The sequence below is a fragment of the Macaca thibetana genome, chromosome 2 (genome assembly GCF_024542745.1).
Source record: "Macaca thibetana thibetana isolate TM-01 chromosome 2, ASM2454274v1, whole genome shotgun sequence".
NCBI classification, from domain to species: domain Eukaryota; kingdom Metazoa; phylum Chordata; class Mammalia; order Primates; family Cercopithecidae; genus Macaca; species Macaca thibetana.
In genome coordinates, this window is record NC_065579.1 from 61,627,014 (window position 1) to 62,780,446 (window position 1,153,433).

Genomic DNA, 1,153,433 nt, shown 5'->3' on the forward strand with positions numbered 1-1,153,433 from the left:
TGCTGGGCATATAATGTCAGCAAAGAATAAAGTGTTGTTTCAAGTCCCTGAAATATGAAGGAAAATTGTCACTATAAATTAACTTTACTCTGGCTGATACATGCCTACTGCATGATTCTTCAATCAGAGTATTATTTGATTTGTTTTCAGCCCCTTTTCAACACACAAGCCTCTGGTTCTTTAGACTTTAGAGTACATCAGCGTCACATCCTGTTGGTTCGATTTGCAGATTTCTGGGTCTCTCCCGCTGACAGTTGTACCTCAGTAAATTTGGCATGAGTTCCACACATCTCTTTTTTTTTTCCCTTTATTTTTAAGTAGGATTTTTATGCCATTCTGATTGAGGAGGAATGACCTCACTTCAAGAAATGTTGTAAATCTATATCATGCTATAAAGACTCTGGTTATTATTTCTCAATTTCTGCTAGTCAGACATGTTCAGATATTAGTAAAAGGTTAAAAGCATTTAGGGAAGGTATAAGTGTAATAAATACAAAGTTCACCAGCTCTATTTCAAAGCTGCATGAAGCAGAGATAAAATGAAGACACAGAATAGGTGATTAATAGACCCGACGACTTTCTAAATGAGAATTCTAAAGATTGTAAATCATTTGGAAATTGAAGTGATGGTCTGGAAAACAGGTCAAAATTAAGAAATATCAAATAAAAATGGATTTGAAGAAATATAAGTAGAAAACATGAGGCAATACCCTCATAGTTGATTTGGGAGGGAACTGGGAGAACAGGAGCCTTGGGGACCTTGGAAGACTGTGCGGGGAGCCTGGGCTTAACTCCCCTTGTGGCTTTGGAACATCTGTCTAGAACTCTGGGGCTGATTCAATGTCTTGATCTATTCCTGCCACTTGCAAAGATTATAGTCTTCTATGGATTAGAAGGAGGAGGTGTTCTGACCCTCTGGAGGTAGATTCTACTGAGCTCACAGAAGAATTTGCTCTTTTAATTTTTTAAATATATATATTTTAGACATATACCTTGTAAAGATAATGATTTTTATTCCTTTCATCTACCTCCAGCTGTCTATTATTTCCCATAGACTCCCAAACCTGTGGGATCTACTTTCTTCAGAAATGTGTGTCTAGAGCAGAACTACCTGCCCATAAAAGGGCCATCCACGAAAAATGGGACTCTTGGGGTTAGGGTAGAGGGAAACAGTGGGTAATGCCAATCTGTGGCGTTAAGTCAAGGAAACAGCCTGGCAAAGGTAGATGTGGTTCTGCCAGCCAGTATTTGAGATGTCCTGAAATCATAGTTTTATGCACTCAGTCAGCCCATCTCTCCATCCAGGGCTATCTATCTGTCCTGAACCATTGCTGATATGTTATTCAATCTGTCTTTAAGTGATTTCTTTTCCACTACAAGGCTGCCTTTGCTGTTGCTTATAAACAATTTTATTTGTTTGAACATTCTAGGGAGAGGAGTAGAAGCTTTGAGTAGCATAATTCTTCTGGCTCCATACTGAGTGTTGGTGGAGGGACCTTCACCCTGTACTCCCACCTCTGCCCTGAAGGGGTTCAGAATATGCCATCCAAAAATATACCACTCTGTCATAAGGATTATTTGGAGCTGAGAGCAATTAAGGAAAAGCAAACATGGTATGCTCTCTCAGTCCTCCCCCATTCATTTAAAAATAGAACGTAAATTCATTCCCCTTGTGAAGGTGACCCCCATACTCCCCGTACTAGGAAGAAGATGCAGTCTTATCACTGGAGATGCGATGGCAGCAGGAAAGTATATGCAAATAAGCCTTAGTAACTAGCCCTTATGCTATTAGTTTCCCCATGTATATTCCTTTCCACAATTTGCTTCTCCTAGAAGCTCAAAATTCATTTCCTTTATCTTGCTGCTTCTCTATAAAATTATTGTTCTTTGCTAAGATGCTGGACAAGCCCAGGTTCTAACTACCCCTTTGTGTTACTCATCACTGAGTGCTCCATGTGTATGTATGATGCATAAATTATAAATTTCTATTGTTTTTTTCTTGTTAATCTGTCTTTTGTCAATCTCATTTATGGGGCCCAGTCAATAAACCTGAGATGGGTAGAGGAGTTTTGTCTCCCCTATAACTTCATGTGCTATTTTTTCATGCCATCATTTTAATTTTTGACTGAGGTAATTTAGAGGAAAAATTTTTGTTGCAAGGGAGAGAAAGCCAAGGCGAAGTAGCTTATGTAGAAAAGAAAGTGAGTGTGACTATATTCACATGTGTTCTGTGTGCATGTTGTGTTCAGGTGTCATATACCTGAAGAGTTCAGGGGTATCTGAGTTCAAGTATGGCTGGACCTAGGTATGCAAATTATGTTGCCAGGAGTCTTTCTATGCTTTCCTTAATCTTTCTTCTGTGTTGGTTTTATTCTCATGCAGATTCTCCTTAAGCCACAGCAAATGTTCTCTTGACTTGCATTCTTTCTTCTAGATTAGCAGAATTAGTGGCAGGTGTGTATCTCTTTCTCTAGAGTTCCAGCAGAAGTTCTAGAGCTGATGTTCATTGACTCTGACTGACTTGCCTTGGGATGCTATCCTTGAACTAGTTACTGAGAATATTGAGATGGAGTATGCTAATTGGCCAGACCTTGGTCATGTACCCCCAGATATTACAGGTGGGGTAAACTCTGCCTGAACCATATGAAAAGAGAAGAGGGAAGGGGATAGTGCCCCAAAAGGAAAGCAGAACATTTTTGCCAGAAAGAGGAGAAATAACTGCTGGAGGCCAAACCCTACAGCTGTCCACTGCAGAAGGCATATTGTTGTGTCCTGGCTAATAGTGACATTTGAAGTTTGTAGGTTCTAATAAATAGCTAGGCAGCAGAGGATAAGAATTAGATTTACTTCTTTCTCATTCACTCCATCAACCAATCAGTATATGAAGTGAAACATCCAGTTCTCAGGGAGTGACATCATTTATTTGACCTGTTTTAGGAACTATAAGAGAATTTGTGTAAGTAGAATTAATGTTGCTTCTTATTAGTGCCACATACTCAAGCCCTTCAGGATTTCTATTATGAACTCCCACTTTACTGTGATATCTAACCTTGTCATTTGTGTCAATGAGAGGTATATTGTCACATGCACAGCTTACCATGTATTTAATTATCTTATATTTGGCACAAGATTCTTCATTACTTTCTGTAATGAAAGTCAGTAGTTGTCGTTCTTGCAGATGTGAAGCAAAGTTCACCTTGACATTGAGGAGATTTCACTGGAAATAAAAACTCCCCAAGTTGTATGGCAGAATCCTTTATATGCTGAGTGGTATAAATGTGATGGTTTAGAAGGTCGGTGTGGTCAAAGCCCAGCACCACCACTGAATGAGCTGGGTGATCTTGGGGCCCCTTCTATAAAATGAGATAATAAGAAAATCCCCCTCATAGTGTTTTGTGAAGATTAAATAAGTGAACACATGTAAGGACCTTAGAACAGTGTCTAGCACATTGTTGGGGTTCAATACATTTAAATATTCATATGTATTAGATGTAGATGACCTGAGTCATTAGGTCCCTTCAGGCAAGTTCTTTGACAATTTTATGTGCAGGCTGAAAGTAGCAGTTGCGGTTTGGGGTTTGTAGCCTAAATATTTCTAACCTCATTCTTTATTTTTTTTATAAAAGAAACAACAAAAAACTCCACACTGGGATGAAGTTTTAAATGAAGCAAATTCTAACTTTTAAAAGGTTATAGTTAGCATAATAAAAATAAAGTAGCTATAAAAATTGTGAAAACATCCAAAATTAATTATTTACCCCTCCACCAAAAAAAGAGAAAAAGCCTAGCTAGGTATTTAAGCATATAAGCAATTGGAGAAAGTGATTAATAAAATTTTTAAGATACCAAACATTCAAAAGCTCACATATTATAAACTTCTCATATCAACAATTTTCCATGATCATGGGGGAGAGATGGGGAGGAGGAAAGGGAAGAGAGTGGCTGGAACATTGTATTAAAGCTATGCTGAGGCCTGGTTAAATCTGCACTGCTGTGCTTTCTTCATTTCAGCGTCTACTCTCTAATGTCTCTGATCCCGGTTTCGTGATCTGAGTTGACTTCTTAGTGTTTTTCTCTTTTAGCTTAATGAATCTGATTTATTCTGACATGACACCTTGGGCCTGTCCCTCAAAGTGGGAGTTTCAACCCAGGATCCAGCCCTGCTGAAACAAGGAGTACATACGGTCAATTCAGAGAGAGGAAAATAATTCCTTTTCAGTTGTTTAAATTGAACTTTCAATCTACGAGAATGGTGGGTCCGGTATTTCCATCAGGACATAATCTTATGTGACCAACAGACCAGCGATGTGCTTTAAGAATTCATCTGGGCCAGGCGCGGTGGCTCAAGCCTGTAATCCCAGCACTTTGGGAGGCCGAGGCGGGCGGATCACAAGGTCAGGAGATCGAGACCATGGTGAAACCCCGTCTCTACTAAAAATACAAAAAATTAGCCGGGCGCGGTGGCGGGCGCCTGTAGTCCCAGCTACTCAGGAGGCTGAGGCAGGAGAATGGCGGGAACCCGGGAGGCGGAGCTTGCAGTGAGCTGAGATCCGGCCACTGCACTCCAGCCTGGGCGACAGAGTGAGACTCCGTCTCAAAAAAAAAAAAAAAAAAAGAATTCATCTGACATCAGGCCGGGCGCGGTGGCTCAAGCCTGTAATCCCAGCACTTTGGGAGGCCGAGATGGGCGGATCACGAGGTCAGGAGATCGAGACCATCCTGGCGAACACAGTGAAACCCCGTCTCCACTAAAAAGTACAAAAAAACTAGCCGGGCGAGGTGGCGGGCGCCTGTAGTCCCAGCTACTCGGGAGGCTGAGGCAGGAGAATGGCGTGAACCCGGGAGGCGGAGCTTGCAGTGAGCTGAGATCCGGCCACTGCACTCCAGCCTGGGCGACAGAGTGAGACTCCGTCTCAAAAAAAAAAAAAAAAAAAAAAAAAAACATCTGACATCAGCATAGCATTACAAATAATAAAGATAATCCTTCAGTTGGTTAGTTCAGTTGAAACATCAGTTGGACTGCACGTTTAACCAAATTGGCCCATGTGATGTTTGCTCTTATCTTTTTTCCACCAGAGTTTTATGTTCAAAATTTGTGAAATTGCTCCAGGAGGATTTGCTATCCTGGCACCAATGACCAGGTTTTTGTAAAATCTGTATAAAAGCAGAGTACAATCCCCTAAAATTTGCTAAAATGAAACAATTATCAATGAGTCTCTAATTTCTTATGTGGAAAAGTGATTTGTAATGTAGACCAAAATTCTAAAAACTGCCTAATATGATGAACTTCAATTGTTATCTCTTCTTATTGGTTTTACCCAAAATTTGCTTTTTAAAAAAAAGCTTTTAAAGGTCTTTTAAAAGTTTTTTTTTTTTTTTTAATTATAAAAGTGATATATGTGAAACACTGTGAAGTTGTTAGAAGCAACGAACAAGATTTGCATGTAACATTATGGATAGATCTTAATATAGTCATGGATGAAAAAAAGTAAAAGTGAGATTTAAAAAAATCATGGTACCATTTATGTAATTAAAATTACATATATTAAAGCAACACATTTTACAACATGGTATCATAATTTCCTATAGGGAAAAAATGGGCGTGAAAGGGAATAAAACAAGCAGTCAAGAGAAAGGCCTGTAAGAATAAATGATAACATACATGTTCCTGAGGACTAATAAAAATAAAAGAAAAATTTAAGTATAAAGGATACTTACCGTAAAAAGATAAATAAAAACACACTCGGTCCTACTGCTCTACTGAATAATCACTCTATGCATGCTTGTCTACTTAATGACAGACTTTTCTTCATTTTTTAAGAGAAAAATCTTGAATGCTGCCTATGTGATTTCCTGAGGGACAAAACAGTACAAACTTATTCATAGCAAATTGAATTTGTGAGCCTGTAGAACCAGCTCAAGCTTTCTTAGTCCATTACCTGTTTTCACCTCTTCTGATTTTCTAGCTTCCACTTCTGTCTGCATGCAGAGCATCTGAGTTGAAATGTCCAGTGGATGGTTGGAATTATGGTTCAGCTATCAGGGGAGGGGCCAGTGTGATGATAATAATGTGGGAGGTGTCATCTTTTCAAGACCATTATTTTTGAAAATAGTTATTTTTATTTTATTTTATTATTATTTTTGAGATGGAGTCTCAGTCTGTCACCCAGGCTGGAGTGCAGTGTCGCGATCTTGGCTTACTGCAAACTTTGCCTCCCGGATTCAAGCGATTCTCCTGTCTCAGCCTCCTGAGTGGCTGGGATTACAGGTGCGCGTCACCATGCCCGGCTAACTTTTGTATTTTTAGCACAGATGGGGTTTCAGCATGTTGGCCAGGCTGATCTCGAACTCCTGACTCCTGGTGATCTACCCACCTCGGCCTCCCAAAGTGCTGGGATTACAGGCGTAAGCCACTGCACCTGGCTTAGCAAATAGTTATTAAGCACTGAATTAACTAATACAATTAATTATACAGTTATTTATTGAGAGCCAACTATGTGCCAAGCACTATGTTGGAACTAGGAGAAGATGAACAATCCTACAATGGGTTGATTCTTAGTTGCCTGCCATGTGCATAGTCTGCTAACTTGTAATTTTATTTTTAAAGGTAAAATATTTGGGAGTACAGTGAATATAAAGTGTATTTTCTTGCCAGAGACTTTCCAGGTGGAAGATTTTCTTTCTGAGCTCTAAACAGTTCAGGCTCTACAGTGGGCTATAGAATTACCTTAAGGGGGTCTATGTGAACTTTCACCTCTACTTAAACTATGAAGAAAGCATTAAGTAAAAAAAAAAATTAACCTATATACAATATCATGAGGGAATATTTAAAGCTACTAAAAGGACATTTTCCAAGCATCTTTCAAGTACAACTTAGAAGCATGCGTTTACATGGAAACATAAATAAAATTCAAATGTGTGAATTTTGGTCTCTCAAAAAGCTGAATGATTACGCTTTCCATTAAATTGATTGAATTTCACTTCTACATTCAAAAGACATTGTTGTGCCTCTCTGATGCTTAGATAAAATAGAATAAAAAGGACATTTTCAAGCACCTTTCAAGTACCTTTAATACAACTTGGAAGCATGTATTTATATGGAAATACCTGACACTCACTTAGGCAAAGAGGTGGGAGAGAGGGGACTTCGTTCCAGAGTTTCTCATAATTAAGCTAAGAGGAGGTAGATAAACAGATAATAAGAAAACAATGTAGTAAGGAACATCAAAACTCTCAGAATGCAGAGAGAAAAAGAAACTTCATTAAATGTAAAATATTCATATCTGTTCATTAAAGGAGTTCTCCCCAAGACCTCCACTTGGTGGATTTCTCACTCAGTCAGGGTATCCACAAATATTCATACGCTGATGACTCAGATCCCTGTTCTGAGGTTGAGAACCCTATTTCCCCCTCTAGATTGAGCATCTCTTCCTGAATGTCTTGCAGGTGTGTCATGACACATAATTAAAATTAAATGTATGAATCTTATTCTCTCAAAAAGTTGAATGTTTCACCTCTCCATCAAATTTTGATTTAATTTCCTTTCTTGAAAAAACATCACTGCTCTTCCACATTTAAAGGTCATTTTTGAGTTTATATGATGCTTAGGTAATATAGAATAAACTAAAAATAATTTTGAGCTTACTTTGTCATTGCCATATTTTTAAAGTTTGATCAAATGTGAAACATTCATACATGATATCTAGAATGTCAGCAAGAAGGTTAGTATAAATTTCCTATGACTCTGGGTTTTTGCTTTTAATATTCTAGAAAGATTTTTGATAAAGTAAATATTTCACTATTTTAAAAGCTGATAAGATCTGTTGGTCATAAGAAAAAAAACAACTCCATGATTCCAAACTTGGACTTAAATTTTAATCTTAATTTATTTTAGTCATTGGACATTCCTTTTGCACATCCATTTAATAATTGATTTTGGTTAGCGCTGTTTTTCAAGGAGATCAAAACAGGGCAGAAAAGTCAGATTCTTCCAGTACATAAGCACTTCCTTATGAATATATTATACGTTCAGAATCTATAAAATGCTTTCTATAAAGCTGCTTATTATTCATAGATGATGATAAAAATGATTAACAGTTATGTGTTTTTTATAGTTTACAAAGCACTTCTGCATACATTATCTCATTTTTTTCTCATAGAAACCCTATGAAACAGGCATTATTATCATCGTCATTTCCACTTTGTAAATGAAGACATAGAGGCAGGGAAAATTTGAGTGACTTGCCCAAGGTCATTGGGCAAGCACTGGGTTCCAACCCAAGCCTGCTAACTGCAAATTTGTATCCTTTGAATCATTCGCACATCTTCTCTCATTTCTCTCAGTACACGAGTTTGTTTTTCTTTAAAGTTTACAGCAGCCACTATTAATCTGAAAAAAAATCACTTGTGATAGCCTCCAAAGGCATCTCACATAAAGAAGCTGACCCATGTCATTTATGGGGGAATTTTGGCTGTTGTAGAAGGAATGAATTCCCAATACATCAATTGAATGACTTAATTTGTAGTTCATGGTTCCATGTTGCCTGATGGGAAAAGAATACACTTATTCTTCATGTTCTCAGTCAATTCAACATTTTCTTCCACTACCGTCCTTCTCATGAAAGCTGCTTTTGAATTCCCAGAGGCCTTACAGAGTCAGGCGCCTAGGGTTGTTGGGGTGGGTTAAAGAGAAGCACCAGGTATGTGGGTTTCATTTGTCCAGGCTGACATCTGAGCAGAACATCATCCCATCTGGTCCTCAAGCATCATCACCTCTCTGTGCCAGCATCTGCTGAGATATCTGAGCTCCCAGCTAGCCTCTGGTAATCAGTCTTCTCTGGCGTCTTCTGTAGGATCTTTTTTGTTCTTACCATAGGCCACTGGGTCTGCTGTCCTTTGGTGCCAAGTCTTTGTGGCTCTTGGTCACAGGGGGAAAATGTCTCTTGGTTCTTAGGTCTTGCTCAGAGGCTATGAACTTGTGGAAGGCTCTCTGTATACATTGCTATGAAACTGCTCACTAGCCCTGCAAGGCAGGGGGGTGTCTCAACAAGGCTTGCTTCCTTCCTGAGCTGTGCCTGGGAAGAGTGCTGCCTTACCTATTATTTCCTCCCTTTTCCACGTGTGGGCTCTGCCTGGGGGTGGGTAGTGTCCAGAGTTCCTTTCTGTAACACTCATCATTGTGCATCTATCTTGGTTCCCCCAAGAATCTGTTCCATTATCCAGTCCAAGGACTTTTTCACTCAAAATTCCCTTGAATGCTGAATTTAATTGCTACTTAGGTATTGATTTATATACTAATCGCTTAATTGATAATTTCCTTTTATGCCTATGTTCTACTCCCTCCTCCTTACCTATAGACAATGATTTCAACATGTTTAATGTGTAAATGTGTGTTTTTTAAAAGTGTGTATTTTGTGTGCATGCATTTAATTTAAATAAACTAACATTCATATAATAATGCATAGTAATGATAATGGTATAATTGACATTATTAAAATATCTTCTTTATCTGTTTCATCCTCATAGTGGGTAGGTGCTGATGGGGGATTGGGATGAGAAGCAGATTATTGCAACACACATGGGAACATCTGAAATGTTCTTCTGTTTTTGCTTATTTGGATAATTTATTCATTTTAAACAGATATTGAGGACTTTGTTAGCTGGAGGATGGTGGAAAAACAAATGCCATCTCAGCTTTCAAGGAGTTTCTAGTCTTGAGGGTTTCAGTGTAGTTGGGTGTCATGTTGACTATCTATGAGAAAAGCTGCATGGCTTATCTCAAATCCCATTTCAGCAGGCAACAGAGGCACTAGGACAGAGTTACCTAGTTTAGGTTGAGATAGGATGCCATCACTGCGGATCTGCAAACTCCCTCTCTGCAGAGCTCATGTAAGTCACTTCCTGTCAGAACCGCTGCTACTGCCACGTAAGAAAGCCAGCTAGTCTGGGAATGACTCAGTCCTGGCTTAAGTGGCAGTAAAATATTCCAAGAATCAGCAAGGAATCTAAAAAGGCATAGTGTACATAAAAATTCTTTACTATCCTCAAATTGTATACTAAGCCCTACACTTGAAATCTGTGGTACTTTATAAATGTGTTGTACTTTGCAGGTTGAGCATATTGTTGTTCTGCTGCTGTGAATGACATTCCAAGGCTAAGTGTGAATGTGGGGTTGAGTGCTCGGATGGTTGGTCATTCTGGCCTTAGCTTCTAGCTGCCAATACCATGGGGGTCAACATATGGCTTTCCATCTTCTTTAAGGTTAATTGTCAGCACAAGGATGGCCAGAAAGCTAGAGAGGGCAAATTCCTGTAAAAACACAACATGTACATACACACAACCTCATAAGACCAGGAGATGGGCATGGAATGGGGATGCCTATGAGATGGGGGTGATGCTAAGAAAAGGTGGTTAAAAGGAGAGACTAGAGGTGTTTTAATCTGAAGTCAATCTAGCTTCAGTCCCCTACCCTTAGAAGAATTTCTTTTTTTAGTCCTTCCTTTGCTCACAGAGTATTTTCCACACTCCTCAAACCTTTGTGCCCGCTTCTAACATTCTGTGTGCCTGTATTCAGGCAATGCTCAAGATACAGTAGATCATGCCTTGCAAAAATCAAACTGATTTCTCCTTCCATTTTGGGAGAGTTTACATTGTTATCTTAGGAAATGGAGATGAAGAGACCTTAGTCTATGGTGATTTGATTTGCATAAAACTCAATCACTTGGATATTTCTGATATATTATGCTCTGGTAAAGAAGTGTAGTCTCTATCTGGGAGCACAGGGTGGTTCCTGTAATAAATTTCTAAATTTCTTGAGAAATTCAATTGCAAGGCCATCTGGTTCAGGGGGTTTACGTCCTTGTCATGAGATAATTGTATTATCTATACATCAGCAGCGATATCCTCCTTTTAACTGAGTCATCTCACAATTTCTGAAAGTATTTTTATTTGACCATTATTTTTAAAGGAGTAGAGCAATGCAAACATATCAAAGAATGTTCACAAAAAGGTTGAATATAGTATTGTATGGTTTAGTTTCTTAAACAGCTAAGGTGGGTCTCTCCTGCTTTTTTGTTTCTCTCCTTCTCCAACTATAATCCTCTAGAAAATTTTAGTAGGAATATACACAGCAGAAATGCAAACTGGTAAAAGGATAAAATGATTATTTCTTTTTAAATTTGTAGGTGGGAGTAGCAATGGGGTATAGGTTAGAAGGGAAGAGCAGTTTTCAGGCATTTAAGGAGTTATGCCAAAAGAGGAAGAGAGACAAATGTATGTTTGCAAGTTTGCTGGGGTGACAGAATGAATTACAGTGGACAGACCTAGATAAAGGAGAGGAAGTAAGTGTGGGGAAGGTAAACAAGTAAAAGACATTTAGAGAGTGAGAGTGAAAAACAGGGGAGGTTACTATGAGCATCCTGAGCCTAACACACGGGAGAGAAACATCTTCAACAATAATCATATCGTAGAAATTTTAATTTAACATTTATAATTTGTTGTGGAAAAATGTAGAAACACAGATGAATGAGCTTGGGAAGGAAATGAACTAGAGGAGAATATATAACACAGTGATTGTCTAGTTATTTATTTTCTATAAGAAACACTGCTTGGCTCACACCTGTAATCCCAGCACTTTGGAAGGCCGAGGCGGGCAGATAACAAGGTCAGGAGTTTGAGACCAGCCTGATGGTGAAACCCCGTCTCGACTAAAAATACAAAAATTAGCTGGGCATGATGGTGGGTGCCTGTATCCCAGCTACTTGGGAGGCTGAGGCAGGAGAATCGCTTGAACCCAGGAGGAGGAGGTGGTAGTGAGCTGAGATCGCACCACTACACTCCAGCCTGGGTGACAGAGCGAGACTCTGTCTCAAAAAATAAATAAACAAAAAATAAAAAAGGAAACACTGCTATGGGCCTCACTGACATGAAAACTAGTGACCTAGAGTCTAAAGCCATTGCATCCCATTAGCAATTTTGTCTGTCCTCTTAAAATCCGACAGGCAAATGAACATGGTCCAGAGTACTCTGGAACTATGAACTGAATGAGAAAATGGAATGAGAAATCTGATCTGCTGAAATGAAGAAGCTGACACCTCATGTGCTTTTCACTAAGAGTTGTACCATTGGCATGAAAAATGTGAGTGGAGTCTGGATAAATTGTTTTGGTAATGTTTTGGAGTTCTGTTCTCCTACACAATTTCAAATACTTTCATTTCTTCTCACTCATCCTCACCTAACTTTCCATTTTGTGTTTTAAGTTTTGCAAACGTTATCTATAAACACAAAGTTTTGAGCAATTCTGTATCTAGGATTTTATCTTATTGACATACTCACACATGCAGGTAAATACGTATATTTATCCTTGCAGCAACATCTGTAATAGCAAAAGAAAGAAATGATGTAAACATCCATCACCCAGGTAGCATCTACACGTCAGAGGGATAATATTTAAAATACTATTCATGGGCGTGTTTCTTTTCTCTGGGTCCATAAGCATTTCTAGTTAGTTTGAGAAGCCCATCTAACTGAGAGGGGAGCATTATTAGTTTCTGATATGCAAAGTGGGATCACACAGCAAGGTGATAGTCTCGAAAGCCAGGCTGTTGTCTGGAGAGAGGATTTTGAAAAGATCATTATCTCCCTCCTTCAACATAGGAAGGAACTGAAAATGATACTCCTGCCTATGACAGCAAAGCCATGGGGCTGCCTTCTATATATTTCATGGTAGAAGAAGCCTGGAGAGCAGAGGAGATAAGAGAAAAGCCTGACCCTTTTCTACCTTGGGAAATTTGGGGAAGAGGAAGTAAAGGAAGGAAGCCAGAGAAATAAAATCTGTGTATCCCAGCTTTCCCCCTTGCTGATTTTTTTTTCCAGCCAGGGAGCAGAAAGTTACGTAAGGGAGGCTGACCCTGAAGGTAGGGGGTGCTTTGCTTCCTCTTTTTTTTTTTAGCCCTGCACCCCTGCTTTCCCTTCTTATGTAGAATCTAGAGATCTCTTTTGGGGCTCTGGCCCATGCACCTGGCTGAGGCCATCTCACTTTGATAGGTTCAACTTCTACATAGTTCCAGAAAACAGCGTAAAAAGCAAACACACGAAAACAAGCAAAAGAAAACCTGGAGGTTTTTAAATTACTATTTTATTTCCTTTTTTAAAAAAAGAATTCCTTGGTGAAAGCAGAATGAAAGCTCATTCTTATCTAAAAGCATTCTGCCTTGTGACCAATGAAGCTGAGCTTGGGCCACTGACTACCGATGTGAAATTCCAGAAGAAAACAGCAAATTGCCCAAACCTCATTAGTGACTGTCAAGATTCACTGCCTACCCTTAAAAGGATTATCTGGGAGTCTGAGGCAGGAGAATCGCTTGAACCCAGGGGATGGATATTGTAGTGAGCTGAGATCACACCATTGCACTCCAGCCTGGGCAACAAGAGTGAAACTCCATCTCAAGGATTATCAAAGAGATATGGATAAAACATTCATACTGGTAATCATTCTGCTAAGCATCAGGTTATCCTGAGGAATCCTGCCCCTAGCTGGGACTCCTCCCATGCCAAAACAGGCTGTGCTGACAATGATCTGTGTCAGGGTAATGAAGATAAGTTACCACTTAGAACACTCTGGTTATTTAGAGCATCACCATTCTAAGTAACTAAAAGGTTTACACTTAGAAATAAATGGTGGTTTATCTTCCCTTTCTTCTGCTGTGGGATGGTACCAGCGTGCAGGCCCAACAGCAGCTGCTCTGTAAATGCCTGCACCCAGGAGTCTCAGAGCTGGGCTCAGTGCCCAAAAAAGTAAGAGCAAGAAAAATGAAAATACTGTACACACTGAAGAAAGCTGGGCAGGAAACAACCCTGCTCAGAATTAATGAGCCCCAGCAAATCCCTGCCCTAGCAGGAGGATTTCATGTCTACTGTGTCTGAAGGTTGACTTTGTGTTTAAATAAAATCCTGATTTATTTTAAAGAGGCCTTACAGATTATTTCTGAGATTTGTGAGCTCTCTGAGTCTAATAGCAAATTCTCCTCTTAATTCTTCCTCTTTTTCATCAAATTTTGAAAATAGAGGGAAAACACATACCTGTTGTTCACCCTCCCTAACCCACTCCAAGTTAAATATGAATTTTAACGTAAATGCTTAACTTCACTGACACGTAGACTGCAATTCTATTTGCGGATATCCCATGATCTAGTTCTGTGACCTTAAGCAAACTGTTTGACCTCTCTGGACTTTGGTTGCCTCACCTAAGAAATGGGCGTGGGTTTTATTGAATTTACTTGAAGGTACCTTCCACCCCCAAGAACTTCTGGATTCATACCCATGCCCCTTTCTGTGACCCTCTCAACCTTTGGGAAGCCTTCCTACCTTTGCAGACATTCAGTAACCTCAGGCTTGGATCCTGTCCATATTCCTCCCGTTCCCACTTGCCATCAAATCGCTATTAGCTGAGAAGCCAGAAAACCTCTGAGCATGGATGGCTTCTGTTGGTTTTAGTGCTTAGCTATTTCAGTTTGAATAAGTGTAGTTTCCTTCGTTGTACTTTTGGCAAAGGTCACCAGTGGTAGGTAGCCCTTTATTTATTTGGCCATTTACCTGATTAAGGCCTACCTTCCTCCAGCATGTTTAGTTTCGTTTTGTTTTTTTTCTGCTTACCCTGTATCCCTAATGCCCAGCAAAGTGTCCAGTACACACTAGTCATGTCCAGCAGTACATTTTTGAATGAATAAAAGGATACATCCTTTCCTGGCAGCGTATCTTAAATTACATTTAGCAGGCAGCCAAATGTTGACCTTACTGGAATCCTGGTTGGTGTATGTAGGTCCATCTTGACCCCCCTATCTAAAATCACCATCAGCCTCCTTCCCTCGCACCCCTGCCCATCCACCTTTGGGCCTTTTCCATTCTTTTATCTTGCCTAATTTTGTTTCCCAGCGCTTACATTACCTGAGTTTATTTATTCCTAGCTTTCTTAGGTCTCTTCTACTAGAATGTATGCATCTGAGGGCAGGGACCTTCTTCACCTTATTTAAGGCTGTATCTTCAGCACCTAGAACAGTACCAGCACATAGTAGGCTTTTAATAAATGTTTGCTAGCTGAATGAATGAAAACTGACATCACTTGTAGCTTATTCAAATGATGTGGACTCTCTTCCTTGCAGTGTCCCAGGCGGTTCCTAGGTAATATTCTTCTCCCTGTTCCTAAGAGCACATTGGCCCATCGTATTTTCGTGATTTCTTCCGCAAAGCCAGAGCAGAAGCCATGTTCTTGACTGACAGTAAATTCAGAATAGATCATCTTCTTCCTCACTTCACTCTCTTTGCCTTTGTTTTTAGTTTTCAGGACCTCTGAGAAGAGAAAGGAGACTTGAACAGAGTGTACTAATTCTTCCATACAATAAAGTTTCCTTCGCTGGGCAGGCAGGCATGGGTGGTACCAAGACCTCTCTGGTGGCTAAGAAACATCTGTTCTAACAAAGTTTGATGGCTTGTGAAACACTGAAGGCTGCTAGCTGCCTCGAGCAGTACCCAGGGTACCTTCCCTACCTGCTGTTTCTGCCGCTGATTTGGTGGTTGCATTTCTCATCTTTTTATGCCTCTGGGCATGTGTTTGTTTTTGACATCTACAGAACCTCTCAGCTTTCCTATTCTAAAAGTCAAATAAAGGAGCTGGATTAACAGATGTTTTTGTTTTGCTGTATAGAGGAGAATTATATCTTCTGTCAAAGAATATTTTCATACGGTTCAATATCTTTTTCTTAATTATGCTTTAAAATCTAAAGTGTGTGTATGTGTGTGTTTGTTGTTTGGGCAGTTTGGTGAGTAAAGGATGGGGATGGAAACAGTGGGACATATGAAGCCATTTTTAAAGAAAAGACCTCTGGTTTCTATAAGAGATTATAAGCACATTTCTTCATGCTTCTAATAGACTTTTATGTTTGTCTAGCAGGCACAGATGAGCTTGAATTTAACCCAAAGTGGCTGACAGATTGACACATACTGCTCCCTAAAAGTCTGATAAAGGGTTCTAAACATTGAGAAAATAAGTAAGAACAAATGAGGCAATAAAAAATGCTTATGTTGCAAAGTGTTTATCTATAATTTGTTTGATAGGATTAGAAGTTACTTGCTGACTGTTCTTCATATCATGTTGGCCTTTAATACTGGCTTTCTGGAGTAAAAGTCAGATTTAGTTTAGAAAAAATTCCAATTATAAAGTACAGTTAATTTTCATGAATGCTTGACTTTGTTAAAATGAGTTATTCTTCTTAATAAAATGAATATTGAAAACAATTTCTTATTAACATGATGTGGGTTTGATGAAAAAAGCACTACTTCTGTAGATAGTAACACTTTGCAAAACCATTGTCTAACCTATTTACTCACCTGCTTTGTGTAGGAATTGTACCACATAAATTATTCCTACCAAGGATGTACTGTTTTATATGACTTCATTGTTAGCCTTCTACTTTAGATCTCTTCTACCACTAATTTAGCAAAACTGCATTTAAATCAGTCCCAAGTGAGAAGACCTGGAGTTCACATTTTTGCTTTTAATAGACACATTAGTCTTCCTACATGGTAAGATTTCATAAATGGCTTCTTGTTCTTTCCTTGGGAGATAGCTATTATATATCACTCAGTGCATTTGTGCTCTTACCTTAGGGAATTTACAGGGGTTGTCATTGCTTTGGCTTCAGCAGAAACACAAGATGTTTTAAATTGAATCTTGTTTTTGTGCTTGGGATTGATAAAAGTCTTTGTGTACATTTTAACAAGAGTCCTGTAAAGGTTATATTGGCTAAACTAATTTGAATCACCAAATATTACTTTAATACCTAGTTATTTGCACTTTGCTTTCTCCTCAGCTCCAGTAAGGAGATCAGGGGAGGGATTAGAGGAAGGGATGAGGTGAGACTATTGGTAGGATTATTTACATGTTGGCATTGGGGCATAAAGGCCATGGGAGTCCATGAGTCAGGTATTATCCTTCCAGGTGAGAAGCTATGGTTTCAATTAACCTTTTGTTTTATTTTGAAACATTATACAATGTAATTCATGTTCATATTAGAAAACCAGGTAATATGAATTAACAAAAATTTTTTAAAAATCCATAATTATGCCATCCAGAGGTATTTATTGTTAAAATTTTGGTTATAACCTTTTATACTTTTATATTTATGTTTGCCTTTTTGAAAAACAATACATCCTTTGTCAACTGCTTAATAAATAGCCCTTGACTTGTGTTACATAATACAATTAGTGTTTATACAGAAAAGAAGAATGGTGCTACAATCCCAGATCACCAACTCCCCAAGTGACTGATCTGAGATAAATTAGAAGAGCACATAGAAGCCCCAGAGAGCCTTCAGAAGAGAGAGTAATATGCATAAGCTGCCTCAGTGAAGCCTTTAGTTGAAACAAAACAAAAAACTTCTGATTATGCATGTTTACAAGTCACACAGCGGGTTGGGATACTTACGTGAAGATTCATAAACAAAATATTTTGGTTGGAGAAAAGGTAGGGTGTTATAGTATGTTCAATTCTGACCAATGTACTTACTATGTCTCAAAACTGTACAGAGACTGAGATTTTATCCTACTTGCAAGCTAATAAGCTATCCTGCTACAGTTTTATGGATGCTGGCAGAAGACACAAGACGCCTGGGTCAGAGACAAAGGACTTTACCAGTCATGGCCCAGCAAGAAATATGAGTTTCCTGTTTGTGTCAATTTCCCTTGTTCCTCAAGTTCTATGAAGTGACATGAGAAAGCCCAGGTGGATGTCACCTGTGAAAGTGAGGCACCTCTTTGGTCTTCCGCACATAAATGTCTCATAAAACTCAGGCATATGTCCTGTTTCTGTGTCTTTCCACACATGTTCCCTCAAAAAACAATTCCTCCTCCATGTCCTTAACCATCATGTCCAGGCTGATGGCTCATCCATAATTCCTGCCCTAGTAGAATTGTCGCTAAAAATCAGTATTGTTAAAATGGGGTTGCAGCCATCAGAATAGACAATTTACCTAAAGATCAGTGAATGCAAACAAAACTGGGCAAGCTCTTTCCTCCTTAAAGAGAATGTGCTGGGTGTTCAGGAGCTAGGCCTCCTGAATAGTTTAAGGGCCTATTTTCTGGCTTTGTTTGGGGAGAATTAGTGATTAGGTTACTGGTTAACAGGATATCATATCATTAAGTCTCAGAGGAGACCTGAGTGTTTTACATTTTAGGTTGACTGCTCTGTTTATGACTTCAGATGGTATCTAATTTGGAGAATAAAGATCTTTGTAATTGCCCTACAGACATGGAAAGGTATTTGATGTTTGCACCTTTGTTATCGAGATTTAGCTCTGCCAGCCCCAGTAAATTTTAAATCCTTGAAGGTAAAAAGCCAGAATCTATTCAAGAAATTCCATTAAGGCATCTGGTAATAATGATAAATTTCCATCCTGGATTTCAGTTAATGTAATTAATATAATATGTGGCAACTTGGTCTGAGGATATGGATTTTGGTATTTCCTGTTTTACAGTGTGAACGTGGAGAATGAAGTGGGTTTGGGTAAGCTTCGAAGGTATGGTTTCAGGCCTTCTGGATGTTTGTGAGCTTGACTGGATTCTACTTACTTCCTTGGTGAGAGAGTCTTAAAAATATGGGCCTCAAACTCCAGTCCTTAAACCTTCTTCCCTAACCTTATTGTAATTATTCCCATGGAGAAGATGTTTGCAACCAGACTGTCCACTCTCTGGCAACTGACAATGGGCCATTCCCACCTTAGTGCCTTCTTCTTGCCCTACTTCATGAAGGTAAATCCCAACCATCCTTCAAGAAAGCTCAGTCACGTCCTGATCCTTCATAAACCTCTATTCATGTCATTCCTCAGTGATCATTCCCTCCTCTCAGATCCAAAAGTATCTGTTGTCTTTACTAATTCACTCATTCATTCCACAAATAATTTGTGTTTGTTATATCAAGGGAACAAGACAGATGATAGTCTCGTTTTATTCTGGAGTTAATTTTCTAATGGAGAAGACAGATTCTTAAAAACCTGTTGGAGAATTAATCATTTAATTATTATCCTTAGTTCTGGAAAGGATAAAAACTGGACAATGGGAAGGTCCTACTCATTTTGCATTTGTTTGACTATCTTTAGGAGGGAATGGTTATAAAATGTATGAAAGGTTGTACCAAGTACTAGGCACATATTTGCTCATACCATTCTGCCAACAGCCCTATGCATGAGGTAACATTATCCCATTTTTCAGAAGAGGAGCCAGGAGCTTAGTGAAGTAAAGGAACTTCATCTTGCCAATAAATGGTGGAACTGAGATTTGACTGTTGGTCTTCAAATCATATGGGTGTCTACTTGTACTTGTGAGTTTCTTTACCCCCTCAACTACAGAGTATGAAATTTGATGACAGGAACCACACCTTGTACCTTGCCTAACATGTTGCTGTATAAATAGGAAGAGGACCTTAGTGATCAGCTGGCTGCTTGACTAAACTCAATCGTGAAATGAAGTAGTGTATAGGAGATTGAGGGAGTTGGAGTGTAATCTAGGAAAGATATGACTGCAAGAGGCAGTAATACACAACCAGCTTTATTGTGTGGTACTTGGACAGGATTGCATGAGAGGGGAAGCACCTCTCGGCATGCCACCATTCAGAGGCTTATGGTGAGGGAAGTCACCCATTCTGAAGGTAAAGAGGACAAGGGAACTCCCAGGGTAGAGGGGGATCTGAGAAGGTGGTTATCCAATGGTGTTGCTCAGCTACACCATGGGAGTTTCTTGGTCAGGGAGCTCTGACAGGCAGCAGGTTCTGGAGGTCTTATCATCACCAGATCCTTTCTTACCAATAGGTAATAGCTACTGGGTGAAGTTTCTTGGGGTCTGCAAAGCAGTCAGGCTCTTGATGGCTAAAAATTGGCTTACTTGGGTTGTTTTAAAAAATAAATGGATGTGTAAAAATTTGAGTTTGGAGTTGACAGGCATTTGAGCTAATGGGTCTGTGGCTGCAGTGAAGAAATATGCAACCTAAACCAATCCACAGAAGCCATCTTTTGCCCATTTATAGAACATGATGACATGTGATCCATATGTTCTTCTGAAACTGAGATTTGGGCTATATGCAGTAGATGCTTTTGAGAGAGGAGTTACTCCTGCTATTGATTGCTGCAGCACCAAAGCTTGTGTTTATTTTATAAACATACTAACCTGAATGAAGGCTTTGGTGGTTGTGACTTCTGCCGGTTCCAGGTCTTGTCATTTTTTGGTGATAATTCCCTGAAAATCAAATGGAGGAGAAAGTAGAATAATTGTGGGCTCTGAAGGAAGCATCTGATCTTGAGATGTGAGTGGTCAGTGCAAGCCTGGTAGTGGTGACAACGGGGTCTTGGTGTGTGATGGGCAGAGAGTACTGGAACAAAATTTGGATGTAAAAGATTCATCTTCAGGTCATTATTTATTTCTGGGCTGCCGCATACTTTTCTCTGTTTCATTGTTGGACAATGAGTTGGACAATGTACTTGGCTTTCAAACTGTAGTCTCCTACTTTTTCAGTCTATTCGTTCCCAACTTTCTTTCAAGAAGGTTAAGGCATTCTGGCTTTGATAGCTGAGTGTTACTCAGTCACGTTATTGACATTGCATGAATTAATCGTCCTAATCTTTATCTTGCATTTCTTCTGTGGGACATTAGAACTCAAAAAAGACAATATTAAAGAATCAATAACTCATCATTCTGTACTGAAATAAGCATTAGTTCTTTAAAAAAAGCATGAACTGAATGATGAGCATTTTAGTCTTGCTCCTCATTCCTCTAAGAGTTCCTAAGGATCTCTACCAAAAAAAATTTACATGGAAAAAATTAATTTGTGTTAATCTGCTAAACTACTGATAGACAATATAATTTCTTCATATTAAAAGCAATGGACCTAATCCTATCACTGAATGAGGAGTAAAATGCTTACCATCTGAAAGTTAATTCTTTATGCCATTAGGGTACTAGTTAGAATCAGTAATCTTTCCTCATGAGCATATCCTCGTGGATCAAAATCATATTTATTGGGCATCATTTCATGCACTGTTCATTTTACTAATAAGACTAATTCCTTGGGAAAGATCTGAGGTGGTGTGGTGGGGCTCAGCCATGCAATTTTGAGTAGGCAAAAAGATTTTTATTCTCAAATTCATTATCAGCTCTGTATTGTACTTATCAATCATATTTAATCTTCCTGCTCATCCCAAATCTCTCCCCTTATCTGTCCTCTTCTCATCTTCCTTTTCCTTTTCATATCAACTCCCTTCTTCCTAGTCATCATCTATGCTGGAATTCACATACCTAATCTTTAAGTTTGTAGTTCAGTTTTTTTCTTTTATTCACCACTGATCAGAAGACATGTAGTTCAACTTGTAAAGAAAGAGAATGGGCAGTCTTTAGCCTGTCAATAAGTCAAGGTGAGGCATGGGGGAGGAGGAGAAGCTTGGGGGTGTTGCATAGATTGAGTTGCTCTATTTCTTTTTTCCCTTGCCAAACCAATATATTGTGATATATTAAATCAAAATATCTGGGTTTCTCTTTCATTACATTACAAATAGAATCTCAGAGGCTTCGATATGAAAGTGGGGTAAAATCACAAAGGGCAAAAGTGAAATAGAGAAGAGAGCATAGTCAGTTAGAACCCCAAAGAGCACTAACAACCAAAAGAAGTAGAGCAGAAGAAGTCACCAAAGAAAACCAAGGAGATGGGAGGAGCACCAGGACAGCATGGTGTCATGGAGACCAAGGGAAAGGAGTATTGGGAGGGGTCAACAAAGGGTGGAGAGCTGCTGAATGGTCAAGCATTGTGAATGTAGAGATGTCTTCATTCTGTTAGTTACATGGAGGCCATTAGTGATTTTGCTGAGTACAGTTCTGAGATATAATGGGGCAGAAGACTGGAGTGTGTTAAGTATGACAGCAAGTGAATAAATGGAGACAGCTAGTGAGATTATCTACACTGATTTCTTCCATTCTAAGACCTGCTGTTTCCCTTTCCTCTCCAACGCTTAGATATTTCAGGAGATACCTTGCAATGGCTCTCAAGGACTCCTACCAGCAGCCAGGTGGAGGAGTGGGCTGAGACAGACTTGCCAAGGCCTGGGGCATGTGTGGACAGAGCCTGGGCAGAACTCGTTCATCCAATTATCACTTCAGCTGAGCTCTGGGATCTGATCATACCACACTCTATTGAATTTTAACTCAAATTCCTATCTTTAGTTGTGGTTAAAATATATTCTAAAAGGATAATACTGTGATGCAGCATTGAAATCAAGCATTATTAGCAACGAGAAGTTGCTTATTCAAAGCCAAGCAATGATATTGAAGGCCATAAATATGGCCAATCCCCAGTTCTAGAAAGCAAGATATTCAAAGGTGGAGAGGTTAGAGGGATGATTTGTGTTCCCGCCCACCTATCTTTTAAACACATCTAGAGCTGACTTTTAAGGAAAGCTGCTTAGCACTACATCAAATGTACTGTTTAAAATTAAATCAAAATAACATACCTTTATTCATATGGTGACACTTTTTAAAATCTAAATCCTTACATCTAGAAATTCTGAATCACTTTTAGTCATTTTCTGAGTTATGTTTAGCCTCAGGAGGACATGTTAATTTCCATAAGCTAGCTCAAGATTTTGACTTCTTTATCATGTTTAAGTTTAGCGTACAATTTTTCATAGTATTTTACATAAAATGATAAACTTTGTTGGGTAACATTTGTTCAAGTTTTTTAAAAAAATATACTTTTAAATTTATAACTTACATATAGCATAAGACACAAATCTTAAGTGTACAGCTAATAGTTTATACATATTCCTGTGTAAACACCATCCAGATCAAGGAACTTCAGAAGGGTCTCTCTTACCCCTCCTCATTATATATAATCACCTGCTGTTTCTCCATAAGGCAATTCCTATTTTGACCTTTAGCACCATGGATTCACTGTGACTGTATAAATGTAAGGAACTCAATAATACCCCCCAAAAAACTCAACCCCCAAAACAAACTAAAACAGGCTTCCATGTTTCCATGTACTTCTTAAAAATATTTAGGCCAGACGCGGTGGCTCATGCCTGTAATTCCAGCACTTTGGGAGGCCGAGACAGGTGGATCACAAGGTCAGGAGATTGAGACCATCCTGGCTAACACAGTGAAACCCCGTCTCTACTAAAAAATATATACAAAAAAAAAATTAGCCAGTGAGGTGGCAGGTGCCTGTAGTCCCAGCTACTCAGGAGGCTGAGGCAGGAGAATGCCCTGAACCCGGGAGGTGGAGCTTTTAGTGAGCCGAGATTGCACCACTGCACTCCAGCCTGGGTGACACAGCAAAACTCTGTCTCAAAAGAAATAATAATTTTAATGAGTATATGAGATATTTTGATATAGGCATACAATGTGTAATAATCACATCAGGGTAAATGGGGTATCCATCATCTCAAGTGTTTATCATTTGTTTGTGTTACAAACACTCTAACTATACACTTGTTATTTTAAGATGTACAATAAATTTTTGTTGACTGTAGTATCCTATTGTACTATCAAATACTAGATTTTGTTCATTAGATCTAATTATTTTTTGTACCCATTATCCATGGCCACTTCCCTTGCCCCACTATCCTTCCCAGCCTCTGGTAACCACTACTCTCTGTCTTCAAGAGTTCAATTGTTGGGGGGGCAGAGCAAGATGGCCGAATAGGAACAGCTCCAGTCTCCAACTCCCAGCGCGAGCGACACAGAAGACCGGTGATTTCTGCATTTTCAACTGAGGTACTGGGTTCATCTCACTGGGGAGTGCCGGACGATCGGTGCTGGTCAGCTGCTGCAGCCCGATCAGCGAGAGCTGAAGCAGGGCGAGGCATTGCCTCACCTGGGAAGCGCAAGGGGGAAGGGAATCCCTTTTCCTAGCCAGGGGAACTGAGGCACACAACACCTGGAAAATAGGGTAACTCCCACCCCAATACTGCGCTTTAAGCAAACAGGCACACCAGGAGATCATATCCCACACCTGGCCGGGAGGGTCCCACGCCCACGGAGCCTCCCTCGTTGCTAGCACAGCAGTCTGCTATCAAACTGCAAGGCAGCAGCGAGGCTGGGGGAGGGGCACCCGCCATTGCTGAGGCTTAAGTAGGTAAACAAAGCCGCTGGGAAGCTTGAACTGGGTGGAGCTCACAGCAGCTCAAGGAAACCTGCCTGTCTCTGTAGACTCCACCTCTGGGGACAGGGCACAGCTAAACAACAACAACAACAACAACACACACAAAAAAAGCAGCAGAAACCTCTGCAGACGCAAACGACTCTGTCTGACAGCTTTGAAGAGAGCAGTGGATCTCCCAACATGGAGGTTGAGATCTGAGAAGGGATAGACTGCCTGCTCAAGTGGGTCCCTGACCCCTGAGTAGCCTAACTGGGAGACATCCCCCACTAGGGGCAGTCTGACACCCCACACCTCACAGGGTGGAGTACACCCCTGAGAGGAAGCTTCCAAAGCAAGAATCAGACAGGTACACTTGCTGTTCAGAAATATTCTATCTTCGGCAGCCTCTGCTGCTGATACCCAGGCAAACAGGGTCTGGAGTGGACCTCAAGCAATCTCCAACAGACCTACAGCTGAGGGTCCTGACTGTTAGAAGGAAAACTATCAAACAGGAAGGACACCTACACCAAAACCCCATCAGTACATCACCATCATCAAAGACCAGAGGCAGATAAAACCACAAAGATGGGGAAAAAGCAGGGCAGAAAAGCTGGAAATTCAAAAAATAAGAGCGCATCTCCCCCTGCAAAGGAGCGCAGCTCATCGCCAGCAATGGATCAAAGCTGGACGGAGAATGACTTTGACGAGAGGAGAGAAGAAGGCTTCAGTCCATCAAACTTCTCAGAGCTAAAGGAGGAATTACGTACCCAGTGCAAAGAAACTAAAAATCTTGAAAAAAGAGTGGAAGAATTGATAGCTAGAGTAATTAATGCAGAGAAGGTCATAAACGAAATGACAGAGATGAAAACCATGACACGAGAAATACATGACAAATGCACAAGCTTCAGTAACAGACTCGATCAACTGGAAGAAAGAGTATCAGCGATTGAGGATCAAATGAATGAAATGAAGCGAGAAGAGAAACCAAAAGAAAAAAGAAGAAAAAGAAATGAACAAAGCCTGCAAGAAGTATGGGATTATGTGAAAAGACCAAATCTACGTCTGATTGGGGTGCCTGAAAGTGAGGGGGAAAATGGAACCAAGTTGGAAAACACTCTTCAGGATATCATCCAGGAGAACTTCCCCAACCTAATAGGGCAGGCCAACATTCAAATCCAGGAAATACAGAGAATGCCACAAAGATAATCCTCGAGAAGAGCAACTCCAAGACACATAATTGCCAGATTCACCAAAGTTGAAATGAAGGAAAAAATGTTAAGGGCAGCCAGAGAGAAAGGTCGGGTTACCCACAAAGGGAAGCCCATCAGACTAACAGCAGATCTCTCGGCAGAAACTCTCCAAGCCAGAAGAGAGTGGGGGCCAATATTCAACATTCTTAAAGAAAAGAATTTTCAACCCAGAATTTCATATCCAGCCAAACTAAGTTTCATAAGTGAAGGAGAAATAAAATCCTTTACAGATAAGCAAATGCTTAGAGATTTTGTCACCACTAGGCCTGCCTTACAAGAGACCCTGAAGGAAGCACTAAACATGGAAAGGAACAACCGGTACCAGCCATTGCAAAAACATGCCAAAATGTAAAGACCATCGAGGCTAGGAAGAAACTGCATCAACTAACGAGCAAAATAACCAGTTAATATAATGGCAGGATCAAGTTCACACATAACAATATTAACCTTAAATGTAAATGGACTAAATGCTCCAATTAAAAGACACAGACTGGCAAACTGGATAAAGAGTCAAGACCCATCAGTCTGCTGTATTCAGGAGACCCATCTCACATGCAGAGACATACATAGGCTCAAAATAAAGGGATGGAGGAAGATTTACCAAGCAAATGGAGAACAAAAAAAAGCAGGGGTTGCAATACTAGTCTCTGATAAAACAGACTTTAAACCATCAAAGATCAAAAGAGACAAAGAAGGCCATTACATAATGGTAAAGGGATCAATTCAACAGGAAGAGCTAACTATCCTAAATATATGTGCGCCCAATACAGGAGCACCCAGATTCATAAAGCAAGTCCTTAGAGACTTACAAAGGGACTTAGACTCCCATACAATAATAATGGGAGACTTCAACACTCCACTGTCAACATTAGACAGATCAACGAGACAGAAAGTTAACAAGGATATCCAGGAATTGAACTCATCTCTGCAGCAAGCAGACCTAATAGACATCTATAGAACTCTCCACCCCAAATCAACAGAATATACATTCTTCTCAGCACCACATCATACTTACTCCAAAATTGACCACTTAATTGGAAGTAAAGCACTCCTCAGCAAATGTACAAGAACAGAAATTATAACAAACTGTCTCTCAGACCACAGTGCAATCAAACTAGAACTCAGGACTAAGAAACTCAATCAAAACTGCTCAACTACATGGAAACTGAACAACCTCCTCCTGAATGACTACTGGGTACAAAACAAAATGAAGGCAGAAATAAAGATGTTCTTTGAAACCAATGAGAACAAAGATACAACATACCAGAATCTCTGGGACACATTTAAAGCAGTGTGTAGAGGGAAATTTATAGCACTAAATGCCCACAAGAGAAAGCTGGAAAGATCTAAAATTGACACTCTAACATCGCAATTAAAAGAACTAGAGAAGCAAGAGCAAACACATTCGAAAGCTAGCAGAAGGCAAGAAATAACTAAGATCAGAGCAGAACTGAAGGAGACAGAGACACAAAAAACCCTCCAAAAAATCAATGAATCCAGGAGTTGGTTTTTTGAAAAGATCAACAAAATTGACAGACCACTAGCAAGACTAATAAAGAAGAAAAGACAGAAGAATCAAATAGATGCAATTAAAAATGATAAAGGGGATATCACCACCGACCCCACAGAAATACAAACTACCATCAGAGAACACTATGAACACCTCTACGCAAATAAACTGGAAAATCTAGAAGAAATGGATAATTTCCTGGACACTTACACTCTTCCAAGACTAAACCAGGAAGAAGTGGAATCCCTGAATAGACCAATAGCAGGCTCTGAAATTGAGGCAATAATTAATAGCCTACCAACCAAAAAAAGTCCAGGACCAGATGGATTCACAGCTGAATTCTACCAGAGGTACAAGGAGGAGTTGGTACCATTCCTTCTGAAACTATTCCAATCAATAGAAAAAGAGGGAATCCTCCCTAACTCATTTTATGAGGCCAACATCATCCTGATACCAAAGCCTGGCAGAGACACAACAAAAAAAGAGAATTTTAGGCCAATATCCCTGATGAACATCGATGCAAAAATCCTCAATAAAATACTGGCAAACCGGATTCAGCAACACATCAAAAAGCTTATCCACCATGATCAAGTGGGCTTCATCCCTGGGATACAAGGCTGGTTCAACATTCGCAAATCAATAAACATAATCCAGCATATAAACAGAACCAAAGACAAGAACCACATGATTATCTCAATAGATGCAGAAAAGGCTTTTGACAAAATTCAACAGCCCTTCATGCTAAAAACGCTCAATAAATTCGGTATTGATGGAACGTACCTCAAAATAATAAGAGCTATTTATGACAAACCCACAGCCAATATCATACTGAATGGGCAAAAACTGGAAAAATTCCCTTTGAAAACTGGCACAAGACAGGGATGCCCTCTCTCACCACTCCTATTCAACATAGTGTTGGAAGTTCTGGCTAGGGCAATCAGGGAAGAGAAAGAAATCAAGGGTATTCAGTTAGGAAAAGAAGAAGTCAAATTGTCCCTGTTTGCAGATGACATGATTGTATATTTAGAAAACCCCATTGTCTCAGCCCAAAATCTCCTTAAGCTGATAAGCAACTTCAGCAAAGTCTCAGGATACAAAATTAATGTGCAAAAATCACAAGCATTCTTATACACCAGTAACAGACAAACAGAGAGCCAAATCAGGAATGAACTTCCATTCACAATTGCTTCAAAGAGAATCAAATACCTAGGAATCCAACTTACAAGGGATGTAAAGGACCTCTTCAAGGAGAACTACAAACCACTGCTCAGTGAAATCAAAGAGGACACAAACAAATGGAAGAACATACCATGCTCATGGATAGGAAGAATCAATATAGTGAAAATGGCCATACTGCCCAAGGTAATTTATAGATTCAATGCCATCCCCATCAAGCTACCAATGAGTTTCTTCACAGAATTGGAAAAAACTGCTTTAAAGTTCATATGGAACCAAAAAAGCCCACATCTCCAAGACAATCCTAAGTCAAAAGAACAAAGCTGGAGGCATCATGCTACCTGACTTCAAACTATACTACAAGGCTACAGTAACCAAAACAGCATGGTACTGGTACCAAAACAGAGATATAGACCAATGGAACAGAACAGAGTCCTCAGAAATAATACCACACATCTACAGCCATCTGATCTTTGACAAACCTGAGAGAAACAAGAAATGGGGAAAGGATTCCCTATTTAATAAATGGTGCTGGGAAAATTGGCTAGCCATAAGTAGAAAGCTGAAACTGGATCCTTTCCTTACTCCTTATACGAAAATTAATTCAAGATGGATTAGAGACTTAAATGTTAGACCAAATATCATAAAAACACTAGAAGAAAACCTAGGTAGTACCATTCAGGACATAGGCACGGGCAAAGACTTCATGTCTAAAACACCAAAAGCAATGGCAGCAAAAGCCAAAATTGATAAATGGGATCTAATTAAACTAAAGAGCTTCTACACAGCAAAAGAAACTACCATGAGAGTGAACAGGCAACCTACAGAATGGGAGAAAATTTTTGCAATCTACTCATCTGACAAAGGGCTAATATCCAGAACCTACAAAGAACTCAAACAAATTTACAAGAAAAAAACAAACAACCCCATCAAAAAGTGGGCAAAGGATATGAACAGACATTTCTCAAAAGAAGACATTCATACAGCCAACAGACACATGAAAAAATGCTCATCATCACTGGCCATCAGAGAAATGCAAATCAAAACCACAATGAGATACCATCTCACACCAGTTAGAATGGCGATCATTAAAAAGTCAGGAAACAACAGGTGCTGGAGAGGATGTGGAGAAATAGGAACACTTTTACACTGTTGGTGGGATTGTAAACTAGTTCAACCATTATGGAAAACAGTATGGCGATTCCTCAAGGATCTAGAACTAGATGTACCATATGACCCAGCCATCCCATTACTGGGTATATACCGAAAGGATTATAAATTATGCTGCTATAAAGACACATGCACACGTATGTTTATTGTGGCACTATTCACAATAGCAAAGACTTGGAATCAACCCAAATGTCCATCAGTGACAGACTGGATTAAGAAAATGTGGCACATATACACCATGGAATACTATGCAGCCATAAAAAAGGATGAGTTTGTGTCCTTTGTAGGGACATGGATGCAGCTGGAAACCATCATTCTCAGCAAACTATCACAAGAACAGAAAACCAAACACCGCATGTTCTCACTCATAGGTGGGAACTGAACAATAAGATCACTCGAACTCGGGAAGGGGAACATCACACACCGGGGCCTATCATGGGGAGGGGGGAGGGGGGAGGGATTGCATTGGGAGTTATACCTGATGTAAATGACGAGTTGATGGGTGCTGACGAGTTGATGGGTGCATCACACCAACATGGCACAAGTATACATATGTAACAAACCTGCAAGTTATGCACATGTACCCTACAACTTAAAGTATAATAATAATAAATAAATTTAAAAAAATAAAAAATAAAAAATAAATAAATAAATAAATAAGCTAGGAAAAAAAAAAAAGAGTTCAATTGTTGTAGTTTTTAACTCCTACAAATGAGTGACAACATGAGACTCTTGCCTTTCTGTGCCTGGCTCATTTCACTTAACATAATATTCTCCAGTTCCATCCATATTGTAAATGAAAGGATATCATTATTTTTAATGGCTGAATGGTATTCCATTGTGTGTCTGTACTACATTAAAAATAATATCAGCTTTTATTTTAGATGGGGGGTACATGTGCAGGTTTGTTACATGGGTATACTGTGTGATGCTGAAGTTTGGGATATGAATGATCCCATCACCTGGCTAGTGAGCATAGTACCCAAGTTAGTTTTCCAAATCTTGCCTCCAACCCTCCCTCCCTCCTTCTAGTAATCCCCAGTGTCTATGGTTGCCATCTTTATGCCCATGAGTACCCAATATGAGCTACCACTTACAAGTAAGAATATGTGGTATTTAGTTTTCTGTTTCTGTGTTAATTCACTTAGGATAATGACCTCCAGCTGCATCCATGTTGCTGCAAAGGACATGATTTCATTCTCTTTTATGGCTGCATAGTGTTCTATCATGTATATGTACTACATTTTCTTTATCCAATCCAGTATTGATGGGCACCTAGGTTTATTCCATGTCTTTACTATTGTGAATAGTGCTGTGATGAAAATGAGTGTATGTGTCTTTTTGGAAGAGGGATATTTTTTCTTTTGGATATATACCTGGTAATGGGATTTGCTGGATCCAGTGGTAGTTCTAAGTTCTTTGAGGACTCTCCAAACTACTTTCCACAGTGGCTGAATTAATTTACATTCCCACCAACAGTATATAAGCATTCCCTTTTCTCTGCAGCCTCATCAGCATCTTTTTTTTTTTTTTTTACTTTTTAATAATAGCCATTCTAACTGGTGTGAGATGGTGCCTCATTGTGGTTTTGGTCTGCATTTCTCTAATAGTGATGTTGAGCATTTTTTATATGTTTGCTGATCACTTGTGTTAATATGTCTTTTCTTGAGACATGTCTGCTTATATTTTTTGCCCACTTTTTAATGGGGTTACTTGTTTATTGCTTGTTGAATTGTTTAAGTTCCTTATAAATTCTGGATATTATGGCTTTGTCAGATGCACAGTTTGCAAATATTTTCTCCGATTCTGTGGGTTGTCTGTCTACTCTGTTGATAGTTTCTTTTGCTGTGCAGAAGCTCTTTAGTTTAATTAGGTCCCATTTGTCAACTTCTGTTTTTGTTGCAATTGCTTTCAAGGACTTAGTTATAAATTATTTTCCAAGACCGATGTCCAGAATGGTGTTTCCTAGGTTTTCTTCTAGGATTCTTGTAATTTGAAGTCTTACATTTAAATCTTTAGTTCATCTTGAGTTAGTTTTTGTATATGGTAAAAATTAGGGATCCAATTTCATTTTTCTGCATATGTCTAGCCAGCTAACCCAGCACCACTTATTTAATAGGGAGTCCTTTCCCCATTGCTTATTTTTGTTGACCTTGTCAAAGATCAGATAGTTGTAGGTGTGTGGCTTTTTTTTTTTTTTTTTTTTGGAGTTCTCTATTCTGTTCCTTTGGTTTATATGTCTTTTTTTGTGCCAGAATCATGCTGTTTTCGTTACTGTAGCCTTATAGTAAGTTTGGAGTTGGATCATGTCATGCCTCTAGATTTGTTATTTTTGTTTAGGATTACTTTGGCTATTTCAGCTCTTTTTTTGGTTCTATATGAATTTTAGAATAGTTTTTTTCTAAATCTATAAAAAACGACGTTGGTAATTTGATAGGAATAGCATTGAATCTGTTGATTGCTTTGGGCAGTATGGCCATTTTAATGATACTGATTCTTCCAATCCATGAGCATGGAATGTTTTTCCATTTGTTTGTATCATCTCTGCCTTCTTTCAGCAATATTTTGTAGTTTTCCTCGTAGAGATCTTTCACCTTATTTAGATGTATTCCTAGGTCTTTTATTCTTCTGTGACTGTTGTAAATGGGAATATATTCTTGGTTTGGCTCTCAGCTTGAACATTATTAATGTATGGAAAGGCTATTAATTTTTGTACATTAATTTTGTATCCTGAACCTTTACTAAAGTCATTTATCACTTCTAGGAGCCTTTTGGATGAGGCTTTAGGGTTTTCTAGGTATAGAATCATATCAGTGAAGAGAAATAGTTTGACTCCTTAGTTTTCCTATATGAATGACTGCTGGGAAAAAGCTGAGTGCTGGGAAAAAAGTTGAGGCAGAGCTTGCATGTTTGACTTAATGTCCAGGGCTCAGGGCATAAAACCCCTCGTGGCCTCTGGAATGAGTCTAGACTTGCTGGCTCCTTGCTTCTAACTTAAACTAGAAGAACATGCTCCCCATTATCTCAAGAAGCAGGATATGTTCCACATGCTTCAAAGGAAATGCTAAGCCATCACAGCTGTAGATCATGCGCTTGCCCTTTTGATCCCCACGGTCTTACCACCTGTTTCTTTGTTTGATCACCAATAAATAGTCTGGGCTTCCAGAGCTCGGGGCCTTCACAGCCTCCATCCTCACCTTGGCCCCCTGGACCCACTTTCTCTCTCAAACTGTCTTTTCTTAGTGCTTTGACTCTGCCGGACTTCATCACTCCCACGACCTGGTGTTGGGTCTGATCACTCCAACAGATGATTTTTATTTCTTTCTTTTGCCTGATTGGTCTGGCTAGGACTTCCAGTACTGTGTCAAATAGAAGTGGCGAGAGTTGGCATCCTTGTCTTATTCCAGTCCTTAAGGGAATGCTCTCAGTTTTTGCCCATTCAGTATGATGTTGGCTGTCGATCTGTTTGTCATAGAGGACTCTTATATTTTGAGGTATGTTCCTTCAATGCCTAATTTGCTGAGGGCTTTTATCACAAAGAATTGTTAGATTTTATTGAAGGCTTTTTCTGCATCTATTGAGATAATAATTTTTCTTTTTAATTCTATTTATGTGGTGAATCACATTTTTTGATTTGCCCATGTTGAATGAGCCTTGTATCCTAGGAGTGAAGCCTATCGATCATGATGAATTAACTTTTTGATATGCTGCTGGATTCAATTTCCTAGTTATTCTGTTGAGGATTTTTTTGTCTATGTTCATCAGAGATATTGGACTGTGACTTTCTTGTTTTGTTGTACCTTTGCCATATTTTGGTATTGGAGTGACGCTAGCTCTAATACTAGAAGGTAGCTTTGTAGAATGTATTAGTGGGGAGTCACTCTTCCTCAATTTTTTTGGAATAGTTTCAGTAGAATTGGTACCAGTTCTTCTTTGTACATCTAGTAGAATTAGCCTATGCATCCATCTGGTCTGGGGCTCTTTTTAATGATGGCTTCAATTTCAGAACTTGATATTGGTCTGTTCAGGGTTTCTGTTTCTTCCTGATCCAATCTTGGGAGGTTGTGTGTTTCCAGGAATGTATCCATTTCTAGATTTCTAGAAAAGTTTTTAGAAAATTTCTAGATTTGCTAGTTTGTGTGCACAGAGGTGTTTGTATTTCTTTTGTATTTCTATGAGATCTATTGTAATGTCACGTTTGTTGTTTCTGATTCTGCTTATTTGCATCTTTTTTTTCTTTGTTAATCTAGCTAGCAGCCTATTAATCTTGTTTATCCTTTCAAAAAGCCACTTTTGGTTTCATTGATACTTGTGTGGACCTTAGCTCTCAATTTCATTCTGTTCTGCTCTGATTTTAGTTATTTCTTTTTTTTCTGCTGGTTTTGAGGTTAATTTTTTTTGTTTTTCTAGTTCTAGGTGTGATGTTAGATCATGCATTTTAGGTCTTTCTAACTCTTTTAGGTAGGCATTTAGTGCTATAAACTTTCCTCTTAACACTGCTTTTGCTGCATTGCAAAGATTTTGGTATGTTGTGTCTCTGTTTTCATTAAGTTAAAAGAATTTTTTTATTCCTGCCTTAGTTTTGTTATTTACCCAGAAGTCATTCAGGAGCAAGTTGTTTAATTTTCATGTAATTGTGTGGTTTGGGGAGATCTTCCTGGTATTGATTTCTATTTTTGTTCCACTATAGTTTAAGAGTATGTTTGGTATGATTTCAATGTTTTTTAATTTATTGAGACTTGCTTTATGGCTGAGCAAGTGGTCAATCTTGCAGTTATGTTCTGTGAGCAGATGGGAATAATGTGTATTCTGTGGTTGATGGGTGAAGCATTTTGTAGATTTCTATTAGGTCAAATTGGTCAAGTATTAAAATTAAGTCTAGAATTTCCTTGTTAGATTTTTGCCTCAGTGATCTAATGCTGTCAGTGGGGTATCGTGTGACTGGCTGAAAGTTTTTATAGATCTAGAAGTCATTGTTTTATGAACCTGGGTGCTCCAATACTAGGTGCATATATATTTAGAATAGTTAAGTCTTCTTGTTGAATTAAACACTTTAACATTATGTAATGCCCTTCTTTGTTCTTTTTTACTGTTGCTCATTTAAAGTCTGTTTCATCTGAAGTAAGAATACTAACCCCTGTTCTTTTTTGTTTTCCATTTGTATGATAGATCTTTCTTCAGCCTTTATTTTGAGCCTGTGGGTGTTATGTGTGAGACTGGTCTCTTAAAGACAGCAGATGGATGAATCTTTTATTGTTTTTTAATCCAACTAGCAAGTCTGTGCCTTTTAAGTGGGACATTTAGACCATTTACATGCATGGCTAATATTAACCTGCTGAGGTTTTGATTATATTATGAAGTTGTTAGCTCTTTGCTTTGTAGTTTTTATTGTGTGGTTGCTGTATAGAGTCTGTGGGATATGTACCTAAGAGTGTTTTTGTGGTAGCAGATATTGTTCTTTCGTTTCCATGTTTAGAACTCTCTTATGGATCTCTTGGAGGGCTGGTTTTGTGGTAACGAATTCTCTAAGCTCTTAAATATCTGGAAATGATATTTCTCCTTTGCTTTATGAAGCTTAGTTTGATGAAATAGGAAATTCATGGTTGGAATTTATTTTCTTTAAGAATTCTAAAAATGGCCTCCATTTTCTCCTGGCTTGTAAGATTTCTGCTGAGAAGTCCACTGTTAGACTGATGGGGTTCCCTTTGTAAATGATCTGACCTTTTCCTCTAGCTGCCTTTAAGATTTCTGTTTAGTGTTGACCTTGGATAGTCTGGTGTGTATATGCCTTGGTGATGTTCATTTTGTATACTATCTCACAGGTGTCCTCTGGATTTCTTATATCTGGATGTCTATGTCTCTAGCAAAATTAGGAAAATTTTCTTGAATTATTTTCTTAAATATATTTTCCAGGTTGTTTATTTTTTTTCCCCTTGTCTCTCAGGAATACCAATCACTCACAGATTTAGTCACTTTATGTAATCCCATATTTCTTAAAGACTTTGTTGATTTTTAAAGATTATTTTTTCTTTATTTTTATCTGATTCAAAAGACCAGTCTTCAAGCTCCAGAGTTCTTTCTTCTGCTTGGTCTAGTCTATTATAAAGCTTTCAATTGTATTTTGAAATTCCATAAGTGAGCTCTTCAATTCCAGATGATTGATTGATTTTTTTAAGGTGTTTATTTGTTCCTTCATTTCCTGGATTAATTTAGAAGTTTCTCTGTGTTGATTTTCCACCTTATCTTGGATCTCACTGAGCTTCCTTGCAATCCATGCTTTGAATTCTCTCTGTCATTTCTGAGTTTCCATTTTGGTTGTGGACCATTGTTGGAGAGCTAGTATAATCCTTTGGTAGTGTCACTACATTCAGATTTTTCTGTCTCTTATCTGAAGATGCCAGTACTTCTAATTTTTGTAATTACTTTCATGCAGGCAGGATTTTTTTCTTTTTCTTTTTTTTCTTATAATTTATAATATTGGTTTTTTTCTTTCCATTTCCCTTCCTATCCCCAGTCCTTAGGGGGTGTGACTGTAGAGAATGCTGGGTAGGGTCTTTTGGCTTTGCTTCTATGGCCCTATGCACGCCCTTTGGCAGGTTTTATATTGGGTGATGCAGTTTAACCTACAAGCCAATAGGTGATGCATATAGGTAAAAGCCAGCTGTGGCCAATGTGGCTGGATATATATTTGATCCTTGCTTATGGGGAAAAGCTTTCTCTTGCTCAAGCAAAGGACTGTTCTCTGAAGTCCACAGTGGTCTGAGCTCTCTGTTCATCCCTGGCCGGGGAGGGGGGCGGCAGTGGGTGTACAAAATGGGAAGGGCCAAACCTTGCAGGTCCACTAACAGGTTCCCTGGTGGCAGACAGCAGCACCAGAATGGAGGGAGAATCCAATGGACAGCCACCAAGTGCCCAAAGGTGTGCATTGTCATGGTGCTGGGAAACCTCCTCAGCCCCTAATTCTCTGCATGGGCAGGGTGGTGGTCTAAACTCCCAATTCAGGAGAGAGTGGGTCCTCCAGATACCTGTAGTATAGAGGACCCTGCTTCACCGTAATCTCTGCACAGGAAAGGTGGAGAGGCTGTATCCACGCATACAGGTTCTCCAACTGCTTGGAGATATACATGGGCATGGTCTGGAGAGGACCCTGCTTCACCACAATCTCTGCACAGGAAGGCTAGGGCAGCTTAGGCTGCTGATCTGGGTGAATGGGTGCTCTGACTGCCTGGAGATCTGCCTGGGTGGTATCTGAGAAGGCCCTACTGTACCATAATCTTTGCACAGGAAGGTAGGGTGGCTCAGCCTGCTGGTCCAGGTGAGTGGGTACTCTGAATGCCTAGACATATGCCTTGGGATGTGGCAGAGAAGGCCCTATTGTATTGATCTATACCCAGGAAACACGGGGCAGCTCAGGCTGCTAGTCCAGGCAAGCATGTGCTCTGAATGCCTGAAGTTCTGCCTGTGGGTGGAGTAGAGACAGCCCCACTGCACTGCAACCTCAGGGGGACAGGCTGAGTCACCCAGCAATAACATAGGCAGACTGGTTTCAGGTCACCACGCTGGCCCTGACTGCAAGTCTTGTCATCCAGGAGAAGGTGCTGCAGTAGCAGCTTTCCTCCTGCCCTGGGCCTGTGACAGGGGAGAGCATAATTCCAGTAACTGCTACTGCTGAGGTGCTCTTCACAACGCTGGCTACCCCATTCCAGAGCAAGATATTCAAAATCTCCAGCCTGAGACAAAAATGCCTGCATGGCCACACTACTGGGTTGCCAAAGAATGGCTGACTTTGTATGTTCCCAGATTAAAACTGACATCCTGCTCTCAGTCCTGGATCTGGGAAAATGCTTGCAGCTTTTCCCAGTGTCTTTCTCTCTCAGTATCTCCAAGCATCTCCCCAAGTTAGCTTCATGGCTTGGGAGAAACAAAGTGTACTCCTTCAACCTGGGTTGCTTGGATCCCCAGTGGATAGGTGGATCACAGAGGGAGGAGGTTCTGTGCCTCTCTCACATACTCTTTAATCATTTTTATCAGCCGGATGCCATTATGGGGGCTGTTTGCCTACATTCTCCTCCCAGGGATTTGGTGTGTCCTTTGTGATTCCAGTGGATTCCCATTTTGTTTCTTGAATGATAGCTCACAGAATTGATCTTTATGCATTATTTTGCTCTTTCTAAGTAACTGAGGTATGCTTAAATGCATCTAATCTGTCATCTTGGAAAAAATACATTTTCTTTATCTGCTTATCTGTTTATGGACATTTAGGTTGCTTCCAAATCTTGGATATTGTGAATAGTGCTGCAATAAACTGATTCCTTCTTTTGAGTGTATACCTAGCAGTGGGATTGCTGGGTCATATGGCAGTTCTATTTTTAGTTTTTTTGAGGAACCTTCTTACTGTTCTCCATAGTGGCTGTACTAATTTACATTCCCACTGTATTTGTCCATTCTCACATTGCTATAAAAAAATACTTAAGACTAGGTAATTTATAAAGAAAAGAGTTTTAATTGGCTCATGGTTCTGTAGGCTGTACAGAAAACATGATGCTGGCATCTTCTTGGCTCTGGGGAGGCCTCTAGAAACTTATAGTCATGATGGAAGGCCAAGGGGCAGTGAGGTGTCTTACATGGTGGGATTGGGAGCAAGAAACTATGAGGGGGAGATGCTGCACATTTTAAACAACATGATCTCATACGAGCTCAATCATTATCATAAGAGCGCAATCATGCATCAAGATGATAGTGCTAAACCATTCATTAGAAATCCACCCCAATAATCTAATCACCAGGCCTCATCTCCAACACTGGGGACTACAACTACACATGAGATTTGGTGGGGACACAGATCCAAACCATATCACGCACGGTGTACAAGGTTCCCTAGTCTCCACATCTTTGTTAGCATTTGTATTGCGTGTCTTTTGGATAAAAGCCATTTTAACTAGGGTGAGATCATATCTCATTGTAGTTTTAATTTGCTTTTCTCTGATGATCAATGATGAGCACATTTTCATTTACCCGTTTGCCATTTGTATGTCTTCCTTTTAAGAAATGTCTATTTATATCTTGTGCCCATTTTTAATTGGATTATTTAAATTTTTTTCTATAGAGTGGAGTTCCTTATATATTCTGGTTATTAATTCCTTATCAGAGAGATACTTTGCAAATATTTTCTCCCATTCTGTGGGTATCTCTTCACCTTGTTGATTGTATTGTTTGCTGTGCAGAAGCTTTTTAATTTGATGTGATCCCATTTGTCCATTTTTGCTTTGATTGCTTATGTCTTTGGGGTATTTACTCATGAAATACTTGCTCAGACCAATGTCCTAGAGAGTTTCCCCCAATGTTTTCTTTTAGTGGTTTCATAGTTTGAGGTCTTAGATTTAAGTCTTCCATATACTTATTATTTCACTACTTTCACAGCTTCATTTCTTATTTGAGTTGTCCATATTATAGCTTCTAGTTCCATCTCTCCTTTCCCTGTCCAATCATCTCCAGATGGAAGGAAAACAAGGAAGGGGATTATGTTCATAGAGGTTTAAGGGGGCTGCTTTAGCAGAGGAATTTACCTTCTCTTTATTCCTTGATGCCTAAAATTGCTAAAGTTTTCTTCTTTCAATTGAATGGGTTGTCTGTGGATGGCAGTAGCATCAGGTTATTAGTGTGAAACAGCATTTTCCGATTCTCTCTCATAGTGCAGTCATGTAGCAGACACTGAGAACAGGTGAGGGAAAGTTGGGTGCTTGTCAAGGGAGGGCTGTAAGTAAACTACTTCAAGAGGAGGACAGAAGTTGATAAGGGAGCTGGACAGTAGCTGACTGTAAGCGACCCTTCCTCCAGTCAAGCCTCCTTTCCTTCAGTCCCTGATGATACTGCCACAGACCACCTTCCTCATGATCTTGGATCCCAGTCTCTCTTTAGACACCAAGTGCCTTCCGTTCTTTGATTTTACAATGGCTTTGGAGGGCTGTGTGAGCTCTTCAACACCTAAGAACCCTATGCTCTGCTACTCAGGGTTTGTAATGGCTCACCATTACTAACTAACCAGGAGGAATGTGGCTGGTGATTTGTGATCTTTTTTATTCACAACATTTGTTAACACCACTAGGGTGGGGAGATTGTTGGGATGTTTCTGCCATCATTTGAGATGATTTGCTTTTGCTCTTCAGCTAAATGGATGTATCCTGTTTAGAGAGGATGCCTTAATACTATTTTTGACCCAAGTTCTGCCTTATGGAGCCTGAAGAAAATGTCATGCCTTTCTGGCTTGCATCACTGGTCATTTTGAGGGCAGTTTATCTGTGGTTCTGGCTGTCCTTGGCTGGGGAAAGGGTTCAGAAAAATTCAGAACACATTCCTGTTTACTAATATCCCCTTTCTACCCATTTCCTCTCACACTTCTGTTTTGGTGAAATATTATTAAAATTAAAACTGAAGATAACCTGGAGGAAAAAAGAATATACCTCAAAAAAGGTGTCAACCCAGAAATCTGTGGGTGAAAGGAAAGGGAAGGAGATGTTCTGGCACCCCACACACTTCTTGCTGTGATTGTGTGAACATGAGCACCTCAGGTCTTACTTTTTGTGGTCAAGTCCTTACTATTTATTATTTTGTCTTGTTCCTGAAAACTCACAAACGTTTCATATGACAATTTGAGTATTAGTCATAGTCTTATTTTGTATCAGAGAAGAATAAGAGTGAAAGCAGGGAGACCAGTTAAAAGCCCACGGTAATAATCTAATTCAAGAGAGGACGGTGTCTTGTATCAGTGTGGTTGTAGTGAAGACCAAGTTAAGAAGATAAGTTTAAATATTGCTTTAGATGTGAGAATCTAAAGGAGTGCTCATAGATTTAATGTAAGAAAAGATGGAAAGCCATGAATCAGTGATAACTCCAATATTTTGGTTGAGCAACAACTGGTTGGGTATTAGTTATTAAGATGAAGAAGATAGACATTTTTTAGGGGGACCCCACATATACTATGGGTACAGTATATAGAAATCAAGAGTTCTGTTTTAGCCATAAGTGTGAGATGTCTGTTAGACATTAAATAGCTGTGTGAAAATATCAAGTAGGCAGTTGGATACAGGATTTGATTCTCAGTGAAGATATCAGGACCAAAGACAGACATTTGAGAATCATTGGTATGTAGATGGCATTTAAAGCCTTAGGAATGGATGTGATCATGCAGGGAGAAGTTGTAGAGGAAGAAGAAAAAAGGGCTTATGTCTGGCCTCCAGCACTGAGAGGTCAAGCAGATGAAAAGAGAGAGAACTCATCCATGGAGAAAAATAAAAGACAATCTAGAACCTGGCATGTAATGGTAGGTACTGTTACAACCCTTACTACTGTCACTGTTTTTATAATAGAGCTAAAATACATAAAATCTCTAATTTGACTTTGCCTTGTAGACATTATCTTTCATTATTCAGTGCCAGAATTTTCATGCATGTTCTTTAATTTTCTTATTTGCCTTCACAGTTGAAGGCACAGGCAGCTGGCTTCAGTCCAATGAGCTTCCAACTGAGCCCAAAGATTCACTGTTTCCAGCACACCTAGTGGTTTCCAACTTTGTACCAATTTATATTAACTTTATGAGAATTGTGCTTCCAATCTAATTATCTATTCAAACTAGTATTTACACTTTCATTTTTACATTTTCCACTCATCTTATAAACCAATCAAGACAAAATGCAGTAAAAGTACTCGCATAATTGCACGAATTGCTATATAAAGATGGTGGTTGCCAAAATGAAATGGGCTGTGAGCAGGCAGTGCCATAGTGTGATAGATTTACATGTTTATTACTCAAGTGAGGTATGAAAATGTGCATATAAAGGCAGTTTTGAGGGGGTCTATGTATCATCTACAAATGCATTTTTCCAGAAGTCAAATATGAAAGACAAGACCCAGTTGTATTTTTTCACTGCCAAGTGGACCATCTTCTCTTTCATATATCTCTCTAGCCCCTTTCTTCACAGAAGTCACAGACTAAGAAATAGGACTCCTTTTTGTAGTACTGGGGCTTGATTCAGTAATCAATAGCTCAAAATATCATTTAGTTGAATAGTCATCTTTCTTAATAAGGAGTTAGAGATTAACAAAAGACATCACAGATGGTAAGCAACAGACTTGAAGGGAGTCATGCCAGCCACTAATTACTAAGACATATTTGGAGAGCATTGGTACTTGTCTTAACCCACAAGCAAGAACTTTCATTGCTTCAGGCTTCCTTCCATTTCTACAACATTTGAGGCATGGTTTAAAACCAAATACTTTAGCAATTGGCTTGGCTTTCCAAGTATCAGGCCAATTTTAATTCTAAAAAAAGAACTCTTCTCATTCCACAAGAGATTAAAGAATTTCTTTAATTCCTCTAAGAACTCAATTCCTTCAACCTTGATTTACCTGCCAAATACATATACATATATTTTCCCAGGCAGTGAGTGCTTACTGATGTATTGTTATTATCAGTGCAGACTTTCTTTTAGATTCTTGTAGTATTCATACTGGCGAAAGAAGCCCTGAAATATACATTAGTGATCCATTTGTGAAGGCTGATCATTCATGAGGTTTATTTCATTTTATGTATTTGGCTAGATTTAGTAGTATTTATTTATAGATAGCGGGTATGAGGTGATGATATCTTGGTGCTTCAAAAACTTGTAAAGGAAAGTTTTTAAGATATGCATCAAAAAGTACACTACAAAGCACAGTACTAGAGTGAACATTCATGAAGCCATTCCTGTTTACGAGTGAGAACTTTACCAGTGATATTGAAATTTCCTGTGTGCACTTACCCATTTCATTCTCTGCCACCCAGAAGATGGTAGCCACTTCCTTGAATGTGGTGTTTTTTCATTTCCTTGATTTTTCTTTTTAAATGTGAAAAAAAATGTGTATTCCTAAGCATTGTATTGTTCAGCATTGCTTTTCTGAACATTATACAAAATGGCAGCAAATTGAATGTAATCTTTCCAAAGTGTCTTTTCTACTCAGTATTATGCTTCTAAGGTTTGTTCATGTTGTAAGATTGTAAGAGTCTTGTGGCTTTGCTTTCTAGCAAACACTAAAACTGTTACACTTCTTCATTAAAAAAAATTAAGGATAAACTGATAACTTGTGGCTCTTAACTTTTATTCTCTCGTTTACTTACATTAGGGCATATTTAAAAAATCTATGGATCATTTATATTTACTTCTTGGAAACTCCTGTTTATTTCTTTTGTGTGTGTTTTTGTAAATATTGGATTTTTTGCCTTTAATTTGTTGTGCTTTAAAAATGCTAATTATTTGCCATTTATAGGTGCTGTAATATCTTCTCCCATTTGTGGCTTATCTTTTCACTTTCTTTACAACATCTTTTGGTGAATAAAAGTTCTTCATCTTACCGCAGCTGAATTTATCTTTTATAGTTAGAGCTATTTTGTATCTTTTTGTAAAAGATTTTGTAAGAAATTCTTCTGTATACTGATATCATGAAGATATTTATATTTATTGTAAAAATGTTATGATGTTGCCTTTCACATTTAAGTCTTAAAACTATTCAGAACTGATTTTTTCCTCTGTGATATGAAGTATATGAAATTTGGCTCACATTTTTTTCTATCTATATGGAAATCTATTATACTGATCTGTCATGCTAATGGGAAGGCTGAGGTGGGTGGATGACTTGAGCCCAGAAGTTTGAGACTGCAATGAGCTATGATTGAGTCATTGCACTGGGTGACAGAATAAAACCCTATTTAGAAAAAAAAGAATTAGGTGTACTCTTGATTTAGTGTCAAGAAAATATAAATGTCATAAAATGAATTGGGAATTATACTCTCTTCTATGAAGGCAACTTAATAAATTAAATGCTACCTGAAATGCACAACTAGTTGGTTAATTTTAATCAGGATTCAAACAGGGCCTACATATTCCTTATAGTTAATATAGTTGTTAAGCTTTTTTTTTTTTTTTCCCTTTTGAGATGGAGTCTCACTCTGTCGCTCAGGCTGGAGCACAGTGGCGCCATCTCTGCTCACTGCAAGCTCAGCCTCCCGGGTTCACACCATTCTCCTGCCTCAGCCTCCTGACTAGCTGGGACTACAGGCGCCCGCCACCACACCCGGCTAATTTTTTGTATTTTTGGTAGAGATGGGGTTTCACTGTGTTAGCCAGGATGGTCTCGATCTCCTGACCTCGTGATCCGCCCACCTCGGCCTCCCAAAGTGCTGGGATTACAGATGTGAGCCACTGTGCCCGGCCCTTGTTAAACTTCTTTTTTTAAAAACCTTTTATTTTAGGTTTAGGGGTACATGTGAAGGTTTGTTATATAGGTAAACTTATATCACAGGGGTTTGTTGTACAGATTCTTTTGTCACCCAGGTATTAAGCCTAGTACCCAATGGTTACTTTTTTCTGATCCTCTCCCTCCTCCCACCCTCCACATTTAAGTAGGCCCCAGTGTCTGTTGCCATGTGTTCTCATCATTTAGCTCCCACTTATAGGTGATAGCATGTGGATTTGGTTTTCTGTTCCTGTGTTAGTTGCTAAGGATGATGGCCTACAGCTCCATCCATGGACATGATCTTATTCTTTTTTATCACTACATAGTATTCTGCAGTATATATACACCACATTTTCTTCATTTTTTAAATTATTAAACTTTTGTATTCTTATACTTTAAGTTCTGGGGTACGTGTGCAGAACGTGCAGGTTTGTTACATAGGTATATACATGCCATGGCAGTTTGCTGCACCCATCAACCCATCATCTATATTGGGTATTTCTCCTAATGCTATCCCTCACCTAGCCCCCCACCTCCCAACAGGCCCCAGTGTGTGTTGTTCCTCTCCCTGTGTTCATATGTTCTCACTGTTCAACTCCCACTTATGAGTAAGAACATGTGGTGTTTGGTTTTCTGTTCCTGTGTTAGTTTGCTGAGAATGATGTTTTCCAGCTTCATCCAATTCCCTGCAAAGGACATGAACTCATGCTTTTTTATGGCTGCGTAGTATTCCATGTTGTATATGTGCCACAATTTCTTTATCCAGTCTATCATTGATGGGCATTTGGGTTGGTTCCAAGTCTTTGCTATTGTGAACAGTGTCACAATAAACATGTGGCTTTATAGTAGAATGATTTATAATCCTTTGGGTCTATACCATATTTGGTTTATTCAGTCTACTATTGATGGTCATTTAGGTTGATTCCATGTCTTTGCTATTGTGAATAGTGCTACACTGAACATAGGCATGCATGTGTCTTTATGGTAGAATGACTTATATTCCCTTGGGTATATACCCAGAAATGGGATTGCCGGGTCAAATGGTAATTCTATTTTTAGCTTTTTGAGGAATCACCACACTGCTTTCTACAATGGTTGAACTGATTTACACTGCCACCAACAGTGTATAAGTGTTCCCTTTTCTCTGCAACCTTGCCAGCACCTGTTGTTTTTGACATTTTTAAAAGTAGCCATTCTGATTGGTGTGAGATGGTATCTCATTGTGATTTTGATTAGCATTTCTCTAATGATTAGTGATGATAGGCAATTTTTCATGTGCTTGTTGGCTGCATGTATGCCTTTTGAAAAGTGTCTGTCCTTTGGTTTGCTGCACTCATGAACCCATCATCTACATTAGGTATTTCTCCAAATGCTAACCCTCCCCTACCCCCTCACTCCCCAACAGGCCCCAGTGTGTGATGCTCCCTTCCCTGTGTCAATGTGTTCTCACTGTTCAACTCCCTTTTGTTGGCTGCATGCACATCTTTTGAAAAGTGTCGTGTCCTTTGCCCAATTTTTAATGGGGTTGTTTGTTTCTTGCAAGTTTGTTTAAGTTCCTTATAGATACTGGATATTAGACCTTTGTCAGATGCATAGTTTGCAAATATATAGAACTGTTCCTTATTTTTCCCCACATCCTCTGAATGTGGCCCATTCTATAGCACAATTGTGCTCTATTCATCTATTTGTCTCCTATGGTATCTCATTTAACTTGTTCTTTCATTCTCCATATATTTGATATGGTAAGAAGAATTTATTCTAAAGGCTTTACTAAGTTTGGGTCATTTTTTTTTTTTGAAAAGCAAGTTTACTTCCTAGGTGATGCTAAGATTGATTGGTGGTTTCAGGTGGTAACAGCCAGATTTCTCCCCTTAATCTTTTACCTAATGCTTTCATCCGTTGATGATTTTGGTTTGAATCAATTATTTCATTTGAAATGTCAAGAGGGGGAATTTTTAAATCATCATTTCTACATTTGCTAGCAAGAATACTTCTGTGGAACTAAAATATGGTTTGTATAGGAAATGGAGAAAAAAACTTAGTTCTTTCTTCTTGGTAATTTTCTGAGTATAGATTTGGTGCCCTTGTTCTCTCCTAAAACGACCAACAGGAAGTTGTTTCCAGTTTTTTTTTTTTAATTATCTTTTAAATGAGCTCATGCACTGCTATACGTTTAACATGTTTCAGTCTGTTGCTATCATATTTTTTTCTAGTGTCCAATGGGAGTCTCTTCATGATGACTCACATTCTTTGGGGTTAACAAGGACATGACATTAGCTTATACATTTCCTACCCCAGACCTTTAATAAGCCTTTCCTCTAAGAAGTTATCATTCCTGTTGATGGGAATAATACTTGATGATGGTCATCTAGACATTGGGAATTATCTTGGCTTCTAGTTCCTTTTGGTGGGCAGAATTAGGAAAGAGGTATTTTAAAAAAGAAAAAAAAATTATGAATTCATACTGTTTACAATTCAAATTTAACCTTGAACTTTTTTTTCTTATTTTGGTGTATGTGTGTATGTCTTATCTTGGACATTAAACGTTGGTTCCTAAAACCACTGACAAAAATTTAATCTAAAATATATGTAAAATAGTTTCTAAATATTATGTCAATATCACTACTAACGTGATGCCTACTGAATAAAGTTTAAAATTTGTTTGTGTCTCTCTGTATCAGAATATATTTTACAATGGAGGTGCCTTCCAATGACTATGTATCAAAGTCACTAGAAAGAATTTGTTCTCTGTTTGGTTATGCTACCATCTTATTATACAGCTAGGTTCATCTTTTTCACTCTGTGTTTCAAACTCAGAGACTTTAAATTTTGTATTTCACTTTTATATAAAATCATATAATTTATGTGATTCCAAAGTTGGAACTATGTATTCAAGTATTTATTCTGGTCTTGTTTCCATCTCTGTCCCCTCAACTGTGTTCCTTCTCCATTTTTATAAGTAGCAGTTAAAAATTGTTTTTTGGTTTATTCTTCTAACGTTTGTTTAAAAATGCAAATATGTGCACAAATTTATATCTTTTATGTGAAAAAGAACACACTATATAAATGAAAAAGTAGCATACAGCATAGTGGCTATACATACTTTAAAATAAACCTCAATTACACAAGATCTTGTAGTATGTGGTCTGTTGTCCTTTTTGCTCTTGCTCCCTTTCTCTCTGTCTCCTCCTTGTATTTAAGTATTTGGTTGCAAACTTTTGTATTTCTGTAAGTAATAGTGGTCACTTTTATAGAACTATGTTTATATAATACTCTTAGTACCATCTTCATTTATATACTGAGTATTGTTACTGAACATGAGCAATACTGCAATTCTCTGCTTACAGTTTCTTCCTCCACCGGCCTTTCCTCCACTATCAGGTTTACTCACTATGGCGGTCTTGGTCTTAACTCTTAATTATGTGTAAGTTCTTAGTGAATGATTTGCCAGCTCCAATACTTACAAAATGGTCAGTAGTCTTATTCTGCTTTCTATTGACTCTTTCCCTTTCCTGCTAGCTTTGTTAGCTGTATCATTTTTACATTATCAGAGTATGTAACATTTTCATAATATCCTCATCTTTAATATTAGTTATATTGTTAAATATATTCTATGCTTAGTCCATTATTTATACCAAAGCTTTTGCAATAATTTCTTATTTGTCTGAAACTCATTTTCTAGTAGAATACTCAAGAAGGGCTCATGGAATTAATATCCCTAAATTTTTGCATTTGGCTGAAGCATTTATCATAGAAAGATATATGTATATATAATTTTTGCTTTATATTTTCCTTTCCCAGAGAATCTTTTAACATGTTCCATTGTTTTCTACCACTAAATGTTGCTGTTGAAAAGTCTGATGTCAATTTGATTATATGACCCTGATATGTAACCTGGTCTTTTTGTTTAATACCCTAATGACTTTTTTCATTTTCTTTAAAGTCCAGTAGTTTTACTAGTATATATCTTGTTGATAACTATTGTGGAATAATTTTTCTAGGTATACTGTATGGCTTTTTTTGTATGAAGATTTAAGTCTTCTTTTATTTCAGGCAAGTTTTCTTATATTATTAAATGTTTTTTCTGTTCGTCTTTCTTTTTTTTAGTTTCATTTAGTTTTCTTTTTTGGAACTCAAATTATATGCATATTAGAATATGTTTTTGCCCACATTTTCTTTTTCACAGGTTCTTTTAAAATTGCTTTTTCTAATTCTGTTTGATTTCTTTTACATTTCCTTTTTATTGCATATTTTGCTCCCTGAATTTTTATGGGGTCTATTTTCTCCTGTGTTCCTTTCGTTTATTTATTTTCCAATTCTTTCTGAGTTCAGACAAATTTTAAATATTATTCACTTCTTGTTTTACCATTTATTTATTATTTATTTCTGACTTGTGACATTTTCCCAAAACTTTTTTTTAATTTCTTTTAGCTCATTTTCAAATATTATAACTTTTATCTGTTTTGTACTATATTTTTCTGGTTTGTTCTAGTGTCTGTTAAGATATTTTGAAGTTCATTTTTTCTGTTTTTTTGGCAATGATTTTGCATGAAATTATAGAATATATTCCTTCCCCCCCCCATCATGTTTAAGTGAGATGGGTTTTCTTGGGCTATGAGGAGAAGATTTCTGAGAAATCCTCCAGGAAGTTAATTGAAAAATATAGTTTCACTGCAGTTTATTTATTAAGTAAACTTTTAAAAAATTAGGTCTAGGCATGGTTCTGGAAAACACCTGACTTCAAAATTTCTTGAAAATGTGTTTTTAAATTTATTAATATAAAACATGACATAAAATTAGGAAAAACTACCTGTAACTCTGCCTTTTTAACTTTGAGCCAAGACATTTGTACAGCACAGTTAGAGGTTCAAGTCCTAATGCAACGGTTCCCTCAATTACAAATTAGTCTGCTGGGTAAGAGCACGAGAATCTGTGAAACCTTGCAGAAGAAAAATCTAGAAGGAGAAAAAGACCTTTTTCTTGACCCATGGGGACCAAGAATGTCTGTTTAAGAATGTCCACTCCTGAACCTTTTCCCAGACCCACCAATCGGGATCTGAATTTTGGGAAACTCTCTGAGTGATGGGTTGTTCATAGTGAAGTTTTACCACCATTGGCTTAACAGTTTTCACCAATTTCTTACTCAGCAGAAACTAGATGTTGATATCACACTCCCACCAGCTATGCTTTAGGTTGTTTTAGTTATCTATGTTCAAGTTAATATGAGGTAGATGCTATGTAGTTATTCCAGATTGTGGGTGCAGTCACCCTTAAAAACATTGTTTATTACACTAATAAGCTTTTTAAGTTCATAGACTAGATATAACTGTCATTTTAAACTCCAATATGATATTCTAATGAGAATAAATCACACTTTCTTTAGCCATTCCTTCATTGTTGTACATTTAAACTATTTCCAACTTGCTGCTATAATATATAATACTGTAACTTCTGTATGCATATACTTTTTTCAGTTTTAGTATTATTTTCAGTTTTAGTATTATTTCTTTGCACTTACTTAGATTTGGAATTACTGGAAAGTCTGAAGTGTAAACACACTTAAGACTTTTGATGAAGATTGCCAAATTGCTTTCCAAAAATTTATACTAATTCAAACTGCTGCCAGCAATGTAAGAATATATTTCAGGGTATCCCAGCCAGCACTGGGCATTATCATTCATCTATTAGGCAATTAATGTTCTTATTGATTTTTAATTTTCTGCTTTTGGATTCTACCAAGTCTACTTAACGAGCCATCAGAAAGGGCTGGGCTGAGTGAGGAGTGAAAAGATGTAGGGCTGAGGGCATCTCAATTGTTTGGACATCCATCATATAATCTATCCGTATCTGTGTCCTCTTGGTCTTCCAAAGTGCAGGTCATTAGCTTCTTTCAACCTTTCTTTCCTCATTCATGAAATGAAGGGGCAAGGCTAGCTGCCCAGCAAGGTCCTATTTGGCTTCAAAGTTCTGTTACGTCTGTTAATGTGAGCCTAATCTTTCGTATCTGCACAGATTTCTCTGGTTGTCTTGTCAATAGTTGCAGAAATATGTCTGTCTATCATGTATATCACTTTTTCTTTGGTGTCTTCAGTAGAAGGTATTTTAGAACTTGCTCTTCCTATGCTCTCGCTCTCCCTTTTGAAAATTCTGATTTAAAAAAATGCAAATATGGTATATGAATATTTAAAAAGTGATTTCCATTTAACAAATTACACATGATCACATAATTCCCAGTGTGACTTTGCATCAGGGAAGAAGTGAGAATATGTATTTTATATTAAATGCATAGCATTTAAATACTTTAATACAAACAAACTGCATTTGAATAATATTAATCTCTCCTAAAAAGACCTTGCAAAACACATTAAATATTTAAAACTTTCGCTTGCTACAAAGTTCTTGAACGACTTGACCATTTCTACTTTTCTGTTATTTGTAAGTTTGGAGAACTTTTCTATGCATTATTGCGAGTTTTGAATCTCCACTTGTGAAGATTTTCTCCCACAAGGATGGGGTGAACTGAAAAGCTAAGTGTCCCTCAGGGTAGACTGTGTTAAACCCATAATGTTACATGCAGCAGTGAGGAGAGCTGAGTATGTGGTAACAGGAAGGAAATTGTCCAATATATGAGGTCCTGCCTAAGAGCGGTAGAAACATAGATTCTTTGAATTGGCCATGATCTTTGAAATCATCAGTTGAGCCATCTATTTATTAGAGAATCCAGGTACCACATCTGCTGGTGGTTGGTCAGCCAGTCACTCTTGTATACTTTCAGTGTTTAGGAGCTCATCATTTCACAAGCCAGCCCAGTGTAGACTGTAGGTGGAAAGCATTCAATTTGGGAAAGTTCTTATTTACCTTGAGTTCAATTATACCTCACTCTGAGCCATAATTTTAGGAATTACCTAATCCCATGAAATCACTCCTGGAGCAATTACATGGATTAGGTAATTCCTAAAGTTACTTTGTATAAAATGATTTTCTGCAGGCATGTTTGCCACTCTTAGCAATGATTAAAAATAAGTTCCATGAAAAAGAATGATTTTCTAAGCATGCTTTGAGGGAAATGAATTAAATATAAGTTAGGGGTTATCAATAGTGATATTGATGATAATAACAACAAAACCTAGCACATAGTGTTTCTTCTGTGCCAGGCACTGCCCCAAGTGTTTTATATACATGAACTCATTTGATATAAGGCATCCTATGAGGTATGTACTACTATCCCCACTTTGCAGATGAGGAAATTGAGGCAGAAAAAAATTGTATTAGTCAAGATTCTCCAGAGAAACATAATCAACAGAATATATATAATATAATAAAATAAATATATTTTTAAATATAATATATGATATATATTATATATACAAAGAGATTTAGTATAAGGTTTTAGCTCATATGATTATGGAGGCTGAGAAGTCCTACGACCTGCCGTCTGCAAGTCAGAGACTCAGGAAAGTGGTGGTGTAGTTTGAGGGCCTAAGAGCCAGAGTTAATGGTGTAGATTTCAATCCAGGTCTGAAAGCCTGAGAGTAAGGGGCAACAAGGGCAGGAGATCAGTGTACCAACTCAAGTAGTTAGGCACAGTTAACTCAACCTTCCTCCACCTTTTTATTCTATTCAAAAGATTGGGGGATGCTTGCCCACGTTGGGAGGGTCATTGCTTTATTCAGTCTGGTAATTCCAATGCTAATATCTTCTGGACACATCCTCACAGACACGCCCAGGGATAATGTTGCTATCTGGGCATCCCATGACCCAGTCAAGTTGATACATAAAATTAACCATGACAGAAGTTATATAAATTTTTCAGTGGTTCTCACATAGCTAGTAAGTGACTGTCACTGGTTTTAAACCCAATAGTTTGCTCCGGAGTTTGGGCTCTTATAGATGATGCTATACCTAGAGTGAGCACATAATTTATCATTCAAACCAAGACACTTCCCTGCCCACCCCCTCCTTTTTTTTTTTTTTTTTTTTTTTTTTGAGAGACAGTATCTCTGTTACCCAGGCTGCAGTGAGGTGACATCATCATAGCTCACTGCATCCTTGATCTTCTGGGCTCAAGTGATCATGCCACCCCAGCCTCCCATGTAGTTGGGACTACAGGTGTGCTATCATACCTGGCTAAATTTTTTTAAGAGATGAGATCTTGCCATATTGTCCAGGCTGGTCTTGAACTCCTGGCTTCAAGCAATTCTCCACCTTGGCCTCCCAAGGAACTGGGATTATAGGCGTGAGCCAACATGTATGCCAACGCTTTTGAAAATGAAAAGGAGCACTAGTAAAAATTAGTCCAGAACAACACCCCAGCTACATGCTTCTCAGATGACAGGCTGATAGAAACATTGAAAGGGCGCAATATTACCATGAAGGGCAGATCAAAGTTTTGTGGGCCCCAAATGTTATGCAATGTTGAGGGCCCTCTTTCAGAAAAAGAGCATGAAGTTATGAATACATTCAATTTCAAAGTATTTTTTTTTTCCAAATACAAGAAAAAAGTCACAACAAATTAATGGAAACTTGGGGATTCAAGTCCCTTTCTTCTGAGATCTATTTGGGAAACTTACCAGATACCCTTGACTGTAATTTGTCTTCTCTCCCACTTGGAACATTCTAGAACTCCCAGATTTCACAGGGTGGTGAATATCACAGGCCTTGAAGCTTAAGCTTCAGTAGATCTGTTTCTGTTCACCTTTTTCAGGTGACTTAGAGAACCTAGTGTTTGGTGCTCATTATTTGGTAAGATAAAGCAGCACTTAAAAATACATGTCAAAGGATCACCACAGACATGTCAAAAGGGCCACTTTGTAGTCTCCTGGTCCGTATAAGGCATGGTTTAGATCTTCTGGGTCTACAAGAAAAGTTCCTGCCCAGGCAGGTGGTCTGGCAACTTACTGTGAATGGGTTCTAGGTTTCTAGTATGAATCCAGGATGAATATATTATATGAATTACATATTCATATAATATTGAAGTAAATATTACATTATACTCTTTAAAATTAAAGCTATAGTAGGATGTAGGACTATGTCAATGCAATACACTAGGGAGAGGGGGATCTAAGGTTCCTTTACCATTTTCTCAGAAACAATTCTTCATCACATTTTTTAAAAGATGTTTTACTGGCCAGTGTGTGGTTTTGACATGACCTTCTCTCTCTGCCCTAGTGAATTTTGACTCTCTCTCTCTCTCAGGTCAGCTATGACTTCATAATCTGGATTCCAGCCTTAGAATACCTGTTTCTGTAAAGAAAAATCTGTCATTTTTTTATCCTGCAAGGTCTGGTGCTTCTATCTAGGAATCTCATAGTGTCATATGTATTAGCAACATTAGATTATCACTAATAAAAGATAAGAAAGCTAAGTGCTGCCTGCAAAGCAATCACTTATGTGTGGTTATGTATAATTTGAATGCTCTCAGAAATATAAATTAAGTTCTTGATAGTGTTCTATTGTGCAATGCCAACTTCATTCTCCTTCTCCTATTCTTCTCTGCTACAGTCCTTCCTCAACTGTTCTCTCCACACTGTATCTCCCTTTTCCCTTACTCTTCTAAGACAGCAATGCAGTTTTGGTTAGGAGAGGGTTAAATGTCACTTCACGTTTTCTTTGTTTGTTTGTTTGTTTTTACATTTTTATCGATAGTAAAGGGATAATGGCATAATGGCACTGCCTGCAAAAAAAAGAGCGAATTAGAAATAGGAACAGAGGACGTCTTCCTTACCGTCCTAGTGAAGATTTCCCAGGGAGTCTGAAATCTGAAGCTAGTACTACTGCCTGTCAGTCCAAGTTGTTCATTATATTCCTGTTTGTCTTGTTTAGATTATACATCCCCTGGGCAAGAGGCCGGGTGGTTTTATTACAGTACCCATGACTCTGTCAACATCATCTAAATTAAAGCAAACACTCTTCCCGAATGGCACCTTTTGATCATGTCTCCCTGTGCCCAGACTGCTTAGGACTGAGAGGTTTGAGTTAGCTATGACACTATTAAAATGAACTGAACCTAAAATGACTGGGATGTTCTTGAGAAAATTCATTTTCTCATCCTGACATGGGCTGCAGAAGACACACTGAAGCTGTAAAACACAGCTTGGAAATGACTAGACTAATTTTAGAACTCGTTTACACAGCTGCTCCACTGGAAAGCAGACTTTCATTGTAATTCTTTCTCTGGGATGGCTTGCCTTTTATTTAATTAAAAATGATTGGCAAGGCAGCCTTTTGATACAACTGGGTCCACAGTAAAACTGCAAGACAAGTGTAGTTGCAGTAGCTCTCTGACATTCTACTTTATTAGATGTCAGTTTATAATTAAAAGTTTGAGTGGCAGAAGTCTGAGTACCCAGAAAAATGATCTCGAGGATCTTAATTATTTCCAGCCATCTTCCTGGCAAATTTGTGAGACTGTAAGATCCGATATAGAGGGAGTCATTTAGACCTTTGACATTGCCCAAACATTCCCTTTGAAAAATACAGAAATAGAGAATGCTCTGGGGTTTAAAACCTGGATGAGGAAAATTCATATTTTGAAATGGTATTGAAACCATCTCCTCCTAGGTGAAGGGTTGCAGGTTTGAAGCAATAGATATTAGGAGTAAAATAAAAGGAGTCAAATATCCTACGGAAAGACCTTGGTCTTAGTTATGAAGTTAATTTTTTTAAAAAGTGCTTTTTCCTTCCAGTTACACTTGTTATTTAATGATATTCAGATACTTGTTGTATAAGAATACGTTTTAGAAATACCTACGTTGTATTTTACAAATGTTTTGAGATATTTTTCCATTTGTACAAATTAGTACAATGATTCACTGAACTTTAGGAATCATCAAATGCTCTTTTATTCTTTGACACTGGGTGCCCTGACTTGAGTATATTACAATCATCAAATGTTTTTCTTGTAAAGGGTATTTATATTTCTGAAACTTTACACCTTGAAAGTGAGCCAGTTAGAAATTTCTGGGGAGCCAACCAAATGAATTTTTAACCTTATTAGCAAATTGCATACTATAATAGTCACAAAAACTTTGTATTAATACACTCAAGGCTACTTTTAACTTACTTTGGATTGATACCTTTAGTACTACTACATTTTAGAGATCAAGTAATGTTTAATAAGAATATCAACAAAGTGCCGTTGAATCTATGTCAAGGATATTTTAATGGGTGAAAGTTGAGATTCAGGGACTTTGTTACCTCTTTGTTATCTGGTACTGTTTAATATAAAGATTGATTAATTCATAAGGCAGAAATAATGTAAAGAGAGGTTATGTGTTCTAAATGACAGTAGACCTGTACCATGGTTTGGCCTCATGTTTCATTTTCTAGGAGGAAATGGTAGCAAGCAAAGAGAAAGCAGCCATTTTCTATTGCTATCACAGTAGCAAATGACTGAGATTTTTGCAAACTGAATTTGAAAGCCAAGTTCAGAAAATATTAAACTGTACTAATTTCCAACAACTACAAATTGGCACATTTTTAGAACTGTCTGGTAAATTCAAATGAGAGAGGTAAATTATGATTTTTAAATGAAGTACATGTGGTGCTTGGAGATGACTTTTTTAAACATGCACATTCCCCACTAATTGGCTCCCAGGAGGTGAATGAGACTTTTTGTGGTTTTTCTTCTAGGTTCAGCTTTAAACAAAGTGAACTAACAAAGTTAGTCACCTATTGGCATTCAGTTAAAGTATTATTTAAAATCCTCCTCCCACTCCCACCACCACAAAAAGAGACTATGTCACATAAGAGATAAACTAGCTTTGGTTTACAAAATATACTGTAAAAATACTATGTATGTTACATTATCTCCTCCTTATGTCTTTTAGAATCATACAGTTAAATAACATATTTTCCTTAAAAAAATATGGCATGAACATTGAAAATACTTTAAGTGGAGAGTAAGTCCAAGTGGCACAGTGTTTTGGAAAATAAGCTCTGAGAGTCAGAGGAGGCGGCATTATAAAGGCTGAAGAGACTATTTAACACATTGAGGATAAACTCTCAGCTGGCTGTATGAGAACAATGTCCCTCATCAAGTCCTTATCCAAATTCTGTACTGTACTAGCCAGTTTGGCTAAGTCTCTCTCATCAGGTTAATTAGTGATGCTGGGAAAAATAAAGGACTATTGGAGAAATTATTTATCTTCTACAGTGTGTGTATGAAAGAGCAGATTTGGCTTTAAAATTCTTGACACAAAGTGATACTGCTCTGTACATTCCCCTACTCTTTCTTCTCTATCATTTTATTTTTCTTGATGCACAGTATGTGTTTTTGTTTTCTTCACCTCCATAAAAATGAACCTCAAGTCCTACTGGGATGAATTAAGTCTTTTTTTTCTTTTTCTAATTTTAATGAGCACACATTTTAGTGTACTCGCTTAATGGGATTGGGCTGCGTATTGATGAAAATCACTGTAGTAACATTGGTCTGTTAATTAACAAATTCAACACACATTTATTCAACACACTATATGCTGTGGACTTTTCAACGTTCTGGAAATCAGAGTGAATAAGGTACAGTTTCTGCCTCTTGTGGGTACAATGAAGCAGGGCAAGACCTGCAAATAGATAACGACCGTGCAATGGAGAAGTGCTACAATGATAGCCAATACAGGAACTTACTATGCTCAAGAAACTACTGTAGGCACTGAACATGTCCTAATGTGAATGTAGTCCCCTGGAAACCTCTGTAAGGTGTATGCTACTATTAACCCATTTTACAGCTGAAGAAACTGAAACAAAAGTGGTTAAGCAACTTTGCCAATGTTATACAACTAGCAAGTAGTTACCTAGGCAGCCTGGCCCATGAATTACCTAATTTCTGCTCAGCAGGATAATGCCTCCATTTTGAACCTCATAATCTACTGTGCCTCAAATCTTTCCCCACTCCCCACCCCGATACATGCAACAGATCCTTGCTCTTCAAGGTGCATAGGAGGCATCGATGTTCCTATACTTCACAGCTTTTCTTGATGGGCCTCCCTTTTGGCCAGCTCCATGCCTTTTTCTTTCCCCTGATTTTGTACTGTCTGAACTGATTTGGTAGATTAAAACCTAATAAAAAGTAAGCAAAATAAGTATGGGAAATCTACCTTCTTACCCCTTCCCTATTACAGAAAGAAAAACAATGCATGCCAGTAATAAAATACCACTCTGAGTCACAGGCTTTCAAATGATATTGGGGTACATGGTTTTGGAGAGCTTTGAAATCTGAGACAAGGGCTGAAGTTATTTATCTTTCTAACATTCCCAAGGTGTGTAAACCATTTCTGATGTAAATTAGAAAACCTATAGGCTTCAACAGTGCACTAGATTTAACATCATCCTTCATTATGGAAAAAGTATTTCCCATTGTTTAGTTTTGTCTGACTAATGCTGTATATTTTCTGAAACTAAATCCATATCTTATATCTGTACACATATAGCTATACTTTTTGAGGATTGATCAACCTTGCTACACACAGGGAACAATAACAGATTTTGGTGCTTCAGGGTAGAAGAGGAATCTAAGAAGGAATCATAGTTTATACACATAGCTTAGCATTGTGGATTATGTGGGATATTGAGGGAATTCCTTATTCTCTGAAGAAATGGTCTGATGAGATACCACTAGAAAAATACACTAACCTCCAGGACAAGTGCTCAGGAGGATCCCCTTTGCTACAATCCTTTCAAACAGGGGTCCAATAGAATTATGGATATACATCAAATTCTAAAATACATATTGCCTGACTTTAATGATGCATTGCTGTCTTAATAATAAACTCATTTGTCTAATTATTCTCAGATGGTTTCATAAAACAAAACAAAACACCATAACACATTGACAACCTTCCTACTATACTCCCTATCCCACCTCATCCAGGTTTTTGTTTTCTTTATTTTTCAGGGAAGTATGTATAAGTATTTGAGTATATTTCCTCCTTTACCACTATACGTTAACTTTCACCACGTTTTAGTGTTAATATTAATGAAAATAATATTTTCACTTTAATCATTAAAGACCAGTGGAACTTCATTGGTATATGACTGAGGTATAAAAAATTATAATTAATGGTGGTGGTGTTTGAAGTCATCTTGAATCCAATAAATACTTATTATCATTAGCCGGGCACAGTGGCTCATGCCTGTAATCCCAGCACTTTGGAAGGCTGAGGTGGGTGGATCATCTGAAGTCAGGAGTTCGAGACCAGCCCGACCAACATGGTGAAACCCCGTCTCTACTAAAAATACAAAATTAACTGGGCATGGTAGCACTTGCCTGTAATCTCAGCTACTTGGGAGGCTGAGGCAGAATTGCTTGAACCTGGGAGGCAGAGGTTGCAGTGAGCCAAGATCACACCATTGCACTCTAGCCTGGGCAACAAGAGTGAAACTTTGTCTCAAAAAAAAAAAATAAAATAAAAAATAAATATATATATATATATACACATCTATATATATATATATCTCACTAGTATTATAAGGCACAAGTGGCATAGTGGAAAAAGCATGGGCTTTAGAGTCAGGAAGACTGACATCCAATTGTAGATCTACTTCCTACCTGCGTGATCTTGGACAATTTATAAACTTCTCTGAGCTTCATTCCCTCATTTTTATAATGGAGATGACATCTACCTTGGGAAACTTTTACTTTGTTTTGTTTTTGAGAATTGTAAGTATATGAAATTTCTAACATAAGATCTAGAATGTAATAAGTGGTAGCTATTATTATTTTTTGAAATCTGAATTAAAAATTTTTTAAGTTTATTTTTTATTTTTGTGGGTGCATAGTAGGTGTATATACTTAGAAGGTAATATAGTGTATATATAGTGTATATGTGTATATATAGTGTAGTATATATGTAGCACACAATGAGTATTGGATTTTTTTGAGTATTGTTTAAAATTTACTTCGATTATTGAACATATATCTCCTTATAGAGTCTTATGAAGATAGGAATCATGTTCCCAACCAATTTAGAAATCTCACTTTCAGAACTACCTCTTCAAAAACAAAAATGTGGTTGGCCTGGGATCCACTCTCTCCAAGATCTTGCTTATCATATGAATTTTCTATTATCTTTGTTATCTTTGTGGGCCTTCTAGAAAATGCAAAAAGAGATGCAGGTAATTCCAAGACTCTAGACAATTCTTAACAATTGTCTCTAGATGCACTATTTGGGTTGGGCTAGGCTTATCACTTGATAGAAACATAGGTGCCTAGAGAAACCAAGAGTATGGGTGCAGTGGTGCATGCATGTAGTCCCAACTACTCAGCAGGCTGAGGTGGGAGAATCTCTTGAGCCCCAGGAATTGAAGGCTGCAGTGAGCTAGGATTGCACTGCTGCACTCTAGCCTGGTGATACGGTTTGACTGCGTACCTACCAGAATCTCAACTTGAATTGTATCTCCCAGAATTCCCATGTGTTGTGGGAGGGATGCAGGGAGAGGTAATTGAATCATGGGGGTCAATCTTTTCCATGCTGTTCTTGTGATAGTGAATAAGTCTCACAAGATCTGATGGGTTTATTAGGGGTTTCCACTTTTGCTTCTTCATTTTCTCTTGCTGCTGCCATGTAAGAAGTGCCTTTTGCCTCCCGCCATGATCTGGAGGCCTCCCCAGCCATGTGGAACTGTAAGTCCAATTAAACCTCTTTTTGTTCCCAGTTTTGCGTATGTGTGAAAATGAACAGTATAATAAGTTGGTACCAGTAGAGTGGGTGTTGCTGAAAAGATACCCAAAAATGGGGAAGAGACTTTGGAACTGGGTTACAGGCAGAGGTTGGAACAGTTTGGAGGGTTCAGAAGACAAGAAGATGTGAGAAGGTTTGGAATTTCCCAGAGGCTTGTTGAATGGTTTTGACAGAAATGCTGATAATGATATGAACAATAAGGTCCAGGCTGAAGTGGTCTCAGATGGAGATGAAGAACTTGTTGGGAACTGCAGCAAAGGTGACTCTTGTTATGTTTTTGCAAAGAGACTGGTGGCATTTTGCCCCTGCCCTAGAGACTTGTGAAACTTTGAACTTGGGAGAGATGACTTAGGGTGTCTGGCGGAAGAAATTTCTAAGCAGCAAAGCATTCAAAAAATGACTTGGGTGCTGTTAAAAGCATTCCATTTTAAAAGGGAAATAGAGCATAAACATTCAAGAAATTTGCAGCCTGATGATGCAGTAGAAAAGAAAAACCCATGTTTTGAGGAGAAATTTAAGCCAGCTGCAGAAATTTGCATAAGTAGCAAGTTGCCTAATGTTAATCCCCAAGACCAAGGGGAAAATGTCTCTAGGCCATGTCAGAGACCTCATGGCAGGCCCTCCCATCTCACGCCTGGAGGCCCAGGAGGAAAAAGTGGTTTCATAGGCTGGGCCCAGGGTCCTGTCCTGTGTGCAGCCTAGAGACTGTGTGCCCTGTGTCCCAGCTGCTCCAGCCATGGCTGACAGGGGCCAATGTAGAGCTCAGTCAGTGGCTTCAGAGGGTGGAAGCCCCAAGCCTTGGCAGCTTCCATGTGGCGTTAAGTCTGTGGGTGCACAGAAGTTAAGAATTGAGGCTTGGGAACCTCCACCTAGCTTTCAGAAGATGTATGGAAATGCCTGCATGCCCAGGCAAAAGTTTGCTGCAGAGGTGGGGCCCTCATGGAGAACCTCTGCTAGGGCAGTGCAGAAGGGAAATATGGGGTTGGAGCCCCCACACAGAGTCCCTACTGGGGCAGTGCTTAGTGGAGCTGTGAGAAGGTCCTCCAGACCCCATAATGGCAGATCCACCAACAGCTTGTACTATGCACCTGGAAAAGCCACAGACACTCAATGCCAGCCCATGAAAACAGCCAGGAGGGAGGCCATACCCTGCAAAGCCACAAGGGCAGAGCTTCCCAAGACCATGAGAACTTACCTCTTGCATCGGCATGACCTGGATGTGAGACCTGGAGTCAAAGGAGATCATTTTGGAGCTTTAAAATTTGAGTACCCCGCTGGATTTCAGACTTGGATGGGCCCTGTAACCCTTTTGTTTTGGCCAATTTCTCCCATTTGGAATGGCTGTATTTACCCCATACCTGTACCCCCATTGTATCTAGATTGCTTTCTCTTTTACAGGTTCATAGGCAGAAGGGAGTTGCCTCAGATGAGACTTTGGACTATGGACCTTTAGGTTAATGACGAAATGTGTTAAGACCTTGGGGAACTGTTGGGAAGGCATGATTGGTTTTGAAATGTGAAGACATGAGATTTGGAGGAGTCAGGGGCAGAATGATATGGTTTGACTGTGTCGCCACCCAAATCTTGACTTGAATTGTATCTCCCAGAATTCCCATGTGTTGTAGGAGGGTCCCAGGGAGAGGTAATTGAATCATGGGGTCCAGTTTTCTCAGTGCTATTCTTGTGATAGTGAGTAAGTCTCACAAGATCTGATGGGTTTATTAGGGATTTCTGCTTTTGGTTCTTCTCATTTTTCTCTTGCTGCCACCATGTAAGAAACGCCTTTCACCTCCTGCCATGATTCTGAGGCCTCCCCAGCCATGTGGAACTGTAAGTCCAATTAAACCACTTTTTATTCCCAGTTTCAAGTATGTCTTTATCAGCAGCGAGAAAATGAACTAATACACTTGGGCGACATAGTGAGACCCCATCTCTAAAAAAATTCAACCAACTAACCAAACAAAACAACCAAGAAGAGGAAAAAAACAATATGGCTCTTCTGACTCAGTTTTGGCTTTAAGTTCAGGATTCTTTTTAGGTTCAGAAACATCCATATATAAGAGAAGCAAGGATCCCTTTATTTGTTCAGTATACATTAATGAGACATACATGTTGTTTTTCCTGTCTTTGGGCAATGTACTGTTTATCTTGGAAAACAAGACATTTACACATTAATTCAATAATAAAACAAATTCCAGGAGTTACATTAACAACTAAATAGAATAGATTGTGTGTCAAAAAATTGTTCTAACATTGGAGGCCAAATTTTTTATTATTGGCTTATAGAATGTTAGAGTGAGAAGGAACTCCAGGAATAATTTTATTCACCGTTTCTCAACTTGAAGTCAGTTGATACTGCTTTTTCAAGATGTTTCTTATATTTACGTCATTAACACCTATATATTATTTAGCTAATATTTTTCTTCTTTTTATTTAAATAAACCACATTATACCATGAATGAAAAGAAACCAGTCTTATATGCTATAAATATAAAATCAAATACAGTAAAGATAAAACCGTGGTTAAATTCTAGCTAGAGACTTTGCCTTTGGAAGGCCCTAAACTTGAAGTCTGCCCTCTCTTCATTAATAAAGGAGATTTGCTGCTATTAGGGATGTGTAAAAGCTATACCAGCACCAAACTGAGACTTTCTTTTTGACTTTCATAGAAAAGTTAAAAACATTGAAAAGAAAATGATTTTCTTACTTTGAAATTCAGTCGTATTTAATACTTTTTGCCAACTTATCTACTACTTCTGCTAATATAGTTCTCATACTTTGGGACACATTAATTTAGTTTAGTCTCTTTAGTTTTCAAAGTAGAAAATCTAGATTCACAGAGATCAATATTGGACAAGATGGCACTAAAAGCTGGGTCTCCTGATCCCAAATCTCTTCCTTGTGCCCTCTCTCCGTAATTAAAAACACACAAAAGTAGGATGCTTTTTAGACATAACCTGTCAATTTAGAATGCAGCATATCTGAACTCTCTTGTAGCCAGTTATGGATGATGCCCTTGATAATAGAGTGATCTCTGCTTTCCTGTCTTTTGTTTAAGTGGATTTACTATTCCTTTTATGTATCTGCTTGCTCATTTGTATGTCTTATTTGTAGTTAAACATAATATATGAATTTGAATTTGAATTTTGGAGGTTCTTGAAATTAAGAGACTGAATTAAACTCAACTTCAGCAAATCAATGATAACCATAAGTACCATTCCCCTCCTCTCCCCCTGACACTGCATGTGATGAAGTGATGAACAGCTGGAGTTTTGCTATTACCCTGGGAACAGCTTATTTTGACCTTGTCACAGTCTACCTGCTTGCAATTCCTAGTACAGAACCTCTTCTCATCAGAGAACCTGAAGCAACTATTATTTTATGCTGTTTAAAATTAAAGCCACAGTAAGGTTTAGGACTATACCAAAACAATACACTAGGGAGAGGGGGATCTAAGGTATCTTATAATTTTTCTCAGAGACTGTTCATCACATTTAAAAAAAGATGTTTTACACTTTACCTATTGTGAATGAAAAAGAGCCACACAGTAGCCCAAAGAGGGCAGGTTTAAAATCACACACATGCTTTTGGGTTTTAGTTCAGTTCCCCACCACCGCCCTGCCCTTGGAAATAACCATATTGTCCTATTTGGGTCTTCTTGTTATTTTTTTTTTATTACTCTTGTTTTTGGTTCACTTGTTTTATTGATGTTACAAACTATTTTTTTCTAATTGTACAGTTTTATTTCCTTTTTTTGTAAGTGAATTTGTGATTAATGTCAAATAAATAGTGGTCTGAAGGCTTTAAAATGTTTGGTCTTTGCCTTCATTTTTTGTTATTTTATTTTATTGTATTGTATTTTTTGAGACTGAGTCTCACTCTGTTGCCCAGGCTTGAGTGCAGTGGTGCAGTCTTGGCTCACTGCAACCTCCTTCACCTCCTGGGTTCAAGTGATTCCCCTGCCTCAGCCTCCCAGGTAGCTGGAATTACAGGCACGCACCACCATGCCTGGCAAAATTTTGTATTTTTAGTAGAGACAGGGTTTCACCATGTGGGCCAGGCTGGTCTCGAACTCCTGACCTCAGTTGATCCAACTGCCTCGGCCTCTCAAAGTGTCGGGATTACAGGCATGAGCCACAGCACCTGGTCTGTATTCATTTTCTGTTGCCACGAAACTTAGTGTTACCACAACTTAGTGTCTTAGAACAATACAAATTTATTATGGTCTGTTTCTGGAGGTCATACATCCAACACAGGTCTCATTAAATCAAGGTGTCCTTAGGGCTGCATTCCTTTCTAGAGGTTCTAGGGGAGAATCTGTTTTCAGCTTCCAGAGGCCTCCTGCATTCTGTTGCTGGTGGCCCTTCACCTCCATCTTCAAAACCAGCAATGGCTGGTCGAGTCTTCCTTACCTTAGCACTATGACACAAATTCTTCCTCCCTCTTCCACTTTTAGGAGCCCTTGTAATTACATTGAACTCACCTGTTTTTTCCAGAAAAACTTCTTATCTTGAAGTAAGTCAGTTAACACACTTAATTCCATCTACAACCTTATTTCTCCTTTGCCATTTAATGCAAGATATTCAGTTTCCAGAGATTAGGATGTGGACATCTTTAGGGGGGTCATTATTGTGCCTACTTCATTCTTTTCTTCAAAGCGAACTCTTTAGTAGGTGGAGTTTATGAGGCCTGGTTGTGATGTGCTTTTCAAACCACTGGTCTTTCCTGCTCTCCTCCAGTCTATTTCTACCCCAACCCTGTATTTCCTTCTACCCAAAGCTTTTCAGCATGTAATTATGGACACAAGTCAACCTCAACACTTCCAACAGAGGCCTGAGAGCCTCAGTTATCGAGATAAGATTATATCCTACCTTGGCCTCACCTAATTTTAATTTGGGATGGCCTAATCTAAAATGATTCACAGATTATGAATCATTAATTGCACTGACAGATATTACAGGTTACCACCTACTATGTGCAAAAGTGCTTTTCAAAGAAGTTAAAATGTATATTTTATATGGTTTCTGTTCTCAGTGTTAGGAAGGCAAGATGAAGAAATTAAAGCAACATAAGAATAATGTATTAATACAGATTGACAAGACAAGAAATGTCACAGGCAGCACATGATCAATGATTAATTGGCAAATCAGTGCAACAGGACATAGGAGTAATGAGTTCTGAGAGAGAACTCTTTGTGTTGTGTATACCCCTTGCCCCTGTATTATCTATTACTACTTAACTAACTCCATTAAGCATGGCTCCAAATCTATGGCAGTTCTCCATATCATCCTTAACCTGTCCTTGTAAAACGAAAAATCTGATATCAGATGTAAATAAGGCTTAGAAGCTCATGGCCAGATTTGGAGAAATTATGATATCAGTGTTAACAGGGCCATTTGCAGGAGGTGGTCAGCATAAAGTACTCACAATGAGTCAGCAAACAGTTATTAACATGAAATGATACTGACTCAGCTTTTATTATTTTTTCCAAGTTGATAGACACTTTCCTAACATTTTGCTATATGTTATTCAAATATTTTTATGACTTTTATTGGTTTTGGGAGGGAGTTTCAGGTTATCTGCATTACTCAATTTAAAATCAATAGTGGATTTAATCAACATAATGTTTTCTAATCATTAATGAGTATTAAATAAAACCCAGTCTAATAGCATTTTAAGCAACATTTTCTGTCAAAGAAGTATCTGAACCATTTTCTTTCTCCCGAAACCTTGATTTAATTATGATACTGGTATTATTATTGTACATGTTCATATGGGATGGGCTCATTTGACTATAGTTATATAACTTAAGTCCCAGCCTAAGAAATTTACAACTGTAGAAGGCTATTTTTAAAAAGGCTATTTTTGACTTGTTAGTTTAAGAGGAAAGGATAGAATTTTTAAAACATATACTTTGTTCATTAGAGACTATTTACATACCGACCTGTTCTCTAGTAATCATGTTCTTCTTAGATGTGTATTGCTTTTGGAAGTTTTAATTAAACTGTTTTTGGTATCTACAAAGACTTTCCATAGAGTAATTCAATTCCATTGTCTGACTCTAATTTCTTGCCTCCCTGACCTGATATTTTCTTTCCATTATTTATAATTGAATTTTGTAAAAACTATGATGCCTCAATTTTATTTTTGCGTATGTAATCTCCATATGAGTCTCATAACAATCTTGCTAATGTAAGAAGCTGAGATGAGGAAATTCAGAGAGCAACTGGTTATTGAGTTGCAGCAGACCTTGTGAACCTATGGAGGCAGGTGATGCAGGGGCTGTGATATGATTTTCTGTCTCTGCACGCTTCCCCTCTCATCACACTGTCTCCTGTTTGAGTCTGCATAAATACCTTCATTTCATCATCTCTCTTTCACCATGACTCCCATTTTGGTAACATTAAACTTTTTGACCAATGGAATTGTTTTGACTGGCAGCAAATAATTAGGGATTCTCTATTTCTGGTCTCATTTTGTCACTGTTACTAGTGCCAATTATCATTAACATAGAGGCCACTTTATAGGCAGTTTTGTTGTGATGCACATGTGTGTTGCAAAGCAAGAAAACACAGGGCTAGCAGGAAGAGGGCAGGCCTGGTAAAGACTGGCTAGCTGCTTACCAAATCCCTTTTTCTCATCTTTCGGCTGGACTGCATTTCCCAGGTTCCATTATGGCAGGGGGTGGCCACGTGACTAAATTATGGACAACAGTGTGAGCAGAAGTGATGTGCCCCACAATCCACCAGTCTGGCCCTATTACAAACCTCCTATACGTGATCCTCCATAATCTCTCCCTATCAGACACAAGAGATTGACCATGTGAGCCTGGGAGACACATGTTGAAGATGGCACACATAAAAGAAGGAGCCTGGGTCCTTGAATCACTGCTTAGAGGAGAGTCCCGTGGTGCCCTGGGGCACTGGCATAATAATTTACCTCAACAAGACATGTACTTCTCTTAAGTTTGAGTCATTGTTAATTCTGTTATAGCAGCTAAGTTTAACTTAATTGATACACTTGGGTCTGCCAAAGATATTTCTGCAGGCCTCAGTTTCTTCTTTCAAAAAATGAAGGAATTTGCCACATGGGCCTTCTTGCTGTTCCCCAAACACACTAGACAGTCAGGACTTCTGCACTTGCTGTTGCCTCTGCCTGAAAAATCCTTCCTCAGAAACTCACATGGGCTGCACCCTCAACTCTCAGTCTTCAGCCTGAATGTGACCTTATCAGTGAGACCTCCTGTGGCCACCCTTAGGTATAATAACATTTCTCCCTTCCTCATCATTCCCTCTTCCTCTTAGCTTGCTCCAGTTTTAAAAATATATATATAGCACAATCACCAAACAACTGACCTATGTGTGTATTTGGCACTTCGTTAAATATTTGTTGAACAATTGCATGAGTGAAGCGCTCTCCAAGGTGACAAGCAGCTGTAAAGGATTATGTTTCCTAATTTCAAGACATTGTAATCTAAGGAGAAATATAAAATGATTACAAAAGACAAATCTTCAATACACAGAAGACATATGAGCTTTGCTAACATATTTCTAAATATATAAGGAAAAGAGATTCTAATAATTACTGGCCACTTACCAAGTGTTATACATTAAATTTTTCAAAATATTACTTCATTTGATGACTCTACAAACTCAATATTATTGTACCCATTTTATAGATAAGGAAAGAGATTTCCAGGGCTGGAATGGAAACTTCTTGAGAGCAGGATCACATCTATCTTTTTTACTATTGTATCGCTGGCATCTAGCAAAGTTCTGACAAGGTAGCAAGAAATAAAGAATATTAAGAATAAAAAGTAAAGAATGGGTTAAATTGCTTGTCCATGGTAAGACAGTTGGCATTAGAACATACATTTGCCTGAATCTAAAGTCTGTGCTTTTTTTTTTTTTTTTTTTTTTTTTTTTACTATCAGAGAATGGCAATTGTGATCCCCTTTCTGATTCTGGGCTGTTGCTTTTCTCTGTTGTTCCTGGTGAAAGGCTGTCCCCTTAATGGACATTATGTCTGGGATGTTTCTATTCTTCAGGCCTCAGTCCAGCCATGACCTCAGTGGAATGGCTTTCCCTGACCCCTTGGTTGGAAGATTGGAAGTGGCTTTCTCCAGTTACTCTCTGTGCATCACCTGTTTATTGCGTACGTCACCTTCATAACACCTATCACAGCAAAAAATTATCTTGTTTGCTTTTCAGTTGTCCCTCTACCTACTATAATGTAGACTCTGCAAAGATAGTGACTTTTTCTGCCTCTACTCTGTGTACACTGTGTGACACATTGTTGATCAATAGGTGTGTGTTGAATAAATCAGTGAATCACTGAATAATTTGATTGATGTTGGCATTCACTCTTCCAGTGCTCATGACAGGCATTACTGATCAATCATGACAGTCTCTACTACTAAATCCAAACTCATACTCTGAAAAATTTGTAATATAGTTCTCTAGGCACTTGGAATTTGAAGTCTGACCCACTGATCTATAACATCAACATCACCTGAGAGCTTATTGGAAATGCTCGTTCTCAGGCCCACCCAGACCTACGGTATTGGAATATGTATTTTAACAGGATCCCAGATGATTCCTGTGCACATCAAAAGTGTGTGCAACATGACTCTAGGAATACATAATACTAGTCAGTGGGTTTGGCAAATAAGAGGAATCCCCTTTACCATCTCTGTGTTCGCCTCCATTTTGCTTGTACAAAGATAGAACCCCAGCCTTAGCATTATTGTGTATTATCTGGAGTGATTAGGTCTTAGTGGGGTTAATGTAGAAATACTTTTATTTTATTTTATTTTATTTTTTTGAGACGGAGTCTTGCTCTGTCGCCCAGGCTGGAGTGCAGTGGCGCAATCTCGGCTCACTGCAAGCTCTGTCTCCTGGGTTCACGCCATTCTCCTGCCTCAGCCTCCTGAGTAGCTGGGACTATAGGTGCCCATCACCATGCCTGGCTAATTTTTTTGTACTTTTAGAAGAGACGGGATTTCACCTTGTTAGCCAGGATGGTCTTGATCTCCTGACCTCGTGATCCGCCTGCCTTGGACTACCAAAGTGCTGGGATTACAGGCGTGAGCCACCATGACCTGCCAGAAATACTTTATAGAGAAGTGTTTAAAAAAATTGGTTTCCCCAGTTTGAGAGCTGCTAACTATGGAAATAGATGAACATTTTTGTGTAAAGTTGAAAGAATCCCTCGTGCAAAGAATGGATGTAGGAGGAAGGAAAAGAAAAGTAGGTGCAGAGGAAATGCTAGGTTAATGCAAAAGTAATTGCCATTACTTTTTATGGCAAAGACCACGAGGTTGGTGCAAAAGTAATTGTGGTCTTTGCCATTAAAAATAATGACAATTACTTTTGCACCAGCCTAATAGGGTTAGGATCAAGGGTGCATATGTAAAGAGCAAGGCTAGATAAGGTCTAGATGGAGAATTATATTAGCAGTTAAAAGCAAAAAACAAAACTTGCTTCTCAAATTAAACTGGGGCAAATAAATTTGATATGAAGAAAGTTAGATGCTCTTAGTGAAAATAGTTTTGCTACATGGAAAAGACACAGATTATAATCTGAGGGTGGCAAAAATCAAGGTTTTAACAAAAAAGTTAATGGATAAATAGAACCATGGATATAGATTATTTGCTCTTCTAGTTTTACCATTAAGAGAATCACAGCAGGGAAAGAGTTCCCCTGGAAGGGTGTTGAGTTCAGTAAGTACCTCCTTAGACCCAGGCAACCAGGGTCCCTGCCCTGCTCTGACTCTGTATCTTATAGGGCCTGGCTTGTGGCTTTCTCTGGTCAGTGCCCTTCCTTATGGTATGAAGGATTCAAGGAACAAAGAGGACATACCCACTTGGAGTCTTTGGCCCCCTTTTTAGTACATGGTCCCATAACTCAGACACCAGAAGTCCCTATGTAAGTGACTCTCTGGTTGTTTCCAAGATCTGTGAAGACCTCTCTCCTATGGCCTGGGTCCAAAATCCTGAGGGTGTGAGTACATAACTAGTGTCCACATATTCGGCCCACAGGGTGTGCAGTGAAGGTGTTTGTGGGCATTGGATGGTGGTGTGAAGAGTGGTAGACTTGTCTTCTGGATTGTCCACGCACATGCCTGTGAGGCTGCAGCTTTTGCAGGATGGAGGTGGGGATGTGAAGAGAACGGCGCTAGGCTAACGGGGAGTGGTGGGAGGCTCCATGATTGCCCTAAGGCTAATATTGGACTCAGTGATGTTGTCAGTCCATTCTATACTCCATGAATCTTTTTCCCCCTTAGGGGGAAGATATTTTCATAACTTATGAATGTCATTAATTTTGCTTGGATCTTCAATTAAAGAAGTTGAATGATACACAGCTGAATGCAGTATATTTACTGATTCTTCAAACATTCAGAAGGCACCACTATGGTATTAATAAATATTTGCACTCTCACTGCAGATGTGGGACAAATCAGAGTGCTATAGGGGAAGATATGAATTTGACTCAGTCCTTATTTTTAATTCACTTCCATTTTTAGAAAATATCTTTTATCATGAGAGCCATTCCTAATGTACTAAAATTAACCACCATGTGATTGTAGCATTTACAGTAACATCATGCTTGTGCCTGGCATCTGTGTTTGTCTCCTTGTTAATTCCTCAACCTTTCCATTTATTTTTCATGTTCACAAAGGTTAATTGACATCGACTACTGTTTATATGAGGAATTCCTTGGTGAGTCTTAATGGTGGCTGCTTTGTAAGGTTTCAGTTCAGCTGAGCAGAGAACTTTGATAGTCAATCTACAAGGCTCTCTGTAAGCCTAGCACTTAATTGAAGTGCACTACCCCTGACTGGGCTGCATTGTCAGGCATGGGGGATGTTTGATGTTTTTGCTTTCTTTTTCATGTGGCTTAATCCTCCATACACAGAGTCCCTCTTGGGGTTCTTATAGGCACTTTCCTTTTTGCTAGGTCATTGTGCTGATAAAACAGTAGTGATTTATTGGTGATGCTCTGACGCCTTGGGCTGAGGTTGGGCAGTATGGATACAATACATCTGTATACTGCTTTTCACTTGGTATGCAAATTGGCACACATAATGTGGTTTTTACACAACAACACTGTAAAGTAGGCAGAGCACTACTTCCTCCAACACTGGTCCCTCTGTAGCAATGGGAGACTTAAGGCTCTGGTCACAGTGGCAGGTGATAGAAAAACAGTTGAATCCTTCTGACCAGTGCTTATCCCTTACACCAGTGGCACATGGACCCATTTCCCTTGTCATGAAGGTTAATTGTGCCTGCTGTGGAGGCCCCCAGTGCTCTGTACAATTTGAGAATCAGTGACCCACATATGTTACTTTTTGATTCTGAGTTGGTAATTGGCTCCTAGTAACTCAATTCCCATACCTTGGGTTTCTGTGGGTGGTGTTTGCACATTGCTCTCATTTATGTCCACTGGCTTGCCTTTTGAGGCTTAAATATAAAGGTATAGCCATATGTATAGGATGATACATATGTATGTGTACGTACTATATTTTCTTGTGATTTTGTATCTGTTACCACCAGCTAAAATTGATGTAAAAAGATAGGCTGGTAACAGTTTAGCCTACTTGTTCATGGTTTTCTGGGGGGAAGGGGAATCAGATAATTTTCCCTTAGATAAATAAGTGTTTAGGGTTGAGATGTCTGTCTAACATGGCGCTATCACCCTCTCATAAAATCACCTTTTTATCCTCTGTCCTTTGGATCCAGAGAATTAACATCCATAATGTCAGGGAAATAGGATTCACTACCCCCATCTAGCTTCCTGTTCCAAGTCCACGGCCAGCACCTTGGCTGAGGCTTCTCAGCAGATCCATGGTGGTCTGCCCCTCAGCCATCTGTGCCTGGGAAACATCTGTAATTGGTGGCCCCAAGGCAGTGCCAAAGCCTCTTGGGATGGTTGGACACCAGAAACATCCAAGTTTCCAACCCTTCTGCCTGACGTGGCCTGCCAGTTTCTAACAGAATTCCCTCTAATACCTCTGCTCACAGTATCAAGGGACTCCCAGATGAGCCTGAAATGGATAAGAGCGTACCTCTGCCCATGCTGACATGAGTGTAGGCTTTTCAGGTTAATGGAAGAAACTGGGTGCCTTTGGAGTTTACTTCGTATTGCCCCTGACTGGTTCGATGAACAGGGATTATCAACAATTTGCCAAGCAGCAAGTATGAGTTTACAAAAAACAAAACCCATAGGTGGAACAAAACCCAAACTGCCAGCTATGATATTCTGGGTTTCATTTAATTTTAAATCTATTTACCCCCAGGTGCAAGTGGCGTGGAATTACAGTATCCCCTGTGGTCCCTCCCTGGATGTAGGTGTGTGGTAGTCATCTGCTGACCAGCACTTGCAGAAGCTGAATTCTTATCTAACGCTGTTTGCTGGGGATCTTGTAGCCAAAGCCTTTTAAATCAAAGGGAATCATCAGAGAGAACAAAAAGGGATCCCCTACTCTTAAGAGAAGGCCCTGATGGTGTTCCATTAACTGTCTGCCTTAAACATCTGAATGCTTTAAATAACTAGAGTGCATTTGTCTCCCTATCTCTGTCCTCATTAAGCAGGATAAGTTTAAACACACACACAAGTACACATACACACACATACACACACGCTTCTGTGGGGATACAGCCCATGTCACTATTTGTTATTCATCACAGTATATGAGATCTCTGTTATGAAATGTCCTGTCTCCAAAAACAGATATTGCTTTTCTTTTAGAAAAATATCCTTGGCTGGATCCCTGGAACTTTAATTAAAATCCTTGTTGCTCTTTAAAAAATGTTATTGCATTTCAGACAGCTTGGATGTAAAACAGTGATGCCAGGAACCAGAATGTTTTGCTGGTGGGATAAGGGACTATGAGAACAGATCAAAGGGCTGCCTGGGCTAGCCTGAGAGGTGTCAGGAGACAGCTCCTGGGAGAGACCTGCCACTTAATGTGGGACCATCAGTCCCCCAGATTTAAAGGTAGTTGTCTGAAGCAGTCACAAATTTTCTTCCATTTGTGCCCTTGACATTGTCTAGGTTGTTTTCAATAAAAAACTAAGAAGATTATTATTAACTAATTAGTTAATTCATTTATGATTTTTGGTCATTTATGGCACTACTTAACACTGATCTCTTCAATAGGCTGTGAACCACCCAAGGACAGGAGCTACACCTGTTTGTTTGCTGCCATATCTCTGGCACAGGACTCAGAATGTGTTAGTGAAAGTAGGTAGGCAGTAAACATTTTTGGAATGGATGTGGAGGCCCTTGATGTTCTGGATATGAAGGATGAGATATGAAGGAGGCTAAGACATAGTCCTTGCCCTCATAGAGCTCTCAGGCTATTGGGTATATCAAGGGTAATTAGAACTTTTGGTTATTAGGAGTTACTATTTCTTTAGCGACTTATGATGTGCCAAGTACTTCTCAGACTTTTAACTCTCAAAGGAACTTCATAAGATAGGGTTTTTTTTTTTCTTTTCCAGAACATGAAACAGTATGAGAGAATTTAAATGGTTTACCCAAAGACACATGTCTACTAAATAGAGAATGCTGTCTTTCAACTTGGACCTATCTGTCTCTAATAATTTTGATGGTGCTATCACCTTTGAACATTTATCTCTTAGTGTTTCAAAGTCAAGATTTTCTGCTTGTTCTTAATGGAGAACTAGAGGAGATTGAAAAACACATTTTTTTTTTTTTTTTTTTTTTTTTTTTAGTAAAGTTACTAAATGGTTTGCATTACATTTATTTGGTCAGATGAGCTTTGTCTTCATAAAATGGGAATGGAAATATCTATCCTCTGCTTGTCCCACCATTGTAGTTTGGAAGTAGAGAACTTGTTTGATTTCATAGGCTGATGGCTGGAAATAATTTGCCTCATGATGTGTTGTGCCTTGAGTCTCACCTGTTTTTGATTTAGATGAGTCTCTGGACTTTAGATGAGACTGGTGCTGAAATGAGTTAAGACTTTGGGGCATTTGGGATGGGATGAATATATTTTTCACTGTGAGAGGAACATAAATTTGGGGGACTAGGGGTGAAATACTGTGGTTTGAATGTGTCCCCCGAAAAGCATGTGTTGGAAACCTAATCCCCAATGCAACAGCATTGGAAGGTGGGGCCTAACACGAGATGATTAGCCCGTGAAGGCTCTGCCCTCATGAATGGATTAATGCTGTTATCACCAGAGTACGGTCATAAAAGAGTGAGTTCAGTTATTTCTCTCTCACTGTCTCTTGCTCTTCATCCTTCCACCATGTTATGATCAGAAAGAAACCCTCACCAGGTGTCTGCCGCTTTATCTTGGACTTCTGAGCCTTTGAACCATGAGCTCATAAATGTCTGTTCATTATAAATTATCCAGTCTCAGGCGTTTTGTTATACCAGCACAAAATAGACTAAGACAGTACCTGTGAAGGTGAGACTCTTCCTGAGTGAGTGAAGGTGGTGCTGAGTGCAGGGCAGTCAGGTGGCGTGGGGGAAGCAGAGTGAGCCCCGTGCTCTGAGCTATTCTGAGCTTTTCTTACTTTTACTGTGGGTGAGCTTGCAGGATGTAGATCAGTTGGTGCTGACGGTTTGGGCAGGGGGCAGGCAGATCAGCTGTGGAGGGTGCTGTGGCCATATTCTTCTCTTATGTTTCTGAGGAGAGACATGGGACACTCTGCCACCACCAGAGATTTAGGAATAGAGCCGGTGGTGGGGGGTGCTATTCTTGTGGGCACCGAACCCTCTCCTCAGGTTCTTACACTCATTTGAAGAGGATCTGTTGCAGTTGAGCTGGGCAGTAACCTGGCTTCTGGTAGCATGTGGCCCCTTGCTTGAAGACGACAGGATCTGCCACTCACTAGGAGGTCCTTCGGGTCTGGAGCTGAGGCAGACGCTGAAGCAAAGGATGAAGGGAATTGGCAGATAATGTGCTTTCTCATGCGAATTCCTCAGTGGTCCTCCCATGAAGAAGGGTAGAAGAATGCTGGGACTCTCACTCCTTAGGCAGAAGGGACCAGATTTGACTTACTGCCTGGGTGCCTTTACGTCAGAAATTCTGAGTTCTTGTCTCAGGCGTGCTCTTGCATAGAGCCAGGATGCCACAGAACTAGCTCCCTCTTACATTTTGGCAGAGGATACATAGACTCAAAGCCTGCCCTGCCTTCTCATTCTACAGATTAAAATCAAACAAAACAAAACAGAGGCCCAGAGAGGTTATACGAATGAACCAAAAGATTTGGGGTTTTTTTGCCTTCAGCTTTGGCTTCCAAATCCATTTTCAGCCTTGTGCACTCAGGCTATGGGTGAACTGAGGAAGTCCAGACCTTCCTGCGGTAGAGGGATCCACAAGAGCACAAAAGTGCAGGTCAGCTCCAGCATCTGTGTTGCTTGAGTCTGGAGGTAGTGGCGGATGGGATGCCTTCCTCCTTGAATGACTCCCAGGCTCTGTAACAGCGGTCTTGAATGGCAGCTGCTTTTATGGGTGAGAGGGCGGACTTCATCAGAATCTCCTGGAGAGAGTTTCAAAACACGTGTAAACTCTGCTTGCCTCATGCTACCAAGTGTAATCCACAGTGCAAGAGATGGCAGTGAGCACAAGTTTTGTAAGTAATTCTGATGTGTCCATCCCCTGCTGAGTGCCTTGTGGTACTATTTGACAATGGTAAACCCTTGAGGGAGTTCTCATCTTAAGGGTCATTGTGTTCTCCACAGCATCTGATGTGTAATTCAGTGGATATTTGTTGAACCAACGGATGAAGCAAATGGCAGTGGAGAGATAAGAACAGAATCTGAGCAGACAGGCCTGAGCACTGGAATGTGAGGGGGACTGGCGGTGCCTTGGTCAATACGTGTTAATCGAGTGTGCTTAAAGGTGAGTCTGGCCTTCTGCAGCAGTCTGACCATTGACTCTTTATCAATAAACATAAATACTGTTCTGCCCTTGACCTCGAGAGTTAAAATAATAAATAGCTTAATTGGTCATCATTAACTCCACTTCAAATTTACTATTGCCAAGTGTGGCCTTGAACAAAATGACTCCCATGCTCAGCCCAGGCATTTTATCCCCGAACCTCCCAAAGGAGTGTCCCTGGTAAAACAAATAAAATCAGCCTCCCACCTACTCCCTCCCATCAATAGCACGTTTGCTATTGAGTCCAGGCAAATGGCCATTTGCAAGGTTGGATGAGTAGTTAAGCCACACAGGCACAATGTAGTATGACAACGTTCTTCATGGTAATATCGTCCTCCTCATTACATTTGAATATAGATTGCCAGTGTGCAATGCCTTCGACCTCGCTCTCTATTTGTGAGGTTTAGGAGTTCTTCAGACAAGGTGACGTCCACGTGTGCTCCTCAGAAATTATTAGCCTATTTGTAAACCTAAACAAAATCATAGCTATTGTCTCTAAGCACTTAATTTGCCAAATCTCTTTTCTTCCTATCCTTAATTATGTATAAATTTATAGACTTAAGCCACCTGCCTCCTCAATGCTTGTATATAATTGTACCTCTTAGCTGCCACTTAATGGCTCAGGGCTCTTCCTTTATACTGTCTTTGCTTCAAACTGTACATTTAAATATCAGTACTCAGCTCAGCTTCTGAGTAGTAAACATTTTTTCTCTACTTCCTTGAAAAGCTGTGAACAAGCCTTTTAGCATTTTATCTGGACCAAACAGTAGTGGTTTTACACGAGAAACGAGAACTCTGGAAGTAAATCTATGTATTTATATGTCTAAAGTGCATTATAAAAAGAAGCAATAAATCTAGTTTTCTACGTAAAAGGAATTAGATTTTCCAGTTTACCTCTGCACTGGGATTAATAAAATGTGCAACAAATAGCTGATGGAATGATCCATTTGAAGTTTGTAAAGGTATCTAGGGAAGCTGGCTGGAGTAGCCTTTCCATTTTTTCAAAAGCAGGATACCTCTTAATTTTTTGATTCAGTCTTGTTTCTGAATGACTGTTTTAAAATGAGCTGAGAGGCTGTTACCTGCCTATTTCTGCATGGCTGAGCAAATTCACCCGTAAATCCAAGTTTCTCTTCGTTTCCATCACTATACGTCTCCAAATTACAGAGAATTCATTCCTGAGCTGGAGAGGTGCCAGAAGTTTCTCATCTGGCTGTCTGTGGGCTGCCTTTTTCTTTCCCCTCTTTGAGGCTTTCTGATGCCTAGAGTGAGCTCAACTCAAAGGTTTCCAGCCTCACACTCGCCTCACATTCCCCCACAGTCACATTGAGCTCTGTAATTCTGAGGAATACAGTGTGCCAGCATCCGATCCAGTCTCCTTTCACCTGCGGGTGTTCCAGAAACTTCAAAATGCGTCTGGTAATGTATTTGCTTTTCTAAACGTGCCACTTTGATGTGCGTTATATGCAGCTGCTTATTATTTTTTAAAAATCTGTCATCTGAATTAAAATGCATGCAAAAAATGTCAAAAAGAGCTTATAGAACAGTGTGGGCTTAATTGTTGGTCTAGGTGTATGTGCATGTGTCCTTGTTAATGTAGGCATGTGTGCATAAATATGTATTATTTATGTATTCATGTGTCTGTGCAGACAGATTTCACTAAAGGAATCTCATTGAAAGCAACACTTTATATGAACATCCAGATTTTCTAATCAGATCTGTAAACATCTTAACAACAGCAAGTAGAAGAAAAATAAAATTTTCAAACCCATGCAAATGGTATGTTTTAAACACTTGTTTAAAAAGCCCTCCTTTCTTGTGTGTGTGTGTGTGTGCATGTGTATGGGGAGGAGGTGTTGATTTTTGAAAACTGGGAGAGAAGAGTTGTATTGCTGCTGCACGAGAATTTCTACCCCATGTTACCTGCCTTCTTAAAACTCAGTAAGCACTGAGGGGAAAAGATGTGGTTCTGCTTTGGAGTAACCCCAGGGGAACGTTGATCCGCAGTGTTCAGCAGGCATTTTAGGTATTCTAAATACTAGTGCTTGAATAATAAGTAGATGGGGTAGATTTGCTATAGCCAAATCCTGCTATGTTTTCTGTCTTGTGGGAATCACATTCACACTGTACATTTAGGATCTGCATGTGTTTATTGAACTCGAGTGAAACAGCGTGAGAGTGCAGGCTCATAAATCATATTATTTATTTGCTAGCGTTGGGTGCTAGATTCTAAAATTAAGAGATTACTTAGCAATTAATAATATAGTCAGCATCCCTTGTCTCATTGGGTGAGATTTACATCCTTGGGACTTGCTCTTCTAGTTGTAAAGATGAATGATTTAAGGTTCGTACTTAATTGCTATTTCAAACTCTTAAGCTAGAAAGATACTTGCAACACTATATTTAAAAGACTTATTCTGAAAAATGTGTATGTATATTTCTAACTGATGGTGAGCTAATTATGACTATAATGTGCTATTTGCTTAAAAACTGGTCTTGAGTATTGCTTACTTTTGTAATAGAAACTTGTTTTCTTGCCTTCAGATTATCATAATTCTTTCACTTTGCATTATGCTCTTGCTTTTTGAGATCAATATTAACTAATTGTTGTAAAGATGAGAAAATGAGGTAGCAAGTCAAATAGCATGCACTAAGTAGGTTTTCTTTGAACTAGTAGTTTTCTAAGAAATTAAATAGATTTTCACAAGTAGGTTTTCTAAATGTTCAGTGAGTAGTGATACTTGAAAATGGAAGCATCTTAAATATTAACTTAAGTGGAGCAGATTAGGATAGTATTAATGCCATCTTGTAGTTTCTTAATATATTTAAGATGAGGTACTAAATAGGTTAATTATTTTATATTGGCTATTATTTTTGCTTCATGATAATGATTATAAAAGCAACAATTGCTTTTGATTTACTTTGCATTGTGGACAATTGTAAACTTTAGTAAAATAGTTTACTAAGTTGTAACAATAAAAATGAATATTATTAAAGTCAGTGTGAAAGCTGCTTTTACTTTTTAGCATCCGAGATCTAATATTTTATCACATATAGAGCTGTGTACTTATAGAGGATTATGTATATTTTTGAAAATTTATATAACTCTAAATGCTGATTTTATCAACCATGTTCAATTTATAATTAAAGTATAATAGTACAGTAAAAATGCATTTCAGTGTGTAGAAATGGCTCCTTGAAACAGCATATTATATTAGGAGCCATTAAAAATCTGTGTAGGCTATTGATGTTATACTCACAGATTGTTCTGTGTGTAACTGATTCCTATTTTAGGTCCTATTCATTTCCAGTGTTATAAATGAACCTAAGATTGTGTCCTATTCAGTGTAGGAATCTTGCCTTGAATGTAAATATCTTAATGAAGATTTTAAATTGAATGAATAGGATGGCTGAAGATTTAGCAGTACCTTTTTTCATGTGTATTGCAATATGCATAAATACATATATAGAAATAGTAAGTTATGTAAAAATATTCCTTGCCTTCAATCACATTACAAAATACTCTCACTTTACTTTTGAAGTCCGTTATTTTGTTTGAAGTTTCATAGGTGTAAAAAGAGGTTTTGTTTTTCAAAGCTTATGTAGTACTGTGTGGTAACAGGAAAACATTCTGTGCCATTTTGTAGTGAATATCATATGTACTAAAAAGTGAAAGGAAAGAATGCTGCATTTGCCATCTGTCTCTAAGTATGACCTCCTACTGGCTTTAGACATATTGTAGACCAGGCCTTTATTTTATGAAACAAATTTATATTACGCCCAAATACCTAAAATGATTGTAAAACACTTCCCCCATACAATAGTTTCCCCATTATGTGACTGAGACTGTCCTAACAAACATTTTATTTTTAAGGCTCATATATAGAATGAAGACATACAAATATAATTTGTAGGCTGACCACGCATCCAAAGCTGAAAACATTCTTCCTTTAAGTAAGCATTTATTAAGCATCACATTGCCAAGCTGGCTTCTAGCTTTGGGACAAAAGGAGGTGTCAAGTAGGGAAGCTCCTGTTTAAAGATACCATTCCTACTATTTCATTATTGACTGTTATTTATGGAGGCATGACACCTTCAATATGGTTTGAGAATTGCATTGGCTTTTTTTTGTTTGTTTGTTTTTTGTACCACTTAGTTTCAAAAGGACAAAATTCTTGGGAGCATTTGCCAATAGAGAAGAACAATCACAGTTAGAGTGGGGAGGGCATGCTGACCAAGAAAAATTCTCTGGGGAAGATGAGTTCTCAACCAAGCAGGGGAGGAGGTTATTAGCAAAAATTGATATAAAGGAGAGGAATAGGAGAATTTGGGGTAGATGGAACAGAAAGGAGAAGTAAATCATGGCAGGAGACGAGAAGGCAATGACATTGTATGGAGAGAGGAGCTATATTAGAAGTAAGAGGAAATAAAATTAAAAAAATTATAGAGTTGGGCTTTACATTTTTCAAAATTAGTATTCACTAACCTTATTATAGTCTGTGGAAAATAATTTGATTAAGTAAACATTTATCCTATTTTGTTATACCAAACAACCTCTGTAAACAAAATTTCAAAGTCTACATAATAATTTTAATTTCTATTTATTGAGCATTTACTATGGGCCAGCTATGGGCCAGGCACTACACTAAATTCTTTAAATGCATTATCTTATATAGTCCTCATTTACTATTAATATCCACATTCTACTGGTGAAGAAACTGAGGTACTGAGAAGTTTATGTAACTTGTCTAAGTTTGTATAAGGTCAGAAATGGAGGAGTGGGATTTGAACCCAGATTCTAGAGCCCAACCTTCTAGCTACACACACAAAAAAATCACTTCAGCTTATTTCATCTCTAGTTCCAGGTCCAGACTGGTATAACTAGTTGTTCACTGGCTGTGTCATTTAGGTTCTCTGGGAAGAGATTCTGAGACAGAATTAGTAGTGCAAGTGGTTTATTTGAGAGTAAAGACAAATGGGGAAGGAAGCAAAATTGGGCAGGGAGAGCCTTCTGACCACACAATGCAGATCTCACAAAATCTCACCCAACCCAATGGCAACCTCTGGAGGGAAGAGTGCCCATTAAAGGAGTCTCACAGTGGGCAGAAATGACCAGGCCTAGTACCCCTGCTATGCTCAATCGCTGGCTAGGGGTTCTCTGAAAGAGCATGACTGTGGCTTAAAAGTCAAGGAAGATCCTGAAGGTCCTGTAGCTGGATGTTGTCAGCTAACTGCACTTCTTACAGCTGAATAGCAAGTTCTTTCTTGAAGGGAGAGCTGGGCAGTGTACCTCCGTGGCTGTCAAGGTGATATCTCTACAAAATGTATCATAGGAACTTAGCAGTAAGGCAAGCTAGGTGCCTAGGGTGAAGAATTTAAGGAAGTACGTATGCTTTGGGTCATTCAAGTGCTGAGTGGGCACCTCAGAGTAAGTGTCTCCTTAAGTTTTGCACCCTCAGGCACCTTGCCTGTCTCACCCTAGTCCCCAGAACCTCATATTCAACACACTTAGAATTGATCTCATCATAGTCCCTCCAAATGTACTCTTACAGTCTTATCGCTCAGGAAAATCCAAGAACTGCTCAGTACATCCTCCTACTAGTCTCTGCTCCCATCCAATTCAGTCTCTCCACTGCCACAGCATCATCTATGTGAAATACAACTCTGATTTATAATTCCAATGCATAATATTCTTCATTGGTTCCCTGTAGCCTAAAGAATGAATTCCAAGGTTCTTTCTATGGCATGTAAAGACCCTGTATGATCTGACTGTATGGACAATCTGGATTCAGGGCTGAAGCAATTTCAGTGCTGTATCTAAGGAACATTAGAATTGTTTATTTTTAAATATTTTAAATATTTCAAATATAGAATAGGTATTTTATAGAATAGAATTTTATAGAATAGAATAGAATAGAATTTTTAAATATAGAATATAGAATTCCATATATTTGGAGAATATATGGAAACTAATGGGAGATATACCTGGAAAAGTAAATTGGAGCTGACCAAAGAACTGTGGTCATGGAGTTTAACTTTTCTTTTGAAGGGATCTGATCAGAGAAGTAACATGATCAAATTAGGCTTGCATGAAGGTGAATGAGGCTGCGATGTGGAGGCTCCACTGAATGGAGAGCAATCGGAGTCAGGGAGACCAGTAAGAAGGCTGTGTTGCTATTCCAGGTGAGAAGAAATGAGGTCTTGAGTTAGGAATGTAAAAAATAAAAAAAGACATGAAAAAATATGAAGGAAAAATAGAATTTTAAGGCTCATTAAAAGAAGATGTGAGGGGAAGATAGTACTCAAATGGGACTTGAACACTTGAATTGAGTGATGGGAGGCTTGTATATGGGAACCAGAAATGGACAGAAGGATCTTGTCGAGGAAAGATGACAAGAGTCTAAGAGGTGTCTGCAGATTAACCATCTTATTTCCCCAAATGAATATTACACAAATTTTTCATTTTTCCTTCATCTCAGGCACTGCTTGTTCAGCTCCTCAAATTTTGCCTGATTTTTAATTTACTGTCATTTAGAGATTTTCACAATAATCCTTTAAACAAAAGATTAAGGCATCAAAGACAAAAGCTATGTTTACAGACACCAACCATTCTAACAACATTTAGGTTCTTTTTTCTAAATTCAACTGTAAAAACACCTTTTTGGGATCCACATAATTTCTAACAGCCAGTTTGAGTAACTAATTATTATTATATTTTATTTTTTTAAGAAGTTGTATTGGCTTCATATAGGCCTGATCCTGCCCAGCAGAGGCTGACAAGACTGGCCCATCTAATTAAAGGTCTTTGTTCCTGAGGTAGATAGAAGAGCCAACACTGTTATCATGAGTTGCAGACATCTTCTCATAGAGGAAATCTGAAACTGCTGCCTCCCACTGCCCAACTAACAAAGGGGCAAAGGTAATTGATTTAACATGAACAGAAAAAAGACTTTGCAAATAAAGATTCACATTATATATGATTGTGACACATAATTAAAAACTCAATTTTCAATAAAAAGGAAATAATGGCAAAGACTTGATGCTAAATAAGCTTTAGGTGCAGAAATGAGTAGTAAGTTTTATAGGAATTTGCAATGCAATATGAGAAGCTCAAAGCAAATATTTAATTGCCCTGAAAACTGAACAACATAACAGTCACATTTGCATATTGTTCCAGGCTGACTTGTTTTACTGTAGAGTGCAGGAAACCCCTTGTAGTAATATTATGTTAGCATCCATGGTGTACAAAAAAAATTTTTTAAGAGACAATCAAATTAACCTCCAAATCTGACTGAATAACCGCCTACACTGACTTGTGCCTAACAAGCTGCGACAATCAAAAGATAAGCTGGTAACATGTTGTTTGTTTTGTGACAGTGATAACAGAGATCTAATGCCTCATTCGTAACTAGGGCTGCCAGACATAGAAATACAAGATTTGCATACTCTGACCTCCCGAGCATGGAGCTATCGTAAGCCAATGAGTATAAATTCCCTTTTCTGTTTCAGACTTAGATATAGGACAGTATGTTTTCCTGATTTCATTAAAAAAATGAATAAGACACTGAAACATAAAAGGGAGGGGTCTGTGTATGTGGACATTTGTAATTCTGTGCTCCAACTCCAAACTTCAGGGAAGCGATCTATACGGATGATGTTTAATCTTCATGGCAGATCAATGAGGCAGACACTGTTGGTTACTGCCTATCTCACAGATGAGGAAAACTGCTGGAGAGGCTTGATAACCTGTTAAAGGTAACACAGTGGTCAAGTAGCAGAGTGGATTTGGACCCAGGGCCTGAGCTCTTAGACATTGAGCTGGGCATGGAGGGTGTGAGCAGAAGCAGTGATTGGCTGGTGGGGTTTGCCCACCCAGAAGGCTCTCCTCTGAAGCTCTCCATCCTTGGACTGCTCTTCTTACCTTTCCTGGGCTCTCAAACTTTCCTATATACTGTAAGGAAATACAGTTGTAAATTCAGGAACCAGCACCAAACCTATTTTTTTGATGGACAGATAATGAGTTTCTCACTGAGCTTAAAAATATGTTGCTACCATATTCTAGTGATGTATGTCTCTGCAGTGTGGGAGTCCATCTGCTCATCCTCACCTAACTATATCACTTTTTTAAAATGGGCTTTGTTGATACTTGGAATTGGGAGACTTTAATTCTGCCTTCAATTTTAGTCCACATTGGACAATTTGAGCTCATACTTTATGGGAGACAGCAAATTGCCACTATATGCTACTCTATGACCATGTATATGTAATTAAATATACATGAATATTCCAACTGTATGGCAGTCTGATGAAGGAAGAACTAGATGTGATGGAGCTCCCTGGTAGGCTCTCTTTGTTAGCAAGGATGACCCCATTTATAGCCCCTTATATGTCTCATTCTGAAGTATTGATTTTCTTATCTGTAAAATGAATATTATGACAACTAGTTCCTGTAAAGAAGCATGTTGTAGTGGAATAAATACAGGCTTTGGAATCAGACATGCCCCGGTACACATCCCCTTGCTGTCACTTTGGAAAGCCACTTTAATATCTCTGGAACAGGAATAATACTACTTAGTATTGCTATGAGGATAAGACGGTGCCTGTGTCAGTCCTGGCACAGGGTAGGTATTCAATAAATGTGTTTAGCATATCGTTAGGAGCACAGAGACAGAGTGCATAAGTGATTAAAAGCACCTGACCCTGGACCCAAACTTCTAGGCTCAAATCTGAGCATTATCATTTATCAGCCGAGTTACCTTGGGGAATTGAGTTCCCTGTGCCTTAGTTTTTTTTGTCTGTAAAATGGAAATGACTAAAGTACCTTTGTAATAGGGTTGCTGGGAATTACAGGAGACTTAAGGTATATGAAGTACTTAGAACAGTGCCTGGCACACAATAAACACTCCATGAGTGTTAAGCCCCTCTTTTGAGATTTATTTCACTTCAATGTGATTTCTTCTCAGAGCTCAAGGCCTGGAGATTCACAGTACCTCTAGGGGCAAGGATTTCCGGTTTCTTGTTATCTAAGACCTAAAAAAATACTTGTTTTAATCCAGTGTCCACTGAAAATTAATAGTATCCATCTTAATTTAATAGATTGTTGTATCATCTATACCCATTGTTGGCAAAGGCAGGGCTCTCAATAGCAAGGGTGGGTGAAAAGCAAATTAGGACAACCAGCTTTAGATGGTAATTTGCATTTAAAAAAATCTATCAACACTTGATTAGCACCTCCCTTCGGACCTATCAGTTTTACTTCTAAGAATTTTTCTACAGATGAACTCACATAACTGAGCAAAGACATGTGGTGAAGTTTTTGTTGCAGCATTGTCTGTGTTATTAAAAATCTATAAACAACTACGTATTCACCCAGGGAAAAATATTGAAATAATTTGTTATATCCATGCAATGGAATACTGCAGAGGAGAGAGCTTAAAACTGTTTGAGCAATACAGGAGAATATTAAAAACTACACAAACATACTTTTAGGAAAAAAGCATTCTGGGGGCAGTCTATAGCATAAATGATACTGTGTTAAAAAATAGTTATATATTTACATCCATTTGCTTGTATAATCATAGAAAAATTCTCAAAGCATGTATGAGAAACTAGTGTTTACCAATCAGAAGTGGAATGTATGTGGAGTGAGTACTTTTCCATTTCACTTTATGTACCCTCTTTGAATTTTAAAACATGGGCATATATTGCTTTTACAACTTAAAGTTGTTTTAAAAAATGGTCAATAAAAAATTCCTTTGTTCCCTCTACTACCATATATTAGTTTTTTAAAAAAATTAGTCCTTGCAAATGTAATCCTAAGCCTTGGTATCATATTTTTGAGTAATGAAGCCAACTATCATCTTTAGTTAAAAACAGAATGCGTATCAACTCACGGCCAAAGCTCTAATTTGCTCCCAGGGAGCACAGACCAAAATGACTAAGGAGATACCCTAACATCAAGTCACAGGAGACTCTTAAGTCCTGTGGCAAAATTTCCTGTATTTCAAAAATTCATGCACTTAGAGAGGAAACATTAAATCAAAAGCATTAGATGGGGGTAGGGAGCATTGAGTCAATGACTTTTCCTCAGGACTTATTAACGCTAAACATGGGGAAACATTACACAGGGGACTTTTTTACATTAAGGTTTCTCTGTATTTCTAAAACCCCTCACTCAGTCTTTTGCAAAATGCTATATAAAAGTTACATTGCTTTTGAGTTTTGAGGGCGGAAGTGATTTGCATGAGGAGTAATCAAGATTCCTGCTCTTTGTACTTTCAAGAGTGCCTACACACGCATTGTCTTATTTGATACTCACAAACAAGGTATTTAGGACAAGAATAAAGCTCATTTTCTATATAAGGATCTGAGGTTTAGAAAAGTTAAGCGACAAGCAAGTCAGCGTGGAGCTGAACACAGAAGGACCCTTGGCTGTGTCTTGGCCTTTTTTTTTTTTTTTTTTTTTTTTGCCACCAGCACTCAAGGGTGTGGCTATACAGCAGAATCACTCCTCTGGTTGTGAAATGTGAAGTGGTTTAGTACTTTCTTGGAATTACTTTTAACTCTGGTCTAGAAAGACCCAGGAATGGCAAATTGAACTTTCTCCCCAAAGTGAATTATAAACATCCAAATTTAATTGGTTAAGGAATCTCTAATAAAATCCAGGTAGATCTAGTTTCTCATTTTGCCTCTCATCCTTGCTAGCCGTATAATCTTGGGCAAACTGTTTCTTCATCTATAAAATGAGGTTAATGATAGCTTTAACCTTCCATGGCTGCTGTTAAGATTTTAAATGAAATAATGTGTGAAAAGTGCCTGGCAAAGTGCATGGTACACAGCAGAAGGTCAATAAACACCCAAGGCAATAATAATTATTAATAATATGATAACTAAATCAGGGTCCAGGTAAGCATGGCAGGCAGGGTTCTGATAGAAGCCAGAACTTTTGTCTCCTTGGAGGTGACAGCCAGGAGCTGCATCCCAGAGTGGGTGCCAATTGGCTTCTTTTCTTTGGAAGGATCCTTCCCTGGAAACACAAAGAACCAACTAAGCATGGGCAGGAAAGCTACTTTAAACTTCCCTGCATGTCATTGTAGGGGCTTGGACATTTCTGACTGAAGAGAATACCCCCAGTTTAAAACAGAGTTCACTACCTTTCTAGTTTATGGTCATCAGTAAGACGAGGAGGGAGCAGTCACCTCCCCTAAAAGGACAACCTGATGATCTTCTTACCCTGGGGAGTTGGTCTTCAGCCTCCTAAATTACAACTTTAAAAATCAGATTTTGGCTGAAATCTGAGAAGCCAGAGTTCAGAATCTAGATAATAAACAATGAAAGGTCTATTTACTAGCTATTTAGCTTAAAAGTATTTTACTAATTTCTCATTTGAGTTTTTAAAAATTATTTTGCTTTATTACACAGTTTATACTTACTGAAAAAAAATACAGAATCAAGATGGAATAAAAATCCTTAAGAAGAAGCATTTCATAATCGTTTTGGTATATAGCCATTGAAACTAAAAAAATAAATATGTTTTAATGAAAACTCTAAAGCACTGAACGTACAGTTTATGACCTCTCAAAATCTGGGAATATATCATGTGCATCTTTCCATGTCAATACATTTTTTTTTCCTATGATTTCATTTTCAATGGTTGTGTAGTATTTGATTGGGTAGACATTCCCTAATTTAATCTTTGGATCTTGAATGCTTAGGTTGTTTTCTTCCTGCAAGAAAAATTCTTGAAAAATTATTGCACAAGTCTTTATTTCTTTATAAAAAATAAATTCCTAAAAGTGGAATTTTTAGGTCAAAGAGTAAATGCATTTTAAAGTGTTTTGATGTCTAATTGTCTCCCAGTTATATTTGCCAATTTTACCCTCATTATTAGTACAAGCATGTAACTAATGACTATTTAGGTAAACATGACTTCTATTTATTTATTGCAAAAGTTGAATACCTTTACAATAGCCTGTATTACCATACCAGAAATAAAGAGGACTTCTTGCTGACACCAACTGCTACTTTTGTTTTTATAATCCAAACACAATATATTATTAAGTCAGTGTGTTAATTAATTGTATTCAGGAGCTTGGTAATCATGAACAGTAGAGTACAATTTGCTTTTGGTGGAATGTAATGGAAAATGTAGAAATAACTCGGAGGAAAAGTTACTACAAGCACACTTCCCTGGAGCCCATTAATTCCACCCACATACCTTTTTTAAGGTGTGAGAATAAAACAATCAAGGGCGTATAAACCCTTCCACTGTGGTTATCGTCACATCAATTTTCTCTATGGTTGGAAGTAACCCTGCCTGATCCCTTCTGCACCACACTAGGCTTCACAGTAGAAACGTGAAGATTGGAAACTTTTCAGCAGAAATTACTCTTGATGACACCAGCCCCGCTGACAGAGTAATTCCTGCTGGAAAGAAGGCGTCTGAATTAATGGTCTAATAAGCCGAGTTAGTGTTTCATCTTGGCAAAGGATTAATTAGGGGAAGAGAAATTAACATTTATTTGGGTTCCTATTTGACAGGCCCTTTATTATTACATTATGGCATTTAGTACACCCTATCAACCTATGAGGTAGGTATTGCTGTAGGCATTTTACAATGAAGGAACTGAAATTCAGTCAAATAAAGTATCTTGCCTAAGGCCCCATAGCTGGTGAGCTGCAAAAGTGAGATTTGAACCTGGGCTCCCTGCTTCGCGAGTCTGTGTTCTTTATACTGTTACTTCTCACTGGTTGTACAACGAGTCTGACTGTCTCTCCTCTAGAATAGTCATTATAAGTATGAATGCACTTCTAGTCAACTAAACTGCAGGTTTCCTCTTAAAATCAGTATGTCAGTCTTACTTAGAGCACTCAGAATACTGAGTCTGTTTACAAACTTTTGTAGGCCAGAAATAGAAAATCTGCTAAGCTAGTCAGACAATGAAGAGTTTATTATCTTAGGTAACAAGATATCCTGAGACAGAGGGACTCCTGCTTTTTTTCAGAGGCTCAGTGATTTCGTCATGGACTCAAGTCCCCCACCTTGCTGCTCTGCCATTCTCAGTGCTATCTTGTAAGTGTCTTTTATTGTGTGGTGACTTCAGAAGCTCTGAGTGCAACATCTTCATGTGTACTACAATGTTCAGAGACAAGAAAATGAAATGGCTCCTCCTCACACATCCTCTTTCTTTTGTAAGAGCAAGACAAACTTCCCAGTAGACTCTCTTGTGCCTCATTGCCCAGGACTGTGCCATAGGCCCCTTCCTAAACCACACCTTGGCATTGGGAATGACTTAAGCCAAGATTCACCTGAGGGTGGGGAGGGTGAATGCTGACACCAGAGCCAGGCTTTGTGGCAGGAGGAACCACCAAAAATACTGCCAATACGGCATTCCAGAGATTTTGATATTTCTTTTTGTAGTTAATTGTGTATATATTCTGGGATTCTTCAGTGGTATAAAAGTATACTGTTGCTTTTCCAGATAGTTTTATTTTTATATAACTACCAACTAGAAATGAGCATGTCATTTTTTCAGTGTGGTTGACCAAATCCTTCCCATTTCCATCACCTTCTCCAATGTATTTTATATTCTTCTTTACCCAAATGTTCACCTATTCTAACTCTTCTTCACAATCCTTCTGGATACAACTTCTTCCAAGAATGTGGGGAAAGTATGATTTTAATGCAAAATGAAGAACCCAATATTCCCTGTCTATTAGAGTTAGCATAATTTTTGCCCTTAAACAAAAAAGAGTATTGTCTTACTGGAGAGCATTAAGTAGAATAAACCTACTTTTCTGTCATTAATAAATAACATGATCATCTTTTCTTTCAGCAATTCATTTAACCCTCATGCTTGTATTCAAACAAAACAAAAATTGAAGTGGAGGGATGTCCATTAATTTCCAAAATAATTAGTTCAATAAAACAACTTGTTGATTCAAGGGGAAAGGTCAGTTTTTTTTCATTGTATTGGCTTATTAAATTTGAAGAAATTAGTTCAACAAATGTTTATCACAATCTATTATGTACTAACATTGTGGGAAAGTAAGAGAAGCTATAGAAAACCTTACACAACCTGGTAGAGAAGAAGAATAAATAATCAACTTAGAAAAAGTATCTATAATAAACTATTACATAAGATACAACAAAGGTATATGAAAATTATGACATCAATAACAAATGTATTGAGCACTGATTATGGCCTAGATTGTGCTTCTATTTGCTTTACAGGTATTAACTCATTTAGTTTCCAAACAACTCTATAAGTTTTTTTTTTTTAGGCCTATTTTACAGATGAAAAAACATAGGCAGTAAAGAAGCGTGAGGAGAGTTTCATGGGAATTTGGATGAGGATGCAATTCTTCCTGGGAAGTTACGGGAGCAAGTGTTTTGGGGGAAAGATATGTGGAAAATGTGACCTTCCAGCTAGTGTTGAGGCAGGAGACACAGGGGGAAAAAAATGGTTTTGTAGTGGGGAAAAATGGCATCTGTAAAGCATCTCTGAAAGACCTTTGTGTGTCCTGTGTGGCTGAAGCACTGTGCAAATATGTGGAGGTTAAGGAAAGGGAAACTGTGGTTGGGTTGTTTAAATGGTGTATGCCCAGCTAAAGGGCTAGAGGTCTGTCATCATGAGTCAACACCCATCTAAGCTGTTTACACAGGAGAGTGACATGATGAAATGTGGTTTTAAGAAAATGATTCTAGGACAGACAGAGAAAAACAGACTGGATGGAGGAGGACATGAAAAGGAAAAGGGAGACCCACAGGCTCAATAACCTCTCTGTGAATAGCAATGTCATTGTTCAAAATGTGAGAGAAATCTGATATCCTTCAGCAAGAATATGAACCTCGACCATATGCCTTATACAAAAATTACCTCATAATGGATCACAGACTTGAATGTAAAATGGAAAACTATAAAAAGTTTAGAAAAAAATAGAAAAATTTTGAAACCTCAGATTAGGTAAAGCCTTCTTAAACTTATCACCAAAAGCACTATTCATAAAAGAAGAAAACTGTCAAATTGGACACTATCAACATTAAAAACTTTTGCTCTGTGAAAGACCTTGTCAAGAGAAAGAAAAGACAAGCTATAGACTGGGGGACAATATTTGCAAATGGCATATATAACAAAGGAATTGTATCTAGAATATATACAATGAACTCTTTCAACAATAAATAACCCAAACAATCCTTTTGGAAAATGGACAAAATACATATGCATACATTTCACTTGAAGAGGATATATAGATGGCAAATAAGCACATGAAAGGATGTCCAACATCATTAGCCATTGGTGAAGTGCAAATTAAAATGACAATGGGATATCACTATGTATCAATCAGACTGGCTAAAATTAAAAGTAGTGATAACATCAAATGCTGATGAGGATGCAGAAAAACTGGACCACTTGGACGCTGGTGAGAATATAATGTGGTACAACCATTCTAGAGTAAAATATGACAATTTCTTACAGAACTAAAATGTGCTTACCATGCAACACTATAATTGCACTGTTGGACATTTATCTCACAAAAATGAAAACTGTATTCATATAGATGACTGTACACAAATGTATATAGCAGCTTTAGTCATAATAACCCCAAACTGGAAACAACTCCAGTGTACTTTAATGTGTGACTGGTTGGTCAAACTGTGGCATGTCATAAACTGGAATACCATTCCATAGTAAAAGGAAGAGAACTATTGATATACACAACTTGGGTGATCTCTTGGAAATTATACTGAGTGAAGAAAAGCAGTATCAAAAAATTATATATTGTATGATGCCATTCATATAACATTCTTGTAGTGACAAAATTATATAGATGGGGAACAAATTCGTTGTTGCCACAAGTTGGGAAAAGAAGAGGAAGGAGGCGGGGGGGGCTACAAAAGGGTAGCAGGAGGGATCCTTGTGATGGAACTGTTCTGTATATGGACTGTGGTTAGTGGTTACATGAACCCATATATGTGATAAAATTATATAGAACTAAAAACACACGCACACATATACAGTGCATGTAAAACTGGTGAAACTTGATTAAGCTTGGATTGTATCAATATCAATTTCCTGGTTGTGATATTGTACTGTAGTTATGTAAGATGTCATCATTGGGGGAAACTAGAGAAAGAGTACACAATATTTTTCTCTATTATTTCCTACAATGAAAATTGTGTGAATCTACAATTATCTAAAAATTAGTAAAGAAAAAAAAAAGGCATAAAAATGAGTGTACTAAAAGAAGATAAATTCGGTTTGGAAATGTTGAGTTTGAGAAGCTAGAAAAGTCTAGTAGCATGTTGGTAGGACAGTTTTAGAGTGGAAGAATGGAAGACTAATTAGAGGGTATTGGTAAATCTGGAAGTTGTTTGCATAAAAATAGGAAAGTCTTTGATGAGATTGCCCAGCAGGTGAGAATGAAGCCATAATCATAATAAGAGCTCACATAATTGACCTATCACTTTCAGACATTGTGCATCCTATAGACATGTTCCTTATTCACTCTTCACAACAAACCTATGATGTAGCTACTATTATTATATCTACTTTACAGATAGGGAAACCAAAGCCTAGAAGGGTTAAGCAACTTGCCAGGGTCACACAGCTGGTAATCAGAGGAGCTAGTCTATGTGACTCCAGAGGTTACCTTGCCTCCAGCATGAAAGAAAAGCACTGAATAAAAGCATGGGAATATGATCATTTCAAGTTTTGGCAGAAACCAGAAAAAAAAGCTCATGAAAATGACAGAGGAGGTAACCCCATTAAGACCTAGGTTTTATATCCTGAGCCTTGAAGGGGATTTACTCTAGTCCTGTCCTTCAGGTCTTGGAGGCACATCCTAGTTACTTGTTATCAAGGGAAATGCATAAATTCTGTTTGTACAAGATTGTTGGATGCTGGGTTGGTTCTGAGAAGCATATGGTCCATGGAGTTGGTGGGTGGGACTGGTCTGGGTCTATTCATGGAGTCAGTGCACCATGGGAGGGAAGTTAGACTTGTCCAGGGCTAAAAACTCAGAGGCACATATGGGTGTGTCATATTGGAGGAATTAGGAGAGGGGAATGAAATGAAGGTCAGCTGTGAGGAAGCTGAGGCGAGAGTAGGAGAAATGAGTTGAGTCCGGGACTGTGGAGAGGGTACAGCGGTCACCCTTCCCACAAGGTCTGGGACAGCCAGGCCTCTCCCTTGAAGGGCAGAGCTAGGACTCAGCCCATTTGCGTGACCTAGACTTGGGCTTCCCACCTTGTCTTTTCACAAAATTTATCAGTTGGAAGGAATCAACAAAATTGATCAGTTGTCTAGTTTCATATGGACATAACATAAAAGCCTTACTAGCTTTCAGGAATAAGGGATAAAATGTAGTTTTGTTCTTTCTTAATGTCCCCAGTTGATTTGTATCATAATTCCTGCAGATGTAGCTAAAAACAAAATCCCTAAAATATAGTGGAAAGCATTAATTGAGGAAGTTTCAAAATGATATTAATATAATTAATGTTGACCTATGGAAACTGTAACTTGAATTTTTCTTAGGACATTTTTTTTTTTAGAATAATAGTACTGTCATCTTCATAATTCATCAGCTTTTGCTATAATAACATTGATTAGAAAGAATACTCCTGGATTAAATGTGTGAATACAAGTGTAGGACAGAGAAAATATCTTAGTCTATTCAGGCAGTTAACAACAAATAACATAGACTGGGTGGCTTATTAACAAAAATTATTTCTCTTGGTTTTGTAGACTGGAAGTCCAAGATCAGGGTGCCAGCATGGTTGGGCTCTTGTGAGGACCCTCTTCTAGGTTGCCAATTACTGACTTCTCAACTTCTTGTTGTATTCTCACCTTGTGGAAAGAGTTGTAGAGAGTTCTTTGGGGTCCCTAATGGGATTAATGGTACTAATTCCATTCATAAGGGCTCCACCTTCATTCATAAGGGCTCCACTTTCATGACCCAATCCCTCCCAAAGACTGCATTTTCTAATATCACCTTGGGGATTAGGATTTCAACAGATGAATTTGAGAGGGACACAAACATTCAGACCATAGCAGTGAGTCTGCAGTGTCAGAAATTAAGACAGTTATCAAAACCGAAATGGGTATTTACACACACACACACACACACCCACCCTGCAGCTTGAAGGACTCCATTTGGCTTTTGGGACAATTTGAATATCAGAATGATAATGGCACTAAAATATTATAACTTTTAAATAAAAACTTTAAAAGCCCATGGGTTCATAGTGATACTAAAAAGAAAGAGAAAGGAGGAAAGAGTAGTGCAGAAAGCTATGCTTCACAGAATTTCAGCTAATAAATGTAGAAGGAATAATGGAATTAAATAATATCTATTTTGAAATTTCTGATAAATTAAGCAAAGAGTGTCAATGAATGCTAAAATTATTTTACAGATTCAGAATATTCTCATATTCTCAAAGTCTAACCCTTCAGATGACTTAAATTACTACAAGGGGGAAAATGTGCCTCTACAGTGGACAGATCTGGAGGACATCACCTTCCCCAACCCAGCATCATCAAGAGGGGGACCACTTGACATTATCTGCTTCCTGATGAGTTGCAGTAAGATGAATACAATATCACCTACATAGCACTCTTGGCAAAAATGTTAAATCAGAATATAATCACAAGGATACAGTCAGACAAATCCAGAATGTGGGACATTTTGTAAGACAAGTGGCTGGTATCTTTGGGACTGTTCTAGCTATGGAAAGACCAAACAGAAACGTAGCATCCAAATGCACTATGTGGACCTTGACTAGATCCTGGATTTCCCTCTCTACACCATACAAAGACCATAAAAGACATTTTAGGCCCTGCGCGGTGGCTCATGTCTGTAATCTCAGCCCTTTGGGAGGCCAAGGCGGGCGGATCACGAGGTCAGGAGATCGAGACCATACTGGCTAACATGGTGAAACCCCGTCTCTACTAAAAATACAAAAAAATTAGCCGAGCGCAGTGACAGGCGCCTGTAGTCCCAGCTGCTTGGGAGGCTGAGGCAGGAGAATGGTGTGAACCTGGGAGGCGGAGCTTGCAGTGAGCTGAGATTGTGCCACTGCACTCCAACATGGGTGACAGAGCGAGACTCCATCTCAAAGAAAAAAAAAAAGGACATTTTAGAAACAACAGGGGGAATGTCAATGTAAACTGTTTATAAGATAATATTTCTGAATTAACTTTTTTTTTTTTTAGCCATTATAGTATATTGTGGTCATGCGAGAGAATACTCTTATTCTTAGGAGACATGTGCTGAGGTATTTAGGGGTGAAGTTTCATGATCTCTACAATGTACTTTCAAATAGCTAAATTTTCAGTGGACTTATGAGCTGATACAATTGGTTTAGGCTGTTAATTTATTGGTGACTTATTTGGATTTTCCTTATTTCTCAAAGTTATGACAGTTCATTTTAAATTCCTCTGTGGTAGTTCAAACTTTGACTCCCATTTTTATCTGCTTTTTGATTCCTTTTCACCTCCATACCTTCTTAGCAATGATGAAGCAAATGCCTGGATTTGTATTAACCTTCTGTATCCTTCAGAATCCCCTACTCACATCTCAGTCAGCAGGTGTAGGTTAGCATATAAGCCTGTAGGATTCTTACCATTTTATTAGACTCTCGTGACAATTTGGCAATAAGCATTTAGTGTTTTCCTTGTTTCCAGCTAGCCTTTGCCTGAAAATAAATCTAGCTCAGTTTCCTAGAGATTGATCATTTACAAAGAGAAAAGTCAGGGGCTTTTATATCACCACTTCCAACTCCTTTTGCTAACTAATTCTTCGATAATAGATGACATTCTGTGTATAAAGGTTTTACAACTTTTTGTCAAGATTTGGCTCCCACACTTCCAATAAAATGCTCCACCTTTCAGTGGTGACCTCAGTTAGCTGTATTGTGCCCTGGCCTCGAAACTGACCTCACCATAACCTGGGGAGCCTGGCAGGACAGGGGCTACCTTCATTTTCATGATGAGGAGGTAGAGGCTGGGGAAGCCAGTGTATTAGTCTGTTCGCATGCTGCTGTAAAGAACTGCTTGAGACTGGGTAATTTATAAAGGAAAGAGGTTTAATTGACTCACAGTTCCACATGGCTGGGGAGGCCTCAGTAAACTTATTAATACAATCATGGCGAAACAGGAAGCAAACACATCCTTCTTCACATGGCAGCAGGAGAGAGAAGTGCAGAGCAAAGGGAGGAGAAGCTCTTTATAAAACCATTAGATCTCCTGAGAACTTGCTCACTATCACAAGAACAGCATGGGGGAACCTCCCCCATGACCTAATCACCTCCCATGAGGTCCCTCCCCAAACACGTGGGGATTATAATTCAGATTACAATTCAAGATAAGGATTTTGGGTGGGGCACAGCCAAATCATATCAGCCAGGAAAGAGCCTTTGTCAGTCACACAGGTAATTAGTTGGTTAGTGATAGGAACAGGGTCTGGGCCTCCTGGCTTTTTGACGAGAGCTTTTTCTCCTTTACATGTTTTCTCTTGGCAATGTTCAAATTCTATGCTCCTAGCCATCTTCAAAGTGACGTTTCCTTCATTCACAATAATGGATTGAGAAGCTGCTATAGGTCCAGACCAGGACCAACACTGGGGACAAAGACAAATATTGGCCTCAAGGTTCTTATGTTTTGTTCAAAAGAACTAGATATTAGATATTACAGATACGTAGAAACTAGATATTAGATAGCAGAGATTTGATATTATAGAAAAGGAAGGTGGAAAATTTGTTCAGAGGCACCTCAGTGGTCTTCAGGATCTTTTTTGTTTTAATTCTCTGCAGTTTTCTGCAGTTTTTTTGGACAGAATCTGTATTTTTTTTTAACTATTAGAAGTTTTAAATATACATCCATGATGATTTCTTTGATTCTAGAGTGGGGAAGTTTTAGGAGGACAGATATCAGACCCTACCTTACACGATTCCATCCTTCAATGTTGTCTTTCTTTGTACATCTACAAAATTGAGAGAGCCAATGTGTTACCTGGGATGAGTTCACTTAGAAGCAGAGAATACAGGGAATCCTTGTGAATCCCTTAGAATCCTTAGAACAGAAAAATGAGATTAGAGTTGCTGAAAGATGTCTGATCTCTATGAGGTCTTAATTTCATGGACTTTTGTTTTGGGAAATAGGACTTGACCTTGGATAGGTCAAATAATGACATTTTAGAGGCAGTTTCTTTATTATCCATGTTGGTTGATGTAACTTCATTCTCATCATAAGCAAGTTGATATTTATCTAATATGTACCTGTATCATTAGTTACAGTATTGAAGTTATTCCACATCAGCTGTTAATAACTGCTGCCTCACAAGATCATTCACCTCTGCTCTCTCAGCATCTTCTCTGGGACTGGTTTCCCCATTCCCATTTCCAAATCCAGCAACCCAAGTATTAGTGCTTGGCGCAGCAAGGACACTGGTTGTCACATATTTTGAATATCTCTTTTTCTCTAGTTATTATTATACTGTAGTTCTTAATTTCTTGCCAATCAATTGCACAATTCTTTCTCTAAAATACCCTTATACCTTAGAAGCTGGCAAACCGACTATTAAGCTCTATTTCAAAACCATGACATCAAGTGAAAAATCACAATCTTAATTTTTAAATTTAAAATAGTAAAAGTAAATGTGTATAGACAGTGTTCTTATTCCTGTATGCTTGATGGAGGAGCTGCTTATTTTTGGAATATAGAGACCACAGATCAAGAGGAAAATTTAAATGAAATCAAGCAGAAGGGAGCCTGGCATATCTGTGAAAACTGGTGGTTGGTCCTGTTGGAGGCAAGGTTGCTTCATGGGGAGAGGAGAGTCATTCAGTGGGCATCAGCTATCATCCCCATGTGTTTCATTATAATGGCAACCTTCTTTGGTTGTTGACATCTTCTCTGCACCTCATCTTTACCAACAGAGCTCTAGGTAGTGACCTCACAGGAGCTGGCTTTAGCTGTCCTCAACAATGCTCCTTTTTGGACATGAACTCAAGCCCATCTACTGTGTCTCAGACTGATCTTTGTGTTCAGATTTCACCAGATACAGCCCCACGTCTTTCTGGGATCAACAATTTCTTAATGTCAAGACCCCAGCCCTTAGTTCATGTTCAGTTAAACATGGTTTTTCTTAACTGTAGGAAAGACTAGACTCATTAAATTATTTTATAGTTGAATTAAAAACATTAACCAATCTCCATGAGCGTATGCTTCAGTAGACAATTTCATGTATCTACTACTTACACGCAGCAGCTGCACATTTTTAGCTACTGAGGTGTTTGACTGTTTTTCAGCTTCAGAAAAAAGTAATCACATCTGGTGTGAGACGTGCAGAATGGCAGTCCTTGTATTTTCTCTTGCTCTTTCGCTGTAATGAATATCATACTAGTAGCCAGTCAAAAGCATGTTCACGTAAAATGATTCCCTTTACAAACAAGAAACAGGAATTTGAGTGCTGTACATCAGTTGTCAGGCTAATAAGATAATCCGCTTTTCATTTCAAAGTCCGTACTCTAATCTGAAAACAGAAATCTTCTCTCTTCTCTTTGCAATAGTCACTGGATAAAGATTCTGTTATCATAATCCTATTAAAATGTATTCACTTTTGCAGTACACCTTGATAATAGTATTTATCCTTCTAAGCACCTGGGGAGAAGAGTGATAAAAGACAAATCTATTCAAAATTTCAGGAAAAAATAGTTGCAGAGATGGGTATGGTAAAAGCTTAGAAATGAATAACAACTAATATCTGTAGCAGGAAAGAGTAAGCATTAATTCATGAATTAGGCTTCTATTTAGACTCTGAATGGGAAAGGTAGTAATTTTCCTACTGAAATATCCAATACCAATCCCATGGGTCTGCATGGGTGAATGCTGGCGAAACTGAATTTCTTGAGCACTGATATTCACCTGTGGCGTTTCTAATACATTACTGTTTATTGGCACTAATGGCTTTGAAGTTGCAACACCATTTTAAAAAATAAATAATTAGCTTTGATAGGAGATGTGCAATCAGAACCATAATTAATGAATTGACTGCTGAGAACAATAGCTAGTGCCCGAACTTTTAGTTGGTATAGATATTGTGCTTTCTTCTCTTCATTTTGTATGAGCAATTAAAATTCCTGGTGACTTCTGACATTTTTGCCTTGAGTGAGGGGATCTCCAACTTTGCTACTCAGATGAACCAAGGGTGGTAGATTTTATTTATTCCTGATATGATCATCCTGTATTGATCTAACTTCATTGATATAAAAGCTACATAAAATGATTTGCCATTTCCACAGGCCTTCCTCTGCATGTTTTTGCTTCAAATTAAAGTGCATTTTCAAGCATCTCTGTATCTTACACTAGCCTCTAGTACTAGGCTTTTCATTTATTTCTATATAGGTCTATTGTGAATTAATGGTATAGTTCAGGTATAACTCTGATTCACATCCTGGAAAATTATCCACTTTCATTCACAAAGATTTCACCTGAAGGTTATTTACAAATTAGTATAAACTTAATGTTTAATGTTATTAAATATCCTCTCAGTTGTAAAATGTATATACAGTATTTGTATTTTTGCAAGAAATCTGTGGATTTCCTGTCTTTTACATTTTAAAAACCTGGAGAATTACTTCTTTTGTAGGTAAATTGACTTGACTTACGCTTTCCCCTTTTAGGCACTGTCATATGATTTGATCGACACTTATAAAGCTTCCTGGGATATGTCATACTCCACTCTTGAGGTACTTGGTGACTAAATTAAATACAAAATGGAGTTGTAATAGCTTATGGCTTGAATTAAGGGTATTTTAGAATCGACATTCTCCTCATCTAAAGAGTAAACATGTTTTACAGGACAATTTAGGACAAAAAGCCCAAACTAAAGCTCACCATTTTGAAATGAAATATTTATGAAACAAGTTTTGTATTTTCCTTTTCTGGGCTGAGTCTAAAATTCCATAATGTGGGTATTTCTCATAGAAACTTGCCAGGAATCATTCCAGTGCTGACACTGAATCACCCTCTTGTCCATGGTATTTCATATCTAAGTTGCTGGTTTGCTGGGACAGAAGCAGCACTCTCTTCTCTTTACATCAGAAAGGAACACTTTAAATGCCCAGCAGCTGCTGAAGCTTAAATCTGGAATAGGTACATTGTTTTGAGAAGTAATAATGCTAGGTAGTTTTCTCCATTTTGAAATGGAAATACTACATTGATTTAATTTAATGTATATTCAAACTGCATACACCTATGTGGGTTTCTTTGCTTCATTTCATTTTGGGGGCCCCATCTAGTGAGGCAGAGAGAGGCTTCATCCAGTCTCTGTGCTTCTTGGTCTTTAGGCCTCAGCAGGGCTGGTTGGTGGGGAATGGATAGTTCAGAAATGAGCAAAGCAGATATGGGCTGTGGCCTCATGGGGATATCAAGCCATAAAGGGCCATTTACTCTTCCCTAAATGTCCCATAAATATTATTTCCTAGGACTGCTGGTGATCCAGTCTTTGGCCTTCTCCCACTTCACCCCTCCAGTTGTTCCTTCACTTCGGACCTGGATTTAGAACTGAGCTAACTCACTCCTTAGTTCTTTGAACACTTTCACTGACAGTCCGTGCAAGGTCCCTCTCTTGTGAATTTATTTTCCTCGTAGCTCCTAATGATCACACTCATCCCTCCTCCCTAAAGTATCCACTAGATTGTGTTCAGTATGAGTACAGTGATGTGTGATTCTTTACAAAATATGTAATCACTTTGTGTAATTTTATGTGTTAATGTGCTATAGTTCTCATTCTTTCTTACCTTTTCCCTTTAATACATTTTAAATATCTATTCATGCATGTGTAGCTAGTTCATTGCTTCTACTACTACATGGTTGTTTTGGAATAAATCCCCCATGCATTATTTACCTCTTCTCTTAGAGCTCATGCCTACCTTAGTGGCCTCCTCGCCCACCATTTTTCCACAGCCTGCCATTCTAGCCCTGGTGTCTTCCCTACATTCCTCTAAAGCAGAAGATCTTTGCAACTCCTGTGTGCCCTTGTGACCACCTCCTAAGTAGCACTTATTATTATGCATCCTTAGATGTAATTTAATTTAGGAAACCGTTTCTGATCTCCCCTTCAGAATATGTTTAGCCCTCTGTTCTGTGCTTATTTTACCCTGTGCTTCCCTTATTGAAACCAAAGTCACACATTCTTATAATAGTCTACTAATCAATAAGCTCCCAAGGGCCTGGCTCATGTCTGCCTTCCTCACTGTTGAATGGTTGACTTCTCAGTAATTAGCCCAATGACTAGAATGTAGTAGATTCTTGATAAAAATGTTTTGTTGATTGAATAAACAAATGTGTGAATGAAATCAAGACATGGCTACTATATCCAAGAAGTTCTTAGTGCACCCAATGACACAACCAGTAAGTAGTAGCATTTCCATCCTACTGAGAAGCAAACTGAAGCGCTGAAAGGTAAATTGCTAAAGTCACATATACATAAGTTACGGAGTTGGGATTTGAACACATGTTTATCTGACTCTGTATGGTCATATTTTAGACTCAGAGGCCTTTGGGTACTCAAGTATGGCTTTTTCTCATGGATGAATTTGTTACAATTACCACCCTCCTACCTGTGGATATCTACTATTGCTTAGCCTACGTCTTCTGGAGCTGTAGGCTGAAGGGGAAGATAACAGACAAATTCATTAAGACAATTTGTTGAGCATCTATTACATTCTGGGTATTCGCTTAGAACACAATGGTAGGGGTAACAGGCAACATCTTTCTCAATGGAGCTTATACTCTCATGGGGGACACAAGGAGCAAGTAAAGGTAGAGTTATAGATGATGTTAAGAGGATTGAGAGTGAATCTGTGCTGGTAGTGGATATTTAGACTGGTTGGTCAGGACATTTGAATAAAGATGTGAATGAGGAGGAGCCAGCCATGAAAAAATCCAAGGCAAGCGTGATCCAGAGAAAACACTGGGGCTGGGGTGGAGGGTGGGAAAACACGTCTGGTGTCATAAGGAAGAGCAAAGAGGCCCCTGGGATTGCAGCTTGGTGAACACGTGTGGGCATAGAGGAGATCAGGTGGCTAGATAGGGGAGTGACACATCACACACAGCCATATAGGACATAATGAGGACTTGGGATATCATCGTGAGTGTAGCAGGAAGCCATCTGAAGGTTTTTAAGCCAGGGAGTTATGTGATCTATGTTTTCAAAAGGATCAGTTTGGCTGATGATAAGGGGGAAAAAAGTAGGAGGAGAGTGACCAGTTAGGAGATTATTGCAATAGCCTGAAGTTGTGGCTGTGAGAATGGTGAGAAGTGTTCAGATCTGGATACATTTCAAAAGTAGAGCAAATAGCATTTGCTAGTTCATTGAATATGGGTATGGAGGAGAGGAGGAGAATGGAGTTGGGGATGTGAGAGAAAGGAACTAAGGTGAATTGACTATAGGGAAATGACAGAGCCATTAACTGAGATGGGAAAGGCTGACAATGGAGCAGGTTTCAAGTGGAAAGCTGGGAGCTCTGTTTTGGACATGCTTGGTTTGAGATATCTGCTAGACATTCAGAGACCTTGTCAAGTAGGAAGTTAGAATAATAGCCCAGAGCTCAGAGGAGAGGTTAGATCTTGAGATGTAAACATGAGAGTCGTCTGTGTATAGATGGTGCTAAAGCCAGACCCCTGGAGGAGATCATTCAAGGAGTGAGGGAAGCTAGAGAAAAGAGTGGAGGGCTTAGCCTCAAAATACCTTACCACTTAGAAGTTAGGAATTTGAGGAGCAACCAGCAAGAAAGATTGAAGGAATGGCCAGTGAGGTAGGATGGTGGGGTGGGGAAGGTGGGGAGAGAGAGATGTATTTACTACTCTCAGAATCTTTATTTCACCCACTGAACACCAAATGCTTGGGGTTTTTCCTTTTACCACCAACAAAGCCTGTAATTGTCCATACACTAACTAGGTGTCCTACAATTAAATTCAATTCTAACACTATCTACATGGAGTTAGCGTCATATCCCACAAGTTAGGGGCTCACTTCCATAAGACTGCCCCCATTTGAGACACCAATCACGAGTTTGGGTCACCCATATTTCTGACTGACCAGCTATAAATTGGGGTTCCCATGACCTCTTCTTTGGGTTTGAGAATTTGTTAATGGCTCGCAGAACCATTCTATTTCACAGAAAATAGTTTACTTAAAGCTAATGTATATGCTTTTTAATTTTTATTTATAATTTTATAAATCAAGTCTGCTTTATAGGAGCCACAGGTCCTATTACTTTGACTTTACAGAAGGATTACTTTTGTGAAGTCAAATATTCTGTTGTTCTGCAAATTATAACCCTCACTTTTTTTTCTTAGAGTTGTTATTCATATTCAAGGGGTCCTTTCTTTCTCCAGTAAAACTCTCATTCCTTTATCTGCCCTACCTGCTGTGGTTTGAATGTTTGTGTCTTCTCTACCCCAAACTTCATATGTTAAAAATCCTAATTCCCAAGGCTGTAGTATTAGGAGGTAGGGCCTTTGGAAAGGTGATTAAATGAAAAGGGCAGGGCCCTTATGAATGGGATTAGTGCCCTTATAAAAAAGACCACAGAGAGCTAGCTGGTCCCTTTTGCCGTTTGTGGACACAGCTTGAAGATAACTTCCAGTAACCAAGAGGTTGACCTCACCAGACAGCAAATCTGGTGGTACCTTAATCTTGGACTTTCCAGTTCCCAAACTGTGAAAAATAATTTTTTTTTATCAGCTCTCCAGTTTATAGTATTTTGTTACAGGAGCCCAAGCAGACTGAGACACTACCTAACTGCTTAAGGGGCTTAAAGCCTTTACATTTATTTTCTGAGAAATGACAGTCTAACAGATAATGAAGCTTCTGTCCAATTCATTTAAGAATGGTGTGGCTGAGTCTGATAATACTATTAATAATAATTTATTTAGCATTTACCATTTGCCAGGCATTGCTCTAAGGGCTTTACATTTATTAACTAATCCTAAGGGCAACCAATGAGCTAAGTTCAGTTGTTACTCCATTTTATGGACGAAGAAATTGACATACAGAGAGGGTAAGCGCATTACCAAAACTCAAGCATCTAGTAAGTGGGGGACCTGAGCATGCAAAGTCTGAGCTTTCTAACCAACAAGGTTGTTTTTATTTGTTCACTAGATGTCCTGGACAAGTTGAGCATTGGTGACAGACAGGCATAACAGGCAGCTTCTCCCCTGAAGAACTCACTGCCACACTCTGCTCATGCTTGCAGGCTTCCTTAGCCTAGCTGTGTGAATTGAGATTGTGCATGTTGCATCTGTTGTTTTCTTAAAAAAAAAAAAAAAAAATTCTAGAAAATGACCAATGGGCATGAAAAGAACTTTAACAGGGTTGGCAGAGAGGAGAGAGGATAGTACTCTCTAGTTCAAGTTAGTGAAAAGAGAATTTGTACAATGTAAGTGGCCTGCCAAAGGTCCCAAGAAGCTACCATCGCGATTGCTATTTTATTTAGAGATTGTAAATATTGACAAATTGCAATTAAATTTCCTAGCTCCCCTTTCCTGTCAGCAATAATGACACTGAAGATCTGGTTAAAATTACTTCATTTTCATGTATGTTGTTAATCACTCATTCCTTATAAACTGGAATATTTTCTTATCTCAGAAAATAAAGCAAAGATAGCAACAACACTGAAAGAGATAAAAGCTTAAATCTATACTAGTTTCCACTTATTCAAAAGTAAAGGCAGTGTTTTGTCATCTTAGGTATTTAATTTCTTGGATTGAAGGGGAGTTTCCTCTTCCTTACATAAAACAGGTGATAAGAGAAAAATTATTTTTGGTTTGTTTGTAAAAACACCTTGTACTCTATTAGTTACTTACATTGAGCCTTTCTTAAGAAAAAGATTCTCAGTTATTTGCATAGATGTATTAGTTGTGAAACTAATAGAATGATTCACAGACCTGTATTAGCTGTGAAACTCTGTGGCAATAATTTATTGGTAAATTTCATCCCCCAAGACTGGGCTCTGCAGTAAATTCCCATCATCTTGATACTTTCGTATGCCTACCACTTAGTCACAGAAGCAACTATTTGAAATCACCAAAAACATCAAAAGATTATGCCATCAACTCCTTGTGCTTTATTGTTTTTATTTTTGTCTTCACCTGTCTAAGAAACTACTGTAATAAAAAATGGTACTCATGGCCAGCTCAGTGGCTCATGCCTGTAATCCCAGCACTTTGGGAGGCCGAGGCAGGTGGATCACGAGGTCAGAAGATTGAGATCATCCTGGCTAACATGGTGAAACCCCGTCTCCAGTAAAAATACAAAAAAAAAAAAAAAATTAGCTGTGCGTGGTGGCAGGCGCCTGTAGTCCCAGTTACTCAAGAGGCTGAGGCAGGAGAATGGTGTGAACCCAGGAGGCAGAGTTTGCAGTGAGCCGAGATCATGCCACTGCACTCCAGCCTGGGCGACAGAGTGAGAGTCCGTCTCAAAAAAAAAAAAAAAAAAAAAAAAAAGACACTCATGACCAGATGGTAGAGGAGAGAGTGGGATTTATGTGGGAAAGAGGATGGGGCCAACCAGCAGCCAATGCCTCCTGGGTCCCAGGACTGTACTAGATATTTTAAACACATTATCTAATTTAATTCTTCCAATAACATATAGAGGTAGGTATAATTGCTCTTAATTTACCAATGACAAGCCCTGAACTGAGAGCTCTAGACATGAGATCTCCAGGTTTATGGCGGCTTAAGCTGCATGGAACCCAGGTTGAATAAATCTTGCACCCAGTACTTACTGAGTAGGTTGATGGAAAGTTGTTTCCATGTGTGCTGCTTTTGTTATGGTTTTCCTTTTGTAGTAAAGAAGGGATTAGCTCCCATACAAGACCTTTCTCCAATTGGGGCAATTTGAATATGTAAATCCACCTTTCTGTCAGGCTTACTTGAGGAGGGCAAGACATTTATAAGGAAATGATCACACAGCCCACAAGAGTTACTTGGAGCCTTAAGTTAATGATCTCACATTCTCTTGACTTGGGAGACAACTGCGTTTTAACTCACAAATAGCCACATTTAAAAAAAACAGCAAATAAAATTTCTCAAAAGCTAAGAAAGCACATAAGGCTGTAGAGTATTCTTACTTGTATTAACTAAAAAAAAAAAAAAAAAAAAGTTGTCATTTTGTTTTGCTTTGCCAATTAAATGTTCCACTTGTCCAGCAAGAAATAATCATCATCTTTACTGGTTTCTAGAGACAGCCTTGGGATTATATTTGGTGTAGGGGTGTGTGTGTGTGTGTGTGTGTGTGTGGCCTGCACCTTCATGTGGAAATGCCTCTGTGTGTGTCGTGATTTCCGAACATGGGATTGGGACACATAGACTGCAAAAGGATTTTGTGTGATTTGTGAATTTATTTACAGGTGAACATCTTAAGATGTTCCACTTCAGTATTTAAAATGATAAATAAACACACAAAGTCCTACCTGTTCTGACAAGAATGAAATCAGGGATTGGTGTACAGCAAGGGTCACTAATACCTATACACACTAATGTGTGGTTTGTGTATGGAGCATCACTCCTAACCTTTGTGACATTGGAGGTTTTACTATATTTAATAGTCACACAGATCAGTGTTGATAAAAATGTAGTATTTTAGCAGTCAGATGTGTTTTTTCTCTGTGCCTTCAACTTCATGCTTTAGCAATATCAGACTATTTATAGCTTCCTAAAGCTTTTTGAATGCTAGAGTGGAGAGGTGGACAATGTGGGCTGCAAAAACTTCATTCCTAGTTTGGCCTGAACTCTGTGGCTTAATAGCTATAGGATCTTGGACAGATTAATTTATCTAAGGTTTACATTTCTTATCAATAAAATGGGGATGAATCTCTTGTGAAGATTGAATGAAACAGTGCACCCAAAGTGCTTAGTTTTAGCACAGTGCCTGGCACACAGAACCACTCAATGAAGATTAGCTATTATGATTATCATCAGCATTATCAACACCTGATACTGTTTTATACTTTGTACCTTTGCATCTGTTTCCTCTGCATCTTTCCCCACTTGGTCTTCCTTCCAGCAAACTCCTTTTCATTTATTTAAAGAATGTCGCTTCCTCCAGGAAGGCTTTCTTCATGTCCAACCCAGCAAAATGATTTGTTCCTCTTTAGTCCTCCTCCTTCTCCTTTTACTTGATTCTTCTGTGGCCTTACACACCCTGCCATGATAGTTGTTTACAGGACCGGTCTCCTCTTGTAGACTGTGACTGTTAGGAGGGGCCATCTTTCTTACTCATCATTGTATCCCCAGCACCCAGCGCAGTACCTGGCAGACAGGGTGCTCCATGGATGGTTACTCAATTTAATTTCTAACGGACACAAGTTGTTCTGAATCTGGCATAAATGGGCCCAAGGATTCTGAATCTGAGAATCGGGGATGTTTAACAATAAACATGTCCTTCTCTCCACCTGCTGCATCAAGTTGAGATCTGTTATGCTTAAAAAACAAAAGCAAACAAAACAAAATCCAATCTGAAATTGTGGTTAAAGGGATTTTAGTGCAACATTGTAGACAATAGAGATGAAAAGAAAATGACCTGCATATGACTAGATCCTTTATGATAACAGAAGAGGCTTTCAGCAAACCTTATTGATGTGGCTTTGCAAGTAATAGTTTCAGATGTTTGCCCTAGGCCTCACTGCTCTGGCTGCAGGCCTCCTGCTGCTGATGCTCCCACATTTTATGTAACCGACACACAGTTTTATGTACATTTATAATTTTAATATTCTCAGAAAGCTCTAGAACAAAACCTTTATGAATACAAAGGGTGTCTTCTAATCTTTTACCAGGAAATGGATGAAGTACATTTGTTGTAGACAAAGGAGTTCCAGTATCGAAATGATTCTCTAATTTGAAGTGATAAAACTATCCAGTAAAAACTCTTTTGTCTTAAATCATATCATATTGAACATATTTATATTTGAATTAGCTCTCTTCTCTTTGATTATATGATTTTAAATGGAAAATGATGAAAAAAAAATCTTGAAATAAATAAGTTGACCAGTGTTTCTCAAACTGATCTGGGTCTATACTCTTGGGGTTACACGTGTGTTCTGGGAGAATCTTGAAGGTTAGGGCTTTTGTTCTGATGATAGTCTGCAGCTAATCTAAGCATCTTCTGGACCATCCTGTAACTGAATACAGGGTTTGCATTCTGCTCCTGTGGGTGCCAAAGGATCACAACTTCATAGTCTAAGGAGAAAGACCCAGGAGGGGCCAAATGACATCACTGCTCACATGGTGGAATTCATCTGCTTGACCCCAAAGAACCTGCACCTTAGCAGTCAGCACTGCGTTCACATTCCCAGAGGTGATTCAGTTTCAGCAAGAGCACATAAATTTGTCACATTAAAGTAATACTATTAGTTGGACTTTACTGGTTTTGTAGTTTTATTTGCATTGAATTTGAAAATTTGTTTTAGTTTGATGGTTGCTTGAAAGAGCAATAAGTATAAGGGGTTTTACATTTATACATAAATAACATAATGTAATGTGACATTGTGTCATGGGTTTTTTTTCCCTCAATTGTCTGAAAGCTAATCATATAACCAGTCCATTTTGAGAAATGCTGCAATGGGTTCCATTTATGCTGCTGACTTTTCTGGAAAAGTTTGTCAGTGACCAAATAGCCTCTTGTATGGCCCACTGTATGCCATAGGCACTCAATAAATCCTCATGATATGAGGACAGCTCTTGGGTCTTGTCCTCATTCTGCCACATGCTTGTGAGCAAGTCTCTGGCTGATATGACCAAGTAAGTGCTTGGATTGAAGGATCTCTTTTAGCTCCTTCCATCTCTAAAATTTGAGTCAACAAACCCCAGACATTTCTGCCATTTGTTTACTTTTCTGCCTCACTGTGCCACCTAGCCTGACCCATAAAATTGGATTTTTTTCAACTTCTTAGACATCAGCAACAACAATGCCATATTTGAGTACATTCAATCAGTTTTCTTGAAACACAAACTCACCTTTCTTGTTGGAAGTTGTAGTCTTTTTATTTTCCTTGAAAGAAAAGAAATAAAAGGAAAGCACTTAACCTAGACCTTTGGACATATAGAACTCATACATCCCTTTGGAAAGAACTTTAATATCTCTGACAAAGGCTGCTGGACAGAGGCTGAAGAATGGTAACAGTCCCCTCCCTGTCTCTGATCCTGAGGCCATTAGTTCTCTTGCCTCTGCAGTGTGACAGACCTGGACGCTGACTGCAGCCTTGCACACCGTTTTGTTGGGGCTTTGGGGAGCAGGAACTGCTCAGCTATGGGAGACACAAGCTGGGGTGCCTCAGGACAGTCCTTATGCTTAATGAATCAGTGAGCTAGTTTGAACAATTCTAATGTAGTTTAGATTACAAGCTTCCTTAGTTTCTTTGGGTGGGACCAGCAGACCTGGAGAAAAATGGAAAGAAATGGAAAGAGAGGGTGCTTTCCCAATGGAGTAGAGACTACCAGCCTCTGACATGGTCAACTAGCCCCAACTAGAGGCCTAAATAACTTCAGAAGTTCCCAAAGAAATGGTACACTTAAGAAAATTTCTCTCTAATGTGTGATTAATTCAGGCTGCTGTGTGCTGGGTGGCATGTTGGAAAAGGGGAATGTAATCTTGTAATAACTTTTTGGTCGATGGGCTGTAGGTGAACTCAGGTTTGAGTTGAAGTGAAAAACCATGCCATGAAGAAAAATGTTTATGGTTGCCATTTGGTTTAAACAGCCCTGGGCCTCACATCTTTATTGTGAAATATAGTCTTAGAATAAAAATATTTAGCTGTGCTTCTGTAAATTAAAATCTAGTTTCTCCTTAGGTTTATGATTTGAAGTCAAGTTTCTGACTGAAGTGAGATAATTAAAAGAAAAACAGAAGCAAGAGGATGATAGATGTGACCTGCAGCCTTGGCATACAGAAAAGCCCTGGCCGTTTTTCTTCTGCTCAGCGTAGACTGCAGATTTATCATCAGGACAGCAAACGTATTTAGGAGGAGGAAAAGAAAGAGAAGTTACATATGAGCCTTGTGACAGCGTCTGTCACAGAGAAGCAAATGAATATTCTTACAGGGACATTCCGTTTAAAGAATTGCTTTTTATTGTCCTTTGAGTTGCTTTATGTTCATTTAATAAGCAATACTGAGTTCAAAGGTAGGTCTGCCCTTACAACACTTACAATGGGAAGTGATATTCCTGGCACCTCAGTATAATGGGCTGAGATAGTAATTACATCATCGGTATCTGTCAGATGCTGGGGCAGGCAAATGCAGAGGCAGAATGGAGAAAGCATTTAGTAATGGAAGACTCATAACTCTAACTACTGCTTACTCAATGATCTCTGACCATATAAATTGTACAAACTCTATGGAGCCTAAAATAGTAAGATGAATGATACCATAATAAGGGGAAAGACCCCAAAATATTTCTTTTTATATATTGAAGAAAGAGGAGGCAGTGATAGTTTAAGAACAGATGCAAAGATTTGAGAACATCAGACAACAGAAAGTCAAAGAACATTTCTAGTGGATTATTCCTTTCAGCTCTATACTTGGCTGCCAAGGGTGATTTTGTTATTATTTTCTGCTCTTTCTCCCCACCCTGAAGCCAAAGAAGAAATTAGTCAGAGGCAATTTCTGGTAATTTAGTGTGAAATTGGCACTTGCTAATTTGCTGACCTCATTTTTCTGAGTTGAGGAAGGATGGAAGCTGACCTCACATTGTCTGGACACACTGGGTATCTGGGCAGTCTTCCCATAGGAACAGTACACTGTATTTTCTAGGCTCCTTTGTTGTGTGAATAATCTTTTGTATTTCACACTTATGAGTAACACAGGTTTAATTTCATGCAAGACTTCTTGTTTCTAAATGTTTTTTTTTTTTTGAGATGGAGTCTTGCTATGTTGCCCAGGCTGGAGTGCAGTGGCATGATCTCAGCTCACTGCAACCTCCGTCTCCCAGGTTCAAGCGATCCTCATGCCTCAGCGCCGCCCCCTCCTCGTAGCTGGGACTACAGACCCGCGCCACCATGCCTGGCTAATTTTTGTATTTTTAGTAGAGAAGGGGTTTCGGCTGCTCCCGAACTCCTGACCTCCAGGGATCCACCCCCTGCGTTGGCCTCCCAAAGTGCTGGGATTACAGACATGAGCCACTGTGCCCAGCCCTAAGTGGTTTTAATGGTCTCTTTGGGCTAAATTCTGAACTCCTTTGCACTTTCAACCTAATGAAAGGGGAACTGGTAAGCTGGGGAGCCACAGCCTCTGCTCTGGAGTGCTCTGTGGGTCTGCCACAAGAAGCTTGAGACTTCAAAGCTGCTCATCATTTCCAAACTGCCGAAACAATACACCCTTCTCTTAGCTTTGCCATTTCCTCTCCTCTATTTCTCTTGATCTGCTCCAGAAGCTCAAATAAAGCTGAAGAGATTTGTCAGTAAAATCATGCAAATTTTATTAGTCAGTTTTCCTGCCCCCCTGCACCCTGGGCTAGTGAGGAAGGGCTACTGTGTAATTCATGCTTTAAAAATAGCACATCAAATCTGGAATAGTTAGCTCAAGCAGTACTTCAAGATTTTCCATATTTCTAGTCCCTTAACTAGAAAGCACATAATATGGTTCATCCTATCTAGAAGGGGCTTTTCAACCACCTTCATGAGGTAGTGTAGTAGTTTGAGTAGGAAAGTTGCTTGTTGACAAGCAATCCCCAAATCTCAGTGGTTTCATATAATGAAAGTTTATTTCTTGTCCACTCTCCATTTTGGATTTATGAAGGAGTGGAGACAGGCTTCCTGTCCTCCATGGCTCTGTCATCTTCTAGGCTAGGCCTCATCCCTTCAACACCTCCACCCCCATTAACACATGGATGGTGAAAAAAAGTGAGAGCCTTGAGGATTGCATGGGTGAATTTAGAGGCAAGTCCTAGAAGTGGTATATATAATTAATGCCCAATTTCCATGGGTCAAAATTTGGTTTGAGAGCCTCTAACTGTAGGGAAGGCTGGGAGCCAAGCTGTGTACCCAGAAAGAGTGTAAGTTGTAGTGAACACATAACACTTTCTCTGTCACAAATAGTAAAATTTGCCTTCTGTCTTATTCATCCTAGTGAGGAAGATTAGGAGTGATTGGAAGCCATGGTGAAAAATACTTCATTTGCCTTTTTTCTGATCAACATAGCAAGTTCTTTGTCTTGTTGTTTAGTTCTTCTAGAATTAATTTTTCTGCAATTCGTGTTTGTCTCATGCAATCGTCTTGTATTTGGGGATCCTAAAAGAGGTAATCTTTTAGCCTGGGAAACATAGGGAGTCCCCATCTCTACAAATTTTTTTTTTTTTTTAAATGGCTGGCATTCTCAGCAAACTAACACAAGAACAGAAAAAACAAACACCACATGTTCTCACTCATAAGTAGGAGTTGAACAATGAGAACACATGGACACTACTTGGGTTGGGGGACATGGGTATCACACACCGGGGCCTGTCAGTGGGCGGGGGGTTAGGTGAGGGATGGCATTAGGAGAAATACCTAATGTAGATAATGGGTTGATGGATGCAGCAAACCACCATGGCATGTGTATACTTATGTAACAAACCTGCACGTTCTGCACATGTACCCCAGAACTTAAAGTATAATAATTAAAAAACATAGCTGGGCATGGGTGGGGCACAACTGTGGTTCCAGCTACTCAGGAGGCTGAGATTGGAGGATCCCTCAAGCATGGGAGGTCAGGTTGTAGTGAGCCATGTTAGTGCCACTGCACTCCAACCTGGACAACAGAGAAAGACTCTGTCTCAAAAAAAGAGAAGAATGAGGAGAAGAGGAATAAGAGGAGGAAGAGGAAGACGAAGACGAAGAAGAAAAATCTTTCAAAATTCTCAGTGGATCTGGTTCAGGGATATATAGAAGGCTTTGACCACTTTCTCCAACAGTGTCTCTTTTTAAAAGATCTTTGGAAGAAATTTAATCTTCTCCTCAGCAGTGACTCTATTTTCAGTTCAAGAAAATTGTGGATCTCTTAAGTTAATCTGTTTCCCTTTGCACCATTGCCACTTTGAAGTTGAGTTAACATTCCACCTCAGGCCACCTGTAGCATCTGTTAACATGCATTTCTATGAAGGAACTATACCTCTTGTTCTATTTTAGCATCCTGCTCTTATATATACCCTTCATCTAGATTTTCTCATCTGCTCTCTTTTATTTTATTTTGAACATCTTGAACATTTGCATATCTAAACATCTCTGTAAACCTTCACAGATCTTTTGTGGAATTGAAAAAGGGTAAAAATAAGAACCAAACCACACAAGCACACAACTTGGAAATAGTCTGAGTCTTAAAAGTCTCTTCTTGAGCTTTCTGTTTAAGTTGAGATGTTCCTGAGAAGGATCGCTGTTTGCTACCAGCCCCGGAGAAAGAATGAGCAGAAATAGGAGACCTGGGGTGAGTGGAGGTAGGAAGGAAAGAAAAATAGAAGTTTCAGCATCCTGAAAATACTTTAGTTAACATTAAGGAATTATTTCTTGCTAATTAATTATCTTTTTGTTCTACTACTCTTCTGTAAAACATTTTAAAAGAGTAGTGTCTAGTCGCTGCCTTTGCCACCTTGCTTTCCCCTAATTCTTTAATCCTTAGCACAACCCCCAACTAAAGCCCACATGAATATCACTAATCCCCTTAGTCACTGCATTCTGTAGCCTTTTCCTCCCAAACCTACAGATTGTTGAAGCTCTCTTCTTCCTTCCTCTGTCCAGGTTCTCCTCCACTATTTCTGTTGCTGAAGATGGCTTAGGAGGAAGCCGGGCAACTACTAGTTGTGATAGTACGGGGACAATTCATGTGTCAGGAAAGGGCTGTGCTTCTGACCCAGGACCTTTTAGATCCCTTCCAATTCCAGGCTCTAGATTCTGTGATTCTCTGCCTGATCCTTTTTGGCCTTATTTCTTGTTTAGTCCTTTCACTTATTTAATCATTTAATAAAATGTTGAGTTTATTGCATGTACAAAGCATATGCTAGGAACTCCAGGCATAGCAAAGTGATTAAAATTTTGTAAAAGCTGAATAGTAAAGAGTCCTAGAACATAGTGGAAAGAGCTCTTGGCTTGGGTTCTGGTTCTGGATCTTCCATTGATAAACTGTGGGACACCAGAAAGCCACTCAACAGTTCATTCACTCAACAAATAGTTATTGAGTGTCTTCTATGTGATAGGTACCCTGCTAGGCCTGGAGACACAGTGCTGAATAGAAGAGACAGTTTCTGCCTTCAGGGAGCTTACAATCTATCAGAGAAGACACAATAATATTGCCAGCTTATTTAAAAGAATGACACAGTTTTTACACTGTTTATAACTTACCTGGCATCAGATTTACCAGCTACTGTCCTAGGAGCTTCCACATGCATCATTTCACTTAATTTTCATAATTACTCCGTGATGCACCGTATCCCCCAGCTCTGCCTTAAGATGATCAAACTGAGGTGCAAAGTAGTTTAAAAAATAATTCCATAAAAATGGTAAAGAGTAATTTTTTCATTTACTCAAAATATATTTGAAAGTATTGCTAAAGTGTATTAATTTTTTCCTGAAGCAAAATAGTAAACCTTCTATGTCTTTAGTTTCATAAAAGCAGCAATTATAAAATGGAATTTTAAGGTACTAAACTCAAATGATGTAGGTGTGAGCTTAAAAGAGAGAAATGGGGAAGTGATAAGGCTTGTTGGAGGGGAGAAGGGAGATGGCTTGCAAGGCTCCTCACAGAAGAACAGGAAGAAATCCTGGGCACAACAGAAAGCAGAACTAGTTGGTAGATGCTCCCAGCAGACTTCCCCTTGATCAGAAGGAATCTATTGAAGGCTTTCTGACCTCTATCTCCAGGGAACTTCTCAAATAATGGCAAAAACAACCATGACCCCAATCAATATTTATGAAAGCTTATGACTTTCCAGATACTATTATAAACATCTTACATGTATCGGCACATAAAATCTCCAAAAACCTAAAGAGGTAAAAGTTATCAGTCACATTTCATAGTTTGGAAAACAAGTGTCAGGGATGTGAAGTGACTAGCTCAAGGTTACAGCTAGTCAGTGGCAGATCCAGAATTTGAATTCAACCAGTTGACTCCCAAGCCTAGGTTTTTAATAATGAACTATACTGCTCTTACCCCAATCTAAGCTTCCGTGTTGGTCTATGAATATAAACCATACACATACTGAACACCATATCTATGGTCTCAACTTAGGTAATCCTGGAATCTTGTTACAGTAACATCTTTGGCATCTTCTCCTTATATTGGAAACTCCTTGAAAGCAGAGTCTATGCCTAATCTACAGTACCCAAGGAATGTTCATGCATAGCTCTTGATAAAATGATCCTTATCAGGAAAAGCTACCAGACAACAGTCTTTCTTCTCACTAACCACTCTGGAGTATATTCTTAGAATGGAGTTTGAGGTTGAGGAGGAGAGATGAATTGCAGAAAGTTTCCAGGATATCAGAGACTTGATGGCTACATTTACTCATGCTTTCCACAAAATAGATCACAACTCTGAGAACTGAGCCTTGGCAATCTGTTTTGGCTATATCCAAGGGCTTTCCATGGGAGCCCATTCCTGCTTACGCCGGGGTATGCTCTTGTTTGCTGCTGTGGCAGAGGATTGGCCACCCTACTGCAATGTCCCCTGGTTCCAGAAGCTCAGCATTTCAAAGCCAAGACCTTAGAATAACCAATTAGCCTAGGAGGTTGCTCAAAGTGGACATAACTCCTTGTAAATGGTAGAGGACATTTTAGTTGGGTGCTGAGGATCTGTTCTGAACTGTGTGCATTGCCATCTTCAGTCTTATAAAACTAATCACTTTTCCCTGATCCCTGAATGTGGGGCAAACTACCAAAACTTAAAATCAAAGATGCAGAATGAGTATCAGTTTTAAATGGTCCACAAATGTTGAATGTGATATTAGGCCCATGCCTTTTTTAAGATGAAAAATTATATAAATTTCTTGCTTTTTCAGAGAACATTTGAAGATGTTTACTAGTAAAACATCAGAAAAAACATTCCATGAAGTAGTAAAGTTGTATATAGAGAGCACTTTGGAAAATTAAAGCCAAGAGAAAGGAGACTAGAGATATGTCAACTGTAAGGATCTTCAGAATGTTGTCAACATTGCTTTGCTCCACAGATTCTATAAAGTGTGATTTTTGAAAAATAAGCAGTGTATCTCCTTTTTGATCAAACTCTCATGCAATACTTCAATACTGAGGCTCTCTTTTCCCCATATATCCCCATTCCGTATGGGTTGGGGAATTGATGAATGGGGCTTTGGGCTTCCCCACCTTCATTGACCAGAGAAGTACTACCATCACCTGTTTTCTGTATTCACCTTGTATGGAAGTTCTCATTTGAAGAATGAGTTTTGTGGCTTAAAAATATCTAAAAAACCCTACTCTAGTATGAGATCCATTATTTTTTAGAATTGTATATTTCATTAGTAAAAAATGATTTTGTGCATGCCTTCAATATATTTATTTGTTATAAACATGTAGTATTTTATTAATATGTGCATTACTACATGGTCAAAAATTAGTTAAATTAGTTAAAAGTGCAGTTAAGTAGAAGTTGCAGTATTTTCTCCCTGTACCCCAGGGGATCATCATGCATACCCCCGCAGTGCTAGCCCTCCACTTTGGAGAGAGTCCTAGAGCTACATTTATAGTAGGCTGGCTACTGTAACAGCAACCTCAAAATGCTGCTTGCTTAACATACTAAACATTTCTTCTTGTGTGTATGCCTATCCAGTTCCAACTGTTGCAGAGCTCTGCTCCATAGTTCAGGGACCTAGGCTTCTCCTTTTGTATGGTTCTGTCACTTTCCAGAAGTTTTCTTCCTACACAGTCAGTTGGAAGATGGGAAATAAACTAGTGTGGTGAATCTGGGGGAAGGGTTTTATGCATGAAACCTGAAAATAGCATACATAACTTCCTTCTCTTTTCCATTGGCTAGAACTCAGCCGTTATAGCCATATCTGGGGAAAGCTGGAAGCCCAGAAGTTTAGGAAAACAGGACTTGGTGAACATATAGCATCCTTTCTGCCACATAAATCGATGCTGTACCGAAGAAGAGACTGTCTTCCTTCCAGTATCACTGGCCTTGAAGTTTGTTGAATGTGGCATTTAGAGAGGTGGGTATGTGACTGTTTATAGGTAGGTAATATGTTCTGCTGATTATAACAAAAACTCATCTAAAGTGGCTAACGGTAAAGCGTTTTAGTTTTCTTAGGTCATGCAGTATGGCAGTAGGCAGTCTAGAACTGTCGCAGCTGCTAGAGGCATCAAGCACCCAAGCTCCTTCTAGCTCCCTTTTCATTGTGCCTATTTCTGGATTTATATTTATTGTCCCCAGATGGCTGCCCCTTCTCCAGACATTTTTTTTTATTATTCAAATAAGATGAGGGGTGAACAGTAAAAGGCAAAATGCAAATACAAATGTTAGTTGAGCCTGTCCCACTTAACAAGTAGCTCTGAAGTCCCTTCTGGTAGACCTTCACTCCAATCTCCTTGGCCATAACTATCCCAAGACCAACATACCCAGCCTATGCTGCAAGGGAGTCTTTAAGCTGAGCATTTTTGTTTTTTCTTCTTCATTTTTAAATTAGGGTCTTGCACTGTTGCCCAGGCTGAAGTTCAGTGGCATGATCATGGCTCACTGCAGACTCCACCTCCTGGGCTCAAGTGATCGTCTCACCCCAGCTTCCTAAATAGCTGGGACCACAGGCATGCACTACCATGCCCTGCTAATCAAAAAAAAATTTTATTTAGAGACTGGGTCTTGCCATGTTGCCCAGGCTGATCTCTAACTCCTAGGCTCAAGCAATTTCCCACCTCAGCCTCCCAAAGTGTTAGGATTACAGGTATGAGCCGCTGCGTCCAGCTTAAGCTGAGCATGTTATCAACTTGAACAAAGCAGAGGGAAAGAAGGGGGAAATTACTGTCTGCAGCCATTTGATAATCCAGAAATTTCAGTCTCTGCATAAGTCCATCCTGGTGAAAGGAGTTTGGTATGCATGCCTTTTCAATTTTTTGTCTAAGCTCCAGTTGGCTGCTGGGATCATTTATAACTGGCCTAAAAATTAAGCCATATTTTCCTCGAGGGTGAAATTCTTTACGTGTTATTTACTCTTAGTTAACTATCATAGAAGCCTTTTGAAACACATTTTCAAAGTTCACAAGAGAGCTAGCATTTAAAACTCAGTCTTGTATTGGTTACCAGATGCACCTGGGGCAACTGCTATTTGAAGAGAGCAGAAGTGATAGACTGACTTCCATATTCTGGATTCCCTAATATTGAACCCTGCGACAATCTGGTTCTTCAAAAAGAATGTACTTGACATTAGCTTATTATCCACAGACAACATTTCTTATTATACATTTAGATTATGTCTTACTCAGTTCAGACTGCTATCACAGAGTGCCATAGACTGGATGGCTTATAAACAACAGAAATTTATTTCTCCCAGCTTTGGAGTGTGAAAGTCCAAGATCAGGGTGCCAGCATGGTTGGGTTCTGGTGAGGACTCTCTTCTGGGTTGGGCGGTCTTCCAATTTATTGGCTTTTTGTTGGTTCATTGTGCTGTGGAAAGATGGAGAGTTATCTGGGGACCCTGTTATAAAGGGCATTAATCCCATTCATGAGGGCTCCATTCTCATGACCTAATTACCTTTCAAAGGCCTCACATCCCAATACCATAACATTGAAGGTTAGGATTTCAGCATATAAGTTTAGTAGGGGGACAAAAATATTTAGTTCATAACAGATTACATGCAGATTAAATGAAGACTTTTTGTAACACTCAACATTGTCACTTGGAGGAACTGTTTGATATGAGACTTCATTGACAAGTGAAGATGTATCTATTTTAATGAACTGAGAAATGTCCCTTAGAAGGCTTTGAGAGATATTTGACTCCGGTCGCACATTTTTTTTTTCTTTGTCATGGCTGCTGGGAAACTCAGAGCCAATTTAGTGCTCAAATGAATAAGACATTTCTTATTTCAGATTCCTGATAATATCATTTCCTTTTTTCTTCAAAAAGTTTCCTTTTCTTAACTTCACTTTTGACTATCTTCTATTGTATATGATTTTTATCTTAAGCTACCTTTTGAAATATAGAATAAAAATGATAAGTGAATAAAGTGAAAATAAAAGAGAAAAATCCAGATTGTTTATTAATGTCTTATTCTGTAAAAGCCATTTCTTTTGGTAGGGAGTAATTTACGCTGTCAGATTTGTCTTACAGTCTTTGGGTGGTAAAATGGCACTTTCACTTTGGAAGTAAACAAATAAGCTACATTCTTCAATCTGTTCATCTTTCTGCATTTTAACTAGAGTTTAAATCTTGAGAGAGGTTGGTATTAATGGGTAATTGCTACCGAGATGAATGGTGATGATATTATTATGATGGTTTTTCTCTTATTTGAACTTCCAGAGGGAAGCAGCATTTATCTTGGTCAGCCTTAGAATTTGGAAAGATAGGGGAACTAGATGTTTCCCTTCTTTCAAAATAGCAAATTTTAAATGTGACAGGCAGTAAATAAGTTATGCTTGAGGTAACACAACAATGGTGTTAATGTAATTGACATAAAATAAGCACTGGGATGGACACTTTTCTATTTCAGTACAATTCTACTCAATGGCTGTATATTTGACTTGATATCCAAAATATGAATGACCCACATCTCTATTCAAAATAACCACCTAAAGTCAGTTCTGCCCTTAGATCTAGGTAGTGTGGCCTCTCTGTCTCCTTTTCTAGAAAGCCTGCTCAGACCCTGCTACGGTCATGGCCCTCCCCATAGTAGAAGAATTCACACTGCCCACCTGACATACATGCTCCTCTTAGAAACCTTGCTGCAGATGTTTAGGATCCTGGACACCGCCTACCCAGTCAGCTTCTAAGATCTGTGTGGAGGTGGTCAAGGGACAGCTGTTTTTCCTAAGGGTGATAATAGTGGGTGGTTTGGAGCTTGACTGGGTGGGTTGGGGTATCTACTGACTTGCACTTGAGGCCCCTCATGGCACAGAATGGGTTATGGGGTGGAAACAGAAGGGGTAGGCAGGACAGGGGCTGGGGGCTAGGCGATCAGGGCTGAACCACTCCACACCTCCATATTTAAGTATGAAACTCCACAAGGTCTTAAAATTCTACATTTTGATTTTCCAGCTCCAAGCTCTTAAAGAACTTGAGGAAACAATGCTGTCAGGAGTGAGGACCTTGGGCTTCCCTGAAGATAGAGGTTGCCTGACTGTGATTTAGTGGGGTGAGGAAAAGCTTCAAGACACATGAAATTAGGAACTTCATCTAGATTTTTGCCCTGAGCTATGGGAATATTGGAGACAGACCCGCTTAAATGTTTCTCTCCTCCCTAGGTTCTACTGTATGAAGTCCAAACTCTTTCAGTGGTTTTCAGGGTCCGTCACTGCCTACCCTCAACCTCTTTACATTCTTGCAACATCCTTTCATGCACCTTGTGTGTCATACCTATCTATCTCATTTCAGTGCCTCACTTGCCTTAAATATCACCACCTGCCATCTAATCACCCCAAGGCAGAGAGGCAGAGTCATCTTTCCTAGTTCCAGCTCCCTCTGCCCTCATTTACAGTCAGCCACTAGGTGCTCTGGACTCCTTCCATTTCTTCTTTCTTCCTGGTCACCTGTCTGGTGCAGGCTATCATCATCTCCACATAGATTACTGCAGGAGCTTTTGGTCTTCCTACATCTACTTGGACCTTATCCAATGCTGGTCCACTTTGTAGCCACAGTAATGTCTTTAAAACCAATATTGAATCAGGTATCTTCTTGCTTGACTGCAATGGTTACTATGAATAAATACCAAAAATGTGGCCCCCAGGCTTAGATCACTGTCCTCCTCGCTCTCTCAATCCTGTTGTACTGCCCTCCTCACAGTTGTTTCCTTAGTCATGTGCTTCCCAGGGCCCCATCCTTCAGCTGTCAGCTCAACTCTCACCTTTTCAGGGAAAAAATAAGCAGGTTCCCCTGACACATGCCGTCATAGCATCCTGTGACTTGACTCCACTTCTCACTGTTCGGATGTATATGTTCATTTGCATGATTATCTCTTTAATATTTCTCTCTTCTTGTGGACCTTACTATGTTCTATAAGGTCAGTTGCTGTATTTATTTTTGCAACCATTGCAACACCAGGATTTAGCATGGCGTCTGGCACGGAGTAGATGCTCAAAACATGTTTGTTGAATGTTTTGATGACTCAAAACAGTCAAAAAATGACTCAATGTGCTTTTCCACAAAGAAGATAGTGTATAAGGAAAATGATAATAAGAGTGGTTAATACTTATAGTTTATGCTGTTCCAGACACTATGCTAAGTGCTTTACATTGATTACCTCAAGAAGCACAACATACTCGCAAGGTACATTCTATTCTTATCCCCAACTTTACATATGAGAAAGTTAAGGCCCAAAAAGGCAAGGTACCCACTCCTTTAGTGTGGGGTGCACATAGTGACTACTTTCTAAATATTGTCATATAAAAAGGGGGAAAAAGAGTAATTTGATAGTGTAGAAACCTGACAAACACCACCTTAGCCAGGTGATCAAGATCATTATGTTGACAGTACATATCCTTGACATGATGTGATGAAAATGGTGCTTTACCTCTGTGATCTTCCTCCACAAAACACTAATCAGGAGAGAAATATCAAATCCCAATTCAGAGACATGCTACAAAATACCTGACCAGCACTTCTCAAAACCATCAAGGTCATCCAAAACAAGCAAAGTCTGAGGAACTATCATGGCCAAGAGGAACCTAAGGAGACATGATGGCTTCAAGGAATGTGGCATGCCAGGTGAAATCTTAGAGCAGAAAATGGACTTTAGGTAAAGACTAAGAAAATCTGAATAAAGCATGGGCTTTTGTTGATACGAATGTCTCAATATTGGTTTGCAATACAGTGCAACAAATGTACCATACTAATGTAAGTTGCCAATAAGAAGGGAAACTGGATGTGGGGTATATGGGAAGTCTCTGTACTACCTTTATATTTTTCCTGGTAATTCTAAAACTGTTCTAAAAGCTGAAATTTATTTTTTTAAAAAGGCAAGGTCACAGAGCTGGTAGTGGATATAGTTAAAATTCACTGCCCTGTCATCTGACCAGATTCCTTGCTCTTAACTGGTGAGGTTTTCCCTAGGGCTGTCCTTGGAAAATATGACAACATTTCAAATTTCAAGTTCAAATTCAGGCTAATCAGTCCAAATATGGCAGCCTTGACCCCTACAGGGGACCAACCTGGGGCATCTCCAGTAGGAGGAGAGTCACAGGTGTGCTGTGGGATCGGTATTCCAACCAGGTTGGGGAAGGTTGTAAGCAATGGCTAATGAGAAGTGAAGATAATCCCTACACTCAGACTTGGGCTGGTCTGAGGTGGCAAGTACAGCAGCTTCCCCCAGAAAGTTATGCTGAGAGCAGGGCAGGGCTCATTGCTGGCATCTGGATGGATTTTCCTTTAACTTCTGTTGAAATTCCATGTATAAGCTCCAGTATCCCTATCATCTATGAAACTCTCTGATCCTCCCAGGAAAAAGCAAACTCTGGCAGTGTGAAGTCAGAGTGGAGGAGCATGTGCTTTAAAATGGATGGGTGAGCATCTTGCCTCTGCCAGTCCTGGGCGTGTGACCCCAGGCTAGCTCTTCAACTTCTTAGAGACTCAATTTCCTCATCTAAACAACAGGGATAGAAATTCTTACCTCTTAGGGTTGTGAAGGACGACAGAGAAAGGTGAATATTTAAGTACCCAGCTCAACACAAAATGAATGCTAAGTAAGAGTGAGTTCTGTGTGTCTCCTTCCTAATTTCCTCTCTCTGGAGTCAGCACATTTCTCATGCCATTATTAAGTACTGGCTTCAGTCTTTCCTATTAATTACAAACATGACTGTGTCCCCACAAGACCACAAACTTCTTGAAGAAACAGGCTATGTTTAATTCATCTTTGTGTTTCCAGTGCCTGAAACAGAACAGGGTAGGTTCTGAATAAATCATCAATTTAACTGAACTGAATTAAGCTGAACTGAAAAAGCTGGGTGTTTTTCAAACAGTGTTTCCTCTTAGGGAATTTGACAGAAGTGGATAAGAGCACACCCAATACTTCTGAGAGCACCCTAGGCTTTCTGTCAATGTTGGTGGAAGCAATCTTTCCAGGAGCACACTGACTTTTTTTTTTTTTTTTTTCATTTGTTGATAAAGAACTTTGGTCATCAGCTGTTGATACAATGCTTCCAAGTTAACTGAAATCAACTTCCCACTATAATGCACCTGTTTTCAGCCTCGGCTGATCTTGCTTGAATAGCAGAAAATGAGGGCAAGCCAAACACCAGTGACTGACACAGGTGGGTCGGCCGGTGGTTGACCTCCCCTTGCTGGAAGCCTTGGGCAGATTTGTTTGGCCATTAGCCACAGTGGGCCCTGGCGCTGCTTTTGGCTCCTGTGTGGCACAGATAAGGGAGCACAGAGGTGAAACAAATGGGCATGATGCTGACAGGTTTCTATTAATTTAGTAACAAGGAATTCCATGCAATTAACAAACATATTTTGAAGGTTGTTGGCAGAGCACCATCATAGCCAAGTGAATGTGATACTAACCAAGCCATAGTTCATTTGGAGCCCATTACCGCCTTCTTCATTTGTCATTGAGAGGACAAAGTTTCCACCAGGCAGAGGGAGTTGAGGGGGTTTGGCAAGGGCACAGGCTTTGGGATTCTGGCTCCACTGACCAGCTGTGGGAACTTGGGCCAGAAACCTAATCTTTCTGCATCCCAGTTTACACCCCTGTATGTTGTATTTGATTCCTAGTTGCAGTGAGCGCTCATGAAATGCTGACAATGTATCCTGGTACAAAATAAGAGCTCAGGAAACTCTAGTTGTTTTTAATCCTGGCAGCACTTATTTTTTAGCCATAAAGCATCTATTTGTGTTTCAAGATTGAACCTCCTAGTTGTATATTATTCTCAAGATGCACATCAATTTCACATGATTTATGTTTATTAAGGCTCTAGGAATGACTGTTCCTGGACACAGAAAGCATAGTGCATTTAGTCATGTTGACTGAGAAGAAGTGGCAATTAAGAGAATTTTATCAAATCTATTATCAGTAATTACAAAATATAGCATGAACTATTATTATCAAAACTTTGAAGAAAGTCATATTATTGATAGTATGCTTATTAACTCAGTGGGAATGACACTTAATTAAAAATCAGTCGGGGGCTGCCTTTGGGTTTTTTGGTACAACGTGTACCAAAGATTTTGCTGCAGTGCAGAAGTGTAATAAATGCTTCTCATTTAATCTGGGAGTTCTGTTACTCCACAGTGCTTATTTATGTGATAAACGATTATCATTGATCTTTCATAAGTTACTGCTGCTGTCTATTTTAAAAGGGGCCTCGGTCACTTTTATTATAGTGTGTTTGAAAGACTGTAGAGAGAAATATCTGAAATCACCACTCCCTAGTTACCATCTTCATAATACTGTAAAGAAACACGGAATTTTTTTCTTCCATTTTGCTTGAATAAACCACAGTCTAACAAGATGCTTCTGTTTTATTATCAGGCAAAGGTACATGTAAAAATTCATGGGACAATGGGCTGAGATTACCAGAGAATACATTCATAAGGGAAATTTGGGAGGCTATGAATTTCAAATATGCTCTAGGGCTGAAAATTAGTAATAACTATAATTGGTTGTGGATATGTCTGTATATGAGCCAGAGGAATGGATAGAAATCCAGACATTAAGAATTAATTTCAGACTGGCTATGTCATTTCACTCATGCAGACAAGAATCTTCTCATCCATCTGGTGATGGAATAGATATTAGAAATACGTCTTTTCCTCTCTCATTATCTGAAGATACACAAGCAGAATTCACAAATATTTTTCTAGGAATGTCTGTTGGAATACCCCTTCTCAATCTTGGTGTCTCATCCACAAATCCCACACTTTTTGTAGTGCTGATACACATGCCCCTCGTTTCTAGACTGACCTCCCCTCTATGTGAAATCTTGCATGGACTCTGTCAGCCACTGTCATCTTCCAGCTTACTAACATTCCAGTCCATCCTGCCGGTGTGGCCAGATCAGTCTCCCTAAAGATCTACTCCCAACACATCACCCTTCCCTTTCCCAAAGCTTATAAAACACCCTTTCTTCCCACTATGCTTTGAGAACAAACTTCTCCTTCACAATATAATCTGACTCATGTTTTTCTACCTATGTCTTGCACAGTTCTTAAATACTTGCTCATATTCTATCCAAACGATGTAGCCCCTTGTTTTCAGAACTCACATGCCCTTTGCTTTCCTGTTTCTGTCTTTGCTCATCCTGTTTCTTCAGAAGTCTGTTTCTTTTTTTATCCCTATCTCTGTTTGCTAAAATCTTATCCATTGCTAAAAACAACCACCCATACCAACTCATCACATGTTCAACAACAACAATAACAACAAATTTTTCAACTTTTATGAAAAAATTACTATAACATTGATAATTTGGAACATAGAGGAGAAAACAATCACAAGTCTCTAATGTATTAATAATTGTTAGTATTTTCATCTTGTAGATAAGGAAGCAGAGGCCCTAAGAGATTAAATAATTTGCCTGGGCCACACATCCTGTAACTAGCAGAAAGATGGGATGATAACAAGTCTACACCAAAACTGCTGATTGGTGAAATAGGAAAAAATTTTCATTTCTGTCTCTTGTCTTCACTTAATAGTTTGAGAACTGAGGGCTAGTCCTATAGAGCTAGCCATTTCCCCTTAAGTAACACCTGCAAATCTAATTGCACCTGAAAATATGTTCCGTTATTTGTAACCTCATTGCCTTCTAAGCATGTGGCACAAGTTGACTAGAGGTAGGGTTCTTTGTTTACTCAGCACCATCATAAACTTGGTGAGCATCTGTGATGGCAGAAGCTCAAAAAGGCCAAATTTCTCTGTGTAATAGAGGGGAAAGGGATGTAAAGTTCCCAGAAGAAAAGTTCAGGGGAGAGGAATGAGAACTAAAGGGAAATCAGTTGTATAGAAGGAAGGGTGTGGTCTGAAAGAAAAACCTCATAATAAAGAGCAGTTTTAGCATATAGAAACATTTAAAAATTGTTTCATTTTGAACTAATATACATTATCCCCAATGTAGATTCATACACAGCAGTTAGAAATAATACAGAGATATCCCCTAGGCATGTCACCCAGTTTCCCCCAATGGTATTATTTTGGATAAGTACAGCTCAATATCACAACCAGGAAACTGACATTGATAAAATCCACTGACCTTATTCAGATTTCACCAGTTTTACATGCACTTGTGTGTGTGTGCACAAGTGGGTGTGTGCAGATGCCGATGTGTATTTGGCTGTATGCAATTTTATCACAAGTGTAGACTGGTGTGACCAACACCACAGTCAAGGGACAGAACAGTTTCACCATAGGATTTCTAGTGTTGCACTCCTGTAGCAAACCACCTCCTTCCCCTCCCCATCCCTAACCTCTGGGAACCTCTGATCTTTTCTCCAGCTCTATAATTGTATCATTTCAAGACTGTATATAAATAGAATCATACAGTACTGTATATAAATAGAATCATACAGTAAACTTTTAATATAAAAATTTCAGTTATTTGTTGGGAAGTTTTGTGATATAAGTACCTCATCTGTCTTTCTAATATCATCTTCAAAATAGTCTATGCTGCTTGCTGTTGCTTTTACAACTTAGGCCATGGAGAGGCAGTATGTGATGGAATGCAAGTTCCTGGGAATTGACAGAAGTTATAGGTAGAGCTTTGACTTTCAAACACCACAGAATTGCTGGAACTGTGAGCCCATAGTACCTAGATCTCTAAGGGGCAAAAGAGGTACATGTGACATTGCATTAGATAATATTTGACATAGAGTGACTAGAGATGTGAGTGCATTCTGGCCACAGCATTTGCTAACTGTGTAAGATGTTTCCTCATCTGTAAAATGAGGATGATAATGATATCAGTCTCATAAGGTTGAGGAGAAGATGAAATAAAATACATTGTGTACCTTGCCTGGCATGTACAGTTTGAAATATTGTAACTTCTCAGGTATAGATTTATTTCACAAATATTTGTAGAGCATTTCCTATATGCCAGGAAGCACCAGGGTCAGATATAAAGGTGAGCAAGAGTAGAATAATCTCTAAGAAATATGTACTACTTTTAGTTAAGTGGAGTATGGTTACAGAAAGCATACAAAAGCAGGACTAGAGCATAATTTAGTCCGATTTACTTTTCTATAGAAATACAGTTTTTTTATTTTAGTAGAATCATACTTCTGGTTAAGTTCTTTTTTGTTTTGTTTTTGTTTTTGAGACAGAGTCTTGCTCTTGCCCAGGCTGGAGTGCAGTGGCACGTTCTCGGCTCGCTGCAACCTCCGCCTCCCAGGTTCAAGTGATTTTCCTGCCTCAGCCTCCTGAGTAGCTGGGATTACAGACACCCGCCACCACACCCAACTTATTTTTGTGTTTTTAGTAGAGATGAGGTTTCACCGTATTGGCCAGGCTGGTCTTGAACTCCTGACATCAAGTGATCCACCCGCCTTGGCCTCCCAAAGTGCTGGGATTATAGGCGTGAGCCACTGCGCCCAGCCAAGTTCTTTTTTATAAATTAAATTTATCTCTCCTTTGTTACAATTTAACAACCCCTTCCATTTTGTTAAACAACAAAGATTGCAAGCCCATGCCCCTACCCTGCTGGAGAAAAGGAAAAGGTTTAGCATCACACCTTTGAGATCAAGTCTGTAGCTTTACTGGGTGATTTTTTAAAGAAGTTTCACCATTCAAATAGCAACACTCAATTAGCTAGATGTTAATTCTTGTCTTTGTTTATACATTCTTAGGGAAAAATAAAATTTAGACTAATGATGAAAGACATATGGAAACTTAATAAGAATTATAATAAATACCTCTTAGTGCCTTTCTCATTTTAAATTTCAAATGTCATCAAATCTGTGCTTAATCTTTTTTATTTTGCTAACTTTTGTGCCAGGCAGACCCCACCCTTTATTGCCTGTTCCCTTCTGCTATTGATCCAAGCTGTTAATTATCACCTACCTTTCAGAAGAAAAGTGTTAATTGTTTCTTTAATCCTTAACTCCTTCATTTGTAAAATAAGACTTAACTCCATCTTTCTTACCTCTTAGGATTATTCTAGGGAAAGAATTTGGGAAGAACAGAGAAGGCAAAGTATGTAAAAGAATTGGTAAACAGCAAAGAGCTTGGGAATGTGAGGTACCACAAGAGCAGCATGGAGGAATGAGCACATACCTGGAGGTAGAAGTCCTGGGTTCAAATCTTGTATCAGCCACACGGTGCTAGTTGTGTGACTTGGAGCAAGTAATTCAACTATTTGGGGCTTCAGTTTCTTGACATGTCAAATAAGAATGACATCACACATAAGTATGTCTCCCTCTTAACGTTGTGTTCCGGGCACTACACACCACGCCCCGCCTCACCCCCAGCCCAATGCCTCTCTGCTTTTCTCCTTTGCTCTGTGCTCTGGGTGCCTGATACCTATGAATGCCTCATCCAGCTCCCTGGCCAGTTAGCTGTCAATTAAATTTGACCAGTGAGAGGCATTGGCAAATCAGAAAGTTACGGGAAAGAAGCCAGGGCACTTCTTTGCTCTCCCTGCTTCTGTGCCTAGTCTCTGGCAAGGATTGTGCCCCTCCTTGAACTCAGTCTCCAGGATAACCCCTCCTACATGGGTGCAATCCTCCCTGGGCTTTAGTAACATTGTATTTTCCTAGAGGTTGATAACAGCTGTCTACTCTTGTAAGTCTCTGGATGCCTCACCATCCCTTACTAGTTCACTTTTTCCTCTCTGCACCTCTGCACTCCTTTCATTAAGGTCTGTTCCTTTGAACTAGCTGAGCTAATTATTCCTGCCGAGATCGCAACTGGTACAGGTGGAAAGGGATTAAATTTAAATATAAATAAACATTATTTAGCCTTGGATCTGGCACACAATAATAAACAGGGATTCTCAGCCTCTCATTTGTTTACATGATTTTGCTTAGTTTTTGTGCAGAGAGTAACTTCTTTTTATTCCTTATGGCTTACATCAAATCCACTCTTTTACACTAAGAACACACACACACAAATAGAGCAAGCCTGGTTTCCCCATCCAGAGATTATGCTGCCATGAATTTGTGTCTCTCAGCCTTTCCAGCTGACCCATAGATCCTCACCCTCTGTTTGGAAACTATCTGTATTTTTGTACTAAATGCTAAAGAAAGATCATGTGTAAATTAGAAGAGCTTCTCCTGGAATTTTTACAGCCTGCCGTTTTCAGTTGAGAAGGTCTTGGAGTTTCTTGTTTGTTTGTTTTTTAAGATTTAGGCTCAGAATTGGAAGTTACCTTGGGGTTGTCTCCTTCAGCTTCTTTTTCATCCATAACCCAATCCTTTGAAGCTCTAGGTAGCTGAGAAGTGTGATTTGGAGAAAAATTAAAAGAAACCCCTGCTCTTCTCTCACGATATCCAGGCATGGATTAAGATGCTGTCATTTGAAGATCTTTCTGGTTGGATTTTTCTTCCCCTAAATGATTGCGTTAACACAATTAAGTTTATAGCATCTCCTCTGGTAATCACAAATGATTTTTTATTATATAATTTCCAGTAGGAGAAAGATAGGTGAGTAATGAAGTTGTGTGACCAGAGACGAATAATGTGATTGCCAATATTCAGAGTCTAATTCAAGTCTGTTTCCTGCCTTTGATGCTTTAGACTCCTGGGATTTTAGGAATGGAAAGAGCATTACTGATCACCAATCAATTCCTCTTACTTACAGATAAGGCCACTGTGTGAGGCTCAAATTTAGGAACTTACTTGCTCACTTAGGAACATGTCGTATCTAGTTTTTATGGCTAATAAATTCGAAAGCATAATCTAAGTGTTGCTATTGATCTCAGAACCTTGAGTAGAGAAAGGTTACCATTTCCATCGACTATTTTGGAAAGAAAAGCAAAAATGTGAGAACACTGATCTATATGTCTCTCAGTTTAAAATTAAGAAGGAAATCTGCCTCCCTGCACACGTGCTTGCTTGCTTGCTTTCTTGTTTTCTTGCTTTCTTGCTTTCTTTCTCTTTCTCTCTTTCTTTCTTTCTTGCTTTCTTGCTTTCTTTGCGTTCTTTCTTTGTTTTAAGCTAACAAGCTCTGAGAACTATAATATTTGATTTCAGTTTTTCTACATATGTATGTCTGAATTCTACTTTTATTTTTCTTTTCTCTTTCTTTGAACCATGCATGACATTTGCTTGTGTGAAAAATCATAAATTTTTAATAAGAAAAGAAAAGAGGTATGTAAGAAAAGCAGGGCCCTTTATTCATCAGGTATTATTGGCACAGAGCCCAGGACACATGTGGTTCTCAGGGAAAACCAGAACAGATTAAGACCTGAATAAGAAATCATTGGTTCCAAAATTCTTAGAAAATCCTTTACAAATGAAATTAATAAGTATTTAAACATCTCCTAAAAATAACATTATATCAGTTTCATTCCTTGTTCAATTTAGTATCTATAAACATTTCATTGTCTTAGAAAACATGTGAGGGTGAGATGTTCTTTCACAAATTCCCAAGTCTGCATGATAATTGCCAAGAAATCGTTGACATTTTAAATTAAATGAGTTTTTGAGCCAACTAATTTTCAAGGCAAAATTGTAAATAAAAACCTTTCATTTTAATTTCCCTGCAGAGAAAATGATATTTAATGTGTGATGTGGGTACACATAATATTATTTATGTCATATGGACTGATGCCTCCAAGAACAAAATACATGGGATCTTTGAGGGGCTTAAAGCTGTGCAGAGGATGACAGGGGAAGTGGGAGGAACATTTTTTAATTCGCTAGAATGGTCTTCTGTACCAGTGCCCCACTAATGTTACATGAATAACATTACGTGAATAATATTACAAGAGCAACCTTGGTAGAGTGGAAGGCACTGATGGTCACTGTTTCTGTTAATAGAATGTACTTATTATCTATGACTATGTAACAAATTACCACATACTTAGCAGCTTTAAACAACAATTTATTATCTCATAATTTTTGCGAGTCAAAAGTCAAAGCTCTGCTTAAATGGGACTTTTGCTTAGGGCCTCCCAGTCTGCAATCAGGGTATCCACCAGGCTGTTTTCTCCTCCAAAGCCTCAACTGGGAAAAAATCACTTCTGAGCTCATCTGGATTTGTAGGCGGAATTATTTTTCTTGCACTCTTAGAAGAAGACTGAGGGTCCCACCTTTGCTAGGTCACAGATAGAGGCTGCTCTTTGTTCTCAGAGGCTGTCTGGCATTCCTAGAGTCTGCCTGTGGTTCCTAGAGGCTGCCTGCAGCTCCCTGCCATGCTGGGTTTTCCCCTGTGGCTGATCACTTTATCAAGTCAACAAGAAGAGTCTCTAGAGTAAGTCTGATAGCAACATGGAGTCTAATATACTAAAACACAATTATGGGAATAATAGCCCATCACCTTTACCACATTCTGTAAGTTAGAAGCAAGTCATAGGTCTCTTCTACCTTCAAGAATAGATGGTTACACAACAGCGTGAACACCAGTAAGTGGGGATCACAGGGGAGCCACCTATAAGCCTGTCCAACATTCATAGACTCTAAGGGCATGAATTAACTCAGCTTTTATGATTATACATTTAGAATAGTTTTGATTGTAGAGAGAGGACCATGGAATAAACCCAAGAGTGATCAGAACCACATTTATACAAAGAAGAGAATACATCGTTTATACAAAGAAGCTTATACATCTTTCTTTCAGTGGCCTTTTCTGTCCTCCTGGGACTCTCAACAGACAGATTTCTAGCACTCAGATGACTAGCATTTCTCTCAAAAGTGACATACCCAAACTTATCTTTCTTGGTAGCTGTCCATACAGAAGACCAGCCCCACTTCCACCATCAATAATTACCTGTACTGTGTTCCATTCCCTGGGACCCTATAAGCAATTGGAAAACTGCTCTTATAAAGAAATAGAAACTCATAAATTCAGGGTGAATAATGACCTTATTTATTATCCAATATGAATTGCATTTTCACGATAATAAAACATGCAACACTATGTCAGCTCAGGGTTGTAAGAATTATGGGAATTTTAGTCCCTGAGGCAAGTCTACTTGGAAAATGTTTGGGCATATTACACTAAAAATGTCAGACCTAGAAAATTATATACCAGGACAGTTTGTGCTGATGGGAATAGGAAGTCTGGTCAACAGAGGGAGGCTGTCCTCTAGAAATTATGTGAAGCCATTTGGACTCTTGTACTTGTTCTTATGATTTTGACAGCTGTGATGACTGTGGCCGTCTTTCAACTCATAGTTTCTTCTAGATTTTTGTGCTTAAGCTTTGGATTTTACATTTCTTGCAAGGCTTACTTGGTCTCTACCTCTGTCCTACCCATAACTCTGCTTTCTTTTCTGGATAAGGCTTTTCTATGTCATCCATGCTTTCCTGGCATCTAATCCCAGCCCAATCACAATTTTGACCCAGCCATTCCCTCTAGGCACTGAAGGTTGTAGTGACTTTACCTCAGTATGAAGCCTCATGTAAGAAATACTGGACTGTGTGGTTAAGACAGCATCACTAACTGCTGTAACAAAACCTCAGAGGCTTAATAAACAATCAGAGTTTATTGCTTATAGACCCCTAAGGATAAGGCAGATGTTCCTGGTCAGGCAACTCTCTCAAAATACAGTGATGCTGGGACCCAGGCTCCTTCTACCTGTGGCCCTGCCATCTTTAACACATGACTTCCTCCATCACTTTGTACATCTGTATCAAGACGTGGAGAGGGAAAGACAATGGCAGCGTGTGTGTGGAAGGTTTTATGGGTTAAGCGTGGAGTAATACCCATCACTTCTTTTGCTGGCCATACCAAATGCAAGGGAGTCTGGGAAATGTAGTATAATTATGTGGCCAGGAAGAAGGGGAAACTTAGCAGCAGTTTCTGCCCCATGGAATCTTTAGGCAACCATGAAGTTATACCCGCATTCATGTTGGGCAAACTTAGTGGGTGGCACCTTTAAGGAAAGGGACAGTAACCAATTATTTATGTATTAAACAGGTATGCAGAACTTAATATGTTAAAGATACTACTCTAAGTGCTTTTTAAATAATAATTCATTTAATCCTTATACCACCCAATAAAGTAAGTACTGTCACTATCCTCATTTACAGAAGGGATCATGATGGCACAGAGTGCTTACGTAGATTGCTCAAGACAACAGCTCCAGTAAATGGCTGGAGTGAGAATTTGAATTCAGGCATCCTGACTTCAGAGTATGTGCTGCATAACTATGCTGATTCTTTATCAGTACTGTGACTCTTATCAGAATAAAACCTTTTTATTTGTAAGAAAATTGGATATTTTAGTACAGCCCCCTGAAAAAAAAATATTATCCCCATTTTATAGATTATGTAGTACAGTTCACAGAAGTTAATGGACCTCCCCAAATCACACAACCAGAAGCAGTAAATTGCCATGGCCTTTGGGAAGAATTTCACTTTGAATTGAATTCGACGTTCCTCAGGCCACATCTGGTTTTTCTTGATGGTGATTTGAGTGTGTTCCCCTTAGAGACCATTTTGGCACTACTTTTATAGGCCAAAATGTGAGTATTATATCTAAGGCAAAAGACTGATGTCTTAGTTCATTTGGGCTGCTACAACAATGCCATAAAACTGGGTGGCTTATGAATAGTAGAAATTTATTTCTCAGAGTTCTGGAGGCTGGGAAGTCTAAGATTAAGGTGCCCTCATATTCAGTGTCTGATGATGGTCCACTTCCCTGACAGCTGGGTCCTCACTGGTGGAAGGGGCGAGGGTCTTTCTGGGGTCTCTTTTATAAGGCCACTAAAATTATTCAACAAGGGCTTTGCCCTCAGGACCTGGTAATCTCCAGAAGGTCTCACCTCCTAATACCATCACCCTGGAAGTTAGGATTTCAACATATGATTTTTGCAGAGACACAAACATTCAAACTATAGCAACTCATTTAATCCAAGAAAGGAAGAGCAGATGTTGCTACCTTCAAGGTTTCATGAGCTCTTAAGTATGGTATAAATTGACAGCACAAATACAAAGGTTTCTGTGTTGGGTGATGCCAGCAACCACTGGTATTAAGAAGTATAGTAAGTTGGCTAGGTGCGGTGACTCACGCCTATAATCCCAGCACTTTGGGAGGCCGAAGCAGGTGGATCACTAGGTCAGGAATTCGAGATAAGCCTGGATAATGTGGTGAAACCCCATCTCTACTAAAAATACAAAAATTAGCTGGGTGCAGCGGTGGGCACCTGTAATCCCAGCTACTCGGGAGACTGAGGCAGGAGAATTGCTTGAACCCGGGAGGCGGAGGTTGCAGTGAGCCAAGATTGCACCCCTGCACTCCAGCCTAGGCAACAGAGTAAGACACCATCTTAAAAAAATAAAAGAAAGAAAGAAATACAGTAAGCTTTAGAAAATCCTGCACATGATTCATGTTTACTTATTGTTGAAAAATAATGCATAAAACTATTGATGTGACCTTCACACTTCTTTGAGTGAAGGCTACAAAGAGTACTAAAGAATATATCACAGTGATTTAGCCTTTATACTTCATGTTTCAGTTTATGAAAAATACTTAAAGATCTGCCTTTTAAATTCTTCCCTTGAATTTTCAGATTTTTATCAGATTCATCATAAGACAATGATCCCTTAAAAACATAAAACAAAAAAATTGGGACAGTATCTCTGTTTCAGCCTTTTAATTACATTTAGCAAATAGCTGTATAACTTTATTCTTTATTTTTGATTTATTGACCTTCTTATTTAAGTATCATGACCATATACCTGATCTCTTTGGATTACACCATGAGCTTATTAGTGCCATTTTATGAATGTCATGATTCTAGCATCAATAACAAATGACTCTGCTTTAAGAAACCTATTTTTCATCTCTAATGCTCTCACTACAAAAGTGCAATGAATCTCTAAAACAAACAAACAAACAAACAAAAAAACCCAAGGTTTTTGTTAAATTTAGATTTGTAAAATAAAATTTTAAAGCAAAACCAATAGGAAAGGGATTTTTACCACTCCAACATAACCCTTTATATTTCTGTATATCTGTATATCTCCCTTTTGTCTTTATATATAAAATGCAAATTCCAATGTTTATAGATTACTTTGAAATTTATAGAATAATTTCATATACATCATTTTATGTAATATATTAACCACATTTCTTGGAAGTAAATGTAACTACATTTACTTGTCTTCAGTTTACACATAAAGGAACAGAGGCCCTGAGATGCACAGTGACATGTTCCTGCCCCACAGCTCAGAGGGGACAGTTTGAGGCATGTTCTTTTCACAAAGACTGACAATCTGGTTTTTCCTGACTCTTTCTGCTGACCAAACGTTAGTAGGAATATTTCCACTAAAACCGTGGCAGTCAGAGTCCTTGAATGAAGGAAGAGCCTTCTACATGTTCCCAGAAATCTGCTGAAACTTGACCTTCTTCCTAAACACTTCATTCTCATAATAATCCTTTGGAGTTCATGTTACTATCCTCCTTTTTATGGCGGGGGCGGGGAGGAAAAAAACATAAAATTTTGAGAGACTATGAGACTTATCCGAGAGTTCATGGTTAATACCATAAAATTTGAATTCAAGCCTCTGTTCTTCTAGATCACAATTCTGTGCTTTAAAAATATTTATTTCAAAGTAAAAAGTTATTTCTAAATACTCTGTGTGTGTTTAGACATACCTGTATTATGTTAAACAGTGAATCTTAAGTACACACCTGTACTGGTTTGGACAATACGTAAAGTAAGGAGAAATTGGCCATCACTCTGGGTCTTGTGTGGTGGTTGTGTGCATTACTGATTGAGTGAATACGTTCGTGTTAATGGTCATGTTCATGTTCAATCTTTCTTCACTCCTGGTATCTGAGCTCACCTGGTAAGTATGTTCTAGTGCTTTCAGATGAGACTGTTCCCTTTTGTATTTGGGGTTGAGACACTTAACCTGGTATTTCATACTTAGTTTTCTATGCATATTTATTTGTGGAGCTCTTTAATGAGAGGCAATTTGAGGATTTTGTCATAAAGTAGTGATTGACTTTTATATGAAAAACAGTTATTTGCCTACAACAATGAAATTCTGAGGACAAGACCTAGGGACAATTTGTCACTCAGCCTAAAATCGAACAATTTTCTTTTCTCTGGTGCTTGGAAACTAATGACTTTATTTCCTAAAGAAGCCAGACTAACATTTAGGTAAATCTATGCCTTCATATTCATATTTTTATAAAATGGATTTTCCTGAGTAAAAGATGAAATCAAGGACTATTTTATTTCTTTCTTGGATTCTGTGTTGTAAGGATGTTAGATTTTATTTACATCTGTGCATTGACATAGTGATGAAAAGTGAATCCTAAGTTCTGTCAACACTTTGGTCCAGAAGTAACAAAATTTAAAAGAAATAAATTGGTTATTTCTGTTTTTTTTTTTTAATAGAACTATATTTGAAAACAGCTTTACTTGGAAAAATGTATTCTGTGTGACAGCACATTGTTAGCCTGTTTGCTGTGTGACTGTGTGACTTAGTTGCACCCCAACTTCTCACTCCTGGTCGTGATTAGTTTCTTCTCCCTGGTATTATTTACATATATCTTTACTGTCAAGTCACCCAATGATCCTCTCTCATGAAGTCTGGCTCACTGCACTTTCCCCCAGCTGAAGTCTACTTGCCAAAGTTCTGCCTGGCTAGGCTGACCCTGTTCAGCAGCCAGAGGTGGTAACCGGTTGCCAACTGTTGGGGCTATTACTGTGAAGACCAGCAGGAGAAATGTCCTGTGGGCTTGCTAAGGATCCCAGGAGCAATGGGCTGGGACACCTGCCAGGGTGCTGCTCAACAGATTCTCTTCATGCATTCACCTTCATTTGAAGCAACGGGCAAGGAGGTGGGCCTTGAGCAAATAGTTGTTGAGAACTGCCTATCTCTCCAAGGCCCTGCACTCAGTGTTTTTCAGTGAGGATTAGATGTAAGATGTGGTATTATATGCCCATTTGCCTAATAAAGAAATGTTGCTAAATGTTCTACATTTAGCCATGAACAAGGCCAAGATCTAAACCCAGATCTTCTGATGGAGCACTCTAATGTCATTTAAAAAAAGAGACAGGATATAATTTAAAAAAATTTTTTAAATAGATTTTTTTTTATAGAAGTTTTAGATTCACAGCAAAATTGAGCAGAAAGTAGAGAGTTCCCATGTTCTCCCTGCTCACCCCCATATGCAGCCCATTATCAACATCCCACACCTGAATGGTACATTTGTCAGTTAATGAAGCTACATTGACATATCATTAGCACACAAAGTCCATAGTTTACATTAGGGTTCACGATTGGTGTTGTACAGTCTATGCGTTTTGACAAATATGTAATGATATGTACCTACCATTAGAGTATCATACAGAATAGTTGCATTAAATTTTTAAATAGCAATGAAAAAGGCCTTCTGACTCCAAATCTAGTGACTCTTCCATGTGAGTTCAGCTGCTCCAGTAACCCCTGGAGAAGGAAAGGAAGGTCCAGAGATGAGTAGTTGTGGATGCAGCATAATAAAGAGGATGTGTGTTCAGGTCTGTGGGTCACCCTGCTGGTTGCAAGCCTCTAGTATCTTCCAGTTTTTGAATAGTACTATATGTAAAATATCACGATATAAATTTTGTGCTAGTCCACAGTGTGAAGTCATTAGATGGTTTTCATGGGGATACCCAAGAGCAAACATGAAACATGAAAGAAAGAGTATGACACAGAGGCAGGGTTAAATAGGATTCTGAGTGCAGGGTCTGGAATGAAAGTGCTTCAGTTTGTCTCGTGAATTTGCTACACAGCAACTGTGAATCATTAGGTATGTCGTTCTACTGCTCTGTCCCTCTATTTCTTCATCTGTAAAATGAGAATGATGGTACCTACCCGTATCAGTTTGTTAAGGCTGCTACAACAAATGAGGCTGCCAAACTAGGCTGCTTAAAACTGCAGAAATGTATTGTCTCACAGATGCATGCTACGCACCCAGTGGGTTTGTGCCACAACTGAGAAAATCAGGGTAAAGAGCCCTGCACTTTTCATAGCAAGCAGTAAGCAAGCTTGCTTTCTGTCCATAATATACTATTTCACCTCTCAAGACTGCTGAATGTATAAACAATCCTGAGAAATGGCCTGGTTAAAGAGTGAAAGGGTAAACAGGACCGTGCAATGTTGACCTATTCAGCAAGACACAGGAGAACAAGAGGCCAGGAAAAACAACTGTTTCCCAAGAAGGACTAGATCTCATTCAGGTTCCAGAAAAGCTTCCTTGGGGAAATTGTATTGGAGAGTGCGTTTTTAAAAAATGCATAGAAGTTATCCAGGCAAAGAGGAATTTGGAAGAGAAGATCATATGCAGAGGTGAGAGCATGAGCATTGTCAGGCTAGGAAATCTTGAGGTCCAGGGAGGCTGGGGGGCATTAAATGAGGAGGTGGAGGTGAATGGTAAGATTGAACAGGTAAGCAAAGATGGATCACACAGGACCCAGTAGGCTGTATTAAGGGTTTTAATGATTATACTAAGATTTGTGGGAAGCCATTGGAGAGTTTTAAGCAGTGGAGGTGAGACTTATTAGAATAATAACAGTCTCTTTAGAATTTTGACAATCAAGAAGAATTTTCCACCTGTAACTGTGATTACAAATAAGGCAAAAGCAGCTTACATCATTTACAAAACAGTCCATGTTTGCGATAAGTTTCTGATTAGCTAAGAGAGTAGTAGAAATTCTCTTCAAATATTGTTAATACAAATCTTCTGTTAATTAATATCTATAGTTAGCATTTGAATAAATTTTCTTTACAAGTTAGATGTATGATTTTGATAAGTAAATTACTAACTAAAGCCATATTTTTCTTCTAAATTATGTGAGCACTTACTATATGCAAGGTACTCTGATAAATCCTGCTAGAATTATTTTAAGACATTCCATACACTTGAGCATTAATTATATTAATTATATTGTCTTATTTATCTACTTTTATGGAACAAATTATTTATGATAACATATTAGAATATCATCCATTGCCCAATGATTACTGTACTTGCAACTTCATCACCTCCAGTTGTACCTTTTTGTTGTTGCTAAAGGAAATGAAGATAAAAGATTAGCATTAGTCTATCTGTTCTTAAGTTGTTTTGAATATCTTGAGGCATGGAGTAATCACTTACCTTGCATTTCTCAGAGCCCTCACCAGTCCTGCCTCTGTAGACTAATTACATTACTGTTCTGTTTCTTCTGTTTGAACAGCTAGTTGTGACAGTTCCTTGAAATGAAGCATAAATATCTGATTTGATTTTGTTTTTTAGTCTGCAGTCACAGTCAAAAACCTGTTACTGTATCCTGAACTGATCATGGTAAATCTATTTCCTGAGGGTTCCCAAGGATTGTTCAGAGGCAAAAACTGCCTTATGTGTGTACCCCAAGAGAGTATAAGATCTTGTATTCTTCATAGCTGGTCTCCAAGGCCCCATGGGCTTTGTCCATGAGAAACTGCATTGTTCAAATATCCATCATGGTAAGTGCACTGAGTGGCAGGTCTTTTTTTTTTTTTCTTTTTCCTTAGATGGAGTCTTGCTCTGTCACCCAGGCTGGAGTGCAGTGGTGCGATCTTGGCCCACTGCAACCTCCACCTCCCAGGTTCAAGTGATTCTCCTACCTCAGCCTCTCGAGTTGCTGGGATTACAGGTACCCACCACCACACCTGGCTAATTTTTTATATTTTTAGTAGAGACGGGGTTTCACCATGTTGGCCAGGCTGGTCTTGAACTCCTGACATCAGGTGATCCAGCTGTCTCAGCCTCCCAAAATGCTGGGATTACAGGCGTTGAGCCACCGTGCCTAGCCTGGGGGCAAGTCTTTTATTTTATTTTTGTAAAATAAAATTTTATTTTTGTAATGCCAAATTATCGCCCCAAATACATAATATTGGCTTTCTCACATCCCACTGAGTCTTTTTATGGTCTTAATACTTCGATTATTACAATTTTTAAGTGATAGAGAAACAGCCTGAGAGCATGCTATAATTGATATACATGTAAACCTTCGGCATATATTCCTATAATTAATATATGTTAGGTCTTGATAATTTAAATGGTCATTTGTTCTTCATTATCATGCCCAAAATAATTTCTGTGAAAACACAAAATTCAATCACATTTGGGCAAACTGCTTTGTGTATGTTGCTGCATTTTTTAACCATCAAGTGTATAGAGTCATATCCATACATCAGCTCTTAAGAAAGAAAATTCATGTTTTTGGAACAAAACACTGAAGTCACCATCTCAGCATCACATAGCCAATGATGAAGTGTGAGGAAATCACTCACAGCATCTTTGGCAGCAATGCTTATAAAACTCACATAGTCCACAGCAGGACCACATTTAAAGATTCAGGGCCTAAATCACATCTTTATTAGTATTTCTCTCAAGTATGGGCCAAGTTCCATACAAATTCTCAGGGTTCTTTCTATTCTCGAACAGCCTGAATCTCTCAATCGTTCCTTACCCCACTACCCTAGAAGAATATTTTTTCCCATTTCTGTTGACTGTTTTCTTTATCTTTAGTTCCTCATCCCTTCATTGCTCTTTTCTTCATGGTCTCATATCACATTACATTCTCTCTTCAACACGTAAGCTCCATAGACACTGTATTATTCTCCTGTTGCCTTAAACCCAGAACACGGGTCATTGTTCTTCTCAGAGAAGCAGACAAGAACTGGGCAGGGGAAGTTAAACATTAGTTTCCCGAGTGGTCTTGACAAGTTGGAGGAAGGAGAGAAGGTCATGAATCTCCATGTGTCAATAATTATCTCTAAAATAAATGGGAGTGTTTACTTCAAAATTATAACCAGTCAACTCCTTCTGTGCTTCACAAGATTATTGGAGCCAGGAGGTACGTCTTAGTCCATTTGTGCTGTTGTAACAAAAAATTTGAGATTGGGCAATTTATAAAGAAAAGAGATTTATTTCTCATGGTTCTGGAGGCTACAAGACCAAGATCAAAGCACTGGCAAGTTTGGTGTCTCTTGAGGGCGTGGTCTCAGCTTCCAAGATGGCATTTGGAATGCTGTATCCTTCTGAGGGGTTTAGTGTTGTATCATCACATGGTGGAAGGCAAAAGGGACAAACGCTGTGCCCTCAAGTCCTTTTATAAGCATACTAATCCATTCATGAGGGTGGAGCCCTTATGCTGTAATCACTTTCCAAAACGACTTGTTTGTTAATTCTGTTGAACTGGGAATTAAGTTTCAACATGAATTGTGGAGGGGGCACGAACATTCAAACCACAGCAAAGCATACTAGAAACCAAGAAGGAAATTGATGTTCTGATGGATGAAGTGACCCAAACAAGCTTGAACATTTATTCAGTTGCAGATCCAGGACTGAACCCAAGCCTCTTGAACCTTTGCTCTTACTAACCTTATGCAATATAGTTGTCTAAAGAGTCTTCAGTTGTGTGCAGGAACACTAGACTTGAAGGTTGTGTGTGTTCAAGCACAGATAGCTAGCACATCTTTGGCATGATTTAAGGATCATAAGTATCTCTGATACCAACCTTACACTGAACAAACATGTAGTTGACAATTCCTTTCTCACCAGTCCTCATAAACCCTCTAAGGTGAACAGATAGATATTATTGCTAATGAAAAAACTGAGAATCAGCAGGGTTAAGTAACCTGTTCATGGCAACATTGCTGGCTGAAGGATTGAGCCACAATAAATTCCCAGATCACCTGACTTCTGACTTCTGGTCTATTTTTCAGTCTTACTGCCATATTCTATCTACACACACACACACACACAGTTCCTGCTGCATTTCAAATCATTGTGTAACATAGGGAGTTGTAAGATCTTGGTATCTTCTTTGGGTAGAAAAGATAACCTCAGTACCTGTAGGAGGAAATAAAGCAATGATTCATCATTAAATGAAATTTTTTAACCTTAAAGAATCAGATATGAAGAAATGGCCTCATTTCTAATAAAGAAAATTTTCATCCTCTATTAATTTGCTTGAATTCTTTCCACTGTTTCTTCCAGTACTGTTCACACATGGTTAAAAGTCTCCTCAGAAGGAAAGCAAACATCTGAGTGATCATATTCTTCTTTTCCCTTTTCTTTCTTTCTTTCTTTTTTTTTTGGTTTTGCTGCTGTCTCACTGAGCTTGAAGCAATGAGATCACCTCTGTTTCCTTTCATTGGTGTTATTCAGGTTAGCAGAAAATTCTGCCTCCTTCATCTGTCAGGAGTTTCAGTCTTTTGCTTTCTTTGAAATCTGACCTCTGAACAAGGCTGTAACATCCAGAAAATAGTAGCTGAATTGATTTATTTCACATTGTTGCTATGGTGATTTCCCTACTGATATAGACAGAAAATGAGGGAGAGAAAAGAGTGTGTTGAAAAGAATGGTGGAGAAAGGGTCAAACCAGGAAAAAGACATGAACTGTGGAAGGCATTTCTGCCCCAACTACCCATGCATAGAGTCAAATGTCTTCTTATGTTTACTGTTAATTCATCCATAGTGATCACAAACAATCTATTTGCATTTTAAGAAGCAATGAAATGTTTTTATCACATAGGTAGCTAGCTGTATCATAAGTAACCTTAAAATTTCCAGAGATTTTTTTTCACAGGAATAATGTGAATTGTAAAAAAGTGTTTGTTAACAGAAACATTTTGATTCTTGAAATAGTTTCCCTTGATTATACTTTTTTTTCCCCTAAATATATTTCTTGATATCATAGGAGAAAGACTTTTCTGGAGACAAAGTGAATGTATCCATAAATTTTAACCAATCACTCATTTTTCCATCTCTCCAACTTTCCATTCTTCCATTCAAAAAATACTTACTGATCCTTTATTCCAGGCTCCAGCTATACATTGATATATTCAATGAATATTACTAAATTTAACAAATATGTATTGGGCATTAAACATGCAAGAAAACGTATAGGTCAAAGTGAGATGCAGAACTGAGTACAGTCTCTGTCCTCAAAGTGATCATAACCTGGAATAGGATGGAAAGTTTAGACCCACATCCATTAACATGAAGAACCATTATTATTGTACCAAAACTATCAGAGCCAACAAGTACCTATTTCTTCAAGGAAGGCTACGTGAAGTAGATTTGGGGAGAAAACTAAAGGACATACGGGATTTTGATAGGTACATTGAAGTAGAATGGAGAGGAAGAGAACCTGTGGGAAGTGCATTCAATTGTGATTGGAAAGGGGCAATTACATTGGCCTCCTTCACAGATTGAAGATTAACAACATGTGTAGAGACCATCCACTATTCACTCACATCATTGGCCTTTGAAAGGCAGGAGCTGAACTCGGGACATGGCGTTAGCTCTAGTTTGAAGATGTGGCGAATTGATGCCATTTGTTTGAGTGGAGGTGAGGGTAAGAAGGCTTTGGAAATAAACATTTAGAGCTGCTCTAAATCAAAGTACAAAAAAAAAGGAGGCAGTGTAAATACAACAGAATGGAAACCAAGTGGAGTGCAGTCACAGGCACTATTTTCTGGGCCTTTCTTGCCTCCTGTGTCCCTTTGAAGCTTACTTTAGATTTCAGCCACATGAAAGAAGGAGGAGAGGGGTATTCCATTGCTTCACTTCACAATGTATGCTTCTTTTAACCCTGTCTTCACATGGGATTTGTTGCATGGATGGTGAGGGGCAAGAATCAAGGGTGTGTTCATGTCTTAAGCCTGGCCTTGACACTGTGTTTAACTTCAGACAAGTCATTTAACTTCCAGGAACCTTAGAGTTCCCATCTGTCAGGGCAAAACAACCTATAAGCTGAAACATTCCATAAGACCACAATATTATAATTGGAAAGGACCATAATAATTTAACATATATTTTCAAATATGTAAATAAAAGGTCCAGACATAAAGGAAATATGATAATTCTCACTTTATTAATTCATCAGCTGTATCACCTCACTGATGAGAACTTTGTGATTCCATCACATATTTCAGCCCAGATTAGATAGTCAAGGGCTGTCAGGTGGGCTCAGCTTCCTAAGACTTCATTACTATTAAAAATATACTTTGAAGAATTATAAATAATTAAAATCAATGTCAGTTATTAAAATAAATGAACAAAGGCTGTATCCCTCTTTTTCACACAGAGGTTTTCAGCATCTATGAATTAAGTCACTCTCCTCATTCTCTGCCAGGATTTAGCCTTGAGAACATTCTATTCATTTTTCACATTTTGTAATTTCCCTTTAATATGCCAATGTAGAATTTATGCTAATTTTTACTAAAGTCATGCTTTCATATCAAAATGAGGTTCCATTTGAGCTCCTTTAATTTAAGGATGGGAGAATAGACAGAAGCATTTGTTTAGTGCAAAGGGAAATGATTTATTTATTTGTTCCTGGAATTCAGGCTGAGATTAAAATATTCATTCAGGCATAAAGACTATCATTTTCAGCAGGTCGTAAGAAATGTGACCTGCTGATGCTGAGCACTTCCCTTTTCAATCGCAGCCTTTGCTTCTCCTCTTCCTCATAATCTCTATCATGAAACAGAATAATAGGTTATGTTTTCACATTAAGACAGAGAACATGAGACTTCTGAAGAACAAATATCAATTTCTGTGAATATTTGTCTTCTTTCTCAGAACTTTATACTCTCAATAGGGGACAGAGATTGACCTAGATCCTGAAACATCCTGTGAACTGATTATGACCTTAAGCAAATCTCAGTGAGACCAACAATTTCCTTTCTTTCTGAAGAAGTTTAGGTTGGGGTAGGGGAATTAAGGATATGGAAGTAACAAAATAATTAATATTACAAAGCAATTACTGGTACCGAACTTTTTTTATCAATCATCTCAGTTTATTCCAAGATAACCACTATATGAACTCTGCATGGTCATCTTGTCAACATACTTCATGGTCATCTTGTCTACATAATTTTACAACTGAATCTCTCTTTGAAACTTACTAAAAGAGGAATGATATAAAGTTTTCAAGGATGCTAACTACAGTGAGAGAATCGTGGTATTGTGAATTTGTCTATACATCTTTCTGCTAAGAAATTCATTTATAAAAGTAGTTCTCAATGTGTGGTCCCCAGACCAGCAGCATCAACAGCACCTAGGCATTTGTGCAAAATGCAAATCCTTGGGTCCCACCCCAGAACTGTTGAATCAGAATCTCTGGGGGTGGGACCCAATAAGCTATGCATTTTAGTGTGTGCATTATTGAACTCAAATGGGATAGCACCTTACTCTAGGAAAGTAGATTACCTGGCTGTACTGATACATGTACTTTATTCCTCACTTACTGTTTTTGTTTCCTATGGATTCTGTGACTCTTATAACTAGTCATGTTTTCCTCTTTAGTTTTGGCTGTTAGGAATCCCACAGCCAAATTTGAAGGCTTATACAGATCTTCTAGCCTCCTTCCTATGTCTGTTTTTGTTTTCCTTGCTATTTTTCCCTTTGCCCTAATTTCCCCCACTTAATTATCTCATGTGAACCGTTTTGAAAGATGATGTATTAAGTAAACAAACTTGTTCATTGGCATGAGTAGTAAGTGAACATCCCTGACAGGATTTCCTGTTGTCAGTTCTCAATATGTTTATTTTATTCACAAAGTAAAAAGTTCATTTGGGTTATTCTCAAAAGAATCTATAAGATATGTGTTTAGATATCCAAGCTCATTTCATCTGATAGCTCCCACATACTGACATCTTTCTAGTATGAAGTGATCCATTAACTTAAATATATTGAAACTGAGAAGTCCTATTTACCTGTTATAGGTACCATCTTTTCCTAATGGCAGTGAAATTTTTCATCAAAGATTCCCTTGCCATCAAAGTCATCCCTTCTGACATTGCAAAATCACCTCTGCCTAATGGTTTTTTAAACACATTGACAGCCAAATGTAATTGTAAAAGATGGATTTTTAAAACAAGTGCTTTAATTTAAGATGGATAAGGTCAAAGGTTATATAAAATTTCAGCTTTCAGGAAAATTCAAACATGCAGCATCCACTCCTTCAGGTGCCTCTGACACATTTTGGCAACAATACCATAATTAAGAAAGTTAGGATGAAGCATAACATCAACAATATGATCTGGGCCACCAAAGCTCTGTTTTATTTAACTTACGGATGGCACCTCTATCACCTTTTAATTGTGTCAGATCTATGCAGCAAGCAGAAATATTTAGGGGGAGATGCATCTTCCTGTATGTTTTGTAATGAAGCTTGTGAGCCCACTAAATAATTAAAATAAACAAATGAAGGCTAATTTGCTTACTTTTAATTTTTACCCAATCTACATTAATTAATAATTTGCAAGGTAAAAATGAATAGTAGATAAAAATGACTTTTCTTCTGAGGCTCACATGGGTACAATCGTGAACAGATTCTGCCTTATTGACTACTCATTTGTAGTCGAAATAACCCCAGAGAAAACAGTGTTCAATGTGAACGAGTCTTTAATAAAAGGAGCAGCAGACTCCGGAGGTTTTTTCTATTTCCATATAATCCCAGGATCATTTGTCTGGAGCTGTTTTTGAATTATTCATACAAACGGTAGCTCTTTCAGATATTGGATGTGAACAGCTTCTATCGTACGGTTTCACAGGCAGCGTCTTTTTTGCTGGCGTTTTAAAAATAGAACTTTTTTTTCCTGTTCCAAATTGCTCTTGGGTAGTTCTGAGTGGGGTTGTATTAACAAAACGTTAAACATTAAGAGGCTGTTTGGGGGCTACTGCTAAGACTTCTCCAGGTAAAAGAGAAGAGAATGGAGAAATATAATGGGAATATAATATTCCTGGGAAAGCCTTCATTTTGAAGCAGCTTTTGAAAATCTCAGCATAGTCTCCTGGTGTAAGCGTTGTTTAGGAGACTCGAGTTAACATTTATTCTCATTCACTGCAGTCTAAACTACAAGTAAATTGGATTTGAGGGATTTACTTGGCTGATCCTATTGTTCTTATACCCCATTTGACACCAAGCATTGAATCTGTTTTCAGCCTTCAGGAGAAAAACAAGGCTCTTTAGGGAGGCCTCCAAGGGCAGGGAGATGTGGTTCCTCCATCTCTCCCCTGACTCATCTCTCCCCGCCTCCTTCTCTCACTTTACCTGCCAGCATGCCAAAGTCCTTTAAGTTCTCCCATCCACCAGGAATATTCTTTGTCTCTTCTTTGCACTGTCTCATTTGCCTAAAATGCCTAGCACTTCCCTCCCACCAACACCCTATTCTCCCTGCTTTTATCTACTTCTTTATCCTTTAAACTTACGTTAGTGCTCATCTCCCCCACTCCCAAAATGGTTGTTGATTGCCTGGGTTGGAGGGTTTCCCCAGAAACCAACTCTGAACAGGGATTTGAATGCAAGTTGTCTCTTGGAAAGTGATTCCAGGAAATACTGGTAGGGTAGTGGGTAAGTGAGAGAGGGAAGGGATGGAAACCGATAGAAAGTGTATTGTATCATAAGCAGTTGCCACTGTGAGCAACTGAGGCTCACCCTGCAGGGCAGCTCTGGGAGACAGTGTAGAGTTAGGGCCATCCAGGGAGAAGCAAGCTGAAGTATGTCTTCTAGTTTCCATTTGCCATTGACTGAGGGCTGAGGGCTGCTCCTGGAAGCGTTGTATGAATCCCTGTGAGTCTGGCCTGTGCTATGCTGTGAAAACGACCGGTGGAGAATTGCAGATGGGCTCAGTAGGATGCATAGGCATAAACTGGAGCAGTGAGAGCCATGGAGGGTGTGTATCAGGCACCAATAGCATATGTTGCATTGTCCCCAACACACACACACACACACACACACACACGCATTCTGGGGGCTGTGCTTCTGTAGGTTGAGGGTAAGAAACTGCTTCTCCATTTCTGTACCCTTTGTGCCCTAATGTAGTACTCAGCACACAGCAACTATTCAGTGAACATTTGTTGAAGTGGCGAGTGTAGCAACTATTCAGTGAACATTTGTTGAAGTGGCGCGTGTAGAATGATTGATTGCCTCTGTTAGGCTGCCCCATCCTGAGTTTTGATTTCCAGTGCTTCCTCATAAGCACATTCTGCCAATTATTGAGGCATGTTCATCCACCTCTACTCAGCTCTCATGGTTCAGAGCGTCATATCCATGCTTCTGAACGACTACCCGGGTGCTTTGATTTTCCATGAATGGATAAATATTGCAGCCCGTGCCATTCCCTGGTCCTGCGCGCTGCTCTATCAGGCTTTTTCAGGTGGAGGTAGTTAATGTTGGGAGCTGTGTGGAACTGCAGGTAGGAAGGTGGTGGGAGTAGAATCAATGTCAAGCTTTTAGCCCCTGGGTCACCTTCTACCTTCCTCCTCCAACACACTGTATTGGGTGGCAGATGTCCCCAGAGCCTGGCTCTTTGGAAGAAGCAGAACATCTCTTCCACCAGGAAGCTTCCCAAATCCAAGGCAATGGGTAGAGAGCCCTTTCCTGGAAACAATAATCTTAGCCTGGTGGCATGGGGAACCACTGTGCTCTCTCAGCCCACACCCTCCTTGTGTGTTCCTTCCCTGAATGCCAGCCAGCCCTGTGCTTTGGAGGCCAACGCTTCCTGCCAGAGCATCTAGGATCCAGCTTACTTGGCCTGTGTCTACTAGTTTGGCTGACTGGCTTGGCTGTGTCCTCAGCACTGCTATTCTCTCCGACTGAGTTCTTCAGCATGCTGGACAGACTGTCTTTCTTTCCAACCTTCCACCTGCTGCTCTGGCCTGCTGTCTCCCCAGCCTGTCCTCTGTGGAGCTGCCCCTCCTGTGGCGATGGCCCTAGGAGAACTCAGTCAAGTTATTTACCTGCACTGGTCTCAGTTTCCTTCCCCCAAAACAAAACAAAAACAAAAACAAACAAAATTTAAGGAGAGTCAGACTAGATTTCTTTTTTTTTTTTTTTGACAGAGTCTCGCTTTGTCACCCAGACTGGAGTGCAGTGGCACAATCTTGGCTCACTGCAAGCTCCACCTCCCGGGTTCATGCCATCCTTCTGCCTCAGCCTCTCAAGTAGCTGGGACTACAGGCGCTTGCCACCACGCTTGGCTAATTTTTTGTATTTTTAGTAGAGATGGGGTTTCACTGTGTTGGCCAGGATGATCTTGATCTCCTGACCCCATGATCCACCTGCCCTGGCCTCCCAAAATGCTGGGATTACAGGCGTGAGCCACTGTACCCAGCCCAGACCAGATTATTTTTAAGACTGCTTCTAAATATCAGATTCAAATTCTGTGATCCAAGGTTGTTCCCACTACCCTTCCCAGCCACAGATACCTAATTTCCAGGTTTGCGATCCATGCTCAATTTGGTGAATTCTGAATGCTACAAAGCCCTCCACTGGATGGGGCGGTGGTGGGGGTGGTGAGGTGGGCACAGCAAGGATTGCCGCCTCCAGGACCCACCATCTGATTGGGGGAAAATGGTCATCAAGTAGGTCCCCATGCTAGAAGCGGTGAAGAACTGTTCCTGAGAGCTATTCCGTAAGGTAATGATGGCTGTGAAATCAGGTCACTGCGGCGTCAGGGGGAGTTTCTTTCGTGCTTGGAAGTCAATATTGAGCTGGAAAAGGCTGTTAATTCTGGCTACATGAGGTCATGGTTTCCCTTCTCTGAGATCCCAGCATCCACCATCAGGTTCTCTGGGGCCCTTTGATGGCATGAGGGAGGTGGTTTGTGGCTCCTCAGGACCCTCCAATGTACGTTACCATGTGTCTGGACTAGGAGAGACCATGGGTTAATAAAGTCAGACTAAAGACCTGGGGTTAAATACTAGCTCAGCCACTCACTAAATGTGTGATTTTTACCTCTCTGCAGCTTACTTTTGTCACCTGAAACAAGTGGATAGCCCTTGCTTTGGTGTATTTTTTGAGAATTAATTCCATGAACAATCATTGAGTTCTTACTATGCCTAGGTTATTGTGTTAAACTTGGTGGGGGGGCCACACAGAGAAATTAGACATTATCTTTGCTCCTATCTCTAGTTCACATTCTAGTAAGGGAGAGAGAAAAATTTATTACAAAATAATCTGATAAATGTAACAATAGATTCAGTGAATCGATAATTTCCTCAGAAACAGCATATGCAGTTTTCAATAAAATTTATTTTGCTTCTCCTACCTAAGTAGCAAAGAATCTGCAAAAAGATGAGATAAGGTAGTACACCGTAGGTGGGTGACCCACCTCTGGAGAGCTGTCAGGGCCATTTTGCACAAAGGCAAATATCACTCATACTTCATAACTGAAAAAGTTATTTTGAGTTCCTTAATAAGTCATAGGATAATCCTGAGTTTAAGAGTCAGAGAAGTATTTAATATATTTAGGACAGTTTATATCTCAAAACATTAAACTTTTTAAAATTTTTATTTTTTAAGATAATATTTGGCATACTGATGGAGTTATAAAAATTATGTAAAATTTTATTAATATATAAACTTTGAGGAAGAAATGAAATCAAAATTTTACCATGCGTCCTTACAATGTATCCTTTAATGGCAGATTAAGAAACTTTCCTGTAGGAGCTCTGTTAGTCAACTTTCCCTTAATCAACTCCCCCAAATAACTGAAACCCTCTATTTCCTCTATAAAATATTCTAATGGATACCCACAGCACAATGAAGGCTCTGGGTTATAGCACCTGTGAATGTCTTCCACAACCAGTGGAGTTGTGTGCTTGTCAAGGGTGCTGGTTATCATAGCTATTAATTCCAGTTCATTTTTTATTCAACAAATTTTTTTATACTTTATGTTAGACATTGCTTTAGGGATTAGAGATATGGCAATGACCAACGTTCCTTGTATTCTAGTTGTATTTACTTTTGCAATTATGTAAACTGAATATTCCATCAACTAATGAAGAATAAATGTGAAAGGCCAACTGTTGATTTGCATGAAGATTAAGTGAAAAGCTATAGCGGGCATCTGTCCTTTGTGACTACCTGAGATCTTTTAAATTTCTTCTCTGTCTCAAGTTTCCATTTCCCTTGTGACATAGGTTCTACCAGTCAGATGCCCCTGTAACTAATGTACATGGGGCTGAGTATACTCGTTTTGCTAAGTAGGTGGTGGCGGAGAAAATCCTAGTGCTGTGGTTGTGGAGTTGGCTATGGCGGCAGTTCCCTCAGAAGACTGGTTCCGTGGTGTAACTCTTGGAAGCTTAGTCTCAGCCTATCTACATCTTCCTCCCCAAATTCTGTAAGTCTCAAATAGTTCTTAATAAATTCCTTTTCTTAATGAATTAGTGATAATAAATCCTTTTGTTTGCCGCTAGGAAGCCCAACTATTGAAAATTCTCTGGAGTCCGGGCGCGGTGGCTCAAGCCTGTAATCCCAGCACTTTGGGAGGCCAAGACAGGCGGATCAGGAGGTCAGGAGATCGAGACCTGGTTAACACAGCGAAACCCCGTCTCTACTAAAAATACAAAAAATTTAGCCAGGCATGGTGGCGGGCGCCTGTAGTCCCAGCTACTCGGGAGGCTGAGGCAGGAGAATGGCGTGAACCCGGGAGGCGGAGCTTGCAGTGAGCCAAGATTGAGCCACTGCACTCCATCCTGGGTGACAGAGCGAGACTCTGTCTCAAAAAAAAAAAAAAAAAAAAAAAAAAACCAAAAGAAAAAACACAAAAAAACCCTCTGGAAAGGCCTTAAAGGTTCCTTAAAAAGTTCCCAAAAAATCCAAACCCCCAAATGGTCACGTTTTGTGTGGGTAATACAATTGTGCACACTGAGGGGACAATAAAAATAATTAGGTTTCACACTTAGATTGCTTCATAATTTTTTCACATTAGTTTTTGCTTCACTTTAAAGAAATCCAAATTGGAAATCAGCGCTGTGGCACTGTAGGCATGGACACAGAATGATGAAGCCCCAGTCCATGGACCCAAACACGGAGAGGCCTTGATTTATCAAGAGATGAGAGGATGAATGCACACTGATATGTTTTTCTTTAGAATAAAATATTTAAATTATTTATGAATCCTTTTTTAAGATTCTTAATTTTAATCACTTTTATTCACCAACTTTGTATCAGCTCTGCCTGGTTTTGGGTGAAAAGACTTCTCGAATACCATGTGAGACCTCTGAACTTGGCAGGTACCTCTACAAGGGGGCCTTCTCTTCATGCCCACCCTTGGCTTCTCTGGATTTCCTCTACCTCAGGTGGGTCTAGAGGTTTGCTCTACACACTTCTTCAAGCAAAGCCTTTTCAAACTCAAAGATGTCATTTCAAGCCTGTTGCTTCTGGGAGCTCCAAGCAAACCTCTTTGGTTGGAATCTCTCTCTGAGGTCACTGTGAATTCAGGCTGTCTCTAGTCAGTGTTATTGAGCACTGTAGTCACGATGTCTAGTGTCATACCTGTAGCCAATGGCCATGCTCAACACTACTGTCTTATAATACATCAACTACTTTTCTGATTTCCTCACAGCTTTTCCTGCTTTTTTCTTGCCTCTCCTTTCTCTCCCTCCCCTTTACTCCCTGTCTTCCATCTTATTCTTTCTCCTTCACATTTGTATTTCCCACCCCTGCTTTCGTCGTCTCCATCCTTCGCCATCCCCATTTCTATCCTTCCTTCAGGCCCAGGGAGACTGAGACCCTGGTATGAAATGAAGCAGAAATTGCCTACACTGAGCACAGGCTCCCCTTTCTTCAGTGATCTTTGTTAAATAAGGTTTCTGGCTGATCGTTAATGAAGGGCAGCAACCAGTTATTTATTTATTTATTTATTTGGGACAGAGTTTTGCTCTGTCACCAAGGCTGGAGTGCAGTGGCATGATCTCAGCTCATTGCAACCTCCGCTTCCTGGGTTCAAGAGATTCTCCTGCCTCAGTCTCCTGAGTAGCTGGGACTACAGGCACATGCCATCATACCTGACTAACTTTTATAATTTTAGTAGAGACAGGGTTTCACCATGTTGGCCAGGTTGGTCTCAAACTCCTGACCTCAAGTGATCCACTTGCCTCGGCCTCCCAAAGTGTTGGGATTACAGGTGTGAGCCACCGTGCCTGGCCTCAGTCATTTACTTTTGCCTAACAGTTAGCTAACATGGATCCCACTTGCATAACCTTAAGAACTTTACAGAAGACTATACAATATGCTTCTAAAATATTAAGTCATTATCTAGTCCTTTATAATATCAAACAAAAATATATTTGATTACAGGAAAATTTTAAACAAAGTAATTTTTACTTCACCTTCTGACATGAGAAGACAAATACCAATGATGAATTTCCAGTCATTCAGGATGATTTTAGTATGCCAATTTCAATTAACCTTTTTAAAGGATTATAGAAACTAAATGTCATAGGGATTAAAAATGTACATACAAATCACTTGGAATTCTAGAAAAAAGCTAATATTTTTGGCAAAATAAAGCAATCCTGGACTTGTGGCTTTTAAAAATAATGCATATTGCCATATTATGTAGCAAACAATGACATAGCAAACAGCAGATGGGCATTCAGTGTACATTTATTAAGTGGTTGTAGATCATTTCTGAGGTAGTGAAATTTGACTTTTCTTGCTAGTGTTAAAATTAGCCAACCTATTTTGAAAATTGAACTGTAGTTATAACATATATACCTGAAAGGAATGGCAGAGACACTAAACACATGCCATCTCACTTCTAAATATATACACATTTAGCACTCTGTATGCATTTTATATAGCCTCCCGATTTTGTCTATTCCCTACATGTTTTCATCAAATATTTCTTAAGCCCTGCTATGTGCTATACTTCTCTCGTCTTGGAGACGAGAGAAGTCTAAGACAAAACCAGATCCTGTTCTGGAGGAGTTTCTAATTTTACTGGGAAGATTGAATATATTTAGAAAGAGGTGGATAAAATGCAGTATGGAGAAGCAAGAGATAACTAGGAAGACTTCCTGAAGGAGGTGAGCATTGACGGGGGCCCTGTGCTGGTTTAGAAGGCCATGTATGACTCCTGAGGAGGGAGGCACATGGGCCTTCTGGGTGCAGAATAAGCAGAATAGAAAGAAGAGGCTGTGTGGTATGTTCCAAGAGAGATAAACAGACAAGTTTTGCTGGAGTGGAGTGTTCCTGTAGAAGAGAATGGGTCAGAACGTTGGAGAAATGAGCAGATGAGATTCTGATTCTAGAGGACCTTGAATGCGAGGCTAAGCAGATTGAACCTGATTGGTATTTTCCAAAAAACTTCTTTCAACACTAAGGCATTTCTGGAGATGACTCTGGTCTTATCTTGGGGAAGGAGTGCAGGTGGAAGAGGTATAAGTAGACAGAGCTCCAAGTGTTCCACTTTTGCATACCCTTAAGTTCATGCATAAAGTTTTCTTTAGAAGAAGGGTTGTAGTACTAAAATAAAAGTGCAAAAACCAGTGCCCCAATAAATAAAAAGACATTAAATGTATTTGAGCCCATCCAATAATTAATAACATATAAAGACTCATCTTCCAATTCAGTTATGAGAAGGAGGCCAGCCAGAGGGCTTACTAGACTGTTTTCAATTTTTTAAGTCTTTATAACCTACACCTGGCTGTTTTCACCAATGGACCTGGCATTTCAAAGCAACAGATAATCCAAAACTCAGTTATATTTGAGTTTGTGCTGCGTGGCCTGATCTTTCCAGTGGCAGACTTATCTTCTTAATTGTGTTTTTCTTAGTCTATGTTGAAATTAATTTGCATTTCCCAGGCACACAATGGCTGGATAGTTGTGGAGAGGAGGGGGAGTCTGAGAAGAAAAAGTAAGGGAGAAGGGTTGTTGTCCAGGGAAGCTGGCTCAGGCTTTGGCATTTGTCACACATCTTTGGTCTGTGGACATCTCCTCACAGGTAATTACAACCAACTATGGTATGGTCAATTGGCCAGAATCGCTTTTCACCTTGTGGTCAGTCTGCTAAAATAAATGTATTTAAAAGTGGCTCACTTTTCATTTCTTGCCTCTTCCCTCCATATCCTTTTTTCTCATGATTGTCTTTATCTTCTTAACAAAAACAAACATTTGACAATGTTTCTGGTCAGTGGAAGCCTTAGGCAATGTTGATGGATAAGCAAACATTTATATGATGAGCAGTGAACTCACTGTAGCCTATAATTAGGTCTAAGGTAAAACCATTCTCTTAAACATGTTTTGAATAGATGTTACATGTATATGGTCTCAGTTTAAATATGTGCCTCTAGGTATAGATACAGATACAGGAATGTGTGAAGGTAAAAGTGAACAATTTCCCTCCTGCCTTTGTCTAACATCTACATGATTCTCATGGCCTGGCATACAAATAACCACTATTATTAGAATAATTATTGGAATAATTCATATATCCTTCCACTTTATGCACATACAAATATATATTCATTTTCTCTTATTTACACATGAGGTTGCATACTATGCCTACGTTATTGTGCATGTTATTTTCTCATATAACACATCTTAAAAACGTTTCCACTTCAGTACAGAGAGAGCTCTTTTATTCTTTGTGTAGATCCATATAATTTTCCCGTATGGTTGGGCAGCAGTTTATTTAACCAGTTCCCTACTGAGAGACATTTGGGCTGTTTCCAATTCTTTTCTATCACAAACAATGCAACGATGAATATTTTTTGTGCACCTGTGCAAGTAGGGATGTATATAAATTTCCGGAAGTAGAATTACTGGATCAAAGAGAATATTTATTTGTAATTTTAATACAAATTGCCTTATATTTATACATGCAATTTTCTTTTAAACCAGTTTTTTTCTGTTATAAAATGTTTTAAAGGTATTGTTTTGTGGAAAAACTACAAATCTCTTTAAGATTAATTTTGAGATGTTCCCTTACAAGCAGCAGTTGTAGCAGCTGCAGGGCTGGTGTATCTTACAAGGCCATTGTATTAGAGGCCAGTGACAGCTGCAGTGATGATGCTGGAAGCCCTGTAGGAGGCAGAACAATACTTCCTTGAGAAAGTAGAAAGTGTCTCCCTTCTGATGAAGAACAATTACTCAGAAGTTTTGTGAGTTCAGATGGTGAAGCTTCTTGGTCATTGGTCTTCCTTCCTTGGTGGTTGATTGAAAGGGGTTTCAGGAATTCTCAGAACCCAATTTTGGAGAGCTGCCAGCATTATGATTAGTACAGTGCTAGTTATTTTCATATACAGGAGCTCTTAATCTGGGATTCATGGACTGTTGAAGTCAAGAACTGGTGAACTTGGGTGGGAAAAAATGCATTTTTGTTTTTACTAACCTCTATCTGAAATGAAGCATTTTCTTCAATAACAACTGTAAGTAAAATCAGAGTAGAATTGGCAGTACCTATGTCTTTGTCACTAAAATAAATGAAGGATGTAGCCATGTCACACTATAGTCATTGCAAATATTCTAAAACATCATTTACATTCATCATCATGTCAAGTGGTGAGGTTATTAGACCCACTCCTAGTGTCCTAAAATTTATACTTGGGATATGTTTTAATCAGGTATGGTAAGATAGGCAGACACAGACACGATTTTCATGAAGGAAGAGGTTTATACCCACAGGTCTCTAGAAACTGGAGGCCCAGCAGACCACACAGAGCCACATGGGAAGCACTGGGGTTGGTCAGGAGGCAGGAGAGAAAGTGGGGAGAGCATGGACCATTAAAGGAAAACCTCTTACAACAAAGGGGTTACAACAAGTTTTAATAGGAAGAAAGAGGTGAAGAAGCATGGGTATGCTGAGTAAGGTAAGATTAGATAGTCTGAATGATTTTGGTGGACTCTGGGCTATAGAGGTGGTCCCTCCTTGTCTGGTACCTGGCTATGGGGTAACTCAGGACAGGGAAACTATTGACTGGGTGAGTGAGAGCTTGATAAAGGAGAGGAGTGGGGCTGTGGGCTCTGAATTGAATGGTCCGTATATCAAAGATGTGTTTGCAGGAGGGTAATTTGCGTTTTCTAGGAATTAGCTAGCTCTGGGAGGGACAGTCTTTCCATGATCAAGGCTTCAAATACCAGTGCATCAAGCACAGAGAAAATTTTAAAAATCATCAATACAGCTAGATAGTTATTTTATGTGTTGATAAATAAGCACAGGTACTACATAATCATAGTTGTGCTTTAAAAGTATTTTAATAACTATATTCCAATCTTATTAGCTTCCTTTGTAAACCCATGTAATTTATTTTCTGTCTTCAAAAACATTATCCTGAGAAGGATACTGCTGAGGTGTGGATGTTTTGTTACCTCCAAATTTTATGTTGAAATGTGACCTCCAATGTTGGCCATGAGCCTAGAGGAGGTGTTTGGATCATGAGGGTGGATCCCTCATAAATGGCTTGGTGCCATCCCCATGGTTATGAGTGAGTTCTTGCTCTAGTAGTTCACACAAGAGCTGGTTGTTTGAAAGAGCCTACAACTTTCCCCCCTTCTATCTTACTCTCTCTCTCTCTCACTATGTGACACACTGCTCCTCCTCACTTTCCACCATTATTGTAAACTTTCTGAGGCCCTCACTAGAAGCAGATGCTGACCCTATGCTTCATATACAGCCTGCAGAACCGTGAGCCAAATAAACCTCTTTTCTCTATAAATTACCCAGCCTCAGGAATTCCTTTGCAAATCTGACTAACAGAGATACCATAGTCTTCATCAAATGGCTCAAATGATATAAAGCTATCAAGAGAGATAGTTTCTTGCTTGATTAACTCTTCTGTATTTTCTATTTTTCTTTATTGTGGACTGAGGTTTAGCAAAACTTAGGACAGAAGCAAGATACTGCAAGAGATGCTGCCCTGTTTCCATCACCAACACTCACACATTCACCTGGGAGAGGAGGCACTCATTATGGCTGTAATTTATTGAGCACTTACCATATACCCAACATAATTCTATTCTTAATTTTTTTTTCTTTCTTTTTTGAGATGGAGTCTTGCTCTGTCACCTAGACTGGAGTGCAGTGGTGTGATCTCAGCTCACTGCAACCTCTGCCTCTGGAGTTCAAGCCATTCTTCTGCCTCAGCCTTCTGAGTATCTGGGATTATAGATGCATGCCATCACGCCCGGCTAATTTTTGTATTTTTAATAGAGACGGGTTTTCGCCATGTTGGACAGGCTAGTCTTGAACTTCTGAGCTCAGGTAAGCCTCCCACTTAGGCCTCGCAAAGTGCTGGGATTACAGGTGTGAGCCACCATGCCCAGCCTCATTTTTCATGTATTATCTCACTTGATTGTTATAACAATCCTGGAAAGTAGGGTGCAATTATCACTCCCCTTTTGCAGGAGGAAACTGAGGTGAAGAGTGTTTATTATCTGCCCAAGGTCATACACTAGTGGCAGAACTATACTGGAGTTTGGGAAGTCTGGCTTCAAAGCCCACACCTGAACACTGAATACACTATGCTTGAGATATGAGCAGATCTGGCCTCATTCTCTGCATATGTGTACTGCATATGTGCATATATTAACTGCCTTAACTTACAAAAGCTTAGAAATCCATCTGAGTGCAAATCTGGGAGTCTTTAATCTTTAGGTTAAATATGCAAAGTAATTTAGAAAAAGAATCTAGAAATGAATTCAAGGTATAATTGTGCTATATTTGTTAATAGCTTGGCAAGTTAAATTCGCCCAAGTGGTAACCCCTTTAAACTTACTTTATAAATTTTCTAAGGGATCATAAAACCCCAAAGTAAATGAGTCTTATCAAAAGCTTATCCCTAGGTTCTCTGCCAGAGCCGTGATCACTACTGGCCTTTTTGCTACAATAAGAAAGTCTCAGGTTATACTTCCTGCTTCCTCACTGACCTGCCTTTTACAGTACTAGGTATGTACAAATCAGATGTTCACAAAGTAGGGAGTGGCCATATTTTCCTTGCTACTGAATTTCAGGTATATTGCTTTGTCTTACTGTTTTTAGAAGTATTTTTAAAATGCTTACTAAACTCTCAGTCAAGCTTTGCTTTATTGTGTAAGTCTACTATAATTAGAATTAGGTTCAGCTGGCCGGGTGCAGTGGCTCACGCCTGTAATCCCAGCACTTTGTAAGGCTGAGGCAGGTGGATCACCTGAGGTCAGGAGTTCGAGACCAGCCTAGTCAACATGGTGAAACCTTGTCTCTAGTAAAAATACAAAAATTAGCTGGGCGTGGTGGCACATGCCTGTAATCCCAGCTACTCAGGAGGCTGAGGCAGGAGAATTGCTTGAACCTGGGAGGCAGAGGCTGCGGTGAGCTGAGATCACCCTATTGCACTCCAGCCTGGGTGACAGAGAGAGACTCCATCCTGCCCCATGTCCCCAAGAAAAGAGGTTCAGCTGTATGTGACAGAAAGCCCAAAATAATAGTGCATTAAATACCAGAAAGTCTTATTTTTCTCTAGAGTTCTTTTGGAAGGTATACCATGATTAAGCATTTTCCAGATCTTAGTTCCACTATTCTCACATTTCATCCTTGACTTCATGGTCTAATGTGGCTGCTAGAGCTCCATCAACCACATCTTTATTTCCGGGGGTTCGATGCTATACAGTATTTGTATTTACATCTTATTCACCAAAATTAGGCACATGGTTACATGTAGACAAGGGAAACTGATAAATGTACCAAACTAAAAAGTAGGAGTTTTACTGCTATGAAAGAAAGGTGAAATGGATGTAGGCCTGTAGTTAGCAGCCTTTGCTACACAAACTACTTAGTTACCTTAATTATGATTGAAGCATCACTAGGGACACATATCCTAAGCTCAATTGTCTCATGAGGCAAATAAATGTCTTGAATGTTATATTTGCATGTCCAAATATATACTGTGATGATAGCACATATCACAAGGTGCTAAGGTGTTAGCCTGCCCAGATGGCACATCATGTTAACAGGGTCTTCTGAATACGAATGCTCAACTCAGGGACTGACTCCAAGAGTGGTAACTTCAGGTACTATATGCCAGAGAAAGACAGATGTGGGGGATGGCAGGACTTTGGTTTATCCCTCAGATTACATTACACAGGCAATTGTGTATTCTCTGTGAACGTAAGCTATGTCTGTATTTTCAATTACAACAGAAACTATACTGAAACAAGCCTCATTTTGTGAAGCTAGGGCTATTGTTAAATTTTGTTAAAGTACATTTTATAAAATGTTAAAGCATCTTTTTTTTTTTTTTTTTTTTGGAGACAGATTCTCACTCTGTTGCCAGGCTGGAGTGCAGTAGCTCAATCTCAGTTCACTGCAACCTCTGCCTCCCGGGTCCAAGCAATTCTCCTGCCTCTGCCTCCTAAGCAGCTGGGACTACAGGCATGTGCCACCATGCCCAGCTAATTTTTTTTTTTTTTTTAAGTAAAGACAGGGTTTCCCCATGTTGGCCAGGATGGTCGCCATCTCTTGACCTTGTGATCTGCGCACCTTGGCCTCCCAAAGTGCCGGGATTACAGGCATGAGCCACCGCGCCTGGCCAAAGCATCCGTTTTTTGTTTTGAAGTAAATAAATACGTGTCTTTGGAAGTCTTTGGAATCTTGCAAATGCATCATACATTTGAGTCATTGGCTCATTTTCCTACTTTTCTGATTTCAAAGAAATAATTTTATTGATGTTTTTCTCCAGCAGGTGGAAATCCTAACAGATTCATGCAACGCAGGAAGGAGTTGCTAAGCAACCGTTTTCACTGTTAAAAAAAAAATCCAAACAAACCTTCCTTTTAAATACCAGCAACATGTGAAAAATTAGATAACTCTTCATCTAACTTTGAGCAAACTTATATAATTTACAAAAATTATATCCATTTCTGTTTCCTACTCTTTTGTAACTTTCATCAACAATGGCACAATCTTCAAAGATGCAGTTTTAGATCTGGGTCAAGCTAACCGTGGAACATAACACGTACAGTTAGAAATCCTGCTGTACTCTCAATTATGGCTTTGCCAACCTGACATCCACTGACATGAGAATTCTTATAATCTGTCTTTGATGTCCTTGGAGTTAAAATTATGTTGGGACAAGTGTTGGGTCCTTCAGAAAAGTGGATTCTTTGTGGGCGCTGGATTGTAATTAAACTTTAACACTAGCTCCTTTACTCCCCGAAATAAATTAAGTGATGTAATATAAAAGAATTAGTTCAAGAATTTGGGAATATTACCCTTCCTAGCACCAAGTGCAGCAATGTGCAATCGGGAGCATTTTAATATATTTATCAGATTTTCTTCTGCGTGGAGGCTGGTTTCCTCAGGTTACAGGAGTATTTTATGCAAAGGAAAAATTGAATGATCCCTCTAATCAGTCAGTAGCTGATTTCAAGACAAAGGCTCAGAATTCTTCCTAGAGGAAATATTAAAGAATATTTTAGTATTCGAGGTGTGCTCCCTCAGCAAGTCTTCCAAGCGGCTGTTGGGAGTGACCGCTGGTGAGCTGGGGCAGATCCTGTTGTTACGGGGCATGTGTCTAATGCATCTGCAAATACTAGGGACACTGGAAACTTAATCCTGCCTATATCATAAAATTAAATTCTGTAGGAGGCAACCCTGGTATTTCCTAGTCTGACTGGTGGACTTGCATATACAAGGCTGCCTTTGATCAAACTAAAAATTGGCAAGGTTTGCCTTTTACCCCTACTTATTTATTCTGCTGGGGACTCATCCAACATTCCTGTTGCCCAGAAATCAATCCCAGCACAGGTATTTCTTGCCATTTGAACATGCAAATCTACTGGATTCAGCTACTGTGAAATTCTTGTGCTTCTATAGCTTTTTATAACGTGAGTTTTCATAGTCCTTATTTGCTTCCTATAGCAACACTATTCAATAAAGCAAAGCAGAATAATTGATTTCCATTTTCTGACAAGGAAAATTGGTCATCCATGTCATGGAGCTGAAATTGGAACCCAGAACTTTCTATTTTCAGTTTAGAGCTCTAGTCATAACATTGCAGCTCATAATTTCTGTTTTGCATCTCTTTTTTAGTGCACCCTGCTAAATGATTGATTAATTAATACTTTAAAATAAAGTAAGTTAAATTCTCATTGGCTTGTCTTAGCTTAAAGTGTTGTCCTTTACAGATAACATTTGAATCTCAATCCGGAATATAATGCCATATTTAAGTGGGCATTTAAAATGTCATGAATTGTTTTGAAGATGGAAGAAAGTATTTTCAGGCAGAATTCTTGAATTAATTAGTAAGTCAATATTGAACGAATTTCTACCAGGTTACCAGCCCTGGTGTTACAGAAGGAAACAAAACAGACATAATCCCTACCCTCATGTATTTTACATCCCAGGTAGCTCATTTCTATCCACAAAATAAATATACTTTGTCTATATCTAAGGTTGCCTCTGCTGTGAAGGCAAGACTATCAAATGCTGGCCATGATAGAGGAAGAAGAGAAGAGAAGACAAGAGATAAAACTTAATTCCATAGGTTTACAAACTATTCTTTGTCACTTCTTTTCAGAGAAGTTTTGTACCACCTAGATGGGCCCGCAGAGGCAGTGAAGGTAAGGAAGATTGGTAGATGCTGGCAGTAAAATTCTTGCCCAGGTGAGCTGGCCTTTTCCCCCCAATTCTAGGACCGTCTGTGGCCTCAGAGAGGGGGCCACAGTGTGTGGTGAGAGGGCACTGATGGTGTTGAGTAGACTGGATGTGAGAACAACCAGTCCTGTTTTGAAGTACATCTGCAGAAGTTCTCACTGCTAGGGATCCGGCCTTTACCAGTCTCCTTTTGCTGTGAGCTAAGTGCTTGAAGGCCAGTGGGGAGTCCCTAGAAAGGGACTAGGCTGGGGATGAACTTGAGTCTCCTAGTGACTGAAGAAGCTTCTCGAAAAAAATCTTTTAAAACAGGAATGCTTAACAGGCAGAGACTGTCCTCCTGCAGCAAAAATACTGTGTAAATCTTGTGACTTGTAAAATGACTAGTGATCAATGGTTTTAAAACATTTTGTCGGTTATACCTGCAATATAAATTTTTATATTAAAAATTCAGTCAAATATAATTGTGGTTCTTCCTCTATCATAACCACTATAATGAAGTGATCTTATAAATGGTACCAATGGTCATACCTGATTAAACACTCATGTTACAAAATCAACTACTGTATTTGACTTGGCATGTAAGTGTCTGACTTTTTCACTGACTCCAGTGTATGTCATTTCATCCACGAGATTAGTAGTAAAGGACTCTGCATGTCTACCCTCCATTGTTTAATGAAACAGCTTATTTCTAACAGTGATGATGAGTACTAGTATAGCTAATAGTTGATTTATCTTCATGAAATATTCCATAACATTCATTGGTTACTACTCTTGAAACAAAACACTTTTAAGCCATATGTTAAAAAAAAAAAAACTCAAAAAACAAAAACTTAGTTTAACGTAGAGTCGATGGACCCACATACCTGAAGTTACTCTTCCATGGAAATTGTTCTCTCTGTTGGCTTGGCAGCAGAGAGAACAATTCTTATGACGCCAGGCCATCATTCTCATGATGATGAAGACATGATGATGATGATGACGATGATGATAAATGCCTGCCATTTATTTTAGCACATACTCTCTGAAGAACACTGTGGCACTGTTCTGATCTGTTTAATACATTATCTCATTTAATTGTCATTTTGACTCTATAAGGGAGATACTATTGGTATTCCTTTCTTATAACTGAAGAAACCAATACTCAGATGGTTAAGTAACTTGCCATAACTTGCCGAAGAATGTATAATTTGGAAATAAATGTTGAAGGTGAGCCTAAATGACTACAAAGCCCATGTTCTTTTTTTCTTTTCTTTTCTTTTCTTTCTTTCTTCTTTCTTTTTTTTTTTTTTTTTTTAGATGCAGTTTCACTTTTATTGTCCAGGCTGGAGTGCAGTAGTGTGATCTCTCACTGCAACCTCTGCCTCCAGAGTTCAAACAATTCTCCTCCCTCAGCCTCCTGAGTAGCTGGGATTACAGGCACACACCACAATGCCCAGCTAATTTTTGTATTTTTTAGCAGAGAGGGGGGGCTTCACCATGTTGGTCAGGCTGGTCTCGAACTAGTGACCTCAGGTAATCCACCCACCTTGGCCTCCCAAAGTGCTGGCATGAGCCACTGCACCCAGCCAAAGCCCATGTTCCTAATCACAGCATAGCTCTAGCAAGTTGCCAGAATAAAAATGAAAAAGAGGGGCATTTGAGAACTTCAGGCTTGTTGCTTCACCCACCTTCAGAGTTCCTGACTCCAGCTTAGATCAGTTGGACCCAATGGTACTCCTTGAACTTGAGGGTAATTTTGAAGGTCAGATTCTGGGAGTGTGTGGAGGCAGCACTGCAAGAGGATGGGAAGTGCCCTGAGGACTTTACCTGCCTTTGATTGTAGTTCCTGGGTGGTTTAGAGGGGTGAAGTTTGAAAAACCCAGACCTGACTTGTACCCATCCAACTTCAGACCTCCGCCCCTCATCACTTCAGTTCAGAACTTGCAAGCAATTGTCTTCCACCTGTTTCTAGAACTGACCTTTTGTATGTACTCTGGTGACTCAGTCCTAGAAGGAAGTTTACTTTCCCATAGTAAGTGGTTAGTAAACTTTCTCCCTGCACAGATGTCTTTGATCATCTGATAGAAGCTGTGATCTCACTCAGAAAAAGATGCACAACACATTTGCATACAACTCATTATTTATAATTTTAAAGGATTTGGAGACTTCCTAAAGCCCATCCATGCTTCCACTGAGCGGTCAAGGAACTCAGGAAGAAATCTTCGGGGATATTCAGTGTCATAGACAAATGTTTTTCAGTATTTTTTTCAAGATTATAAAGCATATTGAAAGCAAGCAAGGTAGGGAAGGAAGGGAGAGAAAGGAAAGGAAGAAAAGAAGACATGAAATGTCAAACAATATCAACACCCTCCACCACCGCTTCTCCAGCTAGAATAACAATTTATGTAAATAATTTTTGAAGATTTGTCTAATTGGGGCAGTTCTAAAAAGTAGGATGGACACTAACATTCAATTTTGTCCGGTTTGCTATTTTGAGAGGAGACTGCAGCCAACAAGCCCTCAATGAACATTTTTTATACTAAACTAAACTTTAGTAACTTTAAGATCTTTAGAAGATGAGAAGCCACACATTCCTCCTGACTCAGCCTATGGTTCTTTCAGCCATTTCCAGCTCCTCGCCCCCCTTTTTTTTTCCTTGTTTTCGCTTGGCTTTGTGATGGTCAGAGTCAAAGATTACCTTAGCTGGGGTAATGTGCTATGGCCAGTCCTTGCCACGGGCAACAAAGGTGGGAAACTTCAGCTCCTCAGAAATCCCATGCGTGGTGGCAACCAGCCCTAAAGCCTCAGCTGTGGATTCCTTTCTCATAGCCCAAGTTAAAAAAGAACAGTGAAGTCATCTGTCATTTTAGTTTCATCTAATATTAGCTTTCCATTCCCAGCTAATTAAGGTGCAATATTTTCTTTAGTCATTCTCCTAGGCATGATTGTATTTAAATAACTTCTCCAGTTTCTTCATGTACTTGTGGAAAATTTTCTCCTTTTCTCTTTATAAGCTAGCAATTTAGTAATCGGCCAATTTTTTAAAAATTGCATGGACTAAAACATCCAAACCCCATCTTTAAAGTCATTATTCTCAGAAACCAGTAGGTACACAAATATGGCCAATGTTTAGTTGCACTAGTTATTAAAAAAATAACAAAACCAGCAATGAGGTACTATTAAACAGCACTCCCCCATGAAATTAGCCAACATCTCTTTCTATCTAAATCTATATTTATCTGTCCACATCAGTGTTATTGATGTACTTTTCCATTTGTTTACATACATGAATGTAGGAGTATAGAATGCAGGTATACATATTTAGACATTATAGATAGCAGGGTATATAGGCATTTGTGCATCAGAGACACTGTCCTTATCCAAAGAGCCCATGAGTGCTTGTAAAAGATTAACCCGCTATCAGCTTGTTAAACACAGGTTCCTGGAACCCACCCTAAAGATTCTAGTGTAGAGCCTGAGAATTTGTACTTCTAACAGGCTCCCAGGTAATGCTGATGCTGCAGATTCAAGAATCATGTGTCAATCAGCCCTGCTTCAGATGAGTCATTCTCAGGCCTGCCGCACATTAGAATCACCACAGGAGACCTTTAAAAAATTACTGATACCTTTGTTGCACTCTAGACAATTAAATCAGCACTTCTGAGACTATTTCTCGGGCTTCAGTAGGTTTTAGAAGCTTCACAGGTGATTCTTAAGTACAGTTAAAGTTGAAAGCCATTGCTTTTACACCAGTGAGTCTCAGACGTGGGTGTGAATGAGAATCTCCTGGAGGGTTTGCTCAACAGAAATTTCTGGGCCCCACCCCCAGAGGGTCTGATTTAGTAGACGTGTGATTGACCAGCGACCTTGCACTTCTAACAAGTTCCCAGGTGATGTTGATACTTCTGGTCCAAGGACAACATTTTGAGAGATGCTGCTTTAAAATTTAGACTCTCATGATGTGTGATGGCTGACTAAATCATAGCACTTCCATGGTGTCACTGCAAATTGTCATATTTGGGGAAAATATTGTAGCAATATATATATTAAGAATCATAAACACCTTCATGTCTGTTGATCTAGTAATTCTGCTTTGGAGAATCTATCTGAAGAAAATAGATATGGAAAACAGTTATAAGCTTGATGTTCACAGAATCGATTTTTATAATGGTCAAAATATTATAAAGCTAAAAATGTCAGTAAGTAGGTGATTGGTTTAATAAATCATGGGATATCCCCATAATGGAATAGTCATTAAAAATGATAGCTGTGAAAGTTAGCAACATGGAAAAGCATTTGTGATTTAAATCTGAATAAAAAATGTATAAATGTCGTGACTTACAACCGTGAAAAAGTATACATAGAAAAAATATCAGAAGGAAAGAAACTAAAGCAATAAAAGTCATGCTAAGATGATGGAATTATTTTTTTCTGCCAAATTTTCTTTGTGTTTATCAATTTTGTAACTATAATTGCAACTATATAACAGTGCCATATATGATATATAACATTATATATATAGTTGTCATCAAATTACTCATTACCATTTCTCTTTGTGATAATGTGGCTTTATCTTGGTTTGAAATAAAATTTCTAAGAATCCTGCATTTGCCTGCAGATCCTAATTGCAACTTTTCCTGAGTGACAGCATAGGCCCTCTCTACTATGGCTCCTGCTGAGATATTTTCTGAGTGATGCTAATTACTCAGAGGTGACGAAGAAAGAGCTTTAAAGTTCCTATTAGGCAGGAAGCAGCCGAAGGTGGGGGAGGGGGAGATGTTGATTTTTTGGTTTTATGATGAATGATAGAGCATACAATGAAACTCATCTCTATTCACTATGGCTTCAATATCTAAAGGATTTGTAAGAAACTCCATTTATACCCTCATTCTGTACTGTTTCACCAGAGGTTTTGAGAGTTACTTTCCTAAGTCACTGTGTAAGACAATATATAACGATTGAATCCCAATGACTGGAAATCAAATGACTTGGAAATATTATTTCAGGAGATTGCTCAATGTAAGTAAAATAGATCTAAGACTTAGATGGCCTGGGGCAACCTTGCTTAGCAGACCTTTTTATTACTAGATTGCCTGCCATGAACACCCTCTTCAGCTTTGACCATGCCATCTTTAGGAGTAGACCGTGAGCAGCTCTTGGATATTGCACAGAGCTTAAATTGTCAAAAACGTGTATAATACCACACTTGGTCTTTAAGCATTCCTTAATGCTAGGTTCTTTTCATTGTACCAATCATTTTTATAGGTTATTTTCTAAGCTATTGACACTGATACAATGTTCAGAAATAGGTTGTCCTTGGAACTCAGATGGTTTTTGTACATCTTCAAAATGTTTTCTGTATTTTGGAGGGTATATTTTCTATTATTGTTTTTAATAGAAACATATTTTGATTTATAAACAAATTTTACCAATTTCCTTGCTGACTGTCACAGGATAATTTTACGTTACCCTTTCAGAATAATTTGTCTTCTTGCTGAAGATATCTGTGGATATTAATTATCTTATGCACCTGAAAATGTCATTATTTCCACCCTTTCTAATTAATTAGGGTAGAGAATTCTAGCTTTTCCCTTCGTACTTTGAAGATATTCTCTACTGTCTTTTGATTCCCTCGCTGCTGCTGCGAAGTTTGCTGCCAACTGATTGTCATTCCTTATGGATAATCTTTCTTTCCTTCTGTAGCTCTTTTTTCTTGATATTCTTCAATTTTACTACAGAATGTATGAAAGCATATTACATTCTGTCTTTTTTTCTTGTTGCATGTCTTTTTCCATCTGAAGACTTAGTTTTTCTCTAATTCTAAAAGAATCCTTAGTTGTTATTCCTTCTGAAAGTTCTATTAGACATATCTGGAAACTTCTCATTAAATCCTGTATGTATCTTAATTCTTTCATAATTTTCCTCCGTCTATACTTCTTTACTCCATGATCTGAGAATTTCTCAACTGTAGCTTTTAACTCATTAAAATGTTATCTCATAACATTTATGTTCAATCAACTCCTCTGAGAATTTTTAAAAAATTTCTATGACTATCCTTTTTCATTTTTAAAACTTATAATGCTTGTTTTTTAATATAGGCCAATTCTAGTTTTATATTCTCTTGTTTTTGTTTCATAAGCTCTTATGCTTGTTTTATAGTTGCTATCTTCCAGATTTCTCTAAAGATTTTAAGCAATTTTCTGATTGCTCAAATATTTCTCTACCCTTGAATGTAAAATTTCCTTTTGGTTAGAGTTTTTAACCTATATTATATGATTAAAAACAGCTTTGAAAATTATTCTCTCAAGGCACAAATGGGTGGATTAAAAACATTATTCTCCACTTAAAAAATTAATGTACACAGGAACACAGAGATAAATACAAATACTCATCTTTCCATCACTAAAAATAATGTTAAAATTTTGTCATAAATATTTCAAATTATTTTTTAGAGAAGTAGATCATTAAGAATATATCTAAAATATACTTTTATTTATCTTTAACTTCATTCTTTTTGCTTCACATATTTGATCAATCAAAAATTGTTTAAAATCTCTAACAAAATCAAGAAGATAGCAACTTTCTTAGAAAGGCTGATCTTTATCCTACAGTTGGGGATAATATTTCTTATCCACATTTATCCAAATTTGTGCACATATATTACACAGAAATTTATTCATAATTTTGTTTCTCAAAATTTACAAATGTGATATATTGTATACATTATTTGTAGTATTTCTTTTTGTCTTAGCCATGTTATTGAGATCTATGATAATACATATAAGTCATACATTCTTGTACGTATCTCACCATAAATATGTCTGAGACTCTCTCAAGACAACATATTTGAAATAGAATTGCTGAGTCATAAGCAATGAACATTGTCAGCTTTGCTAGATACTGGCAAGTTGTTAGCCAAGTGATTGTTCCAATTTATACCCTCTGCCACCAGCAAAATAGAATTGCCATTATTTATGTTGTCATTGATACTTGCATTGCTGATTTTAGTTTTATCAGCTTTATTGAGGAACAATTTACATACAATAAAATTCACTAATTTTAATGTACGATACTGTGAGTTTTAACAAATGTATACAGTCATGTAACCACCACCACAATTAAGATAGAAAACAGGCCGGGCGCAGTGACTCATGCCCATAATCCCAGCACTTTAGGAGGCTGAAGCCGGTCGATCACTTGAGCCCAGGCATTCAAGACCAGCCTGGCAACATGGTGAAATCCCATCTCTACAAAAACAAAAGCAAAAAACATTAGCTAGGCATGGTGGTACGTGCTTATAGTCTCAGCTACTCTGGAAGCTGAAGTGGGAGGATCACTTGAGCCCAGGAAGTCAAGGCTGCAGAGAGCTGTGATTACAAAACTTCACTGCAGCCTGGGCAACAGAGCAAGACCCTGTCTCAGAAACAAAACAAAACAAGCAGAACATTTTCTATCACTCCAGTAAGTTCTCCTCATGTCTTTTCGTGTTCAATTCCCTTTCCCATTCGTGAACCCTAGCAACCACTGGTCTGCTTCAGTCATCAGAGTTTTCCCTTTTTTGGAATTTTGCTTAACATAATGCTCTTGAGATTCATTCAAGTTGTTTCATATATCAATAGTTTGTTTCTTTTTATTGCTAATCAGTATTTCATATAGATACTCTATAATATATTTATCAACATTGATGGAAATTTGGTTTGGTTCCAGTTTGGGGCTATTATGAATAGAGCTTCTATTTACCTTACAAGTCTGTATGGTCTAGATAAATGTTTTGAGCTGGAACTACTAAGTTGTATGGTGAGTATTTAGTTTATCAGAAACTGCCAAGCTATTTTCTGTTATGGCTCTACCATTTTACGTGCCTACCATCAATGTATGGGAGTTCCAGTTGTTTCACATCTTTGTCAACACTTGAAATTGTCAGTCTTCTTAATTTTAGCAATTTTAGTTGGTGTATTCCGCTAACAAATGATGATGTTGAACATCTTTTCATGTGCTTATTTGCCTTAATATAAGCTCTTTGGTGAAGTTTCTTTTCAAATCTTTTGTCCATGTTTAACCAAACTGCTTGTCTTCTTAATATTCAGTTGTAGAAGTTCTTTATATATTACGCACAAAAGTCCTTAATAAGATACATATTTTGCAAATATCTCCTCCCAGTCTCTGGTTTGCTTTTTCACTTGTTTACAGTACCTTTTTTAAAAGCTAAAGTTGTTTTTAATTTTTCTAGTTTTAGTTATTATTTTACTGTTTTTTTGTCTATTTTATTTTTTAAAATACCTTTTCCCTTAGAAATTGATATACCCATTTTAGAATACTGATATAGAATGAACAGGTTTTTAAAATCCAATATTTAATTATTAAATACATATCTTACTACACTTAACAATGATATATATTTAAAAGCAACACTAGATTTTGAAATGGTTTGTGGATCTTGGAGGTGAAAGTAAAATTTAACTCTTCAGCAACAGCACTATTTTCTAGGACAATGTTTTCTAGTAGAAATAGAACACAAGCCGCACATACAATTTTAAATTTCCTAGTAGCTACATTAAAAAATTAAACAGGTAAAATTGATTTAAGTAATATATTTTATTTAACATGACATATAAAAAAAGCTATGATTTCAACATGTACTCAATATAAAAATTAATGAGATACTTTATTTCTTTCATATACTCCAGTTAAAAAATTTTTAATGTGGCACTAGCCGCATTTCAAGTGTTCAGTAGCACATATAGCTAGGGTAGGGTACCCTATTGGCCAGGGACGTTCTAGAGAAAAGGCAACCTTTATTTCAATTGAATAAGCTCCTACGGCATCCACAATACTGTACAAAGTGGCAATAAAATATATGAGATTCAACTGTGTAGTCAGGAGAATATAAAAAGCTAATTTCATCTTTGAAGGTTTCCTGGAAACACTATTGGGTAGTTCAGTAAAGCTGTGTTCGATTGTTACATGCTGGAAAGTGGATGTTGATCCCCAAAGATCCTGCTAGTGACAATAACACTTTTATCATTGAATAGAAAGCAGTGAGGAGGCTTGGGCTGGAAACTCCACATCCAAGTTTCTTTTTCCAGACCAAAGAATTAATAGTTGAACAATATTATTGTTTAATAATCCATATCAATGGGGCTCTTTTTGAATTGCCTTCATTGGTTTATCACAAAATTCCCACACAATATAATAAACTGGGTGTTCCCTCTTCTTTCCTCACCCTGTTCAACAATCCTCATATATGAAGATTTCCTGGATGACTGCATGCCTATTAGAATGTCTGACGACAAACAATAACTGGCAACGCCATGTACTGACAAGGACTTGATGCAACTGAGACTCTTTGCTGGTATGGAAATAGAAAATGGCACAGCCACTCTGGAAAAGTGTGGCAGTTTCTTATAAAGAAACAAAGTTAAAAAGTTAATATGTTAAACATACATTTATTAAGTGACCCAACAATCCCACTCTTAGGTATTTCCTGAGGTGAAATGAAAACTGAAATTCACACAGCTCAGGGATTGCTAAGGACTGGAGCTGGTGGGAAGCATTGACTATGAAGAAGCACAGGGGAATTTTTTCAGGTGATAGAACTCTACCTTGATTGCACTGGTGGTTGCATGATTGCAGCACTTGTCAAAATGCATACATCTGTACGCTGAAAAGAATAACTGTTATTGTAGATGTTATTCAACTTTTAAAGAAGTTTTTAAAATGTATTGGATAATTAGTAAATGCTAGGACCGAAAGAGGGTAGGGAGAAAGTATGAAAATAAATACAATACCAATTTATACAAGTAATGGGATTTGACCTGAAAATCAGTGTTGCCTCAATTTAGTTCGACTCAGTAAATTCATATTTGGGTGCCTATCCTGTGTCAGGGATAGATAGTGAAAGACACAGCTGGCTGCTAACTTCAAGAAGCAACGTTCTTTTTTGTGAGACATATGCAGGCATATGATGAACATTTTTATAACTCGCTCTCCTCTGAAGCAAAGCAAATATAGTTCTAAGAATGTTTGCTGCTTGAAAGCAAATCCAAGAATGTTGTTCAGAAGAACACCACATAGTGGAAACTTTTAAAGATTTCTTTATTTCTATATCCTCTCATATCTGGGATGTCATTACTCTCAGAGCGAATTCCCTGAAAGGTAGGTGACATGAAGTAAAAGAATGGCTTGCTACTAGGAGCAATAGAAAGGAAACTATCATGGGATGAGGACGTCCTAAGATATATTGCACATCTTGGTGTTGATGGTTCCGTATAGGCTTCAACTTGACTGACAACCACTTAATCTTGGGTGAATGACTTGTTACCTGGTAATGAAACCACTTACTCTGACAACTGAAGACATTGCAGTCCTTTAATCAGCCCAGAAGTCATTCCTGGTGGGAATACAGTGGGAATACAGTGGGAATCTTGGTATAGGTGAATATTCAGACAGCTGCAAAAGTGTTATTTTCTCAGAATGCAACATCCTCTGTGTAGCTTGAGCTTATACACATACACACTATACCAACACTTTTTTCTTTCCATGCCCCTTATGTTGCACCCTTGCATTGTATGCTTTCTCACCTTTTCACTGTGTTCTACTCTATTGGAAGGAAGCGGGCTTATTAGATACCCAGGTAGATAATAGCAGCTATGTTTGCATAGCATTTAATAGCTTTAGAGTACATTAACCCTCAAACAGCTCTATACAGTGGACAGGGGAAGTCTCATTATCTCAGTTGTAGGAGAAAACAGGAGATCCAGAGGGGTTGTAAGTTGTCCAAGTTGCCCAACAGGAAAAAGATACAATCAGTTCTCAAGTTTGAGTCTTCTGATCAGGGCACTTACCCCGTACGATGATGCCTCATTATTGATTTTGATTTCAGATGCTGTGGGTGCTGACATATCTTTGTGTGTGTGTGCACATGCATATAATTATGCTAGAAAAAATATATTTTGGAATAAACCTACATGTTATCTGTCCTCCACACTGGAGGACAGGCAACAGACACCACAGTCTCTAGCACAATGTCCATGGATAGGAGTTATGCAAACTGGTGTTAAATCAGGGAATCCTTCCTTCTTTTATTCAAATGCTAATCATTGCCCTCATGTCATTTGATTTTTTAATATGCAGTTCTGTTGCTAGACATGGAACCAGGGACAGTAGGATGGGAGCTCCCTGGTCTTCTGTGTTGAAGAGGTTAATAGTTTGGGGCCATTTAACAGTTCCATTTAATAGTTTGGAACTGTTGGTTTTGAACTGTTTTTTCGTGGTCAGAGGTTCTCACCTCTGCGTCTACTTACAGCAGCAGTGACCTGAGAAGCTTTATATCCACCCTGATTCTTCTTGATTTCAAAGACTTTCCAGGAACGTATCAAACTGGTAAAGGGTTGATGGACTGGTAGCAATATTGATCTTACCAATGTAAGTAGTAGTTATCATGATGCAGTTACTTCAGGGAAAATAAAAAAGGCTCTCAAAAGTGTGAATCATCTTCTCACTGGAATCTATTATGTCTTATATTTTTTCTTCTTGGATTAAAATATCTATCATAGATGTGGGGGAAAAATGTGAGACATTAGGCCAGTATCAGTTTTACTTAAGCACATTTCTATGAAAAGAGACTGACAATAGCTATAAAAATAACTACCATTTATTAATCATTTAATAAGAACTTTTAATACATTATTTTCTTTACTCCACAACAACCTTCTGAGGAAGTTCTGAATGAGACACTGTGACTTAGAGGTTAAGTAACATTCAGCCAAAAAGTGGAAGAGCCCAGTTCAAATTCAGATCTGCCATGGCCATGACTCTGTGACCAAGACCTTTTTCCCAAGCAGATTAAAAAATACGAGGGGCCCTGAGAAAAAACTAAGCATGTGGAGAAATAGCAGTTCATGGCAGGTGAAACGGGAGCCACAAGAGGAGGGTGAGCAGATGTGCTTTTAGATTTGAGAAGAAGCAAAGCTTTCACCTGGTAAAAGGGGCTAGAGCAGAAGAGGCTTTTGAAGGCAGTGGGACCTGAGGTGGGCTTGGAAGGAAAGGTAGGATTCCTGTAATAGACAGGGAAGTTTATCTGTAGCCTATAAATATAAATATGCTTAAATGGAACATTGATTCTGCATTATCAGCAGAGAACAACACATGCAAATTTTAGCTCTTGAGGTTTTATTTGAAATCATTTCCTGACTCATGGGTCAAAACTCAAGACATTTCTTTCTCTTTCTGTCTCTGTCTCTGTCTCTGTCTCTCTCTCTCTCTCTCTCACACACACACACACACACACACACACACACACACTCCTTAAGAGTAACAAGTCTTTGATATTTCAAGGCTTATTTGTTACTGTCAAGCCTAGCTAACCTTGACACTTGGCTGTGAGAGTTTGGAGCTCAGAAGAGAGGTCTTGTCTGGAAAAACAAAATGTGTAAGTCGTTGGTAAATATGTGGAATTTAAAATCTGGGCCTGAAATAAGATCACATAGAGAGAAAGGAGCACTATACTCCTCAGTGCTCTGTTCTTGGTTTGTGCTCTACTTTTGCTGGCATTCTCACTGGGCAGGAAGTCTAGCCACTCACTTAGTTTTAACTTGTTAACTTGTTAAAACCAAGTGAGTGACTAGACTTCCTGCCCAGTAAGAATGACTTCAGAATCTACCTCTTTATCCCTGAGTTCTCACCTGAACTGAACTTTGGGCTCAGAATCTCATGGCTGACTGGGAAATCCACCAGGGATTTCCACAGTCCTCTCAAGGCAAAATGCGTCAACTGAACTCATCATTGCCATCTCCTTCTCAGCTTCCCCATTCCACTCCGCCACCCTTGCTTCCCTGAGTTACCTATCACAGTGAATTGCTTCATCTACCCAGATTCCTGAGCTGGAAGCATAGAATCCTTCTAGAATCCTTCCACATCGAATAAAAACCAAGTTCTATTGATTTTCTCTTTTCCACCTCTCTAATCTGTCCAATTCTGTGTTCCTATTGCGACTGCCCTGCCTTAGGCTCTCATCAACTCTTTCTGAATTCTTGCACCATCTCCAAACTGATGTTCCTTACTTCTGCCTTGTCTGTTGTCTTGCAGCCACTAAACAATTTAATAAGAATTCAATCATAGCATTCCCCTCTTAAATTCCTTTAAAGTGTCACTCTTACCTTTCTTATAAGACAAAGTCCCAGCCTCTTAACATGCATCACCAAGCTTTATGTGACTTGACCCCTGTATACTGGCCTTGTTTCCTCTACATTTGCTTTAACTGTACCCCTCATTATATTCATGCATGTAGCTCAACAAATGCCTTACCTCAGTTTCCTTGCTGCTTTTTCCTTTTTAAAAATACTCTTTCCCTACTTCTTGGCTTGGCTATTCCTACTAATTCTTACCAACAAAATTATACTTAAAAAAACAAAACAAAACAGGAAAGCCTCTCTATACCCCCAGTGACGGCTGTGCCCCAACAGCACTCTTTCCTCACCATGGTGGGTGGAAGTGATTTGTTTTCAAAGCCTGTCTCTTCCTCCACATGGGAGTTCTGAAGCTAGGAAATCTATCTCATTCACCTTTGCATGTGGAGTTCTGCACCTCACTTGGTTCATGGCAAGAACTCAGCAAATATTTAATGAATTAAATGTCTGTCTAAGTAGGAACAATGGAGGCCTCTGAGTGTTTGGTATGTACAGCAAGTATTTCATGAAGGTGATAGGAGTAGGGAAAGTTCTAGTTCATGTCTGGATGAGTAGGTATTCATGGGACTCCTTTGATTTGGCACAGGATAGACATCACATACAGCCACTGCAGGGCAAAGTCAAAGTCAAGAGGAGGTGGTTCAGAGTTAGAAAAGGATGAAAGGACATTGCAGGGAAATATTTATTTTTCTAATGCATATGTCTCATTCACATATCTGGTTCATTTTGAGATTGTTTTAAATAATTATGAGTATTTGCATAGCTCTTCATACTTTATATAGGTTTTTATTTCATCACGAAGTCTTTTTTGGACTGATTTCCCGGCATCTTACCACTATACCTAGGAGTGATGTCTCCCTACTTTACGCCCCCTCTATACTTTGTCTGTTATGCTCCTTTCTGTCTATGTGATCTTATTTCAGGCCCAAATTTTAAATTCCACATATTTGCCAACGACTTACACATTTTGTTTTTCCAGACAAGACCTCTCTTCTGAGTTCCAGACTCTCATAGCCAACTGTCAAGGTTAGCTAGGCCTGACAGTAACAAATAAGCCTTGAAATATCAAAGACTTGTTACAATAAAGTTTTATTTCTTGATCATGTCTGAGTTCAATGCTAGTTGAGTAGCTCTCCTCCAAGATGTAACTTAAGGATCCAAGCTTCTCCCATCTTTTTATGCTGTCATAATACATATAAAAGGCAGTGTGGGTGATCAAGTGAGACATGACACTACTGTCTGCTGAGTTGCTTCATCAAATATCTCACAGTAATCTTTGATTTATCGCCATCTCCATATCCACTATGCCCTGCCATTAACTATTCTTCCAAAATGTTTCTTGAATCCATCTTTATTATCATCCCTATTCCTGTTTAATTCAAGACCCTACCATTGCTTGCCCAGATGACCATAGAATTTCCTGCCTTTTCTCTGCCTCTCTACAATCTAGTTGCCCATGCAGCAGCCAGAGATCTTTTTAAAACCTAAATCAGGCCCTTTCCCACACTTGCTTAAAATATTTCATTGATTTTTCATTAAACTTTGAATAAAATAAAAACTCTTTGCTATGTTCTACAAAAGTTTGTGTGATTCACCCCCACTTACCTCTCCATCTTCATCTTACATCATTCTCCCCCAAACTTACTATACTTAGGTTATGCTTGCCTTCTTTATATTACTAAAATAAGATACCCTTGTTTTTACCTTGGGCCCTTTAAGCTCATTCTTCACCCTATCTGAAACACTCTGTCTCCAGATCTTCTTGTGGTTGGTACCATCATATTATTTGGATCTCAGCTTAAATGTCACCTCCTCAGAAAAGCCTTATATGATTATTCATTCTAAAGTCGCCCCTGAATCATTTCCTGATAACTTATAGCTCTTCTCAATGTCTAAACTTATTGAGGTATTTATTTGCTTGTCTGTTTATTGTCTCTCTCTCCCTCCCTCAATTAAAGTGTAAACTTTAGAAGAACAGTGTCTTTTTGTTTGCTTATTTATTTTTTAGCTGGTGTATTCCCCAAACCTACAGTAGTCCAACACACAGGAGACTTACTAAATATCCATGAATGTGAATAAACAACATCCACAACTATTTTTGCACATTTCTTACATGTCTACTTCTGTTACATTCCATGGTTCTTGAGGACTGAGTCCATCCTCAGTCCTTTTATTTGCTTCTTAAATCAGGTAGACATATTTGGATGAATCTTAAGACTGATCTGGTATATTGATCCAGTTTCTGTTGTAGAGAACAGCATCTAGTCTAGCTAGTACAATTAGAAGGGAGCTTATTAAAGGGTAGTACAGGTTTACTAAATTTAAGAGGGCTGAGGAAATAGGCTCTGGATTGAATTTGCAAGAGCATCTCCAAAATTTCCACTCTGGAACCATGTCACCAAAAGAACCACTAATTTTTGTGTGACAAGAAGTTACTTACTGAATTCAGAAACTTCCACTTTAGCTGCTGGTTTCAAAATCATGGCCCCATAGCCACAAGCAGGAAGCATCCAACATCAGTAACCTTTCATAATCTTAAATCCTTTGCCCCTACTTCTGTCAGCTCCAGAGCCATATCAGGCCCATTATAATCCATAACAGAAAAATGAATACTCTGAATCCTGATTCTTGGTACTCAGAAAACTAGAATGCTGGGACCTCTGTCAGAGCTGCCACAAAACAACCCTCTGCAAATGTGCCTACTAATGGAGGCAACAGAAAGAAGACTTTCCTTGCCTGCCCCTTCTATATCTCATAGGAGGGCATTCTGATTGGTGGAATCTAAACACTCTTTGAATCCTAGCTGCAAGGGAGTTTCTAAAATGTAATAATAATGTGTTTTTCAGCATTCTAGTCTCTGTAGTATGGTGGGCACTCTAAAAGACGGATAGAAAGGATCCTGAGGGTCAATCTACTATATTCATCAAAGCTATGGTTGTCAGGCCATTGTCATACTAGTTTTCTATTACTGCATAACAAATTATTGTAAAACTTAATTCAAAACAGAAAACTATTATTATCTTATAGGTTCTCAGGGCCAGAAACTCAAGAATATGCTAGCCAGTGGTTCTGACTCAGCATCCCCAACGAAATTGCTTGACTGAGGCTCGAAGATCCACTTTCAAAATGACACTCACATGATTATTTGCAGGAGCCTTGCTGGCTTTTAGCAAGAGACTTCAGTTCTTCACTTGCTGGGGTGCTTCAGTTCTTCATCTTTATAGGCTTCTCCATAAAGCTGCTTGATTGTCCTCAAAACATGATATCTGGCTTTCCCAGAGCAGGAGTTCTAAGAGAGAGAACCAGGAGGAGGCCACAGCATTTTAAAACCTCATCTTGGGGAAGTCACAGACTCTCACTTCTGCTATATTTTATTTGATAGAAGGAAGTCACTAACTCTAGACCATTTTTAACAGAAGGGGAATTAGACTCCACCTTTTGAACAGAAGAGTATTACAGAATTTGTGGACATGTTTAAAAACCACCATGGTTACCTTTACCTATCAAGGGTTGACAGTGCACAGCGATAGAGATTAGGGTGGAAATTTTAATGGAGAAGCAGAGAGAGACAGTAAACAGATAAGCAAATAAATGCTACAGTGAAGGTTGACTTAGTGAGGGGTGAACTTTAGGGTACAGGATGAGTCTTACTGGTCTATGTCAGCCAGAGTAATTGTATATCCCCAGCACCTAGCATGACATAAATGCTTAAGACTAGTGAATGAATAAAGGAAGGAGTGAAGGACTTTTTGAATAGGTGATGGCTGGATGAATACATTCTAATTTTTAGGATCCTAAATCATAATTAAACTAATCCTTCAAATATGGTGTTTCACATGGCCCATCTGGTTACATTTAGGTCTGTGGGTTGTTTCCTTAACAAGACAAGCATTTCAAACACTCCAAATATTGTGGAAGACTAATTTGAAACCCCCATGCATCTGTTATTCAGAATCAGCAAATCGAAGCCCCAGTCAAGCGCAGGTCAATCACCCCACATGCTCTAGATGTTATTAAGGAGACAGCCATTACTTTTGAGCAGCAGAAAATGTGCTCATGCTCTTGGCTCAGCAAATTCAGATGGGAGGAAAGGTGACTGTTACTGTTCTATCTTACTTTTTTCTTCAACAGACTGAATTGCTATTTTTGAAAAGTTGCTTCCTGTCTAGCAAGATGCAGTTAATGACAGAGCAGCAAATTTCTCACTCATCAATCTGAACTAGCAGGTCTAAACCAGCACAGCACTTTTGAACGTGCTGTTGGTGAGAGAAAACGAGATGTCAGACTGGTCATCTTTGAAAGGCTTTCTTGAATCACATGGCTAGGTTTCTGAAGAGGGAAAAACAAGCCTCAAGGTGAGGGCATTCTGTAGCTCTGGTGATGAGTTCTGAGAACTTCATTGAGCTCCCCATTAAAATGCTGGCATTGGGCATCAGGTCTTGTGATTTGCCTCAAAGTTTCTGCTTTGAAGACACTGGATTAGACAAGCTATTAGAACAGAATTTGTAAAAATCTAGATATTGTATTATACAGCTAAATAAAAGCATTTCCAGCATTTATTTTATTCAGCATGTATTTACTGAGCTCTTATTAGAAACTTGCTGATGTGCTAAGCCCTGAGAATGAATACAGGGTAACAGAAAGAAAAGGCTATTGCCTCTGTGGCTCATAAAGGGCCAGCTTTTTATTCTTGACTGAAAACCCAATACAGAACCCAAATAAGGCCTTGGACTTTTGAGCTCTACTTGATCTGGCACAGAACTGGAAGATAACTTGCTTCTGATAGACTCTTTGGTATGAAACCAAGGGGGCTATTGCCTAAAGCTACCTCATTCGACTTGTTGCTCTGCTTTCAAATTCATAAGCAAGCACTGTGAAAGCTGTGACTACACGTCCTTTTCAATGAACTTGTCCCTGCTACAGGCCCTGTGACCAACACGGCAGGGCTTTGCTCTTGGTGCACCACGCTCCGCGCGGTCAGGCGGCCACAGGCCATACTGTAACTGTCAGTCCATAGGATGAGTTGGAATTGTCCATGCTGTAGGTGGCGGGAACCTAGAGGTCGCTCTGTTCTTAACGGCAGACTTTATCAGGGAAGCTCAAAGGATGGCACCAGGGTCCGTTTCTCAGCATGGTTCCCTTTGGATGTGAGCTCTGTCTCACAGTGTCCGTCGGTGTCCTTCTCTTCATGGTCACAAACGAGCTGCAGCGTCTGACGCCTCATAATTCTCACATTCTTGTCCTGAGTGAAAGCTTTTCCTCCCTAAGGCTTCAGCAAGCAGGACCTAGAATCCCACTGCTCTGATTGGCTACATGCCCTGTTTTAAACCAATCACTGTGGCCGGGTGGGTGGGACACTATTAAGCTTAAGCCAATGAGAACTCTTCCACCGGAGCTGGGCGTGAGTCAGTCCATCCAAACTACCGACCAAGGCAGAGGGAGAGGTGATTTTTTAAAAGGAAATGTGTGCACCATTTGAACAGGAATAGTTATGGATGCCTCTGCCACCATCGTTGGTGCTCCAGCTTTTTTCTTTCTTTCTCTTTAAAAAATACTTTGTCCGGGCGCTGCGGCTCATGCCTGTAATCCCAGCACTTTGGGACGCCGAAGTGGGTGAATCACCTGAGGTTAGGAGTTCGAGATCAGCCTTGCCAACATGGTGAAACCCCGTCTCTACTAAAAATACAAAATTATCCGGGCGTGGTGGCGCATGCCTGTAATCCCAGCTACTTGGAATGCTGAGGCAGGAGAATTGCTTGAACCTGGGAGGTGGAGGTTGCATTGAGCCGAGATCACGCCATTACACTCCAACCTGGGCAACAAGAGTGAAACTCTATCTCAAAAAAAAAAAAAAAAGTTTTAAGAACAACTCTAGATTTTCAGATTTACGTAAAAGATTGGTGAGAGCACAGAGAGTTCCCATATTTCCCCTATTCCCAGTCCCAATTTCCCCTATTATTAACATTTTACATTTTGTGGTACTTTTGTTACAATTACTGAACCAATATTAAGACATTATCATTAAGTACGGCCTATACGCTGAGCAGATTTTATTTTTGCCTAATGTCTTTTTCTTTTCGAGGCTTCCATTCAGGATACTTCATTACATCTAGTCATCCTGTCTTGGCTGTGGCAGTTCTTTTACTTGCCTTGGTATTTCCCCCTTCTCCTTGTGACTTAAAATCGAGGGTTAACTTTACTAAATCAATGTGCCCAGCTCATGGTAGGAGTTGGGGAAATTATTTGTTGAATAATAAAAGCTAACTTTTATATTCTCAGTTCTTTTAATGGTTTTAGGAATGTTCCCTCCATGGGGATTTATACCTTAAACTAGAATCTGATTGAAGCCAGAGGGGACAATGCTCTGAGCATGAAATTACAGGTTCAGTTGTGGGGGAGGAGGTAGTGATGGGGTTGGGAGAGGGAATATTGTATTTAGTCTTTGGGGACTTCATGGCACATCTGAATTCATACTATAGATGCAAGCCTCTGTAAGGTTCCACATCATGGGGCAGAACTTTGACGTGGTAGAGGATAGAATGCAGAAGATAGCAACTATGGTGGTATGTTTGGGAGGGAAAATTACTAGCCAAAAATATAACAGTGATTACAGGTAACTTGCTTCATCCTGTCAAAGGAAAGGTAAATTTGGAAACAGAGGGTGTGATTCAAGTACATGAGAAAAAGTTATAGAGATATATTTGTATTTTTCATAGCCTTTGAGGCTAGGGACAAGGAGACAAGGATTGCTAATATTTTTTATTTCGGTTTAGCTATCTATAATTAACAAATCAACGTTTAGTCCTTTACAGTTTGCTAACAGCACCTATAACCTTTAGCACTGGAACGTTCAAGACCAGTATTGTTCTAGCAAATTTTGGCTCTTTCATCATTTTACTCTGCACAAACTTCATCCTCTGGCACTAGAGGGAGATAGTGACAGGTGATTCCTGAAACTGATTGGAGTAAGCAATGAAGCTCTAGAAACTCACTGTGTGTATTTTGCTGCTCTAGGGTCGTTTTAGTGGCTGATATACTCCCACCCACCACAGCATCTTTGCCAAATAACATTAGTGTTTAGTCTTTGCCAAGAGTAGGAATTTTTAGTCCTCTTTCAAGAAGACTCATGTTTGGATAAGGCAGAGGCTGTCACTAGTCGTTCCCATTCTAAAAAGAGGCATCTGATCTTCTGTGGATCCAATCTGAAGCTCAGACAAACCATGAGCACACCTGTGAAGCAGGCAAACCTGGTCTTCCAAGTCCTAATTGTTCTTTTCCCTCATTGCTGAATTCTGATCTCTGCATCCTCAAGTCAGCACTTATGCTAGGGTTCTTCAAAACTCACTCAGGAAAGGGCCTAACACACCCATTTGTATCAAGATAGGAATGCCTGAAAATATTCAACCTTTATCAAGAAGTGAACCCTTAATCATAAAGATTCAGGCCTCAGTGGACTGTGTCTCGGCCATGGAGGATAGATACAGTTTTAGGCAGGATCCCTTCCATCCCAGTGTTCCTGATGTGTAGCTGGCCCTAAGGACCAGTTCCCTGTGTGTGACCAGAGGATTAGCACCCTGCTCAGCTGCAGTGGGCGGAAAAACCTCTCCTTTCTCAATTAAGACTCTTCTGGATTTGTGCCATCATTTGATCCTGGGATCTTGCAGTTCTCTCAGCATATAATCAAGAAAAACAGCCATCTGTCTCACTGCCCTGTGTTTCAAATGCAAGTTTTCAACTCAACAAACATTTCCTGAGCACCTACTTCTGCCAGGGCATGTTTAAAGCTCTGGGCTAGATTTGGTAGTGCTGACTTCCGAGACTTACAGTCTCATTAGGGAATGCATTCTTCTCTGGTAATGGAAGGACACATGAGTGTTAAGGTGAAGCTGAGGAGAGGGGTATGAATCATAAGTAGGAAGGACTGCTTCAGAGGCAGCTGGAAGTTTAGCGGTGCCTTGTTGGAATAGACAGGAATTGATGGATGAAAGGAAAGTCATTCCTGGCAGTAAGACTAGCTATGAGGTGCATGCTTGGGTGAAGCTATAGCCAAAGGGAGGTCATTGGAGTCAGCATCCTGGGGTCATTAAGGATGCAGCACTGAACTCAGATGGACCTGTGTCCTGGTTCTAGCTTCACTGCTACCTTGGACATTTTGCTGAATTTTCCATGCCTCATTTTCCAATATGAGAAATGTGGATAATAATAGTAGCTACCTTGTAGGCTTAATGTCAGGAGTAAAAGAGATATTTAGGATAAGTTCCTGGAAAAGTTCCTAGCACATAGCAGTGGCTCAAAAGGCGTTCTTGTATAGTTAGGGGAACATTCCAAATTGTACCAAATACATCTCCACATTGCAGTGCTTAACACAATCACTATTTTTACTCATATTTCAGTCTTATGCAGATGTTCCTCTTCTCAGGGATTCTTCAATTCAATGACTTTACTGCCCCAAGGAATCTCAGTGCCCTTAACATGTAGTCAACAGGTTGGAATGGGGAAAATGCAACTCCTCTCAGCCTTTACCCAGGCCTGAAAATAACATATTTTTTGGTGGAAACAGGTTCCACGGCCCTAGTTGGATGCAGTAGATAGTGACAAACATAGTTCCTGGCTAGATGGTGGCTTCCCAGCACCAACTGTAGGCTCAGGATGGAGGAGCATGGGTTTAGGTGTACAGTTAGCTATCCCTACCTCTGTTAGTTAAGATGATGAAGAGGAGGAGGAGGAGGCTGGGGTTGGATCATGGAGCATCTTGGTTTACAGACTGAGGATCTAAGATGATTTTGTCTAAAGACATTAGGGTTTGGGGGACAGAAATGGTATATCTCATTAGACACCATCTGAAATTCATTGCTCAGTTTTTATTTTTCTTCAGGGTGGGAGTGTGATACTTCCTAAGGCCGACAGAACAAGTGGTCATCGTGTTTTCCCTGTCATTGCTGAAATGAAGTGGGCGATGGGATTTATAGCCTATATAAGGCTTTGAGTCAGTTTACTAGAGTGAGTTCATGCAGAGGGTTAGCCAAATAGCCCTCCAAGTTGAGAAATAACAACACTGCAGTTTTATCTCTGCTTTTATCTGAAGAGCTGCAAAGTACTTTACAAAGCCTGACAGCATCCCCCTAAGGTGACTAATATTATAGCTATTTTAACAGGGAGATTTTATCTCTGGTACAAGTTAGTATAAATCCGTTCTGGAAATATTCTGGCCAAGGTTAAAAATTCTATTCGAGAAACAGAGGCAGTTGGACACAAGCTCTGTTTCCCATTCTTCCCATTAGGGACTATATAGAAATCTGTATTTTATCATTATGATGATTTTCTTGTTGGTATCTTTGGTACATTCCTCCATAAAGGAGACCAGTGAAGCCACTGAAACCCTTCCATACATTTTCATCAGAAAATGATTTCTCTTAGGAAACTGACCTTTCCTCCTCAAAGAAGTGACAGTCCTGTAAGTCCAAGAGGTGAGAGCAAAATCTATGCTCTTAGCAAATTTCATGCATGACTTTATGCCAAAAGCTTTAGTGGGACTTTGCTGTCCAAGGTGTCTTTGTAGATGATCTCGTTGGTAAAATCAGAATTTTGGCTCTTTTATGCATACCCTCCCTGGTATCTCTCTCTTTTCAAATTTTATTAATAATTTATGTGCTTTGGAGACAGACAAACCTCTTTTATAATCCAGGCATTGCTACTCCCATCAAGGGCAATTTGGGGTGGGGGGCAGTTTCTCTTGGTCCATTACATACAAAACTTATATTCTGGTGCTCTAGGACCAGTCCCACAGACTCTGAGATGGATATTTGCATGCAGGGAACTTATTGAGGAGTGGTTTTATGAACCACATATATAAAAGAGTGAAGGAAACAGAGCTGGGGACAGGTAGATATTGAACTGTGAAGCAATTGTGACAAAGATCTCAGCTAGTCCTACTAGGAACTCTGGAGCTAGCATGGCCCTTCAGAGTTATTTGGAGTTGAGATTAAAGGACCTGGTTTTTGATCAGCCATTGGAGTTGATTGCCTGTAGAAGGGGGGAGAACCTTAGGCAAAGAGGCCCTCTTCAGCCAAGAGCAAGTCCTGAGAGAAATTCTATTGTGCATTATCAGTGGCCAGTGCCTGGCATCTGGGGAAATGTGTGTCTTGGTCCTGAAGGGTGGCCTGGACAACACACCACAGCATGTACTACAGGTTATTCCTTGCATGCTTGGGTCCACTGTCTTGAAATATAAAGTTACCTCATCTGGGAACAGGTCCTAAAAAGTTCTGATTAGCCTCTCTCAAGGGGAAACTTACAAGAAGAAGGTTAGAAGAAGAACCTCAGCTGGTCTTAGAGTCACAGCTGACTCTCACCATTTACCTCCTCTACTATCCATTCTAGTTGCCTCTCATCCTCAGCTAGCACTTTTGTAAGTTAAAGTGGCTTATGTTGTGAGGCAACCCAGACTGTCATCTCTAAGGGGTCTTAAACACTGGCCACCATCCTTTTCAGTCTGTAACTGCTGCATTTGACCTTCAAAATTGGTAGGAGAGTACTGACAGATATCCTAGTAGAAACATGATCAGAAGAAAATATCTCTCTCTGCAAACCAAGAGCTACAGACCTAAAGAGCTTAGAGTTGTGAAGATGAGACACAATTTCTCCAAGTGGGTTACTAACAGTGGTGATAGTGGGACCAATTCTCCATCTACCTATTGGTTCCAGATCCATAAATTCCAAGTATTGGTGCACTGGCCTCGAAAGGTGTTATGTCCAAGGTGATACCCCAGGGAGTCTTCCAAAGATCAGTTAAGTCCAGAAGCTTTTGGGATGTTTGATATGTGATAGGAGCAGTAGTCCCATATTCATTTGAGTATACCCATATGAGTATGCCTGCTGCTGGACCTTCTTCACTCTGAAGTGGTTTACTTGGTTTAATGTGATGTTACTTGTGATTCCATGTTGGTGGATCAAAGATGCTGTAAGATCTTGTATAGTAGTACAGGCTAAGAACTTATGAGCAAAGGAAGAAAATCTATACCCAAAATATGTGTTAATTCTAGTCAAAATGATTCACTACCCCTTTCTATTACAATGTAATCAACTTGCCACCAGGGGGATATTTGGTCTTCTCAAGGAATGGTGCTTTACAGAGGATCACTGGTCCTTTTCACCGGCAGGCGGGACATTGGTCCGCAGTGAAAGCTAGGTAAGACTTAGTACAAGGGACCTCATGATGTCTTGCTTATGTGTACTCTCCAACTCTACCACCAAGGATATTTTGTTTTGTGACTGTTGTGCCAAAACTAGTATGGCTGATGACAGAGGCTGGCTTACATCAAATCCTGTCTACTTGATTTTCAAGGGGTATACATGTCCAGAAATCCTTCAGACATTTTGATATTTCTCTTCCCTCTGTGTATGGTTACTTGAGTAAATGGCCATAGGTCTTTTGGGGGAAGAACTGAGGAAGTCATTACCACAAACACTTGCTGTGGTCCAAAATCCTTTTGCCCAGTAACTCAGCCTCTTTTTCAGTCATTGGGCTCTAGTCTGAAAACTTGCAGATATGAAAATTGATGAAAACTGTGTGAGGGATTTTTATTGAAGAATTACCCTTGACCTACTGATAATCCATCCTTAATTTCTCTTGATTACTTGGCTATGCAATATCCTGGTTGGCTGCCATCTATCTTGCCCTGGAGACACTGCATTCTATTAACCATGTTGATAGCTCTCTGTATGTTAAGTGCCGCTGGTAGCCATTCTGACTTCACCATTTGCTATGATAATTGTACCCACCTTGTTTCTGATGATTCAGTGGCATCACCATGTCTCTATGTTGGGATACTGTCAGATCAATTGCTGTAAGGGAGCCCAACACTTTTGTTCTATAACAACATCTCCTACAATTAGCCCTAGACTAGAGAAGGTGGCCACTGTCAAGCTTCTTGATGCGCTTGCAGCTTGATCAGCAGCACATTTCTTATTTTAGATGCTCAGAATGTCCTCTGATCCCTCTGGGTTCGCTAAACATAGTTGACTGATGGGTTTTCTAGCCTTGCATAATGTATCTATTTTATCATCCTACTTCTTTGAGCCGTTTGATCTTTTCTTCCATCTTCTGCTGTGGCAATTACAGCATGACTTATTGTGAACCATGTAAGTTTCCTAGAGTCAGCCTACCAGCATATTATTACCATCCCCCAAAGTCCTTGGCAGGATTTAAATTCTGTATCACAACCGAGTGCAGGTATGGTGGCTTACACCTCTAATCCCAGCACTTTGGGAGGCCGAAGTGGGTGGATCACGAGGTTAGGAGTTTGAGACCAGCCTGGCCAACATGGTGAAATGCTATATCTACTAAAAATACAAACATTAGCTGGGCATGGCAGTGTGCAACTGTATCCCAGCTACTTAAGAGGCTGAGGCAGGAGAATCATCTGAACCCGGGAGGCAGAGGTTGCAGTGAGCCGAGATGACACCAGTGCACTCTAGCCTGGGCAACAGAGCAAGACTGTCTCAAAAAAAAAAAAAAAATTCTGTATCACTGAAGCACATTTCCATATCTATATATTCTTCCTTATTCAACCTCATTTGTTCTCCTTGATCCAGCAACCTGAGGATCTAGTCCTACCTATCGTGCTGACTCTGCTGGTACATATTGCTAGTTCCTGTGCTCTTTCAGGGCATAGTGCCTTTCCTCTCTTAGGAGACCCAGCACTTCCCCAGCTGGTTATGTTAGTGCTTGACCCTGGTTATTGGTTTGGTGGTCAAGAAGGGAGATGTGGGTAGACACTGAGGAAGCACATGTTGTTGTTCAAGTAAATAGTCTCAGCAGTATTATCGTCAAGCAATGGAGGAGTGGCAGCCTTTAACAGGGAGGAGTGGGCCTATTTTATAAGCTGAAATGGTTCGGTGGGATCTGGGGTTCCAAGATTTTCAAATATGCCAGACCTGATATCCCTGGTATAAGTCTCAGGGTCTTATTTCTTTCCAAACAGTACCTTACTATTTAGTTGAGAACTTGCTAGGTTAGTGAATTCAGCCTTCTCTGAACACAGCTATCCTTATGATTAAGTACTCGCCTGGGGTTCTTCAGCATCCAGTACACCTGGTATAGACCGCTTAATCTTCCTAGTTGAGCCTGAAACATAAAAGCTATCACCTCCGTAGTTGAATTGAGACTTGAAGGTCTATCGGACCATCTCTTGAGAAGAAAAGGAAAATCAGTCTTTATTTTTGTTGATGGGTCCTCAGTAGCAGAAAGACAAGATACCAGTAATATCTCAGTAATTCACCCTGTTGCTTGTTAAGTGGACATTACAGTGTCTTGCATAGGATAAACACCAAATGGTGACAATCAGGATAGTAATATCAAACCTTTATTAAGTGTTTTCTCTGTGCCAAACACTATTCTAAGTTATTTTCAAAAATTAATGTACTTACCCTACAATTAGCCCTGTGTGGCAAATAGTGATATAATCCCTATTTTTTAGATGAGGAAAGTAAAATACAGTGACATAAGTAAATTTCTCAAGTCCACACAGCTAAGCAAGTATTGGAGCTGTGATTTAAACCTACGCCTAATTTCAGAGCCCATGCTCACAATCAGTACAGTATTTCACTCCAATTGCTAGCAAATGGTAGCTATTATTTTTACTATATCTTCTAACAAGTCTCTGATATATAATAATGTTATAAGAAAGGACTTTGTTAGAATTTACATTTGAATCTACATTTTAATGGATGGAACCCATTTTAAAATGAGAAATCCTAGGTCTTTAGTGTCTTTCTTTAGGGATATGGCTCCCCAAATTGGTGTCTATTAGAATCGCCCGGGTACCTTTTAAAACTCCCAACACTCAGGCCACATGGCAGAACAATTTAGTCAGAATCTCTGGGAGTAAGACCCAAACATCAGTATTTTTTGGAAGTTCTCCAGGTGATTACAGTATGCAGTCACATTTGAGAACTGATGTTCTGGGCCCCATCTGCCACTCTGCCTCACAGCTGGGCTCTGCACTTGGCTTTCTTCCCTCTCCACAGGGTCTTCCCAAGGGAGCACATTCATTGTCTACAACTGTAATGGCTCATGACTCTTTCTTAGGTCCCAGTAATAAGACTACCCCTATGAAGTAGACACATTATTAATTCCCATGTTTCAGAGAAATCAAGGCACTGAGATGTTATGTAACTTACCCAGGGTCACAGAGCTAGGAACTAGTAGAGCTAGGATTCAAACCTAGGCATTCTGATTCTAGTTCATGTGATTGACCATTAAACAAAACCACTACTTACTAGACATAGATATCTCCATCCATTGCTTGAATTTTATGTGCCAAACTAAACTCTAATTTCCCTTATATCCAGCCTTCTGTGTCCCACCCACCCCCTAAAGATGAAAACAAATGTTGACCAGTTTCTGCACTCTTTGTCTTCATTAAAGGCACCTGGTTGGTCTTCCCACCTAAAATTTAAGATTGATCCTGATTTCTTCTACTTCCTTTGCCACTTGTATGCAAGCAATCTATCAGAACATTAGGCAGAGATGAAACTATGAGCTGAAAATATGAGCTGACAGGAGGGACCAAGGCTTTTCTGAATGAGCAGTAGAGTCTGACTGAAGTGAGGAAGTGGGTGTAGAAAGTCCAGTAAGAGCTTCATAGAGGAAGTGAAGAGTAATTAAATACTAAAATCTAATCAGTTGTTACCTCCTATTGATTCTGCTTCTTCAAAATTTCCCACATCTGTCATTTCTCCATTGTCACTGCCATTGCTCTAATTCAAACCTCCATTCCCTCTCTCCTAAGCTATTGCTCTCGTTTTTAACTATTCTCTCCTCCTTTCAATCTGTCTTTGATACAGTTAAAGCTGGCTGAAACACAGGTCTGGCCATGGCATCCAAGCCTTCCCTGGATCAGCTGGTGAGAGGAACATTTCCAAATGCAGGGATAATTTGCATAGAATATTAGAAAACAGAAAATAGTATGCATTGATCCAACAGATTTTCTCCTGAAGGAATAGACTATACAAATAAAAAGTCTAGTTATACCTTGCAGATCATAGGATCCAGAACAAAGGGTCACAAACTCAGTTGCTTACAGGGCCAAGTAGGAAAGTATGGGGGTTAAGGGAAATGAGGGAACTGAGACAAACTGCAGAGTTACAGCCCTGTGCAAAGGGAGCAGCTGCTCTCAAGCACATTGTTACCTTGTGGTACTGTGGACCCAATGTGGTCAGCTTTACCCATTTTTTTATCAGAAGCAAGAAATTCAAATTTAATATGATATCTTTTGGTTTTTAAATGTTAGAAACCAAATCAATTTTTTTTTTTTTGTGCTATTATAGCACACACAAACAAACTATGCCCATGGGCTGATGTGTTCTGTGGCCTCCAGTTTGCAACCAGTGGTCGAAGGAAGGTTGTTTTCTCCTCCATGTACTCTGACTCTCTGGTTGACTTATAAATACCCTAAGGCCATGAATTTTAAAAGTAGGTCCTAATGAAAAGTGCTTTCCAGCAATCTCTGAAATGAGCCTTTATCCTATTAAACAAAGAACGTGTGGCAGAAATTGAGAAGTTTCCTCAATGGTTATAGGGTAACTAGATGGACTGTGAAATTTTAATCAAGTAGAAAAGCATATGTACTATGTTTTTTTCTGTACCACCATTTCCTTGCAGAGGCAAGTTTCTCTGATTCTGAACAACTGGAAAAGAAGAAGGGAGAAAATAATGGTACCTAACATTACTGAGTGTCTAGTATATGCAAAGCATGCTGGTTGGTACAATAAATACGGTTTTTAGAAATGTTCCTGAGGGAGCATTTACTTCCTCAGTGTATTCTTCATATAAGCAATAGGCTGACATTAGGATGTGAAGACAATGATGAAAAGCTGTTATCTTTGCCATTGAGATACCAGTAGTTAGACTGTTAGGTAAATGGAAAAGAGAATAATTTCTGTCATCAAAAAAGGGAGTTCAATGAAATAAAGTAACTAATCAGAGACCACATAGCTAGGAAGGGGATGAGTTAGACCACTTGCCTGTTAGGACTGTCGCATGAAAGGTATTGGCTGGAAAGAGCCTATTAGTGTGTCTTGGCTTCTTTTTGTTCTCTTAGACAAGATAATCAAGCAAAAATTGGCTGGTTTGAGATTTAAAATGGAAGGAAATGTAGAAATTTAGAATCCAGGAATGGGGGGCTTCACTGGGCTTTAAAAGCCAACTGCTTCTGAATTTAAGTGATAAAAGAGAGACTGAAGAATACGTTGAACAATAAAGTCTTGGAAAATCTTTGCAGTTTGATCAGATAGATTTCCAATTCATGATCTTCCCTTTTTTTGGGTATCTGCCTCCATTTACCTGCCACAGCCAGAAGAAGGATTAGACCCTTTAAGAAATATTCACTTGGAATATTTAAAGAAATGTGGAATTCTCCTATTTCTGGATTTCAATGTCTAAAACAGGAAACATTGTGGTGGTAAGTATAACTGTTGTGTATTCAGATAGTTGTAGTAGGCAGAATAATAGCCCCTCAATGGTTTTGATATCTTAATCTTCCCAGGCAGTGAATATGTTATATGACAAAACAGACTGCAGATTTGATTAAGAACCATAAGACCAGGGGATTATTCTGCATTATCTAGGTTGGCCCTAAATGTAATAACAAGGTTCCTTAAAGGAGTCAGAAAAGATGTAATGACCAAAGCAGATGTCATAATTAGAGAAAAAGTTGAAGATGATGCGCTATTAGCTTTAAAGTTGGAGGAAGGGGCCACAAGCCAAGGAATGCAGACAGCCACTATACACTGGAAAGGAAACAGATTCTCTCCTAACGCCTCTGGGAGAAACAGAGACCTTTAATACCTTCATTTTAGCTCAGTGAGACCCATTTTAGACTTCTGAGCTCCAGAACTGCAAAAGAATAAATTTGTGTTGTTTTAAACTACTAAGTTTGTGGCAGTTTATTATAGCAGCGATAGGAGAAAATACAGACAGTTAAAGCGACAATCACTGATGTGGCAGGAGGAAAGCTGGTCTGTCTTGATTAGACGGGGTATGACGGTACTACTCAGAAGAAACATTCATCTGGAGCTGACAGGAGGAACCAAGGCTTTTCTGAAAGAGCTAAAACTTTAAACCATTATGTGTGGAGCAGTCCTGGACCCATGATACTGGGTCACAATGGTCTTATGATTAGAGTATAAATCTCAGTATCTTCAAAGTAGTCTAATTACAACTTAGAGAAAAGGACACCAAGACCCACAGGAGCAGCATAGTGTAGTGGCTAAGAGTACATATGCTTGAGCTAGCTTTTCTGGGTTCAAGCTACTTCCTAGCCATGTAACTTTGAGTAAGATACTTAACCTCCCCATGCCTCAGTTTTCCTTCTGAAAAATAGGGAAAACTGTAATTTATTCATAAGATTGTTATAAGGAATAAATGACTATATGTAGTTATATATGTGTTATATATGTGTGTACATATGTATGTATGTGTGTTTATACATAAATATATATATGTGTATCACTTTGAACAGTGCCTAGCACATATTAAGTCCTCAATAAGTATAAGCTGCCACTACTACTTGCCACATTGAGAGTGAATGGATAACACTGAGATTCATAGCTAGTTATTGGCACAGCCAGAGCCAGTATCCAGATGTCTTACTTCTTAATTAGGGGGCCTGTTTCCCTGCTGATGGAGTGACCTTCTAAAATAGCTGGTGGAGGAGAAGCAGTTAACCACCTTCTAGTGGTATGATCATGACTGTGGCATCAAAGAGGAAGGGGAATGGTCTGGTTTAGCCTGCTCCCTGGATTTCTTCATTAATCAGTCAGGGTTATTCTGCTGCAAGCACAGGAATTTCTTGAGCTAACTTAAATGAAAGAGAACTTGATAAGCTTGGGTGGCGTTGACGCAGGGAGGGGACTTGCAGAATTAATGGGAAGCCTGGAGACCTAGGAAGCAGAAGCCCCAGTCACCATCCTCCAGCAGGAAGGGACAGGTTAGGTTAGGTTAAATAATCTGAGTGGTCCTTGTGTCCCTTGCTCAAGATTCAAAGTCCTGGAAGAGAACATCTAATTCATTGAGCTCCAGTCATATGCCTTTCTTCTGGCTGTACTGGGGCAGAGAGGAAAAGGATATGGCTTCTGGCATCCCTGACATATCAAGACTATACTCAAGACTACATCACATCTTTACTGATTTCTAAAAAAGCCTCCTGGACAGATGAGGGGAGAAGGCTAGTGTTGGCCTCAGGCTGGGGGCGGAGTCCCACCTGTGGCTGAGCTGAGTGAGATAGAAGTGTGTCCTTAGTGGAGGTGATTAAAGAAACAAATACAGGGAATTCTGTGTTCTGATGAGAAGCTTCCCTATATAGATTAATGATATTTGTAGAACTAAGACTGGAAAGACACAAGTATAAGAAAGAAGTGAAGAAGTATATGTAGTAAAAGCTAAGAGAAATTCATCAGTAATCACACGGAGGGCTTGAAACTGACCTTACTGGGGCATGAAGTAAGAGAGTTAGGGAGTGTGCTTTCTCAAGAATAAAAGGCACTAGGATTGAAACTGAAGAGTAACAGGCTGATTACATTTAATAATTGTATAAGAAACTGTACTTACCATGTACATATACCCACATGAGTTAAAATTAATTGTAGCCTGATTTAGTAGTGCTACATACAACAGATGCTACTCTGTAATTCTTTTGAAAAGTGAAGATTTGGGTTTTATATAGTAGTGTGATTTAGAAAATGCCAAACAAAGGTATTTTGTAAACAATTAAGCATGTTAGTGGAGAAAAGGGATTTAGAGAAAACATTATCAATATTACCAAAATATGATTTTATGGTATTTTTTATCAGTGCATCTAGGTAAGCACCCATGGGTGATTCTTTGTGTGTGTGTGTGTGTGTGTGTGTGTGTGTGTGTGTGTAAAAACCATTTATTTTGGAATGAGTTGAATAGAAGTTCAAATCTGCTGAGAGTTGGAAACATTAGAAACAAAACTGTTGATAATGATTCTTAATCTGTTTTTTTTGTTGTTGATTTGGAAGTCCTCTGTTGTTGTTGTTTACTCTTCTCCATCAGTAAGTGAATGAGTCACTTATTTATTGGGCACTTAGATGCTAGGTTGGTGAATAAGACTTGCCCTCATGGAGCTTAAAGTTTGGAAGACCTGTTTTCCAATGCAGAATGTGGAGCATAAAATATACTACACTGGAAGACAGAAGACATGGGTGGGCTCTATGCTGGTTTCCTCTAACTAGTATGTGATCTTGGGCAAGTCATTTTACTTCTTATTGGTTGAGATCCAATTGACTCAGGTTACCTGAAATTGTATGCAAACTCATGTGTACATGCATGTATGTATTATTTGGGGGAGGGTGTCCATAGTTCCATCAGCCTCTCAAAGATCCATTTGTAACTTTAAAGACTCTTTAAGATTCTAGTGGCTACAACTTGTTTGGAGTTTTAAATCCCAGTTCCCGTTTTGAAATGTCCCAAAAAAGAACTGTTGCCAGCCTGAGACCTGGAAAGAAGGTGAAGATAATTTGGTGAATCAGCATCATTTTCTAAATAGAAAACTCAGGGCCAGATGGTTTATCAAAACAGAAGCAAATAGAAACATAAAGATGCAATTTAATAGCAGGTTCCTCAGTTTCTGTCCTCTGGAGACATTTCGATCCATTTGTCTCAGTTTCTCAGGTGCTTCCTGTGGATCCTTTCACATTCTTGTTCTCGGTGCCCAAGTGGGTTCTCTCTTGAAGCAGATAAGGAAATAGTGGTAGCTGTTCCTTCGTGGTTCCTCTTGGTCCTGTTGGCTTTTCCTAATCTGCACCTCCATTGCCAAAGCCTGGGGAATGTTCTATAGTGACAAGCTAATCAATTTTTATTTTATTTTTTATATATATTTTAGAGACATGGTCTTGCTATGTTGCCCAGGCTAGTTTCAAACTCCCAGGCTTAAGAGATCCTCCCACCTTGCCTCAGCCTCCTGAGTAGCTGGGACTATAGGAGTGAGCCACCGTGCCCAACTTAAGCCAAGCAAGTTTTAAATACCAAATCACCACCCTTGTTTTGGGGCTGTAGAACATAATTTCACAGATTGCTGGGTGTGCCTTTTGAGGAAAGGAGGGAGCCACTTCAGTCAGCTTTCTTTTCAGCTCAATGATCTCAGCTGAGCCCATAGACAAGTGACACAGATTCTTTTTGATAAGTTACAATGGGTTTTTAATTGACTGTTACATTTATAACTGCTTTTTGACCCGTACCTGATAACTGTTAGTGGATCTAGCATTCTTGGAAATGTGTCATTAACAAAATCTCTTTCTGCTGGCTGATTTTTCCTACCCAGAAATTAAATAACTCCTTTTCCTCCTTCATTCAAGATGTAAGCTCCTGGTGTCATTGGAGGAGTTAGGGAGGGAGTTCTCCTTTTCTTGGGTCATCTAGTATGGAGTTGTTTACCGAAGGGACTCAGGGCTTGGATTTGAGCATGTCAGCAGCAGGTATGGAGAGTGTGGTCTGTGAGGTGATTGTGCTCCCTTTAAAGATGAGGAAATTGCAGCTCAGTAAGTGGAAGAGTGATGAGAATTCAAGTTTACAGCAGTATTGGGGACTGGATATTCTGGGTCTTAGGTTTTCTGGTTTAGTGTGTGCTCCTTTTGTGACAGCATGGCCCCAAACATCACACTCAATTCCACTCCCTTGCCTAGCCATCTACCCTATCACAACCTTCCCCTCCTAAGAGTTTGCAATTTCTGTCATTAGAAGTAACTCAATGCATCAAACTCTAAAGGTAGCCTCATAGTCTCCACAAGGCACTGTTAAGTGTGCGTTGTAGCTGAAAAGAGAAAGGCAGGGGAGGAGGTGGGTGCTGTATCAGTGTGTGTGTGTGAGAGAGAGAAGCGGGGAGGTGGGAGAGGAGACAGAGGGATTGAGCAAGGCTAAGCCTTGCTTGTGAGAGACAGATGCGAGACAGATGCACCTCTGAGGGCAGGTCACCCAAACGAGCACCACTCTCCAAGTGAGTGTAAGATTATAAGATGGTATACCAGGTGTGTGAGAGGTCTGAGTCCCCAGATGGGAGGATATTCAGTCCTTGTGTGTATGTCAAGAGCAGTTTTCTGTGGCTATGAGAAGGTTGTGTCCCTCTGTGGTAAGAGGGCAGGTCCTCAAGTGAGAGGGTTGAATTCTTGTATGTTTAACAGGGTCAGTTCTCTATAGCTGTCAGTGATCAGAAGGTCATGGCTCTGTGTATGAGAGAGAACTAGGCCCCAGTAGGCATAAGAAAGAAAAGACCCATGGGTACAAAAGAGCTGAGTCTCCACCTATGAAAGGCTGGGCTCCATTTATGAGGCAATGAAATAGTTATCTACTGCTGCATAACAAACTTCCTAAAAGTTAGTGATATAAAGCAATGACTCTTTAATTTTATCTCACAGTTTTGTGGCTAGGAAACTGGGCAGGGCACAGTTGGGGATAGCTTGTCTCTGCTCCTTCTTGACTGCAGCCTCATCTGCAATGGCTCAAATAACCATAGATGATTGAATGGTTTTAGTAGGGCCATATATCTGTCTTCTCAGCTCTGGCTGTTTCCTGGTTCTTCTCTAGATTGCACCTGCTGAGGCTGGAATACTTAGGGGGCTTCCTCTCCCATGTCTGGCACCTGGGCTCAGATGGCAAGAACAGTCGAGGTTGGCCAGTCATCTTTTCAAGTGGCTACTTTGAATTTCTTATATGGTCTCTGGCTTCCCCCAGAGCCAATGCTCCAAAAGACAAGAAGTAGAAGCTGTTAGTTTATCAAGACCTGAGCCCAGAAAATATGCAGCATTACTTCAGCTATATTCTATTGGTTAAAGCAGTCACAATTGGCCCAGGTTCTAGGAGATGGACCGTAGATTTCTTCTTTTAATGAGAGAAGTGTCAAAGAATTTATGGCTATCTTCAATCTGCCATAATGATGGATGAGTCTTCTTGTAAATAACAGGGCCAGGTATTTGAGAGGACAGCATCTGAATGTGAGTGGGAATGAAGGTAGGAGAATTGACAAAACAGGGAAGTTTCTGAATGGGACTAAAATAATATGTGCCTCTGCAGTCTGCACTGTACTTTCTGCATCTGTTGTCTCCTGTGTCCTTGATGCTTTGAAGGGGTAACAGGCCAGGGATGTCCTGCTATGGATGTCAGATTGTACATCGTGAGGTGGCAGGTCTTCCTTACCTTCCACTCTGGACCTATTCTTCCTAGTCTCACTTGTTTGTTTCCAGGTTGACCAGAAGCAAGTAATTCTGCACCATGCAAAGTCTCTCTGCAAGGAGTTTGGCCAACTGCAAAGACAGAAGGAAGAATTCCCAAGACAGTCTCACTTCTGACACCTACCGCAAGTTTGGGGGCTTCCAAAAACTACCCTCAGATTTCAGAATTTGCTAGAAGGATTCACAGAATTCACTGAAAGAAGTTACACTCATGATTATGGTGTATTACAAGGAAAGGATACAGACTAAAATAAGCCAAGAGAGGAAACACAGGACAGAGTAAGGGAAGTACCAAATATGGAGCTTCTGTGTCCTCTCCCTGTAAAGTCAGGACATGTTAGTTTCCCAGCATCAGTGTGTGACAACATATTCGGAGTACTGCCAACCAGAAGACTGTATCCAAGCCTTAATGTTCAGAGTTTTTGTTGGGTTCTATTATGTTGGCATGATTGATTAATTGTCTATGTGATTGATCTCAGTCTTCAGGTCAACTAACACTGTGTGACCCAGAGCCCCATCCTAAATTACACTGATGGTCTTTCTGGAGTGTCCAGCTCCAAACCCAATAATATTGTTACTAATTTGACTAATTCAAGGATCTCAGCCAAATAAAGATTACCTCACAGCAGTGGAGGGCAAAGGCCAGACGTCTTTTTTCGGTAGGGTTAAATCCTTTACTACACAGTCTGATAAAGAGAAGGCAGCAAGCTGGGTAGAGGGGTTTGCTTCATGTAAGTACTCTGTGACATCCAGGAATTAGGATTACATGTTTCTCTGGTTGGCAGGCAAATTCTGGCAACTTGACTGTTTCTGCTTCCAAATTATAAAATGCTTCAGGTTGCTTTTCCTTCTCCTTCTGCTTCTCCCGTTTCTTCTTTTCAGCGTTCTCTGCAGCCCCCTACCCAACCCTGGACACCACCTTTCACTTTTCAGAAACATTAAGAGCATGCCACTGAGTAGGCAGTGCCTTAACTTCTCTCTGCCACAGATTTTTCTTCTTTTCTTTATCATCTCTATTATTTGCTTCCTGACTGGGTAGAGATGGGAGTGTTGGCCTGGGCCAATGCCTCCATCCTCAAAATTTCTTCTTCCACTCACTTCTCTGAATCTTTCTTCTTCAGTTATTCCTTGTTTTCAGATTCAGTTTCTCCCTTTTTAGTGTAACTTGCTGAAACCCACAAACTCTTCTTCTAGCCACCATTTTCAGTATTTCACTATCTTCCATTTTTAAACTAAGCAATTTCTTCCTTTTCCTTTTTTTTCTAGCCCTCTCCACCAATAGAATCACAATGATTGCAACTGGTATTTATGTGCTGCTGAATAGATTACCAAACACTGTAGAATGCCACGGTGGGATCTCTTGTTTTTGTGTACCTAGTGTACCTAGTATCTGTTCCCCTTTCTTTAGGTAACAACAGCCCAATTTTGCAAAGAAGCATTGTCCAATTTGGGACTAATAATCTTGCTGGAACTGTCAATCAAGATGTTCACCTTGATCTTGCTGTGTGACACTGGCTGATCATTCAGGGACTCTCCTTGGAACTGGAGTCTTAGCCGAGGAATTAAGATTGTAAATAGCTAATGTGTGTTCATCTTTGTGATTCTGATAGAACAGGCCACACATTAGATGCTACTACCACATCCTCTAACCTTGCCTTTGTTCATGTCTTTTCCCAAGAACTAATTCTTCAGCTTTTCTTTTAATTCTATAAACTACCCCATATCCTTTTGACACATTCTTCCCTTTCCTCTAAGTCAGTCAGTCAGCTTCTGTTGCTAGCAACCAAAGAACTCTGATAGTTCCTTTTGTCTGATTCTTCATTAGTTGCATATAAAGTACAGGAGATAAGTGAAACTAATATTTACTGAAATTTTCTAGTTTAGATCTTTCAAGTAAATTTGAAGTTTGAAAGGTTCTGTACCTTTTCTAAAGTCTTGTATTGTTTTATCACTTCCAAATTTCTTGAGATATTTGTGTTTGCTGACTCCCTAATCTAGGCTCCTCTCCATTCTTGAGCCCTACTAATTTGGTTTCTGTATCTTTCCCTCCTTTAAGATTCTGGGATATTATTACTCAGTAGCCAATATCCAAATAGACTCCTACTGAAAGCTAGAGTTACTATACAAAACTTCTGAGCCCAGCAGCCTTTGTTCTACATGCAATACTAGTGGAAGGCATCATTACACATACCGTCTATTTACAGCCCCTATTTTGTAACTTCCTTTTGTTTTCATGCCATAAAGCCAAACAATTACTTTCATAGTTAACATTCTATAATTTTCTTCTTGCTTCAAAACCTTGCTTCAAAACCCTAGTGGCCACAGCATTCAACTGTATGTAGTAATGAAAAACTGTAGAAAAAGGCTTTATTGTTTTACTTTCTGCCAGATTTTTAGCCTATTAATAAAATATGAAAGTTAAAAGCTATGACATTTCAAAATGAAGAGCTATGGGGAAATTCAAGATACCATAAAATGATCAAAGCAAAGAATAAATGTCCAATATACTATTTTGAAAAAAATAAATAGATGACTTTGAAACTCACTTGTCTGTTGTTGCCTTGATGGGTTTCAAAACCATTGCAGTTCTGGTGTCATGGGGGTAAGCAGGCCTAATGGAGTCATATTCACTCATAGAAGTTGGAAATAAGATTTCTGATCATTCATCAAAAGCTGATAAAAAGGGAAGTTCAGTGTTTTGGGAATATAGCAAAACAAGGCTAGAAAGTTGTTTTAAAAAGATTTTTTTGAAAACATTTGTGGTAGTTATTAGAAATCTAGCTCCATCTGGTTGGCGTTGGGAGGGGTAGTAACGAACTTCATCTCAAATCTTTGGGGCACTTAGAAATTACGCTGATTTTTCCAGTTTGCATTCCCAGCTGAACAAGCTGGAAAACAAATGCAGGCAGATCTTCTGACTTCATTTGTACACATTCGAAGAAAGCAAATACACGATAGTTTGGAGGCAATTATTGCTGTGGTACAGAGCACCATTATTTTAAAATTTATCCTTTAGCAGAGTTGTGACAAGATAATGAATGTGCATTTGCCGGTATGGGAGTGCAGCAACTTAGAAGGGAGAAAAAAAATGAGCTCATTGAGTCTTCATGGACCATCAAGTCCAGAGACCTTTCAGTGTGAAAGAGTCCTTTGTTAGTGCCTCTGGGGAGCTCCTGACAGATGATAGAAAGGGCCCAGACTATTTCTCAAGGAAAATCCATCCTAAGAACAACTGCACAATGCTCAGTCTTTGCTCCCAACCTCATCCCTGCCCAGCCAGTCCTGTGGAATGCTTTGCAGTTTCCAAGCTGCTCTACTCTCTGTCAAGAGAGAGACCAGGTCAGCCATCACCTACCCCAACTGATGTGCCTGCAGAGTCCACAGATTGTTCTGCCCACACTCTGCCCACTGACAGTATTCTCTGTGATATTTTTGGCTCCTACTGTTCTCTGAGATGAGATCGGTGTAAACTGAAGCCTCTTTGTTGGCATCTTGGGATCCTGATATTTTTCAGCCTCTTTCCAGGGTACTTGTCCCCATCAAGGATTCTTAAATAACGGACTGGGATCTACTCAATTCCTAACAATCCTCATTTTGCAAAGGGGAATTTTTTTTTTCTCCAACTTCTTATTTGTGAGGGGTCTTTGGATTAACTGAACACTGTTACTCTGTGTAGTGGGTTGAATAATGGCTCCCCAAAAGATATTTTCATGTCCTAACCCTTGGATCCTGTGAATGTGACCTTATTTGGAAAAAGAATCTTTGCAGACATAATTGAGGATCTCAAGATCTTTTGAGATGAGACGATCCTGGATTAGGGAGTATTCTAAATCCAATGGCAGGTGTTCTTAGATGAGAAGAGAGACACAAGAAGAAACACAGAGAGAAGGCCATGTGAGGAGAAATAAATAAATTGGAATGATGTCAACACATGCCAAGAAACACCTGGAGCTGATAAGGACAGAAGACAGGGAAATACTGGGTAGAAGAGGGTGGAGTCCCTGGCAAGGGTTTCACTCACAAGCCTAAACCCGTGGCCCCAAATGAGAACTTTACATCCTTGTTTTCCCACTCAAATGTCGCCTTTTCCAAGACCACCCTGATTTGCCACACCCCCTGATCCTGTTCCCATAAAAACCCCAAACTCCACTGGCAGAGAAGCAGAGTGGTGTGGCAGAGAAGAGAACAAGTGGCTGAATGTCTGGAGGAGAAGCAGCAACTGAGTATCAGAGACTACAATAGATGCAGCTTAACTTCAGATGGCACGACTTTGGTGAGGAACCCAGCCAGAGATGCTGGGCTTCAGGGAAAGATCACTTCCTTTTCGCACCATCCCCCTTCCAGCTCCCCTTCTGCTGACAGTCACTTCCACTGCTTAATGAAGTCTCCCCATTCACCACCCTTCAAGTCCATGTGACCTGGTTCTTCCTGGACAGACAGATGCCAGAGAAGCTGGAGGAGAAGCCAGGTACCAAAAGGGCAGGGTGTCTGTCACTCTGACTCTCCACTGAGCTCGTTAACACTTAGCCATCCACAACAGCAACCGCTAAAAGGGTACTGCTTGTCATACATATCCTCTGGGACTCCAGAGGCATGGGAAACTGCTAGACACTGCTGTGGGCAGGCACGGGGGTTTGTTCCTGCCAGCACCTAACAGCACTCACCCCAGCTCCTGCCCCCACTCACCTGCATGCTCTCCTTCCCACAAGGGATTTGAACTGGAAGCCGAGCAAAACAAGCCACCCCTATTTCAAGTCCTGTAAGGGGGTCAGGGAACTCTCCCATCTCAGAGCCGTCAGAAGAGGCAAAGATCCTCCAGTAGAGCGTTTGCAGGGATGCAACCCTGCTGACATTACTCTGAGGTTCAGAAGGGTTGGGTCTGCCTCCACCCTGGAGTAGTTTATGTTGTATTTTAGTTGCTAGCACAGGGCCTAAATACATTTTTAAATGTCATGTTATTACAGAAACTAACTGTGAGGACAAACACAAGGCATATCAAAATAAACTGATAAAGCTAAGAAAAAGTGAGGCTGTGAACCCAGAGAAAGGGACAGTTGGGTGGCCTGGAGGGGCTGCCATGACCTGAAGGTATCAGAGCCCAACCAAGAGTGGCTAATGGGAATGATCTTCCCAGTGCAGACAAAAAGGGGTGCCTTGTCTGTAGGGAATGTAAGAGAACAATAAAATCAGCTAAAAATTGCTCTGCTTTTTAAAAGTCAGGTTTTAGTGGTTGAGGAGTAAATTCCTCTTTTCTCAGCCTTCTGCCACAAAAGTTGGCTTAATATTTTCCCTTCAAGTATTTTCCCTTTCAAAGATAGAGACCTGAAGAGATGAATTGCCAGCATTCATTCATTCATCCATTTAATCCACATTTATCGAGCACCTACTGCTATGAAGAACTCAGCTAGACAGTGGGCTGTAGAAATCCGTGAGACCCAATCTTTAGTGGAAGGAGTTTAATATGAGTGGTAAAATAAAATAAAACAAATCATTACAGTGTTGGCCTGCTATACACAGGGCCTTATTGGAGGATGCCCCATGACAGCCTGGAAGCGGAGCTGGAAAATGTTCCCAAGAGGAAGTAATTTCTTAGTCTAGTCTTAAGCAATTGCTCACATTCATGTAGTATTTATCAGGATCCAGGTTTCATCCTAAGTACCAAACATTTAATTCATTTCATCTTCGCAACCACTGCCCAGGGTAAGCAATATCATGACCTCCATTTTACAGATAACAAGACTAAGGTGCAGAGATTGACTGGCGTGGGACCACACAGCTACAAAGTGATAGTGGTAGGACTCAAACACAAGTACTCTACTTCCAAAGTTCATGCTTAAAGCCACCACACTACACTGCCCTTTAAAAGATAGCTCAGAATTTATTCAGCAAATGCAGGGAAATGAGTGTTCCTATCCAAAAAGGGCACACACAAAGACAAAGAAACACAGAAGAACACAGCACAGTTATGGTGGCTTCCATTCACAACTACCCTGTGGAAAAATATTCTCCCAGGGCTTGCATCATTTGGTCTTATCTAGTGTCTGAGTCACACTGAGATTTTATTTTAAACTCAGAATATAGATTTCTTCTCTCAGCAGTTAGACATTTTTCTACTGAACTCAGCCGCTCTCACCCACACTGTCCACCACATACATTTCTCTGCCTCCTCAAATACTTGGCATGGCCTCCCTTTCCATTCTCCTTGATTTGACCCCAGCTTTGATAATTTTCAAATTTCACCCTCAAACTCCTCTTCTGTCTACATTGTATATCATCACTCTGGCATTCCTTTCAAAACTGTCAAGCAAAGAAATAGAAACTTGATGATCCACACCAGTGCTTTTCTTCTACACTACTCATCTGCAAGTCCAACCAATGAAAAGAGCTGCACCTTATTGCCATTTAAACAGACTCATGATCTCCCTTCACTACTCACTGGTTATTTAATATTAATTTGCAATTGAAAGTAAAGTTGTCAATTGCCATTCTTACTACTAGGCGGTCCTTAACATTCATCTCTTTAGAACAAAAACAGTATTTCAGATTCTAAACTTTGTTCTGTGTAGGCACAACTTGTCCATCATCTACAGAGTGACCAATGTGAGGAACACCTTTGAGAGGGAAAAGAAGTTTTATTAATGGTGACAGTGGGCAACCACTTAAACTGAAGATTTCCTCAGCAAACCAGAATATACAGTCACCCTAATAATCTACATAACCTCCTTGTTTGCTGCAAAAGTTTTGTTAAAATGCTATTCAAGTTGGCCAGGATAATTTTAAGCAACAGATTTAAATTTGGAGGAGTGAACCAACATTTATCTACTTCTTGGCCTTCCTCATCCACAATAGTGTATTTCACATATTTGATACCCAGAGAGGATCATTTTTTAATACTTCCTCCAATACAATAAAGTTATTTTCAGAAATGGCCATTAATAATCAGTACTAATCATACTTATTTGCTCTTTAGTTTTCAATTGATTTAAAATAATTCATTTCATTTTTAAAGATATCCAAATTCAGTAAAATATTTTACATATGAGTTAAATTTGCACTTACCTAACAAAAATAGTACTCCTTGAAATTTGCACTCTATTTCATACTTTTAAAATTTGAGGCAGGGCGTGGTGGCTCATGCCTGTAATCTCAGCACTTTGGGAGGCAGAGGTGGGCGGATCACCTGAGGTCGGGAGTTCGAGACCAGCCTGACCAACATGGAGATACCCCAACTCTACTAAAAATCCAAAAATAATCAGCAGGATGTGGTGGCACATGCCTGTAATCCCAGTTACTCGGGAGGCTGAGGCAGGAGAATCGCTGGAACCTGGGAGGTGGAGGTTGCGGTGAGCCTACATCAGGCTACTGTACTCCAGCCTGGGCAACAAGAGTGAAACTCAGTCTCAAAAAAAAAAAAAAAAAAAAAAAGTGATCAATCACAAATAAAAATTCAAAATGAGTGATACAATTGAAGTAACTAGTAACTGAAGCTGTTTCCTTGTCTTTAGAATCCATGTGTGATTGTTGCTTCTTATGAATCTCTTATTCACACACAGGGATATGAGTATCACAGGAGTCAGAGACATAAACATCACCCAAAATGACCTCAAACCATTCCTTACCATTATACACTTAATCTCAAAACAAGCACATTTCAGGGGCCAACTGTATAGCTCAAATTAACTTCTATGTAGAGTACAATGTTTATGAAAGGCTAAGTGACAAAAATGGGTTAATTGGAGGTTTACATATATAGTAATAAAACTCAGCAGTAGTGCAGCAATTGTTTAAAACTTATACAAATGAAAAATTTGTGGGGAGGATCATTTTATTATTGACATTGTTTCAAATTGTTGGCCCTTGGTGATAAAAAATAAAAAGCAGAGTGATTTTTGGCTGATTTTATTTTCTCTTACATTCCCTACAGACAAGGCACCCCTTTTTGTCTGCACTGGGAAGATCATTCCCATTGGCCACTCTTGGTTGGGCTCTGATACCTTCAGGTCATGGCAGCCCTCTCCAGGCAACCCAACTGTTCCTTCCTTTGGGTTCACAGCCTCACTCAGTATATGACTAGACTGGAGGAGCAAATTTTGCCGTCACCATAAACATCCTTCTATAGTAAAGACCAGTAGGCCGGGCGCAGTGGCTCAAGCCTGTAATCCCAGCACTTTGGGAGGCCGAGATGGGCGGATCACGAGGTCAGGAGATGAAGACCATCCTGGCTAACACGGTGAAACCCCGTCTCTACTAAAAAAAATACAAAAAAAGTAGCCGGGCGAGGTGACTGGCGCCTGTAGTCCCAGCTACTTGGGAGGCTGAGGCAGGAGAATGGCCTGAACCCGGGAGGCGGAGGTTGCAGTGAGCTGAGATCCGGCCACTGCACACCAGCCTGGGCGACAGAGCAAGACTCCGTCTCAAAAACAAACAAACAAACAAAAAACCAGTAAAGAGTTTTCTTTTCTTTCTTTCTTTTTTCCTTTTGTTGGTATTGGGTGATTTATTGAGAGAACTTACAGACAGAAACGTAGTCTTAGGCAGCAGCAAGGCAGGTAGATTTCCACACTGCTGCTCCTCAGACCCAAGGCTTCTATCGCACAGGGAAAGGGCATCCCTGCTCCAGCAAGATGGTTAAAGGGAACCCTCCAGAACAGGTAAGAATGCCATGTGTGTTGCAGCCAGTAATTTGTGGACAGCATCAAGTTTGCTCTGTTCTTACGCTAGTTGACAGTCAATAAAGTAAAAACCAGGAGGCATTCATGAAGTTAATCAGAAGTCAGCATAGCAGATTCGCATTCAAGGTGGAGCCACTTTTGTCTCCAGAGGTGCTGACACTGAAGTAGGTCAAACCATCTGGTTTTATTCTAGTTGCCACCAATCACAAGCTGCATGACTTTGGACAAGGTGTTTGGCCTTTCTCATTCCTGTTTCCAGAGATGAAATGGGTCTTAAGGTGCATTTTAAGGAGTTTCAACTTTTAAAGGAGATGATATATATTGAAGTGTTTCAAAATTGCAAAGTACTATATAAAGAATTATTACTGTTTGTGTCTGTGTCAACAATTGAACTTGTTTATGTTTCACATTGGTATGGGAAATTTTTATTCTCATGTCTTCCACTTTCTGGGAAAAAAAATACACAAAACACCTTCCTTGAATCTTAGCTCCGTCACTAGTCATAATCCTATTTTGCTGCATAGCTTATGAATGAGTTTTTAAAGCAATGGACCCCAAATATTCACTTAAAATTCTCCAAAATGACTTCCTAAATCTTAGATTCAATCATCTTCTTTCAAATTCCTCAAATCAGTTTCATGCCATCACAGTTTTCCAATCTTCTTTATCATTTGTGGCCTCTTTTTGGAAACTCCTAAGTTGACTTCTGTGACCCCATTTTCTCCTCCTGCTTAACTGGTTGCTGATATTCAGTCTACTTTGTGAGCTTCCTTTCTTTAACCTGCCCCTTAAATGTTCATATTCCTCAAAGTTTTGTCTTTCTTCCTTTTTAGTTCTTACTTGGCACACTTTCCCTGGGAAATCCTATTCATTCCTATTACTACCTGCTGATTCCTAAATTTCTGTCCCTAACCTGGACCGTCCCCTGAGTTGCAGACCTGTTTGCTGGACATGTCCATCTAGACCTTAAACTCAACATGACCCAAACACAAAACATTATCAACTCCATTCCCAGCTCATTCTGTTCACTATCCCTCCTTCCATTCTTATAAACGACACCATTATTCTCTCTGTTAATGGAGTAAGGAAGTTGAGAATTATTGTAGACAACTTTCCCTTTTTCCCTGATACAACCTGGGGGTAGCTCCAGCTGTTCAGCCTCCTGATGATCTCTTGACTTCACCCCACCTTCTCTAGATCCTCACTGTCATTGCCTTAGTTTCTTAGTTCCATATCTTGCTGGAACTACTCCAAAAACCTTCCTATTCAGGTCCTACAGGATTCACTGGTTTTTTAATTTAGTTTTTTGGCTTGAGGTTTCTAATCAAATGAATGTTTCAATTCAGGCTTTTCACCTACATAGCATAGGCTTTAGATCCCTATCTTTCAATGACTCAATTTCTACATGTGGCCCAGGGCAGGATGCTGGCAATGATTTTCCTCCACCCATTCGCATATGTTGTAACTTCCTTCTAGCTCCCAGCCCTATGAAATAGGCTCTTTCCATCTTAGCACCAGTGTGGGGCCTGCAGAGACATAAGGTGAAGTATGCGTCCAATCTACCTTTCCTGTGAGCTACAGGATTTCAGCTCTGGCTCATATCTATGACTATTGGTTCTTTCTTTGTTTCTGGCAGCTGGAGGTTTTTCTTTCTTATTTTTGAGTTTGGCTATGTATCTATTATTTTAAAACTGTATCCAGCAAGTCTGTGTGTTTGGAGCCACAGGGGATATTGCTACCCCCTTTCAGTCTGCCACCTTAATGGGAAGTCTGCTGTTTAAAGGTCATTTCAAAAGAAGATATTGGGGAGAAAACAAATCTTTTTTCCACTATCCTTCTAAGTTATTGACTGGGACCCCTATAGTAAAGACAGATGAACGAGAGAAAAGCATACAAATTTACTTAGTGTAAATTTTACACTACATGGGAGCCTTCACAAGGAAATGAAGACCCAAAGAAGTGGTTATACCTGAGTGTTTTTATGCTAGGCTTGATGAGAAATGGAAAGTCATGGAGAAATGTGGCTGAGACAAAGGAAGTATGAAGTAAACATAATAAACTAGGGGAAAGACCAAATGTATCAAGGCCTGTTTTTCAGATTCCTCTCTTCCTCTTCAGAAGCTTCTTTCCTCCAGGACTAGGGAGGACACCTCTCCCACGAAGGTTTTATGACCTGCTCAGGTGAAGGTCAGAAAATCCTTTCTATATGTTGTTTCTCGTATTTCTTCAGCTTAAAATATTCAAATGCCAAGGTGCCATATTTTGGGATACTGTGTTCTCAGCCCTATTAAGAGTAAAATCATAACTCTCATACAGATTTAAAAACCAACCTACAATGAGAAAACCAGCAAAGGTGTTACAACTGTTTCAAAGAAGTAGAAAACCAGACACATTTATAAATCAGGAATATTTAAATGAGTGTGCAAATGGAGGTAAAATGAACTTCCATAGTGGGAGAGAGAAGTCAATTGGACTTCCACCAGACAGGACAGTGTTTGTATATCTGTAGGCAAGAATTATTCTGCACTGCTATCAGTTATCTACAATTTGCAGACTTGAAAAATAGCTCAAAGGCGATGAACAGCTGTACTCAGTTCAGAAGGATGTGCTGGATGTTAACAATACATTATTTTTTAGTGAAGCACAATTTTCTCCTACATGACACTGTAATTATTTGTTTCATGTTTGTTTCCCCTAGAAGATCAAGTGTCTTTCAGGAATAGGGGCTGTGTTCAAGTCACCATTGTACACCCAGGGCCTAGAACTACTTATGTTATATTAGGAAATGTCTCACTAAGTGCATATTGAATAAATTAATGCATAAATGTCTCTCAAACTGTAAGATTTTTCTTCCTTCCCTTGAAGAGGGGGAAGTTTTGAGAAAAAAGAAAGCGTGTGTGTTGCGGGGGTTGTGCGGTGGATGGAGAGAGAGAGAGAAAGAATTGAGGCTCTTCTGCTTCCCCCTCTTCCCTCCTGTTAACTCCAGCCATCCATCGGGCTTGCCACCGATTGTCTAGTGTCAACATATCATCAATGCATCACACAGATGTAGGTGAATAGCAAATGAGAGATCCTTCTTTTTAAATTGTCTGTCAACCAGGTCTGATTTCTTAAGGCATATTTGCTGAAGTATCTTTCTTTTGATAAATAATGCTATTTCTCCTCCTGGAATACACATAAAGAAAATTCATAATTACTTTCTTTTCAGATGCTTCTGCATGTAAATTGCTTAATGGCTGCTGCCCCTTAGGTCCTGCCTTATCAGGGGGATCTTCAGGGCATTGCCAGCAACACCATCAGTCAGGTAATTTGCAAGAATAGTTATTTAATAAACATCCAGCCCCCTTATCACTGTTCCCTGCAGGATCCTCATTAGTCGGTAACTTAATTCAAGCTTGAAAGATTTCCATTATGGTGCCCTTTGTTTCCTGCCCATTGCCTCATTTTCTGTTCAGCAGGACATTTTTCTGCAGCCTGTGACTTGTTTCTTGACTGACTGACATGCATGCATTTTTTTTTCCCCAAAATAAATGAGTTTGTAGAAACGCATGGTCCTTTCCCATTAATGGAGTGTTCAGTTGGCAATACAATAAAATGTCAGAAGAGTGTTACCAAAACAACCTTTGAAGTTATCTTTAAAAGCAAAACAAAGTGACTTAAAACAATAGAAGTCAATAACTAGACTTGTGAGTATATATGAAGGCAAAAAGACAATCCAAACTGCAAAATCAATTAAATCATTGAAATAGCAGCTCCCATTGTACCAACTTAATAGCTCAGTTATCTCTCCCTTTTTGTTGTCCAACAAATTTGAGTACTCTGAATTGAAATAGATCATTTAATCAGAAAGTTTGAAATATTTCAAAAATCTTAAAATCTTATAGATAATGCTAAGTCAGTCATTCTTATCCCTGGCTGCACAGGTCGCACATTATCACCACCTAGGAAGTTTTAAAAAATGCTGTTGGACAAGTCCAATCTGTCGATGTTAATATTTAATTGGTTTGGGATGAGGCCTGAGAACAGGTAATTTTCTCGCTATGTAATTCTAATGTCCAATCAGTGTTGAAAACCTCTGTAGAAATGTTGCACTATAGCACTTATAAATAACATTAAATTGTTGTTTTCTTATTGGGTGACTGAGTTGTCATCCAGATTTCGAGGTAGTCCTTCAAGATATTTTTCTTTTAAAAAATGGAAGTATATCTTTTGTGTTGGTTGAGTGTTATCACATGCTTGGCTGCACTTAATCATAGTGGCATGAGAGTTTGTAAGATATATAATTTCTGCCATATAAGAATCAGAAATGTTGATTTCCACTCAGTCTTTATTATTTGGCAATAATAATCTTGAATGTGTGTATTGTACTCAAAACAAAATTCAACCTGCACAGCTCTAATAAATCAAGGTGGTGTTACTTCTTACTGGAGGTACTCTCCTTCCTGTACATATCTTGTCCGTCCTTCAGGGAACATTCTTCTATTTTGTTTCCACTGCTAAGATATTCTTGTCCTTTTTTATGTCTACTCCACATTAAAATCCCTCCTCCCCAGTTTCTCCATTTACCTAGCAGACTCTTTTCATTTCCTGGGTCTTCCCTGCAGGATTACCTGCTTAAGTAGCCTTACCTGACTGTCCCCCTCTCCACTTCCAGTGGGTTCTGCAGCGACCCATGTGCTCCCAGAACCTGTTCTTCCTTCTTGATATTTGCCCTGAATCACACTGGCCTCTTTTCTTACCTGAATCTCCCACTAGAAAGACAGCTCCTTGAGGACAGCGGCTGCATTCTCTTCAGTATTACAGCTTTGGTGGTTGGCACATGGTGGTAATAACAATAATATATAATAATATTATATACAATAATAATAGCAAACATTTATGTACATGGTAGTCACTGTCCTAAGTATGAATATTATCTTTTCATACAAATCTCATGAACAGTCCTATGTAGTAGTTATTGCTATTATTCCCATTTTAAATGTGATGAAATGAAGTTTTAAAAATGTTTATTAAATTGAATATTCAAGGTCACACAGCTAGCAAGGGGAGTTGCTGGGATTTGAACCCAGACATTCTGGCCCCAGAGTCCACGAGTTCTTAATAAATATTGTTGAATAAACAACTATATAAGAAGGAGTGCAGAGTCCCTCTTACACACATGCATACCTGGGGATATGGTGTGTGAGTCCCACTTAGGGTACCCCAGGGATTATGCTGACATTTAGGGACAGTGGGATATGGTTTCCCAAGAGAACGTGTGTGTGTGTGTGTGTGTGTGTGTGTGTGTGTGTGTGTGTGTGTAAAAGAAACATATCGTTGGAAGTTCAAACATACAGATAGATGCAAGATCATAAGTCAGTCAATGACATGTTTGGGATGGGTCTAGAGGTCAGGTGAGAAAGGTAAAAATACTACAATACTGTGTCATAAGTTTTTTGAACCAGTTTGTCTTTTATATAAGAAGAAAGGACAAGAAGTAATGTCAGAATATGCCTGTGATTTAATTGGACCATTTGGAACTCCGTAGATGACCAGGCCTGGAGAAGATTTGAGAGTTTTTTAGTTGAATAAGTGTTTATATTATCAGTGAGGGTGAATATAAAGCAGGAAGAATTTTGTACTTCAAATTGCATTTGGGGGCTGTTTGGAGTGAACCTTTGTATTAGTTTTCTATTGCTGCTATACAAATTATCACAAACTTTCTGGCTTAAACCAACACAGATTTATGATCTCACAGTCCTGAAAGTCAGAAGTCTGAACCAGGTTTTGATAAGTTAACATCAAGGTGTATGCAGGACGTTGTTCCTTGTGGAGGCTCTAGGAGAGAATGAATTCACTCATTTTTCTCAGCATGTCTTGGTTTATGATCTTTTCTTCCATCTTCAAAGCCAGCAGCACAGCACCTTCAAATCTCTCTCCCTTATTCTCAGCCCTCTGCCTTCCTCTTAGAACCCTTGTGATTACATTAAGCCCCTCTGGATAATCCAAAATAATCTCTCAATCTCAAAATCCTTAACTTACATCTGCAAAGATCTTTTTGCCATGTAAAGTACCAAATTCACAGTTCTAGGTGGCATCTCTAGGGACCATTACTCTGTTTACTAGAATCTTACATCAAAAATCTCTAGGAGAAGCATGTCTGATCAAAGGACTCCCCCATTCATTCTGTCTGTCTGGAGGTACTGAAGGAATATAAAACTACAGACTCAGAATTTTTTTCAAACTTAGAATTAAAAAAAAAATACAAAAAACCTGTTCTTTATAAGAATTATGTCACAGGAAGGATGGAGAGAAGTCTTCAGCCAGAGGCTAGAAAATACCACATTTCAATTCTATGACACGTAAAAATTACTGGTCACCTTCTCTATATGGGGATACTTTAGCGTCCACTCTGGGTACTGGCCTGTGGTCAGCAGAGGACATGACCTTTTGACACTCAGGAGACACAACACCATTTGATGTTCAGCAGAGGAGGAGAAGGTAAATTTTCTAGTTATAAATTAGCAAGCTTCAAAAAGGTTACTTGAAAAGAGTCAATTCCAGATCTTTCAAAAGGATCACAATGGTTTTGTAGAGAAAATATTAAAGATCTCTCCTTTGCTAGAGATTTTGATTTTCTTCTGACTGTATTGACTTGTAGGCCTGTCTTAACAATATGGAGGGGCTAGTCTCATTGGGAGATACATGTTAGTGGACCCGTATTCTATAGTTGGGAAATGACTTGTAGTCTCAGCTGGAAAGACCTCATAACTTCCACTTCACATCCAAGCCTGCAATGCTCTCTCAGTGTCAGTCCCACCGGAGAAGGCCCTGGTGCGTGAAGGAGAAAGTTGACTTAAGTGGGATGCTTTCCTCTGCACTCAGTGGTGTCTCTGGAGGAGTTTGACAGGTTTGCCTTTGCCTTGTATGTTTTCGAAATTTTTCTCTGATGAGGCATGAAAAAACCTAATGGATGAGGGGCAAGTCTACAAGTAGCGTGCTTCCATTCTTTCGATATCTCAGATTTCTATGACATGGGCTCCCTGAAGAGTCTTTGATAATCCATTTTACTCTCACTTTGTTATATTTTAAAAGGCATCTTCTGCAGCAGGTTAAAAATGGGAAAAGCGTTATGGGGATACAGTCAAGCACACAGCTCTCCATGGCCTCTGTTAGGGACTGAATTGTGTCCCTGCCACCCCCAATTCATATGTTGAAGCCCTAATCTCCAGTACCTTAGAATGTGACTGTATTTGGAGATAGAACCTTTAAATAGGTAATTAAGGTTAAATGAGGTGATACAATGGGGCTCTAATTTAGTAAGAGTGGTGTCCTAATAAGAGGAGGAAGCACCGAAGTGTGGGCACTGAGGAAGGGTCAGCTACAGAGCTGTCATTTGCAGGTCAACAAGAGAGGCCTCAGAAGAAACCAATCCCGCACCTGTGCTTTACCTTGGACTTCCAGCCTCTAGAACTGTAAGCAAATACTTTTCTATTGTTTCAGCCCCCAGTCTGTTGTATTTTGTTATGGCAGCTCTAGCAAACTAATGGAATTTCTTCTTTCTCCTGTCATGGGGACTGGAGACACTCCAGAAAGTGGCTGTTCTGTTGTCCTGGGATCCAGCATCAGCACAACAAAAATACCACACCCTAATGGAGGATCCCCGATGAACAGGAACATGAGAAAACATTAACCTTGTGGTTTTAGAAACTGACATTTGGGAGCTGCACAGCCTAGCCACTAACTATGGGCTTGTTATTTCTTTCTTAGAAACAAGAAAACAAAGTTACAGTTTGGGTGACTTGCCCAAAGTTTTCTGTCCTCTGGACTAAAGCTTCCATTACAAACCCATGCTGCTCCCATACCACTGTCATTTACATGCTGGGTTATTTCAGAATTTGAGCTGAGAGAAGAAACCTAACACTACAAGGGAATACATGTGCTATGGAGAGAATAAAAGTAAGGTTGACAGCATTTGAAAAATTAAGGCAGCAGAGATCAGGTAATTTAGGAAGTCAGAAAAACAACACCTGTTTCATTGTTTTGTTTTACTTTGTTTCCTTCAAATTTCAAACAGAAGACAATGTAGTTTATGATCATGGAGTTAGAAAAGGCCAGAATTCAAATGTTCACCATTTTGTGTGATCCTAGACAAGGGCTTAACCTCTTGGAGTTTACATTTCTTCTCATTTAAAATGGTGATTATTAAAATAGTTTGGGAGAATTTAATAATATAATCAATATAAGGTGCCTGACATGAAGTAGATGCTGCAGAAGTTCCAGGCCTCATTCGTTGACAACACAGATGCTTCATATGAGATCTTAAAGGGTTAAGTAAGGCTTTTCTGAAAACTTCTTTTTAAAATGGTCTCTGCTGCAGTCCTAGAATTCTGAAGGGAAGGGCCTGAAGGTAGTTGCCCTTGAGTATTTTCCTGCGGAGAATGAAGTCATTATAAATTGCTACAATTTTCTTTAAGTAGAGGCAAACACTAGCGCTTTAAAAGCACATAATATTCTGCTCAACATCTCAGAGACATCGTGGAGATGTGAATATGGATCACCTGTCAGCTTTCTACATTTTTCCCCCTTGGTCCAAATTCTTCCAAGTTAAAAGAAAAGGCCCTGCTGTCTCAACCCCTTAAGCCTTACCAGTGCAGTTTTAAAAAGCAGTTTTAACTCCATCCGCTCTCTTCCGACGTGGTGGGCTTAACCTAGAGTCAGCCTCTCTGCCAGGAAAGTGGCAGAACCAAGAAAGAATAAAAAAAAAAAAGAGAGAAAAAAAATTTATTAGAATTGAACAGTAAACTGGAAGACACACAAGAGTGAATAAACACACAGATAGTGCTTTAAGAGAAATAAAAGGTTAAAAAACAAAAAATTTTTAAACTAAAAAACAAAGATAAAACAGAGATTTGAGAGAATCTGACTAATATTGAAAAACATGCCAGGAAGATCCAACATATTCAATCCCTATAGAAAAAAGTCAAAGCAAGGGAACCAAAGACTAAAATTATAATGCAAGAAACTTTCCTGAAATAAAAAATGATCAAAATAGAACTCCTATATGATCCAGCAATCCCTCTTCTGAGTAGATATCAAAAGTAAATGAAATCAGTGCCTCAAAGACATTTGCACTCCCATGTTCCTTGCAGCATTATTCACAGTAGCCAAGATACAGAAACAAGTGTCTGTCAATGGATGAATGGATAAAGAAATTGTGTGTGTTATACACACACACACGAAATATTATTCAGCCTTTAAAAAGAAGCAGATATTGTCATTTGTGACAAATTACAAGGAGATATTGCCATTTGTGACACTATGGATGAACCTGGAGGATATCATGCTAAGTGAAATATGCCAGTCACAGAAAGAAAAATATTGCAAATGTCACTTCTATGTGGAATAAAAAAAAGTCAAATTCATAGAAGCAGAATAGAATGCTGGTTACCAGGGGTGGAGAGAGGGAGGAAATTGACAGATGAAGATCAAAGGTTACAAACTTGCAGTTATGTAGGATAAATAGGTCTAGAGATCTAATGTACAGCAAGAGGACTAGTATTTTGAAAATTTGCTAAGAGAGTAGGTTTTAGGTACTCTTGCCATAAAAATAAAAAAGCAAAAGCAAAGAGTACGGAAGGCAATGCATATATTAAATTGCTTACCTATAGTAATCATTTCACTATGGATATGTAAATCAAAAGTTCATATTGTATATCTTAAGTTTATACAATAAAAAATTATCTATAAACAGCGACCTTGCTATGTACCTGAGATTACCAACCCAGAATAATAAATGCCAAGACATATTCTAGTAAAGTTATTCAACTCTAAAGAAAAAGAAAAATACCCACTAGAAACCTGTGCAAAAAGTACATGTGACTTAGGGGGAAAAGTTAGATTATCATCAAATTTTCATTATGCCAGAAGAAAATGGAGCAACATATTTATACTACTCAAGGAAAGAACATATTTGCCAAAGATTTTATATACTTGAAAACAAAACTTCCAAATATAGAGAGCACAAATTATTATAAACATCTAAGAACTTTAGGGATTTTGCTTCTAAGAGTCCTTGAGGAATTTGCTAGAGACTAAGCTTCAGACAACCAAAATGATGAGAGAGATGTGAGCCTATGAAGCGATGGCAAGTGTTAAATATATACTCACTAAAAAGTTCAGATGAAATAAGTGTCAAAAAGGAAACGATATAATAGGCAGTGGCCATATGCAATGATATAGACATAATAAAACTATTTGAAGAAATGGGGAATAAAAAGGAGTATAACATATGTAAAAATGTGACTGTTTTTATTAATCACAGTCAGTGGTAGCAGTATTAGTAATGTTACATGTGTAAGTTCTTATGTGTATGACATAATTGCAGAATAAGTAAGTAATATTCTAATTCTATCACCTCATGTATCTTTGAGAACTAAGACTGGTTTGGAAGATGGAGATACAGACATGCCATAAAAAAAGGTTTAGTTAAAACCCTGCTGTCCTGAAATTGAATTAGAAATATCAGAATGCACCTATGAGGCATTTTACCATATATGTTCCAGCTCTGTCTACCAAAAAGTCTTAGAACTAATGACTAGTGCAGTAATACATGTTGAGTATCTGTAATCTGAAAATCCAAAATTCAAAATGCTTCAGAATTCAAAACTTCCTGAGCACCAACATGATGCCACAAGTGGAAAATTCTACGCTTCATGTGATGAGTGCACAAAGTTATTTAAAATATTGTATAAAAGTACCTCAGGCTATGTACATAGGGTGTGTACGAAACACAAACGAATTTGTGTTTAGATGTGAGTCCCATCCCCAAGATAGCTCATTATGTATGTGCAAATATTCTAAAATTTAAAAAATCAGAAATTAAAAGCATTTCTGGTCCCAAGCATTTCAGATAATGGATGCTCAACCTGTAATAATCACTTATACACCCCAGATTATAATATTAAAATATCATTTCCCACCAAAAACAAAACAAAACAACAACAACAACAAAACAAAAAAGAAATGGCTGGCTCTGGGTATGTGACAGGAAGTATATAAGCCTGGACCTTTGTGTCAGAGCAAATAGCCACAAAGTTAGCTGAGGCTGCAAGGGTTGTGTCAAAAGAACTCAGGAGACAATTTGGAGAGGCTCCCACTGCCCCAAAGTAGAACAATTTGAGTTATAGTAATAGGAGAAATAATAGTAATTAGAAATACCCAATATTTAATAAGATAAAACTATCAAATTTGTTTGCATTCATGAACTCCTAGTGATGTTAAAAAGAGAACTGGCCACCTTTGCAGAATAACAAAGAATCACTTCATCCTGAAAATTGGTAAAAGAAAATAAGATTTGTCCTTCTTCTGTGTGAATATACTACTGAGTAAGCAAACGGTAGATAAAGAAAAGTTTTTTTATAAATTTGTTTCATGTAATATAATCATATAATTAACATAGAACCGTTTTTCAATCTGGCATAAATTAATGGATTTAGGTACCGAGCTTCAAAAGCTGCTATCAACAGAGATAGAAGATCAGTAGATCACTATGAACTTCCTGATGGAAGTATACACTACCACCTAATGCCTCCACAAAAAGATCAAAGTAGAATCTAATCAAGCTTTTGAACCTAGTTTCTTGTTTAACTTCACCATGAGCATATACTCAGTAAAATCCAGACCGGGAAACTCTACAGGTCAACCTGCCTGAGTTCTTCAGCAAACAAATTATAAGGAAAAGAAAGATAAAGGGAGAATTAAATATATAACAAATCCTTTTTTAAATGGTAAACACACAACACTGGCAAGGATGCAGAGAAACAGGATAACCCATGTATTGCTCGTGGGAAAAAAAATAGGTAAAGTCACTCTAGAAAACATTTTAACAATTTATTCTAAAATTAAAACGTATAACCCATAAAATTTGGCATTTATCTCGAAAAATAGAAAGTTGTGTTCAAACAAAAATATGTACCTGATAGATTTATAATAAAACTATATCTATTGATAGAAGCTTTATTATAATAGCCAAAAATTGGAAACAACCTAAATGTTCTTCAATGGTTGAATGATCAAGCAAACTGTGACACATCCATACCATGGAATATAACTCAGCAATAAAAAATGTACTGTTCATACACACAAAGTGAATGGACCTCCAGAAAATTATGTTATGTGAGAAAAGAGCCACCCTCAAAAGGTTACATGATGTATAAATTCACTCGAATATTCTTAAAATAATGAAATCATAGAGATGGAAAAAAAGAGTATACTTACTAGATGTAAGGATTTGGGAAAGGAGGGGTGGTTATGGCTATAACGGGGGAGCAGAGGAGCCTTGTGGTAATGGAACAGTTACGTATCTTGATTGTAGTAGTTGCTAGCCAAAGCTATGTATGTGATGTAAATTTCATAGCATTATAAACACACACAAATGAGTGAATATATAATTAGTAAAATTTAAATATACTTTGTGAATCGCATCAATGTCAATTTCGTGGATTTCATGGTATACTATTAAAGAAAAAAATTTGTCTCTTAGTCACAACACTTCTGACACCAAATATGGTGTTTTTTCCACCACCAAGAAATTCTCCAATTCTCTGTAGACAGCAACTGGGTTCATTCAATTCACCGACTGGGTGCAGTCAATTCAATTCTACTGCTATTTACCTAGTGTTAGCAATAGATACCACAAGTTAGAGGGCTCAGTCCAACACTACCCCAACTTCAGATGCCATTCATAAATCCCAGGTTGCCATCTCTACTTCTGCCTGACCAGCCACAAACCGGGGATTCCCACGATTCCCTCCTCATGTTTGATATTTGCCGTAACAGCTCACAGAATTCAGAGAAACACTTTACTTACTATGATTGGTTTACTATAAAGAATACAATTCAGAAATAGCCAAATAGAAGAGATGCATAGGGCAAGGTATGTGGGAAGGGATGTGGAGCTACCATGTCCTATCCAGGCATTCCACCCTCCAGGCACCTCCAAGTGTTCACCAGCCCTTCACATGCCATTTTTTAGGGGTTTTATGGAGGTTCCATTATCTAGGCATGATGGATTAAGTTATTGACCACTGGTGATTGAACTCAATATCCAGTCCCTCTCCCATCTCCAGAGGTTGGGGATGGGGCTGAAAGTTTTAATCCTCTACTCACATGGTTGGTTCCTCTGGCAACCAGCCCTCATCATGAAGCTATGTAGGGCCCCAGGTGCCAGTCATCTCATTAGAATACTGAAAGACACACTCATCACTGTGAAGATTCCAAGCATCTTAGAAGTTCTTATGTATGGAGCCAGGAACTAATACCAAATATTATAACGAAAGATGCTCTTATCACCCCTATCACTCAGGAAACGATAAGGGTTTTAGGAGCTCTGTGTCAGGAACCACAGGAAGAGACCAAATATGTATTTCTAATTATATCACAACTACAGTTATGCAAGATGCTAATATTGGGGAAGGAGGAGTAAAAGGTGTGTGGGACCATCCTGTAAGTTTCTGGAACTTCTGCGAATCTATACTTTTAAATAAAAAGTTTTAGAAATGGGTAAGACTAAATAATAACATTTCAGGATGCCCAGTTGGGCGAGAAAAGTATAGAGAAATGTAAGAAAGTGGTTGCTTTGTAAGTTGTGTTTCTGATTAGTTCTGGAGAAAGGGAGGCAAGTGTAATCAGGATAGGGCATATGAAGGGGCTTGTGACATATTTGGCAAAGTTCTATTTTTTGACTTGGGTGATGGTCACAGGAGTTTACCTTATGACTTACCAAGCTATACGTGTTTTATGTAAGTGTTGTATGTTGTATTGTGTGTGTTGTGTCCATGTGCATGTATGTGTACATTCTCTAAATTTGCTTTTGTTTGTGGAGCAGAGGTGAACAGGACACTGTTTTAGCACACACAGTAGATTGCTTTCAGCTAATATCAGACAGCTGCTGAAATCAGGAGGCTTAATGAGATGGTGCAATGCTCTTAGGTTTATGTCTTTGCATTAACAGGGAAAACCTCCAAATGATCCAGGTTTAACTAATGGGATGCTTTCTAAATTGTTATAATTAGATAATTTTGGTAGCAACAAACACAGAAAATGCCATGTTTCACCTTGAGAATGCATGTTTTTAAAGATATCAGGAAATTCATAGGTTTGGCTGTGGCAAATTATAATCTTACGAATTTGCAATTATTATAAATTATTTAGCCACCATGAAATTGTAGATAATTGGATTCTAAGGTCTATTAAAGCTTATAACTACTTATATTGATATTTTTGAGACCTGTTTACCTCGAGTAAGCATCTTTATTATTTTATGTAGGAGATGGTGGGGTAAAATATCAAGATTTTTTCCCTTAAGGGGATATCCAAGAATGCATTTGGCTTCATTCAAGTTACATCTGGGTAAATGCTGGAAGTTACTATAATGGACTCCAAATGTGACATTATGGATTCAATGACTGTCTCCACACCTCAGAACTTCAAAGCTGCTGATGGCAGAAAATAGCTAGGTCTGGAATGGACTCTCAAAAAATATTAGCTAGACGGAGCCTATTGTATGCATCAGGTTTCCCTTGCTAATTCTGGCTGGAACATTCCTCAAAGAGGATTATTCCAGAGATCTACATAGCAGAGGAGAACCTTTACCAAAGACTATGTTGTAAATGTTTTATCAAAGAAGGAATGCATTTTCAGAAGAGCGTTTCCAATACAGGTGAGAACATGGATGTTGCAGAGAATACAGGATGCAATCCTCAATTTGAAGACTTTACAGATATTAAGCATGACAATTTCGCATTGAAGAGAGAGGAGTAAAGAATGGTCAGCAAGACAATTTAATGTAAATAGGGAGAAGAGAGAAGAGTAGTCATCAGGCTGGGGATGAGAGCTTTAGTGAGCTGTGTACTGCAGAGTTAGCACCATGATTCTAGGCAATTCTGAATAGTAGAGACTCCGTTCCATGTTCTGTTCCAATAATCTACTCCATCTCTTTCCCTCCTCATCCTCTACCTTTAGAAAATCAAGTATTTTCCCCCTGGTTATTTCCACTTGATTTTTAGATAACAGTTGTATCAATATCTTGAGCACATGGAGATCACATGTCTAAAAGATGTAATAGTAGTTTTAATAGCAGAAAGCTCAGCTGAGATTTAATTTCCTCTTTGGGATGTAGGCATTCTTTCTGAACATGCTGCTGTAGCTGTCTGAAGAAAAACATACCAATTCTGACATATCTCAGTTTAGAATAGAATACCTCTCCTTATCAGTGTTGTTCACCCACTTGTTATGAAGCAATTTGGGGCAATCACTAAGATTATGAAACATAATGGTGCACTAATGGGGAATTTCACATATGAGCAGAATAAAGTCATTGGGAATTTCTTGTTGACTTTAAAAAGTGATGGTCTGTTTACATAAACCTAATATTTTCCCTTTGGTGTTGGTATCTATATAAGAAAATTAATATGTGGTTTAGAATGGATAAATCTATAGAAGAAAGACTTAATCTTCTGCATAATCTACCTTTGATGTTACTAGACATGATGAGGTACTCAATTGTTGTTAATAGATTATAATATGCAGGGAGTAAATGGATCCTCTAGTCCACAATGCTGTTATAGCCTCATCACATGACAAAGCAGATTTGGCCACACTGTCTTTTGTTTTCTTATCTGTCTGCCTGCCTTATCTGTCTCTGACAGTGAATGCCATTTTTACTGAATAAGCCTCTAATCCACACCCTGGAATTTTACATTTTAACTTTGGTGGCATTTCCATCACTCTTTCCACATTCTGCACACAGGCATGCCATTTCATTCGGCCAATAAGGAGCAATTCCCCAGCAGTGAGCACATGGGTCTACTCTTAGCCTTTTCTTGGCCCTCTCTAGAATGGAGCTTTTTCAAGCTCCTTTGTCATGCATACAACAGTTAGGCTTATTTGATCTCATTCTGTCCTGAATGTCAAAATGTTTAAGTCAGTTTTTGCATAGAAACAGTCTTCAACAACTCCTTTCCTTCTCTCTGGTTATATTGGGCCTTTCAGGCTGCAGGAAGATAGGGGCTGTGTCTTCTTATTAGCTTCCCCTTCCGCCGCCTTCGTAGACCCATCCGTAGCACAGTGTCTAACACGTGATTACATTTTTGTTAAATAATGAATGGAACAATGATTAAATGACTAAAAGTTTTCTTGCTTGTGCCCCTTTTTCTCATATTCTTTCTCAACTTCTGTTTTCAATGTCATGCTTTCTGTGTTGTGGCTTCTACTCAACTCCACAGTTTCCTCCTCCTCCCTCTCCTCCCTCTCCTCCCTCTCCTCCTCTCCTTCCTCCGTCCTCCTCTCCCTTCCCCTTCTCCTCCCCCTCCTCCTCTTTTTCTTTTCCTTTTTCCGGGTTAAAGTTGCTTGCCACCTCAACCACAGTTTTGTTAATTTTTTTAAAAATTCAGCTTTTAGATACAGGGGGTGCATGTGTAGGATTGTTACATGGGTATATTGGACCCAGGTAGTAAGCATAGTACCCAACAGGTACTTTTTCATCCCATGTCCCTTTCCTCTTTCCCTCTACCCTCTTATAATCTGCAGTGTCTATTGTATCTATTTATGTCCAGGTATGCTTAATGTTTAGCTCCCACTTACAAGTGAGAACATGCAGTGTTTGGTTTTCTATTCCTACATTAATTCTCTTAGGATTATGGCCTCAACTGCATCTAGGTTTCTGCAAAGGACATGATTTCATTCTTTTTTATGGTTGTGTAGTATTCCATAATGTGTATACAACACATTTGCTTTATCCAATCTGTCACTGATGGGCAGCTAGGTTAATTCCATGTCATTTCTATTGTGAATAGCATGGCAATGAACATACAAGTGCATGTGTCTTTTTTGATATTGTGAATGAATATCTATTGGATATTCCTCTTAACACTTAAGTTATTGTTGTGTGCACTTAAGAATTATACTGAATGCTAAAATTTATGACACTTGGTGTATCCAGGAGATCATAATACAAGCTCAGAAAACCCAGCATCTACTGGGTCTGATAAGCAATCAAGTGTAGAAGTGAACTTTCCCTTTCCTAAGTACAGTGATGCCTGCTTCGTACAATCTCACATAGAAAGAAGGCATTAGACATACATGGATTTCACCTTCCTCCCTGACAAGCAATGAGGAAATATAATAAAGGCCTATGGCATTTAAAAGAAGAATGCTGCCTTCACAAGTACTTTTTAAAAAACTTTATCCATTGTTAATAGAACTCACACTATTACATAGTTTCTAGCCATATTAATTTTAAAAACACATGATACTCACTTCCTGTCTTCTCTAGGGTAGTGTTTGTCAAATTCTCTACCCAGAAATCTCAAAGGCAGAAAATAGCGACTGTGTGTATTATTATTGGGGGTGTGTAGGAAAAATAGCCATATTCAAACCTAAACATTATTTGAGGCCTCCTGTTTTAGCTCTAAAATTAATTCAGACTTTGTACTACATTTTGAAATCATGCTTTTGCTGTTCATGGAGTACACTTGATATTCTGGGAAGATATATGCCTGACCACAAGCTCCACATACCCCTAGTTTGTAGCTTGCACGCCCCAGTTGGCCAAACTAGGGTTTGTAAGTTAGAAAGATATTTAGAATTAATGGGAAAAAAGATTCTGCTCCCAACATTTAGGCTATAGTAAGGAGGATCAGACATCGTATATGGGCAACATAAAGGCTATACCCAGCATAGCCACATCCAGCTGTAAGAGTCTGGGGAGTGAAAGCTTACATCAAATGAGAAAACTTCCAGAAGTTTCAAGAGGAGACGATATTCCAGGCAGTAGAAACCTTTATATATGTCTTCAGTGAAGATATAGTTTAGGATCTGGTTTTCAGTTTCTTGTTTCTTCCCCCCACATCTAATCTGTGATCACCTTATCTCATTCATGTTTTCTGATAATCACATTCTTATGAATTCTTTTATTTCCTGCAAGCTAGGAAATAATAAAATTAAGCTTGTTTAAGAATCGTTCCTTTTGATGTGCTGCTGGATTCAGTTTGCCAGTGTTTTTTTGAGGATTTTTGCGTCGATGTTCATCAGGAATATTGGCCTGAAATTTTCTTTTTTTTGTTGTGTCTTTGCCAGGTTTTGGTATCAGGATGATGCTGTCCTCATAAAATGGGTTAGGGAGGAGTCCCTCTTTTTCTATTTGTCTGGAATAGTTTCAGAAGAAATGGTACCAGCTCCTCTTTGTACCTCTGGCAGAATTCGGCTGTGAATCTCTCTGGTCCTGGGCTTTTATTGGTTGGTAGGCTATTAATTACTGCCTCAATTTCAGAACTTGTTATTGGTCTATTCAGGGATGCGACTTCTTCCTGATTTAGTCTTGGGAGGGTGTATGTGTCCAGGAATTTATTCATTTCATCAAGATTTTCTAGTTTATTTGCATAGAGGTGTTTTTAATATTCTTTGATGGTAGCTTGTATTTCTGTGGAATCAGTGGTGATGTCCCCTTTATCATTTTTTATTGTGTTTATTTGATTCTTCTCTCTTTTCTTCTTTATTAGTCTGGCTAGCGGTTTATCTATTTTGTTGATCTTTTCAAAAAACCAGCTCCTGGATTCATTGATTTTTTTGAAGGATTTTTTTGTGTCTCTAACTCTTTCAGTTCTGCTCTGATCTTAGTTATTTCTTGTCTTCTGCTAGCTTTTGAATTTGTTTGCTCTTGCTTTTCTTTTTTAATTGTGATGTTAGGGTGTCGATTTTAGATCTTTCCTGCTTTCTCCTGTGGGCATTTAGTACTATAAATTTCCCTCCAAATACTACTTTAGCTGTGTCCCAGAGATTCTGGTATATTGTGTCTTTGTTCTCATTGGTTTCAAACAACTTATTTATTTCTGCCTTAATTTCCTTATTTACCCAGTAGTCATTCAGGAGCAAGTTGTTCAGTTTCCATGTATTTGTGTGGTTTTGAGAGAGTCTTTCTTTCTTTCTTTCTTTCTTTCTTTCTTTCTTTCTTTCTTTCTTTCTTTCTTTCTTTCTTTCTTTCTTTCTTTCTTTCTTTTTCTTTTTTTTCTTTTTTTTTTTTTTGAGATGGAGTCTCACTGTGTCACCCAGACTGGAGTGCAGTGGTGTGATCTCAGCTCATTGAGTGAGTTTCTTAATCCTGAGTTCTAATTTGATTGCACTGTGGTCTGAGAGACTGTTTGTTATGATTTCCATTCTTTTGCATTTGCTGAGGAGTGTTTTACTTCCAATTATGTGATCAGTTTTAGAGCAAGTGCTACGTGGTGCTGAGAAGAATGTATATTCTGTTGATTTGCGGTGGAGAGTTCTGTAGATGTCTGTTAGGTCTGCTTGGTCCAGAGCTGAGATCAAGTCCTGAATATCCTTGTTAATTTTCTGTCTTGTTGATCTAATAATGACAGTAGGGTGTTAAAGTCTCCCACTATTAATGTGTGGGAAAGAATCATTCCTAAAGAGGGCTTTAAATGAAAACTTTCAGGTCAAATAGGTGGGGTTTGGCTGAGAGCTGTGTGACGGATCTTTTGAGACAGGTAGGACTTAATATCCAGGTAGAGAGATTTGTTCCAATATATAATGCTCTCCTAGGGACTGCTCTCCAGATAATTGAGGTAATGCTGTGCTATTTAATGATAATATAGACACTGCAATATATTCTACCCTTTTCTTTCTTCTTCAAAAGATTCTCTTATTGATTTATTTAAACCCACATCTGGACTGATTCATCCCAAGTTTTTGAGTTCATGATCTTATTCTGGATTTTGATGACATGTTTATGTTCCAAGAGAAATAAGTAGGTTGGGGATGGAAAGAGAGGGCACGTCACACAGAACTTGGTATGAAGTTCTGCCAGGCCCAGGGGCTTAGGCTCTATCTGCTAGGCAGGGGAGGGTGCGGGGGGTCAAGAAAGATTCCAAGGAGTTGGCTGTCCTGATGAGTTTAGCATTTCAGGTTTCTCCTTCTGGCAGGTAATAAGTCTTCAAATAAGGACGGTACAAATAGATAGTGTTCCAGAGGCCATTTGGCAAAACTGGATAACTAATGGGAAATGGGTTGAGAGTGAACCAAGAGAAGATACTTAGGTTAACATCCATGTTTTGAAGAGACTGAGATACATAATAATAAAAATCTATGTGATAGTTACACTGACTAATGTCATCAAGCACCTGCTATTTGCCTGGTGCAAGACTGAATTTTTAATCATCAAGCTTTGAAATTTGGTACAATTAGTGTCCCCATTTTACAGATGATAAAACTGAGTCACACCACCCAAGATTACACAGGAATGAAGCCAAGCTGGGCACCACAGGAATGAAAAGACAAGTAAGACATAATTGCTATCCTCAGTATGACACTTAAGGAATCTGTCTATGGATGATCAGCACTTTAGAGTACACAAAACACTTTTAAATATGTTATTTTAGTTAATCCCCACATAGTACTGTGTAGTAGGTTTTGCCATCATCATCTTACACATGATGAAACTGAGATCTAAAGGGAAGGAGTTGCTTTCTAAGATCAGATAGTAATTAGGCGACACATTTAATTTAAATGATAAATCTGAGCACTTTGCAGAACATTACAACTTCTTTACAAATACCATGGATGAGATACTGCTACTACTCACACTGGTGTAAGTCCCAAGTCATTCATGGGAAAAGAGTGCAGATGACACAGTTTAGATTCTGGGATCAGACTTCTTATTATATTGGCACCTCATTTCTGCTATAAGACCTTGGACAAGTTACTTAATCTCCTAAATATGTTTTCTTATCCAAGAAATGGGAATAATAATGCCATATTTTTCTATTTTTATAAGGCTTCAGTGATAATTTTTAAGAGATAATTCATGCAACATGCCTGGAGCCTAGTAAAAGTCAATTAATGTTAGTAGTAATAAAAATAGTTCAAAGAAATGACATAGAATTAGTTGCAGAAGGAAATACTAAAATATATAAAATCACATTTCAAATGAATTTTGAAGAATTTCAGAAGGTATAAGAGAAGCAATCCTATGGCTAGGGAGTTAAGAATGTTTTTAATTCTGAAGATTGTTTTTGTTTAAGTTAGCAGTAGGGTTTATGAGCAGAAGAGTTAAATTATTGGAGATGGGCCAGGCACAGTGATTCATGCCTGTAATCCCAGCACTTTGGGAGGCCAAGGCAAAAAGATTGCTTGAGGCCAGGAGATTGAGATCAGCCTGTACAACCCTGTCTTTACAATAATAATAATAATAATAATAATAATAATAATGTTTTAAATAGTTGAATATATACTTAAAGAAAAGCAATTAGGAGGCACAATGAAATAGTCCCAGAGAGAAGAATCAAGGCCCTGAAGAAGGGTGGTAGTGGAGGGGATAGAAAGGGGGAGATAGATTGGTATGAGGGGCTGCAGGGCAGTTTGGGAGCTCTTCCCAGCATGCATTTGGATTGCTTCCTCACAACATCACTTGGTAAATACATAAGAAATGCAAACTCATTTTCAACCTGGCTAAGCAAAAAAATCTAATCTGGATGGTGTTTGCTACACTACAACAAAATGCATTCCAGAATCAGGATTAACAATTTGGGAGTTACATGTTCTGATTGCCTGCACTTTGTTTTTGTCCTTTGGTGCAAGAAACCCAGAGTTGGTGTATGGATTCACGTATCCACATTTGTTGTTCTGTCTGCATTCTAAGAGGGTGTTTATTTATTGGCTTCTGTGCTTATTTGTAATTGTGTTCTCATCTTGAAGCATGGTCTCTAGGATAATTTTCTCAGAAGGCAGAAACATATGAAATGTAAAAATATCTACACCCTTGTGCCTATACCTATATTTTGATCTCAGCTGAATTTTTATAGTTGTCCTGCTGTTAAGCTGAATTAACATTGAGCAAAGAGACCACTAAAAAAATTTTACTAGTAGTGTTTCAATTTCTTGTATCCTAGATTTAGTGGAAGTGGTTAGACATTTTGTAATGAGCTGGTTCTTCATTCTATAATGATAGTTTTTGAATGTCATGATCTAAAACTAGCAAAAGTTTTGAGACCATGTACTACTTATGGAAAGGAGAGGGGAATATTGAAGCCTGAAGGTTATTTTCCAAAATAGCACTGGGCTGGTTTATCCTGTCTAACAATCCTGGATGCAGTGCGAGTGGATTGCAGTTTGCTGGTGCTTATTCAGATTAGAGCAAAGAGCTGGCTTGAATGATCTGGCTGTAAGTGTACCCTTCCAGAAGTACCCATCTACTCTTGGAGGATCTCAGGGACTGAAATTATCTCAGATTCAAGGTTACCAGGGACAATGACTTAACCAGTTAAAATTAGATTTGTACTTGCTATGTTTCCACTTAGATTGAGTGTTTGACATTTTCATACATGGCAGGCAAAAGCTTTTATGTCCTAATGTTTATGAACATAGCCTGGTTGGTCAAACAAGAATAAAGAATGAGCTATCACAACAATTTTCAATTTTCATAGGCATATCTTATGTTTCTAAGTTTACAATATATGAGGCAGCTAATATTAATAATAAGTCCACTGTCAACAAGTGTAGTAAGGCACAGGACTATCTCACTCAGTCATTACTGCTGTAAAATCACAGTCCCTCTGAATCTCGTTGGACCTTCAAAATGTCCTTAAAGTGTTAGAAACAGGCAAATCTTTTTTTAAGTCTAGTACCTCATGTATGCTTCATGTGCTCATAACTTAACTGAATGAATCCTTTAAATGAGCTGTTGATGTCCTATTTGCAATTTTTTTCCTCCCAAAGAAATTCATATTTAGCTGCAAGGTAACTTCCCTGTGTGAAATTTACAGGTTTGCCAGCCATAGAAAACATTAATGCATAATATATAAACAAAATGTATACTCCTTTTGCAAAAAAAATGGCAAAAGGAAAACAAGGAATTTAGTCCTTGCTTTCCAAAGGGAGAATACATGAATCTTGCATTTTTATTTTTGATGCCTTTTTGCCTTTAAATATATGAGATGACTATTAATGCCTATATTCACAGCAGGGATAGAAGGGAAATGGCAGTAAATTGTAAAGCACATTTACATTATAACAAGGCCTGTGGAAGCACTGTAATTCACACAGTTATTTCAACAGAGGTTTGGACTCCCTCCAATTTAATTTTCTGAAGTTGGGCTGTGCAGCTGGGTCATTCCTGTTCTAATCTGGGAAATGTATCTCTTAAGGCTGTGGATCAGAATGCCAGCCTCCCAGCTGTCACCAAGGAGCATCATTTACAGCCACTGAGGTCTGAGGGCAAAGCATCAGAATCACTTAATGTGGACACAGCAGCCTAGCTAGCTTCATAAATTCTCTTGCAAAGAGCAATAATCAATATTTCATGTTTAATGATGCAGAGCTAAAATTACTATAGATTTTATGTCTTCTACTTTTCCAAATTATGCAAACATTAGTAACCCCTTTTTTAGTGCCCTTATTACACTTCCATTAAAAAACAGATGGAGGGGAGCGGGTGAGGAAGCCTGGTAATATATAATGAAATTATTGAATAGTCAAAAGCATCAAAGGTGATTCTGGTTTTTAATTTTTGTTAAATAGTTGCCCTTAGGTTAATATATAATTATTTCCAATACAAAAAAACCCTGATTTATGCAAGTGGCACAGGTTTTGTCACCTATAGCTACACAGTGAAGAAAATTGCAGATTGTTTTCACATTTTAAGTTAACTTAAATGCTCTGGGATATGCTAGGATTAAATGGTCATGATGTAAGTCAGAAAAGTTAAAAGGTTGGCATTTAGAAACAAGTGAACAAGTGTACTTTAGAGAAAAAGCAATTTTGATTGGATTTCTTGTTTTAAACCTGTCCAAAGAACATACGCTGCTTGTTTAGACAATGGAAGTGGTAGAGATTGAAAAAGGAGGAAAAACAAAAAACAAACCAGAACAGTGTTTTATTATTGGGCAGGTCAAGAAGCTGACTAAGCAGCCACAGAGATGGGCTTATCTAACCTCTTAGCTATTCCACTGTCTGTGACACAAGAAAAACCTCCAGGATTGAGACAGGAGGGTAAAGCCAGACACAAAAGAACAAAATTCAATATCCACCATTCATTCTAATAGTTCACACCCAAGTTACTTTAGAACAACTTTTACAGCAGTGGGAAGCCTGGAAAGTAGTCAATAATTTTTCACTGTAATAAAGTAGCCTAGATTCCTTTGCCACTCATAACACAGACTTCATTTGGAGAAATGGAATGCTGTGTGTCTGGATTGTACTTGAATAATTTAACTTGTATTTTGTAGAGAGGTCTAGCCTACATTTAAAAGAAAAGAAGTAAATAGAGCATAGTAGAAATTGTCCTGTTATTTGGTGAGTCAAACTGAACCAGAAAGCTGGGTTCAGGTCCTTGATAGTGACAGCTTCTCCTATAAAGATTAGTCATCAAACACACAGGTTCTTCTGGTAAATAATATGATTAATTAATGTGATTAGTTAAGTTTATTGGTTTATAGAAAAAGAATTGCAAAGACAGGACAAACAAAAGCAACTTAGGATTCTTGAAGCATATCAACCTGGATTCAGGGACAACTCATGTAAAAGGGCGACTGAGAGTTTAATGAAGTGACTGTTCACGTAGATGTGGCAGAGTAGAGGAGAAGCCACAAGGAAGAAGGAAGCATCTGGCGTTATCAGTAGTTGGAGGGGGCAAAGGAAGGGAGAGGAAGGAAGGGTAGGTCTTGGAGGGATGAGAAAATGGAGCAGTTATGGGAATATGCACTATCCTGTGGGAAAGGCCACTCTGTGGAAACTATGGCCATTAGTTATGTCCAACCTATGCTCCAGCAAGAGAGGAGAACAAAGAGAAAAAATGTTCCAACTTCTTTCTTCTGCTATCCTCTGGGCTCATGCGAGTGCCTGCTTCTGCTCAAACATTCCCCAAGGCCATAGAATAAAGGGCCTAATAGATAAAGTCCAAAATTATGAGCCTCTCAGGCCACAGTAAAGAATGGAGAAGAGTAAAGACTGTATCTGACAGGCAGACAATGGTCAGCAGAGGATATAAAATTACTTGGGATTTTTTGGACCATTAAGCTACTAAAGTTTCTTTTCATGTTAGTCAGAATAACACATTCATTTATTCAACAGACAATATCAAGCACCTCTTCAATAACTCATTTTGGGAACAGGCACATCAGAGTGAATAAGTTACCATCCCTGACCTTGAAGAGCTGAGTGGGGGAGGCAGGTAAAGATTAAATACTAAAATCGGTGATCACCAGAGGTTGCAGAGGAAGGAGGGTGGGGTACCCAACTTTCTTTTTGGGTTAGAAATATCTGCTTGGAGGAGAGGAAAATTGGGGTCTTCCTGAAAAAAGAATGGTGTGCATCAGTAGAAGAGTTAGAGGCATGCTGTCACTGAAATGTCCAGTGGGCATGTGATTTCTGGGATTTTGTGATGAATCATTTGACCGGACTCAGAGAAGAAGTGTGTGTAGGGGTCAGTGAGGTGGAGTGGGGAGAGGCGGGCTGGGCCCTGTCACACAGACCTTGGCTGAGGAGTTTGGAATCTATCCTGACAGCAATAGGGAGCTAGTAGAAAAATGGCATTGGTTTCTAGTAAGAAAATGGTATTGCCAGATATAAAATCAGAGACAAATGGGACTAGTAAGAGAAACCAAAGATGGGATAGATCTATTTGTATATGCTTTTAATAGTAAAATAAAACAAAGCTTTCTCAAAGGATTAAACTCTGAGTGAAGATCTGTGGAGTAATTTGACTTGCTTATCCATCTCTGAGAAAATGAGGACGTGGTTTGGAACTTCCAGGCCAATTGAATTGAAGTGTTTTTGTATAGTTAGCTTAAATAACCAAATGATGAAATCAATCCTCCAAATTGTCAGCAGAGCAGCTGCTCAGAAAGCTCTTGTTAGTCATTGACCTTATGTTTAATATGATTTCCTAGAATGGGGATAGTCAGATATTGAATAAAGTACTGCATCAAAGCCCTCACCACCCAGCAAGCTTTCTGCAATGAAATATTCAAGGAAAGGAGAGTGGCTGGCACAAATTGCAAAAAGGCTTTTCTTTATGCCTGCTAAGTCCCCAGAGAAAAAAGAATAGAAGAAAGCGTGCCACAGCCACATCTTGGAGAAGAAAGTGCCAGGACTGGCAGTAGCTCCATCTCTTTTCTAATCATGATGCAGGGGGGAAAAAATTACAACATAAAAATTCACTTTTGGTTTTTAAGAATAGTTAAGATTTCTCATTCAAACTATTTCCTTGCTATATCAAAGCAACTTCAAGTCTGACCATTTCCAGTCCTGCACCACATAATGACATTTGATCAATACTGATCACATATACAACCCATAACAACAAAACATTACAAAGGTTGCAATACAATATTTTTACTGTACTTTTTCTAGATTTGGATATGTTTAGATATACAAATATTTACCATTGTGTTATAATTTTCTTACAGTAACATATGCTTTATAGGTTTGTAGCCCAGGAGCAATAGGCTGTATCACATAGCCCAGGTGTGTAGTAGGCTATACCATCTAGGTTTGTGTAAGCATACTCTATGATGTTCACACAGTGATGAAATCTCCTAATGACAAATTTCTCAGGACATATCCTTGTTATTAAGCAACACATGACAATATATGACCTCGATTTGTTACTTATGTCATTGAAGGTGAGGTGTGATATGATTTTAAAAAATTAGGTAGGAGGTGTAGGGGAAAATAGAGGATAAATGTGGAGGCTTATTCTTAGAATATGGAACCAGAGTCGAGAGGGCTAAAGAGTAAGTTTTATCCCAAAAATAAAATGTCATGTTAAAGATTGCAAAGGATAATCTATCTATCATCTCTATCTTTCTACCTAGTATAATTACTCTTTCGCTTACTATAAATATTACAAAGGTAATAACAGAGGTAAAACAAATATAAAGATGTTTATAAATTAGGTAGTTAAAGAGGTGAGGAATGATCGTTCTAACTGCCTAAAAAGAATCCTTGTGGCAATTAAATATTTAATTTTGCTTAAGCTTCTACCAGCCAAAGCAAAACAAATGACTTCATTAAGACTTACAAGTTGTTATTGTTGATGAAAAGTAGTGTACTATTACATCAAAAGGGGCAAATATACCCTACTTCTAAATTCTAAATTGTATTTCTCTTTCATTCCATTATATAAAAAGAGATCCAGTAGCAAAATAGACAGTGTTTTATATACACCCTGTATAATAGATCTCAATCCCTACCTCACCACAACATACATAAAAAGTAATTCACGGCCAGGCACCATGGCTCACGCCTGTAATCCCAGCACTTTGGGAGGCCAAGGCCCAGCACAACAGGAGTACACCACTATACCCAGCAATTTTTTTGTATTTTTTAGTAGAGATGGGGTTTCACCATGTTGGCCAGGCTGGTCTTGAACTCTGGACTTCAAGTGATCCACCCACCTTGGCCTCCCAAAGTGTTGGAATTACAGGCATGAGCCACCACACCTGGCCCCGTTAGTGTTCTGAATAAGACATTTTAAAAGACATGGCCAAAACAAAGCAAACAACAGTTCAGTTCTGAACTTCTATAATGCTATCGCTCATCTTCGAATTTTGTATTCTAGTCCTAGGTTATGGCTCACATGGTAACTTCTCAGGATTCTTTTAGTTGTATAAAAACAACAAAACAAAACAGAAACCTCAACTGAAAGTGTTTTTTAAAAGAGAGAGAATCTGGCTGGGTACAGTGGCTCATGCCTGTAATACCAGCACTTTGGGAGGCCAAGACAGGCAGATCATGAAGTCAGGAGTTCAAGACCAGCCTGGCCAACATGGTGAAACCCCATCTCTAGTAAAAATATAAACAATTAGCTGGGTGTGGTGGCAGGTGCCTCTAATCCCAGCTACTCGGGAGACTGAGGCAGGAGAATCGCGTGAACCTGGGAGGCAGAAGTTGCAGTGAGCCGAGATCGCACCACTGTACTCCAGCCTGGGTGATAGAGTGACACTCTGTCTCAAAAAAAAAAAAAAAAAAAAAAGAATCTATAGAATCTATTGACAAAACTGAAAAGTCCATCAATGTGCTGGTTTCAAGCTCCAGTTTGAAACAGATGTTCACAACATCACCCTGGCTCTGGCCTCTTGGCTCTTTTTCCTTTGTCTCCATCCCCTTTGCTGTGTTATATTTTTCCTTCAGTTAGTACCTGTCACAAATGCAAATACTTCTGTCACAGTTCCAGTGTCCCTCACACTTCAAAATCCTAACACTCCAAAATCCAGAGGAATAAACTGAAGTTCTTCTCCAAATCTTGAGGTAAAGTTTAAATAATTAACATTTGTTGAGCAATTGCTATGTGCTGGGCACTATTCTATGCACTGAAAATATAATGGTGGATGTGATGAAAAATCTACTTCCATGGTGCCTACAATCTAGTGAATGGAGACAATGAAACACAAATATGTTAGGAAGTGATGAAGATCATAAAGAAGTGAATCAGAGCATAAAGCACGGTAAATATACAGTAAGTAATGGGTGACGTCTTAGAGAGTTCAATCAAGGAAGGCTTTTTTGAGAAGGCAATATATGAGCAAACACCTGGATGAAGTGAGGAAGCCATGTGAGGGTAATGTTGATTGTAATTGTGCACAGAATTAATATTCTCTGTACGAGGAACAGCGAAGATATGTGATCTAAAAGGGAGCAACCATGGCTATTTCTGAAACACCCCAAGACCAATATGGCTAGATAAGTGTGAGTTGTATGTATAGAGGGTGGTAGGAAATGAGGTCAGAGAGATAGGTGGGGGTTCGTGTTACACAGGGTTCTATAGGCCATGGTGATGAGTTTGGATTTTATTCCAAAAGTGATGGAAAACCACTGAATTATGAAGAGGAATATATCACTTATCTACATTTGTTTAACTATGATGAATCAATAAATTAGTAGGTTGGTCTTCTTGCATGACAAGTATGTTCAGATGTTGGTAGATCAGAGTTGAAGTAGCAGCTCCATGGTTTCATCAGGGTCCCATGCACCTTCTGTCTTTCTATTTTATTAACTTTAATGTGTGGTTTTCCTCCTTATAGGCACAATAGCTTTTGCACTCTGGATTTCATTACTATGATCCCGGCAGGAAGAAGGAAGACCAAACATTAAAAGCCACATGCCAGCTGACTGGTTTTTTTTTTTTTTTTTGGTATCAGAAAACAATAGTTTATACAGAAGCCCCATTTAGTAGACTTACGCTCATATTCATATGAAGAAAAATTGATCTCAATTCTTACCACACACCATACACAAAAATTAATTTACTGTACTCCTAAATGTAAATGAACTATACATTTTCTAAGAGGAAATATAGGAGACTATATTTGCAACATTGGGGCAGGAAAATATTTCTTAGGATGCAGAAAATACTAAATAACAAAAATAAAATAATAAATTGCATTGCATCAAAATGAAAAGATTTGCTTGTCAAAATATATTGATTGGGAAGAAATATTAGCAACACATGCATCTGACAAAAGAGTTGTACCCTATAATATATAAAGAACTTCTACTGCTTGAAAAATAAGACATATAACTCAGTTAAAAACACATGCAAAAAATACTCAACATTATTAGTTATCAGAGAAATGCAGGTTGAAGTCACAATAAGATATCACAAATCCAGGAGAATAAAGTGAAAAAGACTGACATTGAACGTTGGTGGGAATGTACAGCAGCTAGACTTCTCCTACATTGCTGGTTGGAATATAAAATAGTACAACCGCTTTAGAAAACTTTGGAAGTTTCTTTAAAATTAAACGTGACCGGGTGCGGTGGCTCATGCCAGTAATCCCAGCACTTTGGGAGGCCGAGGCAGGCGGATCACGAGGTCAGGAGATCGAGACCATCCTGGCTAACATGGTGAAATCCCGTCTGCACTAAAAATACCACAATTAGGTGGGTGTGGTGGTGGGCCCCTGTAGTCCCAACTACTCGGGAGGCTGAGGCAGGAGAATGGTGTGAACCTGGGAGGCGGAGCTTGCAGTGAGCCACGATTGCGCCACTGCACTCCAGCCTGGGCAACAGAGCGAGACTCCATCTCAAAAATAAATAAATAAAAAAATAAAAATAAAAGTTAAACATGTATTTACCTCATAAGGTAGCAATTTCATTCCTAGATATTTACTGAAGAAAAATGAAAACACATCCACAAACACACTTGCACAGCAGACTTGCACAAACAGATTTGCACAACAATGATCATAGCAGCTTTATTCATACTAGGCCATATGGATATGAAAACAATTAGAATGCCCATTAACAGGAGAATGGATTATTGTGTATGTATACAATAGAAAACTACTCAGCAATAAAAAGAAATGAGCTACTGATATATGCAACGGACAGCATGGACAAATGTCAAAATACAATGTTGAGTTAATTAAGCTGGACACAATAGATAAATTTATACAAAAGTCTAGAACAGGCAAAACTAATCTACACAGATAGAAATCTGAACAGGGGTGCCTTTGGGATAGGAAATTTGATTGTACAGGGGCACAAAGGAACTTCCTGGGAATGATAAATGTTCTATATATTGTTTTGGCTGTGGCTCTACCAATGGAAGCGTTTGATAAAAATCACTGTATTGTGTACTTATAAGGTGCATTTCATACTTTGTAAATTATACTCCAATTACAAAAGAAAACCCAGGTACTACAAGACCACTCAGGCTGATGTAAGAAGTGACTGATGCAGCCTAACATAGGAAGCAGGGCAATAATTAGAAGATTACCATGGTTGGCTTAGACCAGACTGAGAGGTGGCCAAGTCCCAAATATATTTTGAAAGTGGGGTCAATAAGAGTAGCTCATTGATTGACTATAGATGGTGAGAGGAAGAAATGAGTAAAGTCTGGTTCTTAGGTTTAACTCTTCATAGCTTGGTGAATAGTGATGCCATTTGCTAAAATGAGGAAGAAGCAGTGAAGAAGGAGGTTTGGGTAGGAGGGTATAAGCAGGGATATCAACATTTTGCTTTTGAGCTTGAGATGCTTGTCAAACACGTACATAGAACTGTCAAGTAGGCAGGGTGGATACAGAAGAGTGAAGTTAGAGAAGAGGTCAGGTACAAATATAAAATAGAAGCTGTGAGACCGGCTGAGATCCCCTGAGGAGTTAAGATAGATAGAGAAGAGGACAGATGACTGAGACTGGCAGCTGGTATGTTTCCAGAGGTTTTGTAGGAGTGGCGAAGATCTGAGGAGCAAAGAGGGTCCCACCCGACCTCCACACCATGTAGTATGTAGCATGTGGGGAAGAAATGGCCACCTCTTAAGAGGACTGCAGGGGAGAGGGTGTGCTCAGGTACTCAGCCAACTTTTTCATATGCAAAATCCTCTATATACTAGACCTCTTTTCTGAACAATTATTTGCTCTTCTTGCTCTAACAAAAACTTAGCTGTCCCAGAACAGTGAGGCATAGTTTAGTTAGAACAACATAATTAAGGGCATATTCAAAGAAGTTGGGGAGATACAGGATTTTGCTGATGACAGACTGTAAAGGACCCATTGGAAAGGTTGGAAGGACTGGGGAGAGGTGGGTGATTAGGCCACATTCTGGAATGCAGTATGGGTTTAAGAGATTGCGTAGTGGGAGAGGTGATCTAGGCGACTTGGGTGTCTGGTGGGTTATAAGCATGTAGAGAGACTAGTCCTGATGGTCTTTTGGATGTAATTGAATAATTATTTCTAACTGGGCTTCCCCTTGGGACTGGTCACTTTGACAGTTTCTGGTGGGGGGTAAGTGGTGTGGTGAATGGTATGGTAGGTAGTGTGGCCTCAGGGAATGGTGGTCTTCCCAGGAACAGAGTTCTGTGTCTTCCTTAAATCCTGCCATGGTAAGACTGAAGAAGGGAGTCTTACCAGGAACGTGGGTCAAATCCTGTCACACCTCTGTGGTCAGAGAAATGAGATTACAGAGACAACAAATGCCTGGAATTCAGGGAAGGGGTGTGTGTGTGTGTGTGTGTGTGTTTGTGTGTGTGTCTGAGCATGTGGGCTATGGAGAAGAGGTTGCCAAGAGTTACTAAGAGACAAGAGAGGATGATTGCTGAATGGCCAAATGCAGCATGCAGTCATTAGTGTCTCTTACCCAGCAATCAGCAATGACATTACTGTTGAGAAAGTGAATTTGGAAAGAGTGTGGGTGGATCTATGTAAACATATCCAAACACTGAAAAAAAAAAAAAATAGGAAACATTATCTTGAGTAAAAAAAAAAAAAAAAAAAAAATCGCACAATTTGAGTGACAATATTCTAATTTGATCAAGGATCATGCTGTATTTTTGTGTGTTTAAACACTTAACCAGCACAAAGTCCAGAACTCTTTTTTTTTTTTTTTTTTTTTTTTTTTTTTGAGACGGAGTCTCGCTCTGTCACCCAGGCTGGAGTGTAGGGGCACAATCTCGGCTCACTGCCAACTCCGCCTCCCGGGTTCACACCATTCTCCTGCCTCAGCCCCCGAGTAGCTGGGACTACAGGTGCCCACCACCACGCTTGTCTAATTTTTTGTATATTTAGTAGAGATGGGGTTTCACCATGTTAGCCAGGATGGTCTCGATCTCCTGACCTCGTGATCCGCCCACCTCGGCCTACCAAAGTGCAGTCCAGAACTCTTAATGTTGTGTTGTATCAATTTTGCTAACAAGTATGCTTGAATAGTATTGCTCAGAAGTAGCTGGTGATAATTTGTAAGATATATCTTTTCTTTTTCACAGGAAGAACTGAAAAGATTGCAGAATCCTCTAGAACAAGTTAATGATGGAAAATATTTATTTGAAAAGTAAGTAAAAAGCATTAAGTTAAATCATTTGCATGGTTGGAAAGCTTGAGTAAAATGAAAATCTTTCTGGTAAAAATAAGTAAATTGGACAGTTTCTTGTTATCATTGTGGTCAGAGCCCAGAAAGGTGGCTCATTTGAGATAGGGGTAGATAAATGTATGACTGGTTGAGCAATGATACGCAAGCTCTACTGCTTAACAGAGTAATACGATGCCTGGAATTTGTTTCTGGTGGTATGTCTGAGGGCTGAAACTTAACTCTGACCTGTCTTAGTCTTTTAATCAGGGACATTTATAGAAGGCAGGTACAAAATTTGTGAAAAGTACAAAGCTAACACTAAGACTAATAGACTGAACATTCAGATTAACACTACAGAATGGGACAAAATTGAGCTAAGATAAAGCAAAAAGAAGAGATGAAATTGAACAGAGATAAAAGTAAACATTTATAATGTACCCTGTACTGTTGAACGCTCACAGACACTCCTCATCAAATTCTGATTATAGCCTTTTGATATAGGCATTATTATTTCCATTTCACAGATGAGGAAAAACAGGCTCAGAGAGGTTTCAGCAACTCCATGTATACTCAGCTAGTGAGTGGTGAGAATGGGAAATAAACCCAGGTTTTGTTGCCTCCAGAATCCTTGCTCTCAATCACTGGCTGAGCCCCAATGTACTCAGGACCAGTCAAGCCAGTTGGGTGTCATGCTTGGCTCTGGACACTACATTTAAGAATTACATTGACATTCCCAAGAGTATTAGAAAGAGGTCAATTAAAATTGTGAGAGTTCTGGAACCATGTGAAACTATTACAAGGAGCTGAGGATGTGTAGCTTGGAGAAAAGAAGTCTCAGAAGAAACGTAATAGCTATCCTCAAACATTTGAAGGATGCTCCTATAAAAGAGAGGCTAAGTTGCTCTTCCTGCTCCAGAAAATAGAACAAGAGTCAATGAGTAGGATATATGGAGAAACAGCGTTGTGACTCAGATAAGGAAAAGATTCTGTAAAAGTTCAGCCTACCCCCAAACAGAATGAACTTTGTTAAGAAGTGAGCCATGTAGGGGCAGGAAGGCATCACACCTTTCCTCACTCATTGTAAGGAGCACAGCCAACACTCCTGTAACAAAAGACAGGTTAACAAAAGAAAAGCACAACAAGCTTATTTAATCAGGGTTCTTTATTTTATTTTATTTTTTTGAGATGGAGTCTCACTCTGTCACCCAGGCTGGAGTGCAGTGGCACTATCTCAGCTCACTGCAACCTCCATCTCCTGGGTTCAAGTGATTCTTCTGCCTCAGCCTCCTGAGAAGCTGGGATTACAGGCACGTACCACCACACCCGGTTAATTTTTGTATTTTTAATAGAGTCAGGGTTTCACCGTGTTACCAGGCTGGTCTCAAACTCCTGACCTCAAGTGATCTGCCCACCTCAGCCTACCAAAGTGTTGGGATTACAGGTGTGAGCCACTGCGCCCAGTCTATTTAATCAGGATTCTATGTGACTTGGGAGCCTTCAGAAATGAAAACCTGGGGAAAATTGTTCACTTTTATACTTAATTTTGATGAAGAATGGACAGCCCTGTAGAAATGTCACGGGACAAAAAGGAAGGATCTAATATATGAGGTGGGAAAACCCAGCAAGGCTGTCTATTCACATTCTTCTTGGCCTCTCTGTGCAGCATTCCTTCCTCTTGGGCATGGGGCAAGAACCTCTGGAATGAGGGTCTTAGGACTTTCCATCAGACTAGGTAGGTCAGAGAATTTCTTTATGACCAGATTTTATACAGAAAGGCAGGGTAACTTTAGAGGAATATTTTTAGATTTTGTAGCTTGTTTGTGGGAGAAGGGTTCTAGTTTCCATGACCGGCCTTGTGGAAGAGGAATTCTGGTTTTTATGGCTTGCATCATGGAAGAAAGAGGGGCAGGGACAGAAGGGCAAGAGAAGGTCAGAGAGAAAGAGACTTTGCTTCTGAGGCCTCTTCTCCTTCGGTTCAAAGAACTGAGCATGCCAAACACCATACTTTACAGTACGTGCTGAGCCCCACTAGCTGATAAGATACTGGAAGTGCCCAAGAAGAGTGTAAATGACCATACATCTGAAATGTTGCTAAAAAATATCCTAGAAAATGGAAAACTTTGGGTTTGATGCCTCTTTCTACTTTTTCTAAGCTTTGTCAGTCTAGACAAAAATTTTAACCACCTTGAGCCCCACTATACTCATCTTTAAAAATGATAATAGTAGTCTTGACTTGACTGTCTTATTGAGAGCATTAAATGAGACAGCCCATAATAGCCTGATGCCTTCAATGCTGGCTCCTTTCCTTTCCATCTGGGCAAGGGTTTGGACAAGACAGTCTCAAAAGTTCATTACATCTGCACGATCCTAAGAATCTGCCATGTCATCACATTGAAAGGCAGTTTCAGCCCTTTGGACAAATGAAGTTTCTGTTCATATATTTTTATTACGCCTACTCTCGTTAATATGAATAAATAAGAATAAAATGGTAGAATTTCCCTCCACCATCACCATCACTAGCTATATGTAAACAATACCTAAAGAGTTTTTTGCTGACTCTAGAATGAAGACTTTTCTTTTATAGAGATTAGTGTTGTAATGACATTAGGCTAAATCAGTTATTTTTCACCTTGGCTGCACTTTGAATCGGCTGGGGAGCTTAATAAAAATGCCCTGGCTTAAGCTCCACTCTAGACAAATTGAATTAGATTCTCAGGGGATGAGGCCCTGGAATCAGTATTTCTTAACATCTTCCTTCATGTAGCTCTAACGAGGAGCTGGGATTGAGAACCAGTAGTGTAAATATATTTTAGATTCATTTCACTTATTCAGTAATCTCCTCATGCAGCTTAATTCTCCGAGGACACACTTTCTCTATGATGTTTGGCCCATTTATTTATTAAACCTGACCATGATGGTTTTTCATTATTGATTTTTTTTTTTTTTTGAGATGGGGTCTTGCTCTGTCGCCCAGGCTGGAGTGCAGTGGTGCAATCTCGGCTCACTGTAACCTCCACCTCCTGGGTTCAAGCAATTCTCCTGCCTCAGCCTCCCGAGTAGCTGGGATTATAGGCACCTGCCACCACACCCAGCAAATTTTTGTATTTTTAGTAGAGACAGAGTTTAACCATGTTAGCCAGGCTGGTCTCGAACTCCTGACCTTAGGTAATCCACCCGCCTTGGCCCCTCAAAGTGCTGGGATTACAGACATAAGCTACTGCGCCTCCCATTATTGATTTTGATGTAGGAAATGAAGTTTTTTTTTGTTCTGCTAATTGACCACAATTCTATATTAAACCTCTCACTAACACCAGTGTGTATCTTTCTCAGCTGTCTGCTCTCAGGACGATATTTGAAAATTAATGGTATATATGTGGGCTTCCATCTGCCCTACCCTACTCTTTCCATTTTATTATTCAGAGGCCTGAGAAAGCTAAAACCTTCTGGAAATAACCAGTCTGTTTTGTGTGCTTATTTTTTTTCAATCCCGATTGAGAAATTCCAGCAATGGGAATTAAATACTTCCTTCAAAGCACATGGGCCCATGGGGGTAAACTTTCCTTTTATGCTTATCCAGGACAGAGAGAAAATAAGCAGTGACCGCCAGCCCTAACAACTATACCCATTTGCCTGGAATCCTGGAGATTTTTTTGGTCTGTTTCAGGTCAGGACTATGTCCTTGAAAGCTGTCAAATTTGATTGAAAAATTGGTGTACTTTAAGTGAGCAGATTAGGCATTTCCTTATAGCTGCAGCTGACTTAGGTGCTGATGTAAATCATCTCAGCTACTTGAAATGACCATAAGTTAAGTGATAGTGGTGTCAGAACAGTTGATCGGTTATTCCCCCTTGGAACATTACATTTATTCTGAATGCTCAACAGGGTTTTGTGGTAGAGAGTTAGTGTGAAGGGGAGGGAAGCTGCAGCTCCATACTATCTGAGACCATTGGCAGAGCCAATCAAGTGCATTTGTGTACACACACACACACACACACACACACACACACGAGCTTAGCAAATCTTGGCATGTGCCAATAAGCAGAGAAGAGCAATTGGTAAGGCCATTAATTGGAATGCTACTTAGGACTCCATTGTTTATGAAAATCACTTATTAACTTAAGTAAGACCTTAGGCTGACTGCCATATTTTTGTAATTATTAAATCAGCCTGGGTTTCTGGTAGAAGATGTGTGATTGCAAGTCACACATTGTACTGAGGCATAATCACTTTATTACCCATAGACAATTATTGATGGAATGAACTAAAGCTATCAGATTTAAACCAACAGGTATTGGTAGTTTATAGTTTGGTGAGGATATATAAATTATATCCTCAAATTAGCAAATGTGTTAATATTGTGAAAGTTTTATTTTCTTTACGAAAACATTGGCTCTGTCTTTGTTTGTTACGTATCTACAGGCCCTACAATGTATAACTTTATTGCTTAATTTGTAATTAATAAGTAACAGAGTCTTAAAGTATCCTTGTCATAAGTCTGCTATTTCTACAAGACCATACAATAATAAAAATAAGACTCTGTGTTAGTCCATTCTCACACTGCTTTGAAGAAATACCTGAGACTGGGTAATTTATAAAGAAAAGAGATTTAATTAACTCATATTTCCACATGGCTGGGGAGGCCTCAGGAAACTTGCAATCTTGGCAGAAGGCACCTCTTCACAGAGCAGCAGGAGAGAGAATGAGTGCCCAGCAATCGGGGGAAGCCCCTTATAAAACTGTCATATCTTGTGAGAACTCACTATCATGAGAACAGCATGGGAGAAACTACCCCCATGATTCAATTATCTCCACCTGGTCTCATCCTTGACATGTGGGGATTATTATAATTCAAGGTGAGATTTGGGTTGGGGACACAGCCAGATCATATCACTTTCTATGCCTACCTACCCAGGATTAGGTTCCTGTGTGCTTCTCCTTTAATGATATCTGTCACACTTGCAAATACTTATGTAATGTTCATGTTCTCCTAGATTGTGGTACCACAGGAACAGGGACCATGTCTAGTGTTTTCACCATTTTATCCTCCATGCTTTGCATCATTCCTGGCACACAGGAGACATTAAATATATGTGTAGAATAAATGATTAACAATGAATTAGTAATGCACCCTGAATACCAATGGCACAGAGTAAACAAGAGTGCTTCCTTGCCCCTCAACAACCAGGCTGAGGAACCCCAAACTATCTTGGGGTGCTGACACCACCTACTTGCCATGTAGGAATTTATGTGCTCTCCTGTGTTTTTCCTACCGCTTGATCATTCCTTTCTAAAAAGAAAAAAATACATTTGTGATTCTAAGGGATCTCTCCAGCACAATTTTTTTCTTTCTTTCTTTCTTTCTTTCTTTCTTTCTTTCTTTCTTTCTTTCTTTCTTTCTTTCTTTCTTTCTTTCTTTCTTTCTTTCTTTCTTTCTTTCTTTCTTTCTTTCTTTCTTTCTTTCCTTTTTTTTTTTTTCCTTTTCTTTACTACCAGTGCAATCTTAGTCCTCATAACCTGGACTATTTGAATAGCTTTCTAACTAGTTTTATTTCACTCTCCTTGCTCACTCCCACCACAAATCATCTTTAAACCCTCCATTGATCATATTTCCCTGCTCCAAATGCATGGAGCTCCCTGCTGCAATAGATTATGATCTACAGCGTGAAAAATTTTGTAAAGTTTTTCACACTGTAGATCATAATCTATTGATGGTTTGTTCAATAAATTTGGTGGGTCACACTGGCCTTTTAAAAAAGTTTCAAATATAAATCAGAAATCAAAGTACATCACATGTAGTTGGGGAAGTAATGTTTCTTGAAATTTTTGTTACACACACACACACACACACACACACACACACACGTGCCCCTACCTTACCACATGCATGAGTATTGAATTGGGATGTTGAATATATTACCTATGAAAACTTCAGTCAGTGGGATTAAGTATAATAATCCTGATATTAAAATACTCCAACCAGTGCCTTCTGGTGGACAGAGGAGTGAGATGTGAGTTTTAATGTAGTTCCTCCTGTACAGTAAATTTAACATAATCTCTGCAAGCTTCAGATTTTTCAGCTCTACAGTGGGGAAAGTGATACTTAGTTAATGGAAGTTACTGTGATAAATAAGATAATGAATATAAAATGTCTATGACAGTGTTTTATACACATTATGGGATCAGTAACTATTAGCTTTCTGCTTATCAAAGCTTATTTCCTTTTGTTCTCCTATTTTTTTCACCTACTTCCACCAAATTTCTCTTTATTTTCTAAAATTATCCTTTGAATGTTTTCACCTCTACTATTTGTTTTGTAGTCTTCCTCATATGTTGCTTTTCACTCTCAGCTTACCTACTTCCTATCCATTCTTCAAAATTCATCCCAAGAGCTGCCTTCTCCGTGAAGCCCTTCTTGATTGTTGTAGCACTAAGAGTTCTGTAAGCTCACTGAAAGCAGTGATCATTTCTCTATAATCCTCTGCCTTTCTACAGGTCAAAGATCCATGCTTTGTTCCCAGTGGAAGCCCTGAAACAGCTTAAAAATGAAAGGAGGGAAGGTCCAGTGGCAGTGGTACTACTGGGGATGAGTAAGGTCTTCTCTACATCTTACTAGTTGGCCAGTAGCATGGAATTTATAACCCTCTCCTTGTGTTTTTTCTCCCCCTGAAATTGTCCAATGTGCTCCTTTTCTTTTCTCTTAAAGAAAATGATTTTCATACCATAGCTATGAATGTTGAGTTGAGAACAGCAAAAGGACAACAGAAAAAAAAGTCAAAGTCACATTTTTTTTTCATGATATGGTTACTTATCCATCGTCCATCAACAGGAACTTTAATAAATTAAAATGAACAAAATTGTATCTTATTTTACAAATAAGTATAAATTAGCAGTATTATTGCTATAAATGTTAAGCTTCTGGATTGAGAGATATTGAGATATTATTTCTGTTTCTAGTCACCAGCTGGCCATGGATACGGAGAATAATATTGAAAAATATCCCCTCAATGTACAGCCCTTGGAATCAAAGGTGAAAATGTAAGTTATTTCAAAGTATAAATTAAGCAATTAGTTCTACAGTTCTTGTTTTATGAATTACTGAATAAATCTAGAATTTTCGGGTACAACAGTTATGCATCTTTATTTTACATTCATGTGCTGCACATTATTTCCTCCCTCTTCTAAGCCGGAACACAGCTACTTTGGGTGCACAGCGCCATCTACTGGGTAGGACAGGGAATTATTTGCTTGCCACTGCTTTTACCACCTCTTGGTTTTTCCATTTCTGGTCTAGTACAATCCTTTAACTTCCACTAGCATTTTCCTTTGCCTTTCATCTTAGTAACTTGGTTAATTCTGTCTTAGAATAATTTGGTTATTTCTACCTCAAGCCATTTATTTATTAAACACACACACACAAACACATACCCTTTTAAAAATCTTCTATTTCAGCTTCTGTTCAATTATTTTGGGAAAATGTTTCTTCTCTTCTTTTTTCTCACTTCCTATCCTTTTCTTCTTATTCTCTCTTAAGACACCCAAATGTAAACCTACTCCCCCTATTATAAATGACTATTACCTTAAAATAGTGCTAAAAACATTTCAATATTAACAAAATGAAACTAACAATATCCAAAGTGAGAAAGACTTTATTATAGAACAAAATATTAATCTTCTCAAACCATTTTTAAGAAGAGAAGGGGCCTATTATAATTGGAAGCAATTTCAAAAATATTTATGACTGTTTTCTGAGATCTTTTCCTGTTCTGATTTTCCTTCAGAAGCATATATGAGAAATGCCAGTGAGTGTATATTTAATCTCTCTCCCCACCCCCTCCCTCACAAACTCTCTCTCTCTCTCAGTTTAACACTCCGAGAAGCATGAGAATTTAAACAAGAATGTTAACATATCTGAGCTTGGCCAGAATCACTGATCATTTTTTTAAAGTGCAAGGAGGAACCTTTTAGAAAAGAAATCACCCTAAAAAAGGGCACCTTGAGGTGTGTACAACTTTGAACAACAACAAGTTGTTGCTGGACTTAGGAACTAAAGCAGAAATGACACAAATACGTAATATCCTGCTGGATAAAAGCAAATACTAATACATACCCCTGTAAATCTATGTTAACCTTGGTCATCAGTAAAAAGCTTGCCTCTACATGAGCATGTAAGGTTACCCCTCAAGATAAAGTCCAAACAAGACTTCTGAACCAGTTGGGTGCTCAGCTAGAAAGTTCTGCGTCACACACTTACTAAATACATAATGAATCAGGCTATCGAATCATTTTGTGTAAGCAGTGTGTCAGCCTCACTACACAGGACTTTAGTTTGCCAACATAAGTTGCTTTATCATTAGGAATTTTCTCATTAAGATAAGGCTCTTTTAAATGAAATGTGTTGGTGAAAGAAAAGTTGGTGTATGAAAAATTAGAGTGTTTAATGTGAATGCTGAAATTAAGTTAGAAAAACTCCTGGGTCTTTTTTAGTTTTCATCATCTTCAATATGTAGGGGCTGCGGGATAGGTACCAGGAGAAGGATTAGGCAAAGACAAAATCTCTGTGCTTCAGATTCCAGCCAGCTAAGAGAGCCTGAGATTTTATATTTGTTGATTTGATGGAGGAGTCTCAGCTCAATGAGGTACAAACAGAATGGCTCTTATCTCTTCTAATAATTCTGAATCCCATGTCTGTTCACTGGAGAGAAAGAAGGGAGAGAATACTTAATCTTGCCGAATAATGGAACTTGACTCCCATTGGAGAGCTTAGTCTAGTTCAGTGACTTTTGTCTAATCTGGTTATTAAATTCTTAACTCTCATGGCAGGTTGAAAATCTCCCCTCTGCTTACAGGAGACCTTTCTACAGCTCTGTATTCTGCTTCCTTCCTTTCACTCTCCTCTTACTTATCTCCCCTTCTCTCCTCCCTCCTTCTGCCTTCCTTTATCAGTGTTATCTCTCCCACCCACCTGTGCTAAACACCTAGACTGCCCCGGGTTTCCTGTGAATAGATGGCAGACACTTTCACTCTCAGCAGTTGTTCCCTTTAACAACTGTCCTATGTTTGGGGACTCTGAGGGAAGGGGTCATTGGGTCTCCTCTAAGCCCCCCCAATGGTATAGGCTGCTCATCCTCACTGGGTTTGTGCCTCTTGCTCTGTGGGGGCTTTGCCCCATGATGCACCAAACAGTGCCTTCCTCTGCCGACCGTGGCATCTTCAACAGGGACAATCTTGGGATATTCTCATTCCTGCTTTCCAAGAGAAGTTTTTTAGTCCTGCAGAGCATTGGGTCTAAAAAATGGGGCCTTGTCCAAGGTGCCACAGTCACCCTCTATTATCACAGGCTTTCTTTTAGGGCCTTTTGACTTCTTTTGGTGGGGACCAACTGAGAGTCTGTCTTCTCCCAGAGGTAGAGGGAAGTGAGGATCACTCCATCATAAAATCCCCTCCCCTGAAGGCTCTCCTTTCCCCTCCCTGATGAGAAGAGATTAAACAGTTCCCATACAGGGTGTCTGGCTAGTCTAGTGCCTGCAAGCCCTGAGGGGGATGGAGGTGCTGTGGCAAGGCAATCTCTGAATGTTAAAGAGAGGAAAGATGAGACCTGTTCTCAGGTGTAGGCTGCCTTCACTGTCTACCTGTGGGAATCCCAGGATGGGAGTCAGAATAGCAGGAAAGGGTTCGGATGGTTCCTCATACTCAGGACATCGTGAAAAGGAAAGAATTTATAAGAAAGTGTAAACCTGCGTGTGGCAGTGCAAAGTATCAGTGGCGGGAGGCAGAGGCCTGTCAGAAAGTGTGTCTCAGTGAAAAAATGTGTGAGTGTCGGGGAGGGTGTGTGTATCAAAGTTGAAGGGAGTGTCAGAAAGGGTCCATTACCTGGTTCATGAATGCAACTGTTAAGAGGTAATTTTGAGTATTAGACCAGAGGATCAAAAGAGTGCGTCAAAAGGGCAAAAGCAATCAAGATCACATGGCTATTAATGAAAAGGCATTTGGGGGAGGTAAAAGGCAAGTTCTCCGAAGATCAAACAAAGGCAAGCCTCTCAAGTCAGAAAATTTGTGAAAGTAAAAGTAATAGTGAAAACACCAAAAGGAAGGCTCTCTGAGCAACTCTAAGGCTAAAGATGAATGTGTTCCCAAGAGCCTTAAGGCTGGAACAAGCTTTGGGGGATGAAAGTGCACAGCAAAGGAATGCAGGCTTAGTGAGACGCACTCACAGCACAGGAAGAGGTGGGCTCCCCAAGCCCCAGCAAGCTGCTGCCCTCCATCTTGTAAGTCACTCTTTACATGTTGTAGCAAGATCTAAAACAGATCTTCCCAATACAAACCCTTGTGTAAAAGTTGTTCATTAGCTCTGTGTAATCCCCCAATCCCCTTCCTTACATTTTAACAATATATTTACTTTGTGATGGAAAAACATAGAGATGTATTGAATACAAATTGCTTTTTTGAAAGTCAGCTCAATAAATATGCTCAATTGTTCTCCTAATTTTTATTATTATATTTGATTTTGCAATGAAACAACATTTAGGTTTTATAAAAGAGAGAAGGGGTACACACACACACACACACACACACACACACAGAGAGAGAGAGAGAGAAAGAGAGAGAGAGAGCATTTCCTAAAGAACTTTAAAGATGTTTAGTAAACCCTTATTAAATTGCATTTGAGAGTAATACATATCTACTTTAGTCAAAAATTTAATTAAAAGAAGATATGAGAGAAGAGTGGTTGAGAGCACAGACTTTGGAATTTGAGTAACTTAGGTTCAAATCCCAGCTCTGCTTTTTACCTGCTGTGTGACCTTGGGAACACCAATGGCCTCTCTGGGCCTCAGCTGCACTTCTCTGTAAAATGAGAATGCTAACGTATCTTATTAAATTGTAGTCAGCTTTCAATGAGAAAATTCAAGACTAGACATTTAGTCTAGTGTATTTTTTCCATGCAAACATACTTTTTTCAAACATATTTTTATTTCCACTTGGGCTAATAAAACATTGCCAGGAGGGATCCTTAGATGACTTGCAATGGTGACTTCAAAGTATTTGAAAGTGTTTGATATGTCCTTTCCTTAAGTAATTATAATAGTTTATCTAGGAGTTCTATTTGTCAAGTTTGGGCTAAGTAACTTACATACATTATCTTTGACTTCTTGCAGGGGTTACAAAGATGTTATTCTTACTCCTATTTTATGGATAAGCAAGAGTGAGGCCAGCATGTTTAGTATTTTGTCTAAAGCTACAGCTCATGAGAGGTAAACTAGGCAAGAACCTCTATGACTCTAAGCACGCTTTCTCATGAGATGAAACTTTTTCTTTTTTGAGCTATTTCTGGGATGCAATGTTAGAAGAATTACATTTGTTAATCACCTGTAATATATGTCCCAGAACTGTGGAGTGGTCACTGCCCTCAAGGATTGTACATTCTAGTGGGGGAAGAGGACTTGTTTGAAAAGAGGCAATTAGATTGGCCTAATCTGATACTCTTCTTTTTGGGTGTTTAATAGCATTGCAGGACCACTATTCTCTTTCTTAGACTCAGTAACCCTGAGTGCATTATAACCTCCTCAGTCCTCATAAAGAAAAGAGTGTTATAGATCCAGGACCCAAATTGCCCCAATTCTCATGTGTGAGAACATTGGCATTCTTGACAGTCTGCAGAGTCATGGGTATTTGAGAAGAGACCTGTGGAAAGAGCCAAGACGGCATAGGCCCTGGTGCATAGGAAGCATCATCCATCAGTGTGGCAGTGAAGTCAAGAGCTACAAACCGGGCAGATGCTGGAGTGGAGGGGAAGCAGGCTGGAGAGACAGGGCAGTTTCTGTGGGAAACCTGCCTATTGCATGCAGTGGCCCCGTATTGACATTTGAGCAAGTTTGCATCAGGATACAGGGTTGGGATAGATAACAAATGATGAAAATATGATATATTTGTTAGGATAGCTTTTAGCTAGCTGCACATAGAAAAATCAGCAAACAGACTGAAACAAGTAGGAGTTCTCCTTCTCCACTCACAGTCAGTATATGACAAGCCAAACCCACCCTGCTTCTCTATTTCTGCCTTTTGCTGACCTGTAAGGAGGGAGCACATGTAATGGGGGCCAGGCATCTGCTCCAAGTGTTGGGAATGATGATCAGTTCCCATCTTGTTCCCTGAGACCGGCCAGGACTCTTTGGTTGTCAGTATCAGAAACTCAACTCAAACTAATTTATAGATGTAAACAAGATTATATTGAATCACATAACAGAAACACCCATGGTCTAACGTGCTTTAAGCACAGTGAAACCCAGGTGGCTGGGCAAGGTCATCAGGCATCTGTCTTTCCTCTTCTGTAAACTCTGCTCTTCTCATGATTCATTCTCATGTGGGCTCTCCCAACATTGCAACAGAGTGGCCACTGCCAGCTCTAGGCTTGCAGGTAGTTACAGCTCTGCTTGCTGAAACTTTAGATGAAAAAGAGGGCCTTTTTCTCAGTAGTCTCAGTACAATCCCCAGAGCAGCCTTTAATAGACCTGGCTTGAACCATGTGTGCATCTCCAAAATGAACCAACCACTGCCCTCTGGCTGGTCAGCCAAGGGGAATGGGCCACTGTCTACAGTGATAGGGTAGAATCTGTTTCATCCAAAGCTCACTAGTAGAGAGTTGGTGGATCCGCAAAACTAATGAAAAGGAGAAATTAATATTGGGCACACAAAATCTACCCATGTGGTAATCATGGTGCCTCCCTCACAGCTCACTTGTGGTAAGGATTGAATGGGAGAATGCACACAAACAAGAGCTCTATGTATATCAGCTATTGTTTCCAAGATACTCAGATTCAGTGTATCCTCTCTCATTGTGTCCTCTTTCGTCCATCCCTAAATTCAGCCTACTTGAGTTATAATGTATTTTGAATTTTTTATAATTGTTTGGTAACATATAAGAAATAGTACTTTCTCGTTAAAAAAATCAACATTTCTGGCTGTTCTTGAAAAGTTGAAACATCTGTCAATTATCAACTGCACCAAAGCAGAGTTGCCCACACTGCCCAGTCTACACCCAACTGCCCAGTCTGCCCCCAACCTGACCTCAGGTGGCTTCTGAGATCCTCTTCCCAACTTTGTAGCCTCAGACTTACTGCTCTTCTCTGGGATCCTCCTGCTTCCTGCCTGGTGTCTTCACTTCTGTGCCTTTGCCCAAAGATCTTCTTCCTCCCCATCAATCTCAATCCTATCCATGCTTTAGGACTAATTAAAATCCTAGGAGTCCCTCAAGCCTTCTCTAAGCACCCTAGCTCTCTGAGAGCCCTCTCCTCTCCTCTCCTCTCCTCTTCTAGATAAACACATCCCTTGGCAACCAGGACTGCACAGAATGTGAGTCCCCCAAATGGCTGTGAGTGCATGAGAGAGCCAACTGCACTGTAAAACAAACAGGGATATACAGAAAAAGGGCAGAGGCAGGCAGATTGTGCCACCCCTGCTATGAGAAAAGATAGATAGGAATTGACCTAGCAAAAAAAATTACTGAAAATGTATTTGTCATCTGTTTAGATGTAAACCCTTATACTTTATCTATAATTCAAAATATAGGAACACACAACATGTGCTTTCTTACTTCAACAAGTCTTTAAAGAATTATATGAATAGCATTGTCTAGTTTCAGAAATAAATATGTCAAGGTAGTGTATAATTTACTCTGTAGCCACAAAGGAGACTTGTGAGCAGGAATTATGGTACATCTAGGAGAAGAAGTCTGAAAGTGATTCATTATGATTGAGAGATGAGGTGCTTCTACATTTTATTTTAGTTCCCTCTTACAGTAAAATAGCATCTGGAGATGGTATTAAGACAGCTTAATATTGGAACAATTTAATCTTTGAAGGTCATGTTGTAGGAATGGCCAAGGGGAGCAAATAACATGTGACGTAAACACTTTTCTATGATACAGAGAGTAACATAGCATAGCTCCATCGTTAAAAAACAGTGTAGCAATTTTGGGTAATAGCCTGGTGTGACATGAGGGCCCTGTCATTTTTTAACTCCAAATGCTAATTTAAAGACTCGTCCAGCTTATCTAGTCCTTAAAACTGTAATTATGAAGGACAAGTAGTAACGAGAAATATATATATATCATGTTATAGCATGTTTTAAAAATAATAAGATCATGTAATACATTGTTTTTACATATGTGGATGACTATAAAGTAAATGTTACAAAATAAAATAGCTGCTGTATTAAGAAAGTCAGTGGGTGTATAGATGTTTTAAATACATATTTTAAAAGTACTTAATATTGTCACCTTATAAATTTAAAAAAGGACATCCATTAATTAGGAATAAAATAATATTGTCTCCTTAATATCTGACTTAAGGAGAACTGGTATGTTAATTTCCGAATTCCATAAAACCAAGAGGGAGAAGAGGATGTTTTAAGTGCAAACTCCTTTGCAAACCGCTCATCTCAACTTTGCCCAATGTTATTTGGTTCTTTACAGGTGTCACACCGCCCTCTGGTGTTCAACAAGCTAAAATGTAATATCTCAAATGGTCACTATATTTTGTTTTTATATTTTCTGAGTAATGAAGACAATTTAAAGGGGGGAATAAAAAAGACAGTGTAGAATACCGCAAAGTCCTAGAAAGTTGTGGGTGGTCTATGGGTTGTCAACATTTTCTAATGTTTAAACTGCCTTTAAAATGTTACACATTTTGAGCTTTTGATGGGCAGGTTTAGAGACTTGAGGCACCTGCAAGCAGCAGAACTTGTTAGCTGGGCTCTGGGATACCCCAGGCAACTCAGAGGATCTGAAAATCACTGACAGCTTCCTTAAGTTCACTCTTCCCTGATATAATGGGTCCTGAAGAAGCAACAAGACCACTAAACTCAGGCAGGCAATCTTACGGGACTCCCTTTCCCATTCTGCTTAAAATCCTTAAGCCAAAGAAAAACAGAAATAAAAATGCACTTTGAGCAAGATTTCATAATAAAACAGTGACCAAATATAATTCAAATTTGGGCCAGATTCTGCTTTAGTGGGGCTTGAAGTATGTATACTCTGAAGGGTCCCTGAAAAAAAAAAAAAAAAAAAAAAAACAAAAAAAAACAACCAAAAAACAAACAAACAAAAAAAACTCTAAAAATATCTTATTTTTACAATTCTATACAAATCATGAAGAGCCCTTCATCAGGGTCTTGGAATAGGCTGCTGGCCTTTAAGGAAGAACCCCTAAAGCTTAAGTTTCCTAGCTTCAGGGAATTGGCCACTGATCCAAAAGTATTGTTTTCACTACAGTTTCTGGACTTTTCCTTGAGCATTATAATTCTCAGACCTTTAATAAATTAGGGAAAACATACAGATTCGATAATGTGGTAGCATTTTTGTGTTATTTATATCCTGTGACTATTGAGAATTGATGATGATCTTTGAACTATTCCAGTCAAATGAAAATAAATCAGTTTGTTTATTCAGAAACAACTTTAACGACTTAGGTTGTGCATGGAAGAATTACAGAAGATCAGATGCTTCCAGGAGTTTAGAAAAGATAGTGATGGAATTAATACAGCTATCTTAAATTACTTTAAAAGGCTGAATCCTAACAACTGGTCTGCATGTACTGCTGACTCCCAGAAGAGGTTAGATTGTGTTCAGTGACCCCCTATGAAAACCTAGATGTTAATCTCAAAGATCAGAAGCCAGTCTGATATGTTTTGGCTCTGTGTCCCTACCCAAATCTCACCTTGAATTGTAATGATCCCCACATGTCAAGGGTGTGACCAGATGTAGATAATTGAATCATGGGGGCAATTTCCTCCATGCTGTTCTGTTGATAGTGAGTTCTCAGGAGGTCTGGTGGTTTTACAAAGGGCTTCCCCCTTTACTCAGCACTCATTCTCTCTCCTGCCACTCTGTGAAGAGGTGCCTTCTACCATGATTGTGAGTTTCCTGAGGCCTCCCCAGCCATGCAGAACTGTGAGTCAATTAAACCTCTTTTCTTTATAAATTACCGAGTCTCAGGTATTTCTTCATAGCAACATGAAAACAGACTAATACACAGTCTGTCCATGGGGGAGTCCATTAGCTTATACTAAGAAGAGGTTTCTATTATCCTAAGCAGAAGATAATTTATTTCTTCTGATACTAATCACAGAAAATAACTTCCTTAGGTGAAACCTGAAATAGCTGCCTGATCACATTACATTAATTCTCTGGGTAGTACATAACACTTGAATAATCTTTGTCCATTTCTTTCTTAATAATCTTTGTCCTTTTCCTATTCCCTTCCACAGTATATAAAACCCATGGTGCGGTACTCTTGCCTGCCTTGTGCCCCACATCAGGGTCACTGCATTTGGCCATGCAGACTGTGTGGCACATCACTGACACCCTTCACCTTGCGGTCATGCAAAGGACAGCTCTGGAGCTGTGCATGGCAGAGTCCCTGTTCAGAGTCTACGGCTGACCCTGGCACAGAATGGCCCCTCAGAAATCACACACTGAGTGAATGCAGAAGTAGTAGTCAGCCTATTTATTATTCTCATTTAAAATATAAGATGAAAAATTGAAAGAGTTTTGTGTCCCATAAATCAAAGTACATTGACTTGTGCAAGCTAGTTTGTTTTGACCAATGAATTTTATTATTAAGTTGACTCTTTTAGGCCATTTGAGGGCAGTCAAGTCTGAGGAAGTCAAACCAGTAAGGCAAGGAGACAGTCTCAGTGGCCGAATTGAAGTTAAAGTTCAGGTCTCCTGGTTAACTACATCACATTCTGTGTGTTCTAGTTCCCTTGTCACCAAAGCCAATTCCTTCAGACTCCTTTCTGAGGAGTCTTCAGTGAATTTCTGAGTCTGTGGGCTATGATCCAGCAGTAATCATGTGTGTGCTGTTTTGTTTTGTTTTGTTTTGTTTTGTTTCAGCATTCAGCGAGCATGGCGAGAGTACCTGCAGCGGCAGGAGCCTCTGGAGAAGAGGAGCCCATCCCCACCCTCCCTCTCCTCAGAGAAGCTGAGCAGCTCTGTCAGCATGAACACCTTCTCTGACAGCAGCACACCCGTGAGTGTCATGTTTCTTTTTCTATGTCCTGACTTGACATTCAGCTGAAAGCCTAGACTTTGGTTCTAAGAGAAATCTTGGGATGTGAGCAGGTGGTTTGTGACAGTGAGGATCTATGTTGCTTATTTGCTACACAGGAACCCATGGTGAGAGTTTTGTCACCTCAAAATGAAGACACAATTCATAAGCACAAAGTGAACTTTATCAAGTCTGGAGAAAATAGATTGCATTTATGTGTTCTCCTTTCTCTATTACGGAGGTGTCTTTTTTCCTTTTCTTTATAATAGCATATTTCTTTTGGTATGTGCTGTGTGTTTCTTTTATTGTGTGGTGCTAATATGATAGAAGATAAGATTGGTTATAAGGAGTAGAAAGATAACTTTTACAGGAAGAATCGAAAGTGGTCACACACTCAGGGGTTGCAATTCAAATGCCTCCAGGGACCAGGTAAGTCACCCTCATAACTGAGGTGGCTGACCTGAGCCCCTGGCTACATGGAGAACATAGGCCTCACCCGAAGGGCAGCGCACTTGGCTCCTGAGAATGTGTCAACCTGTGGCAATACAGGCAAGCATGGCCAAATGTGATTTTCTTTCTTTAGGAGATGTCAGAAATCTGTATTTTTTAAGTGTTAGCATCCAGTAATAAAATTTAAAAGGTAAAGCAACCCTGCCTACCCACCACAATTGACCTACAGGCCACCAGTTTAAGAAATCTGAGATAGAGAGTTAAGGAATAAGGGAAACTGCTGGAAGTATTTATTTTTAAAAAACTCCAAAAGTGGGAAGAAATCAGTGATGAGGGATTTATGAACCAGGGTTTTGTGGATTTAAGCATTGTGATCATTTGTAACCAGTCACTGAAATGCTGAAAAGTAAGAGAAATGAAGTAATTACACAAGTATATTACTTCCAAAAATTTTCCTTTACTATTGGTTATCATGTTTATTATGTGGTAAAAAGGTTTCCCAACACTCAAAACAATGTATTCTTTTTGGGATCAGGTAAAAGTTACTGTATTGGAAATGTTTTCAGATGGTTGCATTGCATATTCTTTAGTAAACGGTTTTGCTTAGATATGGATTTGAAGAGAGAGAATAAGTTGAGTTTATAGCAATGCAAATAAAAGTGGCAGAAGATCTATTTTTAATTGACAGCAGAAATCGAACATTTAGTGAATCCTCACTTTTTAAAACAATTATTTGGGGGAATGGCTTATCCTAACTGACCTCACTATCACTAGAGGGCACTCGTGAACCACACTGGAAAATGCCAGGGCTTCTCGTTTGTGTCTAACTCATGATTTGTGAATAAAAAATAAAGTGAGAATTGAGTGTTTAGGATGTCTTTGCTGTGAATGCCAATAGAAAGTGCAAATTAGATGACTTTAGGATTTTATTTGAATGATGGAAACTCAATATTAGAAATCACTTTGTGAGTTAAATGTTTGGATTTACTATTTTTGTACCTTCTCACAGCCTAATTCAAGATAATTCTCAATTGCTGCTGAATCCAGTGATATCTAAAAGTTTTAGTGTTGCTTTAGGGTGTTTAACCTTTTGGTTTTATTGGACTCCTATGAGAATATATGTTTGTTTTATATTTGTACTGCTGTACTGCTTCGATTCTAGCATAAGTGTTTTGTGCATAAATGCATGTTCTTCCCTGTTCATGAGTCATCAAGTTCATTTATATCTCTGCACAGCTTCACTAACAGTTCTACCTTATTTAATTTGGCTTAGCCTCCTGGTTCCTTGTTGGTTTTTAGTAGAAGATATTTCCTCCCTCAAATATTCCCAGCAATTTGGTCTCCCATAAGGTATATCAGACGGACTTGAGAGTGCATCCTGTAGCCCCACCATATCATCATCCTTTAGCTCTGTGCTCATGGGATAAGGATGACTATATTCAGTGAATGGCAGTCTGGCTTACCCATGACTGCCTATAAAAAGTGAGAATCAATGCCTGTAATCCTAGCACTTTGGGAGGCCAAGGTGGGAAGATCGCTTGAGGTCAGGAGTTTGAGACCAGCCTGTCTAACATAGCGAAACCCTGTCTCTACTAAAAATACAAAAATCAGCTGGGTGTGCTGGCACACACCTGTAATCCCACTTACTTGGAAGACTGAGGCAGGAGAATGAATGGCTTGAACCCAGGAGGCAGAGGTTGCAGTGAGCCGAGATCATGCCACTGCACTCCAGCCTGGGCGACAGAGCGAGACTCCGTCTCAAAAAAAAAAAAAAAAAAAAAAAAAGTTAGAACGGATTTTCAAAAAGAATTAGCTGTCAGAAAGCAAGCAGGCCCTGCCCGGAATACAAATAGAAGTTATTGATTATAACAAATGACTTAAATATTGATAATGACAGTGATGTGACACTAAATGTAAAAAATAAAATATGAAAATATAAGATGTTGGGATGTTTCCAAGTCTCTAGTTTGTCACTTAGGTAAAATATCCAAGTCATAATTTAAAAGAAAACTTGATGTGTAGTTGTTTGGAGTTTCGTGAGCTAAGCTTTTTTTTATCTGCCATGATCATCAGTTTGCTAGGGCCCCTTTTGGGAAGATTCATCCTTAGCTCTCTTGGGGGTTGCAGTCACCCGCGGACAAGTTGCCTGGTGGAAGGAAGGTGATTCTGCTCTACCTTGACCAGCCTGCCAGACCCACTGGGTTCATACACACTCTCAGGGAGCCCCAGATAGGAAGACTTGGTTTTCTCACCCTCCAGTGAATTGACCTCAAGTTTATGGAGGGAATAGGATGACCCCTGGCCTACACTGACTAAGCCTGTCATCAAGAAATGAGCTTCCTCTAACATCCATGAGTCCATTTGGAACTTCTGTGTTAAAAGCCTCAGTCCAAGTCAAATGTTGTCAGTGAGCTGTGTCCCTGGGGAGTTCTTTAGGCCCTGCCTCTTGCTTGATCTTTTCCAGGTTGTTGAACCTCAGTTCTCTTTCTCTGGGTTTAATCTATTGCTGTTGCTGCCTAGACAATTTTCTATCTTCTTAAATCTGATCAACTGCTGTATTGTCCCAAGTCCCTGCCTTCCTGCTACTAACCTCTAGCACAACCTTAATGGAGGCCAACATGCCCTTACCTAACTTCTGGACATTGCCAGCTGTAATATACTGCATGAGGTTGCAGTGCAGAGGTTGCAGTGAGCCGATAATAAACTGCAATTATTGCCTATCTCAACTGTCTTACCCAGACATGTACTACATGGGAAATCAGCTCACTAATCTGGTTGAGTTCCTGTGTGCAGCTGAGAATGATGCTTCTGCATGCTTCTGCTCTGATTGTTCTGGCTAAGCATAGTGTTTAATATAGTTCTTAGAACATTTCTGCCTTAAAATATATAACGACAGTAATGTTTAGGTATGAGTGCTCAAATTCATTATCTTAATAAGAACTGAGCACTTGTTATGTGCCAGGCACTCTGCTATTATCTTGTTTAATCCTCTCAATGATCATACAAAGAAAGGCACTATTATTATCTCCATTTTACAGATGATGAAAATGAGACTTAAAGAGATAAATACCTTTTCTTGGGCCACCCATTGGGCTGGAGCTCCATGTTTTATTCTTCCACTATATTATTTTAAAAGAAGGCTGCATTTAGACACGGTCAAGCTGTAGGGGTAGCAATCAGTTCATGCATTTCTAAGACTGTTTTACAATTTGGTAGTCATAAACAGTGAATGAAACAATATCTTCAAAATCCTCATTTGATTTTATAAATTGCTTCATTCAATGCTCCTTGATTAAAATCTCAAACCTCAGCTGTTCAATGCCAAATTAAAGAGCAACAGGAGGGAAGATAATATTAAGTTATGTTAGCAATTTGCATATTAAGTGCCCTTATACCACAATGTATCATGTGGTAACAGAAAAATTTGTTTTAGAAATAGGAATTTTGAATAGCAACTGTTAGGGGATGGAGCTTGTGGATATCAAAATGATTTTTAAAAAGAGTAATCTTTTCTCCTTAAAAAATATTAGTTATTGCACAAATGACAACAGTAGGAAATTCCTTGTGTATTTTTTATTAATCAATTTCATATCATAAAATATTTACTGCTTTTCGTTTCCAGCTCCCAGAGAGCTATAGCTTGTCTAATAGGATTATCATGGAAAGAAACTATAGTATGGTATTTTCTAAACTCCGAGATTGATAACCTTTTCAGAAATTATTAGCATGCCCTTACAAATAAGTCCAGAAAAATCTTTGGGATTATTTAGAGACATTCTCAATCTCTTTTGGCTTAGAATTGTTTCCTCCTGCGTGGGCCTTGCTTTGTGGTCACGCCTACTCTCTCCCATTGGTTCCCATATTATTATGATCTGGCCTATAGGGGGCACTGTGGCTCATGGAATGAGGCGCTGCCTGGGTAAGAGGATGTGACTTAAAATAGCAGCTCTGCCACTATTTCTATGTGTCCAAGATATATCATTTGAGAGGACATTCTTCATCTACAACTGGAAATAATACCCACCTCAGAAATGGATTGGGATTGCTGTGAAGGTTAAATGGCACTACCCATGTAAACTACAGCACAGAACCTGGGACTCTGAAGGCTCTCACTAATTGTTAGTTGATTTTGAGTCTGCTCTTGAAAACATTCAGTGAGTTTATTCAAAATTCTTTGGAAAAATTGTGGAGAGCAGAGATGGAATTTTTAACTTGACACTGATTGAGGGGCACAGTACTTGTTTGTGATTCCCCAAGTGAATCCATGAGAATCAACTCATGTCCCAGAATGAATATGAATATATATATGGGAACTGTACATTACAAAGGTAATAAATTAAGCATTTATTTTAGTGCTGCTCTTACTATTGATTTTCCAGTTCTGAAAATGAACTGGGTCTTTTTGCATCTAAATGAGTAGACCTCCTCTAAGAGACCACCCCCACACTCAGAGTAAAAGCAAGCACAGACCGCTCTCCTTCCTTCCAAGACCCGATGAATAAGGAACAGGCAGATTCTTAGGACACTGGGGAAAGCAGAATTACGTGCCATTCCTGCAGCTGCCCAACTTCTACCAGCAGACCTTGCCTCACTCCTGGTCAAGAGGAATTATAGTCTCTGTTACCTCAAGTGTTCTAGAGTGAAGGCTGTGGGATGCACAGATTAACAGCACTGCTTAAGTGTCCCGGCTTTTAGCAAGAGTGTCTGGATATTCAACAGATGACCCACCAAACCTTTCCAAATATACTTCTAAAAGTCAGTCTTACCCTTGCTGTTGAACACAGCATATTCACTAACATTCAGACTGCTTCATTACCCTCGAGCTTTACTGCCCTTTTTAGATTTACAACCTCCAAGCTTTAAATACATCGAGAAAACTCTGGTGACTAATTAGGGAGAACGTCCTGTTACAAAGTCACACTTGGTTGGGGGAAAACTCAGCCCTGAAAGAGGATTTCTGGGACCCCTTCTAATACAATTTTGAGAGATTTAAAACTAGAGAATATAGGCCAGGCACGGTGGCTCATGCCTATAATCCCAGCACTTTGGGAGGCGGAGGTGGGCAGATCACCTGAGGTCAGGAGGTCGAGACCAGCCTGACCAACGTAGTGAAACCCCGTCTTTACTGAAAATACAAAAATTAGCAGGGTGTGATGGCGTGTGCCTGTAATCCCAGCTACCCAGGAAGCTGAGGCAGGAGAATCGCTGGAACCTGGGAGGCAGAGGCTGCAGTGAGCCGAGATCGTGCCACTGCACTCCAGCCTGGGTGACAGAGCAAGACTCTGTCTCAAAAACAACAACAAAAACAACAACAACAACAACACAAAACTATAGAGAATATAAGCTTTGTGCTACTTAACAATTTAATAACCTAGATTTTCCAGGTCAGGGACAGGTTACAGTATTAAGCTCAGCTGTTATAAATTTAGGTCCCATGAATTCTAATGTTTTAGTATCCAAACATTATCTTTCATCCTTCCTTTCAGACCCCTAAATAGCACAAATTCTGTCTATTTGTTCCAAATTTTGGTTCTAAGAATATATTAACCATATATAAAAAGAGAAGTCTTCTTAGTATTAGAAGTAGATACATTTCTCTTTTTTCAAACCAGAGCCTGAGAGAGTATTTCATTTTCCAAAGTTTTATAAATTATATAATATATAAACATATATGACAGTATGCATAAATATATTTTTATATAAAATAGTATATTTATACCACAAACATCCACTCCCTTTTATGTCTCTAAATATTGACTGATAATATAGACTCCTTTTCCCAAATTATTTTTTAACATTATGATTTGAGGGTAATTTTTCTTGATAGGTTTAAAAACAAACATGTTGTTTTGGTTTGGGGATTTAAAATTTTTTTAGAAGGACTGCTAATATTAAACATTGCATGAGTTCAGAATGATATGCAAAATTGACAGTGAATTGATCACTGATTCATTCATCCATAGTGACATAATAAATCTTCCTTAGCAGTCTCCACACTTAATGACCTATGAGTATAAATGCAAAAACCTAGACATCAAGTATGTCACCTTTGATAAAGATAGTTGAGAAATAACTTGTTTTCTTTGTAGTTTATCTTAAGTCTGCTCTTGGCATTTGTCCTCACATAAACTCTGTCTTTATTCTACAGCTTAGGTGAGATAAATTGTTAGATCTCTAATTGAGACACAGAGTGCACCTACATAATAAATCCAGTTTTATTATTACAAATAAACATTCCAAAGCACAGAAAGACAAGCATTGCATGTTCTCACATATTTATGAAATCTAAAAATCCAAAACAATTGAACTAATTGGAAGAGAGAACAGAAGGATGGTTCCTAGAGCCTGGGAAAGGGAGTGGGAGCCTGGAGTGGGGCAACTGGGAATGGTTAATGTAATGGGTACAAAAAAAAAATGAATGAATGAATAAGACATACTCTTTGATAGCACAACAGGGTGACTATAGTCAGTAATAGCTTAATTGTACATTTTAAAATAACTGTAAGTATAATTGAATTGTTTGTAACACAAGGATAAATGCTTGGATGGATACCCCATTCTCCATGATTACTTAATGGATAATAATGTGATTATTTTACATCGCATACCTGTATCAAAACATCTCATGTACCCCATAAATATATGCACCTAATATATAAAATATTAACAACAAACCAACATTCCACTCATTGAATGGGTATAAAAGATGGTTTAGGGTCCAAGGAGAAATTAGATGTGGTGAAACTGGAGTGTGATATACCATTGTGTTTCATTTCTTCTGGAAAGCTCATTAGCCTAAGGGTCTTTTTGTAAATAAGACATCTTTGTGGGTGGGGGATAATTATTCACATCCGTGGATTAGGTCTACATTCATTCACTCATTCCACAACTATTTGAATGTCTACTGTGTGCCAGACCTTTGCCAAGTAATACCTTTGCCAGGGATACAATGATCACCAAAAGAAACATAACCTCTGCCCTTGCGGAATTTATAAATTCCTCAGTCATGGTTGACAATTCTTGTAACAGAGCTGTTGATAACTTCAGGCAATAATAACTATTAATTAGGCCGGGCGCGGTGGCTCAAGCCTGTAATCCCAGCACTTTGGGAGGCCGAGACGGGCGGATCACGAGGTCAGGAGATCGAGACCATCCTGGCTAACACGGTGAAACCCCGTCTCTACTAAAAAATACAAAAAAAACTAGCTGGGCGAGGTGGCGGGCACCTGTAGTCCCAGCTACTTGGGAGGCTGAGGCAGGAGAATGGCGTGAACCCGGGAGGCGGAGCTTGCAGTGAGCTGAGATCCGGCCACTGCACTCCAGCCTGGGCGACAGAGCGAGACTCCGTCTCAAAAAAAAAAATAAAAAAATAAAAAAATAATAATAATAATAACTATTAATTGATTAATTATATAGAAGGTTTAGGTGCTATTATTAACAAAAATCTTACTGCTGAAACATCTTCTAGAGCAGAATTTCTCTGAATGTGGCACCTGAAATATTATTTTTATAGGACATTGGTAAATATTAATTGGAAGAGAGGTAAAATGAGTCAATTTATTTACTTTACGACTTCTTTGAGACTTTTAAAGTTTATACACATTTTGATTCTGTAGGAAGGCTGTATTGTTTTCACATTTTCTATGCTTCTTTGAGCATGTAACCTGAAATGAGTCACATCTTACTGGACTTAATGGATCCATGGAACACATTTTGGGAAACATTATCCTAGAGTTACTAGGTGTTAAAGAAAAAATCCAATAGCTCGAATTTTCCTCTAAGTGGCTCAATAATTCAATTAATGAGTTGAACAATGCATTTCATAAAACTTCCAATGAAAGTTTTACACACAACATGTCCTTTTTGTAGGTCTGTATCTATACAGCTGTATTATGCAAATGAAAATTTTATTAAGTTAGTTCACAGATAAAACTTGTTGCATTAACTGGCTCATAGGGTTTATATAAAAAACAAATCTAGTCAACAAAACAATAGTACTAGAAGATGGAGTTTTAGAAAGTCAATAAATAACTCAATGTCCCTTCTTGATTTAGAAACTTATTTTCAGAAATAAGAGATTTAGGCAGAGGGAGATCAAAATCTCAACTTTATTCCTGTCAAAGCTGGATTTGAGGGTGTAACTCTGACTGTGGCAACATTTGACCTCTTACTGTTGAACTTTGGAATGAGAGAAACTTACCAGTGTCACCTACAGGGCAAGCCAGAGTGAATCCTTTGCAGAGAGCTGGATCCCACACAGAGATGGAGGGAGGGTGATCCTGAGCTGTAGAAGCCCAGTTCCTTTGCCTAATCCTCCAATCAGTGTAACTCCTTCCACCTTTGTAGAGAGGAGAACAGGATGGAAATCAGAGGCTGGGAGTCTTTAGAAAAATGCTTTCTTATAGAAACCTGAGAAAATGAGAAGGGGGTGCCCAACACTGGATACTTCGGGGAGCAAAAATTGGGCTTTTTTTTTTAAATAATTTTAAGAATCACAAATACTTTTTATTCAGTTTGATATATTAATTAGTGTTTTCCAAATAATAATTACTTTGGAACTTTTTTTTTTTTTAAATGCAGATTCCAGAACCACAACAGATCTATCATGTCAGAATATCTGAGAAGCAGTCTGGGACTGTTAATTTTTTTTTTTTTTTTTTTTTTTTTTTTGAGACGAAGTCTCACTCTGTTGCCCAGGCTGATGGTGTGATCTCAGCTCACTGCAACCTCCGCCTCCCGGGTTCAAGCGATTCTTCTGCCTCAGCCTCCTGAGAAGCTGGGATTACAGGCACCCACCATCACGCCTGGCTAATTTTTGTATTTTTAGTAGAGACGGGGTTTCACCATCTTGGCCAGGCTGGTCTTGAACTCCTGACCTTGTGATCCATCTGCCTTGACCTTCCAAAGTGCTGGGATTACAGGGACTTTTAATTTTTAAAAATGCCCCAGATAATCTTCATCGTTATTAAAGTGTAGAAAACACTAAACTGTAGAAATTGAACAAAATTATCTAATTTATTTAGGAAACCGAAGTGGATCAGAACATTTAGGTGATCCATTTTTTTCTCAATTTTTATTTGGATATTTTAGCATTGTATAGATATGCTGTGAGAAGCTGGTGAGGCAATATTTTCCTGATGAGATGCCAGAACAATCACCATTGCTTTAATAGAATTTGTTCAGTGGCACTGGTTGTGTGGAAAATTGTTTTCTCCTCAGATTTATGGTTCTTTCTCAAAAATATGACAGAATACTATGCTCTTCAAGGAAAGCTGCTTTTGTTTGATCTATTTGGCCTTAAGGGAGGAATACATTTAATAAGCACTGATTAGATTAATTTCAAGTTATTCTTCACTTGGGCTATAAGAATTATTTAGTTGGCATGAAAGGGGATTAGATAATTTATTAACTGGCAGAAATGACAATTATGACTGAAAATCGTAAATTATGGCATGTGACTAAATAGAAAGAGAAAAATGTGTTGCAAAGAATGGTCATGGACTTTGCTCATTTAAACATTCTTTAAAAGAATATGTGTACTATCAATTACCAGTTAGGTGTACAGATTAGTAACAATAGAGCTAATTTTCTATTTTTACTTTATTCAGAGCTGAAAAACATCTAAAAATAGTGAGTTAAAGAAAGTTTTTCTTTAATCAACACTTGAAAATATACTCCAATCATTTCCGAGATAGTAAGATGTTTTTCTGTTTATGTAGCTTTTAAATTTTATTACATAAACTGTTGTTAGAAGTTGAAGACGGTTGCCTTAATTTTTATTTTGCAATCTTTATGGATTGAATTAAAAATAATTTTTGGACATGCTAAATATTCTGAGAGGTGTTTTAGAAGTAGATTCTGTATCCTTAGAGACCCTCTAGTTCCCACAGCAGCTTCTCCAGGGAAAAGCCCTTCTTCACTATATTCACCACAAATTAGTTGCAGTTATTCATTTTTTAAAGCAGCACTAGAAGCTGATCTTAGCTTAAAGGGAGACTCATCTCACATATGAGCAGCAAATTTATTTTCTCTTCATGGCACTGTATTGATAGGGTTAAGTATTTTCATAGAAGACCATGCTATCTAATGCAAGTAGATTTTCAAGAAAATCACTATGCTAAATACTTCAGTAGAAGGACTTTATCTACATATAGCAGCAACTGTGACCTGCTTTAGAGATGACATCATTGGGTGTCATGTGGCTCTTTATATGTTTCAGCCTCAGAAAGAGATAATCTGTGAAAGCCACAGAGCCTGATTTCTGCTGTGATAATCTTCAGCAGACCGAGGCTGGGGCTAGAACGAGGCAGACCTGTTTATATGGTGTGTGCAGTGCCTTGTGGAATTCTTAACTCTATTTTATTGTATTATATTTAATCAAAAAGTAGATCGGATGATAGCATGAAGTGAATTGGCTGCTTTGGACTAATGGGATCTTCTTTTCTGCATTAAGATCAAGAACTTTTCTGGAATCCTCTGTTCTCCGAGTAGCCTTGTCTTCTCTGTGTGTTTTATCAATCTGAAGAACACTGGCAAAAATCAGCAAACTTCATCTCCCAAAAAGCTCTCGCTCTTTTTTGCCAGTACTTGAAGATTTCTGCTCCAAAATCTACTTTGAGCTGCTTGAGCATGGTGGTTGATTACTGAAAGGCAAAAGCATCACCTATTTAGTGTGTGTTATAGAAATTTTTTAGATAACTTTACTAGCTAACCCAGGTGACCCTTTACGGATTTCTTTCAAAGCCAATTTGAATAAACAACTCTTCCCTCTCAAATGGGCAAGAGTAACTCTTCAGCACCATGGAGAGGTCCGCGCAGCGTGCTACAACGTGGGACGGTGACCAGGGCAAGCACTCTGACAGTGTAAGTTTTACAAATGTCTGCCATCTATTTTAGGTGTATCATATTTTTACATATGAAGAGAGAAAACTTCAAAGTCGAACTGAGTCAGGTTAAATTTAAGCTATAAAAGCTGATGGCCTTCATTACATTTTTAAATTCAGAATTAAGCATTTAAAATATATCAGAGTATTCATTTGAAAAAAATACTTTCTCATTGCATAATTAGTATGTGGATATTTGATGCTTTGAATTTTGTGAATCTATGTTTGGGTGTTCTTTTTTTTTTAGTACACCAAAACTAATTGCATTGCAGTGGACAAAACAATGGCTTTAGAAATAGCATTTTAATATACACATATAAATAGTTCCAAATGTACAATCTGTTGCCCTTTGTATGCACAAGCCTCCTTTGGAAAGTAGTTCCTGATTTGTACAGTTTGGGAAGGTCAGTGTTAAACTTTTTCACTTTAGATTATACTTTCAGTTACCAAAAGAACGAATGTCTAGGTATTCTAATGTCAGTACATGGGAGATATTTGATGACTTAAACATTTCAAATTTATTGGTATGAAATGTATAGAGTGGCAGTTTATTATAAGTAGAAATAATAAGTAAATTTATAAAATTATATATGGGCCATTGAAATAGTACTTTTAGCATTATTGAAAATAATTAGTTTCAAAATGTTCAATTTAAATGTTCAAACCAGAAATTAAAAAATATGGTTTCTTCAAAAACATCTTTTAACTCCATCTTTAAGACTATCAAAGGTGTAGTTCCATGATATTATGATATGACGCAACCAACAAAGAAATAATACTTTGAGTTACTACCCAGAATGACCCCAACAGATATTTTGATTAACTATTGATTTTTTTTTTCTAAGAGAACATATTGTCATTAAAAAGTAACTTTAATAAATCATGAGTCTTTTCTCAGACCACTTAAATGCGGTTTGGAACATTTATTTATGCAGAATCATTTATTTTAAAACCTAATAAACATATATATTTATATTATTGTATTATAAAATGTATTTCCCTTAGTAGTTTTCTTCATTTTTAAAAACCAGTGGTAAATGCAATTTACTCAGCTCTATCTCTAATTCAAATATAATGGATTATTTCTGTTATGGATAATTTCCAAGTGAATTACTGTTGCTTCTTAACTCTTCGGTAATTTGGTATTTGATTTTGGGATAAATGGTACTTACATTTTGACAGTGTATGAAGTTCAGAATTTTAGAGGATGTAACAATTTTATGTAAAGGAGACCTTGGTATACATTTTTGTCATCTTTCCTCAATAGATCCACTGATAATTTCTGTAATTGATGTCAGTATTTAAAAGGCCTTAGTTTTTGAAAAGAATGAAAGGTAGATTTATGATTTCAGTTTTTTTAAGTTTCATTTCCCCAAATTTTATTATTCTGCTTTCGTTAATAGGTAAGTAGGACTTTTCACACACCATTGCATGTACCTCTGTGATTTTAAACTTAAATTGTTCCCTACGGTAAACTGTATCCATTTCCAGACCCTGATGAACTTTGGACAAATTATTCTGGTTTATTAAATTGTACATTCTAATCCAGAAGAATCCAAGACTCATGTCATAAAATGCATCTGCTTGCTCTGAAATGGTGTCAGGAGGAGATGTACCTGATTCAGAAATTTATTTGATCTTTGTCTCTGTCTCTCTGAAGGATGTGATTCATTTATGATATTGTCAGAAGTGTAACATTTTATATTTGCTGCTTTTTTGCAAACATTTTAGTGATATATTTATAACTACAGTTATCCAGCACACACACTTTTCTGTAGTTGAGATATCATTGCCTATGTATTTATTTAACCAGAAATTGTTGCTGTATGACAAACTACAAGCACATGTTTGCTTCTGTTTTGATAGCCTTTCAATCATTATTGAAACAGTCACCTGAATAGTAGAAAAATGTTCAGAGCTAAACTATTAGATATTCACATTTCTTTTTCTTTCTTTCTTTCCTTTTGAATAACATTCTGGTGGTAGCAGATGTATGTGAACAATCTTAAATTTAGTTGAGTGACATTTTGCTTTTCTTGCCAATGTAAAAATATGCTCCCAGATCTCTTTACTGTGGTCCACCCACCCTTGCAACGGATTTATAACCTTTGGCTACAAAGAATGTAGGGGCATATTTATTTATGAAAGCCACCCTAGTTAGGATGCTTTACAGGGTGGCTGAATATAGAGGCAGTTAATTGGCAGGTGTGGTTTTTACTGCTGATTTTAACCCTTTTTGGCACTAAGAAAGATTAGTTGATCTCGGAAATAGTTCTTACATCCAAGGTATTCAGACTCATCTCTGTTGCATCAGTCTCCATCACATATTCCTGTAGAAGCAGCTCCTCTAGCTACGGTCCCAATAGGAGCAGTTCCAGTAGGGAAGAGCCTGAAACTGGAATGTGTTGCAAGAAGATCCTAAATGGTAGCTTCTTAGAGGGACATAGGGATCCTTGGGGTTATTTCAGTGAGCAGGATGCTGATTGATTCCAAATGGGTTCTAGGCTTGTTTTAGTATGGTTCTAACACTCTAAGGGGCTCAGTGGACATTAGAGGCTCAAGAGAGGTACCCTAGCATCCAAGAGAATCGTTATAGAATCATGATTCAGCGTAAAACTTTCTATCAAGTGATTTTTGTCCTCAGTTACTACGTTTTACTGTTGTTCCTTTCTCTCTCCCAATTTTATTTGCAAGGCACATTCCTACTTTATATTACTTGATGGATCTAACTAGATATGACCTGACTGATTTGAGATTTACATTAAATATTACAAGAAATGATGGAATAATCTTACATTTTCCAGACAACTGAAAAGAGCTTAGGGACTTTTCATGGAAGATATACACATAGCTGAAAGTCCGAGAATATTATGCAAATAGAAATGTCTGGATATGATGCTTTTCTCACTTTAACTAATCTTTCAAATTCCAGTCCCTCTGGATTTTACTCTCCCCCATAAGTAAACTTAAGTTGGAGCATGTAAAGAACAAGTACACATCCAGGCAGCCAGTCCTAGGGTGAAGTCAGGCCACTTCCATCTTGCCTAATTTGTCCTGTAATTCTGACTCTCTTCTTGGATTTTTGACACCATCTCATCTACACTTTTGGAGTTGACATGCTACATCACACAGTCCCTGACTCCATTAATAAGACCCATCTTGATGCAATACACATTTTGAATCCAACATTCTGGATTGACCTAAGTAGCATGCTTCTCTAGAATGCTGTTTTAGTGCTCGATCTCTGACTCCTGTGCACAACAATGGCAGGAAATAAGACCCCACTTCTCCACCTTAGGTTTCATTTTGTGTGCTTTGAAACTGATGGAACTGTACTGTGTAGAATACAATGTTGGTATAGAAAGCATGTACATTGACTGCCCATGACATAGTAAATATCTATTTTTAAAAGCAGTCAAAGACAGACTCAGCCTAATGAAGTGACTGTAGATATGAAAGAATATAAAGCTTCAGTGCCTTAGAGCAATTCTTACTAATTTTCTTATGTTTAATTTTCATTGAGATTCCTAGAAATATAAATACAAGCATTATATCTGGACTTTTGAAGATTTTTTTCTGATGTCTTGGTGGAGAAGATAAAGACTTGTGAATGGAATGATAATTTGGAGATAGCAACCAATTTACTGACCCCTGGGCAAGGGAATTTCTGTCAGAATATGTGACTTGTAAGGGACCTCAACATTGACCAATCAGTGGAAGATTTATGGAGAAATTTTAAAAAAATAATTACAGGCTGGTGCAGTGGCTCATGACTGTAATCCCAGCACTTTGGGAGGCCGAGGTGGGCGGATCAGCTGAGGTCAGAAGTTTGAGACCAGCCTGGCCAAAGTGATGAAACCCTGTCCCTACTAAAAATACAAAAATTAGCCAGGTGCCTGTAATCCCAGCTACAGACTGAGGCAGGCGAATCGCTTGAACCCACTAGGTGGAGGTTGCAATAAGCCGAGATCATGCCATTGCACTCTAGCCTGGACGATAAGAGTGACTCCGCCTCAAAAGAAACAAAAACAAAAACAAAAAAAGGATGGAGCTGTTTTTCAATGGTATAGGAATAAAGCATTGAGCTTCTCATCACCAGAAATATGAGTCATACTGGATGACCCACATAAAAGATGCTATAGAAGGGGACTCCCTAATGGTGTGTGTGCATATGTAGCAGAAGGTCTACGTGATCTCTAAGGTCTTTTCCAACTTAGACATGGATAAGAGTCATCAGTGCAGTGTTGTCTCATTTAAAAAAGAAAACAATAATTTATTCATTCAACAAATATGTATTGGGTACCTACCCTTGTGATTAAAAGAACTGAGATGATTAATCCTCCCTGCGCTCCTTGAGAAACCACCCACTTGAAAAGGAGTAAGAAAGGGGAAAACTGGGAAATAAAACCCCAGGTGGGTTTTATTTTAAACCTCAGGAGTTGGAAAAATCCCAGGAGGGAGAGTAAGATGCATCACTTGGATCTATTTGAAAAGGGAAAACTAGGTTAAAGGAGAAAAAAGCAGAACTGGAGTTATAATTTATCTTTTCATTATCCCTAGCATAGAGATACTACAATGCATAAAAAAGAAATGAAAAATTTAGAATTTATTGATCCCTAATCAATTCTAGGATTCTATTTAGGACTGTCAAATCCCTAATGAGCTTTTTTGCTCTTTTGCCTGTATCCTTTCAACCTGTGTAGCTATAGCTGCATCATATACCTTTAAAGATTCCGTTCCAATTGTCGTCTGTTCTTTTATAAATTGGGAGAAATCCTGAAGCTGTAGACCATCAATTCAAGGGGTCAACATCAAGTCAGCATAGCTACTGGCCCTGCTCTGAACTTGAATCTTTGCTTGATTAATTTATCATACATGGTGAATCTAGGCTATGCTGTAACAAAGGGATCCCCCAAAGTATAATAGCTCCCAAACAGCAGTTATTTCCTGATTAGGCATCAGTAGCGAAAGGCAAAGCAATACAGTGGGGTGAGCCTTCTTCATATAGTCATTCAGAGAACCCAGGATGGTGGTAGCTATGCCATCTTCAACACGTGGCTTTCAAGACCACCCTCCAGTTGTCTCCCTTCTAGCAAAATAGAAAGGAAAAAGGGCACATGTGGGAGGTTCTAGTGGGCCCATTCTGAAAGAGGCACACCTCACTCAACTCACATTCTTTTGACTGAACCCAGTCACATGCTGATATGGTTGGGCTGTGTCCCCACCCAAATCTCACCTTGAATTGCAGCTCCTATAATCCCCACGTGTCATGAGAAGGACCCAATGGGGGGTAATTGAATCATAGGAGCAGGTTTTTCCTGTGCTGTTCTCATGATAGTGAACAAATCTCATAAGATCTGATGGTTTTATAAAGGGCAATTTCCCTGCACACATGCTCTTGCCTGCCACCATGTAAGACGTGCCTTTGCTCCTCCTTCACCTTCTGCTATGATCATGAGGCCTCCCCAACCAGGTGAAACTGTTATTTCATTAAACCTCTTTTTCTTTATAAATTGCCCAGTCTCAGATACTTCTTCATAGCAGTATGAAAATGGACTAATACACATGCCATACCTAACTGCAGGGGAGACTGGGAAATATCCTACAGGTTACATAGAAATAAGAAAATAAAATAGATTTTAGAGCACCGAGTACTTTCTGCCATACCTGGACTTCTGTTCTACTATGGGAAGACTTCTTTCTCCAAACCCGAAGTTCCTGTTGCTATAAACCTGGTATAGCCTGCTAGGTATGCTTGATGTTAATTTTACTGCGGCCTCGACCATTGCTAATTTCAGTCTTCCAGGTTGCAAACTTGACCCTAGGTAATTTAAGCTGAAAAATAATTTATTAGAAACACAACAGATAGCTCACTAAATTGACAGGAAGGCTAGAGAATCAGGCTCAGAAAAAGAAGAAACCCATGGAAAGGCACACACAAGAGACAACATTATTGGAATGCTGTTGGCCTCACAGTACACTGGATGCAATGGCTACACAGTTCAAAAATACCCCTCACTTTTCTGAGACACTTCTTCCAGATTCAAAGTCCTGAACTGGGCCATGCCATTGACTGGTTTAGATTATGCATTCAGGCCTGATTGCTAGAATTCAGGGAAGGGAATTACTTCTATAATGGGGGATAGAGTCCTGTTCCTTACTGTAATATGCAAAGCAGTGTATTCTGTAATTATGAGAGGGTCTCAGATAAACTAAAAAAAGCCAAAATCCAGTGTCCCTGATGTTGTAAGCTGCCCCTGATGTCACATTAGATCTACTGATGACCATGGTGATTCTTGTTGATCCCAGTTGGCCACACGCTTAGCCTGTGCTTTATTGCTATGCTTAGACTATGCCTTGTTGCCCCTCCTGGAATATGTGTTTTCACCACTTTCACCAGTTTATTGCCGTAGCCTGCCTAGTAACCTCTATGAATCTTTCTTTGGCCCTTTTTGATGTTAGCTGAGCTTTTCAAGTCCTTTCCTACAACACTTGGCCTTGTTTGGAGAATTTAATTTAGACCTGGGACCTACATGGTAAGTCTGCAGGGCCATCACTCAGACATTTGACTCATCTCCTGGGGGGTTTTCTCATCTGTAAAATGAATAAGTCGGCTCAGTTCCCATTAGTCTCAAAGGGACACCAAAGCTTAACAAGATCGTGCTTTGAGATATTTGGAACACAGGGTGGCATTATCACATTATTATTTTCACAAGCTGTTAACCTGAAGGGGGAAAATAAAGAGTGGAAATTTAATGCCAGAGACGTTTTGGCACTTTGTCAACTCAGCATTAGCTTTGAGGGCTTTTGGAATTTTGCCTGAAATTTTCAACACCACACGGCTAAAAGCTGTGTTTTTGTAGGCTCGTGATATTCCTGTCCCCAGGGATGGCATTAAGCACTTGCGAAGGATGAACTGTGCCAGGCCTATCTTCCAGTGTCCCACAAACAAAAAAGCAATGCACACTCTAAATTGCTGTGTGAACCCACATTTTCCACTTGGAACAGCACCTCTGACTTGTGCCAGTAGAAAAGGGATGATGGGAAGGGAGTAATCCACAATTGCATGTGTTAAATACATTCCCTATGTGACACGTGGGGCAATCATGGCTTGGAGGCTTCTGTTTGGGTGCTCGGATGGACCCTACTGAAGATGATGGGACCTTTGTAGGTCTTTCACAATCTCCCACATCAGTCTTTTTTGAAAGAGAGCTATTGGTTATGCAAAAGTCACCTTTGCCAACTAAACCAAAGACTGGGCTAATTAGAAGCTAGGAAAGAGAAATACATCCTCTTGGAACTTCATTTTGGGATTTTGGAAGGAAGAGAAAGGCAGGAAAACCTGCTAGAATCTGGGGAAACATTTATTCATTCCCTGTAATTGATGTTTAAGCTATGTGATCATAATTACCCTGAAAGATTCTAAATGGTTTACTTTATTTGGACAAGAATTATTTTCAAATACATAGGATTCCACATATATGCCTAAAACACATATGCACATATATTTTAAAAATAATATGCTTCATATATTAAAAGATGATAAATTTTCAGTGTCAAGAGCTGAAAAGTATAGTTTTGAATGAATGTGCTTATACTTCTTAATGTATATACATTTTATATTTTCATGAAGACCAACAAATCTGTGCTTTGTCAGTGGAAGAAGGGAGCTATTTATATTTTAGAGCAAAGTACAATGATCACTAATTTATCAAAAACTGATAGGAAATGAGGCTTCTGTATGAATGAAATCTATCAATAATGGACGGTTACTTTTTTTTCAGTAGAAACATTTTGAATGACATTGTTTCTAAACTACATTGTAATATTCTCTGTCTCATTTTATAGCAATGCTTATTCATTTATCATTGTAATATATATCTATGTTCGTTTTAGAAAATATGAAATGTTAGAAAATATATCTCACCATTAATCGAACAAAGACCACTATTAACATTTCAGTGAATTTCCTTGGAGTTTCCTCAATGTGTATACACTAGATATGAATATGAATATATAAAAATATACCTCTTAAACATATTTGCAACATTTTTAACTGTGCTTTTAAAAACTCAACATTTTAATTTCTCTGTCATTAAAATTTCTCAAAGTTTTATAGTACACTGTGAATGAGTAAGATTAAATCACATAGACATATAACTTATTGAATTATGCCACTATTGTTATCAATGTCAACATTGAGGGTGTTTATATATTTTCACATTTTTGTTTCCTTACAAGAGATTACTATAAGTATAATAAAAATTTATATAAAAATTTTAAGGATATTGATATATATTCTTACATTCCTAAAACTGTTGTGATAGTTCTGTTAATTTAATAGATTGAAAGTGGTCTGTGTTTAAAACCTGAATTTATTTTTAATTGTTGAGGTTTAACATTTTCACATTTTGTGGCCATGTTGACTTATTCTGTGAATTGTCTATTGTTTCACTGAGATTTTATGTGTTAAATATTATGTATACATTATTTTTTCCATTCATATATGTGAGATATATTTTCCTAGATTGCATATTTCAATCTTTAGAATTTTAGATATATTTTTGGAAACAAAACCAAGTATCCCATTCACCTATATATTTTTGTGTTTTTTGAAAACTGGTTTCAACTTTATCATTTGTCTTAAGTTCATTGAAATTTTCGTGTATGGCATAATGAGAAATAATAGTCTTACTTTATTCCAAGTAGTTAACCCTTTACTTGAGCACCATTTACTGAGTCCTTTGCTCTCTGCTACAAACTAGTAGAGAACACCATTACTGAGTACTAGTACTGAACACCACTACCAGTTTGTAAGAGAGAACAAAGGACTCAGTAAATGGTGCTCAGGAATCTTTACCATATGTTAAAAATAAATCCATTAGAATCTCTTTCTGAACTACCTTCCTGGTTTCACATGTCTATTCTAGTACCTGTATTCTACTGTCTTAAATATTACATTTATATGATGAATTTTAATATTTAGTAGAGAATTCTCCACTTCATATTTTTTCATTGGTCAGACTCATTCCAGATAAACTTTACAATTGTATACTTATGAAATCATTTAGAGACTTTAATAACAATTGCATCAAATCTGTAAACTAATATAAGAACTGATACCTTTGCAAATTTGTTCTTACCATCTAGGAACACTGTGTAGATAAATAAATATTGACATAAATACGCATAAGAACATGAGTAGATATAGATATCAGGAAAGATTTGAAATTTCATTTTATATGTTTTATGTTTTTTATTTTTTTGGGGATGGAGTCTTACTCTGTTGCTCAGGCTGTAGTGCAGTGGTATGATCTCAGCTCACTGCAACCTCTGCTTCCTGGGTTCAAGTGATTCTCCTGCCTCAGCTTCCTGAGTAGCTGGGATTACAGGCCCATGCCACCATGCCCGGCTAATTTTTGTATTTTCAGTAGAGATGAGGTTTCACCATGTTGGCCAGGATGGTCTCGAACTCCTGACCTCAGGTGATCTGCTGCCCTCCTTGGCCTTCCAAAGTGCTGGGATTACAGGCATGAACCACCATGCCCGGCATATTTTTTTCACTTTACTTACTATGATTATTCCTATACAAATGGATTATGGATTATTTCCTTCTTTTTTTTTTTTTTTTTTTTTTTGAGATGGAGTTTTGCTCTTGTTGCCCAGGCTGGAGTGCAGTGGTGCAGTCTCGGCATGAGTCACCGTGCCTGGCTATTTCTTTCCTTTTATTCCACCTCTAACTGGTTATTACTAGAATATAGGAAGCAATAGCTTTTTGTCGTATTGATTTGTATCTTTTCAACTTATTAAAATCTCTTAATAGCACTTCAGAATTTTTTTAGTTGATTCTTTCGAGGTTGTTAACCATGTAATTTTCTCAACTGCAAATAGTACTAAATTGCCTCTTCCTTTCCAAAAGTCTTATTGTATTGATTAGAAAATTCAACCTAAGCAACAGAGGTTGTCTTATTATCCATAGCTGATGCAATGAGTTATGGTCTGTTCTTGCATTGTGGTATTGCTGTTTGGTTTTAACGCGTAGTTCTTTATATGTTGCTTTTAATTTCTATTTTATGGTATGTTATTTAAGTTTTTACATCTCTGCTTATAAAATGAAATTCACCTGTAGTTTGTATTTCTCTCAAATTTGAATCGGGGCTATGCAAGCTTCATAAAATGAAAAGCTTCCTAGATTTTCCTTTGGTCTCTAATTTTATATAGCATAGTAATTACATGTTCCTTGAAAGTTTGAAAAAAATTCTTAATAAAACCGTTCAGCCACCATGTCTTTTCTTATACATATTTTAAAATAACATTTTCATTTCTTCCATGGTTGTTAGATATTCAGGTTTTCTACAATATCATAAGTAAATTCTGGTACTTACTTTCCAAGATATATCAGTGAATATCTTGAGATTAACTATCATATTTTGTTTAAAATTTTTCTCTGCCTACTCCTTTATTACTTTTAATATTTATAATTTTGTTAACTGAAATTTTGTAACAATCAGCTATTGTGTTAATCAATTCTGTATTTTCTAATTAATATATTTTGGTATTTTAATGTAATATTTACTTTGCCTGTTAACTTTAGGTGTTTTGTTTTGTTTTGTTTTGTTGAGATGGAGTCTCACTCTGTTGCTCAGAATGGAGTGCAGTGGTGCGATCTCAGGTCACTGCAACCTCTGCTTCCTGGGTTAAAGCGATTCTCCTACCTCAGCCTTCTAGGTAGCTGGGATTACAAGTGTACACCACCACACTCAGATAATTTTTGTGTTTTTTGTTTTTTTCTTTAGTAGAGATGGGTTTTCATTATGTTGGCCAGGCTAGTCTCGAACTCATGACCTCAGATGATCTGCTTGCCTCAGCCTCCCAAAGTGTTGGGATTATAGGCTTGAGCCACCACGCCTGGCCAACTTTAGGTGTATTTTTATTGTTCCATTTATTTTTTCTTCAGTTTAATGCATAATTTATTTGTTTTGATGAATTAATATTTTAATAACAAAGTTAGGTTTTTGAATTTGTTCTAATTCAATTGTGTTATCAATCTAATAAGCAGTATCCGCATTTTCTTTATATTGTAAAGATTTTATAATTACATATTTTTTCCTATGACTCAACTATTATAAAAGCATTTAAAATTTTTATTTAGTGACAATTCTAAAAATGTGAAATAGACAATAATTTCTTATTTTGTTAGATTGAAGCCATCAAAGATGGCCTTTACAATTTTTATTTTGGGGTATTTGCGTAGGGATTGTTTTTTAGTTTCATATACAAATATAATCAATCCTACATTCCACTGATCCTTGAAAAGAGTTTCTGATCTTTCTTTTTAAGGTACAAAGAGTTCCTATGTTAATTAATTAGTCAAATATTCACATTCTTTATCCCTACTTTATTTTTTGTTTTCCTGGTAGATAGTAGTGATTCCCTGATAGATAACAGATAGATAGATATCTATTCCCTGATAGATAACAGATAACTGATAGATAACAGTTACAAAACTTATTCTCAACATTTCTGAGTTATTTTAACTGATCATTTCATAAGCAGTATGTAGCTGAATTTTGTTTTAAACATAAACACAAGTTGTTTTCACTAATCAAGAGCTCATTTTAATAACATACGAACAAACTATTATTAAGTTTGATCTTCTCTTGTTTTTTGTTTTGTGTTTCTCATATTTCATTGCTGTTTTTTTCTCTTATCAATTATATTTTATTTATCGTCTCAAATTGGAATATAAACATTCAATTTTTACTCTGTTGGTAGTTAATTACAGATGTGTAATAGTAATGTGTGTATCTGGTTTTAATAATAAAAACTAAAATTTCATGTTAATTTATCCTTCTGCAATATTTTGAGTGAATGTTCACTCATTCAATAAACATTTGTTGAGGACCTACTCCTTGCTGGGCATTGACCTAGCATTGGGAATACAATAGAAACCAGGATAGATGTATTTCCTATTCTCTTTGATTTCTCCCCTATCTCATTATTCTCCTTTTCACTTCTCAGTTTGTTGTTTCTATATCTCTTTTATTTATATTTAATACTTGTCTTTCAAGAACTATTTTTGGATATATACATTGTTTTGTGATCTTTTAAGAACAATTACTTAGATTTAGTGTATATTTTATTCATTGCGTTTATTCATGCATTTTTTACTTTTAAGTTCAGGGGTAAATGTGCAGGTTTGTTGTAATATAGGTAAATTGCATGTCATGGGGGTTTGGTATATAAACTATTTTGCCACCCAGGTAATAAGCACAGTACTTGATAAGTTAGTTTCTTGATGCTCATCCTCCTTCCTTCCTCCAGTTTCAAGTAGGCCCTGGTGTCTGTTGTTCCTTTCTTTGTGTCTGTGTGTTCTCATCATTTAGCTCCCACTTATAAGTGAGAACATGTGGTATTTGGTTTTCTGTTCCTGTGTTACTTCACTTCAATAATGAAGTGAAGTAGATAGAGGATAGTAATAGAGGATAATGGCTTCTAGCTATATCCATGTTGCTGCAAAAGACATGATTTCATTCTTTTTTAGGGCTGTTTAGAATTCCATGGTGTACATGTACCACATTTTCTTTATCCAGTCTACCATTGACAGGCATTTAGATTGACTATGTTTTTGCTGTTGTGAATAGTGCTGTGATTAACATATATGTGCATGTATCTTTATGGCAGAATGATTTGTATTCCTTTGGGTATATACCTAATAATAGGATTGTCGGGTAGAATGGTAATTCTGCTTAGAGTTCTTTGAGAAATGGCCAAACTGATTTCCATAATGGCTGAACTAATATACATTTCTACCAGCAGTGTGTAAGTGTTCCCTTTTCTCTGCAACCTTACGAGCACCTGCTATTTTTTGACTTTTTAATAATGATCATTTAGACTGGTATGAGATGGTATCTTATTGTGGTTTTGATTTACATTGCTCTAATGATTAGTGATGCAACATTTTTTCATATGCTTGTTGACCACATATGTCTTCTTTTGAAAAGTGCCTGTTCATGTCCTTTGCCCACTTTTTAATGGGGTTCTTTTCTGCACGATGGTTTGTTTAAATTCTTTATAGATTCTGTATATTAGAATCAATCTTTGTTGGATGCATACTTTGCAGATATTTTCTCCCATTCTGTAGGTTGTCTGTTTACTCTGGTGATAGTTTCTTTTGCTGTGCCAAAGCTCTTTAGTTTAATTAGGTCTCATTTGTCAATTTTTCTTTTTGTTGCAATTGTTTTTGGCATCTTCATCATGAAATTTTTGCCAGGTCCTAGGTTCAGATGATATCTCCTAGGTTGTCTTCCCTTGTTTTAATAGTTTTAAGTTTTATACTTAAGTTTTTAATCCATTTTGAATTGATTCTTATATATAGTATAAGGATTTTTAACTATTTTTATACTATACTTTTTCTAGTCTTATATTTATTTTTATTTCAATTTCTGAGACAGACAAAAATACTTTATATACTTGCATATCAGATAATGTGTTTTTTGGGCACTTGTGCCTGAATTTTAGCTGGGCTGGGTATAAAATTGTTGACTCTTAACTGTTCACTGTAGTATTCTATAATTATTGCTTTATTATCTTTTAGTAATTTGTGTTGAAGAACATTTTAATGACAATATAGTTTTTATTTTTATATTATGATTGGAGAATAAACAACATTCTATTTTAAATGACTGTCTAGCACACGATAATTATAATAGCTAAAATTTGTACTACATTGCTATATGTTAAGTGTTCTTCTAAGTATCTTACATATGCTAACTCCTTTAAGTCCTTTTATCATCATAGCAATCCTATAAAATAGGAACTGTAATTTTTCTCATTTTACAGGTGAAGAATCTGGGTCACAGAGATGCTAAGTAACTGTTTCTGACTATTGGAGAGTAGCAAGTGAAGCTAAAAGGCAGCCAGCTCAGCATGCTGGATCTTAACTTCCATGCTCTGATGCCTGTGCTATTAACAAACAAATGTTTTTCAAATTAAAATAGGAAAATAAATGAAAATATTAAATTGTTTTCTGTAGGGTTCAAAACAGAGCTTCACGTATGATATCAATTTCTTGATATTTTTCTTGGTTTCTTTCAGAACATAATATACTTGCTTGATAAAAGTAGGGAAAAGATGAGAAAGAGAAGAAACGTATTGATGTGCCAGAGGTGACATATGGTGTCTGACTTGATCTTCTCAATACCACTTTGAGATATACTACATGAAATAAAACTGTAAAATCATGTCATACAAGTTCAAGTCCAGTGTTATTCCCTCTGCACTGAGTCTGAAGGACAGTCTATGTGCAGGCTATAAAGAAGAAATCAAAGACAACCACACTCTCAGCTATACTCCTACACATGAATAAAGTTACTTTTAGCAATATAATTTTTTAAAAATAAATAACATATTTCTAATTGAAAATGATGCCTAGCTAGTATCCCCTCATGCAACTGCTTCTAATTCTCCATTAGCATACCTATGAGGCCACAGTAAAAAATGAAAATGAATATTACCACCGAAATCACAGATGACTGACAACCTTTTGCTAGGATCTTCGAGGCATGTGCACTGACAATAGAATCAATGAAGGTGCCTGTAATCCCAGCACTTTGGGAGACCAAGGCATGCAGATCATCTGGGGTTGGGAGTTCGAGACCAGCCTGACCAACATGGGGAAAACCCATCTTCACTAAAAATACAATATTAGCCGGGCATGGTGGCACTTGCCTGTAATCCCAGCTACTCAGGAAGGCGGAGGCAGGAGAATCACTTGAACCTCGGAGGTGGAGGTTGCGTTGAACCGAGATTGAGCCAGCCTGGGCAATAAGAGTGAAACTCGGTCTCAAAAAAAAAAAAAAAAAAAAAAAGGAAAGAAAGAAAGAATCAACAAAGGTGGACAACATTGAGAACACATGCTTTAGCTCATGAACAAAGCAACCTCAAAATCTAAACTGGCAAGGCAAATGGGAATGTTCTGATTGTGGTGAGGGTAGTCAGATTTTTTTTGCTCCCTCCCCATGCTCCACACACCACATCAGCTTTCTTTAGTCACATTAATAACTTTCTTCCCCTCCGTCTTCCCTATGTCAGTAAGTCAACACTGAGCTGATCAAGAGAAATGCTGGAACTCATTCCTCTTTCCTTCCTTTCTTTACCACCATTCCATGTTTTCCATTTACATCTAATCAACCACCAAGTCTTGTTGAGTTTATCTTCAAGAATGTATCTTAAATATGTAACTTTACCTCATCACTATTGCCAACACCCTGGCCTAAGCCACCATCATCTCTCACCTTCATCACTACCATAGCCTCCTACGCTGAGTTTCCTGCCTGCTCTAATCCAGTCTCCATAAAGCACCCAGTATGGACTTATTAAAACTTAAACTGCATTAATATTACCTGCTTATTTCAGTAGCATCAAATTTCCCTTTATGTAAAATCCAAATTCCTTGCCGTATCCTAACTCCAAAGTCCTATGTGATCTGGTCATTGTCTCTTCATATTGCCTCAGCCACACCAGCCTATCAGTTCATTGAACACATAAAGCTCTTAATTATTTATTTATTTATTTATTTATTTATTTATTATTTCTTGCCTTAGAGGTTTGCATATCGCAGTCCTTGTGTTTGGAATGTTTTCCTTCTTCTTCACCTGGCAACCTCTTCCTCATGATTTGAGTATTAAGTGGCAGCTCCTTGTAGAAGTTCTTCACAACTACCATTATTCTCTCAAAGTGCACCCTAGTGTTTTTCCTTTATCTGGTTTATCACAATTTATCATTCCTTAATTAAATTATTGTACTTGTTTATATTGTTTGTCTTTCCATTAAAACTCTATGAGGGCAAGAACCATACCTAGTTTCTGTGAATGCTCAGGGTCTGCCAAAGGATTGATAGTCCATAAACATTTATTTAACAAATGAATCAGAGGATCCACCAGATGCTGCAGTCCTCAGGAAACAACAGGAGAGGAAATAAATGGTGGTGGCATATTTCAACGTGGTGGCACGTTTCAACATGCTTACACGGGAAGGGTAAGAGAGAGGGAAAATCTTGGGAACATTCACAAATAGCACTGTGGTCTTTTTTATACTCCACTAGAGTAGAATTCCAGAGGACCAGCGGGTAAGAAAAGATCCTGCTGCACCCAATGAAGCTATACTAAGCAATTGCCTCCTAACACCAAATATGGGGCATGAGGCTATGTTTGTCAAACAAACTTTTTATCTACAGACCTAAGAAGATGACATTGGTAATGGGGAACTAAGTAATTATTTAGAATAGCCTTTCTATTGAAGACAACTAAAAAAAGGTGGATAACACATAACACAATATTATATAGCTATAAAAAGGAGTGAAGAATATCTTAATTTACTCATACAAAGTGATCTTTGGGATGTATTATTGAAAGAACAAAAGAAAGAGTCAGAAAGGTATATACAGTATTCTACTTTTCGTGTAAGAATGGCAGGAAGGAGGTGGTAATAAGTGTCTGTACTTGCATGTTTTTGTTTGCCAAAAAAAGAAACAATAAAAGGAAAACTTAACAAACTAACAAAACTAACAGAAAATGTTTACCTATATGTGGACAGAGGAAGCATAGCAAAGTGGGCAGTGATGAAAATTAAACCTCTTTGAATATACCTGGTTTTAAAGTTTTGAACTTGGAACAAGGTAAATATATTCATAGAAGAAAACCAAATAAAAAACAAAATAAGGCCATCTCTAAAAACAAAAAAATAATGAAAACAAATTAATCTAGTTGTTTGTGCCATAACCACAAAAAGAAAAAAATTATTTCAGGTGACTTTGGGACATAATATTCTGTCTACTTGTAAAATATTTTAAAGAAAAACATTCTTTAAAAGAATATTATGTAAGGGAATACAGAACTACAAGGAAATCTTAAACTTTACTCAATAGTGATATTGGTATTACTACATTGTAATTATTTTACAGTGTTTTAATTTATAATTTACATAATGCAAGTAATTATCTTACTGTTGTGAGGAATTAAGATTTTTAGATATGAGAAAAGAAATTCAGTATAAAGCCAAAAAATTATGTAAAATTCTGCATTATTAAATATAAAATAGAAATATAAGCATAAAATTTTATTTTTATTTTAAAAATGTATATTCTTAGTTATTTTCCGTGAAAAAGCATAAAAGAAATAACACAACAGAAATGAGTGCGCCTAGTTTGTGGTCTCCAAATACTATTCCAGTCTGTAAAAACCAGAATTACTTAGACGGGCGGCTGATTCCAGGTTTCAGACAAAAAATATACAAAATACACAAGGAAGATTCCACAGACCAATAGAGTTGTGTGAAAGTACACAGAGGCTTTTCTGGCCAAAGATGAGATTATTTGGGCATAAAAAGATAATGAATGCAATTATTGGAAACAGAATATGTAAAAGCCTTTGTGCTTATAATAAAACTATAAAAAGAGAGAAATTATTGGACATGACGGTAATAAGTAGAGCAACACTAATTACTCTAAAAATATGTGATTAATATGAAAAAATTAAGCGTATATTAAGTTTCTCCAGCATGAACTATATTTTGGGCAACCAGATAAACCTAGCTAATAAGATAAATTTCTGCTTTACAAACTTCCAGGCAATAAATAAAGGAAAAGTGAAATGATTAGAAAATCACAATTTTGCAACCCCAATGAAATAATAGATTATGATCTAAGACAATCATGAATGGATGAAGCCACAAGATGAAAGGTTGATGGGAAATTATACCAAGGACGCATCAGGTCGTCATCACCTGAACCCACCTATTTATCAATCTCAGCATCAGTAAGAGTGTATCTTCTTGCTGTAATTCAACCCAAAGTACACAGCATCACCACAGGACGTATCCCTGTAAAAATAATAGAATCCAAATCTAATCAAGTCTTTGTAGCTAACTTCCACTATAGGAAATATGGCAGGTGAAGGATCAAGTTAAATGACAACTTAAAGAAGCCAACTGGAAAACTGAATGTGTCATATTCTGTGAGACAATTGACTTGGGTTCTTCAAAAAATCAATGGGATGAAAACTAAAATTATTTTTAAAAAAGAAGAAAGAGGAAGCTACTCTACATTAAATGAGATTTTAAGGATGTAACAACCAAATACAGTATGTGGGCTTTGTTTGGCTTCTGACTCAAAGAGACTGAGACAATTAGAAAAAGTTTAGTATTAGATAGTAACAAAATACCATTAATCCTTTTCTTACTTGTATTGATGACAACATAGGCCGTAATAATTGAAGAAAACTTCCATGTTATTTTAGAGATAGATATTGAAATTCTAGGGGTAAAATAACCTGATATCTGGCATTTATTTTAAAAATAGTTGAGAAGGAGGAAGAGAAAGAAAAAGAGACAGGAGGAAGACAGGTAAAGAGAGAGGAGGGAAGGCAGAGAATAAGATGTCAAGTATAAGAAAATCTTAATAGCTAAAATCTGCGTAATGGATACATGAGGGCTCATTGCAACGTTCTATTTTGTATATTTAATTTTTTTCAAAGAAATAAGAATGTTGAATTTATAGCTTGGTGAAGTAAACAGTCTTGGTTAGTTGGCTAGTTAAATGAGACAAATACTTTATTCCTCATTATAAGTGATATGTGTTCTTTGTGTTGCAAGTTATTTAATATAAAGACATTAGGATGATAATGCTTTAAAAAGGGGCATGAAATAACTATCAAGAAAGGGAGCAATTACTTTGCTGAGATCTAGGAGAGGAGGGGAACCCAGAAAGTAGAACTCAGCATTCGAGGTAGTACATCCCTCATAAGAATGTCATGAGGACTTGAGAGGTTAGTGATTGTCAAGTGCTTGCAGCAATGACTGGAATGTGCATGCTAGTTAAATAACTAAAATAAATTTAATATGTAATCAGTTTCCCTACTACATTATCCATATTTCAGTTTTGCTTTATTTTCAATTTCTTTTTATTTGATATATCATCATACAATGTACAAAGATTTCTGGATATTGACATCATACTTTTTTGGTTTTGTTTTAGGGAATCATGGGATGTATATAGGGTTTCTTTTTTTTTTTTTTTTCTTTTTGAGACAGAGTCTTGCTCTGTCGCCCAGGCTAGAGTGCAGTGGCACAATCTCGGCTCACTGCAAGCTCCGCCTCCCAGGTTCACGCCATTCTTCTGCCTCAGCCTCCCGAGTAGCTAGGACTACAGGTGCCCGCCACCACGCCCGGCTAATTTTTTTGTATTCTTAGTAGAGGTGGGGTTTCACCGTGTTAGCCAGGATGGTCTCGATCTCCTGACCTCATGATGCACCTGCCTCGGCCTCCCGTATATTGGGTTTCTATTCTGAAAGCACTAGTCTTTCTTGGGCTGGGCAGATTTTTCTCATCCTGTTTATAGCTACCCCCTTGTATTTTTTCTGGAGTTGATTGTCAATACAGGGCATCTTCGCAATGACAATGTTATCTGATGGTCGTCTCAACACCATATAATGATGACCATAATCAACATTACTTTGTGTGGATTAAAAATAATAGCTGTTAAGCAACATTTCATCAGGGTCACATGATAACCAATAATTAAAACAATTTTTTTCAGTTTGGTTGGCTGTTTTGATATTTGCATACATTACTTATGGTAAATGGATGCAATAGAGATGCTAGAACAAATTCTAGCATTATCTTTGAAGTTCTTTGTTTGAATATTCACTATGTCCTCTAACAGTAAGAATGGCCCAAGATCTGCCCAGCCGTGTTCCCATGTGGATATGGGTACAAAATCTGAAGGGAAAACATCTATTTTCAAAAAGGGCTGGTCAACCCAAGGAAAACTGTCCTTGAGGCATTTGTGAACATATACAGGCCACCAAATTTGCTCCATTCATTCATCTTGAGGAGCATCAGTGTTTGTATAGAGTGTTTGTATAGTGGTATAGAGGTGAGAAGGTGGTATGGAGGTCACAATTTTATTTCTTGCTCTGGTCTTCACCTGCTCTAATCTGTGGCCTGAAGCTACACCACAATTCTGATAGGGCACTATTAACAATGCCAAGTAGCAATCTGTCAGGAAGAATTATAAATGAGCCAAAGAGCAGGTGGTTAATGCAGAAGGAATCTCAGACAAATAGGAGGCGTAAGTCTTTCTTCCATACTTCCTTTCCTCTGTTTATTGTCCTGACATCAAATTAGCTGCTGGAGCTTAAAAGCCTATTATTCTCAGGATGTCTTTCAGACAATTTAACTCAATAGTCATAGGGCGAAAAATAATTCTTTCTCTTGGAGGTGGAATGGGAAGGGAAACAGAGCACACACAACTTCTTTCAGATAATGTTTTTCTTTAGAAGATAATTAAAGTAACATAGGGGACTTCCAAGAACCAAGGGGCCCACAAATTGGTGTTATATTCATGCTAGAAATCCAGGCCAGATACTACAGGGCAAGATGATTATGGTTCCCAATACTATCCAAAGACAGTAATCTGTGAGTATCATGTCTTAGGTGCTGTGTGACTATCCATCTTGAGTGGATTGCCTGTGCTGGACAGTGTGGACAAGTTAACCACTCTAGGACTCTGCTTTTACCCAGACATGATAAGAAGGGCGGATTAGTTGCTCATTTGGATCTTTGGGAACTGCTATTCTAGTATGATGGCTTCATGTGCTAGGGCAAGTGGCCTGATTCTGAAACTCACAAATATTTGTTTTAGCAGAAGAAGAAAAATGTGGATTATTTTCATCTTACTATTTAATAGTAGCAGAATGTCTATGTGGTTCCAGCTCAGCCTCAATAGTAAATGACAAATACTAATATAATCAAGTTGATTTGGGGTTCTCAATAAGCTCTCACAAGCTGGAACTGCTAACGAGATGCTTTAAAAATATTCGCCTTTGTATAGTGAAACAACTTTGGAAATCGTAACTTGAGAGTATATGGGTATTTATGTATAGCCCACCTTTTGGCTGAGATTTGAGATGACATTTTTCTTTCAACAAAACTCTCAAGTGGCACACCATGATTTATAATTTTATTTGGCTATTGTCTGCCTATGCTGCAGAAAGTTGAAAAATTATTCAAATCCTGCCAAATGTATTTACAGTTATATTTCTGCTACTCAGATTCCCTCCTTCAAAACATTTTAAAGTCTCCATATAGAATCAAGATTGGACTTTTCAGAGAAGGGAAAAAGTAAATGAGAGAGATCAAGTTTTTGTCTTTTCTCAGAGAACGGTGAAGTAGATTTTAGAGTCTTAAATTACGTTGAAGGGCTGGGTTGGCAATAAATCTCTACTTGCAACTTGAACTACTCAGTCTCCATCGATGTTTCAGACCTGTGTCTGACTGGCTCATAAGAATTAGGAAAACTCTTCATAAGCATCTTAGAGTGGATCAGAACCAGATCATTACCAGAAAAGGAAAGGTAGTTTTGTCCTGAATCTTTACCTTATTACAAAGTTTTTTTTTTTTTTTTTTTTTTCAATCAACTGACCCAAATTTAGACTTTGCAGATAGAAATGGCTTGTATCCGACAGCACATTAGCCAAAATGATTCAATGTAAAGGTCAAACCTCACATAAAAGAAGAGTCCAATGAGGAAGTTTACAACATTCCCCAGAATTGCTCTTCTCATTTAATTTAATAATCCCAGCACTTTGGGAGGCTGAGGTGGATGGATCACGACGAGGTCAGGAGTTCGAGAGCAGCCTGGCCAATATGGTGAAACTCCATCTCTACTAAAAATAAAAAAAGCTAGCCAGCACGGTGGTGTGCGCCTGTAGTCCCAGCTACTTGGGAGGCTGAGGCAGGAGAATCACTTGAACCTGGGAGGTGGAGGTTGCAGTGAGCCGAGATCACACCGCTGCACTCCAGCCTGGGTGACAGAGTGAGACTCCGTCTCACAAAAATCAATCAATCAATCAATAAGATGATTTGCCCATCTTAAAATATTATCCTCAGCACTCTCTTCTCTCTTGCTTCCCTCACATTATTCCTCAGGCTCCTTCATTTTTTTTCTTTCTGCCTCCAGAAGCATCCTCTGTCATCCCTGCTTACATATCCACCTATAGAGTCCTTCCTCCCATCAAGCATGGCCTGCTTCCAGGTCCCATCTCTCAGCCTCTGAGAAACAGGGCTTTAACTCCTGCCAGCCCTTGTGGCATTTACTGTATAGATGTCTGTTCATGTTGCCCCTGCCCTGTGTTAGAACTATACATGCTTATGTGTTTTCTTCTAGACTGTAAACTTGAAGACAGATGTAGTTGATGTTAACCCTTGTATTTATTGCATGATATGCTACATAATGGATATTCCATAAATTTTTTGAATTAAATTCACTCATATTTAGTCTTTTTTAATGTATAGTTAATAATGTACACATATATGTCGATGATAAGGGAAAACAAAATAAAATGAAGGTTAAATGTAAAGAGGAAACAAGAGTAGAAACTTCAGAGATTATCAATGTTCATTTTTTGCAGTAGGATGCACAGTTAGGTTTCATTGCCTCAAACCTCAATTTCCAATAATAAATAATGTCATTCCTGAGAGAGGAGGAAAGAGGAAAACAACCAAAATTTGAGGAGGCAGGGATTATGCTTGCTGGTTTTTTTTTTTTTTTGGAAGTAAAATATGTTTACTTGTAAAAATATTTGAGCCAAAATTATTTCACATGTGAACAAAATAATAGAATTAAGACTATTCTCCATTTAGCAGAATTTGCTCTGAATTTCCCAAGTACCCCAGAACCTATAGAGGGAGTACTTTTTAATTTTAATATGTTTAATTGACAAGAATTGCATATATTTAAGGTGTACAACATGGTGATTTGATATACATATATATTGTGTACCAATTACCACAGTCAAGTTAATTAACACATTACCACCCATAGTTACCATTTTGTGTATTTATATGTGTGTGTGGGAAGGACACTTAAAATCTGCTCTCTCAGGCTGGGTGTGGTAGCTCACACCTGTAATCCCAGCATTTTGGGAGGCTGAGGCGGGTGGATCACCTGAGGTCAGGAGTTCAAGACCAGCCTGGCCAACATGGTGAAACAACGTCTCTACTAAAGATACGGAAGATTAGCTGGGTATGGTGGGGGATACCTGTAATCCCAGCTACTCGGGAGGCTGAGGCAGAAGAATTGCTTGAACCCAGGAGGCGGAGGTTGCAGTGAGCCATATCGCACCATTGCACTCCAGCCTGGGCAACAAGAGTGAAACTCTGTCTCAAAAAGAAAAAAAAAAATTATGCTCTCTCATCAAATTTCAAGTAAACAGTGCAGTATTATTAACCATAGTTACTACACTGTACATTAGATACCTATAATTTATTATCTTATAAACTAAATATTTATACTCTTTGACTAACATCTTCCTATTTCCCTCACTCCCTAGCCCCTGGCAACTATCATTCTATTCTCTGCTTAGATGGGTTTGATTTTTTTAGACATTACGTCTAAATGAGATCATGCCTTGTCTTTCTGTGTCCGGCTTATTTCACTTAGCATAATTGTTCTGCAGGTTGATCGATTGTTGTTGTAAGTGATGTGACTTCCTTTTTTAAGGCTGAGTAATATTCCATTGTGAGGGCGCATGTGTGTGTTTGTGTGTGTATGTACATAATCACCTTTCCTTTATCCATTTATCCATCGATGGTCTCTTAGGTTGCTTCCATAGTGTGGCTGTTGCGAATAATGCTGCAGTGAACATGAGAGAGCAGATACCTCTTTGACACACTGATTTCATTTGCTGTGGATATAAACCCAGAAGTGGGATTGATGGGTCATATGATAGTTCTTTTTTTAATTTTTCAAGGAACCTCCATACTGTTTTCTATAATGGCTATACCAATTTACATTTCTACTAACAGTTGCACTTGGTACTTTAAGAAAGGCATTGCTATTCTCATTTTTCAGGGAGGTTGAGTCACTGCACAGCCTGTCACAGTCAATAGAGCTGAAATCAGAATCTGGACTCAGGAGTGTGGGATGCCAAAGGCCTAGCTCTTCTAATGTGCTGTACTGCCTTCCTAAGAAATGATGATGGTAAAATGTTTTTTAAAAAAATGATATACAGACACACCACTGTCAAAAAAAGCCCAGTTTTCTTTTACAACTTTGCTTCCATATTCCAGATGCCACTAATACACTGTCAATCAGAAAAGGGCAGGATTTGTAAGTTCCAATCAATTTAGGGTCACCCTGAGGTCTTTCAACTTCTGTCTACCTACAACCATCTTCCCTCTTAGTAACTGTACCCTTATCCTCTCACTCCACCAGGGCTTTGCTCAAATGGCATCTGTCAGGAAGACTTTCTCTGACCATCCTGTGTAAATCTGCAGCCCCGTCCCTGCCCACCAAGTTTTCTGGCTCAACATACTGTGTTTTTCCTCAGAGTGTGCATTCCCATCTGACACATCATGAGATATTTGTCTATTTGTGTGACGCCAGTCTTCTGCTCACTAGAATGTAAGCAAGCTCTATGAGAGTAGGGACTTTGCTCTGTTTGTTCACTGATGTATCCTCAGTGTCCAGAGAGTGCCTGGACACCCCCAGTATGTATTTATTGAATGGATGAACAAACACAGAAAAGACCATTCTACAGCTCACATAGCTGATTCATAATTAGTGCTCCTGGTGGTTCCTCTATGACTAGAAAATTTGGAATATTTTTCTTCCTCCAATTTACCTTCCTGGTGTCCAGAAAATTCCTGCCTTTGCTCACCTTACTACTTCCCAAACTACTCCCCACAACTTCTCTCTTGCTTTTGCCATAGGTGACTTTTATCACAAATCACCCACATAGACCTACAGTTGTTATTAATTGTTGTGAAATTTCTTGCAGCAAATCATACGTGTCACCTACGGGCTCCCCAGCATCTTTGTAGTACTACACACAATTCAGCACACAACTTACAGATTAAAAATAAAAACTTGTATTGCTGATTTCTTCACATCACCAAACTTGACTACTCTGATAGCTTATGTTTGCAGCATTTATTAAGGGCCCTTTAAGTCAGATGCTGATGGAATAATATAATACATGGACACTCTTATATTGCCTGCAGAGCTCTCAGTCCTAGTTTTGCAGATCAGATCTGCACCTGAAGCCATTCAAACACTTCACACTCAAAGCGAAGTGCTGCAGAAGCCTCTGTGAAGCACAATGTACAAGTGTTTGTAAAGGAGCAATAACATTGCAAGGCAATCATCAGAAATAGTAAAGGGGACTGAAAGCATAGAAAATAAAATAAAAAGTTTCAAATTTTTAAATGAAACAGTGTTGGCCCATGCCGCATCTTTTCTGGAATTAAGCTAGATGGGCATTTTGTGAAAGTTCATTCTGGAGAGTTTTTTGTTTTTGGCCCCAGTTCACCTACTCCAGCCCTCTTGCATCTCTGTAAAGCCTCTCCTCTCTGTACCTTTTGCTTCACCATTCAGTGCATGAGTGTCTTCAACAAAAAGCTTTTTGTTGAAAGTTCTAGGATTTACCTTCTCATAATACAAATTCTCAAAGCTTTATAATGAGTCAGAAACTTTCCAAGCCTTCTAACAGAAAGAGCATTAAATCATTATTTAATTTTAAAACAAATGGTTTACTGAATTCTTTATTGATTTTACAAACAAGATTATTTGGCTGACTGAGTGTATGGGTGTGTGTACTTTGTGCTCTCAAAACTGTCAAATTGGTCTGCACAGGAAGATACACCCCTTATGTTTCAGTCATTCAAGGGCCCTTTACCTCTAACAGTCTGAGCTTCAACAGGGACTGTTCTATCCTCTTACCCATGTGAATGTGAATAGGAAGCCTATACAGGTGCTGGTTTGAGTAATGGAATTTATAACAGCCCCAGCCTCTGTTCTGTCAAATTTAGAAAAGGATACAGATGGCTCTTTGAATACAACAACAAAAAAAATCAAGGCAAAAGAGTAGAATTTGAAGGGACACTCATAAAACCAAGGTGACAGCTCCCTGTAGGCATTTACTATACCAAAAAGAAAGGTTGTTTAGATTTGTTGCCAGAACATAAAAAAAGAAAAATGTGTGTTCCTCATTCCCCTGGCTCTGCAGCTTATATTTTCAACATCTTTGTTAGGGTTCCTGTTGCCATTGCATTACTTTGCGGCTGTCTGGATGGGTTGCTATGGTGTGGAACAAGGATCCTCACAATGATCGCACACTGTCTACAGGCCTCTCTTGATCTTCCACAATGTATTTCTGATGCCTACAAATGGCCATGGACTGGTTTCTTCCCTGATGTAGCCTTGTCTACCATGTTGGGGAGTGAGGTCCCACACATTGGACCTCAAAGAAGGTTCAAACATACACTTAGGCATTCCTGTGATAATTGCCAAACCATGGGGGACAGTAGGAGACTATAAATTGTCCTGTCTGTCTATGTCATTCCCTCGTACTGCATAGCAAAGCAAGACCTTGAGGAGGTAGAGGTTAGAAGCAGGGGCCTCAGAAGGTGACTGTGGAGTGTCCTGTTTCCCTGAGGTACCTCTATTTGCCTCCTTTGTCTATAGCCCTCTCACTTTAATCTCAATATTGTGACCCCCAGGGAAAGCTCCTTTTTTTTTTTTTTTTTTTTTACATAGGGTCTCACCCCATCACCCAGGCTGGAGTGCAGTGACATAATTGTAGCTCACTGCAGCCTCAAACTCCTGGACTCAAGGAATCCTCCTATCTCAATCTACTAAGTAGCTGGGACTACAGGCAAGTACCACCACACCCTGCTAATTTTTAAAAGATTTTTTTTTTGTAGAGATGAGATCTCACTATGTTGCCCAGACTCATCTGTAATTCCTGTTCTCAAGCAGAAATCTGCATTTTTAACCAACACTTCAATAGGTTCTAACGCAGAGACTTAAAGGAGACCGCCTGCTACGTTCGAAAAGCACCAGTCTACATAACAAAGCCCAGTCCCTTAGCGTGGTATTGGTGAATTTTTCCAGCTCCCTCTTCTGCTCCTCTCCTGCACCCACTTCACTTAACCCACAACTCCCTGCAGTTAACATTTGGCCAAAACTGAACTCTTAACATTTTCTGAACACATGGAGCTACATCAAAATTCAGAGCTTTTGTACTGACTACAATGGCCTATTTTCATCTTCAGGCCTTGCAAAGACCTGCTTATTCTGAAAGAGGCAGTGTGGAGCCACTTTATCTGATAATGCCCCATGGCTCCCTTCCTGCCTTTTGTGGCCCCTCTGTCTTCTTTCTCAAACCATAATTCCTCCTCTCTCCCTCTGTGGGGTTAATTGGCTTACACTTCTCACTGTCCTTATCATACTCAGTGGGAAAACCAAATCACCACCTCCTTAAAGTTTTTCCAGATTTCGTGAGATATGCTGTTTCTTAAATATCCATGACATGTTTTCTTAACCTGCCTTATGTCACCTGTCACATTCTATCTTAAAATTAATCGTACATATTAATAACATGTACTGCTAATACTGTACTAATTATGTAATGTACTATTATGTAGTACTACTAATAAAATTAATAGTACATATTGATAGAACATAGTACATATATGTGTGTATACATATATATATATAGCACTTGATATGTGTCAGACCCTATTCTAAGCACTTTTCATAATTAAAACACTTAAGCCTCATATCAACTTTTGGAAGTAAGTGTCACTATTGCCCCCCATTTTGCAGGTGAAGAAATTAAAAACAGAAAGCCTAAGTGACTTACAAAGTCACACCACTGCTAAGTGGCTAGGCCATAGTTCAAACCTGGTTAGTCTGGCTCTAGAGACCATGTTCCTAACTGTTACTCTACATAGCTCCTCTGTACATTTGGAGTTTATGTACTTCTGACTTTTTTTTTCTTCCATCTTGGCATCCTGTGGCTCCTGGAACATGGTGAGCACTCTTCAAGCACTTGAGTTAAACTACATGGGGTGATATTTTTTAGGAGGTCATAGAATTCTCACGTTTGGGAACTGACATGATTTGGCTCTGTGTCCCCACCCAAATCTCATCTTGAATTGTAATCCCCACATGTCAGAAGAGGGGCCTAATGGGAGGTGATTAGATTTTGGGGGTGAATTTCCCCCTTGCTGTTCTCATGATAGTGAGTGAGTTCTCATGAAATCTGATGGTTTAAAAGTGTGACACTTCCCCCTTTCAATCTCTCTCTCCTGTTGCCATGCAAGATGTGCCTTGCTTCCCCTTCACCTTCTGCCATGTTTGTAAGTTTTCGAGGCCTCCCCGGTCATGTGAAACTGTAAGTCAATTAAACCTCTTTGCTTTAAAAATGACCCAGTCCCAGGTAAGTTTTTATAGCAGTATTAGAATGGACTACTACAGGAACCCTTAGGGAAAAACTTCAGTATATCTGAGACTGAAATTTCTGGTGATGGTAAAGGGCAAAGCATAAATCCATATTGGAAGTTGGCATTTTCTCATGATTCTTCTTCTCTTGCATACCTTTCCAAGTAGTTTTCATTTTCATTTGTTTTACATTTTCTTAAGATATGTTCACACTTATATTTTAAACGATGGAAAGAAAAAGATCACTTGCAAATGCCAACTGGGAAGAGTGTTTATTTTAAACAATGCTGTTCCGGTGCACCAGCTGCTGTTGCTATGCTTGCATATTGGTTGCTAGGGGTAGTGAGAGAATTAAGCCTGTGATGTCAAGATGACAAGTTGCTTCAACCCCATGTTCTATTGGCTAGGATTTTTCTGAGATGAGGAATTCTCAGTCCTGAGCAATTAGCAAAGTACTTGGCTTCAACTTGCAGAAATAACTCGTATTGCAGAGATAACTCATTGTAATCAAGTAGTTTTCCAAGGGTAGAATAAACTCAGAAAGTAAAGAAACTCAGATAGTGCCTGGGATTTTAGGATTCAGAATTTGGACAACAGTTTTTAAAAGTTTACATCTCCCCCAAAAGATGATTAAACCATTACAGAAAGTAAATATCAGTGGTGTAAAATGAGAAAAGGGAAACCTGCCTTTAATGCCAAGGTATGTTATCTGTCCAAAAGAGGATTTATTTAAATATGTTATCTGTCCAAAAGGGGATTTATTAAATATCAGTTGCCATGTCAACACTGGAAAAGAGACTTCACTATTTTTGAAATTATCCCACTATGAAAGTAGGTTTGTAGATTCATGTTTATACAGAAAATATTTGTGTGTGCATAATGTTGCCTGGAATTTATATTCAAACTGATTAAAAATTCCTTAAGCACCTGCTACAAGTAAAACATTGTCTTAGGTGGGAATGCTGAGTGATCAACCGTCCCAACTTGCTTGGGGCTACCCCAGTTTTGGTATTGAAAAATCTCACATCCTGGGAAACCCCTCAGTCCTGGGCACACTGAGACCCGTGGTTACCATACAAAGAGAAAACCAAGTAAGACTAAACTTAGGTCCAAACACTTTCATTGTGGCTAGGAACACAAGTTGAACACTCTAATAATCAAGGAGCACAAACAATAAAACCTTGCATTATTGAGCGCTTATGAAGTAAGTATTATACTATTATCTCCATTTTAAAGATGAGCAAACTGAGATACACAAGGGTAAAGAAGTTAGTTAGTGAAGGCACCAGAATTTAAACCCAGAAAGTTTAGTTTTAGAACACACACCATAATCAGCACTGTATGGAAAGTTCTCTAAGAGCAGAGACAGGCAGAGACAGGAGTGCTGGGGAGGACATCATGGAGGGGCTGAATGACTACATCTTGGCTTTAAAAAGTGAGCAAAAGTAAGAGAGTTAGAAAGGAGATGAAAATATCATTTATAAATGGGAAAATCACACAAGCAGGGGTCTGGAGTGAAGATCACACAGCATGGACTGGAAGGAAGAATGGGCTGAATCTTCTTTTTCCAGAGGCAGAAAGGAGTAAGTTTTAGGGAGAAGGATGGAGCCCTTCTCCCTAATAGGGGGGTACTGAGACAAATGAATGTAACGAGAGATAGAGAAAGAGAGAGAGAGAGAAAGAAAGAAAGAACAAACAAAAGAAAAGAAAGAGGGAAGAAAAGACAAGAATAGGGAGAGGGAAGGATGGAGGGAAGGAGGGAAGGGAGGGAGGGAGGGAGGAAGGGAGGGAGAAGCTTTCCTAGGAGAGATTTAACCTCTTGGGTCACAGACAAGGTCACCTACTGAGTGGTAGATTGAGAGCTAGGGAACGGTATGAAGGTTTACAAGCTCCTTTCTTGAGCTGTTTTAGGAAATCCACAGGTGTCCAACAAGAGGATTCCTGAGCAGTAGGAGGGAGTTGAAATTGCACAGTAATAATTTTTAATTCAAAAATAACACAGCCATATTATAAGAAACTCTGGAAAATAAAAGGAGAAATCTTCCATAAAGTATGCTATAATTTTAGATTTTTACCATATGTTTGTTTCTTTCACACCTAAAATCACAGTGTACTTAATAGATCCAAATCATGCATTTGTTTTTTACTTAATTTATTACCATAAGTATTTCCCATGTTATTGCATAGTCTTTATAACCATCACTTTAACAACCAGTTAATACATTATCTGTGGTTTTAAGATTCAGAATTTGGACAAGAGTTTTAAAACTTTACAGCTCTCCAAGGATGATTAAACCATTACAGAAGGTTAATATCTATCTATCTAAGGTATCTATCCTGGGTATAGTCCACAATTTCCTTAATCATTATACTTCATTAATATTTCTAATGTTTTCCTTCCATAAATGAAGCTAGAATGACATCTTCATGCTTACATTTTTTCCCACAATTTAACAAGCTCCAATATGGGTCTTATAACTTGTCTTTTCTTAGCTTCCATGTGGCTATGAAGCAATAAGATTCATTTTTCACATAAACATACACATGCTAACATATCCAAGCGTGTGTTGTCTCCTTTAAAGAAGCAAAAAGTGTTTCCTCGGAGAAGCATTTACTTATCTTGCTGGAATTTTTAAAGACTTTGAATGTTTGGATCTGTTTTCTTCTTTGTAATTCCTTCAGATATATATTTGCCACCTGGAATATTGACCTATGTCTTGTCTATATCCTCAATTCTCATTATTTAGCCACACCCCTTCCTGCCTTAGAGGACTTAGTATTAAATAACACTGGGTTTGACCAAAACCTTTGTTACCACCCAGACTTTCACCTCAGAAATCCCTGCCTCTGTTCCCAGCTTCTGACAACAGCCCATACACACCCTCATGTCTCTCTCAAACCCGGATCCCTCCCTGCTGCTGATGGAGTTCATTGACATCTCTTGTTCCCATTTTTTCAAATCTTTAAACCAGCTCTTAACTTCCCAGCTTTTCCCTCTCATGCCTGTGACTTCCTTCATCCCCTCTTCCAGCAACCCCCTCTCCTGCCTTATCTTTCTACTGCCCTATCTTTCTACTGCCCTGTCCTACCAATGCTGACCCTGGGCCAGTTCACCTGCATGCAGTCTCCTCCCCCACACCTGGCCCAGAGCCCTGCTGGGTCCAGTAGTGGGGATACCTCACAAATTGGCCTCCCATCCAAACTGTGTCCTCAGGCTTCTCAGCAGCCTTTCCCTCTCAGGGACTTCTCCAGTCTCCCATGTCCCTGACTACCTGTATTCTTCAGCTCTTGGTTCTTGAACAGTAACTCCTTTGTTATGTCAGAGAAAACAGAGGCCGACTGGTGTGAACTTCTTGATCTTCCCACTCCATGCCTGTAAATTTGTCTTCCTTTAAATCCTGCCTTTCTTTCTCCTTCTTTTTCTCATAGAAAGTATTGTTCCTCTTTCTGTCTAAAGCTAATCCTTTTACTTTCCACTGATATCATCCCATTCAGATTCCTCTGAGACCATGTCCCATCAATAATAAGTTCTCTTTCATTTCCACTGGTTCCTTCTTTCAACATGGAGATACACTTAAGACTCTCCCATCTGAAGGGAGAAAGGAAGACAGAGTTATAGTAAGTGCCTACTATATGTTGGTTACTTGAGAATATATTATCTTATATAATCCTCATAACAGGTTTATGAGTTAGGCGTTATTATCTTTATTGTTTGATTTAGATAAGAAAACCAAGATTCAGGGAACTTAAATGGACCAAAGTTTTAAGTTAGTAAGTGGCAGAGCCAGGATTGAAACTGACTTGATCTAATGGCAAAACCATGAATGCTGCCTCCATTAGCCCACTCCAATTTCACTTGTCTTTCCCCTCACAATCATATTTATTAATAGAGTAACAAATCACTTAAGTTCTACTTCAACCTGATTTGCTAATGAGTTGTCTCTGTGGGATTGTTTAAGATGTATCTACACATTGAATATGCAACCAGGAACTTCTTACCCAACCTAGATAACACTTTGATTGGTCAGCAAGGCAGGAAGAAACCTTGCTGACCGTGGTTTCTTTGGCTACCCACTTGACTTGTGGATATTAATCACCATCTGCAGTAACTTTCACAGAAAGGATAATACTATATACATGAATAATAACAGTCTGTGGTATGATGATGAATGTTTAACAACTGCTCTCTGAAGAAAGATCTTTGATTAGTAGTGTTTGCCAATTTCTATAGTGAAATACTCCCACCATGAGGAGTATTTAATAATGCCTATGTTTAATGACTTTCTTGCAAAATCCTAAAAATTTAACAATCACAAGCCTTTCTGAGCTGGTTCCAGTATACCATTGTATTAGCTAACAGTTAATGAGCATGTGTTCAGTGTTTTCAGCATTCTAAATGCCAAGAAGTATTATCCCACTTAATTCTGCAATACATTTTTATCCATTTCACAGATGAAGAAACTGAGAGATTAAGTAAACTGGCCAAGGTCATGCCATCATGTGTGGGATCTAGAATTATACTGAGCACCTAAAAATGCTATTTTCCTTTATGAAAAAAATATACAAACACCTCATTACTTTAGCCTTCTTTATTTCTAATAGTTTTAAGGATCTGGTTCATATTTTGACATCATATGATTTATGGAGAAGATGTATATTTAAAATATATATGTAATTTTCTACCTTAGTTCTGAGAAGTAAGTACCAAGAAGGCAGGGGTCTGATCTTCTGATGATTCTGTATACCTAACATTTAGCTTAGTGTACAGCAGGTAGCAAAAACTCATAAAAAGTGCTGAAACAATGTCATATGGTAATTCTTATCCCTTCCTTGAAAGTCTCCTAAAACCTTTATGAGGTATGTAAATGTATTTCAAATAATTAAAGATTTTATGTTTATATCTCTTGACAAAATAATACTACTCTTGGGATTTAATCCTTAGGAACTAATTCAATAGAAGGAAGAGAAAAAACAAATTATACAAAGAGATAAAATGTTTGTTGCAGTGCTAGCTACAGAAGCAGATAAATGAGATATAAGTAAATATCCAAAAATAGGGAACAGGTTAAATTACAATACATTTCTTCATGTGACTTTCAGGTAGCCAATAAAAATGATAAGAATTTCATTTACAAGATGAAAAAATTAAAGCAGGACGTAAAAGTCTATTCACAACTTGAGTGGGAACATGTTACTCAAGGGCCAAGAGTACAGGGTTTAGATTTGGACCTGGACTCGATTCCAGGATCTTTTAACTTGTCATGCCACCTAGGGCAAGTTGCTTAACTTTCTTAAGTCTCATTCTCCCCTTTAAAATGAGGACAACACTCTCAGAGTCATTGCAGGGACTAAATGAGCAAATATGGACAGTGCCTAGGACAGCATCAGGCACACAGATCTATTACATATGCATAGGAGCAAGGGCTAGTAGGGAATATGGACAAAGAAAAAAATAATTGATGCCTTTGGGTAGAAAAACTGTGGCTTAATTTAAAAATTTTTGATAGTTTCCTTTGCTGTGCAAAAGCTCTTTAGTTTGATAAGGTTCCACTTGTCTATTTTTGTTTTTGTTGCAATTGCTTCTGAGGACTTAGCCAAAAATTCTTTGCCAAAGCCAGTGTTAAGAAGAGTACTTCCTAGGTTGTCTGTCTTCCAGGATTTTTATAGTTCGAGGTCTTGCATTTAAGTTTTTTATTTATTTTGAGTTAATTTTTGTATATGGTGAAAGTTAGGGGTCTAGCTTCAATCTTCTGCATATAGCCAGCCAGTTAACCCAGCACCATTTATTGATTAGGGATTCTTTTCTCCATTGCTTGTTTTTGTTGGCTTTGTTAAAGATCAGATGGTGTGGGTGTGTAGGTTTGTTTCTGAGTTTCCTCTTCTATTCCACTAACCTATGTGTCTGTTTTTGTACCAGTACCAAGCTGTTTTGGTTACGGTGGCTTTGCAGTATATATATTTTGATGTCAGGTAGTGTGATGCCTCCAGTTTTGTTCTTTTTGTTTAGGAGTGCTTTGGTTATTTAGGTTCTTTTTTTTTTTTTTTTTTTTTTTTGGTCTCATATGAATTTTAGAATAGTTTTTATTCTGTGAAGAATGACTTTGGGAGTTTGGTAGGAATAGCATTGAATCTGTAAATTGCTTTCAGCAGTATGGCCATTTTTTTCTGATTTTGATTCTTTCAGTCCGTGAGCATGGCATATTTTTCCATTTATTTGTGTCATTTACAGCCTACAGAATGGGAGAAGATACTCACAAACTATGCATCAGAAAAAGGCCTAATATCCAGAATCAATAGGGAACTTAAATCAACAAGCAAAAATCAAATAACCCCATCAACATATGGATAAAGGACATGAACAGACACTTCTCAAAAGAACACATACAAGTGGCTAACAAACATATGAAAAAACGCTCAGCATTGCTAATCATCGGAGAAATGCAAATCAAAACCACAAAGAGATACCATCTTAGACTAGTCAGAATAGTCATTATTAAACAGATGCTGGTGAGACTATGGAGAAAAGGGAATGCTTATACACTGTTGGTTGGAATGTAAATTAGTTTAGCCACTATGGGAAGCAGTCTGGAGATTTCTCAAAGAACTTAAAACAGGGCTACCATTTGCCCCAGCAATCCCATTACTGGGTATATACCCAAAAGAAAATAAATCATTCTACCAAAAAGACATATGCACTTGTATGTTTATTGCTGTGCTATTTACACTAGCAAAGACATGGAAACCACCCAGGTACCCAGCAATGGTAGATTGGATAAAGAAAATGTGGTACATATACACCCTGGAATACTATACAGCCATAAAAATGAATAAAATCATGTCCTTTGCAGCAACATGAATGGAGCTGGAGGCGATAATCCTAAGCAAATTCATGCAGAAACAGAAAGCAGTTACATGCACCATGTTTTCACTTATAAGCGGGAGGTAAACATTGAGCACACATAGACATAAATATGGGAACAGTAGAGACTGTGGACTATGAGAGGGTAGCAGGGAGGTGGGTTCAAAAACTACCTATCGAAGGCTATGCTCACTATCAGGGTGATGGGATTGCAATATTCCCATGTGACAAATCTGCACATGTACCCTCCTTATCTAAAATAAAAGTTAAAATTTATAAAACAATTATAGTGGAAAAAATAACATAAATATACTTCCAAATATTTAAACAGGAAAAAAAATTTGTATTACATGACATATGCAATAAATAACAACTAATGGAAAAATAAAATCATGTTTAAAATACTAAGGTTGGCCACGTTTAAAATACATTAAGTTTATCTCTTATTTAGACTCCTGTCACTCCAAACACGTGAAGTCAGCCAAATGGGCCATGATGATTTCTCTCAGAGTAGTCCTGTGCAGGACTGCTGCTTCTGTGTTTCCTGCTGCTCATAAACTATTGAGACTCTGCCACCGTTCACTGGTTCACACAATTTCTGCAGACAAATGTGGAGTTAGACTCATTTTCATGCTATATGGGTATGCAGAGTCATGACCATCTGATGATAACAATGCTGTTGCCTGGTCCTTTGGATTCCTGCTCACGTGTGGAAGGTATCTTGTAACCTTCCAGGTCATCAGATCATACACTACTGTTTTCCTTCTTACTCCTTGTTCATCTTTCTCTTATCAGACTAAAATTGGTAAAGATGAATTAAAGATGCCTGCATTATTTATCCCTTGACCTGCAAACAACCAATAACTTCTTGGAATGTTTCAAAACCTATACTTCAGTTCTAATAAACTTTATTTGGGTGAAGACTTTGCAGGGTCCACAGTGCAATATTTGAATCACAATTTTACTGAGAGGAAAATTATTGAGTGTTTAATATATCTGAAGTCATTATGATAGAGTTCCATGTAGCAAGAATCAATAATAATTATCTTGGTTTAAATTATTTTCATTCTTTAGGGAAAGCCTCAAGACTCAAAGAAATTTTTAGAGAGAATAGTTTTCTGAGTCTTCAACTCAAGCAAATATAAAATCCAGGGTTCAGTGTAAGCTCAGGGCTTGTCACTACCTGCTCAAATGTGAGAGCTGGTGCTTTAGGCATGCCCAAGTCTGCCAAGAGGCATGCGTCCTCTTATTAGTGGGGGCATTTAATTAAACCAACACAGTCTTTCTGCCTGACCAGGGCAACTACCAATGAGAATAAAATTGATGGGAGATGAACAGTTAACAGCAGGAGATACATGGGAACAAGAAATAAAAGAGCCACAGTCAAACTGAAGAATATTGCTGTAGTATATTATATTTGACATTTACTGCTGTGTCTAATAATGCATCCCTTACTTCTCTCTCACAGCCATGTTACTTCATTATTTTAAATTTTAGAAGCTTTGTTTTTTAAAAATATGACAAAGATCTGTTCTTTATTCCTCATTAGGGTGCATATTTAATTGTGTTCCTCTCTTCATTGTATTTGACTGTTGCCATTCAACTAGAGGAAGGCTGGCAAAAATCAAGTAAATGACTGTGCCTGGCTTTTCCAAAGTATTTAAAATTCTATCGTTGTTTCCATAAGCCACAGACGGTGGGTTATTTTTCATGAACAGACAGTGCATTCTTCTCTTGGGGTTTTTATGGACAGACTGTATAAAATGATAACACAATGAATGGGGTACCAGCTCTACTATATCAAGGGCTTAAATCAGCTATTTCAGACAGAAACTCAATGTGGTAGAGCATGTTTCAAATAGGTTTGCAGGTACAGACTATCACACAAAATTTCAGCATCTTTTGTGATTAATTTTCATGAAAGGTTAATGACTTTTTTTTACAATAAATTAGAGCTAAGGTGAGGGAGATTTCGGTAATATAGGTTCAGGTGGTGACCTGAATAAAATCGATAAGATTTGCATGCCAGAATTAAAATAGAGATATGATCCATCTTCAGAATGACAAGGGTTTGGATGATTGTGGAAGATATAGCAAAGGTGAATCTTCTACTTACCTATTCATAGTCCTTCCCATGTCACATGATAGTTTTTATGATTTTATAATGCCATCTTTACTAGAGCACATTCCCCTATTTCCATGCTCTCCTTTCCTAAAGGGAAGTTTCTTCACTGCAATTGTTTAAATGAAGCTATTTTAAGATTAATTTATAATTAACCCTAAGTGAATCATAGTCATTAGAGCTTCCTTTTTGTTGTTTCTGTTTTAAATCTCTCTTGGAAAAAATGTTCTAAACGAAAGTGATTTCTTAAAGCTATCTCTAAGGAGTATGAAAAAACGTCTATTTGCAATTAATGATGCAGAAAATCAAGAATTACCCCCAGTTCACCAATGAAGAATATTTTGCATCAGTTTGAAATTCTCTTTAATGGAAAAATTCAAATGGAATTAATTTTTATGCATAATTTTTGATACAAACTTAAATTCCTAGCTACCCAGGTGTGATATGTGATCCAGATCACTTTTCCAGTTGTATTTCTCTTGAGAATCCTAAGTTTTTGTGTAGGATTTCTTCATTCAAAATGATTATGGCTAATTATAATTATTAAATTTAATAATCAAATGCAACACTCAATATTTCAATAATGTTATATAATATGCACCAAAATATTTGTTATAAATCATTGAAAGAATTTCTGTATTCTATGAGCTTCTCGTTTAATCTTTTTCTAATTATTGTGATTTATACACTTGTAAAGAAATAATATTGTGCAATGCACTGGAAAGTACCGTATTTTGACTATCTAAAAAATAGTAGGGAAAATGCAACTTCAAATACTCATAAATTATAATACTCTTCATGATAAATCTGTTTTATTTATTTTCTCATTTATGTCTCATTCACTCCCAAGGAGATAAGGTGGCTTATAGTTAGAGCGACCATATAATTTATCTTCCAAACTTTTGAGAGTGAAAGTTTAATTTAATCATCATGCTGGGGCAAAAGACATAAGCTAGCACTATCTCAGGAAAGCTAGAAGATATAGTCATACCAAAAATCTCAAATACAATAAAACCATGGCCTAGACAACATAACATAAAAGGGCAAAGAAGTTATAAGAAGGAGTATTGTATGTTGTGTCTGGAAAGACATTCAAGCATGCCTGCCTGGTTTTGATCTTTCCAGACACAGTATATCATACAGTATATATGATATATATCATACAGATATAACATACAGTATATCACTTAGAAGGTTATGAGCCAGGGATCTCCTATGTTACTATTTTCTAAGTCATAAGGAATCCATATTAGTTAGGGTAGGCTAGCTGCTATAATAAGGAACTCTACAATCTCAGTGTCATAAGACAATAAGTGTTCATTTCTCACTCACATCAATGTTCATCACAGACTGGGGAGAAAGTAGTGATCGATGGGCTATAGCTCGGTAACTTACACAGACAAGGGTTTCCTTCTTTTGAACTTGGCACAAGGAAGGAAACCTTAGGTTATAAACATTCAGCCAAAAAATGGCAGAAGAGAGAGGGTGTGGAGGATTGCATGGAACTTTTGTGCCAATTTCGCAAGTGACATGCATCACCTCCTCCCACATATTAGGTCCAAAACTCAATTTTATGATCCCATCTAACTGCAAGGGGAACTGGGAACCACGTTCTGACTGTCTACTCAGGATGAAGTGGAAATGGGTTTGGTGAGCACCTATCAATCTTTCTCTCTCCCCATTTTGGTCACCAAGCACTCATTTCACACTTCATCCTTTAGGTAGAATGAGGAATTCTGAACCCTTGCATGGACTTCAGAGTCTAGAATCTCTGAGAAGTGCCTGGTCCAATTTAACAGCTTCAGAGGTGGTTCCTTATCATCTGCTGACCTATGAATTAAAAAGGCAAATTATCACCTCTCACCCTCCTCTGTACCTTCAGCAAACCATAGCGGAACAAGGATAAACACTATGACTGGCATTTTTCAACAGGGAAAAATAGATAATCAATAGTCAACTAGAAAGCATTTTTGTCACCTTTACTTTTGCAGATCCTTGCATTGTTCTTTAATTTCAGTCACAAATGTCATCTCCTTTTCTTTTTGCTATTATTCATCTTGAGAAATCGCCAAAGTATTTGTATCATATTAAGAACCTATTAAATCTGTTTGATCTCTTGTAGCTCAGATTAGCAACGATGAAGCTACTTAGTAAAATCCTCTATAGTCCTTATTATTTAAAGCATATAATGGAGTTAACAACAACAAAAAAGCTTCTTTATTGGTGATTTATAAGGATTATGGAAGAAGATGTATGAGATCTAGAAGAGTTGAGGAAATTACTTCTGAAGCAAGATACACAGGAAAGAAAGAAATAGTACAAAAACAAAGTTATTTGGCTTCATGACATCTAAATTATTGTTAACTGGCGTATATCTGTCTGTACCTCCCTAAACTTGGGCACTTTCTGTTTCTTTTTCTGTTTAGTGCCTAAGGACCATAATGACAGCCACTACATTTTGTTGGCACAAATGCCACTGCTGTAGAGAACTGAGAAAATATTTGAAACTTTGATAATATTTATTGAAGATTTTAAGTCCTGAAATAAGAACAGAAGTAGTTATATGCAAACATTTTAAATTTCAAACTAATTTCAGATTCACAAAAAAGTTGCAATCCTAGTCCAGAGTTTCTGTATACCCTGCATCCAGTTTCTCCTCATGTTAACATCTAACGTAGCCAGGTACAGTTATCAAAGTAAGAAATTTAAACTGGCCTAATATAACTGACCAAACCACAGACTTCATTTAGATCATTATTTTTCCCACTAATTATTTTTTCTTTTCTGGCATCTGATCCAGGATCTCACATTATATTTTGCTGGCATGTCTCCTTAATCTCCTCTAATCTGCAACTGGTCCTCATTATTGGCTTGTTTTCTATTACCTTAACTCCTTTGAAGAATACTGTCAGGTATTTTGTAGAATGTCCCACAATTTTGGTTTGTCTGATGTTTTCTCAAGGTTAGACTGAGGTTATGAATTTGGGAGAACACCACAGAGGTAAAGTGCATGCTTTGCTGTGTCATACAAGGAGTCACATGATATTACCCTGACTTTTCACTAGTGATGTTATCTTTGTTCACTTGTATAAATGATATCTGTCAGGTTTCTTTATGGTAAATGTACCATTTTTCTTTTTCTAATTAATAGATATTTTCAGGGAGATACTTTGGGTCAGTGCTTGCATTTTATCTTTCACTGCAGACACCTGCTTTTCCCTGGATTCTGAGTAGTTGATGGCCCTACAACCTCAGCACTCTGATGGGTAGAAGTTTGTAAACTTACTGTTTGTCAGTAATTTTGTTGTAAGCTTGAGAATAGTACTGTTTCCATCTCTAAGCAGAAACTGGAAATCCAGTATTTGGAGTTCAAATAGTGCTCTTCGTATTAAGTGTTATTGTTAGTTGTCAGGAGATCAATACTCCTTTTCATTCTAGAAGATCACTCTTAGTCAAATTTCATCATCCCATTTCTTCTGCTAGTGATGTACTTTGGAATCAGTATGTGATTGACTTGTTGCCAATGAGATGAGGGGAAGCATGCTCCTGTTCTCCCAAGGAAAAATTATTTTCTCTTAATAGGGGAAAATAAATAAAAGATAGTTCACCTTCTACCTCTGGACGTAGGTATGTCTGGATATATTGCTTAAAACTCTGGCTACCATTTTGTTTCCAATATGAAAATGAGGCCAACACTGAAAATAGCAAAACAAAAGTTGGAAAGAACCTGGATCCTTGATCATATTACTAAGCTGTCGTTCCAATCAACCATGTAACTGAACCTACCTATGGATTTCTAGTTATGAGCAATAGTAGATTTCTTTATTGTTTAAGCCAATTTGAGTCTTGGTGTTTCAATTACTTGGATCCCAGTGGCTTGTAACTGATATCACCACTTTAAGGAAAGTATGATTTTTGTGCAAATATATTACAGCCTATTTCTCTGTTCTATTGTTAATGGGCATTTGGATTGTTTCCAGTTTTATTGTTTAGGAACAGTGCTGCTGTGAACATTCTAATAGATGTCTTTTGTTGGAATGTCCACATTTCTTTTGCATGTACATATAGCCAAGAATGAAATTGCTCAGTTATAAACAATGTTCATGTTAGGTTTTAGTTGCTATTGCCAAAAGTTTTTCTAAAGGGTTTATATTAATTTACACTCGTACTAGAAATGTATGAGAGTTATAGTTGTTCCATGTCCTTGTCAACACTTGGTACTATCAGTCTTTTTGTTTAGGATTTCTTTTTTTTTCTTTTTTTGAGATGGAGTCTTACTCTGTTGCCCAGGCTGGAGTTCAGTGGCATGATCTTGGCTCACTGCAAGCTCCGCCTCCCGGGTTCATGCCGTTCTCCTGCCTCAGCCTCCTGAATAGCTGGGACGCCCGTTACCATTCCCGGCTAATTTTTTTATTTTATTTTATTTTTTTAGTGGAGACAGAGTTTCACCGTGTTAGCCAGGATGGTCTCAATCTCCTGACCTCGTGATCTGCCCGCCTCAGCCTCCCAAAGTGTTTAGGACTTCTAATGCTTGTATATGTATAGCAGTATCACATTGTGACTAATGATTTTTATATACATATTCATAATTATATTTATACCAGTTCTAAAGTAATGTCTATACACTTTATCATTTTGGAACCATAACCTAAGTATAAATTGTTGGGAAACCATTAGAAGACAGATAATAGTCATGCAAACTTAAGTTGAAGGTAAGAGGGTAAGAAGGGAGAGATATTAAACTTGTGTATGTTGTTCTATAAATAAGCACTAGTCTATTTCTAAGGGTAGGTTTTGTTTTGTAGAGTAGAACAGCAAGATTAAAACAAAAGACAGAAACTGCTCCAACTTATGACATGTTAGAAATAAAACATACTCACCAGTAGGAGAGACATAAAAAGGCACAGTGGAAAGATGGGTCTTCATCAAATCACTTATTTTTTTGGGGGTTGGGGATGGGGGGCTTATCTGTAAAGTGATGAAATGGAGTTAGAAGATTTTCCTACTTTCTTCATATTCTTTTAATGTAAATATTGCTTGTCATCCACATCAGACCCTGAGACTAAGTCTGAGGCAAGGAGGGCTCCTGAGGCTCAAATCATTGCCTATGATCCCTGGAGATCAGGTACCTAGACAGAATTTCTTTGGTTGCTTGGTTCAAATCTGTATTAGTCAGGGTTCTCTTAGAGGGACAGAACTAATAGGATGTATATCTATAAAGGGAAGCCTATTAAGTATTAACTTACACGATCACAAGGTTCCACCATAGGCTGTCTGCAAGCTGAGGAGCAAGGAGAGCCAGTTCGAGTCTCAAAACTGAAGAACTGGAGTTTGATGTTCGAGGGCAGGAAACATCCAGCAAGGGAGAAAGATGTAGGGTGGGAGACTAGGTCCATCTCTCTCTTTCACGTTCTTCTGCCTGCTTATATTCGCTGGAAGCTGATTAGATTGTGCCCACCAGACTAACAGTGGATCTGCCTTCCTCAGCCCACTGACTCAAATGTCAATCTTTGTTGGCAATACTCACACAGACATAGCCAGGATTAATACTTTGTATCCCTCAATCCAATCAAGTTGACACTCAGTATTAACCATCACAAGTCCATCCCTTGTCAACTTGAACCAGTATACATCTCCTGAGATCATACATAATCTTCAAATAAAGACAATAATGAGGTCATAATTACACCTAACATAATACAACTATCCTTTGTATAACCGGAAATGCACCAATCCCCAACCCAAATACTATTACATAAAGTTAACAATACTTAAATGCTCATATGAAGTCAAAAAATCTTATGTCACGTGATAAAGGAAAAGAAAATAAAATGAAGATATTTTCTTAGTACAAGTGTATACATGCACAAACATGTTTTTAACAAAAGAAGGAAGAAATACTCATGACAGTTACAGTCCTCATTTCTGCAGCTGGTCACGTGGCTGTAGCTGGTATTTATGACTACCTTCTTCTACTACCCATTCTGTATTCCCTTTGCCTTCAGCAAGCACTTCAGCAGGTTGTGAGGGTTTTTCCTGGTGGAGTAACCCAAACCTTCATTCCTGAAAAGTCTGGGTCATTTGTAGTCCTGCCTGGATTGGACTGTTGTAGTTTCCCATTGACCTTAATCACAGGGCATGATAATACTCAGAGATGCCCTAATGGATCTCCTGTATTCCATGCATACTCTTTCTTACCTCCATTGTGGAGTAATAGGCTGATTTTGTCTTGATAGTCTGGGTAAATCACCCCAGCCAACACTGTAACTTCCTTCTCAGCCTGTTGACTTAAAGGTAGGAGGAGCCCAAACTGTCCAGGTGGCAATCTTAACTTCCAGTTTAATGGAATCGTTGTTGTGTCTCCTGTTTGCAGTGTTCCTCCCTCTGGAACTAAGACCTCTAGGCCCGCAGAATGTAATGCCATGGGAACAGGAAGCAAAAATTTTGCCAGTGGATCACTAGGGGTAATGGTGAGTGGTGCCACTTCCACTTCCACCCCTTGATTCCTGGACCCATGAATCCTGGTTATGGAAGAAACAGTACCATATATTGGATACTGGCTCAGAGCATACATGGCCTCCTGGAGAACTTTGCCCCCGCCCTGCAAAGTATTGTCACCTAGTTGGCATTGTAATTGTGACTTCAAAAGGCCATTCCACTGTTCTGTCAATCTAGCTGCTTCAGGATGATGGGGAACATGGTAAAACCAGTGAATTCCATGAGCACAAGCCCACTGCTGCACTTCTTTAGCTGTAAAGTGAGTGCCTTGGTCAGAGAAAATGCTGTGTGGAATACTATGACAGTGGATAAGGCATTCCATGAGTCTACAGATAGTAGTCTTGGCAGAAGCATTATGTGCAGGATAGGCAAACCCGTATCTGGAGTAAGTGTCTATTCCAGTGAGGAAAGACCTCTGCCCTTTCCATGATGGAACAGGTCCAGTATAATCAGCCTGCCACCAGGTAGCTGGCTAGTCACCCCAAGGAATGGTGCCATATCGAGGGTTCAGTGTTGGTCTTTGCTCCTGGCAAATTGGGCACTCAGCAGTGGCTGTAGCCAGATCATCCTTGGCAAGTGGAAGTCTATGTTGCTGAGTCCATGTGTAACCTCCATCCCTGCCAATATGGCCACTTTGTTCATGGACCCATTGGGTCATGACAGGAGTGGCTGGTGAAAGAGGCTCAGTGGTGTTCACAGAACGGGTCATCCTATCTACCTGATTATTAAACTCTTCCTCCACTGAGGTCGCCTGCTGATGGGCATTCACATGGGGTACAAATATTTTCAGTTTTTGACTATTCAGAGAGGTCCATCCACATACCTCTTCCCCAAATTTCTTTGTCACCAATTTTCCAACCATGCTTCTTCCAAGTCCCTGACCATCCAACTAACCCATTGGCTGCAGCCCATGAATCAGTATATAATCACATATCTGGACATTTCTTCTTCCATGTAAAGTGCACAGCCAGGTGCATTGCTCAAAGCTTTGCCCACTGGGAAGATTTCCCTTCACTGCTGTCCTTCAGGGATGTCCTGGAAAGGGGCTGTAGTGCTGCAGCTGTCCACTTCCGGGTGGTGCCTGTATATCGTGCAGAACCATCTGTGAACCAGGCCCTAGTTTTCTCCTCTGTCAACTGACAATAGGAAACTCCCCCTGAGGCCATCAGTACAGACTGGGAAAGAGAAGGCAGGGTGGCAGGAGTGGAGACCATGGGCATTTGAGCCACTTGTCATGTAACTTACTTGTGCCTTCAGGGCCTGCTCTAGCCTGATCATGTATATACCACTTCCATTTGATGATGGAATGCTGCTGAGCATGACCCACTTTATGGCTAGATGGGTCATAAAGCACCCAGTTCATGATAGGCAGTTCTGGTCCCGTGGTGACTTGATGACCCAGTCAAACATTCAGTTTCCACCAAAGCCCAGTAACAGGCCATGAGCTGTTTCTCAAAAGGAAGTTATCTGCAGAAGATGGCAGGGCCTTGCTCCAAAATCCTAGAGACCTCTGCTGCGATTCATATATAGGAGCCTGCCAAAGGCTCCAAACAGCATCGCTATCTGCCACTGACACCTCAGGCACCATTGAATCTGAATGAAAATAGAATTTCATTCTATTTTCTTTCCAGACAATTACAATTGATAGAGACAAAAAAAAAATGTATAGTGCCCAGTGGTCATATGGCCCAAGTGGCAGAGCAGCTTGCATAGCAGCCTGGACCTATTACAGAGCCTTCTCCTCTTCTGGACCCCAATCAACATCTGAATTTGAGCATTGGTGATACGCGATATGGACACTTCTCTGGAGAAAAGGGTTCATTTTCTCCTTAGGCTGAAACTCATACTTGTGAGCAGCAATAAAGGTCAGTGTAACAAAGGTTGGGGTATGAGAAGCTCCATTGTTGGTTTTGAAAAGAGAGAGATAATTCTAAGACAAATGACTATTTGGACCCAAAAACTTCTGACAGAAACATATCTGCACATTAGTAACTTAAATATCTGTTACAAATGTCTGTGCAAGTCTCCATGTTTATTTAGGGTGAGCCTTTAAGATCATGGATTGTGACTGAGACCTGGACCAGACAATTTATTCAATGGATATGTTAAAGTTCTATTAAAATGTCAATGGGAGCAACATTTTCTTGGGCAGTGATGTTAATATTTAAAGTTTGGTTGAATAAGCAGATATTTTCTCTGGCATTAAGTCTTCATTTTCTGTTTGCTTTGAAATTTGTTGCTCTTTTTTTTTTTTCTGGAAAACATCTATCCACATGTTGTTTTCTAGTTTTCAAGTATAATTAATGATAAAAGCATTTCCTCCTCTTTTATAATCATGGTTTACTCCTCGTTTGAATCTGTCAAGCAATATTTAGTGTGGGCCAATTAAGTGTTTTAGCATTTCACAGATCTGCTCTGTTGATATTCTAATAGTATCACATCATGGCACAGATAATGAGACATAGGTTTGCTTGGTGCTATGCTCAAAACCTTTGTGTGCCCCGAAATCCATGTGTTGAAACCTAATCAGTAATGTGATGGCATTAGAAGTTGGGACCTTTGGGAGGTGATCGGGTCACAAAGACAGAGCATTTTGATTGTTTGTCTGGTTACTCCCAGTGTTTGAGGATTAAAAACTATCTCATTTAACTTAGTTTTTAGTTCTCCATTAATTATGGTTACATAATTAACTTGCATTATAAGGAACTGATATTAAAGAAAAATTTCATTCTATTTTCTGCCCAAATAATTATAATTGATAGAGACTGAAAAAACATGTGTAGTGCCCTTATTAAAGAGGCCCCAGAGAGCTGCCTTGCCCCTTTCCACCTTGTGAGGACACAGTGAGAAGTTAGCTGTCTGTAGCCCAGAAGAAGGTCCTCACCAGAACCTGACCATGGAGGCACCCTGATCTCAGACTTCCAGCCTCCAGAACTGTGAGAAACAAATTTCCATTGTTTATAAGCCACCTGGTCTATGGTAGTTCATTATAGCAGCCTAAACTGACTAAGATACTTTGGCTATCTGGTTATGGTGGTTCAGCTCTGACCATCAGTCAAATTCAGGCTCAGATCTTGGCATTTTGTACTTTAGAGCCATTTATTTCTGACATATGGTGGTAAGTTTTTTTTTTTGTTTTTTTTTTTTGGGGGGGGTGTGTGTGTGTGTGTGTCTTTTTTTTTCCCCGTTAGGAATAGTAAAACCTTGGCTGGTTAAATCCTGGGCATTCCTATTTGTGAAGTACATTTTTGTTTATAGGGTAATTTCTTAATTTCTACAATTTCCAAAAATGTACAAGGGACACATGAAACAAGTGCGCACGATGCAGTATCATAGATGCACTTCCAATAACAGCTCTCTTATTTCTTAGCCATGTAGCCTTTGGAAATTCATTTAATCTCATTCTGTCATCCAAAAAAAAAGATGGTATCATCTACCTAGGGGACTATGCACATTTAGATGTAATAAATTTAAAGTACCTGGCATGGAGTGAGTACTTAATACTCGGTGGTTATTTTTATTTATTTTACTTTTTTTGAGACAGAGTCTCTGTCTGTCACTCTGGCTGGAGTACAGTGACGTGATCTCGGCTCACTGCAACCTCTGTCTCCTGGGTTCAAGCAATTCTCCTGACTCAGCCTCCCAAGTAGCTGGAATTATAGGCGCCCGCCACCACGCCCAGCTAATGTTTGCATTTTTAGTAGAGACGGGGTTTCACCATGTTGGCTAGGCTGGTCTCGAACTCCTGACCTCAGTCTGCCCGCCTTGGCCTCCCAAAGTGCTGGGATTATAGACGTGAGCCACCATGCCTGGCCTTGGTGGTTATTTTAATAACAAGAAATACCTCCTCTCCCTTATGCATTCATTGTGTCCTCAATGAGAAGTTTCTCTTTTCTACAATGATAAAATCTTTGCATTTCAGCTGGATAAATAGCTAGAAATCTGAGAATTAAAGACGTCTGATATTCCAGAGAAGGTTGAACATAATCTGCTTCTTTTTAATGAAGCAGATTCTGTTAAGATAAATATTTGAATATTAAGAAATTACACCAATGATTTACTCTTTCAGGCAAGAATTGAAGTATAAAACAGTGGATATTTATTTTTTAAAATGATTATTTGTATTGGCTTTTAGTTTTCTTTTTAAATAAATCCGTACTATTTAAAAAAGATAAAGTCATCACCTACTCAGGTAAAGTAAAAGGAACATCTTTAATGTTTTCTAGATAATGGCATGCATCCTAAACATTGTTATAAAATAAAGAAGATTTTGAATTTCTTTTAATAAACCTCTTGACTTACAACAGTGTTATTTCAAAATTATATTACTAACTCTGTTAGTAGGAATATATATTTCATGAGTTCCTTTTTCTAAGCAGTATTTTAGTCAGAGAATACATATCTTTTGCTTTAAATGCATTTTATCTGTGTGGAAAGCAGTATTCCAGGCTACATCTTTGCCAGTAGTTCCTATCACTTTGTCCAAGCAGGAGATACTAAAGTTGGATAGCATTGGGAGCAGAATTAAAGAACTAGGTTTGACTGATTAGCTAACAGAAGCTAAGTCCAGCTTCCTAACCTTGAGTGTGAGACACTAGTGCTCCTGAATTGTCTAAGTGAGCATCCACTGTGTGGAAGACACCATTTTGGTGTTTCAGCAATGTCAGTCAACAAAACAGAGCCAAATTTATTTTCTGCACAGCCTATTTTTTGGTGTGGGGGCTGTGAAAACAGCATACACTCAAAATTATCAGATGGAAACAGAGAGACCATACTATTGTCTTAATGTCTCTCTGACTTCTTGAAATTTACTGAAAGCTATGGGATCTCTGGCCTATTTTGCTGACTTTCTGATAATCCAACTTTGCTGTCGAAGTACAAGGAGTCAATCTCCCACTTCACCACCCACCCAGAGTGCTGAATGCCACTCACCACCTCAGGGTCACCAGGGGGCGCAACTGAGTCTATGGCCTAGTGAAAAAACATTCGGCTTAAGATCTGGCCTGTCCCCAGCTGATCCCATTCCTTCGAAAGGAATATCACTAGATAATTTAATCTGGAGTGTGAGGTGGGGTGGGGTTGCCTTCTTCGCTAGGCACATAAATGTTCCAGGATGCTTGTTAAACCTGACTCAGGGCAGGAATCTGCCCTTTTAACACCCTCCCTAGTCCTTCCTTGCTCTAGTAATCGTGATGCAGGGTGTCTGGCTTTTCCTGAGATGGGAAAAAGAAAAGGCTGGCAGAGCAACAAAATAATCTCATAATAATGTGGTTGTTATTGGACAGATATGAGGCTATGGATCTCTGTTCTGAAAGAGTAACAAAAGTTAGGAATACCAGAGATTTCTGTCTGTGACACCTCAGTGACCACCAGAGTTAATGGGCAGTATCCTCTTTGTCAACCACAGCTCCATCTGTAACTACTCTGTTGCAAGGGCAGCATTCTTGATAGTGGAGGACTGGGAAGATGTGTGGTATTTGATTAGCTTGGTTTCTCTACTCAAAAGATTGCCATTAAAATTATTTTTGTAATATGTTGCCATATTTTTAAGCCTGAAAATTATACACTAATTCAGATATCTTAATGGGGAAATGACTGTTCTCCCATTATTCCAAATGTTGCAAATTTAGATTTTTAAATAATAGATTATATTTAAATAGGTAATTATACAGATAATACCAAAGTCAAGATAAATAAATGATATAGGTGCATAGGAATTTTGCATACTAGCTTTATTTCTTAGTCTTCCACTTTGTCTCTCTGAATAACAATTTGTACCAATTTAGAGATACGTAGGCATGTATGGTTGTATACCATACACGTTGCTTTGCACCCTTTTCTAAAATTTGTGGGTTTTTTCTAATGATATGTCCTGGTGATTGGTCTGTGCACACACATATTTATACACCTTTTTCTTGTTAATAGTTGCACAGTAGTCTGTCTATGCATGGGCCATAATTTATTTTACCTGTCTCCTATTGATGAACGTTTGAGTTGTCTTCAGTCTTTTACTCTATTAAGCAATGCTGTAATAAATATCTTTCCACATACATCTTTGAACACTGCGGAAATAAAGTCCAACCAAATGAGAAAAGCAAAGGCTATGTATTCAAAGCTTGCTATAGTAAGGAATCAGCCACTGTCACTTCGTTTGGCAGAGTATGAAAGGCTGTCAGAGGAAAAGGGAAGCTTTAAAGTAGAAAAAAGTGAAAGCTTCAAGTATAAAGGCTGACTGGAGGCTGTTGGCCTGGGAATGCTATTGGTGAGCTAACCAGAAGTGGGACATCTTATGGAATTGGTTAGCAATGCATATTTAGCTTTCTTTGGTTCATGCTGAGTTGGAAGCAGGGACCAAAAAATAGAGAAACTGTCAGTCATTAATCAATAACTGGCCCTTTTTGGGTGATTGCTACAGAGTTAGTGTTTACCTTCCTGGATTTTACTAGAGATAGCAACCTGGCTTCCTACAAGTCTGACTTATAACAGGTTATTTATTATAGATAAGGAGGGAGTAATTTCCTGGGCAGGTTACTACAGCTTGTGAGTCAGAGCTGCATTTTATATATGGTCCAGCTATTGTCCATTTGTCTATTCAGTCTCTCAACATATATGTGAATATATTTGTATATATTTAATATGGTAATATACTTACTATAAATAAAATATTTATTTTAGAAATACATTCCTGAAAGTTGAATTGTTGAGTCAAAGATTTATGACATTTATGTGTGTCTTGACCAATTACAAAATTTGATAAATTTATAATTCCTGTACTTTTCTGGGGATATAACAGGGTATATTACCAAACTTTTTAATCTTTGCCTCTCTGATGGGTAAAAAAAATCGTATCTCACTGTAGTTTAATTTATACTTGAGGTTGAGAATGTTTTTTCATGTGTTAAATAATGTTTTTTTTTCTTCTTTGTGAAATATTTATTCATGTCTCTGTTATTAGCATATTTGTAAGTGCTCCCAGACCAGGGAAGTTATTGATAACAGAGTAAGTCTCTGGAATTATTACCTTAAAACGTTCAATTTGGAATCAGGCCTGGGAATGTCTAAAATATTGGGGAATAGAATAGATAATAGATTATTAGAAAAGTTAACTTCTTTTTAAACACCTGTAACTAGCATCTATCTTTTTCTCTTATGGAGGATTAATAATAGAGGTACTAAAGGTATTGGTGATAGAGGCAGAGTTTTAATCTGGAATTCTAATTCATTTTTGCTTTCAATTTTTCTATGTAAATCTTGAGATATTCAACTATGACATCAGAAATAGAATTATTACTTATCTGAGTGATCTAAAAAAAGCAATAATAAAACAATGAATATTATCTTAGACACTTTTTCCATACAGTGTAATCTCAAATAGTCCTGACCAAGTATGTGTTTGCTTTTGAAAAATGTTTCTGTCTTCATAAAGTTGTATGCATTAGTGTTCATAACAGAGACCAAATAGTGTTCACTAATTAAGATCGTACTGAGTCTGGTGGCTTCTTTATGCATCAATTCCATATGTCCCATATTGTAGACAGTATCTCTGCCTCTATGCTAGGTTTTAAAAAGAAATGAGACCTTATCCTCACCTGTTCAAGTCACTGTAATTTTTAAGATAAGAATTAGCAGTATTTTTTCATGGATTTTACACCTTCTCCTCAACTCTGTTTTGATATTTCTGAAGATTTTCTTTCCAGAAAAATATTGTTTTAACGTCTTCAGTTTGATAGTTGAAGCAACATACTTGTAAGCCAGAAGTAAATCATAAATCATTCATCTGTAAATTTACACCAGAATCTTTGATATTTGAAGAGAGGTTATACATACACATACACACATGCAATCAGATGTCTTTCCTGGAAAATGTTAAAACAAAATTTGTCTTACCCAGTGTGGGGAAGTTGGCTTCTGTGGGCATAATGAAAGCTGGAATTGCTTGGATGTGATTCTGAATCCAAATGGCCTTTTAATCTAAGCCTCTCTATCATCTCCATCTATGTGTTTGTAATAAATACACTAATTTATGTGGGATACCTTTTTTTCATATTTATTATTTCTTCCTTTCCTTGTCACCATCACTACTCGAAAATTTCTATCTTTCTTTTATTGCTAATTTACTCTAAAAGCACCTGGATCTGGTCATAGGAAGGTTGAATTGCTCTCCTACTCAAAAAACATAGCACACATCCTCTGATACTGATGTATTTACTGTTTATATTTTTTTCTCTTAGTGTTTCTGATTTTGAGATGAAGAACTATCCTCCTCCTAAAATGCTCATAATAATAGCTTTATATGTTGAAAAGTTTGCATTACTGTAGTCATGGTTTTTTACAACTGAAATGCCTATATTGGTTCTTCTTTAATGTTTATGACAGATAACATGATTGGACACTTGTAATGTGCCACACATTGTTTTAAGAGGTTTACACGTATTAATTCCTTTACTCATCATAGTAACCTTATCGGTTAGGCAATATTATTCCCATTTTAAAGATAATGTCACTGAGACACAGAGAGGCTAAGTTACCTGCCCAAGACCGTAAGCAAATAGGGGAATTAGGATTATATTAAAATCCACAGACTGGTTCTTGACTACAACTCTACTCTATTTCTTGAATTGCCCATTCCTTCTTGTGAAAATGCAGCTTAATTTGATGAATATTTCTTATCTAGACCTCAGAGGTATAGTAAGTTAAATACCATCTACTGAATATTGAACCTGGGCTCAGTATTATTGTATTATTACCTTATTCTATTGGCTAAAATAAGTATTCCAAAAGTACATCAGCTAAGAAGCTGTGAAACTCATTTCTATTCTACATAATTTATCTCTTCATATGTTTAACCATTACAATTATGTCCAAATATTATGTGATAGAGTGAGTTATCTCTTTTCCCATCTCTGCCCTACCCTTGTCAAAGATAGCCCATTTTAAAGGTCCAGTTCTTTTATTAATTTAGTAAGAATGCATGCTAATTATGATTTATACATACCAATAATAAAATTATGAAGATGATATTAAGGTTAGGTTTGTTTAATATTTTACTATTTTCCTATGTATACTATATTCATTTGGTATTCTTGCAAACCTCTCCTATGGTCCCAGTTATGATCTTGATCACTTTGTGAGTGAAGGAGCTGAAAAACAAGGAGGAGAGTGATGTGCCCCAAACTAGTATTTAGCTAAGTATAGATTTGCACTGGGTACTTTAATAGCTAGTTCTGGGTCATTTCCACAAAAGCATTACTTGGCTGGAGTAAAACTATAAACCCAATTGTATTATGCACCAAGCAGATCCAGATAGCATTATCCTGTTCCAGAGTTTCATCTTTTATGATGATTTGGAGATATTGGGTGACTTTACATAATAAGAAACTTTTAAAAACTGGCAATAGATAGGATCATTTAATATGAGGATAGATGGTCGAATAGGAACAGCTCTAGCCTCGAGCTGCCAGGGTGAGTGACACAGAAGATGGGTGATTTTTGCATTTTCAACTGAGGTATCAGGTTCATCTCACTGGGGCGTGTCGGACAGTTGGCGCTGGTCCATGGGTGCAGCCCAACCAGTGAGAGCTGAAGCAGGGCAAGGCATTGCCTCACCTGGGAAGTACAAGAGGGAAGGGAATTCCTTTTCTTAACCAAAGAAAATTGAGACACACAACACCTGGAAAATTGGGTAACTCCCACCCGAATACTGCGCTTTACCAAGGGTCTTAGCAAATGGCACACCAGGAGATTATATCCCACACCTGGCCCAGAGGGTCCCACGCCCACAGAGCCTCCCTCATTGCTAGCAGAGCAGTCAGAGATCTAACTGTAAGGCAGCAGTGTGACTGGGGGAGGGGCGCCCGCCATTGCTGAGGCTTAAGTAGATAAACAAAGCTGCCAGGAAGCTCGAATTGGGTGGAACCCACCACAGCTCAAGGAGGCCAGCGTGCCTCTGTAGACTCCTCCTCTGGGGACAGGACACAGCTAAACAAAAAGCAGCAGAAACCTCGGCAGAAGTAAATGCCCCTGTCTGACAGTTTTGAAGAGAGCAGTGGATCTCCCAGCATGGAGGCTGAGATCTGAGAACGGACAGACTGCCTGCTCAAGTGGGTCCCTGACCCCTGAGTAGCCTAACTGGGAGACATCCCCCACTAGGTGCAGACATACACATCACACCTCACACGGCGGGGTACACCCCTGAGACGAAGCTTCCAGAACAAGAATCAGACAGCAACACTCGCTGTTCAGCAATATTCTATCTTCTGCAGCCTCTGCTGCAGAAGGCCAACAGGGTCTGGAGTGGACCTCAAGCAAACTCCAACAGACCTACAGCTGAGGGTCCTGACTGTTAAAAGGAAAAAAACAGAAAGGACAGGACACCCACACCAAAACCCCATCAGTATGTCACCATCATCAAAGATCAAAGGCAGATAAAACCACAAAGATGGGGAAAAAGCCGTGCAGAAAAGCTGGAAATTCAAACAATCAGAGTGCATCTCCCCCTCCAAAGGAACACAGCTCGTTGCCAGCAACAGAACAAAGCTGGATGGAGAATGACTTTGACGAATGGAGAGAAGAAGGCTTCAGTCAATCAAACTTCTCAGAGCTAAAGGAGGAACTAGGTAACCAGCGAAAAGAAACTAAAAACCATGAAAAAAGAATGGATGAACGGATAACTAGAATAATCAATGCAGAGAAGACCTTAAAAGAACTGATAGAGATGAAACCATAACACGAGAACTATGTGACAAATGCACAAGCCTCAGTAACCAACTCGATCAACTGGAAGAAAGAGTATCCACGATTGAAGATCAAATGAATGAAATGAAGTGAGAAGAGAAGTGTAGAGAAAAAAGAGTAAAAAGAAATGAACAAAGCCTCCAAGAAACATGGGATTATGTGAAAAGACCAAATCTACGTCTGACTGATGTGCCTGAAAGTGACAGGGAAAATGGAACCAAGTTGGAAAACACTCTGCAGGATATCATCCAGGAGAACTTCCCCAACCTAGTAAGGCAGGCCAACATTCAAATTCAGGAAATACAGAGAACACCACAAAGATACTCCATGAGAAGAGCAACTCCAAGACACATAATTGTCAGATTCACCAAAGTTGAAATGAAGGAAAAAATGTTAAGGGCAGCCAGAGAGAAAGGTCAGGTTACACACAAAGGGAAGCCCATCAGACTAACAGCAGATCTCTCGGCAGAAACTCTACAAGCCAGAAGAGAGTGGGGACCAATATTCAACATTCTTAAAGAAAAGAATTTTAAACCCAGAATTTCATATCCAGCCAAACTAAGTTTCATAACTGAAAGAGAAATAAAATCCTTTACAGACAAGCAAATGCTTAGAGATTTTGTCACCACCAGGCCTGCCCTACAAGAGATCCTGAAGGAAGTACTAAACATGGAAAGGAACAACAGGTACCAGCCACTGCAAAAACATGTCAAAATGTAAAGTCCATCAATGCTAGGAAGAAACTGCATCAACTAGCGAGCAAAATAACCAGCTAATATCATAATGACAGGATCAAGTTCACACATAACAATATTAACCTTAAATGTAAATGGACTAAATGGTCCAATTGAAAGACACAGACTGGCAAATTGGATAAAGAGTCAAGACCCATCAGTTTGCTGGGCTCAGGAGACCCATCTCACATGCAGAGGCACACATAGGCTCAAAATAAAGGGATGGAGGAAGATCTACCAAGCAAATGGAGAAAAAAAAAACAGAGGTTGCAATTCTAGTCTCTGATAAAACAGACTTTAAACCATCAAAGATCAAAAGAGACAAAGAAGGCCATTACATAATGGTAAAGGGATCGATTCAACAGGAAGAGATAACTATCCTAAATATATATGCACCAATACAGGAGCACCCAGATTCATAAAGCAAGTCCTTAGAGACTTACAAAGAGACTTCGACTCCCATACAATAATAATGGGAGACTTTAACACCCCACTGTCAACATTAGACAGATCAACGAGACAGAAAGTTAACAAGGATATCCAGGAATTGAACTCAACTCTGCACCAAGCAGACCTAATAGACATCTACAGAACTCTCCACCCCAAATCAACAGAATATACATTCTTCTCAGCACCACATCGCACTTATTCCAAAATTGACCACATAGTTGGAAGTAAAGCACTCCTCAGCAAATGTAAAAGAACAGAAATTATAACAAACTGTCTCTCAGACCACAGTGCAATCAAACTAGAACTCAGGACTAAGAAACTCAATCAAAACGGCTCAACTACATGGAAACTGAACAATCTGCTCCTGAATGACTACAGGGTACATAACGAAATGAAGGCAGAAATAAAGATGTTCTTTGAAACCAATGAGAACAAAGATACAACATACCAGAATCTCTGGGACACATTTAAAGCAGTGTGTAGAGGGAAATTTATAGCACTAAATGCCCACAAGAGAAAGCAGGAAAGATCTAAAATTGACACCCTAACATCACAATTAAAAGAACTAGAGAAGCAAGAGCAAACACATTCAAAACCTAGCAGAAAGCAAGAAATAACTAAGATCAAGCAGAACTAAAGGAGATAGAGACACAAAAATCCCTCCAAAAAATCAATGAATCCAGGAGATGGTTTTTTGAAAAGATCAACAAAATTGATAGACCACTAGCAAGACTAATAAAGAAGAAAAGGGAGAAGAATCAAATAGACACAATAAAAAATGATAAAGGGGATATCACCACCAACCCCACAGAAATACAAACTACCATCAGAGAATGCTATAAACACCTCTACGCAAATAAACTAGAAAACCTAGAAGAAATGGATAATTTCCTGGACACTTACACTCTCCCAAGACTAAACCAGGAAGAAGTGGAATCCCTGAATAGACCAATAGCAGGCTCTGAAATTGAGGCAATAATTAATAGCCTACCAACCAAAAAAAGTCCAGGACCAGATGGATTCACAGCCGAATTTTACCAGAGATACAATGAGGAGTTGGTGCCATTCCTTCTGAAACTATTCCAATCAATAGAAAAAGAGGGAATCCTCCCTAACTCATTTTATGAGGCCAACATCATCCTGATACCAAAGCCTGACAGAGATACAACAAAAAGAATTTTAGACTAATATCCCTGATGAACATTGATGCAGAAATCCTCAATAAAATACTGGCAAACCAAATCCAGCAGCACATCAAAAAGCTTATCCACCATGATCAAGTGGGCTTCATCCCTGGGATGCAAGGCTGGTTCAACATATGCAAACCAATAAACGTAATCCAGCATATAAACAGAACCAAAGACAAAAACCACATGATTATCTCAATAGATGCAGAAAAGTCCTTTGACAAAATTCAACAGCCCTTCATGCTAAAAACGCTCAATAAATTCGGTATTGATGGAACATCTCTCAAAATAATAAGAGCTATTTATGACAAACCCACAGCCAATATCATACTGAATGGGCAAAAACTCGAAACATTCCCCTTGAAAACTGGCACAAGACAAGGATGTCCTCTCTCACCACTCCTATTCAACATAGTGCTGGAAGTTCTGGCTAGGGCAATCAGGCAAGAGAAAGAAATAAAGGGTATACGGTTAGGAAAAGAAAAAGTCAAATTGTCCCTGTTTGCAGATAACATGATTGATTATTTAGAAAACCCTATTGTCTCAGCCGAAAATCTCCTTAAGCTGATAAGTAACTTCAGCAAAGTCTCAGGATACAAAATCAATGTGCAAAAATCACAAGCATTCTTATACACCAGTAACAGACAAACAGAGAGCCAAATCATGAATGAACTCCCATTCACAATAGCTTCAAAGAGAATAAAATACCTAGGAATCCAACTTACAAGGGATGTAAAGGACCTCTTCAAGGAGAACTACAAACCACTGCTCAGTGAAATCAAAGAGGACACAAACAAATGGAAGAACATACCATGCTCATGGATAGGAAGAATCAATATAGTGAAAATGGCCATACTGCCCAAGGTAATTTATAGATTCAATGCCATCCCCATTAAGCTACCAATGACTTTCTTCACAGAATTGGAAAAAACTGCTTTAAAGTTCATATGGAACCAAAAAACACCCCCGCATAAGCCAAAAGAACAAAGCTGGAGGCATCACACTATGTGACTTCAAACTATACTACAAGTCTACAGGAACCAAAACAGCATGGTACTGGTACCAAAACAGAGATATAGACCAATGGAACAGAACAGAGCCCTCAGAAAGAATACCACACATCTACAGCCATCTGATCTTTGACAAATCTGACAAAAACAAAAAATGGGGAAAGGATTCCCTATTTAATAAATGGTGCTGGGAAAATTGGCTAGCCATAAGTAGAAAGCTGAAACTGGATCCTCTCCTTACTCCTTATATGAAAATTAATTCAAGATGGAATAGAGACTTAAATGTTAGACCTAAAACCATAAAAACTCTAGAAGAAAACCTAGGTAATACCATTCAGGACATAGGCATGGGCAAGGACTTCATGTCTAAAACACCAAAAGCAATGGCAACAAAAGCCAAACTTGATAAATGGGATCTAATTAAACTAAAGAGCTTCTGCACAGCAAAAGAAACTACCATCAGAGTGAACAGGCAACTTACAGAATGGGAGAACATTTTTGCAATCTACTCATCTGACAAAGGGCTAATATCCAGAACCTATAAAGAACTCAATCAAATTTACAAGAAAAAAAAAAAAAACCCATGAAAAAGTGGGCAAAGGATATGAACAGACACTTCTCAAAAGAAGACATTCATACAGCCAACAGACACATGAAAAAATGCTCATCATCACTCGCCATCAGAGAAATGCAAATCAAAACCACAATGAGATACTATCTTACACTGGTTAGAATGGCAATCATTAAAAAATCAGGAAACAACAGGTGCTGGAGAGGATGTGGAGAAATAGGAACACTTTTACACTGTTGGTGGGACTGTAAACTAGTTCAACCATTGTGGAAAACAGTGTGGTGATTCCTCAAGGATCTAGAAGTAGAAATACCATTTGACCCAGCCACCCCATTACTGGGGATATACTGAAAGGATTCTAAATCATGCTGCTATAAAGACACATGCACACATATGTTTATTGCGGCACTATTCACAATAGCAAAGACTTGGAATGAACCCAGATGTCCATCAGTGACAGACTGGATTAAGAAAATGTGGCACATATACACCATGGAATACTATGCAGCCATAAAAAAGGATGAGTTTGTGTCCTTTGTAGGGACATGGATGCAGCTGGAAACCATCATTCTCAGCAAACTATCGCAGGAACAGAAAACCAAACACCGCATGTTCTCACTCATAGGTGGGAACTGAACAATCAGATCACTTGGACATAGGAAGGGGAACATCAAACACTGGGTCCTATTGTGGGGAGTGGGGAGGGGGGAGGGATAGCATTAGGAGATATACCTAATGTAAATGGGTGCAGCACACCAACATGGCACACGTATACATATGTAACAAACCTGCATGTTGTGCACATGTACCCTAGAACTTAAAGTATAATAATAAAAAAAATATATATTATATATATATGAGGATAAAGAATCTAAATGATAGTCTTAAAAATGTGATTTATAATCATGAAGGTTTTTATATGGAGGAAAAAATAAATACATTTAAAATTTCCCTAGTAAAGAAAATGACCTTTTCTAGAACCCGTTAACTGCTAGACTATTGGCTTAAAATTTTCATGGGACAGAGAGGTAGACCGGGAAGGGCATGGACTTTGGAGCTGGGCAACCAGGATTGCACTGCCAGATCGTGGGGCAAGTAATAACTTGTCCCATCCTCCTCTTCCTCATTGGTCAAATAGAAATATTAATACCTACTCAGAAGTTATTGGGTGGTGGTGAGGCGAGAGGGAATCTTTAGCACAGTGTCTAGAATGTTCCAAGTGCCTAGTGATTCTTTGCCCAGGTTCTCCTCTTGAGTATTTTGAGGACTGGAAATCTAGGCAATACTGAGATTATTAATAAAGATTTCAAGTCAAGCCCTCAAGAACACAAGTCACAGACCCCAAAACTTTTGGAGTTAGCAGGGTTTCTTTAATTAAAGAATCCCAGGAATGTGTTGGTTAGGGGGATGGGAGCTATGGCAGATGTGTGTGACATAAATTTGTCGCAAATGCAAATTAGTTTTCCAGTCATTTGCTAGCAGGCCCACTGTTTATAATAACTGTTCATAGTTAATCAGGCTGATATTTTCTTCATACATTTTCCCTCAAGGCTCTAATAACTCTGCTCCTATGTTTTATGGTTACATGTTGTAGAATGAGACTCTGGTGGAAATACAGTCCCATTTTATAGTCTTTGTAGAAATGAGAGGCAGAGAAGAAAAGCAAAGGAAGCAAATTAGTGGTCAGAAAGGGTTCCAAGACAGAAATGTGTGTTCTTCAAGCCAGGCCTGGAGGGTATATGAGGATGATAAAGGGTGGTCCAGAAAGCCTCCATCAGTGAAGTAGTTGAACAGAATTAAAACTATAGCAAAGATTCTTGAATTTGGTTAGGAGGAAGCCCTGAGTGACCTGAACTAAATGAGTTCTGTCCAATTCAGCAAATACTTACTAATACCTACTATGTCCCAGACCCTTTATAGCCATACAGCTGCACCATCCAATATGGTAGTCATTAGCCACATGTACCTATTGGAATTTACATTATTTAAAATTAAATAAAATTAAAAACTCAATTCCTCAGTTGTTCTATTTCTCAAGTTCCCAAGACACAAAACATGTGTGTAGTGACTACTATATTAGATGGCACAGAGGAGTATTTTTTTAAATGACAGAAAGTTCTATTGGACAGTGGTGCCCCAGAGGTATGTGGATGGCCAATATTTGACTCCTGCCCTTGAGGAATTTATGGTCTTGGAAGGCAGAGGAACATGTAAAGAAGGAAATAAGTTAGTAGGGTTGTGACGGAAGTATGTCAGCACACTGTTGTGGGAACTGGGGATAGGGTGATGAGGCCTAACAGAGACAGTGGTCAAATACAGTAGGATAAAGGAAGAACAGCTTTTCAAAAAGACTATGTAGAGGGTGGAACATGATCAGAGTCTTAAAAGATATGTAGATTTTCCTCAGGTGGAAAAGGGTGGAAAAAGGCATTATAAGCCAAAGTGGAAGTGAGAACCAAGAAGGGAGATACAGTGTGGAGTGGAGAGAAACACCCCTATCGTAGCCTGGCTGGAGTGTGCTGCCAGAGCTGGGCCAGGAGAGGCAGGCGGGCCAGGTTGGGGTGTTTGGGCACCACACCGGGGGTCAAGACTTGTCTTCTGGGCTGTGAGAAGTCAGTGAATGGTTTTAAACAGGAGAATGCATTTTGTGATCAGATTTCTATGAATGGGAATGGAAAAAGCTAGGAGTTTGTTTCCAATGGGATGCTCTTTTGAACAGTGCACATTTTGACATTCGGTCATATTATTTAACCCCTGTGATTCTCAGTTTTCTCATCTATAAAATGAGACTTATCTCCATCTCATAGGAATGATATGAGGATAAAATAACATAATGTAGGTAAAGCAGCCAGTACAGTTCCTGGCACATAGTAGGTGGCCAAAAAATCTTAGATCCTTTCCTTTTGGACTTACTGTGGCAAGGGAAACAAAATGAGTGAGGTCCATCTGTGCCCTCGGGGAGCTTAGAGCAGGGAGTGGACCTGTGTGGATGAGTAAAACAAGGACACAAGTAACTATGTCCACACCCCCGACACACCCCAAACATACACACACACAACCATACCAATGCCTAACAGATGCGCGTGCACACACACACACACACACACACACACATAATTTCTCCTGCCCAAGGAGATAGTTTAAGCTATGAGTGAGGAATCTGGCATCAACTAACCGGTGGGATGGTTTGTTCCTGCTTCATTTTCAGTAAAAGAATGAGTGCTTAAAAGCAGAGAATTGATGGAACCATGGAGAAGATGATGTTGCCACAGGGCAGGAAAGAAAAGACGGTCTCTGGTGTGGTCATGAAGTAGCAAGAGATGGGGCCTATAGGGAACCACCCCTCAACCTCCCTCCTCTCCAACAGGCTGCCCTGGTACTCCCTGGCTGGGAGGTAACATAAAGAGAGGTCACAGTGGGATGGGGTTCAGAGTAAGGGCATGAGGATTAAGTCTAAGATATGGAGCACTGGCTGTGGAGTTCGTTAGATTTCCTATTTATCGATATAAAAAGCCGTCTGTATTCAGATTTTATACCAAATACTGCTTCTTTTGTATAGCCATTATCTTCCTTCCATTTTTAGCTTCCAACATTTCCTATTTTCTGTTAACAATTGAAAATTGTATGTAGTACACTAGAAGTCTAGTTCTCATTGTAAATCTATGGCACTGTTTCCCAATTGAAAACTCTCAACTAGAACATGGCAGGTGGAAATCAAAAGTGAAAGGCACAGCACCCTCAGTATTTTTTTTTTTTTTCAAAAACAAACTTTGACTTAAGTTCTGTTAAGTTAGAGTGGTGACAATGGTTATGTCCTATTGATCTAAAGCTCCAAGTAGCATTTATCTCCTGTTAATAAAACACTGGAAAACTAATTGTCAATATGTGCCGTTTGATGCATAATCCTTCAAAATACCTGATCCATTGAAAATGAGTTAAGAAGGACACTAGGAGGTGAACACACTGTTTATCACTGGCTCCTATCAGGACTATTGTGATATGTGGAAGGGTAAAACCAACCACATCACCTTTTCTTTAAGACTGTCAAGAGGCAGTCACAATCATAAACATTTTCTCTTGATTTTTAACGTAGACATCAAAGTATGTATAGATCAGTAATTTATTTTTCTATTTCTATGTGTTTCTTAGAAATGTAATTGGAGAGATGGCATCCTCTAAGATTGCATACTAGTCTGGCAATTATTTGTCATGAGAAATGTATTAAGAATAATGGATAACTTTAAGGTCCATAAAAAATATGAGACCTGTTGTAGTCCTAGAATTCCAGAGCTAAATTTTCTCAAGTCAAATTAGTATTTTGTGTCTGTTTCTTCTTTTGGTGCAGGTGAGGTATTCTTATAAATATTTGGCTTAGAGCATTCCACTTAAAATTTTTAATCTTTGTAGATTTATAGTATTGCGATTCCACTGTCAAAATGATAGATACTGATACGTATTTTAAGGTAATCTTATATGATTATTTTTCAGTGCACTGTATCAATCAATGCCCTGGCAGGTCATAAAATGTTACAGCTCATAAAGAACCAGTAAATACTCAATTTTCAAGGTACAGCCGAAGAACTATAAATTAAATTGATTACATAACTATAAAATAATGAGTCTAGTATTTCCAGACAACTTTTTAAAAGAACTTCCCTGCCACAGATCACTGTTTGAAAAGGAACTGGTCCCTATTAAGTCTGTCCAGTTTTGGACACTGTGCTTGAGTTTTTTCTTTTACTTTACATCCCCGTAGCTCCCCTCTACTTCCTTCCTCAAGGTGAGTTCGTTTCCTCCTTGGGCTTCAACTACCTCCTATATATAGGAGTTTCTAAATTTATGTCTCCTCCCCAGACGTCTCTTCCAATACATAGATTCAATGCCTCCATGCCTATTAGGTATGTCTTGGATGGGACTTTCCCACAACCAGACCTTGAAACAAAGGTTTGAGTGCAAGTATTTAATTTGGGAAGATGTCCCATAGGCCCTGGTAGGGAAGTGAAGAAGTGATATAGGAATCAAGAGTTCATCATGAGGCAGATTTCCACTGGGGGCCACTGAAGTTCACTCCTGATGGGGAGCTCTGGGAGACAGGACACAAGACACCTTAGAATTAACCTCCCCCAGAGGGATCCTCCAGAGGGCTGGGGAGCGGGGTCATTGATCCTTCAGCTCCATCTGTCCTTGCCTGAAGGCTCCTTTTGCAGATGTTAAATGGTCACTCTTTCCTTCGGATGTCCCTCCCACAAGAAGGAGCAAAAGCCTTCAGGTGGAAAGTCACAGGTGTATGTACGGACAAGGTGAGGCCAAAGGGATATAGGTGAGGACAGGGCACTGCAGTGTCTGAGAGTGACATTTCTACCTGAGTGTACACAGATTCATCAAGTTCCACATATCCAACCCTAGCTCTCCAAACGTGTTTTTCGTCTGTATCCTGGGGAATGTGCTACAGTGTACTCCTTGATCCAGGCAGGAACCCCTCTCCATCTCCCTACTTCCTCTCATGGGTAAAATTCTATCAATTCCATCTATTCAAAGATCCTTACTCTGTCCACTTTTTTCTCTCACCACACTGGAAATCCATTATTTTCCCCACACTTTTCTGTATTAGCCTCTTGACTGTCTCTCTGCCTTGAGTCACACCAACCTGTAGTATTTCCTATAGCCAGAGTGAGGGTTCCAAACTGAAAATCTGACCATGTTCATTCTCTGCTTAAAGTCATTGATGATAGTTCAGGGTACTGCATGTGAGGCCCTTCATGGTTTTATATCATCCCATGTCACTATTCTCACCTCACCATATACTGTGTATGCCGCCCTGGGTCTTTGCATAGGCTCTACCTGGTCCTGGCTCATCACCATAGCTCAGGTGTCACCTCCTGAGGGTGTCCTTTTCTGACTCCTCACCTTCCCCCTCCCAAGCTGTGCAGCTGCCCCAGATGTGGCCTTGCTTGCTCACATTTCTTAGCATACCACAGTGTTATTGCCTCCTTTGACTATCTCTTGAACTCAGCTGTTTAAGTTCTCTAAAGGCAGTGACTCTATATTCATCTCAAATTTTTAGCACCTAGCACAATACCTGTTCATAATAGGTGCTCAATAAATAGTTGCTGAATTAATTTGTCTATATGAGTCTCTTTAATCTTTAAAACAGTCCTATAAGATAGGTATTACTGGTTTTACAGGCAAAAATATTGAGGTCAGATAGGCCAAACATCTTGCTCAAGATCACAAACCTAATAAATGATCAAATCAGGATTTCAACTCAAAGCTGTCTCCCAAGTCCATATTCTTTCCATTAAATCATGTTAAGTTTTACTTTGTAATGCTCTAAACATTTCTTCTATTTTACTGTTTATGAAATTAAATTGCCTTAATCTTTTTATTTTTCTAGAAATAAATGTCTTCACAGGTGGCATCTAGAAATGCAATAAATATTTAGTCCCCAGGAATATGAGCCCTGCAAGGTTTGTGCTACAAACCTTGTAGAGCTCGCTGAGAAGAGCCTATGATTGTGTAGTGGAATTTTTATGCTTTGGGTTAGATCATGGGAATGAATATCCATGGTTAGTTTGTGATGCGTCTAAGCTGTGGAATCTCAATAAGCATCCATCAGTTTGACAGTCAAAAGGATATATATGAGGGCCTCGGGGCTGGGCAGGGTGAAGCAATTTGGAAATATAAGCAGTAAATTTTCATACATCACTGATTGTGACAGTGAAATGATTATCCATCAATTACAAAGCAGTTAAGTAGATATGTTTCTTGGTTTTTACTGCACTATTTATGTATCCGGGTCTCCTGGAAGAGCTGCTCCTGTACCACAGTCCATGATGGACAGCCTGCATCACTTTCAGTGCCTGTTGGACACAGAGCGGCTATTGGATTTAGGAACAAATAAAAGGCAAAAAGAAGAGATGATACTGAAAGAATGTTACTTTTCAAATAAATCATGTACCTGGGAAATTATAAGGAAAATATTTCCCCAAATAAAACCATATCAGTCTAACAAAAGATTATTTTTTAGTGTTGTGTAACATTAAATTTGCTTATATTAAAAAGTTATTAAGTTGTTTATAAAATCAAAGTTGCAAAGTACATTTCTTTACATCCTTATAAGTTCTGGGTCCGTTGGATCCCTGATACAAAATATAAGAATTGGAAAATTCAAATAAGAATTCAGGGGAAGAATAAATGACAAAATAAATGTGAGACACTTAGTGTAGTATCTGGGATATAGTAAATAGTCAATAAATGTTTGCTATGATTATTATTCATATTATTATAAGAAATACAATTACTGAATGAGATCTTGTTCTTCTGTCATGCTGATATTAATCAGTGTTCGGCTATTAGCAATTTCACACACATACACAAACATACATACACACACACACACACACACTCCACTGACTCTTTCTATGAGGCTGAAATTAAAATTCGTGATTTATCAGATACGGTACCATCCTCAACGAACACAGCAGATACAACTGACAAGTAGAATATAGCAAAGACTATTCCTACACATATGGGCCTTCTTACAAGACTTGTTTCAGAGGTACTTGCTTGAAGTCATCCTTTAGTTTAAATCTTTGCATTAGTCTGATATCAACAAAATATCATAGGATCCTTTCTGTTAACCAGCTTTGTCTGTGAAAAAAAATTTTCATATTAAATTCATATTAAATTGGAGACTGAAGTGCTAACATTCCTGTGATTTCTCAAATACACATTGGAATTTAGGAGGTGATTAATTAATCTTTAGTCCTAATGGGCTGGACCTGTAGTTCAAATATTTAATTCTAAGTTCTAAGAATGAACAGTATCTCCCTGTTGAGCCAAAAAAGATAATTAATAGAAAATAAAGCAAGCAATAACACATACCTACCAGTTTTAAAACATATAGCTCAATATCTTAGTCAAATATATTGCCAAAGATCATGTTTTTTGGGGAAAAGAAAAACAAAACAATATTACATACCCCTAAATGTGTAAAGCCACAAGAGAATATATCATTAGAGAATCATCTTTATCATATGGAAATACTGCTTGATGATATCTGCTCATTTCAAATTGGCCTGACAGATCATCTGAAAGTGTATGAAGAGGTTGTTGGTGAGACTGACCAGTTGGTTTTGCTTGTCAACTCATGACACAAGGGAGAGGCAATGAAGATAACCTATAGAGATTTTGTATAAGAGATAGTTATATATTTGGTTTGATATGCACATCTTAGGCCTTCAAGCTTGCTCCCATATCAGTGCTGGAAAATCCTGCCCTTAAAAAAAAACCACTGGTGATTTTTTAAAAATTAGAAGCAGTATTACTACCATTATTATTTTGGTACACACATCTACGAGTTTTGACACATACTTAGATTCAGGTAACCACTACTACAACAGGTTTATAGAACAATTCCATACACTCTCCAAAATTCCCTCTTGCTGCCCCTAACAGTCAAATCATCCCCTAACCCCAATGCCTTCTAAGAAAAGACATATAAATAAAATTATTCAGCATGTAACTTTTTGAGACTGGCTTGTTTCACTTAGAATAATGCTTTTGAGAGTCATTCACATGGTTGCATACATCATTTGTTTGTGCCTTTACAGTGTCGTATTCCATTGTATGGTTGTACCATACAATTTCAATAGATTTGTTAATCTATTCTCCAATTTAAGGGTATTTTAGTTGTTTCCAGCATTTAACTACATGTGTAGACGTTCATGTACAGGTTTTTATGTAGACTTTTTTTTTTTTTTTTTTTTTGAGACCAAATAATGCTCTGTCACCCAGGCTGGAGTGTGGTGGTCTGTGGTGCAATCTTGGCTCATGACAACTTCCGCCTCCGGGTTAAAGCAATTCTCCTGCCTCAGCCTTCTGAATAGCTGGGATTATAGGTGCGTGCCACCACACCCGGCTAATTTTTGTATTTTTAGTAGAGCCAGGGCTTCACCATGTTGGCCAGACTGGTCTTGAACTCCTGACCTAAAGTGATCTGCCTGTCCTGGCCTCCCAAATGTTTTCATTTCTAAATAACTAAGTTATTTACCTTTGGGGCACTCTGGAAACTGCCAAACCATTTTCCAGAGTGATTGAACCATGTACTCCCACCAGCAGCATATGAGAGATCCAGTTCTGCCACGTCCCTGCACTTGGCATGACCAGTCTCTTTTGGTTTAGTCATTCTAATAGATGCCCTGTCTTCTAACCATGTTTCTGTCCTCTGTACCACTAGGGACCACCAGTGGCAACTTTCCACCCAAATTTTTCCATCAAGAAATCTTGGAACACATTCTCCAATTTATACCATTAGCCTTATTTCAATCCAAAATAGTGTGTGGTGGCATGAGATACTCCTGAAGACTATCAAGCCTTGTAAAATCATTATCTTCTTCATCTGAAGACATCCAGAACAAGCCCTGCTACTGTGTAAATGAGCTTTAATTTTTGTTTACCATGAGTCAGCCTGAAAAATGTCAAAGAACACTCAATAAAACTTTCCATGTCCTTTAATCTTATCTTCATTATCACTTGTGATGAAGCAAGAGCATGGTTCCTTCTAGCAATCTTGCATTCAATAAATACTTACTGAGTTCCCTTTGTGCCAGGAACTTTTGTAGATGCTGGGGATACAGCAATGAACAAAGCAGACATAAATGCTTGCCTTTACAATCCTAAAAATTTGGGGGTGGATCAGGCAATAGAAAATAAATAATTGAAATAGGTAATATTTTAAATGCAAAATGTTATAAACAATAAAGCAGGGAGGTTACAACCTTAAATAGTGGGTACAGGGAAAGCTTCAGTGAGAAAGTGATGCTTGAGTAAAAGTTGATGGCAAATCCTGAAGAAACCTCTGTAACTGTGTTGCAGGCAGAGGGAACAAGTGTACAGGCTTTGATGCAGGACCGTCTATGTCATGAGTGAAGAGCAGTAAAGCACCAGGGTGGCTGGTGGAGAGGGCAAATAAGAACATGGTATAAGATGAGGTTAGGACTATATTGTGTAGGACCTTATAAGCCACTTTAATGATTTTGGGTTTTGTTCTAGACAGGAAACCATTGGAAGGCCTTGAGAAGAGAAGTGATGTGATAGGACTTACTCTGTCTTCTATGCAGTGCATAGACCTGGGGTCAAGGGTAGATTCAGAAAGACTAGTTTAGAGACTATTATGGTAATTCAAGCAAGAGATAATGGTGACTTGAATCAGGCTGGTACCCAATGGAAACATGAATCCAGCCAAGCTGAATAAGTACCTTTTATGTGAACATTCTGATAATATATTGGATGCTATGGTTGTTTTTAAGACTTATTTTCCACATGCTGGAATATTACCAATGTTTGGATTTCATCAAACACAAAAGGCTGTGCTTGAGGAATCTATATCATGCATGCCGAAATTCTTAGTGAAAGAAGCTATGTCATTAATAGAATTTTGAATTCACATACTCTGGAAAATGTGACATCTATAGCTTATAACTGAGGAAGAAACCTAAAATATAGTGCCTCAGGTCTCAGATGACACAATTCATCACCATTACTGAGGACGTTTCTCCTAACATTTTGTAATCTATAATGTAAATATTCATAGGTTCCATGGCCATTCACAGCAGACTAATGAAACAACCAAATGAAGCCATCTCCAGGTTTTCTTCTGTTTTGTGCATGGCTATTCCATCAAAGAATTGCTATATTATGAGCCCCTTTCAGAAACTACAAAGGCCTCTGACATGTTCAAATGATGAAAATTGTCTTTGCCAAGCCAAACATCATTAGAAGAAAAAAAACAAAAACAAAAACAAAAAACCTTGGTGTTCTTTACTCAGATGGCAGCACTGTGATGCTTGATCACACATCTGAGTTTTGCTATTTTGGTCAATAAAGAAACTCCTTGTTTTCACATCAGCAAGCACTGGTGTTAGTTCCTGCCAGCAGGCTTGAAAGACTTGATAAGGTCAAGCAAGTCACATGATCATGGGACGAGGGTCCTTCCCTTTTAGGTAGCCAAAGCATATCGCAGCGTTTTCTTCTATGCTGTTATAAGAAAGATCAAAGACTTTAAGACTTTCACTATTTCTTCTACCGCTATCTACTAAGAACTTCAAAGAAGAATCAGGAGTATGGGAGGAACATGGAAGTGGACAAGGAGTGTGACCATTGAAGCACAGCATCATAGGCAGGCCTGGATAATATCCAGCTGCCCACAAGAAGCTGATGGAGCAGAGTGTTCCCTGACTCCTCCAAGGAAAGGAGACTCCCTTTCATAGTCTGCTAAGTAATGGGTGCCCTCCCAGGCACTGGTGTTACTGCTTGACCAAGGAACCCTCAAGTGGCCCTTATGCAGGCATGACAGAGGGTTCACCTCTTGCCTTCTAGGTCACTTCTCACAATGTCCCTCCAGCACCTGACCCTATTACCCGCCGGTTATTCCTTGGTTATATTAGTAATACAACAAAGAGTAATGTTAAAAGCTAATGATTAATAATGTTTATACTAATGATTAATAACATCCATGATCATCTCTATATCTAAAAAAAAAGAAAAAGAAATCTTGTCCAAGGTCACAAGCATCACCTTCTCTTCAGAACCACTTTTATAAGAAGTTTCATTAAGAAGTGGGAACAGAATGTGAAGTGTTTCTCCTTGCATAGAAGATCTCTAATTTTCTACCAAACGTCTTGAAACATGTAACTGCATTTCTGCATTTCAGGCAGCAGCTTCAGTTAAGAACAAAGTTCCCTTGGGTAATAGTTTGATAGACATGCCTTCATGCATTGACTTATTTAACAGATGTTTTAAGTCCATGGTATTCAAAATTAGGGCATACAACAATTTTTCAAGGAATGTGAGGGCATATTGGAATTTAACGGATAAAAATTCTTAAAATTTCAGCTTCGTGTTAAACTTTTCTCTAGAAGTAATCTGCCTGAGAATGCATTTCATATTATTTCTCCTTTTTCACTTATTCTTTCATTATTGCTTTTGTCCACTGAAAAGAAGATAAAGCTCTCGTCCACTCAAAATTTAATATGCTGCATTTCCCAAAGTGCAAAACCTCTAAGATATAAAATATGATGATGATTTTGAAAAAGGTACTAATTCTAATAACCAGGAAACAAATTATTTTGCAAGTCAGATAGTTTTCAATTATTAGTTTTTAATAAAGTTGAAGAGAACCTAATCAACTCTCAGTTGCTAGATCATTAAATATACTGTTTGATGACAGACAATGACTTTAACAGGATAACTTGGAAGGATTTTAGAGACTTGAGCAACATTACTACTGTTCAATCTCATATACATATGTATATAAATAAGTTTTCTTGGGCTTACTAAAAATGATAAATAAGAATAGAATAGATGGAAAAACCCTCTCTCATTTTAAGAGGTAATACTCATTCAAAGATAGATGAACTAACAGAAAAATGATGTGATTTATTGCATTAAATGATGCAATTCCAATAAAAATAATTTTATCTCTAATAATTATCTATCAAAATTTGTAGTGAATTAATATTGTTTCAAGAATCAATTTTATGTACTACCTATAATTATGATTATTAAAACTAGAAGAATTTTAAATATTGAAAGCTTATAGCCATAAGAAATAAATTCTAAAAATGCATTCACATTTTATATAGATAAATAAAATTGAGTAATCAATAAAAGACTTTTAAAATAAAAATGACAATAAATTCAGATAGAATTCTATAAAGTAAAATGTCAAGTTTGTCACCTGTTCACTTCACTCATATGTCCAACTTTATTCTAAATCATTCAGCATTTTTATCAGTTATTTTCACCTCTCTCTTGGAAAATTCCAGCCTCCGGGCCATCCTGGAGTCTGTTTCTATTGATTGTTTCCTCTCTTGGTCATGAGTCACTTTTTTTTTTGCTTTTCTGTGTGCATTATAATTTTGGGGGAGGGGAGAATGTTTTGTGTAAGAGATCAGTAAAAACTGAAGAAAATAAAATTTCTTCCAAAAAGTAAGACATTCCTTTTTCTAGAGTGAGAACCTAGTCAATCTGAACCATATTTGAATACTCAGGGCTTTTTTGCACTGGTAGTTTTACTTGGTTCACCACTGTTTTCAAATATTTTGAGGATATGATCAACTTTTCTTTCAACATAGCCTGGTATCAGAGCATTGGAAAGATTCCAGAAACTTTCCTGAGTTTTAGAGTTCAGCTGCCAAATTTTGGAACTGTGGGTGATATCTGCCCGCTTACGGCCCAGCTGGCGTGATTTTGAGTCCCTGGAGTGTTTTCTTTGCTATCTCACCCGCCTCTTGCTTTCTGCACTTGGGGTGACATCTTTCAACCTAATGGTCCCTTTCCTAGCTTTTGAAGTGCTGCTGCCTTACTGCCCTATGCTCTCTGAAGACCTGGAATGTCCTGGAAGGGTTTCTCTTAGCAGTTGAAAGCTTAGCGTGCCTCTCTCAACTCTCCTGCTGTGTGCCCCCCAACACTCCTCACCTTTTGAAGGGGATTTGACTTTGGGCGAATACCTTAAAGAAAAACTCTCTCTCAGCTTTTCTTCTCTGGTTCCCTTCCTTTGGGCAAATTACCCCTCATACTGTGACCTACGTAAGACCTGTGAGTGAAAGTTGGCAGGTAGATGCGTGGTCACAGGGTCATGGGATTCCTGGGGATGCCATCCATCAAGCCAGCTCACACAGGGCTATTCAATAGTTGTTAAGTGTTTGGCTAGCTTCTTTCTATCCCCATCTGTGGGAGGAGCCATAGATAGTTCCTCTTCCCTGAAGGGTTTGCCACTTTCTCGAGTTTTGTTTACCTAGACATCTTTATAACTGATCTGGCTTTTTTGTAGCCTATTTTATTATCTATTTATTTATTTTAACATTTTGCTTGTTAGGGTGGGAGTGATGATCTTTTGCTACTTTCTGCATCCAAACCAAAAGTTCTGTTCAAATATGTATTAAAACTGATGATTGCAGTTATCAAATTATTTGGCATTTAGATTGCATTAGTTTCACCTAAAAATGATATTTCGATTTGCTTTTAAAATATTTATAAAAACACTATGTCAAGAATTATATGCCTCAGAACTATTTAAGCTTATGACGAAAAATTTTAGATGTCAACTTAAAAATATGTAAGGGAATATATAGTTCTTCATTATTCTATTGGGAGTACATGTCTGAGCTCAGGAATAATAGTAAAGGTAATCTTTTTATTCTTTCTTGATTAGGGCAGTGTGGGTGACTGGCTTTGCTTTGCTTCAGGCTGTGGGTCTTCTGGGCTCAGCTCCAATCCCCTTTCTGCAGGCTGGAGTGGAACAGGGGGTTCAAGACCTTGTCAGCTTCTCACTAGACAGAAATTGCAGGAGTTTAGACTAATCTAGAACTCTTTCAAAACAGATCTTAGAAGCTAACACATTTTGTAATTTTTATCTTAAAGATGTATAATTTTCGATATCCCTGATTTAGATAAAGCTGAGTTTCAATGTCTAACTCAAATATAATCCATTTTAGAATTCAGAATTGCTCCTGGGAAAAAGAAATTGTTACAGCAAATTTTGCTTTACTAAGTCAGCAGTATGAAATATTCTGATCCAAAATAAACACTGTCTGACATATAGTGCAGGAAATATCTATACATTTCTAGTATATCACCTATAATACAATATTTACTCAGTTTTCTTTTTTTAAAACCAAAGTTTTTATTACATAACATTTAATGCAAACAAACTTTAAAGGTTATAAAACCTCCTTTTATTACTCAAAGAAGAAAGGTAATAACTTTTAGAAAGGTTGCTGACTTTGCCATTTGATAACGAACAGCAATTTAGCAGAATTATTTGAAAGTAAATTTTGGCTATATTGTTTATTGTTTTTTTAGAATGCTTCACATGGTGCCAAATGACTAGGCAGTCTACAGTAGAAAAAGTTATTACTTTTTTTAGTCTTTATTAATTCAAGACATAATTGTTTGGGATGAAAATAGAATAAAATTTTTCTTTTTTTTACTACCAGTTGTTTATAAAGTAAATTAGTTATGTAACCATATTTAATGGAGAACTAAAAACTAACTTAAATGAAATAGTTTTTAATCCTCAAACACTTTAGAGGTAAGCAGACAAACAATTAGAATGCCTAACTATAAATGTCTTGTTTTTTTCAGTAAAGCAAGTTATTCTATGCCAACCCCTGTGCCAGGCCCTTTATAAGATCTCTTATTTGACCCTCATAACACCCTATAAAATACGCTTCCTATTATCTACATTCTGGAGACGAGAAGGCTGAGTTTAGAGGGGTCAGGCAACTTGTCTAAGACATAATTAGTAAGTTGCATAGCAAGGGTTTAAACTCAGACCTAATTTCAAGATACTTAATCATACTTCTTCCCCAGTGTATTTTATGTATTGAGTAGTCACATTCTAAGACACCTAGTATGAAATGTTGTTCTTGACATACATACATTTTAATTAGTTATTTTTGCAATGCCATATAACAAAACACTCCAAAACTCAATGCTTTCAACAATCAGCTTCTATTTTTCTTGATCATAGGAGTGTGGGAAAGCCAGAGAGACCCTGTTTCAAGTTGCTGGTCAGCTGGGCTTGGTTTCAGGCTTAGAACTGGGTTCACATCTGTTCTATGTGTCACCATGTTCTTCTTGTCACCAACATCTCCCTAAGGCATGTTCTTCTGATGGCAGATCACAAGAGGGCAAGCGGACAATCCAACCCATGCAGTCTTGTTTAATATTCCTTGTATCACAGTCCATTAACCGAAGGAAATCACAGGACCAAGTCCCAAGTCACTTGGGCAGGGAAGTATATGTCATCTGGGAGAGAAAGAAGGGAGAATGAAGAGAATATTTCTAACACAAATTCAATCTATCACATATTATTTGGACAATGCCCTAGAATGAATGTGTTCTTTGTTATCAATATTGCACATGCTTAATCTGCACAATGTCAGTGTGTATACATGTCTCAGATCTATCTAGAAACAGGCATATTATAAATTGTCAAGTAGTGTTTCTGTTTTTATGGATAATATTTGAATGTTGATAGTAATTTTTAAATTAAAAAACGAGTTTCTATTATTTGGAGGAATAACTCTAATAAGGCTTAAAATCATTTTAAAACAAGATAGGTTACTTAGTAACAAACATACGAAATTATAAAAATTAAATTGTATTGGCTACGCACAGTGGCTCATGCCTGTAATCCTAGCACTTGGGAGGCCAAGGCCGGCAGATCACTTGAGGTTGGGAGTTCGAGACCAGCCTGACCAACATGGAGAAACCCTGTCTCTACTAAAAATACAAAATTAGCCAGGCATGATGGTGCATGCCTGTAATCCCAGCTACTTGGAAGGCTGAGGCAGAAGAATCGCTTGAACCCAGTGGGGCGGAGGTTGCGGTGAGCTGAGGTTGTGCCATTGTACTCCAGCCTGGGTGACAAGAGCGAAACTCCATCTCAAAAAAAAAAAAAAAAGAAAAGAAAAGAAAAGAAAAGAAAAGAAAGAAAGAAAGAAAGAAATTAAGTTGTATCTTGGTTTCTAATACCATTCCCCAATAAAGGAGAAAAGTATGAAAACAGTAGAGAAACCTGACAAACACTACCTCAACTAGTTGATCAAAGTTAATATAAACAGCGATGAGTCATATTGGGGGTATTTACTCTTAACATGATGAGACAAAGTGGCATTTCATGTCTGTTGATCTTTCTCCCCAAACACACAATCCCAGTCTAATCATGAGATAAACATCAGACACATATCAATTGAGGGACATTTGACAAAATACCTGACTAGCACTTTTCAAATCTGTCAAGGTCCTCAATAGCAAGGAAAGTCTAAGAAACTGTCACAGCCAAGAGGAGCCTAAATTAACATGGTAACTAAATGTAAACTGGTATCTTGGATGGAATTCTGGAATAGAAAAAGTCCATTAACTAAAAGCTAAGAACATCTGAATGAAGTATATACTATAGCTAATAGGAATGTGTCCTTACTGGTTTGTAAACTGTGACAAACATATCATACTAATATTAAGATGTTAACAGTAGGGAAACTGGGTATGGGAGTTATGGGAACTCTGTCTTTACACTTCTTCTGTAAATATAGAACTATTCTAAAATAAAAGTTTTACTTAAGAAAAATGCTGGCCGGGCATAGTGGCACACGCCTGTAATCCCAGCACTTTGGGAGGCTGAGGTGGGTTCAAGACCAGCCTGGCCAAGATAGTGAAACCCCATCTCTACTAAAAATTCAAAAATTAGCTGGGCATGGTGGTGGATGCCGGTAATCTCAGCTACTGGGGAGGCTGAGGCAGAGAATTGCTTGAACCTGGGAGGCAGAGGTTGCAGTGAGCCAAGATCGTGCCACTGCACTCCAGCCTGGGCAACAGAGCGAGACTGTCTCAAAAAACAAAAAGAAAAAAGAAAGTGCTAAATTGCAGTGACATAAAGAAATTAAAAGCCAAAGCCAAATACTAGGAAAAAAATTTTTTTAAGAAAGAAAATTGCATTGATAGTAAATATTTGTGGCACTTGGGGAAACCAATCAATGCTAAAAATGATATGACTGTTGTTATCTAAGTCTCATTGTGATCATTAATATTTGACCTTTAAACATTCAGAGCTGGGCGTCCTGAGGGAATTGCCCTAGGACTCTGCAAGGCAGAACCAGGAAGGTTCAAATGTTAGTCTTAATGGAAGAGAAGCTCAGTTTTTTTTGACAGCAGTGTCTCTCTTTCTCTCTCTCTCTCTCTCTCTCTCTCACTCACACCCTCACGCGCATTTGTGAGGTACCAACCATCCTCACTGTGGTTTCTGTTCTCTCCTATTGCTTCTGAGTCCTTATATCTCACCCTCACCTACTTCATTCTCCCTGATGGCACTTCTGGCAAAAGACATCTGTGTGTATTACTTTGTGCTTCTCAGACAGGAGTGAAGACAGGGAAGGGCTAAGAGGAGGGTCTGGGCCTGAGGATGTGTCTTGGAACATCCCAAGGTCACTAAGAAAAAGTTGGCTAAGAACATGTGACAACTGCTCCAAAATCATTGATAGTATGGAATGAATGAAAAACTCTATTATTTGGCTAGGCATGTTTGCTCATGCCTGTAATCCCAGAACTTTGGGAGGCTGAAGGGGGCATATCACTCGAGGTCAGGAGTTCGAGACCAGCCTGGACAACAGAGGGAAACCCTGTGCCTACTAAAAATACAAAAATTAGCTGGGCATAGTGGCATGCACCTGTAGTCCCAGCTACTCGGGAGGCTGAGGCAGAAGAATTGCGTGAACCTGGGAGAGGAGGTTGTGTCAAGATTGTGCCACTGCACTCCACCCTGGGCAAGAGAATGAGACTCCGTCTCAGAAAAATAAAGAGAAAAAAGAATAAAGAAAAACTCCATTATTTGCATCAGAAACAATGAGGAATAAACACCCTTTCAGGTTTTTTTTTCTTCTTTTAAAAAAAAAAAAAAAAAAAAGCAATACAACATTCAATGAAAGATTTGGTAGGATTTTGCTACAGCCAAAACGGCTCCCAGTAGCAATCCTCCCTTTCTCTGTCCTATATTTTACTGTTTCTCTTGAGAGAAATCATGACATCCCATTTCTGGTTCATATGGTTTAGGAAAAAAATGAAAGCATATTGTCAGTCATATAATTGATATACAGTGCTGCTTGACATGCCTATTTTTAATTAAAACACATTTTAATTAAAAAAAGAGAGCAGTTTTAAGAAGAGAAGCTTTCTGCCAGATGGTGATTCCTAATTTACCTCAAATGTGTTGGGAGCCACATGATTCATTTTGGATTAGCCTGACTTAGTGCATCATAGAGAATAATAATTTTATTATGAAAAATAATTACCCACAGCACCCCTTAAGGTGAGGGAAATAGGTGTGTGGGGGTGTGGTCAGTGGCGTTAGTGGGTGTGTCTTACAGATATTCAGCGGGGAATTCTAATGGCATAAACAAGACTTTTTTGTAAAACTTTAATGCATGTACTCTCAAAAAAGAAATAGACCAGTGTTTCCTCGTTAATAAATAAAATCTGGGGGATATCAGTTTCAGGTTTGCAAATGCAAAACGACATTTGAGTGCCAGGCGTCAGGGCCAAGAAATACTGCCAGAAAAGAGTCCACTCATAGTGGCAGTCATGACTTCCAATGAATCTGAGTGGTACGAATTACACTGTGGCTCCCTTATTTTTTTTCTGCAGCTTCACATCTCACTGGCTTCATGACCAGACCTGAATTTCTCACAAACTCTGTCCTCCACAAATACATATGCCTCATATATTCCACATCTATAGATGATAGTAAGTGTGCATTGTACCATACCATAGTACTATAGGAACTACACTGGTAAGTATGGTTCTACAGTTATAGACCACAGCAGGAGAAAACAAGGTGCACCAGAGAGTAGCAGTTGTTCAGAAGAGTTTCTCCTTGTTCAGCAGAGTGAAACTGACACTGAAGTATTCCAGATCATAATCTCAGCAGTATTTAAACCCAACTTTAATTATCCAAGTCTTACATTTCAGAGAAAAAAGCAAACTAGTATTCCCTGGATGTGTGACTTGGGTGAACTACTTAACCTCTATGAGTTAATTTGTCCAACTGTGGAAAGAAATGATAATACCTGTCTACCACACTAGTTGTAAGGAATGAATGGAATAAGGGCTACTAAAGCATTTTGTAATGGTCAGAATGTAAAATATTAATAGTGAATTCAGAAACTTTTTTTTAGTTCTACTGGATTTGAACATTCTACAGTCTGAATAAAAGACAGTGGCATTGATGTTTTAAAATATCTTTTCTGAAACTCAGGAGAGATGAGGCAAAAGAGAAAATATTCCAGGTTTTTTTGACCTCTAATGAGCCAAGATAGTTATTTTTAATCAAGCTTTGGGGTCTATAATTTTAATCATTTACAAGAAGCTCACAATTTCCTTTTTTTGGTCCAGATTCAATTCCTGAGTTATGAGTGGTGTTAAAATATCCCTACAAAGGAGAGAAGGCATTGTCAAGAACAATCATGCCTTTCAAAAAAAGATGTCATTTTATTCACAGTCCTGGTGTGAAATATATCCCAATTTGAAAAGAGGGAATTATTCAACGGATTCAGTGAGAAGATTATGCTTTATGGTGTCTTTTAAGAATGTTTCACTGTTTAAACACTGAGTTTCTGACCACAAGTTTATGACAGGCTTAGCATACAATATTCATTTTTAGAAGTTTTTGTAATGTAGTGAAATGAAATTGATTTGACAAGTTGTAAAAACTTAACAAATTTTAGACGCGATGTTCTTTAATAATAATAAAACTTTAATCCTCTTGTAACTCAAACTTATTTGTGACAGTCACCTTGTATTTTTCATTCAGTATTGAATGTAGCAAAGATACCACATACCTGCCATCAGAGAATTTATCAATGATGGAAATTAAAGTGAGGAAGTGTAGTAAGAAAGTTAAGTATCTTTAGAAGTCAGATATTTGACAGATGTCATATAAATCTTGAGGTTAGTTAATGTTAATCTTACCAAACACAGTTTTACTTCTAAATATTAAAGCATATTTACACAAAGAGTATAAAGACATGACTCATTACTTTACCAAAATGCAGTTGATATGACACTGCTGTAATTTATCTATCTAACTCCTACTTTTTATATTAGTTTACTTTGCATCGGCATGATTTCTAAAGTGTTTAGATCTTTTAAATTTGCATTTCAAAGTAGCTATAAAATATGTATTCCATTGCAAAACATTAGCATAAAGTGATTCGATATTATATATTCTGTTGGAAATGCCAGGAAGAATTCCACAACTATTGCATTTCCATCTGGCAGCATCTTCCTACACTGAATATTTGCATAAATATTTCAGCAATAAAATAAAATTATGAAACATAAACTCTTCAGGTTATATTCCAAATTGATAACCTCTTCAAAATTTAATAAGCAAAGGAACTATGCAATTGCAAGGAAATTACTATAGTGCTTTCCACCTATTTTGAACTGTCCTGGGGAAATAGTTCTTTCTTCAATACATATTTTACTCATATCTTACTGTTTATGTCCATAAGGAATGAGTATTCAGTGGTTGAAAAAATGAATTTCTACTCAATATAGGTATGAATGTTTAAGTAGACTGGCTGAGTTTTCCAGAACATTATTCAGCTTGAATGAAAGAGCTATGTGCTGAGTTAATGACAGGTGACTGTCATAGAATCGGGATATTATAGAGCAAGAATCTTCATTTTATTTAAATGAATGCCATCTTTTTTAGTGCAAAGATAACATTCATCCTCAGAGCTACAATTTTCAAGATTGGTCATGATTGGTGTGCTAACCAAATTTCCAGAAGCCCATTGACTTTTTTACCAGTGATATGAGACAGCACCTTTATTTTCACCCATGTCATGCAAGGTATGTTCATAGTTTCACTTGTATGTGAGGATAGATATTAGAGAGGTACTTTATATGCTACTTTATTTAATAGCTAACTCTGCAAATATTATTATACATTAATAAGTAGCTTAGAGTTCCACAATGGAGTTAGAACAGGATTTGAATTTGGCTCTGCCTCTTATTAATTCTGCGTGCAATTTTCTTAAAACCGTTTTAAGCCATTTACATATCTTAGAAGAGTGGTAGCAATCATGACAATCATTATTCTCTGAATTGAGGGAGAAAATGTATGTCAAAAACTCACCCCACTGCCTAACATAGGTAAAGTTTCAGAAAACATAAGGTGTTCCTACTAAAATCTGTTCTTATTTTTATTATCATTGTGATTACTAATCTGCCCAAACTTTACTAAATAACTTCTATCAAGTACAGTTCTTATGTGTGACATGATAGAGAAAGTGACAACCTGGAAGTCAGAGCACCTGGATTGTGTCTCAGGTTCATCACCTCTAGGGTTTTCGGGTCAAGGTTTGCATCTCTGAACCTCATGTTCCTTATGTTTAAATAGAGGATTAAGCTTAAAAATAATAGTCAAAATTCCTTCCAGTTTGAACTTTCTAGAAAATGAATTCTTCCATAGCTGAACAGTGATGTTGGAAGCTTAAACTTCTAAGCTCTACCAAAACATTTTAGCCACCTTACCTTTTCAACTCTGTGAGGTGGGTCAGTATTTGGTGAGCACTGGTTCTATCTCTGTCATTGTGTAAATAATTCTATGAAATAGGGCTTAGCTCTCAAGGTGTAAGGAGATTTTCAGATTGCTGAAAATCCACAGGAATGCTGGGTACATTTCATGGTGGCTCAATAGCTGATATTAAGCACTTTGTGTTTAGCTCCTAGATTTTTTACACATATTATTGTATTTAATATCATCTGACTTTAGTTTCACAATAACTCTGCAGTTAGAAAACTGGAACTCAGAGAAACAAGAAAGTGGGAAAGTTGAGTTAAAAACCCAGCTCCTTTTGACCTCAAAACCCACATTCATTCCATCACTGTACAGTATCTCATATGGCATAGGCTTAATTCTTGGTTATTTAAATGAATTTTTGAACATTTTGGTGAAAATTTTTATGCAAAAAATAAGAGATTGTATAGTAAAAAAGGGTTTGTGTTGTAAATATGCTAAAATTTGAAATTGAGGCTATTAAACGTGGCAGGCTGAAAATCATCAGAAAATCTTTTGATTTTTTTCCTCGGTTTTAATTAGAAATGATGATGATAAAATAGGAATTGGAGTAAACTGGTATTTTCCTTTCAATGAACTTTATATTTTTAATACTTATTTTCAAAAAGGGATAGCAAGGCTACCTGATGCTTTTTTAAAATAAATTTTATTGTGTATATTTAAGGTATACAAAATGATGTTATAAGATACAAATATATAGCAAAATGGTTACTATAGAGGAACAAATTAAGGTATCCATCATCTTATATAGTTACTCATTTTTTCCCCTGGTGGCAAGAGCAGCAATAATATACCCATTTAGCAAAAATCCTGAATACAATGCACTATTATTAACTATAGCCCTCCTGTAGTACATTGCATCTTTTGACTTATTCATCCTGATGTTTTTAAGCTGGAATCTGTTGGGAAAAAATTGATGAATACTTCTAAGAATTTTTCATTAAAAAAAAATCTGTAAACTGTACTACTCTCAATAGAGATTAAATTACCTAATATAAATATATAAAAATTTAAAAAATATATCTGCACACTATTTTGAAATTCATTCTCTGGGTAAGAAAAACATCACGTCAGCGCTTTAGAGACCCAAGATTCTCAGAAAACCAATGGAGGAACTGATGTATCAATTTTTGCCTTGAACAGTCCCTGACACCTTCATGCTCTTACTGTTCTGTAGAGCTGAGGATATACAGATTTGTGATGGTTATGCTTTCCATTTGCCTATGGTTTCCCAGGCAACATTGCAGTGTCCCAGTACATCAGCTGTGCAGGTATGAATATGCCTGTTTTGCAAATGAGGAAGTCAGTGTTCAGAGAGGTGAAGTGACTTATTCAAATTCTTGGGGCTGGAATCAGACTCAGGTCTCTCAAAGTCAACTCCAATCATTTTCCAATACCTCCCACTTATTCTTACAATAATCCAACACATAATTACTTATGTTTCTGTGTTTTCAATGAGTTGGGGGAAAATGGTCAACATTGCGTGTCCTTAATAGCACAGTCACCACATAGTAACTGCAGGATTTTTTAGTGCTACCAGTCTTTTTATTTTAATATTTCTATTTAAAATTTTTATCTTATTTTAAAAATTTTATTTTAGTGCTGCTTCTGTAGGAATCAATGCATTCCATGGCATACACTAGTAAGTACAAGATCAAATTGCAAGATAAGTTCTTGCATCAATTTTGTTTTAATATTTCTCACTGGGTTAGTCCTAGTTTATGGTACAGTGAGTGCACAGCAAGATGGGTAGATAAATCATAGACCATAGGAGCTGGAGGAACCTTAGTTTGTCAAATCCCTTGCCATAAAAAAGTAGGAAACTGAGACCTCAGATATGAAGGAAGAGGTGACAGGTTACACAGCTTGTCTAAAGTGAGGCAAGAACTCATTCGTTATCCCTAACAGTGTGGAAAATACAGATCACCACCAGTATATTGGACAATTTGGGATGCTACTAAGATGATAATTTTTTTAATGTACTGGTATATTTATGCATTTTTAAAAATTCTTACTGTAGAAAAACACATGGAAGAATAAAAGATGTTTTTCATAGTTGGCCAAACCCTGCTTCATCTGGGTTTCGGCAGCCCCGTTGCTTATGGGGTCATTATGGGACCTTGTGCTTCAGCACTGGGGTGTGGAGCTGTAGCAGGCATCATGATGATCACACCTCTAATATGTTTTGGGGCATACTCAGGAGTCCCAGGTTCTTACAGCTCCTTATCTGCTCCATTTCCCACCATGCTCACAGGTTTCATTCAGCTCCTTAAATATACCAAGTGTTCTCTTGCCCCAGGCCCTCTGCATATGCAATTTTCACTGCCTGTAATCCTCTTACATAGGTAGGTTCTTCTAACTTCTTATTTTGACATAATTGTAGATTCACATGCAGCTGTAAGAAATAAGTGATAGAGAAATCTTGCATATCCTTTACCTAATTTCCTTCAGTGGTAACATCTTGCATAACTATAGCACAAAATCACAACCAGGAAACTGACAGCAGTATAATCCATCAACTTTCATCGGATTTCACCAATTTTACAAACTCTGTATGTGTGCGTGATGCAATTTTATCATGTAGACTTGTATAACCACCACAGTAAAAGTACAGAACCATTCCATGACAAGGTTTTCTCATGCTACTCTTTGTAGTTATAGTCACGTCCCCGCTTTTCTCCCTCTCAAAAGCCTGGAACCACAAATCTTTTCCCTATTTCTATAATTTTGTTAGGAGATGAATATTGTAATGGCTTTTTTTTTTTTTACTTGTATTGGGAAAAATTAGCCCTCTAAAACCATAATTTAAGAGATATTGCTTGTGATCAAAGTAACTTGGATATGCAAGTTTTTTTTTTATTATTATTATACTTTAAGTTCTAGGGTGCATGTGCATAACGTGCAGGTTTGTTACATGTGTATACTTGTGCCATGTTGCTGTGCTGCACCCATCAACTCGTCAGCACCCATCAACTCGTCATTTACATCAGGTATAACTCCCAATGCAATCCCTCCCCCCTCCCCCCTCCCCATGATAGGCCCCGGTGTGTGATGTTCCCCTTCCCGAGTCCAAGTGATCTCATTGTTCAGTTCCCACCTATGAGTGAGAACATGCGGTGTTTGGTTTTCTGTTCTTGTGATAGTTTGCTAAGAATGATGGTTTCCAGCTGCATCCATGTCCCTACAAAGGACACAAACTCATCCTTTTTTATGGATGCATAGTATTCCATGGTGTATATGTGCCACATTTTCTTAATCCAGTCTGTCACTGATGGACATTTGGGTTGATTCCAAGTCTTTGCTATTGTGAATAGTGCTGCAATAAACATACGTGTGCATGTGTCTTTATAGCAGCATGATTTATAATCCTTTGGGTATATCCCCAGTAATGGGATGGCTGGGTCATATAGTACATCTAGTTCTAGATCCTTGAGGAATCGCCATACTGTTTTCCATAATGGTTGAACTAGTTTACAATCCCACCAACAGTGTAAAAGTGTTCCTATTTCTCCACATCCTCTCCAGCACCTGTTGTTTCCTGACTTTTTAATGATCGCCATTCTAACTGGATATGCAAGTTTTTAAAAAGTAGCAATTTAAAGAAATATAGTAAGTAAACAATAATTCAGGTGATACACAGCTTTGATGAAAATTATGAAGGTAGTAGATGATGCATGTGGGGGACAGAACATTTGAACAGGATGGAATAAATGGTTAGGGCGAGGAAGACCACTTGTTCAACCCTTTTTCATGCTAAAAGTAACTTTTAAATGTGGCTAGGCATTTCACTTCCAGTTCAGTTTTTAGGGCTTAGTTATAAAACCAGCTAGTTGCCCACATACATTGAGCAAGCATGGCGGATCAAGCACAAAAGAGTTTACCAACACCCCGGCTGACTCTCTAGCGGAATAGAAAATTACTAGGTGACAGGCAGAGTCTAAACCCTGAACATTTTCATTGAAAAAGTTTTGGTTTTCTACTTGTAATTAGTTCTTACTGAATCAAGGGGAAAAATGAGGTAGAATTAGAATACCTAAGAGATTTTAAGTTTTACCACAAGGCATAAAATAAAACCTGCTTGTTCTTGAGGAATTTGTACAAGTCTACAAAACTTACTTGTCTGTCATATACAAAAATAAATAAATAAATAAGAATCAGGGCTAAAAATACATGACTCTTATGTCTAATATATTATTGTTTGTTTCATTCATCCTGTAAGTGTGATACTAAAGAAAATACAATTTTTAAAAAGAGCTTAAGTACAGGTATTTTAAAATTTACTTTGCCAAGGTAGCTCTTGTAGTAGTAATAAGAATAAATTTTTCAACCCAGATGTATTTATTAATATTTATCTTCTGTCTGGTAAACTAGAATGGAAAATCCAAAGTAAGTTTTGTTCCAATTGAAATGCAACATCAGTTCCATCAAACACCACCTTCTATCCTATTGTAAACAACTTAGGATTCAATAATTCTTTGTTAGCTACTTCATTTATTTAATTTAGGATAAATTTTACTAGTTTAACAGTGAATTCAAAAGTTACAAATTGTTTCATTTCCTAGTGAAGTGCAAATTGCATTTCATGAAAACTAACTGTTACCACTAGAGTTATTTTAAATTTTTGTTTTCATTTCCCATGAAGTTCTAAACAATAACAACAAAATTGAATGAAAAATTGTTACTCACTGACTTATAAGACTAAAAACAAATCTGTTATTTCAGCTAGATTCACTCCATAATTTCATTACATTCTAAGAAATAAATTTAGTCAGCTTTTACTGAAAATGCACAATGGAAATGGCTTGTGCTAGACTTAGCGTAATCTTTAACACAAGTTATTCTAATTCTGGCTCTTAATATAAAAGAACAATTTCGTGTTTGAGAATCTTACTGCATCTTAATTAGAAACATCATGATACTATATATCTAGAAGCTATATCTGTAATATTTATCACTGCATTAATTCATAGGAATTTCCCCCTGAATATTATGAAGAGAGGCAGTGCATATTCTTTTAGAAAAATGTGTCTGAAGTTTCTCAATGGTTATTTTGGGAAAGAAGAAAGCTTCATTTCATGCTCTAAATTTTATAAACTAGATTTCTATAACATTCTTCTTATTGGGATTTTGAAGAATGCAGAGTGATTATTCTCCTGAGGAAAGAGTATGGGTGAAAATGGCTGGTTGGAGATTTAAAATTACATCGAAGAAGAACTGATGATGCCTGAGTAACTCTTATTTCCAAATCTGACAGGCAGGAAAAGGAGAGAAACTACACTAAGAGAACTAGGAGGGTTAGCATTTTTTAAACTTTATGCGTGGTAAGTATAATAGCTACTTATAAGAAAGAAACATAGCATTTATTTCACATAGAGGACTAGATCTATGTTAGACAGAAAAATGCAAATAACACTGTATTTTGATTCTTCATGGCAGTATTAAAAGAACCCAGAAAGCAATGATTATATTGGAAAGATTTCTTACCTTTTCATCCTGTTAAGATGCTAAGTGTACACATATTGACAAGTCTGAATCCATTGCCTCCCACAGATGTACTAAACTTTTGGCTGTATTTATTGACAAAGCATCTTCCAGGGTGGCTAGATTTGCCACAGTTGTACTCAGCTTACAGGTAAAGAGACTTTGAGCCACATCAACAGCCCTCTGGAGTTGTCATACCTTGCAGACATTACAACAATTCAGGCTGGATAGGACAGCTAGATGCTTCTTTTACATACACAGGCACACATGAACACACACATACAAACCTCCCTCCCCCTACACCACCAAATATACCAAAAAAGAGTTTATGGAAACTGAGAAAAACTTCCAAAAGGATAAAAGGTACCTAATAATTTGCTCCCTGAAAGTCTCTTGGAGGGCATAAATCAATGATGCTCATCCCAATCCAGCATCTCTCTTGTGCTGAATCCCCCCAACGCTATTACTGTGTCAGAGCAAAAACAAGGAAATGACTAGATCAAAACAGCCAGGGCTGAGGGCATTTATCTAAATATTTAGTGCACAAGAAGGTGACATCATATAAGATCAGATAGCTATATGTACTCAGAAATCTGAAAATTGATTTCTTCAGATGCATAAAATAGAAACTTGATAAGCATCTATTGTGGTTCTGGTACTATGTATTTACCCTGGATTCAAAATTATATTCAGTTTCTTGGAGAAAGAGTTTCTTCCTTTAATAATATTGATTCCTCCTGGCCCCTCCTGTCTTCACCCCTTCACCCCACCCCATCAAAACCCCCACCCTGTGGTTACCAAGTCTCTGCCATTTTCTTCTCCTCCTCCTTCTCCTCCTCCTCCTCCTCCTCCTCTTCTTCTTCTTCTTTATTATTATTATTATTATTATTATTATTATTTGAGATGGAGTCTCGCTCTGTCGCCCAGGCTGGAGTGCAGTGGCGCAATCTGGTCTCACTGCAAGCTCCTCCTCCTGGGTTCACACCATTCTCCTGCCTCAGCCTCCCGAGTTGCTGGGACTACAGGCACCCGCCACCACACCCAGCTAATTTTTTGCATTTTTAGTAGAGACGAGGTTTCACCGTGTTAGCCAGGATGATCTCATCTCTTGACCCTGTGATCCCCCCACCTTGTGATCCGCAACTCTGCCATTTTCTACGTTACTATTGGAAAGGCTAAATTTGACCTGGACAATTTAAATTGAAATTTCCTTACAGGGTTATATACTCTATGAGTTAGGATACTACTCTTTTTACTAAAGTAATTATAGAGTCATTTTTTTCACTGCTTTATTTTAGAAATTAGAAGTAGTTTAATTCAAAAATCTTTAATAAAGGCTGATTCTGTTCATAAGAAAAATTCTTCTTAGGGTTAAGTTGTGTTATCATTTAATCCTATGCTATACCTTGAATATGCTATTTTAGGCAAGGAAAATATCAAACATATTCTAGTGTCACATGTGCCCATTTTGGCCATGCCTGTCTTCTCTCTGTAATGAGACCATATATTTCCTCAGAATGATAGGTTGTGTTCAGGCTTTGATGGGGATTTTTGTTTTGTTTTGGAGGGCGGTAGTGTGTTATTTAGCAAGTCCCTATTGCTACGTCTATAGTAAGGGTGGTAGACAGAGAAACCTGGAAAAAACTTTGATTTTGTTGTTAGCATCTGAATTACCCATTTTAGTATGGAAGAAAATAGTCATGAGAACATCCTGAGCTTAACTACTCCTAATTAGCTAATTAAACATTTCTGACGGTGGAATCAAATATCTTGAACCATTAACAACTTTTAAAAATGTGCGTCAGGGTCTGAAAGAGTTAAGCATCCAAAGATGCCTAATTTACTCTCTAAGAGTAATTTAGGCCCTGGGTGGTTTTTGACTCATTCTAGTTTTAACTTTCTATCTGAAGGAGCAATTCACATGGAGGCAGACAGATAGAACAGAGCTTTCATTATAGCAGAAGCATGCACTGTGAGCCCCTTTGATGCCTTGCAGAGGCCATGCAAAAGACAGAGCAGTTCTAAATTATACTTCTCACAATGCTTCCCAAAGAGAATATGGCAAATGAATTCAATTCTTTTAAACTAAATTGAATATCCAAAGGAAAATAAATCCGAACAAACAACCTCGTTTTATGTGTTCCATTCCCGTAATTTCACTACACTCCCGTTATTTGAATTTGGTTAGATCAAATTTAAGATAAAACACCTTAACACGAATTTGTAGAATGAGTTTTTAAGAGAGAGAAAGTGACTTGTTTCAGGATGGTGAGATAGCGTTCCTGTAATTGAATATCACTTGTATTCATGATGTTTCACTGTCTAGCAATGTGGGGTTTTTGTTATTAAAATAAACCTAAGAGAATCTAAGTTCAGGAGAGAGACCCTATGGAACTTACTAGGATTTACATATATACAAATACAGAGACACAGAAGAGACTAAGGAGAAAGTGCTGTTTTCTGATATATTTCAAGGTAATAATTGAAATTCTTTGGTGATATGTATTTTTCAACTAATGAGCGTGGCACAAAATCAGGCTGGGCACACAGACACACACATGTACAAATGCGCACAGACTGGAAAATCAGTGAAGATGACTCAGGTAAGTTCTATCAATGAGAGGACAGGAACTCTTGCCCCTTTGAATAGATTGTTTCAGAGGAAAAATTACTGTGTCGGTTAGAATGACTCAAATACCTAATCAAAGATCATGAATGAATTCTGATAGGGGATTTTCTGAAACAAAGGTCCTTTATTCATCCTGTTTTTAGAGTAACCGTATTTACTTCATTGGAGGTTTTTTCTTCATCATATCAATATGTACAAATCCTCACAAGAAGGAGTAAAATAGTACTTAGTTATGTATTGAAGCAAGAAACGTTTATTGAGAATTTATGAAGCACCAGGTTCTATCCAGGATATCTGATGAGAACATGGATAAATGTAACACAACCACTCCCCTTGGAGTCTTACCATCTAGCAGGACTACAAGATATGATCAACTGGGGAATAAATGCGAGAAGTGCCATGAGGGATGATATACAGAAAGTCCTGGGAGCTCAGGCTAAAGAACAGCTGATTCTGCTCCTAAGGGGCACACAGAGAGGAAAGCTATAGAGATGAGAAGGTAAGGGTGGTGATATTTAAACCAAACTTTGAAGGATAAGACTTGGCATCTGGGGAATGTTGGTATGTGAATAGCAGTCAAAAGACAAAATTAGAAGGCACTTGGTTTAGTGCCAAACCAGGAGCCAGCAACGGCTATCATGGAAGCAAACTCAATGCCCTAAAGAGAGGGATGTAAGAAAGATGGGGAAGGCCAGCAGTCACAGGGTCAGATGAGAAATTTCTGCTGGACATGCCTGGCTGCTCCAGTGTCTTCGATTATCGCCAGCATCTACTGTAATCATTCCCAACCCCAGGGACTCTCATAAAGGTAGATGGGGGTATCTGGCCACTTCCCAGAACCATAGCAGGAAAAGGCAATCCAGGCAGAGAAAATAGCCTAAGTTAAGGCTAAATTCTGCAGTATAATTGGGAAATGGCAAGAGGTATTCGTGGCTTGAGTGTGAAGCATGAGCATGAAATATAATACCATGGCCTCGCCTGTTGGGAGATTATGCCTCTGACAGGATTACCTACTCTGCACAGCAGGTGCTGCAGGGACGGGTGGGAAGGCCAAGGCCTTGACACAGTCTCTGCACTTCCCAAAAGAGCCACGCTGCTGTTGATAAAACTGCTTCAATGAGAACTTGGTTGACTCTAAAGCTTTTCAACCAAAGACTTCAGAGAGTTTCAAAGATATGTGCCAAAAAAACAGGTGCCTAAAAACTGGACCTAACTACAGTTCGTATGTCACGTAGGCTTAAAATTATATAATCTGTGAAAAATCCACAAAGCAACCTAGAGAGTAGGTGAGATGTAGATGACCGGGACATGCTTAGGCTGCACTTATGAGAGACTCCCTTGATAGTGGAAATAAAAATGGAAGCATGGTATTGTGAGCTAAAGTGCCCGTGGAATATCATACAGTATTAACATCCCCCCCCCCCTTTTTTTTTTGTTGAGATGGAGTCTTGCTCTGTTGCCAGGCTGGAGTGCAGTGTCCCAGTCTCGGTTCACTGAGAACTCTGCCTGTCTGGTTCAAGCGATGATTCTCCTGCCTCAGCCTTTCGAGTAGCTGGGACTACAGGCGCACACCACCATGCCCGGCTAATATTTTATATTTTAGTAGAGACAGGGTTTCACCATGTTGACCAGGATGATCTCGATCTCCCAACCTCATGATCCGCCCACCATGGCCTCCCAAAGTGCTGGGATTACAGGCGTGAGTCACTGTGCCCAGCCGCATTCATTGATTTTTAAAGGACAAGGCAAAGAAAAATACAATTATATGCTGAAAGATTTCACAGTCACATAAAATGGTGTGAAAATTAATTTTTCATAAAAGAAGTGTGGATTACTGACCCCTTACATTTAATGGGAATCTAGTCTTTGCCCTGCCTTTCTGATGGGTCATGTGACCTTGAGAAAGTTTCGTAACCACTTTGGATCCCTGAGTCTTTATTTTAAAAATGAAAATGATACTTACTTGCGTGTCTACTTAATTAATTAATGTGAGAATTAAAAGATGTCACACAGATAAAAGTGTTTGGTAAATTATAAGATACATGTTAAAGATAAGTGTTATCAAAGTAGTCAATTTTATAACTTTAAAATTTCCAAAATGGAGTTTATTTCTAAATGTATAATATATTCTATGAACTGGGAATTAGAATAGAACAAAAATGTCAGGTGGGGTAAAGTGGGGATAGTAAAAGAAGAAGGAACTTATGCTTCAAACCAATAATGAAAGGACTGAATGCCAATAATCAATAATCAAATAAAAGCAGAAGGAAGCTTATGCTTTAAGCCAATAATCAAAGGGCTGAATGCTACTCTAAGAAAAGATCCTCCTTTAAAAACCAACTCGTAAAATACCTGAGTAGGCAAGTCTTATGAAGAGAAAGCAGGTTTAGTCTCATGCAGTTATTGCAAACAGCAGGCCTCTTGTGAAAACAGAGACCCATAGGTATAAGTTTTGTGTGCTTTCCCTTGTTTGTTAGCTGATAGCACAAACACAGAGGTGACAGGGCAGGGTGGGTTTAATAAATGACACCTTAGAGCAAACATGTATACAGAACTTTTCACTGCCAAATAGTGCATGACTGGACAAATGTAAATATCTGGACCCAGAGGACCCCTCCCTGCTTGTCTAAAGATGTTCGATGCAAACATCATAAGGAGCCCAGGGACCATTAAGCTTTCACTTTCTTTCAAATTTATGAGCATGTAGTCTTACAGCTTAGATTTTAGCAGGGCATCAGCAGTATCTTCTAAATGGGGAATGTCATTTTTAAAAATTTGCATTTGGTATACTACATATAGTAGTATTCACTTTTTCTGGTGTACAGTTGCATGAATTTTGTTTAAAATGTGCATAGATTCCTGTAACTACCACTACAAACAGGAAATAGAACAATTCAAATATCCCAAAGAATTTCCTTGTGTCTGTCCATTGTTGTTAGACTCTTCCCCTATCCCTAACTCCTGGCAATTACTGGTGTCTGTTCTCTGTTCCTATAGTGTTGCCTTGTCCAAAATGTCATATAAAGGGAATTGTTCAGTTATGTAGTCATTTGCTGGTTTAGGTTTCGAGCTATGACAAGTTATTGTAAAAGTGCATCCAGACTATGCTATCAAAAGTAAGCTAAGCTCAGATTCAGTTGGAGACAGGATTAGTTTTGGCCAACCATATGCTTTCTGTTCATTCTTTGTGACATGAGGTTTACAAGATTATGTTCTAATAAATGCTTTTTTTTCAATAGCCCTTTCTTCTCAAGGGCATCAGTAGCTTTATTTCATCAATGGAACTAAGCTTTATTCCATAATCAGTTACTGACTGTTTGTTTTTAAAATAGGCTATGGTGCACAATGCTGGAAATTTGTAAGTAAGAGGCCCTTGTCTCTGCTCTCAAGAGGCAAGAAGTGCTCCATCAGCTGCTTTCTGGTGCCAGATGTCTGCTATGGAATTCTCCATTCTCCTCAGACAATATCGGGGTTATTTTTATCTTTATATATTCAACATTTGAACATGTACAATGTGCCAGACACCATTCTTGACACCTTGGGATAAAACCAGCGAAACAGAACAGACCAAAATTCTTGTCCTCATGGACTTGACAGCCCAGCTTGTGAAGACAAATAATAAACCATAGACAGAATAAATAAATTGCATGGTACATTAGAAAGTGAAGGATGATTGATATGCAAAAAGATAAAGTAGAAATAAATAAGAGTGCTATAGGATGATATGGTTACTAAATAATTGGCAGTGTACATTTTTAGGGAAAGTGACATTTTAGCAAATATTTGATAGAAAGGCAATTAGTTATAAAGTTACCTTGGGAAAGAGTATCCCACGTAGGACACCAAGAGTGCCAAGATCCTGAGGTGGGAGCATGCCCAGAGTTTAAGGAAGAGCAAGAAGGTCACTTTGGCTGGAGCAGAGAGAGCAAGGGGCTAGTAGATGCCATTAGAAAATAATTAGGGGATGGAGAATGAGATCACCTGGGACCACAGTAGACCATTGTAAAGAATCTGGCTCTTGCTCTGAGGGAAATTGGAATGACTGCAGGGTTTTGAGAAGACAAAATGCTTGATATGACTTACATTTAGAAGGATCTTTCCAGCAAGTGTTCGGAGAATAGATGGTAGGGGGCAATGTAGATGCAGGGAATCAATTGCAGTAATCCAGGAGAGAGACCAGGGTGGTACAGACCATGCTATTCACAGTGGGAGGGGAAGAGTTGGATTCTGGATATATTTTTAAGGTAGATTCAACATGATTCTCTAAGAGTTTGGGTGTGGGTTGTGATTTTTAAAAAAAGTATATTCAAAAATGACTCCATTTATTTTTGGCCCAAAGAACTGGAAGTTTGGAAATCCCATCAAATGAAATAGAAAGACATGAATTTATCAGATTTGAGGGAAGAAGATCAGGACATGTTGAATGTAAGAGAGATATTAGACACGTGACATTTGGGTTATATCTGGAGTTTGGAAGAGAGGTATGAGCTAGGGACACTTGAGACTTCTTGGTATATAGTTGGTAAAGTCATTTGACTGGATCAGATCATCTATCATGTCACTGTAGATAGAAAAAATAAGAGGGTCAACGATTAGCCTGGAGCCTTCCAACATTAAAAGTACCAGCTGAAGACACCTGGAAGGATGACAGTAAATGCAGGAAAAAAAAAATCCAAGACAATGAGGTTTTCTGGAAACCAGTGAAGGATGCGTATGAAGGAGAGAGTGGCCAACTCTGTCAAATGGTGAATGTAAGTAAGGTGAGGATTTACTGGATTTAGAGTTAGGAATCACCCAAATTCTACTGAAAAGGATGGTGCAGAATTTTGTAGTCTTGGCTGTGAGGGAGAAGGCAGCCAGTGAGATTTACTTAAGAACTTCTGCACAGCATGGGAGACAATTGCTTATTTCAGCTGCACCTCCAAATTCTCAAGTGTTTGGATTATTAAGTTGCCCAGTAGGGTCACGATTCTGGAATAAGTCAGATCTTTCATGTGGTACATGATTAGATACATTTTACCAAGAGCTGCTTTTTCTCCCTAGGGAACCAAACCATCCTCATTGTTCAGTTGGGCATTATATGTTCCTGTACACGCCATTCTCAAATAACTGTTTCCCTCCACTCCTCCTCAATTGCCTGCAGGAAAACTGGTCAGTCCCAGGAACAGCTGCCTCTCATAGAGTACGGCCTAGGAATTCCCCCCCTCTGGCCATGAGCCTGTCATTCCTAACATTGAGCATGTGCTTCAGGCAGAAGGGATCATGACCTTTTTGCTTTATCCCTATCCATTTCCTCTTTATATACTGCTGTCTCTACACAGGTGGCCCCTGAAGACTGGTCATTTTAGGAAAACACTCCCCAGTAATTCTGCTTTTGCCTGATAAAGCAATCCCCACCCCTGGATCAGCAATGCCATTGCCTTCTCGTGTCCTGGGGTAACTGGGCCCTTATGAAGAAAGCTGTATGAACAAGGAAGGGTGGTTCAAAGAGCCTCAGTAACAGCCACTTACCCCATTTCCCTCTCTCTTTTCTCAGTTTTCTACTTCCAAATATTCCCAATGGCAACTCTTTTGAAATCAAATGTATACTTACTCTTCTTACTCTCCCTTGAGGGTGTAGGTCTGGTTTCGGAGCGGTTAACAAAAACAAACAGACGCAATAGAATTATGTTAATTAAAAAGTGTAAAAAGTAGCATAAAGTGATTCAAAAAGTAAAAATTGGCCTAATAAGTAAATCATTTTAATAAGTAATAGTTATTTTATGTTGTATGTAAAAAAATAAAAAATAACCAAGGACCATGTCCTTAGGTAGTAAGTAAAATTTCCTCTTTTGTAAAGAGCAGAGTGAAATACAAAAAGATGATAAATGAGTACAGCAGCTGCTACATTGGTTTGAAAGCTAGTAATGCAATAATAGTAAGGAGCCCAAAGGATGAACCCAATGGGCTTTCACAGGTTGTCCAATAATAAAATATTGAATAAATATGATAGCCATTGCCCCTCCCCACCAGACAGATACACATCTGTGCAGGTACCCATCTGGCACGCTTTGGTGGATGAAATCGTCATGCTTTATTATCTTGGATTCGGTGAGACCCCAACAAAACACCCACCAACCCAATCACTCTCCAAACAACTATTTTTACAGTACAAGATGATTATCTGACATCTCTGCTCCATAGACCCCTAACATTTAGTCAGGTAATACCAATTCATTCCAAGCATGGTGTTTGGAATTGCAACTGACATTGTCATGTGAAAGCCATTTGTTTGGTGTCAGTTATCCCTATTTTGACAGAAAAATAAAAGTATACTTTTTGATATTGATAACCAGTTCTATTTTTACCTGGTACTTGGGGAAGAATAAAAGAGAAAATCAGAATGTATCTGAATTCAAATAGGAAAAATATACAGAAACTCTTAAATATTTTTAAGATGAAAACTGTATTTCTTTGGACAAAGCAATTCTAAAATAGCAAACTTTCTCTTTTTTTTCTCACAGTGTTGCACTTCTAGTTTCCATGTTACTGGTTCCAATAATGCAATAATAGTATAATACAGATTTTGATAACTTTTCAAAGGAAGAACATTTTTACCGTTTTTTTGTTGGCAGCACATCTTATCACTTTGACTACTGTCAGCTTGTTTCAAGAACTGCATATTAGGGAAGCTGGGAAACAGGGATTTGGAGTTTGATGCAGCCTTCTAAATGGCCAATAAAAATAATATATGAAAATGTTACTTTTAGAAGTGAGCACATAGTAGACACTCAATAAAAATACTTCTTGATTTATGCAGTTATTAGGGAGGACTGTGGCCTAGAATGTATGGATTTTCTAGAACTACGGATCTGGGAATTAAAATAGCCTATAAATGATCAATAGCAACAAAATCAAGACCCACAGAGAAATAAATCTTTATTTCTGCTTCTTGCATGTCAAAAGAGAAGTTTGCATGTTAGGACTTGTGTGTGGCACATAGTAGGTGTTCCATGAACATTTGTTAAATGAATTTATAGCAGAAAATATTTATAATATTCTCCCTGTGGCTACCCCAGAGGCACAACTCTCAATTACCTCTACTGTACTGTTAGAGATTTAGAAATGCTTTGTGTTTTGATTGAATGCCACCTCTGCAAGTTTGGGCAGCAGAAATGGGGGAAACAGCTCCCATTGCAAGGAGTTGGGAAGAGCAATGTGAAAGTGACGCATGGGTTCAAAGCTCAGCAAAAATCCTCCACTTGACTAATTCATCCCTACATTATGTGGGAGTTAATGTGGCCCTTTCCCTTCAGGATGGAATAGAATTGAGGTAGTCCTTAGCAAATTTATGTCATCAGATACTTTCATAGCTAATGCCTGTGTGTGCTCAGGATTGTTGGAGGGCTGTTCATTCATTCCCTTGGATGCTCTTGGTTTGTTGACTATGTTTCAAAATTGTTTCAGTGCAAAATGAAGCACCTAATAGGCTTGGAGTTAAGGCATCCTCCACACACTAGCTCTTAAATCTGGTATTTCATTTCATGGCAAGAATTGAGCCTGACAGTGATGCCATGGAGCAATGCCTGGATCATGCTGAATTCATTACCATCTCCACACCCTGAAAAGAGAAGTGTTGGGGCGGGTACCAGAGAGACGGCAGTCTTGACAGGGATGTCTCCTGATATGAAGTATAGTATTATTGGCCTGCCTCTATTGATATTGCTCCAGAGACAGATTTTCCACTTTCAGAATATTCTGTAACAGAAATTATATGTCACAGGTTATTACATGATATTGCTTTGTTATGGAGTGGTATATTGAAATGTGCTTTTTTCTGGGAAGTAGAAATTGACTGTCAGGGGCATATGATGTGTATCATCACTAAGTGTCTAAAATAGCACCCATTCTATTACTCTTTATCCCTTTGTCTTGATCACTCTCTCATACCATATATATAAAATGTACGTATTCTATTTATATAAATGTAAGCACCATGAGGGCAGGGAGTTTGTCTGCCTGTTTAGTGCTATACCCTGGTGTCAAGAACAGTACCTGGCATGGATATTTTGTTTAAGTTCCTTTTCTATGCACTACATTAAATGGTTGAGTTGATTGTCCTGATCTAGAGTCTTCTCTTGGAATCCAGTGGTGCAGTTTGTCTGAGTCAGTAGCCCTCTGTTCCTTCCAGGATGACTTCTGGCTGAGTAACTTCATAGAGAATGCGTGGCCCTCACCTCTAGTGACCTCAGTGTGGCCCAAAGCAACAGCTCCTTTGCTTTAGCTACTTCACACATTGGATACAGTGAATTATCATTGTGTCTTGCTATCACCCTTAAGAACCCCTCTCTTGGTTTTTAATTTATCCTACACTGATCCTCTTGGCAGACTTTTCTGTACTTAGGGTTCTCAACAACTACTTAAATACAAATGAAAATCAGTTGTATTAGACCATTCTTGTATTGGTATAAAGAAACACCCAACACTGGGTTGTTTATAAAGGAGAGAAGTTTAATTGGCCCATGGCTTTACAGGCTTTACAGGAAGCATGGTCTGGTATCTGCTTGGCTTCTAGGAAGGCCTCAGGAAGCTTCCAATCATGGCAGGAGGCAAAGAGGGAGCAGGCATGTCACATGGCAAAAGTATGAGCAAGAGAGAAAGAGAGTGGGCTGGGAGGCACCACACACTTTTAAATGACCAGATCTGGTATGAACTTGGAGTGAGTGCTCACTTACCACCAAGAGAATGGCCCCAACCATTCATGAGGGATCTGCCCCAATGATCCAAACACCACCTGCCAGATGCCACCGTCAATATTGGGGATTACATTTCAACATGAGATTTGGGCAGAGACAAATATTCAAACATATTATTAGTGTAGAACAGTGAATAAGAACTTGGGCACTGAATTCAAGCAAGCCTGGGTTCAAATCCTTGTGTCAGCACCCTTTACTTAAACTCCCTACCATTCAGTTCCCTAAGCTGTAAAAATTAGTTAATATCCACTTCACATGGTGGCATAAAGTATTCAATAAACATTGCCTGTTGCTATCACTAATAATTTGTATCTAGATTTGTCCCTCCAGGCTTAATCACTCGCTGACTCTCCAGACCCGTCTCTCATAGGCACCACTGGATTTGGAGTTAAGAATCATCCAGTAAAACTCACCCACATCATCTCGCTGCCCACACCTCCCACTATGCCTGTTAACCTAGAGGAGTCCTGCATGTAGATTGCATGGGACAACAACATTTCAAAAGATGCTTTTGATAGGAAAAAAAAGTCTACATCACAGGAATGCTATTGTTATTTAACAAATGACATTTAGAAATACCAATCTGTGCTATCACCATGATTTCAATAAAAAGTATTTCAATGCCCCTGAAAACTAGAAAAAATGTAGATTAATAGCCCTCCTAAAAATGAAGATCTAGCAACAATATCTGAGCCATGCCATCTATGTTTTTCTCATCTCACTGAAGACCTACGAAAATGTAGTACAGATAAACACTGGCCCGCAGGCTGGCATTTGAAAGCTCTTCTTTGCCATACTCAACCTATCTCAAACTCTAAGAGCCTCCAGGTTGGGAGGCCGAGGTAGGCAGATCACTTGAGGTGGGGAGTTTGAGACCAGCCTGACCAACATGGAGAAACCCCATCTCTACTAAAAATACAAAATTAGCCAAGTGTGGTGGTGCATGCCTGTAATCCCAGCTACTCAGGAGGCTGATGCAGGAGAATTGCTTGAACCCGGGAGGCAGAGGTTGCCGTGAGCCGAGATCACACCATTGCCCTCTCAGCCTCGGCAACAAGAGCGAAACTCCGTCTCAAAAAAAAAAAGTCTCCAGGAAAAATTCTGTAGTCTCCTTTAAACCATACTTTCTAATGGTCAATCCTACTCTCTGTCAGAAACTTAATTCTTCTGTGAAATTCCGTGACCCACATGTTGTAGCTTGTGATTTGTTTTAATTAACTTTAGTATAGCCTCACTGCCAGTCAAATAATAGATGCATAGCTGCTTATCAGACACTTTGCTTATATAGCCTGTGTAGAGTTAGGACATATGGGCATTCCTGGATATTCCTAACACAATTTATCCATACATCAGATTTTTTCCTTTCTCACACAGAGTTGTGAAACTTTGCTCCCACCAGCTAGCTTCATCCAAAATGCCCTCACCCTAGGATATCCTGAAGAGGTAAGACATTACTAGATAAAAAGTTGAATAATGCAAGAAATAATAATTATTCAAACAACAATATAAAGAATGTCACAAGATAGCATATCATTGTCAAATGAATGGCATTAAAAATCCATGCTTCAGTAACTCAGAATTAGTGGATACCTTTAATGTCTGTATTAACTTGTTCATAAGATAGCACATTACTGTTTTCATATATTTCTCCAATATCTCTCTTTATTTCTATATTCCAACTTTCTAATTATTGCCTAACTCCTGATCTTAGGAGGAGTCTTTCTAACCTCCATGTCAAACATCTTTCCTTTTTTACCTGTCTTGAGTCCTCCCAACTCCTCTGATCAAACCTCTCCACTTCTTAAGTGCACCCAATGCAATTATTGCCAGTAAGTACCTCCTTTTGTTTGCCATATTCTCTGTATCCTCTACAAGTTTTCATGGGCTCCCAATTACTAGCTTACCTAACAGCCCCTTCCTACCTTGTTTTGTGCTACTATAAGATGCTGCTTCTCTCTTCTTCCTTGACTAAACAGTTCTTGGGTAGTCACGTTCCATCTCCTAGCTCCCCACTGCATGCTTTCTCCACCTCCACCACATTTATTCTCTTATTGCACACATCTAACCATACTAACTTAGTTACCAGCCCTGTGATTTTTATAGAATCAAACTGCAGTTTTTAGCACTGGCCTAGCAATCAGAAGACCTACGCTTAAGTCCTGAAGAGTCTCATATTGGCTAATGTTGAACAAATCACTGAATCAGTTATGACCACAGCATTAAAATGGTGGTACTAGACATTGGTACTATTAAAAATTTTATTACTTCATGAAATAAAAATTTGACAACCCCTTAAGGTAGCCTTTGCCCCTAACAATAACATTAAAAACTACTTTTGGAAGCGTTGCTAGGACATGCAAACTACATGTCTGACAATTCCTACGTTAGTGGATATGGTGAGAGATACAGGTAGAGAAATGATGCGGCTCAGGTTTTGCCAACTTTAGGCCCAGTAGGGCTTGGAGCTTGTGAGAGATGAGTTTGGAAGTCAGCAAGTGCTTAATCCTGGAGAGACGTGTCTTGACACAAACTACTGATTATAATAATAGGTAAGTTATTGAGTGTAAGCAAATTAATACATCAACAAATGAGATGATGTGTATGACTGCACTATGTAAATAAGTCAGGACAACCACTATTCTGCAGCTGATTAAATCCTACTGATGTTACACTTGGGTACTCGGTGCTTTTGGACAAGCAATGGAAGAGAAGCGATGGTATCTGGGGCTAGGTCACAGCCTGTCCCTACCCCATGGAGGGCTTCTGCTCTCTGGGACTTTGTATTTTTACCTGAAAACAGAGAGTTTTTTTCTCTTGTTTCAAAAATTGTGTGATATCAATGACAATTTTCAGTTTTTTAGTCCATTATCTTCAGTAACAACCTGTTAACTATTTACATCTCTTCCTCTGTTCAAATTTCTGGTCCCGCATCACTTTTATTTATTTTAATAATTTAGCAACCATAAAATCCTTTTTCAATGAAATAATAACATAAATGTACTGTTGAGGAATTTGATTTCAATAATGTCAATTTAGCGATATTGTAATATTGGTAATACTTCATTGTCGTATGTATTCTTTGTCAGCTGTATAAGTGAGTATTCTTTCTCAAGAATAGAGATAGTATTTCAGAGACATATGCAATCAACATTATATCTATATACCTTTAACATCAGATTGATCATCTATAGCAAAAGGATCTCAATTTGGGGGGAAAATAAATTTATTTGATATTACTTATATGCAAAGATATATTGGTTCTTCTGAAAGAAAGGAATGCCATATAGCTTTTAAATTCATGAATAACTGCCCCCAAGTGATACTTGTCATGAATATAAATAACATTGAAGAAGTCAATTTGGTACATAAATAACCCAAGGGCAGCCAAATGTAAAGGGAACAATTCAGCCTCTATCCAAATGTTTTGTCTGAACAATGACAGACATGTGGACATTTTAAATATTCAACATATGTAGAATATTGAGGTTATCTTGTTAAAATATTAGGATTGATTGATTTCTTTTTATTTTTCTTGAGGGCAATCAACTGGTCCTAGACATAATCAATGAACAATTTAAAAGGAAACTAAATCATTCTCTTCAACCATATTCACATTTCTGAGAACTGTTTCTGCGTGAGCAATGATAGAAAAGGAATTTGACTTAGGCCAGGAAGCATGAATTCTGGTCCCAATTTTCCAAGTACCAACTGTGTGACCTTAGGTAAAATTCTTTCTTGTTTAGGCATCAATTTTTACACATGCACATTTATAAATGAATGTAATCTTGTTAAAACCTAAATTGAATATGTCACTACTCTGCTGGAAACCCTCCAATGGCTTCCAAATGGAGTAAAGACCAGTCCTTGCAATAGCCATTGAGACTGTAGATCTGGCTCCCCATTTCTCCTCCTCCTCTCATCTCCCTGATTCTTACTTGCTCACTCTATCTCAGCTATGCTGGCCTCCAACAGACCATGCACACTCTCTCCTTTTCTCCCCTAGGTATTCATGGGTGTGGTTCATTTCTATACTTGCTTAATTCCTTACTTAAATGTCACATTTGCAATGGGACAGCCCTATCCCAATATTTCTTATGCCCTTTCCAGCTCAATTTTCCTCCCTGGTACTAATAACCGTCAAACATCCTATACATTTATAGGCTTTGATGGTTAATTTTAATGTGTCAACTTGACTGAGCTAAGGGATGCCCAGATAGCTGGTAAAACATTGTGGTTGAGTCTGTGAGAGCATTTCCAGAAGAAAGCATTTGAATCTTTCTAAGTGAGTAGACTGAGTGAAAAAGATCCAACCTCGTCAATGTAGGTGAGAATCATCCAGTCGTTGGGGCCCAGAAAGAACAAAAAAGTGGAGAAATGGATGAATCCTCTCTCTCTTCTTGAGCTGAGACATTCGTCTTCTCCTGCCACCTGACATGAGAGTTCCTGGTTCTTAGTCCCCTGGACTCCAGAATTACATCAGTGCCCTATCTTGTCCTCCCACCTCCCCAGTTCTCAGGCCTTCAGAATCAGACTGGGAGTTATACCATTGGCTCCCTTAGTTCTCAGGCCTTCAGACTGAATTATACAACCAGTTTTCTTGGTTTTCCAACTTGCAGATGGCATATGGCAGGATATCTAGACCTCCATAATCACATGAACCGAGTCTCATAATCTTCTTTTAGGTTCTGTTTCTGTGGAGAACCCAGAATAATATACTGGCTTGTTTATTGTCTGTCTTTCCTGATTAGAATGAGAGCTCCACAAGGGCAGAGATTTTTATCTATTTTATTCACTATTGTTTCCTCAGCACCTTGAACCACACTTGGAACATAAAAGACACTCAACATATATTTGTTGAATGAGTAGCTGAATTGATCATGTATGTCCTAAACATGTGTAGCTTGCCATACATCATGATGGTTGCTGAAAATCCAGAGGTGAATAAATTGGAATCCTAACCCTAGGGGAGGTCACAGACTGTTGGTGTAAGCCAGCCCTTACCTAAACAGCTGGGCGAGTTTAATAAGACAGATGTTCCAACCTCCACGTTGTAGTTACCTAACTCTCCTACAGAAGGGACTGAGGAAGATTTCATGGAAGAAAGAATGTTCGGGCTGAGTTATATAGCAATTTATCAATTGGATGAGACTAGAAAGAGATCTGTATAAAGAGAGGGAGGGGTCATGTATAAGGGCATTCCCTACATCACAGGGTTTTAAAAGTTAAAAAGAAATAGTGTATATGGAAGTGCTTTGAAAAGTAATGCAATAATAGAGTACAGTTCATCACTTGGTATCTGTTGGGGATTGGTTCCTGGACCTCCCAAGGATACCAAAATTCACAGATGCTGAGGACCCCAATATAAACTGGGTAGTATTTGCACATAGCCTATGCACATTCTCTCATATAGTTTAAACCATCTGCAGATTATTTATAATACCTAGCACAATGTAAATGCTATGTAGATATTTATTATACTGTATTATTTAGGAAATACAAGAAAAAAGTCTGTACATGTTCAATACAGATGCAATTTTTAAAAATGTATTTTTGACTTGCAATTTGTTGAATTAATGGGTGCAGAACCCACAGATACAGAAGGCCAATTGTATATGTACTATCATTATTTACCCATGTTAATTTTTTTCTTTTCCCAATGGCATCATCTCATAAGACATTTCATAATGCAACTTTATGACAAAAACCAATAATATGCATTTGAATTTTATTGAAATAGCTTCTCAGAATTGAAATATTCATATTGGTCAATGAACATATGAAATAGCATGCCTCAGCATTTTAAAACCTGTTTTTCAGTAATTAAAAGCTGTTATCTCTAATTTCTCAGGCTGAGTACAAATTAAGTAGGACACTGTGAAAAAAAATTAGTCTTAAAATAAGCCAAACTATATTTCTCAAGTGTACAAATTGTTAATTAGAATTGGGAAGTGAACAGAAGGAGCTTAAAATAAAGACCTTCAATTTCAAATTAAAACTGAAAACGGACCCATGTTTGGCACTGGCGTTAATAAAGAGCTAAGATTTATGGAGGCTGAAGTAGAAATAGGTAATTTTAAAAATATTTAAATAATTTTGATTTAAAGTTTTTATACTTGATTGAAATGTGCATTTTGTTTTTTAGTAGGATTTTAAATTTTGAATAAAATATTTTTAAATGAAATTATTTTTATATTTTCACATTTACTTTACATTTTATAACGTATTTAAACTTTGTACACTTTGAAATCAATTGCATTTTGATTTCAGTAATTTAGATTGGAGTTCAGAAAATTATGCTTTGCAGACCAAATCCGGCCTGTCACCTGTTTTTATATAGTCTACAAAAGCTAAGAATGGGTTTGAGGGTTTTTCTCTTTAAAACATTTTTAAATAGTATTGGGAAAAATCAAAAGAGTAATAATATTTTTTGCACATAAAATTTACATGAAATTCTGATTTTAATGTCGATAAATAAAACTTTATTCAAACACAACCACAATCATTTGTGCAATTACATGTTGTTTACAGCTGCTTTCATTACATCAGCAAAGGTGAGTAGTGGCAACAGAAACCTTATAGTCTAAAATGTTGAGAATATTTACTACATATCTTTTATAGAAAAAGTTTGCTGATTCCCGCTTTAGATTACTGTCAATAGAGCACAAAAAATAACTTTTATAAGCAAATCACTTATCCACCTAAATTTATTTTTAATTTTTCTGAAAAAAAGGTATTTGCTCTAAAACAGAAAAACACAAGGCCACAGAAACATATCTTATTTTGAAATAAAAAAGTTAAAATATGCAAATATTTGAATTTGCATATGAATATAGCTCTCTTAATATCCTCTACATAACTTTTGTTATAAATTGACAAATTATAATACATATTATACAGTTATATATGTATATGAATGTATATATATTTTTCATATTATACAGTTAATACAATTATACTATATACATATTATTGTATGTATTTACGGGATACAAAGTGATGTTATAATTTATGAATATAATGCGGAATAATTAAATGAAGCTGTGCAGTGTATCTCCAAGAAAATACAGCCTTATTTCTCCTGTTTAATTAAGACTTTGTATCTTTGACCATCATCTTCCTATTTCCCTCAAATTCCTAGCCTCTGGTAATCCCCATTCTACTCTCTACTTCTTTGGGTTTATTTTAGATTCTACATGTAAATGAGAACATTCAGTATTTGTCTTTCTATGTCTGGCTTATTTCACTTAGCATAATGTTCTCCAAGTCCATCCATGTTGTCACAAATTACAAAATTCCTTTCTTTTTTAAGGCTGAATAGTACATTGTGTGTATATATATATATACAAACCACATTTTAAAAAGTTATTCATTTATTGATGGACATTTAGGTTGACTTCATAACTTGGCTACTATGAACACTGTTGCAATGAACAGGAGCGTACAGACACTTCTTCCACATACTACATATCTTTTTGGGTTAACACCCAGAAGTAAGATTACTGGATCATATGATAATTCTATTTTTAATTTTTGAGAAATCTCCAGTTTTCTATAATGGCTACACTAATTTACATTCCCACTGAAATATTTTTAAATTTTGTTACTCTTCTAAATATCACTGACCCATGAATGTAAAATCATAGCTTTACACATTTTTAAAAATTTTTATATTCCGACTGCATGTTTCATAATGGAGGAGGAATGAATATGTTAAAACATGTCCAATAGTTTGTTGACTTGATTTACAGCTTTAAGTATTTAGACATAAGGTAGATGGGGCTCCATTCGTACTTTGCTCTGGACTCAGCAATGTTAGTGGAGCTGAGAAAAAGAGCAAACAGGGATAAGCAGGAAGGGCGGAGGAGGTGAGCAGGGTGATGGCAAAGCACTGATTTAACAGAAGACACTTAAAAAAAAAAAAGAAATTGAGCGAATTAGGGTCAAAGAGGCACACACATCTCTGTGACCTGTGGGAATCTGTGGGCACTAATAAGTAGATTAGTTATAGGAAAAGCTTTCTTTTTCCTCCGTCACTCCACATATCACGAAGAAACAGGGTGAAGCACGGTAAGGTTATTAGTCATACTGTTACTTAATGATGAGACATGACAAAATCAATTCATGCACCAAAAATTAAGAATTTAGAAGTTACAGAAATATTTAATTTCACCGTTATCTATCATAATGACCTTCCAGGGAACTTTCAACCTTATGATTATATTACTTAATAGATGTATTACTTAATATTGCCTGTGCCTGAGACTCATTTGTACAATTAACTGTCTGTATGGTTCCAGATACTACACTAGAACTGTGGACTAAAGTAATAGAAATAAGCAGTCCAGTCTGGTGGCCATTAGCCATATGTGGCTATAGAGTACTTCAGTTGTGGCTGGTCAAAACTGCCGTGTATTCTAAGCATAAAATGTACACCAAATTTCCAAGACTTACTATGAAAAAAAAAGAATGTAGACTTTTTTGTTATAAACTATAAGTTTTTATATTTATTACATTTTGAAAATAATATTTTAGATGCATTGGGTCATATTAAATGTCATTAAAATTAATTTTTCCTGTTTCTTTTTACCTTTTATAATGTGACTAGTAAAAAATTCCAAATTACACACATAGCATTGTATTTCCACTGGACAACGCTGAAATAAAAGAGAGTGTCCTCCAGGAAACTCACATTTTAGTCAGATCAATAAGTAAGCAAGCAATGACAGATGACCATCAGGTAAACATGAGCTGCTTTGACAGCATCCAAACAGGATGCTCAGATGAGCCCAGGAGGATCAGGGGGAACCTGGAGTGAGAGGTGATGCCTGGGCTGAATTTTCACAGATGCGCAGGAGGAAACCTTTAGTAAGATGGAGAATATTCCAGGTAGAGAATAGAGCATGTGCAATGACACAGCAGTTTGAAATAGCTTCTCATATTTGGAAAACTATTAATAGTTTGATATAATGACTGGGCGTGGTGGCTCATGCCTGTAATCCCAGCACTTTGGGAGACTGAGGTGGGTGGATCATGAGGTCCAGAGATCGAGACCATCCTGGCCAACATGATGAAACCCCATCTGTACTAAAAATACAAAATATTAACTGGGCATGGTGGTGGGCACCTGTAGTCCCAGCTACTCCAGAGGCTGAGGCAGGAGAATCGCTTGAACCCAGGAGGCGGAGGTTGCAGTGAGCTGAGATCACACCGTTGCACTCCAGCCTGGGCAAAAAGAGCAAAACTCCATCTCAAAGAAAAAAAAAATTGCTTGATACATTTAAAACTAGGGTGGGTTTTTGGAGATGGGAAAAGTAAAGCTAGACAGACAGGAATCATCAATGAAAGGATTTGGAAGTCAGGCACTAAGGAAAACTTGGAGGAAATTTAGACCTGATCATATCTTAAAATGTGCCCTTTTCCAATAATGTTGAAGAAGTACTTACAAGCTTTGGAATGAACCTTCTCCAAAACAGCCTAATGTGAATTCTAGAAATGATATTGATTGTTCGTTTGCAATTGTTTCATGAATCAACTAACTTATGGCTATTCAAACAGAGGAGTGCCCAATAGTATTGTTGTGTGGTGTATGAAATATAAATAACGCTTAGAAAGGTGATGAAAAGTCAAAAAGCCCTGTTAGGTAACAGGGAAACAAACAGTTTTCAGGAGGATGCAACCATTAGAAAAAGGCTACTTACTTCAGCTTGTAATTCACTAATTATTTATGCAAAAAGGAAGCTGTATTCTACTATCCAGCATACAACTTTTCATGCTTTATGCAGTCTTCACGAGAAAGAGACAAATGACCATAACCTCAAGGACTTTGTAAATAAATCATGTTTCTGGGCCAGTTCTGCACTGGAAGCTGGTCAACCTGGCACAACCATTGCTTGGCTTTTGCCTGTAGAATACTCTTCTGCCAACAGCTGTGGCCACCTGCCTCCCCCCAAAAACTTCAACTTTACCCTTCATCCTGGAGCCAGTTGATTCCTAAGTAAGGAACACTTTAAGGACCCCTAATTTAGCATATTATTTGGCTTGATATCACTTCATATTTGTTCTTACCTCAAATTCCAGGTCTGATAACTAGGCTTCGGAAAAGCACTTTACTTTGAAACTCACCTGAATGGGCACCTGTCATTCTCTTTCATCACATCTGCCAAGTGCTGTGTTTCATATTCTTGGCCAGGCCTTCTCCCTTCTTTCTACCTCTCAGGCCTGTCCTACTCCAGTAAGCAAACTGTGATTCTGGCCCTTGCCTACCTCCTGGCCAGTGTACCACAGTTTATGGGCCTGGACACCCCTACTTCTACATCAGCGCCCCCGTTTTGGGCTCCATATTGAAAACACTCACTGAGAAAAGCACACTTTATAAGAAGTCAGGAGAAATTGTGACTTCTGTTGAAAAGGCTATTTTTAACCCTCACTATTATAGTTTTTAAATGTGCTATCTGATTAATTTTATGAGCTTGGATTTTCTCTTCACAGGCTAATTGACCCATTGTAATACTGAAGTTGAATCTTCAAGAGTGTCTGAATGCTTCCATTTTCACTTCATTCTTTCTCAGTTCTTTGATTTTTTTGAACCAAAAAGTAGCCTTGATTGCCAGGGGTTGGAGGTAGATTAACCATTTAGCTAGATTGTGGAAAAATGGAATGAATAGTGCTAAAAGCCAAGCACCATTTCCTTTGATACAAATCCCCTATTCTCCTTACATATCTATTAACTTGCTTAGTTTCCAATCAAGACTAGGTAGACAACTTTAGCCAGTCACCAAGGAGCCCAGTGTCTGATCCTGGGTCTCATTTACCAAAGAGCAACAGCCGGAATCATTTTCTTCCAAGTGCTTCATGGACATACTTTGAGTTTTATAGGTTTACTCCAGTGGAGGACTGGATCTGCTTTTCTTTTGCAAATGATTTGTTGTGGCCTACAGACCTATGTCCTGTAATCTTGTGGAAAATAAAATTAAATAGGAAGAAGAGGCCATGGAAAATCTATTGCATTTTTCAGACTTTGGCTGAAGGTGGCTGTTTCAGTCATCTACTTTGGGTAGTCATTTGAGACGCTGAGTGACTCCAGGAATTGGTGGTTTTGGGGTAATGAAAGACAAGTACTTCTCCTGGGGATTGTGAATCCTTTACATTTGAGTAATTTTAATTTTTTCATCTGGAACTAAATAATGCAAAATTAATTGCATATTTTTATCTCTTCATCATCCTGTGGTATTTAAACACTTTTTAAAAACTGTGTTATTAATAAGCCTGCTTCTTAGGAGAAATCTTACTGATTTAGAATTTATAAACCAAAAGAAGGGGTGCACAACCACAAAAAGAGTGTAAGAGAGGAACAGCAGACGTGACCATCCAGACTCAGGAAGATGGGTATGTACATCTTCTGTTCCTCATGATCAGGCACTGCCTTTGGTAAATTTGCTGCAAGGCCCTGTAGTGTGCGAGCAGTGTGGAGCCAGAAAATAGGATAGACTTTTGGAATGATTCACAGCATATGAAGGCAGAATCGATAACTCTCCCTGGAAAACAGGTATAGTCCTAACAATAATAAAAGCTCTTCAAACGCAAAAGTATTTTCTTAAGTGACTTCAGGCTGAAATGAAAGCTATCTTCAGTAGCCCCACATATCTGTATTCTCATTACCTAATTTGTAGCACGTGGTGGAGCAGCCCAGGCTAATCTCAGTATTAATGTGGCGTCAGTAATTCACTCTGTAGAGCCGGATTTTCCACTCAGGTTTAATGCATCAATCAGTTCCAGACACAATAAGGTGGCATGTAGAGGTATCTGGACAAAAATAATAATTTCTTTATGAGGCTGTGTTGATTTTTAAAGGTCTTTTCATAGAGATATAATATCAAACAGATCACTGACTCTTGGATGGTTGTTTTTGTTGATGTTGTTTTGTTGTTGTTGTTAACTTTCAGAATATTTGGGATCTGTTAAATCTCATCTCTGACCAACCGCACAGACAAAAACTCTCTAAAGAGGAAGAGGTAGTAAATATGCATCTGTTATGTTATTGCTTAATTGGTGTCAAGCTATAGGCTCCTGACTCCCTTGTTTTTATGTCAGACTCACACTACACTCTCTGAACTCCTGGTATAGCACTCTCAGGAAGCCTCTTAGCTCTCTCAGGCAGAAAAGCAAGTAACTGAAAGCAACTCTGGAAGTTGGATCTGTTCATCATCACCTGTTATTATCATGAAGACACAGCCTCTTGTAAAGGCTTTGTATCTGAGAAGTCTGCCTCTAAAGTCACGGTGGCAATTAATAATGCCCACATCTAAATCAAAATTCCTACTGCTGCTCTTGCTGGTAATATAAGATTCTTCCTGTTTCTTTCACAAATTAGTTGATAACTGTCTCTGCTTCTCTGTTGAGTGAAAGGATTTTAATTACACAATGCACAGCAGCACAAAGCTTCATCTCCCGGCCAGCGACAATGGAGGCTTGTGATAAAAGCACATTAAACCTTCATTGAGGTTGTTTACACATTTGTAACGGTGGTTGTGGTCGTCTCTGATAGCAGGGACAATAAATCAAAACCTTAGGATGTTCTTTTCATTAGCCAATGATTTTATAGTCTGCGGTGGCTTTTTAACCATCCATGCATAAAATGGAGTAATATAATTTGTAATTACTGGAAATAACTAGAATAACTAGTGGGGTTTTGTTTGTTTGTTTGTTTGTTTTTTGAGATAAAGTCTCACTGCAACACCCAGGCTGGAGTGCAATGGCGCAACCTTGGTTCACTACAACCTCCGCCTTCTGGGTTCAAGGGATTCTCCTGCCTCAGCTTCCTGAGCAGCTGGTATTACAGGCGCCCGCCACCATACCTGGCTACTTTTTTGTATTTTTAGTGGAGACAGGGTTTCACCATGTTGGCCAGGCTGGTCTCAAACTCCTGACCTCAGAAGATCTGCCTGCCTTGGCCTCCCAAACTGCTGGGATAACAGGCGTGAGCCACTGTGCCCAGCCAATTACTAGTTTTAATTCCCCCAACAGATATTTAGGGCTTTCACGTGATTCTGAAGATTCATGTAGTGCACTGATAGTCCCCTATTAGTGTGCAACACCCACTGCACACTGGGAAGTTCCATAGGCTTTTTCCTCAGCCTTTAATCGATTTTTCAGTAAATGGGAAGCTTTCTCTTTTAAAAAGTCGAGTTGAATCTTATTTACAATAGATTTTTCTAACTCAGAGATATGGACACCATAGTGGCAATGTTGATTTCAAACAGACGACAAAAAGAAAAGCTGCCTGGCTTCCTGGGGAAACAATTGGATGGGAAAAGAGATAGGTCAGTGCCTTCATCTCTGAGAAGAAATGTGGAGAGAAGACTCTCTGGGAAAATGAGAGAGGTCTGTGTTCTCACCTAGCTCTACCATGTACTATGCATGAAAGAAATCAAGAAGGCTGTGGCCCATTTGAAGTACTCAACTGTATTTTCCTTTTGTTTTCTAGCAGGGAGTCACAAATACAATTTTGCATTGCAGAGCCCTAGTTTGATGCCTAAGATGTGGATTTAATTTTCACTAAAATCAAAATGTGACTGTCGATGTTAGAGAAAATATGGCAGAAAGGAAAAATTTCAAAACTATGTCTAGTTTGTAATGCTGAGTCAAGTTGCCTTGAGTGTCCAAAAGTTCCTGGAAATGTTTGTTAAGTTCTTTCATTGAAAAAGCTTGAATTTTAAAGATAGGCAGTCCTACAATCCCAAGAAGGTGGTTGACAGCAGAAATCCCATTCATTGGTGAACATCGGGTTGTACAATCTTTCTCCCTCTTCTAGCTCTATCAGAATCACCACCACATCAGGAAACAGCTGTCAGTTGCTTTGTTTTCCATCAATTGTTGATGTGTTTAAGGCTGACATAGTTTCAATTTATGTGTTTTCTTTCCATAAGAGTCACTAGTGATATATAGGCCACCCAAATTCTAGACGTGACATGGCCAGATAGAGCTTTATTTCTTTTCATAAAAGAAATAAGATTAATTCTGCTTTTAATCTTCCTTATGTCATTATTTTACTATTACCATTTTTATTAACATAAAACTTATTAATATATTAATGGTAATGTTAAAATATAGCTTTATACACTAATATATGATGGTCATTAATACTAGTATATTGCATTTATAATAATATCTCTATTTGCTTAGCACCTACCAAGTGCCAGGCTTTATATACATTGTTTAAAATCTTCACAGCATCCAAACAAGATGGAAAGTATTGTCCCAGGGTTACAGATGCAGAAAAAAAGTGAGGCCCAGAGAGATTTAGCAACTTTTTCAGTGCCACATAGCTAGTAATTAACACAGCTAATATTCAAATACCATATGGTCTGACTCCAAAACTCAAGTAGTTTCTATCATATCCTACTGCACCTCTTTCTCACGCAGTGGACCACGCTCTAGTAAAAGATGTGCTGTATATGGAAAAACACAGTCTGCAACAGCTCATAACAGAGCTTAAAGAGTGGTTGCTATTTTAGTCTCTGCTAATGCTATAAATGTGCCAAATAAGTGTCACCTTCATGTGGGCAAATTTTAACTACCTCATGAACTACATTTACAAGGAGATGCTTAATTTACTACAGTTTGTTTATGAGTGCTCTTGTGTGAGGTGAATCATTTAGGGCAGTTTATTTTTAGAGTTACACAAGGAGTGGATTAATAAAATACCCGCTCAAACAAGAATGTCAAGCAAATTTAGCTTGAAACACAAGGTAGACATAGTGTACTAAGAGGGCTGAGGATAAAACTTTGAACTTAAAGAGTCTTGATTCCTGTTTGTAACCCTGATGCCCAGATCACTGGTTTGTATTTCACAGTATCGATTTTTCAGTAAATGGGAAGGTTTCTCTTTTAAAAAGTCTGAATTGAATCTTATTTACAATAGATTTGCATTCTTCAAAAAAAAAAAAAAGTTTTTAGCATATTTAGTTTAGGCCAAAAAACTTGGAGTCATCCTCGACACCTTTGGTCTTATACCGCATATCTAATCAATCCATCCAAAAACGCTTGATACTGGCCCTTAAAGATTTATGGAGATTATGAACACTTCTTCCCAGCTCTACAGTTACACCCTAGTCTCAGCTATCATCATTTCTCACCTGGATTTCTTTCCTTTTTTTTTTTTTTTTTTTTTTTTAACACTCCATTACCAAGGCTGGAGTGCAGTGGTGTGATCTTGGCTCACTGCAACCTCCACCTCCTGGGTTCAAGACATTCTTGTGCCTCAGCCTCCCAAGCAGCTGTGATCACAGGCGTGCACCACCATGCCTGGCTGATTTTTTGTATTTTTAGTAGAGACAGGGTTTCACTATGTTGGCCAGGCTGGTCTCGAACTCTTGGTCTCAAGTGATCTGCCCACCTCAGCTTCCCAAAGTGCTGAGATTATAGGCGTGAGCCACCACGTTCAGCCATTTGCCTGGATTTCTGTAATACCCTTTGAACCGGTCTCCTTGCTTCACAGCTTTCTTGGTTGCTATAGCATGGGAAAAAGAGAGCTGGATAGTTGAGCCGTAGCCATAAATGCTTTGGCCTGAAAGGGACTCGTATCACTTCTACTCATTCTTTTTTTCATTTGACTAGAATAAGTCACATAGCCACACTTACTTTCAAAGGAGCAGGGAATAGTAATCTTCTGTTTATCAGAAATAGAGAACTAGATAGGGGTAAACATAAGTAATGATACCACAACTTAGATCTAAGCCACTTGGCGATGAAAGCAAAAAGTGAAAGTTTAAATTGCTCTCTCTGCCTAATAAGATCACACCAGTTCATAAGAGAGGAAAACTTTTACCACATCTTGCATAATAAACAACAGTTGAACAGCCGGGCATGGTGGCTTATGCCTGTAATCCCAGCACTTTGGGAGGCTGAGATGGGCAGATCACTTGAGGCCAGGAGTTTGAGACCAGACTGGCCAACATGGCAAAATCCAGTCTCTACTAAAAATATAAAAATTAGCCAGGTATGGTGGTGCATGCCTATAGTTCCAGCTACTCAGGAGGCTGAGATATGAGAATTGCTTGAACCTGAGAGGCAGAGGTTGCAGTGAGCCAAGATTGCACTACTGTACTTCAGCCTGGGAGTCAGATCAAGAGCAAGACTCTGCCAAAAAAACACACAAAAAACAAACAAACAAACAAAACACACACACACACACACACACACACAGAAATAATCAACGTTATCTAATCCAGCCAACAAACACTTGCCAAAAATGAAACACTTGTTCAAAAATGAATACTTTCTTATTGTAGGGTATTTTAGAGCATTTTTAAAATTATACTTTAAGTTCTGGAGTACATGTGCAGAATGTGCAGGTTTGTTACATAGGTATACATGTGCCATGGTGGTTTGCTGCACCCATCAACCCATCAGCTACATTAGGTATTTCTCCTAATGCCATCCCTCCCCTAGCTCCCAACTCCCCAACAGGCCCCGGTGTGTCATGTTCCCCTCCCTGTGTCCATATGTTCTCGTTATTCAACTCCCACTTACGAGTGAGAACATGCAGTGTTCGGTTTTCTGTTCTTGGGTAACTTTGCTGAGAATGATGGTTTCCAGCTTCATCCATGTCCCTGCAAAGGATATGAACTCATCCTTTTTTGTAACTGCACAGTATTCCATGGTGTATATGTGCTACATTTTCTTTATCCAGTCTATCACTGATGGGCATCTGGGTTGGTTCCAAGTCTTTGCTATTGTGAGAAGTGCCACAATAAACTTACGTGTGCATGTGTCTTTATAGTAGCATGATTTATAATCCTTTGGGTATATACCCAAGTAATGGGATTGCTGGGTCAAATGGTATTTCTGGTTGTAGATCCTTGAGGAATTGCCACACAGTCACAATTTCTACAAAGAGAATAAAATACCTAGGAATACAACTTATAAGAGATGTGAAGGACCTCTTCAAGGGAAACTACAAACCACTGCTCAAGGAAATAAGAGAGGACACAAACAAATGGAAAAACATTCCATGCTCATAGATAGGAAGAATCAATATTGTGAAAATGAACATACTGCCTGAAGTAACTTACAGATTTAATGCTATCCCCATCAAACTACCTTTGACTTTCTTCACAGTATTGGAAAAAATTACTTTAAATCTCATACGGAACCAAAAAAGAGCCCATGTAGCCGAGACAATCCTAAGCAAAACGAACAAAGCTGGAGACATCATACTACCTGATTTCAAACTATACTACAAGGCTACAGTAACCAAAACAGCATGGTACTGGTACTAAAACAAATATATAGAGCATTTTTTAAAATGGGCTTAGTTAGTTCACTTTACTTTTCTTGTATAAAAACACTATGTAATGGCCACAGCTAGAACTTGGGTCCTCTGTGTGGAAATTCTTTTTTTTTTTTTTTTTTTTTTTGAGACGGAGTCTCGCTCTGTAGCCCAGGCTGGAGTGCAGTGGCCGGATCTCAGCTCACTGCAAGCTCCGCCTCCCGGGTTCACGCCATTCTCCTGCCTCAGCCTCCGGAATAGCTGGGACTACAGGCGCCCGCCACCTCGCCCGGCTAGTTTTTTGTATTTTTTAGTAGAGACGGGGTTTCACCGTGTTAGCCAGGATGGTCTCGATCTCCTGACCTCGTGATCCACCCGTCTCGGCCTCCCAAAGTGCTGGGATTACAGGCTTGAGCCACCGCGCCCGGCCAGTGTGGAAATTCTTGTGTGGTCTTTACTAGATGGTCAGTGAATTCTTCATGGAGAGACTTAGCAACAGTCTCTTTCCGGAGGTCAGAGATCAGATAGCTGTAGGTCTTGGAGATGCCATCAAAGGTGGCCTTGGTAAAGTTGCCTAGGGCAGCAGTGCAGCCCTGATCAAGGTGTAGCAGTCATCAATACTGGCCATCATCAGTAGCTTCTTAGGCAAAGGAGCAGAGGTGACCAGCACAGGGCCAAAGTGGTCAGTCACTCCACAAGGAATGATGTGGAGCATACTGATCTTATTCCCCAATAGCCTCTGCATGGGGAAAATGGAGTGCTTGGCCAGGGTGATGGACCCTCAGATGGCAGTGGCTACCTCCCTGAAGCATTTATCACCCAGATGATGTGGCCATTTTACCTGCTCCACTGGCTAGCAAGAGTCTGCTTTTGCAAGGGCATGATCTTTAAATTTTCATCCTTGAGGGATGCCCCCAGGAAAAAGTCAATTATCTCAGCATTTTTATGCGCAGGGAGAAGAGACAGATCTCTTCCACGGACTTGATCTTTATGTCCTTGACCAGGAAGCCCAACTTGGTGACTGGGAGCCACTCACCTCTGTCTTGCTTCTGTGAGCTCTGCAGGCTCCCAGGCCCTCCCGCAGTCCTGGTGTCATTTGCCCTTTGGTGTTTTATCAGACAGGCAGCTCTTTAGCGTATTCTTGACCAATGAATTCAAATGCTTCTTAAGGGCACTATTGAATTATCCAATACATCAAGAATTGTCACACTTTTTCTTTAAAAGTCCATATAGTAAAATAGTTTAGGCTTTGAAGGCTGTATGGTCTCGCTAGTGACTATACAACTCTGCCATTGTAGTACAAAACAGTCAAACACCATACAATAATTGAGCATGTGTTCTTAGACACACACCACACAGACAGACACACACATACACAAAAATAGTGGTAAGCTTAAACTGGACCATGGGCTGAGCTGTAGTTTGCTGATCTCTGTAATATACCATCCACATAGCAATAATATACCATATTACTTGCTCTAAGTAATATCAAGTGATATCAGTATAGACTGTAAAGGGAATGGATAGAAAATTCAGTTATCTCAACAGTTGCCAACTTTTGCCATATAAATTTATTTCTGAAAAAAAGAAGAGCTAATTAGAAACATAAGAAAGTATTCAGTTCTCCTTGAAGAGGTCCTTTACATCCCTTGTAAGTTGGATTCCTAGGTATTTTATTCTCTTTGAAGCAATTGTGAATGGAAGTTCATTCATAATTTGGCTCTCTGTTTGTCTGTTACTGGTGTATAAGAATGCTTGTGATTTTTGCACATTAATTTTGTATCCTGAGACTTTGCTGAAGTTGCTTATCAGCTTAAGGAGATTTTGGGCTGAGACAATGGGGTTTTCTAAATATACAATCATGTCATCTGCAAACAGGGACAATTTGACTTCTTCTTTTCCTAACTGAATACCCTTGATTTCTTTCTCTTGCCTGATTGCCCTAGCCAGAACTTCCAACACTATGTTGAATAGCAGTGGTGAGAGAGGGTACCCCTGTCTTGTGCCAGTTTTCAAAGGGAATTTTTCCAGTTTTTGCCCATTCAGTATGATATTGGCTGTGGGTTTGTCATAAATAGCTCTTATTATTTTGAGGTACGTTCCATCAATACCGAATTTATTGAGCGTTTTTAGCATGAAGGGCTGTTGAATTTTGTCAAAAGCCTTTTCTGCATCTATTGAGATAATCATGTGGTTCTTGTCTTTGCTTCTGTTTATATGCTGGATTACGTTTATTGATTTGCGAATGTTGAACCAGCCTTGCATCCCAGGGATGAAGCCCACTTGATCATAGTGGATAAGCTTTTTGATGTGCTGCTGAATCCGGTTTGCCAGTATTTTATTGAGGATTTTTGCATCGATGTTCATCAGGGATATTGGTCTAAAATTCTCTTTTTTTGTTGTGTCTCTGCCAGGCTTTGGTATCAGGATGATGTTGGCCTCATAAAATGAGTTAGGGAGGATTTCCTCTTTTTCTATTGATTGGAATAGTTTCAGAAGGAATGGTACCAGCTCCTCCTTGTACCTCTGGTAGAATTCAGCTGTGAATCCATCTGGTCCTGGACTTTTTTTGGTTGGTAGGCTATTAATTATTGCCTCAATTTCAGAGCCTGCTATTGGTCTATTCAGGGAATCAACTTCTTCCTGGTTTAGTCTTGGAAGAGTGTAAGTGTCCAGGAAATTATCCATTTCTTCTAGATTTTCTAGTTTATTTGCGTAGAGGTGTTTATAGTATTCTCTGATGGTAGTTTGTATTTCTGTGGGGTCGGTGGTGATATCCCCTTTATCATTTTTTATTGCATCTATTTGATTCTTCTCTCTTTTCTTCTTTATTAGTCTTGCTAGCAGTCTGTCAATTTTGTTGATCTTTTCAAAAAAACCAACTCCTGGATTCATTGATTTTTTGGAGGTTTTTTTGTGTCTCTATCTCCTTCAGTTCTGCTCTGATCTTAGTTATTTCTTGCCTTCTGCTAGCTTTTGAATGTGTTTGCTCTTGCTTCTCTAGTTCTTTTAATTATGATGTTAGAGTGTCAATTTTAGATCTTTCCAGCTTTCTCTTGTGGGCATTTAGTACTATAAATTTCCCTCTACACACTGCTTTAAATGTGTCCCAGAGATTCTGGTATGTTGTATCTTTGTTCTCATTGGTTTCAAAGAACATCTTTATTTCTGCCTTCATTTCATTATGTACCCAGTAGTCATTCAGGAGCAGGTTGTTCAGTTTCCATGTAGTTGAGTGGTTTTGATTGAGTTTCTTAGTCCTGAGTTCTAGTTTGATTGCACTGTGGTCTGAGAGGCAGTTTGTTATAATTTCTGTTCTTGTACGTTTGCTGAGGAGTGCTTTACTTCCAATTATGTGGTCAATTTTGGAATAAGTGCGATGTGGTGCTGAGAAGTATGTATATTCTGTTGATTTGGGGTGGAGTGTTCTATAGATGTCTATTAGGTCTGCTTGCTGCAGAGATGAGTTCAATTCCTGGATATCCTTGTTAACTTTCTGTCTCGTTGATCTGTCTAATGTTGACAGTGGAGTGTTGAAGTCTCCCATTATTATTGTATGGAAGAGGACACAAACAAATGGAAGAACATACCATGCTCATGGATAGGAAGAATCAATATTGTGAAAATGGCCATACTGCCCAAGGTTATTTATAGATTCAATGCCATCCCCATCAAGCTACCAATGATTTTCTTCACAGAATTGGAAAAAACTGCTTTAAAAAAGAGCCCGCATTGCCAAGACAATCCTAAGTCAAAAGAACAAAGCTGGAGGCATCACGCTACCTGACTTCAAACTACACTACAAGGCTACAGTAACCAAAACAGCATGGTACTGGTACCAAAACAGAGATATAGACCAATGGAACAGAACAGAGTCCTCAGAAATAATACCACACGTCTACAGCCATCTGATCTTTGACAAACCTGAGAGAAACAAGAAATGGGGAAACGATTCCCTATTTAATAAATGGTGCTGGGAAAATTGGCTAGCCATAAGTAGAAAGCTGAAACTGGATCCTTTCCTTACTCCTTATATGAAAATTAATTCAAGATGGATTAGAGACTTAAATGTTAGACCTAATACCATAAAAACCCTAGAAGAAAACCTAGGTAGTACCATTCAGGACATAGGCATGGGCAAAGACTTCATGTCTAAAACACCAAAAGCAACGGCAGCAAAAGCCAAAATTGACAAATGGGATCTAATTAAACTAAAGAGCTTCTGCACAGCAAAAGAAACTACCATCAGAGTGAACAGGCAACCTACAGAATGGGAGAACATTTTTGCAATCTACTCAACTGACAAAGGGCTAATATCCAGAACCTATAAAGAACTCAAACAAATTTACAAGAAAAAAACAAACAACCTCATCAAAAAGTGGGCAAAGGATATGAACAGACATTTCTCAAAAGAAGACATTCATACAGCCAACAGACACATGAAAAAATGCTCATCATCACTGGCCATCAGAGAAATGCAAATCAAAACCACAATGAGATACCATCACACACCAGTTAGAATGGCAATCATTAAAAAGTCAGGAAACAACAGGTGCTGGAGAGGATGTGGAGAAATAGGAACACTTTTACACTGTTGGTGGGATTGTAAACTAGTTCAACCATTATGCAAAACAGTATGGCGATTCCTCAAGGATCTAGAACTAGATGTACCATATGACCCAGCCATCCCATTACTGGGGATATACCCAAAGGATTCTAAATCATGCCACTATAAAGACACATGCACACGTATGTTTATTGCAGCACTATTCACAATAGCAAAGACTTGGAATCAACCCACATGTCCATCAGTGGCAGACTGGATTAAGGAAATGTGGCACATATACACCATGGAATACTATGCAGCCATAAAAAAGGATGAGTTTGTGTCCTTTGTAGGGACATGGATGCAGCTGGAAACCATCATTCTTAGCAAACTATCACAAGAACAGAAAACCAAACACCGCATGTTCTCACTCATAGGTGGGAACTGAACAATGAGATCACTTGGACTCGGGAAGGGGAACATCACACACCGGGGCCTGTCATGGCGAGGGGGGAGGTGGGAGGGATTGCATTGGGAGTTATCCCTGATGTAAATGACGAGTTGATGGGTGCTGACGAGTTGATGGGTGCAGCACACCAACATGGCACAAGTATACATATGTAACAAACCTGCACGTAATGCACATGTACCCTAGAACTTAAAGTATAATTAAAAAAAAAAAGAAAAAAGAAAGTATTCAGTTAATGACAAAATATTAAGGTAATTTCCACTAAGCTTGAAGTAAAGAACATGAAAAGAACACCTGACACACATTCATTATTCAGTGATGTTTTGGGAATTCCAGGCAATGGAATAAAAAAGCAAACAATGTGGAATACATATTGGAAAGAAGGAAAGCAAATTATATTTTGTATAAGGAGTATGAAACTCTACCTGGAATATCTAAAACATTCAACTGAAAACTTGTAAAATTAGAAAATCAACAATAAGGTAAACATTAAAAAACAATTGGTTTGCTATATACCACCAATTGCACTTAGAAAATGTAATAGTAGGCCGGGCGCGGTGGCTCAAGCCTGTAATCCCAGCACTTTGGGAGGCCGAGACGGGCGGATCACGAAGTCAGGAGATCGAGACCATCCTGGCTAACACGGTGAAACCCCGTCTCTACTAAAAAATACAAAAAACTAGCCGGGCGAGATGGCGAGCGCCTGTAGTCCCAGCTACTCGGGAGGCTGAGGCAGGAGAATGGCGTAAACCCAGGAGGCGGAGCTTGCAGTGAGCTGAGATCCGGCCACTGCACTCCAGCATGGGCGACAGAGCGAGACTCTGTCTCAAAAAAAAAAAAAAAAAAAAAAAAAAAAAAGAAAATGTAATAGTAAAGATTTTACTAACAATAAGCCAGAAATTTACAATGCCAAGGAGTAAATTAAGAAACATGTAAAACCTAAATGAAGGGACCACAAAATTTTTCTAAAGGACATAAAATAATACCAAGAATAATGAAGTGGTTGTTGAGTTTCTAGATACAAGATTTAGTAATTTTAAAATGTCAATTTTCCTTATATATATTTATTTACGAATTTAATGTAAGCCACTCAAAATTCCTACAAGTATTTTGTGGAAGTGGACAATTGATTTTAAAATTCTATGGGAAGATAAAATGTGAAGACAGAATTAAGCAAAATGTGAAAAAGAGGAACATTGAAGGACACTTGCCTTTCCAAATGTCAAAATTTCTACAAGGTCACTGTAATTTAAAGTGGTCTGTAGTTTTGAAAAATAAATGATAGATCAATGATACAGAATATGGACTTCACAAGTAAACTCATATAAAAAGAAATTTGTAATAAAGATAATAGTTCAACTTGGGAAATGGATAAACTATTTCATAAAGTACCTTGAAACAATCATTTTATTCATATGAAAACAAGCATAAATCTTCATCCTTTCCTCACGCCATTCATAAAATAAATTCCAGATGGCCTAACAATCTAAATATATACAAATTTATTAAAGCATTAGAAAATATTTTACAAGTTCAGGCTAGGAATATCTTCACAGAACACCATATAATCCTGGACCCAAGAAGGAAAATACTGAGATATTTTATCTGAATGCGGTGTATGGGTATGTGGGTGGGCGTGTGTGTATAGACACAATATATAATATGCAGCAATACATATTTTGGACAAAGGCTTAATATCTCCAATATAGAAAAGGCTTCTAAAATTCATTGAAATTAGAAAGTGTATTTTTTCCTAAAAAGTGAACAAAGTCTACATATATTTAATATTTTCTTACATGGCAAGGGGTTTAAAGTGCTTTATTTAATCCTCACAAAAATTTTTTCCAAACATTACTAATCATTATAGAAAGACATGTTAAAAATGTTCCTCTATCTGATTGATGAAAATTTTAAAGACTTATAATATGAAGTGTTAGCAAGGTTTGGGGATAAGATTACCCTCATATACTTAGGGGGAATGAGCACAGAATTTTTGGAGGACAATTTGGCTGCTCGGTCACTCTTTAAAATGATCATGGCTTTTGATCTAGCAATTCTACTTATAGAAAATTCTCCTGCATAAATACTTGCATATATGTATTAAAATACGTGCACAAGGATAATTAGAGAAGTATTGTTTCTGATAGGAAAAAAATGGAACAAAAATGTTGCAGTGTATTACTGTTACAAACTAAGAATAAGACAGAGAAATGTGATTACTCTTTTACCATAAATTGTTTGAAAAAAATTGCCCAAGAGTTGGAAACCGGCAAAAGAGGTTACTGGATATTCTTCCAATGGAGTATAGTTGTCCATGGTGACTCCCCATGAATGATCTGATTCCATAAGGAGGGTACAACTTTTACATTAAGTAAGCTATTTTGTAACTGAATTGGCAGAAGTTTTGGAAAACAGATATTAATGCAAATGATTCCTGTTCATGGCAATGCAAATGAATTACTCCATATTAATACAATTGACTTGGGCCCTATAGAAAATGATAATCTCAAATATAAAATTTAATCGCTCCATCGAATATTAAGCAGTTTTACATTTATTAACAAATTATATTTCACAATCCTGACTGCATATATATGTAATGTCTGTTCTTCAGGTTGTCCTTTGAACTTGTTATTTAACCATTATTTAACATATTATTGACTCCCTCATTAATTTATGAATTTAAAACAGTCTTTGATGTGATTATATTTGCATGAGAGTCAGGATTATATTTTTGTGAAAATTATAGATCAGTGCAATACTAAAGCAGTTAACTTTTATGAGACAAGAAGTTCTTTATTGCATGGTCTTTGCTATGGCTTTAACCATTTTTTCTTATTTAAAATCAAAATGGATTTTATTATGCCCTGGACAAGAATTAGATTCTATTTAGTGATACTGTTGAACTCTAGGTTGGGATAATCATAAGGCTTATCAGTTATACATGAAAACAAGAAACGTTTTCTGGAGGTTCTGTGTCACCTCATCTCAAGATCCTTCAACACAGATCTAAGATAACATTTGTGCTAAAAGAGAAGGGGATTATGGACACCAAAAAAACTGAGGCATTCTAGTGAACTTATTTTAAAAAAACAAAACCAAAAAAACCTCAGCTTCTGTGAAAATTAACATATTAAGAATGGAAATATTTTTTAATTTTTAAAATTCTTACATTTTTTCCCCTTTACCAAGGTAAAACGCATCATCAGTATTAAATTTCAACAAAACAGACTCTTGCCCTTTTCTATACATTTGGCCACATGTGGGTTATCAACATTGGTATTTGTTGAGGCAGAAGTGAAGGCACAATAGTACAGACTTTGTCATGCAGCCAATTTATTATTCTTGCCACATAAGCAATGTCTCAGGGAGAGAAAAAAAATTAAGGTGCTTAAGGAAAAAAAAAAGAACAACAACAACAAAAAAAAAACAGAAGAGAACTCAATCTGTACAGCTTAGTGAAGTACCACTTGCTTTTTCCCTTCATACAATCAGTTAATCACCCTATAAAATGCTGAAATCATCAGAGCCTGAGCTGAAACAGTGAGTTCAATTTTTTTCTCTCCTTTAAATGTCTCCTTTTCAGTTATACAATATTTTATGAAAAATTGATGTCTTGGTAGTCAACATGATGAATGTTGCGACATGCAGGGAATAGTTTAAGGAGTTTGTTTTAACAGTTATGCATTTAAATTGTTCCATTATAGTGGACATGTTTCTACTGCCAACAAAAAATCAGTTCTTAAAGATCCAGTTCTCCTAGAATTTTTTTTACTGCTTTCAATCATTTTGAAAGCAATCCTGATGAATTCATGAATTAAAATTATTTCATCCAAATGTTAGATTTCAAGGTGGCAGTTCAGCGTTTCCTTTTCTTATATTACAGGGACTTAACACATAATACTAAAGACATTTTGAGTTTAAAAAGATGATATATTCTCTAAGGAAAACCTTTAGATATCTAGGCGCAGTGGGGCATTTGCCTGAAAGCAATTAAGTTATACAATGTATATCTGTATAAAAACCATTCCTGCAACTCAGTGTACTTTTGTTTCAGTCTAGTTCTTAGGTCAAGGTCCTAGCCTCAGAGCCTGTTCATAATAGCTGCGTAAGAATTTATTGAATCAGTTAGCACAGACAAAACATTATGCATTATTCTATTCTATCAATGGGAGAACAAAGTTAAATTATCTTTTTATTTCTCTTTGCCCTTCTTTGCCTACTTACCCCCAAATCATGAATTTATACAATAACATAGCTGGATCTTAACAACCATTAAAGTCAATTTCTATAATTTACAGATGGAGCATCTGAGGCTTGGAGTTTTGAAGGGGCTTACCCATGTCTACACAGCAAGTTAATGGCATAAAATCCAGATGCAAATCCACGCCTTCCAGCTGTCAATCCAATGACCCTCATTATGTCAGACTGTCTTTTGGGTTGGGTGTGTTTCCATAACATCAGCAAAGGGTAGAGCGAGACTCTGGCAACCTGTCCAGGTCTTTGGCTTTTTTTCTTTCTGGAGGGAAACGAGAAAGGTCCTAAAAGACCTTTTGGTGTTTGTTATTTTTCTTTAACTGCCCACATCTTTGGAAGCACCTCAGAGCTGGCAAACATCCCCTTAGTTGCCTGTCATCAGCTTTACCTATTTCATTCACACAAGCAGAGTCATTTCTGAACTTTCCACAAAGCAGTGCTACTGTCAACACAATCAGACCAGAGTCCAAGGTACGGTTCTATGATTACATGTAAACATGGCTGAGATTTAAGAAAATGTCCTTGCCAGCACTCTTCTTAAGGAGTTCTACCATTACAGCGGGTTGGCAAAGGACTTGAGCGCCATGATGAAGGTTCTGGTAGGTCAGGGGTTGTCACGGACAGACGGGTTTTAATTTAGGAAATGAAATATTCAATTGACCCTTGTAAAAGTAACCTTAGAAAAGTAACTATGGCAGCAGCTTGTTAGCATCAGAGTAAGACTGGATTCAGGGGAAACAATTAGGAGGCAGTAGCTATCATCCTGGTGGTCTTTGCAGGTGATTTGATCTCAGAGGTCATAGAATTGCAGAAAAGTGAAAGGACTTGAGAGGTATTTTACGGTAGAATAGTCAGGACTTGGTAATTCATTGAATCTGATGGAGAGGAGGGTGAGAGATTAGGAGACTCAAAAATGATTCCCAGGTTTCTGGCTTGGCTGACTGGGTGGGTACATGTCCCATTCATAAGAATGAGAAGTCTGGAGAAAAGACAGGTTTGGAGGCGAATATGTTGAGTTTTTGCTCATGTTGAGTTTGAATACCTTAGGACACTCGAGTAGAAACGTCCTATAGACAGTCAGATATACTATATGGAACTTAGATTTGAAGAGGATTATTCAAACAAGTTTGGGCAATTTGCCCAGTCTACAGCCCAGCCCAGAGAACTGTTCCCACTCTAACCTCATATTCTAGTGCCCACCCCAAACCCTCACTCCCCTCCAGCTACACTGGTTTCATTGGTGAGTCTCCAAAACACCGGGCACACTCCAGATTGGAGGCCTTGGCAGTGGCTGTTTTGTCTGCTTGGAATGTTCTTTTCCCCAAATCTGCACAGCCAATTTTATTATCTCCTTCAAGGCTTTGCTCAATCTCCTTCTCAATGTGGCCTTAACGAGATCACGCTGTTTAAAGTTGTAATCACAGCCCCCTCCCTGACATATTACTGATCTTTTTTAGCTCTACTTTTTATTTCATAGTTCTTATCATCTTGTATTGTATTAGATCATGTATTTATTCATGATGTTTATTGCTTATTATGTCTCTCCCACTGCAGGAAAGGAAGGTCCATATGGGTAAGGATCTTTGTCTGTTCACTGATGTATCCCAAGTGCCCAGAACAGTGCTTGGGACACAGTGAGTGCTCAATAAATATTTGTTGTCTACATTAATGTTTGCTTAGCACATAAGTGCTCCATTTTATTGACTTACTGAAGCACCAGAATCTCCATGTGGGAGCCCCTATTTCCATCACTCCCTCCACTGCATTAACCCAATGCAACAGATCCTTAGTTTAGTGATTCTCAAATTTAGACACACTGATGAATCACCTGAGAATATGAATGAATATATATATATATGAGATATATATATATATGAGATATACATATATATATATATGAGATAAGGTCTTGCTCTGTCACCCAGGCAGGAGTGCAATGGCAGTTACAGCTCACTGTAGCCTTAAAATCCTGGGCTCAAGCAATCTTATTTCTTCAGCCTCTTGGGGAGCTAGGATTATAGGCACACACCACCATGCCCAACTAATTTTTAAAAATTTTTTGTAGAGGCAAGGTCTCACTATGTTGCCCAGGCTGGTATTGATCTCCTGACCTCCGGTGATCATCCTGCCTTGGCCTTCCAAAGTGCTGAGATTACAGGCTTCACCTGGGCATCTTTTAAAAATGCAGGTTAGGACTGATCAGTGAATGTGAAGCCAGAGATTCTGCATGCTTATCAAGCTTCCACTAATGCCAATGCTACTGGTCTGTGGACCACATGTTGATAGCAAGAACTTAAGAGAACATCCAACTACTGGTTAATACCTGCTAAAAGTCACAGATGCTTTTCTGTATGTTAGTAGATTGTCATTTCTATGAAGGAAATAAATATATAGTAATATGAATTAGGTAACAATACATTAAGACAATTAAGTGCCAGAAGAAATGATGCACACGACTGTTACTTATGAGAATTGAGGAAAGGGGACGTCAAAGTTGTAGGGGTGAGTACTCACCTATGATAATTGGTTGAGAGACAAGTGGTTAAGAAATGTTTAGTTATTATCAAAGAACAGAGTGAGGTATTGAATATTCATTAAATAATATTTCAAACAAATTCAGTACCTGTTATATGCCAGGTACTTTATGTTTATTATCCTAATCTCCCCTTCAGTCTGTAAAATTGTATTATCTCCTTTTGATGAAGGAGAAGAGTTAAATAGCTGGACTGAGTACACAGCTAGTAACTGTTTGTTATTGGGTGTGTTGAACATCAAAGCTCCTTTTCTTTCTACTACTACAGTATCATGCTTTTAAGAAGTGAATGAGTCTGACTGTGGTGTCCTCTGCTTACCAGAAATCCTCAGGTTCCTCCAACCTCTGAATAATTTGGAGTGAACCTATCATGGGCTCTGGAAACAATAAACAATTGATGGATTGTTGCTTTATTCTCCACTTCTCATCTTTCCTCAGTTACACTCTAACTCCCCTTTCATTTGGGGCTCCCATGTTGAGACATAAGCACATAATATCCATCTCTTGGGCCTAAGTGATGACAGCAGGCTCTAGACTTCCAGGTCTTCCCTATCTTCTGTTATACCTGTTTCTTTGGGCTAGTTACTTAATCTCTGTAAAGCTCAGTAGCCTCATTTATTAATGAACATAATAATTTCATCTGCCTAATAGGGCTGTTATGAGGATCAGAAGGGATTGTGTATATAAATCTCCTAACCCTGTACCTGACACATAATAAGGACTCAATGAATGCAAATGATAATAGCGCATCCTACAGGATTTTATCTGTTCCTTCACCAACAGTGAGCAACTTGAAGGCCTCAAGTGTAAGATATTCATTCTCCTATCTCCATACCCAATAATATTACACAAATAAATACATGCTTTGTAATGATAAGTGAACTGACCATTATTCCACTAAGTCCAGTAAATATCCAGGTTTCTAGTAAATGCTGAGCTTGCATTTAGTGGTGAGAGGATGTGCAAATTTGAAAATATACAAACTCTATCTTTGAGGCATCTAGACTAAGTGGGATGTAGTTCTAATGTAAACAAGGTTGAGTGATATCTATTTGTTGAATTAAATAATTTTAGGTAGTAATAAAAATAGCTACCAGTTTTTTACCCTCTCGTTATATGCCTGGCACATGCATAATTTTATTTTACCCTCATACCAACCTTAGGTGATAGGTACTATTTTCATCCTTATTTAAAATAAAAGTAATATCTCATAAGGTCAAGCAACTTGTTCAAATACAATCAGTTAAAAAGTAATATAACCAGTACTTAAATCCAGGAAAATGTGACTCCAAGACTCGTACTCTTTTCATTGTCCTCTCTATACATATTTTGACTTACTTATAGAAGCATCTCCCCAATCTAAGTACTTATGAACGTGAGAGCCTCCCACAAATATGGCTAATATTGTATCTAAACTGTAGCATCATGGAAGACCATGGGTCAGGGACTGTCAAACTGACAAAAGCTCATTTACAAAAGTAAAGATCTCACAGCCCACATACTTTATCCATTCTTTTAATGGACAAATAAAATGTAGGGATAATCAAGAAATGTATTTACAAAAGCAAAAAATGAGGAGGGTGGAATATTAAATATACACCTATTGTACCAACAAGAGTATGGATGAATTTTTCTGGAGATTTTTAACTCTCTCCACAGAAATACCACAATGAACAAGTATCCACACCAAATATCACCTTCATATGAACAAAAAATCAGATAAGCAACCACACTACCTGGTTTTAACATTGTATCAAGTAAAGAGGCACTGAAGAGGACAGAAAAAACAGTCTTGGATTGTCAACACCACCTCACACCAATCCTCTGGCAGTGGCTGTATGGCACAGAGAGAGAATTTGTGCAATAGAGGGAGAGAGAGTGCAGCGATTGTGAGACTTTGCATTGGAACTGTGTGCTGCCCTGTCACAGTGGAAAGCAACACTGAGAAGAACTCAGCTGGTGCCCACAGAGGGAACATTTAGGCCAGACCTAATCAAGAGGAATCACCCATCCCAGCAGTCAGAATCTGAGCTCCAGCAAACCTCACCATCATGAGCTAAAATTCTCTGGTGCCTTAAATAAACTTGAAAGACAGTCTAGGTCACAAAAACTACAATTCCTGGGCATGTCCTGATGATGTTCTAGGCTTGAAGCCAGTGGAATTGGGGGACACATGGCACAGTTAGACATGAGCGAAGGTGGCGCCACCCCTCTCTCAACCCTAAGCAGCACAGCTTGCAGCTTCGGGAGAAACTCCTTCCTTCAGCTTAAGGAGAGGAGAGGGAAGGGTAGAGGACTTTGTTTTGCAATTTGCCTACCAGCTCAGCCACAGTAGAATAGGGCACCAGTCAGATTCCCGAGGCCTTCATTCCAGGTCCTAGTTCCTGGACAACATTTTTAGACACACCCTGAGCCAGAAGGAAACCTGCTACCTTGAAGAGAAGAACCTAGTCCTTGCAGGATCCATAACCTACTGACTAAAGAGCCCTTGGGCCCTGAATAATTAGTAGCAATACTCAGGCAGTACTTGCTGTGGGCCTTGGGTAAGACTCAGAGATGTGCTGGCTTCATGTGCGACCCAGCACATTCCTAGCTTTAGTGGCTACAGGAGAGGAATCCTTCTGCTTGAGAACAGCAGAGGGAAGAGTAAAGGGGACCCTGTCTTGCAGCTTAGGTACTGGCTAGGCCACAGTGGGGTAGAGGACCAAGTGGACTCTTGGGGTGTCTGATTTCAGGTCGTGGCTCTTCGATGGCATTTCTGTTCCTGCCTTGGGTCAGAGAGGAGCCCACTGCCCTGAAGGGAGTGTCCTAGGCCTAGAAACATCTACCACAAGCTGACTGAAGAGCCCGGGGACCTTGAATGAACTTCAGTGGTAGCCAGGAAGTACTTGTCACAGGTATGGGATGGTGGTGGCCATGAAGAGTTACTCCTTTGCTTGTGAAAAATGGAGGGAAGAGTGGGAAAGACCTTTGTCTTGTGGCCTGAGTGCTAGCTTACCCACAGTACAATAATGCACTAGGTAGAGTCCTAAGGTTTCAGAATCCAGGCTCTAGTTCCCAGACAGCATCTTGGAACCCATCCAGGACTAGTGGGATCTCACGTCTCTGAAGGGAAAGACGCAAGCCTGGCTGGCTTTGCCACCTGCTGATTGTAGAGCCCTAGGGCCTTGAGCAAAAGTAGATGGTAACCAGGCAGTGGTTACTACAGGGCTTGGGTGAGACCCAGTGCTGTGCTGGCTTCAGGTCTTACCACAGTCCCAGTGATGGTAGTGACATAGGTGTTTATGTCATTCCTCCCCCAACTCCAGGAAATTCAGCACAGAGGGAAAGACTCTATTTGTTTGGGAGAAAGTAAGGGAAGAGAAGAGTCTCTGCTTGGTAATCCAGATGATTCCTCCACATCTTATCCAAGACCAAGGTGGTACCTCTATGAGTCTGTAAGAGCCACTCCATTACTGGGATTGTAATGTCCCTTAATGCAGACATGGGTGCACTGGCCAAAATCTTAAACACTCAAGTGTCTTTGAACACCCGAAAAACTTTCCCAAGAAAAACAGGTACAAACAAGCCCAGTCTGCAAGGACTACAGCAAATACCTAACTCTTCAATACCCAGACACTGATGAACGTCTATAAGCATCAAGATCAAGATCATCCAAATATGACCTCACCAAATAAACTAAATAAGGTACCAGGGACCAATCCTGGAGAGATAGAGATTTGTGGCCTTTCAGACAAAGAATTCAAACTAGTTGTTTTGAGGAAACTCAACTAGTTTCCTCAATTCAAGACAACATAGAGAAGGAATTACAAATTATTTCCGATAAATTTAACAAATAAATTGAATATTAAAAAGAATTCAGCAGAAATTCTGGAGTTGAAAAATGCAATAGACACAATGAAGAACGTATCAGAGTCTCTTAATAGCAGAATTGGTCAAGCAGAGGAAAGCATTAATGAGCTTGAAGACAAGTTATTTGAAAATGCACAGAGGCCAGGTGTGGTGTCACACACCTGTAATCCTAGCACTTTGGGAGGCCAAGGCAGGCAGATCATGAGGTCAGGAATTCGAGACCAGCCTGGCCAACATAGTGAAACCCGGTCTCTACTAAAAACAAAAATAAATAAATTAGCTGGGCATGGTGGTGCGCACCTGTAATCCCAGCTACTCAGGAGGTTGAACCAGGAGAATCACTTGAACAAGGAGGCGGAGTTTGCAGTGAGCCGAGATTGCACCACTGCACTTCAGTCTGGAAAACAGAGTGAGACTGTGTCTCAAAAAAAAAAAAAAAAAAAAAAAAAGAAAAAGAAATGCATAGAGAAGACAAAAGAAAAAATAATTTAAAAGAATAAAACATACCTACAAAATCTAGAAAATAGCCCCAAGAGGGCAAGTCTAAGAGTTATTTAGATTTAAATACACCTAAGAGGAGGTGTACAGAGAGATGAGGTAGAAAGTTTATTCAAAGGGATAACAGACAACTTCCTAAACCTTGAGGAAGATATCAAAATTCAAGTAGAAGAAGGCTATAGAACACCAAGCAGATTTAACCCAAAGAGACTCCCTGAAGGCATTTAGTAATTAAACTCCCAAAGATCAAGGATAAAGAAAGGATCCTAAAAGCAGCAAGAGACAAGAAACAAATAACATACAATGAGCTCCAATGTGTTTGACAGCAGACTTTTCAGTGGAAACCTTACAGGCCAGGAGAAGGTGGCATGACATATTTAAAGTGCTGAAGGAAACAACAAAAACTTTTATCCTAGAATAGTATATCTGGCAAAAAATATTCTTCAAACATGAAGGAGAAATAAAGACTTCCCCAGACAAACAAAAGCTGAGGGATTTCATCAACACCGGATCTGTCCTGCAAGAAGTGCTTGTAGTATGAAAGAAAAGGGCATTAATGAGCAATAAGTAAGCATCTGAAAGTATAAAATGCACTGGCAATAGTAAGTACACACAAAAACACAGAATATTCTAATACTGTAATTGTGATGTGTAAACTAATCACATCTTCAGTACAAAGACTAAAGGATGAACCAATCAAAAATAATAATTACAACAACTTTTCAAGACATAGACAGTGCAATAAGATATAAATAGAAACAACAAAAAGTTAAAAAGTAGGGGGACAAAGTTAAAGTGTAAATTTTTTATTAGTTTTCTCTTTGCTTGCTTGTTTACACAGTGTTAAGTTGTCATCAGTTTAAAATATTGGGTTCTATTATTTGCAATACTCATGGTAATCCCAAATCGAAATGCATACAGCAGATACACAAGAAGTGAAAATCAAGAAGGTAAAATAATATTGCCAGAGAAAATCAGTTTCACTAAAAGGAGGACAGAAAGGAAAAAAGGAAAGACCACAAAACAACTAGAAAACAAATAACGAAATGGCAGGAGGAGGTCCCTACCTATCAATAATAACACTGAATATAAATTCATTAAACTCTCCAATGAAAAGACATTGAGTGACTGACTGGATTTTTTAAAAAGCAAGAATTAACTCTCTGTTGCCTACAAGAAACACATTCATGTATAAAGATATACTTAAACCAAAAATAAAGGAATGAAAAAATACGTTCTATGTCAGTGGAAACCAAAAAGAGCAGTAGTAGCTATACTTATACCAGACAAAATGGATTTTGAGACAAAGACTATAAAAAGGGACAAAAAATGTCATTGTATAATGATAAAAGGGTCAATTCAGCAAGAGGATATATCAATTTTAAATATATATGCAATCAACATGGGAACACCCAGATATATAAAGCAAATATTATTAGAAGTAAAGAGAGAGATGGGCCCCAATACATTAGCTGAGGACTTCAGTGTCTCACTTTCAGAATTGGACAGATCATCCAGACAGAATATAGACAAAGAAACATTGGACTTAATCTGCAGTATAGACCAAATGGACCCAATAGATATTTACAGAACATTTAATCCAATGGCTGCAAAATACACATTCTTATCCTCAGCACATGGATCATTTTCAAGGATAGATCATATGTTAGATCACAAAACAAGTCATAAAACATTCAAAAAATTGAAATAATATTACATATCTTCTCTGACCACAATGGAATAAAACCAGAAATCAATAACAAGAAGAAGCCTGGAAAGTATACAAACACATTGAAATCAAACAATATGCTCCTGAATGACCAGTTGGTCAATGAAGAAATTAAGAAGGAAATGGAAAAATTTCTTGAAATGAATGATAATGAAAACAAAACATACCAAGACCTATGGAATACAGTGAAAGTGGTACTAAGAGAAGTTTTGACTTTGAGTGCCTACATCAAAGAAGAAAAACTTCAAATAAACAACTTAACGGTGTATCAAAGAACTAGAAAAGCAAGAGCAAAGCAATCCCAAAATTAGTAGAAGAAAAACATAATAAATAATAAGAGCAGAAATAAATTAAAATAAAGAAAATAACACAGAACATTAATGAAACAAAAAGTTGGTATTTTGCAATGATAAAAAATAAAGGACAAACCCTTAGCCACACTAAGAAAAAGAGAGAAGATCCAAATAAATTTTTAAAAACCAGAGATGAAAAAGGAGACATTACAACTGATACTGCAGAATGCAAAAAATCCTTAGAGGCTATTATGAGCAACTATATGCCAATAAATTGGAAAACCTAGAACAAATGGATACATTCTTAGACACATACAAACTGAGCAGACCAATAGCAAGTGACAAGATCAAAGCCATAATAAAAAGTCTCCCAGCAAAAGAAAGCCCAGGACCCAATGGCTTCACTGCTGAATTTTACCAAATATTTAAAAAAGAACTAACACCAATCCTACTCAAACTCTTCCAAAAAATAGAGTATGGAGGAATACTTTCAAACTCATTTAATAAGGCCAGTATTATCCTGATACCAAAACCAGACAAAGACACATCAAAGAAAGAAAAGTATAAGCCAATATCCCTGATGAACATTGATGCAAAAATCCTCAGCACAATACTAGCAAACCAAATTCAACAATACATTAGAAAGTTCATTCATTATAACCAGGTGGGATTTATCCCAGAGATGCAAGGACAATTTAACATAGGCAAATCAGTCAACGTGATACATCATATCAACAGAATGAAAGACAAAAACCATATGATCATTTCAATTGATGCTGAAAAAGCATTTGATAAAATTCAACATCCCTTCATGATAAAAACCCTCAAAAAACAGGGTATAGAGGTAACATACCTCAACAGAATAAAAGCCATGTATGACGAACCCACAGCTAGTATCATACTGAATGGGGAACAACTAAAAGTCTTTTCTTTAAGATATGGAACATGACAAGGATGCCCATTTCACCACCATTATTCAATATAATGCTGGAATTCCTAGCTAGAGCAATCAGACAATAGAAAAAAAAAAACATCCAAATTAGAATGGGAGAAGGCAAATTATCCTAGTTAGCAAATTATATGATTTTATATTTGTAAAAATATAAAGATTCCACCAAAAACCTATTAGAACTGATCAACACATTTAGTAAAATTGCAGGATACAAAATTAACATTCAAAAATAATAGCATTTCTATATGCCAACAGTGAACAATCTGAAAAAGAAATTTAAAAAGTAGTCTCATTTATAATAGCTATGAATAAAATAAAATACCTAGGAATGAACTTAACCAAAGAAGTAAAATGTCTTTGCAATGAAAACTATAAAAAAATGATGAAAGAAATTGAAGAGGACACAGAAATATGGAAAGACATTCCATGTTCATGGAATAGAAGAATCAATATTGTTAAAATGTCCATATTTCAAAAAGAAATTTACAGATTCAATGCCACCCCAATCAAAATACCAATGACATTCTTTGCAGAAATAGAAAATATTAAAATTTATATGGATCCACAAAAGACCCAGAATAGTCAAAGCTATCCTGAACAAAAAGAACAAAACTGGAGGAATCACATTACCTGACTTCAAATTATACTACAAAGCTATAGTAACCAAAACAGCATGGCATTGGCATAAAACAGACACATAGACCAATGAAAAATATCTAGACTAGAGAACCCAGAAACAAATCCATACATCTACAGTGAACTCATTTTTGATGAAGGTGCCCAAAAAGTATGTTGGAGAAAAGACAGTCTCTTCAATAAACGGTGCTGGGAAAATTGGATATCCATATCAGAAGAATAAAACTATATCCCTATCTCTCACCATATATAAAAATCAAATCAAAATTGACTAAATGTTTAAATCTAAAACCTCAAACTATGCAACTACTATAAGAAAACATAGGGGAAACGCTCCAAGACATTAGACTGAGCAAAAATTTCTTGAGTAATACACTACAAGCACAAACAACCAAAGCAAAAATGGACAACTGAGATTGCATCAAGTTAAAAAGCTTCCACATGGCAAAGGAAACAATCAACAAAGTGAAGAGACAACCCACAGAATAGCAGAAAATATTTGCAAATTACCAATGTGACAAGGGATTAATAACCATAATATATAAGGAGCTCAAGCAACTCTATAGAAAAAAATCTAATAATCCAATAAAAATGGGCAAAAGATCTGAATAGATATTTCTCCAGAGAAGACATACAAATGGCAAACAGGCCTATGAAAAAGTGCTCAACATCACTGATCATCAGAAAATGCAAATCAAAACTACAATGAGATCATCTCACCTCAGTTATCCAAAGTCTTTTATCCAAAGATAGGCAATACAAATGCTGGGGAGGATATGGAGAAAAAAATCCTTGTACACTGTTGATAGGAAAGTAAGTTAGTACAACCATTATGAAGAACAGTTTGGAGATTCCTCAGAAAACTAAAAATAGAGCTACCATATGATCCAGCAATCCCACTGCTAGGTATATACATCAAAGAAAGGAAATCAGTATATGAAGAGATATCTTCACTCCCATGTTAATTGCAGCACTCTTCACAATAGCTAAGATTTGGAAGCGACATAAATTTCCATCACTAGATGAATGGATAAAGAAAATGTGGTACATATGCACCATGGAGTACTATACAGCCATGAAGAAGAATGAGATTCTATCATCTTCAACAACATGGATAGAACTAGAGGTTATTATGTTAAGTGAAATAATCCAGGCACTGAAATACAAACTTTGCATGTTCTCACTTATTTGTGGGAAGTAAAATTAGAACAATTGAACTCATGGAGATAGAGGATAGAATAATAGTTACCATAGGCTTAGAAGGGTATTGTGGTGGGGGAGGGGGCAGCAGGAATTAGGAATAATTAGTAGGTTCAAAAATATTGTTAGCTAGAATAAGATCTAGCATTTGATAGGACAATGGGGCAAGTACAATTAACAGTAATTTATTGGACATTTAAAAATAACTAAAAGACTATAGCTGAGTTGTTTGTAACACAAAGAAAGGATAAATGTTTGATGTGATGGATACCCCATTTATCTTGATGTGATTGTTACGCATTGTATGCCTGTAACAAAATATCTCATGTACCCCATAAATATGTATACCTACTATGTGACCACAAATGCTAAAAATTAAAAATTGAAAAAAGTATATGGATGATTTCTACTTGAACTGCAGCACATATGTGTTCAGTATCGATTCGAAAATAAATAAAAAATTATGTTAATGCACCAATATACACGGAATGATTAAGTAATCCAAGAAATAAATAAATAATAAATCTTAAAAGTACTTATAAGGAACTCTTAATTCTTTATTAAACTGAAATCTGTGAAGTCACATGTCATTTATCTGTAACAGTAAAACAAAGCACTTGTATGTTTGAATCAGTTATCTGGCCATTATCTGGACTTTCATAGCTTGGCACTGAGCCACAAATCATACATTGAGAATTGCTTTCACGTAACCTTGTAACAGTGATCAAAATTGAAGTCTGTATCATCTGATCCAAAAGTCGCTTTGAGTTCTTAAACCAGACAACATTCAGGAGGCATGAAGACCAAGATTGTGATACATTTTATCATAAGGAAAACATGGTGAGGTCACCAAGAAAAGCCTAGACTTGAAAGAGAAGAGAAAAATCAGGCCATGAAATTAGGCACTTATCTCTTAATGCAACTATCAATATGTTTTTATTACTAAAGGTAACAATTATGAAGTGCTTATTTTATACCCGGAATTCTGCTGCTTTGCATATATTGTCTTGTATAAACTTCAAAACAAACCAACAAGGTAGTTACTGTTATCCATACCCAGTTTACAGCTGAGAAACTGAGGCTTAGAAAGGATAAGCAACTCCTTTCAATACCGCTTAGCCAATAAGTAGTGAAACAAGACTTTGAACCCAAAGTCCATGCTCTTAATAACTGTATTCCATCATTGTATTCCATGTTCAATGTACTATTAGTTAATGTCCTATCACAGATTAGACTGCATCTTTTATTATGAGGATTATTATCAAACTGAGATCCTTTTGTCAGTAGAAGGAGGCATGATCAATAATTTTGTTGGGCATTCACAAGGACTGTCCCAGGCAAACAAGGATATATGTAATCCTATTTAATAACTTTCCAATCTACATCCTGGCATGACACATACACAGCAAGAATTTTAACACCAGTTTGTAACTGTAATTGGGTGTACAAGTTAGATTGTGTACTACAAACACCTGCAGGGTAACCATTGCGATATATAGTGATGTGTTAACAGACCTCTAGTGCACTAGAAGAAAATCTATTTTCCTGGCTTGAAAGGGACCAATCAATTCTATGGGTCCAAAGTGGTGCTTTGGGGCTATGTGGAGCAAGTTTGCACTGTGAAATTTAACAGAGGCAAGAACATTTATGTCAATGAAAAAAGGCTGGTACCTCTTTACAAAACCAGTTCCCAGTGTCCCTGGCCCTGCAGGAAAGCAGTTCTACTGAACAGGTTACAGACACATCAGCAGCACTCGATCTGTAGCCTGGGTCCAGGCTGAACTAGGATGTCAGAGAAGGTCTAGAGGCAAGAGATGAGTGGTAGAGACATTGTATTAGTCCATTCTCAAACTGCTATAAAGAACTGCCTGAGACTGAATAATTTATAAAGGAAAGAGGTTTAATTGGCTCACAGTTCCGCATGGCTGGAGAGGCCTCAGGAAACTTACAATCATGATGAAAGGGGAAGCAAACACGTCCTTCTTCCCATGGCAGCGGGAGAGAGAAGTGCTGAGCAAAAGATGAAAAGTTCCTTATAAAACCATCAGATCCCATGAGAACTAAGTCACTATCATGAGAACAATATGGGGAAACTGCCCCCATTATTCAATTATCTTCACCTGGTTCTGCCCTTGATACATGTGGATTATTAGAATTCAAGGTGATATTTGAGTGGGGACACAGAGCCAAACCATATTAGTCATAAAGGTTTAATGGGAGAGAACAGAGCAAAATGAGGCTGCAGAGCTAAGAAGAGCTATCCTCAATGGTGGTTATGCAGATTCCCTTCAGATACTGATATTTTTATAACTTTTATTAACTGAAAAATGAACATTTAAAACCTTTGTACTCCAATATTCTTTGAAACCATCATAAGGCATAGCACTTAATCTCTAGGAGTTTAAGATTTCTACATTCATTCAACAAATATTTCTTGAGGGCCCATTAAGTGTTCCAGGAAGTCTTCCAGGAGCTGGGGATGAGTGGTGAACACGACAAATTCTCTGACCACATTACTGAGTATGTCTGAAGGCTTTTATGGAAAATGACACTTTTAAAAATGTATATAAACAATGTTTTTCCAAGTCATGAAAATTATATCCTCTCTATAGTCCTCAAATATACTAACTATTCTCCTAAAATCAGTGTTCCCCAACCTTTCTGTCACCAGGGACTGTTTTTATGGAAGACAATGGAATAGTATGGGGTTGGAGGGCAGGGATGGTTTGGGGCTGAAACTGTTCAACCTCAGATCGTCAGGCATTAGATTCTCATAAGAAGCATGCAACCTAGATCTCACACGTGCAGTTCCTGATAGGGTTTATGATCCTATGAGATTCTAATGCTGCCACTGATCTGACAGGAGCTGAGTTCAGGCAGTAATGCTTGTGCACCTGCCACTCACCTCCTGCTGTTAGGTGATCATAACAGGCCACTGATCAGTACTGGTCTGCAGCCCAGGGGTTGCAGACTGCCTTAAATGGTTATAGCCTATGTTTTCCTAACTAGGCTAATTAATATTATTGAAGATTAATTTGTTTTGAGATCAGACCAGCAGCTAAACCAAATGAATGAGGAAACAGTTGATTTAGCACCAGCATGTTCATGAAGAATGAACAGTCTGTGGATTCAGAAACTAAATTATGTATGTACTGAATATTAGTGTAGGCACTTAATAGCAACATGACTTTTGGCAGATTACTCCAACTGAGTGTCTGTATTATTCACTGTAAAACAAGGTAAATAGTACATTGCTGGATATTTTGTTTAACTTTTATTTTAGGCTCGGGAATACATGTGAGGGTTTGTTATATAGATAACCTCATATCATGGGGGTCTGTTGTACAGATTGTTTCATCATCCAGGTATTAAGCCTAGTACCCAATAGTCATCCTTTCTGCTCTTCTCCCTCCTGCCACCCTCTACCCTCAAGTAGGCCCCAGTGTCTGTTGTTCCCTTCTTTGTGTTCATGAGTTCTCATCATTGAATTCCCTTTTATAAGTGAGAATGTGGTATTTGGTTTTCTCTTCCTGTGTTAGTCTGCCAAGGATAATAGTATCCAGCTCCATCCATGTTCCCACAAAAGACATGATCTTGTTTTTTATGGCTGTGTAGTATTCTATGGTGAATAGGTACCATATTTTTCTTTATCCAATCTGTCATCGATGGGCATTTAGGTTAATTCCAATGTCTTTGCTATTGTGAACGATTGCTAGATATTTTTGAAGATTAAATAAAAATATACAAATTAAACATTGAAATGAAAATATACTAATCCCCTAGTACAGTGCCTGGCACATAGTAAGTAGTCAATATTGTTATTACTAATTTAAGGTAACACATACTTCAGTAAAAAAATGTTATAGAAAAGAAAGAACAGTGATACTTTCAGTGCACATGCCAAAGATCTACTTTGGTTTTGCTTTGCTTTACAACTATATTCTTTTTAGTAAAAGGTGCTAATAAGAGTATAATGGGATAAAACCCATTTGATGGCAAACAGAGTCAAACTGATGGCCTCCAGAATTTCACATAATCTAGCCCCTCCTATCTCTCTGACCTTATTTCACACCAGTGCCCCTTTATTTACTATTCTTGGGCATTTTTAATATTTCCCCCAATTCTCTGATCCTATGATCTTCGCATCAGTGTACCTTCTTCCCCAGAATCTTCACAAAGCTGGTGCTTTCTCATTATTTGGGTCTCAGAGCAAATGTGATCTCTCTACAGAAGCCTCCCTGACTATGCATCTTAGGTCCTGGCCCCACCTCCATCCATTACCATCTACCTTACTAATTTTATTCACAGCATTTATCATTATCTGAAATTATTTTATTTATATTTGTATTTTGTTTCTTGTTTATTGTCCATTTTCACCCGGTAAAATGTCAGTTCTACGATGTAGACATCTTTTTCCTACAGAGTCTACAACAGTGTCTGGCATATAACAGACTTTTAAATTCTTGCTGACTACATAAGCAAAGTTTCATTTTGTTGTTCACACTTTCTTGAATTGCTTTATTCTACTGGAAGGAAATCCATAAATATTTTTGTTCATTTAATTGCATTTTTTCCACTTTCTAATCCCTCAAACATTCAATAATTCATCAACATCCTTGAGTAAATTTAAATTTGGATTGATTTCTACATTTAAAATCTGGATTTAGTATTTTTAGTAAAAGAATTCAGTGAAAGTAGGAAGCCATTAATTGTGTAACTTCTCAGCATCTGATGCATGAATATGTCATGGCTTTGTAGGGATTCTGGGCAGGGCATTAAATTATGTGACAACAACAGAATACCAATAACACACCTGAGGCTGCATCAGACAGGATGATCTGTTTGTGTGTGATTAGTTCTGTTGCTCCATCAAGGAAAAGCAGCCTTTAGCTTTGTGAAGGCCAGTGTGGATCCCTGACAGAAAGCTGCAGTTAGACACTATCACATTTTAAGAAAAATAAACTCTGTGATGATTCTGGCCAACCTCAATCTGTAATGTGGCTGAAAATGAACAGAGGTTGGGTGTTCAATTTCAGGCTAAGAAAGCTTCCTCAGCACTGGCTATTACATGTGTCATATTTCAGTCCCTTTGGTTCACTTCGCTTGGCAGGATTTGTTCAAGACAAGTCTGGAGTGATTCATCCTGTTTACTAACGAGCTCTTCCTCCATCAGAGAAGTTCCTCCCAACCTGGGGTCCAAGTCATTAGCAGAAGGATCTGGAGGACTGCTCAGAGCTTAGGAGACTGAATTGGCAGAAGAAATTTGGGGTTCCAAATCAGTCAATTGTAAACAGTCATGCAATCACTCGGAATCTCATAAGTTTGAAACACCGATAGAAAAAGTATTTCTTAAATTTTAAAATTAATCTTCATCCATGATAAGCATGCAAATTATACAGTCTTGGAGATGGGAAAATAGATTTAAAAACCAATCCCACCCACCTCCACAAAAGCACATTCTCAAGAGATAACCACTATTATAAGTTTTCTTGGCATCCTTCTAAACATTTTCTAGATATGTGTGCTCATACATAGGTATATAGATAGATGGATAGTGATCGGACCAATCAAAGAATACAATTCCTCAACTTACAGAGCATGGCACTCTGCAATCATGGCCCTAATTCTTCACTCCTTCCTGTAACTTTGCAGTGCTCTCCTGCCATGGGTAATTGACCTGTTCCATCATTTGACATTGAGCTCAGCCACGTCACTTGCTTTGGCTAATGGGATGTTAGCAGATTTGAAAGAGCAGCAGTTTAAAATAGTGTTGTACATTGGGGCTGCTCTCTCAAACCTCTGCCGCCATATTAAGAATTTGTCTCAGCTCGCCTGCCAGGGTATATGAGGCACATGGAGCAGGGCTGAGTGATCCCAGTCACCCCAGCCCACACCAGCCTGGATCAGCCAACAGCCTGCCAACAACATTCAGATATATGAGTTCATCATAAAAGATCAAAAAAGACTACTAACTACTCCACCCACATTTGACCCCAGATGCTTGGGGAATGAACACATTGTTGTACGTCCACTGAGGTTGGTAGTTATTTGTTAAGCAGCATTATTGTGACAGTAGGTAACTAATACATATGTCTTAGAGCTTTTTCCATATTGGCACAAAAAGTCCCTTTTGTTTTCACTAATTGCAAAATATTCCATTGTGTGTAAGTACTCTGATTTAGTTAATTCATCCTGTATTGACAGGCATTTAGGTTGTTTCCAGGTTTTTGCTAGCCAAGCAACACTGCCAAGGACATATCGCAGATAGATATCTTTGTAGACTTGGCACGCTGATCCAAAGGATAAATTTCTAGAGGTAGAAATGCTAGATCAAAAGATGCACATTTCAAATTTTGCTAACTATTGTCATAAAAACTTGCTTCTAAACTGTCATTGCAGGTCATCATCTAATTTTAAGGATGAGAAAGGCTGCTAGCCTCTTCTAAAAATAATGCATCTTTTTGAAAGAATGTTACAGGAATTTGATATTTATTAACTTCCAAATTTTATTAACCTTATAATGTTGTCTTCAAAGTATACAAAATATTGACTATTGTCATCACTATGTTTTGATATACAGAGCCTTTTCTTTCTTTGTTCATTTCTGAATACAAGAAGTTATATCCTCAAGGTCAGACTTCATTAGCTCTGCAGGTCTGGCTTGGGAAATTTCCATAAAGGACTGGAAGTGCAGGGCTTCAGCTCTAAGACTTGGTGATAGCCTGAAGCCTCAGGGGGAACAGATGGCAGAACTCGGTAGCCACCAAACTACCTCTCGCTTCATAAGATTCTCAACTCTTTGATGTTAGGTAATGAAAAGAATGAAGACTTTGGGGGTCCCCAGAATTTAGTTTGATCAGTATGTTGCCTTTTATGTACTGTGTGGGTTTAGGTATGTTATAGAAATTCTCCTCAGTTTTCTTGCCCACGCAAGAAAATGGTGATATTTACTGTTTTGTGAAATCTAGTCCACGTCTCGTATCTGTTGCTCCTTGCAAACAAACAAAAACATGAGGCAGCCACAGGGACAACTCACATCTCAGGAATGAGGAAGCATATTGAAGTGAAAAGAGCACCATGAACCTGTGTTTAAAGGTTCACAGTGTGTCTTCCTGATGACCTTCCTGAGTGACTTTATGTGTGGTCAGTTGGTCTCTCTGCACTTTGTTTCCTCCATTATGAATGGGGATATGAAATCTATCTTGCAGGGCTGGAGGGAGGACTAGAGGTGCTGTGTGTGAAGCTCCTAGCACAAGGTTTGACACACAGAGGACTCTCAATAGTGGTACTTAGTACTTTTATTTGTGTGGCTCTCCTGACCATAAATGAGTGGTTGTCATTTTACCTCACTCTTCCCCACACCCCCGCAGTATTTAATTTAATTTAGGGAGCACATTCTTTCTCCACATTTTCACATCTCTGGAAAGTCTGTGGCTTAAAATTGATTATATCTGGCTGAGCACGTTGGCTCACACTTATAATCCCAGTACTTTGGGAGTATGAGGCGGGTAGATCACCTGAGGTCAGGAGTTCAGGACCAGCCTGGCCAACATGTTGAAACCCCATCTCTACTGAAAATGCAAAAATTAGCTAAGCATGGTCGCGGATACCCATAATCCCACCTACAAGGGAGGCTGAAGCAGGAGAATTGCTTGAACCCAGGAGGCAGAGGTTGCAGTGAGCCAAGATCACGCCATTGCACTCCAGCCTGGGTAGCAAATGCTAAACTCTATCTTAAGAAAAAAAAATGATGATATCTTATAATTGTGGACAGCCAGGTCACAGTCATAATGTAACTGCCATTGCCTGTGCATGCAAAAACTTGGTGGCATGACTGGACAACTGGAACCTTTCCATGTCTCACTTTAAAGACCATTTAAGGACCATTTGAGGAAGGTCTAAAATTTCTGCCTATTGTCTGAAAACTTGTTATTTCCACCACAGCTATTTTCATGACCATCAGTTAAGAGCCTAACAGGTGAAGGAATCTTGGATAAGACCCAGAAATATAAAGCCCTTGAGAGTCTTAAATATCACCAGGGAAACAGGGCATAGATTTAAAATGTAATTAACTCCATGAAGTAGTCTGTGGCTGGTGCCAAGCAATAGTGCAGACACTATATAAATGCTTCAGGGGGCAAAGACAAGAGAAATGACTGGGAGGGTGAAGATTCAGAGACAGCCTCACAAAAGAGAAAAAACATCAGGAGGCTTTGAAATGAGGATTGGACTTAGGGGAAAAGGGCGGTCTTTCTGGGATGGAGGATGGTTGGAACAATGGAGCAGGGGGAAAAATACCTGAAGAGTATTAAAAAATAGAAGCACCCTCTTTAGATTGATGCATCAGGTTCACCAGGTGAAGGGAATAGGGTGGTAAATAAAGCAACAGTTAGGTACAGGCTAGACTATGACCTTAAAGTCACCTTGGATGTCCCTCCTTATTTTTAATTCATAAGTTAATGATGTGAATGCTTGTGGATGATTGCCATTTAGGCCATTGAGAATAGGAGGGAAATTTCTTCTTCATGGATGATTTGATCTGATTGTTCAGAACTAGAAGAGGTCTCAAAAGACAATTTGTCCTGCTATCTGATTATTACTGGAAACAATGGCATAATTATCAACCACTCAGAAATGGAGAGCATTATTTTTGGCAGATGCCTTTTAAATGTAATTGGTTCAATTTCATAACCCCAGGAAGCTAGTCGATTTATTTGGTTACTGAGAAGCTTTACTGAGACATTTTTATGGCCACAGTGGGCAATTGGTAACACCTGTTTTGAGGATCACACCAAGCCAGTATTACCCTGGCCATATGGTGTACAACTTTTAAGACATAAGCATTATTTGTTTATGGAGTAGATCCAGGCAATTTCTTAAGACAAACCTGCCTGATGCTGAGAAGGAGAACCCATCCAATTGAAAGTTTCACCTCATTAAAGTCTTCAGATGTTCATCAAGGATGAGACTGATTTTTACAGTGAGAACTAAGACCATGATCAAGCTACTGAAAGTTGCAACCTGCTCCCATTCCCCCCAGGATCCTGCACTCTCTAGACACCTTTACCTGCTGTGGTGTTGGTTCTGTTACACAGAATTTGTCACCTTTTGATATACTATATAATATACATATTTACTAAATTTATTGTTCATTATTTTCTTACCTAGCTGGAACGTATATTTTACAAGGGCAGGAGTTTTAGTCTGCTCTGTGTATTGCTGTATCATGGGAGTCTAGAACAGTGCCTGAAGTTTACAAACTTCAAATATTTGAGGAACTGTCACTTGGATGAGTGCTTTCATCAAGAGGAAGCTTGGGATGTTGTGGAGGAGACTATCATATACTCCTGGGATAAGTTCCATATCTGGTTCTGTGGCTTTGCTTTTTCTTTAGGAATCTATGACTTTATACTATGAAAAAGGAGAACAAATAAAGTTAAAATATGCTTAACATTTGTTGAGGTGCAACATGTGTGTAGCAACGTTTTACAGATATGACTAATGCCAGGATAGGTCTTTTCGCTTGATAAATAGCCTGGATGGAGTTTTCATTTTAAAAAGCTGACAGAAATTGATGTAAGTATATTCTTATGTCTTTGATTTACAAAAGTGACTCTATTGCTCTTGACCACTGGAGTTTGGGATTGGGACTATATATTCTGGCAAAGTAATCAAATTAGACACATCAGTTCATCTGCTGAATTTCAACTTTTACAAGTAGTTCCTAACCCTCCACCACCCATCCTCGTTAATTAAATTCATACTGAGCCCACTATATGTTTCTCTTAAGCCCCTCAAGAACACAGTTGAGTCATGTTGCAATTTTTTAGCACCATGATACTTCAAAGAGAGGTCGGGGAAAGAAAGTAAGTTAAGTGAAAAAAAAATAAAGGCAAGATTTTCCAGTGTTATCTTCTGAAAGTGAATGGCATATATTTATGTGAGAATTGCATTAAGTTTTGTTATGTAGTTGCTGAATTTAAATTCCAATGGTCATTTTCAGCATTTTCTCCAGAAAGGAAAACATTCTGTAGATCTTTTGTCTGGTGTGGCTTTCAATATATTGTGTGCTAGGCAGAAATCTGAGGGTGACTTCTTTAATTTCATCAATGGATTGCTAGGTAGGAAATGAAAAGAGTGGAAGCATATTACCTACTTATCCACTAACTTAGGTTTTTTTAAAAACTCCTTGAATTTCATGAAAAACTCCCAGTTTATATCATTTTTGCCAAATATATCTAGCAAAGGCTTTGCTAAGCAAGTTGTAGACCAGAAATAAGGAATATCTAGCACCTTGAAATCCAGCTAAATGAATATTAATGAATCAATTAATACTGTTTTTTAATTAAATCTTTTATTGACATTTGTTGTTTAAAAGTGCACAGATCCCAAGCATGCAGCTCAGTGAATTCCCACAACCTGAATACACCTATGTAACAACACCCAGATCAAGAAACAGAACAATGTCAGCAGTTCAAAAGCCCTTCCAATCACTGCCCACCCTCCAAGGTGAACCACTAACCTCACCAGTACAGTATGGATTAGTTCTCCCTTCTTTTTTGTTGTTTATGTAAATGGAATCATACCTTATGTGTACTCCTTTGTGTTTGGCTTCATTTTTCTCACATCAGTGAGATATATATTTTGCATTGGATTTATAAAGTTAGAGGTCACTTATTCTCATTGCTGTACAGTATTCCATTGTGTGGGTATACCAAAATTTACTTGTCTTTTCAACACTCAGTGGGCATTTGAACAGTTTCTAGTGAGGGGCTATTGCAAATAATGCTGCCATGAACATTCTAGTGCATGGAATTATGGTGGAAACACACAGGAAATTCTATTAGTTACATACTCAGGAGTAGAATTTCAGGTTCCAACACCTTTCTGTAAGTGAACTGATTGTTCTCCCCAAAGAAAAACATAGAAATATGCGTAGATGAGTAAAGAATATGTCATGGCAATAGAATCCAGTGATAGTCAAGCTCTTGATGATTTCGTAAGAGACTACAAGGTTTTCATAGGGTCCCCTACTTGGTGCTATGAGGAATACAAATTCCTTATCTCTCCCACAGAGAGATGAGGTGGGGGTAAATATTACCATCACCAAAAAAAAAAAAAAAACACAGAGAACTTTACTTTCCAAAATCAAAGCATCTAAGTGATAGCTTAGACTGTTGCTTCTCATTCCAAGAAATTATCCTATTTGTATCTGCCTTTCTAGCAGGCATCAAGGAGAGCAGGGAACCATAATGAAAATTCATGCTTGCAAATCACCCTCCATCTGTAAAGTATTTTATGGATATTAACTAATTAATCCTTCACTTCTTTCCTCCTGTTCCCCCACCTTTTCTCCCCACCATGAAGCAGGTGGCATCCCCATATTGTGTCACTCATTTGCAAAAAGATAAACACAAGAACAGGTTATGCCATATCATTTATGAGGTCCAAGAGTGTAAAATAAATACTTCACTGCCTGGGGCCTTCATGAAATAAAATTACCACATACTTTGAGCCTGGAGGTCTAAATTGCACAAATAAAGCCTCTGAAGAATTTTTGTCACATATGACAGGAGAGATGGATTTGTTGTTGGATTTATTTACTAAACTGTCACAGTGGTTGCTCATGAATATCAATGATGTGATAGCTCCTGGGGAAGCTGTGGAAGAACCTTAAGAGGGAAGAATTGCTAAATGTTTTTGAACATGGCACTGAGCAAAGACGACTAAAGTGATTACTCTCAGTTCCCCCCATTCCACTACAATCCAAACAGAAAATTTGAAAAATTGCTTAGAAAAGGATGCATAGGTGAAAGGACACTTAGATTTGTAAATATAGAGAAAAAGTGATGTCTGTTCCTGCGTGTGTTTGTGATTAGAAATGGGCATCTGATTATGAATTTCTTCTGATTTTTAAAAAAATAATCAGATTTCATGTAAGCCCTGGTTGTCTTTATTTAGATATTAACCACTAATTAAATGTGGTTTATTATTTTCTAATGGAAAAAAAGCCTAGGCCTGTGGAAAATTTCTCTCATTTTATATTTATGATGCACAAAAATGGAGTAATCTACTTTTAATTTTAGATACAACCTACATTTTTAAAATCAGGAACCAGAAAAGTAATCAGAACTAGTGATTATACCAGACAAAAAAGAATTCCTCCTGAGGCTACGTTCTGCTCTGGTTCTATGCTCTCCACTTACTCTGGTTTCCCAGAACATTTTTGTGCATATTGAGGGCACTGGAGGTTCCTTGGGGCATTGAATAGAAAAGAGAGAGAGAGAGAGAGAGAGAGAGAGGAAATAAGTGGTTATTAGGCTTGATAGAATTTTTCAAAAGATAAATTAAGATGCTTAATATTTGATTTTTTCTATCTGTCTAGACACTCCTAGGGTGAAAGCCCCATGTGAAAAACTACTAAAGAAAAATAAAACAGAGCCACTGCCCTCAGGGACTCTGCAGATAGGGGCAGGGATAAGTCAAGTAGGCATATGTCTAAAGTATGAGATAAAGCAGGCAGTGGTCTTCTGCAAAAGAATGGACTGAGCTGCTCAGGGGGGCCCACATCCCCATCCCCCATGGTGTATAGAAATGCCCCTCAATAGTACCACATTTACCAAAATACAGAGCAGTGCTCCAAGCAGGCAAGGGATATCTTGAGACCCGGAAATGAAGAGGGACTCAAAACTGGAATAAAAAGCTGGAGTTGAAGCCAACAGGTCCAAGGAGTGAAACTGACCTTGGGACCAGGACCTTCAATATACCAGTTTGAGGTAGACAGTGAGCATGTCCTATGGAAAAGGGCTCTTAGGCTTTTAAAGAGAGTTGGAGTAGTAGAGCATTTAATTCAGCGAGGAGAAAAACAACACAAAACAGCAAAAGGAGGTAGAACCACAGAGGAGCTAGGAGAGGACCGGAAGTGAAGTGGGCAAAGCCAGGAAAAGAGGCCTTAAAGGTCAAGGGAGAAGCAGTCTGAGAGGCCATCGGAAGTCTCCTTGATAACGCACGTGTGGGAGGGTGTGGTGGAGGAGTGCTCACATGAAGTAGCTATGAGGGAGTAGAGGTAGCTGAGGCAGAGGAGGTATAAAAGGTGAGGGAAAAAAATGCAGAAAAATGAAGGAGTAGCCAGCCTAAATAGGCTTTCATTTTTTGATGGTTGTTTTTGTTGTTTGAGGATAAAAGACATGTTTATATGTTTGTAAGCAAAAAGCCAAAGTGCGGGGTGGGGAGTGAGAGGTTGAAATCTAAATTACCATAATAGAGCAAAAACCAGGAGGAAACAGAAAAGTGGACTCAAAAAGCAGGTGGGGTTAACAATGAAAAAGAGTAGGTATCCTGGCCAAGATGGTGAAACCCTGTCTCTACTAGAAATACAAAAATTAACTGGGCATGGTGGGGCACGCACCTGTAATCCCAGCTACTCGGGAGGCTGAGACAACAGAATCAATTGAACTTGGGAGGCGGTGCTTGCAGTGAGCCGAGATCGGGCCACTGCACTCCAGACTGATGACAGAGCGAGACTCCATCTCAAACAAACAAACAAAAAAGCAGGTAAAAGCAATGATTTTCTTATTTATCATTCATGGTATTTTATTATGTTTGGGCATTACTATTGCTGATGGAAGTCTGCAAAATGAGATGTCATTACTTTTAGGTCATTTACCTTTTTATCTTGGCATTATGTTAATGAGTTTCGCTTAACAAATGATTCTAAAATGCAGTAGTATAAAACTATAAGCATTTATTCTCTCACACAGTTGCTGTGGATCAGGAACCTAGAAGTAGCTTGGATGGGTGGTCTGCCTCGGACTCTCACATGAGGTTATAGTTAAGATGCTGACTGGAGCTAAACGTTTGACTGAGGCTGGAGGATCCAAGATAAATCACTCTCACACAAGAGAAGTTACTGCTGGTTGTTGGCGGGAGGTGTTGGGAACTCTGCATGGACCTCTCTATACGGCTGCTTGAGAGCCCTCACAACATGGCAGCTGCCTTCCTCCAGAGTAGGTGATACGAGAGAGAAAGAGAAGAGATAGATCTCAAATCCTTTAATCACCTAGACTTGAAGAAAGTCACAAATTCTTTTGTGGAAGTCATACATGTTCACTTCTACTGCATTCTGTTAGTGAGAAGTACTTCCCTATGTAGAGAGACATTCAAGGGAAAGGGAACCAGGCTCTACCACTTGAAATAAGTAGTATCAAGGAACTTGTGGACGTCTTTTAAAACTACCACTGGCAACTAGGTCTTGAGGTGGATAAATGAAGAAATTTGGGGAATCTCACACTGGAGATGTTTGATGTAGTTAAATGATCTGAGATTCATTAGGTGTGAAATAATGAAGTGTATATATAGTTCTGTATATACATGCCTGGGAAGGTATAATATTCAGAGCATATTATCGCTCAATCCTATCTGCTGTGGCCTCAGACAGTACAGGGCCATGCTTGCATTGATAATAGAATGGGAAAGGGAGGGAGCGGATGCATCAGTGGCTCCATGTGTTACTCCATTTCTTTGCAGATTTCCTCAGTGAGTCCTCTTTGATGTAGTATTTCGCAGGAGAAACAATGATGTGAGTTACAGAGTTCCTGTAAGTTTTGACCTCCCTTGTCCAGCTGCTTAGAGCAGGGCAGCCCTTGTAAAGTAAAAAGAGCCAGATTTGAGGTGAAGCTTCTAACACAGCACAATAAAAAGAGAAGAATTTGCCCCTAGTTTTGTTACCATTTTCCTTCAATGCACTTGGAAGGAAGAAGGAATTAATGAGGCTCATTGTGTATGCAAGGGTAAGCACAGTTTGTGTTGAGCTAAGTCTAGCAGAAGCTGAAAAAGCATATCTGGCACAGCTAAGTAATTAGACTTCACATTTCTCACATTTTGTAAGGGAAAAAAATGTATTTAGTGGAAAATGTCTTTAAACTCATTTTCCACGGACAGAAAAGACTTTCTAAGCCCAACCCTGGGATTGGTCCTTTGTGGACCACATTTAAAATGAAGGTAGAAATCAATGTAGTCATGTTTTAGATTACTTGTATGCTCTGCAAGAAAGGGGTGACCACTTAAGAGTAGGGCTGATGCCAGGTTCCTGACTAGAATTAAAATCCAGCAAAATATCTGTCTAGATCAAATATAGAAATCAGGGCAATGATGAAGATATCTATTTTCATTCTTCTCAAATGATTGGAAATACCTACAGAACAATGATCATGTCTTTCATATACTGATTAAAATATGGTCTTTGGAGCCAGATTTCCTGGATTCAGTTCTGGCTCTGCCATTTAATAGCTGTGTGATTTGACACAACTGAAATTAACTTCCTCTTTCTCTATCTCAGTTTTCTTGTCTGTAAAATGGGGAAAATAACAGTACCTACTCCAAAGGGCTGCTGTGAAGAAGTAGATAATACATGTAAGTCACAAAAACAGTGACTAGGGCATTTTAAGAACTGCAAAGGTTAGCTTTTTTATGATGACTCTTAATTATTACTAAGAATAGTTGTGCACCAAGTAGGTGCTGAATAAATATTTGCTATTTGAACTGAACACTAAGACTGATAAATATAGCAGAGTCTGTTGGGAGACGTTACTCTTTCATCTTCACCTGTCCCCATTACAGCATTAGCTACTCCATCCACTGCCCCCAACCTCCATGCTCTAGTGACACTTTGTTGTAGTTATAGTACTTGTCACACTGAATCATAATTGTGGTCCACATCTGTCTCCTCCACTTGAACTACAAACATTTTAAGGGTAGAGTGCATGTCTTATTTAGCTTTTTCATCAGCATCTATCTCAGTGAACAGTAAATGTTTGTGGAGTGATTAATTAAAATTAATCAGCAAACATTCATTAGGCACCTACGATGTGCCATGCACATTGCTAGTTGCAAGAATACAGCAATGACCTAGACAAACACTATCCTTGCTCTAATGGAGTTTACCATGTTGTAGAGCTGTTTGCAGAACCCTGAGTCCCTTCAGGACACTGAGAGAGAGAGGAAGAAGGCAATACATAATGTTTGCTGATCCTACTCCATATCAATTAGGATGTCTAAGACAGCAGATAGCAGAAAGCTCAACTAATAGTGACTTAAACCTTAAGACACATACGGTTCTAGTTTAAAAAAGTCTGGTGTCAGATGGTTCTGAAGATGGTTCATTAGTTCTCTGTTGTCAGGGTGTCAGGGTGATAGGTTAGTGTATCAGCAATTCCATGGGTTTCCCCTAAAGGTAGCAAGTTGGTTACCAAAGCTCCAGGCATGTCCTCATCCCCATCATCTCCAAAAGGAGGAAGCATGAGGAATTTCCATGTGCCTGTTTCCTTTTAATAGGAGGAATATCTTTTCCCAAATCTCTCCAGTAGATCTACTTTAGATCATCTAAGATGGGATCATATGGCATTCTCACCTTCAAAGAAGGCTGGGAAATTGAGTTTTTATTTTGTTCAGCCTGTAACAATAAGTTGGAAGAGGAAAAAGTAGCAGGAATGGCTTTGGGGTAGTCAAACAATAGTGTGTTACACTTTCTGGCTACCCTTACTCTTCTTGTTTCCCATGACCTAAAAGGACAAGACAGTGTGAGCAGGCATTGTGTGATTCTCTGCACTCAACCTCACCCTGTTCTCCACCTGTAAAATGATGAGATAGAATGGGTAGTCCTTGAGGGTCCATTCACTTTCGCTTTTTAAAGTCAGTTATCTATGACCATAGACCGTGGGCAGCAAGACTTGATCACAACCAGCTTTCATTTCATTTCATTCAGATACTGTGCACACTTTACACTCATTTGAACAGAATATTAGGAGTCAGTATGTCTGGGCTCTAGTCAGAGCCTTGGATTTTGACAAGTCACATGTCTTCTCCAAGCTTCAGAGTTCTCATCATTTAAATGGAGATAATTATGCCCAACAGCAAGGTTGCTATGTGGGTTAAATGAGATATTCCATGTAATTTGCATTTTGTTTATAACCTGGTTAGTTTCACAAGAGGATTTGAGGTGAATGTTCTTTGTAAGCTGTAGCTATTATTACCTCTTTACACAATTCTGCTATCCAATCAATCATATCAAAGTAACAGAACATTCAAAACAAGCCCCAAACACTTCCTCCTGCACCTACAGGGATAAGCTCTAGCGCTCATATTGAATCCTGGAATCACTGCTATCAGAGTTGTCAGTTTTCTCCCCATAGGTTCCAGCACATGAGCTTTTGTTTTAGTGTGTCCCCTTGGGTTTCTGGGATCTTCAAAATGATTGAATGTGAACCAGTAAAGGCAAGTGAAGAACTTTGCCTTTGGTGCCTCGCAATTTCAAGGTTCATTCATAACAGAAGGTACATTCTTGCAGACATTATGCATGTAAATGTAGTTCTTAATTAATCTTGCTAAATATTTGAAACATGTTAATAAGAAGACCATGTTTGTGTTCAGTTGTGCTCGTGGAAATGCCACCCTCTGCATGGTGTCATCTCCCCAGGCTGAGTGTGTGATGCTCCTCACACAAAGCAGGTGAGAGTTTCTCTCACACCAGACTCAAATCCTTGGAGATATTTGAGGGAAGGTGGGTGGGTAATAATTTCCTAAAATCTAACTCGATTTCTTTCAGAGTCAAGCTTATTGAATCTTATCACCCAGCAAGAGACATAGACAGCCAGGCCAAAGGGAAGAAAAGCAGATTAATCCTGTTTGCATGATAAGAACCTCCTAAGTGTGTGTCTTAAATGATGAGATCTGACAGCTCAGCCTGAAAGCTTCAGCTGGAAAGTGATCATGAACAAAAAGCTGCTAAAAATGCTCTACAGGTGTGGTCACCCAAAGTAACCCCACAATATTGCTAGTGATTTAATCAGCATTGGTATCCAAAAAATCATGCTGGAATTTTCCACACATCCATGCACACTCTTGCACACAATCATGTAATCATTTATCTTTTCCAATCGTTTAAGATAAGCTGTGCATGAAAAGTAGTAGTGTAGTCTTTGCAGTCAAGCAGAGTTGGGCTTGGATCTTTTCAGCTCCTACTCATGGAGGATATTTACATTTTTGTGTCTCAGTTTTCTCATCTGTAAAATGAGAAAATACCTGCCTCAGCAGATTGCTTTGAGGATTAAGGGAAATTAACTCCTAGAGAGAATCTAGCAGGGAATTTATCTCCATGTGAAGCGATCAATAATAGTCCCTTCCTTTCCCTTCTCACTGGTACTAGAGGAGCTTTGTACCTTTCCTTGGCTGCATTCATCTTTTTCCAAATATTAATGGCTGAAATAATTAATTTTTGGCAAAGCTAATGAATGCCCCAGTTATTTAATTGGGCCTTAAATTTGGAGGGTAGAGTCTATTTAGACCGCAATATAGAAAATAATGAAAGGTCAAGACTCAAGTTTACTTGAAAGGTATCTTCAAAGGGAATTAAATACTGAGAGGGCCAGTGACATATTCCTTATATGAACAGTAATGGCTTAGGTGTTAGGTACCATTGGGCTTTAGTGAGAGTGAGGTTTTCTTGGCCTGGATGTCAGTTTGCCTCCTGGTCTGTGTATATGGTATATGCCAGGAGTCTACACCTTCATGGTTCCATCAGTCTCTAGGGTCCTTTATTTGTCCTTTAGGAAGTTCTAAGGCACTGTCATGGAAAGCGAGTCATGGTGAGGGTGATCAACTCCTTCTAATTCTTAGCTTTGAATTATAGATGCCTAATTACTGATGATTAATTGGGAATATAAATATTGTTCATCCTTTCCACTTCTAACTCCTGCTGGCCTTTGTTACATCCATACTATAATATGTGAGACTCTCCACTGTCTAAGGATAAAATTCAAGCTCCTTAGTGTATAAAGTTTTCCCTTATCAAGTCCTTGTTCTTTTGAGCCATCTTCACTGCTGCCTGTGATACGTGCTAGCTGCCAGCCATGCCAACTATTGATATTTGAGGGGCTCCAAGGATCCTGGGCTGTCTCACATTATGCTTTTGAATATGTTCTACCCTAACCAAAGTTGGCCTCCCCCATTTTGTCTCTCTGGGTAAATCCTTCTGCGATTGTCCTCTAATATGTAAAGGTTCCTCCTCTAGGATTTTTTTTCTTGACTCAGAACCAAGGATTTTTGAGTTCTTCTTCTTTATTAATGTCCAGAAGTTCACATATAAAACATAAATGCAGATCTGTCTTGTTGAAATGGGGGATGGGGCTGGGATTAAGCCCAGAGCTCCTCCCTGACCATGCCTGAGGGGTTCCTTGGAGCACTTAAGACTATAGAAGCCTGGTTGAGAAGCTCTGATCACATCATAAAGCCCACATTTTCTGGGAAGACTAATGTCACCTGATCCCTCAATCCCCTCAATCCAGAGCAAGCTCCTTCGAAGACCCATCTCTTCTATCCCCGTCCCCTGCAAAGAACACAGGATTAGGATGGACTGGACAGAAGGAATTGAGTTCTGCTCCTCTTTCTGCAGTCATTTTTTTCCAGCTTTTAAAGTTCAGGGATACATGTGAAGGATGTGCAGGTTTATTACATAGCTTAATGCATGCCATGGTGATTTTCTGCACAGATCATCCCATCACCCAGGTATTAAGCCCAGCATCCATTAGCTATTCTTCCTGATGTTCTCCTTCCTTCTACCTCCCACCCTTTGACAAACCCCAGTGTGTGTTGTTTCCCCCTATGTGTCCATGCTGTCTCATCATTCATCTCCCACTTATAAGTGTGAACACATGATATTTGGTTTTCTGTTCCTGCATTAGTTTGCTAAGGATAATGGCCTCTAGCTCCATCCATGTCCCTGCAAATGACATGATCTCATTCCTTTTTATGGCTGCACAGTATGCCATGGTGTATATGTACCACATTTTCTCTATCCAGTCTATCACTGATGGGCATTTAGATTGATTCCATGTCTTTGCTATTGTGAATAGTGCTACAATGAACATATGCATGCATGTATTTTTATAATAGACTGATTAATATTCCTTTGGGTATATACCCAGTAATGAGACTGCTGGGTCATATGGTATTTCTGCCCCTAGGTCTTTGAAGAATCATTGCACTGTCTTCCACAATGGTTGAACTAATTTACACTCCCACCAACCGTGTACAAGTGTTACTTTTTCTGCACAACCTCACCAGTATCTGTTGGGTTTTTTTGAATTTTTAGTAATAGCCATTCTGACTGGTGTGAGATGCTATCTGTATTAGTCCATTTTCATACTGCTATAAAGAATTGCCTGAGACTATGTAATTTATAAAGGAAGGAGGTTTAATTGACTCACAGTTCAGCATGGTTGGGGAGGCTTCAGAAAACTTACAATCATGGCAGAAGGCAAAGGGGAAGCAAGACATTTTCTTCAAAAGCTGGCAGGAAAGAGAAGTGCCAAGTGAAGGGTGGAAGAGCCCCTTATAAAACCATTAGATCTCATGAGAACTCACTATCACAAGAACAGCATGGGGAAAACCTCCCCATGATTCAGTTACCTCCAAATGGTCTCTTCCTTGACACATGAGGATTATGGGGATTATGGGAATAACAATTCAAGAAGAGATTTGGGTGGGAACACAAAGCCTAACCATATCAGTATCTGATTATGTGGGTTTGATTTGCATTTCTCTAATGATCAGTGATGTCGAACATTTTTTCACATATTTGTTGGCTACATGTATGTCTTCTTTTGAGAAATGCCTATTCATGTCCTTTCCCTACTTTTTAATGGGGTTGTTTTTTTCTTGTAAATTCGTTTAAGCTCCTAATAGATGGTGGATATTAGACCTTTGTCAGATGCATAGTTTGCAAGTTTCCTCCCAATCTGTAGGTTGCCTGTTTACTCTGTTGATAGTTTGTTTTGCTGTGCAGAAGCTCATTAGTTTCTTAATTACATCCCATAATGTAACTAGATCCTATTTGTCAATTTTTGCTTTTGTTGCAATTGCTTTTGGTGTCTTTGTCATGAAATCTTTGCCTGTGCCTATATCCTGAATGGCATTGCTTAGGTTTTCTTTTAGAGTTTTTTATACTTTTGGGTTTTACATTTAAGACTTTATCTATCTTGAGTTGGTTTTTGTATATGGTGTAAGGAAGGGGTCCAGTTTCAATTTTCTGCATATGGCTAGCTAGTTCTCCCTGCACCATTTATTAAACAGGGAATCCTTTTCCCATTGCTTACTTTGGTCAGATTTGTCAAAGATCAGATTGTTCATAGGTATGCAGTCTTATTTCTGGGCTCTGTATTCTCTACATGTCTGTTCTTGTGCCAGTACCATGCTGTTTTGGTTACTGTAGCCTTATAATATAGTTGGAAGTCAGGTAACATGATGCCTCCAGCCTTGTTCTTTTTCCTGCAGTCATTTTTGAGTGCCCCCTCAAAAAGTTTGCTTAATGATATGGCTGCACCTCATTGTTTTCTGCCTGGTGGAAGTGTGCTTCTGCAGACTCCAAGATTTACTTTTTAGAGTCTGAAGAAAAGAGGACAAGAAATGAAGATGTGATTTTTACTGTGCAACTTGCCCTGTTCTGTTTGGTAAGATTAGAACTGAGGTTCGCTCTCTTGCCAAATATTTTAAGAATTGCCGGCCAGGTGCGGTGGCTCACGCCTGTAATCCCAGCACTTTGGAAGGCCGAGGCAGGCAGATCACAAGGTCAGGAGATTGAGACCATCCTAACATGGTGAAACCCCATCTCTACTAAAAATACAAAAAATTAGTTGGGGTTGGTGGCAGGTGCCTGTAGTCCCAGCTACTCGGGAGGCTGAGACAGGAGAATGGTGTGAACCCAGGAGGTGGAGCTTGCAGTGAGCTGAGATTGCACCACTGCACTCCAGCCTGGGTGACAGAGCAAGGCTCTGTCTCAGACAAAACAAACAAAGAAAAAGAAAAAGAAAAAAAAAATTGCCCCAATTTTAATTCATTACTAGCCATATTTTTTACTCCTAATTTGCTCTCATTTGAGCATTTACATTGTCCCGAGTAGGCTATGGCTATACTTTCCACGTCTACACTGTAATTTAATCAGAATGTTTGTATTATTATATAAATAGACACACCGGTAAACCAACCTAGCTTTTGCTGTAGTTACCATTGCTTACTTGGTTGACTCAGCATAGATATTCAGAGCAGGTTATTATCCTCACTCAACTCAACAGCTCCTGTATTAGTAACTAAAGCTCACTCTGATGGGGAAAATAATATATCTTTGTTTTCTAGAGCACAACCCTTCTGACCAGCTACACACTGTAGAGCTGTACAGACTATTTTCTCAAGAGACAAGAAGATTGTTATCTTTGTATGGCTGAGTTCAGAGAACTATAATCATCACAGTGATAGAAGAGGCACTTCCAGCTTCCTTGTTACATGCAAAAGCATGTGGATTATCCCCAAAAATCTGTCTTTTGCATTAGTTTGCTAGACTCTGACCAAAAGAGAGGCCTTGAAACAATACGTCTCTGTGTGCATATGCATGCACACACATGCGCACATACACACACACATATTTACATTCCTTGTAATATGTGCTTTTCATTACCCTTAGGTGATTCTACATGTTACATGTTTCATTTGTAGATTATTTTTATCAGGATTCCAGAGGTAGCCTGGGCCTGTTATTCTTTCAACAAACATTTATTCAGTACTTAGTGGTGATGAATACTGTCTTCAGACTCTATTTTACATTCACAAACATCATATAAATTAAGCACTGTTATCCTCATTTTATAGGGGAGAGAACTTAGAAAGCTAAAGTAATTTGCACAAGCCAAGCAGCCAGGTTTCTTTTTTTTTTCTTTTTTTTTTTTTTGGCGGGGTGGCAGGGGTGGGGAAGGGGTAGGAGAAGTAGAGAGCTGGGATTTGAAGCCAAGTATTATGTGAGAGTTCAAACCAGCACTCTCAACCACCATGTGAAGTGCCTCTATCTGATGGGATTTGCATGGTTAAGAACCACTAAGTCATAGACCTGGCTTTGGGACCCTCAAACACACCAATACAGAAATCCGATGAGGAGTGATAGGTGCTACATAGAACATTAAAACGTAGGGTCCTGGGCCAGGGAAGAATTGAGTCTGCCTGGAGGGAACAGGGCAGAGGCAGAGATCAAGGAGAGTTTTGCAGAGGAAGTCCTTTCATCTTGTCCTTGAATGGTAGGCAAGGAATCTTTTATTATTATTATTATTATTTATTTATTTATTTATTATTTAGAGATAGGGTTTCTCTATATTACCCAGGCTGGTCTTGAACTCCTGGGCTCAAGCAATCCTACTGCCTCAGCCTCCCAAGCAGCTGGGATTATAAGCAGGAGTGAAAAACTTATTGAGAAGGAGAAAAAAAATATTTGTAAGAAATAGCATGAACAATTGTATGGCTATAGGTTGTGTCCAGAGAGTAGAGATTAGGCTGATGTGGCTAGAGTGTGAAAATGGGAGAATTGGCAAGAACTGAGACTGTAAATGGGTCTTTATTTTGAGCTGTATCAGCCAGGGCTGCTTGCATGTATGCAACAGAAACAGACTCCAGGTTGAGCTAAAGTAAATTCACAGGAAGTACACCGGGAGCTTACAAAGTCAGTTGGAGAGCTGGCCTTTGAGACTGGCAGGAATTGTTTAGAGAATAGCACCTCCAGAGAGGCAGGAAAGAGGAATATCAGGAATGGTCCCAAGCAGGAAGGGTCTGGTCAGGATAGGAGTGCTGCAACCTTTGTTTCTGTCTCCTATCACGTGTTGGAGATCTAGAGTCTAGCAGGATAACACCCAGCTGGCTGAGCTCAGGTCCCCTATCCTCCCAGGCCTTAGGGAATAAGGCTGTGGGAAAAGCATCCAGTGGTTTTTTTGTTGTTGTTGTTGTTGTTTTGGTTTTTTTTTTCAGCTTTTTACATGAAAGGGAAGAGTAATTTACCAGAAATAAAGGAGAGGGGCTCTGCTAGGCTGGGAGAATGGGTGCAGGGTGGATTTTTTAAAAATTCCTCTTTAGAAACTATCTATACTTTCAGAACTGGGTACCCACATGGTCAGATCCATGAGCTGGCTGCTCCTGACAACATGGAGGGAGGTTTGCAGACATTTGTGGGAGAGGCAGTGGTCTTGCTAAGAGGCTACTGCTTTGGTCCAGGTGAGAACTCCTAAGTCTTCAGAGTGATCATGGGGATGGAGGTGAGGAGACAGGCTCACAGGGTAGTAGAAATAGCACTCCACTGCCACAGTTTACTATAATATCCCTCGCTTAGACAGCGTTACATTCATTTGATGAGAATATTATTGATCTAATGAAGGATTATCCCAAGGCTTACGATTTTATAAATGAGAAAATAACACACACTCCAGGGAGACTTAGCTGTTACATTAACAATTAATAGGAAAATCTGACAAAGCCAAGGTTTGGAAGTCATGCTTATCATGAATAATATAGAGCTGAGAGAGTTGGTCGGAACCCAAATACATTCAGAGTAAGTTTCCATAAACCTGCCACCTCTAGTTTGAAAATATTTCATGTGTGAGACTGCGATTCTTTCTGACAGTCTGGGGTAGAAAGAAGAGGATGTTGGAAAAGTAAATTGCTCTTTTTGTACTGGTAAAAATGTCATTACTGTGAGGAACATTAATCTTACTGATCAGGTATTCTATCTTCAGCTGAGATTCTGGTTCTGAAATCCTCGGCGTTATAAGCAAGCATGTTTGAGAACCCCTAAATATATGATAACTGGTTTTATTTTATTATCCAAACAGTAATAGAAGTATTTTTTTCAAGTTATTCAGTGGAGCCAATCACTTTTCTCAACCCCGGAAACAGCAGTAATTTCAAGGTGAAGTCATTGTGGTAAAACTCTGGCCTCCGTTCCACCTGGCCCTGATGGTTCCAGTTAACCTATTTCTTCTTCTTTTTTTTTTTTTTTTTTGAGACGGAGTCTCACTCTGTCACCAGGCTGGAATGCAGTGGTGCCATCTCGGCTCATTGCAACCTCTGCCTCCGGAGTTCAAGCGATTCTTCTGCCTCAGTCTCCTGATGGGACTACAGGCATACACCACCATGCCCAGCTAATTTTTGTATTTTTAGTAGAGACAGGGTTTCACCATGTTGGCCAGGGTGGTCTCGATCTGTTGACCTCGTGATCTGCCCAGCTTGGCTTCCCAAAGTGCTGGGATTATAGGCGTGAGCCACCACGCCCAACCTACAGTGAACTTATTCTTACAACACTAATGCCCTTTTTGGATTCTCTGTATGAGTCCCACCTTAAAGAATCTGCTTGAGAGGATGAGGCCAGTTTCTGGAACTACAAATTAGGTTCACCAGGTTCCATAGTGTAATCCCAGACACCAGTTAGGAAACATTTGCTTCTGACTACCAGAGGACTGTAGGGAAAGAGTAGAATTTGTTTCAGTTTGCATCCCCCAACTGCAGACCCTGAGACAAGAATCTGAGAGCAGCTAGTTTACTTAGGGAGCACTGAGAGGGGGTGGTGAAGCAAGATAGGAAGAGAGAAAAGGCAATGAAGTGTGCATCATTGAGCAGCACAGCTGTGAGCAAGAGGAGCACAATCCCATGGAGGACCCTCAGGGAGACTGTGTGGGACACACTTCAGGATTGTCCCACTGAGAGGAGAGGAAGCATTTAACCATCAGCTTCTCATCTGAAGGTCACTTCAAGGGTGGGGCTACATCTTCAGTACTCCCAGCCTACTCTCCACCCAAACGCAAGTGACACATGCACCTGCAGTTAGAGAATGCCCCCAAGAAGCCATTTGTATACACAAGAACCATCTGCAGGCAACCTTCAGGATGGTCCCTGGAGAAATGGCAGAGCACAATCAGCAGCTGATACAAAATGAATAGGAAAAAATTAATTGCTGTACCTTAAAAAAAAAAAAGGCACAAGCATCCTTAAAGAACTTGCCATGATGTTAAAGGTGGTGAATTGAATTTCTCTGAGGGACCCATTCAGAGGAGATACTCAGCCATGGATCATACTCTGAAAGAGCTTATAATCTCATAAAGGAGTTAAGATACATTTACAAATAAGTCTAATACATGAGACAAAGTGATGAGATATGGCAAATCATTCGCAGAATGAGAGGTGGCAGGGACAACCTCTAGGTAGGAAGGACTCAAGAACAACTTCTCGGAGAAGGCAGTACTTGGCTTTCACACTCAGAGATGAAGAGGGTGAACCTTCCATGCGATGAAGCAGAATCATTACAGACACAGGATGGGAAGCAAAGGACAAGGTTTGCATCCGTTGAACCTGTTGTTGAGGGAGTGAAGGTGAGTTGGGGGAAGATTAGAAAATTCAACTGAGCCCAAATTGTGAAAAGTCTTCAATACCAGGCTCAGGATGTCAGCCTTTACCGTTTAGGCCAGTGGTTTGCAATGGTGTACCAGGCATATGGAATGTTACCAACTCTTTCAGGTGTGATAATCACTTTTTTTATTTTCTGCAGCAGAGAGACATATACATGCAAACACACACACACACACACACCCCCATTAATATTGTTATGATGGTACCTCTCAGGCAATAAACATATATTACTGGGTCATATGTCATAGTGTGCAACAGGATACAACTTGCAAGAAACAAGTAGAAAGAGGTGGAAGAGAATAATGAGACAATGTTTACAACAATACAGAAAATACTGCCTTGTGTGTATATAAACAGGCACAGGCAGGGCAACAAGGAGATCTCAACATACCTCAAATGCAAAAGGCAACCAATAGTTCAGTGATTAGGGGTCAAATCCTCTCAATACTGTCAACTGGGAACCTGTCCCTGCCCAATTTTAATATTTAGAAGTATGCCAAGAAACCAAAAGGGTTGTTAATCAACTTAAAGCAATGGAGAACCATCTCAAGGTTTTTTTGCAGAAAAGTAAGGTGACCTGTTATTAAGAGCATGAACAGTGACATGGGTTCTCCACGGTTCCCTATAGATGAGGGGTTTTCTGTAATAAAAATATGTGTTTGGGCAAATTGCAATACAACTTATGCGTGTGGCAAAATGGGAAACTGAATGGAACATTCTGGGACTAGAGACAACTCTTTCTGATTTAAGTGTAAAAGGAAAAACCTAGTCTCCCACATGAACTTTTATCAGTATGCATTTGACAATTATGTACTGACTTCAGCTGAACACAAGAGACCTTTTAAATGCCAGGTCAGAAAGACACTTACTGATATGTGACCTTAGTAAGTTACTCATCCTAGTGTCAGTGTGCTCATTGATAAAATGGAGGTAAAAAGATCAACCTTGAAAAATAATTGTGATGATTGAATAATGTAACTTACCAAAATCTTGGCTCTTGATAGGATTCAGGCTACAGAAGGAGTCAGACTAAGTAATTTGGCCAATAGATCAAAATCATGATCCAAAATGCCTTCAGGAGCCAGTAAAAATTTGAGGTGGCCAAGAGTAGGAAATAGAGTGATGGACACTGTGGGGAACTGGAGAGTAAAAAGGTCTTCAAATTTTAAAATACATGAGTCTGGGCTTTCCAAACAAAATATGTTGCCCAACCAAGTTCTGCTTGCCAGATCCTAGTGTTCAGCCACTGTTCTAGATCATTATCTGGGCTCCCATTGCTGTGCCATATGATTGACAGGTATTACCAATCAAACAAATCACTTTTTTACTGAGCCTAGATGAGCCCTGAGAATTCTTCTCATTATGATACATTGTGAGCTTTAGTTTATTGATTCTTCTCCCATCCTGCTTCCCAAGCTCAATATGATCGTTACAACAAGTTACTTTGAACATATTTTCAAAAATACTTTAACATATGAGTGAAGGGGGTAGTATTTCTTGTACAAATGTGCAGTTTATCAGTACCTTCTCCTAACTCCCAACTGTCAACAATTAATTTTTTTCCTTTTGCATTCATTTTAAAATAGGTATCAAGTCTGCACTATTCAGGCCTTGGGGTTATAAGGTTACCCTTCCCTTAAGGGAAGCAGGGTCTCACGGTGTGCTAAGGAACAAGGAGCCTAGGGATCCTGGCAAGGGTAGACAGGAAAATAGGCTTATTTAGGAACTTGAGAAAACAATGCCCGGCTCCACCACTCTGAGTCTTTGCTTAGCTTCCAGTCAGGATTATAATCCCTTTCTTGACCACCTGATTATATAACTGTGAGGATCAAATAAGTTCATTAGTGTGTAAGAGTTTGGCAAACTAAAAGTCTTTTAACATTATTGTTCTTCACTCCTGTGATCCCAGTACTTTGGGAGGCTGAGGCGGGTGGATCATGAGGTCAAAAGATCGAGACCATCCTGGCTAACACAGTGAAACCCTGTCTCTACTAAAAATACAAAAATTAGCCAGGTGTGGTGGTGCATGCCTGTAATCCCAGCTACTCAGGAGGCTGAGGCAGGAGAATCGCTTGAACCTGGGAGGCGGAAGTTGCAATCAGCTGAGATCACACCACTGCACTCCAGAATGACGACAGAGTGAGACTCCATCTCAAAGAAAGAAAAAAAGTATTGTTCTGTTGTAAGGGAATTGTGGGGAGTGGGTTGGTAGAGTATGTCTGATGAGACTGCTGGGCTGCTGTGTACTGATTAAGTTGTGTAATTTTAAGATTTGCCATAAAATATGTGTTAAGAGTGTCCAGGAAACCAAGAGAACTTTCTCTGCAAGACTCCATGTTTGGTGACAATAATCTCAAAGAACAGAAGTAAAATAAACAAAACTATCATTTTGTAGATTGTGTCATCCTGTGCTACAGACATGGAACTTTCTCCTCTCTAGCCTCTGTCATCTTAATGTACCCTAACACACTCATGAACTCATATGGTGCTCACAACAGCATCATGAGGTAGTCCACGAGGGGATGGATGCCCTTGGGAAGTTACTCATGCCTGGCCACCACGACAGCCAGGAATTGAATATGGGTTTTCTGACCTTTTATATAACACTGTCAATTTTCATGTCTACTCCTACATAAAAATATTGTTCAACTAAGCTTTCTAGAGGATGATGGGAAGAGGAAATAAAAAAGAAGTTAAAGCACTGCTATTCCTGTCCATGTCTTTAGCTGGGTACCAGAATGGCACTGCTAGGCTTTGGTTGCCCTTGGCTTGCATAATCATGCCCAGATTGAATCACTGTGCCGTCATGGCCTTACCTGCAGCTAACCTGATGCCCTTCTGCTTTGCTCAAATGCTAGAAGGAATGGATTTACACTTAAATCAATATTTAATCTAATGTACCTCTCTTGACTCCATTTGTAAAATGGTGTGTAGATCTTGGATAAGAACACAAGCCTGCAAGCTGAATCAAAGCCATTTGCAAGGCAGCAAACTCAAGAGGGAGGCATGGCAATAAATGCAGAAGAGGGAAGGCCTCCTTGACATGGAGCAGTGTATTTTCTTGCCCTCCTCCCTTTTTATTAAAACACTATTAAAGACAATAGTGCTATAATCATGCCTTGTTGCAAGTGAGGCTCAGGACTCCAATAGGCCCAAAGACATTAACAATAATGAAGAAAAATACCCTAACAAAATAGTAGGAATTCTTTTCAGTCATACATCATAATACTTCAGAGAATATTTTCATTACTTGGATAAGAAAAGGCCTTATATATGCCTTTTTCATATCATAAAATAATAAACACAGGGATACTGAATGCAACTTAAACCTAAATATTTCATCATTATGTAGAAACTGAAATCTATGGTTACTATTCAAAGTGCCCCTGGTTCAAAATGATTTGCCCAATGCCATTTAGATTAATTTCAAATTAGAAATGGAAATCTTAGCTTAATTTTCTTTAAACAGGTTGAACTTCAATTTCTGAGTCTGGAAAATAAATTGCTGTCTGTGGAAAGGAAATGATCAATTAAGTGAGCTTGAAGCATGAAGGAAGAAATAAAGAAGGGAAGGAAAAGAAAGGAAAGAAAAAGAACAGAAAGAAAAAGAAAGAGAAGAGAGGGAAGAGAAGAAGGAAGAAGAGGGGAGAGGAGGAGAGGGGAGAAATTACTTTCAGTGAGCTGAAAGAATCAGTTTCTCAGTAGTAAGCTATACATCTTTCTTATTGGCAAAATCAGACTTATTTCTAATAAAGAGAGTTCAAGGCTTCAAGTTCAACAAATTGGTCTACTTAATTTAGAAGTGTTTTCACTCTTCCTATGCTAAAATATTGTCTCATATTCAATAATGTTCTACATGCCCATGTTTTTGGTGGACAGTAAAATCACAGAAAGGGATTCATTCCATAAATTCACAATTAAGTGATGCTATGAGGCATATAAAATGAACAGCATTTCATCCATAAGTTCTATTGCCTGCTTATAAGCATCAACAAAATGCCCCTAACTCCAGGATGCCTTTGGAATTGCTTGTTATATTGATAGAAGACTTTAGCTACATGCTTCTAAATCCATAGTTTCAATAAGCAATGCTCCACTCATAAGTGGTGCCTTTAATGTCACTCGTGGTAACTAAGGCTTTTGGAAGTCAAGTCAGATTCAGGACAAGAAGCACATTTGATAACATATCTAATACAAAGCATAAACATTGGGTTTATATGGTGATGGAACAGCCTCTCATAAGTTCCTTCAGCTCTGCCCCTAAAGCTTCTTCAAATAAACATATAATCAGAGCAGGAGCATGGCACTTGCTGTGCAAATACAGCTTCAAGCCAAGTGCCTTTCTCCTCTTCAATTCTATGGCCTCCCCCAAGCCCATCCTATAGGAAAATTTTGACACTTTTACAAGAACAAAATTATGACAGTTGAAAATGTTCAAAATACCTAAGTTTCCACACTTAGTATTCTTGTAATGACTATGAGATTTAAAACCACTACTAATTTACTGTAATAAGCTAAGATTTTGTTATAAGCATACAGTTAGGAACACCATTCTTTATCTGAAGGGCGCATGTTAAAGTACACGTGGGTGGTCATTTGTTTTTATGTTAATGTTTACACAACCCTCTTAACCCTGATGACACATGTCTTTTTATGCCAATGGGCAAGAGAGTGTTAGACAAAGACACTGTGGTCAAAATAAAAGAGAGAGCATATGGATAAACCACGTGAGAATCACCACCATTCACCTATTTCTTTTTATTTTATTTTATTTTATTTTTATTATTATTCTTTAAGTTCTAGGGTACATGTGCATAACGTGCAGGTTTGTTACATATGTATACTTGTGCCATGTTGCTGTGCTGCAACCATCAACTCGTCAGCACCCAACTACTCGTCATTTACATCAGGTATAACTCCCAATGCAATCCCTCCCCCCTCCCCCCTCCCCCCTCCCCATGATAGGCCCCGGTGTGTGATGTCCCCCTTCCCAAGTCCAAGTGATCTCATTGTTCAGTTCCCACCTATGAGTGAGAACATGCGGCGTTTGGTTTTCTGTTCTTGTGATAGTTTGCTAAGAATGATGGTTTCCAGCTGCATCCATGTCCCTACAAAGGACACAAACTCATCCTTTTTTATGGCTGCATAGTATTCCATGGTGTATATGTGCCACATTTTCTTAATCCAGTCTGTCACTGATGGACATTTGGGTTGATTCCAAGTCTTTGCTATTGTGAATAGTGCCGCAATAAACATACGTGTGCATGTGTCTTTATAGCAGCATGATTTATAATCCTTTGGGTATATCCCCAGTAATGGGATGGCTGGGTCATATGGTACATCTAGTTCTAGATCCTTGAGGAATCGCCATACTGTTTTCCATAATGGTTGAACTAGTTTACAATCCCACCAACAGTGCAAAAGTGTTCCTATTTCTCCACATCCTCTCCAGCACCTGTTGTTTCCTGACTTTTTAATGATTGCCATTCTAACTGGTGTGAGATGGTATCTCATTGTGGTTTTGATTTGCATTTCTCTGATGGCCAGTGATGATGAGCATTTTTTCATGTGTCTGTTGGCTATATGAATGTCTTCTTTTGAGAAATGTCTGTTCATATCCTTTGCCCACTTTTTGATGGGGTTGTTTGTTTTTTCTTGTAAATTTGTTTGAGTTCTTTGTAGGTTCTGGATATTAGCCCTTTGTCAGATGAGTAGAATGCAAAAATGTTCTCCCATTCTGTAGGTTGCCTGTTCACTCTGATGGTAGTTTCTTTTGCTGTGCAGAAGCTTTTTAGTTTAATTAGATCCCATTTGTCAATTTTGGTTTTTGCTGCCGTTGCTTTTGGTGTTTTAGACATGAAGTCTTTGCCCATGCCTATGTCCTGAATGGTACTACCTAGGTTTTCCTCTAGGGTTTTTATGGTATTAGGTCTAACATTTAAGTCTCTAATCCATCTTGAATTAATTTTCGTATAAGGAGTAAGGAAAGGATCCAGTTTCAGCTTTCTACTTATGGCTAGCCAATTTTCCCAGCACCATTTATTAAATAGGGAATCCTTTCCCCATTTCTTGTTTTTGTCAGGTTTGTCAAAGATCAGATGGCTGTAGATGTGTGGTATTATTTTTGAGGACTCTGTAGAAGTCAAATTGTCCCTCTTTGCAGATGACATGATTGTATATTTAGAAAACCCCATTGTCTCAGCCCAAAATCTCCTTAAGCTGATAAGAAACTTCAGCAAAGTCTCAGGATACAAAATCAATGTGCAAAAATCACAAGCACAAGCATTCTTATACACCTGTAACAGACAAAGAGCCAAATCATCAATGAACTCCCATTCACAATTGCTTCAAAGACAATAAAATACCTAGGAATCCAACTTACAAGGGATGTAAAGGACCTCTTCAAGGAGAACTACAAACCACTGCTCAGTAAAATCAAAGAGGACACAAACAAATGGAAGAATATTTCATGCTCATGAATAGGAAGAATCAATATTGTGAAAATGGCCATACTGCCCAAGGTAATTTGTAGATTCAATGCCATCCCCATTAAGCTACCAATGACTTTCTTCACAGAATTGGAAAAAACTGCTTTAAAGTTCATATTGGAATCAAAAAAGACCCCGCATTGCCAAGACAATCCTAAGCCAAAAGAACAAAGCTGGAGGCATCACACTACCTCAATTCAAACTGTACTACAAGGCTACAGTAACCAAAAGAGTATGGTACTGGTACCAAAACAAAGATATAGACCAATGGAACAAAACAGAGCCCTCAGAAATAATACCACACATCTATAGCCATCTGATCTTTGACAAACCTGACAAAAACAAGAAATGGGGAAAGGATTCCCTATTTAATAAATGGTGTTGGGAAAATTGGCTAGCCATAAGTAGAAAGCTGAAACTGGATCCTTTCCTTACTCCTTATATGAAAATTAATTCAAGATGGATTAGAGACTTAAATGTTAGACCTAAAACCATAAAAACTCTAGAAGAAAACCTAGGTAATACCATTCAGGACATAGGCATGGGCAAGAACTTCATGACTAAAACAACAAAAGCAATGGCAACAAAAGCCAAAATTGACAAATGAGATCTAATCAAATAAAGAGCTTCTGCACATCAAAAAGAAACTACCATCAGAGTGAATAGGCAACCTACAGAATGGGAGAAAATTTTTACAATCTACCCATCTGACAAAGGGCTAATATCCAGAATCTACAAAGAACTTAAACAAATTTACAAGAAAAAATCAACCCCATGAAAAAGTGGGCAAAGGATATGAACAGACGCTTCTCAAAAGAAGACATTTATGCAGCCAATAGACACATGAAAAAATGCTCATCACTGGCCATCAGAGAAATGCAAATCAAAACCACAATGAGATACCATCTCATACCATTTAGAATGGTGATCATTCAAAAGTCAGGAAACAACAGGTGCTGGAGAGCATGTGGAGAAATAGGAATGCTTTTACACTGTTGATGGGACTGTAAACTAGTTCAACCATTGTGGAAGACAGTGTGGCAATTCCTCGAGGATCTAGAACTAGAAATACCATTTGACCCAGCCATCCCATTACTGGGCATATACCCAAAGGATTATAAATCATACTGCTATAAAGACACATGCACATGTATGTTTATTGTGGCACTATTCACAATAGCAAAGACTTGGAACTAACCCAAATGTCCATCAGTGATAGACTGAATTTAAAAAAATGTGCCACATATATACCATGGAATACTATGCAGCCATAAAAAAGGATGAGCTCATGTCCTTTATAGGGACATGGATGCAGCTGGAAGCCATCATTCTGAGCAAAGTATTGCAAGAACAGAAAAGCAAACACCGCAAATTCTCACTCATAGGTGGGAATTGAAAAATGAGAACTCATGGACACAGGGTGGGGAACATCACACACCGGGGCCTGCCAGGGGGTAAGGGGTTGGGGGAGGGGGGAGGAATAGCATTAGGAGATATACCTAATGTAAATGATGAGTTAACGGGTGCAGCACACCAACATGGCACATGTATGCATATGTAACAAAACTGCACGTTGTGCACATGTACCCGAGAACTTAAAGTAGAATTTAAAAAAAGATTATCTAATATATTTGCTCTGTAATTTCTTGGGGAGGGCAATCACCTGGCTGGGATGCATTTTTTACCTAGAGCCAGGGTATTGATTCCTCTAAGGACTCATAATATAGTCAGATACCAAGTGCATGTGAATAATATTTCCATATAGGTGAATGTTAGGCCAGGAGAGAGCCGCTAAAAGTCTCATATCCCTGGATGACTTCAGCTAATTGGGGCTAAGTCTGATGGAATCTACCGACAGACCCAGATGGCCAGAGAAGACAAGCATGGCAATAACAGTAATATGCAGCATTACACTTTACAGTTTACAAAACACTTTAAGGCACTGTTGTAGCCATGTCTCAGAAAAGTATACAAGTCAAGCAAGTGTCACAAAATAAGTTGAAACAACTTAAGCTATTTTAAGAAGCTGGGGAGAAAAATCACTGTAGGAATGCACCATGATTTGAAGAAAACTATTTCATAGGTGGCGCAACTAAATTCAGCAAGATTATGTGACTTGTCAAGCTGACCTGAAAATAATGATAGGCCCAATCCTAATGATCAAGGTTCTTATTTCACATTCAGAGTCTATTTTACTATCATACCACAGACGCCTCAAGTAAAAGAAATGCAGGCAGCGTTGAGAGGCCAGGATGCCACAGTCAGGAGGAACAGCAGCAAGAAGCGGGTTTGGTGAGCCCAGATCTAGGACTGGGTGTGAGACATCCTGGGCTGGTGAGTGGTAAGTAGGTGGTTGGACTTAGGGCAGAGGCCTGGGACTGCTGTCTGCCTTGATGAAGGAAGAGATGCTGACATAGTTAATGAGTGTTTCTGGAATGTCTATGTGCCCAGGTTGTATCCGCACTGAAGACCATCTGAGCCGGCTGAGCAGTATTAAGTCTGTCTCTCAAATGACCACTCAGATATCGCCTCGACCTAATAAAATAACTTAATGGATTTTTTCACTCTGATCAGATGGTTTCAGGCCCAGTTTAGGATGACTGATCACATTCCCTGAGCCGCTCTGTCATCCTCCCTTCGCTGGAGCTTGCTGGGTTGGCTAGTGATAGGATTTGAGTGATGTTGCCTTATGGTTTTTGTCTCTGTTTAACTCGAATGAATATTGTGGAACTTAAATAAATTGTTTAATATAAAGAATAGAAGCATTTCTGTGTCTTTTCTCTATGTTGAGGGAATGATGGAATAATGGACTTCATTTTAGAGAAAATCAGATATATCGATCTTTTCATCTGTGTGGATATTGAGAGCTTTCGTACTTTGGTTTGGAAAGATAAACAAAATTCTTACCCAACTAAATGCCTTATGTATACCCCAGAAAATTTTCCTCCATGAAAAAGAGATCTTATAAGAAATCTATACCTCACTTTCTCTATCCTGTGAAGGTTAGAGATCTTTTCTCACATTTTAAATGATACATGAGATACATAGTAAGAGATACATATATGCCCATTTATAAATGCTCCTCTAGATGATTTGGGGGACAGAAGGAAGAGAACAGAAGAGCACTTGGAAGTGTAAAGAAGTTGTTAATAGATGGTCAGGATGAGAGATTAGAGTTTAACAGGGTAACAGGCTTCCACTTCACAAAATAATCCGTTAAGATCTTGATGGGCGTTTTTCTTCCCAAACCTCTTGGTCACCCTGACCTGACTTTAGAAGTATCAAAGAGTGAGAAAGTCACATGTAGTCACATACACACATCATTAATAGGTGTGTATCCTCATAAAAATATACAGAAAATTTTAAAGATCATGATTTTAATACAAGATTTTATAGGAGCACACAATATCAGAAAGGGTTATTAAAACATAACATTGTATTCACATGGTATTTTTCAAGTTAATTTTATCTAATTAGACTGGCAAAATAAAACCCTTACTATAATTATAATTTGGAATTTTTGTACTGTAAGAATTTTTTCCTCAAATTACAAAAGCTTGCAGACGCCATTTCTTTTGTCTCTGTAAAAATTAAATGTATTCATTTACACATGGTGTTTTTAAAATGAGAGATGGTGAGAAATTCTGGATGTGTTTACTGATGACCATGCCTATAATTAGCTCCAACTTCCTCATTTAAAAAGTAGGAGATTTCCAAGAATAATAGCTCATCTAATTGAAGACCATTATAAACAAATTAGGATGTATTTCTGAGTTATGCTAATGATGCATAAAGTGATATCCTGCCGTAGAATTATAGTGAATATCTTTGTCTTTACCATTCTTTGTAATTATCATTTCTATTATGTTTGTGCTTTTTCTGCTTTTTTTTGTTTGTTTGTTTTGTATTTTTTCATGTGTATGACATTTTGGAAGTAGGGAAGTTGCAAAATTGGTGCTGTGCTTTGGGACAATTCATTTACTGGGCAGGTATGAGCTGGATTGGAGGAGTAAGAGAAGTCCTTTTTGAAGGGAAGGAAGGAAGCTATAAAGAGAATGTTTAGTTGTATTAATATCTGATTTAAAATATCATGTATTAGATGTTAATTCGACAGAGTTATATCATTCAGGAAAATATGACATGTCAAAGAGAAATATATACAGTAGTGTTCCCTTATCCTCAGAGGATATGTTCCAAGACCCCCAGTGGCTGACTGAAGCTGTGAATAGTACTGAACCCTGTATATCCTATATTATTTCCTATACATGCATTCCTATGATAAAGTTGAATTTATAAATTAGGCACAGTAAGAGATTAACAATAAAATAGAATAATTATAACAATATATGTAATAAAAGTTATATAAATGTGCCCCCCAAAATATCTTACCCTTCTCTACTCATGCAGTTTTGGGCTTTAGTTGACTGCAGGTAACTGGAATTATGGAAGGCAAAACCACAGATGAAGGAGCACTGCTGTATTTTTAAAGAATGTTGGCAAAAATATATTAAATCTCAAAACTGGCTTAGCAATTGTTAAAACTTTTGAGAATGTCTTCTATGCAAGGAATTTTAAGCACTTTATCATGCATATACTTGCAAAGCGATGCAGAACTCTGAGGAAATAATCCAAAAGAAACTTTAAACCTAATTGTAACATGAAATCATCATGAGTTATCGTCACGCAAATGTGTCTGTGTGACTCATGGCACTGATCCAGTGACAACCCTTCTGTCCTCCGCAGTAGTTGTCCTTTCTCAGGAACAGGTGGCCACACCTGCCTAATCACATTCATCCCTCACCCGAGAAAAGTCCACTGTCCAGGAACTCACTCTAACTGCTGAGGGCACTCCCTGGAGGATGTGTTTTAACTACATCCTCCCCAAAGAAAACCTGCAAGCCCAGGAGGGTGATCTCAGCAGCCAAAGTATTCAGGACACAAGAGTGGCCTCTGAGCTTCTTTTCTTGTTTGGCTCCCGGAAACTAAGAATAAGGGAAGAAGTGGACTCAGTGTGGGCAATTTTTAAAAGTTGTACATTTAGTTCAGCCTCATAACAGATGAACTGACTTTATTTTTTTTTTTTAAAAAAAAAGGAGCTAATGGTTTGGGCTGGTTGTAATAGCTCCTTGTAATAGGTAGTAAAGAGTTTTCTGGATTGAAGCCCAACTTACCTTCAGTGAAAAACACATGAAGGTAATTGCTTAGAGAACTTGCACACTGAAGAGAAGAACAGTTCATGACATTTTAACACGATAAATGATGGTGAAATCTCATTAGGGAATTAATCTTTTATCCATGGAGCTAGAAAGTTAAAGGAGAGAAAACGTATTCTTTTATCTGCTTTAAATGAAAAAACAAAATCCTGAGGGAGCTACTTATTTGCTAGAAAGTACAGGGTCTTTCCTGAGCTAAGAGGTTTTGTTCTTAATGCACTTTAACGTGCATCTTCGTGTGGACTTGTTTTCACTGAATACCTTCATTTCTGTAAGTATATTATTCTTCATTGTTCTAAACTTTGGCATCAAAAATTGCATGTATATTTTGATGATTCAAAGAAGATAATTATTAAGTTTCTCTCTCTTTTTGATTATGGAAAATATAATGAGGGCACATTTACTCTCTCTGCATCCTCAGTACTCAATCATGCTTGCTGTTCATTCACATTCTTCACCTTCTTAGAAGTCCTCATGCTCCGACTGCTGCTATCCCAGGTATGGTCTCCTGGGCCCCATGGTGGTTTTATAATGCTGGGATCATAGCTCAGAGATTTAATTGCAGCCATTTTAAGATTATGGCCCAGAAAATACTAATCAAAAAATTTAATAAAAAAGATTGAGGGAAGACTTGCTTCTCCAGGCTTCTTGCTCATAATGCTAATCAGCCTTTATTCATTTGACAAATATCACTGAGTACCTACTAGGTGCCCAAATCTAAGGGGCTGGAGATACAGAAATATGAATAAAGGTCCTCACCTGAAAAAGTCTACACATAACTGTAGTAGAGCAACAGCTGAACAAATTATAGTACTCTGTGAAGAATGCTATATAACAACAAAAAAAAAATGTGATGCAGCTGTATCAGATAGAAATATTTCAATGCAAAGACACAAAGTAAGACTAAAACTCAGGGTAGCCCAAACAAAAAAGTTCCTAGGCACCTCCAGTACCTAGAATGTAATTGTATTTAGAGGTAGATCTTTTAAAATGTTACTGAGTTAAAACGGGGTCGTTAGGGTGACACCTAATCCAATATGACTGTGTCCTTATAAGAAGAGGAGATTCAGATACAGGCATACACAGAAGGAAGTCCACATGAAGACACAGGGAGAACAGGAACATCCACAAGCCAAGGAGAGAGGCCTCAGAAGAAAACAACCCTGTCAACACCTTGATCTCATACTTCTGGCCTCCAGAATTATAAGAAAATAAATACCTCCTCTTTAAGTCAGTCTGTGGTCCTGTGTTATGGCTGCCCTAGCAAACTAATACTGGGTATAGTCACAGGCTCCATAGCGGCTTCTCTTCAGTTCTTACCATCACCCTTTGGACTACAAAATAGCATCAGCTGTTCCGCACTTTACGATTTCTCACTATATTATCTAAGGGCAGCAAGAGGAAGCTTCTAGTAGCTCTTCTAGTTTTAGAATTCCTACTCTTTACCATGCCTTTGTTTGAACAGTTGCTGTGGCTTAGGGAATGCAATCTGTGGACCGGCTTCAGCCGTCCAGGACACGCCCTGAGGGTAGGTGAGGTCAGTTCCATCCAAACCACATAAGGTGAGGTCCCCAAAGGAAGGTCAAGGTATATTTGTAGAGCATAGCATGGGATAACCTACAAAGACCCAAAGAAAGTGATCAAATAAATCTACTTGGAAAAGCTGAGCAAAAGTAACCCTGAGGGGAATTAAGGTGGGTCTTGGAGAATAAATAGGTGTTCTGTAGAGAAGGACTCAAAAAATAATACACACAAAGGAAGCAGCGTATATGAGGGCACAGAAGGCACAAAAGAGCCTGTTGTATCTGGTAAGGTAATCAGTATGTCCCTGTCTACCTGGGAATTTCCAGTTTTAGCCCTGGAAGTCCTACATCCTGAGAATTCTCTTTGTTCCTGGCAGATATAGTTTGCCTGGAACTGTATCTATTTTAAATGGAAGTCCCACATCCCAAGACCCCTTTAGTCTTGGACAAACTTGGGTGGTTGGTCACTCTATGTTGGGGGAATTATGAGCAAGGTTTATGAAGCAAATTGGCTGGAGATAAAATTGGAAAGACTGGCTGAAACTAATTGGAAAGGACCTTTCATGACCTTAGTTTGAAGTAGAGAAAAAGATCTGTAGTGTTCTTTTGCCATGTTGCAAAGTAAGTTAGTAGGACATTACTCTATGGAGGGTAGAGGAACTGTGTGTTAATCATACAAATGCCATGGACATTTTGCAACTTGACCTGCTTCAGGAAGTTCGTGGAACTTGAGGGCTATATAGCATTTGGGAGCAGCAAAAAGTTCCAGGCCAACTCTTCGAACTCAGAGACACTGATCCCTGGGGTCAAGGGTCAGCATTCTGCTGGGCACATCGCAAGGCCCCACAAATACTAGTTGATTCTTGGTTAATAAGCTTCCCTTAGTAAGTGGAATTGCCTCTTCATCTTCAACTATCCTCTCTGCATATCTTCCTCTAAAAGCTGTGTCTCTTTTTCTCTTTCTACCTTTTCATGCCTTCATTTCCAATTGCCAACCAGGGGCTTCAAACCCACCATACCTACCACTTAACTGCTCACCTTCCCCCCAACATTACCTCTTCCACCTACTGCTTTCTGTCTGTTGAGTATGCTGCCGTTCTCCAGTCACCCATCCCCATGCTGCAGAATACACTGCAGCCACTGAAAACAAGTGGCTGAAGAAAACAAAGTTGCAAACAATGGATATTTAGAATGCTCTCGTACTCATACAGATTACATATAGGTACTTTCAGATATATATTAACACAAACATATAGGAAAAATCATCTGGAAGTTTTTTGTTGTTGCTGTTGTTGTTGTTGAGATGGAGTCTCACTCTGTCACCCAGGCTGGAGTGCAGTGGTGCAATCTCGGCTCACTGCAACCTCCGCCTCCCTGGTTCAAGCAGTTCTCGGTATACCAAACTTTTAACAGTTACTATTTTGAGAGCGTCTGATGGGAAACAGAACGGGGATCCTTTTATTTTTTTACTTTATATACATCTCTGTTTAAGTTTTTAAAGAATAAACATATGTAACTATTTTCCAAGCAAAGATAATACATGTTCATTGTGGAAAAATTAAATTGATAGTACATGATCACTGCAAAAAATTTAAATTGCAGATAAACATAAAGAGCAACATAAAACCATCTGAAGGCTGGGTATGATGGCTCACACCTGTAATCCTAACCCTTTGAAAGGCCAAGGTGGGCCGATCACCTGAGGTCAGGGGTTTGAGTCTGGCCTGGCCAACATGGCGAAACCCCATCTAAAATACAAAAATACAAAATTTTTTTTGTATTTTTAAATACAAATACAAAAATTATTTGGGCATGGTGGTGCGCACCTGTAATCCCAGCTACTTGGGAGGCTGAGGCAGGAGAATCACTTGAACCCAGGAGGCGAGGTTGCAGTAAGCCAAGATCGCACCACCACACTCCAGCCTGTGCAACAGAGCAAGACTCCATATCAAAATAAATAAATAAATAAAATAAATAAAACAAAACTATCTGAAATGTCACCACCAGAGGTACCACTGTTAGCAGTGTGGGGAGCGGCCTGCCAGTCCTTCCCTGGGCACCATTGCTGATGGAGATACAAAGACTGACCAAATAGATCTCCCCAGCCTGCCCTGCCATCCTCCTTACTGACGGTGACCCTTAGCAAGTTGCAAAGCCCTCCCATTTGCCTCAGCACTTGCAGGGACTCTGGTATCTGTCAGTCTATTTTCATTACCATCACCCTTGTCAAGTCTCTCATTCTCTCTCCCCTGCTCTGTGGCAGTCGCCTCCTATCTGACTCTCACTTATTTTCCCTCTCCCTCCTTGCATCCAATCACCCCACAGCCTCCAGATTAATCATCCTAAAGCCTAGCTCTGATCATGTTATTTCCTTGTTCAAAAACCTTCAGCGACTCCCCATCATCGATAAAAAGTGTCAGACTCCATGATCTGGACTAAAACTAAACTTTTCATTGTTCCCTTGGGAACTTTTCCTCCTCTCAGTTCTTGTTCATATTATTTTCTCCAAGAGAAATACCATTTTATCTAAGCATTTCCATCCATTAGAATTCCCCCTTTTTAGATAATTTAACAGGTATGAAAAAACATTTGCACGAGAATGAAATGTTCATTACTGTCAAGTCTATAATAGGGGAAAATTAAGGCCAACTTAAATGTTTACCAGAAAGCAACTAATTAGGTAAGTATGGTACATGCAGTTGTTCAATGGAATACAGTTCAGCTGTTAAAATGACATACCTGTGTACATACATATATATATACACATTGTATTTATTATATAGACACAGGGAAAAGTCTATAGAATATTGTCAATCAATATGTAGACATGGGAAAGTTTATAGAATCCTGTCAATCTATATATATACACTATATATACAGTATGTAGTGTATAGTATATATATATACATTGCATTTATTATATAGACATGGGGAAAAGTCTGTAGAATATCATCAATTCAAACAGTGGGTTTTGTAATTTTTTTGTAAATATGTTGTAAAAGTGCATGTATTTGCAGAGCTTTTGGGAAAGACATCATCAAATTATAATAGAGGTAAATTATAGGTAGTAGAATTTAGTTGATATTTACTTTATTTTTAGTATTTTCTATTTAATTTGAATTTATTTAAACACAACCACAATGATAGATGTTACCATTTATTGTGGGCTACTTGCCAAGTACTCTGTTTGATGTTTTATCTATGGTAATTCATTTAGTTCTGAGTGTCAGGGAAGTGAAGAAGTGTTTCCGGGGTCATACCACTAGTGAGAGGCAGAGATGGGATTCAAACCTGTTTTTCTGATTCCAAAGCACCTCTTAGGCATTGTTACATAATACTGAAGTATCATTTTTCCAAAAATACAAGCTAATAAAATATGTGCTCCCTGTCTTACACAGCTGCGCTTAATTGCTCTTCTCCCCCAAACCTTCCCTTGTCCCCATATCCCCAAGTATGACAACCATGGAAGAGAACAAAATGAGAGATACATATAAGATAGACACACATAGCACAAATAAAGATTCTTAAAATATAAACAACATTATTTTACATATTACATTATTCTATGAATTGGTTTACACTTAAAATGTACATCCTATATGTCTTTCCTTGTCTGTACATATTGATCATGCTCAATGTATTTAACAGTTTCATAATAATCTATTGTATAGATGTGCTATCATCATTTAACCAGTCCCCCATAGATGATCATGTCATTTGTATATTTTGCTATTATAAACAATACCAGAATGAACATCTTTGCCTAACTCTATGTCTGTTCACTGTTCACATATGAGACTGTCTTTTGCAAGAAGATGGATTTCCAGAAATAGAATTACTAGGTCAAAAAAACATAGGCCTTTTCCTGTATCAGAATTTCTGAAAATTTTAGCAGCAGTGAGAGAATGTGATTCAGGAACCAGCTGCTTATATTCTTTTGTGGCCTCGTTTCCTACTCACAGCCTTACCAGCATTGGCAACTGCCTGCACATTTGTCATTCCAACATCTCCAAGTTGATTTGTAGAAAAAGGTAACTGGGGTATGAATTGTGTGAGTTCTGGTGAAGTCTTGGCCAACAAGTTGCTATGCACCCTCGTGCAATAAACGATGCCACAGTTGACTTCCATTTCTTTTCCTGTAAAATAAGACTTTTCTAGATCTGGCACTAAATGTTTCTTAACTCTAAAGACAAGGATTACATTTTGCTCCTCTGACTTCTTAGATTTTGAAAAATGTATGCATACTGTAAAGGGTTATCTTGCCTCATTGAAGGTTCCAATGGTATGGTGATAAGACCATATTAAAAGCATTTATAAAAGGTTCATGGTAAAGAGTTCATTATGGTTCATTAAATCCCTTCATGCTTTTATCCACTTCAGTTACTGTATTTCCTGTAAATGGGATTTACGCCAGGGCCAGGTTAACACCATTTCACATTCTGCTGTGCTATTACCCACTGAGCTTGAATCAATTGAATGAAAGAGGCCTTTTCAAGTGTATTGATTTTCATTTATCCAAACTCATCTGTTTGCTTTGCCGCATGCTCATACATGAGAACAGGGCACAGCTAATCTTCTCCATGGTGTTGCTTTTTCCCCTAAGCATTTAATACTAGAATAGACATATGACAGGCATCAGTATAAAAATTGCAGAATATTCACTAGAACTACAGTTTTTTATGGGTGATATAAGAGCCTGGATCTTGTTCTCATGTCGAAAGAATGTAGCCTAAAGCAAGACACTATAGCCTTTCTTCCTGCATGAAAGCAGTCACCTCCTACTCTTCCAGCTCCCAGAGAGCTCAGTCCAAGGATGCTGTCCTCCTCCCCACAGGTAGAGGAGTGTTGCCTATACAGTGGTTCTTCTAAGTGCAAATTTGTGCTTACTGTCAGGGAGCTAAGTTTTCCACTGCTGCTTTCTACAGAAATACTCCTTATTTCTTTGACCAGGTATCAAACTGAAAATCTGAACAAAAGGAAGTATCCAATAGGGCAAATAATACTTTTAATGTACATTGTAATGCTCTTGTTCTACATTCCTAGCTTAACGTGTATGATCATGTGTGTGTGTGTAGAAATTAGAAAGATACACTATTTATTTTAATCCTTGTTAGAATTTTGGAGATGAAAAGCGTTTTAACAATGTTTACTGAATTGTTGTGCTAGTCACTGGATAATATGTGGCTATGTGGTGGAGGATTAAATGATATGTTCTAGGCTTCTAGTAAATAGATCTTGACTTCTGCTCAGGTAAATACTGAAATATATTTACCTGGGGGATAAATACTGACTAAGGCAAAGCAAAGGTCAGTATTTCCTTTGAGCTGCAATAAATATTTCTATACACTTAAATAAGATTTTATGTTATAGCTAATGATTAAACATTATCCAAAGCCACACCAGAAAATATTATTATCAAGTGAATTCTAAGGCATCTTTCTTTCATGCACAATGCTACAAAGGATAATCACTTTTGGCTTAATTCAGATCTGATGGTAGATATTGGCCTAAGTGTTGGCTAAGCCTGAGTCCTTATTGTTAAATAGAAGATGAAAAGATTCATTTATGGAAAGCTCAACGTACATAAATATAATACACATTAAACATTATTGACTTAAATAAAATGAACAATTAATCTTAACCAAAGTTTGAATATGATCCTATTTAGTGAATGAGCTAATTATTTTTCCTCCTACACATTTATGTCATGTGCTGTGTTATGTAATTTTGGAGAAATAATTCATAGAAAGGATTTTTTTGAAAAATATTTCTTTCAAAAAAGAACTATATCATAGTAAGTATAAAACATTTGAGTATCATTTAGCTAGGGAGTAAGCAATATAGAAATGTATCTTCGGCCGGGCGCGGTGGCTCAAGCCTGTAATCCCAGCACTTTGGGAGGCCGAGACGGGCGGATCACGAGGTCGGGAGATCGAGACCATCCTGGTTAACACGGTGAAACCCCGTCTCTACTAAAAAAATACAAAAAACTAGCCGGGCGAGGTGGTGGGCGCCTGTAGTCCCAGCTACTTGGGAGGCTGAGGCCGGAGAATGGCGTGAACCCGGGAGGCGAGCTTGCAGTGAGCTGAGATCCGGCCACTGCACTCCAGCCTGGGCTACAGAGCGAGACTCCGTCTCAAAAAAAAAAAAAAAAAAAAAAAAAAAAAAAAAAAAAAGAAATGTATCTTCAAGAAGATGACAATCTAACTGAGGAGAAGAGCAGAAACATGCAAATACAGAATTGTGTAGTTGTTAAAAACATGAGATTTTGTAGTCCCAGCTACCTGGGACTACAGGGGAGGTGGGAAGACTGTGATTGCGCTACTGCACTGCAGACTGGGTGACAGAGAGAGACCCTGTCTCAAGAGAGAAAGAAAAAAAAGAACATGAGATTTGGAATTTTAATGAGTATAAATTCTAGCTCTGGTACTATGACTTCTGACAATGTTTTCTGAGCCTTGATTTCCGAATGTGTACAAAGGGGATAATACAATTGATTTCATAGGATAACAGTAAGAACGAAAGGTCTGGAAAGCCCTGAAAAGGTACCTATCAAAAAGAGAACACTCCATAAGTGGTAGCTGTTTTAAAGATGTATTGCTATAGTGACAGATGAAGGTAACTTTTATGGGGGTAACTCAAGGATGTACATGATGATTGCATTTGGAATAAAACACTACTTTTAGCTTAATTCCAGAGACAAGAGCTCTTACAATTGTATTTCATGGTTCGTCAACACTTCAAAAAAGAGGTGGGATTTGAACTAGAGGCTGACTGAGGAATAGGGTTTTATTAGTTGTAAAAGAGGAGTGATGAGCCTTACAACTGCCAATAAAAGAGGAGTCATCTCTTCAGCCTGGGCTTGAGCACATCCTCCTTCTAAATGTTCTCTCCTAGGTTAACACCAACATTGGCTCCAGGTTTTAAAAGTATTTTTAAAATTATTTCTTCTGGGTCTCCTTTGTTTCTTCCTGTTTTGTTTTAGTCCCCCCAAATGAAAAACCACTTTCAATAAAAAATAGACCTTAAAAATAAAATAAGAAAAATGAAAATAACAAAAAAATCACTTTCCTGTTAATATAAAACCTCCCATTAATACTTTGCTGAAGGTCCTTAAAAAGCTTTCTGTACCTCTGTCTCTGTGTGTGTGTGTCTCTCTCTGCACATACACACACACACTTGTCTACTCTCATTTCTTACTTCAAAAATATGCAATATGCCATAAATATCTTTTCACGCCAAAGAAAAACTTCATTACACTTAAATGAGTATATCACATTTGATTACACATATATATAAAAATATATATATATATAACAATTTAATAAACTCTTTAATGGGTGTTTTAGTTGTTTCCAGTTTTTCTCTATTAGGAAAAACGTGCCATTGTGCTACAGTGACCATCCTTGTACGTTCATTTTGGCCCACTTACATGATTATGGTTATCCCCTTAAGAAAAATAACTGGAGATAGAATAGAGGGACCAAATGCACATTTACAATTTTGGTATTTAGAACCAGAAATGACAAGTAAAAATCACCACATTTTAATCTTAGAAGACTTTTAAAAAAATAAAAAGAACTGGCCACTCTTAACTTTCATGAATAAATAAAACAGCCACTCTTTTAAAATTAATGTTTGAAACCAAAACATGAAAAATAGGAGTACATAATTAGAAATAGTTATTCTGTGTAATTTTATGTAAAGCAATGTCTTAACAATAGAAAAAAATGAGAGAACAAATGATCAAATTGAGGTGTTTTTATTGTAGAAAGTCTTGCCAATTAAACTAACCAAACTTTTTAATTTAAATGTCTAACTACACAATTAAATTAATTGATTTTCCAGCGCAATTGTCTGACAGTTTGATGAGTTATTATAGAATGTTGAACTAAATTGAGTGATTGTAAATCTCTTGTATAGAGGACCTGTGAACTAGTACTAATTTAATCCCTTCTATGCAGTTCTCCTTTCCTCTCATTTCTTCTTAGAATATATAGAGTAATTTGGCCGGGCGCGGTGGCTCAAGCCTGTAATCCCAGCAGTTTGGGAGGTCCAGACTGGTGGATCACGAGGTCAGGGGATCGAGACCATCCTGGCTAACACGGTGAAACCCCGTCTCTACTAAAAAATACAAAAAACTAGCCGGGCAAGGTAGTGGGCGCCTGTAGTCCCAGCTACTCAGGAGGCTGAGGCAGGAGAATGGTGTAAACCCGGGAGGTGGAGCTTGCAGTGAGCTGAGATCCAGCCACTGCACACTGCACTCCAGCCTGGGTGACAGAGCGAGATTCCGTCTCTCAAAAAAAAGAAAGAATATATAATAGAGAAATTTACTTTCATTTAATCATGAGTTGTCTTGTTTTTACATTTGCGTATGAAGCCTCCAGTCAATGTGACCTGATTGTTCCAAGTGTGGCTTCTTGATTTCTTGACCTGTTAGTGCTAGTCAATTTTGGAAAATTTGGTTTATTTGTCAAAGTCTATATTATTTTCTTGATGTAATTCTCAGATTTATCATAGTAGGCTGGATTTAATGATTCTGTCCTGTTGAATATGTTTCTGTGTATAACAGACTAATTATTGAACCTTGTAATTTCCTTAAATCATTATGAAAGTTTTAGAACTAGAAAAATTATGGTTCATTATTTCCCAAAGTTTAGCCCTCAAGGTATATATGTCCCCAGATAATAATGTCATATGTGTTATCCAAAAATGTATATATAAGTGAGCACACATAAGTAAATTTGCGAAACAGATAAACAGTAGGTTTTTCTACTGAAAGACTTTCATGAACCTATATGTGCCAAAATCCTATATTACATGCAACCATTCAGAGTGGTCTGACCTCACAATTTTTATAAAGTACTCATTAAAACAGTATTATTTGTGTCACTAGTTAGATAAGCACATATTTAATCCAATCTCCTCATTCTACATATGAGTGAACATTGAGAAAGATTAAACAATGTCAATATTCTAAAGAAAAATAAACTATTTATTTTAAAATAAAATAATAAAATTATTCTAAATTGGCTTCATGGTGAGTTATTACATGTTGAATATGAACTGCCAATCAATAGGGAAATCACGAACTTTTTTTTTTTTTTTTTTGAGACGGAGTCTCGCTCTGTCACCCAGACTGCATTGCAGTGGTGCCATCTTGGCTCACTGCAAGCTCCACCTCCCAGGTTCACGCCATTCTCCTGCCTCAGCCTCCCAAGTAGCTGGGACTACAGGCGCCCGCCACCACACCCAGCTACTTTTTTGTGTTTTTAGTAGAGACGGGGTTTCACTGTGTTAGCCTGTATGGTCTTGATCTCCTGACCTCATGATCTGCCTGCCTTGGCCTACCAAAGTGCTGGGATTACAGGCGTGAGCCACCGTGCCACCCAATCACAAGTATTTTTATTAAGGAAACAGAATTATCAACAACTGTGGTCTATTCATACACACACAAGACCAATTTTAGGACTTTGCAACCCTTGGGAGCTAACATTATTGGAAAGACATTTAATATTAAGCCTAAATGTGAAAATATCAAGTATTACCTACAAAAAACACAAATAAGAAGGTGAAAGAGGGGAATTTTCAATCCCATGTGTTTTTAAGTAATGATGGAGTATGGCATAATAGAAAAAGCAACCTGGATTGGAATTCTAGTGCTGACACTGCCAAGCTAAAACTAGACCTTCATCCTAATTTAAACATAATTACCAGCTGAATTCAAAGTGAAATTGGGAAATTTCTTAAATATCCTCTGAGCTTCCATTTCATAGGAGTACAATAATACTCTCCTGAGAAGGTAGCTGTGAGAATATAATGAGATAGTTAATAGCAAAAAAATGGATAGTACTCATTCAACAAGTATTCATTTATTTCCTTTCTCAGGTACAGAAATGTGCAGGAGCAGGCGGGCCTTGGTGGAAGACCACCATGAGCACTGGGGAACAGGGATATTGGGGAGAACGGCGTTTTTAAAAAGCTAGAAGTTTTATCAAACAATTTTCTCTCCCTCAGATCAATCCTGAAAAAACTTCTAAATGAATCCCTGATGAGTTATTTCATTTATTCAAAGAACTAGTGATGGCTACTTTTGTCATAAGCAGTTCCAGAACAAATCACATGAAAAAGCTACCCAGTACAAATGATGAAGCAAATATAACTGGATAACCCAAAGATGTGTCCCAAAAAGTCAATTCCCCTTATTAATATAAATGTTAGAATGTTAAATACTAGCCAAGAGAATTCAACATATAATTAAATAATGAACATAACCAAATATGTTTCATTCTAGTAATGTAAGGATAGTTCAATGCAATGAAATATTTATATATAATACTTCACCAGCCTGTTAGACATGAAAACCCACATGATTATCAATAGATGCAAAAAATGATTTTGATAAAATTTAACACGAGTCTTCCTGAAAACATTAAAAATAATAAAAAGACGCTTAACTTAAATGGTGTTATTACAAACTACCAGATAATACTATATTTCATCATGAACTACTGGTATCATTTTTACTGAAATCAGAAAGAAAACAAAAATGATATGGTCATTATTGCATTGAACATAATTTCCAAAGTAATATTAAATCAAAGACATGAAACATAAATAGTTTAACACATGGAGAAGGAGAGAGAGGTGGCATGAGCATATACACCAACACTCAAAGGTATAAGAAAAAAACATTTGGCATAATAAATGATTCAGACAAATAGCTGAATGCAAGATGAATATACAAAAATGAATGATATTTCTGTATTCTATAACTGTTTTAGAATATTATTTTAAAAGATTTTGTTCACATTAACAACAGAGCTATAATGGGCCCAGTAATAATCTCACATTGAAAATGCATGTCCTATTTGAAGAAAACTGTACAGGCACACACACATATACACACATGATAAAATAAAAGAACCATGAACGATTTATTTTCCAGGTTAAGAAGACTAAAATACCAAACCATGTCATTTCCTTGCCCCTCAAATCTGTTTCTCTGTCTACACAGAACACAGGGCACTGGATGGAACACTGTAGCAACAGTATTCCATCAACTGTCGAACCAAAACACGAACTGTGGTACATCTACAAACTGCAACAACTACTTATCAACACAAAGGAATGAAGTATTGATATACATATAATGACATGGATGCACTTCAAAAGCATTATACTAAGATAAAGAAACCAGACTCAAAAGACTATCTAATGTATGATTCTATTTATTTGACATGCTGGAAAATGCAAAAGTACAAGGGGAAAAAATCAAACTGGTGGTTGACTGGGTTGGAGGAGAGGGGAAAAATGGCTACAAAAGGGGACAAGAGAACATTTTGGGGATGGTGGTGGTTATATGATTCTGTAAGTTTGTCCTAATTTATAGAAAGGTAAATTTTACTGTATGTGTATTATACCTAAATGAACAATAAACAATACCCACACCCCCTAAAAATAAAAAATGAACCACTAAAAGTCTTTCCTGGAAAGGAGTTGTTTGCCTTTACTCCTACAAAAGATTTAAATGTATTTCAAAGCAAAAGAAATAAAGCAGTGGCTTATTCACAAGAGGATAAACAGATCACTGGAATAGAAGACGTGAGCACAAAATCAACCTCATTCTACATAATTAAATATGCAGTAAAAAGCGGCCTCACCAAAATGAGGAAGAGAAAGATTCTTTAGTAAATTGTCATAGAATACTAACTAGTGAATGGCTTTTCCATTTAGATTTATGACTCACACCATAAAATAAAATAATTTCATATCGACTTTAGATAATCAGTATCAAATCTTAAAAATTAAATCATTTGCCAGAGCTCTAATAAATTTAGAAATATTATAAATAAATGACAAAAATAAATCCAACCATCTAAAATATACATTACCATACAAAATCCAAAGAGAAAAATAAAAACAATGAGCAGACGATATTCCCAGCAAAAACTGCAAAAAGAGCTATGTTTACTGGTATACAATGCAATGTAATTAACAAGAAAACATTAAAACTCTATAATATACTAATTGAGCAAAGGACTTAATCTCACTAACCATAAAGAAGTAAATGTAACTAGTGAACTCAACTTATGGAACTATTTTAATATGGTAAATATTAAGATGCATGTTATTTTGAACCACAGCATGCTATCCTGTTATGTGTACTGTGACACTGATGAACTCTCTTCTTGCTGCTGATAGTAAAAAATTGAACATTTAGAAAGACATATATGCAGTATAAAAGTATTCCCTTCTGTGGTCATTTTTTTACCTTTATTATTTCAAATAAAGAAAGACAATATTTACATAAAGATATTCATTGAAGCCTTATAGCTGTGGGAAAGTGAGATCAACTTGAATGTTAACTCTTGTACTGGATAGAATAGTATACAGTCATTACTATTTTAATTATACAAACTATAAAACGGCATGAGAAGAAATTGTTATGATCTTAAATGAAACAAGTGTAATACAAAATTGTATGCATATTATCTATTCAACTGTGTTTTTAAAGAGTTGTGTGAAGAGAAAAAGACAGAAAATACCACTTAAGGACAACGGTAAAAGCTTATACAACTCACACTGTGCCACGCGCTATCCTAAGACCCTGTTGTGTGATAGTTTATTAAATATTGAATACTCACAACCTCACAACTTCCATTTTGTCAATTAGGAATTTGAGCTACAGAGAGGTTAAGTAACTTGCCCAAGGTCACACAGTGCAATTGCTGGTATTTTCGTGCAGCAGCCTTTTACCTCTTACGCTGTGTTGCCTGAGTCAGCTGTGCTCCCTGAAGCAGAGAAGTTAATGTAATTATGTTAAGCTGTGGTGTGTTAATACAACCTGTGACTTTTATTTTACAATCTTTCTGTAAAATTCTTATTTAAACACATGCTTCAAAAATGTTTAAGTAGAAGACATTTAAAGGCCCTAGGGGGAGAGATAAAAAGTGTGAAGCATAATGAAGGAATCACAAGCACCCATCTATGCCAAAGGAAATTGGCCCATGTGTTGCCCAGATGCTATAAAACTTAAGGAGCCACCAGTCCCAGCCTAACCAGCTGAGAAGCTACTGTGTGCCCTGTATGAGTGTATGTGGGGTGAGGGAACTGGAAGGGCTTCCTGTAGTTAAGATTCAGTGGAAGAATCATATATGTGGAGTCACACAGTGGGTTGTGATGCAGTTGAGTCAAATGTTTGTTCTCTAATTCACCTGGGCTCATCTATACCAACACATTAGGTAGCAAGAACCCTGATTTACTAGTCCCAGTGAGTGATCATTATTTTGCATTATATAGAAAAATAAAAACAATGCTGGATGTGTTTGTTTTGTCAATGAACTCAGTTTTTAAAAAGTACATACTACCCAGATCCATATGAAACAGTTATAATAGTTGTATATAAAGCTATATAGCTATAGGCTAAATTACTTATTAAAGTCCATTGGAACAATATTGACTAAAAAGTTGTATAATTTATCTCTAGTTTTTGAAACAGAAGAGACAATTTGCTGTCGATGCTTTAGGCTGCAATTGGGGAAAAATAAAAATTATAAAAATAGCCCATATTTTTAAAAATATCACTATGGGGAAAAAAAAAGCATTGGCTCTGTTACTTTGTCATCTAAATATAAAGTATGTTTCTTATTTGGCAGAAAAGCCAGCAATTCCTGTAATAAAAGTTACCCTAGAGGATATGTAAGAGTAAGCTTAGAAAAATGTGAATAAAAGAAATCGTAAAGAATTACTTGGAGCTATAGTTGTTGATCATGAGGATTATATTTGACAGGAAAATATATCCTTTGGGAAATCCTATTAATTCTTAAAAGAAAATTTGCTACACCCTGTACAATTGTTGCAGAATGTCTGATGCTAAAATCTATTTTTATTGAATTTGGGAAAGAAGGATTTCTAACGCCCTGAAATCTACCCTACAGGAAATGTAACTACAATTTAAAAAAAAAAGGAAAAAACAACCAAAACACTGGCAATCTAAGTTTATAAATATTGGATGGACAATATTTGGATAGATTTATAACAATTTTACTTTTGATTTTTCACACTGAATTTCAAAAATAAATTCTTGAAATCAAGAGGAAACAGGTATGGCTAATATTTTAAGTGCTAGATAGTTTACATAACACATCTTGAAAAGATTAACTTTGCAAATAATTTGATCACCTTTTTTCTCCCACCCCAATTGTCTTTCAATCTTCAGTGAGGATAGTTTTTTATTCCAAAATGCAGGTTAAATTGTCTCTAAATAAAAAGTGTCTGGTTTCTGATAGACACTTACTCACTCTGAAAACAGGCTATTTCTTTTCTTTTTATTAAATGTATTGATCTCCTTTGAAGCATTTTTCAATAATCATTATTCTCCACTATCTGTTTGATGTCCTCGAGTCCCGTTATTACAGATAAGAGACCAAAATATCCCAGCTTATAAACAACCTGTAATGCTTCAAATAGTTATTTGGTTTTATGAACATGGTTTCAGCTTTGCCTTGTTTTTGACCATTTCACAGAATCTGTCGAACCACGAACATGTTAAGCAAACTTCAAGATTTCTGAAAACAACACAATTAGGGATGATGGACTGTGTCTGCAAGGTGTGTTACTGTTGGTCTTTGTTCTGAAAGCTTTGACAATTTCTAAAATGGTGTGCCAAAACTTGCTAAACTGCCAAAGCAATTTTAAGGTCCTGATTAAATTGAGTATCTTATGAATAAGTATATTGGCTAATTTAAGTTTCACATTTCAGAAAGTTTAATCCCCAAAACTCATTATTTCAAAATCTCTCTCAACTGTATCCAGATCCATTATTCTTATTAATAATAGAACAAAGATATCTAAATACAGAAACAGAACATATAGATAGGGATCCCAAACACATGTCCACAGGAGCCAGATAGGTAACATAAAGGAGTGAGTCCAGCCAGATGTAAGATTAGGTGGGAAGGGAGCTTAAAGGCACATGAAGAACTAAAGAATTCATATCCCACCTAATAGCCAAAAAAACACATTCACTGGTCAAATTTGGCTCTTGGGGAACCACCAGAGACCTCCAGTGCAGATAAAATAAATATGTCCTGTATCCATCCTTGGATGTTTTTGACAACTACTTTAAAAAGTAAGTTTTGACAACAATGAGATACCACTTAACACCTGGTAGGATAGCTATTATGAAAAAGATGGACAACAACAAGTGTTGGTGAACATGTAGAGAAATTAGAACCCTCATGCATTACAGGTGGAAATGTAAAATGATGCCATTGCTTTGGCAAGCAGTGGCAGTTCCTCGAAAAATTAAACATAGATTTATCACATCATCTAGCAACTCCACTCCTAAGTATATATCCAAGAGAACCGAAAACATACATCTATATAAAAACTTGCACGTGAATGTTCACAGCAGCATTACTCATGGACAGAAAGTTGAGAAAACCCAAATGTGCATCAACTGACGAATGGATAAACAAATTGTGGTATATCCATACAATGAAGTATCATTCAGCCATATTCCAAAACAGGAATGAAGTACTGATACATATTACAATGTGGATGAACCTTGAAAATTATGCTAAATGAAAGAAGCTGGACACAGAAGACCACATATTGTATAATTCAATTTATATGAAACATCTAGAATAGACAAATCCATAAAGACAAAATGTAGGTTAGTGGTTGTCAGGGGCTGGAGAAAGGGAGAAATGGGAAATGACTGCTAATAGGTATAGGGTTTTTTGGCAGGGAGTGAAGAATGATTGGAATTAGATAGTGTTGATGGTTGCAACTCTGAGACTACACTAAACACTACTGAACTGTATGCTTTAAAAGAGTGAATTTTATTGTATTTAAATTGTATTCCAATAAAAGTAAAGGCTTGGTATGAGTTTATTTACTAATTTTACTTTTAGCTTCATGCTGAAAACATAGAGCTCCCCATTTAACCCCCAACCCACTACTAATTTTGGAGTTTCTTGTACTTAAATTTTTCATATATATGATCTCAATTCTGTGTCTCTTTTTGGCAACTTCAAAAATTTTCTTCCATTAGCTAGGAGTCACTCCAGTTGGATATAATTAGGAAAAGAAGCATTTGAGAGCTGGGAGTAGAAACAGGAATTAAGGGAAAAGTCATGGCAGGAGTTGAAGCTTTTATAACGAGGTCTTGGGAAAAAGAGAGGAAACTGTGGGTAAGTAATCCTCAGTTTAGACAAGAATCCACATTTCTGTGTCTGCAAGAAAGCAAATGCTGAGCTATGTAAACCAGAAACCAGGAGTCTGTGCCTCGAAGCTGCCACTTGGGCCTGGTTAGGATGTAGAAGCCTCTGAAAGTTGACAGCTCAGAGTTGGAAAAACTGAAAAGAATCTTCGTTGGAAGGGCCGGTCACAGAAGAACAACTACATTTCTTAGTGAGCAGCTCCTCTGTGACCATTCAAAATGACTCTACAGGCATCTTAATGAGGCTTCAAGGGAGAGTCCAAAATGTTTAAAGTTAGTTAAGAGCTGATAAGGCAAAATCCATTGTATTGTACTCACCAGCATTAATTTATGATATATAGTATGCCATTGATATGATCTTGAGATAATAGTGGGTTGAGTTTATTGCCCACAATATTTATAACACCTTTAATCTGCATTTCTAGCCTTATTTTTTCTATAATATCTTAAATTCTTCAACTTCAGATTATCTTGTGAAAGAATTTTCATTTGTGGTTGAAGAGGTGAGCTGTTGCATTTGGTTTAAGAAGTTCAAAACAGGTACACCAAACTTTCGTAAGAGTAGACTCAGTAAAATTTTTATTTAAGCTATCAATGTGCACTATGAATAGAATATGCAACTAAACACAAAACAAAGCAAAATAAAAACTAGATCATTAAAAAATGGAAATGCAAATTACGGTAAATTTATATAATGTGATGTGCAGCAATTTCTAAATGTTATTTTTATTATTTTTAATTGGCAAATCATAATTTTATATATTTATGGGCTACGATATGATGTTTTGATAGATACATACAATGTGGAATAAAATCAAGCTAATTAACATATATATACCTTCACGTATCTACCATTTTGTACAGAAAGACATTTGAAATTTACTTAGTTTGAAAAATGTAATATATTTTTATTGATTATTGTCACCGTGCTGTGAAATAGATCTCAAAACTTATTGTATCTGAAACTTTATACCTTTTGCCCAACAATTCCATTCCTTCCTTTCCTCTTCCCCAGCCTCTGGTAACCATCATTCTACTCTACTTCTGTGAGCTTGACTTTTTTAGATTCCACATATAAGTGAGATCATGTAGGATTCATCTCTCTGTGCCTTGCTTATTTTACTTTGCATAATGTCCTCCAGATTCATCCACATTGTCACAAATGACAGAATTTTATCCTTTGTTAAGGCTAAATAGTGTTCCATAGTGTATATATTCCACATTTTCTTTATTCATTCACTGGTGGACACGTAGGTTGAGTTTATGCCTTGGCTATTGTGAACAATGCTGCTATGAACATCAGAGTGCATGTATCCCTTTGACTTATTGATTTCAATTCTTTTGGATACATAACAAGTAGTAAGATTGCTGAATCATATGATATTTTTAGTTTTCTGAGGAACCCCCATACCATTTTCCATAATAGCTGTACTAATTTACATTCCCACTGGCAACATACAAGTTTCCTTTTCTCTGCACTTTCGCCAACACTTACTATCCTTCATCTTTTTGATAAAAGCTATTCTAACAGGTGTGAGATTGTATCTCCTAGTGGTTTTAATTTGCACTTTGCTAATGATTAGTGATGTTGAGCATTTTGTCCATGTACTTGTTGGCCACTTGCATGTCTTTTTTGAGAATTGTCTGTTCAAGTCCTTTGCCCACTCTTTAACTGTGTTTTCTTCGTGCTATTGAGTTCTTTATATATTTTAGATGTTAACCACTTATCAAATGTATGGTTTGCAAACAACTTTTCCCATTCCGTGGGTTGTCCCTCACTTTGTTAATTATTTCCTTTGCTGTGCAAAAACTTTTTAGCTTGACATAATCTCATTTGTCTATTTTTGCCTTTGTCATCTATGCTTCCAGGGTCATATTCAAAAAATTATTGTCCAGATTTACATCGTGGAACTTTTTATTTGTGTTTTCTTCTAGTCGTTTTACAGTTTGAGGTCTCATTTTAAATCTTTTTTTTTCTTTGAGATAGAGTCTCGCTCTGTCACCTAGGCTGGAGTGCAATGGCGGGATCTCAGCTCACTGCAACCTCTGTCTCCTGGGTTCAAGTCATTCTCCTGCCTCAGCCTCCAGAGTAGCTGGGATTATAGGCACACACCACCATGCCCAGCTAATTTTTGTATTTTTAGTAGAGATGGGGTTTCATCACGTTGGCCAAGATGGTCTCGAACTCTTGACCTCAGGTGGTCCACCTGCCTCAGCCTCCCAAAGTGCTGGGATTACAGGCATGAGCCACCATGCCCAGCCTTTAATCTTTAATCTATTTTGAGTTGATTTTTAATATGGTGTAAAATAATGATCCACTCTTATTTTTCTGCACATGGATAACCAGTTTTCCCAACACCATTTGTTGAAGAGACTGTTCTTTCTTCATTGGATATTCTTGGCACCTTTGTCAAAAAGCAATTCACTGCAAATGTGTGGCCTTCGTTTGTGGGCCTTCTATCTTGTTCCTTTGGTCTATGTATCTGTTTTTATGCCAGTACCATGCTGTTTGGATTACAATTGCTCTATGTTTTGAAATCATGGAGTGCAATGCCTCCAGGTTTGTTCCTTTTGCTCAAGATCGTTTTGGCCATTCAGGGTCTTTTGTGTTTTCATGTGAAGAGTTTTATTTTCTATTTCTGTGAAAAAAATGGCATTGAAATTTTAATAGAGATAACATTAAATTTTAGATCACTTTGGGTACTATGGACATTTTCACAATATTAATTTTTCCTATCCATGTGCATGAAATATCTTTTTATTGTGTTTTCTTCATTTTCTTTCATCAGCATTTTACAGGTCTTTCACCTCATTGGTTAAATTTACACCTATTTTGTTGTTGTTCCTATTGTAAATGGGATGGTTTTCTTAATTTTATATTTTGATAGTTTATTACTAGTACGCAGAAATGCTACTGAGTTTTTGTATGACGATTTTGTATCCTGCAACTTTACTATATTTGTTTATCAGTTTTAATAGGTTTTTCTGGTGGAGTCTTTAGGGTTTTCTCTATATAAAATCATGTCATCAGCAAATAGAAACCATTTTACTTCTTCCTTTCCTATAAAAATGTCTTTTGTTTCTCTTGCCTAATATGCATCAATTTTTTAAATGATGTTTACAAAGGTTTAAAAAAGCATGAGGAAATTAACATACTATTAAGCCAGAAAAATAGAATGCCAAATTTTGTGTATCATGCAATGTTAGTATCAGAAAAAGTTCAGAATAAAGATTAAAATTTTGGCAATGATTATCTCTAGAGAGTGAGATTACTAATGAGTATTATGTTTTTTATGTTTCTGAATTTTCTCCAATTTTCTTGTGTATACTTTCTTAATTCAGAAAAAAACTTCACACATTCACTAAAATAAAGTTCAGAAAAAATCTAAAAGCCAGGTCTGAGAAAGCTGAAATTCCCAGATGTCATTGTATATGATGGAACATATGCAAGAAGGATAAGAAAACATGATTCTGTCTTCAGGAAGTAGAATAGCCTTTATGTCATGAGTTTTGCAGTATTCAATTTTTTGAATACTGTCAATTTTTTCACATATGGTCAGATCAAAACTTTATATAGACAAGTTGATTTAGCTTTTAAATAACAAAGACATTTATTTTTCCTAATTGTAGGCAACTAATTGGCTAGTTTTAATTCAATTTCATTTTGCACTGGATATTTAGACATATAAGCTGTATCTTAAAAAAAGGATTTCCCTGAATGGAAGGTTAACTCTCCACCTCTACTCCACCCACATTTACATATGAGAAAACTGACACCAAGGAGATATGTAGGAGAGAAAAATGATTACAAGCATTCAAGATTCAGGTCCAAAGTATTCCCAATGGATTTGTTGTGAACTAATTATGCACGCATGGAGCCTCTATAATGTGCAACTCTATCCAAAGCTCTTTTCCTTACATCATCCTGTGGAACCCCCATAACCTCACAGTAATGAAGATGCTATGTCTATCCATACTTTGGAGTTGGGGAAAATTGTTAGGCTCAGAGGTCATGAGAGTTTCTCAGGATCACTCAGCTAGTAAGTAGCCAAACTGGAATTCTCATGTAGACCATTTGACTCTGAAGCCCACCAGCCTTTTAATACATAGAAAACAACAGGTTTTATTGTCTAAGATCATGGCTTTCCATCTTCAATATCCTTGGATATGGCATATTTGCTACCTGCCTCTACTTGTAGCAACTTGAGTGAGTCATGGTCTGAATTCATTTTTCTTTGGTGTTAGATATAAATAATGCTTTTGAAAGGGATAAAGGTGAAAGATACTTCCTGTTTGGCACAGTGTATGACTACATGGTTATAGTAATCATCTCTTGCCCCACTGTTCTCACAAGTTTTTAGAAACTTCTCCCTCAGAAGATGCCATCACTGGTAGTTGATCCTGGGAAGTTGCCCAGTAGTTGTTCCACATGTTCCCTCTGTACCAAAACACAGACAAATCCAATTTTCTCACTCTGTTTCTAGGTTGATGTCGATTTGAATCGTGGCTTGATGAAAGACCGTAAAATGATGATGACTTGGAATAATTTAATCTTACCTCTATATAAAATACAATTTCTTTAGGAATTTTGTAGTTTTTTTCTTTTCTTACTGCTTATTCTCTCAGCATTTATTATAAATCCCTTCTCTCAAAACAGAAGAACACTAATGTCGCTCTCTTTTAACAGAAACTGCTTTAAACATCACTCTCTCCTTCCTTCTCACCTCCTCTTTGACTAAACCAAGATTTTTCATTATGAAGGTTTGACTCATGGTAACTTAGGCAAAGCAAGGTCACTTTGGTGTCTCTTATGAACAGCAGCATCAGCAACACCTGGGTGTCATGTGCATCCGTGTGAACAGAGTCCACCAAACAGGCTTTGTGTGAGCAACAAGCCTGTCTATTTTACCTGGGTGCAGGTGGGCTGTGTCCGAAAAGAGAGTCAGCAAAGGGAGATAGGGGTGGGGCTGTTTTATAGGATTTGGGTAGGTAGTGGAAAATTATAGTCAAAGGGGGTTGTTCTCTGGTGGGCAGGGGCGGGGGTCACAAAGTGCTCAGTGCCAGAGCTTCTGAGCCAGGAGAAGGAATCTCACAAGGTAATGTCATCAGTTAAGGCAGGAACCGGCCATTTTCACTTTTGTGATTCTTCAGTTACTTCAGGCCATCTGGATGTATACATGCAGGCTTGGGCCCAGTGGCCTGACACTGGGGTCTTACTAGAAATGTAAATTATCATGCTCTAGCCCAGACCTACTAAATCAGAAATTCTGGAGATGTGGACCCAGCCATCTGTGTTTTTAAAGCCCTGCAGATGATCTTGATGTACCATAAGCATGAAAACCATGTCCATATAAATGATTTTCTTTAAAAAAAAAAAAAGTTTTAGGTGATATAGTCTACAGCTCTGAAAAGATCACGAAGACAGAGTGATTTAAGTGTTCTATTTATTGACTATACACTTACTAGGGTTGGCAGATAAAATACAAGATGTCCAGTTGAATTGAAATTTCAGATATACAAATAAAATGTTGGTATCTCCCATAAGATATTTGGGACTTACACTAAAAAAAGTTGTTGTTTGTTGGAAATTCCAATTTTACTAGGTATTCTGCATTTTTATTTGTTAAATCTGGCAACCTGATCACCAACCCATTTTTCTGTAAGTGAGTTCTGAGAGGTAGGAGTAACTGCCAGTTTGATGGGACCAGGTGACTTTTCTTGTTTTGACTGTACAGTAGGGCAAGCTGGTAGGAAACACTACGTAATTCCTGCCTGTGCCTTTTATAAGCCCTTTGCTGCATGCTGTGATTTGAGAAAACGGTAATTACTATACTTAACATTACTTGTTTATTTTGTATCACAGAAAAAGAGAATGTCTTTTCTCCATTTTAACCTTAATAAGAAAACACAAGCTGTCTTCCTCCAGAGAATTTCAGAAAATTGGGCAGAGTGGACAAAATGAAACAGAGGTTGTGTGTTGATTAGAAAAATAATAGAATGGCAGTCAGTAAACTGAGGCTAATTTTTTGGTCCATTTGTGTGTTGGGGGAGGTGGTATGTGCATATCTGTATATGCATGGGTGCATGCATGGATGGGGTATACAAGATTAGAAAACTAATATTACTGAATTTCTACTGGTGTCAGGCATTGTGCATGGTGCTTTGCATATGATGTATTTCATCTTGATGTTATTTCAGAAACATTCCTTGAGAAAGGTATGTTAGAGACAAGGTAGCTTAGCACAGACGTCAATATTGCCCCTCCAGTGCTATGTGTGCTTCTCCAAGAAGCCATTACCTCCGCTTTGCCTGAATAGGTAAAAGAAGACACCTATTTATATTCATTGCGCATGCCTTCCCTTCAAGGACTTATGAATAATTTTAGAAGAGAGGGAAAATATGTCCTAAACTGCAAGGAGTTAAATTCTGAGGTTGCCCGGAGGAGAAATCTTCTAACAAGCGGCTATGGAAGCATTGAATGATTCACTGAGATGTAACACATCTCCAGAGAGACTCAGCTGAATGTGGTTCACAAATTTAATCATCCTGTTGAGTACCCTGATCTACAGGCACTAGTGATGAAACACTGTGAAAATGATGACAACTGCATTTTTATTAACTAGTTTATATAAATTTGTATTTCTTAACCAAAAATAGAAATAGTTTGTGTCTCAATTTTGTTTTTCTAGTATATGTACACTTTAGCTCTTAAGGATTAAGGAGAGAGACATCCAAACATCCCTCCCATCTCCTACCTCTGAAATGTAAGAGGATTTCAGATGGGAGAGTAATTATAGGTCAACACAAACCAAATGGTCCCTTATACTCTCCAACTACCACCTCGGGGTAAGCCTGATAGTGGAGAAGAGCCTGCAGTCTCATTTCTGGCAATGCCCAAGAGTGAGTAGTACATTTTCATTGAATAACAAATGAGCAAATGGCCAGGCAGTGGGATCAGGGCAGTGGGAGAACAGAAAGGAGTAAAGAAGAGAGAGTGGGCCCCAGGGGTCTGAACTGGATTTAAGGAAGGGCAGGTCAAAATTCCTAAAACTATTTGTAACTTTCCATAAAATTTAAAGCAATGTATCTTACCACTCTTCAAAGCAGCCTCCCGACCAATTAGTTTAGCTGCAACTTGGGGATCGCTGAAGTAGCTCCCACTGGTTTTCATGAGCCATTAACCAAGCAGCTGTTTTGGGAGATTTTTTTTTCTAAACGAATTCAAATTTAGGAATCACTTTTATAGGCACTCAAATTGCTCTTATTTCTCCTTTGCGATCAAAGATGCTGGTTTTGTGATTTTTATTCCAAAGACAAGGGATTGCTTGACATAATTATTTCATTTGCTTCACTGGGTCTACACAGAATTTCATTTAATCCACAGAAAGCAGTGGGAGAAGCGAGAACAATCTAAAGGACAGGAAAGTATGTCTATCCAATAGTGTAGATACTAAACATTGGCACATGACATTTGAACTCTGCAGGCATTCACAGTTATTTAACAGATGCTTATTACGTGCTTTGTTAAGCCAGGTGCTGAAATGTGGTGCTAAGTAGCCCCTGATAAAATACAGCAGGATATGCATGCCAACATCAGTGACCAAAAAAAAAAAAATTTACTTTGATTTGGAGATTTTCCATAAACTCAGTTTCCAGAAAGGTTATAAAATATAACTTACTTTTGGCCGGGCGCGGTGGCTCAAGCCTGTAATCCCAGCACTTTGGGAGGCCGAGACGGGCGGATCACGAAGTCAGGAGATCGAGACCATCCTGGTTAACACGGTGAAACCCCGTCTCTACTAAAAAAATACAAAAAACTAGCCGGGCGAGGTGGTGGGCGCCTGTAGTCCCAGCTACTCGGGAGGCTGAGGCAGGAGAATGGCGTGAACCCGGGAGGCGGAGCTTGCAGTGAGCTGAGATCCGGCCACTGCACTCCAGCCTGGGTGACAGAGTGAGACTCCATCTCAAAAAAAAAAAAAAAAAAAAAAAAAAAAATATATATATATATATATATATATATAAAACTTACTTTTTAACTTCTTGCATTTTATTAAATCAACAGAATTAAATGGAAATGAAATTTGTGATAAAATTGATCATTTTTAATCTTTAGATATTTGTTTTCTGTATCAATGACAGCCTTGAACTACTATATATATGCATGGCTATATACAGATTTGTATGCGTATATAAATGCATGTAAATATGTATGCATATATTTTGCAGTGTTCTGGCACATTGTAGTTGCTCAACAGACAGTAAACATTATTATTACCAAGTACAGCAAACCCACATGATGATGTGATAAGTGGAAGTAAAACAAAAATCCAAATGTGGAGTTACTTTGTTGTGCAGTGAGTTTAAAAAAACAATATTTTCATCTAGTCTATAATCCCTCAAAAGCCTACAATATACATTTAAAAGAGGTATTTACAGGGGGCGGAGCAAGATGGCCGAATAGGAACAGCTCCAGTCTCCAGCTCCCAGCGTGAGCGACACAGAACACAGGTGACTTCTGCATTTTCAACTGAGGTACTGGGTTCATCTCACTACGGAGTGCCGGACAATCGGTGCTGGTCAGCTGCTGCAGCCTGACCAGCCAGAGCTGAAGCAGGGCGAGGCATCGCCTCACCTGGGAAGCACAAGGGGGAAGGGAATCCCTTTTCCTAGCCAGGGGAACTGAGACACACAACACTTGGAAAATTGGGTAACTCCCACCCCAATACTGCGCTTTCCCAAGGATCTTAGCAAACAGGCACACCAGGAGATTATATCCCACAACTGACAGGGAGGGTCCCACACCCAGGGAGCCTCCCTCATTGCTAGCACAGCAGTCTGTGATCTAACGGCAAGGCAGCAGCGAGACTGGGGGAGGGGCGCCTGCCATTGCTGAGGCTTAAGTAGGTAAACAAAGTTGCTGGGAAGCTTGAACAGGGTGGCGCTCACAGCAGCTCAAGGAGGCCTGCCTGTCTCTGTAGACTCCACCTCTGGGGACAGGGCACAGCTAAACAACAACAACAACAACAACAACAAAAGCAGCAGAAACCTCTGCAAATGGAAATGACTTTTGTCTGACAGCTTTGAAGAGAGCAGTGGATCTCCCAACACGGAGGTTGAGATCTGAGAAGGGACACACGGCCTGTTCAAGTGGGTCCCTGACCCCTGAGTAGCCTAACTGGGAGACATCTCCCACTAGGGGCAAACCGACACCCCACACCTCACACAGTGGAGTACACCCCTGAGAGGAAGCTTCCAAAGCAAGAATCAGACAGGTACATTCGCTGTTCAGCAATATTCTACCTTCTGCAGCCTCTGCTGCTGATACCCAGGCAAACAGGGTCTGGAGTGGACCTCAGGCAATCTCCAACAGACCTACAGCTGAGGGTCCTAACTGTTAGAAGGAAAACTAACAAACAGGAAGGACACCCACACCAAAACCCCATCAGTACGTCACCATCATCAAAGACTAGAGGCAGATAAAACCACAAAGATGGGGAAAAACCAGGGCAGAAAAGCTGGAAATTCAAAAAATAAGAGTGCATCTCCCCCTGCAAAGGAACGCAGCTTATCACCAGCAATGGATCAAAGCTTGACGGAGAATGACTTTGACGAGATGAGAGAAGAAGGCTTCAGTCCATCAAACTTCTCAGAGCTAAAGAAGGAATTACGTACCCAGTGCAAAGAAACTAAAAATCTTGAAAAAAGAGTAGAAGAATTGATAACTAGAATAATTAATGCAGAGAAGACCATAAACGAACTGAGAGAGATGAAAACCATGACACGAGAAATACGTGACAAATGCACAAGCTTCAGTAACCGACTCGATCAACTGGAAGAAAGAGTATCAGCGATTGAGGATCAAATGAATCAAATGAAGCAAGAAGACAAACCTAAAGAAAAAAGAAGAAAAAGAAATGAACAAAGCCTGCAAGAAGTATGGAATTATGTAAAGAAGAAAAAGAAATGAACAAAGCCTGCAAGAAGTATGGAATTATGTAAAAAGACAAATCTACATCTGATTGGGGTGCCTAAAAGTGAGGGGGAAAATGGAACCAAGTTGGAAAACACTCTTCAGGGTATCATCCAGGAGAACTTCCCCAACCTAGTAGGGCAGACCAACATTCAAATTCAGGAAATACAGAGAACGCCACAAAGATACTCCTCGAGAAGAACAACTCCAAGACACATAATTGCCAGATTCACCAAAGTTGAAATGAAGGAAAAAATGTTAAGGGCAGCCAGAGAGAAAGGTTGGGTTACACACAAAGGGAAGCCCATCAGACTAACAGCAGATCTCTCGGCAGAAACTCTACAAGCCAGAAGAGAGTGGGGACCAATATGCAACATTCTTAAATAAAAGAATTTTCAACCCAGAATTTCATATCCAGTCAAACAAAGTTTCATAAGTGAAGGAGAAATAAAATCCTTTACAGACAAGCATATGCTTAGAGATTTTGTCACCACCAGGCCTGCCTTACAAGAGACCCTGAAGGAAGCACTAAACATGAAAAGGAACAACCAATACCAGCCATTGCAAAAACATGCCAAAATGTAAAGACCATCGAGGCTAGGAAGAAACTACATTAACTAACGAGCAAAATAACCAGTTAATATCATAATGGCAGGATCAAGTTCACATATAACAGTATTAACCTTAAATGTAAATGGACTAAATACTCCAATTAAAAGACACAGACTGGCAAACTGGATAAAGAGTCAAGACCCATCAGTTTGCTGTATTCAGGAGACTCATCTCACATTCAGAGACATACACAGGCTCAAAATAAAGGGATGGAGGAAGATCTACCAAGCAAATGGAGAACAAAAAAAAAGCAAGGGTTGCAATCCTAGTCTCTGATAAAACAGACTTTAAACCATCAAAGATCAAAAGAGACAAAGAAGGCCATTACATAATGGTAAAGGGATCAATTCAACAGGAAGAGCTAACTATCCTAAATATATATGCACCCAATACAGGAGCACCCAGATTCATAAAGCAAGTCCTTAGAGACTTACAAAGAGACTTAGACTCCCATACAATAATAATGGGAGACTTCAACACCCCACTGTCAACATTAGACAGATCAACGAGACAGAAAGTTAACAAGGATATCCAGGAATTGAACTCATCACTGCACCAAGCAGACCTAATAGACATCTACAGAACTCTTCACCACAAATCAACAGAATATACATTTTTCTCAGCACCACATCACACTTATTCCAAAATTGACCACATAATTGGAAGTAAAGCACTCCTCAGTAAACATACAAGAACAGAAATTATAACAAACTGTCTCTCAGACCACAGTGCAATCAAACTAGAACTCAGGACTAAGAAACTCAATCAAAACGGCTCAACTACATGGAAACTGTATTCAATAATACCTGCTCCTGAATGACTACTGGGTACATAACGAAATGAAGGCAGAAATAAAGATGTTCTTTGAAACCAATGAGAACAAAGATACAACATACCAGAATCTCTGGGACGCATGTAAAGCAGTGTGTAGAGGAAAATTTATAGCACTAAATGCCCACAAGAGAAAACTGGAAAGATCTAAAATTGACACTCTAACATCACAATTAAAAGAACTAGAGAAGCAAGAGCAAACACATTCAAAAGCTAGCAGAAGGCCAGAAATAACTAAGATCAGAGCAGAACTGAAGGAGATAGAGGCACAAAAAACCCTCCAAAAAATCAATGAATCCAGGAGCTGGTTTTTTGAAAAGATCAACAAAATTGATGGAGTGTTAGCAAGACTAATAAAGAAGAAAAGAGAGAAGAATCAAATAGACGCAATAAAAAACGATAAAGGGGATATTACCACTGACCCCACAGAAATACAAACTACCATCAGAGAATACTATAAACACCTCTACGCAAATAAACTAGAAAATCTAGAAGAAATGGATAATTTCCTGAACACTTACACTCTCCTAAGACTAAACCAGGAAGAAGTTGATTCCCTGAATACACCAATAGCAGGCTCTGAAATTGAGGCAATAATTAATAGCCTACCAACCAAAAAAAGTCCAGGACCAGATGGATTCACAGCTGAATTCTACCAGAGGTACAAGGAGGAGCTGGTACCATTCCTTCTGAAACTCTTACAATCAATAGAAAAAGAGGGAATCCTCCCTAATTCATTTTATGAGGCCAACATCATCCTGACACCAAAGCCTGGCAGAGACACAACAAAAAAAGAGAATTTTAGACCAATATCCCTGATGAACATCGATGCAAAAATCCTCAATAAAATACTGGCAAACCAAATCCAGCAGCACATCAAAAAGCTTATCCACTATGATCAAGTGGGCTTCATTCCTAGGATGCAAGGCTGGTTCAACATATGCAAACCAATAAATGTAATCCAGCATATAAACAGAACCAAAGACAAGAACCACATGATTATCTCAATAGATGCAGAAAAGGCTTTTGACAAAATTCAACAGCCCTTCATACAAAAAACGCTCAATAAATTCGGTATTGATGCAACGTACCTCAAAATAATAAGAGATATTTATGACAAACCCACAGCCAATATCATACTGAATGGGCAAAAACTGGAAAAATTCCCTTTGAAAACTGGCACAAGACAGGGATGCCCTCTCTCACCACTCCTATTCAACATAGTGTTGGAAGTTCTGGCTAGGGCAATCAGGCAAGAGAAAGAAATCAAGGGTATTCAGTTAGGAAAAGAAGAAGTCAAATTGTCCCTGTTTGCAGATGACATGATTGTATATTTAGAAAACCCCATCATCTCAGCCCAAAATCTCCTTAAGCTGATAAGCAACTTCAGCAAAGTCTCAAGATACAAAATTAATGAGCAAAAATCACAAGCATTCTTATACACCAGTAACAGACAAACAGAGAGCCAAATCATGAATGAACTTCCATTCACAATTGCTTTAAAGAAAATAAAATACCTAGGAATCCAACTTACAAGGGATGTAAAGGACCTCTTCAAGGAGAACTACAAACCACTGCTCAGTGAAATAAAAGAGGGCACAAACAAATGGAAGAACATACCATGCTCATGGATAGGAAGAATCAATATTGTGAAAATGGCCATACTGCCCAAGGTAATTTGTAGATTCAATGCCATCCGCATTAAGCTACCAATGAGTTTCTTCACAGAATTGGAAAAAACTGCTTTAAAGTTCATATGGAACCAAAAAAGACCCCACATCGCCAAGACAATCCTAAGTCAAAAGAACAAAGCTGGAGGCATCACGCTACCTGACTTCAAACTATACTACAAGGCTACAGTAACCAAAACAGCATGGTACTGGTACCAAAACAGAGATATAGACCAATGGAACAGAACAGAGCCCTCAGAAATAATACCACACATCTACAGTCATCTGATCTTTGACAAACCTGACAAAAACAAGAAATGGGGAAAGGATTCCCTATTTAATAAATGGTGTTGGGAAAATTGGCTAGCCATAAGTAGAAAGCTGAAACTGGATCCTTTCCTTACTCTTTATATGAAAATTAATTCAAGATGGATTAGAGACTTAAATGTTAGACCTAATACCATAAAAACCCTAGAAGAAAACCTAGGTAATACCATTCAGGACATAGGCATTGACAAGGACTTCATGTCTAAAACACTAAAAGCAATGGCAACAGAAGCCAAAATTGACAAATGGGATCTAATTAAACTAAAGAGCTTCTGCACAGCAAAAGAAACTACCATCAGACTGAACAGCCAACCTACAGAATGGGAGAAAATTTTTGCAGTCTACTCATCTGACAAAGGGCTAATATCCAGAACCTACAAAGAACTCAAACAAATTTACAAGAAAAAAACAAACAACCTCATCAAAAAGTGGGCAAAGGATATGAACAGACATTTCTCAAAAGAAGACATGCATACAGCCAACAGACACATGAAAAAATGCTCATCATCACTGGCCATCAGAGAAATGCAAATCAAAACCACAATGAGATACCATCTCACACCAGTTAGAATGGCGATCATTAAAAAGTCAGGAAACAACAGGTGCTGGAGAGGATGTGGAGAAATAGGAACACTTTTACACTGTTGGTGGGATTGTAAACTAGTTCAACCATTATGGAAAACAGTATGGTGATTCCTCAAGGATCTAGAACTAGATGTACCATATGACCCAGCCATCCCATTACTGAGTATATACCCAAAGGATTATAAATCATGCTGCTATAAAGACACATGCACACGTATGTTTATTGTGGCACTATTCACAATAGCAAAGACTTGGAATCAACCCAGATGTCCATCAGTGACAGACTGGATTAAGAAAATGTGGCACATATACACCATGGAATACTATGCATCCATAAAAAAGGATGAGTTTGTGTCCTTTGTAGGGACATGGATGCAGCTGGAAACCATCATTCTTAGCAAACTATCGCAAGAACAGAAAACCAAACACCGCATGTTCTCACTCATAGGTGGGAGCTGAACAATGAGATCACTTGGACTCAGGAAGGGGAACATCACACACCGGGGCCTATCATGGGGAGGGGGAAGGTGGAAGGGATTGCATTGGGAGTTATACCTGATGTAAATGACGAGTTGATGGGTGCTGACGAGTTGATGGGTGCAGCACAGCAACATGGCACAAGTATACATATGTAACAAACCTGCACGTTATGCACATGTACCCTAGAACTTAAAGTATAATAATAATAATAAAAAGAGGTATTTACAGACCACAGTGCGAACTAAGAGAGTTCCAAAGAGGCATTGCTTTCTCCTGCATTTAAAAATGAGAGTGGGGAGGGTACCAGAGCCACCACATGTGAACAGGCATGATCATAGGAGTTTATACTGTACTCTGATTAGTTGAAAATTATGAACATGCATGTTACATGGTAGCTGGTAAACCAGGACATTCAACTGTACCAGTTGCCTCATTTCTCAAACATTTAATACAAATGAAAACGTTGCTATGATTTTATTGAAAGTATATTCTAGTTTGTGTTCCTTAGGCTACATCAATATGACATCATTGAAACTAACTGAAAAGTGAAAAACTCAATTAAGAGAAAATATGATATTTTCAGGCAATCCGTGCAGTTGGAACTATTATTGCTTAGATAATTATAGCCAGAGTTGAGTTTCTCATAGTAGTTTAGGGTCCACAAAAATCTCCATGGTATGAATGGGAAAGGCCTGTTGACACCAAAAGTTTTTCTAACCCAGAATCAGAATCAAGTGGGAATGTCATTATGTGGCAGGAGAGGACCTCCTCTATATTTTGTCATAACCCAAAGAAAAGTTTCTGTCTTCTTAAATGCAGGCGTTTATCTTCTTTGAAAAATCAAATATCAATTATGTTGCAACTTCTGTGAGGAAAAAAAAACCCTACATAAACAGTTGCCTAGGCTGATTAAAATCTCGTATTATATACAAATTAAAACTATTGACCATTTAGGAGAACAATTACAAAGCTCCACAATGCATTGGCACAGAATCCCATCAGTGTTTTCTGTCTGAGCTAAAGCAAAATGACTCTTTTGGTTCCTACAGCTCATTAATTTCCAAGCTGGGTTATTAAGAAAGAGAACGTTTAGTTTTTCAGCATGTTGGATTCTCCTTTCCTTTTTGGTTTTTAAAGAGTAAATGGACATTTTACATTCAGGACATGGATAGTAATTTCATAACTCTGTCTTTATTACCTTATATATTTGACTTTGAGGAACAGAACAAGCGCCAGACTTCTCTTGGCCAAACAGAAGCAGAATTCTCAAAATCAAAGTTTTGTCCTAAGGAAATTTCAGGAAATACTTTCTCCCCTGCTCCCTCATACTTCCTGGATAGCCACACTTTCCCAGAATCATCTCAGAATGGCTTTACTATGTCTAAGAGGCAAGGAGAGGATGAGACAGGCTCAGGAGCCAGCCTGCCTGGGGTCAGGTCTGCAGTGGCCCACTTACTTCTCTGAGTGACTTTGAATAATTACTTCATCTCTGATGATCAGTAAAATAAGAATAACATCTATAAAATAAGAACCCCACACATACTACCAGGCTTATTAAGTAAGCACGTGGCAAATGTCGATGGGAGAAAAACATTCTGGAAATCTCTGAAGGGCAACATTTTGGTGGAGTAGAAAGAGCTGTGCTTTTGGAAATTAAACTGATTGGCTGTGAGATATTGGGCCACTTCTTAGCACTTAGTTTCTCCTAGTAAAATAGGAGAATATAATCACTTTATGGGTGTTTGTGAGGAGAAAATTAAAGTAACATGCTTGTGGGAAATATTAGTGAAAGAGCATGGACTTTGGCTTCCAACGGAGGGTTTGAATTCTGGGTCTTCCTCTTATTAGCTCTATAATCTTGAGCAAATTGTCTGTTTCCTTACTTGTAAAACAGGCCGCATAATACCTCCATTGCAGAGTTACCAAGATAATTTAATTTCTATAAAGTTCCTAATGCATAGTAGGGACTTGATAAATGGCAGGTGCATTGTTTGTGAACTATTTTCTTGTCCATATCACACTATGTAGATATTACTTACCAACCTCACCACTATTATTTTGCCGTTCTGGAAGTTGAGCCAGTAAGCTCTTTCTTCCAACCCCCACTTACAACCTGCAGAAATCTTTACCAGTTCCTAACTCCCAGGTGCCAGGTGTATGTACCACAAACTTCGGAACTTAAAAGTCTCATGACTTTTGTTTGAATTTTTATTGAAATTATACATATTTAAGGTATACGTGTGATGTTTATTGTTACAGTTAAGCTAATTAGCACATCCATCTCTGTACACGGTTACCTTTGTGTGTATGGTAAGAACACTTAAGATCTATTCTCTCAGCAAATTTCAAGTATACGATACAGTATTGTTAACTATAGACCTCATGCTGCACATTAGATCTCCGGAACCCATTCTCTCTAAGTAACTGAAACTGTATCCTTTGATAACATTTCCCCATCTCCCCATGTCCTGGTAAACACCATCCTATTCCCTGCTTCTATGAATTCAAGGTTTTCAGATTCCAGTTGTAAATGAAACCATGCAGTATTTTTCTTCTGTGACTGGCTATTTCACTTAGCCTCTAGGTTCATCCATGTTGTCACAAATGGCAGGATATCCTTCCTTTTAAGATTAATATTTCATTGGTAATAGGGAACATTCCTTGATCTGTACGTTTTCTTCTAGGGGGTTTGTGATTTCAGGTCTCGTGACTTTTGAAGTCTCAGAATCACCATGTCTTCTGATGCCAAAAGAAGGCACTCCCTCAGGAAACTGGCCTCATTTGTGATATGCTTTCTGCAGCAGATATCAGAAATCCAGACTCAATACATGGGAATTTATTCACATCACACAGGAGAAGATGCAGGGAAGGCAATTTGAAACTGGTTCAGCGGCTCAGCAGTGCCACCATAGGCATGGGCTCCTTCCATCTACCTGGTGTTTCTTTTTCAGTCTGTAGCTTTTGTCTCCATGGCTGCAAACACATTCCATATCTCATAGGGCAGATCTAGGTCACATAGCCACCTCTAGCTGCAAGGGAGTCTGAAAGAAATATTTAATTGGCTATATTGTTGCCTCAAATAAAATTAGGATTCTAGGAGCACAAGAGAAGGGGAGAGTAGATATTTTCTGGCAGCTAGCAATGTCTGCAGTAGTCTGAACTTCTGGAGAATAGACTGGTGACAATGAGCTGGTGCCACCTTCAACAGAGCAGAGGTCTCCTCAGGTTGCTTCAGAAGATGCTTTGCACTAAGAATTCTAAGATTCAGGCTGTCTTCTATTATATGGAGCAATGTTGCTTTTCCTACTTTACTTTCAGGGCATGTGGGTGTGCAATTGAGAGAAGTAGTTCATATCTGTGGTGGTTGTTTTGTTGTGATGTGATTGATTTTGGTTTGCTTCAGTTTCATTGTCTTCATTTTTCTATGGTTTGCAACTGCCTCAGGTGTCCAGGCAGACACACTCCTGTATCCCATGGTTTGTGACTGGAGATTGGTCTCCCTCAGGTACTTTTTGGATGTTCCCCACATTGGTCCGGACCCTCTTTTTAATTGGCAGACACCCTGCCAGGCACAGCACAGCAGTGCAGGAGCAGCCACCCACATTTCACAGTTGGAGCTGCTTTTTTCCATGTGAAGAAGGGAACACTCAACTGAAATATAAATTCTATCCAAATAAGCTTGGCCCAACTCCACACAGGCCTGAGGTGTTGCTATGAATGCTCTGAGAAGGGAAGATAAATCAAACACATAAAACTGAGATTGGAGCCATAAATACAAAAAAATAAATATTAATGTCCATAGCAGGCCTGTGTGATATAAGCCCACCTACAGGGGATCTTAAAGGGAGGCAGAATCACCTTCTTAGTATGAAAGTTCCCCTTACCACAAGCGAAAATAAAAGTTGTTCTGCACTCCTTTCAACCCAGTGACTGAAGCTTTTATGTGAGTCTTCTCAAGTCTCCATTAAATTACAGATGCTATTTATGATAAGTGACATAATTAGATTTTATCTTCCATAAAACATGATCTTAAATACATTTATCAAATTAACTCTAGAAAATTCCTCTAAGTCACAATTTTCCTGGGAGCAGGAATTGTGCTTTCTTCCAGCATCCAAGGACCGGCATGATGCTGGGCACAGATCAGGCATCAAGGAATGCTCTCTCAATGGGCACAGAAAGACAAACTTTACATGTTCTCACTCATATGTGGGAGCAAAAAATCGAAACAAATGAACTCAAGAGGGTAGAATGATGGTTATCAGAGGCTGGGAAGGGTAGTGGTGTGGGAGGAGTGGGGATGGTTAATGGACGCACAAAAAGTAGCTGGAATGAATAAGATCTAGTATTTGATAGTACCACAGAGTGACTACAGTCAATAATTTATTGTACATTTTAAAATAATGAAGAGTATAAATGAATCATTTGTGACATAAAGAAAGGATAAATGCTTGAGGTAATGGATACTCCATTTACCCTGATGATCATGATTGTTACACATTGTATCCCTGTATCAATATATCTCATGTACCCCATAAATATGTACATCTACTATGTACCCAAAAAATTAAATGTAATGTGTTTACAAAAAGAAATATTGGCTGAAGTTGACAAAGGGGATGGGACATGGAGACAGAGGGGAAGGTCTGAGAAGGGCAGAGCTGAGAAGCAGATGGCTCTCTTAGGGGACAGGGGTGAGCACTGGCTGCCAAGAAGAAACTAGACATCTGGGGAGAAATAGCACAGAAAGAAGGCCAGAGCAGCCCATAAAACACAGGCATTCTGTCTTGTGCATTTGACAAAAGTTACGCTGCCCCTTGGCACCATCAAAGTGGAGATCAGGAAGCAACTGTGCAATGTCATAGGAAAAGAAGAACACTATGGAAAGGATAAATATTCGTCACCAGGTCCAGTTCTGGCATCTGCTTCAGATTTATTTTTAAATAAAGCAGATCTTATTAAAGTAATTAGCCTAGCTGTGAGAATTCTGCTCCTGATTCTGGAATTCCCAAGATAATGGAGCACATGTTGAATAGGAAGATAACTCTGAGCCTCTGTGTTTCTCTAGGGTCTTTTTTTAGTACATGCTTATTGCCCAAATTCGTAAGTGTTGAGCTAATGTAATGTTTTAATTGTTCTTGCTCCTCTGTATGCAATGATAGAATGCAAGTCATAGCACTGATTAATTTCAAATTTTGATTAAGTGATATGAAAGTCCTTTTCATCTTTTAATCATGCAATAGTTTTGTGTATCTTCTTTTTAAATTTGGCTTTAAAATTAGGTGCTGATACTCATTTTTTGATTAGTAAAATATTTGTCCTATTCTTCCATTCTGCCCATGTTGACTCACTCTGTCTCTGTGAATTTATGTTCTACTAAATGAGACCACTGAGCCAGAAACATTTGTTTATTTAAGAAGACTTTCACTATTAGCCTGATAGAAAGGAGTCAACATCTTGTGCTAACTCATTTCATTACATACACCCACTATCCCTGAATTTTTCTAGTAATGCTTGTGATGAGAAGATAAAAACCATCTTTTAATTTAGAGTACAAATGCTTCATTCTGGGCTTTCTAAAACATTATTTGTGAGACTGTAAATAACTGATAAAACAATATATGCCAACATTTTAAGTATGTATGCTCTTTGACCAGCATTCATGCCTAGTAATCTGTCCTACTGAAATATTTGTACATAAGAATTACAATGAATGTTCAATACTGCGGTGTGGATTAAAACAGCCAAAAACTGTGGGAAAATGCATGTGTTTATTATGAGCAAAGTGGTCAAATAAACAAGACAGACACGTATTTAATTAAATATGGTTATATTTAATTCTATAACATTTTAAAAGATGATATATTTGTACAGAGATAATAGAAAGAATTGTAAGGCATGTTGATAAACAAGGTGGTGGTTAAACAATGCATATGTTCTGGTGTCTTTTATGTAAAAAACTATATATTTGTATATTTTTATATGTATGTAATTTTGTAGAAGGCAGATTGGAACAATATATACCAAATTATCAGAGCTAGTTACTTCTGGAGAGAAGAGGGGTTGAGTATGAAGAAGGTCCTCAGTATTTTGCTGACATAATTTTATATAATTTGAGTTTTTCACAATGAGAATGTATTCATGTAGTTGCTGGGTAATTTTTGTTTTTGTTTTTATGTAGTTTTGTAATTTACACAAATATTTTACAAATGTATGAAGTACATGTGAGTAGTTTTTACATGCATAGAATGTGAAATGATCAAGTCGGGGTATTTGGAATATCCATCATCTTGAGTATTTATCATTTCTACATGTTAGTAACATTTCAAGTCTTCTCTTTTAGTTACTTTGAAATGTACAAGGCATTGTTGCTAACTATTGTCACCACACTGCTGTGGAATGTTGAGGCCAATTTTTTCTTAGATCTCACCTTCTTCAGGTTTAAAAATATAACAATGTGCAAATTTTTACTTTCAAATAACCAGGTTCTGTGAGTGCCATGACTTGATGTACAAAGAAGAAAGGATATCAGGAAAAGAAAACAAGAGTAGCTCAATGAATTTTTATAGCTAGATGTGTCGTTACCAAACACACACAAACACTCAACTTCATTCAGTTATCCAAGAAATATTTATTGAGTGCCTACACTTGTCAAGTGCTAAGATAAATGCCCAAGTGCATGCACACAAACATACAGTGGAGAAATGAGAAATCTAAGATTGAATTAATTGATTTGCTATTAAGGTGTACCAAAGCTGTGGATATAAAATGGAGCCCTCATGTATGGGGAGGAGATAAATTCTAAGATTTACACTGCAAACTCCACAGAAAGAAGCTTTGGGTTGTCCTAGGGTGGAGAGAAGGAATTAATCTTTAGATTTTCACTTGTAAGATAACTGGAAAAATGATTACTTTATACAGAGAGATGCCAAGAAGGGAAGGAGAATTGATTCAGTGGGTATGGCTCTACACCAAGAAGCTTAGAATCTGATTTTTAAGATACTTCTCAACTTTACCAAGTAAGATCCTGGCTTTCACCTTTAAAGGGTCATTCAATAATAAGATGTCCCATTTAATTTACATGTTTATGAACTCATTAAAATTAGTAGTTTGGATGTAGACCTTTTGCAAATTCTGGGCAGGCAGGAAGAGAGCAACACCAGTGCTGAGCTTCAGCTGCCACACATTCAAGACTGAGTCAGACTTACCAAGGTGAGCGCATGCTAACTCCTTCACATTCAAGGTGATACCACTCTATATCAATAAAGGACCTTGATAAACGTTCTATCACATGTTCTTCACAGCTGCATTATAACAGTGTTTATTGAGGGCCTGAGATGTGTCTATGCCACGCCTGCTGCTTTATATGGACCATCTCACTTAATCTTCAAAACCACCCACAAGTATGTATTATTATCACATTACAAGGGTAGAAACTGGGGCCCAGAAGGGCTAGGCAAACTGCCAGTGTCACCACATGGCAGAATTAAGATGCCAATGTTTATCTAATTTTGAAGCCAGTGCGTTGTCTCCTAAAAGAAGATAAGAAGAACAAGAAACAGAAGCCGAAAGAAGGCAGGAAGGAAGAGAGAGAGGGAAGAGGGAAAGAGGAAAAATGGAAGAAAAAGAGGGAGGGAGGGAAGAATGGAAGAAAAGGAGGCAGGGAGGGAGGGAAGAAGGAAACACTATTATTGATTACATTGTTTTACACATTTAAAATTGAGTACTGCAGAAGTTATTTCAGATTGCCAAGGTCACAAATAGTAAGTAGCAAAATCCACAACAAAGCTCACATTACACAAATACCCTCCCTACTATGCCACTGCCAGCTCTCCGATGTCAAGAAATAACTAGACCATGACAAATCTAATGATTCATTATGTGTTCATTTTACATCTGTATATTTTCCCTAAACCATTACTGGAAGGGCAGAAAACTTACTCAAATTTTTTTTTATCTCTCCCTAATAGAAATAGTTTTTCTCAATCAAGCCGTAATGCAGAAGTGAACAAACTATGTATTATACATTCAGATTACATAGAGCAATAAATAATTCTCAAAGGAAATAAGCAATGATTTCCAAAAATTCAATTGACATCCCCAATTAGATCTACATAAAAAGATCAGCCAATTAACTCTGCCAACAGCTCTTTCTATTTCGTTATTCTCACTTGCATTCTAAAATTTTGTTTATATAATTACTTCAGAACCAAAGGGGAAGTAAACTCATTTCTATCTTTTAAGGAATAATTGTCTTGTTCAAAGAGCAGCAATTTTATCCATGAATATGAAAAAGATGCAAAAGAAGAACAACCAGTAATTCCTGTAAGAGAAAATTGTTCTAGGTTGCAAGAAAATGAAAAGTTTAGGCAGATTAACTAAAAATAGTCTAATCATTTTTGTGGATAAATGTCAAAGGGAAAGGAATAGAACTGGTCATCTCTGTTTTCTCCTTGACTTAAGCAATCACCAACACAGCTGAGTGGAGGAAGTCTGCCTTAAGGTGGATTCTTTACATGGAAGTTTAGGAATGTCCATTCTTCAACATTAGGGAAAGGGACAATTGTGCTCCCACCTATATATCTTCAAAATCTCTTTTCCTCAAGACTAAGTCACACTTTGCCTAAAAAAAAAAAATCAGTTATAGAAAAATATATAGGTACAAAAATGCTCATAGCAGTCCTATTTATGATAACAACCACTAGAAATTACTAACAAAAAGAGAATAACTAAATTATGGTATAAACATATGCCATATTTCTTTGATCCTTAGATGCCATTGATTGCAAGTAGCAATCTTATTTTACAGGCTTCTTTGGGGAAAAAATACATCATATATGAAATATTCACCAAATATTTTTAACCAATACTGCCATTTATCTGAGCAATTATACATTCTTTCAGTCAACAGTGGAGTCTTCACTGGCTCTTCTAGTAGAAAGTCTCCTCTGAGTACATTGACCCTGGGCAGCTTCTATAGCTCAGGACAGATACGCTGCTTTTCTAACCCAGGCCTTGATTTCAATTCCACCCCATTAACACCTTTGGGATTAACCATTTAATTTTGAGGCACTTGAAAGAATATCAAAGTTCTGTCTGCATTTCTGCATTGGTTAAACTCATAGTTCTTTCCTCTCCTGAATTACTTGTACCATATATTACATAGTTTCTCTTCAAAGCAGTCTGGAAGTTTTTGACAGAGATGTTTAGTGCCTGAGTGATGGGCCATCACAATTCATGATCAGTCACATCTATTCTCCTAGCTGAAAATACTACGATCTACTCTAAAGAAGCTGGCCATTTCTACTGCCTTTAATTCCACTGCCTAGGGTATGGTAGGCTTCCTTCTGCATACACCGTAACACCATAACTTTTCCTTTCAAAGCCCCATCATGCTGTGATCTTTTTGAAGACGTTAAGTAGTCATTAGGGATCCACATTTATGTTAAAAGTCAAACATATTTGGTATTGCCAAGTCGACTGAGATGATAATCAAATAGACTGACACCTTCTACTCTTAGGATCACATAGTCTCAGGTATTCATAACTATTTTATTATCAGCATCACCTGGGAATTTGTTAGAAATGCCAATTATCTAGCCCCACCTCCAGGTGACTTTGATACATGCTCAAATTCATGAACTACTGAGATAAAGTATTCAAAACATCTAGTGCATAGTAATAATCATAGCTGCCAATTTCTAAATATGTAACAAGTGAAAGGCATTATGCTAGTTGTTTTACATACCTCATACTACTTAACTATCACCATACCCCAATCAGGCCTCACTAAACCCATTTTATAAATGAGGAAACTGAGGCTCAAAGAAGCTAAAGAGCTTAGGTTTATTCTGTAGTCCAGTTTCTCATTTTGAAACATCAGTGTAATAAATCACAGGTTCAATTACTGGGCCAGTCACATGCTTATCAGCCTCGATTAGTTTATTCCCTCATTTTATACATTTTTTTAAAAAGTGACTCCCGGAGAAGGAAAGGGACTTGCCAAGACTCAAATAGTCAATGGAAGAGCCTGAAGTAGAACTGAGACATTGAAGCTTTCACTCTGGGCTATTTCCATCACACTACACTGCCACTAAGTCCAGTTTTTTTTTTTTTTTTTTTAATTGAAGGAAACTCTGATTTTAAAATAACAATGTATATCCACGAAATGTCACTCTCAGGATGTGTGTTTGATTCCTGGAGAAAACAGTTTTCCCCTGAATACTCATGAATCTCAGATATGTGCCAGGGCATTTCAAATTGTTCTTACCCATGGGCTCTTAAGATTTATATTGTTGACATTCCTTAAATAGTTAGCTTAGTTACTGTATCACAAATTTCTCGTTTACTTGACAACAGGTATTATTTCATGCCCTTAAAAGAAGAAACCAAAAATGTTATCGGCCCCCTATATGCTAATGTGTTGCAAATTCTTGGTACCCTTTTAATATTAGGATATTTGCCTAAGAACCAAACTGTTATTCTGGAATTTTCCCCAACCACATTTTTCATAATTTTATATTATACTTGTATATTGAATTGTCTACTTACCAATTAAAAGCTACTTAGCTTATGCAGATTATTCTAGTTCCTACTCACAAATTAGGCCTTCATTCTTTTTAACAAATTGCTTTAATCAATGTATTAGTGATGCTGTACTGTACACTTGTATGTAGACATATACACAAACAGTTATTATAATAAAAAGTTTTGGAAGTACTCAATGCTTTTCTGGAAAATTTCAGACAACTGGGGCTAGGACAAAGTGATATTTTACACTTGAGCTGGGAAAGAAGCTGAGTTGTTTATTTGGTTTTCAAACCAGAAACTCATGAACTATGACATCCAATTCTGGCTGTGTTCTTATCTATTGCTGTGACTTCTCACCACTTACTGGTCCCCAGTTGGGGACATTTATTTCCTCATCTATTAAAAAGGATGGTAAACAGTTGCCTAATTCTAAAGTTTGGAAACAAAAGGAATTATGTAGCTTCACTAATTTAGTGACAGATTTAATTGCTTTACAACTCCTGCCATTTCCAAACCTTTTAATTTTCCCCAAAAGCAAATTTACATTTTATTGCTGGTAAAGAACATAATGGAGACTTGCCTAATTACCTACTTGACCAGGATAACCAGATAAACAGCATCAGGAATTAAAAATATGGCATAAAACTATGGACTTCCATTTATGTATGAATAACTTACATGGTATTCTCATAGTATATGTAAATCCCATACACTACTGACCAGGGCTTGGAAGATTCTACTAGTAAACCATGTGTTATAGCAAAGTAATACTTTTTTCTCAAATTATGGTTACTCAATTTCATACATAGCATTTCTAAAACTTAATAGTCACCTATAATGAATAGTACAGTACCTACTATTTTTCCTAGATATATTAATTTATTTGAAAACCTAATGGCATCACTAATGACTAGTACTTTATGTCATTTAAAGTATTTTCATATACATGATTATTTGGTTCTCATACAAACCAAATGTTGCATTTGGATACATGAGTTCCCATTTTACAGATGAGGAAACTGAATGAGAATCTGACCTAGTCTGACATAGTCATACAGCAACTTTTGACTCAGATCTCTGATCATTAATCCTATGATTTCTCAAACTTCAGCAGTCATCATTAACTCCAAGTCAGGGCAGTGAACCTTCCACTAGTTAGTTCCACTGACAAACTCAAACATAGAGAAATCTCAGTTTGTAGAAAGTCAATGAATATGAATTTAAGAAACAAATTGAATAAAGGTGTTAACATGTAATTATAAAAGGGAAAAAGAAATCTCCTAACCTACTATAAACCTGGTCTCAAGTTTGCTTGGGACAAAGACATACTAACCTCCTCATACTGATTGCTTCTGAGTGGGGAGGGAAAACAAATGAGATGCAGGCTTTAGTGTGACCATATTGTGTGTGTTATCTGCATGTGTTGGGGACCTGAGAGAGGCCACTGAATGGGTGTCTGGCGCATTGTTTACATGGATGGGCTAATGGGTGATTGTGGTTTTGGGAATGTGGAGAAGGACACCCTTTTATTTTGCTTCCAAATCCAATCGAGTCCTACAGGGCAGACCCACATATAGTGACCAAAATCAGCTTCATTACTGACAAGGTCTGGGTAGGTACACAAGCCTGAAATGTGCGGCCACAATGGCCTTTCTAACATCTACCTCTTAATTAGACAGATTTGCTTGGCCAAATGCAGGCATATTTCAACAACCACAGGTTCCCACACAGGGGCAGACTGGCCCCTGCAGGATTAAGCAAGGAAGGGCAGAAGACACAAGCAAATACCTATAAAAAAAAGATGCTGTAGCATCTGTAAGGGGATAGATTGAACATGGTCAGTTCTTTCTCCAGACCCACCAATCAGATAAATGATGCCTTCTCTCCCCAGGAGACACTTGAAGTGTTCCCATACTTTCCCTTTCTGAGGGGCAGACTTTGACATTTGTTCTGTGGAGACAGGGAGAAATGGTAGTGGTAAAGTGTGTCTCGTTGACATTAATCAAGATCTGAAGACAGGTAAATAGTATCCCTTACAGGTGGCTCCCCCCAGCTTAGTACTATCTGAAGGTGCCTCACTTCATTTGGGAGGCATGGTGACATGTCTCTTTTGACAGCTCATAGACTGTTTGTTCTTTTCCTTTTCTTTGACCAAGTCCAAGATAAATGAGACAATATCAAACCATGGCCTCTTCCCAGTTTGTTTACATGAAATAGTCTTTGTTTTCCTTTCATCACTCTTACTACACATGGTAAATAATAATACAGACTTCAAGCAGTGGAAGGAAATATTTATACATACCATTTTCTTCAGTACATGTGCATATCCCTCTGGCAATATGACAAAATGTCAGGGATGGCTATCATCATACTAGGAACCTGATAGTAAAAGCCATGAGGGGATCTCTCTGGTCCCCTGGACTCAGTTCTTCTGGCTTAGCCATAGCCCACACCTTTCATATGCTATTCAGAGTGTTTAGCCACATGAGTGGCTATTAATGACATGGCTCTCAGGTAAAAAGGATAATTGAGAATTCTACCAAATGAACTTCCTTTGACCAAGTGACAACAATTATACCCTTTCAACATTCAATTAAGAAACATGACATTCTCAATTTGATGTCGCCAACAATCATTCAGAATTTAGAGAAGCCTCCGGAGTCACATAAAAGTAATTAACCTAACATTTACTGAGTAACATTTGGGTGCCAGGAATCATAGATAAAAGGGGGAATAACAGGTTCCTACCTTTAAGGGACTCAGAGTCTAGAAAGAGAACCGTGAAAGTCAGTAATTATGATACAGAACAGGAGATGAGGAAGGGAAATTAAGTTTGTGCAAGAAGTAAAACACCTTCTATGCTGCACCAGAAGTTTAGACTTGATCCTTTGGCCAGAAGCTGTTAAGGATAAAAATGACTATTCAGATCTGTTTTTTTGGAACTCTATCTCTCAGATTGTGGAGGACAATTAACAGAGGATAGAGGACAGAGCACCCTCTGGAGGAAAGATGATAGGATCCCAAACTCAGGCGGTGAAAAGATGAAATTGTCACTTCTTTTCTTTTAAAATCCTGTTATAGGAAACATTAAGTTCTGTACTAGAGATTAGAAGTGTCATGAAGAAATGATGTCAGGAGCTAACCAGAAATTATTTTGTCAAAATTCTTCTCCCAGAATATCTTGCATATGAAGCCAGAACCAATTTCAACCTGCCATAGAATTAGAGGTTTTTGTAATTTTAACAGATCATGGTGGTTGCTGAAAATATCAGTGGAATTTTAAAGTATATTTACATTTAAAATGACTTAAAACACCAGAAATGATAGTAAATCTTCATACATTCAACAGGAAACTAATTCCAGTAAGTCTGGGAAGGCAGTTTAACACACCAGCATTGCTTATGGTTATCTCCAATCCAATAATTCTTATATTTAGCTTTGTATTATAATTTATACATACAAGTCTGATTAGCCCATTAGACTCTAAGCTCCTTCCCTGAGAGCTTGTTTAATTTTTTGTACCCCTCCTCACAAATTGCCTATCACAAGGACTAGCTTTATGTAGACAATCAATATTCATATTTTCAACAATTTTTTTTATTGAGTACCAATCAGGTGCCAGATACTAGAAACCCATTAGTGCTAGAGATAACTCTATGAACAACGTATAATAACACCCGTTTTCACTGAGCTGACAGTCCATAGGGGATATGAGAAATTTTCATACCATGTTAGGCAGCTTACGCCAGGACAGGCATGGAGGATGCCAGGGATGCCCATAGCATAACACTTAACTTAAGGGACGAAGAAAACTTCTCAAAGAAGGAAGATTTAAAAGCCAGTAGGAGTTAGCAAGGTGAGGAGAGAGCAAAGAGTTCTCCAGGCGAAAGAAAGAGCATCTGCAAAGACCAGAAAGACAGAAGAGAGCAAGGTGCGTCTGCTCATAGGAAAGAGGTTCCTGATAACTGAAGTGCAGATAGCCGCATGAGATGTAGAGTGGGAGGGCATGATAAAGCAAGCCTGGATCATAAAGTTTCCTGTGTAACTTCAGCACAGGGCCTGGCACAAAGTAAACACTCAAAATTATTGAATAAGTCAATGTACGTCAACCTGCTTTAACATTTTATCTATACCAAAATTAATCTATGAATTCAATGCAATCCAATGGAAATCTCAACATGATTTTCCAAATAATTTGGCAAGATAATTGGAAAATTTATACAGAAAGGAAAAGGAAGCATACTAGCCAAAACAATTATGAAGGAGAACAAGGTTGGGGGACATGTGATATCTGAAATCAAAACTTATTGTTAGGCCATTATACTTTTAACAGTGTGGTTTCAGTACAAGGATAGACAGATAGATCAGCTGAACAAAATAGAAAATCCCAATGCAGAAGTACGCTTGTATGTGGACATAGCATTTGACAAAATCTGCTTTGCAGATCAGAAGAAAGGATATTCCAATAAATTTTTGAGACTATTGATTTTCAAGAAACAAAAATGTAACTTTATCTCTTACCATACATACAAAATCAATTATACATGAATTAAAAACCAAAACGTGAAAAACAAAACTTTAAATCTTTTATTAAGAAAGTGTAGTTGAATATATTTATGAATTAGGGCTAGAGAAGAATTTCTTAACACACGAAAAGAATACAAACTACAAAGGAAAAAAATGATAAATTTGACAACATTTAATGTGATAATTGTGGGCTTCAAAAAGCATCACTAGAAAAATGAAAATGTAAGCAACATATCCAACAAATAATTAGTGTCCACAACATAAAAAGAACTCTTACAAATCAACAAGATATACAGAAAAATAGTGGGAGACAAAGAGGGAAAGAAGGAAAGTGAGAGGGAGAACGAGAGGGAAGGAGAGAGGGGAAATGACAAAGAATAGAAAGTCTAAATAGACAATAAGCATTTTAAAACACTAACTTCATTCATCAGGGATGTGCGAATTAAAAACTGCAATGAGATAGCACTTTATACCCATTAGACTGGCAGTAATTTAGAATTCTGACAATACCAAGTGTTCTTGAAAATGTGGGGTACCTAAACATTGCTATAGGTAATATAAAGTCTCACAACCACTTTGGAGGACAATTTGACAATAAAAAGCAAATTTCTTAATATGAATATTTCATACCCCAGCAATTTGGTCACTAAGTGCCCCAGGAGAACCTATCCCACACGAACAAGTTTGTGAATGAAGTATTGTTTGTCATAGAAAGAATAGAATATATACATTGTGGTTTAGTCATACAGTGGAATACAGCACTTTTTAAACTTTGTAATTTTTAATTTCTTTGGGTACATAGTAGGTATATATATTTATGGGGTACATGAGATGTTTTGATACATACAAGGTGAAACAAGCACATCATGGAGAATGGGACATACCCTCAAGCATTTATCCTTTGAGTTACAAACAATCGAATCATACTCTTTCTTTGAAACTGTACAATTAAGTTATTATTGACTACAGTCACCCTGTTGTACTATCAAATAGTAAGTCCTACTTATTCTATTTTTTGTACTCATTAACCATCCTCACCTCCCCACCCCTGCCCCCTACGACACTTCCAAGCCTCTGGTAACCATCCTTCTACTCTCTGTGAGTTCAATTGTTTCTTAGATCCCACAAATAAGTGAGAACATGTGATGTTTATCTTTCTGTGCCTGGTTTATTTCACTTAAAATACAGCAGGTAAGTGGATTTAATACAGGTATCAAACTGGATAACTCTCAAAAATATATTATTGAATATTGAACAAAGTTTCAGAATCATACAATAAGGTATTTGTTTTAAAGTATGCAAAATTATTGTATGTTATTTATTGATGCTATTTAGAAGTACTTATATACATAACTACATTTTTAAATATTGAATGGATAAACTCTAAATTCACAATTATGGTTACTCTAATGCAGGGTAGAGAGAGGGGAGATTTGATGTGGGGAGTACACAGATGTTTGTTATATTATTCTTATACCTTTCTGTATGCCTCAAATACCTTGTTACTTTTGTTTAAGAACCTGGATAAGCTTGATTCAGGTATTCTTCTATTTGAATCATAGGTTACTTAACCAAAATTATTTGCATTTAATATAAGAAGGAATTTCACATTTCTTGTTTTTTTTTTTTTTTTTTTTTTTTGTCTTTTTAGTAGCATATTATTTTAGATAGGGGACAAAGCTGAGACTCAGATTAAGTGTCTTTCCTGAGCCAACTTAATTGAATGACAGAACCAAGACTGAAACCAGCTGGTTGGCCCTCACATGACTTCCTCCAGGCTGGCTGCCACTCAGTGTCAGGGAAAAAATTGGTGCCATGGAGACGGTCTGAAATGGCTTGATTGAAGGCAGAAAGGGGCTCCAAATTGCTCCAAATAGCAGTCCCCAGACAGCAGCACAGAAAGCCTATTTCCACAGCTGATGCTGAGGGTCAGTGGGATGAGACTGCATGCCGCCCAATCAAGTGACTGCAGAAATGCATTGATAAGGGGGCAGGAGCCTGATCAGCCTCCCTCTTTTCACATTTCAAGGCACTAATTGCAACAGTCCTTGCCACTAGTGCAATGTTCCAAATCCCCTCTCAGAGCATGATTAAAGATCGGTCTCTTTAGGTGTGAAATGTTGTGTCTGTTGGACAGTAGCATCCTATAAAAACAAATTAGGCAGACTTGATAGTAATTCAGGTGCAAGATGTGAAATGAACCTGGCATTAGGCAGAAAGACACAATAATTGTTTTAAAGTGGAATTAACTTACGGACATCTGGAAAGCAGCCCTTTTTTTCAGCCCAAGCACTTTCTACAGGCAAACTGTCTTCCCTCACAGGTAGGTTCAGAACACAAAGAATGGAAAACCACCACCATCATGGAAAACTATAAATGTGCATCAGAAGGTCTATTTTTGTTTAGCAAAGAAACATGCAAAAAAAATCAACTGATGATACACTACAATTCTTGTTTGCTGATACATTTTCACAACTATTAGGCTTGTGGAATTTGTCACTATAGTGCATTCAGCTGGTTCAAATAAATTCCTGAAAGAAATTATCTATTTGTTTATAAAGTACCTTATAATGAATTACTAACAAGCTTCAGTTCAGTGCATACATGATTTATGAACAAATTGAGTTTGTCCTTCATGAACAGAGTCAGCATGGCTATACCTGACAGTCCTACCATATTGAATGAATGAATGTGTCAGCTTCATTGCTGATGAAGAAGTGCAATCAAGGTGTGGCTCACTTTTCTTATTTGACTTTTCCAAGTTTCTTTAGTTGCCAACCTTCTATTGTGAGTAAAAATGAGGGTAGCCAGAATATTTTACATTGAACACTCTTTTTATTGAAAACTAAACTATTTCTTGTTTCTAAATGTAATTGGAATCTCAACCCACTCTATCACTTCAAATACAACCAGTATGTTGGGCCTCTCTCTGAACTCCAGACGTTGGTATCCAGCTGCTTCCCAGCATCTCCATTAGGATGTGCAATTAGCGTCTCAACCTTACTGTTTCCAAAACAGATCTGCCCACTTTTACCCCAAAACTGCTTCTTTAGTTATCTTCACCCTAGCAGTAATGACAGCCTCAACCTTTCGTTGCTTAGGCCAAGACTTCAGAGCTCTCCTAGATTCCTTTTTTCCCTCACATCACAGCCACATACCCTTATATCCAGTATATCAGGAAATCCTCTCATATCTATTTTCAAAACACATCAAGAAAATGATCACATCTCAGCACCTTCAATACTGTGACCCTGTTTTAATCCACCATAACCCCTGGCTGGGATTATTTTAGTCTCAAAACTTCTCTCTCTCCTTCTGTCTTGCTCCCCTTTAGTTTGTTCTCAACACAGCAAAGCGGTTTGAAAAAAAAAAAAAAAACCTAAGACGGATCCAGAACTCCTCTGCTCACAATCCTTTAATAATTTTTCATCCCATTCAGCACACAAGCAGATATGGACCCCCATTACCTACTTAACCTCATCTATTTCCGTTTGTCCTTTTGCTAGCCTCCTTGAATAAATTCATGAATAAAGGAAGAAAGGAGTAATTTGCTGTATTTTTGGGTCCCAAAGTCAGCATGGTCCTGTGGGAAGAGCACCACTTCTGGTTTAAAATCCAGCTCAGTCACTTCATGGTTTAGCCGAATTACTGAATTTCTTGATTTCTTCATTTGTAAAATGGAAATAATGCATACAATGATTATAAAATAAAATATATAGATTGCTTGCCATACATTTTGTGATCAACGGAGCTGCTTTTATTAGTACCTGTTTTAATGGAAAAATACTTATCATAGCATGGTTCTAAGGCATATGTAGTGCAGTAACTACTTGAAACTCTTTAAACAGCAGCAGGGAACCTGTTGAACATTTCACTCCTCATAAAGCTCTTGGGTTTTGGGATACAATACACTTTGTTAGTTCACTGATTTCTTTATTCTTTATTGGAAAGCATTTACTGAATACATACTGTGTACCAGGCACAGGAAAGATACGGTAATGAATAAAATAGACAAAAACTCCTGGTCTCACAAAGCTTGAATGTTAGTGCAAAGCAACAGAAAATAAATAACATAAATGAGAAAAATACATAGTATTTGCAGCTAAGTGCCAAGTGAAAAATACAAAGCAAGAAAGGGGAAGATAAAGAATTGGGGAGGGAAATTTTGGATAGGGGAGTGAGGAATGACCATATCTTCTACCTCTCAGATCATTTCTGGGTCCCTTTGGTGACTCCTCTCCTTCTTCCTAGATCTTAAACATCAGCAGCCCTCTTCTCCTGTTCTCTGAACTCTCAGTGGGTGATTTCAGGCCATACTTTGATGGCTTCATTTATTTCTTCTAAGTGGTAAGCTCCCAAATCTTCACCTTACCAGGGCAGACTCCCATTCCCTTTGCTCCCGAACCTGCCTACATAGACATCAAAAGTCCGTGTGTCTGGAATGAACTCCTTCCTCCACTCCCTTCGGCCAAGTCTCCTCCTGACTCTGCCCCATTAGTGGGGACACTGTCATCTACGAGGCCTCTGAAGATTGACACCTCAGTGTACTTTGACTCCTCCCTCTGCCTCTCCAGCCTTGGAGAATCAGACATATAGCCTGTCAGACTCATGTTCATAAAAATTCCTCAAATCCTTCTCCTCCTTTCATCATTTCTCATGTCTACTAACTCAGTATGAAATTGCCCTCTAAAAACCTTTTCCTATCTTCTCCGCTCTCCAACTCCTCCTTCCATTCTGCAGCTAGATGGATTTCTTAAAAGTGGAGCTTTGATTATATCCCTCACCTATCCCAAGATCTCCTCCTTTGGCCCTTGACATAATTCCTAATCCTGGCAATAAACACTCTCTATAGTCTGACACGAATCTTTTTTCCATCTTTATCTCACCAGTGCACACTCCTACCCACTGCTCAGACTCCTCCGGTTATCGTCTCTACTACACGTATCATTCATTCCGGCCTGAGCTTCTGCTCACAGTTGCTACCACTAGAAAAACCCTCACCCCTACCTTTAGTCTGTCCAAAACCCACTCGTCATTTTAGCCACTGATCCTCAAAGTAAGGTGTATGCACTACAGGAACTGCACAAGATAATCCATTTGGGGGCAGAAGTAGAATAGAAAATTCTATTTTTTTTTTTTTTTTTTTTGCTGAGCTTTACGAATATGTAATTTGCAAACTGATGCTGACATGAATACCGGTGTGTGAAATGCCTTTCTCAGACAGCGGGTATTCTGAAGGTGAGAAGACGTTCCCCAGAACAACGAGTATTGGGCTACTCTCACCCCTTCATGTTCCAGCACACTGTGGCAAATTTTACTCTAAAATTCTGGTTAAGTGGTTTTACGGATTATCAGAAAAAAATATTATTATACTGAGATGAGCAGTAATTACAAACTCTTTTTGTCAGACAAAAGTTTGGTAAAAAGAGTTGGCAAACTTAAAGCTGAGTTGGCAGTTTTTTCTTTCAAGGAAGATAAGTATTTCCAAATCTCTGGCCTTTTCTGTGAGAAAAAATGACTGTTGGGACCCTGCTACCCAGTACATATTTTAAAATACAAAGATAAATACATGCCTTCAAAATAAGGTGACATTTGGATCGTGGATGAAAAATTAACTGTTTTTTCAAATAGATTTTGTGATAAAGTGAGCATTTTAAGACAGTAAGTGTAGAAATGCTTTCATTGTTAAGGTGTAAGTACTGATATGGTGTGTGTCACCTATTACAATACCCAAGCTATATGCTTAAATAACTTGGAATTAAATTTTCTAATCTGCTTAAAAATTTTCTAAAAAACTGTTTTTCATTGTTTTAAAAATCTCTTTGTGTGTATGTGTGTATATAATATATATTGTATATATCGACCTATTTCTTTATGTATTTATATTGACAGTACACCCTAAAACCTTCTTAATGGTTTCCAAAACAAAATGATTGACATTTAGTGAAGCTACATATTCAGGGAAAGGAAGCCAATATTTTTAAAAGACAAAACAAACAGCTTTAGCATAACTAGTGGAAGAGATTTTAAAAAGACTTAGTAAGTGTAGCCATCAATGCACTTTTTCCATTTGGAACTACACAGCTTCAAGCAAATATTCAATGGGGTATTACTGATAATAACACAAAAGGAGAATTAACCTAAATATCCATCACTATGGAAATGGCAAAAAAAAAAAAAAAAAGGTCTATTCATATAATGTAATTGTATACAACTGCAAAAATGAGAAACCACAGCTACATGCAATATAATTTTCAAAAACATTTTTGAGCAAAAACAGAAGAAATAAGTTGCAGATGGATATATAAAGGTTGAGACTATTTATTTGTCATTTTGGAACATATGAAACAATATAAAATCTTGAATTTATTGTTTTAAATACATCCATATGTAATAAAAATAAAAACACATCTATAAAAGTGAGACACAGTGAATTTAGAAAATGATTGCATTTGGAAGAGTGGAGGAAGAATGGGGTTTGGGCGGCCATTGAAAAGATTTTAATCGTTATTTTTATGTTTGATTACTTACACTGGATGGTGGCTACATAGGTTTTTATTTTATTATCTTCTGTGCTTTTATGTGCACCTGAATTATTTCATAATAAAAAAATTTTCACTACTGAATATTTTTTTTAAATCCCTCTGAAGAAATTACAATGAAAAATTCGTAGACTTATGTCCATGACAAAAACATTCTGAGATGCTCTATTAATTTTAGAAAGCTGGCATGGAACGACTAGATTTCTGAAAGTGTGTGCTATGTTTTTCTACCCATTAAGGACACTTTCTCAGAGTGTTAAACATAAAATACTGAATGGCTGAACAACCTAGAGAGATATAATCTCTAGAATCTAAAAGCAGATATAAATGTAGGGGTCAGAGGTGGAAGCAGGTCAGTACTGTATTCTCATCTTTGGACTTTAGGCATCTTTCCATATTCCTCCAACAATTTCTAGTATGAAAATATCTTCCCATGCATAAGAAAATCAAACAAAAATGCATTAAGAAAGATAAAATAATTTATTCTCATTAAATTCTGTCAAGGATGATTTCAGATTAGATTTTTCCTAGAAACCCAAATAAAAGTTAGGTAGAAAATCTACACATCGAAGCCAAAATAAGTAAATATTTATACTCATTTAACTTGAGGAAATATTTCTTAATTTATTTAATAGATGACAACTTCCATTTAAGAAACCAAGCTCTATAATAATGTATGTCTTAGAACTCAAAAAAAGTAATAGTTAATAAAGCATTACCGACTTACCAGAGGTGGTCCAAGTTTAAAGGCTTATAACTGAATCTCCAATCAAATGATGAGGTAAAAAAAAAATTTTTTTTAATAGATTTAAAGTATATTGAAGTAGCCAAGTTAGTCCCTTTTAATTAAAAGAGAAGAAGCAATTAAAGAAAGCTTTAGGGTATGGTGTTGAGGAGAAGATTGTGGTCAGAAGAATCCAACTACAGGCTTGATTTGGCCAAGTCATTATAACTTTTTATAGCTTCACTTTCCTCATTTGTAAAATGAAAATAAGATTATTTTGAGGATCTAGTGAAAGAAGAAAATACGTGACTCATTATTGTATACTAGTAATTGATTTTTTTAAAATGCCAGTTTACTCTAAATGTCTAAAAGATTCCAACATAAGAATTTCACAAGATCCCAACAAGAACCCATTGTCATTTTCCAAACTGCTGCACTCATTTCCAAATTATTTAGGGTAAAGATTGCAGAAGATTCACTTTGAATACATAAAAATTTTAAAAAAAAATTTTTTTTGTTGTAAACAACAGCATATTTCCATTAATGGCTCCCCTTTTCTTTTTTTAAAGTAAAATTATGAAAGCATAGGATGTTTCAGGTTTAAGAAAATTATAAAAATACGTTATCATTAAAAATATGAGTCTCAAGATTGTACAAAACAATATCTTGAGCACTAGCTGTTGGGGGTTAGGAGAAGGGTAATGGATATTTACTCTGTAAAGATAGACAGCAGGCACTCAAGGCATTATCAGTCATGAAAAAAATATGTATGTATGTACGTATGTATGTGGAACTGAAAGCCCTTGGGATACAGGGCCACCACATATAGTTGTACAATTGGGGCACAGCACAATCCTCAGTGGCAAAGTTCACAGAGACCATGACAGGGCAAGTACAGAGTTGGATTCACTTGTATTGGGTTCCAGACACTATGCTATAGCTAGGATATAAATATCAGTAAGACACAATCTTCCTCCTCAAAAAAAATAAGTAAATAAAAAATACTCCTAGCTAGTGGAGAAGGCAGAAACATAAACAGATAAACTTATAAAACAAGGTGAGAGGCCGGGCGCGGTGGCTCACCCCTGTAATCCCAGCACTTTGGGAGACCGAGGCGGATGGATCACGAGGTCAGGAGATAGAGACCATCCTGGCTAACACAGTGAAAACCTGTTTCCACCAAAAATACAAAAGATTAGCCGGGCGTGGTGGTGGGTGCCTGTAGTCCCAGCTACTCAGGAGGCTGAGGCAGGAGAATGGCATGAACCTGGGAGGCGGAGCTTGCAGTGAACCGAGATCATGCCACTGCACTCCACTCTAGCCTGGGCGACAGAGCGAGACTCTGTCTCAAAAAAAAAAAAAAAAAAAAAAAAAAGAAACAAGGTGAGAATGCAAAGACAGAGGTAGGCACAGAAGGTGAGAACCTGACACTGCATGGAGGAAGAAACTCAGGTAATGATTTATGAGGTGAGGAAGCCTGAATTGGACCCGAAAGTGTGAGTAGCAGCTAATGGAGAGAAGGCAGGATGGGAGCTTCCCTGGCAGATGAGCAGCAATGACTAAGGTAGTGACAAGAAATGGCCTAGTGTATCCGTAAAGCTGTGAGCAGTCTCGGGGTCAGGACCCTACAAAGCAAGGTATCGGGCAACAAATATGTGACTGCTCAAAAAGCCGATCTGACTTGTGTGAAGTCTAGCATTACAAGAGCAGATACAACCATCCACTTTGGAAGAGCCCAAATCTGTAAGGTTCTGACTTCCATATGTACTCTACAAGATTAAACTACAGCCTGATCATTTGCATACAATCACTTTTGTCTTCTAGTGTGCATTCCATTAGACACATTTGTTCTACTGATTGCTTTCTGTTTCTCGGTTTACCTGTATTTCCCTGTATCAAGTGCCATTGACAGCTTTCAACTAATTCTCCATCCTAATGAATTAGACCTAGGGCTTCCTTATGTTTTAAAACATGCCATCAATCTACAACTTATTTTTTGATCTAAAATAATATTTGTGTTTATCTAATTACAGAAATTATTACATCACACAGAAGTGATTTCATCATAATTTGGTTTACCAATTTGCTATAGACATTTTGATTATTTCAGTATTTACTACCATGGGTAATACTGAGATGACAAACCTTGGATGAGCTATGTGATTTTAAACCCATGTGGTTTAATGTCTGTAATTTTCTCCTAAGAATAAATTTATAGAAGTCGAAGTGTCGAGTCAAAGAGAGCATTAAAAGAAAATCTTTTGAACATATTGCCAACTTGCTCTCTGTAAAAGTTATTCCCATTTACTATCCTGCGAGGAGAGTGCCTGTTTCCCCACCTTCCTAGTTATTTTCAGTCCATAATGCTGAGCTGAATCTGCAAAGTGACCTCATGTCTTTCTTGGACACGTACAGTCAGCATTCAGAGATGGTTAATGGATAAGTACTCTTATTCTGATCAGAAGAAATAAATGCATGTATTGAGCAGGTAAGCAAGTTGTAGAAATTCTACAGTAGCAAGCCAAGCATCAGAGGCAAAAATCCTTCTACTGCTGTTTATCCTGGATTACTATTTGTTCCATGTAAATAGCAGGTATCATTTCTTTGGCTCACATTTTAAAATCAGAAGAAAAAATCTGGATTTATGGCTTCTTTAGAAATATTGGAACATCTGGAAACACTATGCATGAGAGGTACTACTGACTAGAGCTGAGAGGGGTTGCCGCTTTAGACAGGAAGTTACCTCCAGGTGATTATATATTTCACCCAGATGCTTTCACTCATTTGTATTACCTGCCTGGCCATTGTCAGCATTTGAGTTTGACAGTTTGAATACTCTAAGTACTGCTTCTTCGCCGGAAAAACAGTAAATTATGCTGAAGCAGAATTATAACACAAATTTAGATATAGTGAAAATCAAACCATAACCTCTGAAATATAACAGTGTGTTGTGCCTCTGAGTTGGTGAGTTATATCCAGTTCTACATTATAAAGAAATTTTACCATAATATGTTTACATATATCTATACATAATTCATGTGTGAAATATGCATAGCTAAAAATAATTGCTAGTCTATTATTAGAAATATGTGCAACAATAGATTGCAAACATTAAAATACAAGAATTTTGTTCACACGTACTTTCCAATTTAATTCAACCTCAAACTGCAATAAGCTTACTTGGAAAAATAATAACCAATTAAAAATTTTAAATATCTAGCCTGTGATCAGAGGACAGAATTATATTCATTTCATTAAGTTCAAAAGTGTAATTAGACATATATCTGTGCATGGTGTCAGAATTCTGCAGGCAGTTAGTTATGCAAGACCACGTAGAAATTAAAGCCTGTGAAATAAGTGTTATGAAGTTTTTTTCAATTGCAACATAAATACAGTCATGCAGAATAAAGTTGGCAAAGCCCTTAGGAGAAAACAGAACAAATGATAGAGTATAAACACATACCTTTGTCAGAAGAAATGGGCCTAAGGTTTTATTTTGGTAAATCTTAGTTAAACATAGCAAGAGAATTTATGCTAAGGTTTGCAAGTAATACAGAGTTCTTGTAAAGCACAAGGCATTGGTCTCAAGATGTCCTATATAAAGTGATTTACATGACAAGTAAGAAAGAGAAGGTTTCCAAGGTTTGTTTTATTTAAATGACTTGCAAGATAAAAATAAACGCTTTCTTCACCAAGGCATCTATTGCCCTATGAATATGCATGTACAGCAGCAATAGATTAGATGAATAAAGAATTTAGAAGCCTGCCTACTGTGGTTAACGTAAAACACCACTGTGGGCCGGGCATGGTGGCTCACACCTGTACTCCCAGCAGTTTGGGAGGCAGAGGCAGACAGATCACAAGGTCAAGAGATTGAGCCATCCTGGCAAACATGATGAAACCGTATCTCTACTAAAAATACAAAAGTTAGCTGGGCATGGTGATGCAAGCCTGTAGTCCCAGCTACATGGGAAACTGAGGCAAGAGAATCGCTTGAACCTGGGAGGCAGAGGTTGCAGTGAGCCAAGATCCTGCCACTGCACTCCAGTCTGGCGACCGAGGGAGACTCCGTCTCAAAAAACAAAACACACACACACACATACACACACACACACCACTGAGTCTGCTATATCAGTTTTCTAGATCTTAATACCCACTTTAGTTTTTCATTTTTTATTTATCAAAGAGAATTTCAAACATACGCAAAAATAGGCCGAGTAATATAAGGAACCTCCGTATACCCATTATCTGGCCTCAACAACTGTCACATATTGGCCAGTACTGCTATATCCATACTCTCAACCACCTTCACCCCTTCTGTATTAACTTGAAGCAAATCTCAGATATCATATTTCACCCAAACATGTTACAGAATGTATCTCTAAAAAATCAAATAAAACCTTTTTTTTCTTGAACATAACCATACTCCCATTATAACACTGGAAAAAAAAAATTCTCAATATTTTCAGATATCCTGTTAGTGTTCAAACTTCCAATTGTCTCATAAATGTTATAGTTTAAATAGCTTGTTTCTAAGAATCAAGTTTCGAATAAGGTACATTATAATTGTTACTTTTTCACTTATGTTGCATTAATGTGATAGATTCCTCCTCCATCATCTTTTCTTTTTCTTGAAGTTTATTTCTTAAAGAATATTGGGTTTTAAATTATGTAAATGATTGGAAATAAAGTTCAAAGAAGGTTTTTGTCTTTTAAAAAGTGAGTATCTGATCAAAATAGGGAAAGAGGAATCAATGTCTGACAGTGTATGTCTGTAAATGTGTAGATGTGTGCATGTGTGTGTGTGATATAGTATCATTTTTAGGAACATTTAGCAACAGTGGAATTCCATGCATGCATTCATTTATTTACGCATCCATCTATCCATCCCATCATCCACCCATCCACTCACTAACACTTTGAGCACTCTATTTGCCAGCAATCCTCCAACCAGTAGGGCCTACCAGGTAAAATAAAACACTGATCTCTGCCCTCTTGTTGCTTGCTCACTTAGGAGTCAGATCTAGAAACAAAAACAATGTGACACACATTCCAATTATTCCTACAGCTCAATCGCACAGGAAAGAAAGAATTGCCCCCTCAGATTCAGAACTGCGTTTCTGAATCAGCTTAATTGCTGAATTCCCCAATAATCTGAGTCAACACAGGCATTCTAAGCTTTGGTGATTATTTCCAGCCCCCACTCAGCATTTCCTGATGCAGAAATAACAGCATCCTCTTATTACACAACTTTTGATTCCTGAAGGCACAGATCCTGGTCTCAGTGTGCACCTGCATACATAATAGCCCTCATCAATTAACTCCCACGTCCGTCAAGGATTCATTGAAATCCGGTTTACTATGCACCGTGTAGAAATGTCCAGCTGCTGCACGAGGTGGGCGTGAGTCAGCCTGTACTTGTCCGTGCTCTTGGCAGATATTCTGCCATCCTCTTAGAACAAAAGACTGGTTTCACAGTGAGTGCTTATTTCTTCATTAAATATGAAAGGTCTCTTCTCCCTTCCTGGGTCTAGCCTAGAACTGTGTGTAATCCTTTTCTACAACTCACACCTAATTTTGATGCATTCTTATCAAGCCAAGAATGCCTTGTAGCCAGGTCCCCTCTCAAACTTGCTCAGACTTCATCTTGCCCAGATTGCTGTATCGCTCCAATCAAGGGAATCTGCGGTCAGTGAAAATTCTTTCTTCAGCCTCTGCTTAAACATTCAAACCCATCTCAGTAGATCCAAAGACTTGCAGTATTCTCCTCCAGAAGCCCTATAAATTGCTGCCTTCCTTGTGCATTCTACCCCATAGACATATAAGCCGAGCTTTGTAAGAGATAGTGGGAGTCTGGAATAAGCCTCTGAAACATATGATGTTAGGGATTGTGTAAAGAAGAGACTGTTGTACCTAAGAAAAGGGTTAGGTCTCAGATGACCCGAAGAGGAAAGGGCAGATGTGGAGCAGTGAAGAGATGTACAGAACAGGGAAGCTCAGTAAGCTCATTAGCCATTCTGCTCAAAGCTATTCCTCTTTTCACAGTCTGTATCAATTACAAATCCTGCAGGCCCCTCCTTCAGAGCATTTCCAAAATCTGAGCGCTGCTCATGACCCCTGTACACCCCACCCATAGCCACCATCATGTCTCACGTAGATGAGTGACATGGCCTCCTGGCTGGTCTCCCTGCTTCCACACCAGACGCCTTCCCACCTCCAGGCCTTTGCATTCCCAGTTTCTTTTCTCTACTGGGAAGTTCTTCCCCTTGGAACTTCCCAAGGAAATTCCGGCCTTGGTGTTCACTCCCCATCTTCTTCAAGTGCATGTTCAAATGTCACATTATTAGTGAAACTTTCCCTGACCCCCTACTTAAAATTATAACACACGTACAGTAATACCAGTTGTTCCAATGTCATTTTCTTAGTTTATTTTTCTCCAATTTGTAATACATGATATTTCTCCTTATTTGTTCATTGTCTCTTTCTCATTTCCTCACTAGAATGTGAGTTCTACAAGGACAAAGATTTTGTCAATTTTGTCCACTGCTGTACCTTTAGTGCCTAAAACAGAACCTAGCACGTAGTAAGTGCTTCGTAAATATTTGCAGAAGGGAGGGATGGAGGGAGGAAGGGAGGGAGGGAGGGAGGGAGGGAGGGGTGACTTCTCCCAAAATATTAGGGATCCCTTTGTGTGACACCAAGTTAGACATAACTATTGCCTTTGAGGTGCTGAAGCACACAATACTTGAATGGTGATAGCAAACCCATATCTAATATAGTTATTGAACTAAATTGGAAATGTTAGTGTGTGGGAAGGTGCTTGGTGGATTGAGAGAGCACCATTCAGCTAAAATGTTTAATGTGCTAAGGGTGCCCAGACACAGAGTGATGAGGAGAAGATGCTGGAGAGAAAGGCTACGTCATTATATACCATTTGCATTTTCCTTTGATTTAAAATATTCATGGACTGAAGTAGATCTAGGACCTCAGGGCAGCAACAGTCATTAAAGTCAGTCCAGATTTCCTAATGGGTAGGCCGAGGGGGAGGCAGAACAATTGGACAGCCTGGACAGGCTAGTGAGCTGATGCTCCTTAAATGCTTATTTTACACATATTCATTCAACATTCATTTAATAAGCACATGAAAAGAAATGTTCTATTAATAAAATTGCAAACTTTTTGTTTAAATTCAATGTGAGGTATTTATTTAATTCCTTGTAGTAACACCATATTTTAATGTATTCGGAATTCTTCACTTTACAGTTTTTCTGTCACTCATAACTCGAGTTAGTCATGAAACTCACTGAAAACAAACTTCCCTTACATTAGTATGTTCAAAATGTATTTAAATTGTCTTTTCTTCTGTCCTTCATGTTGGCAAAATACTTCCCACTTTTCTCTCTTCGATGTTTACATTTTTTTCCTCAAATGAGACAACTTTTGATTTTATTTTATTTTTATTGAGACAGGGTTTTGCTTTATTGCCCAAGCTGATTTGCCTGATGGCTTACTGCAGCCTCGACCTCCTGGGCTCAAGTGATCCTCCCACCTCAGCCTCCCAAGTAGCCGGGACTACAGGGGTGCACCACTGCGCCCAGCTGATTTTTTTTATTTTTTGTAGAGACAGATTTCATCCTATATTGCCCAGGCTGGTCTCAAACTCTGGGGTCAAGTGATCCTCCCACCTCAGCCTCCTAAAGTGTTGGGATTACAGGAATGAGCCACCATACCTGGCCTGAGACAACTTATTGAGCCATGTATTAAAGGGTTTAAAGTTGAGTGAGTAGCATAAATCATTTGTTCCTAGGTCTTTATTTGGTTTCTGTTTCTGCTAACTCCAACGCTGACTTGTGCCCATCAAATGATAGGTTATAAAATTAGAGATGCAGGCCTAGGTCTCTAACATGCACAAGAGATATAGGTTCCTGCGGAGGGGTAGTATCTCCTGTTTGTTTTTGTTGTTATTGTTTTTTAATAGAGTTATTCAACTGATGCTGGACCAGTTGACATCTTGCCATATCTGAAGGTGAAGCTTGTGGCAATCTGCATTAGCCGGCACTACAGTCAATCACCTTGTGGAGAAAAGTGGACATTCTGAGCAGCCCTGGTCTCTTTCCCTGCTGACACTGCTGCAAGCACTGCTGCTCAGTGTAAACTGGTGGTCCAGGACAATCTGATACTGTCCCTGCCTAGTGTTTGTCAGGGAAGAAAAGGGAATAAAAGGTCTCTTTTCCAGTGTTAAACTACCTTAATCATCTCAAGTCGCCATGCTCCTGGGTCCCACCTACTATGACATACACACGTCATATTTTCCTAGTGCTAGGTTTCTAGTCTTGCCTGGAAAATGTGGTCAGAACCAGCCCTTTGGTTCAGATGCCCTCATCCTTAGGCAAAAATCCCTTTCACAACTTTCTGAGATCTTCTCTTGACAGTTGATCTCTCTCAGGGACACCTTCGTGTAAGAGAAACGATCAACCTCATAACAGTGTATCAAAATCTTAACCCCTCTCCTTCCAAAGGATCCCTTATACCCATGCAAATATACCCTGTTCTCTTCTCATCAAAGTTTTATTTTCACAACCAAGGAGGATGGAAAAACAGGACCTCTGGCAGGCCAACAAATGTCCAGTTATGCCCTTCCCAGGAAAGCAACACTCACTTTATATATCCAGAGCTAAGAGGGACCACTGAAAGGACTCATTCAGCAGAGAAGATCTCTGCGCCAAGGGGACACTAAGAAACAATTGACTAAACAACCAAACTCTCTTAGTTGTAAGCATTGATGGATTAAGAACTGGAAAGTCCCACTGAATTAAATTGTTCATTACTGCATGCTCTTTGGTGTACCTATTTTATAAAACTATTAGAAGCTTTGTTTTTTGACTTAAAGTGTTATAATAAAGAATTTTTGATAGAAATAGAAGTACTTGAGTTTATATATGGCCAATTGTTGCCCATCTTAAATGGATCTGAAAATCTATTATGCTAATTTGCATTTGGAGTAGGTAGTATTTTAAATAAACTGTTTGCAAATTAAGTGGGTTTTAATTGGGGAGGGTAAGTGATGTCCAGTGTGATTGATCTTATTAAAAGGATAAATCTTTCATGCATTAAGCCTTAATATTTCAACCATGAGGTTAGCAGTGTTATGTTGCAAATCTCATTTAAATTGTTTGCCAAAGGCTTGAATTAAAAACAATCTATAATATAAAGTTAGCTTGGCCAAAAAGTGATGACAGACAACTTTTAGTGAATTTCAGAATGACTGTTCATCCAAAAAAATGGTTTCCAAGTTAAATTTTGTATGTCTCTTATAGAAAATGCCTAATGATGTGCTAATTACCTTCAGTCTTTTATTACTTTAAAAAATGTTAAAATTAGTTATAGCTAGAGAAGGAACTCCAATTCCTTTGTTGCAATGAATAATGCAAAGGTTTGTTTAAATTCATGCAGTCCTATTTATAAAAGAACACCTGGGTAACTTTATTTTGAGCTTAGAACAAAACATAAAATTGTTGAGAACAGGATATTTAAATGTACTCATTTACATTCTTAGGCAGATCAGCAGTGGTAAAATAGCCTTGCTGAGGATATATAAATCTAGATCAGTGAAGCTGTAACAGCCAGTAGCCTGACATGAAGGGAAAAGAGGAGAATTACACCACCATCAAGATGCTACTCCTGATCCCTTCCCTTCATGAAGGAAAAAGGGCCAGCTGCTGCCTCCCTGCTATGATGGGGAGAGACCTGCTGGCAGTGGTGACTCTACTTGTACTCCATTCTTTCTCTGCTTCTCTCATTTACTCACTCCTGGCTTAATTGTGTCCTTTCCTGCATCTTCTCCTCCCCACCACACACATAGCCCAGACCTCTCTCTCTTGAAATCTCCCCCTCAAAGTTTCCTTCCCACGTTTTGGAGAACAGTTGGTTTCTTGGACCATATTAGCCTCAGAATGTCCCATACCCTAAGCTGAATCAAACACAAGAGGTTTGGGCAGCTGCCTGCATCCCCGAACCATAATGGGAAAAGGATGGATCACCACGGGAAAACATCTGACACATTTTTCACACACAACTCTGTAATCTGCAAAATCTAATTTGGTTCTGCTAATTTGGTTGGCAGAAGAAGAGAGAAATGAAAAGTAGAACCTGCAATAAAAATCCTCACCAGAACACTCCAATCTCTGTTAAATAATTTTTTTCTATGTGCACATGACAATTTATATATTCGGGGAAGATCACCAACTTGAGAACAGCTACCTGACAGCCTCTGATGTCAGCCATCAAAGTCAATTAAAATTCAGACACTGAATATTGCTGTTTGCCAGTAATAAGTCTTAGTAACCATATCTATATACATTTCTGCACTTATTTTAGAGTGTGATGCCAGACACTATTCAGGCATGTGTGATGGAAAAACCATAGAAGTAAAGGGAAATCCAAATGGGTAAAAATGGTAACTTCAGGGCACATAATAAATCTTTCATTGCATATATACTAGTTTTATTGATAGAAAATAACTTCTTCACTCATTAAACAAATTTTGAACAAATATTGAAAAAATGTTAAGTTAAAAAAAAACAAAAACAAATTACTAGCCAGGGAGGAGTCCCAAGGCATAAATTAGAAGCCAAGTTGCAAGTCAGGATGTGATATCTGAGCTATTTAAAAAGCCATTCACTTTTGCTGGCTCCTACCTGGTCCCTTTTTAATTTTTTTTAAATTATGGATACATAATAGTTATACATATTTATGGGTTACATGTAATACTTTGATATAAGCATACAATGTGGAATGACCAAATCTGGGTAACTGGGATTCCGAGGAGCTCAAACATTTATTATTTCTTTGTATTGGGAACTTTCCACATTTTCTATTCTAGCTATTTTGAAATGTAGAATAAATTATTGTTAACTATAGTCGCTCTATTTTGCTATCAAACACTAGAACTTACTCCTTCTGACTGTATTTTTGTACCCATTAGCCAACATCTGTTCACCTCCATCTCCCCACCTTCCCATCCTCTGGTAACCACCATTCTATTCCCTCCTTCCATGAGATCGTTTTAGATCCTACATATGAGTGAGAGCATGCAATATTTGTCTTTCCGTGCCTGACTTGTTTCACGTAACATAATGTCCTCCAGTTCTATCCATATTGCTGCAAATGACAAGATGTCATTCTCTTTGTGGCTGAATAGTATTCTATTCTGAATATATACCATGTTTTTAAAAATCCACTGACAGACACTTAGGTCAATTCCATATCTTGGCTATCGTGAATAGTGCTGCATTAAACATGGTAATGCAGATATTTCTTCAATATACTGATTTCCTTTCTTTTGAATAAATACCCAGCAGTGGGATTATTGGATCATATGGTAGTTCTATTTTCAGTTTTTTGAGGAACCTCCATACTGTTTTCCATAGTGGCTCTTCTAGTTTACATTCCCACCGACAGGGAAGCACTCATCCACCTACTCTCTTGGTCTTCCAGTCTGGAAGCTGCTCTCAGTCATCTGATGACCCAGTATCCTTAGTATCCTTCCCTTCCCAACTCTCTCTTCACAGAACCTGGACCAGTATCCTCAAGTTCAGTCCTGAGGAAGAGCTGCTGAAAGAGCTCTCACTTGCTTGACCACCATATGGCACCAACAGCCTTCTCCCCAACCTCATTCAAGGTTGAGTGTCAGCCCCTCTTTCTCCCTTCCCTATACTCCCGCAGATGGCTGGCCTTTTCCTTACTTCTATAATTTCTTCCACTAGCGGCCTCCTGATTCCTGGGAATATCCGTCTCCTTTGCTCATTCAGGCTCCCACTTCACTATGGTATGTACTGAGCAGATTCGCCCTTGGATTTCACTTTGACCTTCGCTCTACCCTGTGTCCTTGGAGTGCTCCATGGAAGTAAGAGTAACAAGTTGGCAGAAGATGTTAACAGAAAACCCATTTCCTGCACTCTCAAATACATCCAGCCTGCACGGACTCTCCTGCTGCCCTTTCATATGTATGCCCTGACAAGCAGGCCTTATTGTCTCTGTCCCTGTCCCCTGCAGGCACTACCCTGCTCAGAATATTATCAGGTTCTGCTTACAAAATACACATTACCAAGAGGTTGAAATCCAAATGCAAGGAGTCAAGAATACCCTTCTGTGTTGCCCAGGGAATTATGATTTTTAATGTGATAGCATCAGCCACATTTCTGCCTATAAAAATCCCCAGAAGTAAAATTCTCTTCTGACAGTTCACTGCCATGGTCCAGAGCCTCATCACAATTGAACCTATCTGTTAGTTTGTGGACATATGGCACTTGCATTCATCTCAAGAGACCCTAAAACATTTCAAAATTTTATGATAATGGAGGTTGGATATTTTTCAATTAATGAAACCTTTATGGAATAATTTTAACTGACACTCATGAGAATCAGACACTACCTATAATCATAGATTATCATTTAAAATACAGTGTGCAGACATACTAGGGGATAACCACATTAATTACTCACTATAGCCATTCAAATGATTCCTAGAGATGTTTCTTGCATTCTCCACCACCTGGGATGCCTGTCTGCTTTCTCCCTGATAATGTAAGTCCATCATTCCTTGCAAGACTCGAGTCTCACCTTTTACAAGGAATCCTTTCCTTCCAGTCCCACTATCACACACCTGAACAGAGGTTGCTTTGTAACTGTTTAAGTTCTTTTTAAGTTAGCACTATGTTTTTTAGCCTTTGTTTTCTTCATGAAACTTAGTAAGATAGCTTACATACAAGATCAAACTCTGCAGAATACAAGATCCCATACCTACAAAAACTGATAGGCTGATGACTAAATGATCAAGAAAATGATTCTATCAGTTAATCAATCAATGCAAAAGTATGTCAGTCTAGAAACCTGATCCAGAAAGTCATGCCCTGAGCTTAAGTTTACCAAACAGTATTATCCTTGCCTAAAAGTAAAGATTCAGATTTGGGGTAATGCTATATGAGTTCAAGCTCTGTTTGGCTATTTAACCAAACATTAGATAAGTTATTTTATAGGTCTTAGAAATTGTTTGCCTCACTTTTTAAGCATAATACCAAACCAAAGAGAGAACGAATGAGCAAAAGCCTCATAAATGATGTAAATGTTAGTAATTACCACGATTATTTCAATGAAAGGGGGGAAAATCAGGCCCAGGGGAAAATCTGTACAGTAAACTGGGTCAATCCAGAGATTCTGAAATATGCACTTAGAAACAGAACATTTCGACCACACAGAGGTATTGTTTTTCCTTAATATTCAGCATGTTTGTATTCTCTAGCTTATTATTTTATAATTGATAGCAAAGCTATAAATGGCTTTGGGGATTGTTGCATATCTCACATGATTACCTTGTTGTGGAGTAACAATCAAGTGGAAATGGAAAAAAAAATTTTGTCAAAGATTTCTTTCTGTAGGCAAGATGCTGCTTTTTATCTAAGTATCTTTTACCTGTTGAGTATTTTATAATCATTGACATAAATATAAAAATGGTAAACAGTGTTTATTGTTTGCATACAAGTGAGTCTGAATTGGGGCCTTTTAGTGCCTGTCATTCCCAATGCAATCTCAAGAACGTAATAGGCAATCAGACGATGATTTATCTGACCCATTATCGAGAAAGAACCAAGAAAAATCTAAACATCATTTGGTTCACTCATGTGTGCCCTGCAAATGCAAAACAGTGAATTATCTGAGCTCTGTCATGATTTTCTATGCTATAAACATATTTAGTATTCAAAAATGTGTTTTTATCTTTATCCTTAATTTTTTTTGTTCAATTGCAGGAAAAAATACAGAAAGAAAGTAAATATAATGGAGTTTCATAAAGGAAAAAATATCTAAAAAACAAGGCAATAGATGCGCCAGAAAAGTAATACTCTAGGCTTTCTTGGGGTGAGGTGTGTTGTTCCAATGTCATGACCAAATTCTAGCTACAGTGCTTACTTCTGTCTATGCTGCCTATAGGAAATGCCTCCTGTGGTCTGAACAGGATACCAGACTTTGTTGATGACATTACTAGAACTGACGGGAGAGCTCTGCTAAGCAGCTGCCATGTGCTTACACTTCAAGTGAAAATGAAGCAGAGTTGTGTATTGAGTGTATTGAGTTTGTTGAGTGAGACAAACTTTAAGTCACAAAAGGTACTTTTAATTATGTATGAGTATGACCAACAATTATGTTATAAAATTAAGTTGAAAAGACAATACAAAGTGTTACACCATATAAAAAATAAGCCACACATTAACTACATTACTAGTTAGTTTAGTAGTTGATTATGCCTGTCTTATGGAGTCATAATCCACTGGGTAAAATGGACATTTTCCAAATAATGCCACAGATGAGGGTGCAAACTACAAACTGAGAGAAATCGTGTAAAGGAAAAAGAGCCCATGGCCAAGGAAGCTGATCAAGGCTGGTGGGTCAGAGGAAGAGACTTGACAGTAGGTGGGGCCAAGGCAAGGGGTTGGAGAAAGGGACAGGGCACAGCAGGCGTGCAATCTCCTCGTGAGAGAGAACAGAGGGAAGCAAAGGAAGGTAGATGTCACAAGAACACATAGGTGAAGGGGAGCAAAGGACAAAGTGAGGAAGGCAGTAGGCAAAAGCACACCATCCCAACCTTGCAGGGTTGGCAGTGTTCTAGAAGGTGTTGGCTCTGAGTTTTAATTGGAAAGGTGCTTTAATATATTTTTTTTTCCTCTCACAGCGACCAATGAGGCTGACATTTTTCCATTCCAGGTATTAAGGGAACCTTTTCAAATTCATAATATGTGGCAGAGAAATAATTCATAACTTAGATGTCCTGACTCCTGCACAAGCCATCTCACTGCTCTGTCTGCCCCCACCACCCCCCCACCCCACCATCTCTGTTCTCTGTTCTTTAATACAGAGGTAGTGAGGGGATCGATTTGGTCATACTTCCAAGGAAACATCCAAGACTCTTCCTTCAGTTCAGCAATGGATTCTTAACCCTGCAGTTCTAATCACATGATTTTCAGTAAACATATTCAAGGCCAATTAAAATGTATCCCTAATTCTGGGGTTTGCTAGCTAAGCAGAGAAGAAAGGAGGGAACTTTTAATTTTTAGGATCTAAGTCAAGAATTAGCCAGAGAAAATACACTGGAATACTTTTTTAAACAACACTTTGTGATTAGCAATAGTGCTAAGTCTGGACTTGGAAAGTCCAACCACAGCTTCAAGTGAAGAAGCCAGCCCTGCTCCTCCTCCTTGTGATTGCAAATAGTTTGGTCATCTTCATTCCTTGCAGACCACAGTCAATTGCAAGTTCCATGGGGGTAAAAGACAACTGGACAACAATCTAAAATATTGTTTTTAATAATGTACATTCTGTTTATTTCATTTACTCTATCCTTTTAATATTTCACCTTTTCTAGACATCTCTGGATTACAGTAGAATTCAATCAAGGGTCAGCCTCTTGCCAAGATAAAATTCTCTACTTCTACTTTACCCTTTTCCAAAATGAAAGAGCTATATTTATTCTTGCCAACAGATGAACTAAGCAAATGTTTATGGTACTGATATCGAAGTGGACTGGGTGGAGGCTGGGGTGGACAAGTGGCTTTGGTAAGACAATATTGATTGCTATAGCAGATAAAATCTGAAATCTCAGTGTTTTGACTCAATAGAAGTTAACTTCTTGCTCTCAAAATCCTGGCAGTAGCGGGAGGTGGAGCTGATGATTCCATGCATCATTCAGAGACCCAGGATGATGGAGGCTCTGCCATCTTCAGTGTGTGCTTCTCAAGTTGCCTTGGGTGTTAACATCCAACAAGCAGGTGGGGAAAGAGAGAAAACAGAAGGGTGTGTGGGTTCTGTGGCCAGGCCCCGGAGTGGTGTATGTGACTTTCTGACACATTCCATTGACCAGAATTCAGCAACACAGTCACACCCACCTATGGTCACATGGTTTCACTGTAAGCCACAGAGGTGAGGGAAACAGACTGGGAATCAAGTAGTCAGTTTCTGTACAGGACGGATTTAGGAGAATTCTGCTTTCTTTTCTAAACCTTGTATTCGGTGGATAATTTGAGCTATGAAGAAAATGTAATCCACACTTTGACATTAAATCCAAGTTTATGTATCTATGAAGGTTTCTCTATTTATCCACCCTCCCCCTACCCAAAATCTGACAAACATTTCGCAGGTCTCCCAGTTCTCCCTTTTAGTAACAGCACATCCTTTCAGATACATACAGAAGAAAAGGCAATTGCTGTCTGCTGTTCTGAGTCCCTGTTCCCTCAACTATGAAATGAGTATAATATTTAATTTAACACATTGAGCACCCTTGATATGCCAGGATTCATAGCTGAAACAGGCACCCTATTGTGAGACAGACAGTGACAGCGTAGTATTATGATTGAGGCAAACAAAATTGCATAATATTTTTGCAAACACCCATGACAGCGTTTAGCATACATTATGATATCCAATGACTCTTGGTGATTTCTCTTTCATCTCTCATTTTCTCCACTCATTCACCAGCCCATCATTTCTTCTACAGGTATATGGAGGGTTTTGTTACTGTTCAAAAGATCTCTCAGGTCACTATCCTAATCCTGGAAACTGGGCCAGCTTGACTCCTGCCTGTGAACTCAGCCTAGCAGCCATTCTGGCCCAAAGTGACCCTGAGCATCAGCCTTGAGGGCTGGTCCTCAGGTCCTGCTTCCTCCTTGTTCTGCTCAAACCTGCCTCTCTGGTACCCAGCCGTTTGGCTTCTGTGTTGTACCTAGCTTCTCCCTGCTTAGTTCTTGCCTTGTATTACCAACACCAGGACTCCTCTAAGTTAGCTTTGGCTTTCTCAGGACCTGAGGGTAATAGAGTGAAGACATAGACTAGTTGGATTGTAGACTCTTAGGAAAATTTATTGGCCTCATCATAACCACTGTCATTACAGAAGTAGTTAATTACAATATTTAGAAGAAGGGTCGGCAAACATTGTCTACCAAAGGCCACATAGTAAACATTTTAGACTTCGCAGGTCACATCCAGTCACTCATATTATTTGTGTGTGTGTATGTGTGTGTCTGTATGTATGTGTATGTGTGTGTGTGTGTGTATTCTTCAATTGTTTATAAATGTAAAATCCATTCTTAGCTCATGGGCTGTAGAAAAACAGATGACAGACTGGATTTGACCTGTGAGCCATACTTTGCAGACTTCCGGTCTAGAGCTGCCCTATGCGGTATGGTAGCTATTAGCCACATGTGACTATTTAAATTTAAAATTAAATTATTTAAAGTTATATAAAATTTGATTCCTCGGTTGTGCTAGCTCAATAGCCATATTTCAATTGCTCAATAGTCACATGGAGCTATTGGCTACTATGTTGAACAGCAAAGACATAGAACACTTCCAACATCACAGAAAATTCAATTATACAACACAGGTCTAAAGCCTGGTTCAAATTAGCAAGTTTTTCACAGCGTTTTCTTTAGATTAATTCCCTGTTCACACTGCAATCCCCTCCCCCATATCTATTCCATTTTCCTCCCAGTTATATCACCTCTCATTACTATAACAATCCATGCCATGCCCCTATATGTAGTGGGGACTGTGATCAAGAGAAATGAAGTAGTGAGCTTGCAAACTTGACTTTCATCCCAAGTTATTTGTTTCCTAATGGAAATTAGCCAGTTAGCTTTTGAAACGCTTCTTCTAGAGCAGTCTTACATTTCTTGGTCCTATTTATGCTCTTACCAACTTCTAAATCCATGGTTAGAGGAAGAACCAAGATATACTCTATCTCCTACAGCAAATAGAAGAATGTGACGAACCCCAGCTCTGAATAGCTACCAATATCCTAATCCACCCAACCCCAAAAGAGACTGTGAAAGTTCTAAGGAGAAGGGAAAGCAGAATGTTAGAGAAGACTTTGTCCCTCTAGAGGTATCACCTAAGGAGCAAGGGGAGAAGGGAAAGAAGACAAAATAGGGAGGACAGTTCAGGGCAAGCTGGAGCCAGCCCCTACTGGCTCATGAGAACCAACTGTTACATTTTCAGGAATCCTTTAAATCATATAAATACACAGCTAAGTAAATTATATTAAAAACAAAGGTGATAAATGCATAAAACTCATCTCTTCCTAATTATTTCACTACATTTTACTATCATCTAGCTCTTGAGGCTATTTATGCCTATGGTATATGTGTGGTAGAAATATTATATTGTGGTTTGTTGCTGCACATCTCCTCCCAACTCCATGTTCTATAGTGTCATGTTGGTAGTTTAAAATTGGCCATGATGGTTTGTTTTGTTTTGCTTTTACCCAGACAGCCAGTTGTTAAACATTTACCAGAATACCACTGCTCCTGTACAAGCCAGAGAAAAAAGAATGCAGGATATTAGGCAGCTATAAACCATCATCACCGAAGGGCAAGACAAAGGAATTCAGACCAAGGAGGCATGAAATTTCTGCTGACTCTGGACCCCTGCTTCTGAAGCTGAATGCTGATTGCAGTTCACCCCAGTTCTGAGGGAGCATCACGCCAAGTAGAATTGCCCCAACACCTTGAACCATCCTGCCTCAGTGGCTTTTCTACCAGATACCTGTTGCCAGGCTTCTTGAATATCAAACACCTGTCTCAGGGCCTCTGAGAATTACTTGCCCTCTCAACTTCCCTTGATTTCCTGTCCCATCATTAGTTTGATATCACAGATGATGAACCTGTTTCAATCACAGCTAACAATGTTTGTCTCCCTCCAGTCTTCCCTCCCCTGGATTAATCTCCTTTCAGTTTCTTTCTGATTATAAATTTTTGCTATTCCTGTACTAATCATCACCTTGTCACGCTGTACCCCACTTGTCTGAGAGCTCAGTCCCTAAACTTTCTCGTCTGAATAACCCTGCTGATGCCCTCTTTTAATCTACTACATGGATACAGCTACCCAACCATAGAGCCATAAACATGGCTTCCATGGAAGGGAAGGGCGAGTACAAGATTAACTGTTATGGCTACATTTACATTTGTTAAAAAGTATTTTTATAAAAAATAGAATGTCATTTTCAAGGGGCTTAGAAGAAATTAACTGTTAGAAGTTTTAAACAACCTAATCTAAACAGTAGAAAATATATATACAGAGAGAGTATTAAAGGCAATTCACAGAAGATCAAATTAAGATGATACATAGTCCAGAAGCCAATAGGCACAAACTCATTTAACTCTTGACACAAATTGTTAAACGTCATCTTTTTTTGTGACCTGATCTGTACACTGTGGTGGATCAAGGGAGATTAGCCATGTTGCCAGAGTGAGGAAGGAAACCACAAAAGCAGAGCACATCACTTACGTGTAATTATAATGATTACAGTGAGAGCCCTTAGACTTAAAAAGAAAAATTATGTAATACAAGAAGTTGCTATGTTAAAGAAGGTAATCTAAGCATTACCAAAATTGCTAAGAAAAGTGGGGGAGAAGTTTTAGGATACAGCCACAAATAACTCAAGTAGTAAAAAACAACTGCCATAACAATTTGATGATGAGAAAGCAATATTTGACTAAATATTATACTGTTTTTGTCCACTTGTGACTTGAGGAATTGACTTTTATTCCCCTTGTTATTTTCCTTCTTATGAAGTGTTTTAAAAATATTCAATAGCTAAATGAAAAAGTATTTTAATGATCCCTTTCAAATCCTTCGTGTAGAACTGGGACTTGGGAACTTTAAGGAATACTATCTTTTTTCCTAAACACTTACCATCTCCTCTTGCGTGACAGTAGCAGTAATTTACTGTGCATAATACCTTGCATTAGCCAAGAAGCTAAAGAAATATTTCATAGCTTCAACCTTGACATAGTGAAAGCACAGCCATAAAAAGATAAAAGGAGCATGACAGTAGCCTGAGGTAGTTAAGTTTTAGGAAGCGCTGGTTTTGTTTGCCTGTACCTACCAAGCCACTGTCTTTAAATATTGGGTTTTGTCATCACACTGAAAGCAAACATTTTATATAACTGCTTACAGTTGCATTCATTGACCAGATTATTAAGCAAAAACTCAACATTATTTTTGCTGTTCTTGGGTTCTCTTTGTCTAACTTGGAATGGCTTATTGGATGCTTCATATTATATTTGTCTTTCTTTTAAAATAATCCTTTGCATATATACTATCAATGCTCTATAAGAACATGCTACATCCAAACAAAGTAATCTTACAGATAAGATCCTCTGTCTGCCTTCCCCCTCTCACCCATGGATGCTTACATAAGTGAGTGTACCCTCCCTCCAAACAGTATCTATTCCTACAAATGCCTAATAGTAAGAATAGCCTTGGGTTCAGACTTTAGGATAAAAATTTTTATCTTATAATGCAATATGAACCCAAAAAGATGTCATATTAGAGAACACAGTGCCCATTGAAAGTTAAAATCTATGTGAGTCTGTGTACACTCTAAATATACCTTTCTTTGTAACTTTTTTGGTAGTCAATAATATGGATCAATTTTCAAAGAACTTATGGTTATAATTATTTATTTATAACAATCTTTGATTCAGATGGGATTTAGATTCACACACAGATTTATGAAAGACAGCATAAATATTGGAACAAAAGTAAATCTGAAAAACAAAGAAAAGAGAAAAAAGAGAAAATAATATATATGTCATAATTAATTTAGTATATAAAGTTTAATAACCTCAAATGGACTTGAGATGGGGTTAAGGAATGGGTGGGGAGTGAGGGAAGGGATGAGCAATGAACCGCTGGATGTTAGTGCAGAATGTTGTGGGTATGTTTGACACACATTTTCCTGTCCCTTCCCTCTTCATGAATCTTCACCACAATGGTAGATCCTTGAGGCTAGATATACAGTCCTTGTGTATCTGTGGAATATCTATACTACGTCCTGACCATGTGAGCATGACTCAGTAATGATCTCACAACAGGACGTCACTCTTCATTTTGATGGTATCTACTGTATCTACTTCCTTTGTACATTATTTTCTCCTCTGAGTGCTTTCCCCCCATTTTAATCATTACTACATGCTCTAGATAATAAAACAAACATGGACACTATTACAGCACTTACCCTGAACCAGATAAGAAAACAAATATGTACCTATTTTGGCTAAAAATCTTACAGTGAGAACTATGGACACTCTAAAGAAATAAAGAGATGGGGAGGGGGGACACCCAAGATGGCCAAACAGGAAGAGCTCCAGCCTTCAGCTCCCAGCATGAGGCACACAGAAGATGGGTGATTTCTGCATTTTCAACTGAGGTACCGGGTTCATCTCACTGGGGCATGTCGGACAGTTGGCACTGGTCCGCGGGTGCAGCCCAACCAGTGAGAGCTGAAGCAGGGCGAGGCATCGCCTCACCTGGGAAGTGCAAGGGGGAAGGGAATTCCTTTTCCTAGTCAAAGGAAATTGAGACACACAACACCTGGAAAATCGGGAAACTCCCACCCTCATACTGTGCTTTACCAAGGGTTTTAGCAAATGGCACACCATGAGATTATATCCCACACCTGGCCCAGAGGGTCCCACGCCCACGGAGCCTCCCTCATTGCTAGCACAGCAGTCTGAAATCTAACTGCAAGGCAGCAGCAAGGCTGGGGGAGGGGCACCCACAATTGCTGAGACTTAAGTAGGTAAACAAAGCTGCCGGGAAGCTCGAATTAGGTGGAGCCCAACACAGCTCAAGGAGGCCAGACTGCCTCTGTAGACTCCTCCTCTGGGGACAGGGCATATCTAAACAAAGAGCAGCAGAAACCTCGGCAGAGGTAAATGCCCCTGTCTGACTGCTTTGAAGAGAGCAGTGGATCTCCCAGCATGGAGGGTGAGGTCTGAGAATGGACAGACTGCCTGTTCAAGTGGGACCCTGACCCCTGAGTAGCCTAACTGGGAGACATCCCCCACTAGGTGCAGACCGACACCTCACATGGTGGGGTACACCTCTGAGACAAAGCTTCCAGAGCAATAATCAGACAGCAACATTCGCTGTTCAGCAATATTCTATCTTCTGCAGCCACTGCTGCTGAGACTGAGGCCAACAGGGTCTGGAGTGGACTTCAAGCAAACTCCAACAGACCTACAGCTGAGGGTCCTGACTGTTAGAAGGAAAACTAACAAACAGAAAGGACACCCACACCAAAACCCCATCAGTACGTCACCATCATCAAAGACCAAAGGCAGATAAAACCACAAAGATGGGGAAAAACCAGGGCAGAAAAGCTGGAAATTCAAACAATCAGAGCACATCTCCCCCTCCAAAGGAACGCAGCTCATCGCCCGCAACTGAACAAAGCTGGACGGAGAATGACTTTGACGAGTTGAGAGAAGAAGGCGTCAGTCGATCAAACTTCTCAGAGCTTAAGGAGGAACTACATAACCAGCGCAAAGAAACTAAAAACTTTGAAAAGAGAATGGAAGAATGGATAACTAGAATAATCAATGCAGAGAAGACCTTAAAAGAACTGATAGAGATGCAAACCATAACATGAGAACTACCTGACAAATGCACAAGCTTCAGTAACTGACTCGATCAACTGGAAGAAAGAGTATCAGCGATTGAATACCAAATGAATGAAATGAAGTGAGAAGTGTAGAGAAAAAAGAGTAAAAAGAAATGAACAAAGCCTCCAAGAAATTTGGGATTATGTGAAAAGACCAAATCTACATCGGATTGGTGTGCCTGAAAGTGACTGGGAAAATGGAACCAAGTTGGAAAACACTCTGCAGGATATCATCCAGGAGAACTTCCCCAACCTAGTAAGGCAGGCCAACATTCAAATTCAGGAAATACAGAGAACGCCACAAAGATACTCCTCGAGAAGAGCGACTCCAAGACACATAATTGTCAGATTCACCAAAGTTGAAATGAAGGAAAAAATGTTAAGGGCAGCCAGAGAGAAAGGTCGGGTTACACACAAAGGGAAGCCCATCAGACTAACAGCAGATCTCTCGGCAGAAACTCTCCAAGCCAGAAGAGAGTGGGGACCAATATTCAACATTCTTAAAGAAAAGAATTTTAAACCCAGAATTTCATAACCAGCCAAACTAGGTTTCATAAGTGAAGGAGAAATAAAATCCTTTACAGACAAGCAAATGCTTAGAGATTTTGTCACCACCAGGCCTGCCCTACAAGAGATCCTGAAGGAAGCACTAAACATGGAAAGGAACAACCGGTACCAGCCATTGCAAAAACATGCCAAAATGTAAAGTCCATCAATGCTAGGAAGAAGCTGCATCAACTAACGAGCAAAATAACCAGCTAATATCATAATGACAGAATCAAGTTCACACATAAGAATATTAACTTTAACATAAATGGACTAAATGGTCCAATTAAAGACGCAGACTGGCAAATTGGATAAAGAGTCAAGACTCATCAGTTTGCTGTATTCAGGAGACCCATCTCACACGCAGAGACATACATAGGCTCAAAATAAAGGGATGGAGGAAGATCTACCAAGCAAATGGAGAATTAAAAAAGGCAGGGGTTGCAATCCTAGTCTCTGATAAAACAGGCTTTAAACCATCAAAGATCAAAAGAGACAAAGAAGGCTATTACATAATGGAAAAGATATCAATTCAACAGGAAGAGCTAACCATCCTAAATATATATGCACCCAATACAGGAGCACACAGATTCATAAAGCAAGTCCTTAGAGACTTACAAAGAGACTTAGACTCCCATACAATAATAATGGGAGACTTTAACACTCCACTGTCAACATTAGACAGATCAACGAGACAGAAAGTTAACAAGGATATCCAGGAATTGAACTCATCTCTGCAGCAAGCAGACCTAATAGACATCTACAGAACTCGACACCCCAAATCAACAGAATATACATTCTTCTCAGCTCCACATCACACTTATTCCAAAATTGACCACATAGTTGGAAGTAAAGCACTCCTCAGAAAATGTACAAGAACAGAAATTATAACAAACTGTCTCTCAGACCACAGTGCAATCAAACTAGAACTCAGGACGAAGAAACTCAATCAAAACCGCTCAACTACATGGAAACTGCACAACCTGCTCCTGAATGACTACTGGGTACATAACGGAATGAAGGCAGAAATAAAGATGTTCTTTGAAACCAATGAGAACAAAGATACAGCATACCAGAATCTCTGGGACACATTTAAAGCAGTGTGTAGAGGGAAATTTATAGCACTAAATGCTTACAAGAGAAAGCAGGAAAGATCTAAAATTGATGCCCTAAGATCACAATTAAAAGAACTAGAGAAGGAAAAACAAACACATTCAAAAGCTAGCAGAAGGCAAGAAATAACTAAGATCAGAGCAGAACTGAAGGAGATAGACACACAAAAAACCCTCCAAAAACTCGATGACTCCAGGAACTGGTTTTTTGAAAAGATCAACAAAATTGAGAGGCTGCTAGCAAGACTAATAAAGAAGAAAAGAGAGAAGAATCAAATAGATGCAATAAAAAATGATAAAGGGGATATCACTACCAACCCCACAGAAATACAAACTACCATCAGAGAATACTATAAACACCTCGATGCAAATAAACTAGAAAATCTAGAAGAAATGGATGATTTCCTGAACACTTACACTCTCCCAAGACTAAACCAGGAAGAAGTTGAATCCCTGAATACACCAATAGCAGGCTCTGAAAATGAGGGAATAATTAATAGCCTACCAACCAAAAAAAGTCCAGGACCAGACGGATTCACAGCTGAATTCTACCAGAGGTACAAGGAGGAGTTGGTACCATTCCTTCTGAAACTCTTCCAATCAATAGAAAAAGAGGGAATCCTCCCTAACTCATTTTACAAGGCCAACATCATCCTGATACCAAAGCCTGACAGAGATACAACAAAAAAAGATAATTTTAGACCAATATTGCTGATGAACATTGATGCAGAAATCCTAAATAAAATACTGACAAACTGAATCCAGCAGCTCACCAAAAAGCTGATCCACCATGATCAAGTGGGCTTCATCCCTGGGATGCAAGGCTGGTTCAACATATGCTAATCAATAAATGTAATCCAGCATATAAACAGAACCAAAGACAAAAACCACATGATTATCTCCATAGAGGCAGAAAAGGCCTTTGACAAAATTCAACAGCGCTTCATGCTAAAAATGCTCAATAAATTCAGTATTGATGGAATGTATCTCAAAATAATAAGAGCTATTTATGACAAACCCACAGCCAATATCATATTGAATGGACAAAAACTGGAAGCATTCCCTTTGAAAACTGGCACAAGACAGGGATGCCCTCTCTCACCACTCCTATTCAACAGAGTGTTGGAAGTTCTGGCCAGGGCAATCAGGCAAGAGAAATAAATAAAGGGTATTCAGTTAGGAAAAGAAGTCAAATTGTCCCCCTTTGCAGATGACATGATTGTATATTTAGAAAACTCCATCATCTCAGCCCAAAATCTCCTTAAGCTGATAAGAAACTTCAGCAAAGTCTCAGGATACAAAATCAATGTGCAAAAATCACAAGCACAAGCATTCTTATACACCAGTAACAGATAGAGAGCCAAATCATGAATGAACTCCCATTCACAATAGCTTCAAAGAGAATAAAATACCTAGGAATCCAACTTACAAGGGATGTAAAGGACCTCTTCAAGGAGGACTAGAAACCACTGCTCTGTGAAATCAAAGAGGACACAAACAAATGGAAGAATATTTCATGCTCATGGATGGGAAGAATCAATATTGTGAAAATGGCCATACTGCCCAAAGTAATTTATAGATTCAAAGCCATCCCCATTAAGCTACCAATGACTTTCTTCACAGAATTGGAAAAAACTGCTTTAAAGTTCATATGAAACCAAAAAAGACCCCGCATTATCAAGACAATCCTAAGCCAAAAGAACAAAGCTGGAGGCATCATACTACCTGACTTCAAACTATACTACAAGGCTACAGTAACCAAAACAGCATGGTACTGGTACCAAAACAGCATAGTACTGGTACCAAAACAGAGATATAGACCAATGGGACAGAACTGAGTCCTCAGAAATAATACCACACATCTACAGTCATCTGATCTTTGACAAACCTGACAAAAACAAGAAATAGGGAAAGGATTCCCTATTTAATAAATGGTGCTGGGAAAATTGGCTAGCCATAAGTAGAAAACTGAAACTGGATCCTTTCGTTACTCCTTATATGAAAATTAATTCAAGATGGATTAGAGACTTAAATGTTAGACCTAATACCATAAAAACCCTAGACGAAAACCTAGGTAATATCATTCAGGACATAGGCATGGGCAAGGACTTCATGTTTAAAACACCAAAAGCAACAGCAACAAAAGCCAAAATTGACAAATGAGATCTAATTAAACTAAAGAGCTTCTACACAGCAAAAGAAACTACCATCAGAGTGAACAGGCAACCTACAGAATGGGAGAACATTTTTGCAATCTACTCATCTGACAAAGGGCTAATATCAAGAAGTTGTAAGGAACTCAATCAAATTTACAAGAAAAAAAAAAAACAACCCCATCCAAAAGTGGGCAAAGAATATGAACAGACACTTCTCAAAAGAAGACATTCATTCAGCCAGCAGACACATGAAAAAATGCTCATCATCACTCGCCATCAGAGAAATGCAAATCAAAACCACAATGAGATACCATCTCACACCAGTTAGAATGGCAATCATTAAAAAATCAGGAAACAACAGGTGCTGGAGAGGATGTGGAGAAATAGTAACATTTTTACACTGTTGGTGGGACTGTAAACTAGTTCCACCATTGTGGAAAACAGTGTGGCGATTCCTCAAGGATCTAGAACTAGAAATACCATTTGACCCAGCCATCCCACTACTGGGGATATACCCAAAGAATTATAAGTCATGCTGCTATAAAGACACATGCACACGTATGTTTATTGTGGCACTATTCACAATAGCAAAGACTTGGAATCAGCCCAGTTGTCCATCAGTGACAGACTGGATTAAGAAAATGTGGCACATATACACCATGGAATACTATGCAGTTATAAAAAAGGATGAGTTCGTGTCCTTTGTAGGGACATGGATGCAGCTGGAAACTATCATTCTCAGCAAATTATCGCAAGAACAGAAAACCAAACACCGCATGTTCTCACTCATAGGTGGGAACTGAACAATGAGATCACTTGGACACAGGAAGGGGAACATCACACACCGAATCCTATTATGGGGAGTGGGGGTGGAGGGATAGCATTAATGTAATGCTAATGTAAATGATGAGTTAATGGGTGTAGCACACCAACATGGCGCATGTATACATATGTAACAAACCTGCACATTGTGCACATGTACCCTAGAACTTAAAGTATAATAATTAAAAAAAAGGAAAAAAAAGAAATAAAGAGATGATTTCTCTGTAGGAAACATAGTCATATCATGTTATTTTAGAGACATGAGAGTTTCTTTAAAGTTAGGAAAGACATGTTGTTCTCTGTTTTCCCTCCCTGAAGTTCGAAAGTCTAATTTTTATATAGATATAGGTATAATCTTTCTCTTCTCTCCTTTTCCCATCAGGATCTCTGAAGGATATAAATCAAATGCTATTTCAAAAAAGCAGCTCTTAATAGTAGCATATTCACTGTTTTTACTAATGTCACCTCTAGCTTTTCCATCTCTTGAATTTTAATGGTGTCTGTGCTATAAAATAAAATATTTTTCAAAAGAGCACAGAATATAACACATTTCTCTCCAAGAATTGTCAGTGCTTTGGCCATCTTTCCTTCCTTTCATTTTAGGAATGCATGAGAAGTCTTCTTACCCACAGGAATATTCCTACTTGCTACCTGAAATAAGGTAATTAAGGGTTAGGCTCTCATAGGAGCACTGTTGAGGGATCTTTAAACTCTCTGAAAATTGGTTTCACACTCAGTTTCCAAATTTAGTCCCTCTTCCATTTTGCCCCCTCTGGGCAGCTATCTTGAGTTCATTTCAAGTCCCTAAAATGCTGGGCCTCTCTTAAAATTGCAACCAGGGGAAGTAAGTTGTCAGCAATCCCATTTTCAGAAACCTTTAAAGGAGAAAGTCTGTATTATCTTTTCCAAAGGGAAGTTCAAATGCAAATGAAAGAGTTACTTTTTCAACTAAATAATGGGGGGAAAAGGCCAAGAACGTGAAATGGTCCCTGTTTTAATGCCTTGGTGTAAATGGCTTGAATATCCAATTTTTGCTTTTAATATAGTGAGTGGCCAGAAGATGCCTGAGTATCTTTTAGGATTGATGGAAGCAGATCGAAGAAACTCTGTAAGCTATCTTAGCCACTTTCTAATGTTGGCTGTGCAGATTCTATAAGCTCAAACTAGAAAAATCATTTTATTTGCTCTAATTTCTTGATAAAAGCTTTCCATAGTCCTGCAAGTGACTCCAGTTGTATCTACGTCTGTAAACCGTTTTCATTGTTTTAACTCAGATGGTCTGGTTGTTTTTAAAAAATGAATCTTTTTAAGGAGTTCCCATTTGATTTGCACTGCTCATTGTATGCCTAGTGTCACACATGGGCAGTCACTCACTACCTCTAACTACAGAGTTTCCTTAAAATTGAATTCTTAGATAAAAACTAACTTTAAGCAGGGAACTGAACAGTGGAATCCTCCCCCTAACCCTATCAAGCTATTTCTGCAGAATTGAGTATTTTTAAACATGTAAAATGAAACCCTGGAAATACGCAAATAACTATATTAGGCAGTTTATATCAAATTAAATAGCTGTGAGTCAAAGGTAAGTCCATATGTCAAGTTCTAACAATTTCCCGGGGACATAGTTTTTTTATTCAAAATCTGCTCAAACCTTGTTACGAGTTTTGTTAACAGAACTATAAGAGTGTTTTATTTTGTAAAAAGTTCTATGAACTCAGGTTTTTCTTTTTATTTTATTATTTTGTCCCTGCTTTTCCTTTCTCCCTCTATTACTGCTCCCTTACTCCTTCTCTCCCTTCATCCCTTCTGCCTTCCCTTCCTCCTCCCCACTTCCCTTTTACATCTCCTTGACCATTCCGTTGCATTACATCATATCCTTCATCAAAGAAAAGAGGCCCACCTTTTGTACAATTTCTAGGCCTGATGTTTTTTTAAAAAAGTTATTTATCTCAAATAACCCCAGTCATTGCTAAGGGTGTAGAAAGGTACTTTCTCTCCTTGCATCTGTACGTTTTCACTATAGGAAAGGCTGTTTAGTGCACTTATCCAGCAATGTAGCCAAAAAGAGGCTAATGCATTTTAAACATTTAACCATGACCAAAATTTGGAGCTGAAAACTAGTGATGTGATAAAAATATTTTCAACATATTTACAGTACTTTTAACCCCATATGAATCTTGGCCCCGAGGGGAGCAAATCTGCCTCCAAGGGGAGTCACTTTTTAAATGATCTATCTTATTTTCAGAAACACGTATAGCCTTCAAATAACTTACCAAGACCACCATGGCGCCTTTAGTCCTCACCTATATCTCCCATGCAGAAGAGATAAAACTTTCCTTTGGTTCCTGACAACATGACCCGAAGAGGGTTAGAAGAGAATTTTTGCACTAACCTTTTATTTATATATAAGGTGCAGGCGTAGACAACTGAATGGAAATAAAGGGGAAGTATAATTTGGGTAAACATTTACATTTTAATTTTCTCTTAATTTCTTGAGGCCCATTATGTGTTTATCGAGGCACGCAACAGCTTTATGTTAACAATGCAACAATGCATCATTAAATGTATACCAGATGTTCCTGTTCTGGCACCTATTACTGAGAGCCCTCAACTTGCCTGTCAAGGGAAAGAAAAAAAATGTGTGTTCTTCTTTAATAACTAACACTAACCCATCAAAACAAGGAGCAATAACAGAAAGACTCTGACACATTGTTTGATAAAATACTGCCTGGAAACTCATTAGTGTAACAGGCTACAGATGAACCGGCATACCCGCTCCTCAGCCATATTCTTGAGGAGCTGAGTAATAAAGACACTCAACAGAAGGTTAAGCCTAAGGATTGAACTGCTGATGCAGTTCGAAATGATGGGCACATCGATTGCCCTTGTGAATCACAAATACAGAGGACTTGGGAGTTAGATGAAATTGACAGCAAAGAGTATCAGCAAGCCCATTCAGAAAACGGGCAATATGTGTTTTGGAGGCTCATAAACTAAAATGATACAAAGAAAGTTAGAGCAGATGGCTACAGGGGCATAAACATTCTAAAATGGTTTTTAAAAAGGGAGCTTTTTATGGGAGACGTGCGGTTGGATCTGGGAAAGGATTAAAAGTGAGGACGTTATAACTAGTTCTTCCCTTTTTCTTCTGATTAATTTACCTCCCAGAGAGCAGTTACTTAAATAGGCTTTCATAGATCCCCTGTAGCAAATCCTATGAAAAGGTGACATATTTCCCTTGTGGCTGATAGATTTATGGGTATCTTTGCAGACCAAATCTCAGCCTGGAAAAGTGGCAGGCAGTGGGAAGGATGAGGAGAGAAAGTGGATGGGAATAACTGTGCATGTAAAATTTGTGTTATTCCTTAATTGAACAAAATTAATTGAGACAAGGCTGCATTCCTGTTTTGTAGGCAATTTTAATGATTTTTTGATCACAAATGTGTTAGACCTAGCATCAAAATCTTTTCAAATGTTAAAATATTCCATGCAGTTTGCCTTGTATGAGGAAATATGTTCTCTTTTACCTAAACTGATAAACTCAAGGTTTACCCAGGGAGAAAAAATCAGAAATAATAAAGTTTAAGGGAGCTGTAAAATTGCTTTGAAATATGTCGCACACATTGTCAAGGCTGCAGCTTTGCCCAGCTACAATTTATGGATGAAGTTCAGATCTCTATGATGCTCTAGCATGAAAGTGGCTTCCAGGAACCTTTGGGGATGGGATATTTGGGATTTCATTTATCTTATTGAATTCTACTTTCTTTGTATTTTCCCTTATAAATGAAAACACAGTGTATCAATGCTTTGTTAATATTGTATTAGTAAATTGAAGCTCTAAACACAGCAAATGAAATGCAGAAATCCTCTGTTAGATCATTTAAATAGCCTTTCTTTTTTCACATTATTATTTTTAAACAGCATTGTTGAGGTGTAATTGACATACAACAATGTATATAAGATGTACAATTGGATACTTTTGACATATGTATACAGTGTGAACCTGATATCACAATCAAGATAATGCACATTTTCATTGCCACCAAAAATCTGCACTTGCTTGTTGAGTATCTCCCCCTAATCCCCAGCAACTACTAATATGCTTTTCATCACTACATATTAACTTGCATTTTCCATTAATAGAGTTTTATGTAAGTGGGATTCTACAGTATGTGGTCTGGCGGGTCTGGCCCTTTCACTGAGCATAATCATTTAGAGATTCACCCTTGTGGTTTCACATACCCATATTCATTCCTTTTTATTGCTGAGCAGTATTCCATTTTATGGATATACAAAGCGCTAGGTGATGCTGGGCCCTCTATTGAAAGGAGTCTAGGAACTGAGTTGGTGGTAACAGGAATCCTGCCACCTCCAGGTCCGTTCAGCATGAGGCATGATGGGATGCTTAATAAGTTACATCCTCCCACAAAGGAATTTCTGAACCTGCCATTTGAGAGCACACCACTGAGTTATGATTCCTATAATTGAGGGAATGGAGTTATGCCTCCCACTGAGTGATCTGTTGGACCTTTCAGAACTGAGACCAAAATAAAGAAATTAACATAAATAGTGCAGATTGCAAAGTAGTTGTTTCTGCAACAAAATTAATAAAAGCTATGGACCCAGGTGTCTGGGGATCTTTTCCAAATTCTGTTGGTTTGAATGTATTTAAAGGATTATTATTCCAAGTGCCAGGAACTAGGATACTTAAAAAATTACATTGATTGTGTGTGTATGTATATATATACACAAACGCATATATACACACATGTATATACACATACATGTTTGTGTATACACACATATATACATGTATATATATATAACTCATTCTATTTAATGTCATTTAGTAGAATGGCACTTTTAAAACAAATCATACATACAGAAAACTCATAAATCACAAGTGAATAGCTTGATGGATAAAATGAGCACAACCAAGCAACCCCAATTAGATCTAGAAATAGAACCCTACTGGTATTTAAGAAGCTCTACCAGGTCACTTTCCAGTCATTATCCTCACCTTCATCCACAGAGGTAAACACCAGCCTGACTTCTATCACAATAGATTAGTTTTGTTTTCGAGTTTTATATATGTAGCATCGTGCATTATATATACATACATATATATAAAATACATATGTGTGTGTATATATATATGAACTATTTTAGTCCACATTTTATTAATGAGATTACTCCCTGCAATCTTTTTAAAATTTTTATGTTAAATTTCATTGAATGAGTATTCTACAATTTACGTATGCGCTTATATGTTCAAGGATATTTGAGAGATTACCAGTGTTAGGGTATTATGAACAATGTTTCAAGAGCATTCTTTCACATATTGGACATATACCTAGGAGTGGAGGAGTGGAACTGCTGAGTGGTAGGGTATGCATACCTTCAGCTTTGGTAGACAAAGCCAGTTTTCCAACACGAGTAGTACCAACTCACAGTTCTATCAGCATACTGTCAACATATGAATTCCTGTTGCTTAACATCATTGTACAATCAGGTTGTTTAAGTTTGACCATTCTGGTAGGTCTGTAATAACATTTCATCCATTTATTTTCCCTGAAGACTGATGAAGTTAAGCATCATTTCATGTTTTCTTAAAATTTCAATATTATCTTTTATGTAGTCCCTGATAAGTTCCTTGTCAATATTTCTTATTTGCATTTTCTTTTTCTTACTGATGTGTAGGAATTCATTATATATTTTATATATATACATACATATATATATATCCTTTGTTAGCTATATGTATTGCAGATACCTTCTCCCGTAATGTAGATTAGATTGCCTTTTCACTTGTTAAATTTCACTTTCATATTTAAACAAGTAATCCACCTGAAACTGGTATTTGTAGGTGATATTTGTGGATGATCAAGAGACATGTTTCCCAATTGGATATGGATATATAATTGGCCTAACACCATGGATTGAAGAGATTGTTTTACATAGTGCCAGGCAATGCCTCCTCTGTCATAAATGTCCAAACATGTGTAGATTTGTTGGGTTATCAGAATTGCTTTAAGTCTTGTGATGGTTAATACTGAGTGTCAATTTGATTGGATTGAAGGATACAAAGTATTGATCCTTGGTGTGTCTGTGAGGGTGTTGACAGAGGAGATTAACATTTCAGTGGGCTGGGAAAGGCAGACCCAACCTTAATTTGAGTGGGCCCAATCTAATCAGTTGCCATAGAGGCTAGAATATAAGCAGGCAGAAAAATGTGAAAAAAGAGACAGGCCTAGCCTCCCAGCCTACGTCTTTCTCCAGTGCTGGATGCTTCATGCCCTCAAACGTCAGACTCCATGTTCTTTCAGTTTTGGAACTTGGACTGGCTCTCCTTGCTCCTCAGCTTGCAGATGGCCTATTGTGGGGCCTTGTGACCATGTGAGTTAATACTTAATAAACTCCCTTTCATATATATGTATATTATATATATAGTGTGTGTGTATATACATATACACAAAATATATACAATATACCTATATACAATATCTATACATAAATATATATTATATATATATTTTACATTTTTTACATTTAGGTCTTTATTATAATATATATTATGTACATATATACTGTGTGTACATATATATACACACACTATATATATATAATATATATATTAGTCCTGTTCCTCTGTTGGTTCTGCACTTCCATTAGTTCTGTCCCTCTAGAGAACTGACACAAGTGTATACATCAGTTTAAAAATAGTTAACATCATGACAACATTAAACTTTCCAATCTGGGGACTGAGGACATACCTCCACTTCTTTAAGCCTTTTAAAAATATTTTTCAAAAATATTTTGAATATTTTTGTGCAGAGGTATTACATATTTTATAAGATGTATTTATAAATATTTATTCTTTGTATTCTATTGTGAAAGAAATTTTTACTTGTTTTATCTTACGTTCATTGCATATATATTTATTTATATGGTAACCTTAATAAAATCACTTTTTAATTCTAGTGGTTAATCAGAATTATTTGCGTTTTCTTCATATACAACCATATTATCTGTGTATAACCGTAGTTTTATTTCTTCCTTTCCAAACCTTGTACGTTTTATTTTTATTGTCTTGTTCTACCTCCAGCAAAATATTGAATCGAGTGGTAATGGTAGGCATAATTTTCTTAATCCAATTTCTGGGGAAAGGAGTAGCTAAAAGAGAGCAGACATAATATGTTAGCATTAACTGTTGTATTTTCTGTACATTTTTATAGATAACTTTTATTAGGCTAAGAAAATACCTTTTATTCCTAGTTTGCTAAGATTTTTTTTAAGTTCAGGGACACATGTGCAGGTGTATTGCACAGGTATACATGTGCCATGGTGGTTTGCTGCACCTCTCAACCCATCATCTAGGTTTTAAGCCCCGCATGCATTAGGTAGTTGTCCTAATGCTATCCCTCCCCTCCCTACCCACCTCCCGACAGGCCCCAGTGTGTGATGTTCCCCTCCCTGTGTCTATGTGTTTTCATTGTTCAACTTCCACTTCTGAGTGAGAACATGGGGTGTTTGGTTTTCTATTCCTGTGTTAATTTGCTGAGAATGATGGTTTCCAGCTTCATCCATGTTCCTTCAAAGGACATGAACTTATTCTTTTTTTTTGACTGCATAGTATTCCATGATATATATGTGCCACGTTTCCTTTATCCAGTCTATCATTGATGGACATTTGGGTTGGTTCCAAGTCTTTGCTATTGTAAATAGTGCTGCAATAAACACACCTGTGCATCTGTCTTTATAGTAAAATGATTTATAATCCTTTGGGTATATACCCAGTAGTGGGATTGCTGGGTCAAATGATATTGCTCGTTCTAGATCCTTGAGAAATCGCCACACTGTCTTCCACAATGGTTGAACTAATTTACACTCCCACCAGCAGTGTAAAAGCATTCCTATTTCTCCACATCCTCACCAGCATCTGTTGTTTCCTGACTTTTTAATGGTTGCCATTCTAACTGGCATAAGATGGTATCTCATTGTGGTTTTGATTTGCATTTCTCTAATGACCAGTGATAAGCTTTATTTCATGTTTGTTGACTGCATAAATGCCTTCTTTTGAAAAGTGTCTGTTCATATCCTTTGCCCACTTGTTGATGGGGTTGTTTTCTTCTTGTAAATTTAAGTTCCTTGTAGATTCCGAATATTAGATCTTTGTCAGACAGATAGATTGCAAAAATTTTCTCCCATTCTGTAGGTTGCCTGTTCACTCTGATGATAGTTTATTTTGCTGCACAGAAGCTCTTTAGTTTAATTAGATCCTAATTTGTCAATTTTGGCTTTTTTGCAATTGCTTTTGGTGTTTTAGTCATGAAGTCTTTGCCCATGCCTATGTCCTGAATGGTATTGCCTAGGTTTTCTTCTAGGGTTTTTATAGTTTTAGGTTTTATATTTAAGCCTTTAAGCCATCTTGAGTTAATTTTTATATAAGATGTAAGGAAGGGGTCCAGTTTCAGTTTTCTGCATATGGCTAGCCAGTTTTCCCAGCACCATTTATTAAGTAGGGAATCCTTTCCCCACTGCTGGGGAAGACCAGCGCTGATCCTTTCCCCATTTCTGGGGAAGGTTTGTCAAAGCTCAGATGGTTGTAGATGTGTGGTGTTATTTCTGAGGCCTCTGTTCTGTTCCATCGGTCTATATATCTGTTTTGGTACAAGTACCATGCTGTTTTGGTTACTGTACTCTTGTATAGTTTGAAGTCAGGTAGCGTGATGCCTCCAGCTTTGTTCTTTTTGCTTAGGATTGTCTTGGCTATACAGATGTTGAGTTTAAGAAATGCTTCTCATTTATCTATTGAAATAATCATATGGTTTTCTCTAGTATTCTATTAAAGTGAAGAATTACATCAATTGTTTAATGTTGAACCAATCTTGCATTTCTTAAATAAACTTATCTTTTCCATTTTATATCTTTTTCCCTTTTATAAATCACTCCATGTAATTTTCTAATATTTTGTTTGGGATTTTTAGATTTATGTTCATGAGTAAGTTTGGCCAGAAATTACATTTTTTTGTTGTAATATTCTTGTAAGGTGTTACTATTACAACTAACTTGAATGTTTGTGACAATGTTAAGAGAAGCCATTTTAGCCTGAAGCTTTCTAAAGATTTTTATTTACATATTTATTTATGCATTTAATTTCTTTAGTAGTTAGAATTTTATGTAGTATTATACACATTTGTTATGTCTTCTTGAGTTAGTTTTGGTAAGTTATTTTTAGGAATTTGCCTTTTTTCAAAATTATTGTCATAAGTGTCTTATAATATGAGCTCATTCTTTTTCTAAGAGCTATAGAATCTATATTAATAAACTACTTTCTTGCTCATAGTGGCTCTCTCTCTCATTCTCCCCTACCAAAAATCATTTTTTTCTTTACCTCAATCTCTATCTTCTTTTAGAACTCCAATGATATATATCTTAACCTTTTGATATTGTCTCATAGATCTCTGAAGCTCTGTTTATATTTAATTTTTTATAGTTCTTTCTACTGGATTATTTCTATTGATCTCTCTTAAGTTCATGTATACTTTCACCTGTCATTTCCCTTCTACTAAGTATATCTATTTTTTAAATTAAAAATTTTTTTAGTTCTAGAATTCCATTAAATTATTTAGTTTCTATTTCTCTACTAAAATTTCTAATCTGTTTACACATTGTGAATATGTTTCCTTTTCATCTTTGAGCATAGATATCATGGCTGCTTTAAAATTAGATGTTGCTAATTTCGACATCTGAGTTATCTCAGGTTTAGTCACCATTGATTTTCTTTTCTATTGAGAATGGATCATATTCTCCTGTCTTTATATGTTGAAGAAATTTGAATTATATCCTGGACATTGTGATTGTTGTACTGTAAGACCCTGGAATCTGCTATGCTCCTCAGAAGAATATTAATGTTTTTGTTTTAGCAGACCTTTAGCTTAGTTGAACTGAAATTGCAAACTCTATCTCTTGAGTAGCAGTTCAAAGCTTAGTTTAACCCTTTTATCATTAGCTGTAGTCTGACCCATGCAATGCATGACCCAGTAGTCAGCTAGAAATTTGGGTCAAGATTATACATAGAATTTGAGACTTCCCCATTCAGCATTCTCCTTTCTGGGATTTTCCATTTAATTTCTAGTAAGTCTGGTTGTCCTTAACTCTGTTCTCTGATTCTTCAGGCAAAGGGCTGTGAGTTTTCTATCAGAATTATAGCTACCCCATTGTTATGTTCTAAATGTTTGTGTCCCCCCACAAAATTTATATGTTGAAGACCTAACCTCCTTATGTGACTTTATTTGGAGATGGGACCTCTAAGGAAGTAATTAAGGTTAAAAGAGATCATAAGGGTGAGGCCCTTATCTGATAGGATTAGTGTCCTTTTAAGAAGAAATACCACAGAGCTTGCTCTTCCCTCACACATGCACAAAGAATAGGTCATAGGAGCACATAGTGAGATAACAGCCATCTCCAGTTTAAGGAGAATGTCTCACCAGATGCCAACCCTTCTGACACTTTGACACTGGACTTCCAGTCTCCAGAACTGTGAGGAAATTAATTTCTGTTGTATAAGCCACGCAATCTATGATATTATGTTATGGCAGCCTGAGAAAACTCATACACCCATGGAGTCCTGATTTGGCCTATTCTCAGGTTAAAAGCCATAAAACCAGGCAACTCACACTGCATCATTCCTTTCCCCAATGTCAACTTCCCTCCAGAATCTGCTTGTTTTTGTTCATTCTCCAACTTTAGGTTGTTGCTTTTGTATTTTGTCCAAAGTTTATACTTATTATCTGGGGAAGAGTCATGTCTGGTAGGAGCTTATTTGGTGATAGAAGTAGAATACATTTTTATCAATTTTATTTGTATTTTCAATAAACCATCTCTTTGTTTATTCCCTCCACTATATATTTTTCTGTTCCATTAATTTCTATTTTTCTCTTAAGTATCTTAAGACTTCTTAAGAAAATTAATTATCTTAATTATCTTTCTTATGTGTGTGGGAGGCTTCATTTACTAAGTTTGCATTCCCAACCTGCTGAAATGTACTTAAATCATTGATTTTTTAGCCTTCTTTTTAACACATGAATAGTACTATTAGTTATGCTTTTCTAATCCTCTGTATTAAATTTTTTTATGTTTATTCTATTATTTACTGAATGAAGTTATTAAGATGTCACACTATGCTTATAAAAATGCCTATTTCTCCTTTTAGTTCTGATTTTTTGCTATATATATTTTAAGTGTATGTTATTAGATTTACTTTTTCTATAGTCTAGAGAATAGTTCTTTTAATGGTATAAAATACACCTCTTTATCTCTACTAAGAATTTTTGCTTTAAGGACTATATTGTTTAACATTCTTGTTGATTAACCCAGGTTTCTTTTGCTTAGTGTTTGCATGGCATTAATTTTATTTCCATATAAAAAGTAAAAGTGTTCTGTTTTCTTATATTTAAGTCTTTTTAAAATAAGATAAAGTTATATTTTTATATTTATATATTTATCAAAATTTGTATCCAACCTATCTTCATCCCCTAATTGATTGGCATACTAAGGCAAAATTACAGCAAAATCAATGGAACTCAATTCTGTATTTAGGGTGAACTATAAATAATCACAGTTGTAGAGGCAGACTTAACTATTGCCAGAAAAACTGCTACAACAAAATGGCACCATAGACCAGACCATTAAATCATGAGAAATTAATGTCAACCTCATCAAGCAATATTTTTATTTATTGTAAATAATTATTGTGAGTTAACTTTATATTATTTTATTTCATAAATTTATTCTCAATGAGATATTTTTATGTTCCTTAAAATCCTAAAATAAAGAACCACTATAAATTATCTAATACACCAGGGATATTAATGTGAAGTCTGGTCTACAGATCCTGCTTTGGTAGCCATGGGTACCAAATTCTGTACAGATGGATGGCTAAACATTTTTCTGGGGAGAGGTTCTAAAGCTTTGATCTGTTTCTTGAAAGAGTCTATGATCCCCCCAAATTTAAGGACCCCTGGTATCCCATCAGTATCTGAATTCAGGTCCCCAGAGTAAATAAAACAGGGAAAGCAATTCCTTTACAGAATCCTGCTTTGACAAGGTTTACTTTTAAAAGAGTATGCCAAACTACATAATAGAATATAATAATATGCACCACACCAAATCCCATCTGAACTGTTATCTCAAACAAATGGCCTAAAATGGCCTGCTGTGTAGCAGTTTTCTATAAACTTGGGTTCTTTTCCTCCCCTTTATCACCAGCTTTAGTGCACTGAGAAAAAAAATCAGGATTGGGAGATTGTGATTATAAAGGAAAAACAGATTTCTTCCAGTAGAATCAATATCTATAAAATTATTATTTCACTGGTAACGTTTGAAATAATAATGAACTGTAAAATACTTTCATTTTAAAGCTTATGGGTTGCTCAATAAAAATGTTTAAAACTTATATATTTTTCAAATATGGCAAATGTTAAGTTTTACCACCATGGAGATTTGGTCTTTATACTGCTATTTTAAAGTGTTGTTTGTGCTTTTCTAATTCTTTTTCATTAAAAAAAAAAAAAAAGATTTAACAAATTTGAATAAAATTGGCTAAAAAGTAATTATGAGATCAAATTGATTTGCATTATGTTAGAACATGAAACCACATTAGGGATGCCAGAATTCAGATTGGAGGCAAGTTATCCCCAGTTGATGTTACTAGTATATGGGATTAAGATTTACAAAATCAACTGTTGACTAAATGTTTTGTGATACTTACAAAAGGAGAAATGTGAAATTACCTTATTTGCACTTGCTTGTGGTATGGTAATTTCACGTGAACAGATATTACTTTAAGCTGCCATGTTGCTTTTTTTTTTTTTTTTTTTTTTTTTTTTTTTGAAACAGAGTCTCATTGTGTTCCCCAGGCTGGAGTGCACTGGCATGATCTCAGCTCACTGCAGCCTCTGCCTCCCAGGTTCAAGGGGTTCTCCTGCCTCAGCCCTCACCCTCCCAAGTGGCTGGGATTACAGGTGCCTGCCACCACGCCCAGCTAATTTTTGTATTTTTAGTAGAAATGGGGTTTCACTCTGTTGGCCAGACTGGTCTCCAACTCCCGACCCCAGGTGATCCAACAGCCTCAGCCTCCCAAAGTGCTGGGATTACAGACATGAGCCACTGCACCCGGCCCATATTGCATTTTAATTAGAGTCCTTTAGTTTTTGGACAATGACCACAGAATAATTACTCTGACCTTCAGTTTCTTAATTATTCTCTAGAAATGAATGAATTGACAAAAAAAAAAAAAAAAAGTTTAAGTTTCCAAGCCTGAATCTAAAGGTGACATTGCTTCCATGTTCAACTGCAGTACATTCAGCTTTAAAAGACTATTTTACAGAATAAGGAATTTGAATAGAGGAAATTTCTAGAAACATTCTTTACATATAGTCACCATGTCCCTGAAAAGAAATGCTAAGACACAGAATACTGTGATCAGTGTTTTTAAAAACACTTAATCCATCCTTCTTGCTTTTCAGTTTTTCAAGGAAAATTACTTTTCTAAACATAAGGAGACACAGGTCTAGAAATATTTGACATGAAATTATAACATAGTATTAAAATTATACCTACAATCAAACCCGAGCTCCTTATGTAACCTTACCATTGATTTGAAGAACTTCCTTTATTACCTGACAAGCTTGCTCATTCTGTACATTTATTTCGATTTTGTTGAGCTTTCAGCCATGCCTATAATGTTGCTGAGGAGTAAAATATCTTTTATAACCAGAATCATAAATCTTTCTTATAAGCAAGAGACTGTATCTTTATGGCTATAGATCATATGAGTTACTGTCAAAAAGTGCCATCTTATCACATTACAAATTAGAAAACTGAAAGACAGTGCATGGCTGACAATACCTATTAAGTTTGATATTGTGAAACCAAATAATTTTCCTTTCTAATCAGGCAATATTTCTAATTACAAATATTTTTAGATAAATATAAATTTGGGTATGTACTTTAGCCAGATTTTGAAAGCACAACTAGATTAATATGAGCAAACAAAATGGATGTATTTATGAAAAAGTACTCATTCGAGTGGAAAAGGTTAAAAAAAAAAAAAGACATGGAAAAGAAAAAAATTGACCCATTTGTTTTATGAGGGGTGAGAGAAAAGTGTTATTTTTATTTCAATTTTTTATGCAAACGTTTTACACAGATTCAGTAACGAGATAACTTTGGAGTTTCTTCTTGCCAAAACGGATGCTGTTGTCTAGATATTCAATGTATGGCCTTTATTGATATTTTGAATGTCTGCTCATTATTAAGTTACTGTAGAAGAAAAACAAATAGAAATGTTGATAAATAGAACTTTATTTTAATAACAGGATATTTAACCTTTTCTGTGTGTTTTACTTAAACTTTTTTCCTGCTCTCAACCTTATGTAATAGCAATTTTATATACATTTATCTCATAAATAGAAACAGGGTCTTGCTCTGTTGCCCAAGCTGGAGTGCAGTGGTGTGGTCATAGCTCACTGCAACCTCAAATTTGGGCTCAAGAGATCCTCCCACTTTGGTCTTTCCCACTGTGTTGGGATTACAGGTGTAAGCCACTGCGCCCAGCCAGTAATTATTTATATATATTTTTGTTTGTTTGTTTGTTTTCTGAGGTGGAGTCTCACTCTGTTGCCTAGGCTGGAGTGCAGTGGTGAGATCTCGGCTCACTGCAAGCCCCGCCTCCTGGGTTCACACCATTCTCCTGCCTCAGCCTCAGGAGTAGCTCCCGCCACCACGCCCGGCTTTTTTTTTTTTTTTTTTTTTTTTTTTTTTTCGTATTTTTAGTAGAGACGAGGTGTCACCATGTTAGCCAGGGTGGTCTCGATCTCCTGACCTCATGATCCGCCAGCCGTGGCCTCCCAAAGTGCTGGGATTACAGGCGTGAGCCACCTCGCCCGGCCAATATTTTTAAAGCAATTTGGTTTCCTAGAATTGATCACATCTACTGTATCCTGATTGTGCTGTTCTGAATGAAAACTGGATACCATAGAAATGCAGAAAGTTAGCCATGAAATTTCATTTACTCTACCTGTCTCCCCTAACATATCTATGCATGGGAGAATTTTATGTAAGGTGGGGCTTTAAGTGAGGGCAATGGAAAGAGAAACGGGACTCACCAGCACTTTTGTGCTGTTTGTGTTTATGGTCTTAGATACATTCCTACCTTCCCTTGATTTGCTAGGGTGCCGACACTGAAAAATCCTATTAACAAAGCTCCTTTGCCAACTGGCTTCTAGCTAAGTTTAGTCAATGGGAGATACTGGAAGGAGACAGGATGCAAAAGGAAGTAAGAAGCCATGATATTTCTCCTCCTTTCGCCATGCTTTGATAGCTTTTCTATCAACAGCTTCTGCCCTCCGTGGCTCCAGCTTTCTCTAGGTGGATTCACCACGGTTCTAGCTGCTTCTGAGTGGTCGCTGCTCCAGGCTTTGATGCCTCTTCTTTCCTTTGTGTCTCTAACCCTAGGAGTGGCTGTGGCTTCCTGAAGTTGCTCATCTCTGGGCTGCCTTGTCTTTCTTGCTTGCTCTTTTAGTTCCTCTAGCACCTTTGTAGCTAGGGCATATCCAGTTATTTCCCAAGTTGCTGTGGCAAATACTACTACCAGCTCCAGTTTGTTTAATAAACCAAAAGGAGATTGCAGTCTTAGGATGGGAGAGGAAAGGGAAGACACCCAAAATGACATGGATACATTGTTTTATGAAAAGGGAGAATAAAAGTGAAACTGATACCAGCACCACATACACATATTAATTTTTTTTAAATTAGCATTTAATCTCTGCATAATTGGTCTTTCCTGACACTTGCTTTAAGTCAAAAGCTCAAACAGATGGATTCCGGATTGTATTATACTACCGTCTTTCTATCTAGGTTCATGGGTAGGGCTAATTCCCCTCTCTGGCTACCAAAAGATACAAGGAGGATCCAGTATGAATAGTGACTCTGGCCCTGGTTGTGGTAGGAGGTTAATGAAACTTGAATATGTGCTTGGAGAGCCCAAAACTCCCACTGAGAATTAATTTTGTTTGCTCATTTCCTAATGGTCTTTGTGGTCATTAGACTTACTGCTGTTTGGCCCTAAATACATTTTCTTTTTACTTTTGGCTTTTGTTATACAGAGTTCAGAGCTGAAAGCATCTACTTCTTAAAACTACTGCGTGGTTTTCTAATGGTCACAGTATGTGGGAACTGAGCATTCTGCAAAGCTAAATGTCATTTGATACAAATTATATTGGGTAATTTACAACCAATCTAACTGCTCTTTCTTAATGAGCAAATTCTCTCTGTCTTGTGTATGTGTGTGTGTTTTGCTTGTATGAATATACTGGGAGTGGGAATCGGATATGATTTTTTAAATTTGACTTTCATTCTCTGTTAAAGGGCATGAATTCACCAGACATTCATAACCACCTTTATAATAAGAAATAAGTGTACTAAAAACTTTGTTGTAATTCAAATTAGGAAACTAAGAGCATGTTGCTATAATCTTGAACACATGTTTCTATCTCTATGGTGACTATATTTTCCAAACCAAAATTTAGGACATGTGTTATGGCAAAGAATTTCCTTTAAAATTGTTCTTAACACATGAACACAGGGAGGGGAACATCACACACCGAGGCCTGTTGTGGGGTGGAAGGCTAGGGGAGGGATAGAATTAGGAGAAATACCTAATGTAGATGATGGGTTGATGGGTGCAGCACACCACCATGGCACGTACATACCTATGTAACAAACCTGCATGTTCTGCACACATATCCCAGAACTTAAAGTATAATTTTTTTGAAAAGATTCTGAAATTGTACTTATGTAATCATTCTTATAAGGGTATAAAAATTCTATTACATTTCATGCTCATTTTATAATTGTACTTTTAAAAAGAAAAATGTTTGTAAATAAGAATTAGTCTTAGAAAACCCATGATATTGACTCCTACTATGTCTTCTCAGTCTTCCAAGAAATGATCCTATTTGTTGGCCTTATTTAATAATCCACAGAAGGACTAGGAAAAAATGGAATACTTAGTTATAACACTGGAATAGTGAGTATTTAACAATCAAAATTTTGGCTGGGCATGCTGGCTCGCGCTTGTAATCCCATCACATTGGGAAGTCAAAGTGGGAGGACTGTTTGAGCCCAGGAGTTCAAGATGAGCCTGGACAACATAGTGAGACCCTATCTGTAAACTTTTTTTTTAAAAAAAAGAATCAAAATTCACATGCAGATTAAACTTGAAGCTGAAAATATGATCCCTGAAAATAGCCCCGTTAATATGTCCCCTTTGTTCTGAGCTGCAGTAATATGCTTCTAAGAGTTAAGAAGAAAATTAAATCATAGCAAATAGTCTCATCTCTAGGAAAAAAGGCATAAATTAAACTTTCCTCAAAACAAGATTAAAATCAGTGTAGAAAAATAAGGCAAATCCCATCCAGGTCTTTTGTGCAAATGAGTTTTCCAAGTGAAAAAGTGTAAGGAGGCAGTTCCTGGATAACATACGAAGCCTTTTACGAAGGGAATCACTGGCCACAAGGATCTGTAAGATATAAATTCCCTACCCCATTCAAGAACAATGTTGAGCCTAAATGGGATGCTCATTGTAAGCTCTGAATCTTCATCTGGGATGCTCATGTAGGAAGGTGCCGGTGGAACCAGGTATCAAGAGTCAGAAGACAAGCATCAAAAGCCATAAGGGGGTTTGAGGAACTCTTTCAAGAATAAAACTGGAAGGTACTTCTCCATGGTTCCTAAAAACCAGCCAGACAGAAAAACAGAAAATATGCCTCAGGAACTTTGGCTTAAAGAAGATGTGTGACTTCTTAAACTTTTGTAGCTTTTTCATGTCTATTACCTATTTTTATTTGCATTTCTGACAATAGATAAGATATTCTCTTTCTTATTGTCCTGGAAAAAAGAGAAGCAGGGAAACAAGACGCAGCAACCTGCTTCTTCCAGGACAATAAGGGAATCCAAGAGAGATTTACCCTGGATTTTCCAGGACAATAAGAGAATCTGGGGAGAGTACATCTAACTTGGTGTCCTAGTTGGTGAGAGAAGAATTCTGAGGATTATGGAGGAAAGAAAAATAATAAATCCGTGGAGCTGGAGGAAAAGTGCCAAGAAGGGGAGTTATGGACTAAGGACTTGGGAAAGAGAAGGAGCCCAGAAGATTGATCTGGAAGTGGGCACCTTTGCTCACAGCAGAGTCTCATCGGTAGCCCCTTACTAACTCACTTTCCAAGCTCCTTGACTCCACAAACGCTATAATAGCAGCCGAGTGTATATGAGAAAGCATTTTCTATCAGCTAGTTGGTTATTAGGTCTTTCAATCTTGTTTGCTACCCCACCTCCCCTGTCTCCATTATAATCCCATTAAGAGCAGAAACTGCCCCATCCTTTCCTTATGACTCTGTGTTGTCTGTGACACCCACACACTTTTTATAAATATAGTAATGATATGTCTTATGTTGCCCCTTCAGCTCAGTGCCATTCCCAGAAGGAATGAACAAAGGAATGTCCCAAAAGAACAGAATGGAATGGGGACAAGATGGATTGGTACAGCCAAGTGCTTGGTACATTTTTAAAAAAGGAACTTCTCTCATAACAGAAGTGACTTCTCAAGAGTTAGAGACCCAACTCTGCACAGATAGAGGAAGGCTGCTTGGGTCTCTAATTTGCATTCAAAATCCAGGTTTTAGCTCAAATTTCTTTCATGTTAGCATACAGAGTTATCTTCAGTACAAAGTCATTTTCAAGGTGAGCGATTTTTTCATTTTTTTATCCCAACATTTTTTATGAAAAATTTTAAATATACAACATGTATCCACCATCTGAATTATGTCATCAGTATATTACTATGCTTGCTTTGCCACAAATCTGTCTAGCCATCAACAAGTCATTGTTGTATGCATTTCAAAATCCAAACATCATAACTTCCCCTGAAATACTTCAGTACATATATTAGCTAGAACATTTGCTTACAGATTTTAATGCAACATTTACATGTAATAAAATATACAAATCTTAAGTGTCTATCTGCTAAGTTTCTTTCGTCTGCTGAGTTCTGAGAAATATATAATCTGTGTGATCCTAACTCCTACTAAAACAGTATTATATCTTATATTGGATTCTCTCTAGTATTATCATAGCCCCAGAGAGTTCCCTCATGCCCTTTGCAGTCAATTCCCACCCTTCAATCTCTGCCGGAGTCATCAACTCTGATTTTTTTTCCTAGATGAGAGTATTTTCATGCTTGACAGAGTTGTACAAATAATGGCTTTAGTGATGAACCTTTGCAGTTGGCCAAACTTTAGGGACATTTGGCTTCAACCCAACAAAAAGTTAACAGTCTTAAATGACTGATTACTGTAGATAAATGAGTAAAAGGAGAATTATTCTAGTGCATAAGTCATCTTCCTCTCCTGCTCATTCATATCTAATAGCCCAGACAAGAAATAAAGTACACATTGTCTCTGCCTGATAAATCAGCAATTTCATTTGTCTCATAATGAAGGGTCAAGGAAGTTCTTCAATTTCTGAATATAGTCATATGATTACTGGTCTCAGAACACAGAACAAAAGAGAACAGATTTTGATACTACTAACAAGCTCTTCTTGGCCAATTATTCTTCCTTATCAATAATATTAGGGTCCTAGAAAAAAATACAAATATAATAACTACATCTTGCCACTCCTGTGTGTAAGTTAAGAATTATGGAAGGCTTACAATTCTTGTAAGTCAATGGGAAGCTGAGTAGGGAGTTACTATTGAATTGTGCTCAGGAATGGTACCTAATGGCTTATGAGGATGAATCAACTATTAAAATAGCAACTGCCTGCAGGATGTGGCTTTCCGGCCCATTGTTTTGCAAATTAAATGGAAAGTTTTTAACCCCTGTGGCATCTTTACATCCATCTTTACGTCTTTGCACTGGTCTTTGTTTGGGTTTTCTAATAGCTGGTATCATTCTTCCTCTATATCCTCTATATCCCATTAAGTTTCTTTCTGGATTCTCTTTGCTAAGTCCCCTACAGCCCCTCCCCATGTCTCTTTTTCCACACATCATTTTATGTTTTATTCCCATCATTGGACTTGCCATTTCTTCATGTAAATTCCCACCCCTTCCATTCTCCCCCATCTCTCTCAAGTTGCCCCCCTTCACTTATTATCCTTTTTCTCTTTCCTGCTGCTTAATGATTTTTCCTGCTGATGAGCTGTGCTTACAATACTGAGAGGCCTGCAGCACCACTGGGCTTGTCACTTGCTCATGGGGTGCTCCGAGCAGATGGAAGTAGAATTCAGTCATGCTCATCACAGGACAGCTCTGTGATGGTGTGTGAATCTTGTAACATTCCATCAGCTTTTTCGTTAATGAAACTATATGCTTCCCTTTTTTTATTATTAAATTGGAGTTTGATACTCTGGAAAGCATTTTTCTGTTGAAGACTTATTTGTGGTGCCATATTTCAGAAACAAATAATCCTGATGTTTATACAAACAGCACACCAGATTCAGTGTTTTTTATGATATTTGTATAGCTCTATTCTTTGTAAAGTGTATTCTTACACAGTGTCTAATTTGATTCTAATATTAATGATTATCAGAGTAGGGTCATTATTTTTATGATTATCACTTTTAAGTGAAGAATGTCCACAAGGATTACAGCGAGGGAGAATCTCAGAATAACCAGCTTAGCCAGTCAGTACAGAAGCTAATCAGGAGAATACCTCTTTTATAAGAGGCTAATGAAAAATTTGCTTTTCCCCCTCCCCACTGGGTTTTCCTGTACTGAATCAACAGTTAAAATAAAAGCTTTCCCATGAGACTGGGATCTTTCTTAAACACCTTGCAGTGGTCAAGAAGTTGCTATTCCAATAATTCACCAGATGCCAATACATTGTGTGCTGGGACAGTTAGCCACATCAGTAACTGTCACGAATATACAGACATTCTGCTCTTGACCTTAAAGATGTGCTCCTAGAAAAATTGTATGTAGATCAAATTGTTGTACATGCAACTGTGATGTAAAACATACCACGTAATTTTCTATTTAAAGAAATCTTGTGTTTTATCTTGCTTAAAGAATTCTTTCATGATGCAAATAATCCACATTTTATTTGTAAATTTAGGGCTCTAGGCATGAGTTTGTGTGGAGGACACATCAATTTTAATGGACTTATGTAGATGGTGGTTTAAGACACACTTTGCTGAACCACCCAGGGGATCGCAGCAAGTGTTCAGTGAAACAAAGGGACAAATTAGTCCCTCTGGAGCAATAGAACTCTGCTATTATTCTTAATATGAGTTGATATGAGAATAGGAGGTCCTTTCCCTTCTCCCACAGTGGTTTTACCTTTCCCAGTAATTGTTTCCTTAGAGTAAACTTGAGCTTTATATTTGTGAAAAGCAGAAGGAATTATTTTCAACAAGTCACATGTGCATCAAATACCCTTGAACTAAGCATACAAGGATATACAAGTGCTTTCCTTGCATTTCCTGAGATAGTTCAGAATGTTACCTCTAAGTCTCTGAACGCTCCTTAAGCAGGCTTTGCAATTCCTAATTTATGCCCTTTGAACCAACCCTAAATTCCCTCAATCCTTTGCTCTCGTTTTCAGTTCATGGACAAACTACCACCATGCCCCTTGGATTACTTACTTCCTCTGTTTTCATCAACCTGTACCAAATTCCACTTTCATTGAAGAATTTATATCTAACTAATAAACAATTATCCTTGATGAGCAAGGTATTTCTAAAATACTCATTGCTGAGGAAAGTATAGGTTGTAACCAAATTATGTTCCAGAAGATTGTCCCATCTCCACTGTAGGTTAATGTCCTTTCCAAGGAGCCAGCCTCGAGAACTTTAGAGCTAATGTTCTTCAGGGAGGGAGGCACCCACTGGCTACCCATCAGCTGAGTGCAGAAACAGCTGAGGGTGAAGTAAATTTGTCTCAGCTACCAGGATCCTTTGACGCTACGCCTTCTGGTTTCTGTGGCAAAATCGATCAAGACAGAGACCTTTAAGTGTCCAGATTTTGTTGGCTACATTGAGCTGTATCCCAAGCTATGAGAGTTAAGTAATGCCCTTTAGTCCGTGTTCAGGAGGGACTTGCATAAAGTTTGTGTAAGTTGCCAACTCTCAGTGACTTCACAAGTCTTTTCCCAATTCATCCTCTCCCAGATGCAACCACACGGAAGACAAATACGAAAATTATACTTGAGGAGATAAAATTAATGAACTGGGTGCTACAATTGGTGCAGTTTTTAGCTTTTATTTTCTAGGAGGTCTCTTGTCTTACCTTGTTCTGTGACCTCAACCCAATCTTTGATATTTCAGCTAAATTGTGGCCAAAATCCTTTGCTCTCCATGGCAAACTTCTAAAATCCTAAATTCTAGATTTGACAAAACATATAGGAAAGGACAAACATTCTTTACCTTTCTCATGGAAACTTATTTTGAAAGGGTGGGGATTATAACTGTATTTGACATCTTTAGGTATGTTTGTTTTAGCAGAGGTATTACAACTCAGTCAGGTGAGAGGAAAAAGAAAAAGAGGACTGTACCTGCAGATGCCATTCTTCAGAGAATGTCAGCTCCCTGGCAGCAAATTGGAGTTAGGAAGCATACAAAGCTTGAAAATCAGATCCCTATGAATTTAATACTTATATTTCTTTAATATTATCCCTCCATGTGATTAATCCTCAATTATATCTCCACAATTCTCAATATAGACACTCGGAGGCTGCCACAATGTTATATAAGAGGAATGGAGTTAAAAGTCATTTTCTTTTTATACACTTTACTATTTTAAAAAACGCTCCATAATGAGAGAACAGATACTGTTTATATAAGCTATAATTATACATATGTTTATGTACAAATATAATACATAAAATACCTAGATATACTTAGATCTATATGTATTTTTTATACTTAAATTTATGTATAAATACAGGTAATATATGTTACATATATAATTATCTACTTAAATTAAAAATTACTAAATGAGGCCAGGTGTGGTGGCCCATGCCTGTAATCCCAGCACTTTGGAAGGCCGAGGCAGGAGGATCATGTGAGCTCCAGAGTTCGAGACTATCCTGAGCAGCATAGTTAAAGCTTGTCTCTACAAAAAGTAAAAACAGCCAGGCATGGTGGTTCACACCTGCAGTCCCAGTACTCTGAGGCTAAGGCAATAGAATCACTTTAGCCAATGACTTTGAGGTTATAGTGAGCTATGATAGCACACTGCACTCCAGCCTGAGTGACAGAGCAAGACCCTGTCTCAAAAAAAAAAAAAAAAAAGTGGAAGGAAAAACAGCAGTCCTCTATTGCATATCAAAATCTAAATGTCCTCTTATATATCTCTTACATGAGAACATACCTTCTCTTTATGTATCTTCAGTGGATTTCTGCCTCAGCAAAGCACTTACTGCCTTCTGCCTGTCCTATTCTCCCCCATTCCTAACATACAAGACACTTTTATCTCCTTTAAGCCACTCACATTTCTCAGCCAAATCATGCACCTTCCTAATCTCAATGCTGAACTAAAACTTTACTTTCTTCAACAAATTTTCTTTTATCAGTCCCATCCTAAAATTCATTTTGTCAAACTTCTGTACCCTGCACTCACATATACTTGCCTATATGTTGCATTTTGAATGTAAATATTTTATTGGGGTATAATGCACACACAGACAAATGCGTAAATCCTACCTGTACAGCTAGATGAATTTTCACAAAGCAAAATCCAGATCAAGAGCACGACCAGCAACCCAGCAGCTCTCACAACGCTCCATTTTCGGTACTTTCCTCCCACCTCTACCAAGAGGAACCATTATCTTGAATTTTTTTTTTTTTTTTGATGGGGGGAGGATGGAGTTTCACTTTTGTTGCCCAAGCCGGAGTGCAATGGCGCAATCTCAGCTCACTGCACCCTCCACCTTCTGGGTTCAAGTGATTCTCCCACCTCAGCCTCCGGAGTATTACAGACATGCGCCACCACACCTGGCTAATTTTGTATTTTTAGTAGAGACAGGGTTTCTCCGTGGTGATCAGCTGGTCTCAAACTCCCAACCTCAGATAATCCACTCACCTTGGCCTCCCAAAGTGCTGGGATTGCAGGTATGAGCCACCGTGCCCAAACCATTATCTTGAATTTTAACACCATAGATTATTTTTCCCTGTACAGTGTATACTCTTTTATATCTGGCTTCTTTTACTCAACATTGTGATTTTAAGATTAATCCATTGTTGTTTCATATGGCAGTGCTTTGTTCATTTTCACTGCTGTGTAATATCCCATTGAATGATTATTCCTGTTCCTTTGAATTTTGATGGACGTTTGGTTTATTTCCGTTTGGGGCTATCGTGAATAGTGCTGACATGAATACTCTCTCATATGTCTTTTGGAGAACAGAAGGACATTTTCCTCTTCAGTATATATCTAGGAGTAGAATTGCTGGATTATGTATGTGCATGTGTTTAGCTTTAGCAGATCATTTCAAATAGTTTTCAAACATGCGATGTTGGTTTTTTTAATTATCTCAAGCTGGAGTTCTTTGATGGTCAATCATAAGGCAGTCAATGTTGACGCCAAGCCTGGTGGACAGCCACGTCACACCTGACTCTCAGCTCATAGGTAGGGAGCCACCCACTCCAAATCCTAAAACCTGATTAGCACAGCTTACTTTATCCCATTAACCCCATCTAGTGAACAGGAAAGTCATTTTTATTTGTCTACATGATGTGCTTACAATCAATCATAAGTCTCTTGTAAACAAGAACATTATACTAAGTCTTGAGCATTTCTCTTCAACTCATCAGCCCCATTTTCCACCTTCCTTGAAGACTACAGCTTTAGATGTTTGTAATGACATGAACACCTGACTCTGGACTTCTGCCTGGGGTATTGGCACATCTCCTATGTTTCTATCCATCTCTGTTTCTATTTCCTGCCCTAGTGGCAGGATGTCAGTTCTGTTTTTCTCTCTACACTTCTCTCCTCCACAAGGAGAGAGAACAGTCATGGATACAAGATGGACTGTTCTTAAATGTTTTTGCACTAAGGAAACTTCTTTATGTTTACATGTGCTCGTAAGTTCCATTAACACTAATAGCCAGGAGATGTTTTTTGTGGGATAGGCAGGCCTCTGCATTTTGTAGGGAAAAGCTGAATTGTATCCTCTTAAATGCATTTTTTCTTTCCTTCATTTTAGGCTTTAAACAAAGTGGAATAGAAGGTCCTTTTAGATAAAATTATATATTACGTGATTACAGTAAATGCATGTAATGTACAACATTCATATTCTCAGCATTCTTTACATGCCTCATATAGTGAACATCTTACTACTTAAATTCTCACTAGTAAAATTCACAGTAGGATAATCACTTACCCTATATACGTCAGGGCAAACATGACTGAGAAGCTTTTGCATTCAAATTGGCTTGAAGTAATTCTTATTTATGAAATAAATGGAAAAATCATCTCCAAAGTAATACCTGTTCTAGGAGATTATATAATATTTAAGAGAATAAACTGATTTTCCATTTTAACATGTTTTAACTAAAACACAGCAATGTAGAATTTATTCAAGTCAGAGACAGGGCTGCCTTATATACTTGACACTCAGCTGGTCACCTGTCCTGTGAATTTAGGCAAGCTCCTCACCTCTCTGTGTCTCAGTTTCCTCTCAGGGCACAAATAAGAATGTTATTTGTCCTGCTTTATTTCACACAGGTGAAAAGATTACAAACAATGCTGTAAGAAACATTTTATGCACATTTATTCTTATAACAAATATTTAATGAGCAAATACTATGGACCAGGTATTGTTCTAGGTACCAGTACACAGCAGTAAACCAAAACAAACCAAAACCCTGCCTTTATGTGTAACTTCATTTATATACATAAATTTACATACATAAATAAGAAAATAAATAGAATGTACATTATGTTAATAAGTGCTAATGTAAAAGAAAATGAAATTGGGAAGGCAATAGAGAATAAAGGAACAAGGAAGACCTCAATGACAGTTGACATTCAAGTAAAAACTGGAAAGGAATAAGAAGATGCCTAGGGGCACCTTAAGGAAGAGCATTCCAGGCAGAAGAAACAGCCAGTGCAAAGGCCCAGAGGTAGAAATGTGCCCAGTGTGTCCTAGAAACAAGGAGGCCAGTGTGGCTAAAACAGACTGGGAGAAAGAGTGGCAGACAGTGGCATCAGGGAGGTAACCAAGAGGAAACCACAGAGCACTGTACCTCCCTAAGTACATGTGCTAGTTTCTTCAGGATGTGTACCCTGGAGTGGCACTGCTGGGTTGTAAGACAAGAACATCTGCAGTTTTGCTAGATATTGCCAAATTGCTCTTAAGCGAACATTTTCACACTTTTATCAGCTTTTGAATTCCTGTTGTTTCACATCTGATTCTTGACATTTTCATACTTTTAAATTTTTAGACATCTGATAGATATGAAATGGTTATCTATTACATTTTGAGGTATTTCTTGAATGCTTTGTATTGCAGTATTTGGGATATTTCCTCAAATACTAGTGAGCTTAAAGATCTTTTCATCTGCTTATTGGCTATTCCAGATTTCTCCTTTTATGAATTTTGTTTATATTCTAATTTTTCTATTACATTGTTTCTTTTTTTTCCTGTTGATGTGGAATTTTTACATGTCCTAAATATTACTGCTTTGTTAAACATACTACTCTATTATCCAAGCTTGTGGCTTGTCTACTTTGTTCCTACAGTGTTTACTGATGTATTGAAGTTTTAAACTTTAATGTATTAAATTTGTTAATCTTTTCCTTTATGGTTCATCCTTTTTGTCTTGAGAAATACTTTCTTATATACACAAGATATTCACCATCTCTATTATTTCCCCTGATGGCCTAACATTTTAGTTTTTATACTTAAGAATTCTGTCTCCCCGGAATGATGTGAGACAGATTTTTTTTCTACATGGCTAACCAACTGTCTCAGTACCTCCTTCCTCTTTAGCAAAACGGCAGCTCTGTAATTTGTTAATCTCCACATATGTGTTTCCTGGATTCTTTAGCCTCTCTTGTTAGTCAAATTTTTTTCTCTACAATAGTACTACAGCATCTTAATTGCTATAGCTTTATAATAAGTCTTGATAGATAGATATGTGTACATACACAAATATATATTCGAAACTTGAACAATTCGGACAAGTAGATGATTTCCCCCACTTTGTTCTTCAAAATTGTCTTGGTTATTCTTGATCCTTTGCTCCCCTATGAATATTTTATAATCCTTGTTTTCAAGTACCATAGGAAAACATTTTGGAATTTTTATTGAAATTGCCTTGAATTTAGGAATGTTAATATCTTTATGATATTGAGTGTACTTATTTACAAATGTGGTATATCTTTTCATTTGTTTAGGTTTTTTTTAATGTCATTCATTAAAGTTTTGTAATTTTTACCATACACTTCATATACAAATTTTGTTAGACTTATTTCTAGGAGCCATTTTTGCTGCCGCTACATTGTAAAGGGCACCTTTCATATTTTTATAGGTTGTCACTGTTTGTTCCTGATGAATAAGGAATGCAATTTTTTATATTGATCTAATAGCCAGTAAGCTTGCTGAGCTCTTATTAACTCTAATAACTTTACTATAGATGCTCTTGGGTTTTCTATGCTGTAAAACATATCATCTGAGAATAACAACAATTTCATTTCTTCCTCTGTGATTCATAAACATAATATTTCTTTATCTCATTTTAATCCATTGATTAGGCCCTCTGTACAATCTTAAGACAGAGAGCATTTTTTTCTCATTTCTAATTTTAAAAGGAATGTCTAATGTTTCACCATTATGTGCTTACTATAAAAGCTTTTTATCAATATATTTCACAAACTTAATAAAATTCTTTCTATTCCTAGTTCACTGAGAATTTTTATCATGGATACTGAATTTTATCAGATGCCTCTGCTTTTATTGAGATGCTCATACAGTCTTACTTCCTAAATTTATCAAGATAACTTTCATTTAACTGTCATGATGCACTTTCTAATGGATTGCTGGAATTGGTTAATACTTTGGGTCAATTTTCTTTTCAATATTCCATGTTGTTTGAGAAAAGATATGTATTTTCTAATTGGTGAGTGCAAGTCTGTGTGTGTGCCTGTGTGTGTGTGTGTGTCTCCAATAGATCGACTGTTAATTATGTTGTAATTTTCTATATCCTTAATGAATTTTTGTTTTCTTCATCTATCAATTACTGAGATTACATTCAGATCTCCCTCAACAATTGTGGATTTGTCAATTTCTCATTAGCGTGTAAATTTTATCTCTGAATATTTTGTTATTAGACATATACAGGTTAGAAACGTTGTCTCTTTCTAGTGAAGTGAGACTTTTATTATGCAGGTAGAGAAAGACCATTTTATCTCTTTAACTCTGAAAATTCTTTCTGCCCTACAAACTATTTTGCCTAATAATTTACCAAAAAAAGCTTCCTTTTGGTTGAAATCTACCCAATGTATTGTTTTGCATTTTTTCCTTTCAACCTTCCTGAGTCCCTGTTTTAAATATGTCCCTCATAAGCAGACTAGATTTGGGTTTCCTATAATCCAATGACATATATATATACACTTTAAGTTTGAGGGTACATGTGCACAACGTGCAGATTTGACACATAGGTATACATGTACCATGTTGGCTTGCTGCACCCATCAACTCATCATTTATATTAAGTATTTCTCCTAATGCTATCCCTCCCCCAGCCCCCCAAACCCCGACAGGTCCCAGTGTGTGATGTTCCCCACTCTGTGTCCAAGTGATCACATTGTTCAATTCCCACCTGTATGTGAGAACATGCAGTGTTTGGTTGTCTGTCCTTGTGATAGTTTGCTGAGAATGATGGTTTCTGGCTTCATCCATGTCCCTGCAAAGGACATGAACTCATCTTTTTTTACGGCTAGTGTTCCATGGTGCATATGTGCCACATTTTCTTAATCCAGTCTATCGTTGATGGATGTTTGGGTTGGTTCCAAGTCTTTGCTATTGTGAATAGTGCTGCGATAAACATACATGTGCACATGTCTTTATAGTAGCATGATTTATAATCCTTTGGTTATATACCCAGTAATGGGATTGCTGGGTCAAATGGTAATTCTAGTTCTAGATCCCTGAGGAATTGCCACACTGTCTTCCACAATGGTTGAACGAATTTTCACTCCCACCAACAGTGTAAAAACCTTCCTATTTCTCCATATCCTCTCCAGCATCTGTTGTTTCCTGACTTTTTAATGATTGCCATTCTATCTGGCATGAGATAGTATCTCATTGTGGTTGTGATTTGCATTTCTCTGATGACCCGTGAAAATGAGCAATTTTTCATGTGTCTGTTGGCAGCATAGATGTCTTCTTTTGAGAAGTGTCTGTTCATATCCTTTGCCCACTTTTGGATGGGTTTTTTTCTTGTAAATTTGTTTGAGTTATTTGTAGATTCTGGATATTAGCCATTTGTCAGATAGGTAAATTGCAAAAATGTTCTCCCATTCTGTAGGTTGCCTGTTCACTCTGATGGTAGTTTCCTTTGCTGTGCAGAAGCTCTTTAGTTTAACTAGATCCTATTTGTCTGTTCTGGCTTTTGTTGCCATTGCTTTTGGTGTTTTAGTCATGAAGTCCTTGCCCGTGCCTATGTCCTGAATGGTATTACCTAGGTTTTCTTCTAGGGTTTTTATGGTTTTAGGTCTAACATTTAAGTCTCTAATCCATCTTGAATTAATTTTTGTATAAGGTGTAAGGAAGGAATCCAGTTTCAGCTTTCTACATGTGGCTAGCCAGTTTTCCCAGGACCATTTATTAAATAGGGAATCCTTTCCCCATTTCTTGTTTCTCTCAGGCTTGTCAAAGATCAGATGGTTATAGATGTGTGGTGTTATTTCTGAGGCCTCTGTTCTGTTCTATTGGTCTATATCTCTGTTGTGGTACTAGTACCATGCTGTTTTGGTTACTGAAGCCTTGTAGTATAGTTTGAAGTCAGGTAGTGTGATACCTCCAGCTTTGTTCTTTTTGCTTAGGATAGTCTTAGCAATGCAGGCTCTTTTTTGGTTCCATATGAACTTTAAAGTAGTTTTTTCCAATTTTGTGAAGAAAGTCATTGGTAGCTTGATGGGGATGGCATTGAATCTATGAATTACTTTGGGCAGTATGACCATTTTCATGACATTGATTCTTCCTATCCATGAGCATGGAATATTCTTCCATCTGTTTATGTCCTCTTTTATTTAGTTGAGCAGTGGTTTGTAGTTCTCCTTGAAGAGGTCCTTTACATCCCTTGTAAGTTGGATTCCTACATATTTTATTCTCTTTGTAGCAATTGTGAATGGGAGTTCACTCATGATTTGGCTGTTTTTCTGTTAATGGTGTGTATGAATGCTAGAGATTTTTGTACATTGATTTTGTATCCTGAGATTTTGCTGAAGTTGCTTATCAGCTTAAGGAGATTTGGGGCTGAGACAATGGGGTTTTCTAAATATACAATCATGTCATCTGCAAACAGGGACAATTGGACTTCCTCATTTCCTAATTGAATACCCTTTCTTTCTCTTGCCTGTTTTCCCTGGCCAGAACTTTCAACACTATGTTGAATAGGAGTGGTGAGAGAGGGCATCCCTGTCTTGTGCCAGTTTTCAAAGGGAATGCTTCCAGTTTTTGCCCATTCAGTATATTGGCTGTGGGTTTGTCATAAATAGCTCTTATTGTTTTGAGATATGTTCCATCAATACCTAGTTTATTGAGAGTTTTTAGCATGAGGGGCTGTTGAATTTTGTTAGAGGCCTTTTCTGCATCTATTGAGATAATCATGTGGTTTTTATCATTGTTTCTGTTTATATGAAGGATTACATTTATTGATTTGCATATGTTGAACCAGCCTTGCATCCCAGGGATGAAGCCAACTTTATCTTGTTGATAAACTTTTGATGTGCTGCTGGATTTGGTTTGCCAGTATTTATTGAGGATTTTAGCATCAATGTTCACCAGGGATATAGTTAAAATTCTTTTTTGTTGTATCTCTGCCAGGCTTTGGTATCAGGATGATGTTGGCCTCATAAAATGAGTTAGGGAGGATTCCCTCTTTTTCTATTGATTGGAATAGCTTCAGAAGGAATGGTACCAGTTCTCTTTGTACTTCTGGTGGAATTTGGCTGTGAATGCATCTGGTCCTGTACTTTTTTTGGTTGGTAGGCTATTAATTATTGCCTCAATTTCAGAGCCTGTTATTGGTCTATTCAGAGATTCAAGTTCCTCCTGGTTTAGTCTTGGGAAGGTGTATGTGTCCAGAAATTTATCCATTTCTTCTAGATTTTCTAGTTTATTTGTGTAGAAGTGTTTATAGTATTCTCTGATGGTAGTTTGTATTTCTGTGGGGTCGGTGGTGATATCCCCTTTATCATTTTTTTGCATCTCTATCATTATTGCGTCTATTTGATTCTTCTCTCTTTTCTTTTTTATTAGTCTTGCTAACACTCTATCAATTTTGTTGATCTTTTCAAAAAATCAGCTCCTGGATTGATTTTTTTAAAGGGTTTTTTTTTTATGTATCTATCTCCTTCAGTTCTGCTCTGATCTTAGTTATTTCTTCCCTTCTGCTAGCTTTTGAATGTGTTTGCTCTTGCTTCTCTAGTTCTTTTAATTGTGATATTAGGGTGTCAATTTTAGATCTTTCCTGCTTTCTCTTGTGGGCATTTAGTGCCATGAATTTCCCTCTAAACACTGCTTTTGCTGTGTCCCAGAGACTCTGGTATGTTGTGTCTTTGTTCTCATTGGTTTCAAAGAACATCTTTATTTCTGCCTTCATTTCATTATTTACCCAGTAGTCATTCAGGAGCAAGTTGTTGGAGTGAGTTGTGTGGTTTTGAGTGAGTTTCTTAATCCTGAGTTCTAATTTGATTGCACTGTGGTCTGAGAGACAGTTTGCTGTGACTTCTGTTCTTTTACATTTGCTGAAGAGTGCTTTACTTCCAATTATGTGATCAATTTTAGAATAAGTGCCATGTGGTGCTGAGAAGAATGTATATTCTGTTGATTTGGGATGGAAAGTTCGGTAGATATCTATTAGGTCTGCTTGCTGCAGAGCTGAGTTCAAGTCCTAGATATCCTTGTTAACCTTCTGTCTTGATCTAATATTGACAGTGGGGTGTTAAAGTCTCCCATTATTATTGTGTGGGAGTCTAAGTCTCTTTGTAGGTCTCTAAGGACTTGCTTTATGAATCTGGGTGCTTCTGAATTGGGTGCATATATATTTAGGATAGTTAGCTCTTCTTGTTGAATGGATCCCTTTACCATTATGTAATGGCCTTCTTTGTCTCTTTTGATCTTTGTTGGTTTAAAGTCTGTTTTATCAGAGACTAGGATTGCAACTCCCGCTTTTTTTTTTTTTTTTTTTTTCTGTTTCCATTTGCTTAGTAGACCTTCCTCTATCCCTTTATTTTGAGCCCATTTGCGTCTTTGCACATGAGATGGGTCTCCTGAATACAGTACACTGATGGGTCTTGACTATCCAATTTGCCAGTCTGTCTTTTAATTGGGGCACATAGCCCATTTACATTTAAGGTTAATATTATTATGTGTGAATTTGATCCTGTCATTATAATGTTCACTGGTTATTTTGCCCATTAATTGATGCAGTTTATTCATAGCATCAATGGTCTTTACATTTTGGCATGTTTTTGCAGTGACTGATACTGGTTGTTTTTTTCCATGTTTAGTGCTTCCTTCAGGAGCTCTTGTAGGGCAGGCCTGATGGTGACAAAATCTCTCAGCATTTGCTTGTGTAAAGGATTTTATTTCTCCTTCACTTATGAAGCTTAGTTTGGCAGGTTATGAAATTCTGGATTGAAAATTCTTTTAAGAATGTTGAATATTGGCCCCCACTCTCTTCTGGCTTGTAGGATTTACTGCTGAGAGATCCGCTCTTAGTCTGATGGGCTTCCCTTTGTGGGTAACTCAACCTTTCTCTCTGGCTGCCCTTATCACGTTTTCCTTCATTTCATCCTTGATGAATCTGACAATTATGTATCTAGGGGTTGCTCTTCTCAAGGAGTATCTTTGTGGCCTTCTCTGTATTTCCTGAATTTGAACATTGGCCTGCCTTTCTAGGTTGGGGAAGTTCTGCTGGATAATATCCTGAAGAGTGTTTTCCAACTTGATTCCATTCTCCCTGTCACTTTCAGATACACCAATCAAACATAGATTTGGTCTTTTCACGTAGTCCCATATTTCTTGGAGGCTTTGTTCTTTTCTTTTTACTCTTTTTTCTCTAACCTTTTCTCACTTTATTTCATTCATTTGATCTTAATCATGGATACCCTTTCTTTCACTTGATCGAATTGGCTATTGAAGCTTGTGCATGCATCATGAAGTTCTCGTGCCATGGTTTTCAGCTCCATCAGGTCATTGAAGCTCTTCTACACTGTTTATTCTAGTTAGCCTTTCACCTAATCTTTTTTCAAGGTTTTTAGCCTCCTTGCAATGGATTCAAACATCCTCCTTTAGCTCAGAGAAGTTTGTTATTGCCAGCCTTCTGAAGCCTACTTCTGTCAACTCATCAAAGTCATTCTCCGTCCAGCTTTGTTCCATTGCTGGCAGGGAGCTGCGATCCTTTGGAGGAGAAGAGGCACTCTGGTTTTTAGAAGTTTCAGCTTTTCTGCTCTGATTTCTCCCCATCTTTGTGGTTTTATCTTCCTTTGGTCTTTGATGGTGGTGACCTAGAGATGAGGTTTTGGTGTAGAAGAACTTTTTGTTGATGTTGATGCTATTCCTTTCTGTTTGTTAGTTTTCCTTCTAACAGTCAGGTCCCTCAGTTGCAGGTTTGTTGGAGTTTGCTGGAGGTCCACTCCAGACCTGTTTGCCTAGGTGTCACCAGCAGAGGCTGCAGAACAGCAAATATTGCAGAACAGCAAATATTGCTGCCTGATCGTTCTTCTGGAAACTTCGTCCCAGAGGGGCAGCTGCCTGTATGAGGTGTCTGTCGGCCCCTACTGGGAGATGTCTCCCAGTTAGGTTACTGGTGTGTGTCACCATGCTTGGCTAATTTTTTAAACTTTTTGTACAGACAGGGTCTTGCTCTTTCCCAGGCTGATCTGAAACTCTTGGGCTCAAGTGATCCTCCCACCTCAGCCTCCCAAAGCTCTGGGATTACAGGTATGAGTCACTGTGCCCAGCCACTGTTTATTTTTTTAGTTACCTTCAAAATGTTTACTTTTAAAGTCAAAGTTGATCAGTAATTCTACACTCCTAAAAACTTTGATCCTCCTCCTTCCTTTTCACTTTATTGATTTCCAATATTTTCCACTATTTTTCCCCACCAGATTAGTTAATATCATTTTGTTATTGATTTTTGCAATTAGTATTTGCTTATATTTTACATCGTATATTCTAATTACTCTGTTCATTAGTCTTTTCCATATTTCAGTTTGTTCTAGGCTCAATTTAATTTTTAGAAAGAACAACCTTTGGAAGTTCATTCAGTAATTGACTATGATAAACTCACTGATTTTTTTTTCCATGAAATGTATTGTATATTTTCAAAAAGCTAGATGAGAGGATTTTGAATGTTTGTAACATAAAGAAATGATAAATGTTTGAGGTGATGGATATGCTAATTATCCTGATTTGATTACATATCATATGCACATTTTGAAATATCACTTCATATCCCATAAACATGTACAATTCTTACATGTCAACTAAAAATTTTTAAAAGACTATTTGCCATTTTTATTGAATAATGGGGTTGATATTTTATCTTAACACTCTGAGCACAGTCTTCTGACTCCTATATTTACTGTAGAGAATTCTGCTATCAATCTAATTGTTATTCCTTTGAAATAATCCATCTTTTCTCTGTGGCTGCTCTTTTGATATTTTGTCTTTTGTGTTATGTAGTTACCCTTTAATGTATCTACCTATGGATTTATTGTTATTTATGTGCTTGGGATTTGTGCTTAATTCTGAGCCTCTAGTCATTTATCAATTCTGCAAAATTGTCGGTCAGTCTCTTTTTTAATAATTCTCCCCCATTCTCTTTATTTTCTTCATCTTGTGTTTCCATTAGCGACTTTGTTACCACCATTTGGTTGTAGACAGAAGTTTTAGTCTACCCCTTTCATTGAAGTGTGACTCTCCTATGATCCTGGCTTTGTGAAGAGATCCCAGTTTCAACTCTCCAACTTATGCCCACCTCCTGCATGCATCTGTTGAAACACACACTTAGGTTTACTAACCTCCTGCATGCATCTGTTGAAATACACACTTAGGTTTACTAAGACAGGCGACTATCCTGAGAGCAGCTGCCTCTATCCACTTACTATTTATATTTTGGTTCTGCCTCTGTATTTCCCTTATACTCCCATGATCTCAAATACACATTTGAGAAGATATTTCTTGCATTTTATCAACTTATCTAAGTGCTTTGTAGCTTAAAGGTACACACATAAAATCTAGACTGCTGTATTGCCAAAAGCAGTCTGTATTTTTGTTATAATATTTAAATGACTCAGGCTTTTCCATTGTCCTGCTTAGATCATTAAAGAACGTAATTTTCATTATCCTAAGGTCCTTTTCAGGTATTAAAAAAATGTTAGGAACTTGCTCTTCCCTACTTTAGCTAAAGATTCATTTGTCAAATCCTCCTGAACCAAAGGAGAAAATAACAAAGCAAAACAAGAAGGCAAATCACCAAGCAAAGGATGAAGTGTGGGAATTTACACTCTGTGCTTTATCTTGCAGTTGCTGAAGTTCATCTGTGGTTTTAAATGGCATTAATTTTGTCAATTAACATTTTCTGAGCACCCAAACGTATTGTGTTCATTTTGCTGATGAGCGATCCATCTCAAAGCGTGAGTGTCACAAAATTCCAGAGAAAAGATGCTGGTTATTGTAAGGAACTTAGAGAAAGTACACCTGCTTTAGCCTTCACATCATTGACAATTCCTTTTTATGTGTATGAATGAACAGCAGGGTGGGAGTGATGCAACTGTACCACAGATTTCCCATGGACTACCTGTCCACACCATTGTGAAAAATCATCAGGCAATTTGTTCTCATGCATGACTGCAGGTCTATTCAGTGGGTGGTAGCACTTTTTGAATAGACTCATTCACTATTTTACCTTGAAGGCAGCTAGAAGAGAGATCAAATTTAATCCCTTTGCAGGTGATTATAGCATTCACAGTTCTTCACTGTGAAGGAACAGATAAAAAATGCAGAATTCTCCATAGAAAATCCTGGATTTTCCCAGCAATGCTTAACATTTTTCAAAGCAATCACCAGAAAATACTGATCATTTTGAGAAAGAGGTGATTTAAACAAAATATTTAAGCAACTTTTCATATGGATAATGCAAGCAAAAAAAAAAAGTTTTATCCAATATCTAGAGCAGTGCTTCTCAAAGGTTAATGGGCATTTGAGTCACTGCCAGCATTCTTGTTAAAATGAAAATTCTGCCCATAGATGGAGGGAAAGGGGGGAGTGCTGCAACCTTAACTGATGAACTCACAGGTGACAATGTTGCTGTTGATGAACCTCATTTTGAGTGACAAGGTCGTGAAAGACTCAGGCAAAATGGGTTATACTCGAATAATCTGCATTTTAAGCTATCCAATACAGTAGCCACCAGCCATATATGACAATTGTGCACTCAAAATGTGCTAATCCAGATTGTGAGGCACTGTAACTGCAAAGTGCACACTGAATTTTGAAGATTTACTTAAGAAAAAAGTATATAAAATAATCCATCTTTTAATCTGACTATATGTTGAAATCATATTATCGGCATATCGGGTTAAACAAAATTGATTATTAAATTTATGTCACTTTATATGTTAATGTGTTTAATGTGACGACTAGAAAATGTAAAATTCCATATGTGGCTCAAATTTTGTTTCTCTATTAGTTTCCTATTGCTGCTATAACAAATTACTACAGAATCAGTGCCTTAAAGCAACACAAATTTACCATCTTACAATTAGTTCTAGAGATCAGAAATCCTAACATCAAGGTTCAGCAGGAAACAAGGACTGTTTCCTTACCTTTTCTAACTTTTAGAAGCTACCTTTGTATTCTTTGGCTATGGCCCCTTTTTCTATCTTCAAAGTCAGCAGCAGCATAGTATCTTCAAGTCTCTGTCTCTCTGTCTCTCTGTCTCTCTCTCTCTCCCTCTCTCCTTCTGTTATCATATCTCCTTCTCTTACTCTGATTCTCCCTTCCTCTTCTAAGGACACTGGTGATTACCTTATAAGAGGAAGGGAGAATAATTCAGGATAATCTCCCCATCTTGAGATCCTTAATCTTATCTACAAATTCCCTTTGCCATGTGAAATAGCATATTCACAGGTTTCAGGGATTAGGATGTGGACATCCTGGTGGGGATTTTGTCTACCTCTGTAGACAAAATCTTATGTCTTATGTAGATCAGCACTGATCTACATAATTCATCCATTTTTCATTATGCCATAGCTAGCTGTGTACTCTAATCACTCTACAAATGGAGTCAGGAATATGAAATAAAGTATTTTATTAGAGTATCACAATGCCAAATATAGGGTTATAAAAAGCTAAATGTATTTTTGAATGGAGTTCAATTTCTGAATAGATTCAATGTAATATAAACAGGTTTTGTGGGAAGTATTGAAAATAACGCAGAATACTGGATTCACTTGCTAATGTAAGATATTTTTATGGCCCTCAATTCCTGCTATTAGTTGGTAGATGAGGGGTAATGAATTTAAATGATTAATAAACATAAAGGATAAAGTCTGGACAGAAGAGTCAAAATCTGCTTACAGCATAATGTGCCTAAAAGACAGCATAACTTTCAGAGCTGATTCTTCTAGTACATTGTTTATAAATTTATTGAAAAAATATTTTGGGGTACTCCTATATGAAGACATTTGAGAGAGCGGAAATGTTTCTGGACTCTAGTTGCTCACAACCTAGCAGCAAAATAAGACATGAACACCAATGGCAGATGGCCCAGATAGGCGATGAAAAATATCACCTGGGTGGTAGTGATACTAAGGACTTGAGAGGAAGGAATAACTGCAGTGTGGCAAGGTCTTAGCTCAAAATGATCTAGGAAGATTGCTTGGAAAAAGTGGACTTTGATCTGAATTTTCAAGAATGGAAATAAATTCAATCTGGATACCTTAAGAATTGAGTTCAGCAATTCTGTAAGTTTTCTATTTTGTTTAAGAGGCACATTTTGTAATAAATACTGATGTTGGCAGTATTGAGTTTTCCTCTTTTTTTATTTCTTAAACATTAACCTTGGAAGTTAGATCAGTAGAGGAAGCGAAGGACACAGAAAACGAGGGCAAAGGAAAAAAATTTTTAAAAATGAAAATTATTGCAGTTTTCTCGCCACACTTCCTATCTTCAATACAAAATAACCTGTGTTCAGATTTCAAAAATATAGCCATAAACTAGTTTTTCAAAATAATAGAAACCAGCTTATTTTCAGGATATTGTAGGTGCATGCTCTAACTTACTATACATTTCAAAACATTTAAGATTCTGTTATGGTCTAAATATACAACCACTGCAGAAAACTTCCATGTTTATAAATTATACATAGACCTACATTATCCTTCTATCTATGTATTCATCCATCCATCTATTAAATAGCAACTTTATCCTGAGGGCTCTACCAGGATTCCAATTTGAGGAATCTGCAGGGAGCAGCCTGAAAATCCAAGGCCCTATTTTGTCATGGTTATTAATTAAGCATGTCTAAGTGCCAGGCATTTCCAGAGCCTGCACAGACACAGGGCCTCACAGTTTGGTTACTACTGGAGCTCACATAGGACTGGACAGCAATTTGTTTCAACCAGAGGAAGAAGCAGGTGAGGCCAGTACATGCAAGAAGCATGATGAAGGCAGACAGAGAGAGGTGGCTGCTTCCGACAATCCAGAACAGAGTAACTTACCATCTCTTTACAAGATTGAAATGTCTCATAAAATATTTATTGGATGAAATACAGAATTTCCCACAAATGATAGCAAATATTTTATAGCAAAAATAAAATGAGGCTAGAAAAAAGATGCCTGATTTCATGAACATTCAGTTTGGTCAAGACAGAGCCTCAGCAGACAGTACCCTTTTTCATTTTTTCTGAGACCAGCAGAATTTGGCCCCCTTTTCAAAGAACTGAGACAGAAGTTGTAAGTGTCCAGTGCTCTCACGTGGCTTCAGCAATGCTTTAGCATTAGTTGGACCTCTCTAAGAGATGGTTGTCTCTTCTAGAATCAGAATTAGTGGCAGAAAGAGAGTCAAAGCCAAGACTCCTTCCCATGCACTTTCCATGATCCATCCTACTTCTCAGGGATGTGGAACAATTTAGCATTCATGAGTAAGGTGGCAGGGCATTCTGAAAAATTGTCTTTTTTTAGAACTTCAGCCTACTACTGCTCTGAAAAACTTGTCTTGGTGTAATGCCTCACCCCATCTTTATTACCCCATTTTACAAGTCACATTGGAAAATAAACAGTGTTGATAGTACTTTCTTGTAGAAAATAGTAAAATTTGGGGAAGACGACTTCTGCTTCTAAGAATATGGAATAGACGTATTATCCCTATTCCTCTCTATAAGTGCAACTAAAAATCCTAGGCATTATATGTAAAACAGAGAAAATAAGGCAAAATAACTAGGGACTTCAGGACTCACAGAATGACAGTGTTGAGTTTCCTGGATTTTTTGTCTCATACATTTCAAACTTGGAGCTGAAGAAGCTGGCAACCAAAAACCACCAATGGGTGTGGGCACAGAAAAGGCTCAACAAAAGCTTGTTTTCTCTAGCCAAAAGAACAGCAAACAGTAGCCTATAAGAGAAAACTTTAGACAATAACCATTCTACTTCAGCCTAATACTACACCCACCCACACCAGCAAAGACCAAGTGGGAAGCCAAACGTCAGGGTGGTATTAGAGGAAGCCAAATGAGATGCAGTAATTCTCATTTTTGCTAACAGGTAAATAGCACACCCTTCCCCCATGATATCAGAGGACACCATATGAAAAGCCTGGACTATCTACCCCTCTCCAGAGGAGGGCAGAGCAGTCTAAAATATATATGGAAAGGGAAATGAACTCAAATACCTAAACCCATTTTTAAAAGGAAAGTCTACCTGATTTCAAGACTACAAGTAAAGTCTACCTGATTTCAAGGCTACAGTAATAAGGATATTGTGATGTTGGCAGAGGGATAAACATATAGATCAATGAATGTGAATCTCCACTTATCGCAAAATGAAAGTTTTAATAAAAAAAATTTATTCTATAAATAATATATTCATACAGGTCTCTTTTTTTCTTTTTATGAAGCTGTGTCTATACAGAAAATATTGCTGAAGAGTTGAGGGGTCTTTTCCCTACACAAAATCTTGACAATTGTAGAAATAATTTTAGTGTATAATTAAAACTGAATCACGAGATATATTTACATAATACTTAGCCTTATATTTTAAAATACTTTGAGTGTTATTTGTGAAGTCAAAATCCAGATCCAAAGCCAAAATTCAGTCTATGATCTAGATAGGTTTTTTTTTATGTTGTTGGTTTTTTGTTTGTTGTTGGGTTTTTTGTTTTTGTTTTGTCTTGTTTTTGAGACAGGGTCTCACTCTGTTCCCCAGGCTGAAGTGCAGGCACGATCATAGCTCACTATAGCCTCAGTCTTCCGGGCTCAAGCAATCCTCCCACCTCCTGAGTAGCTGGGACTACAGGCTTGTGCCACAATGTCTGGCTGATTTATTTTTTTATTTTTAATAGAAATGATGTCTTACTATGTTGCCAGGGCTGGTCTTGAATTCCTGGACTCAAGTGATCCTCCTGCCTCGGCCTCCCAAAGTGTTAGGATGGAATGAGCCACCACATCCAGCCATCTGAAGGCTCAGAGGATTGTTAGCATTTTTTAGCAATAAAGTATTTTTTTAAATAATTTTACTTTTGCCAGGCAGCCTGCTTCTAAGCAATAAAGTGTTTTGAAATTAAGATACGTACATTGAGGTTTTTTTTAAGATATAATGCTATTGCACACTTAATAGACTGCAGTATAAACATAACTTTTATATGCACTGGGAGACCAAAAATATATATATACGATTAGCTTAATTGTGATATTTATTTTATTGCAGTGGTCTGGAACCAAATTCAATCTCTCTGAGGTATGCCTGTAAATATAAGACACACAACTGAAATACATATATATATACACATACATACAAACAGACACATACATAATACACATACACTCAAAAATATCCATTATTCTTAACTCATGGAAATTAATTCAGCACACCCCACTAAATGCAAATTAGTGCTAATTAATATAGTTGGTAGTTGTTCTTTTCTGATACAAGGGCCTATGTTCAATTTTTATCAATAAGCACAAAAATTGGTTAAATCAGTTTTACTCTTAATACAATATTTTGTTGATCTGTAAATAGTTCATTTATTTAAAAGCTTTTGTATCTTCCAGCAACATTTCTGAAAAATGATGTAAATTTCAATCCTCAAATATAGATAATACTAATATCAAACAGTTGTACCACACGTTAGGATTTAAAATTAAATGTACACACTCTATCACATTTGACCTTCCAACAACCCCTTAACTGCAATCACTGCACGGATTTTCTAGGGTATGATAAGTGACTTTTCTTTTCTTTTTTTTTATTATTATTATTATTATACTTTAAGTTCTAGGGTACATGTGCATAACGTGCAGGTTTGTTACATATGTATACTTGTGCCATGTTGCTGTGCTGCACCCATCAACTCGTCAGCACCCATTAACTCGTCATTTACATCAGGTATAACTCCCAATGCAATCCCTCCCCCCGCCCCCTCCCCATGATAGGCCCCGGTGTGTGATGTTCCCCTTCCCAAGTCCAAGTGATCTCATTGTTCAGTTCCCACCTATGAGTGAGAACATGCAGTGTTTGGTTTTCTGTTCTTGTGATAGTTTGCTAAGAATGATGGTTTCCAGCTGCATCCATGTCCCTACAAAGGACACAAACTCATCCTTTTTTATGGCTGCATAGTATTCCATGGTGTATATGTGCCACATTTTCTTAATCCAGTCTGTCACTGATGGACATTTGGGTTGATTCCAAGTCTTTGCTATTGTGAATAGTGCCGCAATGAATATACGTGTGCATGTGTCTTTATAGCAGCATGATTTATAATCCTTTGGGTATATCCCCAGTAATGGGATGGCTGGGTCATATGGTACATCTAGTTCTAGATCCTTGAGGAATCGCCATACTGTTTTCCATAATGGTTGAACTAGTTTACAATCCCACCAACAGTGTAAAAGTGTTCCTATTTCTCCACATCCTCTCCAGCACCTGTTGTTTCCTGATTTTTTAATGATCGCCATTCTAACTGGTGTGAGATGGTATCTCATTGTGGTTTTGATTTGCATTTCTCTGATGGCCAGTGATGATGAGCATTTTTTCATGTGTCTGTTGGCTGTATGAATGTCTTCTTTTGAGAAGTGTCTGTTCATATCCTTTGCCCACTTTTTGATGGGGTTGTTTGTTTTTTTCTTGTAAATTTGTTTGAGTTCTTTGTAGGTTCTGGATATTAGCGCTTTGTCAGATGAGTAGATTGCAAAAATGTTCTCCCATTCTGTAGGTTGCCTGTTCACTCTGATGGTAGTTTCTTTTGCTGTGCAGAAGCGCTTTAGTTTAATTAGATCCCATTTGTCAATTTTGGCTTTTGCTGCCATTGCTTTTGGTGTTTTAGACATGAAGTCTTTGCCCATGCCTATGTCCTGAATGGTACTACCTAGGTTTTCCTCTAGGGTTTTTATGGTAGTAGGTCTAACATTTAAGTCTCTAATCCATCTTGAATTAATTTTCGTATAAGGAGTAAGGAAAGGATCCAGTTTTAGCTTTCTACTTATGGCTAGTCAATTTTTCCAGCACCATTTATTAAACAGCAAATCCTTTCCCCATTTCTTGTTTTTGTCAGGTTTGTCAAAGATCAGATGGCTGTAGATGTGTGGTATTATTTCTGAGGACTCTGTTCTGTTCCATTGGTCTATATCTCTGTTTTGGTACCAGTACCATGCTGTTTTGGTTACTGTAGCCTTGTAGTATAGTTTGAAGTCGGTAGCGTGATGCCTCCAGCTTTGTTCTTTTGACTTAGGATTGTCTTGGAGATGCGGGCTCTTTTTTGGTTCCATATGAACTTTAAAGCAGTTTTTTCCAATTCTGTGAAGAAACTCATTGGTAGCTTGATGGGGATGGCATTGAATCTATAAATAACCTTGGGCAGTATGGCCATTTTCACGATATTGATTCTTCCTATCCATGAGCATGGTATGTTCTTCCATTTGTTTGTGTCCTCTTTTATTTCACTGAGCAGTGGTTTGTAGTTCTCCTTGAAGAGGTCCTTTACATCCCTTGTAAGTTGGATTCCTAGGTATTTTATTCTCTTTGAAGCAATTGTGAATGGAAGTTCATTCATGATTTGGCTCTCTGTTTGTCTATTACTGGTGTATACGAATGTTTGTGATTTTTGCACATTAATTTTGTATCCTGAGACTTTGCTGAAGTTGCTTATCAGCTTAAGGAGATTTTGGGCTGAGACAATGGGGTTTTCTAAATATACAATCATGTCATCTGCAAAGAGTGACAATTTGACTTCTTCTTTTCCTAACTGAATACCCTTGATTTCTTTCTCTTGCCTGATTGCCCTAGCCAGAACTTCCAACACTATGTTGAATAGGAGTGGTGAGAGAGGGCATCCCTGTCTTGTGCCAGTTTTCAAAGGGAATTTTTCCAATTTTTGCCCATTCAGTATGATATTGGCTGTGGGTTTGTCATAAATAGCTCTTATTATTTTGAGGTACGTTGCATCAATACCGAATTTATTGAGCGTTTTTAGTATGAAGGGCTGTTGAATTTTGTCAAAAGCCTTTTCTGCATCTATTGAGATAATCATGTGGTTCTTGTCTTTGGTTCTGTTTATATGCTGGATTATGTTTATTGATTTGCGAATGTTGAACCAGCCTTGCATCCCAGGGATGAAGCCCACTTGATCATGGTGGATAAGCTTTTTGATGTGCTGCTGAATCCGGTTTGCCAGTATTTTATTGAGGATTTTTGCATCGATGTTCATCAGGGATATTGGTCTAAAATTCTCTTTTTTTGTTGTGTCTCTGCCAGGCTTTGGTATCAGGATGATGTTGGCCTCATAAAATGAGTTAGGGAGGATTCCCTCTTTTTCTATTGATTGGAATAGTTTCAGAAGGAATGGTACCAGCTCCTCCTTGTACCTCTGGTAGAATTCAGCTGTGAATCCATCTGGTCCTGGACTTTTTTTGGTTGGTAGGCTATTAATTATTGCCTCAATTTAGAGCCTGCTATTGGTGTATTCAGGGATTCAACTTCTTCCCGGTTTAGTCTTGGAAGAGCGTAAGTGTCCAGGAAATTATCCATTTCTTCTAGATTTTCCAGTTTATTTGCGTAGAGGTGTTTATAGTATTCTCTGATGGTAGTTTGTATTTCTGTGGGGTTGGCGGTGATATTCCCTTTATCATTTTTTATTGCGTCTATTTGATTCTTCTCTCTTTTCTTCTTTATTAGTCTTGCTAGCAGTCTGTCAATTTTGTTGATCTTTTCAAAAAACCAACTCCTGGATTCATTGATTTTTTGGAGGATTTTTTGTGTCTCTATCTCCTTCAGTTCTGCTCTGATCTTAGTTATTTCTTGCCTTCTGCTAGCTTTTGAATGTGTTTGCTCTTGCTTCTCTAGTTCTTTTAATTGTGATGTTAGAGTGTCAATTTTAGATCTTTCCTGCTTTCTCTTGTGGGCATTTAGTGCTATAAATTTCCCTCTACACACTGCTTTAAATGTGTCCCAGAGATTCTGGCATGTTGTATCTTTGTTCTCATTGGTTTCAAAGAACATCTTTATTTCTGCCTTCATTTCGTTATGTACCCCGTAGTCATTCAGGAGCAGGTTGTTCAGTTTCCATGTAGTTGAGAGGTTTTGATTGAGTTTCTTAGTCCTGAGTTCTAGTTTGATTGCACTGTGGTCTGAGAGACAGTTTGTTATAATTTCTGTTCTTTTACATTTGCTGAGGAGTGCTTTACTTCCAATTATGTGGTCAATTTTGGAATAAGTGCGATGTGGTGCTGAGAAGAATGTATATTCTGTTGATTTGGGGTGGAGAGTTCTATAGATGTCTATTAGGTCTGCTTACTGTAGAGATGAGTTCAATTCCTGGATATCCTTGTTAACTTTCTGTCTCGTTGATCTGTCTAATGTTGACAGTGGAGTGTTGAAGTCTCCCATTATTATTGTATGGGAGTCTCAGTCTCTTTGTAAGTCTCTAAGGACTTGCTTTATGAATCTGGGTGCTCCTGTATTGGGTGCATATATATTTAGGATAGTTAGCTCTTCCTGTTGAATTGATTCTTTTACCATTATGTAATGGCCTTCTTTGTCTCTTTTGATCTTAGATGGTTTAAAGTCTGTTTTATCAGAGACTAGTATTGCAACTCCTGCTTTTTTTTGTTCTCCATTTGCTTGGTAGATCTTCCTCCATCCCTTTATTTTGAGCCTATGTATGTCTCTGCGTGTGAGATGGATCTCCTGAATACAGCAGACTGATGGGTCTTGAGTCTTTATCCAGTTTGCCAATCTGTGTCTTTTAATTGGAGCATTTAGTCCATTTACATTTAAGGTTAATATTGTTATGTGTGAACTTGATCCTGCCATTATGATATTAACTGGTTATTTTGCTCGTTAGTTGATGCAGTTTCTTCCTAGCCTCAATGGTCTTTACATTTTGGCATGTTTTTGCAATGGCTGGTACCGGTTGTTCCTTTCCATGTTTAGTGCTTCCTTCAGGGTCTCTTGTAAGGCAGGCCTAGTGGTGACAAAATCTCTAAGCATTTGCTTATCTGTAAAGGATTTTATTTCTCCTTCACTTATGAAACTTAGTTTGGCTGGATATGAAATTCTGGGTTGAAAATTCTTTCCTTTAAGAAAGTTGAATATTGGCCCCCACTCTCTTCCGGCTTGTAGAGTTTCTGCCGAGAGATCTGCTGTTAGTCTGATGGGCTTCCCTTTGTGGGTAACCCGACCTTTCTCTCTGGCTGCCCTTAAGATTTTTTCCTTCATTTCAACTTTGGTGAATCTGGCAATTATGTGTCTTGGAGTTGCTCTTCTCGAGGAGTATCTTTGTGGTGTTCTCTGTATTTCCTGGATTTGAATGTTGGCCTGCCCTACTAGGTTGGGGAAGTTCTCCTGGATGATATCCTGAAGAGTGTTTTCCAACTTGGTTCCATTTTCCCCCTCACTTTCAGGCACCCCAATCAGACGTAGATTTGGTGTTTTTACATAATCCCATACTTCTTGCAGGCTTTGTTCATTTCTTTTTCTTCTTTTTTCTATTGGTTTCTCTTCTCGCTTCATTTCATTCATTTGATCCTCAATTGCTGATACTCTTTCTTCCAGTTGATCGAGTCGGTTACTGAAGCTTGTGCATTTGTCACGTATTTCTCGTGTCATGGTTTTCATCTCTTTCATTTCGTTTATGACCTTCTCTGCATTAATTACTCTAGCCATCAATTCTTCCACTTTTTTTTTCAAGATTTTTAGTTTCTTTGCACTGGGTACGTAATTCCTCCTTTAGCTCTGAGAAGTTTGATGGACTGAAGCCTTCTTCTCTCATCTCGTCAAAGTCATTCTCCGTCAAGCTTTGATCTGTTGCTGGCAATGAGCTGCACTCCTTTGCCGGAGGAGATGCACTCTTATTTTTTGAATTTCCAGCTTTTCTGCCCTGCTTTTTCCCCATCTTTGTGGTTTTATCTGCCTCTGGTCTTTGATGATGATGGTGACGTACTGATGGGGTTTTTGTGTAGGTGTCCTTCCTGTTTGATAGTTTTCCTTCTAACAGTCAGGACCCTCAGCTGTAGGTCTGTTGGCGATTGCTTGAGGTCCACTCCAGACCCTGTTTGCCTGGGTATCAGCAGCAAAGGCTGCAGAAGATAGAATATTGCTGAACAGCCAGTGTCCCTGTCTGATTCTTGCTTTGGAGGCTTCCTCTCAGGGGTGTACTCCACCCTGTGAGGTGTGGGGTGTCAGACTGCCCCTAGTGGGGGATGTCTCCCAGTTAGGCTACTCCGGGGTCAGGGACCCACTTGAGCAGGCAGTCTGTCCCTTCTCAGATCTCAACCTCCATGTTGGGAGATCCACTGCTCTCTTCAAAGCTGTCACACAGAGTCGTTTGCGTCTGCAGAGGTTTCTGCTGCTTTTGTTGTTTACTGTGCCCTGTCTCCAGAGGTGGAATCTACAGAGACAGGCAGGTTTCCTTGAGCTGCTGTGAGCTCCACCCAGTTCGAGCTTCCCAGTGGCTTTGTTTACCTACTTAAGCCTCAGCAATGGCGGGCGCCCCCCGCCCCCAGCCTCGCTGCTGCCTTGCGGTTAGATCACAGACTGCTGTGCTAGCAATGAGGGAGGCTCCGTGGGCGTGGGACCCTCCTGGCCAGGTGTGGGATATAATCTCCTGGTGTGCCTGTTTGCTAAGATCCTTGGGAAAGCACAGTATTGGGGTGGGAGTTACCCGATTTTCCAGGTGTTGTGTGTCTCAGTTCCCCTGGCTAGGAAAAGGGATTCCCTTTCCCCTTCGCTTCCCAGGTGAGGCAATGCCTCACCCTGCTTCAGCTCTCGCTGGTCGGGCTGCAGCAGCTGACCAGCACCGATTGTCCGGCACTCCCTAGTGAGATGAACCCAGTACCTCAGTTGAAAATGCAGAAATCACCGGTCTTCTGTGTCGCTCGCGCTGGGAGTTGGAGACTGGAGCTGTTCCTATTCGGCCATCTTGCTCCGCCCCTCCGATAAGTGACTTTTCTAAGGCAACACAACCCATGAAACCCAACAAAGACTAACTCACATGTCATAGCACCAAGTTTAGCAACTTTTCCCTATCACCAATCTGACTTCCTGTGGGTGAATATTTGAGACTCACAAAGCAGCCCAATTTATTAAATACTGCTTTAACTAGAAAATTATACTCCTACGATACTATTACAAAAGACAATCCTATTTTAAAAGAAGCGCTCCACTATTTATTTTGAGAAGGAGAGTATCAGCTAACCATTATAGACATTTATTTGAGATGTAGGTTCAACTGAAATGCATAGTATGTATTCACTTTAACTTCAACTGGAAAAGAGACACTATCTCCAAACCCAGAGCATAAGAAAGCACAGAAAACTGAAGAGAAACATGTGTCTGAAAATGACGTGGTAATTGCTTCAAAATATGAGCCACTGCTTCATAATTTAAGTCCCTCTAAGGCCAGATATGCCTTAGTCATCTTTGGAAATCAGTATCATTGAGTCAATGAATCTTTTGGTTGCTTAGCCTTCTCCGTGGTAGGAACGGTAAGTGTCATAAGGCAATGATTACGTTAGTTTTGTGCGTGTTTTTATTCACTGCCCAGTTGTCCTCTCTTGCTCCTTGGAGCATTTCTGTGTTCTCATCATTTGCATTCTTAACATGCCAATCAGCTCTTTAGTCTCTCGCTGAGTACTTATTCTCTGAGGTATCCCAGAAATGCACAATTGCTCTTGTCCAGCCTATAGATCAAACTCCAATCTAATTTGCAAAACCAAGTAAATACAAAGTAGGTTGCACATAATTCAGACCTCATCTTGCACTGATTAAGCTATCTGATTCTAGCTTTCACATTTCCCTCTTTTCACTTAATATTCTCCCCACTATCTCTTCACAACAGATAATTGCCAGGTCATTTTGGTTCTCTGAGTGCTGCTTCAGCTTCTCTTTAAAAACAGTCAAAAAAAAACCTTTTGTTATTTAGAAGTCTAGGGAATTTGTTGGCTCCTTCTCAATTTATGGGTACCATCCTGATGAGGATACACTGCAGAACTCCTGGCCTTTAATCTTCCCCTCGAGACATTGACAGAGTCACGTGCTATTTTAGAAGGCAATACCTCAAGCCAATTATGTGCCCTGTAGAAAGGCTTTTAGTGCTTTTTAATGTTATCTTTCAAGAAGCTCAAATTTGTGTTTGTAACAAAGTACTCCACAAATTCTTATTCAGTGAGTAGAACAAAACATACATATAGCAGAGCTAAAGAGCCACCATTGTAGTTAAGAAGTTTAATCAGGAACATTATCAGGAATTTTTCTAGCCTAACCTGAGTTACAGGTCAAATATCATGCTTTTTACTAGAGGATTCCTAAATTGCAGTCCAGGACAGACTTTAGGGGCCCAGAAATACCATCAAAACATATGTATCATCGTGTAACTATGTATTAGATGAGAGGTTCTCAATGTGTGGTCCCCTAACCAGCAACGTCAATATCACCTGGGAATTTGTTAGAAATGTTAGAAACTCTGGGATGGGACCACCACAGCCTGTGTTTCAATAAGCCCTGATGCATGCTGAAGTATGGGAATCACTGCTCCAAAGAAAGGATGGATGGCTTTCCTAGGTAGTCTGCTCTCATCTCCTTCCACTTTCCTGCCTCACTCAGCCACAGCCACACTGACCTCCTTGTAACACGCCAGGCACTCCCTGCCTCAAGACCTTTGCACTAGCACCTCCCAAACTTCAAACACTCTTCCCTCAGATATGTGTGCTGCCAATTCCCTTACTTTCTTTATATCCTTGCTCAAATGTTACCTTCTCAATGAGTTCTACCCCAGCCACCCTGTTTTAAATTACACCATGCCCCACCACATCTACCAGCACTTCTGACCCTCTCTCTCCTGCTGCTTTTGTTTTTCGCAAACATGTCACCTCCTGTCTATTAGATAATTGACTTCTATATTATGGTTTTTGCTTGTCTAACTACCTGCATCTCAGAATATTAGCTCCAGAAGGGCAACAGTCTTTGCTTTGAGTGCCTGGAATAACATTTAGCACAGAGTAGGTACTCACTAAGTAATTATTGAATCAGTGAATGAATACTCAAAGGAATCCATGACTCTAAAAGGGATTAAAAACACTATTCCAGAGACAACTTGGTAATTTTCTTTCACAGGAGATTCCTTTCTTAGAGCCAATTCACCTACTATTATTTTCATGTTGTTCCATTTTCATGTTGTTCCATGTGCTACTTGGAAGGATGGAGATAAAAGGTAGAGAAAATGTTCAAGAATGATGTTGGGCACAAGTTAGAACTGTTTGTATAAACTCCCCATTATATTTTTGCCTTTCAGGTTGTGATTTCTGAGTTTTTCAAATAAATACATACTAACTAATTTAAATCTCCTTAGAAACTTACTAGATACCACACTTATCCTTCTTTTATAAATGAGGAACTGGGGCACAGAAAGATTAATATTTGCCCAGATTAACACAGAAGGTATATGAAAGAGATAGGACTTGAACTTAGCAATCTGACCCTATAGTATAACTCTTAACAGCTAGACTATATCTAATAAAACCATTTCAAAATTAATGTCTTACCTGTGTATTAGCATTTAGAATGTTTTATCATAATTTTTATAGTTACATCTTCCCTGCTAGGCTAGAAAAAAATGTGAGGGGGAATCCTTTCTTGTTCATCATCCCTACCTACCTAGTGCCTAGCATAATGTTATTGGATGGATGGATGGATGGATGTGGAAGGATGTAAGTTTCAGGCTGGCTGTTACATTCAGCTCTAAGATAACTAAAGAGTCCCTTGAAACTCCAGAAATAAATTAATAAGCTTTGGTTTTTCCTCAACTTAAATCTGCCAGATAAGCCTGAGGATTTGCAATTGGAAAAAAAAAATGTGTAAGGGATCAGATAAGGGAAACTGAATGATAAGGACATTTGTTCCCAGGTGGTTTTGGCCACAGGGATGTCTATTTCTCCAACTGTCCTGCTCCCCTCCCCAAAAGATAAAGAGCAGCACCAGCAGGGGAGCAAAGGTTGCTGGGCTATGCCCCCTTCCTCTGTGTGAGGCTGGAAGGATGAATCAGCTTCGCCTCAGTGACTGGATCCTTATTTTCGTATGCAATCAGCACCCAATAATAAAAGTAAATTTTTAAAAATGCTATGCTTAGAATTGAAAGAATGCAGAAAGAATGCAGATTGCCTTATGGCTGCCTGACCATCCTAGTGAATCCTTTAACCCTATTCTTTCCTCCTGCTTCTGTCTCATTGTATTAAATGCTGTATCCAGAAGACATTTTCTAATGTTTAAATATACCATCTTAAAAATGGATGGCATCACAGCAGATCCCTGAGGATGCTATAAGTCTCAGCCTCCTTGTCACCCAGAATGGTTTTAACTTGTTTATCTCATCTCCTGCCTCTGCTCCTGGGTTGGCTAGAAAAAGGAAAGATTCAATTTCCACGCTAGGCCTGAGGATGGTCCAAGGCCTTTCTCTGCAGACCCCATGGCTGCTGCCCTCTGCTGGGATAACAAGGCCTGAAGTCCTTCCATCACAGATTCCAAGTATTCCTTTTAAAATACTTCAGCAACTCATGTCAAAATAAACAAAGTGGCCCAACTAAAGGTTCCGTGGCAATTAGGAAATTTACTTGGCAGCAGGTAACTTTAGAAAGACAGTTATTTATCCTCATTAGGGCTATCATACATGTGTCAGCAGAGAGAGGAAACTTCTCTCCACACCTGGGAAATCTAAAACTGCACGTGCTATTTGTTTCTAAGTCTCTGGCTCCTGAATGCCAGTCCAAGGGTAGATGCCACTCAGACTCCATCAGATCCACCTGGGAAGCTTTTCCAAAACACTGACTCCTGGATCTAGTGATAGAGATTGATTCATTAAGTAAGAGGTAAAACCCAGGAAGTAGTTTGTAATTTTTAAGAGCTCCTCATGTGATTCTGAAGCACAATCAAGTTTAAGAGTTACTGGCAAGACTTTTGAATTATGGATCATCTTGAAATACAATTTTCTTTTTTAAATGAAAGTATCTATTATTTATTATGAAATGTTTTATTCTCGTGTTAACACTTCAAAAATCTAGAACAAGATGAATAAAAAACTATCGCTTTTTAAAAATCTTGTTACTCAGAGGAAATCACTGCTAATATTTTGGAGAAATTTTTTCAAACAATGACATGAATATATAATTTTAAATAGATGTCCATTTCCTTAGCTTAACTTTACACATGTGTACTAATCATTCTGTTAACTAAGGGTATGGATTCTGAGGACAGGCTTTGGCAGAAATTTCATGACAAAATTAGAAATTGTATAAAAGCTTCCATAGGACCTGATACAAAAGGGACTATACTGTGAAGAAATGTTTATATTTACTGAGCGATATTCTATCTCATTAGATGTTAGAATTTTTCAAGTTAGTGCTAGCCCGAATATTGGCAAGTGAACCAAAAACCTTCAAATATGTATACAAGAGTCTGAGAATGGAAGGAAATGAAGGCAAGTGTTAGGAAAAAGTGAGCAAGTGAAAGAGTAGGGTTGCTAGATAAAATACAGATTTCAAATTTAATTTCACATAATTTTTGAATATATGTCCCAATTTGTTTATCTGAAATTCAACTTTAGTTAGGAATCCTGTGCTTTTCTTTACTAAATCTGGCAGCCCTGGGAGGAGGGGCCCCATGCTTTGCTGAAAAGAGTTGGCTCAGGGTAGAAGCAGAGGATGGGCAGATACATGATCAGACTCCAGGTCAAGAACAAGGTCAAGGCAAAGCTTCAACAGCTCTGACATGTCTCAGAATCTGGCACAGCTCTGCCACATTTCAAAGTCAAACCCTAACCCACTCCAGCCCAGTGCATGAAAGAACCAAACCAGTAGAGCGTTTCATTCATCTAAAGCAGTCACAGTCCCAGAACTTTCAGAGGCCAAGGTGGGAGGATCACTTGAGGTCAGGAGTTCGAATACAAAAAGTCAGCCGGGCATGGTGGCACACACCTGTAGTCCCAGCTACTTGGGAAGCTGATGCAGAAGAATCGCTTGAACCCAGGAGACAGGGGTTGCAGTGAGCCTAGATTGTGCCACTGCACTCCAGCCTGGGCAACAGTGAGACACCATCTTGAAAAAAAAAAAAAAAAAAAAAAAACCAAATAAAAATAAAGCAGTCACGATCCCTACCTGCACTCAACTCCATCTCTATGCACAGTATGTTAAACCCTCTCCCCATGTAGCCTTTTCAGCTGCATATCTCAATCAGCTGAAAAAAGGGTTTAGCTCAGGAAAGTTTCCTGTAATGATGACCTTGATTACTCTTTTATTTCTAACTCTTACTGTTTACTTGTAAACAGAGATTTAGGTTAGAATTCCATTTATTGTCCTCCATGTTTACAGTTTTCTTGACCTCATTTTTATTTCTTTTTCCTTTCTTCTGCATCCTGGGGAAACTTCCTAAGTTTGTCCAGGACTTGATTTTATCATTTGAACTCAGATGTTACTGTCTTCAACATGAATTTTTATTCTGCCTCCCATTCTTACTTTCCTTGCATTCTTGGCTTCTTTTACTCATAGCCCTTTTTAACCCTCATCATCCTGTTTTATTTTATTTTTTTTATTTTTATTTATTTTTATTTTTTTTGAGACGGAATCCTGCTCTGTTGCCCGGGCTGGAGTGCAGTGGCCAGATCTCAGCTCACTGCAAGCTCCGCCTCCCAGGTTTACCATTCTCCTGCCTCAGCCTCCCGTGTAGCTGGGACTACAGGCGCCCGCCACCTCGTCCAGCTAGTTTTTTGTATTTTTTAGCAGAGACGGGGTTTCGCCATGTTAGCCAGATGGTCTCGATCTCCTGACCTCGTGATCCGCCCGTCTCGGCCTCCCAAAGTGCTGGGATTACAGGCTTGAGCCACCGCGCCCGGCCTCCTGTTTTCTTTTAAAACAAAGCCTCTCCTTATGGTTTCTGCTCTTGTTTGTTAGAGGATATAACTTTTTGCACCCTACTAAAGACCCCCAAATGATATTCTGAACTTCCTTCTGGTTCCTAGAGCCTGATCTTGTATTTGCCAATAGAAATTGAGTGTGTTTTCTAAATATACAGTCATGTAATCTGCAAACAGACAATTTGACTTCCTCTCTTCCTATTTCAATGCCCTTTCTTTCTTTCTCTTGCCTGATTGCCCTGGCCAGAACTTCCAATACTATGCTTTCACACTGTTGGTGGGAGTGTAAATTAGTTCAACCATTGTGGAAAGACAGTATGGCAATTCCTCAAGGATCTAGAACCAGAAATACCATTTGACCCAGCAATCCCATTATTGGGTATATACCCAAAGGATTATAAATCATTCTACTATAAAGACACAGGCACACGTATGTTTATTGCAGCACTATTTACAATAGCAAAGACATGGAACCAACCCAAATGCCCATCAGTGATAGACTGGATACAGAAAATGTGGCACTTATACACCATGGAATACTGTATAACCATAAAAAACAATGAGTTCATGTCCTGCAAACAGGGACATGGATGAAATTGGAAGCCGTCATTCTCAGCAAACTAACACAGGAACAGAAAACCAACCACCACATGTTCTCACTCATAAGTGGGAGTTGAACAATGAGAACGCATGGACACAGGGAGGGGAATACCACACACCAGGGCCTGTGGAGGGGTTGGGGGCAAGGGGAGGGAGAGCATTAGGACAAATACCTAATGCATAAAGGCCTTAAAACCTAGATGACGGGTTGATGGGTGCAGCAAACCACCATGGCACATGTTTACCTATGTAACAAACTTGCACGTTCTGCACATGTATCCCGGAACTTAAAAAAATTAAAATTAAAACTAAATGTAGAGGGCCCTCAAAAAAGAAAGGGAAGGCAAGGGAAGGCAAGGGAAGGCAAGGGAAGGCAAGGGAAAGAAAGAAATTGAGTGTGGATTGTCTTTGGCCCAGCTGCTTTTAGTCAGCTTGGGGTCTGGTCAAATCCCTTTCTCACATCTGCAGCAAACGCAAGTTGATGTACTCAGCTTCTATCCTCATAGCCTTTAAAACAGAATTGTTGCCTTGTATGGGTTCTTCTGAACTGAAATGCGATCTTTTATCCCCCATTTCCCATTCTTTTTTGACTTGCTGAACAGAAGGGATCTATGAAAATCTGTAATCTCCAAGGTGTTGTGCTGCCAAGGCTCTCCCTCCTTCTCTACTTTATTAGGGAAAGTACCTCTGAATGTACATTTGCCAGAGTTTTTCCCTACCTCCTATTCAAATAACAATTCTATCCTGCACTATAAATTATAGATTGGATAAGCCTTCCAAACCTAACACAGCATAAGGCCTTTTCACAGCTAGATTTTTTTCCCTTCTTTCCCCATCCTGTCCTTAAAATCTCTACCATGTATCCCCTACCCTGCAGTAACATCAAACCTCTCCTTTCTGTGAACACATCAGGCCCCTTCCTGCCACCTTTTCTTTGCACATGCTGTTCCTCTCTGTGCATGCCCTCTGCTTGCCTGTACTTGGAGGACTCCTGCACATCCTGCAGTACCCAAATCCAGTGTTTCTTTCTCTGTGAAATCTTTTCTTGCTCCCCCAGCAGTTTATGACTCCCTCTACTTGGTTTACATAACACTTTGTACAGACAAGTCCTCAAAACCCAAGTCATGGCCTGTTGTCCTTGTGCCATGCACAATACACACTGGACTAAGTGAATAGAGAGGAAACAATAGGTCGGTGCTTGAGGATGGGATCTTGCTCATCTAAGTAGCAAAAGTAGTCTCTACTGGCCCCTCTGCTCTTCCGGAGTGGAAGATCTTGCCTGACCTTACAAAAATAAAAACAGATGACACAAATTAACAGTTATTGAGCATCTGTTATGCAGAAAGCTCTGCCCTGGAGTAGGGAGAGGGAGGCCCAAATTCTATCACTTTTTGTGTGCCTTCCAGCAACAGTTTTACCTTCTGTGAGTCCCAGTTTCCTCATCTGCAGGATGAGGATAACGGAAATCTCCTTATACAATTGTCGTGATAATTTAAAAAGACACTATTTTAGGGCATGTAGAAGAGATCCTGGCCCTTAGTAAATATTTAATAAAAATTAGCCATTAATAATAATCAGAGAAGACAAATTCAATATACAAGAGTAAGTACTTAAGTGGAATCAGAAAGAGGCATTTAGCCCAACTCTGGAGTTAAGGAATGACACACCCAAGGAGCCTCAGAGAGGCGCCCCTCCTGAACAACAGGCTGCCCTCTGTATGGGGTACCTCACCCTGACCCAGCCTGACTGGAGGACTCATCTGGTTTAGGCCCCACTTGGCAGAGGTCTGCTGCTCCAGTCCAGAATATCACAGTCCCTGAGCAGAGTGGGAATTCTGGAAGAAGCTGCCTCCATCACCAAGCAGCCATGTGAACGTAGGAAAGTAGCCGAACCTCTTGGGCCTCCACGGCCTCGTCTGTAACGCCCCTTCTGGGGAGAGAGAGTGGAATGATGAGAAGTCCTCAAGAGGCTGCCCTCAAAACATCAGCTGACCCAAGTAAAGCAAAGATAAATGAGGTCTCTCCTGGACAGAAGGAACCTGACTCTCTGCCCCTGCCACCCATTGTAGAAGAAGAGATCTGAAGAAGAAGGAGGGGACCATGTTTGGAATGCTGGGCCCTTTCTCAACAAGTGTCCAAATGGAAAAAGCAGACAGTTTGTATTGGAGAACGTGTATAGATCGTGCTACTGCAAATGCCGTTTGTTTCTAAAATGTTTGTCTCTGAAGTACTGTAGGGCAAAAGCCCTCTGGCTGCATCCAGAGCTCCAGGCTCAGCTAGGTAGATGTGATTCTCTCCTAATTGCCTCTGTGATCACCTCTGCTACTGGCCCCATCCCCCACCTGCACAGAGTAGAAAACACCAAGATTATTCACAAATTCACTCTGGAGCTGCTCACAGCATTGCCCTCTGCTGACCCCTGGTTTCCCCTGTGTAGGGAAAGGAACCTTGACACATTTCCAGAAGGCAACAGATGCCCAGGATGCAGCTGCCTTCATCTCTTTGTCAAAGTATGGCTAGATCAATTCACTAGCTTCCTGTGTTTACAAGGCTGAAGAAATGGCAACTTGGTGAAAAAGGAAAGTGGCCAGACAAAAGCTGGAGGCCAGCACTGATGACTGGGAAATTAATTAACAAGAGAAAATCACCAAGTAATTTTTCCTGAGCAAATGTGCTTTATCTTTGAACTTTTTAAAAATGTTATGTCAGTTGGTTAATTGCCTTTGCACACTGAGTGACAATACGACATGTTTGCCTGCTAAGATAAAGAAAAGTTAATTGAAGGAAGTTAGTAATGAAAATATTGGACTCAGTCCATTCCAGGTAACATATGACACTTGAAATTATAGCCACAGTGACTCTTAAATTTGCACATAATGTCTAAGAGCTTGGCTTCCAATAAACCAGTCATGGGTTTTCCAGGGTTCTGTGCCCATCACAAATGATGCAGGAACCTATAAACCATGAATCTTGAACATCATTGGAATACAGAAAGTGATGCTGCTCACCTCTAGAAAATCCATTAACAACATCTTCAGCATAGAGGCAAGCTGATTGTTTCTATATTTAATTATAATTTTATTTCTGAATATAAACTCAGATGGCTGGGTGCATTCATTTCTGAAATATATTTGCCGCAAATACACAAATTATTCAATCTGCTAAGTCCTTCAATGATGGAAACAGTGCCCAATAAAGCAGGAAGCCTGGTTGTTCACTTAATTGACTATTGTTTTGTTAGATCTGAAGAGAAGAAAAATGGGAAGGATGTCAGGTTTCCAACCTTGTGTAGACCCAGAGCCTAATTCTCTTAAAATTCCCCAAGTCCCCCAATTTCTAAAGAGCTCTTTGGCCAGAATCTGTCATAAATTCAAGGGAAAGCCCGCAATCACCCAGCAAGTGACAAAGCAAATGAGATTCAATTAGTCACTGGCTGAGGCATGTTCTGCTAGTGGTGAGAATTGCATCCATGTAAGAACATCTATAAAGGCTGGTCCAGAAAGGGTAGACCCCACACTGCTGACTATATGTGCTTCTGCTAGCAAACACAGAGCAACTGTCATGCCTACTGAGCCCCTGCTTCTCCAACTGTCCTCAAAACAGAGGAACAGGTATCTATAGCTCTCAAATCAAGGAACTGGAGGAAGAGGGCCTATATAACTGTCCAGAGATGTTCTCTAATCATTCAGTGAAGGTTATTCCTGCTTCAATGGTGAAGGAGAAGCAGCAGCAGCAGCCAGGGGAGAGGAGGGGAGGGGAGGGGAGAAAGAAATCACAAGATCAAGGAAGTTGGTGCCATGGAGGCTAGGAAAGGATATAAAAGGGGAGACCCAAGAACATGGGGAAGTAGGTGACCAAGACCTGCCTCTGAAGAGATCTCTGCCCTTCAGGAGCTGTACAAACCTGGATCCCAAAACACAAGACAATGGTCAGAATTCCACCATCAGACACATGGTCAACAGTACCCTTGAGATGAAAACTTTAGATTTTTAAGACTAGATATGATTCCCCTAAATTACCACTATTTTAAAAAAAGAATACCAGAACTTAAACATAAAAAGATAAACTGCTTTGATCCTAGCCAAAAGAGGAATATTTATGAGTACTTTTGTAGTAAGGTCGATACCTACCATGAAAATGCCTGGCATTCAGTTGTTGTTCACCGAACTGAACTCATCTGTCCTCAAAACAAACCAAACACAACACAACTGAGAAATCAGAAACCCAGTTAGGTTTCATGGCAGAGTAGAAATGAGCCCTAGGCTTGAATTACAGAACTTGAATTTAAATCTTGATAGGTCATTTTCTAATCAACTGACTTCTCTTAACACCATCAACTCAGTTTCCTACTCTAGAAAATGGGGGAAACAGCCCAGGGCATGCATACCATATAAATTGATTGTGAAAATCAAATGGCATAAGGTTGTAAAATATAAGATATGGAAACTATAAACTAATTATATAGATCTTATTTTTTATTTGTACAAACTTATGGGGTACATGTGAAATTTTGTAATGTATATATAACATGTAATGATAAACTGAGGTTATTTAGGGTGTCCATCACCTGAGTACAATACATTTTTGTTAAGTATAGTCACTCTACATCCAATTAAACATTGGATTTATGTTTGTACCCCTGCCTATGAGCCTGTAATATCAAAAACAAGTTAGTTACTTGAAAGATACAATGGATGTGCAGGCATTGGATAAATGCTTCTGTTCCAAATGGGAGAAGTTGGCCAAAACAAAGAAGCTGTTGGCTCCATGCATATCCAAAATCCAGTGGGACAGTCATAAAATCTTAAAGTGCAAAAATGATCTCCTTTGACTCCATGTCTCACATCCAGGACACCTAATGTAAGAAGTGGGATCCCATGGCCTTGGGGAGCTCTGCCTCTGTGGCTCTAGAGGGTACAGCCCCTGCAGCTGCCTTCAGACTGGTGTTGAGTGCCTGCAGCTTTTCCAGGAGCAAAGTGCAAACTATCAGTGGATCTACCTGTTAAAAGAAAAGGCTCAGACGAATTAAATTGAAAGGAGTTTAATTAAGCAATAAATGACTCATGAATCAGGTAGCCCCCAGAATCACAGCAGATTCAGAGAGATTCCAGCAGTCATGTAGTGAAAGATTTACTGGATCTCTTTAGGTCTAGTAATATTTGCTTTATGAATCTGGATGCTCCAGCATTGGGTCATATATATTTCAAATTTTTATATCTTCCCAGATTGCTTTTTCATTATATAATGACATGCTTACAGAAATAAATGACGTTCTTTGCTTTTTTCACTCTTCTTGACTTAAAGTTTATGTAATGTAAGTATAACTACTCCTGTTGGCTTTTGCTTTCTATTTAAGTAAAATATCTTATCCTATTATTTTACTTTCAGTCTATAGTTTACTGAGAAGCTGAGGGGTTTTTGGTTTTTGATTTTGGTCCATTCAGCCATTCTATATCTTTTAAGTGGAGAATTTAATTCTTCTACATTCAGGGTTATTATTGATATGTGAGACTTTGTTTAATATTGTTGTTTTCTGGTTGTTTTATATATTCTTTTAAAAATTTTTTTATTTCAATAGGTTTTTTTGGGAACAAGTGGTTTGGTTACATGAATAAGTTCTTTAGTGGTGATTTCTGAGATTTTGGTGCACCCATCATTCAAGCAGTGTACATTGTACCCAATGTGGTGGTGTTTTATCCCTCACCCACCTCCTGCCCTTTCCCCAGAGTCCCTAAAGTATCATTCTTATGCCTTTGCACCCTCATAGCTTAACTCCCATTTATGAGTGAGAATATACAATATTTGGTTTTCCATTCCTGAGTTATATTACTTAGAATAAGGATCTCCAATTCTATGTATGTTGCTTCAAATGCCATTATTTTGTTCCTTTTTATGGCTGAGAAGTATTCCATGGAATGTACATATACCACATTTGCTTTTTCCACTCATTGATGGGCATTTGGGCTGTTTCCATATTTTTGCAGTACGAATTGTGCTTCTATCAAAATGCATATGCAAGTATCTTTTTATCCTATTGTTTGTCATTATGGTCTGGTGGATTTTGGTATTGGTACTGTTTGAGCCTTTTCTCATCCTCCTTTGAGTGATTGCTTCATCAGCGAGTTTTTTTTCATGATGGTAGATGTCATCCTTTGACTTCCAATGTAGGGACTTCTTAAGCAGTTCACGTAGGGTCAGTCTATTCATAACAAATTTCCTTAGCATTTTCTTGTCTGGAAGACTATTTCTCCTTCATTTATGAAGGATAATTTTGCTGGAGGTAGTATCCTTGGTTGATAGTTTTCTTTCAGTACTTTGAATCTATCATCCCATTCTCTTCTGGCCTGTAAGGTTTCTGCTGAGAAATCTGTGGTTAGTCTGATGAGGTTTCCTTTATAGATGACTAGGCACCTTTTTCATGTTTTTAGGACTCACATTTTATCTTTGACTTTAGGGATTCTGATTATAACATACCATAGAGAAGACCTTCTTGCATTGTATCTACCTGGGGATTGTTGAAACTTCTGTATATGAATGTCTAATTATCTTGCCAAATGTACGTTTTCATCTATTATTTCATTGTATTTCCTAATCCTTTAATTTTCTCTTTATTTTCAGTGTTAATCTTTATATTCAGATGCTTTACATTGTCCAATTTGTCATGAAGGCTTTGCTCATACTTTTTCACCATTTTATTTTTTGTCCAGATGGGTTGTTTCAAAAGACCTGTCTTCAAGTTCTGAGATTCTTTCTTCTAGTGTATTGTTGAAGCTTTCAAATGTATTTTGCATTTCCTTCAATGAATTCTTCAGTTCTAAGAACTATTTGGTTTATTTTAGAAAATATTTATCACTTTAGTAAATTTCTCATATCCCCAATTTTTTGAATTTTTTTCAGAATTCTTTTGTATCTCACTAAGCTTCTTTAAAAATCAATATTCTGGGCCAGGCGCAGTGGCTCACACCTATAATCCCAGCACTTTGGGAGGCCGAGGTGGGCAGATCATGAGGTCAGGAGATCGAGACCATCCTGGCTAACAGTGAAACCCTGTCTCTACTAAAAATACGAAGAAAAAAAAAATTAGCCAGGCATGGTAGCAAGCACCTGTAGTCCCAGCAACTCGGGAGGCTGAAGCAGGAGAATGGCGTGAACCTGGGAGGTGGAGGTTGCAGTGAGCCAAGATCACACCAGTGCACTCCAACCTGAGCAACAGAGTGAGACTCCATCTCAAAAGAAAAAAAAAATCAATATTCTGAATGCTTTATTGGGAATTTTGAAGTTTAAAGATTTATTGCTGGAGAATTATTGTGTTTCTTTGAAGGTGTCATATTTCCTTGCTTTTTTCATGTTTCCTATGCTCTTACATTGACATCTGCACATCTGGTGTAACAATCATATCTCCTATTTCTGAATCTACTTTAGTAGGAAAAAACTTTTTCCTGAAGATATATCTGTGATGTTGGTTGGGTAGGGCCCTTTGGCTTTGATTCTGGTGCATGCAATAGTATATTCTCTGCATGGTTTATTTAACTATAAACAGTATTAGTGCTTTCTGTGATTTCCTCAGAGGGTTAGTGTGTGGCTATTAGTGTAAGCTGTGATGAAATTGTGCTGAAGTCTGGAAAGCCAGGTGGGCCAGTCTTCAGGTCCCAAGAGTAGCAGTGGTGGTCTGACCATACCTGTCTTTGTGCCCCAGGGTGGTGCACACTGGCAATTGTGCAGGTAGCTACCAGTGGGATGATTCTTGAGCCTCCAGGTGCCTTGCTCATCTGCCCAGCAGTGGGCCCACTTGGGTCTCTGGGCAGCCTGCAAAGTGTGGGTGATGGCAGTAGCAATGGTGGGACTACCCCCTGGGTCTTGAGTGGTATGGGCTGGTGTTAACAGTAGCTGTGGTATGGAATCACCCCCAACAACCCCACATACACTATTATCAGTCTTTTCTGCCCTCTATGGAAGCAGCAACACAACACCACACAGAAGGGGAGAGAAGCCCTGCCTTAGCACGAATTCTCAGCACAGAGAACATACTGCCAGTTAGGTTGTAGTTGTTGTTACTCTCCACCTCAGACAGGTAGCCCTCTGGCCCACCCACCCTAGCCCTTAGTGGCAGTAGGATCAGGTGTGGAGAGGGGGAGGAGGGGTCATATTCTCTATATGAGAGCTTAAGCACAGAGGCTGCTTTGCCAGTGGCAAAGGATTTCACTCTTCATTTGCAAAGCTGGGCACCAGAGTTTGTGCTGCTGCTACGGATGGAGTCATTTCCCACAGCCCCAGACAGGGAGTTCTTGACTCTGGAAAGCAAACACTTTAGTTTTCTTTTTCCCAGGGGATGCCTTTTGGTGCATTGCACAATCCTTTTCCCACAGTGTAGTACTCCCTGTGGACTAGAGTACTGGGGACTTTGCAGCACTTTTGGCTCTAGCCAGTGGTATGCTGCTGCAGACCTCCAAGCGGTCAGTGGGTAATGTCAGCAAGAGCTCCTGGGATGGGGAGATACAGGGGCTATTGTTCCCAGAGCAGGATGCTGTTCCTGTTGGCTGTGCTCCAAAAGTATACCCTGCCATACCATTTAGGTCTCATAGAGGAGGGTGAGTAACCCAGAACAAGTTCCTTGTCTGGTGCAATAACCTCATGGGGTCTCCAAATAGCCACTCATCTAGTATCAGGGTTTCATGTGGATAGAGGAGCTCTCCCATGGTTCACATCGCAGCAGTCTATGGTAGAAATGTGGACCGCCGAAGCCCTCTCAATCTTTTCTTTCCCCTCAATACCACGTTCCTCCAGGCTCCTGGCTGATCTTGGCTTAGCTGGCCACTTGTTTCCTTCTCATCTGTACATCGGGTGTTTCCCACGAGTTTTTTGTTGTACTCTAGTGTTCTCACCTAGATGTTCTATTTGAGGTGTGACAGTCTATAATTTTGGCTCTTCTTCCTGGAGACAGCAGGTGCCTGATGTCCCTAGTCAGCCATCTTGAACCAGAATCCAGATCTTATTTAAAATTTAAAAGAAAACATCAGGCCGGGCCAGGCACAGTGGCTCACACTTGTAATCCCAGCACTTTGGGAGGCCAAGACAGGCAGATCATGAGGTCAGGAGTTCGAGACCAGCCTGGCCAACATAGTAAAACCCCGTCTCAACTAAAAATACAAAAAATAGCTGGGTGTGGTGGTGGGCAGAAAGAAAGAAAGAAAGAAAAGAAAGAAAACATCAGCCCAAGGTTTGGATTTTCTGAAAATACAATAATAAACAAACCAAAATTATTTTCCTATACTCACTCAACAATCAACACAGAAGACTTCTGTGACCAAATGTGTGGGGTATTTTTCCCCACACCAAGCAAGCAACACTTCCACAGACACCACCTGGGTGTTCCCCAATTCAACTCTGACACTCTCCACCTGGGGATAGCATGATATCTCACAGAATGAGGACTCAGTCCCATAAGACTGTCCCCCACTTTCGATGCCAATCATAAGCCCCAGGGTTTTTTTTTTACCTGTGCTTCTGACTTACTGGATATAAATCAGGGTCCTTACAAAAATGCTATCCTTGGGTTCAGTTTATTTGCTAGACTGGCTCACATAATTCAAGGAAACACTTATGTTTATCCATTTATTATAAAGGGTATTACAAAAAATACAAGTACAGATTAAAAAAATATATAGAGGATGAGTTACAGGGGGAAATGACACAGAGCTTCCTTCCATGCCTTCCCTAGGTATGCCACCCTCCAGGAACTTGCGTGTATTTGTCTATCCAGAAGCTCACTGAACCCTGTCCTTTTGAAGGATTTATGGAAGCTTCATTACATAGACATGATTAAGTCACTGGCTACTGGTGATCAGCTTAACCTTCAAACTCTCTTCCCTACCTGGATGTTGGCGGTGGGGTGAGGCTGAAAGTCCCAACTCTACTCCTGCCTTGTTGTTTCCAGTGACGAGCCTCCATCCTGAAGCTATCTAGGGGCTGCCAGCCAGCAGTGAACTCATTAACATACAAAATGACACATAACTTTGAATGTTTTAAGGATTTTAGAGTGCTATGCCAGGAAACTGGGGAGGAAAACCAAACATATATTTTGCAGTATCAATGATTAGGAAAAGTCTCTATCTTATTTTAAGGAATTTCTTGATTATTGAATCATTTCTAACCCTATCCAATACCTGTAGTCCCAAGTCTTAATCCATTTTCTGTTGCTGTAACTGAATACCTAGGATTGGGTAATTTATAAAGAAAAGAAATTTATTTTTTACCGTTCTTAAGACTGGGAAGTTCAACATCTAGGGGCTGTATCTGGTGAGAGGCTTGCAGCTGGTGAGGACTCTGCAGAGTCCTGAGATAGCACAGGATATCACATGGTAAGGGACTCACAAGGATGGCTAAACTGCCTTTTATAACAGACCCACTCTTGCCATCACTAACCCACTCCCTTGATAACCCATCCCTTGATAACCCATGAAGCCATGAATGGATGAATGAGTCCTCATAACCAAATCACCCCCTAAAGGTCTTACTTTTCAACACTGCTGCATTGGAGATCAAGTTTTCAACACATGAACTTTAGGGGGACACATTGAAACTACAGCACCCCATGATGTAGTACAGGGTTGAAGGAGAGAAATTTACCTAAAATGTAAATGTGACTCATTTTCTGGCAATTTTCCAGATACATTTGAATGAAATGTAAGAATAAACCAACATCCATCTTTGTCTTTTCTGTGCTGTGTGCCTATCCCCAATTTCCTAATGAAGTCATAAGCAGCCTGAGAATTCTAGGCACACTCTTTGAGGCCAATTATAGTACCTTCCCTTGAGTAAGTCTGCAGACCCAAGAGAATCATTTAGATGAACTTGGCTCACATCTCCCTCTCCTTGCTATCTCCTCATGCCAAGAACTTGGTCACAAGTGGGCAAAGCGTGATACGGGTGGCCACCGTGAGATTGCTCATTTAACTGGCATTGCTGAGTGGCTTCTCTGTGCCAGGGGCTGGAAATACTGAGATACGTCAAGAAAGATGACAGTGGCCTGCCCCAGCTCATTCACAGCTTAATAGGGAAGTTATTCAAGTAAACCAGCAATTGAGGGCCACTGTGACCTTTCCACTATGAACTAAAAACAGGCAAATAAATTAGATCTACATTTGAAGTTGTTTCGTTATCTAAACACAATTTAAAGGGAAAAATTTCAGACTTTGTCAGCACATTTTGCCTAAGTTATTGGCAGTTCATGTGTTGCTCATAAGAATACTTGGCATGACATGTATCCAACAGGTAATCAGAGTTTTTACATTTAAAATGTTTCATGAAGTCACTGGAAAATAGTATAGACACAGCCCAAGAAACTAAGTTCTCATAGATGATCAGCAATAACCTTGAGCCACTAAAATGACCAAATTGTGAAACAAGCAGCAGCTACTAATTGACCCAGGAAATTTTCAATGACATTTGCTAACAGAGCTACTGATTTAATTTGAAATATTACTTTTCTTCCACCAGAGAAAAACAATCAAGGGACATGAGATGAACAAAACATGCACCTACAGGGCCGATCCAAAATGACAAGCAGGAAAGCCCAAGTTAGTAGACTTGAAATTTAGATGAGGCTGAAACCTGTGGTTCATAATCAGAGACAAGATTTAAAAGGGTGAAGTATTAGAAGGAGAGTGGGCTAGGAAACAATAAATGTAGGGCTTCAGGGAGCATATATTTTGACAAGAATGTTAATCATATATGTTACTAATTTGCCAAATTAAATTTCACAGTGCCACATGCACAGACATGCATTATAATACCGGCAAAACTTAATTAAAATCCCAGTAATTAATTTATGGGTTTGAACTGGTTTTGAACTCCTGAGTGAACTCAGTGCTGGGAAATAATTGAGGCTTAGATCGTCGACTTTTAGAATTGGAAAGAAATGTAGAGATCTTCCTGACCAATCCCATCAACTTCTACGTTAGGAAACTGAGTATCTGAGGGGTTAAGAGACTTAGGCAAGGTCACCCAGATAGTTAATGGCAGTGGTAGGTCTACAAAACAGTCTGCACTTGAGAACACACACAAAATCTTGACCTGTCAGTAAATGAAATGACAGCTGACCTAAAAATGCAATCAAATGGGTAGAAAAAAACAGCTATGTTAAAGTCTGAGATAGTACAGATAATCAAACTGATGAATCAAAGTTAAGGCTTATTTAAATAATTAATTAGAGTCCTTTAATTGAGGACAACAATTCTTGTCAACTCTGATCATATAAAGAAATTATCTTGGGTGAGTGGGTAGCTACAGGATCCCAGTGGGGACAAACTAGAGTACTCTACTTCCTAAGGTATTGGAGACTCACTCTCCTGTGGAAAAATAAGAGTAATTCCACCCCACGTCCCTACCACAGGCTTGTGAGAAACTCAGATACAAGAACTACCTCAGAGGACTCTGCAGTGGAAATCTTAAATCTACAATACAGCTGCCTCACATAGCAGAAAGCACTCGAACTGTGACATCTAGGGCAGAGTGTTCTTACATGAATCTCCCCCAGGTAGTTCTGTTCATAAAATACTGCAGAATTGGCATTCTCTGTAAATGTCTTTCTGGGGGAATTGATTCATAAACAGAGTCCAGTGGTCCCTCAATGCTCAGATTTTACGGACTAGTACATTTTCAAATAAATTCCCAGTGCTCACTGGTAGCTTTCTACTTTGCCAAGCAAGAACATTTTTTAAGTATACATTTGTATCATAAAGGAAGGATCATTTTAACCTCAAAGAAGTAGGAAGGAGATGTATAATACAGTACTAGTTCAAAATCTATACTGCCCTTCTTTTTAAAGTTTCATTTCATACTGGACCAGTGACACCTTTGTCAGGGTTATCTCCAACAAGTCCGTAGACAGCATTTGGAAACCATGATCTTACCGCATCAGAAAATATCTTTACCACCACAAACATTTATTCAGAATATCTACTAACAGCTTTAAGAAGAAACAGATTCCAACTAAGATAGTTTGAGAAATTTCAGTGAAGGGGCTACTTAAGAGGTATAGGCAGAGTTCAGGGGACAAGAAGGATGGCAGGACACCCATGTCAAACATGGGCAGGAAGCTGTTACCACCCAGGCCTGAGGGACTCGAGGAGGAAGCAGGCTAGCCAGGAGAGTTGAAACCACCAGGTAAACAATGTAATCATACGATAATACAGTTAGCTGCAGAAAACACTACCCAGGGTAGGGAAGGAGCAGAAGAGGTATATCTTGACTTCTCCTGTCCTCCAGATTCCTGCTGGACCTTCCATTGGCTGAATTCAACTGGAAGCCAGGAGATGAGAGCCCAGATAATGTGATCCACAAGCACTTAACCTCCTGGGCCTAAAGCAAAGTGAAGAATGGATCTGGTGACAGGAGGAAGGAGCGGAATGGAGAAGACTCACACAAAACAAATTTCAGAATTATAATAGGTGGTCATTCTACTTTTGAACACTTCAGTTCTTAGAAACTTAAAACCCTTTTCATGGGCTAAACTGCAAAAGAACAGTCTTGAGAACGTTTTCATATGCCCATCCTTCTTTTACTACCATTTTCTTTCTAGTGCCATTTTCCTATTGAAGAGTTCAGTGCTGATGTATGAATTAAATTCTATATATACATACACTTTGCTCTCTAAAACTTTCTTGTCCTGAATAAGTTTGGGATTTACTACCATTAGTCATTCAGTTCCAATAATTGTTTATACACTTTATCTTCTTAATTTTGTTCTTAAATGATATATAACAATCTGGCAGAATTTTTTTGCTTAAAACTGCACCTGATTTTAGCTACTTCTGTTGAGGAAAGAGGTAGGTAGCATATTTATATCAGTAGAAACCTAAATTCCAAAATTATAACAGATCGATAAGGGAGGTATAAAGAAGACATTCAACTGTCTAAGCCTCTGTCAGTTGTTCTTGCCGGTAAAATGAGGAAGCCCTTTCTTTCTCTAAGAAAGTATCCAAGGGAGAACCAGGGCCACAGAGAATGGCTGTAAAACCAAGCAGCACAAAAATATGAATGAAACTGAGTTTCCAGAAGTTGTCAAGAGTCAGAAAACAGGAAGAAAGAGGTAGGAAACCTGAGTGTAGGAGGACTGAGCAACATGACGTGCAGCCGGAGCTTGAGGAGAACAGGAGCCCCCTGCGAGGTAGCTGGGACAGAGCTGTGAAGAACAAGGGATATCTGATGTCAAGTGGTTTTGTGTTCTATAACGTAATGCTTTCTCCATAGACTCAAACTTCAGTCAAGTTTGACATACATATAAATGCCTCATATGGACAGTCTGAGGGAAGGAAAAAAAGCTGAGTGCCACTTGTGGCTTAGCATGAAGCAGGGGAAGTCAGCAGTGTGGGAGGACAGCCCCTAGCATGATTGAGAATCCAGAGGCAGTGGACCCTGAGAGCTGTGAGGAACCAAGAGAACATGAGCTGCAGGAATTCACAGGACTCTTGGGGGAGCCATTGGGCTGCCCTCAGAAAGTCAGAGGTGGGCTCAAGGCAATGTTATTTAAAGCTCAGCAAGACAATGTGATCGTTATGGACATCTGAATTAAACACTAAATTCCAGAAAGCCATGATGACTATCTGCTATTGGTCAAGGAGACCTCAGTGATTCAACTTGCTACCTTTATGGAATTGAAGTAAAATCTCAATTCACAGATTGAGAGTTTCATGCTGTCTCCAATACTGATACTCCACATTTTATAAGCACATCATTTAAAATGTATATTCTCAGAAATTATTCTCAAAATATATACATGGAAATTGTCATGAGTAAAAAAAAAGTGACATATTTCATTCTTTACTAGGCCACAAACTATTGCAATTTTGGACTAGGACAGTTACTGTTTTGCTGCAAACAACACTCTGACTGTCTGTTCCCTTTTACTCTTTCAGGCAGTAATGTGTCAGACTGTGGTCGAGTTTTACAGTCTAACTTAACAGAGATTTTTCAAAATGCTGTAAAATAAATCCATCCAACATCAGTCAGCCAGTTAAGTACTTCAATATTTGCAATCGCACATAAAATTCTTTTTAGAGCAGTGAGATATAATGGAAGTAGCTCTACAAAGAAAGTTTGGAGACCTCAGCAAGAGTCTAAATCTGCTTTTAGGACCTGAATGACCACAGATAAATTTCTTGCCTTTCTGGGCCTTAGTCCCCATCTTAAAACAAACAGAATAAGTATTTGGTTAAGGCTCTGTGAGCAAAAGATAGCTGGTATCCTAAACAAGTCAATGAACCACTCCAATTAAGTCTCCTTGTTACTTCTGCTTCCATGCACTCTCTCAGTTTACAAGTGGTCAGCCATCACTTTTGTAGCAATTAATGTGGAATCACTGGCTTGATTTTTCTACTTTTATTTAAACTCCATCCATTCATCATACCTAGATAACTATAAACCAAGCAAATACTAATTTCTAGGGATTCAAAATAAGAATAAAATATAACCCCTACTCTTGAGGAGCTTCCAACCTAGAGACAAGATGGATCCATAAACAAAGTTCTCCAATCAAGTTATATTGAAATTTCAAGAGAAGACAAGTGCAGTGGCTAAATTTTCCAGTGGAGGTAGGGCATCAACAAAGATTCCACAAACGAAGAGCTATTCTAGTTGATCCTTTAGCAATAAGGAGGAACCCAGTAGGTGGGTAGGGGGAAGCCCACATGTGCAAAGGAACTGGAGTGAGCAAGCAGGTTGTATGTTTGAAGTGGTGAGTAGTCCAGTGTTCATAAGCCATGAGGTATGTAGAAGGGAAGAAAAATGAAATAAAGTTAGAAAAATGCTCTGTCACTTTATGTCTCAGCTAATGCCAGAGGCTATTAGTTGTTTGTAAATATCCGGGGTCCTTTTCTTTAATGAAATAACTACCATGTTTTAGCTGAGTGTATGGCCACTTAGCTGAAATATTTCCCATTGGCCTTCCTGGCAGCTTGATGTGGCCTCGTGACTAAGGTTCAGCCAAAAAGATTGTAAGTGATAAGTGCCACTTTCAGAGTGTGTCCCCTAAAAAGCCTGGCATGAGTTCCTCCGGCCCTGTCCCTTCCCACTAGCTGGGAGATGGAACCAACAGAAGCAGCCACTTAAAACCTAGAGATAGCAGAGTTGCCTTACAAGCCCTGGACGACTAGCCTCTGAATGTTATGTGAGAGATAAACATCTGTCCTATTTAAGTAACTGTATTTTAGGTACTTTTGTTACAGCACTGATATGACTACATTCTGGAATTTATAATTTATTTGCTAAATGATGGAAAACCACAGCAAGCAGAGAGGGAAATGACCTAATCAGACATGCATTATGGAAAGCAAGAATTGATGGGAAACAATGAAATGGAGAGACAGGAGTGGAAGGACCTATGCTACGAGGGACTGCCTGCCCTATGCCACATATTATACTGGACATTTTGCTAAGCATTGTCTCATTTAATCCTCATAACTTGTAAAGATTATATTATTCCCATTTTACAGATGAGGAATCCCATGCTCAGACAGGTTTGATAGGCCTGCCCAGGGTCTCACATCTGGTTGAGTGGCAAAGTTGGAATTCAAATCTAAGTTTATCTGTCTCTAAAGCTAGTGTTCTCTCCTCTGCACCCAACTTCCCCCTAGATGACAGATGACATGGGATGGAGGTGGAGTCAGTGGTAAATAGCAGCAAACATTATAAAATACATTTCAGAGGTGGAACTGATAGGAACTGAGGACTGACAGCCCTGGAAAATAAGGAGTTACCTACCTATTCACCTATTCATTTTCCAGGCATGAATCCAAGATTTTGTGGGGGAGGGGGAGCGGGGGGTGATGTTCTGACCTCTTTGTTTTTTCCCAAGTTGGATTCAGTATTATATATGTCTTGTTCTTTTCAAAGCTCAGTTTGTTTTCTCACTTTGAATGCCAAATGTGGTTCAAAGACCCTTGCAGTGGAAGTCTCCAAAGACTTCCTATCTCCCTGTGTTTTCATTAGGGTATCTGTTTCCTTTTCCACATCAAACACCTACCCTTTGGAGTTTGAAACAAAATCTATTGACAACATTCTTGTAAAGCTAGAAAACTGGTTATATTGCTCCCTGCTATCATTAGCGTGAAATCATCTTTTGCTTGAACCAGAGATCTGGTATAGAATGGCATTAAAAAATCTCTATTGCTCTTCAGAGCTTGCATGGAAGATGGTTTAATTGTGCTGTAACATTGAGACATAAAATTCTGGTTATTTTTCAGTGAAAATCTCAATGAAACATCCAGAGGAAGAGTTTGAAAATCAGATTAACCTTCCATGACAGGTGTATTTGTGTTTCAAAACTCAACCTTCACACATGATAATCTTATTTTTATCTAGCAGTTCACAGATTTAAAAATAATTCCATATTTACTATGACATTTTACCCTCTTAATAACTCTAAGAAGCAGGCAAAGTAAGAAGTATTATCTCCAGATACAGAAGAAGAAATAGGCTCAAGCAGTTAGGCAACTTGGCCATGGGCTCTGTGGTATAAAGCCAATACAGGCAGGGCAGAAATATAATTCAGAAGAAAAACGCTTCTTCCTATTACAAACTCTGTGTAGATAATTTCATGAACTTCTAGAAAATTAACTCAACTCCTTTAGCAGTCAAGTCCAGGGAACCAGGCTTACAATTCTCGTTCTAAGGAATGTCAGAGATGAGATAGCTGAGAAGTTGTAGGACACACTCAACGGTACAGCTGATTGAAAATATGAGCTCTTGGAATACTATGCAGCCACAAAAAACAATGAAGTCATGTCCTTTGTAGGGACATGAATGAAGCTGGAAACCATCATTCTCAGCAGACTAACACAGGAACAGAAGACCAAACACTGTCTGTTCTCACTCATAAGTGGGAGTTGAACACTGAGAACACATGGTCACAGAGAGGGCAACATCACACACCAGGGACTGTTGGGGGTGGGGGGCAAGGGGAGGGAGAACATCAGGACAAACACCTAATTTATGTGGGGCTTAAAATCTAGATGACGGGTTGATGGGTGCAGCAAACCACCATGGCACATATATACCCATGTAACAAACCTGCACGTCCTGCACATGTATCCCAGAACTTAAAGTTAAAAAAAAAAAAAAAAAAAAAAAAAAGCTCTGCCAGTATTTTGCAAAATAGCATCGGCAAACTCACTCTAGTTTTTTACATATGAGTAAATTGACCCCAACAGTGAACTGCAGTGAACTGAAGAAGATGCCAATCAAATACACTAGAAGACCCTCTGCTTCTGACCCCACCAGTATTGCTGGGTTTCACTGTCATTCACTCCACTCTACTCCTCTCCTCAGTGTCTTTCTCCTTGACCCTCTGTGTATTTCTCAATCTCCCTCTCTCTTATAAAATTCCATGTAATTTTTCTCATAAGTGGAAATTATAAATTATTTATAAAATTCATTATTAATTATTCCAGGTAAGAATGATTAATATTGCTGTTAAAATCAAAACTTTACAGGCATTAAAACTGTACCAAATAAAACTTATTAACTAAAAATTAGTGAAAATATAAAATATTCTTGAGAAAATTTAGTTAGGAAAAAACTGACTCATAAAAACTGTGCTTTGTAGAAATAATGGCCATAAGAGAAAAACTCATTATGATCAAAGCCATAATCATTGTTTAAGATAACTTATCAATGACAAAAATGAATACTGACATAAAATTTAAATGAAAAGAATTGATCCTGGTGAAAATAATTTTAGTAAAATAAAAATGGTAAGGGAAAAATATTAAAAACCATTAAACGCACTCTATAGAAAATTAATCAGGAAATTAAATTGGCCTAGAGGTTTTTCACTCCAAAAAATACTTTGTTGAACCAAATTATTCAACGTTGGCATAATTCTGACTGAAATGTTTATACTAAGAATGTCCGGACATGCGCGGTGGCTCACTCCTGTAATCTCAGCACTTTGGGAGGCCAAGGTGGGCAGATTACCTGAGGTCAGGAGTTGGAGACCAGCATGACTAACATGGCAAAACCCCATCTCTACTAAAAGTACAAAAATTAGCCGGGTGTGGTGGCAGGCACCTGTAATCCCAGCTACTCAGGAGGCTGAGGCAGGAGAATTGCTTGAACCCGGGCGGTGGAGGTTGCAGTGAGCCAAGATGGCGCCATTGCACTCCAGCCTGGGTGACAAGAGCGAGACTGTCTCGACACTAAAAATCCTTTACCAATGACTTCAGATATCTGAAAGTCTAAAAATTACTTCCTTAGCCAGGAAAATCTCTTCCTTGGACTGGAGTTTTCATCTCTTTCAGATGATGTTGAGATAGATTATTTTTCTGTTATTTAATCACATGTTTAGCCAGATATAGTTTATTTTGTTTCTATAATTATATGATGAAGTAGATAAGTATCGGCCGGGCGCGGTGGCTCACGCCTGTAATCCCAGCACTTTGGGAGGCCGAGACGGGCGGATCACGAGGTCAGGAGATCGAGACCATCCTGGCTAACATGGTGAAACCCCATCTCTACTAAAAATACAAAAAAATTAGCCGAGCGAGGTGGGGGGCGCCTGTAGTCCCGGTTACTCGGGAGGCTGAGGCAGGAGAATGGCGTGAACCCGGGAGGCGGAGCTTTCAGTGAGCCGAGATCGCACCACTGCACTCCAGCCTGGGGGACAGAGCAAGATCCGTCTCAAAAAAAAAAAAAAAAAATTAAGTATTAAATTCTTTTACAATTTTTAAAACTAACTTCCAAGTCATTATAAATGGAAACAGATCATGAACGTCAGTCAGAAATAAACCCAGGCAAAATGTTGTTTTTGGTCACATAATATGAAGAGTTAGACAATTACTTATATAAATGACAGAGTTAAAGCAATGAAAACACTTTGTCACTTTGATAAATAACAAAAAATTGATTTACTGTATAAACTGAGACAAAAATCTTCGTTTTTCATTTCTGAAATTCTGCAAGATAGAATATGAGGGACACACTTGAATCTATATGAATAACGGAATCTGAGGTTAAGTCCTCAAAATCTGATTTTTTTATGTCTTATGCTACTGGCCAGACAGAAAATTTAAATATTGAAGTAGATACTTCATTCAGAGCAATCATAAGATAATAAAGCACATTATGGCAATTTAAAAACAATCAACCAATGTAAAATTGAGTCAAGTAAATAATCAATAGGTTTATGAATTTATTTTGTCAAAATTTGTTTCCTCTAATTTTGCTATGTGTATCTGATTTCACTAAAACTTTAAACATTATTTAAAATATTCCTGTTTGAAGGCATTTTCACTAATTACAATTTCCTGTTAAGGTGATTGTATGACCTACAGCTTGAACTTAAGATGCATCCTGACAGCCTGTAGCAGAATATGCAGGGCACTCATTCAAAAGCCACTGTTGTGCAGCAAACTATCTGGCTAGAGAAGCCAACAAGATCTCCTACAAAAGGATTGTGATCTTGGTTCAGATAGCTACTGGCTAGTCCTCCCATTCCCAGGCTGGAGGAACTACAGGTCCTCAAAAAGACCTTTAACATGCAAATGTGGCCATTTTTGCTCATTTATCTATGTATATATTTTATTATATAAAACAAAGCATTCCAACAAAAACTTGGGTTTCATTCAGAATCATTTGTCTCAGATCATCGAGGTTGTGTTCCTTGGCATATATAAATTATTACAGCCTTAAATTAATAACAATAATAATGTATATTAACATTCACTGAAGCACTCGCTGTTCTAAACGCATATGTATTTAACCTGTACTAAAACCTTATGGGGTAGGTGCCATTATTATCTACACTTTACAGATGAGGAATCGAATTCAGAGAGATCCTATAACTTGCTTAAAGTCAGCTAGGAAATGTCAGATCTAGGATTTGAATACAAGTAGTATGGTTCCAAAGCCTATGGAGTTTAGCCTCCCCAGAATAGTGTAGGTTTTGGAAAGAAAATGATTGCATACAGAATTTAAATTAATTTTCTACAGTAACCAATTGAGAACTTTAGATATACATTTTCCCTTTAATGTGGAAGGCAACTCCTTTGCAACTATAAATCTAAAGACCATAATTTCTTTGGCAAAATTATACTGTGTCCTTTCTAATATGGATTTTATTTTCCCATCTTAAAGTTTCTCTTTCTTTTTTGACTACAATTTAATAGCCATTTAGAATTCAGGGTACTGTAAGAATTCTAGGTTAATGTCCTTGTCTTATTTTGTTCACCCCATGTGTGGGTCACAGCTGCCTTATCTTTTTAAACCTAACCAAGGTGTTGGTTTTTTTCCATTTGCATTTGGGGAAGATCAAGTGAAGGAGTGATGGAATAATACCAGCATACTCAGTTATGTTTTCTTAATCCCCAACTCCTCCTATCTCAACCCTTCTCAATTCTGGTAAGACCGTGAAAGTGACCATGTTCAGAAAGGCAACTGCATAGTTTAAACCACGGTGTTTAAATGAAAAGGTGAGAAGGAAGCTTAAATTTAAAATAACTTCGATTTCTGTTTACTTTCACTGGCAAACTATGCACCTGATCCCGAAAAATAAAATGGAACTGACTTTTGTTCATTTATTTAATGGATATTTAAGAAGAGCCTGCTATCGGCCAGGCATTGCGCTAGGTGCATGCAAGGGACACGGAATGAAATAAGGCATGACAGACTGTCCTCAAGGAGGGCACAGGACAGCCAGGAGATTCAGACAGGAAGACAAACGTGAGAATTAAAAATGCACAGGTGCCGTGATAGTGGGTTCAGTGAGGATGTGAAAGAGAAAGCATAAATTCTCCTTGGTGGTGGTCAGGAAAATTTCCTCAAAATGTACAATGCTTGGTTAACTCTCAAAAGAAAAGTTTCCAAGGCAGCCAGCCTGAGAACGGGGTAGAGGTAGGGGCATTCCAGGAAGAAGGTACAGAGGGACAAATATCTACAGACCCAAAACCACAGGTCCCATTCAGGGTTCTACAAGGCATTCAGATCATGTTCAGTGTTGTGAGGAAGAGGGAAGAGCTGGACAGGTAACGAGGCCCTGGAGGCCACACTTAAACGAGTTTGTACTTTCTGACAGGAGTGGGAAGCCATTTGGGATTTTAAGCAAGAGAGTGGAGAGTGGTCATATCAGATTTGTGTTTATGAATTATCACTCTGGTTGTAGCTTGAACGGTAGAGGAAAAGACAGGGCAAGGTGGCTAATTAGGAGATTATTTTGTTACAGTGAAAGACGTTGAGCGTATACTAAGGCAATTGACAGAGCTACAGTTGGCCTACCTGGCACCTTCATGGGATTTAGAAAAAGACACCTCATCACCTCGGGCTGAGAAGTCCCATTGACTTGGATGAAGATGAGCCTCACCTGCCTCAGCCAGGCGCCTTTGTGTGGGTACAAACTGGTCAGCACATGCAGCATGTCATGGCCTTGGCAGATGCTGTGGAGGTGAAGAAGAATAAGGTTCACCTGACAGAACCGAATGGAACATGGGAGATGCAGAAACGATGAGTCTAGAATGACTCCCAGATTTCTGATTTGGGTGAATGACAGTACTATTTACAAAGAAAGAAAATGTGATAACAAAAATTTTTTTTTTAAAGAACAGAGAACTATGTCAAAATGAATGCTTTCAATGTACACATGCTGGAGAATCAAAATATATTTGTCTATCCAGAGAAGCCGCTTGATGATCGGCAGTGCCTAATTCTACTAGGATGTAGCGTTCTCTGTGCCCTGTACAGTTGCCCTATGGCTCCGGAGAGTCTCTCTCAGGCCTGCACCCCATCCCCCACTAGAGTTGCTTCTCTTTTCCCTGTCTCAGTGATGGGAATGTGGGGCACAAGTCCTCTCAGAGAGCCAAGTGCACATTCTGCCTTTCCTGAGAGCTGACCTGGAATACTATGAGTAGAGTTTGGGGCTTGCAAGCTCTGGGGCAAGATAGCATTTTTTTTTTTTTTTTTTTTTTTTTTTTTTTTGCCTCAGCCTCCTGAGTGGCTGGGATTACAGGCACATGCCACCACGCCCAGCTAATTTTTTTCTGTATTTCTAGTAGACACGGGGCCTCACCATGTTGGCCAGGCTGGTCTTGAACTCCTGAACTCAAGTGATCTGCCCATCTCAGCCTCCCAAAGTGCTGGGATTACAGGCGTGAGCCACCACGCCCGGCCACAAGATGGCATTCTGAGGCTTTCCCTTGTATCCAACTGGGAAAGAAGAGAGGACCTATTCCTTCTTCTGAGAGCATAACCATATCAGAAATTACCAAGGAAATGATCAACCATATGAGGGCTGGGAACATGGGTGATTTCTTTCAGGACCTCCAGGACTAGACACAGTGCCACATAGAAGAGAAATCATTTCTTATTGGTTGATATAAGACTCCTGTCAATGTAATAATATCTTCCTTCAGACAGTATATCAGAAAGGCTAGGCTAGGCTATGCTGTGGTCACAAATACCCCAAAACCTTAATAGATTAGAGCAACACAAGCTTGTTTCTCATGCCTGCCACATGTCCCTCGCAGGTTGGTTGGGGCTCTCCCTTACCTCATCATTGTCCTCACTCCTGGATTCAGGCTAATGGGACAGTCACCATCTAGATCTGCACTGTCCAATATGTGTGGTCCCTAGCCACATGTAACCACTTACATTTTAATTATAATTCAATAAAATTAAACATTTAATTTTTCAGTTATCCTAGCCATATTGCAAGTGCTCAATGCCACATGTAGCCAATGGGTACTCTACTGGAAAATATAGATGGGGAATATTTCCATCATTACAGAAAGTTCTACTAGACATGGTAAGAGCATTGGGGCTTTTGGGTTCTTGTACCAACAATTAAATATCGTGTGGTCCCATCCAACCACTAGGGTCTAAAAAGTGCAATTCTTTCCTGTGCTCTGAAAACAGAGCTGGAGATATCTGGTAAGCAACATTAACAACTACCTGTTGAGGTACAAAGAAAGAGACCCCAAAGTATGGTGCTTTGGCATGTTGAATGTTTTGAATTTAAAGACCTCAGAAGTAAGCCTTAGAACTAAGGTCTTTTTCTGATCTTTCCCTGCCTCCCTGTCTCTCTGATCCCCTTTCTTTCTGCAAGCAACCAGAAGGGACTTTTTCTGAACTTTCCTTATCTGATTAAGCAAGGTTTTTCTAGGAGAAATGCAATGGTCTTAAAACTCCCTCCCTAACAATCTCATTAAATAACCAGGAAAGATTGACCACCAGAGAAGGGAAGAAACTTACAGTCTTCATCATACTCAGATAGACTTTTCATCTGTTCTTTTGTGGGCAGTTCTGACAGACTACCTGGGAGATTTTATCTGCACAATAAGACAATCTTTGTTCACAGTCAAGTTCCAGCCCTGACCTTCCCACCATCTTCCCCAGAGCTCAGAAGAACTTTGTCCCTGGTGATTCTTCTTTAGGCTCACTCATTTCTCCTGAAAACCATTTACTAGCCCCTAGGAAGAGGGTATATGAGCTTCAACCATCAGGCCTTTCTTTGACCCTCATGTTTTATACAGCTGCTGTACTTATGAACATTAATAAATTTTCTATGCATTTTCTTCCCATTGATCTGTCTACTTTCAGTTCATTTCAATGAACATTTAGTGGGCAGAGGGGAAACCTGACCTTCATCCCTACATACCCATTTGTGACTTCAAGAGTTCACCCTTCCCCTTACCTTTATTATAATCCAGGATGTGAACAGGGAGAAAAGAACTTGTAATTTGGGCATGTGAAAAGCAGAACAGAAAAAAAAAAAAAGTAATTTAGTGTTTTGCTCCAACATATCACAAGGAAGTTGTGAACTCAGAATGAAAAGACATTTCCCTGGGCTCAGCATCTGCATTATGCATCCTATCTTATTATATCTTCAAAATGACCCTGTGTAGGTGTGCTGTACTTTCCACCTTAAATATGGGGAAACAGACTCAGAGTGGTTAAGTGACTTGACCAACAGAGGCCTACCTGATCTCAAAGCACTGGAGATGCTCTATATGGAGAAGGAAAATATTATTTCCCAGGTTTTTTAATTTTTACCCTTCAGTTCCATGATATCAAATTCTAACTTCTAATTCTACAGAAAGGCCTTAAAGAAGCGGGGTAGGTATTTTTGGCTTAGTTACAAAACTATTCATTTAAAAGCCTTCGTAGGCATGAACAACCATGAGCACACAGATAAGAAATGAGTCTATTTCATATGCTGAACTGCTTAGAAAACATATGTATGTACACATGTATGTTTATGAAACTGATCTGGGTGATTAAGCTCCTTGGAAACCCTGAAAATCTAAGAAAATTTGTGCAAAGTGCTCAACTATGATGAAGAGACTATTAAGTATGCGGCATTTGTCTTGCTCTTTTGTTTTCTTGAAGTAGTTCTACAAACTTTTCATCTTCTTAGATGCAAAACAAACAAAAAAAAACTTAAGACTGTCAGTGCACGGTTCTTGCTTATTTGTTGGCACTGGAACAGAAACACTGTTTTCCATATAGATTTGGGGAAACTGTGGCCCTGGCAGCAAGTCTTCCAACCCTCTGAGTGCTGGCCATCAGTCCTTGACCTGAAACCCTTGTTTCATGAGTCCTGCTTGGGATAGGAGTGTGGGAGCCTGCTCCTGGTAGGCTATTGATTGCACCCCAGAAGCCACATGGCCTAGGCTGTTTTTCTCTCTGATTGGCCAAATAAATCACATCATCTCACTTCAGTACTCCTCCTCTCTTTCCCTTAGCAGCATTCCTTGGCATGGTAAACAGCGCCATTTCAGCAATTTTAAATATGACTTCCAATAAAATATGTATGTAGATTTACTTCGGGACTGGTAGCCTGGGCTATAAGTTTGTACCAGGTCAACCATGGAAAGCCCTTCAATTAAAAAAGAAGAAAATGCAAAAAAATAAAGTTCCCGTCAGCATTTATCTTTGAATTTTAATAAGTGAAAGTATTTCTTTTCTCCTCTTTTTTAATGGAAAAGAAAAAAAGAAAACATCCATGAAGAGCAACTGACTGAAGCATTTCAACAGCCTGGTTCATAAACCTCTCTGGTAATGCCTGGAAATAAAGAGAAATCTTCAGTGTCACCAACCATTGCTTCTCACCAACCCTGTGCTTTCAGCTGCAGACGTGCATGCCTGACAGCCTGTACCTCTGGAGTGCAACTGGAGCCATTGCCATTGGTTCCCCCTTGCTTATGAATACAGAGGGATTAGCAGACACTGAAAGAGAAACCCCACTGAGCCACCAGCATCAGTGGGCTTACATGCTTTTTCCTACTGCCAGCCAGAATCCTTTCAAACCTCAGCACCCATCTCTTTTGAGGAAAACTGTCTTAACATCCCTGTAAATGGATAACCTTCGGCCTCTGCCAGACAAAGGCTGCAGATTGTTTCTATTTATTTGCCAAGAATTTATTGGAGTCCATAAAACAAATTTCTGTAGCTGGGGAAACTGTACCCTTTTTGTTTGTTGTTATTGTTTTTAATCTAGGCTGCAATCCAAAAGTTTGCAGCATGAGTGAACTGTTGTGGTTTGCTTTCTAGTTTTATTTGGCCTAGAAAAAGAAAACAAATGGCAGTGCTTCGTGTAACATCATATATTAGAGGTTTCTAGTGCTTGGTATTTGCCTTATCATTTTCAAAACAGAATCTTAGAAAGGGGGGATGCTAAAACATTAAGTCCATGGTATATAAAGCAATTCTTTGCCAAGTAGTAAAAGCATCAATAAAATCAAATTTACCTTCATAACAACAGTGTATCTAGGTGAGTGAAAAATACGTTTATCTCATTTTATGGATAGGTATACTGACTCAGTCTAGGACCTATCCCATTCTAAGGTCATTCACCATAGAAACACAGAATCAGCTGGAGATAGACCAGTGCCTCTGTCACTGTCCCAGAGTTCTTACCCTCTGTGCTTGCCCCTGCCTTGCAGAATATAAGAGATTCATTTAATTTTGAAGCATAACACTTCATGTGAAGGTCCTATAAAAAATTGTGACAAGGCCCTATTAATTTTATAATACTAAAATGTATCTCTGATGCCACTGAGTGTTGCATATTTATTAGCGCTTTTGTTTTGGTCCAAAATGGAAAATGAGTAACAGAGAGGATAAGAAAAATGGCATTAAGAACTACATGATAGGCCATGCATACTTCTGTGGAACCGCATGTTCCTTTGAAGATTTAATTCATCTGGAAGCTATGACATGTATAAAGCTCAATTTCAACTGGAGAAAGAAATAGACAATGGCATTCATCCGAGTTTTGTGGTGACTGGAAAGAAGTCTAGTAAAGTAACATAGCAACCATGTCTCTTCTTTCTTTTCATGCCCAGACTCTTCAAGTGAACTGACCCTGTAATTCTTGGGAAATAATGCACTTTGCAGAACATTGTAAGAAGGCACCATTGGAGGCAGACCAGATGCTGTGGACTGGGTCCCACTCAGCTATGTCCTCACACCTGGTGCAGTGCCGGGCACATTCTGTGTGACCATGGGTGTGTGGTGCCTGTGTTTGGCTTGTTGGGTGTAGAGATCAGTTGACCACGTCAGGAAACTAACAGAACCATGGAGGATCATGAGCAAAGTCTTTTCTTTTCCTTGAATGTAGCTTCAGACTTTGTGGGGTTTTTTTTTTTTTAATTGTTTTAATTATTCTTATCATGGCATCCCTTAAACTACCTAATCATGGAATTAGCCTGACAATCAGATTATAGCTTTAAGTTTGTATTTTCTGGTATTTGCACAAATATGTTAAGCATATAAAAATATCATATTTCAACATGCCTTTTATAAGTAAGCAAATGTGCAACACCTTTCTGACATCCCGACTGAGTCATCTATTACTCACTATGATGGGAAGGAAATCAGCGGCAGACTATGTGATGAGAAACACTGTTGATGTGGTATCATATCACTGTCAGATGTGCTCCCATTTTCACCTAAAAGCCTGCAGGTTCCTGGGATGCAGAAAGCTGGGAAGAATAGTAAGGTGATGAGCGGACAGGAGTCTGCAAGAGTTGTACATGTTTCAAAGAAGCACCAACTCTGTATATGCCAAGTGTACTATAAGTACCATAATGGAAGGAAATTCTACAATTTCAAGCTAACATTAAAGACTGCTTTGTTTTCTGAGTACTTAGCTGAAGAAACTCAGGGCTTCTGAAAGGCAGAAAAGTTCTTCATAGCCACTAACAGTTTTTAATCTCTGCAATTCTGATGTAACTCAAATATCTCCAACTCTCTAGCTCACAGTATTCATTTGCATCTCCAGTACCTACAGTAAAGCCAACTTGGAGTGAAACCATTGTGTTCCGCAAGGAGGCTGCTAATCCTTTCATTTTCTAATAACTTTAACAACTACATATGCTTCTTTTTTTAAAGGCAGCTGAAGTAGAATGGGTGTGCATATGTGTGTGGTTTTTTTTGTTTTGTTTTGAGACATAGTTTTACTCTTGTCACCCAGGTTGGAGTACAATGGCGTGATCTCAGCCCACTGCAATCTCCACCTCCTGGCTTCAAGTGATTCTCCTGCCTCAGCCTCCCTAGTAGCTGGGATTACAGGCTCCCATCATCATGCCTGGCTAATTTTTATATTTTTAGTGGAGTCGGGGTTTCACCATGTTGGCCAGGCTGATCTCAAACTCCTGACCTTAGGTGATCCGCCTGCCTCGGCCTCCCAAAGTGCTGGGATTACAGGCATGAGCCACCGTGCCCAGCCCTGCATGTGTGTTTTAATAAGGCATCTGTTTCCAAGCTGCAAGGCCCCTGGCAGAACCTCTAACCCTTTCCCTTCAACACAGCAGCATCCCTTTTTATCATAGAAGTGAAGGAGTAAATAGTTCCAGAGATCCACAAGATGATCCCAAAGCAGCTCTGTTTTCAGTCAGCCTTCCCAGAACCTACTTTGCTTCAGGCTTGGACCTAGCAAGCTGACATCATGTTTCCTAAGCAGGCAAGGTGCCACCAGAATACACAGGCAGGGGCACAGCTGACCAGGAACGAATGGGGACATGTGAGGTGCAAGTCCAAGATGGCAATGTCAACACATCTGACTGCCAGGAATAGTTACACTCTGGGTTAAAGGGCTCTGCCAATTTCAACTAAGATAATTATATAAACAAATAGCATCTGTAGGCATAAGAGATACATGATCTGAAAAGAAATGCTATTTGTTTCTGATGAATTTTCCTGGAAGCTGAGCATAGCTTTATTTCATGGAGTAATATACTAGGTTTATAGTATCACTAGAGTTCTTTTTATCTCAAGATCGTAAGGACCTTTGCAATTTCATTAATCCTTACAAGCGAATGCTCAAAAATATTGGCCTCTATACAAATGTTCCCCTTAATAATCCAAATTACAATAATTTTTTGCAAAGAAATAATTTACATGCAGGAAACATGTACATAGATAGGTGTGCATACACAAATATGTAATATATATTCAAAAATGTTTGTTGTAGTGTCGTCTGTAGGATTGTCAACAGACTGAATACCTTCTTTTAGAAAAACATTGATTGAACCGTAGTTAATTCTCTTAAATGAATGATCCTCAGGCAACAGAAATAGACTTTAAAGCCATAATAGACTTGAAAATGCTCATGAAGTAGGTATAAGTGTTTTAAAAAGTAAACTGTAAAATTATATTTATACTATGGATATAATTGTGGAAAAAATAATAAATGCGTATAGACAAGACCTGAAATAAAGTGGGGAGAAAAATTTTCATAGGAATGGGAAACTTGAGAAGTACATACCTCTTGTGTATTTAAAGTTGTTATAATGTTGTTTGAGTAACAAGAGAAGTAATAAACAATTTTCCTTGGGAGGCTGAGGTGGGCCGATCACCTGAGGTTAGGAGCTCGAGACCAGCCTGGCCAACATGGTGAAACCCCATCTGTACTAAAAACACAAAAATTAGCCAAGCATGGTGGCACATGCCTGTAATCCCAGCTACCAGGGAGGCTGAGGCAAGAGATTTGCTTGAACCTGGGAGGCACAGGTTGCAGTGAGCTGAGACCTTGCCACTGCACTCCAACATAAGTAACAGAGTGAGACTCCATCTCTAAATAAACAAACAAACAGTTTTCCACTTTACATGGAAACTGCTTCCTACATTACCTTTAGTGGGAAAAGTAAATGTTCAGATGCAGGCTGTAGGGTACTTGTATAAAATTTGGAAGATTTTGGGTAAAAGAATCCTGCAGAGAGAATGTACTGTACCCCCACAAAACCCTACTGGGATCACATTTAAGCTCTGCCTTGATCTAAAAGGAATCTCTATTTTGCCCATACCCCACGTTCTCTCTCTCACAAAAGTAGACAACCTGGGAATGCTAGGTCCATGATAAAAGGCGTTCTCTACTCCCACTGCCTTCCACCTGAGTCTAAGCCTCTTGATTATAGGAGGAACAAGATTCTCCTATGAGGCAGAAATCTGATGTTTCCAAGTTAATGTGTAACCAGTCAATCAAAGCACAAATTGTTACTATTTCATATGCCAAAGGCATCTTGTGAAGTATTATGTATAGTGCTACATTCTAAGAAAAAAATACATAATGGTTACTATTTATTGGCCCAGGAATTTTGCTAAGCATTAGATATGCATTATCACATTCAATCCTCACAGCAACCCTCTAAAATATGTTCCATTAATAGTTCCATATTCCAGATCAAGAACATGGGATTTGAAAATAAATTCTCTGTTAAATGGAACCAAAGTAACCTGTGACGCCAAGACCATGCTTTAATAGACCTATACTTTCCAGCTTACCAAGTACTTATCCAGGTACTTCTAACATTTTTACATTAAAGCCTATCAGGCTGTTTCTGGACAACTCAGTGATTGCCTTTAACTGGCAAAGGTATAATATTCTCTTAGAATGGAGGTGACCTGTACCCAGGACAGACAAATCCTAGAGGTGGAGAATTGCAGGGTAATTAGGGAGAAACCATGCAGAGAACAAGAAGCTAGAAGACAGAATAATAACTGAATCTAGAGATGTGTGTTTTACCCAAAATTCATGGACTGACTCACCCACTTAACAAGTGACATCTAAGGCCATGGAGATATGTGCCTTCCACCCCCAAGGCATCTACTTGGCTGGAGATGGAAAGGACAGCTACAAATAGCTCAGTTGGGACCAAGGAAGCAATCTTGAGCTAAGCTAATAAGAACCACCACGACCCAGAGATCCAGGGCCCCAGGGAAGAACTAGAAGAGCCTTCCAAAAAAGGTTGTGAGTCTCAGCACCTGAGGGACTTGTTTGGGATTTCTGGCTTTGGCAAAGCTCCCTGGATAGCCTGAGCCTAAACTTGTAGCTTCCCTTGTATACAAGGTTTATACCCTCTAAAACCCTCACACTGAAAGTTTGTAATATACTTGAGTCAGCATTATATATTGGATTTTGGAATAAAAGGAGCCACTACAGGAAAGGAAGAGGCAGTTAGAGAAAGCAAGAACATGGGAACAGGGGTCCTTTGAGAAGCAGCAGCAAACAAGAAACTTAAGACAACTCAATGTCCTTTGCCTTGGGCCTGTGGAACCAGGGGTCTGTGCAGCGCAGTGTACTGATAGAACCTTGGTCCTTGGAGCTAGAGAAACCAGGTCCATCTCCTAAATCTCCCACTTCCTAACCCTATGGCCTCATTTGAATCTCTGAATCCGCATTTCCTCATCTGTAAAATAAACCCAATCACACCTGCCTCCTAGGGGTTTTGGGAGGCGTAAATGGCATAAAGCTTGTGAAACAGCCAACACATAATAAGTTTTCAGCTACTTAAGTCCTCTTTCTCTTTTTTTGTCTGAGAGTCACTCTTATTAACCAGGAAACTTATGGGGACCAGTTTGAAGCATTACATTTCAAATACATAGTTCAAGAGCCCAAATTAACAGGATTGTTCAGTCCTCTTTCTCAAAGCACATTAAAGTGCTTACAATACTAAATCTCTTTTTTTTTCTCTCTTTATTTCCCTCCTACCTAACATTGCACTGAATTTTTCTAGTGAGTTTGCTTCACATTGGTAGTTTGCAATCAGCTGTAGTGGGAATTCTTACACCATGGAACTGGGCAAATGCTACAAATGGGCTTTTTGTTTCCAGAAAGCTGGTTTATCTGCACACCACCGTTCCAACCCACAGCTTCTCCAAAGCCTTTCTTCTTAACTCCCAACTTATCCCCACCCACCTGCCTCTAGAATAAACTCATCCTTCACTCTGAAGCTTCACAGCTTCCCTCCCTTCTGTGTTACCCTCCCTATGTCTCAGCAAGTTAATACATACATCAACTGTGCTTTTCTCTACATGTAGAGGACAGAGAAGAACCCAGCTAGCAAATGCAGGGCTGTCTGGTGGAATAGGAAAAAGAGGCTGTTAAGCCACTACTGGGTCAACAGTAGCTTTCCCCTCAGGAGGATTTGACATGAACAACGATGGTAGTTGTTCTATACTAAACTTGTGGCACCTTCTAAAACTAAGACTGAAGGGCTCCCCACTCTAGAGTCCAGCTCATGTATTTTTTTTTTTTTTAACCTTAACCAAAGAACAAAATAAAAGGAAGCAAGGTATTTACTTTGGGAATGAGGGCTTGTTGAATTTTCCTTCCTTCACCTCAGGGGCTATGTCACTTTCAGCCACTGTCTCAGATGGTACCTGGAGTCTGTTTTTCCTGCCCATGTTTCCTGAAGGATCTAATCAGACATGATGTCACCAGTTTCTATACTAGTGGCTCTCTATCAGTGGTCCACCAAGGATCATCTGGGGCATGAATGACACATCATATTATACAACGTGATAGTAAACTCAAGAGGTTAAAAAATTTATCCACCAAACAAAGCTTAGCAAACATAACAGTCTGCCTGGTATAGATAGTAGTTTGCTTTTTCACATTTAGGCCAAACTAACAAGACCATTCAGTTGTAAGAAGTATCCTTCTCATGTGAGTATTCTACAGGCTGTTGTGTGTTTTGTTGTCCCCTGATGCAGTCCCTGAAGGAGCTGGTCTCCTAGATTGCATTCCTGCCCTCCCTTTTGTATATGCATTGGGATTGGCAAGTGTCCTAGACAAGACAGTATTATATTGCCAGTCAGCTGCCATTTGACTGTAGCTTTTAAGTTCTGGGATACATGTGCAGAATGTGCAGGTTTGTTACATAGCTATACATGTGCCATGGTGGTTTGCTGCACCTATCAACCATCATCCAGGTTTTAAACCCCACATGCATTAGGTATTTGTTCTAGTGCTCTCCTCCCTTTGTCCCCCACCGCCTGACAGGCCCCGGTATGTGTTGTTCCACTCCCTGTGTCCATGTGTTCTCATTGTTCAACTCCCACTTATGCATGAGAACATGTGCTGTTTGGTTTTCTGTTCCTGTGTTAGTTTGCTGAGAATGATGGTTTTCAGCTTCATCCATGTCCCCACAAAGACTGTGGCATTTTTGTAATTATTAGTGAAATTACAGACCATGGGCTTCTCAGCGCCACTATGGGAACAAAGAATCTTCTAAGTTATTCTTTAAAGATTTATTTAAATATTTTATCTCAAACTGCATGGTGAGGCAAATATATTTTATCCACAGGAATGGTGCTAGGAAGAGAAAGTACAGGAAAACAACATTTACTTGGCACTGGCTGTCTGCCAGACACTATTCTCAGCAAAGTACCTCATTTAATCCTCACCCTATGAGGGAAGTACTATTATAATTCCCATTTTACAGATACACAAATGAAGAATCAAAGATGCAAAATAATTGCCCAAGAGCTATAAACTGGTTAAGCCAGGATTTGCACCTAAGTCTATCTGGCATATTCTTCCCACTAAGTTGTGCTATGTTGCTTATCTGGGAGTTCGTCGCCTAGTGAGATGGCCTAGCCAGGTTGAGCCTATGATGAAGAAGAACATTCATCTGAAGAACCCGATAGGCTGAGTCAAATTATTTTTAAAATCTACTGGAGGACTTCTGAGGCTGCTGGGACTTGAGGCCAAGATCCTGAAGAGATGAGAAATTTATTGAGGCCATGTCAATATTGTGTACTTTGCTATGCTTGTAAAAGTGTTTGCTGACTTTTACATGGTTTTGAACAGAAGGCAGCTGCTGAAAGGTAGATAAAACCCAGAGAGCTTTCCATAACCTCATTTGGCTGGAGAAAAGGGTTGGTCTTACTAAAGCAGTCAGAACTTCGGGAGCCAAGATCCTAAGAAATAAATTAATGCAGAAAAGTGAATCCATCATTTTAACCAAGTTTTCATCTCAGGATATTCGCTAATTCTTAAGTTTTGAAGAGCAAGAGGCTAAGAAGCCAAAGTAACTGAGGAGTGGAGTTTTTAGCAGTCTTATAGAGCTGTGAGATCAAAGTTGGAGTTCAAGGCTCACCAAAGAGGAGAAGCCCTCTAAGCACTCAGGGACTTAACACTAGAGACCTACACTCAAGAAATGTAGGTGAACAGAAGAAGAAACAACTTACAAACCTTGAAACGAGCTGTGAGTGATTGAATGGTGGAGGTTTGCTCCTGCCTGACAGAATATAGGATATTTGGGAAAATAGTTAACATCATCCACAGCTTCTACAATACTTCATGCACAGCGTCCAACATTCATCTAAAGTTACCATGCATACCAAGAACTAGGACCAAGAGAAGAAGAAAAACGAAAATGGAAGCTGACACACAAGTGATGCAGATATTGGATTTTTTAAGACACATACTTCAAAATAACTATGATTATTAGGTTCAAGAAAATGCAAAACAAGATGTAGAATTTCATCAAAGACCTGGAATCTGTAAGAAAGAATTACACAAACAATCTAGAAATAGAAAAAAGTACAAGAATTGAAAGTAAAAGATATATAAGAACCCAAAGGTATACCTGTTTATTTAAACTCAGAATTTAGGAAAAGCCAACAATACACATAGACACATAGCTATTAGCAGGCATTTTCTATGTGTAAAACGAGGGCAATCAAACAATATCAGAAATAACAAATCACAAAATGGCCTTATAGCATGGCCATAAAATCTCAAATATTAAAGATATCAAAGCAGCACCTGATAATGTTTTAAAGATTTTTTATGCGTGAAAATTTTAAAAAATCATAAAACACACAGTTGGTAGAGAATGGACAAGGCCTACTCTTTAAGAAAAATTGTCTCTATAAAATTCACAAAAGATGGGGTAAAAATGGTAAATCTTCCTTTATTTAGACCCTATCCTAAAAATAATAAACTCAAAAGAGCACATTCTATCAATTATACATGCTGAAAATACAGAACATATTGTGCATTGTCATTACTGTATCTATAGCTCATCAGGTTACTTGAGGTTAAACAAACACACACACACACACACACACACACACACACACACACACCTTGATTAATTTATTCTCTTAAGAAGACATGGAGACCCCAGGAGGTACAGGCTGCAGTGAGCTGTGATCAAGCCACTGCACTCCACTCTGGGTAACAGAAAAAGACCCTGTCTTTAAAAAAAAATTTTTTTTAATTGAATTTTCTTTTTCTCGCTAAATCTTCTGTATTTGCTTATTTCAGAAATTTGCTTTTCCAAAGATGAGTTCACCCTGTCCCATTTTGGTACAAAACCTTTCATTTTATATTTGAGCTTCTGAGTTAACACTTTATTCCTACCAAATCTTATTGTTCAGGAGTCAGGCAGTTGGCTTAAAGGATGAATCATGCCAATCGGCAGGCCTGGCAGTTGCAGTCAGCAGCAAAGTGTGATGTCCAGAATGAAAGTGACTTGTTGCAGGACGACACTTACCAGCATGTGACCTGGGGCAAGTCGCAGCCTCCCTGAGCCTCTGCGTCTGTAAAGTGGGCTCAATTCCACCTCCTTCACAAGGCTGTTGTAGAGATTAAACAAAATGGACCATGTGAAAGCCCTGGGCCTTATTTATGTGTATAGACAAATCCTGTATTTTAAAAAACAAATTTCCACATTTCCTTCACTCAACACACATTTATTAAATATCTGCTGTGTTCCAGAATCCCTGGCAGGCACTGAGAATACAAAGACCAATAAGGCATGCACTCTGCAGTCAAGGACCTCACAGCCCAGGGGGGAAGATGGACAAGTAAATAAAGTATTGCAAGACACTATGATAAGTGGTAGAACAAAACAGCAAGTTATCAACTCTGTTCTAAAAGTCAGGGAAGGCTGGGATTTGGGCGGTAAGAAGGAGATGAGGCAGATGAAGGAAATTGGAAAGACAGTGGCAGCCAAAGGGAATGTGCAAAGACCCAGAAGCATGGAAGAGCATTACACATTTATGAAACTGTAAAGTTTCAATTTCCCCTTTACTAAAATATGAGATGCACATTGAGAATACATAAAATGAAGCAGAGACATAATCTTAATCACTGACCTTCAGGGGCTCAATCTGATGAAAGATAAAAACACATATGATTAATCTTAATGGTTATGTGGAAAAATAAAAACATTCCATGCTGTATGATCTCATCTATAGAATTTTTTTTAACTATGTATAAAAATGACTAGAAACGGGCCGGGCGCGGTGGCTCAAGCCTGTAATCCCAGCACTTTGGGAGGCCGAGACGGGCGGATCACGAGGTCAGGAGATCGAGACCATCCTGGCAAACACGGTGAAACCCCGTCTCTACTAAAAAAATACAAAAAACTAGCCGGGCGAGGTGGTGGGCGCCTGTAGTCCCAGCTACACAGGAGGCTGAGGCAGGAGAATGGCGTAAACCCGGGAGGCGGAGCTTGCAGTGAGCTGAGATCCGGCCACTGCGCTCCAGCCCCGGCGACAGAGCGAGACTCCGTCTCAAAAAAAAAAAAAAAAAAAAAAAAAAAAAAAAAAAATGACTAGAAACGAAAGAGAGATAATCCAATTTTTAAATGGGCAAAGATGTTTATAGCAGCACAATTCACAATTGCAACACTGTGGAACCAGCCCAAATGCCCATCAATCAATCAAGTGTATGTGGATAAAGAAAATGTGTTATATAAATATATATACCATGGAATACTACTCAGCCATAAAAAGGAACTAAATAATGAGATTTGCAGCAACTTGGATGGAATTGGAGACCCTTATTCTAAGTGAAGTAACTCAGGAATGGAAAACCAAACATCATACCTTCTCACTCATAAGTGGAGCTAAGCTATGAGGACACAAAGGCATAAGAATGATACATTGGACTTCGAGTACTCCAGGGAAAGGGTGAGGGGAGGGATAAAAGACTACAAATTAGGTATGGTGTACACTGCTTGGGTGATAGGTGCACCAAAATCTCAGAAATCACCACTAAATAAATTATTTGTATAACCAAACACCACCTGTTCCCCAAAAGCCTATTGAAATAAAAGTAAAATTAAATAAAAATTTTAAAAAGAATAGTGTTAAAATCAGATGTGGTATTCAAACCTGATTTGGGTAGTGGTGCATTATCACCCAAAGTTGAATTGCAAGGAAAGTAGTTTTAAAAAAGTTAAAAATTTGGGCAAAGAAGTTGAAAAGATATTTATCCAAAGGAAACAGAGGAAATAAGCATATGAAAAGGTGTTCAACATCATTAGTAATTAGGGAAATGCAAATAAAAACCACAATGAGATACTACTTAACACACACTAGGATGGCTATTACTAAAAATTAAAAAAAAAAATCAGAACATAGCAAGTGTTGGCAACAATATGGAGAAATCAAAACCCTCATGTATTGCAGCTGGGAATGTAAAATGGTGTGACTACTGTGGAAAACAGTTTGATGGTTTCTCAAAAACTTAAACATAGAATTACTATATGGCCCAATAACTCCATTTCTAAGTACATACTCAAAAGAATGTAAAACAAGAATTCAAACAGATACTTGAAGATCAGTGTTCATAGTGGCATGAGTCACTAGGTATGAGCCAAAAGGTAGAAACAAGTGGTGACCAGCCGATGAACAAAGTAAAGATATACAATAAAATATTATTCAAGGAGAAAAAGTGATTAAGTTATGACACATGCTACCCTGTCAATAAACTTTGAAAATATTATGCTAACTGAAATAAGCCAGAAACAAAAGGGCCAATATTGTATGGTTCTACTAATATGAGCTATTTCGAGTAGGCAAATCAACAGAGACAGAAATTAGAATAGAGGTTACCAGGGGCTGTAGGGAGTGGGGAATAGGGAGTTATTGCTTAATAGTTACAGAATTTCTAGTTGAGATAATGAAAACTCTAGAATAGATAGTTGTGATGGTTATACAAGATTGTGAATATACTTAATGCCACTGAAACTTATACTTAAACATGGTTAAAATAGCAAATTTTATGTTTTACCACAAAAAAATTTTAATAAGCAGAGGAACAAAAATGGAAAAATATCTCTAAATGTTAACAATGGTTTCTCTGTGTGATATGAGCCCCCCACCTCATCTTTCTTTCTCCGCTTAATTTGTATTCTTTTTTCCTTAATGAATACCTATTCTATGTTTTTAAAACTCTAAATTTTACTTTTCAAAAAAGAAAGAACAAAACAAATATGGTAAGGCTTTTTAAATATATGTTTTATCTATGTACGAAGTGCCTTGGGAATGGAGTGGACATCATCCAGGTGGTACCTTGGGAATGGGGAGGACATCATCCAGATTTTACGAGGGCTGGCAACAACCTTGCAACCAGCTCGTTTTATGACTAGAAAAATGTGGCTATGGGTCATCTTGCCCTAGAAAACCTCTCTTGAATCCTGATTATTGGGAGCATTCTGCAAAGCTTTAGCTCTGCGCTGCAGCCCCATATAGGGCAAGACGTCTATAGGCTCCAACTTCAAAGAGACACCTCTCCCTTGGAATGCAGCTTCCCAGCTGACCTGAAGGACTCTGCAGAGATTAGAAGAGTCAGATAACAACTTTCCACTGAATAGGAGGTGGGATGCAAACATCAGCTAGTTTCTTCCTGGGACTCCCTCTCCCTGAGGGCTAGGCCTTTGGCTGTGTAGGACCAAACATCCAGCACCAAGGCTTTTCCCATTTTGGGGAACGGAGGGAAACTAATTTTGTTGTATTAGCAACTGGCTTCTGGCCCCTGCTCTCCTTCCCTTTGTCAGAAAGAAAGTGCAAATGATACTGTAGCCATGTATTTCAAACTTGGAACAAATAGTTTTAGAACTGGGCCCTGCCATGGAATTGGATCATCAAGCAAAGACCTGGGGCACTGCTAGTTTGCTCAGGGTTTTGTCTTGAGCTGGTCTGACTGAAGGGCAACTGAACTGCCAGGGGAGGATGGAATATGATGAGCTCCCAGGAAATCTGTCCCTTATGTTGATGATACTCAGGATATTTCAAAAGAAGATAGGTTTAAACCTTAAGGTGGGGAGATGTGGACCCCTAGCTTGAAAGCTCCTTCACTGTTAAGGGGCACATGTGTGAGACTTCTAAATAAGGTGCTGAAGATGCAGCTGCCTTTTCTTCTGGGGTTGTATCAGAAGGTTGACTCTAGATTTAGGTCAGTGATAGCCCCAGGGAATAAGCACCAACAGTGAAAACCTTCTCCTATGTCTGAGAAAACTTATGGCCACACCCTGAAATTCCATGCCTTGGAATTTCATTCTTTTGCTTTTAAACTCTGCAGTGTCATAATTTCAGAATTGAACTAAGGGTTGGGACACAGATTTTTCACACAAAATCTTCATTTTCCATGTGTTTTTCTCCTTTGAGATATCACACTCTCTACTGCAGCTATCTATACACATATAATAAACCTTGAATTTATTCTCTAAGAAAGCTCATCCCACAAGGGACAACAGAAAAGCCAGACGGTGAAATGTATTAAAGATGTAATATGTAAAAGTGCGGCAAACCTGAAAAGCACACGTCTCCAAATTTAAAGGTGCCACCAATGCCTGGCACAATAAATGGAGGTGGGAGAGAGAGAAAGGGCCCCACCCACAGGGCACACCATCTCAATGGGACTGCAGAACACCGGGAGTAAAGAAACAGTCCTAACAGCTTTTAGAGAAGAAAAATAAATCACATACAAAATTCGAAAATTAAAAGACATCAGACACCTCAACAGCAACACTGGAAGCATGAGAAGAATGGAGTAGTGCCCTGGGAATTCAGAAGGAAGTAATTTTAATATGAAATTTTCTACCAGACATATCAAAACTCAAGTACCCAAGAAAAAATATATTTTTCCATATATGTGGCTCAAGAAATGTATATCCTATACACTCTTAATTAGGAAGTACATTGAGAATTCATTTTTAGCAAAACAAGACAACAAACCAAAAAAGAGTTTCCACTAAAGAAGGGTTAGAGCAGTCAGATATCTGATGTGATGAAATATTTGAAAAATATTAGTGATAGGCATTGGAGGGTTTTTTGAACTATTTGGAGAGGGGGAAATAATACATACATGGACCTACTCATAACAGGAGAAAAAGCAATAACTAATTCAAAAGAAAAACTGTCATCTTAGAACACAAGTCAACTTAGTAGTAATATTTAGTGACAAAAATATAAAGACTGACTATAGATTTAACCAAAGATTGTGACATATGAAGGGATGGGATATGGGGAAGTTTGGGGGATTTGTTTTTCAAGGATTTTAGGGGGTAAATTAGAGAGCTTAGTAACAGAAAATAAAGAGATTATGTTTAAAATTGGTTAAATAAGCAATAGTAATATTAAGATGCTAGTTAGAAATGCAGAGAGAGTGTATACTTTAAAATAAAAAGTCATTAAGAGTTGCAATGGATTGCCTCTGGGAGGTAGAAATGAAGAATAGAAGAGGATTAGTTTACTTTTAGTAATGTTTCGTACCGTAAAAATAAGGAAAAGAGAAAAAAACTGTTAAACGTATTACTTTGGTTAACAAATATTTATTTTTAAACCAGTGTATCAGATTTCATCAAAATCTATAAGAATTCAAGTTTTTTCCAGCCAGAATAAACAAATAGGAGATGCTGAACAGTTAGAGGCCCACCTCTCAGTTTAGTCATTGGTTTAACAAAGGCAAAGAAACCAAATTTATCTTCCTTTTGTTATGACTTCCACACTGATTTTGACAAATTTCCCTTAGTGCCTGTGCTCCACTACAAATTACTTATTTTTCTGAGTCACTCTTGTCTAGCCCGCAAGAGCAGCCCCTGCACGGTGTGTGGCTGATGGGAATTGCAGGTTGCTCTCAGATTTGTTTGTACAGCACTTCCTCGCTTGCCCAAAGTATATATTATATGGGAATGAGGCTCGTCACAGCTCTGCATAATTACTGCATTTGGAGCCATTCTTCTCTTCCGAAGTTTCTCCCCCTTTTTTCTTTTGATTTCTTATATTTTGCAGCAACTGTCATCATTATTTTGATGCCATGGTTTAATAGCGCCTTCAAATGCAAATTTGACAATACAAGCTGAAAATCATGGGTGGCAAACAAAGCAACTAAACTTCCATGCCTGTGTTTTTTGAGAGCTCCACCTGATCTATAAATGCACACATGTTTTAGCAGCCAGCCCTGCTTACAACCTTGGTCTTTGTATTATAAGAAGAATCAGAATTTTCTGACGATATTCTGCAAACCTAGGCTCTAAAATGGAATCTCAATTCCTCTTACTCTGTTTTTTACAATTCTAACTTTGCAGATAGTTGAAATCCAGTTGGAGGCTGTTTCCCACTGAATCTGCTCTCTTTGTATAATTTATCCATGAGTGATAAGTCGAATATTTCCAAACCACAACTGCCCAGGCATTAGCCAAGCAAGCAGAGGAGCAGTCGGGTGGGAGCTCCTAGCCAGCACAAGCCTTCTACTTTCAGTTGCTGGCCCATGGGAGAGGTGGTAGGAATAGCGGGAGAGGTCTCTAGTCAGGGACCTGAGGGGCAACAGTGGTGCTTGGGAGGCCAGAACAGTAGCTATAACTAATCAACATGGAAGTATTCTAGTGTTTTGACCACCCATAGAGCAGTATCTATGTGTAGTGAAATACCATTCCTGTGTGATTCCCATCCTGCCTGTAATATAATTATAAATTCTTCTTCCTTCTAGTTTGTAAGTTCCTCGAGGTGATATTGAGACTCAGATTCTTCTGTGTGACACCATGCTTCCTCTGGATGAGTGTATGAATGAGTAAATGAGGGATGAATGACAAATTATTTATTCTCCTTTCTGAGTCTAGCTTCCTTACTCTCATTTGCAAACATTTAAATGTTTCAGCTTACTCTCATTTCAACATTTCAGCTTACACTTATTTGAAAGCTTTTCATTTGAAAACATGCCAAAACTTAGGTAAAGAAGGACATTTCATAATCATAAACACAGTTCTTTGTGAGGACAAGAGACTTAGAAATAAACATGCAGGAATCAAACTATGCTCTTCTCTTGAAAAGAAAAGTATCTATTATTGTCATAATAGATACTTGGGAGAAAGAGGAAAGTATACACCTTGTACTTTGTTAATTTTGTAGGCAGGCATGGGATGCAATGGAAAAGATCTCATGCTAACAATTTTTCTTTTTAAAAAATGGAGATTTTACTGGCAGTGTTTTAATTTTGCAATATTTTATTATTTTATTTTATTATTTTTGGAGACAGAGTCCTGCTCTGTTGCCCAGGCTGGAGTGCAGTGGCACAATCTCAGCTCACTGAGGCCTTTGCCTTTTGGGTTCAAGTGATTCTCCCGCCTCAGCCTCCAGAGTAGGTGGGACTACAGACATGTGCCACCATGCCCGCCCAATTTTTGTAGTTTTAGTGGAGACGGAGTTTCACCATGTTGGCCAGGCTAGTCTCGAATTCCTGGCATGAAGTGATCCTTGGCCTCCCAAAGTGCTGGGATTACAGGCATGAGCTACTGCACCCGGCCTAATTTTGCAATATTTTACATTTAAATTAATACAAGAGCATCAAACCATAAGCACTACACTGGCAACTGTTTTCTCTGCTGAAGCCAATTGAAGAACAGAGAAGGAGAGAAATCCATAAATTGTAAGGAGGAAATTAGTTTTTTTTTTTTAATCAATTTCAGGACCTAAAAAGTTATCAAGCTATAAGGATAAGGAATTGTAAAGGAATATGATTTTTATCTAGGTCATAAAATTTACAGCTGTTTTCCTTTCTTAATTTAAATGTAGAAGTGAGAGGCATCTATAATGTGCCAACCCAGCAGGATCTGAAACATGAATTCATAGGTTAAAACATTTATTTTTTCATCCAGAGGGAAATTGGCATGAAATAAATTTATCAAGGGACTACGCTTTTAAAGCATGCATTGCATGACTGCCTAGGACAAAAAGATAATTCTAGTATATTAAAGTAATAATTCCTTTTGAACTATAGCTATTAATGTAAGATGATAGAAATAGACCAAAATAAACAATTTTCAAAGAAGAGACTGAGGCCAAAGTATTATCTTGCCTCTCCAATACTTTATTAGTTGTAGTTTTAGCTACTCATGTTCTCAAAACATAATTGCCTAGAATTCTCTCAGCTCAATCTGAAACTGAAGGGAGTTAACTTATTGATATGACACTACTGATATGAATCAAATGAAGGCTGTTTCTTTCCAAGCAACTGAATGGTTTATTTAATGTAAGAACAGTTGATCATTTGAAGTAAATAGCAAAACACTGTAACTAGTATCTGTTAGATTCCAGGATATTTTTCATTGTTCTTTAATAAGATTCTGAAAATGATTTGTGTTTCTCTAATAACATGCTTCAGGAGCTACCATGTGCTACACTCTCACGACACTGAAAATGCAGACATAAAAAACAATCTGTCGTTTTGGAACTCAAGACTTAGTGCAGGGAACAGACAATTCCACAGACAATTTCAGCAAAGCCTGAGAAATTTAACAACAAAAGAAACCCCGGCCCCAGACAAACACACACACACACACACACACACAAACCTGACTCTCCTCTCTGCTAAGGGTGGGAGATAGGAGTAACCAAGTAGTCTCTTAAGCAACCCAGCCTGAGCTTGTTAAGAAAGTTTGTAAGGAAATAGAGACATTAGCCAGGCAGGAAAGACATGCCAGAAAGAGGGAATGAAAACTCGGGGAATGCATGCGGAATTGCACAAGCATAAACTCAGACTGGAATTCTTTAGAGAAAATCTAGTGTTTAAATTAATGAGACACACAGAGGCTCAAAATCTCCTCCTAGAAAAAGTCATACAGAGTGAAATAATTAACATTTTCCTTTTGAGAGTTATCATTGCATTATATTCTCTGTTGCTTTCAATAAAACATATATGGAAAACTTCCCAAGGATTAGCTATAAAAATGCTTGGGAAAATGCCAGCACTGGCCATTACAAGATATTTCTATAATATTTAAAATTTCTGTCCGTGAGAAGGTAAATACTAAATGTTTATGCCCATAGAATTAAGACTGAAATGTGCTATGTTTGAATATTTTTAGAAGAGTTACTTGTAGTCCATCTATGTATCACAATGTGAGCTCTTCAAAATTTTCTCTCCATAACATAGTTTTCCCTATATAAATGGAGAATTAAAAAGCTAACATGAGTCATGTGAAATGTGCATTCCTTATAAAGTAAAATAGTCTCATGTTCTCAAGTAGCAAGTCCTCCTTCTGAGCCCAGCTAAGATTTGGACTGGCCTAGAAGATATAGACTGTCCATGCCTCCTGCATTAATGCAATGTACCCACACAATTTCCGTGTACCTCAGTTTTTTAATGAGATGGTAGACTGGATAACCCCTAAGGTCTCTCAGCTCTAACAGTCCCTCTACAAGATTTTCATTTCATGTTTCACATCCTAATGGGTTTCCCAACACCAGTCAATGAAACCACTTCTTTGGCAAGAGTCCCAGCTGTGGAGATCAAGGGTCTTATTAACTGTGGCTTGGCTTGTCTCACCTGAGTCATAATTGTATTTCTCCACCCCTAAGTGGAGCACGTTAGACCAATGCTCTTCTTTTAGGCTTTCACCTAGCAAGGGCTGCTCTTTCAACTACATCACCCTAAGCCCAAGTCAGAGTGCACAAAGAATATGAAAGACTTCAAGGTGGTAAACACCCAAAGCATTAAAAAACCTTTCTCCAGACAACCTTCTATGGCCCTATTATAGAGGGGGGGAAAAAACACAAAACAGCTAGAGGGGGTGCTGCCTCTGCCATTTGATAGCATTATAATGTGTCCATTGAACCTGTCCCACTTAGTCTTTCCTGAAAGAGTCTAAAGCAGTGGTCCCAGGGTTTTTTGATCACATACCACTTCATCAATATATAGATAAATACTTATATTCATTTATAATTACATATGCATATTTATGAATATTCACATAATATTGAACTATTAAATCGTGCAGATAATAAAACAAACAGAAATAGACTCTTTAAAGTATGAGATTTTTAAAAATACAAGTTGAAGTTCCAATATTCCTTCTGAACTCTTGTGGATTATCTCGAGTGCCCTACTTTGAGACAATTGATTTAAAGTACTCTTCTGAATGACCCAGACATTTACATCATTTTTCTATTCTTCAATCTTTTGAAATTCTCAATAACTGCTTATTCAAAATTGTAAAATATTTAAATTTCTTAAAATCCCCAAGTTTTGTTATTTTTGTGAGAGGCGGTCAGTTTTGCCTTTTTCTGTGAATAAAAGAGGTAAATGAAGGTCAAGTTTAGCAGGCACATAATATCAGATCAAATCATCATCATTAAAATTATTGATTCATCTCAGCCCTCCAAAATCTCACCCTTAGTCCTCATTTTTCTGTACCATTTATTGGATCTCGAATATGTTTTTCTTCTTATTGGAAGTGCATGTGAGGCATGTTGATATGACAGTAATTTTTTTTACGTGCATGTGAGGCATGATAAGATAGTAATGCCAGTTTGGTAACAAACACTCCAGGAAGTATAGAATTGCATTTGTATTATTTTATAATCATACTTTATTTCCTTTTTTTGGTTTCCTTTTTAATTCTGTGACCCATCTTAATTACTCGATACTTGTTTAAGCCATTAATGATTTTTAACCATTTCCAAAACTCAGACCCACAGAAAAGGTGTGTTTTATGGCTAAATAACGGCAAATATTTAGCATCCTTGGGGCTATTTAAAACAATATGTGCTAGAGTTCCAGCAGTAAATCCAAAATATATCTTCAGTGTATAAACAATTTATACATTAAAGGAAATATATGAGTCTATGGTTTGTAACAATCTATTTTATTTCTTCATAGACCCCACTGTAGATGTTAGCCTCTCCACCTAGTTTGGAAGGTAATGTGCTATACAGACAGAGGCTTTGGAGGACTTTTAACCAGAGTTCATCATTAATTATGTGATGCTGGGCAACTGAATTGCTTAACCTCCTAGTCTCAGTTTCTTATTCTGCAAAATAGGACACTACATCTTAACCTGGTTGTAAAGACTGTGTGTTTATAAAGCTCTTAGTTCTGTGCCAGAAAAGAGCAGATTATTAAGTGGCAAGTATTTTTGCTATTCTTTTAAATCCTCAAAGATTATGATTTGTATCTTTTTTTCCCATTTAGTACAAAGCAAATCTCCTATCTGGAGTTAATGTTTAGAATTTTTCTATTGACGAATACAGGTAATCTGACACTTTGATAATTTTATTTAACTTCATAGAAGTAAATGATGTTCTGAAGGCCTGTTATATTTTAGAGATTAAAGATAAAATAGTTTGACAATATAACAGTAACAACAAAAAAGTCTGTTCGTGTAGGCCTGTCTGCTCTTCCAGCATATGGAACATTGATTCCCAGGGTATGAAGTTATCTGAGCTCTGAGGTACAAATGAGAAATTGAGGTGCTCTAATCCTGATTCTACCAGCAACTGTGTATGATAGATCTGCAAATCCTTTCTCAGGGTCAATTCCACAATGCAGGTCTCTGAGCGCGGGCGGTCAAATCTAATCCTCTCCAATTGGTGACTTGTGTAATCCTCTAGCCTGCATCTTTGGGGATAAACCTTATCTTATTTCTCAAGGGAAGCAGGGAATGTTGGTTTTTCTATCCATATATGGCCAGATTAGATTCAGTATGAGCGTGTATACGTGTACACACAAAAAAGGCAGAGAGTCAACTTCATCTTCTACAACTCTCTGCCTTAATTTATGAGAAACTGGGCCTGAATTTTAATCATTCGCCCCAAAACAAGAAAGCAGGTTACTCTAAAGGGCCAGGCCATGAGAAGGCACAGCGTCACAATCAGATATGCAGAGAAGCTGTCTCCCCAAAACACAGCCCCAACTTTTCTGTTGGTTTCATTACCATTGAATGGCCAGGAAAGCCCACACTGCATGCCACCATGGGGACTGATAGATGCTGTGGAAAGATCAGCTTCTCTAGCTGATAGTCCCCCATGAGCAGAAATGCATATAAGGTTAATCAGCTCTGAAGCAGTTCTTGCCAACATTAGAAAGACAATGGTTACATTTGCATAATCTGGCATGTGGCATGTCATGGTGGACACACATTTTTGACATAGAATCAAATGACCTTAGTTGGAATTCTGGTCATTTCATTTAGTATTTATGTGAGCTTCAAAAAGAAGCCTAAATTAGGGTATCCAACGTGCTCATAAATTTTTGGGGGGAAAACTGATTGAAGGAACGGAAGTTAACAATTATCTAGACCATACCTGGTACATAATAGCCATTCAATAGGTGTTGTTGAATCTGCGTTAAATAATGAAATGAAGTTTCTTGTTCGGGTTTATATTCCTCTATCTCATCCCTCCAACATGGAAATTTGACCAAAAAAATAAATAAATAAATTCTGCTTTTAGAACCATTTATCATTGATTTGGATTTGTGTTCTTTTAGATAATTCAGTATTAATTATTTTACTGCATCAAAGATAGGTTTTAAAGATTTACCTCTGTGTGAATTTTATTTGTATTTGCATAGAGCTATGCTCTGCAAAAGGCGTTCCTATTTTCTCATTTGTTCAAAAGTTAGTACAGTTATGCTCTTAAATTTTAACATCAATTTCATGGAGATGAGTTTAAATGGTTTTCTGTGGCTGGATACGAATAGGCTTTTTATTTTCAAATGTTCGTTTGAAAATGGCAACATATCTTATAACCTACTGAGAAATGACACTCAAATAGGGCAGTGTTTCAAAGGAAATTCAGAAAAATTACAAGCATAGATTACAGAACGAATGTCTGATATTTGCCTTGGCTCCTAAGTGAGTGTAATTCACCCAAATGGGTGGCACATGTGCAGTTTACAGCACACTTGGAAATCCTCAAAGGCCCACTCTTCACAGTGGATAACTTACCAAGAAAGAAAAACAAATGATAGTCTCTAAGAAATAAAATATTGGTGCTGAATTCTTTATGGACAGTTTATTGTAGCACAAAGGAAGTCCACATTAAAGCAGAAGAACGAAATGATTTTGTTATACTAATACATTAAATGATTTTCATCACTTGTGATCTCAACTTGAACTAGATCTTCAGAGTTTGTTTTCGTAGCCTTGCTGTGTAGGCAGTGCAGCTGAGAGAAAATGTGGAGGAGGAGATTTAGAGCCAGACGACCTGGTTTTGAATCCTGCTCACTTTTGCCACTTACTGAACTCTATGATCAGTGATTAACTTTTTGGAGACTGTTTCCCCATATGTAAAATGGCAAAGCACCACAAAAATTACCCCAACATTAGGAGGATTAATAAAGAGATAATACATATAAATAGCCCTCAATATACTGTAAAGTGCTAAATACACTTTAATTTCAGTGTAGTAATATTAGTATGAGTAGTGATAAGAGTCATATTGATACCGAGATTTTTGCGTTGCCTTGGTCTAAGTATGTATGACCCTATTATCCAGTCCAAATCCCCTATCCCTACATGGACAACCACCTCTGCCTCCAGGAAACTTCTATCTGCACCTCCTTCAGGTTCAAGGAATAACGAATATGATTCCTTATTCACATGGCATAACACCCAATATGTGAAGACTTCAACTACATACTCCTGTGGCTTCTCATCTCTGTTTAGCTTCCTCTAATACGTTCACACATTATTCAAATGATATGGTTAATTTATTCATTCCATGAACAAACACTTGATTAAGGGTTATTATGTGGAGGGTTCTGTGAAGGGCACTGCCAGACCACCTCTCCCAGATAAGCTGAGGTTCAAAAGCTCTAAGGCATAGGCAAAAAATAAAAATCAAATGCAACATCTGAGGATATAAATTATTGGGTTGGACACAGGGACAGAGCACCACATGCTCATGGGTTGCAGATTGTGAAGCCAATAGGAAAAATGGTGTTTTGAACCATCTTATAGTAGTCAGCAAGCCAAGGATGCTTGCCAGATAGGAGAGACTGAGTACAAGGACTCAGAGACAGAAACAAAGGAAAGTATGAGGTCTGTGGCATAGGGAGAGAACATAATATGTTATGAGAATAGAATATGCTATTCTATAGAATTTAGACTGTTCTTGGGGAATGAGAGGAGATTGCTGGGGATGTGGCTATTCCTGCTTGTTTTAGTGGGATGGTGGGAGGTAAAGGTGAGTAAGCACTGAGCATAAAGAAGAGTGGTAGTCAGATCTAGGGTGGTCAGGAAAGCCCTACTGGTTGGTTGGTGAAACATCTATGTGCTGGGTATTGTAAACTACACAAAAAGGAATCAAACTCAGTTCCTCCAAGAAGATTTAATGAAGAAACACCAAAGAATCAAATGACATGTCTGCTACAGGTGTTCACAAGAAGGTTATTGTTCTGATTTCCAGAAAACAGAGTGAAATTGTCCAAGTACAATGCTGGCTGTTTCCCAAGAATTCTCAATGAGGGAGAATTTGTTACTTTGGTGAATTTACCATGATCCAGAGTCTGTGGCTCAGCTTTGCAATTTTTAAAACTGGATTCTGTAAGCACATCAATAGTGACTCTGACCCTGCAGGACAGATTTGCAGTAGCCAAGCCCATGAGAGACAGATTGCCAACAGACTCATTTACAACAGGAGCCATTACTGTCACACATCCCAGAATACTGACATGGCACAACCAGCACATTCTCTCCCTGTAGCAAGCCTATGTGGGAAGTCAATTTGTAACCAGAGGGTAGTTTGGTGGACACAGAATCATGGCATGAGGAAAGAGATGATTTGAATGTTTAATGGCATCAAACTACAACAGAAGGTTGTATTCATTAATCATAATAGAAAAGTCCTTGACTGTTTGCAAAATTCTGTAACTTTTTCTCTCTTCTGCCCTGGACTAGGCTGGAAAATGGTTGATCATTTTCTCTGACTCATATTTTTCCTGTGATCCACCTCAATAATTGATGTTTTCTTCCTTAGATTTGTTTAGTGCATAATTCACCTGGCCTAAACTCTCTCTCTTCTCATCTAATATATGTTGACTTTGATGTTTTGACTCTGGGAAGTCCATTTTATTTCCATAGTTTCTCTATCTAGGGCCAGAGGTGGGTGGACAGGACAGCAAGCACCTCTCATTATCAACCCTATTTACTGATAACAGATACAGTGAATTTGAACATGCTCTTTGCTTTTCCCCACTCAACATAGGAACATTTCTAGGTTGTCAATGTCTATCTTAAAAAGCCATACCTGGAAGTTAACACAATGTTCCAGGTATGTTTTGAGGGCCTCACAGACACTGCAACCTGCCCACCCATTTTCCTCAGGTGCTATACTTCCAGTAATGTACTCTAATAGAGAATTCATTAACTAAATCAGCAGCAATACTGCATTGCTGATTTACCTCGAGCTTTAAATAAACTAAATATCTTAAATTGTCTTTTTAAATTAAACTAAATATCTCTAGCTTTTGAGTAGTATTTTTTATTTACCTCTATTAAATTTCCTTTTTCTTGCTTTGACCCATTATTACAGACTATCAAACATGTTAAAATTGGTTTATCACTGATCAGGAACTATGTAAACATTTGGGTACCTATGACAGAATGAATTTCTACAAAAAGTGATTGTTTTCTTGACCTTGTCCAGGCGGTCTGTAATTCTAGTGTGATGTAAAAGCATCAACCACATTTCTTCTTGATCTTTTTCTCTTTATTCATTTGAATTTGTTTTTTTGTTTTGTTTTTGTTTTTGTTTTTTTGAGACGGAGTCTCACTCTGTCGCCCAGGCTGGAGTGCAGTGGCGCGATCTCGGCTCACTGCAAGCTCCGCCTCCCGGGTTCCCGCCATTCTCCTGCCTCAGCCTCCTGAGTAGCTGGGACTACAGGCGCCTGTCACCACGCCCAGCTAATTTTTTTTTTTTTAGATTTTTCGTACAGACGGGGTTTCACTGTGTTAGCCAGGATGGTCTTGATCTCCTGACCTAGTGATCCACCTGCCTCGGCCTCCCAAAGTGCTGGGATTACCGGCGTGAGCCACCATGCCCGGCCTCATTTGAAGTTTTTTATGAGTCACTTTTCTTTTACATTGGTGACCACAAGATTGAAACACAATTAGCTAAAATGCTCATCTCATGTTGATCAATAAGCAGGGCCATAAAAGTACTTGTTATTCCAAAAGTAGACAAGGTGGAACACGACTCTGCATATTGAATAATGCCCATTAAATTCAAATTAAAAGCTAACTTCATTATTTAAAAAATCACAAGATTATCCATTTTCCTTACTTTTTCAAGTACTATGTTTATCTCTTGGCATTTAACGTATAAGCATGCTGCAACATGGGAAAGAGGTTATCAGTCAGACAAAAATATTGAAATTTTGGGGAATGAAAACTAAAGTAGACAAAAATCCTGCCTCCAAGGATCTAACATTCTCATTTGAGGGAACAAAGGCTGGAATGAGAATATTTAACTAAATCTTGATACACCTTGATACCCCTCTAACTGATCCCTGAAACACAGCTATGCAACCATCCCCCAAAAGTCTGAGGCAGAGAACATCTGCTTTAACCAAACACATACAAACAAGTTGCCTGGATTTTATTTCCTATTTTATCTAATAAATCATTGTTCCAGTGGGAAGAAAAGGTCAATGTAGTTGTTTTCACTTTTAGAAATTCTTAAGAAGGCAAGACAATCCATGTAAACAAGAGTTGGAGAAGCCACGGCTGTGGCACAAACCTGAGAAAAACCCTCCTTCAATTAAGAACACCTCTTCGCCCAAGATTGACCCTCTGATCAGGCTTATCTGAAACAAGGCAGGCTGCCTATTACACTCACCAACATATCCAAGCTCCTTGGGAAGCCAAGGAGCCAAAAAGTGCTCATCACATCGACTCCTACAAGAACAGTGGGTAGAATCTTGCCTTATATCTACAAAAAAGACAACTCAAAAGGTTCTTCCTAGAACAAAGTGATAGGTTACTCTCAGAACAAATTCCGTTTTACATGCTAGAGTGGATAGACTGCTTGCAACCTTCAGAATGACCATTGTAGTCTTTCAATCATCTACATATTCTGCCTTCACCAGACACTCTCTGCATGTGTTGGTATCTCCTCTGGCAGGAGTGTGGAGAATGAATTGTGCAGGGTACCCTAAAGGCCAGAACCAGTGAGGGAGCCATTGCTATCTGGGGCATTCAGGAAAAAGATGATGTCCATTGTGTCCATGTCCTTAGAGTTGGAGAGGAAAAATAGAGAAATACCAATGAGCAAAAAGAAATAGGACTTGGTCATGTATCGGATGTGGTGAATAACCATAGGAAAAAAATCAAAGGGTGGTGGCCAAATTTCAGGCTTGGGTGACTGGGTGAGTGGAGTTGCTGCTTGCTGTGGCAAAGGGAAAGTCTAAATCGGAAGAAAACACATTCAATTTTGATACCATTGTGTTTAAAGATTCTGTGGAATATCAAAATGAATTTGTCCCTGTCTTAAATTGGGTCCTCCAAAACATACTGTGAGTCAAGATGTCATGTGCAAGTTATTTAAAAATTGCTCCCAGGGGAGATTAGTCAGAGAGTGGGCAAAGCGAGACAGGAAAGAGGAGCAAGCCAAACAAGGCCTTGATCTGAAGCAAAAACTCTACGGAGCACAAGCTTTACTCTGATCCATGGGGGAATTCTCATGGGGGAAGATGCATCTCACCACTCTCCACCTATGGAGCCATGGATGGGAGCAGCTCAGAATGCCTCTCAAGAGAAAATCTTCCAGAAGGTACAATTAGCTATTATCACTTAGCTGTTGGTGTTTTCAGCCTCAGCTTCTAGCTTAGACTACATGCCTTCCAGGCAGCCTCTAGTGAGCAGCTTAGCACAGGGGTAGTGTAATGCCTTACCACTTCTGGCTCTCTACATGCAGTCTTTGCACAGGAACACCCCATTGGACTGACAGGCTTTCTCAGAGCTGCACTGCAGTCTGAGGCTTATTCTATCTCACGCTCCTCCTTCCTTCATCCTCTCCTTTACAGGAATCAGCTCATCATCATGGTTTAAAGTCTTTCTCTCCCTACTTTTGCTCCCTCTCCCCTTAACCTTTCACAGGTCTTACCTTCAGTAAGACAGTAATAAGGTAACTTCAAACTCCGTCTTGGCATCTGCTTTCTGTCAGACCCAACACAACACTGAACACAAGGGAGCTGGTCTGTCATACCTTGTACCCAACAGTCGCTGGCTAAGAGCTAACAATGGGACAGATGGGGAAGTTGGGGGGTGGCACATAAACTCCCAGAAAGCTACAACTCTCCAGGCACATAGGCAAAACTGCTCCAGTAATCCAAGGACAGACTTCTTAAGAGCTGAAAAGGCGGGCCTCATGGCTGAGGAGGAAAGTAACCAGGAATACTAAAAGGGACCCAGGGGTGCCTAGGCAGTGCACCAGCACTATCTGCCCCATCTAGTAAGGGCGCTGGATATCCATGTAGATCTGGGACACAGGACAGAGATAGGGGCTACGGATTGGAAGATAATGGTGTGTGGTTGTCAGGTTAAGACTAGTAGATAAGGTAACCGAGATGGAATACATAAAGAGTGTTAAAGGAAGAGAGAAAACAGCCAAGGGAAGAACCAGAAAGTAAATCACCATTTGAGGGAAGACAGAGGAGAGAAGACGTTAGCGCAAAGTGGAAAGGTAGAAAGGCAAAAGGAAAATCAAAAGAGTGTCGTCGAAAAAGCCAAGAGGAGAGAGAAATCCAAAAATAAGGAAGTGGTAGGCAACGAAAAATGCTTCCAAGTCCAAGCAAGGCCATGAGTGAAATGAGTTCAGTGGAGAGCATGGTGAAGTGGGAGGAGGAGACGGTTGAACAGGGAATGAAGTAGTGACCCAAAGTCTCCAATGCTCTTTCAAGAATCTTGTTACTGGATTGAAGGAGAAAGACAAGGCTGCGGGGAAGGGGACTGTAGATCCTTCTCAGGTCCTTTGGGGTTAGAGGGACAAAATGTGCTTGTGAGAATTTCCAATAATAACAGTAAACTTCATATGGGGAAGCAAGTCCTCATGACAGCTCTGTCCCTGTACCAGCAGTGTCTGTCAGAAGAAATGACTCTGCTCATTGTGTGCCTTCACTGTCATTGCACTTTGTCCTACAAGGCCATTATCGCTAATATTCTGATGCTTTTTACTACTTTTACCCACTGGACTGGTCCAAGATAAAACAATTGTTCAACACTGTTCATTTTCCTTTGTCCTGTCTAGAAGCTTGTGTCAATTGCTGACAGAAACAAAAATGGAAAGCCATGGGAACTAAATACGTATTTCTTCCCATTTAGTTTCTTTAGGAGGCAGAAAAGATTTGAAAATTTTAGAAACATTACATTTCTTTAAGAAGCTCCCTCCCAAAAATAGGCTTCGTTATTCCAGAGGGTCATGGAGAAACTGATTTTTCTGGAGATCTTGGTCCAGAAGTAAGTTCATAAGACAGGAAAGAGGCAAACCACTTCTTCCTCTAAATCCCACTAAACAAATGAACTGAATCTACCCATGGCCCAGGTTTTTTTTCAGAAACTGGCTACCAAGCCAGCACTGATGAAGGAGGCTGCAAGAGCTTCCTGAAAGGAACAGAAATAGAAAGTGGAAGACTGAAATTGTCTATCCCAGGCTCACTCCTCTTCACTCCCAGCCTCAACTTACCTTCTCTGAAAGTGAGAGGAAAGAGTGTTGGCCTTGCCCTTGACAGAAAGTTAGGGTGAGGCAGCTGCACACCCACCTCTGCCCTGACGTCATGCACATCTGCCTGACATTCAGGCAGGAAATAGCATCATGATTGACAGCATGACCATGGGGTCAGGCTGACTTTGTTTAGAGCCCTGTCTCTACCACCTGTTGTATAAACTTCAGTGAGTTTCTGTCCAACTCTCAGTCTTAGTTTCCTATTCCTTAAATAAGGACAATAATGCCTACCTTAACAGATGGTCGTGAGGACTAAGCAAAATACTGCCTGGAATATGTTTAGCACAGTGCTAGACACATAACAACCGTTCAACCAATGGTAGCTAATAGTATTATTATAGAAACTGCTACTCATGATATTTATTGAACACTGCCTCATCATCTTTCCCTTTTATGCTGGATAATCTCCATTTGCGCACCCCCCCCCCCCCCGGCAAAATCTACTCCCTGCCCTTGTCTGTGCCCTAGGAGTTGACCCCAGTGGACAGCTTTAGCCAGGCGTCCTTGTTATCTTACTTACACCAAGATTCCACTAACAGAACATACCAGCAGCCTGACTCTAGCTGTGGCTGGTCCCCTCTTTTAGGTAGCACAGGTTCCATAGTTCTAGCTCTCAGTGGTACAAGTAACACTGTTCACTGACTCTCTCTGGATTTTCTGTATGGGGGAGGGGAGTGGGGGAGAAGAGAGAGAGAGAGAAAGAGAATGTTCTATCTTAAGCTATGGTTAATTTGTATTTCTTGTCACTAGGACCTGAAACTAATCCTACTTAACATACCCATCTCCATTTTCCTGACTTCTTGGAGATGGAAGATACACACAATGGGACTTGGCTATCCTGGTAAAGAACCCAGATGGAAGGATTTCAGGGAGAGAAGCTAGAGATTAGATATCTGACTTTTGTTCACAACAATAAAACAAGAGGTCTGGGCCCTGCCATTTTGACGGAAGGTAATTTGCCCAATGTCATTTGCTTCCGTTGCTTTGTACTTGTAGATGTTTGGGCCTGCGTGCATTCACTTAGCAATGATGTCTCAGAACTACAGTCATTTCCCCTTGGGCCTGTCTCTGTCAGTCTCCATTTGCCATTGTCCTCTCTCTACCACGAAAGTGCTCACAATTTTATCAGGAATTAGCTAGGAGATAAATGCAAGCCATCAGTCTTTTATTCAAATTTATAATAAACAATGAATGTGGAGGGTTGAAAATAAACACAAAACTGACAATGGCTAAAAATGTAAAAGTGAAGTCAACATTAAATAAAAATAGCAAAAGAACCAAATCATCACAAAATTTAGACCTGCAAAAGTAGGCTCAAAAAATGAACTGAGAAATATTGGCCATCAAAAAAAGTCAGAAGACAAAAATCGGAACAATTGTATATAGATAAAAAACTAATTGAGAAATCAAGTCTGTAAAATTTAAATGGAAAAGAACTTAGGCCAATGCAAATGATTTCAGCAAAATAAAAATGTAAATTGAACAAAATAGGTATGTTGTGGACTACATCAGATGGAAGATTGATGGAGAGATTTCCATTGACTTGGTGAAGTGCCTTTCAGGAATTGTGTTCTCAGTGAAAGTTCGTCAACGTTGTTATAGTTCAGATTAAAATAAATGTATTTAAAGTGTCCTTTGCATCAAAATAGTAGGACCAAACTGGAGGGGGATGCAAATATCCTGTGCCCCTAACACAATCCTGAATATGTGACCTCCAGAAAGTTCTGGTTGCTGCCATATTTTCAAAAATTCTATTTTCCCAAGACATAGGTATATTCTATTTGTTTTAATAGCAGAGCTACACTTTTTCATAGAACCACACACAAGCCTTGTGAAATCACAAGCCAGCCTCCTAGAGCCTGTAGTTTTATTTTTATTTTTTAATTCATACTCTCAAAGAATCATTGAGCTGGAAGGGACTTTGAGAGATCATCTGGTATAAACTATCCAGGACAGATGGTATTCTGTCCCCTCTTTGTTCTCCCTGGAGCACAAGAGAGATGGAGGAGAATGAATAAGAAATGAACACTGCTGGCAGGGAAAAACATAAAGCTCTATATTTGAAATAACGAAAAAAGGGAAAATTCCAAACTGCTATTTATAATTTCACCATTAATTTACTTGTGCTAATTATTTTGACTAGCCTACACATATTTTCTAGAAATAGTACAGAATATCAATAACTGCAAAATAGAATTGTTATAAAAGATATTCACAAAATTTGTTTTTTTAAAAATATTAGGTAGTGAGAAAAGAGGTAGAGTGGGTATAGAGAAGAAGTAACCTGATACACTTCTGGTACAGCTATAAATGTCCACAATATTTGGGGAAGATTAATTGGCAGTGTTAGGAGCTTAAATGTATATATCCTTTGAACGCTCCCCCCATGAAGTCCGATTCTGAGAAAAATAAAAGTGCAAAGTGCTAGTGCATAGGAATTTATGTACAAAGCTGTTTACTGCATTAGTGTTTATAACAGCAAAAAAGTGGAACCCATCTACATGTTCATAACAAGAGAGTAGTGGGACAAAGTATGATACATCCAGGTGACTGAAAGTCAAGAGTATCTTCAATCTATCTCCATTGCACTGGAACAAGGTTAATGATATTTTGTTAGGTGTGTGAAAAATTTATGGGAAACCTGTGCTACTACCTTCTTTACATAAACCAACCAAAAAAGCTGAGTGTGAGCGACACTATAGCTTAGTAATTAGAACTACCTGCATTTGAATGTTGTGTCTGCTACACACTAGCAGTGTGACCTTAGGCAAGTAATGTTACCTCTCTGTGCCTCATCTTTCTAATCTAAAGAGTAAGATGAATATTTGCACTATCTCATAGGATATGAATAGCATACTATATGTAAAGTCCTTAAAAAACCTGACATATCCTAAGCATTACATAAGTGTTATTTGCTGTCATTTTGTTATTACTTATGTTTATACTAGCAAAAGAGAAAATATAGAATTCATTACCTAAATATCTAGCATCAGTTATTTGAAATGAGTGGAATTAGAGGAGGAAGCAAAAATTATGAATTTTATATAGATACTTTGCTTTTGTTTGAACTCTTGCAACAAATGTGTGTTACTTTTGCAATTCAGATGACTGAAACTTTTAAGATAAACAGCAGGGAAGATTTTTTTAGTAAAGTTTATCAGGTAAATTTAGAAGTGTCCCCAGTACTTGAATCTCTCATAGATGAGCAGTGTGGACAGCCAAGCTCCTGGAAGCCTTTTTATGACAAAGACTGTGTCTATCCTTCTCCCTTTTGTAAGAGCACAACATCTTAAGCAGTTTTACTACCATTATCACTAACAATATAGTTGTTTGGTTATTGCCTCAATCACATTAAAATGCATTTTTGTTTCTGTAAGTGCACCAAAGGTTTGGCAATTTCCATTAGCACCTCGGTAGAGAGCAGTTGCAAGATAAGAGGCAAATTGTATAATTATGAAAGTATTATACCCAACTTTTCTTATCATTTTCTATTACTTTTTAGTAAGCAAACTTATTTTACTGAAAACTCTAGTAAGTTTGGAAGCCTAAAGCATTTTATTGTTGAACTACACAAACTATTACCATAAGTATAGTAAAATTATACATTACAATTTAACTTTAAAAGAATAGGTACACTTCGGGAGACTGAGGTGGGTGGATCATGAGGTCAGGAGATCAAGACCATTCTGGATAACATGGTGAAACCCCATGTCTATTAAAAATACGAAAAATTAGCCGGGCGTGGTGGCACGCGCCTGTAGTCCCAGCTACTCAGGAGGCTGAGGCAGGAGAATCGTTTGAACCCAGGAGGAGGAGGTTGCAGTGGGCCCAGGTTGTACCACTGCACTCTAGCCTGGCTGACGGAGTGAGACTCCATTTCAAAATAATAATAATAAGAAGAAGAATAGGTACAATGTGCTTTTGCTACTTTTTTTTATATTTAGCTCATGTTTACGGTCTATAAGCAGTTTATTCATTATTCAGGCTACCAACTTCATTAGGATTTGTTAGAACACCTTCAATATTTCTTTTTGAACATTATTGGAGGAAAATTATTTTTATTTTTGGTAAGGCATTTTTTGCTACATTTATTATTTTTTGCTAAAATAGTGATTGGTGGTTAACATATCTAATGTAGTGTTAGACACTGTTAAGTACATAAAGTAGAAGTGAATAAAACCAACAGTCACTACAAATTTTTAGGTTTTGAAAAATTGTCTCTACCTAAGCCAGTGGGGGCCCCTGACCTGCCCTGTGTTTTCCTTGAGTAGCTACTCTGCCAGGTGGTAAGCTGGGGTGGTCCCTGGTTCAGTGGAGCTCATGTCCTAATGGGAGACAAACAAGGAAGCAGATATGTAAACAAGACAATTGCAGCCAATAAGTGCCATGAAGGACCTACTAAGAGTGGTTATAAAGGAAAGTGACCTCATGGATAGGGTGGATGGGGAGGGGTGTGCAATGATGACTGTTGAAATGACATCTGAGCTGAAACCTGAAGGGCAGGAGTGAAATAAGCCACATAAGAGGGTGAGGCATTGGAGGCACAATGAGAAAAGCAAGGATGAGGCGATCTTTAAAATTAACCATTTAGGACTAGTTTCTAATGATAAATTTTTCTTTAAAAATGATCTATTTCTGCAGCAACATGGATGGAACTGGAGATCACTGTGTTAAATAAAATAAGTCAAGCACAAAAAGACAAAAATCCTGTGTTCTCAGTCATCTCTGGGAGCTAAAAAGAAGTGGATCTTTTAAAATTAGAGAGTAGATTGGTGGTCGTCAGAGGCCAGGGCCAGTATGGTGAAGGAGGGGATGAAGAGAGTTTGATCAAGGGTACAAATATACAGTTTGAGAAGAAATAAGATCTACTGTTTGGATTCTAGCGAGGCCGTGGAGAAATAGGAACACTTTCACACTGTTGGTGGGAGTGTAAATTAGTTCAACCATTGTGGAAAGACAGTGTGGCAATTCCTCAAGGATCTAGAACCAGAAATACCATTTGACCCAGCAATCCCATTACTGGATATATACCCAAAGGATTATAAATCATTCTACTATAAAGACATACACACCTATGTTTATTGCAGGACTATTTACAATAGCAAAGACTTGGAACCAACCCAAATGCCCATCAATGATAGACTAAAGAAAATGTGGCACATATACACCATGGAATACTATACAGCCATAAAATATAATGAGTTCATGTCCTTTGCAGAGACATGGCTGAAGCTGGAAGCCATCATTCTCAGCAAACTAACACAGGAACAGAAAACCAAACACCACATGTTCTCACTCATTAAGTGGGAGGTGAACAATGAGAACACATGGACACAGGGAGGGGAACATCACATACGGGGGCCTGTTGGGGGGTGGGGGGTAAGGGAAGGGAGAGCATTAGGACAAATACCTAATGCATGAAGGGCTTAAAACCTAGATGATGGGTTGATAGGTGTGGCAAACCACCAAGGCACATGTATACCTATGCAACAAACCCGCACATTCTGCACATGTATCCCAGAACTTAAAAAAAAAAAAATTTGTTTGATAGATCAGTAGGTGAATCTAGTTTATATTCATCTACTGTATATTTCAAAAGATATAGAAGAGAATAATTTGAAGGTTTCTAGCATAAATACAAGTATTTAAGGTGATGGATATCCCAAATACACTAATCTCATCTTTACAAATTATATGACTGTATTAAATTATCTCATGTACCCCCCAAAAATGATCAGTTTAAGAATCTAATCTCAGATTTTGCTATCTAAAATATACCATCATACATTCTGGGGAAATTGCCTTTAGTAGTTGGTGTCAGTCACTATTTCCTGCTTATCTTTTTAAATACAGATTTTCTTTTAATTGCTTACTTACAAATAATTAGGAAGATATTCACATGCAAATCATGTAAAGATGTCAGAGAAACTCCCTAATCCAGCTTCCTCCAAGACACTTTTCATGAGTTGCAGAATTTTAACACTATTTAAAAATGAACCACTTTTTACTCTCTGGCACCATGCTCTTTCCCCCTTGCAGCCTCATTCATTCTCTCTCCTACTCATCACTAGTTCATTTTTCCCTACTCTCTATCAGATTTGGCACTCATTTTTTATTTACCATTTGACTCTGCAGACCCATTTAATTTGCTGAGTCACCTTGGACCTCAGTTTCTGCACCTATAAAATTATGTGGCTGGCCTAGATTATCTATACAGTCTTTTTTCAAGTCTAACGTTTTTCTGGTTTACAATTCACTATCTACAAACCCCCTACTTACATATATTATCAGTCATCTCTCCACCTCCTTACTCCCTGAGTGCATTGGCCTGCATGTGTCTGGTGCCTGTAATCTGACGACGTGAGTGTGTGAAGAAGGTGATGAAAACAGGTGGATGGAGGGTGTTGAATGTACATGCATTCCACAGAGGTGGCCGGGCAGTGGGGAGTCAGTAGGGGCCCATGCAGAATTGGGGTGTCAGTATGGATGGAGTTACGGGACACTTCAATTTCAATTACTACCTCCTTGAAAAATGAAACTACTTTACAACATGATCTATGACTTTAAGTAAAAAAAAAAAAAAAAAATCCTCACAAATCATGCAAAGACTATCTGTACACATTCAAAGTGACACACTGATTTGTAACAAGCTCGTTGACAGTGAGCAGTGCCGACCAGAAGCGATGGGACTGGCTACCCTGAGGCCCTTCATGTCACCTTAGTGTCTGCTGCCCACGAACTGCCTCCGTTCATAAAACAGGAAGGCTGTGCTGCTAGTCACTTAGAGTCCCTGTTCAGCACAGTATAGTCATTAAGAGGATGAGTCTGGGTTTGACTCCCAGCTCTACCATTTATTTGTTGTATGACCTCAACCAAGTCACTTGAACTCTCTAAACTTACCTCATAGGTTTTATAAAAATTGAATATAAAATATCTGGCATATAGTAAGTGTTTAATATGCTACCAGTTACTACCTATTGTATAGTTGGTAAGACTTTGGTGTTAATTAACTTGCATTTGCATCTCTAAGTATGAAATGAAAGTCTGAACAATTTTCAGATGTCAACAAGTAGGTGGAAAGACATTTTGGGGCAGAAGATTCTGAAACCATGCAACAATGGTAGTAGTAGTAGTAGTGATGATGGATGATGATGATGATAGCTACCACTTATTAAGAACTAACAAGGGGCCAGGCACTATGGGGCTGGCTGGAATGCTTAGCTCTCTCGGGTAGGAGCACACTTAAGTCCCTGGTCCTTCTCAGTGCTCGGTGATGTATCAGAAGCTGGAGATAGGAACATTACTAAGAGAGAAGGGGACATAGAACCAATGAGAAAGAAACAGTAGGCCAAGCACAGAGGCTCATGACTGTAATCCCAGCATTTTGGGAGGCCGAGGCAGGAGAATCATGAGGTCAGGTGTTCAAGACCAGCCTGGCCAACGTGGTGAAACCACATCTCTACTAAAAATACAAAAAATTAGCTAGGCATAGTGGCAGGCACCTGTAATCCCAGCTAGTCAGGAGGCTGAGGCAGGAGAATCCCTTGAACCAGGGAGGCAGAGGTTGCAGTGAGCTGAGATTGTGCCACTGCACTCTAGCCTGGGCGGCAGAGCGAGACTCTGTCTCAGAAGGAAAAAAAAAAAAAAAAGAAAAGAAAGAAAGAAACGAAACTGCAAAGCTTTAGTGTGGGTGCTTTGACAGTTAATGGACTAGTTCTTCAACTCTTCAAAGAAGAGTTTTCCAGAAGGAAAGATGGGGTAACAGTATTTCCAGCAAAGAGAGCAGCAGTCCCAAGGCAAAAAGCTGCGGATGGCCTAGCTATTCAGGGAAGACCAGAGGTTTCATTGTGTGGCATAGATTTCAGAGACATGAGGACAGAACTGGTAAGAAGAATCTTCTATGGTAAGCAAATGGGAAGGGGATGGAATTTACATTAAATGAGTAGCTGCAATCTCTCAGGTGCTCTGGGTACTTCACATGCATGAACTCAGTAATCTCAATATCCTATGAGTAGAAATCATTCTCTCTCACAGATAGGGAATCCAAGTTCAATAAAAGTTGACATTTCCAGAATCTCACGGTTACTTAGCGCAGAACTGGCATTAGACCCTTCGATGTTCCTGACTCTTAAGCCTATGTTCTTCTTGCTGCCCCCACAACCTCTTCTTGTACCTTAGAGAGTTCCCAAAGAAAGGCAAGCCCACTTGGCTTCTCCTGCTCTGCCCAGGTGGCAACTGACTAATCTATTGATAATAATGTTAGCAATCTTAACTATACTATACAAGGGCATGGTATTCTGTAGACTACAAATTATTTTTGGTGTGTGGCTTTGGGCAAGTTATTCATCTACCCTGTGCCTCAGTTTTCTCATCTGAATTACATGGTATCCACCTTATGTGGTTTCCATGAGAAAAAATTAAGTCATAAGAATAAAGTGCTTAGAAAACACCTGAACATAGTTCTGTAAATGTTGGTTCCAGAGTTGCCACTAGTTTCAGCAGCTCATTCAGGTTTTATATATAAGGTACTTTCTCCATTCTACAGATGAAAACACTGAGGCTCAGAGAAGTTTGTAAACTGCCCAGACACACTGCTTCAGAGTGATAAGGAAAGGATTCCAAGCCATGTCTTCTGTCTCCCCTCCACCTATCCTCTTCTGTTGTAATAGTGTATATCTACCTGTTCACCTACTTCCCTCAAGTGACATCCAGGGGCATTTGAGGTCACATACCTGTATTCAGAGTGTTTGATGAGGAGGGGTGCCTCCTCATGCACACTGCCAATCTCGAATGCACACACCAAATAAATGGCTAGAAGCGTAATGGGTTTCCCTGTACTATCACATGTGCTACTCTAAGCCTACACACACTAAAATAGCCAGAAGTATTATATTAATTATTTTGTTTAAAATAAGCTTCCAGGAGAGATGAAATCACCAAGAAATAGATGCAAGTGACCATCTTCCAACAGAGATGGTGCTAATAAATGATGTGAGACACAGATCAGTGACCTCGACAATTACCCCAGCTCCACCTGAAAAATCCAAGTCAGCTGCCAAAGCACATTTATGGCTCTCTCTGGACTCGTGCATGGCAGTCACTGTTGTGTTCATTTACTTTAGCCCTTATATAATTAGCCCACAGATATTATTAGATGGCGATAACGTACATGTACATCACACTCCGTTTACAGGCTTGTAGTGAAGGCTGTTAGTCACACTCCATGTGACTACAACCAAATCTGTCACAGAGTCTAAACTGACCAATAAATCCATGTCAAGTGGAGAGAATAATTTAAGTGATAATAAAAGGCAACCGGTTAAATTTTGATCTTATTGGCACAAGTTTCCTGCTGCCTAAATGTCATTTAACTCTTGAGGGAACAGCAATGAGGGCCCTGAACCTTCCAGGTGTAAGTGCAACAGTGGGGATTAAAAGAGATGTTAGCCTCCTGAAGATAAGCTAATTGTTAGATCCAATTTTAAATTAATAAGTGCCATCAATGGTGGAGAAGCAACTGATAGGATTCGAGGGGTCCTTGGAGGTACAGTCTGTGGATGCAGTTGCTATGGTGATGAGTTTGTTCTCCAGGAGACAGAAGCTGGAACACAGGATGCTTGGAACTAGGACATCATTGTCCACATGAAGCCCACCCTGATTTACAGCTATGAAGCTTCCAGGGTCCCACCAAAGGTGGTTTTGCTTCCAGCAGTGCCTTGGCAGAAGCAGCAGCTTGTGGGCTAATGCCATTGATGTCCGGCAAATGTACCAGGAGTGGTGCCTAGCCCAGCTTCTCCCTCTGTTAGGTACTAGAAAGAGCAGCAAATTGCCTGTGTGTATGGAGAGGAAGAATGGGTGAACAGGAGCCCTGACGTTGTGATGAGACGTATGAATTCATTTCATAAAATTCATTCTGAACACTAATCAGAACACACATCAGAAGAACTGATGTTCTTCCCAATTCAAAGACAAAACATGATATCTGGCTTTTTGACCAGTCCCCATTCTATGTTTATGATATCCAGGTGACAGTATCATGGAGTCACTTCCAAATCTGAAGCTGGGGAGCAGGCTTTAGATTCTTAAGTCAGTGAGAAAGGGAACAATGGCAGATATTTAAAATAATGGTGGGAAACCCCTGAATTTGCAAGTCAGATACAATACACCCAGTTTTTTACATACTGTTCAGCTATTCTTATGCATACTAAAGTTTGAGAACCTGAGAAAAATTAAAGAAAGGAATGTGTCCTACTTTCACTTGTGTGCAGGATATCCTATTCCCAATGCCCCTGCTGGCTCCTTCTCATCTCTGCAATCCTGAGCCAGGACTGTCCCTGGCTCAGACGCTAAGCCTCAGTTCTCATCTGCTTATACTCACTCCCTTGGGCAATCTAATCAAGTCTCACAGCCTTAAGTCTGTCCAAAACCCATTCACATCCTCACCACTTTTAAATAGGCATCTTTAGCCTGGACATGCCACCCAAATACCAGATTTATATATCCAACTCTCTATTCAATACCTCATTTGGATGTCTACCTGCCATATCAGGCAAGCCCAAAACTGAATCTCTAATATTTCCCCCTACAATCCGGTTCTTCCAGTCTTCTACATCTCACTAAATAATTCCATTTTAGTTGTAGGAGCCAAAAACCTTGGAGTCATTCTCAATTCTTATGCCCCACATCTAATCCAACAAACATTGTTTACTCTGTTTCCCCAAAATACACCAACATGTGTACCTGTCGGCTCAACAATTCATTCCCCTAGACATATGCCTCTCTCACTTAACGAATATTAGTAGGTACATTTGTTGTGTTGTGGATTAACTGAGATTATATTTGTGAATGCTGTTTGGGACCCAGCACATAGTACATACTTGAAAATATTGGCTGGATTTGAATCTGCATTTTGTTGATCAGACTCACATTCATCTGGAGTATTTTTGAAAAGCTTCAGAGAAGCCCTTAGCCACCTCTTTGTTGTTGTTCCTAGTTGGCACGTCCTTGGACTTGGTTTCAGGACCTTTGATGCTGTGGTGATCGGACTGATCATGAAATCTCCAAGAGGACAGAGATCATGCCTACTGTGCTCTCTGTTGTGCCGGCACAAGGCCCAGCACAAGGTGGCCAGGTACAAGGCTCACCAGAAAAGGAAGATTGCTTGTGAATGTGTGAGAATCACTGGGATGAGAATGAGCCCTCAGCATCTCTAAATGGTAATGTCAGGAGTGGATGAGATACTTACCTGCATGGCACTGCTACAAGAACCATCAACCATGCAGCTTCGTTTCCAAGTGCCACTGTGAGTCTGGCAGGATTGCTTACAAAGCTCCCTGAAGGTGTACAATCTTCAGTGTCACCTCATCAAACCTTAGCACAATTTTAGAAGCGCTAAATAAGACTGAGAATAGTGAACTAAAACTATAAATATAATATCCTTGTTAATGAATCATAATACCTTTTTTGTGGTGATTCTTCAGTTTAAAAAAACCTGAGAAAGCTAGATAAAGGAAAGTCATGACATATTAATGATTTCAAATGTGTCCTGGAATTGGCAGAACAGAAAGTGGCATGAATAATTCAAATAAGACACCGATTTTTTTCCCCTTCTTGCAAAAGGTTAAAGCATGAAATATAGGGGAGGGGGGCTTCTGGAAAGACAGGCAGATCTATTTTGCATTCTGGTGATCTCCTTGCATTTGGAGGGTTAACAGAAGTTCAAGCAACATAGGACACCATCGAGTCATTTTGAGGCGATTATATTGAAATCTTTTGACACCATATTTAGTTCCTTCTGACTCGGGCAGCTGCTGAGGAGAGTTAAGACTGAATGTTTGATGCCCAGTGAATTAGAGTCTATTTTTGAACTCAAATCTCCAAATCCTGAAGGAATGGCCACTGAGAAGAAAGGAAAGCAGGAAAGAGCGCTGGGGGCAGTTGGTTTAGTGCTCTTTCTCCTTATCTCTACCATGCAAATGATGATGGGAGTCCGATATGAAATGGCCTGAAAGGAAGCTTCAAGTATAGATGATGTCTATGAGTAGGCCACAAATAAAAGCCAATAGAGCTACCTTTTTGCTTTAATACCTTTTCCTCACAGTCTTTTCCCCTGAAACTACTTTTAAAAGCATAGCTCTAGTGTTCCAAATGAAAGCAGAGTTTATTTTAGCTGTGCATAGATTGTCATGGGTTAATATTTATGAGTAAGAATGAATTTCTATCAGATGCACATAATGTAGATCTGTGAGTGTATATATGTGTGGGTATATTTTATACACACGCATACACATATACATATAACATGCACACATGCGATGAATATATTTGAACAGTGCAGCAAAGAATGTTTTTTTAAAAAACTACCATGAGTGTGCTTAAGGCTCAAATTAATAAAGAATGAGGATTTAAGTGATTAGGACAAGACTAAACCTCAGGAACACTATGAATTTAAAGTTCTCTTTCAGAGGTTCAGCAGAGAAGATAAATCAATAGGTACTTGAGTCAATCCATAAATTATCTGCTGTAGGTTGTCTTTTAGAAGTTGGCCCAAAGGGATTAGAACAAAGGGAAAAGTAAAGAAATCAGCCCACAGAATCAGGCAGCAGTCTGCAGCTGGGAAAAGGACAGTCCATCCATCTATCCATCCATCCACCCATCCACCCACCTGTCCATCTATTTATATACTGAATTATACGAATGCCAGGCACTATGCAAGGTACTGTGGATATGAAATAAAAAACCAGAACCCCTCACTTCACTGAGCCCTCAGCCCAGTGGGTGAGAGAAACAAGGAAACCCGGAATTTGATTATCATATGTGGAGCTATGATAAGAAGGGAGTAGCAGGCTCTGGGTATGCAAAGAGGGGGCAATAATTATTCATCACAAAGCTATCTAAGATTCCAGACTTTCAGGAGTCAGAAAGCAACTCCTTTCTGTGAAGATTAAGCTACATGAAAGCTGAATTTCTTATTTTGTTTATTTACACTATATAACTTATATAATCATTTATAATGTTTTAGAGGCATTTTCTATGTAACTCTCCATATACTAAGAACTGACATAAATGACTTTACTGCTCAATCACAGCTATGTATAGACCATTCCCATAGTCAAATAATATTTGCAGATTTTTATTTGAGCCCCTACCATGTGCCAACCTTTGTGCCAGGAAACTATCTTACCCTCACAATGTATACTACAAATACATACATTTTATCTACTAATATCATGCAACATATGACACATGATCAGTAGGGTTAGCCTAGAAATAAAGAGTGTCTAATTCATGGTGGCCTGCAAGTGAAATGTGCTCAAAACACATAGTGTTTTGCTTAGTTTAATTTGAATGATTATTTTAGATGTGTATGGGGAGGGTGGGGTTAAGGCTTCACCTCTAGTGTTTTCCAGGGCACCCTCTCATAGCCTTGTCTGAAGACTGAGTTAATAATCCCTGAATCCTGGTGCAAGCTCTTCCTTTTGCAAGTGAGGAAAAGGAGGCTGGGGGAAATTAATTCACTTCCCACAGTCAGTGCTTAGTGGTCGTTGTCCTCCAGGACTTTGGCATCTAGACGTTGTTGGATACAGTGGTTCTAGATTTCTCTTCAGAGAATCAGTATGTCAGTATGTTCAGTTCTTTGTCCTCCATTTTAAAGTTTAACTTCCTCATAGTTTCAGTAAACAATCTTTTCCACCAGTTTTAAGCAGTAGTTCACATCTGTTCCCCTGGTCACCTGCTCCATCCTGACTCATCATGGTCACCTTCTTTGACCTGAGTCACCCCTAGTTAGCTGTTCCATAACCGTCTTTCTTGCCAAACTGCTCACCCCGCCACCCGGGCTCATACCCCTGTACTCTTTAGCCAATCAGAATTAGATTAGACTACATGGTCCAACCTAGCCAATAGGGGAATGACACAGCAGTAGGGGCTACCTGTGTCTGGAATAAGAACCCCTTCCCCTCCCATGTTCAGGTGTGCTCTTGCTATTGCTCCATCCGTAAGCTGCAACCTTTTATAGAAGTAAAATTGCCTTGCTGAGAAAATTAAATTTATGTTTGAGTGCTATTTCATTGCCACATTGAGAAACGAGCATTTCTAACAACATGGAGACAATTTAACTCATGTGAACCACTCCAAATGCCACATGAGGCAGCCCTATTGGGTTCTACACCCAGCCACATCAGAATCAACTAAGAATCAACTACGAATCAACTACACCTGGTCACATCAAAATCAACTAAGCTGCTTTTGCTTAATTAGTTGTTTTCTGTGTATATGCTTTTAAAACTCTGCTTTTTTGGGGGGAAAGAACAAGAACATATGCACATTTTAGAAGAATCATACCACTCAAAGGGGTATATAATCAAAATTCCTAGTCTCTTATCCTCTAGGCCAAACCCATTAATAATTATTATGTATTCCTCTGCAATACACCCAAGATCATACAGCTTGTAAGAGACAGAGCCAAGATATGAACTCAGCTCCACTTTAGAGTCTGTGTTAAGTTATTCTAAATGGCCTCTTTGGGTATCTTAGTCTGATTAGTCAAATGGTCAATTTTTTTAAAAAGGTGAAATGGCCTAGACAATAGAATGTTCACTTTTCATTGAATTGTGTTGCTTTGATCTAGATGTAGCATCAGTGGGTATCCTTTCTGCCATCAACAGCGTTGGAGCTTCGTTCGGCGGGATGTGTGTCTTGGGTAGAAAATCATAATCGCTTTCAGATGACATTCTCCTCAGATCTCTTGGAAGGTTGGAATGGGAAGTAGGTTTTGTTACTCTGGTATTCTTGGTCAGAAAGACCTTATCTAACCTTCAAGAATTCTGGGTCTCCAGGGATATGTATAGCTCAGGACCTAATCCATAGAGATGGTCCACTCCTGGTATGAGTGTAAATCAATGTCCTCGAGGCCATTCAGTTAATGTAACTCAGGTCTGAGGCAGGACTTTGAAAAGCCTGAGTAACCCTTGGAGTGAGTGTGTACCTAAGTGTGCCTGTTGGTAGGACAGGTTGGGAGGGTTCCGGGTGAAGTTCTGAGGTGAGCTCCTACAATAAGCAGATGACAGATGACTGACAGAGTGGCTCAGTGAGAAGAATCTGCTTTTTCACCTGGTTGAGGAAACACATCCTGCACCTGGATGGGGTCTCTAGGATCCATTTTATGTCTAACTGCTCAGCAGCCCTTAAGTTCCAATTTAGTGTCTGCTCCAGAAAGCAGACCTTCAATTTCCTCATGTGTAAAACGGGGATAATAACAGTACCTACCTCAGTGTTTTGTGAAGCTTAAATGAGGGAATATATGTGTATGTGTGTATGATACATACACACACATATCACTTAGAAAAATGACTCATTAATAACTGCTATATGCAGAAGCTAGTTACATTGTTTGGACAAAGTCTTTCCAGTAGTATTTATTTCAAATTGTTTTTCCTAGATGGACAAGCCCCAGGACAGAAAAATTAAAGCCAGTTGTATTGTAACAGGTGGGGTATATATGATATACATTAATTGCATTTTTCCAGCAGTTCCTCGCTCACAAAAAGCACATCAAAATTGTTCATGTCAACACAATATAGGATATAGGGTATAAAATAACTACTTTGGGCCTCAATTTTGACAGACCTTATAAGAATCTTACTTTTAAAATCGCTAACTTGGAGTGAAAAATAAAAACAAAGTTTCAATTGAACACTATCTCATATTCGTTTATTTGAGGTTTCTCTCTTTTTATTTGGTCCTTTTGACAGGATTTAATGGAAGCAATGGAAGCCAAGAAGGGTCATAAGGCATTAGCTGACCAGGGAAACTTGCACAGAAAATTGTAGGAGCAAAGGTCAGGCATTTCATTCATCTCTCCCCACTCGGCACAGTGCCCTTTCCCCAGAGGCAAAGTCACTGTAAGAGAAATGAATCTCTGCCTGGTGTGGGTGGAGGGTGGAGAGACTTAGAATCTACTTTATATTTACACCGATATATACTCACTCAATGTCACATCTGTGATTCTGTTATTAATAATATAGCAGTTATATTCCTTTATTCATTCCTTTAAAATTATGGATTTTTAAAAAGCATATAGTGGCATATTTTAAAATGTATTAAAGCATCTCAAGTGTTTTTTAAAAATGAACACCCATAGTTTTTTTTATTTACTTCATTTTAGGAAATAAAAGCTTATTTAATAAAAAAAGTTGTAAAAGTGTACATATTAACATTGTAAGTTCAATAGAATTTTCCTAATTTATGTTACTGCAGGAACTCTAATGCCAATTAGTAAAAATTAAATGATGGGGTCTTAATGAAACATGTGTTGTCACATGGGAAGGTGTTGCAGGCAGAAGGAAAGTGTTCAGAGGCCTATAGGGTAGAGAAAGCACCATGCATTTATAAAAGGCATATAAGACATTCTGGATGGACTGAACTGAGTATGAAAAAGGCAGGAGGCAAGAACTGAGGCTGGAGAGAACACCTATCTTGATGGTCAGTCACTCTGTGTACAAGTGGCTCTTAAAATGTGACCTAGAACCAGCCGTGCCAGCACCATCTGAGAACTTTTGAGAAATGCAGATTCTCTGCCCCATCTCAGATCTACTGAATGAAAAACTCTGGAGGAAGGCCCAGCAATTTGTGCTTTAACAAGCCCTCCAGGTGATTCTAATGCTTTGGTTCCGAACACCTGAAAACCAGGAGTGTAGACCAAGCTGAAAGATTTCTCCTGCACATTAGAATCACCGGGGAGACTTTGAATACAGACATCTGAGCTCCACCCAAGCCAGTTAAATCTGAGAGATGGGTTCTATCATTGGTATTTTCTGAAAGTTCACTAGATAATTTCAATTTACGACCAGGCTTAGAACCACTGGTTCAGACTAAAGTTTCATAATCTGTAACACGATTGGGATATAGTGTGTGCAAAAATGGCACTCAGACCCACTGTTTCCCAAAACTGGAGCCAATTTTCAAATGATTTTTCTTCAGTGGGGTCATTTTACCTTCATTTCATTTCCAGTAATAAGCCTTTTCTCAGCAATTATGAACCCAGCAAGATTGTTGAGACCAGTGCTATGAGATCAAGCAGAACTTGGTCTCTTCTCTTCGAGTATGGACCCCCACACCCTTTTCCAATAGCAGCACTCAGACGAGCCCTTGTTCCCATTTCACACTGGTCAAACATACTCTATATTCTTTTTGGTTTTTGTTGTCATTTTTTTTGTTTTTTTTCTTGAGGGGGGGGTTGTGCATGTGTGTGTTTAAGGCCATACATTCAACACACTTTATAAAATCCCCTCCATCCCCTGCCCAGTGGTCTCCAGATAGGGGAGCCCAGTAGGCACAGGACTTCCCTTGCCACTGACAGCCCACACATGCAAGCACCCCAAAGTGAGGTTCTGGAGGAAGAAGCAGCGGAGGATGCCCATGGTGTGAAAAGTTGTCTCACTTCTTTTCAGCATCCCCGGGCTTAGCTGGAACATTCTTTCCTTTCTAGAGAGAAAACAGACTCTGAAGGGGCAGGCATTTCCAATTAGTGCCCAAAATAAAGCCAGAAGAAATGCAGGAGAGGTTTTCAGATGATTGATTGCCTGCTCAGTTTAGCGTCTCCTTGAGCTTCTTCCCCTCCTCCTCCTGCCTCCCAGCCTCCATGCTATTCTGCAGAGGGAAAAGCTCTCGTAATCGCCTACATTTCCTGGGACTTTAATCGAGAGCAAAGAGGAATATGTTTGCCTGGGAAAAGGAGCAATGGAATACTTTCCTGCTTTACAGCCACCTCCCCTCCAAATAACTAACTCCAATCCCAGTCTGTAGTTAATGAAAAGCAGAGTGGTAGGAGCCCAGTTAAACCCTTAGAGCTCCTGCACATAGTTGTACAGGTTGCACACTGAGCAACTCCATAGATTGCAAAGTGAATAACACCCCTTGAAGTTGTGCAGCACGTAATCTGCACAGCTATATGTGACAGCCCTGCCAACTAACCCTGAGGCTTTGCTCAGGCAAATAATAAAAGGTAATACTGTATATTCACTTTGTCCAAGACAGAGTAGGAATAGAAGACCCTGCTATACAAAATGTTCTATAATGATGCTATCAAAACTTCTTTTAAGTTATTCAAATTATCATCTGCTCAAGAAAATCAGATTCTTTCTGAATAAATAGAATGCTTGTTTATTTCCTTCCTTGTTACAAGTCTGAGGTGGTTTATAGTTATATTTATATATGTACATATGTTCAAATAGAGTTGAAAGATTGAAGCAGTGAAAAGGATAAAGAAATTATGCTAACCATGGAATTAACACTTACTATAAACATTATGTTTAAGTTTAATTAAGTCTTCTGGAAGCAAAGGAAAAATAGAGAAATACCATAATTACATAATTCATAGGTAATAGATGAAAACATACCAAAACTTTAAGAGCATAACTCCTTTTCCTGACTATCATTAAAGAAATGTATCATCATGAAGCTAATGTACTTTACCATCTTGGCCAGGTAGCAATGGTGAGACTGGGTGGGAGGGTAGAACTTTGATACCTATGTCTACCAAACCTGCCTGATGTGGATGTCAAGGTTTCAGGCATTTAAGCCAGCCAGTTAGGTTCAAATCCCAGCTGACGTTGGACCAGCTGCTTAGCATGGCTTCAGTTTTCTGGCCTGTAAAATGGAGGTAAAATGTTACCCACCTTAGGTCTGCCTGTGAGAGAGTGCATGAAATAATGGCAATGATGTGTGTTAACACACCATCTGTTCCACAGTAAGCCCTCAGTATATGTTTGTTCTCATTGCTGAAGTTTGGGATAGTAGAGGGGGAGTGAGAGATTATAGCTCAGATCAGATGCTAGAGTTATACACCAAGATGCCCAAAGCAGATAGGAATGGTTTAAAATCAAAGGACACATGAGATGACAGGGCAAGGAAGCCAGAGTGAGGAGACTTTTGGAGGAATCCTGAGATGACCAGTCTTTGTACACAATACTTTCAATAAGGCCCCGGTTCTACCCCTCAGGCAAGCCTTTGCTTTTCTTTAAAGCATCACTTTGCAACCAGTGGGTGACATGGAAAAGAAATAACTATTAGATTAGCAATACTTTTGCTACAAATGTTGAAGGAACCCGTACATGTTGTGGGTTCTTGAGTCATTCCTGAGGGATGATCAGGGCATCCAGTGATCTAGCCAGGCCAGAGACTCAGGCCACAGCCTGGTGTGCAAGGTGGGTGGCAGGATGAGGGAGGCTGACACAGGTAGGGGGCATGGGGTGCACAGGAGCCATAGTCCTAGTCCTAAATCAGCTAGCCTCTGGAAGGAAAGAGTGTTTGAAACACTGAGTCCAAGAAGTAGGCACAAAGCCAGAACAATCCCCACAGGGAAATGTCTTTTATGGGGCCTGACAAGGAAAGAAGTCAGGAAATAGAGGACAGAGAGCTCTCTCAAGTATTGGTCCAACTTTTCAGCCCATAATCTGTAATGAGAAATATATTCTACATCACATCCCAGTACACACATACACATAGAACTAAATAAGAGTTCCAGCAGTTCTTAGTCTCACCACGGATGCTGCATTCTGACATTATCATACCCATTCTATTTTTTTAATGCTGTTTCAGTTCACTTTTGAAAATACTGTTTTAAGGAAAAAGTTGGAGAAAGAACCATTTTAGGGAACCCTGGGTCCAAGTCAGTGAATGAGTAGTTTCATTAAAACAGACAGTAACAACCAAGGGCCTCACCCTGTAGTGTGACTGCAAATTAGGTTAAAGAGTGAGTCCCATGAAGGACTCGAGTCCCTCATGCCTTATACACAGTAGGCATTCAAGAAACCTGGAGGTGTATACCTACTATGTACCCACAATTAAAAATTTTAAAAAATAAAAAAAGGAAACCTGGAGGACCAGGTGGATGGTGTCTCTCATCATCTTCACCTGGGCTTTCGCAGGTTCTTAACAGAGTCAAGGTCACATGCTCTATTGAGGCCTGACACACTGGGCCTCTCTGAAGATATTCTAAGGATGTTCAGAGTCCAGGTTCCCATCAGCTGGAGAGAGCTGAACAACTATCAATTGTTCAGACATTACATGAATTTTCTAGAAATGCTTTCCCTTCAACACTCCTCTTTCTGTAGTATAGAACTTTCTTCCTTTTCCTCCTTTATGCCATTAGACTTTTCAAATAAAAGTGTGAAGGAATTGTTTTCACAAGCAAGTAAGTGCTCTGGCTATTCCAGAATACTAATGCTTACCTGAAAGGAAAAAAAAAAAAAAAATTGTCAGACGGTTCTACCTCACACGTGCAATTTTCATTTGAAGCAAAGTAGTCTTTTTCCCTCAGGCCCTTTTTCCCTAGTGCTGCCAGAGTAGGGGCTACAAAAGACCAGAGTTTTCATTTAAGGAAGGGCTGCATGGGGTGTTTAGGAGCAAGCCATGCCTGAACTCTAGCTCCACCCCCTGGGTCAAGTTACTCAACTTTCTGACATTCCATTTCTTTTCCTGGAAAAGGATATTAATAAGTAAATTGTGGTGGTATTGTAAAGGTAAGGAACAATGTACGTAAAGCAAAGGAGAGGGCCAGGCACATGAAGATACTGAAAAGTCATCAGAGGAAAAGGAGGAGTTGTCATAGTCCTAAGTTTCCTTTTAGGTAGACCCAAAGAAAGCCCAGCTCATTTCAACAGCAACCAAATAGGAAATGGATCATGATTGTCGTCATCATTAAGTATTTGTTAGGCAATCTACTGTTCACATCACTATATAAACAATATTAGACCCAGTGCCTATCCAATAGGAAGGCCTTTAAGATGGATAACGTGGATGTGACGTGATAGCATTCTGTGTGAAAACGTAAAATTAGCAGTTTGCACGAAGTGGGATCTGGGCAACTGGCTTCACTGGTACAGATTCTATGCACAGATCTTTTCTGTTCTACTAGATTAAGAGCACTCCCACCTCATTCCAGGTCACAGACTCTTTTCACTTGTCTTCAAGTTCTCCCTAACCCCTCAACTTACTCTGCTCCCTGTACTTAGGAGGTATTAATATTTAGCAAAACTTTCCTAGGTGGATAAATATTAGACCATTCTGTGACACTGAATTCGAAAACCAGGTTATGCTTTCGAATTCATTGTTGGTGATTCGGGATAAGGAGCAAATGCCAAGGCCCTTTTCAGAGACAACCCACTGTGTTCTGCCCACAAGCCCTAGGAGGAAGCTATGTGATGAATCGTTTTTCAAGTCAGAGCTGGTGGGAGGCATATGTGAGGAAGACAGGGCCTGAGCCTGTTGTCAGGGAGCTGCACGAGTCAGTGTCTACTGTGAGCGACAAGCTCCTTGGTAAGGGGCTGTCTAATGAGATGAGATTTGCCAGGCCACCATTTCTGGACAGCTAAAGAAGAATCCACCCTGAGGGATGATGTCAACCAAAACTCTAAGAAAATGATCTGTTGTAGGGAACATTTGTATCCTGCAAAGGGACTTTATGTTCTGCTTGCAGGCAAAATCTTGGTTATATAAATGTATCTGTTTGCTTTTTGGCTGGATTAGACCATTCAAGGCGCTGAGATTGTAAAGTTTGACTTAAGATAAGTAGAATAAACAAACCCATCAAGAATAAATATTCAAATGGCTTCTTCTCACTAATGTTCAATGTCATCAAAGTTAAATCTCAGAGCCTATGTATCTAGTTGTTTTCAATTAGTTATCTTCCAACTAATCACAAGTAAAAAAAGAGCTCTTTCATTGCGTTTTTACAAAGTATATCAATGTTCAGTTGAATTTAAACAGCCCAGAAAAATTCTCTGAACTGAAAACAGACCAGCCAGGCAAGGTGAGTGCTTCCTTTTGCTGTCCATAATTCAATCTGAGGGTATATGAAAACTCATCAAGAACTGTATTTTTGCCATTCTAACACACACTTTTCCTTTTGTTGCACAATGCAATGTTTACTAAATCAGTATAGGTCACATATTCTATATGGACAGTTAATGTGTTTACTTTTCTATTGAAAAAAAAAAGGCTGTCACCAAGCCAATGAGAATAATGTTTGATGATATCTTAGAATTTTTTTTTTTATTATACTTTAAGTTCTAGGGTACATGTGCATAACGTGCAGGTTTGTTACATATGTATATTTGTGCCATGTTGGTGTGCTGCACCCATCAACTCGTCAGGACCCATCAACTCGTCATTTACATCAGGTATAACTCACAATGCAATCCCTCTCCCCTCCCCACTCCCTGTGATAGGCCCCGGTGTGTGATGTTCCCCTTCCTGTGTCCAAGTGATCTCATTGTTCAGTTCCCACCTATGAGTGAGAACATGCGATGTTTGGTTTTCTGTTCTTGCGATAGTTTGCTGAGAATGATGGTTTCCAGCTGCATCCATGTCCCTACAAAGGACACAAACTCATCCTTTTTTATGGCTGCATAGTATTCCATGGTGTATATGTGCCACATTTTCTTAATCCAGTCTGTCACTGATGGACATCTGGGTTGATTCCAAGTCTTTGCTATTGTGAATAGTGCCACCACAATAAACATACATGTGCATGTGTCTTTATAGCAGCATGATTTATAATCCTTTGGGTATATACCCAGTAATGGGATGGCTGGGTCATATGGTACATCTAGTTCTAGATCCTTGAGGAATCGCCATACTGTTTTCCATAATGGTTGAACTAGTTTACAATCCCACCAACAGTGTAAAAGTGTTCCTAGATATCTTAGAATTGTTTTAAGAAGATACTTCATTGCTTTCCTCTAAGAACTCTCAATACAATGTCCTGTGCATTACTACTGAGCTTCCTCCCAAACAACCCCATCCTCCCTGGGGTCCTGGAATAATGTAGATGTGGCACATCACAAAGGTATATCCAAATAGTGTTCTCCCTCTCTTGCTTTCTCTTTCTCTCTGTGGGTAGGTGGGTGTGTAAGTGATCGGGATCAGTTATATAATTTGCAAAGCCCAATGCAAAATGAAAATGTAGGACCCTTGTTCAAAAATTAAGGATTTCAAGATAGCAACAGAGCAATTTAACCAAGTATAGGGCTCTTCTGAGCACAGAGCTCTGTGCAGCTGCACAGGTCACATACCCATAGGCCTGGCCCCGCTGCTTCTGAACAGAGCAGGTGGTCCTGAGCTTCAAATGCCACACAAGTCCTCATATGCTCCAGAAGCCCTCCCTCACTGATACTTCAGCTTTCCTCAATACCATCCCCCAGCTAAGTCACACCATACGTTTTTGAACAACTTATTCTACATATACTCAAGCAATCTAGTGTCTTGTGAAAGGCAGGGCAAGTCCCTTGTGAGCATAGTGAAGCCTCAGGTGATCTCCTGACATGGATCTGGGTGACATAGTCCCCACTCTGAGCCCTGGACAGTGTCAGCTTTTCTTCATTGATTCCTCTCTCTGGTCACTTTTGTCCTCCTTCTCAGTCCAGGTGTCTTCTGCTTCAGAATTAGCATCTTTGCCTCACTCCCAAGGCTCTTTCTCCCCATCCCTTGTTCAAATCGTTGTATCTCATAAACCCAACAGTGCACTCAATAAAGATTTTTATCACGATTGCTTGATCTGTAAGTTAGAAGTCTTCTCTATGTGAACCATAATATGGATCAGTTTATTGTCAAGTTATTAGACCAGCTTCTGGGCCAGCCTGTCATTTATTGGCAGTGTGGTGCAGATGCCTAAGCTGTCTTCTGCTGGCAATATTCTTTAATTTCTCCCCTAAAATGATCACTATGAAGTCATTGGTTTAACTCAAACTAACGAGTTCACGATTATATTTTTTTCCTGAGACTGTGACTTTGATTTAGAAAACACTTTCAAAACCCATGGCATTTTAGGGGAGACAGGGTTAAGGAACGAAGAGTCTGAGAAGTGTGAGAACCCATTTCTGAATGAATCCCATTTTTCCAGAAGCCTCCATGTATTTCCCCAAACAGGGAGTGACCTGCAGTTCCACACCAGGAGAGCACTTGGTACTAAAAAGAATGTGTGATCATATTAACTAATTGATATACTCCATGAAAATTGTTCAAAACAATCCTTTGACAGAGGAAGTTGGGGATAATTGGAACTTCAAATGTCACTAAAATCTGATATCTCACAAGGACTCCATAGTTGAACTTTGAAAAACTATTAGTTATTACAGAATATCCTCCTGCTACTGCAGTGGCAAAATTTTCTTTTCTGAATATTTTATTATCTGCTGAGCCTGCTGGCTTATCATTCTTCACAAGGTATGGAGATAATTAAATGAGCAAATGAGTATAGTAAGTGCTTTGCACAGTTCTTGGAACATAGTAAGCACTCAATAAATGTTAGCACTTATAACTATGTATTCCCTTATTTTGAAATGACGTTAACTACTGTGACAACTAAAGTAGATCAGGGTCATTCTGCTGCCATGCAAGGCAGGCTGTTCATATCGGTGCTGCTATTTACACCATCTACATGTTACTTTAGTTTCTAGCTAAGCCAAGAAAAAAGATTGGAATGTAAAGCCCAGGTCAGCCACTTACTCTACAATGAGTAATGATCCTTAACTGGATCAATTGTGTCCCTACCTAGGACATTTGGCAATGTTTTGAGATATTTTTGGTTGTCATACTTGATGGGTATTCTACTAGCATAGACTGAAGCCAGGGATTCTAAACATCCTACAATGCACAGGACAACCCCTCACCTCACAACAAAAACAACCATTTCATCCCAAGTGTCATTACTGTCAAGGTTGAGAATTTCTGCTCCATGAGAGACCTTGTTGGAACATTTAATCTCACTGGTCCTCAGACTCATCTCTAGAAAGGAGAAGAAATAACATCCTACTTGAAAGCTTGTTGTAAATAAAATAGAAGTAAAGGTAAATGAAAAGTGCCCAGTGGAGTCTCTGGCACAGTAAACACACCTGTAATAATAGAAGTGGTGGTGGCGAGTACTGCAGTTTTAATACAACATGCCCCTCCCTATTCACACCACAGGAACGAGAGAGTCTCTGAAACCATGTAGGCTTTTTGTTATCCAAATAAGAAAAAAAGTAACAGAAATCTGTTTTCTTCTTTTGTTTCTTGTAATGGCCATTTAGAGATTTCCAAAAAGGCTCAATGTTTCCTGCCTCCTCCAATACACAAAAATCCCAGTTGTCCAGTGACACAGCCTTGAAACACTGTTTCTGTTCTGTTACTTGGTTATCATCGACACTGGGTCTCTGCCTTAATTTCTTCACAGAAAAAAATGTGCAACAGTAAGGTGCAAAGTTTCAGCTGTGCTGAGCCTGGTGAGCAGTCTGTGTGGCCCTACTCTGGGGTTACTTCTCCAGCACTTCAAAGAAAATGCACTGTTCCTGCATTGTGCTTAACTAGAGCCATGTATGTCTATGACTTCTGCTGCTATAGACTATTTCTTCAGTATTCAGATGTCGTTGCTTTGGAATGTGTTGATTAAATTGATCAAAAAGGCATAGCTGAGGCTGATTTGGCAATCTGTCACCTGATTCTGTATCTCTTGTCAGTAATATCAAACAACAGGTTCCTGGAGGAAAGAACTTCAGAAAGTTCTCATGTGAGCAGCTATACAGGCCCAGTGGTTGGAGTTTTCCTCTGGGATGCAAATGAGCCTTACGGCAAATCCTAAATCCCCTGAAGAGAGGTCCCCATTTATCTCTAGAAATGCGTAAGCCAGCTTACCCTTTGTCAGAGGGGAGAGCTGAGGGAGAAAGTTACTTGCTGTCTAATATGTTGTTTCCCACCAGCAAATGGCTTAATGGTTTATTAAAAAAAAAAAAACCATGTGCAGCCTCAGCCTCATTTAACATTCATTCAAGGACAGTATGTTTACCAAATGCCAACCATATTTGAGACACTGTGCTGGGCCCAGGATACAAAAATGAACAAGCCAGTCACTGCCATCTGGATGTTCCCAGTGTGCTGCTCTCTCCTCTTGCAATTCCCTCTACCCTGGTACCCCTTGTTGTGCAAGTGTTTACCCATTCCTTTCCAAGGAGCTTATACAACCTACCTGAAACTCTCTCTTTACGTATTTTTTATCAGAATACTTCCTTTGTTCTTCAAAGTTATTTCCAAATCTAACTCATCTGCAAAACCTGCACCAGGTAATGGGCACGCTCCATTTATCCCACAAACTTTCACTCTCTTCATCAATCCCTTGCCATCTCCTTCATATATTTATAATATAACTTACAAATTCTTTTTTAAATTGAGCCTATTTGTGACATTAATTAAGCACGAGTCATAACCATTGATCCCCAACAAACTGTGGCTAGACGGGTCAGGGAGAGGGGCACCAAGCTAAGTCCCCAGCACTGGTTGAAGAGGGCCTGGAGAGGACTGGCCCACTTACAGAAAGTGCCCCTGAGAGGGCATCTGGGCAGCCCATGCAGAGCGCCCAGGGCCCTAATTTCCAGTGTCTGCTGCTAGCATATCCAGCAGGTAAACCAGATACAAAAACTGGGAGTCCAGGCAGTCTTTGAAAGATCAAGGTCAGACATGTGGCGGCGGTCTTTGGAGGAAACCTGTCCATGCATAGCAGGATTTTGATCCACTGTTCTTACATATAGGGTCAGGATTTAAACTTAAAAAAAAAAAAAAAATCTGGGAAAAGCTAGCCCTAGAAAAATAGATTTGAATTAAAAGTAGGATAATAAGGGAGGCAAGGTTTATATAAGCAAGGCCACTGCTCATTAAGTGAGAACCTAGAAAAAATGCAATCCCAAAGGCTAGGCCAGTTCCAATTAGGATATGACTCAGTACCTGGACCCACTGGGCACACCTCTTGAATATCTGGGCACATGTCTCCTTGGAAACCATAACTCATGAAATAGAAACAGGGATCAGGGAGAGATGGTGAAGAGCCCTACAATGGCCACAGGATCTACAGAGCTCAAGATTGGGAGCAACTTTGTACCAACCCCAGCAGCAGGGATGAGGATGCCATTGGTGTACACTTTACATTGGACCAGGAAGGCTCAGAAAGGAGCCCAGACCACAGACTGGTTTGTGCTCTCTGTTTTCTGTGCTTCAGAGTCTAGCTTCAGGGCTTGACAAAGGCAGAAGTAGAGGAGGAGAAAACAGCAGATAGGTAGCTGGTTTGTATGGTTTTAGACATTCAGAGGCAAAAACATTGAACTTGTTGGTTTGACATGCCAGTGAATCTCCTGTACAAGTCTGAAAGGTCTTTTAGTTTATAGGCACAACTTCTCTATACTTTGGAAAATCCCACGTTTGCTATGGCTGATGCTTGTGAAGAGGAAAATGCATATATTAAATTACACAGTCCCTGCAAATTAAGAAAAAATATAACTACAGATGTATTCCAATGCTTCTCTGAAACACACATATAGATGAGTCATGAAGGTTGACACCATCCCCAACTATGCATGATGAAAATTAACTTAATTGAATGTCTTTGTTTTTCACACTCTAAAAATAGTCACCTTAAGTAGAAAGAACACAATGTGCATCACTATGAAATCTTTGGGGATGGTTTCACCAAAAGGCCAGGAAACTGCCTTCCAGGCCCACATGAGCTTGGTCTGCACGAGTGTTTAAAGAGAATTATGTGTTTAAGAAACTCTGCTGAGGGTAGTTCAGGAACGCTGACAGCCCTAAGCAACTTGACTTATTAGGCGAGTTTTGCTTTCATAAAAATCCCTCCTGCTTGGAAATTGAAATCTATGTAAAGAAAAGTGGTGTCTCCCCATCTTTGTCCAGGGCAGAAAACTTGGAGTCATGTCTGGGCTCAGAAGTGTGTTAATATTTACACATGAGGCCAGGCATAGTGGCTCACACCTGTAATCCCAGCACTTTGGGAGGCTGAGGTGGGCAGATTGCCTGAGGTCGGGAGTTCAAGATTAGCCTGATCAACATGGAAAAACTCCATCTCTATTAAAAACACAAAATTAACCAGGCATGGTGGCAGGTGTCTGTAATCCCAGCTACTCTGAAGCAGGATAATTGTTTGAACCTGGGAGGCAGAGGTTGCAGTGAGCTGAGATTGCACTCCTGCACTCCAGCCCGGGCAACAGTGCAAGACTCCCTCTCAAAAAAAAAAAAAATTTATATATGAAATCTATGGACTTTTTCAGATATGGAGGGGGTACTGGGCTCCAGAAGGGTTTATACTTTATAGTTCTTCTTTTCAAAAATATTCTTCCTAAGGAAACAGATGGTAGGTAGCTTCCTCTATCTACATCAAAGTTCGAGAGCAGTCAATTACTCAGAATATGCTGAACATAAACAGTGTTATTCTGTTCAGTTCTTGAAATAATCTTCCATTTAAATCACAGCTAATTATTATTTGGCAAATTAAACTCATTGAGTACTTCAAAAATGTCTATTTCACTGTCACAACGAATGCCTTAGGAATCCCCTGTTGTGAGGAGCTTTCCTTTCATTACATAGAATACTGAGTTGGCCTGAATATGGGATAAAGAAGTTTTTTTCAAGACCCCTTAAAAAACACAAAGCATCTTTGAAACTTCAGGTCTTCTACATTCCTTCAGCACACGGAGTTTCCAGGGTAAACAGACCTTGAGCAGTCTCTCTAGCTGTGGACCAACCGTCAAAACCCACGTGTCTGGAGAATAGGAGAGGAGAAGTGGAACAGACTGCTGCCCCTGCCAGCTGGAGTAGTCTACGACTGAGCAGCACTTCCCAAGAGGGCTGCCACCTGGGCTGCATGCTCCAAGCTCCGTGATCATCCCACCACCCAACCTCCCTGCAACTCAGAGGAAGTCTTTCTACTCAGGATTTTATAGAGACAATAGTTCCTTGAAAAGAAATAAATCCACATTATGCAGTGAAATGCATTTAGTAAACTGTTATGTCTAAAGCAAACACATTACACACAGTAGAGGCAGAACTACTGTGGGGTTATGCCTACTAACAACACTGCCCTTAGACCCCTGCAAGTAAAAGCCACGTTTTACAGAACCATCTCTGGTCATCCTAGAGCCACATTCTCACATTTTCCATCCCCCATAGCAAAGAGTTCAAGCGGCCAAAAGGTCTTGCCCACCTGGAACCCAAGCCTACCCTTCTAGGCAATGATCCAGGTACCGAAGACCCTAGAATTCCCTACTCATTTGAGGGAATTTGATTGCAAGCCTACAACCCTGACCTACCCAGCCTTCTACCTCACATCTTCTCTTCCAAGGAGAGACTGTGCCACTAGTATGCACACTCAGAAGCCCAAGGAGTGGCCAGTGGAGGGGGGATGTTGATGTTGAGTATGAATGGAACTTGGACATGTAGTAATGGGTTGGAGGTGTTTCCGTACATGCAGACAAGGCCCCATGCTTCAGGGATAGGAAGAGAAGGGAGTTGGACGGCAGGCTGAGAATCAGGGAGCCAGTGCTTCCTGCACTGCCATATTCTGATGTGGACCCCAAAAGTCTGAGGATCATAAATTTAAACCTAATCTTCCAGGTAGGTATGAAGGTATATTTGTTAGGTTAAGAGGATTGATCATTTTAATAATTTACCAGCTTGACAATTTCTAAATATTTACACATGGCAGATGAGCCTCCATCTGTACCCCTGTCCTGGGGTCCACCAATGTTAGGGAAACGGAAGTGGCCAGGGAGATCTCTAGTTCTGGTGAAATCCTTTTTTTCTGGTATCACCTGGCTCTGCAAGACTAGCTGAGCCCCCTCTTGATTACACCTCAGTTCAACAGTTTTAATGAACACAGAGAATTCTCACTATGCACATCTAAAGTTGCTCATCTTTTTTGTTTTGGAGACAGGGTCTCACTCTGTCATGCAGGCTGGGGTGCAGTGGTGTGATCATAGCTCACTCTAACCTCAAAGTCATGGCCTCAAGCAGTCCTCCCACCTCAGCCTCCCCAAAGTGCTGGAATTACAGGCATGAGCCATTGTACAAGCTTGGCCTCAGGCCCATCTTCAAAAGAACTTTTATCAGATCTGTGTCCATTAATCTAGTTATTTCACAAACCTGTGAAAGCTCTAGTAATTGGGGCAGGAATATTCCAAATAAATCTTATCTGTCTGTCGTGTTTAATTCATCTCCTCTTTTGAATCCATAGTTTTTGTGCTATTCTCAAGCTATCCAACATTTCCACTTGCCCAGGTCTGAACTCCCTTAAATTGTCCTATTTTTCACTTTCCTTACAAGTCTGTTACAAGTCCCATTTCCTCATTGAAGATTATTTCATCCAAGTGAAAGAAAAGCAGTCTTCAGAGACTAATTCACACTGAGAAATGAATCACTGATAGTCCTCTTCTTACTATTTCAAGTACAACTGACTATTTCAAAAAGCTCTGGTTAAACAAAGTGAGTAATTTCAGCTGCCAGCTCTAGTAGACACATTTTGGGAACAAGGCAGGTGTTAATTTTTACTTTTATTGGTAAAGTTTTTAGAGCAAAAACTTGTTGACATTGATAAAATATACTTTTAATTTTACAATTTATTTATAACTAAGACTAATATAATAAAATATTCCATACAATAAATATCTCAAAAGAATGTAAACCAAACTTAATTGGTTATGTATTGGATCAGTGGCACTGGCTGGAAAAGTAGAAGGGAAACTTACTGTATTAGTCCATTCTCACACTGCTCTAAGGAACTGCCTGAGAAATTTATAAAGGAAAGAGGTTTAATTGACTTACAGTTCCACATGGCTGGGGAGGCCTCAGAAAACTTATAGTCTTCACAGGGTGGCAGAAGAGAAAATGAGTATGAGGGATGGCGGGGGAAGCCCCTTATAAAACCATTAGATCTCGTGAGAACTCACTGACTATCACAAGAACAGTATAGGGAATATCACCCTTTGATTCAATTATCTCTACCTGGTCCCACACTTGACACGTGGAGATTATTACAATTCAAGGTGAGATTTGAGTGGGGACCTAGAGCCAAACCACATCACTTACTTTCTCAATATTGAATAATGCCCAAAGGATTTGATTGATGAACTATCTCCTCTACCTCCCAATTTAATTCTCACAAAGCATGACTTTAGAATTTAGTAATTAAATTTGAATCATGACTGTCTCTGCTCTTCAAGCCCATTTGGAGGTGATTTCAACCCAAGAGAGTTACTTTAAAGTTTAGAGAGGGCTTGTTGTCAAACGTGTTATGAAGAAAAACAAATCTCCCTCAAATGGGTTTATAATACAGCTACTACCATGTTCAAACACAAAAATGGAACAAGGAAGGAAATTAATTTTATTCTCCCAATTGCATTCAGGAGATCACAGATCTGAAGTTGAGAGCATCTCGACGGGTTGTTTCACCTCAGACTTGTGGGGAAGAGTAAACAAGTTGTAGATGAAGTAATTTTACAGTGGGAATTTCTATCCATCATACACAGGCAACATCTAGCTAATTTCAGCAGGACAAATAGTTTAGTTAATCATTTTTCAGACAAAGGGAGATTTGGAGGATCCATATCTGGCCTTGTCATGGGTAAACAGAGGTATCATCCTCGAGTCTTACCTAAATTACATAGAGAAGAGTGATTCTTTATAGTCACCTGTGTCATAACACAAAAAAGGAAGGGGATTTTTTAACTGCCAGTTTCCCAGGAGCACAAGGCTCTGGGGAAGCTCTCCACGGTAGCCCCCGGGTAGAAAGTGTGCCCGCTGGCACACCTACTGCTGTCCCCTCCACATTCCTTAGAGCAGTACTGTGCTCACCATCCCCTGCTCAATGCCCCTCATCACTGTCACTGGCCTCTGCACTCTCTCTGCACTCATCTACCATTACAACAGACACATTCAGCCCAGGGCTTTTGCCCTCCTTGGTCCCTCTGCCTGGAGTGTTCCACTCCAGATATCCAAGAGCCACCTTCCTTCAGATATTTCACTCAAATGCTCCCTTTTCTGTGAGACTGTCCCTGCTGCATTGCTAAGCTCCCTGCTGTGCTTTATTTTTCTCCTCAGTACTTCTCACTGGGAAACACACTACATGTGTTACTTCTTACCCAGTTCAATAGGTCTCTTCCCATTAGAATATAACCTCTGTGAGGACAGGGAGTTTTCACCACCATATCCCCAGCACCTGGAACACAATAGGCATGCAAAAAAAATGTTTCTAAATAAGTATGTTAACACATTTATTAATAGTATATGTGGGGCCGGGCACGGTGGCTCACGCCTGTAATCCCAGCACTTTGGGAGGCTGAGGCGGGCGGATCACGAGGTCAAGAGATGGAGACCATCCTGGCTACATGGTGAAACCTCTTCTCTACTAAAAATACAAAAATTAACTGGGTGTGGGGGCGCATGCCTGTAAACCCAGCTACTCAGGAGGCTGAGGCAGGAGAATTGCTTGAAGCCGGGAGGTTGAGGTTGCAGTGAGCCGAGATCATGCCACTGCACTCCAGACTGCAACAGAGTGAGACCTTGTCTCAAAATATATATATATCTATATATATATATATCTATATATATATATAAAAAATATATAATATATGCTTTGCCTCCTCAACTATGGTAAAGTTATTTACTATAATAGTTAATATTCTTTGGGGTTTTACACAAAATAGCATAAATAGCATGATCTGTGAGGAATAGTATGCCTGGTTATTTTTTGAATGTTTAGTCTAAAAATATAAACTTTTAAACTTTTATTTTCTATCAATATGACTGAAAATCCTACAGCCGGTATATTGCTACATATGCTTCAAATATCAACTTTTGGAAACTTGGCTTTGTAATTTACTTATCTTTGATTTATCTGAAAGAAGGCAGCAGAATATTGTGTATATCAAGAACTGGCTACTGACTGGCTCCTCTGTGAACTACGGGTGACATGTTTTAATCATATGCCATACTTGGTGTTGGTATGTGGCTGTTAATCTCTCTGCAGCAAGTGAGGGATACGCAATGTATTCAGAGAGTTCTTTGGTGGGAAGGGATAAGAGGTGGTAGTGAGTGAGCACGGCAGCAGTTTCCAGAACTTATTATCCTGTGGAAGATTTGGATTCCCAGAAGAGGAGAAATGGGAAGAAAAAAAAAAAAAAGACTAACGGAAAAGAAGGCAGAATTAAATTCTCAAGCAACGTTCCTTTATTTTTACTTTTGATTGTAAAACTAACATCATCACAAGTAATAGAATTCTTTAAAGTCTTTGCTGAGACTATGACCCTAATCAAGATTTGTTTTCATTATTATATATGTCCCTCCATTTCCTGCTCACATGCATTTGTAATTTTTCATATCATTGCAATCATAGCATGGATAAAAGTTTTGTATCCTTAGGGTTTGTTCCCTGAATAATTATATTCTATAAACATTACCCATATTACCTTAGCATTTTCAAAATTATATTTTTGTGCCTGAATAATAGTCCATGGAGTCACTGATGTACTACAGAGTTTACTTGTTCAGAAGCAGTTTCCCCTTTTCCTGGGCTATTTCCCTGATCTTTTCTTTTCATTGGACCTCTTATCAGTTGGACTTTGACCAAAATCTTCCAATGTAGATTAACTTGTGTTAACTCAATGTTAACTTAGGTTAACTTAGGTTAACTCAACTAACTTGGATTAACCCAATGTTACCCAAACCACATTCCACAGACCTTCCCATGAGATACTAACAGGTGCTATGTGATATGTACAGGAGGGATGATACAGGAGAATCCCTGTCCTCAAATGTATTTGGGGAGTATTTAATGCACACATCTTACTTATCTTTTATTACTTATCCTTTCTGAGATTTAATATCCTCATCTTCCCCCCAAATGAGATAACATATTTAGAAGGTCTAACATATAGTAGGCACTCAATAAATATCAGTTTCTCCCTTTTCCCTTTTTCTTTCCTATGTTAAGTAAATATCAAGTGTCTAAAGGAGACAACTGTTAAGGCTCAATAATTGCTGCCAGAAAAGCCAACTGAGCATAAAATAATTTGAGAAAAGGACTCAGCTTCAACAAAGTAGCATGGGAAGGTGGCTGGTACACCCACTCAAAGTTTGGCTGCTTTATTATATCATACCTATTTACATATTGGGCACAGTGATATCAGTGAACTATAAATTTCGAAAAAGCTTGAATGAGTAGATGATAAGTCCAAAATGGGAAATGATTGAGGTGCCTGCTAAATCTTTGAAAACTCTAAATCTAGAGGGAGACTGTGTACTTCTCCTTGAAGTCTCCTGAGCACATTATTACAGAAAAATTACTGGAATTGACAGACTATCTGGTGACCAAAGTACACAAGATGAAGTGTAGAATCTGAGCTTGGCCCTGCTTGATCTACGTCCCTTGGCAGCTGGGGTTATTTCTACCAACATATAGAAATAACAAAATTTTATTTGGGCTCAAATTTCACAACTGACATTCAAACCATTGTTTCATTTGTATATTCCACTGATGCCTTCAATGTAATGTAGTGTTGAATTAAGTAGTTTTTCCTTATTCCTTATAAACTTTTAACAGTGACCTTGATAAGGAGGATAAAAGTGAGAAATATTCAGCTATAAGAGCTTCAGACCACTTACATCAGAATTATTAGGGATGGTGTTAAAAATTCAGATTCCTAAGCCCCATCTCAAACCTATTGACTCAGAATTTCTGGGAGCAGGATTTAGGAATCTGCATTTTGTTTTATTTTATTTTGTTTTTGAGACGGAGTCTCACTCTGTTGCCCAGGCTGGAGTGCAACCGCCACCTCCCAGGTTCAAGCAATTCTCCTGCCTCAGCACCCCTGAGTAGCTGGGATTATAGGCGCGCACCACCAGGCCCGGCTAATTTTTGTATTTTTTAGTAGAGATGGGGTTTCACCTGTTGGCCAGGCTGGCCTCAAACTCCTGACCTCAAGTAATCTGCCCACCTCGACCTCCCAAAGTGTTGGGATAAAAGCCTGAGCCACTGCACCTGGCCCAGGAATCTGAATTTTAAATGTGCTATCTAGATATTTCACATGAGCACTAAAGTTCAGATCCTTAGCTGGTGTTCTTGCTCCATTGTGTTTTTTCCAATCGTTTTTGTAATATTCTTTCTCAGGTTCTAGATTTTTCATGCCATTCTTTCAGTGAGAACCTGGTATGGCTCCTTTGGATCACCTCATTCTGTTTAGACCTATCCCTTCATGGTGAAAGGCCTTCCATCTGTCTTTCCAGTGCCATCTCGCTATCTCACTAGGCCTGTTCCCAACTCATCAGTTGTCTACTTGGGTCAACATAAGATGCCCTCAAAGTGTACTCAGCAGAGCTTTGGAGTTTCCATAGAGGACCATCAGGGCTGCTACTGTGGGAGACAGGGTGGGAAATGGAGTTTTTAGGACCCTCTATTTCCATTCCAACCAGAGCTCCACTTGTGCTTCCACACAAAGTTTATTTGAAGATAAGACTCTGGTGTATAGAACAATCTTCTACAAAGCATCATCTTAGATTAAATTTACTATGCCCCTTTCCTGTCTGCAAAGACTTTATTTCCTTTGTGTAAAACTTCTCTCTTTCTGTATTAATCATGGTTTTAATTTTCTGTATCTTAAAGATGTTTTGATATGTTAAAAATCTTGCTGGCCAGGGAGAGACTGCCTCTTCCAGGTCTGTGAAGCTCTTAGAGATAATAAAGGGCTCTGCTGGGCTTTGAGGACACCTTGTATATATAAAACCAACCAATCTGAGTCTACACCCCCAAACCTACACCTCTTAATCTAACTGTCACTGATCGAGCCAATATTTCTCTTGCTCTAAAGCAGCCCAGCAGCCAGGTAGCAGACTAGAAACCACCCCTATATCCCAGGTCTCACTGATGTTATTCAAACTAGCCAGTCCTAAACTGTTCACTCCACACTGACTTCTGTTCACTCTGCCCTGCCTTGCCTTTCCTTCAAAACCCCTAATAAGGGCTCTGGCTTATGCTTTCTCCTTACTCCTTGCTGTCTCCTGACAACATTGGTGTTTTCTCACTGCGGCCAGGTGTCGTGTGTTTGCCCCCTTCTCTTGGGAAATGTGAATAACACATTCTTCTTTCAATGGCATCAGCCTTTCCATGTTACAGTCAGTCATACCTCTATAAATTAAGTCTCAGGTAGATTTAAAAAACTCCTCGGCCGGGCTCATTGGCTCACACCTGTAATCCCAGCACTTCGGGAGGCACAGGCGGATGGATCACGAGGTCAAGAGATTGAGACCATTCTGGCCAACATGGTGAAACCCCATCGCTACTAAAATTAGCCAGGTGCAGTGGCGTGCGACTGTAATCCCAGCTACTCAGGAGGTTGAGGCAGGAGAATTGCTTGAACCCGGGAGGCGGAGGTTGCAGTGAGCAGAGATTGTGCCACTGTACTCTGGCCTGAGCAGCAAAGTGAGACTCCATTGAGAAAAAAAAAAAAAAAAAAATCCTCTCTCACATTTAAGGCTTCCTTGTCAACAATCAATAATTGCCAGTCAAACTTCAAAACCTTCCTCGAGATGCAGCTGGATGCTGCTTAACCTGCCAGCCTCCAGGTTGTCTTTAACATCCTGAGCTCAGGTGACCTCACTGCAAGCTCAGCCCTAAATTCTTAAATTACACTTGTCTCAGTTATTTATTTCATTTATTCAACAAATATTTATTGACCCACCACTATGTACCAGAACCTGCATTTGGCCCCAGAAACACGGTCTTGAACAAAATAGACAAAAATCCCTGCCCCCCAAGGAACTTATATCTTTGTGTGCATGACTTCCCCAAAGAGATTGTAAATTCCACAATAGGAAGTTGTTCCCCTACTTGTTTTGCATTTTCCCATAGGACTTATTAAAGTAACTAATTACATTCATTACAGAAAGCATAACATACATTCATGACAAAGCCATTTCATGTCTGATTGTCAAAACTCAGAGTACAAGGTTTTTATTTTCTGGCTATTTAAAAAACAATTATAAATAACACTTTCTGTCACTGCTTCCTGCCCATATCTGAGATTCTGTTTAGAATCAAAGACCCAAAATTTAGAGAGACAGAATAAACAACAATTATTTACTGTTTAATTCTGTAATCAAAATGATGTAATTACATTTTTCTCATATTTTCTTCTTAAGTATCTCTACTACCCTTATAAGAAGAGTGTGCCTAAATTCCCAAATTTACCCAACAATTCATTTTACTTGCAAAAAGCACAGAGAGCTTTAAAAGGGGGAAATGTGACTCTCTCAGTTTCCCTCTTCCTCCTCTCAAGTTCAGAACACTTTTTTTTCTTACCTCACTGTCAATGTACTAAACATGAATTTTACCCACATATAACTCAGATATGACTTCTGATGTCCAGCAATGATGAGCTAACTTATTCAGACCAATTCTCTCACTGAAAATTAATAAAAATACTGAATAAAATACGTTTTAGTCTTTATTTAAAACATCAATATGCTAAAACATAAGTAAGGCACTATCAGGCCAAAACCAAGAATAAATGAGAGCATAGAAAAGTAGCCCAACCACTAGAAGCTGTTTCTATTCCAAAGGCATTTGCCTATTTGGACTCTGAAACTGAGCTATGGCTACAATGGATTCCTGGGGTGAGGCAGATGGAAATCACATCCCAAGGCCCACCAAAAGTGGAGAATATGACAGGACAATCCCATATTAAACTGGAACACAAAAGGCCACACCAGAGGTAAACCCATTCCCTCCCTTCATGCTCAGACAACTACAGAAAGAATTGTTTTAGCTCAGCACAAAGCAGGGCAGAAGAAAAAGAAAAAGGAAATCCAGCCCTGAGGGGCTATAACCATAGGAATATTTGAAGCCCAGATATGCAGCCTCAAATTTGTACTACTGCCAAAAATCTAGTTTAGAGTACCAGAATGACATTATACCTAATTCTCTAAAAGAAGAAAATACAAACCTCTTCCAGAGGAAGGTATCTTCCTATTAGTAGGTCTTTGAGAATCCTCAGAAATACATTTTCGAGTGCTACAAGTGACACAGAATCAAAGATAGCCAAGCACACAAACAAACAAGGCACCATGGGCAAGAACCAGCAGACAGCAAAATCAGACATCTGCAGACTTAAGATATTGGAATTACCACACACATATTATTAAAGAAAAATGTTTATTATATTGAAAGGAATTTTTAAAGCTTGAAGATACAGAAAGGCACAAGAATCTATAAAAATTGTCAAAGCAATTCTTAAAAAGAGGCAAATAGCTCTAGAAACTAAAAACATAATAATCCATATGATACATTTTTTTTTCTATAATTGAACTTAGCTCCTGAGTCCTTATTTCTGCTGATAATGGAAATGACAAATGTGTTCATGATTAAAGGTAACTCAGTCACCTCCAGATTAAACTCTGTCTCTTTTGGGTAAATGATAACTTAGTAGGCAGTAACTTAGAACTAATCTAAGTTCCAGGGTCTAGCACATCCTTGGAGGGCAGTTTGGTTTGGGAGGTCTTCTGTTCTCCGCTCTGTACGAACCCTGCTTTCTTTCCTTCTTAGGCATTTATTGGCCTCTTTCCTCACTGCACCCACTACAGAAGTGCCCACACTCCCTTGATAACTCCTGTCAATCTCAACTATAAGACTTCTTTATGGCCTCTGATTATAAAGCCCTATCTAGGAAGCTATATTTTCTCAGACAGAAAGTGGGAGAAAAATTCTGTCTATAATCAGTTCCACAAACTTATCTGTGTGTTTTCTCTTTCACAATCCCACTCCTCTCCCCACCGAGACTCAACCAAAATAGGAAAAAAGAGCTCTTTTTCTTCTCTTTTCTCTCTCTGTCAAATTTCTTACCCATCTCCGAAATGATTCTGTCCCATCTCTGAATGGCAAGAAAATATTATATGTTTATTGAATAATTCTTTCTGTTTTATGTTCATTGTATAAACTCTATGCTTGGAGACCTGCAGGCTTTGTTTTGATATTCAAGATTTTTGAACAAAAAACAAACAAATAATAACCTCCCCACCCCCACAAAAAAAATTTCTCTCATTCAGAACTTTGCTCTCAGAGTTGAAAGATCTTACTTTGAAAACCCTCTCTTTTTTGTCTATTTTTTATATACTTTAAGTTCTGGGATACATGTGCAGAACATGCAGGTTTGTTACACAGGTATACAGGTGCCATTGTGGCTTGCTGCACCCATCAACCCATCAGTTACATTAGATATGTCTCCTAGTGCTATCCCTCCCCTTGCCCCTCACTCCCCGACAGGCTCCGGTGCGTTATGTTCCCCTCCCTGTGCCCACTGTTCTCATTGTTCAACTTCCACTTATGAGTGAGAACATGCAGTGTTTGGTTTTCTGTTTCTGTGTCAGTTTGCTGAGAATGACGGTTTCCAGCTTCATCCATGTCCCTGCAAGGACATGAACTCATTCTTTTTTTTAATGGCTGCATAGTATTCCACGGTGTATATGTGCCACATTTTCTTTATTCAGTCTAACATTGGTGGGCATTTTGATTGGTTCCAAGTCTTTGCTATTGTGAATAGTGCTGCAGTAAATATACGTGTGCATGTGTCTTTATAGTAGAATGATTTATAATCCTTTGGGTATAATCCCAGTAATGGGATTGCTGGGTCAAATGGTATTTCTAGTTCCTTGAGGAATTGCCACACTGTCAACCACAATGGTTGAACTAACTTATACTCCCACCAACAGTGTAAAAGCATTCCTATTTCTCCACATCCTCTCCAGCATCAGTTGTTTCCTGACTTTTTAATGATCACTATTCTAACTGGCATGAGTTGGTATCTCATTGTGGTTTTGATTTGCATTTCTCTAATGAGCAGTGATGACGAGCTTTTTTTTCATAGGTTTGTTGGCCACATAAATGTCTTCTTTTGAAAAGTGTCTGTTCATATCCTTTGCCGACTTTTTGATGGTTTTTTTTCTTGTAAATTTCTTTAAGTTCCTTGTAGATTCTGGATATTAGCCCTTTGTCAGATGGATAGATTGCAAAAATTGTCTCCCATTCTGTAGGTTGCCTGTTCACTCTGATGACAGTTTCTTTTGCTATGTGGAAGTTCTTTTGTTTAATTAGATCCCATTTGTCAATTTTGGCTTTTGTCGCCATTGCTTTTGGTGTTTTAGACATGAAGTCTTTGCCCATGCCTATGTCCTGAATGGTATTGTCTAGGTTTTCTTCCAGGATTTTTATGGTTTTAGGTCTTACATTAAACTCTTTAATCCATCTTGAGTTAATTTTTGTATAAGATGTAAGGAAGGGATCCAGTTGAGTTTTTTGCATATGGCTAGCCCGTTTTCCCAACACCATTTATTAAATAGGGAATCCTTTCTTCATTGTTTGTATTTGTCAGGTTTGTCAAAGATCAGAAGTTGTAGATGTGTGGTGTTATTTCCGAGACCTCCATTCTGTTCCATTGGTCTATATATCTGTTTTGGTACCAGTACTATGCTGTTTTGGTTGCTGTAGCCTTGTAGTATAGTTTGAAGGCAGGTAATGTGGTGCCTCCAGCTTTCTTCTTTCTGCTTAGGATTTTCTTGGCTGTATGGGCTCTTTTTTGGTTCCAAATGAAATTTAAAGTAGTATTTTCTAATTCTGTGCAGAAAGTCAGTGGAAGCTTGCTGGGAATGCCATTGAATCTACAAATTACTTTGGGCAGTATGGCCATTTTCACAATATTGATTCTTCCTAATCATGAGCATGGAATGTTTTTCCATTTGTTTGTGTCCTCTCTTATTTCCCTGAACAGTGGTTTGTAGTTCTCTTTGAAGAGGTGTTCACATCCCTTGTAAGTTGTATTCCTATGTATTTTATTCTCTTTGTAGCTATTGTGAATGGGTGTTTTCTCATGATTTGGCTCTCCATTTGTCTATTATTGGTGTATAGGAATGCTTGTGATTTTTGCACATTGATTTTGTATCCTGATACTTTGCTGAAGTTGCTTATCGGCTTAAGGAGTTTTGGGGCTGAGATGATGGGGTTTTCTAAATATACAATCATGTCATCTGCAAACAGAGATAATTTGACATCCTCTCTTCCTATCTGAATACCCTTTATTTCTTCCTCTTGCCTGATTGCCCTGGCCAGAACTTCCAATACTATGTTCAATAGGAGTGGTGAGAGAGGGCATCCTTGTCTTGTGCCAGTTTTCAAAGAGAATGCTTCCAACTTTTGCCCATTCAGTATGATATTGGCTGTGAATTTGTCATAAATACCTCTTATTATTTTGAGCTATGTTCCATCAATACCTAGTTTATTTAGTGTTTTTAGCATGAAGGGGTGTTGAATTTTACTGAAGGCCTTTTCTGCGTCTATTGAGATAATCATGTGGTTTCTGTCATTGGTTCTGTTTATGTGATGGATTACGTTTATTAATTTGCATATGTTTAACCAGCCTTGCATCCCAGGAATGAAACTGACTTGATCGTGGTGGATAAGCTTTTTGATGTGCTGCTGGATTTGGTTTGCTAGTATTTTGAGGATTTTCACATCAATGTTCATCAGGGATATTGGCATGAAGTTTTCTTTTTTGTTGTGTCTCTGCCAGGTTTTGGTATCAGGATGATGCTGGCCTCAAACAATGAGTTAGGGAAGAAACCTTCTTTTTCTATTGTTTGGAATATTTTCAGAAGAAATGGTACCAGCTCCTTTTTGTACCTCTGGTAGAATTCGGCTGTGAATCTGTATGGTCCTGGACTTTTTTTGGTTGGTAGGCTATTAATTACTGCCTCAATTTCAGAACTTGTTATTGATCTGTTCAGGGATTCGACATCTTCCTGGTTCAGTCTTGGGAGGGCATATGTGTCCAGGAATTTATCCATTTCTTCTAGATTTTCTAGTTTATTTACACAGAGGTGTTTATAGTATTCTCTGATGGTAGTTTGTATTTCTGTGGGATCAGTGGTGATCTCCCCTTTATCATTTTTTATTGTCTATTTGATTCTTCTCTCTTTTCTTCTTTATTAGTCTGGCTAGTGGCCTATTTTGTTAATCTTTTCAAAAAACCAACTCCTGGATTCATTTATTTTTTGAAGGGTTTTTAGTATCTCTACATCCTTCAGTTCTGCTCTGATTTTAGTTATTTCTTGTCTTCTACTAGGTTTTGAATTTGTTTGCTCTTGCATCTCTAATTCATTTAATTGTGATGTTAGTGTGTCAGTTTTAGATCTCTCCCACTTTCTCGTGTGGGTGTTTAGTGCTGTAAATTTCCCTCTAAGCACTGCTGTAGCTGTGTCCCAGAGATTCTGATACGCTGTGTCTTTGTTCTCATTGGCTTCAAAGAACTTATTTATTTCTGCCTTAATTTCATTATTTACCCAGTAGTCATTCAGGAGCAGGTTGTTCAGTTTCCATTTAGTTGTGCAGTTTTGTGTGAGTTTCTTAATCCTGAGTTCTAATTTGATTGCACTGTAGTCTGAGAGACTGTTATGATTTACATTCTTTTGCATTTGCTGAGGAGTGTTTTACTTCCAATTATGTGGTTGATTTTAGAATAAGCACTATGTGGTGCCGAGAAGAATGTATATTCTGTTGATTTCGGGTGAAGAGTTCTGTAGATGTCTATTAGGTCTGCTTGGTCCAGAGCTGAGTTCAAATCCTGAATATCATTGTAAATTTTCTGTCTTATTGGTCTAATATTGACAGTGGAGTGTTAAAGTCTCCCATTATTATTGTGTGGGAGTCTAAGTCTTTTTGTAGTTTTCTAAGAACTTGCTTTATAAATCTGGATGCTCCTGTAATTGGTGCATATATATTTGGGATAGTAAGCTCTTCTTGTTGCATCAATCCCTTTACTGTTATGTAATGCCCTTCTTTGTCTTTTTTGATCTTTGTTGGTTTAAAGTCTGTTTCATCAGAGACTAGGATTGCAACCCCTGCTTTTTTTTTTTTTTTTTTTTTTTTTTGCTCTCCATTTGCTTGGTAAATATTCCTCCATCCCTTTATTTTGAGCCTATGTGTATCTTTGCACGTGAGATGGGTCTCCTGAAAACAGCACACTGATAGGTCTTAACTCTTTTCAATTCACGAGTCCGTGTCATTTAATTGGGTAGTTTAGCCCATTTACATTTAATAGTAATATTGTTATGTGTGAATTTGATCCTGTCATTATGATTCTAGCTGGTTATTTTGCCCAGTAGTTGCTGCAGTTTCTTCATAGTGTCAATGGTCTTTACATTTTGGTTTGTTTTTGCAGTGACTGGTACCAGTTTTTCCTTTCCATGTTTAGTGCTTCCTTCAGGAGCTCTTGTAAGGCAGGCCTGGTGGTGACAAAATCCCTCAGCATTTGCTTGTCTATAAAGAATTTTATCTCTCCTTCATTTACGAAGCTTAGTTTAGCTGGATTTGAAATTCTGGGTTGAAAATTCTTTTCTTTAAGAATGTTGAATATTGGCCCCCACTCTCTTCTGGCTTGTAGGGTTTCTGCAGAGAGATCTGCTGTTAGTCTGATAGGCTTCCCTTTGTGTGTAACCCAACCTTTCTCTCTGGCTGCCCTTAACATTTTTTCCTTCATTTCAACCTTGGTGAATCTGATGATTATGTGTCTTGGGGTTGCTCTTCTTGAGGAGTATGTTTGTGGTGTTCCCTGTATTTCCTGAATTTGAATGTTGGCCTGTCTTGCTAGGTTGGGGAAGTTCTGCTGGATAATATCCAGAAGTGTGTTTCCAACTTGGTTCCATTCTCCCTATCACTTTCAGGTACACCAATCAAACGTAGATTTGGTCTTTTCACATAGTCCCATATTTCTTGGAGGCTTTGTTCATTCCTTCTCATTATTTTTTCTCTAATCTTGTCTTCACACTTTATTTCATTAAGTTAATCTTCAATCTCTGATATCTTTTATTCTGCTTGCTCAGTTTGGCTATTGATACTTGTGTATGTTTCATGAACTTCTCATGCTGTGTTTTTCAGCTACATCAGGTCATTTATGTTCTTCTCTAAACTGCTTATTCTAGTTAGCAATTCCTCTAACCTTTTATCAAGTACTTAGCTTCCTTGTATTGGAAAGCCTTTTAAACTCAAAGCTAAGAGTCTGACTGTTCTCACTGTTCTGTTTGTATTTCTCTCAGGCTGATGGCAAAGGGAGACTACTAAGAAGGAAAAATACGTCCAATAATATTTCAAAATATTTTTCTGCTGCATGAACAACTTTTTATCTAGTTCCTACAAAAAGAAAACATGTTTAACAAAAATATTTGTTGTAACAAAATCATCCTGAGACCAAAAAAAATATGAGACCCATAGAGTTTTGTTATGTAAGGATTTCATCAGTTCATGGGTTTCAAGAGCAGGTCTCTGGCAAACTAAATTAATTTACCATGCACTTCTCACAGGTCAGAAATAGTGTTATTGCAATAACTGTAGATTTTGAATAAAGACATATTTACCTTGACTAGTAGCTATAAAGATAGAATGAAACCTTTTCAAATCTCAAAATTAAGAGTACTCTACTGACACCAGCAAGAGTGACTGTATCACACCCGAATATCAGTAGGAAGGGGCTGTTTTTAATGAGAATTGATGCTATAAATTCACAATTCAAAAATGACTCAGCATCTAAAAATAGTACAATATCTAATATTATTAAGAATAGTTTTAGTTTCATTGATGCAGAAACTGTTTTCACACAAAAGAATGGAAATTCTAAGATCTCTCTTTTTTTCAAGGATAAAATACAACATATATGTATATATGCAAGGAGAGTAAATGAAATCTGCCGACTTTATATTTGGAAGGAAATTCAGAGACGATTTTCCTGCCAGCAGTCTTGGGTGTAGACCAAGCAGATAAAGTTATCAGAAAGGATTAATTGGATCCTGATCCATATGTAATTGAGCTGCCACTTTGGTACACTGGCTATTAATGTTTTAGATGGGAGACAATAGTGTCTCTTTCAGCTAGAATTGAAATGTCTATAAGACAAACTGGAGAAAGCATTAAGAAAACACCAAAACACCCATGGTTTTATTTGCACATTCCTGATTGTGACTGTAGGTAGAGTTCACATCAGTTCTATGAAATCAGCATTTATTTTGTACACCTAGGTGGGAAGCAAACAACAATGAAAATCCTCCAATTTCCAGGATTTAAGTATGTAGAAAAATTCACCTAGAGCTGAAATTTACAAAAGCAAAACTATAGAGTCTTCTTATTTTCTAAGATTTCAGTTAATAAGTTTTAGAAATTGTTTCAAAAAGTAAATATCCATTATTAAGTCATTTATAGAATGGTAGAGCTGAGAGTACGTGTGTTGTGAAGATCAGTGCTGTGGTTTCCACAGCAACTACAGCTCTGCTCTGTCTGCTTGAATCCTTGCTTTGTACTTTATTCAGCCTGTGCTAGTAAATTTAGGCCCATGATGAACACCTGTAGGTGAATATAAATGTGCACTCACCTATCTGTGATAGGGTATTTCTCATAAGAACTAAGGTTTCCTTCTTATCATGTCAAGATCTACTTAACATTTAAGCTTGGAATAAACACAGCCTTAACAGGGCTTTCAAATCCCATGAGGTACTAAAATATTTTTGTAATAGAGATTGTAGGCCAGGTGCGGTGGCTCATGCCTGTAATCCCAGCACTTTGGGAGGCCAAGGCGGGCAGATCACCTGAGGTCAGGAGTTCAAGACCAGCCTGGCCAACATGATTTCTACCAAAAATACAAAAATTAAGAGGGCATGGTGGCGGGTTCCTGTAATCCCAGCCACTCGGGAGACCAAGGCAGGAGAGTCACTTGAACCAGGAAGCAGAGGTTGCAGTGAGCCGAGATTGTGCCACTATACTTCAGCCTGGCTGACAAGAGCAAAACTCTGCCAAAAAAAAAAAAAAAAGAAATTATGACCAATGGCATATTTTAAAAAATTAAAGGATTGCATATGGGAATAATCCAAATCCCCTAAGTTTACAACTGAGCAGCAACTCTATCACTGATTTAAGAAAAGTCTTCTCTTGGGCCCATTAATTCCAGAAACTGGGCTAATAGAATAAGGAAATATTTCAGTTCAATTTGCCTTAAAACTACATATCTGGGGTTCCTGAAGCAGCACTTCAGTCCCTTCCAACTGAGTGTCTCAATTACCTTATGATTCTCAATAAATTGGTTGATTGGGCTCATTGTATCTATCTGTCATACCAGGTCCCAATGCTTGACTGATTGCTGAGTAGTGCAATTAACAGGCTGAGTTATTTAGAAGACTTGTCCCCACCATGGAAGACAAGCTCCACCCCAACTACTCTAGAGCTTCTTGCTCCACTGTTTTCTATGGCAAGATTTTCTTCTAAATGAAATCATCATCTGCATGTTTGGTGTTCATTTGTTAATAGATCCAACGAATATTTACAGAGTGCCTACCATGTGCAGGGGACTGTGCTGTCACTAGAGGTCCTATGCTGACCCTGTAACTAAACACCTTGAATGACTTCTAATAAGGACCCATAGCCTAGTGAACAGTGTTAGAGAAGATTTTCAATCAGGCCATTCTCAGTGACCAAAACCCTTAAAATGGCTATCAAATGCTCACCGCCAGCTTTTCCTCTTCCATTACAGGCTTCCTCACATGGTCCTGCCCTATGATTGACCCTTCCTCCTGTGTCTTCCCTACTCTCTCCTCGCATTGCTGTTAGCATATAAATTGCCACTTGATCCCCACTCTCACTCTGATCCTCCGTTCTTCCTTCTGACTCCTAGAACCACTTAGCTGCTCCATCCCATATCTAGTTACTTTTTTCTCCACCTTCATCTCTCTTCTCACTGACGATTTTGAGGAGATCAAGACTCAGGGAGAATCAAGGCACCATATGGCTTTTGTCTTTGAACAGTTCAGGGCTTAATAGGGTACAATAACTTAATTTGGGACTTGGATTTGCACCTTGGCTACATACTGGTTAAAAAAGCTTTGTAGTACTGCTGTTAGGATCTAGTCACTATTTGTCCCATTGCTTCTAGTGGTAAATGTTTCCATGTTCCTTACAGACCATTTACTTTCTTCATTTTCCCCCTAAGCCAGCCTGAATTCTCAGTGAAGAGATCACTATCCATATAATCACCTGAACCAGAAACCTAGAGTTGATCCAAGGCCCTTCCTGCTCACTAACCTTCTTCATCCACTCCTTCACCAAGCTGTATGGGTCTGTCCTCACTATCACTGCCTTATGTAGGTTCTTATCACTTCTGGCCTGACATATTGCCCTACCCCATCCCCTGCCACCTCGTTGAGTAGTCAAACCTACCAACACCCATCACCAAACATCACATTGCTGCTGCCACTGGTACCCATCAAATTCATCTCTCCCTATACAACTTGTCACATATTTTTTCCAAAACATACATCACTTCATATTCTGAATCCCCTTAGCTTTCAGAATAATGTTCAAACTCCTTGGTTTATAACAAATGGTTTACAGTCAGGTCCTACTCACATTTGTGGCTTCCTTTTCCACCACCCTACCATCCATCCATGCAATCTCTATGTCACCCATATAGAACAGTGTGTAGCTCCTGTAACCCCTGCTGCTGATACACACCTCCATTATTTCCCATACACTGACTGTTTTCTCTACTTGGAATGCCCTTCTTTCTGTGAATAGTGAAGTTAACTCTTACTGCTCTTATTAGTCCCTCAAACTCAGTTTGCCATGTGTCACGCACTATGCTGAGAGCAGTACATGTATTCCTTGAATTCCAACTCCAACTTAGGTGCCCTTCATTTGGGTTCCATAGCTCTCTAAATACCTCTACTAGAGCATCTGCCATAAATCACATATTTACTTTGTCAGTTTCATTTATTCATTCAACAAATATTTATTACTATGTGTCCTACAATAGTGGGCAACTTAGATAGTTTTTCTACTTTCTGGTTCTTACAGGCTAGCAGGGAGAAAGACAACTGAGAAGTAACAATAATGGATCATAGGTGGTAAAGTAGAAGATTCTGTGGGTGTCAGGGTTCTTAATACAATCCAGGAGGTCAGGAAAGGCTTCCTAAGGGAGCCATCCTTCAGTTGAGCCTGACGTATGTACCAGGAAAAGAGATCAGCCCATTAAAGGCCTAGAAATGAGAGAGCACATGCATGGGGCCTCTCTTCAGGTAACTGAAATAAGTTCATTATGAATGGAGAAAGGCAGGGCACCGGCAAGATGGCAAGATGGAGCAGTCACAGCAGTGCTGGCTAGTGGAAGGCTGTAAAAGCCTTGTCTAAGGAGTCAGATTTGTTTATCCCTGAAAAAATGGAAAGGCCATTGAACGATTTTAAGAAGGGTAGTGACATGGTCATACTTGCCTTTTAGAGTGGCCACTGTGGCTGCCTGTTGGAGATGCAGGGAGGCTGATTGGGACACTGTTACTAATCCAAGTGAGAGATGCTAGTGGGCTGGACTAGATAGCACCAGTAGGAAAGAAGAAATGTAGACAAACTTTAGAGCTGCCTACAAGGTAGAATTAACAGGATTTGTTGACTTACCAGGAAAAAAGACAGGAGGGAGAAGAAAGACTAAAGGATAATCCAGAATATTTAGATTTAGGTAGTTTTGGGTGCCATTCCTGTAACTGGGAATTTTTGGATGGAGAGGGGGCAGTTTTGAGAGAAAGATGATAAGCTCGGTTTAGGACATATTGATTCTGAAGTGCCTTTTAAAACAAGTAGAGTTAGTTGTCCAGTAGGTATCTGAATATGCATGGATCTAGGGCCAAAGGACACAGTAGACACAGGTCTGGAAATTTGAAACTCGTTATCATATAGATTGTAATTAAGTGGATGGATATAATCCCATTAAACTATAGGTCTAGTGAGGCAAGGACCATACATTATTTACCTCTGCATCTCCAGGGTCTAATACTATTTCTGGAACAGAGTAGGTGCTTTGGTAATTTTATTGACTTTAATGAATATTAACTAATTAACAGTGTGAAATACAATCACATTTAATTTGAAAATCTTCCTTAATATAAAATATTAGAATACAAAAATTGTGTGGTATTGATATGCATCAACAATTGAGAAGTAACAATAATGGATGATAGGTAGTTTTCAGAAAAGTGATATTGAACTGGATAATCTAAAAAAAATGTTGGGCAGAATAATAACTACTTTGAAGACAAATGAAATGCATTTCACTTGTACAAATTAAAGCATAGTTACAGACCAAAAATTACCAAAGCAGATTGCAAGTGCTATTTTATCATCATTTGTACAGTGTGATGGAGCAATTAAAATGTGATATATGTATTTGTCTATGCATAATAATTAGCAAGAGATAAAGAGATTAGAAGGATAGTTAAAGAAAAACCAAAAATGAGCAACCTTTCAGCCATGCATTTGGCACCACACACATCTGCTTTCAGCAACAGCCTATCATGGTGACTTGCTTTTCATTTTCCACTAGTTCCCCTCACAGAGCTTATATGTGGGGATGAAACAAAACTCTTCATGTGTATTATCATGGTAATTTTATAATTATATTGAAAGGAAATTATTTGAATCTTTTTATTCTTTTATTGGAAATAACATTTAAATGCGGGAATACATTCCCTGAGACCAAACAGTGTCTGCCAGCAATGGTAATAAATATCAGTTCCACTCTTCAAAGAAAGGATATGTTCCCCAGTACTTTTCAAGCATGTCTTTTTTCCCCTCTCTTGAATAAATTTTTGTTAATTCTTTCATTTCATCAAAATACCTACAAAGTACAAGTACCACTCAGAAATTGTTCTTTTGAATTTTGGCATGTAATCCATCATTTGTGCATGGCCGAAAGATAAATTTCAAGTGAGTCATTACTACCAGTGCATTGTGGCAGAAAACATCCTGGCCAAAGGCAGACATGGGTTCACATTGCAATGCACTTGCTTCATACGTACAGAAGATCCCTCAACCTCTCTAGGTCTTATTGGTCTCAACTGTAAAATGAGGAATTGAATTTAGTTACTTTCTATTTTTATTTTTTTCCTTGAGGCAGAGTTTTGCTGAGTCACCCAGGCTGGAGTGCAGTGGCATGGTCTTGGCTCACTGCATCCTCCACCTCCTGAGTTCAAGCAATTCTCATGCTTCAGTCTCCTGAGTAGCTGGGATTACAAGCTACAGGCATGCACCACCATGCCTGGCTAATTTTTGTGTTTTTGGTAGAGACGGGGTTTCTCCATGTTGGCAAGGCTGGTCTCAAACTTCCGGCCTCAAGTGATCTGCCTGCCTCGGTCTTCCAAAATACTGGGATTTAGTTACTTCTAAGACCACTTCTAGCTCTATGATCTTATTCTATCCTCGAAAACATTTTATTACTTTATGTAGACTTTATTAAATTTGACTTTGCTTTATTATTTTATGTTCTCTATTAATTACCAAGATTTATGTACTGTGTCTGTGCCCAGTGGAAGCTAAAGATCTAGGAACACAACATGAGAATATGCTAGCACTCATAATAATGTTTCTATTCTTTGGGCATTTACTACACATCAGTCATTGACCAAGGCATTTGCTCTACCACATTTAATCTTCACAACAACCTTATATAATAAATATTTATATCCCCATTTTACAAACTATGAAATTGGGACCTGTGTATGTTGGTAACTTGACAGAAAGTGTTCTTGGTGAATTTCAACCCTAGATCTGCCAGCTCCAGAGCCTGTGCTTTTAACCATTATGTTATATCTGGATTTCTGGCTGGATCTCTCTCCGAGGGTTGGAGCGAACCCAGTAGACACAGGTAACATCCAGGAAGGAGTGTTGAGTGAAGTCATCCAGGATGTTTATCCACAAAATACAGATCTGAGAGGTGATCAAGGAAGGGAGAACCAAGATTATGCTGGAGAGCTGCACGAACTGTGGTTGTAAGGCTGCGGGAAGTATCACATCCACACAGGGAGAGGCAAGGATAGACATGGGAAGATGAGCAGTGACATTGGTAGCCTGGAGAATCTTAGCTTCTTAGAACTGGATCTTAGCAGAATTCTCTCCAAGTCTTCATCACTAAGGTGAGGTATGACAGGATTATGTGAAAATTCTCCTTCAAACATTATCTAGTGATGGCATAAGAAAATACAGTGAGAGTATCTTTAAGATACTCTTTAAGAAACAGGTGGCAAGTAGTTTGTGCTAGAGCTTCTCCCAGTGACTCATGCAAGGCACAATAGAAAGGCTTTCCAAGTTAGGCAAAGAAGGAAAGGAGAGATGGAGAAGGTATATTAGGAAGAAACCTCATGTGCCTGAAAATTATAACTAGGAAGATACAATGGGTGCAATTGGTGCTAATGTTCTATAATACCAGGCCATCTCATTTCACAGGGTGCAGACCTCAGAGGTAACCATACCTACCATTTAGAAAGTTTTCTACCTTAATAAAATGGGATGTTATCACATCAGAAGTATATGAATTGCTTTCACCAGACACAATCGGCTCTTATAAAGTCTTCTTGCTTAAAAGATTGAATCTAAACCTAATCTAACCTCCACATAATGATCAGTTTACAGTATACACAGGCGATAGAGAAACAAGCTAAATGACACGCAAATGAAGCACTTGGGCAAATCCTATATTCTATAGGACAAGTGATGCAGTTTCTCCAAAAATAAACTACCCAGTTTCTCCAGCAAATTAATGGCATGAAATAAGGACAGATAGATTATAGAATGAAATACACTTAATAGATATTAACGTAAAAATCAATAGTTGGTGTAATAATAAAACTTCTAGTAATTTCTCCTAAGTAAACAATTAGAGAAGCAAGTACAGATGTATGTAGGTGAGTGTTCACTGCTTTATTGTTTGTAGTGGTAGAAAAAGATGCAGTTTGGGCTGGGTGTGGTGGCTCGTGCCTGTAATCCCAGAACTTTGGGAGGCCGAGGTTAGTGGATCACCCAAGGTCAGGGGTTTGAGACCAGCCTGACCAATATGGTGAAACCCTGTCTTTACTAAAAATATGAAAATTAGCTAGGCATGATGGCATGTGTCTGTAGTCCCAGCTACTTGGGCAACTAAGACAGGAGAATTGCTTGAACCCAGGAGGCAGAGGTTGCAGTGAGCCAAGATCGTGCCACTGCACTCCAGCCTGGAGTGACAGAGCGAGACTTCATCTCAAAAAAAAGAAAAAAAAAAAGAGAGATGCAGTTCTGAGACAGAAAAATAAATTAAGGTTGGGGGAACACAAGTTACAGGCAGTAGGTATGGTATGTCATGTCATGGCATGGTGTGATGTGATATGGTGTGGTAATCAGAAAACCTAGATTTTAACATGCTTGGGCAAATTAACCTCTCTAAGACTCAGTTTCCTCATCTTAAAATGAGGATGATTAAAGTTCCTATCTGATAGGGACGTTATGAGATTAAATAGGATAATATTAAGCACAAGGCCTGGCAGAATGAACATTCAATATATCCTTCCAGAATATACACCAGACTCTCGAGAATGATCATCTCTATCTACAGAAGGAACTATGGTGAACTTTTTTACCCTTTCTGTTTTAAATTGCCTTTCATTGTCATTCAATTCTAACATTTTTGTCATTTTCATTATGAGTGTATGTGCATCCTTTTTTGTAGTTAATAAACTTTATTTTTTAGAGCAGTTTTCTGTTCATAGCAAAACTGAGCACAAAGTACAGAGTTCCTATATACCCCCTACCCACTACAGGCACAACCTTCCCTACTATCAACAGTGTATCCTTTTTAAACCTTGGGTTTTTAGGTGTGATTTTAAATTTTCAAAGAAATAGGTACTTTTAACTGCTAATTTGATATGTAATTGCAAAGTCATCAAAGAAAATGGTTTGTATGATCTTGATGCTTTAAGAACTAATATTTAAACTTTTCTTTTCCTTTATAATGTAATACATGGTAAATATGTAAAAAGACAGTATATTTTCTATATACTGGGTCCTACATATTTTCTGTGTGATCTATTATTTTTTATATATACTTTTAAATATTGGATCACGATCATGTATTTGTCCATTTTTCTTGTGATTTGTCTTATCATTTTCTTAGATTTTCAAGGCTATGTAGTGGCCCTCTTAATCCTCAGTGACCTTTTTCTTCTTTTCCTTATATTCTATTTTCTCATGCAAATAGTTTACATGAGAGAAAAAGGCACCATGAGGGAAAGAGTAACAGGAGCGATTGGGCAGACTTCAAGCAATATGAGTCAGAATAGTGTAGTGGTTACTAGCATGTTCTTTGAATGAAGACTGATCTGGATTGAAGTCCAAGCTCCAAAGCTTGCTCTCAATTTACTCATCTGTAAAATGTAGCTGATGATCATTGTACCTACCCCAAAACAAATCTATACTTTCGAGGTACCCTGGGGTATAGGTTAGGGTATTGCAGGATCTTGACAAATTTCCTGAAAGTTCTAACAGGGAAATAAATCCATTTTGACAATGAAAAATACACGAGCTTGAGAGAGTTTACTTACGTGTAGTAATGAAAAGGGAATTATTTTTATTTTTTATTTTTTTATTATACTTTATGTTCTAGGGTATATGTGCACAACATGCAGATTTGTTACATATGTATACATGTGCCATGTTCTTGTGCTGCACCCATTAACTCGTCATTTACATTAGGTGTATCTCCTAATGCTATCCCTCCCCTCTTCCCCCACCCCACAACAGGCCCCGGTGTGTGATGTTCCCCTTCCTGTGTCCAAGTGTTCTCATTGTTCAATTCCCACCTATGAGTGAGAACATGCTGTGTTTGGTTATCTGTTCTTGCAATAGTTTGCTGATAATGATGGTTTCCAGCTACATCCATGTCCCTACAAAGGACATGAACTCATCCTTCTTTATGGCTGCATAGTATTCCATGGTGTATATATGCCACATTTTCTTAATCCAGTCTGTCATTGATGGACATTTGGGTTTGTTCCAAGTCTTTGCTATTGTGAATAGTGCCAAAACAATAAACATACGTGTGCATGTGTCTTTATAGCAGCATGATTTATAATCCTTTGGGTATATACCCAGTAATGGGATGGCTGGGTAAAATGGTATTTCTAGTTCTAGATCCTTGAGGAATCGTCACACTGCCTTCCACAATGGTTGAACTAGTTTACAGTCCCACCAACAGTGTAAAAGTGTTCCTATTTCTCCACATCCTCTCCAGCACCTGTTGTTTCCTGACTTTTTAATGATCGTCATTCTAACTGGTGTGAGATGGTATCTCATTGTGGTTTTGATTTGCATTTCTCTGATGGCAAGTGATGATGAGCATTTTTTCATGTGTCTGTTGACGGCATGAATGTCTTCTTTTGAGAAGTGTCTGTTCATATCCTTTGCCCACTTTTTGATGGGGTTGTTTGTTTTTTTCTTGTAAGTTTGTTTGAGTTCTTTGTAGGTTCTGGATATTAGCCCTTTGTCAGATGAGTAGATTGCAAAAATTTTCTCCCATTCTGTAGGTTGCCTGTTCACGCTGATGGTAGTTTCCTTTGCTGTGCAGAAGCTCTTTAGTTTAATTAGATCCCATTTATCAAGTTTGGCTTTTGTGGCCATTGCTTTTGGTGTTTTAGACATGAAGTCCTTGCCCATGCCTATGTCCTGAATGGTATTGCCTAGGTTTTCTTCTAGGGTTTTTATGGTTTTAGGTCTAACATTTAAGTCTCTAATCCATCTTGAATTAATTTTCATAGAAGGAGTAAGGAAAGGATCCAGTTTCAGTTTTCTACTTATGGCTAGCCAATTTTCCCAGCACCATTTATTAAATAGGGAATCCTTTCCCCATTTCTTGTGTTTGTCAGGTTTTTCAAAGATCAGATGGTTGTAGATGTGTGGTATTATTTCTGAGGGCTCTGTTCTGTTCCATCGGTCTATATCTCTGTTTTGGTACCAGTACCATGCTGTTTTGGTTACTGTAGCCTTATAGTATAGTTTGAAGTGAGGTAGTGTGATGTCTCCAGCTTTATTCTTTTGGCTTAGGATTGTCTTGGCAATGCAGGGTCTTTTTTGGTTCCATATGAACTTTAAAGCAGTTTTTTCCAATTCTGTGAAGAAAGTCATTGGTAGTTTAATGGGGATGGCATTGAATCTATAAATTACCTTGGGCAGTATGGCCATTTTCACAATATTGACTCTTCCTATCCATGAGCATGGTATGTTCTTCCATTTGTTTGTGTCCTCTTTTATTTCATTGAGCAGTGGTTTGTAGTTCTCCTGGAAGAGGTCCTTCACCTCCCTTGTAAGCTGGATTCCTAGGTATTTTATTCTATTTGAAGCAATTGTGAATGGGAGTTCACCCATGATTTGGCTCTCTGTTTGTCTGTTATTGGTGTATAAGAATGCTTATGATTTTTGCACATTGATTTTGTATCCTGATGCTTTGCTGAAGTTGCTTATCAGCTTAAGGAGATTTTGGGCTGAGAAGACGGAGTTTTCTAAATATACAATCATGTCATCTGCAAACAGGGACAATTTGACTTCCTCTTTTCCTTATTGAATACCCTTTATTTCTTTCTCTTGCCTGATTGCCCTGGCCAGAACTTCCAACACTCTGTTGAATAGGAGTGGTGAGAGAGGGCATCCCTGTCTTGTGCCAGTTTTCAAAGGGAATGCTTCCAGTTTTTGCCCATTCAGTATGATATTGGCTGTGGGTTTGTCATAAATAGCTCTTATTATTTTGAGATATGTTCCATCAATACCAAATTTATTGAGAGTTTTTAGCATGAAAGGCTGTTGAATTTTGTCAGAGGCCTTCTCTGCATCTATTGAGATAATCATGTGGTTTTTATCATTGGTTCTGTTTATATGGAGGATTGCATTTATTGACCACATAGTGGAAGTAAAGCACTCCTCAGCAAATGTAAAAGAATGGAAATTATAACAAACTGTCTCTCAGACCACAGTGCAATCAAACTAGAACTCAGGATTAAGAAACTCACTCAAAATCGCACAACTACATGGAAACTGAACAACCCGCTCCTGAATGACTACTGGGTACATAATGAAATGAAGGCAGAAATAAAGATGTTCTTTGAAACCAATGAGAATAAAGATACAACATACCAGAATCTCTGGGACACATTTAAAGCACTGTGTAGAGGGAAATTTATAGCACTAAATGCCTACAAGGGAATTATTTTTAAAACTTTTCTAGCTAGAATAAAATCTCCAGTTGGCATAGTGTAATTGGTCATTGTTCCTGAATCACTGCTTCATCACCTCAGTTTTCAGAGGCACTAAATGAGATGGAGATAAAGAAGAAATCCCCCAAATTCCTCATTTCATTACGTGTTTCAGAGGCAGAAGGAAATCTCTCCTCAGTTATCATTTTGTGAGTAAATTTTGACTAAACCAAAGTAATCTATTAAGTCACTCATAATATTCCTAATACCCCAAGAAACTATTAATTGTCAAAATGATAACAGAATTTTACTCAATGCCTGTTCCTTTCACTTTCGTATGTAAATTAAGACCCTCTGGCCATCTCTTTTTCCATGACAGTTCATAAAGCCAAGCCTAATCTTCTCCTGACAAAATACATGTGAAGAAGTGAGCTTCAAAGTCTAAGCAAAGAGCAAGAAGCTAAGATGAATTCTGAAAAGAAAAAAATGCGCTCTGAAAATAACTTGTCCAGATTCCTCCTAGCAGGTTAATTTAGGATCTGATATTAGTTTCTCATTGAAATTTTCAGAAAATGAGTGAAGCATTTGAAACAGAAAGTGCAATTGTACTCATGCGTTTAATTTTCCGAGGTTCAACTATACCAACTTTATTATACAAGGTTTGCACATTTCAAAACTTTAAAACATTTTTTCCAGTCCAATAAAAGGGCTATTTTCAAGACCAAGATATAGCAAAAGTTTGTGACGACCTTTGAAACAAGTAGACCTATCAGTTAAAAGGTCAATGATAGCCTTTTACTTGCATTTCCATTTATAAAATTGGCAATTCTTCCTTAAACAATTGTGAGCATAATTGACATAATACATACATTGGTTCTTTATCTACTTGTCATCCTCTGAGTGCTGAGGTATAAAGGAGGAGGCTGTTATTAGGGATCTTGAGCTGAATTCATAGCATTGATCTTAATTCAGCCAAGTGATTAGAATCCAATGTGGTACCTTTCTGTTTAGACTGAAGCAGGTAAGAAGGGTCAGTCACAAAGAAATGATTTAGGAACTTCATTTGCGGTACTAAGGAGCATCTCAGGGCACTTATAGATTGAATAAATAAAAACTCCATCAACCATTTACATTGAAGAAAATTGTGTTTCCAAACTGTCTTCCATAAATATTCACCTTTCAAAAGCATTTTCCTCTTATTAACCTGAGAGCACGTGGTAGAGGAAAAGTTGAAGTCATGCTTGACAGTAAGTGACGTCTACCAAAGCCTGGTATGGATTTTTCCCAGGATTTGTAGCTGATATACCCTAGAGATATGGGTAAATTGTGTCACAAAAAACTGCAGAATTGAACTAGAGGTCCCACAGCAGGACATACCATAATATTTTAGGACCAAAAAAAAAAAAAAAAAAAAAAAAAAAAAAACAGATTCCCAAGCAATCTTACTTCTGGAGCCAACCCTGACACTTCTCTGCTTTCTCGTGCACTGAAGTATCCTGAGGCACCAGTGTCTCTCAGCATGATACAGTTCATTCATACCAGCAAGCATGTGGATGGCTTCCACTTAGGCTGTCAAGTTTTTATTCTTGTTAAGAAAGAAGAAACACAGGAGGCCGGACGCGGTGGCTCACTGCCTGTAATCCCAGCACTTTGCGAGGCCGAGACGGGGGGATCACGAGGTCAGGAGATCGAGACCATCCTGGCTAACACAGTGAAACCCTGTCTCTACTGAAATGCAAAAAAAAATTAGCCAAGAGAGGTGGCGGGCGCCTGTAGTCCCAGCTACTCGAGAGGCTGAGGCAGGAGAATGGCATGAACCCGGGAGGCGGAGCTTGCTGTAAGCCGAGATAGCACCACTGCACACCTGCCTGGGCAACAGAGTGAGACTCCATCTCAAAAGAAAAAACAACAACAACAACAACAACAAAAAAAAAAAAAAAAAAAAAAAAAAAAAAAAAAAACAAGAAACACAGGGATTCAGAGAACTTAAGTTCTTTCTTACATGATGAACTATATTTGGACAAAAGTCATTCTGCTTGGTCTACAGGTTGTCATTCTCCAAACATACTCTTCTTCCTCTTGCCTCTGTGTTTTGCAAGTTCTGAAGCCTCTATCTCATATTTCCTCACTTGGTGAGCTTCCTCTCATCCCCCCAATTAAAGTCCAAGGCTCACATCCTCTGAGAAGTCCTCCCTGACTCAAGGACCTTCCTTGTCTGCATCAAATAACCTTAAAGACTCTTTAAAGAAATTATTGTCTTATTTATCTATTTTATCCACTACAGTTGAGTACAGGTGCCATGTCTTTCCTACACTGAGTGCTAAAGGTTAATCTGGGACTCAGAAAACATGTTGAATGAATACATGAATATATCCATACTAAAATTGCACTAGGCCAGGCGCGGTGGCTCACGCCTGTAATCCTAGCACTTTGGGAGGCAAAGGCGGATGAATTGTCTGAGCTCAGGAGTTCGAGACCAGCCTGGGAAACATGATGAAATCCTGTCTCTACTAAAATACAAAAAATTAGATGGGTGTGGTGGTGCGCACCTGTAGTCCCAGCTGCTCGGGAGGCTGAGACAGGAGAATTGTTTGAACCTGGGAAGCAGGGGTTGTAGTGAGCTAAGATTGCATCATTGCACTCCAGCAATTTTTTCTAAAAAAGAAAAAAAAATTGTACTAGAAGTTTAGCCCATTAGAACAAAGACTAGCTTGTTCATTATCAGAGTGTATCAATTCTGATAATTCCCAGGCATATGCTCTTTAAATAAGGAAAGTAGAAAAGCAAACATCCTGGCATTTAGTAGTCACTCAATAAACGGTTCTTGAATAAATGAGCATTTCTAATGAAAGAATATCTTATATTAGGCAATTCTATTGAAAATTAAAATGGGAATTTCCTTTAGACAAAATAATCTCATCAACACCAAAAAACCTCCATTCAAAAGTGTTCAGATCATGTTATTGAAGCCAAAAGAATTCATGGCACAAATACCAATATAGCTTAGCAGCAACACGATTGTAACAATACAATATTTTCTTCCTTCCTTTCTTTCTTTCCTTCTTTCTTCCTTCCTTCCTTCCTTCCTTCCTTCCTTCCTTCCTTCCTTCCTTTCTCTCTCTCTCTCTCTCTCTCTTTCTTTCTTCTTTCTTTCTTTCTCTTTTTTTTTGAGAGGGAGTCTCCCTCTTATTGCCCAGGCTGGAGTGCAATGGCACAATCTCAGCTCACTGCAACCTCTGCCTCCTGGGTTCAAGCAATTCTCCTGCCTCAGCCTCCTCAGTAGTTGGGATTACAGGCATGCACCACCATGCCCGGCTAATTTTTGTATGTTTAGTAAAGACAGGGTTTCACTTTGTTGGCCAGGCTGGTCTTGAACTCCTGACCTCAGGTGATCCACCTGCCTCAGCCTACCAAAATGCTGAGATTACAGGCATGAGCCACCATGCCCGGCCAACAATACAATATTTTCAAAAATTAATTTTGGGTTTTTCTTTCCCAGCTTCCTTTTATGTGACCACATTGTCTCAAGGAAAGTAGAATGGTTACATTGAGAATGAAAGGGAATAAATAGTACATGTTTGGCTTTGTGACTCTGAAGCATGCTTTTGAGAACCAAAGCACCATCCTGAGGGACTCCAGAGATCATGACATAGAAACAGAAAGAGATTAGATGAAGGACCAAGACCTCAGCCTCCCCTCAAGGAGAGCTGGCAGATATAGAGACAGAACAGCACCTGGAGTCAGGGATAGGGGAGAGGAGAACCTGACTTGGAGTCACTCAGGGAAGAGGTTTGGTGGAGGTGAAGATGGTCAACATCAGAAGACCATGCAGAACTGTTGGAATTCGGTAGCAGGATGGATATGAGAATGCCTCTCTAAGGACATGACTCTTGATCAGGGATCCAAAGGATGTGTAGGAGCTACGTAGGAGCTTTCACGGGAAGCTGAGATAACTAATTATAGCTTGAAAGAGCACTACACACAGCATGGGGGGAGGGGCTATTTTGCTATCCCTTCTATTAATGGGTGTTCTCATGCCACCTGTGGTTTTTTTAGCCTAAGAACATTCACCTGTGTCCCAAGACTTTTTTGAACTCCATCTATACTGCCCTATATGAATATCCCCACATTTCTCAATTGTCCAGGATACTCTTAAGCCTCTTGCCAGTCCCTTAAATATGGTGGATGAGAATTCCTGGCTTCTAGTGTGTCAAGGGGAACAGGGTGGTGTGGAAGAGAGAGGCACAGCACAGGTACTTAGGAAACACTGGACAGTGATCAAACTACCTCCATTACACATATTTTAAATGAAAGTTGAAATTGCAAACTCTGTGTAAATTAGTGGCGAGATTAAATTAGCAGAATGTCGGTTCAGAATCTAATAAATCTGGTCAGACCATATCCAATGTTGAGATGTTTTCCTTGAATACCAAACATGAGGAGCACACATTCAGAAGAATACAGACAGGATGATCATAGGAGAGTAGTCTAAAGCACTGGGCACACACAGTCTAAAGAAGACAAAACTTGGGTGAAGTCTTTCATGAGCTGTAGGGTAAGGGAGAGCACTGGAGCTCATTACTATACTTCCCTGAACTGTGACTGCCACTAGCAGTCAGACCGATCCAAAACTGGAGTGTTCAAGATCAGTTAGTTGACCAGTTTGTTAGAATGGTGCCAAAGGACCTCTAAAGGGTGAGTGGGATGGTGAGTAGCTCGGATTACTTCTGACTGTAATTTTAATTCTATGAAATAAAGACAAAGTGTTCATTTAATCAATTAACAAACATTTATTGAGCACTCGTTATGTGTCAGGCACTGTGTTAAGTGCTGGAGATGTAACGGAACAAAACGAGACATGGCCTCTCTCATGCGGCTTACAGTCTAGAGGAGAGAAGGCAGACAAAATCACACAAGCAAATAAAATTTCGATGGTGGTAAGTGTTACAAAGGAGGAATGCACAGTGCTATCATAACTTTTATTTGGGGTATACCTGGACAGGAACGTGAGGATAGCTCTTTAAGTATATGACTCTTGATCAGGGATGCAAAGGATGTGTAGGAGCTACCTCCCTCCCCTGCAAGGAAGAGCGGTCAAGACCATTGAATAAAATATGCCTCATCAAAAGGCAATATGGCATAGTCATTAAAAGATAAAGCTGAATTCCGTACCTTCCACATATGAGTTGTGTGTCCTTAGGAAAGTTATTTAAGCTCTCAGCACTTAAGGGTTCTTATCTGCAAAATTAGGAAAATATATATTTCACAGGGTTAAGACAAATGAAATAAGGGATGCAAAATGATTGGACTAAGCCAATGTGTAGTGTTTATTAAACTTTGGTGATAATCCATAAATTGACATGAAATGACAATTATAAATAAAAAATTTATAAATAAATTTTTTTTTAAATTTTTTTAAAATAAATAAAAAATTATTTATTGAAGATAGAGCAAGAACCTTTTAAACTACAAAACAGTCCATTCTCGGATCCTGAAAATCTCAGCATTAAGGCTGGAATCATCAAATCATTAAGTAGGTAGTGTGAACCATAGTCCACAAATCTGTTGTGAACAATATCCCATAATTCTTCATTTTTCTTCAAACCTAATTAAATATTACTCTTGCCTAGATCAGGAAACTTTTTTCGTAGATTAAAGAATTGTTCGAGATCGAGGAATGCAAACTCAATTATTATTGGATTCCTTTGTCCCTCCTAATTTTCAGTTCATCAAGGTGGTGCCTAATAAATTCATTTTCCAAGATAACTTCACTCCTTGACAGCAGGCAACTCACTTGACCAAGGTTTCTGTCCCTTTTCTCATCTGAAGCAATCTCTCCTCTCTAGTATTTCTTCTCCTCTTCCTCCTTAACTCTCTCCCTCCCACTTCTTTCTCTCCTTCTATTCTTCTTCCCTCTTTTCAAAAAAATCTCTGTCTCTCCCTATCTTGCAGAACATGAAGCAAGTGTCTTTGATAGCCTAGGTTAGAGCAGTGCCTGACACAAGCCTGCTTTTATTCCCTTATCTGGCCCCACCCACATCCTACTGATTGGGCCATTTTACAGAGAGCTGATTGGTCTGTTTTACAGAGAGCTGATTGGTCCATCTTGACAGAGTGCTGATTGGTGCATTTACAATCCCTGAGCTAGACACAGAGTGCTGATTGGTGCATTTACAATCCTTTAGCTAGACATAAAAGTTCTCCAAGTCCCCACTAGGTTAGGTAGATACAGACTGATTGGTGTATTTACAAACCCTGAGCTAGACACAGAGTTCTGATTGGTGCATTTACAATCCCTTAGCTAGACATAAAGGTTCTCCAAGTCCCTATTAGACTCAGGAGCTTATCAGGCTTCACCTAGTATATCCCACAGCGGGACTGCAGGCCAAGCTGCCCGCGGGTCCCCTGCCATGTGCTCACACTCCTCAACCCCTGGGCGGTTGATGGTCCCGATCACCGTGGAGCAGGGGGCGGTGCTAGTTGGGGAGGCTCCGGCGGCAGGGGAGCCCACTGCGGTGGAAGGCGGGGGTTTGGGCATGGCACGCTGTAGGTCCCGAGCCCTGCCCCGTGGGGAGGCAACTGAGGCCCAGTGAGAACTTGAGCCACCCCCCTGGCAGGCCGGCACTGCTGGGGGACCCAGCGCACCCACCGCAGCTGCTGGCCCGGGTGCTAAGCCACTCTCTGCCCCTGGCAGGCGGCACCAGCCGGCTGCTCCGAGTGCGGGCCGCGGAGCCCGTGCCCGCACCTGCCGGAACTCGCCCTGGCCTGTGAGCCCCGCCCGCAGCCCCGGTTCTCGTTCGCTCCTCTCCCTCCACACCTCCCGGCAAGCAGAGGGAGCGGCCTCTGGCCTCAACCAGCCCAGAGAGGGGCTCCCACAGTGCCCTGGTGGGCTGAAGGGCTCCTCAAGCGCCACCAGAGTGGACGCCAAGGCAGAGGAGGCACCGAGAGCTAGGGCTGCTAGCATGTTGTCACCTCTCAACATGTGAGGTACTGCAGGAACTAGCAAGAGTGGAGAGCTGTCACTCTTAGGCCTAAAAGGCAATGAACCAAGTTACCAGAATCTACAGAGAACCTCAAGCCATGGAAGTAGGACCACCTAACTGGAGATGCAATCTTCCAGCACAGCTAATATAGCCAGTGCCCTAATCATGATAAGGAATTGGAGTGGAGAGGTGCACAGAGTGATGAATACTCTTAATCTGTCTTCTCCCACTCCCTCCATTTTCTGCAAGTTCCTCCAACAGCTGAACCCAATTGGAAACCAGAGAACAGGGAGCCTGGGTCATGTGATCCTCAAAGGTCAGCCTTCTTAGGCATACGGTAGGTTAGAGAAGAGCAAATAATGGATCAACGTGAGGGAAGGGTGCTGGTAAGTGTAATGTATTTACTAATGAGGAACATTTAGGCCAGCCACAGAGATTGGCTCATTCTTGAAATTTAAAAAGTATACACATGAAGGAAATATTAGTGGTTGCCAGGGATTGAAGAGGGGGTGGGGTTGGTGGGGAAGGGGATATAGCTATAAAAGAGCAACATGAAGGATTCTTGTGACGATGAACATATTCTGTGTCTTGACTGTATCTCTGTAAATATCTTAGCTGTGATGTTGTTCTAGTTTTGTAAGATATTTCCTTAGGGGAAACTGGGTAAAAGGTATACAAGAGGTCTTATATTATTCTTACAATAGCACGTGAAATATAAATATCTCAAAATAAAATATTTAATTTAAAAAAAGGAAAAAACAAGTTACTTGGGATCAGATGTTGGATATTTCTCAGTCTTATGTCATCAAAAGAAGTATAATTATTTGCTTCCTCAAAAAACTGAGTCTTCCATTTGATTTACACAGAAATCTGTAGCTCCTGCAATTCTTAAGCAATAATCATTGAACAAATTGATTTTTTCTAATAGTTTCTCACTGTTTGACTTGACCATATCTTTAGAATATTTGTTAGATTGCAAAACCCCAAACACACCCATGAATAGCCTTGGTCTGTTAAGACACTGGAGGAAATACATACTTGAGCACAGAGAGAACTAAGGAACAGATGTGTATTAGAAATAATCAAAGGAGTAGAGCAGGGGAAGTGAAGGCAGTTCACTAAAATATTCATTCTCCATCTTGTTACAAGAAGATTTAATAGGGATATTAAACATAGTACAATAAAAACCGCACACCTGGTAGAGTAGCTATTATCAAAAAGATGAGATATAAGTATTGGCAAAGATGTGGAGAAAAGGGAACCCTTGCACACTATTGGTGGGGATGTAAATTAGTAGTACAGTCATTTTGGAAAACAATATGGAGATTCCTCCAAAAACTGAAAATAGTATTACCATATGATCCAGCAGTCTCACTTCTGGGTATACATCCAAAAGAACAAATCTGTATGTTGAAGGGATATTCGTACTTCCATGTTCATTGCAGTTCTACTCACAACAGCCAAGATATGGAACCAACGTAAGTGACCATTCTCAGATGAACTGCTTTTTTTAAAATATGCTATATATATACCCAATGAAATAACATGCAGCCTTAAAAAAAGAACAAAAATTTGTCATTTGAGACAACATAGCGGAATCCAGAGAACATTCTGCTAAGCGAAATAAGCCAGGCGCAGAAAGACAAACACCACATGATCTCTCTGGAACCAGAGGCTGGTGGGGGAGGGGAAGGCAGCAGGCAGAGCAAGGGGAAATGTTCGTCAAAGGGTACAAAGTTTCAGTTAGATGGAGGGACGAGTTCTGATGATCTATTGCACAAGGTGACTATAGTTAAAATAATGTATTGTATATTTCAAAATTCCTAAAAGTGGATTTAAAATGTTCTTACCACAAAGAAATGATAAGTATGTGAGGGGACAGATATGTTAATTCATCTAATTTGTTTATTCCACAATGTATATGTGCACTAAGACATCATATTTTGCCCCATAAATATGTAATTATTTGTCAATAAGAAATAAAAATTAAATTTAAATAAATCAACTCAAAATGGGTTAAAGTCTTAAATGTAAGATCTGAAACTATAAAACTAAAAGAAAAAAGCACAATGGAATGTTTTTAAAAATAGGAATAAATCTGCTGAAGAGAAAAACAGGATAGTAACCATGAGACTCAGTCAGGAGTAGGGCTAGTACACAGCATAAAAGCCTAAATAAAGCCATGTACAGTGTGAGAAGTCAGCCCTTCAAGTAGCCTCTGGCCCTACCTTTCTAACAGCCAATGCAAAAAACAAACGTGACCTATTACGTGATTATAAGATAAAACTTGACTTGAAAGAAATCTGTTTGTTGTGTCCCTGTAGAGGTGACATTACAGTTTCCTCAATAACACATCTAGGATTAATAACGCTGGTTTCATTGTTCAGTAAAAATAGTTCTAACTGGGACCTAAATAATGCAGTTCAGGTGTCCAGTTTTCTGGCTTTAATTAGGGGACATTTTGGAGTATGTTCAAAATGAAAGAATTACATTCTTTAAGAAATTTTTTAAAAAAATGTTTTCCACCAAGCTTTGGGTAGGTATTAGTAAGTTTTCAAACTCAAATCCCTACACAGTGCAAGAAGGTAAAACAATGAAGAGAAATGGATGTCTGTTAAAAACAAACACTAAAAAATACAATGATAAAATAGCATTTGACAAGTGATACCATTTGGGGGTTACAATAAGGTGTGGTAGGGAATATGCAACCTAGAGCTGACTGCTCATGACCAGCTTATTGTTATCAGAACTGAAATAGGGGCCAGATGTTGCTAGGTCTCTTATTTTTCCTGTGTATTAGAGTTCTATTACAGAAAACAGAAACCACTCTAGCTATTTTAAGCATAAAGGGCAAAGGGCTTCAACACAGGGAATTAGGTGCTTAGAACGTGTTAAGGCCAGGCCTCCAGGACTTGCTGACAGAGAACAAGGAAAAATTGCCCCTAAAGGAAGCTGTTAACCCTGCCTGAGTCAGAGGACCGGAAATCAGTAAGCTTCCCCCTGAACGGTTTGCTCCGGGAACAACATAGGAAATGGGAAGATATTGCTGCTGCTGCTGCTGCTGCTGCTGCTGCTGCTGCTGCTGCTGCTGCTGGTTCCAGAGCCATGCTTCACCCGTCCAGGGCCACACTACCAACAAAAATAACAACAGCGTAAAGATGCTGCTGACACCATCCACCTTTTGACCCTTACAAAGGGTTTTTTGTAGCAGGAACGCTGCTACAAAAAACCTCAAAGCGGGCTTGAACTGATCATGCCAACCACCAGGAGCAGCCAGGACGCCTGCCTTTTAAATCTTACTTGAATGCATCTCGTTGGTCAAAGTTTAAGTTAAATCACATCTGACTGCCCAGCTTAGAAATGTCCCTTTCAGTTGCCCAGCCTCTGGGGGCGGGGAGTGACAATATGTAGAATGTATGCAAACTAAAAATCCATTTTATTCACCATATTGTATTTTTATGCAAAGATCACCTGAGCTTTTTAATGCTGGCAATTCAATTTTTTTTTAATTAATGGATGGGCAGGCCAGTAACATAGATGTCAAGAAAAGGCATCTGTGATCCAGTCTGGTGGCTCATGCCTGTAATCCCAACAGTTTGGGAGGCTGAGGCAGGAGGATCGCTTGAGACCAGGAGTTCAAGACCAGCCTGAATAACATAGAGAGACACTTGTCACTACAATAATAATAATAATAATAATAATAATAATAATAATTAGCAGGTCATGGTGGCACACCTGTGGTCCCAGCTATTTGGGAGGCTGAGGTGGGAGGACCACTTGAGCCCAGGAGCTGAAGACTGCATTAAACTATGATCATGCCACCACTTTCTAGCTTGAGTGATGGAAAAAGAAAAAGGAAAGGAAAGGAAGGGGAGGGGAGGGGAGGGGGAGGGGGGAGGGAGAGGAAGTGGAAGGAAGGAAGGAAGAAAGAAGAAAGGAAGAGAGAGAGAAGAAAGAAAAACAAAGAAAGAAAAGGAAAGAGTGAGAAAGAGAAGGAAAGAAGGGAAGGAAGGAAGGAAGGAAGGAAGGAAGGAAGGAAGGAAGGAAGGAAGGAAGGAAGGAAGGAAGGGAGGGAGGGAGGAAGGAAGGAAAATAAAAGAAAAGAAAGAAGAAAGGAAATGCATCTGTGAACAGATCCAGCTTCAGGACAAGTAACTGGAGGGTAGTTTTTGGTTCACTTCAGTGCATGGAGGAAGATGTGAAGCCCCAACCCCTCACTCCAGTTTATATATGAATAATAGTGTCTATAGTGTGCTATATTCAAAGCACTTACAAAGGTATTTATTATTACAAAGACAGTAAATTATTGATAAAATCATATTTCAACAACACATAAATGCATATAGTAAAATTTAGTTTATCTTCTTTTACTGCCCACTGCCCACATGTAACCTGGAATAACGTGAAATAAGTCAGACTTCTCTGTGTTGGAAGCTGAATCTGCTAGAAGCATCCTTTGATTCAGGGGGTCTATACAGAGAAAGCTAGAGCCAAGGTGTTGGACTAATAAGAGAACCTAGCCAGTACGTATGGTGGGGGTTTAATTTGGCTGGTGAGTTTAGTGACTGAGGAATAGGTGGCCTCTCCAAAATGGATAGCTCATATTCAGCTGAGAACAAAGGGTATTTCTTATAATATATTCTACACATAGCGAAGCAAACAAATACAATGTTCTGTATCAGAGATGTTTTACCAGCTTTGTGGTAATCTCAGATTTTATGGTTAATGGTCAAATTATTGTTAATATTTGAATAACTGGGTGGGCACAGTGGCTCATGCCTGTAATCCCAACACTTTCGGAGGCTGAGGCGGGTGGATCACTTGAAGTCAGGAGTTTGAGGCCAGCTTGGCCAACGTAGCGAAACCTCATCTCTACTAAAAATACAAAAAGTAGCCAAGCGTGGTGGGAGGTTCCTATAGTCCCAGCTACTTGGGAGGCTGAAGCGGGAGAATCGCTTGAACCCAGGAGGCAGAGGTTGCAGTGAGCTGAGATTGCGCCATTGCACTCCAGTCTGGGTGACAGAGCAAGATCCTGTCTCAAAAAAAAAAAAAAAATTGAGTAACTTAGAGAACATGTTGCCTTTCTCAGTAAACGTTAGAAGAAAGGGGTTATAATTTATTATATTCTAAACACCACAGTAAAATACTTCAATTTAAATAAGACCTTTGTTCCCCTAGCTTATCTTTCAGCAATGTTTCTTGTTTATTTTGCTCTTGTTTTCTTTTTTTTCTTTTTTCTCTTTTTGAGGCAGAGTCTTACCCTGCTGTGCAGGCTGGAGTGCAGTGGCACCATCTCGGCTCACTGCAACCTCTGCCTCCTGGGTTCAAGCGATCCTCCCGCCTTAGTCTCCCAAGTAGCTAGGTTTACAGGCACCAGCCAGCCGGCCCAGCTAATTTTTGTATTTTTAGTAGAGATGGGGTTTTGCCATGTTGGCCAGACTGGTTGTGAACTCCTGACCTCAGGTGATCTGCCTGCCTCAGCCTCCCAAAATGCTGGGATTACAGGTGTGAGCCACCACCCCTGGCCTATTTAGCTCCTGTTTTCAGAAGAAAGTAAACATTCTTTATCTTTTTTTTTCCTTTTAATTACATTTATTTTAATGCTGAATTTACTCCCGTGCCATAAGTTTTTGTTTCTTCAGTTTCTTCTGGGATATCTTTTTCTTCTGGGCAACCTCCTCTTCTGGTTTAGGAACAATCTGTTCCTTTTCAGTAAGGATCATCTCAATGTAGCAGGGAGAGCTCATGTATGGGTTAATCCGACCATGAGCTCTGTAGGTTCGTCGGAGCATCTTAGGTGCTTTGTTCACTTGGATATGCTCGATGCCCAGAGAATCTACATCTAAACCCTTAAGTTCAGCATTACTCTCTGCGTTTTTAAGCATGTGCAGCAAAAATTCTGCACTCTTTTTGGCCCACCGACCTTGTGTCCAGCCCCACTGCTTGGCCTGGGCACACCTGCCAACTCCACCATTGTAACGTCGGAATGGTACGCACTGTTTCTGTAAAGTGACATCTTTCAGATACTTCGTGGCTTTTCGAATATGCATACCCTTGATGGCCTGGGCAGTTTCACGAGTGTTCTTAAAGTGAACACGAAGATTGGAACCTCTTGATTTGCATGATTTCGTGGGGTTCTCCGGGTCAAGTGAATAGCGAACCATTTTCACAGATTACCACTGGACACTGGATCTCCCGAGTCCGCAAGCACCACAGGCGGCCCCACCAGTGGAGGAGCCTGGTCGTCCCATTCCCGCCCATCACGTCCCTCTGCGGACCTCAAAGACCGACCGGCCCGGCTCCCAAAGTTGGGCCCTCCGCAACGTCCCCTCGCATAAGAAACCACTGCCTCCAGCGAGGATTTAGTAGCTCTGGGAGTTCTCCTCCCGGGGACCTGGAGGCCGACGCCCCCGAGGCCAGGATGGTGGCGATGGCAGGAGGATTATCTTTCATTTTTTTAATTCATTTTGTATTTAATAATTAAATTCTGAAAGTGATAAAAATATATATAGTTTTGCCTTTTCTTTCTTAATAAAAAACTTTGTAAAAGTTAGAATATACCAGTATTCCTCTGATATTCTAGTATTTTTCTGCTGTCAGCTAGACCCACTCTAAACAATGAAGGATGGATTTCTGAACCCATTTCAAATATGTGAAAGTAGAAGACAAGATTGCATATATAATGATAAAAGCACAGTCTAAAGGGTATTGTTAATAGCATACCATGGACACATAGTTGCTTCCTCCCGACCAAGAACAAATGTTAAGAGAAAGCCAATACCTTTACAAACAAGATTTAGTGCCCACAAGAATAGAGTTTGCTTTTAAATAGGAAATCTATGCATTGCTTTATTTCAAAAAGTTACGAATTTAGTGCTTGAAAAATCCAGCAGGTAAGCAGCAGGAGTAAGAAAGTCTATTTTTGGAACTGTTTAATGGCAAATGAGCATGGTTCTATCCAGGAAGCATTTTTCAGTGAAAGGGATGGAGGGAGAAAGAACTGGTATTTACATTCCATTCTACACATCTCAGTACCGCCTGTTCATCTTCTTGAACTTCTCATAGTGATAGTCATCAGGGGCCTTCTCATTAACAGGATGCTTGCCATTTGGAAAGGACCACTCAGGCTCTGGCTTCTCCCTGTCACCTGCTTTCAAGGCTCTTTGTTTCTGTGTGTGAGGCTGTTGAGCTCCTCATGATAAAAATTGGTTGTTCAGCACATACTCACAGCCACGTTGGTAGGCACAAAGGACGTCTCACTGTCTTTCTTTTTGTTCTGCTGCTCTTTCCCAGATGGGCCTTGGCATCCTCCATGGAAATGATATTATTTTTTATTTTAGCATTGATGCTGAGGTCCACCTTGGGGATGCCACTCAGCATCTGGCTAGAAAGCATCTCCTCTGTCTTCTTTGCTGAGGAAACACAAATGTTTTCTTGAAGTTCATAAAGGCAGTCCTCTGTGTTCTTCAGTTTGACTTTCTATTCCTTGTCTTCCATAATCTCTTTCCTCTTCTTCAGCTCTGTCTCAACGCACTTTATTATGTCTGCATTCTCATCCCTTCAGTTGGTTTCTGCAGAAAACAGTGTCCCCAGGGTTTTCCTCTTCACTGATTTTATCTTTGTGCCTTTTGATTAGTTTCTTTAGGAAACTGTGGTGGATACCATACCACCTGTTTTCATCTGAAAGGGATCATCCACTAGAGTGGTCTCTTCTTGTACCTTCTCTTCCACCAGCAGGGCCACAGCACTCAGCCTATTGGGCCTGTTCCTCAAGTTCTGCACCCTCTTGTCTCTTCCAGTTTGAATCAAACCTCCTCTGAATCCTGCTTATTCTCTTCTGACTCTGAGTTGGCCTGGCACCAACAGAAAGTCTTTCTTTCTATCTTATAGAGAGAATGATAATCAGCACTTCTCAAAGTATTCGCGTCAACAAGACATTTTCTTCTCGAGGCATCTCATCGAATCCACAGGATCTATAATTTCATTTACGTTTAGCCAAGGTCTAATCAAGGATTTAGGTTTCTAATTTGTATTTCCCCAGTTATTTAATGTATACATTTGAGATACAGTATTTTTGTGTGTGTGCATGTGTGTGTATGTGTATTTGTGTGTATAGAGAGGGTGTGTGTGTGAGAGAAGCATGTATGTGTGCTTGTATGCATATCATTTTTTCAAGTACTTTCACATATTGTCTCGTTAAAGTGTTGAAACAACCATATGAATAAACAGGTTGCCTATTATTTTCTCCATTTTACTGTGGCTCAAAGAGGTTTAGTGGCTTAATGATGATTAACTAGTAAAGTATCAGAACAGATTTGAACCCTCTGTTTCTGAGTCCAATTTTCTTTGCCCCAAACTACATGTCTTCATATAGAAATCATAAAATATAGCTGAAGGGCTTTAGAATTCCTGGAGGAAAGTGGGGAGCAGGAAGAACAGATGTGGGGACTCCTCTCCGTGGCATCTCTTCCTCCCCTGGCTATAGCAATTGGAACCTGCTGTTGCTGCTGAGCAGAGCCCATGTATGCTCAGCGCTTCCAGGAGCTGGGTAGGTGTTTTGCAGCCTGTCTGAATCCCCAAGAAGAACCTAATTATTAATAGTTCATCCAAAATTTGAGATTCACTTTGTTTCTTTTCAGTCCTCTTGGAGATTGAAGAATTCTTGCTGAATCGTAATGTTGTTTTTCTTATCAAAATACTTATACATGTTAACTGTAATTAATGTAGAAAATAATGATTTCATAAAGAAAAGAAATTAATAATAGCTGGTAGTCCCACCATCCACATATTTCTATTACTACAGTTTTGCTGCATATTGTTTCTTTACAAATATACGAATTTTAAAATGAAGTTACACTCTTTTTTGCAGTGTTTCTATGTTTTCTCTAAAAATAGAAAAGTATCACAAGTCTAGTCCCATGTTATTAAGTAGTCTTCTATAAGAACATTTTTAGTGACTATCTCATTGCATGATGTCAGTGTTCTTCCATAAGAACATTTTTAATAACTATCTTATTGCATGATGTCAGAGTTTGCTTCACATACTAGGTCAGAATTTTAAATTAGTTCTGTTCTTCATCATTTTAGATATGCTATGTTTATTTCATTTCCTGTTTGATATGAAGAACCCAACTCTAACCCCATATAGTACCTGAAGAAGCAACCCTATACATCATGACACCTCTTCTCCCAAACAGCTGCTAGGATGAGGCTAATCTATTGGCACTCAGCAAGCAATCAGACTAAATCAACCAAGAATTTTAACTAAGAGACCCAGCAAAAACAGTAGAGGAGAGGCATTTCAAATGAAAGATACTTTGCAACCTAATACTTACAACCAAAAGAACCTTGACCAAAACACTGTGATAAAACTTGAGGCTGAATCTTCATTTTCCATATTCATAATTTGTTAGAATAATTCTTAGAGTTGGGATTGCTAGCTCAGTTTTATATGTTTTAAGACTTTTGATGCACATTGCCAAATTGCTACCTGGAAGAGTTGAACCAGTTTATTTTCCTCCTAACCACCACTAGAGGTTCATGTATTCTTTCCAATTTGATTTCCAAAATGGTATTTCATTATCTTAAGTTGCATATCTATGATTTCTGAGTGAGTTTTAAGATTTTCTATAGGGATTAACCATTTGTATTTCTTGTCTTGTTGATTGTCTTTTCATATCATTTGCTCATCTTTTTTGTTAGAGTAATCATACTTTTCTCATTGATTTAAAATAACTCCTTATGTGTTACAGATTTTAATCCTGATCAGGACCTTTTTTACTGGGAGCTAATGTGGGTTAGGAGGAAGCTCAGGGAAAGATGGACCAAGGGTTGGGTAAAGGTCTGCAGCCAAAGGAGGATTAGGTCAGGAGACACTGCAGCTCCTGACTCCTCTCCCTCTTCCCTAACCAGCATCTTTTTCCCCAGGGCATTCATAGAGACCGTCAAAGAGTATATTGATATAGATAGTTTTTAGGGAATTAATTTACAGATTTTCAAATTGCATATAACTTGTTCATAAAATTGACTGTCTGAGAAATCTTTACCCACCTCCCTTTTCCAGTAGTTTTCCCCATTTCACAAAATCTTGCTATGGTGATTTGCAATGGGATACAAAGTACTCTGGAGCTCCAAAAAAATGGTAATTTGAAATATTGGGGAGGATGTCAAGAAAATGAGTGACTCGAATCCCTGGGTAAAAAAAAATTCCTTTGCAAGTCAAGCGGTTGCTAAATTGACAGATTATTAAAAATTTTTTCTTATAGATCACCTTGTGCATATAACTCAATGGGAATTGAGAGACATTGCCACGGCTGTCTTCATTCCCATCTACACAAACAAGATTTCTCAATGTTTTCATTGAGATGCATTTTAAGAGTTTGATTTTCTAATCTTAATAATTACCTGTCTAAAGTTATAATATATTCATGTTGTTTTCATCAGTTATACCCCATAATCATCAGGACAGTATAAACTCCCTAACTGTAATAAGTAAACCTAAAACTTCAATGGTTTAACACAACAAACTTGATTGCTCATTCATCGCACAGTTTGATGCAGATGAGGAGCCCTTCTTGGGGACTCTCTTCCAAGGGTGACCCAGATAGCTCTGCTTCCATCTTGTATCTCTGCCACCAGAGTTTCTAGTTCCACTTGGGAAGATGAGAGAGAGAGAGAGACAGAGAAATTCAATTCACTCTTTCTTTCTCTCTCTTTCTTTCTTTTTTCTTTCTCCTTCCTTCCTTCCTTCCTTCCTTCCTTCCTTCCTTCCTTCCTTCCTTCCTTCCTTCCTTCCTTCCTTCCTTCCTTCCTTCTTTCTTTCTTTCTTTCTTTCTTTCTTTCTTTCTTTCTTTCTTTCTTTCTTTCTTTCTTTCTTTCTTTCTTTCTTCCTTCCTTCCTTCCTTCCTTCCTTCCTTCCTTCCTTCCTTCCTTCCTTCCTTTCTGAGACAGAATCTCCCTCTATCACCCAGGCTGGAGTGCAGTGGCACGATCTCAGCTCACTGCAACCTCTGCCTCCTGGGTTCAAGAAATTCTCCTGCCTCAGCCTCCACGTTGCTGGGACTACAGGCACACACCACTGCACCCAGCTAATTTTTGTATTTTTAGTAGAGACGGGGTTTCATCATCTTGGTCAGGTCTCGAACTCCTGGCCTCAAGGGATCCACCTGCCTCAGCCTCCCAAAATGCTGGGATTACAGGTGTGAGCCACCACACCTGATCTCAATACACTTTTAACTGTCTAGGATAGGAAACAAGATTTCAGTTCTGCCCACTCTCCCAGTGGAAGACTACGAAATAAAAACTTCTTGGACTTTCAAGAAGAAAAAGGGTGTGGTGAGCACAGAGTACTGTCTCTGCCACAGGTACTACTGGCAATAATCGCAATGACAGCTCCATCCAGATGCATTGTCTTTTAACAGAGCCAAAGGTCACAGGAAAGAAACAAATTGTAATTTCACTTTATATTTATTATAGAAAACTAAGGTGTAATTATACTAAGGTAAAATTTAAATACTCCTAAGCACAGAAAGATCTTTTATTATAATAAAATTTTGTAAAAGAATGGAAATAAGAATTCAAAGGGAAAAAGAAATGATGTAAAATTCCTATCGCTTACTAAATGGATGATGGTGGGTGTCATGGTGCTATACTACTTATATTCCATTAGATATATTATAACAAGCTGAGTAATAGTATTACTTTTGAAAGCCAATATTTACAACAGACCATATATTACACCCTTTGCAACCATTTAAGTTTTGATGAAAACTTTTAGATTATAACATAAAACTGAAGGAACGTATATAGATTTTCAAAATTCCTTTAGAAGATATTGAACAAAAATGTTGAAGCCCAGTGTCTTTAAGGAAATACTCAGTTTGATTTCATTCAACTGTTAGTAGGACGACTTCTGCTGTACTGGATTTGCAGCTCCATGGGTTGCAAACCACTGTCTTTTAGGACACCAATCTCTCAGGAAGTCTAGGGACAAAGAATTCCAGGTACAGAAATGTTGCATTTTTTGGCAGAGTTCATAAATGAAGGTAACAAGCAGAGCCACAGACTGACACACCCTTGCTTAGCTTTGTGGTCAAGCTACCTTAGGGTTTAAGTCTTCTGCTCTGAAGTCTGTGAATTCTTATTGCCATGCTCATCAGCTGATCATATTGAACCACTCTCCCAGTGAAATAAAAATCCTACCACCTTCCAGAAGAATCTAAAGCAGGCTGTCTTTTTGACTGCTGAAGATGGCAGTTTTAGACAGGGGTCTAGCTCTCCTCCCTAAAAAGGCCCATTGACCTTTATTGCAAGTGAAATAGCCTATGGGAACAGTAAATGGCTAACCTTACTGTACTATAAAATAGGGCTCCCGCAGCCTCTCCTGTCTCTCAGCTCTACTGAGAGGCTTATAATAGCATTTCTCATAAAAGCCTCTGTGCCATTTCCCAGGTGCAAAGCTTTACAGAAGTACAACTAGGGAGTTTCCAAAATTGCTCGAAGAGAAGATTATCTAAGGATAATGCCAACTATTTAGCAGGTGTTTCTTGACCGGAATTTGAGATAACTTTATTTTTTGCATTTGCTTTTATGTAACCTGTATAAGCGGCAATTGGCAATATGACGGAAACATAGGAGAGGAAGCTTGCATTAAAAGCCCATTGAGGATACCACCTGATTTAGACATCAAAAAACAAATCCTCTATGAACTAATGTAGTTAAAGCCATGAAAAAGAAACTTTGGTCAGGCTCCAAACTAAATTTTTTAAACCATCCTATAATGCTTATTGAACACCAATCATTTGCAAGGTGAACTGGCTCGTAGATGCTGCAGAATCTTTTCTAAAAAGAAAGATGTGAGCAGCTTCAAATTCAAGAATTCTGAGTTTTTTCCTAATCAACACCCAGTCACCTTTTCATGTATCCTATTTTATCTTCATCACAGAATTTATTACTACCTGACATTTTTGTTTCTATTTATTTACTGGTCTGCCTCCCCACAAGAACATAAGCTCCATGAGTATCATGATTTTGCCTATTTTTTTCCACTGCTGTATCCCCGGGGTTCTGAAGCGCCCAGCATGTTATAGACTTTTAACAAATCTTCTCAAATGACTGCATAAATTCCCACCATAAGAAGGTGCATAAACTTGCAAGGATTGGAAAATGAAGCCCCAAATATCAATAATATTCGTTAATATATTTATTTACTTTTTAAAAAAGTGCTTAAGCATAGCAATAAAGGGCTTGGAGGATTGAGGGATGTTATCTTATAGGATGAATCAAATTTCCTAGAGGAAGTGATTAGGGTGAACTTTGATTTCCTCACCTAGTGTGGGTCTAGGGAGCAAAGTAAAGTGTGGCCAACACACAGGGAATATATGTTTGGTTTCATGCCTATATTTTTATATGAAACAAAGGGCTGCTAGCAAAGCCTTCATGATAGTCAACAAATTAATAAGCCCCTGTTCAGTATATCTAGGCTGCCTCATGCACTGGTCAGTCCTTCCCCTAAATGGGTGTCCAGATGATTCCTGGTTCTGCTCTTTCAGGCTCCAAAAAACTTTTGTTGTTGTTGTTGTGTTTGTTTGTTTGTTTTTTGGTCACAGCCATGTCATCATCAAATTTAAAAATCCTGTCTTTAAAAAAAAGGCAATCTGTAATTTAAGAGTAACTTCAATAAATCTGGGCCCATTGTTAGCTCCCCAGGGCACATTTAAAATATGTAAGCTGCATGATGTCAGATTATGCTGTGATTGTCTTGCTAGTGCCTTAGGGACAGACCATATGCCAGTGGGTGGGTAGTTGAGTACCTCTTAGAAGGAAATGGATCTTTTCACTATCATTCTGGGAGTTGATCACACCTAGGCAGGCAATAAAGACTAAAGAAGTCGGCCTTACATTTATATCGCGATTATCTTTCTCCTCTCTCTGGGTAGGTGACCAATATTGTCCAAGCTCCAAAAGGCAGAAATTCTCTCGACATCTGAAAGAGGATGGAGAATGAGGCAGCTAACCAGCTTCACAGGGGACCCTAAGGCCAGTCTAGAGTGTGCTATACTACTTCTCCCCCACTCACTGTCAACTTCCAGTAATGTCTTGTTAAATTGGTTCCTGGCATCAGCTGTCTTATGAGATAAAGGGAAGAATCTGTCTCACATTAGTCTGAAAAACAAAAGGAAGAGGAGCTGCCCTTTCCCTCTCTCTCCCAGTGAGGCTGGGATGGGTTAGCTGCAGTGGTCACCAGCAGAGCAATGCTAGGCTCAGAAGCATCTTGTGAAAGTCACTTGCAGTAGTAACAGCAGAGTAGAGAGAACAAACATGCCTTGGGAAAGCTCAGGTGAACTCTGAGAGGCCCTGGATCCCTGGAGAAATAGTGGGGGACAGTGAGAAGCAGAATTATTCCTGTCTGTCAGGCCAGGGGATTTTGGAGCTATCAAGTTCAGTCATTAAAAATAGATGTGTTGGCCGGGCGCGGTGGCTCAAGCCTGTAATCCCAGCACTTTGGGAGGCCAAGGCGGGCGGATCACAAGGTCAGGAGATCGAGACCACAGTGAAACCCCGTCTCTACTAAAAATACAAAAAATTAGCCGGGCGCGGTGGCGGGCGCCTGTAGTCCCAGCTACTCAGGAGGCTGAGGCAGGAGAATGGCGTGAACCCAGGAGGTGGAGCTTGCAGTGAGCCGAGATCGCGCCACTGCACTCCAGCCTGGGCAACAGCGTGAGACTCCGTCTCAAAAAAAAAAAAAAAAAAAAAAAAAAATAGATGTGTTCTGGCCAGGCGCAGTGGCTCTTGCATGTAATACCACCACTTTGGGAGGCCAAGGCAGGCAGATCACCTGAGGTCAGGAGGTCAAGACCAGCCTGGCCAACATAGTGAAACCCCATCTCTACTAAAAGTATAAAATCATCTGGGCATGGTGGTGCACCCCTGTAGTCCCAGCTACCTGGGAGGCTGAGGCAGGAGAATCACTTGAACCTGGGAGGCAGAGGTTGCAGTGAGCTGAGATCATACCACTGCACTCCAGCTTAGGAGACAGGTGAGACTCCATCTAAAAAAAAGAAAAAAGAAAAGAAAATAGATGTGTTCCAGGTAACACTTTCTTTATATTGTGGCAGTGGTAAAAAATTACCTATTTTTTCCAAGGCAGCATGTTGTTTAATGATGAAATACAAAAAGCCTTCCCAATAATGTGAGGAAATGGTGACCTTGTTTAACGTATTTAATTAATATTGTTTAAGTACTACCCAATTAAATAAGAGGAAATAAATGTATAAAACAATGAAAAGGATGAGCCAAAGTGATAATTATTTACAGATGATATAATCGCATAGCTAAAAGAGAGTCACATAGAAAATTATTGGAAACAATAAGATAATTCAGTACAAAAGCTGGTTATTAAATGCAATAATCAATAACTTCTCTGTACAAAAACAAGTTAGGAAACATAATGAAAAAGTTCCCATTTAAAATAGCTTCTAGAATAATAAAATACATTAGAATAAAAATAACAATAAACATGCAGAATATATGTAACTGAATCTTGATAAAATGAAATGACATTCCCCATGTTTAGATAAAAAGACTAAATATCATAAAGAAGTCAACTTTCCCAAAATCAAATTATTAATTGAATATAATATCAATAAAAATAAGATTTTTTTGGCTATTGTTGAAATCACATATGGCAAATAAAGATATTCATTACACAATTACTTTAGCTGCAATAGACTAGAAACAGTCTGAACGTACATCAATAGGACATTGGTTAAATTACGGTATATTCCCAGAAGACAGCCTTGTATTCTGCCATTTAAAAAGTAAAGGAGATCTGTAGGCCTGGATATGGAATAATATCCAAGATATGTTGTTAAATAAAAGGGTCACAATTTATATCTACATTATATCTATCTATATAAAATAAATGGCATCATAATATACCTATAAATATGTATGTCCATATAAATTAGGATGTTTCCTCATTTGTACATAGTTTTCATAATTGTTATACTTAATGACTATATGAAGTGGAGTCCTTTCTTTTTCATAAATCTGTCTGTTCCTAGTGCCTATTATAATGTTCAGGAAGTCCTAATGAGAGCAAAGAATGATGCTAAGACTATAAGTGCTGGTGCCAAAATACCTCAGTCCAAATGGGAATTGTTTAACCTCTGTGCCTTAGTCTTCCGGCCTGTAAAATGAGGATGATGACCATTTTTACCTCATAGGTTTGTCATGAGAATTGAGACAGATTAAGTGAGATTACAGATTAAGTGGGTTAATCTGCATAAAGCTTTTAGAGCAGTGCCTGATACATAATGAGCAATCAATCAGCATGAGCTATTATTATTGCTGTATGAAATAACCTTAGAGCCTTTAAGTAATTTCTCGTTATGGCTGTTATAGATAGTAATGCAATGAGTAGCTCTATTAATATAATGTTTTGCCTCTGTTTAATTATTTCATTAGATTAAATTCCTAGAAATCAGATTACTGGATCAAAGAGTAATCACAATAATTACCTTTTAAAGATATTCCTTTGACTTCTTCCCTTAAAGAAAATTTAATGACATGAAAATTACTAGTTGATATAAAAGAGAGAGTAAAGCAAAGAAACCATGTATTTATTTGACCACAGCAAAATGAAGACGAGCTCCCCTTTCCCTCTCTTTCCCAGTGAGGCTGGGATGGGTTAGCCATTTACTAAACAATTATTTAGTAAACACCTACTTTATTCATAAAACTATCTAGACATCATACAAAAACCCAGGATTCTATTCAGTTGATTAAATCCAACAAGGGTTTCCCAGTCTACTACATGCTTATTCCATGCTGGGTGTTAATCAGAATATGGAGGAATATGGAGTGGTCTTTTTCCTTAAAACTCAAAATTTATGCAAGAAAGTAAGATGTGAAGATAGTATGAGACTCTACAATCAAGTGCCAAATTCCGTTTTTAAAAGATCCCAAATCTGTGATTCAGACACTGGATATCAGGCACAGTAAGCTAAGCAAAAAAGAGTAGGTGCTGGCTGGAGCCACCTGGCAGACGTCAAAGCATTTTCAAAGACAACATCCAGTTGGCAGCAAAGAAAGAAGTATGTTACCACACAAGTGATGATCAAATTAGGCTCTACTGTCTTCTTAGAATCTAACATTTTATAATTACTTTTAATCCACCCCCAATCAACAGGACAGCTTTGCATTTGAATATTATCCGTAGCAAATGTTTGCTGTTGCTAAAGCACATCCTCTTCCCTGCCAGCTGGAAAGGTAAAAGGAACCCTCAAACTTCAGCTGTGGGCTTTAGCCAAGGGAGTCCAAGAGGTGTGCTCAGAAGTAGACAAGGCTGGTAGAGAGCCTCCATTGAGGACTGTGCGTGTTTATCGGTTTCGGAAGGGCTCTCTACCCGCTGAAAGAGCAAAATCATCTCCACTTCGCTGTTTTCAGCGTGCAGTGCTACAATCCGAATCTCACAGCACAGGCTTTACCACTCTTCAGTCGTCTCTCTTTTGTCTCCGAGTCAGGAGGAAGGGGGCAAACTGCCGCTCTTCTCTGAGGTGAGCAAGATTATTTGTTTCAAGGAAGCCAAACCTGAAATAGAAGCAGAAGCCCTTTCATATAATTGAGGAAGACTTCACAGCTGCCAGAAACCCTTTTTGTAAGAGAATAAGCCCCACATAAAGGGTTTTCTGGCCTTTAAAAATACCCCACCAAATATCTTTCTTGTGCCTTATCTAGGATTTTTTTCTTTTTTTTTTTTTCTGCTGCCATGGCTGGAGTGCAATGGCACGATCTTGGCTCATTGCAACCTCTGCCTCTGGGTTCAAGCATTCTCCTGCCTCAGCCTCCTGAGTAGCTGGAAGGCCGCCAACACACCTGGTTAATTTTTGTATTTTTAGTAGAGACTGGGTACTGGGTTTCACATGTTGGCCAGGCTGGTCTCGAACTCCTGAGCTCAGGTGATTCACCTGCCTCGGCCTTCCAAAGTGCTGGAATTACAGGCAAGAGCCACCACGCCTGGCCCCTTATTTAGGAATTATTAAATTGCCTACTATGTGCAGATCCTTGTGAATTGTCAGGCTCCAAATTTCCTCAAAAGGCTGAAGCCTGGCAGGCAATGTCAAGAGAAGGAGCTGCTTTGCCCAAACAGGTTCCAAAGCAGTCAAGTGAAATTGTCTTCCTTATATGGTGAAAAGCGCCCTGTCCCTTTAAGGCCAAGAGACTTGGCTGCAGACAGTCCCTGGGAAGTTTGCGGGCAGCCCCATCCTGTGTCTGATCCTTGCTGCTGTGCAGGTGAGTTCCCAAACCTTCTCTCCCCAGTTTGCCCTCTATAATCGTTCTCATGGCGGGTTAGAAATATTGGAATGAAAGAGCTAGAGAATTTCAGGGTCAGCAGAGATGGTGCTGTTTGGGGAAGTTTGAGTCGAAGGAAAAAACAAGGTTACAAGGGAAATGTGCAGTAATGCAGCCAGTGAGGATGCATCTAACTTCCTGTGGGGAGAAGGCAGCAAGGTTACAGAAGGCCCTGAGGCATTTCCAGGGCAGGGCGGGGGAAACAAATTCAGCACGGGAAGAGGGACAAATTCTAGATAAGACCGTGGAGGGATAAGTTTAGACTCTTGAGCTATATAATCTGGTGAACTGCAAGTTAAAACCAAACATAGCTGGTAGGAAATACTGCTTCTGCAAGTGCTGAAGGCTTTCCAGGAGCTCAAGCTACAGGACTGACTGCAGAGGAGAAAGTTACATGCCAATGTTTGCAATGTCTATACGCCTGGAAGGCTGCAGCCTTAACCCTTTAAGCAGCCTGGCTTTTTAACCATTAGGGTTTGGCTGCCACAGAGCAGAAGGTGGGGGTGCATGTGTGAAGTACTGCAGTAGGAGACTAAATAAATAAACAAGACTATGACTGTGGAAATGCATCTCTGGCATCCTCTTAGTACCACGTGCAGAGAAGAGGGATTTTCTAAACTCAGATTTTCTGTGTCATCCACAGAAAAACCTCAGATTTTCTGTGTCATCTTTCTTCCAGCAAAGGGCTGGAAGAAATCTCATTTAAGCTAATTACTGCTCCGTCATTTACTAATTCAGCTTCTTGATTTTTTTTCTTCCATGGTCTGGAGCCTTGTACAATATTAATTTGAAATTAGGTAATAAAACTTTTTAATAGCTAAAGATTTGCTAGCAGAAGTGTGTTTCTCTCTAAGATTGAGATGTATATACAGCTGGGGTTGGGATTTTATTGAGAGCTTGAAAAGAGATGGGTGTGGTATAGAAGGAGAAACACTTGTGGTCATTTTACATAATATCAAAGCCGTTTAACTGAGCCTACAGCCAAAAAAGGAGTCCACCCGGGAATTTAAAAGGAGAGATGCTAAATTACAGGGCTTAGGGTCCTCTTCCCTCCTAATTGAGTCTAGGTCCATTCATCATTCAGAGGCAGTGGTTTCTCTACAGTTGTTGTGTGGGGGAGTGAACAAGAAGGCTGGATTAAAATTCCTTACATACTGCATGCCTTTTAAGAATATTCATTCATCTGAGTATTCACTGAAGAATTCTTCTTATTATTAACTAACAAGTGTTCTATCCACTTGTTAGTGCTTTCTAAAGACAGAATGTTCATGAAAAAAGATTTTATCAAGAGGGATTTGTTAGTGTAAGGGTTCCTCTCTTCTCCTCTGACTTCTGATGGATGGGCAAAGTGGTGATTATTGGTTACTGAAAAGAAAGATCTGTTCTTGACTTTAAAATCACAAAGGGCTTTACTTTGGACCTTTCTCATTCAGAAACATTGGTGTCCCAAGCAAAAAGTTAACTTCTGCATTCACAATGTGGAAGAGAGCAGAGTGCATGGGTATAGTTTTGCTTCATTTTGTACCAAGCTAAATCCAGAAAGCAGTGTCAAATACATTGCTTTCAAATATAGATGCCACTGAGGAAAACAAAATTCTGTCCTTAAAGCTGAAAAATCTCTAAAAGTCCCATACTGTTGTTATTATTATTATTATTATTATTAACTTTTTTTTTTTTTTTTTTTTTTTTTTTTTTTTTTTTTGTGAGAGGGAGTCTTGCCCTGTCACCCAGGCTGGAGTGCAGTGGCGCGATCTCGGCTCACTTCAACCTCCGCCTCCCAAGTTCAAGCGATTCTCCTGCCTCAGCCTCCCGAATAGCTGGGATTACAGGCGTGCGCCACCACATCAGCTAATTTTTGTATTTTTAGTGGAGACAGGGTTTTACCATGTTGGTCAGACTGGTCTCGAATTCCTGATCTGCTGCCTTGGCCTCCCAAAGTGCTGTGATTACAGGCGTGAGCCACCATGCCCAGCCCATACTGTTATCTCTTATAAGATAAATCAAGGCATTTCAAAGGCAAAAAACGATGTGTCTTCCCATACATTTCACACAATGACTCAGTCACATATGGCCCTCAGTCACATATGGATCTTACAACTTCACACAGGCCGCTTACTTTATCTGTGCCTCAGTTTCTGACCTAGAATTGAGCAGATCTGAGTTATATTTCTAGTTTCTTCATTTATTTCCATAACCATAGGCAAATTACTCAGCCAGTCTAAACTTTAGCTTTCTTATTTGTAAAGAAAATGAATGTTAATTAGGATCAGAAGACCCCAGAACTCAGCATAGGCTCCATAAATGCTATTTCTCCGTTTTTTTTTTTTTTTTTTTTTTCTTTTTCTTTTTCTTTTTCTATTACCTGGGAAACTATACTGTTCCTTGGCAGAGGAAATAAGTTTTGAAAATGGAAACCAGCTCTGTAGCTCAGCTTTAGAACTACAGTTATTTTATCCCCTGTGTCCATTCCCTTCATAGAAGGATGCCCAACTCACTGGGAAACCCATTCCTAATCATCAGCCACCTCACTGTTTGGAAGCTCTTCTTAAGCAAACCCACTTCCACTTATTTTGTGTTCAGAGACGTGAAGAATTGTTGATTGTTTTCTTTTAATATAAAATTACTCCATATTCTTAAAGAACAATAGTAAGTTATCTTAGCATCTCTATAAAGGTGGTCTATTCCAATAATAAGCTAAAAAAGTATTTTAAAAGGAACTTTTTTGGTTCTTATAAGGCACCTCTTAGAAGTATTTCAAAAATTGCTACTTTTTTTTTTTTTTTTTTAGCAGAGTCTTGCTCTGTCACCCAGGCTGGAGTGCAGTGATGTGATCTCAGCTCACTGCAACCTCTGCCTCCTGGGTTCAAGTAATTCTCCTGCCTCAGCCTCCCAAGTAGCTGGCACCCACCATCATGCCTGGCTAATTTTTGTATTTTTGTAGAGATGGGAATTTTACCATGTTGGCCAGGCTGGTCTTGAACTCCTGACCTCAGGTGATCTGCCCACCTCAGCCTCCCAAAGTTCTGGGATTACAGACGTGAGCCACCACGCCTGGCCCCAATTGCTACTTTTCTATAAAAACTCCTAGCCTATTCACACAGGGGTCTTTAAGAACATGATTATCCTTACTTCAGCATTTTCATTGTTTAGGTCACTTTAAGAGTAGGTTTGCCTTACTTGCAATGAGTCTGTGTATGACCCAAAAAAATTCTCTCACCAGTTTAGGAAGGTGGTGACAAATTTCAGTAGCAGAAACATTCCACTGGAAGTGCACATCCCAGCATGTACATAAGTGGGAACCGAGTATGCCATTTTTAACTAAACTAAGAACAGGTCACACACACAGCCTATCTTCTAGTCATGGATTAACACCGCCTCTGTCAGGAGACTGGTGTTGAGAGTCCACACTTGTCCACTTAAAGTAGCTTTGAAACTCTGGGCTAGTTCCTACATGTGTCTGAGCCTCGATCTATGGCCTGCATAATGAGAATGATAATAATACCTATGCACGTGGTTCAGGGAACGCATGAAATGTGCCAGGACAGGTGCTCAGTAATTATGTTGGATCTGAATGCCTAATAGTCTCTAACAAAGTCTTGTACCTTAATAATAAAGTAATGGCCCCAGATCTTATTTACACGCTTTAGACAATCTGCAAGTATGGATATGTTTCTAAGGATGTGTAAATTCAATTTTTAATAAAAATGTAAGTTATGTTTCTAATTAGGTGGATCAAAAAGAAGTAGATGCTGAGGCAACCATCGACCTGCTACAGGGGTTAACTGTGGAAACAGCCTACAAATGCAGATGTGGCTTAAAAGCTGCTGGGTCTCAAAGAGTTTTGGATTGGCTGTGCTCCTTAAAAATATTTTTTAACTTTTTACCCCAAGGCAAGTATTTCTGTGTCTGGTACACTGGTAGGAGTTAGAATGGGGGAAAGCATTAAACAGATGGAAATGAGAGATCCTAGTGAAGTTGAATCTCTTGATACATCTTTGACTCCCTTCTTCCCCAACTCCCCAACTATTCTCCTTAAGCTTTTCAGATGTAATTCATTCATGAAACCACCAAGCTGGGGAAGCTTGAAGAAGTCTATGCCAGCTTCTTGCCTTTAGTCAAAGCTGCACTTGAAACAATCAGGAACCACGGCTGCCTACCCTTCCAAGGGAGAGAGACTGCAGTTCAGTCTATTGCATGCCTGCACCGGGGCTGCACTGGGGACATTCCCCCCACACCTACCCTTGTAATACAAGCCCATATTCGTTTTTTTCTCTTTTTTTTTTTTTTTGAGACGGAGTCTCCTTCTGTCGCCAAGGCTAGAGTGTAGTGGCGCCATCTCGGCTCACTGCAAGCGCCGCCTCCCAGGTTCACGTCATTCTCCTGCCTCCGCCTCCCAAGTAGCTGGGACTACAGGTGTCCACCACCGCGTCTGGCTAATTTTTTGTATTTTCAGTAGAGACAGGGTTTCACCATGTTAGCCAGGATGGTCTCGATCTCCTGATCTCATAATCCGCCCGCCTCGGCCTCCCAAAGTGCTGGGATTACCACGCCCGGCTGAAGCCCATATTCTTTTAGTGTGCTCCGGGTCTGTCCTTTGCGTTTACGGCAAATTGATATCCTGTCTATGGGAAATTTCCACTAAAGTGGGGAGTGCTGATATGGTCATAGCCTCTGTGAGGGGCAGCACTTCCTTGTTTTCGGCCTGATTAATCATCAGGTGAGTAGACATCCTTCTCCCCTGACTTCATCACTTCTATTCTCCACTCCTGCTTGCCCCTCTGGTGCAGTGTCTCCCAAACTAGAAAGCATACATCAGAATTACCTAGAAGATTTGTTAAAACACAGATTGCCAGGCTCTATCCCCAGAGTCTCTGATCTGTAGGTCTCGGCTGGGGCCTGAATGTTTGCATTTTCTAACAAGTTTACAGGTGATCTGGGGCTATACTTTGGGAACTGCTCCTCTAGTCCAATAGTAAATCTCACTCTAGTGTTCCCAGTAACTTGCACTTACTCTCGCCTTTCTATATAATACTTCTTCTATTTTTGGAGGTGAAGTACAGCCATCTCACCACAGTTATGTGTTACTATTATTGAATTCTAATTGTAACAGGCACTGTGCTAAAGACATATATTATTTCAAATACAAATTTGGTATCATTAAACAGAAAGAGGTTAAGTAACCAAGATCTCACAAGTGATAAAGAGAAGATATCATACTCAGACTGATGTGAACAGTGTTTGCTCTTTCCATGATTCCAGGGCTGGCAAATAGATTTTTAACTTATCTGTCAACTCCAATTCATTGGCAGCAGCTTCCTGGAGCACTGGATTGAGGAGTCCCAGGTGGGATGGGTGCTCGGTAGGAGAGAGCTCTAGAACTGCTAAGCCAAACTGCACGGGAGTGGGAGTGGAGAGCGGCAGTGGGTATGTGTTGTGTTTGCTGTCCCCACATGATGCTTTGCCTTGTTCATTGATCAATTTGATTAGGATCTAGAATCAGTTGAAAGACATGTATTTAAGTTTGTTCCAGAGGAAACAGTAAATTTATTTCCTTGTCTCTTCCTTTCTCTGAAAGGTGAAATTTTTGAGCCTATATTTGAGAAGGTGTAATAAACTATAAAGTGAAATGAAATATTCATGGTTTTTGTATTTGTGTCTAATGCACATTTTAACACAATTGACACAATGCATTGTGTAGCTAGTTTTCTGGAAAAGTCCATCTTTTCGGAATTGTTTTTCAGATCTTCAATAAATTTTTTCTTTAAATTTCAAAAAAAAAAAAAAAATGCAGCCGGTATATAGATAGTAACCAACATAAGCATGTTGTCCTAAAGTGGCTGGGACAAGAGAGTTATGTTAATTATAGTCTTTGCATATTTATGTCTTTCAATGTGACCTATCTAATGGATTGCCTTATATTGAAATAATCCAGTGTGACTTAGTAGGAAGGTAATGACATTTCTAGTTTAGTTTCTCTCTCCATGTTCATATTCACTGTGGGACTTGTTATTTTTAGTGTCTCAGTGCTTTATATGAACAATGAATTAAATAATGTTTTTCTGTTGCATCCTAACATTTATTATAAATGTGATTAAATGGCATATAACGTAATGGCATCTATTTTATTTGATCAACAAATATTTACAAAAATGTATCCCCAGGCACTGGGGATATAACAGCAAACAAAATATATTGTTCTCATGGAACTTACATTCTAGAGAGGCAAGAGAGAGACAATAAATGAGTAAACAAAGAAGGAAATTGTAAATAGTGATAAAGCGTGTTCAGTGAGAGAGAGAAACTCTGTGTGTATTTGTGTGCCCAAGTGTGCGTGTGTTTTGCTATTTTATAGGTGGTCAGGGAAGGCCTGATTGAGGAGGTAAGATCGAATATGGAAAAGAAGCCAAACATGGGTCGGTCTGGGAATGGAGCATTCTAGGCAGAGAAAATAGCCAATGCAAAGATCCTGACGTTAAAAGTCGGTAGGAGCCAGATTGCATAGGCTAGTAGGGGGTTTCAGCTGGAGGTGCTGCAACATCTCTGCTTCCGCCTAGAGGATGTTTGAAGATGCGCAGGTGGCAATTTGCATATACAATGCTAGAGTTGAGGGCAGGACACTATTGGCTTCTAGTGGGCAAGGACCAGGGATGATAAACATCTTGCACTGCTCTTGATTCACACAAGATTTGTCTTGCTCATATTGTCCTGAAAAAAAATGTCTCTATTGAGAAATCCTGAAGAGCCTTTAAAGCCAGGCTAAGAAGTTTGAATTTTATCCTAAGTACAGTGGGAAGCTATTGGAGAATTGCAAGCTTCAAAAGACAATCTTTCAAAGATCACTTTGGCTACTGAGTGGAGAGTGAATTGTAAGGGACAAAGGTGAAAGAGGGACATTCACTAGGCAGCTCTTTCAGTGTCCACAACAGAGATGACGGTGGCCTGGACAAGAGGAGTATTGGTGAAGGTTTTGAGAAGTGTTTTTCCTTCAAGAGGAAGGTTGCTAAATACATATAAAATGCTGTTTCCCATGACACCTGTATGTTATCTTTTTCTTTTTCCTTGAGATATTTGTTTCAGTTTCAGAATCCCCTGGTTTCCTCTACATTCATTTAAGAGAATTTTGTGGTACCAAATTACAGAAGACCTTGCTCTTTCAAATGCAAGTCCTTATCCTCTTGCTCTTTAACCTTGCATATCTATCTGCATTTCAAGTTGTTCATTGCTCAGAAAGGTAATCTATTTGATTTGGGCTTGTAAAAAGAGATAAAATTACTTGTGCTTCTTGAATAACAATAGGTGATTTTTTTTCTCTGAGGGTCAATATGAATTAGCCTACATATATCATTTTACCAAACTGGTGCCTTATTACATGAATAACTGGGACCAAGTCTACATTTATTCTGTTGAAAGAGTAACATTCAACATCAAAATCTCTTGCAGAGATTCAGGCATTTCAGTACTAATTTTACGTAGGCATTAAAGCCTCACAAATAGTTTCCAGGTGCATTGGCTCCTCCCTGACAAAGGCAACTCAGCTTCCAAGACTTCAGAAAATTCTTACTGTTGTCCTCTTGTCTCATAGCCAACTCTTCTTTCTGCACCTCCACAGCAAGTGGCCCCCATACTGACCTCAGTGTGTCTCTGCAAATGCAGAGATTCACAAAGCAGCAATGTGGAAACTTGTCAGTTCACTTGGAGAACAACTCAATTCTCATTTGAGGGGAGGAGCATCCTGTCCCCAGGCTGAGCTGAAGTGGGTGGCAAGAAAAGAGAGGGGAGAAGCTGGCTGCAGGCCATCCCCACACTGGTGAATGGTTCTACTGAGTGGTAGGTGCCTCTGCAGTCAGGATGAGGGTCTTTCCCAAGATTGTTGTGTCCTGAGAGGAGAGTCACCTCAGGAACACTGGAGAATGGGTGCTGGGCAGGTGGAACAACAGACCACAGCTTCCAACTAAACTGAGGGAAGCAGGTGCTTGCCAACCCATAGCCTGTCTTCTAGTTTCTGGATTAAACTGGAGAAGAGAGACAGAAAGAAGATAGGGTCATCCCCCTACCCCCCAAAAATCCAATGAAATCTTCTTTAAATCCATCATACAAGCTACGTAAGCCAAGATTCCAAGAATTTAAAAAGCAAGTGGTCTTACTTTACTATAAAGAGGAATCTCTGCCTTCATCTCTGGTCCGTAGGTATGCCCCTAAGAGAGACAGGCCACTTCGTTGTGTAGCCAAAAAAGGGAGGAAACCAGAATTGTATATTTGGGGGGGGAAAAAAAAAGACCAAATACTTTGCATTAAGATATCCTATCTTAGCTATTAATTAGGCACACACATTTGGACCAGGTCAACTTCTTGGGCTTCAGAAATAAGGAGTTGAATCAAGTTTTTCAGACCCTGATTTGCTCTGAGTGGATTTATAATTTGGCTCAAGATCTTCAACACTCCCCTAAAGCCTCTTGCAAACCAAACCAAGCCATCCACCTCACCCAACTCCCCCTTCCCAACACTGTATTTCCTTTTTTCTTTGAATATCCCTTTCCCTCCACTAGCTCTTCAACTCCGTGAAGAGAGGTATTGGTATCATGGCCTTTTCTTTGAATCTCCAGTGTCTGGAGAGTACCAGACACTCATTAGATGTTCAATAAATGTTTATTGTTGAATGAATGGATAATGTGAACATAAAAATAGAGAAGAATGAGCCCAGGCTAATCCAAAGCTCAAGAGCAAGCTTTGCTTAAAACCATATATTCTGCCCATAAGATTCTGGACTTCTTAAAATTAAAAAAGGAGAGAGAGGAAAGAGGGATTTCAGATATTATAGCAGTAATTTTCAGACATCACAGTTTCTAATACCCTGTGTCTCCACTGAGATGTACCAGTTTCACAGGATTTTAGAAATACTAGAGTTTTACCGAGCTTTTATGGAATGTCTTACAGTTATAAAGAGCTAGTATAAACTTGCTGAGCAGACGTTTCTAGATTCCTTACTCTCAAACTGCATGCCTATTTAAGCTCTTTCCAGAAAAAAAGAAAAAAAAAAAAACATAACAAATCGAAAAGTTTAAAGCTGCCTTCATCTTTTCTTCATAAGCTTTGATCCTTTCGTTTATTTAAAATATGTAACCATCAAGGCCTCATTAGAATTGCTAAAGGACATAGGAAAGGCCATATGGGATCAAACTTCTGGCCTGTCTAGCCAAGTTACCAAAAATGGCAAAGTCTTGCTGATGTGGTGCTGAGAACAAGGGAGGAAACCCAGAGGGCAGCAGAGGTGGCAACCCCAAACAAGGTCCAGTTCCAGGAGTATGGATTTGAGGGGACTGAGATAGGGTGCAGTATCAGAACTTTTGGGTAGTGGCCAGATGTTTGATCAGTCTTAGACTAACCAGGGAGCACCATGCATGAGGGATTCCAGCCTCAGAAAAAGAGTCAAAAAGAAAAAGGAGGCCAGGCACAGTGGCTCACACCTTAATCCCAGCACTTGGAGAGGCTGAGGCAGGTGGATCACTTGAGATCAGGAGTTTGAGACCAGCTTGGCCAACATGGTGAAACCCCGTCTCTACTAAACATACAAAAATTAGCTGGGCATGGTGGCACACACCTGTAGTCCCAGCTACTGGGGAGGCTGAGGCAGGAGAATAGCTTGAACCCAGGAGGCGGAGGTTGCAGTGAGCTGAGATTGTGCCACTGCACTCCAACCTGGTGACAGAATGAGATTCTGTCTTAAAAAAAAAAAAAAAAAAAAAAAGGAAAGAAAGAAAAGAAAAGCAATGCAGTTAATTGTGCCTCTTCCTGCACTAGGGCTGAGCAGATGCTGCCATTGGGAGTTATCGCAGGACTGGGACAAGAAGACACTGCCCCCAAAAGTGTGGAATCTCCAGTGGTATCCCCTGGGGATTTCTTCAAAATATTGTCCATGAAGCAAGGAATAACAAATGCCTCTAACTTCATCATCATCATGTGCCATATAAGGCTAGTACATCCATTCTTCTGAGCTCTGTTTGCAACTCAAGTAGCAAGTGTTAGGAACTCACTTATTTTTATTTTTTCTGCCCACTGTTTACAGAAGCAAGTCTTTTGAACTCTTCTTCATGCTGTCCTGGTAGTGAGGGAAGGGACCACCATGAGACCATGGTATAAGTATGGGGTTAATGGCAATAATTAACCTTGTTCTGATTCATTTTGGATACACTCTTTTTTTTTTTTTTTTTTTTTTTTTTTTTGAGACAGAGTCTCACTCTGTCACCCAGGCTGGAGTGCAATGGTCCGATCTCGGCTCACTGCAACCTCCGCCTCCCAGGGTCAAGCAATTCTCCTGCTTCAGCCTCCCAAGTAGCTGGGATTACAGGTGCCTGCCACCACACCAAGCTAATCTTTTTTTTTTTTTTTTTTTTTTTTGTATTTTTAGTAGAGATGGGTTTTTGCCATGTTGGCCAGCCTGGTCTCAAACTCCTGACCTCAGGTGATCCACCCACCTCGGCCTCCCAAAGTGCTGGGATGACAGGAGTGAGGCAACGCGCCCGGCCTTGGATATACTCTTTAGAGGACTAGTGAATTCGAGTGTATTCCTCCTAAAACTGACTATCTTCTTTCTAACTGTTATAACTGTAAGAGATGAAGAACAAGCTAATATTCTTCCTTTAGGCTTCAATCAATCCCTTCTGAGCCTCTCTCATAGGCTGAATGGATTCTTAATCTTTTCCTAAGGGGTAGTTGCTTTGGTCTTTGTCATTTTAGTTGGTTTTTCTGAATCTGGATTAGAAACAGAACATTAAGACATTAAAAATATCCATACACATTAAAAATATCTCTCTGTTTTAAAAAATAAAGAGCCTGCCAAAATCTGGAAACAACACAGATGTTCTTGAGTGGGTGAACAGTACAACAAACTGTGGTACATCCATACCATGGAATACTAGTCCGCAACAAAGAGGAATGAGCTATTGACACTTAAGAACAACCTGGATAAATCTCCAGAGAATGACAGAGTGAAGAAAATAATCCCAAAATGTTACATACTGTATGACTACATTTATATAACATGCTTGAAATGGCAAAATTACAGAGTTAGAGAACAGATTAATGGTTACTTGAGTTCACACATTTTAAAATTGAATTTCCTTTTATTTCCTGCTCATATACTTGACCTCATTAGTTTGAATCAAGTTGTAAAGAGCTGGAGAACGGATTAGTAGTTAGAGAATGGGGACAGAAGAGAACTGGTGTGACCATGAACGGCAGCATAATGGGTCCTTGCTGTGAAGAGAATGTCTTATATCTTGACTGTGTCAGTGTCAGTACCCTGGTTTAATACTCTACTGTGTATAATGTCTTATATCTTGACTGTGTCAGTGTCAGTACCCTGGTTTGATACTCTACTGTGGTTTTGCAAGATGTTACCATTGGCAGGAAACTGGGTAAAGGGCACAAGGGATTTTTCTCTATATTATTTCTTAAAACTGCATATGAATGTACAATAATATCAAAATTAAGAGTTTAATTTAAAAAATAACTAGTTAAATGAATGAACATAGATGAACCCCTAACTCACAGTCTCAAAAGAAGAAGCACCCCCCAAATTTTTAAACAGTATATATACTGTACCATATAGTAAAACTATAAGGAAAAGCAAGGAATTAAGGTGAATTTTAGGATAGTATTGAGAGGGAAGAGGTAGAAAAGGAAACGTCATCAAGGTGAGACACCCAGAGGGCCTCAAAGGTGCCAAACAAAATATTCTGACTTACAGTGGGAGGTGAGAAATGCAGGCATTCATTTAAGCATTATTCTTTAAACTGCACATACATGTTTTTATATTTTGCTTTGTATGTATGATATATTTAAAAATAAAAGGATAAATTTTAACTCTCCATAAAACATAAAGACCCAGTGTCTGAAAGAAACTGATCAAAGAACTTTAAAATGTTGCCAAAATCAAGTCAATAAGACCTTAGGCAAAAACTTTAAATATAACCCATTAGAACCAGTACAGACAGAATCAATCTCTTTCTTTCTCTCTCTCTCTGTCTGCCTTCACTGGTAAAAATTTTGCTGACTAGAAAAAATTCTGTAGGAGTGAGGAGCACTAGAACTCATCTATAAATTACATTTCAGAGAAATAGTTTTTCCTCTGCCCATCCTGCCTGCCAAAGCAGTACTGATTAAGCACATTTTCCTATCCAAAGTTGAAAGGTTAAAAATGATGCCTACCTCTTTGAAAGCTGGCATTCTAACAGCTTGGTGTTCAAGGTAGCCATTGAACAGAAGCCTGTTGAATGTCAGAAAGTGTTCAATGGGGCCGGGCATGGTGGCTCACACCTGTATCCCAGCACTTCGGGAGGCCAAGGCGGGTGGATCACAAGGTCAGGAGATCCAGACCATCCTGGCTAACACAGTGAAACCCCATCTCTACTAAAAAATAATAATAATAATTAGCTGGACATGGTGGCAGGCGCCTGCAGTCCCAGCTGCTTGGGAGGCTAAGACAGGAGAATGGTGTGAACCCAGGAGGTGGATATTGCAGTAAGCCGAGATAGCACCACTGCACTCCAGTCTGGGCAACAGAGCGAGACTCTGTCTCAAAAAAAAAAAAAAAAGAAGGAGAAAGTGTTCAATGGGACTGCTGTGTAATCCTGTGCCAGGTGAGCAGTTTGTTCTGCCCTCGGCCTGCCTTTTCCTATGTGTATGTCTATCACACGGCTGTTCATTATGCTCTGTGCACCCGCTCCATATTTCTTATTTGCTTCACTCTTTACATGCCTCAAATAGCTCATTTTTCCTGAGCTCTTGCTTAGCCAAGTTCCCTGCATTTGGTTCCTTTGATCTTTCTGCTAAAACCAATCTCTTCCTCTAATTATCTTCTGTTCCACTTCTTTGAACCTCTTCCACTTGCCTCCATTTCTTAAGGAGCCAGGTGTTTAATAAAGAATCTGGGTAAGAGTCAGGCCGAATCAGGTAAACGCCCCTGTGTGCTCCCAGGTAGAGTGTTGCCTCTTCTTTAAGCGGAAGAGATGGTTTACTAAAAATTCCAGAGCCCAGACAGTGTTCTACTATAGCAGATGCATAGTAATAATCACCAAATGGAGGAAGTAATTGGGATCTGTTTTAAATGGGTTAGGCCATGTTCTAACTTGCACTTCATTTGCTTTCCCATTCCACCCTCAGCCCTAGTCTCTTTCTGCTTTCAGGTTTTTCACTGCAATCTAGTAGTTTATTTCATAGCTTATTTCATTGATGCTTTAGTTTACACATTTTGAAACTGAATTTCCTTTAATTCCCTGCTCATATATTTAATCATATTAGTTTAATTCATGTTGTGGGATTTTGCTGGTAACCTTGTTTAGTAGATTACTATTATTTAGAAATTATTCTATTTTATCCTCTTCTCCAAATGACTCATAGTCATGTTAATGTTGTCTTATTTTTTATTTCTCTTTATTAGAGAGTAGATTTTGCCTCTATATTTGTTAATTTTCGGTGTTTGTCTAATTAGTCACAGTGCAAGATTTATCATATCCTCTGATTCTGATACAGGTTTGGGCTGAGAAGAATGAAGACCACTGTCTTCAAATGATATGATATCTGGGACTTGCTTCAGAATAATCTAGTGGGGGTAAGAGGAGCAAAGAGGTGAAATAAGATTGCCATGGGGTGATAATCTCTAGAGTGAGGTGATAGGGACATGGGTTCATAGTACTATGCAATTATGTAAATGCTTGGAATGTTTCCATAATGAAAAATTATTTTTAAAAAAGCAAAAAATATAGAACTATAGATATAAAATTAGCCCTGTGAATTCTTCCCTTAGGATTTACAGAAGGGTAATTCCTTCATGCTTCTCTACCTCATCCTATCATTGTCTTATCATTTATCAGTGGTCCAGCCATTTCCTTACATTCATTGAGAAGTTTAGCACTTGCTTCTTCTCTTCCTTTCCGTCAATACTCTAGTTCTCACGTGGGAGATTACATTGTCTTGATGTGTGGCTTATCCAGTGCTTTATATCCACAACACTAATCATCTGCACTCTCACTCCCTTCCAGTCACCACTACTCCTTGATTAGACTCTAAATCATTTTATAAATGGTGCAGATCTATACTGCTGACTGTCTGGCACTCTGGCTAAGGCCTTTAGATTATGTTTTGATATAAAATTTAGTTTTTCTCAACATCAGTCAACACACAAAATACTTATAATCTAGCCATTTCTGTCTTAAAATTCTTCAGATCTCTTTATCAATTTCAGGTTGAAAGTAAAGTTCAATATCCTTCACATCCACTCTTGCTTTTCCTACCATTTCCGGCCTCTTTCCCTATATCCTGCAATATTCATTCTCTTTCCAGCTATTCTATACCAAGCTGCCTTCATTTGTGGGAGACGGACCATGGTTTCTTACATCTCCAAGCTTTTGACCATACTGTTCCCCAAAATTGGAATATCCTTCTGTCTTTCAGCCTTTGGGGAACTTGAGCAACTTTTGTTTATACCTCAACACCCAATTCAAGCGTGATTCCTTTGGGAAGGCTTTTTTAAGCCGCCCACATTGAGTTAAACACCTCTCCAGTACCTTTTCCATAGCACTCTTTGTCTATGTCCACCCTAATACTTTGAAACCAACTGTTAACCATGAGTATTCTTTGTTTCCTTTCTGAGCCACGAACTCTTTGAACTCTTTCAGCTTTCTTTCCCCAGACACCCAACCCAGTACCTGGCACATAGTAGATATTTGGATGAAAGAGTAACTGTGTCAACAGAGAAATGGATAAATGAATACTATGTCATGTCCTTAAGGTAGCACCTCCTTGCCAACGGCCTTCTCTAGAAGTCTGGGCCAACAGTCTTGGACCTGAGAAGCTCCTGCAGTCTTTGCCTCTTAACTCCTCTCTTTAACCCACCTGATGCATCTGGCTCCAGCTATATAACCCAATCTTCCTTGTCTCTGTGAGTCCTTCCTATTTAATGCTTTATCTAGACAAATGTTTCCCAGAGCGTGGGAGAGGGTAATTTTTAAGTGATACTCAGCTAAATGTCTTTTGGCAGTCTTGTATTTACATTCATTTACATTTGGGGGAAAACTTAGCACATAAGACCTGTGATTTCATGCAGAACGTTGTTTAGGATGAGACAAACATAGGTAGGACCAAGTAATCAACCTTACCCTAACTTAATAAAGCAGGGGCAAGGCATGATCACGGTTCAGTACTCATGGCCGTGAGAAGCAGAGACAGCCAAGACCACTAACAGGGCGAGACTCCCATACACTGAATTTCACAGGCATCTGTGTGTTTTATTCAGTGATATGCTGAAATGTCACTCCCTGAAGTTGCAGAGTACATACATGTATACTTAATTATAACACATAACAAAGGAACCACTGATGCACGTGTGGCCAGGGTCGCCCACGGCAGTTCTTGAGGCTGGAAGTGACCGATTTCTAAATCCGGCACCCCCGTTTTCTTTCCTTCTCTCCCAGGAAAAAATAAAATAAAATAATAATAATAACACATAAAATAGTCAAATATCTTTTGAGCTTTCCAACCACATCCCCATGCAAGTTCAGATTTTTAATGTAGGTTAATATAAAAATGGACAGATTTGTCTCATTAATGTGGATCCTCTACTTTGTCTGAAACTATAAAGTAGAATATCCAACTACTTTGATCAAAAAGTTCCATCCTTCTAATAAGAAATATCTTCAGCCATACATTTTGTAAGTCAGTTTTATTTATTCCATTTTTTTTTTTACTATTTTTACCTTTTGTTTTTAAAAGTTTAATACATCATTTTTATAGTTTGTCTCATCAGATCTAATATGCCATTTATGTGTAAAGCACATTATTTTATATGCCACTAAGAACGAGAGAAATGTTGCCAATTATAATTGCTAGATGCCATCGATTGTAAGTTACACCCCAATTTCAGAGATATCACAATTATTTTTTAAAGTGTGTCTCAAAATTGATGAAACACAGTATATGTGTTTACTGTGTAACATAACTCTTCTACGTTAGCAAGTGATACTTATATTTCATTGATAGTAGTAATGTAAAGTTTCTATTTTGAATAAATTTAATTTAAAAATGAGTTGATTCAAATAAAAGAATTATATAAGAAGAAGTAGAGATGGAGTATAATATGGCAAAATCATGGAGGTGGTACCAGCATGATAGTGACTTGGCCTAACTGCCTAGGTCCAGATATTGCCCTTTGGCCCCATGTGTCAGCTCATGCCAACCCCTGCCACCCTCCAGCACTGTGCCCAGCTCCTACCTGGACCACCAAGCATGGGAGCAGGGTTTGGGCAATCATACCGATGCTTAGAATGAAGAATGTGGCTATAACTCACCAAAGCCATTTTATGAGAGTCAAAAGGAATTCCTAGGTAATAGACTCGTTTCCAGTATTGGAATAATCTGGACTTGCCTCTATTTAAATAACAAGATACTCAGAGGTTTCTGTTTTGACCCTGTTCTTCAAGAAGTAAAGAAGGGAAAAAGAGCATTTTAGTTTCTGTTGCTGGATAATATATATACTAAAAATGGGTAACCAAACACTAAGCAGTTCAGTGATTATGAAACCAAAGAATGGTCTACTTTATTTTTTACCATGGAGTTACCATTGAAAATAATTAAGAATAACTTGAAACAAAATGTGTTTCACTGGGAAAGTACAAGAAGAAGCTGGGTACAGTGTCTCTCGCCTATAATCCCAGCACTTTGGGAGGCTGAGGTGGACAGATTGCTTGAACCCAGGAGTTCAAGACCAGCCTAAGCAACATGATAAAACCCCATCTCCATTAAAAAAATACAAAAAATTAGCCAGGCATGGTGGTGCACTACTGTAGTCCCAACTACTTGGGGAGGGGAAATGTGTGCAACTGTAGTCCCAGCTACTGGTGGGGTGGGGGTGGGTGAGGGGACAAGGGCAGCTGAGGTGGGAGGATCACCTGAGTCTGAGAAGGTCAAGGCTGCAGTGAGCTGAGATTGTGCCACTGCACTCAGCCTGGGCAACAGAGTGAGCAAAGTGAGCAAAGTGAGATCTTGAAAGAGAATTAAAGGAAAAAAAAAAAAAAAAAAAAAGAAGGAGCAATAGCAACTAATTTCCTACTTCCAGAATAAGAAAAATGAAGACAGAACCATTTTAGATGGAGTTGGGGAAAGCTGTGAAGTTTCCATTGGGAAAACACCATCTCCTTGGCCATTGCTGTGGATTTGTGTTCATCATGCTCCCAGCTCCCATCTTGCAGTAGGTCGCGCTTTCGATTGCTGGGCATTGTGTGCAACATTCCCGGAGAGCCATGCAGAACCCTTTGATTTACTCGGTGCTTATTCTTGAAGGTTATTGTGAATCATTAACCCAAATGCAACAGAGCAGAAGGTGACAAGTCATAGAGGCTCTGCAGCTTGCACATAGCCTGTTTTTGCAAACTTAATTTTGAAGGTTTTAATGTAGGTGTAATTGAAAAGATAAATTGAACACATATGCAAATCCTAATAAAGGTATTCTTTAGAGTCAGCAAATATTCACATCCTATTAAGCATCAATGAACGTATTATAGTATAATAAAGTGGAAAGGTCTTAGAAGATTATTTGTAGGCTGTTAGTTATTAGTGTAATTTTAAAACATAATCAGTAACAATTAGCAAAATTGATAATACTGGATATACAGTGGTTTCCACTCACTAGTACTAGTAATACTAGCAATAATTCTATATAGTAATATCAGTTGAAAACTAACCCTCTTCTAAGTTCTTTGTTTATTCTTATGGGAGTTCTTGTTTATCAGATCATTGGGGCATCACTTCACTGAAACCATTTCCTTATATTCATAAAAAGTATTGATATCATATACTAAATTTAGAAGTTTATTCATAGAGAAGAATAAAGTTATAAGATTACTTCAATACCCTTTGTCCAAGCAAGGCACTGGTCAAAAAGCCAAACATATATATATACACACACACACATATGTATATATATACACATACACACACACACGTGTGTGTATATGTGTGTGTATATATGTGTGTACATATATATGTACACATACACACATATATACACACATATACACACATATATACATATATATGCATATATATAATTTATATCTTTACTTTTCAATTTTAATTTTTGTGGGTACACAGTAGGTGTATAGCCAAATATAATTAGAAGGTGGAATCATTAGGACTTAGTGTCTTATATCAGGTCCCCTAGAAGCAGACCCTGAGATAGGGATTTGGGTGCTGATGCTTTATTGAGCGAGAAACTTGTGAGAAAGTGAGAGAAGCAGGATAGACAGGGATAAAATGCCAGGTAGGATGTGGAATCAGATAGTCTATCCTTGGCCTGATGAAAGCAGAGGAATAAATTTCACCATAAAGGACAGCTGTGTGTCCTTCACAGCTAAACACTCACAGCAGCTAGGGGTAGGGTCGGGTGTACACAGCAGCCAGGAACAGGGATCTGCTTGGAACACTACCAGCATTAACCACATTTGGTGATGGGGCAGCGGGTGGAGGGTGACAAGGATGGCTCCCAAATTTGTGATATAAACAACTGAATAGCTTCTTGTATATAACAGCAACACTCCCCTCATAATACCAAAAACCTAAGATTTTAGAAGAAATACTAAAAGACTCTTCATTTTACAAAAAAAAAAAAAAAAAAAATCCCCTTTGCTTTTACTTTTCTTGGTTAAAAATAACAACTCTTTGACATAATTGCATGGGATCAATTTCCCATTAAAAACACATAAACTTTTTTTTTTTAAGTATTGCTTTTTTAGACTTTTTCCATTTTGTCTGCTTCCTGTTGAAAATAGATACAAACTGGTTCTAGTACTCTAATGATAGAAGATTCACCTACAATTCCAATATCATGTTAGCTTTTTATTTAAAAAGTACGTATGCATTGTTGTGAATTCATCCTTTAGTCCAAGGGTCAGCATACTGTGGCCAGTGGGCCAAATCCATCCTGTCATCTATTCTTTATGGCCTGGGAGTTAAAAGTTTTTACATTTTTAAAAGATTGCTTTAAAAAAACGAAAAAGAATATGCAACAGAGACCATATGACTCACAAAGCCAAAAATATTTACTATTTAATCCTTTACGGAAAAAGTTTGCCAATCCGTCCTTCAGTCTTATGACCCCATAGTGTGCTGATGCAGTCTATATTTGGAAAGAAAGTCTGATATTCAAAAACTTCAAATTAGTGGGTGATTTATATAACTATAAAATTATTGTTTTATAATAAAGCAATTCACCACAGAATTTATAGAAAGTAATTCCAGCTCTTCTGAACAATTATTTCTTTTATTTTTGAGACGAGGTCTTGCTGTGTCCCGCAGGCTGGAGTGCAGTGGCGTGATCTGGGCTCACTGCAAGCTCCACCTCCCAGGTTCACGCCATTCTCCTGCCTCAGCCTCCAGAGTAGCTGGGACTACAGGCGCCTGCCACCACGCCCAGCTAATTTTTTTGTATTTTTTAGTAGAGACGGGGTTTCACCGTGTTAGCCAGGATGGTCTCAATCTCCTAACCTCGTGATCTGCCTGCCTCGGCCTCCCAAAGTGCTGGGATTACAGGCGTGAGACACCATGCCTGGCCTCAAATCTCATGTTGAATTGTAATCCCCAATGTTGGAGGTGAGGCCTAGTGGGAGGTGATTGAATCATAGAGGTGGATACTTCGTAGATACTTCATGCATGGTTTAGCATCATCCCCTCAGGGCTATTCTTGTGATGGTGAGTGAGCTGTCACAAGATCTGGTTATTCAAAAGTGTGTAGCACCCTCCCCAACCCACCCCCAACCCAGGCCCAGCTCTATTTCTTCCTCCTGTTTTGGCCATGTAAAATGTGCCTGTTTCCCCTTCACCTTCTGTTATGATTGTAAGTTTCCTGAGGCCTCCCCTTCTGTACAGCCTACAGAACTGTGAGCCAAATAAACCTCTTTTCTTTATAGTGGTGAAAGAATAGACTAAAACACCACCAATCTTGTGATTATTGCAAAGAAACTAAAAAATACAAATAGATACGAAGGTAAGAAATCATTTGCAATCTTACCATCCATAGTTAACTTCTGTTAACATTCTACTACCTTTTTTTTCTAGGCATATAACCATTTAATTTTTTTAATGTGATCATGTGGTATGTATAATTTATACCCTCTTTTATTCACTGTATTAGTCTGTTCTTGTATTGCTATAAAGAAATACCTGAGACTGCGTAATTTATAAGAAAAGAGGTTTAATTGGCTCACAGCATCTGCTTCTGGGGAGGCTTCAGGGAGCTTTTACTTATGACAGAAGGTAAAGTGGGAGTGATGTGTCTCACATGGTGGAAGCAGGAGCAAGAGAGAGCAGGCTGGAGGGAAGTGCTGCACACCTTTAAACAACCAGCTCTCTTGAGAATTCACTATTACGAGAACAGCACCAAGGGGATGGTGCTAACCCATTCCTGAGATATCCACCCCCATGATCCAACCAACTCCCAGCAGGCCCCACCTCCAAAGCTGGAGACTACAATTCAACATGAGGTTTGGTAGGGATGCAGATCCAAACCATATAATTTCAGTTAATGTTATAATTTTCAAAAGCATCTTATTTGACTGCATTTATTACCCAGAATTAATGTGTCACAATGTAGGTAAACATCTATTTTTTGACATTTGAAATTTTCACTACTGTAAATGCCACAATGAGCCTCTTTGTGCATAAATCTAGATCCTCATTTCTGTATCCCTAGGCTATATTATTAGAACAGTAACTATTGGCCCTTCCCTGTTTCTGCTCCCTGTCTTCCTTACAAATTCATGCTTCTTCTCCTAGTTCTATAAGTGCTAGAGTCCATTAGGACTAGAAACTTGGCCTTCTCTTCTCACTCCATATTTGTCTCAAGATCATGTCACCCAAACCCAAGCTTTCAAATACCATCCATATGCTATGATTCCCATCTTTATATCTTCAGCCCCAGATCTCTCTGCTAAGCTCCAAACTTACATAGCTAAATATCTACTTGTCATCTCCACTTGTATGTCTTATAACATCTTAGATATAGAACGTCCAAAAAGGATTCACTATCTTCCCTGTTTCTTCTCCCCTACCAAAACCTCCTCCTCCTATTACCCATTTCAGTAAAGTGACACCATCTTTCCACCAAGTTGCTTATGATACAAAATTGGAACCCATCAGTGACATTTCTCTCCCTCACCACCCCCATCTATTTAGTCACTAGATCCTGTTGATTCTACTTCCTAAATATCTTTAGTATTTCTATTTCTCTCTGTGTTCCCAATCCTCATTGAATCCATCATCATCTCCTTCCTGGACTGCTATACATATTTCCTAATTAGTCTCTCTGCACCCAGCCTTGTTCTGACCTTTTCATTTCTCAGTTCTCCACCATGTAGAGAGTTTCAAAAATACCAATCTGCTTTCACAATCATTGAGTGGCTGTTAGGATGAAGATCTTAGTTGCAACTCCTCCTCACTCTTCACCATCAACTTGCCACTTTTCCCCTTCCTTTCTTACTCCAACCTAGTGGTTCCTTCCCATTACTCCAATGTGGTAAGCTTCTTCCATCCTCAAAACCTTTATTCAAGGCTTTATTCAAGACTTTATTCACCTTTCCCTCCGTCTTCAGCTGTTCAACCCATTTCCTGATACCTCCCCCAATGCATGTACTAACCACATGCTCTCTTAGCATCATTTGAGTCTACTTTTTGGGTATTTATTGCAAATCGTAATTTAAATTGTTGTGTATTTTTTCCCTGGAATGTCTGCTCCTCCACTAGACTGAAATCCTAGTTGGAGAAAACAGCATCTGTCTCTCTTACTACTTTATCCCTCAGTGCCTGACACATAGTAGGTGCTCAATAGTATTTGTTGAATTAATAACAGGTTATGGGACATAAACTTCATAAAGATGTTTAAAACATGTTATCAAATATCATTCCAGAAGGTTTGTATTAGCCAATTTATAAACCTATCAGCAGTATATGAGAGTTCCTTTGATCACCTATCCTGACACTGGATATTAGAGTTTTAAATAATTTTTAAATACTCTGGCAGGCAAAATGTTACCTCACTTTTATTGAAATTTCTTTCTTGATTATTAGTGAATTTCAACATTTTTCACATATTGATAGCCTTTCCTATATTGTCTATGATTTTAAAATTCATTACATACTGCTTTTATTGAACCATTCTGTTGGGATATTTTGGAAGTTTATTTAATTATCTTTATACTTACAAAACAATGCCAAACCTACTTAGCTTCATCTGAAGGCTTGCACAAATTTGAATAAATGAACTTGCTCCCAAAAGTTTGTGTTAGGTCACTGCTGATTCCCCCTTACTTTGGATGGCTGTATGACTTCTCATGTAAACTAGGACACTTTTGAGAGTGAAGGAGGGTGCCATTGTAGTTATGCCAGGACAACAGGTTTAAAGCAGGACCATCCAGCCCAAGCCAAGATGTACAGCCTCCCTGACTCTTTCATGTTCATGTAGACTTGGAACTCTAGAAATCTGGAGCTAAGAGCAGAGGTCCAAGTGGTGATCTAGGGATGAGTTGAGGATGAAACCTGCTTTTCATTCCGAATTTTAATTTGGATGCTGTATTAGTCCATTTTCACACTGCTGATAAAGACATACCAGAGACGGGGCAATTTACAAAAGAAAGAGGTTTATTGGACTTACAGTTCCACATGGCTGGGGAGACCTCGCAATCATGGCAGCAGGGAAGGAGGAGCAAGTCACATCTTATGTGGATGACAGCAGGCAAAAAGAGAGCTTGTGCAGAGAAACTCCTGTTTTTGAAACCATCAGATCTTGTGAGACCCATTCACTATCATGAGAAAAGCAGGGGAAAGACCTGCCCCATGTTTCCATCATCTCCCACTGGGTCCTGCCTATAACACAAGGAATTATGGGAGCTACAAGATGAGACTTGGGTGGGGACACAGAAACAAACAATATCATTCTGCCCTAGCCCCTCCCAAATCTCGTATCTTCACATTTCAAAATGAATCACGCCTTCCCAACAGTCCCCCAAAGTCTCAACTCATTTCAGCATTAACTCATAAGTCCATAGTCCAAAGTCTCGTCTGAGATAAGGCAAGTCCCTTCCACCTATGAGCCTGTAAAATCAAAAGCAAGTTAGTTACTTCCTAAATACAATGGGGGTACAGGCATTGGGTAAATACAGCCATTCCAAATGGGAGACATTGGTCAAAACAAAGGGGCTACAGGCCCCATTCAAGTCTGAAATCTGGCAGGGCAGTCAAATCTTAAAGCTCCAAAATGATTTCCTTTGAATCCATGTCACATCCAGGTCACTCCGATGCAAGAGGTGGGTTCCCATGGTCCTGGGCAACTCTGCTCCCGTGGCTTTGCAAGCTATAGCCTCCCTCCTGGCTGCTTTCATGGGCTGTTGCTGAGTGTCTGTGGCTTTTCCAGGTGCACAGTGAAAGCTGTTGGTGGATCTACCATTCTGGGGTCTGGAAGATGGTGGTCCTGTTCTCACAGATCTACTAGATGGTACCTCAGTGGGGGCTCTGTGTGGGGGCTCAGACCCCACATTTTCCTACCACACTGCCGTAGCAGAGATTCTCCATGAGGGCCCCACCCTTGCAGCAAACATCTGCCTGGGCATCCAGGCATTTCCACACATCTTTCGAAATCTAGGTGGAGGTTCCCAAACCCCAGTTCTTGACTTCTGTGTACTCACAGGCTCAACATCACATGGAAGCTGCCAAGGCTTGGGGCTTGTACCCTTTGAAGACACAGCCTGAGCTCTATGTTGGCCCTTTTCAGCCATGGCTGGCGCTGCTGGAACATAGGGCACCAAGTATCTAGGCTGCACACAGCACAGGGACCCTGAGCCTGGCCCACGGCCCACAAAACCACTTTCACCCCATAGGCTTCAGGGTCTGTGAGGAAAGGGGCTGCCATGAAGACCTATGACATGCCCTGGAGACATTTTTCCCCATTGTTTTCAGGATTAACATTCGGCTCATTGTTACTTATGCAAATTTCTGCAGCCAGCTTGAATTTCTTCTCAGAAAATGGGTTTTTCTTTTCTACTGCATTGTCAGGCTACATATTTTCCAAACTTTTATGATCTGTTTCCCTTTTAAAATGTAATGCTTTTAACAGCACCTAAGTCACCTCTGGAATGCTTGACTGCTTAACATTTCTTCTGCCAGATACCCTAGATAATCTCTCTCAAGTTCAAAGTTCCACAAATCTCTAGGGCAGGGGCAAAATGCCACCAGTCTCTTTGCTAAAACATAGTAAGAGTCACCTTTGCTCCAGTTCCCAACAAGTTCCTCATCTCCAACTGAGACCACTTCAGTCAGCCTGGACTTAATGTCCATATTGCTATCAGAATTTTGGGCAAAGCCATTCAACAAATCTCTAGAAAGTTCCAAACTTTTCCACATTTTCCTGTTTTCTTCTGAGCCCTCCAAACAGTTCCAACCTCTGCCTGTTCCCTAGTTCCAAAGTCGCTTCCACATTATCAGGTATCTTTTCAGCAGCGCCCCATTCTATTGGTACAAATTTACCGTATACTAATACGGTAATTTACCATATACTAACACCATTTTCATGCTGCTGATAAAGACATACCCAAGACTGGGCAATTTACAAAAGAAAGAGGTTTATTGGACCTATAAGTCCATATGGCTGGGGAGGCCTCACAATCATGGTGGAAGGCGAGAAGGAGGAAGTCACATATTGTGTGGATGCCAGCAGGCAAAAAGAGAGCTTGTGCAGAGAAACTCCCATTTTTAAAACCATCAGATCTAGTGAGACCTTGTCACTATCACCAGAACAGCACAGGAAAGACCCGCCCCCATGATTCAATCATCTCCCACCAGGTCCCTCCTACAACACATGGGAATTATGGGAGCTACAAGATGAGACTTGGGTGGGGACACAGCTAAACCATATCAGATACCTTTGTGCTGTGTGGTTCACTGACTTAATGACTCAGATCTGGAACTCCCTGTCACCCCTGGTGCCCCCTTCACTCATTTACCTCACCTGCCTGGCCCCTGGAGGCACCTAAGTTACAGCCCATGAAATTCTGGCAGTTTCTAAGCCTCAGACAATTTCATACAACTCTGCTTTCATGAGGAAGTCAGTGGCCCAGAAAGCTAGCTGCAGGGATGGTCTTGCCCATAAACACAGAGCTAGTCAGAGGCAGAGCCAAGTATCCTGAAGAGTTCTCCCTGTCCCACCAAGCTACCTCCATGCCTACTGCTGTGTTGCACTGACAATGCCAGTAGCTATTTTCTGACTTTATAAGGTTTCCAGAATTATGTCAAGACATGACCAAAACAGGGTTTTTACTTCCTAGAGTATCTTGTGAAAATGTTCCTCTTTGATAAGCTAAACACTTTAAAGTAGAGGGCATGCAGTTTTGGAGACATTTCATCTTATATTACAGTCATGTATATATGGGCTTCCATGCCTATGACTTACAATGCTTCCCTGACCCTTGCAGTTGTCTACAAACTTCCCCAGCTTTTTCTAAATGCCCTTTTGTTCAATTTATTCTCTTCAATGAAGCTCAAAAACTAAGTTCAGAGTTACTTACAGACTTGCATTTTTTTTTCTAGACAGAGTCTTGCTCTGTCACCCAGGCTGGAGTGTAGTGGCGCCATCTTGGCTCACTGCAACCTCCGCCTCCTGAGTTCAAGCGATTCTCCTGCCTCAGCCTCCTGAGTAGCTGGGATTCTAGGTGCCCACCACCATGCCTGGCTAATTTTTGTATTTTTAGTAGAGGCGGGGTTTCACCGTGTTGGCCAGGTTGGTCTCGAACTCCTGACCTCGTGATCCGCCCTCCTCAGCCTCCCAAAGTGCTAGGATTACAGACATGAGCCACCGTGCCTGGCCCAGACTTGCATTTTTAAGAATTGCTAGGAACTTAAGGAAAGTAGAATATAGTGGCAGAAAACTTCCGGAAAAGGAAAAAACACAATAATTTATTTGAATTTTTGCCATTGCCATCCAATCTGAGGAATGATTTTATTTAAAAAAGAACAACAGGCTGCCTTTTCCAATCTTGTCAAGAGAGCACATTTCCTACCAATGGAATTATTGGAGAGATTCTGTGTACTGTTGTGCAGATTGTGCACTGCATAACTCCAGAGGGCACCATTCACATTGCCATCTATGTGAATGGTGCCAAATGGTCCCTCCTGGCAGAGACCTGTTGTATAGTTCACAATCCTGGCGCTATACAGGGCACAATCTGTGCAGCCACGTGCTGAGGTCCTGACTGACACCCTCTGTGTGACTTTTCTCTGATAAAGACACCATCCCCCTGCTGCAGTTAGGTTTGCTTCATTTGCCAATGTCTACGGATGGTTCAGGATAATCTTCATTTCAAACATACATTCACCTACTTTCTGTAAGCACTATAGTGTTTGTCAAGCCATGTGTCCTGGTTTCAAGTTTGGAAAGTAGGTCGTTGGAGATATCTTTTAAGTGCGATTTTGCCTACATTTTGCCATTTCTTTTTTTTTTTTAATTTAGGAAAACGTAGACAACAAATATAATCTCATGGTTTGCTAGAAAATGAAAACATTTAATATGTTAATTTTTTAAAGGAAATATTTTCATTAAAATATAGCTCTGTAAGTGAAAGTGAGAAGAAAATAATTTTAGATGTACATAGAATCCATCTCCAAAGTATCTACACGTATAGACTAGTAAGTTAAGATTAACCCATTGGCTCTACAGAAATAAAAGAGAACTACTATGCATCCAAGAAGGCCAACCTGCCTAACAGAGATAGACCTTGATTTTTAATTAGTGGAGGAACCAACTTTATATCACCAACAAGAGAGGTGATGAAAAGATTCAGAGACATTTTTATACTATATTCCTCATGGTTTCTAGAATGCAATCCATAGTCTTCAAGCTGGAAGTAGCTTTTTAGTTCACTCATTATTTATTCATTTAATTAATTGTTACTATTTGCCAAACACTGTGATCATGTGTCTGGGCTCCTTCATGAGGAAACTGTGGTCATAAAGTTGGTTAGAGATAGGGCCAGAAACAAACCCCAGATGTTCTGTATCCAGGACACTTTACCCCACAGGGCTGTTAAATATCTCCATGTAGTTACATTCAGGTGATGAAATAGGAGAACATCTGTGTACTGCATGTGACCTGCATATAATTCATGTAATAAAGATGAAATACAAACCCTTTGCCAGCCATTTCTTTATTACTCTAAATGCCACAACTTAAGGTTCAGCATCAGGGCTAATAATATAAGGATTAGTCTGGAAATTCTGCAAATAAATATTTTCCTGTCTATTCATACTCTTTGATTCAAATATTTCAATCATGTCCTTTCTCAAATGTTGCCTTTACAGATTAAAATCCTATAAATAGCACTGACCCCTGAGGAACACGATCTTCTTACCCCTATCTTTGAGTATTAATCTAGACAGTTTCCTATTGATATACCCCAAAATAAATACCCCAATCTCATGGTGGCTTTCTTTTTAAAGGATTTGTTTTGGGGGGGTGGGGGGACATACAGCACATAGTTCATAACAATGTGAAATTGCATTTCTGGAAGTATCTATACTCTTCCTTTACACAATTAAATCTCCCTACTTGCTAAATATTGCTGGACTTGGTGGTTAAGGAGGTTGAGCACATGTGAGCAAAGGGGAACAGCTGTTCTTGCCAGATGCCTTCTTCACTGCACAGACATAAATACTGCCCAAGGAGCCTCTGCAAGGCAGACTGAGATCTAGTTTGAAGTTGCTGCAAGGAGACCCTTTCTGACATTTTTGCTTGGTAAATTCATTCATATGCACCTTGACCAGAGGATACTGAGCTGAGTGACTAGGACGAGAATTGTGAATGCAAACTACTCAGGTTCAAATCCTGACTCTGCCATCTACCTTACCAGCTTTTTGACACTGGGCAAGTTACTTAATCTCACTGTCTTCAGCCTCCTCATCTGTAAGTAGGGATAATAGTAGTTTCTTCATAGGATCTTTGAGGATGATATGAATTAGATATTATCATTAATAATTCCAGCAACAAATACCTATTAAGCTCCTATTCCATTCCAATTACCGTGAATGAGAGAAATTGTCCCCCACTTCATGGAATTTAGAGTATTTTTTTCACATTAGAAGCCCTGACCCATCTAAGGGTTGGGAAGTCAATGCAGTAAGGTGTGACCAGATTTAGTTTTACATGAATTCGATATGATTTTACAAAATAAGAGTTTTATGAAACTTTCTTTCCCTTGCATATACTTTTATATGAATGTGTGGCCTGTGTCTTGATATAAAATGTATTTCCTATCATGAGTCTAGTACAGAAGATTAGCAATTAAACAGCAACCTCAATATGCAGTGAGTGTCATGGGCACATGCGAATGTCACCTGACCCAGTAAGGGCAGGTGTAGAGAATCAGGCAAGCTTTCCCTGAGGAAGTAACATTTGAGCTGAGACTTGAAGGATGAGTAAAAATTTACCAAAAGAAGTGGGGTGGAGGAGGAGAAATAGTTCCTTTAAGAGCAGTGAGTAGACCCGGGTGGGTAGGGGAGTAGTTAATGAAGCAAGGGAGAAACTTGTTCAGATTTGCATTTTAGTAAGGCCACTCTGGCTGCATGAAGAGAATGGGCAGGAATCAGTTGGGAAACTATTTAGTAATTTCAGGACACAGCAGCCCATAGGGTGGGGGCAGTGGGTATTTGAGAGGGACCTTGTACTTAGGTAGATTGACAGGACTTGTTGATTGATGGGGAAAGGTGCTGGAGCCAGAGCATGAAGGTGCTTATCCCACACCTCTGATGTCTAATTTACAAAGGTTTCAGGAGACAAATCTAAGTCTGAAAGCTCCAAGCCCCTAACTTGAAAAAATGTTCCTGTAAACAGGAAGACAGAATCTTTCAATCACTTTGCAAATCATCTCCCTATCCTGCTGGACATATCTGCAGGCTGTTGCTGGGCCTAGGAGTTGGCAGAGCTTCCTGTTCCAAAGTGGGAGGGTTCCTGGCAGGAGATGGAAGGCTGGAAACAGAAAGGAAACTGGGCTAGCCAGGCACCTTGCGTGAAGAGAAAAGAAGGGAAACCTGGTACTTTCCCATCTGATCCAGAAATATCTGGTCGGAAAATAATTTAAAAGTACAGGTAATTCAAAGATGTTTATATTTGGCTTTGAAATGCCATGCATTTTTGGCAGTAGACTTTCTTTGCCAAACATTTTTCTTAGGCCTTATTTTGCATTCCCTGAACATGGACCATCTGGGCAACAGGGGGATGAGCCCAGAGCTCAGAGGGAGTCTGGGTGGGTGGCTGAGGAGGTCCTAATGTTCAAAACCTGGAATGAAACCACAGCTCTCTCTCATCACCCCAGGTGATGATCACAACCCAGGTGATCAGTACTTATCTGTCTATCTGTGTCCTGCCACAAAGCAGGGAGCTTTTTGTGATCTAAGCCATGCCAGGTCATAGGGTGAACTGAAAAACAGCTATCTAATTCCCAGCACATCAAATATTTCCTACTCACATCTTCCTACTCACAGGGCCACCTCCACCCGCTGGAGTGGCAGGCAGGGCTCCAGAGCAATCTCAAAATCAAACCATATTTGGAGCACAAGAAAGGCTGTTTACAGATGTTACCATAAAAGACAATTTAAATAATCATCAGTAGCGTTTTACAAAAGAACTGGCCAGACCAGAAGTCCCCTTTTCCAGTTATTCCTAAGATTGCTGCTTCCAGAGGAGTTGAAAGGTTAGATGATCTTCCCTGGCTCAGGTCTACCTAGGACAGGAGAGTCGTGCCTCACAGAAATCACTTCAAAAAGGGTCTCAGCACCACATTCCACTAGGGCTTAGAAGAATCCTCAGGGTGGCAGCCACTCCCTACTTAGGAATCCCATGCACTCCCCTGTTCTTCCATCTGGACTGTGCCACGCCAGGGAAGTCATTTGGTCCAGGTTAGAATTCACTGGGAATAATTAGCAACAGGCCCAAATCTGGAAGTTCAGAGAAATTGGTTCTCTCCAATTTGTTATAAAATTAAGTAATATTTTTCACAATCACCACAGAGAAAACAGCATTTCCTAGTTTCCCAGTTCTTACAGGTCAGAATGGTTGGTTCACAGGAAATTCTTAGTAGGTGCTCTGTGACGCATCTATGTTTTTCCAAGTGTTGGTATTTTTCATTTCACAGAACCTTATTCCAAAGGAGATTAGCTGCCAGACTCAGGCAGCCCGTACATTTTTGAAAACGCCAGCATAGGTTTGACTCAGGTACCTGAAATATCTAAGGAAGCAAAGGCAGCGGATGTGCCAGGGGCACCCTCACTTGATATCTACCTCTTCCCCTCCTTTAAGGTCCCCTTGATTGGAGGTGGCGGAAAGAGTCTCTGGTGGCTTGCCCAACCCTTTAGAACATTCGCCCCCACCCGCTTCCTCCGTCTCCTTGCCAGACAGGAGTCCTTTCTCGCACTTACCCTCCATTCCCCATACACACACCTCGCTGAGGTCATCCTCAGCGTGCAGCCCGGAGGGGAAAGGAAACGTGAGCTAAAGCAACAGGTTCCACCCACAGCCTGAACTTGGAAGGGGATGCGGCGGCGGCAGGGCGGCTGGAGCTGTGCAGTGGAGGGAGAGGAAGCGGCGAGGAGGAAGGTGGAAGGGAAATGATGGTGCATGACCACCGAGCACACGTCACTCGGGCTCCCACATGGGCTTGTGTATATGCGTGTGTGAGGGGAGGGAGGTCCTTCACAGGGTCACTCGGGCATTTCCGCGTGGAATAGGAGGTGCCAGGCTCGTGTTCTGGGGTGCTGGGTGGCCTCGGCGGGGTAACGAGTCACGCAGAGACGGCTTGAGGCACGCCAAGAAAATACGGGTGTCGGCGAAAAAATACACCACTTTCCCCAGCGCGCCGCCCTTGCTAACTGGCTAGATCTGCGCCCCTAACGCCCAGTGCCCCCTTCTTTTGGGCCTATCCTGGGCCCCTCCAACCCCATCCCAGCCTGCCTCCCGCTCCCGCCGCTGCCGCGGAAACCCGGACTGCGGACTGCGCCGCGCCCGGCAGCCTCTGGGCATGCTCGGTGGCGGGACCGGCTCCGCCGCCAGGAGGGCGCGTCCTCCCTCCCCTAGGGCGGTGGCGGCGCCTGCAGCGACTTGCCGCCGCGCCCCGGCCAGGAACACCTTTTGGGGAGGCGGGGGACCACCCTGCCAGGCGCGGGCCGAGGGCGCTCCCCACCCCGAAAGTTCCGGTGGGTGGGAGGAGGGGCCGGCCAGAGACGCGCGGAGGCGGGAGTGAGACCTCCGACTGCCAGCGGTTCCTTAGAAAGTAAAGCTCAGCTCCCGCGCGGACCGGGGCTCCCAGCCGCGGGCGGGGAAGGGGCGGGGCGGGGCGGGGCCAGGCGGGGGGTGGTCTCAGCGCCTAGAGCGAGGTGCGAAATTAGTAGCCGCCCACCCTCTTCGCAGTTCCCGCCCCCAGGGAATTATAATTTCCTGGGAAAGTGTCTGGTTCTCGGAGAATCCTTGGGGCGGGGTAAAGGGGCGCGCCCGGCGCAAAATGGTTAATACAAAGTCTGCACGCGCCGCGGGGCCCCTCGTATGAAAAGTGTACGCGCTGGTGGCTGGGCACCCCTTTGCTAATTTGAGGGTTAGTTACCGGCAGGAAGTCTGGCTGTGCGAGAGGAAAGGCGGGCAGGAGGGAAGCCTCAGGCTGGTGCTGGCACCCGCCCCCAAGCCTCCTTGGGGGACGCACCTCGGACCCAGCGGGCGCAGGGTGCGGGGCACTGGGCCGGGGCGTTCGCGGCGGGCGGCGGGAGGCTGGAGCAGGCTCGGCCCAGCGGTTCACTCTCTCTACCTCCTCCCCGCAGGATTACCGAGAGGATGGGATGGATCTAGGCAGTGACGCCGGCAGCAGCAGCAGCAGCAGCCGCGCCAGTTCACAGTCCAACTCCACCAAAGTGACCCCTTGCTCCGAGTGCAAATCTTCATCGTCGCCGGGGGGCAGCCTGGACTTGGTGTCTGCCCTGGAGGACTATGAGGAGCCCTTCCCGGTCTACCAGAAGAAGGTGATTGATGAGTGGGCGCCGGAGGAGGACGGCGAGGAGGAGGAAGAGGAGGACGAGAGCAACCAGCGAGGGTACCGGGATGACCGCTGTCCGGCCCGGGAGCCGGGGGACGTAAGCGCCAGGACCCGCAGCGGCGGCGGCGGGGGCGGGGGCAGGAGCGCCACCACCGCCATGCCGCCCCCGGTGCCCAACGGCAACCTCCACCAGCACGACCCCCAGGACCTTAGGCACAATGGCAACGTGGTGGTGGCTGGCCGGCCGAGCAGTTCCCGGGGCCCCCGCCGGGCGATCCAAAAGCCCCAGCCGGCTGGGGGCCGGCGCAGTGGCCTCGGCCCGGCGGCTGGGGGGCTCTGCCTTCAGCCCCCAGACGGCGGGACGTGCGTCCCCGAAGAGCCCCCGGTGCCACCTATGGATTGGGAGGCGCTGGAGAAGCATCTGGCTGGGCTGCAGTTCCGGGAGCAGGAGGTACGGAACCAGGGCCAGGCGAGGACCAACTCCACCTCCGTAAGTTGGCCGGGGTGCGTGCCCACGCGCGCACACACGCGTACACACCCCGCGCACAGCCCGCACGCCCCCTCCCTGCGCTCCCGCCCGCCCGCGGCCCCATTCATTCTTCCTTGAGGGTGGGGGCCAGGCCGGAGAGCCTGCCGTCTGCTCCCCTGGGGATAAGGTTTCTCGGTCTGTGAGCTGTCTGGGTTTGCAGGATGGGCGGAGAGGAAGGAGGAGCAGCCAGAGGGCAGCGGAAAGTCGGGTTAGTGGAACCGGCGACTCATTTTAATGGAATTACTTATGGAGACCAGGTTGTGAGTCACTTGCCTGAAAATAAATCTGGGGAGATTCTGGCACCAAAAGTCAGTGCCTGCGGGGGTATTTCAAAACGTAATAGTTGTGGCTTTGTCAATGGTGGTGGCTCTCCTCTCGTTGCCACTAATGTCTCATCCGTATATAGGCTTGTCCCTATGCACGCGCACACATTCTCCTGCCCACACCACCGGTCTGGCAGCGGGGTTCGTTCCGTCTTGCGTTAAGCAGATGCTCCTGTATTTGGATAGGTTGTTTTTCCTCCTCTAAGACTTTCTTCCTTTATGAAACCCGAATTATTGTTGACCTGGGGGAACGGGGTAAATGGATCTGTCAGGATAAGGGAGGGGTTCTTCCCTCGGTCGCCTGACTCACTCCCTCTGCTGTGAATCCCTCCTTGTTTTGATAACGGAGCCACTTACAGTTTCTTACCGGAGGCTACTGCCTCAATTCAGGAAAGCCAGACCGGGAGGGGTGCTGGAGTGGAAAAGAGGGAGGGAGGAGAGGAGGGCTGCATCTATAATAAGAAGCTCTGGCAGGTTCACACTTGTCTCAACATCTTTTTTGCCCCTGAGAGACGAGCAGATAAATGACTTAAAAGAAAACCGTCATGAATGTAGCTCCCCTGTTTAGCACTGTTTTGAGATAAAGCAACAGTTGTAATTTGAAATCATTAGTGATTATCCTAATTAGGGCTGAAGGGCATAGTTGAAAGGAGCTGCTTTCTGTGTGTGGCAGCTGTGTGGCAGGTGGGAAAATGCTTGCCTTGCAGGTGTAATTTTTGCGACACTAGGACCCCGGGGCTCCTAAAAATTGGGTGCATGCACTTCTGACTTCAGGGGTGAGGATGGTAACTGTTTCACAGAGAAATTTCCGTGGTTCTATCAGAGAGAACCCTTGGCTGACAGCCTGCTGGTTAGTTTCCCTTGGGAAACTACTTATGAAATTAACATACTTATTTTAATCCCAGCTGTTTAGGAGTTTACCATAGCCACTAACAGAGGTGGAATCTTTCCATTACAGCCAATACTGTGTCTTGTACCTTGCAATAGAAAATATCCTTTTCCCACTTTGTGCTTGAGAAAAATACCTCATTAATACCCGGGCTTGAACAATGACTGGGAAATAAACAAGAGGTTAGTTTACTATTGCATGACATTTATACATTCCAGGAACATTTAATAATTGGGCATACGTGCAAAGTTAGGGTTTGATGGTGACAGTGAGCTCCATTATTCTAAAGTTGTGAAACAAATTGTTTTCGAGCTCCCATGTATGTGCTGTGTGCCAGGGATGGTTCTGAGTGCTGTGGTTACACATCAGTCCACACGGGGCTGAAATTCTGGTGAGGGAAGGTAGGGATACAGACTGCCTTCCCTCCAGGAACTTAAAATTTGATGGCTTACCTAGCACCACCTCATACCCCCACCCCCAACACATACACACCTCTTCTGGTTATTGTGAAGACTATGAATCTTTTCTTCTTGGGCAGTCTTTGAAACCAATGGTGTATCCTCACCTAGTGAACAGTTTGCATATTTGCATATTTGGGTTTCTTTCCTTCACTTCCAGCTTTCCTGGAAATGCCTCTTCTGGTCATTTCCTCTACAAGTTACACAGAGAAATTTAGATTTCCTTGTGTCAAAGCAAGATGTGTACAGAAAAAAGGGAGGAGGTGGCATTGGAGGTTAATGCTGTATTTTTTCATGTTTTGGTTTGTGTTTGAACAAAATTACTAGTCAATGTTGGTTTAGAATAGTGTTTTACAAACAGTAAGTTACCCATGAAATCACCTTAGCATTTTAAAAAAATGAAATAAAATAGAATGTTTGATAGTGTATTGCAGGGAGTCATAGTAAAGTTGGTGATTTTTAAAACTTTTGTTTAGTTTTATATGTATGCTGGGTTGCAACATAAAGTTTACTTCTCACTATGGGTCGCTGTTATAAAAGATTGAAAAGCACTGATTTAAATCCTGTTTAGTGCTGCCTGGAGTAAGGGAATTTATGACCATGAGGACAGACACCTGAGAACAACAAAGGAGCCGTGTGGAAGAGAAGGCCTGCCTTGAGGGAACTGTTCAAATCCAATGATATTTTACTCCTCTTTAAAGTGTCTTGTATGAATATATTTAAGTGGCATTAATACACACCACTAGGAGTGGGGTATACAATGAAAAGGGGATAGCTTCTCTTCACCAAGTAAGCCTATTCCTACTTCTGGGCTTTTGCCCTTCTGTTACCTCTGCTTGGAGGCAAGTGTCTGGTTCCTTCTCATCATTCCAGACTCAGCTCAAGTCTCACCAGTTCAGAGAAGCTGTCCCCCACCACCCTTTCTAAAGTAAAGTAACAACACTCCACCCCAACTCAAGCACTCCTGGTGTATTGTTTTCTTAGTGCTTGTCACTGTCTGACATTATCTTATTTAGTTCTCTATTTTTGGTTCCTCTGAAATGTAGGTGGGAGTGCAAGGTTCTTGTCTGTTTTTTAACTCTATAACCTATTGCTTGGGACATTCCTGGGATGGAATAGGTTCTCAAATATTGAATGAGTGAATGAATGAATGAATGAATGAATGAATGAATGTTTATAACAGCAACACAGCCCACACCTAATCCAACTCCCATTTTACAGTTGAGAAAATTGAGGCCCAGAGAGGTTAAGTGATTTGCCTCAGGCCCAGTGAGAAACTCATGAACAGGGTTTTGTTCTTTCTTCTGACACCAGTCTAGTTTTTCCCCGCTCTTTTTAATGCTTAAAATAATTTGAAATAAAAGGAAAGGAAGCAGCTCCCATCTCCCTGAAACTTAAAGGGTTTCCTATTGACAAGTCCCTTATTGCACTTCCTTAGAATTAAGGACATAAGTAAACTGGGAAATCATCAAAACTCCCTTACTTATGAGTCTCCTTTCACAGACAGGTTTTTGTGTTGTTTTGTTTTAATGACATACTGTTGGGTTCTGCAGAACAGAATAGTGACAGAATTCAGGTCTCCTCACTCCATATCCATTGCTCTTTCCTTCCTCTCAGTTGCGGCGATGCACACAGAAGGATGACTGAAGTCTCAAAAATGGGATGACAATCAGCTGTCCCTAATTCAGGAAAGACTGAGAGGCAAATTTAAAAACACACAATGTTTAGGTGGGATTTAAAACCTAGCACTGACCTTCACTTTCTGATGGGTTTAAACAACTAATCTCTGTCTCTTGGTATCTGTGGAGGGTGATGAGCTTGGATGCTGTCAGGAACTGTCTTTGGTGTCAGAGCCTGCAGGGGCCTGAGGAGTCCTGATGGAAACACTCTGGTGACTGGATCCTTGCTCCGTCTCAGAGCTGGGGGCTCAAGACAGACCTCCAGCACCTGGCCAAGCCCTCCACTGTGATGTCAGCACCTGGGGCAGCCATATCCCCTGTAGTTTGCATTGTGCCTGGCACAAATAAATGCCTGACACATGCAGAGAGGGTGAGGGGCTCTACCCAAAAACCGGAACTACTCCCAGAAGTACCCCTTCCATGGGCAGCCCCTACTCATCTGGTGTCAGTGTGCTTCTCACAGTCCTGCCCTGGGCTTGTATTCCTTCTTGTGGGTGAACCCTCTTATTAAATTCAAGGACCATAGACACAGTAAAGAAAGGGTCTGGGGTTGGTGCCTTTGATTTCAGATTAGGAGTCCTGCTTGCGGAAGTTCATGTTTCTCTTAAATTCTTATCTTCTTGCCTACTGTGACTCTGGTGTGTAGGATTGAACAGTTTTCTCTCTTATGACAGCAGGCCACAAATAGTCGGCTTTCTCTCTTCTGCTTCTCCAGGACCTTAGTGCATCACTGTAGCCCTCTTGCTCCTGTTTAAAAGACTCTGTGGACCTGTCGCCAAGTAGGGTGGGAGGGCCACTGCCTCAGTGTACTCTTCCTCCTAAATGGAATATAATTACACATCTTTTTCTCTGTGTTTTTCCCTGAGGCTTCCTCTCCTTCAGGGGACGTGTGTTCCTCCATGTCTAGCCTGCTTTCTGTCTCTGAAGACTCAGCCCATTTTGACTTTTTTCTTTAAAAATAGCTTTATTGGCCAGGCATGGTGGCTCAGGCCTGTAATCCCAGCACTTTGGGAGGCCGAGGCGGGAGGATCACCTGAGGTCAGGTGCTCAAGACTGGCCTGGCCAACATGGTGAAACCCCGTCTCTACTAAAAATGCAAAAATTAGCCGGGTGTGGTGGTGGGTACCTGTAGTCCCAGCTACTCAGGAGGCTGAGGCAGGAGAATCGCTTGAACCTGGGAGGCAGAGGTTGTAGTGAGCTGAGATCGCACCATTGCACTCCAGCCTAGGTGACAAGAGTGAAAATTTGTCTCAAAAATAAAATTTAAAAAATAAATAAATAAAATAAAAATAGCTTTATTGCAGTATGATTGACATACATCAGCTGTACATAGTTAAAATGTACAATCTGATGAGTTTTGACATATGTATGGCATATGTATGTGTTTTGACACACCTGTGAAACCATCATGAAAATCCAGATAACGAACATATTTAGCATCCCCAAAAGTATCCTTGCACTCCTTTATAATATCACCATCTTATCCCTAGGCAACCAACTGATCTGATTTCTATGTTATAGATTAGTTTATGTCTTCTAAAATTAACATACGAAAATGGAATCACACAATATGTGTGGATTTTTGTCTGGCTTCTTTCACTCAAAAAGTGATTATTTTGAGATTCATCCATGTTATTGTATATATCAGTAGTTTGTTCCAACACTTGCTGAGTAGTATTCCATTTTGTGGATATACCATTTTCATCTGTTGACAGACACGTGCATTGTTTCTAGGTTTTGGCTATTACAAATAAAATTGCTATGGACACTCATGTACAAGTTGTTTTACAGATATACACTTTATTTATTTATTTTTGGGACGAAGTTTCGCTCTTGTCACACAGGCTGGAATGCAATGGTGCTATCTTAGCTCACTGCAACCTCCGCCTCCCGGGTTCAAGTGATTCTCCCACCTCATCCTCCTGAGTAGCTGGGATTACAGGCACCCACCATCATGCCTGGCTAATTTTTGTATTTTTGTAGAGATGAGGTTTCACCATGTTGGTCAAGCTGATCTCGAACTCCTGACCTCAGGTAATCCACCTGCTTCAGCCTCCCAAAGTGCTGGGATTACAGGTGTGAGCCACTGTGCCTGGCCTGAATATACACTTTCATTTTTCTTGGGTGAATAACTAGAAGTAAGAATGGCTTCATCATGTAGTAGGTGTATGTTTACCTGTATAAGAAGCTGCCTAACTGTCTTCCAAGGAAGTATTATTTTACTTTGCCATCACATGATGCTTAAAGCAATGAACGAGGTTTCCCTTCTTTTCCATTGCTCTATTCCATCTGCATCCTGCTTTCCAGGACACCTCCCTTCAGGTGGCTGGGTGGCTGCTTCCTCCCTCTTAAGAGAAAACAAGAAGAGAGCAAGGAGATCACTTGTCACATCCAACCAGTCTTTACTCCCGTTGTTTAAAAAAGGAATCGTTTTTAAATTAGAGAAGAGCTCTAGTTGTAGACTCAACACATTTTAAGTGCAGTTTTATTATTTTTTAGTGCCTATGACAGGTGGATTTTCCTCATTTAATGAGAAGATAAGAACAATTTTAATTGACACGTTAATTGAAAGCAAATTCTTCTGTGACGAAGTTATTTCCAAAGTACTTGAAAATAATTTGTCTTTTTATTTGTTTATACTATTAGCTAGTAGCATACTTTTTTAATTGCCTACATTTTTTCCTAGAATGGTACTAATTATAGGTTATTTTCAATGTATTATTCTGTAAGAATTATAGCCCAGTTACTCCTTCCCCATCAATGACGCTACTAAAATAGCTTAAATGGCTGAGTAGTTTATTTCCTTAGTTACTTGGGCTATGTTTAAATTACACAAGTTTCTGTTTTGTAGACTGAATTAAGATGTTTTTAGTATTCCTACAAAAATAGTAAAGTTTATAAGTTTAATAAGTTGTGTGATTCTGCAGCCTGGGGCACAGCATTGAAAGCATTCTGTGTGGAATGCAGCTATCACTTATTCCTGTTACTTGGTGAGCATGACATGACAGTGTTAATTTTTTTTTTTTTAACTATAACTGGAAATTACCAGGGTGAAATGTATTGTGCCTCAACCTTTTTCCTTGAAATATCTTGTACTATAATGAAAAGTTCTTTGCCTACTTTCTTATTTATGATAATTTTTGCTTAAGAGCTACAAAGGCTGCTCCGTCTACTGGCATGTACTCTAGACTTCAAAGAAATATGGTTAGGTTTTTGTCTTTTTTAAAAAAAAAATTAGGTTGCAGGTAAACCACAATTCTTAATTTAAACAATTCCTAATTTAAACAATTCTTAAACTTTTGAAAATATACCATTAGTTCTGGGGCTATGTGTGTGTACAATTATTATTGGATGGATCATTGTATTGTAGAACAGTCTTTGAAAATGTAGTCTGATTAAAAGAAATCTTTGCCTACCAATTAGTTTGCACATAGTGGACCTTTAAGTCATCCTCCGGAAAATTTTCAGGATGCACATCTGAAAAACAGAGGCAGATATTCTTATCACACACTTGCAGAGCTTCATGAACACCTCACCTCCCTCCATCCCTTCCCGCTCCGCCTGCATTTCCAGTTCCAGACTCCTTGCTGGCATTCCTGACAGAAATCTCACACCTGACAAACATCAGGCCAGACTCATCAATTTCTGATTTTCATTCCTGGCTCTTTTGGTGACATCATAACTACTTTTTTTTTTTTTTTTTTTTTTTCAGACAGTCTCACTCTGTCTCCCAGGCTGCAGTACAGTGGCACAATCTTGAGTCACTGCAAGCCCCACCTCCCAGTTTCAAGCAATTCTCATGCCTCAGCCTCCGGAGTAGCTGGTAGTACTACAGGTGCCCACCACCACGCCCAGCTAATTTTTTAGGGATGGGGTTTCTCCATGTTGACCAGACTGGTCTCGAACTCCTGACCTCAAGTGATCTGCCCGCCTTGGCCTCCCAAGTGCTGGGATTATAGGCATGAGCCACCACGCCCGGCCCATAACTACTTTTATCTTGAATTCTCTCTTGTCTTCTTATGGGTATGTCTCTTAACAGTCCAACTATCTTAAATTCCCCCTCCCCCTTAAGCACATATTACACATTCCCTGAAGTGTAGACATTTTATGTACAGTTGTTATCTAGTTGGTTAATGTATTTTGTGCCAGCCTTTCTCTTTAGTTCTTTAATTTACTCAAAGTTGCTACACTATAAACTTTCTTATTAGTGCTAAAGTAGTAATTCCAAGTCCTTTCTTAAAAGCTTATCCAAATGCTGTGATATTACATTTGCATTTTATTTATTTATTTATTTATTTTTTGAGACGGAATCTTGCTTTGTTGCCTAGGCTGGAGTATTGTGGCACAATCTCGGCTCACTGCAACCTCCGCCTCCTGGGTTCAAGTGATTCTCCTGCCTCAACCTCCTGAGTAGCTGGGACTACAGGTGCCAGCCACCATGCCCAGCTAATTTTTGTATTTTTTACTAGAGACAGGATTTCTCTATGTTGGCCAGGCTGGTCTCGAACTCCTGACCTCAGGTGATCTGCCTGCCTCAGCCTTCCAAAGTGCTGGGATTACAGGCGTGAGCCACTGTGCCCGGCCTATATTTGCATTTTAAAATAGAAATTTGTTTTTATTTCTGGACCTCTGTCACTGAAGAGATGAATGGTGTTGTTTTCTTACTTTTGAAAATCGATCCCTTAGTGTTTTAATGAAAAGGGCGTTTTCTGATGCTTTTCCTTAGCTGCTAGATGCTCCTTGTGTTCTCAGCACAAATGCACTTTCTCTGTCACTTACAGGGAGACTATTTTGCACTAAACTTTTGTAGAAATTCAAGTGTCAATTGTGAAATTGAGCATTTTCAATAGAAGGGTCATAGGATTTTAGAGGTAGAAAGGGATTCTGGGAGATCATCTCATCAAACGCTCACTATTTTCAAAAGAGGAAACTGAGGTCTATGAAGATTACACATCTTCACCCAACTTCCTCAGCCCAAGTCTGACCCAGCCTCAAGTCACCCGACTCCTAATTCCCACTTTTAATGTCCTGTGCCCCACTTCAGTGCTTCAGTGGATGCCACCTTTAAATTTTTTTTTTTTTAAAGAATGGGTGTTCCCCAAATTTAATTTGGAGTACAGATCCAGTTTCATAATTTAAGAGCTTCCAAAACTGGAATTAGATTCTAATTTTTATGATTTCGTAGAAAAGATTTCATTTCATTGATTTTTTTCCTTTTTTAAACCTACGTTGTCAGAACAATTACAAGACTGCTTTCTTCCTTTTAGACTTCAGCTCATCACTGTGTATGTTTCTAGCAACAGAACAGTGCTCTCCCTGGATGACAGAAAGCTAGGGGAGAGAAGATCTCTGTGTGGCTCACCCCACACGTGAAGACAGATTTTGTTCTGTCTTAAAAAGTACCCTCCAAAAGGAGAAATAACAAAACCAAGAAAGGGCTAGTAGGAAAGATGTTTGTGGGGTTCAGAAGCAGCCCATAAAATCGTCTAGATTAGGATGCCTGGCATAGTTAGAATATGTGCGAGAACTTCTTATTCCACTTGTATGCCACTTATTTGTACTTAGAATTTAAAAGGCTTGCTGATTTTTAGTGTTTTTGAGTGTTCCCTGGTGAGAGCAAGAAATAGAAAAATGAATATAAGGAAAGGGAAATACATGTGAGTTTTTATTTGTGTATTTCCCCAGTTAAATTTGTGGGACTGAACTGTCCTTAATTATTTGTCTTACATCCAGGATCATTCTCCTTCACTTACCAAGTCTCCAAATCTGTAAGAGCTCTCCTTGTTTCTCAGATGCTCTTGCTTCTTTTTGTTGTTTGTGTATTTATTTTGTCTTAGTTTTGGCTACTACTTCCGTTTTGTGAATAATTATCTTCCTGTCTTCTGAAAATGGAAGATAAAAAAAAAAATAATTGTTGCCCTTTGTATGTATCTGTTAAATAATTATGTCAATCATGTTCTGTCACCGATCCTTGTCACTTGTCTTTGTCTGTTCTCATTTATGCGTATACTTAATCTATTTTTTTCTCTCCATTGACTGATTTTTCAATATTTGCATCATTTTATGTTATTTTCACTTTTTCCCTACTCTAGTGGTTTATTTCCCGTAAAGCGTAGGCAGTTCAAAAGATGATGTTTAGGCTAGGAAAAGCCCAGGTGGTAGGAATGATCCCAACCAGTGTTTTGTTCAGCCCCAGGTTGATAGTTTTTTAAAAGGTACTTGTAAACCCACTTTTTTTGCTATCTCTAACCAACGTGTGGTTGTATTAAAGCCAAACTTACTGAAAGCTAAAGAGTTACCAACTTTTTTAGTTGGATTTTGTGTATCAGGTTTTCTAATTATTGCCACTTGTATCTGTACATTTTACTGATGCCTCTGTATCTCCACCCAAACATTTCATATTTATGTGTAACCTAATAACCTCTTTGGCTCATCCATCATCAGCAATATCACATTAATAATTTTCTTTCTTTTTTTTTCTTCCGTTTCTCAAAGTCTCTTCTTAGTATTTACGGTTCATGAAAGTGACTGTGAATCTTTCTTGCTTGGGATATTAGCATAGTAGACCCAAACAAAAAGCTTCAGTTTTTATGGGTTACAAGAAGCACTGCATTAGTCTGCTCCTGATTTCTGCAAGTTCATCAATTCAAGAGGGTTTTATTGCCCATGTCCGAGATGATTGATCCCTACAAAACTCTGCCTTATAGAAAAAATGTCTTAGTTATTCACAGAGTTGGTTTTTGTTTTTGTTTTACAACATATTGCAAAAAACTTCTATCAAGAAAGTATGTGGGGTTGGGCTTTTCGAGGTGCAGGGGCAGGTGATTCTCCATTTGCCACAGGTTGATGGGGCTACTTTTCGGGATGCTTGGGAAAGGGCAGAAACCATCTCTGCAGCCTCCCAGCCAGGACTTCAGACAGCAGATGGTCTGACTGTGCCTCCCTGGGCATACCCCAGCTGATTGGGTCATGCTGTTTTCCCTCAGCAGCACACGCCCCTTGCTTCCTCTTCTAAGATCTCCCCACTGTAGTCCTCAGCCTACCTGTTTCGCCTTTCTCTCCTGTGCAGGTTACCAATTCAAAGTCCCTAAGAAAGTGGCTTATCTAGCACAGGGTGCCTGTGGTGGCCAGGACCCCTTGCCAGGCCCACTCTCATACTGCCTGATGTTGGAGAGATGAGGACAGGCACTCCCTAGCCACCCAGCTGTGCCAGGGTCGGCCTGCTCACACGTGGGTTGTAGTCATGCCTAGAACAAAACAATTGGTAAGTCTTGGCAGCTCCTAAATGAATGTAACTTGATTCTGCTTCCTTCTTGATTTGCCATATGTGGAGAGAACTTTGCTTTCTGAAAAAGTTTAAAGGGAATGAGGTAATTTCCTCATAATTCCTAAGATCTCCGGCAGTGTTGTAAATATAGATTCGAGGTTAGAGTACTAAAAAATAAAAACAAAAGCAGAAAAGCTGCTGTGCTGTGAAATGCCAGGGTATTTTTAATGTCAAATCCAGCAGCATAATAGTTTTTACCTCTTTTCCCCACCTAAAGAAAGAGTAGTGTTAAACTTATTTCCAAAATAAAAGGAGTCTGAACCTCTAGGAAACTGGTACAGTATCATCTTAGAAAAGAACCTAAAGGCTAATCTACACTCATAAAAATAACATGTTTTCAAATAGTTTCAGAACCAATTCAGTCTACTGTTTTTCTCTTCATGACACCAGTAGCTAAAAATTACCCTACTTAATGAAAATTGCAGACGATTTTTTTTCTTTATGTAGTCTTACATAATTTTTGGTCCATTTTGACCTAGTCTGACATTTTATTTTGAACAACTACATCTTAAGTGCTCTGTCCTTTTTGTTTCCACTCTAAAATTGGTTCTGCAAGGAGTAAGAGAGTAGACCATTGGGATTTTATTTTTGAACACTTAAATTGTATAACCAGTAATCTGTTAGAGTTGTTATCCTTCCTACAGTGACCCCATCATCTAACCCAAATAGCCTTTAAAATAAGAGCTCATTCTAGAAGAACAACTTTAGGCAGCAGTAAATTTAAAACATTTTGAATACCTGCTCTACTGTGGTATAGTGATCTAAATATTAGATTTATTTTTCTTGGGTCTCATATAGAAACTCTAAACAAAGCAGATGAACAGTTGTGTCTGTATTAACATATGACTAAAGCCCCTGTAGAGTTCCAGTGTGCTGAAAGTCAAATTAAAGCTCTCTTTTTTAGTAAACAATCACACTGGGAATGAGAATATTAGAGCCAAGAGGGACTCCAGAGCAAGGGTGGCAAACTCGGATGCTTCTAGAGGTCACATAGGTAATAACCCATAGGAGCAGTGGGCCCAGTGGGAGAGGACCGTGGTGTCCTGGAGGATGTGTCCCGGGGTAAAGGGGCAGCTGCTGTCAATTGCCGCCTGACTTTGTGCCATGCCAGAACATGGTCTCAGTGTTCTGATGTGTCAGGAGCAGCCCAAGATCCAAGCCTGAGATGTTATGAGCACTATCTTGACTATTACACATTGGCAAATAACTTTAAATATACATACACATTTGTGAGACTAACAAATACCTGCTGTCCGGAATACTGTCTCTAGGCTACCAGTTACCCATCTCGCTCCTAATCCAACCTCCTCACTTTTCATAGGAGAAAACTGAGATCCAAAGAGGCTAAATGTCTTACCTGAAATGAGGATGAGTTGGGGCAAGGTGGGACCATTTGCCAAGAGGTCTGGTGAGATTGTAGAAGAGATCTTAAGGAGGAAAACCCATGAAGGAGTGTTGTTCTTATTTATTGACACCAGAGTAGCTCTTTTTTTCTCCTTTCAGTGCTTAAAATAATTAGAAATAATAACATCCAAAGGAAAAAACAAGACCCACTACACACCTCTAGTTCACTTAATTTTTATACACATCCCATTACTTAGCATTTACTTTTCTCTTTCATCTTCAAAGCAGTTCAAAAATTGATTTGTTATTTGTAGTCAGGGAAATGTATCATGATTTATTTTTTATTATTTATGAATAATAAAAAGGAAAGAACTCTTTAAGAACAGGATATCTGAAATGTAAACACATACACATATGTGGCCTCAGCTGTTTCATCTGCTAGAAATTCATCTGAAACCATTTAATTCCAAGGGGTGGTGGTGAGTCTTTATAAAATTTCTTGTTATATAGAATCTAAAGAAACTTCAATATTGCTCAGTCATATTGAGACTTTATTTAATTGCAGTTGTCATACATAATATGGTGGAGGACCTGTTGAAAATGTAAAAGTTGGGACTTTTTTTTCCTCTTTGGAACTATTGGCTATAAGTACAAAGTTAACATAGATTCCAAATAAATTAAACAATTTTGGGATGTTTATTCACTTTTCTTTAGAAAAATAGAAAACATTTTTTATATATTTTTTAAACTTATTTTGAAATAATTTTAGATTTACAAATAAATTACAAAGATAGTACACAGAGTTCTCAAACATCCTTCAGCAGCTTCCCCTTTGTTAGTGTCTTATATAACTAGGATGTTTTTCAAGCTATTCATTTTTCAAGAAATGAACATTTACCCAATACTATCACCTCACCTACAAACTTTATTGAGATTTATATTGGCTTTTGAAATTAAAAAGGGTATACTAAAACTATTAGACAACTGTGATAATATATCCTCATAGGCTGTGACTTGAGGAGGGAGGGGAGAGTTAGGTTCCTCCACATTCTACACTGCCCCTCCACAAAGCCATCCCAAACAGGCATGAAATTTAAGTAAATATGGTGCTAATATATTTGCTATGTAAATGCTTTTGAAGACAAGCCTCTTCTTCCAATCAGGTTGCCTTGCCTCTATCCCTCCTCGGTAGAACTCTGGGGCTGCCTCTGGAGAAGACAGATGGAGTGAAGGGGCAGATAAAGAGAGAAATACGTGCACACACGGCCTGTGGAGGGTGAATCTCCACAGGGAGGGAGGAAGGAGTGAGGGGGCTGTGTTGTGAGTTCTGAAGTGTAGAAATAAACTTGACCACAGTCTGCTTTCCATCTGGGCTGTGGACAGCCACAAGTTCTCACTTGTTATTTGCTCCCTGATACCCAATTTTTTTATTGTTTTAAAGTAGAAAACAACTTTTCAGCTTGGGAATTTACTTCTTTAAAGTTAAGTTTCTGGTGGAATTGTGAAGGCTCTATGAGTGTCTGGTGAAAGTCTTGGGAGAGGGTACATTACAGGCAACCCACAGAGGTGTAAGTGACCTGTGGAACAAATGCCACTCAGGATGCGAAAGGACTGGGTTAAGTCATGAGGAACAGATTAGAAATGGTATAGAAAAGGGTTTGGGACTCTTGCAGAAGTGGAAAAGGAAAGGGAAATTGGCACGTCAGGATGTTCAATATTTGTTCACTGATTGAATGGTCAGAATTTCAAAAACTAAAGCACTAATGGGCACCAGGCATAGTTTTGTTGCCCATAGAAGGATGTCCCCGGTCAGGTGCAGTGGCTCATGCCTGTAATCCCAATACTTTGGGAGGCCTGGGTGGGCAGAACACCTTGACATCAGGAGTTTGAGACCAGCCTGGCCAACATGGTGAAACCCTGTCTCTACCAAAAAAACAAAAGCAAACAAACAAACAAACAAACAAAAACCGAGTTAGCTGGGCTTGGTGGCACACACCTGTAATCCCAGCTATTTGAGAGGCTAAGGTAGGAGAATCGCTTGAATCCAGGAGGTGGAGGTTGCAGTGAGCCAAGATCACACCATGGCACTCCAGTCCATGAAACTCCATGGGCTCCATCTCAAAAAAAAAAAAAAGAAAGAAAAGAAAAGAAAACAAGGATGTCCCTGTGACTCAGTGAATTCCCATAGAGCATCTGGCATCTGGTTTTGTCAACAGGCTCAGTAATTTCCTCTTGTTAAATTGTTTTAAACTAATTATATGTTCAATATATTGTGGATTATGATAGCACTAACTCAACATTTCTTTCAGGAAAATTGTGTTTTCTGGACCACAGTGATTTGAATAGCTCCTTCAACTTAGATATTCTTTTGAAGTTCATTACATGCTGTGTTGGAAGATGGGACATATTGGAAATACCCTCCTCTAATTTCTTAGGTTCTTCCTCCTATGATGGATGTTCATGGGTTTTGGTACCCAGCATGAGTTACCCTTCCTAAGAGCTCCCAGCTTCCTTTTGAGGAATTACCTCTTCTGCGTCATATGTGATTTTGGTGGAAGAGTAATTACAAGTGGCTGACTCATGTTCTGGGAATCTCAGCTCGAGCTCCTCCTCCTCCTCCCCTGGCTCTGCTGCAGGTGGAGGAGCTCCCAGGGACTTTATGTCTAGAGCATTTGCAGCAAGGTCCTCAGGGACAGTCGGAGGCCCTCGCAGTGTTGACTGTTGCCAAACCCATGCCATGAAGGGACCATGGCTGTGACTTCTGCTTCCTGACCTTGTTTCTACTTGTTTCCAAAGTGCTGCTCCACTGTCTGCCTCCTGTTGATTCCATGGGTTTGTTAGCCAGTGTTGGTTTTATTGCTTGCAAGTCAGGAACCCTCATTAATAACAGCAGGCAGTCTCTTGACTTAGGACTCAAGTTCAAACCATGACAGGTGAAGACCCAGTATTAATAAATACATTTCTCTTGCCCAGTCATTAAATATCAAAGGTGTAATGGACCTTAGAGCTCATCTGGCCCAATCCCCTATATTTTCCTCCAGTGGTGAGGAAATAAAGACACCAAGTGAAAGAGATGTTCAAAGTGTCATAAATGTAACATGCCAAGTCGGCATCCTACATAGAGACATCAGGGCTCACTGGTCTTGGCATCTTGTCCACACACCCTCACCATACTCCTTTACCTCTGTGACCCATAGCGTCCACTTATGGGATGGGATGACAGGGCAGAACCTACGGTGGCACCAGTGACTTGGAAAGGGTCACAGGTAACTAGCCCCCGTAGGGATTCGACCTGTTACTCTGGTGGTGTTAATACCAAGATTCAGACACTGAGCTGAAATGTCAGCATCTAGCTGCAGCCCCAGGTGTGCCTGTGTGCTCTGATGCCAGCTCAGACGCGTCCACTTGATGAGGCGGAGACTGTGCATGAGGAGGTGGCTATCAGCAGCCCCAGGAATCAGATCGTCATCTCCTTATGATTATTGGGGATAAAAACAACTAGTTTTACAGCATAAATTTTATATTTTTAATGTAAATTAAAGATTGCTTTCTAACCGTTCCTTATCTTGTAGAAACTGTTTTTGTGTGTTCTAAGTGTAGCAAGCAAGTCTCTGAATTCTGCGGGCATAAATGTTCTGAATCCATTTTGGAGCAAGAGTTATTTATTTATTTATTGAGACAGAGTTTTGCTCTTGTTGCCCAGGCTGGAGTGCAATGGCATGATCTCAGCTCACTGCAACCTCTGCCTCCCAGGTTCAAGCGATTCACCTGCCTTAGCCTCCTAAGTAGCTGGGATTACAGGTGCATGCCACCACACCTGGCTAATTTTTGTGTTTTTATTAGAGATGGGGTTTCACCATGTTGGCCAGGCTGGTCTCAAACTCCTGATCTCAGGTGATCCATCTACCTTGGCCTCCCAAATTGCTGGGATTATAGGTGTGAGCCACTGTGTCCAGTCAATAGTTATATTTTTAAATTGCTTATGTGAAGCTTTTCAGCAAAGCGTAGCACACAAAATGATGTCTGCCAAGAATTTTCTTAATATATGCCATTATTTTTTCTTCATAACTTGATTCAGTGAGTGAATATTGATTGAATGCCCACTATGTGTTAGGTATGGAGGACAGAGAGGAGTGGAAATTGACCGGGAGCTGTCATGTCATGGAGCTTGCGGTCATACAGGGAAGAGTGACAGAAATCACATCAACACACAAATGTGGTGGGTGCATCCCAGGAGGGCGACAATGCAGGAAGAAGTGGACAGACACACACTAAACCTGACCTAAGGAATCACTTGTCATCCATTCCCAGGACAGGGCTTCTCTGTGGCACAGGACCACTAGCCTTCATACCCTTGCACTAAAAATCTAGAAAACATCCAGAAATTATTTAAAAAGCAAGCATGTTCACATTGTGTCGTATTTAATAATAATAGCTATTATGTATTGAATTTATTTGTAGAATAGGACTATGGTTCCCTGAGGTTACGGGCAGCCTTGCTGTGATGGGCATGACTTGGGAACCCTTGCCACCAGGTGGCAACACAGCCGTAGAGCTCTCCTCCCAGAAGTCCTGAAATCACATCCAGCAATAGCTTCATCTGCGGCAGCATGTCCAGCAAAGAGACTCTCACCGAAGGACAAGGAAGGGAGACAAGGTTGGGTAGGGGAAGCTGAGAGTGCTCAAGCTATGGCAGAGTGCTGAGCCACCTACTTTTCATCAGATACTCATACTGGGGCAGGTGAATACTATTCATTCCATTTTACAGACAGGGAAACTGAAGCTTATGGTGGAACCACAGAGAGAGTACGTGTGCTTTCCACTTTCAGTTATACACTACTATACCAAATAGTTGGAGGTTAGCCTCTGTAACCTTCATCACACAATAGCTGTTTCTCTTTGCTAATAGTAGGGCCACATCTGAATATCTGTTATCTCTTGGTATGTAATACCCTCTTATGTCTATATACTTCTATATAAGATTTTTTCATAAATGGAAACTTTTTTTTAATTTGCAGAAAAATCATTTAAACATAAATGCATGGCTTTATGCCCTTCTTTCTGCCTTGAAGGTCCCCACCACCACTCTGTGCTTACTTCTAATTATCAAATCCATCCAGTCTTAAGGCGCAGTTAGAAACTCGTTCTGTATATTTGCTGGAAGTGATTGTAATGATCCTCAGGTTTAGCAGAGGGTCTGAGAGGTTAAAGGATGCATTCAATGTGCGCTGCTCTCTTGACATCTGATGTCAAGCTAGCTGCTCCTTGTAAATTGATTTATATATGGAATAGGACTATAGGTCCCTAAGGTTACGGGCAGCCTTGCTGTGATGGGCATGACTTGGGAGCCCTTGCCACCTGGTGGCAGCGCATCCGGAGAGCTCTCCTCCCATAAGTCCTGAAATCACATCCAGCAATAATTTCTTCTGTGGCAGCATGTCCAGCAAAGAGACTCTCACCGAAAGACCAGGAGGGGAGACAAGGTTGGGTAGGGGGAAGCTGAGGGTGCACAAGCTACAGGGAAATCCACTACCTTCTGCAATGTTTTTCCCGTTCGTTTACTCATTCACTTAATAGTCATTTATTTTCTCAGTAGCTGCACTCTGCTAGACACTCGGGAGTCAACCTAGCTAGGATTTTTTCCCAAGTGGTCTATTTATTTTGTTGAGGGAGAGGGACATCAAACAAACACCGAGGTTGGTTATTTAACATCCGAGATAAGTGATTCAGTTGACTTTGGAGACTGACTTGGACAGCTGCTGAGGCAGATACAGTGCTGGGGAATTCACAGCTGAATGGAGACCTGAAGAGCTTCTGGGAGCCAGGTGAAAGGAGGGATGGCAAGAGCTGCCCGGCTCGGGGCAAGAGGGAGTTTGGAAAGTTTTCGTGGAAAATCACTCCCTTACCTCACAAACACATCCCAGGCATCTGAGTCTGTACTTCACTTTTGGAAATTTCCACCAGTCCTAAAAGCCATCTTGTGCCCAATAAAATAATCTTGCAAATTTCCTATAGTTGATTTGAAATATTCTTTTGCTGCAAGGAGTTTAATAACAGGCACAATACTTGAAATGTCAGTTCCTTATATTTGGAGAACTGGAGTAGAGTGGAGAATGGAGCCTTTTAGGGAAATAAGTGGGAAGAAGCTGTTTGAATCCAGGAATGAATTAGTGTTAAACTTCTCAGCCTCCAGGAACGTCTTGAGTATTTTGATTTAAAGTAGTTGGCATATTTGTGGATTTTTCTCCCAGGACTACTGGAAGCTGTGAGCTGGGAATATAGTAAAACAGAGGTCCCAGCCTTTTTCCTAATTAGTTATTTGTTATTTACCTGAAACTTTAGGCACACTAACCCAAGATGAAGTAAAGGCATTGTAATGCCAGCTGCCAACAGAAAGTCAGGTATTCTCATGCCAGCCACATGAGCACTCCACCCCGGCGCTTCTTTCTAAAACACTTCTGTGCTTTGCAGTCAGGTCTAAGGAGGTTAGAGAAACCCCTGCAGTCCCCCTTCCATCCCATATGTGATGATTGGACTGGGGAGTCTTGGTTAGGAGCGAAGGATGATTACTATATCCGAGCACGACCAATGAATTGTAACGAGCTGAGGTAAAGCTTAATTTCCTCTTCTACCTACCACAATGAAAAGCTGTTGAATGTCAAATATGGTTTGTACCTTTGAAGTGAAAATGTTTTCTGCCACATGTCATCCCATTGAGCAAGTCTACACCTGTTCATCTGGTCATGGGTTAGCAGAAAGAATGAAAGAGAGAAACTCTGTGCCTTTGAGCGAAGACATTTTTCAGTATTTATTAGTCTGTTTTACTTTCCTGCTTTCACCTTCTCTGCAGTTTTTCTTTCATCTTGACACTGTAAGGAATGCATGATCTTTCCCTATGGAACATTGTAGATCTCATTTTAAATGGTAAAAATATCTCCAGCTCAGCTGACCAGTTCATTGGAATAGCTGTGTGCTTCACAAGAAACATGAAATATTTTGTCAGGTAGGAATCTAAGGAATCCCGGTGATGTGGGCTTTCCCGTCAGTTTTCTTTGTTCTTTTCCCTTAACTTAAGCCTTGTGCTGCTTTAGTTACCCTGTAGAATAAATGGAAAAGTAAATGGTTTTATTTTATTTTATTTTTGAGATGGAGTCTCGTGATGCCCAGGCTGGAGTGCAGTGGCGTGATCTCAGCTCACTGTAACCTCCACCTTTCAGGTTCAAGCGATTCTCCTGCCCCAGCCTCCTGAATAGCTGGGACTACAGGTACATGCCACCATGACCAGCTGATATTTGTATTTTTAATAGAGACAGGGTTTCACCATATTGGCCAGGCTGGTCTCGAACTCCTGACCTCAAGTGATCCACCTGCTTCTGCTCCCAAAGCGCTAGGATTACAGGCATGAGCCGCCGCACCTGGCCCAAGTAAATGGTTTTAAATCATGGTGCTAGGTCTGGGGAAATTATTTACAAAGCTCTACCAAAAAACAAAACTGGAATCTTTTAAATTAAGTAACAGTCAAAAAGCAATTTGAAATTTTTGCTTAGTATGGCTGCTTTGCTTCATAGCCCAGAGACTGAACCAGAGCTAGAGGTTATGAACTAGACAAGAATTTCATACATTTTTTTTCTCCAGCCACCTTTCTCCATTAATAAATAAACAGATGAATAAAATGAAAAGGTTGCAGGGTGAACCCAAAATTCAGTAATACTTTTAAAAAATCATGATTAAGTATTATTCGTTTTATACAGCTACCAATGGCAATGCACTTAAAATGCCATATCAGAACAGTTGTGCAACTTCTCAATTTGATAGCTTTTCTGAAAAGCATAACCAGGCTTCCATAAATGTAACGAAAGCTTTTTTCATATTAAAGGCATGTTATTGGGAGGTGGAATGTTTCCTTCTTCCTACATAACTGCACAGTGATTAAATATTGACTAAGAGCCAGGAGTTGACAGCCATTGGCTTCACCCTGGTAAATGCTGATATATGATGCTGAATGTAAATACAGAGCCATCCTCTCAGGACCATAGTTTTTTGGGGTTTTTTTTCTGTTGGGAGATGGGGAGCCAGCAAGTTGTAGGTTATGCTTCAGGTGTCAGATTCAAGTGTTGCAGTAGAAGGGTGTAATTTGAAACAAGTAATTCTTTAAAAAGCCACCCAACTGTCAAAAGAAAAATATATTTTTCTAATCAATCTGAATAATAGGCAGAATGCTAGTTAGACGTTTTAGCAAAACATCCAGTGTACCCACTGAATGCTGCTGCTTGTGGAAACAAAAGAGCTGTCCATCACTGGGGCAGCTTATACTTTCACAGACAACGATTGTTTGGTTTACATGAAACAAACTGGTTGAAACATCAGATTTATTTTGGGGACATGAATATATGTTTGGAAAATTTTAAAACATCTTCTTTCTTATTTTTGTTCTATGTATATTTTCTTTTTTGTTGTTTTAAACATCTATTTAAAATATGCTATTGATATTTTCCTTCCCTCTATGGGGAAAATCAATTATAATTTTTATTCCACTTCTTTCTGTTCATAAGTTTCATTATAAGATCTTATTATTTTTATCTGAAGACTTTTAAACCCTGCAGGAAATACCTGGAAGACTTACTCAACAGTTTTTGTAGTGCCGTGAAGCAAAATCTGTTTATTCTTTATTGGTTAGAATGATTTAAACATAGGTCTCCTTTTCAGCAAATATAGTAATCTAAAATGTCTGCTTTTTATTCCAGCAAGTTTTAATAGACATTTCCTAACCTCTAAATCATCTATAATACCCTTATTGTGATGGTCATCTGGACATCAACATCACTATCTTCAAGGTATAATGAAATTAAACGATACTTTTAAAGATTATTATAGTTCTCAAATTATTCAAATTGAGCCAAAATGGATTCATATGGATTTGGGTTGTTATTAATTCCTATTAGAGGTATTGGCATATGTCTATTCAAAAAGATTAGTGTTTCTTAAATATCAATGACTATTCTTCCTTGAAATGTACTGAGAAATGGATTTCGTGTTGCTGAAACTGAAATGAGAAGGAATGGTCATGAATCATAGTTTAGTTTTTCACCTTTAGTCAGATAAGCAGTGAAGCGACTCTGAATCAAAGTGTGTGTGTGTATGTATGTGCGTGTGCGTGTGTGTTTTGTGGTGTGATTGTGGTCTGTGTGTAGTGGGGAGATGGTTAATAGAAATGAAGCATCATAGCTGGACCAGCCACAGCATGTAGAATCCTTCCCTGGGACCTCAGTTTTCAAGACAGATAGTTTAGAGTAACCCTTTCCCCCTTTAAAAAGCCCGATATTTTTGTAAAACTTAAAGTGAACACTGAACAGAGTTTTGAAGACAAAGAAGAACTCACAGTAAGTGAGTTGAGTAGGTGCGTGACTGGCCAGCTTTGGTATTCACTGGCAAGGAGAAAACTTGTTGAGGGTTGACTTTGGGTCTGATTAGATACCAGGGATTTGACCTATGTAATCTTATTTTTGTCCTCTTAACAAACTTTGTACCCCTTTTTATAAAGTAAAAAATGAGAACATTAAGACCTAGGAAGATTTAGTAACTTCCATGTAGCTAGTAAGTGGTTGAGTTAGAATTCCAACTCTCATGTGAGACTTAATTTAAAATTGACTTCAAAGTAGCTCCCATATGGGCTGAATATAGGATATGAGCCTCTGCCTAGCCTCCAGTCCTTTTTGTTTGGTTTAGGTGTCCATTGTCTTTGTAAACACTGGATGCTGCTGTGTCATCTCCCTCTACTTTTTCCATCGCTCTTTACCCCACATACACTCATACACACTTGACTCAGGCTTCTTGGTTCCTTCTGTGGACACTAGATGACTGTCAGCCTTACCTGGGCCCTGCCCCAGAGGCTGCCCCAGCATCTGGTAGGAGCTTAGTGAGCGGAATGGATTCCTAGTGAAATAATGAATGTCTTTCCTTGTACTCTGTGTTTGAAATCTCCAGGATAGCAATTCCATCTGCTATATGAAATCAGAAAAAGTAAACATTCCTTGGTTAACCTTCGTCATTCCCCTACATAAACCTCAATCACATTTCTTTGAAACCATGCCAGATTTGTAGAGAGCAAATTGCCAGGTAAGTGGAGAGCAAATTCACCAAACTAAGTCTTAGTTTTTTTCCTCTTCCGAGGGAAGGAACACTTTGCAGTTTAACAGCACTTTCAAAGTTTCAAACTGAGGACTGGCTACTGAGTTGAAGAAGCATTAGTTGGGCTTTAAGTCCTCCCCTCTGGCCACTTTGGTCCACTTCACACATTTGGACCAACTTCCCTCCTCTGAGCCTGAATCCCATTAGCCAGCACTGAAAATCCAGCATGGTTTCAAAGAAATGTGATTGAGACTTATGTAGGGGAATGATGAAGGTTAACCAAGGAATGTTTACTTTTTCTGATTTCATATAGTAGATGGAATTGCTATCCTGGAGGTTTCAAAATAATCTTATCGAGATGACTTTTGACCCATCTTCAATAGTATTACAACAATCCCCGCAGCCTGGAGACTAAGCTCTGCTGCTGTTCTGAGTGAGCTGGCCCCACAGAGGGTGTGACGTGGGAGTAGAGATGAGTGTCGGCCTCAAAGTCTGTTCCCATCTCTCAGGAAAGCACCTTATTTAGATTACCGTACTGGGGCTGACACTAAAATAGATGATATTTGAGGCTGAGTTTTCAATTTCACTCTTTCCAGAAAAACAAAGTACTGATAGGGATCTACTCTAAAAGCTGGTTTTAAATACAAGGCGTTACAGAAGTGCCAAATGCAGTGACTGCACTTAAAGTCATGGCCCCTGGATAGAAACAAAGCTGAAGAGTGGCCTGCTGAGTGTAGAGTGTTCTTTCACTTGTAAGAAATTAAATATAGAGACACTTAACACAATTCCTGGATGTGATTTCCTGTTGGTTCATCTACACACTCTAGAAGATTCCTGAGGAGAGGTTTATTGCCCAGAGGAATTCAGTGGGGGTATTTTCAGGGTTGGCTGAGTTCCAGGAGCCCCCTCTCAGGGCCAAATTATCCAATTCCCTTTCTCAGTGAGTTCACCACAGTTCATCCATTCACCAAAAATATGCATGAAGAGCCTAACTACTACATACTAGGCACTGAGCATATAGTGCTAAAAATAAAAAATGATAAAATCCTAGTCCTAATGTAGGATACATGCATTAAACATATGAACATATGAACCCTGTATTTGTCAGGGTTCTTCAGAGAAACATAACCAATAGGGTGTAATTATATATGTGTGTAATATACATATACACACACACACCCCCCAATAGGGTGTAATATATATATATGTTGTACATATATATTATATATGTATATATGTTGTACTTATATATATTACACCCTATTGGGGGGTGTGTGTGTGTATATAACACATATATAATATATATGTATGTTATATATGCAATATATGTTACATCTATTATATGTAATATATATAAAATATATATTGTACCCTATATATAAAATTGAGCATCTGTAATTAAAAAATCTGAAATCTAAAATGCTCCAAAATTCTAAACTTTTTGAGGGCTGACATGATGCTTATAGGAAATGCTTTGGAGTATTTCAGATTTTCAGATTAGGGATGCCTCACCAGTAAGCATAATGCAAATATTCCAAAATCCAACAAAATCCAACATTTGAGAAACTTCTAGTCCCAAGCATTTCAGATAAGAGATACTCAACCTGTATATGTGTATGTATACAAGCTGTGTGTGTGTGTGTATATATAAGTGGGTGTGTGTATATATATGTATATATATATTGACTGGTAGTGTATATATATATACACACAAAGAGAGAAAGAGAGAGAGAGAGAAAGAGAGAGAGACTGATTTTAAAGAACTGGCTCCTGCAGTTGTGAGGTCTGGCAAGTCCAGGCCAGCAGGCTGGAAATTCCAGCGAAAGTTGATGTTGCAATCTTGAGTCTAAAGGCTGTCTGGAGGCAGAATTTCTTCCTTTTCAGGGGACCTCTCTTTTCTCTTAATGTCATCAACCGATTAGATGAGACTGACCCACTTTATGGAGAGTAATCTGCTTTACTCAAAATTGACTGATTTAAATGGTAATCACATCAAAAGCAAACCTTCACAGCAGCATCTCACCTGGTATTGACAAACAACTGTGCACCATGGCCTAACAAAGTTGACACAAAATTAACCATAATCCCCCACCTCCACATAACTGTCATTTCAATTTAGTGGCTCTCAAACTTGAGCAGGAATCAGAATCCCCTGGAACACTTGTTTGAAACACAATTGCTGGGCTCCACACTCCTGATTCAGGAGGTCTAGGGTTGGGTCCCAAAATTTGTATTTCAAACAAGTCCCGGGTAATGCTGATCCTGCTGGTCCGGGGATCATACTTTGAGAATGATAAGATTACATAATTCAGGGTGTGACCGTTAGCCTCGTGGACCAGAAACTGATTTTGTTATCATAAGAAAGATCATTTTATTTATCAGGGATGTATGTACCCAGTAAACCAAGATTCCAAACCTGATGTGTAAAACAGCAATTCCAATTTATTGATTTATGATAAGCACTAAACCTACAGTGGTGAGCAGAACAATCCTGTCAGCCTGGAAGGGGCAGTCCATCCTGTGGGCAGCTCCACTGAAAGGTGAGCAGTCAGTGATCAGAAGGAGCTGGAGATCCCAGCCAATCATCCAAAACAGGTGATTTGATTGTTTGCTGCAACCGCCCCCACCACCAGAAGGGTCATATTCTCAGCCCCTGACCAGGGCCCCCTCTCCCTGGACTTTGTACTTGGATTAAGACAGGGGCAACTTTCGGGGAATGGATGTTTTCAGCGGAAAGCTTTGGTATTTACTGGTCTGAAAGAGTGCTCCTCTCTACTCCTCTGACTCTACTCAGCAGCTGGGCTGAAAGTTCATAGAAATTGGAAATGCTTTTAGTGAATCATTAAAATGTTACCTTTTATAGAAACTTTTTATTAGATATAACTTATGCTGTTTTTATGCAAGAGGAACTTGGGCAGCATTAGAATGTGTTAATGTATGTCCTTCATATGCTCAGTTTCCTTTCTTGGTAATAATTTGAGTGAAGTTACAATCTTCCTTTAAAAGACTATTTCCGGCGGGTGCGGTGGCTCACGCCTGTAATCCCAGCACTTTGAAAGGTGGGTGGATCACTTGAGGTCAGGAGTTCTAGAACAGCCTGGCCAACATGGTGAAAACCCGTCTCTACTAAAAATACAAAAATTTAGCTGGGCATGGTGGTATGTACCTGTGGTCCCAGCTACTCAGGAAGCTGGGGCAGGAGAATCGCTTGAACCCAGGAGGTGGAGGTTGCAGTGAGCTGAGATTGAGCCCCTGCATTCCAGCCTGGGTGACACAGTGAGACTGTCTCAAAAAGAAAACAAAAAGGCTATTTCCATTTTTCTCTGCACATTGAGAGGCCCTCACTTTGAAAAAATACTTACACATTTCATGTTTTCAAAATTTTTCATGTCTATTTAGAAGCAATTTTTTTCCCCTAAGCTTTGGCTTTCTGCCTTTATCATGCTATTTTAAGATTTTTACATTAAAAATGGGATTTGTTTCTTAATCCTTTGAACCAAATTGTGTTGTGAAAAAGCTTTATGTTATTTATTTTAATATTCTTTTTTTAGAATCCTGCAATTATCCTCAGCATGGAAACTTTGGCCCTAAAACCGCTTCTGAGCAATCAGAATGTGGGCTGAGTCTGGGCAGACCCCTCACACCTTGCCTGCCTTGGACTTCTTGTGAAAGACAATTGAATAGATAGCCTAAGGCAAGGGGATAAGGTGGCCCTGGAACTGCCTCAAAGGAATAGCGCAGATAAGAAGTAGATCCAACCATTCAGTGCAGGGAGGTGCAGTCTCATGTTTAACCTCTCTCAGTTTCATTGTCATATTGGCCCAGGGGCCCATCAGCAAATAGAAACCATTCTAAGAATTTCAGGGAGCAGATTTAATGCAAAGAATCAGTTAAACAAGTAAAAAAACACAGAAAGAGCAAAATGTGGAAACCAAGATAACCCAGAGACTAATAACTGCAAGAAGCAGCCACCACCCCTGGGACCAAGACAACAAAAGGGAAGAGGCGGTGTTACCAGAACCTTCCTGGGAGGTGCCTGCTGTTGCTCAGGCATAGCCCTCAGGGAGGGGAGACAGAGTCCTGCTTGGGGCATCTGGCAGCCTCAGTCAAATCACAGCAGGGGTGCCCAAGGGCCAGCTTTCTCTGCAGCTGCTGGAGGGGTGTCCCACAGGAGTTGGGCCCTCCTCTCACTGGCCATTCTCCCGTGCCTCCCATTGGCAGGATCTAGCAGGGAGCTGGGTGAGAAAGGAGCCTGGGAAACATCTTTCTCACAGTCATCAGAGCAGAAGCCTGTGGCTTCCTTTGCTTTCTCCCTTCCTTGTTGGCCTTTATTATCAGTTGTATTCACTTATCTGACTACAAAACAGGGTAGTATTAGTGAGACAGAAATCTGTTATTGATAAAGAACAAGGAGGGAATCTATTAATCCCTTTTGAATATCATACAGATTATTCCCCAGTGATTATTGGAAAATACTTTTAATGAGGAAAAATATCAATTTATTTTTAAAATCCTGGAAAATGGAATGCTGGGTAATATTCTTATTTAACTTTTGACATTTTTTAAAAAGTCATGTTCTATTTGGGGTATGAACGTGTGTGCCCATAATAATTATTTTTATCTGCGTGTGTCTATCTTGGGCCTAGAAAAAAAAAATGACTCATTTTCTTCTAAAGATTAGAATTCCATGGGCATCTCTTTTTGGTACAATTCCTTTGTTCATTTCTGGAGATGATGGAGTTGGTACTGATAGTGCCCTCCTTGTATTGTATTCAGCTCAGTTCAATGAGCCTTTATTAGGGGGCCTGTCAAGTGCCAGGCTGTGCCCCAAAGATACGGAGGCAGAGGAGACTCAGGCCGTGTGGAAGAGCATGGCCCGGGGCATAGGACAGACTTGGCTTTGAGTTCCAGCTCTACCACTTAAGAGTCTTACCCTGTGGAGCTCAGTTGCTTCATCCTGGATGTGAGGATGAACACTGGTACTGCAAGGCTGTTACAGGATTGTATGTGGTAAAGCACTTGACAATTGTCTGGAACACAATAAAGGCTTCATAAATGGTAACATGTTGTTATTATTTTGATAATCATCTGTGGTTTGGGTACAGACTTTTCAGACACCGTAAAATTTAATAGTAGAATGTTTGTTTGCTTAGATATCTGTATTTCATTCACACAATTAGTTGTCATTTTAGTTGTTTATTAGTTTTCAGTCATTGGCGTAGAAGGAAATGGCTACAGTTCCCTTGCTCATCTCTAGTAAGGATTTGAAGTGGCTGGCTTGTCATTTATAAGGTTTTAACAAGAGAATTTTTAAAAATTCAAATGCTTTAACCATTTTTCAGGCCTTTGGTTTTCATATTTATTTACAAGTTGATAGTTTGTTCATTGGAATGGAGATTTTATGTGGGGTTGGGTGTGGAGATGTGTTCTGTTCCAGTGGCTAGAGTACTGAATTAAAATTTTAGAAAGAATTTGCAGTTTTGAACTGAGTCAGGAATTTGTCCATAGCCTTGAGCAACCTGTTTTCTTCTCTCTGCTTGTTTTCACTATGTGTTTGCCATCTCCTTGACTCACAATGGTCTTATAAGAGTTAATGAAAATGTTTACAACCAAGTGTATTTTTATCTCGGATGAAAAGAGCTGTGTACAAACTGTAACTTACCCTACTTTTGTTAATATGTGGCAGGATTCTTAGCCCTCCCCATGCATCATAATCCTTGAGCACGTTTAACATGTTCAGACCCAAGAAATCGCACCCCTCACCCTAAGATTCTGATTCATTTAGGATCCTAGCATTAGTGAGTGCACTCTTGTGCATGCTCTCTCTCTCTGTCTCTCTCAGCTTCCTAGGTGGTTTTCACATGCAGTCAGGATTGAAAACCACTGGCATAAAGGATAAATCTAACCTTTGTGGTTGGTTCTTTCTCTTATATTGTGTCTGTTGGCCATTTTCTTGCCTATTTGATATAGGCAGATGTATTAGTTGTTAGTTATCTATTGCCCCATTAGCAAATTACCACAAACTCGGCGGGTTAAAACAACACGTATTTATTATTTTATACTTCTGAAGGCCAGAAGTCTGAAATGGTCTTACAGGGCTAAAATCAGGTTATTGGCAAAGCTGATTCCTTCTGCAGGCTCTAGCGGAGAATCTGAGTCTCACTCTGTTGCCCAGGCTGGAGTGCAGTGGTGCCGTCTCATCTCACTGCAACTTCTGCCTTCCAGGTTCAAGTGATTCTCATGTCTCAGCCTCCCAAGTAGCTGGGATTACAGGCATGTGCCACCATGCCTGGCTAATTTTTGTATTTTCAGTAGAGACGGGGTTTCACCATGTTGCCCAGGCTGGTCTCAAACTCCTGGCCTCAGGTGACTTGCCTCAGTCTCCCAAAGTGCTGGGATTACAGGTGTGAGCCCCTGCACCCGACCTGTTTTCTTGCCTTTTCCAATTTCTAGAGGCTGCCTGCATTGCTTGGGTCATGGCCCCACATCATTCTGACTTCCGCTTCTGTCATCCTATCTCCTCTATGACTCTCCTTCCTCTCTCTTACGAGGACCCGTCTAACTACATTGGGCCCACCCAGGTAATCCAGGATAGTCTCCCCATAGCAACGTCATCACATCTACAGAGTCCCTTTTGCCATGTAAAGTAGCATATTCACAGGTTCTGGGGATCAGAACATAATCATATGGGAGGATGGGGGCATTATTCTGCCTACCAGAGCAAGAATTAAATTGAAATCTCTACTTTTTCTCATTTGAGTACAGAAACCTCTGAGTCAGCCACAGCTTCCGTCCTCTACGGTTTCTGATGGGTAAGAGAAAGATTTTGCAAAGTCTCTAAGTGATAATACCATGTTCAGAATTTTAATTTTATGACTTCTTTAACAGGCTGCCAATTTTCAGATTTTCAGGTGCTTTAATAGCTTGTTTCAGAAGCGGATTGCATAACAGTTGGGTCTCATCACGCTGAAATGGTGCATTGCTGAAGTCTCCCTCAGGTAGAGAACTTTTCTGCTACTAATACAGTGATTCTTAACAGGGAGTAGGTGTGGCTTATTCTTGAATTTTTTCTTCCAGCAAGAATTTTCTGTGTTAGACCCCTACACACAAAAAGACTAGATTCCGAACCTGAAGGTCAAGGCCAAAGAACTCACCTCTAGTGGTCAATATACTTGTATTTCAATATAATTGGTTTTCTTTGTGATCCTGTTTTTTACTATATGCATGTAAAGATATCATTCTGAGAAGGGGTCCACGGGCTTCGCCAGAGTGCCAAAGGGGCCCTCCATGGCACAAAAATGATTAGGAGCCCCTAGGAGAGGCCAAAAAATAGTATTATAGTAAAATGGTAGGTCTCACCACAGTGATGATCTCCAGATGCAAGAAGCTGCCCAAGGGAGGGGAAAGGCTCCTGGCAGTGGTTTCCAACTCTAGCTGCTTGCTGGGATGATGGGTGGAAGCAGGGTGATGTCCTCTTAAAAAAGCGTGAGCATCTGGGACCCGCTCCTAGAGAGTCTGATTTGATTGGCCTGGGGACTCTGACCTCTGTCACAGAAGAAGTGATGTCGTGTTTGGTCTTGTAGATGTGAGGTAGAATGGGAAGACCTAAGAAAGCCAGACAGAAATCAGGGACTCAGTAAAGGAGCAGTAAACTGTACTAAAGAGCTGCGATATAGATATGGTTAATAAGTCCCTTAGCCCTCCCTGTTTCTGCTCCAATTCTTCTGCTAAACACGGTCTGCTAAAGACTATCTGTGACCTTAGAGCAGGATAGAACCAAACTTAGACATTTGGCAGCACAACTAACCTTCTCTAGCCAGCCTAGTTCCTAGTAGGGAAGATAAGTCTCTGGTGGTTAAGAATGTGGGCATGAGCCAGACTGCTTCAAGGCTAATAATCCCAGCTCTTCCACTCACTGGCTATGTGATCTTTGGAAATTTACTTAATCTCTCTGCCTCAGTTTCCTCACTAGTAGTAGTACTTCCCAGGATAGTACCAACAGGTGAATGGGATGAATGGGATAGGTACTTCTGTTGGCTTGATTTACAGATGAGACTTACAGATGCTAAGTAACTTGCCCAAGACATCAGAGCCAGTAAAGGGTCAGAGCTGGGACTATACCTCTGATACCCGGACAGGGGTGCCTGACATGCAAGCAGTCCCTGGACTGAGTAATAAATGTGGTAAAACTATGCTATAGACACAGTGGTGGTCCGAAGAAAGTGTTCACTTCATTTGGGTAGGTTAGAGGAGGAGAATCTTGAGCTGGGTCCTGAAAAATAATTAGAATTTGCCAGGAGGATGTGGAAGGAGATATTCCAGGCAGAGGGAACAGTGTATGTAAAATTATGGAGACAAGGAAGAGCAGTTTGCACTGGGTACTGTATGGCCATGGAGTAGGTTGTGTTGACAGAAGCCAATAGTAAGAGAGAAGCTGTGGAGCAGTTTTTCTCCAGGGTTTTGCTGCATCAGATATATATTAGTAGCATTTGATGTGCAGATTCTGGGCCTCTCCCCAGGCATAATGAATCAAAATCACTGAGGTTAGAGTTTGGCAATGCATTTTAAAGGAAGCAAGCCATGTGAATGTGTAAGAACTAAGATTTGGTGAACCACAGACAAGGATGGAGGCAAAAAGTAGATCATAGCAGGCCTTATGTGTGCTAAGGTGCTCGGATTTGTGCAGAGCCACTGCAGGTCAGATAGATCACTGGACACAGTGTAGAAGATGGAATAAAAGAGGTTTGCTGGGGAGTGGTGTCTGATGGTGGTGAGAATGCATTCTAGTGGGGAGATACTAGTTTTAAGAAAAGGACTCCTGAACTAAGACAAGGTGGGGGCAGTGGAAGAGAGAATAGCAGAAATACAAGCCATAATAAAGCATGTTGAATCATCAGAAGCTAGGGGGAGAGGGGAGGAGGGAGCTCTGAGGAGTCTTGGTTGTTGGGCTGGCAAAGTGACTGCTTAGAACTCAGTGAGGCTTTGATGTACTACTTGCAAGGGAGACCTGCCAGGGAGGAGTGATCATGCACCCAGCCTTCCCAGATTTCCCAGAGGAAAGCAGAGATGTAAAATGTGAACACAGCATGACTGGAGCAATGACATCTGCAGGTGACAGGGAGAAAGCCATCTGCTGAGCTACAGCCCCCCTCTCCTGTGACACTTACTAGTTCATGATCATGACTGTAAAAAAAAATTTGGAGTTTTGATTTGGGACATGAGATGCAATGCAAAGAATTGAGAACCATTGTCTTACGGCAAAGTACTGACCTATTAAATACTTTGGTGACAGACAGACGTGACATTGACCATGGGAAAGTGAAGTAATAATCACCCTTGGAGAGTATCAAGGCAAAAGATATGAAAGGGAGGTAAAACTAAAACCATATACTCTGTATGACAGGAAGGGAAATGACTGAAATTTTCTGGACAAGCACTACAGTGTCTTTCTTCCAGATGATGTCATTTAGTTAGAACAAGGACTTAACCAGCTACTGAATTATTACAGTTTTCCATGACTAACTGACTTTTCCTGTTATGTTTGGTCTTAGGCTTTCTGTTGCCTGGGAGATCCACATCTACATGTTCAACCTCAAACCCTTCACAATTATTTTTTACATAAAGGGCTGTGTTTGTTGTTTGTTTTGTTTTGTTTTGTAAAAATCCTCTAGATTAATAGGAGACAATAGTACCACTCATTTCTGCAGCATACTATTTATAAGTTGGTAAGGTTGTTGCATGCTTTTGAACTTGAATATTTATATTGTCCCTCTTGGTAACAGTATCTAGCACATCATTGTAAAACTTGATTTTATTGGAGGTCCTTTAGTTTCTCTTAGGTTAAAATGTGGAACTTCTACAGTCACTTGTAATTTCCTCAGTCTTACCTTCAGATTCTTCCCCCAAAGGATTTTTCTTTCTTCCTTTACATTTTTACTTTAAAACAAATTAAGCATGATACCAGCTTCATGCAGATTCACATTGTGAAGAACACATTGGTAAGATTGAAATGTTATTAGTCTAATTCTGTGCTATATTTTGAAATAAAATCTTCTGGAACAAATGTAAATCTAATGATTGGAAAATGTCATTTACATTTCTCAGAAAACAAACTTACAAACAAATTTAAAGATCTCTCTCTCTTTTTTTTTTTTTTTTTTTTGAGACGATGTCTTGCTCTGTTGCCCAGGCTCCTGGAGTGCAGTGGCTTGATCTCGGCTCACTGCAAGCTCCACCTCCCGGGTTGACGCCATTCTCCTGCGCCGCCACACCCAGCTAATTTTTTGTATTTTTAGTAGAGACGGGGTAAGATCTTTAGTTTTTACTTGCAATTCTAGAATTAGGCAACACCTCATTCTATAGAACAGAATGAGTATTCCAATAAGCTGAGCAGAGGAAGCTGACTTTATAGACAGGAAAGGGCTGAGGAAAGTAGGAAGAGGGAGCAGAAAATGGATTATTTCCGTTACTTTCTTTGCAAAGGTTAAAGCAGAGGGGGCTTCCTTATCATGCCAGCTAAAACTGGCCTGTTTGGTAGTTTGTTATCTTTCTCTGCTGGTTTCTTGAAAGGTCAGATGAACAGCTTAGTTTCAACTTGGTGGCATGGAACTTCAGCATGAATAACTCTATTTTGGTTTTGGTCTGTTGGGCCTAATACAGAAGCTCAGTTCAAACCAATGGCCTCCTATAAATTTTATTCAACAATTAGTATTACACAAACTGGAAAGTTGGCATTGCGGAATAAGAGCAGGTTTTGGAAACAGCGGGACTGGATCCTAATCTTTTGTGTTTCTCCTAGTCATGTGACCTTGAACAAATTACTTGACATCTCTGTGCCATGATTTTGACATCGTAAAATGGGAGTACGAATACTGCCTAACTTCACAGGCTTTTTAGGAGGATTAAATGGCAATGTGTGTACCTGGCTCATAATTAATGTTAGTTATTTTTCCTCATCTTTTTCTTCTTCCTTATCATGATTTACTTTGTTTTCATAACAGCCAAACAAGGCCAGGCGCAGTGGTTCACACCTGTAATCCCAGCATTTTCGAAGGCTGAAGTGGGTGGATCACTTAAGGTCAGGAGTTCAAGACCAGCCTGGCCAACATGGTGAAACCCCTTCTCTACTAAAAATGCAAAAATTAGTTGGGTGTGGTGGTGCACACCTGTAATCTCAGCTTCTCGGGAGGCTGAGGCATGAGAATTGCTTGAACCCAGGAGGCAGAGGTTGCAATGAGCTGATATCACACCACTGCACTTCAGCCTGGGCGACAAAGTGAGACTTTGTCTCAAAAAACAAAAACAAAAACAAAACAACAACAACAACAACAAAACAGCCAAACAAGACTTATTTTTCCAGAGACTTGCTACAGTTTTCTATGCCTAGTTGGCTGTCAACACATTACTAAATCTGAGCTTTTAAATTAGAATAATCATGAGTTAAAACAAAGTGAATTTAAAATTCTTTCCTTATTTCTTGAGCTTTTGCTTTTAATGATAGTTGCAAAGCTCCTGGAATTTTCCACCAAGTTATCTTCTACTTGGGGCCTCATGTATGCAAATGAGAGGAGCTGGGTAATAGAGGGAGAGGGAGACCCTGGGCAGGGCAATTATTTGACCTGCATTCCTTTACTCTGGTGTTCAAGAGGCTTTATTCACATTTGTGTGTGCAGTCCTTTGTAACCGGTTGCAAATTCCATCTCCACAGACATTCTTTCTTCCTGAGGTAATAGATGTGCATGCCATTGGGGCACTCAGACACAGGTATGCTGCCTCAGCTTCTCTGTTAGAAAGAAAAGGCTAAGGCCACTAGGCAGCATGGTGAAAAGAAGCAAACTGCAGGGTCCCTGGACTCACATTTGAATCCTAACCCTGGGCAAATTACTTCACCTCGCTGAGCCTCAACTTCTAACCTGGCACAAAATAAAATATGTTTGTTCAATAGAAGTCTCCTTGCTGCCTTCTTGAGGAGGTGCCAGGGATACAGGTGACCAGGGATACAGGTGTCTTGTCACAAGACGGACAAGCCTGTTGGCCAACCAACAGACAATTCAACAGGTGTAAGTGTGATAATAAGGGAATAAGTGGTAGTGGTGAGAACGTATGGAAGACTTAAGCTGAGACCTGATGAGTAAGTTAGGAGCTTGCCACACAGTCTGGTGGGAGTGCAAGAGAGAGCTGGGCACACAGAGAAGTTTCATAAGGCTGCCTAGGATGGGAGGGATAGGTTGGGGCCAGATTAAAAGGGCCTTCTCAGCCTCATTTTAAAATTTGGACTTTATCCTAACAATAGTGAGAAACGTATTGTAACATTTTAAGTGAAGAAGTGATACAACAGATTTGGATTCTAGAAAGATAACTGAAGGTAGAGGTTAGATTTGAGGGGTAGCTACACCAATGCCTGGGGTCTAGTTCAGTCGGGACCCCCAGTTGAAGTCCTCCATATGAGAAATGATGGAGGACTGATCTTGGAAGACTTCCAGGAAGAAGAAAGTAGCGCTTTCATTCATTCACTTATTCCCCACATATTAATTGAGTGTCTATTATGTGCCGTGCACTAACTTCCAACGGTATGGTAGTGAACAAAACAAAGCCCCTACCTCAGTGGAGCTACATTCAACATAAAACACAGATGAGTCTATGAGTAAATGAATATAAACAAAACATAGGTAACACTCTGATTTTATGACCACGTTGATACTCACCTCCCTGAACCTACCTTTAGAAGGAGAAGTCAAGTGTAATTGAGCAGGTGTTACTCAGACCTACCTCTCCAATGCACAGAGATCTCTGGGGATATCTCTGACCAGGATAATGTCATACCTGCTCCAGGAGCCCTTCTTGGGGCTGCCCCCTCCCTCACTAACAGATACAGGAAGGGAACTGATTCAAAGCCAGGGTCGGAAACTCAGACACTTAAAGGGGCAGAATATTGTTATGAACTTTATGTTACACAGATGCTATCTGGTGCAAGAAGGTGAACTTTGCAAGAAGACCAATGGGTCTGAAGAACACTGACCTCAATAGCAATTGCTGCTCTGTGGCTGCATGACAGTGATTCTCCACATGTAGACTTTACTGACTGGTGGTCCGTGAGGGTTCTAGTGACATAAGGAAAAGCTAACCATGCCAGATCTTTCTTTTGTTTTTAAGGGTCCATGACCTGCAGTTTCACTGACTTTCATTTTTATACAGGGCAGAGGTATGTGTGCAAGCTCAGATACCTTAAATTCATATGCCTTTAATATAATCCAGGCAGATGTCTAAATGAGGGATGCTTCCCCACAAATGGAGAGTGAAAGTGGGCCAGTCTAAAAGGACCTCAACAGCACTGTGCATGGCCAGCTGTTTGTGGCTGTACCAAAAATGCAGGCCATAGGATTTTTATGTGAAAATTTCTGTATTTAAATGTTGGCAACTAAGTCTGTTTTGTTTTGTTTTGTTTTGTTTTGTTTTTTGTTTTTTGTTTTTTGTTTTTAATGCAGTTTTTAATCATCTGTGGGCTGGATTCTTCCTTTATCTTTTCCAAGGCTGCCCTGTAAAAACCTCCACTGCTGGCATCTGCTTTTCTTTCTTTTCACTCCCCAATCCTGAGTCCTTTAGTCTCTTATTATATCAAATTTAGGGGTGACTGAAATTTAGCCAAAATTTTCTTGAGTTTATGGAAAAGCTATATACAAAAGAAGGTTTCTGTATACAAGGATTTTATATCAGGAAGAACTTTCAGTTGGGGATGGTAACAGTTACTGTAAGTAAGATACGGTCATAAATGTTGTTTCTCTAAGGGGAGAAATTTCTGATTTCTAGTCAATTTCCAAACCTGTGTCCTGGAACATAAACATTTGTTTGTAAGTAAAAGAAAGAAGGTACATGCGGATGCATTAAATCCATATTTACACCCAGTACATATGAGTACATAATATACTTTTCCTGGGAATTATCAGATTTTTTTCCTGGATCAAATGATGAAGACTATTTAAAGTAGAAAAGAGAGAAAACCAGTCTATTCTGCATGGACATTTTGTTATCACTTTTATGGTAAGCAGTTCCATAAGCATGGGCCTCTGTTTTGGCATTATATAATTTTACATTACTTCTTAAATTAAGTGCAAGTTTCGAAAAGGAAAAAAAAATTAACCTCCTGTTATAATCGAAATCTTTCACTTTCTAAAAATCAGGATATCTTCTTTTAAAGGGAGTTATCTATTCAATCAAAAATAATTCTATGTTTCTATATACCTTACAATTTTGTAAAATTCTGTTCCATACAGTATCCTTATAATCACTTTTTCATTCCATTTATATCCTTAAAAACATCCCTAGGAGGTAGAAAAAAACCCAGATTTTAATGAAATCATAAAAACAAAGAACTTGACGCAGCCCCCAACACCTGCTAACCATACAATGTGTTTACAGTTGTTATTGCTACAATTAATGATATCACTATTGTTGTTTTAAGCCTGATTGACAGTTGAAGAAACTAAGTAAGTAAGGTAAGTAAGTAAGTAAGGTAAGCTAGGTAAGTAAGTAAAAAACTAAGTAAGGAAGCTAAGGCCACTATGGTTATAAAATTAGGAAAGTTTAAAAACTAAAACTTATTAACTCACAGGTCTATGGACTTAAAATCCATAACCTTTCACTTATACCAATAAAAAATAAAAAGAACAAAGAGGGCCTTTTGTTATCTTAACACCTTTATGTGCTGGGTGCTTTGTCCATATTAGCTTATTTATTTTTATTTTTTTGGCAGGTACTGTATGAGGTCTCATTTTATAGATAAAGAAACTGAAAAAGAGGTTAAGACACTTACCAAGGTCACATTGCAAGTAAGTGGCAAAGCCAAAAAAATGCTCCTATGTCTGAATGCCAAGGCCCCTGATCTCCTTCCAGAGTATATTGTATCTAATGGATAGTTGCAAGTAACAAGTATTTTATTTTTAATTGATAGTAGGCATTTAAGAGGTGTCTGTCACTTGCAACTAGAGCAAATTTTCTTCACTTCATAAAGTTGCCAGCTAAAGGAGAAGAAAGCAGTCATCTTTAATAGATAGGGTTTTCTGTAAAATAAACAAAAGGGTTTTGTGCCTGGTTTAAAAAAAAAAAGTTCTATTTCTTTCCATGTGTGAGAGGTGACCTTTCTGATGTTATACTGTGGGTGGAATTAATTCTGGAGGATGTGAGTGGGATTTTGGGAGTATGATGGGAATGACTGATGAATCCATACTCCATTTATAAGTGGCTTGTCATGTGATGATGAATAGAGAAAACATAAACAGTGGATATAGCAAAGTATCAGTCTGGATTAGGTTTAGGTGTAAGTGACAGAAAACCTAAAATGCCAGGACCTCAGAAAGGATAGGAGTTTATTTCTCATGCATATAAAATAAGTGTGGAGGTCAGGAGTCTAAGGCAGGTTCAAGATGACTGAAGGTTTTTTCTTTCTTCAATCCTGCTCATCCTCCATACATGGCTTTCTGCCTCATGGTCCAAGTTGGCTGCTTAAACACCTGCTATTGTGTTGTAATTGACTGTAGGAAGGAGAAAGGGAAGAAGAAGAACACATCTCCTTTCCTTTAAGGACACTTCCCAGAAGTCACACGTGACACCTCTGCTTAAATTCAATTAGCCAGAATTTATTCACATGGTTGTGACCTCACATACATGCTGCAAGAGAGGCTGGAGAATGTATTTTTGTCCTAAGCATCCATATGCCCAGCTACAAGGGGTGTGTGTGTGTGTGTGTGTGTGTGTGTGTGTGTGTGTGTGTGTGTGTTTGCAAAGGGTGAGGGAGTTCTATAAATAAGGAAAAAGGAGAAAACATACTGGGGAAAAACTAATAAAGTCTCCCATAGAAAGAATCAATGAAAACGAGTTAGCCATGCAACATAGAAAGATCACCTCCATGCCAGCCTCTGTTCCAGAACACCTACCAAGTCCTTTGCCTAGGATAGGAATTCTAGAACAGATGTATGGGTGTAAGTCCTAAACTTTTCCTCTGAGCACTTGTTTTTGAGTGAATGGTAAAAATTTTTAGGAGCCCACATCTTTAAAAAGAAAGGCAGGCCGGGCGCGGTGGCTCAAGCCTGTAATCCCAGCACTTTGGGAGGCCGAGACGGGCGGATCACGAGGTCAGGAGATGGAGACCATCCTGGCTAACACGGTGAAACCCCGTCTCTACTAAAAAATACAAAAAACTAGCCGGGCGCGGTGGCGGGCGCCTGTAGTCCCAACTACTCGGGAGGCTGAGGCAGGAGAATGGCGTGAACCCGGGAGGCGGAGCTTGCAGTGAGCTGAGATCTGGCCACTGCACTCCAGCCTGGGCGGCAGAGCGAGACTCCGTCTCAAAAAAAAAAAAAAAGAAAGGCAAAGATAACCATAACCTTTATTTTTTTGAGCAGCTCCTTTGCACACTGCTTCACTACAAATAAGACCTACCTAAGGAATTAGATCTTTCACTAAGTAGAAAATTGCAGTTACTTCAGAAGCTTGTGACTTCCATTAAAAGGCTGAACTCCCTAACATAGATACAGACCCTGCATGGGGGGCATGAGTTTCCAATTTCTTGTACTGCTTTCATCGGCATGCACCCAGGGAAGTATATGTATACATTGGTAATGTTTAGGGAGCTGAATACTTCTTAGTTTTCTTCTGTCAGTGTTTCTTCGTCCAGAGGAATACTGAAATAATAATTCTAGCAACTTTTTAAAATGCCAAACGAATTACATGTATATTTCACTTAAGCTTCAGAGCAACCTGAAGGTGGGCTTTATCCATTCCCATTTTACAGATGTAGAAGCTCGGAAACAAAGTCACATGACTAGTAAGGAGATGTGCCAAGATTTAAACTTAGGTCTGTTGGACTCCCAAATCCATACCCTGCATCACAATGGCCTCACACCTTTGAAAAGTAGTACAATGACCCCTTTGATGTTTCTTTTTTGTATAATGACCTAAGGAAAGTAGAGAGGTCGAGTCAACATTCCCTGGTCCCTACAGTTGTAATAGGGCTCCCTTCACCCTCTCGATGATTCTTTACTGAGTTACAGGTAAAACCCCACAATGAACTATAGAAAATCCCACTCTTTTAGAGCTCTGAGGATTTAGAGCCTGATTTGGGCTGAGCAGGTGAGGGAGATTGGTAGCAGAGAGCTGGAACTGGAGGCCTGTTCTCTGTCAGTTCATTACTTTCAAAGGTCTGTTGCAGGGAGTCTCCTTGTCCTTCCAGTGTAGGGAAATATAATTGTGATCAGTACATTTCCAAAAAATATATCTCCACTACTAAGGACATGGTAAGGAAATGGAACAAATGAATAAAAAGGGCTTCTCAGCCAACTGGAAAAGAGGCAGGCCATGGGTATCCAACGTCTTCCTCACTCAGTTTTTCTTAACCAGTTAAGCGTTCTGGGTCCCCTCCCTCTCATTTATTTGCTGCTGTGGTGTCAGCAGGGTAGGGTGAGCTGGCATAAAGTTTAATAAGTAGTAGCTTACAGATCACTTGCTACCACATTTTCCAAAGCTTGCTAGTAGTTGCTGCCTTTGTCCCCTCGGTGTATACTTGAGATGCCTTCAGTCAGATGAAAATCATGGAAAACCAAACTAACCTGGCTTCACAGTGATGAGATTGGTTGGCTCCTGGTTAGGAAAGGCTTCAGAATGTGTTTGTTTCATTGACTCAATGGGGCATCACCAGGAACCCTGTTATTTTTTCTTTTTTCTTTAAACCTCTCTGCTCTGTTTTTTGCAGTCAGTTTCATTTACAGCTGTCCCCACACAGCTTCCAGTTGCCAAGTGATTTTCCTTTCCAGGGCTTTCAGTTTGTTCATCACTATCTAGGGAGAGGGAGAAAAAGAAAAGGTCACTTCCGGGAACTCTCTCAGAAGAGCCAGGAACTATTTTCTCAGTCATCCTCAGCAGATTTCTCCTCAATCTCATTGTTCCAAATAGGGTGTTATGTTTATCCTTGAACCCATATGTGGAGCCAGGGGATGGGATAATGAGCCACAAGCCCCACCACCTGATCAGCTTCCCCCAAGCACCTGGGCTTTGCAGGAGGAATTGAAGGTGCTCAAATAAAAGTTAAGGTAGTTACTGAAAGAAGGAGAATAGTGTTGGAAGAGCAACTACAGTGCCTATTAGACACCCGCTGTTCTGAGAATCAGCTCCAACCCACTCCTAGCAGCACCCAAGGAACTGGGGCGCTTAGCCTGGCTCACAATTCTTGGAAGCTGCTGACCCCTAGTGTCTGAGGAAAGCATTGGCTCTAGAATCCAGAGGCATGGGTTTACCTCTCATGAGAATCACAGTGGCTGTGACACCCTCTCACACACACAGAGGTTGTAAGCAAATTAAAACTTCTGGAAATACTTTAATGAATAAGTGAGTTTAATTGAAAGTCTTCCAAAGACACTATAAGATTTAGGCTTCCCTGACCTTGCTGATCAGCAACTTCAGAACACTCTGTAGTCCTTTTCGCAACCGTAAATTGTCATCCACAGTGTCTTTCTCTCTAGACAGAGGGTGTGCTTTTTGAGGGTGGCTGAGTGCAAAACACCCAGCTCCTCACCTTGAACTCCTGCATGCTTAGTGAACACTTGTATGAGTAAATGAAAGACCCGGCCGTTGTTCAGCTCTCCTCTGCCCTTCCATAGCCATGGCTTTCTCTTATAAATATCAGCTCTACCAGCCTAATTGTACTCTTTTTTTTTTTTTTTTTTTTTTTTTTGAGACAGAGTCTCACTCTGTCACCCAGGCTGGAATGCAGTGGAGCGATCTTGGCTCACTGCAACCTCCGCCTCCCAGGTTCAAGCGATTCTTCTGCCTCAGCGTCCCGAGTAGCTGGGACTATAGGCGCCCGCCACCCACACCCAGGTAATTTTTGTATTTTTAGTACAGATAGGGTTTCACCAAGTTGGCCAGGCTAGTCTCAAACTCCTGACCTCGGGTGATCCACCCGCCTCTGCCTCCCAAAGTGCTGGATTACAGGCGTGAGCCACCGTGCCCATCCAATTGTATTCCTAATAAGACAACTAAGCAATCAATTGTGTTTTGAAACTGCATGTTATACAAATGGGAAAATATTCCAACCCCAAATACACATCTAAGCAACTGCTTTTGTGTTGTGGAATACCCACTATCTGGTCAGCAGAGAAAGCAGAATTTTTTATTATAAGCAGATCAACATTGCTACTGTGAATTCTTTGAGCAGTAGGCAAAGCTGTGTTAGAAGGGGTTCTTCTTTGGTCTGTGCATGGCAGGTAACAAGACTTCTCCTGTGCTTCATGATTTGGGTTAGGAAGAAAGAGGAAAGGCAACAACATGGTAATTATAATATAGAATGACTCAAGACAAGAAAGAATAGGTTTTTGTTTTGTTTTGCTCTTAATTGACTTGTAATTCAAGCGTGAAATGTGGCAGCTGTCAGGATTGGAGAAGCTTTGCACAAACCCAATATTAGAATTTAACTGCCATTAGCTGTGGAGGGCACCAAAGGATAGAGAGGATTTCTCAATCTGGGAGCTGAGGGCGAGTTCTGGGGAACAGTGGCAGCCACAGCTGTAGAAATCCTGACAGTTGTTCAGTCTTGGCAGGCAGGGCTGCTGCTCACTGGAGAAGCTGCAGTGCTTCCTGGGCAGGGCCCTTCGCTCGCGTAGTGCTTGTAAGACCTGCTCTGGGTGGAGGCCTGCACCATCTTTCTTTTCCCCTTTTCACAGGGGAGGAGAAAAATGGGCAGATGAGTATCATAGCAGTCAGGTAGGTCATGGGATAGGGAAAAAAAAATCAAACATTGAGAGAAAGAGTGACTGGAAAACCACACGGTAACATTGTGTCCTAAAGTATCAGTTTTGCCAGCCTGCACTTGTCTCTTAATTAAGTAAACTAAATGCTGTGTGTTATCAAAATTGTCATTATTACAATTCTGTTACTTTGTAGAGAATAAAGGTAGATACTAAATACTGGTTCTACATTTCGTTGACAAATTTCGCAATTTTGCTTCAGAGTCCTTCTTTGGGATACATCTCATTCTTGCAGAAATATGGATTTTGTTCAGTCAGTGTTTAACAGAGACTTTTAGAAGCTACTAAAGTCGCAAACTACTTAAGAGTTGTAAGTCTATCACAGTCCACCCATTTGAACAGTCCCCTGTTTTAACCTGTATTTGTGCTTCGAGGAGAAAGTGATGGAAGAGGCTCCATGCTGGCTTCGTCACACTGATGTATGAATAAACGGGCAAGTAATGGATGACCTGGGGTTCATGCCAGCCAACCCACCTGCACACCTGCTTTCACAAGCACTTGACAAGGCACCTACCTTTCTTAATGTACCAAGTACATAATCTCTCCGATTCTGTAAAAAGATTAGCTATTAGGAAGATTACAAAACTTTGGGTACAAAAATAAGAGTATTTTTAGAATTTTGTTCTCCATGTGTTAATTTTATCTGTAGTGGGTTTTTGTTCGTTTTGCTTCCTCTGCCCCACATCATAATTTGTGTGTGTGTGTGTGTGTGTGTGTGTGTGTGTGTGTGTGTGCGTGCGCGCGCGCGCGCTGAATAGATGATCTCTAAGTAGGTAAATTCTCTTGGGAAAAATTCTCAGCATGAGAAATGTGGGGAAAATACAGCTGGACAGCGTTTAATTTTGCCAAGAAAAAAATGAGGACTTGTTCTTTGCTGGTGCGTGAGGCAGGGCTGTGTCACTGCAGTGTGAGTTGTGAAGGAGAGAAGCAAATGCACAAGCAGGTGTTTACACCTGCTGTCTTCTTAAGTCCTCCCAATAACCCTGTAAGGCAGGTACTACTTCTCTTGCACAGAGGAGGAAATTGAGGCTTAGCTAAATTATGCAGTGTGTCCAAAGCATAGTTAACAGTGTGGCCAATTTTAAAATCCAGACAGTTCTAACTCAAGAGCCCTGTTCTTCTTACTATACCAAATGTCTCAGTCCTCAAGTTGTTGTCTTAGAAATAAAAATATAAACAACAAGGAACATTTGTTCAGCTTAGTGTTTCTCAACAGAGTGACAGATAGCTTCTCTGAAGCCCTTATGCTTTCACGAAATATTTAATTGTTTTGTTTTTATTTTTATAATAACCCATTAATGTTAAGCATATTCTGGTTCATCGCCTTATAAGCAAGGACTGCTCTATGATACAAGTAATGCTGGTTCTGTCTGTGTATACATTGACACCAAAAAGTGTTTCTCAGCCCCCAGAGATTTCAAACTACTTTACCCAATATCCATTCCTCCCCTCTACCTTACTAACAGAACCTACTGGAATCAGCAATGGTCCTATGGTTCTCAGACTTCCTTGCAGTTACGAATGTTCATGTGGCAAGGTTTGAGCTCATGATGTCTGAGCTATTAGATGGGGCTTCCCAGAAAGATCCTTAAAAGTGGCTGACTTTTAAGATCAATAGAGGACATAATCAGGTATTAAGCTGATATGAGCAGGTGCTACATTTGATCTCAGACAAAAGTTCAAAAAGCAATGGTCAGTGTCTTTCTCACTCTCCAGTCTTTCTCCTCATCTAGCCAGGAAGGAAGTTGAGATATGACCATGAGGGCAAGAACACATACTAGCAGTGGTGGAAGCAAAGATATAAGCAGTCTGGGTCTCTAATGACTACCAAAAAACCCTCATTATACCAGCCCAGGATGTGACTGTCTGCAGACACTTCATTATGTATAAAAATTAAGCTAATTACCCCGTCTCTACTAAAAATACAAAATTAGCTGGGCGTATTGGCACATGCCTGTAATTCCAGCTACTCGGGAGGCTGAGGCAGGAGAATCGCATGAATCTGGGAGACAGAGGTTGCAGCGAGCCGAGATGGTGCCATTGCACTCTAGCCTGGGCAACAAGAGTGAAACTCCTTCTCAAGAAAAAAAAAAAGCTGTTTTTTTTTTCTTCATTCTTTCTTTTTTTTTTATTATACTTTAAGTTCTAGGGTGCATGTGCACAACATGCAGGTTTGTTACATAGGTATACATGTGCCATGTTGGTTTTCTGCATCCATCAACTCGTCATTTACATTAGGTATTTCTCCTAATGCTATCCCTCCCCCAGCCTCCCACCCCCCGACAGGCCCCAGTGTGTGATGTTCCCCACCCTGTGTCCATGTGTTCTCATTGTTCACCTCCCACTGATGAGTGAGAACAAGCAGTGTTTGGTTTTCTGTCCTTGTGATAGTTTGCTGAGAATGATGGTTTCCAGCTTCATCCATGTCCCTGCAAAGGACATGAACTCATCCTTTTTTATGGCTGCATGGTATTCCATGGTGTGTATGTGCCACATTTTCTTAATCCAGTCTATCATTGATGGACATCTGGGTTGGTTCCAAGTCTTTGCTATTGTGAATAGTGCCACAATAAACACATATAAATACATGTGCATTTATAATAGCAAGATTTATAATCCTTTGGATATATATACCGAGTAATGGGATCGCTGGGTCATATGGTATTTCTAGTTCTAGATCCTTGAGGAATCGCCACACTGTCTTCCACAGTGGTTGAACTAATTTACACTCCTACCATCAGGTGAGCCAAGATGGTGCCATTGCACTCCAGCCTGGTCAACAAGAGCAAAACTCCATCTCAAAAAAAAGAAAGAAAAGCTAATTTTTAAAATAGCTTTATTAACATATGATTTATGGCCAGGTACAGTGGCTCATGCCTGTAATCGTAGCACTTTGGGAAGCTGGGGCAGGTGGATCATTTGAGCCCAGGAGTTCGAGACCAGCCTGGGCAACATGGCAAAACCCTGTCTCTACAAAACATACAAAAATTAGCTGGGGCATGGCGGCACGCAAATGTAGTCCCGGCTATTTGGGAGGCTGAAGCAGGAGTATCCTTTGAGCCCAGAAGGCGTAGGTTGCAGTCAGCCGAGATCACGCCACTGCGCTCCAGCCTGGGTGGCAGAATGAAACTCTGTCTCAAAAAAATAAACCAAAGGGATATAATTTACATACCGTAAAATTCACCTGTTTTTGTTGTTGTTGTTGTTTTGAGACGGAGTCTTGCACTGTCACCCAGGCTGGAGTGCAGTAGTGCAATCTCAGCTCACTGCAACCTCTGCCTCCCAGGTTCAAGCGATTCTCCTGCCTCAGCCTCCCGAGTAAGTGGGATTACAGGTGCGTGCCACCACGCCCAGCTAATTTTTTGTATTTTTAATACAGGTGGTTTCACTATGTTGGCCAGGCTAGTCTTGATCTCCTGACCTCATGATCTGCCCACCTCAGCCTCCCAAAGTGCTGGGATTAGAGGCGTGAGCCACCGCGCCCGGCCTCAAATTCACCTGTTTTAAATGTGTAGTGATTTTTAGTAAGCATAGTTTTGTGTAGACATCCCCGCAACCAAACCTAGAACCTTTCTGTTATCCCCAAAACATTCCTCTTGCTCATTGACAATCTATCCTCATTCCTCAGGCCAAGGCAACCACTGATCCACTGTCTTTATAAATCTGCCTTTTCTGAACATTTCATATAAATGGGATCATAGAACATGCAGTCTTTTACATCTGGCTTCTTTCACTTAACATACTGTTTTTGATAGTCTTCCATGCTGTAGCACACATCAGTAGTTTCTTCTTGTTGCTGAATAATATTCTGTTGTATCACTGTATTATATTTTGGTTGTCTGTTTTCCAGTTGATGGACATGTGGATTGTTTTCTCTTTTTAGACCTTATGAATAATGTTGCATGAATACATATACATCTTTGGACAGATGTATGTTTCCATTTGTCTTGGGTAGATTCTCAGGAGAGGAATTGCAAGATCATATGGTAAATTTATGTTTCATTTTATAAGTAACTGCCAAACTGTTTTCCAAAGTAAGCATACTATCTTATATTCCCATCAGCAATGTATGAGGCTTACGGTTTTTTCATATTCCTATCAAAAATTATTTTGTCTTTTTATTATATTCCTTCTACTGGGCATGAAGTATAATAGCATCTCATTGTATTTTTAATGTTCATTTCCCTTATGACTAATGATGTTGAGCACTTTTTCAAATGCTTATTAGCCATTCATATTTCTTTGGTGAAATATCTATGCAGCTGTTGCCCATTTTTAATTGGCTTGTCTTATTATTAACTTACAAGTGATTTTTATATATTCTGGATACAAATCCTTTACCAGAAAAAGTATTTGTGTATACTTTCTCCCAGACTGTGGCTTACTTTTCATTTTCTTACTGATGTTTCTTGAAGCATAAAAGTTTTTAATTTTGATGAAGTCAGTTTTTTCAATTTTTCCTTTCATGGATTATGCTTTTGATGTTGTGTTTAAGAACTCTTTGTGTAACTTAAGGTTGCAAAGATCTTCTACTTTCTTCTACAAGTTTTATAGTTTTAGCTTTTACACTTGGCATATGATTCATTTTAAGTTCATTTTTATGTATAGTGTGAGGTATCTAAATTCATCTTTCTGCACGCAGATATCCAGTTGTCCCAGCACCATCTGTTGAAAAGACTGTCCTTTCCCCATTGAATTACCTTGGCACCTTTGTGAAAAATCAATGGACTATAAATGTAAAGTTTTATTTCTAGACTCTCAATTCTGTTCCATTGATCTATATGTCTACCCTTATGCCAGTACCACACAGTCTTAATTAATGTAGCTTTATAGTAAGTTTTAAAATTGGGAAGTCTAAGTTTTCCAACTTTGTTCTTTTTTAAGATTGTTTTGGCTTTTCTAGGTCCTTTGCATTTCCATATACATTTTAGGATCAGCTTGTCAATTCCTGCCCAGAAGCCTCTTGGAATTTTTATAGGAATTATGTTTAATCTATAGATCACGTTGAGGGGCATTGCTATTTTAATAATACTGAGTCTTCCAATTCCTTTATTTAAATCTTCTTTAATTTCTCTTAGCAATGTTTTGTAGGTCGTTGGGGGTTTTTTTGGCAGTCTCGCTCTGTCACCCAGGCTGAAGTGCAGTGGTGTGATCTCAGCTCACTGTAACCTCTGCCTCCCAGGCTCAAGTGATTCTCGTGCCTCAGCCTCCTGAGTAGCTGGGATTACAGGCATATGCTACCATGCCTGGCTAATTTTTGTATTTTTAGTAGAGACGGGGTTTCACCATGTTGGCCAGGCTGGTCTCAAACTCCTGGCCTCAAGTGATCCACCCACCTTGGCCTCCGAAAGTGCTGGGATTACAGATTTGAGCCATTGCGCCCGGCCTGTAGTTTTCCATGTATAAGTCTTGCACTTCTTTTGCTCCTAATTTTTCAAGTCACTGTTATACGGACTTTCTGATACATAAGGCCAAATTGAAATCATGATACATATTCTTATGACCAAATAAAATGGAAAATTTAAACAAGTGGAGGTGTACTTAATATATATAAATGATATTTCTATGTGAAGGCCAAATGGTGCATTGTGTAAATGAACAGTTTCACAGTGGAAAGAATGGAGAAAACCAAATTATTACATGGCATGCATATCCAGTCCAAATGAACTTTGTCCTTACAGTCAGTACCGTATGTGTATAAGCCAATAAAACAATGTCATCTGGCGCAATAATCAGTATTGTTAATTGAAATTAATTGCATTTGGCCAGGCGTGGTGGCTCAAGCCTGTAATCCCAGCACTTTGGGAGGCCGAGGAGGGTGGATCACAAGGTCAGGAGATCGAGACCATCCTGGCTAACATGGTGAAACCCTGTCTCTACTGAAAATACAAAAAAAAAAATTAGCCGGGCATGGTGGCGGGTGCCTGGCGCCTGTAGTCCCAGCTACCGGGAGACGGAGGCAGGAGAATGACATGAACCTGGGAGGCGGAGCTTGCAGTGAGCCGAGATGGTGCCACTGCACTTCAACCTGGGCAACAGAGGAAGACTCCGTCTCAAAAAAAAAAAAAAAAAAATTAATTGTATTCTATTTTTGTTTATATTTTGTAAATTCACTTGGATTTTTATAAGCGTTATTAGCAAAAGGAATTTACACCTAGTTTCACATGGATTGGCTCAATATTTTTTTCCTTTAATAGGTGTTATCTTAGCTCATTTTCTGTTGCCATAACAGAATACCTGAGAGACTGGGTAATTTATAAGGAAAAGAGGTTTGTCTGGTTCACAATTCCGGAGGCTGGGAAGTCCAAGAAGCATGGCGTGGCCATCTTCTCAGCTTCAGGTGAGGGACTTGTGCTGTATCACAACATGGCAGAGAAAGGCTGAGAACCAGAAGGGAAAGCAGGAGTGTGCAGAAAGGGACAAAAATGAGAGGCAGCCTTGCTTTATAACAGCCTGCTCTCTCAGTGACTAAGAGATAGATTAATCCCTTTCTGAGGGTGGATTCCTCAACCAAATGCCTCTTAAAGGTTCCACCACCTCTCAACACCATTACGTTGGGGTCTAAGCTTCAACATGAGTTTTGGAGGGAGCTGACCATATTCAAACCATAGCAGCTATCTATTTTGTACTCACTATTGTGAAACACTGGCTCTAGTTTTTTTTTACTTTACAAAGCATTTTCAATTCACCATCTTGTTATTCTCACAGTAACACTGGAGCTTGGGTAAAATAGGGCTTTTTAAAATTCCCATATTATAAATCACGAAACTAAGATTCACAGAAATTAAGTGATGTGTGTAATTGTATACATCCATAAGTGGCAGTTCTGTGATTGCTGAGTGCAGTAGCTCACACCTGTAACCCCAGCACTTTGGAAGGAACTCTTCAGCCCAGGAGGCAGGAGGCTCTCCTAAGCCCAGGAATTTGAGACCAGCCTGGGCAACCTGGGGAGACCCTGTCTCTTCAAAAGGTTTAAAAATTAGCCAGGTGTGGTGTGCACCTGTGGTCCCAGCTACTCAGGAGGCTGAGGTGGGAGGATCACTTGAGGCCAGGAGTTTGAGGCTGCAATGAGGACCGATCACGCCACTGCACTCCAGCCTGGGCAACAGAGTGAGACCTTATCTCAAAAAAAAAAAAAAAAAAAGAAAAGAAAAGAAAAGAAAAAGAAATAAAATTAGGAGTTCAGGCTCCAAATCTCTTACTCTTTCCTCTACATCCGTACTGATTATTGATCACTTCCTGAAACCCTGCTAGGATACAGAGAAATATAAAACTTTTGGAAAGCTTTATAGGTACCAAGATAAAACTAATATGAAGCATAGTAAAGTTAGGGTTAATATAATGGAGGCCACAGCCCAGACTCTAGATTCTAGTAGCGTCTATAGAAAGCAGACAACTATCCAGACCTGACAGTTGAGTGGGAAGCATGCCCTGAGCAATGCAGAAGATGCTGTCAGGCAGCCCAGATCTGCAGCACTCCCTCCACCCGCTTCCAGGAGGGAAGGACTTCCTTCTCAGCTGCTGGTAATGTTGGCAACTGACAGTGCTCAGCTGAGACCCTCTTTGGGATTGCCTGTGGTTGAGGAGAACTAGGATGCCCAAGGTAGGAGCAGGAGCAACCCATATCCAAAGACAGGTTAATGCTGGGACATGAAGGCCTGGCCCTTCGTGGATCCACTTTGAAGGCCCATCCCCATTGCAGAGCATCCTCTTGGATCAGTCAGGCCTCTGTTTGCAGCTGCATCAGAATCCAGCCTCTCCCTCTGCCCTGTCTTACTGCCTGTATTCCCTTACAGGTGTTGCTCCAGAGCACGCTGAATAAACTTCCTGCCTGTGAATCTCTACCAGAGGGTCAGCTTCCTGCACCCAATGATCTATAAGGTTTCTAGGCAACAGGAAATGCCCAAAGGCCAGAATTCCTCTCATGGGTGTAGCAGAAAGTAAACAGAGTAGTGTTTTATAGTGGCTACAAAAGAAAAGGGCAATGGTGGTGGATTTTGAAAGACAGGATGAGCTGTCAGCCCTGATGGGGACCCCTCAGAAAGCTGTAGCTGGCCCATGTACCGCACATATTGCCGAGTAGGGATACTGCCAGGACCCGATGTTCGCTTTGTAAAGTGGGTGTGTAGCCCAGGTATCAGCTCTGATCTTCACTGCTTACTGTCCTCTTCAGCTGCAGTCCTATGAATTTGGCCCAGAGGCTAGAACCGGAAGATCTGATTTTAGATCTCCCTTGACAATTTTGTGGCTTTGTGATTCTAGAGCTTGTATTTCTCGTTTGAAAAATGGGTATGCTTTGAGGATTGAAATGATCCTAATTTCTGAGGCTTTTCATGAGTGTCATGTGACAGGAGGATTTCATGGCCAAGTAAGTCTGGGTGACACTAGGCCAAACTAAGTTAAATTGATTTCTGAGGATTTCTCAGTCTTTTGTATGTTGCTCTTCCTTCTAAGTTCCTTAAGGAGGGGGTATAATCCAAATCATCTCAACCCATCAGGAAGACTTCTTGCTGCCAACACCCTCCATGGAGCGTTAATAAGCCTGGATCTTGCTGGAGTCATATGGAGAAGCCCTGTCCCATCCCATAATGGACAATTAATAAATGTCAAATTAGACTCTATTGATTACCATGGTCTGCCCTGCCCTAACCTTAAACCAAGTTAGCAGTCTCAGAAATATCACAAGAGTTCCCAATGAGGCTGGCGCTCATGATCGATGTGTTTTTGGTTATTTACATTTGGTAAGCTATAATTTACTTCAAGGATACATCCAAATCTGTGTTCAAGACATGTATGTTTTAAAGAATGTTATTCAGTCAAGCTTTTAGACTGGGGAGAAATGTGGCTTTCCAAGGCATACACTCTCCATTCGAACAGTAGTAGCTATCATGTGTTGGAACTTATAGTTGACACCTTGTGGGGATGAAACAATATGTTGAAAAGGACGCAGAAGGTGTGTCTGGACTGTGGGAATAGGAGTGCTATGATGCATTAGTGATGTCACCATTAACAACAGCATTCTCCACCTTTGTTTTAGACCACAGTTAAGTTTACCATATATACTCCTTTACCTTTTGAAGACAGAGCATTTAAACCCTCTCAAGTGCAGTGTGTTCAAAAGTAACTCATTATCATCTTCTCCCCTTCTATGCCAATTCTCTCCACCTCAGATGATGGTGGTGGTCTCCAGGAACACACCCATGATTCCTACCTGGTCTTCATTTCCCATAACCCATCAGTCACCAAATCTTATCAATTTACCTTCCAAATGTGTCTCAAATCACTCCCCTTCCCATCCCAGATGCCACCCCCATTCTGCAAATGTTATTAACTCTCACCTCAACCTCAACATAGTCTCTCTGCCTTGGTCCTATTTATTTATTTATTTATTTATTTATTTATTTATTTATTTGAGACAGCATCTCACTCTGTCGCCCAGGCTGGAGTGCAATGGTGCAATCTCAGCTCACTGCAACCTCTGCCTCCCAGGTTCAGGTGATTCTCCTGCTTCAGCCTCCCAAGTAGTTGGGATTACAGGTACACGCCACCACACCAGGCTAATTTTTGTACTTTTAGTAGAGACAGGGTTTCATCATGTCGGCCAGGCTGGTCTTGAACTCCTGACTTCAAGTGATCTACCTGCCTTGGCTTCTCAAAGTACTGGGATTACAGGTGAGAGCCACTGTGCGGCCTGCCTCTGGTCCTTTTTAAAAATGTATTTTACTTACCCATTTTTGAGACAGATCATGCCCTGACACCCCAGCTGAAGTGCAGTGGTGCAGTCATGGCTCACTGCAGCCTCAAACTCCTGGACTCAAGGGATCCCCTTGCTTCAGCTTCCAAAGTAGCTAAGACTACAGGAAAACACCACAGCACCTGGCTTTTTACAAATTAATTTTCATAGAGACGGGGGTCTCGCTTTGTTGCCCAGGCTTGTCTCAAACTCTTGACTTCAAGTGATCCTCCTGCCTCAGCCTCCCAAAGTGCTGGAATTACAGAGTGGAGCCAGCCCGGCCTCTGCCTGTGATCCTGTACTCTTTAAGCCCCTGCCCTAGTCTACCTACCTGACTGCCTATTCAAGTGTGTCTCCTTCTCAAATACTGTAATGACTTCCTTAGGGTAAAGCCTAACCTAAATTCAGCATTAAATAACTCCCGTATCAGCCCTGCTGACCTCTGGTCTCATTTCTCGTCACTTCCTTGGACTCTAACAAAACCAGTCTGCTGACCTGCCTAACTCATGCTGTCTCTAGCTTCCATGCCTTTGTTTTTGTGGTACCCTTTGCCTGAAATGTTTTGTCCACTCTGTCTCTTTCTTGCTCAGTTAATTTCTACTTATCACTGAAACGCAGAACTCAGAAAATCTTTCCTGACCCCCAGGCTTGATTAGAGCCCTAACCAATTACGTATGTTGGGCTATAAATAAATAATATAAATATGATATATAGTATAATTCTTTGTTTATGTGTCTATTTTTGCCTTAAGGCTGGGAATGTGTCTTACCTCTGTATTCCTTGCGCCTGTTACCATACCTGCATTTATCTCAAGTGCTTAATAAATATGCATGGATTAAATGAAGGAATTAAATACCTATGATGAATAAAACTAAGCTAATAGCAACCCATCAACATCAGAAATATAACCAATACTTAGGTAGAGAATTTTCTTTTGCACACTAAGAATGATTGCTTTGCATGGCTGGTGAAGTCTGAAGGAGAAAAGCAAGCAATGGGGCGGGGTGGCGGGCTGCAGGTGGCGGGGTTGAGGGGAGGTGCATTGTCCATGAAAGCAGCACTGAGCAGATTCTAATGACTTCAGTGTGGTATAAAGCAACCTGAACACTGAATTGCATCTGGTTTCCAGTGAAAGAGAACCACTTTGAGCGCTTAGCTGGGTTTAAAGTAATTTCCTCACTTTTGTGTGGCCACTCTGGGTGTTTGCCCATATCTGTACCCCTGTAGCTGACTTTTTAAAATGCCTGAACTTTGGTTTGTTTTTCTTCATGGATTACTAAAAAAAAAGAATACCTTCTTCTACTAATTAGATTACATTAAAGTTAACCAATGGGACCCTTTGGCAAAGTACTGACTAGATCAATACTTCTTTTCAGCTAGAGGTTTTTCTTTTTTTGACAACAGAGAAGGAATGGAGTGTCACCTGTTACCTTCTGGTGAAATTCCTCATTGTGCTTTTGTCGCTGTATTCTTACTGTGTGCAAGACCTGCCAGTCACAGGCTCTAAGTCTAAGCCTTGGCTTGAGCGACCTTGGTTTGAGCGGCCTTGGGAATAAAGTAGGTTTCCCAGACCCTCCCTAGGACCCTCATTGTTTTGATTTTCCTTTTTACACATATCCACCTACAGTGTGGTACAGCCCAAAACCCAAACTTAAAAATAAACATGCAGTCCCCTTTCATTTATCCAATGGTGAGACAGGCCATCAGCAGCTGCAGTAGACTGAAGCCTAGAGGTAGACCCTCAAGTCAGACAGCAGCCCAGCCCCCTCCACAATAGTCAGCCAGGGAGCATTCACAAAGCCCGCATATCTTACACCCAAGCAGGACCGGAGTGTGGATCGACGCGTATGCTGCAGTGGTGTGGAAATTTCATGCATCCTCAAATGATGTACATGAAGAAGGCGTTCTACACCAAGGTAGCACCTTCTATGCTCTTCTCATCTGGCCCCAGAGTGCTGTGCCTAATGCGAAAGTTCTGGGGAGAGAAAGTGGTTGAAAAGCTGTTAACAATAGTTGGGTAGACTTTAAAGTGGGGACAGTAACACTCTGAGATTCAAAGTAGAAAAGAGCAGGCAAAGTGCAGCATTGATCACTTGGAAACCTCCTGACATGTTGTCACCAGCTTCTCTCCCCTACCTCCCCTCTGGGATTTACTAAGCACCTCAGCTTCGTATCATCTTCCCCAGGAAGGGGCACTGTGGAGCCATGGTAGAGCACTGCCTGGGAATCTGCAGGGTCAGTGGGGCCACCTGCCAGCAGCAGAGCCTTTGTGTGACCGCAGGGAAGCCTGGGGCAAGGAACCACTGCCCCTGCCACCAGCACTGCTATCTGTTATCAGCACCAGGAGCTGTGCCAGGGGTTTTGCACTCCTGACCTCCTGCAGCCTTCATTCTGCAAGCAGCACTTGCTGGAGCAGCCTGCCCAAGGTCACAGAGCACGGGTCAGCTGTGTCCAGCATGGAGACCCTGCTGTAGCCATGGTCACATCACAGGTCCTTTTCCTTTTCCTTTTTGACAGCATTTGGCTTTTGTACGTTAACAAAATTATATGTTGCAGGTTCTTAATATTAGTTGACAAAAATTAACTATATGATCCTTACCCTCTGTCTTAGTTGTCTATTGCTGTATAAATAATAGTTTACTACAGTTTAACACAACAAACATTTACTGTCTCACAATTTCTGATCATCAGGAATCCCAGAGCTGCTTAGCTGGTGTTTGTGGCACGGAATTTCTCATGACAGTTTAGGCAGAATGTGCATTGGGGCTGCAGTCATCTGAAAGCTTGACTGGGGCTGCTGGAGGGTCCTCCTCATTCACATGGCTGGAGGTTGGAGCCCTCAATTCCTCACCACGTGGCCTTCTCCATGGGCTGTTTGTGTGTTTTCATGACATGGCAGATAACTTCCCCCAGTGCTGGTGATCAGAGAGAAAGGAAGAGTGTGGGGGCTTGGGGGAGAGGGAGAGAGGGAGAAAGAGATGGATGGATGAAGCTGCTGTGCTTCTTTTGACCTAGCCTCTATGGTAGCAGGTATGTCACTTCTGCTTTTTGTTTCTGTAGAACAAAGTCACTATATCCAGCCTACACTTAAGGGGAAGGGCATTAAGCTCTTCTTTTCAAGGGAAGAGTATCAAAGAATTTAGGGACATATTTTAAAACCACGTACCTTCCCCAACCCATATATGTAAATCTTCTAAGGCAAACAAAACAAAACAAAAATAGAAAGAAAAAAGCCCAGCATCACTACTAAAAGTAAATGGCTCTGCTCTTTATCTGTTTGACTGTCACTTGCATGTTCTGGTCACCAGTGGCTCCAGTTAAAAAAACATTTCCCCTTCCCTAAACTGCTTCACAGGGAATGTTTTCATAGCAGAGATATCTTTAATTTTCAAAGGAATTTATGGGGACTGGAAAGTGTAGAGATAATAATAGTTTGTCCTCTTGATTAAGCCCTGACTCTAGACCAGGCAGTCTATCTAGGATCTGACTTCCATTCTTTGTACTGCAGGCCAGAAGCCTAAGGGAAGCCACCAGGTGGCTGAGCTGGTACCTGGGACCTTCCACAGATTCTTCTGCAGGTGCTTTTGCCTTCCTGTCACCCTTAGGTGAGGTGTAGCCCTCAGAGGATGAGAGTTAGCCCTCAGCTCATTCCTGCATGATATTCCCAGCCACAGGCCAGATGGCTCAGGTAACCAGATCCTGGGAGCCATGTCTCCCAGAGCCAGAGTTGATCTTGGTTGGGATTGGCCAGATATTTCTGGCAGTTTTGTGGGGGGGATCACATAGACTTGAATGAAAGCTGTACAAGGTTACCAGGCTCACGTACCTGGCAACCAGGAGAACTCTGCTGTTGGCTCTTTGAACCCCTCTGACCAAACACCTGGTGAACATTCTGAAAAAAAGACTTCTATGACCCCAAAAGAACAACCCTAAAGTTAATTCTGTAATTTAAAGTGATTTGGGGGATAAGGGAGCAAAACCAATTCTAGAATAAAGGTGTTTTTACAACCCACCCCCCAACCCCCACAACCCTACCTTAAATCAAAATAAGTATTAGGAACTTATTCCACTTAAAGATAAATCAGACACCAAGCCTAAACACTTGAAATTATAATTTCTTCCTGTGAGATGAAATGATTAAAATTTCTACAAATTATGATTACACACAAATCCTTAAAGAAAAATATATATGTATATATTTTAAAATGAGTTTATCAATATGGTATAGAATATTTTAAAATATTTAACTTTCATTCTGTCTGAAATGGAATGAATTTTAGTTTCTAGGAGTGGGAAGTAAAGTAACTGAAATCTGAAGAAAAGTAAGAAAAGAAGATTGTGGGTGCAAGAGTGTTAGGAGGTCAGGGTTGGGAGACATCAGGAGTTTATTTTTTAGGCATGATACCTTTAAGATACCTGTTTAATATGCAAGTGGAAATGAGGAGTAGGTGGTTGGATAAAGGAGTCTGGAGTTCAGAAGAAGGTCCAGGCTAGAGGTATGAGTGACTAGCCAAGAGAATGGATGACATTACCCAGAAAGTGAGTTTAGATTGAGAAGAACTCCAAGGACTGAGCCTTGAATATTGTAGTGTAGTGTTATACAATAGAACTTTCTTCCAAGATGGAAATGTTCTCTATCGTCACTGTCCAATGCAACAGCCGCTAGACACATGTGGCTGTTGAGCACTTAAAACATGGCTAGTGCAACTAAGAAATGGAATTTTTAATTTTATTCAGTTTAATTAGCCACATGCAGTTAGTGACTACAGCTCCAGTGGGTAAAAGTAGAAGAAATGGGGGATGAGCAGAGGAGAGGCCTTTAATGAAGGAAAAGAACCAGAAGAGAACATTGTCTTGGAAGCCAGCTATGTTGAATGTTGCTCATAGATCTAGTATGAGGAAGATTTAGGATGATGTAGCATGGTGAAGACAAAAGCCTGATTGGAAGGTGTTCAAAGGAGAATAAAGGGGAGAGAGAAATCGTAGACAGCAAGTCTGGACAAGTCTTTCAAGGAGTTTTGTGGTTGTCTAGGAGAGTGTGGGAGTAAACAGACTGGGAAAATGTAGAGAGGCCAGGCAGCGCCGAGGGCACGCTTGAGGTTAGTGGTCATGAATTTAAATGAGATCAGTTAGTGTGATCCTACAGTCATCCCCACTTATCCACCAAGGCACATTCCATGACCCCCAGTGGATGCCTGAAACCATGGATAGTACTGAACGCAATTGCCATAAACTGAAACATGTTTCTGTTTATGTCTTCAACCCATAAATTTAATGCCTTTCCATCTTAACTAAGAGCTTACGCACTGTGCTGTAACTTCTGCAGTTCGAAGCATGACAGTGAAACTAGCACAAATTTATTTTTCCTTTTTCACAATTTCACAGATAAAAGATTTGGATTTATTGTAGATCATAGCAACTTCAGCATTCATTTTTTTTCTTTCCTTATTAAGTCAAGAACTTTTACCTTTTCACTTAAAGGAAGCACTTTACAGCTTCTCTTTGGCATATCCGAATTACCAGCATCACTACTCTTTCATTTGGGGCCATTATTAGGTAAAATAAGGGTCACTTGGACACAGCACTGTGATACTGCGACAGTTCATCTGATCACCAAGCCAGCTACTAAGTGACTCACAGGCAGGGACTGTAGACAGTGTGGATGTGCTGGACAAAGAGATGATTCAGTCCTGGATGGGACAGAGCGGGATAGTGTGAGATTTCATCATGCTATTTAGAATGGCACTCAATTTAAATTTTATAAACTGTTTACTTCTGGAATTTTCCATTTAATATTTTTGGAACTTCGTTGATTGTGGGTAATCAAAATGGCAAATAAGGGGAGATACTGTATATTTTTCTCCAGCCACATATGTCAGCTGAGAGCAGGCACAGAGTAGCAAACAGCTGAATTTATCCACAGGTGGGATTTAGCCAAGTGAGTATGAAGTGAGGGGGCAAGTGAGATGAAGTGATTGAGTTAGGGGTTGCAATGATAGGTCAGGGAATCTAAGACACAGAGAGAGAAGAAAGGACACCCTGAGAGTACAGAATGGTGAAAGTGGACAGTACGTGGGGTATAAGGCCTAGTGCAATGGAAGAATTATTGGATTAAGAGTAGTTAGAAAGAATGAGCTGGAATGACAATGAAGACTGTTGGAGAATGGGAGGCTTGAAGACGAAATTATGGAGGGCATGAAGTTGTTGGTAATGGCAAAGTAGGATATGGCCATGGGAACAGGTATAGCTGAGATGGAATGGAAGAAGATGGAATTTCCAGGCCAAAATTTTGCAGGGACCATCTAACAGACGTGGAAATTTCCAGGAATTATATAGGTTGGTGCAAAAGTAGTTGCGGTTTTTGCCATTACTTCCAATGGCAAAAACCGCAACTACTTTTGCACCAACCTAGTAACAGAACTAACATTGGAAAATGACTCTTCAAGGCATAAGGCAGAGTAATCTGGGGAGGAATAGGTAACTGCAACTGGGAGGGCTAACTGGTGTTGGTATCAGCAGTCTGCAGATAGGAGATTCAGAGCAGGGTGTTAGGAAGGAAAGACAATTAATTGTTTGCAAGCAAGAGAGTAGATAGGAAGGCACCTACTCATCCAACAGGCCGTTTGGCAAGAGGGAGGTGGGAGAGAAAGCAGCCACCACTTGAGAGCCATAGGAGAAGGCAGTGCCTTTAGGCTCTGTTGGAGCAAGACAGTGAAAAGAATGCTTATAAGAGAGGGCCCACAGAAAGGATTTATGATGGACTTGGGGAGGAATAGGAGTTGGCCAGAGAGGGTTGGACAGAGCCATATGGGAAGGAGAGTGAATAAGGTGAATGAGGAGTTGAGGAGTATAAATTGGAGTAAGAAGTACCTTAAGTTGACGCTTGATGGGGTCTCTAAGACAGTAGAGTTGAGGCTGCTAGTATGGGAGGCAAGAGAAGAGTTCTTAATCAGAACAAGATCTCTGGATCTTTGGACTGACAGCAATAGGTGGTAGGTGGTCTTATGAAGAGGATGAGGGTCATAAGGGAAACCTCCTTGAAAATTACAGAATACCCCCCAGGTGTCCTTCAGTGCCTGCATCTCTTAACCTGCTTTTTCTAAACTTGAAGCAATTAGGCTTAAACTCATCAACGACCTCAGTTAGCTTCCTCTTCTATAGTGTGGAGTTAATCCTATGGTAGAGCTTAGTGTTGGAGCAAGGACAAATAATGACAATGTCAGGGCCAGCGTGGGGCCTAGCGGTGGTGCTTGGTACAGGTCAGTTTCCTCCTCTCCTCCCTCAGCTCCCTCTTGAATTTCCCCTCCTATGAAGGGAAGTTGTCTTTCCAGTGGTATTTGCATGCCAAAAGTCACAGATGCCTTTTCCTTCCCAGACTGAGAACCTATGTAATTCTCGACATAAATGACTGTATGTCTGGTTTCTCTCTACTTCCATCTGCCCACCTTTGACAGGCTTCATGGGTATGTGACCTCTGTAGGCTTTGAAAGGCCCTGCTCTTGGCTTAATGTTCTGCTGTTGCCACCCTAAAATTCTTAATTTTTTAACAATGGTTCCCCATTTTCATTTTGCACAGAGCCCTGCAAAGTGCCCATTCTAACCCCTAAAAACTAAGTAACTGGTAAAACATGACCACAGGACAGTCACGTAATTTGATTTATCATCCCATTCATGTGTCAACATTTAGGATGAAGGATATTTTGAAAGTAATGGAAAACACCTTAACCATATCCTTTGTAAACAAGAAAATAATTGAGTACATCTAAACCCCTATGAACGCCTAATTTTTAATCATATTTTTTCAGCATGTAAAAACATCATCTCTTCAGAAAGATTGTTCATTTATTGTCATTACCCCCCGTATTAATACATTGAAAATCTGAAAGTTATTTTAACTTCAAGTGAAGCTTGACTGAATTATTATTATTCATGCCAAACAGAGCATTGAGTTCTTTCTTTAGAGCATTTCTTACCTGGATGTAAAAGTGCTCTTGTTAATTTTACGGGAGACATCTGTTTCCTCCAATGTGTACGTCCAAGAACTGTAGCCTTGAGATGAGGAAAGAAAGAACATGGGCAGGGCAGGCATGCATACCAGACTGGATCGTCATTTGTCATTTATCTGGACAGAGGGCATACTGGCCTCATTCCACTCACCAGCTGGGAAGAACAAACTCCCTACACAGATATAGCCATCAAACTTAGATTATGGTGACTAATGCTAAATGAAGAGTCCACACAGGTTTTCCAGGTTCAGCAGGGCCAGACCTGTACTCTTTGTACTCTTGACCTGGATTCAGAATTAATTTATCACCTTGACAGGCAACCAAGTACCTGGAGTACTGAAAGTTTAGTAGTTATTTAATGTGGGAATCACAGTAATGATGCTGTAATATAAAACAGCAAATATTTCCTAGAGGGACAGCATTTGGATTAGAGAGAGACTCACACCACATCCACAATTTCTTCTTCAGACATTAGAATACTTTTTGGAAAACCACAGCTTAAATTGTTTGTTGTTTCTTGGTTTTAACTGTCATTTTTATTTGTTTGTTTTCCTCTAAGAAAACAAATATGCTTCTTTTTTCTTTTCTTTTCTTTTTTATTTACTTTTTTCTCTCACCTAAACCTTAATAGTAGACAGGCAAATTTAAAAGTATGTCTTTCAAAAACCCAGTTTGTCTTCCTACTGGCCATTTTGCCTTCTATTCTCTGATTGGAAAGCTAATTGAGATACTTTATTCTTCTTTAGATATAAGAATTCTGACTTTTTACACTTATCAACAGACTTTTTTGGAGTGTATAAGTTGGCAATATTAAGTTATTTCCTTGTTTTGCTGGGCTATCCCCAGAACTACAAATTTATCACATAACGTGGCAAATTGAGAAAAGGAAAAAAAAAAATCTAGGCTTTTTTTTTGGGGGGGGGGGGGGGCATCTAGTTACTGCAGTTGAGTAAGTGTTAGCCTTACCTGGGAAGCTGTAAATGATTCTTTTGCCCTCAAGTTCAGCTGGCACAGTCAGCCCTGTCCCTGAGGCACATCTGCAGAGTGAGTGGGCCCTTTGAGCCTGCCCAAGCCACAGCTCACAGTGAGGACGGAAGTGCAGCCCAAAGGCCTTGCCAGGCTTAGCTCACAAGCTGGCAGTCACTTAGCATCCAGGAGAGCTTCATTCATTGTCTTGAGGTGAGCAAGTGGCCACTTGACCAGCTTTCCCATAGGTAGTCAATAGAACTAATGACAGCTGGTCACAGGCACACTCCTGCTCTCAATCCCAAGGCCCTAAAGTGAGAGAACTTCTCGAGAATTTCATTTATTCCAATATTTTTTGGACACCTACTATATGCCTGGCACTGTGCCAGATGCTAGGTGGGCAGTGGTCGACTTGATACATATGGCCCTTGCTCTCTCACGGAGCATGCAATCTAGTGGAGCAAATCAACGTTACACATCCCACAAATTAGAGGGAAAAAAACAGTATGCTAAGTGAATTTAAAGCAGGACCTTATTTAGACAGGGGGCTAAGAAAAAGCCTCCAACTTTAAGCAAGAGAGGTGACTCAGATGAAGGCAGAGGGTGTACAGGTTGAGAAACAGCTTGTGTGAGGGCCCTGGGGCAGTTGCAGGCATGAGCTTGGCTTTTCCAGAAAACTCAAAGGCCACCAGTGTACCTAGAGCTGTGTGAGCAAGGTTTTTTGAGAGGTGCAAAGAAGTCAGGAGGGTAGATCAGGGCCAATAACATAATGCTGGATAACAGCATTAGAGATTTAGGATTTTATCCTAAATGTTGTGGAAAACTGAGAAGTTTTAAACCAAGATGTGACAAAATCTGATTATGTTTTTAGAAGTATTTTTAATTCACAAAGGGTAAGGTTTAATTAAGGGCAAGCCCTTAATTTTTTGTATCACTTTGGGAACTAAATCAAGGAGCATGAAACCATCAAAATGATCGAATCAGGGGCAGCTGGGTGAGTGAGTGGGGCTAAATTTGTGCCATCTGAAATTGGGGTCAAAGTTCTGATGGCTTCGGTTGTAGTGACAGTTCTGCTGCAGAAATCCCTTCTGTCCTTTGGAAAATAAATTTGATTTTAAAAACCTCCAAACACAGCCCAAGTAGCTTCAACCATCAGTACAAGTTTCCACTGACATCTGCCATGCAAATGTGTACTTCTTCAGCCGGTTGCTCTTTCTCACAGTTATGCTGGAAATCAGAGGCCGTGAGAAGACAGCAAGTGTGGGTATTTGGGTATGGTAGATGGTGTTCATTTTCCTAGATTTAAAAAATTTGATTGAATGTCAAGAGTGAAAACAAACCAACCCTAAAGTCCCTTAGCATCATCTCAGATAAGGGGAGAAGAGAGATGTTGGAATGAGGTAGGTTTATCTAAGACGCAGAAACTCAAAAGGACTGCTCATTTCTATCCTGACATTCTTGGTAAATAATAAAAAAGCCCCAGCATTTTCAATAAGTGAACATTTGGGCCCAACTTATGTGTCTGAAAGAGGCTACCTTTGCTATTCACCAAGGAAAACTGGTTTAAATTGGAGGGTTTTAGAAGAGTTGGGATTAATGTGCAGACTAATTTTACTGCGTAGGAATCATCTGTGACTGACTTTAACCTTTCTCACTGAGAATGAGTTTACCTGTTGTCATGTGTTGGGAGTAGCATAATTTCCTGATCAGTACCTTTATAATTCTGAAATAACTTGCTTCTAAAAGATGAGAAGCTTTCTTAATTCAATAGCTTTAGGATAAAGCAAGTTAAGTAGCTCATTAAATGTTTTTCTGGCATTTTTATTATACTTCAGAAAACTTTTTAGAACAGTGTTTGTTCTACTATTCAAATGACTAAAATAATTTGAATCTCTCTTCTGAGAGAATGAAAATGAGAAAGGATGTAAGAACAGTCCATGTTGCTGCTTAACTCGCCCTAGAAAAGCTGGTCAGAGAACAGACCTAAGGAAACTCCTAAGTACAAAATTTCTTTATAACTAATAGCAATTGCATTTCAACACTACCTCTGTATTTAAAAAAGAAAAAAAGATTTAGTGACCATTGACAAATTTAATAGCTCCTTAGAGATGATGTTAACGGTTTAGTCATAAATTTTATGTTTTTGTGGTAAGAAACATAAAAAGCTGTGGTAAGAAGAATATAACATTTCAGCCCAAACTGTAGGGTGGCATACCAGGAAAACACATTTTCAGAAAAGTTATGCTATGTAAATTGTTTCTTTTCATTAATATTTTACTTTATCCTACAAAATCATTTTTTAAAAAATAGAAACACTAGAAATATTTTTTAAATAGTAACTATGATTTTCATATTAAATTCAGTTTTTATAATGAATTCATGATCTAGTGTGTTTAGTTTTTGAAATGTCCATGATCAATGTCAAAAGAAAAAACAAACTCATCACCTTTACTGTCATTAAATTTCTATAAGGAAGACCTTCAATTGAAATCTAATTTTTTTTGTTGACTCACCCAATGCTGTATATAATATATTATTGTTATATTATTTTGTATTGCTGATGTGGAAACCTCATGATATAAAATGAAATTGTTATAAAAAGACAGCCGTCTGACAGCCTGAAAGTGGGGGGCAGGGGCAGTTTATAACTCAATTCATATTGTAGATTAGGAAATAAAGGCTGACAGCTCTGAAGCAGTAGCCCAAGGAAACACACCTAATAAGAAGTGCAGTCAAGCCCAGAACCAGGTCTTTGATTTGATCCAAAGTTTTCTCAACTCTAGAACCTTCAAAGATGGCCTAGATTGCAACTTTGGATGAATTCGCATTTGTGTAACCTTTATATATACATACATTTACTAATGTAGCTGAAGACCTATGTATTTATATTACAGTCATTAAATATATTATTGAAATGTTAGTAAAACAATGTATCGTACTTTTAACATTATTTTTGTTTCATAATCCTATTCCAAACAGATTAAAAAACACAATAGTCCACTAGAGGGCACCTTTCTTCAACATCAGGGTCAGTTCCCTTCCCCAGTACTCTATTAACCTGGTTTCAATCAGCCACTATCGCCTCGGAGCACAGAAAAGTTTTTTTATTGTCAGAGATTCCATGTATTGCTTTAGCAAAATGCATGTATATTGGTAGGCAAGGCTATCTGTGCTGCTAAGATACCTGGAAGGATGCAGGGAAGCATGACCCTTCTTCCGCTATACACATACATGCATGCACACAAACTTTGTGTTAGTTTGGGCTTAGCCCTTCTTGACATGATAACCTAACTTATTTTTATTTGGAAAGTCTTGCTTTAGCCCTGGCAAATTTATACTACTTTTCACTTTTTCTGCCACTGCGTTCTCTGACTCCAAATGCTGGAAAACAGAGAGTAAAAGAGATGGTCTTTAAATGTTGACATAAATTTGGGACGAAATGATGTAGACTTCACCCAGATTTACCTATCCATCAGTTGCTGTTTTTCTACAGCATGTGAATTTCAGTTAGTGTTGGGCATAAAATACTACGGGGAAAAGAATAGGATTGTGTCCAATAAACAAGTACTCTGGCAGATTCTATTGAAATATAAAACCATCTCATTATTCTAGAGGCAAAGGGAGGCTGCCTGCTAGAGCACTGCCTAATGCATTACATTTCAAACTGTGTCTGTAGAAACCCAGGGTTGCTGGAGGTATTTTTAGAGATTAATTTGTACCTATATTATGAGCGGCTAAACACCTCATCCCCAACCCTGGAAAAAAAAAAAATCAAACTGGAAATTAAAGAGTTCTGAAATGTGAAAATAATTCAGAATACAACTACAAACGAGATAGTCTGTGGGACTTTGGAGAAAAGTCCTGTAAAGCTGTGGTAAGAAGAATATAACATTTCCGCCCAAACTGTAGTGATTTAATTCCCTCATTATCTGTGCAAAGTATTTCTCTCAACCCAATTTTTCAACATCAGCATATTTAATTTATCCTGCCAGGTGAAGTAGTCTTTCACAGTCCTTAAAAATCAACGAACTTATAAATATGTGTCATCGACCATGAAGGTGGTAGCTCTGTACTGGCCTTTCTAAAAAATTCATGGCTGTGCATGCCCAAGCAATAAAATTACACAAGTTGTCCAGAGGCCCAGCTTGGTTCAGTACCAGGTTAGGATCAGGCACATCTGTTTGGCATAGTCTCTCATCAAGCCTAACAGTCGGTTGTGCAATGACAAGCAAACACCCAGTATATCATATGAGAAGGTCCTGTTGTAGATTAATGGCCTATTGTAAGTTTGGGTACTCTGTCTTATCTTGTTCATAATCAGAAATATGAGTAATTGCTATATATTGTTAGTAAACCAATTTTGAATAAGTTTCTTGCTACTTTGCTTTTAAGATTCTGGACATGTTTAGTGAAGAATACGCAGAGATTGCAGCATAATCCATTAAAAGAACGGTTACCATTTACAACTACTTACTTGTGTGAAACAGGATTCTTTTGATGTGGCACAACCAAACAAAATCTTATTCCAGATGTAGCTTTACATTTAGTTATATGTTAAAGCTATATCTGGAATAACATTGTAACTGACCTCTATAAATTCTGCTTTCTCTTTTTTTGTATCACAAAACAGCATCATGTTCTCATTGAGAGACACATAAATATAGATTTGACCTCAGAATAATTTTATCCCGATAGAAACATTTGATGGTTTTGTATGTTGGTTTTCATATTGATTTTCATTTAAAGCAAATTCTAGTATTTAAGAAAATAGAAACAAAGTGACAACCAATTAGTGATTCACACTAATAATTTTCTCAGGAAACCATTTTTTTCTTATAATATGAAATAATAAACATAAATATAACCAAGGTCAGAATAATCCAAACTTCTAAGTAAATTAATTTACATAGGTTATAAGACTCTCAGGTAAATTTCTTATTTATAATTATAAGGCTAAAAAATTATAACCTATCTCATTTTTATTCTTCCCTCACTTTCTATTTTTGGGCCTCAGAGTATTGTTAGAAGTGGAGAAGTATCCTGACACCAGCTGTCCTCTTCTGGGGCTCCTGTTCCATATCTGTAGTGTGGGAAATGACCCTGATGCAATAGTAGCCTACAAGTACACTACCAGACATTTCTCCCAGAAGCCACAGGCCAAATTAAGATGTTCAGATCACACAGTTCATTACCTCTATTTAAAATGCAAGGCAAGAAGCAAGGGAAAGAGATGGGATGAGCTGACATACTTAGGATATGGCACAGGAGTATGGCAGGACCTTGAGTTAAGCAATATTTATATGTCCAGCCTCTCTGCCATGACAGCCTTTCCTATTGAGAATATGGTTATGAACCACAGTTGAGGTTTGAGAAAGGATTCCCGTTCCACTTAGACACAAGGTATCTGCCAGTGACACACGACTTGCTTTGTAAGAGAAAGAGCCAATTCCCTCTGGCTTCCTCTGTAGCTTGCCTCTTAGCCTGATGAGAAGCTGGGGATTGCATTTACATTTCTTGGGCAGAGGACATATAGGACCAGAATGGGTGTCACCAGTGGGAAATCAATGTAAGATCTAATGAATGAGGGCCTCATGTGCCTCAGCTTATTTAGTGTGTCATGAATATTAGGCGGTTCTTTAGTCTTTTCATCCCTTTCTATGCTTGGCACCTACACACTTGATCTAGGCCTAACAAATCTGTTACTAACTTACTTATTGATATTTTACACATCTCATGAATTCTGACTATAGTAGTCTCCCCCTTGGTCTGCCAGGGATACTTTCCAGGACCCTCGGAGGATGCCTGAAACCATGGATAGTCCCAAACTCAATATATTATGGTTTTTTTCCTATACATACCTATTATAAAGTTTAATTTATAAATTAGGTACAGGAAGAGATTCACAATAATAATCATGAAATAGAATAATTATAACAATATGTCAGCATCATGGCTCTTGCACTTTAAGGTCGTTATTAAGTAAAGTAAGGGTTACTTGAATACAAGCACTATGATGTCAAGACAGTCCAGCTGATACTGAGCCAGCTACTTAGTGACTCATGGGTGTAGAGTGTCCACAGCATGGATATGCTGGACAAAGAGAGGATTCACATCCTGGGTAGGATGGCATGAGAGTTCATCAGAAGAATGGCACAGAATTTAAAACTTACGAATTGTTTATTTCTGGAATTTTCCATTTAATATTTTCAAACTATGGTTGACTACAGGTAATTAAAACCTTGAAAAGCAAAACCACAGATAAGGGGGAATGACTGTATGTCTACTTACTTGCTCATTATCTAAATCTAACACATACATTTCACTTGTGTCTTATAAGCTACTACGTAGTCATTATCTATACTTAACACATGTTTATGAGTTTCATCCATCTTCTTGTTCGTCTGTACCAGAATTGACTGTTGTCAAAAAATACAACAAAGCCCCTACAAAATCTCTTGGAAATGCTTTCTTCTTACTGGTGCAGCCTCTGATTCCACGTCCTTGCCCTAGGGGTTTTAACCTGCAGCAGCTCCAACCAAGCAGCTTTAGGGACCAGATCAAGGCTACCCAGCCATCTGTGCTCCTATATCTTCCCCTATCACCACAACTTCCTCTTTACTCAACATTTCTTTGTAACTCTACTCACCATATCTTCTGTCCCAAGACTGAATGAATGCCTGCCAGACACTCCTGGCCCAGTTCTTCCAGAACCTGGCCCTTATTTTCTATTCACCATCATCAGTTTCTCCCTTTGCTGACTCCTTTCCTGCTGCCTACCTAGACATTTGGGTCTCCCACATCTTAAACATCAGCTACATCGGCAACCTCTCCATGCTACCACCCTAATGCTCTGATTTATTAACAAACCTGTTCACGAACTCTCAACTCAGCCTCTCAACTTTTTAGCCACAACCACCCAGCTTCTACCCCTAATGCACGACTACTGAAATTATTCCCTCAGCATAACTCATGACTTCCTAATAGTCCAAATTAATGGCTTCTGGTTGTTTTCCTCCTCCACTTCCCTGCAGTATTTGAAGAAACTAGGCTCTGACAGCATTCCCTCTCTTTTTCTGACTCCTCACTGTGTTCGTTTTCATTCTCCTCTTACTTTGTTGACCATGTCTCCTTTGCATGGCCTTGCCCTCTAAATGTGGGCTTCCTACCCAATTTATCTGCGGTCTCATTTTCCTTAGTTTCAGTTACCATCGGTCAACTGTGGTCTGAAAATATTAAGCTATTTTGAGAGAGAGACCACATTTACATGACTGTTACTACAGTATATTGTTATCATTGTTCTATTTTGTTACCCGTTATCGTTGTTAATCTCTTACTGTGCCTAAGTTATAAATTAAACTTTATCAGAGATATGTACGTATGGGAAAAACATAGTATATATAAGGTTCAGTACTATCTTCAGTTTCAGGCATCCACTAGGGGTCTTGGAATGTGATCCCCCATGGATAAGGAGGGACTACTGTATTAGTTTTCTATTTCTGCTATAAGAGTCTCCCAAATTTAGTGGCTTAAATCAACACAAATTTATTGGTATTATAATACCAAAAGTCACAAGTCCTAAATGGGCCTCACTGGACTAAAATCAAGGTGTCCGCTGAGCTACATTCTTTCTGGAGGCTCTAGAGGAAAATCAGTTTCCTTGCCTTTTCCATCTTCTAGGGACAGCCCACCTTCCTTGGCTTGTGGCCTCTTCTTCCATCTTCAAAGCCAACAACAACATTGGACCAAGCCTTTCTCATACTGCCGTCTCTCTGGTTCTTCCTCTTATGCCTCCCCCACTTCTACTTTGTAAGACCCTTGTGATTATTACATTGAGCTCATCTGGATAACCAGACTACTTCCCCATCTCAAAGGCAGCTGCTTATCATAATTTTACTTTGTCGCTTGGGGATTAGGTTGTAAACAGTCGGCCCAGGAGATGGGACATTATTGTGCCTTCCACAGTAATGTCTTTGTTTCTCTTTAGTTCTGTCTCTACAATCTCTCCCTTAATCTAATTCATTCTTACAGCTTCAACTATCCTCTCTGTGTAAAAGACCCCCAAATTCTACCTGTCAGCCCAATCTCTCTTGAGCCCCAGCTGCCTCTTACACCTTCAACTGCAAATTTTATGAAAATTTAAACCTCCTTACTGTACCCCAACCCCCTCAGAACCAGTTCCTTCTGCTAACTTCCCTGTTTGTTTTCACAGCACCAATTTTACTCCAGTAATGGTCTCAAAACCTCACAATTCCTTATCTTGCTCACTCCCTCATGTAGATCACTGCCTAAGTGCCATCGGTTCCTTTTTCGGTGTCTTGGGATGCATCCCTCTGTCTTTGCCCTTCCATTCCCATGATCTCCTCTATCATCCAAGGGACTCTATTCCTTGAACAGTTGATGTTGTTCTTAATTAGGAGAAGAAAACATCCATTTCTCTTCCTTTCCTGAATACTTAAGAGCTGTTTTACATTTACTCTCATTTCATCATGTTACCAACCCAGTGAGCAAGGAATAAACATTCTTAGTTATAGATGAGGAAACTAAGGCAAAGAGAAATATGGTAGCTCTCTGAGGGTCATATTCATTTATTCAATTGTTTCAAAGTATTTATTGAGACCCAGGTACTATTTCGGATGTTGGGGATATAGCACTGAGTAAACCAACCAAGATGCAGGTTCTAAGGAAATTCACATTAATCTAGATCTACAAAAGACAGACATTAAATAAGTGAATAACCAAATGAACAAGATTGTTGCAGTCTCCTGGTTCACTCTAGCTGAGTGTTCTCTTCTTCTCTTGAATTTCTAGTGAGCAAACAAATTATTTAGAGGTATTTAACTCATCTTTATCATACCTAGTCATTTGTGTACTGCCTCATTTCTCTTACCAAACTTATTGAGGGCAGAAACACTACTTCACATGGCACATGACAGGAGCTTGTTTCAACTACAAAAATCAAGGAAGATGTTGAGGAAAACACTTTGTGTTTCTGCAAAGCATTTTTAAAGGTTTATTGTCTGTAGATGATGCCAGTTTTGTTGGTGGCAACAATACAGGTTGAGCATTCCCCAACCCCAAAATCTGAAATCTGAAATGCTGCAAAGTCCCAAACTTTTTGAGTACTGACATGATGCCACAAGTGGAAAATTCCACACCTGACCTCATGTGACAGGTTGCAGTCAAAATGAAGTCAAAATTTTGTTTCATGTACAAAATTATTTTGAAATATTGTATAAAATTACCTTCAGGTTATGTGTATGAGGTGCATATGAAACAAAAATGAATCTTGTGTTTAGACCTGGGTGCCATCCATAAGATATTTCATTATGTATATGCAGATATTCCAAAATCCAGGACATTTCTGATCTCAAGCACTGTGGATAAAGTTTACTCAACCTGTAGTGACAAGTAATTCTTCTTTGGGTGGGGTATTCAAGGACCTAGTTTCCCCTGATGTCCACATATTAATTTTTTCATCATTCCTTTTCTTTCATTGCCCAGTAAAGAAGTACCACTTAAGCTATATGTGTACTTACTCTCCCCAATTTCCTGAGGAGAAGCTTAAAAGTTATTACTTAAGATGGTGACTTCCCTGCTCATCTTTCCCACCCCCAATATTTCATTTTTTCTAACATTTCAATTTGAACAGAATAATAACAACATAATAAGAACAGAATGGAAGGGGTTTTGGACAACAAAGATAGTGATATAAAGTCATATCCTCAGGCCATCTGAGCATAAGTTTCAAAAGTGAGTAACTGGGGTCAGGAACTGACTGGAAGGGGCATACGAAACTTTCTGGCATAAGCCGTGTGAGTTAAGTGCAAGAGTTGACTTTCCAGTGGACTTTTTTCCACAAATACCCATTGCTGCCCCACTTAGATTCAACAATTGATGTTTAATAAACTTGCTTTGTCACAGCTTTCCACTGACCTATCCATCTACCCATCCATCAATTCCTCTCATTTACTTCATGTGCTTCAAAGTAAGTTGCAGACATCAGTAAGTGCCCTAAATACTTTATCCTGCATATCATCAACTTGAGTTCATGTTTATTCTTGTTTATTCTTTTGGGGTAAATTTTATGTACAAAGAAATGCACATATCTTAATGTTTTATTCAATGTGTATTGACAAATATTTGTCAATACACACCTGTATAGCCAAACACTTAAACAACTCACACAGCTTATGCCAGACAGTTTCCTACTACCCTTCCGGGTCAGTTCCTGACCCATGCTATTCACTTTCAAAACTGTATGCTCGATGGCCTGAGGATGTAACTTTTTACTATTATATTTATTGTCCAAAACTCCCTTTCATTCTGTTGTTGCTAATTGCCACAATTGAAAAAAAAAAAAATGTTTTTCTGGATTTAAAGACACAATAGTTTGTAGGTGGCAGAAACAATATTTTAATAAGGAAATAATCTAAATTTTCTTCCCTTAAAACATATCTTGAATTGAGTTTTAGGTAGACCCACACTGCAGCCTCACTCTTACTTTATGATAGATTTTGATTTCAAGGGCAGCCTCATTTGGCTCAGTCAAAAGGGGTTTATTTCTCCAAGTCTAGTGGGTCCTCATTTAGTATTCGTCTTAGTCTGTTAGGGCTGCTATAATAAAATATCATAAACTGGGTAGCTTATAAACAACAGAAATGTATTTCTTAGAGTTCTGAAGACTGAGAAGTCCAGGATTAAGGCACCAGCAGATTTGGTATCTCATGAGGCCCCGTTTCCTGATTTATAGATGGCAATGGCATCTTCTCACTGTGTCCTCACACAGCAGAAGGGGCAAGGCAGCTCTCTTGGGCCTCTTTTAAAAAGGGCATGGATCCCATTTGTGAGGACTTCACCCTCATGACCTAATCACCCCCTAGTGGCTCCACCTTTGAATACCATCATACTGGTGATTAGGTTTCAACATACAAAGTTTGAGGACACACACATTCACCATACTCATTTAGTATGAACCCATATGAAACATACTCATTTGGTATGAACCCAGAAAATCAGGTTTGTTTCTTTGGTTTCCTTGCTTTGATGCCTTTTTGTTGTTGGACATGCCACAACTTTCTTAGACCTTGGTTTCCATATCTGAACAGTAACAGGGTTAGGCGAAATGATCTCTTGAGGTCTCATCTAAATTTGAAACGCAATACTTTTTATGGGAAGGGAAGCTGTGAAGATCTGAGAAGAAAAAAAATAATCTCTATGCTACAAAGACTATGCTTCACATAAAGAGCTCATCGATATTTTTTAGTTAAAGATAACAAATGTTACTGCAGTTTGGTAAATTATTCTAGCTTAAGTGTTCTTGGAACAGCTGGTTTCTGTTTAAAGTTTTTTGCACTAGCAAATCATACTTCAAATTATAACACAAAGTTGTTTCCAATGAATGACTATAAAGAGAAGCCTGTCTAATATATTCATTTTTTTTTTCATCTTGTTTATACCTCTTGGGAGAGTTTTTTTGGCAGGATTTGGGATACAATTGTCAGAAATCTGTTCTCCCTAGAGCCACCTCTGAGTCACTTCCACTATTTACGGAACAGCAACTGTGAAGAGTGGAATCATGTTTAGACTTTTTTTTTTTTAACAACACATGATAAATGTCTTTGGGAGCTTATGTAATATATTCCAGTGTCTTCAGTTTTCAGAAGAGACAGAGTCCAGGAAGCAGCTTTTTAACCTTTGCACAGCTTGGAAACATGTTCCTGAGTTTTAGGATCGTAGATTGTCAAGGGAGTAACTTGAGTAAGGTTTTAACTGCCTTTGAAGTTAGAGCTGTTCTGTCCTGGAAAGTGTTTTCTATATTAAACATAAGATTTCCACTTCATCTTATCTGCTACCTTGCAAAATGAACTTTTTTCCTTGGGCCTGCTCTTCTTTGCTCATATTTAGAATTCCAGAACCTTGGCCGGGCATGGTGGCTTAGGCCTGAAATCCCAGCACTTTGGGAGGCCAAGGCGGGTGGATCACCTGAGATCAGGAGTTCGAGACCAGCCTGGCCAACATGGTGAAACTGTGTCTCAACTAAAAATACAAAAATTAGCTGGGCGTGGTGGCGCGTGCCTGTAGTCCTGGCTACTCGGGAGACTGAGGCAGAAGAATTGCTTGAACCTGGGAGGCAGAGGTTGCAGTGAGCCGATCACGCCACTCCAGTCTGGGTGACAGAGTGAGACTCCATCCCCCTTCCCCCCACCCCCCCAAAAAAAAGGAATTCCAGAACCTCATTGGGTGGTTGTATTGCACGGCACTCTACACAGAAGTCTCTGTCTCTGAGAGAAGAATGGAGTTTTAGGATGGGGGTGTATTGTTTATTGTTTCTTATCCCTGAAAAGTTTCCATCTTCTTTTCTTGATCTTGGTTCATTCCCTATGCCCAGGCTTCTGCTTCATTCATCAAGCTTTCGTTGTGTAGCCAGTGAGTAGGCCTAGAAAGTCCTGCACATGTTATGTGGCCCACCTCTCTCCTGGACTAGGAAGGATAAGGGCAGTGAGCTTCTGCAGGGTGAGTCTCCAGAGTATTTTTCCTTTCAACCTGCTGCTGAAATTGAAGCCTCTGAGGATACCAGTTGAGTTTTCACAGACATCTTTTTATTCTCCTCACTAGGAAGGCTGAAATGAGTGTGCTTGTGAGTGCATCAAGGGAGTCGAATTGAGATAGCAGGTTTTGCTCCTGCTTGAATCTCAAATAGTAAAAATTAAGAATTTTTATAAAAGTAGGTTTTTGTCATTCCACAAAACAGATAAGTTATTAAAAGTACATTAGCAAATAATCCTAACACAAACCGTTTTTTAAGAGAGTGCCTGATATGAAAATTTGTCAAACATGTCAATTCTATTTCACACACAAAAAGTACTTATTTTCTCTGTCAGTAGCACAGTGAAACAGCGTGGTTAATGGGAAGAGGAAGAGTTTTTGAGACGGCTACATAAGTAGAACATAGGACAGATATATACTAAAATAGCTTTAAAATAATGTCCCTATTGATTTTTTTAATTTGATGGTTTAAATTCAGTCATGTTTTTGTTAAGTACCATTGAGGTACTCAGAGCTATTTTATTAAGAAACGACATGGGCTGGGCGTGGTGGCTCACACCTGTAATCCCAGCACTTTGGGAGGCCGAAGCGGGCAGATCACAAGGTCAGAAGATCAAGACCATGCTGGCTAACACGGTGAAACCCCATCTCTACTAAAAAAATACAAAAAAATTAGCCGGGCCTGGTGGCGGGCGCCTGTAGTCCCAGCTACTCGGGAGGCTGAGGCAGGAGAATGAGGCAGGAGAATGACGTGAACCCGGGAGGCAGAGTTTGCAGTGAGTTGAGATCTTGCCACTGCACTCTAGCCTGGGCAAGAGAGTGAGACTCTGTCTCAAAACAAAAAAAAAAAGAAACAACAAAACTAATTGCCTGTGGCAACTGAGGAATATAGATAAGAAAATTTTATTTAACTTTTCCCCCTTAATTTTCTCATTACATTAGCTTGAAGAATTTACAGCCCAGTTTTTTCTTTTTGTATATCCTCAAGTCCTAAAGTGGCCCTGAAGCCACTCAGAAATTGGCCCCAGTTTTTTTCCCAGAAACATGCATTGTCTGACTTGTATTTCCTTTGAGTATTGTTCGCAAGTCCAGAATTACTCGCTCTCAGGGAGGGTCGGTCTGTTCCAAGAATTTTATATGCTACATTGGCGGTGTCCATATTTTCAAGTCACAGCATTGGTTAGTAATATATGTACAAAGCCTTACATTTTAAAAAAAAAAAAACCTTCCAATTAAGACTTTAGTTTTCATGAAATAAATTATAGTGACTTTAATATTTTAATAAGCTGTCTCCCTAAAAAAACTTATAACAGCAATTATTCCATCTTATTACTATTTGACTTAAAAAGAAGCTAGGAGCCAAAAAGAAGCGGGGAATTTAAAGAATTACAAATAATCCTTTTAAAGAGTAAAGACCTTTTAGTTATAAAGTTGACAAACACTTCAAAAACTCAACATAGACAAACATCCTTTCATTGTTGGTATTCAGAATGGATTGCTCTCTGTTTAGCATGTTAAAAGTTCTAAAATTATCTTTAAGGCCTTTTTTTTTTTTTTTTTTTTTTTTTTTTTTTTTTGATAAGCACCAGCCAAGCAGCATTAGTGGGCAGGAAGGATGATGCCTGAGGTTAGAAATGTTCAACTGCAACATTGATTTGTGTCTGTCTCTCTCCCTCTCCCTTGCTGGCCTTTTTCTCGTTAATGAGGACTAGAATGTTTCCACATCAGTTAACTGCCTTCATAAAGCACCAGAAGGTCACACCAGCTCCAGACTGATCCTTTTCTTTGTGCCTATAATATAATTGGCTGATTGTGCGGGTGATGAGCGCCCCCTCCCCCAGCCCGGTCCCAGCTCCATGTTCCTAAGCCTGCCTCACTGGTTTCGGAGGACTGGAGAGCAGCTCAGCTCTCTAGCTGCGCGCTTCCCGGCACAGGCAGTGCCACTGCGCAGGTTGATCAGCGAAACAGCATCCATTTTAATCTGCGGGGAGCCCCTGCCTTACCAGGGCGTTCTCTCCGCCCGCCAGTGGATGCTCCGCGCCTGCCCTCCGCAGCCTCGCTCAGCAGTCTTGCGTTGGGGTCTGCGCCCTAGGATGCACTGAGATGGTACATCAGGATAACTGCTCGTATCAGGTAAAATTTAAAGCCTGATTCTGAGGCCGGCATCCTTTGGGAGAGGAGGCCTTCCTCTTCCAAAGCAGCAGGTTGCCTCTTTCCGGATATTCAAGGGATTTTGCCATCCTCTGCGCCTGGCCTTCATCACATACAGTATCTGAATTGTAATTAGGTTTTCTGGGGAGTAATGGGGCAGAAAACACTGCTTCCTTGGCCTTTAAAGCATTCGTGAAATTCACGGAGGTGATTTGTGCTTTGCATATTCTGTATGTCTGCAAATAAGAGGAATTGCTTTGGACTGTAATTTGAATTTAAGAGAATTTCAGAGGAAAATCTGTTTGGAATCTCACATCGATAACATTGGAAAACGTAATTTTTGCTCGTTGCATAGGATGTGAGTTGCTTCACATCCAGCTTTTAGGACTGTCTTTAAGAAATTATGTAAATAGATAGTCGCGATTGATAATCTTAGAAATTTTCAAAAATCACCCAGTATGCACTTGATGTTTAAAGTTGCACTTGTGTGTCTTTCTGAACTTATTTTTACTAGTATGTTGTTTTAATTGGTTGGTAAATAAGCATTAAAGTATCAACATGCATCAAAAACTCCAAATAGAAAAATCTTAGTAATGCATATTCATTTGTATGGTAATTTTCTACTGAAGTTATGAATTAGACACTTAGACGATTGCAAAAGATCGGCACTAGAGTGTTTAGTAACTCCTTGTTAGGACTTGGACTGTTGAGGCAACATTGAAAGTATCTTTGTTGAAAACAGACAGCAAGAATGTTCTCAGAGAAATTGCTCTTTGCAGCAGCAGGCACGGCTGGTCCAAATCCTGGAGAGTTAATATTGGGATATTACACAACTGACTGAGTTTAGAAGCTCTGAGAGACCAATTCTCTAACTTAACAATGCCTCTTCCTTGTGTGAGGTAGGTTACCTGAGACAAGCAAATGTTTCTCATAAGGTCAGATTTCACAGTGGTAAATATGTGCAGGCGAAATAGTGCATTTCACAAAACTCAAGGCAGTGGTTTCTCAGCTAAGTAACATGTGCCTATAAAATGTATTTATATACTTTGTCTTGCTTAATAACTAGAAATTTGTACTTACAGATTTATTTTATAGTATTTTCATTTTATGGTACATTTAGGGCCATAGATCCTAAATATCCAGCTTCATGCTTCACAGTAATTCTTTCCACGAGAAAGGGGTCAGAGATGCTGAGAAAACAACCAACATGTCACTTACACATAATATAGAACTTGAGGGTAGGGGATGTCAAGTATGTATGGAGAGCCTAATCTACACATGGCATGGCTCCAGGTGATTGAATTACTATAATAATTAAAATAACTTTCTCTTTTCAAAGAAGCTATTTACTTCATTTTTGAAGGGCAAGCTACTATAAGATTATTCTCTATGTCTTTTCATTAGGTTTAACATAAAAGCATTGTGTTCGTAGGTTGAAAATTGGTCAAATATCAGCAATTTCATCTGGAGAAAAGGGGTTATGTTAGCATTCTGCTTCTTCCAAAGGAAGATAAATTGATTTTATTTTACATGAGCTGCAATATATAACAGTGTCATTATGTGTTTAATAGTTTTGAAGTATTTATTGCTTTTCCACAATAAAATTAAGTGTATTGGTTGGGTAATAATGGTCAATAGATTCTGCATCTGCATGGGATTTTATAGTAGAACTACCTACATGTGTGTGTTCTTTTGAAGCGCTCTGTCTTTATACATAGTTCAACAAAACAGAAACATTAACCTTGAAGCCAAATCTTAATCCCACTTAGAAACCTTCATTTTAGAACCCAGCTGGCACCACATGCAATTGGATTCAGAAAAGGTGCTTTCTCTAAGTCCTTAGCTTGATGTTTGTAGTCACTGATGATATCTGCAGTTGAATGGCTTTCGGAAACTTCCCCACCATTTTACAAGGACTTACTTATTTTTTGAGGATGATATTACAGTGGTTAAAAGCAAATTTCTTAGGTTAGCATTTTTAGTCAGTTGATAGAATTTATTTGAAATATTGATTCCTTTTCTCCCATAAATGATATACACCAAGATTTCTTAATGGATAGTTCATGAATGGGGGCTTCAGGGACCATTCCCCTGAAAATTGCATGCACATTTTGGTGCTTTTGTATAGATGTTCATCATTGTTGTTGTGGTTGTTATTGTCATCATAATTACAGCAATAATAGCCTTCTATGTGCTTTACCTACCCCTGCCCTTGCCCACACTCCATAGTCTATTTTCAACACAGTTTCCAAAATGAGCTTTTAAAACTGAAGACAGATCATGTCCCGTATCTCAAAAATTTTAGTTTATCATCCTGCTCAGAGTAAAAATCCAAGTCCTCACAGGGCTTTATATCAGCTCATCTCTGCTTCCTCTTGGACTCCTCTCCTATATTCCTGATTTCCTCCACTACCTTCCCACCATGCTGGGCTGGCCCTGCATCTGCTATTCCTTCTGCCTGGCGTGCACCCCTACCTCCCCTACCCAACCCCTCCCCGCCTCACTGTGTAGGGTTGCCAGATTTAGCAAATAACCTACAGCGTTTGGGACATAGACTAAAATATTGTTCACTGTTTATCTGAAATTCACATTCAACCAGGCATCTTATATTTTACATCTTATACATATTTACCTTATATTGTCACCTCTACCCCCATCCATTACTCTCTCACTTTCTGCGAGTGTTTGCTCAGATGTCACTTCTAGGTGAAGCCTTATCTGGATATAATCTGTAAACTTCCAGCTCTCCAGTTCTATCCCAATATTTCTTTTTCTTTCTTTCTTTCTGTCTGTCTGTCTGTCTGTCTTTATTTTTTGAGACGGAGTCTCGCTCTGTTGCCCAGGCTGGAGTGCAGCAGTGCGATCTTGGTTTACTGCACCCTCCCTCTGCTGGGTTCAAGCAGTTCTCCTACCTCAGCCTCCCAAATAGCTGGGATTACAGGCGCCCGCCACCACACCCAGCTAATTTTTGTATTTTTAGTAGAGACGGGGTTTCACCATGTTGGCCAGGCTGGTCTCAAACTCCTGACCTCACGTGATCCCCCCACTTTGGCCTCCCAAAGTGCTGGGATTACAGGCATGAGCCACCGCGCCTGTCCTATCCCAATATTTCTATCATGCTTCTCTATTTTTTTACTTATCATTTATCACCATTTATCATAGTACATATTTTACTTAATTATTTGTCTATTTTCTAGCTCCCTCACTCACATCATGAGGGCAGGGATTTTATCTTTGTTCTATCTGCTTTCCCAGTGCTTAGAATAGGTCCTCAAGTAATACGGATGGATATGTCTACTATTTGTAAAATTGACTAACAAAAAAGGCATTGTAAGGCCGGGCGCGGTGGCTCACGCCTGTAATCCCAGCACTTTGGGAAGCCGAGGCGGGCGGATCACGAGGTCAGGAGAAACTATCCTGCTTAACACAATGAAACCCCGTCTCTGTTTAAAAAATACAAAAAATCAGCCGGGCGTGGTGGCGGGCGCCTGTAGTCCCAGCTACTCGGTAGGCTGAGAATGGCGTGAGCCGGGAAGGCGGAGTTTGCAGTCGAGATCGCGCCACTGCACTCCAACCTGGGTGACAGAGCAAGACTCCGTCTCAAAAACAAAAAAAAAAAGAAAAAAGGCATTGTCAACATTCTATGGCACTGTGGTTTCTTATTTTATGACTTTCAGTCCTACGCCTTCCCCTCTTCCACCATTAACCTGCACTGTTTTCATTGTATGTGGGCTGATTATCTCTCCCCTTATTTCTTGTTAGTTTTCTCATCTGTGAAATGGAGACTTTCCCAGTTAACTTCCTGGCATGATTGTTGCCAGGTTCTCTGCCAGAGGCTGCCTTTCTGCATAAACAAGTCAGTTATCATGAATTAAGAGCTCCCTTCTTCTTGTGTCATTTCTTCTGAGCACATCGGGTTCAGTGAGGATTGTTCAGCGGCCCAGGGAAACCGTGTCTCACTTCATTTCCCAGTTGTATCTTGCTAATATGTAGAAATACAATGGATTCTTATACATTGCTTTTCTAAATGGATGGCTGTTTTGAAAAAGAGAGCTTCGCTGCTGCCAAGAGCCCGAACACCCCTGTTTGAGCAAGGGTTTGTATGCACTGTTCTTTGAACAACTTAAACCAAGGAGGAATAAACAGAAGGAATTCTCCTACAGAATTTTTCATGGTGGTTTTGTTTCGTTTTTAAAGGTGCTCACATTGTCGTCATCTTCATATACTTTTCTTCCTCACAGGATTTATTTTAGCAAAGAGGTTACTGAGGCATGTGTTGTCATTTTTGGTCATAGCCCTGTTAAAAGATAGAGCTATTGACCTCCATTTTCCAGTCTTGGGAGGAAGCCAATCTCTTCAGGAAAGAAATTCGCCCACAACTTCAGGCCTGGCAGCCTTCAAGAGGCCAAATTTTTCTAAATGGTTTTTGATAGACAGCTTAGAAATATTGTAAACTTGAATGCACAAGTTTAGGTCGAAGGTTCCGTTTTGCTTAAAAGCTCTTAAATATTTTTTCCCTCTTTCCTGGAGTGGGGTTTTGGGATAAGTGTGTATATAAAAACAATGACGTGCTTTCATACCTTTCTTGCCATTGCTTAAATTCCCTTATGACCGCCCCAGATATAGATCACACTCTGACATTCTTAGCTGCTGTGGGAATGGAGACTTGAAGAAGAAAAAGTAAAATAGTGTGTGAATAACACTCATCTTTTTCCTCCCTTGGGAGCATAAAGAGTCCCTTCTTCAAACACATGCCAGGTCATGAGAAGCACGGTCAGAAATCTTTAATGCCTCCCTGTGTTCCTTAGGATACATTTCAGACTCCTCTGCATGGCCTTCAAGGCCCGACATTTGTTTCTGAACCCTGGGCAGAAATGCTTCTTGCTCCAGACCCTTTACTCCTGCCTTCACACTGCCATCAGTTCTTAGCTGCAATGCCTCAGGCTGAGATGTCACCTACCCACACACCACCTGCTCCCACCCACTGCAGGCTAATGCAGCTTTCAAGGCTCAAATGCCACCTCCTTCAGGAAACTTTTCCCACTTATTTCTCAGTCCAAATTTCTCCTTCTCAGTACATTTTGTTTTTACTTGTATTAGAACCCATTTACAACTATTTACATATAGGTCTGTCTCCTCCATTAGATGACAAGTGCCTTTTTTTTTTTTTTTTTTTTTTTTACGGAGTCTTGCCCATAAAGACTCCACGCCCAGCTAATTTTTTGTATTTTTAGTAGAAACCAGTTTTCACCATGTTGGCCAGGCTGGTCTCAAACTCTTGACCTCAGGTGATCTGCCCATCTCGGCCTCCCAAAGTCCTGGCATCACAGGCGTGAGCCACCGCGCCTGGCTGACAACAGGCTTCTTGAAGACAAGCGACCTTCTTTAAATTTTCACAAGTCTCTGCCTTGTACACAGAGTATGCGTTCAATAAATGTTTGTTGGATTGAATGGCACTTTATGCAATTGTTGCTGTTCTGAGTCCCTAGGATCAAGGTTTCCCATCGTAACCCCAGAGATAAGCTCAGATCCGTATGTTGTAACAAGGAGTTGGTGAAGCTGACCTCAGAAGTCCATGTATCTGGCTTCTCAGCCTCTTGGCCAGTTGCCAGCACTTTAAACATTTCTTGTGCCAGAATGGGGGATGCAGTGCAAGGCACAAAATAAATGAATCACTGGGATGCATAGACATTCCAGCCTTCCCAGAGACAATGCATTAAGAAAATACCTCTGTGCCTACTTATTCATCCAGAGAATTTTCCCAAGATGAACCTCATGGTCTATCCCCAAGTGCTTTGCAAATACTCATTTCCAAGCTGCATTTCTTACTATAATGATTTTGCAAAGTTTTAATACATCCATCTGCCTTATAAAGGGATAATTTTACTACCGCATGGAATACCAAAGTTTTCTGTGGCCAAATGTTTCAGCCCAATTGAGGTATCATACCCAGCACGTAAAGTAAAAGACACCCTATGTTGCTCTTAAATGATAAAACTAGGGAGTATATCAGTTTAAGTAGTACATCAAGATATTCTTAAAATTCTTGTTGGAGAAAGTAGTAAACAGCCTTTTATGCCCAGATTCTAGTGGGTCATTTAATGGTTAACAAAGGAGAGCAAATATATTCTATCCCTATCGACACCAGGACAAGTGAGGACTAGTCTCTCAATCCCTTCTTCCTGTGACTGAGAAAACAAGGTATCAAATTTGAGTTCAAGATTCCACCCAATTTAAGCCTGGTTTCATCCACAGCAGGGAAAAAGATATTAGAATGGAAAAGGGAATTTCAAAGCATTTTAGTGCTCTATGTGATGGAGGCTTTTAAATATAAGTTCAATAAGACAATTTTCTGTTTTAGTCTATAGATTTTTTTATGGGGAATTTTTTTTCTATAGTTAACAGTGCTGAAGAGTACTTGGTCTTCATTGTTTTGCCTGTTTAAAATATAATTATGTTCTGCCTTGTTGAGATATAGTTCTGTTTTTCCAAAGAGGTGGTAACCTTTGAAATCAATAAAATAATTTTGGCGATAAATTTATATGCATTTTTTTTTAGCTTAGATGACTGGAAATCTAATTTATATGCTTTACCACAAAAGGAGCACAATGATAAGAGCCCCACATGGAAAAAAAAAAATTAGCAGGGCTTCACTGTGGGCCTGATCCGAAATAGAAATTTAGTACAAGCACATCATTTCTATTTAAAGTAGCACGTGGGCCTCAAACTTCATGATTCAGACTTCGAGTGATTTTAAGAGGTACATATGTGAAACATATTTTAATACAAAGGTCTAGTATTTATTCTTGGAAAGGATGGTGGTGATGGGGGATGGGAAGGAAATGGGGCATCTCTGTGGAAAATATCACATTGCATTGATGTTTGCTTGAAAGTAGAGACTCCCTGTTCATGCACATACATACACAAATATATAAAATATTGGGCAACTAATCGCAATTTTACATACAGAAGCCCAACATTAATAGAGCCATATCCCACTGGAGTCATATCCCATTATTTATTTATATTCTCTATACCAAGGGAAAGTTTGAAATATTGGACTTAGTATTCCCCTGTGCACTATTATATAGGAGCATCAGAAACTACCAAGCTTCCTGAAATAGAAAGTAATTTGACAAAACTGCTTGAATTCAGAAGAAAACAACCATCAGAGAAGCCTAAGTGACAATCAGTGTAGGAAAGCCATTAATGGGGAAAGAACACACAGATAAACATAATGAGGACATTATAATTGGTTCCACTTGGAAGCTGTACGATGGTCATCAGAGTGACCGTAGTTGAGTTTCTCGTGCCCAGTTTTAATTGAACAGGAAGATTTACAACTATGGCCCATGATCTTTTAGATGTGGGAAAACGTGTGACACTCTGTCTACTCCCAACATTGCCACATCCCCACCCCATACTTTTAATACCATTATTTTGATTTTTTAAAAATCTATGCAGCAAAGTCCTTTAAATGGCCTGCATATTTTCATGGCTTTTCTAGCTGTCAGAATACTTTAATTGAAAAGCAAACCAAATTTAGATGAACTTTGCACAGAAGAAAAAAATTATTTGAAAAGAAGTTATAAATCTAGTACATGGAATATGGATGTTAAGGCTGAGGAGAAGGCAGTGGGAGATGAAGGGTTAATCAGGATGAAATCAAGTTTCCATGTATGAATAGGAAAATCTTTTGACAGTGCATAAGTGATCTCCCAGTAATGTGGTCAGTGTTCTCAGAGTCAATAATTTCCACCAGTGGCTGATAATGATCATTTAAAAGCATTAACTCACGTGAGCAATGTGACTTGCAATTCAGATCATGGCTCAACAGGAAACCGAAGCTCTTCATGCTAGTCCTTGAAATTCAGAGCAGGAGTGGGAAGAGGCTTTTTCAACCTCAGGGATTCTAAGTGACTGTGCGTAGGTTTTCTGAGGGAGAGCACTAGTAACTGGGCCCATCTTATGCCTGGACAGTTCATTCTAGAGAGGGCAGCAGCAGAAGAGGTACCAGAGACCATCCCCATAGAAAGATAGGAGTGGCTGTCTTCCCATTTGCAAGCTACTGCCAAACCATCAGGCATTACATTCAGCTCAAGTCTCTGCCAAGGTGGTGTTTGGTTTTGTGTTTTCCTTGCCTGTATTCATCTGGACCACATGGAAGTGAAATTAATTACAGTGTTGATCCCAAGCATGTGTCAAGGTCTTGCCACCCTGCCTGTAAATGTGGTTTGAAATAGAGGGATAATGGCTTATAATGATTTTTTTTTTTTGCAAGTTCTAGAGCAACCCTTCTATACTTTAAGGTGTATTCAAAAATCCTAGGGATCTCTTTTTTTTTAAATGCAATTTCTGATTCAGTGGTTCTGGAGTGGGACTGGAGGGCTTACATTTCTAGAAAGTTCCCAGTGCTGTTGATAATCTGGTTAGAGAACACACTTTGAGTAGCAAAACTCTAGAAAGTTTCACAGATCAGTGATGCCACACATAATAGGAAACTCTCAGATATTTTAAGCTGGCATAAGCTATCCTGAAAATGGTGGCACAGCTCGATATGGAAAGGGTTTGGGCTGTGAGCCTATCTATGTGCTGAGCTTCTTTAGGGAGGGTGCACAGTGATGTCACCACCACTGAGAACTGCGCTCAACCTCTTGCATTCATGTTTCAGGAGCAGATGTTCTATCACTTGTCTCTGTATAGTGCTTGTTAGAGAATCATTTATGACAAAAAAGGAGCTAGCAGATAGAGGAGTGGAATGGTCTTTTAGTATTCTTAGTACTATTCCTTGTTGCTGTTGTTTCGTTGGGAAATTTCTATCTTGAATTTTGAGGTGCCTTTCTCCAAAAGATAATATATTATCAATGTATGTGTATATACATATGTATGTATATCATTACTATATTACTAGTACAAATATATTAATTTGTATGTATATATACATAATCATGAGAGTTCAGTTTTTCTCATTTTAATTATATATTTAAGCCCACTCTGTTAAAATTAAAGTAAAAAGATATTAGTCATTAGGCATATCATTTTATGTATCTTACTGAGTCTTGCAGCCTCTAAATTTTTATAATTTCATCCATGTTAGCTATTGATTGTAGGTTGCTAAGTGGACTAGGATATTAACCCAGATAAGAATGAATTCACGTAGCAGCTGAACCCCAAGTGGAGTGGACTGAGGTCTGGAAATCAGTACAGTCATGGAGCCAGGAGCAGAATACTGCTTTGCTGCTACTGTGAAAGCCATTTTTACGGTCTTTAGAGCTTTTCAAACTCTGGTCTGCAGAGTGAGTGGGGTCTGCAGGGTCCTAGGGCTTCCTTTCCACAGAGCTTTCCTGAGAGGCTGTGCTGGGGCTGGGATAATAGGAGAATAGAGCATCCAGGTGGGGCGTGGTAGCCCTCCTCATTCAATCAAAGCAGACCCTTTTTTCCTTTTGAACATATGTGAGTTCCACAGAAGATTTCAGTTGAAAAGCACTATTAATGTTTCCTACTGTGGACAGCATTTAGAGGAAACATTTTAAGCAGCGCGGTCATATTTCCTCTGTTCACGTACTTAGTCAACAGCTCTTCATTGTGCGCTTATCGTGTGCAAGGCAGTGTTCTACATGCTATGGGGTAAACAAGATGAATAAACACAAATCCCTGTCCCCTTAGAAAAGAGCTTGAAACCACAGTGGCTGTTGGAAAGAAGCAACGGTGGCGCTAAAAGACACCAGGTAAACTGGAAAGGAAAATTCATCATATAGCGTACTAGGTCCTAACATCAGTGAAGTAGCTTCCGTTTCATTTCTTGAGGCTTCATCAGGAAGAGATATGCGACAATACGTGCTGGGTGTTCCAGATGTATGATTTGGAAAATGTTGATTCAGCTCTTGATATTGTTATACAGGGAGATATATTAGTCCATTCTTACACTGCTATAAAGAAATACCTGGCCAGGCGTGGTGACTCACGCCTGTAATCGCAGCATTTTGGGAGGCCGAGGCGGGTGGATCACCTGAAGTCAGGAGTTCGAGACCAGCCTAGTCAACATGGTGAAGCCCCGTTTCTACTAAAAATACAAAAATTAGCTGGGTGTGGTGGTGGGCGCCTGTAATCTCAGCTACTTGAGAGGCGAAGTGGGAGAATCGCTTGAACCTGGGAGGCAGATGTTGCAGTGAGCCAAGATTGTGCCACTGCACTCCAGGCTGGAGATTCTATCTCAAAAAAAAAAAAAAGGAAATACCTGAGACTGGATAATTTATAAATAAAAGAGGTTTAATTGGCTCATGGTTCTGCTGGCAGTACAGGAAGCATGGTGGGGGAGGCCTCAGGAAACTTACAATCACAGCAGAAGGTGAAAGGGAAGCAGGTACATCTTCACATGGCCAGAGCAGGAGGAAGGGAAAGAGGGGAGAGGTGCTACACACTTTTAAACAACCAGATCTCATGAGAACTCTTATCACCAGAGCAGCATTAGGGGGATGGTGCTAAACCATTAGAAACCACCCCCATGATCCAATCGCCTCCCACCAGGCCCTACCTCCAACATTGGTGATTACAATTGAACATGAGATTTTGGTGAGGACACAGATCCAAACCATATATCTGGAGCTCTGCTAGATTTGTCTGTGTTGAACTCTCATCTTTAAAAGCTACACTTGGATGGGCGTGGTGCTTCATACCTGTAATCTCAATACTTTGGGAGGCCGAGATAGGAGGATCACCTGAGCCCAGGAGCTCAAGACCAGCCTGGACAACATAGTGAGATCCTGTCCCTACAAAAAAAATTAAAAATTATCCATGCATAGTGGTGCACACCTATAGTCCCAGCTACTCAGAAAGCTGATGGGAGTATCACTTGACCGTGGGAGGTCAAGGTGGCAGTGAGCCATGATCATGCCACTGCACTCCAGCCTGGGCAACAGAGCAAGACCCTGTCTCAATAAATAAATAAATAAATAAAAGCTATACTTGATTATTTTATTGGGCACAATTATTTCTTGCAGAGGCGACCAGTGTAGGATGGTCTGGCACACCCATTTAGAGTGTGAGCTGCAGAGGCAGAGAGCCCATGTTCATCTTCCTTAACCTCACTGAGCTCTTTCATCTTGCTGTAAAACACAACTGATAGTAATATCTACTCCAAAAGATTATTGAGAGGATTAAAGACATATGTAGGAGGTGCATATAAAGTGCCTGGCACATAGCAACGCCTCCCTCAATAAAGGGTAGCTATTGTTATGTTAATATATGCCAGGTAAGAAGATGCCTGCTTCCTTCATTTTAACTAACCTCCTTTGGCAGGATTTAACATATACAGGGTCCTTCAAACAAGAGCATACTTTAACCCCAAAGTCTTAGCCTTGGTGAATTCTGCTGTATTTTGAGTACCTGCACTGGGCACTGGGAGCAGCAGTCTGTGGACAGCATTGCCACAGCCCTGGGAAGCATTCTGGGCTGCCTGCATGCAGACAGCGGGCCCCCCATCTGAAGTGAGGGTCCTGGGGTTTGGAGGAGAGTAAGACAAGGGAGATCTTTTCCAGGGAAAACCCTGCCCAAATGCAGATGTGGTTCATGAGAGACAACTTGTTACTGTAACATCTGACAAACATGCAATTAATTCTTTTCGGAACTGAGGTGGGGCAATGAGAATGGAGTAAAGGGAAGATTTCACTTTGGCTCGGGGCTACAGAGGGAAGTATTTCCTTTATAGAAGTAGGGCTATTATAAACTACCTTGAGACACATTTATGCCACAAGTCTTCTACAAATTGAATTTAAAAAAATGTGGAGAGAAATAAGTAGACACTGAAGGTGAGCATGTCAGCAGAGGTTCAGATGCCAAAAGGTTATCTTGAATAGCCTTTTTGCTTTTAGAACTCTGTTCTTAACAGTGTTGTGGTTGCGCAAGAATCTATATTGGAAAATTTATTGACTGATATACTTGCTGCTTTCTATCTAAGCTTGTCACAGTGTAAGATGGTGTTGCTAAATGAAGGCTTGCCCTTTGAATTCTTTTCTGACCTATTTCTCCTGCAAACAGTAGCTTTATTTTTTGGAAATAAATAGAGGGCATAATTTGTAGTTTATGACAGTAGTAAGCTGATCCTGATGAGCGTGTGTTTGTGTGTGCACTTCTGCTTGTCTGCGTCTTGCACCAAAACATCCTCCAGCTGTGGGCCTTTTCCCTCTCTTTAGTAAAGCCTGTAAACAAAACCAGAAGCCATGGGAAAAGTGTAAAGAGAGCAGCAGAAAAGAACATTTGCTTTTGTGAAAAAGCCCGCCACTGGTTGAATTTTAAAGAAAAGTTGATGGATCTTTTTCTGTTGCCTATATTAATAGAACAAAGCGCTGCTCCTGGGCAGAAAGGGCCTCCTCTTGTTGGAAGTGAGTTTCAGTCTCGTCCTGGAGATCCTACCAGATGAGACTTTTACACGTGATTTTAAGAAATGATCAGTTTAGGGGGAAAAAAGCAAACATCTGTGTTACAGGTCAGCCTTTAAATTATACTGTTTTCATTTTGTCATGGGATACCCAGCTTTTAACTCAGTAGTGAAGTCGGCTGGGCTGGAAGTTTTCACATCTATTTTTATCCCACACAATCTACCCCTGGTTCAGATTGCTAGTTTCCTCACAGAGCTCCAGTCCACACTCGGCCCTGAACAGGGGAGTTGAATCAGCGTGGCTGAAGCTGAGTGCCTCTCTTTTCCTTTCTTGGGAACAGGAAAGGTGCTGTGGAGAGGAATTGGGGCGGGATCATTCAGGGGAAGGTGACAGCAGATGGTTGGAAGGCCGGAGTCAGCAAGCCAAGTGTCAGGGGCAGAGTGAGCCTCAGAGAACAGCAGCTGCCCGGTGCCAGAGCAAGGAAAGGCCGGGGAGCTGGGCGGGGCGGTGTCTCTGGGGCAGAGCAGGGCAAGAACACACACGGCTGGGCACAGCCTCTTAGCCAGCTCTCCATGTCAGCATGAGCAGTAACCAGGGAACTGGGCAATTGGCATATCAGCCTATCAGAATTCATGGGAGGTTATTTCTTAAGTGAAATTCTAAAGAGTTAAAGGATGAATTTGGACAGTGATGGAATGGATGACATCATCAGTCAAGAATCCTCATTGGATATGGAGGGGAATTATAAAAAGGTAAGGGGGGAGAGCTCTTTTGTTTATAAACAATTGGACCATTTTTCTAACTGGAAGAAAGATCACCCTTGAGGAGTGGCCAAATTCCACATTCAGTGGCTATTGCCATAATATAGTCAGGAAAAACTAAATGCACAGAATCAAATGCATTAAACTAGGAAAGTTCTTTCTGCTTTTCCCAGCTTATATTCATTAATATGTTACAGCAGTAACTAAAACACACATGTTGTTATTCTGAAGTTGAAAAAATTCTATTATGCATTTAACTGCTAGGCAGGCTGTTTATGTGAAGGAATTTTTTAAAAATTACTGACGTATTTACGGTTCTCTGACAAAAAATAATTACTAGAATGTTTAACCTATTTTTCCAATTTTTTGTTTGATTTTATTGACAATGAAAACTATCAAGTTTCAGTTAACATGTTTGGGGTTTTTAGAAGTTGATACAGTATCTGTTCATCTTTTGCCTGCCTTTTTTTTGAAAGTCAGTAAATATATTTTAAGAATGTTTTATATGGTAATGTTCTGGTAATCACAGGCCCGAGTAAAAATAGCTTTAGTTATATGGGTGAGGTCATGAAATTAAACTACGAGTATATGCTTATCTGTCCACAGAAGCCTAAAACACACACTATGTCCTTCCCTCTTCATTATTTGCCATAAGTCAAGTGTAGTTCACAACATGGCATAACGTGAAGAATAAAAGCTCTTGCATCATGGGCCTGAAAATGAAGACCCCTTTACCTCAGAGGCAAATATCAGTTAATGATAGAACAGTAAAACTTGCTACTTGATTTTTAATTTGATCAAATACATCACTAACTTTTTTCCCTGGAGCGAGATATAGAAAGAAGCTTCTGTCATGATAGAGCCTTACATATAGTAATGTAAAATATAGTAGTTTATATCTTATATACATATGTGTGTGTGTGTGTGTGAGTGTGGGGACTGTTTTAAGTATATTCTGTACTTCCTAGAGCAGTTCACAACAGCTTATGTTCTTTCTCCAGAAGCTGAAACTTAAATATGTAAAAGAGGTTTCAGTGACCTGCCATGTTGCCCTTTGTGTTTTTCATCCCTTGTGATCCCCAAGACAGGAATGAGAACCCAAGGTGATAGTTCGCTGAGTCTTATAACCGTAACGCTTCTCAGCTGTCCGCTTCTACCGGAAGTGGTGTGCAAAAGATGCTTGGGACACTCTGCCGTAAGAGTCAGATTGCTTATCCAACTCTGCAGAACAAGTGTAGCTATATCATACTTCTGCTGTTTTCAGTGTCAAAGAACTGGTCATGGTTTCCTCTGTCAAACTATTTCTCGAATAGAAAAGTATAGGTCAGTTTGCACTTAGGAAAAATGAAAGACATACCATTATTAATGCATTAACAATGAAGTCATCACCGCTGTAGTTTTCTTCTACTTAGAAACAGAGAGAGAACCCAGATGCCTGGAATAAGTGAGCAATGATACACCAGCAACCTGAGACAGGGCTGACTAAAGCTACAGACATGTAAGGCTCAAGGAGCTTTAAAACATCAACAACAACAAAACAGAATTGCACTGTGTAACCCATTATCTAACAAAGGCAGTAGAATGCCACATATGATTTCAGTATCTGATAGGTTAGTACAAAAAAACTGCGAGATAAACCTTCTAGATGTGTGGCGTGCTCAGAGATCAGTTCATTGTGTTCCAGACCTTAAACGTTGTTCTCTTCTCATTGCAGCCTTTTAAATACCTTTCTCAGGCAAAGTGCTTTCAAATTTTTATATGTATCGTGATTATTATGAAGACTTCATTATAATTATCCTTCTTTAAACCCGCTCTTTATAATTTTACTATGAGCTTCTAGTGAAACAGGGCAACATATGCTTTTTTAAAAATATGAGGAATAAGAAAATAGTTACCTAGTATAAAAATGACTTTCCCTATTAGAATCTTCCTTTTCTAATTATTTTCTCTAATGTTTTTGCTGTTTTGTTGGCTAAGTAGAAAATTAAATTAGATGCCATAAAGTGGGGCTCTGCAGGCTTTTTTGACCTTGCATTTATCAGTAAGATGGTTTTGAGTCCATGCCTGTAATATACATATATTTTATTCAGAAATAGCACCGACTACTATAAAATATAATATGTATATATAAAAGATATACATATGAATAGACATTTTAAAGAATAAAATGTTTAAAATATAAATACAAGTAAAAGTTGTAATTTTTTTTATATTGTGTGGTACTTTCACCCCATTTTGAGGTCAGTTGTCAAAAACAATTAAAAATTTGATACACCCCTGCTTAGGTACCATAGAATTCCCTGAACCAGTCGCACTAATAAATACCACATGTGTATAGGGATTATTTTACAGAGTTGTTTTGAAGTCAGACAAACAGCCTTCAAGGGGAAAGGTCACTTTCTGATGACTAAAATTAGATTCCACCAAAGCAAAGGAAGAAAAAGATTATGCATCTGTTCCTTTTCCGTGGGGAAGGTTTTGATTGTAAGAAAAATGTTTCATTAAGGACCTCTGGTTTATTCAGTAGTAATAGTAAAACTGCACTCAACAGAAAACAGATCTTAGTGTTTAAGAAGAAAAGTGCAGACCTTAGCAGAATCCGAGGTGTATGCGTTCAGCCCATTATTTCCCTGCCCTGCTGTGAGCAACTTCTGATCCCCTGATAAAGAACCACAGAGCTGATTGTCTTCAGGACCAACATGGTACGCAGCATCTGAGTCAGTGTCCTCATCCATTCCACCATCACTTACCAAGAGCCCTCTCATATTCCTGGCACTGTGCGTGGCGCTAGGATCACCAGTGGGGGACTGAGCTTTCCCTCCAGGAGCTGACAGCCCCAGTGTGGGAGGCACATAAAGGAGCAAACCACATGGAACTGATGCTGCCTGGAGTGTCCAGATAGCTGGTGTGGACTTCTAAAGTGTGCAGCCATTTAGATCTTTTCCTGCCCCAGGAACGTGTACCTTAAACACGAGAGTTGTTCATGTGTACGTTCTTGGGGCAGGGAAAGATCTTAATGACACTAATGGAGAGAGAGAAAAGGAAATCGGGAAAATTTAATGTAGAATATGGCAGAAGACTGGCTCCAACTTTGTCCCAGAGCAGAGAAAATGCAGGGAAGCTGGTATTGCCTTCTGTTCCTAGGCCACTATGCACAGAATCAGGGAGCTGACAGCAGGGCGGTGAGTGGGCCCAGGGCCGGGCCAGCCGCTTGCTTCGCTTTGTTCCTCAGGGGTGCCGTCTCGAGTGTTGTGCATCCAATTATGGTGAAAGATTAGGGAGGACCCTGTGAAAAAATTAAAAGGCTGGAAGGAACAATATTTAAAGTGAAGCCACAGCTGCGCCTCATGTTTTTTTTAAAAGGTGAATGGAAATGACTGCTTGAGATAAACTGCAATAAACAGGAACACAGAATGCCAGCTGCCATTCCAGACAAGCGCTCTGCCCTCCCCACACAATTACTGAGGAAAAGCAGCCGTCGACCTCCATTAACCCTCACGTTTTCTTGCCTGCGAGGGCTGAATACGCTTGAAGAACCATGTTAAGTTACCGAAGGCTGGGACCTAGCCCCACCTCAGCCACCTGGGAAAAATCTCTTCCGCTTTGTGGGCCAGGGTCTCCTTTTCTTAAAAGGAAAGAATTAGCCTGATCGGTCTTAGATGTTATAAATGTAAAGATCCCTGGCTCGTGGTTCAGGTTTCTTATCATATCACCCTGTTGGCACAGCTCGGTTAGCCAGCCTGGTCAGGGAGTGGGTTGTTTCAGGTAACTAGAATTTCCAGTGAAATGCAAGTGTGTTAAATGTGTTTGTTGTCACACACACATGCGCACAAACGTGAACACACATATGCATACACACGCCCCTTTCCATGTCATGGTCGTCTTCTGCAGCACTCTCTACTTTGTCTCTTTCCCTTCTCCTCACTAGTTTCCTTAGGCTTCCAGTTCTCCTCATTTTCGTGTATGTGTATGGCTTTTTAAAAAATTGAGATATGATTCACACACATAAAAGCCACCATTTTAAAGTGTACACTTTGATGGTTTTTAGTATATTCATAAGGCTGTGCACACCATCGTCTAATTCCAGAATTTTTCGTCACCCCACAAAGAAACCCTGTACCCATCAGGAGTCACTCCCAAATCCTTTCTTCTCTCAGCCTCTGACAATCACTAATTCACTTTATGTATTTGTAAATGGACCTGTTCCAGATATTTCAGGCTCCTTTTCTCTCCCTTTCTCCATTCTTCTCACTACCTTCCCCACCCCTTCCTTTTAATATTAATAACAGCTACTACTTTATAAATTTTCTCTCTGTGCCAGGCACAGCGCCAAGCACTTTCTATCTAGTATTTCATTTAATTATTAAAATAACCTAAAAATAGGTATTATTTCTTTTTGCAGAAGAAGAAACTGAGGCTCAAAGAGTCTCAGTAACTCATAGTCATGTCAGAGTCAACATGTTAAGCAGGGTCTTCGTGACTCTAAATCCTCCTCCCCACCTTCTTTCTGGCCATGAGTCTGTGTCTACCTCCCCTGGATCCTAGGTCCATTCTGACACAGAAGGTTGAGGACACCAGCTTCCTGGCTGCTGATTAAGGCTTGGCTGTTTCATAACCATGCAGTAAGTGTTTGGGACTGTTGTGTTCCTGACAGTGATACTGAATGACTGTGATGGGTTTCCAGGCTTCTAAAATGGCACCTGTTAAAAATAGGTTTGCCAGATAACACTGTCTTGGGCTAAAAAGTATTCTCTGGTAGGCAATCGTGAGAAGTAGAATGAGCTCAGGTTCATTCCCAGCAGTTTGTGTTTTGGATATGGTGCTCGCAGGGGAGGAAAATCATTCAGTTTTCCACCGTATCCCTTGAGGAGTTAATGTTGAAACACCTTCTCTACAGTAGCCATCTTTGTAGACTGCACCTTAGACTCCTTTACTTTCAGCAAGGTTCCCATTCTAAGTGGCTACTGAACTTTACCGTAGGTGTTGGTTAAATACCTTTGCTTACCTTCACAATCAAAATATTCAAGTGCTATGGATTCTTGTGCAGTGGCACTTCTATCTGCCTGCTTCTGCGTATGTCGCTTCCCTATAGCATAAGAAGGAATGCAGTCAACACTAGGCAAAACCATCCTCACAGTTAGACTAATTGTAAATAAATATCTGCATTCTCTGGACTGGCATCCCAGTTCTTTTGATGTCAGCCAATACTCAAGTAAAATAGGTGTCAGAAGACGCAGGGCCCCAGAGTCCTTCCCCTTGTGTCCCCATCCTGGGCTTTAGATATCCGAGGCCAGCTCTCTCATGGGTACAGGTCCTGAGCAGTTTACGCCCAAAAGCCTTAACGTTGCCCAGCAGCCCAGGCTGTCACTTATTTAAGGAAATGTGTTCAGGCAGGTTGGTACGAGGATGCAAAGATAAGAAATTTCAACACCTTTTCAGGAAACCTGTATTTGGCAGCTCATCTTGACCTTTCTGGATGTTTAGTGTAAGTGACTGAAATGGAAAATGTCAGAAACACACAATGAAAAGAAAGTGTCCTGACTTACTATCCGTTCAGTGATGCAATTGAAAGATACTATTTTTTAACTTATATTTCCACTACCAATTAAAAAGCACTACCCAGGGCATAAAATAAGATTCAAGAATTTAAAATAACCTGCATGGTGCAAGCATTTATGCACTTGACATTCAATAGCATACAATTTCTTTTCTTGTGGAATGCTCTTTTTATATTCTGGTCTAGTGACAAATTCATGATTTGTCTCAGTGAGAAAATAATTAGAAAGTACTGTCAGTGTATTTTGGTTTTCTTTTGGCCTTTTCGTTTCAAAGAAAATTAATAACATTTACATAACAAACAAGTTCTATACTTCTGGTTCATAATGTTTAAGAGCTTCAGACTCCTCACACTGTAATGCTGCCTATAAATGTTAGAATAAAGCTGTCTTTCAAGCTGGGGAAAGAAAGAAGAGTGACTACCACTTTCCTAAAGGAAGAGAGAGCCTCAGAATCCCAGTTACATTCCCTGGCGGATGCTCCTAATGGTGATGATGCCAGATATCACTAGGCAATAGATTGCACTGAAGCAAGGGGATCATTAATTGCTTCAAAACAAGCATCCTGGTAAGGCCTTGGCAGAGGCCAGGCTGCTACAAATGAAATCCACCTGGCTCCAGAGTCTGGCCATGCCACATGGAACAGATGTATGCTCAATTACAGAAGAACCAACCCTGTGTTTCATCTAGCTACTTGATCTGCTCAATTTGTTTAAAGCTGTGGTTCTCAAAGTGCCTATGCTAGCATCATCAGCAGCATCTGGGAACTTGTTAGAAATGCACATTCTCACCTCCACCCCAGACTTTCTTGAAAAAGAAAAATAGACTGTGTATTTACAAGCCCTCCAGGTAATCCTCTTGCACAGTCAATCAAGTTTGAGAGCTATTGGCTTAAAGAAATGTGTGACAGAGAGGGGGTGTGTGTGTGTGTGTGTGTGTGTGTGTGTGTGTGTGTGTGTCTGTGCATGCGCACATGCATGCTCCTCCCTGGTCTCCACTTGGCCGACCAGTGTCCCAGCAACCCCTGGCATCCTGAGTTCCTTTCTGGGCCATGGGGGACCAGTGTATTCATCAGCTTCTGGGATGATGCAGCCCATAATCCTTAGGAAGTTTTTTGTCAATGGCAAAAAACTTTTTACCTTTTTACCATTGGTGGCAAGTATTTACTTCGTTGCTTTAACAAGCATTTCCTGAGGCCTGCAGGTAACACCAGTGTAGAAGACAGAGAAAGAGCAGTCAAGGCCTGTGAGGCCTCTTAACCTTAGAGAAGATCTGCAAAACCTCTAACCTTTTGCAATTCCTGGGGCTTATTAGAAACGCAGAGTCTCCGGCCCTGTCTCTGATTTAGAACATGCATCTTAGCAAGATCTTGAGGTGACTCATAAGTACCCTGAAGCCTGAGAAGCATTGCACCAGGTAACAACTTAGCAGTGTGAAAAAGAGGATGCTAGACGTGGTATCTGTAGGGGTTATTAGTGAATTAGTACTGAGACAATGAGCATTATAAAACAAGTACATCCAATAATTTTTAAAAGTCTATTTCAGTTCCCGTGGCAAAGAGTGAAAAGTAAGAAACAAATGCATCTGGGAGGACGGGAAGCTCAATGCGGGGAAGAGCAGAAAGACAGAAAATTGGGGGAAACACTTTTCTTTCTCCCACTCCTCCTTCCCACAACTGAATCTTGTCCAGGCCTACAACTGTTCCTGCTCCAAATCTTACATCTGCTTTTATTCCCACCTCTGTGCCTTTCTCATCTACTGGATCCCCTGATTCCCTAGGCCAGGTTTCCTTAAATCCATTCGTGCTCAGGGGAGTTTGAGGAGCCCTTTCCTCTTGGTCTGACAGGCCCTTTCCGCCTCTGTGGGTTTTATCATCTGTGCAGGACTCAGAAGGAAGCAGCTGCTTGTTGTGTCCTAAGCACCAGATGGCTTTAGGTTCAGGTTTAGGCTGTTATTTCCTGAAGTGTGTTCCTGAGAGCCCTAGAGCCCACCCCCCCCCCACCCCCACCGATTTTCCCACAAAAAATACAGTTTGTCAATTAAATAGATTTTGAAAATGCAGAAAACACCCAATTTTCCACTTGTAAATTTACGTGCAGATTAGCATGCTGAAGGCTTCTTGCTTCAGAGACACCACAATGCTGCTAGTAAGGTGGGCTGGGCCAGAGGCAGGAAGGCAGAACCTGGGGAGGGGATGCAGGAATGATCTTGGTGTGTAAGGGATGGGGCCATGCCATATGCCGAAAAAAAAGTATGGAAAGGTCCTGGGGACATATTAGATTTGAAGAGAGATGATACCTACCCATGCGGAACATTTTGCTTTTTATTTCATTACTGAATGCCCCTCTTTGTTCTTGTCCAGATTGGGGAATTGCAGTAGAACAGAGCACATCAGGAAAGGCTGAGCGTTGGTGTTCAGAGTCTACAAGTGCTCAGTGATCTGTGTTCTAAGATCATGGTGGCTTGCATGGCGTCATTGAAAGTCATTGTGAGCCTTATCTGCTCAGGCACAGCGGGTGGCAGTAGGGAATTTAGCGACAGATGAGGACAAAAACTTCCTGGGGCTGAATAGCGGTGAGTTTCTAATCATATTTTTGCTTTCATCTGGGGCTTGAATAGCTTTTCTGCCTGATAGTGATGAGCCCTATTCCTCAGTTGCCCTTTGCTTTTGCTAGCAATACCAATTTTAGATGTTGTACTTTTGTTTTATGAGGGTATTTCCCAAGGCTGTTTTAGGAGTGGACAAGGCTCTGCTTGTCATAAGTGCAACCTGACAGTGGTGTTTTGAGTCAGCCTCTTCCTTTTCCTGTACCCTTGGCTGTTTCTCACCCTGGAGCGTCTTGGGCTTGGCTGGATTGAGGGGGCTGGTGGAAGACGTATTTGCCTTGCAGGTATAATTCCTCAGAGAATAAACCGTCTTTGAAACCACACACACATATATTTTACACGTGTGGGCAACTGAAAGAAAATTAGGTTCTCATTGTTACATTTTAACATTGAGCAGTGATGGTAAGGAGAGTGGTCCTGATGAGAAGATATTTGTATTGTGGATATCTGTGGTTATGATTTAGCCTGTGGTATGTATGCTTTGCCAGTGTTTTCTCTTTTTGTGAGAAAACGTCACATCCATCTCAGGGAAGAAGTAGACCCATAACTCTCTGTGCCACATTTTATCCCCTACATGGTACCTACCATTATTATTAGTCTGAACACCTTACTCTTTCACGTGGAAAAGTGATGTGAAAAAGCAGAAAGATCTGGGATTAGAAAGCATGGACTTGGATCCTACTGCTCCTGCCTAACAGTATGGTAACCTTTCATCTCCCGCAGTTTCCTCATATTCAAAGCAGAAATTGGAGTATGAACCATAATGCTACCATCTATCACAGATTTACATTACCACAGGTCGGGTACAGCTGCTAAGTAATTTACCTAAGTTTTCTCATTTAATCTTCCAGCATCTAGTGAGATCCTTTGCCTCTGGACTGGGAAGAGTTTTCCAAGCACAAAAGCCACTGACAGCATGACAGAGGAAGCAAGCTATTGACTTAACTACATAACATTTACGGTTGAAACTCAAAAGGACAAATACTCTACTATAAAATGTTTAAAATTCTCAGACCTTAGTAGAAAAATAAGCAAAGCTAGGAATAAGTAATTCAGAGAAAAGAAAGTACAGTCACTAAAACATTTAAATATTTACTCTAACTAGTAATCAAAGAAATTAAAATATAAAAACATTACTTTTTGCCTATCAAATTTTTTAAAACCTTTTTTTTTTAAGTGAAAATTTCAGTGTTAGCCAGGATGTAGTGAAAGCTGCACCCTCTTACATTGCTGGCGGGCATGTGGATTGGAACAGCTTTTTTTGAGAGCAATGTGACAAAATGTGTCAAGAGCCTCAACAAATGTTCACACTCAGCTGATCTGCTAATTCCACTTCCAGGAACTAATCCTGAGGAAATAATCAGACATGTGGGCAGGCATTTATGTAAAGAGGCTAATTTCTGGCCGGGCACAGTGGCTCACGCTTGTAATCCCAGCACTTTGGGAGGCTGAGGCAGGCGGATCATCAGGTCAAGAGACTGAGACCATCCTGGCTGACATGGTGAAACTCCGTCTCTACTAAAAATACAAAAATTAGCTGAGCATAGTGACGCGAGCCTGTAGTCCCAGCTGCTTGGGAGGCTAAGGCAAGAGAATTGCTTGAACCTGGGAGGTGAAGGTTGCAGTGAGCCAAAATGGCGCCACTGCACTCCAGCCTGGCGACAGAGCGAGACTGCATCTCACCAAAAAAAAAAAAGAGGCTAACTTCCATGTTATTTTTAATTTAACACAACCCAAATGGCTAACCATAGAGGGTAACTCCATAGGATGGAATGATATGCAACCATTAAAGATTGTATTTTTATTCCTTTCTGGCTTTTCTGGAGGAAAAATTTTTTAAAGATTTTAAAATTATGTTTTTAAAGAATTTGAAGTGATACAAGGGCAATTCTGAAAATATAATAAACAATATGATCTCAACTTTATAAAAAGGAAAATAATACACACATATGATAAAAACTAGGAGGAAATATACTAAAATGTTAGCAATCATCTCTCTCTAAGTGGTGGGATTATGGGTGATGTTTATATTCTTTATGCTTTTCTTGATTTGTTCAGTGGTATCCAGAGACAGAAAGAGAAGGAGAGAGGGGGAAAGAGTGTATTATACAACAGTCCTCTTTAAACTGTTAATGAAGTATTCAGGTGTAAAGAACTGCAATTAATGTAAATGGAAATATTTGTAAGGCCTCTCCCAATATCTGTAGCTCTAGTTTATCAAGAAAGATAGACAAGGAATCAAGGGTATCTTCACACATTCATACCCTGGGATAAGTGTTTTCTTTAAAGCCTGTTTTAGACCCTAGGCTAATGTCGGGCCAGCGTGTGTTGAACATTAATCCTTAACATTCATGTTGCTATCTACTGATTTTATATTTGGATATTCAGCTATACTCAACAGTCTTCTGCCTGTTGAAGACTTTGGTGAGAATCTCTTTTGTCTGTGATATGGATTGAGAAATAGGTTCACTGACTGTACAAAATCTGCCTGGCAGACACGGGGATTTGAAATGAACTTGTTTTAAATAAAGGTGTCAAGTGATGTGATTCTGTTTTGGCTGGACCATCCCAAGTGCCAGCCTTGCATATTCGGAAAGGTAGTTTGCCCTAATTAAGGTTCCAAGCAGTACAGTTGCAAGTGGTTTGTGAAATAAAAGGCATTCTTGCTTCCCTCTATAACCTTATGGTTGCTTTCTTAAGGCTCGGTTTTATGCTAGCCCAGCAAAAAATAAGAACTATGAAAGCAGTCTTTCACATCTGTAAAAAAAAAAAAAATCTGTATAAAAGTAGTCTTTCACTTTATGACTGTACTACAAACACACACACACACACACACACACACACACACACACATGCTAGCTCCTAGTATGATGCAGTTTCATTGATACATGCTAAAATGGGGTGCTATATATATAGACAGAGATAATCGCTAAGTGTGTACAGTTGAAAGAATGCTTATGGTGTCCAAGGATTAAAAAGTGTGAGAGAAAAGGAGAGTAGAGATGAGGTTTCTTCGAACTAGTTCTCAAACCTGTTGAAATTAAATATCTGGCACTAGAGCCTGAGGCATTCTAATGCAGCCTATAGAAGCTGGATCTTCGGAACCACTGTCTTAGCTGTACTTTGCTGTCATGTATTTTATTCTGTGCTGTCTAGTACAATATCCACCAACCATCTGTGATGGTTGAGCTCTTGAAATGAGGTAGTGTGCCTGAGGAGCTGAATTTTTAATATTAATTAATTAATTCTTAAGTTGAAATGCAAATAGCCACATGAGACTAATAACTACCATATTAGACAGAGCAGCCTTAGCCTATTGTATACTGTCCTTCACTTGGGAATGAAGTTATTTTCAGTGCGCCCTTCCAACAGGCTGTGCCTTTTGTCATTGTGACACAGTGATGCTCTAGAACCTCCTTCTGGGAGAATGAAGGCATCACCAAGCCTTTAGTAGCCACACCCAGTCACATGACCTGCATTTTGTAATATAATTTGCTCAGTGTGGTCTTCAAGCCCTCGCTCAGTGCATGAAATGTTACTTCTCAAAGCCTTTGTCATCTCACAAAACTAAAATTTCATCCTCAGCCCAGGATTTTTGACTCATGTTGTTTGTTTTTTTGTAGTAGTTTCATTTTTAACCAAGGAAATCATTTTTAATCTTCTCCCCTGTTGTTTTAAGGGTTTAAAAGTTCAGCATGGTGAGTTTTTATGGGGCATTTAATGAGAAGCCAAGCATTGTAAACATATCCAAAGGATCACAGTAGTGTAGTTTACCAAATCCTTTTCCTATGCACACTGACCTGACCTCCCTTCAAAATATGAAACAGATGGGCCCAGTTAGAATTCTCCAGCTATTCCAGACATTATTGTCAAGGTTTCTCACATTCTAAAACCTGGTGAGATGAGGCTTGCCCTTGAATGGAACCAAGAGTCCCTGACAAGACTGTAAGCTGCATGGAGGCAGGTGCTATGTCTGTCTTGTCCTGGGTTCTCTTCTGGCCTTATTGTGGCATCTGCCAGATCCCAGAGGCTGCATGTTGGTGAAGTGAATTACTGTTCTTGCCATAGAGAAAATGGGCTGGCTAAAGGGACATGTAAAGCAGAGAGAAGACAAGATCAGGGAAAGGGCACATTTGGGATCGAAGTGATTTGATTCAGGAGAAAGTACTTGCCCTCCACAACTTTACCTATACCTAGCAGGTAAGAAGAAGAAAGATTGTAGTGACAAATAATGTAGTTCTATCCTGGTGAAAATCATTGAGTACCATGATGGTGATTACGTAGACTAGAGATTAGAATGAGCTCTGAAGAATTGAAATTCAAGCCAGAGAGACTGGTAAAATTTCAGCTTTTAATAATTCAAATGCTCTTGTGCTGCAGCCTATTTATTTGTTTTTCATCTAATGTTACAGTTCTAAGAAACTTAACAAGTTAGACTGCCTGTGGTTGTGCTATATCTGCCCACTTATCAGCAATTTTTGTTTTCTTGAAATTTTAGGCACAGAAAAATGAGAGAGAGTCTATCAGACAGAAGTTGGCACTTGGAAGCTTCTTTGATGATGGCCCAGGAATTTATACCAGCTGTAGCAAAAGTGGGAAGCCAAGCCTTTCTTCCCGGTGAGTGTTCTTTTGAGTTGAATTTCTGATATGTACACAGTGGATTTTTTCACTTGATTATTCTAATAAAAAATGGCTTTTAAATCTTCCGTAGTTTTTTTTTTTCCCCTCGCATAATGGGTTTTAGACCCTTCCCCACTTGTTTGTTCGTTTCTTTGTTGTTATTATTGTTGTTATTGGCTCATTGCCCAGCTACTTGAGGTCAGATTTTTATATTCCATTTTTTTTCTAGACACAATACTGATGTTGTACATTGATAGAGGAATCAAGCCACACTCCTAAGCAAGCTGACTTATGATTAGAGACATGTGGCAGACTACCAAATTTCCCATTAAGCAGTCACAGATCACCCAGAATCACCCCCCTGACACATTTGATTGCAATAAATACTCGTAACTGAGAAATGCAATTCCCGCTTTGATCATTCAATGTTTATTACAGTTCTTAACCTGTCCTCCAGGTGGTTTTTCTTTATCTTAATTTATTTCAGGATATCATTACTCTTTATCATAATTTATTTCAGGATATTATTGGTCATTTGCATAGCTTCTAATTCCAAGTAAGACATATTTAAATTATAATTTTATCCAAAAAACAGTGCTATAGGCCAGAGTTTCTCAAACTTTAATGTGCTTATGAATCATCTGGGGATTTTGTTAAAATGAAGACTCTGATTCAGTAGATCTAGGTGAGGCTCAAGATCCTCCATTTCTGTGAAGCCTCAGCTGTGATATTCATGCTGCCATTCCATAGGTTACTTTGATTAGTGAAAGTACAGACAGTCTGCAAAGTTAGGCATTACAAATACGGGTATTCCAAGTGATGAAAGCACGTAGAACGTTTTTACTAAGATATAGTAACTGATGACCTATCGGCATTCTCATGGTCTCCACCTCACTCCTCAAATGTCTGTTTCCTCTCAGTCTTCCTTTGGGCTAAAAGCAAATATACTCTGTTAAAATACTCAGTTATTTTACCATCATCAGCTAGGCATTGGAAACAAATTATAGTATTTATGCATCCATTTAACCAACATATTTCTTCCATGTCTTCGTGTGAGGCCTGGAACTAGGCATTTTTAAAATATCTATCTGTATTCCATATGGCTTTCAGTAAGGCTTGTACTACTGTCTTATCCTGAGAGATTCTAAATCAGCAACAATCAGAAAGCAGACACATACTCACATATACACCTATTTGTGAGGCACTGCAGGCAGATCAGTACATCAACACAAGAACGCCAGTTTCACCAGGCAGTGTTCCAGCATCTCTTCCTCAGCTGGGTGCCAGTTCTGTCTCAGAACATTCCCTTGTATTCCTACACATCCCTCCAGAACTGGATGGTCAGCCCTCCCCTTTCCCTTGGGAGCACCTCTTTCCCCTCCCAGTTAGATGTGGCAGAAGACGCTTTGGCCTAGGAACCTGGAGGTCTGAGGATTAGTCCTAGTACATTTCTAATTTTGAGACTTTAACAATTTACTTAGTTTTACCATGTCTCATTTTCTTCATTTTTGTGAAATGAGAGCATTGGACCATATCATCTTAATAGATCTCTGCCGCTGCACTCTGATATTTCCCAGAGTGCCAAAATTTCTTCTTTTAGAAGCCCAATCTGTCTGTTCAACAATATCATATCCCTGTTACAAATGAGAGGTTTTGGTTTTGAAAATCAATGATATACACACACACACACACACACACACACACACATATATATACCTATGTACATATATATAACCCATATACATGTATATGTACATAGGTATATATGGATGTATACATATATATATGTGTTTCCGTGTGTGTGTATATATGTATACTCCAGGTATATTTATATTATCCTTGTCCCACTCTCCAGAAGTAATAACTTTTTACTTCTTAACTGTTTCTTCTGGTATTTACCTACATATCTCTAAATAAAATGCTTATCTTCTTAGTTTTTATTTTAACCATCAGACTATCTACTATTAAAAAAACAGTGATTTAGCTTTTTTTATAGCCCTCCCAAAGACTCTCATCTCTTCTATTCTTCCTTTAGAGTAATTTCATAATTTAGAGTCAAATAGCTATTTAATGTTTACATTATTAAGATTATGCATTATTCATCGCTTCTCGGCCCTTTAGCTAAGATCAAGTGTAGATTATGCATTATTCTCACTGAACCATGTAGTAAACTATGGTTACTTGAGAAATTTTATTTTTTTTGTCCTGAAATTAGAATTGCCTGCTTTTTCCCCATGTACTGCATTTGTATTCCAGTGTGTGAATATACCACAATTTATTTGGCCACTCTCCTGATAATGGGCACTGGATTGTTTCAAAGGTTTTGCTCTTGTGAACAATGCTACTTACAAACATTCTTGTACATGTCTTCTGCTGTACATATGCAAGCGTTTCTCTTTGGGGCATACCTAGGGGTGGAATTACTAGGAAAATACATGAATGTTTACACTTAGAATATAATGTCAAACTGTTTTCCAACATGGTTGCAACAAGTTATACTCCTGCCATCAATGTTTCAGAGATCCTGTGGGTCCATAATGTTGCTAACATTTGATATTGCCAATTTCTTTTAAGTTTTTGTGAATTGAATAGGTATAAAATTATTTTTATTGCATATATTAGCCATATTTGTTTTCTCTTCTGTGAAGTATCTGTTTGGGTCCTATGCCAAATTGCTGTTGGATTCCTTATGCTTCTCTCATCGACTTATCGCAGTTCTTCAGTCATGATACTAATGCTTAATACATTGTATGTATTGCATATATCATCTCCCAAGTTGTAACTTGTTTTTCACTTTTTTAATATGTGTTTTATGACCATAAGTTATTAATTTTATGGGTTAATTTTATACTGAATTTTATCAAACTTTAATGGCTTTCTGTATCTTGTGTAAAAAATTTTCTTCTCCCCCAAGATCCAATAGACATTCATTAGACTTCCTACCAAGAGTTGAAAGTGTTGAGTTTTTAAAAGTCTGCAATCAATCAAAAATTGATTTCTTAATATGGGATGAAGAAGTCAAATTTGATCGTTTTCCTTATAGATAGATGACCATTTCTTTATCATATTTATTGAACAATCACTCTTTTACTCACTGATCTTATAGACTACTCCCATGGATACTGCATATTAATGGAAATATATTCTATTTCATTATTGTTTCTATCTCAGCAGCAAAATATAGTCTTAATTACAATAGCTTCAAAATAAGTCCTGATATCTGGACAGGAAAGTTCTTTTTGTTATTCTTTTTCTTCAGAAGTATGCTGCCCGTTATGGCTTTTTTTATTCCTCTACATAAACTTTAAATAATATAATCAAGTTTAATAAAATACTCTCTTGGAATTTTGAATGTAATTGCGTTGATTCTATAGACCAATTTAGGAAGCATTACATTTTCACATTGTCTTTATATCCATGAATATGGTCTGTCTTTCCATTTATTTAGATCTTATTAGATATTTCTTAATAAGGTTTTATAATTTCCCATTTAGACATATTACACATCCCTTGTTATATTTATTTCTAGATACTTGCTATTCTGATATCTTAAATTCTCTTCAATAATGCTTTCTCATTTGCTGCTGGTGAACAGAAATGCAATGAACTTTGTATACTAGTGTTATATCCAGCCACTTTGTTATTGCTTCTATTACTTCTCCACTCTCCTATTATTTCTAATAAAGTTGTCTGTAGATTCCCTGAGATTTTTGAACAATGATATCATCTACAAATAATGGCAGCTTTATTTATTCATTTCCAATTCTCATGCTCCTGGTTTCTTTCTTTGTCTTATTGGATTAGGTAGGTACCCTAACACAGTGAGAATTAGAAATAGTAGTAGTTGGAATCCTTAGGTAATTTCTCATATTAAATGAAATGTTTCTACTGTTTTCCCATTTCAGATTATGTTAATTTTATGTTTTCTTTAATGATTCTCTTTATGAGATGATATTCCTTCCAGTTATAACTTACAAAGAATTTTTATCATGAATGGGTATTTAACTTTATCACATGCTTTTTCTTCATCTGTTGAGGTGAAGAAAAAGTACAATTTCATTCTGTTAAGCTATTGTATGAATTAACGAATTACATTTATAGATTTTCAAAATATTAAACTGTGCTAGCATACCCAGTCTAAACCTAAACTGGTTAGGGAGTATTATATTTTTTCAGATACTAATATTATAAATAAAATCTGAGTAAATAAATTATAAATAAAATATTAATTTTATTTATAACATTTTGTTTAGTATTGTTAGGTTTATATTCATGATTGACATGGATGTATTGTATTCTTTTCTTCTGATATTTTTGTTTGGTTTTAGCATCAGGGTCCTGCTGGCTTAAAAACGGATTGGGAACTATTCTCTTTCATATTGTCTAAGAAAAGTTTACATAATATTTTTATGATCTGTTTCTATAAAGTTTGGTAGGACTCATTTCTCTCTGGGCCTGGTGTTTACTTTGTGTATTTGCTTTAACAACAGCTTCCATTTCTTAAGTGGTTGTAATATTATACATACTTTTTATTTCCTCAGATCAGTCTGATGAGTTGTATTTTTCTAGGAATATATCCATTTTGTTTGTTTTCAAAATTGTTGGCATATTTTCTCATTTCACTAAAAATATTAATTTTAATTAAATTGTTTAAAATGTTTTCTTCTGATCTGTTGTCCATCATGACTTTCTGAGTTTATTTTTTGTTTGTTTTGCTTTCTGCCCACCAATAACTAAGTATAAGACACTAAAAGCTGTTTATAAACTGTGGTTGGCGCTAGTTGGCATCCGTCATCTGCTTAGAGAGCTCTTCCCTGACCACCCTGTTAAAAGTAAACACTCTCATACCCATCACTTTGTCCTGTCTTATCCTGCTTATCTTCTTATCCTGATTTGTTGGTATGTGTGGGGGGTGGGAAAGAAGGGGGGTGCTTATTACTACCTGACATTGTAGTGTGTATACTTTGTTCTGTCTTTCTCTAGCTCTAAAATATAAGCTCTAAGAGAGCAGGTCTTCATCTCTATTTTGTTCACCACTGTAACTAATGCCTAAAATAGTGTCTAATACATAATCACTAAATATTTATTGAACAAATGAATGGTGAACTTCACTATAGAATGGCCGAATAAGGACACAGTTCTTTCATTGGGATGCATCTAATTAAGAGTATCTGGGGGTCTTTTCTCTTGGGCTATGAATTGTGACTGAGAAACCCTCCAACCTCATCTTCAGTCATTTTAAACCTGGCTGCCAATGTTTTAAGACTCTAGCAGGGGAAAGATGGGAACCGTAGCATGTAAAATTTTACTTAATTTCCTTGATTTCAGTAAAGCACCTGTTTGCCACCTCAGCTGTGCCTGAGCGTGCTCCAGTCTCAACCTCTTAAGACAGTAAGTTTTCTGATTCTGCCAGGCCACAGGTGGTCAGGGCAGATAGCAGGGCAAGAGGGTCCTTTCAGGTGTTAAATCAGTCTTCCTTTGTGTTCAGTCCTACTTCACTCCCCTACTTTCAGCTGTGTCTGAGCATTCCCAGGATTCTGCAGTGGAAATGCATGTGCTTCCTCTACCAGCCTCCCGTGTGGGCACATGGTAGATTGAGGTAGTTACATCAAATACTCCCCACCCATCTGCATATTATCTTCTAAAATTTCGTCAAAATCTCTTGTGTGCTGTTTCTGTTTCCTTTTTCTTTGTCCATGTAGATTTATACCTTCTTTTTTTCTTTAATATTATTTTGGTAGGATTTCAGAAGTGAGAGTAGATACTTGTGCTCAATATGCCATAGTTAACTAGAAGGTTTTCACTATTTTTAATAGCAGAAATATGTTGAATAAAACCCTGTGTGGAAACCCAGTTTGGCAGTCCTCCTTTTGTTCAGGAGGACTGAAGGAGAGAGACTGGAATACCTCTGCCCAGAAAATGTGTCCCCCATCCTAATTGCCCCTTTCCATGCCTCCCGTTTGGCACCTCTCTCCATCCTTCCCCTATAAGCCCCTGAAGCCTACTTGAAACTCTTCTAGCAGAGCAGAATTTGAAAATCATTGAGTCATCTGCCCCCTGCAGAGACAGGGCTATCTAAACACAAATGTATTTCACAGTAGCTCATAACAAGCTACATTTGTTGACTCACCATAAGGAAGATTATTTATATCCCTTTTTTTCTGATACTTTCATCTTCGTGTTCTGGGATGAGATCATCCTCTGAGAACATGATGAGTATTTTGGATCTCTCTCAGAATGATGGTTAATAATGAGACTAAATGTTTCTAAGAAGTATCACTTTCTCCCTGTAAATTTAAAGTTTGCAAAGACTGACTGTCATCCTCCTCATCAGTAATAATGTAGGAGAAAAGCCTTTAGAATGTTCAGTTGCAATTGTGTAACCCATACTCCCTATCCCTGTTAGAATTTGTTTCTACTGCATCACTATCCCTGAAATTCTTCATTGAACTGGAAATACCTTACCTCTTACTTACAAAAATACTTGAGGGATGTCAGAACATTGAGTTCACCAGTATGGTACTCCAAAATGTACCAGAGCACATAACAGTATTTGAAAAACCATTAGGTAACTTACAGAAAACCTGTCATTTTTTATGCCCTCCTCCAAGGATTACCTCTAGTATTCTAAAATATTACGCAATTTCAATGGTGAAATAAGATTTTAAGTGGATCTTTCGAGGAGTAATAAGATTAAAACCAGGTAAACCTGATACCAATCTACTACTCTGAAGAGCTCAATGCCCAATTTTACATGAGGCCAGAGATTTAAAATTAATTGACCAAGCAGTGGATTCCTAAATGGCAAGCTTACTTTTTAAGGCAGGGCCTACTGAGGTGAGTGGGATCTTTGGCAAACTAATGGAGTTCTGTTTATGTTTCTTTAAAGGCTGTATATTTGCCTGTAAAAACTAACTTCATGAACAGAATGTGAGAAATTATTAAGTAACATGAGGGTCTGGGAAGACTGGAGTTTCAACTGTTCCTGTGAGCATGAGTTCCTCTTAGTTGTCTGTTGGGTTTTAGCCCCACTGGATTTTTCTAGATGTTGCTATCTCCTAAAGCACATCTTAAGAGTGACAAGCTGTTAAATGAAAGCTAGGCTTACAATAATCCCATAAAGACATTTCATGCCTAATACTGCAGCAAAATAATATTTGATGTTGCTTCATAACTCAACTAATTAAATTTGGCTTATACTGAAATGTGACAAGTAGAGGGAGTGTCATTTTTTTCTTCAAAATTTGCTAATCCACACAGTATCAGCCCTTTACAAACTGAAACTGTACAACCTTTGTCATTTTTTCTATTTAAAAGTGTTTCTGTAAAAAAATTTTTTAAAGCTTAAAATGAAATGAGAAAAATGAATTATCTATTTTTGAAATAAGGTTTCTAAGAAATATTAGGGTTAGTCATATTCTTGAAGAAACATTTTGTCTATTATTACTAGTATAATACTTTCCTATAAAAAATGTTTTCATTGGCCAAACTAATGATCAGTTAGCATTATGTTTCAGATGATGAGCTTACGTAGCTTAGTGTAATTAAAGGAATAGAAACAGGCTTAGCTGCTGTGGGAACACAAGATAGAGTAGTCTTTATTGGTAGATATCTAGGAAATCTTTTATTTTTTAAACATTACAAACTGACCTAACATTGTGAAGGAAGCTTTCTCTGCCTTCTCCTTTTACCTTTTCTCACAGTAACCATGAAATAAATTTGATTCTCACCTCTCTTCTTACCTTACCCCAAGAGAGATCTTATTTACATACATATAAATATAAATAGTCTTTTTCATAAAGTGTACAATGGGATGATGTAACCTAAAATACGCTATACCATTTTCTCCAAATGCTGAATATTATGAAAGACAGAAATTCCCCAGAGAACTTTTGAGCAGCTGCTTTGAATAATGATTACTGTTTACTTAACTCAACCATTCCAACATCACCCAATCAAAACTCATTTCTTTCTTGGCCTTATAGGTTTATTGGTAAATGGCTGAGACAAGGCCAATAATGGACACCTGCCATCTCCTTTTGTATTTGGGCTGGAGGGCAAGGAGTGGGGGGCACCCTAATCAGGGAGCTGTTATCAACTGGACTAATAACAGTGAATCCAGAGAGACTTCAAAGACATAGGATTCACAGGGACTTTAAAAGTGAGGAATTGGGAATCCGTATATACGACGTGCCACAGAATCACAGGTCGAACCAGCATCATTTTGCCAAGAAAGTCAATCATCCTTTTGTCTCTAACAGTAATAACTTTTGTATGATTTTCTGGAAGAAGTAAGCAGAATGGTTGTATCTGCTCAGCGTTAGCGAGGAAAGAGGTTGTCTAGTTCCAACTCAGTGAAATTGCCTGTCTGTGGCATCTTTCTTGAAATAATAGATGCATACTCTAGCAACCTATTTATAACATGCAACATATCTTTTACATTTCATGTTAATCTCATACATATACTAAAGATTTGCTTTAAAAACCCTTCATATAAGTATTTCCAAGGTGTGTGTCTTTGCAAATGGTAGCTTATGACCTCTTTTTTTACACTCTTTGAAAAGCCACTGGGTAATCTAAAAAAAAAAAAAAAAAAAAAAACAAAAAACTATCTTTTTTTATGTCCTCCTCCAAGGATTACTTCCAATATTCTAAAATATTACACAATTTCAAAAGTGAAACAAGATTTGAAGTGGATCTTTTGAGGAGTAATAAGATTAAAATGGCAAAACAAATTTAATTATGTAAGCAATTCTTCTCCTTCACAAACCTAAAAGAAAAGCAAATTGGTATTTGTGAAATTTTCTTTGTCTAATAAATAGCCTCACTTTACAATAACGCCAATGACCCTGGTTTAATTAGGTGCAATTAATTTTGTGCAAGCTGAATTTGACATCTTGCTAGAGGCACAACCAGCTGTACCCTGTCTTATGAATTTTTTTTATCACCAATGAGAATTCAATTGCCTGAGCTATTGCAAAAGAGGGGGAGGCAGGAAGAAAAAGGCCACAGGGCTGCATTTTATATTTAAAAATGGCTCTAGTGGACAGCTGAATGTTTAATTAAAAGAGCTTCAAGGAATTATTTTTCATTGGTGCATCTTTGACAAGCTATGATGACTTTATTACTCTAGTTTGCATTCTCTTTGGACAGTGGTCCCACACATGTGTCTAGACACACACAGTTCACGTGACAAGGCTCCATTGAGAGTGCACAAAGCTGCTAGAAAACATTCTCACTGACTGCAGGTGAGCCATGGCATCTAAGGTTTAACGCCATCCTTTTATTCAATCCTGTTGTAAAATTTTCTGTCCTGCTTGGATTGTTCTCATTCAGATTATTGTACACATTAAAAACCCATGGAAGGCCAGGCACAGTGGCATGTGCCTGTAGTAACAGCTACTCAGGACACTGAGATGGGAGGATCCCTTGAGTCCAGGAGCTTGAGGATAGTTTAGGCAACACAGCGAGACCCTGTCTCTTAAAAAAACAAAACAAACAAACCATGGAAGAGATTTCTGATGAGAACAGAAACCATTAGTGCAATCAACAGATTACAAAGAAGAAAACAAGATCCAATGGCTATAATTTGTGAAATGCTTTCTAAGTAGACAGAATATTTATGTATGGCGTTAGAAAATCAGTGTCATTGAAAACACTATAAAAAGCTTAGATCCTGCCATATTTGTCCCCCATTCTTCCAGTCTCCCTGTTTCTCTCACCAGAGACAATCACTGTTCCAGGATTTGTATTTGTTCTTCCACCATCGATCATGAGGTGGTGTATCCACATGCTCTGTTACTCACCATGCTTTTTCACTCATCAACATGTTTCAACACTGCCTGCCTGTTCACTAGGCAGGCAGTGTAGTGTGGTGGGTACAAGCAGGGTGTTGGGAACTAGAGGGTCTGACTTGAAATCTTGACTCTGACACTTACTAGCACTTACTAATGACTTCATTTGTGGCTCAGTTTCCTCATCTGTAAAATGGGGTAATAATTGTGCCTACTTCATGGGGTTACTGTGAGGAAGACCAGTAAAGCACTCAGAAGAGTGCCTGGACGAGAGTCAGTGCTGCATTAGTAGGTGCTGCTACAATATTTCATTATCCTTTGTATTTACTCTTAGACACCATTGATTGAAAGACAAATAGTTATTTTATGTACCAGTAAAAACGAAAAGCCACTGCCATTCAAACGGTGACACATGCCTTCTTAACACTTATAATTTTTATTTTAGTTATTGAAAGAGTCGTTTTAGACTTTTTTGGATATACGCTTTTATCATATGTCTCTTGTGCACACAAAAGAAGAAAAAAAGGTGAAACACGTTGGCAAATGTAGTTCTAAAACTTTTTCACATTTACAGTCCAACTCTCCACTTAACCACTTTACCTGAGAGCTGTCATGTCTCAGCTTTTGGGCCATCGGGAGATGGAGTACATCACCTTCCAAGCCATTGTACCCCCATCTGCAAGGTTTGATGCTGGAGCTTTGTTGTTCTTATCAGAAGGCATGAGTGGACAACCAGTGCCCACCTCTTCCTTGGGGATTATTACCTGATTTGTGGGCTGATAGGGTTAAGTACTGCAATCATGCCACCACCTACCTGAGGTACAGCAGCTGAGATACATCCCTATCTTAGGCCGGGTGTGGTGGCTCTTGCCTGAAATCCCAGCCCTTTGGGAGGCCGAGGCAGGTGGATCACCTGAGGTCAGGAGTTCAAGATCAGCACAGTCAACATGATGAAACCCCCATCTCTACTAAAAATACAAAAATTAGCCAGGTGTGGTGGCGGGCGCCTGTAATCCCAGCTGCTCAGGAGGCTGAGGCAGGAGAATCGTTTGAACCCTGGAGGCGGAGGCTGCGGTGAGCCGAGATCATGCCATTGCACTCCAGCCTGGGTGACAAGAGCGAAACTCCGTCTCAAAAAATAAAAAATAAATAAAGACTGCAAAAGGTAAATAACCACGCTTCATAGAATCAATGCAGTCTTATCGATCCACTGCGTTCTTTTTCACAACTGCTTAGAATTCAAACAGTCACAAACTAAATCATGAAAGCCAATGTTTTTGAGATGAAGCTTACCATGGAACCAAGCCTAAATAGTGTCCCCAAAATGTTTCTAAACATGAACATAAAAAGTGGTAAAGCAGTGCTTTAGTGGTCAAAAGAATAAAAGAATTGGCAATTGAGATTTTCACCTACTTCAGGAATATGCCTCAGAAACACACACAGGCACTGACTTTCCGCTGTCATATTTTTACCCAGTCCGCATGAACATTTTCAAAGGTCTGGAAGGGGAAAAGTATTTCTTCTCTAACCTTCATTGCCTCAACAGCCGAAACTCATCAGCAGGTGGGGTAGATAGATATTTAAACTCTGTCTGGGCTGAGCAGAATAAATAGGCAGCCTGGCTTTAAAAATACAGTTAAATTTATATCAATTACGTTAGAGTCTATAATTTACTGCAGATCCAAGGAGGAGAATGAAATCGAGACTGAATTGAGGAGGAATGTCAACAGTTGAATCACAGTCCATCCACAGAAATGTTCACTTATAAGAAAATGTTTCTTGCTGCCTACGGATCTCCCACGACCCCTAGCACTCTGCCAAAAACAAAAACCCGGCCTGACTCATGTGTGAGTCAGTCCCTGCATAGACGTGGCTGAGTCAGACACACAGCCATCCTCTTCCAGCTATCAAACACTGATCTACTCACCTTTTCTCCAACACACAAATGCTAATCATCAGCTCAGTCATGTTCTTTCCTTTTCTTTTTTAAATTCCTGCCAAGGCTGAGCGCAGTGGCTCATGCCTGTAATCCCAGCACTTTGGGAGGCCAAGGCAGGTCGATCACGTGAGGTCAGGAGTTTGGGACCAGCCTGGCCAACATGCTGAAACCCTGTCTCTACTAAAAATACAAAAGCCGGGTGTGGTGGCGGGTGCTTGTAGTCCGAGCTACTTGGGAGGCTGAGGCAGGAGAATCACTTGAACCCAGGAGGCAGAGGTTGCAGTGAGCCAAGATTGTACCACTGCACTCCAGCCTGGGCAACAGAGTGAGACTCTGTCTCAAAAAAATAAAAAGAAAAATAAATAAATCCCTGCCAAATGCCCATATGTAGCACCTCAGAGGTGCTCAAAAGAGGAAAATCCAAAGCCAACTGAATCTCTTTCACTAACAACAACAACAAAAAAGTATATTTCCTGACTTTTTTTCTATGCATATATCTGCATATTTTTGTTTGTAAAATTGAAATTATAGCATAGGTACTGTTTTTAGCCTACTTTCTTTTACTTAATAGTTGGAAACTTTCATCCAATCTAATAATATTGGACTAATCTTATTCATAAGGTTAGTATTTCTACTAGCTGCAGAATAGCCCATCATATATTTCACCATAATATACTTTATCAATCTTTATTGTTAGGCATTTAAGTTGTTGCCAGCTTTTTGTTTTGGTTTTGGTTTGGTTTTGCTTTCTTTCTTTTTTTTTAATCTTTCTTCTCTTTGTTCCTACCATTAATGAGTTTGTTTCATCCTTTTTAAAGTGCTCTGACATTTCAAGACAGACTTTCCTGAAGTATCAGTGTTGTGATAGTGTGTAATTTAACCTCTCTGAGCCGTTGTTTTCTCATATGTGAAACAGGGTTCACAGTGCTACTTCATGTGTATCTGAGGGTTACACGTAAAATAGCAAAATGCCTGGCACATAGTAGATGCTCAAAAATAGTAACTTTTAATTTCAGAATACAGATTACTTGGAAATTACTTGGCCTTATTTAAGATGGAAGTAGATAACATTTGGTGCCTATGAGAGATGGCAGTTTTATTCCTAGCATCAGAAGAGGCCTTGTTCTGGTCTTTCATTCATGCTAGAGAACATTTCAGTAGAAAATGCATTTTCCCAACATTAAGATTCTGTAATTCCAAATTTAATTACATGAGAATGGTCATTAGTGAAGGAAATGGACACTGTAGAATTAGATGTAGAATTAGAACCAACAGCCGTCTGAGGAATGCAAGTCTTTATAGCTCTCTGGAGATTCAGGTTAGGATACAGGGGCAATATTTCTCCAAAGAAAAGCTGGTAAGTGGTAATTTCCCTTTTCTATTAGTTGCCTAAGTCAGTGAGGAGATTCTGTGGCCATGTTGTGCCACAGAATGGCTGGTGTGCTTACCAGCTATCATGTGAACATGTACAGATGGAAGGGTCCAGAACTAGTCTTAGAAGAGCAAGTGGAAAAAAAGAGAGTTATGCATAAGATTAGGAGGAGAAAACCCAGAGAGGGCCATTCACACTCCAGCTACCTTTGGAGCTGCCTTCATGAACTTCTGCTGAGGAAGCCAAACGCCTGAGTCCTGTAAGATGGGGATCAGGACAGGATATAAAGAGACATAATGTCCTCCCCAGTCCTCTCTTTGGCATATAGTTAGAAACTACCCATTACTCCTCTGGGCACATAACTACCGGAGGGTCAGCTTTTCTCTCTCTCTCCTGTATTCATTCCACTCAACCTCAGTTCCCCAAGACCTCCTTCCTTCTGTAGTTCTCTGCTTTTTCAGTCTTCTGGTTAACACCTTGTTAATGTCCAGGTAGCAAAAGTATTTTCCCATATGTAAGACAGGGAGATTCCACTAAGTGTTTCTTGAGGTCCCTGTTTCACATATGAGAAAACATACGCTCTGTGTATTTCACATTTCTATCTATACATTGTAACTTAATGATCCAAGCGCTTGTTATCTGTTAGAAGACCTAGTTTTTATTTGCATCCGTTTAATGTAGGGGCCACGAACCATAAAATGCCCTCAGGAGCCGAAAAGATACATAAGTGAGTGAAGTAGCACAGATAAAAAGCAATAGAGAATACTGGGGACTGCAGTAAACTAGAACGTGCCCTGACTGACAGGGACACCAGCCTATTGGTACCTTGAAATTTACAGAACTATTATGGCCTGATCATCAAATGAATGAATGCATGCATGTATGCATGAACACGTAACTCTTTTTTCTCTGCATTATATAGTTATAAAAATCATTTATAGTCATTTTGTGTGTGTGATGATTTTTGTTGGACCAGCAATATTTGCTAAAATATAGCATTGTATTTTCGTAACAAATATTGTGAGGCAGAAATTTTGCCTTTCTTTCTTTTTTGTGTTTTTGAGTAGTAATAGGCATTTCTGTAACTCAAGGTAAATATCAACATAGAACAGTCAGTAGGGAAAAGAAGGGAAAGGGGCAGAGTTTGCAGGACAGGAAGACTATTTCACAATTTACAAGGAGTAGCAGTACGTCATTTTAACCTAACTGAACACATTTTATAGAGACACCATCACACGTGCAGTATGTCTAAAGCTTACCCAAACCTCAATTGTTCTCACATTCTTTCTTCATGACAGATTCTCGGAAAAATGAAATGTGTTTATAGCTACTTGAGTAGTTGCAATCCATATTTTATGTTTCATCACTTTTGAAATTCTCATGAAACAGAAAAAGATATCCTATAAAACTATGGGCAATTTTTCATTATATATAAAATCTTGAAATCATACATCAAAGATCCTTCAAAATAAATGGAAATAATATATTTTAATGACCCAGCCACAAACTAGTTGGGGATACTGAGTAATGAATGGCATAGCAGGACCAAAGGCTCTCAAGCCACACTGGTTGTAGGCAGATAATGAGCAATGCATGTTTGAAATCCCTGGCCTATGGGGCGTTCCCTTTCACTCTGTTTCCTAAGGAAAACCATACAATTGCCTTGAAATTATAAGCAAGTATAGGAGGCATATTTCCTTTAAAATTATATTGCCAGATACGGAAAGGATCTAATAAATTCAAACCTGAGGCTAAGTGTAGTATAAGGGAAAGGCCACCGGATTCTGAAATCAGAAGTCCAGCCTGTAGCCTTTTGCTTTGTGAACCTGTACCAGTTACCTATTGCCACAATGATGATGCATAATTTTTTTAAAAAGCCACCCATATCAGTAGCATACAATGATCAACCTTTATTTTTCCTTAGGATCCTATAGGTCAGCTGGGTGGTTCTGATCTGACCTGAGCTTGGACAGGCTTACTCAATCATCTCCGGTCAGCTACACGTTGACAAGGTGTATTTACTGCTCTTGGCTGGGCTCTCACACCTGTCTAGGGCTTCAGTTGAGACAACTGCCAGTTGAGCTCTGTGCTACAAAGTGGGCTCTGTGCTACAAAGTTACACTGCCAGCAGGCTAGCCTGGACCTGTTCTGAGGGTGGTGGCAGGGCTCCCTGAGGGGGAAACTGGAACTTCCTCTGCATTCTACTGGCAAAGATGAGTTCCAAGGCCAGCCCAGGGCTAGGGAAGTAGACTCCACTTCTCAATGGGAGAAGCTGCAGAGTCACATTACAGAGGAGATGGGTATAAGGAGAGGAAGAATTGAGACCATTTTTATAAAGAGGTTGTCACAGGTCTGGGGCAAGTCATTTGACTTCTCTGAGTAAGTATATCTTGCCTGTAATCCACAGCCCCAGGAGAGAATGTAAGTGAACATACTTTAAAATTCAGTGCAACAGTTCAAAGTGAAGTGAACCAAGGTGCTGTGGACAGGGGGATAAAAATCTTACTAATGAATCTTGAACATTTATACATAGATACTAGTGGTCTAAGCAGGTGCTGGGAGATTCCCCTTCCTAAAATCAGAAAAAAAGCAAGTAGTTCCAGGCTTCAGAGCTGGTCTCAGACCAGCCCAATCCCGGTCACTACAACCCAAAGCCAAGAACAAAGTCCCGATTCACAATGACCACTGCTCCTCTAGAAGTCACCAGCAAACTTCAGGGCCACGGCATTGTTTCTCTTAGGGAATAAACTGCTCTTGTCCCTGTATTTTGAAATAAAAGTTACCTTTATACAAAATCATATTACCACTTGGCTGAGTTTTCGAGATATTCTCTTCGCAGTTAAAAACTTTTCATCTCTGCCATCCTCTCAATTCCTGTGCATATAGTATCCCTGGTAACAGTAGTTGGAAGTCAGCACCAGTGTTTTCTAAATATCAGCCTTCCTCACTGTAAATGCCAAGCAGATGAGGTTGCTGTGCAGCCTCCCGACCAAGTGCCCTCCTGCTCCTGGCCAGTAGGCACTGTCACACAGAGGCCACTCCTGCTCACACTGAGATGTCCAGAAGACATACTTAGTCTTTAGCTCTTCATGTTTCTGGGCATTCTCCATCGAGGACACCCTCTTTCCAGACCCCTGGTGCTCCCTGTCAGTAGCTCTGGGCAGCAGCGTTGGTTTTGATTGTTTTGTGGTATGTAAGGGAGAAGAGCTTTCTGGGATAACCAGGACAGACCTTTCAGAAATGAAATCGACAGGCAAGGCTGACTTCTAGCAGTCTTTGCACAGTGCTCTGGTAAATGCCACTTGAAACATCAAGTAACCTTGAATTGGATACCTTGAAATTATATCTCTAATTAACAAGATGAGGATGGTGTTTTGTTTTCACCTCAGACTGTGCTTGAGAAATCTAGGTAAATTAGGCCCCCTGCAGCCTGAATTTTGCAAGACTGGTTGTGAGGGCAGCCAGATGCACTGCAGTGTGAGGGACAGAGGCCCGGGGAACTTCGGTTTTCAGATGTGAGCCTCAAGAACAGCCACGTCTCCCAGGGTGGACAGGGTCCTGGAACAGGGGTTATCTGTTCTTCCACCCTGGGCACAGAGGCCTTCAGCAGCACCAGGTGGCCCCACTCATCCATTCAGGCTGCTTGGGAGCTGTGGTTGAGTTTCACTGAGAGCTGACTTCTTCTTAAAACCCGCTTAAAAGCTAAAGGCAAACAAATCCTTCTTGAAACCTGAGCTCGTTTTAAGATGTCTTTACTAAAATCCCCTCTGAACCATTAGCTGTTATGTCATATAATTTCCTTTTCCTGAGAGTAACATTCTTGGTGATTACCACTGTAAGGAATTATGTCTCACCCTATAAGAAGCTCTCTTCAGTTTCCCATGGGGATAATGTGGTACTAAGGCGATTTTCTGGATTTCTACCTGCGGCATTTTTTTTATTTTACACAGACTACTAAATCTCCCCCAACTTTTTTTTTTTTTCTTTCCTGAGTTAGACTGTATGGGATGTTTTAGTCTGGATTAATCCTTCAAAAAGAAGTCAGCATAGCAGCAGAACAACAGAACTTATGATCAAACTTCTTGTGAGTGAAAATATATATCTCTGGACATTGTAAACTTTATTTTGCTTTGTATTTTGTATTGTGGGTTATTTTACATGTTTATAATCTGTGTATCCAGTAGCGAGACCCTTCTTCTCAAGACTTTATTCAATAAATAGAAAATGCTACGTAATCCTAGATTCAAATTAGGATTTGTCTTTAAAATGTGTCTGTTTTTAATTTGCTAACAGTTTTTTTCCCACCATCTTCCAACCCATAGATCTTGAGTATTATTATTAAAAGGGGGTTGATTTTATTTTTTTAGACTAACAGACATTAAAATTTCTAAACCTGCATGGAATCAAAGGGTAACCTGAACATATTAGATTTCTCCAGGAAAAACAAATATATATATATATATGTGTGTGTGTGTGTGTGTGTGTGTTTATGTAGGTATGTATGTATATCCAATGGATGAAAGTAAAAAGGCGGCAAATCCTAGCTCAACAGAAGAACAAACTGCCTAATAGACAATGTGTCGTCTCAGAGAGTTGATTCTACATCAGGGATTATTGTGACAGGACAAGCAGTATTAGAGTAAGTGACTTTAGAGAATCACTTCACCTCTAAAATTCTGTTACTTTTGTTTAGACTTTCAACAAATAGAGAATGGAGACCAACTCACATGTGCAGGTCACTTGCCCTGCACTAAGCTCTGAATGAACTATTTTAATCCTTCCTGCATAACACTGGGTTTGCTACTATTCAACCCATTTTACAGATGAGGAAACTGAGGGTCATAGAGCTTTTGTAATGTGCCTGGAGAAAGAAGTAAGGATTCAGAACCTAAGTTCAGCTCACTCCAAACACCTTTAGATGTTCAGAGTGGGGTGTGTTGCTTTCTAACCCCTAGCTCTGTGCCTGGCTCCCCTTGCCTGTGCCTTGAGGGTAGGGAGCGAATAGAGCTGGGCAGACTGAGGGAATGGCTGCATTTTCTTAACAGGGTTTGTAAGCTGGGATTTTCAGTAATTATAGAATTTAACAATAGGTGGCAGCGCATACCCATAACAATTATGGTTCCCGTGTTAAATCAGATTTTCTTTTTCTGGGTTCTGTGTTATGTTCAATAAAAGAAGCACTTTAAATGAGTGATCTGAGCAATTTCTACAAAGCATTCCTACCATTGGAATTGAAAAGTCAAATCTCAGGTAAGTTGTTCTTGACATTTCTCCCTATGGCAGTAATAATGCCAGAGAAATTCAGCGTCCTCTGACCTAAACCTGGCAGTGTCCTCTGCCCTAAACCTCACCTTCCTTGGGATCTCTTCTTGTGTAGGAACCTCCTTTGCCTTTTCTTTCCCTAAGCTTAAACAGAGACTGGGGCTACTAGAGATGCTAGGAAGACTATTTCTTTAAAAACGCTTTATCGCCAAACAGTATTGAAATGTGTTCAACTTCAAAAGAAGGTTAGGACAAAAAGTTGGCTTTGCAGTCTGGCCTGCGAGTGGCAGCTACATGGTGAGGTTACCCTTTGTGACTGTGCTTCCAACAACATCAGCCCTGGAGCTTCAGGATTCACCACACATATAATGGCTTCCCAGAGGTCTCTGTCCCTGAGGTTCTGTGTGCAGGAGGCGGTCTGCAGAACCTTGCTGTGTTCTAAGGCTGCACCTTCCTGCCTGGGTTTGGGGCTTCCTTACATGTTTTTAAGTGTGAACGTGTGGTGTTTTTCTTTCTTAATGATATAAATGAGCTCCCTCGGTTGGCTTTTGGCAACTGCCTTAAAAATTTCCTTCAGATGACCCTATTCTGTCTATTTGGGAGAAAAGGAGTCTTTCTTCGGAGAGTTGTGGCCTTGGGATGCTGGCTCCAGTGAGAGAGTCTTTGATTGTCCCCTGGGACGGGACTCTAGATGACACCACACAGCCTTATTTGCCTGAGGACCCCATTCATCTTGATTGACAGGACTGTAAACTCAAAGACTCAACACATTTTTATTGTGTGCCAACTATCTATTTGGTATTGTGCTGGGTGCCCTAACATTTGGCCTTAAATTATTTTTCACTTACCATGAAACTGGCGAGGAAAAAACTCACAGAACATTGGAAAATCCTCTACTAAGAGTTATTCATACGTGGAGAGTAATATTGGTTGCTCACTTCTACATGTGAAGAGCACATAAGACTACTTTCTGTTAGCAAAATCAGACAGTTCTATTGGCTGAAGCCAAATAACCAATAGCTAACTAGAACTAGTGTCCTGTTTGTTTCTGCCCAGACTGCAGAGTGGGATGAACTTGCAGATATGCTTTGTCAACGACAGTGGCAGTGATAAGGACAGTGATGCTGATGACAGTAAGACTGAAACCAGCTTGGACACCCCCTTGTCTCCCATGGTGAGTCCAAACAGCACCAGCTGAAGCTCGGTGTTGTGATTTCCTGGCCATTTAGCTTCTTTTCTGTTGTGAATCAGGAACAAACATTTCAGAGATTAAAAAAGAAAAGTTTCTTGGAATTGCATGCTTCTAAAATTTGACAATGATTAAAAAGTCAAAGTTGTAATAAAATAGAGATATATAAGCTTTCTTAAAGCTAATAACTATTTTCATATTAAACCATTAGGGAAATCACCAGCCTGGGCAACATGGCAAAACCCTGTCTCTATAAAAGATACAAACATCAGCTGATCATGGTGCCTATAGTCCCAGCTACTCAGGAGGCTGAGGCGGGAGGATCACCTGAGCCCAGGAGTTCAAGGCTGCAGTGAGCTATGATGACACCACTGCACTCCAGCCTGGGCAACATAGTGAGATCCTGTCTCTAACGAGAGAGAGGGTGTAGTTCATTTTCAAGTTGCTGATAAAGACATATCCGAGACTGGGCAATTTACAAAAGAAAGAGGTTTAATGGACTTAGCCAGTTCCATATGGCTAATGAGGCCTTGCAATCATGGCGGAAGGCAAGGAGGAGCAAGTCACATGTTACTTTTTAAAACCATCAGATCTAGTGAGACTCATTCACTATCACAAGAACAGTGCAGGAAAGACTCACCCCCATAATTCAATTACCTCCCACTGGGTTCCTACCACGACACATGGGAATTGTGGGAGTTACAATTCAGGATGAGATTTGGGTGGGTACACAGCCAAACCGTATCAGAGAGAGAGAGAAATTAGATATGCTCTAAAAATTATAAAGAGAAAATAAGCTAAATCCAGTTCTTCCCTATTGGGCTTAGAAATATGAGCTCATGTCTTTCCTTCACATTACAGAAGTTGGCTGAATAATCTTGGGTGCCTGTTGCTGGAATTATTTCCTCTCTGTGAGGTCTGTCTATAGCCTTTTTTACCAAAGACCAACAAAGAGGAAACTGTTGTCATTGAGTGCAATGCGACATCAGAACATCATTGGATACCTGAGATCCTGTCCACTCAAAGAACCTACGTAGGGCCTTGGCTCTGAGTCAATATTTTGTTATGTCTGGTCACTTCAGGAAAGTTTTGAGACCAAGAATCAAAGACATATTTCAAGGTTGTTATAAATATATTTCCCATTATTAACTATACTGCTCTTTCTGTTTATGCTAAAATCTATTTTAAACTAGACCCTTTTTATGTTACTTGAGATTTATCAACTCAAGCAGCAAGTCACATTGATGGAGGAAACTCTGAGCTGCTCTGGGAGAAGGCTCAGAGGGTATTTTAGCCCATGTCTAAGTGGATGCTAGCTGGCATGCATGGAAGGCTCAGGCTGCTCTTTTTCCCTTTGCAGAGCAAACAGAGTTCTTCCTATTCTGATAGAGACACTACTGAAGAGGAGTCTGAATCCTTGGATGACATGGACTTCCTTACAAGGCAAAAGAAATTGCAAGCTGAAGCCAAAATGGCCCTTGCCATGGCCAAACCAATGGCCAAAATGCAAGTAGAAGTGGAGAAACAGAACAGGAAAAAGTCTCCCGTCGCTGATCTTGTAAGCAGCAAAAGCTGAAATGCAAGAAAGAGTTTGGGGGCCAGAAATGGTTGACACTGTCCCAGTCCTTTCCCAGAATTATGCAAACTTGGGTTTCTCTAAGGCAGTTTGTAAAAAGTCCTGTCATTGAGAAATGATTAAGTTTGTTTCCTTTTCCTTCCTACTGTAGCGCTGAAAAATACATAAGCAATAGACTTCACAAAAGTAAAGCTTGCTCTTGATTGATATCTACTATTTCTTAGGAACAATATTAGCTGTCATGGGAATATTTAAATTCCTTTAAAGCAATCTCAGTCTAAGAACCTACTGGTCCTGGCAAACTTACTATTGCTATAATTCTCATTCTCATGTTTCAATGAAAACAATATAGCATAGTGAACAGGAGTCCTGGACTTTGGAGTTTAAGTCTAGCTCTGCCATTGACCTGTTATGAAGTTCTAAGCAAGTTACTTCTCAGTTTTCTCTCTATAAAATGGGGATGATAATGCCTGTGTCAGAGTATGACTGTGAGGATTCGGTGAGATAAAGTATTCAAAGCACATAGCACAGTACTTGTAGCATGGTATAAATTATTAAATAGTAGCTGATACTAATTTTTTCCTTGTTATCAATATTATTGATATTCCTTGGTAATTCATTTGTGGCTATAACATTGACTCACAACCAGTCAAAAAGCTTTTGATGCTGGGAGTGTTGTGCTTTGATGCCAATTGCATATTAGGTAATGTAGTGTGGATGTAGGGCCCCACACTGGGAAAGACACAGCCTGGGAAAGCTTTTAATCACTGAATTGCAGTGGGTGGATGAGTGGATCTTTTAAGAGAAAACTGAGTCTTACATTCAGTGTGTTTGTGGCTCTATTCACTTCTCCATTTCTTCCCCTTTGTATCTTCAGCTGCCACACATGCCTCATATAAGTGAATGCTTGATGAAAAGAAGTTTAAAACCCACCGACCTGAGAGACATGACTATTGGGCAGCTACAAGTGATAGTCAATGATCTCCATTCCCAGATAGAAAGTAAGTGTAAGATATGCTTGAAAATAGGATATTCAATGTAAAACATCATGGAATAATGCTACTTCTTTGGTCCAATTTTTTCATACAACATTTCATTGGGTTCCTGTGTGATTGCAAGGAAAATAAGAGAATTACAAGGCTCTTTTTTGTTGTTGTTATTTGTTTTAGCTGTAAAATGTTCAGAAGCTTTAAGAATTTTTAAAGATTCACAATAGTTACAGGTCCCTTTTATTTATTTTAAATCCCCAGCTCCTAGCACAGTGCATGTACCTGACTTACAACACCTGTTTCTGGAACACAATTCAGTAGTTACAAGTCATTTGCTGTACAAGTATACTTTCTACTTTAGTTGTATACACATTCATCATAGGTATCATCATCATCAATAAAATTAAATTAGACACATTTCCTGGGACTCCAGATGGTAGAAGTGTGTGGAACCAATATGTGAAAATTACAGGGTGACAAAATATGGACTTTTCTCCCCAGAATAAAGAAAGACCTTTAACAGAAGTGGCCACAGGGAGTGGTGAGTGGTGCTCACTTAAGGTGATTGGTCATGCAGAGAATAGGCAGTTTGCTTGGCCTGATGAAAGAGAGAACATTCTCACTTAGGCAGTTTGGTTAAGCCAGATAAATTCACAATCTCTTCAGCCCCAGGGAGGAATGAGTCTGTATAATTATATGATATTACAGATTAAAAGAAATTCAAGAGATATGCCAACCAAATGCATTCAAGTAAACCAACTATAAAAAGAAAAGAGCATTTATGAGCCAAACAGGGAAATTTGAATACTAACTGAATGTTTTAGTAAAGATTGATTTATTTTAGGTGTGATAAAGGTGTTGCAGTTATGTGAATTTAAAAAAGAAAAGCCGGCCAGGCACGGTGGCTCACGCCTATAATCCCCGCACTTTGGGAGGCCGAGGCGGGCGGATCATGAGGTCAGGAGATCGAGACCATCCTGGCTAACACGATGAAACCCCATCTCTATTAAAAATACAAAAAATTAGCTGGGCATGGTGGTGGATGTCTGTAGTCCCAGCTACTCAGGAGGCTGAGGCAGGAGAATGGCATGAACCTACAAGGTGGAGCTTGCAGTAAGCCGAGATTGTGCCACTGCATTCCAGCCTGGGTAACACAGCGAGACTCCATCTCTAAAAAAGAAAAGAAAAGAAAACCCCTGTCTTTTAGACATACATACTAAAGCATTTACAGATAAAATAATATGATAACTGGAATTTGCTTTAAAATAATCCAGTAGAAGTCAGAGAAATGATCCAAGCTTGGCCATGAGTTGAAAATTGTTAAAGCTAGTTAGATACATGGAAATTCATTAAACTGTTTTCTCTGCTTTCGTAACAGTTTGAAAATTTTCCATAATAAAAAGCTTAAAACTTCATATTGGAAAAAAAATTCTATGCATTAAGGGTTCAGATATGTAGATACTCTACTAAGTGATAGTATAAAAGGCTACCCAAGTGCACACTGGAAAAAATGAAATTTTTCCACAAGATCCAGATAAAAAATTGGATATATTCAGTGCCAAGTTAACACATGGAATATTGTTCTAAAATTAAGAGAAAGAGTCAAACATTTTGATTAAGAAACCATAGATTCACAGGATTTTTTAAAAATTCTACAACTACATTTTAATTTTAGTTGAAAATTACTTACTAGAGTTGTTATTCTTTCAAGTACTGAAAATGCTTTCTGATGTTTTACCACTAAAACATCTTCCTTAGACTTTTAAACACTAAAATTGCCATCTAGTCCTTTTCAGGAACAGATGAAATTTTAGACCTCTTTGTGTGATTTTTTTTTTTTTTTTGGCTCTCTTTTTAAAATTGGAAACTAGTTTGACCTAAAGGCAGATAAATGCATCATTTGAAGTCAGGATATCTAAAAGCATTTCCGAGGGGGACCTGTCTGATCACCCCCATTCTATCTTTTGTTTTCCTGCCTAGAGCTCTTGCTAGATGGGTACTGTCTTCCATGTGTCTGGGACTAGCAGCTGTAATGCTTAGCTTCTCTGAGGGAAAAAGCAAGAGAGAGCTTTGGCTTGTTCATGTTTTTCAGTGGCAGGAGCCCAATTAACCCAGTGCACTGATTTCAGGGAGATTAGAAATATTTTGGGCCCAAGTGCAATGGCTCACACCTGTAATCCCAGCACTTTGGGAGACCGAGGCAGACAAATCACGAGGTCAGGAGATCAAGACCATCCTGGCTAACAAGGCAAAACCCTGTCTTTGAAGGAAGGAAGGAAGGAAGGAAGGAAGGAAGGAAGGAAGGAAGGAAGGAAGGAAGAAGGAAAGAGAGAGAGGTGGAGGTTGCAATGAGCCAAGATCGCGCCACTGCACTCCAGCCTGGGCGGCAGAGTGAGACTCCATTTCAAAAAAAAAGAGAGAGAGAGAGAGAGAGAGGTGGAGGTTGCAATGAGCTGAGATCGCGCCACTGCACTCCAGCCTAGCTGGCACAGTGAGACTCCATTTCAAACAGAAAGAAAGAGAGAAAGAGAGAGGGAGAGAGAAAGAGAGGAGAGAAAGAGAATGAAGGAAGGAAGGAAGGAAGGAAGGAAGGAAGGAAGGAAGGAAGGAAGGAAGGAAGGAAGGAGGAAGGAAGGAGGGAGGGAGGAGGGGAGGGAGGGAAAGAGAGAGAGAAAGGAAAGAAAGAAAAGAAAGAAAGAAAGAAAGAAAGAAAGAAAGAAAGAAAGAAAGAAAGAAAGAAAGAAAGAAAGAAAGAAAGAAAGAAAGAAAGAAAGGAAGGAAGGAAGGAAGGAAGGAAGGAAGGAAGGAAGGAAGGAAGGAAGGAAGGAAGGAAGGAAGGAAGGAAGGAAGGAAGGAAGGAAGGAAGGAAAGAAAGAAAAGAAAAAAGAAAAGAAAAAAAAGAAAAGAAAAGGAAAGGAAAGAAAGAAGATAAGAAAAGAAAGAGTAAGTCTTAAGTAATATTTTCCTTGGCACCCTGTTGTTTAGAAATTTCAGGGGTTATTTCTTCAGGTCTTACATATCTAACTATATTACAAATCTGACTTTCCAATATCTTCAGATAATACTTTCTCCTAAAACAACCTGCACCTAGGGCTTCTCCTTTCCTAGGGCCGTGTGAAGGCTTTGAGCACGCCTGGCATACCTTCCTTTCAGCCGGCATCTGATGTAGTAGTCAGGCCTCAAGGCCCTCCTGACTGTCAGTGTGAGGGGAGAGTCCTGAAGCTGAAGGATGGAAAACTTAATGTGCTCCAGGCTTTGTTGTTCACATTTCTTCAAAACAAAACCTGCTTTTTCTAACAAGCTAGTCTCCTAACAGCTAACATTTATTTTCCCACCTTAATATGAAGGTAATTGGAAATAGTTCCTACTTGACTCCTTTTCTTCCCACACCTCTATAATTATGCAAATTAGACATGTTTCTGCAACATAAGAAGTCTAACCTTTTACAAAAATATCTTTCCTATTATGTGTAGCTGTTTGTGGGTATACTGGTTTGTAAATAGTTACACATTCTGACTTGGAGGCAGTTTTATCTGTTTTTAAATGCTCTTTTATTGGCCACAGGCTTGAATGAAGAGTTGGTCCAGCTGCTTCTCATCCGAGATGAGCTGCACACAGAGCAGGATGCCATGCTGGTGGACATCGAAGACTTGACCAGGTCAGTGTGGCTTCACTCTTGCCAAAGAAGAAATGAAGCTCAGGGTGGTCTGAAATCTAAGCATTAGGCAAAAACTAGTTCTAGAGAACTTCTTCCTCTACTTCCATGAATAACTCACCTTGCCTTTGCTGGTGCCAGCTGTTCAGATGGAGGAGAAGCAGAATTCCATTGTCCCTACCAAATGCATGCTTGTTAGCAACCATTTGGTAACAACCCACTTGTGATGAATTGTCAGTGCATTACTTCTCACATCTCCACCTAAATCAGGTCAGTAGTTCTGGTCTTGGAGGACTTTACCTTGAAGGACTGTCCCCTGGGAAGCTGGGCATAAGCCGTGTCATGTTGGCATGTTTCCAGACAAGCATCCATGTGACGAGTTCTCCAAAGCACAAGCTCTTATATGATCCAGTTCTTGATCGCCTCTGCCATGCCCAGAAGGCAGGGACACTGGCATCTCTCTGCAGCCACAGTGCCACCAGATTGTTCTCACCGTGGGGAAACTCCAGGACTTGAGTTTTTAGCTGGGCTTTGCTCCAACTTCCTCTTTTTAAAGAGGTAAAAAGAATGCTTTCCTTCCTAAGGGACAAGGAAACTAGGCTAATGCTGGTCAAAATTTTGCATTTCTTTGCAGATTTCCTTGCAGTAAAGCATATCACTGTAAGCATATAAAGTACATGGAATGCTGTAAACATTCCTATGAGCACATATTTACTATGGCATCTTTTCTGAGACGGTCCATATGGAATCTTTAAACCAAGAGAGAGTAATTGCTATTAATCCCAGAAATAGTATTTAGAGAGTAGAAGGCTCTGCAAAGAAGGAACACCTTTTGTCACAATGATGTAAGGAGTTAACCACAGGATCTACAACAATCCCAGAGAAGCTTGAAAACATATGTAGTGATAATAATGCTCCCAGCACCTACCATAGGACCTCATCTCAATGTGTAATGCTGGGTAAAATAATTGTCTAGTGATGCAATGATATAAAAAATGGTTTTAGTAGCAAAATGCTGGAAAAATATGTTTAAGCTTTCTTTTTTAAGAGTTACGAGCAGCACTGTTTTGTATGTTTTACGTATTATATTGCCTTATCCCTAGCCAAAAACAAAACAAAACAGTAAGCCTTCTCATACTCTTTGAACGTATTTGCCTGCATCTGAAATATCACAATAACACTCAAATAATATTATTGCCATCTAAAGATGTATTCAGGCACTACACCACCAGCAATTATAAAACATCCCTTTTTTGTTAGTTCAAGAAGTTTGCATGCAGGTGTTAAGATTATGGGAAATCAATGGTGAAATATACAATCAGGACCTACATTTTTTTTGAAAAATATATAAAGTCTTGCAAACTATGATTTACCTGTGACAGCAGAGATCTTTTCTCTGTTTCTCAAAATAGTATTGGCATTTCTTTTTGGCAAGGAGGATGGTGAGAGTCCCCGCCTCTTCTAAGTGTTAGGCTAATACTTAGGTTTGCAGCGTATGTTTTTATAACTTTCAGATGGTGTGACCATCGGAAACAGGGCAGGCAAAACCATGGAGTTAAAAGGAGAGGAGTCACTAATTTAAAGGTGTTGTGGCATCCTTTGAATTGGGGCAGTCCTACCATAGGCCCCAGGGGCATGATGTCCTTGCCTAGCCTTTCTCTTGGTGAGAAGAAGCTTCTACATCTGCTCCTGGCTGCAGAAAAGTAACTTTCCTCATTGGAGGGACCTGAGGATACTTAAACATCCCTAAAGGCAGCAGCCTCAGAGTCCTACAGCCAGATCTCAGAAGGCGGAAGGAGTAGCTGTGGGTCCTGCTGGGACATGTGATCTACCTCTTCCCTTTACCTATAGAACTCCTACTATTCCAGATGTCCATTCATCAGTAGTTCTCAATTTGGGTTGCACAACACAACCATGTGGGGAGGCTTATGAAATAGTGATGCCTGGATCCTACCCCAGATATTCTTATTTAATTATTCTTGTGGGCTAGCCTGGGCATGAGAATTTTTTTAAAGCTCCTAGATAATTCTCTTGCATAGCCAAATTTGAGAACCACAGGTTTGGATGATGCTTCTTTGGAGAAGCCCTCCCTGACCTCCAAACACTTGGCTCTTTAGCATTCATTCTCCTCTCGTATGGATTGTCAGTGCATTAAACTTATTACACCTCCATGTAAATCAGGACTATTCCCAGGGGAGTTGACCCTGGCATGTCAGGGTCATTCCATGCTGGCATGTTTCCAGCACATGAACAGCCATGTGGTGGGTCTACAAAACAGCACCAGCAATTATATGACCTGCTTTTGATCATAAGACTGTGTTAAGACCTTCTCCTCAGTGTTCCTAACAGCATCTCATCTCTGTCATGTGGAGCCTTATGGCACTGTGTTTCCTTTGCTGTCTCTCCCCAGCTGACTATGAATTCCCTGAAAACAGAGGTGAGGTCATTTTCATTCATTACTGCGTCCCCAGAGCCTAGCACAGGGCCTGCTGGGCACATAGTAAGCCCTCAATAGCAATTGTTGATTTAAGAAAAAAAGAGTTTTGGTGGGGCTTCAGTGAAACAAATCCTAATAGGGACTCTTATATAACTTGCTGATAAGAACCTTTTAGTTTTATGGACTGAAACTCTTTCCCTCCTTTGTTTAAAATTTTAATGAAATTCACTATTTTATTTATGTCTCAAAAAATTACCCAATTTTCAATATTTTCTGAAGTTGTGTGCCATCTGTTCTGCTTTCCTTCTTGGAAAACATTTTGATGTATGTGTGTGCATGTACACAGGAGTGTGTGTGCATGTACATGTACAGAGTAGTATATTTAAAAATTGCTGTGAGAACTGTAATGTAATTAGCTACAGTGGAATCAAGTTCACTAGGCATCAAAATATCTTGATCTGGATTTGCTTAAGTGAGGCATATGAGTTAGTTAAGAAAATATTTGATTCTTGTTACACATCAACAGGGCCATGAGATGTTCTGCTAAAGGGGACAGATTTTTTAAGGAATGGAGAGCTATTGATAAGGTACTTTTTCCTGAGTACCTTTAATGTTAGTTGAATAGTGCCATTTATTGATGGGCTGCTGAGTGTGGCAAGGACACTGTTGTCACTCCCCTGTTTCTGAAAGTATTTATAGTTTGTCTTCCCTGATATGACACACTCTGCATAAAACCAGTGAGTTCAACTTGACATCACTGACTACTGAAGTCCAGGCAGCACACAAACTATGCCTAAACCTTTGATTATAGCTGAAAACCACAGCCCTAGATGTTTTTCTCTTGCCAAATTTATCATTTCCTAAAATCGTCCTTTAAAACCATTGTGTTTTGCAGCCTTCAAACCCCATCGTTCTCTGAGAAGTGACCATTCAAGTGATGTAAACAGCTTGGTCACACTCCTCCCCCTCTGCCCCACTGTCTAACTCTGTCCCACGGTCTAGCTGCTTCACTGGCCTATTTTTGGGTTCACAGGTCATAATAAAGCTTGTTTTGGTTTTGTTTGTTTGTTTTTTGAGACGGAGTTTCACTCTTGTCACCCAGGCTGGAGTGCAATGGCACGGTCTCGGCTCACTGGAACCACGGCCTCCCGAGTTCAAGCAATTTTCCTGCCTCAGCCTCCTGAATAGCTGGGATTACAGGCACACACCACCATGCCCAGCTAATTTTTGTATTTTCAGTAAAGACAGGGTTTTGCCATGTTGGTCAGGCTGGTCTCAAACTCCTGACCTCGCGTGATCCACCAGCCTCGCCTCCCAGGGTGCTGGAATTATAGGCGTGAGCCACCAGACCTGGCCCATAATAGAGCTTGGTAAATAAGAAGACTCACCCTATCCTCACTGCCAAGACCATGCCCTTAGGATTAATTGGGGGAAAAAACCTGCAAACATGGAATATCTTTACATCCACGAAGACCTGCCATTTGTTAGACATTGGCTTTTGCAGGAGTGAATTAGATTTTTGGCTCCAAGTTTCTGTCAGGAGTCTTAGTTAATATCTAGGTCTGTGTCTGCATGTGTCCTTAGATATAAGTAGTCACTCAGTTACTCTCATCAGAACACCTTGTTTCGACTTTTGGCTTCATGCTTATTTCCATCTGTTATTTCCTTGTTTGCTATTTATTCCTTTCCTGTCTCTCTCCATTGGAACATATTCCCCATGAGAACAAAGACCTCATTTTCTTGCTTACCATCAAATCCCCAGTATCAGGACCCGTGGAAGACATATTTAATATTTGTTGGTAAAAGTATCCCAGATGTTTATTTCTTTTCATTTTCAAACATAACTTTTCTTCTTAAAAGTAGTAATGTCTATAAGTCTCAGGTTCATCCAGTGGCTTACTAAATAAAAGGAATCATACACAAAATGTAAAAATTAAGGAGTTCAAATCAGAGTTCAAAGAGTTTGAATAACGTACTTTTTCTTGATTCTCATCTATTTCACTGTCAGTAACTCTGAGCTTCAGTTTGCAGGATGCTGTAGCTATTGATTGAAAAGCAGTTTGGATCTTTCTACATAATGCTAAATAATTGTATTAATTATTTTACAGACATGCTGAAAGTCAGCAGAAGCACATGGCAGAGAAAATGCCTGCAAAGTGAAAAGAAGCCATTCAACCAGAGAACAAGCTAGAATTTATTTTGCTTCTGTGGTTGTAAAAATGCTGTTGCTAAAGGTGGTGCAGAAACAAACAAATATCAGTGTTAGTCATTGATAATGTCTGAAGCTTAATGTCCAGTGATTGGCCTTTGCTTCTTAATTTATTTTAATTTTTTACTTGTGCCACTTAATATCAGGCATTTTAATAAAATATTGTTACAAAAAAATGTACAGTACTGACACCACCACAAATCACGGTTAATAAAAGAGAGTAGTTTTAACTTTATTTTTATTTGTTTAGAGATTTTAAGTTGGAACAGTATTTTCCCATTGACTACTTTTCATTCTTCACTGTAGTTTTAAAGAAGAACTGTAAATGACGGTGCTATACAAGTCAAAAAATACATGCCTGCCTCGTAGTGAAGTTGTAGCTCTCCGTAATATGTATATTTTACTCAGTTTTCAACATTTTGTGAATGTTGACTACCTGAAGTTCCTTTTTAGATGTGCTATTAACATTCTGTTGGATTCAGAGGGTTCCTTGAAAGTTTTATGTATAAATATGTAAAATAAAAATTAAAACTTTGTTTCATATGATATGTCTTTTTGCTCACTAGCAAGCCTTATAATGGCTTAACCCCTCTCCAACTAAATTCCCCACCAGGAAACTTTTGTCAGTGAAAAAACTAATTGCTCTAGAGGACACACAAGGTGGCAAATTGCCCAGAAAATTATGAGTGTGAGTGCGTGTCTGTGAGTATGTGTGTGTGAGAGAGTGATCCGAAGAATACCAAAGGTCAGTAGCATCAGAGCCTGCACTTCTGTTATTGCTTAAGTGATCCATCTGGAATTGTAGCACGTTAGCATTTAATAGCTGCTGGTCTTGTTAGGGCACTATGACTGTATCAAACTCCATTTACTAAATTCACCACGTGAACTCTTTCTCCAAGGCCCGTTGTTGCTATTTTCAAATTTTTAACCATTCTGTTGGTCTCATGAAAGAAGATTCGAAGTCTAAAGCAGTTACAGACTGTTTCTTAATAAGTGGAGAGTTTCAGAAAATAGATTTAATTAGCTAATATTCATGTAGCGATTAGGGACCCATAAACTAAAGCAAAGATGAACAATTCAACATTCCAGAACCACCCACGGACCACCTGGTTTCACTCCAAGGTCCATGATGTAATCTGAAGATAGAACTTTAGACAACTGTCTCCATTTTCCTTTCTCAAAAATACTCAGATCCTAAGTATTGTAAGGAATTAAAAAGATTTGCCAATGTTCCTAGACAGCCTTCTGTTTCGCAAAATAGGTAATCTTAAATTGTAACACTAGTCATTTTTTATGGGCCTCAAACAAGTTATTTCCATTTAGAATAGAAAAAGAACACAGTTCATAAATATATTTTGGTTTTTGTGAGTTGGCTGTTGAGGAGGACAGGTTGCTGCTCGCTACTGAGCTTAAGAGTGGGGCCCTAGGCTGCCCAAAGGTCTCTGACTGGGCCCTGAATTCCCACACCAGCTGTCAGGGATCTCCTGGGGTGATCCCAGCCCTGTGAATCCAAGCACAGCTGCTGGACCGTCGTTGCTGCTTCTACTGGGTGAGAATGTTGGTCAGTGAGCCAGTGGCTCTCGTCTTTAGCTGCACAGTGGAACCACCTGGAGAGCCTTAGAAACCACTGGTGCCTGGGTCCCGCCCCCATGGACTGACTTAAATGGTCTGGGGTATAGCCTGGGCACTGAGGCATTTAAAGGTCTCCAGAAGATTCTTATGTTGAGAACCATTGACTTCCACTTTCTTCTTTTCTTTAGCTTTGTTAAACCATGTTTTCTAAGTATCTAGTTTTTTTCTAATTAAAAAATATTATATTCCTATTAGTTTGCAATCTGTGGGGAGAGCAGAGCTGGAAAGAGTGCTACGGAAAATGCCTGTGTCCAAGCAAGAGAAGGTAGTGTGGCCTTCTGAACCTCCTGTGGTGGCACTCACAACCTGGAGCCCTGGGGCTAAAACTTAGCCCACCACAAAAGACTTACATTTTAAAATCCTTGCCAGAACTGCCAGTTCCAGTAAAAATTTAGAAATGCATTTTCTCTGTGTCTTAAGCCATGCAATCTCTGGCTAGAAATGCATGTTGTAAAGAAATTCATGGCTTCTAAGTTCTTCTAATTGTTTGAAGCCCATAATCATAACCGAATAGCTCCCAACTGGAGAAGAAAAGAGAGAAAATGAGATTATACCCACAGAGGGCCTCTCAGAATACCTCTGGGTCAAAGCCTAGCTGATAATACAATTGTTCTTCCCACCATGCCTTGAGATACTCAGAGGAGAATTACATTCAATTTACTGGTACTCCTTTCAGCCTTCTCTGCCCATGGTAGAAATGTCACTCTCTAAGGGGATTCTTTTGAGATTGAGTCTTTCCAGTAATTTTGCTTTCGCTTATCAGCAAGGACTGGGATTATATCCAACAGGATTCTTACCTGCTCTAGATCATCCTTCCACATGTAAACTAGGACCTTTACCGGCTTAGAATGCTAGACTAACCAACCTCAAAAATCAAGTTCTGCTTCTCTTCCCCATTTTTAGAGAGTGAGGCATAGATGAGAGTGTGCAGGTTCTGAGGCCAGAAGGGACTGACCACAAATGCTGACTCCATCTTCCCACGGATTTGACCCTGAGCAAGTTCCTAAAGCTGTCTGTGTCTTATCGCATCACCTGTAAATACTATCTCCTCAGATTATTATAAAGACTGAATAATGTTTATGAAGGTACCTGACACCCAGGAAATACTGAATAAATAAATGTTGAATAAAAAGTAAATGATCAGAGCTCAGGTGGTGGGAACATTCTGAATTTTACCAGTTTCTGAGATTTAAGGCATCCTTGTAGCTTTGTTTCCTGTTTATTAATTATTAACTTACAAAACAGTGATGCTTAAGGGAAAGGTTAATAATTGCAAGTCCCACTCCCTCCTCCAAATACCAGTGCAAAAACTTGGAATGCATTCTAACACATTTCTCTATGCTTATATAGATACACACGCATGGGGTTTTATATTTCCATTTGTCTTTACAAAGGTAGGATCTCTGTAGCTTGCTTTATCCATAGACATCCTTCCAGGTCAGGACATACAGATCAAAGTTACTGTTTTCTTTTTTTCTTTTTTTTTTTTTTTTTTTTTTTTTTTTTTTTTTTTTTTGAGCCAGAGTCTCGCTGTGTTGCCTAGGCTGGAGTGCAGTGGCACAATCTCAGCTTAGTGCAACCTCCACCTCCCAGGTTCAAGCAATTCTCCTGCCTCAACCTCCCGAGTGGCTGGGATTACAGGTGTGTACCACCACACCTGGCTAATTTTGTATTTTTAGTAGAGATGGGGTTTCACCATGTTAGCCAGGCTGGTCTTGAACTCCTGACCGTAGGTAATCTGCCCACCTTGGCCTCCCAAAGTGCTGAGATTACAGGCATGAGCCACCGTGACGGGCCCAAAGTCATTCTTTTTAATACCTTTGTAGTAATCCCCAGTGTTGGTGGAACATACCTTATATCTTTTCAGATTTCTGCCACCAGAAACAGTGATCCAATAATTATGCTTGTACTTAACATCTATTTTTACCTTTTTTTCTGTGATTACCTCACTTTTTCTTTAACCATTCCTTGGTACTGCTTAAATACTTCAGAGTACAGAGAGCTAATTAAGGTAGGGAAGACCAGGAGGGGCAATTGCAGAGAAGTTTGATTCCTTGCAATGAAATTTGACCACACCAACACATTCTCATCTTCCAAGATTCAACTAGAGCGCCTCTCTCTCTCTCTCTCACACACACACACACACACACACACACACACACACACACACTTTTAGCCTCCAAAAGCTCTCCTCTACCTCCTGAGTACAGATTTTTCTCTATTTCCTCTTTAAGGGTAGAGGCAAACTTCAGCCACCCTTGTAACTGTAGCCCCCAGCACAGAACCAAGCAGACAGTCCTCCCTTGAAGACTGGCCGAATGAGAAGCTCTAATTATTAGGACTCTGCCTTTTGACGCCTCTGTTAACTGACGTCACTCTACTCTTCTGATGTATGACGCCTCTCCTCTTAGCCTAGGGATGAGCCCCTGGGACTGACTTTCCTTCAGATTTAATCTCACTGTTCTCCAGTTTAATCCTCCATGACTGGTTGATTTTTTTTTTTAATCCCTCAGTTACCCTCAAATCTAATCTAAGATCTGAAAAATTTCCTTCCTCAGAATTTGTCATCTCTGATAAACAGCCCTTTTAGCTACCAATCTGCTAAAATTCATACCTTTCCACCATGTTTATAGTTTTGGAATTGTTATTGGGAAATGGCTAGAGAGACAGAGACATTCCCAGCCCTTTGCCCCTTGGCCCTAGATGTGATCCCATGACACATTTTTACCAATGGAATGTCAGTGGATGTGATGTGCCTTAATTCTAGCCAAGGCTTGGAAGAAAGGGCTTGCCCTCTCCATTCTCTTTCTCCTTGTACCAGCTATAATCACAAGAACCTAGAGGGATGCAGAGCCACCAGATGGAAAAAATCTGGGTTTTTCCATCTGGAAAAACTGCATGGAGAGAGTTACCTGCCATCCAATAGGATTCACCTCAAATTGGAAAAAAAAAAAAAAAAGTGAAAAATAAACTATGATTACATGTGTGCCTTTATACTGCATTGAATCTGTTACAACAGCTAGCATTACACTAAGTAATGCAAGTCCTTAACGAGGACAGCCATAATCGTTTAAGAAAGAGCTGAAACTCAGACCCAGTTAGACAAACCTTGTGCTCTTAACCACCACGTTACACTGCTTCTTTTCTATAGAAAATCATCTCTAGGTCAGAGATTGACCCTTTTGTCAGTTAGCGGACCTCTTCGGTTTAGTTTAAATCTTTTCCCCTGCTCCATCTTTTCCTTTAGCCATTAGGACAGAAATCAGAAGTTGATCAAAATGAGATTTGTCATGAACAAACAATTCATGCCAGAAACAAGAATATGGAATTTATGATGATGCCAGAAACACAAATATTGTTAAGTGACAACAGGAGACCTATTTGGTGTTTAGCTGGAAAAGTCTTAGGTTTCTATGATCTTTAAGACACACTTTGATTATTGCCACCCCAGCTGAATTCTGATGCTCACAAAATACAATATACAATTACCATTTGCACTGGTGTTCATTTATTTTTTCTAAATAGGATATGACACATTCATTATGAGATAGGTTGATGGGTAATGAGTTTTTCAGGATATTTTAATTGAGGCTTATAGTCAGTTGTCAGTATAAATTAACATTATATTAAATAATTCATGAATTAATGGCCTGGCTGTGCAAAATGAAAATGTCCTTTTAATTTCTGAGTGAGTATCCTAAAGCCATTTCATTTGGTAGCTTTGGTAAGAAATGATTCACCAAGACTAATTGATCATAAGAAATTCTTTTTTGTAGCAAATTTCTTTCTGTACATTTCTCGGTTCTAGAACAATGTTCTGCCTACGGTTGTAACACAGTCCTTGTTTTAAAAACGACTGAATCCACTTCCCTGCACCCCAGTACAAGAGTACAAGGTAGTAAAGTGATACTTATGAGGAAAGTGATTTTATTTTCACCCTCCAGACTAGGCATTCAGACTTTCTTGTTTATTATTTACTACCAGATTCTCTTTTCTTTTATATTCAATCAATACCTTATTTGCTTTTTTGGCTTTTCAGAAAATAGTGGTGTATATCCTGACTGTGGTAAAGCATAGGCAAGGCTGGAAGTGAGTGCCTTAATTTTCTGCCTCATAAAGTTACTTCCTTCCAGATGTGTGTTAGTTCTCAGTAGAAATTACAGTCTGTAATAACGTGTCATCTCACTTTGTGCAGGAGCTTTTTAGGTCACATAACATCCCCAGGTTTAGAAAGGGCATGTGAAAGTCATCCAGGGATCCATACTTCACCTTGAGAGCAATTTCGATGTGAGGGTTCAAGGTGAAAATGATGTTGAATTTTACAGGCACTGGGGAGAAAGGGCTTTACTATTTCTCACAAAGCATCCACCTCCTCCTTCCATCAAAGTGAAGGACTCCTGTCCCTGCTGCTCAAAAGGCTGATTTGAGAATGTGTCATTGTCTCTGATGCAAATCAGATTGAGAATAGAACACCAGGCGGGTGCTCTAAGTAATTTTTGGGGGAAAGTAATGAATGCCTCAGGAAGAATAATTAGGTGGGGGAATGTTTGTATGGGAGTAATAAATCTGTCTCCCTGCAGTTCTGGCTAAACTAAGAGTGGGAGTAAGACAGACATGGGGCTTTTTGGAGTTTGCAAACCAGTCTCACCACACTGCAAGTGAGAGTGCTGGGCCTTCAGGGCGACAGCATAAGAGCAGGAGAGGAAACCTGGCTGAACATGAGGACTGGGGAATGGGATAGCTGCTCAGTGAGAGGCCAGGGGACCCGGGACCGCATCTTCAGACCTTGGCAGCGCCACTGCAGGCCTTGCCACGGCCAACACCTCCAAATGCATTTTGGTGCCTTGAACCCATTAGCCAAAAAAGTGCCTGGTGGGTTTTGCTTCTATGAGAGTAAAAACTAGAGCCACTGCCAGGCCTGTCTGTCACCAATCTGCAGTTTCCTGTGACGACATTCTTCAGGCACTACAGTGGGACCCAGTGAAGCTCAGAGCCAGGCCCACCCCATGTGTGCTAAGGCTTACAGGGCATTTGTCAGCAGCAGCTTTGAAGGGGCTAAATACCTGAGATTTAATGAATCGGGGGGCAATACGTGAATATATAAAAAACTTTTTTTTTTTTTTTTTTTTTTTTAAGATACAGTGTCTTGCTCTGTCACCTAGGCTGGAATGCAGTGGTATAATCACGGCTCACTGCAGCTTCGAACTCCTGGGCTTGAGTGATTCTCTTGCCTCAGCCTCCCAGGTAGCCAGGACTATAGGCACATGCCACTATGCTTGGCTAAGTTTTTTCTTAATTTTTTGTAGAGTTAGGTCTCACTTTGTAGCCAAGGCTGATATCCAGGCTTCAAGCGATCCTCCTGCCTCAACCTCCCAAAATGCTGGGATTATAGGCATAAGCCGCTGAGCCCAACCTACAAACTTCTTTTTAGGTTCCCTTACTTCCCAAGCTGATCTGGGGGGCTACCTTCCCACAAACACGTAAGCAAGAATAACTCAAAAAGTATAAATAAATGAATGTGGTTTGGAGGGAAGGGGCACAGCCAACAATAAACAATAAAACACGAAAAGTTTTGAATTATACTTTTTTGGCCACATTTGAAATGTGTTGTTCATTTGCTCCTTACAAGAAAGAGTCCTAGCTAATTCATCTTGGTTTTGAATCTAAATTGTATTTTCGGTCTTCTCGCTCTCATTCTTACTTCCTTCTTATTTATTTTTATTTTAATTATTATAAGTACATAATAGTTGTATATCTTTATGAGATATATGTAATGATTTTGTATGGCATTTAATATGTAATGATCAAACCAGGGTAATTGGGGTATCCATCACCTCAAGCATTTATCATTTCTTTGTGTTAGGAACATTCCAACTCCACTCTTAATTATTTTAAAATAAACAATAGATTATTGTTTATTGTAGTCACCCTATTGTGCTACCGCATACTAGATCTTATTCATTCTAACCATGTTTTTGTACCCATTAGCCATCCTTACTTTGTCCCCCACTCCCCACTACCCTTCCCAGCCTCTGGTAACCTCATTCTACTCTATCTCTATAAATTCAATGTTTTAAATTTTTAGCTGCCACATATGAGTGAGAACATGCAAAATCTATCATTTCTTTCAGTTCAGTCCACTAATTTACATAGACAGACAGTGTGCCAATATTGTATTAATAATGCCCTCTCCAATCCACTGAAATAAAAAGTCAAAAGCCCACTTCCTTCTTTTAAAAGTACACACATGTGTATCACTTCCTAAATTCTGCTCATTGTCAAGAATTCTTGGCTGTAAAATCATCAAAGAGTTGTTTTAGAGATAGTAAACTGCTCCTGTAAAACATCCCAATTGACCTGACTTCACATGATGCTTTTAGAGCATCGGCACTTGCTAGCTGGGCCCAAATGCACTCACTTGTCCTTCTGAGAATTCTGAATTTTAAAGAAAGTAGGAAGTTCACATACAAATGACTCTCATTTCAGGTGCTTGCGTGGATTTTCCTCTACTACCAATTAACTGGGCAAGCAACATTTCTTTCACATCACACCAGAAAATGAAAGCCAAATCTTGGGGCTACTTACAATTTCTGAAACAAGTAGTCATGGTCATTCTTTACTCAAATTTACCCCAGACTCCTTGGCTCAAGACAAAAGCATTTTCATGGGAATTCCTTTGGCATCAGTTTCCAGGCCAGTCATGCAAGTCATCCATAAATACAGACCTTACACCCCACTGCAGGTGGAGCTGCTGGGTTTTCAGGAAGTCAGTGACTTTACCTTCCAGGTTCTGAAGCCAAGAGCAGAAGAGTGAATGTGAGCACTCCTTCCTCAAAGAAGACTGAAAGAGAATTGGATAAATATTTGAGAAAACTGCTGTCAGAGGCAACTGGGAAGAGGAAAAGAAATCACTGTGCACTAACATATATGGAAGCTGAAAAGTGTAGAGAGGGAAAGAGCCAGACAGACCCTGGTCATGCACATCTTTCCATGGGTCACAAATATAAATGCATATAGGGGACAGACTGATAAGACAAACACATAACTGAAGCAAGCTGAATGCAAGACTACAAGGAGTGATGAGGAACAAATGCCCCGACTAAAGGGATTCACTGCTAAGTAAATACTGACAACTTGTCTGGCCTAGGCTGACCTAGTTTTTCTAAGATTTCAAAATATCTGGATTTATTATATAAAACACATTACTTCTATTAACCAATGTTTTATCTATATGACATTGTTCAACACTGAAAATCCTTTTAAGAAAGAGCCCCACAAAATTCATTGTTATGTTTACTAACAGACTGATACATTACACAATGGCAACTTTATGAGCACTGAGGGAGCTATTCCTTTCAGATGTCAATACCAATAATAGTCAAGTTTCTCTGATTATCATTGTAAATTATTTGGCTGATCGTGTCATTATCCTGTTTGCTATAAACCCCCTGAGGGCAGGGAAGGTCATTTATCTGTGTTTCTTCATGCCCAGCCCAGAAAATGGTACTTAATAGGACGTAAATAAACACTCATAAACATGTTGAAGAGGCGAATGAATAAGTGTTCAATACCATCTCATAGAGAAATCCTACTCCTAGCTTCTCACTACCCACGCAGTTCCTCACCAATCTGTTTCTCCACCAGTTCTTAGACCTTATGCAACAACTTAAAACTCCATGTCTTTTCAACACGGCAAGTGTCTTAAAAGCCCCCACTTGAGATTCAGTGTTCAAATAAGGTCTCTAACAGAGCCAGTTCTGAAGCATATTAAGCCTGCTAGATATCAGAATCTAATATGCTTTATAAACTGAAATGACAGGCTCAAGTTATAACTGTCCATTAATTATTTACAAAATTATAAGCATCTTTTTAAGAGGAAAGGGATTGAGTACAAGACAGATGACAGATGGCCTCGCAAGCTGAAAAAGGTCCATGTGGTATGGGCTGACCATTCCCAGTTATCTGAATAGGTGGCAATATGCAGAACTTCTATCAGTATTTTCTGTGCTAAGAAATATGTGCTCCCACTGCCGTTTAGGAAGGGAGTTTAGGCTTTTTGGCTTTCCTGTTGCATATGTCTGTGGTTTAACTTACTGAACATCAGGGTAGAATCTTGGACTTAGCCCTGAAATAGAGTTAGATTCCTTCTTGCTAACCTTATGGCACAGAGATACAGAGACTAACTCTACAAGGTTGGATGGCCAATGGCTGAATCAAAGCTGGGGAACATGGGAAGTGGTAAAGTAGAAGTAGTAATAAGAATACCTTTTATTTACACTCTTTGAGGAACTAACCAGTATCCTGTTGGCCTGAAAAAGTTATTGCAATTTCCCAGAGGTGTTCAACTTGCCCCCAGGAAATAATTTAGACCTTTTCACATTATTTCATTATCTTTTATGATCTCAGAAGTTTCCTAAGAATAAGGAAAAGCAAGGAGGTGTGATTTTTATTTTACAGAAAGAGAAATGGATGCAGAGGGGTTAAGAAGGGCATTTCCCAGGGCTCGACAATTGGGTCAGGATTAGAATTCTGCACTTATACTATTAGCCTGATGGTCTTTAAGCTTTGCTGCTTGCAAAGCCCCCAGAAAAATGTTTAAAGCCCGCCGGGCATGATGGCTCATGCCTGTAATCTCAGCACTTTGGGAGGCCGACGTGGGAGGATCACTTGAGGCCAAGAGTTCGCAGCCAGCCTGGCCAACATGGTGAAACCCCATCTCTACTAAACATACAAAAATTAGCCAGGCTTGGTGGAATGTGCCTGTAGTCCCAGCACCTTGCGTGGCTGAAGCAGGAGAATCGCTTGAACCTGGGAGGCAGAGGTTGCAGTGAGCTGACATCATGCCACTGCACTCCAGCATGGGCAACAGAGTGAGAGGCGGTCTCAAAAAAAAAAAAAGAAAAAAGAAAAATGTTTAAAGCCATATGTTAGGAGGCTAACACAGGAGGATCGCTTGAGCCCAGGAGTTTGTGGCTGCAGGCAGCGATGATCATGCCACTGCACTGCAACCTGGGTGACACAGCTGCTGGACGCTGTCTCAAAAAAAAAAAAAGAGCCACGTAATACTCACATATTTCTACGTTGATCTCAAAATATTTATCATATGTTTAAAGAACTGCAAAAATATTTCCAGATCACTCTCAATATGAAAATTTTTAAAGATATCTGATATATCCAATATAATGTATCTTTTAAATATAGTCAATGGAATATAAACCAGAGCAATTTGACCATTATATCCAATTTTTTTTAAAAATGAATAAATGAGCTCTTATTTAACTGTTGGAAATTTTTTATCCTTTATTCTTGAATTTATATTTATTTCCATTCCTAATTCTCCCTCAGAATTTAGTCCTAATTTAATTTTATTTCATTTTTAGAAATGTTTTATTGATCATCCTATCAAACTTTGTTGCACCAGAATATGTATATAAACATCAACCTAAATTTTTTCACATTTTCTGTGACCACAAAGTTATAAGTAATAAAATTCTTCTATATTGAGTTATTATTATAATTACTAATCATCACTTGATTAAAATAACATGTTATAAACTTTGATAAAAATTGTAGAATAAATAGGAAAACTGTATTGAAAATGTGCCTTTTGTTGAAAGAGAAGCCTATTTTCTTTTCCAGTTCACTCATGTATGTGTTGATGAACATTTATTGACAGACTGAGACAGAATTCTCCATCAATTCCATTTCTATTATTTGTTTTTATAGATGTAAACCTTGAGAAAACTTTATAAATATGTAGGTGAAAATGGGAAACGTCTTGCTACGGCAATGTCAATCAATTCTTTGAGTTTCGTTTGAATTATACACCAAAATCACATTGTGATCTATTATCAAAAATTACTGGGTTTTCTTGTTGTTTTTCTTGTGCAACAGAGTCTCGGTCTGTCACCTAGGCTGGAGTGCAGTGGCAGGATCTTGGCTCATTGCAACCTCCATCTCTAGGCCTCAAGATACTCCCACAGCTGGGCACAGTGGCCCATGCCTGTAATCCCAGCACTTTGGGAGGCTGGGGTAAGTGGATCACCTGAGGTCAGGGGTTCAAGACCAGCCTGGCCAACATGGCAAAACCCCGTCTGTACTAAAAATACAAAAACTAGCTGCGCATGGTGGCAGATGCCTGTAATCCCAGCTACTCAGGAGGCTGAGGCAGGAGGATTGCTTGAACCCAGGAGGCGGAGGTTGCAGTGAGCCGAAATCATGCCACTGCACTCCAGCCTAGGCAACAAGAGTGAAACTCAGTCTCAAAAACAAAACAAAACAAAACAAAAAAAACCCTCCTACCTCAGCCTTCTAAGTAGCTGGGACCACAGGTGCATGCCACTATGCCTGGCTAATTTTTGTATTTTTTGTAGAGACAAGGTTTCCCTGTGTTGCCCAGTCTGGTCTCAAACTCCTGACCTCAAGTGATTCACCTGCCTTGGTCTCCCAAAATGCTGGGATTACAGGTGTGAGCCACGACACCTGGATGCATCAAAAATTATTTTTAATGATCTATCAGCTGAAAACTCCATTAGATTCTACTTGAATTTTCTTGGCAACAAAGAATTAGAGACCTTCTGACTTGCAAAAACTTATTAGCCAGTCATTACAGCCATTTACTGACCCAAGCCTGTACCTATACCGCCAAAGGTTTCTTCTGTTTCTTTTTACCACCTGAGAGAATGCATCTCAGTAAGACTAGAAAAAAAAAAATTTCATTAGTTCTTTAACTGAGAGGAGAGCAAGTGTAGAAAGTTAAGAGGGGAAAGAAGACGGCAAGACAACTCTGTCAGTGGACACTCAGACAGATCAGCTTTGGGAAATGGTTCATGTGGAAGTTCAGGATCTGGAAATTGATTCCCCCAAAGCTATCCATGCACACACATGCATGGAAAGTCTTTGTAAACTCTTCTGAGATAAGCATACTGCAGTGTAAAAACCATTCCTGTAGCTCATTCTTCCACGACCTTTAGATGTATCCTTCAAACTTGTACCTCATTGCACCATGTACATCAATCACCAAAAATGTTTTGGGCATTTTTCCAAGTATTGGAGACACAGCAAAGAATAAAAGAGACAAAATTGCTGCCCTCCACAAGAGTGGAGGAGATAGAAATAAAGAGTTGGAATTTGATTCCATTTTACACTGAGCAAACTAAGGACGTGACAGAGAGAAATAGAAAGCTCAGGCCGTTGCTGCTCCTGGAACACATCATCTTGTAACCCACCAGGGCAATGTACTGTGGCCTTTGTCCTAAGTTTCCCCAGGACAAAGCAGAGTGACAGGCACATAATAAGCTCTCAAAACATATTTGTCTAATTAGTTTAGTGTCATTTATAAAATCATAACATTTTTAGGCCCAGAAGGGAACTTAGTAACCACTTGATCCCATTTCTCTTTTACTTAGAGAAAAAAAAAAATGAAGTCTGGAAAGATGAAGTGGCTTGCCAAGATCACCAATCTAGTCAGCATTAGATCCTGTTTGTAGCAAGTAAACAATCTCTAGATACCTTGAATCCAGACAAATTCTGCATCCATGATACTTTATCATAGCCCCAGTTTGATAGCTGCCACTGAGAAAATGTCCCTGGCCCATGCCCATGTAACCTCCCAACAAAGCTTTAGTGTCTGTATAAAAAGTGAAATAAGAAAATGCTTCTTTTTTCCACTATTCATGAATTCCTTGGAATTCACAGGAAATGTACATTGTAACAGGAACAACTGGTCAGGAGGATCATTTTGAGTGGCTGCCTCTACAACCCAAAATGTGGTTTCTTGACTTCACATGCAAAGTATGAATGGAATTTTTAATGAATGGGAGTCTTCTACAGTTTCACTATGAATTTGAGATCTGTTATAGAGCCCAGAGGTCAAATTTCCCATGAAGGGTTAGAGGAATGATAGTCAAGAAGATTCACTGGGCAGAGAAATAACAGTTCAAGAGGAAACGCAGTTGCTTCTGCTCTGAAATCTCTGGGGTAAGTCCTTGGAGTGGCTGTTGCCCTTGCCAGAGGGAAGTTCCTGGTGGTCAAATGAAGAGTTCCAAGTAAAAGAAAGAAAGAATTGTTTAATTACACTGGCACAAATGGAAACCAAGCCTCTGAGAGGAGAATTTGTTTTGTTTTGATTTCTGAGTCTGTCCCTGGTGGTTTCACTTTTCATTTCTGTGGCATTTGGATGAGGTGACATGCCGTGGGAAGTTTCTGCTCACGGCCTTCGAATAAGAAACCCTGGAAATCACACTCAGGGGTAGGGGCCAAGGAACCCAAAAGAAGGGATCCTTTCATAGCAATCTTTCAACCTCAGATGATGACTTCCTGGTATTTAGCTCCATCCCTGAGCTCTTCTGCATTCTAAGCCGGCATTTTCCACTTGCTTCTGGAAGACACTTCAAATCTATTCCCATGATTGTTTCCCCTAAAACTGCTCTTTCTCCTCTTTCCTCTTGTTCAGCAAACAGCCCTACCATCTGTCCAGGTATCCAAGTTCGAAACTTGGGACTTATTGTTGACTCCTTGTCTTGTACCACCTCAAATATAATCATTACCAGGTCCTGTCATTGTTGCCTTCTAAGTAAATCCACACCCTTCTCCTCCTCAGAAGTTCTAGGGCCAATGCCCTAGTGGAGTAATCAATTCTCATAAGGATGGCTATAAAAACCTCCTACCCAGAGTCCGAAACTTCACTTAGGTCAACTCCAGTCCATCCTCCACATTGTTCCTCATAGTCTTTCAAAAAGGAAAACCCAATTACCTGTCTTTCCACTCCTTAAAGCCCTTCCATGGCTCTGGCAACAGAGGCATCTATGAAATAAGATAAAGCAAAGAGGAAGACTATAAATCTAGACTCCTGAGTAGGAATTCCATCCCTGCTACTCATCCTGGGCAAGTCACAATGAAGGCCTGTCTGAGCCTTCATGTCTTTTCAAACAACACAAGGAAGTGTGGGGAACAGCTTTTGTAAAAAACTTAACATACCTTGCAGACCATTCTATATTAGTATACTCAGATATGCCTCCTTTTTAATGGCTGCATTGCATTCAATTTTACAGATAAAACTTTATTGAACTAATTCTTTATGGATAACCATTTCTGCTATATTAAAAACATCTTAGAGGCGAAATTCCTGAAACAAAGAATATACACAATTTTCATTTGACAGATATTGCAGTTATCTCCCGTTGAAGTTCTACCAATTTACATCACTACCAGATCTTCACCAATATTTGCATGAGAATCAGCCACACACACTTATTTGTTTTTATTTTTATTTTTTGAGACAGGGTCTCACTCTGTCACCCAGGCAGAGTGCAGTGGCGTGATCTCGGCTCACTGCAGCCTCAACCTCCTGATTTCAAGCAATCCTCCCGCCTCAGCCTCCTGAGGACTTGGGGGGTGTGGCACCACACCCAGCTAATTTTTTATTTTTTGTAGAGATGAGATCTCATTATGTTGTCCAGGCTGGTCTTGAACTCCTGGACACAAGCAAGGAGTGTGTTCCACCTCGGCCTCCCAGGGTGCTGGGATTACAGGTGTGAGCCACCATGTCCAGCCTAGCCACACACATTTAAGTCTGGGATTTGACATGAGGCATGTGACCTCACACAAGTTGCTGAACTACTCTGAGCCTCAGTTTCCCTGTCTTTGCAGTACCACAAGGTTTTTATAAGGGTCAGCCTCCAATAATGAATGCAATAGATATTTTCTAATTTATCAAATGTAAGTGGCAGCATCTTATTTGTTACCAAGCCCATCCCAGTACTGATATTTTATATATAAACTTCTTCTATCTCTTTAGCTTACTATTGTAATAGTGTGAGACCCTTGAGGAAGTTAGATTTAAATAGTACATCTCCCAACCTCTGTAGCAAACTGTGGGCTCAACAAATGTTGGCATATGGTGTCCCAGAGCATACATCCTTTTAAATATATATATAGTTTTCAGGTGAGTCCTGGCTATTGATGGTCTTAGAAATTTAAAGCATTCTAAGCTTTTATGCAGGACATAAAAGACTGAAGAAATCATTGTAGATGACCAATATCTATTACCAGAAATAGTTAATTATTGTTCTGACAGAAGTTGATTTTGGAGTGCCATAATACACCAAAGGAAAAATTTCAAAACAATATTTCTTAGAGCCATTTATTACAATATGAATGCTTTATGGCAACTTTATTGATGTATCATTTATATACCCTAAAGTTCACCCCTTTTTAGTGTTAAATTTAGCAATTTGGGATACATTTAGAGTTGTGCAAGCATCACCACAATCCAATTTCAAAACATTCCTATCAACCCAGTAAGATCCCCCATGTGCCCATTAGCAATCAATCCACCTTTTATGTCTCCTCCGCAGGTTTACAGCCTGGGTTAGCCAGGGATGTGTGGATAGCCTAGGTCTTCTCTGGTCTCTTCCTATACCTGCTCAGAAGGCAGCCGAGGTGTGTGGACAACTTTGGGGTCAAGACCCTTTGGGGTTGTCTCATTTCCAGCATATTCCTACTAAATTTCTAGCTTGTCTGCCATTCTGATGCTTTCCCCAACCAGGACTGCAACCTCTGGTTAATGAATCATTGGCCTTCCCTATTCACTTGCCCTAAGATCACTATGTCACCTGACAACATGGCTGGGAGTACGTTTCTCACCCTCTGCCAAACCTGGAGTGAGTTTCTTCCAGCGATGAAACTTCAGGTCTGTTCAATCTGCCTCATGCTGCCAGTACCTTTGTACTGACTGAGCTGGGGTGGGGAGGGAAGCAGTCCTGGGTGAGAAGCCATAGACTACCACTATTTTTGCAGAAATAGAGCCGTTTTTCATGAAAAAAAAAATGCTTCTCAGTTTGTTGTTTGCCTTTGGTCAATTTCTAGATTTCTGAAATGACTGTTGTTGACAGTATCACCTAGTTTTATCATTTTTCCAAGGAAGATGACTTGCTGACTTGCTTATTCTACCCTATTGGAAGTCTGGAAGTCTGGGTTTGATGAAAAGCAGCTTTCCTTTGTTCAGCTTGTCAGTGTTCCAGCAGCGTTGATCCTTGGACTTCAGGGGACATTTTCCTATAAGTGATGACACCTTCAGAGGAAAAGCCAGGGCCCAATGCCACCTTGCAAGAACCGTCAATCAGGAAGTAGCCAGACATCTCTCAGCATACACAGTCGGACTTGGTTCTTCAGGGGCAACTTCATGGGCAAGATAAGCCCAACTGGACAAGAGAAGCAGCAATGAAAAATATGTATTAATTATCCACAGGATAAATAAAATCTCCTGTGGATTAAAAGCTGAGACCTAAGCCCTTCCTCAGCCCAAGAAAATCTAAAGTTGAAGACCTTCAGACAAATGACAGCCTCACATAGGAATGTGTACAATTAGACTTCTGAGACAACTCTGTGGGGCTGAAAGCAACTACTGTTTTGAGACTGACATTTTATTCTAAGGAATGTAGCAGATATAGGCTGGGTGCGGTGGCTCAAGCCTATAATCCCAGCACTTTGGGAGGTCGAGGTGGGTGGATCACCTGTGGTCAGAAGTTCGAGACCAGCCTGGACAACCTGGTGAAACTGTCTCTGCTAAATTAGCTGGGCATGGTGGCAGGCACCTGTAATCCCAGCTACTCGGGAGGCTAAGGCAGGAGAATCACTTGAACCCAGGAAGCAGAGGTTGCAATGAGTCGAGATCCCCCCATTGCACTCCAGGCTGGGTGATAGAAGGAGACTGTCTCAAAAAAAAAAAAGGAATGTAGTAAATTTAGTATTTAGTGCTCCTCTTAAACCCAGAGAGAAAATTCATTTTACTAAAATAGTAAGAAGGCAATATAGCAGAATAGCTTGATATGCAGCATCTGGAGCCAAATTCTCGCGGATCGAATTCTTTCCCCACCAACCCTTACCCCTTTTACATGCTGTATGACCTTGGGCAATTTTCACAAGCATCTTTTGCCTCACCTGCCCTACTTGTACAATGCAGAAGATGATTACAATACCTGTCTCATAAAATTGGTACATGTGAAAGGCATTATAATCATGCCTGTTCCATATTATGAGCTCAGTAGATGTCAGTTTTTATTAATATTTTTAAACATGATTGTTTTGGGGTTCCCTATTGGCCAGGAAATTTTCTTACTAGCACTATGGTGGAGCTAGGGAGTGAAAGCAGCAGATTGAGAGTCGTGTTTCTTCCAGATGTAGAATTGTGCCCTATGAAATAATCACAGATCTACTCAGAATGATCCAGTGGCCACTATGCTTCTCAAATACATGTCTGGGAGCTCCTCAGGCCCATCTTACCTCTACCTCCTGAGCTATCGTGCCCCCACTGTGCTGGACCACAGGCCTAGTGACAAAGCACCACTCTACCCTAGCTGGGCATCCAAGAATCAGAGGGCCCTTGACCTGGATTCTCCTAGTGCTTCCCTTCAGCTCTTGTAGCCAGGTCCTTGTAAGCCCGTATTGCCCAGGCCAGCCTACTAGCTCAACCTGACTCCAGGCAATGGCCAACGTTCCCTAAAGTGACACTTTGGAGCCCCATAAACTTGCCAAGACTGCTTGGATCTGCCTTTCTGATCATCTGAACCAACCAACCACCAGTTTGATAAAGACAAACTCAGTGAATACCATATTCTAGGTATAGGTCAAAATTACAATTATTCCAGAATTCGACTTCAGTTCTTTCAAGGGCTGCAGAAGGCTCCACAGAGAGTTTTAAATGATTCTTAGTATCTTAAAAAGATAGAAAGATGGACCAACCCCATTTGGAGAACCCAATATACTTTCCCAGTGTCTTGCTATCTAACACAAACTCAGATATACACCATATAGGGCTAAATGATAAAATCAAGGTTAAGACAAACAAATCAAAAGAAAAGAAAAGAAAGCACTAAGAACGCGTTGTTTAAAGTGCTAGTGAACACAGATTATCTAAGTTCAAGTAGCCATGTGAGCTTGAATAAGCTAATTAACCTCACTGTGCCTGCTCCTTCATCTGGAAAATAGGGATAATGATAGTAGTTGCCTCATGGGGTTATTTTAAGAAATAAAGGGCATAATGTGTATAGCACACTTAGAACGATGCCTCACACTTTATATCGATGCTTATAAAAGTTGGCTAGTTTTCTACTCATTCTTATTATACTATTTGCTAGTCAGATGAATCTACACATCCTAACTGCTGGTCCATGGAACTCAAAAAGACCACAAAAACTTAGCACTAAATGGATTTTTAAGATATGAACTCACATTATTCTTAATACGGTAAATTATATAGTAAGTCACTGTTTTCAATGCAATTTGTGTTTTCAGTGAAAAATAGAGGAAAGAAGTGTATAAATATTTTGCTCCATTTGTTTAAAATGTTAATAAGAATTTAGTCTGTGCTTTCATACTTTTAATGGTCAGTGGAGGAGAATTTTCATATTTTACTGATATACACTAAGCCAGCATTGGGAAATGCTGCTAGGGGAATAAACACTAGGAAAGAGCCTATTACGCTCTTTTATTCCCATATAAATTTATTGGTTATTAGATTAGTGACTGTCCCAGGACACATTCAGTATCAATAATAGCATTAAAATAATTAGAAAAAAGTTATTTAAAACCACATGTTACATATATTTGTAGCACATATAACAAAGGTATTTTATTCACAATGTCTTAAAACCTCTTAGGTATCAATTAGAAACTGATCAACAATTCAGTTTATAAATAACAAAACAAAGTGAATAGACAATTTATAAAAGAAATACAAATGGTTATATAGTATAAAAAGATGCTTAATCTCACCAACAACAAACAAAATGTAAACTAGTGTGTATTCTTCTAACACATTGGGATAATTGTTGACACCCAGGATTAGTAACAGTTGGTGGCAATGTGAACTGATGCAGTCAATAGCAAGAATGCTACAAGACCTGTCTTCCTCTCAGGTTCAAAGCTACCTGAAAGGATCTGCCTCAAAGTTCCATCTGGTCCATGGGCTCATACTCAGATGGGTGCAGGGCTCATATCCACTGGGTCGTTGGCTCATATCCCCATCCAGTCCATGGACTGATATCCCCTGGGTCAGATCCCCATCCCTAAACCAACCACTGTGGTTGCAGAATGCAGTCCCCTGACTGGTTTATGCTGAGTCAGAGTTGGAGCTGCACCCAAAGAAGAAAAACATTGGGGAGTCTTCAGCATTTAAAGCCACAGAATTGGATCAAATCATCCAGGGAGAGAATTTAGAGAACAGAAGAGCCCTAGAACCAAGTCCTGAAAAACTCTAATGTGGCTACAGATTTGGGGTGTATCTTTCCACACTTTCTCTGTTATATTTATGTACGTATGTTTTGTTTTGTTAATATACAAGAGATTTGCTCGTATGTATCCATAACATGTTTGTTTGTTTCACTTACCAATATATCCTGGAGAAATTTCCTTGTCTGGTATTTCCAAGTTTGGAGCCTCCCTGGTTCATTTCTCAGAAGAATTAACTCTTGACTGAAGCCAGGAAGGAAGCAGAGATGGTTAGCTCTTTCAACACAGCTGCTTTATACCCTCACCTTCCTGGGTAACTGGTACCATCATTTCTTTTTTTTTTTTTTTTTTTTTTTTTTTTGAGACGGAGTCTCGCTGTCGCCCAGGCTGGAGTGCAGTGGCCGGATCTCAGCTCACTGCAAGCTCCGCCTCCTGGGTTCCCGCCACTCTCCTGCCTCAGCCTCCCGAGTAGCTGGGACTACAGGCGCCCGCCACCACGCCCGGCTAGTTTTTTGTATTTTTTAGTAGAGACGGGGTTTCACCGGGTTAGCCAGGATGGTCTCGATCTCCTGACCTCGTGATCCGCCTGTCTCGGCCTCCCAAAGTGCTGGGATTACAGGCTTGAGCCACCGCGCCCGGCCCCATCATTTCTTAAGAACTTGATAGGGTTTTCTCTCTTTGTGTTTTATCATTCATTACCTTTTTCAGGATTTGTTTTCATATTTTGGTCTCTTTGGAGCTATATCTGTGCTGTTGTTTCAGTGAGATTTGAGCAGGGTAGGTGTGTAAATCATACAATCAATCATGTGTTTAAGTATACATACATATATATATATAAATCACACCTATATACATTTTTATATAATACTATTTTTTAAATTAATAAATGTATGTTCTGTATACTTAGAGAAGTTGGGCAAGAACTTTCTAAAATGTCTACATTTCCTTATTTTTAAAAGCTTTTGAACAAGCATTATTTTTACAAGGAAATATATATTTAAAAATTAATAAACAGATTTTTAAATTTTAAAATAAAATCCATGGTCAATGAAGAAATTATTGAAAATTCAAGAAGCAAAACAAATACATTAAAAAAGACTTTCACAAAAATATTGGCGAATTGTACATCTAATAAGAAAGTTGTATCTAAAATATATGTCAACCTGATATAATTGAAAGGATCAGAATTCAGTTTTGAAGAGTTTATTCAAGCAAAAAGCTGGAATGGCCATGCAGATGACACAGATTCCAGAGAAATGGGGTTAATGTTCCAAAGTTAAAAGTTAAGTTCTTGCTTATATAGGCATGAAACAAAGAAATTTAACAAGATTATAGCATTTTCTATACAAAGCTGGTTTGTGAGTTACAACAATTTAATCAGTTACAGTCTGTTTTCTTTCTGTATGGCTTGTTTTGATTTTCTTTCCAATTTAAAAGAGTATATTTAACATTCCATCTTAATGCAGTGTGATAGCTATGAACTCTGTGTGTGAGAAAAAGGAAGTTAATTTATAATGAAGATCAACAGTGATGAGAGAAGAGGCCTTCCCGGCACCTTTCAGTCACTTACAATACTTTGCAAAACAATGCAGGTAAGGAAGAAGGCTAATCTATAATCAGAGAAACAAAGGTTATAGCTTCCTGGGATATAGCTGCCAAGGTTATAGCTGCCTGTCATGTGACTCAGGCTTCATAATCACATTCCTTTCAGGCTTAAAATAATTTAGAGTTCCAATAGCTTAGATTTTGGGTTACTTATTTTCACATATATAAAGAACTATTACTACTCAATAACAAAAAGACAACCCAATTTAAAAATGTGTAAAGGATCTGAATAGATATTTCTTCAAATAAGATATAGCCAATAAGCAAATGAAAAGACACTTAACATCATTAGTCACTAAGGAAATGTAAATAAAGGCCTGTAAATACAAGCTAACCTCTTGTGTATTAATAAACAAAATAAAACATATGCACATAAATATGAGTACAATGAGTCACTACTTCAGACTCACTAGGATGGCTATGATCAAAGGTCAGATAGTGACAATTGTTAGTGAGAATGTAGAGAAGTGGGAACCCTCATACACGGATGATGAGAATGTGAAGTGATGCAGTCACTTTGGAAAACAGCCTAGCAGTTCCTCAGACAGTTACCATATGACCCAGTAATTTCATTTTAGGTATATATCCAAGAGAAATAAAAACATATGTCCATATAACAACATGAATGCACGAGTGTTTATAACAGCATTATTCAAAATAACCAAAAGGTAGAAACACCCAAATGTCCATAAAGTGATAAATTGATAAATAAAATGTGGTGTATCTGTTTAATAGAGTGTTATTTGGCAATAAGATGACATGCCTCGGCCACAACTTCATGGATATAATACCAAAAGCATAGACAACAAAATAAAAAACTATGAATTGATCTTCATCAAAATTAAGAACTTTTGTGCATCAAAGAAAGTGAAAAGACAATTTACAGAATGGGAGAAAATATTTGCAAATAATAGATCCGATAAGAGATTTCTAGCCAGAATATACAAGGAACTCCTAAAACTCCTTTCTCCAAATGACCAATAAGCACATTAAAAGATGCTCAACATCATTAGTCATAAAGTAAAAGCAAATGCAAATCAAAACCACAATAAGTTACTACTTCACATCTACTAGGATGGCTATAATTTTTTTAAATACAGCAAGTAACAAATATTGATGGGAATGTGAAGAAACTGGAACCCTAGTACTTTGCTGGTGGGAATATAAAAGTGTGGTCACTGTAGACAACAGTTTAGTGGTGGTGCTTTTTATATTTTATCATATCTATTATAGAGATGAGGTTTTACCATATTGCCCAGGGTGATTTTTCAAGACAGTAAATATAGACCTACCACATGACTCAGCAATTCCACTCCTAGGGAACTGAAAATAACTCAGTAAAATAGCAGAGACTCAGATATTTGTATAACAGTGTTCATAGCAGCATTATTCGTAACAGTCAAAAGGTGGAACCAACCCAAATATCCATCAACAGATGAACAGCTAAACAAAATGTGGTACATATATACAATGGACTATCATTCAGCTATAAAGAGGAATGAAATGTTGACATATGCTACAACATGGATGGACCTTGAAAACATTATACTTAGTTAAATAAACCAAACACAGAAAAACAAATACTATATGATTCAACTTATATGGCTGGAGGGTAGGGGAAGAGAGACTTATAAAATGGCTACAGAGTTTTTGAGGACAATAAAAAAGTTTTGAGTATAGATAGCAGTAACAGTCATAAAACATTGTGAATGTGTTTAATGCTTCTGAATTATACACTTACGAATGGTTAAAAATGATAAACATTAGGTTATTTATATTTTACCACAATAAAAAAGAAATGAAATGCTGATGCATGCAACAACATGGATGAAGCCTGAAAACACAAGAAGTGAAAGAGGCCAGACACAAAAGGCCACATATTATATAATCTCATTTATATGAAATTCCAGAATAGGCAAATCTATAAAGACAAAAAAACAGATTAGTGATTGCTTAGGGCTTGGAGAAGAAGCACTGAGGTTTGACACCTAAGGCATATGCAGTTTTTTATGGGGTGATGAAAATGTTCTAAAATTGATCATGATGATGGTTGAATAGCTGTATACATACACTAAAGACATTGAGTTTTACAATTGACATGGGTCAATTGTACAGTATGTGAATTATGTCTCAAAAAGTTGTTAAAAATACAAAAAAAGAAATTATTCAAAATTAAGAAAATTAGACCAAAAATAGAAGGAGGAGGAAGGGGAAGAGGATCTAAAGAAGGGAGAGGAGAGACAGAAGGAAAAGGAGAATGAATAGAAATGTTTTGAGTCAGTAAACACAAAATTGTAATTTGCTTATGAAATAATTGTCTATATAAAGTTGACTCTTCAGATAAATGTTGCTGAATTCAAGGTTAGCACACTAAAATCAATAGCAGTCTGTAGTAGACTGAATAATGTCTCCAAAAAGATACCAGGTCCTAATCCTTGGAACCAAATGTTACTTTGTTTGAATAACATGACTTAGGAGACATGATTAAGTTAAGGAAGTTTAAAAGCAGCCTAAGATATAAGAGGAGAATGTCCCATTAATGCTAAGAGATGTGAGTGAAGCAGTAGAGTATATCTTCCCTTTCAGAGAATCCACATATGATAAAGACCACAGGATCTGTCAATTAGGAGACTGTATTAGTCTGCTTGAACTTCCATAACAAAATGCCATTGGCTGGGTGGCTTAAACAACAGAAATTTATTTTCCCACAGCTCTGGAAGCTGAAAGTCTAAAATCAGGGTGCCAGCATGGTCAAGTTCTAGTGAAGGCCCTCTTCGCAGCTTCACAGGAAGACAGCCATCTTTTTGCTGTGTCCACACATGGTGCAGAGAGTAAGCTCTCTAGTTTCTCTTCTTATATGGGCACTAATATCATCACGAGTGCCTCTTCCTCATGACCTCATGTACATTTAATTGTTTCCTAGCCCCCATCTTCAAATGTCATCACATTCGAGGTTAGGGTTTCAACATATAAATTTGGGAGAGGGGAGAAATTCAGTCCACAGCAGAGATTGTTAGAGACCGTTGAGACAGCAACTTCAGAAGAGTAGGAGGAGCAGAAACAGATGGTAATGATAGGGAATGGGTGGCAGTAGCCACCTTTATTTTTAGCACTTTGTGCCTAGAATATAGTAAAACCTTAATAGATATTAGTTAAAGACTAGGATTCTCTGAACTTTCACCTGCACCCTTCCTAACTTGGTTGTTACACCTTCTCTTGAGTTTCTTCTGCATTCTGCATCCTGCTTCCAAAATCCCTCTGGACTAACTTTGTTTTAAATTTCACAGTTGTTCTAGAGGAAGCACTTGATGGTCATGCCCCCAGTGGAGAGCAGCCAGCCCTAGTCTCTGAAGCTGGGTGTCACATGAGGAAGGCCAAATCTGAAGAACACCATACTAAAAATCCATAGATCATGAATGTGGTCATTGATCACAGATCTCAAGTTCCAGAATGCTTTGGAAGGATATTTCAGGGATACAAACTCAAAATATTTTCAGGAGCTGGGCAAGTAAAGTAACTGAGTGGATGCAGCTGCATGTAAAGCAATGAGGAGTGGTGATGATTGTGTTAAACTGGGTGTTCCCCAGGTCTAAATGGGGCAGCCTCTACTCAGTTCCAGCTAACTGTTACCACGAAGGATCATGGTCCCAGAATTGCCAGGTTTTCTTATTTCCCAAGAGAAGACATAATCTCAAATTGTTATGCAAAACTGCCCAATTGTTAGTGTTGCCAATTAGTTCAAATTAGTTGTGGGAGTTCAACAAAGGACACTTGCCCTGAGACAGTTGAGCTAAATAAGACTCTCAAGTTGCTTGTGGTGGTTCCTGCCTTAGATTTTAGAAGAAGTTAATTGAAGATAAGTAAAGTTCTATTGCTACAAAATAAGTAGTAAAATGAGGAACCTCATTAACCCATAGGGCACAATTAGGGGTAAGAATAAAAATAAGCGTTCCCTAAAGTTTCACTAAATTCATGGAAGGCATAACCAAAATTAGAGTTGCTGAGGGTATTCAGAGATGTAAGACACATCCCTAAGTGCTCAAGAAGGTCACACAGGCTATTGACAACACAGTCTTTCATGGCCCCATCAGAACAAATCTTGATGAGGAATGGACAAGAGGGTGACAGTGTCACCAGTCAACTCAGATCCAGGATCTCACTGGGAGTGGGAAGGTAAGGGGTGGGGTGTGGTGGGTGAGGGGAGTCAGGAAAAAGAAAATGGGTTCTGTTTCCTTGGCCTCTCAAAGCTTCAGTTTCCTCATTTATACAGCAACGGGGCTGGGCCTGAAAGGCTCTCTTAAGTCCCTTCCACTCTGCAGCTTGCACTCAAGCATGGTCTGGTTTCGTTTCTGTTCCCCTGCTATGACACAGTGCTGTTTTCTGACCAGCAGGAGCAAGCAACACCTCTTGGACTTGATGAAAGCTGTCGCCACAGGTTTCAACCAGTCAACACTCTGAAAGAGCATCTTGGGGAAAATTGAAAAAAAAAGGTGTCAGACATTCATCTTCATAACTAGGAAGTGAAGGCTCGCAAAGGAGAAAGACAAGACTAAAGGGGAAAAACCATCGTTGTGTGGGTTTTTTCTTCCACTCAGCATCTCTTCCCTTATTAAAATGAGAGGGATAACTTAAGAAAAAAACTTGTGCTCTGGAGTATTAAGTTGCACTCACGTATTCATTCATTCAACAAATATTTCTTGAATGCCTACACACTCCAGCCCCTGTTCTAGGCTTCGGGGCACTATAGTGGAAAGACTGGCAGGATGACATTCTCCCAGGACAAGACAGACATCAAATAGCTAAGCAGAAAGATCAAATTAAGATTATAAATATTTTTTTCAGGCTGGACGCAGTGGCTCACGCCTATAATCCCAGCACTTTGGGAGGCCGAGGCAGGGTGGATCACCTGAGGTCAGGAGTTCAAGACCACCCTGGCCAATAAGGTGAAAACCCGTCTCTACTAAAAAAAAAAAAAAAAAACAAAAATTAGCTGGGCATGGTGGTGGGCTCCTGTAATCTTAGCTACTCAGGAGGCTGAGGCAGGAGAATCTCTTGAACACAGGAGGCAGAGGTTGCAGTGAGCCAAAATCATGACATTGCACTCTAGGCTGGGCAACCAAAGAAAGACTCCATCTAAAAAAAAAAATAAAATGAAAAGATTTGTATAAAATAAGCTATGAAGGAAAGTCACAGGGTGCTGTGATAAGGAATAACTTGAGGAGGTATGCAGATAGCCTCCCTGAAAACGATATTTAAGCTGGAAAGTGGAGAAGACGCAGGTCATAGAACTGTTCAGGGAAGGGTTGGAAATAGGAAGTGCAAAGTCTTGAGTCACAAAGAGCTTGGCAAGTTCTAGAAAGGGTCAGAAGGCCAGTTGGCCAGAGCCTGCTGACAAGGGAGTGAGCGGACTGGCCTGAGATGGCTGAAGAGGCAGCCAGGACTCCCATAGCCATCAAAAGGAGTTTGGATTGTATTCCATGGGCAATGAAATTCCAAGAGCTGCTGAAAAGGGTTTAAGAGGGGGACAGCCAGGTGCAGTGCCTACATGTATAATCCTAGCACCTTGGGAGACCTAGGCAGAAGGTTCACTGGAGGCCAGCCTGGGCAACCTAGTAAGACCTCTTCTCTACAAAAGATTTAAAAATTAGCCAGGTTTGGTGGTGCATGCCTGTAGTCCCAAATACTCAGAAGGCTGCAGTGGGAGGATCATTTGAGCCCAAGAAGCCGAGGCTTCAGTGAACTAAGATCACGCCGCTGTACTTCAACCTGAGCAGCAGAGCAAAACCTTGTCTCAGGAAAAAAAAAAAAAAAAAAGGTTTTGTTTTTAAAAAGGAACTCCTGGCTTCTTAATGGTGTCATCAGGATTTCAACCCAGACAATCTGGCTCTGTGCTATGTCCCCTGTATACCTCCTCAAGTTATTCTTTATCACAGACAGTATCAGATTTTTCCAAAGATCCCCTGGCTTCTATGTGGAGATTAGATTGCAAGGAGGCAGGAAGCCTCCTTCCTGAGTAGGAAGCAGACACAGTTGTCCAGGCCAGAGATGATGGATATGGAGAGAAGCGAATGGGCTCAGGAGCCATCTGACAGACCACGCTGATGGATTGGATGTACATGGTACAGGAAGAGCAGGAATCAAGGATGACCCTTAGATTTTTCACCTGAGACACAGACATTTGTGGGTAACATTTACTGAGATGAGGAAGGCTGGAGAAGAAGTGGGTCCAAAAAAGAAAAAATGGTTACTCCAGGAAGTAAATGACTGGGCTTGGGACCCGCTGCCCTAGAGGAAGCTCCCACACACAATGTCCCATGTCACAGTGCTGGCCATGTCACTGCTCTGCCCAAAACATATCTATCACTTTTCAATACCATTGAGACAAAATACCGAGCATGGAGTTTAAAGTGCTTTGTGGTTTGGGCCCATCTCGAGTCCCCAGCCTCCTCTCCTTCTACTTCCTACACACAATCTAACCTCTTTCTATTGTTATCATTATTCTTATGTCATTCCACATTATTTGCATTTTCTTGAATATGCCTTCCTCTCCTTATACCTTTTAGCCTTTCAACACATTGTCCTACCCTAGAACGTCCTTCCCTTTTCATCCATTTGCTGAATTCAATTCAACTCAACTCAAAGCTGATACTCCTTCTTAGAAGCCTTCCCGGATTCCTCCAGGCCGAGTTGGGTGTGTTTTCTAACAGAGGTAGCACGGTGCTAATTTGCAGCACAGGGTCAGATTGTCTGGGTTCAAATCCTGACTACATGACTAAGCCTCCAGGAGTTCCTCAAGGTCAGAGACAACAGCTGAATCAACTTTGTACCACCCGAAAGGGCCCGGGACTGTGCTTGGCACATAGTAGGTACTTGGAGTTGAGAATGAATGAATGTTGCTTGGTGAAGATTCTGTACAGAGGCATGAAAGATTTTCTTCACTGTTCATGCTAGGCTGAGAATCCTCAAACCAAGTTCTCAAATCCTCCCCTAAACTGAAAGTATCCTCTCTGGAGATACACATCAGACATTGCTGAATATCTCAAATGAGAAGCAATTATACTTACTTCCCTCCAGTGCTTTCCCTTTTTTAGAAGAATCTCCCTCCTATGAGCCTGGCATCTACCTTGTCTTGCCTTCCTGGATGCCTCATCCATGCACAAGCTGAGCTTCTTCAGGTGTTAATAGCTGGGCCGGCCAGTTCCGTGGGTCCTTCAGCTCTGTCTCCATTACCCACTAACAATGGCATCAGCCTGAGATTTCAGAGCCATAATGACCTCTAACCCACATATATGTTCTCAAGGTTTCTTCCTTATTCAATCATCTAAAAGGTCTCCCATCAGTCTAGAGATTCATGCGCATACTGGGAGGCAGAGGGGAAAGAAAAATTTGCAGTCCAAAGACCTGAGTTCAAAATAGCTTGCAGATCTTGAGCGATCACTCTGAATCAAATCTCCAAAATGGCCATAAGAAAGGTTCCTGCCCTGCAGGGGTGTTCTGTGTATGGGAAGTTATGTTACAACGACTTTGAAAACTAAATATTTTCATGTCAAAGACAAAATTTGGCATCCTGAGAAGCTATTTAGTGATGCTCCCATTCATTCTCTCAATATTATATGAAGTGCTTTAAATATCATTGTCTAGTTGATTAAAATCAATTGCCTGGCATGGCATGTGTGTGCTCCGTACCATGGCACAATAGTAGAGAAGAGCAGGGCTGGATTCAAATTCAGGTCTCTGGGTCTAAGTCCACCTGTTTTTCCATTCTGCTGGACAGCTGGTTTCCAGGTCAGCAGGAAGGAAGCCTTCCGGCTCAGGAGGGCAGGCCATAGTGTATGGTGGATTCCTCTGCATATTCTTCTACTCTTGGTCTCCAAAACCCTAGTTTCCCCCCCCCTTTTCTTCAGGGCTTCGGTGCTCCTCAAGACCATAAATCCATCTGTTAAGGTGGAGAAGGCCTTTTCTTCTTCCTGAAGTCTTTGGCCCCTGGGCCAAGGCAAGCCAGTATTCATTGCTTCATAACAGTTATTTATACCTCTTCCTGGGATTCTCATCCATGCACCACCCATTCAAAATTCCCTGATTATAGACCAGCCAGTAGTGGTGGTTCACACCTGTAATCCCAGCACTTCGGAAGGCCAAGGCAGGAAGACCACTTCAGGTCAGGAGTTTGAGATAAGCCTAGGCAGCATAGCAAGACCCTGTCTCTACAAAAATACAAATAAAAATTAGCCAAGCATGGTGGTGTGTGCCTGTAGTCCCAGCTACTCAGGAAACTGAAGCGGGATGATCCCCTGAGCCCAGGGGTTTGAGGTTCCAGTAAACTATGATCACATCACTGGACTCTAGCCTGGGCAACAGGGTGAGACCCCATTTCTAAAAAACAACCAACAATAGCAACATTTTCTGAGTACCTATTATGTGCCAGGTGCTGTCTCAGGTACTTTGGTCACACCAGAGTTGAACCAGGTACAGGTACAGTCCCTACCCTTGAGAATGCCAGCTGGTCTGTGGTGTAGTCAGGATTTGAAGCCAGGCAGGTTGTGAGTTTTACATCAAAAGGGTTCTTCGAGTTCACTGAGTCCAATCCTCTCGTTTTATATATGAAAATGCTGCTTCAGTATTCTAAATATTTACAGTATTCTAAGGACTTTGAAACTATGAGGTAGGTACAAAGGAAGAAACAGAGGCAAAGAACTTTTAAGTAACTTGCCTAGGATTGCATAGCCAGGCATAAATGTCAGGGCTGAGATTCAAACCCTGATGGCCCAGCTTCTGAGTCCACACTGTTGACCACTAACCTGTCTGTCTTACTAAATGGGGAATAGGACGTGAGCCCACTGGGAGCTGCCAGGCCTCTGGTCCGCTGCAAGGCACCAGCCCTTCTCCCACATACCTGTCAGGATACCCTCTTCACCACCCAGCATGCCAGACAAGGCCTGGTCTTGAGGCAGAGAGCAGAAATGGGGTCAGTGGCAGCCCAGCCAACAAACGAGAGAGGAGTTTGTTCTCTGCTGTTTTCTCCCAGCCTTCAGTCAGCCTGGGAGAGTGATTTCACGGCATCTCCCAAGTCACACAGAAAAGCCCTTGGAGACACAATGGAGGTCAAGCAAATAGCCCCCATCCTCCAGCTGAGCCCTCTCCACTCCTCTCTCACCAAGTCCTGTAGCCTCTTTTGGCCTTTGCCTGACTTTGAGGAAACAAATCATCAATCTCCAATTAGGACTGACATTTGAGTGGAGAAACTTCAACAGATGGGTTGAGACAGATCTGCGGATTAGATCCAGGGCCCTCATGAAATGTCAAGTCAAAAGTCCCCTCTGGGGTCTCTCAGGCGAAGCACTCCAGCTGGCCCTGAACAAGGCAGGCCTGTGGAATGTGGACAGAGGCCTCAAGCCTGCCAGCTCTGAGCCTGGGTTGCACACACACCACTCCTCGCCTTTCAGCACATTTTTGCAGCTACTTCCTGCTGTCAGAGAAGAACAGACAGGCTCGTCTCCTTTGTGCTGATGTTTCTAGGTCCCAACCATGTCAGCATCAGCCTATTTCATATCCCTGCAATACAAGGAACCTGGTCTGAAAAGCCTTCTAACTCTGCTACTGCTTTCAGGGACCCACAGCCAGTTTAAAACCATCATTCATCCCAGATTTATTAAGCAGACGATATGTGCCAGGCATTGTGCTCAGTACCAGAGATCAAGTGGTAAATAAGGCAAATACGGTCCCCTGCTTTACAGAATTGATGGTCCAATGGGGACAGAGGCAATCACAACAAAGACTAATGATTATAGGGCTAGGAAGCCTAGCCTAGTCTGGGGGGGGGGCTAGGAAAGACTTTCTGGAGGAAATCTGAGATTTAAAACATGAATGGAGTTTAAACAAGCAGACTTTAGAGGAAGGAGAACTGGGCGAAAGAGGATTTGAGGCAGAGAGAGGAACACATGCAGAGGTCTTGGTTTGTGAAGAAATCCTCAGCTTTTAAATAGGGAATGCTGTGAAAAATGTGAGGGATAGGATGGCAATGGAATGTGGAGAAAGGAGGCTGGTGGGACAAGGATGGGCAAGGTCACCAAGGGCTTGTAAACCAAGTTAGAAGTTGTGCTTATGAGGACAGCAGAAGCCAGTGTTGGGTTTTATGTAAGCAAAAGTGTGTCTGACTCAGCATTCCATGGCCATGATTCAAGTATAAAAATGAACTGGCCTGGCCGGGTGCAGTGGCTCATGCCTGTAGTCCCAGCACTTTGGGAGGCCAAGGTGGGCAGATCATCTGAGCTCAGAAGTTTGAGACCACCCTGGGCGACATGATGAAACCCTGTCTCTACTAAAATACAAAAAAATTAGCCAGATGTGGTAGTGCGTACCTGTAGTCCCAGTTACTAGGGATGCTGAAGCATGAGAATCGCTTGAGCCCTGGAGGCAGAGGTTGCAGTGAGCCAAGATCGCACCACTGCACTCCAGCTTGGTCTACAGAGTAGGACTCCATCTCAGAAAAAAAAAGAAAAAAAAAAAAAAGAGCTGGCCCTTGAGATTGCCGTCACCTCCTCAGATAGGCCTCCTCTGAGCACTCTAGCTTGCCTGGGGAGAAGCGACAGAGCTTCGATGTAAATGGATGCTGGAAATTGTGATTGTCCTGGCTGTGATTGGTAAGTTAGGGGATCCAGCTGGGTTATGTTTTAAAGGCTTCAACAGGGCTCCGTCGATCACACGTCTTGCAAAAAACCAAGCCTTCCATTTCATAGTCAACCAACAGAAGCTCCATCTGGCCCACTTTCTATAGTGAACATTAGAGGGAACCAAAGCCAGGCCTTTGAGGAAGAAGTATGAGGAGGGAGGTGGATGTTTCCCATAAAAGAGTAAACATGAACTTTCACTTTCTCTTGGCCTCCAGGCAGGTGTCAGCCAAAACACTAAAACATTGAAACAGCATTACTTCCCGCAAACAACTCACCCTGATAGAGTCTCATTCCTCAAAAAGAATGGTTTTAAAAGAATGGTGTGAACCCCACAAGGTTCAGCAGTAACAGTGAGGGAAACAGGACAGGGGAAGGCCCGTGAGCTCATCTTGTGTGGGGAGGGGCCTGTAGGAAGTCCAGGCCTTGCCCTCAGTGACAACAGGACTCCAACACTCATTCTGGAAGCCAAAATAAAGAAGGGGTGCTGACACGGGTTTGGCTGGGAGAAAGCTGCTTACCTCACAAAGAAGGAAACTAAAACTACCACAAATGTGAACTGTGGCTCTGTGAGTGGAGCCAGGGGGAGCGGGATTTCCTCTTGCTGTTCAGGAACAAGGGTTTCATGAGGCAGGCCTCTGGGCCAGACAGAGCCCTCTGTTTCTGCCTGCATGTGGCTTCATCCTCAGAGGGGCTTCAGGAAGAAATGAGGCTTGAGTGTTCAAAAGTTCCCATTAGTCTTTACCTTTCAAAGGCCATTTTGAAAAGACTGATGAAAACTTGACACGTGTAAATATTAACCATGTCTTGAATGATACACACAGGAATGATGAGCACATCTCAAGCAAGAAACAAGCAGTTATTTTACAAACCATGTATACAGTAAAAATCCTTCCATGGAAGCATATCTCCCCATCTCTGAATACCACAACTCAAGTATCTAGGTTTAAGGTTTACCCAGGCACTGGGCTTTGAGAAGACAGCGTTTATTTTTATTTTTGTTTATTTTCTAAAGACAGGGTCTCACTGTTGCTCAGGCTGGAGTGCAGTGACACAATAATCAGTTCAACGCAGCATCAAATTCCTGGCCTCAAGCAATCCTCCTACCTCAACCTCCTGAGTAGCTGGGACTAGAGGCACACACCACCACACCTGGCTAATTGTTTAGTAGAGTCAGGGTCTTGCTATGTTTTCCATGCTGCTCTTGAACTCCTGGGCTCAAGTGATCCTCCTGCCTCAGTTTCTCAAAGTGTTAGGATTACAGGTGTGAGCCACTGTGCCCAGTTAGGAGAAGAGTATTGATTGATGCATGTGAGACTAGCATGCACTAGCATGGACCAGCCTTGACTAAGTCTGGCTCCTAAAAATGAGTTCATAAACCAAGAGTCTCTTTTGGTAATCAATGAAAATGATAAATGGGCTGAGAAATTGACCATTAAGTAGGAAAGCTACAGTAATTGAATTCTTTTTTCATTTGGAGAAACGGGTTGAAGAAGAAAAGCCCGCAGATGCTGACGGGACTTTGGGGAGGAGATGACTTGTTAAGTGTCATTAAATATATAAAAAGTTATGTGAAAAATGGTGAGCAAGATCTTTTAAAATCCGCAGAGGAAAAAATGAGAAAATGTACTTAACTAGCCACTGAGTCACCTAACCTAGTGGCCCCCAACCTTTTTGGCACCAGGGATTGGTGCCAAATTTGTGGTGACAATTTTTCCACAGGGGTGGCAGGAGGGGATGATTTCGGGAGGAAACTGTTCCACTGAAGATCATCAGGCATAAGTTAGATTCTCATAAGGAGTGCACAGCCTAGATCCCTTGCATATGCATTGCACAGTAGAGTTCGCACTCCTGTGATCTGCTGATCTGACAGGAGGCAGAGCTCAGGCGGTAATGCTCACTGGCACTGCTCACCGCCTCCTGTGCATCCTGGTTACAAACAGGCCATGGATCAGTACCAGCCCACAGCCCAGTGGTGGGGGCCCCTGCCCTGAGGACCCCTGCCTTAACCCATTTTGCACACTCCCTTCCTTCAACTACTATCCTCTGTTTCAAAAGCTATTTGAAGAATTGTGAAGCTTGCTTGTGCTTCAAAACTATGTAAAACTCATTCTAGGACTTTCTCTGTAGTTGTCATTTTTCAAAATGGCTGCCATGCAGCGATTGGCCACTGCTTAACAGAATTAAGATCACTGGTAAAATACACAAGTTCATATGAGTGGACACATTATCTTAGCTATCACATCTGTCCTTGATAGTCCCCTAGCCACCATGGCTAAGGTCACCATCACCCTGTAAAAATGCTGATAACCAGGCATCAAAGATTTTGAGAATTTTCTAGGCTTCTCTCACATCACATTTGATTTGAGCCCCCTCTCTCTCTAGCTCTGTTTCCAAAAATGCCATTCTGTTCCCCCAAACCTAGAGTTTTCCCACAGTCTCTGGGTGGATTACTCAGTTGTCCTGAGATGCAGGTTTTGTTTTTTGTTTCAGCCCTAGTTCATTTGCTGTCTCATCTTCAATTTCATATTTTATAGCCTATGGGCAAATCCTACCCAGTGTTACTGATCAGCTCCAACACCACAACTCAGCTCCCTAAAGAAGGCTCCTCTTCTCTGGGAGGAGAAAATCAGCTTTTTGGCCATGTGTTGTGTTGTTTTATGGCCCCAAATACATGAATCAAATAAAAGTTGGTACCCATAGTTTTTAATATTGGTGTGGTTTTCATGCAGTAGCTTTACTTTAAGGGGCATCTATCTTAGACTGCCAAATGCTAACAAAATATGAGGAAGTCCTAGCCAACATCTCCCAAATGCCACTCTTTGCAACAAGTCATGTCAGCATATTACAAAAACCAGGATTTCATGGTCAAGAAAGTGGCACAAATGCTATGTTTAAGTTTATCATACCTAAAACAGTGCCTGGTACATAACAGGTATACAGTAAGTATTGTTGATTGAATGCATGAACTAAATACAAATCTGCAGGACTTCTCAGAAACTTTACTGTTATGGTGTGCACTATAAATCTCTAAGAGAGTAATTATTTTCTCAAAATCTGCCCAAGGGATCCCACTCTTATTTTTCGGTGAACGCCAGGTATTATCTCATGGAACACTGTTATGCAGAGGAACTTAGTGTGAGAAATGCTGATCTAGTTCCTTCACCTCCCAAGTCATATATTCACTATACTCTAGCCAGTTGTATCTTTTGACCCAAAGCTACTTAAAATTATTATTTTTTTAAGATGGAGTCCTGCTCTGTCACCCAGGCTGGAGTATAGTGGCACGATCATCGCTTACTGCAACCTTCACCTCCCAGGTTCAAGCAATTCTCCTGCCTCTCAGCCTCCCAAGTAGCTGGGATTACATGTGCATGCCACCACACCTGGCTAGTGTTTTTTGTTTTTAGTAGAGACAGTGTTTCAACATGTAGGACAGGCTGGTCTCGATCTCCTGACCTCAAGTGATCTACCCACCTCAGCCTCCCAAAGTGCTGGGATTACAAGCATGAGCCACCACACCTGGCTAAAATATTTTAAACTATTTATTATAATCAAGCATATTTTCATCCAAATCATGAAAGAGAGCTTCCCACCTGTGCATACACCTTTCCACAGAACTCTCCAAAAGATTCCAATACAAGAGGATTATTGGCTCTTTAGAGAAGTCATATGCACAGAAGACCTTGACTGATTGGTTGAGTCTCACAAAATAGAAGCTCTTTGGTCATTTGCTGTCTTGTTTTCTGGCCCAAAATACCTGAATCAAATAAAATTTGGTATCCATAGTGTATTACTCTGTTCTCATGCTGCTAATAAACGCATACCTGAGACTGGGTAATTTATAAAGAAAAAGAGGTTTAATGGACTCATAGTTCCACATGACTGGGGAGGCCTCACAATCATGGCGGAAGGTGAAGGAGGAGCAAGTCACATCTTACATGGCGGCAGGCAGGAGGGCATGTGCAGGGGAACTCCCCTTTATAAAACCATCAGATCTCACGAGACTTATTCACTATCATGGGAACTGCATGAGAAAAACCTGCCCCCATGATTTAATTACCTCCCACTAGGTCCTTCCCATGACACATGAGAATTATGGGAGCTACAATTCAAGACGAGATTTGGATAGGGACACAGCCAAACCATATCATCCCACCCTGGCCCCTCCCAAATTTCATCTCCTCACATTTCAAAACCAATCATGCTTTCCCAACAGTTCCCTAAAGTTTTAACTCATTTCAGCATTAACTCAAAAATCCACAGACAAGGCAAGTCCCTTCTGCCTATGAACCTGTAAAATCAAAAGCAAGTTAGTTACTTCCCAGATACAATGTGGGGTACAGGCATTAGGTAAATACACCCATTCCAAATGGAAGAAATTGGCTAAAATGAAGGGGCTACAGGCCCCATGCAAGTCTGAAATCCAGCAGGGCAGCCAAATCTTAGAGCTCTGAAATGATCTCCTTTGACTCCATGTCTCACATCCAGGTCAAGTTGATGCAAGAGGTGGGCTCCCATGGTTGTGGGCAGCTTTGCTCCTGTGGCTTTGCAGGGTACAGCCTCCCTCCTGGCTGCTTTCACAAGCTGGCATTGTCCGCAGCTTTTCCACACGCATGATGCAAGCTGTCAGTAGATATACCATTCTGGGGTCTGGAGAATGGTGCCCCTCTTCTCATAGTTCCACTAGGCAGTGCTCACACCCCATATTTCCTTTCTGCACTGTCCTACCAGAGGTTCTGCATGAGGGCCCTGCCCCTGCAGCAAACCTCTACCTGGACATCCAGGCATGTCCATACATCCTCTGAAATCTAGGTGGAGGTTCCCAAACCTCAACTCTTGACTTCTGTGCACCCACAGACTCAACACCACGTGGAAGCTGTCAAGGCTTGAGGCTTACACCCTGTGAAGCCACGGCCCAAGCTGTATCTTGGCCCCTTTTAGTCATGACTGGAGCAACTGGTATTCAGGGCACCAAGTCCCTAGGCTGCACAGAGCAGAAGGGTGCTGGACCAAGCCCACAAAACTAGTTTTTCCTCCTAGACCTCTGGGCCTGTGATGGGAGAGGCTGCCATGATAAGATCTCTGACATGGCCTGGAGACATTTTCCCCATTGTCTTGGCAATCAATACTTGGCTCCTTGTTACTTATGCAAACTTCTGCAGTCAGCTTGAATTTTTCCTCAGAAAATGAGTTTTTCTTTTCTATCACATTGTCAGGCTGCAAATTTTCCAAACTTTAAGCTCTGCTTCCCTTTTAAACATATGCTCCAATTCCAAACCATATCTTTGGGAATACATAAAACTGAATGCTTTTAACAGCACCCAAGTCACCTCTTGAACACTTTGCTGCTTAGAAATTTCTTCCAGCAGATGCCTTAAATCATGTCTCTCAAGCTCAAAGTTCCACAAATCTCTAGGGCAGGTGCAAAATGTTGCCAGTCTCTTTGCTAAAACATTGCAAGAGTCACCTTTATTCCAATTCCCAGCAAGTTTCTCATCTCCATCTGAGACCACCACAGCCTGGACTTTATTGTCCATATCACTATCAGCATTTTGGTCAAAGCCATTCAACAAGTCTCTAGGAAGTTCCAGACTTTTCTGCATCTTCCTCTCTTCTGAGTCCTCCAAACTGTTCCAACCTCTGTCTGTTCCATAGTTGCTTCAACATTTTCAGGTATCTTTACAGCAGCGTCCCAATACCCAATACCAACTTACTGTATTAGTCCATTCTCATGCTACTAGTAAAGACATATCTGAGACTGGGTAATTTATAAAGAAAAAGAGGTTTTAGTAGACTCACAGTTCCACATGGCTGGGGAGGCCTCACAATCATGGTGGAAGAGGAAGGAGGAGTTAAGGGACTTCTTACATGGCAGCAGGTAAGAGGGCATATGCAGGGGAACTCTCCTTTATAAAACCATCAGATCTCATGAGTCTTATGCACTATCGTGCGAGAACAGCATTGGAAAAACCTGCCCCCATGGTAAAATTACCTCCCACCAGCTCCTTCCCACAACACATGGGAATTATGGGAGCTACAATTCAAGATGAGATTTGAGTGGGGACATAGCCAAACCATATCACATAGTTTTTAATAACAGTATGGTTTTTATGCAGTAGTTTTGCTTCAAGGGGCATCTATTCTAGAGGCTTTAGTACCAGATAACATTTAACATAGCTGTGCCTCAGTGTCCCATGCATCTGTGAGACATCTGCCTCCTCCTGCCTTCTGTGGATGCCAAGAAAATGCATCAACCAATAGATATTAAAAAAAACCTGAAGCTTTCCATGCATCCTGTGCCCCATATGTATTTACTATTATTTATAATAATATTGTATCTACTCAGAAATAACTTATCAAAAGCAGAAAGGAAATGTTAAGTTGAAATGCCCTCACAATGCCCAGAAGAGACATTCTGTGGTTTGTGCCTTGAAATTTACAATCTTCCTCATTGTAAGTAACTTCTATACCATCACTAAGAACCAATTTACTTTTTTTTTTTTTTTGAGACAGAGTCTCCCTCTGTTGCCCAGGCTAAAGTGCAGTGGTAAGATCTCAGCTCACTGCAACCTCCACCTCCCAGGTACAAGCGATTATCCTGCCTCTGCCTCCTGAGTAGCTGGGATTACAGGCCCGCGCACCACCATGACCAGCTAAGTTTTTTGGTATTTTTAGTAGAGACGGGGTTTCACCATGTTGGTCAGGCCGGTCTTGAACTCCTGACCTCGTAATCTGCCTGCCTCAGCCTCCCAAAGTGCTGGGATTACAGGTGTGAGCTACTGTGCCCAGCACCAATTTATTTTTATATCACGCATAATTCTCAAAATTTTAAGAACTTGCGTAAAAGTATAAAAACAAGTTTAAAATTCTAAGAGTTAAAACAAAAAACAAACAAACAAAAAAAAAACTAGCAGCTTGGGGCTCTTCAGCATGATGGATAAATGTCCCTATTGTAATGATCTATTTAACTCCTTGTCCTGGCACTACTTTTGGTTTTATTGCTGTGGTCACTATCACTTTACACCTGTAAGTCTGACCGATCTTTCCAATCTGGAAGCAATCTACCTTGGCAAGGACAGGCAGAAAGGAATGACTCAATGGCCAGCATCATGCTGATTTTACAGAGTCCTGCCCTGACAGTAGCACCCTAGTTGTCCACCATCTGAGTTCTGCCACATTCTGCAGATATAGCCCTGCATTGTACCAATCTGGTCCACTTGAAGTCAATTTTGGGCCAGTCTACCTTAAGGACACTCTAATTCAAAAGCTAATATATCTTTTCTTTTACATATGATGACTATATTTTTCGAAACTAAAAATTAGTACATAAAGTCTAATGACAAATCATCTTCTGACCTATGAGTCACATTCAGTGGTATGCTTAACAAAGTATTTTATTGAAGCAAAAATTCATGTAAAAAATAGATTTAGCTATACATGTATATATCATCAGCTATGTGATTTTTAATCATTATAAGTTAGAATTTTCTTTAAAAATCTGAGTTATGTGACCACCTTTATTCCATTACCTATAAGCATTCATATTTGTTTACTGAATTAACTTTATTTCTCTATGCTATGGGGATATTTTTGTATATGAAAACTTGTTTGCTTCTGTAGAGCTGTTGGTAATCCTTAGAGAAAAGACCTAACACAATCAGAAAAAATATTTCTACTACAAGTGACCCTCAGTTAGGACTAAATCAATATGCATTTTTACATCTTTTTGTTTTATTTCTCCATATTAACTATCAAACTTGTATCAACAGCTACCTAATATAACACTGGATTGATTTCTAATTTTTCTCTGAGTAATGATTTGGCAAAGGCTAAATCATAGACTAGGGAAATAAAGACTTTTCATTGTTGTTATTTTCTTGATATTATTACAATTTCAGTTATTTGCTCTGTAGTTTCAAAGATAATGTTTTTAAATTCCTGGTTTAGTGGTGGGTTATTTTTCTCTTTTCATTATTGTTAATGTCTGATGTTACTGCCTTTTAAGAAAAATGGTCTTTAATATTTCTACTTTTAACATTTACTGAGGGGTTTTGTTACCTAATAAACAGTTTGTAGAACACACACACACACACCACACACACACATACACACACAAACTTGCTTGGGCATTTTGGATTTTATAGCACTAGAAAAAAATGAAGGCTATTTTCTTTATGAAAAAAATTGAAAGTAGTCCATTTCTATGCTTATAGGCATATATGCCCCCTTCTCAGGGGAGGAACAACTGTGGCTTCTGAGTCAAATCAAACAGGCTGGTTCAGCTCAGAGGCCTTTTATAGTCTGGGGATCTGAGCTACATTTGCCTCATCTGTAAAAACAAAGCACAGAGCAAGGGCTCCTGTCAGTTTCAAATGAAATAATGTGCATGCAAGTGCTCTGAGAGGGACTATAAAGCTAAAAGCATATTATCAACAATGGGACAGGGATTCAAGCTAAGCACCATGGTGTAAATGTGGTCAGGACATGAGTGGTAAAGATTCCCAGGAAGCCTCTGAAGTCCAGGCCTGCCTAGTCCTTAAAGCCAAAGAAAGGCACCCTGGTGGGATGCAAGAGAGACTCAACCTATCCTTTTCTGCTTCTGGTCCTAGAACTCTGCTCACCCTACCACCCCTGAGGAGAGAAAGTCAAGTGAAATAGATGGTAATAGAAGAAAGCAAGTGTACTCGTTTGTATGAGCCTGGCTACATTCATTCTGATCCTTTCCTAAGACAATCGCTTTACCTACAAGTGTGAGTGATCTCTCAATTCTGGAAACAATCCACCTTGGGAAGAATAGGGCAGGATAAGAGTTTTTATATTTCTCCTATAAAAATTCAACTTTTATACATGTAGCATTACTCAATTTATACTTATATATTATATATAACAAAATACATTATTATATAATTATATAAATTGATCACACTGTGTTTTGCTTTTTCACATACCTGTCTCCCATACCAGACAATGAGAATCTTAAAGGCAAGGCCCAGGTCTTATTCATATTTTTATTCCCAGCTCTGACTGATGGCATATAGTAGACATTCAATACATGCTTATTAATTTGAATTCTATGTGACAGATCCTGGTTCAAACACTGAGGATAAAAAGATGAATGAGACAATGACCTGGCCTTCAAGAAGCTCACAATTATCCACTCCCAGTTATCCCAGACTCATTATATAAGCCTAGAAAGTATTCATGTCCCCTTCTTTTCCTTGTTCTTTTCCGCCCATGGAGTTTTCCCGTGGGTTTCATGCCCTTCACTCTTTCACTACCACTCTTGATTTCAGTAGAATGTTTTTGTAATTGTCTTTATCTGCCATCCTCGCCTTTAATCTGCATTGTTTAAAAAATATTTTCTTTGGCATGGCGAGTGACTAAAGTTTAAAAGTTTGGCATGAAGCTGTCATCAGATATCTCATTGTTTCCATCTCATGGTGTGAGAGTTTCACTTCCATCCAATATAAACACAAGTACTGGGTCTGACTAGCATTTAACTCATCAGCTGAGTTGTGTAACAGATCCTTTGTTTTAAGCAATAGAAGAGGCAAGGGCACCATTATCGTGCTGTGCTTAGGGCATCAGTTGATCTTAATCCAGCCCTGGTCCTTTCATTGCTTATTAGTAACACTAGTGAAAGGTTTGTTGCAGGAACATAACAAATCTGGTCTTTAAAAACAGACATCTTGGTTACCTTGTGCAATCTGGCCTCAGTCTACCTGCTCAGTTTTTTTTTCTTTCAAGTATCCACCCTGTGGTCCACCCCAGTTTATACTCCCTTTCTCCCAAGATCACTCCTCTACACCGTATACACTTCCCTCACCATCCTGTTCACTTATCTAGAGTCTACAATTTAGGAAGACTCAGCTTCAGTCCCTCCTCCTGAACAGGGCCTGTTTGGAGAATGTCTAGAACTCATAGCATATTGCATCAAGTATCAGACATGGAGTACATTATCCAATGGCCCATGAATTCTCTTGGATTACTCTTAAATGTTTATTTTATTTTACTTTTAGATTTAAAATAGAGACAGGATCTCATTATGTTGCCCAGGCTGGTCCCAGACTTCTGGCCTCAAACAATTCCCCAACTATGGCCTCCCAAAGTGGAGGGATTACTGGTGTGAGCCACTGCACCCAGCCTGCTCTTAAATGTCAATATATATCATTATATTTTAACCCCCAGTTAGAAGACCAGTTCCTGGAGGTCTGCATCCGTGTTTTTTAGTGCAGGGCAACATGAACAGTAGGTGTACAATAAATGTTTGTAAAAACTGTCAGTATTTCCGTTATTCATAGAACTCCTCACCTCTCCTCATTTTCCTCCTTCTCAAATCACAATCATTACCATTAGCCTTTAATCCAAATTCAGGTAGATCCAAGAGTCTTCTCTCAGTACCTCTCACTTAGGGGCAAGTCTACTAGGTGGAGGGCATCCCCCAAAAAATTTGAATAAAGATATTTGTGGGAAGTTTGAACTTGGCACTTTCCCTTACGTGTCCTCCTGAAGAGCAGTGGGGAGTTTCTCTTCCTTATTAATGTAAGGTTCTCTCCTGTCATTCAACAAATTAAGGATGGTGGTCCTGAAGGAGGAACCAAGAAGAATCTAAACAAGGAAGTCTCAACATCTCAAGTATCTACATTCAGCTGAACTGAGTCTCCATAGTCATAGCAAGGACGGCTGACCTGAGCAAAGTAAGTAAGGAAATGAATTTGCAGAAGTGCAGCATGATAACAACAATGAACCTCAGCTGCCACTGTGTGCATACCATGAGCCACCAAGTACATCACATTATAGTCATGCCATCATCTAATCCTCACAACACTCCCATGCCAGCAGGATTATCATTATCCCCATTTAACAGATGAGCCAACAGGGGCTCAAACTGCTTAGTGACACCAAAGCCTGACTTCAGACCTTGTTAACCCCACCACTGCAGCACACTGAGTAGGACTTTGCTAACCACTACTGAAGCTCAGCCCAAGAAATGAAAATATATTCACCATGACCAGAGTATTCTTTATAATCATGAATTGATTCAGAAGCTAATTTTCCTAAAAATGGCTCCAAATACATTTTAAAGTACTTCCCAAGTATTTAGGCTTATTATGTCCAAGTAAGCTCTGAGAATTACAGAATAAAATTATTATATGACACGGCAACACCAACTGTCTGCTTTGGCCAATCCTGCAAGCCTCATCAACCACAGGCAGAAAAATTAATTGATTCAATTGGGCAGAACAGAGCAGAGCAGTGCTCCAGGTGAGCCATTGTGACCCAGCCAGTGATCTAACCTTGACTTCTGAGCTCTAATTGCCTTTACTGTAGACATGATGAGTGGGACTGAAGATATGAAGATAGCATCTCATCATGAGTCATTCACCTGCTGGAAGGGGTTGACTGTCAACTCGAAGTTTTGGCTTAGTATTCTACAGCAATGTTTCTAAAACATTAGTTATCTGTTAGATCAATTTACTGAGTGGTAACCAACATGACAGAAAGAAAAAAGAAATAGGGAAAGAAAAAGAAGAGGGGTAGAGCAAGGGAAGAGAAGGAAAGGGAGGGAAAGGGAAGGGAACAGAAGAGAAGGAAGGGAAGGGAAGGGAAAGGAAGCGAAGGAAGGAGGGGGAAAGGAAGCAAGGAGGGAGGGAAAGAGGGAGGAAGGAGGAAGAGGGAAAGAGAAAGACAAAATAAAGTGCATTTCATACAGTATGAGTAAGTACTGTTTTGTGCAGCAACTTTTGGTTGAAATAACACTGGCCTTGATCTTCAAAGTAAAAAGTTATTTAAAACACAGACTATCAAATTTCCACAATTGTTGGGCTAAGTTGGAAACACTTCCAAAGTTTTACTTTCTACCAACCTAGCAGCTCACTGTACAAGTTTGAGAATAGCCTCTCAGATTTCTCAATGTGTCTGAAGGTTCTCTCCCAATCTTTGATCCTCAATTCAAGGAGGAGACAGGAAAAACATGAGTGATCACTTATGAAATGCTTTTTCTTAACCACCTAAAAAGGCTTCAAATTTTAAATTTCTGCTTATTTTAGGGTTGTGCACTGAGTTTTGGGTGCAGACTCCTGGTGAACCTATGCTGAGCAAGTGGCCCCACTCTGTGCTCCCATTGAAACTTGACCATGCAGAGATGTCACAATCTCATTATTTGTCTCTCGTCAAATCGTGAGTCCCTTGTGCCTGGAACTATGTACCCCTGCGTTCCCACAATTTGGTGCCTTATATGTAGTTTTGAGCACTTTCTAAATGTTTGGTGAATTAAAAAATGAGCAAATCTGCTGTTTTTTAAGATCCACCACAGGTGATGTACCACATTTAAATTTGCTAAGTTATTTCATTAACCAGGGGGTTAATGAGATTTGCTTGCATAGTGCATGTCTGGCTTTGAAATTAGAATTCCTTCTCTTGCAATTACCAGGATTAAGTGAAGGTCTTCAAGTTACAGTGAAGGATCTGGGAGATGTGTGCTCCCATCCCATATTTACAGCCACCAGTGAGAGTTGCCCATAGGACAATTACTTGCATTAGAACACAAAGAACACTTGGGAGAGAAAGAAGAATTATATTTGGGACAGACTCCTGAGCAAGGGAGAAAGGGGTCAAGCCCAGTTTCTCAGAGAGAACACCCCTAGGGGGATCAGGAACACACCCAAAAGCCAGAGAAGATGCTGGGATGCCATACTGGAAACCAGTTGAAAGTTGATGAGGAGAGACATTTCTAGGGGACAACTGCTTGATGCCTCTCAGCTGTACCCCAACTTTGCTCCAAGTGGAATTAGTACCAATCGTTGAGAGAGAGAGTGGTTAAAAATTGAGACTACACAGCATCCTTTCTGTGCTAATTCAGGAGATGTAACACTGGAGGGGAGGGCCTATGCCCTCTTAGTCCACTAAGTGTGAACTTCCCCAGCAATAATGTCCTCACTGAGATAGCTTTAAGGTTAATCCTTAGGACAGAGGAGACCATGGCAGTAGCAGCTTCCATTCAGACCCTGCAGAGATGGAGTATGGAGCCTACAGCAGCCACAGAAATACTCGAAAAGGCATCAAGAAGAGTGATGGAGACTCTCAGAGACTTTGAGGAAAGAAGAATCCTGAGATGAATTCTGGTCCAAACTCTTGCTATAGGGGCAGAAAGGAAGTGATCCCTTTCCTCCCTATCACAGAGGCTCACAGCCAACACCCCATAACAACGACGACAACAAAAACAGGTTAACAAGAAAAGCATAACCAATGTATTATATGCACATGTGTGCATAGGAGTCATACAAAATATGAACTCAAAGAGGGGCTGTATGGTTGAAACTTAAATTCCCTCTTCACAGGAGAGAGGAAAATGGGGCAATGAATAGACCCAATGCTAGGACAATAGCTAGTAAATAATTCTCTTTGGGAAGTTGAGGGGAAAAATTGCACGAGAACAAAGGTTATTTTATTATGCAGAAAAAGACCCCCAAGTTACCTCTCAGAGCTGCCCTTAGAAGAATAGAAGAAAAGTCTGTCTGGGTGTGGTGATACTTCCGGTTTCTTCTCTTCTCTGGTGGTTAATCTCTCCTGGTTATTTGATGAGATTCCTGGGGAGGGGTTTAAGACAACTGCAATTCTTTTTTTTTATTTTCTTTCGAGACAGAGTCTTGCTCTGTCTCACAGGCTGGAGTGCAGTGACGCGATCTCGGCTCACTGCAACCTCCACCTCCCTGGTTCAAAGCAATTCTCCTGCCTCAGCCTCCCAAGTAGCTGGGATTACAGGCATGTGCCACCCAGCTAATTTTTGTATTTTTAGTAGAGATGGGATTTCATCATGTTGGCCAGACTGGTCTTGAACTCCTGACCTCAGGTGATCCACCTGCCTCAGCCTCCCAAAGTGGTGGGATGACATGTGTGAGCCACTGCCTCTGGCCAATTCTTTCTGAAGTTTTTCTCAGTCAGATAAGAGAATTCCAGAGAGAGCCCCTTCCCTGCACTTCAGGTGAAAGAACAAGGCAAGGCTAGAGGGACCTTGGTTCTGAGGCAGCTTCTAAGGCCTCTCAGTATGTCCAAGCACCAGTCTTTGACGTATCACTTTCTGAGTCCCATCATTGGGAAGCTGTGGAAAACTGAAGTTAGCTTTCATTCCTATCACCATTATCAGCGAACCCACTGTCTGACCTTTCCCAACTGATGTGGCATGGCCAAAAATAGGGCCTCCCAGCACAGTGGAAAATCCTTCAGCATAAATCAGCCTTTTTCAAGATAATTCAGATATCTGCCAGTCCAACTCTGGGGAGCTCGTTTATGTCCAGGAAATGTGTTCGTGAGTCAGGTCCTATAAGCATAATTTCATTATTAGAAAATGTTGCTATTCTATGAGGAACTATAGATCTGGACTCTGTACCTCTTGGCCTATTTTAATTTTAGGATATGGGGTTCCATTGTGCAACTCACACTTCTGTATGAAGTCACAGAAATCCCTTCTGAAATTTTAGTTGGGTAATACTCTTTTGTTTCTCTTCTGTATCACATTAATTAACTGAAAACTTATATCAAAACTTCTAGGAATTTTTTAAGCATTGTATAAGTGTTGAAAGAGACTTACACGAAGCAATACTGCCATTGACTCATGGTTTCCAATAAGAGGGATAAAAACCAAGGATCCTTATTTCTTAAGAATAATCTGTCCATTGAAATGTCATCTACTTGTTCTGTTAAAGACCTTTGATGCTGCATAATGTATTAGCTCTTGGGAAGTGGAGTCTGTCCTTATGTTAAAAGAAAGAGAAAACATTAGGGCCTTATGTTTTTAAGATTTTAATTTCTATGCTGCAGATTAGAATGGAAAATTACCAAAAACAGCTATAATACCTGCCATGTATTCTGTATTTACCATGAGCCAAGTGCCTTATATGCAATATCTTATTTAATCCTCAAAATCATCCTAGCAGCAAAGCTGACACTCAGCTACTACACAACAGTAAATGGTTAAACTACATAAGTATTTGTTTACTGGTTGGTATATACACACTGCCCTGACCCCACTGAGTAACAGCCCCCTCCCACTCATGCATACACACTCTACCATTACCTTTCCTCTTCCAGGACTGTTGCATGATCCAGGACTAAAGTGTTAATGCCAGCGACTGTTGTGATTGGTCAGTGACCATCCTGTACTTGTGGCTAAATACCTCTAATGTCACCCTTGCCTGTGGAGTAGATATGGTTATCTTCATTTGCAGATGAGGAACCAGAAGCTTTAGGAGTGTGACAGACTCTGTTTTCCAAAATTGGCTAAAAATAATTTCCAATCATTCATGCTCTTCGAGAAACTTGTCACTTCCCTATGAAGAGTTGGAGTCTGTCTCCCATCCCCTAGAAACTGGGTGGGTGAGTTTAAAGGGAAGAAAATTATAGCATCCCCACAACACAAGTCTGGCCTTATATCATTTTGATGTTTGAGCTGAAAATTTGCTACTGTGTGAGTGAATAAAACAGAAAATCAAATAAGGCTTAACAATAGGGAGACATGGCTACATATGAAATGATCTGTTAGCACAAAAAAACAAAATGCTGAATCTGCTCTCTGAATTCAAGTCTATCTGACCTTAGAGATGTTTCCAACTTGTTTCTACAAGAAAAGGGGTTACAGTTTGCATAGAATGTTCCACCCAGGCTTTTGGGATGAGGTTGGGAAAGGATATGTAACAAAAAGACCTGATTCTACAAATTTCTCCCTGGCATCTGATCCTGAAATTAACCTGGGTAGGAGCTCTGAGACCTGTACTATGTGGTGAAAAAAGGGTGGGTGACTGGATAGGAGAATAGGGGACATTTGTGTGCAGAAAAATTTTGCTATGAATATTTCCCTCGGCCACATGTATAGCCCACTTAAGTAAAATAAAAGTAGCTTGAGTTTGCATAGTATTTTGTGGTGCGCAAATAGGGCTCACAAACGTAATCTTTAGCCCTCTATTAGGTTCTTGGCAGCTTGTAGGGAGGCATGATTGACTATATAATTCTGATAAAGAAAACTAAGATTCAGAGCAGTTGCAGTTTGCCAACTGGTGAGCAGTGACCAAGCCAGGTCTTCTGCTGCTACATAGATTATTCTCTCCACTACACCACTGCTATGGTTTGAATGTCTCCTCCAATACTCATGTTGAAACTTAATCCCCAATGTACTATGGCAGTACTGAGAGATAGGGCTTTTAAGAGGTGACTGGATCATGAGGGCTCTGCCCTCATGAATGAATAAATCCATTTATTGATTAATTAATGGGTTAATGGATTAATGGGTTATCATGGGAGGGAAATGGGTGTCTTTATAAAAGAGGAAGAGAGACCTGAGTAAGCACTTTTGCAAATTAGCACGCTCAGCCCCCTTGCCATGTGATATCCTGCGCTGCCTTGGGACTCTGCAGAATCCCCACCAGCAAGGTTATAAACAACAGGAAACAGACAATCACCTCTCTCTCTCTCTCTCTCTCAATCTATCTATCATTTTCTCTCAATCTCCACTTTCCCAGGAGTCCAGACTGCACAAGCACATACAACATAAGTTCAGTGGTTTTAAAATATGTCCACAAATTCTTCAATATCCATCCCTTTAAATGTGAAACCCAATTCCTCTTCCTGTCAGCATGGACCGGATTTAGTGACTCACTTCTAACAAATAAAATATGATAGAAATGGTTAGGTCCTGAGTGGCATTGTGGCCTCATCCCTGCTCTCTCTTGGATCACTCAATCTGGGGGAAGCCTATAGGCTTTGCTCACAATGTGATTACTTAAGATACCTCAGGAGCCAAACATTGTATTTGAAAAGGGTCTAGCAAAGAAGACAATTAACAGATGAAAAGTAGGAGGTTGAATTTAAAATGAGGTTACATACTTAATGGTTCCAACTCTATGACATTCTGGAAATGGCAAAACTATGGATACAGTACAAAGATCAGTGGTTGCCAGGGGTTATGGGAGAAGGAGGTAGAGCACAGAGGATTTTTAGGGCAGTGAAACTATTCTGTGTGATACTGTAATGGTAGATACATGTCAAGATGCATTGTACCCACAGAATGTTCAACACAAAGAGTGAACTCTAATATAAACTATGAATTTTGAGTGATAATAATGACTCTTCAAAGAAGAAACGACTCTATTACCTATGGCTGCATTTTACTCTCTAACATCTCAGAAAATGGAGAGAACCCCCAGATGATGAAAATGAAGTATTAATGTGCTTCCTAAGCACGTTAATACTTAGCACTGGGAGACCTGCCCATTGCTAAGTATCCGCTTTAGCAAGAGGACCTGATGTTTCCACCCAACCATATTCTCTAATTCCAGACCCTGGAAGCCTGTGGAACCACTCATCTGGCCCCAGGTAGGGGTTTCAGAGACCAGCTGGGTGCTAGGATGAGGCGAGGCTGGTTTGTGTGCTGTAAGTCCAGAGCCCAGGGCACTCAGACAGACAAAGGTCACATCAACAGTCAGATCTGCTACAGTGGAAATGAAGGGCCAGGAGGAGGAAGCCATGAAGAGGGAGGCAAATCAGACGACAGGGCCAGGAGCATGGAGACCCTCTGAGATGGAAAACATAAAAGCTGAGACCTTTTTATAAAACATCACTCTCAAATGAGGAGAGAACTGCTAAGGTGTGGCCCTTAAACTGTGCCTTTCTTTCTCATAGGGCTATTGTAAGCACTCGGTGAACTCATACATTTATAAACACTTAGAACTCTGCTTAGCATGTAGTAAATGCTTAACAAAGATTATTGTTGTTGCTGTTGTTTCTAAACCTAAACAGAAGCCACAACAGCTCCAAGAAAAGAAGTGCCACAGGAACCCACACACCCCTCAGTGACAAATATGCATCTTGACAGCATGCTGGCAATTCTCAAAAAGCATTCTGCTGAACTGATTCCTCCTGCTTTAGGAGATGGGCGATTTCAGCCAAGGCACCAGAATTCCACCAGCTACAGTCCTGCCTCACCCCAGGCTTGGAAAGCCATGGGGGCTGTCCAGGGCTGAGGGCTGCCTGGGGCTGGGGCCTCCAGTTCTGTCACAGTGTGCACTATGGAAATATTCCTCAGTTATACAGTCAGCCACAACCCTGGCCCTTAGCATGTGGTCGGCAAGGAAACACTGCTTGCTTCTTGCAGGAGGAGACATGACCTGAGAAAATCAAGTTGCTATTATCTCAGGCACAGGCAACCCTGAAGACTATATCAATTCCCCCCCGTTTATTGAAGCAGCTGTTCCCAGGGGTATCTTTAGAATTCCCACTCCAAATGCTTTAGCAAGAAGAGAATTTTATTGATTAGCAATGAGATGAAACTACTTCTCTTAGTCATCACAGTCATAGAAGGAGGAGCCTTGGCTTGTCAGTAGGAAAGAGAAAATACATGTTTTTTTTTTTTTTTAAAGATATAGATAGAGCTCCCAGGGAACTTTCACTTCCTCCCTGGTGAGGCAGATATCCTTATCTCCATCTGTGTTTCCCGTGGCCAAGAACGGAGGATTCAGAAGTCTGCGGCTCATTATACCATTCACTACAGAGACCCTTTCTCCACAAATATTCCAGCATCTGTGTTCTATTCTCAGTTAAGTTGACTTTTAGATTTGGATGCATCAGGTAATGTCAGTCATTCATTCAGAAATATGTATCAAGGACCTCTCATGTGCCAGGTGCTGTGCTGGGACCTGGGAGTGATAAGATGGATAAGATATATGATCTGCTCTCCAGGATACCTGTCTGCCTGGTGAGGTCACAGACATGAGAAAAAAACAATGTAATAAGTTCTGCCAATATAGGACAGTTATATTATTATAGGACTCCAGGGAATATACAGGGTCTATGCCCATAATTCATCACCTGATGAATGTCTCAGAGTTTACCCCTATCTGGGAGAGTTGTGTCTTAACAAAAATGCTAAAAGACAGAAAGACTTTCAAGATGAAAAGGAATTCATCCATAGGGTAGAAGCTTCTTACCAGTAATAAAGATTTGAGGGCAGGGATTTTCCTCTCGCATTTCAATCATCTGAATTCACTCTCATTAGAAATCGGTCCTAGGACCCATGTTTGTAATTCAAATGCCCCCATCCTCAGGCCAAGTATCTTATTAAAAGAATCCCTCAGTAGTAACAGGTTTCTCCAAGGGAAGGAGAAGACTTGTTTGCTGTTGAGAAAAGTAGGATCTTTACCACATCTTTATACTTACAACACGATTTTTCCTAAGGTCCAAACCCCTTTTCAGGGCAAGAAGACACCGGGAGTCTCTTGCTAATGTGTCATTATTTATCTGGTAAAGGGGTGCTAAGTTGGATTCTGGCCATGGAGAGGAGAAACCATCATAAGTCTGTCCGGCAGCATCAGCTAAAATTAGGCATTATCTCAGCTGGCAGGATCTCCTTCCTTTGTAGAAAGCTATTATGGGAAGTAAAGGGATCTAGTTCTTGTCTTTTTACAACCAGTTTCTGGCTAAGAATGATGTCACTGGATGATCTCAACTGCAAAGAAAAGGTGAAGTGCCCTGCATGCTTCTGACATCCCGGAAAGAGCCACAGCTTTTAACTCTGCCCTGCCCACTACCACTGACCATGGCCAAAGTTAGGACCAGTCCATTCTGGAACCCCATTCCTGCCAGCAGAAGACACTTATTTTAAAACAAACAAAACTGGAGGAATAAACCACTGAAGTTGAATATTTAAAGAATATCCGAAGGACAAACACTGTGGGAAGGTGTCAAAGCAAGAAACCCAGGACAAATAAAGGACATACATAGATCCTCACCCTGCCCTCAAAGTGTTAACAACCTACCTGCAAATACCTCTGCATAGAGCAAGACTATCTAAGAGTCACCTCTATCCAAGGCTTTATGAGCACCTGGTATATTAAATGCTGTAAACGGGAAGAGGAAGAGGAGGAGAGCAATTCTGTGGTCTGGGGTGGTCAAAGAACACTTTACAGAGGACATGGGGCTTGAGTTGGGTCTTGGATCTCAGAAAAAGGTAAGACAGTCCCAGAACTAACAATTGTAACTCAAATGACATTTTGGGTATCCGAGTCAGGAATCTGAATTGTTCATGTAAGGGGTATGGCACATTAATTGCTGAAGCTTAGGTTGGTTCATTTATTAATTCTTATTAAGCTATAAATTGACCTTAACTGGAAAAGACTTGTTTTTATAAAATGACTAAATCAATTTAAATGGAAATAAACCAACGTATTTTTCCAATATGACTGATTCAAACTAAAACAAAGGCATTTGTTCAATCAACAAACATTGAGTGTCTGCTAGTGCTAGTCAATGTTGTAGGCACTGGAGGCACAATGGAGAATAAGACACACAAGTTCCTGCCTGTGGAGCTTACAGTTTGGTAGGGGAAAGATAGACAACAAAAAGATTAAATAACAAGGATATATCAGGAACAGATAGGATGAAAATAAAACCAAGTTATGTATTAGAACTATTAATTCAGATTGGGTGATCAGGGATGGATTCTCTGGGAAAATGACATTTAACAAGAAACATAAATGCCAAAAAAAGGAATTAGAAAGGTCAAGATAGGATGGTGGGATCATTCCAGGCAAAAGGAACAAATGCAAAGGGTCTAAGGTAGATATAAGCTTCATGTGCTCAAGAAGTAGAAAGAAGCTAAAGGGTGGAAAGCGATGGGCAAGGGAGAGGGTGGCACAAAATTAGTTAGATAAGCTAGGCAAGGCCATGTCACAGGCTGTGGAGATGCAGTTTTGATCTTAAAGGGGTCATAGGAAGGATGGTTGGAGAACAGGAGACAGAATTTAAGCATTGCAATAGTTAATGTTATGCAACAACTTGACTAGCTAAGGGATGCCCAAATCATTAGTAAAACTTTATTTCTGGGTGTGTCTCTGAGGGTGTGTCTAGAAGAGGTTAGTATTTGAATCTGTAAACTGAATAAATAAGATCCACTCTCATCAATGTGGATTGGCATTATCCAATCCATTGAGGGCCTGAATAGAACAAAAGGCAGAGGAAAGGTGAATTTTCTTCTGTTTCAGCTGGGATATCATCTTCTTCTGCCCTCAGACATTGAGACTCCTGGTTTTTGGGCTAGGACTTCCACCACAGGCTCCCCACCCACCTCCTATTGGTTCCATTTCTTTGGCATCCCCTGATTAATACAAGTATGGATTGCCTCTGGTTCCCTCTGGGCTCTTCAGCCAGTCTCTCACCAGTCTAAAACTGGTTCTTCTTGTCTCCACGAGAAAAGACGAAGTTAGCTTTCATTAGTCACTGTGTGTGGAATGTTATATAATGTTGTGCAAGATATTAGGTTGGTGCAAACTTAATTGTGGTTTTTCATTTGCACCAACCTGATACATAAAATATTTTAAAGACACTACCAGATGCCACTGCATTTATACAATTTTATTTTCTTAGTAGTAATTTTGTAAATTAGTTCAAGCCAACAAAGCAAACTCCATTTTGTACTTAGGAGAGGGGTACAAATTAGGCTAGCAAGCCCTGTGAGAGTCTATTTATAAAAGAATAGGAGAGTCAAGGTTGCGTTCTTAATGCCCATTTTATATGCAAGGCTTGAGTTGAGTCCTTTATGCATAATTCATATGGTCATTTACAGGCTTTTACATGACTCTTCCTTTAAGAGTTAACTAACAAAGAGGACGTTATCAGCCACGGCACCAGGATATTATGCAAATCTTTCTATCTCTGAGCCAACAGAAAATGGGATGGGGTGATTAATTAAAAAGATGAAGGAGGAAATGGGGGGTACACACCCCTCTTGATGTTACTCATCATTTATTAATGTATTTAACTGAAAATAATTTTGAAGCATAAATGTGACTGTATATTACCTCTGGTTGTGAGGGTACTGCTTAACGCTGTGAGTAACCATCTGAATAGATAGAAAATGTTTGATTTCATTCATTTCACAAGAAGTCCCACAATATGCCATCTGTTACCTGGAGAAGCAGGCAAGCTGGTGGTGTAATTCAGTTTGACTCCAAAGACCTGTGAACTGGGGTGGGGGAGTAGGTGTGGGAGGGCAGGGGGTGCTAGTGTAAGTCCCTGAGTCTGAAAGCTTAAGAACCTGGAGCTGCTCCAATGTCTGAGGGGAGAAAAAGATGAATATATCAGCTCAGAAATGAGAGAGAATCCACCATTGCTCCCCCATTTTTCTCTATCCCAGTGGACCCTCAGTGAACTGGATGATGGCTGCCTGCATTGGGGAGGGCAAGCTTCCTCACTCAATCTGCTGATTCAGTGATAATCCCTCCCAGAAGCAGCCTCACAAACTCACCTAGAAATAATGTTTCACCAGCTATCTAGGCATCCCTTAGTCCAACTTGACACATAAAATCAATCATCACACAATATAAATAAAGATATTTGTCTGTATTTGCCTTTGTACATTGTGAGACGGGCTATGCAAATGTATGAACAGAAGGAGGCAGGAATTATTGGGGACCATCTTGAAGGCAGGTTACCACTGCCCTGTCACTATTAAACCACATATTAGCCCTGGACCATCTACTCAGATTTTTGCTTTTGAAAAAAATAAACACCTATCATGTTTATGCTAGCATACTTGGAGTCTTTTTCTTACATCTGCCTAATCTATCTCCTAATGAAACTACTAATTTGCCACACAAAATTAGAAAAGCCAGCTGGAATCAGCTCACAAAGGGTCCTGAATGCTAAATTAAAAGCTTGGACAAACCACTGAAGATTTTTGAATACTATTTTCAGTAGATGAATCAATCAGGCAACGGAATGGAGCACAGTGAGGAGAGCCTGAAGTCAAGAAGATAATTCCGGGGGCTGTTGCCTGAACTAAAATGGTGGCCATGAGAGTTAGAAGAAGTGCCAGATGTGAAAGACACTGAGGAAGAAGAATCTCCAGGACGTGAAGAGTGAGCAGAGGTGTGAGGCAAGGGAGATGGAGGAGTCAGGATGACCTCCATCATCCTGGGGTGTCTGGGGGATATGAGGTACTCTTAGATCATCTCAACAAGACACATGCATATTTTAACAACTCTGGAGCAAATAATGCAATTCACTAAAGGGGTAGGCTATAATGGGAATGTCAGGCAATGGAGGACAGGCAGTGAGAGAACTTTATCTGAGGCCAAGCCAAACCTAGATGGGTCCTTCAAAACCCTATCTCAGCTGGGCATGGTAGCTCACGCCTATAATCCCAGCCCTTTGGGAGGCCGAGGCGGATGGATCACCTGAGGTCAGGAGTTCAAGACCGGCCTGGCCAACAATGGTGAAACCCCATCTCTACTAAAATCACTCAAAAAAATTAGCTGAGTGTGGTATGCGCGTCTGTAATCCCAGCTACTTGGGAGGCTAAAGCAGGAGAATCGCTTGAACCTGGGAGGCGGAGGTTGCAGAGAGCCAAGATTGTGCCACTGCACCCCAGCCTGGGTGGCAGAGTGAGGCTAAGGCAGGAGAATCGCTTGAACCTGGGAGGTGGAGGTTGCAGTGAGCCAAGATTGCGCCACTGCACCCCAGCCTGGGTGACAGAGTGAGACTCCGTCTCCAAAAAGATAAATAAATAAAAATAAAACCCTATCTCATTAGACTGCTGTTTTAACAATAGGGCCAGCATTTGTCACCCAAATCAGTGATCAATGAAATCACCTCATAAGGCGCCATTCTCATGCTAGCTTCCTTCCTCCTCAGCTCTTCCACAACATGTCCTGCTGTCACCTGATTTCCAGATTCCCTTCTGTCTCCTCCTTTAGTCTGTACCTCTTCGGGTATAAGGACTAGGTCCTCTGCATTTCTGAGTCACCACAGTAAGCCTAGTGCCTAAGGTAGCATGCATTTAATGAACAAATGCTTACTGCCTTCATAGTCTGCAGCACATGTTTAAAACATTCCCTAATCCTTTGAAGGTGACTTAATCTTGTTATCATTCTTCCTTACTCTGTGCCCAGTTCAGTGTTAAGCACTGGGGATAACAAGACAACCCTGGAGCCTGTCCTCAATAAGCTTTTGACTTTATTCCCTAAACCAGAGAACATAAGATACATTCCCCCATATTCCTAATACTTACTCTTTGGTATGTTCTAATTCTAAATGATGGTGTCATTGCATTCCAATTCCACATTACAGAAGATTTGTGGATTGTTCTGATTCAGCTGTGGGGTAGACGGCACCTTGCTTCTGTTCCAAAATAACCTCTATTATTTTTTGATTATTCAAATAATACATACTTATTGATAAATTTTAGAAAACAAATTTCCTGTCAAAATTTGATATGTTTTCTTAGGGAATTTTTTTCTGTACATATGTGAATATATCTGTAATTATAACATTAAGAAGCATGATCTATTTTCCCATAGAAACAATGTTATAATTGGGATTGCCTTCTGATTTGGATTTCAGCATTTTATACATTGCAGAGGCCACAAATGATGTACCGTAAAATACTGCCACAACTACAAACTTCTATAATCTTTGAAAATTATAAAATGAATAGTTGGTCCTTTAACATGAGTAATGTTCATAATTTCTACTGCAGATGTTATCCAAAATTATAGTGAGGACACAGAGGTTTCCAAGCCGCCTAGTGCTGCTGTTAATTTTTTTCACGAGGTGAGCATTCTTGGAACTAAAGAATTCCCTTCCCAAACTACCAGGGAGAGAAATCTTCAGGATCACTAGAACAATGCCTTTTCAGTGCCTGTCTGCATTCCCAGCAAAGCTGGTGCTCATAGCCCCAGTCTCCATGTCTGGCCAGTTATGGGACTGATATGAATGGGATCTTAGAGACCGGTTAAACCGTAATTCCTCATATTTCATAGTTCAAATGGTAAGCCTCTCTGGATTTCTAGTATCTCATATATCATTAATTCTATATTTCTTAAAGCTTCTTTCTCCACCTCCTTCTACTATGACCCTTGTTTCCTAAGAAAACTTCCTACAATTCCCTTTAGAGTTCTCACTTTATGTAAGAAAATGTCTAAATCTTTTATTTATGATAAGATCATAGGTTATTTGGAACAACATTCCACTAGAAATGACTTTTTTTTAAAGCTAAATTTACATTTAAGACTCTTAAAAACATCCAAAAGCTAAGAAGACAGCAAGGAACTCCAAAACTGAAGAGAAAATGAGAACCTAGTGAGTTAAATAAGCAGAAAAGCAACTGAGGGCATTTGCCTTATTCTGAAAAGTATAAACTTTGGTATTGATGTCCTTGTGGGGCAAAAGGAACATTTATCAATCCCAAGACCTGCACAAGACAAAGGATCTAACAGGAGACACACAAACATGCCCACAGTAAGCTAGAACCTCAAAGGACTACAGACTCAGAATAAGGCTGACCTGGCTTATTCTGGGAACTACAATTCTTAAATTTGATATAATGTGGTCCTTGACTATTAGTGGACAAAGATCCCAAACACAGAAAATTCTCTCTGGAGAGTCATCCTAAGCCTTCAATTGTAAACTATAATTTTTTCCAAATATAATGGTAAGCACACAATCCTAGTTAACAACTTGAGAGCAATATGCACCAGAATAAATAAAAATCACATGCAAGACTTCATATATTGAAATTGTCAGACAAAAACCATATGCTTATGGTGTTTAAAGTTACAAAGACAAGCTTGAAAATATCTGAAGGAACAAAAAAACCATAAAACACAAAATAACACATTTCAAAAGAACCAAATAGAACTTCTGTGAAAGAAAAATGCAATCCACAAAGAAAAATTTAGTGAATAAATACAGGCTCATTCAGCCTCCAGATGGCATCCAGCTTTCTCTTCAGCTGTCCAGACATAGCCAAAGAGAAAATTGGTGAACTGGAATATAAGCCAGAAAAAGTATCCACAGTGTAGTGAAGAGAGACATAAAAATGGGAATCACAGAAGAGAAGAAAAGAAACATTGAGGATAGACCGAAAAGTCTACTGTACGTGTAATTGGTATCAGAAGAAGCTAGATATAATGGGGCAGAGATTAAAGTTGAAGAGATAATGGTTAAGAATATTCTAGAATTCGAGAAAGCTATCAATCCACAGATTCAAGAATCACTACAACTCTTAAGCAATATAACTAAAATGTCACACATCATAATGAGTGATATGGGTTGGCTCTGTCCCCACCCAAATCTCATTTTGAATTGTAGGTCCCATAATTCCCAGTGGGAAGTAATTGAATCATGGGGGCAGGTCTTTCCCATGTTGTTCTCATGTTAGTGAATAAGTGTATAAGATCTGATGGTTTTGGCCGGGCGCGGTGGCTCAAGCCTGTAATCCCTGCACTTTGGGAGGCCGAGACGGGCGGATCATGAGGTCAGGAGATCGAGACCATCCTGGCTAACCCAGTGAAACTCCGTCTCTACTAAAAAATACAAAAAACTAGCCGGGCGAGGTGGCGGGTGCCTGTAGTCCCAGCTACTCGGGAGGCTGAGGCAGGAGAATGGCGTGAACCCGGGAGGCGGAGCTTGCAGTGAGCTGAGATCCGGCGACTGCACTCCAGCCTGGGCGACAGAGCGAGACTCCATCTCAAAAAAAAAAAAAAAAAAAAAAAAAAAAAAAAAGATCAGATGGTTTTATAAAGGGGAGTTCCCCTGCACACATTCTCTTGCCTCCCACCATGTAAGACACGACTTTGCTCCTACTTCACTTTCTGCCATGATTGTAAGGCCACCCCAGACATGAAGAACTGTGAGTCAATTAAACCTCTTTCCTTAGAAATTACCCAGCCTCAGGTATGTCTTTATTAACAGCGATTACAGAAAACTGGATGCAAAGATAACACCTCAAAAAGCATTCAGAGGAGTAAAAAAGACAGATTAACTTCAAAAGGGTATCTGTTAAACTGGCATATAATTTCTCAACAGCAATACTGGAAACAAGAAGACAATAGAATGATTATTTCCACTATGCTAAAAGATTACTGCCACCTACAATTTTATGCTCATCAAATATACCCCACAAGAGAATAAAATAAAGACATTTCAAACTAACAAAACAGCAATGTTGCCATCATCACCCCCATGTGAAAGAAAATTCTGAAAGACACCCTTCAGAGTAGGAGAATGATTGCAAAAAGAGTTCTGAACTGTAAGAAGGAAAAAAGAGCAAAGAAAGTAGGGAGTATGTGTATAAAGCTAAATGAACACTGACAGTATAAAACAACAATGATAATAATGTGTGCTTTTAAAATATATAGAATTAAAATATATGATGATAATAACATATATATCAGGAAAACGTATCCTAATTTTTTTATTGCTCTTAAGGAGGATAACACTAGGCTTTAATATATTAAGGATACAGGTTTTCATATCAAAAGTAATGTATAACTTCCAAATGAGTAGACAGGAAAAGTGGAATTTTTAAAAACCCTCAATAAATGTAAAAGAAGGACATAATTGCCTTAAAAGTCAGGATAGTGGTTAATTCCAGAGGGAAGGGGATATGATAAAGAGAGAATATACACAGAGTGCTTCTGAGGTGTCAACAATAAGCTATTTCTTTAACAGGGCAGCAGTTACATGGCTATATGCTTTATAATTATTTGTTATACTGTACATTTAGGTATTAACGTACTTTTTTCTATGTGTGTTATATTTTATAATAAAAAGAATAGAAAATGAGAAACTAATCTTCCCTATACCTTCAAACTCCAAACAAAATAGTCACTCAATCCCCTTTTCTTGGTGGAACTCTGACTCTCATCCACATCTCTCCCCCGCTTTCAGTGCATCAGTGCTGCTTCAAGAGTATAACTCTTCTATTTTCCATTGAAGTCTATGCTGCCTTGCTAAGGTACCCACTGTCCTTCTTGATTTCTACCCCCTACACCCCTGCCCCTTTATTGAAGACATTGGCACCTGACGCCCAGTTTTCTCTCTGACTCTGATCCATCTCACACCATCATCACTTCAACACCTACATGGCCAAATCAGCTGACAACCTGGCCTTAAAGTATTTACACCTCCTCTCCCCCAGCTTCAACACTCTACTCTGATGCAACCACCTATTCTCATGATCCTATTTGGACCTTGAAATCCTTTTTAAAATATTATATTTTAAAGCACACAAAAAATACCGACTAGTTATAGGAGAAACAATGTAAATACTAACTTTTTTAAAAAGAAAGGAACAATATTTCACATTGCATGTCTGTGTTAGAACATCTCATGTAGCCCATAAATGTATGTATCTACTATGTACCCACAAAAAATTTTTTAAAAATTAAAAAACAAGAAAAAGGGAAAAAAATAAACTCACCCATGATCCACCCTTCAGAAATAATAGAACATGGCTGAGCAAGTATGATGCCAGGAGTTGGGGTGCATGGCAGAAAGATTAGACCAGTCTATCACAAGATGGATGTGCCTGTCAACCAAACCATGCGCTTGTTAGCACCGTGTGAGAATGTCTCTTGCAGATGAATTAACAGACAACAGAGTATTTTGCTAGGGAAGGCCTTGCAGAGCAGGGGAAAGAACTCCCAGAAGGCCTGGGTTCTGTTCTGGACCCTGACATAAATCATCACTTTGACCTTAGCAAGTTGTCTCCTCTCTCTGGGTTGTATTCCCTCCTCTGTTGGACAAAAGGGTGGACTAACATTTTATCATCCAGAAGACCCACTGTATAAATTCATGGCCCTTGTGGTACTGTTGCGCATTTTTAATTAGCACTACTATGATGAACAGCATTTCATCATTTCTATTTTCTGTGCTCCCTTCATACCTCCATTTCTATTTCCAAAGGATATGGAAACCTCCGCTTCACTTCAGATGTCAGTATGTATTAACAGCAGGGCAGGGGAAATGCACATCTGAACTGGGCAGAGATTAAATAACTGAGGCAGATAAAAAAGCTTTTTATGTTAATGTTCTTACATATCATTTATTGACAATCCAATCCTGTTTAATGCTTTTGAATCTCATTTTGGGGTTCATCAGGAGCATGCTGGGACATTATTCACAAGCCATTTTATTCTGATTCCTCGATAAGCAAATGAAACACCTTTGGAGGGTGGCGGGTCAGCACTGGCCATATCAGGAGAATTCAGACTCTGTGTGTCTCTGTGCTTGGTGTGGTGAGGGCCAATGCTTCCCTGGGTACTTGGTTCAGACAGCTCCCAGGCTCCGTACATGAGGCGGGTATGAACACTGTCTTCCCCTTACTGAGGCCCTCCAACCCACTCATTTTTTCTTTACCCATAGGTTGAATGAATGATTGGCAAAGCTGATGACTGTGACAACTCTGTAACAAGCATGGAGACAGACACACTCCGTGGTCGCTGGGCACATGCATTCAAAAGCAGACATCACACACCACATGGTGAATAAGTGAAAGACCTTCAGACAGAATACTAAAATCCCAAGCAAATATGAAGCAGCCTTTATACAGTACTTCCAGCCCAGGGTCAAGTACATTTGTGCATGAAGAGAGATAGGAGCTGTGGGAATATGAGGTGTGGGGCCTCTAGAATGTGTGCACCTGCAATCAGAGTGTCGGGCCCATATTAACCTACACTGAAATAGGTAATGTAGAAATCTATTAGAAAATGGATGAGGTATTATTATTGTATTTGATTTCAGATTTCTTCATAGTTAATGAAAGAGCATACAGCACAGGGGTTAAGAACCCAGGCTCTGGAATTAAGCACAAATCTTACCTCTATGAACTACACTTTTCTCAAGCCTAATGGGGAGAATAACAATACCCCCTTCCTGAGATAAATGTGAAAATTAAATGATAAAACTGCAAATAAAATACTGAATATAGTGCCTAGCATATCCAGGAAACTTACTAGTTATAAACATTATCACTGTTGTGTATTTGGTTATAAATGAATTCCTTTTCAGCTAAGGATAAAGGTTTAGAGATTGAAGCTTCCTTGGATTTCCACCCATCCAACAAACATATTTATAAGATTACTTTCAATATTATTATTGTTCAACATTATTATTGTTTATTATAAAGGTGAGTTTCATAATTTTAAAAATTTCTACCTATTTTCATCTTTATTTTTATTTTCATTATTTTGTCCTGTGAGGTTACAAATTATTTTTTAATTCTATATACAGCACAATTGACCCTTGAACAACGTGTACATGGATCTCTTTCTCGGTCGAAAATCTGCACATAACTTTTGCATATAACTCCCCAAAAATTTAGCTACTAATAGCCTACTGTTGACTGGAAGGTGTACTGAAAACATGAAACAATCACTGGACATATATTTTGTATGTTATATGTATTATATATTCTTAACATAAGCTAGAGGAAAGAAAATGTTGGCCAGGTGTGGTGGCTCATGTCTATAATCCCAGGAAGTACTGTCTTGAGGCCAGGAGTTCAAGACCAGCCTGAGCAACATAACAAGACTCTGTTTCTACCAAAAAAAAAAAAAAATTTAATTAGCCAGGTATAGTGGTGTGTGCCTATAGTCTAGTCTTAGCTACTCTGGAGGCTGAGGTGGGAGGATCACTTGAGCCCAGGAGTTCAAGGTTACAATTAGCTATAGTCACACCACTGCACTCCAGTCTGGGCAACAGAGCAAGACCCATCTCCAAAAAAAAGAAAAAGAAAGAAAATGTTATTAAGAAAATCATATGGAGGCCAAGCACAGTGGGTCACACCTGTAATCCCAGTACTTTAGGAGGCTGAGGTGGATGAATCTCTTGAACTCAGGAGTTTGAGACTAACCATGGGGAAACACTGTCTCTACAAAAAATAGAAAAAGTAGCAGGCATAGTGACATGCACCTGTAGTCCCAGCTACTCAGGAGGCTGAGGTAGGAGAATCACCTGAGCCTGGGGAAGCCAAGGCTGCAGTGAGCCATGACCCCACCACTGCACTTCATCCTGGGCTACAGACTGAGACCTTGTCTCAAAAAAAGAGAAAGAAGGCAGGCAGGCAGGCAAGAAAGAAAGAAAGAAAGAAAGAAAGAAAGAAAGAAAGAAAGAAAGAAAGAAAGAAAGAAAGAAAGAAAGAAAGAAAGAAAGAAAGAAAGAGAGGGAAAGGAGGGAGGGAGGGAGGGAGGGAGGGAAGGAGGGAGGGAGGGAGGGAGGGGAGGGAGGGAGGGAGGGAGGTAGGGAGGGAGGAAGGAAGGAAGGAAGGAAGGAAGGAAGACTCTAATCCATCTTGAATTAATTTTCGTATAACGAGTAAGGAAAGGATCCAGTTTCAGTTTTTTACTTATGGCTAGCCAATTTTCCCAGCACCATTTATTAAATAGGGAATCCTTTCCCCATTTCTTGTTTCTCTCAGGTTTGTCAAAGATCAGATGGCTGTAGATGTGTGGTATTATTTCTGAGGACTCTGTTCTCATTGGTCTATATCTCTGTTTTGGTACCAGTACCATGCTGTTTTGGTTACTGTAGCCTTATAGTATAGTTTGAAGTCAGGTAGTGTGATGCCTCCAGCTTTGTTCTTTTGACTTAGGATTGTCTTGGAGATGTGGGCTCTTTTTTGGTTCCATATGAACTTTAAAGCAGTTTTTTCCAATTCTGTGAAGAAACTCATTGGTAGCTTGATGGGGATGGCATTGAATCTATAAATTACCTTGGGCAGTATGGCCATTTTCACGATATTGATTCTTCCTATCCATGAGCATGGTATGTTCTTCCATTTGTTTGTGTCCTCTTTTAGTTCACTGAGCAGTGGTTTGTAGTTCTCCTTGAAGAGGTCCTTTACATCCCTTGTAAGTTGGATTCCTAGATATTTTATTCTCTTTGAAGCAATTGTGAATGGAAGTTCATTCATGATTTGGCTCTCTGTTTGTCTGTTACTGGTGTATAAGAATGCTTGTGATTTTTGCACATTAATTTTGTATCCTGAGACTTTGCTGAAGTTGCTTATCAGCTTAAGGAGATTTGGGGCTGAGACAATGGGGTTTTCTAAATATACGATCATGTCATCTTCAAAGAGGGACAATTTGACTTCTTCTTTTCCTAACTGAATACCCTTGATTTCTTTCTCTTGCCTGATTGCCCTAGCCAGAACTTCCAACACTATGTTGAATAGGAGTGGTGAGAGAGGGCATCCCTGTCTTGTGCCGGTTTTCAAAGGGAATTTTTCCAGTTTTTGCCCATTCAGTATAATATTGGCTGTGGGTTTGTCATAAATAGCTCTTATTATTTTGAGATATGTTCCATCAATACCGAATTTATTGAGCGTTTTTAGCATGAAGGGCTGTTCAATTTTGTCAAAGGCCTTTTCTGCATCTATTGAGATAATCATGTGGTTCTTGTCTTTGGTTCTGTTTATATGCTGGATTATGTTTATTGATTTGCGAATGTTGAACCAGCCTTGCATCCCAGGGATGAAGCCCACTTGATCATGGTGGATAAGCTTTTTGATGTGCTGCTGAATCCGGTTTGCCAGTATTTTATTGAGGATTTTTGCAACGATGTTCATCAGGGATATTGGTCTAAAATTCTCTTTTTTTGTTGTGTCTCTGCCAGGCTTTGGTATCAGGATGATGTTGGCCTCATAAAATGAGTTAGGGAGGATTCCCTCTTTTTCTGTTGATTGGAATAGTTTCAGAAGGAATGGTACCAGCTCCTCCTTGTACCTCTGGTAGAATTCAGCTGTGAATCCATCTGGTCCTGGACTTTTTTTGGTTGGTAGGCTATTAATTATTGCCTCATTTTCAGAGCCTGCTATTGGTCTATTCAGGGATTCAACTTCTTCCTGGTTTAGTCTTGAAAGAGTGTAAGTGTCAGGCCAGGCGCGGTGGCTCAAGCCTGTAATCCCAGCACTTTGGGAGGCCGAGACGGGCGGATCACGAGGTCAGGAGATCGAGACCATCCTGGGTAACACAGTGAAACCCCGTCTCTACTAAAAATACAAAAACTTAGCCGGGCGAGGTGGCAGGCGCCTGTAGTCCCAGCTACTCGGGAGGCTGAGGCAGGAGAATGGCGTGAACCCGGGAGACGGAGCTTGCAGTGAGCTGAGATCCGGCCACTGCACTCCAGCCTGGGTGACAGAGCGAGACTCCATCTCAAAAAAAAAAAAAAAAAAAAAAAAAAAAAGAGTGTAAGTGTCCAGGAAATTATCCATTTCTTCTAGGTTTTCTAGTTTATTTGCGTAGAGGTGTTTATAGTATTCTCTGATGGTAGTTTGTATTTCTGTGGGGTCGGTGGTGATATCCCCTTTATCATTTTTTATTGCGTCTATTTGATTCTTCTCTCTTTTCTATCCTAGAAGAAAACCTAGGTAGTACCATTCAGGACATAGGCATGGGCAAAGACTTCATGTCTAAAACACCAAAAGCAACGGCAACAAAAGCCAAAATTGACAAATGGGATCTAATTAAACTAAAGAGCTTCTGCACAGCAAAAGAAACTACCATCAGAGTGAACAGGCAACCTACAGAATGGGAGAAAATTTTTGCAATCTACTCATCTGACAAAGGGCTAATATCCAGAACCTACAAAGAACTCAAACAAATTTACAAGAAAAAAACAAACAACCCCATCAAAAAGTGGTCAAAGGATATGAACAGACATTTCTCAAAAGAAGACATTCATACAGCCAACAGACACATGAAAAAATGCTCATCATCACTGGCCATCAGAGAAATGCAAATCAAAACCACAATGAGATACCATCTCACACCAGTTAGAATGGCGATCATTAAAAAGTCAGGAAACAACAGGTGCTGGAGAGGATGTGGAGAAATAGGAACACTTTTACACTGTTGGTGGGATTGTAAACTAGTTCAACCATTATGGAAAACAGTATGGCGATTCCTCAAAGATCTAGAACTAGATGTACCATATAACCCAGCCATCCCATTACTGGGTATATAACCAAAGGATTATAAATCATGCTGCTATAAAGACACATGCACACGTATGTTTATTGCAGCACTATTCACAATAGCAAAGACTTGGAATCAACCCAAATGTCCATCAGTGACAGACTGGATTAAGAAAATGTGGCACATATACACCACGGAATACTATGCAGCCATAAAAAGGATGAGTTTGTGTCCTTTGTAGGGACATGGATGCAGCTGGAAACCATCATTCTTAGCAAACTATCACAAGAACAGAAAACCAAACACCCCATGTTCTCACTCATAGGTGGGAACTGAACAATGAGATCACTTGGACTCGGGAAGGGGAACATCACACACCGGGGCCTATCATGGGGAGGGGGGAGGGGGGAGGGATTGCATTGGGAGTTATACCTGATGTAAATGACGAGTTGATGGGTGCTGACGAGTTGATGGGTGCAGCACAGCAACATGGCACAAGTATACATATGTAACAAACCTGCACGTTATGCACATGTACCCTAGAACTTAAAGTATAATAATAACAATAAATAAATTAGAAAGAAAGAAAGAAAGAAAGAAAGAAAGAAAGAAAGAAAGAAAGAAAGAAAGAAAGAAAGAAAGAAAGAAAGAGAATCAAAATCATATGGAAGAAAAAATACATGTACAACAGTGTACTCTATTGACACCATAGATTTACCTTGTCTGTATATAAGGTGAATGATCTGCCTGAAATGCAGGCAGCCACAGCTGCAGACCTCAATCTGTGGTTCAGATCAAACAATTCAACTTTTCTTTGCAACATCATGGCTTTTCTCCACTTCTTGGGAGCACTTTCAGCATCACTAGTGGCACTTCATGTGCATCTCATGGTGTTATTCCAGGTTTACATTATTGCACTACACATGAAAAATACAGCAGAACTGGGAGTGATCACTTTCTACTGCAATCCACAATTTACTGGAGAAATGAACTGCTCACTTGGAGATGATTAGCGTCACAATGGCATTTTAAGCAGATACTTGCAATACTTGAGCTCACTGCAATAGCAATAAGAGGCGGCTACAAAATTGTTACTGTAGTATAGGATTAGGGTATTGTTGCTGTTAGTTTATGCAGTTATTATTGAATATTGCATCTTTACATTTGTTTACATTTCTCTCAACTGCAAATAGTGCCATGTACAGTCTGTGTTTGTGTGGGTGATTTTCTTTTCTTTTTTTTTTTTTCTTTTGAGACGGGGTCTTGCTCTGTCACCCAGGCTGGAATGCAGTGGCAGAATCATGGCTCACTGTAGACTAGAACTCCTGGGCTCAGAGCCATCCTCCCACCTCAGCCTCCTGAGTAGCTGGGACTGTGCCTGACTAATTTTTTATTTTTGGTAGAGACAGAGCCTCACTATGTTGCCCAGGCTGGCAGAGTGAGACTCTGTCTCCACAAAAAATAAAAAATTAGCCGGGCATAGTCCCGTTTTAACTTTTTATAATAGATTTCTGAATATTTTACGGTAGTAAATGATAGACTAGTGTCTATGTATATTTTATGCATTTATGACATATCTTTTTCTTAATTTTAGAAATACTTCTAGGCTACACAGTTCATCTGCAAATTTTTACAAATTGTTGCACATCTCCAAAAAGTTTTTAAATATATTTGTAAAATTCGCATATAGGTGGACGCTTACAGTTCGAACTGATGTTGTTCAAGGGTCAACTGTATTTAAAAGTTCTTGTAGAAATTTATATATGGTCTTACTCACTTCCTTAGTTTATCATTTTGAAGTAGGTAGCACGTAACAAGGTGTTTCTTTAGAATAGTTACTTGCCATGTGTCAAAATTATTTTTCGAAAGTATAAACTTGTACATAAACATTAGCGTGGCTATTTTCAGTAAAGTCATATTTTTCTTTTAATAATTCTGTGGATGCAAAGATTTAAGATCATAGGCAGTAAAACTCATAGTCGGAAAGGGTTATCAATCTTCAGGTAACCTGAAGGACATACATATTGTCAGTGCTTAATAGTATCTTATCATTAACATTGACCTTTTTGATGGCCTCTGGAGTTTTATATGCCTTGTCTAGAAGTTGTGCCAATTTGCAGAGACAGCCGTGCAAAGTACTTGAATGTGGAAGCCATAGAGGCTCACAGTATCATCAGAGGACCTTACACAAATAGATTGGAGGTAGACCAATTCTGGGATTCATTTATTCAGTCACAGATCATCAAGGGCCCAGTTTCTGCTTTCCATTCTGCTATCCTCAGTGTGTCACCTTTATCCTCAGGCTGTTTGCCTTTCTAATAACTCCCCATCCAAACATGAGAATGTCCAGAAAGAGAAGGGGTAACTGGCTTAGGTGTTCTTTCTAAATTTGCTTCCATAAAAGGAAAGGATTTCACTTTCTTCTCTCCACCATACACATAGCCCTTCTCAGCACCCTACCTTCCCAACAGAGTCATATCACAATTCGACTAGAGACATACTCAGTATTTACATTCCAATGACATCTTAGACATTAGTCAGAAATGAGTCAGAGGCGATACTAGGATTTATATTCCCTTTCCTGTACAGCTTTGTGGGGTTTTTTTAAAGTTAATAATTACTAATTTTATTTTCAAACGTACTTTCTATTGCATCAATCACAAAGTCTCTATGGCTCATCTTAATTCCTCTTAAGGTGCTTAGAAGCATCAGATATTTATAAAATCAGAGCCCTGAAGAATTTTCTCTTGGAGACTTCCGACCTCTGGTCTAAACTGGCATTTGCAGGTCTTTCTTTTATTCTTTTTCTTTTTCTTTTCTTTTCGAGATAGGGTCCCACTCTGTTGCCCAGGCAGGAGTGCAGTGGCGCAGTCACAATTCACCACAGACTCAACACCCTGGGCTCAAGTGATCCTCCCACTTCAGCCTCCTGAGTAGCCGAGGCCACTCCCCGCTAATTTTCTATTTTTATTTTTATTTAATTTTTAATTTTTATTTAATTTTTTATTTTAATTTTTTTATTTTTTGTAGAGATGGGGCTATGTTGCCCAGGCTGGTTTTGAACTCCTGGGTTCAAGCCATCCTCTCACCTTGGCCTCCCAAAGTGGTGGGATTACAGGTGAGAGCCGCTGCACCTGGCCTAAGGTCTTTCTTTAACATCAGTCTAGATATGCTCTTTCCCTGCCTGTTCTTTCAGCTCTTCTCTTTCTTAGTTGATGCCCCAGTTTTGTGGACACACCCACCAATAGCCTTCCTGAGAAAGAATGAATCAGAGGTAAATTTATGATATTTTGAAAATGCCTATCCTCATTTGATTAGTAACTTGGTAGGTTGAAAACTAAAGGCTGGAAATTATTCTGTTCCTATATTTTGAAGACATTTCTTCATTTTTCTTTTAGTTTCCAGTTTTGCTGTTGGACAATCCAGAACCGTTCTGATTCATAAGCCCTTTCTACATAAGTTGTTTTCTTTTCTCCCTAGACATTTGTAGGATCTTATCTATGTCCCATGTGTTGTGAGATTTTGTGAGAATATGTATGAGTCTATTTTCTTTTCTTTCTTTTTTTTTTTTTTTTTTTTTTTTTTTTTTTTTTTTTTTTTTTGAGTCAGAGTCTTGCTCTGTCACACAAGCTGGAGCTCTGTGGCGCCACCTCGGCTCGCTGCAACCTCCACCTCCTGGGTTCAAGAGATTCTCCTGCCTCAGCCTTCCAAGTAGCTGAGACTACAGCCACCCGCCACCACACCCAGCTAAGTTTTGTATTTTTAGTAGAGATAGGGTTTCACTACGTTGGCCAGGATGGTCTCCATCTCTTGACCCTATGATCTGCTCGCCTCGGCCTCCCAAAGTGCTGGGATTACAGGCATGAGCCACCGTGCCCAGCAGAGTCTATTTTCATCTATGTTGATGGCCACTCGGTAGACTCCTTCAATTTCCTTTAGTTCTGGGAAATTTTGTCAAATGATTTCATTGATTATTTCGCCTCCATTTTTTTTTAGTTCCACATTATAACTCTTCTTTAAATTACCAATTTAATGAGCAAAAAATAAAAATGTTTAAAGTTTCAATTTTCATTTCTTTGGTAATTAATGATGTTGAGTATATTTCCATGTCTTTACTATTTTTATTTCCTATGTTAGTTATCTGTTTGTACTGTTTATTGCATTTTCTTCTTGTCTAGTAGGACTATACTTAAACCAACATTGCTAAAAACAGCCTACTTCTAAGTAAAAATTATTCAGCCATTATTAAAAGTAAAACAAGTAGAAACAAATAAAGAAAACAGTTTGTGTAATCCCACTACCCAACGATGTCCAGCTACAGTAGATATTTTGGTGTTTTCTTCTATCCTTTTTTTCTATGCATATGATTTTGGATGGTGTTATCTAACAATGTTGGGATCATCTTACTGGTACAATTACATGCCTCACAATTCTATTTATCTATTTATGTATTAAATTAAATTAAATTAATTTATTTAATTAAATTTATTTAATTTATTTATTTTGAGACGGAGTCTCCCTCTGTCACCCAGGCTGGAGTGCAGTGGGGTGATCTCGGCTCACTGCAACCTCCGCCTCCCGGGTTCAAGCAATTCTCCTGCCTCAGCCTCCCTACTAGCTGGGATTACAGGAGCCTGCCACCACACCCAGCTAATTTTTTAAAAATATTTTTAGTAGAGGCGGGGTTTCTCCATGTTGGCCAGGCTAGTCTTGAGCTCCTGACCTCAAGTGATTCACCTGCTTCGACCTCCCAAAATGCTGGAATTACAGGTGTGAGCCACCATGCCTGGCCTCTATCTTTGTTTTTAAACCTCTAAAGAAGGCATATTTGAATGTGGGAGTCACTCAATTCTTTTTATACAATTTTTGACCAAAAAACTCTCTCCTGTGAAATTTTAATTTTCAGCATGCCCACCTAGCAGTTGTTCTGAACTCAAAGCAGGGAGAGGGGTGCACCACTGCAGACTGTGTCACCGGAACATTTAACAGTAGTTCTGTGAGCAAAGGGAGTAGATTTAAGATGAGAGTTGTAAAGTTCTGACTCCAGGCTCAGGAGTTCCCCACTCTGGCTGATGACCACCTGACTGCTCTCTCTTTCCCTAATAAATTGTACCTACCCAATCTCTGTTTTCTCCATATAAGGCAGGTCCTTGACTCACCTTTCTTTCTGCGCTGCCTATTCTAGATCCTAGTGGTCCAGATGCTCTCACTCCTTGACCTTTTCCCCCAAGATATCTTCATGACTCACTCCCTCACCTCCTTTAGGTCTTTATTGCCCAGCCTCTGTCTCTCCCTCTCTCTCTCTCTCTCTCTCTTACACACACACACACACACACACACACACACACACACACACACACACACACTATACTCCCAATTCCCTCTCCCCTGCTCCTTAGTTTCCTTTGTTCTCAAGCACACAATTTTATTGTATTCATGATGTATTCTGTTTATTATATATTCCTCATCCCACTTTATCTGTTAACAAAGTTTAGAGATCTTTGTTATGTTCACTGATGTATCATCAGAATGACTAGGACAATGCCTGGTAGACAGTATTTGTTCAATAACTTTTTGTTGAATGAATAAATGATTGCTCAGAAAGCACCCCAGATGCCTTCACCACCCCAGCGTCCTCCCACTTTATTGTTTCAACTTTCAAACTTGAATTTATCCATCATCATTTTCTCAGCCTCTGATGCTGTGGCTTCTGCTAGTTTCAGGCTGTTGAGAGTTACCGTAGAAAATCACAGACATCTGCCAAGTGGATCCACGGTAAAATCGTATTGCTAAACCTCACATGCGCCTCAGTCATGCCTGACAAACCTTGTGTATTTATCTTATGTTACCTCCCCAGCAAACTCCATGCTGTGATGTTCTAAAACACCTTTCCTTTTTGGATTTGCATAGAGTGGGATTTTCAACTCACTCATAGCCAATGTTCAGACTCCAGCAATTGTTTTCATTTTTGTAATAGGTTCTTCGCAGCTTGTCTTTTGTTCCTACTCTTTTTGTCTTCTCTTTTTCTCATCTGCTTCTAATTTAGGTAATCTTGCTAAATTTCAAGTCTGCTCATAAGCTGCCTTAAATTATTATTCTTTTTAAACAGAGAGGTTACACAGTTTTATTTTTTAATGTCCTTAGGTGATATTTAAAAGCTCTTTGTAAGCCTAATTTTAATGGCTGCATAATATTCCATTAGGTGATAATGTACTTAATCTTCACTAATATTGAACACATATTTTTCCATTTATTTCGTTATTACAAAAATCTGAGGACATAGCTGTTATTTTGCATTTCTGCAAATTCCTTAGGGTAGACTACCAGATTTACTGGAGTTAAAAGGTATAAACATTTTAAGACTTATAGTGAATGTTGCCAAATTTCTTTTCAGAAAAGTTGCTCTGATTTGTTCCTACTACTCACAGTGACCATTTCATTATACCTTCACCAGGACTACAAATTCTCATTTTATAATTATTTTCTAGCTGGATAGACAAAGAATGGTGTTTCATTTTAATTGCATCTCTTTGCTCTTTTGTGTATATGACTTTTTAAACATATTCATTAGCTATTTTTCTTTTTATGAATTCCTTCTTAATATTTTTTCTATCCATCTACTGAAATGTTCATTTTCTTGATTATTTTGTCTCTGTTATTATTAAATGTCATGTAGTAATTACGTATAACATTTACTAACAATAATAACTGCCTTTTTGTTGTTTTTGCTTTTTTATTAATGTATATACACACTATTTTATTTATTTATTTATTTGAGGCAGAGTCATGCTTTGTCACCCAGGCTGGAGCACCATGGCCTGATCTCAGCTCACTATAACCTCTGCCTCCTGTATTCAAGTGATTCTCCTGCCTCAGCCCCCTGAGAAGCTAGGATTACAGGCATGCACCATCACACCCCGCTAATTTTTGTATTTTTAGTAGGGATGGGGTTTTACCATGTTGGTCAGGCTTGTCTTGAACTCCTGACCTCAAGTGATCCACCTGCCTCAGTCTCCCAAAGTGCTGGGATAACAGGCATGAGCCACCGCACGCGGCCTATTTTGCTTATTTTTTGAGACAGGATTTTGCTCTGCCGTCCAGGCTGGAATGCAGTGGAGCAATCACTGCTCACTGCTGCCTGGACCTCCAGAGGCCAGCTGATCTTCCCACCTCAGCCTCCCAAGTAGCTGGGACTACAGGCACACACCACCATGCCAGGTTAATTTTTGATTTTTTCCTGTAGAGATGAGGACCCAATTATATTGTCCAGGATGGCCTCAAACTCCTGGACCCAGGTGATCCTCCACTCCAGCCTCCTTAAGTGTTGGGATTGCAGGCATGAGCCACTGTGCCTGGCCTACACACTACGAGAAAATCTTGTTAGAGCTACTGTGTGTCTTTGCCTAGGGATATTTGTCTTTGCTTTTAATCTTAGACAGTCTTCCTCAATCCAAAAATTTGATCATGTGTCTTAATTTTAATTTGTATTAGTTAAACATTTATAGAGGTCATTCTTCATATATTGCATGTGTTAGGACATAAATTTTTCTCCAACCAATTACTCCAGTTTTGGAGTTTTAACTGGACCAGCAAATAACAGCCCCTCCCTCTCATGAGTTAGAAACCAATTAAGAGATAAACATATAATGTGGGTAGATGTTGTTTTCTTTTTCTTTCTTTCTTTCTTTTTTTTTCCCCTGAGACAGTTTCATTCTTGTTGCCCAGGCTGGAGTGCAGTGGCATGGTCTCAGCTCACTGCAACCTCCACCTCCCGGGTTCAAGCGATTCTCCTTCCTCAGCCTCTCAAGTAGCTGGGATTACAGGTGCCCGCCACCATGCCCAGCTATATTCTATCAGATTTGGGTATATTCTATCAGATTTGCATTCTCAGGCAAGTCTTACCATCAAACTTTGTCCAAAAGTTTATGCCAACTTTCTCCCTTTCCACTGCTCTTAATTACTTTTCAATTCAAGGTAGTCTGACCATGCTACCAAAACAGTCTCGGAGGATCATCTTCACCTTGCAAAACTCTGGGTTCTCTTTAGAGTCCTTTTCATTCCTAAAACCTTTGCTGATCTCCTTCCATCCCCTTTAAAAAACAAACTGTTATTTATCCAGCACTTACTGTGAGTCAGGAATTGGTGTTAAGTGCTTTATTTAGATTATCTCATTCAGTCTTCATGACACTCTTATCTTTAGCCTTATTCTATCCATTTTACAGATGAGGAAAGATAAATAAAATTCTCCAAGGTTACACAATGAGTAAACGGACAGTATTAGGCATTCAGGTGTCTTGAAAACTTTCCAATTCTTATATGTCTTCTATGACATTTATTTTTTGCCTTATTCTTGTCCTGTATCTCTGTTGCTCATTTTCAAAATTTAGGAAATTTTCACTCATTAGTCTTCAAATATTTTTTTCTGAAGTTTACTCCTTCTACTCTCTTTCTGGGACTCTGATGGTATAAATTTAGACTTTTTGATGTTCTCCCACAGGAGACAGAGTGCTTCTCCCCTTCCCACCTCTGCCAAGTCCTTTTTTATGTTGTTCAGATTGGATAATTCCTATTGATCTTTTTTCAAATGTACTGATTCTTTGTTATCTTTATTCTGCTACTCAGACTATCTGAAAAGGTTTTTATTTTGGTTATTGTATTTTTTAGTTTTAAATTTTCCATCTGGTTCTTTTTATATTTTCTATTATTTGCTGAGACATTTTACCTTTCCATTCATTTAAAGACTGTGCTTATTTTGTGATGCATTTATATAACATTTAAAGTCTATAATTTCAAAATTTTGTCACCTTAGTGTTAGCATCTGTTGTCTATCTTTTCTCATGGAAGTCGACATTTTCCCTGGTTCTTTGTACACTGAGCAATTTTGGATTGTGTTCTTGCCATTCTGAATGTTACATTATGAGACTCAGAGTCTTGTTTAAATCCTATGGAAAATTTTGATATTTTTGTTTTAGCAGGCAACTGACCTAGTTGGGTTCAGATCAAAAGCCTGACCAACTTCTGTGGGTTATAGTTTTAATGACAGTTCAGTTTACAAAGTCTTTGCAAAGCTACTTGGATCTGTCTCATGTGCCACCCCATCCCATAGTTATCTTCTCATAGTGTCTGGTATTCTATCTATGGTCAGAGGTACACAAATGCAGGTCAAGGGTGAGCCCTGGGGTTCAGAAACAACTCTATGGGATGGGCTTTCTGAGCCTTTCTCTCTCCAAGATCTCCCTGATTCTCTCCAATTCACTATGGCTTCCCTTTTCATTCTGGGTATTTAGTTACCCTACTCTTCTGTGTACTTCCCAACATACGTTGTATGCATCCCCAACCACAAAATATGCACTCAATATGAAACAGCCAATTTAAGTGCCATGTCTACACCTGGACCAAGAACAGTCAGCAAAGGGATGCCCTGAGCTGATTGGCTTACACCAACTAGGACACTCCTCAGGGGCTCAGGATGGGTTAACCATTTGACAAAATCTAGGCTCTGTGAAGAATGGGGACATGACTGTTGGGTAGACAACGAGTAGTGTCTATGCACTACTTTTTTCCTCCTTTTCTTCCCTAAACCACTAAATGGCATCATCACTCTCCCGATCACTCAGGCTTAAAGCCTCAGAGTTTCCTTTGCGTTTGTGCATTTCGTCCCCATTCACACACCTGTAAATATCTAGTCCAATGCCAAGCCAAAAGATACCTCCTGACCAAAGCCCCTCTCTTTGATCCTGTCTAGCCAATCTTTTATTTATGCCTAGTGTTCCATTATTGGAACCCTAAACTTGTGTGAGTGATTTATATCCTACTGCTCAAGGTCATTGCCAAGGTCTGATTTTCACCAAAAAAATTTGTAACCTCCAGCATAAATGGGTTAAAGCCGGCTCTCTGGTCCTTGCCCTCAGATTCTCCCCTCTAACAGTCAGCTTCCAAAAGCAGAGGGCAACTGGTTATCAAACAAATGAAAGTCCTGAGCATTATAATCAAGGCTTCCCCATATCTACCCTACTTCTCCAAAAGTTGGTCTTTCAGGCCTACCAACAACCTCTAGGAAAGATAGGGTTAGTGGAGATCAAGTTCTATAAAAACTCTTGGACAATAAGATTTGAAGAGCTGTACATGTGGAGGTGCTGGGAGGGTGCATAACCAGAGAGGGCATGGAAGCTCCATGCCCCACTAAACCTTACCCTATCCATCCCTTCACCTGGCTGTTCACCTGTATCCTTTGTCATATCTTTATAATAAACCAGTAAATACAATAAAGCATTTCCCTGGGTTCTGTGAGCTGGTCCAGCAAATTATGGAACCCAAGGAGCAGGTGATGGGAACCTCAATTTGCAGCCAGTCAGTTTGAAGTAGGGGTGGCCTGGACTTGTGTTTGGCACCTGGAGTGGGGGCAATCTTATTGGACTCAGCCCTAGACCTGTAGGATCTGACACTGTCTCCAGGTAGATAGCCTCAGAATTGAATTATAGCATACCCAGTTGGCATCTGTTGGAGAATCCCTTGGTTTTGGCAGGGGAGTGGGGGGAATCATAAATGTGGTCACAGAAGTGTTCTCTGTTGACTGTGAGAGGAAAAAGGAAAACAGTATGTTTTTTTTTCCTCTATTGTAAAGTCTTGTAAATAACGTTGCAGTGAACATTCTTGTACATAATCATTGTCCAAATCTCTGATTAATGCCTGAAACTGGAGCCCTAGAAGTGGAATTAGTTGATGAAAATGTATGCTAATTTTACAGAATTTTGATAAGTACTCCAAAACTGCTTTTCAAAAATGTCATATTAATTTATACTCTCCTACACTCAAGCAGCCCTCTCACCCCATTATATTTTAAGAGGGCAGCAAAAATATGCTGGGTTCATATCCCAGCTTTACTATCTTAGGAAAGTTATTTAACCTTGCCAATGTCCAGTTTCCTTGTCTATAATACAGGGGTAGTAATAATATCCAGCTCACAGGGTTCCTATGAGAATTTAATAAAGCAATAATGTAAAATTGTCTATAATAACATTATAACATATATAGTCAATAAATGTTAGCAACTGTTACCAGTAACCAGTAATATCACTCTTCCCCAGATCACTCCTGGCCAGGGTAATATTTGGGTACAAAATCCCCTAAACACAGTTGGAAAAAGTACCAAGTTTCCCTGTTTAATAAAACTGTTTAATAGCTGAAGTCACTCAACTACTCTATCCACACAAGAGATCTCAGTATTCTAAAAATAATAGCCTGTTACCACTGGAAGCAAAAGGCTCTTCAGAAAGGTGTTTTCTGCCCTCTACATATTATTTTAACAATGGCATATATTTCCTTATTATTCCAAAAGAAACAAATTTATTTAAGGGGAAATGGCTTCAACCTGGAAAATAAGTTTTTTTCAGAAAAAGGTGAAGTCCACATAAATAGTTTCATTATTAATCATCATAAGCAGACCTCACAGGCATCAATCTGCCACAGTCCGGTCCTCAGCACCCCAAAAGAGTTCTATGTTATAAGCCTTTTAAAAATGTCCTTGAGAAGTTTAACTAAGAAAAGCCATTCCAATTAATTTGGAAGTCTTTCTGGAATTTTGTGTAAATTCAGTCAATTTTTTGTTTGGTGGTTCCCACAATTTTTGGTTGAGATGATCCCAAGATAAACAGAATCACTTGGAAAAAGCTGTTTGTCAGACGGACGCCCTGAAACAATTGCATGAAATTGGTTTAGCTCTATTTAAATACAAAGTAGATTATTTTATATTGCTTTATGGGCATACATTTGCTTAATCTTTTTATAAACTACATATTTATTAGGCGTGGGAACATTAGTATTCAGCTTCTGGAGAGAAACCACTCAAAACTGTTCAGTGTCCATTGCCTAAAAGGATATTACTACCAGGGGGATAAATATTCAGAATTTGTTCTTCTAAACTCTTTGGAGTTTTTTGACATTGGGTAACTTCGTGTCTTTAAATACTGGGGCATTTCATGATGTGAAAACAACAGGGGAAATGAAATTGTAGGATATTATAAGAGGTCCTAGCTGCTGCTTTCATCTGGAGTTTCTTCTCTGGGAATCTACTAAATAAAAAAAGCTTCAGTCTGACACTGAATGAAGTATTTGGGAACAGAAAACTGATTCAACAGATTTGCACCCGTAAGAAATACAAATATATCCAGTGTTTTCCTGTCCTATTTTCCTTCTCTTTACTCTAAGTTCAGTGTCATCAGATCTGTAAATTTCCCATGCGGGTCACCAAATTAGCCGAGATATGTGATAATAAACAGTTGGGCTTAGACTGTCTTCTCAGCCAATTTTTTCTGCCTGAAAGGATAGGAAACTAGTCCAGTGAGATGGATTAGGGAAAAATTCTATCTTAGAGTTGCCTAGAACCTGAATAAGAAAAAGGTACCCCCTCCTTCATTCTGCAGTAAGGATCACAGTTTGACAAACAAGGCACAGGCTAGACTTTGCCCCAGACTACCTCTTTGGTCTGTACTATGCAATCCTACATTTTATTTTCACATACGTTTTGCTTAATTCTTGCAGTAACACAGGAAAAGCACCAGGGACAAGTGGTAAAATACAACTTCAGATCTAAGCTCTGGAAATCAAAACTTTTTTTGTTGTTGTTTGGTTTTTGTTTTTTTAAGATGGAGTCTCGCTCTGTCGCCCAGGCTGGAGTGCAGTGATGCGATCTTTGCTCACGGCAAGCTCCGCCTCCCGGGTTCAAGCCATTCTCCTGCCTCAGCCTCCCAAGTAGCTGGGACTACAGGCGTCTACCACCACGCTTGGCTAATTTTTTGTATTTTTAGTAAAGGCAGGGTTTCACAGTGTTAGCCAGAATGGTTTCAATCTCCTGACCTCGTGATCTGCCCACCTCAGCCTCCCAAAGTGCTGGGATTACAGGTGTCAGCCACCGGGCCTGGCCAATCAAAACATTGTATTATGAATCTCCATGTGCCTAGTTCTATGCAAGATGTGCAGGGTACACAAATGAAGAATACTTCCATGGGTTCCTGAAGGATGCTATGGTATAAAAGGCTCTTGTTTTTGTTTCTCATATTTGTCATTGTTTGTTACAGATTTGGAGGGAGAGGGGAAAGAAAGATGCCATCTAGCCTTCTCAACAATAAAAACTTGTTTGAAGGTCTACCTTTCTGTTAAGAAAATAGCTTCAAGACTCAGACCACATGGATTCAAACCCCAGCACTGCTATTTACTAGCTATATGACTTTCAGTGACTGACTTAGATTCTCTGTTCCTCGGTTTCCTTAGCCATAAAAATGGGGATGATAATTGCAAAGCCTATGCCACAGGTTATTATTATTATTATTATTATTATTACTCTAGGTCCCTCACAGCCCATCTAGTATGAAGGGCAGTATATTATGTCTGAAAGGAGGAGGAGGATATCATTGGTTGTCATAATCACTCTGAGAGCTCAACTTTGCAACTGGAACTGTGAGCACACCCAGAGCAGGCCAAGAGTTAGAGAGGCAAAACAAAAAGTGACTGCTAAGAGATTGAGAAATGAAGCAGAGCTAGAGGTTGTCTCATAGTGCTCAGTAAATAAACATTGGAGTTCAGAGTCCACCAAAGCAGAGGGACCATGGTAATCACCTCCTGCTTCTAGCAGGAACTAATAGAATTACATCCTAAAAATAACACTACACAGACATAAATCAGCCTTCATAAGCATTGTAACTCAGGTTCAAATCAGCTTTTTTACTGATTGTTTTAAAGTGTTCTGCTTCATTCTGATGCCTGACAAACTAACATCATAGAGAGCCTCTACAGTTTTTCCTATGGAATGTCCGGAATTCAATTTAAAATTGCAGGCATACAAAGACAGGAACAAGAGATTAAAAAAAAAAAAACACACAATAGAAACAGACACACAGATTATCCAGATGCTAAAACTGTCAGATACAGAATATAAAATAACACTGATTAATATGTTTAAGAAAACAGATGACAAATAATTTCACTAGGGAACTGAAATCTATATGTTTTTTTTAAAAAGGTGAAAATTATAAAACTGTAAAATACAATACCTGAAATTAAAACTTCAATAAATAAATTTGACAATAGTTTAAACACAGGTGAAGAAAGTATTAGTGACCTAGAAGATTGGTTGGTAGAAAATATCCCTGTGGAAGCACCCAAGTATTTTTAAAAAGAAAAAAATATGTAGGCAATACCATAAAACCAGGAAAAGGTCTGACATGTAATCAGAGCTCCAGAAGGGTAGGAAAGTGAAACTGAGTTGGGAGCAATAGGTCCAACATTTGAAGAGGTAACGACAAAGAATTTTCCAAAGCTGAGTTAAAGGTATCAAGTTATAGATTCAATAAATGCTACAAATCTCAAGCAGGATAAATACAAAAAAAATACACATGGAAAGGTAGTAAGTAAATTGCCAGAAGGGAAAAACAGACAAAAAGAAAATTCTGAAAGCAGTCAGATAATCGTCCCAAACAAGTTACCTCAAGGAAGCAACAGTAAGACTGACAGCTAACTTCTTAACAGAAACAATGGAAGCCAGAAGGCATTGTGACATCATCTTTAAAGTGATGAAAGATAATAACTGCCAAACAAAAATATATTTCAAAAATTAAGGCAAAGTAAAAATATTTTCAGACAAACAAAAGGTGAGGGAATTTGTTGTCAGCAGGCTTTTGCTTTTAAAAAGTCTAAAGGCATTTGTTCTTGAGGCAGAAGAAACATTATCACTGATGGAAAAGCATATACAAGTGAAATGAGTGAAAAACACTGTTGGGAGGCTGAGGTGGGAAAATCACTTGAGCCCAGGAATTTGAGACCAGACTTGGCAACATAGTGAGATCCTATATCTACATTTTTTTTTTTAATTATCCACGCATGATGGCACACACCTGTAGTCCCAGCTATCAGGAGGCTAAAGGTGGGAGGATAGCTTGAGCCCAGGAGTTTCAGACTATAGTGAGCTATGATCACACCATTGCACTCCATCCTGGGCAACAGAGTGAAAAGTCTCTAAAAAGAAAAGGAAAAGAAAAAGAAAAAAAGAGATAAACACTGGAAGCTAAACATGAATAATGACTGTATAAAACAATAAAAATGGCTGTTTGGGAAGTTTAAAAAGCTAGTGCCAGCAGCCTGCTTTGCAAGTCTCATGTTGAGACATTTTCATATCATAAAGAGAAAAACAAGATGACCTTGACTAGGAATACTCTTTTTTCTTCCACATTAGGAGCCCAAATATCATCATAGTATTACTAATGCTCACCAAAGAGGGCATGTGATGAACCCTTGAGGGAGTATTTAAAGCCCTGTTAGTCACTGTTTAGAGATCAATGCCATGAAAGGAAACTGGCAGCCTGCTCAGGGCAATGATGCTTGTGTTACAGTGCTCTACCTTCTGTCTCACTGTGTACACAGTATCTCAATAGCTCCTTCCAACAACCCCACCAGGCAGGTGTATTTCTCCCTATTTTATAGAAGTTTAGAAACATTAAGGAAATGACCAAGATCACACAGCTAGAAAGGGATGGAAACTGATTTTAGCCTGAACTGCAAAGCCCATAGTCTTTCCACTTTACAAGGCCACAGGGCAGAAAAATTCTAGCCAGTTAAATTATATTAGTACATATAATAGAGTTAAAATGGTATTCTAAATTTAAATGTGCATAGTACACATGCAGAATACTTACAAAACAGAGTGAGAAGACAAATGGGTGGGTGGGTGGATGGATGGATGGACAGATGGATGAATAGATGGATGGATGAAAAGATAGATGAAAAGATGGATGGATAGCTAGAGTCAGACACAAAGCCCCTGACTTGAGAGTAGAGAGTTAATCTACTTACAGACTCAATGTTTGATGTTCACATGGTAAACCCTGCAAGAATGCTGCTACATAGAGGAAATTCTCTGCTAAAAGCCGTCAGAATGGCTGCAGCAGCTGTCTTAGCAGTTAAAATACAAATAAAAACAAAACAAAAATAAATGAAGCTATAATATATTTGTATGGTAAATAATTCAAAAAGTACAGAGCATATTCAATAAAAGTCAGGTTTTCCTCCTACTTCAAAGACTCAATCTACTTCTTTAGAGGCAATGGTCACTACTCTTATAAGCATAGATTTATATCTATACTACACCTGTATCTACATATGTCTGTACATTGATATACTTTTTCTCTGTACAAATAGAAGCATATTATAACTAGTCTGAACCTTGATTTTGCATGACTTCAAGTAATGAAGATTTTTCCTGTCATATATATAAATCTGCCTCAATCTTTTTAATAGTTGCATAATAGTCCCTTGAAAAGATGAGTCATGTTTTATTTAAACAGGTTCCTGCTAATGAGACATTTGAAGCATTTCAAGTTTTTTGATACTAAAAATGATACTTTTAATGGAAATAAGTCTTTGTGCATACATGCAAATAGTTTTATAGGATAAATTACTAGAAGTAGATTTGCTGAACAAGTGTATGTGCATTTTTAATTTTGATAGCTATTGCCAACTATCCCTCCAAATAGATTTCACTAGATTACACATTTCCACATACCCTTACACACTTTACAAACTATCAAACTTTTAGCTTTGCAAACTACAGGTTAAAAATTATATCTATTATTTTTATTTGCGTTTCTTCAATTATCAGTGCAGCTGAGTATTTTTCATATGTTTATAAGTAACTTGTGTATCTTCTTCTCTGAACAGTCTGTTCATATCCTATGCACAGTTTTGAATTGAATTATTGGCCTTTTTCTTATTGACTTTTGCATTTACATACTGACATTAGGTCTTGGTTTGTTACACGTTCATGTAAATGTTTTTTCTGGGTTATGATTTCTCTTTAAAAGTTGTCTATAATATTCCTAGCAGAAGTGTTTGATTTTTATAGTCAAATTTCTCCTTTTTTTTTCTTTATAATGTCTGGGCATCAGATGATCTTAATTATTCACGAGACTACAATGCCTGGGTGTTGTATCATATTCAGAGAAGTTGTTAAACTGTCCCAAGATGCAGAAAAGTTTGCAAAAGTATTCATAAAATCTTTCTTCCGGAGCATCAATAAGTAATAAATGACACCTTTCTGGATTTTTTTTTTCTTGAAGCCTGTTGTCAAGATTTTTGAAGTCTTTCAAAAACAGTATAGATAGCTCACCTATAGACACTGTCTTGTGAATATTTAGGACTCCCCTCCACCGCTATTGAGAAGTTGCCACAATATTTCAAAGAGAGCAAAGAAGTAGTTTTGGAAGAAACTGTATATGTGTCTTAATCCAAAATTAATAACCATACTTCACTATCACTCACTGTAGAATGATATCTAATATTGATGACATTCTACTACTTTACAAAATTCTTACCTCTTCACTGTATAATTGATCTACATGACAAAACTAGCACAACAAAAGTTTACCATCTCCATTTTGCTGATATGAAAATTAGAAAAGGGCCGGGCGCGGTGGCTCACGCCTATAATCCCAGCACTTTGGGAGGCCGAGACGGGCAGATCACGAGGTCAAGAGATCGAGACCATCCTGGCTAACACGGTGAAACCCCGTCTCTACTAAAAAATACAAAAGCTAGCCGGGCGAGGTGGCGGGCGCCTGTAGTCCCAGCTACTCGGGAGGCTGAGGCAGGAGAATGGCGTGAACCCGGGAGGCGGAGCTTGCAGTGAGCCGAGATCGCGCCACTGCACTCCAGCCTGGGCGACAGAGCGAGACTCCGACAAAAAAAAAAAAAAAAAATTAGAAAAGGCAGTGGATTGCCCCGGCTTACATAGGTACCAAGTAGCAGAAAGAGGCTAGAACTTAGGTCTTTTGATTGTAGGCCCAAAGTTCCTTTAGTGCTGTAGCCTTTCTAGCTCAGCTTACTCACTATTTCTCCCCCTCCTGCTCAGATATTTCAGCAAAGAAGAAAGAGCTCCACAGAACCAGGCTCCTCAGCATGTAATACTGCCGGCTGGTGTTCAACAAGGAACACAGAGCTCTGCTTCTTACCCTGACAGGCCACCTTTCAGGATTGAAGCTCAGAATTGGAGCCCAGATTGATGCCATGTGGGCACCAGCTGATTTATGCTCAAGTTGAAAGACATTTACAGACAACAACTGCAGGAAAAGTGACAGCAGAGACCTTGCTATTTTATGAAGGAAACTCACATTTACAGTGCTGACCTACACATGCAAATTTACAGTGTCAACTGATCACAAGTCTCTTTGGGATCTCACTTCATCTGAGGATGAGCTGCCACCCTAAATTATGGCACCAAAGATATAGTCCCAAATCTTCTGCTCAGGGCCTATGACTCTGACCTTGTCTACTTGTCAGGGAAAATAACAATGAAGGCAGGCATACTGAGCTATCTACTCACATCAGCCACGGTTTCTCTTCCAGCACTACTGATATTTTGAATCACAAAATTCTTTGTTTGGGGGGGTGGATGGCGGGTGAGGGGCTATTCTGTGTACTGTAGGATGTTCAGCAGCATTTAGCAACATTCTTCTACCCACTAGATGCCAGTAGCAACCCCCTTCCTCCAATTATGACAACTCAAAATGTCTCCATACGTTGCCAAGTGTCCCCTGGAGAGCAAGATCTCCAACACAGAACCACAGAAATAGACCTTTAATATATGCTGTCAAGTTTTTGCAAAGACCCTTGTCTCTCAGTGATAAGGATGCGTGACTGACTCATAGCTCAAACTGATTGGGAAGGGAATAACTAACAATAAAAGCTACCTGAATTCCCAGCACTTTGGGAGGCCTAGGCGGGCGGATCACGAGGTCAGGAGATCGAGACCAGCCTGGGTAACATGGTGAAACCCTGTCTCTACTAAAAATACAATAAAATTAGTTGGATGTGGTGGCAGGTGCTTGTAGTCCCAGACACTCAGGAGGCTGAGGCAGGAGAATGGCATGAACCCGGGAGGCAGAGCTTGCAGTGAACCAAGATCACACCACTGCACTCCAGCCTGGGTGACATGGCGAGACTCCATCTCAAAAAAAAAGAAAGAAAACTACCTGAATTTGAAGTTTGCAAACAACTACCTTGAGTCATCTGCTTACAAAGGGTGTCTATCTCTCTTTTGAACAAAGGACTTCTGATGAAGAGGATGGAGTGGACCATATTCTTTAATCCATGACATTATTTGTCCTCATCAAATACAAACATCTAAATGTATTTATATATTTTCATTATCACTAGTCCTCATTCTCATTCCCCTCACTCCCCAGTGGGATCTATCCTAATGTCTTTAACATATATCCTTTTGTTTGTGTCTTTGTATAATGTATACTATTTTGAATATATCATTCTCATTTAAGTCAATAGAGTTCCACAATTACTTACTCACAATTCTTAAACTTACACAGCTCTGGACACCAGAAGTTTTCTCTTAACTCATTTAACAGCGAAATCTGACTGAAGCAACAAGGGGTTACTTGGGGTTCTTTAGCCACTCGATGTAACTATTCCTACATTTTGCTGCAGAATTATTGTGCTTGATTATGCGATGCCACCTCTTCCTTTTCTAAATTCCAAGTATTTTGAATTCCAAAAACAAATCTGAGCCCCCCATTTTTTTCTTTTTCTTTCTTTCCTTTTTCTTTTCTTTTAATTGAGACAGAGTCTCACTCTGTTCCCCAGGTTAGAGTGCAGTGGCACAATCATGGCTCACTCAGCCTCGACCTCCCGGGCTCAAGTGATCCTCCCACCTCAGCCTCCTTGGTAGCTGGGACTACAGGCATTGCCACCATGCCTGACTAATTTTTGTATTTTTTGTAGAGATGGGGTCTCCCTATGTTGCCCAGGCTGGTCTCAAACTCCTGGGTTCAAGCAATCCACTTTCCTTGGTTTCCCAAAGTGCTTGGATTATAGGCGTGAGCCACTGTGCCCAGCCCCAAAGGGTTTTAATTGTCTACTTATACATTATATAGAGAGATCTTACTCTGTTTTCCTGTTTTTACTCAGTATTATATTTTTAATACATATTCATGTTACAGCATGTACATCTAGTCTATTACTTCTAACTGCTGTAGAATACTCCATGAAGTGGAGTCCTACATTCCACTCACTCACTCCCCCAGTAATGAGCAGCTACACTACCTCCAGTTCCCCATCACTACAATGACTTCATGAACATCCTCATACATGTTCCTTTGTGGACCTGTATGAGAATCTCCACGGGATATACACCCAGGGTTAACAGCTGGGTCATGGGTGTGAATATACTTAATCTGGCCAAGGAATGCCAGAATACCCTTCAAAACAGCCATGTCCATCTACTGGCATGGTGTGGTATAATAGATCCTGTAGTCCCCCATTTTCCCAACACTTACCAGTATCCAGTGTTCTCCACTTGTCAGTCTAACAGATGTAAAGAGATATCTCATTCTTGTTTTCATTTGCATTTTCAGATATAACTGAGCCTCCAGGTATGCTCATTAGTCTTTGGGGTTTCTTCTCTTTAAATTGCTTATTCATGAGCTTTACCCATTTTTCACTAGTGTTTCTGTCTTTTTCTTGCTGATTTACAAGAGTTCCTTGTTTTTAGACATTGAAAAGATTGGCTTTAGACACTGAAAAATATCTTCTCCCAACCTGTCAGCTGTCTGTTCATTTGGTTCATGCATAGCAGAAATGGGTACAACAGAAATCTTAATTTTTATGTAATCCAATTGATCAGTATTTTGCCGTATGGTTTGGAACTTTAGAAGTTTTAAAATAACCTCCCCACTTCTAAGTTTAAAAAAGTCCTTCCCACTTCTAAGTGTCCTAAGATATAAAGGACAAAGATAGTCCTCTATATTTTCTTCTACTACTGTAACAATTTTACTTTTCACATTTGGTCTTTAATTCACTTCCAAATGGATTCACCTCTGTTGTTTTAGATTGGAGTCCAGTTTTATTTTTCATCATACATTGTACATGTTCTCTTTTTCAAAAAAATTTTTATAGGGAGTTTTTGCCTAGGCTGGCCTTGAACTACTGACCTCAAGCAATTCTCCTGCCTTGACCTTCCAAAGTGCTGGGATTACAGGTGTGAGCCATTATGCCCAGCCCTTTGAGTATTTTCTACTAAATATTGCATGTTTTCCTCATTAATCAGGGAATCATACATATTACCTTATACTTAATACCCAAATATACAAATCTATCTATAATTTCTCTACTCTGTTTCAATGGTCCATATGCCTGATCTGTTGCCAATATCACTACTTTAATTTCTATGGCTTTAAATTATGTCTACATGTGATAGGGTTAGTCCCCCTTTTCATTATTCCTTTAGTATTTTAATTTAAGGCCAGGCACAGTGGCTCACACCTGTAATCTCAGCACTTTGGGAGGCCAAGGTGGGTGGATCACTTGAGCCCAGGAGTTTGAGACCAGCCTAGGCAATAAAACTAGATTCTGTCTCTACAAAATATAAAAATAAAAATTAGCTGGATATGATGGTGTTGCCTGTGGTCCAAGCTACTCAGGAGGCTGAAGTGGGAGGATCACTTTAGCCCAGGAGGTCAAGGCTGCAGTGAGACGTGACTGTGCCACCACTATACTCCAGCCTGGGTGATACAGCAAAACCATGTCTCCCAAAAATTTTATTTAACTTAGTCATAGATTTTGTTATTACATCTGTATTTTAGAGTAGGTTTATTATTAAGTTTCTGAGAAAATTTGTTTGTAGCTTATATTGGAATGACATTGAGCATGTGAATTAATGATAAGAGACTTAAGCTTTCTATATAGAGAAACCTTCCACCCAAGGGTATAGAATTATTTAATTAAATCACCCTATATTCGTGACTGAACTTTAAAATTTTTCTCCAAACACTATTCTGTAGTTATCCCAGCTCATGTAATAATCATAATAACTCTATACTGTAGGTACTTTTATTATCATCATTTAACAGATGAGTAAACTGAGCCCAGAGAGATAAATAACTCGCCTAAGAACACACAGCAAGTAAGTAGCAGAACCTGGATTAACATAGTTTAGTCCATACTCTTAGCCATTGTATTGCTTCTGTATCTACAGTCAGTTACTTTATAGTTTGGCTGCTTCTATGCATGTCATCTTGTTTTTATTATATTTTCTGACGGATTGTTGCAGAAATTGGTTGATTTTTTTAAAGTTAGTATGTATGTGTATTGTGCGATGTTGTTAAATTATCTTCTTAGTTCTAATAGTCTATTAATTTTTTCTTTTTGTATATCAACTGTAAAAAGTGACAGTTTTACCTTTTCTTTTCCAAGTTTAAATCTCTCATTTCCTTTTCTTTCCTTATAGTGTTGGCCAAGACCTCCATGACAATGCTACACACTGTAAAGTGGTGATTGTGAGCAAAGACTGTCGCTTACAGAAAAATCATGTATTCCTAGAAGAAGGTTTTCATTTTATCTTAGCTAGAGTACATGGAGCGCATCAAGAAACTGTTTCACAAAAATATAAGTTAGAAACTGTGTCCGGTAGCCAAGAATCCGTTTTTAACAGATGAGCCCTGTGCTCATCTAAGCAATGGAAATTACTTTTATATAGGAGATGTCCCTTCCAGGGGAGAAACAGCTCAGTTGTGATACACTTGTGTTCATCCTGACTTTAAGTACATTTAACTCCACACTAAACCCCTGTAGCCACAACACAGCTCTGCGCCTGTCATTTGCTTCACACAAACTGCTAAATGCAATTGTTTCTGACAATGGATTACTCTGTATCCCCGGGGGAATTCACAGACAGCAGCATTAGAAGGGGCCTTAGAGATCAACCATCTCTCTTACACACACCTAAAACTCCCCACAGCGGTGCTTCATCAGCTTTGAGAGCGGATGAGCCAACCAGAAGGCAGCTCCAATTATTAGGCCCTGGGGCCTGGGCATAGTCAGGCCCTTTGGAAGCTCCAAGTCAGAGACCAAACACATCCTCCCGTTACCCACGCCTAGGGTGACTAATGCCTGTGGGAAGAACAACTGAACTAAAAAGTCCCACAGGAACCTCAAACCCAGCACATCCAAAATGGAACTTCTCACCATCTCCTCCAAACTCAGTCCTCTTATACAGTAATCCCTGTAAAGCGAGAACAATCTCCATTCCCCATTCTCAGGGCCTTCCTGTCCCTCTCACCTGAGGAGCTACCAAGCCTTGGCCCACAGGCCCTCTGAGAGTCCCTCCTGATCACCCTGTGTTCTCCATACTGAATAAGGACTTGGCCACACCTTGTCAACTCTTCCCTCTGCTCCACTCCTGACCCCTGGATCCATCCGTCACGATGTGGCTGAAGGGATCCTCCCATCATGCAAATTCTGCCACATCTCCCTGCCTAAAACCCAGGAAGACTCCCCACTACTCCCAGCACAGAAGGTACACTCCTTAGTATGGCATCCCCTGCCCTCATGGCACGGCCCCATCCAGCTCTCCAGCCTCACAACCTGCAAGGACACCTAGACCCCCACCTCCCTCAACCCTTCATGACTGCGCTTCTGATCCCTGTTTCCCCTGGCTAAACCCTGCGTGCCCTCCCGCTGGACGCGGTCTAATGCCTACTTGTTTTTAACACTCAGGTTGGGGCCCCAGGTCCCGGGAGTCTTTGCTGACTCCTGGACCCCGTTGCTCCGGCTGAGCGTGGACTCTTTCTCTAGGTCTTTCCTCCCAGGACTCTGTGCATTCATCCCATCGGTAAACTGGATTCTCTACAAGAGTAGTAATTGCATAGTCAGTCAGTTCTCATCCCTTTTCAGGTTTCAGAAAAGACCTGTGAACAAAAGGCATTGAGTCTGATTTAGTGTAGCAATGCCCCGAGGGTCCTGTTCTCCCTGGGTGTCCTGCACCTAGTGCAACGTCGACCTGGCATCTAGTGAGCCATCTGAAGGAACGATGATGAGTGAATGATTTGCCTACCCCTTCCAGTAGTAGGCTGGAGGTTGTGGTTAGGGCCCATCCCTATGCAGGACATGGAAAGTGGGAGGCACTCCTCTCCCTACGTCGGCAGGGGGCGCTGCACAGCTGCGGGGCGGGGAGGCTGAGACAAGGGGCGTCCGGCTAAGGCCGGGGACCCAGGGTGGTGGGCGGGGTGTCTCGCCCGCCTGTGGACCCCGCGAAGTAACTGCGAACATTTCGCTTTCATTTTGGGCCGAGCTGGAGGCGGCGGGGCCGTCCCGGAACGGCTGCGGCCGGGCACCCCGGGAGTTAATCCGAAAGCGCCGCAAGCCCCGCGGGCCGGCGGGACCGCACGTGTCACCGAAAAGCTGATGTAGAGAGAGACAGAGAAAGAGACAGAAAGCAACAGACCAGTGTCCCGGGAAAGTCCTGCCGCGCCTCGAGACAATTATAAAAATGTGGCCCCTTGGGTCAGCCTCGCAGCCACCGCCCTCACCTGCCACGGCCACAGGTCTGCATCCAGCGGCTCGCCCAGAGCCCCTGCAGTGCCGGCTCAGCATGTGTCCAGCGCGCAGTGAGTACCCAGCTGGCCAGGGCTCTGGTTTGCTCGAGTGCGGAGGGGCGGCTGCTTGGGAAGAGGGGGTGGAAACTCAAGTCTGCCTAAGGAGAGACTGGAATAGCAGCAGCCCTCTCCTGCAAAGAGGAATAAGAATAGGGGTCTCACCATGCTCTAAATAGGTCATGTCTCTTTTCATCTCGAAACAGCCTGATGAACTATCATTATGCCCACTTCGTAGAGGAGAAACTGAGGCCCAGCATGGGAGATTTCCTGCTTTCCTGCCTAGGGTCCCTCAGCTACAAACAGAAGGCAGATCCAGATCCTAGCTAGTTGTAAAGTCAGGATTGGCAGGGTGCAATGGTTCACGCCTGTAATCCCAGCACTTTGGGAGGCCAAGGCGGGCAGATCACCCGAGGTCAGGAGTTCAAGGCCAGCCTGACCCGTCTCTACTAAAAAATACACAAATTAGCCGAGTGTGGTGGTGGGTGCCTGTAATCCCATCTACTGGGGAGTCTAAGGCCGGGAAAATGACTTGAACCCGGAAGTAGAGGTTGCAGTGAGCCTAGATTGTGTCACTGCACTCCAGCCTGGGCCACAGAGTGAGACTCCGTCTTAAAAAAACAAACAAGTCAGGCTTTCTCACTCCACTGTTTTTAAAACACTGGGTCCCAAGTCTGACTCAGCCACTTCACTACCTGGTCTGGGTTTCCCTCATCAAAAACATGAAGGCTTTCTCTGGGTGATTTTTGGGCTCGACACCCTTGTCCAAGCTCATCCCTAAACCCTCACAAGGAGCTGGCTTCTAGTCCTAGAATAGAGTGGCGCTTTGTAATAACTTGAGTCATCTCTCAGGTGTTGAGGGAAAAGTGTTGGAAATGGGTGGAGGGAGGTGGGTGCCAAGCAGAAATGGATGGGTGAAGGTGGCTAGAATGGAGGGAAGGTGGTGCAGGCAGGCCATCCAGGCTGAAGTTCCTCCACCTGCTCCTCACTTCCCTTCCAGGCCTCCTCCTTGTGGCCACCCTAGTCCTCCTGGACTACCTCAGTTTGGCCAGAAACCTCTCCGTGGCCACCCCAGGCCCAGAAATGTTCCCGTGCCTTCACCACTCCCAAAACCTGCTGAAGGCAGCCAGCAACACGCTTCAGAAGGTGAGCTCTTCCTGTCTTCTCCGCTGTGCACCTGTACCCTCCCTGAGGAAGGGGCCTCTCATCCTACCCTCTGGTACCTGATGGAACTGCAGAGAAATTGTGGAGGTTCATTAGTAGCTGTCAACAGCAGGAGAGGGAACTTTACAAATGGCCCAAGTGTTAAAGAGTCCTAGTGAAATTGTGTCTCCAGAGAAAGCAAGAGTAATAATAAATTATAATGATGTTGGTTTTGGCTATGTCTACACAGAGTAAAGTGGATATTTGCAGTGTTCCTGTAGCCTGCCAACAGAGATAGAATTGTGTCAGGTCCACATGGTTTCTCTGCATCACTGATCAAACCCGGAAATAGTTACTTGGGTGCATACTCTGTGTTGGGGGGCAGGGGTACAAAGATGAAATAGCCTTGTCCCTCCTGCTGCCCACCAGCTTCTACTTGGTGACACAGTTCCTTCTCAGAGCAACACTTCTCAGGGAGGACTATGACAGTGCACATGCGGCCTTCATTTTCTAGGGAAGAGTTACCTAATTTTATTTACAGCTTCGTTCTTTTAGGTTTCATATTTTAATGTAAAAACCATTGCCGTTAAAAACTGCTCCAGTGGCTATTGCTGCAAAGGCTAAAGGCTAGTGTTTTAAAAGATGTCCTCTGCCTTTTTGATCTCTAGGAAATTTTTCTTGCGTATTTTCTAGCTTGTTGCCTTATGAATATCTTAAAATAAGCTCAATGCCACCAAGCCTTCCAAAAGGGCTCTTTTCCCCTTTCAGTCTTTCATACTGTGCTGTGCATTGCTCCTCACAATTCAATGAATCTTCATTAGACAGGGGGCTCAAGTGAGAACTGCTTTGTTTCCTGAAGAAAGGTTCAAAATGGATAACTTGTAGGTGCTCCAATTCATATGGGTGTTTTTTGTGCAAAAGCTGACGCCTCTACTCCCAGTACGGTCAAAAGATTATAGAAATCAGTGTAATGTTTTGTACATCATTTGTCAAATTTGCTGCAGTAGGAAACAAAGGAGGTAGATGCAAGTGATTCACTGGCCATAGCCAGCCCACAGTTTTGTAGAGTTTGGGCTATATGTTTATTTTTTAGTTTGATGCTATTCAAAAACTGAACCTTTCAATTGAGATTTCAAATTTCTAGCTTCTCTTGAAAAGACCTCAAGAACAACACTGGACTCACACTTCCAAATCTAACTCTTTAGAACCTGCTCAGAATAGTGGCATTGCCTAGGTCTATTTAAACACCTCCAGGAATGGTGTATTCATGTCCTCCTGCTGCTGTCACAAATGTAGTGGGTTTAAATGACACAAGTTTATTATCTTACAGCTCTGAGCATCAGAAGTCCAAAATGGGTCCTACTGGGCTAAAATCAATGTGTCAGCAAAGCTGTAGCCCTTTCTGGAGGCTCTTGGGGAGAATGTGTTGCTTTGCTTTGTCAGGTCTAAAGGCTGTCCACATTCCTTGACTTGTGGCCCCTTCCGTTGTCCATACCAGCAATGTCTGGTTGAGTCTTTCTCATGCTGCTCCCTCTGGACTGACCTTCTACCCGCTTCTACTTTTGAGGACACTGCTTACACTGGATTCACCCAGATACTCCAGGATCATCTCTCTACTCTTAGATCAGCTGGTTAGCAAATTGAATGTCATCTACACCTTCATTCCTCTTTGGCAGGTCACATAGCACATTACCAGGTTCCAGGGATTGGGAGGTGGATGTCTTTGGAGGTGGAGCATTGGTCTAGCTACCACAGAAAGGGATTTTACTACTTGTGTCCAAACATATTCTGAATTTTCAGGCCTTGCTTCTTGGCTCATGCTGTTACCTCTGTCTGAAATTTCCCTCCTCCATTGATGACATTTTACTCCTCTTAATGCAGGTGTCCCATCTCTAGGAAGCTTCGCTTCCCTTCCTGCCCCTCCTCAGAAGCTTCATGCCCTTTTCACCATGTCTCACCTACTGATGCCTCCTGGTCCATCTGGGCACTTGTCTGTCTCAGCAGCTAAACTTGCAATCCAGGAGGGTATACATGGTCCTCTTCTCTGTCATGTTCTTAGTACCTAATGGAGCGCCTGGCACCCATCAGGCTGTTGAATGGAAAAATGATCGTAATCTTCAATCATACAGTCCTTTACTTCCTAAGATACATTTCATAATTTTACCCAACGGTGCTTGCCAACACACTAAGATGACATCTCCGCGTATGTGTGTGCATGTGTGCACTGCAAATTAAATCTCGCTTGTCTTAAGGGTTTGCATGTTTGTTATACCCATCAAGCTGTGACCTTAATAGTTCCCCCTTTAGAAGTTATACTTGAAATAGGTATTCATAGAATACAGTCACTTTAGCAAAAGAAGAAACAGTTTTCACCAGAAGCAAGTGTCACAGTGAAGTGTGGAGGCTGGTTAGCACAGGTTGATGACATGATTTATTGTGTTTACATAATGAAAAAATATGTCATCCAGAGAAACATGCCCCAAGCATAGGGAGAGGAGGGTGAGAGACAGAATGTAAGGAATCTGTTTCCTTTTGTGTTATGAAGAACCAGAATTTCCTGCAGGTCAAAGCAACAGAGGTCAAGGGCAGCCAGCCAGAGCCTGCCTGGCACCCTGGCGTACCAGCCTTGTGGGGTGCCAGGTGCCTTATCAATGTTATAAACTGAGTTTCTCTTTCATTTTTCATAGGCCAGACAAATTCTAGAATTTTACCCTTGCACTTCTGAAGAGATTGATCATGAAGATATCACAAAAGATAAAACCAGCACAGTAGAGGCCTGTTTACCATTGGAATTAATCAAGGTATAGAGGATTTTCCTCCCAAAACTTGCAGTGTGGTTAAAAGCTGTGCATCAAATCTCACCTGCTTCTAAAAATTCACGTTTCTGGTATCCATCATTATGGGACTTTAACTGGTCCTACTTCCGAAGTTAGATTTGGGAGAAAAATTATAAAAATAAATGGTTTTTTTGCAATAATATGAATATACTTAACACTTAAAAATAGTTAACATGGTAAATATTATGATATGTGTTTTTACCATAATAAAAAAAGTTTGACCTGAAAAGTCAGACAGATTTATACTAAGATTTAATACTTTGATATATGATATTTTTCCCTCTAGAATGAGAGTTGCCTAAATTCCAGAGAGACTTCTTTCATAACTGTAAGTCAAAAAATGAAAAGTTTCAGCCTGTATGATGAATTCATATCGCTGATGTCTGTTTATTTTTTCTTCTAGAATGGGAGTTGCCTGGCCTCCAGAAAGACCTCTTTTATGATGGTAAGACACACAGCTCTTTCCTCAAATGCAATGGGAGAAATGTTTTTAGCCCATCTCAAAGGATACTTCCCCATCTTGTCATGTCACCCAGGCCCTGTGCCTTAGGAGTATTTATGAAGACTTGAAGATGTACCAAGTGGAGTTCAAGACCATGAATGCAAAGCTTCTGAGGGATCCTAAGAGGCAGATCTTTCTAGATCAAAACATACTGGGAGTTATTGATGAGCTGATGCAGGTAAGACTTCATTCTATCAGTGAGAGCACCTTTTTCATGCTAAAGATACCTAGCCAGGGTCCTCAATAAAGAGGTATAAAATCAGCTCTTCCTGGATTGGTGGAGGCCTTTTAAAGACCTGACAGACCTACATTTTCAAGGAGACAGCCTTGAGGGTGCCCCCTATAGGGAGCACAAATGTGAGCGGATGACATTATGAAAAGCAGACTCCAAAGTATTCACTCTGTGGTATCCCCCACACTCTGCAAATGTTTTTGTGCATTTTCTTATGTCAGCCTCAAAACAACCATATGGGATCTGCACAAAGGAGGGAACCAAACCTTAGGAGAGTTAAACCACTTGTCTGAGGCTCTGCCTCTTAAAATCCTTCAAGAGGATTTCACTACACTTACCTTCTCACTCACCTCTAAAGGCTCCAGGATGTGCTCCCGGATGTGCATACAAGGGGCCAGCTTGCGTATCTGCAAATATTGCTGGGAAAACAAGCAAGATTGGTGCCTGATTATGACCCATTGTGAACCAAAATGTGAACCAAATAAAAGAATGACCTATCATCTGGGGCGTCTATAATGTTATTCATAGGCAAGAACTTGCTTTGTAATGTTCCGAATCACCATAACACAGATGCTAATATAAAGCAAATATTTATATAAGCGAGGGTGATTGCTTTGGTGACTAGGACACAGGATAAAAATATGGTTGCAGAAATCATTGTCTGAAAAGTAATTGATTTACTTTTATTCTTTTCTGTGTGTGTGTGTGTGTGTACGCGCGTGCATGTGCCAGATTACTTGTTTGAAAGGCAATGAGCTTTATCCAAGTATCAAAAAACGTTACCATCTAGAGAGCTGTAGTTGTTGTTTTGTTTTTAGGACCAAGAGTTGGGTGATTTGGGTGCTAGAATCAATTCTACCAGTAACCAGACAACTATTCCCAAGCCACTTAACCCCTCTGTGCCTCAGTTTCCTCTGGTATAAAATGGGGTGACTTTATTCTAGCTTTCTTTTAGACTTTTTGTGAGGAAGATATGAAAGTATTTATTCATCAAGGGTGCAAATTATATTGTGTTATCAAATCCAAGTGCTAAACTTGGGAAATTCATTGCCAGGTTTATCTGACACAAATGGCATGTCTTCAGTAAACAGGCCTGTTACTGATAGCGAGTTCTGATCGATAGCATCCATCACCTCCCTGTGCTAAACAGAAGTGGGCTTTTTAATGTAACATATACAAAATTAATTAGATAGTGCAGCAGATGTCATTTTAAAGGAACTGTTTCTTTCTAAGACACAACTCCCACTGATTTTTTTTTCTAAATAGTTTCAAGGGTCTTTTCTGAGCTCATTGAAGATGGCTGTGCTTGGAAAATGAGTATTTCTTTTCTCAGGTTCTGCCTGGTAATCTGGCTGAGAGTAGATGTGGGTTGGGTTAGGAGTGGCATAAGGGACTGAGTTGCAGGCTCTGACACAGGTACTGGCTTCACTCATTTTTATGAATGAATATTTGAATTTTGGAATACGATATAAGTCATGCTTACTGTTCATTCTCCTAGGCCCTGAATTTCAACAGTGAGACTGTGCCACAAAAATCCTCCCTTGAAGAACCGGATTTTTATAAAACTAAAATCAAGCTCTGCATACTTCTTCATGCTTTCAGAATTCGGGCAGTGACTATTGATAGAGTGATGAGCTATCTGAATGCTTCCTAAAAAGCAAGGTCTCTCCAAACCATTGTCATTTTTATAAAAATTTGAAATGAAGAAATTTTGATAGGATGTGGATTAAGAACTAGGGAGGGGGAAAGAAGGATGGGACTATTACATCCACATGATACCTCTGATCAAGTATTTTTGACATTTACTGTGGATAAATTGCTTTTCAGTTTTCATGAATGAATTGCCAAGAAGGGAAAATGTCCATCCTGAAGGCGTTTTACATTCACTTTAATAGAAGGGCAAGAATTTATAAGCTATTTCTGTACCAAAGTGTTTGTAGAAACAAACATGTAAGCATAATTTATTTTAAATTATTTATTTATATAACTTTGTGATCATGAAAGCATCTGAACTAACTTATATTTATTTATGTTATATTTATTAAATTATTTATCAAGTGGATTTGAAAAATATTTTTTAAGTGTTCTAAAAATAAAATTATTGAATTAAAGTGATTCTCCTATTTTTCTAATGTACTTTTAAGTGTTAAAATACACATTGTGGGAAAATTGAAAACTCTGATGAGACTTCAACAAAATTACTCTGGAAAGAATGCCACAATATTCTTCTTATTCCTTTCCTAGTTACTTTCATCTCATTTTAAAGGGATCCTAGTAAGACAAGATATGCTTTACTACTAAGGGAGCCAAGTGAGTCATGGTTTTTGAGGGTTTATTATTTTTGTTCAACATGAGTCTAAAAGTGTACTGTGCATTAGACAAATACATCATAATATTCTTCAACCAGAAAAAAATGTCACTAAGAGGCCTTCTAGCCTAATTATTCTAATTTTTGTGACCCTTTGGTCTCTGAGAGAAAAGTTGTCCCTAATTTACAACCAGAAAATCTCTCCATTTGTCTAAAATTGTATAGAACTTTTACCTGAACCACATGGATGATTGCCTTACTTTGGCTTAAGAGATGTGCTCTTGATGAGCTAAATGTTAAATTCCATCTTTTCAATTCTCTAAACCAGGGGTCCCCAATCCCCAGGCCATGGACTGATACTGGTCCATGGCCTGTTGGGAAGTGGGCCCCACAGCAGGAGGTGAGTGGCAGGTGAGCAAGCATTACCGCCTGAACTCTGCCTCCTCTCAGATCAGTGGCAGCATTAGATTCTCACAGGAGTGTGAACCCTATTGTGAACTGTACATGCAAGGGATCTAGGCTGTGTGCTCCTTATAAGAATCTAAGTAATGCCTAATAATCCGAGGTGGAACAGTTTTGTCCCGAAACTATCCTTGCCCCCTGCCCCCTGGGTCTGTGGAAAAACTGTCTTCCACAAAACCAGCCCCTGCTGCCAAAAAGGTTGGGGACCACCACTGTAAACCATGTAAATCTTTAGGCTTCATGACTTAGTCCACTTTGTACTGCTGTAACAGAATATCTGAGACTGGGCCATTTGTAAAGAACACGGATTTATTTTTGTACTGCTCTGGAGGTTGGAAAGTCCAAGAACAACGGGCCAGCATCAATGGCCTTTGTGCCATGTCATCATATGGCGGAAGGTGAGAGAGTGAGCAAAGGGGTGCTGAACGTGTCCTTTTATAACCACTCCCATGATGACAGCATTAATCCATTCATAAGGGCAGAGTCCTCATTGCCTAATCACCTCGTAAAGGTCTCACATCTTTATTCTGTTACAATGGCAATTAAATTTCAATGTGAGGCTAGTCGCAGTGAATCATGCCTCAAATCCCAGTACTTTGGGAGGCTGAGGCAGATGGATCACCTGAGGTCAGGAGTTTGAGAGCAGCCTAGCCAACATAGTGAAACCCCATCTCTATTAAAAATACAAAAATTAGCCAGGCGTGGTGATGAACATCTGTAATCCCAGCTACTCGAGAGGCTGAGGCAAGAGAATCTCTTGAACCTGGGAGAGGAGGAGCTTGCAGTTAGCCGAGACTGCGCCACTGCACTCCAGCCTGGGCAACAGAGCGAGACTCCATCTCAAAAAAAGAAAAAGAAAAAAATTCAACGTGAGTTTGGGAGAGGGCAAACCACATTCAAACCATAGCAATTCACCTGACACAATACAATGCAATGTTAAGGCTTTGACAATCCATTCTTCCGTAATAGATAAAGGACCTAAAACATAAAATATTTTGAGTGACCCATTTCCTCAGTTACTCCTCCCAACTGAATCCCAATCTTTACCCCTGTAAATGTTTTATCTCCTTCCCAGGTCCTCCTGCATGACAAATTTCTCGTTTTTCAGATTCTTGCCCTATTAGACATTTAATAAAATAGAAACCATCAGAAGCTAGATCCCATCACCTATCTCCTTCTCTTGAATGGTCCACAAGTGCTTCACAGACATGGGTTTCTTTCAAGTGTCGAGTCTGGGGTCTCAGCAGCTTTGACAGTGAGAAGAGACGAACAGGCTGTAGAGTTGCGGCCACCTGTTACTTGGAATGGTGACTACTGGTTGTCTGGGCCCAGAAATCAGGAGGGACAAGCGGACTGTCTCTTCTATGAACTGGGTTTATACACAAGAACACGTGTGTTTCTTCTGTTCTAGAAATTAACATGGGATATGCTTCAAAAACATGATGGGATGCAGTAACAGCTTCACGATTCATTCCAGTCTTTATTACATGGTTAGTTTTTCACTTTTTTTTAAGCCTGTGTCTGCAATTTACAAGTTGTGTAATACGCTTGCAACCAAATCATCCCAATGCTCCCCACTGGTTTCCTCTTCTGAAAAAGGAAGGTAATACTAGGACCTACCTCAAAGGATCAGAGAAAGGGTAAAATGGAACAACTCGTGCAAAGGGCTAGCATTGCACCTGGCACATAGTAAGTGCGCAATAAATGTAAGCACATTTTGAAATGTATTATTAGTCTTCGGGCTAGGCACCTGTACCAAATTGGTTACCTCCTCTTTGCTGCTATTTCCTCATTGATGAAATTCAGAAAACTGTGGGACCTAATTAACTGTGTTATTCTGAAGATTAAATGACACAACACAGTGCCAGCACCTAGTTATTACTCAACATAAATTTGTTAAAGCTCTCACAAGACATTAGAAAACCCGCTGATACACTGTGCCCCCATGGCACTCAGCATATTAAGTGTGGTCAGGACAAGCAGTTGCCCGGTGTGAAGTATGAGGGCAAAAGGTAGGGTCTCTGCCTTCCAAGAACAAAGGGTGGAGAGCACAGTAACTTTTTTTTTTTTTTTGAGACCAAGTTTCACTTGTTACCCCAGGCTAGAGTGCAGTGGCGTGATCTCGGCTCACTGCAACCTCCATCCCCCAGGTTCAAGCGATTCTCCTGCCTCCACCTCTTGAGTAGCTGGGATGACAGGCACCCACCACATGCCTAGATAATTTTTTTATTTTTAGAGATGGCGTTTCACCATGTTGGCTAAGCTGGTCTCAAACTCCTGGCCTCAGGTGATCCGCCCACCTCAGCCTCCCAAAGCGCTGGGATTACAGCGTGAGCCACTGAGCCCAGCCAGGAGCAAAACCAAGGAACTCCCCCTCAAAAAAAAATACTCCCCAGTCAATTGGAGATTCGTTTGATTAGCAAATTACTTTATTCAAAAGAAACTAAACCTTGAAAGTGTATCTGACACCTCAGAATGGCCACATCAGAGAATTAACATGAAACATACTGAGTTGCCAGCTGCCCCATTGAAGGTCCAGGACTTTGAGGAGACAGAACAGTTCTAGGACATGGTCTGGCCAGACATCCAAAGGTGAGTATTGAAAAACTCAAGAGATGTAAAAGACCCTTAGACACCCAAAGGAGGATAAGAAACTACAGACAAAAAGAAAAGAACACTAGCTTTGTTGGGGACCAGCACCCACAGCCATCATAAGTCCTCTTCCCTGTGTCACACTGGGCCATTCGGTTATTATCCTTATTTGAGGACTAAACATCTTGGGCCAGGCGCGGTGGCTCACACCTGTAATCCCAGCACTCTGGGAGGCCAAAGCCGGCAGATCACGAGGTCAAGAGGTCAAGACTATCCTGGCCAACATGGTGAAACCCCGTCTCTACTAAAAGTACAAAAATTAGTTGGGCATGGTGGTGTGTGCCTGTAGTCCCAGCTACTCAGGAAGCTGAGGCAGGAGAATTGCTTGAACTCAGGAGGTGGAGGTTGCAGTGGGCCGATATCGCACCACTGCACTCCAGTCTGGCGACAGAGCGAGATTCCATCTAAAAAAAAAAATAAAAAATTAAAAAACACTTTTGGTTCTGGAAGCATAATTCGGCTTCCTAGTTTAAAGCAAATTGCATTACAATATGATAAGTAAGAAAAAAAATCTGGCTTCATTTTCCAAAACTTGAATTCATGTACTTGAAATATTTTATTTTAAAAAGTGAAGTAGGATGTGTATAAACGTTGTGAAATGTATGTGGTGAGAACAAGCACAAAAACTTTAGTTATACTTATGGATCTTTCAATTTTACATTAAAATATGAGTATGAATTAAATCTATGTAATATCAAAAACAGTATATTTATGGACTCTGTTTTAGACAAAAAAAAAAAAAAGTAGTAGCAACTGCTCAATTGTGCTTCCTAAATGCCAGGCATGTTCCTAAGAGTTTACCACAAATAAACATAATCATCCTAATAACTCTTTTTATGGATGTGGAAAGTGAAGAAGATTATTTAAGTTGGTCGGGTGCAGTGGCTCATGCCTGTAAACCCAGCACTTTGGAAGGCCGAGACAGAGGATTGCTTGAGCCCAAGAGTTCAAGATCAGCCTGGGCAACATGGCAAAATCCCCATCTCTACAAAAAATAAAAATAATAAACAATAAGATTATGTCAGCTCACATCATTAACATCTTAAGTGGTGGGGTCTCAGCCTGTGCCAGCAGCTACGCTCATGTTAAAGTCACCGTAAGTCAAGGGAACGCTTTCCCCATAACCATATAACTATCATCCCAATTATTTATGTATCTCCCTTCTCCCACTTGCTCAACTGTGAGAACTTCAGATTTAGGCAATGTAGTATTACCCACGTATTTGTGTTCCCAGCCCCAGGAACTTAAAAATGATACAGAGACAAAGGGAATCTTCATGAGCCCCCATGATTCTCATGTCTTTTCCTAATCTAGATAGAAATAAAGAAGTCTCAACCGGGTGCAGTGGCTCATGCCTGAAATCCCAGCACTTTGGGAGGCCGAGGTGGGCAGATCACCTGAGGTCACAAGTTTGAGACCAGCCTGGCCAACATGGTGAAACACTGTCTCTACTAAAAATACAAAAATTAGCCGGGTGTGGTGGTGTGCACCTGTAGTCCCAGCTACTCAGGAGGCTGAGGCAGAGAATTGCTTGAACCCGGGAGGCAGAGGTTGCAGTGAGCTGAGATCGTGCCACTGCACTCCAGCCTGGGTGACAGAGCAAGACTTCACCTCAGAATAAAGAAATAAATAAATAAAAATAAAATTAAAAAGAGAAGTCTCTAGTCTTTGAAAGAAACTTATTCACAATTACGAAAACAGAGTTAAAAATTGAAAATGCATATGCTTACTTAGTTTAAAATAATTATACATGTTCATAATAGAGAAAAATCTGAATTCATAAACCTTTTGATTTAGTTAACATAATTTAAATACCTATGGTCTGAGTATATGCCTATGCTTCAGAAACAATGTGCCAATAAATATACCACACCTATGAACGGGAAAGTGTTTTACTTCCCATTAGGTTGCAGATGTCTTAGAAACACACTCCTGCACCACAGCTTCAAGAAATTCAAATAATGACCTGATCTGATTTCCAAGCTGCCCTGCCACGAACAAGTCAGAGGCCCTGTAGGGCTCCTCGGTAAGCCCTTGAAATCCCTTTCCCTTCAATGGCCCCACCACAGCAGCTCCACTTTTGAATATTTTCAGGTAAGATTTCCTTTCAGAAAACGTTTTCATCGGTAAGGAAAAATGAAAACTTGCTGAATTCTCTAAGCCCCTCTCTGCAGTTGTTTTTATAACAGAACCACCTGTTGATTCCCAGGCTTGCTCAAAAAGAAAACACTGCTATGAATGCATAGAGCGTCTTCCTTTCTGAAAAGGACACTTGTGCTAGAGGTTAGAGCAAACAGCAAGAATGGGATTGCAAAGAATAAAGGTGGCTGACTAACTCTAGACTTCCTAACTGAAGACTTACATCAGGATTGGAACAAATTAGGTCTAAATCTACGGTGGGCTCCAGGGTGGAAATGGAGGTCTCAGTTAAGAAGCAGGAGAAATCTCAAAACTCAGAGCCTGGAATTCAACCCCAGGGCCTCTGTGTTAGCATCAGTGGCTGCAGAGCCATTATCAGGACCTCTCAAACCCTGGCATGTAGGCAGAGAGGCTGAGAACACCTGTCACCTAAAAACACATGATTCTAGCAGTGAATCCCTGGGATCAAGCTCTTCAGCAAGCCATGTGCTGGTTCACCCCAAGAAGGACTTCCAGAAAACGGGCAGTGGGCTAGGTTGACCGCTGGAAACCACCATTCTCATGGGAACACATTAAAAATTCAGCAACTGCTGTGTTCTCTTTAGAGAACGGCGTGAAGCATGCTTTCTCATGAAAAAGCAGCGAGGAAACTTTTCCCCTAAAGGAATACAGCAAAAGGACCAAACGAGAGCCATCATGTGCAGAAAAATCCCTGGTCAAGAGAAATGCACAGATGAGGAAGTAATAGGAATCTTCCTGGTTTTAAATAAAAACACACCTTCCCATCCTTGGAAGAGAGAAAACCATAATTATTCCTGTGGCGAAAGGGCTGTGGGGACAATGCAGGTTGTCCTGAACCTGTGTGAACACCTGGTGAACTAGTTTACCCTGGCTGGCACTCACTCAGCCTGGGCCTAGGAGCCAGAGAGCTGGGATCAAAACTAACTGTTGCCAAAGAGCCAAAGGAATGACAACCAAGCAATAGGATGCTTTAAAACAGGACTTGTAAGTAAATAATACAAAGAAGAGCAGTGTCAAAAAGCAGATTTCCTTTTCTTCCCATCATCCATGATTTATGAATTTATGGATCAAATAATGTAAAATATATCCAGAATATTAATCACCCACCACACTCATGATGCTGAGGTACTGACAATATCTACACAGACCGAAACAACTATTTCACCAATTAACAAGAGCCAATGAGACCCATTATTTCCTGAGGCAAGTCTTTTTCAAGAAAAGATTATTCCCTTGGTTCTGTGAAAGCTATCTCTGAGTAGCATTCTTCCCCACGAAAAGTAAATGATTCCACCATGAAAGTCCAAGAAAAGTAGTGTTTGGCCAGCTGAACTTCTCCAGAGGATGAGGAGCTCACATTTCAGCTTGCATCCCAGATTGCTAGGTGGGAGAGAATTGCATTTGTTTCTAATCTCTTGGGGCTTCAGCACCCCAAGACTAGAGAGCAGAAAACCGCAGTGGTCCACCAGGCAAAGTGGGTCCGGGGGTTCAGAATGCTCGCCCACCATGTCTGAAAAGTATGCAGACAGATCATAATGCTTTGACTTCTGATATAAACCTTCTGGGGTGTTTACATACTTTTTTTTTTTTTTTTTTTTTTTTTTTTTGGAGATGGAGCCCGGCTCTATCGTCAGTTTGGAGTGTGGTGGCGCGATATCGACTCATTGCAACCTCCAACTCCTTGGTTCAAGTGATTCTCCTGCCTCAGCCTCCTGAGTAGCTGGGATTAGAGGCATGCGCCACCATGCCCAGCTAATTTTTGTATTTTTAGTAGAGACGGGGTTTTACCACGTTGGCCAGGATGGTCTTGATTTCCTGACCTCGTGGTCTGCCTGCCTCAGCCTCCCAAAGTGCTAGGATTATAGGCATGAGCCACCGCGCCTGGCAAGGAATAAAAAATCTAAATCGAATGTTAAAACCTCTCTCTGAATTACTGAGGATTCTTAGAAAAAAACACTATATTTGTTGTGGTAACAACATATAATAATCAAAGTCTTGAATTGATTTGAGCTCAATTATAACAATGTGCTACATCCATACACACACACAGAAAGAGAAGTGGTTGAAAACCAAGACAAAGAACCCTGTGGTTTTCCGAATCAAGACCAGGAACGACCTCCTCCAGCCCTCCCTGAGCTCTGCTTTCTCCCTTCCCCTCTTTGCCGGTTGAACATTGCTGGCGCCACCCAGTGGCCCCCATGACCCCTGCTTCAGTGCCACAGAAGGTCCAGAAGGCTCAATGCTACCAGCCCTGTGTTAAGTACCAGGGTGACATGACCATTCCCTTACTGAGCCAGACCAACTGCCTGGATCTTGACATGCATGGTCTCCTTTCATTCTCACCACAGCCCAGGACATAGGAGGGTTTGCACCCATTTCACAGATGGGAACAGAGAGGATTCAAGTTAGGTTGAGACTTTGCTTACAGTCCCAAAGCTAGGGCAGCACTGGGGCTGGGCTTCCAACCCTTCCTCTGACTCAGCTGCACACACCATCCTTACTAAGAGGACAGCGGCCCCTTGCTTGTTTTTGCAGTTGCATTAACTCCCTGAACCCAAGCTTATAAATAACCAAGCAACACATTCTATAACTATTTCCAAAGACACAGCTTGATTCCAAACAAATAACTAAGTTGATTTTCTGCTCACCTTCCATCATATCTTAGACTTCAAGAGAGATAGAGATGATGTCTTTCAAGCACTTACATAAATTCTGGGCTGGGGCAAGCCTCTGATCATTTTCTTGACACTTCTTCAGCATCCTAAACTTGCAGATGGTAACATCTTCTGCCCTCTCCCAGATATCACCGGTTTTGATAACATCCAACTCCAGATTGGCAGTGGCAGTTTTTTTGTTTTGTTTTGTTTGCAATAGCACAGTCTCGGCTCACTGCAACCTCTGCCTCCCGGGTTCAAGCAATTCTCCTGCCTCAACCTCCCGAGTAGCTGGGATTACAGGCATGTGCCACCATGCCCAGCTAATTTTTGTATTTTTAATAGAGACAGGGTTTCACCATACTGACCAGGCTGGTCTCGAACTCCTGACCTTATGATCCGCCCACCTCAGCCTCCTAAAGTGCTGGGATTACCGGAGGGAGCCACCGCGCCTGGCTGGCAGTGGCAGTTTTTATCCACTCTTTCCTCAAGTCACCAGCAAGGGTAATCAACTGAGTAACTGTTAAGGAAATTTAGTCTTTGCTTCATCTAAACACAGATGATGAATTCAGGAGTTCCTCTGAACACTTCAATCATTAATAGATACTTACAATGAAAATATACTCTCCTTATTTTAAAAAAAGTGTAGCATTAATTGTTACTTTAATCACTTTTAAAGTAGATTTAAATGCCCCCCAATCACTGTTTTCCAACCAATCTTAAGGACTAAACGGTATTATTTCATATAATATTACACTGTTAGAGTATAATGTTCATTCACAGTGATAATTCCAATAATAAGACTGTTTTGAAGGCAGCACAACTTAGGTTGGAATTTTGAAAAATTCAGACACCAAAAATAATTCAAGTGGCTTAAAAAGAAATACAGCTTTGGTCTTACCCATCTGTCTTTATCAGAATGTTAGCAGCACATTGAGACACTTAGTGACCTCAGTGACCACTAAAGAGAAAAGCAAGAGATCTGAATTCTCATCTCCATTATGCCATTTCCTGGTTTTAGGAGGAAATGCACATTTCAAAAAAAAAACCTCAGGGGATAGTTATATCTGTTTTGTATCTGATTTGTAATACCTGCTAATTTCTTAGGAAGTGTCATACACTTAGGAGGTGTGATTTTTGTGAAATATACATTTGGTCTTCCTTATCTTTTCCTGGCATAAAACTCCTAAAATCCGTAGAATCTAAGGAGTGTTTGCAGTGTATATGCTAATTATATAGCAAAATTACATATTAGCATATAAAGGATTGTATGCTAATTATATTATTAGATAGCATACATAATATAGCATGTAATTATAGATGTAATTATATATTATTATAATTATATAACATAATAATATATGCTATGTAATTAGCATATACACCTTTATATGTTAATGAGGTGACTGGTAGCTGAGGGCCCCTGGATAGCTTCAGGTTGGCAGCGGGTCACAGTAAAAACCAAGGCTGGATTAGAAGGTTAGGATTTTCAGCTCCACCCCAAGCAGAGAGGGAGGAGGGGCTGAAAATCGAGTTGATCACCAATGGCCAGTAATGAAATCAATCATGCCTACAAATTAAAGCTTCTACAAAACCAAAAGGACTGGGTTCAGAGAAGTTCCAGGTTTGCAAATACATCCACATGCAGGGAGTGTGTGCACCCCAACTCCACAGGGACAGGAGCTCCAGTGCTGGGACCATTCCAGATAGCTCCCTGAGTATCTTGTCATCTGGCTGTTCACCTGTATTCTTTATTATACATCTAACTAATAAACCAGTAAATGTAAGTAAAGTGTTGCCCTGAGCTCTGTGAGCCACTGTAACAAATTAATCGAACCCCTGGGGAGAGTCTTGGGAGCCCCAATGTGTAGCCAGTAGATCAGAAGTTCTGGCAGTTCAGTCTTATAACTGGCTCTGAAGTGGGGGACAGTCTTGTGGGACCTGACAGTATCTCCAGATGGCTAGTGTCAGAATTGAGTTGAATTAGAGGACACCCAGCTGGTGTGCACTGCAGAATCTGCAGAAAAATTGCTTGCTTGGTTGGCATGTGAGGAGTGAGGAGTAGCGTGTGATGAGTGAGGGTAGGAAAAAACACTTGGTTTGGTTTTTGCACTCTATCTCCTATATCATGTAGGAGGGCATATATGTCTACCAACTCAAATCATTTGCCCCATAAAATATTAGCCCTCTCATTGAGCTAGTTTTCCTACTTTCACCTTTTTAAAGTGGTCGTGCTATAGTACAGCACAGTTGACTGCTGCAGAGTTTCAGTTAAGGACCCTCCACGCATTTCAAATACTGGCGGTAAAGCTAGAAAGAGGTGAGAAGTGACAGGAATCCTTCCCACTCTCCCACTAGGATGCAACGCCTAAGCTCATCTTCACCATCTACTTTTTTTTTTTTTTTTTTTTTTTTTTTTTTTTTGAGATGGAGTCTTGCTCTGTCGCCCAGGCTGGAGTGCAGTGGCGCAATCTCAACCCACTGTAAGCTCTACCTCCTGGGTTCACACCATTCTCCTGCCTCAGCCTCCTGAGTAGCTGGGACTACAGGCATCCGCCACCATGCCCGGCTAATTTTTGTATTTTTGGTAGAGATGAGTTTTCACTCCATTAACCAGGATGGTCTCAATCTCCTGTCCCCAGTGATTCGCCCACCTCTGCCTCCCAAAGTGCTGGGATTACACGCCTGAGCCACCATGCCCGGCCCCACCATCCACTTATTAACTTGCATTTAACGTGTCTACTTGGACTCTTCCCCACTCCACAGGTTTCCTCTCTGACCACCTTCTAGATTGAAGAATGGGCTCCAAGGGATGGCCCTGCCATCTAGTGGCTTCTTGATGCCTGGCAGATTGTTCCCAGCTTTCTAAACCTCTGCCCCATGAAAGTTGCCCAGAGAGCCTACGAAAAACCTAAGTTCTCAGGGCCATCTCAAAACCTGTATCAGATTATAAACCCAACTTATTAACAAGATCTGAAAGTGACTCTGTTAGGGTTGAGGCCTGACCATCTTTTATTAAAGCAGTACAGTGAAATACTGAATAAGAAACTACCAGGAAGGTGGCTTGATATCTCACAGAACATTGCAAAAAATACACAAAGGAAGCAAATCTATTAATTTGTTGATTTTGATAACACATTGTCATCTCCAAAAAGGTTGGAAACCCTTCATCTTTCCAAGCTGGATGTGGCTCCAGGAAGGCTGATCCAGCAGCATGGGCATTGGATGAATGTCAATGCGGGAGGCCAGGGAAAATGAGAATTCCATCAGAGGGAAGGAGCAGAAGAGGGGGATCAAACTCAGTTAGTCTGGTTTCTAGCAGTTGCCACTTGTGCTGCTTTTTGAAATGGTTCAATTCTGATCATACTGAACTCAGTCACCTGTCAAGTTGTAAGAACCATCAATTAGAAAAAGTGGTATGAGATTTGAACTAATGAAATCAATTTGCGAAAACATGCAAAATTCTAGGGTCTTGGCAATCTCTCTAAATTTCCAATATGAGTTTGAGGGTGGGCACGGTGGCTCACACCTGTAATTCCAACATTTTGGGAGGCCGAGGTCGGCAGATTACTTGAGGTCAGGAGTTCGAGACTAGCCTGGCCAACATAATGAAACCCCATCTCTACTAAAAGTACAAAAAATTAGCCGGGCGTGGTGGTGGGCACCTCTGTAATCCCAGCTCCTGGGGAGACTGAGGCAGCAGAATCACTTGAACCCGGGAGGCGGAGGTTGCAGTGATCACACCATTGCAGATCACACCATTGCACTCCAGCCTGGGCAACAAGAGTGAAACTCTGTTTAAAAAAAAAACCTGTAATTACTGTAAATAAAACACTGCTATACTGCTATCAAAGGTATATGGAGAAGGAAGCATAAAAATAAACACTGTATTTTGAGTACCAAGTAAATAATAAGAAAGAACGACTAAGACCAACTATTTGATAGCACAACAAGGTAACCACAGTCAATAATAATGGTACATGTTAAAGTAACTTGAAGAGTGTAATTGGATTGTTTGTAACTCAATGGATAAATGCTTGAGGGGAAGGACACCCCATTCTCCATGAGGTGCTTATTTCACATTGCATTTCTGTATCATAATATCTCATGTATCCCATAAATACATACACCTACTATGTACCAAAAAAATTAATTTTTTTTTTTGAGATGTAGTCTTACTCCGATGCCAGGCTGGAGTGCAGTGGAGCAATCTTGGCTCATTGCAACATGCGCCTCTCGGGTTCAAGCCATTCTCCTGCCTCAGCCTCCCAAGGAGCTGGGACTACAGATGTGCACCACCACGCCCAGTATTTTTAGTAGAGACGGGGTTTCACCATGTTGGCCAGGATGGTCTAGATCTCTTGACCTCGTGATCCGCCTGCCTCAGCCTCCCAAAGTGCTGGGATTACAGGCATGAACCACTGCACCCAGCCACAAAATTAAATATTAAAAAAACACTTTTACTTCAAATGTATTCATAGAAATTCCAGCAAAAAAAAAAAAAATCTACAATATCACTCAGCACATTAGAAAACACAGTACTGCGGAAGTTCCCTCTGGACACTAACTTTATTGTGATACAATACGATATTCCTCATTTGAAATGCAGCCCCCTTTCTGACAGGTGCTGCATCTCACGCAGCGCTTCCGCAGTGCCCTTTAGTGACGATGCCTGAATATTGATGCATAGTCTCAATTAGCTATTGCCTTAGGCCTGAAAAAAGAGCAGAGACCAGAAGCATCTTACAATGCAAAATATTATTAAAATAGATTCTAAACAAATAAACCAGAGGTATTATAAAGCAGTTTTTTAAACAGCCAAGAAACTCAGTATAGAAGAATGTGTTATTCTGGTTGCTACCAGTTAAATATCTCTATTACTGTGGCATCTGCAGTGATGAAAAAGTAGTCACATCTTTCAGGTTCATTTATTTGAACATGGCAATGAATACCATGAAAAACAACCCAATTCCTGAAATACAGAGTCCAAACGACCTCTTTACAGGGCTGTAATTTTAGCTTTTAATAAACTGGCCTGTGTTAAACTGGCTAATTGAATGGGATAGCATCTAGAGCAAAAATCAGCCACATCCATAGGAGAGGCTTATGCTTAAACTGAGAATTCCAAACATGACTGAGTGCCAAAACAGTTTTCTTTTGAGAGACAAAGACATGATAGGAGACAGACATCAATGGATGACCTGTGCATAGCACTCATTCTGTGTCAGCATTGGTTGTTACCAAATCATCTGTCCACATATAACCTGATGGATATAATAGAAGGAAGTTGAAAAACGATTCAAAAGTTATTTAAATGATAAGTAGATGTACAGAAAACAGATCCATGATATCCCGATGTCATTACATTTATGGAGCAAAATAAAAATTCCACATGACAGAAGAAATAGAATTTCTTGTAGGCAACATATAGTTTTTTAAGAGAGAGAAGAAATGAAAGAGTTAGTTAAAACTCCTTTAATGTTCAACTACTAAAATCATTTGTGTTCTTTCTTCCTCTCTTTCTTTCTTTCTTTCTTTCTTTCTTTCTTTCTTTGCTTTGCTTTGCTTTTCTTTCTTTCTTCTTTCTTTCTTTCTTTCTTTCTTTATTTCTTTCTTTCCTTTTCTTTTCTTTTCTTTTGAGACAGGATCTCACTCTGTCATTCAGGTTGGAGTGCACTGGCACCATCATGGCTCACTGCAGCCATCATGGCTAATGACAGCCTTGACCTCCCAGGCTCAAGCTATCCTCCCACCTCAGCCTCCCAAGCAGCTGAGACCACAGGCACATGCCACCATGCCTGGCTAATTTTTAAATATTTTTATAGAAATGGGGTCTCGCCCAGGTGCGGTGGCTCATGCCTATAATCCCAGCACTTTCGGAGGCTGAGGCAGGCAGATCACGAGGTCAGGAGTTGAGACCAGCCTAACCAACATGGTGAAACCCTGTCTCTACTAAAAATACAAAAAAAAAATTAGCCAGGCATGGTGGTGCAAGCCTATAATCCCAGCTACTCGGGAGGCTGAGGCAGGAGAATGGCTTGAACCTGGGAGGCAGAGGTTGCAGTGAGCCGAGATAGCACCACTGCACCCCAGCCTGGGCAACAGACAGAGACTCCATCTCAAAAAAAAAAAAAGAAAAGAAAAAAAGAAATGGGGGTCTCACTTTGTTACCCAGGCTGGTGTCAACCTCCTGGCACCAAGGATCCACCCACTTCTACCTCCAAAAGCATTGGGATTACATGAGCCACCATGCCCGGCCTGTGTGCTTTTCAGAATATCATAGTCAACACTGAATTGTGTGTGATGCTGACAAAGAGGTGAAGTATCATAACTGAAAATGTAAATGATGCAGAAATAATATCTACTCCAAACTTGTATCAATGGCAGGAGAAACCTCAGTGACATTTGTAGATGATGACACTACGGCCCTGAACCCCCACATGGAGCCAGTGAATTTCAGTGGTCTCACTTCCACTGCACCTCTTTAGGTTTGAAAATGTGTTTATTATACATGTGTCTGTTATTCTAAAAAACTTCCTTGAAATAGAATAAGAAATCAAACTCAAGGCCGGGCGCGGTGGCTCAAGCCTGTAATCCTAGAACTTTGGGAGGCCGAGACGGGCGGATCACGAGGTCAGGAGATCAAGACCATCCTGGCTAACACGGTGAAACCCCGTCTCTACTAAAAATACAAAAAATTAGCCGGGCGAGGTGGCGGGCGCCTGTAGTCCCAGCTACACGGGAGGCTGAGGCAGGAGAATGGCGTAAACCCGGGAGGCGGAGCTTGCAGTGAGCTGAGATCCGGCCACTGCACTCCAGCCCGGGCGACAGAGCGAGACTCCGTCTCAACAAAAAAAAAAAAAAAAAAAAAAGAAATCAAACTCAAAACAGCTGCAGAAGATGGAGGGGATCTGGTGTTTTTCTCCATCTCCTTCTCCCAGAGGAGGTCCCCACGACCTGTAGCTCTCTCCAGCTTCTCCCAGGAGAGAGGAGGATATTAAAGGAGTGGTTGCAAAAGGGCTTCCCAGTACCAACATGAAACAGGGGAAAGGCGGTCCCATGCCAACGCTGTAATCATACACAGCAGGAGCAAGCCGGTAAAGACCAAACAGGCAGGGTCTGGCAAAGCAGTCGGGCCATCAGGCAGGGTGCAGATCCACCCCCATGATACAGAAGAGACCCTGTCACAAGACCCCACATTCACATTAAGACAGCTGAGATGCAGACTTCTGCCCCTTTGAACCAAACCAAGCGAAGCCAAACCAAACCCACTCCCAGCTGAGCACGCCCACTGTTTGAAGCAGCCCCACACTCACCGTGAGCCCCACTGGCCTCCGGGGATTGGGCTGCAGGTGTCCGTGGGACTCGAGCAGGTGCCTCTGCTCCAGCAGCTGGGCTCTGTTTCACTCCATCAAATCTCCAAACGTGATAGAGATGAGACAATTATTATATTTGCTTTCTCGCCCTTCTCTACCCTCAGCTCCACCCACTCCACCCTGAAAACTAGAGTTTTTACTGAAGATAAAACTTAATACTCTTTGTTTTCTATCCGTACGATTTCCTCAGAATCCATTTTGATCAAATGCAACCAGTGGATAAATTAAAATCCACTGGTTGCACCAGATACATTTCAATATAACTTCCTAATTTTAAAACTTTACTATCAACAAATTAAATTTTCTTTAGAAAAGGAGATTTTTAAAATTTTACTTAGACTGGGCACAGTGGCTCATACCTATAATCTGAGGGGATTTAGAAGGTCAAAACGAGTAAATTCCTTGAGCCCAGGAGTTCGAGACCAGCCTGGGCAAAATAGTGAGACTCCATGTCTAAAAAAATACATTTTTTTAAATTAGACAGGCAAGGTGGCACATGCCTGTGGTCCCAGCTACACAGGAGGCTGAGGTTAGAAGGATCGTTTGGGAAGTTGAGGCTGTAGTAAGCCATAATCACGGTATTGCACTTCAACCTAGGTGACACAGCAAGGCTCTGTCTTGAAAAAAAAAAAAAGTGTATTAATTAATAAAATACAACATCAATATATGATATAATGACAATTTAGAAGGGTCAGTGATTGCTTGGGCGGTAACTGAAACCATGACCTTGGAAATCTCACTTTCAAGTCACACACGTGCTTTTCTTTTGCTTCCAGTCCCTCCTTTCTCCACCCTGGTTTTCTACCTCATTGAGGCTTCCAGTCCCTAAACTCTGTTTTTCTAAAGACTTATTTTTCAGCTCCCTCTGTTTCAGTCTTTCATGTTATCAAACTGCAACACGCGCTTACCACCTACTGACCATGGTTTCATTGGAGCTTTCCAACCTCCTCATAATTTTTGCTTGCTTGAATCATTCTCCAACCTGGAATTGGAGAACATTTACAGAACTAAGCTAACAGTTTAGCTGTCTCCCCTCACTGAATACCACCTTCCCCCAGAAAACCCTCTTATCACTATATTATGGACAGAGAACCTCAGAGGAGCTACTCCATTTGCCCAAGTCCTCCTCTAGGAAGGTGTGGAACTGGAATTTGAACCCCACTACATGCACTGGCCCTTGCCTCCCACCTCCTCAGCTCCTCTCCAGGTTCGACAGCAAGTCTGGTGGAAAGACAGGAACAAAGCACTTAACTGCACTGGGCATTGCCATCGCCACTTGATTGCCTTAACCTGACTCCTCTCTCATTCCATTCCTAGTCCTAGAAACTTTGAAAGGATCATCTGAGTCTCTGACAATCACCAGGGCCGATAGAGTTCAGAAAATGCCCTCCCATGATGCCACTTCTGCAAAATCCTCCAAAACTGCTTCTTTGGAATAAACTACAAGGTTAGCAAACAATGGTTTTCTCAGAAATAGGGTTATAAAATGTGAGAACACAATACACTATTTTGAAACATTGAAAATACCATATCTGGCCCGACATGGTGGCTCACTCCTGTAATCCCAGCACTTTGGGAAGCCAAGGCGGGCAGATCACTTGAGGTCAGGAGTTCGAGACCAGCCTGGCCAATATGGTAAGACCCTGTCTCTACTAAAAATACAAAAATTAGCCAGGCATGGTGGCGCACACTTGTAGTCCCAGCTATTTGGGAGGCTGAGACAGAAGAATCGCTTGAACCCAGGAGGCGGAGGTTGCAGTGAGTCCAGATCATGGCATTGTACTCCAGCCTGGGCATTGTAGCATGACTCTGTCAAAAAAAAAAAAAGAAAAGAAAAGAGAGAGAAAAGAGAAAGAAAGAAAGAAAGAAAGAAAGAAAGAAAGAAAGAAAGAAAGAAAGAAAGAAAGAAAGAAAGAAAGAAAGAAAGAAAGAAAGAAAGAAGAAAGAAAAGAGAAAGAAAGAGAGAAAGAGAGAAAGAGAGAGGAAGGAAGGAAGGAAGGAAGGAAGGAAGGAAGGAAGGAAGGAAGGAAGGAAGGAAGGAAAAATACCATATCTAAGGGATATACATCTCTGCTGCTAATTCAAGTTGGTTTTTAGAATATGTGTCTCTGGGCGAGGCGTGGTGACTTACGCCTGTAATCCCAGCATTTTGGGAGGCCGAAGCTGGCAGATCACTTGAGGTCAGGAGTTCGAGACCAGCCTGGCCAACACGGTGAAACCCCATTTCTACTAAACATACAAAAATAAGCCAGGCATGGTGGTGCATGCCTGTAATCCCAGCTACTCAGGAGGCTGAGGCAGAAGAATCACTTGAACCCAGGAGGCGGAGGTTGCAGTAAGCCAAGATCTGCCACTGCACTCCAGCCTAGGCCATAGAGCAAGACTCTGTCTCAAAAAAAAAAAAAAAAAAAGTGTATTTCTAGGGTAATTATAGCTTCTGGTTCACTTATCACTCTGTATTTATTTCCATTCTACAATAAATTCTTGCAAACAAGAGGCTTCTCCATTGTCATTAATTTCTTAGGGGATATTTTTGAAATATCCTACAAGTAGAAACAGACTCTGGTTTTGAAATTTGTCAGGAATAACTGTCAGAACTGTAAGAGTCCAAGCAGTGCATGTGGCACCTTACAGTTATCTTCATATTATTCTAGAAAGCCACAGCAATGAAATAACTTTCACAGAGTCCAAAGAGACATGCCACAGAGGCCAAGGCACCTGTCATCTGACTTTAGGCTCCTGGATCTCCAAACCTCTTCCTGCACAAACTCCACAGTAAAAAGAACACAGGTACTCCATGTGGCACCAGCAACCTTCTTCTAAAAGATTTCAGAAAATTAAATAAGCACTAGCATCATACCTGTAGGCTAACTACATGCCCTTCATGCAAATACAATCTAACTCCATTTTTTTGAGGCAGCATCTCCATCTGTCACCTTGGCTGGAGTGATGTGGCTCACTGCAGCCTCAGCTTCCTGGGCTCAAGCTATCCTCTCTCTTCAGCCTCCCAATTTGCTGGGACTACAGGCGCATGCCACCACACCCAGCTAATTTTTAATTTTTTATAGAGACACGGTCTTGCTAATTGCCCGGGCTGGTCTTGAACTCCTGGGCTCAAGCAATCCTCCCACCTTGGCCTCCCAAATTTCTGGGATTACAGGCATAAACCACCACACTCAACCCTCAATCTAACTTTTCTACTCTACAGGCTTCCGTTCTACTCAGTTACTTTCTACTTAGCACTTTAGATGTTTCTATCCTCATTTTTACAACTATCCCTTGATATTTTCTATGTATTGTTCAAAGACCACATAGAGGTTAACGTAACCATTCATCCAGGCTCCCTTGATAAAGCTGAACTTTAAATTTAGGTTTTCTGAATTTCTGAAAGCCAAGTCCAAGAAATCTTCTACATAGGAAAAAAATAATCAACTCAAGAAGAAAGGTGTAAAGCATCAGCCAGGAAGGACATCCAGCCTTTCCCATGTCATTGTCCCTGTTGTTCCTGGGGGAACCTCCCTCCACATTAGCTGAACATGGTCAGCTATTCTAGCTTCCCAGAAGTGTGCATGAGGCCTTTCTAACTAACCTAATGTACTTGTTAAAAACATAAACTCATTAAATATACTACTTATTCTGAATTTGTGTTAATTACTCAAACTATAGCTCATTAATAAAGACAGTTTATTATAGACCTAATCCTTATTTTTCAACTGCTGTCAACCCCACATTTCAAATCTGAAAGTGTGATTTGTAGTCACCATTGCATCTGTCTACTTTGCTACATTCAGTTCACCCTCCACGTCTACCCTCATTCTAACTGGACTTATAATAGGCACCGATGAGAAAGGAGATTCAATGACCTCCATGCTGAATTACACAAAAGTTTAGAAAAATGGTTTAAACATTGCAGCTTTGTTCTATATTCTAGGAATCTCGTTCCATTATGAATATCCAAACAACCTCCCCTCAGGCCATAATGCCTTGCACCTAACAGCTGCTTAAATATATATATTTGTGCAACAAAACCCAAAATGAACCCAATTTTCATTTTTTTCTTTCCTTTCTTTCTTTCTTTTTTTTTTTTTTTTTTTTTTTGAGACAGAGTCTCACTCTGTCACCCAGGATGAAGTGCAGTGGCACAATCTCAGCTTACTGCAGCCTCCTCCTCCCAGGTTCAAGCAATTCTTGTGCCTCAGCCTCCCAGGTAGCTGGGACTAGAGGTGCACACCACTACTCCTGGTTAATTTTTGCATTTTTAGTAGAGAAGAGGTTTCACCATTTTGTCCAGGCTGGTCTTGAAATCCTGACCTCAGGTGATGCGCCTGCCTTGGCCTCCCAAAGTGCTAGGATTACAGGCGTGAGCCACTGCGCCTGACCCCAATTTTCTAAATCTAAAAAATTGCTCTGAAATTAGCTAACCTGTCTTATTTGAGGAGCTTTCAACTAAGGGGAAACCTCAAGTCACTCTACACTTGACCCCGAGATCTCACATGGCTCCCTAGTGTATTCTAGAGCAGTTGCTTCTCAAACTCTGATGTGAGTAAGAGTTGCCTTGGAATTCTGCCTGCTGCAGGTTCCAATGCTGCGGGGCTGGAGAGGGGCTGAGATTTTACATCTTAACAAGCTGCTCTCAGTTGATGCTGATCCTCATGGTACCTTGGTTTCTGCAGTAGCAAGCCTGCAGAAAATAGATGGCCTAGGTTACATATGGGGGAGTCCTCTCCATGGTCAGGCGTGGTGCCAGCACCCACACCAATTCTGGACAGCTCTTTCCCATCTGTTATCTTCTTTTCACTTGTGGAAAAAACCTGGTACCATGGATCTGAGGATGCAGCACACAATCCTCTGCAAGGAAGCTCCAAATTAGAGCCCCCAGTGGAAGAAAATTTAAATAAACAGAGACAGGACTCACCTCAGTGTGGAGTTACGTTTAACCACAAAGTCTTAGACATTTATTCTTCATTTTCACTGACTTTACTTTGAGGAAGGACTCGTTATTGGTTGCTCTGTACGTGTTAAAAGTCAAGGATGAGGCCAGGTGCAGTGGTTCACGCCTGTAATCCCAGCACTTTGGGAGGCGGAGGCAGGTGGATCACGAGGTCAGGAATTCAAGACCAGCCTGGCCAACATGATGAAACCTTGTCTCTACTAAAAATACAAAAATTAGCCAGGCATGGTGGCAAGTGCCTGTAATCCCAGCTACTCGGGAGGCTGAGGGAGGAGAATCACTTGAACCCAGGAGGCAGAGGTTGCAGTGAGCCGAGATCGCACCATTGCATTCCAGCCTGGGCAACAGAGCAAGACTGCCTCAAAAAAAAAAAAAAAAAAAAAACCAAAAAAACAAGTCAAAGATGGGTAAAGATCAATGACTTTACACAGAATCAAGGGCCCATAATGGCACACTGTTTCTTTGTTTACAATACCAGGACCCAGAGGAAAAAGACAGTTCATGTGCCATTTGGCATGGGCTACACAGCGATCCACAGTACCTTCTAATGTGGACACAGAACTTTTAACCTGTGAGACTTTGACATGATGCTGGAATCGTGGTCTGTTAAAATATGAAGCTAAATTGGTGTTACAGGCGTTGAATGGGTTGCATACATATTGGCATGCACAAACACACAATGCACACAATTAAACTTTTGGCAAACAACCACTTTTGACACACGCAGAGAGAATATGGAAACTGAAAGGAGGCAAGAAAGGGTGAGTCACAGTTAACATCAATCAAAGGTCCAGTGTCAAGCCAGGCTTAACAACAAAGTCTACATATTTGGCTGCAGGACAAAACATGATACTTGATCTCAACTTCTTTTCTGTTGACCTCAAATAAAGTTTTCAGTTTCTGAACAGTGGAATACTCCCTCCGAGTCTACCAGTCTATGTTGGACAAATAAGATTACATGTTTAGTTCTAATTTTTTTTGTTTTCTTTTTTTTTTTTTTCTTCTGAGATGGAGTTTCACTCTTGTTGTCCAGGTTGGAGTGCATTGGCGCCATCTTGGCTCGCTGCAACCTCCACCTCCCAGGTTCAAGTGATTCTCCTGACTCAATCTCCTGAGTAGCTGGGACTACAGGCACATGCCACCATGCCCAGCTAGTTTTTGTATTTTTTGTAGAGATGGGGTTTTGCCATGTTGACCAGGCTGGTCTCAAACACCTGATGATCCACCCACCTCAGCCTCCCAAAGTGTTGGGATTACAGGCATGAGTCACTGCGCCCAGCCTAGTTCTAATTTTTACATAGAAGAAGATGTCTTCCAATTATTATGGGTTTTTATTTCATTCAAAAGCACTAAGAGGCCGGGTGCGGTGGCTCACGCCTGTAATCCCGGAACTTTTGGAGGCTGAGGCGGGTGGGTCACTTGAGGCCAGGAGTTTGAGACCAGCCTGGCCAACATGGTGAAACCCCGTCTCTACTAAAAATACAAAAATTAGCCAGGCGTGGTGGTGCACACCTATAATCCCAGTTACTTGGGAGGCTGAGGCAGGAGGACTGCTTGAACCCGGGAGGCAGAGGTTGCAGTGAGCCAAGATCATGCCACTGCACTCCAGCTTAGGAGGGGGAGAGAGAGAGAAAGAGAGAGAAAGAGAAAGAGAAAGAGAGAGAGAGAGACAGAAAAGAGAGAGAGAGAGAGAAAGGAAGGAAGGAAGGAAGAGAACTCAATAGCACTCTGTCAAAGCATCATTACCCAAGGGAACAATCAAAGTGATTACATAAGATGTGTGAACGTGACTTATGTGCCTTTGTTCTTCTCCCACTAGAGTTAGTTTTATGTAAAAACTTAAATGATCAAAGATATTAGGTATCCTGCATTCACAATTACTTACAAAAACTGTGCCCAGGAAAGGAGCCCAGTGATCACTTGTTCACTGTGTGTGTCCGGGAAAAAGTACATAGACAATATAGAAGTACTATATCAATAAATGCTTTCTTTTTTTTTTTTTTTTTTGAAATGCAGTCTCGTTCTGTCGCCCAGGCTCGAGTGCAGTGGCATGATCTCGGCTCACTGCAAGCTCTGCCTCTCCGGTTCACGCCATCCTCCTGCCTCAGCCTCCCAAGTAGCTGGGATTACAGGTGCCCGCCACCACGCCCAGCTAATTTTTTGTATTTTTAGTAGAGACAGGGCTTCACCGTGTTAGCCAGGATGGTCTCCATCTCCTGACCTGATCCGCCCGCCTCAGCCTCCCAAAGTACTGGGATTACAAGCGTGAGTCACCGTGCCCAGCCAACAAATGCTTTCTTAAAGCAATTTACAGAATCCTATTTTATAGTAAAAATGCATTTTCAGCAGTCCAGTGTTCACAGTGAGATTGGATTTTATTAAATTATATATGATAGAAAAAAATGTTACTTATATGTATAAAGTAAAATAAACGTGATTGGCATTTTTAAACAAAATTTTTAAAATAAATGTATACAATATGCCCAGATTACATAATTCAAAAAGTGCATGCCACTCAACAATGCTGGCTCTTCAAAGACTATTTTGGAAAATGTAAGGTTGCACCTGTGTGACAGCGATCTGTGGGCAAGGCTTTATCCTCCCACTCTTTAGCTGTGAAAGATGTTGTCACTTGTGTATTGGCACAGATCCATCCTGGGTTAATCATTGACTACTCCAGCATCCACCTCAGGCTTTACAGCCAAGGGCAACTTTAAATAAACATTTACACATCCCAAGTGGTCAATTCAATGACACCCCTCAGAGGTCCAATGCATGACAATGCTGTTGAACGTGCCTCTTCATTTTAGTGCACTACCTTAAGGCAGGTAAGTGTTTTATTATCTTTTTCCAGAACTGCAACCACTCCTGCTCTCTCATCACCCTTCAGCACAATCCTCCTGTCCTCTCACCACGAGCACACCGGAGAATGGGGGGAATTACAGAAAACAGGAAGGCAAGCTCACTGCTTCACAAAAGCTTCCTTGGTGGAAGACTCTCCCAGTTCCCTTCTGCGGAAACAATGAAGGTCTGAGGACATGGGGTCATCATCAATCTCTTCATTACAGTCACTCATCTCGGAGACCTGCATCGCAACTGGAGGGCAGCTGCTCCCATTCGAGAGTCATCTGGGGTGACCAGGACCCCAGAACTCTGCTAGAGTCTCACAGTGCTCACGATGACACTTGGCTACCATCAGCCCTCCAGCTCCTTATGCAGTTCAGAAACACGTGTTTGGAAGTAAGAAAGGCACTAGGGCCGGGCATGGTGGCTCAAGCTTGTAATCCCAACACTTTGGGAGGCTGAGGCGGGTGGATCACGAGGTCAGGAGTTTGAGACCAGCCTGGCCAACGTGGTGAAACCCCATTGTCAGGCCTCTGAGCCCAAGCCAAGCCATCGCATCCCCTGTGTCTTGCACGTATACGCTCAGATGGCCTGAAGTAACTGAAGAATCACAAAAGAAGTGAAAATGCCCTGCCCTGCCTTAACTGATGACATTCCACCACAAAAGAAGTGAAAATGGCCAGTCCTTGCCTGATGCTCATGACACCCGTCTGTACTAAAAATGTAAAAATTAGCTGGGTGTGGTGCCGGGCACCTGTAGTCCCAGCTACTCAGGAGGCTAAGGCAGGAAAATCACTTGAATCCGGGAGGCAGAGGTTGCAGTAAACCAAGATTGTGCCACTGCCCTCCAGTCTGGGCAACAGGGCAAGACTTCGTCTCAAAAAAAGAAAAAAAAAAAAAAAAGAAAGAAAAGAAAGAAAGACACTGACACCTGGTCATATGACTTTAAAAGGGAACTATTCTGAGAGTCTCTGTCTCACAGGACCTTCTTTCAGTGTGGCCATGGCCCTCTAGGATCTCATTGCCCTTTCCTTTGTCTCCTCCCAGCCTCCCCGCACTTGCTGTCCTCCAGCCACTCCTTGCCATTTCTTTTTGAAGGCATGCTCCTGCCTCAGGGCCTTTGCACTTACTATCTTCCCCTACAAATAGCCCTGTGGCTCACTCCCTCATATCTTCTGGTCTCTGCTCAGACGCTGCCCTGTCAGAGAGACTCTCCTGACACAGCCACTCTCCCCTTTCCTTTCTTTCAGGGAATGGGCCCCTCCTGGCATCCTGCACATTTTAGCATTTGTTTCCTGTCTCTCCCCACTAGAATGCAAGCTGCAGAGGAACTGTACCCCTGGGGCCTGGTAAGTGCTCAATGACCACTTTTTCAAGGACCACATTTCCATAATATTAAAATGTATTGTGAAAGGGAACAGCAGTGAATTTTTCTGTTGTCTGCACTGGCCACGTGTTGCATGAGCATCTCTACGTGTGTAATTGAGTCTCTCTGTGCCTCACTTTCCTTATCTGTTAAATGGGAGTTACAATATTATCACTTCCGCAAAGTTATGGAAATTAAATCACAGGTGCGGATTGTGCCTGGCAGGCAGCAAGCACTCGGTGAGTGTTAGCTATCTGATATTAACTATTATTTTGCTACGGAGATGGGTGGGGACCATGTAAAAATGCAAGACTTCAAAAGTAGACAACAACCCTCTCACTTGGGGTTCACACCTCATGTGTCATGAGATGGGCTTTGGACCTTCCAGATCTCAGCCACCTTTGGGAGGGTCACCTGAAGGGAAGCTAGGCACTCCTGCTCAGCATGATTGGCAAGGTCCTTATGCCAGCACTAGTGCCCAGAAGGTGCAGGCAGTTCCACCTGTTGCCACAACTGCTGCCTAGACTTTTAGCCTATCAGGGCAGTGTTGGGGGACCAGGGGTTGCAAGAGAACCAGCTTTTAAAAACAGCATTGAAGATAAAATGGCAAATAAAGACTAAAAGTTTTCAGAATCCTTGTCTCAGAAGGTTCTAGGCTGATCCGAAGGTTCTAAAACACAGACACGAGTCTTGTCTTGCTTGAACTTATCCTGTTTTTCACTTTCCTTGCCAACTAGAAGTTATTTTATTTGCCATATAACTACTTTACCAATGCTGTCTAAAACCATGCTTGTAATTAATACATCTGGAAACAATAATTAATAAGTGATGGGTGTATCAATTTAAAATAAAAATAAAGGTTTCTATGTAATTTCTGTAATTAAGGAAATTTATATCTTACTTAACAGACTCACTTCCAGAACTGCTGTCAGAACTGTTGTCCTCTCTTAAATGAAAACAAAGGTCAGGAAATGCACACACTGAATAAAGAGTACAAATGATTTATTTAAAAAATCATACATTTTGTAAAACAGATCCAAACTCAATTTCTTTTCTAAATTCTCACTGAGTCCACAGCCAGTCTGTTTCACATCAAAGGAGCCTGTTCTTCTTTGAAAATGGATAACAGAGAATTTAATTGTTTGAATTTGAGCTCAAATCACAAGTCTGGCTTTAATACTAATTTCGTTTTGTGTCACCCAAGTCCTACCCAGCCTCGACTCGGCCCTGCTTCTCCAGTCTTACCCCTCTACCCGCACACCTAGAAGGCTCACATGCACAACTGCAATGATTCAACCTTGCAGAAAGCTGGAGTGGGAATGCCATTTCTCCACTGGCCTTCTCGTTCTTCTCTGTCATCCCACCTCCCACTGCTAATGCCCCAGGCCCCACTGCCCACTCCCAGCCTCCTTTCCATGTTGAGAGCCCAGGGAGGGCATCTAATCTACTCCCCAATCTGCAAGTCTCATCTCCACCTCCAGAAGCACCCGACATCTCTCCTACTCGATCTCCCAGGTGCGCCCATGCACAGGCCTGCCCAGCACAAGCGCATGGCCTCACTCCCAAGCCTCCTTATTTCCCTGACACAGCCTCACCCTCCACTCAGGCTCAGGATTAAATGAGGAAATATAGGGAAAGATATGAGCACTATTCTCAAATCTTTTCCTCCCTCCATATAACTATAGACAACCAGAACCAAGGATCGGCAATTGTTACATGGAGGAAGGAAAAAGATTTGAACTAACAAAGAGAACAATAACAATAGCAGCTAATAGCAGCATATTTTTTCTTTTTTGAGACAAGATCTCACTATGTTGCCCAGGCTGAACTCAAAGAACTCCTAGGCTGAAGAGATCCTCCTGACTTAGCCTCAGAAGTAGCTGGAACTACAGGTGGGCAACACTGCACACGGCTAGTAGCAGATTTTTGTGAGTGCCCACTGTGTGCTAGGCACTGTCCATATATTCTTATTTACATATATGACTAATATGCATATATTTATGTGGGTCTACATAAGCACAAACACTTCACATATATCTCAATGATGGGGGTGGGGCTCAACTCACCAGCTGAAGGCTTTAAGAAAAAAATTGAGGTTTTAGAGGGAAGGAATTCTGCCTCGACTTTAGCATCAATTCTTGCCCACTTCCTGCCTGTCCTGCACATTTCAGACTTGCCGGTCCCCACAATCACACAGGCCAATTCCTTGAAATGAATCTTTTCTATATCTTCCATATAAATGCATATGTTTCTCTAGAGAACCCTGATACATACAGGGGAAATCTGGAAATGAATTATCTGCAGCAGCAGGAGGAAGAAGAAGAGAGGCACAAGTGGCCCTGTGATGGTTAATATTATGTGTTGGCTTGACTGGCGTACAGTGCCTGACCCCTGCCAGGCACCAGGAGGCTTCAGGGAGAACATGTGCTTGCTCAGTTAATGAGGTCAAGTCCTCTAAGCCCCTCTGCCCTGCACCAGGTAAAAGATCAGAACAGGACACTGGGAAGGGCCCAGAGAAGCATCTGCACCTGACTCCCCAGGGGCAAGGTGGACTGGAGGTAGGTGACAAGGTTTGGCTCCCGAACTGGCACTGGCCAAAAACAAATGGACCAGCAGGGCCAAGTGACATGGCAGAAGACCAGGTGGGGGACTCGGTCACCACTTTCAAACATTCCCAAAGTTATAGTAAGCATTAAGAGACCACTTACTAGGGTCTCACTGTTAAGAGTAAAAAGAGATTGTATATGCAAATAATTAGAAAAATCAGAAATAACTTATGTTTAAACAAAACCTAAAACTGTAATACTTCAAGACCTTTTGGCTCATAGTCTGCCTGACACATAGAAGTGGACACGATGGCTCAGAGCATGCCAAGGACCTCACCTGACCTCCTGCAAGCCAGTTCTTCTCAGGACAAAGTGGACTTTTCCACAAGTTGACCTTTAGCAATATTACAATAAATTGCACTTCAATTGTCTTGCACAAATTATCATAGCTCCACACCAATGCAGTCTTAAAATGAGACTGGCCGGTGGCTCATGCCTGTCATCCCAGCACTTTGGGAGGCCGAGGTGGGCGGATCACCTGAGGTTGGGAGTTTGAGACCAGCCTGACCAAAATGGAGAAACCCCATCTCTACTAAAAATACAAAATTAGCCAAGCATGGTGGTGCATGCCTATAATTCCAGCTACTCAGGAGGCAGAGGCAGGAGAATCGCTTGAGCCCAGGAAGCAGAGGTTGCAGTGAGCCAAGATCATGCCATTGCACTCCAGCCTGGGCAACAAGAGTAAAACTCTGTCTCAAAAAAAAAAAAAAAAAAAAAGAGAGAGAAAGGCATCCCACATCAATGTTTCCAAGATGTGTACCCTTTCGACCTGGCAATTCTGCCTAGAAGTTCATCTGAGGAAGTGGCCAGGAGAGCACAAATACATTCACAGATGCTCATCACAGTGTCACTTTAAGGACTTAAACAGAAACTGTGAATTATAAGATCATTGAAGAGCTGTGACTTTAACCTCTCCACCTTACTTCCTCCCTAGATTCCTCTAGGAACAGAAAAATACAGGTTCCTCAAGAATTATTAGAATACATACATAAAACTTACAGACACGGAAGATGTTCACTTCATATGAGGTGTGCACCATGGCCCCATTGTAGAGCCTTCTTTCATTTTAAACAGCATTACTAGCCGGGCACAGTAGCTCATACCTGTAATCCCAGCACTTTGGGAGGCCAAGGCAGGTGGATCACGAGGTCAGGAGATGGAGAGCATCCTGGTTAACACCGTGAAACCCCGTCTCTACTAAAAATACAAAAAAATTAGCCGGGCGTGGTGGTGGGTGCCTGTAGTCCCAGCTACTCGGGAGGCTGAGGTAGGAGAATGGCGTGAACCTGGGAGGCGGAGCTTGCAGTGAGCCAAAATCCCGTCACTGCACTCCAGCCTGGGTGACAGACCAAGACTCTGTCTCAAAAAAAAAAAAAAAAAAAAAATACAAAAAGTTAGCCGGGCGTGGTGGTGCATGCCTGTAATCTCAGCTACTGGGGAGGCTGAGGCAGCAGAATTGCTTGAACCTGGGAGGTGGAGGTTGCAGTGAGTGGAGATGGCACCACTGCACTCCAACCTGGGCAACAAGAGCAAAACTCCATCTCAAATAATAGTAATAATAATAATAAAATAATAAATAAACAGCATTACTGTGGCTGGCCACACAGGAACCTGGAAGAGTCTACAGCATTGTGAGGTGTTCATTATCTATGGGCAGAAGAAACACATGTGATCTTTCTTTTCTTCTTACATTATTCCACATTTCCTGAATTTTTGCAAATCATATAAATAACTTAGAAACCACAATAAACAAAGTTATTGTTGTGCATCTGCAGGTGTCTCCTAAATGTTGTAAGCCCTAAGGTTACCCATAAGGGTAACTGAGAGTACTGAGAGGCTTAAATATCATCAAATTCATAAATACATCAAACAATATATTTATGAATGGATGTATTTCCAAAACAGCCTCCCTCACCTTTTCTAGAACTAAGATTTTTTATCTATAAAGACTTACTTCTCCATTGCCTTCAATTAGACCAACCTGCAGAAAAGAATAATAATCATAAGTACAATATCTAGAAGAACTGCAAGGCAGAAGTTAGCAAAATCATCCTTGTCAAACATTTCTGTAAAATATCAGAAGCAGATACATGACTGACATGCAAACTCCACCAAGAACCAGAAGAACGCCTAAGTCTTTGGAGCAATGCTGAAACTGTGGTTACTTCCAGTTACCAAAATGCCACAGTCTCCCAGAAAATAGTGGAGAATCCATTAAACATCAAGAAAGTTTTCATAACAGAGGAAAATTTTCAAAAATAGAATGTTAAATGAAAAGTACCATAGGTTTATAATATAGACTATGAACACATAGGCAAGCATCCTAAGAAGGAATCTTAGAGGAACTGTCAGCCTTATCTGGCATCTCCAGAAATGCCAGTCAAGACCTTCCATTATCTCCCTATTCTAAGGGAAATGTCAGTTCCCAGGGGCAGGGCTCTTCCATGCATCCACAACCCAAGAGGAAGCCTCAGAGGCGCAGGCTCTGGGAACACCAGGTGGCAGCTTCAACCCAGGAGTGTACTTGAGTGCAGTGCACTTGAACACTCCAGGTCAACTGTGGAAGGCCCCTTAGCTCAGGCAGTGGGATCGGAGACAGGAATGGGTTTATTGACTTCATAGAGTATAAAACAAACAATTCCAATACCCAAATGCACTCTTTCATAAAATAAGTAACAAATTCTGACCCCATGATGAGACCCCAGATAAACATTAGGGGTCACCAGCGGTGAAGGGAACTGGCAACAAGTCAGGTGGCCAAGACTGAGCCTGAGAAGGCCACTGAGCAGTTTTCTGGACTTCCTGAAAACTCCACGTTCCTATAAAATATGAGAAAAACCAGAGTTGCCCGTGAGCTCCTGACTATCGCAGGATCACACCCAGTTTGGGCTAGAAAGACCCCCACGAGGGATCCGCCACAGCGAAACCAGTTTAACTGCCCTTTACTGAGCCTCTCTGTGCTCCAGGCACTGCCCCATCCCTCCCACCAGACCTGATGGGAAGCGGGTTAAGGTGGTTTCATGTTGACCATGTGTCCACCGGCTACGCAGACCAACGGCAAGTTGGCACACCAGGTCAGACACCTGCATGGGTGCCCAAAAGTCTCAAGATCTGACCTTGGAGAGACCAGGTCCAGGAGGCTGCCGGGAAGTCTCCATCACACTGGCCTCAGTCGAGTCACGGGAATGCAGGCTCTGCCATGCCCAGGAGCCTGAGACGCAACTTCAAGGACAACCGGAGCCAGAACACTCGGCCTCACATGGAAGGTGCCTCCTGATCACCAGTATACTTGACGGTGTAGCACCAGCACACGGAGATTAGGTGAGAGTGGGCTCTGGTGCAAAGGTAACAGTGCTGGGGACCTGTAAGCCAGACACTGACTAAAGGCGGATGCAGCCTGCTGGATAAGGGCAGCGGGAAAAGCTGGAGGGAAAGGCCACAAGGTTAAGAGCAGGCAGTAAGACCAGGTGAGTGAGACCTGGTGGGTGAAGCTAGATGGACAAAGCACCAGGTTAAGGTGAGGTGGTTAAAGCAAAGTGGGCAAGGTCAGGAGAGTAAGACTGGGTGAGCATGACTAAGGGGCTGATAAGGCTAAGTAGGAACTCTAGGTTAAGGCAACGTGGTATGGCCAAAAGCTAATGCCAGGTAAGGCCAAATCACTAAGGCCAAGAGATCAAAGCCAGGTGGATAATACCAGGTGGGTAAGCACAGTGGGTAAGACCATGAGGTTAAGACCAGGTGAGTAACACCAGAAGGTTAATAGAAACAGGCTGGTAAGGCAAGGAGTTTAAGGCCTGGTGAGTAAGAACAGGTAGGTAAGACCAGGGGGGTAAGACCAGGGGGACAAGGTCAGGAAGCTATGGCCAGATTGGTAAAACCAGAAGCTTAAGGCCAGTAGTTGGGTAAGGACCAGCAGGTACAACCAGAAGTGGAAAGCTAAGTCTGAAGGCCAGATGTAAAGGTCAGGTGTGTAAAGTATGATGAATAAGACCAGGTAAGTAAACTAGGAGGATAATGTAAGTCGGTGAAGCCATGCGCATACGGCCAGTAGGGAAAGCCCGATCTGTGTAGTGAGAGTCAGAGATCACACTTTAGAGCCAGAAGGTTGGGCTCAGATTTTAGTTTCACCCTTTCCTAGATGACGATTTGAGCAAGTAGAGTAGCTTCTCAGAGGTTCTTTGTCCATCACATAGTGATAAGGCCGGGTGCGGTGGCTTATACCTGTAATCTCAGTGCTTTGGGAGGCCAAGGTGAGCAGATCATTTGAGCCCAAAAGTTGAGACCAACCTGAGCAACATAGTAAAACTCCATCTCTAACAACAACAGCAACCCCACAGCGATAGTGTGTCCAGAATTGGTGGGTTCTCGGTCTCGCTGACTTGAAGAATGAAGCTGCCGACCCTCGTGGTGAGTGTTACAGTTCTTAAAGTCGGTGTGTCCGTAGTTTGTTCCTTCAGATGTTCAGATGTGTCCGCAGTTTTTTCCTTCTGGTGGGTTAGTGGTCTCGCTGACTTCAGGAGTGAAGCTGCAGACCTTAGCGGTGAGTGCTACAGCTCTTATAGGCGGCGCATCTGGAGTTGTTCATTCCTCCCGGTGGGTTCATGGTCTTGCTGGCTTCAGGAGTGGAGCTACAGATTATTGCGATGATTGTTACAGCTCATAAAAGTGGCATGGACCCAAAGAGTGACCAGCAGCAAAATTTATTATGAAAAGAGAAAAAACGAACCTTGCACAACATAGAAGAGGACCCCCACCGGGTTGCCGTTGCCTGGCTCGGACAGCCTGCGTTTATTCCCTTATCTGACCCCACCCATATCCTGGTGATTGGTCCATTTTGCAGAGAGCTGATTGGTCTATTTTACAGAGCGCTAATTGGCCCATTTTGACAGAATGCTGACTGGTGCATTTACAATCCTTTAGCTAGACATAGAGTGCTAGATAGAAAAGTTCTCCAAGTCCCCACTAGGTTAGTTAGATACAGAGTACTGATTGGTGTATTTACAAACCTTGAGATAGACACAGGGTGCTGATTGGTGTATTTACAATCCCTTAGCTAGACATAAAGGTTCTCCAACTCCCTACTAGATTCTAGAGCCCAGCTGGCTTCACCTAGTGCATCCCGCGCCAGGGCTGCAAGTGGAGCTGCCTGCCAGTCCTGCGCCATGCACCTGCACTCTTCAGCCCCTGGGCAGTCGATCAGGCTGGGCGCCAGCGCAGGGGGCAGCGCTCCTTGGGGAGGCTCAGGCATGGTGGGCTGCAGGTTGGGAGCCCTGCCCTGCTGGGAGGCAGCTGAGACCCAGCAAGAATTTGAGCACAGAGCTGGCAGGCCAGCACTGCTGGGCGACCCAGTGCACCCTCTGCAGCTGCTGGCCTGGGTGCTAAGCCCCTCACTGCCCAGGGCCAGCAGTGGCTGCCGACCACTCCGAGTGCAGGGCCTGCCAAGCCTGCGCCCACCTGGAACTCATGCTGGCCTGCCAGTGCCCCCCACAGCCCCGGTTCTTGCCCACACCTCCTCCCTCTGGGCCTCGCCCAGCCCAGAGAGGGGCTCCCACAGTGCCGTGGCAGGCTGCAGGGCTCCTCAAGCACCGCCAGAGTGGATGCCGAGGCCGAGGAGGCACCAAGAGTGAGGGCTGCTAGCATGTTGTCACCTCTCAATAAGAGGGTTTGTTAGGGAAATATGTTATTAGGAGAGGCAGTTAAACCCCTAGCTTAGTTGTGTAAATGCTGAGTCAATTCCAGATTGGAGAATGATTTAGGCAAAGATGGTGAGGAGATTAGAAAGCTCTTAGGCAATGGTTGTTGATGGTAAGTAAGCTCATGTCCCAGTTTGAAACATGAAGCACTGTGAAACTATGAGAGGGCAGAAAAATAAGACTTTGGAAAAATGGAGGTGAGGGGCTAGAAGCCTCAATGAAGTAGTAAAACAGGGTCTGGAAGGTGGGGCTGGTAGCAAAAGAAAAGAAGATGTGTGATTCCAGATGAGGATTCCCAAGGTCGAAGTTTCAGTTACCACTCAAGCAATCTAACCCTTCTAATTGTCATCATTTTATATCTTGATACTGTATATTTTGAATTAATACAACTTTTTAATTTAAAAAGTTTTCTTAAAGGAAACTGATATTAATGATTCACTTTTAAAATTATGACGTTTGCCAGGTGCAGTGGCTCACACCTGTAATCCTAGCACTTTGGGAGACAGAGGCAGCAGGATGGCTTCATACCAAGATTCAGGAATAGCCTGGGCCCTCTAGCAAGACCTCCATCTCTACAAAAAATAAAAATTAGCCTGGTGTGGTGGTGTGTACTTGTAGCCAGCTACTTGGAAGGCTGAGGCAAGAGGATCTCTTGGGCCCAGGAGTTTAAGGCTGCAGTGAGCTATGATTGCACCACTGCACTCCAGCCTGGGCAACAGAGTGAGACCATGTCTCAAAAACTTAACAACATAAAATAGTTATATTGAAGTGTATCCAGAGAAACCAGTGGAATTTAAATTACTTTTGGTTGAAATGGATTCTGAGGAAATTATATGGACAGAAAACTGAGATAATGTAAGTTGTATCTTGAATAAGAACTCTGATTTTGGCCGGGTATGGTCACTTACACCTGTAATCTCAGAACTTTGGGAGGCTGAGACGGGAGGATCACTTGAGCCCAGGAGTTCAAGACCAGCCTGGGCAATATAGAGAGACCCCCATCTCTAAAAAAATTTTTAAATAAATAAATAAACTCTGATTTGTGGGGTGGGGTGGGTAGAGCTGGGGACAGAGGAGTAAAAAACATAATTGTCCCATCATTATAACATTTAAAGATTTGACTAAGCAAAACAAAAGCCCCAGCTGCTGGAGCAGAGGTGCCAGCTCTGGTTCCACAGGCACCCACAGCCCAAATCCCTGGAGGTCAGTGGGGTGCACAGCTAGTGTGGGAACACTTCAAATAGTCAGTGTGCTCAGCCAGGTGTGGAACCGGTTTGGTTTGTCTGTTTTAGCAGTACAGAAGCTTGATTGATTTGATTTCTGCATCCTTTACATTTTGGATCATATTTCACATCTTTCCCAGTAAGTAACACACACAGCCCAGTGGTGGTTATCATATCATTCTGAAAAGCATCACAAGGGGCTAAGTAGCTGGACATCAAAGGAGTTTTAACCCACTCTTCTCTTTCTTCTGTCCTCCAAAATTTGTTTGTTTGTTTGTTTGTTTTTTGGAGATGGAGTCTTGCTCTGTCACCCAGGCTGGAGTGCAGTGGTGTGATCTTGACTCACTGCAACTTCCGTCTCCCGGGTTCAGGCAATTCTCCTGCCTCAACCTCCTGAGTAGCTGGGACTACAGGCATGTGCCACCACACCCGGCTAATTTCTTGTATTTTAGTAGAGACAGAGTTTCACCATGTTGCCCAGGCTGGTCTTGAACTCCTGAGCTCAGGCAATCTGCCCACCTCGGCCTCCCAAAGTACTAGGATTACAGGCATGAGCCACCGAGCCCAGCACCGCCCCCCTACTTTTTGTTTTTGTTTTTGTTTTGAGACAGAGTCTTACTCTGTCGCCCAGGCTGGATTACAGTGGCACAATCTTAGTTGACTGCAACCTTCGCCTCCCAGGTTCAAGTGATTGTTATGCCTCAGCTTCTCAAGTAGCTGGGATTACTGGCTCGTGCCCCAACTCCCAGCTAATTTTTGTATTTGTAGTAGAGATGGGGTTTCACCATGTTGGCCAGGCAGGTCTCGAACTCCTGGCCTCAAGTGATCCACACACCTCAGCCTCCTAAGTTCTGGGATTACAGACATGAGCCACCGTGCCCAGCCTCTGTCCTCCAGAATTTTTATTTTGCTGCATAAATGTAATGATATAAGGGATCTGTTAGGTATTCCATACATCTAGTTATCTGAATAACTTTTGAATCATTTTTTAACTTGTTTCTGTGGTATTCATCAGGTTATATGTGGACAGATGATCTGGTAAGTACTGATGATGATGCAGAAGGAGTGCTCTGCACCAGTCATCCATTGATGACTGTTTTCCAAGACACAGAATTATGATCATTACAGATCATTATTTCCCATCATGTCTTTATCTTTCAAAAGGAAATGGTTTTTGATTCTCAGTTGTTTTGGAATTCAGCCTTTCCTATGGATGTGACTGATTTTTTGCTCTCGATATTTTACCCTTCAATTAGCCACTTTAAAATAGGCCTGTAATTCCAGCACTTTGTGAGGCTGAGGCACGGATCACCTGAGGTCAGGAGTTCGAAACCAGCCTGACCAACATGGAGAAACCCCATCTCTAATAAAAATACAAAATTAGCTGGGCATGGTGGCACATACCTGTAATCCCAGCTACTTGGGAGGCTAAGGCAGGAGAATCGCTTGAACCCAGGGGGCTGGAAGTTGCAGTGAGCCAAGATGGTACCACTGCACTCCAGCCTGGGCAACAAGAGCAAAACTCCGTCTTAAAAACAAAACAAACAACACCCTCCACCCGCCCCCCCCCAAAAAAAAAAACCCAGGCCTATTTATTCGAGCTAAAATTTCTGATCCATAAAGAGTCCTAGTTGGGACATTGCGTTATTTTTATTTTTATTTTTGAGATAGAGTCTCACTCTGTCGCCAGGCTGTAGTGCAGTGGCGTGATCTCGGCTCACTGCAACCTCCCCCTTCAGGGTTCAAGTGATTCTCCTGCCTCAGCCTCCTGAGTAGCTGAGACTACAGGCGCCCACCACCACACCCAGCTAATTGTTGTATTTTTAGTAGAGATGGGGTTTCACCACGTTGGCCAGGATAGTCTCGATCTCTCGACCTTGTGATCCACCCGCTTTAGCCTCCCAAAGCGCTGGGATTATAGGCATAAGACACTGTGCCCGGCCTTAGAATCTTCTTTAATAATTATTAGCACTGTAAGATGTTTCTGGTCTCCACTCTTTTCTCAGGCCTACACCAATGGCTAATTGAGGCCATGCATCACTATTAAGGCATCTTCACCAAAAGGAACTATGGAAGTTCTGCATGAAACATAGAAACCTGTTAGAAAAGGAGCTAAATTTCAAACAGAGAATGTGGTGTTCAATCACAGAGAAGTGTCCAGAAGGAACTCCTGAAGTACTGTTTTCCAAAGTACAGAATGATATAGAAAATTGTTTTAGGTGGAATTCCTGAAAATAAATTTTTAAATGTTTCTTTTTTGACCTCCTTTTCATATGGCAAATGATACCAATGTTCCATTTATATTAGTTATGAATTTGAAGAAATATTGAGGAAATCACATTTCACCTAGCATATGAGTATGGGAAAAATCATGACAATGGAAGGCAAATGACTTAAGTTTGGGAAACATTTGACTCAGAAGATATATTGGAAAGCAAGTTAAAATCCCAAACTCAGCCAGGTGCAGTGGCTCACGCTTGTAATCTCAGCACTTTGGAAAGCTGAGGCAGGAGGATTGCTTGAGCCCAGGAGTTCAAGACCAGCGTGGGCAACACAGGGAGACCTCTGTCTATATAAAAATAAATAAATACTAATTAATTAGCCAGGCATAGTGGCACACACTTGTGGTCCCAGCCACTCGGGAGTTCAGCCCAGGAGTTCAAGGCTGCAGTGAGCCATGACCATGCCACTGCACTCCAGCCTGGGCAACAGAGTGAGTGCCTGTCCCTTAAGAGAAAAAAAGATAGATTCAAAATCTGATAACAGTAGGTTTGGGGATGGCCCTGAGGTCTTGGGCTTTTCTTTTCTCTTTTCTTTCTTTCTTTTTCTTTGTGGGGAGTCTTGCTCTGTCGCCAGGCTGGAATGCAGTGGCGCAACCTCAGCTCACTGCAACCTCTGCCTCCCAGGTTCAAGCCATTCTCCTGCCTCAGGCTCCCGAGTAGCTGGGATTACAGGCACCTGCCACCACACCCAGTTAATTTTTTTTGTATTTTTTAGTAGAGACGGGGTTTTGCCATGTTGGCCAGGCTGGTCTTGAACTCCTGACCTCAGGTGATCCACCCGCCTCGGTCTTCCAAAGTGCTGGGATTACAGGCCTGAGCCACTGTGCCCGGCCATATTTTGGACTTTTCATAGGCTCCCTGGGCATCTTTCATAGTGTGGAAATTTGAAAGCCAGGAGCAATCTGCCATACATCAGGAAGCCACTAGGTGGCAGGGGCCATCCCTTGGAGCCCATTCTTCAGTATAGAAAGTGGTCAGAGAGGAAACCTGTGAAGTGGTGAAGAGTCCAAGCAAACACGTTAAATGCACTTTAATAAATAGTTGCTGCAGATGAAAGGGCAAGAAGAGTTTCTTTCACCTCTTGCTCCCCTCCAGTATTTGAAATAATTCAATGATCCTTAACTAAAACTCTGCAACCAGGGAGCTGTGCTACCCTGTAGCACAACCAGCTAAGGAAAAAACTAGCTCAATGATAGGGCTAGTATTTATATGGGGTCAATGGCTTTTATTGGCAGACATTTTATTGGCATATGTGCCCTTTTGTGCAATACAGGAGATAGAGAGGAAAAACCCAAACCAAAGCTTTTTTTTTTCTTCTCCTTTTTTTTTTTCTGCTCTCACTCAATCAACACAGAATACTTCTGTGACCAAATGTGAGGAAGGTTTACCCCAGACACCAAACAATCCATTTTCCAGCAGGGTCTCCAGTGGACGCTAGCTGGATGTCCTCTAAGTCAACTCAATGTTGACACTCCCTACCTAAAGATAGTGTTAGATCTCACAGGTTCAGGACTAGTCTCACAAAACTGACCCCAAGTTCAGATACCAGTTGCAGATCTGAGCCTCTAGAACTTCTGAGCCCCCAGCTACAAATTAAGGTTACCACATGCCCCTCCCCAGGTTCAATTAATTTGCTGGAGCAGTTCACAAGAACTCAGGGAAACACATTTACCAGTTTATTACTAAAGAATATAATAAAGCTTCACCTGACTAGCCTAAAAAATAAAGAATATGATAAAAGATACAGATGAAGAGATCCATGGGGTGAAGTTGGCAAGGGTCCCGATCCTAGGAGCTTGTCGCCATGGAGTTGGGGTACACCACCCTCCCAGCACATAGATGTGTTCACCAACCCAGGAGGTCTCCAAACCCAGTCCTTTTGAATTTTTCTTTTTTTTTTTTTTTCCGACAGAATCTCGCTCTGTCACCAGGCTGGAGTGCAGTGGCGCGATCTCAGCTCACTGCAAACTCCACCTCCTGGATTCAACTGATTTTCCTGCCTCAGCCTCCCAAGTAGCTGGGACTACAAGCTGCGCCACCAATCCCAGCTAACTTTTATATTTTTAGTAGAGACAGAGTTTTACCATGTTGGCCAGAATGGTCTGGATCTCTTGATCTCGTGGTTCGCCCACCCTGGCCTCCCAAAGTGCTGGGATTACTGGCGTGAGCCACCGCACCCAGCCTCTTTTTGAATTTTTATGGAAGCTTCCATTTGTAGGCATGATTGATTATATCATTAGCCATTAATGATCAACTCAATTTTCAGCCCCCCTTCCTTCCCTGGAGGTTGGGGGCTGGGGCTGAAAATCTTAACCCTCTAATCAGACCTTGATTTTTCCCACAACGAGCTCCCACCCTGAGGCTATCTAGAGGCCCTCAGCCTCCAGTCACCTCATTAGCACAGAAGATTCCAAGGATTGAAGGACATATGTGTTGGGAAAAGATGAGGAAGACCAAATACATATTTCACAATATCATACCGTCCAAGTGTATGACCCTGTACCTAAGAGATAACACATGTTAAAATCAGATACGAAACACATAGTACCATCCCATGACTTTTCTGTGGAATGTGCTTTTCCTCCAAATGCCAGGAAATGGTGTAACAGAGACTAAAATTCAGAGTGCTTGCTGTTCTGTTTAGTGGCTCCTAAGGTGGTGTCAGTGTGTAGAGCTAATATTTCGATAAAGACAGGTGGGCAAGGGCACTATTTGAGACACATGAGTTATTGTTGGTGTCTGATTTTGTTTTATTCCAACCTAATTAGTTCTGCCTTGTAAAATACTCATTACCTGAATTACCACTGTGAATATTACACTCTAACAATTTATTATTATACAAATATTACCCTTCAGTTTTTGAAATAGTTTAGAAAGCAGTGATATTGGGGGCACTTAAATATATTTTAAAAGTGGTTAGGCTGGGCGCTGTGGCTCACGCCTGTAATCCCAGCACTTTGGGAGGCCAAGGCGGGTGGATCACCTGAGGTCAGGAGTTCGAGACCAGCCTGCCTGATGGTCGAACACCGTCTCTACTAAAAATGCAAAAATTAGCTGGGCATGGTGGTGCATGCCTGTAATCCCAGCTACTCAGGAGAATCGCTTGAACCCGGGAGGCAGAGGTTACAGTGAGCCATGATCATGGCACTGCACTCCAGAGCGAGACCCCGTCTAAAAAAAAATAAGTAAATAAATGTGGTTAAAGTAACCAATCATGGCATAGTTTTTTATTTTGTTTTATTTATTTATTTATTTTTTAATTTTTTTGAGACAGAGTCTCACTCTTGTCATCTAGGCTAGAGTTCCACGACGCAATCTTGGCTCACTGCAACCTCCGCCTCCCGGGTTTAAGCGATTCTTGTGCCTCAGCCTCCTGAGTAGCTAGGATTACAGGCACCTGCCACCATGCCCGGCTAGTTTTTTATATTTTTAGTAGAGATGGGGTTTCATCATGTTGGCCAGGCTGGTCTTGATCTCATGACCTCAGGTGATCTGTCTGTCTCAGCCTCCCAAAGTCCTGGGATTATAGGCATGAGCCATCACCCCCACCCTATTTATTTATTTTTTGAGACAGTCTCGCTCTGTTAGCCAGGCTGGAGTGCAGTGGTGCAATCTTGGCTCACTGCAACCTCTGCCTCCCAGGTTCAAGTGATTCTCCTGCCTCAGCCTCCCAAGTAGCTGGGATTACAGGCATGTACCATCAGGCCCAGCTAATTTTTGTATTTTTAGTAGAGATGGAGTTTCACCATGTTGGTCAGGTTGGTCTCAAACTCCTGACGTCAGGTAATCTTTTTTAAGTAAGAAGAATATATTTTCATTATACATGTCTATAAGTGATTGAAGTGGTCAGAGGAGATACTGAATTCCTCATTTACTTTTAGATGAAGCAAAGACTAACACCCTGCCCTCCCACCCAAATAGATATTAAGTTGAATATTCTTTCTGGGAACCTGGAGAAAAAGTGGATAAAAATCACTATTGCCAGGTCGGGCACGGTAGCTCACGCCTATAATCCCAGCACTTTGGGAAGCCTAGGTGGGCGGATCACGAGGTCAGGAGACTGAGACGACCCTGGCTAACACAGTGAAACCCCGTCTCTATTAAAAATACAAAAACTTAGCCAGGCATGCTGGCGGGTGCCTGTAGTCCCAGCTACTTGGGAGGCTGAGGTAGGAGAATGGCATGAACCCGGGAGGCAGAGCTTGCGGTGAGCCAAGATCGTGCCATTGCACTCCAGCCTGGGCTACAGAGCGAGACTCTGTCTCAAAAAAAAAAAAAAAAAAAATCACTACTGCCAATGTGGCACTGTAGATTAGCAATACTGATGATATCCGATGGAGGACAACAGATGTTATCATGTGCAAGTTTAGGATGCTGAAGAAGTGACAAGAAAAGGATCAGAGCCTTGCCGCAACACAGAATTTATGTAAGTGCTTGAATGACGTCATCTCTCTTGAAGTCCAAGATGTGCTGGAAGGTGAGCAGGAAATAAACTTAGTCATTTTATTTGGAATCAAGCTGTGTCTTTTGGGAATAACAAATGCATAGTACAGAATGTGTTGCTTGGTTATTTAAAAGCTTGGGTTCAGAGAGTTAATGCAAATGCACAGTAAGCAAGGGGTTGCCATCCTCTTAGTAAGGATGGTGTGTGCAGCTGAGTCACAGGAAGGGTGGGAAGCCCAGTCCCAGTGCTGGCTAGCTTTGGAAGTGTAAGCAAAGTCTCAACCTAACTTGAAGCCTCTCTGTTCCCATCTGTGAAATGGGTACAAACCCCCCATGATCTGGGCTGTGGTGAGAGTGAAAGGAGGCCATGCACGTCAAGATCCAGGCAGTTGGTCAGGCTCAGTAAGGGAGCGGTCATGTCACTCTAGTACTTGAGACCGGGCTGGTAACATTAAGCCTTCTGGGCCCTCTGGGGCACTGAAGCATGGATCATGGGGACCACTAAGTGGCGCCAGAGATGTTCAACCGGCAAAGAGGGGAAGGGAGAAAGCAGAGCCCAGGCAGGACTGGAGCGGGTCGATCCTGGTCTTGATCCAGAAAACCACAGGGTTCCTTGTCTTGGTTTTCAACCACTTCCTTCTGTGTGTGTGTGTATGGATGTAGCACATTGTTATAACCAAGCTCAAAACAATACAAAACTTTGATTATATATGTTGTTACCGTGGTTAACAAATGTATTCTTCTGTCTGAGAATCCTCAGTAGTACAGAGAGAGGTTTTGCACTTAGAATTCTATTTAGACTTTTTATTCCTTGAAGCATGTAAAAGTACATAAACACCCCAAAAGGTTATATCGGAAGTCAAAGCATTATGATCTCTCTGGATGCTTTTCAGACATGGTAGGCGAGTGTTCTGAACACCCGCCCCCGGCCAGCTTTGCCTGGAGAGCTACTGAGATTTTCTACCATCTAGTCTTGGGATGCTGAAGCCTCAAGAGGTTAGGAATGAATGCAATCCTCACCCACCTGGCAATGTTGGTATGCAAACCTTGGTTGCTTTGGTTGGTATGAGACCACCTCATCCTATTGGAGAAGTTCTTTTCTTGTCTTTCACCATGGAATCATTTACACTTGTAGTGGGGGAGGAATGCTACTCAGAAAGAGCTTTCAAAGAACCAAGGGAAAACTTCCTTCTCTTCTCTTCTTCTCCTTTTTCTTCTTTTTTTCTTTTAGTAGAGACGGGGTTTTTGCCCTCCAGGTTGCAGCACAGTGGCAAATTATACTCACTGTACCCTGGAACTCCTGGGCTCAAGGAGTCCTCAAGCCTCCCAAGCAGCTAGGAGTACAGGTGCATGTCACTTCTTAAAGGAGACTTGCCACAGAGAACAATGGGCCACACTGGCTTTTGTTAATTGGTGAAATGATTTTGTTGGTCCATATAGATACTGCTACTCTACGGAGGCAACAAAACCATTTCACCAATTAAATTAACCACCCAGCATCATGCATGTGGTGATTAACAACTTGGATATATTTTGCTTAAGCTATTTTAAGAATCCCTAAATTATGGATAAAGGGAAGAAAAAAAAACCTGCCTTTTGATACTGCTCATGTATCTTCTTTGTATCATTATTTACTTACAAGCCTTTTTTTTTTTTTTTTTTTTTTTTTTTTTTTTTTTTTTGAGACATAGTCTTGCTCTGTCTCCCAGGCTGGAGTGCAGTGGTGTGATCTTGGCTCACTGCAACCCCCGCCTCCTGGGTTCAAGCGATTCTCCTGCCTCAGCCTCCCTAGTAGCTAGGATTACAGGCATGTACCACCACGCCTGGCTAATTTTTGTATTTTTAGTAGAGAGGGGGTTTTGCCATGTTGGCCAGGCTGGTCTCGAGCTCCTGACCTCAGGTGATCTGCCTACCTTGGCCTCCCAAAATGTTGGGATTACAGGTGTGAACCACTGCGCCCAGCCACAAGTCATATTTTAAAGCATCTTGTTCCTTAGTTGTAATTCCCTTGGCTTTTAGCAACAGTTGGTTTTGACTCCAGCTCCACCCTGGAGCCCACACGTGGATTTACATCTAATATGTTACAATCCTGATGTAAATCCCCAGGAGGAAGACTGGTGTTAGCCATCCTTACTCTGAGCAATGCTATTCTTGCTGTTGCTTTTACCTCTGGCAGGAGTTTCCTTTTCACAAGGGAGAAGGCTCTATGCATTTATAGCAGTGTTTTATTTTCCAGCAAGCTTAGAAATCTACAAGATGGCTCCACTGCTTATAAAAACCGCTGCAGAGAGGGGCTTGGACTAGTTCTAGAGTGTTAAATTTCTCCTTAGCCATGGAAGTCGCTTGTGAAAGGAAATCTTACCTGGAACCTGCGTTAGACAAGCATTCAAAAGTAGGGATGCTCTGGTGGGGCCATTGATGGGAGAGGATTTTGAGGGGTTACTGAGGAGCCCTGTGGGGTCCCTGACCTGCTCCTGGCAGGGCAGTTTGGAAACCAGCAGATGAGGTGACTGCTTGTGTCTCTGGAAGCTGTGGTCCAGGAGTGTGTTTCTAAGGCATTTGCAACCTAATGGGAAGTAAACCACTTTCCCATCAGCTGTGGTATGTTTTGTTGGCACATTGTTTCTGAAGGGTAGTAACCACATAATCCCAAGCCAAAGATATTTAAACTATTTTAAATCAAGAGGCTTGTGAATTTTTGATTTCCCTCATTACAAGCATGTATAATTATTTTAAGCCAAACAAACATGTGATATTTCACTTTTTAACTTTTTTGTTGTTGTTGTTGTTGTTTTGTATTTGGGAATCATTTTCTTTTCAAAGACTAAGGACTTTCTTGTTTATTCCTAGATTAGAAACAGAGCCGGGGATGAGGGGGTACTGAAAGGGCATAGCCTGTCCTTTGGCGGGACCGTGGGACCCAGCCGCCCTTTCTCCTCCGTGGCTCCCCACCCAGGAGGCTGCGCTTACCTGCTCCGCGCGACCTCTGCGGCGTGGGGGCTCTTAGCTCTGTCGCTGCGGGTGGTGTTTGTGCTGCGAATGGCTGCGGGAGGGGCTCGCGTGCCCAGCGCTGCACCGCGAGGCGACCAACCGCTGACATGTGGGGCGACTGGGTGGACAGGAAGACTCGGCGCGCTTTTGTAGCCGCCAGTGGGGGCAGCCTGGACTGCCAGAACCAAGCGCGCGTGGGCGGCGGCCCTGCCCTGGTGCACTGACCGGCCAGCGCGCAGCCTGATGAGAGCACTTGTGAGCCTTGGGATCGCCTGGGCTGCTTCTTGGCGCTCTGCCTAAGGGGAACCGGCTTGGTGAGAGCAGGGCCGGAGCTTCTCTGAAGTCGAAGGGTGCTAGGCTTTGAATGGCTCTCCCTCAAAACTCATGCGAAAGTTCAATCTGTATTAGAGGTGTAGCCTTCAGGAGGTGAGTAGGCTTGAGGGTTCAGCTCTTGTGAATGTCTGAGTGTTCTTGTAAAAGAGCTTGAGGGAGGGAGTTTGGTCTCTTGTGTGCTTCTGCTCTCTGCCACCTGAGGAGACTTCACCTTGAGCTTGGACTTCCCAGACTTCAGAAGCTGTGGGAAATAAATTCCTGGTTTGTTGTTGTTGTTTTGCTTTTTACAAATTACCCAGTCTTGGGTACTTTGTTATTACAGCACAAAAAGACTGAGACAAAGGGCCAGCACCATTCTGGATAGGACAAGAGAGCTCCTGTCACCCCGATTGGAGGTGGACACTCCTGCAGCTGGACTTTTCTCACTTGGGGACCACACGGCTCACAGGCATTCCCTGGTTCACTTCCTGGGATCTGTAAATACCCTGAAATACTATGCCAGGTTTTACATCTAAATGCAAGTGCCTGGATTGAGGGACAAAAGTTTTTATCCAATTCGACATCTGTGACACCCCCTATTGCCCACTTCCCACCTCCACCCCTACCCCCCAAAACCCCTCTCCAAACCTGTAAAAATGATGGATTAAACCAATAGTACCCAAACTTGGCTGCACACTAATCACCCAGGGAGTTTTTAAAAGCTGGAAGCCCCGAGTGGAAGCCCAGATCACTTCACTCAGTGGGATGGGACCCCAGCCATTAGTGTTTTAAAAGATTCACAGGTGATTCCATTACATAGGAAAGAGTGAGCACCACTGCCCTCACTGAACACTATGTGCTTTTATGTTTTTTTTCAGCTAGATTGTTTGCTTCTCTGCCTTTTTCGTGAGGTGGTGGGTGTCGCAGTATCTAGCCCAGCTCTGAGACACACCCTACATATTTGCTGCATGAAGGAGGCAACGGCAGAGCACAAGATAGGTCATCTAACTTGCAGGCCCCTCTTTGCTGTGTCCAAAATTCTCGCTGGGCTGAAATACCACTGACTTCATGGAAATGGCTTCATGTAATGTTTGAAGCTAAGGAAGAAAATGAGTCATTACTCCCTGATGGGACATCTGTCTTTTAGCCTCTCCAGAATGCACCTGCCTGTGTTACTGTGGTTCAGAGGTCTGGGATGGCATTTGGGTATACACCATTAGAGTCATAACCCCTGTGGTTCCAACACCTGTGAGTCCAGCACCGGGATGAATACCGTATATTCTGAAATAGATCTGGCCTGGCACTATCCTGGGCCATGTTCTCCTGTTGAACATGAACAAAAACAATTTCCCACAGCACCGTTAGACAAGACTCCTCTGTGACCAGGATGGATCTAGACCAGAATAAGACCACTGCAACATCGTATCTGAAAACAGACAAAGTATAAACATTGTTCAAGCCACAAAAAAACACACACGTACACACAAATATAGCAGTTGTCTTGGCTAATAGAACTGGCTGCTGCTTCATTGCCAGTTATAGCTTTTATTTTGAGACAGAGTCTCGCTCTGTCACCCAGGCTGGAGTGCAGTGGTACAATGACTTACTGCAACCTCAGCTTTTTGGGCTCAAGCAATCCTCCTACCCCAGCCTCCTGAGTAGCTGGGATCACAGCACATGCCACAACACCTGGCTAATTTTTAAAAATTTTTTGTGGAGACAGAGTCTTGCCACATTGCCCAGGCAGGTCTCAAACTCCTGGGCTCAAGCAATTCTCCCACCTCAGTCTGCCAAAGTGCTGAGATTACAGATGTGGGCCACCACACTCAGCCCCAATTACAGCTTCAGACTTGGTGTAGTCTGCTTTCCCTATGGGTAAGATTTATGATGATACACATTCATAAAATTACCCCAGTTTCCTGACCCTATCCAACCCAGAGAAAAGCTATGCTTTCTTCAACTTCTCCCAAAGCAGCTAACCAAAGCCTAAATCCTTTAATAACATTTTCTAACATCCTCTCACTGAGACACCCCCAGGATTTCCCATTGTTTGCATTTTCCCTCTTTGCAGTGAGAATTAAACCCAACTTTCTTAACTATAGATGTGTTCCTAGTGGTTTCTGGCTGGAGAGCATCAACAAATTATATTATTTACACATCCCAATAACAGTGCAAGAAAAATATTACGCCCCGCTTCCCACATGAGCTAACTGAGGTTCTTTTAGATTACATAGCTCACACAAGGCTGCTGGGTTTTAAGTGAAGAGCTAGGGTTCATTTTCACATAGTTTTGTTGGACGACAAGCTAGCATTTTGCTTACTTACATGAACTTTAACTGCTAAGTGGAGTTCCAACCCAGCACTGCCCTTTTCTGGCTGTAGGAACTTGAGGAAATCCTGTAACATTTCTCAACTTCCTTATCTAAATGTTCAAGTGATTCTCCTGCCTCAGCCTCCCGAGTAGCTGGGACTACAGGTGTGCACCACCATGCCTAGCTAATTTTTGTATTTTTGGTAGAGATGGGGTTTAAAAATATATTTGTTTACTGTTTTTCCCAACATGTTTGGTTAAACCCATGAAGGTATAAATTTATACAGGTGGTGTTTTTCCTTTAGCTGAGATCCAAGTAGGAGTAGTTCTATTTTTTTTTTTTTTTTTTTTTTTCCTGATGAAGTCTTGCTCTTGTCCCCCAGGCTGGAGTGCAGTGGCGCCATCTCGGCTCACTGGAACCTCCGCCTTCCAGGTTCAAGTAATTCTCCTGCCTCAGCCTCCCAAGTACCTGGGATTACAGGTGCCTGCCACCACGCCTGGCTAATTTTTGTATTTTAAGTAGTGACGGGGTTTCACCATGTTGGCCAGGCTAGTCTTGAACTCCTGACCTCAGGTGATCTGCCTGCCTCAGCCTCAGCCTCCCAAAGTGCTGGGATTACAGGCGTGAGCCACCACGCCTGGCCAAGTAGGGGTACTTGGGGATCCCGGTCAGCAAAGCCCATGCTTGAATTTTCCTTTCTTTTTTTTTCCTTTTTCTTTTTTTCTTTTTTTTTTTTTTTTTTGAGATGGAATTTCTATCTTATTGCCCAGGCTGGAGTGCAATAACACGATCTCAGCTTACTGCAACTTCCGCCTCCCGGATTCAAGTGATTCTCCTGCCTCAGCCTCCCAAGTAGCTGTGATTACAGGCATGCACCACCATGCCAGGCTAATTTTGTATTTTTAGTAGATAGGTTTTCACCATGTTGGTCAAGCTAGTCTCGAACTTTTGACCTCAAGTGATTCACCCATCTCAGCCTCCCAAAGTGCTGGGATTACAGGTGTGAGCCACCACACCCAGCCCCATTGTTGAAATTTGATATGACAAATGCTACTCAGTTTTCTCTCCATGTCTGTTTTCTCTGTATCATAGACTCCTGTCTTCTGTTATCACACCTGAAAAGGCAGGTGCAGCCAAGAAATCAACACTAAGAAGTTCTTTTTGGATGCTGATATTAGCTGGTGGAAATCTTTAGTGGTATATTTAAGCAAATCTTGGTTTTCTCCCTAAAGGCCATTTGGGAGGCCAAGGCCAGCAGATCACTTGAGATCAGGAGTTTGAGACCAGCCTGGCCAACATAGTGAAACCCCATCTCTTCTAAAAATACAGAATTAGCTGGGCATGGTGCTGCATGCCTGTAGTCCCAGCTACTCAGCAGGCTGAGGCAGGAGAATCGCTTGAACCTGGGAGGCGGAGGTTGCAGTAAGCTGAGATCATGCCACTGCACATCAGCCTGGATGACAGAGCGAGACAATGTCACACACACACAAAAAAAAGAAAAAGAAAAAGAAAAAAAAAGAAATGCAGAGGCTCATGCCCAACCAGACCTACTGAATCTGAGTCTACATTTTTTTGGGGGGGGAGGGGGGACAGAGTCTTGCTCTGCCACCCAGGCTGGAGTTCAGTGGCGAGATCTCGGCTCACTGCAACCTCTGCCTCCTGAGTTCAAGCAATTATCCTGCCTCAGCCTCCCGAGTAGCTGGGACTACAGGCATGCACCACCATGCCCAGCTAATTTTTGTATTTTTAGTAGACACGGGGTTTCACCATGTTGGCCAGGATGGTCTCGATCTCATGACCTCATGATCCATCCGCCTCAGCCTCTCAAAGTTACAGGGGTGAGTCACCGTGCCCAGCCCTGAGTCTACATTTCAACACACTCCCCCAGCGATTTGTTTGATTACTGTTTGAGAAACAGTTATTCAAAAGCTACTGGGCACTGGGCGTGGTGGCTCACACGTGTCATCCTAACACTTTGGGAGGCTGAGGCAGGAGAATCCCTTGAGCCCAGGTGTTCAAGGCCAGCCTGCGCACCATAGGGAGGTACTGTCTCTACAAAAAATAAAATAATTAGCCAGGTGTGGTGGCATATACCTGTGGTCCCAGTGACTTGGGAGGCTGAGGTGGGAGGATTGCTTGAGCCTGGAAGATTGAGACTCGGTGAGCCATGATCTTGTCACTGCATTTCAACCTGGGTGACAGAGTGAGTCCCTATCTCAAAAAAAAACAATTACAGAAAAAAAAAATCTATTGGATAGCTCACAGACTCTCCAGAGGCTAGAGAGCCCGATTTGGTAATGTTGCCATCAGGTACGACACCCATATCACTCCACAGAGGGAACGAGCCCAGTGCCCGGGTCACCAGGCACTGCACTGCTGCACTGCTAACAGTGGGCAACTGACTTCACAGCAGAGCCGCCAGAGAAGAGTCCCATGAAGAAGAGGAAGAGGTCACGTGAAGATGGAGGCAGAAATTGCAACTATGCAGTCACAAGGCAAGGAACACCAGAACAATCAGAAGCTGGAAGAGACAAGGCAGAGTTCTTCCTTACAGCCTGTGAGGAACTCAGCCCTGCCGACGCCTTGATTTTAGACTTCTAGGCTCCAGAATTGCGACAGAAGAAGTGAGTATTGTTTCAGCCAACAAGCTTTTTTTTTTTTTTTTTTGTAATTTGGTTATTTGTTGTGACAGACACAGGAAACTAATACAGTTAGTGGGGGCGGGGAGTGGGCCTGGGCCTTTGTACTTTTTTTATTTTTTATTTTTTTGAGACAGGTTCTCACTGTCACCCAAGCTGGAGTGCAGTAGCATGATCACAGCTCACTACAGCCTTGACCTTCAGGGTTCAAGTGATCTTCCCACCTCAGACTCTGAAGCTGGTGGAGCTGAGACTACAGGCACACCCCACCACACCCAGCTAATTACAAATTTTTTTTTTCAGAGATGGTTCAGAGACGGGGGTCTCACTATGTTGTCCAGGTTGGTCTCAAACTCCCAGGCTTAAGTGATTCTCCTGCCTCGGTCTCCCATAGTGTTAGAATTATAGACTGAGCCATCACACCTGGCCACATTTGTACACCTTTTTTTTTTTTTCCAAGACAGAGTCTCGCTCTGTCACCCAGGCTGAAGTGCAGTGGCACGATCTTGGCTCACTGCAACCTCTGCCTCCCGGGTTCAAGTGATTCTCCTGCCTCAGCCTCCTGAGTAGCTGGGATTATAGGTGCACACCACCATGCCTGGCTAATTTTTTGTATTTTTATTAGAGATGGGGTTTCACCACGTTTCTCAGGCTGGTCTTGAACTCCTTACCTCAGGTAATCTGCCTGCCTCGGCCTCCCAGAGTGCTGGGATTACAGGTGTGAGCCACAGTTCCCGGCCCACATTTGTACCTTTTTAACAGCTTCCTAGGCACTTCTAATGTGCATCCAGGATTGGGGACCACTGGAATAGGGCATGTCAGAAGCATCTCCCTCTGGCAGTTTTCCTCAGCTTAGGGTATAAATGCTTCTGCAATATCAAAATGTCTTCTTTTTAATTTTTAATTTTAATTTTTTTTTTAATACAGGGTATTGCTATGTTGCCCAAGCTAGACTGGATCTCCTGGCCTCAAATGACCCTCCTGTCTCAGCCTCCTGAGTAGCTGGGATTACAAGCACACACGTGTGCCTGGCTATCATAATGTTTTCTTAATTGTATTTTTATCATTTTTTAGCAGAGTAAATATTTGATACACTATGAAAACAGCCAGGATAAATAAACCTGATGGTAAGAAAATAAAAAGCTCTGTGGGCCTGCATATAGGTATCTATATCTTAAGTAGTTTGTGTCTCTAAGGCTGTTTGGGCTATAACTGTAGTGTTGCTTCTGCTTCTCTGTTTAATTTATAAATTATCCTGCTGCTTTCCTCTCCTGCCTTCCCATCTCCCTCCACATGCCTGTGTTGGGGGAGTTTATCCCAGGGCTCATTAGCACCTCCGGAAACACTGGGCTGAGGAAGGACAAAGAATGGTTCCAGATGGACACCTGTGGCTGCTTTGTCATCAGGGCTGATGAAGTGTTGAGTAGGACAGGAGCAGAGGGCCGCAGTGAGGTTCTGATGTTTTGCCCTGTATCTGTGTCCCTGAACAGGGAGACGCTGTTTCTGATGTCTAGTTTCCTTTCAATCTAGCCCTGGGGGAGCAGATGCCAGAGAGTATTGAGGAGGCATCTGTATTCCAGGTAAAGGAATTCTGTTCCTCCTCTGTGCGACTGTGGAGTAACCGAACTGACATTCTGAGCTTTTCTAGGTGGCTGGTTGCAACCCAAGTCTGATAGTCTCTGAAGCCTGAGCCTTTTCTACCATACTCTGCTTCTTCAGACAAATAGATAGAAAGTACTGATCGACGTGACAACATGGATGACCCTGTCTCAAAAAAAATTAAAAATAAAAGAATGTACAAAGGCCCAGGCCCTGCCCCTGCCCACCAACTGTATTAGTTTCCTGTGTCTGTCACAACCAATAACCAAATTACAAAAAAAAAAAAAAAAAAGTGTTGGCTGAAACCACACTCACTTCTTCTGTCACAATTCTGGAGCCTAGAAGTCTAAAATCAAGATGTCGGCAGGGCCGAGTTCCTCACAAGCTGTAAGGAAGAACTCTGCCTTGTCTCTTCTAGCTTCTGATTATTCCGACGTTCCTTGCCTTGTGACTGCATAGTTGTGATTTCTGCCTCCGTCTTCACGTGATCTCTTCCTCTTCTTCATGGGACTTTTCTCTGGGTATCTCTTACAAGGACACGTGTAGTTGGATTTAGGGCTCACTGACTAAGCCGTGATAATCTCATCTGAGGTCTTTAATTATATCTGCAAATACCCTTTTTCCAAACAAGTTAAATTTCACAGCTTATAGGATATGAACATACCTTTATAGGAATGACTGCTCAACCCACTACATATAACCAAGTAAATCAGAGTCTTTAGGGTGAAACCTGAGCATTTGCTTTTTTTTTTTTTTTTTTTTTTTTTTTTTAATACAGGGTCTCCCTCTGTTGTCCAGGCTGGAGTGCAAACACAGCTTACTGCAGCCTTGACCTCCTGGGTTCAAGTGATCCTCCCACCTCAACCTGCCAAAATGCTGGGATTCCAGGTATGAGCCACCACGGCCCACCAGCATTCTTTTTTTTTTTTTTTTTTTTTTTTTTTGAGATGGAGTCTCGCTCTGTCACCCAGGCTGGAGTGCAGTGGCACGATCTCGGCTGACTGCAACCTTCACCCCCTGGGGTTCAAGCGATTCTCCTGCCTCAGCCTCCCAAGTAGCTGGCATTACAGGTGCCTGCCACCACGCACAGGTAATTTTTATATTTTTAATAGAGATGGGTTTCACTATCTTGGTCAGGCTGGTCTTGAACTCCTGACCTCGTGATCCACCTGCCTTGGCCTCCCAAAGTGCTGAGATTACAGGCGTGAGCCACCACACCCGTCCGGAGCAGCATTCGTATTTTTTAAAGGTCGTTGGGTGATTCCAAGGTTCAGCCAAGGCTGAGAATCATTGGTCTACTTGAACTGCCATGTTGTGCCCAGCAGAGGTCCTGGGTACAAACAGACAAGAAGCCCAAAAGAGAGACCAAAGGATGTTCTGGCCCCCAAACACATGCAAAACTGAAAGAGATCAAGAGGACTGCGCCTTCCCAAAGAGAAAAGAGGGCTATGCCTCAAAAGTAGAATCCCCATGGAATAATGTAAGGAATGCTCAGTGGGATGGGAGAAGCTTCTAGGGTTTTTGTTTGTTTCTTTGTGGTTTTTGAGGGGTCAAGGTCTCCTCTGTCACCTAGGCTGAGGTGTAGTGACATGATCAGGGCTCACTGCAGCCTCAAACTCCTGGGCTCAAGCAATCCTCCCACCTCAGCCTCCTGAGTAGCTGGAACAGGAGGAGCATGCCACTACACTCAGCTAGGTTTCTTTTAAGAGCTGGGGGTCTCATGATGTTGCCCAGGCTGGTCTCAAGCTGGTGGGCTCAATAGATCCTCCCACCTCAGCCTCCCAAAGTGCTGGGATTACAGGCATGAGCAGCTTCTAGTTTTTAAGGTTTAGAATCTGTTCACAGGAGAAAGTGTTGCTAAAGCTTAAGGAGAAGCCCTTGAAGTCAGATAAGTGTGGTTTCAAATACCACCTCTGTCATTTTCTTGCTGTGTGACCTTGAACGAGCTACATAACCTCTCCACAATTTAATTGTCTTGTCTCTCAAAACAGGAACAAGACAGCAGCTGCCCTGATGTCTGTTACTGAAGGCGTAGTTGTCAATGGGACTGAGAAATGATGACCCCAACTCCCAAGGTGTTGACTCTTCAGATACATAAATAAATGGAAAACAATGAGAAACAAAGTAAAGTGTAAATCCTTCAGTGATTTTTTTTTTTTTTTTTTTTTTTTTTTTGGGACAAAGTCTCACTCTGTCACCCAGGCTACAGTGCAGTGGTGCAATCTTGGCTCACTGCAACCTCCACCTTCCAGGTTCAAGCATTCTCCTGCCTCAGCCTCCCGAGTAGCTGGGACTACAGGCATGCACCACCACACCGGGCTAATTTTTTTGTATTTTTAGTAGAGATGAGGTTTCGACATGTTGTCCAGGCTGGTCTCAAACTCCTGACCTCAAATGATTCACCCACCTCAGTTGGCCGCCTAAAGTGCTAGGATTAAATGCGTGAGCCACCATGCCTGGCCTCCTTCAGTGGTTTTTATCTGTAATAGCTAAAATGACAGTAAAGGAGAGTGCTGGGACAGATTCCGGTGCTGTGCTACGCTTGCATTTCAGCTGGTCAGAGCTATGGTTACTAGTCTCAGGACCACTCTCTAAGGGAAAAATTGTGCCTGAACAACAGATAACACTGTTGCAAAGTCAGGATGGCAAGGCTGTGCAAACCCAAGAAACTACTAAAGCAGAGGATAAAATGTGAAGGAATGTCTCATTTGTTGATAGGTATCTGCAACTTCCTGAGGAAGTTTTACCAAAATGGATTGTGAGAGTGGCTAACTGAGGAGCAGCCTTCTAGATTTTGAATGCTGCGGAGTAGAAGAGCATGTCTGGATTGCTGCAGGACCCACAAGCTTATTATGGAACAATAAAAGATGCCTGTATGTGATCCCAACACATGGCAGGTTGTCCCTGAGGAGACAGCTAGCCTGCTGGAATGGAGAAACGCCACTTTTGTTTGTTTACCCTGAGAAGGTAAATCGACATTTCCCTCCTTTACATGCTAAGTGGCCTCCCCAGAAGAGGCAGCTGATTTGCCACATATCCAATCCTGGCTGGACTTACTTTATAATGATTGGGATGTTCATCCCCTCATATGTCCCTTAACCAGGTCATAGCACCTAGATATTGAGCAGGTGAACCCCCAAATTGGAGCTCAGCCCAGTAAAGTTCTTGACTTCACACAGAAAAGAATTTCTGAGCAAACTGACAGAGTAAAGTGAAAGCAAAGCAAGTTTATTAGAACAAGAGAGTACAAGAAAATGGCTGTTCCATAGACAGCGCAGGGTACCCCATAGGCAGAGCAGCACTTGGGTATTGCTGGGGAGCTGTGTTTATAGCTACTCCTTCATCATAAGCTAAATAAGGGGCAGGTTATTCACAAATTTTCTACAAAAGAGGTTGGGAGTTCCAGAGACTGAGGTTCCTGCCCTTTTAAACCGTGTAAAGTAACTTCCCAGAGCATTGCCATGACATTTGTAAACTGTCACTTGCTGGTGGGAGTGTCTTTTAGCATGCAAATGCATTACAGTTAGCCTGTAATGAGCAGTGAAGGCAACTAGAGGTTGCTTTTGTTGCCATCTTGGTTTTAGGTGGTGTTGGCCAGTTTCTTTACTGCATCCTTTTTGACCGGATCCTGTTTCAATCAGCTGGGTTGTGACCAGTGCTCAGAAAACAAGTCCTGCTGATCTCCTGCCTCAGTGTGATTACGACAGCTCCTTTTGCACAGGAATCCCATGGAAACTTACTGCTGCAAATCAAGCCCAGTTCAAGAAATCATAGCAGATTTGTTATCTCAGTTTCCCCTCATGGGTCTTACAGATGCCAAGAAAATGATGCCCAGTCACAAAAGAATGGGCAAAGTCAAAGGAAATAGTTAAGACACTTATCCCAGCAGGGTAGAAATTTTCAAATATTAACTAACAACTGGAATGGGCCAGGCATGGTGGCTCACGCCTGTAATCCCAGCACTTTGGGAGGCTGAGGTGGGTAGATCACTTAAGGTCAGGAGTTCAAGACCAGCCTGGCCAACATGGTGAAACCCCGTCTCCACTAAAAATACAAAAATTAGCTGGGCATGGTGGCACATGCCTGTAGTCCCAGCTACTCAGCAGGCTGAAACAGGAGAATCACTTGAACACGGGAGGTGGAGGTTGCAGTGAGCCGAGATCTCACCATTGCACTCCAGCCTGGGTGACAGAGCGAGACTCCATCCCCTACCCCACCCCCCGACAAAAAAAAAAAGAACTGGGATGAAAAAGCTGAATATTGATGATTCAAAAGAAATACTGCAGCCCTATGGAAGGTTCAGGGGACTCACAGGCGCCCCTGCTGGTGTTCTAACATTGAAGGGCCCTAAACAGATTCACCCTATTTACCTGAGTTTGCAGGAATTTGAAAAGACTGAAGGCAAAGATGAAAATGAGAAATCTGGCTGGGCGCGGTGGCTCACTCCTGTAATCCTAGCACTTTGGGAGGCCAAGGTGGCTGGATCACGAGGTCAGGAATTCAAGACCAGCCTGGCCAAGATGGTGAAACCCTGTCTCTACTAAAAATACAAAAATTAGCCGGTTGCGGTGACAGGCACCTGTAATCCCAGCTACTCAGGAGGCTGAAGCAGGAGAATTGCTCGAATCCGGGCGGCAGAGGTTGTAGTGAGCCAAGATCGGGTCACTGCATTCCAGCCTGGGCGATAGAGTGAGGCTTCGTCTAAAAAAAAAAAAAAAAAAAAGGCTGGGCGTGGTGGCTCACGCCTGTAATCCCTGCACTTTGGGAGGCCGAGGCGGGCAGATCACGAGGTCAGGAGATCAAGACCATCCTGGAGAACACGGTGAAACCCCGTCTCTACTAAAAATACAAAAAAAAAAAAAATTAGCCAGGCGTGGTGGCGGGCACCTGTAGTCCCAGCTACTCGGGAGGCTGAGGCAGGAGAATGGCGTGAACCCGGGAGGCAGAGCTTGCAGTGAGCCAAGGTTGCACCACTGCACTCCAGCCTGGGCGACAGAGCAAGACTCCATCTCAAAAAAAAAAAAGAGACAAATGTGACCTCAAATCATGGGGCTAGGGATCAGACACATTAATCAGGACAAAGACTGATGCAGGGGTCAGAGTCCCTTGGCCTGATCCTCAACAGCAGACCCAGGGCTTGTGCATATGTGTGAGGATAGTGGACACGGAGTGGAGAAAAACTTTTGGGAGTCCTTCCCACAGGATCCCAATGCATTATGTTATCAAAACCTGTTGGTGAGGTCCTAATTGAGTGACAGTTTTCTAGGAAGTATCCGGGGGCATAAAGATTGATGAGATGAAGGTGAAAGTTCAGATAAAAATTGGAAAGTTAGAACGGACTTCATGTGAAGTGCTTGTGTCTCCTCTACCTAAGTGTATTATTAGATGGAATTACATCTGACTGGGAGCACTTCCCACTCCTAGTATTATAAAATCAAAGGTATATAAGTTTGCCCTTCTGCAATCATTAACTGGGCATACTAAATGGGAACCTGTAGAATTGCCTGAGCCCACATAGCTTGTTAATTTGACCCAGTGTCGGATGAATCCTAGCAGACAAAAAGAGAATACCACTTTAATTGCTGACATGTTAGAAGTTGGAGTGCTGGTACTAACAAATTTTCTGTGCAAATGTCCTGTGTGGCCCATGAAAAGGGAAGTGGTTCATCAAGACTACAGTAGATTTTTCCAGACTTGAATAAAGTAGTCCTGGCCGGGCACGGTGACTCACACTTGTAATTCCAGCACTTTGGGAGGCTAAGGCGGGTGGATCACCCTGAGGTCAGGAGTTCAAGACCAGCCTGGCCAACATGGTGAAACCCCACCACTACTATTAGCTGGGCGTGGTGGCTTGCGCCTGTAGTCCCAGCTACTCGGGAGGCTGAGGCAGTAGAATTGCTTGAACCTGGGAGGTGGAAATTGCAGTGACCTGAGATTGCACCACTGCACTCCAGTCTGGGTGACAGAGTAAAACTCCATTTCAAAAACAAAACAAACAAACAAACAAATAAGCCAGACATGGTGGTGCACGTCAGTAGTCCCAGCTACTCTATGGAGGCTGAGGCAGGAGCTTCGCTTGAACCTGAGAGGCGGAGCTTGCGGTGAGCCAAGATCGTGCCACTGCACTCCAGTTTGGGCGACAGATTGAGACTCTGTCTTAAAAAAATAAAAAATAAATAAATAAAAATAAAGTAGTCCTGCCTACAGCACTAGCAGTTCCTGATATGGCTTCAATCGTTTTCACAGTTTACTGCTGTGTCGATACGCTACATCGCTAATGCTGCGATCACATCAGAAACTGAAAAACAAGCCAGGGTTGACTTTAATGCAGTAGTGACAGTCATGACTAGCACAGGCTAGCTGACCAATCCAGCAAAGATCCCAGAGTCCATATCAACAATGAAATTCTCAGGCATAACCTGGGCAGGAGCTATCACATCCCACAGACAGCTAAAATAGATTGCTTTTGTTACCTACCACTGGAACTCTGTGAGAAGCAGTGTCGGGTGGGTTGTTTGGATTTGGAAGACACATTCTGCATCTGGAAAGAGTGTGAGCTCCTATCCATTAAGATTGTCTGAAGGAAGCCTGTATTTGAATGGGAGCCATCACAATAGCAGTCTATGACTGAATTTCAAGAAGTGATGTCTGGATATATATTAGGCCCTTATGGTCCACTCTGATACGATTTTGGAAGTTTAGTCAGGACTCTTTTTTTTTCTCTTTTGAGACAGAGTTACGCTTTTGTTGTCCAGGCTGGAGTACAATGGTGCGGTCTTGGCTCACTGCAACCTCCGTCTCCTGGGTTACAGCAATTCTCCTGCCTCAGCCTCCCAAATAGCTGGGATTGCAGGTGCCCACCATCATGCCCAGCTAATTTCTGTGTTTTTAGTGGAGACGGGGTTGCACCATGTTGGCCAGGCTGGTCTTGAATTCCTGACCTCAGGTGATCCACCTGCCTGGGCCTCCCAAAGTGCTGGGATTACAGGCGTAAGCCACCTTACTTGGCCTCAGTCAGCACTCTTATCTGTAGGCTTCATATCTGGAGATTGAAGAAACCTCAGGTCTAAAATATTTGCTGCTGCATGTGGTAGCTCACACCTGAAATTTTAGCACTTTGGGAGGCCAAGTAGAGTGGATTGCTTAAGCCCAGGAGTTCAAGACTAGCTTGGGAAACATAATGAGACCCTGTTTCAAAAAGAAAAAAATTCAAAAATGAGTCTGACGTAGTGGCATGCATCTGTAGCCCCAGCTACTCAGGAGGCTGAGGTGGGAGGATTGCTTGAACCTGGGAGATGGAGGCTACAGTGAGTCATGATCATGCCACTGCACTCCAGCCTGAGCAACAGAGCAAGATCCTGTCTCAATAAATAAATAAATAAATACATACACACACACATCTACATATATATACACATATGTGTATATATATGAAATATTTGGAAAATGTTTTCAAAACAACAATAAAAATAATACAAATTTTAAAATAATAGAACAACTATTTCCATAGCATTTTCTCTATGTTAGTTATTGAGTAATCTAGTGATTATTTAAAGTATGGGGAAGGATGTACATGAGTTATATGCAAATGCTATGTCATTTTTAAAAAGATACTTCAGTTCCTTGTGATTTTAGTATCCCCTTAGGGAGGAGTCCTGGAACTAATTCCCCACAGATAGCCAGGGTCACCTGTATCTGAAATTGCATTTCCACAGACTAGAGTCTATGGTAAAAGCCCAAGAGTGCTGCCTAATGGTGAGCACTTGAATTTTGGACCAGAAAATTTCCAGATGGGACAATATGGTATGTCTCATTTCAGAGACAATTATTGGGTTGCTATTTTGGGGGGCATTAATTGAAACTGCTCCTATGACTGAAGCAGTCTATGACTGAAGAATAAAATATTCTTAAGATCTGAAATACCCACGATGTCTTGGGTGATGTCAGAGAAACACTAATGAGGAAGTTACTGCCCAGAAGAGCTGACTCTGTAATAAAATGGAAATGGTTTATACAGGAACATGATACTGGAGGAATGCAAAGACGTTTGCATCATATTCACAAGCAGGTAGGCTCATTACCTCTAGGACCAACTTTGGAACCATCTGAGGAGCTGCCAGATCCTATTGACATGTGGCTGATGATGTCTCATGAACACCTCTCCACTGACCAATAAAAATCTCCTTGGTTTACATTAACACTTCTAAAGTAGATGGTCGGCATCCTGTTTGGAAAGCTCGCCACTGTAACCAACTGATGGTAAAACGAATTGAAGAGGTTGAGAACAAGTAAAGCTCAGTGAGCTGAATTGCATGCTATTTTCTTGCAGTGATGGAAGAACTGAACAATTAAAGCCCTGAAATCTAGGTGCATTCCAACTCATGGGAATAGGCCAATAGCTGGCAATGTGGTCAGGAAGAGAAACAGTGGAAAACTGGATTGTTAAAGGGGCGTCCATATGGAACATGGCCTTATGGAAATCATATGGGAATTTAAGGGATGCATTAAATAGGACATGTTAATGTCCATCAGAAAAACCTTTTTCCCAGACTGGAAAGTGATTGGAACCCCAAGTGGATATCATGGTACACCCAAGGTGGCCAATTGGGCCCATGAAATGAGTGGACATTGGGGAGCAGCAGCCATGCAGAGAGGGGTGATCACAGCCACATACTCTTCTGCACCCTCAGAAGCATAAAATGCCAACAAGAGCTATCCTGTCTGCCAGCAGGAAAGACAGAAGACTGTGGATGATTACAGGGCAGATTTCCTGCAGGTGCCCATTCAGTGCTGGTCACCTTGGAAGACTATAAAATGGTCCTGATCCGAAGAGACACTTGCTCCCGATTGTACTTCGCACATCCAGTAATAGACGCAAATGCTTAAAACACCATAAAAGGAATGGAACAGAAATAGTGTACCATGCAGAACCACTGGCTTATCTTTTTTTAGACGAAGAAACACACTCTACAGTCCATAGTGTGCAACAGTGGGAAAAGATATCACACAAAAGGGACACCAAATGGGAGAGTGAGCTTGCGTGGTGGGGAGTGAGTAGGGATGTGAGCGGGGTTGGTGGGGAGTGGGAAGGGGAGTGAGCAGTATGGAGGTTCTACTTAAAATGCTGGACCTCACTAGTGTGCTTCAGGGATTCTTTCTGCTAAGATGCCTTCTAAAAGAACTTGACACTTTTAGTGCATCCTGTGGTAGATGCATTTTGTTTTTGTTTTTGCTTTTTGAGATGGAGTTTCACTCTTGCTGCCCAGGTTAGAGTACAATGGTGAGATTTTGGCTCACTGCAAGCTCCACCTCACAGGTTCAAGTGATTCCCCCGCCTCAGCATCCCAAGTAGCTAAGATTACAGGTGCACACCAACACGCCCAGGAAATTTTTGTATTTTTAGTAGAGATGGGGTTTCACCATGTTGGCCAGATTGGTCTCGAACTCCTGACCTCAGGTAATCCACCTGCCTTGGCCTCCCAAAGTGCTGGGATTATAGGCGTGAGCCACCACACCTGGCTGGTATATGTATTTTTGTTTATAATATTATATGGGCCCATGAGCAGATTCCTGACTGTGTGAACAAAGTAGAAACACCTGATATAACGATAGCCTCACTGCATTCTTTCTCACATCCATTTTCTTAACTTTCACAGGGTGCCTATGTGCCAGGCAGGGCCAGTTGGTGACCAATGGCATGGTCTGACCTGCTCAGGGCAGTCACTAGGTGGCACGGGGGGCCAGGTCAGGAAGAGCAGGGCATTAGGAGATGCCAGAATAGGGAGGTGTGAAGTGCAGCAGGAAGGCCGAAGAGCAGCAGAGACATGTATGCAGATGTGCAGCTGTTACCACACCACCAGGGCTTTGGCCTGAGTCCTGCTGCTCACAGCACAGAAAGCCAATCACTGAGAGGTGAGTATTGCCAGAGAAGAAGGCTTTAATCGGGTGCTGCAGCTATGGAAGTAAAAGACCAATCTCAAATTTGCACCCCTCACCAACTAAAATTAGGGGTTTAAATAGTGGGGGAGAAATGCAACCATGTGTGGGAAAACGGGAACTCAGGTGGTTAATAAGGAAGCAGTCATGAAGAATGAGGGGCCAGACGTCTCACTGTCTGGAGCCGATGAGCTGCTAAGTCTGAGGTCTTTGGTACTTTTTGAGAGGTCTGGAGGTCTTTTGCTGAGGAAGGAGCTCAGATAAAACAAGTGTAGATTTCTAGCTTTTAGATCAGAAGGGTAAGTTTCTAATTTCAAAAAAAAAAAAATGCCATTGGGACTATTGGGTCAGTTTCAGAGAAAGTCAGGTGGTTGTCAGCTGGCATGTGTGGGCTCTGGCATCAATTGTAAATCTTATGTCCACTATTCTGTTTCTAAAACACACATAAACGTTTGAATATTTTTATAAAAGATATCTAAAGAAAACACTATAAGTTTTTAAAAATAAATACCATATTTTCCAGCCACATATGAAAATAATTCTAACTCCTTGGTGACTAATAGGTAACATTTCATTTAAAAAATGATTGTCTTGGCTGGGCAGGGTGGCTCATGCCTGTACTTGCAGCACTTTGAGAGGCCAAGGCAGGAGGATGCCTTGAGGCCAAGAGTTCAAGACCAGCCTGGGCGACATAGTGAGATCTTGTCTCTAAGAAAAAAGAATTTTTTTTTTTTTGAGAGGGAGTCTCGCTCTGTCACCCAGGCTGGAGTGCAGTGGCGCGATCTCAGCTCAGTGCAACCTCCGCCTCCTGGGTTCAAGCAATCCTCCTGCCTCAACTTCCCAAGTAGCTGGAACTACAGGGGCCTGCCACCAAGCCTGGATAATTTTTTTTTTTTTTTTAAGTAGAAATGGGGTTTCACCATATTGGCCAGGCTGGTCTTGAACTCTTGACCTTGTGATCCACCCGCCTTGGCCTCCCAGAGTACTGGGATTACAGGGGTAAGCCACTGAGCCTGGCCAAAAAAAATGTTAAAAGTAGCTGGGAGTAGGGGCCAGGTGCGGTTGCTCACACCTATAATCCCAACACTTTGGGAGGCCAAGGCGGGAAGATCATGAGGTCAGGAGATTGAGACCATCCTGACTAACATGTTGAAAACCCATCTCTACTAAAAATACAAAAAAATTAGCCGGGCGGGGTTGTGTGAGCTTGTGGTCCCAGCTACTCGGGAGGTTGAGACAGGAGGATCACTTGAACCTGGGAGGCAGAGGTTGCAATGAGCTGAGATGGCACCACTGCACTCCAGCCTGCACAACAGAGCAAGACTCTGTCTTGGAACACAACAACAACAACAACAAAACATGCTTCGCTCTTCAGCTATAGTGTATTACTGAGTACCTTTAAAAGTCTAGCAAGATGCTAGGAATAGCTACCCCTGAATTGAGACTTCCACTTCTTTGTTTCTTGTTCCCAATATGTTTGACATGGTGAAGAATTGCACATGGTTGGTTTCTGTTTGTTGTTTTTGAAACAAGGTTTCACTCTGTGGCCCAGGCAGTGATACCACCACAGCTCACTGCAGCTTTGACCTCCCTGGCTCAAGTGTCCTCCTATCTTGCCTCCTAAGTAGCTGGGACTACAGATGCACGCCACCACACCTCGCTAATTTTTTTTTATTTTTATGTTTTGCAGAGATGAACTCTTGCCCTGCTGCCTAGACTGGTCTCAGACTCCTTAGCTTAAACACTCCTTCCGCCTCGGCCTCCCAAGGTGCTGTAATTACAGGCATGACACATCACACCCAGCCTGATACTTACTGACGAACTGAGGTAATATGGGAAATAAGGACAATCATTTCATTTTTAATTCAATGCGCTTTTGGTGACTTTTTCCACATGTATCTGTTTTGTTTCTGTTTTGAGATGGAGTCTCGCTCTGTTACCTGGGCTGGAGTACAGTGGCTCGATCTTGGCTCACTGCAACCTCCACCTACTGGGTTCAAGCGACTCTTCTGCCTCAGCCTTCTGAGTAGCTGGGATTACAGGTGAGCACAACCATGCCCAGCTAATTTTGTATTTTCAGCAGACATGGGGTTCACCATATTGGTCACGCAGGTCTTGAACTACTGACCTCATAATCCGCCTGCCTTGCCCTCCCAAAGTGCTGAGATTACAGGCATGAGCCACCACACCTGGCTCACCTGGTCTTTTTTTTTTTTTTTTTTTTTTTTTTTTTGAGATGGAGTTTCACTCTTGTCACCCAGGCTGGAGTGCAACAGTGCAATTGTGTCCGGAATTGGTGGGTTCTTGGTCTCGCCAACTTCAAGAATGAAGCAGCAGATCCTCACGGTGTGTTACAGTTCTTAAAGATGGGGTGTTCGGAGTTTGTTTCTTCAGATGTTCAGATGTGTCTGGAAGGAACTTCTTCCTCCTGTTGGGTTCGCGGTCTTGCTGTCAGGAGTGAAACTGCAGACCTTCATGGTGAGCGTTACAGCTCATAATGGCAACATGGACCCAAAGAGTGCGCAGCAGCAAAATTTATTGCAAAAAACAAACAAACAAAGAATCCACCGTGTGGAAGGAGACCCCAGCGGGTTGCCGCTGCCTGGCTCAGGCAGCCTGCTTTTATTCCCTTATCTGGCCCCACCCACATCCTGCTGATTGGTCCATTTTACAGAGAGCTGGTTGGTCTATTTCACAGAGAGCTGATTGGTCCGTTTTGACAGAGTGCTGATTGTTGCATTTACAATCCTTGAGCTAGACAGAGAGTCACAGAGTGCTAGTTAGCTAGATGCAGAGTTAGCTAGATACAGAGTACCAATGGGTGTATTCACAAACCCTGAGACAGACACAGAGTACTGGTTGGTGTATTTACAAACCCTGAGCTAGACACAGAGTGCTGATTGGTGCATTTACAATCCTTGAGCTAGACACAGAGTCACAGAGTGCTAGTCCTCCAAGTCTCCACTAGGTTAGCTAGATACAGAGTAACAATTGGTGTATTCACAAACCTGGAGCTTAATATAAAAGTTCTCCAAGTCCCCATCCGGTTCAGGAGCCCAGCTGACTTCACCCAGTGGATCCTGCACTGGGGCTGCAGGCAGAGCTGCCGGCCAGTCCTGAGCCGCGCCTGCACTCCTCAGCCCTTGGGCTGTCGATGAGACCGGCGCCCATCTAGGAGGCTCAGGCTGCCAGGGAGCCAACCGCAGGGGGAGGAGCTCAGACATGGCGGGCTGCAGGTCCCGAGTCCTGCCCCGCCAGGAGGCATCTAAGGCCCAGCCAGAATTTGAGCGCGGCACCTGCCGGCTGGCACTGCTGGGAAACCCGGTGCAACCTCCGCAGCTGCTGGCCCAGGTGCTAAGCACCTCACTGCCCTGGGCCAGTGGTGCGCCCACCGCTCTGTGTGTGGGGCCCGCTGAGCCCACGCTCACGCCCACCGGAACTAACACCGGCCCATGAGCACAGCCCTGGTTCCCGCCTGCGCCTCTCCCTCCACACCTCCCTGCAAGCAGAGGGAGGAGGCTCTGGCGTCAGCCAGCCCAGAGAGGGGCTCCCGTGGTGCTGTGACGGGCTGAAGGGCTTCCCAGTCGCCACCAGAGTGGATGCCGAGGCCAGAGGACAAGGAGGCACTGAGAGTGAGGGCTGCTAGCACATTGTCACCTCTCACAATGGCAAGAGATCTCGGCTTAGTGCACAACCTCTGCCGCCTGGATTGAAGTGATTCTCCTGCCTCAGCCTTCTGGGGTTTCACCATGTTGGCCAGGCTGATCTCAAACTCCTGACCTCGTGATCTGCCTGCCCACCTTGGCCTCCCAAAGTGCCGGGAGTACAGGAGTGAGCCATCATTCCTGGCGCTTTTTTTTTTTCTTTTTCTTTTTTTTTTTTTTTTTTTTTTTTTTGAGATGGAGTTTCACTCTTAAGGCCCAGGCTGGAGTGCAATGGCACAATCTCAGCTCACTGCAACCTCCGCCTCCCGGACTCAAGCGATTCTCTGCCTCAGCCTCCTGAATAACTGGGATTACAGGTGCCCACCACCACGCCCAGCTAATTTTTCTGTTTTTAGTGGAGATGGGGTTTCACAATGTTGGGCAGGCTGATCTCAAACTCCTGAGCTCAGGTGGTCCGCCCACCTCAGCCTCCGAAATTGCTGAAACTACAGGCATGAGCCACTGTGCCCAGCCTTACATACATCTGTTTTTAAAGCTCTTCACTCTAGGTATTATTTATTTATTTATTTATTGGAGACAGGGTCTCACTCTGTCACCCAGGCTGGAGTGCAGCAGCACAATCTCAGTTCACTGAAACCTCCGCTTCCTGGTTTCAAGTGATTCTCAGGCCTCAGCCTCCTGAGTAACCAGGATTACAGGCGCATGCCACCACCCTCAGCTAATTTTTGTATTTTTTTTAGTAGAGACCAGGTTTTGCCATGTTAGCCAGGCTGGTCTCGACCTCCTGACCTCAAGTCATCTGCCCACCTCTGCCTTCCAAGATACTGCGGGTTACAGGCATGAGCCACTGCCCAGCCTGTTCCTGGTATTATTTAAATTGTGTATTTTTTCGTTGTCAAACAATTAGAAAATTTACAATTGGAATTGATTTAGCTTGGCTTGCAGTGTAGCTTTCTGCTGTTGTTTATCAGGGACTATGTTTCTCAAGTGTTGCTCAGAGAGAATTGGCAACAATGTCTTAGAGTGCCTAGGGGGTTGGTGCCAGATGGGCTGGGGGTGGACGTTGTCTGAATTAGATATTGGAGTTGATGACCCCTCATCTCCAAGCACCTTCTACTCAAATGATCATAGTTAGTGGGATATCGACAACTACTAAGGAATCTGCATCTTTGTACACAGCACAGGGCCTGGAAAAGAGTGAGCGTTTCGTGAATATTTACTAGGCTGGCTGAGATTCCTGCAAAAGCCTTACTCTGCTATGAGGTTCTCAGGTGGATGCTGATTATGACTTAAAGTTCCTGCAGAGATCACAAACTCTATTCACATGTGGTACAGGTAACTTTAAGAATTCAAGACCGCGCATGATGGCTCATACCTGCAATTCCAGCATTTTGGGAGATCCAAGCAAGAAGATCGTTTTGAGTCCAGTAGTTCAAGACTAGCCTGGGCAACATAGAGAGATCCCATCTCCACACACACACACGCACGCACACACACACACACACAGCCGGGTGTGGTGATAGCGCCTGTAGTCCCAGCTACTCAGAAAGCTAAGGTGGGAGGATCACTTGAACCTGGGAGGTCGAGATTGCAGTGAGCCGTGATGGTGCCACTGCACTCCAGTCTGGGAACAGAGGGATACCCTATCTCAGAAACTAAATTAACTGTTGTATCTATGTCTTCTTATCAAATTCTGTCATTTGAACTTAGGACCCTTTTCATCAAATCCTGTATTTACACCAGCCAAAAAGAATGTATTTGATGGAATGAAACCACTGTGAGTCCCCTGTGGTTCTAGGATACAGCACCTCTTAACACAGTTGCTTGTCCTGTGCACCCTGATCTCTCGTTAAATAACATTTTGTCGCCTAGGCCCTAGGGTCTGAGAAAAGGAGACAGTGTGAGCAGCTCTGATAGAGAATGAGCAGAAAGAAGTCAGAAATCTGAACAGGATCAACCCAGGCTTTGACCTTACCAGAGCTTCCCCCCAGCTCTGCCCTGCCTCCCTTCCTCCTTGGTGTCCTTCCACCCCTGGGTGACAGGGGTGCTGTGCGCTCCTCTGTGGTTTACCCTGCAGCAAAAATTCAGTCATGTCCAGGTTTATTCTGTGTCATTGTAGTCTATTCACCACAGAAACTGAGTTTTCGTCTCACTGAGTGACCTCCATGGGCTCATGTAGCCTCAAAGGCCTTTTCTGACACAATCATTTTTTGATTATCCATTTAGTGGCATTTCCACAAGAATTTGAAAGACTAACAAAAACTTAAGCAATATTTCTTCTGATTATAAAAAGGGTCTTAGGCCAGACATAGTGGCTCATGCCTGTAATCCCAGCACTTGGGGAGGCTGAGGCAGGCGGATCACTTGAGACCAGGAGTTCAAGACCAGCCTAGCCAACATGGTGAAACCTCGTCTCTACCAAAAATATAAAAATTAGTTGGGCGTGGTGGTGCATGTCTGTAATCCCAGCTACTTTGGAGGTTGAGGCAGAAGAATTGCTTGATCCTGGGAGGCAAAGGTTGCAGTGAGCCGAGATCACACCACTGCACTTAAGCCTGGGTAACAGTGAGTGAGACTGTGTTTCCGGGGGGGGGCGAGGGAAGAAGGAAGAAATAAAAGTAATCTTAGTTTTAGAAGATTTGGAAAATCCTAGGAAAACAAAAGGAAGAAAATAAAATTTTCTTAGTTCATGTCTGGGAAGAATTGTTAGGATTTTGTAGTATACTCCTGTTGGATTTCTATTTAGCCATATGTAACAAAGGCATACTTTTCTAAGATGTGAATGTACTGGACATTTTGTTCTAATCTTCCTTTTCACTTGAATGTATTATCAGTATTTTACCATATCAGTCATTTTTTCCTGCCATTTTTTTTATTTTTTATTTATTTATTTTTTTTTTTTGAGACAGGATCTCACTCTGTCACCCAGGCTAGAGTGCAGTGGCATAATCATAGCTCACTGCAGCCTCGAACTCCTGGGCTCAAGTGATCCTTTCACTTCAGCCTCCCAAGTAGCTGGGACTACAGGTGTATGCCGCCATGCTAAGCGTATTTAAGAATTGTTTTGTAGAGTCAGGGTCCTCCTGTGTGGCCCAGGTTGGTCTCAAACTCTTGGGGTCAAGTAATGCTTCCACCTTGGCTTCCCCAAGTGCTGGGATTACAGGTGAGTCACTGTGCCTGGCCTTCTACCATGTTTTTAGAAGCTGTGTATATTTATTTTACATGTTAGGGAATCGTAAATGTTTAGCTATTGAAGAAATGAGTTCATATGGAAAATAACAAAATATGATATACATTGAAACACCTCATTTAAAATTTAAACAACGGTATACTTATTTTGCAATTTTTTTTTTTTTTTTTTTTTTAGATAAGAGTGTAGCTCTGTCACTCATGCTGGAGTGTGTGGAGTGCAATGTCACAGTCTCAGGTGAATGTATCCTCAACCTCCTGGGCTAGAATGATCCTCCCACCTCAGCCTCCCAAGATGGGACTACAGGTCCATTTTTGTATATATTTTGTATACTTGGTGTGTCTGGAATTGGTGGGTTTTTGGTCTCGCTGACTTGAAGAATGAAGCTGCAGACCCTCGCAGTGAGTGTTATAGTTCTTAAAGATGGTGTGTCCATAGGTTGTTACTTCAGATGTTCAGATGTGTCCACAGTTTTATCATTCTGGTGGGTTCGTGGTCTCGCTGACTTCAGGAGAGACGCTGCAGACCTTTGCAGTGGGTGTTATAGCTCTTAAAGGCAGCGTGGATCCAAAGAGTGAGGAGCAGTAAGATTTATTTTAGAGCGAAATAACAAAGCTTCCACACTGTGAAAAGGTACCCGAGCATGTTGCTGCAGGCTGGTTAGGGCCGCCTGATCTTATTCCCTTATCTGGCCCCACCCACATCCTGCTGATTGGTCCATTTTACAGAGAGCTGATTGGTCCATTTTACAGAGCGCTGATTGGACTGTTTTGATAGGGTGCTGATTGGTGCATTTACAATCCCTGAGCTAGACACAGAGTGCTAGACAGAAAAATTCTCCAAGTCCCCACTAGGTTAGCTAGATACAGAGTGCTGATTGGTGTATTTACAAACCCTGAGCTGGACACAGAGTGCTGATTGATGCGTTCACAGTCCTTTAGCTAGTCACAGAGTGCTAGACAGGAAAGTTCTCCAAGTCCCCACTAGGTTAGCTAGATACAGAATACTGATCATTGTATTTACAAACCCTGAGCTAGACACAGAGTGCTGATTGGTGTCTTTACCATCCTTTAGCTAGACGTAAAAGTTCTCCAAGTCCCCACTAGACTCAGGAGCCCAGCTGGCTTCACCTAGTGGATCCAGCATAGGGGCTGCAGGCAGAGCTGCCCGCCAGTCCCCAGTGCCTGCACTCCTCAGCCCTCGGGTGGTTGATGGGACCCAGTGCCACGGAGCAGGGGGCAGTGCCCGTCGGGGAGGCTGGGGCTGCCTGGGAGCCCACTGCGGAGGTGGGGGGCTCAGACATGGCAGGCTGCAGGTCCCGAGCCCTGTCCCGTAGGGAGGCCCTGCGTGAATTCCAGCGCTGTGCATGTAGCCCTGCAGTGCTGGGGGACCCGGTGCAACCTCCACAGCTGCTGGCCCTGGTGCTAAGCCCCTCACTGCCCTGGGCCCACGCGCCGGCCGGTAGCTCCGAGTGCGTGGCCGCTGAGCCCACGCCTGCGCCCGCTGGAACTCGTGCTGGCTTGTGAGCCTGCGGCGCAGCTTGGGTTCCCACCCGCGCCTCTCCCTCCACACCTCCAGGCAAGCAGAGGGAGCCGCCTCCGCCATCCCAGAGAAGGGCTCCCTCAGTGCAGTGGCGGGCTGAAGGGCTCCTCAATCACTGCCAGAGTGGACGCCAAGGCTGAGGAGGGGCCGAGAGCAAGGGCTGCTAGCGTGTTGTCACCTCTCAACAGGGTTTTGTCATGTTGCCCAGGCTGGTCTCGAAGTCCTGGACTGAAGTGATCTGCCCGCCTCAGCCTCCAAAAGTGCTGGAATGATAGGCATGAGCCATGGCACCTAGCTTTACTTTGCAATCTTTTGTCTACAGGCATAAAACTTATTCTTGGAGAGTCAGTCCACTTATTCCAGTTTCTTGTCTAAATCGTATCTGAAATATCCAGTTTTGATTTCTGTCGAATGGATGAATGGATCCAGAATGTAAAATACGTTTTTTGTTTGTTTGTTTGTTTTTTAAGATGGAGTTTTGCTCTTGTTGCCCAGGTTGGAGTGCAATGGTGAGAGATCTCGGCTCACTGCACAACCTCTGCCTCTTGGGTTCTCCTGCCTCAGCCTCCTAAGTAGCTGGGATTCCAGGCCCCCACCACCATGCCTTGCTATTTTTTGTATTTTCAGTAGAGACAGGGTTTCACCATGTTGGCCAGGCTGGTCTCAAATTCCTGACCTTAGGTGATTTGCCTGCCTCAGCCTCCCAAAGTGCTGCAATGGCTTACAATGTAAAATACCTTTAAAGACACTTAATGCAACCTCCTAGATCATGTGCAAATTTTTCCAGGCTAGGCCAGGTGTGGTGGCTCATGCCTATAATCTCAACAGTTTGGGAGGCTGAGACAGGAGGATCAGTTGAGGCGAGGAGTTCAAGAGCAGCCTGACCAATATGGAGAAACCCTGTCTCCTAAAAATACAAAGTTAACTGGGTGTGGTGGTGCATGCCTGTAATCCCAGCTACTTGGGAGGCTGAGGCAGGAGAATTGCTTGAAACTGGCAGGAGGAGGTTGCAGTGAGCTGAGATCACACCATTGCACTCCAGGCTGGGCAACAAGAGCAAAACTCTGTCTAAAAGAAAAAAAAAAAAAAAAGAAGTAAACAGTTTCCTGAAATCACAGGCAAGGTGGCTCAACTCAACGTTTTGGTGACTGGGAGGAAAACATTCCAGGTGTGTGATGAAATTCTCACATGGATTACACAATTTTACATGTAATTTAGTTTATTATCTTTTCTGCTCTTTTACTCAACAATTTGTCCTGGATTTTTATGTCAGTAAATATAAACACATGGTTTTAAAAAGCTTTTTTGTAATGATGTGAATCTCTCACTGAATTCAACCTTGAAGTGCAAATCCGTGAACTTTTTAACCCTGAGCAATTGCTACCAAGCTAGTTTTGAAATTTACCGCTTTTGGTCAAAATACATTCTTCAGCTAATGCTTTCTTCCAGCTCGTTGTCTTCTTGCCTGCCTTTTATTGTAAAATGGGAGTCCCTTACTGCATTATGAAGGGGAAGGCAAGACTGGGACGTCTGGTCCACAGGAAGACCTGCACCACTGTCACCTTCACACAGGTTATCTCGGAAGAAAAAGGTACTTTGGCTAAGCTGGTGGAAGCTAACAGGACTAATTACAATGACAGACACGATGAGATCCGCCATCACTGGGGAGGCAATGTCCTGAGTCCCAAGTCTGTGGCCCACATCACCAAGCTCAAAAAGGTGAAGGCTAAAAAACTTGCCACTAACTGGCTTAAATGTACACTGTTTTCTGTACCTAAAAATAATTACAATAGTACAAATTCTCCTTCAGCCAGGGGAAAAAAAAAAAAAAGCTTTTGTGTCAGGAGTCTGAGACTGCCCTAGCCAACATAGTGAAACCCCATCTCTACTAAAAATACAAAAATTAGCCAGGCACAATGGTGGGCACCTGTAAGCCCAGCTACTTAGGAGGCTGAGACAGGAGAATCACTTGAACCCGGGAGGCGGAGGTTGCAGTGAGCCGAGATAGTGCCACTGCACTCCAGCCTAGGCAAGATTGAGACTCAGTCTCTAATTTAAAACAAAAAAAACCTGGGCGTGGTGGCTCATACCTGTAATCCCAGCCCTTTTGGAGGCCGATTTGGGTGGATCATTTGAGGTCAGGACTTCGAGACCAGCCTGGCCAACATGGTAAAACCCCACCACCACTTAAAAAAAAAAAAGCCGGGCGTGGTGGCGCATTCCTGTAATCTCAGCTACTTAGGAGGCTGAGGCAGGAGAATCACTTGAACTCAGGAGGCAGAGGTTGCAGTAAGCTGATATTGTGCCACTGCACTCCAGCCTAGGGGACAGAGCGAGGCTCCGTCTGGGTGGGTGGGGAAGGGGGCTGGAGAAACTTTTGTGGAACCATTCAGAGGAACACAAAAGAAGAGAGTTTATGTTGATGCCCTTCATCCCCATCACTGTCTTAGATAACTGTCTGTGCATGGCTAGGGTAATCATTTCACTAAATAGTCATTACATATTTTAGTTTGTATCTTTCAAAGATAACTTTTTTTATTTTTATTTTTTAAATTTTTTGAGACAGAGTCTCACTGTGTCACCCAGGCTAGAGTGCAATGGTGAGATCTCAGCTCACTGCAACCTCCACTTCCCAGGTTCAAGCAATTCTCCTGCCTCGGCCTCCCAGGTAGCTGGGATTACAGGCACCCACCACCATGCCCAGCTAAGTTTTGGTATTTTTAGTAGAGATGGGGTTTTGCCATGTTGACCAGGCTGGTCTCGATCTCCTGACCTCAGGTGATCCACTCAACTCGGCCTTCTAAAGTGCTGAGATTACAGGCATGAGCCATCACACCTGGCCTCAAAGAGAACTTTTAAAAAATAACTGAAACATTTAACAATAATTCATTATTATTGTCACATAGGCAGTGTTTGGAGTTCCCCGGTTGTCTCAACATTGGAAGAGCTTGTTTGTATAAGCGTCTAGATTATTTTTCTATGGCTGTGTGGGTATGCTATTTGGATGTACCCTCATTTAATCCATCCCGTTGATGGACTGCGAACTGAATGTCATTTACATGATGAAACCCTATCCTTCTAAAGCAATGGTGTTAGGAGGTGGGGCCTTTGGGAGGTGATTAGGGATGGACAAGGTCCTGAGGGCAGAGCCCTTGCAATAAGATACAGTCTCTTAAAGAAGGCCCCATCATGAGGTTGTTCTCTTTCCACCTTGTGAGGACTCAGCGAGGAACTGGACTCAGCAACCAGAAAGTGGGCCCTGATCACTGACTTCTACCCTCCAGAACCGTGAGAAATAATCCATTATTTGTAAGGCACCATGGCTTTGGTGCTTTGGTATAGCAACCCGAAGAGACATCTAGGTTGTTTGCAATCGTTTGTCATTATTTAATCATATCTGTGATTAATATACTAGAATTGAGTTTGGCTCTCATTTCCTCAGGCTGAACCTCCAGCTGGAGTTGCCCTAAATTTGTTGGCAGAGGAATTCCCACAAGGGAGTGCCCCTTGCTGGGACTCCAAAGAAGGAAGCACCAAGCTCCAGGGCGATTGGTCCAAAGTGTTCATTAGGGGAACTTACCAGGTGCTGTAGCGTATGCCCGGATAGACACCCAGAGAAATGGATGTTCTGCTTAGGTATGTCCCTGTCAAGGGTGTCACGGTATGGAGTTTATAGGAAAGGTTCAGGAATTTGGTTCAGGGCTGGTGCCAGTTTCTTTCCGCATTTTGGTAACAATCCAAACATCTTGGTTTGTGCCTGGGAATATTCACGGCCCCAGCTTGGGTTCAAGGCTGCGAGAGAAATGCAGCTGCCCAGCTCACAGAGCAGTCAAAGCACCTGGTGTCTCTTGGTCATGACGGGAGAGAAAGTGAGAGAACTGGGGGACATCTCCTTTTGCCGGGTTCTTGGTGGTGGAATCACAGAGGGAGGACTGGTGGGGGTGGGCAGGAACCGGCCACCAGAGCCAAGTTTTTGTCTGTTCACATCTCTGACAGTCCAGCAGCGGAGGTTTACCTTTGCATTTCTCTCAGTGTGAATGGGATGGAATGCAGTGGCTTATGTTTTCCCAGCTTAGGGTCTTTAATGTATTTTCTCAGGAGGTGTTTGTGCTTTAATTGACTTAACAGTTCTTATCCAAAGCATGGTCTGACTGTCCATTTGGGTAAAGTTTTTCTTTAGTTTTAAAAATGATGATATTCAGGAAAGTTTAACATTTTATAAATGTTGACCTTGCATATAAGTTTATAGGTTATTATATATATTTTTAAGTGCTGTTATCAGTGAGTTTTTCCCCACTGTATTTTTGCATTGGTTATTACTGTTTTTATGGGTATTTGTCCATTTTTCTCAAGGATTCTTATGACTGAAAAAAACCTGAATATGAATGATCACATACTATAGAATGCACAGCTCTTAAGTATAGAGCTTTTTTAAAAAATACAGTGATTTTTTAAAACCTTGTACACTTGTGTCACTACCACCCAGGAGACGCTACAAGCCATACAGGATCCTCCTGGGCAGTGCCCTCCCTCTGGGGAGTTCGCTTCTCATGCTCAATGTTAAGCCTATGAGAAGTCAACTAGGCTTCCAACAGCAATACTTTGTTTCCTGAATGCACCTCCTTTATCTGTTCTTCTACTGTTAAAGGAATTTTATTATTTCCTGTTTTTGGCAATAATGACAAACTAATTTTGAGCATCTTGCCAAAGGCTTTGGTGTACATCTGTGTGTGCTCCTGTTGAGTGTTTAAACAGGGCGGCACAGCGGGGTGGTAGGGCAGGTGGTGAGCCCATGGGGTCTTCCTCTCATGCCCAACAGTTTTCCAGAATGCACAGCACATGGGAGCCTTCTCCTGTTCCTTGGTTAACAGCATGTGATGTCACTATACAACAGTTTTTAGCCATTTTGTTTGGTGTGTGTTGGTTAGCATTGGGGTTTCGATTTGCGTTTCATGGTGATTAAGCATGTTGAGCACTTTTTCTTGTGCTTGCTGGCTTTCAGATGACCTTTATCATCAGATGCCTGTTAGAATCTCTTGTCCACTTGAAAGAATGTGTTGTTTGGCTGGGCACGGTGGCTCACGCCTATAATCCCAGCACTTTGGGAAGCCAAGATGGGATGATAGCTTGAGGCCAGGAGTTCATGACCAGCCTGGGCAACACAGCATAGACCCTGTGTTGCTCATAGCCTGGGCAAAAGATCCCATCTCTTAAAAAAGAGGGGGCTATTTGTTTTTGTGTGGTGATTTGTAGGGCTTCTTTGTCTATTTTGGACATACAACTAGCTCATGTCTATGTATTGCAAATATGTTTGTATGCAAACAAGTATGCAAAAATTGCTCATGTCCCTGTCTCTGACTTGCTTTTTTAAAATTTGTAAGGGTTTCTTTTGATGAAGAGGTTATTGATTGATTATTCTGCCTATTTCTATTGGAATATTGCTTCTGCGTTAGTCTCTTTTTCCTTCTTCCATTCAAATTACACATTTGTTAGGGGTTTTTACATCATTTTGTGTGCCTTCGTTTTTGTTTGTTTGCTTGTTTGTTTGTTTTTGAGACAGAGTCTTGCTCTTTCGCCCAGGCTAGAGTGCAGCTGAACGATCTCAGCTCACAGCAACCTCTGCCTCCCGGGTTCAAGCAATTCTCCTGCCTCAGCCTCCTGAGTAGCTGGGATAACAGGTGCCCACCACCACGCCTGGCTAATTTTGGTTTATAGTAGAGACAGGGTTTCACCATGTTGGCCAGGCTGGTTTGAACTCCTGATCACAGGTGATCTGCCCACCTTAGCCTGCCAAAGCGCTGGGATTACAAGCGTGAGCCACCACACCCAGCCTAAAAAATTATTTTTACAGAGACTGCATCTCATTCTGTTGCCTAGGCTAAATTTGAACTCCTGAAACCTCGATATTTTCTCTAGCTTCATCTCATCTACAGCAGGTCCTCAAATAACTTCATTTTGTTATAACACTGATGAGAAAACAAAGCTGTCAGCCAGGGCTACGGCTGCTGTCTGGGTTTTGTTTGCATGTTCTCCTCTTGTCTGTGAGTTTTCTTTTGGTACTCAGGTTTCCTCCCATATCCTAAGCTGCACCCCTGAGGTGAATCTGGGTCTCTGGTCACAGTCTCAGTGAGTGAGAGTGGGCATATGTGAGAGCTCCCTGATATGGGATGGCGTCTTGGCCAGGATCGGTTTGCGCCTTGTGCCATGAGCTGCTGGGATAGGCTCCGACTACCCGAGACCCTGAAATACAATAAGCAGGTTGGAAAACGAATAAATGCAGATTATCATGAAATAAAAATTCCTAAAACATAAGATAATTTTACAAATGCATGACAATAAACAATGTGCTCTGAAAGCATCCAGTCACCATATCTGTGATCATGACTGCGTGGTGTGGTAGGAGGTGCTCCCTCCATCTGTGGCTTTGCAAACATTTATTTTATTTTTATTTATTTATTTATTTTTTGAGATGGAGTCTCTCTTTGTTGCCCAGGCCAGACTGCAGTGGTACAATCTCAGCTCACTGCAGCCTCTGCCTCCCAGGTTCAAGCAATTCTCCTGTCTCAGCCTCCCGAGTAGCTGGGACTACAGGCACGTTCCACCACACCTGGCTAATTTTTGTATTTTTAGTACAGACGGAATTTCACCATATTCACCAGGCTGGTCTCAAACTCCTGACCTCAGGTGATCCACCCACCTCAGCCTCCCAAAGTGTTGGGACTATAGGCCTGAGCCGCCATACCCAGCCTATTCTTGATTTTAACCTACCACCTCTACAATCACCATCACGCACTCATTCACCAAAAATTCAGTAATTGTCTTGTTTTAATTAATCTTCAGTGGATATATAGCTCATATTTATTTTAATGTATAATGTTAGAAATGTTTTTAATCTTTCTTTAGAAGTTTGGTGACATTTTTGTGACCGGAAATATGCTGGAGGAATTTAACTCTGGTTTATATTAATTAGCCTATGCTAAGATTCCTTTTGTTATTTGTAGGTTTGCTTAAAGACACAGGTTCTATTAAGTGAGGAGTTACTGTACAATTAATGTATTTTTTTTGCTCTGGAACTTCCTTTTGATGTCTTTTATGGTTTTTAGTTCCTTTGTTGAAATTCTCAACCTTGATCTTTAATATATTGGACATATTAATGATAGATTTTTTAGGGTTTACTCCTGGCGATTTCATCATCCTGATCCCTGTGTGTCTGTTTTTGTGGTTGTGCTTTTTGGTCATAACTTTTCCTTCCTGTCTGCTTGGGTATTTTTTCATTGTCTGTTGGATATTTTATTTTATTTCATTTTTTTGAGACAGAGTCTTGCTCTGTCGCCCAGGCTGGAGTGCAGTGACACGATCTTGGCTCACTGCAACCTCCGCCTCCTGGGTTCAAGCGATTCTCCTGCCTCAGTCTCCCGAGTAGCTGGGATTAGAGGTGCCCGCCACCACACTGGCTAATTTTTGTATTTTTAGTAGAGACAGGGTTTCACCATATTGGCCAGGCTAGTCTCAAACTCCTGACCTCAAATGATCTGCCTGCCTTGGCCTTCCAAAGTGCTGGGATTACAGGTGTGAGCCACTGCACCCGGCCCTAAATCTGTTTCTCAGCTCCTTAAAATCACACCCAACATTTGTGGTATTGATTAAAAGTGCTTGTACTATGCATTTTAATTTGTAGCATTAGTGTTTTCTGCTTTATAACATGGGATATGTTTCTTCCAGTCATTAAATGTATCCCTCAGTGAAGTTAGGGAGCTTTCTTCTTGGCTCTACATACGTTTTTAATATTACAATTATTCCTGGGTAATTTGTGTTTGGATGGCTATTGTGAAAAGGATTTAATTTTTTATTTTTTCTACCATGTTATTGGTCATGTACAGGAAAGCTACTGATATATTTTTTCTATTGATGTTCATGGAGGCAAAGAGTGATGAATTTGTCTGTGTCTTTCTGTTACCTTGTGGAACTGGTGCAGCTACCATCAGGTGGCTTCAGTATTCCTGCCTGTCCTTTGCTTCTGACCTTTGACTAATCATGATGCTGGTTATGGAGCTGAGATGTATGTGTGGGGAAAAACTTGGTCAGAGTGGGCGCTAACCTTACCATGTGCGTTCCTGAGGCAGTGTGGCCAGTAATATGTGCAGATTGCTAATGTGTCCATGTGTGGCTTTGTCTCCAGTTCCCCATTAGTGGATGTTTTCAATGTGCCTGGTAATAAATATCTACAAATGAGATTGGTTGCAATGTTCTTGTTCTGTGGCCTCATTTTCAGATTTTTGTGTCATTATTATACTTACTAAAATCTCTCCTCTTCCATACTGTTATTTGGCCCCCATCTTGGTGTTTTCTTTCTTCTGTGCTGGAACATCACCTGCATTTCAGCTAGGAAGCCACTGCCTGGGGCCAGATCCCGCTCACCGCCTGTTCTTGTCAGTAGTTTTTTATTGGAACATCGTTTTATTAGAACTCAACCACGATGATTTGTTTACAATCATCTTTGGATGCTTTCCTGCCACAGTGGCATAGATCAGAACTTGTGATGAGGACCTGAGGGTCCTCAAGCCCAAATTATTTATGAGGCAGCCCTTTAAGAAGTTTTTGACCCTCTGCTTGCATCTTCCTGACCCCTCCTGGGCCTGTTCTGTCCAGACTACAGGGCACTTGCTTCAGCACTTTTCTTACCTGGCAAAATTCCTGCCCTTACAGACTTTATACTTCAGTTGGGGAATAATAGGCAATAAAAAATAAGTAAAGTGTACAGTAAATTAGAAAGTGCGAGAAGAGTCAAGCCAGGAGGGGTGAGCGGAAGTGGGAGGTGTGCACAGGCCACACTGAGGTTGTGGGTTTGTGCCCAGCCTGGCTGCTCTTCCACCGGTGTGCTGACCCCACGTTCCTTCCACACAGGGACCTTCCAGAGTAACCGGAATGTCTTCACACCTCCTTTCATCAGTCCCCTCCTGGGGGTCCTATGGATCTCCAGAGGAAGAGTCTCCTGGACTGAGCACAAGACACAGTCACCACAGGGCCATGTGGCCAGGGTGTTGAGTGGCTGGGAGGGGAAACTGGAGGGGCAGTAGTGGGGGAAGGGTGGGCGGGGCACCATCTCCTTTCTGCACAGCCTCTTTCTTGCTTAGGAGTTTGCATCTGTTGTGTGGGCAACGAGTGCAACTTCAGGTTACAAGAATTGTGGTCACTTGTGCATTTCTTTTAAAAGATGGCAGTAATAGGACCCCCTTCCATGGTTGTGCCTGAGCTTAAATCAGTGGCATTTGTAAAGCCTGGCACTCCATGAGCACTAGAAAGATGTGCTAAATGAAGCAAAGTCATTGTATTCAAATTTGTAGTTCTCGGCCAGGCATGGTGGCTCATGCCTGTAATCCCAGCACTTTGGGAGGCTGAGGTGGGCAGATCACTTGAGGTCAGAAGTTCGAAACCAGCCTGGCCCACATGGCAAAACCCCATCTCTATCAAAATACAAAATACAAAAATTAGCCGGGAGTGGTGGCAGATGCCTGTAATCCCAGCTACTTGGAAGGCTGACACAGGAGAATCGCTTGAACCCAGGAGGCAGAAGTTGCAGTGAGCCGAGGTCACACCACTGCACTCCAGCCTGGGCAACAAGAATGAAACTCCATCTCAAAAAGAAAAGAGAAAAAAACAAATTTTTAGTTCTTATATTTAATTGCTTTGGCTTTTTCCAGCAGTGATGTGTTTTGGGAACACGTGTTTTACTTTTATTGCCGCTACTAATGGTATAGTTTAATAAAAGATAGAAGAGAATAGTTAACTTTTATTTCCAGTAACTACAAACACAAATGGTTAAGCATGGTTTTTCTAAGAGAAATTAAGGATAGTTGTAGCTGACTACATTTGCCATCAGTTTATGCATTGATTCCTTTGGCAGCTTGACCTCTTGGTGGGTTTGCATCTTGAGTATAAATTCTTCATAGGAAAATAAGTCGAGAGCACTTATCTTAAAAAAAAATAGCAATTTCAGCACCATATTTAAAAAATATAACAATTTGTGTTTTGATACTCATTATCAAGTTCTTGTAGGCGATAGCCTATGTGCTATGAAATGTAAGGAAGAAAGACTCCTGTGAATGGTATGTTTCGGGTGGTGTAACAAATAATTTTTTCAAGTCCATCTTTGTGGTTGTATGATTGACTAAACATTGACCTGTAAGACTAACTTAATATTAAATCATAATGAGGCTATAATTGGATATATATTCTTGTATTGATAATGGCGTTCATCGATTAAGTTGTTGGATGACCTTGGACCATTTTAATGTCTAAAGTGACAGTGGAGAAGAGACTCACATAGGATAGGACATGGGAGGTTACAAACTAGGGTCTCAGATTCCGCAAGGCTCATACAACATTGTCAGGAGCAAGGTAGAGGCAACTTTTTGCTGTGTAAATAGATATTACAGTGTTTTTGCTTGTATTTTTGTTTTGTTTTGTTATTTTGTGTTCATTTTTCCGAATTATTTGATCCAAGGTTGTTTGAATCCCAGGATGCAGAGGACCTCCTCTATTAGAAACTGATTTCTTTGAGCAACAACAATGTGTGTGAGCGTGCTGCATCCTCGGGCATTGTCCCTCTGTGATGGGGCCCAACTTGCCGGAGTTCCACTGAGGCAGGACTCAGCACTAGGCAGTGAACAGATCCCGTTTCCGAGGTGTCTTCTGCATGTTCTGCTGCCACGGGGATGAGGAGCAGCCTCCGCTCCACTCATCTCCACCAATGTGTAAACCCAGTTTCCTACCAAAGGCAGGGAATGCCACCACCTCCCACCTGCAGTCCCTGATCCTGTGCAGTTTACACAGTGTCCCTTCATTTGTAAGTTGTCATGGTGAAGAAAGAAGTCAGTAGCAAAATGATCCTCTTATGGAGTTATGAAATGGGGTTGTCATGGAGAACAATGATCTGCAAGGGACCTGCGGGCTGGCATGGCCTTGACACTGATCAAATGAGAAGGCAGCCGTCCTTTGACAGCTACTGTTTGTCCAGTGTGCAGGTAAGTTAGTCCCAGTGACTCCAGTAGACCATGACGGTGATTGTGCAAGAGATTCACTAACTTGAAATAGTGGCCTTACATGTGCTGCACTAAGAGCCTCACAGATACCCAGACCAACGTTCAGAGACAGGGACATGCCCATGAGAAGTAGGGGAAGCTGAAGATGAGGAGCTGATCCCCTCATACTGTACAGTAAGTGGTCCCCTCTCATCCTCCGAGATGTGTTCCAAGACCCCAGAGGATGTCTGAAGCCACAGCTAATGCTGACTTCTAGATATACTGCTCTTTTTCTATACATACATACCTATGTTAAAGTTTAATTATGAAATTAAGCACAGTGACAGATCAACAAGAGTAAAGTAGAAGAATTACGACAATATGTCAGCATCGCTACTCATTTGCTTTGGAGCATTATTTATTTATTTATTTATGAGGCAGGATCTCATTCTGTCTTTCAGGCTGGAATGCAGTGGCATACTCATGGCTCGCTGCAGCCTTGATATCCTGGCACAAGCAATACTCCCGCCTGAGCCTCCAAAGTAGCTGGGGCCACAGGCATGTACCACCATGCCTGGGTAATTTTTTTTTTTTTTTTTTTTTTGAGACAGAGTGTCACTCTGTTGCCCAGGCTAGAGGGCTAGAGTGCAGTGGCATGATCTTGGCTCCCTGCAACCTCTGCCCCCGTCTCCCAGGTTCAAGCGATTCTCCTGCCTCAGCCTCCTGAGTAGCTGGGACTACAGGCATGCGCCACCGTGCCTGGCTAATTTTTGTATTTTTTAGTAGATATGGGGTTTCACCATGTTGGCCAGGCTGGTCTCGAACTCCTGACCTCGTGATCTGCCCATCTCAGCCTCCCAAAGTGCTGGGATTACGTGCCCAGCCTGGCTAATTTAAAAAAATAATTTTTTGTGGAGATGGACTCATGCTATGTCGCCCAGGCTGGTCTGAAACTCGTATGTTCCAACTGATCCTGGGCTCATTTTTGCCTCCTAAAGTGCTGGGAATACAGGCTAAAGCCATCATGCCTGGCCAGGGGCCATTATTAACCAAAATAAAGGTTACTCGAACACATCAATCTTTGTCCAATTATGCTGGACAAATGGATAATTGATGTCCCTGACAGGACAGAGCACGACAGCTAGAAATGGTGTAATTTTCATTACGCTACTCAGAATTGCCTGCAATTTAAAAGTTATGAATTCTTTACTTCTGGAATTTTCCATTGAATATTTTTGGAGACGCTCGGCCGTGTGAAACTGAAACCATAAAAGGCAAAACTGCAGATAAGCAAGGAATACTACAATTGCTGAACGTGGAACCCAGGTATGGCTTAGACCTGGCCAAAAACTCAACTTCCAGGACATGCCTACCTGACATTAACTTCCTGGCATTGCCCAGTTGGCCTTAAATTCTCAGACATCCCCACTCGACCTCAAACAGCTGATGTTATTCACCTGATGTTAACCTTCTGGTTTGAACCTCCCAGCCCCATTCACAGAGGCTTCACAGCTGTCCTTTAACATTCCAGTCTGACCCACACGGCTATAGATTCCTGGTCTTAACCTCTGGCCTTACCCATGTGACCTTAATCTTTTGGCCTTAATCTCCTGTCCTTACAAACTGAATTTTACCCACCTACCTTAACCTCTTCAATTTACACACCTGATGTTAACCACATAGCTTTATAGAGCTGGCCTTCACTTCCTGGCCTTATCTACCTGGCCTTAACCACTTGGCATTATTCACCTTCTGGCCTGACCCACTAGGCCTTACCCATGTGGCATTCTTTTTTTTTTTTGAGACAGAGTCTCGCTCTGTCACCCAGGTTGGAGTGCAGTGGTGCAATCTCGGCTCACTGCAAGCTCTGCCTCACAGGTTCACGCCATTCTCCTGCCTCAGCCTCCTGGGACTACAGGCGCCCGCCACCACACCCAGCTAATTTTTTGTATTTTTAGTAGAGACAGGGTTTCACCATGTTAGCTAGGATGGTCTCGATCTCCTGACCTCATGATCCACCCGCCTCAGCCTCCCAAAGTGCTGGGATTACAGGCGTGAGCCACCGTGCCCGGCCGACCTTCTTAAACATATGACCATACTCACCTGCCCGGCCTCACCCTTAATCTTCTGGTCTTATACCCATCTGTTGTTAACCACCTACCTTGACTCAGCGAGACTTCATCTCTAAACGGTACCCTCTGTGTCCCGTTCATGTATAATTAGCCTCCTGTCATTTAGCTGGCTTACTGACTTGGCCTTGATCCTCTGAGAAGTTTCCCCATTGATTTACCCGCCTGGTGTGTTAACTAAATAGTTTTTTATTCAGCTGGATTTAAACACCTGGTTTTAACAACCTGGATTTACTCACCAGATGTTATTAACTTGATGGCCTTAATCACCTTATCTTATCCTCATAATCTGGCTTTATCCACTTGGCCTTATTAAATTCCTGGCCTTATTTACCCAGTCTTAATTTTCTGGCCTAGAAGAACTGGGCTTACCAGCCTGGTCATAACATCCTGCCATTATCCACCTGTTTATAACCAGCTATTTAATTTGCTGGCCTCATTCTCTGGTCAGTATCGAACTGATCTTACCCATGAGGTCTTACACCCTGGCCTCACCCACCTCATTTTACTACACTGGGCACACCCCATTAGACTTCCCTACCTGGCTTAACCCTATGGGCCTTACCCAAATGTCCTTAACCTTCTGGTTTTATCTACAGGCCTTAATCTCCGGGCCTTACCCCATTGGATTTATCTGCCTAGGTTGACTCCTCTGGACTTGTCCACCTTTCATTATTCTCTATATTTCCCCTCCCCAGACTTGGATACCCTTCTAAACCCATATGGAGTTGCCCAACTGGCATTAAACTCATGGCTTTACCAATCTGGATTACCAACTGAGCTTACCAACCTGGCCTTATCCTTCCATTCTTACTCACATGGACATCCTCTTTACCCACTTAAACTCAGCCACCTAGTTGTATTCAGGGAGGCTTTAACTTACTGGCCTTCCCCATCTGGCCTTTTAAATAGCTTGGCTTCCTGACCTGGCCTTAACCTCATGGTTTTGCCAACTTAGATTTACCCACCTACCTTATTAACCTCCTGGCCTCACTCATGCAGTATTAATCCCCTGGCCTTGTGCATCTGGTTTACCCACCTGGCTTTACACTACTGGCTTTAACATCATATATTTACCAACCAGAGTTACCCAACTGATCTTACCTACTCAGCCTCACCCAGTTGGCCTTCACAATTAGTCTCAACCTTCTGACCTTACTTAGCTGTCCCAGCCCTACTGACCTTAACCTAGTGTCATTATTTGCTGTCCCAGCCCCTGGCTTTACTTTCCTGGACTTCACCTATTGGCCTTCCCACATGGCTGTATTTTCTTGGCTCTACCCACTTGGCCTTGTTGAATGCCTACTCACCCAGTAGGCATTCTGCAACCAACATTATCAACGTGATAGCCATACTCACCTGCCATATTCACCTGCCTGGCCTCAGCCAGCATAACATGACTTAATCTGCTGGCCCCATACTCATCTGATGCTGACTACCTGGTTTAATTCATCTGACCTTCACCTCCTCACCTTCCCCTCACTGTTTTGCCCACCTAGTATTAGTTTCCTGTCATTATTCAGCTGGCTTGGCAACTTGGCATAATCCTACAAGGAATGTCTCCATTGATTTACTGGCCTGGGGTTACCCAAATAGTCTTTTCTTTGGCTAAATTTAAATGCCTTGTTTTAACAATCTGGCCTTACTCACCAGACATTATTAACCTCACTTCCTTAATCACCTTACCCTCATGGCATTATTAAACAAGTTTCATCCATGTGACCCTATGAAACTCCTGGCCGTACTGATCCAGGCTTAATTTCCTGGCCTAACTAATGATCTTGGTCTTACCTACCTGGCCACAACTTCTTGCCATTATCCACCTATTCTTACCCACCTGGCTTTAATTTGCTGGCCTCAATCTGCCGTCAAGACCTACCTGGTCTTGCCCATGGCACCTTACTGCCCTTTCTTTATTACTTGGCCTTACCCACCTCATTTTATCACCCTTGCCAGAACCCTTTAGTTTTCCACACCTGGCCTAAACCTGTGGGCCTTAACCATGTGGTCTCAACAACCTGGATTACCTACCTAGTTTTCCCACCTAGTCTTCCCCATTGTGAGTTTCATGTTTAGTTTACACAGCTGTCCTTAACCTTCTGGTTTTATTTACCAAGACTTAGCCCTCAGTCTTACTTTCCAAAACTTACCTCCCTAGGTTTCCTCCCTTGGACTTATTTCCCTGCCCTTCTTACCTAGATTTCCTCCTGCACCCAACCTTAACACACCTTACATTTCCTATTTGGATTTCCCCATCTGGCCTGAAACTCATGGCCTCCATAGCTTACCAACCTGGCCTTCTCACTGGCCTTAGCCTTTCATTCTTAGTCACATGGCCTCAGCCTCCTAGCAGAATCTGCCTAGCGTTAAGTTCTCAGCCTTACCCAGTTGGAGTTATCCACCTGGCTGTACTTGCTGGCCTTAAATTTACTAGTTTTAGCCACCTGGCTTTTTCAGTCACTTGGCTTCCTGACCCGGTGTTAACCTCATGGTTTTGCCAAAATAAATTTACCCACTGGCCTTATTAACCTCCTGACCTTACTCATTGAGTATTAATCTGCTGACCTTATGCACCTGGCTTACCCACCTGGCTTTACCCTACTGGCCTTAACCTCATGTCCTTACCAACCCAAATCACCCAACTGATTTTATCTAACCAGCGTTACCCATTTGGCCTTCACAATTAGTACCAACTTCTGGTCTTACTCACATCTCCCAGCCCTACTGGCCTTAACCTAGTGGCATTATGCTTAGTCCTGACCCTTGGCCTTACTTTCCCAGCCCTCACCTATTGACCTTCCCATGTGGCCTTATTCATCTGGCCTTACCCAGTAGACCTTCCCCACCCGACCTGCTTAACTTTAGGGCCATACTCACCAACTGTATTCACCTGTCTGGTCTCAGAGAGCATGACTTAATCTGCTGGCCTCATGCCCATCTGGTGTCTACCCCCTAGTTTTATTCAGCTTGCCTTAACCTCTTTACCTTCCCTTCACCTGTCTTACCCACCTAGTATTCGCCTCCAGTCATTATTTGGCTGGCTTGCTGACTTGGCCTTAATTCTCCTGCATGTTTCTCCTATTAATTTACCAGCCTGGTGTTACCCAAATAGTCTTTTATTCAGCTGGATTTATAAACCTGGTTTTAAAAGCCTGGCTGCACTCAGCCAAACTTACTAACCTTCTTGCTTTCATCACCTTATCTTGTCCACATGGTATTAGGAGCCTGGCATTATCCTTCTCTCCTTATTAACCTCCTGGCCTTACTCACCCAGACTTAACTTCATGGCCTAAAAGTTCTGATTTTACACACCTGGCCATAAGTTCCCACCCATCATTATCCACCTGTTCTTACCCACCTAGGTTTAATTTGCTGGCCTCAATCTCTGGTCATGACCCACCTGATGTTGCCCATGAGGCCTTAGTTCCCTGCCTTTACTCCCTGGCCTCTCCCCCCTCATTTTACCCCCCTGGCAAGACCCCATTAATCTTCCTCACCAGACGTAACCCTATGGGCCTTAACCTCATGGCCTCAACAACCTGGATTAGCCACCATGTTTTCCTACCTGGTTTTACTGACCATACATGACCCAAATGGCCTTAATGTTGGTTTACACAACTGTCCTTAATCTTCTGGTTTTATCTGCCAGGTCTTAACCCTTGGATTTACCTCCCTAGGTTTACTCCCCTAGATTAATACTCCTGCCGTTATTCTCTAGGTTTACCCTTCACCCCTGAACTTAGAAACCTTGCATTAACCACCTGGACTTACCCACCTGGCCTTAACCTCATGGCTTCACCAGCCAAGATGACCAACATAGCTTACCAACCTGGCCTTCCTACCCGGCCTTTACCTTTCATTCTTACTCTCATGGCCTTATTCTCCTGGATTAATTGGCCTAGCCTTAAACTCATGGCATTACCCACTTGGAGTTAGCCACCTAGCTGTACTCAGGGAGGCCTTAACATACTGACCTTGGCCACCTGGCCTTTTAAATTGCTTGGTTTCCTGACACAGTCTTAACCTCATGGTTTAGCTAACTTAGATTTACCCATCTGCCTTATGAACCTCTGGACCTTATTCATTCAGTATGAATCCCCTGGACTTATTCACCTGGCTTACTAACCTGGCCTAACCCTACTGGCATTAAGCTCATGTCCTTACAAACCAGAATTGCCCAAATTGATTTTTTTTTTTTTTTTGAGATGGTATTTCCATCTTGTAACCCAGGCTGGAGTGCAATGGCACGATCTTGGCTCACTGCAACCTCCGTCTCCCAAGTTCAAGTGATTCTCTGCCTAAGCCTCTAGAGTAGCTCGGATTACAGGTGCCTGCCACCAAACCCGGCTAATTTTTGTATTTGTAGTAGAGATGAAGTTTCACCATGTTGGCCAGGCTAGTCTCAAACTCCAGACCTCAGGTAATCTGCCTGCCTTGGCCTCCCAAAGTGCTGGAATTATACGTGTGAGCCACTGTGCCCGGCCCCCAATTGATTTTACCTACCGAGCCTAACTCAGTGGTATGCACAATTAGTCTTTTGTTGTTGTTTTGAGACAGAGTCTTGCTTAGACGCCCAGGCTCAGACGCACACGTCCTCCACACTTGGTGTTCGCAACTGTCCTTAGCCTTCTGCTTTTATCTAACAGGCCTTAAGCTCCTGGATTCAGCTCCTTAGGTTTTATTCCCTGCTTTTATCATCCCCCCTGCCCTTTTCCCTAACTTTACCCCCAACTCCATGCCCCAGCCCCAGGCCCATATTTAGACATCTTGCATTACCCAACTGGCCTTAACCTCATGACCTGCCTAACCTGGATGACCAACATAGCTTACAACCTGGCATTCCCAGGTTAACTTTTCATTCTAACTCACCTGGCCTTAACTTCCTGACCTAGTCTGCCTCGTGGTAACCTCTTGCCATTACCCAGGTGGAGTTAGTCACCTACATTTATTCAGGAAGGCCTTAACTTACTGGCCTAAGCCATTAGGTTCTTTTCAGTCACTCAGCTTCCTGACCCAGTCTTAACCTCATGGTTTTGCCAACCGACCTGTCTTATGAACCTGCTGGCCTTACTCATCCAGTATGAATCTCCTGGCCTTATGCACCTACCATACCCACCTGTCCTTACCCTTGTGCCGTCAATGACCCATCCTTACCAACCCAAATCACCTAGCTGATTTTACCTCCCAGCTTACCCAGTTGGCCTTCACAATTAGTGTCAACCTTCTAGTCTTCCTCAATTGTCCCAGCCCTACTGGTCTTAACCTGCTGTCATTATCCTCTGTCCTGGGTTTTGGCTTTCCTTCCCTGGTCTTCACCTGGTGGCACTCCCAGTGGCCATATTTACCTGGCCTTACCCTGTAGGCCTTCCCCACCCAACCTCATTAACCGTAGGGCCATACTCACCTACCCTCTTCACCTGCTTGGCTTTAGCCAGCAAGACTTAATCTCCTGGTCTCATATTTACCTGGTGTTTACCACCTAGTTTTATACTGCTGGCCTTCGCCTTGTTGCCTTCCCCACACTGTCTTGCCCACCTAATGTTACCCTTGAGTCATCATTTGGCTGGCTTGGAGAATTGCCCTTAATCTGACTGGCTGTTTCCCTCATTGATTTCCAGGCCTGAGAATAGTCTTCTCTTCAGCTGGATTGAACCACCTGGTTTTAGCAACCTTACTGCACTCAGCAGAACTTGCTAAGCTCATTGGCTTCATCACCTTATCTCATCTTCATGGTATTACGAACCTGGCATTTTATCTATTTGGCTTTATTAACCTCCTGGCCATTCTCACCAAGTCTTAATTTCCTGGTCTAAAAGTCCTTCCCTTACCCACCTGGCCATTACTTCCCACTCACCATTATCCACCTGTTCTTACCCACCAAGCTTCAATTTGCTGGCCTCAATCTCTGGTCAAGACCCATATGATCTTGCCTGTGAGGCCTTACTGTGCTGCCGTTAATCCCTGGTCTTACCGACCTCATTTTATGGCCTTGGGCCATAACACATTAGCCTTCCCCACCTGGCCTAACCCTATGGGCCTTAACTTCATGGCCCTAACAACCTGGATTAGCTACCCAGCCTTTCCAACTAGTCTTACCAACCCTACATGACCCATATGGCCTTTACACTTGGTTAACACGACTGTCCTTAGCCGTCTGGTTTCATCTACCTTTGAGAACTAGTGATTTAGGTTATACAGAGATCCTTATCCAAGAAGAGGCCTTTTTGACTCTGAAATAAAGAGGTTGTTCAGTGGCTAATTATTGTCATATTAGTTTGGAATGTGTAAAACTCAGTTTCTGTTAGAATGTCACCCTGGATGCAGTTGAAAAACTCTGCAAAAATTGTAGACGATTAAAGATTTTCCATTTCTATGACTGCATCATCGCTTCTGACCTGAGCAAAATAAAAGGACTTACAAAAGTGTCAAAGTATTTCATGACATATCTGCCCTTATCTGCTAAGATTTTCAGGAAAATAGAATTTCCACCAACAAAGATATTGAAAATATACATAAATATGCCAAGTTTTCCCCATTAAAGTGAAATGTACATTATTTTTTAGTTTGCAAATAGATAATCAAGAAATAATTGTATGTGAAACTTCAGCATCATACCAAATAATGCATTTTTCTATGCCAAACATCTCCTCCTCCAAATAACAATAAAGTTATAAAGTATAAAACTTTAAATATTGGGGGAAAAAAAACCCCTGGCCTTAACCCCTCTCTGGTGAGACCCTATTAGCCTCACCCGCCTGGCTTAACCCTATGGGCTGTAACTCATAACCTTAACAAATTGAATTAGCTGCCAGGTTTTCCCACCTAGTTTTACCAAACATGGCCTTAACACTTGTTGTATACAGCTGTCCTTAAGCTTTCATTAACCATGTCATTCACCTCATGGCCATACTCACCTGCCCTCTCCAGCTGCCTGGCCTCAGCCAACATGACTTAATCTGCTGGCTTCATACCCTACTGATCTTTACCAAGTGGCTTATTCAGCTTGCCTTCACCTCGCCTTCCCCACAGTTACTCACCTGGTATTTTCCTTCAGTCACCATTTGCCTGGCTTGGCAGCTTGCTGTGAATCCTAATGGGTGTTTCCCCTCTTGATTTCACAACCTGGGGTTACTGAAATAGTCCTTTATTGAGCTGGATTTAGACACCTGGTTTTAACAACCTGGTTGAACTCAGCCAACGTTATTAACCTTGTTGCCTTCCTCACCTTATTTTATCCTCATGGTATCACAAACTTGATATTATCCATCTGGCCTTATTAACTTCCTGGCCCTTCTCACCCAGTCTTCATGACTGCCTGAAAACCCTGGCCTTACCCGACTGGCCATAACCTCCCGCCATTGTCCACACGTTCTTACTCATCTGGTTGTAATTTGCTGGCCTCAGTCTCCTATCAAGAGCCAGCTGATTTTATCAGCTAAGATTTACTCACCTGCTTTATGAAGCGCCTGCCATGCTTCCCTCCCCTTTCTCTCTGGCCTTATCTACCTCATGTTAAGGCCCTGGCCAGACCCCATTAGCCTTCCTCACCTGGCCTAACTGTATGGGTCTTAACCTCATGATTTTAGGATTAGCCACCTGGATTAAGGATTAAGGATTAGCCAACTGGATTAGCTACCTAGTTTTCCCAACTAGTCTTACTAATCATATGTGATCATATGTGATCAAATGGCCTCCACACTTGGTTTATGTAACTGTCCTTAGCCTTCTGGTTTTATCTAACAGGGCTTAAGGTCCTGAAGTTACCTCCCTAGATTTTTTTCCTTTGCTTTTATCTTCCAAACCCTGCCCTTTTTCTCTAGCTTCATCCCTAGCTCCATGCCCCAGCCCCAGCCCCGCCCCATATTTAGACATTGTGCATCACCACCCCGGCCTTGACCTCATGACCTTCCCAACCTGGATGATCAACATAGCTCACCAACCTGGCATTCCCACCTGGCCTTAACCTTTTATTCTAACTCACATGGCCTTAAACTCCTGACCTAGTCTGCCTAGTAGTAACCTCCTGGCATTATCCAAGTGGAGTTAGCCACCTAGCTGTATTCAGGAAGGCCTTAACTTACTGGCCGAAGCCACTCAGACTATTCAATCAGTTGGCTTCCCAACCGGTCTTAACCTCACGTTTTTGCCAACTTAGATTTACCCACTGTCTCATGAACCTACTGGCCTTACTCATCCAGTATGAACCTCCTAGCTTTAACCTTCTAGTTGTTTCTAACAGGACTTAACCCCCGGATTTACCTCCCTAGGTACATTCAACTTAGACTTATCCCCCTTTACTTATTCCTGAGATATCCCCTCCCTGGATGCAGACACCTTGCATTATCCATCTGGATTTGTCCACCTGGCCTCAACCTCACAGCCTTACCATCCAGGATTACCAACTTACCTCCCTGACCTTCTTACCTGGCCTTAATGTTCTACTCTCACTCACATGGCCTTAACTTTCTGGCATAACATGCCTGGCTTTAACCTCTTAGCTTTACCCACTTAAACTCAGCCACCTAGTTGTATTCAGGGAGGCCTTAACTTACTGGTTTTAACCATCTGGCTTTTTAAGTAACTTGGCTACCTGACCCACCCTTAACCTCATGGTTTTGCCAATGTAAATTTCCCACTTACCTTATTAACCTCCTGGCCTCACTCATTCAGTATTAATCCCCTGGTCTTATGCGCCTGGCTTACTTACTTGGCCTTACCCTGCTAGCCTTAACATCATGTCCTTACCAACCAGAATGACACAGCTGATTTTACCTACCCAGCCTTACCCAGTTCACCTTCACAATTAGCCTCAACCTTTTGATCTTACTTAGCTGTCCCAACCCTACTGACCTTAAGCTAGTGTCATTGTCTGCTGTCCCAGGCCCTAGCTTTACTTTCCTGGCCTTCACCTATTGGCCTTTTCACATGGCTGTATTTTCTTGGCCTTACCCACTTGGCCTCATTCTACTACTGGCCTCACCCAGTAGGCCTTCTGAAACCAACATTATTAACCTGACAGCCATACTCACCTGCCATATTCATCTGCCTGGCCTCAGTAAGCATAGCATGATGTAATCTGCTGGCCTCACACCCATCTGGTGTGGAGTACCTGGCTTAATTCATCTGGCCTTCAGCTCTTCACCTTCCCCACACTGTCTTGTCCACCTAGCATTAGTTTCCTGTCATTATTTAGCTGGCTTGACAACTTGGCTTTTATCCTACTGGGAATGTCTCCATTGATTTACTGGCCTGGGGTTACCCAAACAGTCTTTTCTTCAGCTAAATTTAAATGCCTGGTTTTAACAACCTGGCCTTACTCAGCAGACATTATTAACCTCGTTTCCTTAATCACCTTACCCACGTGGCATTATTAAACAAACTTCATCCACGTGGCCCTATGAAACTCGTGGCCTTACTGACCTAGCCTTAATTTCCTGGCCTTACTAACTGTCTTGGTCTCATCTACCTGGCCATAACTTTTCGCCATTATCCTCCTGTTCTTACCCACCTGGCTTTAATTTGCTGGTTTCAAAATGCTGTCAAAACCTACCACTCTGGCCCATGGCACCTTCCTGTCCTTTCTTTACTCCCTGGCCTTACCTACTTCGTTTTATTTATTTATTTTATTATTTTTTTTTAAGATGGAGTCTTGCTGTGTTGCCAGGTTGGACTGCAGTGGTGTGATCTCAGCTCACCGCAACCTCTGACTCCCTGGTTCAAGTGATTCTGCTGTCTCAGCCTGACAAGTAGCTGGGATTACAGGCACGCGCCAACACACCCACCTAATTTTTGTATTTTTAGTAGACACGAGGTTTCACCATATTGGCCAGAATGGTCTCTATCTCCTGACCTCGTGATTTGCCTGCCTCGGCCTCCAAAGTGCTGGGATTACAGGCATGAGCCACCATGCCTAGCCAACCCACCTCATTTTATCACCGTTGCCAGAACCCATTAGCTTTCCAAACCTGGCCTAAACCTATGGACCTTCACCTCAGTCTCAACAACCTGCATTACGTACCTAGTTTTCCCACCTAGACTTATCCATTATGGGTTTCATGCTTAGTTCACACAGCTTTCTTTAACCTTCTAGTTTTATTTACCAGGACTTAGTGACAGGTCTAATTTTCCTAAACTTACCTCCCTAGCTTTCCTCCCCTGGACTTACTTCCCTGCCCTGATTACCTAAATGTCCCCCAACACCCAGACTTAACACACCTTACATTTCCAATTTGGACTTACCCATCCCACCTTATCCTGATGTCCTCAATAGCTTACCAAACTGGCCTTCTCCCCTGGCTTTAGTGTTTTATTCTTAGTCACATAACCTCACCCTCCCAGCCTGATCTGCCTAGTGTTAACCTCTCAGCATTACCCAGTTGGAGTTACCCACCTAGCGTACTCAGTGGCCTTAACTTTACTAGCTTTAGCCATCTGGGTTTTTCAGTGGCTTCGCTTCCTGACCCGGTGTTAACCTTATAGTTTTGCCAAAATAAATTTACCCACTGGCCTTATTAACTTCCTGACCTTACTTATTCAGTATTAATCCGCAGCCTTATGCACCTGGCTTACCCACCTGGCCTTACACTACTGGCCTTAACCTCATGTCTTTACCAACCCAAATCACCCAACTGATTTTATCTACCCAGCCTTCTCCATTTAGCCTTCACAATTCGTCCCAGCTTCTTGTCTTACATCTCCCAGCCCTACTGGCCTTAACCTAGTGGCATTATGCTTAGTCCTGACCCTCGGCCTTACTTTCCCAGACCTCACCTATTGACCTTCCCTTATTTATATAGCCTTCCCACTAGGGCTTCCCCAACCAATGTTACTAACTTTAAAGCCATACTCCCATACTCACCAGCTGTATTCACCTGCCTGATCTCCGACAGAATAACTTAATCTGCTGGCCTCATGCCCATCTGGTGTCTACCCCCTAGTTTTATTCAGCTTGTCTTAACCTCCTGGCCTTCCCTTTGCCTATCTTACCTACCTAGCATTAGCCTCCTGTAATTATTTGGCTGCCTTGCTGACTTGGCCTTAGTTCCACTGTATGTTCCTACTATTAATTTACCAGCCTGGTATTACCCAAATGGTCTTTTATTCAGCTGGATTTATAAACCTGGTTTTACAACCTGGCCACACTCAACCTAACTTACTAACCTTGTTGCCTTCATCACCTTATCCTGTCCACATGGTATTAGGAGCTGGCATCATCCTTCTGTCCTTATTAACCTCCTGGCCTTACTCACCCAGACTTAATTTTATAGCCTAAAAGTCCTGATCTTACACGCCTGGTCATAAGTTCCCACCCATCATTATCCACCTGTTCTTACCCACCTAGGTTTAATTTTCTGGCCTCAATCTCTGGTCATGACCCACCTGATCTTGCCAAAGAGGCCTTAGTCCCCTGTCTTTACGCCTTGACCTTGCTCCCCTCATTTTACCACCCTGGCCAGACCCCAGTAGTCTTCCTCACGAGATGTAATGATATGGGCCTTAAGGTCGTGGTATCAAGAACATGAATTAGCCACTATGTTTTCCTACCTGGTCTTACTGACCATACATCAGTCAAATGACCTTCACGTTGGTTTACACATCCGTCCTTAATCTTCTGGTTTTATCTGCCAGGTCTTAACCCCTGGATTTACCTCCCTATGTTTACTTCCCTACACTAGTACCCTACCCTTATTCCCTAGTTTTACCCCCCACCCTTGGACTTAGAAACCTTGCATTAGCCACCTGGACTTGCCCACCTGGCCTTAACCTCATGGCTTCACCACCCTAGATGACCAACATAGCTTACCAACCTGGCCTTCCCTCCTGGCCTTTACCTTTCATTCTTACTCCCATGGCCTCATTCTCCTAGATTAATCTGCCTAGCCTTAACCTCAGGGCATTACCCACTTGGAGTTAGCCATGTAGCTCTATTCAGGGAGGCCTTAACTTACTGGCCTTAACTACTTGGCCTTTTAAATTGCTTGGTGTCCTGGCCTCATAGTTTAGCCAACTTAGATTTACCAATCTGCCTTATGAATCTCTGGGCCTTCCTCATTCAGTATGAAGCCCCTGGACTTACCCACCTGGCTTACCCATCTAGCCTTAACCACTGTTGTTAACCTCACATCCTTACCAACCCGAATCACACAACTGCTTTTACCAGCCTTACCCATTTGGACTTCACAATTATTCCCAACATCAGGTCTTGTATCTCCCAGCCCTATTGGCCTTAACCTAGTGGTTAAGTCCTGACCTTTGGCCTTACTTTCATGGACCCCACCTATTGACCTTCCCATGTGGCCTTATTTATATAGACTTACCCAGTAGGGCTTCCCCAGCCAACCTTATTAACCTTAGGGCCATACTCACCAGCCATATTCACCTGCCTGGTTTCAGACAGCATGACTTAATCTGCTTGCCTTATGCCCATCTGGTGTCTACTCCCTAGTTTTATTCATCTTGCCTCAACCGCCTTGCCTTCCCTTCACCTGTCTTACCCACCGTGCCTCCTATCATTATTCGGCTGGCTTGCAGACTTGGCTTAATTATCTCACATGTTTCTTCTATTAATTTACCAGCCTGGTGTTACCTAAATAGTCTTTTATTCGGCTGGATTTATACACCTGGTTTTAACAACCTGGCCGAACTCAGCCAAACTTACTACCTTCTTGCCTTCGTTACTTTATCTTGTCCACAGGGTATTAGGAGCCTGGCATTATCCTTCTGTCCTTACTAAACTCCTGGCCTTGCTCACCCAGACTTAATTTCATGGTCTAAAAGTCCTGATCTTACACACCTGGCCATGAGTATCCACCCATCTTTATCCACCTGTTCTTACCCACCTGGCTTTAATCTGCAGCCTCAATCTCTGGTCATGACCCACTTGATCTTGCCCCTCAGGCCTTAGTCCCCTGCCTTAACTCTCTGGCCTCTTCCACCTCATTTTACCACCCTGTCCAGACCCCATTAGTCTTCCTCACCAGACCTAACTTTATGGGCCTTAACCTCATGGCCTCAACAACCTGGATTGGCCACCATGTTTTCCCACCTGGTCTTACTGACCATGCATCACTCAAATGGCCTTCACGTTGGTTTACACATCCGTCCTTAATCTTCTGGTTTTATCTGCCAGGTCTTAACCCCTGGATTTACCTTCCTAGGTTTACTAACGTAGACTAATACCCCTGCCCTACTCCCTAGATTTACACTCCATCCCTGGACTTAGAAACCTTGCATTAGCCACCTGGACTTACGCATTTGGCCTTAACCTCATGGCTTCACCAACCAAGATGACCAACATAGCTTATTAACCTGGCCTTTTCACCCAGCCTTTACCTTTCATTCTTACTCTCATGGCCTTACCCTTCTGGATTAATCTGCCTAGCCTTAACCTCATGCCATTACCCACTTGGAGTTAGCCACCTAGCTCTATTCAGGGAGGTCCTAGCTTACTGGCCTTAGCCATGTGACCTTTTAAATTGCTTGGTTTCACGACCCAGTCTTAACCTCATGGTTAAGCTAACTAAGATTTACCGAACTGCCTTATGAACCTCTGGGCCTTACTCATTCAGTGTGAAGTCCCTGGAATTATTCACCTGGCTTACCCCCCTGGCCTTACCCTACTGTTGTTAACCTCAAGTCCTCACCAACCCGAATCACCAACTGATATTATTTACCCAGCCTTACCCATTTGGTCTTCAAAATTAGTCCCAACTTCTGCTCTTACTCACATCTCCCAGCCCTACTGGCCTAAACCTAGTGGCATTATCCTTAGTCCTGACCCTTGGCCTTACTTTCCAAAACCTGACCTGTTATCCTTCCCATATTGCCTTATTTATCTAGCCTTACCCACTAGGGCTTCCCTAGCCAACTTTATTAACCTTAGGGACATACTCACCAGCCATATTCACCTGCCTGGTCTCAGACAGCATGACTTAATCTGCTAGCCTCATGCCCATCTGGTGTCTACCCCCTGCTTTTATTCAGCTTGCCTTAACCTCCTTGTTTTCCCTTCACCTGTGTACCTACCAAGTATTAGCCTCCTGTCATTATTTGGATGGCTTACTGATTGGGCCTTAATTCTCCTGCATGTTTCTTCTATTAATTTACCAACATGGTGTTACTCAAATAGTCTTTTATTCAGGTGGAATTATAAACCTGGTTTTAACAAACTGGTTGCACACAGCCAAACTTATTAACCTTCTTGCCTTCATCACCTTATTTGGTACACATGATGTTAGGAGCCTGGCATTATCCTTCCGTCCTTATTAACCTCCTGGTTTACTCACCCAGACTTAATTTCATGGCCTAAAAGTCCTGATCTTAAACACCTGGCCATAAGTTCCCACCCATCTTTATTCACCTGTTTTTACCCACCTAGGTTTAACTTGCTGGCCTCAATTTCTGGTCATGACCCACCTGATCTTGCCCATGAGGCCATATTTCCCAGCCTTTACTCCGTGTCCTTGCCTCCCCATTTTGCCATCCTGGCCAGACCCCATTAGTCTTCCTCACCAGACCTAACCCTATGGGCCTTAACCTCATGGCCTCAATACCCTGGATTAGCCACCATATTTTCCCACCTGGTCTTACCGTCCATACATGACCCAAATGGCCTTCACGTGATTTACACAACTGTCCTTAATCTTCTGGTTTTATCTGCCAGGACTTAACCCCTGGGTTTACTCCCCTAGACTAATAACCCTGTCCTTATTCCCTAGGTTACCCCACACCCCTGAACTTAGAAACCTTGAATTAGCCACCTGGACTTACCCACCTGGCCCTAACCTCGTGGCTTCACCAACCTAGTTGACCAACATAGCTTACCAACCTGGCCTACCTATCCGGCCTTTACCTTTCATTCTTACTCTCATGGCCTTACTCTCCTGTATTAATCTGCCTAGACTTAACCTCATGGCATTACCCATTTGGAGTTAGCCACCTAGCTCTACTCAGGGAGGCCTTAATTTACTGACCTTGGCCACCTGGCCTTTTCAATTGCTTGGTCTCCTGACCCAGTCTTAACCTCATGGTTTAGCCAGCTTAGATTCACCCGTCTGCCTTATGAACTTCTGGACCTTACTCATTCAGTATGAACCCCTTGGACTTACTCACTCGGCTGACCTGACCTTACCCCACTAGCATTAACCTCATGTCCTTATCAAACAGAATGCCCAATTGATTTTTTTTTCTTTCTTAAAGATGGAATTTCCCTCTTGTCACCCAGGGTGGAGTTCAATGGCACGATCTCAGCTCACTGCAATCTCCGCCTCCCAGGTTCACGCGATTCTTCTGCCTAAGCCTCCAGAGTAGCTGGGATCACAGGCATCTGCCACCATACTCGGCTAATTTTTATATTTTAACAGAGACAAAGTTTCACCATGTTGGCCAGGCTAGTCTCAAACTCCTGACCTCAGGTAATCTGCCTGCCTCGGCCTCCCAAAGTGCTGGGATTATAGGTGTGAGCCACTGCACCCAGCCCCCAATTGATTTTACCAACTGAGCCTAACCCAGTTGTATTACAAATTAGTCTTTTTGTTGTTTTGAGGTGGAGTCTTGCTCTGTCACCCAGGCTGGAGTGCAGTGGTGCCATCTTGGCTCACTGCAAACTCGGACTCCCGGGTTCCAGCGATTCTTCTGCTTCAGCCTCTCAAGTAGCTGGGATTACAGGTGTGTGTCACCACACCCGGCTAATTTTTGTATTTGTAGTAGAGATATGGTTTCACCATATTGGCCAGGCAGGTCTCAATCAGCCTGGGCTTACTCACTACCGTATTCACCAGGACTTAGCCAGCATGATTTAATCTGCTGGTCTCACACCCATCTGGTGTTGACCACCTTGCTTTATTCAGCTGGACTTCACCTCCCAGCATTCCTCTCACTGTCATCCCTATCCAGTATTACCCTGCTGTTAATATTTAGTTGGCTTAGTGACTTCGCTTTGTTGCATTTGACTGTTTTCCCTTGAATGACTGGCCTGGTGTTACCCAAATAGTCTTATTCAACCAATTTATACACCTGGTTTTAGCAACCTTGCCTTACTCAGCAGACCTTATTAACCTCATTGTCTTAATCATCCTTATTCTCATGGCGTTATTAAACAAGCTTTATCCATGTAACCCTTTGAAACTCCTGGCGTTACTGATCCAGGCTTAATTTCCTAGCCTAAAATTCCTGGTCTTACCCACCTGGCCATAACTTCCTGCCATCATCCACCTATTCTCACCTACCTGGCTTTAAATTGCTGCAACCACAACCCACCTGATCTTACCCATAAGGCCCTACTCCCTGTCCTTATACTCTGGCCTTATTCCCCTCTCTGGTGAGATGCCATTAGCCTTGCTCGCCTGGCTTAACCTTATGGGGTTTAACCTCATAGCCTTAAAAATTGGATTAGCTGCCAGGGTTTGCCACCTAGTCTTACCAAACATGACCTTCACACTTGGTGTATACAACTGTCCTTAACCTTTGGTTAACCATGTCATTAACCTTATAGCCATACTCACTCACCCTCTTCAGCTGCCTGGCCTCAGCCAGCATGACTTAATCTGCTGGCTTCATACCCTACTGGTGTTTACCACCTGGTTTATTCAGCTGGCCTTCACCTCCTCGCCTTCCCTACACTGTCTTACCCTCCTAGTATTTGCCTTCAGTCATCATTTGACTGGTTTGGCGACTTGTCCTTAATTCTACTGGGCATTTCCCCTGTTGATTTTACAGCCCGGGTTTACTGAAATAGTCCTTTTTTGAGTTGGTTTAGACACCTGGTTTTAGCAAACTAGCCAAACTCAGCCAACCTTATTAATTTGATTGCCATCATCACCTATGTCATCCTCACAGTATGACAAACTTTACATTATCCATCTGGCCTTATTAACCTCCTGGCCCTTCTCGCCCAGTTTTCATGACTTTGCCTACAAATCCTGGTGTTACCCAACTGGCCATAAGTTCCTGCCATGTCCACGTATTCTTACTCACCTGGTTGCAATTTGCTTGCCTCAATCTCCTGTCAAGGCCCACCTGATTTTACCCACTGAGATTTACCCACCTGCCTTATAAAGCTCCTCCCATTACTCCCCTGCCCTTGCTCTCTGGTCTTATCCCCCTTATGTTATAGCCCTGGCCAGACCCCATTAGCCATCCCCACCATAGCCTCTCTATGGGTCTTAACCTCATGACCTTAACAATCTGGATTAGCCACCTAGTTTTCCCAACTAGTCTTACTGATCGTATGTGACCCACATGGCCTCCACATTTGGTTTACACAACTGTCCTTAGCCTTCTGGTTTTATCTAACAGGTCTTAAGCCCCTGGATTCCGCTCCCTAGGTTTTCTTCCCTGGTTTTATCATCGCCTTGCCCTTTTCCCCTAGCTTTACCCTCATCTCCACGCCCAGTTCCAGCCCCAGCCCCATATTTAGACATCTTGCATTACCCACCCGGCCTTAAACTCATACCTTCCCAACCTGGATGACCAACTTAGCTCACCAACCTGGCATTCCCACCTGGCCTTAACCTTTTATTCTAACTCACATGGCCTTAACCTGGCCTAGTCTGCCTAGAATTAATGTATCGGCATTACCCAGGTTAGAGTTAGCCACCTACCTCTATTCAGGAAGGCCTTAACTTACTGGCCTATGCCACCCAGACTTTTCAATCTCTTGGCTTCCTGACCCGGCCGTAACCTCATGGTTTTGCCAACTTAGATTTACCCACCTTTCTCATTAACCTGCTGGCCTTATTCATCCAGTATGAATCTCCTGGCCTTATGCACCTAGCATACCCACCTGACCTCACCCTTGGGTCGTTAATGACCCATCTTTATCAACCCAAATCACCAGGCTGATCTCACCTCCCCAGCTTACCCAGTTGGCCTTGACAATTAGTGTCAACCTTCTAGTCTTCCTCAACTGTCCCAGCCCTACTGGTCTTAACCTGGTGTCATCCTCTGTCCCGGGTTTTGGCTTTCCTTTCCTGGTCTTCACCTGGTGGCACTCCCAGTGGCCAGGTGGCACTTCACCTGGCCTTACCCTGTAGGCCTTCCCCACCCGACCTAATTAACCTTAGGGCCATACTCACCTAGTCTCTTCACCTGCTTGGCTTCAGCCAGCAAGATGTAATCTGCTGGCCTCATGGTTATATGGTGTTTACCACCTAGTTTTATTCTGCTGGCCTTCACCTTGTCACCTTCCCCACAATGTTTTGCCCACCTAATATTGCCTTTGGGTCATCATTTGGCTGGCTTGGAGAATTGCCCTTAATCCGACTGGGTGATTCCCTCATTGATTTCCCAGCTTGGGAATAGTCTTCATCCAGCTGGATTGAAACACCTGGTTTTAACAACCTGACTGCACTCAGCAGAACTTCCTAAGCTCATTGGCTTCATCACCTTTTCTTATCTTCATGGAATTTTGAACTTGGCGTTTATCTGTTTGCCTTTATTAACCTCCTGGCCATTCTCACCAAGTTTTAATTTCTTGGTCTAAAAGTCCTTCTCTTACCCACCTGGCCATTACTTCCCACTCTCCATTAACCACTTGTTCTTACCCACCTGGTTTCAATTTGCTGGCCTCGATCTCTAGTCAAGACCCATATGATCTTGCCTGTGATGCCTTACTGTGCTGCCATTAATTCCTGGTCTTACCCACCTCATTTTAGGGCCCTGGACATAACCCATTAGCCTTCCCCACCTGGCCTAACCCTACGGGTCTTAACTTCACAGCCCTAACAACCTGGATTAGCCACCCAGCCTTCCCACTTAGTCTTACCAACCATACATGACTCACATGGCCTTCACACTTGGTTGACACAACTGTCCTCAGCCTTCTGGTTTCATCTACCTTTGAGAACTAGTGATTTAGATTATACAGAGATCCCTTATCCCAGAAGAGGCCTTTTTGACTCTGAAATAAACAGGTTGTTCAGTGGCTAATTATTGTTATACTGGTTTGGAATGTGTAAAATTCAGTTTCTGTTAGATTGTCATCCTGGATGCAGTTGAAAAACTCTGCAAAAATTATAGATGATTGAAGATTCTCCATCTCTATGACTGCACCATCACTTCTGACCTGAGCAAAATGAAAGGAGCTTACAGAAATGTCAAAGTTTTTCATGACATATCTGTTCTTACCTGCTAAGATTTTCAGGAAAATAGAATTTCCACCAACAAAGATATTGAAAATATACATAAATATGCCCAGGAGTTTTCCCCATTTAAGTGAAATATACATTATTTTTCAGTTTGGAAATAGATAATCAAGAAATAATTGTATGTGAAACTTCAGCATCATACCAAATAATGCATTTTCTATGCCAAACACCTCCTCCTCCAAATAATGATAAAGTTACAAAGTATAAAACTTTAAATATTGGGGAAAAAAAAAACCCTGGCCTTACCCCCTCTCTGGTGAGACCCCATTAGCCTCGTTCACCTAGCTTAACCTTATGGGCTGTAAGGTTAACAAACATACTTGGCCTTAACAAATTGGATTAGCTGCCAGGTTTTCCCACCTAGTTTTACCAAACATGGCCTTCACACTTGGTGTATACAGTGGTCCTTAAGCTTTGGTCAACCATGTCATTAACCTTATGGCCATACTCACCTGCCCTCTTCAGCTGCCTGGCCTCAGCCAGCATGAATTAATCTGCTGGCTTCATACCCTACTGATCTTTACCACATGGTTTATTCAGCTGGCCTTTGCCTCCTCACCCACAGTCTTACCCACCTAGTATTTTCCTTCAGTCATCATTTGACTGGCTTGGACACTTGCTGTGAATCATACTGGGTGTTTCCCCTGTTGATTTCACAGCCTGGGGTTACTGAAATAGTCCTTTATTGAGCTAGATTTAATACGTGGTTTTAACAACCTGGCCGAACTCAGCCAACCTTATTAACATGATTGCCTTCATTACCTTATTTTATCCTCATGGTATCACAAACTTGATGTTATCCATCTGATCTTATTAACTTCCTGGCCCTTCTCACCTAGTCTTCATGACTTTGGCTAAACATTCTGGCCTTGCCAGACTAGCCATAACTTACTGCCAACATCCACATGTTCTTACTCACCTGGTTGTGATTCGCTGGCTTTAATCTCCCGTCAAGACCCAGTTGATTTTACCCACTAGGATTTACCCACCTGCCTTATGAGCTCCTGCCATGCTCCCCTGCCCTTGCTCTCTGGCCACATCCACCTCATTTTATGATCCTGGCCAGACCAATTAGCCTTCCCCACCTGGCCGAATCCTATGGGTCTTAACCTCATGGCCTTAACAACCTGGATTAGCCGCCTAGTTTTCCCACCTAGTCTTACTGATCATACGTGCCCCACATGTCCTCCACACTTGGTGTTCGCAACTGTCCTTAGCCTTCTGCTTTTATCTAACAGGACTTAAGCCCCTGGATTCACCTCGCTAGGTTTTCTTCCCTGGTTTTATCATCCCTCTGCCCTTTTTCCCTAGCTTACCCCCAACCCCATGCCCCAGCCTCAGCTCCAGCCCCAGCCCCAGCCCCAGCCTTTTATTTAAACATCTTTTACTATCCACCTGGCCTTAAACTCATGACCTTCCTGACCTGGATGACAAACATAGCTTACCAACCTGGCATTCCCATCTGGCCTTAACCTTTCATTCTAACTCACATGGCCTTAACCTCCTGACCTAGTCTGCCTAGTACTAACCTCTTGGCATTACCCTGGTGGCGTTAGCCACCTACCTCTATTCAGGAATGCCTTAACTTACTGGCTGAAGCCACCCAGACTATTCAATCACTTGGCCCCCTAACCCTGTCCTAACCTAATGTTTTTGTCAACTTAGATTTACCCACCTGCCTTATTAACCTCTTGGCCTTACTCATCCAGTATGAAGCTTTAACCTTCTAGTTGTATATACCAGGCCTTAACCCCCTGGATTCACCTCCTTAGGTTCACTCACCTAGACTTATCCCCCTTTACTTATTCCTTAGATATCCTCTCCCTGAATGTAGAAACCTTGCATTACCCATCTGGATTTACCCACCTGGCCTCAACTTCATGGCCTTACCATCCAGGATTACCAACTTACCTTCTTGGCCTTCCTACCTGGCCTTAATGTTCTACTCTCACTCACATGACCTTAACCTTCTGGCATAATGTGCCTAGGTTTAACCTCTTAGTTGTACCCACTTAAACTCAGCCACCTAGTTGTATTCAGGGAGGCTGTAACTTACTAGTCTTATCCATCTGACTTTTTAAATAGCTTGGCTTCCTGACCCAGCCTTAACCTTATGGTTTTGCCAACTTTGATTTATCCACCTACCTTATAATTCTGGCCTCACTCATTCAGTAGTAATCCCCTGGCCTTATGCACCTTGCTTACTTACCTGGCCTTACCCTACTGGCCTTAACATCATGTCCTTACCAACCAGAATGACACAGCTGATTTTACCTACCCAGCCTTACCCAGTTTGCCTTAACAATTAATCTCAACCTTCTGGTCTGACTTAGCTGTCCCAGCCACAGTGGCCCTAACCTTGTGTCATTATCTGCTGTCCCAGACCCTGCCTTTACTTTCCCAGTCTTCACCTATTGACCTTTTCATATGGCTGTATTTTCTTGGCCTTACCCACTTGGCCTCGTTCAACTACTGGCCTCACTAAGTAGACCGTCTGCAACCAACGTTATTAACCTGACAGCCATACTTACCTGCCATATTCACCTGCCTGGTCTCAGTAAGCATAGCATGACATAATCTGCTGGCCTCACACCCATCTGGTGTGGAGTACCTGGTTTTATTCATCTGGCCTTCAGCTCTTCACCTTCCCCGCACTGTCTTGCCTACCTAGTATTATTTTCCTGTCTTTATTTCGCTGGCTTTATTTTCTTGTCTTTATTTCCTGTCTTTATTTAGGGGTATGATCTCGGTTCACTGCCACCTCCGATTCCCTGGTTCAAGTGATTCTACTGCCTCAGACTCACACTAGCTGGGATTACAGGCATGCACCACCACGCCCACCAAATTTTTGTATTTTTAGTAAACATGAGTTTTCACCATGTTGGCCAGGATAGTCTCGATCTCCTGACCTCCAGATTCGCCCGCCTCGGCCTCCAAAGTGCTGAGATTACAGGCGTGAGCCACCACATTTTATCACCCTTCCCAGAACCCATCAGCTTTCCAAACCTGGCCTAAACCTATGGACCTTCGCCTCAGTCTCAAAAACCTGGATTACATACCTAGTTTTCCCACCTAGACTTACCCATTATGGGTTTCATGCTTAGTTCACACAGCTTTCCTTAACCTTCTAGTTTTATTTTCCAGGACTTAGCGACTGGTCTAATTTTCCTAAACTTACCTCCCTAGGTTTCCTTCCCTGGATTTACTTCCCTGCCCTTATTACCTAAATGTCCCCACGCACCCGGACTTAACACCCCTTACATTTCTCATTTCAACTTTACCCATCCTGCCTTGTCCTCATGTCAATAGCTTACCAAACGGGCTTCTCACCTGGCCTTAACCTTTTATTCTTAGTCATATGACCTCAACCTCCCAGTCCAATCTGCCTAGTGTTAATCTCTCAGCATTACCCAGTCGGAGTTATCCACCTAACTGTACTCGGTGGCCTTAACTTTACTAGCTTTAGCCACTTGGCTTTTTCAATTGCTTGGCTTCCCGACACGGTGTTAACCTTATGGTTTTGCCAAAATAATTTCATCCACTGGCCTTATTAACCTCTTGACCTTACTCTTTAGCAATAATCTGCAGCCTTATGCACTTGGCTTACCCACCTGGCCTTACACTACTGGCCTTAACCACATGTCCTTACCAATCCAAATCACCCAACTGATTTTATCTACCCAGCCTTACCCATTTAGCCTTCACAATTAGTCCCAACTTCTGGTCTTACTCACATCTCCCAGACCTACATGCCATAACCTAGTGGCATTATCCTTAGTCCTGACCCTTGGTCTTACTTTCCCAGCCCTCATCTATTGACCTTTCCATGTAGCCTTATTTATCCAGCCTTACCCACTAGGGCTTCCCCAGACACCCTTATTAACCTTAAAGCCGTACTCACCAGCCGTATTCACCTGCCTGGTCTCAGACAGAATAACTTAATCTGCCTGCCTCATGCCCATCTGGTGTCTACCCCCTAGTTTTATTCAGCTTGCCTTAACTTTTTCACCTTCCCTTCACCTGTCTTACCCATCTAGTATTAGCCTCCTGTAATTATTTTGCTGCCTTGCTGACTTGGCCTTAGTTCTCCTGTATGTTTCTCCTATTAATTTAGCAGCCAGGTGTTACCCAAATAGTCTTTTATTCAGCTGGATTTATAAACCTGGTTTTAACAGCCTGGCTAGCACTCAGCCTAACTTTCTAATCTTCTTGCCTTCATCACCTTCTCTTGTCCACATGTTATTAGGAGCCTGGCATTACCCTTCTGTTCATACTCCTGGCCTTACTCACCCAGACTAATTTCACGGCCTAAAAGTCGTGATCTTACACGGCTGGTCATAAGTTCCTGCCCATCATTATTCACCTATTCTTACCAACCTAGGTTTCATTTGCTGCCCTCAGTCTCTGGTCATGACCCACCTAATCTTGTCCATGAGGCCTTAGTCCCCTGCCTTTACTCCCTGGCCTTGCCCCCCTCATTTTACCACCCTGGCCAGACCCCATTAGTCTTCCTCACCAGGCCTAACCCTATGGGCCTTAACCTCATAACCTCAACAACCTGAATTAGCCACCATGTTTTCCCACCTAGTCTTACTGACCATACAGGACTCAAATGGTCTTCATGTTGGTTTACATAACCGTCCTTAATCTTCTGGTTTTATCTGCCAGGACTTAACCTCTGGATTTACCTCCCTATGTTTATTCCCCTACACTAGTACCCTACCCTTATTCCCTAGTTTTACCCCCCACCCCTGGACTTAGAAACCTTGAATTAACCACCTGGACTTACCTAACTGGCCTTAACCTCAAGGCTTCACCAACCTAGATGACCAACATAGCTTACCAAACTGGCCTTCCCACCTGGCCTTTATTTTTCATTCTTACTCTCATGGCCTCATTCTCCTGGATTAATCTGCCTAGGCTTAACCTCAGGGCATTACCAACTTGGAGTTAACCACATAGCTCTATTCAGGGAGGCCTTAACTTACTGGCCTGAGCCACCTGGCCTTTTAAATTGCTTGGTTTTCTGACCCAGTCTTAATCTCGTATTTTAGCCAACTTAGATTTATCCATCTGCCTTATGAATCTCTGGGCCTTCCTCATTCAGTATGAAGCCCCTGGACTTACCCACCTGGCTTACCCATCTGGCCTTACCCTGCTGTCATTAACCTCATGTCCTTAGCAACCCGAATCACCCAACTGATTTTATCTACCCAGCCTTATCCATTTGACCTTCACAATTAGTCCCAACTTCTGGTCTTACTCACATCTCCCAGTCCTACTGACCTTAACCTAGTCGCATTATCTTTAGTCCTGACCCTAGGCCTTACTTTCCCGGACCTCACCTATTAACCTTCCCATGTGGACTTATTTATCTCACCTTACCCACTAGGGCTTCCCCAGCCAACCTTATTAACCTTAGGGCCATACTCATCTGCCTCGTCTCAGAGAGCATGACTTAATCTGCTGGCCTCATGCCCATCTAGTGTCTACTCCCTAGTTTTATTCAGCTTGCCTTAATCTCCTCACTTTCCCTTCACCTGTCTTACCCACGTGGTATAAGCCTCCTGTCATTATTTGGCTGGTTTGCTGACTTGGCCTTAATTCTCTTGCAATTTCTGGTTATTTTACCAGCCCTGGTGTTACCCAAATAGCCTTTTATTCAGCTGGATTTATAAACCTGGTTTTAACAGCCTGGCCACACTCAGCCAAGCTTACTAACCTTCTTGCCTTCATCACATCATCCTGTCCACACGGTATTAGATGCCTGGCATTATGCATCTGTCCTTAGTGATCTCCTGGCCTGACTCACCCACCCAGACTTAATTTCATGGTCTAAAAGTCCTGATCTTACACACCTGGCCATGAGTTCCTGCCCATCATTATCCACCTCTTCTTAAATGCCTAGGTTTACTTTGCTGGCCTCAATCTCCCCACCTCATTTTATCACCCTTGCTAGAACCTCATGGTTTTGCCAATTTAGATTTACCTACCTACCTTATTAACCTCCTGGTCTCACTCATTCAGTATTAATCCCCTGGTCTTATGCACCTTGCTTACTTACCTGGCCTTACCCTACTGGCCTTAACATCACGTCCTTACTAACCGGAATGACACAGCTAATTTTACCTACTTGGCCTTACTCCATTGGACTTCACAGCTAGTCTCAACCTTCTGGTCTTACTTAGCTGTCCCAGCCCTACTGGCCTTAACCTAGTGTCATTATCTGCTGTCCCAGTCCCTGGCTTTACTTTCCTGGCTTTCACCTATTGGCCTTTTGACATGGCTGTATTTTCTTGGCCTTACCCACTTGGCCTTCTCCAACTACTCGCCTCATCCATTAGACATTCTGTAACCAACATGATTAACCTGAAAGCCATACTCACCTGCCATATTAACCTGCCTGGCCTCAGTAAGCATAGTGTGATGTAATCTGCAGGCCTCCCACCCATCTGGTCTTGACTACCGGGTTTTATTCATCTGGCCTTCACCTCCTCACCTTCCCCACACTGTCTTGCCCACCTAGTATTATTTTCCTGTCAGTATTTAGCTGGCTTGACCACTTGGCATTTATCCTACTGGGAATATCTCCATTGATTTACTGGCCTGGGGTTACCCGAATAGTCTTTTCTTCAGCTAAATTTAAACACTTGGTTTTAACAACCTGACCTTACTCACCAGACATTATTAACCTCATTTCCTTAATCACCTTACCCTCATGGCATTATTAAACAAACTTCATCCTTGTGGCCCTATGAAACTCGTGGCCTTACTGACCTAGCCTTAATTTCCTGGCCTTACTAACAGTTTTGGCCTCATCTACCTGGCCATAACTTTTCACCATTATTCTCCTGTTCTTACCCACCTGGCTTTAATTTGCTGGTTTCAATCTGCTGTCAAAACCTACCCTCTCTTGCCCAAACACCTTAATGCCCTTTCTTTACTCCCTGGCCTTACCCACCTCATTTAATTAATTAATTAATTAATTTATTTATTTATTTATTTTGAGACAGAGTCTCTCTGTCGCCCAGGCTGGAGTGCAGTGGCGCAATCTCCACTCACTGCAAGCTTCGCCTTCCAGGTTTCCACCATTCTCCTGCCTCAGCCTCCCGAGTAGCTGGAACTATAGGAACCTGCCACCACACTCGGCTAATTTTATATATATATTTTTTTAGTAGAGACAGTTTTCAGTGTGTTAGCCAGGATGGTCTTGATCTCCTGACCTTGTGATCTGCCTGCCTTGGCCTCCCAAAGTGCTGGGATTACAGGCATGAGCTACCGTGCTCAGCCTATTTACTTATTTATTTATTTAATTATTAGTTTTTGTTTGAGGCAGAGTCTCGCTAAGTTGCCCCGTTGGAGTGCAATGGTGTAATCTCAGTTTACTGCAACCTCCGACTCTCTGGTTCAAGCAATTCTCCCCACAAGTAGCTGGGATTATAGGCACATGCCACCACGCCCACCTAATTTTTCTATCTTTAGTAGACATGAGGTTTCACCATGTTGGCCAGGATGGTCTCAATCTCCTGACCTTGTGATTTGCCTGCCTTGGCCTCCAAAGTGCTGGGATTACAGGCGTGAGCCGTCGCGCCTGGCCAACCCACCGCATTTTATTACCCTTGCCAGAACCTATTAGCTTTCCAAACCTGGCCTAAACCTATGGACCTTCACCTCAGTCTCAACAACCTGGATTACTAACCTAGTTTTTCCACCTAGACTTACCCATCATGGGTTTCATGCTTAGTTTACACAGCTTTCCTTAACCTTCTAGTTTTATTTTCCGGAACTTAGCGCCTGGTCTAATTGTCCTAAACTTACCTCCCTACGTTTCCTCCCCTGGACTTATTTACCTGCCCTTATTACCTCAATGTACCCCCACACCCGGACTTAACACACCTTACATTTCCCATTTGGACTTTACCCATCCCACCTTATCCTCATGCCCTCAATAGCTTACCAAACGGGCTTCTCACCTGGCCTTAGCCTTTTATACTTAGTCACATGACCTCACCCTCCCAGACTAATCTGCCTAGCATTAACTTCTCAGTGTTACCCAGTTGGAGTTATCCACCTAACTGTACTTGGTAGCCTTAACTTTACTAACTTTAGTCAACTGGCTTTTTCAGTCGCTTGGCTTCCTGACCCGGTGTTAACCTCATAGTTTTGCCAAAATAAATTTTCCCACCAGCCTTATTAACCTCCTGACCTTACTCATTCAGCAATAATCTGCTGGCCTTATGCACCTGGCTTACCCACTTGGTCTTAACCTCTTGTCCTTACAAACCCGAATCACCCAACTGATTTTATCTACTCAGCCTTACCCATTTAGCCTTCACAATTAGTCCCAACTTCTAGTGTTACTCACATCTCCCAGACCTACTGGCCTTAACCTAGTGGCATTATCCTTAGTCCTGACCCTTGGCCTTACTTCTCCAGCCCTCATCTGTTGACCTTCCCATGTGGCCTTATTTATCTGGCCTTACCCACTAGGGCTTCCCCAGCCAACCTTACCGTAAAGCCATACTCACCGGCCGTATTCACCTCTCAGACAGAATAACTTAATCTGCCTGCCTCATGCCCATCTGGTGTCTACCCCTAGTTTTATTCATCTTGCCTCAACCTCCTTGCCTTCCCTTCACCTGTCTTACCCACCGCACCTCCTATCATTATTTGACTGGCTTGCTGACTTGGCTTAATTATCTTGCATGTTTCTCCTATTAATTTACTAGCCTGGTGTTACCCAAATAGTCTTTTATTCGGCTGGATTTAAAACCTGGTTTCAGCAACCTGACTTCACTCAGCCAAACTTACTACCTTCTTGCCTTCATCAGTTTATCTTGTCCACATGGTCTTAGGAACCTGGCATTATCCTTCTGTCCATATTAACCTCCTGGACTGACTCACCCAGACTTAATTTTATGGCCTAAAATTCCTGGTCTTACACACCTGGCCATGAGTTCCCACCCATGATTATCCACCTGTTCTTACCCACCTAGGTTTAATTTGCTGGCCTCAATCTCTGGTCATGACCCACCTGATCTTGCCCATGAGGCTTTTGTCCCCTGACTTTACTCCCTGGCTTCGCCCCTGTTATTTTACCACTTTGGTCAGACCCCATTAGTCTTCCTCACCAGATCTAACCCTATGGCCCTTAACCTCAGGCCTCAACAACCTGGATTAGCCACCATGTTTTCCCACCTGGTTTTACTGACCATACATGACCCAAATGGCCTTCATGTTGGCTTATACAACCGTCCTTAATCACCTGTTTTTTCTGCGAGCCCTTAACTCCTGGATTTACCTCCCTAGGTTTACTCCCCTAGACTAATACTCCTGTCCTTATTTCCTAGATTTATTTCCCACGCCTAGACTTAGAAACCTTGCATTAGCCACATGGACTTACCCACCTGGCCTTAACCTCATGGCTTCACCAACGTAGATGACCAACATAGCTTACCAACCTAGCTTTCTCTCCCGGCCTTTACCTTTTATTTTTACTCTCATAGCCTCATCCTCCTGGATTAATGTGCCTAGCTTTAACCTCATGGCATTACCCACATGGAGTTAGCCACCTAGCTGTACTCAGGGAGGTCTTAGCTTACTGGCCTTAGCCACGTGGCCTTTTAAATTGCTTGGTTTCCTGACCCTGTCTTAATGTCATACTTTAGCCAACTGAGATTTACCCATCTGCCTTATGAACCTCTGGGCCTTCCTCATTGAGTATGAAGCCCCTGGAATTATTCACCTGGCTTAGCCCCCTGGCCTTACCCCCCTGGCCTTACCCTACTGTCATTAACCTCATGTCTTTACAAACCTGAATCGCCCAACCAATTTTATCTACCCAGCCTTACCCACTTGACCTTCACAATTAGTCCCCACTTCCGATGTTACATCTCCCAGCCCTACTGGCATTAAGTTGGTGGCATTATCCTTAGTCCTGACCCTTGACCTTACCTTCCCAGACCTCACCTATTAACCTTCCCATGTGGCCTTATTTATCTAGACTTACTCACTAGGGCTTCCCCAGCACACCTTATTAACCTTAGGGCCATATTCACCACTCATATTCACCTGCTTGATCTCAGAAAGCATGACTTAATCTGCTGGCCTCATGCCCATCTGGTGTCTACCCCTTAGTTTTGTTCAGCTTGCCTTAACCTCCTTATTTTCCCTTCACCTGTCTTACCCACCTAGTATTAGCCTCCTGTCATTTGGCTGACATTGCCTTAATTCTCCTGCATGTGTCTCCTATTAATTTACCAGCCTGCTGTTACCCAAATAGTCTTTTATTCAGCTGGATTTATAAACCTGATTTTAACAACTCCTGTCATTTGGCTGACATTGCCTTAATTCTCCTGCATGTGTCTCCTATTAATTTACCAGCCTGCTGTTACCCAAATAGTCTTTTATTCAGCTGGATTTATAAACCTGATTTTAACAACCTGGCCACACTCAGCCAAATTTACTAATCTTCTTGCTTTCATCATCTTATCTTGTCCACATGGTCTTAGGACCCTGGCATTATCCTTCTGTCCTTATTAACCCCCTGACATTACTCATTCTGACTTAATTTCTTGGCCTAAAAGTCCTGATCTTACACAGCTGGTCATAAGTTCACACCCATCATTATCCACCTGTTCTTACCCACCTAGGTTTAATTTGCTGGCCTCAATCTCTGGTCATGACCCACCTGATCTTGCCCATGATTAGTCCCCTGCCTTGACTCCTTGTCCTTGCCCCCCTCATTTTACCACCCTGGCCGGAACCCATTAGTCTTCCTCACCAGACCTAACCCTATGGGCCTTAACCTCATGGCCTCAACAACCTGGATTAGCCAGCATGTTTACCCACCTGGTCTTACTGATCATACATGACCCAAATGACCTTCACATTGGTTTATACATCCTTCCTTATTCTGGTTTTATCTGCCAGTCCTTAACCCTGGGATATACCTCCCTATGTTTACTCCCCTAGAATAATAACCTGCCCTTATTCCCTAGATTTACCCCCCACCCTCGGACTTAGAAACCTTGCATTAGCCACCTGGACTTACCTAGATGGCCTGAACCTCATGGCTTCACCAACCGAGATGACCAGCATAGCTTACCAACCTGGCCTTCCCACCTGGCTTTTACGTTTCATTCTTACTCTCATGGCCTCATTCTTCTGGATTAATCTGCCTAGGCTTAACCTTATGGCATTACCCATTTGAAGTTAGCCACCTAGCTCTATTCAGGGAGGCCTTAACTTACTGGCTTTAGCCACCTGGCCTTTTAAATTGCTTGGTTTCCTGACCCAATCTTAACCTCATAGTTTAGCCAACTTAAATTTACCCATTTGCCTTATGAACCTCTGGGCCTTCCTCATTCATTAGGAATCCCCTGGACTTATTCACCTGGTTTACCCACCTAGCCTTACCCTACTGTCATTAACCTCATGTCCTTACCAAACACAGTTGCCCAATTCTTTTTTGTTTTGTTTTGTTTTTTTTTTTTTGATATAGAGTTTCCCTTTTGTCGCCCAGCTGGAGTACAATGGCGTGATTTCAGCTCACTGTGCCTCTGTCTCGCGAGTTCAAGCCATTCTCCTGCCTATGCCTCCTTAGAAGCTGGGATTACAGGGGCCTGCCACCACGCCTGGCTAATTATTGTAGTTTTAGTAGAGATGGATATTGACCATGTTGGCCAGGCTAGTCTCAAACTCTTGACCTCAGGTGATCTGCCTGCCTCAGCCTCCCAATGTGCCGGGATTATAGACGTGAGTCACTGCGCTCAGCCCCAAATTAATTTTACCATTCAAGCCTTACCCAGTTGTATTCACAATTAGTCTTTTTGTTGTTGTTTTTAGGCGGAATCTTGCTCTCTTACTCAGGCTGGAGTGTAGTGGCACCATCTTGGCTCATTGTTAACCTCAGACTGCCGGGTTCAAGAGATTTTCCTGCTTCAGCCTCTCAAGTAGCTGGGATTACAGGCGTGTGCTACCACTCTCATCTAGTTTTTGTATTTGTAGTAGAGACGTGGTTTTACCATGTTGGCCAGGCGGGTCTCAAGCAGTCTGGGCTTACTCACCTACTGTATTCACCTGCCAGGCCTCAGCCAGCATGATTTAATCTGCTGGTCTCACACCCATCTGATGTTGACCACCTTGCTCCATTCAGCTGGCCTTCACCTCCCAGTGTTCCTCTCACTGTCATCCCATCCAGTACTACCCTCCTGTTATTATTTAGCTGGCTTACTGACTTTGCTTTAGTGCTCTTGGCTGTTTCCCCTAGATTGACAGGCCTGGTGTTACCAAAATAGTCTTTTATTCGCCTGGATTTATACACCTGGTTTTAGCAACCTTGCCTTATTCAGCAGACCTTATTAACCTTCTTGCCTTAATCATCCTTATCCTCACAAGATTATTAAACAAGCTTCATCTATGTCGCCCTTTAATTTGCTGGCCTCAATCTGCCGCCACGAACAACCTGATCTTACCCATGAGGCCTTACTCCCCTCTCTGGTGAGACCCCATTAGCCTCACTCACCTGGCTTAACCTTATGGGCTTTAATCTCATAGCCTTAACAAATTGGATTAGCTGCCAGGGTTTGCCACCTAGTCTTACCAAACATGGCCTTCACACTTGTTATATACAACTTTCCTTAACCTTTGGTTAACTATGTCATCAACCTTAAGGCCATACTCACTCACCCTCTTCAGCTGCCTGACCTCAGCCAGCATGACTTAATCTGCTGGCTTCATATCCTCCTGGTGTTTACCACCTGGTTTATTCAGCTGGCCTTCACCTCCTCACCTTAGCTGCACTGTCTTACATACCTAGTATTTGCCTCCAGTCATCATTTGACTGGCTTGGTGACTTGCCGTGAATCCTACTAGGTATTTACTCCATTGATTTCACATCCTGGGGTTACTGAAATAGTCCTTTAGTGAGCTGGATTTAGACACCTGGTTTTAACGACCTGGCCAAACTCAGCCAACCTTATTAATCTGATTGCCTTCCTCACCTTATTTTATCCTCATGGTATGACAAACTTGACATTAGCCATCTGGCCTTATTAACCTCCTGGCCCTTCTTGTCCAGTCTTCATGACTTTGCCTAAAAATCCTGGCCTTACCCAACTGGCCATAAGTTCCTGCTGTGTCCACGTGTTCTTACTCACCTGATTGTAATTCGCTTGCCTCAATATTCCATCAAAATCTACCTGATTTTACCCACTAAGATTTACCCACCTGCCTTATGAAATTCCTGCCATTGCTCCCCTGCCCTTGCTCTCTGACCTTTTCCACTTCATGTTACAGTCCTGGCCATACCCCATTAGCCTTCCAAACCTGGCGTAACCCTATGGGCCTTAACCTCATAGTCTTAACAACCTGGATTAGTCACCTAGTTTTCCTAACTAGTCTTACTGATTATATGTGACCCACATGGCCTCCACATTTGGTTTACATAACTGTCCTTAGCCTTCTGTTTTTAATCTACCAGGGATTAGCCCCCTGGATTTACCTCCCTAGGTTTTCTCCCCTGGTTTTATCACCCCCTGCCCTTTTCCCCTAACTTCACCCTCAATTCCATGCCCCAGCCCCAGCCCCATACTTAGACATCTTATATTACCCACCTGGCCTTAACCTCATGACCTTCCCAACCTGAATGATCAACATAGCTTACCAACCTGGCATTCCCATCTGGCCTTAACTTGTCATTCTAACTCTCACATGGTGTTAACCTCCTGACCTAGTCTGCCTAGTAGTAACCTCTCGGCATTACCCAGGTGGAGTTAGCCACCTAGTTCTATTCAGGAAGGCCTTAACTTACTGGTTTAAGCCAACTGGACTTTTCAATTGCTTGGCTTCCTGACCTGGTATTAACCTCATGGTTTTGACAACTTAGATTTACCCACCTGCCTTATGAACCTCCTGGCCTTACTCATCCAGTATGAATCTCCTGACCTTACACACCTACCATACCCACCTGACCTCACCCTAGTGCCATTAACATCCCATTTTTACCAACCCAAATCACTCAGCTGATCTTACCTCCCCAGCCTTACCCAGTTGGCCTTCCCAATTAGTCTCAACCTTTTAGACTTCCTCACCTGCCCCCCCTACTGGCCTTAACCTGGTGTCATTATCCCCTGTCCCAGCCTTTGGCTTTTCTTTCCTGGCCTTCACCTGGTGGCATTCCCGGTGGCCGTATTTACTTGGCCTTACCCACTAGGGCTTCCCCACATGAACTCATTAACCTTAGGGCCATACTCACCTGCCCTCTTCACCTGCTTGACCTTAGCCAGCATGACTTAATCTGCTGGCCTCATACTTTTCTGGTGTTTACCACCTAGTTTTATTCCTCTGGCCTTCACCTTGTCACCTTCCCCACACTGTCTCGCCCACCTAATATTAGCCTTAGGTCATCATTTGACTGGTTTGGAGAATTACCCTTAATCCACCTGGGTGTTTCCCCAGCCTAGGAATAGTTTTCTGTTTCGCTGGGTTTAAATACCTGGTTTTAATAACCCAGCTGCACTCAGCAGAACTTATTAAGCTCATTGGCTTCATCACCTTGTCTTATCCTCTCGACATTATGAACCTAGCATTATCTATCTGGCTTTATTAACCTCCTGGCCATTCTCTCCGAGTCTTAATTTCCTGGATTAAAAGTCCTGGCTTCACCTACCTGGCCATAACTTCCCGTCCACCATAAATCACTTGTTCTTACCCACCTGGCTTTAATTTGCTGGCCTTGATCTCTGGTCAAGACCCACATGATCTTGCCCATGAGGACTTACTTGGCTGCCACTACTCTCTGGTCTTATCCACTTCATTGTAGGGCCATGGCCATACCCCATTAGCCTTCCCCACCTGGTCTAACCCTATGAGCCTTAACCTCATGGATTAGCCACCCAGCTTTCCCACCTAGTCTTACCAGCTATACATGACCCACATGGCCTTCACACTTGGTTTACACAATTGTCCTTAGCCTTTCGACTTTATCTACCAGGCCTTAAACCACTGGATTTACCTCCCTAGGTTTACTTCCCGGGCCTTATCCCCCTGCCCTTATTCTCTGAATTTACCACTGCTCCCCAACCCCTGGATTTAGAATCCTTTCATTAGCCAGCTGGACTTACTCACCTGGCCTTAACCTCATGGCCTTACCAACCTAGATGACCAATATAGCTACCAACCTGGCATTCCCACCTGGCCTTAACCTTCCATTCTAACTCACATAGCCTTAACCTCCTATCCTAATCTACCTAGCTTTAACCTCTTAACATTACCCATGTGGAGTAGCCACCTAGCTCTATTCAGGAGGCCTTAACTTATTGGCATTACCCACCCAGCTTTTTCATTTGCTTGGCTTCCTGACCTGGTCTTAACCTCAGTGTTTAGCCAACTTAGGTTCACCCAAATGCCTTATGAACCTGCTGGACTTATTCAGTATCAATCCCCTGCACCTGGTTTACCCACCTGGCCTTACCCTCATGTTCGTAACAACCAAACTTGCCAAACTGATCTTACCAACCGAGCCTTACCCAGTGGCCTTCAGTCTTTTTTTTTTTTTTTTTTTTTTTTAGATGGAGTCTTGCTCTGTCACCTAGACTGAAGTGCAGTGGCACAATCTCAGCTCATTGCAACCTCCTCCTCCCATGTTGAAGCAATTCTCATGCCTCAGCCTCCCAAGTAGCCAGGATTAAAGGCGTGTACCACCATTTATGGCTAATTTTTTTATTTTTAGTAGAGACAGGATTTCACCAGGTTGGCCAGGCTGGTCTTGAACTCCTGACCTCAAGTGATCCACCCACCTCAGCCTCCCAAAGTGCTGGGATTACAGGCACAAGTCACTGTGCCCTGCCCACAGTTACTCTTAAACTTCTGGTCTTGCTCACCTCTCCCAGCCCTACTGGCCTTAACCTAATGTCATTATCCTCTGTCCTGACCCTTGGCTTTACTTTCACATCATTCACCTTTTGATGTTATCACATGGCCTTATTTACCTGGGCTTTCCCACTTGGCCTTGCTCACCTTCTGGTCTTACCCACTATGTCTCCCCTACCTGACTTCGTTAACCCTACAGCCAAACTCACATGCTGTATTCAACTGCCTGGCATCAGCCAGTATGACTTAATCTGCTGGCCTCAAGCCCTTCTGGTGTTGACCACCTGGTTTTATCCAGCTGGTCTTTACCTCCTTGCCTTCCCTGCACTGTCTTACCCACCTACATTAGCTTCAGGTCATCATTTGGCTGGTTTTGCAACTTGCCCTTAATCCTACTGGGCAGTTCCCCCATTGATATCCTGGCCTGGGGTTGCTCAAACAGTCTTTTCTTCAGCTGGATTTAAACACCTGGTTTTAACAACCTGACTGCGCTCAGCAGAACTTATAAGCTCATTGCCTTCATCACCTTATCTTGCCCTCATGGTATTATGAACCTGGCATTATCTGGCCTTATTAAACTCCTGACCTTACTCACCCAGTCTTAATTTCCTGGCCTAAAAGTCCTGGCCTTAATCACCTGGTCGTAACTTCCTGCCATTAGCCACCTGTAGTTACCCACCTGGCTTTAATTTGCTGGCCTCAATCACTGGTCATGACCCACCTGATCTTGCCCATGGGGCCTTACTCCCCTGCCCCTCACACCTGGCCTTACTCACCTCATCTTAGGGCCCTGGACAGACCCTATTAGCTTTCCCCACATGTCCTAACCCTAAGTGCCTTAACCTCATGGCCTTAACAACTTGTATTAGCCACCTAGTTTTCCTACCTAGTCTTAAAGAACATAGGTTACCCAGATGGCCTTCACACTTGGTTGACACAACTATCCTTAACCTTCTGGTTTTATCTACCAGGTAGTAACCCTGGATGTATAGCCGTAGGTTTACTCCCCTGCCTTATTTCCTATATGTACATGCTGGCTTCCCCGTTGCTTTTGGATTAAAACACCTCCCATTAACAACATAGACTTATCCAAGTGGCCTTAACCTCATGGCTTTGCCAACCTGGAACGCCAATATAGCTTGTCAACCTGGCTTTTCCACCTGGCCTTAACTTTTTGTTCTTACTCACATGGCCTTAACCTTTTGGTCTAATCTGCATAGCTTTAACCTCTTAGCATTACCCAGTAGGAGTTGGCCTCCTAGGTCTATTCAGGAGGCCTTAACTTGCTGGCCTTATCCACCTGGCCTTTTAAATGGCTTGGCTTCCTGGCCTGGTCTTAACCTCATGGTTTTACCTACGTCGATTTACTCACCTGCCTTATTAGCCTCCTGGCCTTCCTCATCCAGTATTACGCCCCAGGCTTCATGCACCTGCCTTACCCTTCTGACCTTTCCCTACTGGCATTAACCTCATGTTCTCACCAACAGGAATTACCCAACTGATCTTACCTACCCAACATTAACCAGTTGGTCTTCATAACTAACTTCTGGTCTTATTCAGCTCTCTCAGTCCTACTGGCCTTAACCTAGTGTCATTATCCTCTGATCATCCTTCCCGGCCTTACTTTCTGAGCTTCTTCTATTGGCCTTATCCACCTGGCCTTAGTAAACTTAGGACCATACTTATCAGCTGTATTCACCTGCCTGGCTTCAGCCAGCATGACTTAATTTGCTGGCCCAGGTGAAGTTAATCACCTAACTTTGCTCAACTGGCCTTCACCTCCTAGCCTTCCTCTCACCACCGGGTATTAGCCTCCTGTTATTATTGGCTGGCTTACCAACCTGGATTTAATGCTCCTGGTTGTTTCCCTTTGATTGACAGGCCTGTTATTACCCAGATAGTCTTTTATTCAGGTGGATTTATGCAGCTTGTTTTAACAACGTGGCCTTACTCAACAGACATGATTAACCTCATTATGTTAATCACTTTATCTTGATGGTATTCTTAAACAAGCTTCATCCATGTGGCCCTATGAAACTCTTGGCCTTACTGACCCAGGCTTCATTTCCTGGCTTAAACGTCCTGGCCTTACCCACCTGGCCATAACTCCCCACCATTATTCACCTGTTTTTACCCACCTGGATTTAATTTGCTGGCTTCAATCTGCCATCAAGACCCACCTGATCTTACGCATGGGCCCATAGTCTCCTTCCCTAATTCACTGGCCTTACCACCTCTTTTTACTGCCCTAGCCAGACCCCATCAGCCTCATCTACCTGGGCAAACCTTATGGACCGTAACCTAATGGGCTTAACAACCTGTATTACCTACCTAGTTTTAACGTTAGTCTTACCTACCATATGTTACCCATATGGCCTTCACACTTGGTCCTTAATTTCTAGTTTTATCTACCAGGCTATACTCGCCTGGCCTTACCCTGCTAAAATTACCTCCATAGGCTTACTTTCCTGGACTTATGCTCCTGCCCTTATTCCCTGGATTTACCCCCGCACCCACTTAATACCCTACTGGCATTAACCTCACATCCTTACCAACCCGATTACCCAACTAACAGGCTTAACCACCAGTTGGCCTTCACAATTATACTCAACCTTCTGGTCTTACTCACCTGTCCCAGCCCCACTGACCTTAAGCTGGTGTCATTAGTCACTGGACATTCCCCTGGCCTTACTTTTCTGGCCTTCACCTATTGGCCTTTCCCACCTGGTCTTACCCACCTGATCTTACTTACTAGGACTTACCCACCTGGCCTTAATTAAACTTATAGGCTTTCTCACCTGCCATATTCACCTGCCTGGCCTCAGCCAGCATGACTTAATCTGCTGGCCTCATACCCATCCGGGGTTAATCACCTAGCTTTGTTCAGCTGGCCTTCACCTCCTAGCCTTCCTCTCACCATCCTGCCCAGCCAGTATTAGCTTCCTGTGATGATTTAGCTGGTGTACCTACTTGGCTTGGTGTTACCTAAATAGTCTTTTATTCAGCCAGATTTACATACCTGGTTTTAACAACCTTTCCTTACTCAGCAGACCTTTTCAACCTTATTGCCTTTATCACCTTATTTTCATGGCATTGTTAAACAAGCTTCATCCATATGGCCCTAGGCCTTACCCACCTGGCCATAACTTCCTACCATCATCCACCTGTTCTCACCAACCTGGCTTTAATTTGCTGGCCTCAATCTGCCACCAAGACCCACCTGATCTTACCCATGAGGCCTTACTTCCCTGTCTTTACACTCTGGCCTTTCCACACTCTCTCTGGTGAGACCCCATTAGCCTCGCTCACCTGGCTTAATCTTATGAGCCTTAACCTCACAGCCTTAAGAAACTGGATTAGCTACCAGGTTTTCCCACCTAATCTGAGCAAACACGGCCTTCACACTTGGTATATACAGCTGTCCTTAACCTTCTGGCTAACCATGTCATTAACCTCACGGCCATACTCACCTACCCTCTTCAGCAGCCTGGCCTCAGCCAGCATGACTTCCTCTGTTGGCCTCATACCCTACTGGTGTTGACCACCTGGTTTATTCAGCTGGCCTTCACCACCTCACCTTCCCCGCATTGTCTTCCCCACCTAGTATTTGCCTCCTGTCATTATTTTACCAGCTTGGTGCCTTAATCCTCCTGGGTATTTCCCCTGTTGATTTCCAAGCTTGGGGCTACTGAAATAGTCTTTTATGCAGCTCGATTTAAACACTTGGTGTTAACAACCTGGCTGAGCTCAGCCAAGCTTATTAATAACCTGATTGCCTTCATCATCTTATTTTATCCTCACGGTATGACAAACTTGATGTTATCCATCTGACCTTAGTAACCTCCTGGCCTTACTCACCCCGTCTTCATGAGCTTGCCTAAAAATCCTTCCCCAACTGGCCATAACTTCCTGTCATTTTCCGCATGTTCTTACCCACCTGGTTGTAATTTGCTGACCTCAGTCTAGTTGGCTTAATCCCCATGGCTTTACCCTTCCTGCGTTATCTCCCTGGTCTTATCCAGCTAGCCTTGCCTGTCTAGTCCTACTCACTTGCTTTCACCCAGCTGGCTTATAAAATCAGACTTAAGGCCAGGAGCAGAAGTTCACACCTGTAATTCCAGCACTCTGGGAGGCCAAGGCAGGAAGATCACTTGAGGCCAGCAGTTAAAGAGCATCCCTGGCAATATAGTGAGACCCAGTGTCCACAAAGGGTAAAAATATAAAAATTAGGCAGCCATGGTAGTCTCCTTTTTTTGTTTTTTTGACAGAGTCTTGCTCTGTTGGCCAGGATGGAGCGCAGTGGCATGATCTTGGCCCACTGCAACCCCAGTCTCCTGGGCTCAAGCAATTCTCCTGCCTCAGCCTCCTGAGTAGCTGGGACTACAGGTATGTGCCACTATGCCCGGCTAGTTTTTGTATTTTTTAGTGGAGATAGGGTATCACTACATTGGCCAGGCTGGTCTTGAACTCCTGACCTCAGGTAATCCACCTGCCTCAGCCTCCCAAAGTTCTGGGATTACAGGCACGTGCCACTGAGCCCAGCTGCTGTAGTAATCTTAACTACTTAGGAGGCTGAGGTAGGAGAATTTCTTGAGCCCAAGAGTTTGAGGCAGCAGTGAGCTGATTGTTCCACTGCACTCCAGCCTGGGGAACAGAGTGAGACCTTGTCTTGAAAAACAAACAAAAGTGGCTTTCCACAGCTTAGGTTCACTTCCTGCCCATGCCTATGTAGCCTTGCCTATCTAATTGTACCCAACTGGTGTCAACCATGTAGCTTTCCTTAGCCAGCCTTATGGACCAGACCTTGTCTCCTGTGTTTACCTAAAGACCTTAAAATTCTTATCTGATACACCTGGCCTTGAACTCACAGCCTTCACACTTAGCTTTATTCTTATGATCCTGCTCACCTGGCACAATAAATCTCCTAGCCTTATACACAAACCCCCGACCCTCACCTTTTTTTTAGGGACACGGTCTTGCTCTATCGCCTAGGTTGGAGTGCAATGGTGTAATCCCAGCTCACTTCAGCCTTAAACCTTTTGGCTCAAGTGATCCTCTTGCCCCAGCCTCCCAAGTAGTTAGACTACCAACACGTGCCACCTTGTCTGGCTAATTAAAAGAAAAGTTTTTTTGTAGAGATAGTCTTGCTATGTTGCCTTAGCTGGTCTTGAACTCCTAGGCTTAAGAAACCCTCCTGCCTCTGACCCTCAAAGCACTGGGATTACAGCTATGAGCCACCACATCTGGCCCCACACATTCAGTTGTATGCCAGATGCAGTTGACAGCAATGACCTCACTTAAGTATACCCTGAGAATGACGCTGCAGTCTAAAAAGAATGTGCTTTCGGAATTCCCAGCAAAGGAATCTGGCAGTGGCCAACCCAGAGATTTACTCCTTATCTACGAGGAACATCTGAACTCCTAGCCCATCATGCAGAAGATCCGGACCCTGTGGTGTGTTAAGTGAAGTTTGCCAGATGGAGATTGCTAGGAAGAGGGTGCTAAGTGAAAATGCTACATAAACAGCATACTTTTTACAAAAGGTAGCAGTTCTCCTGTCCAGCCCAATGCCACTCGACCACCCTGTATGTAAGGCCTCTCGATAAACCCTGTATCTTCTTCACTGGCTCTAGGTCTCCTCTTTGGCCTCTCAAACATGGTGTCACCCTTATGGAAGTCAACTGGGGGCCTGGCACGACCCTGGCCTTACCTCTGACTTAACTCCCCTGTCCTTACCTAGCATTATCCTCTAGTCCTTAACCCCTAGTCTTTTAGCCCCTTGGACCTATCACCTGGCCTTAGCTCTGTAGCTTCACTCTCCTGGCCTTACTGCCCTGGATTTCTCAGTAAGCCTTAGCCTGCTGGCCTTCGCTTCATGGCCTTAGACCAGGTCTACCCACCTAGCTTACTCACCTGGTCTTCAGCAGACTTTACACACCTGGCCTTTGCATATGACTATCAGATTTGGCCTTATACTCCTGGCCTGACTCACTGGCCCTTAACCAACTCAACTTTTTATTTGGCCTTTACCTTCTGATTGTATCCACCTGGCCTTAGCCTCCTGGCCTTACACTCTTGGCCTTAATTACCTGGTGTTAACCACCTGATATTATTTCACTGTCCTTGCCTACATGGTCTTATCGCTGTCCTTGCCCACATGATCTTATAAGTCTACTGGCCTAAAACAACTGGTTTAAGGCCAGTAGACTTATAAGTTACTAAACTTATAAGTTATTAAACTCATGGTTTTGCCCCCGGCCTCAAACACGTGTCTTATTAACTTCCTGGTTTCACACAGTATTAATCTACTGGCCTTATGCACCTGGCTTGCCCACCTGGCCATATTAGCCTCTTGACTAACTTAATCTTAACCTTATGGCCGTACTCACCTGCCTTAACCCAATTGGTCTCATTCTTCTGGCTTTACTCACCTGGCATTAGCCTGGTGGCCTTACCCACCTAGTGGTACCCATGTGGGCCATATCTACTAAGGTTAGCCAGGTGACTAGAACTGGTTTGCTTTACCCACCTATCCTTACTCCACTGGCCTTAGGCCACTACCCTAACCCACCTGGTGTTACTCACCTGACCTTATCCACCTGACCTTAATTTCCTATCCTCACCCACCTAGTATTACCCACCAGGCCATGCTCTTCCTCTAGCCTCCCCCCAACCCCAGCCTCACTCTTTAGCCTTACTTAATTGGACATATGTACCTGGCTTTGACTCATGGCCTTAAATCTTGTGCCCTAAATAACCGCCTGGCCTTATCCCCAGAGCTTTACCATTTTTGCGTTACCCTCCTTCCCTCCTCCCATCTTTTCTTTCTTTTTTTTTTTGGCTTTACTGTTTGGGCCTTGCCCACGTGCCCCCACCCACATAGTCTTACATATCTGGTCTCACTAATCTGCCTCAACCTCCTAGTTTTAACCACCTAGTTTTATATAGCTGGCCTTACCCACCTGGTTCAGCCCACCTGGACCTACCCCTCTGGCCTTTTACACTTGGCCTCAATTTCAAGTTATTAACCTAGTGGCCTTATCCACCTGCCCATCTTGGCCTTATCTACATGGCCTCCCCCATCAGGCCATACCCCTTTGGTTTATATGTCTCACCTTACTCCTGTAGCATTACTCTTTGCCTTACTTATCTGGACCTACCCACCTGGTCTCACCAACCTTTCGACCATATGAACCTGGATGCAACCTCCTGGCCTTACCTCCCTGGCATTAGCTTCTGTTCATACCACTGCGCCTTATTTACCTAGAGATCCCCCATGGCCTTACCAGTCCCCTGGTCATACTCAACCAATCTTATTCTTCTGGCCTTGCCCACTTTGTTTTAAACACCTTGCCCTATCTTCTGTGCCTTAACCTAGTGCCTTACCCATCTAGCCTCACCCACCAGGCCTCAGTCACCTGGTCTTATACCTGCCCTTAACTTTGTGGCCTTTCCCCCTGCCCTTATCCAGCAGGCCGCATCCACCTCTGGTCAGTGACTGGCTTGCAGGTCCCCAGCACTGTTACCTTTGCACCAGAGCCCACTCTCACCTAATCTCCGTGTGCTGGTGCTACATCAAGTATACTGGTGATCAGGAGGCACCTTCCACGTGAGGCCGAGTGTTCTGGCTCCAGTTGTCCTTGAAGTTGCATTTCGGGCTCCCGGGCATGGCAGAGCCTACATTCCTGTGACTCGGCTGAGGCCAGTGTGCTGGAGACTTCCCGGCAACCTCCTGGACCTGGTCTCTCCAAGGTCAGATCTTGAAACTTCTGGGTGTCCATGCGAGTGCCCTGCGTACTTACCTGGCCCGGTGCACTGGCTTGCTCTTGGTCTGTGTAGCCGGTGACCGCAAGGTCAGCAAGAAGCCACCTTAACCTGTCTCCCATCAGGTCTCAGTGGAAGGGGGGCGGGGCAGTGCCTGCAGCACAGAGTGACTCAGAAAAGGGCAATTTAACTGGTTTCACCATGGTGGATTCCTCATGGGGGTCTTTCTAGCCCAAACTGGGTATGATCCTGTGACAGTCAAGAGCTCATGGGCAGCTCTTGCTTCCCTCATATTCTACAGGAACGTGGAATTTTCAGGAAGTCCAGGAAATTGCCCAGTGGTCTTGTCAGGCTTTGAGTCTTGGCCCCCTGACTTGTTGCCAGTTTCCTTCACCCCTGGTGACCCCTAACATTTATCTGGGATCTCATCATGGGCCAGCATTTTGTTACCTCAATTTGTTCTTTGGGAGAGTGTATTTGACTTGTTTTTACTTTTATACTCTATGAAGTCAATAAACCCATTCCTGTCTCCTATTCCACTGCCTGAGCTAGGGGGCCTTCCACAGTTGACCTGGAGTGTTTAAGTGCACTGCACTCGAGTGCCTTCCTGGGTTGTAGCTGCCACCTGGTGCTCCCAGAGCCTGCGCCTCTGAGGCTTCCTCTTGAGTTGCAGATCCATGGAAGAGCCCTGCCCCTGGGAACTGACATTTCCCTTAGAATAGGGACAGAATGGAAGGTCTCCACTGGCTTTCTTGGAGAAACAGGATGAGGCTGATAGTTCTGGTAAGATCCCTTCTTGAGATGTTGACCTAGGTGTTTATATTCAATGTGATAATTAAATGTACCTTTCATGTAACATTCTATTGTCAGCATTTTCCTCTGTCATGAAAGCCTTTTTGATATTTAATAATTGCATGAGTTCTCGAAGTCATAACCGCTTCTTAGAAGACTGGCATTTTGGTCACTGGAAGTAACCACAGCTTCAGCATTGCTCCAAAGACCTAGGTTGTTGCTGGAGTCCCCTGCCTGACAGTGGCCTTTTTGTCTTTTTATGGTGCTATTTTGTAGAATCCTCTAACAAGGATAATTTTGGTAAAAACTTTTGCTTTATAATTCTTCTAGATATTGTATTTATTATTGTTATTTTCTGCAGGTTCATCTAATTGAAGGCAATAGAGAAGTCTTTTTCTTTCTTTCTTTCTTTTTTTTTTTTTTTGTTTTTGAGATAAGATCTTGCTCTGTCACCCAGGCTGGAGTACAGGGACAGTCTTGGCTCCCTGCAGCCTCGCTCATCTGGGCTCAAACAATCCTCCCATCTCAGTCTCCTGACTAGCTGGGATCATAGGCATGTGCCACCCTGCCAGGCTAATTTTTGTATTTTTGGTAGAGACGGAGTTTTGCCATGTTGCCCAGGCTGATCTCGAACTCAAGCTATCCACCTGCCTCCCAAAGTAGCAGGATTACAGGCGTAATCTGGGAACCTTCATGGGTGATGCTGGGACCTCCTAACATTTAGAAGACACCTGCAGATGCACACCTGTAGCTTTGTTTATTCTTCTTTCTAATAGGGTTTTATATACTATTTGCAAAAGTTCAGAAAATGAGGAGAAATGTAAAGAAGAAAAGATCACTTATTTTCCTTCATCTGAATGATAATAAATAGCTCACCAATACTGTGGACTCTTTCAGGAGGGTCTTGTGTGACCAGCAACAGCAATGCTATTTAAAATGAAAGAAGGATCCACAGTGGGCCTCGGTGCACAGCTCATTCAAAGTGAGTATCTTCGGTGTCAATGAATCTTATGTAATAGATCTTGAGGAGTTGATATTTTTCTTTTCCTTGAGGAGGAAGTGAGGTGGAGAGGTTAAAGTCACAGCTCGTCAATGATCCTGTAATTTGCAGAATTTTCATTTTAGACCTGATTGTGACACTGCCGTGAGTATCTGTTGATGCATGTGTTTGTGCTCTTGCTTGCTTCCTCAGGTCAATCCTTAGAGAGAATTGCCAGATCGAAAGGACACACATGTTGGAAGCACCGATATGCAGTGCCTCGCCCATTGTAAGACTGCGTTGGTATCAAGCTGCGATGATTTGCACGACCTAACTGTATTGCACTCTGCTATAGTATTGGTAAAAGATCAGCCTGTGGACAACCCTACCTTTCCTAAGAAGAATTGGCTTGCAGAACGCCAGGTGAAATCATTGTGAGTGGTCTGAGCCATTTCATCCACCTCACATGGGTTAGGCAAACTAGGAGTCCAAAAGCCTTGAAGTATTACAGTTTTAAGCTCTGTTTACACATTATTATTTCTGATTTTTCTAACTATTTGTGTACATAGTGTCTTTTTACTATGAACAGTAGCCGCTCCTAAGTGGTTTCTCGATGCTTACTATAACTTTGGGCAGGTTCAAAGTTATGACCAGGTGCCCCACCTGGTCTTCTGCCATGTCTATGCCCCTGCTTATCTGTTCTTTTGTGCCTGGCACTAGTGTGGAAAGCAAAGCTTGGTATGTACCTCCAGCCATGACTGTCCACATGAGATCAGGTGCACATGCTTCCTTGGGCCCTTTCTCATGTCCTGGTCGCTTCTCTTCCCTCGGGCAGAGAAGAGAGCCTTAGAGGACTTGACTCCATGACCTGAGCAAGGTCATGCCCTTCCAGGAGCTTCTGGTGCCTTGCAGAGGTCAGGTGCTGCAGGCCCGGCAGAGTGCCATCCACTGCACAGCACAGCTCTCTCTGGCCACTTTGTCCCTCTGGACTTTAATCTCCAGGTTGTGGGCAGCCCTCCCTGTGTGCTCCTTCATGGGGGGAGGGGTAGCATGGTGGGTCCTGTTTTTCTGCTGAGGCTGATCCTTGATCTTTCACTGCTTGTTTTCCAAGGATAGAGATTACATTTAAAGAGCCCTCTTGGGATGAAGTACAATATTTTTGAGCTTTTCATCTTGATCTGTAGCTTTCACAGATTGCCTGAGAGAAATTCTATTTCAGTGTAACTAATTGAACAGTTAACATTTTCAGAAATTTCAAACAACATTTTCTATTCAAGTCATGAAGGTGAAATAATAATGAAAAAGATCGCCACTGCGTTTCCTTGGAAATGACAGTCTAATTTGGTGTTGATTGTGAATTCCCCTGTTACCTAGATCTATCCAAGTAAGCTTTCTTATGATCACAAACTGATTATCTCCTTTGAAATTCTTACTAATAAATCTGTGCTTAAACCTAAACTGAATTCAATTGTGAACCAGAGTTGAAATGGAGGGATTAGGAAATAAAATCCTCTGGCATGAATTCCTTGCATCGTAGAAAATCTTCTGTTCTCCATATCTCACCTCCCTTTTTGCTTATCCAGAGTGTTTCTGCAGCCTCAGTTGTGGGTCATGGCTGTTCTGCTTCCACCTGAGCTTCAGGACTGGTCAGTCGTGCTCCTGAGGTCAGTGGGCAGCCGACCGCCTCACCCCCTGCGGCTCACCTTGCTGTGCCCTCTTGCTTCTTGCCAGGCACCAGCACCCCTACCCACACACTCCTTCTCCTCTGACTTCCAGCTCAGAAGCTGCTATGTTAAACTTATTTTAAAACAGTAAGTGACACGCTCATGTCAGTTGAACATTTTGAAGTTTGAAAAGGTGCACAGTGATGCCCCCCTCAGCTCCATTCCCCATTCTCTCCTACCCGAGCAGGTGAGCACCACTGTTACTTTGGTATGTTCATTCTAGAGGATTATTTTTAACAAATGCGAGAGTGTCTGTGTTGGTTGAGTGTATGGTCCTCACTTCCCCAGCAGATGCTGTTCTGGGCAATAGGGTCATGGGTGTCAGAGGAAGCGTCTCAGCCTGAGGGCCCTCTGTGTGTGAACCTGACGATGCCTCGAGGTGTGGCTCCCACTGGGCACTGAGGTGCTGTTGTCAGCACAGCCACTGCCTGCCACGAGCCTCAGGAGCCATCCCGTTTCCTAATGAGAAGTTATAGTTTCTCCTTATGTTCTGGCTCCGGGTGCCCTCTACCCTGCGTGCTCTTCTGCCCCCTTGTCCTCAGGCACATGAGCTTGGGCTGTGCCTGGGCTCGTTTCACCCTCCTGTGCTGACTTCATCAGTAGATTCCTTTTATTTCTAGCCCAGGAGTTTTGAGGGTGACTTCAGGCGGTGTTCTAGCTCCTGTGAGCTGCTCACTTTGGTTATTTATTAGCATTTCCTTAGATGGAAGGGTCCAGTGGCCTCCTGCTGGTTGTCCACATTGGAGTGTCCTTTGATGGAGCTGTCTCATGCTCAGAAGTACTTCCTAAGCAGCACTTTGTGCACAGTGCACAGGACCCTGGCCATCATCACCATCTGCCCTGGGTACCCACGATTGGTAAGCAAAGCTCGAAAAGCTGGAGAGGCACCTCTTGAGTCAAATTTTAAAGGTCAAACAGAAGCTGTCCAGGTGGAAAAGGTGGGGAAAGCATAGGCCAGAGTAAGACTGGAGCCCAGGGACAGGACTGGCTTGGAGCGGGGACTCACAGCGCGTTGCTTTCTGTCCTTCTGTCTCCTCCATAAGGTACCTTTGGTGTTGCTTTCCGGCCCTCAGGACTGATGCATTCAGAATTCCTCAGGAGAATTCCAGGAAGAGTTCAGTACCCAAAAAACCAGCATGACATCACCATGCTGCCTTCATCTGAGAGCAGTGGCTCTGCTAGGAAGATGCCAGAACTGCCCGCCTTGTCCCCTCTCTAGGATTCCTGGGAAACTGGGTCCTCTTCTGCTCCTGCTGGGAACTTGGGCTGGTCTTGCCCTTTCTGGGTCCTAGACCTGGTTCTCCTAATTTTTTTCCACATCACAGCCTCCCAGAACCATGTTTAGCTTAGGGACTGTTGTGTCTCTCTTCCTCCTCCTGCTGCTCCTGTGAATGGTCCATCTCCAGTTCTCCTGTGTCTATCAGGGTTCTCCAAAGAAACAGAGCCAGTGAGAGATATGTAATATTAATAAGAGATCTGTATCTAAAAATTGTCTGTGTGATTGGGTGGGGCTGGCATGTCTCAAATCTTGGTGCTAATGTCTTAAAGCCGAATTCCTTGTTCCGGAAACCTGTTTTTGTTCTTAAAATCTTCAACTGGTTAGGCGAGCCACACTGACATTATTGAGATAATGTGAGGTGTGTTTATCTATACATCTATATACACACATACAAATACATGTGAAATTACTTATATGTAAACTAGTAAATATATGTAAAAGGATAAATATATAATCAGTGCCTAGCACATAGTGGGCAATCAAAAAATCTGCTATATGCTCACGGAGTGGTTTCTGCCAATATTCCCAGTTACTTGGGATGCTGAGGAGGGAGGATCGCTTGAGCCCAGGTGTTCGAGTCCAGCCTGGGCAACATAATGAGACTCTATTTCCCTTTTTTTTTTTTTTTTTTTTTTTTTTGAGATGGAGTTTCACTCTGTCTCCCAGGCTGGAGTGCAGTAGTGCAATTTTGGCTCACTACAGCCCCCGCCTCCCAGATTCAATCAAATCTCTGCCTCAGCCTCCCAAGCAGCTGGGATTACAGGCGTGTGCTACCACTCCCAGCTAATTTTTGTATTTTTAGTAGAAACAGAGTTTCATCTTGTTGGCCAGGCTGGTCTTGAACTCCTGTCCTCAAGTGATCCACACACCTCAGCCTCCCAAAGTGCTGGAATTACAGGCATGAGGGCTGTGCCCAGCTGAGATCCCATCTCCTATCTTTTTTTTTTTTTTTTTTTTGAGTCAGAGTCTCACTCTATTGCCAGGCTGGAGTCCAGTGGCACAATCTCAGCTAACTGCAACCTCTACCTCCCGGGTTCAAGCGATTCTCCTGCCTCAGCCTCCTGAGTAGCTGGGACTACAGGTGTGTGCTACCACACACAAATAATTTTTGTATTTTTGGTAGAGACAGGGTTTCACCCTGTTGGCCAGGATGGTCTCGATCTCTTAACCTCATGATCCACCTTCCTCGGCCTCCCAAAGTGCTGGGATTACAGCCCACCCGGCCCTCTCTTTTTTAAAAGTTACTATTAGTTGCGATTATTACTATTGTCATCATTATACTAAAATCCTTTTGTTCTTCCATGTGTCTCCTGCTGATCCTTGGTTCTGGTTGTCTATAGTTATGTGGAGGGAGGGAAAGATTTGAGAATAGTGCTAATGTCTTCCTTATATTTCCTCACTTAATCCTGAGCCTGAGTTGAGAGTGAGGTCATGTCAGTAAAACTGGGAGGTGTGGGAGCGAGGCCATGAGCTTGTGCTGGACAGCAGTATACCTGGGGTGCATCTGTGAGGTTGGCTAGAGAAATCTCGGGTCCTTCTTGAGGTGGAGGTCCTACTCACAGACTGGGGAGTAGGTTAGATGCCCTCCCTGGGTTCTCAAGGTGGAAAGGAGACTGGTAGTGGGCAGTGGAGCCTGGAATGGTTGGAGATGGGTTAACAGAAAGGAGCAAGTAGGGCAATGGAGAAATGGCATTCCCAGTGCAGCTTTCTGCACTGTTGTATCATTGAACTTGTGCATGTGAGCCTTCTAGATGTGCAGGCACAGGGGTAAGACTGGTGGAGAAGGGCCAAGTCAAGGCTGGGTAGGACTTCGGTAGCACAAAATGAAGTTAGTATTAAAGGCTGGGCGCGGTGGCTGACACCTGTAATCCCAGCATTTTGGGAGGCTGGGGCAGGCAGATCACCAGAGGTCAAGAGTTCGAGACCAGCCTGTCCAACAAGGTGAAACCTCATCTCTACTAAAAATACAAAAAAAAAAAAAAGCTGGTTCTCTTGCCATCCCCTGGTACCCCAGACACTGCCCTGATAGATCAGTAGTCTAGACACCATATGTGGCAACGGCTGGAACTGCCTGCACCTTCTGGGCACTAGTGCTGGCATAAGGACCTTGCCAATCATGCTGAGCAGGAGTGCCTAGCTTCCCTTCAGGTGACCCTCCCAAAGGTGGCTGAGATCTGGAAGGTCCAAAGCCCATCTCGTGACACATGAGGTGTGAACCCCAAGTGAGAGGGTTGTTGTCTACTTTTGAAGTCTTGCATTTTTACATGGTCCCCACCCATTTCCATAGCAAAATAATAGTTAATATCAGATAGCTAACACTCACCGAGTGCTTGCTGCCTGCCAGGCACAATCCGTACCTGTGATTTAATTTCTATAACTTTGTGGAGGTAATAATATTGTAACTCCCATTTAACAGATAAGGAAAGTGAGGCACAGAGAGACTCAATTACACACGTAGAGATGCTCATGCAACACGTGGCCAGTGCAGACAACAGGAAAATTCACTGCTGTTCCCTTTCACAATACATTTTAATATTATGGAAATGTGGTCCTTGAAAAAGTGGTCATTGAGCACTTACCAGGCCCCAGGGGTACAGTTCCTCTGCAGCTTGCATTCTAGTGGGGAGAGACAGGAAACAAATGCTAAAATGTGCAGGATGCCAGGAGGGGCCCATTCCCTGAAAGAAAGGAAAGGGGAGAGTGGCTGTGTCAGGAGAGTCTCTCTGACAGGGCAGCGTCTGAGCAGAGACCAGAAGATATGAGGGAGTGAGCCACAGGGCTATTTGTGGGGGAAGACAGTAAGTGCAAAGGCCCTGAGGCAGGAGCATGCCTTCAAGGAGAAATGGGTAGGAGTGGCTGGAGGACAGCAAGTACAGGGAGGCTGGGAGGAGATGGAAGAAGGACAGTGAGAGCCTAGAGGGCCCTGGCCACAATGAAAGAAGCTCCTGCGAGATGGAGACTCTTAGAATAGTTCTCTTTTAAAGTCACCTGAAACCAGTTGTCAGTGCCTTTCTTACCTCCAAACACATGTCTGAACTGCATAAGGAGCCTGGAGGGCTGATGGCAGCCAGGACTACAGGCACAGGCAACCATACCTGGCTACTTTTTGTATTCTTTTGGCAGACGGGGTTTAACCATGTTGCCCAGGCTGGTCTTGAGCTCCAGAGGCAATCCACCAGCCTCAGCTTTCCAAAGTGCTGGGATTATAGGTGTATGCCACCGCGCCTTACCTGCTAAGGTTTAATTTGTGGGCATGTGCATGCACGTGAGTACATGCACCCACACCGTCTACACCCAATACAAAACCTCTAACACTTAATTATCTTCATTTTTTTTCTTTTTTAAGGAGTCTCACTCTGTCACCCAGAATGGAGTACAGGGTCATGATCTTGGCTCACTGCAACCTCCGCCTCCCGGGTTCAAGCAATTCTCATGCCTCAGCCTCCTGAGTAGATGGGCCTATAGGTGCCCAACACCACGCCCTGCTAATCATTTGTATTTTCAGTAGAGACAGGGTTTCACCATGTTGCCCAGTCTGGTCTTGAACTCCTGACCTCAAGTGATCCACCTGCCTCGGCCTCCCAAAGTGCTGGGATTACAGGCGTGAGCCACCATGCCCAGCCAATTATCATATTTTAACAGACCATGTTGCCAATGTAGTGTTCAATGTCTCCCATTTCGAAAAGTTAAAGATACTGTGGTTCACTCTGCAACCCATATCAACTGGTACATGAGCTCTCTTTCTCCTGCAGTACTGGATAGTCTAGGTGAAGAAACACTGCGCCTCCATGGGCTCCTGATTCTGTACGATGTTATCTACCTTTAGCCATTTTTGACTCTTCATGTGTATGCAACAACCAATAACGAGCCCTTTAACAAGGTAATGCCAGTGGAAATGAATAATAAATGTTGAAGACTTTGTGGTCAAGCATACCTGTTCATTGGAGTGGGTCTTGTTTAAGTTCCCCTCCCAGTAGCTAAGACTGCAGGTGGGTGCCACCACTGTGGGGGTCTAACTTGGAGCTTGCTACAGAAAATCCCATGTGCCACATCCTCAGATCCATGGAGCAGGGTTTTTTTTCTACATATGAAAAGAAAATAACAGATGAGGAAGAGTGATCCAGAGGTGGGGTGAATCCCGGCAAGCAGGTTTGGCCATGGAACTGGGTGCCCCACATTCAGCCTAGGCCACCTCTTTTCTGCATCTTTGCTACTCAAAATGCAGGATCTACAAACTAGGAGACCATAGGATCAGCATCAACTGGGAGCTTGTCAAAAAGCAAAATCATAGCCCTACCCCAGACCTGCAGAATCAGAACCTACACTAGGCAGGAATCCCACGTGACTCCTTTGCTTCTTGAAGATTTGAGAAGCAAATGCCCTAGAATACACTGGGAAGCCATTTGAGGTGTTTGGGTCAAATACAGAGTGATTTGAGGTTTCTCCGTAGTTTAGAGCTCCTCAAATAAGACAGCCCTCCCAGGTTAACCCATTTTATACTAGTTTTTTAAGTTAAAAATCACCTAGGGCTCATGGGTTCAACATTCTGGATCTTGTCACAGTAAATATTTATGAAGCACCTCTTTTGCGCAAGGCAGTGTGGCCTGAGTGGCGATGGTTTGGATACTCCAAAATGGAACCAGTTTTCCAGAATATGGAAGAAAGCTTCACTGTTTCAGCACATTTTCCAAACTTCTGTGTAAATCAGCCTAGGGGTTTTTGAAACTCCTTTCATACTTGTACTGATCACCAGTATAATCGTAATGTTTGCAGCAGTGGATGGTGAACTGAAAGAAGCAAAGCAGACAGATTCAATGGTCACTGAAAATCACACGTTCAGATTCAAAAAGAATGTCTGGTTTTAAAGAAGTATTTGATCTATAATAATTATTCTTGATTAATTATAGTTTGGTGTCAATTCTATAACTCAAAGTACTCCTAATATTTCTAGCTTGTATTATTTCTAGTGCTTTTCAAATAAGTTATCCTTGTAATTAGCAATATATATGAAAGTTTAACTTTTTTTAAATAGTAAGTTTTTAGTTTGTTCCTAAGAAGGTAAAGCATGATTCCTGTAATCTCATTCACATAATACTTTCAGTTGGAAAATCATCTTCAACTTGGTATAAAAATAATACCAATGAAGTATAATTACCACAATTTCAGAAGAAGTGCTATTATTTAATGAGGTTTACATTGTTAAAAGTAAATTCACTAGAAAGGCCTCATGCATACTTGCTGGGAATCTGGAAGAGGTGATCACATTAGCTTCTGCGGACTTCCCTGACCACGAACTGCAGGGACAGTGGCATGGCAAAGGCTGGCCATCTTTCTTGGCTGATAATTTACTTTTATACCTTTCTTCTTTGATTGATTTTTTTTTCCTATGTAGAAAAATATTTTCTTGGGTCTTGACTTCAGGAAACCTAAATTTCAAGTTCACCTTTACCAAGGGAGCCTGGATCAGCAGTTACATCAACCTCTTTGTGGCACTTGCACACAAGAGATAAGGTCTCCCTCTGTCACCCAGGCTGGAGTACGGTGACGCAACCATAGCTCACTGCAACCTTAAACTCTTAGGTTCAGGCGATCCTCCCACCTTCATCTCATTTTACCTGATGTGACTCCATTTGTCCATTTTTTGCTTTGGTCGCATGTGCTTGTGGGGCATTACTCAAGAATTCTTTGCCCAGACCAATATCCTAGACGGGTTCTCCAGTGTTTTCTTGTAGTAGTTTCATAGTTTGATGTCTTAGATTTAAGTCTGTAATACATTTAGAAAATTGTATTGGTCATTTATTTGGAATTAAGCTATGTCTTTGGGAATAGCAAATGTGTAATATAGAATGTGTTGCTTGGTTATTTATAAGCTTGGGTTCCGAGAGTTATGCAAATAAAACAACAAGCAAAGTACTGCCATCCTCTTCATAAGGACAATGTGTGCAACTGGGTCAGAGGAAGGGTTGAATGCCCAGCCCCAGTGCCGGCTAGCTTTCCGACTATAAGCAAAGTCTTAACACAACTTGAAGCCTCTGTGTTCCTATCTGCCAAATGGATGCAAAACCCCCTGTATCTTGAGCTGCGATGAGAGTGAAAGGAGACAAGGCAGGTGGTCAAGCTCAGTAAGGGGTCCATCATGTCACTCTGGTACTTGAGACTGGGTTGGTAGCATTGAGCCTTCTGAGCCTTCCGTGGCACTGAAGTAGGAGTCATGGGGGCCACTGGGTGGTGCCAGCGATGCTCAACCGGCAAAGGGGATGGGAGAAAGCAGAGCCCAGGGGGGCCTGGAGGGAGTCGTTCTGGTCTTGATCCAGAAAACAACAGGGTTCCTATCTTGGTTTTTAAGCACTTCTCTTTTTGTGGCTGGACTTAGTACATTGTTAAAACTGAGCTCAAATCAATTCAAAACTTTGGTTATTATACATTGTTACCATGGTTAACAAATGTCATGTTCCTTCTGAGAATCCTCAGAAATTTGGAGAGGTTTTATTTAAAATTCTATTAAATTTTTTATTCCTTAAATCATGTAAAAGTGTGAAAACATCCCCAGAAGATTGTATCAGAAGTCAAATATTATGATCTCTCTGGATACTTTTCAAACATGCTGGCCAAGCGTTTCAAACTCCCCGGGACCACTTTGCCAGGAAGGCCACTGAAGTTTCCTTTCTACTCTCTGGTCTTTGGATGCTGAAGCCTCAAGAGATTAGAAATGAATGCAATTCTCCCCCACCTTGTAATGTTGGTCTGCAAGCTCACAGGTGATTTCCTTATCACACTGGAGAAGCCACTCCATCTTCAATGAGTCTCTTCAAGTTTCAGCCACCTTCCAGAAATCACTAGGCCAAAGGACACAGTTATTAACTTTCACTCTGGGATTATGTACTTTTGGGGGAAGAATGCTACTCAGAAATTGTTTTCCCTTGGTTTTTCTAAAGTGATCATGCTGTCTTGAAGAGTACTTGACCCAGGGAATAATGGGCCACATTGGCTTTTATTAGCTGGTGAAATGGTTTTATTGGTCTGTATATACACTGCCACTATCCTGGCATTGTGTGTGTAGTAATTCATAACTTGGCTATATCTTCTCTAAGTTATTGGAAGAATTCCTAAATTATGGATGAATTGAAGGAAAGTAAATTTGCCTTTTGACACCTCTCATGTGTCTTTGTATTATTACTTACTTACAGGCCATATTTTAAAGCATCCTATCCTTGGTTATTATTCCTTTGGCTTTTTGCCAAAAGTTGATTTTGATACTTGGGTTTTAGTCTGAGGCTGAGTGAGAATAAACCAGGGTAAGTCCATTCACTAGGTCAACCTGCATAACCCCCTTCCTCTTTTGCCACATAAATGATTACAGTTTTCTCCCCTGCATGGGTGGGAAAGCTTGTTTTTATTTAAAGCCAGACAGATTCCTATTTGTTCCTTGCCTGTGCATCTCTCTTGGAAGTGTTATTTTCTGCACATGTCGGGGTTCTTTTGCTCTACTGCTTTAGGGGAAAAGTTTCTTCCTGCTTTTTCATGCTGAAGCTCGCTTCACTCCATTCTCTCTAGAGAACACAATTGATTTTTTTTTTTTTTTTTGAAACGGAGTCTCGCTCTGTCACCCAGGCTGGAGTGCAGTGGCACAATCTCAGCTCACTGCAAGCTCCGCCTCCAGGGTTCACGCCATTCTCCTGCCTCAGCCTCCCAAGTAGTTAGGACTACAGGCGCCCGCCACCACGCCCAACTAATTTTTTGTATTTTTAGTAGAGACGGGATTTCACCACGTTAGCCAGGATGATCTCGATCTCCTGACCTCGTGATCCACCCGCCTCGGCCTCCCAAAGTGCTGGGATTACAGGCGTGAGCCAGGGTGCCCGGCCGCTGGTTTTTTAAATGTGTTTCCATTAGGGCGGTGGTTTCCAGCAGTTGGGCTAGCCCATTACCCATTTTCTGGGGGTCCTTGGGGTGATACAGGAGACTGCTTGCTGAAGAGCTTGATCCCAGATGGATAAGGGATTCACTGCTGGGATTGTGTGTTTTCAGGTGACAGGGGTTCCTGACCTTGCTGCCTACTTGCCTGGGTTTGAAAAGTCCTGACAATGGCTCTGCAGCCACTGATACTAACACAGAGTCCCTGGGGTTGGATTCCAGGCTCTGAGTTCCGTGGTTTCTCCTGCTTCTTAGCTGGGACCTCAGCTCTACCCTGGAGCCCACTGTAGATTTAGATCTAATTTGTTCCAATGCTGATGTAAGTCTACAGTTAGGAAGCCTAGCTGTTCAGCCACATTTATTCAGCACAATCGCGTTCTTGCTGTTTGCTTTCCCCATTTGGCACAAGTTTTCAGAGGGGAGGACATTCTATGGATTTATAGCAGTGTTTTATTTTGAAAGAAACTTGAATATCCACAATAAGGTCCTGTTACTTTATAAAAACCACCATAGAGAGGGGCTTGGACCAGTTCAGTGAGTGTGTAATTTTTCCTTAGCCATGGAAGCCATTTGTGAAAAGAAATGTCACCTGACATCTGGATTAGTAAAGCATTCAAAAGTGGCGCTGCTCCGGCGGTGGGGGCTCACTGGGGGAGAGGGTATTTTAAGGGGATGCTGAGGGGCCCTCCAGGCACCTGACCTGCTTCTAGGAGGGCAACCTGGAAGTCAGCAGATGTGATTACTTGGGTCCCTTGAAGCGGTAGTCTAGGATTGTGTTTTTAAGACATCTGAAACCTACTGGGAAGTAAACGGGATTCTCACGCAAAGCTGTGGTGTTGTTTCTGAAGCATAGACATATTAATACTCTAACCATAGAGATTTATTTGGAGTCAATTAAGACCTATGTGAAATTTGAACTTTTTCCCTATTATAAGCATGTATAATTATTTTGCACCAAGGAAGCATCTGAATTTTAATGTTTTAACCTTTTGTAATTTGGACCAATATTCATATCAAACACTGAGGACTTTTTGGGAATACACTAGAATCAGAGCCCGAGGTTGGGGATACTGACAGGGCACAGCATGTGCTGCCCGTGGGACATAGAGCCCAGCTGCCCTCTGCTCTCAACGCCGTCCACCTTTTCTCTGCCTGGAGTCCTCAGGCTGTGCTCACCTGCTCTCCTTGACCCAGGGAAGGGCTCCCAGGGAGCCTTGGCGCTCTCTGCCCAGGATGGCTGCAGGAGAGATTGCGTGCGGGGCGCTGCGCTGGGCACCCTGAGGCTAACGCTGCCCGGAAGACGACTGGGGCGGGTGCTGGGCGGTGGCTGCAGGTTAGTGCCCGCTGGGGCTGCCAGTGATCCCGGATTAGAAACGCCTGCCTGCCGGGCAAGCCCACATTACCCACGCTGTGTGCCTTGTGAGTGTCTTGACTCTGCAGAACCCGGCTTAGTGTCACTTACCCTGGATCTTCCGTGAGGTGGAAAGACGCTTTGGTTTGAATGTTTGTGTCCCTGCCAACACCCCAGTGAAAATAATCGCCAGTGCAACAGCATTAGGAGTGGGGCCTGGAGGAGATGAGGTCTGAGGGCTGGGAGGTTCTCAGTGCTGCACCAGCGTCCTCCTCAAAAGCACTTAGAGGACGGATTTGGTCTCTTTTGTGCATGTGAGGATACCTAAACTTCACGCGAATATTGAATTTCCAGTCTTCAAAAACTGGAAAATACATTTCTATGTTTTAATAATTACCCAGTCTCCAGTATTTTCTTACCACAGGAAAAAAAAAAAAAAAGGACTTGAAGAGAAAAGGCCGCTGCCATTCTGGAGAGGCAGAGAACTCCTCTCCCCACTGATTGGGATTAGATACTCCTGTATGGGTGGATTTTTCACCTGCAGACCACGAGACCCCCCACCAACAAGGACACCTTCATTTACTTCTTGGGATCTGTAAACCAACTAAAATTCTATTCCAGGTTTACAAATCACACTACTGCTGGCAACAGAGGTTTGTATCCAGAACTGACAGACTCCTAACACTGAAACCAAAATGTTCATATCAAAGAATCTTTAGCTTAGTTGTTATGGACCCAGTGTTTGTACCCCCAAAAAAATTCTTATGTGGAAGACCTGTTGCTGAAAAGAGTCAAGCTCTGTAAAACGTTTGAAGAGATTCTGCATGAAATATGAGTGACCAATGGCCCGTGACACAGCCTCAGCAGATCCTAAGAACATGTGCTCAAGGTGGGCAGGTTGCAGCTTGGGTTTATACACTTTAGAGAGACATAAGACATCAATCAACACACGTAAGGGATACATTCGTTCTGTCTAGAAAGGCAGGACAACTTGGGATGGTGGGCTTCATGGTCACAGGTGCATTCAATGATTTTTTTAGTGGCAATGGGTTAAAAGAGTTACCATCTACAGGCCTGGAATCAATCAAAAGGAATGTCTAAGTTAAGGGGTTGTGGACACCAAGGTTTTATTGGAGAGATGAAGCCTCCAGGTAGCAGGCTTCAGAGCTCTTATCAGACCTAAAAAGATGTCAGACTCTCAGTTAATTCTCTACTGGATTAGGGAAAAGATATGGAAAGGAATGGGGATTCTCTACAGAATGTAGATCTCCCCACAAGAGACAGCTTGCAGGACCATTTCAAAATACATCAAAGAAACATATTTTGAGATAAAATACTCAGATTTCTTTCCGGCCCTGCTATATGTCATGTGATGCTATACTAGAGTCAGGCTGAAATTTGGTGTCTTGTTGCTAAAAAAAGTCTGTTTGGTCAGGCTTAAGATCTCTGTTTTAATGTTAATACTTGTCATCTGTGACTGAATTCCAACCAGAGGAGGGTGTAATGAAGGAAGTCCAATCCCCACCTCCCATCATGACCTGAACTAGTTTTTCAGGTTGACTTTGGGTGCCCTTGGCTCCGAAAAGGAGTTCATTCAGTTAGTCAGAAGGCTTAGAATTTTATTTTTTGTTTATAGCCCTAATCCCCAATGTGATGGATCGGGAGGTAAGTCCTTTGGCAGGTAATGGGGTTTAGATGAGGTCTTGTGGATGGAACCCTCACAATGAGATTAGTGTTGTTATAAGAAGAATAAAGATCAGAGCTCTCTATCCCGCAAGAAGTCACGAACACACAAACAGATGGCAAAGGCCATCTGCAGACCAGGAAGAGAACCCTGAGCAAGAACCAAATCTGTCCCTACATTGATCTTGGACTTACCAGCATCCACAACTATGAGAAATAAACTGCTGTCATTTAAGGCACCTGGTCCTGGTGGTATGTTTTCATGGCAGCCCCAGATTACTTAAGACACTAAACTTACATTGTGAATGAATCTTGCCAGTTTTTGATGAAAAGAGTCAAACTCTGTAAAATGTTTGAAAAGATTCTGCGTGAAATATGAGTGACCAATGGCCCGTGGCACAGCCTCAGCAGATCCTAAAAACATGTGCTCAAGGTGGGCAGGTTACAGCTTGGGTTTATACACTTTAGAGAGACATAAGACATCAATCAACACACGTAAAGGATACATTCGTTCTGCTTCTGCCTTCTATCTGGCTAAACTTTATCACTTTGCCTCAGTTACTTAAAGAGACTGGGAGTGTGTGACTAAGAGATTTCAGGAAAGTAGTTTTAGCCAGGGAGTCATCATTCCTGCCACTTACACCCTTATATCCCCATATAATCATGCATCTCAAGATGTAACTACATTATACAGTGATTGCCAGATCTTCTTTGACACTGTGTCTCCAATTAACTCGAGGGCTCTTACAGAATAATAAAATATCCATCAGCACACTTTAACTTGTTTTTGTTTGTTTGTTTGTTTGCTTGTTTGGACAAGGTCTCGCACTGTCACTCAGATTGAAGGACAGTGGCATGATCTCAGCTCACTGCAGACTTGACCTCTAGGGCTCAAGGTGATCCTCTCACTGCCGCCTCCTAAGTAGCTGGGAGTACAGGCACGTGCCACCATGCTCAGCTAATTTTTTTATTTTTTATTTTATTTATTTATTTATTTATTTTGAGATGGAATCTTGCTCTGTCACCCAGGCTGGAGTGCAGTGGCGCCATCTCGCCTCACTGCAACCTCCGCCTCCTGGGTTCAAGTGATTCTCCTACCTCAGTCTCAGTCTACCTCGAATAGCTGGCACTACAGGTGCATGCCATCATGCCCAGCTAATTTTTTGTATTTTTAGCAGAGACAGAGTTTCACCGTGTTAGCCAGGATGGTCTTGATCTCTTGACCTCATGATCTGCCCACCTTGGCCTCCCAACGTGCTGGGATTACAGGTGTGAGCCACCACACCCAGCCTATTTTATTTTATTATATGTATTTATTTTTATTTTATTTACTTATTTATTTTTTGAGACCAAGTCTCACTCTGTCACCCAAGCTGGAGTGCAGTGGTATGATCTCAGCTCAGTACAACTTCTGCCTACCAGGTTCAAGCAATTCTTCTGCCTTGATCTCCTGAGTAGCTGGGATTATAGGCTCCTGCCACCATGCCCAGCTAATTTTTGTATTTGTAGTAGGGACATGGTTTCACCATGTTGGCCAGGCTGGTCTCGAACTCCCAACCTCAAGTGATCCACCTGCCTCAGCCTCCCAAAGTGCTGGGATTACAGAAGTGAACCATCTCACCCAGCCGTAATTTTTTTATTTTTTGTAGAAATGAGGTCCCAGCTATGTTGCCCAGGCTGGTCTCCAACTCCAGGGCTCGGGCAATCTGCCCGCCTCTGCCTCCTGAAGTGCCGGAACTACAAACATGAGCTCCCCACCAGGCCTCTAACTTGTTTTGATTTTACAAATTAAATACCATCTTAACTTTTTTTCCAAAGATGACATAGGGTGTTACAAGTCCAGAAAAATTGGATAATGTCCTTTAGTGTGCTTTGGTAATGTATGTGTAAATGCTGCCTCCCCATACATTGTAAGTTTTTAGATGCTGGAATCTATAGCTATCAGTCAGAGTGTTAGTTTAAGCCAAAAACAAATTGAGTGAAACCTTGCTGTGCAAAGTGGGGGACGTCAGGCCAGCGGTGGCATCAGCTGGGAGCCTGTTAGAAATGCAGACTCTCAGCCGGGTGCGGAGGCTCATTTCTGTAATCCCAACACTTTGGGACGCCAAGTTGGGCCGATCACTTGATGTCAGGAGTTTGAGACCAGCCTGGCCAACATGATGATGTCTCTCCTAAAAATACAAAATGTCTCTCCTAAAAATACAAAAATTAGCGGGGCGTGGTGGCGCGTGACTATAATCCAGCTACTGGGGAGGCTAACGCAGGAGAATCGCTGGAACCCAGGAGGCAGAGGTTGCAGTGGCTCAAGATCGCACCGCTGCACTCCAGCCTGGGTGACAAGAGCAAGAGTCTGTCTCAAACACAACAACAAAAAAGAAATGCAGAGTCTCAGCTGGGCACAGTGGCTCACACCTGTAATTTCAGCATTTTGGGAGGCCAAGGTGGGTGGATCGTTTGAGGCCAGAAGTTCAAGACTAGCCTGGCCAATATGGCAAAACCGCATATCTACTAAAAATACACACACACACACAAAAGTTAACTGGGGTGTGGTGGTGCATGCCTGTAGTCCCAGCTACTCAGAAGGCTGAGGAGGGAAAATTGCTTGAACTTGGGAGGCGGAGGTTGCAGTGAGTCGATATCATGCCACTGCACTCCAGCCTGGGTGACAGAGCAAGACCCTGTCTCAAAAAAAAGAAAAAAAGAAAGAAAAAAAAAAAATGCAGAATCTCTCATAGTGGACTAGTGCCTAAAGACAAAAACTAATTTAAAAAAAAGAAATGCAGAGTTTTATGCCCACCCAGACCTACTGAATCTGAATCTACATTTCAACACAACCCTCCAGGGATTTGTATGATTCATGTTTGAGTGAGAAGAAGTCATTTTAAAGCCACTGGGTAGCTCACAGACTCTCCAGAGAGCCAGAGAGCCAGATCTGGGAATATTGCCATCAGGTACAACACCCACATCACTCCACAGAGGGGACAAGTGGGTCAGCAGGTGGCAGGCAAGAACAGAAGGCTGCACCACTAACAGTGGAGAGCTGCTTTCACAGCAGAGCTGCCATCTCCTCCTCCCTTACCCTGCAGCCCATGTGGGCCTGCCCTTTCTTCATTCTCTAGCTTTCAATCCAAGGCAGATACAGAAGGTTGTTGTGACCCAGGCCACAGCCTGTCCCTCAGCTTAGGGGAGACCAGGAGAGGGAGTGGCATTTTCAGTTTAAGCAATGAGAGCAGAGGTGTGCCTAAGGAAGGAGGGGAGGCTTCAAAACACAAGCAAGGGAGTTCAGCTGCTGTGTGGCCAAAGACGTAACAGACTCCACTTCCTGCATATTTTGGGGGCAGAAGAGTTGGGGAGTCCAGCTGTGCCACTAACTGCCCAGTTACCTTTACCAAGGACAGGAATATTTTATACCCCCTGTTTCCTCATCTTTAATATTACAGTATTTAAATATGATGCTTGCTTTATACACAAGGCTTTACAATTTGCAAAGCATTCCCTTGCATGTGTTTTCATTTGAGCCACAGTACAACTCTTTGTGATAAAGAAGGAACGTAGTGTGATCTCCATTTTACAGATAGGAAGAGAGAGAGGCTGGGAGTGACCAGTCTAAGAAACTCCAAGTCTTCAGGCTCTTCACAATGCAGTCCTGTAACCACAGTCAAGTAGTTAATGTGTGTGAAAGTAAGTTAAACACTGTAATGTGTCATTCCCCTGAAAAGGTGTTGCCTACTGCCCTAGTAATGCTCTATAAATACATATCTAACTTAATTGATTCAGCCACCAAGATGTTGACCCAGAATCAGTAAAGTAATCCCCTTTCCCTTTTAGTGGCATCGTAAAACTATTACTAGGAAAAGTTAATAATTAATGTCAGTGGTGAGGTGCATATTAATGCCACAGAAACCCAGATGGAAGGAATTGATTAAAATAGTTTCCTTATTAAGAGTCTTCTCTAGAAAGTAATTGAGAGAATCTCACATGTTTCTTTTGCACTCTTCGGAGGAAATAAAATGGCGATCATTTAAATGAACTTCTTAAGTTCTACAAAATTCTTCATCCAGTTCTAGGAGGTAAATGGTAGCTAAAGGAGAAGGATAATGACAAGACCAGATTTCAGGTCTTCTCTTCTCAAGATCAGTGTTTATTTTGAGGAGTTGTTGTTGTTGTTGTTGTTGTTGTTTGAGATAGGGTCTGGCTCTTTAACCCAGGCTGCAGTGCAGTGGCATAATCTCGGCTCAGTGTAACAACCTGTGCCTCCTGGGCTCAAGTGTTCCTCCCACCTCAGCCTTCCAAGTAGCTAGGACTACATTGCACACCACCGTGCCTGGCTAATTTTTGTATGTTTTGTAGAGACAGGGTTTTGCCATGTTGCCAAGGCTGGTCTCGAACTTCTGGACTCCTGGACTCCAGCCTCCCAAAGTGCTGGTATTACAGGCGCGAGTCACTGCATCTGGCCTTGAGTTTCTTAAATAATGAGTCTCTTCTGCTTTTTTCTCTAGAAAGATATACAAATTTTGTTTCCTCTTCTCTGTCTTCTAATAAGAGGTCACACCCCCTATGGGTTTCATTTTTTTTAAATCATCTGTCATGAATCCTCAGTCTCTAGTTTTCTGTTATTGTTATGACATAAAGTGAAAGCCTTTTCAACACAATTTTAAATTCACGTCTCAGATCAAATATGGTTGGCAAATCCTGCCCGATGAAATAAGTTGTCAGCTGAAGCAGTGAAAAAAGAATGAGTGCTTTTTTTTTTTCTTTTTTTTACTGTTAGGCCATCTCTGCTCTGCAAGTAAATGATGGTAAATATTACTACAGTGAAATCTCAACTGGAATAATTTTATTCATGTTCATTTTATTTGACTCTTTTGCAGGGAAAGAAATCCTTTCTATTTTAAATATATAAATGTTGGTACATATTTAACCATTTATGGAGTCTTTACCATATAAGAAGTACTGTGGTAAGCATTTTAAATACAGTATCTTAAATCCTCTTTGGTGTTATGAACATTTTACAGTGGATGAATAGCTACAATAATAATAATAATAATACTTACTACTTTGTACAAGGTAGCCAGCAATAGTGCTAGCTAAGCTGATTCACATGTACTATCTTGTTTGCCCTAACATCTTCCTTATGATGTAGCTACTATTGTCATTCTCATTTTCCAGATAAGAAAAAAGAGAGATTAAGAAACTTGCCCATGGTTCCTTAATTAGCAAATATTGGAGCCTATGTCCAACCTCATGTAGGTTCATTGCCAAAGCTTGTTGGCATCCCTAGAACAGGTTACCTCTAAGTTTTGGTAAATTCTTCAAACACTCTTTCCTTTGAAACCCTAATACAGCATAGGCTCTAGCGCCTGACAAACATGGCTTCAAATCCTAGTGGATCTGTTTGACAATTACCATCAACAGGGTTTCTCCTGTTCCCACAAGCTAGTCGTCTTTGTAGCCAGTGGGAAGAGGAGAAAAGAATAAAAGCACATGCCCCTTTTTTATAAGAGCATGAATGATTTCTGTTCCCACCCCTTTTGTCAGAACTTAGTTTTGCAGATTATCCTGGGGAGGCTTGGGAATGCTGATTTTAAACTAGGCAGTCATGTGCTCAGCTAAAATTTACAGATTTTACTAATAAATAAAGGGAAGAACAGATATTGGACAACCAGAAAACCAGGAGTATTTTCCTCCCTGAGTTTTGGTACTCTGTGACCTTGAACAAGTTTCTGATCTTGTCTGAGCTTCAGTTTTGACCTGTGCAAAATAGTTTCATGCCTGTAGTCCCAGCACCTTAGAAGGCCCACGCAGGTGGATTGCCTGAGCCTGGGAGTTGGAGACCAGCCTGGACAACATGGTGAAATCCTATCTCTACAAAAAATCCAAAAATTAAGCAGACACGGTGTCATGTGTCTGTTGTGTCAGATACTCCAGAGGCTGAGGTGGGAGGATCATTTGTGCCTAAGAGATTGAGGCTACAGTAAGCTGTGATCGCACCACTGCACTCCAGCCTGGGCAACAGAGCAAGACCCTGTCTCAAAAAATAAAAAGAATAAAGAGTCTCTGAAGGAAGGCTGTATTTGAATGGAACTCTTCACAATAGCCAACTGTCTGAATTGTAAGAAGTGATGGCTGAATGAATATTAGGCCCTTAAAAAATCCATATTCTGACTTTGGAAATATCTGCAACTTACATTTCTACAGACTGAAGTTAAAATGTGCATAAGTGGGCCAGATGCAGTGGCTCACACTTGTAATCCCAACACTTTGGGAGGTAGAGGTGGGTGGATCACCTGAGGTCAGGAGTTTGAGACCAGCCTGGCTAACATGGTGAAACCCTGTCTCTACTTAATTAAAAAAAAAAAAAAACTGAAATAAGCCGGGCACGGTGGCACGTGCCTATAATCCCAGCTACTTGGGAGGTTGAGGCATGAGAATCGCTTGAACCCAGCAGGTGGAGGTTGCAGTGAGCCGAGATCGTGCCAGTGCACTCCAGCCTGGGTGACAGAGTGAGAGTCTGTCTCAAAAACAAACCAAAAAAAAGTGCATAAGTGCTGCCTGATGGTGACCACTGGAATTGGGAACTAGAAAGTTTCCAGATGTGGCAGTATAGTACGTGTCATTATTGTGCAATTCTTGTGTTGCTGTTGTGTTGTGATTTTTTGGGCATTAATTGAAACTGCTCCAATAACTGAAAGACATATGATAATCTTAAAATCTGATATACCTATGATGTCTTGGGTGATGTCAGAGAAAAATTCTGATGAGGAAGCCATTGACCAGAAGAGCTGACTCTGTAATAAAATGGAAATGGTTTATACAGGAGCATACTACTGGAAGAATGCCAGGAGGTTCTCATCGTATGCAGGAATGGGTAGCCTCATTTCCTCTAGGACACACTTTGGAACCCTCTGAGAAAATAACAAATTGTATAACCACCTGGTGGGGGGGGGTGGGGTCCTTATAAACAGTCCTTGATTGGTCAAAAAAAGCTGCTTGGTTTACAGATAACAGTTTCACAGTGGATGGTCAGCATCCTGTTTGGAAGGCTCTGCACTATAACCAAATAATGCAAAAATTCTAATTGAAGAAGTTGAGAACAAATAAGTTCAGTGGCTTGATTGCCTCCTGGTTTCCTCACGGTGATGGAAGAATTGAACAATTCCCCAAAGTCTGGGTGCATTCCAACTCATGGGCATTGGCCAATGGATGGCTACACGGTCAGGAAGATGGGCAATGGAAAACTGAATTCTTAAAGAAATGTCCATATGGATCATGGCCCTATGAACATCAATAAGAAGTTAAGGAATGCAACCGGGCGCAGTGGCTCACGCCTGTAATCCCAGCACTTTGGGAGGCCGAGGCATGCGGATTACTTGAGGTCAGGAGTTTGAGACCACCCTGGCCAACATGGTGAAACCCCATCTCTACTAAAAATATAAAAATTAGCTGGGCGTGGTGGTGGGCGCCTGTAATCCCAGCTATTCAGGAGGCTGAGGCAGGAGAATCACTTGAAGCCAGGAGGCGGAGGTTGTGGTGAGCCGAGATCACGCCATTGCACTCCAGCCTGGGCGACAGAGCGAGACTTTTTCTCAAAATAAAGAATTTAAGGGATGCATTAATTAAGAGAAATCAATGCTCATGAGAAGAACCTCTTTCCTAGACTGAAAGGTTACTGCAACTTTAAGTCAAAATCTTGATGCACTTACTTGAGGTGGCCAACTGGGTCCATGAAGTGAGTGGACGTGCAGGAGTGGCAACAATACAGAGAGGGGTAATCATAGACACATATTCCTCTGCACCCTCAGAGGCACAAAATGCCAAGAACTGGCCTGTCTGTCAGCAGGAAAGACAGACACTGCAGGAGGTAATGGGGCAGATTTCCTCAGGGTAGGTCCCTGGTGCAGAGCTGACCAAGAGACTTTATTATGCCATTCAGTGCCAGTTGCCTTGGAATGGGTCCTGACAGGAACAGACACTCCAGACCACACTTTGCATACCCAGGGGTGGACGCACCATAAAAGGAATGGAGCAAAAATACTACACCACGTAAAACCACTGAGTTACATTTCTTTAAACCAAAGAATATACTCTACTGCCCATAATGTCCAACAGTGGAAAAAGAGGTATCACACCAAGTGGATACATCATGTTGCTTATCAGCCTCAGAGGAATAGCTTGATAGAGAACTGGTAGGGGCACTGGAAACATTTATTGTCCCAAACATGAGGAGAAAAGGCATGCAGGGCTGGCTTACACACTTTCATTCTTGGGTGCTCAGATTCAACCTGATTGGGGCCAGGGGAGGGTCTCCAGTCAGTAGATTCCTCTGCTTTTCTGGTGGATTTGGGAGAAAGTGGGTGACTAGAATGCTACCTTGACTGTACAGTTATTCCCACATCACCTTAACTTCCTCTTTTCCTAACTGATACAGTGTTCCTGCCAGCAGGGCTGCAACTCTAGTGCCAGAAACAGGAATGAAGTAGGGATGATTTCTAAGCAAAAAGTGTAACTAAGCCTTTAAATATCTATGCCAGAATTCCAGAGAGCCTAATGGTTTGGATGGTGCCTTCACCTTATCTGGCATAATTGGTTGACAGTGAATGCAGCTATATTGCATGGTGGTTGAGAGAGCCCACTGGTCTGTACCTATGTACTCCTACGTTATATGAATACTAGTGGTCTAAGAGGTAGGTACTTGCTAGAGTGGTGTTGCTGCCTGCAGTCTGGACCAGCACAGTTGTTGAACCTAATATCTCTTCTACAGGTGGAAAAGTCTGGGTAAAAATCAATGGCAAGTGGAGAGAAGGAGCAACAGTATTATTGGAAGGAAGAGAATAAAAAAGTGGGTTATGCAGCAAGGGAAATTCAATATTACAACTGTGCCTCTAGAGAGGCTTAGCACAATAGAAAGATCCTGTCTCTTAGAACAATTATACTAGATGCCAGAAAAAGAAAAGCTATATATTTGCCAAGATTACTCCTCCTTTTGGAACCCTACAAGGTCAAACAGAAATCTGCATACCTGAGTGGCACTGCTCTGGGAGACACTTTAGCCATCAGATAAACTGAATGAATTGTTAGTGACTGAGTGGAACTCTAGTAATGTTCCAGTTCTTTTACTTTTATTTTTCAGGTTACCTCTCCTACAAAAGAGATAATTAAGTTAGGAATTTTCAGAACTACATCCTGCTGGGCCACTGGGGAGATTTGTTTATAGTAACCTTATGGACCTCCAGTCTTAAGAGCATTCTCTAGGGACACTTGTAACTTAAACAGATACAGTATTACTACATTCACCCCAAGAATAGATCAGAATAAGACATATCATGTGGAATACTTAGCAAGGACTGTTAGTACAGTTAGCTTACCGTCAGAACTGGCCATCGGCCAGCTCCTAGGAGCCAACCTCTGAGCCCTTAGAATATTCTGCTTGATGAGAGTATTTTCATATGGCTGAGGTCTTGGGCCATGCAAGACTCATTTAACCACATAGGTTTATGCTAATAATGTTATATATAGGGAATGCTTATTTTTACTCTGGGAAAAGAGCTAGTGTCTTGTATCTGAGACCAGTCACACAAGGGCTACATGGCTGATTCGCAATAAAAACCCCAGTCCAATGTCTGGATGTGCTTCCCTGGTTGACAACATTTCCCACATGTTGCCACATATTGTTGCTGGAAGAGTTAAGCACATTCTTGCGCAACTTCACTGGGAGGGGATGGCTCCATGTACCTTTTCCCTTTGCTGATTTTAATGTATATTCTTTCACTGTACTAAAACATGTTTCACAAACTATATATATTTAGTAAACTACAACCATGAGTATAACAGCTTTTCTGAGTCCCATGAGTCCAAGTTAAAGTCACATCAATAAAAGGATTTTTAACTTTAAGATTAACAGACCTATGAGGAAGCAGGTAGGAGGGCCTCCCTCACTCCCACAGACCCTTGGAGAGCCCCAGGCCATGGAAGTCACTACACAGCAGGATCATCAGCGGTTTTCTCTCCACCCAATGGCTTCTCCAGAAACACTGAGGTCCTTGAGAATAGGGATCGTCTCTTATCTCTGCTTCTATAGTTTCTGGGGCAGCACTTGGGATATTGTAGATATTGGAAATCTTTATAGTATGAATGCTTTACAAAAATATGCTTCACTCTTACATAGTTTGTGAATGTTAATCTCAAAAAGACTGACATGTAACTTTATAAGATAATACTATTTTATCTAAAGAATGCTTCCAGTCACAAGTCTGAAGTGAAGTACATACAGGCAGATGCATGATAGTTTTCTTACCACTAGCATGCAAGGTAGCACTACAAAGGTTTATTGTGTAGTGCAGTGACAAAAGTCATCCAAGTCACTGTTAATTAGAGACATATTTTCATTAGACGCTGAAGGCAACTTCAAAATTAAAATCCCACTTTTTATTGGGCACGCAGTCAAGGAAAGGCACCCTGTAAATTGATAAAATGGGTCCCCAATTAAACTCACTGTTTTTAAGAGTCTGAGTCCAGAACATTCATTATAAATTCTGGAACATATTTGTGTGCCATTTGATTTTCTGGATCATGTTTTTATGTCCAAAACACTAAAGTTCTACACAAACCAGAGAAGATTTCTTTCATAAAAGGCACAGTCTCCTGTATTTCAACTCCAGCCCCAAATCTCTTCATCATGGGCTCAGGAGTCAGAAAGGTTCATCTTATATTAGGCATTAGGCTCTTATGCAGTCCCTCTATTTCAGAAGATCCAAACCAACCTCATCCCCCTCATTTCCTGAGCTGCTGCTTAAACTACAGAGTTTTATTGGGTTGAGAGGAAGACAGGAAGAGTTCCAAACCATGAAGTAAATGGTAAACAATAAAATATTGATGGCGCCAAAAAGAACCTGAGGGAATTGCAGAGGGCTCACATTTCTCAATAGCCCTGTGGATCTTATAAAATTGCTTAGCCATATGTCTAAGAGTAATAAAACACAAATAAACTACACAAACTCCAATTATGAGAGATGCTAAGTCTTTCAAATGATAAAAAAAATCAAATCCTTGATTTTAAATGTTGCCACTTTGACATGTCAGGAGCTATAGGCAGATAATTTTAAAAAATATTTAGATTTGAAAATAAATACCTAAAAAAATCCAAACTCAGAACTGCACACTATAACACATAGCCTCAAATATATCATTGTTGTTTTGAAGCCTATAAGCTTCTGATAAAAGAAAAAGGATAGATTTGAGATCATCTTTTGAAGAACATAGTACCTTGAAAGAAATTAAAATGCATTCGTTGGTGATTTTAAAGTGCTGAGTTGAGGATAAAGCATTGTCACATTTAGTTACTGGTAAAGGGAATTTGAAAAGCATTCTTATTTCTTTAGAAAGTTCAAAGCCCAATGGTTTTGGGTAACTGATTGTAATACCAACTCTTTCCGTATTTTGGTTTGATCTGAGAGAGAAGCAAACATACGCTGGAAGGTTTCATCAATGTTTCCTTTGTTTATGTATACAAACTTCGACAGCAAAAGAAAGTAGTCTGATTTACTGGGATGAATAAAGGGTTTATGGACAGTTTTTTGTTGTTGTTGTTTTCTGATTGATGTTAATGTTGCTACCATTATCGTGGGGGTTTTTTTGCTTTTGTTTTGTTTTTTTGTTTTTGTTTTTTGATATGGAGTCTCACTCTGTAGCCCAGGCTGGAGTGCAGTGGCACAGTCTCGGCTCACTGCAAGCTCCGCCTCCCGGGTTCAGGCTGTTCTTCTGCCTCAGCCTCCCGAGTAGCTGGGACTACAGGCGCCCGCCACCACGCCCGGGTACTGTTTCTGTATTATTAGTAGAGACGGGGTTTCACCGTATTAGCCAGGATGGTCTCCATCTCCTGACCTCGGGATCCGCCCACCTCGGCCGCTCAAAGTGCTGAGATTACAGGCGTGAGCCACCACGCCCGGCCTATTATCGTGGTTTTGAGAGGTGACAGTGTGCTACCAGCCCTCACTCTCAGCGCCTCCTCGGCCTCCGCGCCCACTCTGGCAGCGCTTGAGGAACCCTTCAGCCCGCCACGGCACCGTGGAAGCCCCTCTCTGGGCTGGCTGAGGCCGAAGATGCCTTCCTCTGCTTGTGGGGAGGTGAGGAGGGAGAGACGCGGGTGGAGGGAAAGGCGCGGGTGGGAAATGGGGCTGCCCTCGCGTCAGAGTTGCGGCGGGTGTGGGCTCAGCGGACCCCACACACCGCCGGCCCAGGGCAGTGAGGGGCTTAGCACCCGGGCCAGCAGCTGCTGAGCCAGCCGGCTCCGCACTCAAATTCTCGCCGGGCCTTAGCTGCTTCCCCGCGGGGCAGGGCTCTGGACCTGCAACCCGCCATGTCTGAGCGCCGCCCCCTGCGGTGGGCTCCAGCGCGGCCTGAAGTTCCCCGACGGGCGCCGCCCCCGCTCCGTGGCGCGAGGTCCCATCCACAGCCCAAGGGCTGAGGAGTGCAGGCGCGGCTTGGGACTGGCGGGCAGCTCCGCCTGCAGCCCTGGCGCAGGATCCACTGGGTGAAGCCAGCTGGGTTCCTGAACCGGATGGGGACTTGGAGAACTTTTATATCTAGCCAGAGGATTGTAAATACACCAATCAGCACTCTGTGTCTAGCTCAGGGTTTATGAATACAATTGTGGAGACTCGGAGGACTAGCACTCTGTGACTCCGTGTCTAGCTCAAGGATTGTAAACGCACTAGTCAGCACTCTGTCAAAATGGACCAATCAGCAGGATGTGGGTGGGGCCAGATAAGGGAATAAAAGCCTGAGCCAGTCAGCGGCAGCGTCCTGGGGTCCCGTTCCACAGCGTGGAATGTTCGTTTTTTCGCTCTTTGCAATAAATCTTGCTGTTGCTGACTCTTTGGGTCCACGCTGCCCTTATGAGTTGTAACACTCACTGCGAAGCTCTGCAGCTTCACTCCTGAAGCCAGGCAGACCTTATGAGCTGTAATACTCACCGCGAAGGTCTGCAGCTTCACTCCTGAAGCCAGCGAGACCACAAACCCACCGGGAAGAATGAACAACTCCAGATGTGCTGCCTTTTAAGAGCTGTAACACTCACCACGAAGGTCTGCAGCTTCACTCCTGACAGCGAGACCACAAACCCACCAGAAGGAAAAAGCTCCAGACACATGTGAATGTCTTAAGGAACGAACTGGACACACCATCTTTAAGAACTGTAACACTCAACCACGAGGGTACCCAGCTTCATTCTTGAAGTCAGTTGAGACCAAGAACCCACCAATTCCGGACACAGTTTTACTACTACATTTTCACCAATATTTCCTGCACAGTGCTTCCTCTAGGGCCAAGGGGGAGTTTTCTTGAGGGCAAGTATGTCCTCCCTCTGATTTGTGTGTATTTCTTTTAGAGACCAAAATAGGAGCCCAGAATTTTAAGGGATCCTAAGGTAAAGATAAGGACTCCCAGGAAAACCCAAACACTTGATAACTTCATAAATAAGTAAAAAGTTAAAGTAGCAGATGAACCATTGGATCTCGAATCTAGGCACACATCAGAATCACCTCTACAGATTTTAAAACACAGTTGCTCCCTTTCTTAGGTACTGTGATTCAGTAGTTCTGGGTAAAGAACCACGTATCTGTATTATTTCATACCTTCATAGATTGCAGTCAGGAATGAGAATTGCTGTCTTGCATAGAATAGACATGTTCCTAACAGCCATAGCCAGAATGGGGAAGTTATCTTCATTTTATATCCAAATGTATGTTTTGATTTTTTTTAAACATGTGGATGTATTATTATTATCATAGGCTGGGCACCGTTGCTCACACCTGTAATCCCAGCTCTTTGCACTGAGGTCAAGGCAAGAGGATCACTTGGGCCTAGGAGTTCAAGACCAGCCCAGACAACATAGGGAGACCTCCTTTCTATAAAAAATAAAAAAATTAGCCGGTTATAGTGGTGCACAAATGTAGTCTCAGCTACTCGAGAGGCTGAGGTGGGAGGATCCTTCTAGTGAGGTCGAGGCTGCAGTGAACCATGATTGTGCCACTGTACTCCCACCTGGGTGACAGAGAGCCTGTGTCGAAAAAAGGAAAAATTATCATAAAAACAGTTTAATTTGCAAGTGGCATGAATATATGACTGCAAATTATGTATATACATAGATCCTATGTACCACATCTTTTCTCCTTTCACGGACTCCCAAATTATAAAATACAATAAACTCAGTTGTCCTCCAACCATTTTGGACTTTGGGACTGTTTTCAAATAAATAATGTATGTAAATAGCATGACATTATAATGAGAGGCAGAGCATACTAAATTGCAAATTTTTAAGGGCAAATCGGGTTGGTGTTCTAATTTCCCAGTTTCAGTTGTTCCTACTGAGGGTCTGGCAGATGCCCAGTGGAGGTCAGTTGCCCATGAAAAGTCCAATGAACCTCCTGGGTTTTTGTGTGGTTTTTTTGTTTGTTTTTCTTTTTTTTCTTTTTTCTTTTCTTTTTTTTTTTTTTTTTTTTGAGACAAAGTTTTGCTCTGTTGCCCAGGCTGGAGTGCAATGGCATGGTCTTGGCTCACTACAACCTCTACCTCCCAGGTTCAAGTGATTCTCCTGCCTCCCTCCTGAGTAGCTGGGACTACAGGCATGCACCACAATGCCTGGCTAATTTTTGTATTTTTGGTAGAGACAGGGTCTCACCATATTGGCCAGGCTGGTCTCGAACCCCTGAAGTTAGGTGATCTGCCCAGCTCAGCCTCCCAAAATGCTGGGATTACAGGCGTGAGTCACTGCGCCCAGCTACCTCCTGGTTTTTTATTTCTAGCTTTGCTCCTGAAAAGCCAGCGCCTGTTCATTCAAGGCCTCAGTTTTTTTCTGGCAAACCAACACGAATTTTGGGGGGAAAACTTTGAGACTAGTCCCCCTAAATAAAATTTGCTAGAAAAAGGAAAACTTTGTTAAGTATAAGCAGAATTAATTCTAGATAACATCAGAGTAGAGTAAGATACGATGAATCTGTAATAAAAAATAAAGTAGAAAAAATCCAATACAGTTTTACAAAATCTGAATTTGTTGACATTGGACATGAAGTGTATTTAATTATTATTCAAAGAGCTAGTGAATCTTTTCACAACTGCAATGTGATACAAACATAAGTAACAAGATAGTATCAAAGCTTAGAGGATTTTTAAGCCAATATTTTAAAGAAATATTTAATTATTCAGGCATATTTTGACCCATATTTATACATTCAAACAAGATTCATGAAATCATATGTATGAAGGTCACACTTAAATGACATTTACTTTTGCTTTGGAAATGGGGATCTCTCCTTTAGACAACACATCTTGGTTCTCAGCAACATTTTTTCTTTCAAACCTATTCTCTTGGTTTAATTTTTTAAGTGTCTTTTGCCACTAGCTTTCAAATAAATTATTTAGTCCTCTGAAAATGTTTTAAACATGAATCCAGCCAAAGCTGATGTAAGTGAACCCAGAGGAATTGACAACGCACAAAGTGAAAGTTTTTGTCTTAAATGGGGCTATGAGAAAATGAGGGGAAAAGAATGATGGAAGAAGAACTTCAATTTTCAGTTGCCGAAGAGTAGAAATGAGTGCAAGACAAAGTGGGACAAGACGACACCTTCCTAGACTTTTCCTTTTCTATCCAGAAGCAATCATTATTAGCATATTCAGTGTGCATTGTAAATGGACAAGTTGCTAGCTTGCAAAAAGTTAATTGTTACATAGCGGAGTGCAAGGGTACTTTGCCAAAAACAGAAAGACTGCAACAGGCTTATACAGTAAATGTTTACTGGTACTTAGTTAACATATAAGATTTAATTAAAGAAACAAAAAGTAGTTATCAGCAGGCATAAATTTCACAAGAAAGTTTCATTTGTGTGGCAAATGGCCAAGGATAGAGAAAAATTAACTGCAATTTTCTCAAGTTCACAAAGCAGAAATGAAAATTTTTATACTCTGACTCTTACCTTAAATAATTACAGAAATGGGAAGAGCCTTGAACCAAAATGGCCAAATTAAATACCGTTCATGCCTAATCTGAGTGAGCTCCCACCTGGGTTTACAAAAGTGCTCCCAGAGGATAAATAAGAAGTCTTACAAGTCTTACTGTGTCTTACTGATGGTAAGGCATAAGGAAGATAGTAGGAAACACAACAGGGACAAGAGGAAACAGGGCAGAGCTGCTTCAAGGAAGCAATGGTGGGCAAAGCAATCAGCTGAGATCTGTTTCCACAAGAAATGTTTATCTCTTCATTAAATCAGAGACTCTAGCCAAGGAAATACCCCCAGGGACTATGAGCCGGGATTCTTGCTAATGCTTTAGCTTGTAATGAACTGCTGAAGAAATAAAGTTGGTACAGGAAGAGAACCAGGCTTATTTTCCTACCTACAGACCCCAGATTCCTAGTTCCAGAGTGGGAAGGGACCTTAGCATTCACAATCTTACTATTTTACCATTGAGAAAACTGCAACTCAGGGAGCTTTTTCTAAACTTCATCTCCCCTCAATGCCTCAGTCTAGGTACCTCCCAAGTGCCCTCTGGTTGCTGTTGCTTGGACACAGTGCTGGAGCCCTGTTAGACTCTATACTTTTGGTCAGCAGAATCCTTAGACAGAATAAAAGGTTCATGACAAGCTACCTACTCCCTTTTACACATGCGCACCCACACATACACACAAAACACACACACACACACACACACACAAGACAAAGGCAAGAACAAACCTCTCACTGAAATAGCAGAATGACAAGCAGCTAGTACACATGATACGTTGACAATGGGATAATGTGAAATTATTGTAAAAGGACAAGTTCAGAGATTGCTACTATCTAGAAATGTGAAAATGAAGTAAGACCAAGGAGAAAATAGGCAGACAAAATAATTATATGTATTCACAGTGAAGAAACCTGCAAACAGTATCTTAGCCAGATGATCAAAAGCCAACATCAACAGTGGTAACTCATGGTAATAGTGTGTATCCTTGGCATAATGTGATGAAAATAGCACTTTACTCCGTGGTCTTCCATTCAAAACACATAATCCCAGTCCTATCATGAGAAAACATTAGATAAATTCCAATTGAGGAGCGTTCTATAAACTACTTGACCAGTACTCCTCAAAACTGCCATCAGAACTGAGGAAAGTCTGATAAACTGTCACAACCAAGAGGAAGCTAAAGAGACACAGAAGGGAAATGTAACGTGGCATCTTGGATGGGATCATTGAACAGAAAAGGAATATTCAATAAAGACTAAGGAAATTGAAATAAAGTATGGACTTCAGTTAATAATAATGTGTCAGTATTGGTTCATTATTTGTAACAAACGTGCCATAGTAATGTGAGATGTTAATAAGAGGGGAACTTAGGTGCAGAGGATATAGGGATTTTCTGAGCTATCTCTACAGGTTTTCTATATATCTAAAACTGTTATGCAATAAAATGGTAATTTTTAAGAAAATTTTATTTACATGGTACACATGCTCGTGGTTTTGAAGTCATAGACACCGGCTTATAATTTAGTTTCTGTTTATAAACCTTGTAACCCTTAGCTTTACTTTTCTCATCTCTAAAATGAGGCTGAAGCAAAGAGGTGGAGCAAGATGGTGAAATAGAAGGTACCACCGATCGTCTCCCCAACAAAAACACCAATTTAACAACTATCTACACAGGGAAATCGCTTGCATAAGAACCAACTCTCAGGTTAACCCTCATAGTAACGGGTTTTATCTTCATATCTCTGAAAGTAGCACTGAAGAGATAGAAAAACGTCTTGAATGGCCAGTGCTACCCCTCCCCACTCCACAGCAGCAGCATGAGGCAGACAGCATTTCTTTGTGCAGGGAGAATAAGAACATAGTAATTCTGAGGCATTGAACTCAGCGCTTCCCTGTTTAACTGGACCAAACTCAGCTGCCCACCCATGAAGGGAATATTTAAACCAGCCCTAGCCAGAGGGGAATCGCTGATTCCAGCAGTCCGAACTTGAATTCCCACAAACCTCACCACCAAGGACTAAACTGCCCTGGGTTTCTAAGTAAACTGAAAAGGCAGTCTTGGCCATGAGGGCTGCAAATTTTAGGCAAGTCCTAGTGCTGAACTGGGCCCAGAGACAGTGGACCTGGGGTGTGGAAGGCACATGACATACTGAGACACCAGCTGGGGTGGCTAAGGGAGTGGCATCACCCCTCCCCTACCACAGGCTGCACAGCTTGTGGCTCCAAAAGAGACTCCTTACTTCTGCTTGAGGAGAGGAGAAAGAGGAGTGAGGACTTTGTCTTCCATCTTGGATATCAGCTCAGCAACAGCACGATAGGGAATCAGTCAAAGTTTTGAGGTCCCCATTTCAGATGCTAGTTCCTAGATAACATTTTTAGACACCCTGGCCCAGAAGAGAATCTGCAGCCCTGAAGGGAAGGACCCAGTCTTGGCAGCATTTATCACCTGCTAACTGAAGAGCCCTTGGGTGCTAAATAACAAGCAGTGATACCCAAGTACTACGTCAAGTGTCTTGAGAGGGCCTCTGCGACTTGCCGGCTTCAGGTGAGACTCAGCACTTTATCAGCTTTGGTGGCTGCAGGGTGAAACTCCTTCAGCTTGAGAAAAGCAGAGAGAAAAGTAAAGAGGACTTTATCTTACACCTTAGGTACCAGCACAGCCACAGTGTGGGAGAGCACCAAGGAGGCTCTTGGGGACCTCAGTTCCAGGGCTTAACTTGGATGGCATCTCTGCACCTGCCCTGGGCCAGAAGGAAGCCCGCTGCCCTGAAGGGTGAGTCCCAGGCCAGGCAGCATTCACAAGCTGACATAAGAGCCCTTAGGCCTTGAGGGACTATCAGTGATAGTCTGGCAGTACCATGGCCTGTGGTGGTGTACTTGGGATGAGGCCCCTCTGCCTTTAAAAAAAAGGAGGGAAGAGTGGAAAGGACTATGTATTGTGGTTTGAGTGCAGCTTAGCTGCAGTACAATAGAATACCAGCTAGACTCCTAAGGTTTTTGATTCTAGTGCCGGACTCCTGGTTGGCACCTCTGAACCTACCCAGGTTCTGGGGGAACCCACTGCTCTGAAAGGAAGGACACAGTCCTGGCTGGGTTGCCACCTGCTGATTGTAGGGCCACTGGACCTTGAGCAAACATAGGCAGTTGCTAGGGAGTGGTTACAGTAGGCTTTGGGCAAGACCCAGTGCTGTGCTGGCACTAGGTCTGACCACTTCAGGGTCAGACTAGCGGTGGTGGCAACAGGACTGCTTATGTCACTTTTCCCCAAGTTTTAGGTGGCTCAGAACAGGAGGCTTCATTTGTTTGGGAGAAAGTAAGGAAAGAGAAAAAGAGTTTCTGCCTGGTAATCCAGAAAATTCTCTTGGATCCTGTCCAAGCCTGTCAAGGCAGTACTTCCACAAGTCTTCAAGAACCACAGTATTACTAAGTTTGGGGACCCCTCTAAAGCAGATACAGCGTAGATCACAACACCTAAGTCCTTTCAAATATTAGGAAGTCTCCCTAAGATAAATGAGTACAAACAAGCCTAGACAGTGCCAACTATAATGAATACCTAATTCTTCAATGCCTAGACACCAAAGAACAACTATTAGCATCAACAACATCCAAGAAAACATGACCTCACCAAATGAACTAAATAAGCCACCATGGACCAATCCTCGAGAAACAGAGATATGTGACCTTTCAGACACAGATTTCAAAGTATCTATGTTGAAGAACCTCAAAGAAATTCAAGACAACACAGAGAAGGAACCCAGAATTCTCTCAGACAAATATAAGAAAGAGATTGAAATAATTAAAGGGAATCAAGCAGAAATTCTGGAGCTGAGAAATGCAAATGACATACTTAAGAATGCGTAAGAGTCTTTTTATAGCCGAATTCATCAAGCAGAAGAAAGAATTAGCAAACTTGAAGACAGGCTATTTGAAAGTAGAGGAGACAAAAGAAAAAAAAGAATGAGAAATGATGAGGCATACCTACAGGATCTAGATAATAGCCTCAAGAGGGAAAATCTAAGACTTTTTTTTTTTTTTTTTTGAGATGGAGTCTCGCTCTGTCGCCCAGGCTGGAGTGCAGTGGCTCTATCTCAGCTCACTGCAAGCTGCATCTCCCAGGTTCATGTCATTCTCCTGCCTCAGCCTCCTGAGTAGCTGGGACTACAGGCACCTGCCACCAAGCTGGCTAATTTTTGTATTTTTATTAGAGACAGGGTTTCACTGTGTTAGCCAGGATAGTCTCGATCTCCTGACCTCATGATCCACCCACCTCGGCCTCCCAAAGTGCTGGGATTACAGATGTGAGCCACTGCACCTGGTGTTTTCTGTTTTTGTTTTTGTTTTTGTTTTTTGAGATGGAGTCTGGCTCTGTCACTCAATCTGGAGTGCAGTGGCGTGATCTCAGCTCACTGCAACCTCCACCTCCCAGGTTCAAGTTTCCTGCCTCAGCCTCCTGAGTAGCTGGGATTACAGGTGTGCACCACCACGCCCAGCTAATTTTTGTATTTTCAGTAGAGACGGTGTTTCACTATGTTGAGCAGGCTGGTCTCGAACTCCTGACTTCAAGTTATCTGCCCTCATGAAAATCTATGACATACCGGCCTTATAAAGGAAGTAAGGAAAGAGATAGGTGTAGAAAATTTATTCAAAGGAATAATAACAGAGAACTTCTCAAACCTAAAGAAAAATATCAACATCCAAGTAAAAGAAGGTTATGGAACACCAAGCAGATTTAAACCAAAAAAGACTACCTCAAGGCATTTAATAATCAAACTCGCAAAGATCAAGGATAAAAATGGACCGCAAAAGCAGTAAGAGAAGAGAAAGGAATAACACACAATGGAGCTCCAGTATGTCTGGCAGCAGACTTTTCAGTGGAAACCCTATGGGCCAGGAGAGAGTAGCATGACATATTTAAAGTACTGAAGGAGAAAAAAGTTTACCCTAGAATAGTATATCTGGCAAAAACGTCCTTCAAACATGAAGTAGAAATAAAGACTTTCCCAGACAAACAAAAGCTGAACGACTTCATCAACACCAGACCTGTCCTACAAGAAATGCTTAAGTGGGGAGTACTTCAATCAGAAAGAAAAGGATGTTAATCTGCAATAAGTAATCACCTGAAGGTAGAAAACTCACTGGCAATAATAAGTACAAAGAAATACACAGAGTATTATAACCCTGTAACTGTAGTGTGTAAACTACTTTTATCCTAAGTAGAAAGATTAAATGATGAACAATCCAAAAATAATAGCTACAAAAACTTTTCAAGACATACACAGTGCCATAAAATATAAATAGAAACTATAAAAGTTAAAAAGTAGAGAGACGAAGTTAAGGCATAGAGTTTTTACTTTCTTTTTGCTGGTTTGTTTGTTTATGCAAATAGTGTTAAGTTGTTGTCAGGTTAAAATGCTCATATATTGGATAGTATTTGCCAGCCTCATGGTAACCTCAAACCAGAAAACACACATTGGAAGCACAAAAAATAAAAAGTAAGAAACTAAATCATATCACCAGAGAAAAATCACCTTAACTATAGGAAGACAGAAAGGAAAGAAAGAAGGAAGAGAAAACCACACACACACACACACACACACACACACACACACAAATAAAAAAAAAAGACAAATTACAAAATGCAGAAGTCCTTACTTATCAGTAGTAACAATGAATGTAAATAGATTCGATTCTCCAATCAAAAGACAGAGTTGCTGAATGGATAAAAAAAAAACAAGACCCATTGATCTGTTACCTACAAGAAACACACTTCACCTATAGAGACACACATGGACTGAAAATACAGGGATGGAAAAAGAGACTCCATGCCAATGGAAACTAAAAAAGAGCAGGAGTCACTATGCTTATATCAAACAAAATAGATTCCAAGACAAAAACTATAAGAGAGACAAAACTCACTGTATAATGATAAAGGGGTCAATGCAGCAAGAGGATATAATGATTTTAAATATATATGCATCCAACACTGAATATACCAAGCAAATATTGTTAGAGCTAAAGAGAGAGATAGACCCCAAAGCAATAATAGCTGGGAACTTCAACACCCCACTTTCAGCATTGGACATAGCTTCCAGACAGAAAGTCATTAAACTGCATTATAGACCAAATAGATCTAGTAGACATTTATGGAACATTTCATGTAACAGCTGCAGAATATACATTCTTTTTGTTGGCACATGGATCATTCACAAGGATAGACCATGTGTTAGATCACAAAACAAGTCTTAAAACATTCAAAAAATAAAATAATATCAAGCATCTTCTCTGACTACAATAGAATAAGACTGAAAAATAGTAACAAGAATAATTTTGGAAACTATACAAATACAGGGAAATTAAACAATACACTCCTGAATGACCAGTGGGTTAATAAATAGATCAAGAAGGAAATTAAAAAATTTATTGAAACAAATGAAAATGGAAACACAATATACCAAAACTTATGGGATACAGCAAAAATAGTACTAAGAGGAAAGTTTATAGCTATAAATGCCTACATAAAATAAGAGGAAAAACTTTAAACAATCTAATAATGCATCTTAACAAACTAGAAAAGCAAGAGCAAACCAAACCCAAAATTAATAGAAGAAAAAAATGATAAAAATCTGAGCAGAAATAAATGAAATTGAAATGAAGAAAATAGCACAAATGATCATGAAATAAAAAGTTGGTTTTTGAACAGTTTTACTAAATTGACAAGTCTTTAAGTAGGGTAACAAAAGAAAAAAAGAGAGAAAAGAAGAAGATCCAAATAAGTAAAATCAGAAATGAGAAAGGAGACACTACAATGGACACTACAACAGAAATTCAAAGATTATTAGTGGCTACCATGAGCAACTATATGTCAATTAATTCAAAAATATAGAAGAAATGGACATTCCTAGACACATACAACCTACCAAGATTGAACCAGGAAAAACCCAAAATCTAAACAGACCAATATCAAGTAACTAGATCAAAGCCATAATAAAAATTCTCCCAATAAAGAAAAACCTAGGACCCAATGGCTTCATGCTGAATTCTACCAAACATTTAAAGAACTAATACCAATCCTATTTATCTCTGGGATGCAAGGCTGGTTCAACATATGCAAATCAACCGATGTGATACATCATATCAACAGAATGAAGGATAAAAACCATATGATTATTTCAATTGGTGCTGAAAAAGCAGGTGATAAAATTCAACATCCCTTCATGATAAAAATCCTTAATAAACTGAGTGTAGAAGGAGCACACCTCAATGTAATAAAAGTCATACACGATAGACCCACAGCTAGTATCATACAGAATGTGGAAAAACTGAAAGCCTTTCCTCTAATAATGGCAACATGACAAGGATGCTTACTTTTACCACTGTTACTCAACAGAGTACTGGAAGTCCTAGCAAAAATAGACAAGATAAAGAAATAAAAGGTATCCAAACTGAAATGGAAGAAGTCAAATCATCCTTGTTTGCAGATGATATGATCTTATATTTGGAAAAACCTAAAGACTCTGCAAAAAAACTATTAGAACTGATAAATTCAGTAAAGTTGCAGGATACAAAAATCGACATACAAAAATCACTGTATGCCAACAGTGAACAATCTGAAAATAAAAACCACAATCTCATTTACAATAGTCACAAATAAAATTGAATACTTAGGAATTAATCAAAGAACTGAAAGATCTCTGTAATGAAAACTATAAAACACTGATGAAAACAATTGAATAGGACACCAAAAAATGAAAAAATATTCCATGTTCATGGATTGAAAGACTCAATATTATTAAAATGTCCATACTACCCAAAGCAATCTACAGATTCAATGCAATTTCTACCAAAAAACCAATGACATTCTTCACAGAAATAAAGAAAACAATTCTAAAATTTATATTGAACCAAAAAAGACCCAGAATAGCCAAAGCGGTCCTAAGCAAAAAGAACAAAACAAAAGTCACATTACCTGACTTCACATTATACTACAGAGCTATAGTAACCCAAACAGCATGGTACTGGCATAAAAACAGACACATATACCAGTGCAACAGAATAGAGAACCCAGAAATAATTCCACACTGAACTAGTTTCTCCACAGTGAACTCATTTTTGACAATGATGCCAAGAACATACACTGAAGAAAACACATTAATAAATGGTGCTAGGAAAACTGAAGATCCATATGGAGAAGAATGAAACTAGCCCTTCATCTCTTGCCATATACAAAACTCAAATCAAAATGTATTGAAGACTTATATATAAGGCCTCAACCTATGAAACTACTACAAGAAAACATTGGAGAAAATCTCCAGGATATCGGTCTGTGCAAAAATTTCTTGAGTAATACCCCACAAGCACAGGCAACCAAAGCAAAAATGGACAAATGGGATCACATCAAGTAAAAAAGCTTCTGCTCAGCAAAGGAAAGAATCAACAAAGTGAAGAGACAACCCACAGAATGGGAGAAAATATCTGCAAACTATCCATCTGACAAGGAATTAATAACCAGACTATATAAGGAGCTCAGACAACTGTATAGGAAGAAATCTAATAATCTGATCAAAAAATGGGCAAAAGATTTGAATAGACATTTCTCAAAAGAGGACATACAAATAGTAAACATGCATGTGAAAAGGTGCTCAATGTCACTGATCATCAGAGAAATGCAAATCAAAACTACAGTGAGATATCACCTCACCCCAGTTAAAATGTTAAAATGGCTTATGTCCAAAAGACAGGCAATAATAAATGCTGTCAAGGATGTGGAGAAAAGGGAACCCTCGTACACTGTTGGTGGGAATGTATATTAGTGCAACCACTGTGGAAAACAGTTTACAGCCTCCTCAAAGAAGTAAAAATAGAGCTATCATTTGATCCAGCAATTCCACTGCTAGTTATATACCCAAAAGAAAGGAAATGTGTATTTTGAAAAGCTATCTGCACTCCCATGTTTGTTATAGCATTGTTCACAATAGCTAAGATTTGGAAGCAACCTCAGAGTCCATTAACAGATGAATGGATAAAGAAAATGTGGTATAACATAATTGGAAGTAAAACACTCCTCAGCAAATACAAAAGAACAGAAATCACAACAAACTGTCTCTCAGACCACAGTGCAATCAAATTAGAACTCAGGATTAAGAAACTCACTCAAAACCGCACAACTACATGGACACTGAACAACCTGCTCCTGAGTAACTACTGGGTAAATAACGAAACGAAGGCAGAAATAAAGGTGTTCTTTGAAACCAATGAGAACAAAGACACAACGTACCAGAATCTCTGGGACACATTTAAAGCAGTATGTAGAGGGAAATTTATAGCACTAAATACCCACAACAGAAAGCAGGAAAAATCTAAAATTGACACCCTAACATCACAATTGAAAGAACTAGAGAAGAAAGAGCAAACAAATTCAAAAGCTAGCAGAAGACAAGAAATAACTAAGATCAGAGCAGAACTGAAGGAGATAGAGACACGAAAAACCCTTCAAAAAATCAACGAATCCAAGAGCTGGTTTTTTGAAAAGACCAACAAAATAGATAGAGTGCAGGCCAGACTAATAAAGAAGAATAAAATAGAAACAATAAAAAAATGATAAAGGAGATATCACCATTGATCCCACAGAAATACAAACTACTACCACAGAATATTATAAACACCTCTACGCAAATAAACTCGAAAATCTAGAAGAAATGGATAAATTCCTAGACACATACACCCTCCCAAGTCTAAACCAGGAAGAAGTCGAATCCCTGAATAGGCCAATAACAGTAATTAATAGCCTACCAACCAAAAAAAGTTCAGGACCAGACGGATTCACTGCCAAATTCTACCAGAGGTACAAAGAGGAGCTGGTAACATTCCTTCTGAAACTATTCCAAACTATAGAAAAAGAGGGAATCGGCCGGGCGCGGTGGCTCAAGCCTGTAATCCCAGCACTTTGGGAGGCCGAGACGGGCGGATCACGAGGTCAGGAGATCGAGACCATCCTGGCTAACACGGTGAAACCCCGTCTCTACTAAAAAATACAAAAAACTAGCCGGGTATGGTGGCGGGTGCCTGTAGTCCCAGCTACTTGGGAGGCTGAGGCAGGAGAATGGCGTGAACCTGGGAGGCGGAGCTTGCAGTGAGCTGAGATCCGGCCATTGCACTCCAGCCTGGGCGGCAGAGCGAGACTCCGTCTCAAAAAAAAAAAAAAAGAAAAAGAGGGAATCCTCCCTAACTCATTTTATGAGGCCAGCATCATCCTGATACCAAAACCTGACAGAGACACAACAAAAAAATAAAATTTCAGGCCAATATCCCTGATAAACATCGATGTGAAAATCCTCAATAAAATACTGGCAAACTGAATCCAGCAGCACATGAAAAGCTCATCCACCATGACTAAGTCAGCTTCATCCCTGCGATGCAAGGCTGGTTCAACATATGCAAATCAATAAATGTAATCCATCACAAACAGAGCCAATGACAAAAAACACATGATTATGTCAATAGATGCAGAGAATGCTTTCGCCAAAGTCAACACCCTTTTATGCTAAAAACTTTCAATAAACCAAATATCGATGGAATGTATCTCAAAATAATAAGAGCTATTTATTACAAACCCACAGTCAATATCATACTGAATGGACAAAAACTGGAAGCATTCCCTTTGAAAACCGGCACAAGACAAGGATGCCCTCTCTCACCACTCCTATTCAACACAGTACTGGAAGTTCTAGCCAGGGCAATCAGGTAAGAGAAAGAAATAAACTGTATTCAAATAGGAAAAGAGGAAGTCAAATTGTCTCTGTTTGCTGATGACGTGGTTGTATATTTAGAAAACCCCACCAACTCAGCCCAAAATCTTCTTAAGCTAATAAACAACTTCAACAAAGTCTCAGGATACAAAATCGATGTGCAAAAATCACAAGCATTCCTATACACCAATAACAGACAAACAGAGAGCCAAATCATGAGTGAACTCCCATTCACAATTACTACAAAGAGAATAAAATACCAAAGAATACAACTTACAAGGGATGTGAAGGACCTCTTCAAGGAAGAACTACACAAACCACTGCTCAAGGAAATAAGAGAGGACACACATAAATGGAAAACCTCCCATACCCATGGATAGGAAGAATCAATATCATGAAAATGGCCATACTGCCCAAAGTAATTTATAGATTCAATGCTATCCTCCTCAGGCTACCATTGACTTTCTTCACAGAATTGGAAAAAACTACTTTAAAGTTCATATGGAACCAAAAAAGAGCCCTTATAGTCAAGGCAATCCTAAGCAAAAAGAACAAAGCTGAAGGCATCACATTACCTGCCTTCAAACTATATTACAAGGCGATAGTAACCAAAACAGCTTGGTACTGGTACCAAAACAGATATATAGACCAATAGAACAGAACAGAGGCCTCAGAAATAACACCACACATCTACAACCATCTGATCTTTGACAAACCCAACAAAAACAAGCAGTGGGGAAAGGATTCGCTATTTAATAAATGGTGTTGGTAAAACTGGCTAGCCATTTGCAGAAACTGAAACTGTACCCTTTCCTTACACCTTATACAAAAATTAACTCAAGATGGATTAAACACTTAAACATAAGACCTAAAACTATAAAAACCCTAGAAGAAAACCTAGGCAATACCATTCAAACAAAGAGCTTCTGCACAGCAAAAGAAACTATCATCAGAGTGAACAGGCAACCTACAGAAATTTTTTGCAATCTATCCATCTGACAAAGGGCTAAATCCAGAATCTACAAATAATTTAAACAAATTTACAAGAAAAAGCAAACAATCCCATCAAAAAATGGGTGAAGGATATGAGCAGATACTTGTAAAAAGAAGACATTTATGCAGCCAACAAACATGAAAAAAAGCTCATCATCACTGGTCATTAGAGAAATGTAAATCAAAACCACAGTGAGATACCATCTCATGCCAGTTAGAATGGCGATCATTAAAAAGTCAGGAAACAACAGATACTGGAGAGGGTGTGGAGAAATAGGAAAGCTTTTACACTGCTGGTGGGAGTTTAAATTAGTTCAACCATTGTGGAAGACAGTGTGACGATTCCTCAAGGATCTAGAACTAGAAATACCATTTGACCCAGCCATCCCATTACTGGGTATATACCCAAAGGATTATAAATCATTCTACTATAAAGGCACATGCACATGTATGTTCACTGTGGCACTATTTACAATAGCAAAGACTTGGAACCAACTCAAATGTCCATCATTGATAGACTGGATAAAGAAAATGTGGCATATATACACCATGGAAGGCCATGCAGCCATAAAAAAGGATGAGTTCATGTCCTTTGCAAGGACATGGATGAAGCTGGAAACCATCATTCTCAGCAAACTAACACAAGAACAGAAAACCAAACACTACATGTTCTTACTCATAAGTGGGAGCTGAACAATGAGAACACATGGATACAGGGAGGGAAACATCACACACTGGGGCCTACTGGGGATTGGGGGCTAGGGAAGGGACAGCACTAGGAGAAATACCTTATGGGGGTGATGGGTTGATGAGTGCAGCAAACCACCATGGCACTTGTACACTTATGTAACAAAACTGCATGCTCTGCACAGGTACCCCAGAACTTAAAGTATAATAATAATAAAAGAAAATGTGGTATATATACACAATGGAGTACCATTCAGCCATAAAGAAGAATGAGATCTGTCATTTGCAACATGAATGGAACTGGAGGTCATTATGTTAAGTGTAATAGGCCAAGCAGAGAAAGTAAAACTTCTCATGTTCTCACTTATTTGTGAAAGCTAAAAATTAAAACAGTTGAACTCATGGGGATAGAGAGTAGAAGGATTGCTACCAGAGGCTGGTGAGGGTAATAGGGGGCTGGGCTAGAGGTGGGGGTGATTAATGGGTACAAAAAAACACTTAGAAAGAATGAATAAGACCTACTATTTCATAGCACAACAGAGTGACTATAGTCAATAGTAATTATATATTTTTAAATAACTAAAAGAGTATAATTGAATTGTTTGTAACACCAAGGATAAACGCTTGAGGGGATGGATGTCCCATTCCCCATGGATGTGATCATTTCATATTGCCTGCCTTTATCAGAACATCTCATGTACCCCATAAACATATATACCTACTATGTCCGCACAAAAATGAAAAATTAACATTAAATTGCAGAAGGAAAAAATGGGGCTAATCAGACCTGCCTCAAAGTGTTGTAGAAACTGAAGGGAATATGACTGTTGCCCCAAAATATGCCACTTTGGCATAAAAATTACTTTTAGCTGAAGGCAGCTGCAAAACAGCAGATATGGGAAGGCCTCTCTGCCCTCCCCGTTTTTGCCTAAAAGTAAAGCATAGATTTCCGTTTGTTAAGGTATCCCCCTGTACCATACCAGGGAGAGGAGCCTGACTCTTCGCACCAAAATGAGTCTGCATATCAAGCCCTACTAAACAATCCTTATATGCCATACATTTCCTCATCGCCTTCCCAAAATTCACTGTGCCTAGGAGGTTTAACCCTCTTTTCCTTTATCTAGTTCCTTCACAACTTATTATGTTTTGTTAGGACGATATACATGCCCCTGAGTTTGTGAACCTCTCGTGCATATAAAAACGTTCATAAAAGTTGTATGCCTTTGCTCCTGTTAAACTGTTTTCTGTCAGTTCGATTCATAGTTCCCAGCCACACATCCCAAAACGATAGAAGGAGTTTTTCCTCCCCTACAAAACCAACTGAGATCATTTAAACTGTATGTAACATTGTAGCTCAGAGCATAGGAAACTTCAAATTTTTTCCTATTTGTTATACTATGGCAGTTACATTTTGTAGGATTCAGTTTCCTCATCTGTAATCTAGAGGCAATAATAGCACCTTTATCTCAGAGATGTTACATGCAACAGATGAGACAACAGCACCTTTATCTCAGAGATGTTACCAGCAACAGACGAGACAACACTGATGCAGAATGCCCAACACAATTCAGGACATAGGAGCCATTATTGTTAATAGCCCCTGCCACATCACCGATCCTTAAAGTCGTTCCCCTCGACTCCCAGGTAAGGGCAGTTAGTGTATCAGGGCCAGCAAACTGAATCAACTTAGCCAAATTTTCAAGAGATTATCTCACAGAGCAGGCTCAGGCATTAACTGTTTTATTTTCTTGGGGAAATAGAACAGTTCAAGAGATTGTGTCTGGCTGTGAAGCTGGTTCCTCCTAGTTGAAACATCCTCATGAAAAACCAATTCAGGCTCAGAGCCTGCTCAAGAAGGACCAGGATGGAGTGCAGAAATGTTCGGGTCTCCATGGAATGTGTAGCCGCTTTTGGTATTTTATGGCCCTAGCCCACTGTTGTGACCACCCAATGAGTTCACCTTGCCCACTGCCTAGACAGAGCCATTTTACCAAGACAGAGAAATTGCAATAGAGAAAGAGTAATTCACACAGAGCCCACTGTGCGGGAGACGGGGGTTTTACTATTATTCAAATTAGTATCCCCAAGCATTCAGAGAGTTTTTATGGACAACTTGGTGGGTGGAGAGAAGCCGGTGAGCCAGGAGTGTTGGTCAGGTAGGAGATGAAATCATGGGAAGTTGAAGCTGTCTTCTTGCACTGAGTCAGTTCCTGGGTGGGGGCCACAAGATCAGATGAGCCAGTTTATTGATCTGGGTGGTGCCAGCTGATCCATCCAGTGCAGGGTCTGCAAAATATCTGAAGCACTGATCTTAGGAGCAGTTTAAGTAGGGTCAGAATATCGTAGCCTCCAGCTGCATGACTCCTAAACCATAATTTCTGATCTTGTGGTAATTTGTTAGTCCTACAAAGGCAGTCTAGTCCCCAGGCAAGAAGGAGGTTTGTTTTGGAAAAGGGCTGTTATCATCTTTGTTTAAACTACAAACTAAGTTCCTCCCAAAGTTAGTTCAGCCTACACCCAGGAAGGAACAAGGACAGTTTAAAGGTTAGAACCAAGATGGAGTTGATTAGGTTAGATCTCTTTCACAATCTCAGTCATATTTTTGCAAAGGTGGTTTCACTGTTGTGAGCTAAATTGAGTCAACCCAAAATTCACATGCTGAAGTCCTGATTCCTCAGTGCCTCAGAATAGAATTGTATTCGCAGATCAATTAAGTTTAAATGAAGTCATTAGAGTAGGCCCTAATCCAATATGACTGGTGTCCTTTTAAAAGGAAGAGACTAGAACACAGATGTGTGCAGAAGAAAGACCACAGGAAGATACAAGGAGAAGGCAGCCACTTGCAAGCCAAGGAGAGAGGCCTCAGAAGAAACCGGTCCTGCCAATATCTTCATCCTGGCCTTCCAGCCTCCAGAACTTGAGAGAACGATTTCTGTTGTTCAAGCCACTTAGATTGATAGCCCGAGCAGACTAATACACCGCTATAGAGAAACACCTAGGGAGCCTGGCTCAAATTCTTCCTACTCTCTCACTCTACTTGTCAACCCTGCTTCTCAGAGTGGAATTACAGCACATACTGAGACATGTGGCAATTCATTTGTATAAATAATCTTTTCGTATCAACTTAATTGTATAAACAGAAATTTATTTGTATAAATTATTTATAGAAATATAAACAGGTAGATAATGTGAATCCCTTAATGTGAAATTAAGAAAATACTCTAGTAAGAAGTTTCTCAAAGTAGGTTTGTCTACAAAAATTAATTCTCTGGTAACATACATTTGGAAAATACTGTATACCATAGGTTCTCTTAGAATAGTGTACATGAGCATATTAAAGGTTTTGAGAAGTACTACAATAAACAAATGTGTTTGAACATTATTTAACTCAGCATTTGAGAAAATATTTGACCATGGAACTCTTTCTTTCAGGAAGGTTTCTAGTGACAATTCACTTTGAGAAATGTTCTGATCTAAACTGCCTCCCACTTACCAATCATCGCATCAATGTGTTATTTCCTCAGAAGTCAGTTAATGTCATCCTTTTTTTATTCTGATGATTTTTGTTTTCAGAGGGTGACATTTATTGGCTGCCTTCCCAGATTCTGAAAATTCTAGGCTTTTATTCCCAAACTATAGAAAAATAAAATTCCCTTAGTAAGGCAAGGAGAAAGGAAAAACAGAAGTTAATATAATTATCTTGTCACATCATCAAAATGGAAGCTAGTGTCATTATTTTGTCACATCATTTAACTATAAAAGTTTCAACAGAGGGCAAGAAAATACAAGAAGCTCCCACTAGATGAAATATACTTTTGGAAAGGCCATCTTTCTTGAGGCTCTCTTACAACCTCTGATTGTAGCTGATATTTTTAAGAGCCCAGGTAAATAAGATAACGAGAGCCCAGGTAAATAAGAGAAGTGTGCCTTTCCTCCCCATATTAAGGGGTACAGCCAACATTCTGTAAAGACAGGTTAATGAGAGAGATGCAAAACTAATTTATTTAATCAAAGTTTTATGTGACACAGGAGCCTTGAGAAATATAAATACCCAAAGACCCAGGGAAAACTGCATTTTTAAGCTTAGATTCAATGAAGAATGAATAGCCATGTAGAAATGTGATTGGACAGAAGGTTATAATCTAACGGTAATAGACTGAGGGGGAAACCCAGAAGGTTATGATCTAATGGTAATAGACTGAGGGGGAAATCCAGCAAGGCTTGTCTGTTCAGATTCTTCTTGGCCTCTCTGTATAGCTTTTCTTTCCTCCTGGGTATGGGGCAGGATCCCTCTGGAATGAGAATCTTCAAGAGAGAAGGAGGAGAGTGACCTTTCTAGGTTTTATGGCTTGTTCGTGGGGAGAGGAATTCTAGTTTCTATGATCAGCCCTCGGGAAGAGGAACTCTAGATTCTATGACTTAATTCAGGGAAGAATGAGGCGTGGGAGACAGGAGGGCAGGAGAAGGTCAGAGAAACATTGCTTCTGAGTCTTTGCAATCTCCTTCAGTTCAAAGTACTCAGCATGCCAAGGTGCCATATTTTGGGACACTGTGTTCTGAGCCCTGATAGAATCTGTTTGTTACTCATATGACTACGGAAGGGGACTTTCTGGAAATTAACATTTATTCTATCTCTAGCTATCTACAATTTGGCTTTTATCTTGATTTTAAGAGAAAAGATAGCTCAATGAGTTAAAAACTATTGTTATTTATAATTGATTTTTATCTTGCTCCTTGGCCAAGAGATCAATAGAACAATTAGAATTATTATTTTGTCTTTTCTTCACCTTCGCGTCTCTTAAGGTCCTGATTGTCATTTTAGATTCTTCACTGTGGGAGACTACGGTTTTTGAAAAGTCAGCCAACCAGCTTGAGAGTGAATATAATCACCCATTTTCTAAAATGAGTAAGCGAGGATGTAACTTACAAACCTGCTAGATTCCCCTGTGGAATTGCAAATGAAACTAGAGAAGCTGCCCAGAATCTTAGAATTGAAAAATAAAATGATGACTATCCCATTTTTCTATTAACAGAAGAGAAGACTTGGGAACCAGCCTCTAGGGAGGCTGTGTGGTACCGAGCAACAGCAGCTGCTGTCATGCAGAGCTGGTTTCCAATTCAGGCAAGGCAGTGTATCAGCTATGTGACCCTAGCAGTTACTTCAACTTCTCTGCAACCGTGTCTCCCCCTGCAAAATGTAACAATTGCTGCTGTGCCCCCCTTATGGGATGTTGAAAAAAGTTAAGTACGATCAAATGAGTTTGTATCTGGAAAACATCATGATGGGAGGTTGAACTTGGTGGTATAAGGGTAGAAAAGTGTGATATCTTCCCTTCCCATAGAAGGGGGACAGCTACCACTCTTAAAGCACAAGACAAGTGAACAAGAGAAAAGCATAACAAATCTATTTAATCAAAGTTGTGTGTGACACAAGAGCCTTCAGAAGTGAAGGTCTAAAGATCCAGGGGAAACTGTTTTTATGTTTAGGTTGGATAAAGAACGGATAGCCGTGTAGAACTGTGATTGGACAGAAGGTTATGATCTAATGGTAATAGACTGAGGGGGAAACCCCTCAAGGCCTGTCTGTTCAGGTTCTTCTTGGTCTCTCTGCGTAGCATTCCTTTCCTCTCCAGTAGAGGTTAGGACACCTGTTACATGAAGGTCTTCAAGAGAGAAGGGACAAAGTTACCTTTCTAGGTTTTATGACTTGCTTTGGGGAAGAGGACTTTTAGTTTCTGTGACCCAACTTGGTGAAGAAGAATTCTGGTTTCTATAACTAATTTTGCAGAGGGTAGTTGGGAAGACAGGAGAATGGGAGGAGATCAAGATGTTGAAGAAATCTTGTTTCTGAGGCCTTCCGGTCCCCTTCCATTCAAAATACTTTGGGATAGCATTTTCTGAGCCTGACAGTGGCTTGTCATTCTTTTGACATGATTTCCTAAAATTTACTTTAGTTTTGATGTTTTCTTGTTTAGTTTTGATGTTTTCTTGTTGTTGTTTGGCTTTGATTGTATTTTGGGTATTTGTTTGTTTGTTTGAGACAAAGTCTTGCTCTGTTACCCAGGTTGGAATGCAGTGGCACGATCACAGCTCACTGTGGCCTCCACCTCCTAGGCTGAAGTGATCCTCCTCTGTCAGCCTCCCTAGTAGCTTAGAATACAGTCACATGCTACCACACCCATCTAATTTTTAAATTTTTTTTGTAGAGATAGAGTCTCCCTATGTTGCCCAAGTTAGTCTCAAACTCCTGGGCTCTGCCATCCTCCTGCCTCTGCCTCCCAAAGTGCTGGGATTACAGGCATGAGCCACAACACCCAGCCATTTTAGCTTCAATGTTTTAATTAGGAGATTTTGCTTAAAAATCTGATTTTCCATCTTTTCTGGAAAAAAAAAAAACTGGAAGTAAGTCCTTTCAATATTGGGCTCACATTCTCACATATGGAAGTGAGGAGCATTTCCCAACTTTCTTTTTTTTAAGACAGGGTCTCACTCTGTTACCCAGGCTGGAGTGCAGTGGTGCAATCTTGGCTCACTGCAACCTCAGCTTCCTGGGCTCAAGTGATTCTCGTGCCTCAGCCTCCCAAGTAGCTGGGATTACAGGTGTGTTCCACCATGCCTGGCTAATTTTTGTATTTTTAGTAGAGATGGGATTTTGCCCTGTTGGCCATGCTGGTCCCCAACTCTTGATCTCAAGTGATCTGCCTGCCTTGGCCTCCCAAAGTGCTGGGATTACAGGTGTGAGCCACCATCCCCAGCTTCATTTCCCCACTTTCAATAGGGCACTTGCTTTCCCTGTTACCCTGGTGCCCAGCACTACCCATTCATTAATGGAACCTGCCTGGTGCAGACAGGCATTTGATGTCTTCATCCCTGTAAAGGAGAGAGTTGCAATATTGGGAGCAGGGTTATCTGCCTTCCAGCTTCTTCCTAGTGCGAACCAAAAATAAAATTCTAAGCACTCCCAACCAACTAAATGGACCTCGCCTCTTGACCCTCCTGTCAGCCAAGGGGATTCCAAAGTAAACCTGAAAAGCTAGTTCAGACCATGATGGAAGTGAGGGTCAGACATGCCTCATTATACCCTCCTCCCGTTGGAATTCAGGCACAGCTGACCAACATTAGCATTAAAACAGAGACCTTAGGACTGATAGAATAGACTCTAAGTCTGGTTAGAAACATTTATAGTCTATTCTCTCTGAAGCCTGCTACTTGGAGGCTTCATCTGCATAATAAGAACCTTGGTCTCTAAACCCCTTATCTTAACCCAAACACTCCCTTCTATTGATTCCAGGTCTTCAGATAAACTCTTTCAACTAATTGCCAATCAGAAAATCTTTGAATCTGCCTATGACTTGGAAGCCCACCCCATCCCACTCCAACCCCCGCTTCCAGTTGTCTCATCTTTCTGGATGGAACCAATGTGCATCTTTTTTTTTTTTTTTTTTTTTTTTTTTTGAGACGGAGTCTCGCTCTGCCGCCCAGGCTGGAGTGCAGTGGCCGGATCTCAGCTCACTGCAAGCTCCGCCTCCCGGGTTCACACCATTCTCCTGCCTCAGCCTCCCGAGTAGCTGGGACTACAGGCGCCGCCACCTCGCCCGGCTAGTTTTTTGTATTTTTAAAGTAGAGACGGGGTTTCACCGTGTCAGCCAGGATGGTCTCGATCTGCTGACCTCGTGATCCGCCCGTCTCGGCCTCCCAAAGTGCTGGGATTACAGGCTTGAGCCACCGCGCCCGGCCCAATGTGCATCTTAAATGTATTGACTGATGTCTTAAGTCTTTCAAAAATGTACAAAACCAAGCATAGCCCAACCACCTTGGACACATGATCTCAGGACCTCCTGAGGGCTGTTAGGGGCCATAGTCACTCATATTTGGCTCAGAATAAATCTCTTCAAATATTTTATAGAATTTGACTCTTCATCAACACTGAACATTTGGCTTCTTTTCTTCACACTGGGTTTGGATCTATAAATCCATAATAATTGACAATATTGAACTTTCCTGAGTCCAGTGCTTCTGGAAAACAGGGAGGATTAATTTGTTGGACTTTTTATTTTCTCTCTTCCCCGCCAGCCCCAATAGTCAGGGTCTTGTTCTGTTGCTCAGGCTGGAGTGCACTGGTACGATCATAGCTCACTGTAACTGTGAACTCCTGGGCTCAGACCATCCTCTCTCCTCAGTCTCCCAAGTAACTGGGACTAGAAGCATGTGCTACCATGCCTGGCTAATTTTTTTACTTTGTGTAGAGATGGCGTCTCACTATGTTGCCCATGCTGGTCTCAAACTCCTGACCTCAAACCATCCTCCCACCTTGGCCTCCCAAAGTGTTGGGATTACAGAGGTGAGCTACCACGCCCAGTCCTGGACCTTTTGTTTTCTGAAATCCTCCATCCTTCCTAATATGACTTAGATAAAATTTGCACCCCATTGTTTACCTATGAAAGGGCCAGATACAGACTCTCCCAATTCCTATTCTCCTTCTTAGAAATGATTAACTGAACTGTCTCCTGTTGTTTCGCCCAGAAACAAAATTTTAAAACTAGCTAAACACAGAGAGATAAATGTTTCTTGTTCAACTGATAGACAGGGACTTCCCCTGATGACAAAACAACCCCTCCTGCCAGATCGCCATCCCTATAACTTGTCTACTCCTTCCTATCAAAGTCTAAGAAGAGATAACCCTGCTAAGACCCTCTGATCTTTACACCTGGAGTATTCTGTCTATTCCAATAGCCTGAATAGAAATAATTTCCTTACTTTTTCCGACTTTTTGCCTTTGGCATCCCCTGGCCCTCTTCCTGAAGACATATACAGTCTTTACATGGAGCATGAGCCCTTTCAAACATTTCAGGTGCAACTGAGTCACAGCACTGGACTGAGGATGGTGGCTGAATGTTCTCCTTGCTTAGGAACTGTTAGAGAGAAGCCCTAAGAAGGCAGGGAGGAATAGTGGGCAGCAAATCTGGAGATATTTTAAAGAGAAGAGTGAAAGGTGTGCGAATATTCTTTAAAAGGCATTTCCGGCCAGGTGGTGGCTCTCACCGAGGCAGGCAGATCACCTGAGGTCAAGAGTTCAAGACCAGCCTGGCCAACATGGTGAAACCCTGTCTCTACCAAAAATACAAAAATTAGCCAGGCGAGGTGGTGGGTACCTGTAATCTCAAGTACTTGGAAGGTTGAGGCAGGAGAATCACTTGAACCCTGGAGGTGGAGGTTGCAGTGAGCTGAGGCTGTGCCATTGCACTCCAGCCTGGGCAGCAAGAATGAAACTCTGTTTCAAAATAAAATAAAATAAAACAAAACAAAAGGTATTTCCATTTACTCAAGACAATTCCACAAGCCAATACCCCTGCATTCTACTTCACCCCTCCCACCCCCTAAAAAATCTTCAGTTTCCTTACTGGGATGTGTCCTTCACACCACCTCCAGTTACCTGGTTCAAATCCAGTCTGCTCACTTAACTGACCTATCCAAAAGCCTGCAGTTGCTCTCCCTTGCCTTTGAGGTCAAGAACAAACAGCTTAGCATGGCACAGAAGGCGCCTCACAATTTGGTCCCATCATGTCTTCCCTGCAGCCTCCCCCACTGCAACCAATGAGCCATGCACCCCATCCGAACATCATACAACAATACGAATGAAGCATCTGTCATTACAGTGAGGGTCCCGGGGAGGCCTGACCTATGTGC

General features: G+C 40.0%; 3 protein-coding genes, 1 long non-coding RNA gene, 1 other non-coding gene and 1 pseudogene across 12 annotated transcripts; 4 read left to right on the forward strand and 2 right to left on the reverse strand.

Moving 5' to 3' along the window:
• The first annotated feature begins 76,230 nt into the window (after positions 1–76,230).
• SCHIP1 (schwannomin interacting protein 1) lies at positions 76,231–877,985 on the forward strand. 6 transcript variants are annotated; one of them, XM_050779862.1, is made up of 11 exons: positions 76,231–76,560; positions 238,583–238,647; positions 245,620–245,700; positions 255,554–255,689; positions 745,019–745,720; positions 846,901–847,019; positions 866,446–866,563; positions 867,939–868,136; positions 869,032–869,155; positions 872,708–872,801; positions 877,344–877,985. In XM_050779862.1, the coding sequence occupies exons 1-11, from the start codon at positions 76,552–76,554 to the stop codon at positions 877,393–877,395; spliced, it is 1,698 nt and encodes a 565-aa protein (XP_050635819.1). In that variant the 5' UTR covers positions 76,231–76,551; the 3' UTR covers positions 877,396–877,985. The 6 variants fall into 6 exon arrangements, with proteins under 6 accessions (XP_050635819.1, XP_050635820.1, XP_050635821.1 ...); XM_050779863.1 differs by lacking the exons at positions 76,231–76,560; positions 238,583–238,647; positions 245,620–245,700; positions 255,554–255,689 and adding an exon at positions 266,371–267,020; XM_050779864.1 differs by lacking the exons at positions 76,231–76,560; positions 238,583–238,647; positions 245,620–245,700; positions 255,554–255,689 and adding an exon at positions 744,666–744,758.
• Positions 700,344–700,980, reverse strand: LOC126948293 (60S ribosomal protein L17-like). The gene has a single exon (XM_050779894.1). The coding sequence runs from the start codon at positions 700,936–700,938 to the stop codon at positions 700,384–700,386; it is 555 nt and encodes a 184-aa protein (XP_050635851.1). The 5' UTR covers positions 700,939–700,980; the 3' UTR covers positions 700,344–700,383.
• Positions 701,803–717,386, reverse strand: LOC126947687 (telomere length and silencing protein 1 homolog; annotated as a pseudogene).
• Positions 877,986–967,425: 89,440 nt separating the features above from the next.
• On the forward strand, positions 967,426–974,579 carry IL12A (interleukin 12A). 3 transcript variants are annotated; one of them, XM_050782136.1, is made up of 7 exons: positions 967,426–967,765; positions 968,751–968,896; positions 971,581–971,694; positions 972,017–972,058; positions 972,134–972,175; positions 972,267–972,410; positions 973,963–974,579. In XM_050782136.1, the coding sequence occupies exons 1-7, from the start codon at positions 967,648–967,650 to the stop codon at positions 974,116–974,118; spliced, it is 762 nt and encodes a 253-aa protein (XP_050638093.1). In that variant the 5' UTR covers positions 967,426–967,647; the 3' UTR covers positions 974,119–974,579. The 3 variants fall into 3 exon arrangements, with proteins under 3 accessions (XP_050638093.1, XP_050638094.1, XP_050638095.1); XM_050782137.1 differs by lacking the exon at positions 972,017–972,058; XM_050782138.1 differs by lacking the exon at positions 971,581–971,694.
• A 49,072-nt stretch (positions 974,580–1,023,651) lies between these two features.
• LOC126947876 (uncharacterized) lies at positions 1,023,652–1,026,194 on the forward strand. The gene is made up of 3 exons (XR_007723236.1): positions 1,023,652–1,023,727; positions 1,024,816–1,024,865; positions 1,026,116–1,026,194. It is a non-coding gene; the product is annotated as an uncharacterized LOC126947876 (long non-coding RNA).
• Positions 1,026,195–1,044,975: 18,781 nt separating this feature from the next.
• LOC126949475 (small nucleolar RNA SNORD36) lies at positions 1,044,976–1,045,048 on the forward strand. Its single transcript, XR_007723761.1, has one exon. It is a non-coding gene; the product is annotated as a small nucleolar RNA SNORD36 (small nucleolar RNA).
• The last annotated feature ends 108,385 nt before the right edge of the window (positions 1,045,049–1,153,433 follow it).

Coding starts and splice junctions, on each gene's coding strand:
- SCHIP1 (XM_050779862.1), top strand. Junction 847,020..866,445: donor AAGCCAAGCCTTTCTTCCCG/GTGAGTGTTCTT, acceptor GTTTCTGCCCAG/ACTGCAGAGTGGGATGAACT. Junction 866,564..867,938: donor ACACCCCCTTGTCTCCCATG/GTGAGTCCAAAC, acceptor TTCCCTTTGCAG/AGCAAACAGAGTTCTTCCTA.
- LOC126948293 (XM_050779894.1), bottom strand. CDS start 700,938: ATGGTTCGCTATTCACTTGACCCGGAGAACCCCACGAAATCATGCAAA.
- IL12A (XM_050782136.1), top strand. CDS start 967,648: ATGTGGCCCCTTGGGTCAGCCTCGCAGCCACCGCCCTCACCTGCCACG. Junction 967,766..968,750: donor CAGCATGTGTCCAGCGCGCA/GTGAGTACCCAG, acceptor CTTCCCTTCCAG/GCCTCCTCCTTGTGGCCACC. Junction 968,897..971,580: donor CCAGCAACACGCTTCAGAAG/GTGAGCTCTTCC, acceptor CATTTTTCATAG/GCCAGACAAATTCTAGAATT.